Source organism: Apus apus, chromosome 1 (assembly GCF_020740795.1).
Source record: "Apus apus isolate bApuApu2 chromosome 1, bApuApu2.pri.cur, whole genome shotgun sequence".
NCBI lineage: Eukaryota > Metazoa > Chordata > Aves > Apodiformes > Apodidae > Apus > Apus apus.
Window position 1 is genome coordinate 141,648,371 of NC_067282.1, and position 1,114,796 is coordinate 142,763,166.

The following is a 1,114,796-nucleotide window of genomic DNA, read 5'->3' on the forward strand; positions in this document are numbered from 1 at the left end:
AAACTGTTTCATCTCTATTGGCAAACATACTTGACCAGCTCCCATCTGAATTGCCCAGGATGGCTGCCACCATGTGACAGAACCACGGGGCAGCACTAATGGGGAACGAGCCTGGGGGAGGTATTATCATCTCCCTGCCCCTCCATGAAGGGGCATTCTCAATGCATTCCCTTTCTCATCAGGTCTCTCTTCCTCTCCCAAGCACTGAGGGCCTGACCCTCACCGCATACTCCCTCACACTGCTGAAGGCTGGTGCTTGCTGCAGCTGCCATGTTCCAAACAGGCAGAGCTGTTGCTGGTAACAGGGGGCCATCACATCCAGCTTGCTTTGGGCAGGCAGTGTGGAGAGGTAACTGTGACACTTAGAGCAGGTGTCCAACTTGGGTGTCACAGGGCAGTATTTAGTACCCCATTTTAAGGCTACTGCATTTTATCCCTGCTCATGGAGGAAGAAGAACTTTTGACCCTACTGTTTATTTTCTCTTCCTCTCCTTGAGGTAATGTAAGCCATGCCTTTTTTGTATCCTAATGAAAAAAAAAAAAAAAAAAGATTGAAAATGCCATTTAAACAGAGCTAAGGAAGAAGAGGGTATGTAACAGCTTCAGGCCCTGCAGGAGAATACTGACAATAAGTTGAAGGCATGAACATGTTGTGATCATTGTATCACACTTTTTTTCTTATTGCTGTTCTTTCAGGATTTACAATGGCTGATTGTGATTCTTTTTGTCCTTTCTGGATTCACCCTATTGGTCACAGAAACCTGTTTTGCTTATCCTTGAGGCTGGTCATATTTAGACTTCAGACCTAGTATGCTCACAACATGGTCAAGTCCCAAAGCCACCAGCTGTCTACACTGGAGCTGGAGCCACAGGCTACCCACTATCCATCAGCCTTTGCACATGGAGCCTTTGCACCTCCCCTGGCAGGGAGTCAGGACATGTCCAGGACACACAAAGGGACCAAGGAGATGGGACACATCACTGTGCTCCATGGATTAGACATAGCCAGACTCTACCTTTGAGGAGAAGGAGATCCAATATTATGTTCACATCTGCTCACTGTTTGTCGTATGACAGTTCCTTCAGAGTCTGTCATTCAGTGAACTTGATTTCATAGATTATTTTCTTGAATCTATTTAACTTGAACTGTAGTTAAACAAAAGCTAAAGGAAAGTCAATGACCATATAAGCAGTTCTGGAAAACCTTGTGACAGATGCTTGAGAAATGCCTTTCAATTGCTGGAAGCTATTTCCCAAGGTCTCCTTGGAATGTTCCATGTCTGTGTCAGCTGATGAAAATACTGACTATATTTCTGGAGCCACAGGTGATCAAAATTTGCTTCCAGTGTAATTTAAACCTCCTAGGCTTCTCCTTGGATGGGGTCAAGTGAGCCAAGAGAGACCCTTGCATGTTTGATTTTATATGACGGAATAAGATCTGCTTCATTTGTACTTTCTCTGGACTACACATGCTCCATGTTTGGGTTCAACTTGGCTGTTTCCTGAATTGCAAAAAGCAGCAGTCTCTCCATTACACTGAGCTCTGGGTAGGCATAGACTTCTTGGGGACAAAGAATGGGAGCCTTCAAATTATGCAAATGGCCTAGAGTCCAGTCTTTTTAAGCATAATTAATGTAAAATGAAAGTTTCCGTTTGTTCTGGGATCAACTATTGCTTAGCTTACCTTGCAGGAGAACGTACTAAGGCCTCATTCATTCACGTTATAACTTATGTATTACTAGCCAGATGGAAAATGATGACAGATTTGCATGCTGTTCTGCTCCGTTTAGTAGCTGATGTTCACTGACTTGCAATAACCGTGTATTTGCATAGTGCCTTTAACTCCAAAATATTTTAGTTTTACATGACTTACGGGTGGCCATTTCTATGAGCCTTGAAATGCAGTGACTTCAGGGTTGGAATGTGGCAGCCTGTTACCAGCACATACTAAAAAATAGCATATTGTGTGAATATCTTATCTGTATGAACTCCAAACAGAATTTGAGCAGGCAGGTATTTGATTCAGAAACCAGGCTAACCCCCCTAAGTCTTGCTACAAGATATTCAATACCCGTAAATAAACAAGCCCCGAGTTCACCTCTCTTTTATAGAACAGTCTTTCCTTCAGCTTTGTGGTGGAGTAGAGCTTTGCTGCAACAAACCCTGCAAGCTCTTGCTGAGCCCCCCAGCAACCACCTCCAAGCACCTGACCCCCTGAGGTGCTGCTGAGCCTCTTTGTCCCAAATCGAGTGTGTCCCCTCACTATGGGGATGCAGCTGTCCCCCTGCCAGAGTTAGTGAGCGTAGAGGGTAGGCCTTCAGTTATGTTTTTTTCAGCCATATTTCTCCAAGAGCTTTTCAGAAAGAAGAAATATTCTGCTCCTTATTTTATACAGGAGGAGGCTGGAGGCTAAAATGCAAGGAAATTAAGTAACTTGTTGGAGATTACAAAGCAGATAATCAGCAGAGCTCAGAATCAAGCTTAGCTCCACACCCCTACATCCCTCTACCACTTTGTGCATCTAACAAGGCACAACTTAAAATCCAGCACTTTTTAACTTTCATGGTAAAGAAGCAGTTCTGCTACAGCTTTCTGTTTGGCTTTCTTTGCTGTTGTATTAAACCAAACTGGCTGTGCTCTTATTTTATACCTACTACCACCCTAAGGAGGTTCTTTTATGTGTGGGCACCATAGAAATTAAGTTTTAAGCTAGAGTTTAGCGGGATTGGATTTTTTGATACAAAGCTCCCAGAAAGTAGAGAAAACTGAAACCTACGTCTTGTAAAACTGGGGAGGGGAAGGAAAAAAATCCAACGGTCACTTCTCTACTATAGCTTTATGGTTCCAGTCCAATAGGAACTGCTGGCTCCACCCAGGCTGCCAGAGGTCCACTGTGCTGGGACAAAAGGCCAAAAATCATCTCTTTTTCCATCCAAACAACATTTTAGGTGGAAAAAGAAGGACATATCCAGGGACACCCAGATGAGCAGTAGGCTTAACAATGTCAGCTTTTCCACTCCCAGAGTTGTTTACACTCACAAAATTAATTATGGTGCCAAACTGCAAGGAGAGTTGCGACTCCCTGAAATGTGTGGTCTGTATTGGGAAGGCCAAATGAAATAATTTTGAATTATTAGACACATTAACAATGCCTGAGGGTGTCATATACAAATAGCTGACACCTTTAAGTACTGATGCAATAAGGATGGACAAGAACATGAGGTGAGGGTGGTGGGAGGCAAGGTCTTTTTTAGATGTATCCAAGGTAGACTAAGTTTTACTACCGGGTTAGAAATGTATAGTATCCCAGGAGTGAATAGCTCACACATTTGATCCAATCTTGGGCTCAGTCCAGCTCCCACTGAAGTTTAATGGGAGTTGGATCAGGCCACTGCACTCACATTTTTTCCATGCATGGAAAACTATTTCCGTTACTTTGAATTACAATACCACTGGCTTTGGATTTTATATAATAAAATAAATCTAGGCCACTGTTTATATTCCAAGAAACTGCATTCTGGGATGCCAGCGAATATATTGCCTGTTGGATTAAAAAAAATAAAATAAAAACTAGACACATTGGTTTAAAAAAACAACAGCTCCTAATTATTAAACATAATTTTTCTTCCTTCTGCTTTTCTGGAGTCCTCAAATATTTAAAGTATGAAAAGTACATATAAATTCTTCTCTGGTGGTTGAAATGGTGGAATCTGCAAAACTGCAACGCTTTATAAGAAACAGAGGTTTAATATAAACAATAATAATCTTCATGTCTGGCTCTTTGCTTATTGGCTTATTTTGTGCATTTTAAAATTTACAGTAAAAAAAGCCCAAAAAACAACAGCCTTGGAATGTCAGTAACAAAGAGGATGTATATTAGCAAACTCTTACATTTTGGTGACTTGCTCCTCTCGATTATTCTGACTGCAAATGAACTCTGCAGATGCCGAGAGGCACAGGAAATGTCTTGTGCTAGAAGCAGCATTTGTTCCCTGCTTTATGAATTGGATTCTACTTAAATCCCAACGTGGTAAGACTGATTAGCAGACTTTGGTAATGCCTTCTGCCCTACTACAATTTTATTATACTCTTTTATAACCAATGAAAAACACAGAAAATACTTCTATTCATGAATATACACCCATGTTCTGGGAGCAAAGGTATCTGGTTAGCTTATGCTGGGTAAAAGCATGGCCCCTGGACTCTGAAATACAGGGCAGCAAAAAAAAGACACCTCACCAAAAGAATAAAACAAAACCACACATATACACAAGCAACAGAGGGAAAGAAATGTCATTGAGGGGTGTTTAATGTTGAAGAGAAACTATACATCTGGGATGGTGACGAGGAGGACTTAATAGAGCTGAACAAGGTGACCACCTGCATCCACTTCAAAGAGGAAAACCAGCAGAGGTATGAGGAGTGCTTATGCAGTCATGTGCACATGTGCATGCAATGCTTCTTTCTACTGAGAAAACATGACGTATATTGCCTTTACAAACATCCCTGGGCACTGGCAGCTTCTCCTCTATATTAACAAATTAAGTTTCAGCATGGGATTAAAAGGAAAAAAAAAAAATCTCCCTCATGGACATAGCCCTGTAGTCTGAGCTGGACAATTTCCCCTTTGCCCAGGCAGTACAGAAGAGCTGGGTGCCGACTTCATGGGGACTCCCAGGCTGCGCACTGGTCAGCCACAGGTCACACCTTCCTTCCTCACAACAGCAGGTTGTAAACCTACCTCCACCACATTGTGGTCTATGAAGTCTCCAGGAATGGTTTACAGGACTCTGGATTTTAAGCCATATTCTTGAGGAGGAGCCTTGGCTAACCTTTCCTCTAATGCTGAAAAGCCCTTTAGAGGGATCAAGAATTGGTTCCAAATTCTCCAGTGAGTTTACTGGAGTGACAGGGTTTGAAACTCAAGGTACTAGGACTCAGCCATGTCTGGCTGTAACTTCAGATATGCAATAGCTATGCAAAATGCTGACATTTACAGATGAGAGAGCAGAAAGAAGCCACTCTTTTCCTTCTTGCTGGCTTTGTCTCTGTAATGAAATAGTATGTGCTTGTGTGCAGGGAGGACTTCACTTTGTCAGCAGCTCCTCAGCCTCTTCACCCTGACTGAAACATCCAAGGGGAGATGCACCCAAAGGCAAACTCCCCAGCAGAACTGCAGCAATGGCAAACCAGCCAGCCTGATGGGGGAAATGTCAAAACCAAAATGTCTCTTAAATAAGCTTCTTTAATTATTATCATCATCTGTTTATTTATACAAATATAAAATATATTTATATAGATTTATATAATATAGATTTGTTGCTTTGGTGGCTCTTTTCATTTACAGACGTACTGGTCGACGATCTCTGTGCACTTTTTACACTTGACATAACAGCACCAATGGAACTTGCAGTGGCAACGCTCCACCTGGACGCTCTTGAATTGGTCATAGCCCCGTCCGCAGCACATCAGCTCACACCCATCCATGCCCTCCGAGGTCTTGTTGCACAGTCGGCCCTGGGTGCCCAGAGAGCCAGTGGTCTCATTGCGCAGGCAATAGTCCGGGCTGGGGTCGACGTAGACAAGGTCCTCTTGGGTTGGCATGTTGAAACGGTTGTTCACCAGCTCCAGCTTGCCCTTGCGGCTGATCCTCATGGCAGCGGCGCTGTCGTACTTCTCCTTCAGCAGGTCGCCCACCTTGCGGAAGTCAGCCAGCTGCAGCCAGCAGGTCTTGAGGCTGCAGGAGCCCGACACACCGTGACACTTGCAGGCCACGTCCGCCAGCTTGTACACGGCCTGCGGGGAGAGGAGTGCAATCAGGCAGAGCTCCGTTTATTCCTGCCGCACTGGCAGCTGGCTGAATTACAGCGAATTCATCACAGTTCACAGCTGCTTTCATTATTCCCCAATTGCTGTTGTTTTGCCCTTCAGAAGAGACAAAAGTCTCCCCTTCCTCCGGTTGCAACTGCTGTGTTTTTACTTTCCAGATATTTCTATTTCTGGCCATATTGCCTCCGGCATTACCTCCCCACCCCACCTTCCTTTTCCCTGGCAGATTGCTGACTTGTGGGAAAGAAGGAGGGGAAGAGTCCTCTCTCTGTGGACTCTGGAAATTCCCCAGTCTCACAGAGCAACATGGTATTGCGTGGCTTTGCCCTCAGAGCTATGAAAAGAGAACACATGGGAACCTGTCCATTTCCTACCACCTGCACCAGGAACCGATGCTATCGCTGCAGGGATACACCTGCATCCTCTTGACACAAACCCACGGACCCACACCCTTTCCCTCCATCTCTGCTGAGAGGGGCTCGTTCAGGGACAGTAGCACAGAAAAGACACCGCCTTCCAGGCAGGAGAAAGCAGGGGTGGCGGTACCACGGGCGGACACCCCGACCCTGGAGCAGAGCAGCTCACCTCTGAGCCTTCACCGGGCGCCCTCCCTGAGGAGCGAGCGGGGCCCACTCGCGGGCCCTGACCGCAAACCTGCGCCACCTTGTGCCCAGCCACGTCCCTGCACCCGCAGGGCCTGCGTTCCACACCGCAGAGCCGAGCTCTTTGTGCTGCCTCCTCCCAGGTACCTTTCAGCTAAGAATTCAGGAGTCTGCGCGGGCTGCAGATGCATCATGCCCCAGCAAATCCGGCATGAAAAATTAACAGATAGTCTTGACAATTCAGGGCGGCGAGCGTTAAACCCTGAGCAGGGCAAGTGCATGATGTGAAGGGTAACGGTGGTCACTCCCCTCCTCCCTGCGCTAGCTGAGAGGGGAAAGAAAGACTGAGAAACATTCTAGAATAACAAAGCTCAAAATAAACTGAAAATGCAGGTTGGCTTTGTTCTTTCCATTAATTCAGAGACAGGAACAAGGCTGTGCTGTACATGAGATCCCAGCAGCGCTCACAGGCTCTGGCAGTTCACAAAGAGAAGAGCTGGCACCCCCTCCCCATCAGAGCTACTCCATGTTACAGCAGCTTACTCCCCAGCCCTCGCTCCTCATCCTCTCACCATCAGGCTCACATCTGCTCTCCCACGACCATCCCGTGTCCTGCATGTTTGCAAGGCTGTGCCTCTGCCAGATCCCACGTGCCAAGCAGAGCTGTTTGGCATCAGCTGCAAAATTACCACCAGCAGTATCTGGTGAGGGAGATCAAGGAAAATGAGAAAAAAATAGGATGTTCTGAAGGAGGCAGCGCTATGTCTTCTAGCTGGTTTTTTTTCTGCTGAAGAAAGCAGCCAAACACTGAGGTTTCTTTTCTGCCTCACTCATTGACACAGAAGAAAGCTCCCCTGCTCTCTGCATTTGCTTGCCAAGGAGTAGGTGATTACGGCAATCAACCATACTGCAAGCAAAACCTGCTGCCTATGACTACGTTCTGGACCAGCAGTGAGAGGTCAGAGTTCTACAACAACTGGTTGCTCCGGGTCTAATGTCTAGTGCTTTTGACAGCTAGTGAAGATTCAATTTGGCTTAATGGCTAAATCACATGGAGGCTGATCCAGCTCCCAAGAAAGTCAATGGAGTGAGAACTTAAAACAGAGAAGCTTTAGTTCTGCTCCTCAGAGCTCAATTTACTGAGGCAATCCCTCACGGCGCAATGTAACAACTACAGGCTGAGAGTTAAGCACTTGTCTTGGATTGAACTACAACCGTGGAGGACCAACCACACCGTTACTTAAGGATTCCTGCTGTACTATAACCAGACAGAGCTACAGCTGAATTTCCCGAGCCCCAGACACTTACTATATCCTCACTGTGCTGCCAGCCTGCTTTTTATAAGCTTGTGTTAGCACTTTTTGGTTATGGTTCTGTCAAATCCCAGGCCACTCGTGCCTCCCTTGCCCTTGCATGTGTTTTTATAAAGTATTACGATTCTTCCTAATCCCAGGCTTTGTTCCTTTATAAAAACACTGCAACTTGATCCCCCTCAGCTAATGTCATGGGACTGAGTTCACTCTGACTTGGCTTTAAGCAACTGATGCTCAAAACATCTGGCCCATGTGGGTAGTAGCTGTGCTTGGGAATGCAAATGCTACCAGTTATCACAGGTAAGCATGGCGCCACTCAGCCCCCCACAGCCCCCACTATCAATGTCCCACAGAAGTAACCATAGCTTCAGCTGCTAAATGGTTCTCCCATTCTCCCCCTTGGCTGCCCGGATGGGGAGAAAGCAGAGGAAATTGGATAATTCCTCTCTGACCAGGCTCGGGTCAAGGTAAAGAATAACAGACCCCACATGCAGTTCCGAGGGCAGGGTCTGATCGATGGCCATGCCACTTAAGCAGGTTGAAAACGCCTCTAAATGGAAAGGCTTAAATCCCTTTCCCATAAGCCCAAGTTCTCTTCCAATTCTTTCATTGCAAGGATGGGAATGGGAAGAGAATTAATGGAGAATTCCTATGTGGTCAATTAGCCAGACACCCTTCCAGGCTCTTCTGGCACTGGTTTGAGTGACTGATGACTGAGGCCTGCCATATGCCGACTGGGTAAACAGTGTGGAAGGACTGACCGTCACAGTCCACTGGACAGGGCAACAGATAAGGAAAAGGGGGAAATAAGAGAGGGTAATGGAGACCAATTGTAAGAAAAAGACAGATGGAAGGAAAGGACATACCGAGATAACAGCCAAAGACAAACAAACAAGGGCAATAAAGCCAGGAGCCACCACCACAAGGACTCCAATGTGGAGTGAAGGGGTGATGGGGTCAGGACTGCTTGAAAGATAAAAGACCCCCGATCCCCTCCCGTTCATGTTGTCTTCTTCTTACAACTATGGAGAGCAGGGACAATCTTCCCTCCTGCTGCCAGAGCTCTTCGGGGTTCAAGGAGAACTTTCACACCCACAGGAAACTGAGTGAGGGGGCATGCCAAAAGTCTGTTTAGAAATCAGAAAACATCAACTGAAAATACTGGCTGGGAAACTGGGGCAAGGCTCTATGTGGGATGGCACCTGCTGGTCACTTAGCACTGCTCACTGCCGTGTTTCTAGTACTCCCTTTTTTCAGCACCAGCTTTCACGAGTATGGAGTTACACATGCACCTTCCTACTTCCAAAACCAGAATCTCAGAATTTTAGGAATGCAGGACTAAGATGGGAGTCCCCCTCCTTGGATATTAATACGATCTCTTGCTATTGTAGGCACGTCTTCAAATAGTATTTTCCTTAAATGTATAGAGTGTCCTTATAAAAGCAATTAGGTTTTCAGCCACCATTATTCTGATCGCTATTCCAATGATAAAGTATCTTTTTCTAATTTCCGCCTTAAATGTATTCACTTCATGCCCATTTGCTATTGTGCCAAATTGGCCTTTTGCTTGAAAAGTACTTTTCCTTCCCTATTATTTCTCCCACTAACACAGACATCAGTCATACCCTCTCTCAACTTTCACTTCACTAGGCTATACATGGCAAGCTATTCCACCCCAGTTTCTTGAGAAAAGATTCCTATCCCTTGGATCAGCCATAACAAGCCTTTTATAGTCTAAGGTAATTTTGCTTGGGAATATGAAAACATACAATACTTTGAGGCTTCATGAAAGCTTAATACAATGGCATTAATATTCCCTCATGTTTTATGAAAAGACTTTTCTTAATACATTATAGGATATTTACCACCTTGCGAGCCACATTACATCTGCAGTCATCTGCAGCTAACTGCTGTGACCAATTCTTTTCTCCTTGTTTCCTAATGACTAAAAATGTTTTTAATACAAGACCCCAAATGATGGTGTTAATGTTGCTTTATTGGATGTCATTAGCTGCTGTACAAAATTCAGATTCTCCTCTGTATTCATAACGCCTGCCACCTTTGCATCATCAGAAAACTTCACCAGCCCATTCCTAATTTTTGTTTTGAGGCTGAGAAACAAAAATACTAAGTGCTGGTCTTGAGGCAGGTCCTTGAAGAACTCTCCTAATTGAGCTCCATTAAGATCAAGCTGTCCTTTCACACAACTTACAGACATCTTTCCCTGAACCAGTTTCTTGTCCATCTCATATCTCGTATCTCTTGTCTTTCTCAACCAAATGCCTCCCATTTGGGAAATACATTAAATGCCTCACAGAAGTTCATGTAAATGAGTACTATCAGATGTATTTTGCTTTTTGGGGAAATCAGTGATGTTCTAAATGACTGCGTGATCAATCTTTGAGAAATTCTTCTCACATTATTTCCTATTTTGCCTCTTCCTCTGAGACATCCTTTCCCCCAGGTTCTTCTGAAAATGCTGCTGAGGTCATACTGCCTGTGCTGCCAGGTGCCAGCTGTTTGAGAGTGCCAAGAAGAAAGTGGGCACTCCCTGTGACTCAGGCTTTACACTGCTTGAGTTTTGCTTCCAGTGTGGTGGTGATCATTTCCATTTCCAGCCTTTCTCCTTTGCTCCCATGTGAATACATTCCTAAGAGCCAGGAGGAAACACTGCCCTGTACTGACCAAATACCGTCCTGACCAGCCAACCCTGGAACCCATTGCAATGCCATGTCAGAGCCACCCCAGGTCTCATCTCCATCCAGATCCTTTCAAATTCACCTCCTTTCCCAATCCCAGCATCTCCATTCCTCACTACTCCAAATCATACCCACTCAATCCACCCCAAAGCCTCAGTCTCATTTACTCCAGAGCCCTCTGTTCTCCCAACCTTTTGCTGCCCTTGAATCCCATCGGAATCATATGACCCAATCTCAGCTCCCCTCCACCAGCCGCCCCCTACACTATCCCATAGATCCCAGGTCTGCTGGCCCCAAACTTCAGTACCCTTTACCTGTCTGAGCACAACGGCTGCATCCTCATGCCTTGCTCCCACAGAGTGCAAGCACCATTGGCCACTGCCTAATGGGACTGACCTTGCTTGCCCCTAGGACACCCTACCTGGCTTCCCCCAAAAAACACAGTTCCAGGGGAGTATAAAAATCTACACTAGGAGCACTTACTCCTCAGGCAGACATGTTGACAGAAAAAGACATCTCCATTTTGCAGCAGACATATGGTACCCCTCCCCACAAGCAATGCCCCCTATTCTGACTTGAAGCCCCAAGTAAAACACTCTTTTATTTTGGGGATGAAAACTGCTCTGTCTTTAGACTCAGCCCTGTCCCACTGACAAGAAGCCTCCTTTCTTCCAATCTCCTCTAACTTACAAACTTTAAAAAACTTTCATTGTTTATTTTACTATCCTTTTCAAGGCCTGGCTTAGTGTGTTTTTTTCACTGTTCTCACTTCATCTTTACACTTCTTGACCTCTAAGACAGAGCTCTGCATTATTTATTTGCTATTACTTTTTTTTCCATTCTTAGTAGGCTCTTGGTCTATCCCTAACAGTTTCTCTGTGGTAGTTATTCATTCAGTGAGGTCTGGATATTCTTCCTACAAGCTTTTTCCTCTTGCTTGGCATACAGAATTGTAATGGCTTTAGCATCTCTGCCTTGAAAAATTTCCAGACCTCCTCCTCATGGCGTTCCTCGACTGAGTTTACTAACCAGCTCCCTTTGCTTATCAGAGTTCTTTGAAATCCACAAGCTTAATTATACACTGGTTTATACTTCCATTTAATTTAATCTAAAATTGCTTGTGTTGATTTAATATAAGGTTATTTTCTGTGGCTATCTGTTCTACAGAGTCTACAAAAAACAAGCTTGATATAACACTGTCTTTTGCTGAGCCCTTTGGAAAGCTTTCATCCAGGCCCTGGGCTAACTACAGAGACAGAAACCACCTTGAGAGCTTGTCTATGGAGTCCAGAGAAGCGTGGGCACTGTAACATTCCAAGCACAATTTAAACAACTTTCTGCACTGCAGTAAAGGCAGGACATAACTGGTTTTAGCTCTATCCTTATAGTGGGCCAAAGCTTTCTTCCACCTAAAACCATACCATCATCTGAAATCACAGCCCAGTTGGATTAGGTTGGACATTAGGAAAAAGTTCTTTAATATGAGGGTGGTGGATCACTGGAACAGGTTGCCTAGAAAGGTGGTAGAGGCCTCATCCCTGGAGACATTAAAGGTCAGGCTTGATGGGGCTCTGAGCAATCTGTTCTAGTGTAAGATGTCCCTGCTTACTGTAAGGGGATTGGATTAGATGACCCTTAGAGGTCCCTTCTAATCCAAGACATTCTATGCTTCTATGATTCTTGCCCATATAACAAGAGTAACAAGACAGGGTAGTGTTTTACCCATGCTATGGATCAAGTGTCTTCTGATTTGATCTTCTAATACAGATGCTACTACAGTCCAACTGATGCCTCAAAATATTGGCCATTTTCTGTCTCCAGATCCCTCCAGGCAACAGGACCAGCTGTTAAAAAGTCTCGTAACATATTCACTCCCTATTTTAGGCAGAGTATTTATTTGTAGTAATCCAAGTTCATTACTCCAGATGTATAAGGTTTTCAAAGCAAGTCATGCACAGAAGAATGTCACTTTCAGGCTACTACTCTGAGGAGGAATGACGCCCAGTTTCTAAGCAAATGCAGACCCCCTGCCCTCCCAAGAAAAAAAAAACAAAAACACAACACAACCCCAAACCAAAAACCACTGAGTTCTACAGCTTTCAAGTCCACAGTTTTCCACCTACTGCAAACTTACCCCAATTTTATTTTGCAAAAGACTGGAGTATTTCCAGGGCTTCAACTAGACACACTGATTTCACAATCAAAAAACCAGAATAAATCTTCTTTGATGGCAAAATTAACCCAAAATTATGTGCAGGAAAGACAAGACACACACGGGAAAAGGAAAGATAATTCAGTAACAATTAGAAGTAGGAAAGGGTAGAAAGTTAATAAGGAAGCTAAGGATATCAGTTAAGAATGTGCATAAAAGCAAGGCTAAGTACACTTAATTGGACTTTTTAATATGCACTAGAAAAAAAATAACCTTAGAAAAGCTCACTACTAGGGAAGAATGATAAAAAATTTAAACACACTCTGGAGAAGGCACAAATGTTCAAAAGTAAGCAACCTGTTCTGCATTTGGAAAGAGGCAGGATTACAGAGTTGTATTGCATATGTATGTGCACTGAATGCATACAAAGGGGGCAATTTCACCCACATCTACAGCATCAAGTGAGACTCATGCCAGAATCCAGCATGTCATTTGGGCATCCAGTTTCTGTATATGGGAAAACTGGAAAGGGTACACTACAGTGAGGTGAAAATTATTTGATGGCTGATGAGAACATCTGAATGTCAGAGAGTCTTCAGTGCTCAATGTAGTTTGTTAAGCAAGAGTGGTGAATAAATTACAGCACATAAATACTTTTATGCAGAGGAAACTGTGATTACTAAGGGGCTTTTGGATCTAGCTGTAAAAGTCAGAAAAATAACTGATTGGAAGCTGACAGCAGATAAATTCACATGATAATGAGGCAAAGTGTTGAAACAGGGTGATTCATGACACTAGAATACTACACAGGGAAGTGATGGATTTTTTCTCTGTAGGGTTCTCCAGATCAAAACTGTATCTTCTCAGAAAATGCCTGTTACCTGATGCACATTATTTATTTTGCCCAATACCAAGTTAACTGAGCAAGACCTAAGTTTCTGAGATAGCCAGGTAGCCTGATGGAATGTTTGCTTCTGGCCTTTACCCTCCAAAATATGAACAATGGCAGTAGATGCCAATGGATTCTCCTCTTCACCACCAGCCTGGCACTCGGGCAGCTCTGTGAAGCCAGTATCTGACATGTAAACCTTGACAGTGGGCCATGACAGCAGCTAGATTATTTGGAAAGGGCTTACATTACTGCACATGTGTGCCATACAGTATCTCAACAGACTCAAAAACTCACTGACTTCAGCTGGCAATGGGAGTCTGCTGTTAAAACCGGAATGTAACATTGTCAGTAATGCTTGTAATATTCACAAAAATACAGAGAGTGTGAACACCCACTGTTTCAAGGGAGTTAATGGGGCATCACTGGACTATCCCTCATCAAACCTTCAAGAAATTTGCTATCTCAAGCCTTCTCAATCTGCCTCTGAGAAAGAGGAAAGGGTCAGCACTTGTCTTACCCGGCGACCAGCCTCGTTGTTCTGCAAGTTCATCAGCATACGAGCCTGCTCCTCTGAACCTCTCACATAGTTCTTCTCCCTCTCCTTCGCGTCCACAAACTCCTTGGCAAAACGATATCCATAATCCACGTTATCCCCGCAGCCACCCCACAGCCAGTCTCGGGGCAAGTCCTTGGGCCGGGCAGTCCGGCTGCAGCCACAGCTGGAGAGCTCTCCTTCACGGCAAGCCCGGCTGATGGCGTTCACCACCCCAGCAGCACTGACAGCGTAGGTGAAAGCAGTCTCCCGGCTACCTGTGAGAGATGTGAGAAGCAAATTAACGAGGGATGGATCCCGTGTAACAAACACAATGTGCAGCAAGGAGCAAGGGAACAGGCTCCAGAGAGCAGGACATGGTATGCTCCAAGACAGTGCACATAATTAACTGGAAAAAAGGAATGGGGTGGTCAAGCACAAGGGAATCAGCTCATTCTGGTAGAGGGGGAACTGTCATAACACATGCTTGTGTCCCATTTTTTTGTTTCATTTCACGGTAACAGCTCCAGTCAACTGCTTGCCCAGAGATGGAGGTTTCTGTGTAACCAGGACCAAACCCAAATCTGATTCTCTGACACACAGAGGCTGAGATTCATTTTGTCGCCTGGAGGAATATTCTTGGGAAAAGCATGTTCATCAATTTTTAGGTACTGTTCCTCAATGATTATTATTTTTATTATACTTACGTTTGACCATTTAAGAGCTCTGGAAAGTCCAGGCCTTGTCCAAAAGAAACAGCAACACCATAGGCAGGGACTGCTCAACCTCCTTCCCCTCAGATCAACCCTTCAGCATCCTCTCATTTTAACCCAGAGGAAACTTTCAAGCAGCAAGAGGGTTATTCAGTTGCTGAAAATACAGCTGCTGCCTCAGACACTGAATTTGCCAATAATAATCAAAAACAACTAGCAAGGTTGGGTCTGTGCAAAAGGAGTGCTCTGGTTGAGCCAGAGATCACTCTGGAATGGTTTTCATTTAATAGAGAGAAGCACCCTTTATGGGCTCCTCAGTTTATTGACCTTAATTTTGGTTTACATAAGATCAGCTGAGAATTGTTCTGAGACAAACTTAAGGAAACCCATTTTTACAGTAAAGCCTCAAGGCAGAGGCTCTCCCAACACCTACAAAACTGCAGTGCTGGAACAAGTAGAACTTTCCCATGTAGACAATAATAAATGAAAAGACTTTCCATTAGCAGGTTTACTAGAGACTGCCCTGCTTGGAGTGTATGCTCTATACAGCTTGGAGTCTGAGCCAAGCAGCTGGATCGGGTCTCCAGCTATGTATTCCTGGCAGTGATTCAGCCCCAATTTGACCGGGGCAGCCAGAACACTGCATGAGGCCAAGTGTGCTGCACCAGCAAGTGCTGTGGGTCTGAAGGGGGTGAGTAGAGGGGGATAAGGAGAGGGAGGCAATCCACACCTGCACTCTCACCACACGGTGTAACGGATAAGCTAAACTGACCCCTCCAAAGTCATTGTGCGCATCACCAAACTTTCAGGTGATAAAGAGAACAACTGCCAAAGCTTAATTAGAATAAGCAATCTGATTGTGAAGAGCTACTTACACCAAACCCCAGCAGGAGGTGACCCTCTATTGCTCTCAAGCAAATTTGAATTACTTCAGAGGGCAGATCCTCCAGCAACAGTTTGTCACCAGCCCACGAGGCTCTCAGTGCCAGCTCCCTCAGCAGGACTGAGCTGATGCTTTTGGTATGCTCTTGTTCCAATTTGCATGTGCTGACAATCTGTAATTAATAGCAGCATATCACCAGCTTAATGGTAATGACCCAAGACAAAGGCAAAGCTGTGAATGGCATCCACCTTGGGGAATACTTGTGATTCCCCTCCCCCCCCCACATAAATTAGCTGCAAACTAAGAGCTTCTGCTCTGGAGTACAGTGCAAGGCTAATAAAATGCTATGAGACACATAATACAGAAAGCAGTGCCTTACTAGCAGGTCATAAGGAGAGGACTATGTCCCTCCAAAACCTCCCTGATCCAAGAGGAAAAGAGGAATGACTCCTAATTAAGACAGTTCAGCTGAAACTGGTCCAATAGGGAATTATGGTCATTTTTTCAGCAAGAAAAATCAAGTTTTTTCTCATCTAGTTTGTTTTGTACATTATGGGTATTTTAAAGCAACAGTGCAATGTGTAGTTCTGCCCCTACCAGTCTGTGGCTGCACGGCAAGAGCCCTGCAGACACACCAATGGTCCTGTTAAGTAGAGCACTCCCTGAATCTACAGAGACTAAAAAACATACAAGGAAAGGACCTCCCGGTGTTACAGCTTGTGCAACTGAGCCTGAATGGCTCCAGGTGCTTAGCATCCTCACAGCTTTATTGAGATCCCTCAAAGCACTGACTGGATTTACACTTGTTTTAACTATCACGTTTCAGATGTAGCAGCATGACAACTCAATGTGCAGCCCCTGGATCCACATGATTTTAGGCCACCGAGGACGGTGGTAGGAGCGGCTGAAACAAGTTATGGTGGGATTTTTTTTTCTGTCTCTTGCTGCCCACAAAGCAGAACAAACCACGGTGCTCAGCAGATACACGTTTGGAAGACTTGGTTTGGGAAGCAGGATGGGATGTGTGTGTGAAACCCTGCACCAATACAAAGCAAATTGGTAGCTGGCAATTGTGGGCTTATACATCCTAGTTTTCTCTGCTCTCCTACCACACCTTCCAGCCTTGAAAAACTATGTGGGGTTTTTGCTCATTGTCTCAGCATTCACTCTGGTTCCACGTCACTGTGCCATCATCTATCTAAACAGACAGGGGCATTATTCCCCAAATGTGTGCAAACACGAACAAACGTTAACACCTCTGCCGACCTCTCCCGAGCGGTGGGCTCCAGTCAGGGGACTGGGACGATGCCCAGAAGGCTCTGCCCGCAAGCGCGCAGCTCCGCGGAGCTCTGCTGCCCTCCTGTGCCCGCCGGCCACCGCCACCGGCAGCGGGGAGCCCGGGGCCGCGGCGGCCGTCGGGGGGCACCGGAGAGGTTGAGCTGTAAGCAGGGAGGTGCTGGGCGCCGCGGCTTGCTTTTTCTGGAGCTGTACGAGAAGGAGCTGGGAGGAGAACGGACCCTGGTGGGCAAACTGATGCAAAGATTATAAAAATGTGTCGCGCTAACGTTGTTAACGAAAAATTTTTAATTTCAACTTACTTTTTTTTTTAAAAAAAAGCATTTCCCTAAAGTTTGGCACTCTCAAAGTGCCAAAACGAGGAAAAACATTTCTCTTTGTTCTGTTCTTTTATGACACCTTTTTTTTTTCTTCTTTTTTTCTTTTTTTTTCCCTTTGGAATTGAAAAGACAGAAGGGAGAAGACCTTTGGTTCCAGAAATGACTGGACTAACCTGAAAACCCCAGCCTTATGTTTAGGATTGTGCTGAAGGAGGTATCTTCTCTCCTCCCCTGAGGGAATTCTAATGACCTTTTTGGGTGCTCTGTCCTCACCCTTATAAATCTAGAAGTAAGGAATGTATCCGTATATAATGTATGGACATATACATGCATACACATGTAGTCTAAAATCTGTATTGACAGAACAAGAAGCAACTTTAGAAGGAAACTTTTTGTATATTGCCAGTTATCATTATTGAATAAAATCCATTTAAAAGCTAAGAACAATTCTCACAACAACACAAACAGTACGAAAAAACAATGCTAAAAAGCAGCCTGCTTCAGTGCTACGTATGCCTCTACCAAAAGCTTTGTATCACTGGACTGCCTCACCTCTATGAAATGCACAAAATGAAGGTGTAATGATTAAACACAGACCGACCGGGTCTCCCGTTTCCAAGCTGAGCCAAGTTCTACAAGGGGGAAAGGAAACTAATCTTCCAGGTTTCTGAGTGAATGCTCTCCCGAGGTTCTCCCAGGCTTTGGAGTTGGCCAGGGCAGGTTCTCCTCCCCTTTCACAATCTAGAGCAGCTAAAGAAATCATATAATATATGCCATGCCTCCATCGGTGGGTGGGCAGCCAAGGGTTGCTGGCACACTATACACCTTCTGAGTCTTTCTTATCTCTTTTTTCCCCATCCTCTCCACAACACTCTGGCATGCCTCTGCACTCCTGCAGATATTCTGGTCTCCAGACCTTTCTCGTGCCACTGGCACAGCATACAGAAAAAGGGCTGTGGTCCAGAACTGGGGCTCAGAGATTGAAAACAGGAGACAGGCACACAGTCTGAACCCAGGGAAAAAGGACTTTATAGTTGATGCGACCTGAGAGACTGAAAGGCTTTGTTTTCTTCGCCAGAGTGGAAAACAGATTTGCTTGAATGATGCACAATGATGCCTCATTACCAAGTAAAAGCAGCAGGTAGAACTAAGAGAAGAGAGGCTGCATTCCCCTCCACAACAGCTTATTGCTGACTTAGACAGCAGCAGTGAAACATCTCAAACCCTGTAAGACCCCAAGTCACCTTTGGTGACTTTTTTCTTCTGTGCCATTTTTTCTCTTCTGTGCCATTTTTTCTGTGCCATTTTGTGCTGAAGTGTAAACATCTGACCGTGCTCCAACTGACCACAGAACCTAAAGGAGCTGGCTTCAAAACTCTTTGTTAGGATAGCTTTTTAAATAGCGGGGAACCACAGTCACCTCACAGACACTACCATCAGGAGATTCCAAACAGAGGTACAACAGCACGCCCAGCAGACAAATCCACATGTACACAAATCAACCAGCAGCAGGACTCCTGGACATACCCAACACATGCCCATACCACCTCCTTCCTCATCAAAACCCAAACCTACTCCACATCTAAAGGAGGAGAATCAAATTGATGTTGGAGAGGAGGAATCTTCCCTCTTTCACTAGCTACTCTAGTCCCTTCTTCCCATACACCTTCTCATCCTTCCTTACTGCTTTTCATCCTTCACCTCTGAACTTTGTCTTCTCTTAGTTCCCCCTAACTTTTCTGCAGGTGTGCACTCACCCATTGGACCAACCTGGGGCTGCAGAGAGGTACTGAAGAAGTTTGCTCCACAAGGGAAAATTCCTATTTTTTTGCATCCTTGTGGAATCACTAGGATCTCTTTGGGGATCTGAAATTTACCCTGTTCTTTGGGATAAGTTACATGTGCGGAAGGAACACCAGAAGGGAGAGACGGAGGTGTATTTTCTGTTATTTCCCTTTGTTGGCTGAAATTTCAGTTTTCATGCCCTGAAGCACAAGCTTTAACAATCTGGGACTGTGTGCAGCCTCATCTGGCCACCACCCTTGCTACCAGAAAGTGAGAGATCAGTGATGCGCAGATGCCTTGGATGTGTGTCAGGAGCTGAAAGTATGTGTCAGGAAACAGCATTTCCCAGTGGAGCACTCCAGAGGAGTGAGGATTTGTCAAGGTATGAGCTGGGTAGAAAGGGAGGAATTAGAATGGCTCTGGTGGGCTGAAACAGGGATTCTGAACGGTTGAATAACACATGCAAAAGAGTCCCTAGTACTCTCCAGGATGACACGCAAGAATTCCAAGATCAAATGGAAGGAATCAAGGGACTTGTTTACCCCAGTGTCCTATTGCCTCGATGCCCCAAAGCTATTAAAGATGCATCTCTCTTTGTCCTGCTGCCTATGCATGGTTTTTTGACAGTGAGGTCAAAAAGGTGTAAGAAACGCTGGGTGCAGCAGGGGGGTCGTAGAGGTGTGTGTGTGTGTGTGTATGCGTGCATGAGCTGCAAGTCTTTTTCCATCCCATGCTAAGTGTTTTCCTTGACCTTACAACCGAGAAATAGTGCTGGTTCTGGATTCTTCAGTGTAAATGATCAGCTTTGTGGGTGGGAAAGAAAACGTGAGGTTGGAGAGAGTGAGTGAGTGTGTGTGTGTGTGTGTGTGTGTGTAAGCAGCCATTTTAACACCTTTTCTTTATTGTCCTGGCTGTCGGACACATCAAACTGAGCCCGGATTTCTCAGTTTCTTGCCATCAGATGACTGCATTTCAAAAGGAGCTGGGACAATGTAGCTAGGTCACACCTCAATTCAAGGGCAGTAATGGCCCGTCAATGTGCCTCTTACGGTCAGCAGGACAGGAATTATAAAAATCTCTTAAGTTTACGCAGAAAGTGGCACAACGGGAGGAGGAGGGGGCATGGGGGACTCCCCGTGCCAGGGGAGTCCATATTTCCCACATTTCAGAACTGCATTCCCTGTCCGAGGGCACTCCAGATGCTGGGAATGATAACGCGGGTCCATTGTTCCTGGCTCCAGCTTCTTCCCTCCCTACCTTTTTAACAAGCATACAAAACAAAAGCAGCCCTCCTCTTCCTGACCTTCCCATGCCCCCCCCCAAGTAAGTGTCTGTCCCCCCCGCTGCCCCAGCTAGCTCCTGCTGTGGCTCAGGTGCACTGCTGCCACTCGCCCGGGAGCAGGCAGCGCACTGGCAGCACCAGCACGCCAAGCAAATGGAAAAGCTCGTTAAAGGCAGCTTTAGGAGCGGTGCTAACGGGGCTCATCACTCCCTCCCGTGTATTTGAAGAAAGGGAGAAAGCTGCAGAGGGACAGCCGGCCTGTGGCCCGCACCTGCCCCATGCCGGATGCTCCTACCTATTTTCATAACTCGCCCAAAGACGGAGGTGTTGTCCACCGTGCTGCAGTTCCACCGCCGCTGCCGAAACTGGTACTGGCACTCCTTGATGGCACTGCGGGCCCCTTCCCCGATGAACACCATGTGCTCCTGGTAGAGCTGGCAGAGCTTGCGCTGCCCCGGGGAGAGCCCCGGCAGCTGGCTGCACACCGGCTGAGCGCCGATGATGTACATCTCAGGTCTCTGGATGGGGTTCATGGCCAAAGACCTACGATGAGAAAAACATCCAAGGGAGTCTGGAGGGAGACAGCCCCTCCGCGAAACGCCCGGCACCTTTCCCCGCCAGCCCAGCCCAGCCCCGCTCCCAAAGCCCGGGCGCCTTTCTCATGTTAGCTGCCTCCCTCTATGGCTCTGCCAGATGCGAGGCTTTTCCAAGGCTTTAGCGGGAGAAACACAGCTCGTTTGTAAGCCGAGTTTAAACACTGAGGACACCCGGGATGGGGAGGGGGCAGAGAGAAAGCTCAGCACTTTCTCTGCAAAAGAAAACAGTGAGCTGCTTTTCTGCAGACCGCCGGCGAGCGATGCCTGCCTTCGAGCCGGGCTATTTTCCGCTCTTTAGGGGAAGGGGTCTCCAAGGCTGCTCCCAGGGCTTTTGGCAGCGGCTAGGAAACCTTACCCATCCTCTCCTTACGCTTTCTCCACATCCTAAAAAGCCTGGACGGGATTTCAGCGAGCCCGCACAATAGAAGCCCAGAAATGCCTGGAGGAGAGGGGCTGCGTCCCACCTCCCCAAAACCTGAGCAGGGACGGTAGGAGAGAGAAAACTAGAAAGAAGCGAGCTGCTAAGAAAGAAAAAAAAAAAAAAAAATAAACAAAACCAAACAACCCCGGGAGACACGCAAATTCCCGCGGGGAGCGCAGGGCAGCCGCCCCCCTCCCGCCCCGGGACGGTCCCGGGCCCCGGTCCCCGGCGGCGGACAAAGGCTCGGCCGCCTGTCCCGCGCCCTCACTCACCACCAGGAGTTGGCGTCGGCCACCGGCGAGGTGCAGCTGCAGAGCAGGGCGGCGGCGAGGGCCAGTCTCGGCCCGGTCATGGTGGGCTGCGAGCGGCGGCGGCGCTGGGGCAGCCCCCGCAGAGCCGGCCGCCGGGACGGGGCGCCCTGTGGAGAAACGCCGAGGAGAAGCCCTGGAGCGGGGCCTGCGTGCGGCGGGGGCGCGGCGAGCACAGCCCGGCTGCTGCCGCCCCCTCCCACCCCGCCCCGCCGCCCCCCGCAGGACCCTCCCCCGGCCACCGCCTCCCGGGGGCTCCGGTGGCTGCCCTGCCTCCCGCCCGCCCTCGGCCCCGGGACAGGGGGTACGGCTGACGGGGCTCAGCCGCCGCCGACCGAGCCTCCCAGTCCCGCCCGCGGGAAGTGGGGAGACGTGTCGGGCTGGCCGCGCTCTGAGGGGCGTCGGGAGGGACCCCCGGGAGCCTCCGGGACGCCTCTGGGCTGGCCGCCTTTGAATGGGCCCCACATTCCCGGGTCGTGGTCCGCCGGTGCCCCACGGGCCGGGCCGGGCCGGGCCGTGAGCCCCGCAGGTGTGCGGGGAGCCGGCGGGACACATCAAAGCGCCGGCGCTGGCCCCGCCGCCTTTGTAATGCAGGGCAGGCTCGGAAATGAGCTGCCCCCTCCCCAAAACAGCCTCCTGAAGGAAGAGCCCCACGCCATGGCCCCAGCCCCGCGCCCCAGGCGAGGGGTCTGCGAGGCTGGGCTGGGCTGCTGGCGACGAGCACAAGATTGCGGGTGGCACCAGAGCTTAATGGCTTTATGGGCAGGGGAGGTGGGCAGGATAAAAGTTTCAAAGGCTCCTCTTCTCCAAACACCCCTCTCCTTTCCCTGCTCGACCCGCCGGGAACCTCAAAGGTCAGGGCAAGCTCTCAGTGCCTCAGCCCCTTTTCCCCCAAACAGCGGCAGAAAGCAAACACAGGCATCCCGGACCCACGTGGGTATTTGTGACAAACGCACCTCTCGCCCTGCCTCCCTCACGCTGCAGGGAAACAGCCACCTTATCCCACCATCGACATTGCTCCTGCTGCCGTCGTCTCTACACAGACGGATCTTGTCTTTCCTCCTACCCTGTACCACACAGTCCACACCACCCTGCCACGGATAAATGCCTCCTCCCCTCTCCCACACAACCTCCTTGCTAGGCCTGGCACCCCCCCCAAGCCTGTCCCTGTGGCAGCAGCTCCCCAAACGCAGGCTGGGCGTGCAGGTCCCCTCCAGCAGCTCCCAGGTCGTGGCCACAGCATACGTGGTCCAAGACCCACAAGTACCCAGCCTTTTGCTCTGCCTCACAAGCAGCACCCGAGACATGAATCACCAGACTCAGCAGCCCAGACCACTGAAGTATATTTTTTATCGCATTCCTCATGCCCACCACGGTGGAGCTGCTGTGTTTGTTTGCAGCACGCTTCGCTTCCTCCCCCATCCAGATGTGTTGTACCTGCAGCTGGTGGCCCATCTCACCTGGCACGCAGATGTGGGGCTACGAGTGCCAGAATTAGCTTCAGGACAAAAAAGCCTTGTGTGACCCAGAACCTCGGCGGGAGGGGAGTTTTACTGCTCGGGCACAGCAGGATCCCCGTCTGAAGAAAACAGGGTGACTTTATTCACATCTTCTGTATCCTCCCTTTTCCTCCTCCCACAGCCCCGAGCGTGACGGAGGGATGGTGAGGTGTATGTGTGTGTAGCCACGCATACATGTTTTGGGTCTGTTTCTATAGGGAATAGACAGAATGGAAAGTTTATCTCCAAGAGTCTGGGGAGGAAGGAAGCTGTGTGTGGATGAATGGCTTTTCCATGACAAACAATGAGTCTGCACAGACATGGTGTGATGTCACCTAAAGAATTTCCAAGCCAGCCTTAGATACAGAAACCTTCTTGCTGGCAGAGAAGAGAGGGTCCCACCTTTCCATCTCACCACAGCCAAAAGGAAGAACTAGGGCAGGGGAAAAACTAAAAAGCCCTTGATGTCTCACACACACACACCAGGCATGCACCATGTAAATAGATGACACAACGGGAGAGGTGTATCTCCAAGTTTCACCCTCACCAAGTCTCCTCACAGATTCTGAGAAAGTAGTAAACCGTGTCGAGCCGCCCTGGTGCCTCTCCCAGCCAGGAATGTGAGACAGCACCAGCTGATGAGGCACTTCCACAAATACGGGTGATGTCAATGTCCATGTTCGTGAGAGCTTCTCCGAGCGTGTGTGCGCAGCTGAGGCACTCCATGGGGCAACAAGGATGTACCACCACGTGGTGCAGCACCAGAGGTCCACCTCCAGCACTGGGGTGCCATGGAAAAGAAAACCTTTTCCTGCTGGTAATGCCTGGGAGAGGCTCACAGGACACTAGGTCCAGAAACACATGGCATTAATTTAATATCTCATTTTAAGTATTAATATAGGAAGGCAGCTGATGATTAACAATAGGAAGGAATACTGCCAGTAGCAACCCAATCGCCAACAAGCTACAAGTAAGGCAATGATCTTACTCTGAAACAGAAGACATAAAAACTGCTGTATGGGATAAGATCACATATCCAGTCAACAGCACATCCTGTCAAAGGCAGCAACTAAAGGAGATGCTTCAGCAGGAAAGGTGTGAACTCTGAGTTCTACCCAAATTCTGCTGCTGGTAAAGAGTGACAGCCATTGAGTTAAGATGTGAAATGTGAAAGTGAGTCCTTTTTAAGGTGCTGGAAATAATGTATTCACTGCCTGTGTTTGTGACTTCAGATAAAGAGGTAATAGCAGGTGAAGGGATTCAGTCTCAACCAGCAACTTTCAGACCAAAAACTACAAAGCACTCGGTCAGCGGCCTGAATAATACTGTCTGTCCCTCTTCCTTGTGCCTGTTTCTACTTGCCACCAAAATCTTGAAAGCAAGATTTCCTTTTTGTAAATAAAAGGCTTGTGTTATTTTTTTAAGCCCAACTGCAGGGCTGGTTCAAACAGCTTTGGAGAGCTTGTTTGCCAAATCAGGGCTGGGTGGGAGAAGTCAGTGAAATTTTGTGAGGATGAGAGGTAGGGTGAAGTAGGGCTGATGGAGCACTGGGATGAACAAAGTCAGTAAGAGAGGGAGGTAAGGAGCTGCTGGTGATAATCCCAGATGATTGACTGGGATGCTGGCAGGGTCATCAGGACTTACGGGGTTCAGGAGAGGAGGCTGAGTGTGAGCAGGATCTTGGGGTGGCTCCATATGAGTGGCATGAAGGGGGTCATTATGCTAACAGGTATTGGGAAGGCCCTGGGGAAAGCTGGTGTCTCCTGCCTTTCTTTTCCATGGATAACATTTGTCTTAGATCCAGGAGAGCCCAATCTCACCTCAGGCAGACCACCCCTCCTGGCCATCACCCCTGTCCAGCCCCACCACCCAAGTGACTCCCACTTTCATCACAAACCATCTGTCCCCTGCAGCAGCTCACTCACACCAACTCAAACTGCTTCTGCTACAGGAGAGGAGGAAGTGGCCAGGGGAACAACTCTGAAACCATTGGTTGCTCTTGCTTCTGCTCGGAAAGGTCCCATCTCACCCCTTCCAGCGGGCCTGGCCGACTCAAACGGTGGCAGTGAACCCACACTGTGGCTTGAGCACTGCAGATCACTGTCACCTGAAAATGGGCCACGAATCTCAACCCTCAGATTAAAGGTCTAATGCTCCCTTCTTAGAGGAAAGAGCAGCGGCAGCAAGTCTGCATCTTCATAAAGTCTTGGCATTCTGCTGCATTCAGTAGTCTGCTACCCTAGGCAACTGTCTGCTGTGTTGCCTGGCTGCCTAAAATTAGTACCTGTGTTTGCCTTTGTTTGATTTTCAGAGGTGACACCTGTGCACGAAGCAAGAATTTGCACATTGAGTTTCCAAAGCCACGGCAGAGCAGCTGGAGAGCTATCACCGCTCTCCCAGTACCGTCCCTGCTGCGTTTGCTGGAGGGAAGCTGCAAGGCTCCAGGAAAGAAGGGGAGGTCATATCCATGAGATCATTTGCAAAGATTTGGCAGACCGTGAAAAAAGTTGAACCCTGGCTGGAAGACAGCCCTGGTAAATGAGAAAAGGAGAGTTACTCATGCAAATTCCTTGTCCTACCCTTATTGTTTTTCAAAAATTTGGGATGTCCCCAAGTGCAACGCAGATCTTCGATCAAGTGCTGTAAGGGTGTTGAAAGAAAACATAGGTCTCTTTCCATGTAACTCCAATGATCCTCATTTCTGCCTCTTGCCTGCTTTCTCCCAAGCTGGGGAGAACTGGACCTACATTCTTTCTGTAATGATCAAGAGCTTCTTTCAAGTTCCTGTTATTCTCGCAACTTGACTGTGGTTCAATGCTTGTTTTTAATGCCTCACCATGTCCAGTGCATCCAGAAACACTGCCTTCTCTGACATAGACACTTACTCAAGATGGGAAAAATATTCACTGTCCCACCATCCTGCTATACTGGTATCAACCTTCCCAGATCTAAACATGTTATTTCATCTGTGTTGTGATTATTACTTAAACAGCAACTGGAGTTGCCTCCATAGGTCCAGATCCAGCTGGGGTGTTCCAGAAGGTGTAATAAAACCTTCATGAAGTATCCCAAGTACATCAGCCATTTGTGTCCACCTCTTTTGTCTTGGCATTGCCTTGCCTTGTTGAATTGTTACACAATGTCTGTCTCCACTGGAAGGGCAGATTAGTCCTGCTTATGTCCTGCTTGTTTCTTTTGGTACTTACACACTCAGTTTTATCTCCTGATGTGCTCATGTGCTACCTTTTTCTGCATCTCATCACCTGTCACCCCTGCTGACAGATCCAGATTTCCTTTCACCACTACCTTGCTCTTTCATTTTTCCATGACTCCCCTGGCCAATGACATCCAGTCTCACTGTCACCAGGGCATGTAGTGCAGCAAATGCCAAGATATACCTGCCAGTCTCAGCAGACCCAGTGACAGCTGTCCCTGAAGTGTCTCACCAAGGAGAAGTAGAATGGAGGAAGGTTGCAAGAAAAGCTGATATATTAGACAACAAAAGAGGCTAGATACTAAATATTTTCACAATCTAAACCCAGAATAGATATAAAGGATAGTGATTCTATGAATAAAACAGCTTCTTATCAATGAAACATACGGAATATGTAAAGTCTTACAAGCATTGCCATTTATGTCACAATATTTCACATGACCGGCAACCTGGAGCAAGACCCTCTCACCCACTAGAAAAAAAGAGCAAACTCCAAGGATAAACCAGGACATGACCCTCCTCCTGCTCAAGGTGATTCAATGCTAGTTGTACTCTCATAGAAGATTTAATCCCAGTGTTGAGCTAACTGGCTCCACTGAGACCAGATGTCTCACAGAAAAGTGCAAGAGACTGAGCTGAAACCCGTAACATTGAAACAAAATGGATTTTTCAAAATCAAGAAAGCAGCAACATAGATCCATCCCTGAAGGTACATGGCTGGCTGGAAACCGTCTACATTTATGATATTCCCAGGGACAGATCCAGGCCATCCAGTTCTCTTTTCCATGGGAACACTATTTGCATATTGGCGACTTCAGTCGAGAGCAAGAGAAATGAACCAGGACATGTCTGGCCAAAATTTTGCACTTCTTGTTCCTACGACTACTAGAATACAAATGTTTCTGGGCCTGCAGCAAATCATCCGTAATCATGAACTGAAACCTCCTTAGCCTCCTTTATTTACATGGGCAAGCCCTATAAGAAGTTAGACCAGCTCCACTATGTGTAGTCATAATCTAACAAATCATTAAACACATATACTTGAAAAAAGCACCAAGCATTATCCTCTGATGACCGCTCAGTGGCTTATTTCACATGCCCAAGGTGTCGCAGCTTACTTGCCAAACAGCCACCCCATCTCCTTAATTTTTACTAACAATTTCTTCTTCAGAAATGGTTCCCCACACAAGCCCAGGCAGGGTTAGGAAGCCCATGCTGCTGCTCCCCAACGTTGTGGGGTTTTAGGAATTAAAGACTCCAACCCTTAAGGCCATCTAGCCAACACCTTCCCCAGCTGTTAAGTTTACATGGAGGATTAACCATCTTAGAGGGGAATAAGACATGAGGAAAGTGAAAAAGAAGAAAGTACACCCCTTTTTTATTTGTTTTCCAGGGGTCAACCCTGGGAGCTGCTGTAGCTGACTGTGACATGAACACCTCAAGCAGTGACAGGAGGGCAGCCCTTGTCCTGCTAGAGAGCTGATGCTGGCTGCAGGATTTGCACGAGAACTCTGGACTCAGACTGTGGTGGTGATGAGCATGTACGTCAGCCCTCCTTGATGATTAGGAAGGGTAACAGGATAAAGTTCTCTGACAGTGTGAGCAACAAGGCAGCGAAAAGCAATCAAAGTCATAGCAACTTCTCTGCAGAGATTTCAGAACAGGCCAGAGGATGGAAACAGCTGGATGACTTTAAGTGTTTTCTTCCTCACTCTGATCTTCCAAAGCACGGAGCACCCTTCATCCTCCCAAAAGGAGTGTCTGGCTCTCCCAGTCCCACTGGAGCCATCCCAAACTGAGAAGATTTATGTCTCTGCATCTCACAGGCCTGGACTTCATTTTTGCTGTGAGTATATGTCCTTTTAGCTTGTTCCATACCCTGTAGTAATTACATTCACTGGCAAAGACAGTGAAGTATGTAAAATACAGTTAAGCTGCTGAAGCAGTGGTTCTTAGCTCTCTAGAAGCAAATAAGCAGGGGAAAAGGGGAGATGCACAGTTACTTCTCTGTCTTGGACATTCCATACCTTGGTGTAGCTCACAGGACCAGTGTCAGACTGACTCAGATCTATAGCCTCCTGTCAATTAAATCATCACCAGCAAAGCTTGATATAGACATTTCCAAAGGAAATAGTAAGGCATGGAATAAATTAAAATTTAATTTAATTTCTCTCCTTCCTGTTAGAGTCTTCAAAGATTCTTCTTATAAAGTCCAGTCTAATGAAAATAATATTAATGATCAGCTCTTCCTCCACTCTAGAATTGCAAAGCAAGCACATGCACCCTATGCATTAGACCCCACAACTCTAACAGCCATTATTTTCCCCTTGCCTTATAAAAAAGGGAAAGAGAGGTGCAGAAAGGGCTGAGTAACAGGTTCAAAACAGTAAATCTGTAGTGCAGATTTACCTTCATTCAGCAAAGCATTAAACCAGGTGTTTGAAAGTAAGCATACGCCTACTCATTTTTGCTGCATCAGGATCAAAATTAAAATCTGCTTCCTTTTTCCATCCTTGCAGCCATCAAATACTTCTGCCACCAATTAAATATTGTTCCTGCTCAAATACAGGGCATTCAAAGCCTAACTAGTAAATTAAACATTTTGGGAATACTGCCCCAATGTATCAGCTGTATCATCTACATAGTTATCACAGTCTCCAAACCAAAGAAAAAACATTTTCCAAGCATGCTTCTTATGTTTGAGAAGATTACACTGATTTAACCAATTTCAGAACTTACCTTCTATACCAGCACACTTCAGTGTAAGAATTTCCTATTAATTCTAGATGCAACAGACTTAAGCTAAACCTGTTTAAATCATATTGGGAACAGACTGCATATACATTTGTAGCAAAAAGAAGATAATTTTATATCTCACGTTTATTCTAGCACCAATCACATATTTGCAATTCTAACTGCAGAAAAGGAAGTATCCTGTTTAAAAACTTGCTTGTAAAATGTCGTTATAACATTATTACCTGCTTCAGTAAAGGGCTTCCAGATACAAATTTTCAGCAAAATGTGCATTCATGCAAACCTAACCTGGGAGACTTCTATCAGTATATCAGTGTTGTGTAGGTTCGTTACCCTTTAAACCAAAAGCAAAGCCTCCAAAATTAAGATCTGTACTGATTTAACTAGACTGTTCAGTTAAATCACTCAGTTGTGGTTTCTGTTTGGTTTTGGTTGTTTTTTAAGTAGATAAAGTCTAATATTAGGAACAAGGGATAGTAATTCTTTTCAGTGACACACCATATAATCCCATATATAAACAGAGACCATCTTGAAAGACATTGGTCCCTACTCTGTCTGGAATCTCACCATGCAAAAAACTATGACTCTTTCTCTAATTTCCAGTCTAAATTTATTCATGTTAAGCTCACACCCATTTGCTCATGTGCCAGCTTGTCCCTTGAAGCTTAGGATGCCAAAACTGAGGCTGGAGCTGGACAATATGGTCCTGCTGGCAGCATGACCAGGGTAATAAAGACCTCTCCCTCCAACCTGGGTGCTAATCCCAGCCCTGTGCCACAGGACACTGCTCTTTCAAGGTGTAGCTCCTTGACAATATAAGAAGTTAAAAAGATGACAGGAGTTTAAAAGATGTAAAATTAAGCCTACAAAAAAAAAAGACTAGGTTTTACTTATTTAGCAGCCTGGATTGGTTCATATGGGAGTCAGAAGCACAGCAGAGCAGGGCAGGAACGCGTGGCTGGAGGGGGCTGAGCCGTGGCAGTACCACCTTCACTTGAGTTAAATTTGCATGGAGTCACACTGACACGTCAAGTTATATTCCTAGGAGGTTTTTTTGATTGTGGATCTGTTCCCTGACCGATTTCACAGCTCACTGCCACAGCCTGAGGGCAGAACTGCACAGAGGTTGAACATCAGCTTCTTGGACGGGAACTACTTAAACCCATATCGCTGCCAAAGCCCCTGTGTTACCAGGGCAAGGCCTGAAGTGCAAGAACAAGGTAGTAAAAAGAAATAAAAATTAAAACTAAGTCTTAAAAAATTAGCAACAAAGCATTAATTGGAAAGATGCCTCTGTGTAAAACAACCTGCTTTGGAACAGATGAGGCTTCCAGTGTAGCAGCTAGTATTTGCTGCTTTGCAAATCCTTCCCTGAGCAGAAAGAAAAAAAGAACTGGAAAAGTAACTAAATTTGCTAGCACACTTTACTGAAATTTATTCTTTTTCAATCACTTTGAATTTGACTCAGTTTTCAAAGCATATTATATAGCTATTTTAACTGCCAAAGCTATCCAAAAGCTTTCCAAAAAAAGCTATGTTTTTTTCCTGCTTCTCTCCTCAACACGAACTGTAATGTGACATTTTTGCTGGTGGTACAGACACTAGAATAGCACTCATCTCCTCCTACAGGTCTGCTGGCCCAGCAGAACTAATGAAAGTCAAAATTTGCTTTACATCAACAAAGCCAGTGCAAGTTGTCACCAGATTGGCTTTCCACCCCTCGTGAGGGTTTCTGAGCACATCCTGCACTTCCCCAGTGGGGACTTTATCCTCCAAAGAGCTCAACCCACACCTAGGCTTCAAAACAAGGACTCAGATTTCAAAGGTGCCTGTGGAAAACTGAACTTTCCCTTTCCTGATTTTGATATGAAAAATGTAACCACAAGAAGCAAAACTCCAAGGGGTTAAATTATCTGGAAAATGTAGTTGCTTATCTAACACCTCATCTACTCATAAAGTGCTGTTCAAGTTTGTGATGGACACCAGAGAATTTGGCCCTAAGCTGTTTTGACAGTCCAGTCAGTAGTACTCACAGTTCACAGCTTTTCAAATACTGATTGAGCATCTGAAGTCACATAAAGTCATATTTCCTGCAGCAGGTGCCACTGAGCTGGATAAGGGTACCCGATTCAGATCATTATGATCCTGCAAACTTCAGAAAGGCCCTTGGATACGTCAGCTTCTATTGCTAACCAGTTTTTCAATCCAGTTTGCTATCAAGAGCTGAGGAAGGGCAGGATTGCTGCTTTTGACGCAATGTGGGTTGATGCCATCTTTGAACGATCATACACCTACAGCGACATGCGGTGTGAGACTGTCACCAGCTTGCAAAATCACACTTGAAGAAGGAAACAAGTAACAACTGAGTGATTCTCATTCCTGGTGAAAATTCAGGTATATACACAATCACGTGCTAATTTATCAGGGGGAAGGGCATTTCCCTCAATAGCGACCTGAGCTTGGAAGACAGAGGCTAAAATCCTCTCCTGTGGCCAAACTTTACCCTGGGCACAAGGTGGACATCAGATGGGGTCCCCTCCTGGGACAACCTGCCTCCCCTCCCCGGTAAGTGAGGCTGCATCACACCTTTATGCTAATGATACTTGTTGGCCATATAACACATGGCACTTAAATTGAACTGCGTCGGCATTTCCAGCGAGGAGCACGTACGAAGCCGACGATTTGGCACGAACAGTCCTCGCCACGGTGAGCCTGTCTGGAGCTCTGCTGATCTAGGCAAGGTGGGGATCCGACCCTGTGTCTGGTGACTACAGGAAGAGGTCAGGTCAGGACCCTGTCTTCCCAGCACTGCTGCTGATTTGCTCAGCCATCTCGTTTTGGTTAAAACTAACTGTGACTCTGAAATTCCTGTTTTTCATCTGCCAAGGGGAGGTAAATTTATTTCAGGACCAGTATTGTGATCTTGCCTGTGGATGCTGTGATCCATTACAAGTTCAAATGTACCTAAAGGTCCTTCAGTGAAAACATGTAAATACCATTATTATTAAGTCCATGTTCACAGTAATACCCCAGGCAGAATTTAGCACGCACAAGAGAACAGTTTATAGGAGACAGCTTTTTTTCAAAGAAAGAAAGGAGTTCATTCTTCCCTTAAAGCTAAGGGGAAAACATGTACCCAGCTGGAGAAATCCAGTGGATTGAGTTCTTCCAATTACCATTCAAATAGAGAAAATTAAAATTATCTATTTCATGCTATCATTCAAAAGAACATTTACAATACCAGAGATTTTTTTTTTATCCATTATCTTGAACATATTTATTCTCTCTGGGCAAGATATTATTGAATATGTTGACTAGACAGGACTAGGGAATTTCTGTAGGTGGAACAGCTGTACATCTGGAATGCAATCTCGGCTTTTTTGGACAAACACAAAGTTCTTGCAGTGAAAAATGTGTTTGTTCTGCTAAAAACAGTGTATTTGCAGAGAAGGCAAGGATTGCTTGTCTCGTAGGTGAGGGAACCAGGCTACATTGCATGGAAGGGTTATGCTGGTATGTGTGTTTGCAGGTATGGACCACAGCAAGCTGGTCAATGAAGATATATGTGCCCCATCTGTGCAGTGGGCAGGGTGTAGGAGGAGAGAAGGAATTGCCTGAGTCTCTATATTGCAGGGAAAGCAAGAAATCCTACTAAGGGTTTATGCTGTTCCAGCAAAATAACTTCCTCACTTGTAGCAGAAGCCAGCTTTTTTCATTGTCTTTACTTCACTCGTGCTGACAGCGTGCAGTTCCTCAGTCAAGCCCTGTGCCAGTTTTGTACTGAGAGATTCATCACTAGGAAACTGGCTACCGACCCCTCTAGCCCTTCGTCCTGCTCTCAGTCTCCATTTCAGTTGCCTTTAAGATGTATCTCCAAGACTTGGGGTGGACAGCCTTCATACTGCTGAACACTCAGAGAGTGCAAGCAGTTATTTATGACATGAATGGGTTTGAAAATATAGTGACATGCATGTCCAAAATATGTTCTAGAGAAGACATGTACGGGAGATGTCTGAGAAGACATTTGTGCGCGGTGTGTCATAATTATAATATGTTTTCATTTACACAGTGTCTTCTCCACGCACAAGGGAATATAATAAAATGTAACTAAAACTGCCTGTCCTTACAAATAAAGGGATAGAGAGTGTTTCATACAAAGGTTAAGCAAAAAAATCTGCTTAATGTCACTCTGGGGATTAGAAAAACCAGAGTAAAACAAACAACCAGAACAAACGTTGAAGGGTTGCTTCAGGAAAAGCACGTGTGTGTGTGTGTGTGTGTGTGTGTGTGTGTGTACACGCCATCACATCTGCATATTCAATACGTCTTGCTGGGACAGCTCAGGGAAATTAAGAAGCTGGAAATTTTCAGTGTGGGAATTAGATGGAAGAATGTGAACCATTCTAAACAAAACACAGCGAAATTGCCAGCTGACTTGCTAAAATGCCAGTGCTCTCTAGGATCCCTTGAAACGGAGTTGAGGACTGGCCTTGCTGTTCAGGCAGCGGGTAGGGAGCCAGGAGATCTGGGCTGTATTCCTGGCCCTGCAACAAACCCAGCATGTGACGCTGGAAAGTCATTCAGCTCTAAGTTTCCAAAAACTGATTTCATGCCTATACTTCTGGGCACCTAGTGTGAGACAGCATGAGCCCAAACAGCCCAGACTTCAAACAAAGTTAAGCTGCAGGTACCAACTTCCCATCCAGGCAGAAGACATATTTTGGAGCTCAGTTTCATCACAGGGCAGAAAAACTGTGAAGCAACGCAAAATGCTACAAAGCTGCAAGCATTACATGATTATGTAGACCGCTTACTTTCCCAAAGGAGAGGTGCTTCATATATGCAAAGGAGTATTATTTAGTTACTTGTTGTTTCCCACGTCCTGACAACTATTACCATTCTATCAATATTTTCACAGGTTTCAAGATTTTTGTTTATGTTTCCCACTTCAGGGCATCAAGGAATAACCTTCTTACAAAAGGATTTGTTGTTCCAAAAGGAGCATAAAGAATACAGAGCAGGATTGCTGGCAAAAAGTGTGGAACAACAACACCAACAAGACTAGGAAAATAGTAGATCTCAGGGGTGAAATAGTGGAAAGAAAGCAGCTTTTCCACATAATTTAGTCAGCATGTATGCTGGGGAAGAAAAAAAAAAAAAGAGTCTTTCTAGCTTATGTTTTCCTGTGCACACACATGTTTTTAAAAAACTGGAAACCATCTGGATTTAAAAAAAGTTGTGTTCTCATTGTACATGACAGGGTCTGGTCACATAGAAGATTAATTTACATTATACTGTAGGCAAAGCATTACTGTGGTGTTTTTTTTCTGAATAGTGTAGAAGCAAGTTGAAAGAACCAGTTTAAAACACAGATCCTGTTTTACCCATTTATACTTTCACCTCCAACACAGTGAACTCTATAGTCTCTTCCCACCCTGTTTGTGTCTGCCCTTAATTTTACCCCCATATTTTCAGAGAGGATTTTCAAGATTTTTGTCATGCAGAGGTAGATAACACACAGTGGTGAACTTGTAGTTTGAATGAGGTGTCAGATCATCTGCACGTACTCAAGAACGGAAACAAGAATTAAAGCCGTTTCTGAAAGCACCTTCTTTTGCCACCACTTCTCTGTGTATCCATGGAGTTGCAGCAGGAAACTTTCAGAAAATCAGGGAAATTTAGTATCCACAGTTTCTGTACAATTACTTTCGGGAACAAGATGTTAGTGTAACCTTCCATTGGTCAGAACTAATGCAAATCCGCCATTAAGTATAAAGCTGTATCTTTGTATCTTTATCCTGGCTTCCATATAAAACTGCATTTTCTAGCTCTCACCTGCAAGTTTGTGATGGGTTCTAACTGTGAATCCGATTTTCACAGCATGTTTCCAAAACAGTACTGCCCTGTTTTTCAGTTTTCCTCTAACAACTTACTTCGGAGCCAATGCTCCGTAGGGCAGGTGACATAACTTCATCCAATTCTAATGAACTGCCAATTTTAGAATGCTATTTACTACCTGAAAATGTGCTGGTGGCCACAGTCCAGGGAGGGAGGAGTTAAGAGTTAAAAGTAACATTACAGTAATCCATGGGTACAAAAATCCTGTGTTTTAAGAACTATCCAGCTATATCTGTACCGTCCCTGGGCCAAGCTTACCTTCTTGTGAGGCTACTTCTAAGTCTTGCTGTTGCAATAATATATTAATTACTCATCCCTGGACCTCACTCCTGGGGCCCCTGGCAAGGCTTGACCAGAGCGGGACAAGCTCATGTGCTGATGCTTTTTTTTCCTTGGAGCTTCTGACAAAGAGGACCAGTGACAAGCTGGTGTGATAGCTAAATAACACTTACTATCAAGCTAGCCAGTATTGCTACATCTGCCCTGACTGCAGAGGGAAGGCTGCACCCACTCCTCTCCCACCCTAGCCAAAGGCCAGAAACATCTCCTCCAGCTCTGGCTAAATGTGCTGGCTGTCAGTGGAGCTACACACACACACAGCATTTGCTCATCTCCACTGGGTTTTGGACTAAACAGCTGTTAGAGAGATTCCACAAACCTGCTGCTCCAACAGGTACCACACAGCATGTCAGACACACATGTTTATGCTGTGACTGCAGGGGCTGCCCCTCTTAGATTGAGTTGTAAGAGGTCTCAGAGTTCAATTCCCAGGAATGGCTTATGAAAGCAATTACTACCTGAAAGATCTCTTTGTTGTTGTGCCACTGCTTTTAATAATAATGATTACATCAGATAGTTTCTGCCATCTCAATCTTTGGTACTGCTAATAAAGAAATGACAAAGCCTGACATGTAAAAGTGCACCCAACGCACTGAACTACAAGTGCTGAGGTTGAGATTTTACATCCTGCCCTCCCAGAGCACTTTCCTTTTGATGACTTTAACCATTGAGCACTGAGCCTTGTATAAGTCACACAGGGTGTGACACGACTGTGGAGTCAGAGAATTGCCTGTGGCCAGGGGCCCAGGGCACTTGCTCTAAGCACCAGACAGCTCTGTCCCACCAGAGCAGAGACATACATGATAGGTCCACGACATTCAAATGCAGTTCTCCAGACCACCTCTTCTTTTATACTTTGTTCAGTCTGTTACAGTGACAACAGTCATGGCCAATTTAGTGGCAAAACTGGGAACATCATCCAGCCCTCCTGTGCTTTATATCCTCTGACCATTCCTCCTCACATCAGTGTAGTTCTATTCTTGTCAGCTCTTTATGGACAAGTAAAATCAAAACCTGAAGAAAATACTCAAGTCCCCAAAGGCTCAAACTTAGAGATGGAGTCAGCACTGAGACATCAGCTCTGAATTTTGCCCCAGCAGCTAACCACATATTCACATTACAATTTATTTTGAATAAGCCACCCCCAACACCAGGAAATACCTGACAGATCAGAATTACTTTATGCATAAGGAGCCAGGTAATCCTAAAATACAGCTTGATGTATCACCTGTTAAAGACATGACACCTGCAAAGTACAGAATAAACACAATTTTTTTTTATTTTCAAGGAAAGCTCTATAATGACCTAAGCTCCACAACAAGAGGACCCTCATGTTACAATTTTCAAACAATAGTCCCCTATAGTCTCTGGTCAAAAAAAAAGATCATGACCAGCATGAATCACAAAGATAATCCATTCACTTAGCAGCCTTATCCTACTTTATATATATGCATGTATGCATGTGCACACAGATATGCATATATGCTTATATATCTATAATATGCACATTACACGTGTTCTGCCTACACTTAAATGCATATGTCTTAATAGAGATCTTTGCTGCGTAATTACTGGTTGCATTCACAGATGAGTTCTAGGGGATCATTTTTGCTTTACATTCAACAAAGGAAATGAACCTCTAAAACACCCCACCACAGCTTCTCTGACACCTTGCTAAGAGCAGAAAAGCTGCACAGCAGTAGTCAGGAGTCCACTCAGCGTAAAACGATGAGTACCACGTTCTCCCCACAACAAGCTGGCACCATTGTTTTGCTGAGCCATGTCAGAAGATGATGGCTTAGATGCCAACAGTGCAAAACGACCGTTTTGCTCTCATCCATACACAACAATCATTCCCCAAATTGACTTTTAAGAAGTTCCACTAAACGAGCTTTAAACTCAGTTAAGACCATGGGCTCCATCAGGCTTAGCTGATTTTAGTGAACATGCTTCAGATCTGATTAAGAAGGTCTGGAAGCCAACTTGTGAAGGACAGTTGTAGACCCCTGAAGCATGGCTAACATTAGAAGTTGTAAGCAGTCCCAAACCAGCATTAGCTGAACTACTCAAGCCAGTTGCATTTTTTAGAGAGGAGAAATTTCCCCACTTTATCTTAGGCTGTGGGAAAATGCTTTAAGCTGAGAAGTAATGTTGTGTTGGACTGGACGGAAAGACTGAAAACTCCACATCAGCCAGTCACAGGAAATCAGATAAGGGATTGTATCTGGATACACCCCAAAAGGCACAGGCCTGCAGCCTCGGTAGCCAATGAGGGAGGCTCTGGCCATCCATGCCTTGTTCATTTCAAGGGTGGGAAGTAAAGCACCACTGTTTTAAATGAAAGCCTAGAGCTCCAGAGCTGTCTGCATGAACAAGGAACCCCACTGGGCTCCTACCTGCCCAATATCCATCACAGCTGTGGAACACATGAATCCGAGCTGCCTGGACACCCCTTCCCTGCAGCCTTCTCTGCCCACTCAGATGAAGCCGCCTCTCCTCTCTCAAGTGCTAGGATAGCACAGCCAGGTGTAGCAATGGGAGGGATTAGCAGCTGTGGGCACAAGAAAAGGCAGGAAGGGAACCCCCTCAAAGGGCTAGGTCAGGGAAAGGAGTATGGTTAGCTAGGGAAAACAAGGCAGGGAAGTACAGTACTTTAGGAATTAATTTTGATGTTAAATGCATCAAAAGAGAGAGAAGAGTCAGCAGACCATGGCTTTATTGTTCAAGCAGTTTTGTGTCATTTCTGTCCTGCAGTGCCAGAGGCCGCTGCCCATAGGTAAGAAAAAGCCAAATGCTAAGGAGATTCCTATGGGTAAACTAACGAGTTTTCCGTTCCATGGCTTGAAGCCATAAAAATGCAAAAGCACATGGAGTAGGGTGGCAGAAGAAAAGGAAAGGTAGGGGAGGACTCTGTATTTCTTATCTCTTGCATGATTAATCTGAGCCAAAAGCTACCCTGCAAATTTAGAAGCAAAATAAACAAACATGGCCAGACTGAGATGGGAGCTGCAAAAAGACCTGGAGAACATTATGCCCAACCATGGAGTGAAAGATACAGGGTAGATGATGATGCAGCTTTATCAGCATGAATTACTTTCAATTGCAGAAGCCACAAGCGAGTTATGCGGATCCTCCTGAACCCCTGCCAAGCAAAACTGTCCAGCCTCCGCTGAACACCGGTGTAATTGGGGAAAAAAAAAAAAAAAAAAAAAGAGAACGAAACATTAATCTGGCAAGTGCTTTAAAAAAAGAGAAAGCGGCTGTTGGGAGCTGCTCAAGGGGCTGGAATGCTGGAGACAGTTCCAGGGGGACGGATCAGCTGTCAGAGTGTATATGAGGCAGGCAGGGATTTTTAATAAAATGCAGTTTATCGAAGGGTGATTACCACCTCCTATTTTTACCATATGAGATAATGAAAAACATGGTACATATTTCCTTATTCCTGAAAACACAAAATCAGCTGAACAACCATGTGATAAATTGGCCCTTTTCATGCACTTTTACTTTGTCTTTCGAAATCTCTATTTCCAAACATCTATCATTTAGCTAAAGCAAGCAATAAAAATCTACTAGAAAATACTGTCATCCCCCCTCAAAAAACCCATCCCATAGTAGATTAGGATTCTGAGTCCAAATTCCAGGGCTTTTCCATTAACATGTAAATCTTTATTACTCACAAGGAAGCACAGACGCTTGAAGTATACAATATGTGAGAAAGGGAACTTCAGGATCTCCAGAAAATGCATCACCTATTTCTGACCTTTGCTGGTTACACATGACAGGCATTAAAGACACAACCTTCTAAAACATAAAGAAAAAAGTATTTCAGGTAAGCTTTTATGCCTTAAAGACCATGCCTTTCCCTGCTCCCCTTCAAACATGGTTTGAAGGTGAAAGGCTTAAAGAGGGGAAATACTGCATTATTCCCATGGAAAGATTCTGCAGTCAAATTCAGGATAATGCTGTAAAAGACTTAATGAGCACTCTTCTAGGATGACTTGTGCAAGTTGCCGGTAGCTTTGCCAGTTAAGAGTAATGCAACAATTGCTAAGATACACCAAGACCACTTTTGTACCACATTTCTTTCTCGTGTTGCCCGATGTCTAGCAGACTCAGCCCTCTCATAAGCCATCTCACAGTCCTCAGCCAAGCAATCCTCGCCCAGAGAGGCTCACACGGCGTGCGAGACGCCGCACCTTTCACCTGCTCCTCACACCGCGGAAATGCTCCTTCGCGGTTGAGATGCTCTGCAACTGGCCTGAGCACAGCAGACCGGGAGTGCAGCTGCTCGAGCAAAACCTATTCCCCCCTACTAGCTTTCTTGTTGACCTGGTGGTTAACCGCCCCCCACAACAGCACAAAATAATAATGCCACAAAGGTCATTTGTACCGGGTGACAGCCTGGTACCAGCCACTGTACGGGGCGCTGGCTCCATGCTCACAGAAACCAGGTCTGCACGGTGCTGGGATCACCCAGGAGTACAAACTGGATCGGGATCGGGCCACGGCACATGATCACGCTGCTGCTGAGCGAGCCAGAGCACACGATATGGAGCCGACGCCAATTTTACGCTGGCCGAACGCCAGCCGCAGGGGTGCAGACGATACCTGATCTGGCTGGGGTTGTGTACAGGGATACCTGATCTGGCATAAAGTCTGCTAGTAAAAAGTTAACCTGTCAAAAAACTTCTTGAATTAACTGGAGCAGGCAGAGTGAATGAATACCAGCCCAGCACTTCACTTCATCATGCAGCCACCCCGTTTTTTGAGCCAATAACAGGAGTTGTACTGCTGGATTCTCTGCGCTGCCAAACCACAGCCTAATGTTGATAGAGATGCCTAGATGCACACAGATCTCGTTGCATGACTGGGGCCTCAGAGTCCTTCAACTTGCGTTGCCTCCAACTCAAAGCAGTAAGAAAAAAGCAGAATGAAAACTAAACCATTCACCTCTAAGAAGTCAACAGAGTCTGCTAAGATGAACTCTGTAGGTGAAGATAGAGCCATCGGCGTTTCTGTAGAAGACAGATTTAGGTTCTGATTAAAATAAAACCTATTCCTTCAGGTGAAAGTTTTGGCAAACACAACAGTAACTAGGCTGGTTTTAGTAGTATTTTAGTAAACCAAACAGTATTAAAAAATGCACCCTGTTGTGCTGAACAAATGTGAACTTTATTATAATTTTTTTTTTTTTTTACAGCCCTTTGGCACAGAAGGACAGTCCTGGTCTTTTGAAACTGTTTTGCAGAGGCTTACCTGATCTCTGGTAGAACTTGACCCATTTTTAACACTGCTGCAACAGTGCCCAGTGTCGAAACATGCACAGTTACCATTACACAAGGCTACAGACAAGTAGGAAACGTGGATTTCAAACATTCTTTCTCGAAATTGCTAAAAATAAGTGGGAATGGCTTGGTTGCTGTCAGTACTTAAACTACTTTCAGAGGTACTTCAAGAAGACCACTGCCTGAAAGTCATTTCAGAAGTTTTTCTGTTTGACATCACAGAGGCCCTAAGACGGTCCACCCAGAGGTCTAGCAACCTTGACAGTTAACCCATCTCTCCGAGCTATTTACGCCCGTGATGTGCTCCTATCGCTCCTGCAGGGATGCCTAGGCAGGGAGCTCCCAAATTTTGGCCCTCCGGGCCATCACGCAGCCTCCAGGCTGAACCACAAGACTGCAGCAGCCTGTCCTCCAACAGGCAATGGGACAACGCGGTGCCCCCTCCTTTCCCCTCTGCCCCGCCAGCAGCAGCGTGAGCCCCTGGTCCCTCCACACGGCGTCCAGGGGCTCCCCAGCGAGCTCCAGGGCTTGCCGCCCCACCAGGGCCCTGCTGCCGAGGCGGGCCCGCGGCCGGCGCTGGGGGCCGATGGGGGAGCGGGGCGGCCCGCAGCGGGGCTGCCACCCACAGTCCAGCCCTGCCGGCGGCGAGGAGGCTTCGCCACCCCCGCCCGGGGGGGGGGGGAGGCAAGTCACCCGAGGGCGACAAGGCAGCGCCCGGCCGCCGCGTCCCTCCGCCGGGGCGGGAGGGGCTGAGGGCCGCCCGCCGCAGGCGCGGCAAGGGTTAACGGCGGGCGCAGCCACCGGGCCGCGTTGTTTCCAGGACGACGGCTCCGAGTGTTCCGGATCGTACCATTGCGCAAGCGGCGCGGGGGAGGGGGGGAAGCCGAGCGGCAGCAGCAGCAGCGCCGCCGCCGCCAGGCGCGGCCCGGGGCCGCCTCCTCCCTCCTCCCTCCTCCTCCTCCTCCTCCTCCTCCTCCTCCTCCTCCTCCTCGCTGGCCGCGCCTCCTCCCCCTCCCGCCCGGCCGGAGCGCGGCGCCGGGGCCCAGCAGCGAGCGGCGCGCGGCGGAGCGGAGCAGGCGGCCGGCGGCGGCCGGGCCCGGAGCGGCGGAGTCGGTACCGGCGGTGGGGCGGGCCGGGCCGGGCCGGGCCGGGGCGACTCCCTGCCCTCGCTGCCTTCTCGCCGCCTCCGCCGCGGGATGCGGGCGGCCAGGGGCCGCGGGCTGTGAGCGGCGGCACCGCGGAGACAAAGGGAGGCGGCGGGGCTCGGCGGCCGGCACCAGGGACGGAGCGCGGGGGGCCGCCGTCGCCGCCGGGGCGCGCCCGCCCGCCCGCCGGGAGGCGGCACGATGCGGCACGGGGCGGCGCGGCCGCAGCAGCGCGGCGGCAGCAGCAGCAGCGACGCGGCCCGCCCGGCGCGGCGGTAGAGGCGGCGGCCGCAGGGCGCGGGGCCGGGCCGGGCCGGGCCGGCGGTCGCGCAGCAGCGTCTCCCGCGGGCCGGGCCGCGCCGCCCGGGCCGGCGATGTGAAGGCGGCGGCGGCGGCGAGGAGGAGCGCGGCGCGGAGCGGAAGGCGGGCGGGCCCCGAGCGGAAGCGGGCCGGGCCCGGCGGCGAGGAGGAGCGCGGCGCCGGCGGGGGCGGCCGGGCGCGGGCGTGCGATGGAAACGCACATCTCGTGCCTGTTCCCCGAGCTGCTGGCCATGATCTTCGGGTACCTGGAGGTGCGGGACAAGGGCCGGGCGGCGCAGGTGTGCACGGCCTGGCGGGACGCCGCCTACCACCGCTCGGTCTGGCGGGGCGTGGAGGCCAAGCTGCACCTGCGCCGCGCCAACCCCTCGCTCTTCCCCAGCCTGGCGGCGCGGGGCATCCGGCGGGTGCAGATCCTGTCGCTGCGGCGCAGCCTGAGCTACGTGATCCAGGGCATGGCGGACATCGAGAGCCTCAACCTCAGCGGCTGCTACAACCTCACCGACAACGGGCTGGGCCACGCCTTCGTGGCGGAGATCAGCTCCCTCCGCTCGCTCAACCTGAGCCTCTGCAAACAGATCACGGACAGCAGCCTGGGTCGCATCGCCCAGTACCTCAAGGGCCTGGAGGTGCTCGAGCTGGGGGGCTGCAGCAACATCACCAACACCGGCCTCCTCCTCATCGCCTGGGGCCTGCAGCGCCTCAAGAGCCTCAACCTGCGCTCCTGCCGGCACCTCTCCGACGTGGGCATCGGGCACCTGGCGGGCATGACGCGCAGCGCGGCCGAGGGCTGCCTGGGCCTGGAGCAGCTCACGCTGCAGGACTGCCAGAAGCTCAGTGACCTCTCGCTCAAGCACCTGGCCCGTGGGCTGGGCCGCCTCCGCCAGCTCAACCTCAGCTTCTGCGGGGGCATCTCGGACGCGGGGCTGCTGCACCTGTCGCACATGAGCAGCCTGCGCAGCCTCAACCTGCGCTCCTGCGACAACATCAGCGACACGGGCATCATGCATCTGGCCATGGGCAGCCTGCGGCTGTCTGGCCTCGACGTGTCCTTCTGTGACAAGGTGGGGGACCAGAGCCTAGCCTATATCGCACAGGGCCTGGACGGGCTGCGCTCCCTCTCCCTCTGCTCCTGCCACATTAGCGACGAGGGCATCAACCGCATGGTGCGGCAGATGCACGGGCTCCGCACCCTCAACATCGGGCAGTGCGTCCGCATCACTGACAAGGGCCTGGAGCTCATCGCCGAACACCTCAGCCAGCTGACGGGCATCGATCTCTACGGCTGCACCCGCATTACCAAGCGGGGCTTGGAGCGCATCACCCAGCTGCCCTGCCTCAAGGTGCTCAATCTGGGACTTTGGGAAATGACTGAGAGCGAGAAGGTCAGGTGAGAGGAGGGGGGCAGCCCGAGACCTCCATCTCCTCTGGAGGGACTCACTGACTGACTGACTGACTGACTGCTGCAATGGAGGAGAGAAAGAGAGAGAGGGGCACGCACAGAGCCATGCTACCCACGCACCCTAGCACTGGAGGGAGGAGCGTAGAGAGTATATCCTCAACCCTTCTGTGCTGCCTACCTACCCCTGCTCTGGAGGAGGAGGAGGAGGAAGGGGGGGGAACATGAGGAGAGAAAGCACCTGTCCTTTTTCCAAGTCATGCCTCCAGCTCCATGCTGGGGAGACAGAGCTCCTCCTTCCCCCACAGCATCCTTCCTTGTGGAAGAGGTAGAAGCTCACACTCTTATGCACTGGGGCTAGAGACACCCCTCTTTATCCCCACTCCCTGATTCCATCCCCTCATGCACTAAGGATGGATAAAGAAAGACCCTTGTTCTGCCATGCATTCAGAATAGATTATTTTTGGTTCATATAAAGGAGAGTGGGAATGGAGATGGGAACAAACAACAACAACAACAGCAGAAAAGGTTTCCTAGCTACACTTAGGTACCCAGCCACCTAAGTCATCCTGCGCTGGGCACAGACACAGCTTTTGGTAAAATAACCATTCCACCTCTGCGCTTGCCCCTCCCCTGTCAACTGGGAATTGTGACAGAAATACTGCTCCCTAGGTACATTGATTATTTTTTTTTTTAATTATTATTTTTATTTTTTTTAATCTGTTTTCAGTCTCCAGTTCCATGTTATTCTCTGCTGTGGGTGGATCCAGCCTCCCACTATTCCAGTTCTTCACTGCACTGAGACTAGGGATAGCTAGCTACAACCTCTCTTTTTGTCAGTATATTTCTGTGTCATCCTGCACTATGGTTAATGAAAAAGCCTAGGCACTCCATTCTCTTTCCCCATCTACTGGAGGTGAAAATACCATTTCCTCCTTCTCCTGTCTCTGGGGGCTGGACATGGACTCCAGTCTCTTAAGCCTTCCCTTGCACTGGGGGACACTGACAGTTACCAAGCCTTGTCTTCCCTTTTATCATTCTCTCTTTTTCTCCCCTCCTTCTTGGCAACAGGGATAGACATATCCAGCTACATATCCATTCCTCTTTGGGTTGGGGGTGAGTGGGTAGAAGGGGTGGCTAGCTCCCCTCTACCCAGGGGACTTGAGGAAGAATCTCCAGCTTCATTTCTGCTTCATTTTGAGATACTGTGACCTGTTTTTATTTTGAAATGCATAAAAAAAATTACTGCTACAAAAACAGCCTCTTACTCTCCCATCTATCCCTTGCTTATGTCCTGTAACTGATCCCAGTTCTCCTCACTCATTCTCCTCTTCACAGTATTCATTTTCTTACATGGTTTTATTTTTAAAGTCATTTGAAGTTGCTGTTCTTGTGGATTTTTAAGTACTTTTTTTTCTGCTGAATATATTCTATATATATAAATATATATATGATGTCTGGCTACCTCGTTTTAATTTGTTACCTTTTTTTTTTTTTTTCCCTCCTCAAAAGCCCTGGAAATCTTACAGGAAAGAGATTTTGAGACTGAAACATTTTTGTGCCTAGACTGGAATAATGCCCTTTGGGTTTGTTCTTTTTCTCCCTGCCCCCCCGCCTCCCCCCCCCGCCTTTTTTTATATTTTTGTTTTGGTTTTGAAGCTTACCCTGTTGTGTCCCACCTTCACATTCTGGTTGTGCCTCTCCCTCCCTCTTCACTGGGGACCCGTACTGTGCTTCTGCATTTTTACTCTTCTAGCACAAACATGTAACACGAGAATCCACACTGAGGATTGGGCTACTGTTAACAGAAACGTGTGAAATGCAAGCTCGTTTTTTTTAAAAAAAGAAATTATATGTATAGATATATGCAAATGCTTTCCCCTCCCAAATCACCTACAAAAGGTCACTGTGCCAGGCTTCCTGTTTGTAGGTGGAGAGGAGCAGAGCTGGCCTGCAGGCCCTGAGGCTGCAATGTGAAGGGGAGGAGACTGAAGTTCATCTGTCTTATCTCTGTTCTGTCAATAAAATGGAGCTGGGTCTTTAGATTTTTTTTTTTTTAATTATTATTTTAAAGAGGAAGAGTAAGTTTGGTTTTTGATGTTTGTTTTTTTTAAAAAGAAAAAATATCTTGGCTTTTTTGTGCTCATCTGTTCAAAATCTCAAATCCTCCACAGTAACAGACCAGACCATGGAGTTAACACAAACCCAGAGACCCCCTATGGATTAATTGTACTGTTTGTGAATTTGTATAAAAAAAAATAACAAAGATCCTCTTAAAACATTTTATATTCTTACAGTAAAGGTTAAACATATTTATATAATAAAAGAGGAAATATGAAGTATGTTTTTGAAAAAAAAAAAAAAAAAGCCTTATCTGTGTTGTCTGTGCTTTTTAAAGACAAGTATCTCTCTGTCTACACGTTGGGTTTGGTAAGTATGCCATGTGGCTCCTGCCACGGGTCTGGGGCTGCTTGCTCTTCTTCCAGTGAGTGACAGAGGAAGGAAGGAAGAGAGCCTGGTGCCTCCTGTGCAGGATGTTGAGTAACATCATCATGAAGAGTTTGAAAGGAAGGGGTTTGGTAGGACCAGCCTTGTCTGCAAGGGCACCCACAGCAGCTGTGGGGAGAAACTTGAGTTCAGCTCCCTGTTGGTCTGAGGCATCAGCTCAGACTGAGGTCAGACAGACCAAAAGTGCTGAAGCTCACTAGCAAGTGAATAATCAGTGGTAGAGGAAGACTGTCCTGGTTTGAGCTGGGGGGGGAACAGAAGGGCTGCATTTCCTAATTTTTTAAAGCTCCAGGTTGATGGCAGAGGGTTTTTGAGATTAACTTAAATTCAGTCCCACTCTGGGTGGAAGACCCATCAAATAAAAGCAGTTATTTCCTAGCAGTGACAACCCCCTAAAACCATGCCCCTGCCAGTGCACAAGGACCTGGGAAATCTTGGTTGGTTTCCACTGCCCCAGCTAAGATTAAAGAGGAAGTGGGAACGTAAAAAGGAAAAAAAAAAAAAAAGTTTTACTAATCTAAGGTGTCCTTTGTCCTAGACCATAATCTTTCTCCTTCACGTATGACTTTTAACCCGACAGGGCTGCTTTTTAGCCTTCCACGATGTGGTGTATTTTATTGTTGGGAGATGGGGCTTAAGCAGTGTTTATAGGGCAGCGACAAAGCCCCTCTCCCCGCAGCCCGGTGGCGGGGCTGGCTCGCCCCGCTGCCCCCTTCCTGCCTCGAAGGAGGGGGAATGCGAAATGGTGGAAGAAGCCGGAGCCATTGTTCAGGAAAGTTAAAAGAGGAGCTGTCCTTGCTTGCTCAGTCATGCATACTCAATCTGGCCGGGCCCGGGTCCCTATGGAAAGGAGGAGGGCGATTCTTCCCCTCTTTTTAACATTCCTCTCCAGGCCTGGCTGTATTTAAGCTGCTTTCCTCCACGCCGAGGAGGAGAGAGGGGGATGGTCTGAAGTTCCTGTACATTTGCATTTTAAGCACTTCCAGCACTGAGCAGGCCACTTTGTTCCTGCTGTGCTACCCTGCTCCAGCAGCCCTCACTGGGGTGCTGCTCCAGGTGGGTCAGATGCCCTACACAAAGGAAGGCCCCTCTGCCCCAGGTGCTTAGCCTCTGCTTGCACAGGTATATTTGGTTGAGGCTGGACTGGGCATACTTCTTTGTTGCCAACTTTAACCACCTCACTCCTTTTATGTCAGTGGTGCATTTCAAAGGGGAAAATAGTACCCAACTCTGGCCCTCCTAAGAAGAAACCCTATCTCCTTCACATCCTAAGGACCTGAACTGGCTCAAGGTTTAGACTTTGGGCTGTGTGTTCATTTTTCCTCCTCTCTTTCCAAGACTTCCAAGCTTTCTGCTGGGAGTCCATCACAAAAGCTGCATTGTTCACTTTAGGGAAAGCCACCACAATTGGATCTAATTGAGCCTGACGCTATATCCATCTTCCTTTCCTTGGAGGGAGGTGTGGGGTCTGTTTTTCCTGTCTTAAGGAAAAAGTTTACAGTAACTTCTTGACTGAAAAAGATCATGTATGTATGAATGTTATAAACAATGGGAATTCCAGATCAGGTTCCCATTACTGCTATAAATGTAAATGTTCCTGAGGTAGGGAGCAGTTCCAGACAGTGATGGGGAATGAGATACATCTCTCATAAGGCATGTTTGTTTCTGCTGGATTTGAGTGAAAATCACATCTCATTAAGTCCCATGTTCATATGTCTATGTAATGTGTGTGTTCATAAGCTCTGTAACCAAAATGAGGACAGGACATTCCCCCCCCCCAAAAAAAAAAACGAACTCCCAAATTTCCCCTCCCAGCTTAAAAAAACCAAACCAATATATGGCCCACAATGCTAGTTACGGGGAACCCAAGGCTAGGGAAGCTGCTGAAACCAAAGCCACCCCAAAGCCCAGCATTTAGACACCTGGGGCTGTTACCCGTAGGTGGAGAAGAGCTCCTCATGCCTTCCTCATGCCCCAGTGGGACAGCATCTCCTCAGGCACACAGGCAGCCATCACCATACAGCAAGACCAGGGCTGGGGGAACCCATGTGTTTACTAGTGAACAGAAGGGTTTCTTAAAATAAATAATCCATTGCCAGCAGCAATATACCAACTACCATATGACTCCTCAGGGTAACAAGGAAACTTAATTTTCCCTCTCCAGCTACTCCTGAATTTTTGACGATGACTGAATTGGCAGCTGGGGTAGAAGACCATAAAAAAAACACACTGCTATTTGGAAGCTAGCTGGCCGTCCCCCGCCTGCGTCAACAAGCCCACAGTGCCCCAGCAGTGGCTTTGGTGCCAGCCTTTGCCACTCTGCCCGGCAATAGTGCTTCCAGTCCACCCAGCCATGCCGGCTGGGACAGCAGGGTCCCTCACCTACAACCATGCAAGCCAGAGCACCGAGGATGCACCAAGGACTTGCTTTATGGACCAGTGACTCCGGGGAGCAGAGGGGTCACGCTTGAGGGGTAGCAGCAGAAAGCTGAGCAGAGCAGGAGCAATGAGAAGGCGGGAATGAAGAGACTGGGCAGGAAAGGAGGCCTCCAGGGACTGAGAGGCAGTGGTGGGGGCTGCTGGCTCACAAGCTGCAGTGAAGCCCCTGTGTGCACAGAGGTCCCTGGTCTGCTGCAGCAGCTGCTCCCCTAGCCAGAGCAAGTGGCTGGCTTCTCTCCCTGGGAGATGGGAAGAACAAGGAGGCTCCCCCTGGGTCTTACTGCCCTTGGACTAGAATATGGGAGGTCCGTGCATGACAGATTTATACGCTTTATACCTTCCCACCCCACACTCTGGGTTGGACTGAATCAGTTTGTCGTGGTGATTCTGGGGTCCTTTGTTTCCCCGATAATAAATAACAGGGTCACGGGGCAGCTGTCACGCAAACCGCCTGAGGCCTTTGCTAGGATGAGAGGTGATCTCTGTGCTCGACAATATAGAGCTTACCACTGAACCTGCCCTTTGGCAGTCAGGGAAGAGTTAAAATGAGAGCTGGGTGGCCAAGACACCCAAAGTTTTTGGAACCAAAGCTGGAACTTAGCACAGGCTGCCATTAACAGCTCAAGGGCAGGCATCCCCTGGATCTGGCAGCCTCGCTACATAAGTACGCAGGATGCTTCTGGCAAAGTGGACCCTTTTTGTTTTCTCTCTTTTCCCTCCTCTACCTTAAATCCTGCTCTTTTAGCCAGCAGCTCTTTCATAGTGCTTTCTGAGGAGGAAAAATATAATCGATAAACCAAACTGGGTGGTGCGGGCTGGATGTGAGGACCCCTCAGGGACCAGAGCCCCTGGCTGAGCTACATGACACTCCCCAGCATGGCCAGCCAGTGAGGCAGTTCTGCTCAATTCCCCAGCCCCAAGCTGCAAAGAAGAAAGAGCTGGAGAGAGTTTGTCAGGCTTCTGTGCCAGAAATCAGACTCCAGCCACTTTTGGCAGGGACACTAGTGCTTCTCCCCCTTCTTTAATTAAATCTACCAAATGCGTTAGCTCAACGGCAGCCCAACCTGAAGCAGCGCCACAGAGATTCTGAATGATCTGAATCTGATCTGCCGTTACAACAGAAAGACGAAAGGAAATGGGATTTTCCTAAAAATATTTCCTAAATATTGAGGCATGTTTTGGACAGCGTGTCAAAAGTTTAATATCAGGGTCTGGACACACGCCCTGAGCAAGTATTTCCACATGAGAGAGTTAACTGAGACATAAACGAAACTCCTGTTACAGAAACTCACTCGGATCTAGAAAGGGGCAACTCACCCTAGTTATTTTCTTTCCTTTGAATCTTTGTCTCCAGGCACAGTTTAGTGATTTTAAGATTAAGGAACTTCCCCTCCCACCTTTAAAAAGAAAACACAAAAAACCCCTTTATCTGAGGTTCATCCTCTTCCTCTCTCTCCTTCCCCTCTTCCTCCCCCCAAATGTCCCCAGCTTTACAACTGCTGGGCAACTTAGGGGGCCTGGCAGGTTGGCACCAAAGGTGTACAGACAGCACCACATGACTACACTGATCACAGGTCTGTGGCCAGTGGCCTCTCTCCTTGTTTGGTGAGCTAAAATGCCAAGCACCCAGCAGCAATTATACTATGCCATTATCTTATTTCATGACAGCCACAGCTGCATGCGAGTACCCCAGCTTCAGTGAGAAGCATGTGCATCTTTCTATTAATTCCTCTCGTCACATGCCAGTAAGTCCTGTAAGGCTCCTCACGCTACAAGCAAGCTGGCTTCCTCTGCTCTTCCAGGCTTGTGAAGCTGCCCAGGATGTAACATCTGCCTCTTGACAACAGCAAATCTCCAGCCACTTGGCCAAAGCACCCTACATACCACCAATCCCTACGTGGATTGGCCAGAGGTGATGGGGACAACGAGATCCCTCAGGCTGCTCATCTGCCAAATACCCAGTAAAACCAGACGGGGACAACATAGTAAGATGGAAAAGCGAATGCTGCCTAAAATACCAGTGGGGTTTCTACATTAGTGGGGACTGGGTGAAGCATCCCCATATGCAACCCTATCCCCTACATTTGCAGCCAGTCACAACTGGTGTTCCCCAGGGCTCAGTACTGGGGCCAGTTGTCTTTGATATCTTTATCAATGATCTGGACAAGAGGATCCAGTGCACCCTCAGTAAGTTTGCAGATGACACCAGGTTGGGTGGGAGTGTTGGATCATTGATCTGCTTGGGGGTAGGAAGGCTCTGCAGAGGGATCTGGACAGGCTGGATTGAAGGGCCAAAGCCAGTGGTGTGAGATTCAAAAAGGCCAAATGCCAGGTCCTGAGCCTGGGTCACAACAATCCCATGGAAGCTACAGGCTTGGTGAGGAGAGGCTGGAAACCTGCTCCAAGGAAAAAGACCTTGGGGTGTTGATAGACAGCCAGCTGAATATGAGCCAGCAGTGTGCCCAGGTGGCCAAGAAGGCCAACAGAATCCTGGCTTGTATCAGGCGTAGTATGGCCAGCAGGACTAGGGAAGTGATCGTGTCCTTCTACTTGGCACTGGTGAGGCTGCACCTTGAATACTGTGTTCAGTTTTGGGCCCTTCACCACAAGAATGACATTGAGGTGCTGGAGTGTGTCCAATGAAAAGCAAGGAAGGCACTGAAGGGTCTAGAGTACAAGTCTTACAAAGAACAGCTGAGAGAACTGAGGTCATTTAGTCTGGAGAAAAGGAGGCTGAGGGGAGACCTTATTGCTACAACTATCTGAAAGGAGGTTTTAGTGCGGTGGGTGTTAGTCTCTTCTCCCAAGTAACAACCAACAGAACAAGAAGAAACAGCCCGAATTTGCACCAGGGGATGGTTAGATTGGATATTAGGAAAAAATTATTTACTGAAAGGGTTGCCAGGCACTGGAACAGACTGCCCAAGGAAGTGGTGGAGTCACCATCCCTGGAGGTATTTAAAAAGCGTGTAGATGTGGTGCCCAGGGAGATGGTTTAGCGGTGGGCTTGGCAGCGTGCTAGGTTAACGCCTGGACTCGCTGGCCGTGAAAGTCTCTTCCAGCAAAAGCGATCCCATGCTCCCGCACCCGGAGCCGCAGAGACACCAGGTCTCCCTCCCCTCCTCCCAGCACCTCCCGGGCCCCGCCTGCAGGTGCGGCTGCGCCCCGCCAGGGGGCAGCATTGCCCGCCGAGTGCCGCCGCCCGACACCAGGTCAACCCGCCCGCCCTGCGCCCCGCGGGAGGGCGAGGGAGGGGGCGCCGGGCCGGCTGAGTCCCGGGCCGAAGGAGGAGGGGTGAAGCAGCGCGGCTAAGGGTGCATCCCGGACTCCTGAGTGCCCGGACCCGCCTGACGTCCGCGCCTTCCCCGTCTCCGGCCTTGCTGGTTTCTCTGCCACCCGGAGCGGCGAAACCTGAAATAAACGCGTTTCCCAGCCCCGCGCAACCCTGGAGGGAGAGGGAGGATCAGGGCAGAGAAACACTAAGCGCAGAGGACATCTTCCCAGTCTGCCCACACCAGAGCCCCCCGGCAGCGCTGGTGAGGGTGGGAAGAGCTCCCAGCAGCAGGAACCACTTCAACAAACCATCCCTATCTGTTTGTACGCCGAGTCTCGCCAAACATACACGGAGCTGACAAAAAACACCATCTCGACAAGCCCTGAAGGCTGATGTCCAGTCACAACAACAGGTAGGGCTGGGGTGGCAGCTCTCCCAGCTGCTTTATCTCCATCTTCACCAGGACTGTCCCTGCATGGGACCACCCACGCCGATCAAAGGCACGGGCAGGATACAGCCCTTAAGGCTGCAAAGGCTATCGCCCCGCATGGCTTTCCACCCCAAGAGGCACCTGTCCAGGAGCAAGATCTCACTCAGACCGCACCAATGACTGACCCAGTGACAGCGACTTGTGGCTTCCAGACCCAGACCACAGGGTGTGAGGACTTGCACCTGGGCTCCCTTCTCCTCGCTCTGCAGGTTTCAGATGCAGCGTGCTGCAGGGACACGGCAGAACCTGAGGGGACATCTCATGCACACACCTGCCAGGGACTCAGCCAGACGGGGGGAGGCTGCATGTGAGCGGCTGGGTGTAACTTCCACCCTGTCCCCAGTGCCAAAAACAAGCATGTTAAAGCTAATCTACCCCTGTCTCAGCTCAACTGCTTTTCTGTGACTAAGCCCCTTATAATGGTTTTACTAAAATCCCCTTTTGATGGAAAAAATCCCAGCTGGAAGTTTCAGGCAGCGGCACAATGTGCAAGTCTGCGTGTCCCTTTCCCCAGCTTCACAAAAGCCTCTAATCGAGTGGAAAATTTGCTGGAGGACAGAGGTTTAGGCCTGCAATTATTTTTTAAGGGATTATCAGGAGAGAATGGGGGTACTTACGACCCTCCCTCTCTTTGTGTTTTGCTCTGTGCCGCTTTCAGACAGACTCAGCCAGAAGCCTAAACCACTGCAGCTGGATCCAGCAAAACCAGGGCTCAGCTGGGCAGAACCCCTCCTTTCTGTCCTATGGGACAGACCCCAGCCTCTGGGTTAGATGAGTCCCACTCCAGCACCATGCAACAAACAGATACGCTTTTCCACAGAAGCAACACTAGAAACTCAGGTTTGATTGGTTTTTTTTACAGTAACAGCTTGAGAAAAAGACACTGATTCCACACTTGTGAGCAGAACTGAAAAACCAAGGAGGAGGCAAGGAATGCAATCCACCGGACAGGCTGGGCTTTGGCTCTGCAAAGCCATTATGCAGGAGGTCTCATGCAAGTTCCTTGCAGCAAGCTCCAAAAAAGACTTGGCACTGAAAATGTGTGTGCTGCAACACCCAGCTTTTAAGAGCCTTGCTCCAAGGGTGGATACCAGGGTTAGGGTCCTCAGTGCTTTTATGGCCTCTGAGAAGAGTCAGATACCTGCAAAGCTCCAAAACAACTTCTTGCTGGGCACAGAGCCACTTACTGTCAGCACGCTTAGCATGGGCTAGCCAAAGGAGAAATGCCGCTGGCTCTCCTGCCCGAGGAGCTCCATACCTTGCTCAGAGCTACTGAGAACTGCCTACGCTCACTAGGGTCCAAAATTAAGTGCTTCTCTACCATCAAATTGCCACGCACCCACTCACATGCAAGCAAGCCATGCCCGGAGGAAGCAGCAGCATGCCCTGCTTTTAAGAAGTAGCCTAAGGACGTGGAAGACCTGCTTTAATTCCTCCTTCCCTTCATGGCACTTCAAACTTACCACCTCCCAGAGAAGGCAATAACCCCCTGGCCCTCAGGCGAGGGCCAGGAGAAAGGGCTGCTCATCTAAGCCAAACTGATGATTACTGGAGATTCAGTGCAAGACACAGAGGACACGAGGGATGCGACGACTATACAGACCACTCTGGGGGCCAGTTTCTCCTTCTGAAACCACTCAGTGTGTTGCATCAAGCAGCTGTTGGATAAAACAGGAGAAGCAGGGTTTGACCCCTGAGCTTTCCAACCACTTGGCTGCTATAAAAGAGGTTTCAAAAGAAAGTGGCAGCTGCCCCTGGGTTTTCAGTCTCATGGTGTCTGTGTGCACTAGGTGTGCTCTGAAAGCACTTGGGGAGGCCATGAGGTCAGGGTGCTTTCTTTCTGGATTGTGATCAGACTCAAGCAGTTTTGGGCAGGCAAGCAAGTACAACGCTCAGCACCTGAGGGGTGTTAAAATAAAAATAATTTTAAAAACCAGACAAACACAGAGAATAAGGGAGATGAGGCATTTGTGGAATGTAGATGCCTGTAGGAGCTAGGTGGTACTTAAGCTGGGGATTTTGATTTTGCAATTTTGCATTCTAAATGTAATTTGGTTTGTTTTTTTTTTTTCTTGGATCAGGTCTTTCATCCCTATTTACCTCATTCTCTCCATCCACATGGACACTGTTTTCCAGAGTTTTAAGGCAGTAAGGTAAAAAGACAAATGGCCTAGCTACTCAGATCTTTCCTCCAGCCAGCTGTTCCTGAATGCTCTCAGTGAGCCTCACTCTTGCAGTCCTGAGTCATTCTATTTATACACAGACTGCTGTCCACAGATAACCTTGAAAAGCCTTCCTTACAGTACAGGAACCCTGGCTACTTCCAGTTTACTTATAATAATTTTATTTTGTTTTTCCATATCCACCTTAAATACTCAATTGTCACAAGTCAGTTGAAGCACATGATTGGCAAAAGCCAATATGGATTTACCAGTGGCAAGTTATGCTTGACAAACCTGATCACGTTCTATGACAAAATAACCCGCTCGGTTGATGCAGGTCGAGCGGTGGACATCGTCGACCTGGACTTCTCCAAGGCTTTTGACACGGTCCCTCACAGCCTCCTCCTGCAGAAACTGACTCGGCCTTGACAAGTGGTCTGCACAGTGGGTGGGGAACTGGCTGACAGACAATTCCCAGAGGGTGACAGTAAATAGTTCCTCCTCAAACTGGCAACCAGTCACAAGTGGGGTCCCCCAGGGATCAATACTGGGCCCTGTGCTGTTTAACATCTTCACAAGTGATCTGAATGGTGGGATCAAGAGCACCCTGCTGAAGTCTGCTGACACCAATATGAGTGGAGAGGTTGACACTCCAAAAGGGAGAGCCACCCTCCAGGAAGACAGATTGGAGGAGTGGGCTAGCAGGATTAGACACAAGAGGTAAATTTTTCACCACAAGGAGCATCAAACATTGGCATAGTCTCCTAAGGGAAATGGTAGATTCCTCCACAGTTTTTGGTCAGCTTTAAGTCTCAGTTTGACAGGGTGCTGAGCCATCCCATATAAGCTATACTAGTACCCAGAAAGGTTGGACCAGATGATCCTTGAGGTCCCTTCCAACCTGGCATTATATAATTCTATTTTTCCTGCAGATTAAGCTGTGTTTTTAATGCTCTCCACAACTGGTAACAGAAAAGAGTTGATGACTTCTCTGTTTAGGGCAACCTCTTATGGACCATAACTCCTTTTCCTTAATCCTCATGCTCAGCCCCCTGCAGATGCATTTCAAATGCAACATGCTTCAACTCCACCTCCGCGCAGGGTCTGCCTTGTGAAGGGCCCAATTACCATGCTGCATTATACAGGTGGATTCCTAGATGTAGGATAAACACATCTGGAAACTATTATGATCCTCCCAAACGTTTGTGGTCTGCAAGTCTTGAATCTCAAATCCCAATGTAAAGTGATTTGCTCACAGGGATGCTATAAAGATTTTATATTTTACATTTTATAATGTTATATACCATAAAGATATTACAAAGATACAACATGGCACTTGTAAATTGTTAATGCTTCTTAAGACATGCAGTTAATTCAGTATCTACCCTCTGTCTCAGCACCCCCACCACCTTATTTCGATGCCTGCCAGCCCTGCTCCTTTATTCTCCTCTTGTGTGTTCTCTCATAACCCTTGATCTAACAACAGCATTCCTCACAGGAGCCAACAGGGACTGCATTTCTGTCCCCTGCCCTGGGGCCACCAATGGAGACATGAGGGATGTGGGCAGCTCAGTAAGACTGAAGATAACCAGTGCTTCACATGCAGCTGCACAAAGTAGAAGGATCACATTTTTCTAGTGTAGCTTTATGATGCAAGTGAAAGGAGGGAACCAACAGGCCATGACAACTGGGACTACTCCTGTTCAGGTTAGACACTGCACCAAAACTGTCTTGGCATGATGATTACAGACCTTTGAACTTCATAGGCTCTTGTCAATTTTGTCAGCAGTACAGGATGTCCCACAATCATAAGCAGAGTGAAAAAAAAAAATCCTTTTCCAGCTCTTAGCAGAGTGGTCATGCTGACTGTCACTGTACTCAGAGAAGTTATGTTACACAGGTAGGTAGGTACTTGTGTTCTGCTTGCACGATTTTTGAGACACAATTTCAATCTTGTCACTGAACAGAAGTGCCAACAAGCTACAACACAGTACAGAAGTAACGTTGCTTACCCAGGAAATTGCAGCTGTGTCTCTTACACAGTGTATCACTCTTGTGTGTAGCTATGCAATGAAAAGGGCATCTGTGGCATCAGAGTGAGGCAAGTGAAGATGTCACAGGTTGATTTTTTTTTTTTTTTTTAAAGTCTAGGCACTCAGATGTCCCACAGCACCATGGGAGCTTCTAGTGACTTGCACCTCCCAGGAAAAATAACAGAGTGGGTTCTGTCCCAGGCTCGCCACACATTTGCAGGCAAGTCCTACCACCCCCTCTGCATCCCAAATGCTTTGTGTTTAAGCTGAGAGTACTACACACATATGAGAAAAGAAAAGCTTATTTTTGGAAGTTAAAATAATACTCAAGACCTCTGCATGGAAGTCATCACAGAAGTCTCAACCATAATCACCATTATTCCTGTGCCTGATACTCCTGTGTCAGAGCCTCCCAGCAACAGCAGAGGAGTCCTAGCACATGTTCATTTCTGCCCCCTTCCATACCATTTCCCCGAAGAATGGGCCTTGTAGACAGAAGGGTTTCAAAATGCAGCTTGAGTATAGTAACTGCAGACATATTGTGTCAGACGGGGGCTTGGTGTTGAAAGAACTGTCTATATATTCAGCTGCATACTGTTAACAAACATTTAAAGAAGCTGCTGGATCCAAAAAGGAAGGACAAGTTCTTATTGCGAAAGCTGGGGGGTTTCCAAGGTTGCTGGTGTGCCAGTGAACAATCCAGAGCCAGGATAGATAACCACGTTAGGAACGATAGGAAAATCTACAAGTGCCTGAGGACGACCTACGCAACATCTGTACATGTCTCATAAACCAGGTGTTGCTCCCTGGAGCACATAATTTGGGCATGCATTCAGTGTGCCACTCCTACCACCTCCCGGCTCCCACCAGAACAATGTCAGGCACTGCCTACAGCTACGTGCAGAGCGAGTAGTGCCAGCCCCAGTTCAGAGAAATCTGTCATTTACCCAAGAATATGTTGTGTCAGTACAAAACTAGCCCACAGCTGGGAATCAGCAGGAACATATTTGAGGTATCACACTCACAGAGCAGGAACAGAGAAACTGCTTTGCCCACAACTGCCCAAAAGCAACTGTGGCAGTTTAAGTCAAACACTCAAAGAGAGGCACACAGAGAAGTCATGGGTCAGGCTCCAAGAGAGACAGAGATTTGCACTCCAGAAAACAGGCTACAAAGCACTAAATGCAAAGAGGAGTTATCTTATCCCAGCAGCAAGATTCACGCTGCGTACAGACGTGCTTCCTTTACAGAAGGAAATGCGTCTCTGTGCCCAGCATCTAGAATGGCTCTGGCTGCTTAGTCCATGGATCCTACCAGGCTTCAATGATGGGAGCATCTCTCCTGCATGCACCAGCTGTTCTCAAGAGCTACGACTGAAATCCTGGCAATAGCTTCCCCCTCTCCTTAAAAACAAAGAAAAAACACCCTCTGAAAAACTAAAGAAAAAAATAAAAATCCCAATCCCTAGTCAGGAGCCTGCGACACCACAGAATTAAAAAAGTGGTTACTTTTCTTCAGGAAGAGATTGTATTTCTTATATCATGTTGAACGTGGTTGTGGAATGGGGTTCAGCACATGGATGCACTTCTGGAGGATTTTTATTTAATAAATAGGAATAACTCCAGGGGCAAAAACCTCTGTCAATACAAATCCTATGGAAAATACTGCTCCTGTAGACAGAAGAGAGGCCAATTCTGTTTGTGTATTCAGGCACTGTATATATTAAGATATTTTAGAGGCCTCTATACTTAGCCATTGTGGTTTCAATCTTTCCCAGGCCAGAGGTAGCTGTGTAAGCATATAGTCAGCATTGGCTAAACAAATACTTTTAAAACCATACTATTATTACCAAGTTAGTTAAAGAAATTTATTTTTTTTCTTTTTTTCTGGGGGGGAAATCTGGAATTCAAGACAAAATAATTAAAACTACTAAAAATAATATTTTTTTAAAAGCAACCAAGAAAAACCTCACCATTCTAGCCCTTAGAGTGAGATACGGGGTTTGTTTTCTAGTATCTCTTTATTTTTAACTGCAGCCAGACCACTTCAGGTCATGATCTCATCTGATCTCAGCAGGATGGCAGCGCTGGGGCTCGCTGGTACTCCTGGGGAAACCAGGGTCCCTCAGGAAGCGATGCGGGTGACTCAGGCAGTGGAGCTCCTTCCTCTGAGTCAACACTGACCCAGTGTTTCAGCATCACGCCGGAGGGCGCTGACCTGCTCGGTGGTTGTCTTGCAGAGGAAATAAGTGGGTACCTGAGAACACTTGTGGTTATTAAAGACAACACGTCGCTTTACACAAACATCGGCATTTGGCTACGTGACCGCTCCCTATGTGCGTAATTACATTTCTGCCTCCCTCCGCTTTCTGTCCCGAATTGTTTCAATAGCTGCTGTGTTTCATCCAGCCCTAAATGCACTTTGGTGGTTGGAGGAGCAGTTCCAGCAGAGCCCAAAACTAAAAACCTGGCATTTTATTGCTGACCCCACTTTTGGTTGGCAGCATAAGCTAAGCATGTCTATTCTACTTTCCCCTCTCCATGGCTTTCCCCCTGTGCAAAAGGAGGATCACAATGAGAATCCCATCTTGTGAAATGCATTGAGGGCTACAGGTGAACACCCCCCACACAACAGCACTACAAAGATGAATTATGCAAGACAGCTCTTTTAATTAGGTATGCTGGTTAAACACTCTGGGATTTTTTTTTCAGTAGAAAAGGTGTTAGAGAAAATAGAAGAGATTTGTAAAGCTAGTAGTGAAGTCTTCTGCATTTGATATAAATATGACCTATGATCTTTCTTTAATCCAAGAGTGCCTCAGATTACAGACCAGACAGGTATTTCCCCCTTTGATGCAGAGTTTGGTCATGCCTACTCTACAGTAAGTACTCTCAAGGTGCTGAGCATTAGCATGATTTTTTTTTTTTTTTCCACAGGCAACTCAGCTGCCTGTAATTATCTGAATAAAAATTCCTCATCATCTTCCCTAATCCCAGTGCTCTGATCACACGCTATGTTTGCTCTGGGGACTCCATTTCAGAGCCATGTGACATTTACAACACACAGTCCTAAAAACACATGAAAAATACACCTGGTGCGGGGATTTGGCACAAACTCAGCCTAGGTTCACCGAAAGGTTTGTGACCCTTCTGAGCACAGCCGAGACCAAGTTATAATTTTGCATCGTATTTTGTGGCTTGGACAAAAGAAAATCTGATCAAATTTAGAAGCTTTGATGGAGGTGCACTTGGAGAGTTCGAGTTCAGTTCAGGCATACACTTGGTTCAAAATTCAGAGGCTAAAAACTGACTTGAATGGAAAGCAGCTGGAGTATCTGCAGTCACCAGCATGGCAAAAAGGATCAGCTTGACAGGGGTAACAGGGACTAGACAGCAGACCTTACCACTACCAACCTGGAGCAACCATGAGCATGCCAGTATTGTAGTTCAATTCAGGATTTACCTCTGAAGCAAGTTTTCCATCAATCCCACTGCCCACACAGTGGTTTGCAAATTGGTGCAGCCTTAGAGCTCACAAACTGGATTCCCTTTGAATGAAACTGCACAGGAGAGTGTACTTGAGGATACCTCACACACCTTCTCCACAACCATAGGACCAGGCAAGAACTAGTCCAAAATAACATCCTTCCACCCCACAGTGCTACTGCATATGTGCTAGGTCTTCAGCATCAACTGTTCACCCTCCAGACCCACTTCTTTTGGCCCACTCTGCCTGCTAACACAGCTATGGCCACCAAAAGCTGGGGCTCAGCCACCTGAGAACTGGAGCACAGAGGTACCAGAGGTACCTGATTACTTAGGATATCAGTTTATGAGCACCCTCTGCTGGATATTACAAATTTTTCTTCCCTCCAGGCCAGCAACGCTGGCAGGCTACCTCTACTAAACCAGCAAAATGCTGCAGTGTGGAAGCAGGGATACCTGGATATCCCCTGGATACCCCAGCATATGACATGCCCAGTGCACTGGGAGGGACTACTCTGCATCTGTGTATCTGTAGCAGGATAAGTCAGTATTTGAAAACAATCAGAGCTGAAAGGCATACTCAGAACAAGGAAAAGCTGAAGTCAGCAAAAGCCTTCTCCATCTGACTGAGCTGCTTACAATTTACTTCAGCCTGAACAAAACATATTGCTTAGGAAAAGATGCCAATGCTACATGCAAAATGCATCATTCTCCAAGAGGACAGGAGCCGTATGGGCTCTGATGTTGTAAAGTGTCCTACTGGTAGTCAGACTTGCAGAGGTCACCTGTCCACCACAACACTAAGCTGGATGACTAGCAAAGAGATCACCGAGACAATAGAGTTGGTGATTTGACAGGGTGAATAATTGTCATCTTGAATCTATGGTTGGGGAGAATGACAATAACATCCTTTTAAGCCACATCTTAGCCTTCAGGTGATCAGAAAGTTGTGGTCTCCTCTGACCCCAGACAGGTTTATAGTAATAATTCAATGCAGAGATGTTTAGGATGCAAGGCTCGAGCAATGATTCCTTTGAGCTAGAGGCCACTGTCAGATATTCCGAAGGAAGGTATTGGAGGTTTACAGGGCCAGGAAGAGCATTTAACCAGCTGCAGCTGGAAGACTGTCCAGGAGCTGGAGGCTTGGTACCTTCTAAATCAGCAAGAATAAAATTCATAAACTGTGTATAAGATTTTTATCAACATAAATGTCTAATCCTTTCTGCATTCTACTAAGTTCCTGGGCTCAATTATTTATGTGCTGTAAGAAAAAAATTAAGTTTCACCTATGTCAGATGTTTTATTTCCATTTCACCAAAAACCTTATATTACATAAAAGTATACAGAGGAATGCCTGGTTTACTTCTCTATACTTCAAAGTTTATATACTGCTGTCATGTTGCTTTTTATTACTCTTCACTCTAACTAAGGATGCGTAATCTTTTCAGTCTCTCCACAGCTCTAAGCATTTTCATCACCTTTTCCTGCTGAATATTTGTAGCAGAGTGATTGAAAATGAATGTGTGATGTTTTATTTTTCACACCAGAGGCCCAGAGAATCACTCATCTTTCCACCAAAGAGATCCAGCACATCCCCATTGCCAGCAGCCACCTCCTCACTCCAAGCGAGGGGAGCAATGGGGAAAGCAGGGCTAATTACATCGGACCCTTTCAAGCTGCAAAGCTCACGATGACTGGAGGAGTTAACGTCCTCCTGTCCCATGCCAGCCACTGTTGGCCGTGGTAACGCAAACGAAAAGGCATTAACCCTGCTCCCTCCTAGGAAACAAAGTCTCCCACTCATTCCTTAGAAAAATTAAAGGTACTAATTTCTGAGGGACTTGCGGGGTGGGTAGATAGGCTTGCTGCAGTTCTCCAAAGATAGCTCAGAAATAACCTGGGAGGATCCCAGATGAAGGCCGGGTGTCTTCTTACATCTGTCTGGTTTGGGAGATGGAGTGTAAACAGTGGCACATTAGCTTAGATTAATTACAGGCTGCCGGTGTTTTGCTTTTATGTCGGGAGCTCCGGGAACATAACACCGCTGATAATTAAATAACGCCTTCCATCAAGACGCTCCAAACCACCCAGCAAACCAGCCGAGCTGTTAAGGTAGGGCTGCTGGAGCAGCACACAGCAGCAGCTTAACAGGATGTAAGAACACAGCACGCTTGTTTAGGAAATGAAAAATTTCTCCTGAAACTGCAGAAGGAATTATCACATGTTTTACATTACATACTGCCCAGTAAAACCTGGGCAGGATTAGCATCAGCGCCAGGAGACCTTCACTGGTCAGACACAAAGTTTTATATCCCATGAGAAAAATTGTTTCTCCCATAACACAATACCCTATTTTTATTTTTTTTTCTTGGAACATTGGCTCAGTAATGGCTGAGGAATCATAATTTTTAAAAAGTTATTTCCTACTTTGCCTTCTGCAGACATAAAGTTTCTTTGCAGCTTTCCTACACAGAATATGAGCAACACACAGTTTTTATTTGGGAGATGACAGCACTCAGGTAAGCAAGGGTGAGAAAACAGAGCAGGAGATAGATGCCAACAGAAAAAAGCTCACAGATCTTGTGTGTTATCACATCCCCTCCTTTCCCATCTCCTTACACACTCACAGCACTTCCCATCAGTCACGTGAGATTTTGTGCTGGGGTCACCAGCACAGGACAGCAATGCAGTGTCCATACTGGAAGGCAGACGATCAAACCTGCACCCTCCTTCTCATATGCCATATACCAGCTGGGTTACCACATGCTCTCTCATATTAATTTCCTTTTCTGTCCCTGCTCTTTCCAGTCCCAAGGCTGCTTTTCCCTTCTTGGCCTCTCTTCTCATTCCCTTGCAGTCAATGCGTGCCAACGGTGGGGAAGCTCACGGTTACTCTGGCTGGTGCAGCTGAAGGAATTGCTGCTGTAAGGCCAGGCTGCTCCCCCAAAACTGCAGCCTGAACTCATCAGCTGTTCTCTCAAAGGCACTGAAATGAGAGGCCCATGCAGAAGGCAAAGGGAGAACAGGGGCTGCCAGGATCTAGCTGCTATTTTATGTTTACACTTGCATTAGGCAGCAGAACTGGTGGAGAGGTGCACATTTTTCCTGCCCACTGCATCCTCTGGTGCTATCTTACATCGCTCTGCAGAAGGGACTGGGAACCTGCAGTTGGGGAACTCTGTATCTCAAGATCAGCTGCCCTTTGCAGGCAGTTTCCTGCCCTGAAGTCCGCAGGATACAGGGACTGAGGACATTAGCATACCGAAACAGACCAAATCCCTTCAGCACTCTCAAAGTCACTCCAGCAGCGTTACTCATGGGCAAAACCACGCAGTGTCCTCACAAGCACAGCGTTATCACTCAGCAGTTTCACACACCCTGCCCTCTGTGCAGGCACAATGACCAATTCAGCCAGTTTCACCTTCTGCAGCTGGATCCAAAGTGAGGCCACAGATACTCTTCAAAAAGCACTCAGGCTGCAACCTGCCCACCAATACCAGACAGCCGAAGTGCCCAGCTGGGAGGCAATCCATAGTGATAACATGGGTAAGGAGAAGGATTTAAGGGGGGAAAAGGAGGAAGGGAGCAAACTTCACACAAGAGCAATGCTTATTTTTGAACAGGTAATTACATATTATTATGGTTTAGTTAATAACCTGAGACGGACTAGAGAGACACAAGTGCTTCCCTCCAGCAACTCCTCACCTACCAGAGGTATCTTTCTGGTATACTGTGCAGACAGCCTTTACTTTCCACACAACAGTTGAGTAAAAGCCATGAATATTAAGTCTGAGCCACAGCATGTGGTACAGCAGCCAGAGCACATGGCTGTGGGTCAGCTATTGGTGAATTCTGCCTACCTCCACCAGAAAAAAAGCAACAAAACCTTCCCTGAGCTCTGCTAGCCCATTGCTGAAACCTGGTGTGGAGAACAGTCCTGGTAATCCCAGCTACAGAAGCTGTACCAGCTCCTCAGGGATGAGGTGGGGATGCCAGTGGACTGGAAGAGGGAGGGAATGGATTACTTTACAGTAAAGCAACAAGGAACAACATATAGGAAAGCCAAAGAGATGCAAAGCTGCCAAACTTCTGTAACAGTATCTGCTAGGATTGTTCACTTACCTACTGCCTTCCTAGGAACCGCTCCACAGTCAAAAAAGCAGGACCAGACACAGAGCCCAGAACAGAAGCTAAAGGAAAGTAATTCCCATCTGCTCTCTCAAGGTTCCTGTGTTACAGAGAGAGAATAAGCTGCACCTGGACAGGTTCAAATGGAAATGGTAATCCTCTGCACTCTGTGGTTCTCACGGTCATCAGTGCCCAGGTGAGGTCCATGAAGGAAAGATGGCACACGGCTTGCCAGAAGTCACAGAGCCTGGGTTAACCCCAGAAATCCCAGTGCCCAGCCCCCATCCTCACAATCAAATCCTCTGAGAGAAATCTGGAACACACTATTGTCATTAGCCTTAAGCACACACATCCCTTGGTGTAGACCAGGACTCTCAGAGTGCCAAGATCTCTATGCTGGCAAAGTCATCTGCAACATGTGGCTTGCACTAAGATTCAGAGGCCCCAGTGTGCTAGGCAATAAAAAAGCCCGAGGCAGAAGTTTCTTCACATCATCACTATCCCCCTGGAAAAATATAAAACCTTATAGTAAAGAGTTTAGTCATCTCCTTTTTTTAGTCACACAGCCATATAGTGACACTGGCATTCCTCTCACTTCTAGTGGCACAAAGAAGAGAGAAAAATGTATTCAGCAGCCAGAGATGTGGCTGCAGTACATCAGACGTGAAGGAGACACTTCTTGTGAGCTCACAGAGAAAAGGCAAGGGTTTCCACCCATGCATTTGGTTGGGTAAGACCCTGAGATTCCCCAGCAGGTTTGTGTCACCAGTGCAGCTATGCCTGCACTGCGGTTGTTACTTGTGTGTGACAGAGACTAAAGTGAGCTCAGGTGGCTTCCTTGCACTGCATCCACCCCTCAGCATTTCCATGCTGTGGGGATACCTTCCTTTCCCACGAAATCACTCCCACTGCACTAGCAGAAACAGCAGAAGAAGACAAGCCAAAAAGGAAGACTAGAAATCGCAAAATCTAAACCCCCTTTAGTCACCAAGTTGCGTCTGTTCCTCACACATTTCTTGGAGGCATAAATTTCTGTCCCAACATAAGCAAAAGCCCCAGGACTGCAGTTGTCAGGGTGCTGCCAGTGCTGGAGCTCTTTCTGATATATTTAGAGCATGGAGCATCACACCAACTCCTCTACTCAATAAGCTATGATATTTGAGCTACTGGGGGTTTTTTTGCTTTTTTTAAGGTTCCCTATCTGAAGGAGCTCTCAAATCGTAAATCTGGTTGCTGAGCAAGAAAAATATTGCTGCCCAAAATGATTCTGTTGCTGCAATTAGCTTGGCTTTTTGTTTAGAGAGTAGGTTTTATGTCTGTCTTTCAAGGACAAGCTCCTGATCGAGACTAAAACTCTGGGTGAGATGACTGACCAATGCATCTAACCCAAGGCTGAAAATAAAAGCTGGCTTCCTACCTTAGTTTCCAAGTAAACTCCACTAAATGACGCAGCACCCCATACTGCATTTCACAGGCAGGGCAGATATATTTAGCCCAGTATGCCCCTCCCAAAGCACAGCGTGGGGCACAACCAGCTGAGCAAAACCCAGGGAGGAATACAGGAAAATGAACTGGGCAAACCATCCTCTCCCATTCAGTAGCGTGGCTCTTGTTTACTTGCTTTGTTTAAAACAAACAAACAAACAAAACAAGGAAACTTTGCAAGAGGAGCTTTATTTTCAGGCCAGGCAGCAAACCCGAGAGCTGTAATTAGGTCCTGGAAATTAACAGTTTAATTTATTTGTGTTGTCGAACGTTCTTTGTATTTGCATCCAAGCACCAGGCAGGAACACAGGAGATGAGAACGGCATCTACTCTTCATCCTCAGGAAGTTGTGAGAGAAAATGGTGTAAGTGCCACACAAGCACCATGGAAACATGAACATGGTGGGACTTCTTCATAGACGTGAAACTAGGGGACAATAAGCCACTTTAACAGCAATATTTAGGTGCCCGATGAAGCACACTGATTGCTTTTGGGATCTAAAAAAGTACCTGAAGGGGATGAATTTCAGTGGTGTATAGCCAGCTAAGTTGCAGATAATTTGGTACATTTCAGCAAACATCCTCCCAGAGAGATTCCTCAGGGTGTCACCCCAGGGCTGTGGGAGGGTCGGAAAAAGAACATAGCTCTAGGAAGCCCAGGTTTTGCCCTGAGGGCCATGGGAAGTGATCTCCTCAGCCTCCATCAAATCAGATAGCAAATAAAACAAATTATGGTGATCAGAATGAGAAAAGGTAGTGGCTGCTCAGAAGTGTCTGCCAACCTCTCAGGTTTTGGCACTGGCAGGTTGTATGTGGTGATTCCCTTCCACCTGGAAAGCAACAGGTAGGGCACTCTGCCTCCTCCAGAAGGGCTCCCAACTGCAGTGCAGGAACACAGGGCATCTCTTGGCTTCCATGCTGGACAGTTTCCTGGCCTCAAATAAAAAATTACACACTGAAGTCTTAGCTGTAAAGGACTTTCTTCTAAGATCAGGAAAAGAATCCATCACATACTAGAAATGAAACAAGAAATCAGAGCAAACCCTAATGACAAGGTTGCATGAACAAGAGTATCCTATCAAGACCCCTATCCTGCAGCTTGCCCTTACATGGCCTGTTCTAGTTCAAGCCCTTAGGAACATTTCACTCTATAGGACAAACTTTCAGTTCAGGGCTGGACTAAGCAGAGCACAATTCATTAAGGAGAACCCAGTGCAAAACACAAAACAATTTCCCTTATTATCTTCCTTATCCTCAAAGAACAGAAAAGGCAGGGCCAGATTTTAATATCTGAGTAACACTGCAAGCCCAAAGACTTGATTTCTCCGAGTTGCACTACTTCATCCTCTTCTGTGACAACTGAGGAAGTTGAGCAGAGTAGTTGTCTCGTAGATTTCCCAACCTTTCATCCCTTTCCCCTGAAGACTGCTCTCTTGAGGCCTCTTTCCATGGTCTTACCTCATCCAAGAAAGGTCGACCACAGCTTTTTGTTCCCAGCACGTGTTATCCCTGCCCCAGGCCAGCCAGCTAAGAAAGGAGACTATTATTTAAAGAGGTGCAGAGAGGAACTGGGATATGATTGTAACAATTACAATGTCTGGGGCACCCCAAAGTACAGGACCACAATGTGCTGAGATATGAATAACCCTCGTCCTGTGAGGAAAGCTGGGCACTGCTGCACTGCATGACCACGATCCAAGAGCTAACCAGGTTTAGAAATCCCTACACATCGGTGTCCTGTTTCACAGTTCTGCGACCACAGAGATGAATAACAGTTTATAACATACGGCTTGAGGAAACCTCTTTTTCTTATCAGATTTTAAGAAAAGCAATTAACAATTTTTCTCTAATTGGAGATAAAAATTTGTTTATAAAAACTCCTGCAAATAATTCCTGTCTCATAGGTTGCTTGTGTACATATTGCTGACAATATCTGCTACCTGAACACAGAGGAATGACAAGCGTGACTTCTTACCCCTGACTGGATGAGTGCAATTCCTGCAATCAAGTTTATGATGCAAATACTTGAAGTTGAGGCATCAAAATTTAGCTCCCTTCAACAGTGTTTGCTTTAGCATGCTAACGTGAGCATTTCCATTATGAAAATAATTTGTTAAAATATTCCCAAAGACCATGGAAGACAAACACAATCAAACATCTCTTCCTCTAAATTTTGGCCTATACTAGCTGACAAGTTCAAAATACTCACCTAACTCGTAATTGTTCCAGTGACATAATGTTTGTAACAGTCCTGCCAATGTCATACACAAGGGAGGTTTCTGTGAGAACCAGTATTTTCTCCTTCAAGAATATGCCTCCTGCTCATTTAGATTAATAGATTTTACACACAGTTGTTTATGTGTGTGGCCTCCCTTGATTTTCTGAGTTCTCTTCACTCCAAACAAAACAGCTCAGGGATGCAGATGGAGCCAATTGCATTTTTGGAACAGGGGAGATAACACCTCAAAGCCAAACAGAATAAGACTTTATTTGCTTCGGAGACTTCTCTCTGGATTATGCTTTGAGGCAGCTTGACAAAAGCATGCTTCTGGGGGAACACCATAAAACTGCTTCAGAGACACACTGCAAAGAGCCTGGCAGGAAAAAGTTCCCCACAATGGTGGGAAGGGGAAAAAGTAACTTCTGAGAAGAAAGATATATGGCAGTCTGCTAGACTGCAAACAATAGATGACCAAGAAGCTGTCTCAAGTTTAAAAACATTCTGATTTCATAGAAGAGCTTGTAGCTAGACTGAGAGAGCACCAGAGTCATCCTCCGTGCATGGAATATGTATCAGGCAGCTGCACAGTGCACTACCAAATGCTGGTTAGAAAGGAAAATTTATCTTGGGAGAGAAATCTGGATATTAATTTGAAAGAACAATACAGAGCAAGAAAGATTAACTGCCCCCGGCCTCTCCAGACCAGTCACATGGATGTGCCACAGATTGAATCTGCAGTGAATTACAAATGATCACACACAAAATATTGAAGTAGCCAGCCAGCAAAACCAATGGAAACACACTTTTGTGGATCTAGTCAGAGAATGGAATCTCTGTTCCCCAAGAAGGGTTGGGATTTCAACATTTGCCTGCGTCCCAAGTAAGGATGAAGGGTCAAAATATTGTATTATTTCAGGTCATGAACAATTCCAAACACTTTGATTTGAAAATGTGGGGGGGAAAAAAACCCCAAGATATTATTGACAGAAACAAAACATTAAAAACGAAATGTTGATCCAAAACAAGGAATTCTGGGACATTGACCTGAAATTTAAACTATTGTTTCAGGTTTCAACTTAAAATGACATTTAAGGCTGAATGTTGATTGGAAACAGAAATCATTAGGTTTTGAAACATCACTATGGAAAAATATGTTTTCTTATGAACATTTCCGTTTAGAAAAACCATATTTCCTTATGAAAGCCTTTTTATTTTAACAGCTCCATGCTTGCTTGATTTGCTGCTTGAGTACTGGGCATCTGCTCCAAACATATGGATGTCCGCAGTGGTCATACCCACACTGGGGACACACTGGAGATCCCTTGTAAAAGTCCAGGAATTTGGCATAGCTGCACCCAGACTTATTTAGGAACATCATACTCTGAATATTAAAGACCAATCAGAGATTTTGATTTAGGGGCAAGTGTCCATGGTGTCAGATGAGAACTGGACAAACAGAAACCCATTTCTTCATACAGATGAGGAGTAATGTCTGAAGATACACCTAGATGCCCTCTCCAAAGCAGCATCTCTTCAGCGGCATTCAAGAAGACAGACCTCTCTCCAAAGTCTGCTTTGCAAGACTTTAGAAAAGGCAGGTGGGACTCCCTAAGCATAAATTACCTCTAACCACTTGTTACTTCTTTAATATTAATTATTTGCAGAAAAACACAAACAAAACCCTAATTTAAATTCTGGGAATGCACAACATTTTTTTAAGATGCCTCTAGGCAGATGTACAACTACCAGCAACCTCTTCCCTGTGCAGAAAAAACCAGCCAGAGTTTTCTGTAGTAGAAGGGACAATGAGAGAAAACAGTAAATCCCAAACACAAGGTTGTAAAGTTCAACTGAAAAGGCAACTATGCCACTAATGTTTGCTGCTTTGGACTCATGGGACAATGGCTATGAACATGCGAGCCTGTGCAGCACAAAAATCACACAGCAAGCCAATTTACTGTGACGTGGGACCTCAGATTGCAGGTCAACAAGATGGTCTGGAAGATCCGCTCAGCATAATGCTGAGGCACACTGAGAGAAAGCACTACCAAAGAAGGGCTGATAGAATCAAGTGATAAATTTGATGTGATTACGTTGGTATTAAAAGCCAAACGCTCATGCACATTTGGGCAGAGGAGCCGAAGGGAAAATTATTTAGGTGGAGTCACATTGTGACTGAGCAGAGCAGTGACATTTTCCTGAGACCAAAACAGGGAATGGAATATGTTCAATTGAGTCTGCAGCTTTCAACATCAGACCAGCACCTGCTATACTGATGGACCTTCTGGATGACAATCCATAACTGAGGAATGGGTGTTGCTTTTGAGCTCTTTCAATCCCAGGCTGAGTTTAGAAAACTCCTCCCACCTCATGGCAGCCCCTAATGGCTGTCCCAAGAGGCAACTGAACCACAATTTCCACAGGACTGTATCCTCCTGCATCGCTGGTCCAGCTCCAGCATACCCTACAGGCCAACATACACATGTCCTCTTGCACACTGTTCAGCTGGATAATCCTTCCCTGGCTATGGACAAAGGTTTTGGGCTCTGTGAAGATCACCACCTCTTTTAACAGGAGGAAGAATGAGTTACTGGACTGGCTAGGAAATAACAGGGATCTTCCCTGTTGCCTCATGGAACTGCAGGAATTGGTACAGGTAAGAGGCAAAGCAGTCAGTGCTGGGGGGCATGTTGTGATGGTGAACAGTACCTGGTCACCTCCAATCTGCTCAGCTCAGAGTCAACTGCATGAAGCATGAGGTTCACCAACTCAACAACTGATGGTTGGACTCAGTGATCCCAAGGGTCTTTTCCAACCTGAATAGTTCTATGATTCTATGATTCTAACTCAGATCTCACACAGGTTTACCAAAAGTGGCAATGAATTGTCAGAGCCGTATCTATAATGTATTTAAAATACATTTCCAAGTTCCAGCCCACTCTTAGATCATCACAGCATGCTACGGAGGAGACAACCAGCTCTCAGGTCTTTCACAATTGCTCAGGCTTCTTGGGACATAGCAGAGATGCTGAAAAAGCCCACAGCACTACAGTAAAGGCTGAATGTAAACAGTGTGCACTTCCCAAGTTTACCCAGCTGAAAACTTTCTTGCCATTAATAAAATAATAATAGAAGTCCATTTTGTACTTTGGAAAAACTCCCAAACAGCTTGTTAAGAGTAGGTGGAAATGGGGAATAGCTATAAAAACAGAAAAGAAACCGAGACAGGTAATTGGTCGTAATTCAGAGGAGCACTCTCTCCACTCTACCTGTAAGTCAGGCTGTAAAATCTCCACAGGTGGAATAACAGTTGCAGCCACCCACAAGGAGTGAGAAATCTGGTTTAGACACACCACACACTGGAGCAAATCTGGTTCTGGACACACTAGGCACTGGAGCAAGAGCTGACATTTTGTTTCAAAACCAGGAGCTTCCACTACAGCATGTAGAGTAATGGGGTTACCCCGTGAATATCTGCATCATCTCGATACAAGATTGTAAAGCTCCAGTTAAGTTTCCAAAGATGCAAAGCCAGGCAAAATTGACAGTGATAAAAGCCACAAGATATCCCAAACCTTCCCAACTGTGACACAGAAATTATAATGGCAAAATATTTACTAAACAAAACCCTGACATTCTGCCAGGACCAACATTTACAGTGATTATTAACAAATCTGGGCCACAGAATATAATAAGAAAACATCTAGAATTGCTCTATTTGTAAAAAGAGGAGGAAAAAAAGGAACATAATTTTCTTTTTTACAGTATCATTTTTTTATTATTAGAGACAACTTGGGTGTACTTAAGAACACCTCAGAGAGTAATGAACCCAACAGCCACAAAATTATTTTTTCTGAAAAATGTTCCATTAATGAAGACTTATTTAGGCTCATATGTTTCTCTTGCCATTCTTTAAACCATAAGAAAGCTAAGCGAAAGAGAGTCTCATTTAATTTGCTGTAGAACTCCAACTTGTCCAATAATAGAGGTGTTATAATGCTTCAGGACTCAGCAAAACAATGATACCAAGCCAGCCAAGAAGCTGAACAGAGAACAAATGGAAGATAAATTTAGGAAGACCACTGAAATACTGCCACTGGTATGACTTTTGTTAACCCTAGACCCTAAATGATGAAAAAAAAAACAACCCAAAACATGCTCCATCCAACCACTTCAGTCTCCTTCATCTCCAAATGAGATGGGAGAGTTTACAGAAAACATCTTGTATTTTCCCAAAATTCTTCAAACAAAGTAAGACTTACTTAAACTTTATGTGGGTGTAGACATATATACACACAAACACAAACACACATACCTAAATATAGAGACAATGTTGTTCTCCTTTTCTTTCCCTGAGAGAAAAACTATCAAATCCTTCAAGCCTTTCCCATGAGCTATTGAAACCACAAACTACACTAAACTAAGCACTCTTTTTCAAATCCCTGCACGCAACAGTGCCATGGGCTGTTCAGCCACAAACCAGTTCCCACTCTAGGAGACTCCATTCGAGTATCCCTGCTAGAGACCTACATCATGCATTATTTTATTTTGTTTCATTTTGCCGAATTCTGCTTGAGATCCTGAGATGAAGGTTTGCAAAATGAACTAGTCATTTTGAGTACTTGAAGTCCAGACTCCTTAAGCCTGCCCAAGAGTCAGAAATAGCTGAACCTCGGAAAAAAATCAAGGCCTTTGACAGTGTTTCAACTCGGATACCCCAAATCACTAGTCATTGCAAAAAACCTTGGCCTTCATTACCTTTCCTCTGAATATGAGAGTATTAAACACAAGGCCACCGGGTTAGCTCAAAGAGTGACCGAGGAGGCCAGGATTCAACCATCCCTCTCATGTGGTTGACCACAGCATTAACTACATGACAAGCAGGCATGCCTGGAAAAGCAGAGATCAATTAGGGGTCTCTTGCAGGGTTAGGCAGGACACGAATGGTTTGATCCTGATGGTTTTATTTAGATGCCAGTTGGGCCATATTTACTGACCCAAACTCTGAAACTTTAAAGAAAGTGAATTCTGTGCAGCTCAACAGAAACAGGAGTGCTCCTCTCCCCTGCCTCTCCCTCCTCCAGCTCCTCTGAAGCCAAAGGGCACATCACTCGATTCCCAAACAAACTGGGATGAAAGCCAGCTTGGGAAAGCCCAGCTCTGAACAAAGTGAAATGAGGAAGATGGCTTCAAAGGGAAGAACCAACTAATCTCACCGCTGGGGTCCCAGTGGGGACAGAAAGAGGCACTGTCCCTTCAGAGATGGCTAGGGAGCTCCTCAGCATGTCTGGTCTCCATTTGGAAGCAACCACAGCCAGAAGGGAAATGGCTGTGGGCTGTAGCGGAACAAGGGGAGATTTCCTGAAGACCACTGCAGAGTAAATACTCAGAGCAACCAGGGATGAGAGAACAAGGGACCCTCCAGTCCCGAGGGCTGAGCAACCGGATTTAAAAATAAAACCTACCAGCAGGGAGAACTGGCTTGCCTGGGACCTCGGAAGAGCCAGAGTCCGCCAGAGAGAGGGAGCGAGCAGCAAACCCCAACCCGCAGCAGCCAGGAAATGCTGCAGCAGGAGCCAGAGCCACAGCTCAGCCACAAGAGAACAGGTCGGCTTAGGATGGATGAAGCTGGCTGGGAAGTTAAATTTAGACAGGTAAACATACCAAGGGGAAGCGACGGGGTTCACGCAGCTCTCACCATCTGCCACTGCCAGGGCCTGGGGAGGAACCCCCAGCAAAACAGCTGGGGGGCTGCAGCTGCAGGCTGGGGCACCCCAAGATAGGGCCATTTGGGGAAAGAAGGTGGGGGAGCACTCAACTGCATCGACATTTTTTCACCATCATGAGCTCCATGCACCTCCCCAGGAAGCTGGAAAGATGTTGAGAGAAGCATGCAGGACAGCGTGGCCTGAAGAGAGCAACAGCCCCAGCAGTTGAGTATGCACATTGCACAGGGGCCGTGTAAAGGAAAGGTACCAGTGAAAACCCAACCAGAACTCCCTTTCTGAGGGAAAATGGAGTAGAAGAGGCTTGGCGATTGCTCATGACACTTAATGCAAGAGCAAGGAGTTAAAGTCTTGCAAACTCAGCCAAACTCAAGCTTGAGTCTTCCAGGCTGTGAGGACTGGAGGGCACACACAGCAGTCCCTTTCATGCCAACAAACCTCACTGCCCATTTCCCAGCTCCCAAGGACAAGTGAAGGGTCCCCACATACGGGCATCCTGCCATCAACAAAGCACTTTCGCAGAGAGCAGCCATGCACGTGAGAGCATCCCTACTTTGTGAAAACAGCTGTGCTGTGAAGTGACAATCTGCTTCCAGTGACCCTGCTGCTCTACCTCATGCAGAGCTGGGGAAGGCTTGTGTAAGCTTTACCAAGGCCTAAGCCAAAGCTTGGAAGGGGGCGGCGGATCGCAGGGTCTGGTCGCATCTGTAATTCTGTCCACAGAGTCTCAGCCAGTTACCTCTGCAGCGAGCCCAAGAGCTCACACTCTACTAAAGCGTCTTTTCCAAAAAGACATTTGGTCTTTATTTTAAGATTTTAAGATCTGGAGAAGCTAACGTTGGCTTTGGTCGTTTGTTCCACTGGTTAAATCACTCTGCTGTTAAAAACACTGCCTGTTTCTAACATAAGCATATAGAGCTTAAACATCCAGCCACATGCTCGAAGTTCTCCTCTGTAATTAGAGAGATCTCCAGGTGCCAGCTATTCTCAGTGCCACTGAAAACACTCAGGTATTCTTTCTGAAACGCTACCTAGGGCCACCTTCCTTAATTCTCTAATTTAGAAAATTATTTTTTCCAGTTCAGGAAAAATTCCCATGGCTCTTTCCTGCACTGACTTCAGTTTTAAATGAAGTCTGTATGCCTTTTTCCAGCAAGTGAAGGTCCCTTTCTCTGCAAGAAATGGAAGCAAATCACAGACTGCCCTGTCTTACATGACAACATGACTTGGCTATCTGCATCCTGATTTTAACAGGACTGTGTTTAAAAGTCTCTCTGAAATGCTTATTGTATGTGTGTCCAATCAATTTGGAAATGATGAAATGGTTTTTACTCTGACTTTGATCAATCATTAGAAAAAAAGATCGTATGAATAGAAACAATTTATGTTCATTTAAATGAGCAATCATGTAGTTTTCAGAAAAGAACTGGTTTCCTTGTCTGCCTTGGAACCCAAACCCAATGACTTCTGTACAAAAGACTCAAGATCTGAAGCAGTTCAGAAGCAGAGAGGCTGACTGGGCTAGAGAAAGGAGCAAATAGCATTAAAGGTGACAGCACTGACTTATTTATTTATTTATTTATTTAAATGTCACAGTATTTGCTCTCTTCCTAAAAGTCCAAGCTCCTGGGGACTTCACTATACAAGAACATGCATGTTTCTTTAAAAGGTGTGTTTCTGGTCTTTGCAGAGTAAGTCTGTAAAATACAATTGGGACATACCTTGCTACCTGAAAACAAACAAACAAACCTCCCAATTTTTTGGTCCCAGCTCTTTCAAAACTTCAGTTGTAATGAATTCTGACAGACTGGGAGGGAAGGGGCTGAGAGAGAAGACTTCACAGGGTTGGGAGTTTGCAGCCATCATTTCAGCTTTCCCTAAACAGAGGTTAGTCCCACATGGAAGGACATTTTCATTGTGCAGGCACTAGAGACAGGGGAAAGGACACAGGGGCTGTTCACAGCTACTGAGGAGAGGTGTGCTAATACTGAAGGAACAAAAGGACCTAGGGAGGGACTCCTTCGCAAAAGCTCTCGTGGACACTCTTGGGCACAGAAACACAAGCAAGAGACCAAACCTGGGAGCAGAGGAAACCCACAGCTGGAATGAAGCCAGCTCAACACCCCAGCTCTGCTTCATGCTTTTCCCTTCATGTACTTGGCTAATTCCTTTAAAGAAGAAGGAAAAAAAAAAAAAAAGTACTTGAGTCAGCTTCACTGCCACACATGGTAACTTATCCCATAGGATGGATGCTTGGAGTAAAAAAATGACACCTGGATTCCTGCAGTGCTTAACCTTCACCTTGGATATATCCAGGTGTTTGTCCACAGGACACTGGTTTAGGAGGAGTCTGTCTCTCCTGCCAGGTTTGAGAAAGACCACTTCTTTCACTTTTTGGAAGAAGAGCATGTACTAAAATCCATTATCCTTTTAAAACAGCATCTGTGCATGTGAGAGAAGACAGGCAGCTGCAAGTTAAACCTGCCACCACCAGAAAAAGTGGTCATTTCAGCTCATGTGTCGATGCCCAGTAGCAAATGCAGGAAGGAAGGGCAAAGACAGACTTATGCCTGAGTGTTGGTGCCCCCCCCAGACCTCCCACCTGCAGGAGAAGGTGGGGGAGACATCAGAGATATGCATGTACCAGATAGGCACTAAAGGGACAGAGAGATGAAAATGAGTGTAAAGGAAGGAGAAAACTTGCATGCCTGTTATACACTCTGCAGACACAAAAGCCCAAATAAAGGGCAACAGGAAAGAGCCCTTGATGTGTAGTCAGACAAGGGGGCATGGGTGGAGAAGACAATCCGCATGCATGGGTGAAGAAGAGCAAGTTATATTCGAAACACACAGGTGCACACAAGGAACTTGGTGCACATGCACCCAAGTTTTTGGCTATGAAGGAGATGAAGCACTGGTACATGTGTGAGAAACAGGTATCACAAAAAGAACCCCAAAAAAACCAGCCCCAAAGATGACCGGGTGAGTATGTGGGTGCAGGCAGCAAAGCAAGGGTGATGGATCACATGCTGGAGAGTGCAGACAGGAAAGCATTAAGAGGCAGGTACAAGCTGGGACAGGGAGACCAACAGGGACGCTCATCTGGTGGCAGAGGAAAAGTATGAAAAACAGGAGGCAACAAAGTGTGTCACAGCACACAAAAAAAGGTTTGGGGAAGTTATTTTGCCCATACCAGTAAGGGAAGTATTGCACCATAAATCCCAGAAAAAAACAAAACAAAACAAAAACCAACAAACAAGTTTCATAAACCAGCATGTTTGTCATGGGCATAACTGAGATGCTCATGCCCTGGTACTGTGAGACCAGGCTGCTACTCTGCCTTTCCACCCGCACCAGCACCTTCTCCCATGCCACGTGCCATGATCCGTGATGGCACGTGCTGCCACCCTGCAGACCCGTGAGTGCGGATGGGGTGGGCTGGGGGCTTGGATGATCGGGGGAAAGCTGCTGGGCTCAAGCTCAGGGAAAGGGCCCTCATCTGAGAGTAACATCTCTCCACTCAGAGTAGTGCCCACCTTACTGGAGAAACATCTGTTTTGCCTAACTCCGGTCTGTCACGTGGAAGGAAAATCTGTTTTACCAGCTCAACGCCTGCCATACCAGAGGAGCATCCCTCACATCCTACAAACGTCCCTCGGACCGGAGTATGGCCCCTCAGGCCCCCGCAGCGTCTCCACGACCACCGCGGGGCCACCCTGCAACCGGCTCCAGCCCCGTGCTCCGGTCGCCCCTCCTCTGCTCCGTGTCGTGCCGTGGGGGGCTCGCCCGGGGGCTGCTGCCCGCGGCAGCTGCAGATCAGGCACCCCCCGAGAGCCGCGGCCCCGACGGCTCCTGCTCTGGGTCGGGGCCACCCGCCGCGGGGGCTCCGCGCAGCCCGCACCGCCCCATCCTCGCTGCCCTCCGCAGCCCCTGCCCTGTCCGACCGGCGGCCGTAACGGGCCGGGGGCACCCCCGGGGGCCGGCGGCGAAAAGCGACCATGTCTCTCGGGCTGGGAGACACCAGCGACTCCCCGGCGGTAGCCGCGCCGCCTCCCGCCCCATCGGGGACCGCCCGTGGAGGCGTCCGGAGACCGCGACGGACCGGGGCAGCCGCGCAGTCCCGCACGGCGAAACGCCTCCTGCCCCCCGGCCTCCTCCCCCCGCCGCCGCCGCCGCCCTCCCCGCCGCCTCGGGCCGGGGCCGCCTCCTACCTGCATCTCCCGGGCGCCGCGTCCCCGGGCGGCGGCAGCGGCAGGTGAGCGGGCGCCCGCGGCGGGTACGGGGCTCCGCGCCCCTCGCCGCGGCGTCGCGGCGGCCCGAGACCGCGAGGGGACGCACCTGCCCCGGGGGCCGCGGCCCCGTCGCCGCGCAGGGCCGAGCCCCCCGCCGGCAGCGAAAAGGGAGCGGGGGGAGGCTGCCGGCGCTTCTCTCCCCGTCGCCGCGGCGGCGCTGAGCTCCGGGAACCGAGGGCGACTCCCGGCCGAAGTTGGCGGCGGTGGCGAGTGCCGGGCCCGGGAGGTGCCGGCGGATCCCGGGGGCTCCGGCCGCCTCCGCCCCGCCTCCCCCCGCCCCGAGCCCGCCCCCCGCCCCCTGCGCCCGCCCCGCCGCGGGCACCGCCGCCGCCGCCGGGATGGGGCTCGCTCGAGGGGGCGCGGTGGCCTCCCCCGACGGGGCGGCTCCGGGGGGCCGAGGTGCGGACCCGTTGCCACCGCCCTGTGCGGAGCAGGAGACCCCCAGGCAGCCGCGTGCCGCTGCTGGGTGGCCGCGGGGACCGGGCAGGTTCCTTTGCAGCCCTCCGGTCTCTGTCGTGCCCCCCCGGACCCGGCAGTGCTGCCCCGACAGGGACTCCCGGTCACTGGTGGGTCGGTCCCAGCGCAGCTCTGCAGTATCACTCCCTCCCTGGCTGCCAGGCCCCGCCGTCGGTGGGTGCGCGGGCCGCCACCGCCCTGGACAGCAGGCAGCTCCCTGCCCTACGTTTCTCCCTGTGGGTGCTGACAGGGCCCCTGCCCGTATGGCCCCTGGCCAGGGGAGACGGCGTGCTGGAAGCCAAAGCCCCTGTGGCATGGGCGGTGGGGTCTTTGGGTTTGAGCTGGTGACCTTCTGCTTGATCCGAGCAGGGATTTTTGGCATCTGTCTTCCAGCGCGGGCAGAGGCGGGTTGCAGGGAAAGTGCAAATGCAGCAAAGGATGGTTCGGGACGCTGTTTTAAAAGGGCTGGCAAAGCTGGGCAGGGGAGACAGCGCGCAGCTCGCATGAAGCTCTTGGTAGGGCTGGCTCTCAACAGCCACCTCCATCCCTTGCCCGCTACACCAGGAATTGCACCAGGGGCTCTCCTCCGCCTCTCCCGCCATAAAACTTCACCGATTCACAGCCAGATCCTGTTCTCACTTTTCCTGGCAGAAGCGGGGAGTATCTGCACAGGCATTAGCAGGATCACCGCGAATTTATGTCGGTGTAACTGAAAGCGGCGCCAAGCCCTCGGGATCATCGGGCATCTCAGTGCGCAGAGGCAGGATTTACATGCCCGGCCCCCGAGCTTGGTGGCAGCTCTGCAGCAGCCAAGGAAGGCAGGATTTACACTTGTTGTGTCGGGACCCCCATCTCCGGGCCCCACAGCATCAGACATCCCAAATCTCCATGCGGCAGGAGCTGTGGAGCCTGCAAGGAGTGCCTTGCTGCTCTGGCACACGCACAGCCCTATGGGGATGAGTATCCAAAGGGAGTTACACCAGGGAGGCATTTGCCCTCCCTCCGGAATTATTCAAATTTGGACCAGGTTGGGAGTTGGCTGAGGCACAGACCCCTGCACCAGTGCCTGGTTTCAAACCCCAGCATCCATTCAGGTTCAGAAGGGAGATAAATACGTGAGCATTTTTAGAGGAGCAGGTAAACGTTTGAATACAGGCCACGTGGCACTAATAATTGAAGGCTCCCAGTGTCTTAATTTATGACCAACTGTGCCAGTGTTTCCCGTTGCTGTAGTCATTAACGATACTTTCTTTTAATGGGAATAGGAGATAGGGGAGGTACAGCTGGAGGTAAATAGTAACCAGTGTTTGTGGTAGGAAATAAGGAGCCATTGTCCTCAGCACTATGTAACTAGAAAGATAATAGTTGGTACAGCAAATACCAACTAATTAGAGGGCAAAGGCAGTCTCGAAATTGCAGCTGGCTGCAGGAAATTTTAGGTGCCAGCTTTTTCACTCTGAGGTAAAGCTGGTTTACCATACAGGCTCTTGTTCCCTGCTTGTCAGGCAAACTTGCACATTCAGGCTGTGGAGGGCAGGGTTATCCTTTGGGGCCCTATAAAACACCAGTGTCCCCTCCTGGGACATGAAGATGTGGAGTGTCACAGACCTGAGGCTGGGTAATAGATTTCTTGGCCTGTGGAGTAACACACTTTTCCACTTTTGGTGTTACAAGGGGCAGCTGGCCACAACAGACTAGCCTGCCAGAGATCCTTATCAGTCCTCATGGGAATCCTGCTGGGGCTAGACCACTGCTTCACACCCTGAGATGGTGTCTTACATCAGGGTTAGAGGTGGCAGAAGGGGAGGCAGAGCTAATGTAGGATGAGCAGCAGAGATGGATGGGCAGGGCTGGATACAAGTACTCCTTAAAATCTCCACCTATGAGCTATGTGGATTATTCAAAAAGATCCAGGCTTATTGAAAAACTATGCTGGCTTCGGTGTAGTCCTTCAGGAAGGTGGAACTTCCTGCAGCTTTAATCCCTCTTTGCTGTCTCCACTCCTTCTCTGGTGGAACAAGAAGAGCCACCAGAAGGCATGTAGGCATGTGGTAGTCCCATGGAGGTGCTGGGTGCCAGGAAGGGCAGGAGAGACAGCTGGGGGTGTGCACCTCCAAAACTGGGTGAAAGATAGCACCTGGCTAGCTGCTTGAAGGTCTGAAGAAGAGGCAAGAGGTCCTCATCAAGCAGTAACAAGGTGTATGGCCCATCTAGAGGAGCCTGCCACTGTCTGTGTCTCACAAGGGGGAAGACTTGGCACTCCTGCCAGCGCCAAGAACCAAAAACCAGAATTAGTTGATCATAGTGCTTGTATGAGCAGGTGAAGACAGGAGACCATCTATTGCTTTACCTTGCTTTGTCCTCTCTGCTGGAATGTCTTTGGTGTTCTTCTCCTGGAAAGAAGAAAAGTCGGTTGCCTTCTTTTCTTCTAGTTTCCCCATAAGTTTGCTTTGTCCTCCACAAAAATAGTGGCCATTAATAACATACCATCATTTTTGTTCACTGAAGCTATTCCTCCATCTACAGGGGAGGACCAATGAGGAAAGGGCACTTATACCTGGCCAGGGATGAGCCTCACTAGGTACTGGGGGCACCAGATACCAGTAGGAGGGGCTCCTGTCTAATCTCAGATGCTGAAGATGTCATCCAGGTAGTCTTTAGAAGAAATCCCAATATGATTAAGCCTCACTGATTTAATAAGGAGCAGTATCCACAACTGGCACTGGACTTTACTCTGCAACCAGACTCTCAGATGTGACTAATATTGGTGGGACACTGTCACAGCCCACTCAGGGAAGAAGTTACCTTTGATCACTTTTGAAAGGTAGCTTAACCAATGCAGCCCCCTGGACACCACAAGCCATTTTACTTCTCTTGCTGAAACATTCCAGTGGCTCCAGTCACAGAATCACACAGAATCACAGAATCTTAGGGGTTGGAAGGGACCTTGAAAGATCATCCAGTCCAACCCCCCGACAGAGCAGGATCACCTAGAGCACATCACACAGGAAACACATCCAGGTGGGTTTTGAATGTCTCCAGAGAAGGAGACTCCACAACCTCTCTGGGCAGCCTGTTCCAGTGCTTTGTCACTCTCACAGTAAATAATTTTTTTCTGATGTTTACGTGGAGTCACTCTCTCACTCCTCATTCTCATCTGCTACAGTAATGTTGTTGTGTGTCTCACCTGGCTGGCCTCTGCTGCTGGTGAGCAGGAAGAGGGTGGGGAAGCGCTCCAACTGCTCAAGATGCGGAAATACTCAGCTCACTTGGCAGAGAAGAAGAGTGATTTTAAAATGTGTAAGAAACGTAAGTCACTCTCAGTTAATGGCATGACCCTGCAGAATACATTCAGCAGTAGGAGACCATGTGGCTCCAACTTTTCTTAACAAAGTTGTAGGCATTTCTGTGGTGCTCATAAATTCTGATCTCTTGGATAGTTTCTTCTATTCCTGTTGCAGCTGCACAATCATCTTCCCCCTAGTCAAATGGTCCTGTGCCCTCTCTGCATGCAGTGCAGAGCCAAGGTTGAGATGATGCCTACCCAAGGAGTACCTGCTGCTCCTCCCTTGGCTTCTTTCATCAGGATGGGCCTTTTTTGTCCTTTTGTTACCACTCACCCCACATTCCTGCGGTTGGATTAGTAGCAGTAGTAGGTGAATTTTTTGTGAGGAACTGGACAAATTTCCAGCAATTAGATTTTTATGAGTCAAGGTGAAATTCATGTAATAAAAATCTGGAAGTGGGAAAAAAAAGAAGAATAATCTTGAGCTCCTGACTTGTTCCAGGAGGAGGGCTCGTTCCAGACAAGTTACCTGATCTGACCTGCCTTGCAGGTATGAAAACCTTCAGTGACCCACTCCCATGTTCTCTACCTGCCCCTGCAAAGACCTAAGAAAACCACCACCTTATTCCCAGCCACTGCCCTCGTGGGAAGCAGCCAGTTTCCTTAAGGCATAAAGCTCATAACCTGAGAATTTGTGGCACTCCACAAAAGGAAATATAGGCTAAAATTCTGGAACATTTCCGAATGGTGACGTCTTTCAAAGAGTGGAATCATCTCCCCAGGGACACGTGGATGCTCTGTTCCTTGAGGCAGGGAGACAGGACCAGACAATGCACAGGGAGATATATTGTTGGGAACCTTACTGCCCCAGTCCCTAGGAAAGACAGTGAGGGGTGAGAGAGGAAATAAATTAGATTACTTGATTACTTAGATTTTTAGCTCTAATTGCTATGATCTTGCAGTAGTTTTCCCAGCCTCAAGTATAACATTAACCATCGAAGCATGACTTCACCCACGGTCAATTAAACCAGGATTCATCTGGCCTGACATCACCAAATAAAATCCATCCTGGACTCAGGGATACCCTGTTGAGAAGAGATGGGAGCCAAACAGGAGTTCCATGGGATGGACAGAAGCTGCTGCCTTTGGAGGTAGACATCTCCAAGCATGCTCTTCTGCTCCACCAGCACAGGGCACAAAGGACAATGCAGCAACTGTATGGTGGTGTTTGCCTTTCCTCACCTTGGGGATGCACTAGCAGGGTCCCTGGGAGTGATCTCCCCATCTGGATGGTGCTGCTGGCTTGGGACTGCTCCAGAGTTCAGATGGAGAGAGCTCGTGATGCTGGCTGGTATGTGCCACCCTGCCAGCTGGCAGGCTACCTCTTCATGGTCAGTGGCTACAAATGTCATTCTCCCTGCTGTTTGCCCCTGCCCTCCTGGTCCTCTGAAGCACAACTCTGGGAAGCCTGTCAGGTGCTCACAAGGGATTTGGTGTCTGGAGCTGCATTTCTGAATGTCGAGCTTCATAGGGTGGAGAGTGGATCAGGGAACTGCTCTCCTACAGCAGATCTCCTGCAGCTGCAGTCCTCCTCCTTGTAACTCCTTTCTCTTCTTTCCTGGTTCTTGAACAAAGGGTTGAACTGAGCCATTTACTAGGCTTTGAAAAGCAAGAAATCAAATAACAAGAAACCCCTGTAAAGACCCAAGGATTTAAAGGACCCGGTAGTAATCAAACAGACCTGGTGGCTGTGATGGAGTCCTGACTTGCTGGCTCCATGTAACTCAGTAGCAAGGCTGGGGAGATCACGCAGAGTTCATGCCTCCTCGTTTAGTGCTTTAATCATTAGACAGGCTCTCCCAACAGCGGGCTCTGTGGGCTGAGCAAGTTAAACTGTAACTGCCCTCTTCGGCAGCCCCCAGTGAGGAGCCCTGGCTCGTGTGACCATGGCAGGACCAACCTCCCACCAGAGTCTCACCAGCTCTCATGCTGTCTCGGGCAGGGATGCAGGCTGCCCCTGGCTGCAGGCTGGCATGGGGGTAGCTGCCCCGCATCCCCGTGGTGGCTGTGGGCATGAACCAGGACTCTGCTGTTTTTTGTCCTAGGGAGTTGGGATATCTTCCCCATCCTTTTCCCCCAAGGGTAAGATAAGCATCACCTAGCCCCATGGCACAGCTGGGCAAGGGGGGACAGGAGATGCCCCTGGAGCCAACCTGGGGCACCAAGCCCTGTGCCCTGCCACTGACAAGGGCCAGGGCTATGTGGTTCAGGGAGGCGCAGGGCCATAGCCAGACAGTGAGGTAATCTGCCCCCCGACTCCCTCCCCTCAGATTGTCTCTTGGTCTCTTCTACTTGGCTTAAACCCTGAGGCGAAGAGTTGTACATCCTTTCCAAAATTTTTATCGGCATGAATTATGACAACTCTGGATATTCTTATTGTCTGTTCAAATGGCCGATCCCGTTCTAAATTCTTACTTAATTCTTGGCCTTGGCTGCTTCCTGTGGTAATGAACTCCACAGAGCAATTAAACATGATCTGTGATAGCAACCATGTGATGGGCTTTACCAGCAGCAGCAGTGCACGTGTGTGTCTCTGTGTGCAGGCTGGGGTGTAACAGGGGGTGTCAGCACACCCCCTGCCCACTTGCAGGCAGGGCAAGCATCACCTTGTGAGGACAGGATTGAGCCCAAGGCACAGCTGGGCTGGGGCATAGGGGCACTGAGACCACAGTGGTGGGGGTCTTCACCCCGGGTGCTGTGACAGAGGGCTCCCCCAACACCTGACTCTTAGGGAATGATGAAACCCAGATTCCTGCCCTGCAAACTCAGAAGGGAGCTGTTGCTCCTCCAGCACCCTCCCTCCGGATTAGTGGAGTGATGCTGAAGTCCCACAAATCTGGCAAGATGTCCTGGAACAGCTGAGCATCCATGGGTGGTTTTGGGGAAAGCGCATGCGAGGCTTGAGCTGAGATCTGTCAGAGACAGACAAGCTCCGGCATCCCCCTCTCCTGTGGTCCATGGCTGCTCAGGACATGCAGCTGGGCTGGGAGGGGATGTATGCCCCTCCACACTGTTTCCCTTCCCCAGGATGGCACCAGGGGAGTTCCAGCTGATGCAAAGGGTTTACCTCCACTACATGTTTCCTAATTTCTCCATGTAATTCCCTTTCCTCCTCTCCCTCTCTCTCACCCTCTTTTCCCATTGCCTCCCTTTGTAATTTATTGTTTCACTTGCTCAAACATTCTTCTGTAATTCCTTCCTTCAAACACAGGACAGGGCTCTGGCTGTCTCTGGCACCATCGAGGTGAAAGGGGATTATTCTCCTGATAATCACAAACACAATTCACATGCTGCATCCAGCTTTCCTATGGACCATGCAGATAGGTGGTCTCACACTGATGGATAGAGGCAGAGGATGGGCCAATGGGGTCGAGCTCCCGCAGGCACCTCTGTGGGTGGGGATGGGGGCAGAATGTCCCAAACCTGGCATGAGAACTGCTCCTTGGGCAGGCTTGCTCAGTGCCTCTCTGTGTCACCGCTGGCTTGGGCAGTCCTGGCTGTGGGGCCGTGCAGGTGACACAGCTTCTGGGGCGGGTGGCACACACTTCATGGCCTGGCAGGCAGCAAGGGAAGGGAACAAAATGTGCTGAGACACCAAGCCAGGAGGGTGCAACCAGTGCCACCCTTTGTCACCAAAGAGTTGGGACAGCGGGAGGAGGCTGGATGGGGTCGGGAATGTCACCGCACAGAATAGGAGGGTGGGACAGAGCTGCTGGGGTGGCAGGGCTACAGAGGGAGGCTTAGGGCAGCATGCAGGGAGGGATAATATGCATGCAATGATGTACATCTGCCAGGAGCGTGATTGCTAGTGCTGCTGCCCGGAGGCAGACACTGCCCCAGGACAGAGCTCGCGCAGCCCGGGGGACGGTCGCTATTTACAGCTAGTGAAACCACAGCATGTTTCCTGCCTTTATTTCTGCGTCCCACAAAGCCCAGGGATGAACCGAAGAGCGTAAGCAAGGCTTAGGATGGGCTCCATAGCTCCTGGCTTTGCCACTCGCAAGTCATTCCACAAACCAACCTGATGACAATAAAGACCTTGTGTGAAAACCACCATGTTTTGTAGGTTTCGAAGGGTCTTTTGATGACAAATGCCTTTGCTTAATTGTCTCACCTTCACAGCAAGCTCAAGGGAGCATAAATGCAATTCTTAAACACTGTGGCTTCTAAACAAATATATATAGCATGGGTAACGTACAGGGTTACACAAACATCAGCATTAAAGCACGCAAAGTAGGCAGCACTGCAGCCACAAGATACAAAGAGGAAAGAAACCACGTGGCAATAGACAGTTTTCTTCTAAAGTACTTGGATGTTGTGCTGAATATGGCCCCAGTGCTCAGCCACCAGACAAAGAAATGCACACATATACTGATGTTCCCCTGGCACAAGCAGCCTGTGGCACATTTCAAGGGCTTAATCAGGAAAAAGTGCATGTGGGTATGTATTTATAAATGCAAGAAACTAAAGCCTTATAAACCAATGAATTCTAGTTCAGATTTCTGTCACGTGATCTTGCAAAGATAAAATTAAAGAAATAGGACTTCCCTCTTTGTGATTTAAGTGTAATTGTGTATGTGTTCTGTATTTTCTGTGCTTGACATCCTTAAGTCATGACTCTCAATTTTCAGATTGAGACACTCATTTTCCAGGATGCAGAGCCCCTACCTGCTAGCACCACTTGTGGCAGCTGAAGTTAAGCAAAATCACTAAATGCTTCACCACATCCTGGGATTGTAATTATACACACCTGCAAAAAAACAAAAAATGCCCCAACCCCCCCCCAAAAAAAAACCAACCCAAACAAAAAACCCATAAACCTTAGACACTGAGATTCATGCCCCTAAACATATTTGCTAGGGAGGCTTTTTTTTTTTTTCTTGTGGATTTGATTCTTGTTTCTGAGCTTTTACTGTTCACTGAAGCTACATTTTTCTTCTTTTCCCTCCAGAAATGGCAGCTGGAATTCTTTTTTTGTTTTGTTCTTGTAAGCATAGATGGGGACCCTCTTTCCATTGCAGGGCTTCAGGGGCTGTGTTTGGAAGAACCAAACGTTGTGGAAGACTGTTAACAGTGTGCTCAATGCTCTTCAAGATAGGGCTTGTGCATAATCTCTTTTATAGGAGCATGGATGGCATTGTGCACAGAGATCTATGGAAAGTGAACGAGCTTTTGTGTGGTGCAGAGGGCACAGATCTGCATCTCTTGATCTTTAACGAGTATATAAATTAGGCTTCAGGGATGACCACATCATTCATTGTCAGTGAGTAATGGGAAACTTCCCAATCACATGGCAGCTAAACCTCCAGGCATCAGTCGTCCTTTCAGAGCCCTGAACCTCAGCTGGTATGTGCTGACAGAGCTCTGCTGAAGGCAAGGGAGGAGCTGGCCTTTGGCATCATCTTTGGTGGATTTGCTGTCTACCTTCTTACCTTTCCTTGGCCCTTCCTCATTGAGAAGATCTTAGTAGTAATGGCGAGGATGTGCTTTACGAAGACACACAGATATCAGGGGTCCTGTCGTGTTTGGCTCCAAGCTGGGCATGAAGTGATTGCTATGCCACCGAGTCCTCACACAGAGGTTCCCAAATGATCCACGACACCCTCTCTGCACAGTGCCAGGCTGCAACACACCTCGCCGGGACACAGCCCCACAGCCCAAAGGGCTCCATCACGCCTGAACTTGCCGAGATACCATCTGAAGATTGCACACGCAGCGATGAGTGTAAGCAACACTGTTGTGCCGATTAAGGTCTCTTACCAGAAAAACAAAAACAGGGAAAGTTGGCGTCATCTCTTCTAACCCGTCACTGCTCAGCTGTAAGCAAAAGCAGAGGAAAGCTCTGGATCAGCGTTAGGCTGGGTGACTTTGCTGTATGGATCCAAGACTGGTTTCCCAATGAAGTCATGCTCTGGTCTGCCACTTCACACAAAGGAAGCCTCTGGGTCATCCGTGGTGATATTTGTCTGCGGCTCTATAGATAGCTTTGATCTACTCTTTTGACAGATGAGCATAAATAATTGTGTTACTGCTCTTGTTTTCAAGAGTCATCACTTCATTAACAAAGGGATCAAATTAAAGCCTCCAACAGTAAGGGCAGGGAGCAGCCTTTCACTGTCACCTTGAAGTCATTGTACCCAACGTGGGCTACTGGGGGGAGATTGCAAAGGCTGCTGTTGCATTGGGTGCACTCCATCTCCAACATCTGCCATTTGGCAAAGTTCTTGCAGCTCAGTGTGAAGCCAGCAGGCTCTGCCTCTCCCCAGCACACCAGGCTCATGGGCTGGGTGAGTGGCCAAACCCCTCCTTGGGTCCAGGAGGAACTGTGGGCTACAAACAGAGAGTGGGTGTTCAAAGACGTTAATTCCTCTGTCAGCCCTGGGACAGCTGTGGACATGGATTCCAGATGGAAGCTGTGAAATTGCATTACGTTTAGCTGACAAATCCTGGCTCTGTCATTTCCTCGGGGTTCCTCCAGGCTGTCATACCTCTCCTGTCCCGGGTCTAGGGAGGGATCTGTTTTGGATCCAAGGTGTGTTGCTGACAAACTAGCAGGAGAGGAGCCTTCAGAGGGCACTGGCAGGAAGCACAATTCATGCTATGCAATACCACTGCAGTGATAATTTTGAATGCTGGCCTAAGTGCACAAGGGAAAAGAGTTCATCTGTTTATCTTTTACCTGCCCTCAAGAGGGTTTTGCATTTCTCATGTCACTGGGGTGGGAAAAATAGAGACCTTACAGTATTGTATTAGAAATGGCCTCAGAGGAGTTTGCAGAAGCCAAACTTAGTACCTACCACCTCCTCTTGAAGGACCAGCAACACCATGTGCTGTGGGGCAGTGAATCTTGCTTTTGTCACTCCCATCGAATAACTTCGCAGCCCATCCAGAGTACCCAGAAAACTCCTTGTTCTAAAGTTTTGAATTAAAAAAAAAAAAAAAAAGTTTAAAAAAATGGGTGCTGCTTTCTGAGACATGCAGAAATTCGACAGTACTGAAAAACTGGGCACTACTGTCCTAAAGGGTATTTCTAGTTTGTCATCTGAAGAGACAATGCAAGCCATTGAGTTCCTATGGCTTAACAAATTGCTGCAAGTGAGCTGAGCTGTAGTGACTGGCAGCATGCAAGCTCTTCTTAGCCCAACACAAATCCAAGTTGAGTATGTCAGCTGGAACAGTAGCTGCCAGCTACCATTGTCCTCTCCTTCCTTGCTGAGTAGCAGGAAGAACTTGCCAGGACCATATGTCATCCTCAGCGGAGATTCTTGGTTTTCCATACAATCCTCTGCTGCTGGGCCTCCTCTTACGCTGACAATCAAGATAACAGCATGAATTCCCACTTACCCTGGTTCATTTTACATCTTTGGAGCCCTGAGTAAAAATGTGAGTATTCACCAGTTGCTCCAGGAGCAGTAAAGAGAAGATCTTGGGAAGAGAGCCAAGCTCCACACAAATTCATTAATGTCTTTTGTTACTACTTCAGCTGCACTCTGCTAAAAAAAGTGTTAAAAAAAAAAGAGGATATCCTGTACAAGCATAATTCTGCTGGATTTATGCATAAGAGATTGGTCCTCCAAATGAGCTCCTCAGCAGTCAAAATTATACAGAAAAAGCCATTCAGCACTGCTGATTTCCTCCCCCCCCCGGGCATTAGATCAAAGAAGCAATGAAGACACTCATTTCTTGTACTGCAAAAGCAGAACCAAGCAATCTAACTCCCATCTTCTACCAAACATTGGCCTTCAGGAAGGCTGGGTATGCTCTGTACAGCAGCACAAGGAAAGGCAGCCACCAACTGCTGTCTTTTGCCAGAACTTTACCTTGGTCCCCACCCACAGTAACCTAACAGGAGACAAGGCCACATTTCCACAGAGGAGGAGTAAGGGCAGTTTTTATAGTCTCTGGTAAAAATCATGGAGTTTTCTGCTTGGGCTGAAAATGTCTCCAAGAGGGTTAACATTTAATATCAAGCAACAGCTGATAACACTCAAGTTGCAAGCTGCCTGGGCCAGGTAACGTGACAGTTTTATTGTAATTGCATGTTTGATCTTCTCTGTGGTAAGTGATACATGAAGTGCCTTCCCTACAAACAGCTGAACTTCCTTGGCTTCGACGAGTGCCATGGGCCTAGAGAGCTCCCTCGCTGCTCTAGCCCTGGTTGCTGCTGAGCCCTGGCTCCCTCTGAAAACAGCCTTACAGTTACCACTTGGATTGGGAAAATATCCCTGAAGCCAAGATATGCTGCTTTTCAGCAATGAAGGATATCAGCAAAAGTGGCAATAGTTAAAAATAATCTTAATCATTGCACCCTTTGTTTTCTCAAACTTTAAATGACCACCACCACCAAAATACTATTAATGTTAAATTAGTTCATAGAAGCATGAACTGCTGATTGAAGTCACATGGGGACCAAAGAACGAGATGCTGAAATCAAACTTACCTGCTTCTGCACTTCACGCTTAGTCTTTAAATCCCATCTGCATGTATTTCATGTGTCCTCCAAGTCATTAAGTATCTGACATCACATCTTGCAGCTCTTAGCAACTGCAGCCTACAAACACGTGCCCCTTCTGTGATAGGTCAGCCTCTCTAGCTTTCAAGTGAAGTCCCAAATATTCTATACAGGTCTGTGTGGGAGACTTGTGCTGCCAGGAATGACCTGGCTGAGGAAGGCAATGCAAGAACAGAGGAAACATACCTCTACCTCCATTTTAATGTCAAACCAGATCTCCCTCTGAGGCTGTGACTCCCTAGCAAGCCTCAGGCAATCTTTGCTGCATATGGTGTCTGATCATAGTTAATATCCAGCTGTGTGTCTGAAGAAACAGGAGTCACCTTTGCTAGATGAAGATTTCTATTATCAGACCCATTGGAAATGAGTGGGAGCAATTAAAGTTTAAATATGTGCCACATGGGAAAGTACCTGGGGAGCAACAGCACAGGCTGCTGTCATGTTGGTGCTGGGCTGTGTTTGGTGTGGGGTGAAGGTGGAAGCAGGGGTCAGCTCACCAGTAGCATTGAATTGCAGGTGCTTTGCAGCCTCAAGTACTCGTGGCAGGTGTTTCATAGAGGAGGGTCAGATACCTCTGTCAAGAGAGGGGGATGAGCACAGAAACAAATGGAAGGTTTGGGCAAATGCAGGTGTGTGGTTAAAGGGAACTAGACTGTATTTTTACACTTGCAAAACTAAACTGAGCCAAGTACCCAAATAGGTGTGCGATGCACATATCTCTGGAACAAGATTTTTCTTGTAGACCTAAAGAAAGGAACACATATACAGGTAGAAGAGAGGAACCAAAACTTAGCACTGGATATGCATGGTATGTGTGCTGTGATAGACCAAATCCCCTGCACTTGAGGGCTGTGGAATTTGAAGTCTGGGTCTTCCCAAGTGTCAGGATTTGGCTCATTTTAGAGTCACATTAGAGCAGATATGAGCTCGTATCTCTTGAAAAATACGGAAGGACCTGGAGGCAATTCCTTCTTTATAGAAGCAGCCCTCTAGATGCCTAAGCTGTCTCTAATGTGAGGGACAATTTAGAGAATCAAAGTAACTTGCAACAGAGAATTGGTGATCTTGGAAGAAGCATGGATGGCAGCAGTACTAGTTGATGCAATTGCTGACTCAAAGAAACCAATTCATCCTGCACACTTACAGAAGGAAAGGTCTGGCAAAAAAATAGTTACATAAAAACATCACTTAAAATTGCATCATGGTCCTATTAGGTATGAAGTCAAGTAGATTTTCTAATTTCCAAACCTTTGGCACTACAAGCTTAGTATTCTTGAAACAGGGTTTTCAGCATGCAGCTGTATATATTTACATATTATCACACAGAAGGGCACAGACACAGAGATATATACACACTTGCATGTATTCAATACACTGGGTTACAAGATGATATACTGCTCAAAGTTAAAAACAGTTTCTATGTGTTATATAAGAGAATTTAAGAGTGTTCATATACATTCCAAGACTTGTGGCTCCCCAAAATGGTGCACTCTTACAGAAAATGAAGGGTTTACTCAAGATGAACAAAAAAATCCTTCTGGAAGGGTTGTGAGCTACAGCAGCAATCCATCCTTTTTTCCCAATATATAAAGAAACCACATGTTTTGTAACTTGCCTTATCACAAGGTTTGCATCCATAGACATTCCTGGAGCTGAATTCCTGCTGAAGTAAGCGACACCATCACACAAACAGGCTGTAGAACCTGGGCCTAGATATTTAACTTCTTAGTTATTCATCTAGAGCAGGTTTAGTGCTTGCAGTTGTAACCATTGGGAAAAGCTACAGACCACATACTTAAAACCAGCTGGATTTAAAGCCCACACCCAGAGAATCACTTGGTGTAACACCATGGCTACACCCAAGCTGGTCCCAGCTGTTCCACGTACCTTTTCTACTAAATCATCAGAACATTCAGAAACAAAGTCTACCAACACAAGGAGTATGGCTTTGTTTGCTTGATAAGCAAAATAAATAGATAAATAAAAATAAATATTGCAATTAATTTTACTGTATACAGCTACAACATATTTCGTTTTTCAGGGCATATGCCCTTTCTTGAGTATGATGGTTTTTAAAGACAGTAAAAAAAGAATACTTTGGCCTTCTGCCTAAGATTTCTAAGCATCCTGAAACCCAGGGAGAAGAGTGGCTACTTGATATCTCAGAAGTCCCAGTCTAAAGGTCACTAGCCATATACAGATGACCTCATTAGCCCAGACAGTTAGTTTGTAATTGGCATTTTGGCCAATCCTGTTTGGTACAGCTGATGCATCCCTGTTGCATCAATCCACATAAGCAGAAGGCATCTGTGCAGCAGATCCTGTTGGAAACGGGAGATCCTAAATACGTTGCTCTTCCCAGTGGATGGTTGCTGTGGTTTCAGCAGTTTTCCTGACCGGTGTAATTCAGAAAAGCAGGTTTTACAAACTCACCCCTGTTAGAGAACTTGCAGACGGCCTGTGTTTAATCAGCAGCTTGGGAAACACAGGGGGTCCACACACCCCTAGCAACCTATTGTCGCAGTATGTGCAAAGGGTAACTTTTTAAACTTGTGTGTGCTTGATCCCAGGACTGACCATTCACCCTTTCCACTGCTGCCTTGCCTGTTCTGCGTCACAGTAACAGCAGTCAACACCGACAAATTTATTCAGATGCCTTGTTGTGCTTTACTGCACAATGCATAAAAACGTAACCTGATAACACACAAAAGAGATTTGGCATCTTCACTTTGTAGCACGGACAATGTTATTGTTATGGGCCATCCAAACTATGAGTCAGCCTGCGGGGATCCGGCGGTGCAACACTCCAAGCAGCCAGAGCCAGCGTGGGCTGCGGCAGCTCGGCTCCGCTCCCCCTGCAGATGTGCTCCTCTTGCCTTTCACTTGTCCTCCTCTTTTGCAGGGACAAGCTGTTCAGCAATGGCATTTGTATGGCTTCCAGACTGAGAGATACCTCGTTGTGCAGTAACTGGTTAAATTTATGTGGAATGTGGTTTCATTCAGCTGATCCGGACTGTGCTGCACAAGCCAGGCACACCCTGGCCTGATGGGAATCACGAATCCCCTTCTCAGCCAAAGACGCTCAAGCGAACATAAAACAGACTGGGAACCAAAAGGCCAATGGACTCGTCCTTTCAAAGCTCCCGAGACCCTTAATCCTTGTGTATCCTTTTTCCACATGCCTCTTTACGTGCCTGATTGAAGCCCAAGTGATCGAAACCCAATTAGCGTAAGGAGTGGAATGTTCCAGCACTGAGATCAGGATGCCTGTTCCTGTCACACATGAAGTCACTCGTATGGAAACAGCGAGTCAGGATCTTAGGAGCCCCCTAAAATGATAAATCTACTGAAAACAGAATGGTCAAGGCCAGCAAGGAAGCCCAGAGAAAAACTGGCTGCACAGATAGACAAAAGAAGCAAAAAGAGAGAGGCTTTGAGACAGGAATTGGTTAGAAAGTGCTCTGACTTGGGGAGGTCTGCTCTGCCAGTGCTTGTGGATAGCTGCAGAGAATCTGGTGGAGTGTGTTTAACATGGACATTGTTCTACCAGTGGGACCCAGTGTTGCAATGCTATTCTCTTTAGAACAGTTAAAAACACCAGAAAAATGAGATTTTTACAGTGACAGTATTCAGGCACTTTCCCATGTCCTCAAAATGCATCTGGAGACTGGGCGCTGGGTAGAGCCCATTTCCTCCAGCATTGCAGGGGGGCATAGCTTGCCTTACACCATCAAGTGGTGTCTCTCCTCTGCTCCCGTGGGGACAGGACTCAAGTCCAGGTCTCACCAGGAACACGTTCTCTACGACAGTCTCACTGGCCTTTGCACAGCAAGGCTTTCCAGGCACATTACTCTGTAAGACATCATCCTGACACTGACCCAATGCTGGGTGCACATCTGGGATTCAGTCACTCATCAGCAATGTCTAAGTTGCATTTCCTTGGAAAACAGGCATGAGAGAGACAAAGGAAACAGCTGATTGTAAACTCTGTTGCTAGAACTCAATTTACTGGACCTGTGAGGTCCAAGGGTAACCTGGGACACTCCTGTGACTGACAAGACAGTCCCCTGCATTCACCTTGCAGGCAACCCTAGCTATACCCACGAGCACTGCCAGGAACGTGGTGCAACCATGCCCCCCAGTAGGATTGTTCCAGTGGTGTGGGTGGGCAACAAATGGGACCTCAAACCTGGTCTGAGGGAACTGCCACACAGCGTTCCTACCTGCCCTCCAGTCCTGGGCACGCTGGAGGGGGCACAGAGCAAGACACACCGAAACTGACTGGAATGAAGACACAGCACAGAATTTTTAAATAATTTTATAATTTCCTGATGAACTTAGTCTGTGAATAAAAAAAGAAGAAAAAAAAAATGAACAAAGTGTTTATATTATCAAGGCAAAGTTGAATATAACACATTTTCTTTGCAATTTCATTATCCTGTCAGTAACATGACTCCAGCAATAAAACACATACAAGTTGAAGGCAGCGTGTGCACTTGCATCACAGACATCAATGTCTCCCGCTGCTGTTATTTCAAAAAGGAATTCAAGTACTCTAGATCACATCCCCAAAACCTGTCTCCTCCTCTGCTAAAGTGCAACACATCTCTTTCAAAGCAAATGAGGCATTTGAGTCTGTGGAGTGGATGGAGGATCCCACATACTTTCTTTTAACCCCACAAACAGTTTGTGAACCCAGCGTGCGGCTCTCCTCATTTACCGGCTTGGAGGGAAATGGCAAGGTAGTGTTTTAGTGGGCTTGAGCAGCACGGTTAGGCTAGCACAGAAATCACCCCCCTGTTCGTGGTCCCATTTGATTTATCCTCCCTCAGCATTTGAACAGATAAAAGATATCTGCCACTAAAGCCTCCCCAGATAAACTGTAACAAGTGTGTCAGAAAGGGCCCAATGCAGCTGTCCCTGGGCAGGCACCGGGCAGACAGAGACTTGGCAGTGTTCACAGAGAGCTGGGAAGATGGGGTAGATTAAAGGAGCCATGCCTACGTGTAAAATTTAGCATCAAATTTGGCTTTTAAATAACTACATTTTAGAACAAATAAGACTACCTGTGACTGATAGATCAAATTTTTTTTGCCAGTTTCCAAATGAAAAACAATGTTTTGAACTAAAAGCCCCATGAAAGCACTGAAAACCTAAAGTGGAAACATTTATTTAAAACCAAAACTGATTGACTTAATTTTCAAGATCCACTTTAGAAGTGCAAAACAGGGACAAACAGCATACTTTGATATTAAAATACATTCTTTTAGTGAAATTCTTTACCCAGTCTGACAGGTGAAGTGACTTGCGTGGCTCTTTTTGTTCACGTTATGTTCTCATTTAGCCTCACGTTGTTCATTCTAGGCAGTGCAAGTCTTTGATGCAAGCACAGCAGAAGGTGACTGCTAGTCCTCTCCTGGACCATAACCCACAGCACCTGCGTGACCACTACCCAACAAAAAGAAACACAACTTTGATAATGGACCTACACACAACCACCTGCACCAGCTGATCTGCACTTGCACGTGTCCCTGGTATCGACGGGTGTGACTGAGAAGACAAGGAAGGTCTGGACAAAGCATATGGCCCATTTACATCAGTGGTTCTTATCTTAATGGACACCTAGTGTTGATAACTGTTACCAGAAAAGACTGATTTCCAAAAATAGTTTCATTCTGCCCATTTCTGTATTACACACGTACAGTATAAACCTGGGAAAGCAGGAATTTATACAGGGTTTGTAACATTTCCTAAGAGGCCAAGCTGCCTTGGACCTCAAAAGCCTGTGAAAGGCAACTGGTTATAATTATAAGCCCACAAATCCTTTTCCGTACAATCCCAAGAGGAGGAGTCACGGCTTTGTTGCTTCTTTTACTTGAATTCCTTTTGATGAAATTTATTTTTTATATATATTTTAAAACACATCTTTTTCAGTTCTACTACTATCTTTTTTTAATCCGACAACAGACACACATTGTTGGTAACTGCCCCAGCCTTAGGACCACACAGACAATATCGACAAGCAGAAAACAAAACAGGAAAGAACACCCCTGAAAAAGTCAGGAGAGATACTGATGACAGGGTTACAGCACTCACCACACACACTGGAAAAAGTCAGGATTTCTGTGTTTATGCTTTTGACACTAAAAAGTCTTGAAACAGTTTTTCTTTTTTTTTTTTTTCTTTTTTTTTCTTTTTTTTAAAATACTCAGCAGACACAGCCATTTTGTTCAGAAAGATTTGCTGTTGCGTAAGGTTCCTTCCATTTATGTGGGAAAAAAACAATTAAAAACATTATTTTGTTTAAAACCCCCCTGACACTCTTTCTTGCCATGCTGACAAGACAGGCTGGCAGAGCTGGCCTTGCCAAGGGTGATGCCCCCTGCCTGACCCTCCCACCCCACCAGCTTCGCTGGGGCAGTGTTAGTTATCCACAGCCTTCCACATCCTCTCCCATTCCCTCTTTCCGTGCGGGCGTTGAGCTGAGTAGAGGCTTCCTTAAACATCAGACACCTTGACTGTACTATTTCCCTTTTGCATTTCATTGGAGCCATTTGAGGACTACACACACTACTCACACAGTGACGTTTTTGCTTTAAAATGGTATCAGCACGTGACTCTCAATGTCCTTTGCAAAAAGACCCCTGCAGCGGCAACGACTGGTAATTAGTACAGGAGTGGGGACTCAACCCTGTCAACCTTCTACCTGTTGTAGAAGTTTCCCAACAAATTGAGCGTTAGCAGCAGAATGGGTGGGAATTACAGGGCAAATGAAAAGTGGTGCCCCTTTGGTTTGCGAAACATGTATCTATGAGACTTATGACATTAATGCTCCCTTGTGCAAAATACCGAGAGCCCTGAAGTACCAACATGATTGGTTAGAGAAGGGATATTCCAGGCCTGCAACCAGAAACTGCACACACAGTTTTGTACATCACGTCAAACCTTCACCATCCATCCCCTGGACTTGGCAAAAATCAGATACTCTAAAGAGGGTTTGGCATTTTCTAGAGGGAAAGCTGGTTAAAGGCAGTCAAAATGAGAGAGAATACTAGAAGCTCAGAGCTTCGTTTGGGAGCACGCCAAGCAATTCTTCTTCCAATTGCAAACAGTGCTCATGTCCTCACCCTGCAATTCTAGTGTTGTAATGTCCTTTTAGTGTTTTACATGAAGCTGGATTCAGAGGAAAAGATGTACTGGGACTTGTGAACGTAATGAACAAGCATGGCTGGGGTGTCAGCTTTTACCCTGTATGTGGGCTTCAAGCTTGAGTTATTTTTTAGCCCAAACCCAGCTCAAATGACCTATCTAATTTTCTGAAGATAGCTCCTCAAGTCCTTACATCTCTCAGTTTCTCTAGAAATGACAGCTTGAAAGAAAAAAAAACAAAACACTTTAGAGTAATTAAAACTTTCACAGTTCCCGAAGCAAATGGAACACCATTCAACAGGAGAAGGAAAAGCAAGTTTCCCCAGGCTCCCTGGGAAGGGTCCCTGAATTTCCCAGAGCTGCTGCTTTGTAGGACTTGTGTGCTAGGAAACTGCATTTGCCTGGCTGCTGACACCTGGGTATAAGATTTTAGAAGAGCAGCGATGGGTTAGGCAACTGGATGAGCATCACAGTATGTGCATACATACTGCTCATCTGCCATGTGCCTAATATGCAATTTTGTGATGGATTATGATAACAAAATCCCTTTGTTGCCATAAGGCCAATGGTGTGGCACTCCACACAAGCAAAAAGAAAAAGCTTTCACTGGTCACATTCAGCGTTAAATTGTGGCCAGCAGCACCTCCCAAATCACACAGTTCCTCAAGCTATATTCACTATGACAAGATCTCTGTTGACACAGGTTCATAGAGATTACCTGAAATAGTTCAATAGAGATAAGTTGGATCAAGTCTGCTCCTAAATGAGATCTGCTCTCTCCCTGAAAGCCCTTTACTGAGGTCTAAGATCAATGTTTAAGATGGGAAGCCTAGAAGACTTAGAAGATAACAGTGGTTAACGAGAAAAACTGAAAAGGCCCAACAATCCAGACAGGAGAAACAGCAGGTGTGTGGCTGGGAGATAAAAGACCAAATGGCCAGCGTGAAAACTAGCCAGGCTTGACAAATCCTCTCAGGGAAGAGGCTGGGAGATATGTAAACAGTGACATTCACCTGGCTGCCAATCCTGCACACGCTGTCATGACAGCAACGTGCCTTTGGCTGGGGCACTTTTAACTCCAGAAATGCAGCCCCAGTCTGACAGCTGAGTTAAAGATGCAGAAGAACCAGCACTGAAACTTGCAGCTTTCCTGCAATGTGTGGGCAATGCAGAAAAACCGGGGAATTGAAATAACATCCCTAAGTGATCACCTCTTGTTCCCATCCCCTCCCCCTGCCTGCAGCAGAAACGCTATCAAGGAACATCTCAGTAAGAGGTTTACAAGTGGGAGTCATTTGAACCATCGATAAGGGAAATTCCACAGCTTCTCACAGAGGAGGGATTGTTTTACAGCAGGGAACCAGGGCAGCTGGAGATTTGACCATATAAGTTAATGAGATAGTCAGGAGTGGTGGTGGTGGTGTGATGATGTTAGGCTGATGGCTCTGATGCTTTTACAGGCGGCATTAAATTCCTTGAGTGAGTAATTAGGGGTGATGAAGAAAAAGCAAGAGGGAAGATTTCAAAACAACAGCTCCTATCGAAACATGCTGACTCAAATAATGGGACCAAAGGGGTGGTTCTGGGATGAGGCACGACTCAGTGGTATGTACACTCACTGTCTACATGCCTTCCGGTGTTCCCTCCATGCACACATTCAGGTTCCCATGACCCTCCTCATCCATGACAAAAAAAAGATGAGACACAGGCTGCTACTACAGCCAGAACTAAAGTTACTTATCCTGATTTGCAAAGCACTGGCAGTTCAAAACCTGGAAAAGGTGTGAATCACCTCTTATTTGGAGACTTACATATTTCTTCCTAGTGGTCACCATGGTTATGGATACAGTTCCTTCTGCTGAATCATTACAGGAGAATGAATTGGGATGTGATTTATTTTAAATCTGTTAGATTTCAACAGAGTCTACAGGTATTTAAGGTTTCAATTTTGCCTAACTTACAGTGCTTGTTGGAAAAAAAAGACAGGGTACATCTTCCCTTACTCAAACTTTTGCTGATCTCCTTTCTATTTGGAAGCAGTTGGTCACTGCTTAAGATCCAAATAAGGTCTAAAAGACCTGTGAAAGGGAACCGTGCTGTAGATTTGAAAGATGTAAGAAATGCAGTTTTCCTGAAAGGGCTTGGAACATTTTCCTTAGCATAAGTTTAGTGATTAAGCTCAAAATGTACTAAGTCATATGGAATTAAATTGCAGGCTCTGAATGGAAGGCTTACTGAGAGGATTCATAATTAGCTAGTGATTAGAAAACCAAGATTTCTTCCACTGCAGTGTTGATATTTGGTCTCCTTTCCCCTCCCCTTGTTCTCTTAAGCAACATGAGAAAGCTGAAGGGGAACAACTCCTTTAAGGAACATAAGGGGAGATGTTGAAGGGGTCTGTCCTGCAGATGCCCCCAGACACACATAACCATTGGTAGCCAGGAAAAAAAAAAGTGACTCCCCATTAATGCATAGACCAAGAATGAACACCCAAGTCCTACTCATAAAATAGGATTCTGACTTGCTACCACAATGACAAACCAACCTGCTATTTCAGGTCATATTACCTATTAGCAGGAGCTTCAATGAGTGTCAAAGATGGATGGGAACAAGACTAAGGCCTCTCATATACATATAAGAATTGCACTGGTTTAACTAAAGCTGTGATTTTTATATTTATCTTCTCAGCTGGGTGCCAAATCCAGCAAAGATGCTCTTCTTTATAAGAATGGGTTATTGCTCTGAACTCAAACTCATTCCTTGTCAAACTAAGCTAAGCCAAAATAAATTAAATTACAATTACAGTAAGAACTAGGTTACCAATTTACCTAACTTAGCTTTAAAATTATACTTTTAAGCTAAATGATGCAATTTTCTCATTTACAAAATGCCTAAGACTATTCTCATACACTAGGGAGCTAGTGTTCACAAAGCTATGGCCTGAAAAATTGGCAATGGACAAACTATACAAGTTAAAGCTTGGATCTGACCTGTTGACCACATCTGCTCGAAGGGAGAGAGCTCTCTATAAAACAAGAACTTAGGAGACAAAGACCTATGATAAGAAACCTCAGCTAAAAAAAAAACCCAAGAAATCAACGATGAAAACAGTTACCTGAAAAAATGCCCCACTCAGCACTTCTGAGTCAGATCAGCGAACAATAAAAATCCAAGTTAAGCAAACAGAAAGTACCAGTATGCCTACCTTGTTTCCCAGCTGCTAGATGAAGTTGACTAAAAGGAAGAAACAGGGAAACTTTCCTTTCCTCTCTCTGTTATTTAAGAATATATGAAACACTGAGACAGGCAGTAAGACCTGAGTTAGCTGATGCTGGCCAGTCATAAGCCATAATCAGAGCACACTCAGGTTTGGTTTTAGCACTGTGAAATTCAGACTTTCAGCTTTTATGAAAAACGAAACAAAAAAACCCCAACAACAACAACATAACACAAAAAAACCCCAACAAAACAAAGTGAAAGAAGAAAAAGAGAAAGAAAAAAGAAGCAATAAATGAATGAAAGGAAGGCAAGGGCTGCCCTTCTGCAACCTCATGGTGAACGAGAGCTCCTTATATTCAGTGGATCCCCTCTTCTTTGCTCAGTAGACTTGGAAGAGCTCTGGTTAGCTGTATCCAAATGTCACTATCAACAAAGTCAATGGGGAATCAGATTCTAAAGTAGAAAGGCAGTGAGCAGATGAACGAAACATGACTGATTAACCATAGACTGGAAGAACCTAGAGAGCACGTAGTTTCAGAGGGTTTTTTTTGCTTTTGTTTTCTTTGTAAAAGGTGCACCAGAAGTTTATATTCCATGTTCTGTCTTTCACATTCCTATCCACTCTCATTGCTCCTTGGACTGGACTGGGCTTGGCCACGAGGGTGCTCTCAGTGAGGCTAAGTGGCCGAGGTCATGACGACTCCTCAAGTGCATTGACGACTTGCTCCAGGATGTCAGGGCAGTGATCTGCTATCTGCTGTAAGATGGCATTGGCGAACTCCTGCAGCTCCACGCTTTCCTTCTCGCCCTTTTCTAACTCCACATGGAGCTGCAAGAAACACACAGAGGCATGGTCATTCTCAACCATTAAACATGCTTACAGTATAAAGAGATCTGCCCATCAGGCTCAGCTCTAAGCTAAGCCATCAGTTTTAGAAAGGGAGCTAGCAGCAGCACAACATGCTGGGCACTTCCAGGACCGGCATCTTCCCTCAATGACTCCCTCACCAGCACTGGATTGTCTTCCCCCTCTTTATTTCACTTTTTCACTCTGCAGAACCAGGCTTGTGACCTTTGGTCATGTCCACATAGGAAAACTGGCTTAGCTACTCCTAAATAAATTGTCTTACGATCGATAGGATGAAAGCTTCCTCCATAGAATGTCTTTCTGAAAGCAACAATGTTCCAGAAGCAACACAGCCTTTCACTAGTTCATTATTTTAAATAGTTTGATTTTTATTCATAAACAACAGGATGCTTCATAGGACATCACTTCAAAATTACTTCCTATCAATCAGTAGAAATGTTACATAATTATATACAATACACTCAGAATTAACCAGAATTGTGATTTTTCTGTGGAATTTACATTTAAGAGACTGTGTTTCCTACCTCAGTCATAAGATGATTATCCACAATTGTGCTGCAGCATACATGGGTTTTGTTTACTAACTCTGCATTTCCTGTTGGATCATTCGTTACTATAATTGGCTCAGAACAAGATGTGGAACTTCAGACTTTCATCTTGTTCATGCTGTCTACAGTCTATAAACATTTTTTCCAACAAGCAGTGTTACAAACCACGCCACGGTACACGTGGTAATTTTTAGCTCCTAGCCTAATGCCATTGCCAGAATTAGGGGCCTACAGAGTTTTTATGAAGAGTAGGAAACATCTGCCTTCAGTAACCTGTTTATTTGCCCAGCAACTGATAAAGCCCGTGCTGGCTTGTGAACTGTGCAGAATCCCAAGTAAGGCTGTTACCTGCACAAGCATTTCAGGGATCACTGTACTCACACCAGTGTGAGGATCTAACAGGACAAGAACCAGTATCTCTTACTAGACCAGATGATACAGATAGATCGATTGGATAAGCTTTCAAGCAGATACCTTTCATATACTAAATATCCAAGACACTCTTCTGTTATTTCAGTGATATGATTTTCTTCTAATAAAGTATATTCCTGATGAAAATGAGATAAGCATATTTATAGCAGGTACAAACACTTAGAGGCATTCTGAAGTTTACTGCAAGCTTCTACATCCAAAGTTCTTTGTCATTTTGAGCAGGTGTAGCAACTAGCTTACCTACTTCTGAGCCTTCTTCAATTTTTTTTTTCTAGTATTATCTGTCAGTCCTGTAACATGCCTTATTCCTAAGTGATATTTTCATTGAAACTCTAGTGCTTTAACATATGACATGAAAAGAATGTAAAATTGGAATTTTTCATCCCTGAAGGGACAACTGGTCATTAGTATGCACATTTCTGGATCTGTATTTTGTACTTCTGTGACACTTCTTTTTGTAGGTTTTAAAAAGAGAGAACTGTCAGACAGCAGCACAACAGGGGTCATTTTACCACTGTGAGAGCACGATGCAGTGGGAAAGGTTATTTTTCTACAATTAAAATTCTAATCAGATACAATAGTATGTTTCTGTTTAATGATGGTATCGAGCAAAGCACAGGAGATTGTTACTGCAAGACCTACTGCATAAAAACAAACAACCTAAGAAAAGACTACAGAATAAATGTAAACACTTTTTAAGGAAGTTATGGGATAGACTTCTATAGACAAAAGCAAGAGAAAGGAAATTAAAAGGGCAAGCCTGCTATGTGACTCCCTTTACTAGGCAGAGTAGCATATAGTAAATTATTTGGGCTTGGTGTGCTGAATGTTTGTTTAATGTGTTCTTATGTGCTTTGTTCCTACTGGCTGCCGTACTTGCAGAACAGCTATAGGAATCCGAGAGGGGCTCCTGCCAAGAATCACAATGCAAAAGCAACCTGATCCTGCTCTGTGGAGTGACATGAGCTGGGGAAGTGGGGAAAACGAGAGGGAGGGGAGCACTCCAGGCTCTGCAAGGGCTCTTGGGGGAGAAGGGGAGGAGGGGGGGAATTCAGCAGAAGCCCATAATGGCTCAGAAATGGCGTGGTGTGGATAGGTGATTAGCCTGGTTCCAACAGCCTGGCAGAGCGATTAGTCGGAAACTTGCACTGGATGGATAAGCCTAGGAGAGGTCCAGTCAGCAAGTGGGATCGAAAGAGCCAGCACAACCAGCTAGGAGCTGAGCTGGATATTAAAAGCCAGGGGACTGGGTTGCAGGGACTACCTCTGAGTCTCAGGTTGCTCAGCCCCAGCGATTCAGGTGGCCCCAGTTACAGCAGCCTGCAAACCACCTCACCACAGGGAACTTCACGGGACTGGCTTGGATGCTGAACTCTGAGGCAGGGTTGCCTTGGCTTCTTGGGCTAGGGCAAAGCTTCCATCGTCCCATTCCTCAGGTGGGTGGGAGGTTGGGAGAGGTGGCAAGGAACAGGAGAAGAAACCAAGGATGTCATCCTTCTTTTCTTCACTTGGCTCCCGCAAGGGGCCTGGGCCCGCAGGAGAGCCGGGAGAGGGCAGTGTTAGCAGGGAAAGCAGGGCCGGCTCCCTGCGGGTCCTGCACCACCTGCCCTGCCAGCATCCCTCCTCTGGCCGCCTCAGCCAAATCCTCCAGGTGAAGCTCCAGGAAAGGCCAAAGCAATTAAATAATCCAATATAAAAGCATCTCAAAGAGATTAACCTTCAAAACTGAAATGCAGTTAGTGGACAAGTGAGAATACTGCAGGATGTTGTCCTCAGCGGGGCAGTACTGCAAAGTCAGGGATATCTCCATTTCTTGCTGTGCTAGTCAGCATTTATGTATTTATAAGATTCCTTATAAAATCAAGGTAGGCCCAACAAAATAAGCCCATGCCAAAGCTAAAATAAATCCAATGCAATCACACAAAAGTCACCAACTTAACCAGAGGAAGAAAATATTTCCAAGACATACGTTTTTGACCATCAAAAGCCCAAAAGGAGACAGCTCTGAATGCTGAAGGCCAGCAATAATACTTTGCAAATTAGCGCAGACAGAAAGTCTACACAGCTGGCTGGCAGATGTCTGTGATGAAATGTCTTTAAAAAAAGTAGCAATGATAGCCTTGCGTTGAGTTTGCTAGCTTTGGAACATCTAGGTTTAATAATGGGATTTCTACTTAAACAAAGACATCTTAATTGACTATGTGGCTGGTTGCAGCATTTCTGTATCATGTATGTCATCTCCGTTTGCGTAATTCCTTTCAGAAACAGCTGTGAGCAGCACGCGTCACTCCTCATTGAGACAAGCTCCTTAATGGGGAACATCCAGTTCTCCATGGTATAACTTGATTCACCTACACGTTTGGCAGTCCAAATTTTAGGGACGTTTCTCTAAAAGCACTGCTATCAATTCTGCTCCTGGTTTCCTACACTTTACTCTTGTGAATGCAAATGAAAATGGTGCTGTCTTCTCCATGCCATTTTTCTATGAAAATAAAAAGTGTTAACTCACTTTTTTCCTGGTATTTTCATCTGAGCATTTGAGGAGATTTGTGTACTTGCCTCATAGAAATAACCAAAAAAGAGAAGGCAAGGCCAGATATGTTTGCCTAGATGACAACAAGTAAAAATAGCTCAAAAAGAAGAGGGTAGTAGCAAGGACCTTAGAAGTGCTTCATAGTATTTATCTTTGGATAGAAGAACAGAAAGGACCGTCAGCATCTCAGGGGAATGGAAGCTTGCAGATAATCTGCAATAGATTCACATGCTTTTCACCACTGCTGCTTTCCTTCCTCGGTTTAGAGCAAGTCACAATAGGAATACTTTTCCATTTATAGTTACACTCAATCAGTGAAAAAAATCCCAAACGATTCACCATTAATTTAACTGGCATTGTGCTTCTCTGGTCCAAGATAGTAGATAATTTATTTAAAGATTAATTGACATTTAGAGGGAAGATAATAATGGTTTTGTATGCACACTAGGTGAATGGTGGTGCTGCTCTGCAGAGCCTTCCTGGCTCTTGCTTTTCCCATAATGTAAACAAAGCAACATTAAGCTAAGATGCTTTAAAATTTATTTATATGCAGGAGGCTTACTCCCTAAAGTGTTATTTTCCTTTCATTAGTGATTCCACAAAAAACACTGATGAACAAAAGCAAACAAAAATAAAGTAGTATCCCATCCCAGTCTAATAGACAGCAACAGTGAATAAAGAATATAAGGTGCTTGTAGGACAACACAGGAAGAAAGTTAAGTGCAGGACTTCTATAAGGCTACAATACCAGGACCTGGAATTATGTTTATCCAAAGTTTAGGTGTTCCTGGATCAGGCTACGGTTAGTCTGAAAAATACGTTTAAAACCTAAAGTGACAGAAATAAGCATCAGAAAGAAACTAAACTTATTTAATCCTAACCTTTGATTTGTCTGAAAATAGGCTAAACTACACTGTGTCTCTAGGCAACTAGTCAAGACCTTCTGCATCTTCCCAGACCAACCAGTGTAAATATGTATGTTTGAAGAAGTGAGAGCCAATTACATACAAATCTATATTTCTCAACTACAGACCTATAAAAGGGCTAAAAGGATTAGGAGTATGGGAATCCCAGTATGCCAAACTTTAAAAAAAACCCAACAACATAAAAGATACTTTTTTTTAGACCCTTTAATGTTTTTGCTTGATATGGAAATTACGTTTTAATGTTAGCTTTTTCAAAAATTAAAAACACGTGCATTTAAAAATTGAAGTAAGATTTCAAATTAAACATTGCCTTTTTTAAAAAAATCATGTAAACTTAAAAATATATTTTAAATATATTTAAATACACTTGAATATATTTTACAATCAACTTTGAGAAAAACCCTGAAAAAAATTGTTGAGGGGTCTTGCACCATATGCTTGAAATAATTTTGCACATAATAATTCTATCCCGCAATGCTGAGCATCTCTAAGCTTTGTGAATACCAGAAATATGTTTCCTTGCTAATGAATTAATTTTAAAATTATTTAAATGGGAAGAAGTGGCTGTAAGTTTTATCTTGCATTTGACTGGAGAACTTTTCCTGCACTTGTAAGTAGTACATCCATCCTCCAGAAACTGCAGAAATTATTTCACAGTCAGAGGACATTTTCCTGTTTATGTAAATTCTGCTGCATGTTATACACTAAAATTAATGCTGTTACAATGTACAGAAATTTGTTTTTTCTGTGGCTAAGCAGAACAAATCATAGTCATTGCCTGTGCCACAGGGCTATCTGCTAGGGCCAGACCTTGCTGACCCAAGCATGCACCATGCAGAAAACCCCACAGTCCTAATCCCTAACACCTCGCAGTTCTGCATAATAAAGGGACAGTGGAAGAGAGTCAGGCTTCTCTTAGTTTGAGTTGCCATGCATTACCTTAGGTGTCAGTTTCCTCTCCTGAAGCTGGATCGCTAGACAAACTGCCAGAATTACTCTGTGATGCACTCTTCATGCTGGGCTGGTACCTTTTCCCTTTGCTTCTCTTGTGGACGACTTAGGCCTTGGCGTCCCCAGAGGGACTTTGCCCATGTAGTCAAGGCAGCACCTCACAGTCATAAACACAGGGAAAATTCACCTGTCTACAAGGCAAATCTTCACTACCTCTCTTACATATCCTAGCTGACGAGCTTTGGAAAAACATTTTAATTGTTAGAACAGAGGGTTGAGGGGTAGTGATGGTTTTCTACCTGCACAGTGCAAAACAAGAGGAGAAAGGACAAAGCAGGAAGGACTTGATTGAGATGATGAAGTTATGTCCATCCCATTATTACACGATCAGAGCTGGAGGCCTTTCTACTCTTTCCACGATTCCCGTATCTCTTTTAGAGGAAGTTAATTTTTTTTATCATCAAGTCATGGAGAATCCTATTAGCTCTGAAATTTCTGACAGATACTGCAAGAAAGAAATTCCCCTGGAATATTTTGCTTCATGCAATCCAGTGAGCCCAACAAGGCAACAGAGGACAGAGCTGCTCCTGCATGTGGTTCCCTTCCTCCATGCAGGAGAAAATGCCCACAGAGGTGTCCCCAGCAACCCCTGCACCGCCAAGCAAGATCTGTAGCAGTAGTTCATACCAGGAGATGCTGCAAAAAAGCTTTCCCAAACACCACCATGTCTGAGCAAGGCACAGGGTAACAGAACCTGTTACTAATAGCAAAACATATGGAGACGTGAGCTTCCCTTGAAAAAATAAGGTAATGGAAATGATACCACAGTAAATTTTAGACATACACACACACACACATACATGTGAAACACTCGGTGATGTCCTGAAAGTAACGCTTTTCCCTTTATATCTCTTTTCAAGTTAGGCATAGCTAATATGCCTAATTTAATTAAAATTAGTAATTCCATGCACAAATAAAAATGGAGAATGTTATGGCATTACGGATATGGTCAACTTATGGATAATGTTTGTGACTTCAAGCAGTATTTAAGAACTATGACAGTGATCCTCACCCAAAACACTAATGTAATGTAAAAGTTTAAAAGGCTATAAAATGTAGTAATAATTTTAGAGAGCCCCTTTAACCATTACTTTCTCAGCTAAACTCAGGAAATACATTTGCACACAGAGAAGGATATAAATTGTTGCAATTATTACTTCTAATTTCTAACAGAGACCAGAAGTGGGCTGTTTAACTTTAAAATACATTATGCATTCCCATAAGATTACAAATTAAAAATAAATGACATAAATCAGGTGGGGAAGATAACAAGTTAATGGAAGAGCAGTCAGAGAAGAAAGGCAGGGTAGGCTCTGAAGTAACAGAGTAATTTAGAATGACTAAATGCAAAACAGAGTAATTTCTTTACAGAAACTAAATAAGTTGAGCAATTTCTCACAGATGACACAGAAGTAAGAACACAAGTGGAATCTAAACAAATAAGTACACAGGATGTTTATAAAACAGCTATTTGTAACTTAAGAGTAAAGTTTATCCTGCTTACAGTATCGTTTGTGGAACAAATCAAAATGTATGTTTAATACTTTCAAAATTCAGCAACCATGTATGCAATTTTAAAATAGATTTTGAAAGCTACATACAGATGATCTGATGTGCTTTTGTATGAAAAGATTAACATTAGCCTTGCTGAGAGTGAAACATGAATTCTGTGCAACATAAGTTATGCTTCATGGAACCAAGCCATGGCTATTTAGCTGATACAGCAGGTTGTGACTGACACAGTGAAGTGATATTATCACCTTTTTCCTTCCTCTGCTTTGAGCAGCTGAGCAGAAAAGACATTGCTGTCCTCCTGGGAGAAGATCAGTAGGTAGGAATCCCTAGATAGTCAGTGCTTTGGCTGAAGCTGGTACAAGGTGAGGGAAGACAACCTTTTCTCACTACAAAGGCTCTTCTGTGACCATAAAGATTTTTCAAAAGCTCCTCTCCTCTCCTCACAACACTGTGTCAGTAGTGGGCTGAGACAAGCTCCCAAAGCAGGAATCCTCTGAAAGAGCATCTCATGGAAATATACCCACCCAGGTCCTACAGGTCCTCTTCTGTTGGAAGAAATATTTTTTCAGAACAACTGCAGGACCTGTTCTGAAGTACTGAAGTACTGTGCCCAGTTCTAGAGCCTCCAACATAAGAAGGATATGGACCTGCTGGAGCGAGTCCACAGGAGGGCCACAAAGATGATCTGAGGGCTGAAGCACCTCTCCTGTGAAGACAGGCTGAGAGACCTGGGCATGTTCAGCATGGAGAAGAGAAGCCCCGGGGAGACCTTATAGTGACATTCCAGTACCTGAAGGTGCTAGAGGAAAGCTGGGGAGGGGCTTTTTACAAGATGGTAGTGGTAGGAAGAGGGGTAATGGCTTTAAACTGGAAGAGGGGAGAATTATGTTAGACACTAGGAATAAATTCTTTCATGTAAGGCTGGTGAGACACTAGAACAGGTTGCCCAGGGAGGCTGTGGATGCCTGCTTCCCTGGAAGTGTTTGTGGCCAGGCTGGATGAGGCTCTGAGCAATCTGATTCAGTGGGAGGTGTCCCTGCCCATGCAGGGGCTTAGAACTAGATGATCTTGAAAGTCCCTTCCAACCCAAACCATTTTATGATGGTATGACCTATGGAAACTAAGAAGCTCTCCATAATATGAGCTTCTACACATTTTAGAGATAGGTTTGGAGGACTAAGAAACACCTATAATACTGCTTAAGCCTACTAACATCTGGTTGCTCACTTTGGTTGTCTCTTTTTACTTTTTTCACAATGCTGCCTTCCAAGCACAGTGCAACACACCACCACCAACATATTTAAATTATAATTTTCAGCAAGTTCCTGTTTCTACTCCATTCTTTCCTTTTGTAAAGATAAGAGAAAAACAAAAACCTAACTATAAATAAAAATGTTGAACATATAATTATGTTCTTAATGTAATTTCCTTTCATATAGGAATAAAATCCCTCACTTGAAGGCGACCATCTAAAACATGAAACATAGCAGTAGTTCCACAGAGCCCAAGAATATTAACATAATGATATGTTTCGGACAAAGTGAAAGAAAATACTGTATTTTATAGAAATTGCTAGGATAATGCAATTACTTATAATGAATGAATGGAATTTTTATTTCTCAGTGTTGAGACTTGGAACATTCTTTCTTCTTTCTGGTAACTTCAATTTTTCTAATAAGAAAAGCTGAACAGGACATGAACCAATCAAAGAAGGACACTTCCAGAAACAGTGCTGCTTAAATTCTTTGTAGACGTTGGGTCAGAACTGACTTAAAGGAATATTTTCCACCAGAGGAGTAACTTAATGACATGGTTCCAAGCACCATAGATTCTTTATTGTCCACATCTTATTCTGGCATAGTAGTTTAGATTGGGTTTTGAGATACCATATACTCGTGAAGTACTGCCTTCAGGCCTTCATTACAAATGGACCAAAACTTTACAACAGGAAGTCAACTTTACAAAATGTCTTTGATGAAATGTCAACAAAGAAGTATGCAGCATCTTGACTCCTTATTTTAATTAAAATCAATGGATGTCACTAACTAAGGAACACAGCTGAAGTTAATGGTAGCATAAATAAACTATTATACATGAGAGGTACCAATTATCCATCAAACTTTGAGAGTCCAGAAAATTATTTTCATGGCAATAAATTCTCCTTAGAATCCTGGTTTTGATGCTGGTAGAAGCTTTTACAGTACATTAGTTTCTGCAGGTCACTGTGGATGTGTTGGAAGAGTGAAAAGCTTACACCTACTTCATATTTTACCAACCAGAAAAGGCCACAGAAAACTCCTACTATTTGTATCTGAGCCTCCTCAGCAGGTATGAGAGACCTACAAGGTGTATCATGAAACACAGCAAAACCAACCTTCACCAATAATAGTTCCTGCAGTGGGAAACCACAGCTCCAAAAGCAGTCAGAGGAAAATGAATTCTCAACTATTTATAAAAAAAAAACCAAAACAAAACACACTAAATAAGCTTATTGGGGAGACTGGATACAATGGCAACATTATGAAATATTATTTGTGTTAATTTAAATGTATCCTCTCTAATAATGTTAGCACTTCTTAACATTCAAGAGGATTAATTTTTTCCCACTGAGGCTTGTGAAGCATTATCTACAGAAGATCATATTAGAAGGGACAGGAGAGAATTTAATGCACTGGATTTGAAGTAATTTACAAAACTCATTAAAATTCCAAAGATGCAAAATGGGTATTCTGTGATGGGCTTCTGCAAATCTGGAGAACTGATTCCCACCCCCCATGGGAATACTTTAAACACAAAGGAAATTCTGCAGTTAGAAACAGAAAAGCTCTACGACTTAAATGAACAATGTGCTTTGTAAATTGAAATATACCATTAGTTTGTATTTTTCAACTGAAGCTTGTTAAATACAATCTAAGTGAGTATGGGAAAGCAGAAGAGACTGCTACATTTTATTTTAGCAGATGTTAGTTATGCATGGGAATCACAAACAGAGCAGTAACTTTCAACAACTGTGGTGACAGCAATTCAGAATTAAGCCAATAATGGGAAAAGATAGAAAATTACATTTTTTTCTCTTCTCCAGCACAACTTACATAATTCTTTTTTCACAATTTAGGCTTCAGTGCTTTCTTTCAATAAATGTTGCTAATGGACTAATAAAGTCTGCATGAGAAATATTATCTTTTATTAGATCAGTACACAGAACTGGAAAAAACAGATGCTGTTTTGGGCTGACTCTATTCAGAAAGATTGCCAAAGAAAGCCTTTTCTATTTTCTTTATCTACATCTCCTGATCAAATAGAAGATATCACCTATCTCCATAGATCCTGATTATATTAAAAGATCATCACAGCTATAACAGAGAAGTCAATTTCTTTCAGGGATATGAAAACTTTGCTCACATCCAGCTTTTATCTTTGTTTTCAGAGACACCTCCCATGCATTGCTATAGGTTTTGTCATTACTGCTTCATCCCAACCTGACAGACAAGGCAGTTCTAAATGGTATGCCCCATGTTTCTGGCTATAATACAGGAGCCTTATCTCTTTAATATATGAAGGTGGCATGCACTACACTGAAAAACTCTTAATCCTGTATCACTGATTGTGGAAACCAAGACATACCTAAAAGGCTGACTTCAGGTGTGTAGGGGTTACCTTGCTCTGCTGAGAAAAGGAATGTGTCAGGTCTACAGAGGCAAATTAAGATACTGAGCGAGGTACACAACACACGCTGAATCAAATAAATGTATGAAGACAGGTACGAAGGCAGAGATCAACTATCTAGGCCCTGTTACAGGCATATTTATCTCTGGAGGTCTGCTCTTCTTTCTGAATTGTTAGGCATGCTTCTGTTGGCTTCCTGTAACTTGGCTGCTGAGCTGCTCTCTCCAATTTTTGGATCAAAATTCAGCTTTGAGTTGAAAGTGCAAAGAAATGAGCTTAAACATCGCAAGAGAAGAAAACCAGAGCTGAAGTGCTCAGGGTAGGCTCAAGATAGTTTCACTGACCTGCAAAATAAACTTTTAACTATATAAGCCTTACACTAGTTTGTGTGCATACTGGATTGAGTTTGGTATAGACATATGAAAGTGAATAATATAGTGAAAGAATTTGCCTTATAATCCAATGTCAGGGTCAAAAAGACAAAAAATATTTTTTATCCAATTCCTTGTATTAGTTTAACTAGGGAAAGAAAAGGGTTCTGTATTATAGGAGTAAAATTCTTAAGTTAAAAAGTAAGAAGGAATGAGAAAAAGGGTTTTGGGGAATGATGATTTATAGTACGAAAACAAGAGATAAAAATTTCCAGTGAAAGGATTAAGGAAGGCAAGACATCACCAGGGCTGGGAGAAAGGAAGATTATTTCAGTAGTTAAGTTACTGCTAGATTGATAGAAGTCTCTGTAGAGACTTCATCAGATGAGCTGTTACTAAACCCTTTAAGTTCTGTATTCCAAAACTCCTGGAAATACACTGTTGGACTTTTGAAATCACTGTGTTCGTGTGTGCATAAGCTGGGGGTATTTAATCTAGTACACTTGGTCCAAATCTTGATTTAGGTATCCAGGCAAGGTTGTAAGCAGAAAAAATTACTGGCAGAACGTACTGTAACAGAAGTTAAAGACATTGTCTTCATTTACATGAAGTGACTCATAAAAAAAATGCCAAGTAAAATATAAATGGCTAATGTCATTAAAAAAAGATTTAAGATCTCTAGGACTACCTTAAATTATGGAGAGCAGGTAAAATTTGTTAAAAGGTAAAACATAGCAAAAGTGGCATCTTGCAGTGTGATTTGCCATGAGTGTGTAGTTGCACGGCCTCAAGTTCAAATAAAAGAACAGATGAAATTCCATCATATATGGAATATATGATGTTATATGGTGATGATTCAAGAAACTATTGACTCCTCCCGTCTGGTGAAGAGTGGATCTTTGCTACCTGTTTTCACCACTTACAGAACGTTTTCCCAAAATTTTGGTGTGGCACATCAGGAAGACCTACATCAGCAGTTCAGGCCTTTGTTCAGAGCTTCAGACCACAAACTCACCTGCTCCTGGGTCATCTTCTGCAGCTCTTTCTCCCAAGCTGCCCGGTCATCATCCAGGTGGTAGGAAGCAGGTGGGGTGAGTCCACGCAGAATCAGGGGGTCACGGTCATGGCAGAGGGCTGTCAGATGTCCAATGTACAACTTCAACTTGCTCCGATTCTGATCAAGTTCTAAGAGGGGCTGAATTATCTGAAGTAAGAGAACAGAGACAGTGAGGAACATCCTGACACCCCAGCAGTGGTGAAGGCAAAGATCAACCTCTAAGTGACAGTCTTCTTCAACTTCATACTGGAAGAAACCTGAACACCCTCCCTTTTCCCAGAACTTCTATTGCATAATTCAGCAACCACCCAGTGGAAGCAAAAGGAAACCAAGTACACTATGGGAAGGGGATGTGGTGATGATAACTGATTAATATAAGAAATAATGACGATATGGGTGAAAAATGAAACAATATTAAATTGAATGCATTAATGCTGCTGATTATCCCAGTGCTTCAGTCAGCTATTTCAACCCCCTGCCTTAAGGAAAAGCTAATTTTCTGATAAAAGGTGTCTGTTCACAACTAAGGCAATAGCAATGTAGATTTTAACCCATTTTACCAACAAACTTTTCATTGTAATTTAAGTATGCATTAACATGTTCTAAAGACAACAGTGTCAAAAGAAGCCAAGATGTTTGTTTTTAAGATGAACATATATCTACTGTAGAAAGTGGATGGAGACATATCTTAACCAAGAAGTTAATATACAGTTTTCCATAGTTTTGAAAAGGTAATTAGTTTCATTTATTATGCAAGCCATATTCCATACAATACACAAAAAAACTAAGATCAAAGGACTTCAATAAGTGCATTTTATTTAATTATACTTTACCAAATCTCAATCTTTGTTCCTCATTGCAATCTTAAACTGGAGTCATCCAGTTCCCATAAAAAATATTTGAAGAGTAATTTTTCATTTGTCTTACAAAAAATATAGAGCTCAAGTGCATAGATACAAACCCAGTATCTCTCACTATGCTCTCCTACAAGAACACTGTTTCACATTGTTCTAGGTGCTCATCGGCATGTATTCAAAACTGCAGTCATACAAACCTCTAAGGTTTGCAGCTGATGAAAAATGGAGGAAGAATGGGGCTCTGTACCTCCACACCATGAAACAAAGTGCTGAAAGAAGAGGCCCTGATGTGCACCACCAGCAAGGAGGGCTGGAAAGCCTTGCCACGATACTGGCAACTTGTCTCTGCGTCCCGAGGCAGGGGCTGCACCTGCTGTTTGTTAGCGGGCCAGGATATCTTTTCAATAGGACACCTCTGACCCTTCTAATGAATGAGGAGTGAGATAATCTCTGAGTCAACAGGAACAGGGTGCTGGCACTACTTTCAACAAAGGCTCTGGGTTCGACCCCTTTTAATAAGCCTGTCAAGGCTCACTTGTTTTGCTTCTAACACTGTTCTACATGGATTAATTTCTGTAGACTGAGAGGATCTGAGAGCCACGGCTAAGCAGCTAACTAATGTCAGGCCCCCTGTCCTGCAGAGTGTAGCTGCACTCAGCAGCCTACCCCAGAGGATCAGGGTGGCAGCAGCTACAAAAAGCCAGAGAGACACGGCAGCTGTGGTAGAGGAGACAGGCAAGAAACCTGCAGAGAGAGCGAGCTCACGTGCTTTATGAAAAAACCTGCTGCTATGTGCAGCCTTGGGGCAACATCTGTTTGCAGGTAGAAACATACATGGAAAAATAAAAGTTTGATGTATCGAGGCTGCAAACTGCAGCAAAACAGAATACTCTGCTCTCTGGTACAAAGGGCAATAGGAAGATGTATTTTAGTAGCATCAACACAGTTACATTTCACTTCCACCACCAAGCACAACTGCATTTAGCCAATTATATCCATCAGCTTTGGCTGTTCGCTGAACTTGCACTATTTACTCCAATTTCTTATAATTTGGATTATTTAGATTATGATCTGAAAGTGTACTGCCTGTGCAGATGAAAAAAAGTGATGCTTCTCATTTACAGGATGTTTTTCCCATCTTTCTTACTATTCGGTTTGCCCACAGAGGGTGGAGTGATGGAATGTCACATCTTAAAAAAATCTTGTTCTATAAAAATGTGAAAATTAGTCAATGTCTAATAACTAGCTGTCCAACCAACATAGCAGCTGCCTTGTATTCTTTTTCAGATACTGCAGTCTATTGAATATCAATCAGATGTGCAGATTTCAGTCTGAAAAGAATCTGACTTGCCAACCTTCCTGGCTGTTCTTTCTGAACAGAAAACCTCCCCGACAAAGAGAAAACAGAGCTATCTGGTAGGCAAAGATGGAAGATTTTCATAAAACAGTCGCACTTGATTGCTTAGGGCCAAGTCATCTTTCAAAGCACATTCCTCCTGCACCCTTCCCCCTTACCTCAAGCTGGAAACAGGCCAAATGAGGCGTGTGAAAGTTCTTAACTAGCAGCTCTCCCAAAGCTGTTTGCAGCGCAATCATTCCTCTCACTTGGGATCCATTAAACCCTGCCAGTCAACTCGGAAATGCCCTTCTATCTGCGTTCCTGCCATATCTAATTTGAACTAGCCACTTAGCAAGAGGCACTGGGCTTCCCACACAGCAGAGCTGCCACTGCCTTATCTCAAGAGGGTAGAAGAGCATTTGCTAAGTGGGAAGCCAGGGCAGCACTGGATTCATAACCACTTTGTGTTCTCATGATCAGCCCAGAGCTGTAAAGCTTTCTAGGAAAACAACAGGCAAACAGACCAAACCCTGGAATATCTCCTAAAGCAGCCAATCTTCATTAATTGCCCTGATAGGTTTAGGTCATCCTCATCAATGTATGGAATGAAGTCTGCTCAATGTACCCTGAAGTTCAGAATATGGTTAGTGGCCAGCCAAGTTTGACAACGTTTCACTAAAAAAGGCAATCACTATAATGCTGAAGCAGGCACATGAAATGTCTCACGAATCTCTGATACAATGCCAAATCATCTCTACCAACTGATAAAGACATTTGGGAACATATTTCAGAAAAAACATGTTCAGATTTTTTGAGATTTCACAGATTATTTTTTAAATTTGAGCATGACAAACGTGAATCTAATCACAGTTTAACAGATAATTGGGGCAAAAATTTGCTTTAAAATGAAATTCATACTGCTTCTTCAGTGGTAGTCCTGCTGTTGCTGTACAATGATAAGCTGAAGTAGGAGAAACTATATTTAAAAGCTTTTTTTATTGTAAGAGTCTGCATTTAAATACACATATATATGATGCATACATAAGATGGTTGGAGAGACCTATGTAAATGTTTGTTCACTTTTACTGTGAAAGAAGAATATACCTCCTATATAGAGACTGTGGTGTCTGAAAGTTTGTCTAAGCAGCATCTAATGTAAATATGCAAAACCACGTAGGTGGTTTTATGAAAAAGAAAGTTCACCAATGGGTGGTACAAGCACAGCAGCGTCAATTGGAGACAAATGCAGTATTGACTATCCATAGACATCTTGGAGTAAAGCATGGTTTTAATCAATGTGTAATAGGACTCACTCAGCACAACCACCAGCTTTAAATTATGGGTTCTCCAGGCAGAAGGGCTAATGACCTGATCACCTTTCTCCCTGCTAACATTCCTTTCTTCTCTGAAGGAAGCAACCACTTTTCTTTTGCAGAACCACATAATTAACCTAAATTAGTTCATTTCAAAGAATGTTATTAATTTCTATTTAGCAATACATCTGCAGCTCCTATTTTGAAGAAAGTCTCTACGTGAAGCCCTTAAAGCTCGCAGTTTTTCCAGCTACATCTTGTAAAAGTTATCTCCGTACATGACTTGCCTTACTCACCAGAATCATGGAACAGCAGTAATCTTTTTCTTACAGATACATGCTTATGATTTCTTTGAGCGAGAAAAAAAAAAAAAAAAGGGAGAAAATAACACCTTCTTGATACAGCAATGACAATACAAAGCACGATACATACACTTGGCACTGTTGTCATACTCCCCTCTCACCTTGACTATCCTGCTTACGCACATATATGCACATGTATAGATTCACTACAGAATGCTAAAAGGCAGACTAATGCAGAAAACTGGTTTTCATTTTGCAATCAAATAATGCAGTAGATTTTTCTCAGTTTACCCATAGATCTTTAAATATTTGAGAAAAATCCCTAGAAGAACAGCTACATCAAGAAGAAAACAAAATAGAATTGACAGGTAATCTCAGGGTCAAAGTAAATAACATGAGATAAAAAAATTACTGGTTTTGTATGAAAAGTGTTACAAAGACATGTAGGTGGAACAAATCTGAAGTTTCCAAGGAAGTAACTAACTTCAGTACCTGAAGGGGGTCTACAGAAAAGCTGGGGAGGGGCTTTTCACCAAAGAGAGTAGTGATAGGACAAGGGGTAAGAGTTTTAAACTGAAAGAGGGGAGATTTAGGTTAGCCATCAGGAAGACATCCTGCATGATGAGGGTAGTAAGGCACTGGAATAGGTTGCCCAGAGAGGCTGTGGAAGCCCCCTGCCTGGAGGTGTTTAAGGCCAGGTTGGATGAGGCTTTGTGCAGCCTGGTCTAGTGCCCCTGCTCATGGCAGGGAGTTTGGAACCTGATGATCATTAAGGTCCCTTCCAACCTTAGCCATTTTATGATTCTACGAATCTATGAAAAAGGCTCTAGCTTGTTAGCCTGATCAATGGACTTTGAGTGTTCTTTGTAGATCCTGCAAAGGCACAAAAACATAAGGAATTCTGAAAAAAAACAAACAATGAAAACCAAAATACCACCAATGACCCCCTCAAAACTTCAGACTGGACATAACAAATATGCTTGGAAAACAAGTTAAATTGAGATAGCCCTTTATCTCCTATCATATTTTTTTTATGTGAGCATGTGAAATGATTTTACACTTTGTTACATATAGATGCATCCGTGCTACCCAACAAAACCTGCTTCCCAAACAACCATTAAACAGGAAAAGGTGGACTCATAGTCTGGGTAAACACATCTGTTTGTTAAAAAGAAATTATTCCAAGGAGGACCTGTCAAATCTAACAAAAGATGGAGTGGATAACAGTGGGTCTTCAGATGCCTTCCTGTATCTGCGTTTTATTATAAATATTACCAGACAAGAAAATGTTGCTTATATTGCAAAATATCTTATATTGGGAGTTAGGAAAATAAACTAGGACACCAAATGATACAGTCTGGAAGTATTTGCATGGCAAAGTGAATAATGCCTTCTTGTCCAGATTATTTGTGTTTGTTTGGCAACAAATGCAAAGGTTCAACTACAATCATCTTGTAACCATTGAATGCAATGGATTTTTATGAGGCATGAATTTGGCTCAGAAAGTGCAAAGCTTTCCCAAATTCAGAACAATTTATCACTGATGTCTTCCCTTCATTATTTTAAATGGAAACAGAAGAAAGTTGTCAAAAAGACACAGCCTGACCTCAGCTCAGTTCAGCTCAGTTCACTGCTGCACAGATACTTGGTTTCTTTCGAAGACCACAACACAAAAAATCACAGACAGGCTGTTTTCTTTAGATTTGTTTTAAATGCAAAAAAATAATAAATAAATCTAACCTTTCTTATTTTCTCCTCTTCTCAGAAACCAAAACAACATGCTTGAGGAGCTGCAAGACAGTCTGGGGCTATTTTGACAGAGCTGTCTTACTCTGTTCACTTCTGACAGAATCTATTAGGAAATAATTTTTATATAGCAAATTATTTTTGAAATTTTTATACACCATGAGCAAATCCCATGGATTAATGATTTCCAGAGTTCACCCTCTTCACCTTGGGAAAAATCCAGACCAGAAGACCAGAGAAAACACAAAACAGGGAAAGTAGTTTTGTCATTAGTTCCCTGTGTTTGAAGAAAATCTTTCCCTTATAATGTAGGTGAAGCAAATAATTGCTGTGGGTTGGTAAGATTCCTAAAGCACTGAAAATGAGTGAGTAGTTAAAAAATATTTGTCTACATAACATTTCCAGAAGCACTTTTTCATGACACTGGCAACTTTTGCTTACATGGGCTGTGGAGCAAGACCTTGCGGGGAACCATGTGTGGAATAGCAGGGACTACTGTAGATCAGAATTGAAATACACTGGCAGGACTGTGAGAAGCTTGAAACTCGAGCATCAGAGTATATGAACATTCAGGAACAAGGTACTTTGACACAGCTGAAGTGAGTGTCTACCTACAGCTTTAATTTTACCTGTTTTGTCAATCCCTTACGTTCAAAAGCAAGAAAATTCATCCAAACGCTCCCTCCTAAACATAACTACTGGCACTCACATTGTGCATCTCTTTCTTCTGTAACAGTCCATACGCCTCTTTCCTAGCTGAAGCAGAGGAAAGAAACTTATGGCTTAATAGCATGATGAGATCAGAACGTAAATATTCAAATGCTGTTCTTATTTGTCTAAGTTTTCTTCCGTCTTCAAGGTTTCTTGGGAGCCCAGAAACCCAGCAGCTTAGTTCTGCAGCAAAACAGAATGGGCAAAGTAGGGTCAGATCTACAGAGAATCCATAATCTTCCACATCAATATACTAAAATCTCCTTCATTCAAGAATTGTGTTCCTGGAAGTTGTGTAAAATTTTGAATAGTACAGGAAGTTACAGAAAGTTGTGTAACTGAGTAGTCAAGACTTATGATACTGACAATTTGAATATCTTCAAGAAAAAAAATACTGCCTCAGCAAGTGGAAACAGTTTAACAACTGTTCACAGCTTGTACATGACAGAGGATTTAAATAGCAGCTTCCTGACCAAACTTTTGGAGGTGTAATAAAGCAAGTTTTGATTTCACAGAATCAATCATATTGTATGATGACTTTCTTTACAAGAAGATAGCAACTTGAGAATAAGTAAGAAGATCTTGCTTATGTTTTTAATCCATTTGAGCTTTCTAGCACTTGTTATCCATTTAACAGTGAACAAGAAAGGACACGCATTCCTTGCTGTACTGTATTTTGTCTATTGCTTCTTACTATTACAAGGGATAAAAGCAAAGAGGGGCTAATATGCTTTTGTTTGAAAGAACATACACATACAGCAGCACATACACTGGGAGAGTGTGTTCATGGGAATGCTTATGTATCAGTGGCTGCATTCTTTTGTCTCCCTGCTGCCTGTTCCATTGCTAATGGAAAACAGAAGGTATTTCTTAAGTAGTCTACCAGAGAACACAATCAGTGCTTTTCCTGTTCACATGAACTATAACCTCCCTGTCCACAGGTGATAGGAATCTTTGTCTCATCCTTCTCTAACACTGGGTCTTCATTCTGCTGTTCCAGCTCTCTACCTGCTACGTAATGCTTTCAAAGTAAAGAAGCCACCAAATGCCTGGTTTATCCATCTTTAGGAATAGTTTTTAGAGTTGTATGCTTTACATGCACATGCAAAATCCTATTAGTAATAAGCTTATTTACACATACATGTATATATATAGTAATTCTCATCTGTATGTTGCATTTAATAATCAGATGTAGTTTGACTGCCTGAGGTGAGTATACTAGGAGTTGGAACTGTAAATCCTAACATCTCCATCAGTAATTGTGAACTTTACCCGCCAGGAAAATACAGCGTCTAGACTGGCTACATGCCCTTATCAGTTTTTAGCTTAGTAATATTTCTCTTGAGCTTTATTTTCATAGTTAATACGTTGGAAAGCAGGTTTGGGCTTGATTCTTTCTCTAACACTGTTCATCTCCCCCTCCTCAGTTTCCTTCCTCCTGACAACTAAAAGGTCCTCTTCTGTCTCTGTGCTGTCTGTGAGTGCCAGGGCTCAGCTCCCCTCTACTTTATGTCACCCTAAAACACATTCATAGCTTGCAGAAGCTTCTGGCCTCACATGATTGCATTCCGGGATGTAGATGAGTGCTATAAGAAATCTAACTGGCAAAGTAACTGTGAGATAGTACAGGCTATGTCACAAGCTGTAAGCAACAACTCTCCTGGAAGCGGCCAGAAGCAAAAAATGTTTGAGCACAGAATTCCAACTTGCTACAAAGATCAAGCCACTAGTAGAAGAGCAAACTCAGCTGCAAATCAAAAGGGAAAATAAGACACAGACATGGAATAATCTCATTTGGTAGAAATGAATGATGGCCTTCTTGCAATTGTTTTGCTGAAAAGCACAAATCTCTACAAAAAGAAACCAGCCATCTGTTTTGAATGTTTTAGAATGTAAGTATCTACTTGTGTTATTCTTTGATCTGTAAGAATAATAGGAAGACAGTGATACAATCCAGTTACACCTCGGTTGTGAGCACTTAATTCATACCAGAGCTGCAGATTACAAAATTCCATCTGGAAATCTTAGTCTTATCATTCTGGGATCAGAAAGAAGATGAACAGTGTATCAAGATCATTCTGTTGTGCTGGTAGATACAACATTCTTGGACAGAGAATATATGCTTAAAACATAAAATAATTATTAAGATAGCAAAATAGTAGAGTTGTGGGTTTTTTTAAAAAAAAACAACACAAAACAACACCCAAGCTGGAAAAAGATCTGTTCCCAGAAAGAGGGAGAGGACTAGGAGCAAATGTTAACATAATTTTAAGGGCAGCATTTTTCTCTAGGTTAGCCCCTCCCAGTTTAATAGTTCTCTTTACTTACCGGGTAAAAGATTAAATGCCAGCATGGGTATAAAAATAGAGAGAAGGTGGAAAAGCACGGCTTCCAAATTGGAAGGGTAGAAGATTAAACATAAAACAAAACATTAAGTTTAAGATCAGCATTGCTGAAGTTGTTCCCCTTAACAGAATTGTTACTTACACTAAGGTGAGGTGACTACAAAAGGCTTTCCATTATTCAGTTATTACAGCCAAAGTAGAAAAGGTTCTTCTCTGAAAAAGGCAAAGCTTGAAAAGGCTAAAAAAGAATGGATCCTTGCATGGCAGCTAAATCAGGATTTTGAATTGTACTTCCTCAGAGCAATAATTTTCAGTCCATGAACAATTTGTGTCTCCTTGCCTGAGCTTGACAGCACAGGAGTCTTTTTTCAGTTTCATAATTAATGATGACACCGACATAAGCAGGGCTCCAGAAAAGCAAGGATGGAAGGCAGATCCTGTGATTATCTGGGACAACTGTATTCAAAGTGCTGCTCTTGTAATGAGTAATTAGTTAGATCACCTTATTTGTGTGCATCACAGTAGGTTTCTTACTAAAGGGTTGCCCATCTGGAAAGTGGGAGTGAGAAGCCCTGGCTGTCACCAGCAAGAAAAAACAAATCTGGCATCTCTCAGTCAGACCAAGTGATAATGTTTAGGTAAAAGTAAGATTACTTCATGTAGCTGCCTTCAGATTTTGCACAGGGTATGTCTCTAAGGCAAACATAAGACACCTTATTCTATTGTGTTTTTACACATATGAATGAAGAACTGTAATGGACATATTATGACAGATTATTACTGCACTATTAGTTTGTAGATTTTTAGAGAGGGGAAGAAATGACCCGTCAGAGGACAAAAGACGACAAGAAGAAGAGGCAGCAGTGTAAAGAGCTTTGTTCAGCGTGTTGGAATGGCAGCTCCTTGAAACGTTTAACATATGGGTTATTTTCCCTTTTTTGGGAAGGAACAGGATCTTGGAAGGAAAAATAAGTATTAATAAATTGAGTCAAATACAAATATAACATAATTTTGGGAACAAATTCAAAATGAGGTATTTGAATCACCATCATATCACTGTAACAACAGTATTTAAAAATATTATGTAATAATACTACCTACCACTTATGTAGCACTTTTCCCAAGCAAAACTTCCACTTCACAAAAAACTTCAGCTCATTTTACAATTAGAGAATTTGAGACGGGGAGAAAAAGAACAAGTGAGTGGTTGGAGACGATGCCAGGAAAGAATTTATCTTCTGAATCATGGTCTAGTGCTGTGTCCAGTAAATTACATTGTAACACAAGTCAGGCATGGAAGATTGGTCGTTTTGACCATTCTGCAAAATCTAACAATTTAAAAAACTATATTGAAAATAAAGATATTTTAAAGGCTTACCGAGGTCACAGTTTAGTAAGTGACAATACTGAGAACCTAAAGAAGCGTGACAGTCGGATAAACAGCTCTCTACATTCTGCAAAGGTTAAATCAAGTCTCAAGATGTCCTGCCCTACCTCCGTCAATGTCATTATTTCTGTCACTCTTTACTGTCATAGTAGTCACAGTTCTTCAGACTATGACTTGTTGCCTGTCACCTACTTCTGCCACTTTCCTCTAGGTGTCGGCTTGTTGTGCATTCTTTAGCTGTAAGATACATAAACGCCTACTTGCAAACCAGCAAAAAGGGTGAATGCTCATCCTGGGCATTCTTAGAAGTGAGACAAAATTGCTCCGCAGACACGAGTTAGAAACACATGGCTTACCACCTTGAGCACTGAACTAGTTTTTGCGTGTATCTACTAGTATCAGCTTCTCTGTGAGATTCAGCTATTTCTATCATTCTTACTTTAATCCTTTTAATACCTTTGGCCTAATAAACAGAGTACAGAAATGTCATTCAAGCTCCATTGCCCCTTAATAATAACAAATGGCTGTTTAGAATGAGTCTGTTTTCAGAAACAATATATTCATTAAAAATATTCTTTAGAACATTATGAGCTCTTAATTTAAAGCTATAGTTAAAAAATTCAGACCTAATTAATTACACACTCTTCATATTGATGACTTTCCCTCTCTTTCAGTTCTTAGTTTTAGATGACTCTTGTCTACAGAAAAACTCCTGGCAAAGTCAAATTACAGCATTAAAAATGTAGCCTTTTGTACACAATGCATACGTGTAATCTGGATATGCTGCAAATTATAATTTATACTGTTTTTGACAAGGAGTTTACAAATTTTACTGGAACTGACTGTTTTTTCAGGTCTTAAAAATTCTTCCAGTATTCTCCTGTTATAATTTACCCCCACAGACATCACCTTCAAATCTTAAGAGATGTGTTAAATTATGTCAGTGTCTTCAGCAGTAAACTCACAATACTTACTGCTTCTATCTCAAAATTGGTCAAACTGGAGTATAAAAGAAAACTGTCTCCAGTAAGAGGCGTTCTGTCTTGCAATATTTTTACGGTAATAGGAATGTGTCAATATTTTCATCATATTGAAAAATCCCCATTTTTATGCACTCCAGCTCAATGCTAGCTCCTTGACTGCTCCACTGTTACTCTAATAAGCAAAAAATTAATATTCAGGTTTTGATCCTGGAATTCAAGCACAGCAAAAGCAAATGTTTTGCTCCTTAGCAGGCGTATCTGACTTCAGGATTTGCTGGCAACCGTTAATAGAAAATACTTCCACAGAATGAGTTCAAAAAGCTTGTCTAGTGACAGCACCTACTAGCCTTCAACTCCTACCACAAGCCAGAGCTATGGAAGATGGGAAGAAAAATGCTCCACAACAGGATGCATATTTAAAAATGCACATACTGTACATATAAATGACATACCAGGATAAATCTCTCAGTTCTCTGAGTTTCGGGTTTGCTCTTTGTCTGTTCTTGCCCTTAGCACATTTATTGTGTCCTTGCTTTTTGCTGCATTCTTCGTCTTTTACCCTTCCAACAGTTTTTTGTGATCCTATGCCCACTACAGCCATTCAAGAGAAACAGTCCTCATTTCTGATGGGCACAGGTGACACAAGCAGATTTCTGAACCACACCCACACTTCTCACATCATAGGCAGCATGGCTGTCCTTCCCAAGAAAACTACATTAATTGAGCAGGTCGGAAAAGACCTTTAAGATCATCAAATCCAACCATAACCTAACTCTACCAACCATTAACCTATCTCTACCAAATCCAATACTTAAGGCATGTTCCTAAGCACCATATTCTATGTGTCTCTTGAACACCACCAGGGAGGGTGATTGAATCACCTCCCTGGGCAGCCTATTATAGTGTTTAAATACCCTTTCAGTGAAGAAATTTATTCTAGTATCTAATCTAAACCTCCCCTGGTGTAACTTGAGGCCATTTCCTCTTGTTCTATTGCTTGTTACTTGGTAGATGAGACCAACCCCTGTCTCACTACAACCTCCTTTCAGGTAGTTGTAGAGAGCTATAAGGTCTCCCCTCAGCCTTCTTTTCTCTAGGCTAAACAACCCCAGTTCCCTGAGCCACTCCACAAAGGACTTGATCTCCAGACCCTTCACCAGCTTCCTTGCCCTTCTCTGGACACACTCCAGCACCTCAATGTCTTTCTTCCAGTGAGGGGTACAAAACTGAACACAGTATTCGAGGTGTGAAGTATACACACATATCTTTTTATATGTATTAGATATCATAAAGTGTAAAGTAGTATTTTTTGTAAAAGTAAGTAACTAATTAAGTCACTGGCGAGACCACTTTAGTACTTGAGAAAGACGAAGGGGCATCCTCATGAGAAAGCACATTGGGATACGCTCGGATATAGAGGGGGATAGAGCTCTATCCATTTGAGGAATAAATGTCATAAGAAATTCAGACAGCAAGGAAGAGAGCCTAGAAAAAAAGGCTAGGAAAGACTATTTCAGGTTGAAAGATGGTATTTACATTGAACTGTAAACTGAAATGTAAACTACCATTCTCTGAAACTACAGGAAGGGCGCATATGTTTAGAAACAGTGCTCCATTCCAGGGGAGATACATCTGATAACGCTGTCATGTACAGAACTGGCATAATTGTTAGATTCAGTCAATTCCAGAATGCTAGAGGGTAAGAGCCTTAAACCCCAAAACACAAAAATCAAACAGTGTAGTTTGCCATTGTATGTATTTTGATGGTCTCCATTTTATCTTCAGTATTGACCAGACATGACTACATCATCAGACCTAAAGGAACTTTAAAAAACAAAGTTACCACTAAATCCTATGCTATTAGTCACTTTTTAATTATTGGAACACATACATTTAATTTAACGCATGCAGGTTAAGGACTCCGTGACTTATATCATCTTTGCTTTTACAAAGAGAATAAGGACTTTTTAAAAAAAGTAAATGGAATATCATGGTGAGAACATGTACTTTCTTGGGAATTCCTGACCTGGGAGGCATCAGTCAAGACAATCTTGAGCCTGGCATCTTTGTCAGACGAGATTCATGTAAGGCAAGGATGCTGACTGTCTCGTTATTTTGACTAGGATATTCTGTAACATGCTTTCCTGAGGAAAATGCCTGAAGTGCAAAGTGGTGAGATACGCTCTATTTACTGTGAGCCACGCATTAATTCAGTAATCTAAGAGGGAGCATATTCCTAGCACAATTGGATTCATAAATATATCAGCAGATGAGAGGGGAAAAGAGAAAGATCAGTGATTTCTGCACAACCCCCGTGTTTGCTCTAGAATGAAAATCAGAATTATTCCTACCTTCATCGTGAGTGTCTTCTTCCTTTTCATTATTTACTTACCTGATCTCTCCTGTTCAATTGCTGTGCTTCAGCAGACCTTTACAAGCATTATCTCTAAAACTTTTAATATCGTATACTAGCACATAACCATTGCAAGAGCGGTGATTCAAAAAGAATGTGAAATCAATAGCGAGTGAAAATTAATGAAGCACTTTATCAAATTTTCCACTAAAGAGATTTGCTCAGTTCAAACCCCAAGGCATGAAATTCAAGTTTGACACTGCCAGAGTTGGATTAAATTTTTCAGATGGTTGACTTGAAAAGAAGGATCTGGTCTATCCAGAGAATCTGCAGTTTACTGAGCAATTGTGAAGAGATAAGATAATAACTTATTCTTTCATAAATGTTTTTTACAAAACTAACACAAAGTAATAACTTTCAGAAATACAAGGGTCCAAAATTTCCACAGAAATTTTCAGAAAAGTTTTCTTTCAAATAATTGTTATGGAAAAATCAAAACCTAATGAAAACTGTGAAGAAGCTCATGTGAAATATTTCTTCTTAAAAGGATAAGTGAAGAAAGAAAAAGTTTCATATAAAATACTAAAATAATGTGATTGCATCTCTATACTTTAAAATACTTGAAGTACCTAAAATAAATTTATTCTGCTTTAAAACTGATACTGTAATCCTGTGTCCTGTGTCCTAATAATTGATATTTGACTTTTGTAGCTCCTGGTCAGTAAAGTATGGGGTTTTTCTTAGCCAGTGAACAGATGTGAAGAGAAGGGCTCTGTCCTCTGTATTGCCTTCTCTTCTGGCAATGAAGGTTGTTGGGGAGAAAATTTGATTCCAGAAAAGAGAAAATTGTGGATACAGACATAGAGAAACAAAATGTACTTTAAGTGACAAATAGCTACCAATTTCTCTCCCATTGTTCTGAGAGAATGAGGGAGATGGAAAGGAAAGGGGAAGGTTAATGGGATATTCCTCTTTGTCTTCAAGTTTATAGAAAATGTATATTCTTACTCTATATCAAGACTCATCTACTCGGAGCTGATAAATATCTGTGACTAGTTAGGTCAGCATGCATGGCAGCAATCTCAGCAGCAGATCTCAACATGCTTAAAACCTTCAGGAGGAACATTATCTTCAGGAGGAACATTATCTCTGAGCAAATTCTTTACTAACCAGAATCGAAAAAGCATACATAGATTTGGCTACAGTGCAAACTGCTTTAAAAAAGAACCCGACTGAAAACATTTCCTCCATGAAGTCAATGATAAATGATATGAGAGACATTTCCTGTTCTCCTGTACACATTAAGAGTTTGCTTTGCATAGAAACTCGATTACATGCCCTGGAAAGTTCTCCCCACAACATCATGAAACAATGAGATGATGATTAGAAGAAGAAAATCACAAACTACACGTAAACACACCAGAAACACCCTCATGCAGAGACTACGCAAGCAAGGGGGAGGGAGAACAACCAGGTTTCACAAAGCACACAGGAAAGAGATGTGAGAGTGTTGGAAACTTTTCTATTGGCAAGAAAAGCTGATTCTCACCGTTCTGAACAAAATGGCTGAACTAAGAGCATCTGACTGGTTATGCCCAAATGCCCTCCTCCTCATCCTAGCGGTGCAGAGGTGGCAATGGGAGAAAAGGCCCAGAGCAGCATGGGAATGAAATAAAGAGTTGGTTAGTGTTTAAAGCACATACATAAGTACAAACAGTAGTACAAAGTGTTTAATCCCTTATGCAATATTCTGAGCCACCTTGAGGTACAGCTTTTTTTGCTCTCCTGTAGGATTCACCAGCTTTTAAAATGCCCTTACGAAAAGGGAAAGTGCAGACAGACCCTCCTCCTACTCCTTCCTCCCTATCGCCCTCCCCTGTGAGGTCTTTGCCAGAATTTCCTTAAATGCTTAAATTTTATATTTTCTTTACATTTTATCTTTTCACTTCATCTGTGAACGCTACGCTGCATTCATTTGCAAGCATACTACAGTTACATTCTGGAGATAGCTTAATTTCTCTGTAGACTGGCACTGTAGAAACAACAGATATTCTAACATTTCCTCCATATTAAGATTAGGAAAGGCATTTACTTTGCAATTTTAACATCTGCACTCTCCTGAAGAAGGTAAGACTAACATTTTCCAAAAACACTGCAGAAAATTCAAGCCAATCAATGTACAGTTCTTCATTTATCATCTGAAGGAGGGTATTAAAACCAGATGCAAAAGGAAGCTGCTCTGAAAATAAGTAATTTTCTGCTTTGTATACATTCCTTACTGTCTTCTGATATGGACATAAAAAGTGATGTTTTAAAGATCTGTTTTCAGAAGGTGAATATGCAATAGGTTTTTGTCATTTTCCTCTTGCACCTTTCTCATAATTTCTGCATATCACTAGGTGGGTGCTCTAAGTTCTAGAGTGAGATGCCTTTCTTCAAATCTCAACAATTTCTAGATGAGCCAGAGGGCAAAGAGGAGGGCCAACCATTCCCTCACTCTGTCAAGGCAGTGATTAATGATTGCTAATATTTTAATTAAACTGGAATGGATGAGATTACAACATGGGATATGCAATTATGTTGGCATTTTCTGTGCTTCTCAAGGGATAGGTAATCTCTCTGATAGTTATCAAGCACATGGCTGTGCTTTGTAAATGACACAGGAGTCTCCTCACTGCCTTTGAGATTTTAAATTGATTTTCCTTCAGTTCACGGCCCATTGAGTTTGTGAGGGAGCAGTCTGTGCTCATTTGGCACAGAGGCTAGGATTTCCTCATGGGAAATGAAGGGAACTGCTTGTATGCAATCCATAGATCAGAAAGCTGATCCTGGAGCATGATTTCCTGCTACTGAAGACAAGAAACAGTCCTGGACACTCCACACACTCAAGCAGTAAGCCTGAATTACTGAAGTTTGAATATGCCAGACAGGACTCCAGTCTGGCAATTTAAGAGCAGAAAATTTCTTTCTTCCCTTTCATTGTCTGCCCCCTCTTCTCCACCCGCTTAATAACAGCTTGGTACTGGTACTGGGATCTGTTTGTTCACATTTCAGGAGTTTTCAAGGAAGCCAGCACAACAGCAACATTCATTTCTGGTTTGTAAGTGCACGCTGGAATGCTATTTTTGTTACAAGGTACTGCAAAGCACATCAGGGAAAATTACATTCAACTCAAAACAATCGCCCCCCATACTACAAACTACTTTACAAGTGAAAAAGAGAGACACATTACCTGGTCAGGGGAGGGCTTGTGGTTGGTTTGGTTGGAATGGGATGAGGATTTGAGGTGGTCATCCTCATAGTTGTCAGCCATCAGCTTCATACGATTCTGAGTCTATCAAAAAACAACAACAAAAAAGAATCTCTATCTGTCTTCTAATGCAATCCTAAGGACTAAAGGGAGAAGGGTACTTATGCTGTCCTGTATATTTGAAATCCATACATGGAAAAAAATAAGACAGATGCATAAAATGTTAGTAGGTATTTTGTAGAGAACTAGTGAAAACGGTGAGACACATTCCAAACACTTGACTTTGAGGGTAAATTTGTTTTGTACTGAAGTGGCTCACCTGACTTGTACCTACTAAAATTTGTGCTGTACATGTGTGATCAGAGAAACTAATTTATTTTTCTAGAACCTTGGGGTTAAGGTTCAAACACCATTTTGGAGACCAATTCAATGAAAACACTGTTTAGCTGTTCCTAAGTTAGTTAAAAAAACAAAAAACAAAAGAACAACCAAAAAACCCCCAAAGAAATACATCTATAAAAGACTGTAAACAAGCTGAAAATAGGCTATTACTTAAATAGTCCACCCAGTTTCCATATACAAATCAGTTTTCAATCAATGTACCAGTGAGTCAGAAATTTCTGAGACTGGTCAGAAAAATGTGAATTGTAGAAAAGTCTTTGTGTGAGGAAAATAAAATGTTAATAAATAATTCTTTGGGAAGAAAAGGTGACATAATAGAGATTTATAAAAGTAAAAACTCAATACAGTCAAGCAAAGAATTAACAAAATATGATACAAGTTTTTGGTTTTCCTTCAACTCTTCAGGAAATACCATGTTCTATCAGATATATAATATTTAAAAACACAAAATACAAAACAAATTAGGTAAGAATAAATGGACTGCCTTACCTTAAGATTACCATTCTAGGTAAGCAAGTGCAATGAACATTAAAATACACTACATGCCTCAGTATGAAAGGGACAGCATTAGTGAGATAGCCCTTTTAACAGGCTATCCTGAAATGAGGTCCCCAAGCACCTACAAACACACACAAACAAGGAAAGAAATCCACCTGGGCAAAATATCCTATCTCCCCAGCAGGGCTTACAAGGACCATCCAAGCAGCAATCACACCCTAGAGGTAGCCAAGAAGGCACTGTGAAAAAGCTGGGTCTAGGATCTTGCCAAGGGAACTTCTAACCCTGCCTCAGCTGCTCTACTTAAAGTTATCTGGATGCCACCGGCACTGGGCACTCACACCTGGAGCAGACCCAAAATGGAGTGACGAGATTTCTCCTCCCAGCTCATAAAGTAGAAAAAGTCCTGTTTTGAGCTTTGGGAAATCCTTGTTTAAACTAAACAAAACAAAAACCAAACCAAACCAAAAGAGGCTGGCCAGATCTATGTTAGCTATGATACACAGTAAATTATGTATAGCTACACATATTAAATAATTGGAGATGCACTAATATTAGATGCCTTAAATGAAGGCTCGAAGTTCACTGTAAAAATGCCAGCAGTTGATTCAATCCCATAACTGAATGGTTTCTCACATAAACCTCCAAATTTAATGAGCATCTCGACACTAGAGAATGTAGATTCTACTTGACTTTACTCAGACCATTATGGAGAAGGTCTGGGATTTGGGTCTGGATTTGATTTTATTTTGGATTAATTTAACAAAAGCTAATAGTGAACTGAGATTAAGCAATAAGCAATTTAATCATACAAAATCTTTATATTGTTTGCTTTGTTTCGTCAAACAACTTCTGAATTCCAAGTCTGACTCACCAGTCATAAATCACTACTGCAACATGCTACATTAATACTTAAACAGTTTATTGTAGAGACATTTTCTCCATATTCATTATTCCATTATATTTAAGGTTGGCTCTAACAATTTCTTCTTCGCAATGAGAGCTACGAATTGTAAATTAATTCACATCTTTTTGGAAATTTCTGGTTTTGATAATAAATAATAACTTCTCACATGATTTTCAGCACATATGTGAAAAAAACTATTAAAAAGTAGAAGTTTATCAAAATCTTAGTACAGCACATGAACTTTTCTGAGAGAAAAAATAGCTTTTCTCAGAGCAAGGTGGTACATTTTCTGATACTGCATGAAAAAAACCCTTATGTTAGCACTAACATAGGAAGCGAAGAATATAAAGATCTAAACATTTAAACCATTGGATCTCTTCTCAAAACCCTGAAGTGGAATTGAAGGGGCTGTATACTTCTGTCACTCAACTTCAAGTAGAATATCCTACAGTTAATACTTGGCAGGAGGTATGGGAAGAGGCTAAAAGAACTGGGCTCGTTTAGCCTGAAAGACAATGCTTCTTTTATTACTTGATAGAAGGAAATACAGAAGATAATCACCTTCAGATAATTTTATATCTATCAAGGCTGGAGTTTTTAAAAGAAGAGGAAGTTAAGTTCCAAAATTCCCCCTAGTTGCTAAATATGATTTAGCTGCTTAGCTCCATTACAGCTCTTCAACCATTTTAACCCAGAAAAATCTCTGCAGCATCCTGATGATGACAATTGTAAAGGATCAGTTCACCTAGGAAGACATTTTCTGTGTTCCCTCTTTAACCCAACTTGACCTTCCACTGCTTCTGCTGTTAACCTAAGAGGGCATGTTCGTGTCTTGGCAAGAAAACACCAAAAAAGTATTGAGATTTCACCACAGGAATTAATTTGCACATTTACTGTTGAAATCAGAAAAAAGTCAAGAGAAGGAAGAAAAGCATTTTATTTCCTGATGGCTACTACTAGAAATTATTTTCTAAGATTAAAACTCCAAGCAGTGTTGAAAATACAGAGTAGAATAGTGTTTTTCTAATTCTCTATGGCTTCTGCTTAGGACTGGAATACTAACTGATGAACTTCTAACTGGAAATTTTTTAAATAACTGGAAATACATTAACTCAGTTTCTCCCCTATTGCTCCTCTCCAGAAAAAAAAAAAAAAAGTTCAAAAGGATGGAAATTTCTAGAGCATATGGCTGTTGCAATGATTTAAAAACAAACGGTTTACTTTACTGTGGGGAACCACTCCAACATCCTGCAGTCCTGAGCTGCTTTGTCATGGCGCTATTATACAATCCTCTCCCACCTTATGAGGTTATGGCTCAGATCCTAGGGCAAACATTTCTACATCACTGCAAAAAGTATGAACAACAAAGTGGTTTAACCACTGTGTCCTGTGAGAAAATAAATGAGCAGTGCAGACAAATCGGTTGTGTCAGAATTGCTTTTGCCTAAAACCTCCCGAGCTTGTAAGCAGAACCAGTGATGATAAGAACTGGATGTGAGATCCAAATTTTGCTAAAAAAAAAATAAAAAAAATAAAAAAGCAAATAGCATGCACCATTACAGGTACCTTCTTCATGCATGTGCAGCTAAAATACTAGAATGAAAAAAACAGGACAGAACTCCATAACTTAACATGTTTCTTCATTTTTTTCCAGGTTTGGTGGGGGTTTTTGTTGATTATTTTTTTTGACCGAGCAGATTTTGTAACCTTATTCCTTGCTCTCCAATCACACCTCCCACCCCTAACCCCACACCTTGTCAAAGTCCTTAACACTCTTTAGTCTCCCAGTAATCACCTTGCAAAAGAACAGTCCCAAACCCTTTAGACTGGTGTCAGTTCTCAGTATTGCTAAGGAGCCATCACACACTCTCAAGCTTCACACTGAAAGCCAGGAATGACTGTGGAGAACTTCCCACACCTGGTCTGTTTAAATAACCCCAACTTCCACTGGTTATATATTATATACTCTAGTACTATCAGACCTTTCTCACTTTCCCTCCCTGCCCCCCAGACTTCTGCAGTTGTCTTTTTGCCTCTCTGGTACACTTATTCTTAATGCTCTTCTTGCTTCTTGTCATTATTTAGCCTCTGCCCTACCCCTTGCTACAGCACGCAGTTATATTAAAAGAAAACAACATCAGGAGAAAATAAGAGATAAGCTTGTTTAAATAATACATGTGAATGGTCAACATCAGCACTTTTAAATGTGCTCTCTTTTCTTTTGTTGTTTTGTGGTCCTGCAGGGACTTAACTGTATTTTCACTCTGCTTTTTCTGGTTATCGTCTAGTTTACTTCTGCTTGAATTCTATAATGTTTGGGTAAACAAGGAAATTGCCATGGAGTAGACTATTTCTAACACACCCAACACCTGAAAACCTTCATTCCAAACAGCACATGTATAATATTTTAGCAGCCAAAACTGCTGCCATGGTGAATTTTGTTTAAGAATCACGAAGTTCCTTCTTTATGGATGTGCAGCTTCAAAGCACACTCTCACCTATAGGTTTCTAAGTGCAAGTTATTTTATGCTCACTGCAGCTGGTAGCTTGTTTGTGCACCTCCACACTGAAGACCAGATTAATAGATCTTATCACAGTTAAACTGTTACATGAGAAAAAACCAGAACCAATACTGATCCACAAAGTGTAGGGAAAAATGAAGAGACATATTCTGGAACGTAGCTGGTAAAAGCTAGAGGGTTACTGCTCATGTCTAACAAGCTCTTTATAGTGGAATTCCACATATAAATTTGAAACCCACAGATTTGACTACAGATACTGTCTCTATTTTAAGGAATGCACTAAGTTGTATGTTATAATGAGAACACATACTTGCCTTAAGCATTTCTGCAAGATAGCTGGTGTTCTGATAACCACTAGCCTGCCAACTTTTTGAAACCAAATTTTGTTTGTAGGAATAGCACATTCCTGTATCTCTAGAGAAGACCTCTAATAAACAGTAGATACTGGCACATACACTGTGCTGCATTAATCTAGTCTGCTTCACACTCACATTGCAGTAACTTACTCAAAGAGTTTGCATCAAATCTGTTTCTCTGCCATGTAACACAGCAGAAACCATGGCATCAGTGACTACTTTCTCATATTTTTTTTTTTTAAGTATTTGAGTAGGGTAATTTCTGGCTTTGCTAACTAGTCTAAACAAGCTTTATTAATCCTTTAATGTTGAGTTTAAAAAGCCACATTAAATAAACATTAATATAATGACTGCACTTGTGACAAATGGATACGTGGTGGAGACAGTGTGTCAGTGAGTTAAAGGAGTCATCCCCCTTAAATATGAGTTGAACATTTCACTGGAAGCACACACAAATTCAACAGCTTAGAAACCTTTTCACCACTAATTACATACAAATATAATGAAAAAATTAAAAACATTCTTTTTTTCTACTTTGTGAAATCAGTATCTCTCAAAATATAGTGAGCCATAATCCCTGTATATATCCAACCAACTCCCTGCTGGAATCTCACTGTCAGAAACAAGGAGAGAATAATCCCTCCTTCTCTGGTGTTAGAATATGATGCCTGTAGTAACTGTGTTGAATAAATCTATACCTACCTTGAATACATGCCTATCTTGAGCACAGGGTCTTTAGAAGATTGTTTCAATTATTTTACTCTATGCCCCCTTCCTTTTGGGAGATAATGATTTAATGATAATGGAAGACATTTTTCAAATTTCTAAAGAGATGGCACATGCTGAGTTGTCATTTTTGCTTTTGAGGTTTAAAAGACTTCATTAGTTAGGTTTGGATTTCCTTTTGGCTATGCTTAAGATTAAGTGATTCCTCTATTAGCAGCAAACAAACACCATGTTCAGCTCCACACAAATGAACACTATTCTGGTTACTACAGTTCTGTACATCCTGGAGCCTGTGTTTTTGTGAGCCCAACAAAGGAGCATGCAGCTGCTGGGGTTTGTCAAGGGGTGCAGGCTTTAACACAGATTCTACCTGAGACAGAGCCTTCTGCATTGACTGTTGGTAATATTCCAACAACGTGACATTTAAAAGTTGCTTTATCAGCCCAGCTGATTTCTGTGTTTAATGGTTTTGTTTTTCTGTTAATCCCCACACGTGATAATTACAGAGAAGCTTAATTCTGGAAAATGAATATTCAAAACCTTTGAGCCAAACTAAAGAAGGCAGATCATTTAGATACGAAATTTTCTCCAAGGCTTGACATACGTAGATGCACGTTGATGGATTTAAGAAATAACTCTGAACTAAAATTTTCCCTGTACAGAAATATCTCTTCGAGCTCTATTAGCTCCTCAGGAGATGAACAAATAACTAACGGTGGGTTTGCCTAATGACATAGCTTTTTGAAATCTATTGCTCTGAATCCTGTAGAGAGGAAAAGCAGCGACAGAAAAGACAAGCCAAATCAGATCTTGCACCTGGGATTCCCGATTGTGTTATACCACATGAACGTTAATTATAGTTCCTTTAGCTCTCGTGTTCTCTTTAGAGATAGGTCAAGCTGTGTTTAAGACTGATCAGTGTCAATTGAACTGCCTTTCTCTTATTTCTTTCACAAGAACTGGAATCTGCCCAGTCCCAGACTTAAAAGGAAATAAAAATATTTACAAAATCCTTTCTTCTCTCATGGCTAGCTACTCAGAAGCAAAGCAGGCATGTTAGTTCTTTGGCATCTTAGCCACTGCATGGAAGGGTCTTCAGAAGCAAGCTCAGTAAGGTGTATTTTCCTGTATCTCAAAGATGCCTGAAGAAGGGCTGGACTCTGACAACATTACCACAATACTGTAAACCTGATTTATACTGACTGGGTGGCCTATGCATCAAAGTAACGTTTCAGACAAGGTCATAAGGTCATATGAATTACTAGTATTCCGTGACAACAGCCTCAAAGAATTCTGAATCCCTCAGACTACACAAAACCAAAAAAATTACTTAATGAAATTGATATGAAGACAGCAACAGCAAGCAAAATGAACTGATGTTTTTAGTTCTTACGATGAAATAAGAGAACTGGTTATATTCACTTTCCAGTAGTGTGCACATACAACCTCTATACTCCAGGCTTAAAGTAAGCAGGTAAGTAGTTTTTGTGTTAAAAGCCTGCCCTGTGGTGCAGTTTGTTAGGGCAAGTCTGATCTTGGGTTTCATGCCACAGCAGAGAGGAAGGGCCTTAGTGCAGAATTTCCTGCCAGAGAATATGCAATTGGTATCCTTAGCTGCCCCATGTCCTGAAAGCAGAAAAAACTCATTTATTTAAATTAACTTAAGAGCAACTGCTTTTTGCTAAATCACACTGCTACAACCACTCTCCATCTATTGTGCCATCTTTATTACTTCTTTCATCAGTTAAGAACTGATTTATTTTGCAGACAGCATGGCTACCCTTTAAGAACATAGGAGTCCACTTTACTACCCATTTTATGCTGGCTAATGAAATCTGTGTGCTTTGGATTTGTATCCTACATCTTCTAAGCACGGCCTTCAACCCTATAATAATCTCTTTCTCCAGCCTGCCTCTCCCACAGTGTTTCCAGGCAAAAGCCAGTTGGGCTTCACAAAGCTGTCCATATAACACTCAGTCACTCTGGTTTTGTCTCTCAATCCTTCTCTTAGCCTTAAGTCAGAAAGTTTCTCAGTCCAGAGACACCTATGAAAACTGATTGGCAAAATCTCTTCTAGGAATTTATATACAAGATGTATCTTACTGTAAAATCTTAAAACCTACTCATGATCCTCTCTTTCAACTAAATCATTTGTAGGCCATCTGCTCATGTATATCTACATACACCTTTCCTAGCTGATGTAATTTGGAAGTTTTCAGATCTTCGTCTATTGTGACTGTGTCTTTACAATAAATACAGTAAAAGCATTCCTTTATCAAGGTATTTGGATTTTTGGATGGTATACAGAAGTGTTTTTACCACAGCTCTTTTGGTCTTATGTATTTTGTTATATGACATACCACTTCAAATGCATTTGTCTGCAGCTTCAAAGAGCTGTTAATAGTGACCCTCCTCTACACATGCTGTTCTTGGCAAAAAAACCAGTTATGTTCAGATACAAATTCCTAGATGCTAAAGTGATGTGAGCTGCTCAGTATCATCTCAGCACAGACTGTCTGTACTGCCCAGAACCCAGCTCTGGGTGTATACACGAATGTGTCTGTGTCTACATGATATAAACAGTGTTGATAGCAACTTAAAAAAAAAAAACCCACACCAAAACCTCAAGACTATTTATGCTTGTTCTGAAATGAATTTTAAAAGCTGATGGGTATAAAAGAAAAAGAAAACCAGTATTATTATTTTTCTGCCTCTCTTTCATCTTTGAATCTAGGCAAAACCCTCCATGATAACTGCTGGAAGGAAGAGTTGAAAGGGCATTTTCTTTGACAACCAACAGAGCTTTGCTACCCCAAATGAAATTAAAGTTAAAAATTTTCTCTGTACAGCCAATTATTAGACTTGACATCCATGTTGAAGAGTCCTGCCTCCTAAGATCCATACAAACACACAGACATTACATTCCTGTCTGTCCACACCATGTGCGCGTGTGGTCTGCAGACACAGGATTCCTGTCCATCCACACTGTCCCTGTGTTTGGTCCACAGAGGCAGGATTCCTGCCTGAGCACACAGCAGCACATGTGCAGTACAGCACTGGACAGATGATTCCTGTCCATCTGCCCTGCTCTTGCAAGCAAGAGGAATCACAATAAACCAACACGTTTTTTTTCTTCCTGCAGAGGTTGATTTTTCTTATTTAGTCTGCATCAAAGCTTAGATAACAGTATTAGCTGGAAAGACTGAAACACATTCAGGTATTCTACTATGCTTCTGCCAAAATTATTCCTACCAAGGAGAGAAGATCTTTTCCTTTCTACAGAATCCATGACACACAATATGTAGAGATGTGCCAGTTTGGTCAGATGAATTTCTTTAAGATGTCTTCATTTCAGACAGTATTCCTGTCATTGCCTGCTCTACTCCTAATCTGTTGTCTTCTATGATTTACACTATATGACGCCATTAAATATGAGTAGAGACCCAGCCAGTGGGAACCATAATGAACACTGTAAAGCTTAGGAAAAAATATTAGAAAAGTCCATCTCTGCTATAAAACCACCAAAAGAAAAAGACCTGTGCAACAAGATAAATAAATAGCCAGTCATACCTCCAGTGTTTTTGCCTTAACAGTCCTATTACTGCAAAATCATTAAACTTAAATGGGAGATGCCACATGTTAGAGAGCCCTGATAAAGCAGAGGAAGAAGTAGAGATGAAGGAATAGCAGGACGGGGGCACCCTCAATTGACGTATTTGCAACTGGAAGACCTGGGAGGAAATAAGGAAGTCTTTATATTTTTTAAGTGCTCTTTGTATCATAAAAAAAATATTGCTGGCTGGCAATGGAGAAGGACTAGGTAGTTTTGATAATCCATAAAGGGAGGAGGTGACATCTAGAAATCTTTTTATCACCATCATAGTGATGAAAAGGATGGCGCTGGACAATAAGGAACTAGTCTTAGTCTGAATTTCCCAATGTGTGGATCCTTCCCAAGAAATCTGTGGATTCTCCTTTTTCAAGTCCAGAAGAACATACTGATCCATTGCCTGTTTCTCTAAGAGGTATAGAAGAGGCTTGAAAGGTGCACAAAATTAAGATCTGTGAGCATAAATATCTTCCCTTAAAAAAAACACAACAGAAACAAAAGCAAACCCAAACCAAACGTATAATGAGAAGGTACAGTGCTTATAACTTTCATAGAGCAAATAAACCCATGCAGCCTTTCAAGTTTTTAACAACTTACAAATGTGTGTGTTTTTAAGGATCACTATATTGCTTTTATTATTTTTTCAGCACCATTAATCTCAGCAGTTGGCAGAAGTTTGGGTTGCTAGCTGCAATAAAGGAGGTGAAGCCAAGGTTTTATCTGCTAGTATTTTGGAGACGGAGGGCACACTGGCTTGGTATCAGAAATTACAGTTACGTTTCAAGTTAATGTGAAAAAAGTAAGAAGAGTAATTTCTTAAACTATTTTGAGGACTAAGTGTGGTACAATGGTGATGCTGAATGGGAAAAAAGTTAAGTCTTCCCCCAAAATAAAAATCCACCTTAAAAACAAGATACCCAGGTTGTTCAGATCCTAAGAAGAACTTGGCTGGAGTCATCTGTGAGGGCTCCATTTATTTTTTGTTTACTCAACTTCAGGAAATATTTGTATGCACATTAAGACAGACAGTAATTGGTGGCAAACAGAAAGAAAGAGAACAAAAGACTAAGTTCTTTGAGTGTAAAGTTGTGCTCAAAGAGAACAGTACCCCTAATAAAATGGCTACCCCCCTCATCAGGGCTGTATTCAAGATAAAAGACCATTACTTCCCCCAGGCACCTGTATTGTCATCAGAGGTTAATAGGTATTCAGAGACTAAAGTCTCTGGAAGATGAGAAACTAATAATCACCTATACTACTGACAATCTAAAACTGTGCAACATGTTATTGCCAAGGTAGATTCGGTCCTATTCAAACCTGACAGTGCTTGACTTCCTCATTGATCTTATATCCACATGATAAATGTTTGATCATGCCAAGTAAAATCAGACAGCAATCTTTTGACAGCTGAATTTCAGACTTATTTTTTCATTGTGCACAATCTTGGACTAATCCCTGAAAGCATTTCTTGATACTGAAAAGACTCAAACCTTTGGTGCCACATTTAAGACACAGAAGGGCAAGCAGAAGGCATTCCTTTAATTTTACATTCAAAACAGGTCCATGCAGAGACAGCAGAACAAGAGTGCCCTAAAGATGATCTGTCAAAATCCGTGCCTCGTATTTGACAGCATTGTCTGCAGACGCCCACTCAAGGGAGGGACTGGAAGCAGGATCTCCAGCAGTATCAACTTTCTCATTTTTATCTTTCGGAGCTGGCAGCTGTTAACAGGATCCTTGCAGCCTCCCAAGTTAGCAGCAAGCAGAAAAATCTCCATCTCCTCCCTACAGACATTCGCAAATGTCAAGTGGCAAAAACATTACTCCTAGGGAAAAACTACACACCTTTTCTTTGGTCGTTAATATTTTTTTCGACTTAGCAAAGAGGTGTAGGGAACAGCAAGTACTAATAAGGAGTAAAATGCGTAATTTATTCAGCACCAAACCTGAATAGTGAGTTTTTTAAGACTTAGATTCTTTAGAACATAATACCAGGAATTTAACAGAACTGAGAGAAGTCTGCAGCCATCAGCACCTGTCCGTTTGCAGAAGCTATCATGAGTAACTGACACCTAATTTAATAAATCTATGACTCCTTTTGGTAAAGCTAATATACTATCCTATCAATTTCTACAACTTAGTATGCAAATTAGTGAAGGGTTAGTATCAAGAAACTAGTCCTAATTGACAGCATGTATCTCAGATTTCTACCCGCAATATGAAATGTCTGTTTTCCCCTGCAGGATCTATTAATTAGCCTGAGAAATGGTGTACTGGACTAGGCTCTATCAGATTAATTCAAAAAGGGAAATTATTTTCAGAATTCTAAGCAGGTTAATACACTGGATGAGAAAAAAATTCTGTAGACTCAGAGTGTTTCAGTACATAAGCTCAAAAATACCTGAGACCACGGCTCATCAACAGCTTACTATTTACTGAAGCTGATGTTCATTCTGTACAGTTAAGACTTAATTTTTCATTATAATTTTTTAAGATGGAGGGGATTAAAATTGTCTGTTGCAGACTATGTATTTTTCCCTACTCAAGCAAAAAAAGTACTGATTGTGTCCCCTGATAACACAGCTAATTCCCAAATATGCACGATATTACAGATCATTAATTTTCATTACATTTTTCTAGGTGCACAATTCTTTCCACCATTCCTCCTTCAAGTAAAGAACACATTACTGACTTATTAAGTCATACAACTGTTAATCTGTAATCTACTTGAAACTTTCTATATATTTAGTTTATGAAACGAATCAGTCACCTCATATCTCTGATATCACCTTCTCATTACACATTTTTGGAACACACCTTGCATCATCTATCACCTCACCAGTTACAGAACTTACACAAATTAAAACCAATACTATAGCTGGTAAAATGCTGCTCAGCTGTCTGCTACTGCCTTTCTACCAACTACCCATATGCAAATTGCTTTTTGCATAAGACCGTGTTTGAAGTCACAGGTTCACTAGAGTTTTTATCCAAAGAGAAGTAACCACAAATAAAGTCTTGCTTTATATCTTTAGTGTGAAACTGCTTAGTGTTTTCCATGTTGCCAGTGGGATAATGCCAATAAATGCAGGAACAGATAAGCATAATGTGTACCAAGTTAGCTTTTTTTGAATAGAGATGAGGTAAAGGGACGTGCATCTTCTACTGCTTGCCAGTGCTGGGCAAAACAGCCCAAATGAGCAGGAACAATTTAGTACAGAAAAAAACTGCATCCAAGCAACAATATAACAGTAAGGATGGTTACATGATCAGCTTTGAAAATCACAGTACTTTTACTGAATTCAAACAAGTACATTAAAATCTTCCTGTATCTGAACTTTTGGTGTGAAATTCCCGTTCTTCACAAAAAAATATATTCATGGGTTTATCTCATCAAGATTATTTACATGTTTAGGTGGAATCCTCTCTGTCGCCACAAATTCAGAGTTCCCTAAACACTGTGTCTAAATGACAAGATTGAAATGTAATCATCAACTCACTGTATTTTCCAGTCAGCCTTCAAACATCATCAATTCAAATACCAAGAGAGTAATGCCAAACCAACCCAGCCACAAGAACTGATTGTTGGAAAGTCTCAAATATTTTACCCCTGAGGCACATCCTGCTGCTGGACAATAAACAGGGAGTAGTTGTGTGTAGATCCTTCCTTACTACCCCACAAACTGTAGAAGCTAAACAAAAGAAGATGCACCCATAATTTTACTCCTGTAATGAACAAGTATTGGCAATCTTGAGCTCTTCTAAACTGCTCTCTTTTGATCTTTTGCATCTATCTCATGAACGCATCAGCTAACAAAATGACTGACATAAACTGAGTAAAGAAGTCCATAAAAATAAATACATAAACAGTCTGTTGGAAGTATGTATTAAAAAGAGCTGTTCTTACACATTCTTTTGTTTCACTGAAAAACAATGCATATCAGATCAGTGGTTTGTGCCACGATAACTACAGAATACCACCATACAGTACAACTGTGATGTGAAATGACAGTGACTCTATATACATTGCACTAAGGTCCAAAAATACTACTCACAGACTAAGGAATTAGAAATTAAGGCTCAACATTAAATTTCCTAGCGCAGTCTTCTGAAGAAACCCAAGCTCTCCCCACGTTCTTAACTCTTTAATACCACTAACAAACCTGGTTCTCCCACTATAGGCTTAAGAATTTTAACTGATATCAAACACCAAGAAGTTGGCTGTCGTTTACAGAAATGGGAAGCAGGGTCTCTCAACTGCTTACCTAGATTGGTTCAGCAATCCTGGTTTTCTAGTTGGGGACAATGTTGCTTAAATAACTTAGTATAGGAGCTCATAATCCTTGAATGAATGAGAGAGACAATAAATATGGCAGTAGATGCTGTCAGCAACTACCCAATCAATTTACATTTCTTTGTGCAAATTTTTAGTGAATTAAAAAGCTGTAAATCTGTAATATGAAAATCCAAATATAACCAATAAAGGGAGAAATATTCTAATAGAGTGAAACAGGTTTTTGAAAACTGAGATTAAACTTGGGAAATATTAGTCCGTAGCGTAGTTTTTAAAATGTTATGAAAGTCTAGAGAGAAAGGGTAGCAAGTACTGTACTGTCATCTGAGTTCCAAAGTACTATTACAAACCTTAAATCTCAAGTTTCTCAGTGAGACAAAGAACCTTCCCCTTCAAGGAAACCTACAGAGCTGCCATCGCAATGCCCTAAAAACTACTGGCTGAGACATGAGTGAAGGCACAGAAAGAAAGCAGACATGGCTGTTTACAGCAGGACCAACAGGCAGCTCCCTTCTCCAGCACCAGGAGGCCAGTGACAGCAGGGATTCACTTGAACATACATTCTCATTTAGTAATACAAGAGGCAGAGGGTAAAGGTAAAAGGAGGAGGGTGAAGGGAATGAGAGTATAAGCAACACTGCGGGAAGATGAAATGCTGCCCCAGAAGAGACTGCTGACACTGCACCGAGTGCTGTAACTGTGGTAACTGATGATTAAAAATGATGGGAAAAAAGTCTGGAGAACATGGCAAAGAGAAGGTACTTTCTCTTAATCTGTGAGGGCTTCTTGCACTGAGCTTCAGGAAGCAACGTCCAAGGGCATGACAAAGCCTCGCTTTCTGTGCCTGCTCAGCTGCTGTCAGGGTGCTGGGGTCTGCTCCTGGCAGAGCTCCCCCCTTGACAGAAACAATTATTGAGGAGCAAAGCCTGGCAAAGCAAGCGTTGCTGTGATTGATAATCTGAGTGAATTACAGGCCTTCGACAAAATCCACAACGGTTAAATTTGACAGCTGGCAATGCTTGATGAGAGCCAATTAGTGGATATATATCCACTTCAGCCAGAATTCTTTCTGTTTCTAGTCCAATAGCTTCCTGAATAAGAAGTGTACAGAGTGTCTCCCTCCATTTCTGCCTGCTCACATGTCAGTATAGCTAAGAATATACTACAAAAACTACATATTTTGGCATCTTTGTATATTAAAGCCAGTAGATCAAAATTCTGTAAAGGTGGATCTGACCCTACAGATAGTGGTGGCACAATAACCTGAAGAAGGATGACTTTACACTGACTCGACATACCACACAGTGTGTAAAGGAGGCTGTGACTGTACTGTTTAGGTACCAAGTCCACTATAAGTGACAATAGTTCTCAAAATGCTTCACTATTGCTTGAAATTTCCTGACAATGTACATTAATCTATCTGTTGCTTTTTCAAATAGGCTAATCTGGCGTTCAGAGAATATCAGAATTCACAGAGTACCTTCTATTCTGTCCAATACACGCAGGAACATCTGACATGCAAATCCTCTTCAAACTCATATGTCTGTTCTTAACTTTCTTACCACATGCGGGTTTTCCTTCCCCACTTTTGCATCTTTCGCATTTCATTGCAAACCCCCTCCCTGGAAATGTTCAAGGGCAAGTTGGATGGGACTTTGAGCAACCTGGTCTAGTGGAAGATGACCCTGCCCATGCAGGGGGTTGGAACTAGATGATGTTGAAGGCCCCTTCCAACCCAAACCATTCTGTGATTCTGTGATGATCTATTTCCACTCCTGCTAGTGCAAGTATGTTGGTACCATGGTGAACAGGTCAATAAAAAAGACAGATCCAAGAGCCATGAATCTCATCACTAATTTCAAACATTAACTTCCACTTTGTTTTCTCAGCTATAAAGAAGTCACCGCCACCACAGTCAGACAACTTAAATACATAATCCTAGACTTCCTAAGTCCCCTTCTGACAACAGTTTGAGAGGTACCTCTGCTCATTAAGCTTCAGTGGGCACCACTGCACCACTGGGACCTCTCAGATGCTATCGGAGAACAACGGCAGCTCTGTCTCAGAAACAGCACCACATTAGCAATTACCTGCAGTGACTGTATCCATGTCACCTGAAGAATAAATTTCTTTGCTAATAAGGTAATCACTCTCATCAGACACGCTCTCAAATCAGGGCAGCTAAGGCAAAGCAAAGACTAACTGCATGCCTTGGAGAATCTGTATTATTTCATCAGGCAGGGTGGTAATAACAACTGCCAGAAGTGTGGTCAGGCTGATACAGCTCCATGGCAGTAAGAGGAAAATGCTTGCCTGTCAGTCTCCTTTGACCTGTTTTACATTCTCCTGTTACAAAGAGAAATGACAGAAATTACTCCAACCCGAGGAACTTCACTTTGGAAAAGTTCACAGAGGAAGAGTGTCAGGTGTCAGTGTGGGGGGTTTCCAGGGAAACAAATAACAGTGGAAAACTAGCATTTTCAGGGGGAAAATATATTCTGGAATCTGAAATTCTTTCCTTTTCCTCATGATCCCATAAACCACAATTACTTGGGAAACAAATCTTTGTAATACCTTGGCCTTGTAAGGAAAGTCAGCCAAAATCTTCGCAGGGAAGAAGCACAAAGTAGCAAAGAGAAAACAGTTTTGGGGCTTGCATGGCTAGATGAAATCTGTATTAAATATTGCATAAACGCTAACTGTTAATACTGTTAGTCATTGCCAAATAATCCTGACTATTTATGAGAATGGTAAATAGCAGCTCCTCAATTCTGCTGGCCCAGAGAGGAAGGAACAATAATGATGATGAGCAGATAAAAGCAGAAGGAAACAACAGGTATTAAAGATTCCTCTGAGTGGCAAGCACACATAACCCGTACTTTCAATAGCATGAGGTTTCTCATCTCCCTTCACTAAAACAGAAAGGAGCTCTTATCACTAAGTTAAGTGAACAGCAAGAGTGTACATGGCAAGAACAGGAAAGGCAAGGGACCATATGAAATGGAAGTTCTAAGAGAGAAAAAGTAGGTATTAGAGATGTGAATGAAGAGGAAGCTGAAAACAATGTTTGACCACTTACTCAGTCAAAAGTGAAAGCCATAAAAAAATAAAGCCAAGAAGCTCAAACTGGTCATGCCTTTTCTGTGTTAGTCTTCACTAAAAACTGACTAATGAAATATATTTCAACACTCAGAGAATATAATTTTAGGTCAGAAAAGGAAAAGAACAAATGAGATGGTTCTCAAAAAATTCAGATGTCTTCAAATTTGCTAGCTCTGATTACACTAGGAAAGAGTTTATCTTCTATAATGAAAGCCATTAATGGTTATTTTTGGGAACCTGTGGGAACTGGTGAGGTTTTGGAAGAGTCCATTAAGGTTTCTGACAGTGTCTCACATGACATGCTCCTGAAGTTCAGCTAAGGAAAGGCCTCATTTTGAGCTTTGTCCAGTTCTGGATAGCACACTTAGAGGAAGAAAAAGACAAATCAAATAAAGAAAGAACAATGGGAATGATCAGATATCTAGAAAATAAGACATACAAAAGCTGGAATAACTCAGACTGTCTGATTTAGAGAAAAACACAGAGGAGATGCCATCACAAACCAACAGGGCTGCTAAATGTGCCAAGAAATAGTTGTGGTTTTTTTTCTATCCCCAAAACAGACAGAAAAGTAGTAATGAGTTTACATTGAAGTAAGGGAGATTACAAATGCACAATGACATTACAATGATAAAGACAGATGAGCCACAGAAAAGACTTCACAAGACTGAGGATCTCCTTCACTAATACTCTTTTAAGAAGAGGTTACAGGTGTAATTGCTTCTGCTATGAAGTGAGGCAAATTTTCTATCGCTAAAATACAAAAATGTGGGTACAAAATTACTTGGGAAATTTTACTACATAGTAATTATCAAGTGTTGAGAAATAAAATGGATAAATAAATCAAGTGAGTTACATGGAGTTCTGAGTTGACCCCAGTACTATTCTTCAGTATTTTTAATTAACAATCTGTGTGGCAGAAGAAAATATACCTTTATGAAGTATGTGGATAAAGCTTAGCTGGGTGGTTCTGCAAGCATACTGAAGTATAGGACCAAAATTCCACAGGTTTTTAAAAAACTGAGGAACTGATCTGAAAATTATGTTTATATAAGAAAAGGCAGCATAATAAAAATATATCCAGCATTAACCTAACCTGGAGTCAGACCATTTAAAATGAAAATTTTGAGATCCTGTCATCAGTAACAATTAATCAAGCTAGTCTGTGGTAACTTCTGCTACAGTATATTAAAAAAAAGAATTGGGAATAGTTATGAAACAATATCTAATAATACAAGTGAATACAGTGATTTACAAACAATTCAATTGAATAATACTCCAAGCTCTCAGAAAACAGACATTGATACAGTTCAGAGCCTCCTAAAACTTTCATCACTATTACTTAACATTTATGGCATAGCACTGCCTAGAGATGTTGGTCAAGTCGGGCCCCCACTGTGCTAGACACTGTACAAACACACAAAATTACAATCTTTGCTCCAAACAGCTCTTAGTAGAAAACCCCAAGCACTTAAGACTCGAAGCCCACGGACAGGAAAACCTCAGCCCATCCAGATATGCCTTCCCTTTGCAACTCTAAGCTTTGCCCTGTTACAATAAATACACCCTGATTGCCACAACTAGCTTGACGAGGAAAGGAATAAGTGGCAAACGGGCTACTTTCTAACCAACGAGCAGTGGACGTGCTGCCACCAAGCAGGCCAAAGCTCCTTGGGTCCCTGTCAATTCCAGTGTGACACATCATGGGGGCTTCTGTATGGCGCACGATCCGAGCACGCTGGCTGGCGCTCGCCACGCTACATCTGGACTTTGTTAGACAACCCTCAGCTCTGTTTTCTTGCATCAGCCCCGGCCCCCTCTGGTGAAGCAGCCTCCCAACCACTGCTTCTCCAGGAACTACTCATGGAGACAAAGTACTCGGGGAGGAAGTAAATTGGGACCACATTAGCTGGTGACCCTCACCCTGCAATTGGCCTGCCTTTCCGATGATAGAGGAAATCCCTCACACAAACTGACAACCAATATGAAACAGGCAGCTCCATTTACTGGAAAGCCTGGTCAATGCCGAGTGCCTCATTAGGAAATGGTCTCTATATTGAGGCACATTCCTGCAATTCAGAGCCTAGAAACTCTAAATTAAAACAACATTGATGGCATATCCTCTTTCCGAAATGCCTCTCTTCATCCAAACTTTAATACACATACTTAGAGAAGTTAAAGAACCAAAATGTCTTTGGCAGGACTCCTTCTCTCTCTTTTGCAGTAATATCCTTCCCATGCGAGCAACCAGGAACGTGACAGTGTTGGGAAGTGAGAAAGGAAAGTTAAAGCATGGAATAACCACAGAGTCCTCCAGAATCTGTACAACCTTTCCTTGGTGATTCTATATGTCTTCACCAATATTTTTAAATATATAAAAAACATCTGAATTTGCAGAGCTGAAAAAGTTGGGGTTTTTTTATCAGTAAACTGAGACTCCTCAGTACAATGACGTTTTGTTTCAGGAGAGAGTTGTACTTCTCTACACTCAAAGAAAGGTCAATTAACAGCAAGTCAGTCTGTTAACAGTGGTAGCTATCGTAGCCACTCAGTGATAACCAGCACAAGCAATGAAAAGGCATAATCTGAATCCTGTCATACACACTTGGATCTCTTCACACTATTGCACCATAGTCAGAAGACTGCTTTCCAAAAACATTCTGTCAGAGGCTCCTCCCAGTTTGCAGTAAGATTCAGAAAACAGGCCTATGGTACCCACCACAGCATGCATAACTCTTCACACAAACCGCCCCCTTCCAAAACTGCTCAGCATTTCTATTTACATCCTATGTACATGGAAACAGGAACCTTTTAGTCAATTTTGCTTGACAGCCAATTGAAAGAGCTGCTTTCCCACCACAATGTCTAAGCACTTCCTAAAAATGGGATGGACTGAAATACCAACTACTTATCAGGGATCTCAACAGCTCTGAAACAACGTTAAAGGCAGATGGAAGGAATTAATGAGGTCAGGATCTCAGTTCTGAATCTGAAGGGTTGAATAAACTTTTTAGGCTCCAGAACTGTATTTCAAAGTCTTCCAGAAGATCTTGATTTACTGGCAACACTTGCCTTTCTCAAACAGCTGTCTTCCAAACATCTGCAAGCCTGTAAGATTTTTCATTCACAATTCCTACTGTAAATTTGGGAATCTCAGCTAAATTTTTAGGAAGTTCCTGAAATGCTATATAGTGGAACTGCTAACACAGATGCACCTTTGATCTCAAGATGTAGAAAAGGGCCCATGCAGAGAAAGCTTAAACTGATGAAGCAGCATATTAGTTTTGCTGGAAAACATGAAGCTGGTGACCTGTAAGAAGTCAAGAGGGTCACAAGGGCCAAGTACACAGATTATTTGCAAAGCATGTGGAAAGATGAGATTCCCTTTGACTATATCAGTAATGAAGATCCTGTAAAATCTCATAGCTTTCTCTTCTGACCCATCTCCTATTTCTGGAGCTGTCAAAGTTGGTATGATTTGAATTGATGAACTCAATGCAGAAGAAGTACATACTAAAACTATTGGTATTGAAAAAATAGATGCGATCTCAGGTCCTCTGCCACTTGCAGAGGTGTGAATATCACTATCCTATAAGTAACTTTGTAAGTAGCTTTTCTTTCAATAGTATTGAAGGGTACACACAAGAAGAATGTAAGATGACACTTTCTTAAGATGTAGAATAAATTTTAGAAAGGATGTGTCAAAGATATGTTAGATGAAATAAGTATCTCACAGGTATGGTTTAAATAAAGTTCAGATTGTTCACATATAAACATCTATTCTGCCTCAGGGAATACACTGGAGAATACCTTGCAGCCCCATTATCTGTGATTTTGTATTTCTATTTATACTACTCATAGCATAGATGTGTTGAGGAGATTACTTTCTGCTTTCTTCCATTTTTTTAAAAGATGACAGTCTTAAAGAATGATGAGTATAGCTGAGGGAAGTTTTGGAACCAAAAACTTCAAAGGCATTTGGATATTCCAGTGAATTTTTTGAAAAAGGACTGTTCCTCCAAATTCAGCTCAGAATTGATCTCATTTCATGGCAAGAGCAATGTCAAATTGATCTCCTTTGTAATTTTAGTTTATTTGGGAAATTAAGAATGTAAATTATACTTCTTGCTCATTTTAAAGTTGGTATAACAATAAAAATTACTGTTCTTAAATTAAACCTTAAATAATGGTTATCTTAAAAATACATGGCCAGTAATCTAATTGTGTTTCCTAAAGAAGAAGCAGAGAAATCCTTTATCAGAAAGCAGACCTGGTTTTATCTTACTGTGTTTGATAGCAACAGAAATCATCTGGTTGACAGATGAAATGTGTCAAATAGAACTTTTTGAAAATGGAATCAGTGGCACAGAAGAATTTGATACTGGATTAGCAGCAGCATATGTACTGTTATAGGGAATGTGGTAAAGGAAAAACCCAACAGAAGTGCTGAAGTGAAAAATCTACACAATTTTTTCAGATCCTACATCTATTGCCAGGGATGCCTTTTGCTTCTTCTGTGTTTTATTGGCAAGGTAGGAGAAATGAGAGGCCAGAAATAGGAAAGGACCAATCTCCTCACAAGCACGAGCCCTCCCAAATTCCACTCTAGTAGCTGGCATTCCCATATGGTGCTCCTGTTGCAGATTAGAAACCACAGTAGAGACTGTGTGGTATAATACATTCCTATTTGAGCTTTGAAGCATGCAGTCTTTTCTTCCATGTAGGCTTCTTCCCCAGCAAGGCAAATATAGTCCACTAAAGGAATCATCACTACATTTCCCTGAATCTGTAGTTATTTGTGCCTGTAGAAAATAATAATCAATGTCCTTTTCATTCACAGTTTCCTATATTCTATCACACATTTACTACTCAGGCAGTGACACAAAGCAACTTCCCTCAACACTGAGACTTGTTCTTCCCCACCATGTTTCACAGGCTTTGTGACTGGTAGCTAGTTTTAAATTGTTATTTATGCACTTTCTATCCCACTATATGACACAAATACACATTCTTAGTTCCATAAACCGAGATAATAATCTCACAACAGTTTATTAGCTGGTTTCTTCCCTAGCCCTCCTCTACTCACCTGCTGCTTGAGCTGTTGCACAAGACGGTCCTTCTCTCGTTTCAGTGCAGCCACTTCATCTTGGGTCTTCTTCTTAGAGGATGAAAGTTCTAGCAGAGCAATATTGGCATCTTTTTCACTAATGGCAGCAAGAAGGGCTTCTTGTCTGAAAAGAAAACAGATAAAACACATCATTATCCTGCACAATTTGGAGTAAGACTCTACAAAGAGTTGAACATACCATAAATGCTGTAGTAGCAGGCAACTCTGAAGAGCAGCAATAGGTAATTTGTCATGGTTATATGTCCACTGGTGGAGTAGGAAGTCAAGACCCACCCATCTCCCCCTACAATAACTGTGCTGATACCAAATTATTGCTAATAGAGTAAGAAAAACATTTTGTAATATGATCACTCAGCTTGTCAGTTTTTAACAATTACCATTTGTTATTACTTTGGCTGAACATTTTCATTTTTTATAATGTTCTAAACATTTCCAGAACAGATTTTGAAAATACATGCACAAATACTGGACTAATCATAAGACTTCTGTGTTAAATTATATTAGGTTATACTGCCTATTCATGCAGTTGTTTTAGAAGGAAGATGGCATGTGACAAGTTTATTGAAATCACTTGAACAATGCAGTGTATTCCCAGCAGAAAACGATGACACAGACACTTTTGTGCTAAATGACAGATGTTGAAATAAATGCCTTCAAGGCTGCCTGAGCTATTCTTTGACTTTTCTCATGAGTAATCAATATAATGAGCTTGTTGGATGCATTTTCTGAGTAACTGAGACAAAGGTAGGCCTGCCCTCATCACAAACCTTTTGTAGCTTTAGAAAAATCGTGCAAGTAAGAAAATTCTGTGGCAAGATATTGAGGCTTAAGCTCTAAAACTAGTTATTGAAACATAACCTTGCCATACTCTTTCCCAGTAGCAAAATCACTTACAAATGCTGTTCAAAAACATTTTAGGGATACTGGGAATAGAGGAGACAAAGGCAATATCACTGATCATAAACCAGCATAAAATAGCCACCAAATCAGGATATGCAAAAGGAGATAAAGAAACTTTGGCCTTACTGTCTAATAGGAGTGGCTTGTCCCACTTCTCATCACCTTGCAAAGAAGGAGTAAAATGAGGTCCTATCCATTGGTGGCTGTGTGAAAGACAGCACCATGTGGGATGGATGATGAAAAACATACCCTGAATACTACAGACTTTCTACCTACATTTCATCTAAAAATTTAGTTGCAAATGCAGTTAAAGTAGTAAAAATTTCAAATTCCCAAATAATTTATATTTTTACTTGATTTAGTTTATAAACAAAAACATACTAATATTGCTAGTTTCAGAGAATGGTTTCTTAAAAATAATCAAATGTGTCAAAACCATTATGCTAATCGTATCAATAGCAATTATTATGCTATAACATTGCCGCAATGCTTAGTCATTCATTAAAGATGTAAGAAAAGTTACAGAAGCTTAATGTAAACTATGAAGATTGTTTTAAATTATACCAATATGTTTTCCTGTATGTTGCCAAGATATTTATTAAAAAAGAACCATCACAATCTGGTGACTTCGGATCATACTGGCAAACTCTTGAGGGTAGAAGTGACACAAAATCTGCATTTTCTAATTCACTTGTTACCACTCCTTGAGCAGACTTTATTTACATTAAAATAGCTTTCTCTTTTTTCTTCCTGTATCTTCTTTCTAAACAAGTTAATCTTAGTTATGCATTTGTAATTGTGGCTAAAACAAAAACACCCTAAAAATACTCATTAAGTTCCACATGAAAGAATACATGACCGAGAAAATTTGAGAACAGCTGGATAAATGAACAATGCTTTTATTTAATACTGATGTTTTGAACATAGGCATCTAACATATTGGACATTCAAACAAAGACCTCAAAAGGGAAAGGACTAGTACTACTAGAGTACAGAATTTTTGACCTGTTAAAATGCTGAAAACTTTTCTTATTTTATCACCTCAGTAAGCATGAAAAGATGTATTTAATGTTTCTGAGGATGGTGAGTGAAATAGATCCATCTAGTACTTCAGTGGTTAAATCAAGGAAGCAGGGAGATGCACACCTGAATATGAAGGGTGTAATCACATCACTTGCACTGGCAGATAAAGAACTTACTGTCCAGGATACTTACTTAGTAATCCCTTCTCCAATCTATAACTACATATATACTTCCTTCTTGATCTTGTTCTAAGAATTCTGAAGAACACTGTTTTGCCTCTTAGAAAAAAACCCAGGTCATTATTTTAATGGAATGGGACCAGGAAGTGACTACACATGAAGTCCTGCTGATAGATGTGAGAAGACGGTGGCCTCTGAGAAGCAGGCACAGTGACTCCACAGCTCTGGAGCAGAAACCACCAGGTTCTGAGGCTGTTTCTCTTTGAGAGTTGTATGGCTGAGACACAGCATTTAAAAAGCCTTTGTTATTTCTGCAGGTGAAAAAAAAATAAATAATGCTGCTCTCTCTTGAAAAATGTGAAGTTTTCCTAAGACGATGGGTGAAAATTGACTTCCTGATGAGAAAGTACATGACTGCTTTCAGATGAGTGATAACTGGGATGGAAGAGCAACTTTTCCTTACACATGACATGTTTGCGTGGGAGAAGGGGGTGATGATGACCTGGGTTCCTCCTGATCCCAGCCAGTGGCCCATCTCTTTCACTGCATAGGCAGAAGAAACTAGAGCATAAAAAAACACTGCTAAGATGCGATCTTTGCTCCCTTCAGTCACCTCAAAGATTGCTAGTTTTGCTGAAGCTATCCATACACAGAAGCTTGCTATTATCAGGATCTCAACAGAAGCCATATATTCTGCACCAAAAAATGTGAAAGAATGATGCATTTCAAGAGGAAAAGGTGTATTTTGACAGACAAAAATTGTTCACCATCTGACAGCAGAATAGACTTACACAATGGACTTTCTTTGGGTGGAAATTATCTCTGGGTTTATACAAGTGTTTCTTGTATACACGAAAAGAATAAGCTTGCTTTAAGTGGACTACCAGCACATCAAAAATCTGATGGATCCAGTTTAGAGAGTACCCAGATCCTGCCTAGATCATATCTAGAAGAACGACCATCTTCAATTATTCCTTGTCTTTCAAGACACAGTACTACAAAGCTAGGCAACTTTTTAAAGATACTTAATGACTTTAGGGAGCCAAAAAGTAGAAGAAAAGAAAAGGTGCACATCAGATTCTAAGCTGCAGTGACAAGATGGTAGGTGTGGGAACGACTGATAATGGGTACATTATTGTTGCCACTTTGTTTCTGTGGTTTTTGTTTTATGGAAAAGTATTGAATTTTGGATGTCTGCCTGACACATGAAAAATATGAATAGAGTGAAGTGACAGAACATGATCCATGACCTCTGTTTTTTTCTAGCTCTTGGTATCCTGGGAAAGACCTGCTGGCTTGGAGCTCTGGTCATTTTCACTTTCTTTAATCTGTTTTGATTCTAAAGAAACATTTATTCTTTTAATAGCAAACCCACAATCCTCACTGATGATTCAGGACCAGTGCCAAAAATGTATCTGTAATAGTATCTATATAGCCATTACTCTGGTATGGAAATTGGAGGTGACTCAAACAGCATGTAAAGCATACCTTCTGCAATCAAATCCTTTGTTGCCCATCTTTACTTCCTTAGTGAAAACTCCAGGATCAGGACAATGATATACAGGTAACAGTCCATTACTTATTTATTACTGGATAATCTTTGCCACTTACTGCCTTAGAAAAAAACATCCTACTGCTGAAAACTTCAATGGTATATAATGTGTGAGATGGGGGTGCTGCTCAAGAAATGGGGTGAAAAGTAGTGTGGTTTTTTATCTGTTTTTTGGAACTGGAACAAGATGAAGTCTGAAACAAAATAAGAAAAATATCTGGTGATGTGATACATGCATTTTAGCTGTGCTTTTGAATTCTGCAGGCTAAATGGATAATGTTTCATGTAGGAGAAGTGCAGGTATCAGTCAGCTCTGGTTTTAAACTGAAAGAGGGGAGATTTATGTTAGATATTAGGAAGAAATTCTTCACTATAAAGGTGGTGAGGTACTGGAATAGGTTGCCCAGGGAGGTTGTTGCCCTATCCCTGAAGGTTTTTAAGGCCAGGTTGGATGAGATTTTGTATAACCTGGTCTAGTGGTAGGGGTCCTTGCTCATAGCAGGGGGTTAGAACTAGATGATCTTTAAGGTCCCTTCCAACCTGAACAATTCTATGATTCTATTATCACCGTTTTCAACAGAGCTCGGGATTGCTAAAATGCTTCTGAAAGACCTGAAAAAGCAAATATCACCAAGTAAAAGACAAGTCTTGTGACTGCAGAGCACTACAAAACTTGTTTCCTTCCTTGAGAACTGTTATCCCCAGAGAGGCCAGAAGAACATGCTGTAAGACAGGCAAGGTTGCAAGAAGGAGAAAACGGGATACTGCAAATCATGCTAGTGGGACATGAACAAATGTTTCTATCAGGAGTGTTGAGGTCAGTCATACAGGCTCAGCTTTAGCTTAACAGTCAGTGGTTCAGGCTTAGCTTCTTCAGCAAAGGATATCTTCTGTTCACATCACTGGAGGTCCTGAAATGTCCTAAGAGGCAGGGAAAACAAGTACTTGCTGCACAACCCAGTATGTTTCAACTTTGAAATGCTGGCTAATATCAGAGTCACTACTTAAACATTGCTCACAAAGTAGTTTGGGTATTTCAGATAGTGCTAGGAGTATAGCTGTGGCAACAGCAACTCAGCAGAGGGGAAATTGCCTATTTATCTCTCTGTTTGGGCAGGTCATGTAGCATGCACTGAGCGGTACAGCAGCTCACAAGAGGTAAGCAGACTTCAAAACAGCCTGAGTATTACCAAGGGAAACACGAAATGGCAATAGTATAGAAAAATCTATTGAAAAGAGGTTTAAGATTTACTCTGAATTGGACAAAAAGAGGAGGAATTTTTTATTCTTTTGCTGAAGCCTTCACTGAATGTGGATCATGATCACCATAGACTGGAGTGGTACCAAGACCAGTAGGTGAATTTTTAAAGAGATAATGGTGGATTTAATCTGAAAATCAGTTTGCAATCTTAAAAAAAAAAAAAAAAGGCAAAGAAAGATGGGTTTGAGTTCTAAAATGGATGACTACAGAGAAATTATATGGCAGCTGAGTTGCCTCTAGAGTACTACTGATTTATCCACTGTCTCCATTTTGTTTGTAGTTCAGCTGGGACTGAGAGATCTTACAGCTGATGTCAAAGACATTGCGATAACAAGTGACTCCAGCTTCAAGATACTGACTGATCCAGAGGACTGAAATGTCTTATTGAAGACAGTGATGACTGCAGAGCCAAGAAATCACTGAAAATTGTCACAACTGAATTCTTCTCATGCCAAATGTTGTGAGCCTTTGAAGCGCACCTGATGAGGTTATTCTGTAGCATTTACTGGCCATCCTAATATGGGTAGTAGCGGTCAATGGCTTGATGTCCAAAAGGAGACCAGTGATGAGGGGAGTTCCTCAGGGTCGGTACTGGGACCAGTGCTGTTTAGCATCTTTGTCGAAGACATGGACAGTCAACCTCACAAAGTTCAACAAGGTCAAGTGAAAGGTCCTACATCTGGGTCAGGGCCATCCCAAGCAAAAATAAAGGCTGGATGGAGAATGGATTGAAAACTGAGGAAAAGGACTTGGGGGTATTGGTTGATCAGAAGTTTAAACTGCAGCTTGGTATTCAGTGCAGGACTTGAATCAAGGCAAAGTTTTAAGAATAACCCTTAACCTCAAAAACAGTCTTTTTCTGAATTACAGCTTAAAAATGAGAACAATGTACTATAATACTGTTACATATTACTACAAACTGTAGAAATAGAAGGGAGGCACCAGGCAAGGCAGTATTTTCTAACTCTTTCTGTAGCAGGTAAGAATGGACTTAAAGAATTGTACAGCATTTAACTTCAGTTGCTGAACAATATTTTGCTTAGAGAATATTTCAGCTGCAGTGACTTTAGTAAAAATGGCAGGTGCTAGCATCTCAGACACATGCTTACAGAAGCCCTAGAAAAAGACATACACAGTGTAGATGAGATTTCTTGTATGGGCTTGGGTGAGGAAAATAAGTGATTTGGTAGTCTGAGTGACAAAGTACTTGAATAACCTTGAAAATAAGGAACTACAGCTCATACAGATTCTGCTATCAAGTCCCATTAGCACCAAAACACCCTGCTGTGCAGCATAGTCAAACACAGAGCATTGCAGGCACCACTCTTGTTTCATTCCTCTTTTCCCTCTTTGGTGAACCACAGCGTATTTTTGCAAATGGGGACATGAGACTTTCTAACTGCTCAGCTACCCTCAGCACTGCAGGACTAATGCCCTGTGTTCCTGGATAATAAGCTGTAGCAGGTTAAGTCCAATAAGGAGTAATAAACAAGGTTCATCCACAAAACAAAATATTTTAACTACCAGGGTAGCCAAGTTTTTCCTCTGGCTTGCAAATACTAATAGAATCAAGATGTCTTTTAATGGTTCCCTACAGCACTTGGTTTCAGGAGACTATATGATTTCTTCACAGCTCCTTCCTTGCAAAGGAGAGGAATCCTTTTAGTAAAAATAAACAGAAAGTGAATTTTAAAAAGCAGTTTTCTACTTTGCAGCACAGTTCTCAGGGTCATAATGCTGGAATATTTATCAGCTGTATCATTAGAAAGAATAACAGGCTGCAAACAGTGCTGAATTAATGATGCTTCAAAACATAAAAACTATACATATTCATCATAAGAATATGTTTTCATACGTCAGAAAGAACACAAATTCCATAGAGAAATACTATAAATACATTGTTCTATATAATTTTATTTCAAATTGTGAGTTTTCTTTCTAAGTGGAGCATTTCTGAGAGTGGAACAGAAAGCATAAAAGCAATATTGAGATCAGCAGCAGCTTTGATTTTAATGTCACCAATAACAGGGATAATTCCACCAGGCCTAGTCTAATTATAGGGATCAAATCTGTTTTCCTTCTGACTAGCATTAAACTACCTTTAAGGCTTTGACACAAATTTGTACAGCTCAGGTAGCTACAAACTCATAGCAATCCCATAATTCCCTTCAACAACGACTGTTGCTCTTCCATGAGGGATGACTGACTCGCCAGAGTTTTAAACCTGGAATATTAACATAAACTGCAATTATGGCTTTTATGCCTTTAATACACAAGGTTCTGAACTGGAAAGATTCTGCTGTTTCATAAACTGTTCAGTCAGTCACAACTGTCCAGTTGTAAGGACATCAGTTGCCACAGAAAGAAACAGCTGCTACTTGGGCAGTACTTGCTTCAGTTGTCTGATTTTTGTCCACAGCATTTACTCCAAGCCTACAGAAAATGCTGAGCTAGCTTTTAATGCTTTTCTATCATAGCATTTGTAAGACTTACCATGGCAAATCATAATTACCATAGAACTATATTATTTGCATACAAATTAAAAAAAACCTCCCATGAGGTGATAACAATGTAAAGAACTAGCAGGCTAAGAGATCTGGATAAAGTACTGCAGCATGATGAGAGCCAGACAGACATTTACGAGACAACTTAGAACATGACACAGTAATTTTGTAAGTTTAGTAGAATGACACTATTTCTGTGGATTACAGTTGATAAACTTGTAAGAAGTAATTAGTAATACAACACACCAAACAGCTGATCCAATGGTGATAACATTACCCTTTTAATCAGAAACTGGGTCAACGCATCTACAGTGGCAGCTCCAAACTCACCTTTTTGAAATATTATATTTTTTTAACTTTTTTTGCTTGCTACAGAACATCTTCAGAAAATTAAGAAACTCCAACTGCTTTGAACCGCATGGAGAGTAAATTCCAGTTTCTAACACCCTGAGTCCCTGGCAGTTAAGAGCCATCATCCCATAGTGTGGCTACTTATCCTGCAGTACCTCACAGGAGGAGGCAGTCCTTGCACAGCCTTGGGTATCAGAATCTGATTCTTAGAAGTAACCTTTAAAAACACTGGCAGTCCTATCAAAGAACACCATTTCAAGTTGCTAATAGACCAGTACCTTCCTTAATATGCAGGTTGCCTAATTCTGCACCAGCTACAATTTCTGCAGTATTTAAGCTGCAGCTACATGAAAAGCAAAAACTATCTCAGAGTGAGCAAAACATTTAACCAAAAGGAACAGTAGCAACCTCTGGCTGCAAGAAGGTGGGAAAAAACTGTAACTTGGCGCTTTGTAGGACGTGCTCTTTTAATTACAGCTCAAGCCTTAGGCTGCAAATTAATTTCCCAAACATTCTGGTAGGTCATTGCATATTCCTTTCTTCATATTTTATGTGCCTGCTCATTGGAAACCAAGGCAAAGACACTAATTTAATTTTGGGACCATATGCCTACTACCACCAATGCTAGCCCTGTCCACAGTGCACTGTGGTTCCATTTTTTTTTTTTTTTTCCTGATATTTTTATATCTGTGGCTATACAATGTTTTACTCTGTGTTTTGATTTCCTTCGGAAGGTCCCATTTAGCATCAATTTTCACAATTATCACTTTATTCCTGTAATTTCTGCCTCCAAGAAACACCTGTCTTTTTTGACCATTTTTTAAGGCTCCTGCTAATTTCCTTTTGGATGCAGACAAACAGTCAGTTAGGCTTGTAACTCTTCCTTAAACTTTTTCTCCTTTCTGTGGGATGCAAAGACCTCTTAGTTTTGGACTTTTGATTTAAACAAATTCCCTGCTTCTTCTACACTTGAATCTCGGAGTCCATCTGTCCAGTCTACTTGCTACCTAATATTCTTAATTTTTCAGTTTACTACTTTGAAATGGAAAACTTTACTTGTTTAGCATAGTGCTGTGGGTTTTGTTTTTTTGTTGTTGTTATTTTGTTTTTCATTTAAGTGTATTCAGTTCATGGTCAGTACAGGTGAAGTAGTTTTTGGCGATGATTTCTTTTTTTGGTGATGATTTCTCCTCTAGGATAATCAACACTTACTACAAGCCGGATGTCTTACATCAACATTACTTCTTGGTAGTGTAGTAAATACTAAGAAGTCCAGCAGCTTCTCTGATTTGTATCCAATAAATAAAAACATACTTCTCCATTGTTATTTATATCTATCCCAACTCTACACCTAACATCTACAGCAGGCTATAATCCATTATCTTTGTATAGTTCCTTTTATGGTCCTTACGTTATTTTGACTCAAAGCAATGCCATTTAATTCTTTTTTTTTTTTTTACTTCCCAGAATCTCCAGTATCATTAATATAAGCCACCTCTACTTCAATTTCTAGCTTTCCTAAAAAATTTGTATCCACATTCCATCTACAAATATCACTTTATTTCCCATTAATTGCCATTATCCTTGTGACAGGATGTTATCTGGTTTCACATTACATACCAGATGTGTAAAGCTACTTCATTTTTTTTGTTCTTCTACAAATATCCCAATTTTCCTCTGTGCTTCAAGAAATTTTCTTGCTAGAGTTACATATTGCTTTCATTATTTATTGTCTATCTGACTACCAATCTGAATATGTCTCACCTAACCTCCTCCTAACTCTTTTCTGAGGGTTCTTTTGTTTTGATTGTGCAAGCCTCTCTTCCAGAACCACAGTGCCTGATTTCTAAAAAGATAAATTTCCTATAAGGTCAGGAACAGTATGTGGGATTGCTTACATTAACTTGCAAAGGATGTCTCAGCATTTGGTGATAGTAATTACAGCAGCACTGATGCAGATATCTGTTCCATCCTAATCCTAATGCTTACTACTCGTATTTCAGTCTTTTCTGGTTGCTGCTGCCACCCAGGAGATGGACTGAAAAGGAAGCACAAGAAATTCCAAGTGTCTGGATAACGCCAGGAACAGCATCATTAGGAAAGAGGATGCAAGCAGTTCATTGAGCACTGAGGCATCACTTTACCTAATGGTCTTGGTAGCTTCAATGACCGCTGCTTAAGTAGTGCCAGAAAAGTGTTTCTAAGCAAACAGAAGTTGTTGAAAGGGTTGAAGACAGGAACGGAGCAGGTGTCAGGGGCTATGGATAACATTTGGATAGCTTTAGTCCCATAATTGCAGAAAAAGGTGCCTGAAAGTTTTTATTTCATTTCCTTTTTCAGATCCAGGTCAAAAAGTAGGTGTAGCTACATGCAGTCAACTACTGCAGAAGATTTGTTTGAATTGGCACTACAGTCTATTCTGATGAGCTCTCAAGATAAAAAAATTTCAGATGCTTAAAGCAACTGGCATTCTACAGTAGGTAGGAAGTATCCTATCATTTTCTTTTTTTGTTTTTATCTATATCCAGTCCCTGTTTTTCATGAGAAGAAACTGGAGCCGCGTGCTGTAAAAACAGTGCGAGAGACCGAGCATGTGCACTCTGCTCCAGAACAAGCAATGTCAAGCCTGATCTAAATATGGAAACAAACCTTTGACAACCCTTTGTTATCAGATCTCTGCTAAACATAATGATATATTCTGTTAAACAAAGTTTTTTTCAATGTACAGATCTAAAGAGATTAAAAAAAAAATTACAAAAAGTTTAATAACCTCAAAGCTGTTATTGTCTGTCTTTTAATGAGACACAAGGTACACAAAGCTTAAATATGTTGAAAGTGAGACAGCAAGCCATTCATATGTGAGGGAATTGGAAAAAACTCATTTTAGCACATTCCAGCTACCAAAATCTTTTCTACTAAACAAATTTGAAGCTGTGTTTACCCTGTGAAATTAAAACTCCCATGAAAATTGCCTTATTGAGGAAACATTATCACGTGTAGATCTACAGATGCAACTCTAGGATCTCAGAAAAAGTAAAAAAAACCTTCCAATTTCAAGGATATGAAATAGAAGACAAATTAATACCACCTTGTATCACACAGGGAGACTTGCTCTCATGAAAACCTACTTACACTGTACATTGTAACCTCTTGCTTGTTTTGATACAGTTGCCCTTTAATTGGTTGTATCATTGCTAAGACATATAATTTGGTATCTACTTAAGATACTAGGGCTTTGTCATGACTAAGCTAATTTCTTGCAACAAAATTTCTTGCTAAATTTCAAGATGTTAACATTTTAATCTACTTCAGGGAAAAACTGTAGATGTTTTCCAAGGCTGATTTCAGGATGAGATGGTTGAAGTAGAAATTTGAGCATGTTGCAAGCAAGAGGACTACTTCACGGGTTATAGCTTCTTCATTCTAACAGTGCTATTTACAAACTATTACAGGAAATGAATGGCTCCTTCTGTGAATTCCCTATTATGTCTGAACTATTTAAACTATTAAGTTAAAAAAGGCAAATTCATGGCAAAAATATACAGTGGAGATTTATACTTAGCTGCATGAAGATTCACAGTGGGTAGGGGCAGAAAATAAAAGAGGCAGGGTGAACATTAGTGTATTGGACAATTTTTAATTCCAAAACTATCCTTAAGAAGTGGATATTTTGCACAACATCAGGAAAAATTCTGAGTATTTTCTAAAATCTGTGGATCAATTAATTTACAGCAAAATACACGGACACTTCATGCAAAATACATAATTTAAAAACTGAGATGGAAAGACCACTAACAAAAAAGAGTGTTAGATTTTTCAAAATAACAACAGTTATTGCAAAACACATAAATATAGTAAACTGAAATAGTCACATGGCTTAGTGGAGTTGAGAGTCAGGATCTACTCTCCATGCCTGCTAGTTGTGGTTTGACTAAGGGCACATCATTTAACTACCTCTGTAAATGCAAATACTAGTATTCACTTAGGAGAAGAATTGTACAAGAACACCTGGTACCATCTGTAAAGCAGTGACATCCTGAGCTGAAAACAGCCAGGTCTCTTTTTTTAATGTACTGTTAACTTGAAGGAAAAAGGGGATTACCAAAATCTTGAGATCTTGCACACTTCAAGCTGCCTTATTTTTGCTACGAGTATCAGGACTGCACTGAGATTTTCATTTCTCAACACAAGAAACTTGAGGGGCTACAAGGCCACAAAACTACAAAGGAAACAAACACCTGAGAAGCAAGAGGATTCCTCTGTCACCAAACCCCAACCAGACTCACAGCGGAGAGATCTTGGGCAAGATGAGCACAACTGCCAGCTCCGAGCAAACCTGCTTTTATGGATTTATGGCAGCCTCCCAGTCTCGAGCCCATCTGGGTTGGAGGGCAGGGAGGCTGGGAAGACCATGCACCGGTTACATTTTTGCCATTCCTGCTGTGGTATGGCCTGAATAAATCACAGGGCTGAGGTCAGAACAGCCAGACCATAAAGTGATTCATGGGCCCAGCAGTGCATTCCCCCAGGACTATGTACTTTATTACAGTAAACCTCAGAACAAGATACAATTTCCTGTCTCAAGGAGCAGCCTTTAAATCAGGACACCTGGACAGCCCTGCAACCACTGACAGAAACAACGGGGCTCAGCCCTGCCGCTGCCTCTTCTTGCCAGCCTGCTGCTGCCCAGGCCCTGCTGCCTCTGATGCTAAATACCACCTTCAGAAATGACCTCCTTCTTCAACAGATTACTGAGGTGAAAAGACTGTGGAGTCAGTGTACTGATACAATCCTATTCTTCAGCCATAGCTCCCCAACCAATAAATAAATATTCTTCATCTGTTGTTTTTCATTCCATTTTAGCTTTCAGGTCTTTCCTGCACTGTAAAAATTGGACTCAAAATGTTAAGGCAACAGAGGAATTGAAAGGTAACTCATTGGTTTCTCTGTCAGCAAGCAGATCCTTTACTGAAAGAGGGGTTTTTTGCAAGCTGAAAAACACTGTGTGTGATTTAGGTTGCAATATCAATGTTCTCACTGGTCTCACAGGGACTCTGATCTGAGATTTGGGTTTGGCACCTGAAAAGAACTGAGGCAGTGACAGAGATGATGGTATTGTTAGACTCCCAAAAACTCAGTCTCAGCGAGGAGTAATGTTACTCTTATGCCACAGGTTACATTTTCAGGAGAAATTTTTATGCCATGGACCAAAGCAGCAGGCATTTTTTGCTCTAAATATTTTCGGCAGCCTTACCTCTAAACACTTAAGTCACATGGGCCTTCTGGGCTGCAGAGGAGCAACCTCCCATGACTGCCTTTTATTCTAGTTGTCCCTCATATAAAGGTGAGGCATGTGCTGAATGTACTTAGGCTCTTCTCCTTGGTGCCCATGTTCATACAGAGTGGGACAGAAGGAAAACACAATTTGCTTCCTTCAGATCCAGAATGCATCACTTGAAAAAGAGTTTCACTCAGGTATAATTTTTCAGTATCAATCATTAAACAACGAGGAGCATGAGTAAGAAAAGGGAAGGAAGTTGCCCTTCAAGCATTTACTGGCAAAATGCACAACTTTCCTATGGTTTTGCTGACAGTAAGTCATTCTGCTCTGTCACTCTGCAAATAGTGGAAGAGATTCTGATTTTTTTTCACTCTTCAAAGTTCTTTCAAATCTTAAAACTATGGACATAACAAGATAACATGTCCTTGGGAAGCTGCTTCATGGAAAATATAGCTAGGAATAAGAAGCTCACATATACTGAGACACACCTGAAAGAATGTGAGACTTTCAGAGGACAAGAACATAAGAGAAAGTGATAGAGGAGGGGAAGACTGCAGGAAACTTAGGGGAGAACTCATTAAACACTGAAAGTTAAGAATGATACTGAACTGGTCAAAGCAAAAAAAACCACAAACACCACCAACAAATGAAACACCTAGATAAGGAAAAGGGAACAAAGAAAGATTGAGAAAACCAATGTAAGTAACACTAAACCCACCAGATTTGTCAAAGACTGAACCCTCCTGAAGCTATTTGTTTTGTGATTAACATTTCCTATGAGTGAGAACAGTTGTGTGGAAAACTACTTCTTCCACCTCCTTATTTTGTTTTATCCTAATTAAAGGATCTCCTTCACATCTGTGGATTATTTCAGAGCTTACAGTAGGAAGAATCAAAGCCTATGAATTGATTTTATCCAATCTTATTTCCTGTACAGAACAAATACTTACATTATCTCCAGTTGCTCCCATTAAAACCAGTATCTTATTCTGGGGCAGTAGGAAAAGGACAACTGCTTGTGACTGAAAGTCATGAGGAACTGGCTGCTGTCCTTGTGAGTTTGTCCTAGTGGTTAATACTTTTCACTATCAGAAAATCATGTATTTCTAATACTAATTTTTCTGCCCTCAGTTTCTAGATAATGATCCTTCTTTTTACTGTCTCTGCTGGAATAAACAATGTTTTAATATTACTATTATTTGATTTTCTAGATATTAGATCTATACATATTACTGTGACATCTGTATCAACAATGCTATAAAATACACCTAAATTTTTCATTCTATTCATACTCATTAATCCTACTTTTATGTAACCAAAGTCCTGCTGCTGCCAATGTCACACTGCTTTTTTCCGTAACATTGCTACATATTTTCCAAGTGATTCCTTTCAAAATAGTATACAATAGTCTCCATATTGTTCTTATTTATATGTCTAATGTTCAGATGCACTTTGTGTAAATGAGTTCACAGTAAGAAGCAATTTAAATGACTCTAGATATCTGTTCTTATCACTAGGTAATGCTATGCCATTTTCTTTATCACCTGCAGCTTCCATTGACTGTCATTTTATACTCACTTCCAGCTCACTGATAAAATGATGATTAGCATCAAGTGTAGTATCAAATCGATGAAGTTCAAATATAAATATCATTGTTCTGTTTTAATTGCAATTGGTAAATGCTGACAGATAACACTCACTTCAACCACACTGTCTATACAGCATTAATAAACAATATCAGGAATTGGTAATTTAAAGAAGTCTAAATACATTTAATGTAAAAAAATTTTACTATTAAACAGGGTAATTTTTTTCTGATCAAAGTTTGGAGATAATCAAGCAATCATCTGACTTTTCTGACATTACCCATCTTACAAACCAAGTTAGCTGGTATTTATTAAAACTATATTTTTAAAATTCTTTATCAGAATCTTTAATCATCTTATTCATTATTCTGCTCTCAAATTGTAACAGTTAATCAATTCACAGCAAGTTAGTCACCCTGCCTGCTATTCTGCAACACTTACAGAACTTAAACATTTCCATAACTTCTAGAATTTCACCAGAATTCCAATATCTATTAAACTTTCCAGGAGCCAAAATTCCCTTCAGCCAATTTCTCCTAGTGTTCGTAGATAGCAGAAATCTTGGCATACCAACCCCAACACATGTAACATCTTCAGCAGTTTCTTATATTGAAAAGAGACATAGAATGCCAAAGTGCCTTTCTAAGAAGAGGCAAAAACAGTTGTTTGATTTCTGTGTGATCTAAACTAATAGTAAAGGATGTCACAAACCTGTAAAATACTATTTTAGGCAAATTGCAAATGGCTTAATGAATGGAATAAATAAATACATAAATAAATAAGATCTTTCTTGACTTTGTTTTCCCAGTAATTCTGATTACGTTGACTACTTTACTACCAACAGGAAAATGCAAATTTATATAATTAATAGGTTTTTATTAATTTGAATGCTGGCATTAAGAAAAGCAGCGGCCATTTCATCCCCACAGCAAACATGAATGGTATTCTCTCTGAAACCAAAGATAAATCCCCATTGACTTAATATATTAACAGTTGCATAGAAGAACAGGATTCCCTATGTTGTCTAAACAGCTTTAAATATACATTAAATATTCCTGAAAAACTATCAGCATTCCATCTATCTATTGAAAAATACACATAAAATAGTATGTAACAAAAAACCCTTTTAAGGTTTCAAAGTGAAGTTTGGAGAGGCTGAGAAAAGTAATCATAACACTCTACTTGTGGGGATGCTTTACATCGTTTTAGTCTTTCATTAAATGAACATATATGGGTTTAACCAAGGAACCTAGGATATTTCATCTTGAAAAGCTTATTTACCCATGACAATAATACACTCAGGAACTGGGGCAGGAATGCACCTTAAGTTGCTGAGCAAAATCATCTTCAGACAAAACAGAAATCAGTACTGGCAGATTCCTAATAATTTGCAGTGAAGTGCTTAACTGTGACATAAAGAATAACTTTAACGGTGGAGTGAAAAACACAAGTTTTGATTTTTAGGTTTTATCTAGATCACATAATCCTGTTTCCAAAAGCACTGACAGGAAATTTTTTACTATTAACATTGTTTCAATGCAATACAAAGTAGAGATGTAAAATTAAATATAAGCTGTATTTCCCCTCCCCCCTCATATGTCTTGCTTATTTACTTCCTAGTGTGACAGACACAAAGGGAAGATACTGGTAACTAAGCAGAATAAATGGTAGAAATGAGAATGATCTCCTCTGTCCTCTCCACTTGGTGGTACTCTATTTAATCTGCTATTCAAATGTAACTGTATCATATCTTTGTCAAGGAAGACACGTGTCCATGGCATTTAGACCTGAGAGCTCGTTTGTGCAACAACAGCAAACATGCCAGAGATGCCACGAAAAGCTCGGTAACATACCAAACTTTTCAACTTTTCCAGGCGACATGTTTAGGCTACAGCAGATACCAAGGGAACTTTTTCTTTCCTTCCCTCCAGACAAGCACATCCTATGAAAGCATTACGCGTGGCATGCCATGCCAACCCAAGTCTACCACAAGCCATAGCGAGGGGATTAACATTACAAACTTTCATGTGGCTCCAGAGCCATTGCTGTGCTCCTCAGAGAGAAGAGTGCCTTTTCGTGTGTTCAGAGAGGTACAAAAGCCCCTCTTCCCCGTCAAGATGCTGACAGAGGCTAGTGCGTGTTCATAGCGGAGGTCACTCTGAGGGGAGGAAAGCAATAACAGCCTGACTGGAACAGACACCTTCTTCACAGAAAAGTCAGTCATTTACGTTTTTGGTCTTGCACACCTCACTGCAAAAGATTGTGAAGTATTTCATTTAGAAATAGAGCAGGGAGTCTGCTCTTCAAGCAGAAATAAAGTACACACACTAAATATAACCTATTCCAGCCTACAGAAAATACTGCTGAGAGTAATGGCCCAGAAGACTCCCTGGGAAAAAGAATGTTTTAGAACAAGAAGGCTGTCACGCTGTAACTGCTTTACAACATTAAAGTTAATGGCAGTTTTTTTGTAAATAGGGCTAGTCAATACTATTTTGTTTAAATTAACATTTTACCATTTTTTGATGCCTTGAGTTAGCTACCTGATTGTAGACATTTTCTTTTCCTTTTCCTCTAATTGAGACTACTGAAGAGTGGAAGAATGCTACCTGCAGAAGAATGTTTAGCTTCCACTAAACTCTTTCTGAGCAAGGAGTTATGTAGGAATAAACCAAAGCAGTGGAAGAAAAAAAATGCCAGCTGAGAAGAGATCCCAGGTTCTCCAAGGAAGACTTGAAAGGGTAGCAAAGGACTGTGTGACCTCAGACAGAACATTGCTTCCTCTTGCTCAAAAAAAGTGCAATTTATGACGAATGAGCAATTTAACAATGGGAACCAAGATCAGACAATTTGCTTTCCCCCAAAGGACAAAGGCTGTGTTTATATTGACATCCCCTCCTTACTCCTTCATGCAACTGAATCACTCTAAGCTCTCATACATTTTGTGGAGTTCTCACAATCGTGAAAAGACAAATTCAAATCCAGTAATGTAAAATGAGTGCGTATGACACCACCCACACACGGGACTTCAAACAAGCACATCTGAATAAGTTAGTAACTCTCCCTAAGGTGAACCAGAATCTTCTTACAATGGCTGAGAACTTTTTCAGATTCAGGATAGGTAAAGGAGGCACATCCATGCTACTCAGTCGTTTTGGGAGGCAAGGGTGTGGGTAGAGAAGAAGGGGGTTTTTCAGTGCAATTTGGTTACAAAGCTTGTTTGCACAGGGCTGTGCCGGCCTCATGGTGACTATTCATAAGAGATCCCCAGAAGAGCTGTAAAGTCTGCCTATAGCCCAAGTGCTATAATTGCTGTCTGTCAAAACAGTGTTGTTTTCTCAGCAAACATTTCAGAATGCCCAGTGCTAAGTTGATTAGTTTGGGGTGTTCTGGGGAGTAGTATAAGGATGACGCCCGAGAGACAGAAGTAAAAATGATGACTTGGAGACAAAACTTTCATTCCATTAAAACACTCCAGATAGTGTTTAATTTCTCAGTTAAAAGAGAATTCCTGTCCTTGTGTCCTGGCTTGAGCAAGGAAAAGAAAGCAGGGAGTAGGAAACCGTTACTACCAAAAAAATCCAGTTTTACTGTAAGAAGCATGAAACTGTTCAAAACCAGAGTGGTGATATCAGTACAGAAAAAGGCTTGGATGCCCTTCAAGCATAGTTGCTTATGCAGCAAAATGATTCCCACGTTGCAGAGGTGACTCCCTTCCAGTACACCCAGCATCAAGAGGTCTCCCTCTTGGCGAGCTTCTGAGGCTCCTCCTCTGCACAAGAGCGTTGAGAACCTCCATCTCCACAGCAAGCCTATTTCAAATGCAGCCTGCTCTGTGTTGGTAATGTAGAAAGACAGACCCAGTTCCCCTCAGGTGCCAGCAGCAGTGCTGACCACACAGAGCCTATTCAAACCACACCATGAGATCATCGACCGGATTTGTACACAGGCTGAGCCTGTGCAGGTCCCAGACACCTGAGTATGTGAACTCTATAAAAAACACTTCTTGCACGAAGCTGCACACAGAAACATGAGGGCTGGGAGAGGGGGGTAGCTGGCGGAGTTGGCACGAGGGAAAAAGGAAGGAAATTAGGAGTGTATAACAGAGCGAGGCTTCAGCCATCTTTTGCAATTAAAGAAACTCTTCGCAGACCCTTAAAGTGGCAGAAGGCATTAGCTGTGCATTTAGACTGTGACTTACAACTTCCTACCTCCATAGCATGGTTAGGAAAGGCGATGCAGCTGTAAGTCATCGACAACCATAGCCGGCCCTTGCAGACCCTTTTAGGAAGGACTTGGTGAAGCAAATTCATACTGGCTCTTCCTGTACATTATCTGCACTTCTGTATTTTCCATCAGTAATCATTGCTCCTGAACATCCACAGTACCAAAGCAACTTCATTTGTACTGCTCAGGTTACATCAATGTCAACACTTACTAGAAGTCCCAGGGTTTTAGGGGGTTGGAATTTTGCCATCAAAATTCACTTGGGACTGAAATGTGGCAAAGTGGGGCACTGTACCTCCTCACTTCCCAGGCAGTTTCATATCAGCTTTTTTATAAAAAACCCTCTGCAAGCGTTTAAGATCTTTCTGTTTTTCTCAAACTAGAAATGTCTTCAATTTTTACTATTATATTTGACAAAGGTTAATCATGAAGTCTAAAAAATGCACATTAAAAGTTTTAATGAAAAAGAAACACCTTGTTAAACCCAGTGCAGTGTGTGTTCCTACTAGAGTGCACATCCTTATTTTAGCAATAGTTGATGAATCAAAAGACTACACAGAGCATGACAATGGGTAATTACAAGGGTAGCTCAAATAATAATATTTTTTTATTATTTAGAAAAAAATATTGAATAGGAAACAACACTTAGGCATTGCAGTAGTTTTTAGTAAAAAGATCTAATAATGCAATGAACAAATTTAACAGTTTCTGAGATTTAATTCTGATTAATTGAATGATTTTTAACAATACCCTGAGAAATACTAGATTTTAAATATTTTAAGATTATTGCTAGATTTTTTCCAAGCTAATAATCATTATGCAGCACTCTGGGAATGCACCTGTGAAGCACAAATCTAACCCACTTTAAAAGGCATTTATTTGTGCTATCACTCTCAGCATTGCCTCAAACTAGACACTTGCTCCACAAGTGGAATTTACCACTCAGAATTACATATGCAAGTTCCCTTTGCAGCTAATGAGGAAAGTAATGCATCTCATAGTGAATTAATGTCAGGCAATAAAATGGAGGAAAACTTTAGTCAACGTGAGAGTGTGATCTGTTCAAGTGGGATCCACAGCCCACAAATGCTCCTGAGGATGCACGTCTAAAGCAGGCATTTGCTTACAACTGCTTCCATCAACTTCTTTTACAGCAGTTAAGTTAGAACTGAATGATGACTGAGAAAGGACACAGAAGCAACCACCTCATCTACAGCAATCTGTTTTTTATAACACTGCCGAGAAACTGTGAAATGTTCAGTCTCTGAAAGTTCAAACCCACACTGCAGGGCAGCTACTGGAGTAAACAGGCTACATACTGTATTGTAGGATGATTCTTTTGCTTCCTATGCAGAAGGAAATACAAAACTGGGGATCTGGCAATACTCAACAAGGTTCTCCTCTTCAAATTAAGCTACTTAAAACAATATTTTATTTTTTTAATCTTTGGATGGTGCACTTATGATTTTTATAATGTTAAAGAAACTCACACCAGGTAAACAGAATGTTGTCTTTAAGAAAGCGTAGAAGGCAGTTTTGCATTTGAGAACAGTTAAAACACAGGTGGACTTGGCAAAATCTCCTTTGCACAATCAACCAACCAGAGGTGAAGTTTGAAAGTTAGTCCTCTGCACTCTGAAAACAAAGGAATTGGCACTGGAAATACTCTGCTCCTTGGGGTTGTGTTATAGATTAAATGTTGTTTTATTGACTCGTTCTTAAGGATTAAGCCTTCAACTTCCCCACTTTGCTTGAAACCAATAGTGACCACAGTTGTGCAGAACAGCTCCGGAAGGATCGTAAATGGCCTCTGAAATACCTCATAGGTGAGCCTGGACTGCTGCGACCCAGCAAACCATGTATTGACAAAAATTGTAGCCAATGTCACTAAAACGATGGAAGACCTGAAGAGCAGTCAAGTTATAAGAACATTTTTGCAACACAACAGAAGATTCTCTACTGCAAGTGCAACTCAACAGAAAAAAATTGATCCAGTTATACATACAGAATTGTATTAGATTCTAGCAATTTTGAAGAGCAACAGTCTAACATGCTGATTTCCATTCTAGAATTTTCTTCCAGTTACCTTGCATGTAAACGTTTCTCTTTTTGAATCAAGGGGCAACTACACCAGTGAAAATTTTCCATTATGTCTCCTTTAATACAAAGTTCCAAAATCAACCAAACTTACCAGGGCAGCATCATTTGCAGTTGCATAATCAATGATAATACCAATATGTCTGAAATCAAAAGTCTACCTTCCTGAACCCAGGACCTGAGGACCACAGCTTTAACACGTTTCAGCATCAAATACATTTATATAAAGCAGATCAAGACCTTACGTAACAGTATTAATGTTTTTTGTGTGTCTCAAAAGAAACAAATAACAGACACATCATGTGGGTCTCTACAGATATCCTTTGTCTAAATCACAGGTTAGTGCATAAAAAGAAGGACCACATGAATGACTGAACTAATGTCTTATCATCTAAATGGCTGCCACCCACATTGATTTTTCTGTCTATTCCTATTTTAGAAAGTTAACCAAGTTCAATCTCTTGCCATCACAGACAACCATACCATATAATCATTCTTAAGTGCAGTACAATTTCCTCTTCAACCCACTATGGCTATCAGTAGACTTCCAGAAATGACATTGGTCTGCTGTCTAAGACAACAGAATTCTAACTAGAACCAGATTGGGGCCCATAGCTTGAATGGGAAAAGATTTTCTGAGACTTGATGCGTAAGACAGAGAGGTTTACTATTCAGAACTTCTCTCTCCGAGTTTCAGTTTATGATTAGGAAGGATATTTCTAGTTAGAGTCATATTATACTGCAAGTTGTGGTAGCAGATACACAACAAGGGGAAAAGCAGGCAGGGGGAAGTTTCTGATGAAGTTCCCTGAATAATCTAGATTCATATGCCAGTGGAGAATTTATAACTTCCCAAACATTCCAGAACTCTTAACTAGCATGAAAATGGCAATTCCTCCGTATGTCTGACAACTTCCAGTGAAAACTAGAAAGGTCAAAATATTGTATACGAGAATCTGAAATACTGCCTGCAGCACCATTAAGTACTAAAATTTAATAAATCCAGGATTGGGGTCCAGTCAATTCCATTGCCCCTCTAGTATCATGGATTTAAATCTGCATGTTCTTGCACTTCAGCAGATGAAAGGACCTCTGTGATAACCTTCCCCACCTTAGAGATCCTTATTTTAGGTACAATTCACATCACTTTTTGTATACACATAAACAGCAGCAAACGGGATACGGTGAGGAAAAGTTCACCCTGCGAAAGCTGAGATGCCTCACTGCTGAAGCCACAAGACAATAAAAGAGACTGGTTGAGATTTTTACAAGTTCTGACGGCCAAGTCCACTACTTCTGGCTGGCTCATAGGATTTAAATTTCTGCATCTCAAGTTTTATAACTTGCCTCCCTAAGGAATTAACTAAGCTTCTTTCCAGAGTCTGTTTAGAAGGGAAACCATTCACTTTGGAAAAGACAGAACTAATGCCCTTACTCTGGAGGCTCTGGTTTTGGCTTAGTCCCCTCTGTTCCCTGTCAGACACAACAAGAGTGAACCTGATTGCTGTGAGTCAACAGTTCTAATCCATGAAGTTCAAACATGAGGATGCCAAGGACCAGGCCTCACTCCTAAGCATTACCATGTCAGGCTCTTATTTCCTGAAATTAATGGAAAAATCTGAAGTTACAAAACAGAGAAGGAAAACAGAGATTGCAATTGTAGCAAAAAGGAATCAGATATTTCCTTTATAGGGAAACCTAAAGCAAATCATTTTTAGGTTTAAAAGAATCACTGTGTGATCAAACTGCTTAAAAATTATTTGCAGGCACTTCTGAAGAAACTCCAAATCTGCTTCCTCCAATCAACTCTTGCTGTTTTTATGAACGATCAGGGTAATTGAAGTGATCTCAACTCCAACTAACCAGTTATATCCGATCCACTTTGACAGTTGATAATATACAGAAGCATGGAAGAAGGAGGCATTCTCAAGAGAAACAGGATTAAAGCCATGTGACAAAAAGATCTGGAGATTTTTGTGTTATACCACACCCACTTAAGTGAGAAACTGAATTCTGCCACTTATCCTTTCAGGCAAAAACCCCATGATTTCCTCAACATCTTTCTTGAACCATGCCACTGGTTACAGGTTCCTCTGGGTTCAATGTTGTCTCCTTAATTTCAGTACAGGGATTTACTCCAGCTTCCCCATTAATTTGGTCTCTTTCTGTGTGTTAACTTCACATTACATAACACAAACTTTTCTTTCACAGTCTAAAACTATTGTTATGACTAATATTCAGTTCCTACTCCTTAAACAGATTAATATTCCCTTACTGCCTGTAACTCTGTTTCTCTTCCCATTTGCAATGTCCCTCTTTAAATCTTTTTGGCCTTCTTTATGTTCTTTGTGGTTTGTTTTGTTTTAAACACTCTTTCAAAATCCATTAGTATTCTTCAGACACTTTTTGTAATTGCAGCCTTTCAGACCTCACTGTCACACATCTCTCTTGGTTGCACTTTTTCAGTTCTAAGATAATCTGTAATGCAGCCTATTGGTCTATTCACTTTATATTCTGCTAACATTGAGAATTACAGGATTAAGGATATTATGGAGCACATCCCTGTTTTATCTCATTCTAACATCCACTTATGGATCTATGTCCAAGAGTCTGTTCTGTCTAAGCTACATTTGATCCTGCTGATACTGTCTCTACTGTGCCCTGTGGCCACAAAGCCCCACTAACTGCTGCATAAATAAGTGTTTTTACATGTTTAAAACTGATCACTAGATTCACTGAGTAAAGCCCAACTCTACTGCAATGAAATGCAGCATCAGCTCATGAGAAGGATCATCTGAGCTGAAAACAGACAATGCTCACCTTTCAATGCAGTCCTGCATTAAGAGCCTCCCCACAACATCCCTGTCCTCCTGTACATGCACCCTTGTCTACATCCATGTAAGATAAAGCCCAACGTGATAAAGAAATTCCTTCTTCCCCTCAAGAAAACATTCTTTTTCACTCAGCAAGTGGCACAGTCTGCATTAGTAAGCATTGTTAGATTTCTATAAAGTCCCCTACAAACAACATTTTAAAAACCGTTTGACACTCTGTTGAGTGTCCACAGCAAGGTGTTGGCAGCAGTGGGATTGCTGGAGCCTCTGTGAGATTGGGGCTGCCCTGTGCTGGACACAGCCAATTCCTGACTGCCACAATGGACCCACTGCAGGGCACAGCTGAGCCCCTCAGCCAAGCTGATGTCACCCCTGGGAAAACATATTTTAGAAAAAGCAAAACCCACCACACAGGCAGAGGAATGGGACAGTGGAGCAGAGAGTGAGAAACAACAGTGGGAACATCAAGGTCAGAGAAGAAGAAGGGGAAAGAGGGGCTTCAGGTGCCACAGTACGTATCTGTTGCAGCCTGTAAACAGTCCATGCTGGAGCAGATACCCACATCAGTCTTCACAGAGCCCATGCCTGGGCAGGCTTTGTCCTGAAGGACTGCAGCCCCATGGTGAGAGCCCACACTAGAGTAGGGGAGAGGTGTGAGAGGGAAGGAGCAGGAGAGAGAAACTATGTACTGACCATTCCCATTCCTCCCTGCAACACTCAGAGAGGGAGGTAGAGGAGTCAGGAGCAAGGGAGTGAAGTTCAGCACGGGAAATAGGTGAAAAAAGATGTTGTTTTATTGTTTATCTTTGTTTCTCACAACCCAAATCTATTTTGATTGGCAATAAATTAATTTTCTCTAAGATGAGTTTGTTTTGCCTGTGACAGTAACCAATAAGCCATATCCCTGTCTCTATCATGACACAGGGACCTTCTCATCCTATCTTCTCCCCCTGCTGTGTTGAGGAGGGGGAGTGAGTGAGCAGTGGGGTGGGAGTTTGGCCCTTAGCCAAAGTTAACCCACTGCAGACACATCTTTGTGTTCAAACACCAGCTTAGAAACATATTTTTAACATCAGAAGGTAAAGTGTCATTGGAAGTGAGCCTACACGTTCACTTTCTCAAGGTGGCTTTTGAAGTTGTAGGTAAAGTTCTAGCTACAAATTTGGGACCAGAAGTGAACGTGCTTAACTCTTCAAGTTGGTGGAACAAAAGATCAGGTTTTACAAAATGAGGTTGACTGCAGTCACGGGTATCATAGAATGTGAAGAAATTAAAGAACTATCACCATGCACCCTGGCACAGAAAGAAAACCCAAGCAAGCTACAGCTAAGCCGGCAAGAAAGAACAGGGGCACCTGCTCTCCGGAATGAAACTCCCAAGAAGCAATGAACCACAGCAGGAAAATGCACTCAGTCAGCTTTCTTTTGAAAATGCTGCCTCAGCCAGCACCTCTGCCATGAAATATACTAAAAATTATGGTGTTTAAAAAATTAGCTTCATTACCAATATGATACAAGAGCTACAACAGTCATCTTCTCAGCCTTAACTTTTTTTTTTTGGCCAAAACATTTTCATGCTGTCTTTTTTTCTACTTAGCCAAAAACAACAGTGATTTTGGCTCTATGCCTTCACTATAATCAGCAATACCAAGAAACTCATCACAATGGCAGCAATGTCAATAAAGCCTTGGAAGAAGCCAAAGAAGTTTTAATACAGCCTCATCCAAAAGGAAATGTTTCCCAAGCTAGAGTGATTCTTTTTAGCTCTACACAATGCCATGAAACATGTCCTCACACTATTCACATACTTCCTGTGGTCAAACAGCCACCTTGGTTTCTCTGGACAATCTTGCAGAAGGAAACATTCATTAAACAGTAGTAAGAAACTAGAGAAGATTAGAATGTTTACTGAGCAGGATCAGCAATTCTGACACACACCCCGACTTGTGAGCATAGTATATCTGGGCAGATAATTACTCAGTATTTTCTAACCCATAATCAAGTTTAAAAACAGTGAACTCTGGTTTCTTTGAGAGAAAAAATATGGGAAGCTAAATCTGAAGGGGCTGTGAAATTTCAGCAATACTCATCTATGTAAGTTGCTACCTGGAACACCAAAAAACACTTTTAATGAAGATATACCTGTTTTTCTACTTATTTTTTTTGTTATAATAGATAGCTCTCTCAATTCTTCCAAGAGTTAGAAAACCTTACCTGAAGGCTATCAACCCACAAAATATTGAGAACCAAAGACAAAGCTGATTGCCTTTATGCCCAAGTCTTGCATAGAAGAAATCTGGAGATTAATTATTTCCTTTTATGCAGTGGCTCCACTTTAGACTCTGCTTCCTTGCAGATACTGTATAAAGAGAGGGGGAAGAGGGGACGCAACTCGTAAAGATACTGTGATTATGATGACATCAGTGCCATTTTGAAGTGTCCACAAATAGATATTTTTCTCTAGCAAAAATTTCTTTTTTGTTCTCTGTATCCTGTATCCTTGACAAATCTAGGGCATTAATTACCAGATACCAGAGCACTGGAGTGCCTGTAACTCACTCTTCCCTTTGCCCATCTTTCTCCTCCTTTCCCTTCATTTCTCTTCCTTTCTCTTTCTTTCAATTCTTTTACCGATCTGTCCCTTCCATTCCCCTCTTTTCCTTTCCGTGCTTATTCCCTCCTTTTAACTTCTTTCCACATCTTTCCCTTCCTTTCCTTTAATTGACCTTCCTTTCCCCTCCTTTTCCTTCATTGTTCTTCCTTGTCCTTCATTGGTTTTCCTTGCCCTTCCTTGTCACTTTTTACCTTCTTTGCCCTTTCTTGACTTTCCTTGCCCTGCTTTCCCTTTCCTTTCCACTGCTTTCCCTTCCTTTTTCTTCCTTTCTCCTCCTTTCCCCTCTTTTCTCTTTGTTTCCCTTCCTTGCCCTTCCTATCCCCTCCTGGGTAGGGGCAGGTTGAATGAGGCCCTGAGCAACCTGGTCTAGTGGGAGGTGTCTCTGCCCATATGAGGCAGTTTCATCTAGATGATCTTTAGGGTCCCTTCCAACTCAAAACCATTCTATGATTCTATATAAAAAGATTTTGTATTTTAGACATGAATAATAGGTACATATCACATGGGAGTGAATGGTCATAATGCAAAATAAAACAGCAGTAATGTGTAATTACTATGTAATTACAGAACAGAAGAGAAAATTCTGTTCAAATAAGAATGTTTGAACCTGTTGCTCCAAATTTTTGTGGGATAAATTTTGACAAAACTGATCTGATCAAAACAAACAAAAATGCAGACACAATAATGCCATTTGATAACCTTCCATCCATTCTATTAGAAGAAAAGGAAGACAGTATGGCTAGAAGATTATTAGCAACTGCTCAACATGTAGGATGACTTTATTTGAGGGAGACTCTTGAGAAAGGATTGCAAGTGGACAGACTACTTTTTCAGATTCATTAGCAAGTAGTTACCAACCACTTCTCATTTTATTTTAGCCTAAATGGTGTAGCTCTTGAACAAACACCCTGCCCCTCCAAAATAAAATGAGAACACATATATTAATTTTAATTAATTTGAAAAATCTGACTTACAAGCATGAAAGGGACTGGGTTTTGCCAGTCATAGATAACAGTCCGTCATGTTAACTCCTTGCTACTTCTTCCAAATATATCAGATTAAAAATAAATCCTTCCTCTTCTGAATCACAACATTCATGTTACAAATGAGGCATCATGAAAAGAGGTATTCCTTTGGAAGCCATGAAAGTGTTAGAGCCCTGACTATACACCACATGACGTGCTGTGGTACAGCTAACAAAGCAGAAGAGTTCACAAATTAAGAAAAGACAGATCTAATCTGAAAGTGGTTAGTTGCTCTGACACTATGAGCAGGGCTATTTGCAGCTCCATGTTTTTCTAACAGTGCTAAAGGTGTATGTGAACAAGGCTGACTAGGTAAGAATTTCTGAAATTCCTGAATTTCTTCCTCTGAATGGAGGGGCATATACAGAAATCCAACAAATGGTATTAAAATATTTGCTTCAATCCATCTGACTGCTAACAATTAAACAAGCAAATGCAGTTTTTATATATAAGGTCTTTATGTTTCTCCCAACATCCCTCACATTCAATCCCAGCCCTTAGAGTTGTCTTTACTCAAGGTTGAAGCTACTAATTGTTCTGTTTTGGACTGGTTTATACCTACGCAACATATCGCTGCAAATGACACAGGCAATGCCATGAATGCAGACATTGTTATAGTCATATAGACATACTTCTGCAGAGACAGTTCTGGGCCTGTGGCCTTAGGAAAAGAAGCTATATCAATTTAAGCTGTGTTTATAATGACAAAATTGCCTTCAATCTAAGGGTCGTAGCAACGATTGTGCTGAGTTAGCCCTTTCTGCTAGGACCAGAAGGGGGGCAGGGGAAGAAACACCTTCTACCAAAATAGTTAAATTGCTATAAAAAAAGTCTGTGTATGCAGCTCAGGTCTTATAAGGAAGTGTTCTTAAACATTTATTTCTTGAAACACAAGGTTTCAATCAACAGCCACCGGAGACTCTGGGGTCACGATCTTCCCTGTACGCAACACCCTCAATGTTCTGCATAAAGGTCACAGAGTTTTACCCTTTGTGAATGAAGCTGCCTTCCAAACACTTTGACTACGGAATAAACAGTTTCTAACTCAGCTTGCAAAACTCTTAGCATTGTTTTCTAAGAAAAAAAAACACACTCTTGCAAAGAGATTTCATATTCATACTCTCTGTCGACTATTTATAAATTAAAGGTCTGTAAAATCTTGAACTTTTATTAAGTCTGTCAGCAACAAGTAAGTGGAGAAGAACACCATATGTTAATTTAAGAAGCCCATTGAGTGCCTCCATTGTATTCCTCAGCTATCCTACTGGCTTAAAGTGCTTCTTACACCATGATATGCTAGTATATTTGTACTGCATTAGCATATACACATAATGAACACTCATGCTTGGCATCAGATGGACTTGTGTCAAAAGTAAAATATTGTGAGGTTACAGGGAATTTGGAATATGTTCTCACGAAAGACAGAGGTTTAAAGAAGTAAGAAAACTAATGCTTTGTAGCACCTAAAGCTGGGAGGGAAAACACAAAACAACACCTTTAGGATGTATCTGGCTCCCCAGTTCAAGAGAGACAGGGAACTACTAGAGAGAGTCCAGTGCAGGGCAACAAAGATGACTGGGGAACTGGAGCACCTCTCTTATGAGGAAAGGCTGAGAGAGTTGGGACTTTTTAGCCTGGAGAAGAGAAGGCTGAGGGGAAACCCTATTAATGCCTGTAAGTACCTAAAGGGTGGGTGCAAGGAGTTTGAAGCCAGACTCTTTTCAGTAGTTCCTGGTGACAGGATGAGGGGCAACAGGCACAAGCTAGAACATAGGAAGCTCCACTTAAATATGAGGGAAAACTGCTTTACGGTGAGGTTGACAGAGCAGTGGAACAGGCTGCCCAGGGAGACTGTGGAGTCCTCTTCTCTGGAGATATTCAAGACCCAACCGGATGCAGCCCTGAGTGATGTGCTGTAGACATTCCTGCTTTAGTAGGGGAGTTTGGTCTACATGATCTTTTGAGGTCCCTTCCAACTCCTAAGCTTCTGTGATTTTGTGATCTCTAGAGGTCCCTTCCAACTCTGACAATTCCATTATCTGCAAATCCCAATATGAATATTTTAAAGATGAATTGTTAGTGTCAAGAAGTGCTTCCAAAACTCAGAATTAAAATGGAAGAGTTATCTTCTGCAGAACTTCACATGGTATTTTAAAAGGAGTTGCTCTTCCTTTCTAGAAGGAGTTGCATTCCTGTTTCTGTCATTGCTCCTATTTGACTGGCTGTCTAGTGCCTGAACCCTACAGAGCTGCCATGCTGAAAATAACACAATGCATATTTCTTTTCTATCCACTGCTGATAAGTTATGTTGCTGAAATTCGTCCAGGAAATATACCTGTTAATTTTGCCCTAGATGGATTCTATTAAAATGTGAAAATCTTGGCAAGAATGGGGGTGAGACTTGCTCACTATCTGGGTCCCTTTCCCACCCAGCCAACAGGGCAGATTTTTTAGTTCATTATCACCTCATCAGTGCTCCTGTCAGCTGCCAGCAGCGAGAAAGGACTAAGCCACTCACTAATTCCTGGCCTTCCTGCCTCCACTGAAGCAGCAGTAAATCCAGAACAGATGGATGCTCTTTAACCCTCTCAATCCAGACACCTACTTTAATCAGTCTAATCAACCCACTCAACTCAGAACAAGGAATAACTGACAGGCACGAAATGACAGGCATAGAATGGCAGCTCAGATCTGTACAGAAAACACCACTGTCTCCAATACTCTGCTGATATGGGAGGCTGCTGGCCACAGGCAGCAGGCCTAGCAGGTAAAGAGCAGGGCAGAACTTCTAGTGGAGAAAGTAATAGAGGAAAGGATTATGAAGCAGGAGAAAATGATTACGCATTAAGATCTCACCAGAAGGATCTCATCACATTACACAAGCTATAAACGCAGACCAGAAGGCACTTACTCCACGCAAAGTTGGTTGGGTTTTGGTTTTGCAACTGAAGCCACAGTTCAGGCCCACCTTGCAGCTTGCTGTCACAGTCTTCTTTCCCAGGACACAAGACATAAGTTTTAAGCCTTGTCTTGTGTTGTCTGAGACTTATCTGACCATCGATTGCCATTTCAGTGCACTAAGCCAGCAAAAAACTTACTTCAGAAAAATATGAGCATTTTATTGCTAGGTTAGAGTGCTGAATTAGCTTGGTGGAGTTGCCTGAGTGCCAGATACAGCATACAAGAGGAACTGGGAGAGGGGAGCAGGACCGGATGGGTCAGTACCTCAGCCTACTGGGCAGTCAGAACACAAGTTCCCATGTTCCCAGGGGTGCATTTTCAGTCTTTGCCCATACACTGCAGAGCGCAGCTTCATTCATACAAGAAGACAGAATCAGAAATTGCACGTGAAGCTAAAATGCTTCGTAAAGAGGATTTTGCTGAACCATAACATCAAGAGGAACTCTTCCGTTTCCTTTCATATTCCTATATTTCAACAGGGCCTAAAAAACTGTGTGGAAAGCATGGCTAATTCCAATATTCAGAGAGAAATAATTTTTTTTCTTAAGATTCTCTGTATAATTTTGTTTTCCTTGACCTGCTGCAGAAGATAAGAATAAAGAAACAGTATTATAATTCTCTGGCATCTCAAATAGATTTTCATACTTAAAAGCTTAAAGAAAATTGTCACTAATTTATGAGAAAGATATATTTTAAAAGTAGTTATATATTAACTTTAGAGATTGGAAGCTTTATAAAGTGATTTGGCTAAGGTAAACTGCACACCCAGACAAACTAACGAATGCCATTTAGAAAGATTAAACTTCAGTTTTGCCATTCTGGAGCATCTTATTTATAAAAAATAAACAGGAACAAATTCAAAGTGTACTAGCAAAATGTAAATTAGAGATGGTCACTCATAGGCAGAGAACAAGGTTCTGAAGGCCAACGAACCAAAGAGGAGAAAGTGAAAACATGGGGAACAGAGAAGATAGGAAAGAATCTGGCTGTTTATCTCTTGGTCTCTGTCTTATTTAAAAAATGTCTATCATGAACAAGAAAACTAATTCCAATATTGCCCTTTAAACAGTACTTTAATAACTGTCCTTTATTTACTTGCAATGGAATATAGACTGCATTAATGGAAAAAAATAACTTATTTCCTAGCAAATTAAATCTAACCTTGGAGTACAAGATACAGTTAAATGACTTGAGCATGGTCCAGAGGTCACTTTACTAAAAGCAAGGCAGAAAATTTTCTTCATGCCATGCTCGGTTTTCCTTATTCCTAAATGAGATGAATACTTTTTTTTTTTCAGAGTAGTCTTTTGAGATTTAACATAGCATTTGTACCTGCTTTAACATTCCTAGATGGAAAGTGGGATATAATGTGAAGTATCACAATGAGAACGGAATGCCACAGCATAAATTGAAATCATAGAAGGCTGCATAGTCAAAAAAATATATTCCTAGAAGTATGTTAAGGCCATGTGGGCACAAGTTACTGTATCCCATTTAATCAGGAAACTCTTGTTCACTAATGGTGTAGGTGTGTATTTCCAAGTCCCAGCAGAATGCCACCAAGTTCCTCTGAAAGAGTTAAGAAGTTAGGTAAATAAAACACTTCCACTAAACTATCCTAACTCTTACTTCAAATCAGAACACATAGTTAAGACATAAGCTAGAAAAATGTGCAAATGCAGCGTATGAATTGCGAAGAGGAATGTAATTTATTTTTGTGTGTGTTCCTTCAGCAAATTAAGCTTTTACATTATCTGTATCACTTATATGAAAACCAGTGTAATTTCTGTCCCTCTAAAACTATTTTCATTAAAGGTCTACAAGTTCTGTTTCAGAAACTGGTAACAAAAGAATAATTTCTTGCACTTAGCTGCATTTAAATTGCATTAAGAGCATATTTACCCATAAAACTGAACAAGATATTCAGCATTTGTATAAATAATGTACTCAAGATAACGGAGATGTATCTATACACGTGACAAAGTCATCTGGAACACTGCCTCCACAAAATGAGGGCACAAAGGCATCCGTGACTGTACTTTTCAAGTTCCCACACAGAGGAAGTGCTAATCCCACACTTCATGTTGAAAAGGAGGCAAAAGCTACAGCAGTTGAGACAGTGGAGTGAAGCCTTGGTGAGAGGTTCTTTGAAGGGGCTGAGCATGACTACAGTGCAAGACTTTAGTCCACAGGCTTCTTTCAGTTTGGGCCAAATGCAATGTTGACACACTCTGAAGCTCAGCACCAAACACCTTTTCCATTCTCCAACAGTTTACCTGCATTTCTGTATAAAATCTGGGGTTTTTCAGCTCCAAAGACAGCTTCACCTGCAGGGTTTAATTCTTCTGTTTGACACCTTGCTGTTGATTTTCCCTTACTGCACAAAAGAACTTGCTCCAGTGCCTCTTTCACAACTGCTTCTTTGTAGTAAATGAATGCCTTAATAATTGTATTTTGATTGTAGAGTTGATTAATTTTGACTTTGTTGAATTTGTGACCTTTGCTGAGATCTTTAGGGCTGGGAATTAAGACAGCACACTGTAACACTACTTTAGACATTGTGGGTCTGCCAATTTGTTTCATGCCTCATTTGTCACAAAACCTATGAAATTGTAGTCCAAAGCCAGTTGCGTAGTTTTCAGGGCATGGCAAAAATGTATTTGTTTTCATTTTAAATTAACATCTCCTGGCTAAATTAATCTAGTTTTTCAGACTCCAATACAAAGCCCTCACTAACAATGGAAACTTAGGATGCAAGACAAATCCAAAGATCAGTTTAGGAAAAGAGAATAGATTGCTCCTCTCCATTTACAGCACTGAAGTGGTAAGATAAACATATTTAATTTTAGGTATAGACATATAAATAAAAAATGAGAAGGTAGAAAGGATCTGTATGAGAACATGCTAGAAGAACAAACTAAATGAAGCAGCATGTATTTTATATGCACAATATTTACTATTAAAATTTGTGACTCAACCATTAAGATACTTAAAAACCTACAAACCTAGTATCTTCAGATTTTAAGTCCTGATAACACTGAAGTTCTGTGGCCATGGATGAACAAATAATTCCATCTTTTTGATTCAGTTTACTCCTTTGAGGAACAACAACAGTACTTCCCTGTTTTTATAAAAAAGAAGACTTTGACATGTAAGATTCTTCAATGAAGAGAAGTAAACTGCAAAGTACTTTTATGTATTGCATTATTGATATTTCTTTAGAAAATGTGCCTAGCTTAGGTCATAAAGGCTTTCTCCAAATATCAGAAGATAAAATTGGCAGACCTAGCCCTTCCAGATTTCCTGCCTACTGAGGGCTTGATGGGCAGCAAGAATTTTGCGGCTACCTTGAAACAACAAACTGAAAGACGAATACTTCTTTCAGTCAGAAAAAAAGTTTCCTTTGCATGAAGAATACTCCATATGGATTACCTTCAACAGCAAAATTTCTCCTTAGAAACTGAATCCAAAGTCAGTATTAACAGAAGAAATGAGCCCACATAATATTTATGCAAAAAGCTCATGGGTATAAGATACATATATTTACGAGATACATTTTTGGTTCTTGCAGACATTCATTAAGATAAGTAAGATCTGGGCTGAAGAATCACAAACACTGCAAGATAATACACTCTCTATCCTCAATTTAGTCTAAACTAGCCCCAAAGCACATGCAACTATGTTTAAGCTATTTGTGATATGTTGGTGTAATCTGTTTGTAAAAACCTCCAGAGAACAGTATTCTACAGCCTCCTTAGAACCCTTCTTTACTTTATTGAGATAATTTTGAATTCTCATCTTGTTCTCCAAAATGCCTGAACACCCATAATGGCATTTAGGCAAAACTCACCCTTTGGCTTGTCATCCACTTACATTAATGGACATTTTGAACTGCTACAGACTTCTGATAGACCTCTAAGGACACCTGGTAACACAGGTTTCCATTTTTACAATGAACTACTAATTATTTCTTTCCAGCTACCTGCTTATTCACTTTATAGTAGTTTAATCAGGAATACAATCCCTACGTTGTTGATGAGACAGTACTGTGAGAAATGATAGAACTTCTTCTGAGATCCAAACATAAACACATCTACTGTATAACCAAAACTACGACTTGGCATTTGGGGAAACCTGATTGACTTGTCACGATTTAGTCTCAACAAATTAAGGTTGTCTCTTACTTAACACTTCACTATTTTCTAAGCATTTACAAAAAATACTGAGTTTTCTCAGAAATTCCAGAGACTTGTAGATGGAGGTTTTTATTTTGCTTAAAAGAACTCAGAAGTTTTGTTTGGGAAGGGAGAAAACCAAGAAGATATGGTAAATATTCCATGCAATATAATGACAAAGACTGTAGGGACTGCAAACAACTCGACTAATTTTTCCAGTTTTTTGTACACAACTCCCACTTGTTGTCTTCCAGGATTGTAGGGAATCAATTACTTGCTTCAGAGGTTATTTCTGTAATTAAAGAAAATTGACCTGACTTACAAAAAAAGGAATTTCTGTTCACCTCCAGAAAATAGTCTGAAGTTAGACTTGGCCTTACCTACACCCCGCAAAGCTACACTGTTATTTTAAAAACAATAAAAGAATGACTCACATATGCACAGTGGCCATATGAGCACATCTAACCTTTGAGATTTCCCTTCTTGTATTTTGAACTATGTTGACGATGTCCGGATGGGATTTACAATGGCTCAAAGCTACTATTGTTCACACTACATTAAATCTACAATATATGCAATGAGATACCATAATATTTTCATTTGGAACTTCTATTAACCCACAACTTGACTGAATTTAATGAAATATGTAGTGCTCACAGAGTTGATTTATATGCATCAGTATTTACAGTGCACATTTCTAAAAGAGGAAAAAGCACCCTAAGGAACGCACGGTTCTTTTGACTTTAACAGAATGTAAAAAGTGCCTGATTTGGTTTAGCTCAGCAACACCCCTGGAAGCCCCAGAATCTTACAGCTGGATTAGCAAGGGCGACAGCAATCACTGATGCAGCTGAAACAACTAGCATAGGAAATGTAATATTGCCACCAATCTTGAGCCAAAACACTGCTGAATATTTTAAAACAAAAATCACAGTGGTATTTATGTTTGTTGTGTACATAAGTATATAGAAACAATAAAAAAGGCACACTGAAGACTTGGAAATCTATTTTTGTCGATGTTGTTCTAGAAATAATTGGGAGTGGAGGATTCATACACCCATTGGAAGATTACACAGATTCTCTTCAACAGATAAACCCTTACTTCCAACACAACTTCTGAATGTATGTAATTACAGAAAATGTATGTTAGAATATAGAAGAAGAGCAGTGCTTGGTACTAGAAAAGGCATGCAGAGTCAGCTAACCAAAGGCAGTATGCTGGTGACCTTAGAGGTATCTTAAAAGCAATATGTTTTATACTTTAGTCAAAGCAAAACTGTCCTCTCCATTCCTTTTCCAGTTTAACACTGGGTTAGCTGAGCAATTTTTGCTAGGAAAAAAGCCTCATTCTTGTTAGTCTTTAAGGTAAGATAGTATCTACAATATGCAGCTTATGGTAAAGACAAACTTTCCCCAAAGCAACACCCTTTGGGCAGCAAAGAACATGGGGCAATAACACCTTTCAAGAAATTATCTTGTGCTACACCTGCTCTCTAAATGTACTTTCTATAATGAACTAGCAAACTGAGAAAAGACAAGACAGTTATTCATACACAAATGCTAGAATTGTGTAAGCCTAAAAAAATATACATTTTAAAACTCTTATGTATGTATGCCAAGATCTCTGCTGATGAGATCCTCCATGGCAATTTCTGTAAGAATTCTGTAATCTGTTAATAAAAAAGAAAAAATTAACAAAAATTGAGGTTTCTTAACACTGAGGTTACATGCGACGTTTTTCACATTCTTACTTTTCAAGCCTAATTTGATTGCACGATCTAGAAACTATGCTCCAAGAACTACCGAAGGGATCACTTATACTACACTCAGTCCCCAGAAAACATATAGAAGAAAAAAAAATCTCCCATGGAAAGGCATGGAAACGAGAACATAGTGTAGGCTAAATTCTCAGGAAGTTAATGACTGGACCTCCTTTTCCCAGCTCCTCCTCCCTACAACATTAATAGTCTTAGAAATTACTGAGTGGAACAAACCCCTTTAACACCACCTGGTGTAATTTTCAGCAGTTGGTCTTGCTTCCAGGCCTGTCATGGCTCATTAAGATAGTACAGTACTTTCTCTCTGCAAAACTGTTAGTGAGGACCATAGAATTCAAGATAAAATGAGATTCGGAGGTTTTATCACGGGACAAAACAGGACTGTGACATGTCATGCCAAGATTTTAGTATCTGGAAATGCCACAGAAGAAAAGTTTTTCAAGGAAGCTGAAGAGTAAAAACAAACCAGTTAGAAAAGATAAAAATAACTTCCCAATACTTTAAGAAACGGAGTAAATCACAACAGTTTGTGTGTGTTCATATATGCATTTACGCAGGCTTTGCTAAAGGTTTACTTCTTTGCCTTTCAGTTTACCTTTCTCTGAAACTTTGAGATTTGAGTTTAATAGTTCTCTCACCTATGTGAATCATTTGACCGAGCAGCTTTGCACTAGCCCATAAACAGGCTAAGCTTTTCTGCTTGTTTCCGTGATTCAGGTCATTCTGGTATCAGTTGCACAGCAAATGGAGCAGCAGGCTGCCTCTATTGCTGCCCCGACACGGAGCATTTCAGAGTGCTGGAAGGCTCACTGACAATGCAGGAAGACAGAAAGGGTAACGGGCTTCATTCCGTAATTGCCAAGAGAGGAAAAGTGCAAAAGAGCCTCAAGCTTTCAACTGAATTAAAAAAGTAACAGCAGAAGCCACCAAATTTGAAGGTAACCAAGATCTCCAATTACATTTATGAGAAGCCTAATGTTTCATTACAGTGAGAACTGTGCAGTTGAAAAATAAAATAAAAATTCTGGCCTTTCAGTAAATTTTAGCCTTAAAAGACACACAATATACCCACAGACTGTATTTCAGCTTTGCTATCGGATTCTGTGCGACTCACTTGGAGAGGAAGAGCAGTTCCAAGATCAGTTTAAATCTAAGGTATTATTAAATTACATTTAAATGTAATATCTGTATTGCCCAGTAATTAAAAATAGGTAATTTTTCACATTTCATTTCACATTCAGACTACTGAAACTGAACTTTTTACAACTTCAAAATGAAAATCTGACTGGGCGACCATATAAAATGAAAAGACACATATAGAATTATATACTTTATACTTGAAAATTAAAAAGGACAAAACGATGGGACTAGGATATTGTTACGTTCATTTTCACTGAGTGCCCTGAAAAAGCCATTTAAAAAAAAAAAAATCTAAGCTTATAGAAGGAAAAAAAGGACTGATACAGATGCACTTGTTCAGCTTTGCCCCAGACAGTAAATCCTATGGACATGGAGTGCCCCCTGTGGGATTTTAGCTTATTTAATTTCACACAAAGTAATTATGGGAGATGCTTTGGTATCATTGCTCCAATCACATGATGGCCTGATACACCAAGTGATAGACCATTTAGCCCAGTTGGGCCAGGAAAGCCATCCCTTGCAGATGCAAGATTAACATATTACTGCTTTGTAACACTGACAGCAAACGTGAAGCAACTCTTTATACACATAGAACATACGTGTACTTCTGCAACTAGGAATCACTTAGCTGGAGAACTGTTGTTAAACCATCAGCATAAACCATAACATACTTAATTACAAAAAAATATTATTTAATTTACAAGAAGACAATTTCTGATGAGCTGACAAGTTATCATTGGATGGACATTGACACTTCTGGTTTTTGGGGTTGTTTTTGTTATGTTCACCATGGGTGCACATAACCTGAAATATTTTTGTTTGGTTAAACTGTTTGCTGCATTTGAAATTACTTCACACCTCATTTTGGATCAACTCAAATTACTTTTCTGGCAAATAAACCATATGCCAATTAATCAGTTTCTCTTGGACTACTTTCAGTTTCAACCTTATACTCGTACCTCCAGACAATACTGCTTTATTGCCAAGAGGATGAACTTTTCAGAAAATGAACAACCTCAGCTTCCCCTGACTTCCTTTTCAGTTATGAGTGTTGCTGTGCATGTGTTTGCAGTTACATCTCATAGCCAGAAAATGAACATGGACTTATGAACCACCTACCAAATATTTTCAAGTGACCTGCATATCATGCATGAAAACTGTAGCAGAGCCAAGGCTGAACTGTCTTCCCACATAGCTCTGACTAGGTTGGCATCATTTTTTTAATAGTAGCCCTCATGTAGCTCTCATCAGGCCTTCTGATTCCGAGATGAAAGAAGGAACACAATTGAAAGCTTCATTAAGCCACACAGGCCTGGTTCATCACTGCTTACACTCTGTATCAAATGAAAAACTGTCTCTGGGATGTATTAATATAATTAGAGACTACTGCGATTAATATTCAAAAGACCACTCATGGAATGTCACATAAGAAACCAAAAGACATCTTGACAGCTTCGTTTTGAAACATACATAAATTATATTCTATTCTAACAATTCGTTCATCTGTAATAACCTTTTTAAAGAAAAGAGAGGATAGTAAATTATTTCTGGACAAGTAATAATCTTTCTGTTATGTGCCAGCAGGATGAAGGATTCAATTCTGAAGCGCCAACCTTATTATGTAAGTCTGCATCCCTTGAATTATAGGGCTAGCAGCAATTGCAATTAGCAAGAGAAGGCATAATTCAGGAAAGGTCTGTTGGACAGTTTTCCTGGTCTAAAAGAACAGATTGAGAAATGTTCCAACTGGGACTTTTCAACCCTGAAGCAGATGACTAGGAAGGATCTTCTGGTCCTTCTGACTGTAAGAAAGGGCCTGCCTAGTAAAAAAATACAAAAACAATTTAAAAAAAATCTCTTCTCAACATGCAGACACAGTGTCTGTTCCCCTTCCCTGTAAGTGCAGTGTCCGCTGCTACAGTTTTGGCAATTGCATGAACTCGGCCCCAGATTAGACTGTTTGCGCTCGGTTATTTTCACACACTGCCAAAATTCCCTGACAACACCAGGAGAAAAAAAGGGAAAGGAAAACTGGTGATTTTCAACAGTTTATAACTCAGCTCAGCCTAAGCAGGTTTTTATGGGACAAAGAACAGAGATTTCTCTGTAGACAGCACTTTATTCCTGCCTAATTTAAAAGATTTGCTGTGAATGATGGAAACATTAGAACTTCTTAAAGAAAACATAACAAAAACAAAAATCTGAGCAGTTCACTAGCATTTTTTTACAGTAGATCATGCTTGGTGAGATAGATAGAGAGACCATTATCTACCTCTCTCATAATTTTTTACAACAAAGTTTTTTTTTAAAGAAAATGAAAATATTTGACTTAAAGGAAGAGGGCTTCAAAATACATGGTATTTCTTTAAGGAGTGAAATTTCTTCCTTGGAATAATTCACACTTGTTCTGTTCTAGTGCCACAGTATTCCCTAAAGAGGGTGAAATTATCTTCTCAGTGCTGCAGAGTCAGTAGTAAACACAAGTTCTACTCTAAGAAACAGTATTTTAAAAATGTATTTTAATTAACTAATATCTTAATAACCTCCTATTAAAACCCAGAGGTAACTTTCTGGAGTCCTCTTGTTGCTTTAACATTTTCTTTCAGCTGTATCTAGAATCTCCTAAAGAAGCATTTCCTAAGCTTTTTGCCTTGCTTGCTCCCTCGCCTGTTAGCTGACTGCAGGGCCCAAGCTGTTCAACTTCCACATCTACCAAATCTCATATTTAATCAGCAGTGCTTTTGAGCACCTCAAACTGATCCCAGTGAAGCATGCCCTAAAATCTGGAAAACAATATTGCTTTACTATATATTTAAACAGTAGCTGTTTAACAGCTATTGTTCTCCGTTAAGGATACCAAAACCAGCTTACTGCTTCACAGAATTGACCACTCATTCAATTACTGTTTTTAGTTGAAATAGTAGGAAACATTTTAACAACAACAGAAGCTTTCTGCAAAACTAGAAAATAGATGGGAAGATAGCTTTTTCTAAAAGGCATAGGCTGGGAAAGTAGGGCAAAAAACAATACAGTGGAGTTTATGTATATAAATATAAGATATTTAACTGACTGGAAGTCCTCAGTAGAGACTTGTTTGCAACAGAGCCTCATGGTGAGGGTGAGTTTTTGAAGTGTGGATGCCTTTGGCAGCTTTATAGAACTTTAAGACAGACCAGCTATGACTAAAACATGCTCAGCTTGTTAACTATACAAACGTAATGTTTTTTCCATCTTTCTCTCCATGTGCTGACAGCATTACCATTCTCTCCAGTGTTTGTCTTCCTTCTGAGGTACAATGGATCTACCAGTTTATGCAGTTCCTGATACTATGTTTCAGTACAACAACTTTCCAACAATAACTTACTCAGCTAAGAGAGGTCATCATTTGAAAGAAGGGAGCAGTTATATTACAGGCTCTAGAGCTACACAATTCCAAATACGTTTCAGGATAAACTGTACACTTCGTGTATATTTTAATGAGAAGGTTTGGCAGAGCAGTTTGGCAGAAGAAAGTACTGCCAAGTGATTGGATATAGGATATATCTCCAGTTGCTTTGGACTCCCACATCACCTTAAGAGCTATTCTTCCCATCCCCCAGTACATTGACTCTTGAGGCAGACAAATTTATAGCTCAATAAAATGTTTTATTAAAAACAAAAAGTGTGGCTTTTAAGTACTGCAGTCTTCCAGTGTCCTTATGCCAGGTCTAGATCAGACTGCTGTAGCTGAATATGAAGCTGGGGAGCCTTGGCTCACTTTATACATCACCCCTAAGTTAGAGTTTCAAGATCTAAGCCACCTCTCTTTCCATTTTGTAACAGCTGTTTTTCTATCCTTCCATTAACAAAAAAAAAAAAGAAAAAAAGAAAAAAAAAAGGCTAGAGTAGAAAAGTTATATAAATAAATAATGGCTCACAAAACCACAGTGGAGGAACCACTGCTGGTCCTGCCAATAAAAATGTTCCTTCTCTTCAGGGCTGGCTAAACAACTGAAAGTGTTGCTAATGAACTGCTGGCAGCACTATCCATCATTGCACTAAATGGATTCATGTCTCTCTAAACTAAAGATAACTATTTATCTATAACACACGGTCAGAAATCAGGAAGTATTTAAGCCCTGGAAGTTTAATTTCTCACTTCTCCCCATCTCCTCAAAGCCTGGTTTTATTTGGGTCTTCTTCTGTAAAGATGAAAAGTCTGTCTGATAGAGAATTTCAGACTCCATTCCAGTGATAATGAATTGTCAACATGGGTTTGAAAAATACCTTAGCAGATCAGACATCTGCAGCCTGATTTTAGCATTACAACTACCTGATATTATGTTTATCTCTTGCCTCTTTCCTTTTTTGTCATTCAGCACACTGACTTGTGACTTACCTTAAAGGAGATTATAGGCTACTCCAAGCAAGATGGCACATTCATAAGACACACAAAATAATTGAGTCCAAAAAACTGCTTAGGAACTTTGGAGATGCTACTGTGCAACTAACAGTAGTCTACTGCAAATGATCAGAGGGAGATGTCTAAAGAAAGAATTAACGTAATGTAGGTAATCCCTGGTCAGAAGTCACTTCTGAAGGCTTGACTGATTACACAGACAGTTGTTACCTACAGAGACGTATTCATACAGTGGTTATTCTTTAGAACACCAGGGATCAAAGGAGAATTCAGAGATATCAATAAAACATGCCTACACATAATGGAAAGCAACACTTACTTCATCTCCAGGACTTCCTCCAAATGTTTCCTTCTTTCAGCTCGTAGGTTGGTCAAATGGGTTTCCTTCTCAGCCAAGGACTGCTGTGTAGAGGACAATTTTGCTTTCATTGACTCTAGCTCCTGCTTAACCTTCTCCATGGCCATCATCAGCTCTTCTACCTAAAACATTTTTGGAGAAGACAGGAAGAGAGAAAACTAGTGTAATGTGACCAGCTGGAACTTACTCAATGTCATAACTAAGTTGGAGCACAAAGGTTACCCGTGCACGTACAGTGCATAACACTTCTGTAGACTGGAAGCACCATCCAGTGCTGTGGACAGAATGTCCACACTTGACTGAAGTAACATTGCAGTCTCCGAATTAACATAGTCTGGTCACTGGAATGTTACCATTACAAGACCAAATTACTTATCTTCCACTCTTCAGTATTTCTATTTCAGAAAACGTACCACGAGGACAAAAGGATAGCCTACATGTATTAAAAGTAGCCCATAAAAATGCTAGGTATTAAATGGAATACATCAATAATATACCAGAAGTATATAAAAAAATAATCTGTAAATGATGTCAAAAGAAAAAATACATATCCACTTTAAGAACAAAGTTAATGTGTCTGAAACATGGAGATGACTGGGTTCCCCAGTAGATGTTAAGTAAGGCTACATCCCTCAAAATATCTGTTGAATGATGCTTAAGGGCACTTCTAGTGATTTAACAACCTAAAAGGCATTCAAAGAGTTGCTGATGGCAGACTGGTACAGCAGAATAATGCTCTTATCTTTGGCAAATGGGAAAGGTTCGGAATTAACATGACTGTAAATTCTAGCACAGATATTGCATAAATGAACATTGTTACTTATGATTTTGAACTTGGAGCAGTTTCGGCCTCAGCTAGAATTTATCACTAATTAACATGCAATGTTAATGCTCAATTATAGCTACATGTAACATACAAGAAACTCTAGCTATTCTTTTAATAATTTTATAGTAATGCTTGGTGGCACATATTACTTTCACTGACTTGTTCCATGTAGATTTTCTCCTATTGTAACCAAGTGCTCATAAACAATTTTGTAACGTGCTTCAAATGGGAGAAACTCAGACGCTATTATTGCACATAATCAAACCTTTGTATAAATTTAGTATGACAATACAGCACTGCATTGCATTTACGTCCCTGCATAACAATCAACTAGTGCTTCATCCTGAACCTGAATTACCCAAAAGATATTAAGCTCAATTTCTACTTACATATTTTTACAAAGAGAGTTGTGCACGTCACTTGCTATAAAGGTGCTGGAGGTTGAAAGGTATGGAACACACCACCACTTGCTTTAATAAATTCAGTACTCCCAAAGGCACAGCTAATGCCTCAGGATAAACACAGATAACAAGACTGGTTTTCATCGTCAATCAGGGATAGAGCAAGAAACACTGCAGTTCAGAATCAGCAGATTTAGAAAAATCATTGTGCAGTGGTTATTACTGCAAGCCTATCTACTTCCACTCAGATGCAGCTGACAACAAGCATTCTTCTTATGCCCAGAAAATTAAGAAAAAAATTAAATCAAAAAACTATTCAACATACACAGCAAATAATTCATCCGGTACTCAACAGACTGAAGAACTTCAGTGAAAGGGAGTGCAAACTGGCCAGCATGCATACAATAACCAAACTTCCTGTCTTAGTGTTTAGTGTGCAAAACAAGATCAGAAACCCTGTCAATTACAAAAACAAAGAGAAATCTCCATAAAAGGAAATAGAGAAAACAACAGAAAAGAATGCAAAGAAAAACTGCAGAAACAATGAACAGCAAAAATGTTACTAGGAGCAAAATATATTACTAGAAAGAGACAAACAACAATGTGCTGGGGAAGTGAAGGTGTACTAGAATACCAGCTTCTAGGATATGAGCTTCTATTTACTTGGGGTGGATCAGAATTACCTACATAAACAGTTTCCTTTCATCTGTCAAGAATAAGAGGCAGGCCAACTACAAAACCCTGTACTTATAAAACAAAACAACCTCAAATAAAAAATAAACAAGCTCCCTGTGAACTGCAGCAATCAAACAGTTTGTGTCAATCTGTCAGTTGCGAAGACCTCCTTTACAAAGAAAGGCTGAGAGAGCTGGGTCGCTAGCCTGGAGAAGAGTAGACTGAGGGGTGACCTCATCAACATTTATAAATACGTAAAGGGTGAGTGTCAGGAGGATGGAGCCAGGTTCTTCTCAGTGATGTCCAGTGATAGGACAAGGAGAAACGGGTGCAAACCGGAGCACAGGAGGTTCCATGTAAACATGAGGAAAAACTTCCTTACTGTGAGAGTGACAGAGCACTGGAACAGGCTGCCCAGAGAGGTTGTGGAGTCTCCTTTTCTGGAGACATTCAAAACCCACCTGGACCCGTTCCTGTGTGATGTGCTCTAGGTGACCCTGCTATGGCAGGGGGGTTGGGCTAGATGATCTTTTGAGGTCCCTACCAACCCCTGAGACTATGTGATTCTGTGAAGATAAAACAATATTTGATGCAACATCTTTTCCATAATCAGGTTTGAAAGATTTCTGCCATCCTTCATTCCATTCCCAGTCATCAAGATTTGTGATGGCAACATCTGCTTGTTGCAGATCTGTAGCTTAACAGCTCCATGCTGTTAAGGAGACATGCTGCTAGAGGCAGATATCTTGGCCAGGTCTCCTAGTGCTGGGTGGCAAGATCCAACCCTGCAGGAGCACTTTGCAGCAGTGGTTCTTGCAGGTACTTAAATCCTTTTCTTATTGCGCCATTTGGTCATTCTTTTAATTCTAAGGTTATATTCTGTATTTTTGCAGGTTAACAGAAAATTGACCTAATCATGCATTAGAAGCGGCTGGAATGAAGGTGGCTTTTAAACTGTGCCAACAACTTAGTTCACGTAATTGCCATTAGCTTTCTATCCTCTCCAGCAAGTACCATTTGTCATGTGATTTACTAAAGACAAAATTCACCAAAACAGTGATAACAGTATCCACAATAAGGACTTAATTGTTCAGATTTATCAAGTTATAGATATTCCATGGGAACATATAAATTGACCTTCTACAAAACAAATGTTTTATTTGGCAGCTTATGAATCTTAGTGTAGACCTGTCTGTATATGTCCTAGTAAGTAGTCTTGTGAGAAATGATACATGAATATTCACTGGAATACTGCTTGCAAAGCACATCTAATTTAGCCTATACAAAAAAAACTTGATATTTTTCCCCTAAGAGTAGCTAATTATATAATAAAGAAAAAATACTTGCCAATAACCAGAGTTCTTGGCACGCTGAGACATTTTCAGGAGACATCCTGTTGACATTTTAAATTTAACTGCAGGTAAGCTTGTGCCCTGCCAGCTGTAACTAGAAAGTTTCCATTTCAGAAGGTGTAAAGAGTGCAGGCTTGCTCCTCTTTTCTCTGTGCTGAAATGACAGCATGTACAGCAGAGTATATCTTTGACTACCTGTGACTCACCTGTGATTCAGTTCTCTGTAGACAGGCCTGAAAGGCCTTTGTGTATTCTGAGCTGGATGGATCTTCAGAGAACTGAGATGGAGACTATTTTTTCATTGTTTTTAGGCCCTAAGTGACCTGACCAGGTGACATCTTATTTTTAAGTAAGAACAAGAAGCTGAATGAACTTTCTATTAGAGGAGAAAGTTCCTAAGGGACTGAAAGAACTAGGTGAGAGAAGGCCAACTATATAAGTTAGACTGGTATAGGAATCAGTAATGGAAAATGGAAATGTCAGTATACGACAAATTTTTTACATAGTATTGCATCTCCTTAGAAAGCGTGAAAGCAAGGTGGAGAGAAAAGGCAGTAAAACAGGAGAAGTTTATCTACCATTTCAATGGCAGCCTGTAAAGAAACAGAAGTTATGTAATACCAAAAAAATTAAGTCCTTTTCAGGAGACTGTCTACCATCTTAACTTCCCTTCTTCCTATAAACTCTACCTTTAGGTTCCTCTGATGCAACTTTTATAACCAGAAAACAGGCTGTTACACAAACATACAGATACCACATTATCTCCAAGTATATGCTATATCTGGTGACATTATCTGGGCATTGGATAATGTGAAGGCAGGGACTTCCAAAGAGATTGGTCAAGCTCCCCAGAAGTCTTAATAATAGCTAGTAAAAATTGAGAAAAGGACTGGATATGCAAAACACGGATGAGGCTGTGAGCCCTACCAACCCCCATACTAGCTCATGGAAAGACTACTGATCATCAGGGCAGGCAAGCTTGAATTCCCACCTGTTATCAGAGAACTAACGCGCTGCTTAAAATTTCTGAGACACAGCAGATATTTCATGCCCGGCCTAAGCTACATCATTTTATGTGGTTGGTACTGGTTGCCTCTTAAAACATGAGCACAAATACTCCCAACACAAAGGTCAGACCAGACACACAGGATAAATAAAGCAGCTTCAGGATGCCCAAACACTTCAGTATGTTTAAATTACAACACAGTGGAGCAGCTGCTTTTTTCAGCTCACTCAACCTGCTGGCCATGCTTCTTTTTATGCAGCTCAGGACATGACAGGCTTTCTGGCCCTGCAAGCACATATTGCTAGCTCATGTTCAGTTCTTCATCCACCAGTTCCCCCAAGTTCTTCCCTGCAGGGCTGCTGCTTCCAATCCATTCATCCCCTGGTTTGTACCGATTGCCTCAAACCAGGTGCAGGACTTTGCACTTGGTCTTATTGAACTTGATGCGTTTTTTCACTGATTCAGCTAAAGTTTCAGTTGTACAGATGGTCCAAGGTATCTGTTCGTCTTGGTATTTTTTGTTCTTCATTTTTTTTCTTCTAATCAAGCACAAAAGACTACACAACAGCCCATAATTAAAGTCTTCAAATGGCATGACAAAAGGATATGACTATTACACTAAAAAACCTAGTCCAAAACTGGAGATACTGTATTTAGATGCAATATATGGAAAACTTACAGTTTAATGTTTAATTGCAGGCCTGAAAACAGACACATTTTTATGTTTCTGATTTAAGGGAAGACCCAGTGGGCTATGGCATAGCTGCTTATATTCATTATCGTGTTTCAAAAGCCCCAGACATAAAACAATATGATGACATTTTAGAGAATAAAGATATAAATACCAACAAGAACAATTCGTTTTCCATGAGCATTCTATAAATCAATCACTAGAGATCTTATTTTCAAAACCACCTCAGCAGGCTAACTTGTATATTTAAAATTATTTGCTTTCTGAACATAGACCTTTCTTGTATAAACAATTAATTAGCATTACAAGACAAAATGTACTAGAAATCTGTACTTTTGCCCAGAATGAATTAGGCCAGCAAAACAAAAAGTCTTGCAATTACAAGTCAGTAGTTAGAACACTACAAGGACTGAAAAAAATAATTAACATTTATCATAAAGCACAGCTTTCTCAGAGGACTCTCTCCTCCTCTTTTACAGCTCTTCAGTTTATAAGTTATTTTATGTACATTACTGAAAGGATAAAGGGACTGAAATTTCTGCACTATCTTACTTAGTTGAACTGATTAGATTGCAGGACAGAGGGAAGCGAAAGAAATAGACATGAAAAGAAACACAAAGACAAGAGTTCTGGCTCCATGCAAACTTGTTTGGATCCCAGAAAAATTTTCCCAGAACAGATGTTGAGACATGGAAAAAGCGCAGGCCAGACTTGGGACTTAAGTATGTAATTTAACTGCCTCAAGTAACATATTACAGGGAGAAAGCATTGAGTCTGACATAACTTGGATTGCCAGCAGGACCAGATGGTTTGCTTAAATCACAAGCTAATAAACCTTTACAAAAAGTAAGAGGGAAATGAATTATGGTTTCATCATTGCCCCATTTTCGTTAAAGCAGCAGGGTGGCTTTAGGTACTCTTAAAGACTGTATCCAAGACACTTAACCAAATTCTTGGCTATTCTGAATTAAGGGAACAACATTCAAATTCTTCTAGATATTGGGAAAGCTGTTAGGCATAGTTTTTTGAGACCTAAAAATATCAGAAGAAAATATGAGAAGTAAGCAGTAAGAAAAAAAAATTCCCCTTCCCCTCAATAAAATTAAAATGTAATTTCTGGTTTGGAAGATAAGGATGGCCCTCAAGTAAGGAACAACTGAAAGCTCTGCCATACTAAGAGCAGAAGGGTATAAAGCAGAATAGCTCTGACCCACCACACAGACTGGAACTCTGGCTCTGATTCAAGCCTCTCTTATTCACCACCAGTGCATGAATGATGAATGCATTATGGCTACTGGCTTCTCTACTATGGCAGTGTAGCCACCACTAATCCTTCTGAAGCAGAAACATAAGATTCTTTAACTCCATTTTTATTCTGTAGGTGTAGGCACTATTAAAGATAAACTAAGGTGAACAGATGTTCACCTAGAGTGTTCTTCTCTACACTGTATGTATCAGTCTACATAAATGCTTTACTGGTTCCGTGTGACCACCATTAATGAACTTTGCCATAAGATCCTATGCAGACAAGTGAAAAACTGTTTTTTCTTCACAAGTTGGAATTCCTTAGTTGAAGACCCTACCTAAAGGAAGTTGGAAATAAACACAGCAGAACATTGTGCAACAATTAAGATGTTTCTATACAACACAAAATTTACAGCACCCTGTTTGCCAAGGTCAGCTGTGTACGTTAAGAGTACTATGGCAGACTGTGCACAGGGGCAAGGGGAGAAGGTCTGATTTGCTTACAATAAAGAGGGAAGTCAGCAACAAAGCTGTGAGAACAGTTGGTGGATTATCAGTTCTCCAGAGAAAAGGCTAAATATTCTGATCATCTGTAATATACAGCAGTAACTTTAGAGATTAAGTTTGTGTTTCTTTATATTATCGAATGAAAGCACCGTAGAATCATAGAAAGGTTTGGGTTGCAAGGGACCTCAGAGATCATCCAGTTCCAACCCCCCTGCCACAGGCAGGGACACCATCCACCAGACCAGGTTGCTCAGACCCTCATCCCACCAGGCCTTGAACACTTCCAATAACAGAGCCTCCACAAATCCTCTGGGCAACCTGTTCTCATGTCTTACCACCCTCACAGTGAAGAATTTCTTCCTAACATCTAATCTAAAACTACCCTCTTTCAGTTTGAATTTGTATGTGGCTTTCTTAAGTCTTTGTGCATTTAGTTTTTAGGTTGTTAGGGTTTTGCACATTCAGCATCCCTAATAAAATACAGTGGTTTTGTGGCTTAACAGAACTTGTGCCGCTGTCCCATTCTTACACTATCAATTAGGAAAAAGAGAGGAGAAATATAAAGAGAGAATAAAAGACTATGGTTTCAAAAGCTGCAGGATACTATAGTTGAATGTGAATCTTCTTACCACTGTGAAAGTGAGACAGCTGATTTATCTTGTTTCCGTGAGTTGGTCTCTCAACAAAAACTTTCATTATAAAAAAAGCATCTGAGGATGGTCTGGAGTTAATGCTCCTTACTCTCTCCACTGATGACTCTAAGCAATGAAGACTATTAATATTAGGCTGACCAGATGAGATCTGACATTAGAGTGTTAGTCCTGCAGAACCCACAGAAATAGAAATACAGGAGTGTCAATCAAGAGAGCATTTTGCTCAAACTCTGAGAGCACTGAGCTCTTGTATGAAGGAGGAGGAATCAAAATTCACAGATGTTCAGAAAACAGAAAACTCCTGAGCCACTAGACTTCAGGACTGAATAAGTCACAGCTGTGTCCTGTTTGGATATTTGGAGGTAGCTTTGACAGTTGTATCTCCGAAATGAGGGCCATAAGCCATATAAATAAGCAACAGCCTACTGCTGGGACAAGAGCTCTCGAGAACGAAGCAATTAACTGTGTCTGCTTAACACATTCTAAATATTTGAGTCAGGCCTGGACAAAACAGTGAAGAACTGAATTCTGATTTCCACTGAAGACAGAAACCTGCTGTACTCTCTGGTATCTGAAGACTGTAACAAATTAAAAATTTGTTTCTGCATTTCCCTCAACTGGAACCATTATCCAATAAAGTATTCCCATTGTGCTATTTTACCCTTGTAATCATACCAAAGGAAGCTGTCCTGTTTTATTTTACATGGATCTACAGTCTTCGGAAACTGTCTTGTGTTTATCTTCTGTGGGTTGCAATGAATCTCACCAGCCTCTTAGGAACACAGCAGCAATCATTACTTCAAGGAATAACAAACAATTCAAGGCATAACAAACTATCTTGCAAAAAACTGCATTTTGATCACCATTTAAAAATCTCTACAGAGGCAGACAGACCAGAATTCAGCTTACTCAGCACATTCTGCACACATTCATTTTGCACAATTTGTTACATTCAAACAGAATCTCTAGATCTATGGTTAATTCATGATACTTCAGCCACAAATCAAAACACAGACACTCTCAAAATAACCTTTCTTAAGGTACATCTGCTCTGTGATTGCTGCAAAGGTAGCAGTAGCAATGGGGCCAAAGGAAGCCTTTTAGCTCACACTAATTGCCCAAGGATTTCAGCAGATTTTTACAAGCCTTTTGCAGACTGTGCTGATTTCTATTTTGCTGCATTAGAGACAGTACCAAGTTAACTAGAATATGTCGCTATGGCAGACAGTTTGGACATAACTGAATAATATTAAAAGTAAGTACTTAATGCTGTGCAGCATAGCATAGATTGTTGATTTATATGGCATAGATTGATTCTCCAAAGAGAAAAATTCTGGGATGATGTGTTAACTCTCTACCAGCAGTGAAAAAAATGGTATGATAATTCCACATACAATTTTTACACTCTTTCCCCTAAAGACATTAAGGATCATGAACATAAATAAATGAAAGCACACTCAATTATCTGAAAGCACATGCACTGCCACAGGACAGCTGAACATGTGGCTAACTGAAGAAGTACAGTCTCATTGGCAAGCTCAGGACAATTTCCACCTCTACTAACTTGTGAAGCAAATCTTCAGCGTTGTAGTTAACAGAAAGCAAAGAGCAGAACCTAGCCACAGTAACTAAAAAGTAATTCCACCCTACTGAGCCAATTTAATTCAGTGATTCAGGCTGAAATTCAGTGAAGGGTTTGAGGGAATATGATGGTAAACAGCAGTACAGCAACATCTGGAAGCTTTTGCGTGAGTAAGAAACATTTAAAAAAGGAGAGGCACCCTCAATTTAATTAACCTTAGCTCTGACACTCTTCTGTGTTCTTCTGTACAGAAGAATGGGCCAGAAAGAAATGCAATTTATTTTCTTGCACTTCGTAGATTTTTGGGAAAATAAATTATACCAGAAAAAAAAAAAGTATATATTTTTAATTTATTAATCTAATGTACAAGTCTAATTAACTTTTCTGACTATCTAATCTACACATTATTGTATCACACTTGCATCTAAGATTGCAGAACACAACTGGAAACTGAAAAAGAAACTCCAAATGAAAAAAGCACAAGACTAGCCTTAAACAAATATTAACAGAAACACTTGCTAAGGTCCCTACAACTCCAAGCAAGCATTAATGTAACCAAATCTGCATGATTTTCTCAAGGTGAGAAAATAATGAGATCTCAAGGTGACTCAAGACTCTGATTTTCTCTTGAGCCACAACACATAAAATACTATCTGAAGGTAGGTACTTGGGAAAATAATGTAACAGAGAGATGCCAAGATAAAGCTTTGCCTAGAATACTTGACTATAATGAAAGACATATTGTAAAATCAATATTTATGTGTTAATAAAAAGGGATAAAAATCCAGACAAAACTATCTTAAAATCGTATTTGCACCAGATTTCTACCTAACAGTTTCCATAAGTATTTCTCATTTCATTAAATGAGAATGTGGCTTATATGGAGAAATGCTCAATTTATGTTTTTAACAGAGGTTATTGATCCTTTTGGTGTCCCCAGTTCTCCTAAAAGTAACCATATTTTGCCCACTTTACAACCTTAAATGAGTGTAATGAATTTAAAAAAGGAGGTATTCCCTATCATGTTGGAAAAAGATCTTTGTCCCAAAGTCTTTGGGCTTGATTTTTTATTCATGCTTTTTTCTCCCTATTCATTCCTGTCTACTGCAGACAGAAAAAGCAATCCCCAACCCCCCTGTTAACACAGCTGAACATCTAAGACAGAAAAGAATTCCACTCTGTTACACCTCTTAAAAGGTACATTAGTGAATACTGAAGGAACTACAGACTGAATCACGCCTTCCATTTAAGGAGCGTGACTCAATAAAAATCTAGGTATTTTAAAAGGAAGCGGCTACGTAATCCATTCAAATACCTGAGAAGAAGCAACTTCACGGAGAAGTAGTGCCTCTAGAAATGACTGCAAGCACATCCATTGACAAGGACACAGTGCTGAGTCAACTTCAGCTTGTCAAAATGCTTTCACTAACCAAGGAAAAAGAATCAGACAAAAGGATGAAAAAAAAAAAATCTCTTTAAAAACAATGGCAAAACTATCCTTCAGGCTGACAGCTGTGTTGAAAGTTCTTAAAGCAATTTATCATAGTAAGAGAAATTAAAATACCAGGTTTTAGCACTGATTTTTTACTTAATATGAATTCAATACACAAATGGCTTTGTACATGCATGCATATACACACACTCAAAAACCAAAATTAGTTTGGCAGACGTTTATAGAAAGGAACTTTGCAAAAAATATTTGAGAGAAGTTTAGCCAGTGATAATGTAAACAGTGTAGAAAAATCAGTGGGAAGCAATGAGGCTGCAGAACCTACACCTCCAAACCGTATCTTGGATCACCGCCTTGATCTCCAATCACTTGGTTTATCAAACTTCAGATTAGGAGATAGAGAAGAATCAAAACCATTCATTAAAAGCAAACTGTTCAGCATCTGTTTCAGAGCTGTCAGAATTCTGACATTTCTACGGTGCTCAGAAAACACCTATAGGTAATTCCTGTAGAAATGATATTTTATATTTTCCATTTACAGGAACTTGTATGAAGTAACTTGATGTGTCAGAATTTGTGCTGTTAAGTAATACCAACATTCAGCATTCCAACATTCATAGCTTAGAATACATTTTAGATATAGTTCAGTAACAGAATGCTCAGGAAATAGAGTATGTGTTTTAATTTATTTTGCATTTTTAGAAGATACTTGATGGGATAGGGCCCAATATATAACAATTATTTTGTAAATGTAGTTTCTATTCTTACAATAAAATGTAGTCTAAGGAATATATGCTAGAAAGTTAAAATGGGACCAGAATGGTGGTCTGATGGCAGAGCAAATAAGAGGTATAATTCAAAACTTGGCTAGAATTTCTGTAAAGTAACTTATGAATAAAAGAGAAAAGGCTGTTGGAGGCTGTACTCTACATTCAAACATCTGCAGATCTTGTACGTAAAATAGGGAAATCCCAGTGAAGAGGGGATGGGGAAGAAGGAGAGGATTGTGAAGGAGTCTCTAGCTGAGTTATTAATACATTTCATATTTATTTTTCTTTAACAAGCAGATGTGAATTTTGAAGTAGGCACATGCGATAGGGAATTTCAGGAGTCTTGTTATGAACATATTTTACACGTAATATGTACCCGAAAGAATATTAAATGCTGCTGAAGTAACTCATAAAGATACCGGGAAAAAGGAATTAGCATTATAAAATATATTTAAACAATACATTTCTATTACAATATTCAATATTTTGCTTTTTCTCAACAGGCAAAGCAGAGAAACCTGCTTTTTATCCTGTAGGATAAAAAGATACAGTGCATGAACATATATATAGCTTTTTATAGGTCTACATACCTAACCTCATTTAAAATTTCCCACTGAGAACTGTAACTTCAAAAAAGTTGATGGAAGGTGTCAAGCTCAGACTGTCAACTCAAAAATTTCATTGTAAGTAACTACTTAGGGAAGGAAGGAATGAACAGGTAATGGCCAGTATTTCCTGCATTTATTTGTCATGACATTTTAGGGTAAGGAGTTAGATGTTAGCTGATATGACACAAAGAGTGCATTTAAGCTGGAGTTGATATTAATGAGAGAACAGAACTGCACTACTATCAGTAGAGCTACTATTTAAGTTTCTAAAACCTACTGCTTTTCACATTTGAAGGAAATAAAGTAAGGTAGAGAAACATACACTGTGGTCAGGCAGTGCACCACCTCACTCACAGAAATAGCAGACTTTTGTAAAGGCCACAATTAGCACCTTCTGGTAAAAATATTATTAATAATTATTAATAATACTAAGCAATTCCTGCTGCCATTTGTCAGTCCTACCCCTGCTGTTCCATACCTTCTCAGATGTAACCGCGTGGGGATTCATGAACCAGATCAGTGAATCGGTTCACATGAAAAAAATCCTTCAAAAAATAAGATAATTCTTATGCTGAATTAGGTCACTGCTTCATTTCACAGCATGGCCCCAGAAAGACCCAGGCTGAGAAAACTGAAGGGATGTGCACTGAAAAAAAGGGGACAACAGTGAGAAAAGAGAGGGAGGGCATCAGTATCTTAGGTGTCTTTTGTCAGTAAACATTTGTGAACTATGTCCTGCAATAATGAAGGCCCATAATGCAAGTATGTCTAACCTTGTGCTTCTTGAGCCAAGGACCTGACACTGATTATTATTGATTGACACTGAATCACAGAACCTCAACTTCTGTTTCACTTTGTTCCACATAAAGAGCCTGATACTTCATGGAAGACTCAAATATATTTCCAGCATTGTTCTGAAAATTATGCTGATTATGAGTATGTTGATATATAAGATAACCTCCTGCCTCCAGCTGAAGGAAAGGGGATGGTAGGATGCACCAGGACAGTGAAATCAAGTTTGTGAGCAAGACAGGGACTTTTGTCAAATATGACCTCCAGCAGTTTCTCCCAGGAAAGTAAAACTACCACTCTGTTTTTGAGTAGGGAAAAACTTGCATTTCTTTTTAATTTTTTCTTTTTTTTTTTTTTCAGCAGAATATAACAATAGCTTTACTAAAGTAAGCTTAGATTCGGTTAATTAGGAAAAAGTGCCTGGATCCCCATTTGGTTTTGCTATCTCTAACAGAAAGAACTTTATGATAGTTTATCTGAGAAATCTTACTGTCAGCCTTATAGAGAATACTCAAAAAGAAGTCTCCGTACACCTTCTGACCTTTGACCTAGAGGACTGAACTAGTGGGATCAATCGTAGGTGTACAGAAACCCACAGCTGTAAAGGAATTTACAGTAATATTTACATACAGGATTCAGCAAGCACACCAAAAAACAGGCTGAATATGTTGGAAAGGAAGAACATAAAGAATTTTAAAATCTTTCTATCTATGTAAGACTCCTTCATCTGCTTTCTGTATGGCAGGGTTTCTACTAAACAGAACAATAATATTAATAAAACTATGACCTATTCAATGGGTGCTCTGCTCTCAGCAGGAAATGTCTGATTTCATTTTTGTGATAGATGAAAGAAAGAACAGGTCTAAGATCCTGAAATAAACAGAAAGCTTTAGTCAGCTGGAGACACCTTGCCATACACAGGTTGTGTATCAACACAGTTAATCCACTGCTTCAATTAATACACATTGTGAGGGTATTTTCAAACACTGGGTTAAAGAGAGCAGCAGTTATCTGAGAACAATAAAATCCTGAGTAGCTTAATGGACACTGTAATTCACATCCGAGGTCTGTAAAATAGCAGGAAACCATACAACATGAGATGATGGGGGGTAGGATTACACAACACAGGGCTACAAAACAACACTAAATATTGGGGCAGAGGTACACACAAATGAGATGTCCTCATACCTTGAACCACTTAAAGACAAAATGGTTGACCTCATGCATTGATTCATTAAACAGCTTCAGACAGGCAGTGAAGTGGCAGAATGGTAGAAAACAAGATAAACAGAAGAAAGAAAAAGCATGCAATTAAAAGCAAATTGTAATCAGTTTGGACAACATTAACATTTTAAAATACTACATATCATACATACGTGGTCTAAAAATGAGCCTAACTCATTATTGCTTGTAAAAGTAAAATGATTCACCATTAATATCTTAGAGAAAGCAAAGCCTTGCATTTTAAAACTCTAAAGCTATCTAAGGGTGTCTTTCACAACTCTACAAAGAACCTCCATAAAGCATAATAAAACAAAGGGTGTTGTGTTTTTTTTAAGTACTAAAAAGAATATGAAATTAAAAACATTTGAAAGAAATTCACCTCCTCACCTTGGAAATCAACTACTTTTTAGTACTTTTTACCACATTTTAAAGTGCAGTTAATCAGAACTTTTTTATTTAAAGAGAAAAAGTTTATGCCATTGCAATGCAACTGACCAAATCCTCTTTTTTGCTTATTATGGTCAAGTAAGGAACAATGAAAAGCATGGAAGAGGCTCACCAAAAGCATAGTAAGAATGTCAGATTCAGTTTGTGCTTCAAAAGCTTTATCAAAACCTCATGGAATTTTATTCACTACTTATGGCATGTTCTCTTGATGATTACTTACGTGAGTTGAAAGCAGGCACATATGTGATTCTTCAGAGTATCTCATCAGTGGCACAGAACCAATTAATGTGATTCTTCAGAGTATCTCATCAGTGGCACAGAACCAATTAATGTGGAAAATTTACACTTGTGGTTTCAACACACAAGTGTGCATTTTCTGGGTGTATGCTTGCCTCAAGACAAGGGATCCAGTAGTTTTCCAAGTGCAATGAGACAACTATGCTAATAAAACCCATCATCTTTAAATACATTCAATGAACAATCTAGTGAACCTAAGTACACTTAGGAAGATAGTGTTGACAAGCAAGAGACAGACCAGAAGAGTTACTATTTAAAATATTTTAAAGCTCAGGATCTCTTGTAGTTCTTTTTAGTATCAAGAAATTCTTACCTATGAAATACAAGTTATCATGAAGGCTTTGTAGACTTCATGAGTTCTGTTATCTAATGTTGGAACAGAGATACAGAATCATCAAACAAAACCAGCTGTGTTTCACAGTAAAGTAGGGAATGTTGTACTTTACTGTCTGATTACTTTCCTCAGAGAACTACCAGTGACTTTTTAAGATTGCAGACCTGTTTCTCAGCATCGATCCTGGCTGACTCCTCTTGTGCTAGCACCATTTCCCGCTCTGCAGTTATCTGAACACTTTCTCTGAGTGCCTCTTCCAATTCTTCAATCCGATCATCCTTTTTACGTAGATTGTCCTGGAAAATGACGGGAGACTAGGTGAAGATGACTCGTTTCGAACTACAGCCTTTAAATCAAGCAAGCTTTATGCCAAGCAAAATGTGTTTCTCCCTCCCAAGGCACAACTGCAGGCACATTATCTTCACACAAAGGAAAGAAAGATGAAGGGATGCAAGAGTAGGAAGAAGATTGCAGTGAAGAGAAGGTGAAAGCTAGCAAAGCAAGACCTTAAAGCAAGAGTGCTTGCCCTCTGTGTTGGACATATCACAGTCCTGTCAGATTATATAGCATAGATAAGCAAGGGTTGTTGGTAAAGATTAGTAAGCAGTTCCAAAGAAGCACAGAAGCCAAAACTGTTGGGAAGGTAGCAGGCATTCAGCATTGCCCATTTGCTCACACATTCACCAGCAGGTGTAGTAAGAAGGGAAACACAGTGCTGCAGTTTGGAATGTGCCAAGTCCAGGTTAAGGGGAGAAAAGCAAACATTAAGCCAACGGAGTTTTCCATTGCTCAAATTAAGTCTTCAAGGAAGCTTCTAATTAAAAAAGACCCCAGGAACTCTGAAGGGATCATTTGGGCTGTCTGAATCTCAGACATGCAAAGATCATTCTCAGAGATCAAAATGCCACTAAAAAAATTCTTTAAGAGCATCTTCACCGTTGCAAGTTTAGATGTCCCACATATATTCAAAGACCACTGAAAAAAGATGTACTGCTCCTCAGAAAATACACTGATTTATTGGTTTATGCAAACCATATAATTTAGACAAATTATATACAAAATTCATTGTATTGTTATTTGTAAAGTAGACCCTCATTACTTTAATATTATTAGGAAATAAATGTGTATCTCCTGCTTCTGCTGTAGAAGCTTGGACTGCAAAGCCAGTTGTCCTGATGGTAGGTATGAAAGTCTTGGACCATGGCTACTTAATAAATCCATCAGAAATAAGCAGCTTGATGGAAGATTTCTGCATTTCTTGTCTTGTAGATCTCTTTAGAACACAGGCTTCAGAGGAGATATGAATACACATTTAAGTTACCACATGGGCTTTTTAGCCATCTCAGCAGCAGTGGAAAAACAAAACATGTTTCTCTTCATTTCTTGCATTTTTCTTTTTGTCAGATTTATGCCTTTGCCTTCTGCTCTATTGTATTTAGGACCAAATCTTTTCACTGTTTCTCTGAAAGTGTTTCACACCATATAAAGGATAAGGAAAAAGATGACCAACTTGGAAAACACTTGACCCTGCAACCTTCATAATGCAAAAATTAGTCACTGGAACGTAAAGAATGAACCTGACTTATTCTTTAATTCCTGCTTTCTAGGACTTGGGATACATCACCAATTATTCTTGTTGTATGAACACCATTTCCAGCAGTCTCAAAACTGCCACTTTCAATGAAGAGTGTTCCAACAGAGATGCAAAGCTTTGTACCGGACCAGTACAAGACCTCTGGCACCACTGCCCTTATGCAGAGAAAAGCTGGCATTCAACTACTGGCACAGGTAACAGTATTTGTTAGGCTTTGCAGACAGAGGAACTTTCTGCCGATGGTTACTTTCCAATTCACAGGAAAAGTAATTGGTGAGGTCTAAAGAAATGAATGCAGAGATAGATCTTCATTTCAAAAACAGGAGATGCAGAACTTGTTTTCATATTTTTTGAATCTTTCTGAAGCATCAGTAATATCTTCCCAAAGTACTTTATAGTTATGAGTAGCCTAACCAAAGACTCATCAATAAGATCAATAACAAGTTTACAAAAAACTGAGCACAGAATATTAACTGTGCCACACATGAAAAATACTTACTTGCCTATCTGCATTACACAATAAATATTGACTGTCCTTTTTTAAATATTATTAATGGATAGCCAAGGAAGTGTGGAAGTGTAGCTCTCAATTGCTAACAACAGAAGTGGGAATGGTTCATTTGAACAGCTGTATGTAAAAGGAAAACTGCACTGAAATAAGAATGCAGAACAAAAGATTCTAACACATAAGGTATGTCTGCTCTTCACCCCAGGCAAACATCTAAGAGGTGAATTCAACACTCAATTCACTTAGACACGAGTGCTCTCTTCAGGCAGGTGAACTCTTGAGGCACAAGAGGAGGAACAATCTGGTAACAAATCTGATCAAGTCATTGTCACATTACCTGCACTTGAAAGGTTTGCATTCATATATAATTACTCTCCCTAAAATGACACTCCAACTTTTACAGATATGCCAGAGGGTTGAAAGTTAAAACAATCCAGTGTTGACCTAGAACCAGTTGACTTACAACTGCCTAGAAATTACTGTCTTTTAACTTTACCCTAATAATAACCCATCCAGTAAGGAGAAATTAGTTACAGGTTTTCACTTTCTGTCTCATACCAACCTAGTTAAACGATGTGCAAGTTTGCTCTTGTAACAGTGCCACAATGTGTGCCACGACCTTACAAGACCACACCGATATCTGGTAGGACCAGCAGATTGTTGCTTAGCCAGACTGCACCTCTACTAGTGCAGAAGAGTCTCAAGACAGTGTAAAATAAAAATTTTGTTTCTAGCTCTTTGACTCATGATTAATTGACTAGCATACAAATTATTATTTTTTAAAATACAAACTGCTCTTTCAAGGAAAACATACTAAAAGGGAAAAAGTAAATAAAATAAACCAACATTTGCCTTTTAACACACCAGCATGTTTTTCCAACTATTTGTCTCTAAACTCTAGGCTTGTGTTAACCTTCAAACTGTGCTGCTGCTCCTTTCCTCTATTCTGCTACATGAAGTATTTTATCTTTGTTGTGATAAGCCCTAAATTCAGAAGAAAAACTTCTGTTAATTATAACTACAGTTACAACTTTTTTTCTGTGGTGACTGATCTGCTGAAGCAATGGACTAGAGTACAACTTGAGTTGCTTCACATACATTAGAATGTGACACTGAGGGCAATATTATCTTCCTGTATTTTGATAAAATTGCAGAATGATGAACAGTGGCAGTCTCCTTTCATGATGGCTATTCAGAAATAAAAAAAAATTACTTACCTGTACAGTAACTGGATTCTTCCAGATGTATTACCTACCCAAATATCACAGTAACTCTCCCTCCCTCTCTTGCTGAGTCCCATATGCATGAAATTCCAAGACAGAGACAGAAATGAACTGGGATGGAGGAGCTAGCTCTGCCTTCATGCTCACTAGTGGCAGCATAAAGAAAATGAAAAACCCATTTGACGTTGCAGGAGTGCCAAGAGCTCAAGTACAATAAAAATTGTTGCTACCTCTACCATGATCCTGTAGCAGATTTGTATGCAAAATACACTCCAATATGTCTGTCTGAAACCCTGAAAGGAAAAGGATGTGTGACTGATGCACGTTTCTGGGCTTTTTCTTCCACTTCAGGAAAGAAGTGGTAGGATGTCCAAGCGATGCATATTAAACAGATGTATCAATTTAGTCTATCCTGCATTCATGTGATGTGTAATCTGCCATGAAGTTTTAAGAAAGTGCATGAAATAGGCACCGAGACATTTATGTTCAATTAAATTTGAGGTATCCTGGCAAACTTCTTCACAACTGTACCTTCAACTAGACTCGCAAAGGTCTTCATGGTCTAATTTCACTCTTTAAATTGGAATTAAGGTGGATTTCTTTAGTTAACTCTTGGAAAAGTTGAGTTAACAGTCTGAGAAGGCAATGAAATACTTCTTTCAACTGCTAGTAATATTTCTAGAACTAGCCAATCACCTAGAAAGGGAAAGATAATTTTCATTTAATCCTATAACTAACACAGTAGCACATTTTGCCTGTGTGCTTTCATAGACCAGAAGGGAAGAACACAGTACTGGAAATGTTTTGAACTAGGAATAAATTATTTTTTAAACAGTGAAGTCATTACACCATTACAAACACTTTTTCCTGTGAGCTATTGCTCTTTCTTATCATGTATTTTCTCAAGAAGCCATAAGCTAGATAAAAAAACCCCTAATGATGATGATCTCAGTCCACTCTAGATTGAACAAAACTCAGTCCAGAAAGAAAAATCTTCCTTTGTGAACTACCTTCTATTAGATAAATGGAACCCGGGAACTCAGGACTGTCAGCTGCCCCAAGTACTACTTAAAAGTTTCTTCCTGGATACAAACCGTCATTCGATTATTGATACAACAAATTTGTCAACATTTGGAGACAGCCCATCTACTAATGTTAGGATTTTTTCACAAATCAAAAAATAAGAGGGCCTGATTAACTGCGACTGTAAAGGGCATGCTCATTAATGTGAAAAACTGAAATATTACTAAGTTTCTTACATGAAGAGCCCTTGCTTCCTGTCTTCAGCCATAACCAGTACCTAAGGTAAAGTGGAAAATTGGTTCTGCTGTAGTCAGCCCGTTACTGAGGACTTCTTGCTTGCCATCTCAAAAGCCTACCAAAAGATGCCAAAAGACTCACCAAATATGGAAGGCAGGTTTCCGCAGTGTTGCTTGAATTACTGCACTGCTGAACCCAGAAGGAAAGATGCTATGCCAAAATCAGAATTCTACTCCTCAGAACAGGAAGACATGAAAATAAATAAATTTTTTAATTAATCTCTGCTTTTCTCAGAAAAATACTTGTAAAAACCTGCAGACCTTTTTAAGAAGATCCTGAAGCATTAAGGGAACATACAATGTGGTGGTAGCAAAAAGTGGTATTACAGTTTCATTTGATTTCAGAGGCAAATCATCACGGCTGTAAAGTTCAGGTGAGCATGATGGATCTTCATTTGGTTCCACATGCTGATCAACTACTTGCAGAAGTCTCTAAACAAGGAAAGCATGGAAAATCTTCCCCCATAAACGGAAAAATACCTTTTACACTGATGAGACAATACTTTGATTAATGAGTTTTCAAGAATACACATTGAGTAAATGCTGAAGGCTAGAACACCACAGAATATAACCGGAATGGTAGTTACCTACCATAGAGCCTAGCTCAAAAACAGTGTTTGGGGTCCCTGTGCAATTCATCCAAGTACCCAAGTAAAAGAACTGAGGTATTGGGAATTACATCTGATGTAGGCAGAAGCTTGGCATATCCAAGTATTAGGTTTATATGAAGCCCTTGTTTCTCACAGCCAAAGACAGCTTTTTAGGAAGTACAGCAACAGCACATGTAATTATCATGAGTTTCCCAGTGAAAAGAACAGTCTGAGAGCTAAAGAGACAGAAACTGCCAAGCAGGAGTTCCTCAACCAACATTTCCTCATTGTTCAAGAGAGCAGACCTAAGATGCACGATGACTATCTCATTAGGACAAACATATGTCAACATGTGGAAAATTGTATCTGCCAAATTAGACATAGGGATTGGAATTCAGGCCTGAAATGCAGAAAAATAACTACAGGAGACTGAAGGAGAAAAACAGCAGCAGAATAATTTAATTCCACTAGGGGTTGAGGGGGAAGTGGAACAAACCTGGCCACAGCACTGCATTAAGCCACATTGAAAACATGAGGGACAGCAGAAGGGGATGAGTACATTCTCCCAAGAGTACCACAATGGAAAAAGAGAAGACATGTACACCTAGAATATGCATGCACTTGTGGATCATCAGTTGCAGGAAGAACAAAAATATATTTATAGTAAAAAGAAAAAAATGAATAAAAAGTATTTCCAGATACGATAAATACAATTGAACCAGTGCATTAAAATTACCATGGTGAAAAAAACACAAACAAACCAAAACACACCATGAGAAAGCCAACAGTTTATGAGAAATGGCTAATGAATTTTTCTTTTGAAATAAAAGATAGAAAAAGGAGTGGGTTTTGGACAGTACAGCACCTTGAGTATCATAGCTCCAGTGTAGGAGAATATTCAAGAGTGATGTAGGAATATAAATGATGCTGCTGACAAAAATCTCTGCTCTTGTCTACATGGGAAGGATGTACACTTTAGAAGTTATATGTATGCATAATCACTTGAAATAAAATAATAAAATATACTCAACTATGGAAGTTAATAAAATATAATCATAGAAACATAAATATCTTGAGTTGGAAGGGACCCCCATAAGGATCATTAAGTCCAACTCCCTGCTCCTTGCAGGAGTACCTAAAACTAAACCATATGACTAAAAATCTTATCCAATACAAAGAATAAAAACAGGCAGGCAGTGGCTTTACCCTGCAAAGAGTCCTCGTGGGTACCTACCTCATTAAGGAAGAAACAACCCCCCCCACTCAGATGGTAAAATATGTCTGTAAAATAACATTATAAACTTAGAATGGGAAGCATGTTGGTATCAAGTTTACTATATGGAAGCTAACTTAGGTGGCAAGTATCGGTAAAAAAAAGTATCTCTTTTCTGAGAAAAGAAATACAGAACTAATTAATCCATGAGAAGTTATGTGAACTCATTTCTCTTCTTAAACATGTAAGTCACAAAGAAGCAGCAAAAATTACACATGAAATGACAATGCTATACAATGGCATTAGCATTGAATGACAGTTACCACTAAGAGGAATAATTTTGAGGAACATCAAGATGTAGATAATGTTCCATATGTGATACATGCAATTCTAGGGGCAAAACATGCATGCACGCATTTGTCCCTAAAACATGGGAAAAATCCCAGCCTAGCCAAACCCATGAAAACTGGAAAAGAAATACATCAACTTTAAAGAAAGGCTGCAAGAGATAATACGCAGATACATACACACTGCTCTTAATGGATCTAACTTAAATGAAAGGGAAGTGAAGGGGGAGAGAAACTGGCAACATTCTTCTGATAGTTGCCATGCTTTTGACACTTCTTTCCTGAGAAACTTCTTGTTACTCTAAGCTTGGTGCTCCCAACACAGCAATCAGTTAGGGAAGTTGGTTTTGTAGAGGCACTTTTCATTAGCGACAACATACACAGACTAAAGTACCTTGCCAATACTAACAACCAGGTTTACCATTTAGCAGCTCATGCCAGGGTACCAGCAGCTTCAATATTTTGCTTCAGCTGTTGCAAATTACCACATTTGTATTTTTAAAAAATTACAGGGACTGTGCTCCTATATAATGAGACTGGGTCACTGCATGGACTATTAGAATGAGACCCAAGGCTGACAATACAGTTCTGAAGTGAGCAAAACCAATAGATATCTGTAATTGCTTTGGGGTTTTGTGAGGTTTTATTTTTTTCTTGCTGGTTGGTTTTGTGTATTTTTTGGAGGATTGTTTGTGGTTTGTTTTTGCAGTTTTTTGGGGGTTTTGTTTGTTTTTTTGAGAGGCTAGTTGGGAAAATGCTACTGTAAAAAAGATTTATTCTTCATACATAAATCAATACTGTGACTCAACTCCTAAATTGATATAGGATTATAGCAAAAAAACAGTGACAGTTTTAACTAAATGCACTATTCATACAAAGCTTGAACCCATACCTTATTTTCTTGATACAGCACTTTTCCTCCAAACTCTTCTTCCTAATGTCAGTCCTGTCACCATAACTGTACTAGTACATCACAACAGGTTTAAGACCTACCTTTCTTTGCTCATTTTCAATCATTTGGCAAAATAGAGCAGCAGAAGCAATATGCATAGACAGCCAGCTATAAAAGTTCACTTCTCTTGACTTCCCTCTTCTTTATGGCTGAACATATGACAAAAATTGCTAGTGAAACACCACTGAGGAAATTTTTACCCAGCAGTTTATTCCATTGAATCTCTCTCATTCTCTCATTAATTCCTTCAATCAACTCCTGTCTCATACATTTATTTTAATCTCTAATGCCCCGTTCTTGATTTTCATCAGAGTAGCTATGGAATTTGTGCTAGAAATTGACTCCTTTAAAGCAGACATCAGTTACTGGGTACAACTAAGAATCTAGTGAGGTTCCAATTCTAACCATGATTCTTTCTATCTAATGCAAAAAAAACCCTCAAAAACCAAAAAACCAAATTCAAACATGACTACTTTCAACTTGTATCTTCGCAACTTCACACTAGAGATCATTAAAACAATTTCACATGTCAGAATTAAACTATACCAGGTGTCTCACACCATCTGGGAATTGCCCAACTCACCCACAATCCCCCTGGAAGCCAGATGTACCAAGTAAAGTTAACTTCAAGGAAAAGATCTATCTTGATACAACTTGGATCGAGCTACCAACCAAAAATATTAATTTAGGGAATTTTTTTGCTTAAAATATAAAAAAATGATTTCTGTTCTCAGAACCTTCACCAGTAACTTAACAGATCAGCTTTAACACTGTATCTGTATCTGAAAATCTAAAGACACATCTGAAGAAACGAGAGAAACATAATTATAAACATACTTATGACTTGGATACAATAACAGAAACTTTTAAAAATATCAGCAAGAAAGGGTCAGGAATAACAGAATGACTGATGTGTGGCAACAGTCAATTCACATGCATGTATGGAACATGAAACCTATTATATAAAACTGGTAAGAACAGAACGCTGAAAAGAAAAAGCAAAAAATGTACATTTAGATACTAACAGGATCATAAAATAATGAATTTAAAAATACTGGAATTAAGTATTTGAAAAGATCCTTGATGATGTATTTTCAGTGTTGTACTTTATAGTATCATTTGAACAGACAACAAAGCATCACAGAATTCAGAAAAACGACCATTTAATGTCACTGGCATAAAAACCGAAAAGATAAGAAAATGAATCATAGAATGGTTAAGAGTTGGAAGGGACCTTAAAGATCATCGAGTTCCAACTCCCCTGCATAGGCAGGGACACCTCCCACTAGATCAGGTTGCTCAGGGGCCCACCCAACCCAGCCTTGAATGCTTCCAGGGATGCAGCTTCCACAACTTATCTTGGCAGCCTGTTCCAGTGTTTCACTATCCTCACACTAAAGAATTCCCTCCTGATCTCTAACCTAAATCTCTCTTATTTTCAGTTTAAAACCATTGCTCCTTGTCCTCTCACTACAAGCCCTTGTAAAAAGCTCCTCCCCAGCTTTCCTGTAGGACCCCTTCAGCTAATGGAAGGCTGCTATGAGGTCCCCCAAGAGCCTTCTCTTCTTCAGGCTGAACAACCTTAACTCCAACAAAGTGGAAACTCTTCACATTCTGAGAGATTCTCACTTCTTTGTATGAAATGTCAATTGTTTCTATAAAAGCCTGAACTAATTTAGAGGAAAGAGAAAAATAATTATTGTTTTTCTTTAGCCCTAAATATTCCAAAATGATCATCTATTGTTCTCAGCCTGCAACGCTGGAAAAAAATACTCCCTGGCTCTTTTCTTCACTCATTTATTTTCCATATTCAAGAGTTAAAATTTATTTATTATGTTTGAACAGAAGCTTGTCCTTATGTTTATTATTTTCTTCCTTTTTTTTACCTTTTCTGCTTTGGTCATATCCTCTCTGAGGTGGATAGCCCACATCATATTATTCAAGAGGTGAATGCACTGCTGATGCACAGAGTGGCACTATAGTATTTTCAGTTCTGTCCTTTCATATTTCTCAACATTGCCTTTTTTAACCATTCCACTATTCAATTATATTTTAATGAAAATATTTCTTTTAATTCCAAGATTTCCATATGGTAGTATCACTAGATCAGAAGATGTCATTGAGCATGAATATTTATGATGGTTTTTCCTGACATTTATTAATATACGTACTTGTACTGAATTGCATCTGCCATTTTATTGATGGGTTAGAATTATATTTGTGGAGCTACAAAGTTTATATTTTGTTTAAATATTCTGAATAAATTAATATAACTCAGAAATTTAGTTAATTTTCAGAAAACATTACAGAATCACAGTTGGAAGGGACATCTAGAGATCATCTAGTTCAACTCTCCCACTGAAGTAGGATAACCTAGAGCACTTTACACAGGACTGTATCCAGGTGGGTTTTGAATATCTCCAGAGATGGAGACCTCACAACCCCCCTGGGCAGCCTGCTCCAGTGCTCTGTCACCCTCGCTATAAATAATTTTTTCCTCATATTTAAATGGAACTTCCTATGTTCCAACTTGTACCTGTTGCCCCTCATTCTGACACTGGGAACTACTGAGAAGAGCCTGTCTCCTCTTCCTTGCACTCACCCTTTAGATACTTGTATCATTTATAATGTCTCCCCTCAGCCTTCTCATCTCCAGGCTAAAGAGTTCCAGCTCTCAGCCTCTCCTCATAAGAGAGATGCTCCAATTCCCCTATCATCCTCATCACCCTTCTCTGGACTCTATCCAGGAGTTCCCTGTCTCTCTTGAACCGTGGAGCCCAGAACTGGAAGCAGTATTCCAGCCGTGGCCTCACCAGGGCAGAGTAGAGGGTCAGAATGACCTCCCTTGACCTACTGGCCACACTCTTTATTCAGCCTAGGATGCCACTGGCAGCAAGGACACACTGCTGGCTCATGGATAATTTACTGTCTATCAGGACTCCAAGAGCCTTCTCCTCCAAACTACTTTCCAGCAGATCCACCCCTAACCTATATCAATGCTTGGGGTTCTTTCTTCCCAGAGGCAGGACCCAACACTTGCTCTTATTAAACCTCATAAGGTTCTTCTCTGAAGACATTTGCCATTTCTGATAAGACATAGCAAAAAGCAGTAATTGTTTCATAGCACTGAGATATTAAGACATATGAACTTATACTACAAAAGATGTTTACAACACCATGTCCTAGACTGAATTTGTTGATGAATTTTACCTGACTACAGACATTTTCTGGAATGTTAAGGAGATAATTCTCCTTTAATTATCAGTAAAAAAACCTAACTGGTTAGTTTTTCCTTTCCTACCACTTGCATCCAGATCCCAGTGTACCTCTCAAAATTCAACAGGTGAAAGGACTGGTGTTGACGTTCTATATTTACATCCTTCTGTAAGTTCTGAATACATGATTTGCAGCTTAAACGTGAATCCTAGCTATTATTTGCAAGTCAGAGTAAGAGTAGTTGTTCTGATATATAAGTGTATCAATGTTAGCCAAAGAGGAAAATTTCATAGGGAAAGTGCTAATTAAAGGCAGAACAGGCATGTTTCCTTTAGGGGAAAAAAAAAAAAAAGTACAGGTAAACAACATTTGGGCAGCTTTGTAAGTAAGATTAAGGAATAATACTGAATTAGAATTAAGTTAATCAGATTTATTGCTACTTGAAATCAATTAGAGGAAATTTTTCAAAGGAAATGCCAAAGTATTTGCTGCCACAAGAAAAAATTCATATGTAGTATTTTTGTAAAATACATTGTGGATCCTGTCTGTCTTTAGGTCCCCACCATCACCCCATTTCCCTTCCTTTTCTGTTGGGGAAAACAAGAATAAGGCAGAATAGCAATTTTCTTAAACAATGAGACTATGAAATTAGTTGCAGCATTGGGCATTTTTATTCTTGTGGAGAGATGAGTTAGAAACAACACACACACCAAGTTAAAAAAAAAAGCTTGTGAGAAAGAGAAAAAAAAAAAAAAACAGAAGAGGGAAAAAATGCTAATTTATTGCCACTTCTTAGGCTCATGAAATAAGACACCAAAATGAAAAGAGAGGATGTTCTTCCCCTTGAATGTACTGCTATTGTTTAGCTTAAATCTGGCCCTCAATGTTTTATACTCTCAGGAGAGATCTCCTCACAGGAACCACACCATGTTGTCAACAGTTACATTAATCTCTCTGACAGTTTTTAGGAAAGGAGTTTAAACTCAGATACTAATCGGGGGGGGGGGAATCCTTGCAAAAAAGATCTAGTGGTTAAGGTCCATTCTTTACCGTACTTCGTTTCTGGTGTATCATAAAGATACCAACTCTACTCTTTGCCAAACAGGCAACAAACAGCCAGTTTCATCTTCCACTGACACCTAATGTTTCTGCAGAAAGGACTGGGTGAAAGCGTGTCTGGAGAATAGTATTTCTGATGGATCACAAAGAAAGGTTAGGATGTTGGAAGTCCTCTTTCCTCTATTAAAAACTCTCAGGCCATATAATGGCTTTCTCTCACTACAAATCTCAATTTGCAGTTAAGGAAATACTGGGATAATTGGGAGGCTGCCTAATGCTAGTTGTAAATAGTGACTTTCACAAAATTTTTCCAGCTGTCTATCCAAAACTGCAGAGCATTTTTACATTATATAAGAAGACAGAGTTAAATGGTTCATCTTTTTTAAAGATGTGAAGGCAGTGACTATGTCTAACCCGAACATAATAAATGTATGGCAAACTAAACCATACAGTGAAAACAAATAGAGCAGATGGTTAAGTGTCTATCCAGGAATATGCTTATGCATTCCAAATGTCAAGTCTCTTCAAGCTTAGTTTCTGTAAATGTTACAGTAACAAGTATTCTGTAAGGAGTGCTCTCTTCTGGTCAAACACCACCAGTTCCCTAACAATATATTTCATGCCATAAAAATGATTATGTAGAAATTACAGATTCTGTCTGTATAAGAGCTGCCATATCAAACCTAAGAACAAGGTTATGTGTTTATTTTGGTATTTAGAAATCTGTATTCTATTTTAGATAGAAAAAAATCATAGAATCATAGAATCTTAGGGGTTGGAAGGGACCTCTAGAGATCACCTAGTCCAACACTTCTGCCAAGGCAAGATCACCTAGGGCAGGCCACACAGGAATGTGCCTAGGTGGGTTTTTAAAGTCTTCAGAGAAGACTCCACCACCTCTCTGGGCAGCCTGTCCCAGTGCTCCGTCACCCTCACAGTAAAGAACTTTCTCCTCATGTTGAGGTGGAACTTCCTATGTTCTAACTTATACCTATGGTTCCTTGCCCTATTACTGGGAACCACCAAAAAGAGGCTGGCCCCTCCCTGTTGACACCCTCCCCTCAGATATTTATAGACATTGATAAGATCCCCTCTCAGCCTTCTCAAGACTAAACAACCCCAGTTCTCTCAGCCTTTCTTCATAGGAGAGATGTTCAAGTCCCTTAAAAAATGCATTTCCTTTCTTTAATAACACAACTGAAAATTAATAAAGCAACAGAGGAATCTGTTTTTGAGACAAATATTTTTTATGTTCAAATGTGTAGTTTTTGTTGTTGCTTCAACATGCAACACTGATTACGTGTAATTTCATACTATCACTATTTCATACTATTGCAGTAGTTTACTACTGTGCAGTACTTCTCCACTATTCAATGAACTAGCATTTCTTTCTAGTCCTGCTTCTCTGATGTTAAATGATAAAAATTATTAAAGTATAAATGTTGTGAAAATTCCTATATATTTTTTTGCACTAGAATGCATTGCAAATGAATAATACCATACCTGAGTATTGTCTATAACTTCTATATTACTTCACACATAGATTTCAAAATATGAAGTGAGGCTGTTTACTCATGATCCATACACTTCCTACTTCATTTATGTAGATGTCTATAGGAATGCTCAATTGTGAATTTCTAACTCCCACAAAAAAAAGGCTAAAATTCAAAGAAATACACCCATCTCCAAGAAACTTCTGTCACTGTAAGTCACAAAAAGTCTAGCTAAAAGATCATGATTTTTTGAACTTCTCCCAGACATCCAGAAAAGTTAGGAAAAGCTCTCTTGACAGGGAGAGTTATGACATGATAAGAGGAAGAGCTAGTTTCTTCCAGGCATCTGCCAGGATTACATATTTCCTTGTGTCTTTGATAACTGCACACACTGTGCTGAAATTCATAGCCAAGAAAGTATAGAACGCAACTTCTGTCTTATTTTCTGTAAAATATTGTAAAAGCTGATGGAAATTTAAATTCTTACTAGAATGTTACATTACAAATAAATCACAATGCATATTAAACTCTCCACTGCATATGTATATCCTGTTTTCTAATGCCTAGTCAGCTCTCACAGAATTTCTCTGAGAAAGGGTTGCAGGGTCAGTTGATCCCAAAACTACCTACCGAGTACCACTGCAACCTAGCTCAAATAAAATAGGAGGAATAATTTGCATACATTTATTCCATTTAGATTTTTTATGAAGTATGATTGTTCTTTAGATCCTGTATTCGTTCATACCTGCTGCATTTTCATTAACAGAAGTCCTGTGTAATACCGAAAGACAGACTGTACAATTCCTGAACTCAGAATCACTTTTAGTTTAATTATGAAGAACATGTACCAATGTTAAGTTTCATCCTTTGTGGTGAACTTTGGAATAATCTGGTGACTGAGAAGAAAAAGTCACCCCCTCAAAAATGCTAATACATTTCTTAACAAGTTAATTGTAAAGTGAATTAATATCCTTTTAGTGATTTATGTAATGAGTTATGTCATAGAGGACACAAGGAGGACTGAATACACTCCATAGTGAAATTATAGCCACCTGCATAGGAAATAATGGGACCGAGTCAGGCTCGAGGAACAATAACACCTACAAGGCAGCACAAGCAATGATCCAGGATGGGAAGGCCAAAACGTCTGATGTAATTAATGTCTAAAAAGTACTAGGAGAGGAATGGACAAAGAAAGAACATTTTGATCTGAATAATTCCCGAAGTCGGATTTGGGCTCAATGAGAAAATACAGGTCTGATATGTCAAGACTGCTGTCTGGAATACATCCTACAGATGCAAGATGACACAAAAGAACAGATTTCTACCAGGCTGAAATGGAGTAACCAACAGTTTCATGGGCCTTAGCATGTTGAGCTGTGCTATCCAAGGGAAAAAGAAAGTACATTCCACTCAGCTGGCAGGCAAGGCTGGAATCTGATATGGCAGTGGTCTGTACGGAAGAGGAACTAGCCAGGAACTGAGCACTTGAAGTACACTTATCCCAGGAAAATATGTTACCCCGTTTGACTACCACAACACCAATTTGCTTCAAAGCTGATGATGCCTAGAACGTTATGGAGGAAACACTGACCATTAAGTTTGGAGAGCTTTTCTTTAAATCTAACCATTTCTTCAGAAGCTTTATACACACTGTCCAAAAGCAAGGGCGTAGATTAATTAGGGGAGCACAATCTGCCTATAGGAACAACCGAAAGATAACAAACCATCATCTTCATCATGGCATGGTATTAGCAACAGCAGATCAGCAGAAAAAGCTTCAGCCACCCTGCCCTCAAAATCCAATCATAGCATGTCAAGAGGAAATTCCTCAGTAATTTAACACCCTATGTACCGGGCTTCACTTGGGTATTTCAGATTTTTTAATGTTCATATTGACTGTGTGTACATGCTATCGTGCCTCATAACAAATAGTTCCTGATATTTAATAAACTCAGAAGTTTCATTTGACGAGAAGGTATTTGGCTATCTATTTCACTGAGCTTTGTTTGAATACCAGTAGAAGTACTGTTGAACAAAAAATTGCACATTGAAAATGCAGTTCTTTCCACTAGAAGGATAATTTTCCCATTTAATGCTCAATATGAGAAAAGAATTAAATAATCACAAGGAACAAATAACATATGCTTGCATTTGTAATTCATGGATTAGGAGCTACACATAAAATTATCTAAACTTGAGTGTGGACAAAGAAGAAAAAAATCATAATTTTACTTGGTTTTACAGTTGTTCATTAAAGCATTCAAATATATTTTGCACAGCTGCTGGATATACAGTTTGTCAGCAGCAATCACAGCCACACAACACAGTAGACAACTCTATGCCACAAAATATTCTGAAAATGCCTCCTAAAAACTTTGGAAGATGCTTGAGTGATAGGACAAGAAAATATGCATACTACCTTCCAGATGTCAGTTCCAAGTATCCATTAAAATATCTTGACATTTCAGTAAATGTTACCTTTCTGGGATAAGACAGGATATCAATTCCTTTTTACAGGAGACAACCTTTCTACTCTAGCTCAACAGCTTGTTTTTTTATCCTGCTTATAGACCAGACACTCGTTAACCTCTCAGATCTCTGGAGAGTTGTGGTTTAAGGGAACCCAGGAGGAAAAGACGAATTTGGAAAGCCATTTATCCATCTCACTAGAATTGAGACATTATGGTTTTCGTTCTTCCCCCACTCCCCAAAATACCAAATTTCCATCATCAGAGCTCTCTGAATAAACGAACATTTTGTTACTGGACTCAGGAAGAAAGAAACCACATGCCTGTTAGGAACAGAGTGAGGAGGAGTGGAGTATGTGCTTGGGAGAGTGTTTATTTGACTGGATTGCAGACGGTCAACCGAAGAACATGCAGATCATATATTTTTAAGCATTTCATAATATCTTATTATTAATTACAGCCAAAACCACCAAGACCAAAATCAGCTGAAATTGGTGCTTGTGTGTCCTGACCCCAAAGCCAACAATGGTTGCAAAAAAAAAGTTTTAAAATTTAACGTTCCTCTCATGTTTATTTACTATTATTTTTTCCAATCAATTAGAAGGCAATGCCCTTTAGAGTCTATGGAGAAGACAAGTCTCCATAACTAACACATTGAAACATGGCCCTGGGTAAATTTTACTTCCAGGAAACCAAAACGTTGCAGTCTTTGAGAGAGGGAGGCTATAAGCAGAGGGCTCTTCTAAAGGAAAGAGTTTTTATTGAACCTGTCACTTGCCATTAAACACTCCATATTTTACCTTAGTCTGATATTTTCATTAGAGCATACAGACCTTTTTCATCTGTGAATGAAAGCACTGCCTTCAGCCTTCTGTTGAATATGGGGAAAGACTCTCGAAAACTGAGCCCACCCAAAGAGGACAATTAGGTTCAAAAAAGTAGGAAACACACTAGGGAAAATCAAGTAATATTAATATGATGATAACTTACACATTTCAATGTTGACTATCACGTGCCCCTTCAATCCTAAATTCTTACATGCTTTTAACAAAGTCTGGTTTTGATCTCAGAAATACCTTCATATAATTATGTAGAAAGCAACAGATACCAGTGCAGAATTAAACACAACATAAACAAAGTGGAAAAAGTGAGTACTGCTTACATCTCTACTTGGAAAACCTGAATGCAAAAATGTAAAGATAATAAAATTACACACTTTGACATTTTTGCTCCGAATTTTAGCTTCCCTATTAGACCACCAAACTATAGCAAAGTAACACTGGAGAAAAAAATTATCAAACAAATTTGCTTCCTTAAAAAAGAGACAACTGGTATTTTTTGTTTCTTGTTCCTAGGCGTATGTTGGTTACTTTGAAATTTAAAATAAGGAAATATTTAGAGTAAAATTATGCTATGTTATTAATAGTTTTAGATCTATGATCTCTCTCCTGCTAAAGCACTTGGTAAGATTGGATAGGACATTATAGGAACAGCTATACATTCTTAAAGAACTCCAACACAACTACTTCTTCCACATAACTTCTGAGCAAAAAGCTGCCTCACTGCTGCCACCAAAGCTGTACAATCTCTTTGAACTATCAGAAACTGGTATTAAATACTTTTAACACAATTTAAAGTTATCAGCAACCAGAATATCACTGTGTGTTCATTGCTATGTCTAGTCACACAAACTCATTACATAACTGTTTCTTAAAACAAACAAACTAAAAGAGCAACTTTAGTATGCAAATAGGAGCTGACAGAAAACAATGGCAGACTTTTTCCTAATGCATTCCGTTTATGTAAAAGAAAGAAAAATGAAAAGGGAAAGAATAATTGTGGGGAGAAAGTCAGAAAAAGAGCCATTGCGTTTAAAATCTGAAAGTGCTACACAAAACCAAAGAAGATGGTCTTGTGGAATGGTGTAATTCAATAAATATACCATGCACATAACTGTAAGGCAAATGTCAACTACCACTTATCTTTTCAAACTTAAAATACAGATTTAATCAAATGCAGATTAGAAATCTAACCAAATATTGTATTAGCTTTAGGAATTTTTAAAACGATTGAGCTAATACAAGGAAGATTGTGTTATTTAAACTTAATCTGCCACAAAACGAGAGCCTTGTGGATTGCTGTAGCATTACAGCCACAAAACCCATTAGCAGATGTAGAAATCCCACACCCCAGCCTTTTATAAACATCTGCAGTTATGAAATCATTTTCATACACTTGGAACTTAACTATTTCAATGCCTTGCACATACAGGACTGGAATTGAGGGGGAAAACTAAATACTGGTGCATCTGAGAGCATTTCACATGGACATATGTAACTGTGGTTCTTTCAGAAGTTCTTAGAGAGTTGAAACCATCCCCCTGGAATTCCACAGAGTAAGGAATTATTTGCTTAAATTATTAAGGGGATTTCTCTTTGCTAGTGAACTATTAGGATTTATTCTGTGTTTTCAGTGTAGACCTATTAAGCTCTTAAGTTTCTTGCAGCTGGTAGCAAGAAACAGGATTTAACCTATGATAACAAAAGAAAACACCTAGGACAAGGCTTTATAAAGATTTTTTAAATAATTTTGAAAGACCTCAAGGGTAGATTACTGTTTCCATGATTGCCATGTTTACTTTCACTATTTCTGTAAACTAAGAAAATCACAGGCAAAATATCTTATTATCTCCTCATTTAGTACCATGGCATCTTTGATTTCTTTCATGGCAATAGTTTAACATTCTTATGACAGCACTTGAAAACTTACTGTTTGATAAACCATCTACAGCTTGTATCAACATACAGAACACTGAGAAATATTGAACTTGCATTCATACCAATGACTTTCATATGCCTAGGTAGATTTGAAGTAACCAGCCAATTCTGTGGGGCAGGAGCATGTTATCATTTCAGAAATAAACCAAATTGACAAGTAAGGATACCAAGAATTCATGAGGTAGAGTAAGGTTTCTCTGCCAAACAAGGAGGAATAAACACAGAAAACAGGGTCCTCCAGATACCCCATGAAAATTTTCCATGGATATAAGAGTACTTACTTCACTGAAGAAAATGCACCACTCTAAGGTAAAGCCAGCTGGGAAAATACACACAACCACTAAAGAAAAGGCTGTTAGAAGACCAGCAAAGAAAGATATATCACCAATGTCAATACCAAAATGATAAAATTATTTCAATGCTGCAATTCATAATTGAGTTGACAGTGAAAACTATTTTTCCCTTTTATGAATAGGGGGTAAACTACAACGGCAACTGAGAGACTTCGCTTTCTTTGCAGTGCTCTGGGATACATGTGTCCTTTCAAACAATCAGTAACAAATTTCTTAGGTAAGAGCTGTGAAAATGGATCAGGAGGTACAGCAGAGAGTGAGGTAGCTAAGCCTGGCTGTTAGGCCACGTTCCTTTATTTCAATTCCCATGTTACCTGAAGCTGTTGGGAGCTGTCATTGAGATTATCCTCTCGTCTCCTGGCCTCCTCCAGCATCTGTGCACTCTTCTTTTTCTCCACTTGCTCTTTATGCTTCAGATTTGCTACTTTCTTGTTCTGATCTTTAACTTGCCTGTAAAAGAGAAGAGCACTCAGAGTGCAGTCTGAAGGACACTTCACTTCCATCCAGCCCCAGCACTGGGCACCTGGACTGGGGAAAAGTGGAACCCTCAAGTATAATCACTGTTTGCAGAAGGTCACCAACACCAAATTCATTCTCAAGCATTACCCCTAACTGTTAATACAGCCAAAACCCCACTTTGTTTTGCTCATTACCATTCCTCTAAACATGGAAACTTCTGAAAAAACAACATAATTACTATTTGGTATATACAATTAATTAAAAGATGCAGCTGCCCCCTTGTGACTATGTAGAAAAATTTTCTCTGTTCAGACACACTTGTACATATAAAAAACCCAGACATCTGTTTTATCTAATAGCCTATTTTGCTTTGGGTACCACTATATTTAATGTAAGGAAAACAGGAGGATCAGAATGAAAAAAATAGTGAAACATGACTTGAATATAGAGGACTACATTCAAGACCTAGGCAACCTCTTTTCACAAGTAAAACTATTTCTTTTCAATGTCAAGTTCTACTTGTTTACTAGATATTTTGAGGGATTTCCTAACCTTTCTTTTTTTTCAGAAACAAGATAGAGCAAGTAAGAACAAACTGTTTCAGAAAGCGTGCATAATTTCCTTTTCACTTGCATCTATGAATTATTTTTGAAGATCCTGGCAACTACCATTGCCTGCAGACAGGGTTTGGCCTTTCTGGGCATTAAGACACATGGAGTATTGAATCTAATTACAGACCCTTTAATCTCAGCCTCCTGACCACACAGAACTTAAGTCTAAACTTTTAGTCCAATCAAAACAAAACAGGCTAGCTGTGCTTCCTCAGCCCTTTTCTCCATAATTATATTTGGAGTTTGGATTTTGGAATAAAAGACAGATTCTTTGGTCGCAAGATTTCCCCAAACATCATGCAAGTAGTAGAGACAGCTCTTTAATTTACTGTTTAGAAAGCAGAATGATATACTAGCTTCCTATCTGGTATGTTATCCACACAGAGAGGGAAGAATGTTTCTTCTGTATTTCAGAGATACTTTCAGAATAGATCACAAACAACTCCGATTGCTTTAATATTTTCTTCAGAACTCATAACAAAAGTATGATCAAGAACATATCTCTTTGTGATATATACATTCAGATTATGGGGCATATGGCTAATCAGTGCTTTGAGTTCTTCCAAATATATGTAGGTTCAACACTGAGCTCTACTTTTTGCACTGTAAGCCAACTGCAGCTAGGAAAATTGCAAAGACAGCACATTTTCCTTGGTGCTAAACAAAAAAGTGCTGATGATCTCCAGAGACCTAGGAAAAAAGCAAAGTCCTTTTCTGATTATGTTAAAGAACTAATAGTGTATTTAACTGCCTTGTCCAACAGTTACAGCTGATTTGAGTCAGGATGCTTTTTAAGCACAACCAGTATAACATTTAAGTTGTTCTAACCCAGCGCTGCACGCTGGCAATGGGCTCACTGCCCAGTTTGAAAGCTGACTTGTTCAGTGATTAAACAACTTATTGGAAATATTATGTTGGCACTGACTCAGCTTGTACAATGCATAGCAAGTACAGATAAGTTAATGCAGAAAAGGAAAACATGTAAGGCAAACACATACCATTTCACATGAGAATTCTTAAGTGACTTATGCGACTAATCTTAGGGAATTATTTTTTATAAACTTCCAAACCTAAATTCACCTGTTGGAAAACTGGTCTGTGTTATTGTAATCTACTGGTTAGATATTAATAAAGCGACAAGTCTTATCAAATACGTCTGAAGTAGATAATCTCCCACATAGCCCAAATCTCTTTTGAACAAAATATGTATTTCAAAGAAAGGAGTTATAAGGGTACATACTATTGACATCCACCTTTTAATGTTTGAAACAAAATTAATGTCTTTCTAATATACCAAGTAGATATTCTGAGACAAACTCAAGCTTTTCAAAGCAGTATAAAAGATGGAAGTCTTGAAATTAGCGAGTATTTGTAAAACTCAGATCAAAGCTTATCATTGCTATACTGTTTGGAAACTTCAATTCACATGCAGGAAACAACTATCACTCTGTACCTTTGATGTGAAAAAGCAACAGAAGCTGGGCAATAAAACTTTCAAATGACACACGTATCTAAGGCATTACCTAAATTTTGCCCAACTGTGTAACTATATAAACTGAAAAGCTAATGCAAAACTTTAAATCTATAAATCTAAAAGGCTTGCAGTCATTTGTTGCATGAAAGTACATCTCATCTTATCTCAATGCCCATGGTACCAAATGATCAATCTCACTTTTACAATACTTCATGCCAATAATTGTGTAAAAAGTTTAGCTGTACAAGCTCAGAGTCCTTGAAAATTTTCAGGTAAGCACACTACAACTGATACATTCTACAAGGAGACAGACAAGAGGAAAATAAAGTTTTGTAGTAATATACGGGCACAAGGAAGCTAATTAGGACTGCAGGGGGTGGGGGAGAAAGTGTGCTGGAATCCCCTTAGTTTGAGAGCTTCATTTTGTAAACTGAATGTTCTTTTAACTCCTGTGAATGTAATTACAAGTATGGATAGCACATAACCCTGACATAGTTATAGTGAGGTTTCAAACAAATCCTTCATCTGTAAGAGTACTCTTACTAAAACTGAAAAAACTGCACAAGATTAAATGTAGGAAAAAGCGAATGAAATAATTACAATGATGGCAAGAGCTTAGAGATTTATGAGTGTTTTCTAGCATTAGCATGCACATCCAATGAGTAAAAACCAACGTGCAATGTGTACGTGGAATTCTCATCATTAAAAAAGTACATTACATTCTGAGAGATACAGAGCACTAAATATTGCTATAGATACATATTCCCACCAAAATATCTTTTAAAAATGGGACTAGAGAAAAAAAGAATACTGGTGATTCTAATAAAAATTGAAGAGGCAGTTCACGTTCAATGAGACAAAGCTTTAAAGAAGGGTATCACTATAATCAAGAGAAACAATAACAAAACAAAAGCAGAACTACTTAATCTCAGAATATGTTTATTCTCAGAGTTGCCCTCAAATCAAATAATAAAAAATGTTCTAGTCACATATTAAAGAAGAAAAATTGAATGAGAATCTTCATTATGCTAAAGTACAGTGACGAATCTCACTATTTTTGGAAATAACAATTTCTTTCGCATTTCAATAGCAATTTTCAGATAATAACTTTTTTTTTTTTGCAGTACGGATCCTAAAAAATTTAGTACTCAAAAGTAAAAAAAATCTTTTCAATTGCTTAGAATATTTCTCCATTTCACAATATATTGTGCCAAGTATTATTACAATGGAGTATATGACAGAAAAGGAAGTGGTACCAAAATCAGGCTTCTGACTTAAAAAAATAACCCCCCAAGTCTTTCAACTAAAGAGGGGCCACAATTTTCAGAATTAATCATTTCATATTCTTTGATTTTGGGTGCTCAATTTAAGCCATATGCCTGTCAAAAAAAAAAAAAAATTTCTCAATATGGACACTGAAAAGAATTATTAATGTCTATGACTTTATTCTTTTTTTTCTAATAAAACAAAGCTGCACCAATTCAAAAAACTCACACCTCCCCACTTCTCTCTGAAATTCTTGAATTTCCAGTCATGAAATACAGCTGAACACCATGGAGAATGAATGAAAATAACCAGAGTAAGGAATAAAAACTTTCAAATTAAAAGATTTCACATTTTAAAATAATTTTAAAATAGGAAGGAAAATATAAGCAATAGAAAATCAGTGAATCATGAAGAATTCCTGAAAAGTGGAAAGTCCCTTTATCACCTGTGAGTCTTTTAGAAGAGGTTTCCATCCTAATAAGACTAATTGATTTACAGGCCCTACTATTTATTAAGGCATTTATGAAGTTAATATTTTCTGTACTAACACTATTTTTTTTCCATTTTAATAATAATCTCATTATCTTTTACTGTAATGCACATCAGCATATACAGCTGTTAATTCTTACCTTGTATGGTTTTTCATGCTACATCTTGATGTAATCTAAGCTAACATCCTCATCTGGTTATCTTTTCCGACATAATTTCAGATGTTCTTATATAATAAAAGGTGACAAAATACTAACGGAAAATATGCATAATTTAATTTGAATTTTGTAATTATATTTTAATATATTTCTCCTTCACAGTTATACACCTAGCACAAAACAGTGTTTTTACAAAAAACTGAGGATATATTTACAACTAATTCAAGCCACCACAGAAGCTTCCCCTCAAGATAAAATGTATACATACATATTATATTCTACCTACTGAACATACACACTAGGAAAAGGCACACAGATCTTGTGCACAGCTATAGAAACAGCCTGTTGTTTTCATCTGACTTATGTACTCAGAAAATAGTTCTTTCTGTCAGTCAGCCATGTCAGAAGATTGTTTAGCTCAAGCATTCATTGACGTAGCATTACCACCACCCACAGGACAGTCCCCTGTTGCTGCAACTACTAATCCTGATGGACAGATGAACTTCATTTGCTTTCAAGGACACTTTGCTCCTCAACCTAAGTTAAACTGATGAAATAACCAACACTACTGAAAAATACTGCAAAAAAAATTGTAGGCAATTAAGTAAAATATTATTTTCTTGAAAACTGTAAATGTGCCTTGTATTACTTAATGTTAGATTCTATAATGTATAATATGGCCGAGATGAAGCCCATTTTCTTTTTAATTTTTTTTTTTTTTCCTTCAGTGAACTCTCTTTTAAGCAGCACACAAGTTTTCCAGCTAGTGGACTGATAACACCTGGATGTTTATAGTTAGTGCTGAGAGACCAAGGACACTTTGCTCTACTTGTTGGATTTGCTACTTTAGACACTTCTAAAGCAGAAGACTCATATCTACAACCCTCCCATAGGGAGGAGCAGACTAGACAGATGGCAAAAATCAGCAAACTGAAGTATTCCATCCCATATCTGAAAGACTATAATACTACAGCAATTAGGTCAGAACGCAAACCACACTACAATGGGAAAAAATTCTGGAAGGCAGAACACAATCTGCTAAATTTGTGGTCTGCTAAGACCTTTATTACCAGTCTGGTTCCTTAATGATTAGATGGGTGAGAAAAAGACAATTTTTACTGCAAAAACCCCCAACATTAACACAACAGGATACAAGTGATCTGAGCTGGGTTAATTTAAAACTCATAGGAAAGTGTCTAGCTTACTACATTATCCCCACCCTTTCCTTAATTACTTCTTTGTTTTTAAGGTCTGCCCCACCAAATATTTTTGCCAGCCATATCCTTAACCTTAACTTATAAATGTAAAGGATCATAAACACAGTGAGACATAGCTGAGTTGTTGGATTTTGGGGTGGATTTCTTTGTAGTTTTAGTAAACAAAGAAAAACATTTATATTCTGGGAATTATAGCAGAAGGAAGCCAAGGAGAGACTTTTCCCAAAAATGCTAATTTGTTTTGGAAATAAGAAAAACCCCTGTTTTGAATCGTTTTACTTTAGCTTTTAGTAGCTCAAAATTCACTTTACCTTACCAGTGGTTGATCACCAAACCACAGAGAATAATGGCAGCATTTGGAAAGTCTAATTGCTTAACCTCAAGAAGAAGAAAGCAATGAAAGGAAGTTAAGTAAGTGATGAAGGAAACAAGACTGACCACATCACACTGTCCCATCACCACAACTGGGTGTCTGACTGACAGTCAAAGGAAAGCTGCCAAAGGCTGAACAAAGTTACCTATCTTATGCATTGAAAAATAAGGGTCAGGCTGGATTTATTTTTTTAGAACAGTAAGTATTATATGGGCTTCTTCCTTTGCTTTGCTGGGCTTCTTAGGTAGCTTGTCACTATTCCTCAACATAGTACTAAGGTAAAAAGATGGTGCATTAAGTTACTAAGAAAAAGAAACAAGAATTTAACTACGCATTTTTTAAACAGGTTGGTTTAATATTACCACCTCTGTTGCACAATGTATCTGAGCTAAAAAAGACTAATCAACATCCTTTCAATGAGTTGCTTTTGTTCGGACACAGCAGTGGCAAACTCTAGCACTCAGTTACCTCTTTGGGTTGTGAGCCTCTCCTCCCACAATCTCTCATCATTTTATTACGCTGTTCCTTGCTGTTCTGTGCCACTTGTATGACAAGGTAACATATGCCAATGAAAACATTAACAAACTCTGAAATTTTAACTGGTCTGCTGTATGTGAGACGAGAAGTCCCACAGTGGCTTTAAGAGATGTGGAGAGTGGACTTCATTTCCTGAAACTAGGAAACTTTGATGCTTAAAAACAGTGTGTGTTCAGATCAGCACTGCAGGGGGCAAGGGATGAATACTAGAGAGGCTATGGGAAAACAGCTTGCCCCAAATTTTAGGAGCAGGAGCCTAAGAATTTCTGAATCAGGAGGTGTGGAAGTCAAACGCTATAAGTAGATCTCAACTTTACACTGGTTGTCTTCTTGCCTTGATGTGAAGAATTATCCATGTGAGTAACTAAAGGGCTTCAAACTCAGGCCCAAGGTGCTCCAAAGAAAAATCTTACAACTGTCAAACACAACAACCTCCCACATTTGGTCATAAACCATGTAATAAAAAAAAAGAAATTAACTTATTGTATTAATCTCTCTGATTCAGTCTAGCAGAAGACCAAGAAATATAATCAAAACCACATGCATTAAATCTGAATGCTACAGGTGCTTCCAATGTGAAATGTTATTTCTCAGCACTTGGTAGGGAACACGCATTTATGGAAACAAATTTCCTTATGAAAGACTGAAATGATGCAGCATCAATAGTGAATTTAGAGAAAGGTACGTAATAAATACATAAACAGAAGGAGAAAGCTAACTAAAGATGAGAAGCACATGTTTCAAATGTATGCTCTACACACTATCAAAGTAATGTATTCCAGGGAAAATAGGTTTCTTTTTTTCCTTCAGTTGCTTGATTGAACAAAACCAGAATAAACCAAGCTATACTCCAGTCATGATGCAATAGCCCAATTACACACAAACAATGGCGAAGTCAAGTGCTGTTGTCTTCATATTCTCAAAATAATTGGGGGAAAAGACTAACTTGACCAACTGGCTAGATCTGAGGGATTCGCAGCAGAGATTGACAGAAGTTTGTTTGCTTTAGTGCAATGAGTCCATATCACAGACTTGTCAGAGTTGGAAGGGTCCTCTAGAGATCACCTAGTCCAACTCCCCCACTAAAGCAGGATTGCACATTACTCAGTGCAGCATTCAGGCAGGTCTTGAGTATCTCCAGAGGAGGAGACTCCACAGGCTCTCTGAGTAGCCTGTTCCTCTGTCACCCTCAAAGTACCTAAGTTTTTCCTCATGTTCAGATGGAACTTCCTGTGTTCCAGCTTGTGCCCATTGCCCCATCCCTAGGAAATACTGAAAAGAAACCGGCTCCACTCCCCTTGCACCCACCCTTCAGGTATTTACAGACATTGGTAAGATCTCTTCTCAGTCTTCTCCTCTCCAGGCTAAACAGTCCCAGCTCTCTCAACCTTTCCTCGTGAGATAGATATCAAATTAAGCAAACCGAAGGTTTGGTTAGGGCCAGATACAACATACTAAATCCAAGACACTCTAAAAACTTCGGGTAAACATCCATAGCACCTAATGTTTTCACTTATCTATAATTCCAGTTTTGTAGTTATAATCCACTACACCTGTTCACCCCACTAATGTGCAGCTAAAAAAAACCCTAATAAAATCAATATGCAGCTTCCCAGCTATTTGAATTTTCAGAATCTATTTACTAGGAGACAAGTTTTGTAATGAAAATAATGAATACATCACCATAATTTCACAAAATTTGAAATTGGGATAAAGAAATTAAATATAAAATTAATTGTATGTCAAGTTCTGTAATTATTTTTGAAAGCTGATGGCGACTGAACTAGAAAAGAAACCTTTAACAATAAAATCTTTAAACCTTTAGTTTGAAGCCAAGAGCATTAAAAATAAAAACTGAAGGTGAACTCTGACATAAATCTGTAAGATAATGATATGGATGTTCCTTTGCTAAGAAAAATACTAATGTTTTAAGGATTTTAATAAAGCATTCAGTAGTTCAACAAATAAGTTTGTTCTGCTGTATTTTTTCTTCTCCTTTTGTTAAATAAGCAAACAGATGCAAAGCCAAAAAAGACATTTATAAAATGGCTGATTAAGCCTCAATGTGGATTCCTTGTCCTTGCAACATGCTGGGTTAGTTGAATTTGGCCCTAACAGTGTGGGAAAAAGTCCCAAAGGTGCTGTTCTTTTTACCTTTAACTTGAATGCACGAGCCAACTGCCCCGTGAACAGATCACACACAGTGAGACACCCTCTGCTCAAGAGACCTGCACCATTTGGCTGAAAACAGTATTTTCTAAACAGTAATAAAAATCTTCCTTATGAATGGCATTTTATTGAGGTTTCAGAGGTTATGTTTGTGATCCAAGATCACACATGTCTCTTTTACATGCAGTCCCATTAGCCAGAAAAGAAAACAAACCAAAATATAGTAGTTGTTTTCTTTCATATGGGTATACGATCTTTTCATTCCTTCTAGAATAATGCCTGATACAACCAATAGGAAAAATCAAATGCGAAAATCAGTCATTGAAACAAAACAAAACATGAAATATAATGTAAGGAGAACAACATTTTAAAAGCAAAGCATTTAACAACCAGGCTAGCGTAGCTTACATTTGCTTTACAGCATATACTGAATAAGCTATCAAGAGAGAAAAGTCATCTAAAGATCAGCAGAAATTTGGGATAAGTTGAATACTATCTTGACATTTTGGAAAATCTGCATGTTAAAGAATCAAGTCTTATGCTTTCAAGAAGACAGCTACTGAAAATCCAGTCTTCAGTAAAAGTTACTAAACTTAGCAGTTGCAAAGGACAAATAAGAATATACAGAGATTGTACCAACTGAGTGCAAGAGGATTCCTGATATAAAAGAAAAACGTGCATGAGAACATCAAGAATCTTGCTCTAAGAAAATTAGGTGTGGACAGGGATACTAGCAGGACCATTCTGAAAAAATGTAAACCAGTCCATTTCAGGGCTAAAAGCCTGATTATTTTATGTTGCTGAAATGCCCAAATAAATATCTTATATAATTTAGATTATCTCCTTAAAACCAAAATTGTTTTTAAGAAGAATCTTTCAAAAATATTTTCTCCATAGATGTGAGTGGAAAAGCACCCAGGCTGTTAGCTATAAAGTAGCTGAACCAAATCTGATCCCAAGTTGGCCATACCCAGAGACTGTACTGGGAAAAGTATGCAAAAGGATGGAGTTGATTGGAAAGCAATGGTACCATGCTCATCAAACTGTACCTTGCTACAGCATCTTCATTATCATGAGAATCAGAGATGGGAAGCACACAGCTCTATGTTGGTATCCACTGGGTGAGAGTGTTTCTTGTCAGGAATGCAGACCACAATGTCTCTCAGACTGGCATGTTTGGCATATTTCTTTTGGGTGCTTAGCAAAGAGATTTATTAAGAGGTATTTCCTCTTCTGAAGTACATTCTGTAGCACTGGCTTTGACAGCTCACATCAGGTTAATATGAAGAGTGCCTACTGAGATGATTTGTTACAGACTTCTGACTGCCTGGAAAATAGGGGACAGCAGCATTATTTGTAATAAATATACCACATATAGGGCTGAACAGGCTGTCTAAATGGTGCAGATGGCTTAGCTCTTCCTTCTTTGATATAGCTGTAATACTGTCTGCTCAGTGTGTCAGCTGTAGGACTCCAGGATACAGCTAGGAATAGTTTGCACATTGAGCAAATAAATGCCACTGGGTTTCTGGAAAACTCAGTGAGTGCTGCAAACAACACGAGTATCTCTTCATCACAGGTTTCTGTAATAGCCTTGGTAATGTGCATTTACAAGGTTATTGGCTTATGCTTTTGAGGAGGGATTTCTACTGTTTCACAGTCAGTGCATCTGCTACAGAACCAGCGTGTATGTTCATGAGTGTTTTGAAAAAAAGTATATTTTTCATATACCCTGAAGGAGAACAGAAAAAAAAATACCCAGTGATGAGATGCCTCATGCTTCAGATGACTGAAATACACTCTCGCTAATATCCCCAGTGATCACAAAGTTCGTTAATTAAATTATCTCTACTTTGGATTATCTGCTGAGGTAGATCAATTCTTTATCTAGACAGTTATACTACTCCAGTGAACTACTTTTTATATGGTGACCTTGAGACAAATGAGGCAAAATTAAGATTTTAATTGAGCTGATTCCCCCTATCAGGGGAACTGCCTTGATGTAGCCTGTCACTGAGATCTTTTCTGCTTCCCTTCAATGAATCAATCTTCCACGTAATTGGGGAACACTCATAATCATTAGGAAAAATCAAGAAACTACAGCCTTTACTATAAAGAAAAATATTTCTAACAGGAATCTTGTATGCTTTCTATAAATTTTATCTGCCTTTTTTATATGAAGACATACACTGCAAGTTGAGAGATATAACCAGTATTGAAAATCTAGTAAGGAATTACTGAGGATATGATCAAAACAGAACACAGAAAGACAAAGAGAGAGGGAAAGTCTCATAGGGATAGGCTGGGGGAGTTGGGGTTGTTCAAGCCTGGAGAAGAGGAGACTCAGGGGGGGACCTTATCACTCTCTTCAACTACCTGAAGGGAGGTTGTAGTCAGGTGGGGGATGGGCTCTTTTTCCAGGCAACTATCAACAAGAGGGCATGGCCTTAAGCTGCTCCAGGGGATGTTTATGTTGGATATTAAGAAGTACTTCCTCACAGAGAGGGTGATTAGACATTGTAATGGACTTCCTGGAGAAGCGGTGGAGGCACCGTCCCTGGATGTGTTCAAGGAAAGACTGGATGTGGCACTTAGTGCCATGGTCTAGCCAGTGTGGTGGTGTTAGGTCATAGGCTGGACTTGATGATCTTAAAGGTCTTTTCCAGCCTTGGTGATTCTGTGATTCTGTGAATTCCAGTACCTTTCTACTTAGAAATAAATGTTATCTATCTATAACTCAAAAGCATCCTCCACTATTACAAGATTCCGTCCTCTCTGGAATTTTCCAGAAATCAGCTGAAACTCCTTTAAAGGTTTAAGGGGTTTTTTGTTGTTGACTGCATTCTGCTTGTGCAGATAGGTATAAGGAAGAATGTAGCAGTGTACAGACCCTTTAAAATAATTAAAAAATTTAAAAGACTTGTTGCTTTAATGAAACTCAGGTTGGAACATGATGATCTTTAAGGTGCCTTCCAACTTTAACCATTCTATGATTCTCTTGGCTCAAGATTAGATTTTCCTTGGAGATATCTGCAAAAAAGACCTTCCAGGACTTTACACACAGCCCATTCTTCCTGAATCCAGCAGCACTGACACCAAGGCTGCTTCTGGACTTCCCAAGACAAGGGCACAAGAATATCAAGAAATCCTCACTGGTGGTGCTGAGTTTCAGTTTTACAAGAACTGAGGAAATCTTTGGGTGCACAAAGAGACTGAAGGATGGCACCAGTCCGGTTTGGATGGCATATGAACTGCAGCTACCATACGGCAATTTTAGTTGTTTTTTTTTTTTGCCTCAGCAGGTGTTTATTCTGAGGAGAATAAACTTAGGCTTGATACTGAGAATGGTTCGGAGTCTGCAGATCTGCTGCTTCTTTATATTGAGAGAAAAGAAGCAATTTTTAGGAACATTTAATGCTTTCAACAAGAGTGTGATGTACCTGTACAACTAAGGGTAGGTAATTTAAGCAAAACATATTACACTATCAGAAGCTTCACAACATAATTTAGGAGAAAAATTAGAATAAGTTGGAAACAGTATGTATTTAGCCCTTCTATTTAGCATTAACCAACACAGTAATACTTTGAAATGATCTTTCAAATGTTTAGCTTTTGTTCACACTATAAGGTTCTACCCGAAGTTATAATGATGTGTGAAGATTTAAGCACTTAAAAACACAATGCAGACCCTTGCAGCTACATTTCAACTGTAATTTGTTAATGTGATCCAAGCATACTCAAAAAGAACACGGAAATACGTAATCAAAGGAAAGAAACTGTCAAAAACTGTATGTCAAGGCCCATCTCTTGGAGTAAAGACATCTGCATATTACATTTTAAGATGTGTCACCTGTGCTGGAAGCAAGAGATACGAGAAGGGGAAGAAGGCATGTCATAAACTAACAAGTAAGGAACAACAATTATTTACATCTTGCTGATAACCCCTCTATAAAGCCGCTGCACAGTCTCTACAAAAACTATGCCTATTTCTTATAATGTAGTAAATAGTTCCTTTGAAGGAGAGATGTTATAATGAAACACTTCCTTGAAGAAAAAAATTACATAGCATATTGCAGGTATTACATAAGTGTTGTAATCCAAATGCACCAAACATTTTTTCACATTCCAAGTCAGTGGCCAGTTTTGCCATATAAAGTATCATTTTGCGGTAGCCTAATAAGGTTTTTACTAGTAACTTCATTTAGTGCTTTCTCCCAAATTTTTTCACATAGGATGGCCTAAAAGGAAATTATGAAACAGACAAAGATTTTCTGTGCAAGGAGAAAAGAACAAGGAGCAACCAAGTGATGCTAAAAGATATCTTATGTTCACTAATGGGGTATCAATCCTTTAAAGTATTTTGACATGTCAAATACTGAAAAAGTAAAAAAGACCTATTTCTAAACTGTTTGTTCAGGTCTTTAGGTGATGTGGTTAATATATTCTGCTGGTATTACCTATGTACAGTGAAAAATTACTCAATGAAGAGTGAAGTGAATGTATACATCTATCTAGTAGTTGGTTATAAATTAACAAGATTAATACTGTTATTTATTCGGTACAATTACCTGAGGATTTCAGGCATATCCAGCAAAACCAAGAATCCTATCTGTTGAAAATTAAAAAATTAAACGGAATACACTTTTTAAAAACAAAACAAAAAACCCCACAAAAACTACAAAAAAACCCACAATGCAGACTAAAGGAACTGAAAGAAAATGTATGACAGGAGATGCCCTGAAACAGTTCTCTCCAAGCCTCCTTGTATGTCATGTGCTGTAGCACTTAGTTATCTCGCCGGCTGACCTGCTGGACTCACTCCATTATCCCAATGTCTTTCTTCTACATGGAAGCCCCAAACTAGACCATACTACAGTTGCAGCTTCACAAGTGCCAACTAGAGGGAAACAACCACTCCTCTTGACCTGCTAGCTGTGCTTCTACTAACATAGCCCAATACGCATTTGGCTTTCTCCCCAGTAAGGTGATACTGTTGACTCAAGTTCAAATTGTCCTCAGCCACCTCTTGGTCCTTCTTTATAAACCAGCCTTCTAACCAGTTAGCACTCAGCTGGTACAGATGCATGGGCTATTCAACCCAAGCTGCAGAGCTTTACACTTGCCCTTATTTAACTTCATAAGGTTTCTGCCAGTTCTTTTTGTCAGCCCGTCAAAGTCGCCCTAAATAGGAGTCCTGCCCTCTGGCACATACTCCCCATAACCACTCCCTTCAGTTTGCTATCATCCATGAAGTTTTTGGAGGTGTACTGCATCTCATCATCCACATAATTAAAAAGACATTAAACAGTGTTGATTCCCCTCTAAGCCATCTCATCACTGAAGGCAATCAGGTTGGTCAGGCATGATTTGTCCTTGTATATCCATACCGGCTATTCCCTATCACTTGCTTGTCCTTCAGATGTTTGGAGAAGGCTTTCAGGAGGAACTGCTTCAAAAACTTCCGGTCACATAAAGTTATGCTGACTGGCCTACAACTCCCTGGTTCTTCATTCTCATCCTACTTGAAGATGGGTGCCTTGCTTGTCAGTCTTGAGGAACTAACCCTGACAGCCATGCATGAGCTTTTGAAGTTGATAGAAAGAGACCTTGCTATGACATCAGCTGGCTCCCTCACCAACCTTGTAGGCATCTGATCTGATTCCATCAACCTGCATATTTCTAATTTGTATAAATGGTCTGTAACTTGGTCTTCTACTTCTGCGGGTAATGGTTCACTCCATCAGACGCTGACACTATGCTTTGGGATCTGAGAGGAGTCCCCATCAGTAAAAAAGGAGGAAAAGAAGCTACTGAGCTCTTCATCCTTTTCAGTAACCTTTTAAGAAGGTTTCCTGTCCAACTGAGTTCTCTGTAAACTATTGCATTATTGCTGTCTCCAGGATCTGCGAAAGCATTCGGTACTGTCAGTTACAGAAATTTGCACCAAGACTATTTTTTATCATGAACACATAACTTCACTGTCTGTCCATATACTTACTTGGCCTTGAGAGTTTTAAGAGAAATAAAAATATAGCCATTTGAGGGGATAATTTTTTTCACAGCAGTTAGCCATTAAAGAAGAAAAATAACCTTCAGATTTTATTCCTTTGACTAAACACGATGTGACACATAGGGGTTAGTGAAAATGTTTAATGTTGCATGAAGTTTGAATGATAATTTCAGTTCATCTTCTGATGATGACACATTAGGTATTTTGTTAACATTGGGATTTATTAACAGAAAGACATGCTTTAAAACATTTTCTTAAAAATGTGATGTTTCAAATAGCAAAAAGCCTTCTTTTTGTTATTTCTGAAAAAAGCAAATCTCTCAGCATATTTGACTTGGAGCACTGTTCAGAATTCACAGAATACTGTTGGCATACAAACATCCTCCCTAGTGCTATAGCCAGTCATGTGTATTCCTAATGCTATCTCAATTTCAATCCCCACAGGAAAATTTGCTTTGTGAATACATGTACTGAAAACAGAGCAATAACACATAAAGAAAGGCAACTCATCAATGTTTTACATAATTAAATTAATTTCAGCAGGTAATAGGAAAGAAATCAGATCAGGTGAGCCTGCAGAAAAGGGAGAGTTCTGAGATGATGTACAGCTGTGGATAATTTTTCTTTGTTAAGATGCTGTGAAATGAGGCAAGAAAAGATGATCTTTGAAAGAAAAGCTATGGATTCCACTTCAAACAGAGGAACAAAGCTCTGACAATCACTACACCTAAAGCAAATCTGAAAGACTATGCCAGTGACCTGTTTTAAGGAAAGCCAGAGTTCTGTTTTGTGCCCTGCTCATCAGCACCCAACAAAGTCTGATGCCTTCATTTCTTCCATTCTCTATCATCTCTAAGTTACCTTACTTCTCTTCACTCACAAGGAAAAGACAACTCCTGCAAGCAGAGAACTTTTAAATGTAAACAATTCCATAAAGCCATGTTTGCTCTAATTAGAATTAAAGGAAACATTACACAGAAAGCAACTATTAGAGGTTGTTATATTTTAGAGATGACCAAGGAAATTTAATTGGAAATTTCTTTAAGCATTATGTATTTGGTTCCACTGAGCTTAAACTAACCATTGCTGACTCGACATGCTTGAAATTTTTCTCATTTCCTGATGTGGTTAATGACCAGCATGGTGGCAGAATGAAGAACTCAGTCTTCTGAATGTATGAAACTAAAGAGCCAGTGACACTTCCAGAGAAATTTCTTCTGACTGCTCAGGCACTTTCTCAGTTCTCAGATACACAGCTTCTTGGAGACACAGTATATGATGCTGTGTATAACAATATACTGAAAAACCTACAGGTACTATAGACTATATGCCTGTAACTAAGTACTATGCTCTTTTTTTTTTTTTTTAACAATTACTGATTAGTGTCCTAAGTCTCCTGTTACTTAACTTTCTATGCAAGATTCTCTGTCCTTTTCCTATAGTAGGATAGTATGTTTAAAATATTTCTTGGTTGTTGTGTTCTGTTTAATGTAAGTTTAGGCCTCTGGAAAAAAAGACTGAAATAATCCCCTCAGATTTATTATTTTGTTTTTACTTTGATTTTATAAGGCTACACTTCAGTTGCTACACTGACACATGGACATTCACAGCTGACTTTTATCTGGACTCATGCCACCAGCCTGTAATCATCTAATCACTAAGCCACTTCACTGTGCGGAAATAAGGTTTACAGTTTTGGGCTTTTTTATTACTTCCTACTGCATCAAATTCTCTTTGGCATACTAAAGAATCCAGAAAACTTCTTTATCTTAAAATCTGGATTACTTCCTTCAAAAGATGACAGACAGCACAATTAACCATGTGATGTAAACTATTATAAAATCTGACACTGGAAAGCAGGATGCTAAAAGACAAGCCTCCTGCAGGAGGCCTCCTGTCCTACTGTTCCAGCTATTTTTCTATTGCAGTGCTATACAACATAGATAAGTGTGTAATAGATAAATAGCTGTTTGCTCCAGAATTTGAAGTGAGAAGTCTTGCTTTTGCTTTCTCAATATAGCTCATTCTTTCCTTGAAAAGCTGCTCACTGTAGCACCTGATTTTGTCTTGTAATCTTTTCCCAGTCAACTTTGGTGACATGTATGTGTAAGAACCACTTAAAAGAACCGTTGCATGTGACTTCATAGTATTTTTGTCTTTTTCACTGCTGCAGGTAATGACACCAGAGTAGTGTTATTTGGCTTGTTACTCTTGAACATGGCAATGGATAATTCTTTATGTAAACATGTCATCAACAGGGATGCTTAATAAAAAGTCCTAATGGAAAACTGCTTTAATCCCCATGCCTTCCAAGACTATTTTATTTCCTATGAATCAGTATGATATCCACTCCAGGACCTTAGACTTGTGAGCAGTAAGTACGTGCTTTAACAGCAACAGTGATGTGGATTACACTATTCCGTTGTGATCCAATTAATATATCAACAGGACAAGATGATGAAAGCTAAACAGACAGATTAGAAAATTCAGAGGTTTTGCACTGATTACAGTAAGCAAAGCTATTCTTCATGAGAAGAGATACAATTCAGATAATTTCTTCCTGTTTCAAGAAGACAGACACACCTAACACATTTTTTCACATACACAGTGATTTTCCAGCAAAACCTATTTTCTTTCATGTCTGAAAAAAATAACTGCTTTACACCACTAAGAGAAAAATAAAAGTTATGGCTCCCATAGTAGCTTCCAATGTAGCTTCCACAGAACAGCTATTTCTTCCTATGTTGCAGTTAACAGTAATTAGACAAACAGTGAAATGCACAGAGAAGAAAATAAGTGGTATTGCAACCCCTGTAATTTTCCTGCTTGTCCTTAGAATAATCTTTCCTTTGTGTTTCTGGCCAGAGGGATTTTGTAGTTCTAAAAGCAGTCATTCCACCTATTTCCTTTACACTCATGGTTTATTTTAACAAATGCATTAAAACCTCAGCAACTAGCCACCATACCGATCAATTTTTAAAAATGAGGAAAAAAATAACCAAAAAATCCATGAAGAAACTATGAAGACAGAACAGATCACTTCTTCACTGCCTTAACAGAAAACTCTTCAAAGATCTTAACACTTGGTCAACTCAACCTGCAGTCATATTTTCGCTAGATAAATTTTACAGTATGGTCTACAGAACAGAAATAAAAGATATTGTTACATTGTTTGGGGAAAGAGAAATCATGGCAGGTCTCAAAAAAAACCCACCCAAACTACACCCTAAAAATAGTTCTCCCTCACGTTCATCAGGAAGTGGAGGTATTGATAGGCTCTATAGACAAAGGGATTGAAGCATAAATATCTTTAACATATGGATTCCATAACATTTAGAACTTTACCAGCAAGACTTCACTCACTGTGCCAACTGGCAAATACAGACTACTCCACAAAGGTCCTGTTTGTGCAAGGAAGGACACTGTGTGTATTTCAGAGCAGAATGCTTACAGGGCAGACAAGCTTCCTGGCAGTTCTGTTCTTTGGGACCTGAAGAAAGCAGGTCATTCAAGGACAGCCCTCTTCTACCCAACAATTACAAGTATGCCAGTACAACACACTGAATACGGAAGGTATTGATGGACAACAACATGATTAACTTCCCATCTTTTTCCAGTTTGTGGGAGGAAGGAAATTATGGAGCCAAGGCCACAAGTGTAACATTTGTGCCAAACCAAGGTCAGAACGCCGACACAATTTAAATGCATCAGCAGCATCGCAGCATCGTGGGATTTCACTCACCACCACACTTTTCACAGTGTTAATCAGGAAGAGAAAAGTCAGATGTTGGTCAATAACTCAGAACTTTAGTCACTAAGTAGTGGCTTTCTGGGCAAAGAACTTGCCTGAAACAATTATAATAGTTTCTTCATCAGGAGTCATGGATGCTTTCTACCAAATAGAATTTATCAACAATTACGAGAATTCAGAATGGTTTCAGAGAATTTCAGAGGCAACTGGGGGTCATTAGATAATGTACTCTGACTTGTACTATGTAGGCCATAGATATTTCCTCTTAGCTACTCTACTGAAATCCCAAAATCTATGTTTAGCAACTGCTTTTAAAATACAAAAATTAAAAAAATTGAGCCATGACTGAAAGACTTCAAAACATGTTGTCTCTTTACAGGGTTTCGTCAGTAACTTAACACTTTGTGCCTTTAACTAATTTTCCTATTGCTAATTTACTCATTTAATCCTCAGCCCTGGGTTCTTTCTGACAGCACAACACACCAAGACCACACTAAAACTAGTTCTGTGACATCACTGACACTTCTCAGACACAGATAAATGATAAAAATCCAACAGTTAAAAGCATGTATGACTAGTATTTTAAAGGAACTAGTTTTGCACTCAACAGTGTGTATCAGAAAATATGGCTAATGTTCAGTCTTTTTTCTTCTTGAAGTAACAGTAAACCAAATAATATTTAAAATGTCTTGCTTCAGCTTCCTGTTATTGTAACTTTTACCCTTGAAAGGCTTTATGGGTAAATCTTATCCCTTCTTCCCTGTGCACTACAACATTGCTTTACAGCGGTTTGATATAAATGTCTTCTTTACATGCACCTTATCCAACCCATCCTCCTACACAGACTTAATCAAATCTCTGATCTTCTGTTTTGTAGATCATATAATTTGACGTGCAATCTTCTGTGCAATCTCAATTATAGAAAAATAGACAACAGTCTTATAAACATCCTTATGAAGAGAGAATACTGACCTTGAGGTGAGGCTGAAGGAAGCAGCAAATCCAGGAAGGAGATGTGAAAGAAAAAGAGTTAGAGTTCGTGAAAATAGTGTCCAGAGATAAGGCAGTTCAAGAATACAGGACAAAATAAGCAGATATAAAACAGGTAATGACACACAGACACACAATCCTTCACAAACACAGAGCTGCACATTTTATAGACATCAAATAAATAATTTTTTTAAATGGACCTTTACATTAGATTACACCATTTCACTTAGAGGCAGCTTTCTGTAGAGAAAATAGTCTCCAGTGCATAACAGTTCTTGGAAAAGGGACTAAGCTAAGTGTAGAAAACTCTGGATTTACATCACATCATTAGCAAGTACCCTTCTTCCAAAATCCTAATTAAGATTTTGAAAATGCGGAGTTCAACCCCCTGAGATTAACCCTAATCTGTTCCTTTATGCCATCTTCTAGAGGTTTATTTTCTCTCCATGAGCAAGACACATTTTCTTCACTTTTCCTGCAGATGAACCGGACTTGTCAAAAGCAAATAAATACAGAAGGGAGAAAAACCCCAACCATGGAGTAAAGTCTTCAAGACCTGAAGACTTGTCAAAAATAAAAGTTAATCTTTCTTAATTTTGACATTGAAGTCACCCTTCCTCTTCTTCCTGCGTTGTTGTGGTCTTAATTCTCCCATATGAGGTGCAATCTAAAAACAATAATGACCAAACAGGTATATCTTGACAGTTCTCTCCAACATTGTTCAATAGCAGAATTGACCAATGCTGGAGTTTCCTGTATGACATGAGGTCCTATACGTTCATTATTGCTTTTTTTTCCCCCAAATATCTCCCATATCTTTTCATAGGCATCTGCTGTCAATTTCACTGATAACAGCAAGGCAAGCCAACAAGGAGTCATGAATACAGATCTCTTCCATCTGATTTTAAACTTTATTCATTTTTCAGGCAATAGAAAAGAAAAAAAGTACATGTCCTCCTGTCCAAAATGGCAACTTGGCTTCTACAACATATGTTGTATTTCTCTGATGGCACAATTTCACTCTAAAAAGGCAGGATATGGTCTGGAGAAAAGTATTTCTATACAATAAGCTAATTGCTATATGCTTTATTACCCTTAATATATGGAACTATGTAAGTGAAATTCAAAGGCCTTATTACTGGCATAAATTTTACAAACAACAGTGTAGGATACTGAATCTGTACAAGCAGCAGTTTCAGAGCGAGGTACAGCTGAGAAGTGATTGTTGGTCTGTAACAGATAAACTAGTATAAAAATACTTCAGCTTTTAAACTAACATTCTTCAAGTCAAGTTCTTAAAGGACAGCTGTTTTAAGACTGTGTTATTTGGGGATTTTGGGAAAGATGAGACTTGCAAAATGCCAAATACCAACATCTCAGTGTTCGATCTCGAAGCAAGCTATAATGTTCCAAAAGCCTCAGTTAATTCACATAGAAAAAGCTAATAATTCTGACTGAAATCTAAGAGTATGTGCTCTATATTGAGCTAGAGAGCTATGACTGGTCAAAGAAATTAAATGGGACAGAACAAAAAAAGTGAAAATAAACACTTGGATAGATATGGGAATAAATAAGCTAAGGGGGAAAATTTTTTACTTTTTAACGACTGATACTGAATTTAGATTTTGAAAATTTAGGACTTCTTATTTTGTGCTTCAGGGACCCTTTGTAGTTCCTGGTTCTACTGCAGTAATGTTTTAATATTGTTTCTCCAATTTAACAGTGAAAAAAGTTAAGGCTAGAATTCAGAATAGCCCTGTAGAATTTGAATGAACTTTACTGTTCTTTTAACTGCTATGAAAGGTAACATCTTTTGCTGGCACAAGAAGGAGGCAAAACAATACCTGAAACATTATGCTGAGATCACTTGCAATTTTGTGTATGCTACAGAAACATCATTTAGCCATCTGCACAGGATTTGAATGAAGAAAAATTATTGCTACAACTTCATTTTGTCATGGAATCAATTCTTTCATCCAAAGAAAAATACAGTTTGTGTAACTGCTAGCTCCTTTTCCCAAGTTTTTTTAGAGAGGTCCAAAATTATTTTTTAAAATGTGGCTTTTTTAGAATAATCATAACGCTTATCCAAACAAAAATGAGGAATATGTCTGAAAGGACATTAAAATTAGAAAAAATCTGGACCAGTCTATCACTTCACTATCACTCAACCAAAAATGAGGCAGACACCTGAAGTTGCTGGCTATGAGGAAGTCAATAGAGATCTGCTACAGACTGGAGGTGAAGCCTTAGAGCAGGGGCTACATCAGTGAAATTGAGCAGAGGAGCACAGCAAGCATCTGCCCCAGAAAGCAGCCCCAAGCAAGCAGGATCAGATACGTACCGAGACATGCTCATTACAGAGTAAGATACCAATTTTTAGTTTGCACTGCTGCATTCCTTACAAGATCCAGCAGAAGCGTGTCTGCCCAGCCCCATTTACTGCACACTCCGATGCAACAGTCACACAGGGAGACAATAGTATTGGAACACCAAACGGTAGTCTCAGAGAAACCCATTTTCTTTTAAAATGCCATCTCATTAATTTTAAAGATACAGCCAACTTAAACCTGATCACTGGGTGCAGATCAAAGAAGTTGGTGAGGTGTGAACACGTTAGTATTTTTATTAAGAAATATGTTTATTTTAAAAGCTGTTGATTACTCCAGCTCTAATTTTTTCCACTTGATTATATATTCTAGGGAGTGGAAGGAGTCTGCTACACTAGTCTCAGAAGTACTTAAGGAAGAAGTTTATGTAACAATTTCTGTTCAACCTTTGAATTCCACTTGTTTGGCAGTGAATGATTGTGTATATTTACTACTTTGTCATTCCTTTAAAGCAGTCTGACAGGGAATAATGCACATTTGATCTACCTTGTGTCAGTCAAAGCAGAAAGGCTATTTATGATTATCACCTTTGACACTATTTCTTGGTAAAAAGAATGATGGCTGGTCTTTTTTTTTATATTTAGAGGGATGGGGAAGCAATGGAGAGACAGAAAGAAAGAAGGTTTGTGTGCGTATGCATATGCACATGCATGCATGGATCTAAGAGCACAAACATGACCACAAACAGTCATGGAGCACTAATGTTGCTATTTAACTGGCTTAGTGGCGGTTACTGGATTTTCCTTTTGTTACTGTACTCCGATACTATGTGTGGATCTGACACTTTTATTTTTACTGTATCAGTTGTATGAAAGGGGGGGTTGGTGGTTTGGGGTTTTTTTGTTTCTTTGTTTTTACTCTTTACATACTGGCTTGTGAGTACAGATACACTCAAGATGTTGACTGAAACAAAGCTACAAAACAGCTTTTGAAGAGATTAGTCAAGACAGGTAACAATGAAATTGTAGTATGAAAATTAGGGTTATTATTTACATTATGTTATTTGTCCTCTGGTTTTCTAATTATTTTAATTATATCATAGCTCTTACACTCCACTGATCTAGCAGTTGGAATAGGAGATAACCTGCTAAATAGACCCATCATTGCTGCAATGCAAGGAGAGTCTAAATCATTGGATGACAGCTCTTATATTCATTACAGAAAACAGACTTAGGCATGAGAGGGAATGCCTGATAACCACCTTGATTTAATGATTAAAATGAACAGGACTTTAATTCTAGAGGAAATTCAGCAGGAAGAAAAGCTTTCAAAAAAGGCCACAACCAAGGCTTCTCATTATGCTAAGTATTTTGCCTACAAGAAAGCTGGGGAGGGATATTTTACAAGGGCATGTAGCAAGAGGTCAAGGGGTAATGTATTTAAACTGGAAGAGGGGAGATTTCCATTAGACATTAGGAGGAAACTGTTCACTTTGAGGATGGTGAGACACCAGAACAGGTTGCCCAGAGAAGCTGTGGAGACTCCATCCCTGGAAATGTCCACGGGCAGGATGGATGGGACTTTGAGCAACCTGGTCTAGGACGTGGTACCCATGCAGGGGGCTTTGAACAATATGATCTTTAAGGACCCCTCCAACCCAAAGCATTCTATGATTCTATGATTTTTCTAGTGTAGGGTCCTTCTTGGAGGATCAAAGATCAGATCCTTAGTCTTGGATTAAAAGACAAACCAAGCTTTCTGGTGAATTTAACAAAGGAGTCAGTCTCTACTTTGTTCCATAGAGATTAATCACTGTTTAACAGTGTCAGTCCTGCCTGCTTGAACATGGAAATAATACTCGGCCAAATACGCAGACTTAGGTGGTTCACTGATGGGATAACACAGTAAGGTTGTTCAGCCAAAGCCTGCACTAGCCCTGACCTTTCACCATGTTAAGTGCTGGACTAATTTGGGTTCTTTGACCTTGCTTTTTAGAACAGCTGTTTCTGCAATACCACAAAGTGTCAGTTTCTCCCAAAACACAGGAAAAAGGAAAGAATGGGAAATAAAGGACAGCTGAATAAAGAGCAAATGGAGAAAGGATATCCCATTATATGAAAAAGGTGAGGACAGATTGAGGAGTCACCATAAAATCACTATGATGGCTTTTTTATCTGGTGTTCTCCACAGATGGATTTACAATTACTGGCAGTGTTTCTTCTTTTCTTAGATGTAGGCTTCAAAAGCGATTAGTGAGTTTGAGTGTTGATCTTAAGGCACTTTAACAAAGGTTGACTTTCAGAAGGCAGACGCTTCTGAAAACCAGCAGACGTTCAACCATCTGAATTTAAGTATCTGTTTGTAAAGGTGCCTGCATCTTAATGTCTTATCTGTTTAGAGCACTTACGTTGATATAAAATCTATTTTTCCTCTGTGAACCTTGATGTGGGACTTCAGGTGTAGTATTAATTTTGTTTGAAGATAAAGCAAGACTGAGAAGAAAGAAATTACTTTTTAATTTCCTAGCTTGGAAATTATGAAAATCTTAATATTCAACAGATTTGTGTGCTCACAGGTGGAGATGGACTAGCCACGAGCCTGACTACTTCTTACTTGCCAAATATTAACAAACTGCTGAAACTTCCATGACTGGTGTCAGCCTCACTCAGGATTTTTTGGGGACAATTTCAGTTATGTCATTCCAAGGCAGAATTTTTGTTGAAAAAAATTATTCGTATAGTTGAAGACTCTATCACTTTACTGTGATACATAGATAAACATAAGAAGTGAATTTGAATTACATGGCAATCTTCATTTTGGAATGTCCTAAAGTTTTGAGTGACTAACCTTACAATCTTAATATTAATTTAAGATACGGATTTTTGAGGGAAGTGGATGAGAAACACAACAGCAACAACAAATTCTGCCTTGTAATAATACCATGCAACCATGACATAAATACATTTGATTTAATGATTTACAGTATCAAAAGGGATTAAAGTATTTTAAAGAAATACCTATTGTTTCCATTTTTCTATGCCTGACTCAGAGTTCAATTTAATTTTGAAGAACTTTAATGAGTTATGATAATACAGAATTACAGTCATACCATCTCTCAAGGTTAACTTCAATGGTGATGACTATGACTTTACTGACGGTTTTTGTTCTTTAATTTGACAGTGGCCCTTTTACTTTAAATTACTACTGTGTCCTCATGTGGTTCTTGTTTAGGAACTCTCTAAAAAATTATTTAAAAATTCACACAACCAACCAACTTGAAAACCAAAGACAGTTATTACAAGATACTATTAAGAATTATAAGTTATTATAAGATAGTGGTTTGAAAATACATATTTCACCTTCAAATTGTTGACTTTAAGACGAGGGCACAATTTGCTAGCATAGTTTCATTCACACTATTCTAGGAAACGATAAAGTTGATGGAACATGCAGTTAATTTTTCTCACCCTCTATCCTTCACAGACCACTACACAAACATATCAATGTCTTAATGACATAGAGTAAGATTCTTCCATCTACTGTCTATATTTTTTCAGCACTCACCCTATGCTTTTTAATCCTTTATTGTTGAGAAGAAATAGTTAAGATTAGGAGTACAATTCTTGGCGGCTACACAGCAAAATTTTGATGGTTTCTTCTTTAATTGAGCATCCTTAAATTCTTTTTAGAAAAACTCCCCAAAATCTCCCTCTTAAAATAGGCATCAGTTCCAACTGTCCTTAACAGGACTGCTGGTACTCCAAAGCTGAGCTCTGTCTTCCTTGTTCCCAAATCAAAGTCGTGTTTCCTTCAGGAAAAAAAAGGTAGTGCCCTATGTCCTCACAAGGACTAACTATCATACATGGTCAGCATGCCAAATGAAAATCAATTTCAAGTCTAACACAAATCAGGACTTCCATATGTATTCACTCAGTGCTTCTTTCTTAAGCAACATATATTTACTGCCACCTCTCAAGCACCAAGTCAGTTCTTATTTGCAGAATATATGCACACAAATACCTCTAGGTGTAAATTACCCATCTGAAGGCTGTGATGGCCACGTCTGACATGATTAGTAGTATTTTTCTCTTTTTTTTTCTTCTTTCTTTTTCTTATTATAAGATAATAATCACAATAAAACTCAAGAATAAGGCAATACTGACCTCTATCAATGACATATTTTAGAACACTTGAGTTTTAGCTGGCTCAGGCAGAATTGATAGCAGAGATTAGAACCAAAGGTAAAGCACAGCAGCAGAATTAGAATGAAAAGCAACAGCTTCCATCAAGTTTAAATCAGGGAGAATAGCAGCAAACCTCCTTTGGACTGTGGTCATAACCACTGTGACACGAGTTGAATGCAGAGACTGTTAGAGCTTGTATTTGACATAACTAGTTCCTGTTTGACCTAAGAAAAAAAGTGTAATTGCAGCAGACCCAAACAGCAGCAGCAGCAGCAGCCGGGCAGCCAGCGGTGACATTCCACCCGGTAGGAAACAGAAGCCTTATAGAGCACTCACTTTCCCAGGAAGTCCCACACAAACCCCCCTACGTGTTGCGGTGCAGGGACCGACACCTGGTAGGGAGGGTGCAATTTGCGGGAGGCGAGCTTTCTGAGAAAAGGCACAGTCAACAAAACCCCCGCACGGAGAAAACAAAACAACTCGTGGAACCAGGACGTGACAGTACAAAGGGAAAGAAAAAGCAAGGAAAGGAACAAAACGCAAAATTAAAAGTTACAGAGAGACAGGAGGTTATGGAATGGCAATACAAAAAGCAAACAGTTAGTTACAAAGAAAGGGAACAACCAGACAGCTACAAAACCCTCTACAACACCACAATCCAGGGACAGAAACAGAATTTGTAGGGCTGTTCACCCGCAGAAGAAATGTGAACTTATGGCCCACCTTCCCATAAGAAGAAGCAAGATCCTGCCCACAGAGAATGTAAATTAATGAGGTTGTGCTTTCAATCTTATTTTTTAAACCTTTGTTTGCATAGCATGCACCATATTTAACACAGTATTTTTTGATATCTTGCCTCCCAATTGACAGCTGAAAAACAACATCCCCTACCCAGGAATACCAACAGTTACTAAAGAGCAGAAGCATTTCCCTCTTGATTTTAATTTGAACTGAAGGGAGCTTTGCCATCATTGAAAATGCTTATGAGAACAGCCTTTCATTTCATCTTCCTCTGCTTTTATCTTTTCTCCTCCTCTGTTCCGCTATACATATCTCCCTAATAGGTGACTGATTTCTTCTCTTCTATGGAAGACAATGTCTCCTGACAATGTGTGGTCTAGTTGTCCCAGATAACTAGCATAAGGAAAAACTCCAGGAAGAGACTCTCTTGAAAAATCCAATTATTTTTTTTTAGTACACTTATTCCTTGAATGTGACTTATTTCTTCTCATCTTGCTCTACATGGAAGTATTTATTCTTTCCAGGAAACCAAGACTTCAGCTCTAAAACATCCTTGTAACATGCCCAGATATGTCAGTTCAGCCATGAAAGCATACTTTATAAACAAGCATAGTAGATAAAACCAGGACCAACCTCTAAGTTTAAGAGGGCTGTTAACATCTCTGTTTTGTGTAAATCACAAGGAGAAAGCGAGTTTCCAGAGAAGATAGGGTTGAGGGAGCAGTTGAAACAAACTAAGGCCAAATAAAAATTTCAACAGTTCTTCAAAAAAAGAGAAACCAATAGTCAAAACCTCACTGCAAATATCTGAAACCCTGTGTCTTTTTCTCCAGTGCTGTGATTACATTACAGTTGCACGTGAAAAATTCATTCCAGGTGTTGATATTTTACTAATGCACCACACTAACAATATGCACCTTAGGTCTCTAGATCTTCAAGACCTTCTCCATTTTCATTTCCACCTACAGTGATTAAAGAATGTGAATATTCTTAGATTTTCCCCCCCTCTTGATTGACATGGCAGCTAGCAATCACATAATAACAAAAGTATCCTCTTCTTTGACATAGCTGAAATAACTATTCTAATTACTAGAAAAAAAAAATTAAAAAAAAAATCTGTGTTATCTTGGCACTGCTAGAAAAGATGACAGTCAAGAAGAGGATCACTCCCTTTTTTGTTACTTTTTAGGAGTGAAAATCAGGTGGTAAGAAAGAATTAAGAGTCAAAGTATTCACCAGATTGCTAGGGAATGATGTCCAGTCACTTGGGGTCTTGGAGTTTTTATGCTTTCATTGATATAGTAAGTGTTTGGTCTGCAACTGAAACAGCAAGAAACTACCACTGTACACATGAAAAACAATAATTGCTTTGCAGATCTCCTGAATTGCATCTTTCAAAATAAAAAGTTCCTTTCTAGCTCTTTGAACACTGGGTGTCAATGCTTTGATCTGTAAGGGAGGAGGGGGCCCATCTTAATTTCTCTTCTTTGTGTTTTTGTTGCTGTTGTTTGTTTTTGCTTCTTCTGGTTTTTCTGTGGTGGTTTTTTGTTGTTGTTGTTGCTTTCTAGATGATAAACTCCTTTGATTATTGGCCATTTATATGTGTTTATTCAGAGGTTGATACTTCAAGTCCCAATCTTGATTAGAAATTCTGAATGTTAATGTAATGAAAAAATCCTACTTCCATTAAAGGCGTGCACAAGAAAACCCTCTTCTTGCCATTCCAGTCTCCACTAGGAATCAGGTTGAGGAATGATGAATATTTTTACTTGCTTTTCCAAAACAGTAATTTCTTCTGCACTCACAAAAAACTAAGGCACTATGAACATATTTCTTCCCCATACCTTATTCCTAACAGAAGTTTGCTGCTCATACCCTGATCCCTAGTCAACTTGCATGCTCTAAGATGATAAGATGGTGAACTCCACACCCAAGATGGGCACCTCCAAGGGACCAAAAAAAAAAAAATCACACATACAAATATGACTTCTAACTGCTATTTAACTTTTTCATGCCTACACTAAATGTACCTACTCTATCAAGCTATTGCCTGAATGTTCTGGTGAATATATAGTTTATCAATGGGCTGAAAGTTGTATCACTTAGAAAAAAACAGGGAAGGCAGTTAAAAAGAACATATCCTCACTTTTGGGTGTTCAAGCTTACACCATAGGTATATAAAATTTTGGTTAAATAAAACAACTTAAAGAAAACTAACAGCATGCTGCTTACAATCACAAAGAGAGAAGAAACCCAGCTGACAAGTTGAACTGTTCCACAGCTCTGTCACTTGCAAAGAAACAAGAATGGACTTCTTAGAAAAGAGTTTTTAAAATAATTCAGAGGTACGCATAATTTGACAATCATCAAGACAATGAACAGTAACCATTGCCGTGATGCAGAACCTGAAATGTCCTCTACTCAGTTCCCCTAATCCTCCTGACACTAAATGCAGAGGAGTTAAATAGTGATTGGATAGAAAATAGAAAGACTTCTCTGGCACAAGGCAAACAGAAATAAGAAAATTTCCATCTTGCTGTTCCAAGTTAGTGATTCTGCAGTGAGAATTGTAAAAGAAAATCCCCAAACAGGCATTACTGCCTAGAAATTCCCTCTTGGCCCACTGTAAGGTAACAAAATGGCAGAAAGCAGATTCTGTTTCAAGTCTTTCCCAATATCTACTATTGATAATTGTGATACAAACATAATGGAATCATTATAATTTTTGCTTGGGACATTAAGGTCTAGAAAAATTACCTGAGCATCCTGGCTCAACAGGAAGATGGAAAATGCTGAAAAGTGCTGAATCACATTTTGTCTGTCCAAAAGCAAAATTGTTAATTCAGCTTCATATGAGCCAAATTTTACCTGTGTCCCTACCACTATAAAAGAATTTCAATGCCACCAATTACCTCAGTAACTGGTATCACAAGCTCTTAAAAGCCATTTTACTTGTTCGTTTTTTGGAGAAGAGTGCCTGCGGAATTTATCAACTCAAAAGAAGAAATTGTTCTGCAAACACACCACAGTGTTGTTAACTTTTCTTATCACCTCCATTCCCTCACAGCTCTATCTACCCTTCTATTTCTCTCTCTATCAGCCCTATTTTTGAGCAGCCAGGTAATGAAAGCACACAGTAAGACACCTTTTTGCTTAAAATCTACCAAATAATGGACTAACAGCAGAAAAACTCCGAACGCTTCCCCAAAATAGGCACTCTGAAGTTTTTAAGACTAGAAAAAGGGACTAAGTTATCTCTAACTTTAACCAGCTCCTTTGCTCCTCTAGTAACTTTATACCATTCTCACCTCTCCAGTTCGGCTATCTTCTTATCCTTATCATTCTTCTCATTTTCCATCTCTTTCAAGATTTCCAGAAGACGATCCACTTCAGCTTGAGCCTTGCTAGATTCTTCCCGATACCGCGTTACCTCCCTTTCCAGCTGCTGCATACGATCACTCAGCTCTTGGCTGGACCTTGCCTCCAGTGTTGCCTCATGAGCCTGTGAGATAAAGGTTCAAGAAAAACACTTCACTCACACTTTTGTATTTTACAGATACTATGACGACTGGAAAATGCTATCTAAAGATCTGTTTAAAAACGGCAAGACTAACTATTGCACAGAAATAAATACACAGGGAAATACTTTATAGGAAAAGAAAAATTCAGAAACCAATTTAAGTATTTAAATCCAGAATTAAAAAATTAAGTTATTTTTTTTTATCTGAAACAGACTCAACATATGAAAAAAGTAAAAATATGAAAAAAGTTAAACTTCCTGGAAAGGAAGAAAAAAGTATATGTGAGTAGGTATAAAAATTACCCACTTTACCCACAATACTTTGCATGTATTTTTATCTAGATAATCTAGAAAAACAAATCAGAGGTTAATAGCATTCATTAGTTACATCAGTATGCAAAGTGCCAGATAGATTCACATAGATGATGCTGATCTATGGAAGTCCTTGCTAGTTATCTGAGCGCTACAGACTAGAATTAATATGAATATGGCTACTTACTGAAATTATCTTTGCCTAGGAAATACAATTTTTAAAAATCAGGCTATGGGCACAAAAAGCATGAGAGGACTAAAGATAAAATTACCCTAATTAAGAGGTGTTGTGTTTTTGGGGGGTTTTTTTATGGCTTGGTTTGTTATAAAAATCATTATTTATTAGTAAGATTAATTCCAACAGTACCCAAGCACATTAGAGACAATTGAAAAGCAGTGTTTATGATAGAATGTAAACCAGCAGACTAAGGACTATCTTCTCATTCTCCCCCTGCCCCTCTGCTCTTGGATCTTCAACTGCTATTCAATATAAACTTCATAATTGTTCAAATTTGCTTCAGTGAATAGCAGGTTTGGGGGAGCTATATTGGCAGCCAAGACTGCCTGCAAACTAAAAGCCTCTCTCTTCTCTGAAACAAGCCTGCAACAGAAAATAAGACTACAGGCTTTTTCCCCCCATGTGTACCTGCAGAAAGTTTTTTACAAGCTGCCAGCATTGTGCTCCATAGCACAGTAAATTTAAAACCAATAGTATAAGACTCTGTTGCTTTTAAAGGTGATTGGACAGAACTGCAGGAGCATAAAACTCAGGGTCAGAAGTTGCTGTTTCCCAAGAACCAAACAACAGTGAAAGTACACTTGGTTAAATCTGTTTAGTTATCCAGTAAAATGAGACTGAATGAAAATATCCATTCATTGACCCCAATATTTTTGGCTCTAAGTCTCTTGTTTTTAATTAGCTCCATGAAAACCAAGACCACATTCTAGCAAAATCCAGGATAAACTCAGAGCAGAATATTCTAGGACTGAAGAACATCTTGATGCTTGTCTTTACTGGGAGTGTGATGTTGGGATGGATCTGGGTTTCCCAAATACTAGAACGTTTCCTGTTCCAGGGCCTTGGCCCTCCAGATCCTGAGTGTTGATGCTGTTTCGATTTTCTTTTTCCTGAAGGAAGAATTCCAGAAAGCTGGATGACCTGCACAGTATTTTTATCCTAGGAAAAAATGCCTAGCAATGCCCAGGTCTCCCAGGCAGATCTCAGCAGGAGCACCCAATAACCATAGATCCTGGAAGAGAAGAAACCTTTCCTGAGGCAATCCATTCTGGAAGACTTAAAAGGCTCCCTACTTCTGAGGGTCCTTCAACTCAAACCTCACCACTACTCTGCCACCGAGATTCAAGTCTGAAAAAATCCTGCCTCTGACTGCAACCTGGCTCCAAGTGCATCCCTGGTGAGCCTGGAAGCTTTGAGAAGCCTTTTGGAGTTAGGGCTGTCTACACTTTCAGATTCCTTACTGTCCCATAAGCACTTTGAATTATGCAGCCTTGGAAAGGGCTCTGTACTGCAAGTGGAAGTCTAATTAATGTATTGCCAAGGTAATACAGACTCCAGGAGGACATTGCAGCAATGAGACTGACAAGTGTGTCAGCTCCATGAACAGCTGTAAGCATCAGGGAACATACTCTGCTGTGGAACTGTCAGTGGGTGTTCCTGAAATTGCCTTACTGGGAATTCCAGCCTGCAGGAAATCTGAAATATTTAATTTCCTTTTCAACTATGCTTAAATTTCAAACAAAAACTCCATCATTCCCTCTCGAATACCATTTTGCAGGAACTGGGAATACTGGGTTTTGGGGCACCTATATTCTCCTAAGACACACTCTGTATAGAGTTAAGTCTGGTTTTCCCCAGAGGCAGAGCCTGAATTCATCCGTACTGGATTTAGGTATGTTTCCAACATCTCAAATTGTTTGTTTTAACAAGTACTCTCCAGATACTTTAAAGTAATCCAGAATACATAGTCAGATAATCAAGAAATGTATTTAAAATAAAGCAAAGCTAGGCTGTTAGCCTGGATTACTAAACTCCCTAATTCAAATTATAATATCTAATGCAGTTCTACTGTCAGGACAGTCCTGATTTATATTACTTTGTGTTAATAAAAGCATCTCCACAGCAACCCAAGAGATGCTCCTGAGAAGAGGAAATCAATTTTCTTTTGTAGAAAATTAGCTAACAAGTCAGTGTGTCTGGTTCTTATAGAACAAAAGGGCTATTTACATGACATAAATTATTAGTTAAGACACATAACACATGTTATTTGTATATAATGCACATAAGTATGGATACTTTCACCTAACACAAAGTAAGCGTCATGTGATATGGTGTAAACTGGAGACCACTTCCTGAGTTGTGAATTACTGAGTGACTTCTGTCCACTTTGTGGCTTATGTACAAAATACGTGTTACATGACCATATCTAAAATCCTACTGGATTAATTTATTGTATAGGAGAGAAAACCAATGCATTTAGAGGTTTCCCACAAACTCACATCAAGATCTTCAACACATGAAATTGGCTACCTTCCCAATGCCACATTGTGCAAAATAATTCAGCAGTGGTTTGTTTTTTTTTAATTGAAAAGAAAATTAAACACAAATAATGAATTCCTATATTCACAGTAAAAAAACCCAAACCACAACAAAACAAAAAAACAACAACCAACCAACATAAAACCAAACCAACCGACCAACCAGAAAAATTAAAACAAAGAAGCAAACACAACTTCCCTCACCTACCAAAGGTGTACAAAAATTCCAAAATCAGGTATGAATTTAATTTTCAAAATATACATGACAAATGCACTAACAGTTTCTGCTGCACTAAGAGACTGTAAGCAGTGAATTTTGATAGCTTCAACTTTCAGCTCTACCTGAGACAGCACTCCTAAATCTGCAACCTCTTTGTACAGTTACAAATAAAAACTAAAATGGGTAAAAGTATGATGAAAAAGGAATAAATTGAAAAAGCAGCTTGCTTAGGGTAAAGGAACATTGCACTTTCTCCTCTGATAAATGAGAAATTAAAAACGTATGTCTACATTGAGTTTACCCGATAACAGGCTATTTTAAAACTCTTAACTGTTACTACTGACCCTGTCATTAGCTCTCCAGGTCTGCTCTCATGTCGGGTAAAACAATTGAATTTAAACTACTTTCAAGAGCACAATCAAACTTGCACGTTTCATGCTGCACTGAGCTGCAATAAGAAACACAGTCACGTTTTAGCTCAAAAGCAGCACCTTCTTAAGCTATGTTTTTATTAGCAAAACTCATCTGATCAGTATTAATTTTAACACTTTGCCAGTGTGAATTTAATTTGAAATTCTGAGTGGTTCAGGACTGAGAACAGTTTAAGCTTACTACTTAGTTTAATCTTACTACACTGGATATGCTCTCAAAGTTCTTAGCGGGGCTATAAACTAAGAGGTGGTTTAACAGCTTTCTGCTTTTCTGCTCTTAGCCATCATTTCCCATCTGGAATGTGGTAAGTGATGGGGTGAGTACTTCAGGTACCTAAAGAATAAAAGAAAGAGTGATTGTTCCTCAAATAAATGTACTATAACTTCTATTACTTCCACATAAAATCAGCTGACAAAGCCAACTTCTACAACTAGAACAAAGATGGCCAATGTTTCACAGACAGAACCACTATTTACAGATGGAAAGGAGAAGACGACAAAACACATTTAACAGATTTTTCTAAGTTGATATTTCTCATGCCAAAAAAGTCTTTACTAAGAGGAAAGGTGATCTTACACAGCTTAAATTGTGCCAGAAGCAGGGAAGAATACAATAGCACAATAGCACATCTAAATTAAAGGCTCTAAAATGTAAGTAAAAATTCCAAACATTATGACTAAGACTCCAAATCAATATTCCTAAAAGATTAACTAAATCACACAGCAAGTAATTCACAGCAAACACTTTCTACTTTTACCTATGAATTGAGACAGCACATTCAGTTTAACATTTCATGTACATATGTTGCCAAGAACTTTTGGCCACAAAGTAAAAGTTCCCAAGAATTTGAAATTCCATTTTTAATCCACCCTTCTACCTCCAAGTGTGCTTCAAATCTGCTAAAAATAGCAAATCCACACACAAATACAAAAAAACATTATGACTATTTACTGCAAAAGACAAACACGTGTAACCATTTTCTTCATTTTTCCTATTGTAAAGGCAGCAATTCAAGTGATAAAACATGTGCTGCCTTCTGTCTTTATTACTTTCAATAAAATTATTAATTTGAAAAACAACCTGACTTCTTCCTATTTTAGTTCCATTGTTCTAAACACTATGCACTATAACAGCTTTTCAAAAAGGCTGTACTGGAAGTTAGAGGCTCAGAGAATTCTCTGATATACTGTGCACCATTAAAATTCGAGTCTGCCACAGAGTTATTTGTTACCTTATTATTGACAAAATATTTTAAATGGTTAGTCTTTGTTGATGGAACTGTACGTTTTTGACAGTGAATAAGCAAGTATTTGGCTGGAATCATGTAAAGAAAATGGCTGAAAGTCTAAATAAGAGAAAGACGCCTTGAGAAAATCCATTACTGAAAAAAAAAATCACTTCAGAAATTGATGAATTCCCATAGTCGTTATCAAACATTAACAATTATCTCCCGGCAGACTTTAAACCAACACAAACAGTGTTGTACAAAGACAGAGAAGAAATGCCCAGATAATGGTTGTCTTTGCGAGTGTACCTCTGCCTCCTCTGAGCCAGGCTTTACTCACATGGCACAAGCTACTGCTTCACAGGAACAGAGCTTCGTTCAATGTGCTGAAGGGATTTACACAAGTAACTGGCAGATATTGAGTATTTGATTTTTGATATGCAGTGTACATCTCTAGGCCTCGTTTACTCTAAATTACACTGAAAAATATACCTGTTTTCCCAGTTTTCTTTCTGTCATGCTTATCATGACTGTAGGCTATTTCTTGGCAAATGGTAACTAACCACTTCATAACACCACCAATGGGAAATGAGCATGCATTAGTATAACTTGTGCAGGTGAAAAAATGTCCTGCCTTATTCACTTAATGCTTCCCTATGACTAAAAACCATATTTTGTCATCTAATTCTTCTAGATGATTACCATCTTCCTCACATAACTCTGCCTCATTCTTGGAGCATTTTTCACACTACAGTGAAGAATGCAAGAGTCTGGCTGACAATCATTTAGTTTAAAAATGTTATAAAAACTCCTTCACAATGAAAAACGAGAAGGCTACACAGTGTCTTATCAGCAATTTCCTAGCTTTTTGAAAATTAATTCTTCAAAATGAAGGTTTCTGTGAGGGGTAGAGTAGGTAAGTTTAATCTTTTACGTTTAAGAGAATTAGGCGGAAAAATCCTCCAACTTTCCACTGCATAAGATGATGCTGACACGGCCATGAACCATCAACCAGACTGGAACTTTGAAAGCCACCACACAGCCTCTTCTACCTTATATTCTGTGTTGCCAACATCACACAGTTTGTTCCCACATTTGGTATTTTTTTACTTCAGAGTAATGGGAAGTCTGATAAATTTTGCATGCAATTGTAGATTTTGCAGACAATATGCTCTCCTGGGTATAAATTACCCTATTTGCACCAAATACAATCCTTCTGTACTGTACCTCATTTCCCCAACTTTTTATCAACAGGTACAAATTCCACTCTTCCTATCCAGGCAGATTCCACCAATATACTAGTTCTTCTCATTCTCTTCCTACCACTCCTTTTCAGGTTTGGGGGATATTCTGCACAGTTAGTTCTATCCAACAGCACCTACACAGCATGTAGTGCCATGTCTTCTGCCCACATGAAACCCCCTCCTCATACCATGTCTTCCTCAAGTTCCAGGTTTCCAGGTTATCCTAATTTCTCATTCCTCCCAGCAAAATCCAGTCTGCTTTTCCCCTCCCAATGGCAACTTTCAGTACCAATTTCCAATCCTAACAGATTGTTTGTCCTGACCTGTTCTACACACTGAGATGCTGATTCTTGCTTCTGCTGTATTTATATCAAGCAGCTGCTTGAAACCATCATGCTATTTGGTGAATAGACTACTTGGCATTGTTGCTGCCTGCTCAGAGGACCAGATCTAGAAGAAGCTGTGGCAATGGAGTCACAGGGAAGGTCCTCCTCCCTCTTCAGGATGGGGTAAAGCCAGTGCAGCTGGAATCTTCAGGAAGTATAATTGCTAAATCTAGCTCTTTACTGAGCACATACAAATAAACAAAGTATTTAACCTTGAACCACTTCAGATAGACTTAAACAAGGCCTTCAAAAATATCTGGTACAAGGACCAGATCTTTTAATAAAAAATTGATTCAATCAACATGTTTCTGTATTTTGTTCCTGAGAACAGTGAGCTGTTACAGCTGAGCGTTTCTTTCAAATACACAAAACCAAACTAAATCTCAAACTGAATCAAACAATCTAAGAAACTTCAGCTAAAAGATTTAAAAGGTTTTGCAAAATGATAAAAATTAGTTAAAAAAATCTATTCAATAGGGTGCATTAAAGAAGTTTAGCAACAGACTGAACCACAGGTTAGGAGGCTAGCAAGTTATTCTAAAGTGGAGGAAGGAATCAATTTACCAGAAAAGCCTTGAGTCTGCTTTTCATACCTGAACACACAAAATAAATAAAAATACATTTCCCTTTGAGGAAAAAATATTTACTGTCAGGAAATACTAAATAAAGAAATCCTTCAATGTCATATACACTAATCTTGTATCCTATAAGAAAACAATTTTTTTTTTCTAATCTTTGTGCACCAAATACCTTAGAGTATTTATTAATGACTGCTTTTATATATAAATAACTCAAAATGTAGTGTAGGAGTTTTTATGCCCTAGCTGTCTACTCATTGTTATTTCTGATGGTCCTAACAATACACTTTTCCCTATTGCACACCACAACTCTCTTCTCAAATCTAGTCCCATAAATGCATTTTATTATCTGCTCTATTAAAATTATTTTTAATATGGGATGTTGCAAAAACTGAACTATAAAAGCACCAGGAATTCTCTGACCTTCAGACAACGGTTGTCAGGATAGTCAGCTACACTTACTCTGAATATTATCAAGAGTAACACAAATACCAGCCTTCTGAAAGTTTTATAACACAATTTTTATGCACAGAGTCACAAAAGAAATCTGACAAAAACCACCTTGGATTACATAATTTATGGTGTCAAGATATTACTATACAAACACTTCTTGAAAAGAGTGCTCCTTGACATCAAACAGAAGGCTGGTAACAAGATCCAAAATTAAACTGACATAGTACCACTGAGCTTAATGGTTACACAAGTTTTTACGCTATCTTTTCCTTGCCATAATTTAATTATTATTTCTAATGCACTGCTGTACTGGTGTAACAGAATATTTTAATGCAAGAAGCTTGATATGCACGGAAATTCTACATTCTTGCTCTGAAAATGCACAGGCAATACAGATGAAAGAAAAGGTACAGGACAACTGAAGCTGCAGCAAAGGGGAGCAAAAATACTGGCACAATATTAAGCTGTCCAAACAAAAATGAAGTTAGATCAATGCAGCCAAAAAGTAAAAGCACCTGAGAAGGCTTTTTTGAGCATGACTGGTCAGACATAACATAGCATTTTGTTTGCATCCCTATGATCTATACCCACTACTGAAGTAATTCACCAATATACTCTGTTAGACCAAATATAAAAGCACAGGTGAATGCAACACATGCAACACAAAATTACATGGGGCTGGCAATAGCCTCTCAGTTTGCCAGGGAACTTACTGGCTTGGATGGATGACTCAATAAGACTTCAGGATGCTAAAGGGAGAAAAAAAATAGGAAAAGATGGAGAAAATCTGGGACAGGAACAATGTGAGAGAGAAAAAGAAAGGATGCAACAAGAAAATAATTAAACAGCTGCAACATTAAGTTACTAAGACAACAGAATCCTAATTTGTGGCTTTGGCATGTATTACTAACCAGTTTTTGAAACATGAGAAGCATGGAGAGTAACCCTCGTGCAAGTTCCAAACTTGACGTTTATTCCTTAGTATAGCAGTTTTGTCCAGTCCTGAAATACTTAACCTAGTCCTGTGGGTTTACAGGTGTCAGTTTTACTAGTTGAGCAGAACTTTAATTTCTAGCACTTCACTTCGATCACAAGACAGCTATACGGTTTAGAAAACTTATTCAGCAACGGAAACTATCTGAATACTGAACACAACTGCTGTGTTTTTAATTTTGTTTTTACAAGACATCCTGATTTCCTTCGTAGCCTTTTTCTTTCTAGGTTGCTATGTGGAATATATAATTTACCATCCCTTCTTTCAAAAAACACATCAGCAACTGAGAATAAATACAGTACTCCTACCTCATCGACCACTATTATCAGTAATATTTTCAGTTGTGGCAGAAAATCTATGTTCACAAAAATAAAAAAGCACTAGAGTCTGTAAGAGATCAAGCTAAAACTTGGAAAGCATAGAATTTGAGTACTGTCACTAGGTCATTTTCTCCTGTCTTTTCAAAGATATTATCCTCCTGAACTTGAAGGAAAAATGCCACAGCAGAAAAAAAAAACACGTCTTCTGAGTGAGTCTGTTTAATCTAGAGGTATTTTCCTGGCAGGGGATCACTGCTAACATTCTCTGATGAAAAGTTCCTAGAACTGCACCAAGGGAAAGTTTGTTAACATATGGTTTTGGACTTCTTTTCTCTTACCTTGATCCCTTTCAAAGAAGGAAAGTATCTATAGGGAGAATAACTATGCACTGGAAATGAAGACAGACGAAAATCCGTTCATCTTTGTTGGAACAAATTCTAATATTAGTTGGTCTCTCCCAGATTATAAAAACAAAATTAAACAAAGCAGATTGGCTGGGAACCAAGACAGAAAAAGCTAGGAAAATGGTATCCCAAAGAAAACAACTATAAGAAAAAGTTTTCACTATAAAACTATTTCATTAAAATATAAGTTTGAAAAAAGAGTTTCCTAAGAAAAAAAACCCAAACAACCACACAGCATAAAACCACTTCACAGAAAAACAGGGAGAGAGCCCCCTGTGTGTGATTTCCCCTTAATGATTCCATCTCAGTAAAAAAGGAGGCTATTTAAAGAAGGATACCTAGCCATGTAAACTCAACTGGGATTTATGGCTTGCTTTCAGTATTTGGAAACTCCCACAGTATCTCCTGCTGGCAGCAGGCTGGCAATTGAGCACAGAAGCACTGACAATAGAATAATTAGAATATTAAGCATAGATATTTGCATAATCATACTATCATTATTTTAAAAACCCCAATCCCAAATATGAAAAACTCTGCAGTGCTATTAAAAAAGACAGGGTTTAACATAAAATATTCATTAGTAAGAAGAGGAAAGAAAAATCGTATCAGCAACTTTTCAGCACCCCTGCACTCCAGCTGGTTAATAATATTTCATTTTAGTGCAAAGTGAAATAACTTCTAGAGAAAAAGTGGGACTTTGCACTGTTCATGATTTCTCAAAGGCTCACTGTTTAGAGATTAATAAGTTTTTTCCCAAGCACTGCCCAAATCTTTTTTTATCTAGTGGCTTAACAGTAGTCCAATTCAGTCTCTTTGGTCTGCTTCTTAACATCTAAGGCTAATAGATTTAACTGAAAGTACTCAAAACTGTTTGGGAAAAATAACAGCAAAACAAGGCTGATGCTAGTCATATCTCTGTTCAAACGGTAAGGGAAACAATGTAAAAGGAAAAGCTTTTTGCCATTTGCTGTTAAAAGCTACACAAAAGAGTCTTTCCTGCATGTCTTATGCAAAACAGCACTAAGATAATGAAATAAAACTCAACATAATAAACCTCTAATTTGGTTTTAAACCACATGTTCTTGTGTAGCCATTAGTTTTAAGGTTAATTATGACAGATATTTGCAATGGTTGACAATGCAAATGTTTAAAACTGAGTTTTTAGAAGCTTTAAAATGGAGTTGGATTATATATCATAACTGTATCAAGTATGACAGGGAACTAATTCACCTTGAAAACGTCAAACTGCCTAAATAAATATCTGCAATGCATTTAAAGAGAGAAAGAATTCTAAAGATATATTTTTTCTACTTTTCTAGAAGTGGCAAAAAAACCACATTGGCAAATCAAAAACAGGTGGAAAAAAGTTTATTAATGAAATATCTAAACTTACTCTTAAGTATAAAACATATTAAAGTGATTGCTATCTGTATTTACTTGAGTAACTACGTGTAACCGTGACTTGGTTTGAGAAATCAAGGAGGATCAGTGGTAGAAGTGGACTCTCTCATCCAGCTTGAGCTGAAGCAAATGCACACTAATTACATGAAAGCATACCTGGGTCCTAGAACTTCAATTCCTTTATATAAGCCATTGTGAAATGACTTCTTCTCAGAAAAATAACCTTCCCATTGAATCTGAATGTTCCCTTGAATAAGAAGAATGCAGTAGCCCAACATGACACAGTACTTAAAAAAAGGAATAAGGAATTGATTATTTTGTCTCAGCAGGATTTGAGATAGTACTTTAGGGTCTCTGCACAGAGACTTGTAGGGCAGTTGTCCAAATGTCCTACTAAGCAGTAACACCTGAAGCAGAGGAAAAAATACCCAGAGCATGATGGAAGGGCTTTATACTGCACATCAGCAGTGATAGGCTATAATTTTTTTTCCCCATAGAACTGAAATGATCCTGAATTAATGAGGTGAGGCAGCTTCTTTGGATGGGAAGACATGAATCTATCTCTGTTGACAATACAATGAATTTATATCCACTATTTTTCTCAGAATCTAATTAAGAATACAGTTATTTGTCCCACAGTTGTTCTGTACATATAAGCTATTTTCCCATTTTAACCCTCAGGAAAATGATCACAGGAGAGTAATTCACCCTCTTGATTATTTCCTGAAAAAAAAAGGGATTAGATTATAAAAATATATGGTCTTATGAATGGGCTCAGTGTCCTTGGGTAATGTTCCTGGATACCAGCTATTAAACGCAATCCTCTCTAAGATGGAGTGACCAGAAACATGCCTAAAGGAATTATAATGAAGGGCTGTCATCACAGTGCAAGTTCACTGCATGTTCACTTTTTAGTTAGCTGTGCTTCACCAGATTTTGGTTGACGTCCACAGCCACTTATACTACTGATATACTCACTCTTTATAGTGAGTAAAGCAACCTCAGGGGAAGCAGTGAAAAGCTGTACATTTACAAATCCTAAATACAGAGACACGTTTCCTAAATAATTGAAGTTCCAGAATTTGTTTTTCATAACCTAGCTATTTGTTATATCCTCTTCCAGTTAGTTTTTGTTGTTTGTTTGTGGTTTCTTTTAAAGAAAGTAATTGTGACAACATTTTCCTCTACAGCTGTCTGCCTACAAACTATCATCCAATTGCTATAGCAATCTCTGGCAAATATTAGCTACAAGATATTCCTCTACTCATTATCAGTACCACACTGACAAAGGATGAAACTCAATTCATGACGGTGAATTCAAATAAAAGGGTCCTTCAGGACTTCTGAAACACTCACCTGCTCTATGGTACACTATAAACAGCCTCTGAGACTGATTACATGTGCACAACTATTTACTCCTGCTAATGCACTTTCTTGATGCTGAATAACAGAACTGTTTATTTTGTGTAACAGAAAAAAAAAGAAGAGCAAACACAGGTCTAGGTATGCATATATGGAGTTTCATTTACACAGCATTCTCAGGTGCATTAACACCTACCTTGCACCCACACAACAGAAACCCTAAACAGGTCTTAACTGGTGACACATGATCATTCATTTGAGGAACCAGGACAGAGTTCTGAACTACAGCATGGGCACTCCTCCTTTTCCTGGGTGGATGTAAAGAAACAGCTAGAACTCCACAATCCAAGACTTAAATTTCTTTTAAAAATTTTGTTGCCTCTTGTCTTGTTCTAATTTTATAAACAGAAGTGTTATCACTATTTTGTTTAGTGTGTTTTGTGCATCTCTATCACCTGCCCTTTTAAAATAAAAGAGTTAAAAACAAATCAGTGTTTCTCTAAACAGGGCAGTATTTATGCTTGTCCTGGTTTGAGCCAGGATGAAGGCAATTTACTTTTTACTGATTGTTTTTTTTCTTCAGTGAGCTCTCTTTTAACTAGCAGCAAGTTTTACAGCTAGTGGACTTATAACACTGGAATATTTATAGATACTGGTGAGACATTAAGGACACTTAGCTCTGCTTCGGTTTCGGATGCTAAAGGAGGAGAAGAGACATATCTGCAACCCTCCTACGTAGGGAGGAGCAGACTAGACATATGGTAAAATCAGCAAACTAAAGTATTCCACTCCATGTATCTATGTAAGGCTCGGTATAAATTCAGGGATCACAGAAGTCAAGCCCCTTCTTTCTGGCTTCTTCCTCCCTTCTCTTCCACCCACGGGTGGTGTCCAGGGAGGACTCCGTCTACCCATCACTATTGCTCCCCAGGCCTGTGCATTCCTGACCCTCATAACTCTCCCTTCAACTCCTGTCTGCTCTGCCACTCTCTCCAACAGTGCTACAGGACATTTCAGAACTGCTCACAGCTCAGGATATGCCACGGGAGTTGCCGGGGACTGGTGAAGGCAATAGGGGTTCCGCACATTTCTGAACACATTTGTATATAATTGTACACATTTTCTTTTAAAATTAGTATTTAATTAAAGCTGTCTAGTTCATTCTTCAACCCGGAACTCAACTCCTATTTTTCTCCTTTCCCTACCTGGGTGGGAGGGGGATAAAGAGCGTTATTGCCACTGGCCTAATCACCAATCCTGAGCCAAACCGTGACAATGCTAGTCAGTTAAAATAAAGAAGGCTTGAAACGTAAACATAACCCAAAGATTCTGTTCCAATGAATTAGCTTACTTGTAATAGAGTATTACTCTTCTGAACAGCAGACTCCTACCAATGTACCAGCTGTGACTGGCAATGAGATTAAAACAAAAGAACACTTCACTGGTGATATATTCTTTTCATTTGTTTTTATGCATTTCTATGGGCCAGGCAAATCATGCTGCTGAATTTAATTGCATTTAACACCTACGTGTTGCTAATTGCTATGTGAAATGTTTAGCCGTTAAATTTTTAGCTGCTACACCATTTTAATGGCACAATTTCTACGACTAGCTGTATTGAAGCAGACTAAGTATTTAACTCCTAGTACCTGTCAAAAAAAAGCCACTCAACAGCACTGTTACTGCCTGTAAATGACGTCCAAAATTAGCACCCATGTCTGAAAGTTACTTTCTGATTGACTTAGCTTGTAATAGGGTTTGCATGGACAAAACTACACAGTACCTTCTGAAAAATCAATTCATAGAATTTAAACTTAAGACCCAAAGTCTTCTGTGTGGACATGTCCAATTTGTCTAACACTGAATGTTTAAACCACACACATAAATATGAAGTAAGATTACCTTCTTCAATTGATTTTCCATCTTCAAACATTCTTCCTTTTTCTGTTCCAATGCAATTTCTAGTGTCTTGAGTCTTGAATCTTTCTTCAGTCCTGATGATGCTAAGGATGAAGCGTGCTCCTTCAGATCCAGTAGAGATGTCTAAAATATAAGATGTACAATAATTGTCAAGTAAATACTCTTTATTTGCAACTGTTCCTTATTTTGTCTTTATTTTCTTCCTATCCTTTCACACTATGTTCAGGATCCAACTTACAACAACATATTTGTCAGGATGTTCTTATCACTGGATTAGGACAGCTTGATTTAATTCCTGCACTCAGAATCAAAAGAAAGTATTTTCTAAATTATTTTTTAAATATTTTTTTAAGGCCGAAGATTCTGTAAACGCAAACTAATACTTCAGTGATAGAATTGTTTAAGAAAAATTGGTTTCAAATAAAATTGTATTTTAAAATTAAATTTGGCCACAGCATACATATAAAACAAACAATTCTAAGAAAACAGATTCATTTTGGTTGTCAACCTCTTTTTCTGTGAGATCTCCTTGTAAAATGCTGACTTTCTCTTTCAGGTCCTTAATGTCCTTTTTGTAATTGTCAATCTCTTCCTGTTTTTCTCGTTCATCTCTGTCACGTTGCTCCTTTAGGCGCTCAATGGTCCTTTCCTGACAAAATAAAGCACTCTGTAAAGAAAAGCCCTCTTAGTTCAACTTAAGAGACTTCATATCACAACACTTCTTACACACTTTAGATGAGGAGTAGTGTAGGATATTGCCATTTTCTTCTCTTTATGGTTGTAAAACAGATCCTCAAGAAGAAAGAAAACTTGTGAAATCTATAGATTCATTGCTAAGAAATACCAGGCTTTCTGTATCTTGAAAGCTCACCATACTGTTAAAATGCAACACGATGTACCTGGTTCTGATAATAAAAAATAACCTAGACCAGGATACATTACACATTGCTTCCTTACTTATTTAAATCTTATTTTGCCAAAACGTACAGTTACATCTGTGGCTCTTCAGAGAGGAAGGAGTGTAGTGCCTATATGACACCAGGATTGATACACAGTAAGACAAGGCAACAAAGCAGCTTTCTGTACACTAGATGTCAATGGAGCTTTGGTTATCTTGGAAACTGAAGGGATGCAAGTGAATTCTCCAACCTCATGCAAAGCTTTTATTATAGAGTTTCACATTTATAGAATCTGACAGACTAAAAGAGCTTTAATCCTGGTTCTCCAGAAATGAAGAAAAAATATCACCTCACCAAAACAGAACAGCAAGGCTGCTCTCTCAGTCAGATGTCTCCTGAGTATTGGACAAGGGTGAAAAAATACAATGAGAACAATAAAGCTGCAAATAAAGTGAGACTGAAATACAGCTGCACCAGGAGAACTAGTAATTTTGATTCGATACTGAGAACTAAAACTCCATTTCACACAGCCAAGCTTTAAATTTATTATTAAAATATCTGAGCAAAGAAGGTAAAATAAATAGCCATTAGCTTGACTCTAATTAAAAAAAAAAAGAAATGGCAAAAAGCAGGGAAGGCACAGCTGGGCCTGCAGCGGCCTCTGGTGAGGGCTGCCCTTGCCCTCCCTCGGCCCTGAGGCACTAGGGATCTCTGGTGGAGGGAACCTGCGGAAAAGCCGCCTTTGGAGGTTATTTGCAGAAGGAACCTTTCGAAGGAAGGCTTTCCATACTCACTTTTTCTGCCAGTGCTTCTTCCAGCGTGGTCAAGGCAGTGTCAGTATTGGTGGTGTCAGCCTGCAAGGATTTCACTCGATCCTTTAAGCTGCTCATTTGCTTCTCCTTGTCTCTTAGCTGCTCTTGAAGATTTTCAATCTTAAAGAGGAGGAATACATTTTAAGAAAATAGCAAAAGCAAAGTAATCCAAAATAATCTTAAACTCTTAAAAATATTCTTAAAGGAAGTAGGCAAGAGTCTAGTTCCTATAACCCTACGTTAAAACATCAAGCAATGCAGCCAAACCAAATATTAACAAGGAATCAGTAACCTTTCCAATAATCAGGAAAGAATTCAGAACAATAATTTCTAAATAGTATTTACAAGAACGTTGTAAAGAATGGATGCTGTTCTTAATTTCTGAGGATCTTGGGCACTGCATGACTGAAGGATGATCAATGGATTAGCAATATGAAAGGAAAAAAAGCTAAGAAAAACATTACTGCATATATAAACCAAAAAAAGGCACTTGATATTTAAGAAGTTGTAAAGATGTATTGTTCTCAGTATTTCCTCTGGTACTGTCATATTCTTTATTGTACTGGCATGTTGCTTTTTCATCTTACATGATAGTTTACTATGTGGTACACTAACACACAGCATCATTCCCCAGGTGGAAAATATATCAGCCTTGTTTTCTGTGGGTGTAGAATTCAATACATTTCTGAGCTCTGAAAACATCTTTTAACAGACTGAGAAGACCTGATGCTAAATCCATTTTATGCATAAACACACACATCACAAGAAACAGACAAATTAACATTATGATAATGTGTTGAAAACAAATTTATCAGCACAGGATTAAAGGTAGATTTCTCAGTAGCTTCCTTGTTGCTGACAGCAAACGTACATCATAAAACTGGTGAATGACATGTGGCATGTAAGGTACCTACCTCCAAAACACCTGTAGCAAGATATTCTTTCAAAGACATTTTTAAGAAATAAGGTAACCAGACAACCCCATTGAATAAGCTAAACTATAGCATAAACTAGTCTTTTTGCTTCAGCTGTAGAACAGCAGTTAGCAGCTCCTCGGTTACTGGAAATACAGCAACTACTCCCACATTTTACTCTTCAACCCTGGTAAAACTGAGCTGCTGTGATTACAGAGCAAATGGCTCATTAGACATATCCACTATGTCTTTGCTATCTCTAGCAAAATTAAATCTGGAACATAGTTTTAGAAAATGGTCTGGATATGTGATGATAAATGTAAACGATTTTGCAGGAGGCTGAACATCTAGTCACAAATAACAGTAGATGTGTTACAAGTGGAAGCTAGGAGAAAGAACCTCATTCAGTGAAACACTTGCTGATGTTCCTCTGTAACCCATGACCGTGGAATGAGTCTCCTAGTGCAAAACTCTTCACATTGCCTTTATTTTTTTCCCCATTTCTTTAATGCAAGCACATGTAAACTTGCAATTCAGCTTTGTAAACAATCTTACATATTGTATATTGCTAATAGCAGAAGAGCTATGTGATGTTTTTTTTTGTTGTTGCTTTTTTAAGGAATGGACTAAAATTGGTTTTGGTTTAGGTTTACCTTTGTCATTATTTTCTATTAGAAAAAAAAATTTACCTCCAAGTTATGGTTAAATCACACTACAAAACAAATTTTAAAGACCACCAAAAAAATATAACCTGTGACATACCATGTGAGTCAGAAATAACTATAAGAATTGAAAATTCCTTCTTTTTACCCTCATATCTATTATTCAATGCCTTACTAGCATATGCTTGTAGCCTATGGAGAAGGAACCCTACCAGTATAGACTGAAAAGTTCTCCTGGCACCCATGTGTACAGCTCCTGAGGAGGCAGCATCCCCAAGAGCAGCCTCTGTGGCTGCTTTTGACCTTACAAGCTTTCAGTGTCGTCAGCTGTCTAGACAGGCTGGCTGTTTAGACAGCCAACCATGAAAATATACTACAAAGAAGGGTGAGCTATTCTTAGATTTGTGTTTACTTCTGGAGGTGAAACACTCTTGGCAAAGCCTCCAACTGGCTGAAGAGGAGACGGTGCTGGGTGACTTTCTGCTGTGAGCAAACCACACAGAAGAGACAGCTAAATAATTCATCTTCAGCTTATACTAAGGTGCTTGCCAAGGCAGCACGAGCATTTGCACAAGCACAGCATGCATTTTCATGTTTCAGTAACACTGTTTACTGTCATTGAAATAAGATGACAGCTGTATGACAGTACTGTATGTGACTGCTCCATCTCCCTCTTGCAAATGCACACTTCTGTATTCCAAGAAAGAGAAATAGAAATAATAAATGCAATGTGTAGAAAGTGTGAACCTGTCTGTTCTTTCAGGCTACATGCCATACTTTTCAGTCTGAAGTAATGAGTGATGGTTTTTGCTACCATCCAGAGAACAGCAGGTACACAGAAATGTTCTAAGTCACTAACAGTGAGGTACTAAGAAACCCACTCTACCTACATCTGTGCCTTTTGCAGGGTCAGATAGCTGATGGTCCCCAACTGAGACATGCCCTTGAAACTACAGAAAGCTACAGCTGGATCAGCTGACGTATCCAAATTGAAATATCTGTAAAATAACAGATGCAAAATTTCCTTTATGATATCACAATCAGCAATCAAATAGTTGCCTTTTATTCGATTTTTCTCCCAAACTTGCATTACTGTAACATTTAGTAACTAAACTGTAGGTTCTCCAAAATTATGTAATCTGAAGAAAAAAAGCAAAGAATAATATTTACTTTGCCTGTAAGGTTAATGAAGAATTTTGCTGTTATCTGCTTGCAAGTAGCTTGAGAATCCTTTTCAGGAAGAATATATAACGTCATATTTGCTTTACCATCCTTTTTTCCTACCCAACCACCAAAAATAAAAAAGGAATTCTGAACAAATTCTTAAATAACAGAAATAAAACAGATAACCAAAAGAGAGTCTTTCTTTTCTCCCCAACAAAAGATGAAATAAATCACAATGGAATCTCCAAGCCCTCTGGAAAACATAAAGGGACAAGGACTGAATGAGTGCTATTTAGTCTTCAAGTATTTGGAAGATAATAAATTTCCTCTGAAATGCTCTACAAACCTAATGAATATGTATCACAACATTTCTCCTAAAAGAAAAATAAAACCATAAAATTATTAGACTATTAACAATCTTTATTCTTGCCATATATACTTATTTTACAGGGTAAAGACAGCAATCTATGGCTAATCTGGCATCACTAAGCTTACTGTAGAGGTACACTTACATATACTGGAATAATCTGCTTGGCATACAGATTTCCTCATCAGTAATGATTTACTGAAATCTTTTTTTCCAGCATTACTAGTTGTCAGGCACTATCATGTTTCAACCTGGTTGATTTATTCCTAGTTGTGTGGAACTAATTTAGCTTTCCACCCCTGAAGCACAGGACCAGAGTCAAAAGTTTCCTCTGGCATTCTGTTCCAAAGGCAAAGAAGCATTCTACTTTCTGCAACTACAAATCTCACTGAAAACCCCAAGCAAATGCAAATAAAAAACAGCCCAAGGATTTAAATGAGTCACATCTAGTTTAATACCCATCAGAGCCACTAAATTCCCAAATTCCTCTAATTAGATGTTACTAGGAGATTCTTTTTTATCATGTTTAAAACAAGAAATCCTTCTGTAGAACCATCATGAATCCTAGGGTATGCAGAAATGGAACACTCAAAAAACCAATTTCTATTGTACCAGTGAATTTTATTTTAGAATAAATGAAATGGGTTTGAGAACTGGTCATGCAATCTCTTTTTTCCTCCTCACTGTGTTACTGGAAAATCACCTCTTTCCTCCTTCAAAATACTTGTTTTTAATCAAAGATCAACACTTTGCAATGGTATTTTTTTTCATCACCGGGGATTTACAGAGTTAACTGCATTTCTGTTTCTTTTCCCACTTTCAGTTTTCTTCTTGCTATTCTGCTTGACTTTTAAAACAGAATACAGTGGTGAAAGAAAAAAAATATTCAAAGTGTTAAAAGCCCTCTAACTTAGTTCATTCTGTGACAATAAGAAAAAAGCGAAACAATCCTCTTAGAAATATGAAGATTCAATTGTCTTTGGAAATATTTAAAAAAATGCAAAATGCCCACCCTGAATTCAGTATAGTTTTCAACTTGAGAAAGTGAATTGCATAATCCACTCTGTGTGTATAAATCTCCAATATGTAGCAACTAGCTATATTACTTACCTGCAGACAAATAATTCACTATACTTTTTTTCTAAAAAAGGACAAAAATGCCTTTGCTCACACCCTGCACTTGAATTCCCCAGTGCAGTTCCACAAAGAGATTGTTTTAATTGGTGACATGACATATTCATCACATATACAGAAGACAATCTATTTAACAGATCTATTATCTATAATATTAACCAATTTTATTTCAAGAGCAGATGTCGAAAAGAATTTGTGTGTGTTGCTAAGCCTCCGACTTTTTTCCACCTTCCACCTAGATTTCATCTGGTGGAAGCAATACTGTAAAAAGGATCTAACTAATCAGGTGGGTTGAGATGTTTTCTGTTCTGTTCCTGTGGCATAGCCACCCAAATAAAGCAAAACTTCACATAAGCTGTGAGCTTTCCAAGCAGTTCTTCCTGGGTTTTGTACAGGCACTATTGGTCACGTCAGCTCCAGGGTCAATGACTAACTATATTGAATCAATTAGACTGAAGGTAATGTTCTTGCTATTCATTTTAAAGGTTAAATTCTTAAGACTAGCAACAATGTCCTGAAGCTGCACGAATGCTGAAGCTTCAGGCATCCCACGTCTTGTTGCGAGGGTGAGATTTTTTAAGTTGAAGATCAGGATAGAGCAGAACAATTTTCCTTTTTTCAGTAACATTTTGGCAAACAAAAATCAGAGTTCCTCCCTAAGTTCAGCTGCATTCGGTATGCTCTTTTTACTTTGCAATCCAAACCAATTGATGTAAATATGGTTAAACAGTTGTCAAGTTATATTCAGATTTTGTTCTGGAATGATCATACTAAAAATAATCTTCAAGTAATTTGTGTATCAGTTAATTTCATAAAATTTGTTAATCACAAAGTAAATTGAATACAGTATGAAATGCAAGATACCAGTGGTGGTCTCTCTCATTGTCTTTTTAAATAGCTTAATTTCTGGGGTCTCAGTTAACACTTGAGTGTAGAGTTGATGAACTGTTCAGTTAAGTAGTAAACATTTGCTCCGTTTACATTAGTTTTGCTACCCAGAGAAGACAATACTGATTTTTATTTTGCCTCCCAATAAAGTTTTCTCCTTCTTATTTATGCTCTACTTCCGTACATATAGGGAAATTATTTTCTTTGCAACATCATATTGGAATATCATTGTACACTCTGAAAATGCCCTGATGTTGCTGAAGCGGGATTCTGTAACACCTTGAATTGCTATGTAGAATCTTATACCAGGAGCCTCCTCCAGTCTCCTGGCTACAAACGAACATACAGTTAGCCTAAAAAAGAGAACCAGGCTACAGTGGGTGGGGAGAGCATGGATAAGGGCAGGACAAAGAGAGAATGTGAGATCAGGAAGCTCCAGCATAGAGGTACATCTTACAAAGTTGCTTACTGCTACTCAGGTGCAGTTAAAATTCAGAATAGCTCCCATGAGAAAAAAATAAAATAAAAAAAATTGCTTGTTTTTCAAAAGATAAAATCTTCTTGTCATTTTTACTCTCATGATCTTCAATCTGCAAAAAGTCCTTTGAAATTAGCATGAAACTCTACAGGGCTTAATTTTACAAACAAAGCATTTTGTTGCTATGCAGCTTAGAAAGCACGAAGAATTTATTTTCTAATTAAAATAAAACCTTAATTGTCAAATACATGTATGAAACACAAAGAGGCACATCGTTACTACTTGTAAAGGAAGAAACTTGCACACAGCAGAAACAAAGCTTAAACAAATACCTAGAAATTGCAGGACACCTAACACAATTAAAGCTTTATTCTTGACCTAACTTTGCATGCACGTGTATGGAATAAGGTTGACTTGAGAAAAGACTGGCACGGAGGAAGAAGGGGTACTACAACAAAAACTGACTTAATTTTATAGACAGTTAATTATTTTGTACCTTTGGTGAAGAAGCAACAAACATTTGACATTAATCCAACACAACATTATCTTTCCAGTGCTTTTTCATACAAAGATACTTTGCAAGTAGATTTGTATCAGCCAGAAAAATAGTTCAGCTATGTTTACATAAATAAGCTCTATGGAGGTTTCCATCATTTTGTTTCCTTTTGTCCTCCTTTCCTTTGCATGCCTAATCATCCTCTAGTAGCACCAGTTTGCTGACAGATCACTGCAAAGTAGAACTAACAAGAACAGTCACCATGAACTGAATTATAATTATAGTATCTTCCAAATAGTAAATAACTTTTTCTATATTGTCACATTCCCTATAACTAACAGTATTTAAACCAGATGTTTCAAATAATATTCTGAGAATATTAATCACATATTTGAGATCCTTCTGTCCTGCTAGTAAGTTGCTTGAATTTTCTTCAGTCCTTCTAAGACAATATGCTATCTCTATAGTTTGCTGAAAACTGATAACGAGAGGAGTTTTCATTACAAGCTTCTAAGAAGATTCCAGCATAATTCAACTCAGGGGGGAAACAAAAGAAAAAAGAAAAAGAAGTTAGGACCTCAAGACTGATTTGCTATATTACCTAAATTCACACTTTTAGGGGAGCCAATGTATATATTCTTAAGCATTGTCCCAGTTTCAAAGCATTTGCCTAGAAAAAATCACACATTAGCAATAAGTCACATCCTTAGACAGCTGTAAACTAGATAAATGTGAAGAAATTGCTTCATTCTGAGGAGGTTCAAGACTACCAATAGCCTAACCTAGTCAAAAGCTGAGTCTTTGAATTGTAAAATCCTACCATGGACACTGGCCAATACAAGAGAGAGTTTTGAAGTGAGGGGTGCAGGGGGAGGAACTCTTTCCAACCTGCTGACGTAGGTTCTGCCTCAAAGCATACAGGTTTTAATGTGAATGGAGAATAGTCTATGTAATATAATATTAAAGCAAATTAAATAACAAAAGTGTTTGTAAGAGATTTCTTTCAGCAATATGTGATCCAGTTTGTTAAATACATATAGTTAATTACGTAATCCATTTAAAAAAACATAAATCTCTATCACTAGATTATCTTAAAGCTTCACTGGGAAACTCCTTGTTTTTACTGGTATCATCAGCTAAGAAAATGTATACATTATCCACTACCACCAAGATTTCAACCCGCATTGCTGGTTAAGACAATTTGTTGGTTCCAATGTGAATGCAGTATTTCCAGTTACCCAAGAAATTAAAAACAGAACATTGCCATCATAAATAACAAAACAAATTCATTTAGACTCTGCTTCTTCTCTTCAATGAAACATTGAGTTTATATATTATTCATTGACTTCATATATTTTAAAGTGTCACTTATACTGAGGACCATAATTGAAATAATCTGGTAATTTATTTCACAATCTAACAATGGGTTATATCCATTTTGTTGAAATCCTGGGCTAATTATGCAGAATAACGTCATGTTAACTCTCCCTTCATCTGTGTCTTGACATGAAGCAATCTCCGTGACTATGCTTTCTGAAATTCTACTCTTAAAACCTACCAAATACAAATGGATTAAAAAAACCCAATTATTTTGGGGACATTTGCTAATTCCTGTTCGAAGTCTCAGAAAAGACTGACAATAAATGTGTGATTTACATTACAGAAAGAATACAAATACTGTAATTTGGAATATTTTCATATTGATTTTTCCCAAACATTCAAAATAATGGGAATCAAAACTACTTCTCTGTGGAAAGCTGATAAAACAAAGGGAAAAAATGGAAGTAGTAGATTTTAACCTAGATAAGATATTCTGTTTTGTAAGAAGCAGAAAAGAACTAAGAAGTTGGGACATCACTTTTAGAATAGCTCAAGCTTCACAAGGTTACACAACATTTTAAAAGTGTCAAGTGAAAAATTTATTGTATTATGAATTAAACTTCTTTAATTGGATAAACCAAGTACAGCGTCTCATTGATTATTATTTTTAAACACTCATCATTTCATAGCAATTTGATCTCATATGCTCAGGAATACTGATGCTGTTTTCCTGATTTGCTCTATATTGTGGTTCTACACAGAATAAGGTACCATTACTACTGACACTTCTGTGCTTTGATCCACTCACAGTGCAGTGCCACATATTGCATATTCATAACAGAAAAAAATAGTGATGAGAGAAGACACGAAGAAAAGAAAGGCTTAACTCATCACAGGACTGCAATAGCCAGAATGGAAACCATGGAGCAGAAAAGAACAAACATTAAAGGCAGACCAATGGATAGGCTGGGAACATGAGATTTAATCCTGACTGTAAAGGAAATCTTCACAGCAAACTAAACTCCATTTACACCACTATTAAGGATCACTCAAGCAGAAGGCTGTACAACTCTAACAAAGTTTTTTAATGAGATTTGGATTCAGATACTGAATAACTTGGTCCAAATCACTGATTTACTGAAATGATCAAAGAAATATTGTAAGGTAAAACTGCCCTAAACCAGAGGGGAGAGCTCTAGAAAGGAGGGATGCTTCTAATCCCAGTGTAAAACATGCCCAGTCAACTGTGATTGTCTTGTTTCATTCTCCTAAAAAGGATATTGAGTGATGAATAGGAAGGAATTCAGAAGTCATACTGTAAATACTAAACACAAGAGTGTGTGTGTGTGTATTCTGCAATATTTAGCTAGCACCACTCTTACAGAATTACTTCAGATAATGATAGGTGACAAAATATCAAGCTCTCAAATAAAATTCTTTAATGGCCCAGGCTCAAAAAAGCTTTAAGAACCGAACATATTAAATTAACACCATGATTTCATTCTTTCCATTTTATATCACAGACTGCTTTAGGCAAAGCAACACTCCAAATCTCTACTGAAAAGAAAGGCTGGAAGGGACACAGTGGTCCTCTTTATCCAGAATTGCTGTGTCTAAAACTGTCCTCCACTCACCTTTGCCAGAAGGTACGTAAGCCCTTCATCATGCAGAGGAGCATCCTATTTATCATATGCATGCTATTCTGGGACAAGGTGATCCTAGTTTCTCCTGGTGACACTACTCCATGTTGACCAGTCTTCTTACCCTTTGGATAAGTGAAATCACAGGCTTGAAGCTATTAATACACTTACGCCTCATGACAGGCCTAATAACTGCCTAAATACTGTGCAGAGACCCACCTTAGAAGACTGTCTAGCCTAGTGGATCCAAAATCTATTCTTGAATCCAGGAAAATATTGATTTAAAGTGAAAAATTACTCCTTCCTTGTCCTAGTGAAGATCCCTAAGTTGGCTAATGCAATCACTAATGTCTGTTCCAGACACAGCTCAGACAATTCCCCCAGGGGCAGAAAACGCCTGTATGCCTGGTCACCAAAGCAGTGGAAAATTGTGAAGTCTTGCAACCCAGAGAGCAATGAAAAGCCACGCAAAGAAGACTGATGTAAGCAACCTCAAAAATGGCATATGCCCTTGCTTTTCCTGCCTCTTCAATCACAACAACTTCGCATTTGTCTAGTATGACAGAGAGTACACCAACAAAGCTTATTAGCTTTATCTTGCCAGGAAAGCTACATGTTTAATTTATAATGAAGTCAAGAGGCCCCACACTTGGCTGTTTTCCCAGACCCCTTCAAGAAACCAGAATCTGTCAGTCCCACTACCTATGAGTAATGTTCCATCTTGCCAATCAAGGGGTTATCTCAAGGCACAAGAAGGACTTAATATTAAAATGACTGCTCCTCTTTGAGGGATACCAACAAAAAAAGATTCCTTCCATATATGACAGATTTGCTGAATTGTGGTTTCAGTTTTTTTGGAATGCTGGAGTGCAGATAATACCAGAAACTCCAATGGAGTTTTCTTGCAACTTTGCTTTTGTTATCAATCTTATGTGACACTTACAGCAATGTGTATCAGTTTAAAACCCTACATTAGCCAGCTACAATAGCTGAACTGTAGAACTAACATCGTTAACCTCACAGTCCTGTTTTCTTTCTTTGCTTGAAACTACTTATCTAAAAGGAGATGATATTCATTACTTCACCAAAACCAAAATAAAAATCAAGTACTCTAATTTCTAAAAGCAACAGGCAAGATTTTTTAATAACAAAAATATAAATTGAGAGTATGCGCCTTACATGACTAGATCTCACAATAAGAATTTAGCTCGCTAGCTTTGGTATACATAAGGACAACGTTTGATTTTAAAAAGAGTATTACCATACATCAGGGAATATAGGTACATACACCACATATGATCCAGATGTTTTTGTTTTTATTGTAGTATCACAAAATGCACCAAGCAAAAGAGGGAGTTATACAAAAATAAAGTCGCATATTCTCCATTTACAAATTCTAATTCATAATATAGTCAGGCATAAAAATTTATTTTAAATCCAGTAGGTCCCTCTAACATGGCTGCTGCACTGGTAGCCACAGCTGTGCACTAAAAATTACTGTCATGGCATAACATTTGTTTGGTGTAAAATACATTTTTCAAATTTAAATTCTGCCTCCTCCACTAGTTTAGATGTCCCATGTAATTTACTAAACAATCTTCAAGTATATCCTAGGCACCTATGAGTAAATTCACTCACAGATTTCACTGCTCTGAAATTTAGTAAAAGTGATTCTTATGCAACCCTATTCAAAAGCAGTCTGGATGTGGTCCCAGGCAAGTGGCTCTGGGTAGCCTTGCTTAAGCAGTGTGGTTGGACAAGATGACCTCCAGAGATATCTTCCAACCTCAACCATTCTATAATTCTGTGAAAATAATTTGACATAAAGCTATAAACGCACTGAACAAAGACCCTGAAGAATAGAAAGTTTCATGCTGCTTCTACTGACGTTCAATACAAAAACATCTTACAATGTTCTCTAGCAGCAGAAGTCAGTGTTTATGAAAACTGTACTAGGTCTACTATTTCTGGTTTAATGATGTAAAACAATTCAAACTCCTCACTATAGTGCCAAGAGTGCCCAGCAGAAGACTTGTTTTCAGTAACTAAGAATGAAGTATCCAACACACAAAAGGAAATTTCACCAATTAATACAAGTGATTATGTACTGTTTGTTATAACCTAAACAAAATAACTGTTACTATAGGCTATGAACTCCTTGGTGAGGACCACAACAACATCCAACTTAGAGCCATGAAATGTGTGCTCCTTCGGAAACTAAAAGCCCTTACAATGAGAATACTTGAGTGTACCTTAAGCCAGAAGGTATCGGCCATAGCTGATCTGGATTAGGCATGAAGATCAAAAGTGGATCAGTCCCTTGTGTCAGTCCCTGGAGAATACACTGTCACCTCTGCTAGCACCTGTAAACTACAGACTATCTGCCACTGAAATACTGTGTGAAGCTAAGCTTGTGGACCTTTTATGACCCATATGCCAAAGAAGAAAAATGTTATGTTATTCTGTGGCTCAGTAAGAAACAAAAAAAGGTCAAATCTCAAGAGCTAAAGCCTCTCCTGAGAGGGAAGGATCTTGCTGACTCTGAACCCTGAAACTGTTGTAATAAACTCTAAGATCTGTACGGTAACCAGTCACCTTTAAAACTAAACTAGGAAAGAGCTGAAAAGTTATACGAAGAAACTTGAGTTATTCTCCTGCCCTAATAATGTCGTCTTATCTGTACATTTATAGAAGAAAAAAAAGACACTGATTATCTGAGCTAGGCTGCAATTGCTTTAAAAAGCCTCAGAGAAGTGGAAAGTCAAAATGGAAGGATGAGGACCCTATTTCCAAAGTGGTCATGGCTCACTGTAAAATGAAGATAAATTCTGTGCTGTGTCCTCATTTACCATGTGGAAATTTAACAACTCATCTCCTTCCTGAATGCTAGAAATTAAAAGATCTCACAGGATAATTATGCTGAATTGGAACTCATATAATGAAGCCTCTCCAGTCTTCTTTGGCACTTTCATTGCCAACACAAGATTTTATCTACTGATAATTTGACAGAGATGAAAGATTAAAGCTTGTCTAATTTTTCCTGTTATTGCTCTAACTGAAGATAATATTTCTATCTAAAAATCCTATCCTACATGGTAAAACAATTCTGAGAAGATACTACTGAAAAGAGACTGGCATCTTGGAGAGGGTAAGAAATTAGACAGACCAGCCTCTGAAAATGTCTAAAAGCCATACATTTCAACTTTGTTGTTATGTTCAGTGGTAGTCAGCAAGCCTATAACAGAAAGGCTTGAATGAAAGAAAAAGTAGCAGCAGAAGAGGTTTGATACCCCTTTCAGGAACATGGAGGGAAAAATTCCCCATTACTCTCCAGGACACATCTTTGAGGTCATGTCTGTCAGTTTTAATAAAGAAGCTGGCACAAGCCTGTGGGGACTTCAGGTCTTTTTTGTGGCATTTGAAATCTCTGAACTGGGTTTGGAACCAGTTCAGTGGTGTGCCTTAATATCTGGAGTAAAAGGAACAGAAGTATGGCTTTTTCTGATAGAGAGGTATTTACAGAAATATTCTTGTATTTGCACTGTTTTTTAAGCCACAAAGTTCTTGGAGAAAAGTAGCTATTTATTTCATCAGTTCTAGCTGAGCAAAAAGCCTAGACTTCTCCACAGAAGCCGGGCTGCTGAGCAGACTAATGTGATCCTGGAGCACTGTCAGGTGCTCCTCCTTAAATGTTCATGATTCAATCATGCAAAAAAGCAGAGAATAAGCTTGCCCACAGGTATATTGCAAAGGCAAAAAATTATTCGGTCTTAAATAAGGGGGGACACACTTACCCACTTTGTAAATTCACATGTGGACCATCTTTGTTGGGACAATCTTACCATGTTCTTTTCTGTACAGTTTGCACAACCAGAGACTTAGACATGCTGCAGGCTTGAATGGGCCATCATGTGCAGTGTTAACAGACAATTTTTAAGCACTGTCATCTTGGAGAGTGTCAAAGGGATATCTGTAAGTCCGTCCTGCATTTTATTAATTCTTAGAAAAAAATATATTCATTCACCTGGCAGGCAAGTTCAAGGCAATACTAGGGAAGATGAAATTACTATAAATTGAATTAAATGTCTGAAAATGCATTTCCTTCTCTCTGCGCTTTCATCTCTTCAGAGTTGGAGCAGCAGAGCTGCCTGAGGAGGTAAATCTACTTCACAGATGAGAAAATGGAAAGAAAATAATTCTTAAAGTACCAACATGGAACTTTAAAAGTTATGAACACTAAACTAACACTGCTATTGTAGAAACTATGATCACTACTGACTTTAAACAAGGGAGTTATACATTTTATTTGCAGTCCCTCTCTCCTGCCACAGAGTATTTCTTTTAATTAAGTATAAGATACTTATTTTGATTTCTAGGCTTTTTTGAAAAGCAGAGGGCTTTTATTTCCTATGGAGAATGTCAATCCTTCTTATCCAAAAGAACAGGAAAATTGCATTTGGAGTCTTCCCAAATACTAGCTGAACAACTAACATCAGCAAAGCCAAAAAAAAAAAAAAAAAAAAAAAAAAAAAGTGTATTCTTTCTTTACTTTATCACAGGTCAATTATCACATAGTGCATGGGGAGCTGCCAAAAACACTTCTATGTTCAGACACTAAAACTTGCATTTTATTTGCCTGCAGCTGAATTACACAATGACAGGAGTGTTAACCCCCCTCCCCAAGACAAAACATGACCTCCCCCCAAAGCAAGGGGTGACTGATTCACTGCTGCTTTTTTTTCTTTTCTTTCAAAGTAACTGTTACTTATCTTTTGTCCTGAATGTTATTTCTCTAAAATGCTTTGATTGCAAAGTATTGATTTATTGTTTTTTCCCTTCATTTCTTTTCATTCTGGTCTACTAGCACAGATAAGACAGATGTGGCGAAGATAATAACAAAGTACAATTTAATGTTTTTCAGGTTCAGATTTTGAATTTGCCCAGCATGGTCCCTATTTCACTTTCTGACATTCACCCCTTGCCTGGAGTTTTAACAACTGAAAATGAGATTTTATGCAAAATTAATTTTCAATGAAATTAAAAAATATATATATTCTGAAGCTGTATAAAACTTAAAAAGCTTTTGCATCAAATTTTCAGACATAAACCTAAAAATAATTTCTGAAGTCTCCAAATTTGTAGCATTTGTCTATTTCTATTGTCTTAAATAAAGGAACCAGCAAGCAGCATCACTGTAGGAGCTTAGAACTGGAAAGATTCCAATATCTGAAATGTGAAGCTTGTGGTTTCCTCAGCAACCTGGAACATGTATTTTGGTGCCTACTGGGCATCAGTACTGATGCTGATTGTCATGTTAATTTTCCAGATCTTTTGTTGCTCATAATCTTTTTCTGTGTCTTTTATGGGATCTCTTATCAGTCAGTAAACTTTCATTACTTTCTTCCTATGAATTTTAGAATGACCAAAACTTATACTGTCTACTTCAGCACCATTAATTAACGGTACTAATAGTTCATAAAACACACTATGCAGTGGCCTGTGTTAGTGAATCCCAGCAGAGACCCAGTAAAGGGCTCATCTTAAACCATTTTTGCTTCAGCAACAGATACTGCGGAAAGTTAGTATTGTATGGTTTTGGGCACCACACCAAACAAATTGTTGTCAGTGTAATCAGAATATGTGATTACACAATTAAAACAGTCACAGGAAAAATTTTACCAGAAGTGCAAATGCCCAGTATAGGCATGTATCATTTCACTATGGCTATATTAGTAGCAGAGGCTATCTCTATAAATTTCAAAAGCAAGTAAACAACTTTTTCTAAATGGGGAAGTTATTCAAGTTAACAATTTTTCAATAAATTCTACCCTTTTCAACAATGATTTTAGCTTTGTTACAAATTTTCTTTTCACCTAACATTAAAAAAAACTTTAGTGTTCAGAATTCAGCTCAGAAGAATACCAACTTCAAAAATATCCTCAAATCTGAGGATATGCTGAGGCAAGAGTACTTGGTAGAAACTGATTGAATGTTGTCTACTAATTAAGTCTTAATTTGGTTAAACTCCAACATGCCAACAACTGTACCCCATACCACCTCCTAACTGCAAAGAGCACTTACACGCTGCTGCTGCCGTTTCCAAATATCCATGACAAAATATTTAACACTACACAAGAGGAAAAGCTTTTTTTCATACCACACACCTTTCATAGTCTTTCACTGTATTCAATTAAAATGCCTAAGTACCACTTAAATCATGTTGATGAACTTAAAACAAGCATTTAGTATCAGATAAAGCCAGAAAAAAAAAAAAATACTATCTATGACCTCTGAAGATACTTTATACATTCCAGATCTTTAATTAGAATATACAGATTAAAACCTGATCTGTCTGAACATTTCAGTTTATAATCAGAGGGAGGAACAAAGAGGCTATTGTGCATGGAGGCAAAAGTTTAAAGGTTGCATTTAAAAAAAAAAAACACAACAACAACAAAAACAGAAAATAAATTTCTGAACTATCCTAGAAGGTCCAAAAGACAGCACTTGGATAAAGGAGAAAACAGGCTGTGCACCTTAATATGAAAATGCACTGTGGAAATGTAAACAAAAAAAAAGGTAAATCAGAGTTTGCCAGCTTTAAAAGAAAGATGTTTATATGAGAGGAGCTACAGGCTTCTGAAGTTCCAAACAAAGGGCAGAAATAGCTATCTGCACAGTCAGAAAAGGACAAATCATATCTGTCCTTCCTTCAGTATTTTCTCAAGCTCTGCTTGTCAGTGGAAAACTGCTAAAGAGAACATGAAAACACAAAGCCAAATCTATAGAAAATCCCAAACTAGTCTTAGATTCCAGGTCTGGAGAACCAATTAAAAATTCAGTTAAAGACATCAGTCCTAAAACTTAAAAGGATTGGATTGGTGATCATTTACCCTAGGCTATAAAAAAAATAAAAATAATTCCATATTGCACGACAAACCTCAGATAAAAGTATTGTCAGCTGGATTCACCATAAAAATGTTCCACGTTTGGTAGTTACAGAAACTGAAAAAAATCACTTTTAAATCGTCAAAATTTAACTGTTCATGTTCAAGGAAATGGTTCTAACAACTTCAAGGCTGAAGCAAATTCAAATATCTGCATGTGGTTCGAGTTAGCAGCAGGAAAGAGATTTTTCTATAGATAGGTTATATGTTTGTTTAAGAAGCTCAGAGACAGGTTTACAAAACAACTCAAATTGCTGTTTATTATGGTAGTGTTACTCTATGTTGAACTATCTAGGAGAACAAGATCTCAAAACCTCTATGTTTGAAAGCTTGGGCCCTTACTTTCCAGTCTAAAGAGACCAGGTACTTTTACTTGAAAGCAGCAGCAAAGTAACCTCAAAAACAGGCTAGCCACATGAAGAGACAAGATGAAACTGTCTTCATATAAATTAGAGGGGTATCAAGAAAACAAGTATAAAGAGTGAGTAGAGAGAACTTTTAGCAGTGCCTGTAAGTGAACCAATGAAAGATCATCCTAAAGAGTTAAGTAGAGCAAATAAGAAATCATGTGAAAAAACACTGTAAGAGCAAATGGAAGTAAAACAATCTCACTGACATTTAACATTTACGCAAATGTCAGATTCCCCGCTTCTTGGTTAAACATTCAGCTGGGATCTCAATCAACATTTGGAGTGTGCATGACCAATTTTGAAAACAATGAGAAAGCACAGCACAAAACTTAGAAATCTGTGTTTCTAAAAAGACGGTCAAAAAACGAGACCATGAAGACTGGGAATTAGGGCTCTGTTGTAGTATTATTAATGCCTGACTTATTGCTAAACTCCATGCCTGAACTTCCATTCCTGCATGAAGCTTGCTGTAACAGAACTGATCATGACCTAAACTCTCATGATTCATAGCTATTCACTAGTAGAAAAGGCATTGGCCAGACATCAGAAATTAATCAATATTCTGAACTATTAAAATTACAAGAATCCATAGAATTGCTTAATGGTCTCAAAAAAATCCCCACATTCACATCATAGTACATTAAACACAAGCTCCAAGAGCAGCTTCTCTAAAAAAACAGAGGAAAAATTATTCTGTAAATTAAAATTTATTGAGATACGCGCATTTCTCTCTTATTTGCATGTGTAGCAGCCATTTGGAAAATATTGTGTGCAATTTGTAAATGATCATCCATAATGACACTCATTGCCCTAGGACTCAATGCCCTTTGGGAAACCGCTCTAATTTCTCTGACAAGGTCTAGTATTTCTTATCCAGACTTCCTCCATTTTACTGACAAGACCTACATTTTCTTATCCAGAAAGATACACAGGATAGTCTGAACCCTGCTTATCCTATTCTAGTAGTACCCAAGAAATATTAAATATGATAAAACAGCATTTCTAATGAAAGTTACATAAAGTTCTTTCTGAACTTTTCTCAGTATATTACAGAGGAACCATCCTAATTGCTTCTAACTGATACAGCCCCTCCCATTTATTTAGTCATGTACTGAACTCATAGTCACCCAGTGCCCTACGCTTCATACCAGCATGGCTTTGTTGAGGTGGTGGGTGTGAAAGGATTGATTTTTCAGATTATGTGCCTTCCTACAAATACTTCAGTCCCTTTTAATAGTGAAGTGGAAACAGAAGCAGCACGCGCAACCACTGAAAGGCAACCACCTCTGCTCTGAGCTCTATTTTTTTCTTCAATCTGAAATTCAAAATTCACCATCTTCCCATTACATAATGGACTTAATTATTAATCTCCAAAATCTAGTTCAGACATTTTGACAGAGGTAGAAATTGAGATGCATCAGAGGTGTGCATCTTGCTTAGACCTCTATGATCTTACCTTCTTCTGCAGAACATTAACTTTGCGTTCCTTCACCTCTAACATGTCCTTGAGGTCATGAATCTCTCCTGCTTGAGTCCCCTTCTCCTCTGCCATCTCCTGAATCTGCTTTGTCTTCTTATTTAGCATCGTCTCCTTCTCTTCCAGGCGTAATCGTAATGCATCCACCTAGATTCAGACATGCAAAAACAGGGTTTGTTTAGCACTAAAGAAGAGAAATTTTAGAAAAAGTAAACTACATTTCCACAAAGGAAATGAGCGCTGTCAAATCACAAATAGATTTACAAAACAGACATCTCTTACTTTAAGACTTCAACATGGATAAGATTGTGATAAAGCATTTATCACAAGCGGTAGGAGACTGCACAGTAAAAATAATTAAGTGTTTTATTCTCAAGTCATATAAGACATGCTCCTTGGAAAATCTCAAACCATACTTCTGATATAACTCAATCTTGTAAGATCCACGTCTGTAATTCTTTTCCTCAAAGTAGAAGCCAACACAATGTGTTATTGAAAAGCGTGTAGGAAAACTGACCCCTTTATTTGAAACATTACTAATGTTCAACAACTCAAACACTGACTCTTAGTACCAATCACTTTATATTCTAAGTTTTAATCAGACTATTAATTCAGCCTGGAGGCCATGAATGCAGGTCTTTGTGGCTACTGCAGATCAGCACATGGAAAGAGAACGCTCTCTTACGATGGCTAAGAATATTTTGGCTTAAATAGCAACATAATAGTTTAAATGCAACATGCATTTTCAGCAGAATGAAGTTTTGTATTACAGATAAAATGGAACAAACAAAACAGTACAAGGTACTGTGGGTGCAATTTGGACACATAAACATACGTAGAGCTCCTGTGGCCTCAATAAGTTTAAAAAAACACCCTGGGAATTCTATGGTATCCTCAAACTACAAAACTGCGCATTGAGGAACTTTTGTTTTTCCTACTGCATTTCTCTTACACAAATGAAACACAGAGCTCACAAGACAAAAGAAGCGGGAAAAGGAATCAGAGCTATCTGAATATAAATTTGATGAGAAGAAAAAGGTCACCACAGAGCATAGACTAATCTTGAAGACCATTGTGGAATACGAAATCCAACACCACCAACCTGCTCAAGATACCAAAAGAAACCCACTGACCCCTATCTACTCAGCATTCAGTCAGAGCTCAAATCTGCCAGCTTGGCTGCTAATCTTATTTGACAGTATCTGATTTGGTTCCTGTTAGCTGAATCCATTACAGGACATTAGTCACACAGAGTAAACAGGGTGATCAATGAATTTCTTGGTCCTGCACAGCGTAAGCTAGCAGAGACACGAACTGAAAAGATGACTTGGAAAACTCCAGCTAGGAGAAGAATTCGGGTAGTCACTATGCTTACAGTACTGTCAGCAACATTTAGTTTCAATGTGTTATTTTAATTCCACTTCATTTCAATTTGCTAACAGAAAAGTTGCTTCTAAGGCTCTCTATATACACTATGTTCCACCCACAAAATCCTTTGCTGTTTTGTCTGATTCCTTTTACATGGAGCTATAAGCACTTGCCAGTGAGGAGAAGAACTGCCCTGCTCTTCCCATCAGCACTGCAATCCCGCTGCCACCTCTATGTCTGGAGCCTTCTCACTTACACATACGTTATTAAAATCACATTCCTGACCTCTCACCCAGCAAATGGGGCATGGAGTATATTCTGCAGTGATATTAGAGTACCAGGTAATACCAAAATATGTTTTATAGGTTTGCTAGTGTTTATAATGAGAAGTTTAGCAGGTGGATCAGGTTTTGTCTTCTTTTTAAAAACACACAGATTTATAGATTTATTAGGTATGTTCTCTGGATATCTCTATAACATTAAAGCTAAGAGTCACATTCATTCTTTCTTGAAGAGAAACTCAAAATCTCCCTCATGAGCAAATCCACATACTCTCAACAATTGGGTTGCAAAATATTTGAGACAGTCCAGATGCCTACAGCAGAGTATTAAGTGAAAAGAGAACATCTGCAAGCACAAATTTATCCACAGAACGCTTTCCATTTTTTGATTGATTATTCTCTTTCAACTCTATATTAGCTTACGGTTTGGGGTAAATTGCATTCCTGGTTTTATTTGTGTGGGGTCCTTGCCTAGGAAACCACAAAAAACACTTTCAAGAATATTTTCAAAGGCTGGCAGGACACACAATCATCACCTTTGCACTATTCCTGGCAGAACACTGCACTTGTTTATTCATGTCAGCTCAGTTTATGTATGGCATCCTCCCACAATGACAAGAATTGAAGTCTGTGGGAGTCAGGTGATGCCAACTTCAACAAAGCCAGCTTAAGATTTTCTCTGCACATGGAAACGACTAGGCAAACAGCTACTGAGGTGCTGACACCCCTTCTCCCAATTTCTGTGTCTTGGATGGTGCTGCCTTAACCCTAGGTTAGCCTAATTGTTTTCACAGTAATAGACTGCCATGTCTTTAATTACGCATGGCAAATAAAATCTTACAGTACAGCTTAGGCAACTGCTAGTCCTTTATATAACAATGGGCTGGCTAATTTGACCTGCATGTACCATCCAATTTCCCATGAAGCTTTAGCAAAATATGCACATTTATTGCCACTTTTAACACAATAGCCTTCCTAGGTCGAGGTACAACAGGTATCTCTCTTCAGCTGGGTACCATACATAAGACTTAAATTTCTTCACTGTAGGAACCATGTATGAAAAGCTGTGTTGGAACCCATTGATCTGTCTTCACTGAATCTTCCAGTAGCCATAAGTAATACTCTATGACTCTGTTCATAATATGTATAGCCATACATTAAACATCTAAGAATTCCAAATTTCTTAAGAAAAACTAGAACATTAGTCACTGCAATGACTGCCAGAATAAACACAATAAATGACATAATATTAAATTTGAATTTATTCTTAAGTATTTTTTCTTAAATCTTTGATTCTGTAATTGAACTCTTAGCTTTAAGAATAATCCCAACTTACAGCTTTGGGAAATCACTGAAATTTTCTAGAGTCCACAGTGTCAGTCAGAACTGACTCAAAAGCTTCAGTTAATAGGACTTAGGTTGCCTACATGTTTTTTCTAATAGTTACCACCATCTCATTAATAGAGACAAGTGTACGGTTGTGTGCATGGGAAAACATAACCCAGGAGTACAGCACAGACTGGGATCCACCTGGCTGGAAAGTAGCTCTGTGGAAAGGGACCTGGGGATCCTGGTGGACAGTATGCTCAATATGTATGTTCAACTGAGTGAACAGTGTGCTGCAGCAGCAAAGCAAGCCAACAGGATGCTGGGCTGCATCAACAAGGGCATCACCAGCAGAGATAAAGAAGTCATCATCCTGCTCTACTTGGCATGTGTCAGGCCACACCTAGGATACCATGTTCAGTTCTGGTCCCTGCTACACAAAAAAGATGTGGACAGGCTGGGGAGGGTCCAGAGAATGGCCACAAAGATGATCAGAGGACTAGGCAGCCTGCTGTATGAGGAAAGGCTGGGGGATCTGGGTTTGTTCAGCCTGAAGAAAAGAAGGCTTAGGGGAGATCTTATTGCTGTGTTCCAGTACTAAAAGGGTGGCTACCAGGAAGATTAAGACTGCCTGTTTAAAACTTAATGGGTACAAGTTACTCCTGGGGAGATCCCAACTGGATATCAGAAGAAAATTTTTCTCTGTGAGAACAGGTGGACATTGAAATAGTCTCTTCAGGAAAGTGGTTATTCCCCAACACTGGACACTTTTAAGACTCAGCTTGAGAAGGTGCTGGGCCATCTCATCTAAACTGTGTTCCTATCAAGAAAAGTTGGAACAGATAATCTTTGAGGTCCCTTCCAACCTGGTATTCTATGATTCTGTGATCTCCACTGTATGGATATTACGACACTGGTGATGCCCACTTAGGTTTAGGAAGGTATGACAGTGATGTCAAGTCAAAACAGTGCTCTGCTTTTCTCCTGAGACTGAGTGATTCTTCCCAACTACCTGCCACCTGTTCAAACCATGGCTGAGCTACTGATTTCGATCAGTAAACCAAACCATACTCCTCCATTCAGTTATATCAGAAGGTACAGTCACCCTTACGTTATATTCAAGCTCTGATTCCTATGTCATGGCGAAAATTAAAAATATTTATTCTCTGATGGTATGACTACATTCATAGCAGCAAAAGGAGCAGACAGAGTATCAGTCCTGAAACCTGTTTTGAGATTGCTATGATTTCTAACAAGAGAAAGTTACTTTTTAGAGTAGATGCTGAAGTAATTCTATGGCAGGACTAGAAATGAAGATAATTGTGAAATGCAAAGGAAGACATGAACTTGTATTTGGTACATGAGGTGGAATGGTGCTTTTATCATACTGTATATATTGCTATGTGAATTTTCCAAGTACCCGAAATGACTACATTTTATAAAGGATCAGTTTTGTGACATTCTATTACTATCTTGCAAACACATCATATTGAAGATAAAAATGAGTTAAGCTGTTTTTGTGACAGCATAGTCTATAATTAAGACTTAAAAGCTGTTTACTGACTGATTTTGATTGCAGTGGTAGTTCACAAGACTTAATTATCTATTTTTGACATTGATCTTTGTTATTAATTACATTTTAGTTGACTCATATGAATTGCAGCAATATCCAGTGTAGTCTGCAGAAGAACTGAGAGTGAATTCTTTATGAACATACAGCTCCCAGTTACCTGGACAACTTAAGACAGATTGCATGACTACACCATAGAGCAGAGGTACCCACACCTGGCTTTGTGCAGAGTCTGTTTTGTTCAATGCAGGACAGATGTACTGCTTCCAGGGCCTGCTCAGGTCAGAAATCAGTTCAACTGTTCTTCCTAAACCTCTAGCACAAGGTATTAAATACCTAAGCACAGTTAACTCAGTTCTGTGAGTTGAGCTTAATGGTTGCAGGTGTCAGCATAGGTTTTCACATAGCTGGTGCTAACAAGTCTTGTTAGAGACACCCAATTACCACTTGCACATTCCTCACTAAATCTGATCCACTCCTTAACCAACACTGATTTCGAAGAGTCTACTACAATTTCAAAATGCTAGTAGAAGCCCCAATATAGAAAGGCCCTCAGAGAATTTTATGTATAAAATACTTCCAGAGGACTGGATTAATTTTTCTACTGAATTTACTGAATCTGAATTTACCATTAGAGAAGACCAATTACAGAACCATGCCAGCCTGGAAAATATACAAAAATACAGGGGAACATTGTCACTGATTAATTTAACCTCCCATTGAAGCCACATACCTTCTAGCACTGACCTAAGCTAAAGGAGTCATTGGGCAAACAACAAACTTTATACAGATTAAGTGTTAATTCCAAAATAAACATTTATTTTTTTGTTTTGTTTACAAAGACATTGTACATTTTTAGAGCTATTTTAAAAGGTTCCTTCATAAATTGAAAAGTTAACCACAATATCCTCTCCACCCAATAGCCCTCAAGATAAACATCCCACAAACAGCTCACTGTTCGTTGTAGTTTTGGTGTGACAGGTGGCAAAGCCACTTTTGAGATATTAAACCACCATCTTTTCCCCACCTTTCTGCAGTTTTCTTTAACAGAAGACTAAACAGCAGAGGTTTATGAAGGAATGCTCTTTTGTCTCAAAATGTTTCTTTATATATGAGTTTAAAATACCAATCTTCTATGAAGATGTCTGCCAATACATGACAGAAAATGCATTTCTTTCTCTCCTTGTAACTCTTTCCAGGCAAGCTAGTTATGTTTTAACGTTGCTCTCAACAAGTGAGGCCAGGCAGAATCTCACATTCCTACCCTATTTCCCTATCCCCAGTGAAAACTCTTGCATAGAAAGATATCTTTTCCTTAAAAAAACCCAAATACATCCCAGGATGCAAGGACACACATCTCAATGCTGCATTTTATCAATGTGTTTCAGTCTTAATAGTTGAGAGGATCACTCATGAAGATGGAAGAAAGGTAACTGTGTATAATGATTTCATTGTTGAGCTTTCTTGACAAGAGCATCAGCAAGGATGAAAAAGGTGTGATTATCTTTCAAAAGGAATAAATATCTTCTTGGAATTACATAAAGATTCCCAGGAACATAAATGGATCATTGGAAGTATTTAACTTACTCTGATACAATGGAATAGCCTGATAATCAACAGTGCTTCCTACGTGTTAAATCCATAACAGTTTCCTACAGCTTACTGTGGAGAACATGCTAGACTGTATTGATTCCATTAAGTCTATCATAAAAACATAATTCTAAAACAGTATTGTTAATGTTTTAACTCCACAGCAACTCCTTACTGAAAGGCAAGACAGAAAATCAATTTGCACTGTTACTGCAATTATGTTTCACTTATGCTATCTGGAAGCATACTATGTGAATAACCTAAAATGAGCAAGTAGAAGATACCTCTACCCCACCCCACCCTGACCTTCTTTCAGCCACTTCTGTATTAGTAAGAAAAGAGTCTACATGTTTTGGAGGTTGTATTTGGTTGGTTTTGTATTGTGGTGCTATATAAGAATTTAATTTGGAAGAACCCAGCAAAGAACAAATATTCTCAATGATTATTTAGTAATATCACAAGTTAGAGAATATAATAATTTTCTAGATCAAAAACCTATTTTGGCCTTCAGTTAAACAAAAATAATCAGATGTCTTGAATAACTGTCAAGAATATCAATGGTATACAGCATAGTCTTTTTGTTTTTAAATATCTTGTTTAAATTATATAAATTTTATTTGAATAAATAGGTTTACTTACTGCAACACCTGAAATTACGACCATCTACCTAAGTCTTTTAATTGTTAATCAAACACATTCTTTTAAGAATTTCAACTCATGGGCAGACAAGGACTGCTTTTAGTTATTTAAAAGCAAGAAGATAAATTTATTTCTAGCTTTGCAGGTTTGTCACAATACTGCACAGTGATTTGATATCTATATATATATTATTTTCAATCCCTGTAATGGATCAAAACCTGCAATTTACATTTTAAAATATTTATTTACCTAATCCCTACTTCCAATGATATTTTGAAATGTAAATATTTTTTAAAATAAACATGTATGAATGTACAGTACATTCCTGACTAGCAAAATAGAGTAAACAACTTTAACAAGAATTTTATTACTGTATACTAGCACAGTTATACCAACAAATGTAAATGAACTCTGTCTCAAGTGAATAATCCAAAAAAAATCAATGTGAAATAAAAGTAGGAATTAAAAATAAATGTTTCTAGCTTGTAGAATTAAGTCACAAGGTCACTTAAACCATTTTCTTTCTGTCCAACAGGAAACTAGGAAGACAAGTTTTTAATGGCATTGAAAAAAACAAAAATAAGACAAGATCTTTCTTTTTTTCTTCCAGAGAAACTTAACACCTCTACACTTCCTATCTTCTCCCTGTTCAGTCACCTCAAATAATTTATACATCTAAAATTGTTACCAAGTTTAACATAGACCTATTGTTCTCAATTTCTACCTAAGCTTCAAAATTGCTGCTTTTATTTCAGACCTGGAGACAAACCTGTAGGTCCTGTCTGAATTTCCTTCCATTTCTGTGCCAGCTAATCTAATAACTGAAGATATTTTCTCTCCCTGCAAGACTTCTGTCACTTACAGTCTTTCATTGTCATACCTACAACACTACCGCTTTAAAGGAAACTGAAGCTGCAGTATCAACTTCTACATTAATCTGAGAATAATTAGAAAAGCCATCTTGAAACATAAGAGATATTTACTATGTAAATTGTTTTCTGCACATGGGCAAGGCATGTCACTGAACATAGAATCATATAATAGAATCACAGAATGGTTTGAGTAGGAAGGGACCTTGAAGATCATCTAGTTCCAAAACCCATGACATGGGCAGGGACACCTCCCACTAGATCAGGTTGCTCAAACCTCCATCCAACCTGGCCTTAACACTTCTAGGAGTGGGGCTTCCACAACTTCCCTGGGCAAACTGTTCTACTGTCTCACCACCCTCACACTAAGGAATTTCCTCCCAATGTCTAACCTAAATCTCCCCTCTTCCCATTTTGATCCATTACCTCCTGTCCTCGCATTACAAGCCCTTGTAAAAAGCCCCTCCCCAATTAAAGGAAAGCTACACTAGGGTAAGAAGTCAATATAAATTCTCTTACACTCTTGTAATATGGAATCTTTCTACCAGTGTTACCCACAAATTTTCTGCATGCCTATTTCATAGCTCCTTTGGCTTTTCACTGTTGTAGCTGCAAGAAGGCAAATATTTTTTGATGCATGACCGCCATCTTTTGGACTTCTACTAACACTACAGTTTTCCAAGTCAGGGGACTGAAATGCTCTCCTCACTGAACATTTCATGCCTGTTCTTCAAGAACATCCAGAAGCAATTAATGTATATTATAGTTATTTTCCATTTGACGTTCAGATGCACAGTTGTGTCTTCCATTATATGGGAATTTATTAAGCATTTGTTATCAAAACACAGTTTTGAAAAGATTTTCCCTTTATATTGGAATATCCATCATAAAACCTGAAAGCCCATACTTCAGGTGCCCAGGCATCCATGCAAGAGTTCCTATACATGCCGACAGTATCGGAGAAGCCTCAGCGAGTTTTATGCTACTTGAAAGCTCTTCCATTCTCTGCTGTCTTTTAGCTACAAGGTCACTGAAAATAAATCCCCCAAACTCAGGCAACTGCAACTTCTAATTTAGCTGTGCTTAGAAAAATAATATTAGTGACTGCATGTTAGTGGAGCATGCCATACAACTCTGCATTTGTCCACAGGATATGTGCGCACTTAAGCACATGTATTTGTCTTTACGATCGATCCCCTGGCCTAGACAATCAAATGTACAATCAAAATTACAATGTGCTCAGAACAAGCAATATTGAACAGCTATGGGAATTGTATAACCTAAGCAAGAAGAAATGATGCTTTTTATCTCTTTTTCCTACGAGAAGTCAAACAGTACAGGATTGTCCATTTTACCTCTGTCTGTAGGATGGCAGCTCTTTGCTCTTTAGCTGTAAGAGACTCTTTCAGAACTTCAATATGCTGCTTGCTGTCAGAGAACTGATTTGTGAGCGTCTCCAGCTTTGTCTGCAAGGCCAGCAACTCAGTGTCTTTGCGTGACAGCTCCTGTTTTACCTGACCAATCTGAAAAAGAAACAAAAGACGAGCAAAGGAAAAAGTAATTTATATCTTCCTCACAAAAGTAAAGTCACACAACTGCCAACAACCAATATGATACTCCAAACTTATTCCACAAAATTGTGGAGCCTTCAGTTCTCTTGAATGGAAGGCCAGCAAAAATTTGTCATTAGCAAAAGATACATGGAAAAAGAGGGGAGGAGCAGCAGTTTTTCAAGAGAGGTTCTTTTTAACAGAGTCAGTGTGATCTTAGCCATCTTTCAAAGGGCTGACCAAAACCAGTTAGTTACTTAGCAGGGACAAGTTTTTAATGAAGACAAAGCAGAACTGTAATGAGAAAGTATCCTTACCCTGCAATATCAGAAAAGATGAGATACCTAGAGGTCTCTCTCAGAAGCATGATGTTTGCTTTGAAATTTTTACTAAAAGCAATTACGTCCATCTATTTAAATTAGATACAAAAGTATTGAAGTTGGCAGCACTAGTAAATAGCCTGAATTATAGTAAAACTTTTGCAAACCAGTTTGGTCTTTCTTTGAAAAGATCAGTTCTTTTTGGGGTCATCTCAGAAGAGAAGTTTATGCTAAATACTTGCGTTTTGGTGAAATGCTCTCATCTAACACAACCACATTTCTTAACATTAAAATTCCCAAGAAGCACCCTAAGATCATTCTCTCTAGAAATCCCCATTTCAGAGCTGTAAGCCCACTGTGCTAAAGCTCTTTAGGAAGAACACAGCGCATACCATTTCAAGTTGCAAGGGAAGTTAAGGCAGCATCGAGTGCTCACATCTCTCTTCTTGGGGAGACACTATGATCACTCAACAAATGCACTAATTTCATAGTAAAGGATAAGCCTAAATTCATGCTGCTAAAATTAATCAGTCTGAAAAGCGTTCAGCATCCAGCTTTTGTTATATTTTGTGACACAATGTTAAGACGTTCAGCGCAAATTTTTAAATTATTTTTGTTATACGAGGGAAAGCAAATCTCTTTGAAAGTCTGGCCCCAAAATGGGTGCTGAATACTTTTGAAAATCTGCGTTGACAGAGAAGAATAAGTTAGTGCTATAACAGCTCATACCATTAAAAAATATTAAAAAAATAAACACAGATGTTCAGTTGAGGAGTGATGTTATAGACACCAAAACCATGTGAACAAAAAAGCAGCTACAAGGCTTGAGTGGGCTGTTAGTTCTACTGTTATATCAATTTGTAAAGAAGGTAAGGAAAGAAAAGCTACCCCGAAAGCCAGAGAGCTAGCAAGGCCCAGTGAATGGCCACTGCACACAAAAGATAAATCTTACTGCAGAGACCTCGGCCTGGAGACCAGCCACTCTTTTTTTCAGGTCCTCCCCTTGGGCCTCTTTGGCACTTAGCTCTTCCTTCAGTTGCTCTACCTGTCACGACATTGTTATGCTTTTAAATATTTATCATGTGTCAGCTTCTAGTTGGCCTGTTTCAATCCAAGTAACTAAAAGTGACAAAGAACTGAACAGAAGGATCAACTGTGGTCATTCAATTTCTCCTCCACTCTTCATTAAGTCTTCTCAAAAGTTTAATGTCTCTGAAATTTCATATAGGCTGCCAGACAAAAATTTGGTTATGAAACAAAGATGTATAGCTGTGGTTATGTTTATATGTGTGAAGTATTGGGCACTTCACCCAATGGCGAAGCTGGAATTCATGAGGGAATCAGAACAGGAAAAGGGACATTTTTCGGTTTAAGATAAATAAAAGTTAATTGTCAAGGTACAGATGACTATACAATATCGAAAAAATAAATATGCAATTACAGAACAAGGTAGGACAGCGAGACATGGCGATTGGAGCTACAAGTCATGCGTGAATGGCTATCAAAAGGGAGCAAATGTTCTGCAGGAAAATAAACGAGCAGACACAGTAGACAGAAGAGATACAGAAACTGAGTAGCTGAACAGATTCATAGGCTCAGAGAGGGAGAGGAGAAGGGGAAATTGAAGAGTTGCTAACAAGGAGAGAAAGACGACAGAGAGAGAGAGAGAGAGAGAGAGAGAAAGAGAGAGACAGAGAGAGAGACAGAGAGAGAGACAGAGAGAGAGACAGAGAGAGAGACAGAGAGAGAGACAGAGAGAGAGACAGAGAGAGAGACAGAGAGAGAGACAGAGAGAGAGACAGAGAGAGAGACGGAGAGAGAGACGGAGAGAGAGACGGAGAGAGAGACGGAGAGAGAGACGGAGAGAGAGACGGAGAGAGACGGAGAGAGAGACGGAGAGAGAGACGGAGAGAGAGACGGAGAGAGAGACGGAGAGAGAGACGGAGAGAGAGACGGAGAGAGAGACGGAGAGAGAGACGGAGAGAGACGGAGAGAGACGGAGAGAGACGGAGAGAGACGGAGAGAGACGGAGAGAGACGGAGAGAGACGGAGAGAGACGGAGAGAGACGGAGAGAGACGGAGAGAGACGGAGAGAGAGGGAGAGAGACGGAGAGAGACGGAGAGAGACGGAGAGAGACGGAGAGAGACGGAGAGAGACGGAGAGAGACGGAGAGAGACGGAGAGAGACGGAGAGAGACGGAGAGAGACGGAGAGAGACGGAGAGAGACGGAGAGAGACGGAGAGAGACGGAGAGAGACGGAGAGAGACGGAGAGAGACGGAGAGAGACGGAGAGAGACGGAGAGAGACGGAGAGAGACGGAGAGAAAGGGAGAGAAAGGGAGAGAAAGGGAGAGAAAGGGAGAGAAAGAGAGAGAAAGAGAGAGAAAGAGAGAGAAAGAGAGAGAAAGAGAGAGAAAGAGAGAGAAAGAGAGAGAAAGAGAGAGAAAGAGAGAGAAAGAGAGAGAAAGAGGTGCTAAAATAATCTCTCTTATCCTAATTTGAAAGGGGCATCCTTCAGTTCCTATAAGCAGTGCAATGGGATAAAGTGCAAAGGTATAAAAGAACAGATATGGTTATCTTGAGATAAATCAGTAAGCTGGAACGAGGGGAGTGGAAGAAACACACTGGTTTCTACTTTAGGGCAAGTAACGTTTCTCCAAGAAATTTTCTCCAGCATGCTTTTTTCGACAAATAATTTCAAGCAGGACAAAGGCAGTAGGTACAAATGTTGAGGACCTAGCAGAGTAATTTTTAACCTGCCTTGCAGGGATTTATACACTGCTTGCAGGGACTATGTAAAAGCTAACAAAAAAAAGCAGGACTGCTCACAATATACTTAACTTTACTGTACAAGGTGGCCTGAGTCTTCATTAGAAAATGTTAGGGCCCTCTAAAAGACTGAGAAACACTTCTTTGGGAGAAACTAAGAATGAATTGACTTCTGGCTACAGACAATTCAGTAATCAATGTCCATCTTTATACCTGAAGATCAACATGTCTCACTGCTGTATTTGTTCTGTATTCCTAATGGCATAAATTAACATTAGCACCACCACTGTTGCAGATTCTACTCTCATTCTGACTCCACTACTGGAAAGAGAGTGGAATGGAAAGCCATTATAGTCACAGTTCATGCTCTTTTCAGCCTTTACATAATAAAATACCTACCAGTTATAGTACAATCGTTGCAAAAAGAAACACTCTTTTTTCAATAGAATACATCTGAAAAGGCTCTAAAATAATTTTAAGTAATTTTAAGTTATTGCAGAGGTTTCAAGGCAGAATACAAATACATTCTGTTTCCCAGCACTTGAATGGGAACCCAGACCCTAACTCCTACTGAAGCATGAAAATTTCTCATCTGTTCATTAAGCTCAGTTTGTCTTACTACTGTCTTTGTTTCCTCAATACCTTATTTTTCATGAATTTGGAATGACTACGGTACACCTCCATTTGCTTCATTTCCTCTTCACGTTCCTCTGTGCTCAGAGCTCCATTTGACTTCAACATCTGAATCTCCTCTTCCAAATCCCGGAGGCCACGCTCCATGGAAGAAATTTTTGAATCCTGAAAACGATTAGAAGAGACAGTTAAAGATACACAGTTAGATGATTTGTTAACATACCACTGGATCAAAAAAAGGAAACTGCCCTGGAAATTTACTCCTGAAGTTCCTAGAGAAATCAGTCTAAACCTCTTTAGATAGCATCTAGCTGAGTGCTCAAGTACTCATTTTTCCATTTTTTATATTTTTCAATGAAAGCAAGACTTCAGTACTGAAAGAAAACATGGCTAGGGGCAGGGACATAGTATATGTTAAGTTAATAGAGGAACATGAAAAAAGGTTGCTTTGTAACACAAAGGCAGCATAAAAAAAGAGAAATTTAATTCTGATTGAATGAACATAAAAAAAGTTTATGCTACTAGTAATTTAAGTGGGGTCACAAATGGAGAACATAAAAAGCACCATAAGCATGGAAAATATGCAACTATCTAGTCTTGAGTAGACAATCTAGTTCTGAGTGGATGAAGCAGGAGAATCCTTCAAGCATTCTGGCTCATATATACAACAAAGCACTTCCATGGTTAAAAAATAATACATCTGGAAAAATAAGAAAGTCAATCTACCATTATCCAGAAGAGTCAGAGGTTTTCGATCTACTTGGTTTACAGTTTCTTTAGAAGTCTTATGTGTTAGGAACAGCAAGAACAGGTTTATATAGCGTACACAGCTTCATGCATGCTCATGAACACAGGCATTTATGAACTGTAATCTCTTAAAGTAGTCTATTTTTCTTTTATTTAATTTCTCCAAAATATTCCATCTTTCCTGAACTACAGGTAGGATTTGAAACTATCCTCCATTCTTTCACAGACCAGTCCTTTTTTGTGTGTATGTGTGTCTGATAATCAAAGTGAAGCTGAAAAAAAACCTCAAAAAATTTTCACATATAGGTTTTAACTCATGAGATCAAATTTTTCTAAAGGAACATTATTGAGATCTAGTCAGATCTTTTGCTTTATGTTTAATGCTTAAATTAAAATTGGTTATGTGGATTTCTGCAACAACAAAATGAAGAGAGGAAGTAAGGTGAAGTGATATGTTGTAATTTACAACAGTATTTTGTTTTGGTGCTCACATCACTTCCCAGAAATACCAGTGCTTCTCTTTTGATAGTAAAGAGGACTTATTGTTACTGTTGGTCAATTAGTTTTTATTACTATGAACCACAAAGATGTTTAATAAAAGAAAGACGGTAAATGAAAGGCTCCAGAGTAGACAGATAGGAAATTACTCTGGAAAATATTGAGATGGAGTGGGAAAAGTTGGAAGGGAAAAAATAAGGGAAACAAAAGAAAAAAGGACAGATAAAGAAGTAGGGAGAAAGGAGGGATATGTAAATGGAAGGAAATAGTTCACAAAGACAGTTTCCAATTTTTTAACTGTATTTGTCCAAATCCCATCTGATGTACTTTATGAACCATAGAATATGAAACGAGACCGAAGAAAGCTGTGTAAACCACACACTCCGTTTGTGGCTCCTGAGCTCTTGGCAAACTGCCATTGTTCCATTAGATACTTGAGTTAATGGTTTAAGAATTCAATCACAAATTCATCTTGAAGTTAGGCTTACAATAACATACAGACATCTTTCTGGCTGTATGACCCACTCTTTAAGCGGATTTTGAGTTTGCAAATTGCTAACTTTGTTGACACACAGAAGGCAAAGCAGTACTTTAAATGCTGACACTATAATGAGAAAATAACCCACATCATCATAAAAAACTTACTAATCCATTATTCCCATTCTTGTAATCCAATGGACTCTTGGTTAACTGAAAGAAATCTGTATGTGCTGCTGAAAGGCAGACAGAAGACAGGTTTCTATTTTTTCATTAAGGAGTTTTGTCTCCACTTATCAATAATAACAAATAAATTAATAATAGATAGTAAAATAGGATAAAATAAATATACTTATTTCAAATTAGAAAACTGACAGAAGTACATGGCATTTGGTAGAATAATTTTTAATATGAAAACATATTTTCCAGAGAACAAACTCTCCTGCTGCCTATATGCAATCATTTACCTTCATCTCAATAACAGTTTGCAGAGCTTTTGTCTTGGCTGTATCAGGAGCATTTTCAAATCGACGATGGATCTCCTGTACCAGCAGAAAAGAAAGTAAGAGTTAGCTTAATGGCATTTTGTTCCACTTGCCAAATACAAACAAAATTACTAGAAACTTCTCTTTTAATACATAGCCTAATTCAAAGCTGCTTTCTTATGTTACCATTTCATACACTTTGTTATCATTTATTCTATCAAAGAAAGGATCGGTGAAAGTTCATTCAACAGAACTAGAGCCTCAGTTAAAAAGACACAACAGAAACTGCATCTTTGACTACCTACTTACTCAAAATAAAACTAATGACAGCTGTGTCTATTAAAATCTCCGATCATCTGCCTGCTAAACTACTCTAAACTATTACTAGTTTCTCAAATATGTTTACTGAAAACAATCATGCTGTGGTTTCTGTTTCTATAATCTATAGGGTGCAGCTATGTTGATCACTGTTTCCAGTTTTTTTACTATGAGCAGCAACATTTATTATGCATGATGAAAATCTTTCTTCACTAGGCCTTGAGCATAGCTGCAAATACCTGACTGGATAGCACATTGCTCTAGAAGCTCAGAATACACAGACAGGAGGACACAAAACCCATCTGATATTTCTGTTGATGTCAGTTCACAGAACTAGCATGCTTCAGTCTGCTCACTAAGGAATAAAATTATAGGAAGCTGAAACAACTTGTTCTACCATATAAAGTAATTAAGGATTTCAAAGAAAAAAGTGGGAATATAAGAGAAACTATATAGTATCTATTTCATTTTTTCATTATTTGTCTTAGAATAGTATTGTCCTTACACCACACACTAACGTTAAATGTAGGATGTGAATACTGTTAGAACGTTAATATTAATGACATGAAAATACTCTGGTGCCCACAGAGTATGAACTGTGGTATCAGTTATCCTAACAACATGAGGTATACGCACACACACAGAGTGAAGCCACCCACTGCCCTCAAACACCTAGAAGATAAATCCAAAAAGCCAACAAAAATCTGGTGTTTTCTATAGACATGGTGAAGAGATAATATTTTGTATGGCAGGCACACATGTAACTTGCTCCATATGATTACTTATTTGAATGAGGCAGTTAAGAGTTGCATAGCGCTTTTTGAAATACTGGAAATACTACTTGTCACGTAAAATTGTTAAGTGCTCTTGCATAGCTGTCAAGTGAGAAAGATAGAAACCTTCAGTGATACGTCAAGGGCCACCAGAAAAATTTTGCATAAATTTAGCACAAGGACATTTGCATAAGTTGATGCCTGTAAGCAGTGATAACAAGAAAATCCAGTAGAAGGTTTGTCTGCTTTAAATAATACACTTGTGTATTTCCTGAGAATATACTTTTACAAGTATGTTCACAGTGTAGGGTGGTATTTCCTGAAAAAAAAACAAAAACACCACCTCCTGAAAAAATAAACCAGAAAACCCTTCTAAATATATTTGTTTCTCCCACAGTCAACAGATAACTTCAGAGCCTCTGGTCATGTATCACTGACACCACATAGACCAAAGTGGAGCAATAGCACTATTATTCTTCTTCTACTTACCTGTACCTGCATTCTCATGGATTTACTTAAAGCTGAACATTTTAGCCAGACTTTTCCTTGGTCCCATGATCTTCCTGTATCTGCCTGTAATGTATATGTCCAAAAAAGAGCAGTGTGCATTCCACTCTGGTATTTTTCTCAAACTCCTGGCCAAAGCATAGCATAATCAGTAATTTCTCATCAATAGCCTTCCAAACTGTTGGTCTCTAGCACTTTTCCACTTTTCCATCTGCTTACAGGGTTAGTTGTTTTTGTCTGAAGTCAAACAGATATGGCTTCTACCTATTCAACCGTTTTTAAATCAACAAGACAGCCACTTTCTCTTGAGTATGCTGATGTTAAATCTAAGGAGGGGGAACATACTACATGAGATGCTCTTTCCAGAGGGTTGATCATAGGGCCATCTAAAGACTGCAGGCATTGTCTCTGGGATCATCTCCTTAGCAGCGCTGTTCAGCTTTTTCAAAGCCAACAGCAGTCAGTCCAACCAGCTGAACCTTTTTCTACAGTTTCCTGTACCCATGCTCAGAAGAAGAAAAAAGAAGCTGTCAGCAAACATCATCAATATCATCGATACAAGCTGGCCCAACATCTCACATCACTTTTATTACCTGCTCCACCCTCAGCATTTTTTTTGAGACACATAAATAAAACTACTTTTCCAGTCTGTCTCCACTACTTACTATTCCAGTCGCCACCTCTTCAGAGGTAAAATGTTAGATTAATTTGCTGTCCATAATGTTAGAAAAGAAGCTCACCATGAGGTAGAATTTGCTTTCAAAAATGTAACATCAACTAAGCATAGGACAATCTGATACATACTCTGCCCTTAAGAAACTTAGAACTTATCTTACTACCCTCAGTCAAGGATCAGAGATAAAAATCATAATACTATGTATTGCCCTAATAAGAATAAGCTGTGATGAGCTCCTAACAATCAGGACCAGCCTGAGCATTTAGAAATAAGAGGTGGAGCAGATACAGCACCCTCCACCTGTTTCTCAGTGCTTTTACCAGTACCTGTCATGAAAAACAACCCTTTTCTTCAGCACCCCCGTTCTTTCTCCACAGGGAATGATCACAGCTGCCTTCCTTAAGGTAGCTGTGGTGTATTTCTCCCTGTTTCCACCTCAGCCTGCTCTAACGGGTTGATCTGAGCACTGATTCGAGAATTGCAGTATAATTCCAATATAATGTGGCTGTCAGTCCTTCTCATGAGCTCTGGACAGAGCGAGTTTCCATCTTGCCACTGGCAAAGTTTTGTTAAAGAAACCTTTCCAGTATCTTACCATGCATGACTCTGTAGCTAGACTGAAACCTTCAGAAATTGTCAAAGGATGCTTATGGGAAACTCAGGTGTCAGGAGTGGTTTCCTCCTGAAACTTCTCCATACGTGAGTTTTGCAGAGTGAACACTGCAGACTCCACTCATGCACTCACCAAGAAGCATACTGCTGGAGAGGCATCCAGAACACTTCACTGCTCTGGAACCACAGGCCTGTATCTGTTTGGCTGCAGTGAACAGCACTGTTTGTACAAGTACACAATCATCTGAATAAGAAAGAAAAATGACTTCTGACTATCCTTCTGCAGAGGCTCATACATGTTCCACAACCTTCAGTCCCTTCTCAGAATTCTCAAGTCTTTTCCTGTGATTGCCAGCCTGAGAACTGAGAGATTAAGTCAGAAGCCATTCTTTTGTAAGTCCAGATGTGGCACATTAAAAAAGGTAGTATTTGAGAACACCCATTACACATGAGAACACCTATTACACATCCTATGTTGTTGTAATACCAAATTATTCTGTAATCTCAGTTTGGCTACGAGAATGTCTACTAAGAACGTGCATATAAACAATGCAACTCCAAGAATGACATTTAATAGTAATAACAGTCCATAGTTGAAGACACCCCAATCACATCTTGGCAGCATGCTCAAATTCATGTACACTTAAGAAAAATGTTATATGGGAAGAAAAGAGGGTTTGAAGCCTCCAGATTCTAGAATTCTAAAATAGTGGCTTTCCTTAACTGCCAAACTCATCTATGGGAAAAAGGGAAGTAGTTCTGAAGAAGATTCATTAAGCTTAAAAAGGTGAAGAAAGATCCATAAGTGAGAATTATCCTATTCTGAATCACATGAGCTTTTGCTAAATGCATAAAATTATGTCTCCAGCTGCTCCTGTCACATCAGTGACACAATCGTCCAATAACTTTTATTTTAGAATAAAATGAAACAGCTTGATCATAGAAAGGAAGTTAAAACAAATTCTTGTGAATGGTCAGAAACTGAGAAAACAAAAGAAGGTAAAAAGATAATATACCAAAAGTCTACTTTGAACAATGTATCGTTTTTATTTTAGCACTGCAATTGCGTACTAGATAATTTCCACTTGTGCACAGACACAGTCTCTGACCTGAGAACATAAAAGCAACTACTACTATGGAAATGATGTAAGATGGGATATACAGTAAGAAAACAGCACATCACCAAAGGGATGCTGACACAACAGTGTGTCCTTTTTACATTGCATAGTGTTTTCTCAAATATAAAATCCTTTTAAGCTTTTTTCTTTAGAAATGTCTGTATCTCCACTGTCTGAAGAGATGCTTTGCACTTCAGCAAAGGAAATGTCCTACTTCTATCATCTTAAGTAATACCACTGTGATTTGGATGACATAACCTGCTGAAAAACAACACCTCCCACCTCTCAATTGCATAGTAAGGATTTAATTTTGCCAACATCCCTACGAATCTAAAGAACCTGGAAGCAGGGCTACAGGCAGATTGAACCTCCCTAGAACACAGATTTAAGCGTGGCTGCTGAAGGAAGGCAGCACATATATATCCTTCCTAATTTTGAAATACAGGTTGTGTACTTATCTTTGAGTGGCAGAATGGAGAAATATTAATATATCCTATCTCTGCTGTCCTCAGATTCTATTGTGGACACACACCACATATTGCAATTAATTACAATGAAATGAAAATACTGCAACCAAAGGAAAATTTCATCAGCATCTGTCAGTTCAGTATTAACTATCATAGTTAATTTTCTAAGTTATTTAATAGATCTATAAGATCAAATGGATCTGTAATTGTGCAGGAGGACAAACTGTACCTGGCTAACCTGATTTTCTTCTACAATGAAGTAACTGGCAGTGTAAGTAGTGAGCAGTGGGTGTGGCACATCTTGACTTTGACAAGGCCTCCCAACATCCTTGCAGCTAATTGGTGAGATACAGACTGGTTAAATGGTTAACAATGTGGGTGGAAACTGGACTATCACACCCAAAGCCTGGTGATCAGCACTATGAAGTCCAGTCAGTACCTGCTGACAATCATCAGAGGCTAATACTGTGGCCATTACTGTCCAGTGCCTGTATTGATGATCTAAACGATAGGAGAGATGGCACCCTCAGCACGCTTGTGGATTACATGAAATTTGGGGAAGATGTGAATTGGGAGTAAGCACTGTGCCCTAGCTGTAAAAAAAACAACAAAACACACAATGGCCAACTGCATCCTGGGTGGTGGTATTAGCAAGACTATACAGCCAGAAGGGAAACAGTTATTTATTTCTATGCGGCTCTTGCAAGACCACTGCTGGAGGACTATGCCCTATTTCAGACTCCCCAGTAAAAGGAAGACATTAGAAGATGAAGAGTGTCCACAGGACAGCCACCAAGATGGTTGGGGCTGGAACATGTAATGCTAGTGGAGAGAATGAGAGAAATGAGTTTGTTCAGCTGAGAGGCAAAGAAGGCTTGTGGAGAAGCTTGATGCTCTCTAGAACTATCTAACTGGAAGCTGTAAAGATTATGATGCGGCAGAAGTCTTTCCAGAAGTGCAAATTGGAAGGATGATAGGCAACAGGTAAAAGTTGCAGCACAGAAAAATTCTGACTTGTTAATATGGAAAAGATTTTACCAGGAGAGCAACCCAAGATGGGCCCAAGTGCCCTAAGAGGTTGTGGAATCCCCATCGCTTGAAATTGCCAATTTGAGCAGGAGGTTGCATGAAATAACCTCTGGGAGAGCCCTTCAACCTGCATCATTCATTTATAAAAGCATCTTTACTAAATGGGATCAGAGGGTGACTGAATAGTATTTCAATTGTTTAGTTTCAGGACTTACGAGTATTTTTCAGAAAGCGCTTGAGACCAGTAATTTTAACTTCTATTTCAACAACACGTAAAAGTAAACTGAAAAAAACATTGTATAATAAGAGTCCTGTATAGTTTATCCCATTACTGTTAGAGTTTTGCTACTAAAAAGTTACAGTTACATAGGTTTGGAACCAATAATCATGGGTAGTTCTTTCAGAAATTATTTCTGTATTTCTCCATTTGTCATCTCCCACATTTGCAAACACAATCAACTTAATTCCTTGAAAAATAAATTGATGGTACTAATAAAGGGCATAACTTTGAAAGATGTGCTGAAATGTACACACACATCAATAATGGAGGGTGCTAGTTGCTTTGAAGCTTCGTTACCCCTGGATAAAAAAAAAAATAATCTTTGTTGTATTGCAATTTTATTAATACATTCAGACAGTGATTTCTAAATCCAACCAAAACCTCGGATATTAGGACACTTAAGTTTATTAACACAGGCATTATCTAAAGTGAAAATTAAAACACAGCTTCCAGTTCATCTCAGTGTTCCAATCAGCAAGAAACAAAAGCAAAATCCCTTCAGCATTAGAGTAAAAGCAAGATAAAGATGAGAGAGATCAATTCAAATCATCTTAATATTTTTAAGTAGCAAGCTATTGTGTTGAAATTGGACTACAGAAGCATGAATTCAAAAGCTAAAGTCAATTAAAAATTAAAGTCTTAATGATTTAGAACTTTATTTACATATGTGTTATTAATTCTTCATTTTTCCTTTCTTTCCTCTTATTTAAGGTGAAAAGGCATCTATTTTCTATTTAAATTAACTTCCAGCTTGTGTGTGTTATTTTCAGCTTTTTTTTTTCTACTGCAAAGTTTCACATGTGCAGAAGCAGAATTCCACAAATTTAATCTCTGCTGAAGAGAAGTGCAGGATAATATTAACATCTCCAAGGAAAGTATACCTAAGATTTGTAAACAAAGCAAATCATGTAGCACATATTGACACAGACAAATATTCTAATATTTAAAAAAAGAATAAAAATATATTAATGTTTACATATTTTAAACCTCTTATCACCAGATAATTTATGCATTTCTAAGTTGTTTAATTTAATTTTTAAAATTCCACCTAAAGGGGATGGAGATGCTAAAATGCACTAGTTAGACATTTTGCCTTGTGTGAATAAAAAGAAAAAAAAAATCTTTTGGAGACTAACTAGCTTATTCATATATAGAGAAAAGTTTGAAATAAGTTTAAAAATTAAATCTCTATAATTTTAGCTCCCTATGCTAGAAAAAACACATGAATAGACCCAGTGAAATGTTATGGATTATATAATTTTGATGAGATCATAACTATAATACAAAGAAAACACCCCAACAGGTAACTGTAGTTCTTTATTCCATTCACTTAATTCCTACATGATTATATAAAACCCACAAATTTGCTATACAAGAATCAGAATGCATTTATGATTTCTTTGTAGTCTGGAAAGACATGAAACAAATATGTTACTTTTCATCCTAATTTTTCATCCTTCTAAGAACCATCAAGCTACCAATCTGTGAACTGAGGAAAGTTGAAAATAATTTTATATATGTCTGAACATTTTTAACCTTCATTCTTTCATGAAGTGACACATAAGACATTCCAAACTACAACAGTATTTAAAAAATCAAAACATACGAAGAACAAATCATGCATGCTGTCAAGCTGCAATAGCACATTTTCTCCAGTTTTGATCTACAAAAGCTCAATATATTTTAAAACTACTTCTAGGCCAATCAAGTGATTCTACTACAGACATAACTATTAAATTACCTTGATTTATGTCATTTTTCACTGCTATCCTCTTCTAAAATGTCAAAAGAATGAAGCAGAAACAGAAAAAACAAACAATTTTTTTAACTCAATAGAAAGATGTCCCCTAGTATGATGGCAGTAAGAATTCCAGTTACTGAATCTATCTATTACAGCAAACCAAAAATTCTCTCTAAAAGTGTCTTTTTTATGTTACAAAGTACTGGAACAGGACAAAAGTGTTCTTTGAGATAACTCTAATTGCTCCAATTAAAATTTCTAAATCCTCCTCTAAGCCTGGAGCAGAAAAGGGTAAGAATTTTAACACAAGCATGGAAAAAGAACTTATTTGCAAAACTTGTCACAAGTAATTAAAATCTGTTCAGATATGGCAAACAACCTTTCTCTTCATTGGGCACTGCTCAGCAGTGCTCCGATGCTGCATCTATGTGGCACATCCATCCTTTCTTACTAAGCTCCTTGGCGCTATTCTTTGGTCATCACAGTATCAAGTTTGATAATCTAAAGCTAAGTCAAGTGTATGTAGGTTACAGGCTAGTGCGCCTGCTCTGACAGACAGCTACCCTAAGTGGAGACAGAATAAAGAGTGCTCACCGAAATGTTATTCCCTAGAATAAAGTGAGCACTGTTTGAGTCAAAATAGCTACAAACAGGGATCAGTTCTTGTGATAAGGCAATACCAGATAACTGTAGTACATACAGTACACAAGCAGGACTTCCTAGGGCTGCCATTTCAACAAACACTGAAGATGAAAAGAAATAAAACGTTTTTCTACCACAGCTTTTTTCCGTAAGTTCATTGTAAATGAGTGCTCTTATGAATGACCCATTAGTGTCTGCTTTACATACAAAAGCTCTCTTTATTAGTTAAGCACTACATCCTGAACTCCTTAATTCAGTTTTTCACTCAGTTGTATTAAAAATCCATCTTGCTTCAATAGCCTCAATTACTAAATACATATATATATATATAAATGAAAGCTGTAATTTACCACCGAACAGTTTTGTGACATAAACTGCAAAGCTACTCTTGGTTCTTTTCTTGTTCCACAACACTTGTAACATGCAAACCTTGAATCTAGAACTGACTCCTAAAGAATATTCCAAATAATGAGCTTGCTTTCTGCTTCCAGATAAAAAGGCTGCAGTCAGCCATCTGTTCTAGGTCTGGATTCACAGTTCAGGAGATATCAGCCTAATTTTTGTCTATCAAATCAAATGACTATTTCGTTTTTTATTATGAACTATGTTGCCATTATATTAATTGATATTTCAGTGAACACCTTTAACCCAATACCTGCTTAGCCTCAAAGTCTGAGCCAACCACTCCCTTTTCCCAGAAGAATGCTATAGCTTCAAGACCACAGTTTAACTTTGACCTCTTGCTGAAGGTACTGACAACAGCCACATGCAGCCTGTCACAGGTCACACATCCTTCATTATAAATATGTGGCAAAACTGTTATGAAGGAAGAAGAAACTAACACTGTGTGTGACTCCTACTGCCTCTTTTCAGAAAAAGCCAATGTTTAGGGCCATGTATATTAACACGACTCTGAATATATGTTATACAGGGTGTGATGGGATTGATGACTTCATAGGTGTAGATAACAATAAGCACACTTGCCAACGAAGAGAAGGTCATACATTTGGGAATTTCCCCTCATACATCCTTCTTGGTTCTTATTATTTAAGACATCCAAGGGTAGCTCTTGCTAAGTAGGAGAAACACAGATATGTCAGTATAACCCAGAGACTCCAATTACTACAAGCCACACCACTGCTGTGAAAAAAGATGTATTTGGCTTGCAGAGGATGTCTGTCCAGTAGCAACCCAGAGACAAACAGGTCATCAGATTAACTACTGTTGTAAAATCTGAGCTGATATCCCTTGTGAAGGAGTAAGAAAATGGGATAACACTTTCAAAGTTGTCTGGCAAGTAACTGGCAATAACACTCCAATGAACAACTTATTTTTGTTCCCTCTGGTAGAACAAATGTAGATAGTTTTGTTTCTATCCTTTCTTCTAGGCAGATGACAAATTTGGCCTAAACTTTTTTCTCCAAGAACTCTCAAGAAGTTACCTCTTTTTTGACTGTGACGCTAGATGTGTAGGATTTCTGTTCTTCAGATACAAATTCCTAAAAACAGATAGTTGTAAATCATTCAAAGGAGAAAAGTTCAACGAAGTTGGTGTAATGATGTTTGACTGTCCTTACAAAGCATAGTTTGAACAAAGTATTCCAAGTGTATAGACCACCAGGTGTCACATCATATTCTGCCGTAAGCTGCACTGCTATTTGGTGTGTCTATTACTCTGTGTAGCTGAGAGAAACATATTTCTACTCAGTGCATCTAGCATTTTGGGGGCAGGGAGCAGAGAGGCTGTCAAATAGAGCACAGCAGACTTAGTTATCTTTAGAGTTATGTGCTGTCACTCCCATCACTGATAATTCTGCAACAGGTGAGTCTGGAACAATGAGGTAGAGGTTAATTTAACTTGGGAGCTATTCTGGAAGCTGCAGTCCAGCTGCTGGATTTCATCAAGTATTTCTTGCTGGTATGATAATAATCTGGTTTCTGAAAGGTAAGTCTAGAACACCAACAATAATATAAATAATTTTCATTAAGACTTAAGAAATTGTATTCAAAATAGCACCCATCATTTTGTAGGCTATGAAGTTTAAGCTTGTTTTCCAGGGTAGAGGAATGTGATGCAGCCACACTGCGATCTGCTGAAGTCAGGGCATCCAGATCCATGTCTATGTTCAGATGTTTCATTAAACATTAAATTTTTCATTACTTTGTGTTAAGGAGAGACTGTCATCTATATTAGTGAGCTGCAAAATCTATGCTATGCGGGATACAGGATCTTTCCTATGGACTTGTATAGAAGGATTGCTAGAATTTCCCAAAATCTGGGACAATTAGGAAGAGCCCAAAGGAGTCATATTACTTATAGAGATACCTCTCACCATCTGAAGGAGAACCCATTTCATAACCTGGATACAGGAGACTGAGAAAGTGCTCTGGGAGATTATCAAAGATATGCATTATGAGTAGCATTGGACTTTTCTGCCTGGAAAAGGAGAAAACTTGGAAGGGCTATGACAGATCTAAAATTCTGAGTAGCACTAAGTCTCAACAGCAATCATCTGTTCACTGTGTCTTCCAGTGCAAGAGGCTGTCAATGAAGTTACTGGGTGACAGGTTCAAACTCAAAAGAAATGAGGCAGGTTCTTTCTGCAGTGGAGAGCAGGCTTGTAGAACCACTTACCAAATGATGCTACAGCTGCAAAAGTTCACATGGGATCAAGAAGACACTGACTGTCTACCTGGATGGCAGATCTATGGAAGATACTAAACTGTTAAGCCACAAAAAGTTCAAAAAAACCCCTTCTCTCTAAACAGCTGGGAAGACGGGACAACATTATGGAGAAGTATCATGTTTGCCTTGTTCTTACCGCTTCTTGGACTGCACGTGGCCATTATGTAAAACAGAATGCTGGACTAAAGGGATCACTGGCATGAACCACTACATCTATTGCTTGGTTATGATCTTATCAGAAGCACAAGTCTTGGAGCTCTCTAATAATTCCTTTCCTTAGGAAATTAGTGCAGTACAGTCATAGTAATAGTGCCAGCTGAAGGAATCAATGAATTCACATTTAATTTTCAAAGTCACACTGAGGCCACCTAGGCTGTCTGAGATTATAACCTTAAGTCTCAACATTACGGTTCAAATTACATGTAGGCATCAAAGCTGAAAAACAAAGGAATACTTTCTTGCTTTAAGATTCAGATCTTTTTACCAGAAGTCTAACACACTTGTAAAGTCAGAAACAGTACTAGTGGATTTTGACGTCTCAGAACACGGTTTAGTTAAGATGGTCAAAACTGCTATTAAAGTTTTTCTCAGCTTTCTAATGTGTTAGAACACGAGGTATGAATGCTGATCTCCCAAGCACAAGCAAATTCCTTTGAGATACTAGTGCTTCTTTAACAGATGTATTTAAAGAAGAGTTTAGCATGCCTGTCCAGACACTGGGAATGCTAGATATAGAACCATCTGGAAACTAGATTGATTTCTTCAAGGTTGCTCAAAACCCCATAGTATCTGGGATAGCAAAGGGCTAAAATAACCTAAAACTATGGAAATACAGATAAACACATAATAGAAGATTATTTGAGAAGGTTCTGCACAGAGACGACTTTCAAGTGTGAAACAATGACAGCAACTCTGTACCAGATCCTTCAGAGTAAAGCAACCTGGTGCTCAGGAAGTCAGATGCAGTCAATTACAGTTCAGCAACATACCCTGGTTTTCTTCAGCCTCCTGAAGCCCCAAGCATGAGACCTGAGTTTCATGCAGACAAGCCTGAGTTCAGTTAGCTCAGAGCTCATGGCAACGCATGGATACTAACTAAACCCTTCCTGCTGTGATGTAGTCCCATAAGGACTCTACCTTTTTCAGGAAATCTTTTAACATAAAAGCTATGATTTAAATGATTGATGATTCCCAGATATGTGTGAAAGAAACAATAATTCTTATCTTTCAACATCTACTAACTGGTAGGAGAAACAAAAATAACTGCATTCCTAAAAATTTACACATCTGACAGCTTTTCATTTATGTTGCTGGACTTAAAGTGGAGTCAAATGGAAGCCATTTGAGGCTCTTCCTGAAATAGGCACAAGATTTGGAACAGAATTATCATTGGTTGCTAAATAAAGGAAAAATTGTAGTGTAGAAACTCTGGAATCACATTATCTTCACTCCAGACACTCAAGAGATTACTGCTCTAAAAAAATAAATCTGGCCTAAATCTGGCTCAGAAATGCAGTGGGCTCTAGCTTTCTTATATAAATGCTTGCAAGAGTACAAGTACAATGGGTCAGGCCATGGAAAATATATGAATAAGAAGTATTAAGAAGTATTTATTTACTGCAAACACTCATCTCAAGAAACTCAGTGCTAGACCTTGCTTCTCTAGCTCCTTCTCCCCCCTAGAGAGGGGGCTCAAATCTTGTGTATGTGTCAGGCTAAATAATGCTGAACCACAAAGTAGACACACAATGTGCAAAACAGGGCATTAGATTCACACACACGTATCACATACACATGTATAGCTATCAATTCATACATTCAATCTACAGAAATATGTAAAATAATCTTTCCAGAAATTCTTATCATTGTTGAATACATGCATGTGCATACATACATACCTCTGTATTTATGTAACACATGCTGAATTACCAGCCTTTTAGAAGTGAATATTCAAATACTCTAGGAGGCTGGTTGACAAGAAGAAAATGCATCTAACAAAATCAAGAAATTTAATGAAACTGGCTACACAAGAACTGATTTATTTTCATTTATTTTTCTAAGATACTTATATGTAGCCCATATATTATTATAATTAGTCTAGGATGATTTAATAGTGAAGAATGCTTGCCATTGTAGTCCTCTAAGGTGTAATACACATATAACAATGTTTTTACTTTACTGTTTTCAGAGAGACTGTGTGCAACAGTGTCCCTTTAAGTAATCTTTTTTTTTTGGCTGCACATCCAGGGCAGCTAACAGTTTTATCAAATACCCTTCACAGCAAGGCGACTGTTTCCATGGAAACTGTAGAGCAATCATCCATTACTCCTGTATTCTCTTCTGAATACAGGTAGCTACTGTATTTTACAGTCTGTGTGACATTTCACCTCTGGAGCTTCATATGGAGGCTACGGGGAAAGTGGGGCCTAAGCACAAAACCCCAAAAGCCACGCACAAGGAAACCATAAAGAAGTTTTAAAACAAGGACAAATTCTGTCAACTCTGCAATGTAAAATACACCTTATAGATTGAATGGATGATTCTTTTCTTACCATTCTGAAACGGAGAAGAGACACAGAAAAGCTTTAGGTTGGAGATGAAGCCAGAGCTTGGTCACTTACCTCTCTCAGCATGTTGTTTTCCTTTTCCTTCTGTTCAAGAAGGCTCTCCAAGTGGTGCACATGCATCTCTGCCTCAGCCAACCGTCTTGTTCGCTCATGATCTTCCTCAGTGGCTTTTGCTGACAGACCTTTACTCTGCAGCATCTCCAGCAGCTTTTTGATGGACTCATCGCGTGCATTTAAGGTCTGTTTCTGTGTCTCAATACGCAGTTCCATCTCTTCTAGGGTTTTACGTAGCAGGAAGAGTTCCTTGGCCTGGCGTTCATGCTCTGCATGAAGTCGTTGGAAGTTTTCTTCTGTTAGCTCTGCCACCAAGGGCTCACTGGTTCTAGTGCTGCTGTCCTGCTGGAACAGCTGGTTCAGATCCCGCTGGATCCGAAGCTCATCTTGGAGAGCCTGGATAGTCATCTGCATATGCTAAAAGAATAAATAAATAAAATCAGAGGATTCTGTCCACTGGAGAAATAAAGAGAACAGTATGAGCCACATTATTCCTCCAGAACTATCAACCAAGAGGAAACTTCAACACCAACAGACCAACACTTTTTTCAAAGCAGAATTGAGCTGGAACTGAGTTATGCTACAGTTATGCTGTGGGTAAGAATTAAGGGGCAGGCTGGTGTGGGTGATACAGTTGTGGGGGTCTACTACAGACCTCCTGACCAAGGCAAGGAGGTTGATGAGGCTTTCTACAGGCAGCTGACAGTAGCCTCACAACTGCAGTCCTAGTCCTCATGGGAGATTTTAACTACCCCGATATCTGCTGGAAGACTCACACAGCCAGCCTTTCACAGTCTAGGAGGTTCCTCCAGTGCATTGATGATAACTTCTTAATGCAAATGGTGGACAAGCCAACTAGAAGAGGAGCGCTGCTGGATCTTGTACTAACCAACAAGGAGGGCCTTGTTGAAGCAGTGGTGGTCAGTGGCAGCCTTGGCTGCAGTGATCATGAGATGGTGGAGTTCAGGATCCTGTGTGGAAGGAACAGAATACCCAGTAGGACCAGAACCCTGGACTTCCACAGGGCGAACTCTGGCCTCCTCAATCAACTGTTAAGGGAAATCCCATGGGACAGGGTGCTGGAAGATAAAGGGGATCAAGATAGCTGGTTAACATTCAAGGACCACTTCTTGCAAGCACAGGATCAGAGCATCCCAAGGGTTAGGAAATCTAGTAAGGGAGCTAGGAGACCAGCATGGTTAAAAAAGGAACTACTGGGCAAACTTAAGTGGAAAAGGAAAATCTACAGATCGTGGAAGGAGGGGCTGGTCACTTGGGAGGAATATAGGAATGTTGCCAGAGAATGTAGGGAGGCAATTAGGAAAGCTAAGGCCTCCTTGGAACTTAACCTTGCAAGTCAGGTTAAGGATAATAGAAAGAGCTTTTTCAAATACATAGCTAACAAAACTAACACTAGAGGCAATATTGGCCCACTGAGGAATGAGGTGGGAGCCCTGGTGACAGAGGATATAAAGAAGGCAGAGGTGCTGAATGCCTTCTTTGCCTCTGTCTTTACTCCTGCAGGATTTCCCCATGAGCCCCAGATTCATATAGCCCCAGAAGTAGTCAAGATAGGTGAGGACATAGTAGATGAGGATTGGGTTATGGATCAGTTGAGTAATCTGGACGTCCATAAATCGATGGGTCCAGATGGAATGCATCCAAGGGTGCTGAGGAAGCTGGCGGAGGTCATTGCTAGGCCACTCTCCATCATCTTCAGTAAGTCATGGGTAACAGGAGAGGTGCCTGAGGACTGGAGAATAGCAAATGTCACTCCAGTCTACAAGAAGGGCAAGAAGGAGGACCCGGGTAACTATAGACCGGTCAGCCTCACCTCCATCCCTGGAAAGGTGATGGAACAACTTATTCTTGTCTCTATCTCTAGGCATATCAAGGACATGGGGGTCATCAAGAGCAGTCAGCATGGTTTTATCAAGGGTAAATCATGTTTGACTAACCTCATAGCCTTCTATGAGGAAATTACTAGGTGGATAGATGATGGTAGAGCGGTAGATGTGGTTTATCTTGATTTCAGTAAGGCATTTGACACCATCTCCCACAGCGTCCTTGTAGAGAAGTTGATCAGGTATGGGTTTGGTGATCAGGTAGTGAGGTGGATTAGGAACTGGTTGATGGGAAGGAGTCAGAGAGTTGTAGTCAATCGGGCAGAATCTGGTTGGAAGTGTGTGACTAGTGGAGTCCCTCAGGGGTCGGTACTGGGACCGGTGTTGTTCAACATCTTCATCAACGACCTGGATGAGGGTATAGAATGTACCCTCAGCAAGTTTGCTGATGACACCAAGCTGGGAGGAGTGGCTGACACACCAGAAGGCTGTGCTGCCATTCAGAGAGACTTAGACAGGCTGGAGAGTTGGGCTGGGAGAAACATGGTGAAATTCAACAAGGGGAAGTGTAGAGCTTTGCATTTGGGGAAGAACAACACGATGTCCCAGTATAGGTTGGGGGCTGACCTGCTGGAGAGTAGTGTAGGAGAAAGAGACCTGGGGGTCCTGGTAGACAAGAGGATGACCATGAGCCAGCAATGTGCCCTTGTGGCCAAGAAGGCCAATGGCATCCTGGGGTGCATTAGAAAGGGTGTGGTTAGTCGGTCAAGAGAGGTTCTCCTCCCCCTCTATTCTGCATTGGTGAGGCCGCATCTGGAGTATTGTGTCCAGTTCTGGGCCCCTCAGTTCAAGAAGGACAGGGAACTGCTGGAAAGAGTCCAGCACAGAGCCACTAAGATGATTAAGGGAGTAGAACATCTCCCTTATGAGGAAAGGTTGAGGGAGCTGGTCTCTTTAGCTTGGAGAAGAGGAGGCTGAGGGGTGACCTCATAAAAGTTTACAAATATGTAAGGGGTGAGTGTCAGGGAGATGGAGTTAGGCTCTTCTCAGTGATGACCAGTGATAGGACAAGGGGTAATGGGTGTAAATTGGAGCATAGGAGGTTCAAGGTGAATATCCGAAAAAAATTTTTTACTGTAAGAGTGACAGAGCACTGGAACAGGCTGCCCAGGGAGGTTGTGGAGTCTCCTTCACTGGAGACATTCAAAACCCACCTGGATGCATTCCTATGTGATGTACTCTAGGTGACCCTGCTCTGGCAGGGGGGGTTGGACTAGATGATCTTTCGAGGTCCCTTCCAACCCCTAGGATTCTATGATTCTATGAAATTTCAAGTCCTTCCTTCTATGTTTGGTACTGGTTTCTTAATCCTAGAAACCTGTTACTCAGGTGACTCTCCCATTTCCACCAATATGAATAAGTTGCTATTTCCAATTGAAAGTGTCAGTAGGCATTTGTCAGTAAGCTAAAAGCTTAAACTATTTGTTTTTTCCAAATATTTGACTATCCTATCGAAGAATTCTGCATAAGAAATCCTAGACTAGAATCACTAGCTTGACAAATCAATGTGAGTATTAGAATCTATGTATCATCTAACAAAAAGTAATCAGCCATGAAAGGCTCCCAAGGTCTTCAGTACTAGCACTAGACATAGCACAGATTTCCCAGTCGACTTACAAAGGAAACTTCAGCATGTCAGGAAGATCTACAACTATAGAAAACTGGATATACACTCACTGGGGAGAAGGGTCACATCTTAACATTTAATGCATGAGGATTTTAGTACAGAATAGAAATTTCCACATTACAAAGACGAATGTAAAGTCAATCAAATGATCAGCAGTAATTTGTGGTTGTAGAAGACAATAAATCCTTTCCCAATGACTGTGGATACCATGGGTTAATATAGTGGGATCATATAGGAGAAGCACAGTTAGCCTAGAAAAAAGTATTCACTCCATATTTAGATAAACATTTGTTTTCTTCTCAGCAAGACAGAACTATTAAGACAATAACGGAGAAGTACTTACACACAGAACAAATATGTGATTAGCAAGGATGAGGTACACACCAAGCAATACATCTCCACTCCCTCAAGAGTGGCAGACATGCTTACAGTTTAGTCTTAAAGTGAACAAGTCAGATGGACTGATCCCTAGCATGGACCTTTATATTGCAAAAAACAGTGTCTGCAATAGAGCTACTTCCACTATTCACCAGGATTAAAGTACTAGTTAGAGTTATAATCTATCATCAAACTTGATGCAGGAGACACACTCTTAAGGTCTATTATGTAAAGATGGTGCCAAATTAAAATGTTAATTTTACATTCTACATAACACAGGTATATTAGGTGAAGGGATAATTAATTGCTCTAAAAGGTACATTGCTTTTACATATTGATGGAAGCTCAGATTTATTTTCAACTCAGTATTTAGTAGTATTAATACTTCAAGGGAACAACACGGATTTCAAAAATCTAGACTCTGTCCAATTGACTGCAACTCTGACTTCTTTCCTTCAATAAGTTCACAATTCACCTCACTGCCTCATCTGTACCTATACAACACCAAAAAAGTCTGTAAGACTATAACCACAGTAGTGAGAGAATATCCTTAAACTTCGTTAAACTTAACCAGTAACCTCACTAGATATAACTTTGCAATTCCACACATGAGTTAATTTCATTTGTATTTGAGAAGCCCTACTTATCCACAGCCCAGCTGCGTGTTGTTCCTCCAGCTAACAAACAAATTTCCACATGCTTCCACCTGCCTCTCCAAATACTGCCACTTCAGCACTTCCTTTCTCCCAGGCAAGAAAAGAGCTTCTTCTGAACAACCACATAATTTACTAAATGAAATTACTTCCTCTACTCAGCGTTGTCTCAGAATCAAACTTGGGTTATTTATAAACATTAATGGAGTAAATCACCACAACCAAACTGCCACATTTTTACCATTTGATTGGCTGTGAAATTTCATTTCAAGTTACCTATGCAAGAACTGTGTCTCAGACCCACAAAAATTCTCTCCCCCAAAGCTAGAAAAGCTCCCATGCAACTTCTGGGTCAAAGAACCAAAACGTATTATATGGTTCAGAAACACAATGTGAAAAAAATAAATACCAGTGACAAACAGTATTTATTTGTATTCATCAGTCTGCTAAGTAAGGACAAGAGAGTTTGGAACAACCAACGTAAATGGTCAGCAAACTGCCTTGAATTTAGTTTCCCAAGAAAGAGGTGGGGTGAGAGGAAGGGTAAGTACCAAGATCATGAATTCCTACTACTGTTTTCTGAACTGCTCAGCTGAGAACAAACTTCATTATGTGCAAGGTAACTGGAGAATATGCCATAGAAAATTATACTATGCTTTCAACGCCTACTGCTTTCCAACATGCAAGATGTATGCAAAATGGGTTCTTTTCTCTGCTTTCCAAATTTTTTTTATGCTTTTTCACAATACCCTTTATTAGTTGGCATCATAAATAAACTACTTTTTCAGTTAAATCAGCTCATCTTCTACATAATTTCAAAGAAAACATGCTTTTCCCTCTGAAGGAACAGGCAAAGTCTTTCTAGCTTCTCACCCATTTCTCAAACTTCACTTTTAAATCAGTGACTATCCCAGAAAGGCAAAATACTGTCCAAGTTCATGAGATGCTAGCCACTGATGCTGAATCCTATTTCTTGGACCTGACTAGAGACCTCAATGAAACTTGAAAACTACTGTTGAAATTGTCTTATCTTGAAATAAACAAGTGAGAATAGTTTTAATACTGCTGCGCTTGGTTCCGTCATACTCTGGCAAGTAGGTTTGATCATGGTTTTCTTAAATAGTTTATTAACGGTAACGTAATTGAACTCAAAGCAGTTATGCTGAACCTGTACTTTGCTTGAAGCTTATCACTCTTATTTTGGACCTTGAGGATTCCCTGTTTTTTCATGTAATGAAAATTGGTCTTTAAGCCTCACTATAAATTAAAACTGCACCTGCAAATTACAAAAAATATTTGTGTGCATAGCTCTCTAATAAGTCTCTTACTGATTATGCCCCATGTAGTTTTCTCTTGACAGAGTTCAGCCTCTTCAGATCTACCTAAAAGGTCAAGGTGCAAACATAACCTCTTACTAGGTAGTCCTCTGCCCGTATTACTCCCATGGGGCAACTTAAAGTTTGTTAACCAGGCTCTACGCAGGGACAGTTTGCCATTCCTCCAGCAGCACTAAATTTACATCTTTAAGTAGCAGAACGAGACTCAATTTCCGCCTCCACCTAAAAGGATTCAAATTTGCATTTCCCACACCTCGGCAGATTGAGTTTCCAACCTATAGTTCAACTACAGCCAAGCGTACAGAAGTTCCTTGTATTTGGTTCATGAAGCATTCCTGTTGTTACAGTCTCAGGATAATGCAACATACCTATTCTATACTGATGAGTTTGGGAACCTTCCTGCAGGCAGCTCTTTTCATCTCTCCCTGTTGAAGCTCTTCCATTTTTTCATAAAATATTTAAAGATTCAGTAGGCCTGACAGAAAATAGTAAAGGGAGCACAGCTACTTTAATTGGTAGAACACATAAGAACAGAAAGACCTGAATAGCAATACTTCCAGTTAACTTAAATGTTTAACATCTCACCATTCCAAAGAAAGTGGGGAATGTGCATTTTAACATACTCAGATGGAAAAAGAAATTTCATTGATAGTACTAAGTATCAATTACTACCAAGCTACTGTGTTTTAGATTCCAACACAAATTTCCTGTTTGGTTTTGGTTGTCTGATTTAGGCTATTCACACTGCGGATACTGTCTTTATAACTATTGTAATCAGATACATAACTAATTCCATACTTTAAGAAGTTTAAATGCCTAAATTAGAACTGTGAGATGTGCAACAGAGGGTAGGCACTTAGGCACTGAACACTTCCACAGGTAATTTCTCCTTAATCTCGATTTAAATCCAAAGTAGTTTAACCAGGGAAATTACTTCAACTTTTTGAATACTAAGAAAAAATAATCAGTATGTTCACGACGTGCCTCTCTACAATCAGCAAAAAGGAAGAGAAGAACCTACTCCTTCCCAGCAACAAGTGAAAACATAACATGCAATTATATGATACTGTTACAGAAACGTGTCACAGCGGGGTGGGAAGGATCGTATAATTCTGCAAAACTCAACAACTTGAAAAAATTCTCTTTTTACACCGGAAGAATGTTGAAGACTCTTATATCCATGAGCAAGACAATATAGGGTGATGGAAAGGATGGGGAGAAATAGAGATATCCTAGTAGAGTTTGTAGTGATGCGTTAAAAAAGCTTCAGCATGGGAGGTACAGGTTCAAGCTCTTACTCATCATCTTCATACAACCCAAATGAGACTCTAAGTTAACAGACTATACGCTGTTCTTGGGTGGACCTCTAACAAGATATTTTTTACAGAAGGGACTGAGATTCTGCTTTGTATAAATATCTGAAGAGGCCCTTTAGCATCTCCCAGTGAATGTCTCTGACCAAGGCTATTTCCTGCTCAGGGGTTGATCTCATCTGATCTCTAATTTTTTATCAGAAATTCCACTCCAGATGGAAGACATTTTTTTCCTAACAAAAATTTTGCTGAAATAATCAGATTCAATAAAAGTTTCTTATAAAAATATTATTAACAAACTTAGCTACTAAGAATTTCCTGATTACTTCTACTGTTAACCCACACCACCAGTACCTCTTGTACTGAATGACAGCTTTATGATGTTTAAGTATTTGGCAGTTTTCTGCAAATCTGCTCAGTGATCAAGCTGTTCTTCATGCAGAAAACAGTAAGTGCTTGGAAAGACACAGAACAGGTTGGCATTTTTAAAAACTTATCACATATTTCTCTATTAATTTTCAAGATACAAACCAGGGATAAAGAAAAATGAAAAAAAGAGACAGATGTAATTTGTTAATTGACAAAAAAATGGGTTTCTGAAGATCCCAGTTTACAGCTTTCTCTTATTCAGCCAACTATTTTTAAAGTTGGGAAAATGAGACAAGCTTTCAGCTACAAAAGCATTCATGTCTAAAACAGATGTGCTTATAAGTACCTCAAAACTCTGCCTGACTTTTGCTTTTAAATCATAATGACTGTAATGCCACTACTCTGCAAAGAAAAGATACAATAATTAGGATACACTTTATGTTAGAAGGACAATTCAAATGTACAGCACCAGAAAACAACAGAACTTACAGATGCTTTTCTTGCCAGCAAATCTGCATGCACAACTACAAATTTTTGCAATATGACAATTCCTGTCATAGTCTTCACAACGATAGTGTATCAAACATTTATAAGAGGATGAACCACATTAAGCTCAAAAGAGATCCCATGCTCAATGCTATAACAGGTTTGGTCACTATGGGAAATCGTTCTCTCCAATTCTCAAAGAGTTAATGTTTTGGCAGTGTTTCTGGGAAATAGATTCTGCTGAATGCACCACAGAAGCAAAAGCCTGGCTGTCTGAGGGAGTCCCTGCTGACATTCAGCTGCAGCCCACGCAAAGAAACTGAAAAAAGGGCTAATGTCAGGTGTCCAGCAGGGTTGTGATGAAACAGAACTTGCTGATTCCAGAAAAGCTACTATTTGCTGTAAGATGGATCAGGGGCTTCAAAACCCTTACTTAAATGTAAATGAATGGGTGATTTTTATAATGTTTAGCTTAGATAGAAAATACAGCCATGATTTTAATAGGATTTAATTTGTGAGAGTCAAAGAAAGAAACTTGTATTTTAAAGACAATCATACATTGCATTATCTCTGAGACAGCATAAGAGCAAGATGGTTAGAAAATGCTATAAAGAGCTTAAGTTGTCACTAACACATTTGTCAGCTGAACTAGACTCACAAAATTACTCATTTGGTTTAAGAAGGCAGTGTGCAGCAGTCTAATTCCTTTGCCCCTGTATATAAAAAAGAACCAACCAAAACCAGAAGAAATCCAGCAGGAATTAATTTAAATTCCAAAAGTAAGCAGATCAGAAAGAATCTAATAAACCTGTACCCACAGAAGAACCCAAACTGCAATGCAATCACCTCATCCTAAGTGTACAGGTACATCCATAAAAAATGTTGCAAGGTAAAAGAGAAAAAATGCAGTACACAAGTTATTCCCTGGTAAGTGTGCACATGAAATATTTTACCTACGGTAAACATGAAGAAGCTTATCTTACAAAGAAAAAAAGTAAGCTATTTATATTTCTAAGGAATAAAGCATATATATGGGCAGTTTCTATGGAATACCTGATGCACAGTAAAAATATTTATTCTGAAGGAATTTGTTCACTTGTGTGGTAAGAATAAAATTCTGGTTTAAACTTCTGAAAAGCATCAGTTTATCATGTTTTGAACTATTAATACAATTCTGACAGTTTTGTGGTTTCCTATGGGATCAAGCAATTTGAGCTCTGTCACTAATGGCCTAGTAGGCAACAGAACAGAAAGGAAAAAATTATTTCTGATGTCAAACCAGTTACTTTCAGCTACAGTTTGTCTACATTTCCAAAGGTACATCTACATTAGTAGTTTGGCATGCTTCAAAAGCTTTTTCTCATGCAAATCATCCGAGCATCTACATTTCACACAGTTTGAGTATCAGCATGCTGTGATCCTGCAGTGCAGACACTGGATTCTTTTAAGTGCCCTTCATCTTTCTTGAGAACAGGCCTTTTGGAATTAGGACAAATGTTTTGAATTTCTCATCAGAACCAACAATTTCAATACTCATTTTAACCTCTGTTTCCCACTAGGCTGTCCAAAGAGGGTTAGTATTACACTACATTATGTTTTATTAATACACAAACATGAGCATTGATTATTTGCTCTTATGTTGCTAAAGAAACAAGAGTCCTTGTTTCATACATTGCAGTAAGATAATTTTTTTAGTTTTTGTCTGCCCTGTCTGGCAAACACAAACTTCTTTTGTCACAAACAGTGTTGATAAAAATCGATCCTCATGTAAGAGGTTTCTACTAAAAAAAAAAAAAAAGGCCAATACACAAGTATCAGACTGATCTATATTCAGGCCAGTCATGAACAGAATTTGATCTTAAGGGGTTTTCCATGAGCATACAACACACAAAATTTCACCCCAAAACACTCAATTTCACCCACATTATAGATTACTCCTAAACATTGCATCCATTTGGTGCTTAAGTGTCAAATTTGGCTTTTGTGAACCTCTCATCCCATGAAAGTAACTAGAAATCATTATGGTACTTGAGGGAAGGAGAATTTTAACATTTACATATGTATAAACATCTAATATTTTCAAATTATTAGCATCTACGTGAAATATTGCTAATTTTGTTAATAGATTAGGAGCTTCTCTGCAAAAACACATTCTCATTAGTCACCTCTATTAGGGAGGTTAACAAACATTTTTCCATTAGCTGAAATGTAATTAATCCAAGATAAAAGGTGCTCTGCAACACAACCTTTGATCTTGTGCTCAGTATTTTCAAAGACACAAGCACAGATCAACACTATTATCTGAAAAGGAAAAAGAGCTGATGATGGTTAATGAAGAAGTACTATACAAAAAAAAAGTTGCACAAGAAAGAATTGAAAAAGTTGGTTTGGAGCAAGCAACAGCAGAAGATCTCATTAACCACCCAATGCTCAGAGACTATGGATTGATGACCACAGCAATAATTGTCCTTTCCAAACTTGTGCCTCGAGGAATTGCGTCACTGTGTGAATAAGGTATCAAGAGCCTGTTATTCAGCTGCTCAGCTGAAGAAATATTTGCTAGCACCCGGACAGTAAGTCACCAGCCATCTGAAAATACTGCAATTTACTGGTGTTTTGTTTGCAGGCTTTTTATAGACATTTTCTTGAGCAAGAAAAGCATGAGATGACCAGATATGGTCACAAATGTGAGAACGCTGCATGGAGGACTTGATCCTGTCAAATAATATAACACATGACATTCAGGTCATCATAAACAACACATGGCTGTACTCTGACACATGGGAAGTTCCTACCAATGGAGTCTTTGCACAATGTTCAACCAAGACAGGGAGATAACCAGCAGCGAAAATATAGCTATTGCTTCTCTGCTGCATAGACCACGTGTAGAATGAGGCTTGCCAGCCACTTACAATTTTCCTTATGCTGATTAGATGGCAACCTTGCTAGTCATCTTAGGGAGATGGCTACAGAGTGTGGAGGCCCTGTCTGCCCAGTATCTCATCCTCCTGTTTCAGAAGAAGACAGGACGAGTTTGGCTATGTCATGCTAACACTTTCTTTCTTGCTTTACTAGTTCTTTGTCCCTCCAACATGCCTTCCTAACTGCTTTCTATCCCATATATCCATTTATAATTGCAACCATTGCAACTTCTCAAATCTGCTGTATTATCAGTTTGCCAGGTAAAGTAAAACAAGTTTCCTGGAAAAGCATTTGCATGTTGTTTTCTTGTTTTAACCTGCAATAAGGAACAACTGCAGACCTCCATACTCAATTGGCCCAAAATCCAAAAGGCTTAAAATTATAACTGAACCAAGAACAGTACCCATGTACATCATCAGCCACTGTAGAGGACTACAATTTGTGCACTGCTGTTTTCCAGGGGCAGGGGGGAAATCCTCATTCATTGTCCCTTCTTGAAGTAAGAAGCACTGTCTTTTTTAGAAATGTCAATGCACAACAGTCAGTCATAATGGCAGCAATTCATTTAAAGTCTGTCTTGTAGGATTCTTTAAGTTCTCCCAAGCAAGTCAAGCTCTTGCCAAATGGAAGATATGCATCCATCTTCTTAAGTTTTCTCATTTTCTTTGAAATGCAAGGAAGAGGAAAATAGAAATCCATTTTAACAAAATTTACAATAGCAGCAACCATCAGTGAAACTCAACTAAGCCTTTTCAAACCTGTGGCTTCTTGGCACGTTATCTTCTCAGCTCTCTCCCATGAAATACTGGCTAAGCTCACAAAGGAACTGACTTGAATTTATTTTTTTTTCTGGATAGCTCAACTCTCTTATACTGACTATAGTTCTGGGAAGACAAGTAGATCAAATGTGTTACTGGAATTTAAGGATAAATTTAGAATACGGCTACAGTAATCATTGTCCCTGTGAAAGAACATATTAAAAACCTCTGATCAAAATGTTCTGGCAATGGCACTTGTGCTGAAATGACAGCAGCACCTCTGACAGCAAAGCAGAACACAGCATGTCACACCGAGTTCTAAAGGAGCTCTCCGTGACCTTTAAGACACATTACCTACTTGATGGAGTTCAAGAGATAAGTGACAGGAAAGCATGAAGAGGAACTTGGATAGCTCTGGAAATAAGGAAGACTAGCACAACCTGCCTGAATAGGTAGGCGGTGTTCAAATTTCTGCGAGTTGTACCATGACAGTGATAGATGCTAGCCTCACATACTGCTTTAGAAGTACAAAGTCAAGGATTTTCACTACAAAAATCTCCACTGGATCCTAAAATGTGACAAAAATGCCTAAATAGAGAAGTTTTTCAATTCATGAATGGTTCTTCCCCACATATATCTTTCTCGTAGATGTGTGAATTTTCAAAGCAAGAGGCAATTCCCTTCAGCAGCAACACTCAGTCACCCAACACTCAAGCCACCAAGTGCAGTAAGTTGGGTTCTTAGTATACATCTGAAATGCATTTGATCAGAATGTTAATCAGACAAGCTAAAATAGGTACGTGCAATAGGACTAACACCTAGAACAACTTTTGTCAGTGAAAAGCTGTAATACTGTCCTGTCTAACCTTGCATGTGACTCTAGGAATCAAGAAAATACACAAGAACATAAAGGAGATCCAAGTTCATGGTAATAAATCTAACTATCTAACACAAAATAGTCTTGCATTGTCCATGGATCAAAATGGTTATACGCTGTTTAGGTAAAATCATTTAGGGTCAATCTCTCACTGAACAAATACTGGCTCTGAATAAACCTTTTCATAAACTACTTACTCATTAATCATTACTATATGGTCAGTCAAGCAGTATGTCATGCTGTTAGGCTTCCTGCAGAGCAATGACTGAACTCCCTTGCTTCTTTATATACCAGACTGAGAACACGTAACCATACATGATCCATAAAAGTAGAGATAAAATTGATAGAAATTCTGTACAATAGTCTTATAGTTCTGGTTCAGGCTCATTTACACAAATCATCTTGCAACCAAGTGTTCATTATTTAAAGATTATTTGGAGAAGCATCTTAATCTGTTGATCTATGTGTATGAACAACTGTCAAGACAAAGTAGAATGAAATTCCTTGTTGTGAGTTAGAGGCGTAAATCTACCAACTCAAACAAGAGCTTAAGCATGTGTCTGAACACAGATATTAATCTCAGAGCTACATGTTTTAAAAGTCTTTTAATTCAGAACTAAAAAAAAATAATGAAAAAACTGAAAAGGGCTTGTAGCACTGAAAATCTGAAAAGCTCATTTTTCTTAGTGGTACACATCTTATTTCAGGGAAGCAGAACAAGGTGGCTTCTGAAGCCCCCAACTCTCCTCATCTGTTGGGTATATTTTGGGACCTAGAAAGAATTCAGGAAGAGACCCCATCTTTCTAATCCAACGCAGAGCAAGGCTGAAGGGCCAATCACAGAATCTTAGGTGATGCTTAATCAATGGTGATACATATTCAAATACAAAGTTGAAGGAACACTTCAGAACCACTTGCTGTCCTTTTCCCACATGTCATCCCTCTCTCCACACCCCTTTCTTGTAGCTTTTGCAGACAGTACTCATTAGTCAGGAAACAGATCAAGTTACATAAAAGTTAAATGCAGCAGAGTTTCTCTTTTTTCACTTGAACAAAAAGATGCCTAGATGAGCTTCTCTAGGTAGAAGACTCATACACCCGATCAACACAGTAACCCTGAACATATTACAAAGAAACCACCCCTCAATCCTGAATTTCATAATTCTTTCATTCCTTTTAGATTTCACCTAACATTATGTTCTACTCATCATTAAAACAACTCTGTTTGAAATACTTTTGCTGTGGAGACTGCGAGCAGATAATTTACTAAGTCAGGACCGAAATGAAGTGCCCCAAATTCTTGAAGTACACGCTAGTCTAACAAATGCAAAGCAGAAATTGATCATGCCCCAAAATCTGTCTCTCTGTGTGTAGGTATGCATAGAAAGATTTCTACAATTTTGTATTTTTCCAACATTAATTTAAATTTATCCCATTTTCACAAAGTAAGACTTTGTCTGTTTTCCAACCTAGATTATCAACCCTTCATGCAGAAACTGTAATTTTAGTCTATGTGCTCTTATGACAGCCAGAATAATACAACACCAACCCTTAAACACAACCACAATAGAAATAGTGAATCAAACTGTTTAAGTAGAAAAGGATTGAGAGCAATAAATAATGAACGAAGATAGACTTGTCCATTGTCAACAGACAATTCTATGTCAAAGGAGTTGCTGTAATGAACTCCCTCCATAATATCCCCTCCACTGGTCTACAGCTACCAGCCAGACTTTTTTCTGCTGAAACTGAGTAGCATTACTCAGTGAAAAATTTCTTAATTTGTTCTCAACTTGAAAATTGCTGCTTCTGTCCTTTTTCCTCCCATATAAAAGAGGTTTCAAAAGACCAGAAAAGAGTCCTATAAAGGACCCACAAAAGAGTCCAAAAGTTTGATTGTTCTTCTCTGGCTACATCATTCCTGTACCCAGCACTGGTGAGGCCACACTTCAAATACTGTGTTTGGTTTTGGGCCCCTCACTACAAGAAAGACGTTGAGGCACTGAAGTGTGTCCAGAGAAGGGCAATGAAGTTGGTGAAGGGTCTGGAGAAAAAGTCTTATGAGGAGCAGTTAAGGGAACTGGGGTTGTTTAGCCTGGAGAAAAGGAGACTGAGGGGAGACCTTATCACTCTCTACAACTACCTGAAAGGAGGGTGTAGTGAGATGGGGGTTGGTCTCTTCTCCCTAGTAAGAAGTGATAGGAAGAGAGGAAAAAGCCTCAAGTTGTGCCAAGAGAGGTTTAGATTAGATACTAGAAGAAACTTCTTCACCAAAAGGGTTATCAAACACTGGAACAAGCTGCCCAGGAATGCAGTTGAATCGCTCTCCCTGGAGGTGTTTAGAAGATGTGTAAGTGTGGTGCTTAGGGACATGATTTAGCACTGGACTCAGCAGAATTAGGCTAATGGTTGGCAGAGTTAGGTTATGGTTGGAATTGATTATCTTAAAGGTCTTTTCCAACCAGAATGATTCTATCATTCTATTCTATGATTTAATCCAACAAAACTTTTTATTTCTGTACAAGCCTTGCTGTGGTAATCAGCTTCTCCATGAAAATGTTTCTTCCCCTGAAAAAAGAGGAAGGTATTGTCATACAGACCATCAGAACATTTTATTGTACCCAAAAAAAGCTGTACTACAATAGAGACATAAGCTGTACAACTTTATTGCAATCTCTAGCACCTATTTTTAAATTAAAAAAAAATACTTCAAGGCTGTTGCTAATATGAAGTTTCTTTCCAAGTTCTTTTCTGAAAAAATCTGGAAACCAATCTGTTAATCACAATCACTTGGCCATAATGGCACCTAGATACTAAACATACCTTAATTTTCCTACAATATGGTCTGACAGCCTTATTGGAACATTTGACAATTTATTTAGAGGAAGAATTTAACCCTCAAAATCTATTTGCATTATTCTCCTTGCAGCAGAAGTATCCATGACTCACTGTTGACACCAGGCAGTGGCATGATACAATAACCTTCCTGTACTTCTCAACTGCTAGGACTGGAAGTGACTCACCAGCAACTCCATTCAGGCCAAGATTTCCCGTGATGCAGGCTTCTGTGTGCACCACTTCTTCAGCAGCCTTTCTGACCCTCTCATTTTCACACAACTAACCTCCACAGCGAGGTAATAAAGATGGTGCTCCATATCTTGCCTCCATTACATAAAAGCAACTGGATTTATTTAACCCAAAAAGCTTCAGCTAGATTCTAATACTACTAAAATAGATGGGAACTGTGATTTAAATCTTCAAAAAGATTAAGAAATTTATGGATTCTTTTCTTTCTCTCCTTCCTGTACTATGGGCCATAGTTCAAAAGATAAACACTTGTCTTAACCAGACACATTTAACGTTTTCAATGAAAAGTTTCAAGGATTTTCAGCTTTTCATTGGCTTGTTCATTCTAGAGACATTTTAAGTGATAGGAATGTATAATGAAAAATAACTCACTAAAAATAAACAACTATGTTGCTACAGTGCCTTAAATGAAAATTAAGTATTTTTTATAAGTGATTTTAGGAGGAAAAAATACAATTATCCAAAATTAGTCTGACAAAAAAGTTCCCTTTATTTCTTAAGAAAAAGTAGCACAAGAACCTTGACTCCCTCACAACAGCAGATGGTTGATTTAATTATGTAAAATAGATAACAGCTGAGTAATTAATCCAAACCTGAAACAATTACTCTGTTGATTGAGTGAATCCATTTATTCAGTATGATAGCAGAATTCAGAAGGCAGCACTAAATTTATGAAAAAAGCTCTTCCATTCCCAAAATACAAACAATTAAGCTAGAAATAACTTAAAAATATGGCCACTTTCTATAAATGAGGGTAAAAAAATACATATGGTAAAGAATGACTTAGTAACAAAAAAAGTTTAGAAAATTAAAAAATTAAAAAGATGCTTTTGACAGAAATGTGAAACTAAGGAAGCAGTTGTCTTACATGACAAGATACTCTGGTATCCTCTCAGTTCCTATTTATCCACATACATATGCTTCAGCCATATCATGTATTTTAGAAGCATTTGTAATACAAGCACATTGTCTATATTTAAGTAGTACTACTTGGTGGCAAGACTTGCTAAAAACTCAAAGGACCAAAAAAGTACAGGAAAAAGAGTTCAGAAGACAGTTTATTGATTTCAGAATCAAAATCAACTCTAGAAACCATAGATAAAGCTCCTTAAAAACCAGAAGGATTATCTTATATGAAGTACTGACAGATGTTCCTGTGTAGGTTCAGAAAGGACGAAAACAGTATTTGCAATAACCTTACTTCTTTTTTCAAGGAGCTTTATTATACTGATAAATCAACAAGAAACACTAGCCTCACTCTGAGCTTCCCACTTCTGGCTGGTGTAGAAGCTTCCCTGAAGAAGTCTCCTCAGCATTAGTCCCTATCACTCTTGCCTGGGAGCTGTCAGTAACCCCTCTTTCACTTATAATGAGTCTAGTAATCATGCAATGTGGTCAGTAAGAACAAAGATGGCCAGATTGTGTGTTTCCATCTCTTTACAGAAGAATGATCCAAGAAAGAAACATAATTACAAGAAGAAACATCATCATTCTTAAAGCTGAACCCCTAGTTGATCGTTGAACAAGTATAAAGACACAGTGAGTTCAAAATTCCTCAACCTGATTCTGTTCTGTCATGGAAGAGATAAAGGCTAAAACACCCTGGCAGTCTTTGCCAGGAATACGGTACCAATACTATAATTTTTAATGAATAGCTATGCCATTTACTAGAACTTTCTTATGCTCCTTGCCAACACAGCTTTGCACGTAAAGTTTAAGAGATGACTAATAACTATTAGAAATTTTTTTGCACTGAAGCACTGTCTAAAGAACTCAGAGACTGTTAACCCTAGGAGAAACTCTTAAGTACATGTCAAATCCTTCACCTTCCACTATTTGTTTTATGAAGGACCTCCATACTTCTCCCAGCCACCACTTGATCCTCAACCACAGGGAAATCCTATCTAAAGATATAGTGTAAAAATAAGAAAAGGGCTTATGAAAAAAAGAAGTGGAAGTAGGTAGGATACACAGAGGATGCACATAAACACAGACTGAACAGACAACCTGTGTAATGCTGTCTCTGCACTTATGGCATTAATGGAATACTTTGAAAACAGGAAAAGGACCATTCCCCACAAAAAAATGCAACTCAAACCACATGGGCTTTAGATATGTACAAAGCTCAACTAAATACTGAAGTTAAGAGGCAGGGAGAAGAGGATCAGTTCTCAAATGGCTGAATTTCTACAGTCCTGCCTGCTGAGACAATTGCTATTAAGATATCTGCTCCTGTGGACAGATAGAGGGAGACCATAACCAGAAGCTCAGTCTATTGTTGATACTTGTTTCATGATCCACTGAGGGTTTGTGTCACTGACTTGTGGCACCCATAAATGAAGAGCACAAAACAACAACTTCTTTAGAGGAAAAATATCAGATATTATTTATTTACTCCAAGCCTACTGGTCTTTCTTCGCTGAATTTCATCTGGATGGTAATCAAGAATCAGTAATCAGCTACATTCATTTAGCACAATTTAGATATTTATTTTTAATATTTTTGCTAATGAATAGATTAAATAAAAGAAAAACAAAAACTAAAAGTTCAGGGCATGAAGACACTTACCAGGTGCTAAATCTCCAAAACACATGGTAGAGAGGAGTACCTCTTACCGAGTCAATCAGTTGATCAAGAAATCCACAAGAAGAGAAGACATCTGGTCTAAAAAGCAACACTTACATCCTCAGGAAAATGAATGGTGCTTATTTTAGTTAGAGCAGTAGAACTTCCAAAGAAGTTCTAAATAAATTTCTGAATAAGGGAAAATTTCAGTCTGGAGACAAGACTTCAACAAGGCAACCGATTGTAAAAACTAATGCTACACCAAGCTGAATGTCTCCTTAGTGCATGCAAACTGAGGCATCAAGTATGCAGAGACAAACTACCCAATGAAGCACATCCCACCAAGAGGTAGGTCTTCAATGTAACAGCTGGCTATCTTGGTGAAGAAGACGTGGGGTAGAAGAGCTTTGAGATGCAGTTTTGGCATAAACAGATTAAGAAGGTTTCTAATTCTGTACATTGCTCTTTCCTAAGCTATTTATAATGGCGTTATTTCATGTTTGCTTACATACATTTACTTTGAACAAAGCATTTTTGAAGTCTGTCTTAGAGGTAGCTTAGTTACAGATAATTCCTCACTTTAAGGCTGTAACAAATTGGTTAACAGAACACTATTTTATGTAGGAATTTAAGCAACGTTCTGCGAAAAATGACAACTACTCTCACAGAACACAGATGGCCGAAGTGGAGGGTTCAAAGAAAAATCTTGCAATTAACAGTGAAACAATAAAGGCTCTCCAGCATACAACACAGCACAGAAGCAGCTACCTGAACAGATACTGAAATTTCCTGAGAGCTGGTCAGAAAGACTAAGAAAAAACACTGTTATACAAGAACGATAGAAAGTTGAAGTCCTAAAACAGCTGTTAAAAGAAGCTGGATTAAGCTAATAGACTAATGTTCTTGAGAACAGTTTTAAAATCATACAGAGAAGGACTTTATGAATAACAGACCTGCCCAGAAACCCAGAGAGAACCTTACCACTTCATGTTGCCACTAACATATGTATTGTATGCTTTTCTATAATTCATAAAGACAAAAGAAGGAGTCTCTATGGAATTCTGAGACAATCCTATAATCTTGAGTAAAGGCACTATGAGATGAGTATGTTCCACCTTTCCTGCACTTCAAGCTCCCTTAAAATTAAAGCTGTTCATAAAAGCAATAGTCAAGATATCTGCATGAAGAGATTAAGGTTCCAAATCAATGAATACCTCAGCGATGTCAATATAGCTGCAACCACATCAGACACAACCTTCATTACCTTCTGCAACACCTAGGGGCCTACAGAACACAGGCATCAGCTGGCCAGCCCCACAGAACAGAGAAACTCCAGATAACCCTGGAAATAGACTTGCTGTAGAACAGAAGAGTCAACATTATTCTCCTGGATCTTAAGGATGCTGATCTCAGGTCCTCCGTAAAAGCCAAATGGAGAAACTCAAAAAGCACACAGCAATGCATCACCTAAAATGTCGTCTTACACAACTGTTATAGCCAGTGTTCCCTGCAGAGTGACAACCACTACTTCCAGTTATAGGTATGTCAGGATCTAGTGAACCTCCAGGTTTTAGAAAAGGGGGAATTCAAATTTCCTTTATTTACTGATACTGTTTTAGTCCTTTTAAGTCATCACCTGCAACTGATGTCTTACAACAGAGTGAAACCCATGGCATGCTTCCCTAACTCCTTGTGCCTTGAGAACATTTATGCAAGACAAGCACCTTTAGCTGAACAAAAGTCCCAAGTAATATGACCTGTCATGACAAGAGGTCAAATTGCTTGTTTCTTTGACACCTATAAAAAGTAGTACCCTTTTACAGGATTTAAAATGTGATTCTGACTGTATGGTAGTTCTGTTGACTGATAGGAGGGATCCATGAAAGGAAGAGCAAGGAAGAACAGGATGTTATGCACATGACTGTCAATATCCAGCAGACAGGAATTCAAAATAAAGGCATTTCAGCCAGAAACATGAATAACCAAAAGTGACCACTCAAGTGGGACAGAGATTGAGGCAAAATGAGTCATATCCTTCCCAACAAACCTCAAAATGTGCCAACAATAGAATACAAACTGAGCAAGTGACTGAGTTGTAAATGGTAGCCTGCATATAATCAAAAGATGACACTTAGATAAACTGCAGTGTTTGTCCAAAATTTAAAGCAGGAGACAATGTTGGGCTCTCTATGCAGTAGGTTGCATAGCATTATCTGTCCCATCTAAAACTGCTTCATGAGAGCAAGCCTCCAGCTTGGGCCTATTTATGAGGAGCCTTCTCAACAGGGGGAATAATTCAGGAGTACTTTGAGTGGATCCAATTGCAAGTAAGTATATACAGGTCTGAAAAGCTTCAGATGTTTGACAATCCTACACAAGATAATGCTAGAAGAGAGGGTTCTCCCTGAACCCTAACACATAACATCTCTTAAAATCCATACTGATAAGAATTGTAAACCTAATGAAATCCCTCTCATTTCACCACTGCAATAAAATAATTCAAGGAGAGATGTGAAAAAAAGAAATTTTGCTTCCATGTCAAGATTTAAACATACTGATCTACTCAAGGCCATTTGGAAGCAAGAATATTCCTTGGGGGAAAAGTCAGTTACAGCACTGTCTGGTAAAGCACACAATTTAAAGAAAATGTGCAGAACAGGTCAGAGCACTACAGAGAGAGCAGAAGGCAAGTTTCTGCACAGACTTTGATATAACTACAGTCCACTGACCACTTTCCACAACAGATCCATCAAGTATTCTAAACAGACACAATACAGGCATCCCCAAAGTCCAGGACACACAAGAAAAATGGTCTTTTTCTTTGAATAAAGTTATCAATTCAGGTAGGAAAAGCTGACACAGACACAAGAGTAACATCCTCTGATCCACCTCTTGAGATCTCTTGCATACAGGAAAAGTTATGAAGGTTTTAAAAGACTGATGGCTGAAGCAGCAAGCTCACTTCCCAGGAACAGAATGGGAGATGGTTCAGCTGTTTGTAGAGGCCTACAACCAGGCAGTTGTTTTCTACCTGCACACCACCTGTATCACTTCATTCAAGATGACTGGAAGAAAAGATGTAAAATGATAATAAGAGACTCAGGTGAAATATCTGGCTTTTGCGAAAGGAAAAGCCCAGTGCTCCAGAGCAGACTAGTCTAGAAATATAAGGCAGTTCACATGTAATGGCAACCCACTATTTAGCAAGAGTAGCCGCTTTGTACTTTCTATCATACTTCCTCTGTAGCAGCCATAAATGGAGCTGTAGTGTTTCAAGATGGAAGGGATCTTCTCTTGATGCCCTGGAAGCGAGCAAGTATTGGGAACAACACCATATGGATAGACTGTCAAAGAAGTAACTTCATGCTAAACTCATTGTCTATGAGTTGGAGGAGGAATCAAAGTTGGATGTTTATGTAGATACCAAATACTCAAGATCACTCAGAATCAAAGCTGAAACTGATTAGTGTCTCCAGCAAATAATTTAATCATCTCTCCTCCTTTCCTGGAAAGGCATTAGAATTGGATCCTTTATAAACCAAATACTTCCTCAGGGATCTGGTCCTCCAAGAAAATATAAGTATTTGGCATTCCTGCCCAGCAAGGGTATAATGGATGCCATTTAAAATGTGTCAGCTTCAGGAAATGAGACAGACACATGAAGGCAAAAGTCAAGAGAATTACTTAAAACTAGCTAAAAGGCACAAAAGCAGTCTATGCAATGCAGGCTGTTGCTCAGCCCTGTGCCACTAAAAATACCGTGTCAGCTGTGTGCTTGAGAGATGCACTACTTATTTCTTCTATACTTTACAGATGTATTAAACATTTGGTCAGAATCTAATCCAACCTCCCATATAAAGCAGGGCTAGTAGCAACACTAAACGAGGTTAGCTCCTCTCAAATACTTATCCTTGTGCCATAACCTGTGAATTGGCAACTTCATACCTATTTCAAGCCTTGACATATACCAACAAAATTTTCCTTTTAGATTGTTTAAACAGAAAATAACTTGTATGGCATTTGTGCAGACAAAAAATTCAGTCTTGCTCATATACATATGCAGTAATTCATGCTACAATTCTGTATCGTGTATGTACTGCATATACATAATAATATTAACCTGAGCATAAATTTGTTAAATCAGAACTGTTCAAGGTAATTGTAATAAATTAAAGCTTTATCCTACAGACCTGTATTACAAACGCCTATAAAACAGCAGAACTCCATCTTATAAAAGCAATTCTCACAAATAAGATTATTATGGTAGCAAAACATTAGAATATCAAGTATTCAGATTCAGTACCTTTTATACCTCAGTGTTTTTCACAGCTTACCTTGATTCAAACTAAACCAATGCAAGAAAAAGAAGCAAAGATACTACATGTAAAAATTTCCACAGACCTCTAGCAACTGCAGTATCTAAGTACAAAAAAACTAGATTAAAAAATAAGTTAATAAAGATGTATGCCTTCTAGACCACAACAATGCTGCACTTTTCACTAAAGATCAAGAGTGCCACATCTTCCAATACACCATCTCCCACTTTCACAAGGGCCTCTGCACTCCCTCAGGTAACCTCATTTCCTTTTCTCTATATCTGTTTGGAACTGGCCAACTTCTATGAAATGGAAAACAGAAACCAGCTTAGCAAATGACAGGTTTAACCAACCAAACAGGCAAGAGCTGAAAGGGAAAAAAACCCACAAAAAACAAACACCAAAAAAAACCCCAAAAAACTCATTAGTTTATTAGAATAACGATGATCAGTATTGGGATTTGTAGGGGTGTAAGTGCCCATAAACATCAGTGCTGAAGGAAAGTTACACAAGTTTCAGTACTGAAGTACACTATTTTAAAAGAAATCAGAAAAGATCTTTGCTTTCCTTCAACTAACATTGTAGGCTTCTTGTTACAGATTAATGTAATGTGCCAAAGACCTTGCTGCTCCCTTTCTCTCCTCTCACATTGCTTTTTAAGAAATCTTTTCATACGCAAGTGAACTGAGTTGGCATTTTGGCACAGCAGACTAATATAAATTAAAACTAGCAAGGCAGGCTATACACAGCTAGTTACAGCAGCTACTGAGGACAGCATACTTCATAACACTAACCTTTAAAAAAATCTGGAAGTTCAGCGCGAATGGGATGAAATTGGTCTCAAGGCAGTGGCTTACTCATCAAAGGTGAATATTCTCTCTTCATACATCTCATCAGGAAGAAGTTAATTAGTAAGCAATAAGCAACTAAAAACCATACAGAATATTGCTCCATTCTGAGAAGGGGCTGACTCCCACCATCACTGTGACCCTGAAGAAATACATTGCTTTTTTAAAGTTCAGAACATTTCTTCTGAGACACTTTGTACCCAAGGAAGCTCATCTATTCAGTGAAGGCACATTCACAGCAAAAATGGCTATGAGTAATGCCATGTAGATAAGCCATTTGTTACTGCTTCCTTAGTGGTTTTATACCATCAATTGCTTTTCTGATATATCCCTCCTAAGAATAGTTTCACTTTTAACCTGCTTCTCACACACGTAAGAACAATATTCACATATAGACATGAATAAAACAAAAATTAAAAACATACAGATAGACAATATTGTTAGAGAAATTTTATTTCTACGAAAATTTTGTTCCCATGTATGTTAAATTTCCAGGCAAGTATACCTCAGGCATTCTTTCAAAGCCAAGACAGAAACTGAAAACCTTGATTTCATCTAACCTCATACATGAGGCATGAAGCTTTATTTCTTCCACAATTTATGCAAAGGAAGTAGCAGTTAAAGAAATATTCCAATTTTTCCACCAACAGAAATGACAAGAGGACTTTGCTGGGGCTCATCTGCTTATAAGCACTAACTTAGAATTACTGCCTGTGGTATTTTTTGAGGCAAGCTGATTCTGTGAGATTAAATACTTGGTTGACAGGATTTTTTTTGTATGATTTTTTTATGTTTAAAAAAAACAAAAAAAAACCCAACAAAACCCAAAATCTCATCGTTTCAATTCTAGCCCCAGTGAGCTACTGCCTGAATTTCAGCAGCTGCACCCTCCCCACCTACAAACAAACAAGGACATTATATACGGATCCTCTGAAACATACAGCTATTGAGGCTGCCTGCAATTGCAGGTGCCAGCTGAAAACCCTACCATTCAGACTACCACTTAGTGGTAAGATAGGAAAATGCCTATATATTAAAAAGCAGAACAAAATTTAATTTGTTCATGAATTAAAAATGCCATTCATAGCCAAAACACACAAACTCCAGGAAGACCACATACCTTAAAGACCGCATTCAAAAGCCACAGAATTCAACAACGTATCTCTTTTTCCCTTCTGTTGTCGAACTGGGCTAGAGACACACAGGCCCAGACAGGAAGAGAAGCTTTTGACCACTTGCCCATTAGCAGCTAATCTTTAACATGTGGTCAGTTTGTTATCGGAGAAAGAAGGTAACAGCTGAAAAGTCTGTAGATTTTGTTTAACATTTAGTTAACATTTAGTAACCTCATAACAGGAATTGAGGTGTCATGTCAGTAGCGAGTTTATATTTTTATTGAAAATGCACATGGATATTCCAAAATCTATATAATTAATAAATAAAAATAAATTAGAAATAATAATAAATAAATATCTGGCCTGTGAAATCCAAGCCGCAGTATAAACAGTAATTGGACCTACACATCCATTAATCATTAATTTTTTTCTGGGTTTTGTTAATTACTGTTGTTCATGAGCATGTCTCCTTTCATTTTCTACCAAGTTGGTAGAGGAAGAGTGACATGAAAGAAACATTAAAAGTTAGGTCACTTGGTCATATTTAGAAGTTAAAAATAATTGCATAAACACTAAGAAGTGAAAATGACAAAAAATGAAGAATCGTCACAGTTGGAAAAGACCTGTAAATCACCAAGTCCAACTGTCAACCCAGGAAAAAATACCATGCCCACTACAGCCTCTCCCTAAGCACCACATCTACATATTTTTCAAATATCTCCAGGGATGGTGACCCGACCACCTCTCTGGGCAGCCTGATACAGTGCCTGACTACTCCTTTGGTATGGAAATTCTTCCTAATATCTAGTCTAAACCTCCCCTAGCATAACTTCAGGCCATTTCCTCTAGTCTTATCGTTACCTGCTTGGGACAAGAGATCAATACCTGCCTCACTACAGCCTCCTTTCAGGTAGTTGGGGAGAGCCGTAAGGTCTCCCCTCAGGCTCCTCTTCTCTAAACTAAACAACCCCAGTTCTCTTAGCCTCTCCTCACAGGACTTGTTCTCTAGACCCTTCACCAGCTTGGTTGCTCTTCTCTGGACTCAGTCCAGCACCTCAAAGTTGTTCTTGTAGTGAGAGGCTCAGTACTCAAGCTGCTGCCTCACCAGTGCTGAGTACAGGGGCACGATCACAATGTAGAGAACTCCTGCTGGCCACATTAGGCTCTTGAAACACCACTAAAATAGAATCAGTCAATTTTAAAGACCCAAAGAGCACCTGGACTCACCCATATCTGTGGAAGACACTTTAAGTTGTTGCAGTGAGAGGACAAGGGGAAATGGACTAAAACTGCAAAAAGGGAGATTTAGGTTAGACATTAGGAAGAAATTCTGTAGTGTGAGGGTGGTGAGACACTGGAACAAGTTGCTCAGGGAAGTTGTGGATGCCCCATCCCTGGAAGTGCTCAAGGTCAGGTCAGATGGGGCTCTGAGCAACCTGATCTAGTGGGAGGTGTCCCTGCCCATGCAGGGAGGTTGGAACTAGATGACCTTTTAGATCCCTTCCAATTCAAACCATTCTATGATTAATTACATTAGCTAGTCAGTTTAGAAGACTAGGGAACAGATGTCTTGAAGGATTTTAGTAGATGTAGGCAGTTTTCCACGTCTGTCTTTTCTGTGCAGCTCTTGCTCTGCATTTACTGTGAAGAAATTATAATTAAGTGTTCAGGCCCTTGGAGTCATGGTTCAGGGAAGTAAAGATTTACTAAATCAGTAGAGGCACTCCTGGTTATCTGGTATTCAATTTCCCCACTGAGGAATATCTACTCTTCAATGGCAATAATTCTGGTAACAAATTAACACAATTTTAAGGACAGTAAGTTTTGCCTGTATGAAAATTGGGTCAAATATTGTTATAACACTGTCACTGTTACATTTTGCTGTTATAACTTATGAAGTCCCTGTGGTGGGTTGGCCTTGGGTAGCAGCCAGGCACCCACACAGCTGCCCCCTCCAGCCCTGCACTCTGCCCCAGCAGGACAGGGAGCAAATAGGGAGAACTGGGGCCAGAAAGTTCCAGGGTTGAAATAAAGACAGGGAAATCGCTGACCAACTACTGTCATGGGTAAAGCAGGCTGGATTTGGGGAATGTAACTTAATTTAATGCAAATTAACATAAACATTTAATTAGTGGGAAACAAACAAACAAAAAATAGGCAAGCATTAAAACACTTGGGGAAAATTATCCCTCCTCCTTTCCCAGGCTTAGCTTCCCTCCAGACACCTCTCCTCTTGCCTTGTTACCGCTGTAGGGTACACCCAGTCCCTCCAGCAAGGCAATGGTAGTGCAGAGGGCTGGAGTCATGTCACAGCAGCTTTTCTGCTGCTTCTTGGTTTTGTTTTCCTTTGCTGCAGTGTGTATCCTCCACAGGCTGCTATCCCTTTGGCAGTGTACCTGCTTTGATACAGAGCATTTTCTCCTCCTCCTTCTCTTCTTCCTCTGACCTTGATTATTCTCTCATTCCCTCCATTGTTTCTTCCTCTGTTTTCTGCCCTTTCCTAAATATGTTTTCACTAAAGCACCCCACACATGGCCAAGGGGTTCAGCTATGTCCTGCAGTGGATCTGTTGTGGAGCTGCTGCAGTTGGGTGTCCATCACGGGGCAGCCCTTGACCTCCTCCTACACAGACCCACCGCAGTTTCTCACTGCCAACAGCTGAGTACCTGCACCCAATACAGTTATAACTGGAACTCCATATATTTCTTATTTATTAACAATATTCTGGAAATGTGGAAAAGGGACTGCTGGGCTAAATATTACTACTAACAGATAAGGAGTACTTTATTATTAGAAGTTAATGTTGCCTTCTGCTTTCTTGCAATTCCAAGTAAGACTGGACTGTTTCCTCTATCTAATGTGTTTTTATGAACTGCTTAGTGGCTGAACTCGTACAGGTTCTATTTCAAAAACACTTTTGATGCTTTTTGTCTACCTGACTCAGGCCACATCAGAGTGATTGCAGTGCAAACAATATTGTCATGATGAAATAATGGAAGAAGTTGATGTGATCAAGCAAATATGAAAGGCAGAATTTTGAACTGTATAAAGAATGAATTAGTTTCTGAATTGCAGCCCAGTACCTCCCTGCCCTGGAAAATAAGCTCACAAGTAATTTAATTCTTATCAATGAATGTTATGGAAATCATTTTTTAAAACAAATACATTAAGATGGAAATAAGTCATGTTAACGCCTGATGTGGATTTCTTCTTATCTTTCACATCCAAGTTTAATGAAACCTTTGATGCTTTAGTAAGAAACTAATTAATTGGTTTCTGATTCAAAAAACACACCAATGTGTCTTCTTTAATTGATTTTAGTATAATGGCCATATCCCAACAAGTGAAATGCATTTAACCACTGTCATTATTAGTCTTTTTCTTCTCATATGCTGTTAAACATTTACATGATTCATTATGAACTTTAAACAAATTTTTAAAAAGCCTTAGATAACCAGACTAGCAGAATCTGTGTAACGGAGTTGTTATATCTTAGAGATTCTTGCTTTCTTATTACTCATGCAGCTTATTTTTCTTTAAGTTCTGTCATGAGTTACCCTGGCAATAGATAGAAATGTTTATGTGTAGCTTAAAAAGTTGACCCAGTTTATCTTCTGCTTGTGTATTTTGTGTTTAGATAGATACTGCTGTTACTGACTGTCACAAAAGAATTTGGGTAAATTTCTGGCTTCACCTCCTTACAATGTGTACCACAGTTTTTATTTCACTTGATTTAGTAATTTTTGTAACACACTAGCTAATAATTCTATATGACTCTTGTTGATTCTTGTATTACAAAATCACAGAATCACCTTGGTTAGAAAAGACCTTAAAGATCACCAAGTCCAACCATCAGCCTAACACTGACAAGCCCTTAACTAAAGCATACCCATAAAGTACTATGTCTATATGACTCTTAAACACCTCCAGGGATGGTGACTCCATCACTGCCCTGGGCAGCCTGTTCAACTGCCCGATAACCCTTTCAGTGAAGAAATTCTTCCTAATATCCAATCTAGACCTCCCCTGGTACAACTTGACACCATTACCCTTGTCCTATCACTTGTAAATTCATTGAACAGACTGATCTCCACCTCTTTACACCCTCCTTTCAGGTGGCTGTAGAGAGAGATAAGGTCTCCTCTCAGCCTCCTTTTCTCCAGGCTAAGCAACCCCAGCCCCCTCAGCCACTCTCTTTAAGACGTGCTCCAAACCCTTCATCGTCATTGTTGCCCTGAAGGGCTGTTCTCTTCTTGTCTTCTCCATGCCACTTGTGATTTTATTGAGCTCATACAGAAACAGGAAAAGATGCAAAAAGCAGTTGCAGAATCTTGTTGATAAATTAAAGGTAATCACAAGTAAAACATTTACTTTGTGAGCAGTTAATTGGCCAGTCTGTAATTGACCAAAATTAAGCATTCTCTAACAGATGACACATCTGTACTGAGAAACTCCTGTATAATATCTTGTGATCTAGATGTTATATTCTAGAGTAATAGTGACTTTATTGTAGTTATTTTCTTTTTTATCACTATAAATATCAGTTAATCAGTATAAATAAAACCTGTTTTGAATTCAGAGAAATGTCTGAAACTTTAAAAGAAAAAAATAATTACTTGGTATAAATTTACCATCCTGAAAATAAACAGTGTACTACTGAATATTGCTTCAGATCTTTAAATTTATATTGCAAGAAGAAAAAAATAATACCTGAAAATGATTTGCTAAAAAAGGTTAAGTCAAAAAAGTACAGAGAATTTAGTTCCTTATTTAATCTCCTCAGAGGCATATACGAACCCTTAAAAATAAAAGCAATACTTTATTTACTAAATATTTCACAGTATAATAGAATCATAGAATGGTTTGGCTTGGAAGAGACCTTTAAAAGTCAACTAGTACAATCCCATTGCAGTGAGCGGGGACATCTTCAACTAGATCAGGTTGCTCAGCCCCATCCAGCCTGACCTTGAATGTTTCCAGGGATGGAGTTTCTACCACCTCTCTTGGCAACCTGTTCCAGTGTCTCACCACCCCAACTGTAGAAAACTTATTCCTTACGTCTAGTATAAACTTACCCTGTTTCAGTCTGAAACCGTTTCCCCCTTGTCCTTTCACTATATGCACTGCTAAAAAGTCCATCCATATCTTTCTTATAGCCCCCCTTTAAGTACTGAAAGGCCACAGTAAGGTCGTCTCAGAGTCTCACCCTCTCCAGGCTTAGCAAATCCAACTCTCTCAGCCGTCTTCATAGGATAGGTGCCTCCAGCCCTCTGATTATCTTTGTGGCCCTCTTCTCGACCCATTACAACAGATCCATATCTTAGTTGTGCTGAGAACCCAAGACCTGGACACAGTGCTCCAGATGGGGTCTCACCAGAACATAGTAGAGGGGTACTATGACCTGCTGCACACAAGAATGATGCAGCCAAGGATACAGTTGGCCTTCTGGGCTTGTTGAAACTTGCCATTATTGTCCCTTCTCTTCTATGGCACACCTCTAAGAAGTCCGCCTCCATCTTCTTCACACCTTCCCATGAGACAGCCGAGGGCCACAGCAAGATACATTGAGCCTTATGTCCTCCAGACTAAGCAAAATCAGTTCTTCTGGCCTCTCATCTCCTCATTTTCCTACATTGATGTTTTTAGTTGTTGCTAAAAAAAAAAGGACTTTTCAACTTCCTGAGCTTTGCTAGTGTGCAGGTGCACAAGAAGCTGGGAGAAAGCACAGCCAGAGCAACGGATCCAAACTGGCCTGTGGAATTTTCCATACCATGCAACATCATGCTCAATATATAGATGAGCAAGAAAGTTCTCTCTCTTCCAGAATTGCAGTTTCAAGATTTCTCTCCTCCAGGACCATGAGCCAGGAACAGGCTGGTCAGTGGGTGGTGAGCAGCTGCACTGTGCATCACTTATTTTTATATTCTGTTATTACTATTATTATACTTTATTTCAATGATTAAATTGTTTTTATCTCAACCTACAAGCCTCTTTACCCTTGCCTTTCTGAATCTCTTCACCAACCCCTAGCAGGTGAGGGAGAGTGACTGAGCAGCTGTGTGGTATTCAGCTGCCTACGAGGTTGAAACCACAACACTCCTCATACACCATTTGCTCCAGTCCCCCAATCCTTTTGACTACCTTCTAGATTCATTCCAGAACATTAGTATCTATCTCGTACTGAAAAGCCAAAAACTGGATATGGTACTCTAAGCATGGTCTCAAGTGCTGAACTGAATGAATGATTGCTCCCTTTAATCAGCTGACTATACTCTTGCTAATACAGAACATTATACAGTTGGCTTTCTACACCACAAGGGCACACTGCTGATCCATCTTTGCTCCGGTGTCCACCAAGACCCCTAAGTCCCTTACTGAAAAGCTGCTTCGTAGTCAGTCACAGAATCACAGAATGACAGAATCTTAGGGGTTGGAAGGGACCTCGAAAGATCATCTAGTCCAAACCCCCTGCCAGAGCAGGATCACCTAGAGCACATCACATAGGAACACATCCAGGCAGGTTTTTAATGTCTCCAGAAGAGACTCCACAACCTCTCTGGGCAGCCTGTTCCAGTGCTCTGTCACTCTCACAGTAAAGATTTTTTTCCTCACGTTTACATGAAACCTCCCATGCTCCAGTTTGCACCCACTGCCCCTTATCCTGCCACAAGGGCACACTGCTGGCTCATGGTCATCCTTCTGTCCACCAGGACTCCCAGATCCCCTTTCCTCATGCTGCTGTCCAACAGGTCAGCCCCCAGCCTGTACTGGTACATGGGGTTGTTTTTCCCCAGATGCAAGACTCTTCACTTGCTCTTGTTGAATTTCATTAAATTTCTCCCTGCCCAACTCTCCAGCCTATCTAGGTCTTGCTGTATGTCAGCACAGCCTTCTGGTGTGTCAGCCACTCCTCCCAGTTTTCTATCATCAGCAGACTTGATGAGAGTACATCCTATTCCCTCACCCAGGTTGTTGATGAAAATACTGAACAGTATCGGTCCCAGTACTGACACCTGAGGGACTCCACTAGTCACAGACCTCCAACTAGATTCTGTCTCATTGACCACAACCCTCTGACATCTTCCTTTCAACCAGTTCACAATCCCAGCCTGAGTGGAGGTTTACCTATTGCATGTGCAGGACTTTGCAAGGTTCCCATTATGCCATTTTTCCAGCCTGTTGAGGTCCCTGAAAATAGCTGTCCTGCCCTTTGGCCTACCAGCTGCTCCCCACAATGTGGTATCTGTAAACCTGCCGAAAGTGTACTCCATCTTATTATCCAGATCATTAATACAGGCATTGAACAACAATAACCTAATTGTGGCCTATGAAGAACATAAGGTAGATTTTTGTGCTGCTGACCCCCATTTCAGCCTGGCAGTCACCATGTAAGTGCACTTACCTGGTGCATATTTTACCAATAGGACAGTAAGGATACTATGGGAGACCAAGTCAAAGGACTCACAGAAGTCCAGGTAAACAACCACTGCAGTCCCTTCATCCACTAGGCCTGTCATCAGGTTAGTTAGATATGATTTGCCCTTTGTAAAACTATGAAAAAGGTGCTCTCAGCCACCTTCTTGTCCTTCACATGCTTGTACATGGCTTCCACAAGAATCTGCTATGTAACCTTTCCAGAGACTGAGATTATGTTAAGTGACCTATAGTTCCCTGTATCCTCTCTGTTGCCTACCCTGAAGATGGACATATTTACCTTTTTCCAGTTACCAAATAGTTCCAGTTACCAAATAGTTCCAGTTACTCCCCTCAGTCATTTTTAAGTGCAAAAAAAGGTGACAGCAAGAGGTGATACAGTTGCATAGAATACAAGTATGCAAATAAGACACAGATTACTTAGAAAGTGGTACAGGGTACAACATACCATACACCTCTCACTTGCAAATCCCAGAATGTCATGGTCCTGAATCAGGATCAAAGGGAAGCTACTGCCTACATACTCACCATCTGCTTACAGATGAGTGAATGTCTCTTTTGCTTTGAATGACAGCCCACATGCATTCACACTATTTAGATAAGTATCAATGTCAAAATATCCACCACTGTCATTCATGTGGCACTGACCCTTTCTTGTAGAACAATATACATCAGAAAGCACACTCAAAAGTCTTTTCAGGGAGATGTCTGACTTTTTAATAAAATGTCAGAAGCACTAGTTCCAATATTGACTCTCCATCCATAGCGGAGACTGGGGATTCCACACTTCATTTATTGACATAACATATGATGGAAGTCATACTAAACTCTACACACAGTTGTAGTCAAGCACAAACGATATGCAAAAGATTACTGATCCTATGTCACTGACTTTTGATTGTGAGGCCCTGGAAAACAAAACAATAGCAAAGTAACACAAAAAGCAAAATAAAATCAGCAGTTGCCCTTTTAGGAAGTCATCCCATTAAAGGGTATCATCCCCTTCAAAGACAGTTTGGCAACTCAGCAATCCCAGTAGAGATATTTGTTGTTAAAGAGTGGCTTGAAGAAAATACTTTTAATTGATAAGTGGCAATCTTGAGCAATGAATAATTGCAGGTACGGTCTTAGCAGAACTTTGATCATTATGCAGGAATAAACATCCTGCAAGCTGAGAGAGATCAACCAGTTCTTCCACTGTTGAGACTGAGACTGTAGTATTAGCAGCAGTACTATCAGTGGTGATATTACCATTAGGAACTTAAAAGTGAGTGAAAGGTACTCAGTCCTCTTAAAACAAGGATAGAAGTCCATCTTGGATTTTCTTTCCAGTATTTGAAAACACCATAATCACACTCCTTCCCTTAGAGCAGTTATAGTAGAAAACGTTTTAATTTCTGAAGCAGTGGCTGAGGGGAAAAAAAAAAACCCTTTCAAATCCCATCTCATCTGTTGAGAAAGGTCCCTGGCAATTGACAACTGAAGGTTCTGAAACTACACAGTAACTTTAAATACTTAAAAATATACTCCCTCTGTTGAGCAAATGATTTACATTGAATTGTCTAATTTATTAAAACAAAAGCCTTTTTTCCAAATGGGGATTATAACTGGGGGGCGGGGGGGCAGAATAAAAAGGGAAAAAAGAAAGGACTTGTAACTCTTGGATGCATCAAGCCTGCTACTTTAATGTAAAAAGCTTAGAAGACCAAGCACTTCCACCAACAGACTCTCCAGCACTAAAAATTAAATTCTCGGCAGGAACAAGCCAAGTTCCCCCATGTCAAAAACCAGTGACCTTAGCACTCAAGGGAAGGCAGAAAGTAGGCTCTTAGAACAGATTCACTAAACTGAACAGGGAAGAGGATCTCAGAGATGTAACTACTTAAGCAAAAAGGTTTGGGCAACATACAGAATGAGGGTGCAACACTGAGTTTGTACCTGAGTAGCAACAACACAAAAGTGAACTATGACTTGAACAAATTAAAGACTATGAGCACAAAGGGAATTTAGACATGCATGAAAGAGTAACAAAACTTTTATGAAGTAGCTGAGTAAAGGAACCAAAACTGCTTAACAACAAACCAATTTCACCAACACAGTGGAACTGTGGAAGGGGAAAATCCAGAATGAACAAGCCAGATAGCAATGAAAACACACACCTGATTTAACAGGGATGCTAAAAATATTTAAAGTATTAAAAATAAATGTAGGGGTTTATATATACACATATGCATAAATACACACGTAAGTGTATTATATGGAAAATAAACATAAAAGAATGTCCCAACACACCCCAAAGACAAAGTTTGAGAGTCAGACTCAGAACAGGAAACTAAAAACTACCAGTAAATACCTTTAAAGCCTGAAAACAAGACGGAAGGGAAAAACAATATTATTAGGACAGCAGTTCCTGATCAACATCAGGATTTCCAGATGGAGCTGAATGCTACATTTGGGAAGCTGCAGATACCCATGCAAATAAATGAAGGTCAAGTGGCCAAAAAAAAGATCTTTCATAGCATAAAATCAGGAAAGGTATACTACTTGTAAGGTACTTACACAAACTAGTATTTTACAAGATTGTCATTTGGAAACTGAATCAACAAATTAATGGTGAAAGATGAAAAAAAAAAATAAATCAGATTGCTGCCTGTATATTTACAAACTTTGGAAGTGTTTATGCTAGCATGAGTACTTTAATCATCTGGAAAGTAACAGGAGAGTGCTGAAATCTGTAATGACCTAGTAATGCCTAAGTCTTCCGTAATAAACTTGAATACTCAAAAGTCAATGAGTTGTCAGAGTCACTCTGAGGTACGCATAGGTGTACTGAGTTTACACGGCAAGGATTTGGTAGTGGGGGGCTGTAGGGGAGGGCCTCTGTGAGAAGAGATCAGGAATTGCACCCATGTCAGACAGGTAGAAAAGCCAGGAAGGAGGGACTGCAGTTGACCCTGGGAGGAATTGGGACAGGAAGGTGGTGTTTAGTTCTTTGTTTAACCTGCCTATTCTATTTTTAATTCGAAAAAAATTAGATTAATTTTCCCCAAGTAGAGACTGTGTTGCCCAGGACAGTAAATAGTAAGCAATCTCCCTGTCTTTCTCAACAAGAAGATTTTAAAGCTTATTTTCTCTCTCCTGTCCTGTTGAGGGGAGGAACAAGAGAGCAGCTTGGTAAGCATCTGGCAGCTGACCAAGACCAGCCCACTAGAAGACAGTGTGAAAGAAGAGCTTCTTTCACTACCCTTGTTCTAGTAAGTAATCAGGATGAAATGAGAAAACTGATTAGAATTTAGAAGCAAGTCAGATTCAGCGTGATTTAACCCGTTTGCTACAAGTTAAACACAGCTCATATCTTCCATGCTGCCCACAGACATGATAAAGATGGCAAAGACTGGAATTGGAAGGCTATGAAATTAGAAAGAAGGAAATAAAATTTTATGAAAGTGGGAAAATTACATCATTTAGACAAGAATAAATCTAAACGCTATTGACTGTGGCACTGGACAAGCTATCATTTTAGACACATTGTGTGCATTCAGGGGTGCTGATAAAGATTTATGGTCTAACACCTGAAAAGAATATAGTGATAACTTGGCTAAATCAGTTTACTACAAAATAAATAAATAAATAAATAAATAATCTGATTATTTTTTTTTTACAAAATTCAATTTTTAGCATATAAAATTCATATCCAATATAAAAAACATTAAAAATTAAAGACCTGTTTTTTTTAAATCTGACCACAGCCATGCATTTTATAAATCGGTTAAAACAGTGCATAGATCAAAATAAAATGGCTAAGTACAGTCTGAAAAAAATCAAACTGTAAGACTAGTGAAAACCCTCAGGAAACATGAATGGCAACACTATTGAAAAAGCTAAAATTAAGATGGTCTGACCTGAATTGAAAGTGAGCCAAAGGCAGAGCAGCTACAGAACTGTCATGCAGACTGAACACTCTTCTCCAAGTTATAAAAAGATCAAGTGACAGCTTAAGGTTCACCACAAACTCTCATACAAATATGCCTACATAGTGATTAATTTTTTAAATGTACCATTACCATCTGTAACATAATAACCTCCTCCCTCAGAGACATATTTAAAAATAAATGATAGTCACGAGCATTAGTTCAGTGCTTTGAAACACAAAACCTGTACATAGGTGTTAACATTAAAACTATAAAGAATGAGAAAAATGCATCTAGTAAAGAAACTAACTAACATTTAAAGGTAAACCTGCAACAGAGCCAAAGCTAATGAAAATATGAGAGATGAAACAGATTAAAACAAAAGAAACAAACAAACAAACAGTGTCCTGAATTAGAATTTTGAAAGAAAACAGTTATACTTTTATAAATAACGTTGGGTTTGTGGGAATGCTGTCAAACATAAGCCTTGAAGTCAATCTAAACCTAATGGATCTGGACAACAACTACTCCCTGGAAAAAGCCTACATGCTTGAGGCAGAAAATTAACATAGTGCTAGCAACAGTACAATAACCATTGCAATACCTGAAACTCTTTCATTTTAAATAGACAAGGTGAGTATTGATGCCATTGACTGTCAGGCCAGAAGGGAACAGGCCAGTCGGTGACATGTGGTGAGTTTAAGTCTGGGCAGCTGATACTGTCTCAGCACTGGTACATCCAGCAAGAACACATCAGTCATTCTGAAAACAAAAGCAGACAAGTTCCAGTTTCAGCACTGCTGATGTACTCAGTATAGTTTTGGGGTGCAATGCTTTGGTTTTCTGAGAGTCCACTTGGTACTACTATACTTTATGCAGGGGGTTTTTATGGCTAAATATACCTGGAAAGCCCAATCACTACAGAACAAAAGATATTTGATTACTATCAAGGCTTAGACAACTGGAAAACTCAGGTCATTTTTTTAGGCTAGAAATCTAAGCACATATAATATATATTATGCCAATCAGTATTTCAGAACAGAATTATGATAGAATGAATTGGAATTAATTAAATGGAAAGGACTGCAGGAGGTCACCTAGTTTAAGCTCCTACTCAAGGTACCATCATCTGAATGATCAAAACAACTCGCTCAGGGCTTGATCCAGTCCGATTCTGAAAACCTCCAAGGTTTTTCTTAGATTTTATCAGAACCTCACATTTCTATTTATATCCATTATTTCTCAATCTCCTACTATCTGAAGAGCCTGACTCCTCTTATTAACTGCCTCATAGTACAGGAAGGCTGCTATTAGGTCCCAGCAAAGCCTCCTCTTCTCCAAGCTAAACAAGGCCTGTTCCCTCAGCCTCTTCTCACAGGGCCTCTGCTTCAGCCCACTAACCACTCCAGTACCACTCCAAGGAAGTTGTTTGCTTATCAATGTCTTTTTTTTAATCAGACAGCCAAAAGCTGGAAAGAGTATTCCACATGTGGTTTTACAAGTGCCAAGCCAAAGGAGATAATAATTTCACAATAAACTTCTCCACTGCCCAGATGAAAATCTGGGTCATGTTCAACCTGCTGTCCACCAGGCCCCCCAAATCCTTCTCTGCAGAGGTGCTTCCCAACCAGTCATCCATCTTCCCAAGAGTCTCTTTACTCCTACTCATCCGTATTGAATCTCATAAGCCTGCTCATTCCTGCAGACAAAGTCCTTCTGAATGGCAGCTCTGTACCTGAGCATATAAACTGGTCCCCTTAATTTGGCGTCATCTACCATTTGAATTAATATTAACCATGTCACCACCATCCAGGTAACTGACAAAGATGTCAAAGAGGACTCAACTTTTTACAGGCAATTAACCCATTAATCACTACCTTTTAAGCCTGATCATGCAACCAATATTTTACTCATTTGGCTGCCCAACCACTTAGATCATAGCACTCTAAAGTAGAATGACAAGAATAGGGCAGGAGACAGTGATGAAAGCCTTACTAAAGGCAAGGTGAATGACATCCACTGCTCCTTCCTCATCCACAAATCCAGGCATGTTATCACAGAAGGAAAAGAGGCCAAGCATTATTTATCCTTGATAAATCAATGGTGACTGTGCCCATTTGCCTTCTTGTCATTGACACACACTGAAACGTGTTCCAAAAGGATTCACCCCACAACATTTCTGGGGAATGAAGTGAGCAGCACCAGCTATAATGCTATAGCTCATCCTCTGGCCTGTTTTGAAGATTGTGGAACATTTGCCTTTCCACAGTTTGCGACCCCTCCCCAGGTGTTTTAAAGATGGTAGAAATAAGCCTTCCAGTGGCACCACTGCAACGTGCAATATCAGCACCCCCAGATTCATCCTTATAAGGATGTGCCCTTGCATGGATTGAGTTTTTTCAAGTAATCCCTGACTCAACCCTCATTTAATTCACTGTTAGTAGTTCTTCTCCTTGAACCCTGCCTCTGATCACAGAGGCCTGAGAGACCTTATCAAGTACCCAGGCAGATTGGTATAGCACAGAAAGATGCAACATTTTGTTCAGATGCATTATAACTCTATTTGCATACTGTGGGAGAATGTAGGAAGCTAAGTGGGAAGGCTGAAGAAATTGAGTAATCTGTCAAGGTGATCAACACTAGTCTACATTTCACATTAAAAGTTCTTAAAGAAACCTCTCAGTTTCACAAGCAGGAGCTGAGAAAAAGCTTCTTTATTCCTTTCCTTAATACTTGCCCAAGAATGGGAATCTTCAGAAACAGAAGCATATTTTTAGTGAGTTTACAAAAATGAACGGAAAATTCAATCCTCATGTCCTACTTCTGTCCAAATTCAGTTCTGCAAACAGACATTTTGAGCAGGAAATAAATGATTCATGAGTGTCAGAAAAAGCAAGATTGATTTCATAGTAGAGTTCATTACAAAACAAGTTTTACAGTAATAAAAATATCTTTACAGTTTTAAGGTTATATCTTTTAATCTTATTTCCCTCAGCACTGCTATCTTAAGAAAAAAAGTCATGTGAAGATCAGCCTTTTCCCCAAGTCACTCTTTAAACAGAACAGTTCCCTGACATTCAGTTCACCTGAAGAATTCACTCAACTCATTAAAACTAGGGGGACAAAATGACAAGCTAAATAAGATGAATTATTTTCAAAGCTAATTGTGTCCAAGAACTACATTAAAATATGTGCAAAGTTCAGGAATTCAAAAAATTTGTGTGGACTCCTATTGACTTGATTCTGCTTTATTCACCATACACTGAATATATGCTCACAGTATTACAATACCAACCTAATTTTGTGCAGAAACTGATGGGTACTAGAGGGGGAAAAAAATGTCATAGTGATAGTAACTACTGATACTGCTCAACAGATCTAGAATTCTATTGCAGAAAATAAAGATGCATTAAGAATGAGCAGAACACTCAGTTTAGTGACAAAACACAGTGAAGACAACAGCTATATGTTTGTTTTTATTTTCCAGAGAGTTTCTGTCAGGTGTTGATTTTCAAACTAGTTAAACATTTCCCTAAAATTTATGATGTCCACAGTCTTCTGTTGTTGACTTGACTGTTGGCCATTCAGAAGATGCACAAATTATTTGGAACCATCAAGGCAACATACACTGTGCTTTGAACATGAGGTATTATAAGAACTCCATGAAAAACTGGGCTCCTCTTGTTTCCACATTAGCTATGTAAATGGGTAGGCTTGAATACATACAAGTGCGTGTGCCTTAGGGCATAACCCATTGCACAAAACTGAACTTGTGCAATTTAAATTATTCAAACATTGAAAGTGACATAAGAAAAATTATGCTACTCATCCCCCAACAGCCAACCCAATGCTGAAGAGGAAAGCAGGCCAAAAGAACACAAATTAAGATCTGAAAGATTTTCATAAGAAAAAACATCCATTTTACCTACTAACTTAAGTATTGTATATGAAGGTACTGTTAATAATTACCTTTTACTTCTGATACCCAAATACATCTCTAATGCCTTATGTTTCATGTTTGATGCAAGTTCCTATTCTTTTGGTTTAATTTACCACAGTTTAATAGCTCCTTTTTCATGAGAAAAAACCTGATGTGATAGACAAAAGCTCTGAAAACAACTGAAAAGTTAATTTATGACATGTTAAAACAAGTTAAAAGGGAAGAGGTTTCCTACTGGAAACTGAATCTGTTATGGCAGTAGCAGCAATTTTGTAACTTGATGAAGTACGAACACCCACTACTTGCAATTCAGGTTTATGATGTACTGTACAAGGATGCAAAGTATCAGTGCTACCTGGCAGAACCTCAACCAGTTACTTTAGGATTAATAGACACTGTAAAACACCAATTCAAGTAGTAATGTTTGGCCTTTTTTACTAGTTACTCTGCTGTGTGCAAATCTGTTGCCCAGTGACTTCCAGAAATTAAAAGTGGGCTTTTTACCAGGCCTCCCATTGCTTCAAAAACGTGAAAGAAATTGGTCATATGGTAAAAAGTTTTGCAAGTTAATAATAATTTCTGTTTGCAATATGCATAAATGTGAATTTAAAAGTACAAACCACTGATTTTCATAACTTAAAAGAACAACAAAGGAAGCCTAAGTGAATGGAAGATTAGAGGTAGAAATATTGTCCATCCTATGAGAATTTTAAAAAAATAAATCTATGAGTATATTCCCTCTTAAAATGAAAAAGGGATAATAGAGAAATACTGAGTTTAAATGACCCATTTTCATGAAAAAAATACTATTTTTGCATTTTTCTAGTGAAGTCTGCTATTCATTGGACAGATTAGAAGTCCAGAAAACTAAAGCGCTCAGCAGCAAAACCTCATCTCATTTTTTCAGTTATATATAAGCTTGCATGGCATATTGACCCTTCTTGTGATTGGTGTACTACTAAAATTAGTACCTTCACTCACAGATGGTTAACAAAATTAACTGACTGAGTTGTTCAATCACAGAGAAATACAAGTCAACTCTGCAGGTCAACTGAAGCTCAACACTCCTCAAGAAAGGATGGCAAAAATAAAATATATCTTGCTTCAAGCCTAACCTAAGACTGCAATAGAGCTCTTATAAATACATGTCTGAAGAGCTCACAGCACTTCATATGTAAAATGATTTTTTGAAGTAAGAGGTGATTTTGCTTTCTAATGGTTACCTCAAAGGACAAAAATCCTCTGTGGTCTCAAACTACAACAACTACTAACTGCATGACTTTGAATAATCACATTATCTCTAACCCAATTTACTGATTTGGAAATATTTTGCAATATGCACTCATTGATGAAAATAACACTTACCTTCCTGAATGTTGAAATGTTTAATTCATCATAATTTAAACTGCTTTGGAGGCTCAAGCACTAGAAGCTGTACAAACATGATTTCATACCCAAGTGCAGCACTGTTTTGAACATCCTCAGATAGTTCTTACTTGTCATGTGTTGATGGCTTCACAAAACAGTTTTGGTGTGTATAAACTAGACAGAAATTGGAGACACTAAAATAGCAGCTCTGCTCCAAACATACCCAATCCCTAATGGAGAAATAAATAATGTGAGTATCACTCCTTTGGATAGCAAAAAACCATGCGTGCAGGCGAATGGTTGGTTCAATAAACCAGAATAAATCTATTCAAGAGTTCAGACAGCCAAATTTTATACAGCATATATGAAAGGATGCCAGCATCTACTGTCTATCTATAATCAGGCCTTACTGCACCAAATAACTTGCTAACAAGTTCAACCGGTGAAGTACTGATCTGCTTTTTCCAGATCAGTCTTCAAAGACTGTCTACCGTTCAGCAGTTCACAAAGAAACATTAACAAGTGTATTAAGTATAAAAGAAAGTGGATTAATCATTTCTTCCACAAGTTCCCAGTATTTCAGATTAAAGGAATCTGACATTAAACAGTTAATTAACACAAAATTTACACTAAATATGAAAGAATGACAATTCTCACACAGTCAAAAAAGTGACAGACCTCAGACCTCTTAAAAACATACAGAATTGAGCTGATTCAGCCAAATGGAAAGAAGGAGAATAATAATTTCTGAATAAGCATACACTAAATTGATTCTGCTTTGAGAAAACACAGTGTGCAACTTTAGAAGGCTAGACTAGAATACATCTCCAGCCTTAGCAAAAAAATGTAAAAGCTTTTCCTGGAGAGAACTGGTAACTTGGAACCTTCTTTAAATGGTAAATATTGGATTTTCAATCTTATTTCTAAGATGATGGGCAAGAGAGAACATAACAGCAGTATGACCAGATATGTCCAAGTGTTATATGTTAAGTGCAAATCCCAATTTTAAAGTAAAATTGTAAACACATTTAATGACCAAAAAAAGCTCAGAAAAAGTAAGCTAGGTTTTGCAATATTAATTAGGAGGTATGATATTTCCAACTAAAGTGGCTTATAAAGGATTATTTGTGGAACTACTAGTAGGATCTCACTAGCATGTTACACAATTGCAAGATGCAATACAAATCTTAATCTGAGCACACACAGTAGCACACTTACTTCAACTGTTTGGTTAAACGTGTGCACAGAGCTTCTCAGGAATCATGGCCTAATGCATATTTATTAAAACATTTATTACTATTAAAACCATCTGCTAGTTCAAACCAAAACTAGTTCAGTGTTAAGAATATGGATGAACTCATTTTGTTGGAAGGTGTTTTTTACTGGGTCCTCCCCAAATAAATTACTGCAGATAATTCCATTCTTTGGAACCTCCCAGACACGGTCAGGTAATTGGAAGGTCCAAACACTCCCTGCAAAGAGGATCACAAAACGGTTGACGTTTTTATTTTTCTTCATCCACAAAAATTGTTGTTGTCTGCACATACATAGCTCACTATTTACTTTCTCATATTAAAGTATACCTTTGCTTCCTTAGAAAGGTCCCTCCTTTGAGTAACTATGCTCACAGATCTATTAAAATGGTTACACATTAACAGGCACACAGCCACATGGCCAGAAGTGACCCATCAGCTACTGGCTGAAGGAGAAAGCCTTTAAAACTGCCCTCCAAATGAAAGCTTCCATAAACAGAATAACTTGTAATTACCCAACTGATATACAGGCTGATGAAGACTGGGAAATTCCTCTACCCTCGAAAAAAATGCACATCTATGGTTGAAGGCCTTTTGTACAATTACTCTGCATAAACCATTAATCTCCACAAGCAACTACATCTGTTCATTTTAACACACAAACAGCAGATTTTAGAAAAGTACATATAATGGCTATACCAATGTAAAACACACAAAGACTACCATACTGGGTCAGATAAAAGATTTATCTAGATTTTTATGTCTGCCCTCTCTCTTCTCTCCTTCCTCATCAGGGTTACTGAAGAGCATAATCAGAAAAACACTGAAATTTTGGTAGTTAACTATGCTCCACCTAGTAAAGAACACTGACATTTGTCCTCCTAAACTGAACATAGCTGAATAATGAATCATTGAACAATCTGATTCTCCACAATTATAGAAGGAAATAAGGCAGTTACTTCCTAAATCTCCAGTGCAGGGCACAGCATTTCCTAACAACCTAATTAAAAGCCTTATCCTTTCTGCTCATTTCCTTTTCTAGGATTATTCTAGGATTCATCCTTTTACCTATTAGAACTAATCAACCTAAAGCTTCTGTCATCCTCTCCATGGATGCACTTCACTCATCCAGCAAAGAAATACTGAACCCAAAACCATTTTCAGGAACTTCATATGTAAACTTCTAGTCAATGCAAAATCCATACCAATCATTGTTACTATGAACTGCAGAATCCCTTGTGGATCAGATAAAAAACTATGTCCCATAAGACTTCCATGAAACAACCCCTAACCTAAAAAGAGATAGGACAAAATCTTCTCCTTAATACTTCTTTGCTCTCTTTAAGTCTACAATGCAATTAGGACCACTTTTTTCTTGTGTGGAAGAGAGAAACTTCACAGTTGCTTTCCATTTGTGTGCATGAGATGCACCTTCCCGTTCCCGAAAAGCAGAAAAAATAACTTCATTTTGTAGCACACTGACAAGGAAGTGTTCAGTAGAGACATAATAAGGAAACCTTCAACCATAATATCTAGCTCCACTGAAAGGATCTAGCCTAGGTTGTCCAAGTATGACCACTCTTAAAGACAACATCTTTCTCATCAATCTACTGCTTATTTAGATCAGATCCAAGACACGAACTGACTATGGAGAATTAGTATCTTCTACAGCAAAGCTTTACTTTTCAAGCAAGTGGGTGCTCCCTAGCTGTCTTGCTTTTGACATTTATAACACCTCTACTAAAAGCTTAAGAGCTTTGGTATGATATCCTGAATCCTTTAGCAATTCAAGTATTTAGTATTAAATGTTTCCATATCTCAAAAGAGACTTAGCTGTAAGAATAAGCCTCATGGAGGCTTACAGTTGTAAGATCAGCTGGAATAGACTGTGTGGGTATCTTGCGTCTTTAATAAGGAAAGCCCTAGTTATCTCAAGTTACTTTTGTTGCTTTACAGTATGTTTCTGTTCATCTGAGAACTGATACCCACTTATAATGAGTTTTCTCACAGCAAGATTGGAGGTCGATTATAGGAGACACCATTGTTTCCAGTGTTAGAACTTCCTCCTGGTCCAAAATAACTCAAGTCTACCAAAAGGTTAAGCATGTGATGAGCATTCTTGCACTTACAGGTCCTCAAAGACAATATGCTAGAACACAAACATATGTTCAGAAAGCTCTTCGCTCCCCTCAGCCAAAAATAACTATTTGTCACCTGATACATTTTTCCTCTAAAAACCAGGCAATTACTCAGACAATTTCATGACTCCTGCAAGGGAAAAATGTATGTAAGCCTCATCACACTGCATTAAAAAAGGCAGGATTTGGATTTTTTTTAATTATTTTTTTTTTAATGCCAGGCACAATCAACTACTATGGAAGAGCCAGATTCTGTACAAAGTACCCGAAGAAAAAAAAATTTAATCTCTGAATGGTGGTAGCTCATGTGCTGACTAGTTTTAATTGCAGAACCAAATGACAAATGCATGACCCTGTATTATTTGGAATCCACAGCAACATATAATTAGAAGACCATCTGTTCTCAAAATTCAACAACCCAAGGTACCTGGTACCTGATGATCTGACAAGAAGGATCAAAAATTCATAAGTTTAATGTGAAGCATACTTTCTCATGTAGAAGGCCTGCATCTGTGAAACATTTAGATGGCAAAAGAATATTTAGTGAAGTGCCTACTCCCGGGTAGTGCTGCTCATAAGAACATGGTGATGATGTTGTGTGCATTAGCCAGAAAGAAATGCGATTATGCTCATTTTGGTAGAGATACCAGTGAGGCTTAGTTCATTTCAGACTACCATTTCTTATTTGCTTGTTTTTCCAAACCTGGGCTGCTTCCCTACTTCTCTTCCCAGCCCACTGAAGCAGGGATGTAAAGGGGAGGGAAGAATAGGGAAGCAGGAAATTGTACCACTGTATAAACAGAAAAGCAAAGCAACACACCAAAGAACATGATAACAACGCAGATAGCAAACAGCAACAGGCATTAAACAAAGCCCCTCTTAAAATGGTAGAACATATTCTCCACCTCTCTACTATATTTGCAGAACACTGAATAAGATAAATTTATTGGACAGTTGATCTCCATACCCTCCCGCTCCCTCAATAAAAAGTGTATTTTTGCTGTGTTAGGCATGAAATTAGAAAAGCCATCAACCTATGATGTGGTCTTATTTTGTGCGCTTGGAGTAAGCTCCCCAAGATCATTAGGAAACTACATACTGCCTTTAAATTCCTTTTGATGTTGTGGAGTCAAATTCCAGAAAAATCTAACTGCCTCCAAACAAATGCTCACTCTTGCTGGCTTATAGTATTTATTTTCCAAAATAATGACAACAACAATTAGATTTTAAAAGCAGTCCATACTGGAACTGTAAGCAGCATAGAGCAATAAGGATTAAATAATTTTTCTCTAATGTTTCAAAGGGATCCTGGACCAGTGGTCCCTTTCCAGGGAATGGCAAAGCAGCCCACTGCACACACACTCGATTGATTTAAATAACAATAGGAAAAAGTAGTAATACATACACTAAATTTTTAAAAAGCTTGTATAGAGAAGTATAAATGCTTCAAATGCAACAGCTACCAAAATCTTGGGTTTGACAATGATAGTACATCACTTAGCATTCCAGTTTACAAATGATGTTGCTAAAATTAAACTGAAGAAGCCAGTCACATGGTACTTATTCCTGTAACTGTCATACGTAAGTCTAACTCCTCAGATTTCTAATTAAATTATAACTAGAAGAAGCACTCTTAATAGTGTTCTATACCAGTATTTTGGCATCTGATCATTCTCATTTCAATGAGCACACATTTTTGGGCTTGGTTTTCTTTGTTTTTTTGGTTTAGTTGGGTTTTTGCGAGGGGGGTGCGGGGGCAGCTGGTGAGTTCTTAATGGAGGTCAACTGTCAAAAAATGCTAATTATCATGAAATCTCTTCAAATACTCATCTAGATGTGCATAATGGATCTTTCTATGGATTCTCTTTATGCTTTAAATGTAAATACTGACTCTGTAAATGCAAAACATTACATGTACTGGTATGGCTTCATTTCTCCCAATCTGTACAGAAGTTTTTGGTGTTTAGTAAAGGATTACAAATGGGGGGGAAGTACAGTTCCCTCAGGATAAATAAAGGAAAACAGAATATATCATATTCTTTGGAAGCAAAGGTAACTAAATAAAACACAAGACAGCAAGAGGGCACAATGGAGTTACAAAATGTTTCAGCAGTAAAAAGAACGATCACTAAATCAACGGGAATTTTGGTGATTTAGTACAGTCTCTAAGTTAGAATAGAGCTTTACAAAAAAGTGATCATTGCTTCCTGCTTCTCAAGGCAGCTAATATATAACAATAAATAAAAAAACCCACCTCATTTCTGCTTTGCAGTCTAAGATATTAGTGCTGCAAGCACTAAGCAAATCACATAAAACAAATGGCATAAACAAAGAAGGAAACTAACTACGTTTTTCCCTTGTGGTTTGTTTTTTTTTTCCACTACAAAAGACAACTCTAGTATTTCTAAAAGACTCAATATAAATCTGCAAATACTATGTAAATATATATTTATGTAGACCTTGTGCATTATGAAACTAAGTTTTGCTGACAAGACTTTAAAAAGAAAGTCTAGTAATCGTTATCTTCAGATTAAAAAAAAAAACAGAGATACAATTATGACTCACTAAATTTAGCGAATGCCATAATTTTTCCCTCTGTTCATCAGAGCAGGCCAAAAATCATACAGAAAAACTACATACCATTATCCATATAGGAAAACAAAAAGTTTAATCCCAAGTAGCCACACTTACCTGCTGTCAAACCACTGAAATCTGATTTCTGTTGAGGAGCTCAAATCACCACAAATCAGTATTACCAAAAGCACTGGTATTTTATTGTGTTCATTAAACAGAAGTGTATATACAAAGTGAATTCAAAGGAGTTGTACACTGGAATACCTTGAGCACTACCAAGTTTCTTCTCTTTTTCCCTTCCTGTCAGTTGAGACTAAAATGGCATTTCACAATGTTTCTTTCTTCAATTATTAGTTCAGATACTGGGCATGACTGCTCTTGCTAAATTATTCAACACAGTAATCACTTTCAGATGATAGAAATGTCTTCTCTAAACTCATTTGGGCTCTAGCTCTTATCTCAGAATACAAACACATTTTTATCCTAAATAAAAAAGCTTCTTTGTCTTACTAATGTCTTAAGTGTTACACAGACTGTATACAGGATATCAGATATCTCCTTTGCAGAAAAAAAAATTCTTTCCAACTAACAGTTTAGTTGTGATGGCACTTTCTGTTGCCTCAGCTTCAAGTCTATGTCACTTTCTAATATTACCAAATTTGAAGAGTTTTTAAAAAGTTTTATTTCAGTTTTCAGTCTTGGAGGCATACACAAAAACTGGCATACGTATCACTAGCACAACTACAATCCTTTTCCCATGGATTCAAAAGTGTTCCTTTACCCTTCTACCTAAACCAATCCCTCATAGAGTAAGAAAGACATAGGAAAATACTTGATTTCATATCAGAAAGCTATAACATCAGTTCAAGACTGCTGCTAAAATGAACTGTAAGGTAGGAGTACAGCCATGCTATTGCTGTCATCTATCATTATTCCACCGTTCAGCGAGTGACTGAAAGGAAGCCTCTTCAAAACCAGAGCCTTAACAGTTTCAAACTACCTAGTCCATACTTTGGAATGTAAGGAGAATTAAGGGAAAAAGTTAGTAATTCAAGTACCAGAATTCCAATAATGCCAGAAGAGACAATGGCTTCTAGAGAAACACAGTAACACAGACAAGATTGTTTGGCAAAATACATACTGAATGGTGGAATAATACACTGCAATCCTAGTTAGGAGTATGATGTCGGAACAGTCTCAATACATAGCAGACAAAGAATTACAGCAGAGTGCTATTTAAAACTGTGCAGAATTTAAAGTAGCCCCTCCCCCAGCTTAATAGCAAAAAGCACAGTTAAACTACTAAGTTCAACAGTAACACTGACATAGAATCACAGAATCATTCGGGTTGGAAGGCACCTTAAAGATCATCAAGTTTGAACCCCCCTGCCATGAGCAGGGAACCCGACCACTAAACCAGGTTGCACAAAACCTCGTCCAACCTGGCCTTAAAAACTTCCAGGGCATCAACAACCTCCCTGGGCAACCCATTCCTGTTCCTCACCACCCTTATAGTGAAGAATTTCTTCCTAATATCTAACTTAAATCTCCCTTCTCTCAGTTTAAAACCATTACCCCTTGTCCTATCACTATCTTCTCTGATGAAAAGCCCCTCCTCAGCTTTCCTGTAGGCCCCCTTCAAGTACTGGAAGGCCACTAAAAGGTCTCCCTGGAGACCCATTTTATTACAAGCTGCTTTTAAGTTGGTAGCATTCCCCTTGTATGTTGGATGGATCAGGACCAGTAATTCAGCCTATGCTACAGTTCAAAGCAACTCAAGGTATTAGATTATAGCTCAACAAGAAACATGGGAGAAAAGGGGCATTGGGGAACCTAGATAAGCATAAGAAGTCTAATTTTATTTCCTTACAGAATTTCAAAAAGACACAACATAGAAGGCCTGTCTCTTGGGTGATAACATGACAATTTTTGAAGTCACTACAAGTTGCTGCAACTTGATAAAGGCCTCAGATATCAAGCACCCTTGAAGAGACAGTTTTGAGTTATTCTGAAAGAGAATTAAGTTATAATTTCATGCTGCAACTGGGGAAAGACAGAGGGAACCATAAAGCTGGCAGCACTTGAGAGAGCCAGCAGACATTTGCCACTCAAAGAATTATTTAAGTGTAATGCTGTGGGATACAGGTAATGCCTTTAAGAAATTACTATGGATCCACATTTTGCACAATTCAATATCCATAAGGGGAGAAAGTTTAGCTTCCTAACAACTAATAACCAACTCAGGAATAGTACTAGTATTAGAATAGCATAGTACTAAGACAAACCAAAACTTCATATATTTAAAAACCTCAAAATGAAATCAATAGAGAAGTGAGAATTAATCTGATTTTCGGTGGAGAAACGTACTCATCAGAAGCTCAGCCAGTCTCATAACAGCACCACTCAATGCATTCAAGAGGCTAATACATGGACAACTATATTTTTTAAAGTAAGAAGCTCATTTGACACTACTATAAAACTGATAGTACTTGTGACTCCTGGAAAAAAACACTAATGAAATGATGGAGTATACCCATCACACTTCTCCATCACAATAAAGTAGAATCTTCTTCAAGTGCTTATCCCCTAGCAAGGTGAAATTCCTTTCAGCAATATTTTCTTGGTTAAACTCTCACTCAGACATCCAAGGTCTCCAACCACAAAAAGACCACAGAAATACATCAAAGTAAAAAGATGTTTTCAGCAGCACCACATTATTTCAGCTGAAACATAAATCAGATCTTAAATTTAGATCAGTCAAATGTGGGAAAGATCAGTGCAGGGCATTAGGCATCAAATTTGCATTGCACTACTTACTTTAAGGTATAATCACCTTGTTATAACAAAGTTTCAGCTGAAAGGAGTCGTGGTTTGTTTTTTTTTCTTGAGTTCCACATATTCCACCATGGTCCAGTTTTAGGGAATTTTTTTTCTACTGAAGTGCAAAAAATACTCACTGTCTTTCCTTCCCTCTTCTGGCTTCTGATGAAGAGGTTTCCTGGAAACTTTAAACCACACTAAAAAAAAATATTTTTCAACTCAAAAAAATACAGTTCCTACTAAAGCATATTGAGGAGAGTGATACCATGCGAAAAAACAAGATCCTATTTATTGGCTCTCTCAGCTCCTCCCTAGATATACATGGGTTTAACATTTAAGAAATCATTTACATTCTCCTTTTGTCTTCTTGCAAGTGTAATTGGTTAACTAAACCCCACTGCACTTAAACTATTGTTTTTTTCCAATAACTTTTGTTAACTACAGGAATACTTTCCATGTTTATTTTTGAGCTCTTCAAAATGACACTCCCCATTTTTAAAATAAAGGATTTTCTGACTCGTAAAGATATGTAACAAAGGATGAATATAAAGTTCAGAATACGCTAGACTCCACAGATGCAGTATTTTGTCAGAGCAGCTGATGAATACAGGTGTGCTGCACCACAACTGGTGAAAACATCACAGCTCAGCAAGACTGAAGTCCTTTCAAACCCTTTGAAAGCTTTATGGAAGGCCTGAAGCCAGTGGAGTCCCCTAGGGGTCAGTGCTGGGTCTGGTCTTGTTCAACATACACATCAGTGACCTGGAAAAGGGGACAGAGTGTATCCTCAGCAAGTTCACTGATGATACCAAACTGGGAGGGGTGGCTGACACTCCAGGGGGCTGTGCTGCCATCCAGCGTGACCTGGACAGGCTGGAGAGCTGGGCAGACAGGAACCTAAAGAGGTTCAATAACGGCAAGTGTAGGGTCCTGCACCTGGGGAGGAAGAACCCCACACACCAGTATAGGTTAGGGGTGGAGCTGCTGGAAAGCAGTTCTGAAGAGAAGGATCTGGGATTCCTGGTAGACAGCAAATTATCCATGAGCCAGCAATGTGCCCTTGTCACCAAGAGGGCCAATGGAATCCTCGGGTACATAAAGAATAGTATGGCCAGTAGGTCGAGAGGTCATTCTCCCCCTCTACTCTGCCTTGGTGAGGCCACATCTGGAATACTGTGTCCAGTTCTGGGCTCCCCAGTTCAAGAGTCTAGCGGAGGGCAACAAAGATGACTGGGGGACTGGAACATTTCCCTTATAAAGAAAGGCTGAGAGAGCTGGGACTTTTTAGCCTGGAGTTGAGAAGGCTGAGGGGAAACTGTATTAATGCCTGTAAGTATCTGAAGGGTGGGTGCAAGTAGGCTGGAGCCAGACTCTTTTCAGTAGTTCCCAGTGACAGGACAAGGGGCAATGGGCACAAGTTGGAACACCGGAAGTTCCATTTAAGTATCAGGAAAAACTTCTTTACTGTGAGGATGACAGAGCACTGAAATAGGCTGCCTAGGGAGGCTGTGGAGTCCTCTTCTCTGGAAAAGCCCACCCGGATGCAATCCTGAGTAATGTGCTCTGGGAAATCCTGTTTTAGCAGGAGAGTTGGAGTAGGTGATCTCTAGAGGTCCCTTTCAACTCTGACAAGTCTGTGATGCTGTGATTCTGTGATATCAAAGATATCCCTGACACCTATTGCCCTAAAAAGACAATCAAACAAAAAAGAGACAGGACTGTCTCATGGCATACTCTTTCATTTCTCTGTTCATTCTCTGATCTTCATGGAATCCAGACATTTCTTGGAAATGCCTAAACAATACAAATCAAACGACACTATTGCATTTTTCACAGGAAGCCAAAGTTGCAATCAAACAGAACTCACACTTTCATGTATTTTTAACAGCTTCCAAAACCTCAAAACAATTCAATGAGACAAAGTTGAGGTGACAAGGACAGCAATAGTAAAATACAATCAGGGACAATCAAGGGTGCAGAGAGGACTAGAGAGCCAAGACCACAGCAAAGAGATTAAGTTGACTATCAGATAACGGCATGAGTCAGTCAGCATCTCAGTTCCATGAGTTGAGTTAATTTTTTTAACAATGCTTTTGGCCTTATCTAAACCTAACTAAACTAAGTTCTGCCATGTGACAAGTCCTTATTAAAAGTGATGTGCTGAAATACTCATATTGAGGCCCAAAACATCAGTTCTTGCAATTATACTGGAACTCATTTTATGGGGAGACTGCAGAGGTAATGAAGAGATTTATCTGGTCCCCAAACAGATGAGAGAAATCCCTTGTTCAGTGTCTACACAGTCTGTTTAATTACAGTAAATCCTATTAAACTGATCTTCCTTATAAAGGGCTAAAGTGACCAACTCCAAAAGGCTGTAGAAGACATAATGAATTCAGAGTTTAATTGGGACACACTGTTAGCTAACTATAATCTATTAATTAGCATTCTTAGTTTTTACAGCTCAATACAATAATACACTTTTACTTTCAAATTGCACCCTTCTTTTTTTGGACCAAAGTTATACAATTCTATCAGTGTGGTACTAATTACAGTGATTGCCTAGAGAACAGCAGCCTGGAAATATCTACAAATGTTTAATTAGGGGATAAAGGAAAGACAAGGGAAAAAAAAAAAAAAGCCCTCAGATAGAGGAACCACTGTTCTCCCTTCTATACATATTTAGTAACTGCTTAACTGATTCTAAACCAGTCGTTCATTGCATTTTTCTTGCAAGATTTCCACAGCATCCTTGAATGTCAAAACTGGTTTCAGAAAAAAAACTTAATTATATTCCAATACATTCTCTTCAGTACAAAAGCAGAACTTGAAACTGAAAGGATTTGAGAATTAAAATACTTACCTGCAGCTGAAATACAAAGAGTAGCAGAAAGTTCAGTGAATGGTATTTCATATATTTATGATACTGGTACTGTATCACTGTAACTAAATTTTTCATTAGATTACTCCTTCTAAGGAATTCCTACTTTTGTAATAAAAAATAGTTAACTTAGGTTTTCTTCATGCCAAGATAATGGATGACAATGAGTTTGAGACGTCACACATATTAACAAATCCCATGTTGTGATACTTACCATTCAGTAAGAATACAGCTTTAAAACTACATGACAAGTTCATGAAATTATTTAATACTAACTCAGGAAAAGCAACTTAGTTTCTTCAACTCATTTCTTTAAAATGTGAAAAAGAAAATCTTAGATAGCTTCAGTGTAGATGTTATCACTAACCAAAAGGACTCTACTATTTAAGACAGGTCACCTGAAAGTAGTACATGTCAAGTACTTCTGGCTCTACTTTTTAACTTCAGCAGTTTCCTTCTCCTCTTCACCTTCTAAAGGAAATCTTAAAAAAAGCACTGTCTAAAATAGCAAGTATACCTTAAAAGGCTGAAGAACTTGATCATGGTTGAATTATGGGAACTATTTCATTAAACTCTCTTGGATATTTAAAAAACTGAACAGGGAAAGTAATTTTATCATGGTGAAAGCTGACTTAAATTTCAAGAAACTTCTGAAGTTGGACATTGGGCCCGTTTTCCATAAGTGTTTGGGGAGGTGCAGAACTCCCCTTTGGCCAGAAACAGCTGAACAGCAGGACACTAACTCAAAGGCTAGTAGTTACTTCAGGATTAAGCTAAGCAAGAGTCTAGGTGGGGACATTTTAAAAAAGCTTTTAAAAGTAGAGCTGACTACAAAGAGACTTCAATTTTAATCAGCCTCTCAGTTCTCTTCTAATTCAGGAAAGCTTTTAAGAGGGACAAGACAAAGGAACTAGACACCCAAAATTCTCTCCTCTTCTGACTATTCTCTAACTAGCCAGACCAATTAAAAATAAAAAACACAAACAACTGTAGGGTGCTTTATAATAGATGTGTAACAAGATATGCACAGCTTATGACAAAAGAGTAGATGAGCAGGTCTTAAACAGTATTACTTAAATGTAGCAAAGAATACAATTTACATCTGTTTGTGAAAACTGCAGGTCTGGAAGTTTTAACTGGCGCTCTAAAATAAGACCAATGTAATGTGAACTTTGCTTTACTGGCAACCTGTCAACATCAAGCAACAATTCAGTTGTATCTGGGGTCAGCAATTAGTACATTCTGCATTTCAGAGAACATTTCAAGAGGTAAGCACTACAGAAATATTAATTATGATTGGGGCAAAATACTTCCAAAAGGAAACTAAATTGTTAGCATCAATCCTAGGAAAAAAACACATGACATGCAAGGAGAAATCAGCACTTAAGGGGTGGCTTATAAGTCTGACATGAAACACTTAAAAAGAAGTTTGTAATTGAAAACACATCTTAATCACACTGATTACCTGGGAAAAGCACCAATATAATTTAGCTCCTTACAAGACACATGCAAGTTTATTAAACTCATTCAATCATGCTACTGCACTAACACAACAGTGACATTAGATGACAAACCTGGTTTTCTTCTTGCAAAACTCTGTATTGTTCCTTCCAAATGGTGATTTTTGAAGCTTCATCTTTCCTCAGAGCTCTCTCCTTTTTTAGCTCAGGACTCCAGAAGGTCTTGATACTGTTCATAGAAGAACTCAGCTTGCTTTCCTTCACCTCCACATCCTTGCGAAGTAAATCGTTTTCCCTTAAGACTTCTTTGAGTTGTGTCTGCAGATCCATGATTGTGTTATCTCTGGCCTGGCGCAGTGAGTGAGGCACAGTGGATGCCATACTCACTGGAGGGAGATGGTGCTCTCCAAATGCAATAGTATCACTGGCAACTCCACTACTGGCAATGTTAGGGCTGCTACCCATTGCAGTCATCCTAACACCGTAAGGCAGCCGCCCCCCAGACCGGCCCAAAGTCATGGTGCTTTTTGGGGTGTCCGCACCCACGTTCTCGTGGTCACTAAGATACATAGGGCCAGATGTAGCATAGGCAGCATTTAAGGACTGAATGTTTTCCATAGAAAGGGTTTTCCCACTCCCACCCCCAGTACTACCCCCAGAACTGCCTCCTGTGCTGTTGGTTCGACGATGGCCCAAACGTGGTGACCGTGGCAGCCTTGGTGAACGCCCTGGACTCTGGTTGCTTGGTTCAACCTTACCAACTGACCGAGCACTTCCATACATGATTAAGCCGGTGGTGTGAGGCAATTAGATAGGCAGAAATCAGGAATGAAAGATATCCTGTTAAGTTCTTCAATGGTTTTAAGTCAGCTTAAGGCCAATCACAACAGATAACAGATCCAGTTGTCCATCTTTGATGTCATGTGCTCACAATGTTCAGGACCATATCTGTATCAATAAGAATAACATATTAAAAACTGTATAAATAAAAATAACATATTAAGTACCTAGTTTATCACAAAATAATTTGTCCCATACTAAAATAAAGTGTATTCTGCTATCCAAGTAAGAGATACAATCAAAATTTAAAGCCCATTCAGTAAGATTTCTTTACTTGAAGCACTGCTAGCTCCCTTAGAACAAAATTTCTGAATCTTGTTGCTGTGAAAAAAAATCCTGGAAATGGGAATGCAGGATGGACTGAAATTTTTCTGATCATGATCTTGACTAGCATGTCCCTTTAGTGTTGCTGTCAGCTGTCCTTCAAACCCAGAAGTCAGAACCAAAGCTAAAAATCATCATCAAATCATTACTGACCACAAAGCTTAAGCAAGCACAGATACAGGTCTAAAAGAACAGCTGTCACAGAGCAATGGACCAATAAGGTTAGAAGGAACACAAGACCCACACCTGCACTGAAAACTGGTTAATCTCTTAGTTTCTCTCCAACTAGGATTCAATCCTAAACATTACTGGTCGGAGCAATGGAACTGGCTGCCCAGAGAGGTTGTGGAGTCTCCTTCTCTGGAAACTTTGAAGACCTGTCTGGATGCGCTCCTGTGTGATCTGCCCTAGGTGTTCCTGCTGCTGCATGGGGTTGGACTTGATGATCTTCAGAGGTCCCTTCCAACCCCTGTGGTTCTATGACTTAAATCTTTGTTCAGGTTAAGCAAAGACTTCAATCAAAATGTACTCGTTATTAAGCAGCTCAGATTAAATCAACTAAATAATATCATTCCAACAGCAGGGACCTCTGAAAACACAAAACAGTACATTATCATGTTGTAGTTCCTCATCCCCTCTCCTTTTCCTTTAAACAAAGACTGGTACCATATGCAATTTTTAATTTTTTAATTTTTTTTTTTTTTTTTTTTTTTGCACTGCAGCATTATGCTGTTCTATAAGCACTAGCAGGTATCTCTTTATTACAGGAGCACTGAGCTGAGATCACAGTTAGTAGTCAAGATCTAGTAGAGGAGCAAGAGACAGGGAGGAAATCCACTTGTGACTGAACTACTGCATGGTAGAACTACTCCCACTGTACACGTCCCCCTTTTCTCCCTATTTCTTTCCAGTGTAAACTATTTCAAGTCACTGTTGGGTTCAGCTGAAATCAAAGTCAGAACACTGTAACATTGCTGGTCTGACCTCAGCATATAAGATGAAAGAATACCACACAGTATCTAAAGAGTAGCAGCATCTTATATATCCCAACATCTTTCCTTTCACACCATCTTTCATCTAGCCACACCTCCTCAGAAGTTAGGTTTGCCACATATTGGGAATACATTTTTTCAAAACCTATGGCTGAAGGTATGTTTTTGAGATAATAACTGGGCAAGCAGATCAAAGATTAGGCTCAAAAGAGGCGTACACTTACAAAACAAATTGTAGAAATAGTAAAAGTGGGTGGAGCAGAAGAGACTGAAAAGTAATACTGCAAAAAATACTGGAAAACTATAGAAAGACTAAAAGTAAAACCCTGATGAAGAAAATGTACATTTTTCTTTTCAGGAACAAATTAGTACAGGAAAAGATACAACTAAAAATAGTTATAAAATGTTTAGTTTAACCCTAAGTTTGAAATGGAAAACTAGACCATAGTAGGCCAGCATTTTTTTCATTTTCACAATATTTGATACAAGATACAGTAGCATGAGTAACTTTACAAAGCTTATGGAAGCTTATCCTGTTTTGTGAGCTATATTCAAGTGCTCACTCTCACTTTCTCTTTGTTTTTAAATGGGAATCAAAGCTAGCAACAGTATTGCTATTTTAAACACACTGAAAGAATAACAGGGCCAAGGAAAGATAGCCTGCAGCATTAATAATTTAAGTTAGCTTACAAATCACCAGCTATAGATAATTTTTTTAAAAATACAAGTTACAGATAAGACATTTATTCTATTTCAGCTACATATCTTTATGCAAAACAGTACAGAAATACAAACAACTATGTAACAAAAGTGTACAGAGTTGTTTCAGTAAGTAAGACACTGTGCCCCAGATCTGGAAGAAAAACACTTCTTCCAAATAGAAGAGCTATTTCAGAGCGATCTCACTGTTTGAGATACCAGAATGCTAAAAATGCTGCTGTGACACCAGTTGAGCACTCAAAACAAGCCAGATATGATTTCTTAGACACCACATAAAGGACACACTACTGAGAGCTTACATTCAGAGGATTCTCTTGAAAAGTAATCCATATCACAGCACTTAAATAATTTCCTGGAAACTCACACCACAGTAAATCAGTGCAAATACTCATTCATTTAACAGCTTTAAATGAGATTAACTTGAACCAAAAGATTAAACGTCTCATTCTCTGTGTTTTAGTTAAAGCACTTCCCAAAAAAAAACCCACTAAGTTTAAATGTTGCTAGAAGCACATCAGTGCTGCATGCAGAAGTATCACTTAGTAACGTGCTTGAACACACAAAAAGCACACAAAATATTTCAGATAATTTCTAATGAGCTAATCACCTCCAAAACGGAAAAGTCATGGAATTGCTTTCTCCTTGCTTTAGCAAATGCTTTTTTAAGATATTAATAGCTTTTCATAAAATGAAAGTGCCTGATGTTCTTGACAGAGAAGCATCTTCCCAGGCTTCTAAAAGGAGCTGGTAGCACAGATGGTACTGTGCCATAGCCATCTTCTAATATAGCAGGCAGGCCCTCTTCCACCTTAAGTGGAAACACCAGTCCTGTGCTAATTCAGCTCTAAGCTTTGCACCACAGGTACACACCATCCTCTCTGCTAATCCACACAAAAAAAAAAAAGAAAAAAAAAAAAAAGAAAAAAAATCATGCTATTTCTCTTGAAAGAAAAACTTTCATTACACCATTGTTGAATGTGTGTATTGGGAATATTCAAAAAATTGGGATACTCCAAATATTAACTAAATACACCATTCCAACCATGCATTTTCAGTATTTTCACTGACAGAGATCTCTCATCAATCAAGAGAAACAAAATATTAACAAGATAAATCTTAACACTTTTTAAAAAATATGTATCTATAGATATATAAATATCTAGTAGCATTTATCATCAGCCATTCCACTTTATTGCTATTCGGAATCCATAAATACAAGTAGATATCAAGACAATTCAAAGCAGGAAAAGCATCTTTCATCCCGGAATCAGCATAGTGAAGGAAACAACAGAAATATGTTTTCTCATTCACAGTACCACTTCATATGGAAGAAGAAAGAGTTCTAGTTTCCCTTCAGGAGTCCAAGCAAAATTACATGGAAGATTTCCTTCAGGCAACACCATTACCAGAAAAGTTAAAGTTGTTCAGCATTCTGATCCACACTAGCATTTTACTAGGAATCTCACTTATCCATAAGACTAACATGCAGCACTGTACTTTTTTTTTTAATCATCCCTTAACCTTACAGGATGCTGGTAACCCCGAGGAACACTGTCCAGCTATTACATGAGTTATATTTTTCCTTTGCATACATTCCTGTAGGTGTCAAACACCTTTGGTGCTCTCTGCCAATACAGGAACCTTTACCTAAGATTACAATGAAAGAAACTATAAGCTGCAAGTACTTAAAAAAAAAAAGGCAAAAAAGAGCAAAAAAACTCCACTGAAGTCAGTGCTAAACCATTTTCCCTCAAGATAGCTTCCATACAAATAAAACTCTCTTACTCACTACACAAACAAAAATTGCCAAAAAGCATCCTATCTGCAAGCCAAACAAAATAATTAAGAAAAAAAATTATGTCAGCCAAAGTAAAAACTTCATATACATGTCCAGAGATTGGTTTAACAGCTTTGGAAGTACAGAGACATATAATCAACCTGCTTTAGTATTAGTTGAAAATGCTTGATAGTGATTATGAGAAAGCTTGAAAGAAGGGCTATCAGAAGCATAAAGAATAGAATTACACGATATTCTAGAAAAAGGTTTGAAAAAATGAGTTAACACATTTTCTGTATGAAAATGGTAAGACAGATAACAGTACATCCTGCCTGGAGAGCCAGCTAAGAAAAATGTCATCTAAGATCATAGGCAACTGCTCAAAATCACCTAGACTTCATGAACTGTGAAAAAAAGTTTATAACTTGACAGTAAATACTTAAATGTACTACAGTGCACCTTGCAGCAACTAAACGGAATCTGTTTTTTTACAATAGCCTAGTCATAGCCAGTGAAAAGCAACTGAGAATCAAGCCTTGTTCAAAGAAGTACAGTGATATCTAGAACCATTTATCAATGAAAACTGTAATTCAAAGCAGCATGAAATTAGGAACTCTGGCATCAGAACCTAGCATGCTGAAAGAACAATAACTTGCAATTTTCACAACTTCATGTAGATTTACTTGTAAGTAAGTGAGAGAGAACAGGGATAGGTGCAGTGATTCTGTCAAAAGGTCTGGTGATTTTTAATTAAAATCTATATTCAGGCATAGTAGAAATGTAAGAAATCAACTTCAGGATAAAGAATCCAATAAAATAAGATGCATTGACTTAACACTGTCTCACTCTACTCTGGTCCTGTATCTACAGTTCTATGTGAACCATTAAAGCAGACATTCCTGGCTACAGCCGACACAAAGCAGAAGATTCATTAACACAGAGTTTTGTTAACCTCTGGAGGATGTCTGTTGTATAAATATACAATGCTTCCCCCTACTCCAGGACAAATACTTTTACCAGACTAACTACTTCCAAGTAAGTAAGCAAATCAAATAGTGAAAAATATACTGCAGAACTATAGAAAATCCCTGCTGACATTTGTTACAACAAAAATAATTTGGGAATAATTTTGCAGCCTTCAGCAAGTAAGATTTCCTCTAAATTTCTTTTCTGCAGTTTCCTTCTGTTCAGGACTGACACCGGTGGACAGACAAGAACATTCAGAGAGTCATCTCCATAACACCATCACCTCCTATATTCAAGTTTGATCACAAACAAGTGCACCTTACAGCACAGTGCCTCCCATCAGCACCACAAAAGCCATACACCCAGCTCCAGAAGGCTGAACTTTTTTGTAGCACTGATCCCTGTCTGCACAAGGAAAGCTTTGAATGCAAGTTCTATAACAGCAACAGAAAAGGCAGCCTTTACAAGAGCTGTCTTAATCTGATAAAGCAGTGTAGCAGACACACTAGACTTCATTATCAGAGGTAGCAATTGTTCACATTTTCATAATTCATACCAACAGTTAATCACAAATAAGAATGACTAGATTATACAAGGGGACCTGAATGCCAGAACAGAGCAAGGAGAGGGGAAAAAAAAATTGAATTCCACAACAGGAAAAGCTTATATTCCAGTAAAACCCTGACAAACAGCAGGTACAATTAGAGAACAGACAGGATTCACAACAACTTAGAGGTGTGTCAACCAAGATGAAGACAAAAAAAATTAATTCCTGTTACTTTCTGGTGCACACCACAATTACAAAAGCTACTGTTGCTATGCCACTTTTCATAAAAAAATTTAAGTATCTATCTTAGGTCTATAAAGTAGATTTTAGGTTTGACTAGTTCTCGAAAGTAAAAAATCTCACTACTTTTCATTGTAAATTAATGACTATTACACAAGAAAACAACAGAAGAAAGCTTACTTTGGAAATTGTCTGCAAGCCAGCCAATGCTGAACACAAGGCATTGAACCCACGGATTTCGGGGTTGTTTATGCATATCAAAATGTTCTTATCCTCACGGCCTTGACAGCAAGAAAGCAAAAGGGATGAATGAAATAAAAATGGAAATAAGACAAAAATGGAACTGTTTATATTATGATTGATCCTCTTCCCTAGATAGCACATGAATAGATGCCCAAGCACGGATATCTGTTTATGTCCAATCCTTTTCAAAGGTAGGTCGTTGGGTTTTTTAAAAGCAAGTTCACCACCTTGCACATCTGCCAAGTTCACTGAAAGGAACAGTGCCCTTATTCTGCCTTACTGAACATAAGATGGGAATTGATACGTTCTCCCACTTATACACAGAAAAACCTTGTCAGAAACATCTCAAAAATTCCTAATACGTAGGTGACTGACTTATTGAAAGCCATGTTTTGTAAAAGGCAGGCCCTGTTACACACTTTTTAAATTTGAGTGGTTAACGTAAATGGTACACATACCCTTCAAATCAACACAAAATGTTCCACCATCTTGATTATCTGTCCTTTTCAGACACCAGTCTGTTTCCCATTCTTCTCTCCCATTCCTACAAGATATCCCATACAGAATACAATAGCTGTGAGTCTCTAAACAACAACCAGAAATATTCATCAACTTCCTAGTTAATTTCTCTCCCACAAGTACACAGCTCCTTTCAGGAGATCTACTTACTCCACAAGGAAGAAATAAATGACAGAACATGCTCAACTCTACGGTAGTTGCAAAATCAGTTTTACCTGACATCAGTTTTTGTTTCATAGAATTCCCATAAGTCTTGATACCAGCATAAAGGGTATACTTTCACTACTGCAACTTCATTCCTTTATAGCTTCTTTTACTATTATTATAAAAACACATATTTCAGCTGAATCCTTATTTACCTCTATTTATGTACTCTTTGTGATACAACACTTGCTTGTAAGGATTTTTTCTTACAGGTCTGAAGTTTGGCCTCAACTCCAGGCAGAACATGAGGTGCTATTGATACTTCTAAAGGCCTTACCTCGTATCTCACTTGTCAGACTAAAATAGTTCTGCTCACAGTATAGTAAGAGTTAACCTGGTCCCTAAATTTGGGTGGGCAAGCAAGCTCTTTCCATTTGTCAGGTTGCTGTGTACCAATAGAAATGCTTCTGTCTTCCTCCAGAGGCTGGAGCACCTATTTCTTACCACTGTATGGACATCACACTTAAGGTCTTCCCGGGTATGGCAGAAGTCTTGGACACTGTTCCAGCACCTGTTCTCTCTGCTAGCTTTAAGACTGTCAGCACTGAATTTGTTAGAGGATGATGAGCACATGGTGCAGATATATTTTAGACCATTCTCAATTCCTGATTCTTGCCTGGATTTACCTAGGACTGGACCCAGTGACCCACATGGTCCCTCTCTGTCCTACATTCTTCACACTGACATGTGTAGGCAGGCTGGGAAGGTGCATCAGGATTTGCTTTGTAGCTGTGAATGGGAGCTGATTGTAAGTCTCTAAATTTAAAGCAGATCGGAGACATACAGCAAAAATTACCATGTGTTTTTCTCCTTTTTAAAATAAGAAGTCCAAAACAGAAAAAGCAACAGGAATCAGAACATGCATGTAAACCTCCTAGTGATGAACAAATTAAAATAATTCTCATTGTTACAACTACCTAGGAGACTGAAGACCTGTGGACATTAATTTTCCATCATTGAATTTACAGCCTGACTCTTCTTAAGAGTATACAGTCAGTAAATACTATGTGTTTATGGGCATGGTAGTTTCTCACTTCCCCCCAGGCGCCATGCAACCAACAACCAACTTCCCCAGAGTGGAAACACAATGCTAAAAAACAATAAAGATATTTCAAAAGCCCAGAAGTACCCAGAAGCATTACCAAATCCAGGTAGACTGCTAACCTAAAGCTACCACTGGTAACATCACTCTGCAAAGCAAAGCACACTCCACCTACAGAAATTCCATCATAATCTCACCCTAACAACAAAGTTGCATTAACAATATTGACACAACCCACACACTAGAAAACATCACTGTTCCTAAATCAGCATTGGATTTTTTAGGATCTTATGCTCTACCACTGCATGCCACAGAGTTAAACTCTTGGCTTAAACAGGCACTAATTGGTAAAATCCTCATCACCCAGAGTGCTCTTACAGCAGGGTAACCAGCAACATTCAAGAACATGTATTATTGTTCCTTAATTCTAACAATCAGCCTGAATAATTAAAAAGCTGCATGCATGCATCCACCCGTACATTTCTGAGCGTAGCACACTCATATGAAACAAGCCAGACCATCCAGATGTACTACAATTTTCAAGTGGCTTAACCAGGTAAGTGTTGCAAAAAATACCTGACACAAGCTTTTGGGGGAACAAGCTTGAAAATAGGGAGGGGCAAGAGGAGGAGGGATAACAATGGGCAAGTATCCTGCTTCACAGAATAAGTAATAATAGCAAGGAACTTGCCCACTGGCTACAATAGTACAGTGAAATATTTCTATTCATACAGCAACACGGATAACTGCTACAATGAACTACACAAGTGGCAGATTCAGAAAAAAACCTCCCAGGTTTCTTTCATGACCAAGACTTGCAATTCCATAAAAAGGTACAGGCCATGTAAATACCAAACCTGCTCTTTTGCCAGTCAGGCCATTAGCCAAATGTTAGAGATGAAAAGTTACGCGAATCTCATAAAAGCTTGTGACAGGATCAAAGAAACAATGCTAAAACTTATGAAAAAAATTATGCTTTTAAATAGCCCAGGTAACAGAATCCCAAACTGAAGAAAACGTGCTAACACCTTTCCAGTGATTTGATTACAGCTAAACTGGTTTCCCAGAAAATGTGGATGAAGTTCAAATTATATAAAATATTATGATAAACTCATGTTTCACCCAGCAGATCCCAAACCTTTTCTAGCTGCAACCCCTGTTGCAGCTTGGCAGATTCAGACAATTCCGAATTTCTAGATGATATAGTAAAGTCACATACTTGACTACTCGGGGAACTGCTGTTCTGTGATAGAAGTTCTGACCTATCCTTCCAGAACAGAACCACATCAGTACAGTTGCTTAAGTTATTTAATAACCAGTGGTTTAGTCCAAAAACTCATTACTGAAAAAAAAAAAAAAAAATCTTGTACTACCAACTCCGCTCATACTAGAATGGCCAAAGGAGTGATATTTTTCTCTTTTAATTTTACTTGATGTGGCTGTAAGGGTGCTGACTCATAAGTGACCCTGAATTGGGGCACAGATCTGAGCTGCTGCAGTTTTCAACACGAAACAGCAAAATACATCTCACAGTACTATGTCAGGCTGCAGACAGCTGTAGCTCAGGAGGAGAGGCATGTTCAGCCACCTACTGCTACAGATGCAGCAACCTCCAGGAGAAAAGGAAGGCAGGCAGCTGGTGGAGGTTACTGCCGTAGACATCCTAGCCAAACTGGCCATTGTTTAAGAATCATAACCCTGCAGCCAAACCAGGCAACTTTTTTTGGTTACAACTTGTTGGATGTGAGGTAGCACGTTATCCAGGTACAACTGCCCCATATCACACATCAGTGCGACCCCAAAACAAGGCTGGATAAAATATTAAACGTGCATTCTTCTTCAGACCAATCATATCTCTATCCATGTGCTTTGACCCTCTCTGTTTCTGTACCCCTTTCGCCCCCACCACTACCACCGTGGGTGTTTCTTTCTGTCTTTTCCTCTTATCTCCTGATCTCTCCCATTTCCATTGGGGTCACTTTAAACCATTTCACACCACGCCGGCACGAACCGTGATGTGAAATTCCAGCCTGCACGCAACATTCCGTGTGAAATAAACTGTACACTTCATAACCGAGACGCAGAGCCCACGTTAGGAACGAGACAGATGTGGAAAGGCAGCAGTTCCTGACACAGGCTTCAGGATGGCAGCAGAGCCAGAAAAAAAGGCTTCGTGTCAGCTGACGCTTACTTTGTAGTAGACGTAATAAAATTAATGAAATGTGACCACCCGACGCTCTCAGGGAAAGAATAAAACCCCCTCCGCACCGCAAGGTCTGGGCAGACACGGCACCGGTGACCATCACCCCCAGACGACGTGCCCGAGACAACAAAAGCGTGCGCTTCCCAAGGACAGGCTAAACAAGTAGAGGCGGAAAAAAAAAAAATAAAAAGAAAGGCACGGGAAGAGCACGAAGGACCCACTCCCGCGCGAGGCGAACCCGCACCCCGCACCCCGCCCGCCCCGGCGCTCCGCCGCCACGAGCCATGCCCGGCAGGACGCGGGCCCGCCCGCCGCCCGCGAGACGGCGGGGAGGCTGATGCGGCCGTCCCCGCCGCGGTCCCCGCCGCGGTCCCCCCGGGCCGGGCCGGGCCGGGCCGGGCGCGGGGCGGCGGGAGCGCTGCCGCCGCCCAGCCCGCGGGCCGTGACAGCGTGTGCGGGGCCCGGCAGCCGCGAGGCCCCGCGCCCCCCCGGCCGCCTCCCCCGGCCGCGCCCGGGCGCTCCCTCTCTCCGGCCGGCCGGCCACGCCACACCGCGCGGGCCGCCGCCGGACCCGCACCCACCTGAGCGGCAGCTCCCCGGCGACAGGCCCCGCCGCCGCCGCCGCAGCCCTCGCCCCGCCGCTACCGGCTCCCGCAGGCCCCGCCCCGCCCCGGGCTCCCCCCAGCGGCCGGTCAGCGGCGCTAACCCGCCCCGAGCCCCCGCACCAAGCCAGGCCCCTCACCTGCCCGTCAGCCGGCGGGGCGGGGGCGCGGCAGCGGCAGCGGCAGCGGGAGGGGTGCCGGGGCGCCCCGGCCGGGTCGGGTCGGCTCCGCGCCCGCCGCCCTCCCCTCCTCTCCCGCGCGCCGCCCCGACCCCTCCCTCCCGCCTCCCCCGCCGCCGCGAGACACGCAAGCCCCGCCCCCGCCACGGCCGCGCGAGCGCCCCCGCCCACCGCGCGCGCCCACGGGCCCGGCTTGCCCCGCCCCTCCCACCCCGGCCCCGCCCCTCCCGCCCCGGCCCCGCCCTTCGGCAAACTCCGGAGCCTGCGTCCCCGCCGAGCGCGGGAAGTTTGGTTCCTCCCGCCTGCCGTAGCGGCTGCCCCGGCCGCCCTTCCCGCTGCTGCTGCCGTCCCCGGGCGGGAGCCGCGCACTCCTGCCGCGGGACGGAGGCGGCCCCCTCGGCGCGGGCGCTGCGGCAGGGCCGGCGGGGCGGGAGGCTGCCCTTCTCCCAGGGACCCACCCGGTGAGCGATCGGCGGGCGCGTCCCCAGCGGCGCCGGGGAAGGCCCTGGGTGCGTCAGACCGCCGGGCCCGCGGGCGCTGCCCCGCCTGGGGCCCGTCCCCAGCCCCCGAGCGGTGGGGCTCAGGCCCTCTGGCCCCGGCGCTGCGGCCGAGCGAGCGCCAGGCGCTGGGGCCTGTGGAGGCAGCGCTGCCCTCCGGGTAGAAATCCTGCCTCTCGGCCCGTGGGATTCCCGCAAGGGCATCGCCAGAGCTGGCCGGCTCGACCCCGCCGCTACCTAGGCACGCTTCTCTTGGGTAGACTCCGGTTTTCCCCTTCTCCCGGGAGATAGAGGAAGAGGAAGTTGCCTCAGGCTGAGGCAGGGGACGTTTAAATTGGATACTAGGAAAAACTGCTTCACCGCATGGGTTGCCAGGCACTGGAACGGGCTGCCCAGGGCAGTGGTGGAGTCACCATCCCTGGAAGTATTTAGAAGATGTGTGGATGTGGTGCTCAGGGACATGGTTTAGTGGTGGACTTGGCCATGTTAGGTTAACAATTGCACTTGATGATCTTAAAGCCCAAAACGATTCTATGATTCCATAAATTATCGTTTCCCAGAAGACTTCCAGCTTGCTACAGCTGAGTCTGAATATCTGCAGAGTCTGTAACTGTCTGCCTTCCTCTAGACAGACAGAGCAAATAACCTGCTCAGACATCTTCCGAGTTCAATTTTTTGGTGCGTGATTTCAGGGTGTAAATTGCCAAAAACAACCTTGACATCCTTATCCATTATGCCGAGGGGACACTGAAGTGAGAGATTGTAGTGACTTAGACAGATCTGTAATACTACACAAGGAACGACACTGTTAGTGATTGACATATCAACGATCGCTATTTAAATCAATATATTTTTGCAATAAATACAATAATTCAGATCTCTCACAATTATAACAGCTGACGTACAAACAGGTCCTGAACTTCCTTTTCAACTATAGAAGCACAGAATTCACTTTAAATTAATTTCTGAAGAGTAACATAGTGCAGGTAAGTGCATGTTATGATCTATCTGTCCAGCCTAAAGTATCCCAAAAAACAGATACTCTACTTTGCTGACTAAGAAAGCTGAAAGATGAAAATAGATACAGACTTGTCCACATAAATTACTTTATATATAAAAATACACAGTATCAACCTGGATCAAAACAGAGAGCTTGAGAGCTTTAGACTTTTTGTGGTAAGTTAATTAGTGTGTCAGCTTAATATGGTCTTGCTGCCAGAAGTGTCATCTGTGCCTGCAATCACCATGTTTTTTGTGATCTGCAGTTTGACAGATCCACACAGCTCTTACAGAGTTCAGATGTTTTAGATTCAAGCCTGGATTAATGTCTTGTCTAGTAATTGCATTTGGCAAAGCACAACTGGACAGGCTGCTTTTCTCTTTAAGTCCCAAACCATTACTCTTGAGTTAAGAAGCCTGCTCTCTTTTCCTAGCATTGACTAAAGTGGCTTATACATAAATGATGTGGTTATAAATCAATCTGACAGGCTTTTAGGAAGAAGTACCCACATAAATAATTTACGATATTTGAGTAATATTTCTGCCAGGTCTGGTCTCCAGAACAAGCTCTTTTTTCTACCCAGTCTTTAGAAATGTGAAACTACTTGTTCAAGAATGGATTGTTCCTTTTTCATTTTGTAACTGAGGTCTTACCTGGTTCACACCTGGAAAAGAGGTCGTATGCCAAACAATTTGTTTCTCTTTTCCTTCAGTTCTACCACTTGGTGTAATCAACGAGAGCACCTCTTTATACAAACCTAGCTCATTGTTTATTCTTACAGGGTGGTTTTTTTTAAATAACATAATTGAAATATTATTTGTGATGGAGTACTGGTTAATCCTTTTAATGAAACATTTTCTGTACAGAATTGGAGTAGTGCAAAGAAATTAAGTAATGCAAGAAATTAAGTAGGATTTATCATCTTAGAACGCAAATGTATTTCAAATTTAGAATTGTTTTGAATTATCTGCTTCCTAAGGTGTTATTGATGTATTTTATCTAGTGAAACTTTGTGGACCCGTTGTAAGGCAAAAGAGACAGTGGGTGTTGAGTTTTGAAACGCTGAACAAAATGGTGTAGGAGAGGAAGTAATTTACTGTAGCATTGCTATTACGAACATGTTTGGAGGTGGAGCCAGAAAAAATTGAAAAATATGAAGTATAAAACATAGCAACACATGGATGAAACTAACCAATTTAGACAGAAATTGGATTTGTAATTGCTCGGGAAGTAGGGTCCTGAAACTACTTTCAACAGACAAATGTTGGATGGTTTTGTGATAAGTGTATAAAGCTGTTATGACAGGAAACTCAGTGTAATGAGTAAGGAGATGTTTCTTACCCTGCATTGCAAAAATGCAGGAGCTGAGCTGATAGGCTTCAGTTCAGGTATTGGATGTGTTCATTCTAAAAAGGAACACTCCCCCACAGATGCACTATGTTATTCTGCTAAGCTTGTGTACAGGTAGGAAGAAAAGACCTTTACACTGTGTTCATTAAAATGTTAATCAGTAAAAAGCATAACCAGCATTAGTGTTTTCTGGTTTGCACAGGGAGGGTATCATCATCCGACACATACCAAAAGTAAGCATGGTACTGCTTGATCAGTCTGAGGGTTAACTTCTGCTTTTGGAGCCATGGATGTAGATTCCACTTCAACAAGTAGGAGGGTTTGATGGTCTGTCAAATCTGAAATGTGCTGTAATAAAGAAAAAATTGTATCCCTTGAAAGCAAATATATTTAAGCTACTGCAGACAGCCCAAACTTTCTAGATACTGCTTTTTTATTCTCTTGCTGGGGTGGTTTTACTACAGAATGTGGCCTCAATCAATATGAATAAGCTGCTTCAATATGGTTTTGGCAAGCATCAGGGGCCACCTTTAGTCTACAGTAGACATCCAGTCTCATGATTTACCTGTGCATTTCATTGATTAACCTAAAAAAACACTGAACATCTTTTTCTTCTACTGAAGTTAACAGAACATAAGCTCACTTTTCTCAAGCCATCAAGGTTGATTGCCTTGACATGATCAGAAGGCAAAACTGAAGAGTTGTATTGTATGCAATTTTCCCACAGCAATTTTGTAATCAGTTTTCCACTGGTTTTAAACTGTGGTATAGCACAGGCCTGCCTTGATCAGGGACATGTTATACTTAAAATAAGTACACCTCAGCTCTGTGTTGGGTAAAGCAACCTTTACATAACAGGTTAATCAACTTACATTTTTCAAGTTCCCAGAGGAGAGAATACTCCACAGAAATACACAGGTTTTGAATTATTTATTTATTTTTTTGTGTTGGAGCAGTATGAACCTTCTTTGGTTTTAATATGTGGTATTATTTTAGTGCTTGCTAAATCACTTGTTGCTACATGCACAGCTATTTGCTCTTGATGGGCTCAATAGAATTGCATTAGTTAAAAGAATGTTTAAGGGTTTTGCTCAGCAAACTAATGCTTCACTGTGAAGGAAACTTACCATATAGTGAATGATGAGGTTGAATAAAAAGCCCTATAGAAGAGTTAAAGTCATATCTTACAGATTGTGTGATGCTATAATTAATTTCTTGAGACAGCCTGTTCTAGCTGAGGGTTTCAAAAGTTGTGGTACTTACACAATTCATGGTATGCAAACTATTTCAAAGTGATGCAAAACCTGCCTGCTCCTACTTGACATGTGAAGAGAATTGGGAACTGACACTCCTAGCGTGGGATTAAGGCACAGTGAATAGTTCAAAAACCTGGTTTGTCAGGACGGAACTGATAGGAAAAGAGGTGATTTAGGACAGTTTTTTATTTTTTTTTGTGGTAGTGGACAGCAAGGTAGAAAGGTGTGTGAGGATGTGTTAATTTAGAAAATTAGAAGTTATGTCCATACTTTCATGAAGGTGAATGTGTTGCTGCCATAACCTATAACAGTAATTATTCTTGAACAGATTAAATTCAGATTAAATTCTGTTCCAGCAAATTGGTTCATTTCCCACATGGAAATGTGTACACTCCCAGATTTTTATCAGCAGCTGGTCAGTTCACTACCACCATACAAATGAATACCTACTTCTAGAGTGTTGAAAATTAGATATAATTGCTAGGTGTCTTTAAACTGATGATAAACTGCTTTAATCATCCTGCATGCAGAGCAAGTGTATTTGAACTTGAATTTTTAGCCTTTCAAGAGGGTTTGAAAAAACAGCTTTTATAACACCAGAAGGTATTTGAGGCTCCTTTGTACTCTCATCAATAGCTTGTTATCTGCTTCAGTATTAAGGTTTCTAGTTCCAATCCCACTGTGTGAGCAGGGACACCTCTCACTAGACCAGGTTGCTCAAAGCCCCATCCATCCTGGCCTTGAACACTTCCAGGGAGCAGGCATCCACAGCCCCTCCGGGCAACCTGTTCCAGTGTCTCACCACCCTCACAGGAAAGAATTTGTTCCTAATATCGACCCTCTTTCAGCTTAAAAGTACATGCCCCTCCCCAGGATTCCTGTAGGCCACCCACCACTGGAAAGTGGCTGTAACATCTCCCTGAAGCCTTCTCTGGGCTGAACAACCCTCACCTCTCTCAGTCTGTCTTCACAGGAGAGGTGCTCCAGCCCTCTGGTCATTTTTGTGGCCCTCTTCTGGACTTGCTCCAGGAGCTCCTTGTTCTTTTTGTATTGGGGACTCCAGAACTGGGCACATTATCCCAGGTGGGGTCTCATGAGAGTGGAGTAGAAGGGGAAAATCACCTCCCTTGACCTGGTGGCCACTGTTCTTTTGATGCAGCCCAGGGATACAGTTGGCTTTCTAGGCTGCAAGCACACATTGTCAGCTCATGTCTGCTGGGCACAGAGGTGAAGCTGACTGCCTGTAGTTTCCTGAGTCTTCTTTTTTTCCCTTTTTGAAAATGAGGGCTGTATTTCCCATTTTCCAGTCAGTGGGAACTTCACCGGACTGCCATGACTTCTCAAATATGGATACTAGCTTAGCAACTTCACCCACCAGTTCCCTCAGGACCTGCAGATGCATTTCATGAACTTGTGTACCTTCTGGTTCCTTAGATGGTCTCAATTGTGAACTCCTACAGTAGGCAAAGCATTCTTGTCCCAGTCCCTGCCTTTGTCTTTTGTGAGTTGAGCAACAAAGACTGAGGCTGAGTATCTCAGTCTTTTTCATAACCCAGGAAACCAGACCTCCTGTTTCCTTCCAGAGATGACTCACATTTTTCTAGTCTTCCTTTCATGCGAGTTACAATGTTAGGAGAGGGAGGGTGACAAAACAATATTCTATTGAGGAATTAAAGTGCCTTGCCTTCCCTAGCTCCCAGCTCTGGTGTTGAGGTAGATTTATAACTACATTTGAAGAATTAACTTTTCTTCCTTCCAAACTCATACTCAAATAATTTTGAAATTGAAGTTCTCTCACTTTTAAATGCTCTGACAACTGCTTTTAGACAGAAGGCTTTGCTGTGCTGCAGTTCACCAGATGGGAACAAAACCACCACATTGGTCTAATACAATGTTTGTTTTAAACCACGCTCACAGCTGAAGCAAACTGTTCCTACAGGCAAAGCCTGAAACTGAACTGACATCATATGTCTCCTTCACACAAGCTGTACAGTAATACATAATTTGAATACAAACTACTGAGATGTTTTTAAACTGTTCATTCCAAAGAAGTATCTTGTTAGTATTCTCTAGTGGCATCTGATCTGTTGGATTAGAACTGTGTGATGTTATGCTGTCTTCAGCAGGATTCTGTACTTCTTGTTCTCATTCAGACTCAATTCCCACATCTTGTTCAGAGCTTCATTAAAGGCATATCTCTTTAGAGAATTTAGCCTGACAATGGAGCACACCATAAAAAAAACCAAAAAACACAACAAACAAACTTAAAGGACTTAATACTGGTTTCAGCTAAAGCAATTTTGCTTCAAAATGCTTCCTAGCTATTGTACATAAAGATTTGTGACAAAACTGATAATAGGACTATGTAGGCAAATGCACACATTTTGTGCATGGCTTTTTCCCAAGGGTTTGATAAGGTCTGATTTAGACTGCTTAGAGTGGGGGGAAAACATGTAATACGGTTCAAAGCGATTCCTTCTGCCACTCACGACAGGTACTATTTTGTTCTAATTGTCTCCCTTGCTACAATAGACTCTGCTTAACAGGGGCAATAGCTTGCTTAAATCACAAGTATATCTCCTAGAAATACTTATTTTAAATGTTCTCATCCAAAACCAGATGTATTTGCCACAACTTGCAGGAAACTTTTGATTGAAATGCATTCAAATGTATAAACGCTGTACCATTGTACAGCTTTTGGCCGAGCAAAATTAAGGAGAATCTTAGCTACACCAAGCATAATTACCAATGAAACAACTAGTATCCGTTTTCTGAAAATTGTGTGCCAAGTTTTAAGTCAACTTTGGCTTCCCTGTTTAGTGACTGGAAGAACAACTGGTTTTAAAAAGTGCTCAATCTGGAGTAATGCTAGAAAAACATAATATTAGCCAGGTTCTGACTGACTGTCAACTAACACTGTCTGCTGGGGAGTTTAGATTTTCTCAACTGTCTTGACATCTCCAGCTGTCTCATATATGTTGATTTGTCTTATCTTTGCATCATGTACAAAAGTCTTAGTGATAGACTACTACCAATTGTACTCAGCATTTATGCAAATAAAATACTGCCTCTGTGGGGCCGCACAGAAGTGCTGCTGCAGCTCCTTGTCACGCCTGCTGTGTAAGCAAGGCCAGTTCTCCAGCAGCAGGGTGGAGTGGTAAAGCAGTACTGGGTAGTTGTTGGATACTGGCTTGGAAAAGGCTGCCATCTACTGAATTATCGGTACAACTTCTTAACATTCTTACAGGTTCTGTAGGTTTTTCAACTCTGCATGATTTATATTATACCATCATTACACAAGACAGTGTTAACTACAGTCAAAACAATTATCATCAGAAATACAGACTGACGAGTCAGGGTATAGACAAGTAAGATTTTAGAAACTTGCCTCTGCTTTTTATCAAAGTATTAATGGATATTTCAAGTGATCAAGAAAGACAGCGCTGAAGAATCTGAGAGACTGATTTATTTGTATTTCTTTACCTACAATGGTACAATGCATTCCCTTTTACGTAAAAGGGGGGAAAAATATAATTTGTTACCAGTGTAGTATTTAAAATAAGGACTTGAGATATGATTGATTTTTTGTTCAAGTCTCTGACCTTATGCAGGATCCAGATGCTGTTGATGTTGGAGTTTTTTGTTTTGGTTTTGTTTTGGGTCTTTTGCTAGCAAGAGTAATTCATTTATTCTTTAAATAAAATAATTGTTTCACTGTTTTCATATAGTGTAATTTAGGCTCACCCTTACTGGTTATGTGGGTGGAAGACCAGAACAGTGTCTGCTTCTAGGATGAAACTAGCCATATAGTATAATTTATTTAAGAAGAAAAATTTCAACTGTTTTGAAAAAACATCACAAAACAAATTTCTAACTGGTGCTGCAGCAGTTCCGTGGACTGAGAAGTATAATGTTATTGTAATGTTCAACACATCTAGTCTAGGATACTGTTATACTGGCTGGGCAGTGGACTTCAACAGCTTTGTGGCATGTCTTCATACAGACTGTTCTGTTATCTTCTGTGTTTGTGTTTTATCTTTAGGGATGCCTGAAAGCGAAAGCAACATCAGCAGCAACAGTTGCAGCAATAGCAATTCAGTTGCTTGTTTCGGACAGGTCAGTTCCTTTTGCCTGAAAGAGAAATAGAAGTTTTATGCTTGTACTTCTGGGAATCTGCTCTGCATATTTATTAATTTTAAAGTTGGATACAGAAAGGTTGAAGTCATATCCATTATCCTAGCTAGGTTGTACCTGATTATACATTACATTTTACTCCATTATAGCCTTGGCATGCCTTGAGTTATAATAAATTGCTCTGTATTCTTCACAAAAGGTTTTAAATTTTATTCCTTTAAAATAGGGCTCATTTTAGTCTGATTCCCAGATGGCCTGGATCATTCTTACATAAATTATAAGTACTAGTTCAGAACTGCTACAGGCTTTTTAGTGCTTGAATTCTTAAATGTGCATTTAGGCTTCTCTAACTTTTACTGATTGTAATTGCATTTCTGCTAAGACAAGGAGCAAAAGTTACAACACTTTAGGCTTCCAGTGATGCTGGAATTATCCAAAGGACCTTCCCCATGTGAGGGAGATTTGCTGAACACTCCTCAAGGAACTCCTGTTTCAACTGCTTGCCTGAACTGCCATGTTCCCTGCCCTGATGGCATATTGTGGTAGAATAAGTTTATACTTCACTTTGCTTGGAATTTTAAAATACACTTTTCTTGTTGGTCACAGAGATACTACATTTTATTTTTGAGAGGTAAAATACAAGCTTAAGGTTGTCTTCCTGGCAACCTTCACAAGGATTATGACTGCATTATGCTTTCAGTAGGATACTAGTAGGCCTGGGTCATCTCAGTTCTTCTCATGTAAGTGGTATTTATGAAAAATGAAAAAGAATTGCTACAGCTCAAAACTTAATGCTTGTACACATATACTTAAAGAGTAAGAGGAAAAAAAAAACAAGACAATGCACAAACATAATGCACACGTACCCCCTGAAGTGTTGTCTGTTACATCCCAATTCTAAAAACGGATGATACACCTCTTGGAAGGACTGTACATGGGAAAATGGGATAAAGATGTGATATTAGGAGAAGGGGGGGCAGCTAAAATAGGGAGAGTGAGAAGATTGAGAAGATTGAACTTACCTTTTTTTTTGTTAAGTATCAATACACAGCAAGTGAATATCAAGCAATCCAGCATGCTCTTCGTCAGAGGCTGGGTCCAGAATATATCAGCAGTCGCCAGGCTGGAGGAGGACAAAAGGTATGAACAAACATCCATAGACATTACAGCTCATTTTTTTTCCAGGAAAACTGGAGTAAAAAAAAGTTACGATAATCTTTTTAAAAAAATAAATTTAAAAATTGTTAATTTCCCACTAGTAGTTTAATCTGCAGATATGAAAGCAAAGCCAGTATAGCATGAATTCTGGCTTTTACTGAGCCACAGTTTTCTTTATACATTTTAAAAAAAGACTGGCTTTCCTGTGCTTCATCCTTGACAAGGAAATACTTGTCTGCTTCTGGAACATTGAGACATTTCTCTTATTTTTTCCCAGAACTGGAATTACATATCGTTGGCTGCATTTTACCCTCTTCAGTGCCTCCTAGCTCTGCCTTCCCTTGATTAAGTCACATTTGTCATATTAAGCCCCCGTCACAGTTGCTGAAAGAGGGTGCAAAGCTGCAATGTCAGCCTTCTACTCATGTTATCTGAACCTGGAACTTAGCTGGGTTTCCTTAGTGTAAGATGATGTGTGTAATTCTGCTTTAAAACAAAGCATGCATGTCTGTATTTATATGGATGTTTTTTCCTTTCAGGTCTGTTACATTGAGGGTCACAAGGTAATCAGTCTGGCCAATGAGATGTTTGGCTTCAATGGCTGGGCTCATTCAGTCACTCAGCAGAATGTTGGTAAGTATCTTGAAGATAAGGTAGTCTTTCCTCTTGTTTCACTTTGGGGTCCTGAAGGAAAAGTCTCTCAGATAAGGACCAGGGTATGTATCCTAGAACTTGATCATTTCAAAGAACTGGGGAGAGGCATGTGGAATTTCCAAGTGTCTTACTTAGCATTTGGTAAGAATGAGAGAAGATTAATAATAACGGAGCTTGTTTTCTTTTCAGGTCTTGCACTGGAACATGCCATAGTAATTATTTTAAGTGTGCTTACGATTGTTCTTCAGCTGTTCTAATAAAGTTTTCTGATCTCTATGGTAACAGTCAGTGAAGAGTAATTAAAATTCAACTATTTAACACCCAGCAGCCCTGAGACAACTTTCATACTTAACTGAAATTTTTATATTCTAACAAATTAACGTTCTCTGTTAATATTCCCCTTATCTTTGGGACCCATCTTTTTCTGCAGGTTCCTCTTCTAGCCAATAACTAGTTTTTGAGATTTTTAGAGTAGAAAGCTTTGGAAAAATTATTCTCCTAGAAAACAGTATTGAGGTGATCTTCAAGATCAAGCTTCTTCCATCTTGATAGCTGAAATAGTACCTACGAGAAGGGTATTTCCTTTTCTTGCAGATCTGCTATGCTTAAACTGAAGACTCGCTGAAGTAGCTCAACATACCTGTGTAAATGTGCATCCTTCCTCTCCCCTCCTGCCTTCAGAAGTCTTTTCTAACCTCAGGCTGATAAATTCTAGGCATAAAACAAGTAACATCATGGGTTTCCATGTATTCTGTACCACTTTTTTTTTTTTTCCCCCTTTCTAGTCAAGAAAGGGCTGACATCCCTTGAAGTTATCTTTTTCAAATAATGCTGTAACAAGTAGTTCCTTAGCAATTGAGAGACAAAGGATTCTGTGTTTTATTTTAAATTCCTGGGTAGAACAAGGGCTTTCATCTCCAGTAGATTCACAGAACAGCTGAACAAATGGACCAGATGAGAACAGATGAACTTTTGGACCCCCAAAGTTCAATTGCTTGAATGTAAAAGCATTTTCTTACAGACTGTCATGTTTCTATCAGACTTGCAAGACTGCTAAATAGAGTGCCCTATGTATATTAGATAGCATTGCTTTTGGTGTAAAATAATCTAGAAGAGATTCTGGACTGAGAGTTGTATTGCAACCTGTTAAGCTCTTCAAGTGCCGTACTGGACAAAACCTTGTGCAAAATTTTGCAAACTTCTAGTACATAATAGGAAATAAATTCCTTTTCTAGATCACAGTTTCTTTTCCACTGATGTTTTTATAAACTGATACTTAGAATCTTTTCCTTCCAGCTGAAAAAAATTGCTACACTGTGAAAATTTAGGATTTGTAACAGAATGAAAAATAACCTTTACAGCTCTTCCTTCTTTCATATGTTTTAAGTTTATACATGTAGCAGCAGAGTGTGAGTGTTTGGTAGGTACAACCAGGAATAACCAGAAAGTATCACATAATATGCCTAGAGCATATATGCAAGTCACAATTCTCAAACTACAGTAAATATTTTGTAAGTCATGCTCTATTTTATAGAAGATTATACCATATCTTGGGCACATTCATCAAGGATATTACAGATTTTATGAATGTCTTAAAAGGACAAAGTAAGATCTAAATGTGGATCAGAAGTCTTTTGTATTATTTAGGATCTTACTTTTCCCTCCCTTAGACTTCGTTGATCTCAACAATGGCAGGTTCTATGTGGGGGTCTGTGCATTTGTGAAGGTTCAGCTTAAGGTAAGTGGATTTTTCTGTTTACCTTGTCTATAGTTGATCAGTTTCCTGAAGCTGTGAATGACAGTTCATCCATGGGTCATACTGTGGTTCTCAAGTACTCTACTGTACCAGAGAACCTAGTGGTGTCCAAAACACTGACCTTGCTATAGAATAATCAGCTAAGGGCAAGCAATCAGGCCTAGAAAAGCACAGCATCTAACAAGAAGTGCTGTATGTGCAGAAATTCCCTTATACTTAACTATTTCTAAAACTTTACTGCAGGATGGGTCATACCATGAAGATGTGGGGTATGGAGTCAGTGAAGGCCTAAAGTCTAAGGCCTTGTCCCTAGAAAAGGCAAGAAAGGAGGCAGTAACAGATGGACTGAAGAGGGCGCTCAAGTAAGTGAAGATCAGTAGTTTTAGATTTTTAGAAGTTAGTTGAGAATTAAGTGTTATTTTCAGTCACAGTGAGCGCTCTTATTTCTCAGGTGCTTTGGGAATGCTCTTGGGAACTGCATCCTAGACAAAGACTACCTGCGAGCCGTGAATAAGCTTCCACGTCAGGTGCAGTACATGGGCTGTTAGAGCAGGCACTGCTAGATGTCTGCTGCTCTTCGTCCTTCATACTAAAAATATGATAAATAATGACATGAGTGCATCTCATCCCTGAATGTTTCTGGCTAAAAAACCAATTCCCTTTGCCTGCTAGTTTTTGTGAAGCGTTCGTATTTTACCAAAAATACTCTACATTTTTACTTCTTGCAGTAGGCAAGATTACTGTGGTGAAGAAGCAGTATCCTGCTCCAGATCTCATGTGACATTTGTGGCCATGTTTGTCTCGGTCTCTCTGTTCAGTGCCAGCAGTGCATACATTTGTGTTCACAGCAGGTTAAATGTTACCACAGGATATAATACTACTGGCAAGCTGTGGTTCTTGAAGGTATGACAAACTGGCATCTACAACTGATGTGTACCTGAGCACTTACTTTCCTTGCCATAATATGGTTCTTATCCTTACTGAACATTAAGAAGCCACGTTAGATCTCGCTTTGCTTTTCTGACTCCTTTTCTCCTTAGCAGTCAGTTTGCAGTTATTTTTACTTGTGAAGCAATAGTCAAACAGTGAACCTTCTGAGGTAACCACCACCATGGAAAAACACCTTTTGTGGAGGTCTTTGGTCTAGAGAGAGACAAGAAATTATGATGCACATCATCAGTGACAAACAAGCCTTACCTTCATTCTTTCAGAACTGTCACAATTTACAAGTATGCTGTGAGGTAACAGAGCAGTTTTTGTGGTATGAATGTTGTCCTCGCCATCACTGAGGCTGCACTTCAGTAACCAACATTAATCTTGTTAGCTCCTGATGTGTACCAGTTGGGGGCAGCAGGCTTCTAGGTGGTAACCTACCTTGCTCATTGAGAAAAAAGCAAACCTTTTACAACTGCAGATCCATGGAATTTCATAGTACAGTTGCCTTCATCATACTAGGGTTTACCAAACCCTGCTGGCCAGCCTAGAGCTGTGAGGTGGTTCTGTCTAGCTAGCATGGCCTCCTGTAGGAGCTGATCCAAAGTGACACCTCACCAAGTCAAGGTAGCATTGCCATGAATTTGTAAAAATCACAGAACCAAACCATCCCATCTTTAATAAAAAGAGGGTGTTGTACCTTCCTCAGTGACCTCATGACTGCAGAGCTGAGTCAAGCTTTGCCATACCCTGTCATACAAATGTGAAAAAGGAACTGGCAACACTAATTTTGTGGGACTGTCTGAGAGGCTGTGAAATTCTGCATCAATTCAATGATTAACTAACTGAATGTTTTTATCTGAAAATGCATTTCGGTTTCTTGACTTACTATTCCACTTCGAGAAAATAAACTACATTTTTCAACAGTACTATATGGAAAAAGCCTGTGCATGTTTCATGAACTTGATAAATATCTGATTATGTTTTCTTTTTTACTTTACCAGATACCTCCCGAGTTAGATTTGATCACAGCTAAAAGACAGGACTATGAGCCTGAAATAGAGAAAGCCAGATACAATAGCTGTGTGGACAGGCAGAACACAGGAGGGAGACAGCATTGTGAGACGACATCTACTTGTAAGCCTGGTCAGACAGAGGCTGCTGTAGGGACAGTAGATCAGAAACAGCCAAATAGTTCCAGGTGAGACTGCTATTATACATTTCTTTTATAAGCTTTGTTAGAAGTTACTGTTCTTAAAACACACAGCCCAATTGGGAAGATGCCATAAAGTGCTAGTTCAGTGGAATTTCCTTGGTGTTATTTCTTTATGCATTTTTCTCTTCATAAAATGTCATTGCTGAAATCCTGCTTAACTTTGTGCTTGCTGATGGGGAGGGGCAGAAGTACAGACCCCTCAGCTGTGGAGTGTGATGCCACTTACCAGCGGAAACTGCGACAAAAGCAGCTACAGCAACAGTTCCGGGAGCAGATGGAGAAAAAGAATCAGGTTCCAGTTGTTACTCCTAGCAGCAAACAGGGTAAGGCTTGGCATTTAAAATGGTCAGTTTAATGACAGCTGCTGGCAGGCATGTGTTACCCTCAGTACAGGAGCCCAATCAGTTTCATTTGCTTTTGTACTGTACTATCAACACACCTTGGAGGCCAAAGGAAGGAGGATCACCAGGCTTTTCCTCCCATGTTCTCAAGGTGGTAGGAATGTTAGCTCTAAAACTGCATCATTAAAACTGAAACTTTCCAATCGTCCTAAAGCTTCATGCAGCAGAGCAGCTGATGTCAGCACCATCAACATGCTTCACTTGAGCTGAGGCTGCAGCACTTCACTGAGGGGGCTGCAGGCAAACAGACACTGCCTTGGCTACTAATATGTTGCTCTTTAGTCCTGGGGAAGTCTGATCAGCTGTGTGGTAAGCAGGAACTTGGGGTAAAGAGGCTAAAAACCATTTTAAAGTACTGCAGTTGGTCTTGTCAGCCATCATCAGGTACAGAATCTTCCCATTCCACATCCTGCTACCAAAACAGAACTAGCTCTAGAAAAAAAGAGAAGGTGCCTGGTGGCAGCTGCTGTTTATAATTTCAGACTCATGCTCTGTTAAGAAGGAGCAAAAGGGTTCTTCTATATATCTAATATTAGTCTCTTCTTGTGTTACCTCTGTCCAGCAACATCTGATCCTCCTGTAAAGCACAGCACTCCAGCAGCAGTACAGCAGGAGCCAGCAATAGAAGAGGAGTTCTTTGCAGGTCAGTCAAAAAGTGATGAGTATTAAATTATTAAAGCATTTAAATCAACTCTGAAGAGTACAGTGTAAAGAAAAAAGGTCTGAAGAGGTTGGAGTAACAGAAGTGTGAGTATGAGTCTGATCTTGATAATACAAGCCTTGCTTGAATGGCAAGGAAATGATGCCCATCATGTGGGGTTGCACACCATGCTTTTCCAGCAGGGAGTTGTCATACATCTTCAGTAAACCCTTTTCCTCAAGGGATATTGCACAGAAACAGAACATATATGGGGGTGAGGGGCTGCCTTAACATAACCATGGCTATATCAGAAAAAACTTCTTTACTGTGAGAGTGACAGAGCACTGGAACAGGCTGCCCAGAGAGGTTGTGGAGTCTCCTTCTCTGGAGACATTCAAAACCCGCCTGGACACCTTCCTGTGTGATGTACTCTAGGTGACCCTGCTCTGGCGGGGGGGTTGGACTAGATGATCTTTCGAGGTCCCTTCCAACCCCTAGGATTCTATGATTTGGGTCACACGCCACAGTTCCTGGAGATTGGTCAAGTCTAGAGCACAGCGGTGGTACCATTTCCCTGCCCTGCACTGACACAAAGGCCGTTTTCCAGTTTCAATTTTGTAGTGGCCACCACTTCAAGAGTGGTCTGGTCCTGGAGTTACTGTAATTCCTGTAGTGCAGTACTGTCATCTTTAGTTCAATCACCTTTTCACTCATTGTAGATGATCCTGAACTTTGGGACATTTCCTTGGAGAGCACCGATCTTAAGATAACGGGTCACAAAATGGCAGACTTAGCAGCAGAACACCAGACACGTGAAACATCCCATGGACATCATCAAATAACTACTCGTACCAGGACACCTCACAGAATGAATCACCACAAAGCTTCTGCTAGATTTGCACAGCTGCAGCCACCTGCTACCTTTGTGAGCACCAGCAGTCATGCCAACCAGCATACCCCAGGTATGTGCTACCAAAAATGACTTGAGTTCTGCCTTAACAGTGGTCCTTGGCTTTGAAAGCAACACTGTTAGACTAGTAAATTGGAATGGGATAAACTCTGCTCTTTTCTTGGACTTGGCTGCAGATAGCATGATAGTGGGTTACGAGAACTAGCTGGTATTTCCATCCAACTGTCCTTTCAAGGAAGAGCTAGAAAAAGAATTGAGAAGCACTTTTAGAAATAAAAAAAAAAGCTTTAAGAAACTTCAATTTCTCACCATCTCCCTGTTTGGCAGAACACAGCCCCTGCAGAAGTCAAAGCTTGAAGAAAAGGAGGCTAGAACCTACGTAAGACACCTGGTGATACCCGATTACCTCCATACTGGATTACATCAGCAGAATGCAGTTGGCTGTTCCAAATTATGTGAGGAAGCCTAATGCATTAGTGGATTTTCCTGTACACAATGGTGAAGCAACACAGAGGAGTTTAATACGGCCAGTAAGGACTTAATGTACTTTTAGGTCATTACATGTTCCAGATGTCTTTTTCTATAAACCAGCCATCACTGGTGCTCCTGCAGCATTAGGCTTGTGGCTGCATGACAAGCTGACATTAAATGTCATTTCATGCAGCAGCAGGTTCAGCTGTGCCTGTGCAACAGGGCAGCTCAGGGGCAGGAGCACGCTGGGACCACTGCTGAGGAGTTACCTGTAGCACCTCCGACAGGGTTTGCTTGGATCCACTGTAAAATGAATGAGAGCTGCACTTTTGTTTTTAAATAAGCTTTCAACCCTTTTCAGTATAAAAATAAACATAAAATACACACCACTCTTGTAGCTGTTCATGCCTCTGTGCCCTTCAAGCTATTAAAACTCCTGTTTAAAAACGTCAAAGAAGTGAACACACTGGCAAGTAACAAGAAGTAAGAAGGAGAGACAACACCATGGTTTGCATTTTCTTTAGGATGAGCAACAGAAAGCTTCAAGTGGGTTTTAAAGGCTAGAGCAAAGCAACAGCTGTTTCCTTCAGTAAGAAGGTCAATGGAAGACTTTTTAAGCAGTATTTCAAACTGGATACAGTAATGTTTTTCATAAGTGCAGTGCTGGAGACAAGGAGGATGATACTGCAGTACTGAGAGTTAAAATCTTTTACCAGGAAAATTTACACTAACTCTTTGATTAGTCCAACCCTCAAATCAATGTCAGATTTGAAACAGGACCTTGTTCCTGTGCTTTCCCATCACTGCTCAAGTCTGTTAAAGCTGTCTAAATAGAAATACATTGAATAGAAATACACTGAAGTATTTGGCATTGATTCCTGTTTCTGCTACTTTACCTTAATCAGTCCTCCTTCCTTAGAAGACCCACTTACATCCTCAACAGGATAAAGAACAAGGACTGACTTCAGTAAGGAAAGACAGGACAAATTCTAATTAACTGTTACAGATGATATCTTGAAAATAGTTTCACATTTCACCATACTAGTTTCTCTCTCAAATCAGTGCTACCCTCAGAACAGCTCAGGGAAGGGATACATACCACACATTTGAGTCATGCACTTGCTGTTGAAACCTGCTAGGAAGGGAATGTGCAGACATCCAGAATTCCTGTATTCAAAGCTGGTCTAAACCTTTACAACAAAAAAATTAGAAGTCTCATATAAACACAGCTGCACCAGTTTTCCTATGGAAACAGTCCAGGCATAGCCATGCCTGCATGCAGAGTCTACCTCTCAGGATTGGTCCCTTTGAAAAGGGCAGTAAAACTTGTACTTGGAACTTTTTTTCCCCTTTAAGGCTGTGCACAGCGTGACTCATAACAGAAGCTGTTCTTAAAATGGAAAGAAATGCAGCAGCAATTAGTGTTTAGAAATACCAAATAATTCCTGGTAAGTCTACAGCTATTTGAGAATGGCCCTGTAGTTACACTCTTCTACTACCACACACACTGTTGTATAATAGGAATTCCATCCCAAAGTTTGCATCTATACCCCTGCTCCCTTCCCCCCTGCGGAAAGGAGGCCATGGGACCCAACGGGAAAAGAGCAGATCCCTTCTGGGACTGGGCTGGCCCAGTCCTTGTGACACACCTTGCTAGAGCTTCACTGCCAAAAGGAAGCACAGAACCACAGCCAGTGAAGCTCCACCTGTGCTTCAAGCAGGGACAGCCACCAAGTTCTGGACTGTCACAGCTCAGCCTGTTTCCCTGCTACCTGTTAACTTGACAGGCTCAGCAATAAAAGCAATCTTACTGCTTCTACGTCATCCTTCACAGCTTCTCCCTCCCCTTCCTTTCAAGCCCCTCCTCTCAAAGAAGATCCACTCTGAATTATTCTTTATAGTACCTTGGTTCAGACTATTCTACCAAAAGGCCAAAGGCTCAGTACTGATCACTGCTTTTGAGAAGTTAAGGGCTGCATTAAAATGGGTTTCTTGTACTTCCCTGTGATAAACTGATCAATTGGGTTAACAGTTAAATCACTCCAGAAAGAGCCCAAAGAGGTTGGAACCTGCAGTTTAACAAGAAAACCCACAGCTCAACAAAAGCAGGTTTGGTTTATTTGAATGACTTCATTAAATATTCTACAAAGGTAACAAATTGCAGCACAAAGCGCAATCATACAGGAAGCGCAGTGCCTGGGTTTAGTGCAAAACATACAACTAACTACGGCCAGGGAAGCCCAAAGTTTCAATTCATTTTATTTTTTTTTTCATTTTTTACAGTGTACATTGTTAAATAATGTAAAGAAAACGCTTGTAATTCAGAAACAGATTTTATGTGGAAAAAGATACTCAAAGTGTAATATTAAACAAAATAATTTAACAGTTCAGTAGCATTAGTTTATTCCTCTAGACTTCAGTTATTCATCCACAGGAGGAGGGGAGGGGGAAATCAATGGTAAATAAAACCAGTTCTTGCATAACATTAAGTGAAAAAATGACCTCAAACTTATTGGATCAAAATTAAATAACCACGTGCTGCATCCAGCTGACTGGTTCCCCTGTCACAAATATTCCCCTTGTTTGATTACTGCCCCAGGTTTGTCACTGCTCCTGTTGCCAGAGCCTCTCCCCTTGCACCAGGCATGTTCAGGAAACCTCTCTGCATCCCTTTGGACAAGAGCAGAGGTTCCCTGTTTCACTTTGGGTGCAGGGCCCCCTGCTTTCTCCCCCTCTTCCACCACATGCATACCACGAGCCTCCTCTCCCATTCTGTAGCTCTACTCTGCCCTTCAGTTACTAAGAACAAACCCCCAGACCTCAGGAGCTCTGAACCCAGCCACCTGCCAACTAAACTCTCACCCTCAGGTGTTCACCTCCAGCCTGTGCCTGCCCTTGCTGCCAAAACTGCATCAAAATCTTGACAGGAAAGGAATGGATCTTGCGTGTTTCTTTTTCCAAAGAGTGAGAACGTCTGCAGACAGCAAAACTCCCTGTTAAGGCTCCACGGGGGAATAGCGCTCCTAGGAAAAAAAATTCAGGCAAGTAACAACTCTGGGATGCACCAGCTTCCAGGACTGGTACCAGTGAGCTACTCCCAGGTACTGGGAAGCAGCACTCTCGTCCTTCACAGCTTTTTGCAGCACTACATAAATACTGGCTGGTATTATTTTTACTTTGAAGAGGAAACCAGTATTTTTTTAAATACAGAAAGGGAGAATGACCAAAGCAGAAGGTACAGTACAGTTACTAAGAGGTGACAGTTACAGTCCTGGTACCAGCTTGAAATTTGTTAGAATCAACAAAATTGTAAATCCTCCAAGACAGACAAAGGAAGCTTCTTGATGCCGGCTGTTTCAAGTACATCCATTGCCGGCAATGGACGTTGCACCAGGACAGTTTATTCCTGGCTTAAATGGATTTTACCAAAAAAAAAAAAAAGAAAAAAAAGAATTATCAAAAAAAACCAAACTCAAACAAAAGAAAGGTAAGAAAAGCAATCCCAGCAGACAAGCCCATGCCAACGAGCAATGGCACCTCTCCCTCAAGTCACATCCTGACCAAAAATCTTTACCACTTCGCAGGTGGAGTCAAACCGCATCTTAAGTTGGGCCTTTCCCAAAGATACATGTTCTCCCCATCCTCTCTCCATTTCTGATCCAGACCTCCTGCCTCCATAGACAATATTGGTTAGTCTCATTTTAGCTTCACCCACAACCCACCGTCCCACCCCCACCTGGCCCTTGTCACACCAGCAACTTCAAATCTGCCCATCTGGACAAGTTTCCCCAACACACAGAACACTGTTCCAACCCTCTGCCTCAAGGACTTCCCCCTCCATACACCTACTCCAGACAGTGACGGTATCCCTAAATAAACTTCAGTATCCCAGTCACTGAGGTACAAACAACCCAGCCTTCTCTGAACTTGCCCTCTGTCCACCTGGAGGTCTGCTGGGAAGACAATGCTAACTGCAGAAGCAATAGAAGTCCAAGGCACTAAAATATCCAGCAAGCATACTGGGAGAACAGACAAGTATTCAAGTACATTAATTTATACAATTTTACATTCACATTTATTTATCTAATACAATGAAAATACAAAGGAAAAAGTTAAAGTGTCTCCAATAAGTATAAGGATATAGCTAGCTTTTTTTCCCATTTTTTTTCTGTTTAACTTTTTTAACCCTCTATATTCCACTCATTTTTAAACTACTGTTGTCCAACAACATTTATATATCACAGTGTTTCCACATCAAAACTGATGGTAAGTACATGTCCGCAGGGAACTTTTAAAAATTTTTAAACAATTTAAATTGCTCTAATGCTGCAGTCAAAGCTGTTAATATCTTACTTAAAGCAGTAATGACCTATCAAGCACGGGCTGCACTGCAAGTCCATTTGTGCCCCATCATTTCGGAGCCAGACACAGTTGACTGGGGAGAGAGAGGGAGAGGAGGGGGATTTGGACAGCTTTTCTCCTGATGTTGGTTCTTCAGGGGGAGATGAGAAGCATGCTAAGGCCTCATGCTAGGATTCAGCTCTCCCACCTCAACATGTTTGGATTCAGCCTCAAACCAGAGAAAAATATTACAGCAAGACTGCATTAACTGACCCCGTGACTTCTCTTCACAGCCCTCATTCCATAACAAGGGCAGAACAAATCGGTCAAAAGCACTGTCCCATCATAAGGATGCTGATCATCCTCCTCCCCCTTGAAAGTGTGTGGGGAAACTCCCTCTACAGAGAGTTGACAGCAATGGTTGGAAAAGAGAAATTCATTCTCAGTCTGGCAAGCTACCAGCTCATTGCAGCACTAGTAGTTGGTACAGGGCCCCATCTCCCTCCCCATGTCCTGTCCCGAGGTCCAGCCAGCATGGTCTCCGAGCACAGCTAAGTGGTCCGCAGGTTGGAGCCTGGAGGGTTGCTGATAGATTTCTGCAAATTGCTGATGTTGAAGCTCTGCAAAGATGTGGCACCTACGGGCTGGAACTGACCGAGCGGTGGCTGTGCTGGGCCACCCGTCCCACTCCACGGAGCGGCGAACGACGCTGCTGGGTAACCGTACTGCTGCGGAGGGCACATAGCCTTTGTGAAGGGACCTAAAGAGGTAGCTGATGCTGCAGAGATGGGCGTAGCACCCAGGGAAGATGTCATAGAGATACAGAGCTGACCTGGTGCCGAGAACTTTCTTGCCATTCCAGGGCCCTGAAAGAAAACCAGCCCCCAAGGAAAGTTACACAAGTGTGCTTAGAAGCCACAGTTTCACCTCTTGGCTTACAAGCCATTCCCAATGGATGTTTACCAGAACAGGCCACAGCCCTCCTCTTTAGTTATCTTTTCCCCTTTCATAGCAGGCAATACAATCCTGCATGTAAAAAACATAGCCAACGGTTTTCTAGAGTTTTCTAGAGTCCAAGTTACATAGCAACTGTACTCTAGCTGTGTTTGACTCCCTAATGAGATAGCAATGGCCCTGTTTCTTACCACAAATATTCACGGATTACACCTTACCTCATAGTTGCTATGCCCTTTGCCAACTTTCTTGCCAGACAGATTCATGGCATCTCGGGCCCAGTTATCTACCAGCTGGTGCAGGTCATCTGTGAAAGTCCCTTTCCGGCTTGAGGCAATAGCAGTAGGCTGAGACTGGGGTGCTTGGCTGTTCACTGTAGCCCCGACTATGTTAGTGCTGCTGGTCCCTACAAATACAAGAAACAGGGATCAAAACTTAGGTTAAAGACCATCATTCTCTAGTAAATGCAATAATTGTGGTAATGGGTACATCAATAGAGAGCCAGTTAAAAGTGCCATGCAGATTAATGCTACGTTTTGATCCCGGGACACACTGAAGTGGGAACTACAAGGACTCCTACAGGCATTTTCCTCAGATTAACAGTATTTCATAGACATGTTTACTTTTCGAGAAGTGCTGCAAGTAGTCATCTTATGAGAGGAATGGTAGCAGCCTACAGGTCTTTGTAGAGGAAAAAGGAGATTAGATTTCAGCACCAAATGACAGTACGGTCACATCTTTCTCTGATCCTACATCTTTCAATTAGCAGCAACCACTGTTGACACAAGTCAGTTCCACCTTGGACAATGCTGGATGCTGAATAAGGAGCAGTACAATCAGCATTGCCAGCTGCTCTGTAGCAAATTATCTCCACCTTGTAAAACAAAGAGAAAAATTCACCCAGATCACACAAAAAAGGCACAGTAAGAAACAACAACTGTTGGTTCCAATAGCTGCCATACTTAAGTTTTTGAGGATAACCAGATGGGACTGTCTTCATCCACCAAACAGCCAGGATCAGCAGGGGAAGTCTGCACTGCATTAAATTTTTGCTTTTTGCCTCTGAAAACCCTTATTTGCCATTATATTCAGATTTCCTATATCAGAAGAACAAGCATTTTGAATGTAAACACCTAACACAGCTTAAGGAAGGCGGAAACAAGAGTAGTTCTTCAGATTTGCTTTGACAAGTTTTTCTATTCTTTAAGCTGATTGCAAGAACACAGAAAACCTTCATATAAATACCAGGCTTTGGTTCTGCTAGAAAGCTTGCTGAACATTGTTCTGTAGAAAAAAAATAAATAAATCTAGAAGCTTTGTTTTGGATGGTCTCACTGTCCCCTTCACATTCATAAACTAACAACTGCACTCAAATTTAAGTTTTTCAAAGGCAGACCTCATAACAGGAATCAAAGAAATGGTGCGTTATGAAGTATCCTCAATTCCCAGCAGCATTGCCAAGTATCCTCATGTACAGATATGGAAGGGACCATTAACTGCAAAGGCAGTCTTTTTCTGAAGGACACAGTAAAGGCAGAATGAATCTCAATTTTTCAAATCCATTTAGTACAAAACCAAACAATAAAATAAGTATGTGGCCACTGCAGTGCTAAAACCAGCACTCCTTGCACACATCCTCACTTATTTGGTTCTCAAACCAAGTTTCTCAAACATTTCTACTCGCTCACTCCAAATGCTGCAACTGGGAAATCAAAGAAAACCTGAATTCATGGCAGACATTTCTGAAGAAAACCGATTAGATATGGAACATCAAAAATGCCAGCAATGAAAATCATCTTTCTATTACAAAAGCCAAATGATGGAGTTGCTGTCTCTTGCCTGACAGCTACTTCATATTCCTTGCAACCACCGTATCAAAGAAAGAACTGGCTCCAAATCCCTGCAGGAATGTTTCATATTGAGGAGTGAATTAGGAAGGTGATGTACTTACTATGCAGGACAAATAAGCAAAGTGTTACTGCCTCTAGAAGTGCTGAGGAAGAAAGGATACACATCCCTCCCACCAGTTCCAGCTCAAGCATGAAAGTGGCTCCCGGTCTGGGTGCCCACTGGTGGGGCAGCAGTTGTTACAGGCAGGCAGACACATGCAACAGCACAAAAAAGGAAAGAATAAAGTTCCCTGATGAGGGAGTGCAATTGCAGCTCAGAGAGGAGTAACAGGAACACGCTATAAGGTGGCAAGGAGAATACTGCAAAATAACAAGAATCTTACGCGTGCATCACGTGGAAAGGGCTCAGAATAGTTATTTAGTATGAGCAATGATGTGAAAGGCAAAATTAAGGACAAATGAGGCAGAAGCAACAAAGAGGTACGTGGGGGGAGCTGTCAAAACCAGTGATAATCACATTCCATCATGAGGGTTCATGCAGGGATTGACACACTTGCTCTCATCCTCTTCACAATGGCCAGTATCTGCTTTCAGTATTTCACATTTCCACTTAAATCAGAAACCACACAGCTTACAACCTAGGATCCTGGATTTATGCTGGGAAGCTTCCTCAGGTCACAGAAGGGAAAGAATGAATTAGGCTATATATATATTAGAGTGCACTCATCTGAAGATCATCTTTTATGAAAGTTTGAGTGTTTGAAAAGGATTGGATTATAGTTCAGAGTGGAAAAGGCAGGAGGATGTGAAAGCTTTGTCTCCAAAAGTGATTTTGCTAAAGAGCTCCTATCTCAGGTCTAGGATGCAGACCAGCCTGCACCATTATAGGTGAGCTATACAATTACTAAAGCTCACACCTAGTGTCAATTTAAAAAATTGCTTCAAGAATTTCACATTTTATTTCTGAAGTAGTCACTGCCCGCAGAAACTGCCATTCAGAAGAGTCTGAAGAGGAAGTGCTTCAACTTGTAGCATTCAATGGAAACAACCCCCCACATTCCTGCTCGGTCACAGCAGCCGTCCCCAGTTCTGCTCTGACATGAAGGATCTGAAGAGAAACAGGCTTTTTTTCTGCAGCCTGCTACCTATAATGCCTTCACTCTGCCCTTTTATTTTCCCCACCAATAAACTAAGAGTCAGAAGACACCTTTGAAACAATCTTAAATTACATGAGCACACATGGGCTTTTCTAAACATCTCTTGCTTTAGGAGACACACTGGAGAGCACTAATGGCTTACTCTTACTCTTTGAAATGTTGAAGGAGTGTCTGCAATTGGATCCATCACTGAGGTGGCAAGCCCCATCAGGTCTATAAACAAACCAGCTGCTCAGAGGTACAATTCCAGCACACATTAGAGCGAGCAACTGACCCTGATGCTCAATTTGCTCTTGTTAGCAAAGAGTTCCATAGTGAAGGTGCAGTTCTGCCTGCCTCCACTTGTCTGCAAGAATAATAGCCAGACTATTCAATATACTAATGACAGAGGACACATTAGAGGGACATTGACAGACAGATGTGCTGGAGACAGAGTCAGGGAGGTAAGGCTTCAGTGACCAGAAAAAGCTGATGAATAGCTTTACAATCAGGAATCGGAGATAACAGAAATAAGATAATTACTACAGAGCTGGTTGCAAGGACAGACTTTTTTCACCATCTTCCCTGAAGCACAAAGAGAGAGTAATTTGTTAAAGATAAACAGTGAGAAATGTTTAGTATCAGCAATCAGTACAAAAAGCTTGATGAGAAACAGAGGATACAGCAAGGCAGGGCTCTTGTAGTCACTACTGGGACATTCTAGGAAAAACCCAAAGGCTGGTCTGACAGTTGAATCCATGGGACTTTCAGAAAGAGAAGAGGCTCAGCCTCCCACATTTATTCTTCAGAATTCCCAAACCATAGTGAAAAATGTCAGGAGACATTACTGTCTCAACTGGCTGTTATCACAAAAGGAAAAGTAGGTACATCTTCCATTTTGTCAGGAAGCATTTTACATCTACTGAAGTTTGACCAGCTTACAAAATGAGAAAAATTTATTGCACAGGTCAAGTGCTTTTAGTTTGTCACCCTGTTTTCTCAGATCCATGAAACAGCTCAGACACTCCCTGCCAAGCTGTACCACACTGTTTCTCCAGCTGCACAGTTAAAAGCATCAATCACTGCACTCTTTTTTCAATACCCCTGATTCTAACCCAGCATCTTCTCCAGTTGTTAATCTCCACAACAGTCTGCATCAGCATTTCAAGGACAAGACTCCAGGAAGCAAGCAACCTGCAACAAGCCAAGTGCCAGGCCAAGCTGTGCCATGCCAGGTACTCTCTGCTTTTACAGGACAGCTACAACAGGCTTTTCAAAAGGAATCTGCTTCCCTTAGCACTGGACCCATAAGAAAAAGATACACATGCCAAAGTACTCTTACAGCCAGATGATGGTCAATTTGCAGCAAGCCAAGGCCTTACAAGGAAATGATACTCTCATATTTAGGTCATTGTCAATTCTAGAAATCGAATGGCTGTTCTTTATATTCCCTACCCCTTGAAAAAAAAAGGACAGGCCAGCCTAAAGATGATTTTAAAGAGTTAGCTTTGGTAAGAATTTAACTTCTTCCAAGAAAGGAGCCATATATCTTGAGACTGCAGATGTCAGTGCACATCTGCACATTAATATACCTAGAAAACATTTAAAGCTGCTCAATTTGAAAAATTAAGCAATATTAGTATTTATATCCCCAAATCAAATTAAGCGGGATAGAGGTATCATTGCAAATCTGAACAGCCAGGAGAAAAACCAAAAATGTTCCCTCCCTCTGACACACTCCCCTCCTCAGAGGATGGAGCAGGTTGCATTGCAGCTGTCTCTGCACAAGGCCAGACCAAGCTCCTGCACACAATTCTCTGGCTCAGCTGTGCTACTGCCAACTGCAGCGAGACAGATGTTACAGATGCATGGTCCTGTCATGCAGTGTGGCAGCTGAAGGTATCTTGCCAGCACTTCAAGCTTTCTCACATCAAGTCACTCCAGAGGGTAGGAAATAAATGTCCGACATGTAAGGAGTCTGGCCTGCAGAAGCAGCACGGGAGATTTTGCAACACTCCCAATAAAAAGCATCACACCAGCATCACATCAGCAGCCTCAGCTCAAGCGTATCATTATTTCAATCACATCAGAAGTTTGAGGCTCTCTTGTAAGTCTGGCCTAATGAACAGGTTTTGAAAAGGGCTGCAAGGTAACTCACAAGGACTGACAGCACGTTTTAAGATGTCTGCTTACCCACCTTTACAGCTATTTGTTGCATATGTAGCATATCTCAAATTCACAGTAAAAACTTCTAAACCTGGGCTCATCAGTAGGCTAGAATCTTTTGAGTTTGCCTGAAAACATTCTCCAAGTAGTTTTAAAACCCTCAGCACTTCTATCTTCGGCTACCCAGATGCTAGTGAATATAAGAACACAATATTAACTGCCTACAGGTGGCATCAATGCTCTGCACTGTCATCACCAATACTGCTGAGAACATGCTAAAACACATCCAACTTGCACAGCAAGCCTACTGCTGGAGGAAGTCAACATATTTGCCCCAGCAGCTACAGTAGTGTCAATAAAGGAATAATTTGGAAAACAAATCTTCCTTGCGGCTCCACTAGAAAGACTACCTCCCCTCCAAGCCTGCTGTCAACTAACATTTGCTGAAGCATAATTGCTAAAGAAATTACCAAAAGAAATGGGCCAAAAGAAAATGCCCATGCACCCATGACTTGCCAGCTGTCCCCAGTTTCTGTCATTTCACTGAACTGTCCTGAAAAAGTTTCCACCAAAAGCTTAGAGAAAATAAGTGCTTGCTATTTTGAGTTTTATAACAGAGAATACCTAACAGGAGAACCCAAACTTCTAAAGGTGTGCTAAGAGCAGCTCAATTGAGCCATGGGATGGAAGGGAATACAAGGTGGCAGGTGAGAATGGGCTGCATGAAACAGATCCAAGCAGCAGAAAAAAACCAAAACCAACCAAACAAACAAAAAACCCAAACAAAAAAAACCAAAACGAAAAGACAAAACAAAAAACAGACAAGGAAGGAGAAAAGGTGTTACACACAAAGAGCCAAGCAGGGCGTACTCAGAAATCGTGTCCTCCTGCCACCAGGCTTGAACGTCACTCTCTCAGATGCACAGTTAAACTTCGCACAGCCTGTGAGAAAACAAAAACAGGAAGAACAGAGAAAGGAGAGGAGAAGAGACAGAACACCACTACAAGATGTTAGCAACTTGAGGTTGGAAGGGTGAAATGCATTCACATGACACACAAGAATAAGCCTCCAAGTGTGGACCAAAGAGTATGTAGACGATATACGGAGAGAAGAGACTCCTTCCAACACCTCCAGACATTAGGCCCAGTTTGCCGTGTTACTCTCCAGTACACAACCCAACAATGCGGCTGCAATCCGCAGCAAAGCCAAATCCTGGCAAAAGTATCTAATACTAAAAGGTATTCTGCAACTCTATATACAGGGAGATTAATAAAGTAGCTCCAAAAAAACACTTACAGAAAATTCTTCCAAAAAGCCTGTTTCCATTTTCTGTCTGTATTCCAATTTCAGCAAAAACAGGCATTAGAATTGATGTATAGAATCAGTCTATGTATGGTAAATCTTTTTAAAAAGATGTTGTTCAAGGGAAAAAAACCTCAAACTGCTAAGTTTGGAAAAGTAAAGGAATCAAGCTATCATCCCCTTACTGACTGGCAGCAGAAAAGTCCTCCTTACCAAATCAATCAGAGCTGTGTCTGAGAAATTAGTTAACAGACTAATAACAAACAATCCACAATTTGAGTGAATTAACAATATATTATTCCAACCATTCCATCCTCCTGCACTAACTCTTCCTTCCAAGATAATTATTTAAAACTCACAATTGCAGAACTTGAGCATTTTCTTTATTTTATTGTTAAAAATTCCATCAACAGAAAGAGCCAAAGCAGCATGGAAGTCTAAAAGGACTCTGAGTCTTCAAAAATTTCCTACCATTTCAATCATCTGTTAGCAACAAAGCCGCTCTGCCCCATCCTGACTCTCACTTGACATTTCCGACTCCTCATTCTCATCTGTCTCCTCATCCTTTTAGTCAATGCCTATCCCTCAGGTCAGGATAACATTGCTTGCCACCAGCATAATGCACTCTTGTGTTCTCCTTGGTGCTTTCATTACAGTAGACAGCCCCATGTGCTATATATTCATTACTTCAACAACCCCAACACACTTCATCTATCTGAGAAGGTAGAAATGTCATAAAAAACCCCACCCGTATCAGCCTGTAAAGACAGGCTAGAGCCTACCCATCTACTTTATGCTATGCATTAAAAAAATCAAGGGTCATCAAGCTGACAGTTTGTTCCCCACTAAGAAAGGTGCAAGGTTGAACACTAATTCCTATTAAAGTCTTACCTTGGCCTGGTGCAGAAAGGCTTGGTACCGAAAGAGCACCATCACTGGTAAAGGCAGAGTAGAGATTTTCGCTAGAAGGTGAAGGTTTGAGGGGCTGTAACAAATGGTTCTGCCCAGTCTCTGGCACACCGCCAGGAGGGTGAAGAGTCTGCTGTGGGGGCAAGACCGATGGTGCACTTTGAGCTGACAGATTGCCTAGAGGAAGAAGGAAGGCAAGAAGACATTCATCGTCTCAGTTTCCCCACATCATTTTCCAAGCTTCTGTCATTGTTCCCAAGGGACAGGAGAAAAACCAAAGGAAAGTTTGACTAGGACATTTACTAGGGAGTGAAGTTGCTACCAAGTGACTCAAATGATCCGCTGAGCCATTACAGCAGTGATAGAGGAAAAAATGCCATGGTGGTGGGGAAAAGGACACCATCCCCTTGCCAAGCATGGCAATCCTGGCAAGAGAGAGGCACACAGGGGGAGGGAACTACTCCAGCTTCTAAGAAAGCAGTAAGATTAGAAAAATTCTTATTTATTTAAGTTTTAAGGCAACTCTGTATTAGCTTACTGTCACATGCCTACACTTAGGCCTTATCATATAACAAAACAGAAGTCAGCAGCCAGGGTGACTGGATGCAGATATTGCAGTATGACATGGGATTACTAAAGTGAACAGGCAGGAAGCAGAAACAAATCATTCTGCTCATAGTGCCACCCCTCCAATACTGCTTACTCAATGCTGCAGAATTTGAGACACAATTATCCAGCAAGCATCTGACAACCATGTAATTCAAACAGTGAACAGAACTCTTTTTCTGAGTTCCGCTTGTTTTAAAAATTATTTTAGTAAGAAAAGAAGTCTTGACAATTGATACTGTTTCTCAGTTTGTAAGTACAAAAAAATTGAAACTCCATTTAAAAAAAATCACTACTTTAACTTCCATCAAGTGTGGCTAAGTTTCTGAACTGTAAGGACACTTGTAATACCATGCTTAAGTGCTACTAAAGTAGAAAGAAAAGAGACTAAGGATGATGGAAAAGACCAGCTCTATTCTGCAAAACCAGTTTCAGGAGCCAAGGTGAACAATTTAGCTTAAATAAAAGCTTTCCCTGTAAATTTATGGTTTTAACCTCAGAAAGGAGATTTCCCAATCATCCTAGTTAGAGCCCTGTGACTAATCTCTACAGAATACAAATCACAACTGTTAAAACTGCTCTTATAGAACCACGTATCAGTATCTTTCCATAGACTGCAAATATCACAAGCAAGACTAATAATTAGAAAAAGCACTTTCAAACATGATCTAGTAATCCAGGTGGCAGTGGAGGAACTGGGACACACACTCCTCCCACCCCCCTCAAAAGACAAAACAGACATAGATCTAAGAATGAGAGATGGTACCTTGTTTGTTTTGTCTACTCAAAACATTTGAGAAAGCCTTACCTGATAGCTGAGGGCTCTTATTTCCCTGGGAGCTGCTACGACTGGACTTGCTGCTTTTTCCTTTAGTAGGTCGTCTCCTCCTTCCTGAAAGGGGTGCAGCTGGGGGAATAATTACTGCAGGGGGGGCCTTTCCCAATTTCATGTACAGTGACTCAATCTCCTGCTTCTGGCGACTCTGCAGCTCCTGGATCTCTTTAAGGTGCCTAACAAGTTACAAAAGAGGATGACTTACAAAAATTGTGTGCATATACATGCATGCTTACAATCCCTCCCCTCCAGTCAAGCTTGACCAGCTTCTTGAGTCAAACTCACATTAACATTTAAGAACAGAGGAAATAATTACTTTCCACAAATAACTGCTGACGGCACATGGCAGAACACTTGCCACTGACCATTGTGCTCTAAACCTGGCTAGAATTCCAACAAGAAGTTCCCCATGCCATAATTGTAAAGCCAGGATAAACTTAAGTACAAACAAAATATATACCTACTGTAGAAAATCAAATCACGCAGCATTAAAATGCTACAAGAATAGCTAGATTACTCATTTTCTGAGATATACAGCCTTGGTGACTTCTACATTTGTATTGCCTCAGTTTTTTCAGAACAGTTGCCTACACAGGCCTTAGAATTGCCAGCTGCTCTAAAAAAAGTTTAGCTTTCAATATAAATAGTCTCACTGCTTGACTTTTTTTTCTGAGCCAACAGGGATTCTTAGGGAAAGGATAATCACTAGAAATGCAGAGTTGTTTCATTTTCAAATGAGACACCACTATTGTCACTAACTACATTTCTGTGAAACGCACAAAGCTTCTATACATCTGCAGTTTTATCAAGAATGTTGCAATCAATCTACATTTAAACACAGGCAACAAGTTTGCAGGTTAGAAAATTAAGAACAGCAAACATGTATATACTTTTTGGGAATTATTACATACTACTATCCCCACCAAAGAATCTTACTTTGCTCATAAACAGAGAATGGATCCCGACACTTAGCAAAGGTTTAGTCTCTTAAAAGAAGTTAACACTTTTCCTTTTGAAAAGTAAAGTCCAGATGAAGAGAAATCCATGCTAAGCCTCTGTTACATATACTCCCTACACAACCCCTACACAAGGAAAAAAGCCTTACTTCTCCCGTAACCGACGGAGTTCCAATTTCAAGTCTTCATCTTCAATATCCGACTCATTGTCGCTGCTCATGTAGGAAGAGTTGAATGAGTTGCTAAGGCTCTGCACAGGGAGGCTGATCTTGGACCCCAGGGGCTGGAAGGAGTCTGGGCTCCCTGAGCCATCATCCAAATCCTTAGCCATCCCGCTTAAGAAGGCGGCCTCCGGTTCAGAGGACGGACCATTCATTTGTGGGGACTGCCTTGACTCCAACTCTTTCTTCGGAGCTGCAGCTGAAGAAGCAACTTGTTCCAAGTCCACAGAGAGAGGAAGAGTCATTGGCTCTTTCTCTGCACAGGTGACCTCATCCTGAGTCTTTGACACCGAAAAGCGCCCCACTTGATCTGTTGTTGTTGTTACCTGGAAGCGCCCGACCTTAGTAGGCTGACCAACATCTCCTGGCAATTGCAGCACAGGAACTGTCTGAGGAATGCCATCTACCACATCCAAGGAGGAGTCAGCGACAGCCTCACTTTTCTGACTGTCAGCCTGCTTTACCAGCGTACTCTCTGGGCTACTGCCAGAAAGAGGTGAAGAATCAGTGGAGGTGGTTTCAAATTGCACTGGCTTCATTTCAGGTCTTTCACCCTCTTTTAGCACATCATCCACTGTCACAGATACCTAGAATAGAAATGCAATCATGCAGACTTCCTTAACGTAATGCTTTTATTTACCTTAACATGTGTCTCAGAGGGCAAAATAAACTCCTTTCCTTGCTATGCCACAAAGCAAGCTACAGCTTCCCTCCAAGTAACACACCAAGTAAAACAGTACCTGTAAGCAATCTGAAGGATTAATTCCCAGAAACCCAGCAGATTCAGAGGAGACTTCTATCACACACAGGACATAATACAGTGAACATTCAAGCATTAAAGAGCAAGGCCAACAGTTAGACAGCTAAGGCCTGACAGGATGAAATGCTGTATTCACAATTCTAGATCTGCATTACCTAGTGCAATCTCTGCCCTGAATGAAACCAGCACCTGCACAAAGCCCTGCATTCCTGGGCTTAACAGGGACATGTTTTTGTGATAGAAAACCCACCATGAGGCACACTGAGCTGGTACCATGCAAGAACTTCTCAGCAAAGATCCTATATCAAAAACCAAATCAGTTTAACATCTCCTACCTGAAACCTTCCCATCTTAAGAATGCTGGCTCCTGCTGTGGTAGCCATAGTAGTGCTCTCTCCACCACATGATGCTGAACCTAAGGAAAAGGAGAACGGGATTAAGTAGAAAAGGATCAACAAATTATTTAAACTCCAACCACGTATTTTTATCTACTTCAAACTCAACTACCAGTTAACTCCTAGCAGGCCTTTGGTTCATGGAACCTGATCTTTTTCAGCTTTACCACACAGAATACCAAACTGCAATATTGAAGTATTTTTCTATAAGGTTTCCCTGTATAGTGTACTGGCTAAAAGCATACTTTTAGACAGCAGTAAAAAAAACCAAGCACAACTTATTTCAAACAGGAATGAGACACAGCCAAAGAGTAAAAGACAGAACTAAAATCTATGTAAGAAAAAAGCTTACTTTAATTCAATACCCACATTGACTAAATTTCACAAATGCTGGGAACAATTTATTAACAGAAAAGTGGTAAAACTGAAGATATGCTATAAACCACATTTACTCAAAACAGTCTAGATGAAGCTTTCAAAGCTGGATCCTTGGGTGTCAGCTCTACTTTTGTTGTTGTATACACTGACAGTGTAACATTACAAAGCTGAGAAATTACGTTCTATTTTTAAATCAGTTCTATTGGACAGCTTGCTTTGTTTATTAAGCAACTTACAATTTTGTTTACTTTTACCTGCTAAACTTTGACAAAAACCAACTCATTTTCTAGCAGACAAAAGAGTTCTATGGTATAACTTACTACCAACATAATAAAATGGGAATATTTTGTTTTGCCTACTGGTTTTATTAGCTGTTGAAGGTTTGTCACTAAACTTTAGAGGCACATGCAAGTTAAATGTTTGCTAGATAGTTCAGAAATAATCCTAGTACCGCATTAACAGTTTCTTTTAAAAATGGAAGATTGTTTTAAAATTAAAACAATTACGGGAATACTGACAGGAAAGTCTCAGACTATTTTGAAAGCTGCTGGGGTTCCTGATCCCTCCCAACAACTGGACTCATGTAGATTTGAAAATCATTGAACATTCAGACTTCAATTGCTGATCATCCTGCCAATCTTAAATTGTTCTAAAGCAACCAGAAGATAATCTGGTTTTCCTACTACAACTTTTTAGTTGTTTAACCTTCATTTCTCCATTTTGCACAGAAAGGAAACACTTAGCTTAGGAAGAGGTAACCTACATACAGAATGACGCATACAATGATGCAAAATGAGAAGTCTTGCTGTTCTTGCCAAGAATGTAACACAAGACAGAAAACAGTTCCTTCAAATCCTGAAGCTGTACCTTAGCAACATACTGGAGGTCCTTTGCAAGTCTTAACTTAGGATTCTGGACAGCTTTATATCTTAAATGAGTTACTATAATAGATGTATATATTGTTCCCCTGACCTACAGTAAAAAAATTCAGCCTAGCTACTAAAAACTTACACAATCCTTAAGGCATTGCTATTACATGACTTAATAAAAAAGGCAATATCCTTCTAAGTTGTTAGTCTGTTCAATTTTGGATTTTATCTCCATGCTGACAAACCATCTAAAATAATCAAGGCTGTCTTACCATCCTTCAGAGACTGAGTTGCTGTGGACACCAGCCCGGTAACCGTTGTAGACGCTACTGAGGGCACAGACTACAGGTTCAAGGTGGAAAAACAGAATAAAATTAAGTTAAAAGAACTGGTAGTTTGATTGAAGATCACAATGTCAATCATTATCTTCATTTTGTATTGAAACATATTATTATCGTCTTTCAAAGTTTCAGATTCCCACTTAAATATCCCTCCTAGATTGAGACTGACTTATCACATACTTCTTGTTTAGTGCTCTTTCTCCTTATTCCATAGTCACTTCCCCTTCTACTTTGGTGACATCAATGACATCACCAGAAAAACTAAATTAAGAACTAATACCAAAACCAGCCTCAGAAACCACATAATCTATTGCAACACACAGTTTTCCTGTTTTGGTTGAATACCACGAACTGGAAGATGACTTTTTATTTTTAGAACTTTAAAGACTGGTGTAGTGATATTAAAGGCAGTAACCCAAGAGCACAACCTTCAGAAAACACCAAAGTTTTTCAAGACTACGAAACTGCCAACATTGCAAACATACACAGGCAGGAGCAGATGTCACTGGAACTGTCTCTGGACTAAGGGTTCTTCTCAGCTGAGCATCCAGATCTTCCAGTGGCTGTTGGGACTGAGAAAGGAAAGAGTAAACAGATGTCCCAGCTCAGGAGAAATACATCACATTTGAGAGACAGCTATATTTAATACTAAATTGAAAGCAGTAAGTACAGATTCCATATTTCTATCATGTTCCCTTCCTACACATTTACATTTAACATGTCTAGCACAGTAAGACTAGAAACAATTTTAAAAACACGTGGTAAAATACAGAAAAGAAGCATTAATTGGAACTTCTCCCTGATGTGAGCATGAAATTTGCAATCCCTTCAATAACTCAGCAAAGATTGGTACAAATTTTACTTTTTTTGGTCTGAGGATAACGGACATAAATTGTATTATCTATCTAAAATCTTGAAAAATCAATTACAAAAAAAACAGGCCACAGAAAAATTAAAAAATATGCCCATAATTTCAAAAGCAATCATGAAGATTGATGATAAGTCAAGTTTAAAAAAAAAAAACACCTCACCATTTTTTTTAAGTTTCCTCTAAGAAGCTATCTGGATGGATTGACTGGAAGAGGAGGAAGGAAGAGAGAAGGGCAGATCTCTCTCAAGTAAGCTTACTACAGAGACTGCAGCTGTTAAGAGCTGGCATCCAAGATGTTTTTCAAATTTGGCCACTTGATTTGAGGAGGGGAAGAGAATAACAATTATCTTAAAATATCTTAAGATAAGGAAAATTCAGATTCACTCAAAAATCATTAAGGCCGTACCCATAAGATACATATGGAAGAAGAAAGTGTTGGCAAATATCACTAAGTTACAGTTCAATGGAGTAAAAATTTCCATCCCAACTTCAGCATCATTAATCTTTCCAAGTCTTTTATATAAAAAAGCTGGATCTGTTTCACAAATGAAGCTGAGGTCATGGCAACATAACATCACCTTCTATTTTCAAGACACTAAGTTAAGAGGTACACAATAGCATAAAGATGCTTTCAACAGGTTGCCAGGATGATTTTTCCTGCATTGTGGATTTCAAAACACAGCCAAAAAAACTAAGAACAATAAACCCCATATCAATTTCATCAAAAATTTTTTTAAAAGCACAAGATTAAGCAGACATCTATGACTCCGTTCAGAAATTCAAATGCTTAGCAGACAAGTGAGCTAATAGAATTCAGTAATATTGTAAAATAAAGATGACATTTCACCTGAACTGCTGTACAATTCTCATCACCCTGTGCTTACAAGATATTTTGCTTCAAGTAAAAAAAGGGCTGAGATAACAGTATGATCAGGAAATAGGGTGCCAAAATGAAGCTTGAAAAATTAATCCAAATATACTTTTTAAAGTAATTAAGGAATAAACAGAACAGGTGTTTAAGACTAAGGAACAAGCTGTCCAAAACTGGTCTTGAGATGTGACGTACTTTGTCTGCAAATTAGAAGTCTGGTACTCAGGAAAGAAAACACCAGTTGTGTAATGAGCTACTGGAAGCAGCAAGGAGGGCAGCCCTATCTACTTTAAGACAAGCCAGTAATTTTCCAGATAGTACTATGTGACAGCAGCAAATGCTCTTAACAGTCAATTAGATTTGATCCAGTTGGTCTCCTCCAATTTTGTCTCACTCCTAGACAGGCTTTAGAGTTCAAATGAGAAGTTAAATTAGGTAAGCTGTTTGCAAAGAACAAGCAGGAAGGGATCTATATTTGTGCCTCTTCCATATCACAAATCCTGCCAGAAATACCTATGACAAACAGGAAGAAACCTTTTGCAGTGGTACAGTGGCCTGAGTCACCTACGTGGTTACAAATGCTTTGAGTTTGGAGGAAAACATTAGTAATACACCCCGTTCCAAGCAATGACAATAAAAATACGATGAACTTGGTGTGACTAATTTTAACCCGCTGCCTTCAGATTCTTTTGCTACCCTTGCTCATGGTAAGAACACAGATAAGAATTATCACCAAATTGTCTCCTTTTCAGGGAAACCATGCTTCACAAAGAACTGGCTAAAAGGCATAAACCAGCTTTTGGCTCCAGGAGCCAGTGGAAAAGGAAGTGTTGCTTGCTGATACTATCATCTTACAGCTCTACATAAGTCATTCTGCTTCTTGCTCTGTTTGGAGGTAGAAGACACCCATTTCCTGATCACTCACAGGGCAGGAACATGTTCCTCATTCAGCCAGCCAGAAAGAAGCTGCCTAAAACCAAATGCAGCACCACTCCTTTTCCATGATAGGTTTCAAGAGACATACATTCACTTTCATAGTTTTCTTACCTAAAGAGTCTAAGTTTCTGCCTTTTCACACCAAATAATACTTTTCAAGTAGTGGATTGATTTTCATTGCTTACAAAATATTTAAATATCTTTTAAGGAAAAAGAAGAGGCAACAAAGAAGCAGTTCCGGACACAGAGGCCATCTGCAATGACTCCTTGATTAAGGTCACTGATTTGCATTTGCTTCACAAAATAATGACACTTACTGGGACAACTAGAAAAAACGCTGAATAAAGACAGAGCTTCTGCATAGACAGCACTGGAGGAAAAAACCTGGAAAACTTTAAAAGGGTTATGACATGATTGTTCATGACATAACCAACATAAAGGTATACAAAAACAGCTAACATGCCCTGCTTCTCAACTCCTGTCTTTAGAGCCACAGCCGTGGTTCCCACATTTGAAAGACAGAAATGAAAATACTATTCCAACAGTATCTTTGAAGATTAGTACCCTAATAAATGTAACCCAGATTTAACAGTTTTAGCTGTAGAATGAGTCATGACAGCTCATTAACCAAGTTGCCTTAGCACAGTTTAGATTTGCAATTTTCTAACACTATTCCTTTGTATGCCAGAAAACCTAAATTCTTCCAGACAGAACTTCTCATCAAGCTACTGTAAATCCCAAAAAAGGAATAGCTTCTAAAGAACTATAAAGAGTTTTGAAGTTTATTTTAAGTTCCCTGAATTTAAGAGCTCAGTTGCAAGAGATGAATGGCAGAATACTACCAGTGTTATGGAGAAAATTTCACCAAGATCAGCTCAGTCTGCACTAAAATTCTCAGTGGTCAAGAAAAACAAAACAAAAAAATCAGGCCATAACCCTAATATAAGCATTGTACTAACTTTCATTCTGTAACTAATTATAATTACTTTAAAATTACATTTAAGACTTAGGTGAATAGTTCATTTCTACAAAAAGCCAGACTCCAATTCAAGTGTAGCTTTTGGACACATATTCTAAGACTATACATTGGGGACTTAAGCCACAGGTACAAGGTGTTAACACTGTAGGAAGCACATGTACACAGAAAACACTACATTGAAGACAAAATTACTCTGAACCTTAAGCAGGCACCACTAGGTACCTACTTGATTCATAACTTCTTTACAGGTTTTAATATACCATGGGGATGATAATTCTGTGCCAAGTGTACTTCAATATAACTTTCTATAAAGACATCTTCGTGTTTATTCACAGACTTCTTTCCAAAGTAGCACAACTCTATCATATGGGTTTTGTTCAGTTATTTTTTCAGCTTTTCTTTGCTTATTGAAGTGTAGTGTTCCTATGTTATATTTAATCACATAGTATTTACAAGATCCATAAAACAGTTGTGCCTTAACATGGGGGGGGCCTATTTTTTAAGCAAAAGTGAAGACAAATTTAATCTTTGTGACCTTGAGCCAAAGACCTGTCCCATTTACATACAAGATAACCAAGCTAACTATGCATACAAGGCCAGAACCTGAGCAAGGGAAGCCACCATTACATTTCAACTCATGATGATCAGGTGCTTCCGACCTTTTGCAAATCTGAAAGCCTAGTGACATCAGTCTAGTAATAAGTGGGGGGGAACAAAAAAAAAAACCACCTAGAATTCACAAGAACAGCTATTTCACATTTTCATTAATGTGTAATTGCAGTACATACAGCTCTAATTTTGCTACTATACCATTTTCAAGAAGAAAATAAGTTTAAGTTTATGCACACACTCACCTGTGTTACCTTTTGTTAAAAACAAACAAAAAAACACCCCTAAAGTTCAGGTCAACACACTAAAAAACTCTCAGCCTGATTAACTATTCCTGTGCTTCAGACACTGGGCACAGCATCCTGAAGGGCAAGCTAGATACCCATTGCTGAAGTGACTCTGGCCATCGATACAGTTACACAAAGGGGGTTACTCAGTCAAAAGAAAAGAAAAACAAAGGCATTAATAACATGCAATTGAAAGTTTAATAGAAACATGCTCTTTGAAAGGAAAAGAAGCAGATAAAATCTGCCCAGTCATGTAGCACCTGAGTTAGTGAAGGTCCTGGAAAAGGTGGCAGCGGCTCACTGGATGGAGTGCCAGCCGGAAGTTCAGAACCTACTGGTAGCACCTATGGATAACGAACAGGAAACGCGAGTCCATCAGACATGGAACAGAAGGATCAGATACCAAGCTACAGTCAGTCATGTCATACAACAGAAGCTTCCATGTTTTTTTCTGTAGAGTTCCTTTCTGGAGAGTTAGCATAGAGTCTGTAGGGATTTTAGGGAAAGTTGTTTGCTTTTATTTTTTTATTCCAGATTATCTTTGAGTAGACACAATTTCCAGTTTAAACTAACTGCTGTGTCCAGAGCGGGGGATGTTATTTTAAATTCCGCAAGAAATGTTTAAATCACTCTTCCAAAACCCAATTATGTTTCCATGAAGCTTAACTCATAGAAGAGTGCAAAAATGCACTCAGGTCTCCTTACAACAGATCTATGTTAACTGCCTGTTAGGAACAGCAAGCTACATGCTTCTCACAAATTGTTTCAAGCAATATGACTTGAGGACAGGAACTCTGGTGCCTGAGGATGTCTCCACTTATTGAGAAGCAGATTTATAGGCCTCTCACACCAATTTCTTGATCCATCACTTTTTTTGAACCTGAAGGATGTTTATGACCCACAGAGGATGACTAGGCCATGCAATTGGGTAGGGGGAACTAGTCCCAGTTATGTGGAAGATGTTAGAGAGACTGGAAAGGTTAGAAGGAGGCATCAAAGCCTTCCCACCAGGTCAAATAGCACATTCCAGTTAGTTATTTCCATTGTTAGGGAGGTGAGAAGTTCTAGGAATTAAGTGATCCATTAAACAATTTGCAATTCTTGTTCTTAGCTGTAATCTTGAGGCTTGACCATGACTTAGAAGCTTGAGGAATACACAATAGCCTTATGAGTAAGAGTTGGTCAGCTGGCTTCCCTTGTACAACAGCAAGCACTGCTGGATACGTGTAATTGGGCCAAAGTCAACTCTGGTCCTCAACAAGCAGAACCAGTTTCTAGCTTGTTCTAGTTACCACAGCTTAACTGATGGTTCAAATTGCAGTAACAACTGCCTGGTGGAGATACCCATTGTATCTATTTATCTTTCAAAAAACGTTTCAGCAGGACCTACATGAAGTTGCATTACCAGATCTGTTTTGTGCATTGGGAATATACATGTGGACGTTACATGTTCTGCAGCACATTCAATTGTTAAGCTGTGGTAAGTTAATCATTTAGTTTATACATAAGAGGCAAAATATGCTTTAAATAAATTCCAAAGACAAGTCAGAACACATTTAACTCTCTAGTTTAACAGGCTGGCCATAAACAAATACATACACACAGATTAGTAAACCCCAGAAAACTAAAACGACCATCTCCTTAAAGCTCAAAAACAACACAAAGTGAAACTAAAATTAAATCCTGGGAAAAAAAAAAACAAAACACAAAGTAATTTATAAGTGAAAACTTCATAGAGGAGGTAGTTTTCCCACAACTGAAAAAAACAACCCCAAAAACACTTATTACATTTAAACCCAAGCCTTTGTAATTACAGGTTTGCAGTTAGGAGGTTTCTAACTGCTCCTACTGTTCCTGAACCAGTAACAGTTATTACATTCTCTCTTCTCTAATTCTCAGCTTCATTTCTACATAAAGGAATGCCTCCACATCTAGATTCCTTCCCAGCTTCCTTGGCACATATTCCTGCTCCTCCATGATGGAAATTTTCTACTCTGTTTGAATACAAAGAGTACAAGGGAAAAACTACTAATGAATGGAGATGCTAGGAGCATTGACACAATCCAAATGGCCTGAAACTCGTGAATAGCAAGGCTGGCTGAAGACCACCAACAGAAAGTGTTAGTGAGTCAAAGAGAACATTACAGGGGAAAAAAAAAAAAAAAGAACTGAGTATTAAGGGTTTTGGTTTGTTTCTGAAGTTTCTTCAACCTATTTCCATCTAATTTTGAAAAGGAAAGGACTACCAATAATTTAAAATATTGAAATGCACTGTCTCCCAACACAGGGAACCATTTAAAAGAAAACAAGTAGTCTGATTGTACATACTGGTACTTATGGTTAGTGAGCTTAGGTAACAACATTCACAACACATCCCCAGTTGTTACTGTAAGCAATGACTATCTCTATGAAAGTGTTTGAAGAGCAAGATTCAATAAACAAACTAAATAAGGGTTTTTTTCAGACATCCAGATATCTTCTAAACTTCTCAAAATTCTGCTTGCTTTCACAAATCTAATATTTGGAAGAAAAAAAATGAGTATCCAGGCACCACTTAGGCAGCAGAGGACTTAAAAAAAAAAGCAAAACAATAAAACACCAACCCACTCCCAACTTTCGGTCAGGTTCACTCTTGCCTTCAAGGAGCAGGCTAATGATAAGAAGGAAAGCTAAGCTATCCTGACTACTTTGTGAAGCATACAACCACCCAATCTCATCCTAGGGATCACATACAAGATAAAAAGTTATTTAAAGCAAACCTTTCAAATTCTGTTGGAAAAAATAAAACAAAAAACTCAAAAAACCCAAACACACTCTTTGTAGTTTAGGAGTAGGAAAAATTAACAGCAACACTAGAGAGCTCTCTCAGACACAAAATACGTAATTGAGCTTATGCTTTTTCCAATATGGACAAAATAAATCAACTCTTGGGATGCTAAAACTATAAGAGTGTAAAAATTTCAATATTAAATGAAGACACCTCTGCCTGAATAAATATTTTGATTTATAAAAGGGATTCTGTTCAAGAAGACCATTTCCAACAATACTTAAAAATTCACACAAATATTGCACTTCTTACCGGCACCCTGCTAAGAGGGGGCTTTGAAGGAGAGGTTCCTGGTTTCACCACTGCTGTTGCAATGCTGCTCGATGCTGAAATATAGCTGACTGGGGTGATCACTTGCCCAGGAGTGGCAGCTGGTGTCAGCACTGGCAAGCCAGTCGGTCCAAGAGGCAAACTGCTCGGAGGTATACAAGTGCTAATGGATGTCAGGGGTTTAGTTGGTGCAACAGCAGTGGTTGGTACCCCAGGAGTAACTGTAGTTTCCATTACCAACGACGTCTCCAGAGATACTGATGGATGTGCTGTTCCCACGTTACCACCATGTTCACTGAAAAGGGACCGTAGTTTTTCTTCCAGAGTCTTTATATCATCAATACCAGGAGCTTTAGACTGAGCATCAGCATCAGCCTCCAGACAGTGAATATGAGGTTGATTGGGTAATGGAGCTGGCTGAGGCTGGCTGTGTATTAAAGTTTGCTGTACTGCAGGCAAGTTAGTAACTGGTTGTGGTAAGACACCAGGTAAGGGAACCTGGGGCAACATGGGTGTTGATCCTGGAATTTGGGGTAGGACGGGTGTTGATGTAATTCCTGATGGGCCAAGTAAGGGGTGTATCGCTGGCTGAGTGACTGAACCACATACACTTGTTGCTACCGAGGACGATAAAGGTGCAGAGATTGGGAGAGATAAGCCAGCTGCACTGCAGAGCTGTGGTTTATCCATAGACTGCCCACTCTCAGATAGTGACTGTGGAGCACTCACAACAGTTGTTTCTGCCAGACTGGGGACAGAGCCACTGCTACTAAGCTGAGGAAGCTGCAAAGCCACATTCTGAGCAACAGATGTCTGTGGTGCTGCCACACTACTTACAATCTGAGGAGTAGACTGAGATGTCACAGCTGGTGCAACAACACCAAGACCAGTGACACCAGGAACTTGGGTAGATGACAGAGCCAAAGATGACGGTGTGCTGTTACTGGGAGCAATGTCTCCAGTTACTGGTTGAGCAGGCTGGGATGTGGTAGGCAAAGAGAAAGAAGCAGGGGCGCTCACACTGGAAGCAACACCAGTTGATTGCTGTCCAGATTGTGAGGCTGGAGGTGGAGAAACAGAGCTTGGCACACTTGCACTCGGTGCAACTCCAACAGCTGCACTTTCTGAAGGCAAAGTAACAGATCCTGGAAGAGAAACACCTGTGCTGGAGGGAACAGACATTGAAGAAGCAGCCACAGATGTACAAGATGCACCGCTGCCTGCCATGGTAGAAAGTGCAGGTGGAAACGGTGGTACTGTTTGATTGAACACTGGAGGAGCTGTACTAGGTCCTTCTGTCATTTGAGCATGCCCCATTTCAGAGAAAGCTTGCTGCAAGCTCAGTGACGATGCTGAGTGGGAAAGATTCATTCCAGGACCATGTAGTGGAGATGCAGCAACTGGAAGAACAGAAAAATGTCAGTCCACCTGGAAAAGTTCATTATAGTATTATTGTCTATTGCTATACTAAGATCACATTTACTTCTCAGCAATATAAAAAAAAAATTACAAATCTGGGCTTACATTAAAAGACAGAATTAAGTTTTCAGAGTCTTGCAGGCAGCCCATCAACATTTTTTTCCCCTGAGAACCCTGCACAGCATCACCCAAATTACAACCACTTCTTACCAGCACAGACAGTTCCTTACTTCCTCAAGCACTTTAAAAAGTGTTTAGGAACAGTTCAATTAACTACCTTCTCTGTTTTGATGAACGTCTTAGCATTCTGATTTTAAGAGTTTAGAAAACTTACCCATATCTGAAGTTTCTTTTCCTCCAGGAATAGCAGATGTGAAAAAGCCCTGTTCTTTTAACCGACTCTCAGGGACAGGGCTGACAATAAACCGTCTTCCTGCAGAATGGACAACCTGGGTAAAGGAACTAGGAGGAACCCCTAAACAGAAAGAAGTGAGATATTTAGTGATACATGGTTGTAACTAAATACATAACCTGCAATATGGAATGTGCACTCCATCATACAAAATAAAAACCTGGCTGCACCCATCCGCTGAAACAGAAAAAGGTAACTGTTGAAAAAATCACAAAAGACTTACCTATTCTTTGTGGCATGGAAGATGTAGGATCTGGCTGTTTGAACTCTAATTTCTGTAAAGTAAGATAGAATTTAAAGTTCTATTCTGAAACAAACCCACAAGATAGTTCTTAAAATGCTAGCTTACTGAAATGTGGGCATTTAAGGTAAGCAGTACCTTGGACCCCAGCACCATTACCAAACTAGTGGGATTCTGCCCAGTTACGTGTTAGCTACAGGGCTTTTGGAGTTTCTCAGCTTAGTGACTGTCAGTAGAGCAAATTGATCTAAACACAGTCTTGTTAACAGGCAGTCCAACTGATTTCCTTAAACATTCCACAGATAAGTGGATGTTTCAAACTGTTTCTGGGTGGAAACAAGATAGAGAATCAGGAAATGTCATCCTTTCTTATTCCCAGCAACCAGTTTCAAACCCTGTGTTTTCTACCTGAGCCATCGAATCTTCAGTAGTTCACTGGGTGGAAGGCCTGAATCCAGGCCCTTAGTGTTTAATGAGCAGCACAGAGCTGGGGGTTTTGGTGTCCTGCCTCACAGTAACTTCCAAGTTAAGAAGCCTCAGCATTTAAGACTGTCTGCTTAGCAGACTGTTTGGAAATTCAGCAGTTTTGGTAGCATTAGAACACATTAAAAAGCTTGCTCTCTTTTTTAATTCTTAAACTTTGATATTTCTCCTGAAAGAAAGTTTCAGTTTCTAGCTAGCTCTACTCACAAAACCATACCACCCAAAATGGAAAATAAAAATAGTTAAAACAATCTGTCCTTTACATACCTGTGACCCTGGAAAGAAGCCATCATCTTTTGTCTGCATGCTCTCCAAACCCTGATCACCTTCTGGCTCCACACTTACATCCTCACTTAGCATTTCATCTGCTTTCTCAATAATCTCTCGTACCTGTTCTACAAATGAGTCTCTCTCAGTTGCTAAAATAAACTCATTCTGCACCTGTAAAGAGAGCAAAGCAACAATGACTTTCCACAAAATATTTCAAAACTATATATTGAACAACCATAATTTACTTTTGGTGTTAGTGTCTGTCCTCCCTTTGCTGTTCTAATACACAAAATAAGAATGGTGTCACCATCTCCAGCCCAGAAGTACCTACCTTGGTTTACTCTTTGCTGTGCAACAATGTTCAATTTCACTTCCTCAAACTGTCACCTCAATCCTTGCACAGCACAGTGAAATTTAAAATGAGCAGCCTTATCCTACTGTAGTGCTCATAACCAGCATAATGTACATTAAGAGCCACATCTAAAGGAAACTATAGTATTTAAAGAGATTGAAAATTCTCTATTGCAAGATGTGCTCTGTGCTCCTTTCCGTCCATGCCATATAGAACTTCTAGTTTATGCAAACTGCACACCAATAACTCACAGTCTGGCTGTAGTACATAAATGCAATTATTAATTATGTTCCCTATTCAGGGAGAGGAAGATTGTTCAGCCAATCTAGGCTCAACACATTGTATTGCTTTCTAAAAATACATTCTGCTGCTTATGTTGGAGAAAACAAGCTTAAACAAGTATACTTGGCATTCAGAGAGGTAAAGCCCAATATATTTTTACATCAAGTTCCTAGGATGCTGTTCAGAAACAGAAAAGAGAAGCATGATGTGCTTAGATCAGTCTTTATAATGCAGACTACTTGCTAGTTAAAGAAACCTTCAGTGCTTTAAGCTGAGCAATGACAAACACCCATATAGCAAATGCCTAACAGTATCCTGATTGAAAGGAAACCAGACTCTCACAAAAGTTTCCTCAACATTCAACAAGAAATCAATGAGCACAAAGTTCCAGATTCAGTTGTCTAAGTAAGATTGCACACTTTGAACTATATGGCTACATTTTGGATGCACAGTCCACTTACTTCGCTTCTACTCATCTTTAAATATCTGCATTTTTTTGTTGCTTTTTTGTTTTGGGGTTTGTTCAGTTGGGTTTGTTGTTGTTGTGGGGTTTTTTTGTATTTACAATAACTATATTCTTTTATTCCTCCCTAGGATTACTTTAGATATGAGACAAAGATGTCTATGTATTCTCTCCATATTTCTTGGCACTTTGTTATTGACTTGTTTGCACTGAAAATACAAATACACATCCAAGAACCAGTTTCTCTCTCTTTTCTTGAAAATCTATACTGGCAAAGAGATCATTTCTCCCATGTCACCAATTTGGTTCCTTTTGACATGTGCAAATCCAGCACACACCACTTATTAATGTGGAAGCTGTGGATGCCTCATCCCTGGAATCATCCAAGGCCAAGGCATGCCAAGGCATCCAAGTTAGATGGTAATTTGAGCAATCTGGTCTAGTGGGAGGTGTCCCTGCCCATGCAGCAGGGCTGGAACTAGATGATCTTTACAGTCCCTTCCAACCCAAACCACTCTATGATTCTGTAATTATTCTGCCACCTCTCCAAGCTAAAAGATGCATACTGCACAAGTGTCCAAGAAGCTGGTAAAACATACTACTTTTTGTCATCCCCATCTCATTTCATTAACACTAAAACAATCTCAGTTTCATTCAGATTACACCAGCCCAGGAACACAAGTTTAAACCTAAGAAAACAAAACCACAACACAAAAAAAAAAACAAAAAACAACCCACCACAACCAAAACCAAAAAACGCCAAGCAAAAAAAAACAAGGGGAAAGGAGATTTCATTCCATGCTACACAGTGGTCTCATTTAAAACCATTCTAAATTCTTTTCAATGCTAGACCTTTATACATTGACTGGAGAGGGGTTTTTGCATTTGAGAAAGTCAAAAGCAGCATCAGTCATGACTGATTTTCAGAAACCAGAAGGCGATTCCTATTTGTTAATTGAAGGGCAATTCAGAACAGCAGCAAAAAAACTCCAAGCCTCAGTGTAAGTTTTAAAAATCTATCAACATTTCCTCTTAGAAAAAGAAACAATTTTTTTAACCTGGTGCTTTCAGGAAGTTTTTTGCTGATTTTTGAAAAAAAAAATAAATGAGATTACAAAAAAACAAAAGCAGATTTACTTGATAAAAATACACAAATTTTCATGTGAACTAAGCATGTAATATTAACTGCCATTTCAGTATACTGGTCTGTGCTCAGTCTCTAGTTGTGCCTGCACGCCAATAAGGTAAGCACAGGCCATGCTATAATGGAAGAGCAATTATGAAACACAAATGTCAAAATAAGACTGCTGTGATAAAGACTGGATTCAGCTCTTCATCTCTCAAGTACATCTTACCATAATTGAAGCTATTTCCTCAGGGTTGTCACCATCCAAATCAAATTTGAAAGTAACCATTTTCCGATTGTGTGTCTCCAGCTGGCATTCCACTACCCGATCACCTTTATTTGAAACCTAAAAGCAAAGCAAACAATAGTTCAAACCAAAAGCATGACAATGTAAATCTTAATGCTTTAAAGCTCACAGAGACAAACCAATGGTAATGCTCTAATACAAACATTTTCCAGTTTAATAAATAGTGTCACATATAGCATCATTTTTTTCTCAGGATCTGCCAATCACTTGTAACTCCAAGGTCATCCTGTGCACACTTTTCTCTAAAACTCCTGGTGTTCCCTTGTGTCTTTCTAGTTTACAGGCCAGGTCACTAGCCTAGCTTTACTAGTAAGACTAAACCAAACATTCTGAATTAAGTTGATGGAATCACTGGTGGCTAAGCAAGTCAATTTTACCACATCTAATGCTCCAAAAAGCTCTCAATAAATGGAAATCTTAAATATTTGGAACACTGACTACAGAAGCAGAAGAAATACGCTGGATATCCTGTGAGCTCAGAGGTGGGGGGAGAGGGGATAACATAAGACCACAGAAGACACATTCTTCTAGAGAAATTAAATTTTTTAAGCTCAAAAAAGGTATAATCAGTTCCAAACTGCCACTAAAATAAATACTCACATTAAGAATTCTCAGTTTTGGCCTAGCAGTCTTCTCGTGGCGAGAGCGACTGCGGACAGACCTCCGCATGTGACGTTTAGTTGTCCTTCCTTCATGCCTTCCACTAGAAGCTGGAACATTCTCGTTGCCATCACTCAACCCTGAAGCAACATCAGAATGCGCACTGTAAAAAAAAAAGGCAACAACTTTACATTAGTATCCATGCACTCTGTAACTGCAACAATACAGTTTACCCTACCAGATGTTAGGCTCCCCAAGACAGCAGAAGATGTCTGTTAATCACAGAGCAGGGAAGAAGAGTCCTGTCAACACGTAGGGTTGCCTGAATAGCAATTCTAATAGTAATTATTTAGCAAACTGAGTTGTACAATACATGTCCTGAATATGTTTAAGATATTTTGGAGTTTGAATTCTGTTTAAGTGCCAAAAGGATGTAACATCCCTTATGATCCATTTGACACAGCAAATAAAGGATTAGAAACTGAATCTCTATAGACAATCCTATTTACTCCCTGCTGTAAATCAAAACTTACTCCAACTCTCATCAGCTCATTTTTTTTCTCTGGGAAGTTTATTTACTCTCATCCTCAATACCCTTAGAGAAAAAAGTATCCCTGGTGAAAAAGGATACCTAAAGATGACCCAAGGAAGAACAATCTAACACACTGAATTGAAATGCAGTTTGGTGAAAAGAAAACAATGCTTACCTATCCATAGAGGAAGCCAAAGGGGTAGACTGAGCAGGCTGTGTTGCTGGAAGAGTCTCTGAAGGAGCAGTCTGTGAAGCTCCTTGAGTACCCTATGGATAGAAACCTACATCAAGAAACCCCCCAGAGAATACCATTTCTTTTCAAATAACCCAATAGTCTTCAGTTTCCTCTCAAATTAGCTGTAAAGCGAAAAGCACTGCCTTTTTAGAACTGCAAACAGCTGGAATCTAGACAGCTGTAGTTTACAAAAGATTCTAGAGCAAACTGCAGTGAAGCAAATAATCATCTGGGGAAGGGTGCAGAGAAGAAATCAGCCATCTTTTTTACTGCTACGTATCACTACAATTTGCCATGCAGCCACAGTCCTACTAACAGAATGTGCAAAAGGCAAGCCAACACAGAACACAAAGGCAGTTCAAATTCTCCCTAGCAAGAACAACGCTGCAGGGCATAGGCGAAATGACAGATTCTCAAAGGCTATCAGTTGCAGTTTGCCTCTGATATGGCAAAAATATCCTACAGTAGTAGCAAGAAGTGAAGTGTTGACAGGTTTTTGCCTGCAGGATGCACACTCACTTCCCAACAGAACAGCCAGTGGCAACAAGGTCCCCACATTGGCATGACATTCTGCTGTAAGAAAAAGGTCATTTGAAATATTCGTTTCTAAATGAGGACAAGCATGGAGTGGATTTGTTCCCCACACACAACACTATTGCATAATTCAAACACCCTAAGTGTATTGGTACATTACATTCGACATATTTACCTCCATAACTGCCTGCTGCGAGGAGGCAGATGAGGCCTGTTGTGCTAAACTCACTGTAGGCTGGGGCACTTGAACCTGTCCTCCTAGGCTGCCCATGGGAACTAAAACGTTCTGCTCCACATACGGCTGCGCAACAGGAGCAAGATACCCTGGCTGAGCCATTGCATCTGTGGGCAAGGGAGGGGACAGGACGGCAGAAGGAATGCTAACAGAGGCCACAGCAGAGGAAGGTGCAACACTCGAATCGCCTGGGTACTGAGGCGGCAGCAGAGATGGGAAGCCCTGTAATAGAAATGAGGGAGTCAAGTTAGTGAAAGTCAGAGCTCATTAGGAAAGAAGAGGAACAAAAAAATTCAGTCTCAGAGGCACAGTCCAACCTTCTGCACTTTTTCAAGCACTCCCAAAGACTATCTTCTCAGAGAGGCAGAGCAAACTGCTCAAATAGCCAAAACTCAGCTTGCAAGTCACTATGCTTGAAACAAGCCAATTCCCACTCTAATTTCCAAGTCTTAGGACAAACAATCTCCAGCTCCCAACTCTAGCAGTTGCCTATTTGGCTTAATAATATAAGGCCTTAGACTTGAAAGGAGTTTGAAGAATTTTCAGGCTGAACAACTACTGCTCAAAGCATGTTATGCAACTGCTGCTGATTCTTGAGACTAACAGCAAAAATGCTCATGTTCTGCCTGTCCTCATGATGAGCTGACTCAGGAGCTGAGGAACATTCCTACACACTGTTTCTGTTCTACAGCACCCTTTATAATCCCAGCGCAGATATTTTTACATCTATACAATTTTTGTGCCAGAAGAACAATCATATGCTGAGTCAGTATTTTTGTCACTGTTCAGATTATCATTTTTACAGCAATAGCACAAAGTAGCTGAAGCAGCCTGTGCCCAACAGTCTAGCATTTCATGACTAGCATCAGATACTTACATCACATTCAAGATTCATGCCATACAACTTATTTCTAGGAAATCCATGTTCCCCCTTCCCCATCTCCCTTCCCAGGCTTGGAATTAAACAATGACATTGTTGAATATGCTGCCATTGATTTTCTTTCAAACACATCCCCCATTTTTAAAGATCATGTTTTATGGTGTTGGCTTTTTTCCAAGTTGACAAGTCTCCTGGATATACAGCTCTCCTCTTTCACACAGTGGTTGACTTAAGTCCTGCACTATGATTCTGTCATGTTCAACAAATTCCACTGCCAAATAAGAAAAATTCAACACACCAGGGTGTCCAAGCACTTCTTCTCCCTCCTTAAAATATTCCTTTACCACATGACAGAATTAATCTTCATGACTCAATGGCTCTCTTATGACAAGTGAAATGGCCAAGGCACGCCGTTCACATCTGGTACCTTAAAGGACAGGTAAAAATGTGGAGAAGAGCTCTGCCTGCTTGCAACAATACCTGGTAAAGAGCATCTCCAGCAGGAACTGATGCTTCAGCAGCTTGTCCAATGGTGACTGGCAATCCCACAGACTGAACAGCTGGCTGCAGGAGCTGGGGGAGAACCTGGCTTGGCAACTGAGCCACAGGCTGCATCAGTGTGGGAAGCTGGCTAGGGACAACAGTTGATCCTACAGGGACAGTCGCTGCCGCAGCAGATGTTGCCAGCGTGAGCAACGGCTGATTTACACCAGCTGCCATTGAAATGGGCAATGACTGGAAACCTGGCTGAGTCACTGACACATGAGGAGCTGCTACTGGCAACTGAGAGACTGAGAATTGGGGAACTATGGAAGTAGGAAGGGGCTGTCCCATGGGTAGAAAATGAGAGCCAATGGGGACTGATGGGGCAACTGAAGGCTGAGGGAGAGAAGGTGCTGCAACAGGTAATTGAGGCTCGCCTTGGATGATCGACACTGGCTGGGAAACAGGAAGCTGGGGAGGTAAAGAAAATAGAGATAGGTATTTTTTAAAAGCAGGGTTGCAGAAAGCAGAATTTTTATGCATTAGTCAAAGAAAGAATTATTCCAGTTACAGCACTCCGTTAAGGTGGGCAGGTAGCACAGTTGGCAGAGTGGCTGGGAAGTTGGCTGGAGTTCCAAGAGGTCCTCACTTCACAACACTTCCCCTGGAGAACTCAACAAGCTCTTGAAACAGACACCCACAGAGGGTGAAAGAGCAACATTCAAATACCTTGAAGCACTGACTTGTGCATAAACAGAATCAAATTCCCCTCAACTCTGTCCCCAGAGCCAAGCCTGCCTTCTTACAGGAAAGAAGCGCAAATCTTTCAACAAATCTCTCAGCTTTGGGTATGGGGACTAAAGCAACAGAGAATGAAAAGCCACTGTGCCAGCATTCAGAGAATGGCAGGGGATATGTCAATTGAAGCCAGCAAACAATGCAACTGGTAAGGCGGTTTAGATGAACAAGCAACAAAACAATTTCACAAACAAAATCAAGGCTCACATGTTGAAGACAGAGATATGAGCCAAAATGAAGTAATACTCAGTAACAGAAGTTTCTTGATCAGGGAGTAAAGGAAAAAAGCTGAATAAGAAAGATGACAGAGTAGAGAAGGCAGTCCTTTTGGTTCACTACCTAATCAAGTGAATGTTTTACACACAAAATGGTGCAGAAGATAGACACTGTATGGGAAACAGAGAAATTACAAGTCCCTGAAAATCCATGCATAATACACCACTTATAATATGCTTAATGGTATTTTTGACAATTTGAAGATCTTTCTGCATGAAAGTGCTAGTGACTGCCATGTGTGAAAGAAAGGATTTCCAACACATTTTCTAACAAAATTGACAGTTGTAGTACACTAAGAATACTGTTATCTGGATAAATGTTTTTGAACCATTAGAAAAGATGACAAAAGTGAAAGTAGTAGCATGTTGAATTTGCCAGCTGTGAAGAAAAACAAATCTTCTGCTAGAATTTTGTTTACCTGTGTCCCAGCTGCAGCCTGAGGAATTGGCATAATCTGTGAAGTTTGAGTCTGAGAGATAGTTTGTGTGGTAGTGGCACCAGCAGAAACTGATGGCTGCTGCGGCTGGTACTGTCCAGGCTGTTGGGAAGAGGCTGGCTGCTGTGCATTCTGTAGTAGGGAAAAGAGGTAGAAGCTATTTTTCCCTCCACACTGAAGTTTTAAAAGCACATCCCAATGAAATTCTAATTTTTAGTCCCTCATAAGTGACATCACAGTAGCTCTTCTGAATATGCTGAGTCAATTAAGATTTAGCAATTTCTTATTAACATAACTAATACAACTCCATTATCAGCATCAAACCTTGCAACAGAATTCTTTCCCCTGAGAAAACAAGAATGAAGATTCCATAATGGAAGTAAAGGCAGTTAAGAGAAGATGATGTTGCAGACGAAAATATTTTCCAGTTGGAAAAAATCATGAGGATGAAGTCTGCCTGCCAGTCTATCTTACAAATCCGGATATATATTCACTGCAAGCTCAGGTGGAAATTGGGGAAGACAGACAGACGAAACAAGCATTAACATGATGCTAAAAATGAATTTCAAAATGTCAACAAAGTTATTCACATAGGATGTTAAGACTGGGTGAGACGCAGAGGATTCCTTTGCTTTTGTTTAAAGCTACGGATTGAAAGGGAGACAGAGGCAGTCAATTGCTCTTAGCCATCAAAATCCTATACCAGAAGTATTTAGTCCTGGATTTAGGGACTGTGAGCTTACCTGCTGACTGTGCTGGGTAGGCTGGGATGGCACCGATGCATTGCTTGAGGCTGACTGACCTTGCACCTGTGTCTGGAGGAGAAAAAAAAGATTGAATCAGCTTAAAAAACCCCCTATGGTTTCTGCAGCAGGCAGTTAAAAATAATTTCTGCCTGGAGTGATCTGGTTGGAATAAGTTTCTAGCTGCCCTTTTGGACAATCAGTTATTTTGGCCAAATTCCACTAAGACAACCAGAACAGAGCAGAGAAATCTGGAAAATGCTGAACTCCATTTTAAGTCTTCCAATACAGCAAGTCTTTGCAACCCACATGCCCCTCAACATGAGACAGATCAGCCTACCAGATTCTTCTTCCACTGATGATGCTTTAAGAGCAGGATGCCTTGGTATGATAACTGAAAATAGAGGCATTACATTTTACCTTTACATGTGTTCTAAACACAGTTAGGTGGGGAGACAAGGAGGAGGCTAAAAGGAAATAAAACTGTTAAAGGAAAAAAACCCAAAGATATACAGAATTCTAGACCAGTAACAAAGTACCCAGCACATGTAAATGTCATGAGCTCCCTTTGAGAGACATGTCAAAATACAGGCCAGAAATAATTTCCAGGCTTACTACAAGTCAAAGGCTTCCAAGAACTGAATATTGAACAGTCTGTGGGTCCACATTCTAGCCAAGAGAGATTTTTGAATGAATAAGCAACAACAAAAAATGGAAGAACGGTGTACAAATGAATGTGGATAATGTAGAGAAAAATGGAATGGATTTTCATTATTATTTTTGTGGCTGACACCTTTGATCAGATGCCAGGATTTTCATCATTATTTTTGTTAACATTATATTTCTTTATCATATCCTGGGAGACAACTAGACAAAGACCTCCAGATGAGTTCCCTGAGCATGCATCAATTTGGTGAACTGCCTGTGTAAGACACATACTTGATGTTTATGTTATCATATCAGACATATCTAAAAATTCCTTAATGCTGTGAACATTCTTCTTGAATAAGGTTATTAGGAACAAATTTATTAAAATTACATAATTAATTATCGAAACTGGGGAAAACAGAATGCCAATGAAAATAACTATTATTTTTTTTTCTTTGCTGTTTTAGAAGCCTGAGAGGCCCTTATGGGCTAGGATCTAAATGTGTGCTATATCACACTGCTCCAATATCTGTTCACATTGACTCTGTTTGTGCTTCAGATTCTCATATTTTCATTAAAGATGCCAGAATTTATATTCTGTAAAATAATAATGATCCTGCATTGTGTTCTCCAGATGTACTTTACATGCATCAGAAGTCACCTCCTGAAGTTTAAAAGGTGGCTTATGAAGAAACAATCCTCAATTTTCAAACTTCCTGTACAGCAGCTTCCCTCCACAAATTCTCCTACAGCATAGAAATTACTATCTGTTAGACTGGTGATTAAAGCTGTTTCAGCTTTAATAAAACACCTTTATTATCCCATGTAGAGAGCCTCAGTTCTCAATCTTACAATAAAAACCAAAAAGATTCTCCTCCGATTCCTTCACATAAATCCCAAAGTTGCCAATACTCCATTAGCTAAAATGTCAGATAGCCCTTAACTGCAAGAACAGGAGTAAGAGAAGTCTACTTAAAAGTAAATCCTCTCTGCTCACAAAAAAATATCTTATGAAGAGTTACAGACTACAAGCATAGACACAATGTAGATACACACACACCTCACAGTCACAGTGTATATATGCTGATAAAACATGTACCTCCAAACTAAGCTCCAGGCTTCAAATTTTGCTTTTCAAAAGGACACTATATTCTAGGCTTACAAGGAAGCAACACTTATTAGCAGCAGCTTTTTGTGCCACTAAGTTACTAATCAGCTTGTTTAGTTCCTTTAATAATCCTGCAAGTACATTTCCAAATCCGTGTACATATATATAACACAGCTCCTTCCTTTCTTCCCTTCTCACTTCCTTCCCCCAAGCCCAGAAAATTCTCTAGCATTTTGGACAGTCACCAAATTAACTTGCTGTTGTCCAATAAAACATTATTCATACAAAAGTTCAACTTCAAATAACACATTCTCATTAAATTGCTTAGGAGCAGGCACAAAAATACAAAGCAAGTTTTACTATCACTGCAGAATCCAACTGTAGAGAAGATACATTTCATTAAACACATTGTTTAAAAGCCAGTTTGGTACACCAGCTCTCTCTTGCCAAAAGAACAACTAGTTCCAGGAGGAACACTGACCATTTGTTGTTACCCTTAACACAAATGCCCTACCAGTACTTCAGCTGAAGCTGAACACAGACCAAGTGGTTGCTGATAACTCATTATTACACTGCAACCTGGTAAGTTAAAGAGATCCTAGTATGCCACTGACTTGGTGGAAAGTCACCCCCATGCATGCTAGTACTTAGAACCATGTGGAGCACATCTAAGAGTAAGGTCCCCCTGTAAATGCGAGGTATGACTTATAAAAAGTAGAGAAATTTTGGAAGGGTTTGTTCCTGTAACCTGAGGATAGAGTGTAGGTGGTCCTGATGAAAGCGAGGTGGACAAGGCCTGCTGAGTCGAGGCTCCCTGGGGGAAGCAGATGAAGAGCTGCGACTCCTGCAATACCTTCTGAGACAGCTGAACAATGGGTAATGAGAAGTCTGAACCAAAAGCAGATGATGAACCCCCTGTAGGGGGAGGAGACTGGAAATCGCCAGTGTCAGAGGAAGTCAGCTGTGAGGAATCACTGGAGTATTCTGGGCTTCCTTCTGGCCAGCTCCGCCTGGCAGAGCCCCCTCTGGGACCTGCTAACTCAGGGCCAAGATAGTTACACTGCTCCTCTGTCACAGGCTGAAGCCGACTGTGCGACCCTATGCCTTGAGTGGATTCCTCTTGACTGGTCTCCATAGAGCCCCGGCGACTTCTGTAGACCCGCTGGGGTAAAACTGCCCCTTCTGCTGGAGCAGAAGTCGGTGTGTGCACATGGAACTCAAAGACACAGCTCGCTCTGCCATCACCAGTGTGAGAGAGCACAGCTGGGGCAGAGTGTGGAACAAATACCTGGTGGAATGTCATCTGAGCAGGATCTGCACTCAGAGGAGCTGAAACACTGGATAATGGAGAAAGGGGACCCATCCCAGAATCCAGCCTCAGGTTCTGAATATGTCTTGCCAGGTATGTTTGCCCCAATTTAAAGTCGAACACAGAGCTTTGTGGAGGACCACCTTGCCCCTGTTTTGACTCAGAGACCTGCTTCAAATGTTGTTCAGTCACATGAGAGTTAGAAGCTACTTGATCAAACTGCTCCGATACCTGTGATGGATAGTGCATGCCCACCAAATATACAGCTTCTGGATGCATTCTGTAGTGAGCATCCTCTGGAGGTGTTGGTCCAGATCTATAGTCACTCTGTACAGGAGCTGGCTCAAATACAGGATTAACTTGCACATGCAGAGGCTCTCCAGCGACTCTCTGAGCTGCTGTGCTCAGCATAACAAATGCCTCTGGTGTCCAATTGGTGGGACTACCACCAGGTGGCACTAAACTCTGGCCAGTCTTCAGCAATGGCTGGAAGTGGCAAGTTTGGGCTTCCAAAAATGAAGTGCTCTTGCGCCGCTGAGCAACTGCCACCTTCGGCGGGCAGACAGGTGGTGGTGAGAAAGACACCGGCCGTTCATGAACGGTTGGGAAAAATATCTGTGAATCTGGGAACGTTGGTGTTCCCCCACGCGGATGCTGAGGCTGTATTGACATGAACAAGACAAGTAATTCATACATTAAAAGTGAAAGCACATCAACATGCACAGTTCACTAGGCAGTTCTGCGAAGTAACTTTATAGAATGACTACTCAATTCATGGTCAAAAACATACAATACTTAGGAAATTTAGATGAGTTGTAAATATCCATTAAATACATCCATGGCAGGCATAGTTACAAATGGAAACATTTGCTTGTGTTAGAGCTGCTTTTCCAGACAAATTACAATAATTCACAAAAAACAAACCACTTTTGCTCCTGGACAATGGAAACGAGATTTATTGTCATGGACTATCCATTGTGATTAGTGCTTGAAATCCAATCAAATTCCTGATGTTATTGCCATACAGGGAATATGAAAATTTAGAAATTGATGGCAGCAACAATGCAGAGTTTCTAGTTTGCACTTAGAAGATAAAACGGCATTAAATTTTAGTATTATTCAACACCAAAAAGAAAAAAAGCACAGTGCTAGTGTTGTGGATGTTACCTAAAGAGCTAAAGAGAAACCTTCTATGAGATAAAGCTGAACTATGCCAGCCCAGAGCTGGAAAAAAAAGGTATGATAACTTTGCAGAACCTCTGGGTTCTGCCACAGTTGATCATCTCTTTTCTACATACTTTTTCACATTGAGAATTAGCACTCACTGAAACAAACCTAACTCTTGCATAGACAATAAAACATTCACAAGTTTAATAACAGAGTCCTCAGGCAATTCCACTCCATCTGATGTACTAATTCAGATGAGGCTCATCTTATTTAACATTTGTAGGGAAAATTGCACTAAAGAGAGCTCTATGGAAGAATATCAAACAATTTTAGTAATTCTGCAGGTTTTTTTCATCTCTGCCTACACATGGCTGAGAGACAATGTATTATCTACAATAAAGGGAAAAAAAATTGCAAGAATCAGTAGTAAATACTGTCATTAAGACAGGTGGCATTTATGACTTTTTCAAGTTACTGTTTCCACGTTTTTCTCTTTCTCCCCAGCCCTTTTTTCCAGAAAAGCAGCAGCAAATTTCCATATTGACCAACCCTAACAAGAAGGTCCTACAGGATGAAGAACTCTCCCTATGTTCTGAAAATTGGTTCCACTTACTTCAATTACAGATAATTGTTTCCCACAGTTTATTTGCTGTAAACTGAAGCCCAAAACTGAAAAGAAACGATGTCCTATCTATCCTGCTATCTTGCATCTAACTTTCTGAGAAACATAACATCATAGCTTCTTCCCATCAGGAAGCAGTGGAAGTGGCATTTCTGATTAAAACTTACAGAAAAATCCTCTGAATCCTCAGAGTATTCTAGTATTCTATTCTATACTAGAATTTCTAGTATCCCTAGCACAGCTAGCCAAAACTTTTACAATAACCAGCCACAGCACACAAGCTTTAAAAACTAGTTGTTTTGTGCAGAGCTTAGTTAACATCTAATGCTTGCTTAAAAGTCAGAAAATAAAAAGCCAGTCTTCTGATTTGAGGGGATAATAAGTAGTCTTCCCTTTCTGTGGTAGAACTGGGTAACTCACATTTATACTGTCCAAAAAAAAAGTCAGCCACTTTTTGTTTTATAAGATTTAAGTGTACTGCTTCCCAGAAAAAGTCAACATTTCAGCAGCACGGTATAAGGAACAAGAATCAACTCTTCATTTTCTCATTTTTAAGATGTCCAAAGCCCAGGATGTATTTAATGATAACTTATCTTACTGTGCCAGGAGGCAAATGGTAACACATACAGGACTGACAAAGAGGGAGGGCAGGCTGGAGCGTCGATGCGCGCGTGGAGAGGCAGAGTGCATGGGCAGGACACTTTCCAGGGCTTTAGAAAGCTTTTCTGCAAAGGTTTCTTCAGGGACAGTCCGAAGGTAGAAAGGAGAAAGAGGTGTGGACAACGCTGGTGGTGGGGTGCAAGGAGCACTGAGAGGGATGCAGGACATAGAGGGAAGAGCAGGAAGGTGGGGAACACAAACTGACATGCTACGACCACGTTGAGGCTAAAGGAGGAAAACAAAAGTTAAGAATTGAACACTTCAAAAAAATGAGTAACAAAGCACGCAAAAACAATAATGAGGTAGAAAAGAAATGCTGACACACAATGACAGGCCCAATACTATCTACTATGTGTGCAAAAGACATGAGAAATGCTGAATGAATGCCAACATATACTGGGAACAGGCTATGTGCACCTCTGAGGACCCAAGTTTGCCTGAAGTTACTGAGCAATACAGGAAGTTCCCTAGTACCCTTAAAAGAAACACGTGGAATGCAGAGGACACAGGAGAGAATATTTTCTCTGAGGCCACTGATGCAGCCCATATTGTGAGTTCTCACAGGATCTGGTAGTCTGACAAACAGAAACATCTAAACAGATACTGATGAGCTTTTGAACACTGATTCTTAGTTTAGTAGTGAGTGGATGTGTATTTACACATAATGCCTCACGAGTATCTCTCTGCATGGGCACCTCCCTGCCTGTAATAAGTGGACTAACTGTATGCAGCTGGCTCTTTAACAACTAAAACATTACCATAAAAATTTAAACATTACATATTCTATGACCTGAGCTATGGAAAAAAGTTGCCTTAATGTGTGGAAAATTCAGTAAATTAGTATTAGACAAGCATTTTCCAGACCCTGGGCCAATAAAAGCATCAAGACTTCACCCAACCCAAGTTGGAAGAGTCAGAATTAAGGGGTTTGGGTTGGGTTGTTGGGGTTTTATGTTGTTGTTATTGCTTTTTTGGTGTGGTGTGTTTTGTTACTTTAAGTGAATAGGCAGTCTTCAACTGCAAGTTTCCCTTCTCTAATGGTATATGCCTCTTATGGAGTAACCCACCATTTCTTAACATAACTGAAATTAAATACAGACCTGCAGGGGAAAAAAAAACCTAAACAAAACAACAACAAACTCAAGGCATCCAACGGAGAACTAATTTTAAAGATTTCTGATATTAGAAAACTTGCTAGACTGCTCAACAATTTGAAAGAGGCATTAGGGAGTTCAAAAGGTTAAATAGATACTTTATCTAAACTCCTCACCTGTTCCAAGACAGGACTAGTTATGTATGTCATTGCCAACTAATTTATCCTGCCTGTTCAGAAAGTTCTTTAGCTATGGTTACTGCTGTACCAAATGTCCCTGTTTAGGGAAAAAAACCTTCCAAACAAGCAAAAATAGCATAACGGAATTATTATTTCTTATTCTACCTGACAACAATGTTGTGATCTGATTAGTCTCCTACTATTTTACAGCAGGCTTTACGGCTTTCTCTCTCCTCAAGCTCATCTCTTATAGGCCTACCTTAACTTGTTCAGTCTTCCCACATAAACCACATTCTCTGTATTGCTGGTGGGGTTTTTGTTACTCTCCTCTAAATTCTCTCCCAATTCACCCCCAGATTCTCTCAAGCAGGGTGTGCAGGATGGACCTACTGATGGTCAAGAGTAGAACTACAGAATATGATGTTTGCCTTTCTGACAACAGCATGATGTTTTTGACCATGTCCAGCATGTGTTCCAATGTAATCCCTGACCCTTTGTTGGCTGGGGTCTTTTTGGCAGATTTGCTGCCTAGCCAGTTGTTGCTCATCCTGTATTGTGTAGCTGATTATTCCTGTTTAAACATGACACTTGTTCTCATCCTGATTGAACTGCATTCTATTTCTTTTTAAGGCCATTCCTTTGATTGTCAATGTCATTTTGACTTATTATCCTGTCTTCTCAACAAACTGTTAGTAGTTCCTGTAGTGTTCTACTCCAATCTGTCAACCTCGTGGTACTACTATCATCACCATCCAGCATGAGCAGATTTTAGCAGTGAACCAAGCAGCTGGACTGTACCTCTGTCATATGCTTGTTCTCCCATCCCCTCTCAAAAGATTATGGTCTTTCAACCTGGAAGCTAACCATCCCAAGACAGTGAAATGACTTCTGGTCCAAGATATGTCCACACACCAAAGGATGGCTTACCAAAAAAAAAAAAAATCTTAGCTAGGGTGATTAAAAACTCATTTAATCAAGGACTAGCAGTACCACATGCTTCAGGTTATGTGTCTTTGAAAAAGATGGAGATGTTTTGCTTGTGAATGAAACCAGCATGTTTTCCAAAATGCTAGTGACAACAATGATTCTGTAGTAAAGCCTACAACCACAGGTACCAAAAACCAGAGATTCAGTCTTAAGTGCCGCATTATCTCCCTTACAGTATTGCTGAATTATACCATCATGTCTCTGCCTCAGCCTTAGATGTTTATTTGTTTAAAAGAACAAGCGACAAAGGATTCACTGAAGACAATGTAAGAGTAGCAGAAGTTCTACTCCAGAGTTAGAATAGATTTCTGCATACTCATACTCTGATCTAAAGACATACCAAAGGAAACAACATACCAAAATAAAAGGGCAACACGAACGAACATAGTAGGAAAAGTATTTGTGCCCAGTGCAGACTTTCCAGGGAAAAGGAATATGCATGGCAACTGATGAGCAAACCAATACAAGCTAGAAATAAAATTGGGAACAAGGGTGTGGGGTCTTTTCAGTCTGGAATTCTCACATGCAGCATTCTCTAACAGTTTAATAAAATCTTACCTGCAGAATCTGTAATCAAAGTCTCACAGAACACACAGAGCTATTTCATACTTATACAGTAGCTTAAATTATTCTAATCCCCTCTTCAAATCAAACCAATAGCTTTAACCCTGGTAACCTCACCTTCATACACACACACACGACCTTCCCAAGTAGGATTAAATTGTTACTTTCATGAGTTAGTCTTGTTCTGAGGATGTTACTCCCATCTATAAAAAGCTAACCCACCATTCGGCTTAAGTGCACTCAAGGTTAAATTGAAGCTTAAAGGTAAAGTTGCTCTTGCACTTCCCCCAAACCACAGACTCAGTCACCTTGCAAAAATAGCCCCTTAATTACCCCCATGCAGAATCTGTATCACATGCAAAACAAAAGATAAATGGAAAACTGCCTGGCAGATTTTCCTTTCATTTTTCAAGAGAAATATAAAATCAAATAACTTCATGTGTCTGCAATACTGTAAATTCTGACTTACCGCTGCAGGTGGCTGATATCCTCCATGCTGTTGGGACTGCACTTGGCCAACTGAAGCCGCGTATCCCTGGACTGCAGCTGTTGAGATTGATTGGTCATGCTGGGAACCATACGACACAGTCTGTTGACTGCTCACACATGATTCAGTATAAACAGATGACCCCTGGCCACTGTCAGCTGTCCCATCAACTGCAGAAGTTAAAGATAAAAAAATCTGTATTTCAGCAACTGCAGTCTGGATTCACACCTTTAAATACATTATAATCAAATAAATGTTAGATTGATGTCTGTGCCATGTCACCTGGACCTCATCTGCATTTTATTGCTTATAATACTTAAGCTGGTTAAAAAAAATTTTGTTCTTTCTCTCATTACTGTAATTTCTTACCCTCAATCTCTGAAAAGCATCAGTAGTTTCAGGAGTTCTTTGGGAAGATACTGAACACTAAATTATGCTTCCTATAAAAGGCTAGACTGGAAACAGAAGATTAAATTCCACAGTGTTATGAATTGTCTTTCATGTTTATTATTTTTATCTATTTAACCTTACATAGACTTATAAAACAGGTGTGTTGTGCTGGCTGGCACACGTATCTGAAGTAGGCATAGCAGAGAACCTGAAGTCCCTATTACCTAAAGAGCAGATAGTGATTTGCTTTCTACCTTCACCATTCTAAGTTCTCATCTACCATCATTATTCAAAGACTCATGCATATGTTGGGATGCCAGAAGAGGAAGAGTAAGAAGTGTTAATTTATCTTTTCATGCATAATATGTAAAATGGAAAAATAAACATTTTTCAAGAAAGCAAAGTACGAGCTGAACTGCTTATACATTAATCTCATCTCCACCTTAAACCTAAGTTAACAAGGACTTAAGTGTTTCTTAATAGCTCTAACTACACTGCTGCAAGCATATACTTCGGCAGGGCCAGAATATACTGTCCCTATAGGAGGACAGCAAAACCTTGGACGTGTTTATGATTCAGGTGCCCCAGTTTATTTAGTGTATTAACTTGAAAAAAAGGAAAATTATTTTGTGCTAAGGCACTGAACTGTGAATTGTGCCAAGATTTGGCTCAGCTAAGGCACAGGAATGCATCTTCTTTTGCTGTGCTTTCTAGTGGGCTAATGTTTTTCAGCAGACAGCAATGGCAAACAGCAACATCTTAATATATTTACTGCTATAACCACTAAAGGTTTAAGACTCTAAGAAGGGGGAATTGTGTAAGTGCAAGAGTTCCTAAAAAAATCAACTGACACACTTACAAAGAACAGATATACTGGGCTGCTGGAACTGCAGTTGTTGGTGTTGATCAGCTTCTGGCTCTTCAGGCTCCACTTGTGTAGAAACCGATGCTGACGTAGTGGGGACAGGAGTAGTACCAGTGACAGATAGGGGGTGCTTTGACCCTGCGTGGGAAGCACTTGATGGTTGCTGTTGCTCCAGCTGCTGCTTCTGACTACCTTCTTCCTGAAGCTTCTTCTCCTGTTCTTCTCGCACCAACTGACGCTGCTCTCGCTTTCGCTTAATCAAAGATACCCTGTCCTTGATAGCTTTCGCCATTGTCTTGTGATCCCCTTCACAGACATAGCCAGATTCCACCTGAAGGAGGATATATTCACAGAATTCAGACTGTCACAGACAGCTGCTGTTGTAGTGCTACAACATACACTACCACTCTCTGGCACTAACTTCTCATTCAAAAACTTCTGAAGCTGGTTTATTTCTAGACAGTAAAATCAGCAAATACAAAGGGTGACAGATTACATTACACTGTCAGAGAACGTCAACACTTCTGATGCTCTGTAAGACCCCCAGCACTTACCATTTCCTGTGCCACGTCCTCTGGGACATCTCTCTCCAAGTCAAAGGAAAACTCTATTGCCTCATTATCTTTATATTTGCCCTTGAGTTTTTTGATGTCTTCAATTCGCAGCCAGAGTTTAATGGCAATTTTTTCTCCATCATCTTCCTCTGCTAGTTCTACCCGTACTCCAGTCTCTTCTTGGAAGAAAGCATGATTCAAAAGGTCCTTAATAGCATATCTAGCATATTGGAAAAGAATGTAGAAAGCACATATAGTCATTAGGTTTTCATAAAATATTAAGGAATATCCTTGCCTGATGTTCCCCCAAATTTATTCTCTACATTCCACACTTCTCCCATGAATTGTTTGACATCCTACCATTCAAATTTCTATTTAAAAGCATCATGGAGAAAAAAATGCAACAATGCTACATATGTTAAAAAAAATAAATCACATATTGGTCATCAGAAGTACCAACAGATTGAAGCCAACTGAACAGGATTTATAGTGACTAATATAATAAGAAACCTTGAAGAAACCAGTTTGCTTTTTACTGAACATTAAGATCCAGCACACAACCCAGTAATCCAAATGCATATTTCAGTCTCTCTCAAAATCTTTAAGAGCTTTATCTAGTAAATTCAGCACTAGATAAACACCACAAGACTTCTTTCATATTGCATACTATTTTAAACCACTTCAATTTGCATTCTGCTTGGCAGAATTGAAGCTTTGTCCTAAAGGTAGAAAAAAGTTCTAGGTTCATATACGCACAGCATTTGCAGTCTAAAAGTTAACCAATGAAAATAAATGGCAAGAAATAAGTGATGTGCAGCAACAAAATCAACTTAAAATGGGAAAAATACTAAACTGTTTATGAGAAAGAACAGAAATTAAAAATACACAGTAATGCCATTCAGACATAAAACTTCAAGTTAATAGATGGGGATGAACAAACACCCATGATCTGTCAAAACTAGTTCTGAATGGAATAGCAGGAGATTGGAAGAGGACCGAAGGCTGAAGTATTCTTAAATCATACATTTAGTAAGCAACACCTATGTAAAAGCAGAAAACAAAACAAATCCCACAAATGAGCCATCACAGCAGTTACAGATTTCCTGTAATGGCGTAAGTTAATCACTTCAAGTTGATGTCATCTTGCAGAAAATGTGGACGTAAAGAAGCAGCAAGATTTTTAAAAAATAAAAAGAGGCCTCAAAATAATCAGTCATAAAATGCCAACAAAATCATAGGGGCAGGAAAAAAAAATAAACCAACCAATCTAAATGCCTGGGAATCCAGAAGGATTGTCCTCCACTCTTTTGCTGACTAAATAAAAGTTTTAATATAAGCAGTAGAATTTCTGAATGAACTGACATGGATGGTTACTGTAACATTTGCACTTTTCCTGACACTGATAGATAATGCTCCAAAACAATCATTAAATAGGAATCTACCAAAGAATAGAACCTACAGAAGTAATACTAGCTTCCCAGGTTTCTTCAGAACACAGAAGAAACTAACACAGGAACTAACTAGATCTAGTATCATCACAGCAAGTAATACCTCTATCCAAAAAGAAAGTACTTACCTTTCGCCTTTGTTTTGTCGAATGCATCCCTCAATAATCTCCTTTACCTCAGGGATTGCTACTTTATCAAAGCTGGCTGGCTTGACACCCTGGAACATACAAGTAACAACAGAGAAACTGAAAATAGGCTTGATTTAAGTTTTGATTGTTTACAAACCAACTATTTTTACTCAATAGATAACTGGCCTGAATTTCCCACTAGTGCAAATTATAGAGAAATCTGACCCTAGTATTTCTGTTCATTTGTTAGTGACTTATCGCAAACATTTCCCAACCCCCCCGTACGTCTCAGCTACACTTCCATAACAGAAGGCTTTGGCAGATAGGTTCTCGACTACCATGGGAGAACTGTTTAGTTTCCATGGAAGTTATGCTGGTTAGAGGCAAGTACACAGACTGGACTAAGAATTAAAGGAAATGTTTCCTATGTAGCACAAACACATGAACCCACATGACTAACTTAAGTCTTCAAAGGATTCTTCCCAGAATGTTTCCAGCATGCCATTATACAAAGTAATTTTGGCATAGACTGATTTTACAGGAAAAGCCTTAGCCCAGAATGATCTGACTAATGTTTAAAGTAACAAAAAAACACCTAACCTAAACACAAACAACCTTTCTGCATACCGTATTTTATCTCTCTCCAGAAGACCTACTATGCTCCAAGCACACTCCTACATCACTGCTGTTAAGAGTTCAGGAAAATGCATTCAGCAATACAAACCTTTACAAAAGCCTTTCAACACCACATTACAACACCTTTGTACAATACATGCTAAATCCACTGGAGGGGTAGGAAACAGCATGTAAGTATGACCAGCTACTCTAATCAATAAAGCAAACAGGCAATGATATAAGACCACCTGGGAATTGTGCAAAACACTCAGGCAGAGAGAGTCAAGCTTCACCTAATCATGATCAGAAGTTCTACTTCAGAGGCAACTGTTTACCACAGCAAAATTTGGCACTCAACTTTACTTGATTCAGCCTTTAGCTTCAAACTCTGTATTTAAGACAGCAGAATGAGATAGAATGAAGACATACTGTTCAAATTCTGTTATATCAAGAGTTCACCTTTTCAAAATGAACAATCTTGAAATCATATACTTGATATGTCTGACCCTGTGTCACTAACAAAGCACAACTAAATAAAAAGTGAAAACCATAGAGTGTGAGCTTTAGAAATAAGTGAAGCAGCGGTACAAGCATCATCATTTGTGGCCTAACCAGAAAGTAATTACCCTAATATCCTATAGAATACTGTTTCCAACCAAAAGGGGGCATCAAGACATGACCTCTATTGGCAGTGGAAAAAAATATTTGAAACAAAGGTTCAAGTCTCTGAACCGGAACCTTTGCAATTACAGACCTTCATTTAACTGACAATGAAGATTTAATAAGATAATAATTTCCACCTACATTTAGATATGGTTTTTCGTCGACCAGACATGGAAGTACACTGACTTTATATACTTACTATCAAAAATAGTATTTAGATTATACCACACAATTCCAGTAGAGGGCACAGTCAACATCAGCTTTTAACAGACGCAAAGACCAGGAAAAACACAAGAGTACTGCCTTTCAGTGGACAACAGTGCTATTTGTCACTACATTTTACAAAGGTCTTGAATCTGGAATTTTTAAAAGGACAAAAAACCCACTATGAAAGATAGTTTTCCACTCGATATAAAACCTCCTGTCACAATAGCATTGCTATTATTTATTTCTTTGCTCTTATAAAATTTCCTCTTATGAAATTCTACCAATTAAAATTCACAGAACTGAAGAGTATATTGTGACTAGAATAAGCCCTGAAACACAGTCTGTCAGGGAACATTAACTTAATGCTTTTAGAAGCTTCACTGAACATCAAGACTTCAGGAGATCTATGGCTCAGCTGATAAAACACCAGACCAAAGTTTGGATGCGTAAGTTTAATGCTGTAATCAGGTCATATAAAAAAACCTCCAGCTTCCTAGCAGGACATCAGAGCCCTAGACTCTATAGGGATTTATAAAACTTGAGTTAGTGTTTACTACTGGCATCAAATACCTGTTTGCATGTGTGTCTGCTAATTTGGCAGACTAGTCAGAGACACCCACCTTTAATTGTGACCAAGCCTAAAACGGTTCTGGGAGTTCAGGTTCATATATGTAGACATAGATGTTTCTATACATAATTAGATGGTCTCCTACATATACACACACATATATATTTATAACCCATGCAACAATTATTCAACTGCTTATTGTATATATTTGTATCTAAATTTCCTAAGTTTAACACTACATCTCCTAAATAGCTCAAACCCCAGGCACAGCAGAAGCCTGCGTGTATGTTCATTCACACTGTACCAGCAAAAGATGTCAGATCTGTGACAATCTCATTTCAGAAAAAAACTAAAAGCTGAATAAGACAACTCCTACAGCAAAATACTAACATAATGAAGCCAGAACATAAGTTTTCTTCTTAACTATTTTACAGCATGCTCTGCTCTTCCATGAAGACTGAAAAGGTAAAGCTAAGAACAGATTATAAAATATCAGTGATTCAGTCTGCTACCCTGTATCTTGCTATCCTGAAATATAAAAAAAACAAACCTTCAGGCCCTTTCATGAGGGCCATTTCACAATACCCCATTTTGTGAACTTCAAACCAAGAGCTCAGTTAAAGAAAAGCAGCTCCTACAAATTTCCTCCAGCATAGCCTCAATGTTCCAAACTGCTCCTCAGAAAACCTGAGAGAACATCACACCAGGCCCTTAAACCAACAGAGGACTCTGTGTTCAAGCAGCTACTTATTTCTCAGTGCATCCCACATGAGAAGGGTTGCCAAAGCCTAGTCTACAGTGTCAACCAACCACCTCTTGTGCTAAAGTTTGGGCCACTTAAGTACCAACAGCTTTAAAGAAATTTTTTTCCTCCTCAAGTACTAGAGGATGTGCCAAATTATTTTTATGTAAAGATGATAAAGGATGCTGTGAATGATAAAAATCGATAAATCAGTGAACTCTTTTCGACACTGAGCTGCATATACAACTTAACCTGCCATCACAGAGAAACCTAAGGGGGGCCAGGCCCTGCAATTCACACATAACCTTGACATGTCCTTAAGAGCACATGAGCTGTGCAGCCAAGCATACGCTCATTAGTTTCTGAACCCAAAGGCACCCAAGTGCCACTCAGTATTTCCTGCTTTTCAGGACACTTAGCACAAGGCAGTCACATTCCTATACGCCTTTCCCGGCTCCAAACTCCTCAGAAGAATCACAGGACAACTCGAATCTTTTAATCTACTAGTCCTATTCCCCTGTGGCAGTTGAGGGAGAACTAAGCAACCAAGTCCCAATAGCATTTTTTTCTGAGTTTGCTAAAGAAATAACAAGAAAGCTCTCTTACAGGGGAAAAAAAGTGTACACAGGTGTAACAGACATGAAAATCACCAATATTTTCTCAAACTACCACCTAAAATTGCATGAACTGGCAGTGCTGCTCAAAGTAAGTCTCCTGTTCTCCATCTCCCATTCCCATACACCTGTGATTTCCTCTCTTTTTCCAGCACACGCACTTACACAGCTGCATAATGATCCCAATCAGTGTTTATCAGACTTGAAACAAATGCAGCCAAAAAAGCCTACAACAGTTTCCAGTAAGATGAAGCTCCCCAATTTGGTTCCCTACACTGTTGCACTAGCTCTCAGTCTTACAGAAAGAAAGAGATACTGCAACAGCTAACAAAGGCAGAACTGCTTTTTTTTAAAGAAGTGCCAACTTAAAACCCACTGAACACTTACATTTTCAGAGCACCTTTAAAATACGTATGCATATATATACATCTGTATGTAGCACAAAGTGCAACTGATGCAAAACGAAGAATTTATTTTACAGTCTTCATGATAAGCTATAAAAAATATTTTGCATATTTTGGACTTGGTAAAGTTTGTGATTTTGTCAGATTTTGATCAGGTGAAAAAAAGTGTTCCAAGATTCAACATCCACATTTATATGGTTCTTTGACCCGTAAAAAACAAGTTAGGTACTCTTACGAACAGTAGATTTTCAAGATACTTTAAACGAAGTATAAGCTACCAAGAACTCCACAATTTTTGCCTTAGAAACACATAGTATTTTGCGTTAGTTAGATCACCAGCTTACTGGGTCAGTGGTTTAGCATCTCATAATCATGCAAGGATACTGAAAATATAATTTACTTCTTAAAAGAATGCACAATCAGTGCTCTATAATTTTTACACCAAACCAATATGAAGACAGAGGAAGGGTGGCATACTCTCAACAATCCCAAATTTTAAAAAAATGGATTTGGAATAACACCACAGGTGGAAAACAGCAGAAGCAGTAAGTGTTCCAGCCTTGCTGTTCAGAATTTTAATCTACATTAAAAAAAATTACAGGGAAAGAAGTACAGTCAAGTTTAAAAGCTGAAGACTCAAGCTATGCAAATGTAAAGCAGTTCAGCAGATTTGTCAAGGAATTCTGATTCACCCCCAAAACCCCTTTCTGTGGCTACACACACTTACTCTAATAGAGCTGAAATTGTTACTTACCTCTTTAGTGCAATCCTTGTGAGAGCAGCAACAGTGGGAATTAACAATTACAAATATGGGACAGATCTCTCTTTTTGTAAAATCCATCAGGAAAAGAGAGGCACACACACACTAAAGAGTTAGTTAGGTGCTAGTTTGCGATGGGAATCCACTAGACTGTACACTTAACGCACAGCAGAAGGAAAGCAGACATCGAAGTTAGAAGGGAGCATTGTTCTCTGTTTGACACCTCTTGTACTTTCCCAAGTCCAGTACATGAGGCTGCAGAGATTTGAGCTTAATATCTGCTTTTGCCACTCAGATATTGAATAGAAATAGTTAATATAAGGAAGAGGTAAGGGTGTCCTTTTCTATCTGCCCAGCTCTAGCTGTGAGGAGGAGGAAGAAGGTGCAGCACAAGGATCCTTTACTTCCTGCATGTCCCCGCCTCCCTGCATGGCTGCTCTGCCTATTCTCCACCCAAGTTTCCTGCCATAGTGCAAGGCTGTAAGATCATCACCCAGTTCACTCCCACTGTTGCAGACGTCCATTTTTAAGTGGAGGAAAATGGGTCTGTTCGGTGTGTAATTCTGACCTGAGGTTGCTGGCACTAGTTTTGTACCGGTGGGGAGAAGAAGGCAGCTGCTCTTTCATCCTTTCTTTCAACAGAGCTACAGAAGTATACTTAGAGTTGACTAACTTTAATACTAATAGAACACAAGACAGCACTAAGATACTACAATATATTCTATCTCCCTCCTTTCTGACAATCACATTCTGCTACCTTTGGCAATGTCATCTTAGTGTAAGAAAAAGGAATTTGAAGGCAATTTTCAAACTGTTGGACAGAGTTAGGCAGCCACATCATTTTTTTATACCACATGTGCACAAATATTTATTATATTTTATAACACTCCTTGCTAGACTCCAAACCTTAACCTGAAGTCTATAATCTTTTTCCCCCTCTTGTATATAGCTTCAAACAGCCATTGTAAAACTTGTTTATTAATAAAATGTTGTCTACAATAAACATTGTAATAAACATTATGTTTCAGGGCTTTAGGGGTGTTTTTTTGGAAGGACATAAGGTAAAAAGCTAAGAAAGCTCACTGACACTGTTTTGAAGCATGAAGTGAGCAAATGAATTTCGACCAACTAGTGATCAGAAACTGAAAATCCAATTTCAAACCATCAAGATCATTTTTCACCCTAAAAGAGCATACTTAGTTCCTCAAGTGTATCACAATCATACCAATGTTGTTGTTATACCATGCAACATCAATATTGCACTATTTTTTGATCTTTCATTAGATATTTTAGAAATCCTCTCTACCTGCTCCTATGAAACTTTAGTTTCTCTGCAGTCAAAGGAAACCATCTTCACTGGAATAAAAATCTAACATATTGTACACCTAATTAAGGCTACATTTTTCTGGGGTACACTGCATGACCTGCAAAGAACATTAAATGCTTCAGCTTATAACACGCACACAGTCTACCTGTCCCAGTCTAACCACAACTCTTGCTTTGCTCTTTTGAAAGGTGCTATAACTGCAGAGCTTGAAAGGAATTCTACTGTAACCGATTAATCTTCTCAAACAAAATGTTCTAACATTGCAGAGTCCAGAGGCTAATGGAATCAGTAGCAAAGTCAAATCACACAAACAAGGTAATTAAAAGCTCTACATTTTCTTTTTGCTAAGTTCTTACCATTCTAGTTTGAGCCAGTCCCAGGCTGCCACAAACCATTAATTCCAGGAATTTAGACAGAGCATATGATTCCAGTGGAAAAAAGCCCACGATCCTACCTCCTTCCCCATAGTCTAAAAGAAGCCCCCAGGCAATGGTATATATGGCATCTAAATTGGTTTACCCCGTGATTATCTAAATTTCACTGCCTGCTATTAGTTACTTACCGAGCCCTCAGAACCTACAGGTTTAACCACTTCGTCACCTTTTCCATCTCTAATCTGTCATCTTAATTCTGTTGCCTGTTCTAAAAACAATCTGATTTGGTTCCTTATATCATACAGCATACACCCAGTCCAAATACCTATTGTGAAAAGGAAGACTTCCGTTTAAAATTTATTCTGTTCAGAAGAGATACAGGTTGGCTACAGAAGACGAATTATATTGTTGTTCTTAAAAAGTAAGCTAGAGTAGTTGATAATTCCGAGGGGAGGGTGGGGAAGTGGAATTTAAAACAATGCAACACATTTAACAGAAGCAAAAATTTAGCTTCTCCAATTTCAGTATTTTCATAGCAATTAATTCTGGACAATTGATAATTCTGCCAAGAACTAAATCACCAAATCCTGCAGAATAAGCTCTGCATCAGATCCGTATCCTAACAGAGTAAACAGCATTACTGCAATATAAGCAGTCGGAGCAGATGAAAGCTTCCAATGAGTTAGCTCATGAGTCAGTATTTAGACTAGGACTGGACCAGTCATCTTCTCTTCTGATCAAAAATGACGACTATGCATTTTGAACCCATAACCTTTTGAACTTGACTGATCAACCATCATCCAGAACAAAATTCATATCCCAGCCATTCAAGAGCTCTGTGTCACTGAAATAGCTGTCTTCTACACACCAGTCTGTCTTCACCCTCTGCAATGAAGGTGTGTAAGTAATTAAAGTCCCAAGATTCTTAAATTTCTCCAGACCAGCTGTCTTCATGACTTGCAACAGATAGACGTGCATGCCCAGATTTCACAAACATGTTATAGAGGCAACAGAGGCACTGTACACAGGCCTACTTGCTGCAGCCTGACTGAAGGCAATTTAGAACTGCTTTTCACCTCAATCTACCACCTATTTTCAAAGTATCTTTTAGGTATTAACAAAAAACAAATGGCCAGTCACAACAGGGGAAAAAAAAAAGCTGTTTTACACACAAGATGTGTTTGCACTTTGACATATCCTGCTTATTCCTAAAGCTTGTGAGGTTGCTTGAAAGAAGCATGTTTTTATCAGATAATCTTTGGTGGAAAAGAACACAACAGACTCCTCATTTGATGAGCCATCACTGCTTGCTATCATCCCCACATCTGTGTTCTGCAACTGATCTCCAAACCCAGAAACCACAGAACAGTGACACTGTCTGTCTGACCAGCTTCTCTGCCAGTCTCTCCATACTGAGTTTTTACTTATTAATGCCAGATAATTTCCAGCATTAAGAGACATATAACTCCATGCATTTGCAAATCCACCCAGTCAACAAAGCCAATTTAAGACCAGTACGGTAGGCTGCAGAGCTCCTAGAGGTCCTTACCAGTGCTCTCAAGTATAAGGTTTTAACAGAGTGAAAAAACACACTGTATTTGTGATTATATTTAAACACAACTTATGCACTACTGCTGATATACACCACATCTTAGAATTACCCTGTTGACTAATTATCTAGCCCAGCACACAAGGCATTTTCAGTTCTTATTCTAGACACGGAAGCTCACTGTACTTCAGAACACCCAGGTGAATAAAAACAACAACCTATTTCAAAGGCCCTAAAAATCTGGACCCCTTATGACTAGCTAAGCAGATGTTTTATATTTAAAAAGTAGATTGATTAATTAATCACAGCACCTATTGTAACTGCAGGAATTCTAGTGAAAAGAAGAAATTACTCAAGCTCTATAACAGGAAATTCTGTAACTACAAGGCAGAACACAGTTTCTTGGTGCACTGCTGGCAAACCATTAGGATATTGGTGCATGTAACAATGAGAAGGGCCTTGTTTAGAAACATGCAGTATGAGGACAACAGTAAAGTATGACTGGACAAGTGGACTGAGTACTAACTTTTCTATTTTTATTCTTGTACAAGAGCATAAAGATAGGATCAGTTAAATGTACCATCCACAGTTTTTAGACCTCACACTAAGGAGCAGGGATGCTGCTTTTATCATCTGAACAAGAATATGCAGTGGTGAACATCTTGAGCTAGATGAATGACCCTTTGCTTTGTTGGGACTTCAGCTTGAATGTCGCTTTCAAAAAAACAGACATGCCTAGGCACACATTTCAGCAGTATAAATTTAGAAATGCCACAGTCACACAATACTAAAAGTGTCTTCTATTTTCAGTATGGAAAATACATTTTTGGAAACTCAGATCATATTAGTTGCATTCTCTGCTTCCATCTGCTACCACTCTGATAGAAAAACAATCTAGTATACATTTCTAAATTCAAGTACAGCAACAGTAATTCAAATGCCACAGATGAGGTCCAGTGGTCTTGGAACTGAATTAAAAAGAATAAGACAACATTAAGTCTTTTCCATGGGCCACAAAACACGTTTGGTACCAGAACTAGCCCTTAGAAGAATCAAACACCAAATATAGTGCACTATTCAGACAATGCACCAAAAGTCATCTTTCTTTTTATTTTATTACTTATTCTAATGTGAGAACTCCTATTGGTGTACCAAGAGATTCAACAGTTTCAGAGAGTGGTCCTAAAAAGTTTATCTGCTACACAGAGAACTCCATGATAGTACTAATAGGTGGTAAGGTAGAAATGTCTCTGAAAGTAGTTTACCTTAAAATAAAGGCACAGGTTCATAGTGTGAGGAAGCTTTTAAATACCTTCACTAGACAGCAAAGCAACAGCTTTTTTTTTTTCCCTGTAGTACAAAAACATTATGCACAATAAGCAATGGAGTTTCTTACATATTCTTTTTAATCCTGGTGTTTCTCTCAATTTTTGGGAATAAACTGTACCTGCAAAATCACATTTAACTTTATTAATTTTCACTCTTCAAATACAGGAACAAACAAAAGCATTCAAATAGGCACATATGCCCCCATCTTGCTGCCTGCTCTGGGAACAGCTCTGAGTAATCTCGATGTAACTCTAAAGGGTTTACTTAAAATTTTGATGGTGTTTTCGCTTATGTATCACATAATAATCTCAAAATAACTTCTTTTTACTCAATGATGCTGTGAGCTTCCACAAGACTAAACCTTTCCTGGACTTATCCTACTTCTACTCCTTTGCAGATATAGCAGTACAGTTGACAGGAAAATAAATAGTAGTCCATACATTCTTCATGTCAGCATTCTTGACTAGTGGCACTTTCCTGACAAATAACACTGAGCTATCAGCCTCCTCCCAGTAATGCTTCAGTGATACATCAATGGTTCTCTTCACACTGCAAAGCCAGACATTTTAAATCCATTTACCACCTCCCTGTTCCTAAGAGCAGCCACCTTCCCATTTTTTGTTAAATTAAACTCAGTTAGTGTAAGTTAAATAGGTATCAGGACAGAATATTAAATTTTAGTATCACAGTTTTAAGAGGCCTGATCCTTAACAGATAATGAACTTTTAACTATATGATTTTTCTCAATATCCTATGAATTTATTTAGGTTTTTGAAAAAACAAAACCAAACACCACATTTGGAAACTCTGTAATCCAACAAAATTTTAGAATTTCAGATTGAAAAAATACATTAGATATTGATTTTATGCAACTTATCTGATGCTAACCCCTCTTCCTTTTAATTTCTGATCCTTTTAAAATCATGTCCAATTCAAAAATGCTAAAAGACACATTCCAGGCTCAGCAGTGAATATTAATAAGTAATGTCTACTTTTGCTTCAAACCAAGTTTGCTGTACAACATAAATATTGACAAAACAGTTCTGGCTGTAATCTAGAAGCTTTTGATGCTGAATAGTACAAGCACCTCTCAGATCAATTAGTAATAGTGAGCTACTTTTAGAAAGGAATTCAGTTGAATGAGTCTTTTTTCCTTTCAACTTTAGGCATCATCTGCCCTACCTGTACATACCATATAGCCTATCTCAGTATTCAATCTGATCTCAGCTTTTCCTTACTTAGATGACCACCATTTCTTAAAGGGGACTTCCAAGCTAAGATGCAAAGTTTCTTAAGATATTAACGCTTCAACACCTGAATTCCTACCTTCCATTTTTAAGGCTATTTCTGAATGATGAGTCATTGACTGAACCTCCCCCCAAGAAGATTCTTCACTCTTAAAGATGATCCAGCAAAATGCTTGCAACTGTGTTTAACAGCTACAAGGGGCAAGGTGTAGAAAAGCGCTTCAGTGTCTTTAGTCCAGTCAGTGCAACGCAGAAGAATTGCATCTGATGTGAAATTTGTCCATTTGATACTTTACTTTTTTCAATAAGTAGTTAGAAGAGTTTGCACTTTCTTATGATTAATCTAGAATCATAGAATGCCAGCTTGGAATGGACCTCAAGGATCACCTGGTCCAACCTTTCTAGGTACTTGTGCTTGGTTAAATATTCATGGTCTTACAGTATTGGCTTTAGCAACCTTTTTCCAGTGCTTCTTTCACTTGAAAGCTTGGTAGAACGGGAGTGTCTATGTCTATCTGAACCAGGCTAAGAAATAAAGTTATTCAAGGTCAAGAAACAGAGTACATATCCCCTTTAAAAGTTGCATATTGCTTCCAGAAACCAAAAGAGTACATTCATCAACATTCATTAAGCACTGCTAATAAAAGTAATCATAAATCTACAGGTTAAGCATTTATATTTGCAGCCTAGGACCCCTCAGAAAGAAGGAAAAAGAGAAAAGAGATGGGATGCTTTGCCCATTGCATCTCTAGTATAAATGAAGTAGTTGACAAGTCTAGGCAATTATGATGTTTAACTTTTGAGACACTAAAGAAGAGATTAATTTCAACTCAGTTAACCAAACAGCAGTGCTTCATAATTGCTTGGTTTCCAGTCAAATGAATGACCTTCACTCTAACCAGTGAGCTTCAGTTCTCACCAGTTAGGGAAATTAAGGATTTTTAAACCAGTTAGACACTGCCTGGTCAGGTTACTCATTATATACCTTGTTCCCTTGGGCTTTTTTTTTTTTTAAGCTCTGTAGAACAAAGAAGAAAATGTTGTACCCAATCTGCAGAACATTTTCCCCCCCTTCTCATCTTAAGGGCCAGCTCAGAAGGCAGACATGTATTTACAGAAAAGAGACTGGACTTTGGTGAAAGCAAGGGTAAGTGCAAACTTCACTTTATCAAAGTAAGCATGGAGAAAACTAACTACACAGCACAAGTCCATCAGGAGAACTTAAATGGTAAGTTTATGAAACTGAAGGTGGTGAAAAGGGAGTTTTCTGCTCATACTCAGCTGATTAGTACATTTGAGACTGAGGATGGTCTTACTAACTTTTTTGCAATTTACATGTTTGGATTTTTGTATTATTGGTAGATATGCAAAAATGAGACAAATCTGCATAATAAATGCATTATTTGTCTTCTTACTAGTCCTGAGACTAATCAATCACCTAGCAAATGTAAGACTTGGTACATACAAACTCTAGAGATCAAGCAGTCAGTGCCTCTTCATACTTATAAATATTATCTCTGTGCTGTAAAAAGAAATCTGGAAGGAAATATAGCATAGAAGTAACTGAAGTCTGTAATATATCTGTGAGTGGTAACTGCAACATAAGAAAAAAAAAAGCTAGGTTTTGAGGCAACTGCTTGGGCTATGTCGGTCTCACCAGAGGCTGAGACAAAGCAGCTAAAACTACTGCAGTTAGTCCTTCACCGCCTTACTTGCCAAACAGACTAAGTTAAGAAATTATACTTAAGATGTCTGTTCTATAAATATCTGTTTTCATTTAAATGAACATGCAGCCTATTTCAAGTATCTCCTGTGACAAATTGTTTAATTGAAATATGTATGGAAAAGGTCAAAGAAAGTATACCAGTCTCCAGAGAGGAACAAAGGCAGGAAAACATTCATGATTTTTCCTAAAATATTACACTCTTTTTTTTTTGTAAGTATGTAACAGAATTAAGTATCTTGATTCAATTAATTACAGGCTCGAATGTTTTTTACTGAGGCCAAGTAGGCAGCAAAGTGCCTGCTGGTTGTGTTCAGTCCCAGCTGAGGAGAGGTACTGTTTAAACCTCAGATATATATTTTTCCCTACCCAATATGGTAAAAATCCCAGGAGTTGCAATTTAATTAAGTATTAACTGCTAATTTATTTTGAACCATTTCCAAAGAGAAGAGAGCATCAATGAAGAAAACAGGGTTTTTTGAAATAAAATTGGAACATTGTGATTAATGAAAACAAAGAAGAAGCATAGGCTCTTTTATGCTTGAGTGACAAGATACGCAGATCTCATTTTCCATTCTAAAGGAACTGCTAGTGAAAGGGTCGGACTGAGTATGCTAGAGGATGCAAGTACAAAGGTCAATCACTCCTGACTTCCTTACCAGAATTATAAAACAAAGTTTGACTTAACACCTTGAGCCCTACTAATAGACAGCCTGCTTTTTTTTTTTTAAAACCAGGCATTTACACAGAATTCATGTACTGATAGAAGAATTCTTCTAGTCAAAAGGAGCCAGAAAACCAATTTAATTGCACTTCTGTTTCTTGGGCCAGGAAAAACAGTGGAACTTTATACCAGCGCTGCTTTAAGCAAAATCAGAAACGGCGCAGTGAGACAATGTAGACAAGCACCTTGCTAAGAGCAAACCCACACCTCAGTGCTATTATCCCAGATGTGAAGTAACAGCAACTGCTAAAAAAAACCAACAAAAAAAACCACACCTCATCTCTAGGATCTCTAGGATTTCAGCCTTTAAATCTGCTATCCAGACCTTTGCTTATGTAACTGTAGTTTTTAATCAGAAAACTGCTTTCAACCATGAAGGAAGACCCTAAACAGAAAAGGCAGAACACATAACTGAGTACTTTGAGCCATTCTGGCAAATGCCCCAACCCAACACTGGGCATCAGCTACAGCAGTCCTTAAGTCAAAACGTGGTGAGGCTGAAAGCTACCCTAGAAGGGAGATCAAAGCACCAATTCCAGTCCAGAGAGAACACCCTGGACACACACCTTTTACAGGCTCCCATCCCGAGCAACAGCAAGGATTAAAGCTAACAGATCAACTCAATTGTTTGGTAAGCCTAATAGTTACTGCAGAGGGTGTGAAGGAAGTAATTTAAACACATGTTGCTTGCACTGAGTAGCTACACATTTTTATAATGTTGCCTTTGGGGTTTAAGTGGTTTTTAACTCTCAAATGGCATGATCTTTCATGATTGTCAATAGCAGACAGTTAATGCAGTCTTTTCCTCTGATTTCTGTGTGTGCACCTAGACAAAATATCTTCATTTAAGGCTTAGCAGGACTACAGCTGCTACCTCAAAATATTCCTAAACATGCCTAGGAAAATAGCAAACTAAGGGGTTGAAACAGAAATGTTAATCATCTTCCACAAACTGCATTAATCTTCCAATATACATTAAAAAGAAATGTGTCGGTAAGTAGTTGGAGTCACCTACGCAGGAAACTTGGACTCCACTCTGTCACCAATGGCTAACACATTGTCCTTTTAACTTCTGAATTTCTCAACTGGTTCACCCCTCACCCACAATTGCAGATGTTGTCTAAATTTCTAAAGCCTCTTTTGAAATTAAAGAAAAACTTATTTTCTTTAACAGGAAGCAAAGGACAAGGGCAGAAAACTATACAGCTCTTTTTTCACACTGGTTCACAGAGCTGTCAGAGTGGTAAAAAAATACAAAGGTATTTTATTTCACTTTCATAACATGGTTCTGCTCTTCACATTATGGAAGAAACACTAAATTCTCCATTATCAGTAAAGACAGATTTGTGCTTCATTTCCAGATCATATCATCTTTCCCTCACTGAGACCATTCCTTGAAAGTTATGTAAGTTTTGATTGTGGTTGGTTTGTTTTGTTGTTTTTGTTTTGTTTTGTTGTTTTTTTTTAAAAAAAAAACAACAAACTGCTTTGCAACTACAGTGAAATAAACAAACCTAAATATACAAAAGCACACACAGCCTTTCATCCTCTGCCTAGAAGTAGATAAATGTACATTTTGTTTTATTTACCTTTATTTACCATTTTTGCTCCTTCTGAAAGAAAACTAAACTTCCTTGTTTTCATATCAAACCACTTTTTTAAACCCTCAAGCAGTAGATGAAACAGTGGGGGAGAAGGGGGTGGGGAAATCAATTAAATTCAATCTGTGAACCATCAACAGCAGAGTAGGGTAGAAGGTGGTAGTGGACAGACAAAAAAATTACTGGTGTTTCTCATCCACTTAGAAGTCCAACAGTCAATCAAAACAAAAAAAAATGGGGAGAAAGAAGCATCAAGCACAATAAAAAAGTGGCAAGTTGAACTCTGGTAAGTCTCTAGATAAGTTTGTCTGCTACAAGCCCCTACAAGGCTTTCCAATTGCTAAGTACTTCACAGACCAGGGAAAGACAACTCTTTAAGACCTGAGGACTTCCACGGCTCAGACTGTCTGAAAAACTGACTATTCTCACCACAGCCCAGTTTCTAGCATTTTAAGGAATGGGAAGAGCTGTTACATCAGGTATCTGTTCTGAGAAAAACTGCCCATCCCATACCAATACTATGTTTCTTTAGCTCTGGCCAAGATACATACATAAGCATAGCAAAAAGTATCACTACGACTGTTTCAGTAAGATACTTGGTTTCCTTTCACTGCAGATTTTGCTGTAATCAGAGTAACAGCGCAACTTCACCCTTGGCTTTCCTCTCTGTTTAGAACATTACAAATGCATCCTCCAACATGCAAAAAAGACTGTGTGTGCATATACTTCTATAAACTTACTGTAACATCTGTTCAAAAAACAAAAAAAATGGCTTTTTGTCCCTTCCTTCTTCCTCTTTTTGTGCCCCTTCAATATTCCCCTTGAAAGAAGGAATAATTTAATTTCACCAAGCCTTCCTTCAGAATCCAATACTTATGACACGAAGACCCTTCTTTTAATATCTAATTAATTACATCTAGTTTTTATAAGCGTGAGGGATCAGGAATAAGCAGGCATTCTGTTTTGCCAAAGCTAAGCAAGTCGGCTATTAAATAGTCAACTTCTCCAAGATAATACAAAGATACTAACAAAAATTTGTTTGTCTACAGCTCAGAGAAAGAGGTAAGCTTATTTTTCTTGCCTTTGCACATCCACACAGGCATTTTGAGAAATCAAATGCAAGTTTTTACTTCCCCAAATAGCCACCTCACTATTCCTTCTGAATGCTTAGATCAGAGGGCAGAATGTGTGTAGTTTGTTTTACTATAATGGTATAATCTTGATGACACTGTTTGAGAGATCACAAAGTAAATCTAGCCACAACCACTGAACATTTCTAGCATTACTGTTCTGCTTCTTACGTTAAAGGTCTGTAGGTTCCACTTAATCTAATCAGACGAGCAAACTCAAATCTCTGGATTGCCTTCTCAGCATTATTTGGTTTCACTCACAATGCTTCCCCACTGCTACACTAATCAATACATCTCAGGGTAGAATACCTTCCTGCTACTTATCAAGTTATTTCCACTACATAGTGCACCTGACACAGTAGCTAAGGGCCATTTGAAATTTAGTAAACTATTAACTTAAAATCACTCTATGGAACAATTTGTTACTTGCCTCGGCATGCAGCTAAGCCAAAGTGCTCTGAGTTTGTGATCCAGTTTTTCCACAGAACAAAGTTACCAGCTAATCTTCAAAACTGAAATATTCCCACCATTCCCCCAGAGGCTTAGAAAATCATCTGTTATTACTCTAAGGTGTTTTGTTGTTTTTCTGTTTTAAACCCGATGCAATACCTTCTTATATACTGAAGGAGGAGTATGAACACATGCACAATTTTATTTCCATTCTCATATTTTACAGGCTTCTGACAGACTGGTAAGTTGAATCATCCTGTACCTTTCCACCCATGTCATCAAAAACTTCTTGCCAGCCTCTCTTCTTCCCCTACATGCACTTCCACAGCACCATGCTACCCAGCTATACTCTCCTTTGTTGCCAGTAGTAGTATCTTTAGAATCAGCAGTGGGGAGGGACTTACACTGGTCACTCGACGGTAGATCTGCGCAGCATTTTGGCACTCAGAATAAGGATACTCAGACGTGGCCATCTCTAGCATACACATCCCAAAAGCATATACATCAACGGATTCATCATATTTCTCCTCATACATCTCGGGGGCCATGAACTCTGGGGTACCTTAAATTAAAAGAACGATTCAGACTCTAAATGTCTCAAAGCGAGCAGAGGCTGCTGGCGTTACTCACCGCAGGGGGAAGCGGATGGACAGACCTGTGAGACAAGAGAAAGTGGAGGCAAAAAGAAGAGGGAGGAAACCCTTAGTCACTCTGTTGCACCAACATACTTTGTGAGTCTTCCATTGCAAGGCCTTTATGGAATAAGAATGGCATGAAAGGACTGATGCAATTCCTGGTTTATGCATGTGAGTAAATGTAAGTATCAAACCAGATTGGATCAGGCTGGAGTCAAATGGAGGGGAGGGGATAAGAAGAGGGGATAACTGCAGACTAGCCATAGGCTGCAAACCAAATACTAAGGAGAGTTAAAACACTTACCTTCTCTCCCTGTAAGAAAGGAGTCACATTAAACAGTTTCAAAAATTACCCGACTGCCCTCTGCTGCAAAAAAAAGTAGTACTGGTAAGAGCCTACAGCTAGTCTCTGACATGTTGCTGTCCATCTACTTTCTGAAGTAGAATGGTTTAGTAAAGGCCTTGCAATGAAAAACTCTGTTGCTATAAAAAAGTCTTCAGGAAAAAAAGGATAAAAAGTAATTTTCTGCAAAGGCCACTCACCAGAGCCCTTTTCTTCACATACTTACCTTCCCACCTGCAGTATATTTATAGGTCTACTGCAGATACAGGCATTAGTGAGGGACATCCTACAGTCAAAAATACTCAGAAATACAGAGAGATTGAGTTACAGGCATAGAGCGTGAGATTCAACAAGTCCCATTTAAATAGTGTGCAGAAAATTATTGCCCAGTGAAGTATCACAGTGTCCCCTCTGTAAGCACAGGGACTGCACTGTGTGATCAGATTTACTTTTAAGCCAGAGTTGCAAGTTTGCTTTTTGTAAATTTAAGCATAGAATTATTTCCTGCAGATGCCAGATTCGAGACAGTTTACAGATCATTCTGTAGTCACATTGCTTGTGTCACCACACTAAACAAAAATAAATGATGTAAGTGCAGTCATTTATTCAAAGACTAATCCTTAACAGATAGCTAGATAGCAAGTAGTAATTTTCCAATGCTAAATTTGAAGATAAGGTGAGCATGCTTAAGAAAATATATTTTTGACATTGCATACTTTTCTTTACTATTAACAGTTTGACCTGGTTAAGAAGCAGGAAATATTTCAGTGACAGCTTGCAAGACAATTTAGAAGTATGCACCATTGATCCCATCTAGGAATCTAGTATAGGACTGTTGAGTAATACTGCATTTTAGCAAGCTCTAAATACTGAGAGCAAGAGCAACTTCATTCCTTGCAGTCTATTCACCCAACTATAAAAACAAAGCTGATAAAACCAATTCTTTCAAGAATTCACAAGAAAGACTATACTAGTTTCCTCAAACTGATTTCTGAAAAGTGTTACTAGTAGATACACAAGAACAGAGCCAGGGTAAGACAATAAATCCCCAATTCTTTCTCTTGACTTACATAAATCCACACTCCATAGACTTCTCGAGTAAGGTATTATACCACAGACTCACTGCAATATAATATATTGAGAAATACTTTCTTTTATATACCTTAGTTTCTGATTACTCACAAAGTGTAAGAGATTTAATAATAACCGCTGGTGACAAAAAAATTTGCTGTATAAATTAATGCTACACTAAATATCAAAATGTTTTCTGGTCACCAAAGTGCATTTGTACATTCCTTGAAGAAGTGTCATATTAAAGCTGAGATTTATATGTAGTTAAGAGTGGTTTTATCAACAATGTTGCACTAAACTGTTGGGCAGGGAAATGAACCTATTATTCCAAAATACTTAACTGTTGATCTACAAATACCAAAAGTACAACCAAAATTTCAATATGTAATCTCATCAGGAACCCAGAATGGCCTCAACAGCCAAGAAACAAAGTCTACACATTTCCAGGCTTTGACCATGTACCTTTGAAACCATATTTTGAAGGAAAGCTCTTAAAAGACTCAAGTTTCCAAATAAGGTAGAGCGGCTTATTAGCCTCCAAAACAGGATAGGCTTACCTATCACACTTTTGGCAAAAGAAGCTCGTTTCAGGGTTGCCAGACCAAGGTCTCCAATCTTGACTGATCCAGTGGGGCCAGTAATGAAGATGTTGTCACATTTTAAGTCTCTATGAATTATGGGAGGAGTGCGCGTGTGTAGAAATTGTAAGCCCTTCAGTATCTGACGGCACCAGCTTCGTAGTACTTTAATTTTCATCACTTTAAATCTTTTCAAATACCTAATGAAAAAAAGTAACAGTAGGTTAAACAGGTTCTGCCAACAGGTAGTAAATTATGCTATATTATTTGCTGTTCTTAAGTAAAAAAGTAATAATTAAAGAGATGTGCAAATTTCAACTTCACCTATTTTAAAACCCAACGGCATTTCAAGCCTTCACAGGAGCTAAAGATGATTCCTCCTCCTAAAACCTACCCTCTTTCTTCTAAACAGGGGACTCTAATGCTGAAAGATAAATGGGAAATGCTTGATCTATGGCTAATTATGGTAATTAGACAGTTCATTTGCTACATCTCAAGGCACTGCTTCCATGACAAAGAGTTAAAGGCTTATGCATTACAGCAATTCTTCACCTATTCATTTAAGACAGTTTTTTCTTCCCTTTTATTGTGAAACTGCTTAAGTAGTTACAGCTTTTATCTTGATTAAATGTAACTGGGTGGGAAAGTGGAGTGCTAGAGCAAACACATTAATAACCACCAACTATATACAGAGTTGTTGCAAACTGTGTGAGAACTCTGAATTTGTTATAATGTAGTTACCAGTACTAGTCCAATCACTCTGGTCAAGGTTTCCAGATTACACTTCAAACCTGCTTCAAATTTACCTGTTGAGTTCTCAAGAAAATTAGAAATTTTTAGAGATTACTTGCCTGGTACAGGACAAAGTTTAATCAGCTGAGTCTGACTGGTACTCCTCACTGCTTTAAAAGTATGGCCAGATATGGATGGGGAGGGGAATCTTTAAAAAGTCTCTGCCAAAGAAGTGACATGGAACAGCTCATACGTCAAGTGAGTATCCCTTTGCAATAAGAATGTGACCCACCCTTAACTGTTTTAACATTGCCGCTTTTTTAAATCCTGTGTAAAAGACAAATTTTACAACAAAAATATATTCCAATGCTTATAACCTAAGACTATGATCTTATTCCACTCCTTAACTTCAACAAATTAGAGAAGTCATGAGTTGAATAACCTATGACAGCATTCAGGTGCCTTCTAGCAGAGTACGCACACATTCTTTGGATAAAACAATTTGAAGAGTTGTTGCTTTCCTCCTTTTGAAGAGGTATGGGCTGAAATACATTTAGAGAAAGGAACCAGCATGCCGCGTAGAGCAAGGCCTTTATTCTTATTCAGCCAATTTTACTCAGTACAAGTCTCAGTTAAATACCAGTGTCACCATTCTGCAAGACAGGTAGTAAATTCTGTGAACAGCACAGAGTCTAAAAACTACAGCCTTGAAACCAAGTCATGTTCGGTGATTCTGTGGCAATGTTAATCTCATTTGCATATCCACTTTATCAGAAGAAAAAGTTGTGATGAAATCACTTGAATCAAAGCAAACACAAAAATGTAGGATATTAATCCCTTTTACTTTAATTTCTCCAGTTAAAAACATCAGGAAAATCATGCTGCTAGCAATCTTGCTGTAAAAACAGATCGCTTAAAGCAATTGGGATCCAGTTCCAGAAAGAAATCAAGTCTCAAAATAGAATATAAAGACAGGCAAGGAAAAAACCAAGCCAAGGAAGAAGACAAACTGAAGGAGGTTCTGGATCACATCAGCTACCACTTGAATTCTTGCTACTGACGCAGCCCTCATTCATCCCTTGAGCCAGTTCCAAAGATCACATGGCAGGGGCACTTCAGTTCAGCATCTGGAATCCCTAATTACATTCTTGGTTTCAAATATGTTCGCCTACTGCCAGCTTCTCACTGTTAAAAGATCTGGGTCCAACCATCACCCAGCATCCTGCAGTGTTGCTGTCATTTTTCCTTAACACTGTCATGAACTAAGTCACATGTCACTTAAGGCATAAACCATTTTTAAATAGAAGCATATATAAATACATAAAAATATACAGACAATCCTACTAGCCACTATGTTTTTACTTTTCCTAGTATCTGAGGACAATTCAGGCTTAGAGACCACAGGAGATTTCTAGTCTATGTTTCTGCTCAAGGTGGGGTCAGCCAGAAAGTCAGATGTGGCTACCTTGGGCTGTAACCAGCCAGGTTTCTAGTGTCTCCAAGGATGGAGTCTGCACAGTGTCTTGGGACAACCTGTTCCACTGCCTATCACCACTGAAATAGCTTCTTCTTATGTATGTCTGGCCCTCTTTCATATCAATTTATGCCTGTTGTCTGTAATCCTCCTACCATGCAGCACTGTGAAGTCTGATTCATACATCCTGAAAGACTGCCGTTAGATCTCCCCCAAAGAATCTTCTTCAGGATGACACAGTCCCACTCCTTCTGACTCTCCTTACAGTTCCCTCAGCCCCTCCTCACAGAGCAAGTACTCCAGCACCTGACCATCTTGATGGCCCTCCACTGAACTTATTCCCTGCTTAACCAATGTCTCCTTGTCTATTTTACAGGGTACAAGTCAATTTAAAGACAAGACAGATATTTGACCTTTGCACAGAATACAAGCAAAGATGAGAACACGAGGCTTTCTTAATAATTAGCTTCAACAAACAGAGAGAAACAGGAACTTGAGTTTGGCTTCCTGTCTCAAGGTTGTTTTCTGGGTTTTTTTTAAGCAGGAAGGCTGCTGACCTATAGCATCTCAGCATCTCTACTAAGTTAGCAGAGATAGTTGTGAATGTGTATGTCCTAACAGATAATTGACACAGGCATTTGAAGTGGACCAGAAGCACACACTACAACAGCCTTAGACAAAACTAGTGGCTAGAGACCTAGGTCAGACTAACACTTAATTACACTATTCATGAGGACAGTAATTTTTAAAATAGACAGCTCCATGTTTTTCCCCTACCTTTAAAGTCAATGATAGCATACAATGTCAGAAAGCTGTTTCATTCTTTACAACAATTGAGCTGTAAAACTTTTTCATTGGTATGCAGAAGTTCAGGGACTATCCTTCATGCAAAATTAGACACTTGCCCAGACAGCATTGGAAATAATAAGTCTAATATTTTACCATTATTTACATGTGTATATACATTTAAAGGTACACAAATTCCAAAAAAAAAGGAAAATTCACTTTAAGCTATCACAATATTTTTCTTCTGTTTACTTTTTTACATCATCAAGTGACAACAATGTCTGTCCCAAATCTCAAAATAAGGAAGGTATCACTTTATTAAATGTAAGTAATGTAAACATATTTTTTAAAGATATGGAAGGAATACTGTCAGCTAAATATCATTAGCAAACTCAAATGTACAGTTTAAATATAGGAACACAGGTACATGAAATAATGGTAATAAATTGGCACATCCCAAATTTCCCATATAGTTTACCTGCAAGTCTCGAGTGAAGTAGACTAAACTAAATCACAATTATAACACCAACTATACAAAAGTGGGGAAAAAACCCACCTAGAAGTATACAGATTAAAATAATTTCAATTGAAGAGCCTATTAGTTCTTCATACTCCAGAGTACAAAATTAAATCTGAGGTATTTCTTCCTACCAACACCTTACTTTGCAGTTGGCTATTATTACTTTATCACCTTGATTATGCTACCACATAACAAGCCACTTCAAATATTAAAACCTGTCCAGGAGAGAAAGAAGTTAAATCTAACACTGCAAATTCCAGCATAAAATTAGGTAGCTTTTAAGGCATCTATAGACTCGTAAAACCTTTACTTTATTACTGCTCTGAAAACAGCACACGAAGCAACAAATCTATTATTTTATTTGAAATACCTTAAAAAACCTCAGAAAAGTCTTGTCTGAACATACAGCTAAGAAGCTGCAGTATTTTTAGCTCTCCAGTACTATTTCAGGAGACAAACATTTCCCTGTAATTGCAGTCCAGACTCCCAAAGAACCATTTTTTTTCCCTTTTTTAAATATGTCAATTTGTGGCTATCAATAAGCCTCATATAAACACAAGATATTCACCAGCTATTTTAACCAAATGGACTACAAATTGTTTCTAGCTCTTACAGCTTGACTACATATTTAGGATTTGAATGCCTCTCCAAGACTCAAACGGGCACTGAATTAAGACAATGACCCACAATCCCTGAACTTAAAATGTTGGCAGCCTTATTTCTGGTAGATCATTGGTGACTGGATGCTTATGAACAAGCTCACAGCTCTGTAGGTTCCTACAGTGCAAGGTAAAGGTGTGACTTCAGTGTAACTCCTCATAGGCTCTACATACCACAAGAGGGCCCTTGGAGCAGTTCGATTTACTAGTGTCTACTTTTAACTCTAGCTTAAAAATAGACCTCGTTTCACTCAACGATTTCACAGGTTGAAACTGCAGACACCCGCATATTTTCAGGGGGGTTTTTTAAGTACTATTTCGTGAAGTTACAGCTAAGTAAAGATGTGGTGAGGGGTTTTTTTTCTTTTTACATAGTATTTGTAGTTAAGTAAAACCAAAAACCTCCCAAAAGAGGTGAATTAATTCATGCTTTGAACTTTACAAGCCATATTGTGCTACATGAAAGGCAGTTGGAGAGGAAAACCCGCAATTTTGAAAAGTGAAAAATAGAGCATTGCCTTCCTGAGCTCTCAAAATCTGAAGTTCTCTGCATTCGCTTACTAGGACATCACAAGAAAGAATTTAACAAGCTTGCTAACTTGCAGAATGTTCTACCATACCCTGCAGTGCTGGTAAAGATTCCTCTTGAAAAAGAATTCCCCTACAGAAGTTTTGCCTACAGGAAAAGGGCTCCCTTCTTATCTATTCTGATATATGATCTGCTTCTAGTGGTCTGATTTTGTGCTAATGATTCCTACGTGCCTTAATTTACTTACGTTTTCAGTGTTCCAGATGTCATGAGTTCTGTCACAAGAACAATACACTTTTTTCCTTTGACTGTAGACTCCCAGGAATCATAGAACCTGACAATATTGGGATGCTGAAGCCCTTTCAGCATCCCAGCTTCTTCTTTAAATCTTTGTCTCTCTGACTTGGACAGCTTTCGATCCTAAAGAAAAAGAAAAGGTACATCAGAAAGCTTTACTGTATTTCTTACTCAGAGAAGCAGCAACTTGAAAAATAGTTGGGTACAGTCAACGAACAAGTAAGAATCAACAGTCTTTAATGACACTTTGTTTGCAATTACCCTTAAACATGCTATTTAGAAGGCATTCTATTGCAGTCTATTAGATTCTTCCTTACAATCTGGTTGCTCTCGGAGGCAAGAATTTTGAGTCTGTAGATTATCTCCTCTTCCTGTTTCATCCTCTCCTACTTTAATAAATTTAGCCATTGCCTGACTAGAATTGGAAGGGGGACATAACATCCTCAAATACTCAAGTGCTCAAGAGTACACAAAACAGCATCATTTAAAGCACGTTGTACCTAATAATTTTTTAGTTATTCCTATGTGCATAATATCCAGAGCACTGGTAACATACTAAATTAACAGTCCATATAGAGGGTAGTGCATCAAGCTTCTCTAACATATATTATTTACTTGTAACTGTGTAAGAACAGACAAATTAGTTGGATTTTCTTTGATTAAAAGCATCTCATGATTGAGCAAGTGTCCTGTTATCTAGCATGAAGAAAAACAAAAACATAACTCACACTAGAGACAGAAAGTTAACTTTTAGCCAGAGGCAGATCATGAAGGAGCATTCCTGGACAATACTGTTGTATTATCTACCAGCAATCGGTATCAGATATTGTCAAGACTCTTGAGAAGCTATTACCAGAATATGCTGCACATCTCAAGAGAAAACAGTCTCCTTGTGTCATTCAGTGCTGTCAGCTCACCAATGTACTGATCACACCAGTCAGATTGAATGACTGATGTAAACTGGAGCCATACGCAGTTTGTATTTTAAAAAAAATCACTTCAGGATATACTTAAATCCCAGAATTTTAGAATCATTAATAGTTGTTTCTAAGAGCTATTTAGGAATAGCCAGTGAAGCTCCTTGTCAGACGTGAATAACAATTTTAGATCACTGAATTCCATATTTACTTTTCCATTAACAGGAGGCAGTAAAGACATGTGAAGTTTACTTATACTGCTCACAACCTCCTGTCACCCTCCAGGCAATAATCCCACTTCCTTTGTTTACAGGTAATGTGTTTCCTCAATACACTCAGCTATGCCAATATCTAAACCTTCATAGATTCACTTAGACCATTAACTTTTCCTAAAAGGTTCACACAGGGTATCTTTGAGCATGGACAAACATCACTTCCAGATGAAGCTCCAATTTTCAGAAGCATAAGAATCTTCAGATTGAAGTCTGAAAACAGGTTTGAAATTACCTGAAATTAATTGCCCATGACTGTGAGTAACACAAATACTTTTATATTTCCTAGGAAGATCCTAAATTCTTAAGCCTTGCAAATTTAGTCTATAGACATCAAAAGCATTCAATCCTACAACTACTTCACACTGCAGAAATTAGTACTATCATCTTTTTCACTCTTTCTTAAGCTCCTTGCGCAAGTTTCTGTAACATGTTTGCAGAAAGATTCTGCAAACACTTTAAGGTATTACTGTCTTAATAGGTGGTGATGTTGTGGTTTTTTAAATATGGAAGTAATACTTCCATTTGAGCTATCTTACCCACCTAATAGCTTCCCTTCCATTACAGTAAACAGAGCAGCACAAATTCTGTTCAAAAATCTTGATTGCTACAAACAACTGTGATACAGAAAGACAACGAGCTGCAACAGGTACAGTCAGACTATACACACATGCATCTACAACACTCAATGCTTCAAGCAGTATAAAATTACAACAATATAGTCATTCTTACAGTAAAATAAAGCAGAGTCTCCCAGCCTCTGCACTTGATCCATATAATCCACATTCTAAAACTACTGTATAGCTGTAAATCCAAGTATTGTATGGTAATTATAAAAACAAGGCTGTAAGAATTATTTCTGTATCACTTTTAAATTTAGCTACATAATATGAACACCTCAGTTTCTGAACAAACCCTAGATTTTAGATACACATTTTTATTACATTTACTTTATTTTGTGCATTTTAACATGGTATCTACCACAGACACTACTAACCAGTTTTAGACTACACTTGACATTAAATTCTCATTTTAATCTGTGTAAACATGATCTCCCTTAAGTGCCTCACTCAGTTCTCCCTACCACTGTACTACCAGCCCTAAATAGAAGCTACCAAGTGCTAATCACTCTTATCACTAACAGACTCATAACAGGTATGCATATTTTGACTCATTTTGCTTCCTGGTCACATCAATGGTAGCATCCTGTTCCTGCAAATGTATCTGTGACATTAAAACAGGAACTCAACACTCCAGTGCTAGCATCAAAAAAAAAAAAAAATAATGAACCCAAAGAAACCCCACCAAGCCAGTGACAATATACAAATTCAACATTTCTTTGAAAGTTGATGAGCTTGGACATAACCACAGGCCAACAAATTTCACACAGGGAAGACAGCTATGTTTTTGCAACCAAAGAAACATTTCACCCTTTAGTAGCATATTTCAGCAGTAGAAGCAAACATTAAACAGAGCTGTAAGTAAAAGACAGAGAGGCCACTTGCTTCATAATTCTAGCAATGCATACTACCCTCAACTACCTCCATTTCCTTAGATACAGAACCATACACTCATGCATAACATTTATATTCTTTCCCTAAAGGAACATTAATGCTAGGTAACAGAAAAGGGTGAGTACACGTAAGAAAATATTAGAACTCATGTACAATTACAACAAAAAAATTAATCTGTATACACAATGCCTGGTTACACTGGTACAAACTACATTCTAATGCAGCCTGCAAATAGCTAGCCCATAGGCTAACGTGATTTAAAAATTACAAGTACACTCTCAAAACTTGAGTATTCCATACAGCAGAACCTTAAAGCATATTAGACAGTAAGATCTCCCAGGCTGCACTGAGATGGACTACAACAAAGCCTGTCCCAAATACTACATTTTGGCATCCTCTGAGCTGTTAGCGTGGGCACATGTGACAATTTGTGCTTTTTCTTGTACAAAAATACAATATAAGCAGCTGCAGCTACTGAAATATTGAGACAAGCAAGAAAATAGAGCACCATATGGAATCTGTGAGACTGAAAAACGGTGCCAACAGCCACATTAGGTATGAGTACTTGGGGAAAGGCAGGGGAATTACAACATTTTGATCTATCACATGAAATGCACACAGTGTTGCTGTACAGCAGTTATAGCTGAGAGAAAGGAACTGTCATCAATTATGGAGAATTTTTTACAGTTTTTTCAAGAATTTGGGAAGAAGAATTTTTAGTGTATACTCCAAGAGACCCCAAAACCTCAGATGTGTCTTCCCAACAAGGCAACTACTTGGGGCAATGATCAGATTCCCCTACGGCCTTGAAGCTGAAATCTGCAGGATTGCAAGACTGCTCCATCATCACTTCTAAAGATGTGGCAAAAAGTTTGTGGCAAATCATTCAAAATAAGCACTCCATTTGACTAAATTATCTTGAGGGTGAATCAAATAAGCAGATCTAGCCCCTGTAGCCTTTTTCACTATCTAAATAGGTATATAAATGGATCATTTTAGCATGAATTTACTGTTTTCATCTGGAAGCAAAAATAGAGGTTTTTCAACTTAGCAATCCAGTGCCACAAAGACTGGTTAAACAAATGTTACATTTTCTTTTCTTTTTTTTTTCTTTTAAAAATCAAACATCCAGACATTAAACAAAACAGAAAGACATAAGATGCTTTTCCCTTAAGCCTGGGAAACTTCAACCATTTTATAAAGAAGTCACCACTTTTAGAATAGTTAACAACATAGGGCTTGATAACCTATCCTTGACCAATTTCTCTTTAAATTCCTATTAATAAAATTTAAAAAACAGACACTCTCTCCTCCCCCAGTCTTTTTTTTTACCATAATAAGCAACCTTAGGCAGCCAAGACAAAGTTCTAAGTCTAGAACTTAGCAAACCACATTACTGAATCTCAGTTAGAACATACTGAGCAGATATAACCCAAATATTTAAAAATATACAAAGCTGTTAAACTGTAGGAGAGCTTGTGTCCTAAAATGGATTTAACTATCCTACAAAATAGCCAGAATTGTTCTTCCTGAACTGATAGCTTCCCAGAGGACTTAAGTGTCACATCCCAATCACTTAGCTGCCCTTCGAACAAACTGAAACAGATGCATCAAAGCCCACTCCGTTAATTTCATTCATGCCTTTCTACCTACATTAACTTGTTTTGACAAGCCAGGACGAACAGCAAAGCTTTCCAGCACGTGACCCACGGTTCTGCAGTGCCAGGGGCCTGACAGAGACAGGCAGCAAGTAAAACAATTGTTCAGTTCAGAACTATGCAATGAGCTTTTCTTGGCTGTTTCCGTTTATCCACGTACTCTGAGGTTCTTTTGGTCAGGAAAGAACTATGAGAGATACTTACATTACTAAATGTAGAAGGGGGATCTCTGACACTCATGGTAAAGCAGGTATAGGCTTACTCTTTCACTAATGTACTTAATTTACTGGAGTATGAAATACACACAGAACTGTTATGCTACCCTCTTTCTTCTCCTATACCTAGGCACCTTATATAAATGCAAAAAAAACCTCAGCCCAAAACAATCTCCCAGCCCCAAGATAAGCTATTGTACCAAGACACAAAAAAAAAAAAAAAGTTTATCAATAAAAACCACCTATATTCCTTCAGGGACTTTTTTCAGCCAAGGCTTAATATCTACTCAGCACCCTTAACGAGGAGAGAAAATACAGATCTGACACTTAAATTAACCTTAAATTTCAAGTGGGTTTCTCACATAGCTGTTGAGTCTACCAAGTAATTTTTCAGACATTTTTCTTTCTAACTTTCCAGAGTCCTTCTGAGTTCTGTCCTATTAACATCATGACAAGAAATCACACATCTGAAATGCACATCACCCTATGGCAAGTGGTCACAGAGCTTGGCTCAGACACCTGAAGCAGCAGGTGAGCCACCTTAGCAAGGCAATCTGCTCTGCCCAGGCCAGTTGACTCTGCTCTTCACTGAGATTGAGCTCAACCAAGGGTCTTGCCTCCACATTCCATTCTTACTAACAGGCACTAAATGGCCTGAGATAAATTCTAGGACAATTCAGCCAGCATTAGATGAACAGTTACGCAGAAAAGACACACTGCACTTCGCTCTCAAACACATGATACAGGATACTAAGCAAGTGGATAATGAGAAATACTCTATATGGAAGGAATTAAGATTTGCTAACTCATGCTATCCATCCTCAAAGGTGATTTTTTTTTTCTCAGTACAATTACAAGTACAATTAACATAGCCAAAGTGCCAGCAATCCTTCATGCACAAAAGATCAAAACTGATCCAGAAATCTTCTCCATCTTCTACACGTAAGTAGATTGACTAGTGATAGAGGTCAACTTTACACTGGACTTCAAAAAAACAAAAACAAACAAACAAACAAACCACAAAACAAAAAGCTGAGTGTGTGAGCTGCTACACAACTTGAGAGCTGTTCCCTCTTCCACAATATTAGGAAGATAAATAAAGAGGAAACAGAAAGACCAAACTCTTTATATACTACAGAGAGGTAGTAGCATATACTAGCTTTCAGCATATCCTACCACTTGATCTAGAAAACCCACATAGCTACATTTCAGGGACAGTTAATGAGGGGTGGTTGTTCTGACTTTTTTAAACCAGGCTAGAGCCAAACTATGTAGCTTTTATACAAAGAGATACACTAGAAAACACATTCAAAAAATTAGTAGCAATGAACTCTTTAAGTGATGTGATCTGAAAATGCACAGCCATGTCAGACTTCTGAATTACAGACAGTCTAAATCACAATGCAGGTGAAATATTATCTGTGCTGAGGTTACACCAAGTAGCATTTTATGAAGCTTTCCAAACGTCTGAAAATTTGAGGGGAAGACACTGTTGCTCTGAGCCTATTATTCAGAGGAAGAAGTAGTATACAGAAGGACAAATGCTCTTCTGTGTGCATTTCTGCAGCATATGAGAAAGGCTTTGCAAGCCTTTTAGGCAAGGTTAATGAGGGGTCATCAGAGGAGAAGACTACACTGATATTCAGCACTGTTAATGGAACTTGGGCTTTGTGGGCAGCAGCATTCTCATCCTGAAAAAATCTAGCAGTTAAGAGGAAAAATGAGCACAACAACCACTGAGCTAGATTAATAAAATATCCACAAAGAACCCACTGAGCTTAAAAAACATCCAGCATTACACAGTTGGTACCTAGAAATGGAAGGCTCAGTGCATAAGAACTGCATCTACTTTTCTGTCAACGCAAACCACTTTAGGCTTTCCAGTATTAACAACTAGGTAGAAAGAAAAAAGGCAGAGGGTAAGACTATTCAAAATGCATCCCTATACAGCAACAGATATGCAAATTGATCAAGAATCTGCACAGATCCTCCTACCAGTATACCTTTATACAAACCACTGAACATGAAAAACTGATTAAATGGAGCTGACTAGCTGCTGTTCCAAAAGCTTATATGCAAGGCTTTTTCATCTGAGAGTAGTGTTTCTAAAATGCTCAGAGCATTTGAGTGCCCTGCCCAAGAGCTTAATTGTATAATATAATGTTTCTAGAGTTACATAAACCTTAGATAACCACAGAGTTAGGAATCAGGTCTGCACAACTAATGGAAGACATTCAGTCTTCAGACAACGCCTGCTTGACACACTTCTTGCTACAGCTCTCCTGCTTTCCAATAGTCCAACCTTTCACAGGAAATTCTCTACAAACAAGATTGCAGAGTTTGATTTCAGAATTTACACTCGATAATCTAGGGGCTCTCAGCACACTGCAGAAGATCAGCAACAGCCAAGTTTGCCAGCTGCTTGGTAAAAAGCATTTAGAAAAAGCAATACTTAAAAACTGCAGCTACTGAGTACAGTAAGTGCCAGATTAGGATATCCCAAAGCAGTACATGAGAAGTCACTAAATCAAGAGGTGACAGAACATAGCTGTCAATGCTCCCAGGCTGCACTCCACACAAATATGGAGTAACCTATTAAAACAGACTGCCTGATTATGTACTTTTTTTGTTCTTTACATAACTCAAGTATTATTTCTCCCCTCCCCAAACCAAATGCATTAGTCAAAAGATAAGGTTCATTAAAAAAATACTTAGAAAAGAGAAAGACCAAATCAAAAAGCTACTCACCAAAAGCAAGAACAGAAAAAAAAAGTTAGGCTTCCTTGACCTGAAGCCATGTCCAAAATCCTCTTTAGCTTTCAAAAGGCTAAATATCTCCCAACCTTGAAACTCTTTAACTCTCCATACCAGTTCATTTGTCACCAAAAACAGCTCTGTAAAGACTTTTGGGAAGTTTTTAGGAAGAAAAGGTTTGCTTGTTACTTCAGTGTTGCTTCTTTAACTACACTTAAGGAATTCAGAAATCAAGATCAATCTCTGTGGCTCTATAAAGTCACATGGTTTAGGGGAAGAATGTAACACATACCATCTTGTTCTCATTAGGCTGCAGAGTCCCAAAACAATACAGAAGAAATAGTAAGTCAATCTGAAGATTTCAGTATTCTTGCATTCTGAATACTGGCAACTGGTACTTAGAATCATAGAATGGTTATGACTGGAAGAGTCTAAGATCACGTCCCATCATTAATGCAACACTGCCAAGTGCACCACTAAACCATGTCCCTAAGCACCACACTGACACGTCTTTTAAATACCTCTAGGGATGGTGACTCCACCACTTCCCTGGGCAGCCTGTTCCAGTGCTTGACAACTGTTTCAGTTAAGAAATTTTTCCTTATATCCAACCTAAACCTGCCCTGGTGCAACTTGAAGCTGTTCCCTCTTGTTCTATCACTTACTACTTGAGAGAAGAGACCAATCTCCCCCCGCTTACTACAACCTCCTTTCAGGTAGCTGTAGCAAGCAATAAAGTCTCCCCTCAGCCTCCTTTACTCCAGACTGAACAGTCCCAGTTCCCTTGGATGTTCCTCATAAGACTTGTGCTCTAAGACCTTCCAGCAGCTTTGTCACCCTTCACACTCCAGCACATCAACATCTTTCTTGTAATGAGGGGTCTAAAAATTTTCAGTCCCTTTCCTCTTCATTTTAGTTAGAAGATGGAAGATGAAGTTCCAGAGAAAGGGTAGCAGAATGAAACAAAACTAAGTTAACACTTCCTGAAAGTAAAATTTCACATTGCTGCTTAACAAGTCTCCACATGAAGAATCAATTTTATTTAAGTTACAGTATTTGCAGAGTATGCAAATAACCTTGAGAAAGATAATACTAAAGTACAATATACATATCTAACACAATAGAAAAAAAAAAACAGGCTTAAAACAGTTATCACACCTTTCGAAGTTCCAAATTAAGGGCATATGTTTTTTGTTGGCTTCAAATGCTTTAAGTTTCAGGAAAGTACACAAGTAGTGAACCAAGAGAAAGGTTGAGAGATTATTTCTATTAGTTGTGCAGTTTCCTGGCAAAACGCATCTACATGTACATCCTCTTCTGTATTTTCATTTCTGGCATTTCAATGCACAACAGTAGCACAGGACAAAATTACTTAAAAGATACAGTCAGTTTGTTAAAAAAAACACTGAAAAAATAAAATTGCTTCTTGTCCACTCTCTTACCATTGATACTGGTAAGTGATACAAAAAATGTATGCAAGTTTATTGCTATTGCTCAAAGATAAGAATTAAAGAAAGATATTACACACATCTTGACAGAGATCATACTTGGCTAAACTAATGGTGGGAGGAAGAAAAGGAGGCAAACGAAACTCAATTATCAGACAGAAGGTGAACAGACAGAAGCCTTCATGAGTCAGTATTAGTCTGAAGATGTCAATCCTATCTCCTGGAAGAATCAATACTTCAGAAAGCTTCAGAAATCAGAAATGCAACTTTGTCTTAACATTGAAGGGGGAGTATCTGCAACTAAAGCCTACGTATGTGACTGAAAGACCTGAACACTGCTCTTCATCTAATCCTGGAATTATTTCTCAGTTTTGATGTAGCTATGATTCATCACAACAGGGGAAGAGGTAAGAACAACATCAATAATTATACTCCTCTGACATGGTCACTTGGCACTTCTACACATGCAGTAGCACCTGTGCCAGAAGCAGTAGTAACAGCATCCAAGACACCTGGTGGCAGCAATGTCACACACTTAACCTGTGCTTGAAGAGATCCACAGTGAGAGCCTGCTGATAACAGAAAAGGCATGAGAACTGATGTTAGTGCTTGCTTGTGAAGGTCTTCAGCTAGACAAGAGAACATTGGCTAAATCCTCAACTTTCCAGGATCCTATAACTCATAAGAACATCAGAAACGCCTACTGCTAATTCTGGTATTGCTGTACAGGAAGCAGGCAGTAAAGAGTAACTAGAACACACAAAAAACAGAGATGCATTTAAAAAAAGGACTTAGGAACACTATATCAGAGATGAGCTCACTAACTTGGTGAGAAACAAAGCCATTGTGCCTTATTTCCTGACATTGAACAAATGGCAGAAGTGGGATAATAAGTGTAAGGAGCATGCAAATACAACATGTATCATGAAAACAGAAGCAGAAAAACATTAATTTCTCAGCAAGACAAGAATGCTTCCTCTTTGTGTAAAGTCACAAGAAATCTTAAAGTAGGACTCCCAATAAGAAAGTTTATCTTTTGCTACAGTTGCATTGTGGGAATATTTTCAGTGATGCCAAAGATGACTACACGGCTACTCTAGTGTGCTTCAATACCACGCGCAACACTAGATGAAAGGCTCATGCCTGGTACCCGCCAGAGACAGAGAGATACAAGCAAGCTGTAAGTTAGCAGATGACACCAAGTTGTGTGGGAGTGTTGAACTACTTGAGGGTAGGAAGGCTCTACAGAGTGACTTAGACTGGATTCATGGTCTGAGACAAATTCTATGAGCTTCAACAAGGCTAAGCGGTAGATCCTGCACTTGGGCCATAACAACCCCATGCAGTGCTACAGGCTAGGGACAGAGTGGCTGGAAAGCTGCCTGACAGAAAGGGACCTCGAGGATCAACAAGCAGTGCGTTCAGGTGGCCAGGAAGGCCAACAGCATCCTGGCTTGTACTAGAAACAGTGTTACAAGCAGATCTAGGGAAGTGATCCTGTCCTTGTACACTACACTGGTGAAGCCCCACCTTGAGTACTGTGTCCAGTGTTGGGCACCTCAATACAAGAAAGACATTGAGGTACTGGAGCAGGTGCAGAGAAGAGCAACTAGGCTGGTGAAAGGCCTAAAGAACAATTTCTATGGGGAGCAGCTGAAGGAGCTGGGGCTATTTAGTCTAAAGAAAAGGAGGCTGAGAGGAGACCTTATCCCCCTCTACAACTACCTGAAAGGACATTGCAGAGAGGTAAGTGCTGATCTCTTCTTGCTAGTAAATCGTGACGGGACAAGAGGCAATGGCCTAAAGCTACACCAGGGGAGGTTTAGGCTGAACATTAGGAAAAGCATTTTCTCTGAAAGGGTTGTCAGGCATTAGAACAGGCTGGCCAGAGAGGTGGTTGGGTCACCATCCCTGGATGTGTTTAAAAGTCATATAGATGTGGTGCTCAGGGATACGGTTTAGGGTGAACACAGTAGAACAGGATTAAAGGTTGGACTTGATGATCTTAAAGGTCTTCTCCAACCTAAATAATTCTATGCTGCTTAAAGACTAAGGCAGCCACATATACCTCATGTCCCTCTTGAGAAGATAATGACAAATAAGAGAATCTGTACACCCAAAAAGGCTAGAATAGTCTGGCTGGCTGACAGGCTTCAAAAGAATTCCACCAGTGCAGACTTTCAGGTTTCCATTCTAAATTTTAAGAAGCATGAATACAACATACCTGGCAGTAAAGTACCTCATCTTTCCCAGGAAAATCAAACATCAGCAAAACTGTACTGCTTGTGAGTCTCTATTAGATTAGTGGCTTTTTTTTCAAAGCTGTGTTGTGTATGAATATGAACACTAATACAAGACTATACTGTTCCTCTTCCCACTCTCTCACATCAGTACTAACCCTCATAGGCAAAGCAAGTAGGACAAACTGAAGAACTGAACCAAATTCCACTTCCGCACAAAACAATTACAAAGACTAATCAGTACATTGTCTAATTTCCTTCTGGAAACTTGTGCTCTTCAGAATATAGCCATAAAAACTACATAGCCTCAGAGTAAATTAAGAATTATAACTCATACTTCATCAAATAATTTATTTTCCTTTGCTCTCCATATAACCAATATGAGAAAATACTAGATATGAAACCTATGGTTTAAACATGACCTCCTCTGGAATCTCTCAGGTTCTCAGGAATCTAGTCTACGAATGGCAAGCAACTGTTTAGGCTTCAGTCATTTCTATTCTTGGATTGCTCTAGGCAATATTTATATTTCTTTGTACAGAAGTCTGGAGTAAAAGATGGCTACAAGATTTATTCAGTTTATTCATGCTGAGAGACTGAACATAAAGGACAGCAATCAAAAAGCTGGGTTATACAAAAATAATCCATGAGAACAGAGATCACCTATTTTCATTTTAAAATTGCTACTTGATCAATGGAAAATAAGTGGACAAGTTTGCTATCTGATACCAGTTCAATAAGGCTTATGTTTATTACATACAGCTTATTACAGAATTGAAGTGTTAGCTGAACTGAATTTGTTGTGAGCTATTAACAAGCTGAACCATCTCGTCACTTGGCTCAGATGCCTCATTAAAAGTTTTGAAGCTCACGTCAATTCTCATTTTGCACTGAATAGATTCCTTTGTCAGTGAGAGGGAAGGTACATCAAATCATCTCTGTTTAGTTTTACTATGAAAATCCAGTTCTCCATTCAGGGAGCAACAATGCTGCAGGAAAAAAGCCTCCTCCACAATCCATCCTGGTTACCTTACAGATTTATTAACTCATTGCACCAAGAAGTGCAGCCATAGCTCTTTTTGATTCATATATTTCTGCGTGACCATGTCTTTCTTTGAGTAGACTCAAGTCTAGAAAACTAAGGTGAACCCTTAACTAATTCTGAAAAAGGAAAATCAATTTAGAGAATAAAAAAATGCACTACAATTCTTCATCCTAAATAGTTCACAAAGCTATTGAAGAAGGGCAAGAGTTAGCTACATCCATTTTTCAGTATGCTGAAAAGTTGCACCAATACGCTGGTTAGAAATCATGCAGAAGTGTCAACATTAATCATAGAATCATAGAATCATAGGGGTTGGAAGGGACCTCGAAAGATCATCTAGTCCAACTCCCCTGCCAGAGCAGGGTCACCTAGAGTACATCACACAGGAAGGCGTCCAGGCGGGTTTTGAATGTCTCCAGAGAAGGAGACTCCACAACCTCTCTGGGCAGCCTGTTCCAGTGCTCTGTCACTCTCACAGTAAAAAAATTTTTCTGATATTCACCTTAAACCTCCTATGCTCCAATTTGTATCCATTACTCCTTGTCCTATCACTGGTCATCACTGAAAAAAGCTTAACTCCATCTTCTTGACACTCACCCTTTACGTATTTGTAAACATTGATGAGGTCACCCCTCAGTCTCCTTTTCTCCAAACTAAAGAGACCCAGCTCCCTCAGCCTTTCCTCATAAGGGAGATGTTCCACTCCCTTAATCATCCTTGTGGCTCTGCGCTGGACTCTTTCAAGCAGTTCCCTGTCCTTCCTGAACTGAGGGGCCCAGAACTGGACACAATACTCCAGATGCGGCCTCACCAATGCAGAATAGAGGGGGAGGAGAACCTCTCTTGACCTACTAACCACACCCTTTCTAATACACCCCAGGATGCCATTGGCCTTCTTAGCCACAAGGGCACATTGCTGGCTCATGGTCATCCTCCTGTCTACCAGGACCCCCAGATCCCTTTCACCTACACTGCTCTCCAGCAGGTCAGCCCCCAACCTGTACTGGTGCATAACATTTTTCTTCCCCAAATGCAAAACTCTACACTTGCCCTTGTTAAACTTCATCAAGTTTTTCCCCACCCAAGTCTCCAGCCTAAGTCTCTCTGAATGGCAGCACAGCCTTCTGGTGTGTCAGCCACTCCTCCCAGCTTGGTGTCATCAGCAAACTTGCTGAGGGTACATTCTGTACCCTCATCCAGGTCGTTGATGAAGATGTTGAACAACACCGGTCCCAGTACCGACCCCTGAGGGACTCCACTAGTCACAGGCCTCCAACTAGATTCTGCCCCATTGACTACAACTCTGACTTCTTCCTTTCAACCAGTTCTTGATCCACCTCACTGCCTGATCATCAAACCCACACATCTCTTGTTCAGAGACAGATCCCTCATTCAAGGATCCTTCAGGGATTCATCATAAGCCCCTCAAACAGTTGCCAGGTGTTCTGCACGTTCTTGCAAGATAGACAAAGAGAGATCTCATGTAGGGAAAGACAGTTTCAGAAACAGTGAGTTCTACGGAGTGACAAAAATTTGCATTCTAGATGAAGTCACAGGAATACCTTGCATAAGTATTAGTGCTAGTACTAGAATTTCACAAGTATGAAAGTCCTAAAACACACTGAAGGATCAGGTTTATTTTTTAAGCCTCACTGCATCATTAATTAAGTCTTCCTGTGATCTACCATAACATCCATTTTCATGTTCTTGTACCACTTAAGTATTTTTTGCAGACTTTCACAATGATACCATAAACATTAGAGACACTTATGATTACAATGCACCATGTACATCTTCCTTAGCAAAGGCCATACAAGATGTAGATCTAAAAAACTACTCACAAAGTCAGAAGTATTTGAGACAAAATCAAATGTACCACTAAAAATTCAAATATATGCACATTATCTTTCACAGAGCAAGGAAACTGAGCATAGTTGAGTCAGGAGACAGAAAACACTCAAATATTTACCCGTAGTCAAGTGGTAGGATGAACAGCTAAGAATACTGGCATGATGAAGCATAGTCTCCTCCAGATGCATAATTGGCTTTACAGCTCTACCCTGAATAATTTTTAAATTAGTTAAGATGTAAGAGAACACAATGCAATTGATATGCAGATGGAGAGTCAGTTCTATTATCTAAAACAACACAGGGTACAATACATAAAGGCAGCAAGTGTTTTGCTCTATGATAAAGCAAGGCAGTAACACGTACACCTTGGACATAACAGGACTATCTTTACCGAAGCTGGAAAAAAAATCTTAAGCATTGGGCTGACCTGCAAGAAAACACTTTGACAACCAAAATTTAGTGTTGTAAGACAGCAGAGACCAAAGACTATCAACAGAGTCATCTCCGAAGTGATTCAAAGCAGACAGCTAGGGGGAAAAGTGCTAGAGGAAGCTGAAGATGAAAACTCAGGACTTTTTCCTTGGCATCTGGGGACCACATAGGGTAGTACTCCCAGTGGCAAGGCTATTCTGTATTAAACTACATCTTTTTTCTGAAGATTACTACTGGAAATATCCTGCACTGCCAGAAGACCAACCATGACCTAGAAGGCCTCAGATAATCACCACAATCTATGAATCAGCTACTCAAACTGTTACAGCTTATGCAAAAAGTCTGTTTCTCGTTACATTGTGCTTTAGTCACAAACTGTCTGTCCTTGGTCTGGTGCCACTTGATTTTAATTGTTTGACCAGGAACACTGGATTTCTAGAAGACAAAATATAATGTCTGAGGATGTCATGGTCCAAAGGGCCTACCTTAAAAGGGTCATCACAACCTGTAAACAGACTTCCTTGTTTTCAGTTTACCTCCTACTTTGTCACACTGAAGAACTCCACCTACCCTTCAAAATTAATTGTAGTTGTGAACTAAAGAGCATCATCTAGAAGTTTAAAATATCCAAATAATCTTTCCATACAGTGACATACCTGATGATCTGTGCATCATATACTAAAATTATTAATCATGTTTAACATTGAAAAAGTCTTCTTAGCCAAAAAGTTATCAGATAACATTTTTAGCACCATGGCTCCATCTGAAACATGTGTTCAGCAAGTCTGCATACACAAGAAGCCATGGACATTGAAATTCAAACAAGCGGTTTGTCAGAAAAGCTGCAAATTTCCTGGCACTTCGCTTCAGTGGCAAGGACTACATTTCTGTGGGGATATGAGTACGTAAGTAGATTTGAGACGTTCAGTATTTCCGTTTAAATTCCTAGCCCTACCACACAACCCCAAACTACACCCCAGTAAGACAATTTAAATTAAGCTAAAATCAGCATCATAAAGATAACAGATAATCAGAAATTGTTTTAGTCTCAAATCGACCAGGAACTACTTTAATAAGTACACAGGCTTACTCTTGCTGGAAATATCAGTCTAGAATTATCTATCCTCACTCTTGAGGCAACCAAGGCTACACAAAACCCCTTTTTCACAGGCAGAGACCAGACCCAGATACATTTATTGACAGGTATCTACTAAAGCAGCCATATTGATCAAGAGATTAAGAGTCTTCTGTCCAACTAGCAGGCAACAGGATGCAAGTAGAAGCAGGACAAATTCCATATAAGCAGCAATCTGGACGCACCCAAGAACCAGTTGCCCATCCTTCCTTACCACTCCCACATTTTCTTCAACTACTTGAAGAACAATTAAAGTGATAAGATAAACTCTACGATCAAAATTCTAATGTTTGGATGCTTAGTATCTAGAGATCTTAAGAAACTCACTAAATCCTTCTGAAGAGCTACAGAAAGCTTGAATTTTTTCTCAAGATCCTGCCAGTACAATATACTCATTTTTTCCAGAAGACTGCTATGATCCAAATAAAGACCTCAGTACTTTCAATGAGCAGCTGTGTGAAACAGCATCTTTGGCGTCCAACCCTAAGATCTCTTTTGTTAGGGGATCAAAAGGTGGAAGTGTCATTACATAGTTTTAAATCCTGAAAACACAAGAAAAACTTTCAGATAGTTTTCTTGTTACCACCACAGGGTTTTGTGCTCAGATCTTCCATTTTTTTAGTGTAGGCCAAAAAATGAACCTAGTTTGGGCCACAAGAGGCAGAGAGGGAAGCTAAGTACATATTCTGCTCCTCACTTTCTAATGTTTTACCAAAACTGAGGGCCAAGTATTAAGCACCTGCTGCTGCAGCATCACGGAAATATTGGAAATAGGCTTCAGCAGCCAGAAATTAATATTAGAGTATGGACTAGCAAGATTTGAAACTCAAAAGTTAATACTAATTTCAGGAGCTCTGATTCGTAAGAGTCTGCAACTCTGAAAGCAGGACAAGACCAACAGGCCATCCTATAAGCAGGAGATGGACAGAAAAATCAGTCTCAGAGTTACAGTCCTATCTTCAAAGCTTTTAGCAGGCTGAAAGATTTATGAACAAGCTTTCTCACAATGAGCCGCAACATGTCTGTCCATCACAGACAGACATTCCCCCTCCTTGTGAATTCACTTTGCAAGTGATAAAATCCAGACTGCATTACAAACAAAGAACTGCAGTTCCCCCCTTGCTTGCCCTTGCCCTGAGCACTTTGACTACAGGGGTTCCTAGTTTTTTTATGTTCTAATAAATCCCTCCTATGCTTCCAACAAGTGTAATTTCACAGAAACTCTCGTGATTTGCTATTTCAAAGTATGCTTTATCAGGTAGACCTGGGCCCATACTTCGTCACCTTCTGTTGAAGGTTCACATAACCAATCGGTTTGGCTCTACATCTGAAGAGGAAATTAATGCTCAATCCAAACCAAACCGAGATAGCCTTGGCACTTTCAACATACTGAATTGCTGACTCAGTCCAAATGACTCCATTCCACAATTAGTCACACATACAAGGCTGTAAGATGGAAACTGAAATTTGTGCCACTATGACCTTTTCTTATCTTAACTGACTTCAGTATGCTTGCATCTAAATAAGGACTTTGCAAAAGATCTGTTAGCAGTCATCAGCTTTGTAGAAATAGGATGCTTTTCTCCAAAATTCATGTTCTTTCCACAGACTATGAAGGACACTGGGAAATCTTAAGGCCACAGAAGAGACTATGGCTGCAAGTACCCAAAATTTCATTTAAAAAAAACAGAGGAAACAATTTCCAGGTAATGCAAGGGGTAACTGCCTTTTCCTATTATAAGCTTCTACCAATCTTCCTTCCAAGTACTTTAAGTTTCCACTTCCCAGAAGGGCAAACAACATTAGACATAGCACAGACCTGAGTCTGAGCTAATTAAAAAGGAATTCCCATACAATGTGCTACATACTAAACACTAGAATAAAACTAAAAGCAGTCAAGTTCTACTCTAATTATAGCTATGTTTAGACTGTTTAGATTTTTGTACTTGTTTCATTTACATACCTTTTTTTGGACTTTCATTTTTCCCCCTCCTGCACAATCATTACTACTATAACTTAAAAACCAAACATTTCTCTAACTCTGCAGTCTGTGTAGCAATAGTATTTACTGGTGGCCCTATTCACTTAAACCCTGAACATCAGGAATCCAATTTGATGTGAAAAATCCTAAAGGTATTTAAAAGACCAAGCTGTAAATATACCAACTTCTGTATTTTAAAATACATTAGACAGAAAAGGATTCAGATATTTGACAAATCTAGTAAATATATATTATATTCTATATATAATTTTATATTCTATATATAAAAATTATATTCTATATATAATTTTTCCCCTCAAGGCTATGGGAAAGCAAACAGATTTGACACAGGCGTTTGCTTTTAAAATAATAAATTACTTTGCAAGATCTGAATTTACTATACCTAAAGTAATTTGAGCAGTATATTTCAAAGATGTTTGCAAACTAATGACCAAAGCTAGTTCTCCACCATCTGAACACTGAAGTTAATAGCTACAAAGGCTGTTGCTTCTGCAAAAATAGAGGTTGATGTTACACATAAGATTTTCTACTTGAAAACTCCTGTTCCTCCAGAGAAAATTACATCCTGATGAAGCAAACCATTTGAGGATAATAAACTTTACTAACTTAAACAGTTACAACACAAAGAAACAGAATTATACTGTACAGCTTTCTATTTTCCATTTGCCATCCTGAGGGTTTGACTTGCATATGTTGTACAAAAAATAATTATACATTTGTAAAACCCAAGGCCAACACACATTGTAAGTTGAACAAACTGCTACATAGGGCATCACGGGGATTCTAACACATATTACCAGCAAGCTAAAGCATAGATCAAGTCTTTCGAGTTTAAAAAAGAGAGTTTCCAAGTAAATCTAATCTAGAAAATGTGACTTATTTTAAAGCTTTATTATCTGAAAACTATTTGCTTGGAAATATTTCCTTAGTGTAAAGAAAACTCATCTGTCTCATCACTACTTTTAGGTTCCTGCTTCACAACTCTGAAGTACGAAGCTTAAGGCACCAAGTGCTGAAACAAAGCAAGCACTTTCCTCTGAAGCATCTGTAAAATATTGGCTGAAGCTTCTTGAACATTTAAGCTCAATACAGACATTTGGCTTGAAAATTTGCAGCCCAGGTAGTTAAGGTACGTGCCAGCTGGAAAAATCGGAAGCAGGATCTTATGACAGGAATCAAACTGAAGTGGTGCTATCTTTGTATTAGTTGCATGTGTCCTGGTAAAGAATTTAGAAGTAGATAAATAAAACTATTTCTGAAACACAACACACCTGGAAGCAAGTGAGATCTATGCAGACAAAGCAACTCCACCAGACAGTGCTCTGAGGTTTTTTGGTACGGTTTTGGGGTGTTGGGATTTTATTTGGGGGGGGTTGTTTGGTAGGAGGGTTAAAGAGTTGATTTTAGGTTTTTTCAGGCCTGCAGAGACTAGGAGCTAGAATGCACATGCAATCAATTACATTTATTGTTCTATTGTCTAAAAGTGTTAACCATAGACATTAAAAATATCTTAAGTACCCCTTTGTACTACAAAGCTTTTTATAGGAACAGGCACAACTCCTCTCAAGCTTTGAGAAGCAGGTGGTTCAACTAAAATGCAGCCAGTTTCACTATTGTTTGGGGTAAGCCTGTAGTTGCCGCAAATTTCTATTTCTAATTCAATTTCATTCCTACACACTCCAATTTTCACTAGTCAAGAACTGTCTCAGCTCTACATTCATTTTCTGCAGAGAAGTTTTCTTAAGTTAATATCCATGCCCATTCACCCTTTAAAGTGTTTCTTCAGTCATGTACTTAGCACTGAAGTTTGTTTTTATGGCACTTTGTTTCACATTATGCTCAGCAGCCCATGCAACACACTGCATTTTACAACCAAACACCCAGTGGCCACTGGCAGTCTTCCAACAACCCCCCCTTTTTGAATATCATTGAAATAAATCAAGGCTTATTCACACATGGATGGCAGCAAAAAACTTTTGCAACCTGTAAAGTCAAGTTAACCCCCTTAATTATCAGTGTCAACTAGATTTATTATGAATCTCATTACACTTGATTCATTGTTAGCTAGGATCACATCAGGTGTCTCAAGTTTTTTGCTAGAAATGCATATTGAAACACAGATGAAGGAATACCAACTGGCCAAAAGATCACTGGGTAGTCATCTGGATAAATATTCTTACCTAATAAAACTACAAAAGGAAAGGAGATTTCAGAACAACACTTTTAGGTACTTTAGGAACAGCATCAGTGGCTGGAACATGATCATTGGTATAAGAGAACTTCTGTAACACTATAAAAAAATAAGCATAACTTCACCTGAAAAAGGAATTTGCATTTAAGTGGTTCAACTTTGTTCCTCCTTCTTTTGGTGAGTCTTAGCGGCTGTTTCTAATGGTTTTACAGTACAACTTTATTTTAATTTAAGAGTAATGCTTACAGCTCTCTTAAGCTAACAATTTGGTCACCAACTTGTGATCCCCGTGACTTCTGATAAACTCACAGCTGTTGGGCTGAGTATTTATACATGAAACAACTGACGTATTTCCATCTGGTCTTCATGACAAGAGAATGACTATATAGAATGGCAAATCACTACTGCTTCCAAACAAAACTCAGGGAAGAGGAAAAGGGAAACTGCTAAGTTGGACTGCCCTTGACCCATGACAAACAGACAACTCAGCTGTCACTTATGTTTTGGTCATTTGAGAAGCAGCAGAAAGTATATCTGAAATGAGACACCCTATTCAGCTGAAGCTCAATCTAGTCCATGGATTATTTTTTTTTTTCCTTCCTGGAAAGAGATTTGGCTTGAGAAGGGGGAAGGGAGAAGGCAACAGTATAAGACAGATTCCCAAGAGAACTGTAAGAACATTTCCATTAATAAGATAGATTTACCATCTGGAAAATCAAGTTTGGAAGAAGGCAGCACCAGAAGCCAAAATTTAGATGCAAGTTTTAACCATGCTCATTATACTTCCACATACGGCAGCAGAACACAGATACAAAATTTGCTTCATTCCAGAGTGCAGGGGGGAGGAGGAAAAAAAATAAACCTCCTTGTTGCCAGATGGCTTATACAGGGACCACAAGAGAATTCAGGAAGGCCGAAGTTAGAAAATAAAGGGGAAAAAAAAATTATACTGGCAATGACTGATACAGTGTTTTGTTGGGGAGGAGGAATTAGAATACTTCCTGAACAGGTAAGAAGCAAGAACAATTACCATTCCCATACAGGAACAAGAAAAACAAAAGATACCATTTCCCTGCATATTATTGCCAGAGAAGATAAGGACAGAAGTCAAAGGGAAAGTGGAAAATAGTTCTCTACAACATCAACCAACTCATTCTTTCCATTCTAAATTCCAGTGCCAACTTCCTCAGATTTCATATTCCTCTTAAGTGACAAAATATACTTAAAACATCACTATGCTTACAGCCTGCTGCTTTCTAACTGCACTCATCCACACCAACTTAGTTAACATGCCTGCCAGTTGTGTCATTACCTGGCATGTACCAGTGATTTCAGATAAAGTAGTTGCACTCCTTCAAATTTTACAAGTTTACCCAAACCATGTGGTTTGTTGCAAAAATTTATCAAGATCAGAAGTTGAGCAACATGCAGTCTTGAATGTGAAACAACAGTAAAATCACACAACACAAGCATACTTCAGAAATACAGTATTATCTTATAAGCTGCCACATTGGAAGCCACATCTGTTTCCTGACAAGAGGTCAAACCACTGAAGAACTGCAGTGAAGCAAACCTTCAGTTAAACCATTCAGAACACCAACCAGCAATTTGCAATAATAGTGAGTAACAGAGGCCACCACTAAAAGAATTTTGGGAATTAGTTTACTCATGTTCAAAGTACAGCTAGCTGCTTTAGCACAGCTGATCTTGGCTTATTTTTTGTTAGCCTGACCTAATCTAAAGCTACTTAAGCTTTCCTCACAAAACTGAACCATATCTTGGCTTCACCATTCAAAATAATTACTGTTTGCACCAGCATGTGAAAAAAGGACTACCAGAGTTCTTGCAGGTTCTTCTGAATCAGTTTATCAGCAATTTCCAACTCAAAACCCTTCCACTTACATGGTTCAGAATCCAAGGATGCATTCTCCCAGATAGCAATTAATAATGGGGTATGGGCTTACCAAGAAGAAAACATTCAGAGTAGGTACATTAGGAGTTTTCCCAGCATCTCTATTTGGGGCAGCAGTACACTGCAAAATTGCTCTCTCTTGTTCAACTCCGTATTTTAGAGTTCTTCACCTATATATCTTGGAGAACAGATCCAGAAAGCTTCTGGAACAGCTAGTACTCTGCCACTAACCAGGCCAAAGATGCTGATTTGGGATAGATGTCTCTCCAGTTCAAAAAAACTTCTCTCAAACACTTAAATTATGGTAAAAAATGTTGCCTTAGAGATAAAACATGCAGGCTCACAATCCATTACAACATATTAAAAAGCTCACAACAAATAGCAACAAAATCTTCATCATTACTGGCAGCACTTAAACAGCTCAAAATTTAAATACAGTCACTAAAACATGGTCAGGTAAATTACACGTGTTTAACCTACAAGTCTGTAAAAAATTGAGTAACTGAGGTATGTCAACATTAGGTAGCTTATTCAATAAGAGTTTACTAAACTAAAAATACAAAGGGAGGTATTTTGGCAAAAAGCAGTGAAGAAACCCACAAACTTTAGTACAAGTATTTTATCAATGATACTTCCATGAACTAGCTGCAGCAATGGTAATTTTCAGACTCAATTGTTTTAAATTTGTTTGGTCCTAAAACTTCAAAATTAATGTAATGCACATCACAAGAAACAAGGGTTTTTTACTATTTCTCACCTTTGTCCTGTAAATGCTTTTCAGCTCCGAGTTCCTCAGAAGAAACCACTGAAGTCAACAGCAATGACAGATTTAAGCATCTCTAACACAAATAAATCAAACTTCAATTCTGCTTACTTTTCTGGAATTCATCCAAATTAAGTAGTGAGATTTCACAGTGGGTGGGAGGAAGAAAAACACTTTTTTGAACCCTAGTCCCAAGATACAGACATGATAACTGGCTATTTTTCCTCTTCCAAGTGCTATCATATAAATTTAGTCATGCCCAGTTGAACTGATGTGCTGTAATTTGTGCTGTAGTACTGTTGTGGCACCTTTTTTTTTAGCCTCCCAACAGATACAGTTTCACGAGCCATACATCCTATTTGATGTATCTATGCAAGCACCTTGGAAACCCTAAGGACACCAACTATAAGAAAAATAACAAATCTGCTAAAAAAAGCAAAAAATAAGTCAATGGTAAAAGATACTAGGCTGTATTAGTCCAATCTGACTGTAGCAAGTTTTGTTTAAGAGGCATACTGGCTGAATAAATCAAGAAGCTCATTTGGACAAAATTGGTTTTTCATTACTAACACCCAGACAGAAGGCACAAATTACAAAGTATAGAACCATTCTTAGATAGTTGCATTACAACCTAAAGCAATTGGAAAGATTTGTTCTCCTACACAAACAGGAAATACAGTCCCTAAACAAGCAGTTGTTACCTACTTATATTTGTTCTGTACATGAAACTTACTGTGAGCACAAATGCTACCTGAACCAGAATTCTCATTTTTATTTTCTGCAAACACAAGATAACTACAACTTGAGAGGCCAAAATTCCTTGCTCATTCTCCTCAGATTTCTCACAATTATTTTTGTTGCCACAACTGAAAAGCACTGAACATGAAGCAGGTAATCTACAAAACCAAATGAAGTCCATAAGATAAAAATACATATTTTCCTAGACAAATCTTGAGAACTAAAGACAGCTTTTATGACAGAACTTCATTTATAGATGATGCACAATCTATTAACGTACTGCAGCATTTTAGTCTTGGGCAGCAACCCAGAGCCTCTTCACTTTTTTATTCCTGAGGGTAAATACAGAACTTCTCAGATACATTTATGCCTGTATAATGAGATACGCAAAAGATATTACAGCATCACCTGAACTGGCTCACAGTTACCATTAACAGGTAAAAAAAAAAAAAATATCAAATTCAGGTGCCCTGCATAATCCCCCACCCCCAGGAACAGATAACCTGAAATGCATCCTGCTTTTGTCTGCAGAAAAAAGCTCAGGCTGCATGTAAAGGAAGTAGACAAAACCACAGAAAAAACATGCTAAAACTAAAGTCGTATTTTTATCAGACTTTTCTGTAGTTTCTCTATTTTCAGCACACTGTTCCTGGCAAACCTAACAAACTCACTGAGCCCCAAGTCACAATAAATGCAAAAAAAACCCCACATCCAACCATGGTATACATGTTGTCAATTTCTAGTCGTCAGATACTTGTCTGAACGGACTGCTTCTCAAAGTCTCCAATTCAAGTTTAGTCTCACTTATTTTTTTCTTTAAGGAGAACTCAAAAGGGTTGGAGTTCAAACCAGCTATAGCGAAGCAGAGCACATTAAGTTAGCTTCTTGCATTTTTATGATACACAACTTATATTTCCCAAATGTAAACATACTTTAAGTAGCTCAATAAAGAAAGACAAACCAAAGATAGTTTTATGTTGGAAAATATCTGTAAGAATAAAAGCCTCAATTTAAAGAAGCATATTTGAAAACAGACATGGTAACATTTTGCAACATTTCAGCAAAACCTGCTAGCAGTTCAGCAACTGCCATTACCAGATGCGTATTACATAAGTGTAAACAGATTTGCAGATCCTTAAGATAATCAGTCTGCATTGCTGAAGCTTTTAATAGCAATATTTGTGGGTTATTGTTTGTATGTCATTAGCCTCTGCCAGGATAGAAGCAGTCAAAATACATTCAGATTAGGGTCATAAACTTGTCAGTAACAGTCAGCAAAGCAGAAACAAGTCACAGGGTTACTGTAAGAGAGGAAAGTGTCCACGTAAAACTGGGTAACACCATCAGTTGGATAGTCAAACTATCATGAGACTATATTAACTGGCCAAAACCTGATACAATGCACATAAATCTTGGAATCAGCTTTGTACTATTTTCTACTTAGCTCAGCATTCCTACATAGTTGTTTCAAGTTTACCCCAATCACAAAGAGGTCAGTATTTCTATTCTTTTCAATTTCTTCTAGATGGTGGTAGTAAACTCTCAATCACTTAAAGGAGTTTTTCCATTACTAGCTCTTTGCTTTCTGTTGCTAGCCCCAAATCTACTACCAGAGACCACTATCTTTAACTAAAGACACAATGAAATTAGGAGTGGCTGAAACCATTCAGATGAAAAAGATGATCCAGAACAGCTCAACAGAAACAAAGCTTCTCCCTCAAGTAAGGGGTCTAATAAAATTTATTTTCCACACCACCCGCTCTCCTAAAGCAGAAAAACAGCTGCTCAGTGGACAGCTATATATATATAAAAAAATCTATCAATTACTGCTTATTAGCAGAGCTAACAGGGTACAAACCATCATGAACTATGGCTTAAAATATAGCATCCACATCACAAGTTAGCAGAGCTGCCAAAATCCCCTCTTTCTTTTAATCTTATCTGAAACACTAAAAATGCTAAAAGGACTCCTGCTAACCACACACAAAATTAGAAGACTTGAAAAGCACCATAGCAATCTTGTCCTGAGAACAGATACCCCAGAAAAATGCGGCTCAGACCACTGTCAATAGATGAAGCAGGTGATTTTACAATCATATTCTTGGGTACAAGTACAAAAAGAAATTGAATCCCCTACACAGCACTGGGCAAGGCATTAGTTCCAGTGTCACTAATACATCACAAGTGTCAAGCTAGTTACAAGACAAATGGCATATTTTTTACAGAAACAGACTTTTTACAGAATTTCTAAACTAAGAAGGCAGGTAGCAATCCCAAAGATTCTGCTTAGACCTAGAATGATAAATCCAAGCTTGGTAAGCTTGCCTCCCTGAGTAATTTAGAATGAGTTATCCCTGTAAAAATTGCTTACTGCTTTACGCAGATATTAATATTTAAACAGCTTCTGGAAGAAGTAAAAAATACCTTCACACAAGTATCTTTTTTAGCAGGCTGCAGTTTCCTTTGTTGAAAAACACAAGCATGTTAAGTTACTTGTAAGCCTTGCAAAGTAGCATACAGTGCTGCTAGGAATTACCCAGGCAAATCTGGAATTGCTTTAGAATAATCTGGGTATGTGCAATGCACCTGTCATCACCAGGTGAAAAGTTCAGAATATGTTTAAGAACCTGAATTATTCTGTATTCTGTCCCAGTTATTTTACTCTGGCTTATTAGAAAAATAACATCACATCTGTGATGATCTTGTTGCAATGATCTCCTCTTGGGTTAAGAGAATAGCCTCACATAAACCAGAACATCATTAACACAAAGTTAATCTTTTGCTGCATGGAGTTCAAACATATTCTGCAAGCTGTGCCCATAAAAAAAGAAGTGAGCCACAGATTCAATTCTAGCCACCTCTTCACTTCCCCTGGCTCTCCCAAGGGGAATAACGAGGGCAACCAAAACCACACATTGAGAAGCCCTTGTATGACAATACCTAAAGAAGCTAAGGAAGTTGGAAGTAAGGTAGAAAAAAGGATATCTGAAGTATCTTGACCAGAGTCATTCAAACATTCTTCAAGTTTTGATACATAGCCTGAATCATTCTTTAAATCATCTAGAAGAAAGTCCTGGGAACTGACTGTAAGCAGCTTTCACAAAAATATATATGAAATCAGTAAAAAAAGTTTAGTCTCATTCATTAGGACAAGAATTTTAACACCATAATTGAAAAGATTTTCAGATGCCTCATGTTGCATAAAAGCCTTCAACTGCTCTGAGAAATCAATTTTCAAGCAGCACTACAAATCCAGCTATTTCAAATAGGAAGTGCCAAGTACATTGTGTTTTTCCAGACATGGTGTATACATGTCATGTTAAAACCAAGGAATCATCTGAAGTTTAAAGAGTCAAAAACAGTAACCTTCTACCATCTGTTATAAAAAAAAAAAACAACACATGCTTTGCCAAGAGAAAATCTTACACCCAGCTGCAGAAACATTGCAAACTTGCATTATTTTTTTTCATATAGCCTAAACATTACAGCTGTTATGTCTGCACCTCCATTTTTCATAAGCTAATAACTCCCAAGACTAAGACAAACTTGAAGATGTCAACTTAAAGACTGAAACAGAAAAATACTCAACTTTTATTTCAACTCAACCACAACTTGGAAGAACCAATTAGCAATATCTAAAAACAAAACAAAAAAACGTTGCTAATCTTTACAGAAAGCAAGAGTTTCTGAAGAGATGCATGACAGGAAATATCAAGACTGCCACTGAGCATCACAATGCAGAACAGAGAACCTTGGTGATTGCCAGAGCTGTGCTGTTCAACAAGCTGCTGGTATGAAAGAACAACAGAAAAAAAGGGAAAAACAAAACAAAAAAACATGTGGCCTGGAGTGATGTTGTTAACCAAAAGGCACTGATTCTGCACTGCACCATGAACTGCATCCATGGAGACTACCACAGATCTATTACTGCTTGGTTTATTTATTACTCTGCTAGACAGCTCTCAAAGGACTCTATACAGGATATCTCCAGGGAGTTTTATCAGGTGGAGACTCTTTCCCCTGTCAAAGAAAGACTATAGTCCTGATACTTTTCAATAGACCTCAAAAGTCTAGTTATGGAGTTAAGAGTTTTTATTCTAAAATTCAACAGCTATGATTTATTTCTGCAGATGTCAAACCTACCTGAACTGACAAATAAGAACCTGTTTATTTTCATAAGAAATGCTGCATTTTCAGAATGTACTTATCTGATTGTATTTATTGCCTTGCAACCAGCCAGTTACAAATTGAATCAAAAACGATACGCCTTTGAGGTAAGATTATTCTCCCAAGCAGAGGTCTCCCAACAGCTGCAGCTCCAGAATGTACTTCAGAATGTACTTTAAAGCTCCCTTCTCTCTTTCAGGGTCACCTTTGTAAAGTCTGAGGGAGCATGACCATTGTTTATACTTCTGCAGGTAATTAGTCTGGCTCCTTTCCCATGCCATTTATCAAGTTGTCAATTGTATCAATTACAGCGCAAACACTGAAGAATATGGCTGGGTTTTGCTTCTTAGCCAAAGAAGAAACTTTCACATCAGATACATGAAGCCAATAAGTACCAGTAATTTATTCTGCCCTACAACATGGAAAAATCAACAGAAAATTTAGACTTTATGGCACAAAATTTCAAGCTCCCCATATGTTCACACTTGAAGACAGTTGGAAATCCAGTGTAAGCTGAAAGTATTATAAACTGATTATACACTAATGGTTTTACAGCTTTTAGCTTTCAGTATTTTGGAATGTGTAGAGCTTCTAACAAAGAAAGAGTTACTAAGGTCAGAAGAATGTTCACAAAGATTGTCACATACCTTTATTAATCTACATTTGTGACAATTATGTATCTGACCCAGGCATAGCCATGAACAGGAGGCCCACGGCTGCTGTTACATACAGTTAAGACCACAGACCAGCAGAGCTGTTTTAAACACTGATGTGAAGTACAGGGGAGGCATGGGAACCACCATACTGAGTAGTTTTATAAAATATATTCTGAAGTGTTCAGAATTAAACCACAGAGCTTTCAAAGAATGTGTATCTCCTTTGTTTCTTGACTTTTTGACTATTCCTCCAGAACTAGCAGAATGTAATGGACTTCCAGCAGTACTTGACAGATGAATTCCAGGTCCACACTTCTCAGCTTCTTCTTGATGCATAAAAGCTTTGATCTCATTTTCCATTTTGCTTTATATGCAGCTATACAAATGTGAATCACAGCCAGCACCTTTGCAGTTAGGCCTCCTAGTAAGCAATATGCAACCAGCTTTAAAAAAAAAAAACAAAAAACAAAACAACCAAACAACACACAAACTACAGGATACCACAGTTGTGTTACAAGACCTTTTTTGGTTGTCAGACTTGAACATGCAGCTTCTGAAATGTTCTAAACTCAGCCAGTTAAGAAAGCAAAGAGATTTTTAAGAATCATAATTTGACTTCAGTAAGCTGATATTTACTGTGGTGAGCCTATACATATCAGAGTACAGAAACTACATTCAATTGTTGTCTGCTAACCTAAAAATCATTACTAAATGGATCTTTAAGAGATAAAGGTATGGTTGAATCTGAAGTGTCATTAGAAGTCAAGATATACATCACATCCAAGCAACTTCCTGTATTGTTACTTTTAACTTAACTTTTATATATTGTTAAGACTAAAAACTTCTGACATACGGAAATATTATTTAGCACCTCACTACTTCCTGTAATAAAGTGATGATGAGTTGCACTACCTTTTTTACCAGAGTGCACTAGAGAATCTCATAGTTCACAGTGAGTTCCGGCATTATATTTCTTCTTAGTTTTTCATTGCTACTATGTAAAGAAAAAAAACATTTGTAAGTTGGAGTATTTGTACATTACACTTGGTCTTGCAACAGAATTGCACATACGTAACACACACTAGTTTATTACTCCAAAGACTTCCAACTAAAGGTATCCAAATTCACATTCAGCTTCCTGTCTAAGTAGTAACAGAGAAACATACTCTTCTTGTAACACTTTTACCTCTAGGACTCATTTCTTATCCCCAAATGCTCTACCTCACTTGCAGACAGGCCTCAACCTCTTTTCCCTCTTCAGCAGCTCACATATTAAGCACAATAACCTAACACTGCACTGATACTAAAGTAAGAATGGCAAAGTGTCTTATCAGCAAGAAGATGCATCCATGAACAACAATTGCTAACTGACCAACCTGCTCTTTCTGTCAAAGAAATGCAAAGGACAGGAGCTACTACTTAGCACATGCCAGACAAGCTGTACAGTTCTCCAATGCACACAGCTTGCCAGCAATTGCATTTTCAACTAAGTGTCTTTCTAGTAACGGTTTCTAAATCTTGCTTCCTTTAAGAGAAGACGTCCAAATAAAAGAACATAAGTCTTCAAATGTTCCCAAAATAGTCCAATTTTCCTTCCATATCATCAAGTGCACTTTCGTATTTGAAAAGTTACTGATCTGAATGACAGAATCCAGGGCAGTGATTCTAGACATATGATTTTTGCAGTCTAGCAAGTGACTGCACCACCCTGCGTTGTTATGTAAACTATAAGTTAAATAACAAACCTGATTTAAAACCAACACAAATTGAAACAGGGACTTGGAGGATGACACATAACCCCCAAGATTTCGCTTTTATGGTCAGCTCTGACTTTTATTTCCTTTGGCATGAGTATTACTTCACATAGATAAACTTTTTGAAACTGGAAAAGGCATCACATTTTAGCCAAAATGTTACCTGAATTGTAAAGAGGTGACAAAAGACTCACTGCTCAGAAATGCAATTTTAAAAGACTAACAGGTATGCTAAGGTATGTAAAGGTATGTTCAGGAAGAGTAATTTTAAATTAAAATAGAAAAACCCCTCCTGCCAACTTTTACCTTCTTAAAGACCGTTAAAGCAGTAACCCTAACTACTACTACACTCAGTTTATGAGATGTACTAATGACAACAGTAGGAGGCACACTTGACTAAGAATAAATAGAGTTGAGGTTAATATATACAATGGGAATAAAAGTATTTTAAGGCTAACACTACACTAAAAATTGCCTTGCAGTAACTGAAGCTGAGCACTGGCCCTGAAGCAGTTGCTGCTGAATTCTACAGCTCTACTACACTCACAGTAGGGCAGGTATTTCACATTGAAATACCCGCATCCAATAGTTAAACTAGATTCAGTTACAATTTACTTCACATAGGCAACAAAGTAAATTAAGATAGTTCATCAGTTACACCTTTGTTAGGATTTTGCTACACATGTATAAGCACCCTTGAAATACTTGACTTTTTCAAATAAAATCTTGTGGTCTTCCACAGCTCAACAAAAACTAGTCTTGGCCAAGATCACCCTTGCTAGAGGTAACACCACCATGACATCACCCACAGAATTTCAGCTCTTCCTCCTGTTTCTTTTGCAGTTCGCCAGGTCAATCACGAGTGCATTACAGCACAGTTCAAAAGCCCTCTTAAAGGATATGCAGAAATATTCTTCAGAGTATCAGCGGCAACTTGGGAACCCAACCTGCAATTGATAAGCAGCACCCAAAGCTCCTTTGAAAGGAAGCATATTTATATTATATTCCCACACTCTAGACTTAATCACGACAGAACACATACATAAAAATCAAGTACAGCTGCATAATTCAGCATTAGAAAGTCATTCCATCAGAGACCACCACAAGATGCCTACTACAGAATTTGCTCCAATACTTAAACACTGAAATTTAACTGAACTAAAAGCAGCTGACATCTCACTTTCTTCCAAACAGCAGAGATCTTTAAGAAACTGAAGCATTCAAGGTATGCTTAAAAAGCCTTAAAAGAGCATACACCCAAAGATTCTGCCGAAGTACACACAGTTCCCACCCCATTCAGTCATATATCTTGCAGTGAAGAACTGTGATACACCTTTGTCAACTTTGGACAAGCTAGGAGAGGCACAGTTTAGTCTGCATAATCATGCTAAGCAGACTCATTCCAGCAGCACCACAGTAGCACTGCTTAGAAGACTGGAGGAGAGGTGGAACACCTACACTTGCTAGCACAAACACAGAGAAGAAAAGCTCTTCTATTGTAAAGGAATGTTATCTCAAGACAAGAGTAACCATCAGTCAGTTACAGTTGGTGGAATATAGCATGGAAAAAAAATAATTCACATGTCTTTAAAAAAAATTACAATTTGAAGGTTCACCAATTCTCAAACAATGGCATTCTGGAACATCAATAACACTTAAGCCTCAGTACATCTTTGTGAATCCAGATTCTATGTTGATACAAATTATGCACAATGAGTATCACTAACCTGCCAACAATTTTCTTAGATAAAGAAAAGGAGGTACTCATTATACCAACAAACACCAAGTTCCACCTTTAATTTCTAGATGCAAACAATGAAACAGGACTTAATCTTAGAATACCTTAATGATAGAGTCTAGCACCTTTAGCAAACACTTTCAATAGTTGTAAAATTTCTATACGTTTTAAACTTGCCAGTTTGTATGAAGTCTCCTGAAGAGAAGTTGCAGCCTTCAGAATAATTTAACCCACAAGGCACTTCTAAATGTAGTTAACTACCAAGCAAAATACCAAAATATTTCCCCTTTACAATGATTTTCATCGATGTCTTTTGCAATCTGTCATTTTAAACATTACTCATTACATTCTTCAATTAATTGAAAGATCAGCAACATGCCCTTTATAATTGAGCTTCTTTATTACTTTGAAGAAGGTGCTTCTTTAAAGAGTTTGTCCACATGGTACTGATGATGGTTATAACACTTCAACAGAAGCAATGTCAGTGAAAAGTGGCTGATGCCAAGCTGACAATAGTTTCTGATTAGTAACTGAAGTGTGAAGATTAAAACAGATTTCAGGGGTTAAAGGAACTCCAAAATTGCAAAGATTAGCGTTTCAAATAAAAGTAGTATAATTTTGGTGGGTGATTAATCACTTATCAGTTCAAACTGCATGTGAAAAGCTTAAGCAGAGCCCAATACTGGAAAAATTCACTTTTTTGATTTAAATTAATGCTCAAACATGTACCACAGCAAGTACATAGCCAGCATGGAGGAGAGGGGCATGCTTAAGGGCGACAAAGAAAACTGGAAGCTTACTTCCACAGCAGGTGTAGAATAAAGGCAATAACATAATCAGCCAAGACACTGGTAGAATGCTTGAGCAATCAACCAAAAGCAAATACAAATACAAACTGAGAGATCTCTTCATAAATTCTCTCAGTTTGACTGGAAAATTGCTTTTGAAGGGAAAAGAGTTTTGGTACAGGCACTGCAATCAATCATTTGTGAGCAGCTAACTGCTTAAAAACCCCTTAAAGACTTCTGGAATTTTGATCCAATGCTCTTTTGTCTGCCCTAAGCTGGATGGGAACACAGACAATAATAAAGCTATATGACATGACCCTCTCTATAGATTGCACCAAAACCCAACACTAAAAAGCAAGCGCCGTCCTCTTAATTTAATGCTGAGGCTTTGAAAACAAACTAGTATACCAGGTGTTTGTTCCTGGTACTCCAAGCTCTTCCATTTATTTTAAGGTTGTTGCACAGCAACCTGTGTCTTGGTTATACAAGCTCTGACTCGTGTGGAACTAAGAGTCTTCTTGCCATCGTTAAACTGGACTTCTACAGATACTCGGGTCAGATACTTGGTAGAATAGTGTCTTAATCCAGTTTAATCTGTCCCATCATTTGGTAAGGTTAAACTTCTGGGTTGCTTTTTTTAAAGCTTCAGAAAGGTAACAATTACTTCCCTCCTTTCCCTGTGCCTGTAATCAAGTGTGAACTCCAGAACTTAGAATGGAAAAAATAGTTTTGCAAACCTAAACCATGTGATGCACTACATGACTCTGTGTATACTCTAGAGTTGCCTCCTACAAGCATCCACCACCACAACCATATGAAATGTCTGTGAAATTATGGTTTTAATTTTTTTTTCTAAGAATACCACCTAAAAAAAAAGTTTAAAAATTAATGCTAGCTCAAGTTGACATTCACTTACAGATTTTCCATCAGCTTCCCTGAAGCTGCGTGTACAAGTATCTTTACAATCCTCCAAGCTACCCTTTGGAGGCGTAAAATGCAAGACACTGAGAGCTGTAGTATATTTTCTGCTGATAAAGCTAAAAAAGTCTACAAAGACAGAGAATTTAAAATAATCAAAAGGCAAACTGACTCCAAGGAAGAGCTGCACCTTTCTTCCCCAGGAGTGCCTCAGGTAGGGTCTGCAGTTGCCTGTCTAAATACAGCAGACCTCAAGTGGACAGATTTTACCTCTTTCAAGCACCCAGCCTAGCACCTGGGAGAGTGACTACACTTTGGTAATTCACAAGTGTTATTTGTATTACCTGCAGCTCGCACCAGGCAACTTCCACAGTGGTATCCGTATCCAGCCCTTTATAGACAGTTTTGAAAGAGCCTCTTCCAATCTCGATGTCAAACTTCAGGAAGCGGCCATCGGGGGAGATGCCCACTGCCTTGGTCTCAAGCTCTTCAATGTCTTCCTGCTGTGCTCTCCGCTCCTCAAACTCCCGGCTGGCAGCTGACACGCTGCCAGCGGCACTGGTGGGGGGTAGCGCGGTCGCCTCGTCCTCCTCCTCCTTGGGCAGCAGCAGCGGGGCGGCATCCTTTGCAGCTGGGGGCTCCTGAGCAGACTGTCCTTCGAGGGCAAGCGGGGCAGGCGGCGGCGGCTGCTGCAGCAGCGAGGGGGCCTGGGTGGCGCTGACAGCGATGCAAGAGGTCCGGCTGGCACACTCGGGAGGAGACACCAAGGGAGCGGCACTGCCTCCCGAGACAGGGGCCGAGGACGCCGCGGGCTGCAAACTGGGTAGCTCCAAGGCCGTGGCGTTGGAGTCGCAGATCACGCTACGGCGGAAGAAGCGGTGCTCGGTGGCTGCCGCCCCTCGGCTGTCCTTGTCCATGGTGTGGCGGCGGCGCCGGTACTCCTCACTACGGCCTCCGCTCCCCGCTCCGCCGCCCGCTCCGCCGGCCCCGGGGGCTCCGTGGTCGGCAGCGGCGGCAGCTCCGAGCTTCTCCCCGATGGAGCTGTCCGAGCTGGAACCGTTCTTGGGGGGCGGCGGCGGCGGCGGCGCCAGGAAGCGAGGGGCCGGGGTGCCGCTGTCTGCGGCGCTCCCCGACATGGTGCCCCGGGGGAGCGCTGCAAGGGCGAGGCGGCGGCGGGAGGAGGCGAGGGAAGGGGCCGGTCACTGAGCGGGGAGCGCGCCTGTCCGCGGCTGCCGTTGCAGCTGCAGCAGAGGAGGGTCCCAAGGGCTCCTTACGGCGGAGCGGGGAGGCGGCTGCTGGGGAGGCTGGGCCGGCGGGGTGGGCCCCCGGTTAGCGTCTGCATCCATCCTGCAGCGGGAAGCCGGGCAGCGGGACCGACATGGAGCACCAGGAGCGGAGACGGGGCGCGGGGATGGGGGCGGCGAGGGCAGGAAAAAACCCAGGCACCGGGCCCGGGCGGGGCGGGAGGAGCCCGGGGGGCAGGCCCCCGAGCGGGGAGAAGCCGGTGCCTCGCCCAGCTGCTGTGAGGCGAGGGGAGCACGCTTCAATTATCCCCCGGCGACGGGAAGAAAGCGGGACGAGTCCGGGCGCCCCCCGAAGCGAGGGCCTGCGGGCAGGGGAGGGGAAAGGGCCGGGAGGCGAGGCAGGGAGAGGGAGGCAGGCCCCGCACGCCGGCCGCTGAGGAAGCTGCCGCGCTCGGTCACCCGCACCGGTCGAGGGAGGCCTGGGCAGGCCCAGCGCCCACGGCCCGGCGAGGGGGCAGGGAAAGGGGGCTCAGGGGCTCAGCCCCGCCTCACAGGGGCGCCCATGGCGGCCGCGGCCTCCACCTCCCGGCAGGCAGCCCCCGCCCGCGCGGCCGGGCCGGGCCGGGCCGCGCTCCCTCCAACAGCAGCAGCAGCAGCGGCGGCAGCAGCGGCGGCGGCCGCCGCGCCGGGACCCGGAAACCCTCCTCCTGCCCCCCGCCCGCGGCTCGCAGCCTCTCCTCACCGGGGGCCGCCCAGCCGCCGCGCCGCCACAGGTGAGCCGAGTCCGGGAGGCAGCCCCGCGCCGCGGCGGGGAGGGAAGGGAAGGAAAGGAAAGAAGGAAGGGAAGGGAAGGAAGGGAGGGAGGGGAGGAGGAGCGAGCGGGAGGCGCCGCGGCCGCCGCGGGGACGTCTCCGCGCTAAATGGCGCCGGGGCCCGAAACCGACACAGCGCGGAGGGAGGGGGGGGGGGGAGGGAGGGGGCGGGGCGGGCGGGGCAGCGCCGCGGGACACGCCCCCTCCCGCGCCCGCCCTGCGCATGCGCGGCCGAGCGGCTCTCCCTCTGCCCCCCCCTCCCCCCCCCGCCTCGGAGAGCGGGCGGCTCCCGTCGTGCGCCGCGCCGCGCGCGCGGGGGGTGACGGGAGGTGTAGTTTCCGCGGGCGGGCCCGGCGGGCCGGGCCGGGCCGGGCCTGGGGTGCGGGGGTTGCCCCCGCGGGTTGCCCCGCGGCTTTTCCACCCCCCTGCCCCGGGGAAGGAAGGAGGAGGCTCCCGGTGTGCTCAGGGGCGGAGGGCCTGCGGAGCGCGGGGGTGTGAGGCTGCCTTCCAGCTCCTGCTCTTGCCAAAGCGGGGCAGGGCCGCAGGGGGTGGGGAGGGCGCTGAGCCTGCTCCCCCTGGCTGGCTTCTTTCAAGTCCGACGTTGCACCTACTCAAAATATTAAATATTTATGAACTTCGTGCCTTCAAACGGCCTTTACAAGCCTTCCCCGCCGCGGGCAAGGGGCGACCCGGGGCGCTGCACCGGCAGGGAGGGCCCGGCTGCTCCCTCCGCTCGGGTCACCCGAAGCGGCGGTAACTGGCCGGGCGCTGCCCTGTGAGCGTCTGCTCGCCTTGTTCCTGTGCAGGCAGCGGGCCTGAAAAGCGATGGTTGCCGTGTGGCCGCCGCAGGTGGCCTGGCGGCCCGGCGGGCAGCGGGAGCCTCCGGGCTGGGGCAGCCTCGGCACCCGCAACCGGGCGTCTCGTTGGTTTGCATCGCCTTCCTCTTTCGCACCAGCAAAGCAAAACCAAGCGCCTTCCTTCTGACCGGAGCAGTCTTTCGAAGTCAACTGGAGAAGGGGTGAAGGATTCGGTGCCGTGTCTTTCGGCCAATGACAAATAACAAATTATGTTTTTAAAAAAAAAAAAAAATAGGAACTTTCCCTATGCAAATAAAATGTTCCCAGCAAACACACTGACGTTTCAAGTACTTTTTTTAACCCTACTTTTAAGCCAGCAGTTTAGAGGAAGTTGGGCATTGCTGACGTGAGGCCTTAACTCCTTCTGCAAAACGTAACACAAACGGCCCTTTCAGACCTCCACGGCCCCCCAGCTACAAAATACCGACTCGGGCAGTTCTTCGTGTATAAAATGTAATACCACACGGCAACTGGAATATCATCATTTTCTGCACAGCATCTACTTCTCTTTGTAACAACAAACACACCGATGAGACAGTCTATGCAAAGGGGACAATAGGTACTTCGTTGTACAGCTCTTCAGTAACAACTTCTGCATAGCTTAAGCCTTTAAGAGCTTGCCTTCACTGAAAAAGTTTAGTGGTATTATTTAAAAGTGTATTTTGAAGTTTATTTAAAACATTATTAAAAAGTTAAACCTTTATATAAAAGTTTAGTATTAGTGTATTGGTATATTTCTTAGTGTGTCACTTGAACTGAATTGGCACAAGAGTGGACACTCTCCAGAACAATGCTGAGCTGAACAGAATAATTTGATTAGCAGCAAAGACTGACTGTATCAAAACTGATTAACTTACAATTCAATCTGCCACATTCCCACTGCAGTGCCAGGACCAATGGCACCAGCAATTGACCATCGATATCTCTTCCAGTACCAAGTAGTGCTCAGCTTCACTCAACGCTTGCCTACAGGTATTTGTGCATCTCTCTAGATGCCAGAATGAAGATTCATTTGTAGTATCAGCAGCTGTATCCATGTTCATAATGTTCATTCATATTGTTAAGAATGGTAGGAGATGGCTGCAGAGCTCCAGCAAGGGCTAGGAACCACAACCCTGTTACCTACCCTGGTCTATGCCACTCCATCTTCACCACTGTTGTTGCCTTCTGGAGCTACATTGAAGCAGAGATCTGCTTTCTTCCACTGCCCACTGCATTTTTACTAACCCTTTCGATGGGAGAAGTATGAGTAGATAGCAAACCTTGCTCAAGCTTGATGCCTGATGTAACTACATGAGCATATACCTAAAATAATACAGTGATAAATCATTCCTTGTGGTGTCAGCCTACAGAGCTGTTAGGTGAATTCCACTTGCATCACCAGCAGTCTTTGGCAAGCAGCTCCCAGGTCTGCGCCCAGCCACGTACTGTATGATCTACTGCAAAAGGTAGGTCAGCTGCAGCTGGGTATCCACCTCCCTGTGGTCTACACATGTGGTTTAAATGGGACTTTGCGTGTAGCCCCTCTCTTACTCAGGTGCCTTTCACCCATTGTTCTTACATGTATTTTCCCTTAGTTAATTAAGCAAAAGCTTTGCAAAAGAGACCTACATCCCAGCAGTTCATAGCCACAGGGGGCCGGAGGCAGTCTTCTACTAAAAAAATTGTGGTAATTATGTAAAAAAAGCACCTCCCCAGTGTCTGATCCAGCACATTCCTTAGTCCTCTTGAAATTCAAGAAGGTTAGTCCTCTGAGCCCAACCTGTTCAGTGTGAGGTCCCTAACACCCAGCTCTTCTCACTGGCTCCTCTTCTAGGCAGAGATAGGTATAGCAGTCATCTCGACCGAGAGAAAAAAAAACCTGAGCAGCTGACCTGGAGGTGGGAATGATGGATTTTATCTTCTTTAGCTCTGAAAAACGAAGTGGAATGATATTGGCAATTAAATTTTATGTGGGTGTTGGTTTAATTTTGTCATTCTAAAAAAAAAGACAAATGTAATAGAGCGTGGGCCTGATTTCCCTTCAATTTTATTTCTTCTGGTCTGCAAAGCTTTGTTTAGGCTAAATGGAAAATTTCAGTGTTGCAGCAAGATTTAATAAAGCATTAAAGTAAATTCCATGTGTATTCTATGTTTAGAAATAAATAATTTAAATAGTTTCAGTGCCAGAGTTCCTCAACCAATTAAAAATACTTATTTTGCCTGTCGCTGTAAGAAAAGTCCACAAAAATAAGGAGCCTGACTATAGTTGAGAAATTACAGGCAAAGAGACTTAAACAATCTTTTGATTAAATCCAAAGGGCTGACACTTGACATAGTAAAAATATCCTCCTTCTGTCAAGCCTCTTTTAGTTACAGTCATCTTGCTTAGAACAATAATAGTTTAAGAAATTACTCTGAATGAAGTGTGATTTTGAGGCTGACTGAATCAGAAACTTTTTTCCTGTTTTGCTTTCTCCAGTGAAATTTCATTCACTGTTGGCATTCATGACCTGCCCATGTGACAAAGTATTAATGTGAAACAGTCATTCTCTATTTTCTCTTATGCAATGCATTATGCAATACAGAAGGCTATGCCATAATTTTAATGCATGTGATTTTATTCCATAACCTAAGTGCTTTTCAAAGCAAACTGTTTCAGTTTCTTTGCACACTACCGGGTTGCAGCTACAGTGCCATGAAACGACAATGACAATCCACATTTTTTAACCACAGTTTCTTCTTTTTCCTTGACATTTCTCAAATCTAGGCTTCTGCCAAAAGTGTTCACTTCTGTTTCTTAATGCTGGAAGTTCATGAAATGAAGTGTTTCAAAACAGCATGCTTGAAAAATGAGAGTATTTAATGTTCCAGTTATTCTTTTTCCTTTGTTTCCACCCCCCAGAAAGTCAAATTTAATTGGAAACTTGTTCTAAAACCTTACATTTCTTCTAATTTCTTATCTTTACTGATGTTTTGAACTTTCATGTAGGTCAGGTTGATTATGGAATCACTGTAAATTTCTCTGGGATCTACGGGCAGTTTAAGTCTGCGGACTCTCTAGTAGGTGATCCATCAGATTGTGCTGGATGGTGAGTCCTGCCAAAAACCTCTGAACGTGGGTAGTCTCTCCATAAGCAGGGACCATGGGAATTGAAAAAGTGCAAGAACTACAAGTGTTCCAGGGCTCAAAACTATACATTCCTCTTTGTGCTCTCCTGGCTTACAGAGTCTACTAGTTCTGCAGGAAGGCAGGTCCACACCACAGCCAAGACAACTCAGCAAAGTATGAGCTCTAATTCAAGAACAAGTGAGAGAGGCAGCCAGACTGTATAAGAAAGACTGAATTCTGAGATGATGAATTTATATGACATTTCTTATTTATTGCTTGAGAAAATGTCAACAACCCTGCACAATAAAACTGAAGCATGTGCTTCTTCATCAGATTGAAACCTGTGTTTCCTTTTCACCCACCCATCCACCCACAGCCTAGCTACTGGAATAAAAAGCATAATTCTTCTTTCCTTTCTTTCACCATCTTCTTGAGCTACATTAACAAATGTATTGCAGCCACATGAAAGTAAATCAGTGAGAGAACCAGTAAAAGGATATATCATTGTTCTGTTAACTGTGTTATTTAATGACCAAAGTACAATTTTCAGTTACATTAGTAAACATTTTTAGCCTACAGCTCATTGTAGGCTGCACTGCTGGCTCCCTGTTGTTTGTATCTAATAAATTATTTTATTTATCGTGAGCATATCTATTTATCCAAGTACATTCTCCCAATATAATCTATTCAGATAAAATCAAACAACAGAAACATGATAAAAGGTTATTTTAAATACCTCAAACACTGAATTTTATCAGAGATGAGATTCAGCTATTGTTTTATGCAGTATTTCAAACCGTATCAAACCACAATGGCAGATGTTGTGGCCAAATTCAGTGTCAGCCCTACTGGGGGCAGAGGAAAATCATTGCTCACTTCTTTCTTTGTGTCATCTTCATGGCTGTTCTTGCAATATTTCTTCACACAAGTTTGTGAAGAACTCTAACAATGAGTAAGTGTTGTGGAAACATGAATATTTCCTGAAATCAGCATTGTGTTCTTCCTTTTTCTGTCTTTAGATATTGCTGAGGATGCCTCATTTATCTTTTTTCTCTCAAAGGCTTTAGGGAATTGTGTGCTTCACGGCAGTGTCATAACACTTCTAAAGCAAGCACAGAAGCAGGGGCACTGCTTTAATGAAGAGGAGCTGTTTGATGAAGGTGGGTGGAGGGAAGTGTGAAAAAGATGGTGATGCTGTGTTTGCGACTGAATCTGTTAGTGATTCTGTGCAGCAGTCAACCTGCCCTGCTTGCTGTTCACTGCTTACAAGCTGATGAAAATCAATCACTCTCACAGCAGGTCCAGTCCTGCTCCTCTCTACATCAAAGTACAAAAATAAAATACTACTCACTTCAGTCAAAACAGGAGCAGGCTTATAGTCCAGCATAAAGAACTTCCTCATGTCCTTCAAAGGAACAGTCTGGTTCAAATGCAAAACATTAGTCTGTTTCTGTGTCATCTATTCCATCTCCAGTACAGCCTTGTCATTTCTGAAAGGTGTTGAGCATTCCTGAAGGATGAGTGCTCTCCATGGCCACTGAGGGCAGGGAAAGCAAGAGCACTCAGCCCCTCATGGCAGAGCTTAACACCTTGCAGAATCAAGCCCTTGATAAGGCAGGAGTCCTAAAGAAAAAAGGAACTTGTGGCCATTTGGCTGAAGGGAGAAATGTGAATCTGGAGTAACCTATTCAAGTTCTTTCTCTCCTGGCAAAATACTTAGTGTGAGGAGTGATTGGCATGTTGGGAACATCACAGAGCTGTCAGCTTGTGGTCTTACTCAGCTGGTTCCTCTTGCTTTCTGTGAGGACCACAAGCAAAGGCACAAAGCTGAAACATAACACATACAGGCAATCCACAGATGAGGCATGGCCTGCCCTAGTGCTCTGACAGTAGTGAATGTGTTTATTGATTATATAAGCACGCTAGTATTAAAAGTGACTTAAAACAAAGCTCCTTGCCTGCATGACCTCTGCTACACATGTGCAAAGTTTTCACACTCATGTAGTTTCAGTGGTGTAATTACAGTCTAATGAAAAAATATCCCATGTAAACAAGCCCTTGGGGACCACTGCCAGCTGACACAGGTCAGAGCAGCTCTCATGTTGCTCAAATCCATGTCCAGGGCTGGGCAGAGAATCAGGGAGCTGTAGCTGCCTCACAGATAGCACTAGATCTTCATGTTTATCAGAGATGTCGGAAGGCTGATGAGTGTCTTAAAGCTCCGGGTGAGAAGGAAGAGGAGAACTGAGTGTATTTGAAAAGTGATAAAAACTATAAAAGGTAGGACTTAGACGACTGTCACAATTAGTTGGTGACTAACTCCACTGGAAAACACCAACCTCTCCAAGCTAATGAGGGATACAAGAACTTGTATGGTAGCCTCAAATAAAGCAGAATGGAAAACAATAGTTTAGCTGTCTTTGAGACGTATAAAAAATGTTTTTAGAAGTATTTAAAATACAAATGTATGTGAACATCTATTTTATTGTCCATCTCTGAGAAAGACCTTGCCCTCTGATACCAACACAGTGGTTCTGCTGTTTCAGTCCTGAAACATCAGAATTTTATAGAATTTTTGTTTCAAATTCTTGTTTTCTGAAAACAACTTCCCCTTCTTATATGTCCTTCCACAAACCATTAACAGCCACCGATAGCTGGAAAGCAAAGATGTTGCCTTGTGGGGACACAAGCAACAGCACAGGAAAAACCAGGCTATGAAGAACAGAACAGTAGGAGTGATGTCTTTCTGCTCAGACAACTCCTCAGCTGCCTTAGGTAGGAAAGGACAAAGCCTCAGCAAACAGGTATGTTTAGATACAGCCATGGCTTCAAAACTTTCAGCTACATAAAGGTTATGTAGAAAGATTGTCTACAGCAACACCAGTAAATAGGATAAATTAATAAAACTCCTTGATGAGTCAAACTCATTTCCTGTAGTTTGCTCCACCCTCTTTGGGATGCAGTGCTTGACTTCTGGTGTTTGCAACCTGAACCATGAGCTGTTTACTCCCAGCACCTTAGTAGCCTCTCCATTGTGGCTGGAGACTGCACACAAATGTGCATTGTCAGGATCCAAATCTGCAAACACTACAGCTGGGAAAGAGTACTTAGTCCTATGAACTGTCCCATTGACATTTTACATTGCACACAGCAGTAAGTGTCTGAAGGATCAGGCTCCTAGTGGTTATCTGATTACAGGTACAGCAGTTAAGATTCAAAACAATGCAGGTCATTCTGGTCTCTCCTAAAGTACCAAAAATCCCCAAATCAAACATCAGTACCTAAAATTAGATTGACAATTGAGTAACTGAGATTACACAGGATTCATTACAATGTTTGCTAGGCTTTTTAAGCAGAAAAGACCCAGAAGGAAATATAGATACACACATTAGGACTTCCAAAATCACAGTGAGTAAATTACTTTTTAAAAACATCTTGCATTACGTGGAATATATAATCTCAGGGGAACCAAACAGTCTCTGATCAGCATACAGTTTTGGCAGCAGCCCAAGATACCATGAGGCACAAATCACACAAATGTCAGAGTTTCTGGAAATTCTGTGCTTAACATCTGCACAAGATTTCTTCCCAATGGTAAAAAAAATCCTAGCTGATGCTTTGTTTCTTTGCCCAAAATTCAAACACCATATTTGTTATCAGACACATTAAAAAAAAAAAAATTGTGATTCCTTGAATCTGAATCTTTTGTGTCCCCTCACTCTACTGAATATGTAACATTACTCATGATAGATTATGTATTGACAGTCAATTGCAACAACAAAACAACAAGAAAAAAAGGAGGACGATTACAATGATGTGGTTATTTCCTCTTTATGTAGTAATTTTTTACCTCCTCAAAGCCTGAAGTTCTGTTAAAATTCAAGTATTATTACCATGCAGTTATTGTCAAGGACTAGAAATGTGATTAAATGGGCATTATAACAGTCTATAAATATTTAAAGCATTAAACCCCTGAGAGGGTTAAGGAAAGTAGCATTAGAACTACTAGGGTGAATTATGGAATGGAAAAATGGAACAGTCTGATTATCTTTGAATGTGGAATAATCTCCCAATAAGACAGAGCTGATACTGCATTACTTGACATTGTTTCAGTGATAATCCCAAAAGAACATTCAAAATCTACCGTCAGGTTAAAACATGTAAGACAAGAGACATTAAAGCATGAAACTGATTACTGGCACAAACTGCTATAAGCAGACCACCGCCATGATACTGAGAGTAATGAGTTGATCATTGTCCATAAATGGTATAGTTGGAAATCTTTGGTTGAGGAAAAAAATCCTGTGCTGGTTTACATTGCTTCATTTTCACACCCTGAATATGGACACTTTCTTGGTCATCCACACCCCCTGTTTCAAAACCAAGACATACACCCTCTTTACTGCCTGTAAAACTGGTAACACCTGTACACCATGCCAGGATATCTTGCGTTCATATCATTTTATCAATGCTCTTGAGATCTTTGCACAGGAGAGAGAAGTAACCACCACTGTGGTGTGGTTTCTGACCTGCTTGCTAGCACCTCAGCTAACTCAGCTGGCTGGTTCAGTGTTTTTGAAAATGCAAGCTGACAACAACAAGCTCTAAATGTTGGACTAAGCAATTTCAGAGTGCTTAACTTACTGTCTTGATTCCTTCTTCTTTCAAGTTTGTTTGGTAAGAATGAAATCTTTTGCCTTTTAAAAGACAGACAGCTGTAGTACACAATGCAGGCTCTACTTGTGCAGGGGATGCTTTCTGTCTAGACACATAATATTGGGAATGCTACAATCCTAATGTAATCCTAGCTACTTTTTGTTTGAGTCTCATTAAGCTCTCCCAAAAGTAAGCCAAAAATTATATATTGGAATTGTCCTTATTAAATCCTCTGTTACCACTCAGAACTTTACTCTGTGGATTTTGAGAACTTGCTAGGGTCTGTAGATGTCCCAAAATCCTAAATGCTTCGCTCCAAAGGGACTTCTGTACATCAAGGATTTTGAGAGGACCAACACAAAGCTCTTCAGAGAGAGGCACAGTGATACAGGTGCTGTAGCAAGAGATGTGTAGGAAGTTCAAACATGTCTGCCCAAGAGAAAAGCAGGAGAAAGGCATCTCTCAAATTCCTAGGGTATTGTGAATTCAGGAGAAGGAGGAAATACTGAGGCAGCAGATGGGAAAAAAAAAGTTTTGTATTTTTTTTCTATTAGAGAATATGGCTTCATATTATGAATCAATATCACCGCTGATGATGCTACATGGTGGATGACATCTCTGTCAGAAGGCCAGAAGATTGCTGAAGGCAGGCCACTGCACACATTCATGATATCATGAGAAAGGAGCACAAATAATTGAGTTGAGTACAAGTAACCCACATTTCCTCCAGCAGTGTAATTTTTAGCTTTCAGTCTAAAAACTATGCCTTTTTGTTCTTCACACTTACCAGCGTGAAGTTGTCCCACTGATCTGTTCAACTCCGTCCTTTCTCTGTGGTCCTCAGGCGGTTCACATCTTACTCAGACTGTTGAGACAGCTGGTACCTCTCTCTTAGCCATCTATGGATTACTTTCCTGCCTGAATCCCACATTGCACAATGGCTCTGATTGCTGCTTACCTAATGTTTGTTATACAACCTGTGACAGCATTTTTTCCTCTCTGCTCTACAAGAGGAAATAGCATTTTGTTTGAAATGCTGTGCTGAGTGTCAACATGAGAGGTGTTTTAAAAGAGCTGAGAAGTATGCTGTCAGGAAAATGTTTCCAGGCCTACCTTCCCTCCCACATCCAACTGTGTTGAAGTAATAAAATGCTATACCACTTGTACTTGGGAAGAGGGTGACTAGTAGCAGCTAATTATCGCTCAGTCTCTTGCCCTCAGCCACTACGGGTCTGAATTACACCTGCTGGCATGGAGGGACACAGTTTGCAGTGTGGTGCTCTGGAGGCAACTTAATTTTCAGGGTCTTGGGAGGCAGCGAGAGGGACAAGGACTCTGCATATTAAGATCCTATCACAGAGATATCTGACCACCATATCTCACTCAGGAGACGGCCTGAACACCCTGGCTCTGAGCCTCTCTGCATCAGCCCTATCCTGCTGGGGGCCCTGGACCAGTCCATGTCCTACCACATGGAAAAGGAGAAGGTGGTTACTAATTTCTTCCTACTCCATCCCTCTGTAGCAAAGGCTGAACTTAGCTCAGTGGTACTGGTTATTAATTTCTGCTCTCCTCCCAGTTTGTTGCTGCAGTAGCAAAGAGTTGGCAGAGGGCCTTCTGTATCACACTTGATCTGTTGACACTTGCAGCCGTGCTGGACTCTTAACACTGTAGGAGTTTCCGACTGGAGAAATATGGTAGCCCTTCCTGCCTCCTTGTTCCACTCCCTACGGAAAACCTCCCTCTTGTTTTCCCAAATTCTGGGCCAAATAAAATATACCAAAATAACACTAGAGACAGAGAAGGAATCTCTTGCCTCAAACTTGGCCTCAGAGCAATACATGCAACCATTACTCGTCTCATGAGTGAAGTCACGCGGGTGGAATCCAGGCAGGGCTTCATCAGCAGGGACTGCAGGTTCACCCTAGCTGCTATGTAAACAGATGTTCCCCTTGTTTGTGGTGGCCAGAACGACCACTTCTGCCTCTTTTTATGCTTGGTTGAGTTCATGCAAGTCCAGGCATTATAGTCTTCAGCTGGCTAATTTAAAACTTTCTAGGAAAAAAAGGGCTGGGAGGTCTTGACCTATGGTGGTGTAGCTGCCTGCTGGTCAATGTGCTGTGAGATTTCACCACTGCATGGAGAAGAAGCAGGAAAGCAACTTTTTTTTTCAGACTGGTCAGAGATCCTGCCTCATTCTTACAGATTTTTATTACTGCAGGAACGTTCTCCTGAGTAATCACATAGTTCTTCTACAGTTCTATAATATATTCAACACCTGACATGTGAGCCAGAGAGTGGCTTTCTACAGCTTGACCCACCCCCCCACAAAGCAACCATTATCACCCTGTCTATGCAGAGCACAGCTTTCTTATAGGAAACGTGAGACAGCAAGGCCCTGCACAGAGATACTACAGAGTATCCTTTTTTACTTACAGCTCCTCAGTGTCATTCCAGGCTCGAACCATTACATCATCTCACCATCAAAGAAGCTGGGACTTGGCCCAGAGCTGATGATGTAGTATGGTACTGTTCTTTGCTAAGAAGTAAGATAAGCATTATCAAGCTTCTCTCATCACTGTCTCACCTGGGGCACCTTTAGTGTGTCATGCTCCTACACAGTTAGAGTACTGGTGCAGTCCCTTTAAGACAGACAGCGGGGGTGTCTCTAAAATGCAGCTTCTCAGCCTGTTTCTGCTGATATGTGTATTTGAAAAGCATATTACTAAGTAAAACCCTAACTTGTTTCATTTACCATATCTGGTATGGATTTTTGTCCCTGTGTGCAGTCCGTGTCAAGACAATATGGTGCTAATGAATAGCCACCTACTGTGTCCTGTAACTTCAGCTCATTTTAGGGAGTTTTAATCTTTTCCCAATTTTCTCCTGTTCTAACAAAGGCCAAATGGCTCTTCAGGCCAACCTATGCACTGGTTAGGTGGGATCAGAAGTTTGAAGTAGCACTGTTCTTCTGAGGAAATTTCCATTTCAGGGAGAGGCTGGGAATGGGGTTATCGACTGGTTGTGAACACTTCCAGGTTACATTAACTTAAAGGCCAAAAGGGATCACCTCCATAATCAGACTGGACACTCCATTTAGCCGGAGCTGTAGAACGATGCCTGTTGTTTCACTTCCATATGATAATCCTAACTGGTTGAACCACATTAGAATCACAGAGTGTTCAGTACCTAAACAAAATTCTGAGAATGTCCTTCTGCAATTTGTCTCCAGCCCTTCATGGATGATGTCAAGTCAGCTAGTACTGGCAGCAAGCTCGTTTCTACCAGATGAGGTGCTCAGCCTCCATTTTGCCCTCCTTTCTCTTACGTTCCTCTCCTCATCCGGTCCTGGTCTAATATTTTCAGTAGATGTTAACTGCTTGTAAAAATGTATGCATTGAATTCGTTATCTTAGAAAGAAGTTCTCCCTAATGGTGCAGCAATCTCTCAGTGGCAGCATTAGCTGGCAGATGCCCAGGAAAGAACTTCATGTCTCTAGCTAGGCTTTCACACTTGACTGTAATGTTCTCTCACTTTATATGGCAGCACTTATGTGCTGATCCTGAGACCCTTACTCGTGGATCTACCAGTTACAACAACCACCTCTACACCATAGCAGTTCATAAAGTGTGCTCTGGGTATCTACAGAGACTTCAAGGTAACATTTGCATGAATATTCATAGGATCAGTGGATAAGCAACATGAAGAAGAGTGTTTTTTTTAAATCAAATAATAACATGTTCAGGGCATCCAGCACTAGTCCACCTTTCCTGCTGCATAACTCCTCCTTCTCTTACCTAACTTCCTGCTGTGTGAACTCCATGTTTTCTCAACTAATTCGTGACAAATAGTCTTGCTCTGGCTTTTGTATCCCATGCTCCATATTCTTCGGATTTTTATGGGTGAGATTTTTCACTTTTTTGCTTCTTTTTATCACATTCCTTTGCTCTACCACCGAGCTCCTCCTGGTTAACTGGTTCTCCACCTCTGTCTGACTTTCTATCCTGCTATCCTGCCTTGAATGTCATTACCACCTACCTTCTCCTCTGAGCCTGCAAAGCCTGCATCAGTGGAGTCCTTTAAGAAAAGGATAGACACACACTGACCAGAAATAGCATAAGTACAGTTGATTTTGCCTTCGGGCAGGAAACCAACGAAAGGACTTACTGAGGCCCCTTCCAGATCTGCATCATTCTGATTCTATTATCCTTTGCATTAGGGTGGGAGCAGTAATGGAGCCACAATTCTTGGCACAATTTTTTTTCTAAGCGATTGTTATCCTGGACTCTTGAGCTTGCAGCTGGAGCTTCCCTTTTGGCTGTCTGCAGGGTAGCACAGGCTGCAGCTAGTGCCAGGGCTCAGGCTTGCCATTTCAGCTCCAGTGATGACTTAAACATCTGAGTTTCTTCTCTCCATAGAGTTATCAAATTACTTTCATTTTCAGTCATTCTATGTTTTTCAATTTCAATGACCATAGATACTCCTCATTATAATGGGGGTCTTTCCCTTGAACTTCCTTGTTAATTATTAGCTGTTTCTTCCTGCTTTTATTTTAGATCATTTGAGACAAATATCACTCTCATGCAATCCCTACAGAGACTAATTGGACTGTGGATAAGTAACTGAGAATAGTTTAATTATTTTTGTTATGTTGCATGATGCTTTTCTTATTGTCACGCCATTCTGATTATATTTGTCCTTTCTGGTAATTCTGCAGGTAACATAGGTGGCATGCAACATTCCATGGTACATCCTGCCACCACAGGATAACTACTCTTCCAATCAGCAGATTACTTTACTGTCAGGTGTACAGGTAGGACATATCCCACTTAAAGGAATCCGGCCCTTCCTAAAGTATTAATTTTCTCTTGTATTAAATTCCTTGGCAAACAGGTTTCTAAAGAGTAAAAAAATTGCTTTACTGCATGTAAAAACATTCCAGAATGAATGCCCCTTTATACTCATCCAGCTGCAAATTGCTGTTATCTGTTCGGAACAATTAGCCTATTATACATCCTCTTAAAACCTGATACCAGCCCATCATCTTGGAGCCTGAAGTATAAAGCCATCCATTAACTTCCTTATACTTTGGATCAGCCCGCAAAAACAGCTTGCTGTTCCAGCTTCCTTCCCAATAGGGTTGCTCATTATCAGCTATCAGCTTTTGTACTCACAGTTCCACACTGACTACAAAAAAGAAGCCAAAGGGTTTGCCTGTGGTTTTTTATTATTTTAAGCATTCTGGACTGAACTTACATCAATATTGTTGCTGGTGTACTTAAAATAATAGTCAAAAGAATAGATGACTGGAAAAAGGTGAGGTGGTTTGGGGAGGAGGAGGAAATGCCAATGGTGCTGGAAATTTTTTTTTTAAAAAAACAGTGTTTCAGCGAGGCAGGTTTTACAACAAGCGCCACTGACTTCTATGAAGCTTCTCCTAAGCTGTACTAAAATAACTGAGGAGAAAGTATACATTTTGTAGCGGGAGAAACAAGTTGAAGTATTTAAAAAAACTCCAAGCAAAACGGATCTTGCTTTCAGAACTCTGGTACAGACAGTACAAAGCTCATGAGGCCTTCAGGCTTGTGTAAACCTCTGAAGTAAATCCACGCAGCTCACTGAGCAGAGAACTCACAAAAGGCATTTTCAAAATGTGAACTCCCACTACCGTATAGTTCCCTGAGAAAATTAGGTTGTCTGTGTGCTGTTGGTCAGTCTTTAGTCACCTTTAAAGTACAACATGATGTGTACTTGTGAGTACACTTGTGAGTCATAACAATTAACTTCTTCTCTTGTTGCCTATTCCTTGAAAGTTCTTCTGGCTAGCCTTTGGTCTGAGAGGGAATTTTTAAGTGTAAAATACAATTTTTTTTTTTAAAGTTGTGCTCTATTTTGTTTCCTTACATTCCTTCTCTGCAGTTCAGTTTTGTAATTGTTTTTATTACCCATTTGATCTCTGTTATGCTAAGAATACAGGAGCACTTCAGATAAACAGACACGTTTAGGCAGAGGCAAAAACCCCTGAGAAAAAAATCTTCTGATGTGAATGGAATGTCTCTCTTTCTCCCCATCCCTTCTGAAGAAGAGCTAATGGTTGTCACACCCTGCTCCACAAGTGAGACAGCACACAGCAGGCTGCTCCTCTGTGTTCCCGTGCTGCTGGCAGTGCCCTCTCTCTCTGGGTATGAAGTCACCCTTCAAAAAAATCCTGGACTTAGGGCATTAGGGCTATTGAAAGGTAAACTGCAACTTTCTTTTTCAGGCAGGGTCTGGCAGAAGGACACACTGTCCTTCTCCTCCTGCTGCTCATAGCAGGGCAAGCCGGCCCTCTAAGAAGCTGGCAGAAGCAGCTGGTCCAGCTCTGTAATGAAAAATGCACAGGTGCTGGGGATTTGCCTGAGGGCACAGGTCCCAGATGAGAGATGCAAATAGGGAGGAGAAGATGCAATGCTTCAGTAGGGGATGGACACAGAGACCTGTCCAACTGTTCAGCACAAAGGCAGCCCTTCCCCATGGGCTGAAGCATGACAGGGTTCTTTCTTACTTGATGAGTTGAAGTGTTCCTGTCCTTTGATTCATTATGGGGAAAAAACCTCAAATTGAGACACTTTCAGGCGAGTGCCTATGGTGTTCATTATCATAAGCTGGCAGGAGGCAAGACTGTCCTGTGATGGTAAAGAGCAGGAGCTTTCCTCCATCAACATCACTCCATCCAAGCTGCTTATAAAAATATCCTGTTTTCTTTGCTCTCTTTTCTCCTTCCTGAGTGAGGGATGCACACTGCCAGCCACCCTCAGTGATGAAGGAAAACATCTGGTTGTGATGTTTCAAATCAGGGAACAGGTAGTGAAGGCTCAGAGCCTCTGTCTGCAGGTGAACAGGATAAAATACCAGCTTCCAAGGCTGCTGCTTACATTCAGCTTCCTGGTGCTGCCTGACAGGGCAAATTTCTAAGCTAGTTTTCAAGGAGGGAGAACTGCTCCTGAAGCAGTAATTCTACTATAAAGAGAAAACAAAAAAGTGAGTTAGGATTGAGCTGAGTAGTTACAAAGAGTGGATTATGGAAGTTCTGTTTCAGGCACCTATAAGCAAGATGGTTACCTTATCATGCAAACTCATAACCCCCTGTATGCTTTGTGCTTGCTATGGATTATATACCAGGGTTCTCCTTTGCCTGTTTAGATCATGGTGACCTTGTAACTCCTACACAATGGGCAGTCACCTCTGCCTGATATAATCAGGTATCATGGTCAGCATTTCAACCAGATTGGAGATTGGTAATATTTGTGAGAAATGCTTTTGTTATCATATTTCTTGGCTTCTACAGTCCAGGCTTTTTTTTTTTTTTTTTGTAAAAAACAAACCAAAACAAACGGCCCTTCGTATTACTTAATGGCCATATGAAAAAAAAAAAAATTCCCCTGGGAGCAATTTTTTTCTAGCATAATGATAGATGTCACTAGGAAAAAAATCTGTTTATTCCAAAATAAACTGTTAGTATTCTAAGCAATTTATGTGGGTTTCTATCTATTATAATCTAATCATAACTATTTTTAGAACACCAGTGAATAATATTAGACAGCACTGATTTCTGCGACAATTTGAGACTCCCAATTGAGTTTCTGCTAGAGAAGCGTTTCATAAAAAGTGCCATCACAAATTTGCCCCTTTGTTACAGAGGCTGCCAGACAGATCAAGGACTTAGAGGGCCTGCCATTTGAAGTCTTTTCAGTATAAAGATGTACTGTCAGGGATCAGTATGGAGAAGGCTTTTGTTCTGCTGCTGGAAGAAAGTCTTTGTAGATGAAAGGAGAATGCCTGGGCCTGGACCATCAACCTGACACTTTTAGAGACATGAAATTCTCTTAGAACTAAGCATGAGATGGTGGACTGAAAAATAACATATATTTATTTTTCCTTTGCTTACTACCTTGAGGAACATCCCAATCACTTTGTAAAGGAAAGCTGATACATAAGTAATGTCCTAGAATGGAGGATTTAAAACATAAAGGGCAAATTTTTGAAATTACACAAGCATGATAGCAGAATGTAAAGTTCTGGGGCTACATCACTGGGCATGTACCCACTACTTTCAGCATCTTTCAATCAAGTCCTTAAAACTTCTGGAGCACAGGTATTTGGTCACCTGTCACTAAGATTCACATCACAGAACCATCATCTTAGTAGACTTTTCAAAACATGACCATAGGTATGATGTCTTTTATTCTTTGAGCAACCCCTTCACCAGATAAGAGAGCAGAGAGGGGAAGGCTTTTTTAAAGCCACAGAGATTTTTTTTCTTTTTTTTTTATGTCTTTGACACCTTCTACTTAGGCAGCAGAAAAACCTTTTAAAATGCACTTTTTTTTGTAACACTGAAAAATAAGAAGAGTATGAAAAAAGTAGAAAGGATGCTCACTGTAAGCTTTCAGCTTATGTTAGATTCTTAATACTCCTGGCCTTCTCACTTTACCCATCATCCAGAGACCACATATACTCCTGCCAAGGATTGACTGAGATTTATGCTGTATCCTCTGCCCAAGCACCAAGTGAAATTCACCACCCAATTACTTACTGTATACACAAAAACCTTTTGCTCACCATTGCAGTTCAGCCACCTCTGGGTTGAAAGGTAGTATTTAAGAGAGCATGTATTACTTGAGGGATCTAAGCATAAAGTACTGAATATCATGTTCTTAATTAAGAAGGAATTTTAGACAGAGATGAATTAATTATCCATTGAGGGTGGTGTCTGGATAAGAGAGATTTACAAAGAAAGTGACACAGGATTTTAACAGGCACTATTATTTAACTCCCTGGTTTTCCTTCTGAGCTGAAAGCCATCACCATATAAAACACACTGCCTGCTAAATAACATGGTGGAGATTGGCTCAAGGGAAAGTACTGCCAACACTGTTTTCTAATATTTTTTAGGAGAAGAGGGACTAACCCTGTCTGGATTTTGAGTACCTTGTAAAAAGAATTGGTGCCTGGAGAACCAGACAAAATAAATGTGTCTGCCACAAGGCCTTTGCTTTCTGCCAGAGGAGCTGAGTCAGTTATGGATCCACAAGAAGCAAAACTGATATCAAGGGTAGCACCTTTTTTTCCCCTCTTTTCTATCTTGGCAGACCCCAGCTTCATGGCTTTACCAGCATTGACACACTGTGACTTGGAAATACCAATACTTTTATTCATGCACATCCAGGGAAGGGTTGGATCTTGCTCCCATTGCTTAATCTGAATGCAACTTAGTTGATGCAGCTAAAAGTGGATATTCACTGGGCTTGACTCAGGCATCATCTGTACCAGTGATAATTAGAGGTAAATTTCAGACATCAAGTGATCAGCTCTAAATATACTGTGGTATAAATGGGAACAAAACATGACTCTGAAGTACTACATTTACTGTTGCTGCCTGCATAACTGTCAATGCTTTAAAAAAGGTTTCAAAACATTTATCATCCCAAAAGACTAAGTAAAGATACAATACTTCAGCAACAGCACACCCTAACAAACTGAAAGTTAATTTCTTATGGAATACATGAAAGAACGCTGTTGATGCTCTCTCGTTGTTTTGTTGTGGTGGGTTTTTTTTCCATTCCTTCCTTTCCCTTACCTGCAGCCTGGTCTTCAGTGAGTGAATGACTTCAAGAAGGAAGAAGACAATTCCCTGTAACTTTCACAATCTGTGAAGATGCCTCAGACCTTTTAAATAAATTACTTTGTGAGTAGGTTGCTATAGCCTGGCTGTGGTAGCCAGGCCTCAGGTTCAAGCACCAGTTTATGCAGGTGATCACATGCCACAGCCTTGGCTTCCCTGTTCACACAGGGTTTGGCTGTGCAGGTTGAAGAGCAGATGGGTTGTTTGGTCACATTACTCATTCAAGTAAAGCTCAGCACTTTGTTCAATGCTGTTCAAGACTGCAGTGGCCAGCACTCTGCAGATTTAAACCTGTTCTTCCTACCACATCAAAGGAATCTGGATACTGGGGCAGATTTGGATCTCCCATCAGTTTTAACCAGTATAAACTACGTGATAACTGGTATGAACTAAGTGTAATAACTATGATACTTCAGATCTCCAAGCACATAAGCACTAGCTGAAATAGCCTGTAGTGAAAGAGCACCAAGGCCCATAATACTTTGAAACAAAAAAATGATATAATTATTGAAATATTATAAAAGTGATTGAAAACCCAGACTTGGTACAAAATCTGTGGCCAATGTTATATATTAAGCATCACTCATTATACACACTAATATTGAGCATAATGCAATCATCCAGGTACAGAGATACTGTAACAGTATTTATACAAGGAAGGGTTTATAACTTCATTTCCTAATGGTAATCAGAAGCAGCCCTGTAGAAAGAAATGCAGTTATACTGGTGTAAAAGGCCAGAATCCAGACTATGGGGCAAAATAAGATCATGTGTTGTTTAGCAAATCCCTGCAATCTATTTTTTTTATTTTTTTTTTCCCCTGTATTCCCTCATCTCACAAGCACATCTGGTGTTTTAGGAACATTGTATTCAACAGTGGTAAAAGGACACAAGGGCCAAGAATAACAAATGAAAATGAAAACACTGGGGCCTGATGCTGATCTCATATGGGTGTAAATCAGAGGGATTCCAGCAAAGCATTTGGAACCGCACCAGTGAAATCCTTGTGTCTGATTCAGAATCAAAACTGTAGAGGCTGGTGATTTTCATCAAGTAAGACTCACTGTCAGGCCTGAAATTCTCCTATTCCACTGGGAAATTTTGCTGCAAAAGTTCCTTAAAGGGCTTCTCACAAATATCACAAATGCTGAGGAAGTGACAAAGCAAAAGCAAAAACGCTTTAGTAGCTCTTGTGTCTGCACCACATAATGTAAAATACCTGTCAAACCAGATTAAGCACAAGTTTTTGATTTGCACTTCGCAGCACAAAATGGGAGTTTGACAGCAAATAAATATATATTTTGCACATAATTACTGGATTAGTCCATGGTTGCTCTTAAGCTCTTTAAAGACACAGAAAGTCTTTCCTCTGACTGCAGAGGGGGTTGTCCTCAGTAACATGACCTTCTGAATAATATACATTATTACACTTTGTATTTCTGGTCTTGACCTGAGGCATTGCCATAACCACAATTCTTGTAATGCTTGGCAATTTAACTAAATAGACTGTCTTTAAAATGTAAGCAGATCTCAGCTGCCTGTTGACTAAATTGTTTGAAGACACCAAAGATTTAAACCTCCTACTTCCCATTTTTGTAGAGGAAGGAGGGAGGAACAGTGTAGCCCTAAATGTCTCTACAGAAACCATTTTTGAGCCTGATAGTTGTTTTCCCTTGAAACTCCACAGCAAGAAACCAAAAGTACATTCAAGACACAGATCCAGTAATTGCATTACATTTCCTAATTGCACCTTCCACCATAAAAAATAAATTATTTTGTCTTGCTGCTGTACACTTTTCAGAGCTAAAACACATCAAATTAGAACCATCATAAAAGCATGAGTATTCCTCTTCCCAGAGACATGATGCCAAAACATCAGTAAATTTTGTGTGATTGTTGGGTGCTGTGGTTTTGCATTTCATCCCATTGTACTTGTATTTTTACCTCCTTAAATAACTGCCCTTCTCTCTCGTGTTTCAAATATTGGTGGAATCTCCCCCTCCCCTGCTGTCTCCCTTCAGGGCTGCTGTAAAGCTAACTGTAGACAAGAGGACTTTCTGTGGATTTAAAGGGGCTTGGCAGGAGGCACTGACTTTTGCTGTTCTCCACATGCTTTGCTTTTAAAACAATCCTTTGCAAAGTATGTCTTTCACTGTCTTGCAGTCGTTCCTTCTTGAGTTGTCTTGCATTTCACCAATATTTGGGGCAAAGCAGCCCACTGAGAGTGATGCTCCAAGTCCTGCCATACAAAACCTCTCCCTGTTTTTCCCTCTCTGTTCTCTGGGTGAGGATGCCCTTTTAATGTCCACTTTGCCAGAAGTCAGTATGCTGCTTGCTCTGTAAACAGAGGAATAACCTACTCAGGCTTGCCCCTTGTTTGACTTTGTATTCAAGGAACATCAAGCCAAACAACAGCTAGAATGCCTGACCTTAAAGACTGAAGCTCAGGAAGAAACGCTAAGATCTTGAGGCAAAGGGTTTCATATTACTGGCTCCTGTGTCTTTCATTGATTAGACGTTTTACAACTGATAGTGGGTTTCAAGGTTTATTTGGAAACTGTCAGGAAGGCAGAGACGGGGGAAGGGAGAGGGCAAGCAAGACTGAGGGTTTCTTTTCTATTTAGTCTGTGGCATTAAGATAGGAACAAACAAAGATCTCACAAGAGAATGCCATTAATGTAACATTTCCAGATCTACTCCTCAGGTCAGTTCTTTGCAGCATTAGGTGAGGAGATGGGGGTGGACACTAGAAGGAGGGAGAGCACAGAGAGGGAATTTGGGAGTTGTTCATTATAGACAATTTGTTTGCTTTCTGCAAAATGTATTCACCTGCAGCTGAAGCAAATAGGAGTGACCAGAATATTATTATTTAGTCTGTATGTAATCCATGATTGTGTTCAAGCTACAAAATGGTAGTTGGGAAGGCATCATACAGGTGAAATGACAGGTAGGGAAGTGCACATCATTTGTTCACAGCATGAAAAATGTGGCCATGGCAAGATCTGCTGCCAGGATCAGGTCCAGGAAAGACTCATTTCAAGCAGAGAGGAACACCAGGAAAAGTGCCAATGCAGAAAGGGGCAAGAAGGGGAGATCTCTAATTTGCCCAGTTCCTGAGGGCCAGATTCAGAAACTTCCAGAAGAAAAGCAAAGGAGCGTGTAAGAGGGAGTCTTAATTAGATGATCTTTCCAAGCATTACTCTAGAAATGGCTTTCAAAGATGCCAGGCACAGCAAAGCTGGGAAACATGGCTGAGGCTGAAGTCAGATATGGGCCAAGGCCATAAGCATTGGAGTCAGTAGAAATATTCACAAGGAAATGTAGATAGCAGCAAGTGTTAGGCTGCGAAGTATCACAGGAGATGTTTTGGTAAACACTGGAGGACTCAGAAAAAAAGTATGTGTTATGACTCTCTAAAAGAGCATGTAATGTTAATAAGCATCACGTAACGGGGGCGTGCCTATGTGCATGTGTGTGTGCAGGCACACACGTGCGTGCCTCCTGACCCACTGGTGTTGAAAGTCTCCAAGTATCAGTCTGGCTTGAACTAATGAGATGAAAAGAGAGCATGAAGCAACCTGTAATTTCTGTAGGCTGTGGCTGAGGTGTTAAAGAGCAGGGGGTGTATCCTGGAATGCACATAACACTTTTCTAACCTTGCACGCCTTCCCGTATAGAAGATAAGGGTTGACATGGTAGTTATTTGTCCACTCAAGCTCTCAAAAAGCTCAGGGAACTGCCAGTTAGGCTGTAGTTCAACTGAGCTCCCTGCTTCTTGAGTGATATCTTCTCCTGCTAGGCCTGTGTTAATTAATGTTCTTAATCTACCTTTCCAGTGAAAGTTTTTTACTAAGGAAGACAAAATCCAACCGCCTAGCATCCAGAAGAGAGCATTCAAGCTTCAGAAACTATTCTCAAAATGGGACATGGTTTAATCACTCCATATCCTCCATCTGAGGGACAAAGTAAGCCTGGGCTGCTAGGATTCCTGAGAAATATCAGTAGCTGGTTACATGAACTTCAGGCGGTAATCTTGGACTCCCTACAGCACGATCCACCTTTACTCTATTCTCACCCTGACTGTGGCTTACCACAACATTTTAAGAAGTTGAAGAATGCTAAAAGAATCTTTCTTGTCTAGCATCTGTCCTGGCCTTCTAGTAGTGATTTTCTCTAAAGGACAGACAGAAAACTCACACTTGGTCAGACCCCACAAAAATTACAGTTTGTGCTCTAGACTCCCATTAGCAATCCAAACACACACATAGATTATTCCTCTATTATTTCTCTCACACCCCTATGACCATTTTCACCTGTGCTAATGCAGACTGTCAGCAGTTCAAAACTCTCCAATAATTCAACAGGAAAGAGTTCAGAGAGCAACAGGAACATTCTGAGATCCATGAAATATAACCTATGAGGAAACTGCAAAGGAATTTTTGTTTTATTAAATATAGAGAAAACTGAGCAGAGACATGATAACAGTCCTCAAAAATGTAAACGACTGCAGCAAAGAGGAAGGAAATAATCTCTTCTCTCCCACATGGAGAGGATAAGAATAACTGGCTAAAATTGCAGCAGGGACTTTTTTATTAGATATGAGCAAAACCATTTCTAACTGTTAGGATGGTGTTACTGAAGCACTGGAATAGGTTGCCTTGGAAATTGCCACATCTGGAATGCTTTCTAAGCAGGCTGGGGCAACATCTGTGCTAACAGGTCAGGTACCACTGGCTTGCTGTGCTCTTGGAGCAGGAAGAGGAGTTGGTGACTCCTTAAAATCCCTTCTAACCTTGCTTTTGTATAGTTTAATCATTCATTGGGTAAGTATATGTTCATTTAACACCCTCTGGGAGAATTGCATCTTTGTTTTCTTTGTCTCCAGAGCCTTCCTTAAGACTATTACTCTTTCAAACACTAGGTAATGCTCTGTGGTCCTCTTCTATAAAGGGTGAAGTTAGTCTTGCCAACTAGGAGCTACAACCATACTATTAATTGGAAGACAATGGGACCAAAGGTCCTAAAAAAAAATTATCAAAAAGTGGGCCTTTGTCTACCCAGTCACTTGCCTTCACTTTTGCAGCAGCATGCACTGTATACAGCATTGCTGAGGTTTGCTCTTCAGAGACAGCCACCAGTGAAACATATAAAAAAGGACCTAGCAAGAACAGTTAGCAGTGTCAGACCCTGGCTGACACAGGCAGCTGCATCAGGTAATCCTTTTGGTAAACTCAGCAAACTCTATCTCCAGTCCAGTTTGGTTGCTTGTCCTTGCTACCCTTTCTGGCTGGCTTCTCCAGAACATCAGCACTTAGGCAGCCAAGAACCTTCCTTTAATTTCTAACCTAGCATTTTTCCTTGGCAAGTTTATTAATTAGTTCCTGTGCTAATGCTGCATTTCCTTCTCCCTAGAGTTTTCCAGTTTAGTGAATTTATGGTTGGCATCAGTATCTCTTTTGATTTTCATTCTATAAGGCTAAACAGGTCAAGCTCTATTTATATATTTTCAGATAATTGGGTTAGTGCACACATGATACATCAGTATCATACTTCTTTCCTGATACAGTGGTGGTCCAACATGAAGGATGGAGAAAGGGTATCTCAAAACCAAAACCAAATTGCTTTTGTAACACAAAATCAAGGCCTGGGTAGAGTTAAGAAGTGAAGTTGTCCTGCTATTTGCTCTGTTAGAAGTGTAGTTGCCCTATAGAAACTATTGTGGTCTTGGTTATGGTTCTCTCTTGAGTACTGCAACAAATCTGAGTGGTGGGGAAGAGGTATTCTTCCATCCATCTTCACACTACATGGCCTACTCTCTGCTGCCAGCAGTCTCTGCTGGCTAGTGCTGAAGCCCAAGAATTGCAGCCCATCTTCCCGTGTGCCTTTTGCAGAGGCCAGCCCCAAAGGTGGCACCAGCATCACGGGTGGCACCAGCACTGCAGCAGTGTTTACACATTCAACTGCAATGCTGCTTGAACCGGCTTGTCCCCACCCTTCTCCACTCCCAGCTGCTTTTTCCATTTCCCACCGGACGCCCTCCCTACTGCCAGCATAACTGTTTGTGCAGTTATGGGCAGACCAGGTCAGGGATCTGATCCCAGCCAAAGAAATAGCCTGCAATCTTTTTTTAATCTTTTTTTTTTTTTTTTTTCCAGCTGGAAGATGTTCTTCTGTCTGGTTTCTTGGGTGACTGCACAAGCCCTTTGGCTGGCATAAAGGAACAGGATGGGGGTGGAAAGAAGCGACTTGGCCATGCGTGCTCCTCCCAAGTGAATGTGGCTGATCCACAGAGGCTCCCCTCCACACTCAGCTAACATGGGCTGATCTTGCAAGGGAAATCACATACTTTGGCATGCCCTAGATGCTCCCCACTCTTCCTTCAAAGAACACTGCTCTTTCCTCATCCATCTCTAGCATGCATTAACAGAAGGACTCTCTAATCAATCAACATCCATTAGTATAGCCAGGTTTTTGAGGTCTCCCACTTCTCTTGTGTTACAAAAACAGACTGGAAGAGATTTTCAGGGGTTGCTGAGTCTAAAACTGGTGAGTGCTGTGACTCATGTCACACAAACCCTTTTAGAAGTTGGACTGTTTTCTTTAGCTTAACCTTTGAGCTATTACAGTGGTGCATTCTTGCAGCATCAGCATTCCAGTACCTGAAGGGGGCCTACAGGAAAGCTGGGGAGGGGCTTTTCACCAGAGAGGGTAGTGATAGGACAAGGGATAATGGTTTTAAACTAAGAGAAGGGACATTTAGGTTAGACATCAGGAAGAAATTCACCACGAGGGTAGTAAGGTGCTGGAATAGGTTGCCCAGGGACGCTGTGGAAGCCGCTTCCCTGGAGGTGTTTAAGGCCAGGTTGGAGGAGTCTTTGTGCAGCCTGGTCTGGTGTGAGGTGTCCCTGCTCATAGCAGGGGGGTTGGAACCTCATGATTTTTAAGGTCCCTTCCAACCTTAACCATTCTATGAGTCTGTGAGTCTATGATCTTAATTAACAGTTACTAGAAAGACAGTTTGAAAATTGTAGTTCTTTGTCATCACATTTAATAAGTAAATCTTAGTCATAACTGTGTTTGTTGAGACACTCCTCCTTTCTTGGGCAGCTATTGCAATTCAAGTAAAAATAAACCCACTCCCCTCTCTTCTCACATTTTTGGGCTCTGAGCTTTGCTATTAATGACTCAGGCAAATAACTTCCAAGAGAAATTTCATTGTTTGAAGTTTACTCATTCTAAGGTGTTTGGCTCCAGACATTTCAAGGGAGACTGATACAGCCTCCACTACTAATACGCTCAGCAGAAAGATTCTTTCATGTTATCCTGGGGGAGGACATTGCAAACTTTGTTTGATTCAAGTGTCTACAAGGACACAAGGGTTACTGTAACTTTTGACTGATGAGGATGTAGTGCAAGATTACTCTTCACAATACCTCTCTGGAGAGTGTGTTAAAAAAACCCAAACCAAACAACAACAAAAAAACCACCAGATCCTGGCACAGTATATAGATAAACTACTGAGAAAAAAAAGTTTTTAAAGGCCACATTGTTATATATCCTGAGGCCTTGTCTGAAATTTATACACTGGTGATATTTGTTTATCTATGAAATAAAATTATAGATACCTCATTCCTATCTGACCACTACAATGCATTTTGGACCTGTTTCTATGCTTATGGCACATACAGGGATTCAAAAAACTTGGACCAGGCTTCATGGATGATTTGCTGGAAGCCTGTTCACAAAGGACCTGCACAACATGAAGTCCTTTCAACTCTCAGGAGTGTCTCAACAAACATTGTGGACACCCTCTCAGTGTAAATGATTTATTAATAAACAATATTTATTTATAAACTGATCAACTGTAGCATCTTTTTATAGACTATTCTAAGAAAAGGACATTAAAACAGGTAATTATTAACACCTTTGCAATACTATACTTACAGAGAGTTTTCAGTTAACATACAGATTTCCATCAGAAAAGCAAATCAACAGCAGCAGTAGATGGCTGAATTTCATTTACACGTTCCTTACATTTAAAAATAAAAATAAAGCCAACTGGTGCTGGAGAGTAGCAATGATGTCCTCTTTGCCCCTCACCTGAAGTGATTCAAACAATCACTTCAGTGATAGCAAGACACAGAGATCTTAAGTTTCATTCAAAAGTAGGAACCATGAGGGTGGCTTTTGATTGTAGAAGCAAGCCTCATGGTTCCTGAGAGGCTTCCAGCCTCAGGCCAGACTCTGAAGATGAAATGAGCTGTATCCTAGCACTGCTTTCCTGTGTAAGATTAGCCCAGTCTCTAAATGCATCTCGCTGCTTCAGCTTATACAGCTATAAGTTAAAAAAAAAAAAAAAAAAAAAGAGCTGTTTGAGAGAAATGTGGAGAGGCTAAATTCATCAGCACTTTCAAATGAACTTGCAGTACTAAGCACTGGTATTTTCATTGCAAAATGAGGCCTTTTGCTGAGAAACATCAATGCAACACGATCGTCTACTGACAGACTCGTCAGCACTTTCAGCCAGGCTGGGGTACTAGAACGTGCATTTGGCTAAACTGTTTAAACAGAATATATTACTAACCATAAATTTTCTACAATACTGTAACTACAGAAATTGTCCTTCTAAGGCCAAACATGCCCCCCTGATCTACAGGTGGTACAGAGTAGCTCCTCTAAAATCTAGGGTATTACACTGATTTTTCTGTCGGAGGTTCCACCTAATAATAACAACATATTTTCCTACACTGTGACTTGACTCTGGCAACACACGTTTCCATTCCAGTGTCTTTCATAGTTGCTTTTAACTTAAGCAAAAAGCAAGGTTTGATTTCAGCTAAAACCAGACTTATCAAGTTCAACTGAAAAGAAAAAAAAAAAAAAAAAAAAAAGTGTTGGGGAGGGGAAAGGAAGAACATTTTGGCTGAGGAGAAAAATGAGGAGAAGGGACTTTCAAGAGACCAGAGTGGAAATTTTATCTGCGATGTCACAATATCTGTGCTGCAGCAGCACCTAACAGGCACAACTTTCTCAACATAATCTCTTCAACTGTTAGTTTTTCATCCGTATGCTGTGCCGTGTGCTGGGGAGAGAGGGAGAGATCGGGATCACTGCTGCTGCTGCTGCTGCTGCTGCTGCTGCACAGCCCATGCCAGGAACCTCTTGGTACACTGGCTGTATCACCGCGTCCCAGCCCAAGTGAGCTCATGAGGCTCAGCTGGGCTCAGAGAGGTAGCACACACACGTAATGAACGCAAGTGTCACGGAAAGTCTAAGAGGGACATTTGTTCCACGGACTGCCCGGACAATGAAGAATTGCCTTGCCACCCCCTCTCTCTCCCCCCCAGCTGATGCCAAGGCGGGCGGCCGGCCGCCGGCAGATGAATAGCAGGTCTGTTCCAGCAGCTGCGTGTCCTGGTCCAGCGAAGGGAGAGCCTCCAGGAGTGCAGAGTGTCCTGCTCCGTGCACTGTTAGCAGAGGAAGAGAGCTCGGGGCAAAAGGATGGCCTCAGAAGGGGAGAGTATCAATCTTCAAGTGAGTCCATCTTGGGGAAATACTTGTGGGAGGGAGAGGCGGGAGGGAAGACTCCCGGTTTGGGGGAAATACCCACCGTTCCTGTCACTTGTTCCTCAGCTGTGGCAGCCAATTTCACTTGAAAACCTTGTGCTGCTTTTTTCTTCTGTTCTCCTTTGAAGAAAACCTAGTGGCAGGATCTCTGCTTTGTTCTGTCAGGAGCTGTTATGACCTTTTTTCCAATGGAGTGGTGATAAGAAGAGGGATATTACTAAAAAGAATTGCTTCTTGGGAGAAAGAGGGGGGAAGCAGGGGCAGGAGTTAGCCTTCAGCTCTCAGAAGGAGGCAGCACATACTGTACAAGCTGCAAAAAATCTGAGCCATTCCTCACCTCACAAAGCCCTTCTCTGTTTGGCAGAAAGTGCTCCCAATCTGGAAAGGAGGAAAAGAAATAAATACAGCAAATGCGGAGGGAGCGCAGGGGCCAGAGTTTCCTATGTAGGGGTTAGAGAGAAACAAAACTTCTTAGTGAAGCTCTTTCAGTTCTCTGTGTTCCTCTTCTGAGTGTTTGTGTTTTTTAAGAAGGGTGTTTATTGTGTTCAGCATGTGTTCTAGGAAAGTGCAACTGCCCAAAGGTTTGGAAACAGAAACTATTAGAGATTAAATGAAATCAAAAGTCCAGATCACAAACACTCGTCAAACTTGAGAAGTTCAAGTCCAGATTCACAATTTAAACAACTCAGGAGAAGGGAGGAATATGAAACATTGCCCAGGGCACAGCTTCCATCCCTGAATGGGTTGGCATCAGGGTCCAAATTTTGCCACTGATATTTCTGTCTGTGATCATCTTAACCATTCTTAGACTTGAAAGTCAGAAGACTATCTGGAGTCTCAGTTTTTATTTCTTTGGCCCCTGTCAAGGAAAGTAAAATGCAAAGATTTGTACCCTTGGAAATAATCAGGACCACTATCCCTAACTAGAAAGAAAGACTGAGACTGCTTGATCCTGCAGAATGTATCTCCACTGAGATATGAGGTGCAGGGCAGTTTTTTAAGAGCTGGGAACAGTTATGCTCAGATATGACACACAATAACTGAAGAAGACATGCAGGTAGCTGTAACAGTTGGTGAAAATGTAGTCCATTTAGGACTGAGGAAGAGAGAGGTTAGGCTTTCCTCTAACTAGATAATAAGGGGGGAAATACAGAAATCAATAAGCCAGGAACTGGAGGAAAAGAGTACTAGAAAATTATAATAAATAAGAAGTTAGATTAACTTCTTTTATATTAAATCATTCCACCCTATGGAAAGTTTCAGGTCTATCGTGGATTAAAAGTCCAGGTTTTATAGATGGAAAAAAATAGCTTCACCAAATAAAATGCTCATAAACTTCCGAAAAATTTAGGGTTTAAACTTTTCTCTTTCAACCCATCTTGAGCCAAAAGTGATCCTCAGTTTTTACAATACTCAAATAAATAAGCCCAGAAGGTCAAAGGTTCCTTGAGTTACAAAACTGAAAAGTGCATACCTATCTGCTTCTAGAGCAGGGAGGTGTGGAATGTGTCTATCCACCTCTATACAGGTTGCCACAAGAGAAAACTTGCTACTGAGATTTTCTTTTAACACCTTAGAGGGATTTTATTAAGCCACCAGTCAGAACAAAATACACAGAATAATAGAATCACAGAATGGATTGTGTTGGAAGGGACTTTAAAGATCATTTAGTTCCAATGTGCCTGCATGGGCAGGGACACTTTCCACTAGACCAGGTTGCTCAAAGCCCCATCCAACCTGGCCTTGAACACTTCCAGGGATGAGACATTCAAAGTTTCTCTAAGCAACCTGTTCCAGTGTCTCACCACCCTCACAGTGAAGAATTTCTTCCTAATGGCTAACCTAAATCTACTCTTTTCCAGTTTAAAGCCATTCCCTCTTGTCCTATCACTCCATGGCTTTGTAAAAAGCTCCTCTCCAGCTTTCCTGTAGCCCCTTCAAGTACTGGAAGGCTGCTATGAGGTCTTTCTGGAGCCTTCACTTCTCCAGGCTGAACAATGCCAGCTCTCTCAGCCTGTCTTCATAGCAGAGGTGCTCCAGCCCCCTCCTGCAGGTGAATGCACACTGATTTCTGCAGCTTAAGATCAGGAAATACACAGTGCCGGCAGGAGAGGGAAAGAGTGTTACACACAACTGCATAGCTGAGACAAGCAGACAGTCCTGGCAATGATGTGACTTGAGAAGTGTGAAGTGAGGGAAGGAGTGATTAGCAGTTGAGAAAGAAAAAGGAGTCTTTCAGTTGAAAGTACTTTTAAAAGCCTCTTTTGAGTCCTTGCTCTGAGCACTGAAACAGAGCAGGTGTCGTCTTGGAAGTTTCCAGCTGTGGGTTTGTGAAGAGCTTGTGGGAACGTGCACTGTGTGCTCTGGGGTGGTAATGCATGACTCACTCCTCCTCAAGGAGTTCCTGGATGGAGTAGCAGGAACAGTCATGGAAGTTAACTATGATACAATACAGAAATAGGATTTTTTTGTTTATAGGCAGAGGGTCTTATGCCCAAAGCAGTTGCACAGTCCCTACTAGCATTTATTATACAAGATTTACATGGGCAGGCTAGACAGGTTACAATAGAATGGAAATGATGTGAGCCTCTGGCCTAACATAGGAGAGAGCTAAAAGAGGCAATCAAAATTTAAGAAGGCTTTAAGAACTGATTAGCTCCCAACCTTTTTGCTCATCATAAAACATGAGAACAGGAGCTCCCTCAGCAAAATGGAAAGTCTCCATAGCAGGAGACACTCCCTCACCCAGCATGTTGTCAACCTGTGGAATTTGTCATGTCTTGGAGCAGGTCAGAAGGTCAAATATTGGAGAAAACTTTGAAAGGTTGGGAGGTCCAGTAACAATATTTAGTTATGCAAACTAAAAAAGTTACTTTCAAATGCCATAAGCCAATAGCAGGATAAAAATAAATACCCCTTTCGGTTTCCTACAGGCAATGGCACAATTGCTGACTGGACTGGAAGTGTTATTTTGCATTAGAGAAGCTATACACCAACTGTCCATAAGTGAGATATGGGACTGTTTTTTAACTGCAAGAAATACCCCTCATGAATCTGTTTTCACCCTCACAAGTACTCTCTTGTTCTGTGTGTTTCAAAGAAGTCTCTTTTCCAGTTCTGACTTCTAGGAAGACCAACAAAACCTCAGACTGTGCAAGGAGAGATGCTAAAAGGAAATGGTGCTGAAGTGGAAAAAAGCCACAAGGCTGTAGAGCAGCCTCCCCAGATCTATGCCTGCCAGCCAAAATGATCTATGCCAGCTATGAAAAAAAAAAACAAAAAAACCCACAAAAACCCAAAAACTTAAATTAAAATATTTTCATTTAAAAGATTAATTTACCTATTAAATGATAAAATTTTAATATGGATTAATTTGAACTATGCATTTTTCTTCCCAGACATCTCTATTTGTGTCTTCCAAGTCAAGTTTTCACCTTCCTCTCCTAAGCATCTGGCATTGATCAGAAACCAGACAGGCAGACCAGCAACCTGATGAGATATAAGAGTACACCTTGAGATAGCTGGGATCAGAAAAACACCTTTTGAGTAGAAACAAATAAAATAACCCAACAATATCCTATCACCAATTTAATTTTACTTCAGGAATTAAAGGTTTATAAAAGAGAAGTATGGCTTTGATACTCACACTCTGGCTGATTTATCTGCACTTCATTATGCTATTATTCTCCTAGACTCTCACCTTTAACCCTTCCATAGATATTTGCAGGGGGAGAGAGGAGGAGGGAGCCATACAGGAGCAGCAAAAGACGCATTAAATCTGTTTAGCTATGTACCTCAGCTGCTGCAGTTCACAATCTGGCATCTTAACACAACCCTGTTTCATTGGTGATTTAAGCCAATGTACCAGACTTTGAATGGGAGCAACTGAGAGAACATCCATTCTACCACTCCCACCACAGCAGCAGTAACCAGGGGAAAGTCTGTGGATAGCTGAAATCACTCAGGCATTACTGCCACAGCTAAGTCTCCCAGAGCCCCAGATGAGCAAAAATTTGGTTTGATACCGAACTGCTTCACAGTTTTATTACATTTGTATTTTTATATTTTCTTATTCATGAATAGGTGTTGTGTTCTGTATAAATGGGTATTTAAGGGATGTATGCTGGATGAATGTCACTCATATTCATACTGCAGAAGAGGCTATATATTGTAGATTGTGTCTTCCTTTTTATAGTTTCTTATTCATTGGATAAAAAAATTTACAACCCTCTGGGATGAGAAGCAGAAATAATACCTCACCATTTAGGGAATTGTTCATACATCAAAAGTAAAAAGAGTAAACAGATAAAATAATCATTCTGAAAAACAGACCCTACACTGAAATTTTTTGGCAGCAGCTGCCTGGTGAATACTTTGAATGCAAAATACATTGGTGGAAGTAAAGACAGGTCTAAAGACAACTTGCATGGAAAAAAGATTTAAAATAATTGGATAGTTTACTTCCAGTGCTCAGGTTTTGGACAGATCTACAGCAGGAAGATTTTGGACAGGCAGATAAATAAAGCTTGCTATAGCAGTGACAGTGTGGACTTTTCCAAAATGCACAGAAACCAAATGGAAAGTCCCACTGTAAATCCCATCTCCCACATCCCACTTTCAATCCAGGCCTGATGAGAGGATGCAGGGAACGGGTTCACAGCTGGGTTAGAATTTTGGGTTTGTGTGTTTTTGTGGCTTTAACATGTACCTCAAGGCTGTGATGTGTATACAAGCTCTTGGCTTCTGCAGCGACTGCCAGCTTGTGCTTTCTAGTGCCATCATTAGCATTATTTAGATTCTGTAATTGGGACTGGACGATGACAGTCTGCATTGAGAGAGAGAAAGAGCCTTTCAGAAAGACAATCACAAGTGCTTTAGAAAGAGCCATTCCTGTGACATCACTCTTTGGTGCGTGCAACTCAGCCATCAAGAGTTCAAGGAACTCATCTCAGTGCTTTTCTAACTAAACTAACCAAATTACTACAGCCCCTCAAACAGGATCCCACTCCCAGGGGTACACTCCATTGCCTTTGCCATTCATTTCACCCTGATAAAGTGGGTTCAGAGAGCTAAACCCTGAGAAAACTAACTGCTTTTTGGCAGGGTTAGTGTTCTGGTTTGCTGTCGTGCAGTGGTTCATGGGAGGATCAGACAACTGCCAATGACTAGGACCGCGTGGCCACGAGAGCATGTAGAGGCAGCAGCTACCCTTCATTTCAGATCAGTTAGGTGAAGGTGCAAGCCTGGGTGTAGCCAGTGGAAGAAGCAAGGAAGGCCCAAACAGTAGCAATTATTGCTCTCAATGTGTCACTCAGACTGCTCTTTGAGAGTAAAGCCTTTACAGGGCTAGCTAGAGGCTTAGACAGAGCCTCACCCTGCCCTGGTTGATCAAAAGGTAGTGGTGACATAGGATGTCACACTTAGGAGAAAGAATGATCCTATGCTCTTCTCCCCCAGCTGCAGGGACCTGCAAGTCTGTGCAACATTACCCATGCTAGTCCCAGAAACCAGTAACATTGACTAGAGGACAGACAAGCATGATCACAACGTGCCGAGGAAAGCTTTTTTTACAGCCAGTATTACTTGGTCATTTGTTCTATAGTCAGATGTGGCATTTCTCCTCTCCCCTATACATTCCTCCTGCTTGCTCTACCTGGACACGGCCAGCTTTCCGATTTAGGGTGAATGATCATTGAGGCCCCTCCCAAGCAGGGGGATGGTATTTTCTCATCTTGAGATAACAGGTCACCAGGTTTTAGGGTATCTGGGGAAAATGAGGCTCATGTGGAGTCAAATATACCTTTGGAGTTGTCCCATGGAAATCTGCCTTACACCAGAGATTGATCTGGTCCCTCACACTGCACCTTGTTGAGGGGTAGTGAGAGAAAAATACCAGCTTCTTTCTGAGAGAGGGAGTGTGGTCCCATGCTGGGCAGGCCACGTCCATTGTGAAGCCCTGCATGGGAAGGCAGAGAAGAGAAAGAGGGCAAAGGGGCTGTTGATAGAGAGCATTTAAAATAGTGAATTAGCCTGATTGTCCCATTAGTCAGTGAATCTGCTCGCACTGAAACAATAGGCAGGCAGAGGCCTGCCACTGAGGAGTACAAGGGGTCGTTGTTAAATAGGATCCTTCTGCTGGGTTGAGGGTTAGCAAAGGGTTAAGATAACCTTGCAACAGCAAGAAAAAAGCAATGACATGCCATTAGAACACTAATTTCCTCTGAAGTATCTAAAAGGTTGCCTGTCAGTGCTACAGACTACAGAAAGCAGGTGCTGCCAGGAGGCACTGACTGCAGAGCATTCAGACCCTGGTCCTGCTGGGGCAGAGGGTGAAGCTGCCAAATAAGCGGTGCTGCCTCTTTGGCCTCACAGGGGTGAGGGATGCCCAGACCTCCCCAGGCTCCATGAGAGCCTCTGCAAGCAGTTGCACGGAGCTCCACAGTGACAATGCATGCCAGTCTACATGTTGCACTAGACTTGGGAGCTTCATTCAGAGCTGGGTCTACCATAACTAAATTATGGGACATTTTCCCCCACTGCCATGTAGGATTGATTCATTGCAGACTGGAGTGAAAGGTACCTCACCTCCATGTCTGATAAACACAGCAGAGACAGAGCTCAGGTCACAGCTACAAATGGTCAAAGTTGTGGGGGAGGAGAAATGGGCAGTATAAAAGTAATTTGAGGAAGCCCAAACATTTCCAAAGAGGAGATTAAGAAGGAGGGAGTCCCTTGGGCCAAGGGGTGCTGCCACCTCTCCTGATGCAAGGGGAGAGGACCCCAGAGGTTGGCAGCTGCAAAAACTTACTAAAATACTTCTGCTCCTACTTTATAAAAGTTCTTACAACTGAAGCAGGGAGAGCAGGGACGGGTCAAGGCCCAGGAAGCATGGGGTCTCCCTCCTGCAGTGGGAAGGGGCGAAATGACACGGGACTTGAGGGGTGACAAGATAGTTCCTGTGCAGCAATAGGAGATGAGGAGATGCTCAATGCTTTGCATGTTGTGGGCCCCATGCCCCACTGAGAGAGGCAGGAAGTCAGGACTGCTACACCCCATTTGCAGGACAAGGTCAGGCAGCAACTTCATAAGACCAGCTGAGGACAACCCTCCTGCCACTCCTGTGCCACATGGCCAGTTGGCCTGGCCTGCTCACAGTACCCATGCGTCAGCTGCCAGCAGAACCCCTTTCCCCTCACCCCACCATCTCTCCATAAGGCATAACCTTTAGGGGCACCATCACTTGCCACATATCTCTTTCACACATTGAGATGCAGGTACATCTCACCCACAGTTGCACCTTGTTGATTTGAGTGCACAAACAGTGAGTTTTATTTAGTGAGCAATCATAAACCTGCTTATGGTGGTGGCAACACGGTTCTCCTGACCCGCCAACAGCAAAACCTCCCACTGAGACATTTTTGGGAGTGGGAGTCCTCTGCAACATGAAGTACCTGCTAAATAAGTCCTGAATATATTTTTATGTCTTTTGTCAAAGCGTTTCCTCCTTCGGCTTTATTCCAGTCCACGCCTGAGGGCTGAACCACACACTTGCTTCTCTGTTTGCCCTCAGCAGACAAACAGCTACAATACATCTACTCATTTAGCCACTAAAAATGGCTAAATTTCTCAGCCCTTCCTGAAAAATAGGTCTTAATTTGTTGTTTCTCTTCTGAGAACTAAAAATGGGGAATGCTGCTTGCGTACAACAACCACACACAGAAGCATGAGCTTCTCCACGTACGAAAAGGTGCAAGGGCATTTTCACTGCCATTTTCCCATCCTTGGATTGTGAGTCAAATGTTTATAAAACTCTCTCTGAGAAAAGGCAATACAAGAAATGAGTTCCAGTGCAGTAATCTAGACTGCCCCAGGTATATAAACACGTAACAGAAGCATTTGAACTGGACGCAAGAATGATGGAAGAGCCCACGTGCAGATGCTGCAAGATTCACATCACCATTTACCATACACCTTGACACACTGGTTTGAACCAGCTATGTTATAATTCCCCATCAAATTACATGAATCAAATGTGTGACTCTATAATTACAGCTGTGAAAACCATTATACTCAGGATCTTAGAACTTTCTATCCAAAATAACCCTTGGGGAAGAAATTTCTCATGAAGCTGCTTAGGTCAAGGTTCAGAAGAGAGTGCTGGAAATTCTGGGGGAATCCTGTCAGCAGGTTTAGAGAAATGAGAACAAGAAAATGAGATAATGCACTGGTTTGTGGATTGTTCAGGCTTCTTTTTTTTTTTTTTTTTTTTCTTTTTTTCTTTTTTTTTTTTTCTTTTTGTCTGTAGGCTTTTACAGGATTTTTCTTTATGCACTCACACAACAACAAATGATATTTGGGAAGGTTACAAAAAAGTCCCAAATTCACTTCAGACCTTAGTTATTGTGAGAAAAATAACTTCTTCCAATCTAACAGGAGCCAAAGAGCAACTAACCACTCTGCTGTGACTTATGTTTTACTGAAGGAACACTTCTGTGGAAAAGAAAACCACAGCAATACTGTGTACTCTCAGAGGACTTGTGTGAGAACCAATTTCTTCTGTCCCTAGTTCCCCAGACATTTTGGTAAATATCAGTGTATTTAATTTCACAGTTCCCATATGGAGCAAGAGGTGTTTTCCTGCCTATTTTACAGATATTAGGTCAAGCCAGACACGGTTAAATGACCACTGATGTACCCAAAGACACACAAGTAGAAAGTGACAGAAGCAGGAAGGAAAGACTGACCATCTCTGGATGCATGGATTGCCATGCAGCAGCAGCATGTTCTTTTGTTTCATCTCTACTTCTCACTGGCTAAGTTCTTAATTTTTTTTTTTTTTAAATTTATTTGTTTTAAGAAATGGTTAAAGATTGTTTCATTTATTCTTCAGAACCCACTCTGGTACTTCACACAATGTTGAACTGAAGCTATCAATAAGAGAACAAACACAATTCCTTTTCTGCTAAATGGAACTTCAACACCATTGGAAACAAATTCTGCCACACTTTCAGAAGTTCAGGCACACAGCTGTGTTTGCACCTTTTTCTTGGTGGAGCTACAGTCATGCTCAACCATGTTGGTGTAGGAAGCAAGCCCCAAAGCCAAGCTAAATTATAGTAAACATAAATTCTGACTCAGAATGATGATACAGGTTCTTGATGTAACTATTCTACTTCAGGTTTACACCTCTTTTTTTTTTTTTTTTTTAAGCTGATTCAAGATGGAAAGTTTCTGCATGTCCCTGTGTGATTTCAGGCTGTGGCCACACATTTTTTGCTGACTGGAGCTGGAGCACTGGAGGTGGGAGGTTCATCCTCATCACCACCATCAATTATTATTGCAACTACTCAACATAATCATTCTATCAAGACTGTCTGGGCTAGGAAACCTCCATTACTGACTGTCTAAGCTAACCCAGATCATTGTGAAAGAACTAATTTATTTAGGGAATATGCAATTATGTCTTCTAAGGAAGAATTAAGTCCCGGGTCTTCACAAGTCTGGGCAGAAATAGCAGCTCCTTTAGATAGGCCTTTGTCCATCTTATTGCAATGGGATAATTGTTTGTGATCTTGGGTATTTCTTGGCCAGTCATGTTGGCTGAAGATCCAGTTCTACTGGGATGATCAGAAGACCATGAAATACACGATATAGCTTCTTCTAACTAAGATGCAAAGAATAAGGAACACAGATACAAACACAAATACAGTAAAAAATATTCCTGCACAACCTAAACACGTGAGTTTTTTTCATCTTTTGCCCATTGTGATATCTTGACTGGTAATTCACACTGATCAGAGAGACATCCAGCAAAGGATTAATATGTTACACGAAAATATAATATGCTGCTGTTTTCCTCCCTTTTAACAGAAACAGATTTGAACTCCATCTTTATCTTCATGTGCTAGATTCTTGGGAGCCAATTCTGGATTAATTCCTTAGCCAGCCCCCATTCTTGGCATGTAGCTGTGAAAAAGTTGCCGAAGGGAGTTGTGTCAAAGGGCTTTTACTTTGCTCTTAATGGCTCCACGTACAGTCTGAAGGAATCTGAAGCGCTCACGAAATGTGGTTTCCCCTCTGGTGTTTGCTGTTCAGCTGGCTCAGCAGCTCAACCATTTAAAACCATTGTGAGTGGATTTAGCACTTGTGAAATAATGCTGGCCTATTCAGATCTGGAGAGGGATGGGCAAAGTCCACCAACACAATAAAAGCCCCTCTTCCTTCCTTCTCAGATGGGGGCCAGGATGTAACAAAGTCTGAAGGAGAAAACTGCTCATATCCAAGTGCAGCAACACAAATCTTAGGGTAGAGATATAGGCCGACCAAAATAAAAATGCTAACACACGCTCAGAGGAGGCAATATCTTCACCTACCCAGCAAAAGAAAAACAAGCAAGCAAGCAAACAAACAAACAAACAACCCCAAAAACCAAACACCCCACCAAAAACTGGCTACTTACCTTTAAGAAGCAAATCATGAAGGGGAGGGAAATAAAACAAAAATCGAGTGAACCCCCAAAGAGAGCTGCAGTGGGATGTATTCCACATCATGACAGATGACAAGTAGTAAGCCAAATGGGAGGAACAGATGCAGAGACCTGAGAGTCCTGGGGGTCTCTGTCCCCAGAAACCAGAGAAGATGGAGTTCCCCACTAGCCTGATCCTAGCCTGAATGGCTAAGTATAGCAACAGGTGTGTTTCATCTCTGAGCTGATCTAATGCTCAATTATTCTGCTGAGACTATGGGGGGGGGGGGGGGGGGGGGAGAAGAAAAAAAGAAAAAAAGATATAACTAAAGCCATTTATGATGTGGGCAATATTGCAGGCTTGCTGCAGATCTGTATCTTCAGGCCAAGATTTGAACTCAGGACCAGGCTCAGACAGGCAACTCAAGAGCAGATGGCAACAGGTCTTGGTGGCTACTAATTAGGTCAGCTTTTGGTTAGCCATGTTGAGATGAGTAGCCCTCTGATTCTTTTCCAACCCTCTCTGCACTACCTTCAGCCCAAGCCTCCAGGCATCACCCTGAGTTCTTGAAATAGGTCAGTCTTACCATGTTCACTTTTTTGGGCCACAGCAAAATGCCAGTTCTCTTGCAGATCCCCAGGTGGAGGAATGGGCTCAGGGTTCAGCAGGCTAGCGGGGTGGTGACCTCAGGTGTTTACAGCCGGGGTGGGACAGGGTCATTTGAAAGCACTTCCTCACTTACAAACAAGGACATTATCTCTCCTATGGGAGCAAATGACTCAGATGCTTGGCCAGCTGCAGGGAAAGGTGTCCCCGTAGCCGCCAACAGAAGAGAATAGCTAAAAAATAAAAAGATGCATCACTCTGTGGCTGCAAGTGATAACAATACATTCCTCTTCATTCTGATCCAAGAGCAATTTTTTCTTCCTTTGCTCCCCTCCCTGTTTTTTCCTGTGTAATGAGAATTTGTTTCTCAGTTAGCAGTCTAGTCTGTCTGTTATTGGTGTGCCTAACATAATTTTTTAATATTCTTCCCATTTTATTTTATTTTTTTTAATTTTACATATTATCAAATGACTTGTGAAAAGTAAAGTTCAGCCAACAAACCTGAAAGGAATTATGCAAAAGCAAGTTGCACTGAGCTTTATCATGAGCCCAGTACAACTAACCATCTATGTCCATGGACTTGATAAAACTGTTGATGAAACATATTGTGGGTGTATAGTGTTGGCAATCTGGCTGGAGCAGTCTGAAAGGACACTGTTCCCAGTGGAGGTCCTTCATTCAGAAGACAGTCTCTAGCAGCATTCTTGATCTCTCTGACAGATGAGGGACAGTATCTAGCTGAGTAAGAGCTCTAGGTGTATCAGCCATTTCCATACACATGATATGTTTGTATCCCACACATGACAAAGTCCACTTGTTACCGTCTGCTCAGTGGGCGTAATAGTAAGGCTGACTCAGCAGAAAGAGAGCACACTTGTGGGAGGTTTGTCTTAGGACCATCAAAATACATTGGCTAAGAGAAGGCTGTGATTTACTGATCACAATCTTTTTATGGGAAGATCTATGTCCTTTGAAGTCTCTCTTCTCCTCCTGGTGCACTGCTAAGGGCAGGTAGGACTCTCTGATTCCTCTTGGCTGTGTCAGTGGCCCCAAAACTGTGGGAATATTTTATCATTACAGCAGCATTTGGTCTGCCTTTTTTTTTTTTTTTCTTTGTCAAAGGCACCTATACTACATACACAATCAATGCTAACTTGTTGGTACCTGTAGGCAGAAGGGAAATTCACATTCTGTACTCAAACGCTTCAAGAGCTGAGGTGTTAAGAGGATGTATGAAATTAGGAGGGCAAGGAAGGCAGCTACATTTAGACATAATAGGTGTAGTTGAGCGAAGGTCTTGAAGACTGAAGATCAAGGAAGTACCCTTTGAGGCAGTAATTCTTCAGAAAGTAGATTTCAAAGTAAAACCTATTCAAAAGGTCCAACAAAAAAAAAATATTTGATACCAAGGTCAAGAACAGAGGAGAACAGCTGTAATGATTTCATTAAATCTTTATCTTCCTGTCAGGTAGGGACAAGTATAGATTAGGACTCACTGATCATGATAACCATACTAATAGGAAAAAAGGAGTTTATTTTGCCTATCTTTTCTGTTCATGTCAGCAGCAGCATCAAACAGGTTATCAGGATGTCCAAACACGACATGAGAAACTGTGAATAAACAAAAAGTTGCAAAGTTGTATTTGGTTTTGCTTTTTCAGAGAAACAGCCTGTAGTGAGCATACAAAAAGGTACCAAAAAACCCCTTCATTGGGCTACTGCATAACATATTGACAACGAAGCTGAGCTACTCCAAAGATAGTGAGCTCTTCAGGGGGAGGCAGAAACCAGAAAAAGAAGAAGGTGATCAAAAGTGAATAAGATACAGGTATAAACACCTCCATTACTTTGTATGTGCAAAGGTTTCAACACGCAGCTAAAAATGGGAGCTATTATGGGTTGATACTCTGAGCCCATACCAATTAATGATGATCAAAACCACTATAGTGATCCAAAGACAGACAACCAGTGCCTAGTCTGGCCCACAGGCTCCAGGTTTGTTTTTTTTTTCCCCCTCCTTCTCCCTAACTCTTCCATCCCTCCTCAACCATTCAGGAGTTCATTTTAACACAGCTTTTTGGCTACTCACTTGTAAGAATCCAGCTCCACACATATTGAGTGAACCTCACTTGAAACCCAAGGCATTTGTTCTGCATCAGTGGTTTCCACTTCTTTTGCCCCTCAACCATCTTGAAGTGGGAAACTAAAGGATAAATGTCAGATACAGTGACAAAGAAATAATAAGAATTTTCACTTCCTGGAAAATTTTGTTTCCCACTCCAGCAACTTACTTTTTTTGGAAGCTGAATGTGAATGTTTTCAGTAGAAGACTGTATTTGCAGAATTTGGGCATTCAATTGTCAGAGAAGTGGTTATTCTGCTTTAATCTCCTCCCACTCCTATTCTGACCCAGAGGCATTTGCTTCCCCAATACAGTCTCCTAGGAAGACCTCATTTGCTACACCCCTTCCCAAAGGTCTCTCAAAGCAACATCTACCCAGGAGATCTCTGAAAAACACAATTGTCACTTAGGGGATTTGGGCCTCCCTTTAATTTTCTGCCATGCTGTACTATAGCTCCTCATTATGAAGTTAGCTCTTAAAGGTTCTTTGTCTCTGCAGGGCTGAAAGTTGCTGACTGAATGTCTGGGTCCAATTTTCCACCAGTCTTCCTTTAACTGGCCATTCTCAGCTATGCAAAGTGTTTGTATAATGCTACAAGATCATTCACATCAATCTTATTTAACATTTTGAACCTATTTTGCAGAAGGGATAATGAGAAAACAAAACACAACCTGAATAGTAAGTCACCAGAAAAAAAGAACTGGCCTAATCTTTTAATATAGAGCCTGAAAAGCAGTTCTTTTCACAGAGGGAAGAGGACTGACATCTTTTTCTAATCTGAGTATGTCATTCGCAGGGACAGTGCATGAAAAAACAGCAGTAATCTACAGAACACCCAGGAACAGTTGTTGAAAGGTTCCCAGGGTGTTACTTCTGGCAGGACATCAGGTTCCAAGAAAACCCACTGAAAACACTAGACCAGCAACAATAATAATAATAATATTTTACACAGATGAAGTGTCTTTCATCTAAGGGCCACAAAAGGCTCCTGCAAATGGTGAACAGCCTCCTTCAGGAGAGGTAAATGAAATAGATGCTCTGTAGATGTTGCCACTGATGCACTGATTTAGAAGATAGGCTATTGTGTACAGAGTGTTAGAGGGTACAGAAAGGAAAGAATTAACATGTATAGGCAAGTTTGGGAACACTCTTTGTTGTAAACTTGCACAGACATAGAAACCTATTTTTTAATGTTTTCAGTAAATCAACTGCTGACATTCCACAAACACAATTTGAGCACCTGTACACAAATCAGATAACTGAACATTCCATTGTGCAAATACACAGAGTACTAGGTGGGTTCATGCACAGCTACTTGACTCTGATGTGAAATTCTGTGTATTATGCTTGCATTTCCTGCTTGGCACGCTCTTGTATGTTTTCTGAAACCAGGCTGGGACTTTAAAAATATATATAACCATAGGTAAGTATATGAAAAGTTAGGGACTAGAAATAAGAGATTGGTGTAGACCACTTTTGAACTATAGGAAATTTTGGATCCAGACCCACACTTTGCACTGTTAGCCTATCTCTGCTGGGGAACCATACCACAGTGTGGCTGCCTTTCACAAAGCCCCAGATGCTGCACCATTCTGGGCCACATATGAATCTCAGCCCACCCCTCATACATGGTACTGTGAAGATGCTGCTGGTGGTGTTTATACTGGCAAAAATTCCAGCGGAAATACAGCTTCTACTGCATCATTACCAGCTTTTATGGCTTAATTTAATTACTTATGACTTTTTGGCACAAATGCACCATCAAATGTTGCTGTGCTGACCTTACTTAAGTGACCTTAAGAGGACAACATATATTGAGATAAGTGATTCCTTTCCTCAGGGTCTCTCAGTGTATATTTTACATGAGGATTACATCGTGCTCTTTGTAGCTATTTCCAGAGTCAACATGAGCCTTATTTTCCAGCCCAACACTCTCATCAGACAGCAAAAGCTGTTGCAAAGTCATTGTCTGTGCCCCGAACCCACAGAGACACGGAATTCCTATTCACTGTTTACATGAGGAATTAATGTGAAACAAGTCATGTTTCCTCTGTGTCATAAGGGTAACAACAACAGCAACGAAGGTTTTGTCATGACACCCCAAGTCTGAGGCAATGACTAACAACCAGAAAGATTAGATATGAGGATGATCTAATAGCATGCTGCTTCCAAAAGGAGAAGGTCCTGCTCCTCTTCAGCCCACCACCCTTTGCTCCCTCCTTATCTCCTACTCTCAGAGACACATCCTACCTTGCCCTTGTGCTGGCATTTGCCAAACCCTTCTCAAAAACAATTCAGTTCACTGAAGCTGGAGAAAACTGTCTATTTTTCTTTCCTTTTATTTTAAATTTATCTTGGCTTAATGAGCTGAGTTGGCTCAGAACAGGGTCTTACAAAAGCAAGAGTGCAAAAGAATAAAAGATTCTTAGCAGGAGCATTTGCTCTGGACTCTTAAATCACTTTAGCTACAAGGTGTAACCCTCAGATTTATTCAGAAGATACCGCCTTGGTGGAAGTTTCTCTTCTTTATGTAGATTCCCACAGCTACTTTCTGAGATAATTTGCTCAAGCCAGAAAGGGGATTAGCAAAATAACTTGTGCAACTCAGAGGTTGTATTTGGCTATAAATGCAGAAGAGAGAACAATTCAGGCCTCTTAGAGCTGTACCACGCAATACCACAACAGAATGGAGAAGGGCAATTAGAACTGATGACACACAACTGGAATAGCCTTTATGGGTTGAACATACCGTGGTGGCAAGGCAGCACAGCCACTAAGAGCTGCACAACGCTCTAGTCACTGTCAGATACACCTATGTCTTCCCTGTGGCTTGAAACAGCATCTATCACTAGGTTAAAACATACAGAAACACACCAAGTGTGCAGAATTCAAGTCCGTTTTCTCTGTCCAGTTTTGCTTGCCCCAGACCTGGGGCAAGCTTCAGTGTTACCCTCACTGGAGTGTCTTTGCCTCCCCACAAATGCATGTGCATTCGTTCCTTTCAGCACTTAGTTTCTGCACAGAGGTGACAGATGTGTAGCTGTTATCATTGGAGACAGGTTAAAAGTTTACAAATTGGTCTTAGCAACCGTATTTGGAAGTTAAGTTCTGAGAAAGAGAACTGTTCTCATCTTTCCAGATTTTGGTTTTGAACAACCCCATAGTTATGGTCAGAGATTAGAGAGATTTTTGTGGTGTTAAAAGAATTGTTTGGAATTTCTCATCCAGCCAGCTGCCCTCAAAACTAAGCAGATGACTCACTAGCACTCACCTCCATTTGTTACTGAGCTAGAATTTTTATCTCCTCAGCTTCTTGTGAAGTTTCACCCTGTATCTTTTCAGAAGCAGAGCCTGTTCTTTTGCAAAAGAACAAACAAAGGGGGAAGTACAACTCAGAATTCAGGCTTTCAGAAGTGCTCATGTTGAATTTTGACTGAGCTAATATGCACGTATGCACAGTGGCATTTGCACACATAAATCACAGCTTGCTTACATCTGGCACACACAAAGAGCACACTGCGAGGCACACTCTTTAAATGTGCTTCAAGTGCTGGACTGTGTTCAGGTCTGCACACATTCTTGAAAAAGTTGCCTTGTAGTCAGGAGATGCAAAACCTTACTGAATATTTTGCTGAAATTCTAATGTATCCAAGATGCTCACAGTTGCCTGCCATTTCCTGATGAAGATTCTGCAGCCTTGCATCCACAGGATTATCAACATAGGTGCTTTTCATTCTTGGGAAGCAGAAAAGCTATCTCCACACCCCAGATGTTACTTGTTTACCCTGCAAAAATGTGAAGCAGTATTTACAAGCGATCACAGTTCCTAAGTTGACTGTTTGACCAAGCTCCAATTTCAAGTAAAGCAGCTATCTCAAGCAGCAAGTAGTTATACAGCTTTACGCAGATTGAATAGTTTATTGCAGCCTCACAGAAGCTGCTCACCACTTTGCTTTCATATTTAGCCCCAAGTATAGAAGATATGGCCAGAGAAGTCCAGGCTAAAAATACTGAACTGGTACCACACCCAGATTGCTCTTGTCACCTTGAGCCAGACTAAGTGCACACCGAGTGAGTTTTCTAGAGTGGTTTGTGATAACCCATTAGTCAGTACAGCACTGATCACAGCTCTTTTAAACTGTACTTGGTTTCCCCTGCAAGTGGGTCAGATTCCCTCTGGGTCCTAAATTATAGCTTTTGAGAGAGGAATATTTCTTTTACTCTTAACCTGGAAATTTACAATCTGCTAAGAACTGCTTTCGAGTTATGCAAGTCCAGATCTGTACTTCTTTCATAATTGTCTACCATGGTAACGAATAGGGCAGCACCATGTCTGGTCCCTCAAGCTCTGTACTTGTGCCAAAGATAACCAGTTATACTAGCATAATTAATTTTGATGCATTAATAACACGACAGTTTTTGTCTTTACCAGCCAGCATTATTTGCCAGTAAGATTTTGCAAACACAATTTAGCAAAGTCCTTTCCTCTGCTAAGAGGGAGAACAGTCTCTCAGCTTAAAGAACAGGGGAGGAATCCTCACTTAGGGATTAATCATCGCTTTATAACTCCTGCAAAATTCACACTCCAGGCTCTGATTTAGTTACGTATTATAACTGTGGCTTGCCAATTAAGAACAACATAGGTATTAGTCTTTCTTCTTTGAGTTTTTTAAATTGCTGATGTAAAATTTCTCTAAGTGTGAGAAGCGCTTCTAAAGATCTGAAGTGTGAAATAGCAAGGACATTTGCATCTCCAGCCAAACCCACAGAGGTTGGAAAGAAAGGCATGATTTATATTCAATACCCCAACCTATAACCCAGAGGACATCTGGAACTCTTCAGTTCCAACCTCCACTCCATGAAAGGGGGAATCCTCTCCTACGGGTACAAAGCAGATTCACCTTTTGACTCCACTTGTTGTCATTGTGGGGGCTTTAGCTTGAAATTATCCATTCCCTCCTATGACTTTTATAAAAGACAAAGGGAGAAGTACTCCAAATATGTCTTTCTGAACTCATTTGAAATCTTCTCTTGGTCTTTCACTGGAGTACTTAACAGGTACCCTGAAAAGCAGAATTCCTTTCTGAAAAAGTAAATTAAAAAAAAAATTAAAGGCACACAAGTTCACTTGCTGTACCAAAACTAAACTTTCAAGAATATATGGTGGCATGGAGAAGGTGGGGAGAGGGGAGTAAGAGGAGATGAATGATAACTCTGGAGGCAGTGGCAGAAGGTAGCATCTGCCCAAGAGCACAGCACCAGCAGGGGCAGGCCTGGGGGTACCATTAGGCAAATTAGGCACATGCCAGCATGTCCCCCATGACCCTTTTCCTATCGACTTTGATGAAGAGATTCTGAAGAGAGATAGTTAAATCATTTCAGCTGGGCATCTTCAATATGCAGTAAACATTCACACTGGCAAGGACTGCTCTTTCTGCTCCTCAGTGCAACAGCATGTTGACTGAAAGCGTGTTCTACAGATGATTGTGATATGTAGGGGTGATGGGGTAAAAATGGTGGTGGGGCAGCATCTACTTTATTACTCAGGGACTTCCAAGCACATCTGCAAGGCATGCATGTTGCATAGCCCCACACCACAGTAGCAGGAAAGGTTTGGGGAGGGGTCTTTGGAATGGAAAGAAATGAGTAGAATGAGAACTGTTTGTACTGGACACTACTATTAGATTTCATTATGGCCTGTCTTTATATGGGATCCTGGATTCCCAAAGGAAAAGAATTGCCAGTAAGGGCCTTTGTGTGCATTTGCCAGGTAGCTGCAATAATTTCTTTCTGATGGAGATGTCAGTTCTACAATGCAGTGGTTTCTCAGTCAGTTCAAGGATATATTCCAGAGAGTACAGGCTTGCAAGCTGTCCAGAAACACTAGGTAGTCCAAAAGGGGCTGCTTGTTCATTTAACTGTCAAATATATAGCTGATGTAAGAAGTGCTTTCTCCATTTTCCTCTCCATTTCTAGATGTACTCCAAGGGATTAAATGCAGTTTTAAAAGCACTTATGATCTGTTTGCAGGAGTAGCCATCTCTTACCCTAGCTATAGCTGGAAAAGCTCAGACCCACTGCAGTGATTTTGCTGACATTCCAGTGACCTGACTGTTCTCCTCGACAGGGTATTTTTGATAGCAAGCCCTTAATTCTTTATCCTATAGATCCAGCTGCTCCACAGAGGCTGACATCATTTGACCACAAAATACAAGATACTAACCACTTTAGCTTTTGCCAGAGTAGAATTTGAGAGTTGAGCACTGATTAAAATTTCTTTTGGAATCAGTGTCCACTATATATGCTATTATTCACCAGTGGTGTGCATTCAATGCCTCTATGCAATTGGCCCGCAGTTGGGGTTTTTTATATGGATAGATTTGCCAAGATGAAAAACTAGAAAAAATTAAAACTGTTTCCAACCGCTGAACTATGTTTTCTGAACCACATTGTTGAGTTGTGACCTAACCTTAATGAATATTCTCCTGAGCAGCTGCTATTCAAACAGTGATTCTCCATTTTCTTTTTTGATGATGATCTTTAAATAATTTAACATTATCAAGTGGGGCTACATGTATGCACAATCTGGGTTCATTACACAAGCAAGTCATAATGGGCACTTATTTCTTCCTCTCTTCATGTTTAAAAAAAAAAATCTAGTCTGGAACGATTTTATAGTCGTCTTCGAAATGAGGAATACTCCTTAAACAAAAAATGTTCATCTTTCCAAAGGTATGCTAGTGTTGCTACTGCCAGTTTGACAACTGTGACACATGCATATTTCACAGGAAAGTTTTGGGTTGTTTTTTGGTGGTTTTCTTCCCCAGGCAGCTCAGTGTTCTGAAAAGCTGATGATAAAATGCTGAACAAGTGTTGTTAACGTTCACTTGGAGAAATACACAGCTTAGCTATAAGTTTGTCAGAAATAAAATTTTGCTATGGAATTACATTCCATTGGAAAAAAGCACAGTTCTAATAAATCTTTACAAAACTGTGTTGACTGAAGGAAAAGTTGTGAAAATTTTCCACCTAAATGGCCCTGAATGAAACATTTAATCTTTGCACCTTGAGACAGCTCTTTTTAAAAATGTATTTGGTTGCCCTAGTATTTTATTTTACAAAATATTTAAAATATTGTTGGAGTAGGTAAAATATTTTCTCTCAATGTGATACAGACCTTTTTTTTTTTTGCTAGAGAATTTTGAAAAAGCTAGCACCATCCTTCCAGATCAGAAGAAAATAAACGGAATGTAACCAAGTAATCAGTGCATATTACGCACTCCCCTCTGGATCCCAGCCACACGAGATCTGGATCAGTTACAGCTTTCTGCTGAAAAGCTTGGCTCTTCACCTCAGGCTGCAGGGACTCACATGCTTAGCTTTGGATGTTCTCTAGTTAAGACCTCAGTGTCAAAGCGTTGGTTATCTCAACAGTATCTGTACTCACTGGATTCTGTAATCCTAGCGCTGTAAAACTCACTGAGTGTGTGGTCTTAGTAAACACAGAGCAAATTCCAGACTCTGTAGCAAGATATCTTGAACAAACACTTCATGCTTCTAATACAACAATTAATAAAATGGGAGAGTTCATGTTTTCTGAGACTGCTGTGGAGAGAACTGAAGTTTTCTGCATCAAATTTTTCCCTTTCTTGATTTTGGGAAACAGAAAAAGAGCTGCAAGCAGTCAGTTATCCACTAGGTAATTATTGATTATGTGTAACTATTGGTTGTGATGCAAGTTTTCTCCAGCTGAATACAACAATCTTAGACTACACGACAAGAAATTCAATGATGGTTGCTAGGGCATGTAATTGAGGTTGCTACAGGTAAGCCCTGGAAAGAGGTGGAAATTTACCAGCCAAAACCTGTGAGTGCTCACACTGTTCCAGCATATTCTAAGGATCAACCCCTTTCTAATCTGTTCTCAAAAGGTTAACCTCTTTGTGCATTGATTCAGATGGCTTTGGCATAGAAGAATGAAGCAAAGGAATGTTTTGGTTCAGGATTTGACTCAGATAGCAGCCATGTCTCTGGGTGCTGTTTTTATGCTACTTCCAGATGTGCAGGTATCTCTGTAGATGTTTCTAATCTACAGTTTGGCAGGGCAGGCTCAGCTGCAGCACAGTTGGATCTTGTACTTAAGGTCTGCCTTCCAAAGGAAGATGTCCCACAAACTGGTGTGCCATGGGCTCTTACATAGCTATTTAGGCCTTAATAATTAATCACTATATCAACCTTATGAAGAAATTATTAAGCTCATGCAGCCACACATAGGATATCCCTCTGGTGCTCTTGGTTATTCACATACTTGAAAGACCCTGCAGATGTTCATGCAATGTTGAGGCTAAGAGCTGGATATAACAACACCTTCAGGTGCTGTTCCATAGGTGTGTTCTATTGAAGTCATCACTACAGGGGAAGATCCTTCAGGTGGTTCAGAACCCATCCAGCTTGTCATGCAACTGCAGTAGGATAAGGACAGTTCCACAGCCTCTTTAGGAGACATAAATCTATTTCAGCCTTGCATAATCCTACTGACCAACTATTTACACCTTTGGGATTAAAGCTAGTTGAAATCAATTCAATGAAAGAAACTGTTGATGTCAGGACATAACCAGATCCGAATGATACGTTGCCTTCACTGTCTATTTAACTCTGTAATCTGTTGTCCTTTCAAGTCACATTGGATTATTTATAGAGAGAAAAATAATAAAAGATACAGACATATGGGAGGGATTTTAGAATTTGTTCTATTCACTGGCAGGAAGACAAGTAAAAGCAGAGAAGTAATTTGAGGGAAAATACAGCCTTCTTACAAAAAAATAATATCCAGTACTAAGAGAAGTGTACTTTATCATCATCACATGGGAAAGTCCTTATGAGCATCCTTGGGTTTGGAATCTCTTAAACTTACTCTTTTTTCCATTAATATCTTGATACCACAGAGCTGTTTGGACTAAGATGCTACACAGGTTAACTTGATTGAACTTCAGAATTGACTACATCTAACTTTACCCCCAGTGTAATAGATTGATAGAATAACTGCTTTATCAGCACCAAAGCTGACTCAGGTTTACCAGTGTGCAGCAATACATTTGGAAAGTTTAGGAAGAGTAACGGATACTCATGAGTCCTTGGGGATCACTGAATTATTCAGTGTCACCTTCTGTGTAAGGCTGATGCTGTATCACTTTGCTGCTTCTGTACTGAATCCAGTCACTCGCATTTGACTGGAGCGTATCAGGTGTCACATCCTGATTTGAAGATTTCAAGAGATGGAGAATTTACCCCCCTCTCTTGGCAAGCTATCTTGCTGTCTTCATTTCTAATTGAAACTTGCCTTGATTCAGTTTCCTGTTACAGGTTTTTTTAATATACTTTCTCCAGCAGTAATACAAAGTTACATTAATACCAGCTAGACTGTGTGTTACTTATTAAGTCTGAATCAAGTCTTCTTTTAAGCAGGGTGGCTGGATCTCTTTCAGTTTCCCTTTGGAAGGCATTTTTTAGTATTTTCATCATTTCTATGGCTCTTTTCCTGTGCACTCTCCAGTTTTTATGGGTTTTTCAGCTGTGAGAGAGTTTCTCATGTTATTCTGATATTAAACTAATGAATCTTATGAACACAACCCTGCTCCTGTCATCACTGTAGAACTGCCATGTCCCACAGCAAGCTCATGTTCAGCCCTATTTCCATTAGGATCCTTCAATCCATTTCCAAATTACTGCTTTCCAGTTGTATGGTGCTTAAGGCTCATATGGTGTGTTTCACTCATATTGTACCTAGTGATTAATAAAAAGACCAGATGGGAAACTGATTACAGTTACCTTTATCTATTATTTCATGCCAAATCAATGTAAAATTGGCCTGACAAAACTACCATGTTGATTAAAATCAAGTCAACTGTATTGGTTCAACTGAGGCTGGTTCCACTTTGTGACACACAAAGTTGAATGATGTCCTCTTGCCTTTTCCACCTCCACAAATAAAAATTAGTAGATTTTTACTGGGAAAAAAATTAGTCTTGTGTGACTTTTTAGGCGTATTTCTTACCTCATGGTGCCTCTGCCTTCCACCATAGGCTACCTCTCACATATTCTATCCTACAGGCTTGCAAGTGTCTTTTCTAACACTTACTTTAAGGCAGCTTTGGGCTCAAGAAATGCCACAGATAAAAATACTGAACTGGCTCAGCAACCATCAACATGCTGATCCTAGTTTGGATGGTTCCAGCTCTAGCACTCAACATCTGTGCTAAATCCAGCTATAGTATGAACTAATTCCAGCGACCAGAGCACATTGCTGGGGCTGATAAAGGGCTGTAAAGGGCAAAAAATCTGGCAAGGTATCATGTAACACAATGGATATTTTCAAATAATGTTTTCTGAAATAAAAAATAATGCCAGAAAGTCCAAATCTCACTTTATACTGGGCATGATATGGAATATTCCCTTTCCTCCTCTACTAGTGGAATCTTATATCAAACTTTTGCAATATTTGCCCTCTACTGTCAAAAAAAGCTGGGTCAGGATTATCCAGGTCATCTTGTTTTGCCTGATTTTAACTCTCCTCTAGACTCAAAAGTTTTCTTGTTGCTCAAAAATGTATTACAAGTTAGTGAGGGCAGGCTATGAACCTCATACAACTCTCTTGCTTATCTGCTGCTACCTGGGCATGCTGAGATTTTTTTTTTAATTCTTTATTTTTGTTGTTTATCATCTTTCATAGTTACTTGGGAGGGTTGGAAGGTACTTCTGCATTCCCATGATGCTTGATTACATCATCTTGCTTCTTTCTTAACACAAAAGAGAACTATGGAGTATTTTTGCCTTTCCTGAATCATTAACACTGTCACCATTTTCTGCTAGCAAGTGAGCTATCCTATTGTTAGGAACTCTTCTATTGCTGCTATCCTTTAAAACGCCTTGCTGTCCTTAGGCTGTGAGGTGGAGGTTTCTTTCACTGCCTCACAAGTCTTGCCATTATTTGCATTTCCACAGTCTCTAATTTACATGATTGCTGCCTCCTTCCTCTTTCTCCTTCTTTTCCCCATTTATTTGATACATTTTTAGTAGCTGCCTTTGCTTCACCGCTTAAAAAGGAGGTGCCACTAGCTGAAGATGTCCGTATCCACAAGTATGAAATTGTGGGGTTTAGTCAGCTAGTAAACTTTCCTAGAATAATTTCCAGTTTTCATTCACATTTTCCTGTCTAAATCTCACAATTTCTGCCCAAGTTTCTCTTCCCAGCCACTTTCATTCACCATTTCCTTCGTTGTTTTTTTTTTCTGGGTGCACCAAATACCTGACCAGACAGAGCCATAGTAAACAGAATAGAAAGTAAATCTTGTGTCTTTGCTTGGGCAGGTTAGAGAGCTGTTGGTTTAACATTCTAACAAGAAAAAAGGAGATTTTCTTCCATGTTGCTTCAGAATATGCTGGAGTGGGGTTCAGTTCCTAATCGAATTCAATCTAATTACTTACTCATTAGCAGGAGTTCCTAGGCTTGCCCTGGCAGTCTCTTTTTGAGGAATTAACTAGCTCTACTTAACTTGAAAATTATTGGAATTCTGTTATGGACACTATTACCAAAGAAATGAGAAGCAACTGGGAAAATTAGATTCAAAAGACCAGAAGTTCAAAGAAGCACTAAAATACTGACTACTTACTTGTTTACTGCTATTAAACATTTCAGAAGCTTGTGCTTTATTGACAGTAATGATGATTAGATGTGCTGTTAGTGAGCTGTGTTGGACTGGGGAGTCCTGTGGGAAAACACTGAGGCACAGTATTAGCTTGCAATGTTTTTTGGAGTATGTTGGTGAAGGATGCAAAATGTGTGACATACCCAAAAAATTACAGATAAATGAAATGATCTAGTCGATGCTTTTCCTTCCTGTAAAATGTTGCTGGTTAAGAACTGTAGGGAAGCAAAGAGCAAGATTTCCTAATGATGTAGAAGTTTGCTAGAACTGAAAGGGCCAATGATTGTAAGATGAGTCTTGATGACAACTGAGCATTGATTTAGCAAAGATGTGGTATAAATATAAAGCTAATTCTTGGTAGACTTTGTTATTGTTGCTTAAGGGTAGGTATAATAACACACAAAAAAGGAGCATCTAACCATGTATAAACACAACTCCAAAAGGGGATTTTGGTTGTTTTGGTTTTTTGTTTGTTTTTGTTTGTTTGTTTCTAAAAACAGATCTACTGTAATAGCTAGAGAGAAAGGGGGAAAAAAGTTTTGGGGAAATAGACTTCCTAGTAAACATTATACAAACTTTGCTACAACATGATTGCTACTTACTTTATTTTAGTGCTCCTATTTGTGAGGAAGAAAATAGTTATAGCAGGAAACTGGCAAAAATGGCTGGCAGCAGGGAAGAATTAAATATATAGCAGGACGAAATCAGGGCTTTGGGGTATGCAGACTTCAGGGGTCTGTCAGAAGTGAAATGACAGTTGTTAATCTTAAGAAAAGACTGGTTCATCCCAGGCATGTCTGCAGTTATACTGTTACTTCAGGCAATACAACTGATGTGAGGGCCGAGTTTTATGTATAGTATCACAGAGAAATAATTCCAGTAGAGTAGTAAGAGCGGATTTTTTCCCCACCCCATCAGCCTCCTCATATTAGCTTATTTTTAAGTTTAAAATTTTGCATAAGAAGAGATACAGAAATTTCTGACTTCACTGGCTTCCTTAGATGGCAAAAATTAACATAAGAGATTGGTCTCAGCTTTTCAGACTGAAATAAAATCTGTCATGTCCTATCTTCACTAGAGTTCAACTTAGTTATCTTGAAAACATGATGATGAAATAATACTGCAGCTAGTTCTCAGTTATAGTAAAACCAAGAGGATTTTTTGAAAAAAAGAGAAAAAAATAGTCTAACTGGGGCTGAGAATAGAACTAGCTACTAAATATTTAACTACTGAAAAAGACCTGGAAGATGCACAGTTTGGTGTAGCAGGTTTGGCTTTCTGTGCTGCTGTTCATAATTCTTTTTTTAAAAAATAGGTCAGTTTTTGGTGTTTTTTTTTAAAGAAACCTTAGTAAGTGGCATATGTGGAAATTTTACACTGCAGCTTGAAGGCAATGTGCTTTCTGGCTGAAGTGTTTCACATCCTACGTACACTGTTTTTCAACATACAACAGAATGTTGCATGTTGAACAGAAGATCTGTCAAATTAGAGTGGCTGTCTTTAGTCTTATGTTTAAATTTCTCTATAGTTGAATGCTAAATGAGAGCCATTATGTTGTAATAATTCTCGAAGACATTGTTACTTAGCTGTTTTATTATTTTTTTCACTGTTGCTTTACATATCCCTTTAAATAATGGAAAAATTTACTTTGAACATAAGTATTTCATTATTTTTTTCTGGGAAAGGCTCTCTTCTGCTTCAGAAACATAGTTCTTATATACCAAAAAAACAAGACCAGGTACTATAGATGAACATGCAACACTTGTTCTCTGCCTAGGCTAATTCCGATTTATCCTTCCTTAACCTTTGACTTCTATCTTTAAAACACACCTTTGCAACCTCTAAGAAAAAAAGCTATCTCTGTGACGGTGGTCAAACACTGCAATAGGCTGCTGAGAGAGGTTTTGGACACTCCATCCAGTTTAACCATATGACCCTGGCCAAACTCAGGTGCCTTCACAATTGGCCTAGCTTTGAGCAGATGGTTGGATCAGACAACCTCTAAAGGTCCTTTCCAACTTAAGTTATTCTCTCTTTCATAGGAAAGTAAGAAAAGACACCTTAAAGTATTCTCTTTTCTCCTCTTAAGTATAAAAAAGAGACACTTTTAATGGTGTCCTGTTTATCGTACAGATCCTGATACAAGTATTTTGCCAGGATCATCTGCTTCTCCTTCACTTGCCAGTGAAAGGTGACAACTGGCTTCAGCACCCGGAGCAATGGGCATATCACATATTTATTTGAGACCCATTGGCAAATGCAAAGCAGTGCACTCTCAGGCTAGGATTCAGCACTCTGGATCCGCTGGCAGTGCTGTCTGGAGTGACTGGGAAGCTTGGCAGGGTCAGGACTAACAGCAGAAGTGCAATGAGAGTTCATGTGGAAGGCAAAGCTGATGGGCGCTGATGCTGAAAGCGTCAAATATGCATGCTGGTGCTTTGAGTGGAGGATTGTTCTTCCATAAGACTGGCCACAAAGGCATCTTCCCCTTGACAGAAACACTGTTTTTCAACATGTTTGAAATAATTATGAGATGGATATGAATTGAAAGTGCACTTCCTCTTGACCTACTTCCCAGGCAGGGGAGCACAGCTTGATGCCCTCCTGTTTGGAAAGGTAAAATTATCTCTCCACATTCCCTAGGCTCCACATAAGCCTCTATTGTTTGGTACCAACCACATGGCTAATTATCATACCTACTATGCAGTCTCTTTTAATTATTTCCTTCCATCTCTTGTCAACACCCAGGCTGACTAACCAAACAGGTTTCTTGGGAGAGAAGTGTGCCTGTTTACTCCATCAATAAATATACCTCTTTTTAAGTTTGTACGGTGAAGTTAAACATTCAGAATGATAGCATAAGCTGGCTTTGGCAAAGTGGCTGACCATTCTGAGGTGCTCCAGGACTGTGTGTCTCTGAATCCTGCCTCATTATCTGAATAGACCTTTCTGTACTCACAAGGTTGCAGGATGCATCTTTTTACTTCACCACAAAATCAATTATATGTTCCAGTAATGTTGGTGGGGTCTGGCTGGAGACCCAAGCCTTCATGCACAAGTCCCTGAGCAGCTCAAGGCTTAGAACAGGACAGTAATGCCAATTCTGTAACAACCTCCTTACACAACGAATGTAAGCTCCAGAACTAGTGCTTTTGATACTTGAACCTTCCTGTGCCTTCAGAGACAGACCCTTCAGATCTGTGGCTCTCATTCCAGTGTCTGTAAGAAAATACAGAGGATGCCTCAGCACAGCTCATGCTGGCTCTTCAAAGCCACCGACTGTGCTGGCACCCTGAGAACTGCTGAGAGGCTTTGTTGGGTTTGGTCTTGGGGTCCTTGGATTGACAGGTGATGATTATTGCAGGCTATTTCCTCCTCCTGTGAAGTCACTCCACAGTTTTTCCATCAAAAGTAACTGTTTGAAAAGTAAAAAGCTGCTGGGATTTTCTGACCTGAATAGGCTTCCCACAAAAAAAAAAAAAAAAAAAAAAGTTTGCTGATACATTCAGTCCATAATTTCTGAGGTAACTATTATAACTTATGTTTTGCTGTAGTAAGGTATTACTGTGTCCAAATTGCAGGAGCAAACACCAAAGGTATAAAGAAGAAAAGAAAGCTCAGCAACATGGCAGACAGCAGGCTGTAGAGGTTCCTAAATTAGCACTGAGCCAAGTCAGTAAGTCTGTGCAGCCCCACATAATGCCATGCAGCTGTACCAAGTTGGACTGGAAGCAGCAGAGAGCAGGGTGTTGTTAAATGATTGCTCAGTTAATCCATAACCTGAATAAACCACTCAGAGATAAGTGAGAGATGCTGGTGCGCAAGTTTCCAGAAAAAAAAAATCTTGCTTCTGACTTCACAGGCAGCAGTCTGTAGGTCACAGTGAAGAAAATTTATGCTAAGGAAGAATTTGATCACAAGTGGTGTTTTTCCCCCATGTATATGACACCAAAGATAGTACCTTTTGCTGCAAACTTCACCCAGGTTGAATTGTGACTCAGTGTACATGAGTCACCTGCCAAACCCTCGAGTACATCAGTGATAAGAGAATACAAATTCAGAAGTGCAGGTGCCATATCAGCAGCTGGAGTGGAGCTGACAGCACAGCTAGAGACAATGACCATTCCTGAATTCGTTCCTGGCCATGGTTTGCATGTTTCATCTCACATTCCACATTAAGATATGACACATCTGAGTGATGCAGCCTCTGTGACGGATCTGGATGTCCATCTGAGTTCTCTTGGCTTGTTAGCAATGCTAATTTCATTCAGTTTGAGCATCCATAGTTAGACATAACTAAATTTTCCATAACTCCCAGGTGTGTCCAGTGAGCAAGTTACAGTTCTAGATTTGTCTGATCTCATGGTCTTTTTGGGTTTTGTTTTTAATTTGGAATTTGTTCCCCCCCAATGTATTGATGTAACACTATTCCCCCAGATGTCTGTTTTGCTGCCAGTAAGGACACCTAACTTAATTCACAGGAAGCTGTTTCAAAGGCATTGTTTTGGTTATCAAAGCAAGCACAGCTTCTGTTGAACTGGGCTCTGATTTTCTTCATTTATTTCTGCAGCCTAATTAAATGTGTCTTTCTTAAGTAATTAACTACATGAGAGAAGATTGCCTCCAATGCACATAAGCCCAGTCTGACTTGCAGAAATGCTGAAACCGTGCCAAATCCACCAAAGCCAACAGGAGTTACTAATCAGTGCCCCTAGACAGAAAACCACACCCCAGCACTGCCCACTGAATGCCTGCTTTAATTCCCCTGGGGTGTTAAGTGGAAGGTCTCTTCCCAACAGCTTTCAATGGAAACACAGCTGGCCATCGAGTCAGGTACATGTCAAACAGGTCCCTGGCTGGAGCTAGCTGCAGCCACCCCACAGCTATTTCCTTAAACGTTGCTTTGGCTGCCCTGATGCAAAACACTTCCTGTGACATTTTAGACATATCAGCGTAATGAACCTCAGAGTTTATTTCCATCCACTGCCTTTCAAGTGACTAGAAAGACCTCAGATGGTATAATTTTCAGAGAGCAGTATTTTGCTGTACTGTTGCCTGAAATGGCTGCCTAAGCAAAGAATTGTGGCTGAGAAGTTCCCACTGGTTATACTAGAAGTTCCAGCCCTGTTAGGGTCATTAAAAGGAACAGCACTTAATGTAATGGTTAGGAAAGACCACTATTAATTTTGAAGCAGAGGATTTATAAATCGTTATTGCTTCTATGAGTCTGGGACAGAATGCTGGAGTGGATGGGGTAACAGCAAGGTCTGATGTGTCCTACCACTGTGGTCAGAGACAAACCCATGCAGGATACCTTGTCTCCACTCGCCAGGCAGGAATCAGCAACCTGATCTGTCTCTCCATGCACTCCTGCTGCTTGTGGAGCCCTCTCACAAGTGCAAATTCAGCCACATGAGCTTTCTTGGTAGTCCATCAGTGCTTACTATCTCATTTCTATTCAACCACTTGGAAAGCCCTCAACACTTTTGGAAGCACCAAACTCCATTCTCTGGGATGCTGAAACAGTCTATTTTTGAGATACTAAGCTTCGTTGTCTATGTCTTGGGGTAGAAAGTGATGGTGTATGTTCCTTCTCCTGCTGGATCTGAGACAGGCAGACCTTCAGCATTTAAGGACATCCAGGAACACTCCCTTCAGAGCATGATTGCTTTAAATCATTGTTTTAAAAACTAAAACAAGAGAACAAAGTCTATGCTTGCTCACATTCTGTGTGCTGTCAGTAAGTGGGGTTGCACAGGATTTAGGTCAAGGCCAGTTTCATTTCCAAAACGCCATCTAATCTGACCTTTAGTGTTGCCTTTACATACAGCAACCACAGTGACAGCTGTGTGAGGAACTGAACCCAAAATGTAATACTTCTCCAAGCCCTGCTTCAGTGCCCTTCCTGTGGTGCAAGGAAGAGAAATTCAAGACTTCAGAGGGCTACTACTGATGTTCAGGTTGTGTACTGTTAAAGCAGGAGAGACAGTTTTAATTGAAAAGAAATTTTGTTGGAAGAATGTGTCAAATGGTTGGAATTCACTATTCAAAAGAGTACAATCTAGGGCTACAGCAACCATTAAAATATATATATATAAAATTTAACAAGAGCCAGTTTTACACACACGACCAGCTTCTGAAGTAGCTCTTTTTAGAGCTTCCCTCCTGAGCTTTGTTGTAAACATTACTCACTATAGTCTTCCCGTCATAACTTAGTCCAGGGTCTTGTGTATTATTTTAACACAGCATAAAACCACAAAATTAACTCCAAAATATATGGTTAGGAGGGAGAGAGTGCTCTACAGTTGCTATATGTTTATTTTACTGTGTGGATTCCTACAGCACTGTATCTTAAGTTATATCAGGCACCTTTAAGGCCCAAACAATTATGCTTTTTGAACTCTTTGCCCTTAGGCTTCATCTGTTTGTAGCAGGTCAGAGAAGTTTCCAAATTATACAACACACTTTTGTCACACTTTGGAACCTAGGACTATCTAGGTAGCATAATCCTTTTAGTCATCCTTATATCTAAATTAATGATCTACTGGAAAAAGAATGCTAGCCTACTAGCAGAGGCATAGGATTGCTAATTGCCCTGCAACAATTCTTGCTACCTTCTTAACCAGGCAGGAACCCTTTGCATTTGCGACTGAGCACCACCTGCTGGTTCTGGCGCCTAGCTCGGCTATTTCTCTTGCGTCCTCCTCGTAAATCCTAAAAGCAGACCCTAGACTTTAGGAAGACATAGTGATGCAGATGTTACAGCTACGTGCTGTAACGTGGGACCCGAGATTTTGAAGATGAGCTTCTGAACTCAGCAAGACAGGAAGGTGGAGGCAGCTGTGATGCCACAGCTGGAGTGGCTCCCCAAGGGAGACAAACCCTGCAGCTCCCCAACATGGAGGGCAGTGGGGCAACAGCCCTCCCCAGTGCATCCACTCTCCACTCCATCTCAGAGACCAACACAAAGCAAGCCAAGTGCCGGGTCCTGCACTGGGGCCACAACAACCCCAGGCAATGCTACAGGCTTGGGGAAGTGCGGCTGAAAAGTGTCTGGAAGAAAAGGACCTGGGGCTTCTAATTGACAAGTGGCTGAATATGAGCCAGCAGGGTGCCCAGGTGGCCAAGAAAGCCAATGGCATCCTGGCTTGCATTAGAAATAGTGTGACCAGCAGAAGTAGAGAGGTGATTGTCCCTCTGTACTCAGCAGTGGTGAGGCCACACCTGGAGTACTGTGTCCAGTTCTGGGCACCTCAATTCAAGAGAGATATCAAGGTGCTGGAGAGAGTACAGAGGAGGGCAACGAAGCTGGTGAAGGGCCTAGAGAATAAATCTTATGAAGAATGCTTGAAGGAGCTGGGAATGTTTAGTTTGAGAAAGAGGAGGCTGAGGGGAGACCTCATCAGTCTCTACAACTACCTGAAAGGTCACTGTAGAGATGTTGGTGCTGGTCTCTACTCACAGGTAATTAGTGACAGAACAAGAGGGAATGGCTTCAAGCTGCAACAGGGGAGGTTTAGACTGGACATGAGGAAAAATTTTCACAGAAAGAGTGGTTAGACACTGGAATAGGCTGCCCAGGGAGGTGGTTGAGCCATCATCCCTGGATGTGTTTAAGGGTCATTTGGATGTGGTGTTGGTGGATATGGTTTAGGGGAGAACTTTGTAGTGTAGGGATGATGGTTGGACTCATTGATCCCAAGGGTCCTTTCCAACCTGAATGGTTCTATGATTCTATGATTCAAGCAACTCACAAATAAAAAGCAAAAGCAGCAGAGGTCCTTTCCTATTCTGTTGAATTCCTGTGTGCCTCATCCTCCTAATTTTAATTGAATATATTATATTATTTTGCCTTAATCTCTCCAGCATCGCCTTGTAATGACATGTAAGTTGCTAATTTTCTCACCTAATTCCTCTGTTGTGACAGTGATCTGGTGATCTCAGTTTAACCTAAGCCTGTTACCTATTATTATGAAAAAATCCAATCCTGGCACTTCAATTCTACCACTTTTATCTTATAAAGTATCTCTATGGAGATGCTTTCAGAGCCATGCTGTTGGAGTATAATTTAATTCAACATTGCCAGCTTAGGCAGAGATGGCCAAAGTGTTTTAACTGTTTAACTTCCACTGAATTCATTGGAAGCTGGACAGGAAAGTCCCAGTACCATTTTTCAGAAATGGGAGGTATTACTGGCTACCAGCTGTTCCACTTCTGATCTCTGCCCAACAGTAATTCACAATTTATGTTTAACATACCAATATACCAATGCTCATTTTTATAGCAGACTCTATCACTGCCCTGAATTTAGTATGGCTGGCTGTTATGACACCATCAAGCTGCACGGAAGGATGGAAAGAAAAAGGAAAACCAGCCTCATCCTGTGAATCCTTCTGTCAACACAGCAAGATTTAACAGCAAACAACAGGATGACCCCACCCTTGAAATTCCTCCAGGAAGACAAGGGAAAGCCAAACCTAATATTTCTAATTACCAAAGAAAACCTTCCATTCTCTAATCACCTTAAACCTCCTCCCTGAGCTTTACCGTACATCTTAAGGCAGGGCCTGGCCCAGCGTCCAATTAAATTATTAATAGGAACAATAGAGTCAAAGTTTCCCAACTCGGATGGCTGAAGTTGTTAAACTCATATAAAGCAACATGACATCAGATACACTGACTTCAGATTTTCCTCCTGTACCCAGGGTTTTCTAAGGATATCGTGTTGGATCTTTCCTTTGGTCCAAATGTAGGAAGGGTTCCCTTGGTGACCTGGTTAGCTGTGTCCCTGGGCCCCAGTGCTCCCTAGAGACAACACCTTGCCTGGGAATGCCAGGTCCCCTACAAGAGTTGAGCCTCTCCAGGGGTGTAATTACAGAGCTTGGACCCTCTGTGTGACAGTGTTTGAGATCTTATTGAGTCTGTATGGTTTGAAAAAATCGGCACCGGGGGAAAAAAAAAGTGGGGAAAAAAAAAAAGAGAGAAAATTTCTCCTTGCAATCTTTCTGTTGCCTTCAACTCCTTCACTGTCTCCCACTGCCATGGTCAGCCTGCTGAGCAGCTGCCTCCAGGGACTTGCTTGGGCTGTGAGAATATCCCATAGCACCCAGTGCTGCTGCCTTTCTGCACAGGGACTCACCATGAGGGCTGGGATGTGAGCTTGGGTGTGGGAGCTGGGTCTTGGACAGGGCTAGCTCTTTCCAGAAAAAAAGTTCCACAAACACTAATTGCATCAGAGGGCATAACTGGTTAGCTTGGTTGCTTCTAATTTATTGTATAGAGACTAAGTTTCATACTTCAGTAAAAAGTGGCATGGCTGGGACACACTTGCCCACTTGGGGATGGCATGGGAAGACAGTTGCACGTTTGCCCTGTGCCAGCTCTTGTTCCCTTGGCCATCAGAAAGCTCTAGAAGAAGGGGAAGAGCACCCAGAGCACATGCCACAGGGCTATACAGGGGAAAGAGGGTGAGTAACGCAGCAAGCAGCAGGGAGAAGGCTCTCAGGGGACTTTAAAGAGACCAGGAGGTTTATACACACCAGGTAGTCCGCTGAAGTCACTGACAGGGAAACCAAGACTGAAGGAACAGATTCCCCAAGCAAAGACATTTTGTTTTAAAAGCTAATTTGTCTCACTCAACGATTTGTACAATTTAAATGAATACTTGTTTTTCTTTTTTTAATATTATTTTTACTTCCCCTAACTCCAGTTTTATGAACTAGAGGGATATTTTTCTTCTTTTTTTTGCTTTTTTATGTGAGGTGATTCCACATTGAGGTCCTGGCTGCCTCAGGTTTCTGTCACACATGGCCAAAAAAACAGGTTCTGGCACAAAACTTATACTGACCCCATCTAGATTTTCCTGTTGGTTCAGATTCATGTAACTTCAGCACACAGCAGCAGGACGGCAGAGAAGCCTGCACATTTCCTTTGCAATATCATTCCCAAAACAATGTCTGCATCCCCCCAAACAAAAGATGTGCCAGTGAAAGAGAAAAATTGGAGAGGAGGTCAAGGACTCAGCAAGCTGCTGCATCTGACAGATGCTGCATCTGTCAGACAACTAGATCAAGTTCTGGGTAACTTCTGTTGCAGGCTGCCTGTGTGCTGCTCCTCCTAATCAAGTTTATTTTTGTCTGTTGTAACAGGACACCCACGTGTGATTAGGAGTCTGGGTGCCACTTGAATCAGAAAAAAATAGCATCCCCTCCTTGTGGGACATACCCTCTGCTTCTGCAATTGAGGCATCTCCTTCCTGAGTTGAATTACAGTGACAATTTTTGACAGAAGATGAGTGGAGTCAAAAGCCACTGTATCTAGCACCTTACCTGTTCACAGGCTTCAGAATGGCAGAAGATTAACCTTAGGTGCTCAGAAGGGACTACCTCTAGGCCTTTCTAAAGCATTGCACTGAGTGTTTTCCACTGCTTTAAAACTCTGAACTTGTAAATATTTCCCAGCCGAGTGGAAGATCATTTCAGAGATCTCACTTATATATTCAAGAGGTATCTTGCATAAAAGAGCTCATTTTTCTAAGCTGCCTCTTGAGGATGCCTAAGAAGTAGACATATCCAACGGTCCATAGGACACAGGTGAAAAATAGCTACCTTTCCTAGTGGGAATTTGTTTCAAGTACCTTCTTGATTCAGTCTTGCTTCATACTGACCCTTATTGAAGCAATGCATGCCTGAACAATTGTTTAATATTTTGTCACTCAAAGGAGAGATTAAGTTGTTGTAGGGTTTTTTTGACTGGGTTTTTTTTGGTGGTTTTTCTTTTTTGGTTGGTTGGTTGGTTTTAGTTGGTGTTTTCTGGTGGAGTGTGTGTGGTAGTTTGTGCTTGTTTGGGGTTTTTTTTCTTTGTTTTGATGGTTGGACTTGGTGATCTCAGAGGACTTTTCCAACCATGACAACTTTGTGATTTCCTAAGACAGTGAATCCCTACTCATTTAAGAAGCTTGAATATACACCTTGGAGGTCTGGTGTAGCAAGTGTAGGAGAAAGGAATGGCCCATATGGGGTACTCTAGAAATCAGTTATGCTCATGTCTTGTCATGAAAAAACAGTGCTTCTAGTCACTGGTAGCCATCCATAAATGCTGTCAGGTAGGTTAAGCTTTGTAGTGAAAGCAAGAGACTCCAAGGTAGGACACTGATCTCATTCTGTACTCTGCCATCCTTCACTGACCTGCAATGGTGCCTTTTGGGTCCTCAGCTGGTTCACTTGTTAGAACACAAGGAATAGTTACATGTGTAACTGTGATTCTGTGTAAACGCTCTGCACAAACCAACAATCAATCCTTTTCAAATTCAGTTAAACTCTGAGGAACCTTCTACCTTTTAATCTCTGATAGAGTTGGGATGAGAGGCTGTGACTGAGACCAGAGTCCCATTGTGCTAGTTATTGTACACAGACAAAAGGAGGCATTTTCTTGTGCTGCACTCTAGCTCTTAACATGTCAGAAATTAGTTTTATCCCCATTTTAACCAAGAATCCAAGACAGAAATCATGCAACAGCTTAGAGCCAAACTCAGACCTCTCCAGCTCCCTAGAAGTGCCTTTACCCACACAGTCCTATTCTTGTCCATTGTCGCAGTTTCTTGTCCCTCTCCTGCCTGGATTGCCAATAATGTCACGGTCTGGGCCTAACACAACAACAAAGAAACACCCACGTGGCCCCTCACTCAGCTCCCTCCCTCTCACACACACTAGGATGAATAGGACAAAGCCCAACTAGAACCTTATGGTTTGAGACAAAGGACAAGGAGGGCTCTTCACCAATTAAGGTCCCAGGCAAAACAGACTCAACTTGGGGAAAAATAATAATTTCACACTAATCAAACACCCACAGGACACAGACAACACACAGAGCAGGGCTTGCATATGTTACCCCACCCTTCTCTTCTTCCTGGGCCCAAATTCCTTTGTTCCCAGTTTCTCTCCCTCCTTCCCCCCAGTGGCACAAGGGGACAAGGGGTGGGGTTTAGAGTCACTTCACAGGCTGGTGGTTCTTGGAGGAAGGATTCCTTACAGTCCTTCCCTGCTTCCCCATGGGGTCCCTTCCGTGGGAGAGAGTCCTCCACGAACCTCTCCCTCATGAGTCCTTCACACGAGGTTCAAAGCTGCTCCAGCCTGGGCTTCCCACAGAGTCACGGGCTCAGTCACCTTCCCTGGCACTGGGGTCTTCCACAACTGCATGATCCAAGTCCACTGGCAGCAAATACAAGTCCACTGGCCACAAAATGCAAGTCCACTGGCCAAGTTCACCCCTCCTGGCGCCTTCAGGGAATGTTCCACCACGTTCCTCCACGAGAGCAGGGGAACAGCCTGACGTCTCGCCATGGGTTGCAGGGAAACTTCTGCTCGGGCACCTTCTTCCTCACCAACCACCAGGATCTTAACTCCAGGCTGCCTTTCACCTCTCCAGCTCAGCTCGTCTTTTTTCTCTAACTGCTCAGTTCTTGTCTCACTTCTTTCATATGTTAATAGCAGAGGCACATCTATTGTCCCTCTAATGGCTCCTTGGCTGGTTTAGGAGCAGGGGGAGCTTCTCAGTTTCCTACCTGAGCCACTCCTGGGGCCCTTTCCCCACTACCAAAAATCCCACCAAACCAAACCAGCACAACCATTTTAGCCACAGCAGCAGCGAAACCCTTAAAGTGTAGTTAAATGACTTGCCATAATCAATCCAAGAACAGGAGCAATAGTTTCAGTCAGACAATAACCAAACCACAAGCAGAAATGCAAACATATTCACCCCACTCAAAGCTATACTAAACCCACAGCAAACAAACATGACAGCTCTTCAGCCAGGCTGGGAGAGACGCAGTGGATGTGCCCAGAGGAATGCAGATGTGCTCCCCCATGTGCTGCTGAGAACACAGCCCAGTTCCTTTCAAGTGTGGCACCTCAAACCCTCTCCAGGTCACCCATCACCCCAGCCCTGGCGAGGCAGTAGCTGCCTTTCTTGGCACAGCAGGCTTCCAAGCAAGAGGCAGCCCTTCCATTAGGCTCTGGCTGGCAGGGCATCAACACTAATTGAATCTGAACAGCCACAGCATTTTCTCAGGTTAAAATGCAACAGCCATTTGTCAGAGCACTCCTAATGTGTTTAAAATCCTTCCAGTGACAGCTGATGTTGTTTCTAAGCATGGCATTCCCAAGCAGGCTAGCATGGACCTGAGATGCTGTTCTGTAGACTCTTCTACCCTGAAGTCCATTGGTGACTACAAGTATCTGCCTCTGTGACCCCAGTTAGTACCTCACTAGTTTCTATTTTCCATACCTAGTTTGGCCAGCTTTGAAAAAACAACATACAGACAATTGGAATCAAGGATTTATGAAAGTCTAGATCAGCAACAGAACCTTTTTTCTTTTTTCTTTTACCTCTTCTGATGGCATGAGGCCAAACGCTCAGCTGCAAACTGACACAACTCAGAGTGTGCCAGTTCTGAGCAAAATCAGCAGATTCAGCTTGTTTAGATCCAGAGATTGGCTCAGTTTCCCAGCAGAGGGAGGAGGAAGCTAAGCTTGGCAGTTTTTGGCAAAAGAAAATACCATGCACCCAGGTGAGACTAAATCTACTGTGTCTGTTTGGAGATGCTGGTGAGCACTGCAATAGGAGACAGACACTGACCCACAGGACAAAGACATTGTGAGTGTTAGTACACATGAAACTGGAATAAATGCTTTGTGGGTGAAAGGCCTTATAAATAATAGAGGGACCAAAACCCCTGAGTTCCACTATTTATGGAAGTGATTTCATCAGCTCTGCCTCTATTGAAACCCTCAGTCATATTCTTCCGCTTTCCATCCAGACTCTCACAGCTCCCTTTCCGTGGGGAGCCCTGAGCACTCAGAGGGTGACCAGGGTCACATGTATGTCAAAATCTGCAGATGAACTTGAACTCCAGTGCCTGAGAGTGAAGTTTATCTAGGAAACACTGCAAGATGTAAAGCCCCCTAGGAATAAGAAAACCACCTACCTAATTTTATCAGCTTCAGTGGTGTACCTGCATGAGTAATTTGTCCATGAGTATTAGATACAAAATCACAGGCACATATTGCACGTCTACAGTTAGCACTTAGCCATCTCTGTCCCTAGATATCACCTATGTGAGCATTCTCATTATTTTACAGATGAGGAAACTAAAATTCAGGGACAACAAGTAGGATGCCCTAAGCCACACAGCAAATGACAAATTAAGCTTGGGCTTCCTTAGATGAAAAGCAACATCAGACCTGAGCTGGAATAGTTCTCTATAGGGAGTTGCAGGTCACTGAGTGTACAGTGCACAAGGGACCATTGCTATAAGGCTTGTCCCAGTTTAACTTTTTTTTTTTTTTTTTTTTTTTTTTTTTTACCCTACACATCTGCTACAAACTACAGTCAAGAGAGGAGCTGGACCTCTGGTTATATCCAGTACAGCTGTTACCATGTTCCCTCAGTTTTGGAAATGAACCTGACCCCTCAGCACTGAATGCAAACACCCTTAGACTTGGAAGAAGTTCAAATTTAGGACCTTGCTTCAGGAATGTTTTGTATTAAAATGATTTATATGAACACATTTGCTCTTTGAATCTGGCAGCAGCCTGCAATCAGGCCCAGCTTTTCTTAATATTTTGGGCCATAAGCCATCCAGCTTGGGGATTTATTCATCTTAACGTGTTTAGCTTTGTAAGCACAATGCAGTAGTTACTGTTGTGCCTCCCGGCTGCTCTTCCATTTTTTATAAAGTCATTTTCTCTGCTAACCTACTTTTAATGTTTTTTTGTAAAGCTGTTTTTAGTGTTCCCTTGCTTCTTTTTTTTTCTTTTTCCCAAAACACTGGGATAAAAACTGCTTTGGGTGCTAAATACTAGTGACTTGAATAGGCTCCAGCTTCTACATCCTGGCTTTGGAAAGAATTGTTCCCACTAATCCTTTTGAGTGCACTCTCAATTCCATACAGTCAAAGAGCCGTCCCCCCACCATACATACAGACCCAATTGCTTCTGTTCAACAATCAGAGATCATGCATCAGCACATTGTAATTGCTGGTGCCAAGCAGTTCTTGAGCCCCCAAACCCACTAACTGCTTCTGAGCTATGGATGGAGGCTTCTCCACCACTGTCACCTTGTCCTCCTCCCAGCTACCTGGAAAAGAAAAAATATCTTCTATTCCAGCTCAGCCTTGCAGCCTGCCAGTCAATTCCTGGATCCCTTCAATTCAGTATCATAAATACACTTAACAAGGGAGTTTAATATAGATTTGGTAAGACAGTTACTTGAGCGATACATAATTTATGTTGCCCTGTAGCATAGGAAGCCGTGAGTGGTGTCTGAGAGTGAACAGATTCAAGAAACTTGCCATGCAGCAGTGCAGAGTGCCAAAGGGGGAAAGAAAGGGGGAGAAAAAGAAGACAGCAACCCAAGGAAGGGGGTGCATAAAGGAAGAGACAAGCTCAACAGTAAGAAAAAGTGTGAAAGAAAGACAAGGTGAAAGGCACAGGGGGAGAAAAGAACAGAGAAAGAGAGAACAGAAAAAGAGGATAAGAGGAGGAGCTGAACAGAAGACGCAGACAGAGACAGAGAGGGTCTGCAGGATGAGTAAGAGACAAGCAGCGGCATGGAAAGTGAGTAGAGAGCAGAACATGCACACTTGATGTGACAAGCAGGTCTCTGCAGGCTGCGCTTGCCACAGCCAGCCAGGCAGCAGAACTGCCATGTTAGCCGGAGGGCAAGGGTAAGGAGAGGCACACCAGCTCTCGGGGGGCTCTGCTACCTCCTGACCCACCTCCACCCCCCTCCTCTGCTGCCCCTGCCAGCCACAGCCAGGGGACTGCCCTGCTTCCCTACTCAATTCCAACTCTTCAGCTGTATGTGGTTTTCAGTTCTGCTGTTAGTCTCCCGCTCCTGCATGGCCTCATTTCAGGGAGCTGCAGTGAGAACATGAGGACAGCCTTTCAGCTGGGTACGTGAGAGAGGCTCTGCTGGCACTCCCACCCAACCACACTTTCATGCCTTTATCAACAGTAGTGTCCTACTTAGGCATCCCTTCGCTCAAGAATAAGGGTCTGAAGTGCTGCACCACAGGGACATCTTTGCTCACCAAGTTGCCTTGTGGGTGTGAGACCTAGGAGGTGGATAAAGCAAGTGGAGAGGCTGGGAGTTTCATGACATTGGAGAAAAAAAACAGTGCAAGTACACAGAATCTGTGCCTGCCATTTGCCTAGGCTTCCACTTAGGAAGAGGTGCTGGTCCTCAGCTCCTGGACATTACTTTTTGGTTAGAGAGCCCTCATCCAAACAGCTGGCACGGAGGAGACCTCTGTTACACTGAGCAGTAACCTGTCACAGAAGTGCAGAAACACCTCAGAGAAAGATCTTCATCAGGACCAGTCCCATACATGGGGAGAGCATGAGATGCCAGGAAAGCATCCCTGATTTATTTTCTGGGATTTATCCAATATGAATTGAAGGCAACACAACCATTTGGCTCTGAATGGAACCCCTAGTGAGCAGAACAGATGGCTATATTAAAAGGAAAAAACCCTAAGCACAACTGGGCTAACTGACAGCCTCCACAGAGGCCAAAGTAGGGGACTGGCCCTGAACACTGTTTTCCTTTTGCTGCAGCACCCATGACAAAGTTTACTATTACTTTTGTTGGTGGAACTCAGCCAAGATCCTTGGTCTGGTGCCAAATGGGAGAAAAACAGCCCTTGCCTTGCAGAGTTCACAATATAGCTGGTATTAACCAAAGTGTGTCCCTCCTCTGGCACACACGTGGCTGTGCTCAAACCTGCTTCCTCGCCTGCAGGCTGACATGTACAGCTCTGCAAGGGAAGTCCCGTGTCTGGTCATCACTGCTGCTCCCCGCACTACCACTGATTCTCTCTGTGTCTAGGCATGACATGCAGGCCAAAAAAATTAGAATTGGCTCCCTTCATCCCAAGTGAAGTGGTCGAGAGCCACAGGGAGTGAGCTTCTCTGGAAAAGTGGAGTAGCTACTGTGCACTTACATGTAGAAGTATTGACTGGGAGCAGGGCCTTTAGTCTCTCCGCTTTCTGCCTGTAGAAAGGGAACTGTGCTCCTCTCCTACCTTGCAAGATGACAACTCTCAGCGCGCTTTGACCTTCATCAACCGATGTTTACGAAGTACTTCTAAAACTGCCAACTGGCAAATACTGTGGAAAAATACCCTGGATTTTCCCCAGTGCCTGATGCAGCGTATGTCCCTGCCTCTGTGCGGCTGGCTGTTTTCTATCGGCCCGGATCCTTGTGATGGGCTTCTCTGCACCTACCCCTCCAAGTGCACAGCCTGCATTCATGTCTCTGTTTTCTCTGGCATCCTTCAGCATTTCCCTTGGAAGTAATGACAAATAATATAGTTTCTCCTTAGATACCCCCTCTGCTGGAGTGCTCCCATGAAGAGGATTATCGTTCTCAAACTTGCGAGCCTCATGCTGTCCCACAGTCTCTTTCAGGCTGTTCTCCCCTGATTTGCAATTATAATCTGCTCTGTAATTATTCTTTTTTTCTGCGCTGAAAAATACAGCAAGATAAACTGTAAGTGTTCTATAAATTGTCCAAGTGGCTTCAAGAAAGGTCTGTGCCTTGGCCCAAAATCTGTAAGCTTTGGAAAGAAATATTTAGATGAACCTCCTCCAAATGTTTTCAGAAGAAAGTAGTTATTTCTTGTAAAAATAAATCTGTAATAAAAAGCAAAGAATTTCCCTTGAAAACTAATTATGGTGGAAATTTTTCAGGTCACTTCAGTGAGCTGTGGGGCTCAGCATGCCCTCTGGTGCCAGAGCCAGGTTTCACAGGCCCTGAGACCTGCCAGCTCCCTACGACAAAATCAGAGATCAAGCTTAAAAAGAAAAAACAAACAAACAACCCCCCCACACACAAACTTGTGCTGATACTCACCCGTCTTGCTATAAGAATTCATACAAAAACTAAAAATAACAAGAGAAATGAGAATTAAATATTTGGGTGGGTGGGCGTAAGCTTTGAGTAAGAATAAAGTCTCTGACTTACAACTGGGTAGACAGGTGCTTCCCTCAGCCCCTGTAGTGGTCTTTATCATTATGCCACGTTTGCACAAAAGGAAGCAGAAAGGGAATTTGCCTGAGCTCAGACTGAAGCCAGCAGAGCCTCTGCAGGGACAGAGGCCGTCTCACATGGGAAGCCAAAACACCCAGAAATGGGACACAGGAGCCCAGCTCCAGCACCAGTTTAGCCAGCACTGCTGTGTGACTGGGCTGAAATTTTTTAAGTCCTAACTTCTCTACCTTAAAAAGTGGGCAATGATGATGCATCCCTATCTTGGAAAAGTGCTGGATACTGGTAGGTGCCGTTTTCCAGTAGGCATGCTGGCTCTGCAACAATTGCAAGATAAATTCTGTGTCTGACTGCCAGATCCAGGTCTCCTCTCTTTGATGCACTATGGAGAAGGCAGTGATCCCCACTCTCAGAAGTAGAACTCCCCAAAGTGACTAGAAAGACACCAGCTCTAGCCCGGTGACATAAATTACTGTGATGAGCCTTCAGGTGTGTCCTTTGATTTGACCTGGGGCTCTGTTTGCCAAAAGGGAATAATTTAATCTCCCTAGTGATCCCACATAACCCCCCAGAGCTGTCTGTGCAATCCTGCTGCAAGGAAACCCGAGTTGCTTGTGAAACAGCTCCTGAGCCACAGTAGTTTGCAGGACAGAACTTTAAGATAAAGCAAAAGAAGAAATGGTCCCATTTTGAAAAGCTGCGCATGCATTGTGACAGAAAGGAAAATAAAACAAAGAGGAAAAAGAAGCCAATAGAGAGAATTACAGCCATGTGTTCATAGCCCACAGATGCCATGGTTAGCTGGTGACAGCTATGGCACCAGGCACACCAAGAAAAGCGATCTTCTGCATTAATTGAAATGCCAGGTTTTTTAAGACTCCTGGTTTGTTTAAGCCTCTTGTTATTTGAGGCTGGAAGCTTGCATTCATAGCTGCTGGACTAGACAGAATACTCCAGTAAGGGTAAATCCATAGGGGAGCTGGGTTTCTCTAAATTTAGTGGACTCCTGCGTGACCAGGACTTCTGAATCAGGGCTGACTGTTTAGCTGCCTAAATGAAAGCTTGATCTCCAGCTCACATCATTCAGTAACCTTTTGGTCACCTTTGTGGATTTACTAAGCCTAGGCTGACACAACTTTAAAACAGGAATCACAGTTTTTGATTGCTCAGTACCAGGGTTTCCCAGATCCAGTGATTCCACAATGGAGAGTGATAGCCATCCCTGGCTGTGGTATCCTGTCCCAGACAAGGAATGTGCCATTGCTCTCATCCAGAAAAGCCCATGTGAAAGCTGTCTGTTTTCATTACCTGATCATCTGGGTCACCAAGCTCAGCAGATTGCAACTCTGCCCCTTTTCACACTCCAGGTAAAAGAACATGGGAGAAGCTCAAGAGGAGGATGTGTTTTCATTCAACAAGACCTTCTGACTTGCTTTGTTTGTCTCCAAGAAAGCGACTGGGAACAGATGTCTCAGCCTCCTTGTACCAGTCACTCATTTAACAAAAGCTCTGCCTTGTTTGTACAGCGTCCTTGCTCTCTCACTCTTAACTCATCATTACACAGAGATAAACTATCAATGCCCAGCCTTGTGATGCTGCAGGGAGGAGGAATGACTCTTCAGGAATAAGAGGAAAACACATAAACACATGAAAGGGGTCAAATCTCAAACCTTGCACCACTTGGAATGGGTGCCACTCTGTTGAAACAGATCACATGCTTTTAAGCCAGCTGAGAGGTGGCAGTACCTAAATCTAGGGTTTTTAAAACATGTTCCCAGGATCAGACCTTTTACTGGCCTCCTTTCTCTAAGATGTGAGATACCTCTATTCTGACCCAGGTGGTAATGTTTAAGAAGTCCTGAACCCCTACACACTGCCTGGGAGTCCTTACTGGCTCTCTAGACTTCTACCTTCTTCTGGTGTCTGCAAAAAATAAATAAATACAGGCTTTGCAAAGGACCCTGTTAACCACAGTAACTTAACTGTCAAAAGCAGTCAAGAATTACACGTTTTAAGCTACCAAAAAAAAGTCCCCAAAAGCACTTTCCTACCCCATGCCAGTCCCTTCTTAAGGATCACAGTGCACTAGTAGTTCAGACTAGACACAGTCTTTCCTGCTTTTTACTATGCATCTTTCTCATACAAAGTGATTGCTGGCTCACACCACAGTCCCCTTCTGAAACTCAGTCCCAATGCCAGTATCAGACACAAAACCAAGTGCAGGCCTCTCCCAGAATCACTGGTTTTACTCACACCCCCAGCCTGGAGAGAACCCCTCTCACCCAAGGATACACAAAGACACCAGAGACAGCCCCATGAGGCACTAAACATAACCCTTCTCTGGTATCATGCATGGAAGAAATATTACATTTTTGTACATTTTTTCATACAGAAGGACCAAAATACAACTTCATATTTGATGGAGGCACAGTCCTACTCCCAGTAGGCATCTAGAGAAAGCTCTTTCACCACTCTGAGCAAAAGAGATCACCTCAGACGCAGAGTTGGCCCTTACCTCCAGATTTAAAGGGTTATCCATCAGCCAGTGCTGAGGGCAAGGCTGCTGGTCTTCACTACAGCTGGCAGAAGGCTGATTGCCCAGAGCTGAAGCCTGCCTGCTATGTGCACGTGTTGTTTTTCTTTCTTTTTAGGAAAGATCATCTTTGCTTGCTGCAGATACATTCAAATGTTTGTTAATAGTTGCCTGCTTTATTACCAGCTGAGGATACTGTAGGTGACTTGAAAACTGTTGTCCCTTTTTAATTTTTATTTTTTTTTCCCATCATTTTTGTCAAGACAGCTAACAGGGAAACTCACTTGACAAGAAAGACTGAGAAAAGGTGGATGGCTAAAAGCAGCCAAATTACCCACAGCTTGTAATTAGGTTAAGGGCAATCAGCTGATTTACCCCTTGTAAGCACCTGTTTCTTTCTACCTTCAAAAATTGTGCCTGAATGATTAAAGTGAGGTGTGATGGATCCCCACTCCTTGCATCAGTGGGTTTCAATGCCTGATGTTTTGAGGAAACAGTGCCCCTGGTTTCAGAAAGAAAAATATGGATTGTCCCATCATCTGTAGCATTTCATCTAAGAGAGAAGCCAGCAAAGTGTTTAGAGAAGATATAAAGCCCAGCCACTGAGAGTTCTTTGAACATCCAGCCCAAAGATAAGATCTCTCTCTCTAATCCCCATAAGTTTGTCTGTGCCCTAAAGGAAGATAATTTAATATTCCTTGCAAAATCCTTGGCTCTGGGTGATCTACATTACTGTAACTTTGGACAAATTTGTTTTCCACAAAAATACCCAGTATTTTTCTAACCTTGCTGAGCTCTTGATCACCGCAAATGCCTTGTGCCTATTAATATCACACAGCGACTGCGAGGGGAAACGGGGCACTCTCAACACGTTTAAAACACACAACCCCAGCACTCTCCCAGGCTTTCTAGACAAACCCCATGGGGACGCAGCAGCCCATTTGACACAGAGGGTTCTGTCATCTGAGCAATTGTACCCGTTCATGCGGTTTCTCCTCCCTCCCCAGGGCGTGAATCCTCATCTTCGGTTTAACGGGCCGATGAACATCAACCACTACGCGACGAAGAAAAGCGTGGCAGAGAGCATGCTGGATGTGGCCCTGTTCATGGCGAACGTCACGCAGCTCAAAGCAGTGCTGGAGCAGGGGGCTTCCTTCCAGTACTACACCACCCTCATCGTGCTCATCAGCATCTCCCTCTTCTTCCAGGTGGTGATTGGGATTCTCCTCATCATCACTGGTAAGGCGGCTGCTGTGGTAGGGCACCCCATGGCTTGGCTGGCATGGGGGTGGGAGGGAGAACTTGGTGATCTTAATGGTCTTTTCCAACCAGAACGATTCAGTGATTCTGAGAAGACTCTTTCCTTGAACCATTCTCCCCTGGCTCCAACCAGGGCTGCAGGAGGGTTGAAGAAAAGCTTGGCGCAGGCAGCGGGGAGGTTCTGCATCACTGCTTTTCAAAGTGGGAGTGGGTTGTTTTTTTCTCTTGCACAACAGCTCTGAGCACTACTCTTCCTTCATTTCACCACTGCTGACTCCCTGTTGTAGGGAGAGAGCTGGGTTTTGGGCCTCTTTCTGCCCCTCCATGTAGCTCTTGCAGATACAACATTTAAGCTGTATCTTTCACCTCACTCAATCTGGGGCCTAACAGAACAGTTTTGACAGAGGCATTCCTTATATTAGCCTCACATTTAACCAATCCCACAGCTCTCCTGGTGCTATTCAGACAGTACATTAACACTATTTCAGACAGGCTTACCCAGCACTCCATCTGATACAGAAGTTGCAGTATTTCAGCCTCCAGCACATGCCCAGTAGTAGAAGTCTGCAGAATGTTGCCTTTTCCTGTACATCCTACATGGTTTTTCATGTGGGACATGGGATCAGAGGCTATGGGAAATCCTGTGACATGTTTCTTCCTCTGCCCCACATGGCACAGCTTTTCCTGGTGGCAGCTGCAGTGGCTGGAGCCAGCAGTGAGGAGAAGAGGGAGAGGGGACCACAACAGCAGGCAGGGAGCCACAGGGCTGCCATTCATGTGATGTATTGGCTGGGCAGACTTAGTAACCAGGGCGTTCCCATGTCTGAGCAGATCAATGCCCATCAGCTAGGGCTGATTCCATTAATCTATCCAGATACCTCTTGGTCTCGGAGCAAGGAGGGCATTGATAGCTGTATCAGCACATATGTGAGATCTGGGTGTCAAGGAGGAACTGGCCTCCCAAACCAAGTACAACGTTGCTGACCTTGTCCCCCACGTCACCCAGCCTTCCCTGGCCCACGTCCCATGCAGTGGGGGGTGTGTGTGTCACATGGCACATGCCTGGCTAGCATGCAGCAGTAATTTGGCTATTTGGGGTTGACTCACTGGAGGGCCATGGCAAAACAAAGACATAATACAAAAAGAGATGTTTTTCCTCTGCTCCATTCTCCTGTGGTGTTCTATGGCAAGCTGTGGCCCCTGTAAAGTTCTTTGGACTATTCTTGTTCTGTGGCTGCAGTGGCCAGGGACACCACAGACATTCACCAGGCACGGAGGGCTTGTAGAGGCTGGAAGACTTGGAGTCAAACTACAATTCTCCCTTTCTTTTTGCATTGTATCACACAGCTCGTTTGAACCTGAATGACGTTACAAAGCAACCCCACCTCAATATACTCAACAACACTGCCACAGCTCTCATCTTCATCACGGTCATCCTCAACATCTTCATCACAGCTTTTGGGGTGCAGAAGACTGGCCTCTACCCTACCAGGCATTTTTGACCTTATTAAGTCATGGGGCAGTGGAGTCAGGTAAGAAAGGAGTGAGTTTGCATCAGTTCCAGCCCCTGGAAGGGCTCTCATTCTCAGAAAAGACCATTTCAAGGTGGAGGAGGAGGAGGCAAAGCTGCACAAATTAACAAAGCCTTCCCAGAGGCATGTTGTTGTCCCACAAGCATCTGGGGCCATTGAACAAATTCCTTCAGAGGAGGAGGATTTCTCCTTGCTTGGTCTTTAAAGAAAGAACACCAAACAGCCCAACTGCTGAGATTTAACAGCAGCAAGTGGTTTTCAGAAGGCTGTAGACTTCATGCTAGATACCTATAGCTGTGGACAGGAGCTAAATTTGGGAAAGACAACTAGGTGTGTTCTGGGCAGAATCCAAAGATGGCAGTGTTATCTGAGCAGAAGAAATAAAGGTGCTGGCAAGGCAGGAGTGAAAGAGCTCTCCACAACAGCCAGTGTGGTTTGGAAGAGGCTGTTTTAAGAATCTAACTTTAATTTTCAAGAGAGATTCTTCTGAATAAGCATCCAACCAAGTGCTTGGCTTCCCATGTCAGGTGAATGAGGGAATGACATGTTCTTAAGTCACAAGTGTTTTGAGTCAAGAAGTAAAATTCACACAACCTGCTTACATGATTTGCAGTATGTAAGCAGTTTAAATGCAATACGCTGGGGCAACTGCCTGTGAGAAAGCTCAACAGACTCATGACATGATGAGGGAGGACAAAAAGGCCAAAGGCCTCTGTAAAAACTCTGCTGGCTTGGGATCCAGAAGGGTGCAAGCACTGGAGAGCAGCACCCTACACCCGCAGGGGCGGCTGTGGTGCCAAGACACCCGGCACACTGGGACTGCTGCTCTCTGCCTGCGCAGCGTGGGGGAGCCTGCTGTGACCTTACTGGCATTTGTCGTTTTCCCTGCAGGATCTGAGCAGCGTGGCTGGTGGGGAAAGCTCTCCTCCTCTACGTTCTCAATGACCTCAGAAGGAGCCCACTGATGAATCCAGAGAACTGGGTTAAACTTCCAAACTGGTGTGCATGGTGATACATCAGCCCCTCACTGTAATGCTTTTGCAGTTCTGAAGGGGTTAAAACATTGCCTTTCAAAGCCAGAGCAAACTTTGCTAGAGAAAGCTGCAGGAGCAGCAGCAGGTACACAATTTAAAAGCACAGCTCTGTAAACCTCATCTCTTATTTTAGTTGCCTGCTTCACATATTCAATATTGGCTCATATTGTAGAGAAGACCGAACGATTTACTTTGTAGCCTAAGTAAACACAGAAAGTCCAGCTTTTTTGTCTCAAGCATCAGTTGCTATACTTAAAGCAATATTATCTAATAGTTTACCTCCCAAATGTTGGAATGGATTTCTCCAACTAAAAGAAAAATAAGTTCTCTTGGGAGGATAGAAAAGTACATGGATGTCAGTATAATTAAAACCAGTTTAAATGTTTTCCTAGTTCTTAAAAAATAAAATGATATGTGACGCAATTAAGAAAACAATCAGATATTTCCAGCATTGGAAAATTAACAATGACAGAAAATGGATAGTTTTGTCTGATGTTATCGCCAGGGACCTATCAGAAATGATGTCCCAATAGCCTGACAATATTTAGTGGAAAATGAAGAAACACTATACATAAGGAGACACTCTAGGCTTATTGCCACAAAGAGTAATGACAAGTGTATTACCTTATTTAAAAATAACCATTATAATTTAAGGTCTTATCACTAACAAATGTTTTAAATATATAATTTTTATATGGTAAATGCTGGGAATTCTCTTATATCAGAACAATTTATTTCCTTTTAAAAAAGTATTTTAATGGGTTTTTTTCAGATTTTTTTAAAAGAGTAAACATTTTTTATCCTAAATTTTGTAACTCTCTAGTAATGCTAAAAAATTGATGTTTTAATAGCCTGGTGTAAGCCTATTTACATAATGACATGCTTTTATGAATATTAAATGATTTTTTCATTGTATATGAGAATCAGAGTTCAATATGGATTTTTCATTTTGCATATTCTTGCCAACACTGAGAAAGAAACAGCATGAAAATGTCCACACATGGGTCTTCAGGAGCTGCTGGGTGCCCCCAGATATGGGCAGATTTCATTTGTGCTGTATATTTGACTTCACAAAACTGAATTTCTGTTTAAGTCACAGGTGGTGCTTTTTTCTGGAGAGGGTGTGAAAGGTCTCACCCACCAAGGCTGGTGGCTAATGCTATGGGTCAGCATCAGCTAGTACCTGCAAACAACAGTGGCTTTTTTTGCAGCTGAAGAAAGTTGCATGAAAAGAGTAGGGTGGAAAATATCATCTATGTATTTACCAGAATTTACATCAGCAAAGCTGAGCATAGTCTGAGATCTGTTTGGTGAAGCAGGGAAAGACTCATCCTCCTCTTTCTCCAGGGGATGGCAGGTCTGGGGCAACACTGTGTTTGCTGGTTTTCTCAGTCCTTGGACTCTGCTAAGTCTTGACAGCAAAGAGGGGTGAATGTTTCTGGGAAGCCTGTTATATTGCTCTCCTCTAGAAAAAGGCTTCACTGTAGAGGCAGCAAAACTTGTTCTAGCCAATGCAAAACTATCAGATAAGGGCTTCCAGCCATTACTGGCCAGCTGGGTTCACGAAAAGGTAAAAAATTATGCATCCCATGTGCAGATCCCAAATCCTGTGACTCATTGCTTCACAGAGCAGAAGGCAAAGCAATTAGCATTGACGACTGAATGTAAAGAGAGACAGAAAAAAATAAAAGGAAAAGGTTCAGCAGGAAAAGAAGCAGGGAGGGAAATTTAATTACCAGATCTTAACTTCAACATCATCCTCTGAGAGAGCTGCCAGCTCAGGTACTACAATGCGCAAAGTTTGCCCATGCAGAGAGGGCTTCCCATTAACCCAGCCCAGGGAAGCAGAAGACCCACAATGTGCTGGAATGCTTTCCCCTATCACCTTTAATAATAATTCCTCATTATAATGGAATCAGACTCATTAGCAACCTTGGCTGCCTTTTTCCCTCTCCACTCCCATTCCTGCCAAGTTTTTTACACTCAAAAGAGGCACAGCTGAAGCAAAAAGAGGCCAAATTTGAATTTAAATAAGCAGTTGCTGTGAAAGAGCTGACCTCCCACTTCTATTGGCGGTGTCATGTACGGAGCTCAGGTCTAGGTTGTCACCTGTGGTCTTCTTCAAGAACTGTCCCCTGTTTGCAAGTGGGACCACTTCGTTCTCTGCATTCTCTCTCTGTGATCACATTGCACTGGTGGGGTATTTGTCCAAGGTTTCAAATGATAAACAGAGAAGACAGGAAAAAAAAAACCTTGTTTTGTTGCTATCTCACTTTCTACAGCTGTAGAGGGGATGGAAATAGCTCTCACTCCTGGCTAACCTTGTTCGCTGCATCTCCTACTCACCTCCTGCTGCAGAGCTCTCAGTAGCTTGGGCAGAGTGATCTCTCTGATGCTGCCCACACCTTCAGATGTATGAAACCAGAGGAGCAACGCCTGGCTGCTGATCCCTGCTGCATGGCTATGCAGGTGTGAGTAACACACGGACAGAACTGAGATCTTGTAGGAAGACAATGTATTTATAAAAAGTGAGGGAGAATCACTACATCCCCCAGCTCTAACAGAGAGGTGGCCCAGGAGTAATTTTGAAGGCACAGAGCCACTCTAAGGCAGATAATTCAAAGTTACAATTCATGTTTTTAACACAAGGCATCAATATCTAAAAACCAATCAACTTCAGATATTTGTAGGCAATAAGAAGAGGTGAGATGTTCATAGCAGGCAAACATTCAAGACAATGACAAAACAAATCACATTATAATTTCCACACGATACATTTCTCTCAGAATAAATGACAGCCCTTCTTCATTCCCTTTGTTGACCTGGAAAACAAGCCTTGGCTCCACAATTCACAGTCATGGAGTTGGAATTTGTGGGCAGAGCCCCCTTGCTGTGCAGCCTGTGTTTTTGGGGCCCAGGGTTCCCAGCCTGGCCACATCCTGCCCCAGGGAAGGTCTCTTCTGCAGCATGGCCCATCATCTCCCCAGCTGTCCCCAGCCAGAGAGCTACCAGAGCAGCTCCCTCCTGCCTGCCTGCCTGCTGCACAGGAAATCCCATGCAGCTGATTTCCTCCTGCTTGTAGAGGCAGGACACAGCCAGGATGCACATGAAGGCCAGAAACTCAGGGCAGACTTCACAGCACAGTCACAGCTTCCTAAAAAGATCCTGGTGACAGAAACATGATTGACTGTTGTGGGGGAGTGAGCTTCCTGGCTGTGGTGAAGCCAGGTTCCCTCTGGTACTTGGAGAGCTGTGAGGAGAAAAACTGCAGGTTGTTTTGGAAGAGGTGCAGCAGCCACAGAGCAAAGCCTGGAACTGCCCCTGCAAGTTTTGCTGCTTGCAAGCCAGGGAGCCGATAGCCCCTTCTCTCCCTACAACCCACAGTGGTGTCTGAGCATGTGAGCTGGAAGACAGCTTTTGCTCCCATGGACTCTCTACAGGCTCCTGCATGGAGGCTGCCAACCAGTGCCAATTAGTAATAATCACATTTTTTACTGCAATGCTTAAATATAAACTAAGAACCCTCACTGTTCTTGAAAGAGAAGAACATCTGTGATAGCAAGTTTGACAGGGGGGATACTGGCCATCAGGAAACTGGGCTGAAACCCAGTAATTCCTTACATTTCCACCAAGGAATTCTCATGAGGTAAGCAGTTCTGCTTGCCACTGGTCTAGGATACAAGGCATGAAGGAAGGAACACAGGCACAGCTAAAGCATGGGGGCAAAATCCTCAAATTCTGCCAGCAGCGCTGGAGTGAGGGTTGCATCCTGCTTTCCAGTTTGCTCTTTGCTGACTGTCCTCTCTGGTGAGGAAGGGGGGTTACTTGTCTCATTTAAGCCAAGTGAGTTACCTTCTGGATGCACCTAATTCCTGCCAGTGTCTGCAGATGAAGGCCAGCTGCTAACTTCAGGTGCTGCAGACCACATCTAAGCCCGATGCGAAAGCACGGCACAAATAACCCTGCCTCCTTGTGCCTGACACAAGGGCAGGCACCGAATCCATCAGTTCTCCATTTGCAAACTGGGCGTTGTGCCATCCCCTCCCTGATGGAGCTAAACAGCTGGGTCCTGCTAATGCCTCATTGCATCCTGGAGCTCGTCCTCCCCACCAGCCTCTCCCCATTCCACAGGGATTGCGTGACAGAGCCAGCCTGGACAAGCTCCGGAGGTGCAGTCCTGGAGCTTGGAGAGCATCTCACCTGCACACTCAATGGGCTGCTCCCCCTTCTGGGTGAAGCACAAGCTCTGACATGCTCTGAGAGCATGACTGACACTGCACATTCCAGGCAGAAACAGTTCTTATTGCAACATTGCATCACAGGGCTCTGGCTTCCTGAACTCCTATTATAAACTATATATAAATTATTATTGAAAAAAAAATAATAGTGTTGACTGCCATCAGCCTCTTCCCTCTCACCCCAGTGTTTGATTTCTTGGTCTTTACATGGGTGAAGTTCTTTCCCTCAATAAAAAGACTCTCTGGCTTGGGCAGAAGGCTAAGGTTGTCTCTTCTGAAATATTCAGTGTCTGCATTCTGGCAAAGGCTCTGAGGACTCCGAGACACAGCTGTCTCTTGTCTAGTTCTCACCATTGCTGCACACTGCACAGTGAAACTGTCTGAAATCTGGTTGACTTTTTCTGACTCCATCAGACACAAAACCCAGACTGAGGCAAGCAGATGATTTGACAAGATGTCTGTCTCACGTGCCAGGACTTGCATGTCGAGTTTTCTACTGCAATAGTGGAACTTGATGGACTTGTCAAGCACCACAGAATAAATATTAGATAAATGCCTATTCGGAACTGGCATCCACTCAATCTGCGTAAAAAGCAAACAACTCCAGACCCATGTCAGCACTGCCTGTATCCTGCACACCTTCATTACTCACTTTTCAACAACTCCCCACAGAGCTGGGCACCACAAGCAGCGCCCTATGTCATGCCCTCCTCTCAAGCCTGAGACCAATTAGCAGCCTTTTCAGCATGGTACAGAGGCACAGAAGCTCCAGTGCACAGCACTGACTGTGCTGGGACCTCTGGGTTTCTATGGCCCTGTAAAATGGTTACAAAGGTAAAAAAATCTTGCCTTATATTCATGGGAATTTTAGGGGCTGAGAATTCCCTGCAGCATCAGGCCAGCTGTAGATGAAGGCTCTTTCCACAGTTCTTGGATCAATGCTGGCATGGGTCTGCCCATCCTTTCATTCACTCAACCCTCATCTGTCCTCACTGCTCCCTGCACTTGGTGCTAGTGCCAAGGCCTGAGGCCACCTCCTCTGTGACAGGCCAGAGCTCCCAGGGCTCTTCCAGAGCTGAAGCACCAACTGCTGTGACAGTTCTTCAACCAAGAAGCCTGTTCTTTACATAAAAGTCAAACTATGACAAGACATAACTGTGAGGCCATAACTTATTAAATTAACTTTTAAATGCTGCATAAACATACAGGATTTAGAGAGCAGAATACTCTGTCTCCTCTTTTTCTGACAAAATCACAATATTTCAGCTAATAAAATATTGCCACTTCTTCCCTATTAGGGTTTCCCTGATATTGTTAGGACAAACACAAGTCTGTCAGATAAGGCTGCAAAGTTCCTCCTGAGATGCCTTCCTAGCTTCTTGGTATAACCCCTTCACTACCCTCAGGCAGTGGATCAATAATTTAGGTGGAGCTGTAACATCAACCCCTGCCACCTTGCCCAGTTGCAGGCAAATGTGGTTCTCATAAGGGAAATGCACTTGAGTCTCCAACCGTAATTTGCTGAATATGAGCACGGTTTTTCATAATGACTAAAGTGAAAAGCACAGAGAAACATCTAAGCACTAGCAGCCTAAAGTGCCTATCAGCTCCTCCACATCCAGATTTCCTTGGGTCAGCACATGGGCATGTGGACACAAAGCAGTTCAGAGTTGGTCCCCTGTCCAAAAGCACGGATACTGGAGAGATGGGAAGGGAGGGGAGATAGGGAGGGTTGTGTTTTTCTTCTTCTTCTTCTTTTTTCATTTTTTTTTTTTTCCCTTCAAGTATTGAAAGAGAAGTCACGTCACTGTAAATAAACCATTCTGAGCTTAGCTGGGATTTGTGTTTGTTTGGTTTGCACCATGCAAGACTCAACGGGAAATACGGCACCTCTCCCACTGTACCATCCGCCAGACTGCATGGCAGGAAATATGAGTCCTTCACTTGCCAACATCTCCCCCGCATGCTTTCCCAGCAAGATATGGATCCCACATCTTGGATGCAACAGCACACAAGAGAAGCTCCTGCTCCCCTAGCCTGACTGTCCCTTCCCCAGCTACACCAACCCATCAGAGGGCTCTGGAGGCAGAGGAAGAGTTTGTGCGCTCGGCTCTGTGCCTCGATAAAGTGCACAGTGAGATGAGATGGTGGACGGTGCTGCCAGCCAGCTTTGGGCTTGAAGGCTACAGTGTCTTCAGCTGGTGCCGGTTCCACATGCCCCGCTTTGAGTGAAACCAGTGGAAAAAGTTTCTCAGGGAGAGACGCTCCACTTCCAGCCCAGCCTGCAAGATTCTGGCAGAAAGAAGAAGGATAGATTTAGGGAAAACTTGATCACAAAGATACCGGGGGTGTGTGTGTGTGTGGAGCTCAACTCCAGGAAATCTCTTTTAATTTGGGCTGCTGTTAAGAGACTGCAATCAAATTGAAGAGTCCAGAATAGCTCAGGGGTATCTCATACCCATAAGCAGGCATCTAATGACACCTGCTGAGTGTTTATGCACCCCTGAGAGCAGGACTGGTCAGGAATGGGCTGCACATCCCAGGCTAGGAGGAAGGACAGCTGGCATCATGGGATTGCTCAGGATGCTAGTCTTTTCTGCAATCATCTGACAGAAAAGACAGGAGAGGCCCCAAAACTTAGAACTACAAACCCAGAGGTCTAGGATTTGTACAGCAGAGCTTCCTCATCATAAACCTCTCAGAAACTGTAACTGTACCTCATGATCTTTAAACACTTCTCTGAAAGTTGCTCTTCTGGGCAATTGCTATACATGGTATGGGAAGTTCAAGGGACCCACAGTGAACCCATTGTGCACTGCCTGAAGAGGACAAAACCTTCATGGTCACCAGTGCCTGATCTGTCTGTGACCAACCAGCAGTGTGGCTGGAAAGCACGAGGAAATGGCTCCTCTCTTATCAGTGGTTTAGTAGTATATTTTGGGTCCACTCACCTACTAGGTTTGAGGTCAGGACATACTCAGAGACTCTCTGACCAAGCTTATGGTGGCATTAGTCACCTCAGTCTCCTCAGATCCCCTCTCCCTTTGTCATTGGTCCTCTAGGACCTGAGGGATCTCCCCTCCTGAAGACGTGAATGATGACGATGGATGCCCACCTGTCCAAGAGTTCCCAGTCCTCTCCTCCCCAGCGGTCTCGAAACTCTTTTGTGTTCATTCCTCCGATCTTATCCAGGTCAGACTTGTATATGCCCAGAAGACCAAACCCGTTCACCTCCCAGTAGCCTAAGGACAGCATAAAAGAGGCACAGGCATGTTGGTGCTTTGAACTATTGATGACTTCACCAGGGATGCTGGAGCAAGATTCAAGCTACTTCTAGAACAATGTTGACACTAGAGAAACAACTCAGCACCAAGGCAGAGCCAATCATATTAAAGCTTTGGGAAGCGAGACAGGCTTGCAGGCAGACCTTATGGGCTACTCCATGAACTTCTCAGCAAAGCCTCTCACATCTCCTGTCTGCCAACATAGTACCTAATGTACCTGGACTGTCTCAACTTCCAGGGGTTGTCCCTGTGCCTGGATGGCTTAGGATGACCACCTCTGTCTAAAGGAAATCCTATGCCCAGATGATCTGTGTCACTTTTCTCCCCCTGACTTAGGTTGTTTTCCCTTACTTTCAGGCTATCAGCTCTTCTCAGGACAGGCTGTGCCCTGTAAGAAGAGATACAGACAGAAAGGAGTAAAGGAGGAGTTTTCCAAGGTCCTCAAATCCATAGAGAGCTCTAGGATATGACAAGGAGAAACATCATGCTGGCTCTTTTATCTCTGGTTCTAGTTTCCTGACACTGTTAAACCACATCCCGTGTCTAATGCAATCTCACCTAGTGATCCTATAAGTAACTTAAGCTCCAGACCTCAACAGCACCAGAGGAACAAATCTAGAGGTGGCAGGTACCTTCATTCTTTCCCCATACCCAAGATCTGAGCCAAAGAGGCTCCACTCCCTCTTACCATCAGGCCACTCTGGGGACATGCCGCAGTGCAACCTCATGACCATGGGTGCAAATGCCATCTTGCCCTCCACACAGTGTTTTCGGATTGAATCAATTACTCCAGCTGGGAAGTGGATATGGAGGTCACACAGGAAAACTATGCTGTGCGGGTCCTGGAACCAACCACACCGGTTGAGAAAAAATCAGACTGACTTTAAGCAGGAAGACAAGAGATATGGGAGTGAATTAAAGTGCCATTTGTTGCTAGGTAAGAAATTAAGGTCCTAGAGGCTGCCAAAATGGCCACCTACAGGCTGATCAATGATGGGTATGAAATACTATGACTACAACCTGGCAGAGCCAGTATCATAAAGCTGCTACTGCTGATTTCCCTCCTGTCTCATAGCCCCTGCAGGTGGAGCAAGAAGTGATTGGACTGCGGGCTTCTTGGAGTAAGGGAAGAGACCCTTACTCTGGTGCAATAGGAAACACATCTAGATTTGATCTGGTTTGCTAGGTTATTTCCTTCCCTAAAACCCAGTGTGCTCAGTATGAATGGCAAGGGGTAGCACCAGACACACAAGTGGACACCATGGCTCCCAGGCTTACCGTCACGAGGTCTATTCCCGCCTGCAGCCCAGCAGAACGCTCAAAATTCCCCGTCAGCTTCAAGTACCGATAGCTGTGGGTCAGATGGGAAAGATAAGTTCAGTGCCTGCCTGCTGGTGAGTGGTAAACCCCAGGCACCACACTGCAGACTTGCCCCTCACCCCCATGCACCCTTCGCAAGTCTTTGCTGTGCAAGCCCAGTGCTGCTCTAGGTCCTAGCATGCCATGAGGGGCTTCCCACTTACATAGTGAGGACAGGGCAGTCCCTAGCTAAAGTCTTTTCAGCCCTAATCCAGCTCTATCCTAAGACTAGACCTGTTACTGGGAACTCCCGGCACCTAAAGGAGCAGCCAAAGCTGGTTCAGGTCAACATAGGGGTAAGCCAGACAGCTATTCCAACAAGTGCAGTCTCCAGTGATCTCCACACTCTGTCCTATTTCTCACAGCTCTCTTGTCTTCTCCATCATCCCTCTGCCCCATCACTACAAGACTAGCTTCCTGTCCTCTCTTGCAAACTTGAACAAAAGGCAGGAGAAAAGAGATGCATCTGGATGGATGACTACCAGAGGGATTGTCTTCCAGTTTTACAACACTACTGTAAGCGGTGTCCATGCATGTACATGACAACAACAATGTATGTATGTGCATGTGGAAGGTCTGGATGGATGTCACCTCTGGGTTTCCAGCTGTGGGAGGCTGCGACTGATCGATACACAGAAACTGACAAATGTGCTGTGTTTCCAGGCATATGCACTTGAACAGCTTTTTGAACAGCAGCATTCTTACCTGTGCAAACTAGACCTTTTCAGAGCCTTCTCTACATCCATGTCATTGCTGCTGTAATCTGTAATGATGATGTTGAAGTTTGGATCCTTAGTGACTCGGAACAGCTCTTCCATGTCAGAAATGAACTGCAGCACCCAACGTGCCTGGTTCTTCACTGGTTATATTGCAAGAGAGAGAATAAAAACAAACCTTACTTAAAGGCAGTGTGGTTTCTCAACAGGCAAGGCTTCTTCCTCTCCTCAAACCCTGCTAGCCTTGCAGGGATGCTGAAACCAGGCCCAGGTTGAAAACCTGGACCAAAGAGCCCAGGAATCAGTGCAGATTCCTTCCCAGTGTGTGAAAGGAGTTTTATTTGTGGTTTTTATTTATTTTATTTATTTTATTTTTATTTATATTTATTTGTGCCCATGGGTGTTTGGGACCTCTCCTATTTCTGATGGGATTTAACTTGGAGAGAAGAGAAATTGAAATTGATCCAAATGAGATGGTTGAGGACCTGCTGTTCAGGACTGCCCTCATGGAAAGCACACAGCGTGCTGTCCCCCAGTGTCCCAGGAAGGCAGGTCCCCCTTACCTGGCACCACAAAATGAACCACGGCACGGTGGTTCCAGGAGAAGCCCTGGGGCCAGCACAGCTCTGGCTCGTTTCCCACAGCCATCAGGTGCCGCCGGCGACCCCAGGCCAGGTTCCTCATCTTCCTCTCCTCCTCCTCATCGCTGCCAACACCCTGCCAACCCCGTGCAAAGACGTACTCGGAGAAGCGGACGAGCCGCTCCCCCTGCTCCAGCAGCTCCAGCTCCAGCAGGTAGCGACTGCCCCGCATGCGGTCCTGGCGTTTCTCCACGTTCACGATCCGCTGCAGCTGGAACCGCCTGCAGGAGATACAGCTGGGGTGGGCAAGGCCCCCGTACACCAGCCTCTCTCCCACCTCCAGCCCATTCAGCCCTGCTAGACCCTTTCTAGTGGTCTAGTAGCCTGTCTGGCTAGCACAAACCTCTTTGTCCCCAGTTTCCCCCCGGCTTTGCTGCACAGCTTCCGAAGTCCCACGGGAAGGTTTAGCACCTGTTTCCTAAATCCACAAGCATGTGGGATTAGCTCTGGGATTCCAGCCAAGAGGAAATAGTTGGCAAGGGAAATGAAATGAAGGTGACACAGAAAATAACAAATGTGTCTGTATGATTGTAGGGCTGGTAACAGTGAGTGTATTCAACACCTCCTACAATGATCTTGGCATAAGGAGTATGTTTGGGCTAGTGGAATGGACTGATGACAGCTTATCAGCCAATAACATGGAGTAGGACTGAGCAATCATACAGTAAAACCTTGGGTGAGTTCTAGATTTGGAATGGCCAAAACAGGATGAAATGCTAGGTCATGTCCTTTCAGATCATAACAGGAGTTTCTGCTGTAAAATGGATATTCATCACTTAAAAAGGCTAAGAAAAGCTTGAGTGTACTTATCAGTCTCACCGTGACTGTGACTGATGTGGCCCTGAAAAAACAAAAGAGATCTTAAGATGTAGCATGAGAGCTACTTCCAGCAGGGATAGGGAACTAGTAACACCCATTCTAAAAAGCATCCAGGACACAGAAAAATTAACCCAAACTGAAACCAGCATGGAGAAGGACAGATAGGAATATTATGGAAATAGAGGCCAACTCAACAGAAGAGTCAAGAGTTGGATTGTTTGGCTTACAGAACCTCAGAGGAGTTATGTTTGTTTGCCAGAAAGGAATCGAGATGGTAAGTCTTGAGAAGAAAAATAACCATATCAAGACCACATAAAAACAGGGTACCAGCAAAATCTGATCTCCATCAGGTCATTAAAGAAGTGAGGAGATGAAACAACTTTCCAAATCAGTACTAGGACCTAGAAATCCAGGTAGTTTTAAGATGGACGTGCACAATCTAGTAATAGTGTAGGGTGCTTGGTTGTCTCTGAGGCCAGTGTACTGATCCTCATTATCTGATAGGTCCTCTCTGCTTCACAAGCCAAGATGTGGCAGACATCAAACCACAAGCACAGGGAGCTACCATCCCACTTCCTATTATCAGGGTTTCTCAATCTTCAGCTGGTAAAATGCCCCTGTGTGCTCTCAATACCTACACTGTGCAAGGAGGAAGCCAGCAAAAGGTCAGTGATACCTTTTGGTAGGTGGAAACCTCCACTCCTTTCATGTTTACTGCCAACAGCTGTTGGTGGGTGATATTTAGCCCCCAGACATGGTCTGGTGTCCAAAAATTCCCCTTTCTCAGCCAAAAAAAATCCAGGTTTTTATAAAGATTCCTTGTCTGAAGTCTTATTTCCCACATCTAGCCTATCCTACTAGCTTCTCACACAACAGGTATTCCCTGTGAAGTGTGGTACATCAGCCCTGGGACATTGCCCCTTGGTTTTCACACTGTGCCTTACCCTTTAGTCTTCTGGTTGAGCTTCTTCAGGAAGACACGTGTGACTTCCAGGGCCTCCCTTTCTCTTAGCAGCAAGTTTCCTGATGTGTTGCATTTCAGGTCAATCCAGTCTGTGCGTAGCATATGGAAGTCCAGGTTGCTCATGCTGAAGGTCTGCTCCCATTTCACTGCCTGGTCGAACACTGGTACATAATCAAAATCCTCCTCATCTTCCTCCTCTGGCTCCCCATCTGCCTCTTCTTCCTCTTCCTCTTCTGCTGCCACAGGTCCAGACTTGCTCTTCAGAGGAGATGCCACCTGCGCTTCTCTCTCACCCATGTCCCCACCGTTGGCTGCCTTCTGCTCAGCAATGTAGGACTCCACTTGCTTCAGCCACTGTGGTAGCCCAGGCTGATGGCTGGGGCTGGCAGCACTCACAGTGTGTCTGCTGGCTTTGCCAGGGACTGGGCGTCCTCTCGCGGCTGCCACCATGCCTGCTGGCTGCAGCCCATCCTTAGTGGTGCTGAGGTCTCCTTGAGGTCTCATCCCTTTGGGAATTGTGACCCCTGAGTCCCTGGTGTCGCCGAGAGGCTGCTGCCTTTGAGACACAGTCCTAGAAGGAGGGTTTGCCTTTTTGACAGGCACTCTCCCCTGGACAGCCCTGGCATGCTGCGCAGGGCTCCTGGTGTCTTTGACGCCAGCTTTTAAACGGGGTCTCTTCGTTATTGGGTTCCCCTCTAGGCCAACCTGGCTGAGGCTGTGGTTGGTAGAGGCCAGTGTGGCTGATTTGACACCAGACCTCATCACCCTTCTCCTCTGCAGCCCTTCTTGCGTGTCGCCACCCATGATGGAGAGGAGACGACGATGCTCATGGAGGGAATAGTCCTCGTGAACGTTATCACTGCCTGCCATGCTGCTGGGAGCATTGCCTGCCAGCTCTGCCTGCCCCGTGCCTGGGTGCTTAGGGGGACTGGTACTCTCCACATCCTGCTCCATGTACTGCAGGTCATCCACGTTCCCTTCCTGGGATCCTGCAGAAGTAACCGCAGTTACACCTCTGTCATCCTCCCACTGCCTTCCCTATCCTGACCCAGGCAACTGCCCCACTTGGGGCAGCTCCTTCTCACTTCATCTCAGTGTTGTCTCTCCTGCTCACAAGGACAGGGATGCTCTCAGACACAGGAGCTGTGCTCTTGCTTGTACCAACCTCCTCAGCACTTATGAGCAAGCATGGCCAAAGGCTGTGGAGGGTCTGCCTGTGCTTTTAGCTGTCCACCTGGTCACAGCTCTGCAGGGCAGGCAAGAGCACAGGCTGCCAAACTGCACACCTTTGGCTCTGTCAATCCTGCCCATGTTTTTGCTGGAATTGCAGCTCAGCTAAGCTGCAGGCCTGAGAGTTAATTGCCATGTTGTCCACTACAGCCCACTGTTTGGTGACCTCACAACCTGCCCTTAAGTGAAGTGAAAGTGGCAGGAAAAATCTCCTTCCAGCCATGGGAATCTGGCAGGGAAGGGCTGTGACTTCCTTGGCATGGAAAGTCAACAGGTTCTTTCATCTGGTGCTAGCAAATCACACACAAATGTGACAGGTAAAAGGATCCTCCAGGCTCCGATATAAGGGTTCCTACCTGGCTGCTCTGTCTTTTCTCCAGTGTCCAGGTTCTTTTCTGGCCGGTCCATTTTCATATACTTGTAGAATCCAAATCTGCAGTGGAAAGAGCAAAACACAAGTTTAATGGAAGTTAATTTGTCCTCTCCAAATAAATTATAGTCATTGCTTCAGAGGTTATGGTCCATTACTCTGATTACACCTATTCAGCATCTCTAGATTCTCCTTTCCTATCATCAGCAGCATCTTTCACATCTTTGGGCAATCAGACCTTACTCTGCATTGTCTCTGCTTATCATCCTAGTCTATCAGAGGTTTTCTCAGAAGTGCAGGATGAAAAATCCCAATATAAGTAGACTGAAACACTTCCTTCAGCCTCCTTTAAACTGCTCCTTAGACTCACTTATGTTGTAGTGCTCACTAACCCAAGCCATCATGCTGCAAACAATACTCAGGTAGGTAACTGCAATGATCTCCCTCTCTCCTCTCATACCACCACTGTCTTTGTGCTGTCCTCGTATGCCTGTGCTTCAAGTATTTGGGAGGATTTTCCAGGACTGTTTCCCTCCATGTGTACATGATGTGAAGCCAAATGGGTCCCTAGTTCCCAAATCTTGTCACAATACAAAATGCCAAAGCAATAAACCTGGGTGACGCCTTCCAGCTCATGGCAGCCACCTTCTCCATCCCTCACTATGAACCCCAGCCCCAGAAGTTCCCTTCCAAACCTATTATATGATTTATTGTTCCTGCTCACAAAATAGTCCTGTAGGGAGGAAGAACATATTGAGCACAGGGAGGCCACCATTAGCTATCTCACTGGAAAAGTGACTTTCCTTACCCTGCAAAAAATCCCTCCAGAACTGAGGAGTGTTCCCAGACAAGATGTCTGCCTGTTGCAGGGGTCAGCATGTGAGTGGCAGTTCCCTTGCAGGGCCACCGCTGGGTGTTGGACCCTAGTGAAGATGAACAACATGCATTTCTTCCCCCAGAGAGATGCCTGGTGTTGGGCATGATTTGTCTTTCACAGCAACAGACATCAGGAGGCTCCAGCTGCTGGCAGGCAAAGTTTGCTGGAAATACACTTGCTGATGTAGTGGAACAAACATGCTCTGACCCAGCTACTGGGTTAATAGAGCAAGAAAAGCAGTGGCAGTTTCCCCTTGAGACCTAAACATATTTTTACTTAAAGGGAACATAAATTACTGAAAGAAACTATAAATGCTTTAATGTTTTGTAAGGCTGAGGGGATCTTTAAGAATTAAGAGTCTTTCAGAAGTATGAAATTCCACTCCAATTCCAGCCTTGAAACCATCTCCTCCCTCCCTGCTAGTAAACACATTTGTAGCATCCTACCTTTCCAAGTAATAAGGGTTTTCCTGATAGAAGCATTTGTTGTCTTTTTCCATGTGGCTCAGGCGGCTGTAATCATTTGGGTAAACAAAGGATAAATGAACCTGGAAAGAAGGGAGGAAAATAAAACCCTCATAAATGCCAGATGTCAGTCCCAAGGTGACTCAAACACAGAGTTGCAAGATGACCAGACCTTTTGAGAGGGGGCAGGGGTTGCTCACTATATATGCCTCTCCAAGGCACCCACTAGCAGGCTGTGAGAATGGAAAACAGAAGAAAGTGTGTTGGGATGTGTGCATGGGTGTATCTTTTTCTCTCTCTCAGCACCTGTCTGTCCACGTCTGTAACTGTGCACTTAAGTCCTGGAACCCAGTGAGAACTAGCTGGCAGAGAGGTAGGCAGGTCCTCCTGAAGAGATGCAGGGGATCACAGGAGTCCAGAAAACATGGGAGGAGACCTTCAGGCAAGGTTGAGGGAGCTTGGGCTGCCTAGGATATGAGTTCACCAGGGAGTGCAGGCTTGTACTGGCATCCAGGGAGAGCAAACTATGCTGGTGATCTGTCCCCAGCAGATCTCAGAGTCTGCTCTGTTATGCAGAGGATTAATCCCTGCAATGTTGCGTGCCCCACAGATAGGAGCTCCCCTCCAGACCAGTTTTAAGCTTGTCAGGGGATTTACTAGTCCACACAGACTGAAGTTCATCCCACGGAGAATAAAATTCTCAGACATTGTGAGGCTTTTTGTGAAGGTAAACTCCACTCTTTGGTTTGAGGCCTGAGGAGCTCTCTAAGGCACACACACTTGTACCCCAGTGAGACCCACAAACAGTGTGTAGCACTCATTTCTCCTTCCTGGGTGTTGCCCTTTGGCATGTACTGGGATGCACAGACCTGAATCTCCTCTCTCCTTCCTCTTTGTGTTCCCCTGGGCAAGTACCTGCTTAAGGCATAAAACTTACAAACTGGAGTCCTTGGTAGCGCTGCAGAGGGAATCCATTCACCAGGTAGCTGGGCTTGTAGGGGCAGTCTGGCAAGGCTCTGCGCACACGAGACTTGCTGAGCAGAGGTACTGAGAAGAAGAAACACGTAGGCAAATGTAGCTGGAGGAGCCCCACTGGAACTGATGCACCAGCTTAGCTACTTCTGTGCCTGTTACCTGTTTATCCATGTGGAATACTAACAGAAACGTAAAGCAAACTATCTTGCACAGCTCATCTCTCTACATTCCTCTATGGCACTTCTATGAAAAAAATCTATGCCTGGGGATGTTGTGTGAGCTGGTTGCCAAGAAAGAGGAGGTGGGTTTAGTCTGTGCTTTGTCTCCTACAGTGACTGATCCTCTACACTGCCCCTCTCCTCTGCACTGGGGGGAAAAAAACGAAGCCTTTGAGAACCGTGGCAAAGGAGGACAATCTTCCTCAGCGGTGCTGCTGCACGTGCTGTGACAGGCTGCAGCTACCTCCTCAACTGCTTTGCAAGTCTTACCTTTGTAAAGGGTGTCCCGGGGGTCAGGCTTCAGCATGTCAGCTGGGTGTGCCTTGCTGCCTGCACTGTCAGCAGGCCGCCTCCTGTGACTGGCCAGTGTCTGCGGGATATGCCCAACCTCATCCATCTTTAAAAGCGTCTCGTCTAGAAACCAGAGAGAGAAAGGAAGGGAGAGAAGGGCTAATTCATCCCTTATCCCAAAAAGTACTCTTCCCTGGTGTCAGTCCTTTCCAAATCGCATTGTATCCATGGCACTAACACTGTCTCTGGCATAGTAATGCCTAAACGGTACTCCTGGTCAGGAGCTTCAATGCAGACACTGTGGGAAGGAAAGGCTTTGATTCAGCTGGAATACAGAAGCTGTGAGGTAGGAACATGGTTATCACTGAAAGCAAAGAAACACAGTGATGAATAATGGAGGAAAATTACCTCCTGCCTTGGATGCGCCAGCAGTGGTGTGCTGAAGAAGTCCCATGCTGGCAGGAATTACTGGACACATCTGAATTATTAGCATCAAGTTTATTTTAAAAGGAGACAGAAAAGATGAAAGGGAGGAAAAATCTGAGGAGTGGAGCTTCCTCCTGTGCTGGAAAAGCAGCAAGACCCTGGGCCAAGGCCTTCAGTGGCTGAGGAGGATGATGCTCCAGTAGGGGCATGGAGACCTGCAGTAAGTCAGAAGCAACAGGAAGCTTAAATTCAAGACTGGGTTTACATTTTGGTTATGTTTTTTCTTGGGTGCTGCGGCCAGAGGAGTTCATATCTCCATGGATCTTATGCTGAGATGAGGGGAACTGAATAAATATTCAGAAGGGAAAGACAACATGCTGCCCAGGGCACTGGGGTTACTGTTAGCAGCTTTTGGGTACTGAACAGAGGAACCCAGAAGGAATGTGATGACATGTGACATAGTCAAAAGCTGATATGGAAGAGCTAAACGCTACATAGGCAGAAGGTGCCATATGAAGATGAGACTGCAGCACTGTGTCCAAGCATGAAGGGATCTTCTGGGATACAAGTCTTCCCTTCTACGGGGAAATAATAATAAGAAAAGAGCAAAAGGGAAAACGATGAGGACAGAAGACCTAATGGAAAGCCTAGTCCTGGCCAAATGGCAGGTTTCAAAAAATTCAGCAGCAGACTGCAATCCAAGACACAGCAAACAGATGTCTGAGTTACATCAGGGAGTCTTCTATGGGCAAAAGTGTTTGTATGGAAAAAAGCCCAGAGGTGTTGGAAGGTAATAGTGGTAGATATGGTAAGGATGAATGCTGGCAGAGGAAACTGATGCTGACAAAGCTAGATAAGGGTAAACAGGACTAAGGAACTCCTTAACTGATAAAGGCATCACTTGATGTGCTAAGAAGAATTTACTAAGTAGGAGGCACTGGGTTGCAAACACACCCCCACAGCTTTCATGTAATGGGCTTCATGTTCCCCTTAGCTCTCTGCAGTCAATCTCCATCCCATGTTACTCTCACATCTATAACAGTTCTCACCCTTGGAGACTCTGCTCTCTGCCCTCCCTCACTGCCTCCAGATTTCCCTGAAATAATGTTTCAATCCTACTATCAATTCTCCTACATTTACTAATTAATCACACTCATGTCTAGAGGCCTCTCTCCTGACCTGCCACCACTTCTTTGTTGTAATGATCTGTACGCATGGTATTTGCCTGGCTAGACTATGATTCATGGTAAAACACCATTGATATGTTCTGGAAGAATGAGGAGGTGCTTAGGGAAGCCTGTGGTGAAGATACTTACTAGCAAAAAGGGAGAGGTACTGGGAATCAATGACTTTGAACTTCGCTTCTGGGTCATTCAGTCTCCACTGGAACAGAGAAACACATTAAAATGACGTGCTTATGAAGTTAACCAAGCTTGAACAAAAGGAACAGGCACAAGATGTTTTTTCAGCAGATAGGTTCACAGCTTCCTTTTTCTCCTTAATATGACCGAGTTTACCTAGCAGGGAAGGATTGGGACTGAACTGAGATCCCCTAGAATATATCCAAAGCAGGAAAGGACCAAGAGCTGCAATAGAGCCTGGAGAGGGTAGAACTATCCCAAGCAAGCACAGGAAAATGTCCTGACATGTGGTCAGGACTATCCCACATAGAAGTAGGTAAGGGCTCTGGAAGGGATTACATACATCTCATGCAAAGAGGAGCTGGGGCCTGGGAAGGGAAGGAAATCATTAAAATTGTTATTTCCAAACTCTGCAGGGATGCATATACAGCACAGCCATTTGCACAGACTCACTGCTACTTCCACATGGTCTGTTCCTCTGTCATCCTGCTTGTGCAGCACCTCAAAATAGTACCTGCCTGCAGCTGACAACCTGTGAAGAACAACGTGTCTGTCACCAAGAGTATTACGGAACGTCTCTTAGCTTGTCAGCAGATAACGATTGGAGAGCAACTGCATCTACAAAACAACCTAATTCTCAGGGCAAGCAGGGTTAAGACTGCCAAGGAAATCCAGATGCTGACAGTTAGATAGGTAGCTTCCCTTGTGCACCTGGAGTACTCCAGACCCCTCTCAGCTATTTTTTTATTAACTCCCTTTCAGTCTTGCCTGTGGGGTCTTGGCCTCTGGGAAATTTGGCCAGTTCTAAGGCAGTAAGCTTGGGATACAGTTAACATAGAGGAGTATGGATTTGCTGGTGGCTGCTTCCTCCAAGGAAGAGAAATTAAGTGTTGGATTCCTGCAGTAAAATAGCAAAGCAACTGACAGAGGTGTGGATGAGTCACTTCAGCTCTGGCAATACCCCAGAGTAATCCCTTTGTCTATGTTGCTATATTTTTCAGAACAACTCTGGGTTCTTCTTCCTTGTCCTTGTGACTTCCTGGCCATGTGCAGAGGTGGCTGGGAGCAAGGGCTCTGCTCACTCACCTTACCATCTTTGACTGCTGGCTGTGAAATTTCCCAAACTCCCCTGGTGCAGTCCATTCCTTCCCTGTCTGTGAAGAGACAGAAAATGCTCTAGTTAAGATGAGCTTCTTCCTGGCTACTGTGCTGGAGCAATGGAGAGGAAAAATTTAGCTTCTCCTCCTAGTCAGTTGTCTGTGGACAGATTTAAGTCCCTTAACAATGAACCTGGGGCTCTCAAGACCAGTGCCAATATGCAACTGGCTTAAGGAATGTCTCGTCACACCTGTCTGGCACCTCTGGTGGTTGTTTATGTAGCTGGGCAGGAGAAGAAACTTAGCTAATCCCAGGAAGTATGTAAGACAAGAAGGTCTCTATCCCCACAAAAACATTAAAGCCTTGATGGAAGAAGCCACATAACATGCACCGTACCTTGCCTACACTTGCCAGCAGCTGGAGACCAGAGGTCTTTTCATCTGGACTCAGCCAGAACTCAGCATTGTCATCCGCAGCAATGGCAAACTGAAACTCCCCTGTCGAGAGATGAAGGGAGTGAGTAGGGCCCTGGGGTAAGCACTCATGCACAGAACAGCTTCTGCTCTTCTAAAATGCTGTCTTCACCCTTTTGCCTGTGAACCATACCTTGCCTTTTGATACCACCACTCCCACCCCTCTGAACCTCTCTGAATTCTCTACCTCTGCTGTGATTGCGAACAAAACTTTAGAGGTGCAACTGGTTCACTATTCCTCCTGCACTGGCTTCACCTGACATCTAACCCGGAAAGCAAAGAAATCCAAGAAAGTCTCCCTGCCTCTCCTTTTGCTTCCAGAGCAAATTTTTTGTAGTGAGAAGCTGTTGGGATGGGGGAAAGCGCACACGGAGCCACAAAGGGAGACAGTGGTGCTTGAGTCTCACTGTTCTGGCCAGGGTTACAGGGATGGTAGTTGAGGGCCATGGGACCAGGGGACGTGGGTGAATGCTAGTGGGCTGCTCTGGGCAGAAGCATGCAGCTGGGAGATACAGATATCAGCTGCTGTCAGATGGTATTCATGCACCCGGGGAGCAGCAGGAACATAAATGATGTCACGGACAGTTGTGTGCATTCGAAGGAGGGAGGAAAAGCCCGGGGATTGCTCGTGCTCACGTACACGCCACAGGGCTGCGCATTCATGACAGCATTGTTTTTTATCTAGCATTTTCCATCTGCTTTCTTCTGTGCTTTTCCTTTCTGCCCTTCAGGGGAGGCAGATGTGTTTCACCCATGCCAAGGCCATGGCCAGTCACACACAGCTAGCTGGGCTGCCCATGAGAGGGACCTCATGTTGGGCTTGCTGGGGTGAGGGTGCCAGCAGCTCAGCATCAGGAGGGGAGGGAGAGGCAGGTGAGAAAAGACGGAAGCAGTGGCACAGCAGCCTCAGAGCCCTCACCATTGGTGAAAGGATGCAGGTAGCCAAATATCCGGAGACCATAGTTGGTCCATTTTGGGGAGATAGCCAGCTTCTTCACTGTAGTTCGTGTCTGAAGTATAATAACAAAAATAATTTTATTTAAAATAATTTAAAAATAGATGTTACAGGAACAAGGAGGGATGCAAAAATGCTGGGACAGGTAGGCAAAAAGAAGTATGAGATTTGCTCTGGGAGGAAGATGGGGCACAGTGAGTGACGGAGGCAGCAGGAAAGAGCAGGTGAGATGACAGACAAATTAGAGCAAGTGTTGCTGCAGATTGGGGATAGCTGCCAGTGAGACGGTGGGGATGGGATGTGGTGTTCTTTAACCACTTGGAAGGAGAGCACCAAATACAGAGTTCCTTCACCCCATGTCCAAGGCCTAGTAGGCCAGCATGGGTAAAAGGAGCTTCACCTGTGCTGCAGAAGAGCTGCTACCATTGAACCCTTGCAAAAAGTTCCTGCTCCCCCAGGAGCAGGAGGACAGTGGAGGTGATGGAGAGGGATAGAGACAGAATACACTGGAAGAAGGGGTGATTCAGCTGGGAAGCAGAGCTGGAAAGTGTGGGACAGTGGGTGTCAAAGTCTTACTCACATGGGGGAAGAGAGGGAAGTGGAGGTTTTTCCTGAGCTGCTCAGTGGAGCTGCCACACCAGTCCTCAAACACATGTAGATTGGCCTGGCCCTGGAACTGGGAGACAGAAGTGGGACAACGTGAATTGTTGAGTCCCCTCACTCCATCCTTCCCTGTCCTGTCTACCTTGACCACAGACCCTAGCACTGGACAGCTTGTGAGACTGAAGGAAGACACTGCTGCCCCAAGGGGCTGGTTTCCAGGAGACTTGGGTCCAGATCTCTGTGTCATCAGCTGAAGTTTTGGGGTTGGGCCAGGTGACAGTCTGAATGACACCAGGGAACTGTGATAATGCTCAGGACAGCTCAGCTAAGTGGCTGGGGTTCATTTCATTTTGCTCCATTGAGGAGGTGTTTAACCAGAGGGCTGTCCCTCAGCAAAGCCTAAGCTCTCTGCCTGCAACCAGTGGAGCTTGATGCTGAAATCCTTCTCACACGACTGGCATCCAGCAGCAGAGAATAAATAATCTGGAGACTTGTAGAAGCTACCTTAGATGGGGAAATGCTGAAGAAAGGAGTAGGATGCGTTGGGACCAGGGAGGTTTGGCTGCAGCTGTCTTGCCTATATAAGGCTGTGTGAGCAGGGCTGGGGAAACTGCCTGAACAGTACCCAAATGTCTCCAGATGGCAGCAAATTCTTAGTTTTCACTGGGGAGTGTCTAGTAGGGGTAAAGCAGCACGGTGGAGGAGGGCCCAACCCCTCAGTGTAATCCTGTCAGAGAAACCACCTCACTAAGGTATTTTTCCCAGGATAGCAATTTGGGGTTTCGTTTTGTAATAAACCATGGCTTGACGGAAGGACGCAGAGCAGACTTGGCCTGGCACCAGATTACGCAGTAATGCTCCTTGCAAGATGTGGGCTTTAGTCATGCACGTGAAAACCATCTCTGTGTGCCAGGCAAAACAATTCACAACTGCTGCTGTTCTTGAGTGGTCTCTTGTCAGATCTCTCTCACTGGTGTCTGCACTGCTATGGCTGGACTGATGTCAGAAAGTCTGCCTTGTCCCCCACTACTATCTCCTCTTTGCTCCTTCTCTGCTGACTTCCCTCAGCCTGGATTCTGCTCATCAGGCATGAGGAAAAGCAGCAAGACAAAGTGGATATAATTCCCCAGAATGATGTTGCACAAATCACACAGGGCTCGGGGCAAAGGACGCAGCCAAGAGAAACCTGGAACTCTTGACAGGACTTGTGATACAAATAAATTACCGCAAGCATGACAGACACTGAATTAGAATGTAATTGCTGTGCAGTCCCATGCCCCTTGGCCAAATCCAGGTTCACACCCAAGGGTCTTACTCTTCCTTTCTCAGCCAAATCAAATAGTGACAATAACTGTTTCCTGTGAAACATGAAGTGAGGTGAACAGGTTGGGCTCCCCCAGTGAGTCACTCAGTCTTTATGTCTGCTGCCATCCAGAAGTGACGCTCGTTTTTCTTCTTGGAGAATTTGCACATTGCAGATAGCAGGCTCAGATCTCTATCAAATGTTGCACAACACTCCCACACCGTGGAGAAGCTGGCACTGCAGTCCTGTCCTGGCAAAGACAGACCCAGGGCATGCTCCTGAGGCTCAGGACTGCAATAGAGCTGGGCTGGCTTCGGTATGTGGTAGCCCAAATGCCAAAACAGACCTTTATGATGGAAATCCCAAGAGAGTGTCTAGACTTGTTCAAACATTTGCAGAGGAACTTGGACCAGTCCCATTCTAATACAATACTTTACTGCAGAGTCTGGCAGTATTAGGGAGAGGGCAGCCTACTACAAAACAAGGCAGGGGTTAGAGAATAAATCTTATTAAGAATGCTTGAAGGAGCTGGGAATGTTTAGTTTGAGAAAGAGGAGGCTGAGGGGAGACCTCATCAGTCTCTACAACTACCTGAAAGGTCATTGTAGAGATGTTGGTGCTGGTCTCTTCTCACAGGTAATTAGTGACAGAACAAGAGGGAATGGTTTCAAGCTGCAATAGGGTAGGTTTACACTGGAAATTAGGAAAAAAAAATCACAGCAAGAGTGGTCAGACACTGGAATAGGCTGCCCAGGGAGGTGGTTGAGCCATCATCCCTGGATGTGTTTAAGGGTCATTTGGATGTGGTGTTGGTGGATATGGTTTAGGGGAGAACTTTGTAGAGTAGGGATGATGGTGGGACTCAGTGATCTCAAGGGTCTTTTCCAACCTGAATGGTTCTATGACTCTATGACACCACTGCACTTGATGCTCCATCACTGCTCTAAGAAATGGTCCCTAAGATGTCTAGCCTGTCAACCCTGTCTCCAAAGTCTTTACAAAGCCACCTGAGAGGAGATTCTCTTCACTTTCCTGCACTCACAGCTATTAGAATCAATTAACTGGTAAATAATAAGCATTTCTTGCATGCAGTTTCAGAGTCTTTTCTAAAGCAACAGATTTCCTCCTGAGCTACAGCAGCCTAACTTTCTCTCTGCTTCCTCTAAAAGGGAAAAGAAGAACATTATTGACAGATAAGTACTAGCTGCCCAAGGCACTGCTCTGGGACTGAAAACTGAGCTGGGCTTTAATTTTAGGCCCCCACAAGTCATCAGTGCAGCAGCTGTTTTGAAATCCTATCATCTCTGTCCCTCCAACTCAACTCATGGCTGCCTATTCAGGCAGCTGAAAAAATTCCTCTGTTTGCTACTTGGGTGTCCTCTGGAACTGTCAGTAAAAATCTCCTGCTTGGGGCCCTTGCAGATTGCAGCAATGGGCAAGTGACACCATCATTCCCAATTAATGCACTTAGCTCCTGAGAAATGTCAGTGGACTTTCTGAAACATGGCTACTGAGTTTGACTTCCCACTTTGGAACTACCTGGCCCTGGTTTTCAAAGGGCTGGAAATTTAGGACCTGGTAAGCAACAAGTTAAGCTCCCCTTCTGCCCTTAAAAAACATTTGCTTTGAAAATTTTGGACAGGCTGATTTGGCTAGAACCAGGAATAGAAGCCAAGAGTCTGGGATTTCAATGAGAGCTGGTATCACGTGGCCTGCGCTTTCCCTTTTAGAGGGCTTCTCCTGCCCCTCAGCTTCCTCCCTGTCCCAATCCCTGCTCCCAGTGGCTTATTACCACCTTGGTGAAACAGCAGCGTTGCAAGAACCCATCTCAAATCCACAAGGGGCACAGGTTGTGCACCAAGGGCACCGTCAGCATGGCAGGAGTACACCCAGGAGCACGAGCGCTGTTCCTCCCAAGGAGGCTGGGCAGGCTGATACCCCCCTGAGCACAAGGCCACAGGGCACAAAGTGATGGCACTGCCTAAGGGAAGGCACAGCTGAGCCTTAACAAGAGCAGGGAGGCAAGAGCTGGGACAGGCCCTTGCTTTGGCATTGACACAGCAGCCTCTGCAGCTTCAGCTCGCAGCCCCAGCACCCACTCTTCCCGCCAAGCATACTGAATTAACACCAGCCTGCAGCCCTGGCTTTGTATTAAGAGACTTCGGTGTTTCCGCTTCCTTCTAGTGAGGAATTTCATATTATCAGATGCTCCTAGGAAAACAGACTGTAAAGGAGGATCAGTGTGCATGCAGAGAGCACAAAACCCCCTTCCCAGCCCAAACCCTATGGTGTCAAAATGGCCCAGGGGGGTGGCATCACACCCCTAGCTGCTCCTTGTGAGCAAAAAGCCCCAGGGGAGGAAGATGAAGCGGCCTGCTGCACTGTAACTGGAGCAGGATGGAGACGAGAGGTCTTTCCTAATTTAATCCCAGGAGGTTTTGGCATCACGGAGGCAAATCAGCTGCGTAGCTGCGTGCAGCCCAGGGAATGCACAGCGCCGGGGATGATAAACGGGGCACAGAGAGGGCCTGAGCCAGGGAAGAAAGGCGACATTGTGCTGCCAACTGGAAACTCCTGAGTTTGTAAGACTCTTCTGTCTCTGCAGAGCAGCCGTGGCCCCTCCTCCTGCCTGGCCCAGCTCCTCTGACTGGGTGACATTCAGCAGGCAGCAGCTGGGCTTCACTGCAAGCTTTGCCCCACTGGGCACTTGCAGGAATCCATCAAGACAAAGTAGCAACAAAGGTCCCCTGCCCCATTGTGCCCTGACACCTGATGGGCACAAGTGGGTGAAGAAGGACAGAGCAAGCAGCAATACTTTTTTGTTTTAGTCCTCCAAGGAAAGGATGCTTGCCCTTAGGGCAGGTTTGGTAGCAGGAGGATGCCCTAGCACAATGCTCCGCTTTTGTGCAGCACCTATGCATCTACACAGGCACTGCTTGCAAGGGGCTGTGCTCCTGGACATCCCTCACACCTCCTTCCAGCAAGAAGGAAGTCCTGAAGCTGTGCAGACATGATGGGGTGGACGGGATGCATTTTAAATACACCCCAGCGCTGCCCAGGCCTTTCTCCTTTTAGAGCTCAACAGAAGCTTTTGCAGAGGTAAATTAGAAGGATCAGGCTCACCAGGCACATTTCTGAAAATCCTCCTCACACACCTACAGCAGTGTCAAATGGTGACACTTATGGCACCACAGCACAGGTTTGCCTTGGTGATAACCACACACCTTTCTGAATTAATGATAGAAAATGCCCCCCATCTCTCCAGCCTGAGGGGACAGTAGGCAATGCTGGGAGCTGGGAGACTTCGCTCTGGTGCCTTGAAGGGACAATGGGGTTAGGGATCATGTGCATGGGCACTCTGAGGAACTCAGGAGTGAGGCTGAACTCTACTTTCCCCTATACACAGGGTATAACTTCATTAGGGATGTGCACAATTTCCCACCACATTATCCAAAGCTGAAGACTCAAACCTCCAATTTAATCTCCTGAAATTAAAAGTAGAAAATGGAAACCTGTGCTTTTGTGGCCATGTTGGCTGCCAGCTCACCCTGTAACCCTGTAAATTATTTATGTTTGTCAGGAACAGATCCCTCTATTCAAACAAAGTCCACCTCCCCAGTCTGTGGGATGCAACCTGCCACCCCTCACACCAGGAATCAGGTTGCAATTCAGTTCTTAGTGATGCTGCAGGAAGGGCCCAATGGAGTCACAGTGCCTGGGTAATTAATTTGGGCAGAGTTACAGAAAAACTTAATCCCCAGGCCAGGAGAAATTTCAGCTGGTGGCTAAGAGGATAGCAAGCAGCTCCCTATAGAGCTGTGCCCGAGGATCTCTCTCCATCTCCTGCAGCTGCTATCGGTGAACTGCTGGCCTCTGTTTGCAGTCAGGGTGGTTCTGCTGACCCTCTGGGTACAGACAGTGCCACAGCAAGGGCAGGAAACTTTGCATTATAGAGACAAAGAAAAAACTGGTGAAGGTGGTGGATGCTTCACAGAAGCAGTGTTAAGAGCAGGACAGATAGGGGAGAACAGCAGGACATCTGAGTGGGGCAAGGCTATCCTAAGCAGCTCCCCAGCCTGGTATCTGTACACCACCCTGGGACCCAAAGTCTTCTTGTGGTGCATCTGCCACACACCACCTCCCACAGGGCACAGCTAGGCACCCACAAACTCCCAACGCAGCTGGTCTGAGGCAATAGCACTGCTACCTGGCAGAGCTCTCCTCCCCGACAGGGAGCAGTGCAGGACAAGGCAGGAGGCACGCAGCACCTTTCCAGATGTGGGGCCATCCTGCACAGTGCACCTGAAGTCCCACCCCTTCCACTTGGCCAGAACATCTTTCTGCTTGCTTCCCCCTTGGCAGCACCGCCCTGGGGCGCAGGTTTGCAGGCTGTGGGTGACCTGCCCAGCACTGTGGCATGCAAGGGTGTGAAGCCACCACAGCACAAAGCTGAGGGCTTTGCAGATCAGCCCTGGGCTAAACAAGGACCTTCATGCAAGCCACAGCTTGCACACCACCAGTTCCATTTCTAACCCAGTAAAGGCTCATTGTACACTACAACTGGCAGGTTTCAAGAGGAACACGCTTTTGATAAATGACCAGGGAGGGGCTTGAAGACATCAGGCAAAGCCTCAGAGACGCTGGGGGATGCCATGCAGAGACTGTAATGCCTGGTGCTGTAAGGGAGCAGGATATGCTGCTGTCATCCCTGTGTGTAGCAGCAGTCCTGGACCTGATGTCCTGCAGGATTTTCACCAGCAGCTGCTTGGTTGTGCAGCTGACTTGCCCACCCCCTGCCTGCAAGGCCCTGTGGCTGGAGGAAGCCCACTGGCTCCAGCTGCAACAGGCACAAGCCAGAGCTCGTGCAGCAGAACAGATCAGTGGTCTGGTCTGGTTCTGGGCACTGGAGGGTGACTGGTGATGGCTACTTCCAGGAAAGCTTTAGCTCATGTTGCAGGGACCTAAAGTGCTCAGTGCCATGGCTGGAGGGAAGCACTTTCATATCCTGAGCACAGGGCCCCAAAGCCTGCTCCCTCCCCAGGGGAGCCACACAGGCCCTTCTAATCTGTGCAGGTCCCTAATCACCTTGAGGAATTTAGTGAGCAGAGTCCATTAGCTAAATGCCCCCTGGCTGGTGTTCCTCATTATCAGCAGGCTGCATTGCTCCCTTATCTGAAGAGGAATGGTGAGATAAGGGAACAGGGGAGGAAAGACTAAATGAGGCATGTAAGAAACAAAGGGAATGTTTACCCCAGTCTTCAAGGGTCACCAGAGAAGGTCTCTGTTCAGCAGTACTGTCACTGAAGTGGAGAAATCTCTACCCATGACACACAGGGGTTGGATAAAAGCAAAAGCAAGAGCAGAGAGTGACACTTCTGCATGCCACAATCATGTATTTGCTTGTTGAATGCTTGGCCCTACACACTCCCAGCCCTGAATAAACTTCACCTTACAGGAAGGTAGTGTGGGCTGCTTGCTCTCAGGGAATTGTGGGTGGGTGCTTGGTGCCTTGACGACTGGTGGAGAAATTATCAGGAATCTGGACACTCCTGTCTTTCCAGATGATTACTCAGGTCTGCAAGTGTCATTAAGCAAGGAGGGGGTGACAGGGAATGGACCTGTAGTGAAGCAAATGCATTTCCAGGCAGAGGTCCTACTGCACAGGTCTCTAACTACAGCTCCCTCATGCAAAATGATGGAGAAAGGCACCCACCTCTGGTATCCACCGGGCAGGGTTGTCAACAGCTGTGTAATTTGATTTATTCCTCCCACCTCTTTGCAGCTCTTGGTTCTGAAATACAAGTAGATAAAATTCAAAATAACCTGGTAAGTGATCTGGCACTGACACCTACACAGGACGGCTCAAATCTGGTCACAAGAACATGTAAGAAAATAGCAAATTCTCAAGCTCCCTTTCCAAAGGACAGGGCAGCTATCACAGTCATAGTGGGGTGAAAATGCTCCCTGGCTTTTTTCATAGCAAATTTCCATGACGAGCTACTGGGGGAAAAGATGCCAGGCCTTAATAAGTGTTTGCTAGCACGGAGTTAAAACTTCAGTAATTTTGCCCCTTTTTTTTCACATCCTTGTTTCGAAAAGATCCAAAGAATAGTTCTTCCAACACTTCTTTCAGGCAACAGTACCAAGAAGTGCTTCACTAGAGAGCTACAGATTCTCTCCTGACCTTTCACTTCTGCTTCTATCTTGCTTAGTGCTACCTTCCTGTGCCACATACCCAGCCAGCTTCAGCCCACCGCTGCGGCTTAGTACATCTAAAATAACTTAATTGACAGTGGAGTCATTGTACATTCATGTTGCTGTGAGTCAGCTCAGATTTTGCCCTGTGGCATGCTCTCTTTCCTGCATTAAGAGAGAGCTGTGTCTCAGGGCCAGCATCAGAAAGGAAGGTCTGCCCTTCTGAACATTCAGAAGACATCGCAAGCCTCCTCACCTGGTGTCCCAGCTTCTGTGGATAGTAAAAATGGAGGCTCGGGTCCCCACCTGGGACATTTGTGTCTGCCAGAGCCTTAGCCAGCTCCCTCCAGCTTTCATATCCTGCACAGAGGAAACAGAAAGAGTTGTTAGAGTACAGGCTAAAAAAAGAAGCCACAGCAGTTACCAGAATAAACAGGTCCTTTACAAGGGTGAGACCTCTAACACTGGAATGCTCCAGCAGAGACCAGGCATTGTTCACTTTACTCAGCTGGCATACTAACACACTGAGAGAAAATGCCTTCATCTTCCTTAAAAAGCTTTTCCCTCCTTCTTATTAATTTGTAGTACTAAAGATCCATCATAGTTCTAAAATACACATCAGAGATTGTATTAATTCCCCACAGGACTGGGAACCTCTTTGTAGATCCCTCAGGTAATCCCATTGGTCAAACTAAAGAATGCACTTTTTTTAAATAGCAGTCTTAAAGAAAAATAGATAAGACAATAGCCAGATTACTAATTAGTTTAACCATCAAAAGACTATTATTCTGAATATGTACCTATTTGCACAATAAAAGCTTTTAATCTTCTTTTCTTGAAAAAAAATAATTGCAGATAATGCACCTGATGGGACATTCAGCATTACAGCCTAAAATATTAGCAGTAATGAAGTTAAGGACGTCGCTATTTAAGTGAAGTCAGCTTCCAGGTTCAGAGCAACTTAATCTAACATCCTCTTCCCTCCCAGTCTGCTCAATCCAGGAGCCAGGATCAATGTCAGTTTCCTTCTACAACTCCATTGTCCTCCTGGTCTTAGGAAGGACAAAGGCAAGGAGACATAGTATAACCTTGCAGTTGTCCATGACTGCCGTCCATATCACTAATGTGACAGCGCCGACGAGCAGAGCTTACACCTCCCAGCAGTGTTGCAGAGGCTCACACTATGCAGTTTTTAGAACTGTTAAACATTTTGGCATTGAGTCAGCAACTAATCAATCTGCCAGCAGCTCAGAGCTGTGACCACACCGCACGATAGCTTAGTTGTGAAGAGTGCAAGAGCCAAAACCTTCGCAAGCATTTGCTTCTCCCAAGCTAGTGGCGAACCAGCTCAATATCCACCTATCAGGGAGTGGAACCAGGGTCTCTGCCTATTTTCTTCATCATTCCCAAAGCCTTCTCAGAGGTCCAGAGAAGTCGTCTGCCTACACAGGGAACCATCTCACCAGCTTCAAGTCTGAGTATTGAGACGAATTATCTGAGTCCTCTGCACTTTTCCTGCAGCTCAAGTGGTAGGGATGTGCTGTGATGGGGCAGCACAGCCCACTGCTGGGGAAACCACTACTGTTCCATAGCCAGCATACCCACTTCGATCCTACCCACCCATCTTCACCCTGCCCACCCAACCCAGCATTCTAGGAGACTCACTGTGGCTTAAGTAGGAGCATGCTCCATCAGTTTGCTTTGGAGGGGGCATTTTACAGGCCATGTGACTTAGGTCAGCTCCAAAACATCTCTCAGTCATATTACGGCCAAGGCAAACACATAACAACCCCAGGAACTAGAATCCACAAATGACCCTTTGACAGAACCTCTCCCCTGTTTGTCCTAAGTTCTTAGCCTGTTATTGCACCTACAAAAAGAGTTGCAAAACTCTTGTCTCTACTTGCTTCTCGACCTGTGGGGTCTCACAGAGGTGAGCAGAAAGCCATGTTGAAGCTGCCTCCTATGATGTGGTGAAAAAAAGGGGACAATAAATGAAAATCAAGTGCAAGAAACGTGGAAGATATTAAAGTAGTCAGCAATGCAACTGATAGACAAGACTCAGAGGCAACTAGGGTGTCCTGCTTTACTGACATGAGTGTCAGCTTAGATGTGTGGGCTTCATTCAGGCCCTGCTAGAATGCTGAGCAGCCACAAATTTCTGATCTAGGTCTTCCAACCCCCGAGTTCTGATTTGAAGCTACGGCTTTAAGTCTATGACTGAAAATATCAACATCAGCATTTACATTCTGCAGAAGATTTTTCAGTCAGACACTCTAGGTGAGTAATTTACTCATTAAAGCACATTCCGTACTTTGGGGACTGACTGTCACAGGAACGAAAGAGAAAATCCTGTGTCTTCACATAAAATGATGTATAACTGGTGACCTCCCACCTTGCTCACAGCAACGAGGCAGGAACCACTGTTTCTGAGTGTTCTGCAGGTGGACACATGGCCCTTCTTGCAATAGGACTGAAATAACTTTGTAGTTTCCATGAAATTCAGCATTCACTACTTTGAAGGCTCATTGTACTAGTGGGAGAGGAGATCCCAGCTTTTTTCAGAGGAGAGACCCAGAAGAGCAGGACTGGCTAAATAAGAGAGGAACCAAGTAAAATAGGAATACAATTTTTAAAAGGCAACAAAGATTGGCTCATTCTGGGTGAATCACTGATTCACCCAGCAAGACAGCAACAGAAGCAATTTTTTTTATTTTGTGCTGAAGGGAAAGACTAGTCGGTTTCATTGTTAAACTTAGGACTTCACTTCTCTGAAGAATAAGCTCAAGACAAAGTGTCATGAACTTGCCTCTCCTGGGAAGAGGATGCTGGCCACCACAGCTGGCCACTCCAGCCCCTCCATCACGTCAGCTCCCGGGCTTGTCTGTGCTGTGGTTCCTGTGCAGGGCTGGCACAGAGCCCACCTTGCAGCAAACAGGGAAGCCCGGCTGCACACAAGTGCCAACGGCTGACATCTCTCTGACCCTTGGAACAGAGAAGAAAATGGGGCATTTCTCTGTGTTGTACAAATATTTACCTAACACTTACATCAACCAAACATGGAAGAGACAAAACAGCTAGGAATTCATCTGGAGGTAGCGATTTCCTCGCTGGGTCATTTGTAACTTGGCAGGCTAACTCTCCAACATGGTAGGAAATGATTTTCAGAAAATAATAGGATAAACACTCCCCTTGCAGAAAGTTTTTGGCACTCCAGTTACTTCTCAAAAGACTGGCTTTTCCCTGGGGATCTCCACGGGTGACCCCTGGAGGAGGACCTGGCTTTGCCCATACTTTCTTTAGCAGTGAGAGGGACCTATAGAAAAAGAGACATAGCTCCTCCAGGCCGCTGCAGCCAGAAGACCTGCAGATGCCAACTGGTGACCCAGGTTTTCTCCCCAGCATAGGCCACAGGATTCAAGACATCACCTTGCAGGTATCCCCTCTTGCATGACAGCTGAAGAGCAGAGTCCTGTGGCTCCATTCACTGCTCTGTCTCAAGAGCACCAGAGCGAGGTGGTCTACCACAGGTTCAGCCCATCCTCAAGTTCTCCATGAGCACTACTCAGCTGCCCAGCTGGCTTGAGCACTTTCTTTGATGGCTACTTAAAGTCAACAAGAATACACCTGAAAAAAATCAGTAGGTGGAACTAAAATACCTCCACAAACACTTTAGTATTACTAAGAAGGAATGCTAGAACTGTTTGCTTTGATGGTTTTGCTCCATCCCCTCTACAAAACCGCTTCTGATCAGGATGGGAAAAGGCAAAAAACTTTATAGGCGGAAATAAAAGGCTTGGGAAGAGCCTGTCCCACAGCCAGCTGAATAGCTGAAGATGTTGCACTGGGCTTTGTTGCCATTAACCTGTCAGAGAGATGCACCAGCCAGCTCCTGGCCTTTTTCTTTTCTGGGCATCACTTCCCAAAGCTCTTCCCATCACTTCCTGAAGCACACCGTTTGTTTTTCAAGGCTGTTTTTTCACCCCAAACGCTTCCAAGGAAGGCAACTCTGATGCAGGCACAGCATGTCAGAAGCAGCAGCCAGCCTTGCTGTCACATACTCCCCCCTCCTTGGCATCAGGACTGGCCTCCTTGTGGCCACAAGGGATGGTTCAGGGCAGTGATTCACCCAAAATCTAACCCAGAGGAAAGAAAGGCTCATGGCTTTCTGCTTGGCCAGCTTGCCCAACTCAGCTGGCCAGTGGCCACAAGAGCACCACAGCAGACACCAGGCAGGGGGTGATGCTGTAGCCATGGCAGAGCAGCATCCATGATTCTGGTGACCTGCAATTATGCCACACAGGGTGTGATGTCAGACCTGTCCCATCACCATAAATGCCTAAGACACCACAGCTGGCACCAGAGCAGGGTGGATGGGGAGATTTGTATACTTTTGTATCAAGAAGGACCTGATGAGTAAGGAGATGTGCTCAAAGGCACTGTGAAGGAGCAAAAGAGCAGACAGACTCATGGCAATGACAGGGGTTTTGTGCAGAGAACACTCAAGCTGTGTTTTTATCTTCACTCCAGGACATTTTCCCTACATCTACAACCAGATACTTTGCCAACCTCATTTCTACAAGCACTGATATACCTTTCTACTTTCATGCACCAGTGATCCAAGGCTCAAGCCTCACAGGGATCAGCCACAGCCTAGAAAAGTGAATGTGGCAGTTCTTCTTCAGAGCAAGGGGGTCTCTTTTCTCCATGTTCCCACCAGGCAGGCTAGCAGCTGCCTGCTGAGGACCCTAATGCCTACCAGGGCTGAGCCCCAGCTACCCCTCTGGGTTTGCAATTTGAAGACCTCAGGACTTGAGCTTGCTTCTGGGAACAGAGGCAGGTGGACACAAAACCAAAAAGGAAATAGGCTGAAGAGGTAGATGAGACAGATGCTGCATCCCACAGCAGCAACAACCTCAAGAGGCAGCCAGTCTGGAGCCAGTTGCCCACAGAGCCAGCAGACCAACTGCTAAGGGACAGAAAAGCTGTAACAAGGGGAAATAACAAGAAGATGTTTCTTGCCTTGGCTCTGATCAGGGCCAAGTGTCATGTCTGGCTCTTCTCAGCTATGTTTTTTTATTTCTTTCAGATTAAAAGTCAGCAAAGGAAGCTGCAGGAACAGCAAGTGGAGATGGGGAGATCTCACCCAGCAGTTATGACTCTGCCAGAGAAATGCACTTGAAGCCCAGCTCAAGAGGAAAAAAAAAATACAATTAAAAAAGCAGAAAGCCACAGCAGAGATAACAGCAGCACCCAGGGACCTATTGGGCCCTGGGGCATGAGCGTGACCAGAGCTGCTCTGTCTGTTTGGAGATTAGATCCATCAAGCCACTGCTGTGCCCCGGGCCCCAGCCAGCACTCCATGTTTCAATTAGCCTGTGAAGGTACCTGGCAATTGTGCTAGGGGGAAATCCCAGACCCACTCAGGTGATCAGCTTTCTCTCTGAAGAATGAGATTTGATTACTCTGCTGTTGTTACTGCTGCTTACATAGCTGCAAATGCTATTAATGCCTACATGCTATCCAGCTCTTTTGTAACCTTGCTAAATTATTTCAGTCAGCAGCCTCAGGAAACAGCAGGTTCACTGGTGGGTTTGCACAAAAAGCATCTTCCTTTGGGTCTGAGACCATCCTCCTCTTTTGTTGTGGGGACAGTGTAACAAAATACTTGCAAGTATGAAGCAAGATTTTGTTCTTCATTATGTGGCACACCCACAGACCCCTCAGCATGGCATGATGTTTTAACCCTCTCTTGGATGATCTTACTTCTCCTCTTAGCCTGGTTGAATTTTTTCAACTTGCTGTTGTCCCATGGATCTCTCCCAGTATTATTCCTGGCTAGTCAGGTATGCAGGTGCAGTACCCAAAACCCCCAAATATTACCATGAGGTGTCTTGCAAACATACTCATCCTAAAGATGCAGGGGAAGGTTGCTTGAAACTGAACGTATCAGAGAAGCTCAATGCAGGGAGCTGTGTGCAGGCTCTTACACACGTATGCACCAAGCCTCCTGCACTGGACGTGAACCTCAACTCTACCTCCTGCCCCAGTTACTCTGATTTAGACTATGCCCCACTGTATAGGCAGAGCACTCGAAGTGCCTTCACTCCACCACATGATGCTGGGTGTCATGGGCAGTGAGGTGGTCCAGCAAACAAATACTTGTGGCCAGTGAGGTCACGGGGACAAGCTGCCACGCTGTGCTGTGTACCCCAGGCAGCGTGGTTTTGTGGCTGCAGCTGGAGTGCAGCCACCTCCTTGTCACCTGGCCATGGCAGTGCTGTATCACACTCTGAGGAAGGGGGCAATTTAGAGGGTTTGACAAGTCTTTCACACACTCTGACCAGGGCAAACCCGTACTGCTAGTGCCACAATGCAGCGGAAGCAACACCCACCTTCTGGCCTGCTACACACACATGCATGCAGCCCTGCAATGCCAAGTGTACAAAGAATAAAGATGAGGCGTAAACTGACCTCCTAAAAACAAAGATGTGGAGGAAGGATAAAGTGAAAAGGATCAGCCAATGGTTTCTGGCCACAGGGGTGAATGAAGTCAAGTCATGTCATGAATCACAGACAGGGGGACAGAGAAACTACCAAAAAAATCATTTAAGGGTAGAGTGAGGCCAAGAGGATCTCTCTGGTTACTTATTTAAGTCAATAAAAGGCATAGGCAGAAAACAGTCAACTCCTTGCCCCTAGATCAAGATCAGAACAATACTGTTGGAAGGTTAACAGGATTCAAGAAGTTAAGAAGCCTGGTGCTACAGATGAAGCCCTGCAAACCTTTCCATTTTTGGTTAGTGCAAAACCCTGTGAATATGATTGCTGACCTCCTCAAGGGAAAAGCACAAGTTAGAGACCATGTGTGCAGATATAAATTACTCCGTCCTTCCTTCAGTTACAACTCTGGTTCATGGCTTTGTGAAACTGCACAGCTTTGCTGTCTTGGAGTTTGCAAGCGTGGACAATAAGCTACAGAACATTAAAAGTACATCAAGTAGAAAGGAAGAAAAGGCAGAGCACTGCACTTAGGAATGAGAAGAAAACGAGCAGATGAAACTACCCTGGGCACTCATGCAGTCTCACTTTCAGGCTCACCCACCAAATAACACCTTGCAGCTGTTGCCCTCTAGGTATAGGAAATGTATTTCATACAGGAAGGGAGGAACGGATAAGCAATGGCTGGGGCACTAACCTGTTTTGTGCAAGATAAAATTCAAATCTTGCTTCCGCCACTAAAGTTTTCCATTGCTCTAGCTAAATCAGGAAATCCACCCATGCCACGATATTCTCTGGCAAATATTGCCTGCCTTCTGAAAGCTCAGTGAGCATATGCATGTAGAGATGCACTGCTGGATTTGAGTGAGAAAGCCCATGATGTTGCTGCCAGTTGCACTATCCTTCAAAATTATGAGGCTGAACTCCTAAGTAAGCTCCAAAAATGCTTCTGCTTCAAACTAGTGTTTGGCAGAATAAAAAAAATGGCAAACTATTCCTTATCTGCACTTGCCAAGCTGAAGGCAGAGGAGGTTCAGGAGGCGATGCCAGTGTAGAAAGGTGGTTAAGACCTGCAGCCAGCTGAGGGACCCGGCCACAAAGGCCAGCTTTGGCTGTGCAGCTGTAATTCCCTGCTCTGAACAATTACAGCCAACAGGGGCCCTGAACAAAGGAGATGTGTCTTCTCCTGCCCATGCTCACCCCTCTCACCACGCAGCTTACTCCCTCCTCACTTTCCTCTCTTCTGCCTCTGAAAAGCTGCATGAAGAAGCCCCGAAGGATTATACTGGAAAAGGGGAAAAGAGTAGGGCCCTTTATTTTTCAGGGGAAGGAGGCAACATTGACTCCAATGAAGACTGAAAAGAAGAGCACGTTCTGTTCCTTTGAGAAACAGACGAGAAAGACCATGATTTTGGCAATGTTAACTTCCACAACAAAGGTAGCAGAAATGCTTTCTATCCTGCTACTCTTTCTCAGTAATCCGCAGGTCACCTTAACCATACAAAACACATGTAGAAGCTTTTAAATAATAAAATACATTTTCAACATGACAGCTGCAATAGCCATGCAGTTAAAATCATTAAGTGCTGGCAGGTTCAACTCCTTAATTTACAAAACATGTGGCAGCTGTCCTGCAATTACAGCGTGCATGTTGCACACAGGCTGACTCTGTATCTGTCTCCCTGTAAGATACTGCCATCAAAAAGTAAACTGTCTCTCACTTCTTACATTCTTCATGCAGAGCAAAAAAGTTTCTCAAAACAGCTACAGCCAGTGTTAAAAAGAGCTGCTTCTAGTCATACCAAGATTACAGTACTTTGAGTATTTCATGTAATGGTATCACACTTACCAAGCCAGGCTTTTGCCAGTCATTGTCTTTAAAGCACGAAATTTACATGAAACCAGTTACTGATGAGAGATCAAGATGTTTGGCTTGCTTGAACTACAATACTTGCACTGCTTGGAAAAACTGGCAGGTTGACAGAAGACCACAGAGTTATGACACAAATCTAAGTATTGTTTTTTATTCCAGCTTTTGAAAGCAAAATAATTTGCTACTTCATGCGTTCTGCTTTCATGCTTTGCTTCTCTCCCCGACACTCTCCCCCCTACCCCCCCTTTTTTATTTTTTTCATTAAACAGTAACATCTCATACTATTTTGGGAACAAAACTACCTTTAATCCTGGAACATCTACATGGGTTTCTACCAATTCACTCCCAGTGACCACATCCTCAACTGCAGACTCACACTCTGCATACAGTCTGCCTTTTTTTTTTTATAGCATTAACAATAATAACAATTTTTAAAATTCCTATCTGGCCCTCAAGATGAATAGCATGAAAAGCAGATGTTCCACCTGGTTATGACCACTAAAAGTGGTATTCCTGGCACTCTGCCCTTTGTCTGGAGGCACCGGTGAAGCCATGCCATTAGAGATATGAGAGACAATAAAGGCCTGTTCTACTGTGGTTAACAAGTTAATTAAAGTTAATGTTTGCCTCTCTGTATTACCAGATCAGTCCAGCAAATCATACACACTGCACTTGGAGACAGACCTGCCCGCTTTTATTCTTACGCACAATAGCATAATTAACTCTAAGGACTTCTTGCAAAAATGAAGCACGTTTCTAAACGCTTTGAACCATGAACTGATCTGCTGCTTTGATGTCCAGGGTCTCTGAATAAATGAATAAGAAGCAACATACGTATGCAGCTTTCCTCCCCTGAGTGCAGGCAGGTACCTGCAAAAAATAAAGAAAATGGCAATTCTATGCTCAGCAGCCTCTGCCATCAGTTTTTCTTTTTGCAAGAAGGCTATGCCCAAAAAAGTTCAACAAGGTCATCCATGCAGCTTTCAGAAAGTTTTAGTAAGTACATTTTTCTGAACTGATCCAAACACCACAGCACACAGACTGATTGAAGGGCTTTCCAAGAGATCTTTTTTTTATGCAGGAACTGTCTAGGATGTGAAGCTGAATGTTAGCTGTGCAATAGACCATCAAGTCAGTATTTGTTACTGCTTTACTGAACATAGCAAACACATTATTTCTTTTATCTTGGATGGGGATTTTCCTAACGACTCAACAGCTTCCCACTTCCTTGTAGATGTAGCATTCCCAAAATACTGTTTGCAGCTTGGTTTTCACTCAAGCTCTGTGGAACTTTGTGCTGTAGAAAATGCCATCCACTGCTTCCACCACACACACAAAAAAAACAACAAACCACAACCCACACCTTATTTATTGCCGTACTTGCCATTTCTATTTACCATTTTGCTCAAAGCTGCTGTAGCCACTTTTTCCCCCTGAATTCCCCTCGAAGGCAGCAATCCACTCATGCTCAAATGTAATGTTTCCATGGTCTCTGGGAGCACTGTACCAAAATTATTACCCTACGCTATCAGATGCAGTGGTGACCAGAGGCAGTCTACGGATGAGACTGAAGGAAGAAAGGAATTAAGAACAGGCTGGACAAACATTCACCAGAAATGGTGAACGTAGGCTTGACCTGACCTTGAGGCAAGAAAGTGAGCTAAACCAACACTCTTGAAGGCCACCCAAGAAATATCTTATGATTTGTTTAAATTATTTTCAACTGCCCATGTTATTGACTGGCCTTCCCAGACATCTGCATAGGACACCCTGCTCTGACACCACCAAAAAAAGCCCTGAAGACAGAGACACCCCTAAATGTGGGACAAGACAACACTTTGCTATGCTGAGGAGAGAAAAAATACATACCAAATGAATGAATGATGAATACCAAAACCAGAGAAATATAACAAGTCTAAATAACCAAGGAACTGGCAGGGCATGGTTGAGATACTGCTTTGGTATTGCTTTCTAGGTACATCACATTGAAATTATTTTATGACTGAATTTTGAGTCAGATTAAGTCCTTCTATTAATGTTAATGAGTTTGGGATGAGACTCTAAAGCTACTCCAAGAATTTCAGGAACTTGGATGCAGTCCTTTTGTATAAGTTTACTTCCATGATTCCGATTCAAAATTCAGAACTACAGCTTCTGGTTCAGGTTTACAACGATCAAGTGCTGATTAAAATTGTGGCAAAAGCAACCGCCATTTCAGCATATCCTTCAAGAACATCTAAAATTTCTAATCAGATGCTGACAACACCAAACTTCAGCCCAAATCATCATTTGGCCTCTAACCCTAAAGGCCAGCCTTCATTTCTCTTTGCGGAGGAACTGTGTGCATGTCCCTCAACCCAACATCACCATCTCTGGCTTGCAAAGGTGCAATCATTAAATACCGACTGCTAGTCAGGGCAGAGAAACATGCAAGACAGACAGTTTCACATATTATGGAAAATCCTACATACTTATGTCTTAAAAACCCAATTAAGCCTCAGAGCACTTAGAGGGTAAGAGCACATTCAAGCTCCTCCAGGACACAGGCTCAAAATTCATGTGGACAAAACAAGCTGCCAGTTCTCCCTATGGGCAGCCTGCTTCCAAGCAAACGTAAGATGTGCAAAGATGGGGGGGGCTGCAAAAGCACAGACATTTTCTTCTTGGCTGGCTTTATTTACATAACATGGGTTGCTATGGGGAAGAATCTCGGTTGTGTAAACTATCGTTACAGAGCTCCTACCCACTGACATAAGTGCAAAATACCAACTTCTGAAATATTGTTTCTCCTCTTTCTTGACTAAATCCTACCATCAATGTCCTGCTCTGGGTCTCAAACCAGCCTGTGCCACACGCTTGACAAAAATCACTAAGAAAGTGGGAAACAAGAGTTCACAGAAACTACCCTTTGTCCCAGAGAGAACAAACCTGGAGCAGTTCACAAGCTGAGACACAGCTGAACTTTCTGGAGCCCAGACTGCAGGGGCCAGCCAAACTCTGCTGCTAGGCCCCTCTTCTCCACAAGCAATCCCTACCACCAGCAGGGCTTCCAGGCCAGCCTGCCTTACAGAGCTATCCTTTTTCAGTGGAATATTTACCCATGCTACAGCCTTCTACCAGAGCATTAAATTTGCCCTGCCAGCTGCTTAAAGTGGCTTCAGAAGACTGATGGCAAAGTTATTGTTTTCTTTCCAATGCAGTGGAAATTTCCGTAAGTTGAAGAAGAGAGGTTTCTACTGCCCAGCACTCATTCAGCAGTGAAACTGTAACGACTGTCCAATCCGCCTCTTGTGTAACTCAGTACAGGAAACTCACGCGGTAATTCCTGCACTGGCTCCAGAATAAATATCCAATGAAAATGGCATCAGTTATTTACATGCTGACCTGAAATTTCATCCAACCTCCATTCTCAGACTCTTCGCTAAGTCTTACTGACCTTTTCCACAGGCTCCTGGAGTGATTCCTACTAAGCTCCGCAGACTGTTCAATTTCATTCTCTTTCCATGATGGGATGACTGCACTGTCTTATACAATTTAACCACATAGGTCAAAATGCCCATTTCTAGCATGTTCTGCCAAAACTGAAGGTGAGTGAAAGCAGCTGGCCTCTCTACTGCATTTTGCCAAAGGACTAGTGGTTCATCGTCTGTCTTTTGTGTGCCTCTGACCCCAGTAACTCCTAAACCTCCTGGTTTTACATAGCTAGGAGAGCATCAGACCTCAAGTCTGGTGCCCTGAAACACTACAGCACAGTTTATATGCTACATACTGTTTTATGGGAAAAGTTCCTAACGTGGTGTCTCCTGGGATAGGGATGAGGATTGCATGCCTCTAAATTTCTAGGCTCCATAAATAGCCAAGGGCAGTCCATTCTTGATTATTCTTTTAATCTAATTTCTCTGCATGCTAATACAAAAACACAGACTTGCTGAGGTTAGAAGGCACCCCAGGAAATTATCTAGTCAAAACCTCTGTTCAGAGCAGGGTGTCTATCACCCAAAGCAGGTTGAGTAGGGCCATGACCAGTCAGGTGTTGAATACCTCCAAGGACAAAGACTCCACAACTTCTTTGGGCAACCTGTTCCAATGTCTGTTTGCCTTTAGAGTAAAAAGAAGTTTTTATGTTTAAACAATATTTCCTCTGGGTTGGTTTGTGCCCATTGCCTCCTGCCCTTTCCCTTGACACCACTCAGAAGAGCCTGTCTCCTTATTCCTGATGTCCTCCCATCAGGCATATATAGACATGAATAAGACCTCACTGAGCCTTCTCCTCTCCATGTTGAACAGCCCCAGCTCTCTCATTGTAAGTCAGATGTTCCAGTTCTGTACTCATCTTTATGGCCTTTGGCAGGACTCACTCCAGTGTGTCCATGTCTCTCATTTGAGGAGCCCAGAACTGGACACAGTGCTACAGATGTCTCATGTGGGCTGAGCAGAGTGGAAGGATCATCTCCCTCCATCTGACCTAACAAAGCCCAGGAGGCTTCTGGTCTTTGCCACAAGGGTACATGGCTGGCTCATTTTCAACTTGTTGTCCACCAGGATCCCAAGTTTTTTTCCTGCAAAACTGCCTATACTGAGGCATGGGGCAGGTAAGACTAAGACACCCTAAGACTGTCTCCCATGGGATTCTTTAAAGCAGGTCCCTGAACATGGCAAAGTCTGCTCTCCTCAAGTCCAGGGCTGTTATGTGCCTTGTTCCAAGTTAACTCAAATCTGTTCAACACACAAGGCAAAAATAATTTGTGAAGGTAATTTTAAACCAGCCAGTCATCTAAATACATTGATAACTCTGAAACCCAAAAGTTTTGGGTTGGAAGCAGAAGTCCCAAGGGAAAGTGCTGGGATTTGAGCCAAGCCACACATGTGCCTTTTTAGAGCCCAACCTAAAAGGGCAATACAATTAACTACTTCAGAGTTTGCAAAATCACTCTTTCTTTCTGTGCTCTCCACCTCCCCATTAGAAATTCACCTTCTACACAGTGAGTTTCAAGTCTGTGATCAAAATTCTTTGTGATTCTGAAAAGTGAGAATGGAGGGACAAAAGAGAAGAGACTGAATGCTAGATGAAATAGTGAGAGGTTTTGTAAGCTAAACGTCTTATACATGCCCCACTATATTTATGGGATACTGATTTTTTCATTCAGATAATGCACCCACAGAATAACATCCAAGCTACCACATCAGCATTTCAAAGGATTTAGAAAACTTAGAGCAGAACGTAAATCCTGTTTGCTGCAGGATGTTAAGGCTTTGTCCATTTTATTTAATAACACACATGTCACCATTAGACACGCTCTTCTACTTTGAGTATTAATGCCAAAATTATGCAACGGGATTGTCAGCAGCCTATTGTCTGTGAGCTTATCCATCAAAAAAAGGACTGCTGTGATACAATACGCTAACAGGTAAACTGGCAAACAAACAAAATTGTTCACCTCTGCCAGGTTTCTTTGTTGCTCTGCCCTGGATCTCAGCAACAGAGGCTGTTGTAGTGCATGAAATGGAGATAGCACCATTTCAGAATGGCCCAACAAGGACCTCTTTTAGCTGGTATCAAGAGTGACACTCACTCAGCCCATATCACACGTTTGTTCTTTTTTTTTAACCTGCTTTTAAGGATCTGGGCTGCTTGATTAAATTCTTTCAGGTTTGGGGGTGGTTTTTTTCTGTTTTTGTTTGTTTGTTTGTTTTGCAATACTGACTGAAACACTGTTCACCACTGGTTTTGACATCTCATTACAGAGAGGATGAGGCTTTCACCCAGCCTGAAAAGTGTCTGTGTTGGTGCTTGAAAATCCAGTAATCTGAACAGCAGCACTGATGAAGTAACAGGACAAACATCATGAAGAGTAAATATGGAATGAGCACAAGCCATTACTGTACAAGTGTCAATAAGGACATATCAGCCCACAAATGCAGCTGCAAGCACACAACTGCTGAAATTCGGGCATGACCTGGATGCCAGCATGCTCTCCTTGACTGTTTCTCAGTCTTTTCAGTCACCATTTGATGGTGAGAATAACACAAATCTTTTTGCTTCCCAGGAGTACTGGAAGGCTCCATTATCTCGCTTTCTAAACCACCAAAAATTACAAGGGTGAAGAGGCTGATTCACAGGGTCATTCAGGCTCACACACACTTGTTACATAAATTTTGCTGGTCCTATTGGAAAAATCAGGCCCCTGGGCACTCTGATCCTCATTAGAAATAAGAAAAAAGGCTTTCTAGGGAAAGATGAAAAAAATTCTCATCTAGGAATCTCTGCATCTCTCCAGCTCTGCAGCAAAGTAAGCCTCAGTGGATTCAACTTCAAATGCTTATAACTTTGCATAATTAGGAAATGTCAGAGTAACATTTTTTATGCAGCTTTGCCTATGATCAAAAGCATGATTGTCACAAAGCCAGATGAGACACACAGCATGTCCCAGACTCTTGGTGAAATCGGGTCACCGAAGCATTCAGCTGCTGTAAGTGACCCTTGCAGAGAGGATGCCCTTTACGAACATCTAACTATTTTAGGCCACCTCAAATGAAAGAAGAGTTTAATTACCAACTTTATTCCTGCTATAGACTGTTACAGAAAGTTACAAAAACATGTAGAGCATGTATAATTTTCCACCAAACTCTACAGAAATTTTTAGGATGCTTCTACATTTGATCCCCATACCTAACCCTAGAAACTTGTACAGAGCTTCCTCATAAAATCTGCATGCACTTATGCCAGCAATGTGCTAGAGGTCTCTGTATAGGTAAGGTCTCACCCAACAAAAGCTCAAATGACAGGAAAGACATCCCAAGCATAATGCTATCTGAAAACAATGAAGCAAGAGGAAACATCACAGAAGAGGAAACAAATTCTCTTTCTTTCTACCAGCTCTGCAAGAGAACGGTAACTGTCTGGTTTCTTCCATCCCTTCTGAATCAGCCTCCCCATACTTTTAATTTCTTTACCCCTGTCATTCACTTCATCTCTCAGACTCTTCCAGCTAGCTTCTGACAGTTTTGGGGGAGCACCCAGACGTTCACACTTCCCAGTGACCCTCTGGAGACTCCTCTTTCAAGTTCTCTTGTGTTTTCTGGTGAGCTCTGTCTCCTCTTTTATCAGCTGCTTGCAAGTTCTGCCCCAGTCTTACAGCACTGGAAAAAAAAGCAACCCGATAGCATGAATAAATGATAGCTAGTCCCTCCTCTCCCTTTCACCTCTTCTTCTCTGGCTGTAAGTGATCCACCTGTGGCAGAGACAACAAGCAAGCACATACCCAGGCTAGGCTGTGGTGCTGTCACACCAAGCCCCCAGGGCTGACTCCAGGCTAGGGTGCCATCCAAGCAGGTTGCTGAGTGAGCCAAGATGTTGCTCTCCTCTGCTGCCCTGGCATCCTGCTGGTATCTTGGGTGGAAAAGCCCTGATGGATTCAGCCTGAGGGACAACAAGGGCTCCCATCCAGCCCAGTATCTCCTGGGGGACACCTGCACCCAGCAGCTTCCCATGCCACCAGAGCTTGAGGCGTCACTGTATTTTCTCTGGAGGCCGCAGACAGCTTGTGCTTCTGTCGTAGCTCCAGAGAAATCAGCTGCAGCTTCCTGGTCCTTGCCTGCTTGGTGCTAAAGGCTCTTCCCATGAAAACCTATTAGACGTCATGACTCAGCCCTCACCCCACGGTAAAGCTAAAAACAAACAACAAGCAATGACAAGACAATGAAAAGAGTAATTGTCATATGAGAAAAATTTATAAGCTATTCTTCCCACCCAGGACTTCCCCATGTCAGACATGTAGAAAGCACCAACTAAACCATTCCAGCAGACTCCCAGTGGCCAGCAAGGACTGGGTGTGACAGACACCAAAAGGTCCTGCTATAAGGGCCAGGGGGAACCCTTAGGGCTAATGTCCTTATGGTGCAGGGCTGTGTTTCTTAGAGCAAAGGAATGCTTTCCCCTGCCCCCATCTGACAAGACATAGTACTGAACTTGAATAGATTGGTGGGAGCAGCATTTGGGGACACGCCGGTACTTGTGAACCTGAGATGGAAGACTGAATCCCTTGTGAAATCCCAACTGCTTCAACACCACGAGCAAGTTAGGAGCCACAGTGGAGCACACTCACTCAGCAACCCCATGTGCAGGCTTTAATCAGGACCCATGAGACACCAAAATGCAATTACAGTCCAAGAGGTGATCCAAGAGGACAGCATCTCAGTGTCCTGTACTATCTCAGTTTTAAGTTGCTTGCTCCAGTTTGCTCAGTTTTTAAATCAAAAGGATGTTTTCTAACCAATGGTGCTAAAAAACACAAGCTGAAAAAACAAGCCAGGTTATTTTTTGCTCTTTAAAAAAAAACACCACCCATTAAGGATCTTGCCCAATGGTCAAAACTGCCCAGCTGCTCATTTGTGTGCACAGCTGTATGCAATTTGTATGATCCTACAGCTATAGGAGCAGAAAGAACAGAGCAAAAGGAACAGAGCAAAACAAAATTGCCACAAGTAGCAACATTGAAAAAGATTTCCTTTATCACTTATCTTCCCAGTAATTAAGGTGGCTTTCTCCCAGGTTTCTGAGTGACTAAACCACCCTGGAAGAATCGACCCAAGTGTATTTTCAACCCATGTTTTTGTTTACTCAGAGAGAGCCAATTTTTAATGTACTTCTTACAAGCATTCTCAATAGGCTGGGATTATCAAAGAGTTAGCCTTAGCCAAATCAGGAGGAAAAAAAAGCAATGCCCATCTAATGAAGTGTTGCTAAACAACATCAAATACATGTGAGGAGATTTTGATCTGCTCCTGGAAGTTCCACAAGCTTGCACACAAAGTGAAATAAATATGGTAGATTATTTATTGCTATTTCTTCACTCAACTCTAAGAGCTTCTGCCAGAAATACAGTTCCCCTGCATGGAACTGTAACCACAGAGGCCCGCCTAGGGCTACTCAGCACGCAGATGTAGTCCAAACTTACTGAATGCTGCTGGTTTCAATTAGGGACTAGAGCTGGTGCTTTAATTCCATCTTACAAAGAAAGGTCTCTCTGAAAAAAGCACAGCATATGCACAGTACCTCCCTGCGCAGGAAATAAAAGCCTGACATAGGAACTCAGTAATTAGCAGATCAGACCATTGGCTCATCCCATCAAATAATCTGCCTTTGACCAGTGGCCAATAACTAGTGTTTAAAAGGCAGAAGAAAGCAACCTTCAAAAGTACCTTCATCTGCATTACTTTACAGAGAAGAAAGAAAAAAAAAAGTCTTCATGACCTATGCAACAGTCAACTTATGCCCTGCAGCAAAAATTCTGATTACTTTTCTCTTACCATGTGTAGTTGCAAGCGTTACGATTAGTCATAAAATTATCCAACCCTTAAAAAAAAACAACAATAAATCCAGTCACATCACTTGCATCATTGGCTCCTGCAGCATTGAATTAACCATGCTGAAATTACCCAGCACATACACGATAGCCTGATTTTACAAACAATGCTTTTTAATTTAATGGCATAACTCTCTTATGCTATAGGGTTGAAGGAAACCAAGAGGCTGATTTCATTTCTAGAGCCACTTTGAATTCTGCTGTAGACCAGCTTTAACCCTTCTCTCTTTGTGTGTGTGTGGGGAAATAAAGTAGATATAGGTATCTTACACAAGTAAATCCTGTCACAAGTAAATCTCTTCTGCCCCAACAACCTTTGCTGTTGCTTCCCCTTGGTCTTTCTCAGACCTTATGACAGCCCTGAGCACGAAGCCCGCAGATCTAACTGCTCTGCTCCAGATGGAGACGTATCTGGGTTCAAGAGAATGTCAGAACTCAGCCATGCCTCCTTATGTTCTCTTCCATTTTTAAAACAAAGCTGCTCTGGACCACACTGGCTTCAGCCCAGAGGGAGTCCTTCCACTGGCTTCTGTGGGCTTAGATCCAGCCCTTGGCCCTCACTTTCACATTTTGATTAGCTGCAGCAAGCAAGGCAGACAGCTTTGTTGCTTAGCCAATTTTTACCCTTCTGCCTAGTCAGTAACTCCTGGGTTGCTTACCCTTCTCAGCAGCCCCCTGCATGACAATTTTTGAAAGAGGTATGCCTGGATTTTTCAGTTCCTGGTAACTGGCATCTGTGGCCTGTCTAGACAACTCCAGTAACTCAGAGGGATCCAGTTATGCAGATGAAGGATGTATTGGTTTGACTGTACCAAATCTCCTACTAACCTGACTTTAATTAGCTCTTTACAGACTGATTTTCATCTCAGAAATGCTGTGATGAATCTGAAGCAACCCCACTGAGGAGCTGAGTTTTGAGAATGGCACTTGGCCTCCACAATGAAGTTCAGACATTCTGTGCATTCCTGCAAGGACTGATCAGTAAACAGCCATGAGAGCAGCTCCTGGCAAGACCAAACTTCCAGGGGTCAGCTTTCCAACCCAGGTGCATCAAAACCAGCAAATGAGTCCATATCAAGTGAGACACTTCCCACAGTCAGGACCTTGCCACAGCATCCCGTGCTCCCCTCCTGCAGGAACTCTCCTCCTGGGGATGAGAGTAGCTTGCCTAAAGCCAACCCCTGGGGAAACCCAAGCATTTCAGCCCAGCTTGAAAACAGTGCAGAGGGCAGGAGGGGGAAGGGTGTCCCACTGTAGAGTAGCTGAAGCTGGGTGCAGCCACAGGGTGTTACTCCTCCTAGGTTCAGTTCAGCACTAGAACATACATGAGGATCTCAGCAGAGGTTCACCTGCTCAGATCAGAGCTGTTCTTGGCCCACAGCCTTACACCTGCACTTTCTTGTCCTTGCAGCACATGACACTGCCAACTGCTGTTGCAATGCACACATCTTCCTGCTGTTCCAGTGCTGTTTTCATACAGATATCCAAAGAGCATGGGCTGCTTGGCTGTTACCAGGTCCTTGAGCACCACAAATAACCCAGCTGAGGCACAAGCCTACTGAAGGTCTGGAAAATACATGCTTCTTTGAAAGAAATGATGGCATTTGGCCACTCATATAGGAAATACACTTGTACAAACATGCTTGCAGACAGTTCCTCACCATCTCCCCATCCCAAAAGGGGTGCCTTGGGTTAGTTAATCCACCTCAGGGATGGCACTGACCTGCTGTCTCTGACTATGCCCCCCTAGCTGCCTCAGTCCTAGTCTTTTCCATTACTCACTAACCCTGGCTGTTTCGCAGCTATTTCCTTGGATGCTTATCTGTATCCCTTATCCTAGCTCATGCTCTAGCTATGTTCAATTGACCCCTGGCCTCCATGTGTCTAGCTCCCTTTGCAACTCTTCCAGGAGGCACAGTCCAAGCATGGCAGCCTTCTCCTCGGTGCCTTCCCTGTCAACACTGCAAGAAAATTCGCTTGTTTGAGACCTGTATCTTCTATAGCTTTTTCCCCCAAACAGTGCAACTCCAACAGTGTCAGACTGAAGCATCTGAATACAGGTCTCATTCAAAGTAACCAGCATTGAAATGCTCCTACTAGGCCTGCATGGCGGACAAGCAAGATTTCTGCAGGTTTTATGGTCTGTGCAAGCAGCAGCCAAACATACCCTGGGGGAAGAAAAGAGTTCCATTTTGCTTTACTGGCCACCTCCCCATTGCACAAGGCACTGAAGAATCAGCTGCAGTAAGCTGCATCTTGCTCTGCTTGAGGTCAATAGGATTTCTGCGACTGATATTCAGAGGAAAATCATCCAGCTTATACCTTTTTGCTGAAGGATACACATTGGTACCTGGACAGGGATAAGTATTACAGTTTATGCTGGCACTGAGTCCTGCTATAACCCCTCCTCATACCACAATTTAGCATTTATCTATACTGACTCCTTGATTACCAAGTTTCTTACTTCACCATTGCCAGATCCCAAAGCAAAGTGCTCAGGATTGTTACCTGATTCCTTCCAGACCTTTGCCCAGTGTTCTGGCACTCATAATTATTTGTACAGGCCAGGTATGTGGTGAGGTACCACACAGCTACTGTTGCTTACTAGCACCAGTGGCCTGTGGCCACATGAGGAGGTTGCTAGGAGCTGGCCTCAAAGCGAAGAAGCCAAGAAGACCTAGTAGAACCAGCACCAATGTTTGGACTGAGTAGATGAATAAAACCAACCATGTGCTTATGGCCAGGAGGTAGCGTCCTAAATTGTAGCACCTGATTGTTATAATGACAGGAGTAGCTCAACTCCATGTGTAGCTGGCTCAGGAGACAGCTCTGTCCTAGACAAGTGGGTGGAAACAGCAGAAGAACTGAACTGGAGACTGGGTAAGAGCAAGTGACAGTGGTCTTAAGAACAAGGACTGTCATTCATCTGCACTTCTCTCTTGGTCATTAGGAGACCTAGATAGGTCCCCAAAGGCCAGCAGCAAACCACCCTGAGTCGGGGCATACCTGGGGTCTGAATTCATCCCCTTACTTTTCCTGTTTCCACTCATCCACAGCTAGCATCATCCACTTCCCTTGCCCATGATCTCTCAGCCTTCTCTGCGGCAGCTCCAGCACCACAATGAAAGGCAGAGGGGTTTCAACATCATGCATTTTGACAGTTTGACAAGAACCCCTGCTTCTTTTTATCCTCAATTCCTAAAACTAAATTTCTCAGGCAAGCAAGAGAGGGTCCATGAGGTAGAGCTGGGAGAAGGCAGAAAGGCTCCCTGTGACACCCTGCTCTTGGAAGTCTGTACAGCCTTCCCCAAGCAGAGACGCAGCACACAATAACTGACACCAAGACCCTTTACAGACCATCCCATCAAAGACTTCCTGAAGGAGAGGTACCAGCTCAGGCACTGATGGGTTCTGCCAGGATGGGAAATACAGCAAATGCCACAGAGCATAGGGGCTGTCAAAGAGACCATCTGTATGAATCCCATAATTGTTTGGGTTGGAAAAGACCTTCAAGATCATCGAGTCCCACCATAATCTAACTGCTGAATCCAGTGCTATACCATATTCCTAAGCACCACATATACACGTCTTTTAAACACTTCCAAGGATGGTGATCCAATCTCCTCCCTGGACAGCCTATTCCAGTGTTTAATAACCCTGTAAGTGAAGAAGTTTCTTCTAATATCTAAGCTAAACCTCCAGTGGTGCAACTTGAAGCCATTTCCTCTTGTCCTGTTCCTTGTCACTAGGGAGAAGAGAACAACCCTCACCTCACTACAACCTCCTTTCAGGTATTTGTAGAGAGTGATAAGGTCTCCCCTCAACCTCCTTTTCTCCAGGATAAACAACCCCAGTTTCCTCAGATGCTCCTCATAAAACTTGTTCTCCAGACCCTTCAGCAGCTTTGTTGTGCTTCTCTAGACTTGCCCCAGAACCTCAATGTCTTTCTTGTAGTGAAGGGCCCAAAACTGAACATCATATTCAAGATGTGGCCTCACCAGTGCCTAGTACAGAGGGAAAGGAGTACCAGAGTTCCCTTCAGATACAGACAAGGCAGACCTGGGAGGCAGAACACAATTCAGTTGTGGAGTTTTATATAGAAAAACGGGAAGAATCTGTTATAGAGTAGAAATTTCAAGAGCCCTGCAGACTGTCTTGGTGCTATTTGTGTGCTGCTGTGTCCTTGTAACCCCTAAGAAGGTTCTGCAGTGACTGAACAACTAGTAATAGTTATCTGTTATCTTGACTAATGGGAGCACAGCCAAGACTCTCAGAAATTAAGAATGATTTATCAGAATTGTAGATTATTTTTAGCAACAGTATTCTTTTCATCTTAGTGATCTACAAGTGACAACCCTTTGCCCTAAGATTCCTGTCTGCTGAGGTGTAATAGTTTCTTTGTGCTTTCTTTAGGAAAGAGCCCAACACTTTCAGGTATTTCCATACCTGCCAGAATTTGAAAATTACAGAAACATCTGGGGAGAGAAACAGGAGGATCCTGCAGCTTTGATTAAGCAAAATGAGATTAAGAAAGCCTCTGTAAAACAACTGAGGAACAGGATGCTAAAAAGGAACACATGTACACTCCCTGATTGACTACAGGCTCTAAAAATACAGGTGTCTCCCAGTGCAGTCCTGAGGCTGCAGAAGCACATATGTAGTGTCAGAATTTGAAATGTAAAAGCATGGTTGCAACCTTAAACCGGAAACTTTCAAGTGCCCTCACCATGTTATATCTTATTTATTCCAGGATCTGACCTACCACATTCATGAACATTGCTCTCCACTGTCAAGGAACCCAGAAGCAAAAAACACTGCAATACATGGCAAGCTGTGTATTCCCAGGAGCTTGGCAGGAGACAGCAAGGCTTTCAAGGTCATGACAACATGCAGGGGAAGACTATGAAAGAGTGCTGAGTGGGTGAGGTCAGCAACATGCAGGTACTCGCATGCTGGCGTGGACAGGTATGTATGAAGAGGCGTGAATACACAGGGAGCAGCGCATCCACACGCAGAGGGCAGAGAGGGGCGTGCAGCTGTGAGAGGAGGTGGGTGGACAGCCTCGGAGATGAAGGGATGGAGCCTTCTGGCAGGAGGAGAGATGTTTCGCAGGGAGAAGAAGAGAGATGCAGGGCTTTGGGTGTGCCTCCCTGCTGGTGTGGGTGGGGAAGCCAGGAGATGAGGAAAGCTGGTGCAGCACCATACAGGAGTGAACAAGTGCTGCAAGCACTGATGCATACGCTGGGGTTATCCAGGTGCTGCTGACTTGCCCTGGGGCAGAGAGCAGGTACAGAAATTACAGCACACATCTGTGATGTTCCTACATATGTACTATGATTCCATAGGAAACTTTTGCATGGCAGCCAACAGCACTTATTAGACAAATATTATTTACTGAAGTCCCCTGCCTCTGGCACTTTCATTGCATGAGTATCCTACCCAGAGAGAATCCTGTGTCAACAAGGGGCCAACACTGGAGAAAAAGCTCATTAACAACACCTGAAACCACTTGCTCTTATGGTTGATGGCAAGTGCAGAACACAGCCTGTATGACTCAGCCTTGACAGCACTGAAGTCTGTGATCTCAGGAAACCCAAGCTTAACATTAACCCTCAGGTAGGGCAGAGTGTAATGAAGTGTCCCACACCTGGCTCTACACAAAGGCAACCACTGCAGCCTGAAAGGCTTTTATTCAGAATAGTAAAGCTGAGGTGGAAGATGTGCCTCTAGTCTATAAAACAATGCACCAAGCACTGTCAGCAGGTTAAGAGCAAATGCAGAACGCTTAGCTGCTAACACTCTCACCTCACCTCCATTCCACAATGTGGCCTCCTCAGGCTCAGAGGGAGGAGGGAAAAGCTGTAACTAGATGCTTGTTGCAGATCAGCTTCATGCAGGCCACCTTGGGTCAACAAAGTGGATGCCAAATTGGCCTAGCACTAGCCCACCTGTCTGCCTTGCAACAGAGCTCAGCATCAAATTCCCTGGCCACTTGAAACACAAAAGGAAGTGCAAGTGCTGCATTCTCTCTGGTGGGAAATAATTGTTCTTGATCCAGAACAAACAGGTTTGGTCAGATGTGCTCAGCAAACATGAGGAGCACAGGTGCCTTTGGAGCACAGGACACTTAAAAGGCACTATCATGAGACTATCTTAGTACATGATGCAAAATTAGGTTACACCTTTGTTTCTTGGGAGATTCAATTGCTAGTTTCTGGCCTCTGGGCTGATTGGTAGTACTTGGAGCACAAAGAGACCCTCCATATATGGAAAATGCTGCACACGGAAATGCCTTTAGAGCCTGAGAAACACATACTGGCAAAGAGTGAAGTTACAGACATTTATTTACAAAGCTACAGATCCAGACAGTACTATCACTAATAATAATAATAATAATAATAATAATAATAATAATAATAATAATAATAATAATAATAATAATAATAATCAGGATTCTTTACAAAGGAATGCAACAAAATTACAAAGGGATTTGTACTGTTTCATTTAAATCATATAGTGAAATGATAAATCCAAAGCACTCAAAACAGACATAGCTGGTAAAATCAAAGAGTGTCAAGGAAGAATCATAGCCTACGTGTCTGCAACTGTACCAATGCATCTGCTATGTTAATGAGAAAAAGCACCAATGCCACATGCTCCTGTCTCTCCCAGGAAGCAGAGCAGCTCTGCTGGAACTGCTCAGGTAGCCAGGGCTGGACAAGGCCTGTTCTAAGCATTTGCTACCAGCCAAAGAGGTGGCTCAAAACCTTTCCTCCCTTCTATTGCTACTTTTTTTCTCTCATTCTCTATTTTTTATTTTACTTAAACATGCCTGCTCTAGGAGACTACTATGAAGTTGGCCCAGTTCGAGGACCAGCCTAGTATCATTGACCTGAGCTGTCCTCCCTCCAGGGGTCTCTATTCTCAGCTAAGTAATGTATGAAAACCCAATCTCCTGAAAAAAGCTCTCCAGTAACTAAAGCCTTAAGCTGCCTTTGCACCATATTACTCAGCAATAGATAAATACACTCAGATCTAATACCGGATATGGGGGTCCTGCTCAGCCTAATGAACCACTCTGGGGAAATAGTGGCAGGTCACCTCACCTGAACCACTCCAGGTTCAGGGTTTGAGACAAGAATTATAAAAAGTCTTAAGACCTACAGAGCCCAAAAAAAGGCACCTCTGTGGATTTTAGTAGCTTGACTTTGAGAAGAGATCTCAGCAGACCTTGCAAATGCCCAGCTCTGCAAAAGGCAGACAGCAGAATATTTCAATGCTGGATTTTAAGCACTCTGCTTGCAGAAGTCAATTTAGAGTACAGGGACATGTCCAAGTCCTAATCCAGCAGTCATTCCTGGCAATGCATTCTGACCTGGCTTCAGGGGAGCACCAGCCCCTTCACAATGCCTTCTCTAGTGCGGTGGAGGAGCCTCCATGCTGCACAGCACCTAAAACACTTATGGTCCAGTAGCATCTTTCCAGCAGCTCTGCAGGCCTTTAGGCACAGATGCTGACAGCCTGCCTTGCAGGGACAGAGGAGCCCAGTGCTGCAGCTGGAAAACAGACTCTTCCTGGATAGCCTCAGACTGAAAAGGCAGGCCATTTCAAGTCTGGTTAGAAATTAGTATTTTTTGCCAGTAGTCAATGCCAGAACAGAGTTCAGTCAGGGGCAAGAACATGGAAGAACAATTCCTGCCCCCACCCTCTCCCCTTCTCAGTAAATTATAATTATTAAGAGCAAGAACGTCCCTCTCATTGTTACCAGCAAGTGCAGGAAAAAGCCACTTTTCCACCCTAGAACAGCATTCAGCTGGGAAAAGACGTGTCTGTCCTCTCAAGCTGCTGAGCTGGTGACACAACAGGCTTAAGTCCCCAGCCTCGGAAGTGCCAGTGCCCTGCAGGGTCACTCCAGCCCCAGCCCTCGTGTGTTCCCAGTGCCACCACAGAGAGCCAGGAGCTTCCAGGAGTGCTGGGTACCAGCACCAGGAAGAAACCTTGTACTAGAGGACTTGCCAGATTTGTGTGAAGGGGAAAGAGCAGTCACCTTCTCCCTCAGCCTACCAGTAAGACTGCAGCTGGTCGTGCTTTCTTCACCTTGCTGGGTTTTAGGCAAATAAATCCTTCCCAGCAAAAAAGAGTAGCCCTGAGCTGGTGTGACACAGAGTGCAATTCCTGTTGTAGCTGGAGGAGGCATATTTTCCTATATATTTTATTTTTTGCCTTTCTTTACCCATGCTAAAAATACCTGGATGTCCTTCACACAGGCACTCCTCATTCTGCCTCCAGCAGGGAAAAGGAAAGGGAAACTGGGGACTCACTTCAAAATTTTATTTCCTTTAGTTCACTGGAATGAAACCACAAAGTGGTGGTTGCAGGAGTGAGGCACCTGTGCCTGGAGCTGAGATGGAAGCAAGGACAGACCCTGTCAGTATCCCATCCCCTCCAGCTCCTGGAGCTCCCTCCTTCCCATACACCTAATGTAATGGAGCCCTGGCAAAGGCCTGGCACGCGTCTGTACACACCTCCAGACACAAACAGAGAGGCCCCTTTCCAAGTCAGCTAGTCAAATTAAGACAGAGCTAGTGCAGCCCACCTGTGTTTCTCTGCTATACGCAGGAAAATGAGATTTTCAGCTCTCTTTCAGCCACAACAGTTGTCAGGCAGACTATAAACATGCCTTTCTGTTGTTTTTCTTCCTGCAGTTGGCCCAGCTTTCCCCATGAGCAGTGCCTGCCAACCCCTACTGAAAAAACAGAAATCTCAATGTAAACCTTGTTTACATTTACTCTGACCTTCATTAGGCTGTCAAAAGGTGCTCATTTTGCATACCCATAGTGTACCTCAGGCTGCCTCCTCCTGAGCTGTCAGGACCAATAATGTGCAAAACCCACGGCAGTCCTCCCTGCAGAGATCAGGGTTTGCCATTGTGCTGCCATTGCATATACTGCACATAGGTCTTTCCAAAGGCCACAGATGAAAGGAATAGGGCTTAGGGATCAAGGCCCCCACCTCAGCTGCAGCCTTTCACCTGTTTCTTCCCCAGGCTGTGCAATTCAAGCAAGTGCAATGAATGGGAAAGGTCAGAGGTGAGACCTGAATTCTGTGGGGCCATACAAGCTCCTGCATTACACACACTAACAAAGTTGGTTCTCAGAAGACAGGGTAGTGGCATGCCTGGGGCAGCCAAACCAGCAGGACTGTACCAGCAGGGCAAGCTAGGTCTGGCAGAATAGTTGGTAATGAAACAGCATGCTTTCCCTTTGCACTTAAGTAATTTGGAGCCAAATTAATGTATTTCCATTCATGGACATTGAGTATTTCAAAAGAATAAATAATAAATATCACCAACATCTTTACCATACAGGCTAACTGAGACAGGAGCTGCTGAAGCAGCTTGTTCTGAAGCCTCAGCTGCTCAGCAGCAGAGATAGGGATGGCATGCATCCCAGTTTGCCCAAATTTCTGCTGTAACCACCAGACCACTGCCCCTCAGGGAGTCCGCCCTGCTGGAAGAGTGTTCTGTAATGAGAGAGTCAACAAGTGCTCATTTAGGGTGGGCAGCTCCTGAGGGCAGCAAAATCTTCAGCAGCTTGTACTAGCAGGGTGGGAGCAGTGAATAGCATACTAGTTTTCTTAACAGCAGCCAAACCCCACAACTGCCCAGAGAACTTCTCCCTAAGCGGGGAGATGCCTGTGGCTCTGAAGACATCCAGGAGCAAGAACTGGCCTCCCTGACTGTTTATATGATAATCAAAGGGAGAATGAGAAGGAAATTGAGCTGTGAGAATCAGGATTTCCTACTGTGTCTCAAGATTGTCCTGGCCGTGCCCTACTCTCCTCACTGCTTCAGCATCTCCACAAGCACTCCCCAGCAGGGTATCCTCACCCCTCACAACTAGACCTCCAAGAAGCTGGCAAGACACGCCGAGTGCTCTGCGTGGAAAGATTTAAGACAGCTTTCCTCTCCTCCAAGATAGGCTCAGCTGGGTCAGACACAGCAGCTGGCAAGAGAACTGCTCCCTGCTAATTTTAGCCTCCGGCTCTCCACCCAGGCAGCAGCAGCTCTGCCATTATGGAAAGCTGGGCAGCACCGAGGTGAGGGCAGGGAGACGCTGCCTTCAAACAGCCCATATGGCCTCGTGCTGCCAGCTAAATATAAACTGGTGGCAGGCAGGGGGGAGCTGGGCTGGCTCAGGCTGAAGCAAATCCTTCCCCCCATCACCCAGAGATAGAGCAAGGACGAACTGCAGCTCCCAAGGGGATCTGCTCCCAAGCCCAGGAAGTGCTTGCAGGACTTTCATTCTGGCTAGAGGGATAATTTAGGCTGCAAATGCACAACAGGATCCTGTATGTTTCACGTATTTTTGGAAAGATGGTGCTGGTGTGCCTTGTACCCCAGCACACCATGCCAAGCAAGCATAACGTTGCAAACATGACTCCTAAGAGAGCATGGTCTAGTTCCTTCCTGTAATGGTCTCTTCTCCACCATGCTGCCTCCTACAAATTGGTTACCAGTTGGCAGGACACCCTCTCTGTTGAGGCTGACAGCTGTGACATTGCAGTCTCTGCTCTGGGAGGGTGTGCTTGGGGTGGGAGTCAAGTAGGGCCAGTTTTCCCCTGTGCCTCCGTGCAAACTTGTAGCGGTTCCAGCAAACAACACCTGTCAGTCATCCTGTGTGAGAGAAAAACCCCAAAAGGGTGTGGAAAGAGAGGGAGCCCTAAGGATTTTGAAAGGAGCAGAGGTAACATGAATCTCAGTGAATCTAGAGAGTTTCTGGATTAAATGCTAACTGACCATGTCCTACAGGACTATACACAAACTGAGCACATTTTCTCTCATTTTCACTGTACCTAGGGAAAGGGACTTTACATCCTTCATAAATAAAGAGGGACATACGAAAAATTCTTGACTACATTAGCAAATCCTTTTTCTACAGAAACAACTGGCAATGGGCTGAGCATTTGCTAGACACCCAGGACAAAACAGGTAACTGCAAGTGAGGCAGAGCAGCTGCAGCACTGAGCACAATGCTCCACACAGGGAAACCAGAGGTCTTGGCAAAGACTGACTACACTAAAAAGCCACCATGGTGCTAAGGCATCAAGCACCCTTATGACACCAGATATGTTCTTAACCATCCCAGTAAAGCTGCTTATGGTCCCCACCAGCTCCTGTAGTCATTATCCCTGCATTTTTCTCCACCTTTTTTAAAACTCTGAGTCAGTGGTTTACTCTGTGCCCTCCAACTCCTTTTTACATCTCCTGTCTTTTTTATCTCTGCACTTGAGACTGTTGATTCTAGTTTCTCTGCTCCCCTGAAATCCCAGGTATTTGCTTCTAACTTAGTCTTCAGCTTTTCCTGCTTACAGCTTTTTAGTCACCATTGGCATTTTCTGATCACTCTGCCCCAACACTTATTTCACAGTGGCCCATTTTTGGCTGTTTACTTTTGTTAAATAAATCCTGTCATCTGTATTCCCCAATGTTGTCTCTTCTCTCCTGCTTGTTTTTCACTTTTCTTTTTTCCCTCTATTTCTGCATGAGCTGCAAGACTTGCTAAAATATTTTTTTCCTCTCCTCAATGTGCCTATCTCAGACATCTAATTCAAACAAGTTACAAGAAAAATGTGAAAACAGAATTTACTAAAGATCTAAGTTTAGGAAGAAAACCCAACTAAACATGCCATATGGGAAGCACAGGGGTTTGGGACAAAGCCGTTGTGAGACTACTGGAAGACCCGGAGTTAATCGGCAAAGCAATTACAACTTGCAAAGCAAAGGAAATTGGCTGCATGGCTGGAGCTGATGGAATGCAGACAGTGATCAGACAGTACAGACAAACTGAAATAATAGTAGCCAGACGGAGGCAGGGGGACAGTAGGAGTTGAGAGGGGGAGTGCATCCTCCCCTGCCCCACCAGCACACACAGAAGACCCTTTTTCCCACTGCAGCAAGCAGCACGAGTCACTGAGATGCACCTGGAGATGCCTTGCAAGACCTGGAAGGAACAGCGGCATGTTCAGAGAAACTGAAGGTGCAGAGCACGACTGCAGGGCAGCAGGAGCATTAACATCCTCAAGACTCCTGCAAAGGAGCAGCAGGGATGAGGATGAGGACTCAGTGAGAGAGGAAAGGAACATGGAAAGCGAAGGTGTTTATTAGCTGCAGGCTACGTGCAGGTGAGCAGCAATATGCCAGCAGTAGAGGAAATGCCAACAGATGACAAGGCACTGGCGGGGAAACCAAATTAAATTCAGGCTGAATGGTGGTGACCTTAGCTCTACTACTGGAGCAGATGAACAACACAGACAAGTAAATACACAACTGGCTACACGACAACACCCATTACCAAGGTTAAAGTCTGTCAAACCTTGCTCTCACAAAGTGTGTCCAATTCCCTCAAGAGCCAGGAGTCCAAAACAGCAGAGACAGAATTAGAATATCTAGCCAAGGATAAATACGCTCCCAACTTAGCACAAACCAGAGCAGTACCACTGTCCTTCAACTCACACACACCTTATAAAGCTCTTCCTGCCCTGAGGAAGCGACTGCAAAAACAAGCTGGACTGGGAACTGTCCTGGCAACCAGCAACAGAGCTGGAGCAGCCAAGGTGCCTGGGCAGACAAGAGATGATGGAGCAGCCCCTGCCATGCTCCTCCCCCCACAAACCTAATTGCTTCAGCCCTGAAGAATTTAACAACTTTATTAGAGGGTTTTGCCCTTGCCTGTGAGGGGAGAGGAGAATAATGGTTGATAACCAAACCACTTCTGGTGCATGAGGTGCTCACAGCTGGTGGTCTGGCCAGTATGTGGAGACAAACCAAGCATCAACTTGGAAAAACCTTTTTCCAAAGACCACTATTTGGGCTGTGTTCAGCAATGAAGCTATTTCTAGGATCTGTATGACTTTAGATCCATGCAGATGTTTACTCAAGGCAGAGGGACAGTCCTAGAGACTTATCACGGGAGGACTGGGAAAAGCTAGATCTACATAACCCATGTGGCAAAAAAAAAAAAGAAAAAGGAAAAAGGAAAGGTGAAGTGTTGGCAGCAGTAGTGCCAAGGCTGCTGTGAGGGTGTCTGTCTCAAAAAAATCAGACAAATTATAAAAGTTTGAAAAAAAATGTCCGTCAGAGCTAAAGCACTCTGCAGGCACAGCCACTGACAAAGAAATGATGCAGGCTTAGTGTTTTGAGAACAAGCAGTAATTCACTGATCCACAGCTGACACATCAGTTGGTTTTGCTGTACAAGCCTGATTTACAAACTGAATATAAGCTCAACGGAGAGATGGTGATTGCAGACACTTGCTAGCACAGGCCACAAAAATGCAGGCATATCAAGCCCAGCAGCACATTGCAATGTTGCCTGTCTCTCAGACTCACAGAATGGTTTGGGTGGGAATGGACCTTTAAAGATCACCTAGTCCAAGCCCCCTGCGATGGGCAGGGACATCTTTCACTAGATCAGGTTGCTCAGCACCCCAGCCAACATAGCGTTGAATCTTCCCAGGGATGGAGCACCCACAACTTCTCTGGGCAACCTGATTCCAGTGTCTCACCAACTTCACAACCAGAGGGACTTCCCTCAGCCTGCCTCGTGAATCCTGGCCCCTCACTAATGGGGGGCCCACACCAGTGGACTAGGGAGACCAGGAAGGTCTCACACAACCTGTGGCAATCAACAAAATAATTTTTGATGCCAGGAGATGAAACAGGCAAGCCCACAGGATGGCCAGGTGTGGAGGCTGGACCTTCCAGCTGACACTGGGCACAGAAGCTGGGCTGATGGTAGGGTGCTGGCTAGGTGTTCCTGTGACTCCACTGCCATGACATCACGGAGAGGAGCCCTGGCATGGTGTAGGGGTGCCAGGCAAACCATCCTGAAGGCAGATCCACTTCCATCGATTCTTCTTGATCTTGAGGTGGATTTACCTCCATGGGCTCCACACTGTCAACCACGTGAGTGATGGCAACAGCTACCATGCAGCTGATGGTGTCACCCCTCTGACACTGCCTCCCTTTCTTCTACATCTCCTGCAAAAGCTTATCTGTCTTCCCATGCAAAAGCGGGCAGTCTTTTGCCATGCTGCTGTGGGACCTTTTTCTTCCAGTTGTCCTTGGAACCCAAGGGTCTTGAAGCTCAGCAAATTGTGGACCAACTGCTGGGGTCCCTGTATTTATATGGCCAGAAGAGAAGGCAGCAAGGTGGTTCATGGCATCAGGAGGCCACTATTACAGGGATGCATGTGGCCAAAGACGACTGTTCTGAGAGTTGGGAGATATCCTACTGTGGAAAAAGGAGGAGGTCAGAGGGGCTATGGGCCCTTTTCTCGAGGAATGCTCCCCGGCACCCTTCTGCTGCCTCTCAGGAACCTCCACCTCCCTTCACATGCCTTAGGCTCCAGCCCCTTCCTCATCTAATGCCTGGGATCTCCTGGATGAGATAGTGGCTACAGTATTCCTGTAGGGCTAAGGTCCTCAGTGACTCCCGACCAACTGAGTACCCCACCCTCAACCACAGCTGCAAGGGGATGAAGTGTCCAGACATCCCAGTGGGAAAGGCAGGCACAGATAGCCCGTGTAAGGTTCGCCAGCACTCCATAAAGTCCTTGTCAATGGCCAAGGGTGGGCCCTTCTTTACTGTCCCCCAGCCCTGCCTCTGGACCACGGAAAGGTGCAATCTCATCCACAGAGCCCCAAGGGAGAGGGGAGGATAGGGCCCAGCATCCCTTAGGCCACTCTGCCAGAACAACCCAAGGAGTCTGTCAGCATCCACCAGGGAAGGCTGTGGGGTCTGAGGTGGTGGGGTTTCTTTCCACTCCAAGGTTCACCCTTTATCTATTCTCTAGTTTTAACAGCAAAACTTCTCACTGCTCTTTTTTGCCCCCCTATTAAGAAAGCTGAAACATATGACCTGGGAAAGACTTCAACAACGCGTTCATTCTTAACACCTTGGCTTGGGTGTTATTTTGAATTTCTAAATAAATGTGGCTGCTCCCTCCCATTGGTATGAGAGTACAGACTACGGGTCATAATTGCTGTTCACAAAATTTCCTCTGAAATAGGCACACATTGATGTTTTCAAGACACAGAAATGGCAAAATGGGACTTCTTACATTTACTCCTTATGTTACACAGAGGGAAGAAGAACAGTTTCTCACAGGCAGAAAATTTAATTTCAAGCTACACCTCTGGAAATTATTACTTCAGTCAGGTTTGATATGAAAATTTGGTTTTAGCAGATTGTTTATTTTGCATTTTAGATTGAAAACAAATAAAACCCTGCCAACTGGCCTGCCTAGAACAAAACATGGATTGTGGCAGCTAATGCTGAGTGAGCTGCCACAGCAGGTAATTGAGGCTATTAGTACACAGGGTGGTCTGGACAGGATATTATCAGCCAATTATAAATTTTGTTCTGTAGCTTAGATGGGGTTAATAGCACCCAGACATGACTACAGCAATTTTACAGAAAATAACATTACAAAATATAAATAAAACTAATTTAGGAAGTGAAGTATTTACGAGAAGAGCTGAAGATATCTTAACTGGGCTTAAATGAACAGTAGCACTGAGGAAGCTGCTGGAGTTGCCAACACCAAATATACGGGCCAAGTCAAACAGCCCACGCTAATGACATGGAAATAAGTGGCCTCTTGAAGCAAGGCAGAAACAGATTTATTTAGAATGACAGGAAAAAATACACATATCATTAATGTAGATTATCTTCACTTCAAAAGAGCTCTACTAGGAAATTCTGCAGCCTAGCAGGTGATGACACAGATGTATTTTTACTGGTAAATGGGATATAACTGTATCTGACTATGAACTACTGTTTAGTGTGCATGAATCTACACAATTTCTGTAAAATATAGGTTTCCATTTAAGTCCTATCTCCTAATACTCACAGTCCAGAAGGCTAGTAGAAAAGGAAGTTAAAAAGATAAAAGATGTCTGTGGTGGAAGGCCCCATAGTCAAGTCTCTGATCTGTATTCAGCACTTCTACATTACTGAGTAGCACTGGCTGTCAATTGCTCATACTTGGCTCAACTGGGAAAAAAAAACCCCTAAGAATATTGACACTGTCTGAAATCAACATCAAGGTCACAGATTTGAAAACCAGGAAGGAAGAAAACCCCTGTGGATGATGCAAGGGCCTGGGACTCTGCACCTCTACTCTGCTCTGGTGAGAACACACTTAGAATACTGTGTCCAGCTCTGGAGCCCTCAGCACAGGAGCGACACGGACCTGTTGGAGAGGGTCCAGAGAAGGGCCACAAACATGATCAAAGGGCTGGAGCACCTCTGCTATGAAGACAGGCTGAGGGAGTTGGGGCTGCTCAGTCTGGAGAAGAGCAGGCTGTGGGGAGACCTCATGGTGGCCTTCCAGGGCCTAAAGAGCCTACAAGAAAGCTGATCCAACATCGCAAAGACAAATTGAATCTCATTACTCTACGTAGTTGGCTGAATTCTTTGTTACGCCAACACGAACTGTTGTTCTGAGGTGTCTTTGGAGAAGGCTGATTTATTTAAAAGCAACGTTGCCCCAGACCATCTTCGCATCTCAACGGGTAGGTGAGTCTCTCCAAATCAAGAATACCAAAACCTTTGTGCTTTGGCATGGAAAAGTCTTCACAAGAAAACAGAAGTGCAGAGGAGCTCTGGTCAAGATCCCAGTGTATTTTGGTTTGGCTAATCACACACACAGACTATGAATTTCTAACATAATGAAAAGCATAAGTATCTAAGCACCAGGTTCACAACTGTTTTCACCCAAGGCGTGACATGGATCTTTCTTAAATCTCACACCACATCTACATTAAGACAGCTTATTTTCTCTTCTGGAAAGCTCTTGTCAGCTATTACTGCAAGCCAGAAAAAAGCAATTGTTTTGGGAAGTGACTAGAAAAGGGAGCATCAATGCACAGTAAGAATGAATAGGAAAGAGAAACTCAAAGTATAACAAAATCTATAAACCCGTGAGTTCTTGAGAGTATCGTTTTAAGTGCTGGAGACAGAACACCATCATCACTCCATTCCCCACTGCCACGACCTACAAGGCAACCTCCATTTTCATGAAAACATTCCTGCCTTCTATTTTATTGCATCAGCAATTCCAAACTACCAGGTGAAAGATTATTGACATCATCTCTCCCAGCACCACTCTTCCTTCACATCTGCCTGAACTTGCAGGTGAAAAAAGGCATGTTACTATGCCATACACATAAATGCATCTCCAGAAGAAAATAGCATACCTCTGGCAACCCCACAGCATGGAGGAGATGCACAAGAGGGCAACACTCAATGAGATCTCCATCATCCTAATCCAGTCTGACTCAAGACAGGAAGGTATTGTGTGTGGAATACATGCTTTGTTGGCACACCACTACACAAAACTCTCACAGGTGACATGTGTACATAAAGGCATGGTGAGTTTATTTATAATGATAATATATAATGTTTGCAAATTATTTGGGGATTTTCTGGGGCCAGGCAAGCTGCAGCCCAGGCTCCAAGGAAACAAACACTCAGAGCTCTCACACAGCATACAGGGATCTAGGCATTTGGTTCTGTTTCAAAAGGTTATTTAAGAGTCAAATCACTACCTGACTTCAAGTCAAGAGGTAAAAAAAGGCAGGTTCCCAAATTACCTGCAGTACATGCCCCAGCAGCAGTAAAAGGATGCAGTGGCCCAGGACAATTGTGGCACAGCTAGCATGAGGTTCAGGCATTCCCTTGGCTGCTGCGCCAATGAACCTCACAACCAAGCTAGAGTATGATCCAAACTGCTCTTAGTGGCCCTGGATTCCCTGCCGAGTCTGTGACACTGGTCTGTGCTGTGAATATGGGCCTGGGGATGTTGGCTCACTTTATATATATCAGTGCAGACCAAGATGTGACAGCACTTCCGATCATCCTCCAGGGAGACAGAACTGACCACCTCGAAGCGAGAACTCTGCCCCACCTGCAGTTCCCATCCTTAAGACTGCAGCCATAGTGGTCCACAATGTGCTTTGGGGAACAGTGTCACTTGGCACAGACCCCTGTGAATGAACACACTAGTGTGTTCAAAAGCAAAGAAATATCATGTGCAAACTTCATGGTATAGATGTTCCCCTGCTGCCAACATCGCTCTTCAGTTGTGATAAGGTGATCTGGGGGCAATACCTAGTTCAACTTTTCCTCTGGGTTAACAGTTTCCACAGGAGGAAATTGATACTTCGGCCATCACTGGAGAGCCACATGGTCCAGTCCCTCCTCAGGGGACCTTGGCAACCTTCAGTGCTATTAGCTATGCAAAAGAGGGATACTGTGCATGTACAGGCAAGCAACCTTGCGTGTGAGCGATTGCAAAAGTCAGCCCATGTGTGCATGTGAATGAACCTGCACAGCTAGGTGTGCTCAGCCTTATGCAGAAGTGCTTCAGAGGGTACATGAGCAGAGAGGATAGAGAACAAAATCAATGGATGAGCAACTTCAGCTTCCTTCCAGCTACTTTTCTCATAGAAACACACGCACCTGCCCTTTAACACCGACAGTCAGGTCAGCTTTTAAGCAACTCACTCAGCTTTGTAGAAGCTTGGATGCCTGAAGATCAGCAAGATCACCATGATGGCAGGGGAGGTGGTAAGAAACCAATTTTCTAGGGAAGGAGAGGGACACAAAAGATGTACATAGTGGGGAGGTGGAAGTCCTGCCATAAGGACTGTTTATCCCACATCTCCACAGTTTCTTCAGAACTCCTATTATTCCACTTCAGAGAGTAGGACTACACTAGAAAAGCAGCAGTCTGAAATACTAGAAGTGAGACAGAAACCACTTGTCACAATCCAAGGTGGGAAGATAACATGTTCCCAGTGTTATTTACACAACAATAAAATGTAGAGAAACAGGAGTGGGTTGAAGCAGCCAGGAGAGGCATGTTAAGGAAGGGCCCCTCTGATCCCTTGTTCTTACAAGCTGCACCTCCCAGCAATCTAATCTAATCCTGCACACCTTGCTTGTGGGACGCACATGTGGCTCAGTGAGACGCTCACATCTGCAATAAAGGAAATTAGTGCAAGTGATTCATAGTCTCCCGAGATACCATGGTCTTTGCAGCAGAAAAAAGAGTCTGCACAGCAACGGCTAGGAATGACCTCACCTCCAGGTTTCTTCAGGGACTGGGACCTGCTTTTACTAAGTTGACATGAGGTGTTAAAGTGAAGTGGGATCGTTGCACATCCTCCTTGCCTGCATGCATGGCTCACTGACACCAGCTTTGCTCCCTCAGAGTCATACCTTTCTGCATGGGTGGGCAAGATGAGGCAATGCTGAGAAAAACAGAGGTAGCAGGAGAAGGTCCCAGACTCACCAGCCTTTCCATCCAGAGCACTGCAACAGCTCTAGAAAGAGGCAGTGTCTTTGGGTGGGGGGGTCTTCCTTGAGGAAGGCCTGTCCCTGCCCTTGCCCCTTCCACTCATGCTGCTGAGCCATCATTACAGCAGTAAAAGCAGCATGCAGGACTCATTCTCCAGACCTGGCTGCTCTGTGCTTTACTGGTGTTTTCTCCCTCCCCAACACCTCATTCACCTTTGAAAGAAGAAAGATCCCAGTCTCCAGCATTCACTTGTGGGAGCAAAGCATGTTCTGCAGCAGCTAGCGAAGATGAGAAAAACATTTCCACTGGAGAGCCCACTCCAGAGAGGTTAGGGCCTGTCAGCACCAAGAGTAAACAGACTGTCTCCAACTCCTAAGGTTTCTTGGCAGGGAAGCAAAGTCCTGCCTGTTACAACTTGCTTTCAATGACACCAGGCCACATTTAATGTGAGGAAAGTTGTGCCCATCTTTAACTCACATCAGACTGATTGTTTTTCTTCACCTTGCTGTAAACATGTTTAAGATTCCTATAAATACCTATTGGGCAGCAGCCCAGCCAAATAAGCTTGTTAAAAAAAAAAAAAAGCAAGCCCCACAACAAAAGGAACAGAAACACTCTCCTGCCCATGTCAGCAGTCCTGCCAACAAGGCACATTAGGAATAACATCTAGGAATACCTTGATGCAGTCACATCACAAGAAAGAAGGGTTTGTTTGTTTGTTTTTTTACCAGAGCAACTGCTCATTTCAGCATCACCATCAAAGAAAGGCCACCACTCATGAGAGCCCATAGTATCATCCATCGTTATCCAGCCCATCCCAAACCCTCCTGACAGCTAGAAAGGGGCCCAGATCAACTCAGGCACACATGAATCCCACAGTGCTCATGGGGTGTACAGTGTACAAGTTCTACACTTCAGGCTGGTCCCTGGTCACTCAACCTTCGACTTTAACATTACAGCAAAAAAAACCTAATGGCCAGAGCCTCTCCCAGTATACAGTGATGCAGCATCATGGGAGATGGTGGGTACGAGTGATTACAGCATATTCTCTTAGGGCCTTTATTTTCTTTCATCCAAACATCCTTACATTGTTACATTTTTCGCACAGCAGAGCTGCAGATACATCAAGTCACTGATCTGGGAGCAGTGGTGGCACAGGGGCATCAAAGTGGCTTTGTGCTCCATTCCACGCATGGCTGAGAGGAAAGGGTGTATATTCTGTGACTCCTTTCGGCCTTGGAAGAGGAGGGCTCACCTCTCCAGAAGGAGAAAACATACTTGGCTTTCCACACACAGGCTATTTCAGCAATGTCTTTTAGGGAGGTAAGAAGAAAACTCCATTACGGACATCGGAAATGGAAACAGTGATCTCCTGCAGGTCTCCTTCCAAATCCAGGAGCTCTTCAGCTTTCTGGCCCCAATGGAAGGAGCCTCTTAGCCTTTTTCCCAGAAAAAATTACCCACTAAACAGCCTTTTTATTTTATCAGCCATAACTGGGGAGGCTGTTGCATCAGTTAAGTTGAGGTGGTAGTCCCAGGTGGGACTTATGGTAGGGTTCCCACCTGGGACATGTGACAGAAAACAACACAGAAACAGGAGGGGAAAAGTATTAATTGCTCTGAGAGTCACTCCCTTCCCACATTCGCTCCCTGGGATTTCTGGAAGGAGTCACTATGTGGAGTCACAAACACAGCTGCCCCAGTCCCCAGAGAAGAAAACATTACTTAGTTTTAACAGCCAAAAAAAAATAATAAATTACTATTTGTCTTTCACTCTAACTTCTGATTTCTCTTAAAACAAAACAGGCTTTTAGAAGTACCGGGGCAAGAGGAAGGGTGGGGAGGGTCACAGATTAACCTTCCTTCTGTTAGCAGGTTCCTGAATCCTGGCCATAAGGCCAGGAAAGCATGATGCCAAGTGCCCAGTGCACCCACAGAGCCTCTCCTCTCTGGGCACAGCTGCTCCAGAGCCCATGAGGAGCTGCCTGCCAGAAGGTTTCACTCTCCCACCCTTTCCAGCAGCTTTTAAATGCCTTCTGCATGCAACGAGCAGCAATGTCTCTGGTGGATTTGGGAGAATCTGGACTTTTACATAATTGAACTTTAATATAATGTAATTATTCTTTCATCTTCTGTTTTAGTTGGTAGCAACTACCACTGTTTCCAGTTTCAGTCTTAAAACAGAATTACTTTTATAACAGAGTAAAGATAGCCCTGTTTAAAAGCAAAGAGGAAAAACCCAGTTAATAAGTTGTTTGCTCCTGCAAATCTCTTCTGTCCTCATGCTCCCTGTCCCTTTCTCCCATCCACTCTCTCTCCCTTTGCGTTGCTGGCAGCAAAAGGACCCTCAGCTGCACAGCTCCAAACACCTGACTTAGCCTCCCTCTCCTTGCAACCATTATTTTAAATACGTCCAAGTGGTTTGTTTTCTCCCTTGCTGCACTGCACAGATCTTCTACATAACTCTGTAGTTTCCTCTAAGGATTTTTTTGGGGTAGTGGCAAACTGGTGTGCAGAGAGAGGCTTGGCTAGATTGCACGAAAGATGGAACACAAAGTAGACTCATAGTGCAACCCATCTTCTTATGTCCCTACTAATTCCACCAGGCATAAAAGGGAGAGAATAACTACAGGGTTTGTCCTAGCCAAAGAAATCAGATCTCTTACACTGCTGGAACAATAAACACACATTTTTAGCCTTACCGTCATATATAATACAGAACAAATGGACAAGCTGAAGTCCTGTAATGGATTTTGTGGGAGCAGACATTCGTGGAGCTCCTTGCACACCCACAGTCTGAAGTTTTAAGACTGAAATCAAGCCTGACTCACAGGAGGAAGAATCAGGGGGTTAGTAACGAATAATGAAGGGACCAAGATGCTGAAAAGTATTAATAGTTAAATGTGCACATGTATTTTAAACACTTTTATCAAATTAGACTGGTGTCAAGCACTGATACTATTTTGGAACAGCAGCAACACCACCACAGGCTTTTACAAAACCCCGGGCCGTTCAAAACTTTCTTGTAACTGTAAAAAAAAAACCCCAAACAACAGAAAGAACCACAACAGCATAAAATCCCACACGACACCGACAGAAATAACTTTTCCTCTACTTCAGAAGAAAAGCGCACTGCTCTCGGCATAACTCCTGCCGTACTCCTGAAAGTCTGCACGACACGAACTTGCTACTAGCTGCGCAGCGTGCATCTCACGGTACACACATTCCTTCCTCCTTGACACGCGCTTCGTCCCTCATCAAAGCAACACGCGAAGCATCTTTGCTACCTCCCAGGTTAGCACCAGAGCACCCAGAACAAGAGACACCTCACAGCCCTAACTCCGGGCTCGGCAAATTCCAGCCAGGTCATATTTTGACGGAGCCCCTGACAGAGCGCAGGGCGAAAGCCGACAGGCAGAAAAGCGCAAACCCGCAGTACCCATCTCCCTCCCGGGGACAACCCCCAGCCTCCGTGCCCCCCGGGAGCGGGTGCAGGCTGGCCAGCACCGCTCCGCCGCTCCCCGCGGGCTGCGCTCGCCGCCCCTTCCCCGGCCGCCCCGCCACGGGAGCGCAGCACCGGGCTGCCGGCAGGCACAGGGCGCCCGGGGGATTCCCCCGGGGCCGCCCGGGGCTGCGAGGGAACGGACGGGAACGGGACCACCCCTCCCCGCCTTCCCCTCCCTCCTTCCCCTGCTGCCGCGCGGGGTAACTCACTGCGGTCCGGGGCAGCCCCGCCGCCGGCCGCCGCCACCAGCTCCAGGTAAGCGGCCCAGAGCCCGAAGGCCAGCGCGCCCAGGGCCAGCAGCAGCCGCAGCAGCCGCCGCCGCCGCCGCAGCCGCGCCAGCAGCCGGCCCCGCATGGCGCCGCTCAGGGCGCTGGGCCGGCGCTGCGGGCCATGCTCCCGCCGCCGGGCCGCACCGGCACGGCTCCGGCACGGCCCCGCCGCCGCCTCGGGCCCCCTCCTCCGCGGGGCGGGCCCAGGTGCGGGGCGGCGCCGCGCCCCCGCATGGGCAGCTCCCGGGCGGGCTCTGCCACCGCCCCCCGCACCTGCCTCCGCCCCGCGGGGGCCGAGCCCGGGGGGCTCTGGAGCGCTGGTAGGGGTGCCCTCGGCATCCTGCCCTTAGCCGCTGGAGGGGCTGGCGGGCATCGGGAACGGAGCCGTCACCGCCCGGGCTGGGGATGCCCGCTCTTGCCAAGGCGATAGGAAAGCTGCTTCAGGGGCAGAGGAGGCGGGGACGCTTTCCCCCTCCAAATCCCCCTCAAAGCCGATTTTCCGGCCCGTAGGAGCTTTAGTGAATCCTTTCCAGGGAGAGGACGGGAGATGGTAACGCCTCTGCACGGAAGAAAGCAGGATGGGAGCGGGGCGATTCAAATTCACAGCTAGACGCACGGCTGAACCCGTTTCAAAGTGTGCTTCACTTGGTGCAACAAGTAGATTTAGTTCAAAGTGCTTTTGCTCAGTCAGGAGGAACGCGGTTCACAAAGTCTACAGGTCTCCCTTCTGAAGTAGCTGAGTAGATGCCACCCTACACCACGCAGACCCACCAAAGGGTGGATGTTGAAGGCCCACATGCAGGCCAGGACCTTCCCTGGGCATGCTTAGTGTTTCATTTCACATTGCAACCACACTTTAGAAGTGACTCTCCCATCGGTTCCCCGACATGTTCTTAGATTGGTTCACATTGACAAGTGGTCTTGGAGGATGCAAACTGGATTCCTCCTGGGTGGAACTAAACTGGAAGATGCTGTCTGGGATACATGTTATGTGTCCAGGCAGGGAGCTGGTCCAGAATAACCTCTTTCCAAACATGCATGCTGTGGGGGTTGGGTCATTGGCACCAACTGCTTCTCTTCACAGTTCTGCAGCTGCAGAGCTGCCCCTGCAGAGCTGCAGCCCCATGCAGTGTGCAACTGTGAAGAGAAACCTTCAGGCTGAATTTAAATTTTTCTATGTATGCAACAACCGTAGACCTTTTTTTGAGGGTCTAGCTTCCTTTCACAGTACCCTTCTGAAGTGGGACACTGCAAAAGGATGCCCACCATTGCATGCTAAATAGCCTTAGAAAAAGTGTCAAAGGCCTTTTAAATGGCACAGAGGGTCACAGAAGAGCAGTGCGAGTCCCAGCAGGGATAGGCTGGCATTAGCAGAGTGCTGCACTGGTTGGGGGCAGAAGCAGTGTCTGTAGTTCCTGGCATCAAGAGCCAAACACATCTTCCCAGTGTCCTGGGAAGCCTGTAGGCAGCACCTACAGACCTGTCACACACTGAGACGGACAGATGGACAATAGGTTTCCTTTTTCTGAATGTCTCACAAGGGCTTCAGAGCAGTCTCCCTTTACCTCTGTGTTACAGAGATTTCTCGTTTTGGGAAAGTGCATCCAGAGAGTTTTATATCTCGTGGAGGTGGAAAGACATGATGTTTCTCAAGATGGAAACAAATCCTGTGGTGGCAGAGGCTAGTGAATGGCTCTGCCCTTGAGGAGCATTGTTAACTTGTAAACAAACATAATCTTTGTCAGGATAGAACCATGCTATAATGAAAACACAGAAAAGATCTTGTCTCTGGAGAAAAAGCTTAAGGAAGTAAGTGTGGCATGTTGAGATCTATCTGATACAGTATAGTTACAACAGAACAACATTAAGGAACAAAATTAATCTGGATGTGTAATAGTGAAATGACGAATTTGAATACTTCTACACTGGACTTAAAGTAACTTATTTTGGACCACTTACTCGTTGCAGAAAGCACAGATGACCAGGAGTGTTTATCACTTACAGTAATGCTTTAAAAACACTTCACATCAATGTTTTCATCCCAAGTTTTCCAGCAATCTTGTATTCTCAATTCCTCAAGTGTCTCAGGTCACGTAAGTGCATGACCAGACCTCCACATCTCTGATCTTCCCTGGGTGCAATATGGTAGTGCTAGAAACCACAGCTTGCTATAATTCTGTATGCTGAAGTCAGTCCCATTAGGGAAAGAAACAGCAAGTGAGCTGGAAACAGGTGGTGCAGGAACAGAGCCTGTGTCCTGTTTGGATGACTCAGGGAGCTGACGGTGCTGATTGCCCTGACAGGCCATCCTCAAACATTGGACAGGTTGCTCCTGGCTTCAGGATACACCTCTTCTTGCCTACACTGCGTGCCCACTTCAAAGAAACAAGCAATTTGCCATACTAGTATTTTTTGCTTTGTTTGGGCTTTTGTTTGTTTTCTATTTTGGCTATGTTTCCTCAGGATAAGAGCAGCCTTTGATATGAGTGCAGCACTTAATGACACGCATCTTCTGTTCCTCCCAGCTCTCTGCTCTAACTCCATCTCTGTGCATCCTTGCCTCTTCTTGTTATGCTTTTGCTTCTAGTTATCTAACAACTATTTCTCTGTTCTGTAAATTACTTCTAGCTCTGTGCCAACATCCTTTCTCTGTCAGCTCCCCAAAGGTTCAATTATCTGCCACTTCCCTTCTTTCTTCTGTGATTTTCATTTTAACACTAATTACCAGCTCCACACCAAAAACTCCCAACTGTCCCCAGCTTTCACCACCCCGGTGGCTCCACACCCCTCTTCCTGACCTCAGCCATGCTCTGAAGCACAAACAATGACTTCATCTCAACATTCATAATCGAAACAGCTCAAAGGCAGAAGTGTTTCTAAGAGGAAAAGGCAGTCTCTCAAGACACAGTTCCCATTATTTCCCTTTTTGGCTCCTCAGGAATGGGCCAGGCTCTAAAAGGCACTACTGGTGGAGCTATCCCAGAAAAACCCCTGTCAACACTACAGTTTAACATCACAGTAAGGGAATCACTGTGGCCCATAATAAAGAAACAACAGCAATAGGGACTTCTTGCCCAGTTAAGTTGTGCTGATATGTATGAACTGGCTTGAGCCTGGGTTTGAGAATTCCTCTTGCTTTTGCTGGTCACACAGCTTTGCCCCTTCTGCTCCGATTTTGACTGACAGCATCACAGTCACACTATTGCTCTCCTACAACTTAACCTGTCTCAGTGGAAAGCCTCAGTCATGATTGTCTTTTTTTCATAGGTCTCGAGCTCTAGCTACCCAGATAAAATGACACAGAAGTCACTGCCCTTCCTTTTCAGCTGAAAAGAGGACACATTTTTCATGAACTTCACCTAGGACCACTAGAAGCAGCTCCTGCTTGCAACTCCTGCCCCATGACTTGGCCTGAACTGCTGTCTGCAGATCAGAACAATTTCTCAGTATATAGAGCACATTTACACTTCCAGAAAAAAAGTTTTTATATACTTTAAGCTAAGAACTTTCAAAAGATTTACCCAGGGTTTAGACTTTTACCATAATAAAAGATATATCTATGTATTTGATAATTTTGGAAATCCCTGTTTTCAAATCTAAAGTCTTGCCTGCATCTCCTCCTTTCCCCAGCCTTAAAAGCACCAATATCTGGTTTATATTTTAAATCCCTGTGCTTATCATCCTTATCTTTCAGGAAGTTCCAAAGATGCGTCACAGTCATTTTATTAGGGACGCAAGAGAACACAAAGTTGAGCAGTTCTCCCTGTGATGATGCCAAGCAGAATTCTATCCACCCAAGCAATCACTGAAGAGGAAAAAAACCAACTGTTTTACTGGACAGTTTAGAAGTGACTCTACTGAGATAAACATTTACAGTAGAAGAAAGGCAGATTGATCTCTGCATCAGTGCGGGAGAGTCTAGCACATCCTGGACACACTTCACCAGGGTAAATCCAGACCTTTTTATTTAAGTCAAACTCATTGTGACAATGAAACCCTTCATGCTTGTGTAGTTAATCATTGTCTTGCTTTAACATTGGAACACTTCTGTGCTGAAAGCCTGTGTTTTCTGAATAAAAATAATCTGTATTTACCCATTTGTAATCTGTCAACAATCCAACATCATTCCAAGTCTTAAAATATGTAATTTAGTTAGTATAAGTGAAGAGTCTGCCCCACCAAGGTCTCTATTTATGAAGCTTTATTTTCAGAGCTTACCTTAAGGGCAGCCACTCTAACTCATGTTCAAAGATGTCTTTTCTCCAAACAGTTCATTTGATGCTATATGGGGAACAGCAGAAGTTCCCCCTCCCCCCCCCCCCTTTTCTTAAATACTTGAGTCATAGCAGAAATGTTTCCTGCTAGGGGGTTAATTCCAGCTACCTCTGTTAGCTTGTTCCAGACAGAAAGTCCTAAACTTTTAATGCAACACAAGAATCGAAACAAACCTTGTTCTTTTTGTCTAAACCCTAGGAATACCCCAGCCAAAAGGAACCGTCAAAAGCTTTCAGCTCCCACACCTTCCATACTGCATCCAAGTATGCTTTGATACATAATCCCAGTCCACATGCTAAAAAATGTGTATACTTGTACAGCTAGACTTGTAAATTTAAGAGTAAAAGTATAGAGAGTGAAGGGGATGTTTCTTAAGAGTTCAAAGCAACAGAAAAATTAGAAAGAAAAATCTTTAAATGTCCAAATGACCTACAGCCCTGCTTTGAACACAGACAAATGAAACATATTTATTAGGATTTTGACAGAGCAGGCAAAAATACATTCTAGTGTAGCAGAACAAAATATGTTTCTGAGCTGTAATTAAAAGTCTGACAGACACAGCTTTTCACGAATATGAACAGATCCACCAGAAAAAAAAAAGCACACAGGGATGTTGCTTCCAGCTAGTCTCAAGAAGTATCTGATTATCAAAGAATTACTTCCTGGCTTACATACAGAGACATTATAATTCCAGAATATCAGGCTGCCCACAGAGTCCATCCATACAGATAGAATGTGCATGTTTCTGAATTGATACTACTACTTACATAAGCAATTTAACTACAGCCACTGCATGCAAGTGTATACTATTATTTAGATTTATTCTGACAACTATCAGAACTGTGGCTGCTGTGAATTTGCCTTTCTAAGCACAATCACATCATCAATTAATTTTGGAATTACTGCAAGTTGTGGCATGAAAAGATCATGATGGATCTTTTAACTTTGTTTTGTTTTTTCTTACCTTGTGTAACCTTGCTGTGTAGGCTGAGCTGACACAGCATACATTCCTATAATTAAGGCATCTGCCTGAGTGCTGAAAAACCTCCTACAAATACTGAATATAAATAATAGGATTAAAGCCAGAAGGAAACATTTTCTCTTACTTCACATTATATTTCATTAAGTTCTAATGTGTCAAACCCTATAAATCATTAAAACAAGCTACCTTCTCCAGAAGTGCAGTCAGTTTTTTATTTGAAGATAGAGATGGAGAATTTGTTGTCTCTACATACAGTTATGAGGGGAAAGGCATGATATTTCTGTTAAAATGTGGGCTTTTTTAAAAAATCAGGTTCAGGCTACTGGTTTTTGGTCGGCCTCTCTCCGCTGAGATAGAGTTGTTTGTATTTAGTAGCTTTTCATCTTCAAGATACATGTATATTAATCAGTCTTCTTAATGTCTTTTATACAATATGAGCTCTCGCATAACCTTTTCTCTCCTACTCAATCACCTGTATTTCTGCGGCTTACCCCAACTTCAACATCCTTTCCGAAATGTACGCACACCTTCCTTACTTAAGACTCCACAACAATAAAGTTTTTTCCTGCTGCTTATTTTTTTCCTATTTATGCAGGAAACATTTCAGTATCTTGGTTCACAATAAGAACATTTGTCCAGTTCCAATCTTTAATTCTATGTAGGATAGTCTCTGTATTCCTAGAATCAGCCATTTTGGACATCTTTCAGATTCTGTGCTCATATATACATAACCTGAATTCAGTTGCATTGAAATGATAAAGTCACACATTACCAACTTAAATTGGCAAAAAAACCCCAGTCTGTCTTTGGAGTAAATGCCATTTTTTTCTACCCAAAAATTGTTTAAGAAAATTTAAGAAAGGTCTTGGAACCTTTCCCAGGAAATCCTTTTGAAAATGCCAATAATTCTTTACTAACATCTTAGAGAGTAGCTTCACATCATCATATCACACAGAAAGAGCCTGTACAATATTTTGCAATTCCTGTTTCCAAATAAAATGAATTTAGAGATTAACACTACCATAATTTCCACCACCGCCCTCTCAAATAGGAAAGGATAGGAAATTAAGAATTAATAAATTCCCTAAATAGGAAATTAAGAATAAAGTTCAAGCTGCACTTTGATTTTGACACATCAGCAGATATTAGGTTCAGTCTTTCAAGTAATCAGGAATACTATAAGGGAGACAGGAAATCAAACATTTACATCCTTCTTCCTCCAATGCATCCTTCCAATCTTACTAACTTTAATGTCAAAGCCTACAGTCTTTATCCAGACACACTTCATGGCTTTCAAGTAAGAAAGATGTCATTTCATAGGCAATTATTTAGCTCGGAAGAGTTGAAAATAAACAAACATTTATTTCTATAGATTTGAGACCTTTTTGCTAGCTTCCCATCAGCTGAATTTAAGCTGACAGAACCTGCTGAATAAGTGACTAATACTTCATTATGTAGCACTTTTCAGAAGCAGCCTTCCAGGACCTGTGATAACTGCTGTCTTTAAGCCACTATCATGTTATTTGACATAAAAACCTCATTTTAATTACTAGACTTACCTAAGAAAGTACTAGTCAATGAAGAAAGAGACTAGATGATGGATGGTATTATTTAATAATCTTCCTCAACTGTCCACAAGGCATTGGCTCCCAGGTTGCTAATGAATCAGTTTTTGCATTTAGAGCTAAACTAATCAGTGCAACATACTTTAAAACAGCCTGTTGTAAGTTGTGGTAGTAGTTGAACATGTAGGTGCAGACTGTCAGTCACCCACACTGAAGTCTGTCTGTGATGAACTTGACCTCAAGAACATATACAAAATAAAAGCCACGATAGAGGGCCATAAGGGACAGCAAGTTTGTCACAAGAAGGATTACACAATTGAAATGGGCCTTGATTTTTTCAGAGAATTCCAATTCTTTCTCCGAATCCTGACAGAACAAAAACATCTTTTGCATATCTACCTCTTACAAACACTGAATGAGAACCTCCATGGCTACTACCATGTCCAAAAGAAACTGCCTGCTTTCACACACTAAGTTCTCTTCAGTGGGAAAAAAAGTACTGGCAGCCTATAGGCATATACCTCAGAAAGCTAGTATTCCACTTCTGTCACATTTAACAAGGTAGGGAAGGTACAGTAAGAAACAGAGGCACTGAAATGCCTTTTCCAAAATAGATCTGCTCTCAGTCTATAAGTGGACAAGATTTGCTGATGCTACAGCAAAAGCATGAATACTCACAATTACAAACTGGGCTGAAGCCATGTTGTAAGCCTTTTCATGATTTATTCTGTTTCCTAGAAATGAACTGTGCTGATGTCTGGTACGAAGATAATCATCATATAGCTAGAGTTAAGTTTATCATGTAGCAACTAGACACCTGCTCTTCCACTCTTAATTTCACTTACAGTTTAGTAGCAACAACTGCTGAGCAAAAGTTGACTATAATTTATTGGTACATAACCATGACATTGTTTAAATCTACAGAGACAGATAAAACAGGGGTTAAGAAAGAGGCCTTTTTATTATGGGCTTTCTCTGTGTGTTAAGGTAAACTGGGAGGAAGAAGACGAGATGACACTTGTAGTATTTCCCTTCCCCCCAAACATACAAAACAAGTGTAGATGTTGCTGGTTCTTGCAGATTATTTCAGTCAGGTTTGTCCCAATTAGGTTAGAATCATAGGAAAGCCATTTAAAAATAGTTCCACTGTCAAGGGAAGAGTCAGATGCAATACACTTTAGTATATATTTCCTACATGTGGTCTTTTGCAAATAAAATTTTCAGTTACACACTGAAGTGCCTAAGCACTAAAACAGTAATCATTTAAACCATTTTAAAAGCTGTTTCTCACATACAAAAAGGTCAGTCAAGCAATTCAGATCTTCAACTAGATCCTTCCATGATTATTAATTTAATTATAACCATATGTGGCTATATGGTATAACCATATGCTCCAAATAGAGATGAAGGCCAGTATATACTGACCCCTCACACAGATACGAAGGCTAGCTGAAGTCAGAAGCATATTCCTGATACATCAGTCATTGTGTACTTTCTATGTCAGGCTTATCAGGTGCTGTCTCAGCTGAAACAGCAACGTAATCTAGCACATTAGAAATGGCTCATGTACAGTGTTATGACATTAACTGCAGATTTCCTCAAGCCTTCTGTCACTGGATGCCAGGAAACAGACAGGCAGGAGCTGCTCTCACATGTGACTATTACAGCCTAGTAATGTTCCATTCCTAAAACTGGATGCCAGCTAATACCTCAGCTTCAGCAGACTCGTAGTTCATTCTCTAAGGCATAGATTTTTGCTTTTAAGTTTTTTAGTTCTCCTTGGATTTTATGGGTTAGTCTGTTTCCTTGGCAGACCTCACGTAGAATTGCAAGATCTGCGTCAGGGCCAATATTCAGAGTCAACTAAAAAGAAAAAGAAAAAACAATTAAGAAAAATAAAGCTGAACAGAATACAACTTAGAGGGTATTATGAGGAGATGAGGGAAAAAAACTCTTAAAGATACTCTTTGTAGCTGGCAAAGAGGATGCTTAGGCTAATATCATTAGGTTAATGTACATCAATAATAGAAAAGTGCTCCAGAACCAAAAATAAAGAGCAAAGCTTTAATACATTATGATATTATATTACTGGTGAGGAAGAATCTGGATAATACATACATTTTACCCATAACCTGTTGACTCTTTTCTAATTCCTGTATTATTCAGAGACCCACAGAAAGAGGCAAGTTAAAATATTTATCAACTAACTTTCATCTAGGTCTAAGTAACTCACCTGATATTTGTCTTTTTGCTACTAGAACTAGAGGTGGCTTAACTGCTGTGGCAAATCTGCTGCCTTCTGAACTGCATGTGATTCAAGAGCAGTTCAAGTACAACACCCAGTCTCAAGCCAGGCCCTATGGCCACTGAGCTGAACAAAGGCTACTTGATAATCAGAATTCCTGATGGCAAGCTAGCCAGGGTTGCCATTTCCTGTCACCCTGGAACTGGAGAGCACGTCAGCCCAGTCACTTTCAATGGCAAAGCAGCACAGTCTTGCAAGCTGCTTTCAAAGCCCTCTTGTCTACTGACACTCTAGGGTGTCTCATTGTCATGCAGTTCTTTGTCAAATAATTTAAGATGCAAATCAGGAAATTTAGTCATCCTTTTGACCTCGAGTGATGGGAAGGATTTAAAGAACACTCTGGAGACTTTATCAAGTATTTTGTTCCTCTGCCCTCTTGTGGCTAAACGTGTAAAGAAATTAAGAATACAATTAAGAGCACATCCACACTTAAAAACCATACAGGTCTGTAGTAAAGGCATCAAAGGCAATTTTCCTGCATTCACATATGCTGTTTAGTCCTTAAATAATAAAGCTGAAAAACCCACAGCCCAACAAAAAAAAATATCAAAGCCTTTAGTTAAGTAAACTTAACTGTGTGCCAAGAAGTACAGAAAAAGTCAATCAGTGGGGCACTGCCAGACTCCTAAGCGACTCAGTTGGACAGAAGCAGCTATACCTAGATTATTCTCTCACACATCTTAGATAATAAATATCTCAAAGTAACATCAAGGCTGTGGTTCCCTTTTAAGCTGTTCTGCTGTGCATCTACACATCTGGAAGCTACTACACAGTACACAGCTTCAAATTCCAACCATTGCTTTTGCAGTGATTTTTGCAGAGTTACAAATGAGATATTACCAAAGGAATAAATAGAATATTCACAATACTTAAATAAATGATCTACCTCTTATGGGAACAAAACCAAACACTACTGCTCCCAGAAAGAAAACCAATGATCATTTTCATTGCAGGATACACTTCTGAAGCAAACTACTACCTTGCAATATTAAGACAGCTAAGTGAGTGGAAGATATCAGGTAATAACTTTCAGAGTTGCAACAAAAATACACAGCTAACGTATAATCAGGACAGCTCCTAGCAAGCTTCATGCCTGACTGGATTTTTGCTTCATAAAATACATGAGGGCAAGTTTTGTCAAATATTAATATCTAAAGGAGCCAGTTAGGAAAGAAATTATTTCCTTAACTCTAGGGGAATACTGCAATTAAATAGCGAGAATACACCTGTAGGGCAAGCCTGTGATAGTCTGCATCAGAAATGCATAATATATTACCTTAAAAAGCTGGTTTTCTACATCTTTCAGCTTCTGCCGAAGCTGTTTAATGTCATTCTTGAAGCCTTCCACTTCCATATTACGACGTTTTTCCAAGGCCTCATACCGCTGAGTCATCAGCTTCAGGCGTATCCCCACCTTTTCTGAGCGTTTCTATGGAGATGGAAACTCCATGTGGTAAACAAAATAAAAGCTCAAGATCATCACACAGCTAGCACATGGTTACAGACTAATTACCTTTAAGAGTTCTCTGCCGGCATCTCCCTCCTCACGAACTCTAGCCAGCTCACCTTCCAGGCTAATACACTGCGCCCTATACATGCTTGACAGGCTCTGTTCCTGCATTAGCCGATCTTTCAGCGACTAGGACATAGGAGGAACACAAAGAAACAACTCAAAAGTCAGCACTCACAAAATTTCCCCTGCTCTAGAAAAACAAGCGTGATAAGATTAACAATATGATAGGCAAGTACAAAACAACTGGAGCTACATCTAAGGAAATAATTAAGTAAGGACAATATTCAAACACCACTTCCACTACTGAAACCTCTTAATTAGCTTATCAGTTCTGCATGACTGCTTATCAGTTAAAGAACTCTCTCCTCTTTCCTTTAAAAATATTAAACTAATACTGTGATTCCCCTTTTCAAAGCTGCTTGCCCACTATTGTATTTCAGAAGCATATGCATTCAGTGATAGATGAAAACAATTCCCTATTGCCTGTTTATTTTCCAATTCCTTATTTGCCTGTTTACCCACTTTGGATCTCCCAACTTCCCACTGGAAGTAATGGAAGACGGAAGTAAAGGAAAAAATGGATGAAAAACCCTGACGAATATAGAAGACCTGGGAGACAACAATTGAAAGGACTTGTTCTCCCCTGACAGCAGCAAGGAAGATCCAGACACTGCATTCTAAGCTTGTTAGCCGAAACCATGTGGACTAGAAGAAAGATGTGCAACAGGCAGGTTAAAAGCCGTTGGCTCACCTATCACATGGCTTACAGAAGTAGGGATTTGTTCTGGGCATAAAGGAAACTTGACAGTGACATGCTACCATAAATCCTAATTTACATTTTATCTGAAAATGACAAACCATGCTGATTTTGAGGCAGGAGAGGGAGTTTTTTTTAATATTAGTGCCAACAACGTAACTTACACCAAGCCAGTACAGCTTTGAAACAGCTACTAGCTGCTGCCTGTCTTGGCAATACCCAGATGCTTGCTATTTTCTAGTCAAAACCTCTCAAGGAGCCTCTACCTAGGACAAAAAAATTACCTTTATTTCTTTGCTGTGGAGTTTCCAAGCTCCACCACCTGCTCGAACCACCTTCTTTATATCTTTCTGCTTCTTCTCTCTTCCTGGCTTCCTGCTGATAAGCTGATCAAGGTCTTTGTCAAGTTTCCTCAACAGACTTTCCTTCTCTGCCATCCATGCGTTCTCATTGGCTCGGGCATCAGACTTCAGCTGAAGAAAATCACGGGTACTCTCATATAAGAGACTTTGGGTCTTATGGAATCTGTAAAAAGGGATCCCAGTGGAGTTCATTAACTTCTGTCCTAGTTCATACCTTAATTTCCTCATTCATCTTTCCAAGTTGGAAAAAGCATGGAAGAAAAAAGATAGGTGATTTCCTAACAAGTTTAGCTCTTCTCATGTAATGAAAGAGGTTATATCCTTCAGTGTAAAATAGGATTTTTAATATATAGATTACTTCATTCATCTTCTTCCCCACACACCACCAAACAGATGGCTGCATAATTTGCTTTTCTGCCTGTTGCAGGAAGCAATATACTGAAAGACAAAATATTTCTATTGTTCCCCTCTCCTCCCATCTCATGCCTACAGAACAGTCATTCTCTCCCACTCACTTATCTGTTAGAGTTTTGATCTTGTCCTGGTCCCTCTGATGCTGGACCTGGGCTTCCTCCATGTGAATCCGCCTGTCCTTTAGTAATGCCTCAACCTGTTCCTTGGATAATCGTGTCTGCTCTTCTAGCTGAGCTTGCAAGGCCTCCACCTCAATAAGCAGAGACAGACATTAATAAGTAAGACCTCAGAGCAGTTCTGCTCCTGTCCTTGCAAGTCTCCTAAATTCCAAGATTCAGATCAAAGACTACTCGATAATAAGTTTGAGTGTTTCAATTTATCAAAGTTTAATCTTTGTTTTAGTGCTAAGTATTTCAAACAACTAAAACATTAATAAAAAATAAGAAAATAAGACAAGACAGGCATATTATAAGCAGCAACAAGAGACAGAAGATATTAGAAAGATTCAAATTGCACACAGGATGTGACAAATCCTGTGGAATATGCAGAAATACTTCTGTCCTTATGGTGATACAATGAAATGGTGATACAAAAATACCTACGTTCTAGGAAGGCAGCAAGTCAACGTATCTTGAACAAAAAAAATTGCTCAATCAGAATGAATTACTAAATGTAAAGACAATGAGTGAAGGAGAGTGATGCGAAGAACAGTGATCCAGGGCACATAGTCAGGGAGACAAATTGGAACAAGTAACTGAAAAACGTGCATCTGGCCTTTGTGTAAAAATCTATCTGAAAAAACCTGGGTGTGTGTTTAGACTGCCTAGTTTTATGACAAATTTTTTATGATGCCTTTGCTTCAGAATAAGTATTGTTAGGCAGCTAACTGGCCACTGGGTCAGTTACCACTGCGCTTGAAGAAAAAAAAAAATAGTCTATCTGCTTTTCTTGACTTATTCTTCCTCATTATTTGCATGCAGCTTCTGGGTATCTTCCCCAATTCATGATTATGTACTTAGTCTTTCATTCTGTCATGCTGCCTACATCCTTGTCTTTCAACAAAGTCTAGCAAAGGGAGCATTTAATTGTACTAGTGCATCTTAACGGGCCTGCCTATTTCTATCTCGGACACATTGCTTTTGTCAGACTTCCACAAAATACCCCACTTTGCAGATCTTCTGTGGGTTTAATGTAAATTCATAGCCACAATTAAATTATGGGAGATAACATCAATTACACATTCTTTATTTAAGGGCAACACCTTCCAGTTGACAGTACTGGAATATCTGCTTATGTAAAGCTTCCAGAATCAAACCCAAGTTCTTAAAATTTAAGCCTACATCCATTGCAAAGAAACAGCTAAGTAAACTGACAGAAAGTGGGAACTGATAGTAAGATGTGGGGACTGATAAAATGTATAAGCCCTACATCTTATCTAAGCATGTCTTGTCTATCACAATTTTCTGCACAGCCAAGAATCATGTCCATCAGTTAGCAAACATTTTTACCTGAAGTAGAAGTGCTTGATTATCTCTCTGGTATCTCTCAGGACTTTGTGGTTTCTTTTCTATTGCTGCTGGTTTTGAAGTGTCCCTCTTGGTGCCTACAGCAGAATTTTAACAGAAGTAGAAAAGGGTTTCCAATCTACCTGCAGTATCTTTCCAAGCATGAAATATTCTATGTTCTGGCAGGCCTATAAGAACAGGGAAAAGCTTGCCATTGCTACAGTCACAAGGACTTCTAGGAGCACTAGCTGGAAAAGAGTTTCAGAACTTACAGTGATCCCGCACTTTTATCCCATAGTCACACCACAGTGTTTAGAAAGCCTACTAATTTTCTTGGCATATACAGAAAGCAAACTTAACAAATGTTCTTAAACAAATGATAAATAGGCCAATGCCACAGCTGTACAAGCATCAAGCCTTGAGTGAGTTTTGAACTTGTTAGCTAATTTCAGTCAATTTTGGAAGCAGTTCTTTCAAAAGACAAAATCAGTATGTAGGCACATAGATCCACGCTACTGTCTACACAAAAAGCAGGCAGCAGATGCTGAACACCTTGGACCGACTGTGGCTAAGGATGCCTGTCCCACTGGCACTTGCATAGTTCCAGAACAGGCATTCCATGGTCATACCAGCCTCTTCCTTAACTGAGCAGATCACAGACAAGAGCCAGCTCAGGTTATTTTAAAATATTTTGAAGGGAAGCCAGGAGTATTGTATGTAGATGTATGTACATGTGGATATATTTAGGGAACTTGATAGAGGTACACTGAAATATTCACAGTAAGGAAATGTTTTGGTAGACCAGACACAAACACACAGAGAAACAAGTATCAATAGCTGAGCTGTTGTTAAATCAGCTTGGTGTGGTACCTGTTCTAGGAGTATCATTTTGTTCACGTGACTTTCTGGATTTAGCTGGCCTTTGCAGAACAGTAACCTACAGAAACAAGATTAGATATCTGCACTGAACGTTTTAATTCTCCGGAGTTGCGATGGCCAAGCACAAATCTTAAAGAGTAAAATGAGATATCCAAAAGAACACCATTACCTTACATCTACCACAAGACAAGAAAGACATTCACAAGTGTAATGTCCATGTTGAAAAGTTTCCTTTATCATGGCTGAGATTTGCCATTTCTGCATCTATATTTTTTTTTCACCAAAACAACTGGAAAGTAATCCTGCCTTTGCTGACTTCATTAGGATGAAAATTGGCACCCTCAGCAGGAAAAGGAGCGTTTTGGTGACAGTGAGAAGAGGAAGGTGAAGACGAAGATTGTTATGTCCTTTTCTCATACTCCTTCTTGCCTTAGCAAGACAGAGAAACATTAACTTGATTTATCAGCACATTCAGTCGAGAAACTGAACAAACCAATAAAATCACTGAAATAACTCTACTGTTGAACTGCAACCCACTTAACAAAAACAGGAGGCCATTAGGGGGCAGGTTATAACCCCAATACTTATTTTGAGATCAATGCTATACAATACGCCCAATTTAAGAGCTACCCTGTATCAGGGAACTTTAAAACTCCTGCGAGATTTTTTTAACTGCTTGAGCAGTGCAGAGCAACTACAAGCAATTCAGCTTTTCTGTACCTTATTATAAACCCTATATTCATCATAGTCTCTGTATATCCGAATCATTTATGATTCATGACTTTCTTAAGTAGGTTCAATTATACCACACTCCATATGCATTACCATTTAATCAACTGGACATAATTTCTGAAATACACAATAATATTGCTTAGAGGGGATGGCTCTTCTGCAGTTTCCTGCCCAGGAAACTGCTGCAGATCTCAGCACAGCTTTATTCTTTACTGAGGCCCTAAGAAATAGTACTTTGAGATGGCTGATCTTCAAACACCTGCTCATTTCTGGACTTCCTTTTTTCCTTTTTCACTTTGGGGTACTCTCTCCAGCTTCTCTATAACCATATTTCAGACAACTTCAGCCTCCTATCTGACATTTAGGAGGCACATCTGGAGATATGTTTTGAAGGTTGAAGGGAACTGATGCTAAGAGAACCTACTTTCAGTGTGCTTATTCCTATGTATCTGTCAGCAGCTATACTAAAACCTGATATCGCTACAGAGTCACAGATCCGTCCTGCTTTGGAATCATTTAGCAACTTCTGATTTGTGGGACAGACCTGGTCTGTGGTCAGCTTCTGGGGTACAGATCTTCATGTTACAATCAAAAGAGTTCTGTAGAAAAATATAACTTGCCTTATGTGGAGGCTCTTTGTGATAATATGTAACGTCTCCTTCATTTGTTCCTACTAATGCCAGGAGATGCTGAATTTTTTTTCTATCCTCCAGTTCCCTGGAATTCAAAGAAGGTGGTCAGTACATCAAGACACTGTGACACACTGTCCTTCTAGTTTACTTGTTAATGCTTATACAATTTCCAACCTGTTGCAGTTCTTGAGAATACTGCTTTAAAAAAACTCCCAAAGACATTACTGATGTTGCAGATATAATAAGAACAACGCCAATTCTGTTGCTATCAGGGAGCTTTCCTCTCTTCAAATACAACACTACATAGCCTGAATACAGCAATAGAACATGGTGGTAAAGGATTTGTATTCCAGAGCTTTGAACTACCTAAAATCCTTTTAGATACTTCATTCAATAGATTATAAGTGTCCATTGTTTTACAAGCAAACTACATTAAGGGCTGTATTAGACTTTTCATCACACTCTTGAGAAGTCCCAAAGCACACCAGTACACATTTTGATTTAAGTTCTTAAACTTTTAACAAAAAAACTTGGTATTACCAGCTACAAATGTTCTGAAGAAGGGTGGGAACTCCTTTGCCTCTGGGAGCTGGTCTGGTACAGCAGATTATATTCAGTTCACTAACTAAATGACATTAAAAAGGAGTGTCTGTCAACACCATCTCATAGAGTGAGGAGAAACTATTTGCTTTTGTCTGCATTTTCTATTTGAGCGTAAGTGTTTTTAGGGCTGAGGGAGGAAGTTTTGCCAGGCAGGTACAAGGTCTGTGAAGTGGGTTAGCATGGCAAGGTCTGGGTAGCAAGGGGGGCAGTGGGTGGCTTCTGTGGGAATCTGCTGGAAACTTCCCCCATGTACGAAAGAGCCAATGCCAGCTGGCTGCAAGACAGATCCACCCCATCAACAATGGTGGCAGCACCTCTGTAATTAACTTTTTAAGAAGGGGAAAACACTGCTACACAGAAGCAGCTGGAAAAGAGGAGTGATAATATGGGAGTGAAACAACTCTGCAGACACCAAGGTCAGTGAAGAAGCACAGGGAAGAGGTGCTTCAGGTGCCAGAAGACCATAGTGAAGCAGAATGTCCCCTTGCAGCCCATACAAGTCCATGATGAAGCCTGTGGGAAGGACTCATGTTAGAGAAGCTCATGGAAGACTGTCTCCTGTGGATGGGGACCCACACCGCAGCAGGGGAAGCAAGGAAGAAGGAGCGGCAGAGACAACGTGTGATGAACTGACTGCAACTCTCATCCCTTGTTCCCCTGTGACACATAGGGGGAGGAGGTAGAAAATCTGGGAGTAAAGTTCAGCCTGGGAAGTAGGGAGGGGAGAGATGTTTTAAGGTTTGTTTTTATTTCTCATTATCCTACTCTGATTTTATTGATAATAAATTAATTTTCCAAGACAAGTCTGTTTTGCCTGTGACAGTAATTGGAGAGCAATCTCTCCCTGCCTTATTGGGATCCACAAGCTTTTTGTCATATTTTTTTCTCCCCCTGTCCAGCTGAGAAGGGGAGTGATAGAGTGGCTCAGTGTGCACCTGGCATCCATTCAAGGTCAATTCTCCATGGTTTGCCTGAATCAGAACCTCCAAATTCAAACTGACAACTAACAATTCAAATCTGAATTTATGTTCAACTTCTGCTCTTTCTTCTATTACTGGAACAGGAGGATTAATAAATGGAAACACATTTAGCAGCCCAATAGATTGCATTCCCCCTCCAAGCCTGATACGATTTCCAAAGAGCTCTCCCTGGGAAGTGTGGCATAATTGCTTCTCTGAAGGCTCAGATCTGGATGAGGATTAGAACATAATGCATGCAATTGTTACTGTCTGTGACCCAGCCCACCATCTAGGACAGCCCACCTGATTTTCAGCCGATCATTCTCTGCGTAGAGGCGAAGGACATGTTCCCTCTCTTGGAAGAGGTAGACCTGCATATTACTCAAAGCCTTTTGCAACTCTGCAATCTCCTCTTCTCGCTGACGTACCTCCCACTGCAATTTGTGCTAGGTAGAGAGAGTAAGTTACTTGAAATGATACAGGGCATTGGGCAACACTTACAAACTTCAAGCTGCTTGTGCCCTGAACTGGTATAGAATGACTGCCAGTTCAAGTGAATTATTTTGTTCACTTATAAAATTTTGTCAGATGAGGAAAAATGACATTGTAATTGGAAAAATGACAAAACTATGTTTTAACAGGAAGTTCAGAGCTGTGAGACAAACAACCAAATAAGGCCTAAGCTGAGGTCTCCAGTTTCCAGTGGTTGCACTTCTGCACTGGCAGTCAAGAGTGGCACAAATATGGGGAGTCTGACGTAAACAAAAACCTAGCTAAGCCTCTGTAACAGCACTTACTCTTAAAAGAAATTATTGAAGAATAAGTATTAAAATATGCTTATGGTTTAGAAGCAAGAAATCTGGTTATTAAGTTTAATTAATGGTTTTCCACCTCGTGTGGAAAATTAACATACCTTTCAAAAAAACATTCCCCTGGGGGACAAGTCACTATTTTGGAACCTGTAACTCTTTTTCCCATATACTGGAGGAAAGTAACTTGTATGCCACATATTTCCCAACAGGCTACTTCAAACATGGCCAGTACTTGAGGAGGAACCTCAGAAGTGATCACTGTGCTCCCAAAGGGTCATTCACAAGTACAAAGATGATTGCTAGACAGTGGTATTCTCTAAGGCATATCAGAGCCCTGAATATCTTCCAGATATTCTGTAAGGATTTTTCCTCTTAAGAGACAAAGATTCGTAAGGCTTGGAGTTTCTTCTAAATTTTACTTTATTTGCTGTGTAGTATACTGCTTGATAGCCTATGGCCAAGGTTATGAATTGTATTACAGTAAATATGAATAATATCTGAATCTCAAAAGCCCATTAAATTTGGACAAAAGGGAAAGCATTCTTCACTACAACAAACAAGAGAAATAAGTTGGGCAACATGGGAACTGAACATCTAAACTCAGCCTTATTTAAAAAAACAACAGAAATTAACAACCCACTGTGAGGATACAGCCAAACTATAACAACTTAAAAAAAATATCCCACGTGTGTTTGTTTGTTTTGACAGAATACAGGCAGCTAGACTTTACAATCAAACACTGAAATCTACTTATTTCTTCTTAGCTCAGTTCTACCACATCACTGCTAAATCTTAAGACCATCTGTACTGAGTTTTCAACTGAAGAAAAATATGAAGTTTGTGTAAGGATATGCAGCCCATCATAATTAAAAAATTGCTTTCCTAACCTGCTCATCATATGTTTCTTTGTATCTCTCCAGCCTTTTTACCAAGTCTTCATGTTCCTCATCAAAGTCAGCAATCTTCTTGCGGTAGTATTCCAGCAGCTCCCGGGAGGGATGGAGAAAGGTCAAGCGCTCACTGATTGAGGGGAGAGGAGTAAAGTCCTCCGGACTTGGAGACTGAGAATTAGCACATCTGGAGGAGACGTGGGGGGTTGCCAGCCTGGACAGAAACAGTTTCTAATGACATATAAGCTTCAGACAATAAAATTAAAAACTTTCTAATATTGTTATTTATTTTTTTTAAATTTCTTTTAACAGAGGTTAATGTCAAACACAGACCAGCTTGTCTGTGCTCTGGGTTCTAACAGATGACAGCATTTAAGAGAGCCAAAAGCTTTGATACAGAACTGCAGACAGGCTTACTATACCGTGGAGATGGGGCCAACTGATAGAAAAAGGAGAAAGAAAAGTCTCAGTTATTTGGGGAGGATGAACATGAAAGAAAAAGAACAAAGAGAAGGAGAGAACAAACGGGACAAAAAGTACATTGTTGTGACATTAGATGCATCAGCAGCCACTGTGAAATAAACAGGAAGATGATCTGTGACAGAATCACTATCTGATACCCAGGGAGAAAAACACTTTCTAAAGAAAGAATGTTGAATAAAAACAGTAATTCAGGTTAGCTGATATACCAGACATCACCATTTAAGGTACATGTCTAGGAACCTACAGGCTTTCCTTTATGGTGTGCTTCACATTCTCATCCACATAGCTTGTGCACCCTTGACAGTAAAACAGAAGCTTCCAAATTCTTGAATCTTGAGGTATCAGACAGAAAGCACGCCAATTAATTAACTTAAGAATATGTCTGTGCAATTGCATATCTGAATTTCTTTAAGCAATGTTTACTGGATTCAAACATTTAATCTGCTCAGACAAACACCAAATACGCAAACAGAGCTGCACTCCAAGTTCAAAATTGTCTTGAAAAGTGTTCTTTTGATTATTTATACTGATCTGAAAAATACTTTTTAAAAAAACGTACCACGGGGAACAGAATTAAGGAAGCCTCTTTACTTAAGATCTGCTCGACAAACACAATTCAGAACTTGATTCTATAGACAGTCCCAGAACTTTTATCATAAAGTGATCTCACAGGTGACACTGAGGCACCTGTGACCCTTACAGACCAGCTGACCAAAGCTGCTTAGATCAGAATTCCAACGTGCTACCATCCATGAGAGTGTGCCAAGCTCTTTAACTCCTAGCACTAGATGAAAGTGTTAAATACACAATAATATAATAATTCACGTAGGAACTTCCCCATCAGCTGTGCCCAAAAATCCCTTAAACAACACTCTTGGAAAATAAAATAAAATCAGCAACAGAAGAAAACAAGTTAAGAGGCACAAGATGAATACTTTATTACTGAATTAAAAACCAGCAGAAATGGAAAGGCCTAAGGATGAGGAAAGCCAGCAGGCCCAAAAGCAGCCAAAACGGTGCCTTAAGCGTGGCTACCGGACAGAAAGAGCAGGGCTCCGGGCTCGGAGCCCGCGGACCCGTTTGGGCGCAGGGTGACCACAGAGGCAACCCCCACACTACCTTCTGGAGGGAGGGGAGGCCGCCGGAGAGCCGTCCGTCGCGCTCATGGCGCCTCTGCAGAAGAGCCGTGCTCGCCGCGGGGAAGGGCCAGAAGCTGCGAGTCCGAGGCTCGGCCGGGCCACCTGCGGCCCTGGGTACCCCGGGAGAGCGGCGGAGTTGCGGGGGCGCCCGAAGGACACGCCGGCCGGAGCGAGAGCTGCAGGCCACAGCCCGGCGGAAAAAGCTCCTGGGGACCCTGCCTGAGGGGCCGCCCCCTCCTCCTCCTCCTCCTCCTCCTCCTCCCCCGCGCCCGGCCGCCCGCCCGCCACGCGCCCCAACGGCCGAATAACCGCCGCCGCGCGCCGCCCCTCCAATGGCAAGGCAGCCTTCCCGGCAGACCCCGCCGCCCCCACCCACCGGCGCCGGTGCGCCTGCCGGCTGCGGTCCTCCGGCCGCCAGGGGGCGGGGGGGGGGGCGGGGTTGTTTTGGGGTGAAAAGGTGGGGAACTCGCTTCCTAACCCGGCTTTTGTGGTGGCAGGGCTCAGAGCTGCGGGCAAGATAAACGCAGCTGGCACCGGGAACTCAAACAAACCCCTCCCCACCCAGACGTCCCTTTGAGGGACCGCGCTGTGGCGATGCCCCGGTTTGAGGCAGCTCGCAGCCCAACTGCTTTTCAGCAGCCTCCTCCAAGTAACCGCGCTTTAGGAAATCCACAGCGTGTTTTTTTTCAGCCAGTGTCCGTTTCTGGGAGCGGTGGTGGCTGATTGTTTCTAGCGCCTGCTGGAGAGTGGTGCGCAGAAGGGCCCCTCTCCCATAGAAACCGAGATCGCCGCTGAGGTGACCGTGGTTCTGCTGAGCTGCTGGAAACGAAAGGGAGGAAAAGAGGTTACACCTGTGGCCCTCCTGCAGGCCGGAGGGGACCAAAATTGAGCCAAGCAGGTACGCCAGCCCGTACACCTCATACTTGCTGCAAATCTGAGGGATCACGAGGGTCAGGCTTTCTTCGCCCACGGCAAGTCTCCTGGGAGGACTGTCCATTCTGCCACCTTTCATCCCTGCGCACGTGTTCCTGAATCCTGCTCCCACCTGCCGCGCTGAGCCCGGGAGCCCATCCCAGGGCTCCCCCAGGGCTGCCCTGTAGCCTCAGTGGTGACGTGAGCGTTGCTGGCGGGGAGTGCAATATCGGGTTTGTATAGATCGATACGTATTTAAGTATTCCTAATCGGCATTGTTTCATTAAATTTGTGTAGTTTAGTGTGTCTTCCTTATTCTCTTTCCCTTGTTGGGAAGGGAGAGGGGTTGTTGGAGGGCATCTGTCATTTGTTTAATTGCCTGCCCAGCATCAAACCTTGCCAACAAAGCGCAGGGGCAGTGAGACCGCTGCAGAGTCACATTCTGGGTGAGTATCTATATGTATTTTTTGGATAAACAGGACGATTTTTAGCCTCTCCATCCCCCGTGTATCTTCCCAGCCCCAGCAGTGCTCATTATCCTCCTCACAATGTACACAATACGTTATTTCCTTATTTAGCTGCTACGTGTGATTAACTACTGATGTGGGGTACACCAGTCAGAAACCTGTGTCTCAGAAGCCAAGAGCCCCCAAAAAACGTATCTTGCAGAACAGGTAAAATGAAAAAATGCCCCCTTACAGATTATGTGGGATTTTCAGCTTTTTACTCTGCAGCCTTCAGCCCTCCCAGCAGTGCCCTGCAGAGCCCACCACTTCCCTAAACTTACTGACACAAAACTGAAACAATCTTGAATAGTCTAGGAGAAAAATCAGTAAAAGACTTGTTCCCAAAATAAAGCTTTTTCACAGCTTAGGAGCTTTCGTGCACGGAGTTTTTACCTTCCAGCATTCCTGGCTAAATCACGGTTCATCTCGAAATTGGATACCTTGATGAGTCTGCTGTTGGGAATATGCAGAAACATACACGTAACATACACACTTCCTGAACAGAACCTGATACAGCACATCAGAAGACACACCCAACCAAATAATAAAAGGAAAAAAAAACAACCAAAACACAACAACCAGCAGGAGAATGTAAAAGTACAATTTCTGCATAGTGGTAAGGAAAGACCTGCACCACACATGCTTTCACAGTCATAATAGTATCAGGCACCTGTGACAGGAACCCCCTGCAAAATATAAGAAGACATTGCAAAACCACAACAACCATTGGTAGATTCACTCAATGTTTTACAGGGTCGGTTTTCTCTTACCTGTAACTTTGGTCAAAATTAACCTTTCACCTTGGAGCCGTTTGTTTCCCATGTGGAAAATGCAGGCGGCACCTCTTCAGGCTGGCAGGGAAGCGATGCAGACACATGACCTACGTCTGAAGCAGAATGTGTTTAAGCTTCATGGTAACAGGAGGGGGAAATTAACTTTTCCTGAGACTGAAATAGCACTCCCGGAACGAGGCTGGAATCAACAGCAAGAGGAAAATCAGATGTGGAGTATGGTGAGCACTGAAGCAGGGTTTTGGTTAAAAGAAGCCAAACACGCTATTCTTTTCTGGGCTATGCTGCGATGGGTGAGTAAAAGAGGTACCAAGGCGTCCTAGCTGGTGAGCTGGGACTCGGCATCGGAAATGAAACGTTCTGTATGGCAAGATCCGCGGAGGCTGGGGTTGGTTGTGGAGCGCTTCACACAACCTCGCCGTGAGTTACAGACCGGACTTTTGAGACCTTGATGGAGAAGCAGCGAGGGACACGACGGGCCTGCGCTGGTGGGGCTGCCCACAGAAACACGTGTATTCACCGGCGCTGGCACCGGCTGAGATTAAACGGAACGAGCGGCCAGGACGGCCACCTCACAAGCGCGGGCCTTCCTCTGGGGCGCCCGATGCCGGGGCTCTGCCCTGCCTGCCCCGAGCGCCGCGGGGCTGACGCCGTGTTTCCTAAGACAGAGGGAACCCGGGCGGGGAACTGAGCCCCGGGCGCGGCCGCGGCCGCCGGGAGGCGCGGCCCGAGGGGCCCGGTAGGAGGGGGGCGGGGCCGGGTAGGAGGGGGGCGGGGCCGGAGGGGAGGAGGGGGCGGGGCCGGGGAGGAGGGGGCGGGGCCCGGAGAGGAGGGGGGCGGGGCCGGAGAGGAGGCGGGGCCCGGGGTGGAGGGGGCGGGGCCGGGGAGGAGGGGGCGGGGCCCGGAGAGGAGGGGGGCGGGGCCGGAGAGGACGCGGGGCCCGGGGTGGAGGGGGCGGGGCCGGGGAGGAGGGGGCGGGGCCGGGGAGGAGGGGGCGGGGCTCCAGGCGCCCCTCCTGACGTCCGGCTCAGACAATGGGCGAGCTGGAACTTCAGCACCGGAAGTGAATGGCTCGAGTTTCGTCGCACATTCCTCCGCGGCGGAAGTGGAGGCGGCTCCGCCCTCCTCGACGACCCCCCCCCCCCCCCCCATTTCCCCGGTCCCCTCCTCCCCCAGCCGCGCCGTAGGGTTTTCCGAGGGAGGGAGGGCGCGTGGCGTGGGTTCTCTCCTGGGCCTGTCGGAGGAGCGTGGCCGGTACCGGCGGGCCCGGGAGGCGGGCGGGTCCCCAGCGCTGGGGCCCTGCTGTGCAGCAGCGCGGCAGAGGGACTACTTTTTGGATCGGAAGCCAACAGCTCCTGCCGCTTCCGGGGGAGGGTTGAAAGCCGAGCGCGTAACTTCCGGCGAGCTGGAAGGCGAGCGAGCGGGGCTCGGCGCGGGGGGAGGTCGCCCCGGGGGACGGGGCCACAACACCCGCCTGCAGCCGCCGCCCCCCAGCCCGTCCCCCCTGCCGCGGCCGCCGCCCTGCTCGGCAGCCGCCGCCAGACGATGCGCCTCGGCCGCCGGCCCAGCCCCGCCGGCCGCCCCTGAGGGCCCCACCGCCCCTGGCCGCTCCGCCCTGCCCCGCCGCGGCCTCCCTGCGCTTCCTCCTCCTCCTCCTCCTCCTGCGGCGGCGCTCGCCCCCTGCCGCCATGTCGGGGGGCGGTGGGCTGCGCTACGCGGCCGAGTTCGTGCCCCCTCCCGAGTGCCCCGTGTTCGAGCCCAGCTGGGAGGAGTTCAGCGACCCGCTCGGCTTCATCGGCCGCATCCGCGGCCTGGCCGAGAAAACCGGCATCTGCAAGATCCGGCCCCCCAAGGTACTGCCCGGCTGGGCCTGAGAGGGGGCAGGGCGGGGGGTGGGCCCGGGAGGGGCCCGGGGTGTGCGCTGGGCTCCGCGGGGTGCGCCGGGCGGTGGGAGCGGGGCCTTGGTCTTTGTGGCAGAGCGGTGGGCTTGAGGACCCGGCGAGCCCCTTCGCCCACCCCGCGGGCTCGCCTGGGGTTCGTCTGTCGCCTTCCTTAGGCCTCGGTGTCCGTGCTGGGGGCACCAAAGGGTGCGGGTGTTGTAGAGGTTGATTTGGAGCAGGAGAGAAGCTAGTAGTGCGTGGCAGTGTCCGAGGCTTCACGCTCTTTTTATTAAAAAAAAAAAAAAAAAAAGCAAACAACCCACAAAACAACATTTTGCATGTGGAAACTGCGAAGGTGTTGTAGGTGGTATCAGGCGTGTGCACCGGGAGGACGGAGGGGGAGGAAGAAGGGTATTTTTTTGTAGTGGGACATTATTTATAAACGTAATCTTGAAACTGGTAATGGAGGTGGCAACCTAGGGCAGGGGTTACGAAAATAGGACAGCCTGTTTGTGTAGGGGAATTATGTTGATGTATATGTTAGAAGATAGAAGCTTAAGTATCTTCGATGACTTGATTGTTATTTTATGATAATGTTCGACCTGGTCGAACACTTAGATAAGGACGTCAGGCAAATTGGCAGAAAATGGTTAGATCGCTTGATAATTCAAGTGCAAATAAACTTTAAATACAGCTGTAAAATGAGAGAGTTGAAAGTACTGAGACAGAGGAAAAAACACCTGAAAAGAAAGCGTGTAACTGAGAACAACTTGGATACGGGCGTGCTGATTAGATGTCATGATCCTTCCTCTCTTTCTGAGCTGTCTGGTTTGCTGGGATCTGTTCAGTTGGTTTCATGACGATGTTGAAAACTTGACCTCCAAGGGGTTGCCCTTTCTAAAATAAGCAGAATGGCTTAGGTTGAGAGGCCCCAAGAAACTGATCCAGATCATCTTGTTCATTGAGAATAACTGGAACTTCCCTGGCCACTGGACGCGTTTGGATCTCTCCATGCTTGCTGAGCTGTTTGCATTGCAGGGTTTTGCAGGATGCCGGTGTCAGGTTGATTTGCAGCCTTCAATAAGGACTAAATCAGATGCTGTGTACCAGCCTAACCTTGCCGATTTACTATTATTTTCCATTATGCAAAGTTGTAAATATTTTACGATTGTGCTTCAGGCCTTTATATGCTGCAGCAGTGCAAATAATAAATATTTAGTGTGGCTTGTCCACCTGGAGTGGGGGTGTCCTTTACCCTGTTGCATGTATTTTGCCAGGCAGACAATCTGCTGTATTGTAACACTTCTTAAAAAGTACTAAAAGGCTGAATTATACTTGCTTTGATGTTGCAGCACAGTTTTGAGAGCTGAGGCCAGGAGGTACTGGTTGGTGAATGGACTGCTGTCTGTGTTGAGAAGGTCATTCTTTAAGGCAGCATTTCTGTTAAAAGACTTGGACTCCTGACTATTGGTCTTACCTTTGTTAAAATGACTGAAGACAAACATGAAAAAAGTTAGATGTGTAATAATGTGCTTTACTTAGTGTTTGTGACTGTTGATGGTGGGAATTTTGCAATGTGCAGGACGTATGGGACTTTACTTTTTTAAAAGTAAATAAAGAACCAGCAAGCTACAGGCTATCTTTCATATTTAAACTCAATATGAGGTAACACATACTAACATGCTTTGAACCTTCTTTTCTTTTATATTTTTAATTCTGTGAGGATCTCTTTCTTCAAACTGAAATACTGTGGGAAGAACATTGTTATAAAGGCACAGGGATGTCATAAAATTGGAAAATATCACCAGTAATACCCAGAAACTCAGTTGCTATTGGGAGCTTGTTTACTTCGACATAGTTAGGGTCTTCTGTTTTGTGCATTTTCTGAGAAATTTCTTGAAGCATAAAGTGTCTTTCTGTCTCTGCTTAGGACTGGCAGCCTCCATTTGCATGTGAAGTACAAAGTTTTCGTTTCACTCCACGAATTCAGCGCCTGAATGAACTGGAGGTGAGCTTTTCCACTGTTGATACAATTTAATGTTTGCACTGAAAGCAGTAGGTCTCCTTGCTTGAGATTAGCATCTTGGCAGGTTTCTGGATGGGATAGGCTTTAGAAAACCCATAGACCACATCAATGTTTATACTTGGCAGTGGCAGAGTTCATATAAAATAACTCTCCATGGCTTTGAGAAAAGTCTGGTTTTTATTTTATTACCCAAAATAACCACAAGACTGTTTCAAATTCAACTGGAAATGTCTAAAATGAATGCCAAGCACCATGTTGTGTAGTGAGAGCAGCCAGTGTCAATCCTTCAGAGCTCCACAGGCAATTAATTTTTTTTTTTTCTTAAAATATTTACTGCTGTTCTGAAGCCTCTGGTTACCTTATATTGTCTTGATAATGCCTTTTAAGCCTTAAAAGGAATTTTTTTTTTTATAGGATTATTATAGTTGGTTAATTTTATGATTCAAAAATGAATGGGAACTTTCTTGAAAACAGTATGAGTTTCATTCTGTCCTGGTTTTTCTTTTTCTCTACAACATTTCTCAAAGCCTTGCTCTGTTCATTTACCAAAATGTCATGTATCGTTTGGCTTGTAAATGGGTCTCCTTATGGAAAGTGATTTGAGTACTCCAAAAATACAAGGGAGGAGGCTCCTCTGCATGGCTGAAGCATATATAAAAACTGTTTGTAACTGTCTCCCTCCTCCCCAATATATAGTTTAATAATTGCCCTTGTGTTTCTCTCTGGAATGCTGAATTTTCATAAGTATGAGTTTTGGTTTCAAACCAAGAAAAACTGTTGGATAGGAGTTTGGTTTATAGGCTCTTGAATGCAGAGAAAAGCATATGCAGTTTTCTTTATGTAAAGATCTAATATTTTAAATCAGTATTTCTATTTCTGGGGCTTTTTACATGACTAAAAAATACCTCAGTTGCCAAGTTGCACTTGGAAAGTGTAAACACAATAAAAACTTGTCGTGTTTTTTCTTGAGACTCTTAAGGTTTTGTAATTCTTAGGCTGGGATACACGCATTTGTATTATTTATTACAGGCAATGACAAGAGTAAAGCTGGACTTCTTGGATCAGTTAGCAAAATTTTGGGAACTCCAAGGATCCAATTTAAAAATCCCAGTGGTGGAGAGGAAAATACTGGATCTCTATGCTCTGAGTAAGGTGAGTGGTAGGCCTTGGTCAGACAGAGGCCTCGTGTTTCAAGATCAAGAAGCCAAGCAACAGGGAGGGGCCTGTTTTACAGTATTAATCTCATTAAAGTGGAGATTAAATGAGACAGTGGGAAAAATATAGTGAAAGACAATTTTGAAATTAAATTATGCAGATACATCAAGCACAGTTAAATCAATTGCCTTTGGTTTGTTTCTGTACAGCATGTGTTCATTTATTACCGTGTATGCAGCTTGAACATCCTTGTGTCAGCTGGCCACTTGCTTTTTAGTTCTCCTTTTTACATATGGTAGAGCTGCAGGAGTTTGAGGTGGTTTTTGAGAAGACAAGGGTGAAGGAAGTTCAGCCCCTGGCTAGCAATACTCTAATGAACTGCTGTAATTGTTGTAATCCCTCGTCTTGTCCAACAGCAGTTTTCCATATGACTTTAACATGCATCTTGGAGAGTTTATCATATCAACTTTTGGAATAGTTATTTTAATTAAATTCCCAAACAGGCTAGTCTTAAGGCTGGCTAGACATTGATACCACTGTAGTTGTGTTTGGTGTGTTTTTTTCAAAGTTTGCACACAAGTACAATCGCTATTGGCATTTGCCTTTGCATTGGTAAAATCTAGGTACTGTTGTAAACTTTACCTACAAAGGATGGATTGTTAATATAACTAGGTAGGTTTCTTCTTGCAAGGTAAGGAATTAAGATACTGTAGAGGTAAGGAGTTAAGTTAGTCCTAGTGCTTCTAGGTTAGAGCATCAGTTTCCCGTCTCCATCTGAATTTCTTTCTCTCAGGTAAGTAAAAATGTACAGAATTGAATAGATTTTATTTTTAAAGAAGGAAGTCACTGTCTTTTGAGCAGTCAGGAATTGCTGATAAAATGCAGAATAAAAGCTGATAAAATGTCTTTCAGTATTTTGGTGGCCTTTTTTTAAAGTGTTTTGTTTGGATTATATTGCTAAAGTGGTACTGGGAAATATCTGGGTCACTGTTATGAGTTGAAACATTTAGTTGACTGCAGGTCTAAGCTTATTTAGCCACTTAGTGGCTTCTCTAGATATTGTTCATGTGTAGTTAATTTTAGAAATAAAATATTTGTGGGCATTTTGAAGACAAGTTGAAGTTCAGAAGTAGTTTCATTTAAAATGTTTTTTTCTAGTTCTTTGCTGTAATATGGGGAAAAAAAATGATCAATAATGCTGTTGTTTTATCTAAGTCTAGCTATCTGATTGTAGCAGGAACCAAAATTAACTACTTTATTTGTCACTGTCACAGTTAGATTTTTTTAATTTACCTCAGCCTCAAAACTAAACCATAAAGTTCACTCCAGTAAGAACATGTTTTTGTATTGAGGTTTCTAACAGTATGTGAAACGTTAAGTGTGAAATTTGGTCCACATGTAAAGAAATGTACTATGCTGTTGTGGAAATGCTGTTAGTCCTGCAGTAATGGAAATGAAATTACAATTCATTTGGGTTTTAAGCTACTTGGCAGTGAAACTATAAAGGGAATGGAGGCAATGGAAACATGTCCAGTGTTTCTGAGGAAGCAACTCATGCTGTTATGGTTGTTGTTTGAAGGCAAATGGTCTTTGTTTTTCATTCTACATACATATTAGTTACATGTAAGCAGTGATAGTTCTGTATGTGAATTACTAGAGTCAAAACTAATTGAAATCAGATGTGAAAGCTGGACAGAGTTGATCAGAAGGTATATGAATTTTATCCTATTTTTTCAGTAGTCTCTGTTCCATTCAGAGTTTTGTGAGAGTTTCTATAACTGAAGTTGTGGGCTCCAGTGCTCCTTTCTGCCTGGGGTGTGTTAGAATGGGCTTTGCTTCTGGCCAGACTTGTGTTTTGCATCAGAGTACAAGTCTGGTGAGAGTTAACTTTTCATTTGTTCTGATGGTGGAGTTTGTATTCTTTCCAACACATCATAAATCTTAACTGTTGTACTTCTCCTGTCAAGGACAGTATGCAATTTACATTTACGAGGAGAATTGTCATATTAGATAAATTAAGTAATGAGGATAAATAAGTGCTTATTTATGAAAGCACTAGTCCTTCAGGAAACAAAACCTAAATTGAAGATTCTGACACTTTTTAATAGAACCTTTTAACATTTCATTGGTTTAATTGATTCTTGGTTTATGCAAAGTGGCAAGAGCAGTTCAAAACCCTTAACTTTTTTATTTATGCATTTCAGATTGTTGCCAGCAAAGGAGGCTTTGAAGTAGTGACTAAAGAGAAGAAATGGTCCAAAGTGGCAAGTCGGCTTGGCTACCTGCCAGGAAAAGGCACAGGGTCGTTACTCAAGTCTCACTATGAACGGATCTTATACCCCTATGAGCTTTTCCAGTCTGGGGTCAGCCTTATGGTGAGACACTGCTCTTTCACTGTATGAAGAGGAGACCCAAACTGCATGTAGAATGTTACTTGCTATTGCATGCAAAGCTAGAACATAGGGTTTATGCTTTTGGAAGTTATACCTATGTAAACAAACCTAGAGCCACGCTCATACTTGTGCTAGAAGTTGTAACATGACCTTGTGTAGTCATTTTCTGATAGCTGTTTCTTTATGGGACAGAGGCCAACATCATTGGAAGGGGAGACAGGGCAAAATAGTATATGATTAATTGGAAGGATGTCTTTCTCTCACCCTTGATAAGCTGGCAGTTGAGATTTAGTTTCCTTATTTGAAGGGTGCATGATTAATTGGCCTCTTGTCCAAATGGCATGTATAATGCTGTGTGATTTCGCTCATCCCATTTCTTAGCAATGAGAATGATTCAGACCATGAAATTACTAGCACTGCCTGATGTATCAACCTGTTGTTCTGTCCTCTGATTCTCTAGGGCATCCAAAAGCCAAACTTGGACCTTAAGGAGAAAGTGGAACCTGAGGACCTCAGCTCAGATGCCCAGGCTTCCCCGAAGCAGGCTTCAAGAATGAATGTTGTGCTGAAGAGAACTAGGCGTGTCAAATCCCAGGTACTTCTGTTGATTGGCTCTTATTGACAGAGATCACTTTCTCCTTCCACCAGTGCAGCAGTGTTGGCAGTGCAACAGCCTTTGGTTGTTGGAGCCTGCTCAAAAGTACCACCAGGAAGCAAGTCTTCTTTGTTAACATAAAATCCAGGGAAGGACATCTCTCTGAGGCCTGGTTTGCTTATGGTAGATGCCCTGTTTATCTGAAAACTTAAGAGCTGCTTTTTGTTTACTGGCAAGTGACCCAGGCCCTTTGTAGTTAATGTATCTTTGAAAACTAAATGGATAAAAAAACATTTGTGAAATGGTGTTGAAGCTTCTGCTTGTGCAAAGTTTGAAAAGTTTTGTAAAACTCTCTCAAATATACCCTTTAGTTACATGAATGCAAGTATGTGTAGGTAAGTCTATGTTAATTGTGGAAATGGCACTTGGGACTGATTATCTCGAGCTGGACAGACTTTTATTCTGAGAAAATGGAAGAGGCATATGGGGAGATGCTCAGTAATGGCTGAAACTGTATAGGATTTCTACAGTTTTCTGTAGAACTGAAAAGCAGGTGTTTTTTTTTCCTCAATTAGTGGTGTTATAGGAGCTACTGGTATTCTACAAGGTGATTAAAACCTGGGAGTACTCTTCAGTAGATGTCAATTAAAACTGAATCACCACCATTATTATTAATTTATTTATTTTTTATTATTATTATTAGCTTGTCCTGATGGGTCTGTTGATTCTGTTACAGTATTTAAAGCAGGGGTCTTCACCTTCTGATGAAGACTTCTATTGCAGGCAGCGTGCTAAGGCTCTTCACAGCAGGTCTAGTGGCTGGACAAAAGCTGGGTTTATATGCAACAAACTTACTACTTGCTTGATGCCATTCTAGATGTATTTTAAGCAACACAAAGCTTTCTCAAGTGCTCTTAAACTGATTTTTTTCAAATGTATGTTGCTTGGCCTGGATATATTTGAGTATCCTTGATGTACTTTCACATTTTTCTCTTATGTCATGACTGATTTGTCTTTTTCAGTCTGCTTTCTGAACTTACTGAAGCTGTCTTGATGTTATCTATTGTAACCATATAACAATGCATCACACAAGCGGTCCCAGGCTGTGATGTTACCAGATCTCTCAAATTGTGTACTGTTAAGTGAGCTATCCAGAAAACTGAGAATGCTGCAGGAGCTGAAGTGGTCGTTTGTCACATGGAATTCTGCTTTGGATTTGAACAAATCTCATGGGTTAATGCCAGTATGACTTTTTTCTTGTACACGGTATAAAAGTGTCACTATGTTACCAAGAACCCGTGGAATCTTTTTTCCTGCTGCTTTCAGTAGAAAAATGGTATTTCTCATGTCTCCTGTTTGGAAAAAATGGTTCTGTGGTGATCCTGGCACAGTATAGCTGCTTCATTTCATTTGAAGGGAGGGAGCAGGGTGATTTTACTTAAACTGTCTGCAAAATCTTGAATATATGTGTATATATATTTTTTTTATATGCCTTTTATTAGGCCTTTAGCCACTGTCTTTTAACCATTTCAGTTATTAAAATGGCTGAAATTAGATCTTTAATGCAGGAAAAACTCAACTTATTTGCGTAGCCAGGAGAAGTATTTTCTGGCTGTCTTGGAAGCTGCGTGTAACTTTCCTGAGTCAACTCTGGAACTGTATTTAGAAACAGATTTGTCCTCAGCAGCTCCAAATGATAGAAGTGTCAGTATCTGGGGAATGCTGAGAAATTGTTCCAGATTTCAATGCATCTCCTTATTCTAGACAGGGCTCTATTGATCGTTCAAAGTCCTTACCTGGAATTTTACCAGAGATTGTCTAGTCTTCAGAGAACAGGTAATATGCAAGTAATGTAAAAACCTGCCAAATAAACATCATTCTTCTGTAGCTGAAATATCTGAGTGATTTGTGTGTAGTGTGCCAAGTAGTCCGGTGCCTGGGTAGTAAGCATGGATAACCAGGTATGACCTCTGCATGTCAGTAGATTTCTTCCAATGCAATAAGTACTTTCCAAAATTGCTCTCCATCTTCTTCCTGTAGTAACTTACTCACAAATGGATGATGAAAGAAAAAGCATAAAAATAGTAATAAGAAATTACTGATATAAACAAAGGTCCTCAGCAATAGAAGGGGTTGGTAGACTTTCAAAAAGCAAAGTTGGCTTTTTGAAAGCAAAATTTGGAAAATCAGAAATTGAAAAATGAAATAAATTAGGGAAAGAGAATTCTCCTTTGTGAAAGATGGGTTGGTTGGAAATCTCTGGTGATGCAAGAGATTCTACTAAAAAATAAATGTAATGCTTAATTCTTCTTCCCTTTGAGGAAAACTATCACAAATAAAAACGAGGGAAGGAAAACTGAAATGCTAGAGGCTTGTAAAGAAAAGGACAACAAAAAGTAAAAATAATTCAGATTAGGAAAGGAGAATATCCTTAAGTAAATGTTAAATTCAGGAGAATACTTCTTTCTTAGAGCAGTATATCTTCATAGATGATCCGTTAGGGTGTATCTTAACAAAGGGGTTGTCTAACATGGTTACATCATGATGATTTCTGGTAGAGAAATGCACTACTAGAAAAAAAGATAATGTAGTGCTGTCTTTTCAAAGGATTCATATCCAGAGAATTTTCTGAGAAATTAAAACCAATTCAAGTAGTATGTTTGCTTTCAGGGTTTTCTTTAACGAATTTGGATGATTGCAGAATAACAGAATTAATAAAATAAGCTTCCATTTTTTCAATTTGGAAGATTTCCTTCCATGGGAGTAGGTGCGTGAAACAGAAGAGCTCTAGGACATGCTGACAAATGCCCAAAACGCCTAAATATTTTGATTCTTGGTTTTATGTATTCTGGTCTTGCATGTTGGGGGTGGAGGGGTGGGGATACAAATGTTTGAAATTTGATGAGGACAAAAGAAAAGATTGTGTGAATCCAGTGTAACAGTATCATATGATTAGGATTCCCCCATATACAAGAAAAGCCTTTAAATTGTACTTTCATTAAGAAGGTAAAATAAAAACTTGTCTGCATCCTTCAGGAAAAAGAGGAGCTGGAATAGAATTGCAGTTTAATCAAGTTTATTTCGTTTATATGGAAAAAAATATGCAAACATGTGGTGGAGTTTTTTGCTGTTAGCAATGAGAAAATGGCAAGAAGTGCAAGATTTCTGTTTCCATGTGTTCAGTTTTGAGTTTGGTTCTATACAGGGTTAAGGGCACCACAGAAAGACGACTGGTTGTGGTTTCTGAATGCATTTAGTATTCACACTTTAAACTGTCAATACCCTGGCAGTTTTCATAAAGTTATATAGGAATCTTGGGAATTTTATTTTTTAAAATTATAGAATTACAGGCATTTTACTTTTCTTTTTCAATATGCTGTCTGTTATTTTTGAAACTGTAGCTTTTTCCACCTGAACATGAATGGATTGTATCGACTTTAGTGGAATCCAGTTTAGTGGAACCCAAATAAATCTGAGTGATGGAGTTATGAAAATATATTTAGGTAATGCTTTTTTAAACGAAGCTGTACAGCTGAAGAGAAATTGCTGCATGTTAATTATGTACTTTTACGAAATACAATAGTAAAATTATTTTTCAGATATAATTGTGAAAATTATCTTGGATCACAATAGCAGGAGAGAAATTGTAGAGATCGTTCTTAAATGTTGCTGAAATTATGGAGAATTTTACTGTACTGAGAAATGTAATGTTGGTTGATTCTATCAGGTTCTATCAGTTGAAAGAATGGATGAGCTGTTAATGAATTTCAAATGGGAACTGAGGGACTATAGAGTCTCCAGGTGGTAAGCTTACCCATACAGCAGAATAGTCGGTGTTGTTAGCCAAAAAGAGGAATTTGTGAGGAAAGGTTGCCTGTTAGCCTGTCATTTCTGAGTGGGCTTACAAAGTTGTTAACGTATAGCTAAAGTGAAAGGAGTTTAATAGCACCATAGAATTCATAAATGTTCAAAATTAGAATATCAGCAGTAATCAGTTTGGAAGGATGCTGGTTAGAATATTGCATACACAGTTGGGTGGGAAGAGGAACTCTGAATATCACTACAAATTCCTTAGAGTAATAACACTTGGGAGTCACTATGTCTTGTATTTTGGAAGCCAGAAAAAAAACCAATTTAGACTGAATGAATGGAAATTATAATCTTTTAGCTTTATTGTAAGTGCGTTTGAACTTTGATTATTGATTAAAAACTGAATGCATGTCGCCCCAATGGAGCTTGTTTCATGCATGATCTATCAAACTGTGGAATAGAACAGATGAAGTATTATCAGTAAGTTACTTGAAGATAAAACCTTGTTGAAATGAGATTTGCTGAGATCTTTTAAGATGAGTGAATTTCAGGAGAAAGACTGCAAATGTTGAGGATTTGGTGGCTTTTTGTATCAGCTTAGAAAGGATTTTCAAAGTACAAGTAGACAACCTGAAGAAAAATACCAGTGTGATTGCATTGCAGATAAAAACAATATAGAGAGGTTCTTTCTGCTGTTATATTAGTGGCAACCATGTGGGAAAATGAGATATGTGAATAATGGGAAACGGGATGAAGTTCAGTTGAATACAACATTTCAGGAAACATGACTGGGGGCAGGGGCATGGAGTTGTCTCCTAATGGGTCTTTTCATCTCTGATTTTGAGGTTGCAAGGGCACCATGAGTAGCTGTGATTTCAACAGTTGTACTCACATTTCATCACAAATAAGCCCAGGAGCAGCCAAGCTTAAAGAAGTGGGTTGGAACTCATTAGTGTTGTGTGTGTCTATGCAGAAGCAGTTAAAAAAATTCCTGGTGAAACTGTGTTAAGATCCAAGCACTGGACTGAATCACAGGGATTTTGAAAAAACCTGCTGTGCCATTCTTATTTTTTTTCTAAATGTCAAACCTAGTTCTCTTATTTGCTATATAGGTGACTATCTGCAATCCTAAATGGGAAATATTTGGGAAGTTTGGACAAAAAATGTGTCTTTTATTGCATTTGCATTTGTTAATTTGCTTTAGGATCAGAAAATTGTCTTTTCATGCTTCCATTTCCTTTCTTTTGGTGAGCTGATTGTTGGGAGAGAGAAATACAAATGAATTGTGAAGATACCCAGAAGGAAAATGTTGATGTTTTGTGCTGATGTGATCTTGTTTTAACTTTTAGGCAGAGGCGGGAGAAATGAGTAGAAATACTGAACTGAAGAAGCTGCAGATCTTTGGAGCTGGACCCAAGATGATGGGACTGGCATTGGGAGCAAAGGATAAAGAGGGTAATTAAATCTTGGGATCATCTCTGTAAAGTAACAAAGCTGTTAAATCTTTCCATGTGTCTCTAGAGACAACATTAAGTAAGAAAATCATTATAACTGGAAAAAAGAAAGCTAAGTATTCTAGAGTTTCATTCATGAGAGAGATTTACAATGTGCTTTGTATAACTTTGCATAGTTTCAGCTGCTTATGTATTGTATGGTAACAATAACACTTAAGCAGCTGTTGCATGAACTGAGTGACTGGAAGGTAAAACAGGATTTGACAATACTGAAACAGCTACCTTCACAAATTGTGAGTGTAATTCACTCTGTTTCTTCAGGTAATTGGCATTACCTGTAAGGATAAGTAAAGTCTGTTTTTCTAATCCCTATTTATTTTAGATGGGCCAAGTATAACAAGGAGGTTTTGTGTTCTTTGGATTGTCAGGTAGCTTCTGATATGAGAGGCTGGGTAGCAGGCTGGACACCTGTGTTATCTTTGTAAGTTAAGTCTGTTTTCGTGTGATATTAGTAATCTTTAACTTTATTTTACTTCAAGATGAGGTGACAAGAAGACGCAAGGGAACCAGATCAGAAGCATTTGGAATGCAGATGCGACAACGCAAAGGAACTCTTTCTGTCAACTTTGTAAGTTTGGTTCCTTTGCTGTGATTTCTGATAATAAGAAATTAATCGGTTTACTAAGATTTTTTTTTTTTCTAAGCACCCCCCCCCCCAAGTGCCCCCAGGTAGTTGAGTGTATGCACACAGCAGATGATATTTTAATGGGAAGAAGGAGCAGTATTTTGAAAAATATTCTATATTCTAGGTTTATGTTTTAATCTTTGGGACAGGAAGAATGTTGCAACATGAAGATACTTGCTGGTGATAGGGTTGAGGGCTTGCTTTGCCTAACACTTCTTGGATGCCTTCAGTAGCTCACTTTCTATTTGAACTTCCCTTTGTAGAAGGATTATAGTACCACTTCTCTTGCTTAAAAGATATTTTGAGATGCTCCAGTACTTCACGAGTTTTGTTTTTTAGCAATTCCAGCATTCATGTTTTTTCAGTTAATTTTAAACTAGTCATTATAGAAGCCTGTGCAAGTGAAACCCTTAAGGAGAAAACTAAAATGTCTAGCACTCTAATGTTTGACAATGGAAAAGCAATGTATCATTGTTTTTAATTTCTTTTGTAGCACGTGACTTTTTACTATTTGTGTATTGTAACTTAGGATGTGTGTGCAACCATGAATGAAGATGCGTGATTTTAATGTCTTAAGAATTAGCCTCTTAAGTAATAAATCTATGTTCTTTTTAATTCTTGGCCTGAGCTTACAAGAGCTTGTTTTAAATTTCAACCATAGAAGACCAAGGCTCTAGTGATCATATTTTTATATGTGGAAATACCTCCTGAGGAGAAAAATGTGGGAGAAGTTGGATATTTTAAAAAAATGCTTGATTTATTTTTTTTTAATTTTACTGCTACTTCTGAGTAGACGGTGTTTCTAGGCTGTGTAAGTGTTGTGACCATTTTGTTTAAGTATGATTTAATTAAAAAAATTTTTTTCTAGTCTGTAGAAAACTATATTTGTTTACTCTTTCCATTTACTCTTATTTATAAAGGAAGATTAAAATACTATAGCAGCAGAATTGCTATTTTGCAACTGTACTGCTGTAACTGTAATAATGTGAAATTCTGTGACTTGCCATCATTTGGTTCCACCCTTTTTCTTATACTTGGATGAGACACCTTCAAGGAGAGCAGTCTTTGAAGTGCACAGGTGATACATTAGCCTTATATAACTTGTGTCTGAAAAATACTCTGCTGCAGTTTTGTATATACTTCTCCCCAATTAATTTATCTATTTGTGAAATGCTGTCTGTGAAATTTACTTTATCTATGTGAATTGCTGACTGTTAAATAAAATACCTCTTTTTATTCCCTTCCACCCTCATAAATATATGTCATCATAGTCTCACTGTGTTTTGTTACATGGCTAGGAGGCTTATTTGTGTTTATTGTGTAATCACAGACCTGCTTGTTGTGAGTATGTATTTCAGTGCAGTCTTTGTATTTGACAAATCAACACTTGGGCTGAGATAATGAAGGTTGCATATGTTAATATGAATTTGGAGGGAAGAAGGTTTTATCAGTGATAGGTAACTAGTGAGTATCATGCAATAATAGCCTTCTCTTAAGATCACCATTTTAATGCATTTTTAGTTTTGGGAAGAGCACCAGGGAATGTCTGCTTTGTTACCCTCACTTTGTTTTATATACTTGCTAAAAAAGCAGACATCATATTCCATGAGGGTGAGTGCATGGTTTTTTCAGAAAGAGGAAGATGATATGTCACTTAATAGAACTGCATTATTTTTTAAAGTTGTTTCTTAAGAAACATGAGCAATCTTCTTCGGTGTACTGTTGCTTTACTAGGAAGTTGCATGCTTAACTAGGATGGTGTAACCAGAATGGGGTTGACATCAAGTATTGTAACACACCTGTGTGAACATACAAAGCTGTAAAGCACTTGTTTTTGTGACATTTTGGTGAAAAAATACCACCCCCAAAAAACAAGCCCACCACATCTGCTGTTATTGTGAGCTGTGTGAAGGAAACAGAAATTTCCTGAGGTGCCCAGTGACTGATGGTAGTTGTAGCAGAATTTGGAGAAAGTGTTATTCATGAAGCTCATGTTGTTGTTAAAAAAAAGATAATTTTCTAGCTGTAAAGTAATACACATTTTTTTCATTTAGATTATGTTACTGATCTTCAGTACTATATTAAATGTTTAAATTTAATTAAAAGTATTTTAGGTAATTCAGAAAGCAACAGCAAAGAAATTTTGAAACCTGTTGGTAAGATTTTTCAGTTTGGTCTGTGAGAGTATCTCCCAGTGAGTGGTGTTCTTGTTGAGAGATGGTCCTCCACAGACAGCAGCAAAAATTGTTTGCTATTGCATTGGTGTTAATACTTCTCTCTTAATATTTGGAGTTTTTATCCTGTATTTTGGAGAAAATGAGAAAGAAAGAAGTTAATACCTTCACCTGCAGTTTTCTTCCCTCTCTCTTAGGTTTTTAGATTGAAATCTGTCATTTTGTGGTTTTTATCTTCTCTTTTCCATTGCAAAGATAATCACTGCACTGTTGCAAGTGGTGGCATGTATGTTTCTGAAATAGTTCTTGGAGATATTCCTTGGCCATGTGCTCTTTGTAGGGATTTAGTTTGAATTGTTGTCTGTGAAAGAGGCACAAAAAGAGGGAAAGCATGAAGTTCTAAAAACTGCAACCTACTTTTTTGCCTTAGAATAATATAAATGAGATACTACTTTGAGTTATGTAGAAAACTGTCCCGCTGAACTGGATAGTTAACTTTGCAGCACCCAAAGTTTCCCTGTCCCCCATGTATTACTGCTTTGAGAAATGGAAGTATAATCGTTCATGAAAATGCTTCTCAAAACCCAGAGGAGACTGCACTGATGTTCTAATACCAGACTTTAAGGTGATGTCCTTTGTTCCTCAGTTTAAGGAAGGCAGGTTCTGTATGAGGAAACTTCTTATAACTTTTTCTATTCTTGTTTAATTTTTTTTCTCCTCAGGTTGATCTGTATGTTTGCTTATTCTGTGGCAGAGGAAATAACGAGGACAAACTGCTACTGTGTGATGGATGTGATGACAGCTATCACACTTTTTGCTTGATTCCTCCTTTACCTGATGTACCCAAGGGTGACTGGAGGTGTCCAAAATGTGTTGCCGAGGTACAGTTCAAGAACTAAAGTTTTGAATGTATACTTGTGTTCCTGAAAAATCAGAAGAGCAGCAGTTTAGGTCAGTGCCGCTCCAACTGGGTAGAAGCTGTAGTTTTGTTTGGAATATTGTTAAGATGAACTGTCAATCTCCAGCTGTTCTTGGCTGATAAGCCATAAGGAGAGAGACATGTTGCTTCTAAAGCTTGGTTATAACCTTTGTTTATCATTCTGTCATGTGACAGATAAAGCTTTGGCCTTTGTATGCTAAGAGCTGTAGCTCAATTTGATAAGCTGGTAGTGGGAAACTAGGGTGAGAAGTGGGGTTATGAAAGGTGTTTTGGCATAACGATGAGACATTTTGTGAAGTGTGAGGTCACCAAAGGATGCAATTTGGGCATAACAGAGTTTTGATTATTGGGAGTCATTATGGCATTGTTCAGAATAGCTTGTAGCAGAAAGTGAAAGAACTAATTTAAAAATGTTTAGCTATTTTAGATTTGGTTTAGACTATAAAAGGAACTGCTGAGCTTCCAATCATGGAAGCTAGTTACATTTCATTGTTCAAAAAAGAAGAGCTACAGAGTTAAAAAAGGTATCTGACCAACAGTCTAAGGGCAGTGAACATCACTTGTCTTAAGAAAATAGATTTTCCAAGCTCAGAAAATTGGTAGATGTAGAATTCAGAGGAAAAAAAAGGTTACTGTTTTTAAATCTGGAATTTTTGTGTCTGGGTTTAACTTTTTAGACCAGGTTTTTTCCAAAAGAGGCAGTCACGCAAAGAAGTGTGTGTACCCATTTCCCCTGCACCCCCACCCTGGCTGTGGGCTGTTTCTGTTTTGGGTTATGTAAACTGAAAAGGGCACTGTAGAAATGGATGAAGAGAGTAGCTGAAATGTGAACTGGTGTTTTCTGTGCTTTTGGGATGCATCAGGACAGAACAGTGACAGACTTGAAGATTTTAAGTCAGATGGAACATGTCTGTTGTTAGCTGTGTTATTTTGTTTTAATTTCCTATTTCCTCTTCTCTGTACTTTGACAGCACCAAATCAGTTGATGATTTGCTGATGTGATAGAAGTGAAGCACTTGCAGGACTTGTTCCTGTGTAGTTATTCTGCAGGTCCTTGAATCCAGTGTGTCTAAGAAATGTCTTATGTCAGTCTAAGCTTCTTGTGTACTGTCTTACTCTGGGGCTGGCAGCAGTAGATGATGAAACTTCATTTGGGACAGGAAAGAAGTGTGTAGCATTGAGGTTTAATGTGTTAGATTAGCTTCTGTGCAATGAATTCTGTTTTGTTTCTGTTGTGGTAGGGCTTCCTCAGCTGAGAAAAGTACTCAAAATTGATAGCTTTTTATGTTTGGTAAGGACTGAGATCAATGCTAGTTGGTTTTTGTTTTGTTTTTGGTTTGTTGGGGTTTTTTTTGCTAAAAATGTAACTGTCATAATCTGCTGCAGGGAACAATATTTTTATGTTATATCTCCTAGGAATGCAACAAACCCCGGGAGGCCTTTGGATTTGAACAAGCTGTCAGGGAATATACTCTCCAGAGCTTTGGCGAAATGGCTGATAACTTCAAGTCTGATTATTTCAACATGCCAGTCCATGTGAGTTTCAGCTTTTGTTGTGATTCCTTGCAGGAGAAAAAGAGGTTTCATCTTATCCTGAACTTTTGCTGAGGCATCTTAGCTTTATTTAAAGAGGCACCATAAGCTTCAAACATGTAAAAAAATGATTCAGCTTTCTGACATCTGGTCTCATTTCAACTTCATTTCACCCTTTTCCTGTGATGGATAGATAGCTTTACTGTTGTGTAGGATATACTTTATTGGCCATACTTCAGCGAAGTTCTTGCCCTTTTGATTAATTGAATCATGGTTCTTGTTCAGTCTTTGTCCTGCCCTTCCTATGGCTTTTGTCTTGGTTTAGTTTGTTCACAGGATAAATCATTGTTTTCCCTGCTCTTACAGTCTTCTCTTGTAGGTAGTCAACAGACAGTCTATCTGATAATCAGGTGGTTTTTTTATTCTGCATCTCAGCAGCATTTTTACAACTGAGGTTTCTGCTTTGGCACACTTCAGTGATTCCTCTGTGCTGTAGACTGCATGCAGCACCGGGCTCCTTCTCCTCTTAGGGTTCTGTGTTAATTTATGGGCATTCTTGCTAAAGCTTCTACCTTTTAGGGACTCCGATTTATGATACAAGTTTGGAACATGGAGCAAAACAAGGAACAAAGCATGTTTTACAAATAAGTTTCATAAATACATATAAGTAGGAGTTATAATGAGACTACGCTCTTGAACACAGTTCTTCATCTGAATTTACATACTATTATTACTCAGAAGTTCTGGTCATTATCCTCTGTAATAGTTTGGACTTTTCATGCTTTTCATTCTGTTTGCTGCTAGGCTTCTGCTTGCTGTCTCCTCTCCTTTTATTTTAGCTGTACTTCTGGTAACCCCATTTTCTTTTTTGTTCGTTTTATCCCTTAGTGTTGTGGCATCCTGGTTCTGCTGCGTTATAGCCACTACTAAGAAATACAGACCAAAGAGTATGACTTTGAAGATAGGAAGGGGAGAGAGGGAGCAGCCTGGGAGTTTGCAAGTTCATGGGGGATTAGTAATGATTTACTGCTTGAATGGTAACTTTAATGTTGGGTCTTATCTGCCCATACCCAAACATCTTTTCTACTTTCAGATGGTTCCTACTGAACTTGTAGAAAAAGAATTCTGGCGACTGGTGAGCAGCATAGAAGAAGACGTCATTGTGGAGTATGGGGCTGATATCTCATCCAAGGACTTTGGAAGTGGTTTCCCAGTGAAGGATGGCCGACGAAAGCTGATGCCAGAGGAGGAGGTGAGGAACAGGATATGCTAACTGACCCCATTCCTTGCTCTTCGTAAGATTTGGCATTAAGAATTTAGGTCAGAGATCAGCATGGATTTTTGTCATGAAGAAATGGCTTAAGGCTTTTGCATTCATTTAACATTCCTTTTGATTAAGGCATTAATCTGGTATCTTAGGTTCTTTTGTAGATCTGGTTGCTGATGGCTAAGCTGCTTTTCATTATTTAAGTGACACCTGGTTTTGTATCACTTAATCTTAGCAGGTGGAGATCTACAAGTTGTTACTGTGAGTCAGAGTACCGTAAGACTGTTAAGATTCTTTTTTTCTTTCTTCTACTAAACCTTTTTCTTGTAGAGTTAGCCACAGAACTTGATTCTTGCCTTCTTAGCAGGTTCTTAATGGGGGAAACAAATTTAACTTGTTTCTCTGACTGGGCATGATGTAAGAATGGACAGATGTAGATACACCTTTTATAAGGATGTTATAAGGAACATCTGATCCTAGAATCATAGAATGCCAGGTTGGAAGGGACCTCAAGGATCATCTGGTCCAACCTTTTCAGTTTATATGAGATGGCTCAGCACCTTGTCAAGCTGAGAGTTAAAACTGTCCAATGTGGGGGAATCTACCTCTTCCTGTGGGAGACTATTCTAATGTTTGTCCTCATGGTGAAAAATTTACCTGTTGTGTCCAATTGGAATCTCCTCAGGAGCAACTTGTGCCCATTAAGTATACATATGTGTGCCCATTATATATATTAAGTATATGTGCCCATCTGGTAAGTATATTACCTATTTTCCCTCAGAGTTTACTGTAGCATATAAATTTTCTGTTTGCTTATGTTTTTAAATTCTGACAAAATGTAAAGGTGTAGTTTTGTGATTACACAGCCCCACATCAATTTATACTGCTCACTGGAAGAGATAATCCTGCTCACTAGTGTCTTCCACCCATACCTGCACCTTCCTTCCTTTACCTTTGTGGCTATGCAGAGATTGTGTAGCTGCTTAGTGAATCAGAACTACTTGTTGATCTATTTGTATGAAAGCATAATAATTCAAAAAGATACTTTCTAGCCAGATTAGTTAGGTCATCTGATTCACTGCATTGTCTTTTTAGTGTCAGAGCAAAACAAAAAGTGTGACCTATCCTTACAGCAGCTGTGGCATATGCCTAAAATGACTGAATCTGTGCTAACAGCTTTAAGGTGGCAAGTAGACTAATTTTAAAACATTGTATTGAGTTTTTAAGGCCGTCTGTCTGGATTCTCATTTTTTGAACAAATTTTATTTGCAAGTAAAGGTGTGACTGCTTAACTGGTGATGCTGTCTTCTCAGAAATGAATGTGTAGTAGTTTCTTCTCTTTCTTCCTTGTGTAACCTATAAGGAAGGTTAAAGTATATTAAAGTAATATCTAAAGAAGATCAAGATAAACTGCAGTGCAATAAAGCAGGTCTTAAGCTGAAATACTAATGGAAGATTCACTTTTGTTTACAATCTTAAGCTATCTGATTTTATCAAATACTTTTATCCTTCTGCTATTGTTGCTGGTATTTTGTTCCAACGGGAAAGCATGAAACCCGTAACTGAGGGGAGGGGAGTGCAGAGGAAGGGAAATCAAAGCCTAAATGTGTAAGCCTTGATCCAAAGAAAACAGGCCATGTATGTTGAAGGACTGACCTTAACTCTTAGTCTGATTGCTGACTGAGGTATTTAAGGAATTATTTCCTAGTTTTAATGATTCATTGTTGCATAATAATTACACACTGCCTACTATAGAAATGGATAGGCTGATCTCTTTGTACTTTCCTTTTCTGGAATTGGTGTCTTTATGTTCTTTTGATGTGTTCAGATTTTGTCCTTTGTTTTGGCAGGACTATGCGCTTTCTGGTTGGAACTTGAATAACATGCCAATTCTAGAACAATCAGTCCTTGCTCACATCAATGCAGATATCTCTGGCATGAAGGTACCTTGGCTGTACGTAGGGATGTGTTTCTCGTCATTTTGCTGGCATATTGAAGATCACTGGAGCTATTCCATCAACTACCTGCACTGGTAAGGACTCTCCTTTGTGCTTCTACCTTAGTGTTTGCCACTAGTAGAAAACGGCTACATAGTGCTAATGACATTTTTAACCAAGAAGCTAAATGTAATGAGCAGTCCATATTCTTAATCGGAGCTGATTAAAAGATAATACAGATACTGTTTTCAACACTTCAGTATTTTTCATTAACTGATTTAATACTTCTGTGTTGCCAAAAATCCAGTGTCACTGTATAATCACATTTTACAGGCTCACATTTTTTCTAAGAAATCTTTTGGTTTTGAACTGAGTTACAGTTCACTGCTTTTTGATTGAGAGTTGTTACGCCCTATGCTGGCATTGGAGGCTGCTGCCTACTGGCTTACACAGAGCTGACAGTTCAGCAGTAGATCTGTGTATGCACAGGAATACTGCTATTCAGGAGAAAAGAAATTTTGAAGTAATTCTGACTTTCTGAACAAAGTGTTCTGGTGTTTTAAAAGAAGAATTGGGACAGTTTAACTGTTTGTACTGCAGTCTTCCAGTTCATCAAACTCAGTCACAGTGGAGCAGGGGGCAAGGAGGGGGAGGCAGTGGGAAGCTCCCCTTCAGAATAGAAACTTTGTTGTACATGTGGTAAGGATGAGTTGATAGCCCGTAGACCGCGGTTGCACACTTCTGGAGAAGCATGTTTGCTAGTAAGATCTGATGCACAGACTCAGGAGGGAAATTAATTTTGTTTAGACTGAAGTTATTGTCCTCAGCATGCTGTTAACCAGATCAGCATGTGAAGGTTTTGAGTCAGCTGGTGAGTTCCAGCTGCCCAGATGCTGTTTTACTGGGGTTTACCGGCAGGTGTCACTGAAGTCTGCAGGAAACACGGAAAATGTTGTGCTGTTCCTCTCCTGAACTTTGCAATGGTTGGTGATTATTAATATGTGAAATAGTTCTATGTAAACAGATTCAGATATTTCAGGAGAGTACTGTTTGTAGTTCTTAATAAAATAAAATAAATAAACATCAGCACCACAGATTCTAGGTCATTACAGTTTATTTTGGTTTAGGCAGGACCGAAAGGACTAGAAAAGTATGTTCCCAAGTAATTTTCCATTCAGTTTTGGTCTTTTTAATCTCTTTCTTCCCTCCTACTGAACTAATTCATGTTATTAGGCATTATTTATTCTGAGAGTCTAGAGAGCCAGTGCTTTCCAGTAATTGGTCATGTATATTAGAAGGTTTGCTTATATTTAATTTCACTGTCTGGTGTTCTATTCTTTCCACTTCTGTTTAGCTGGGGTACTGTTCCATTAGTTTCAGGCATAGGAATGCTCCAAGCCTAATTAAGTAAGTGGGGAAGTACCATGATCTCTCTTCTCTTAAACATTAGCTGTGATGGCCAAAGTTTTGTTTCTTAAACTGTTTTTAAACTTCCCTGAAGAGAAATGACTGCCTATCTTACCCTTTAAAGCATGGTAAATAACAGTTATCTTCCATGTTAGGCTTGTCATGGCAAACATGCTGTCAAGCATGTTGAGAACTGTGTCGTAGTGTAATTGATTTTTCAGATTAGAATGATATATTCTTAAGAAGATGGTTAGAATCATAGAATATACTGAGTTCGAAGGTACCCATCAGAGTCATTGAGTCCAACTCCCGTCCCTGTGTAGGGCACCTCTGGGATCACCCCATGTGCCTGAGAGCATCATCCAAATGCTTCTTGAACTCAGGCAGGCTTGGTACTGTAACCAGTTCCCTGAGGAGTTTGTTCCAGTGCTCAGCCACCCTCTGGGTAAAAAACCTTTTCCTGATACCCAACCTAAACCTCCCCTGATTCAGCTTCCTGCCATTTCCCTGAGTCCTGTCATTGGTCACAGGAGTAAAGAGTTCAGTACCTGCCCCAGCTCTTACCCTTGTGAGGAAGCCATAGACTGCAATGAGGTCACTCCTCAGCCTCCTCTTCTCCAAGCTGAATAATCCAAGTGACCTTAGCTGCTCCTCATAGGTTATCCATTCCAGACCCATCACCATCCTCGTGGCTCTCCTTTGGAAACTCACCAATAGCTTGATGTCCTTTTTTATATTGTGATGCCCAAAATTGGATGCTGTACTCAAGGTGAGACCACACCAGTGTGGAGTAGAGCAGAACAATCACCTCCCTCGACCGGCTGGCAGCATCATGCTTGATGCATCCTAGGACACTGTTGACCCTCCTGGTTGTTCAGTCAAGACTGTTTTGTGCCTACATGCAAAATATTTGGCATGTGTGGACAATGGTGCTAGATTTGAGGTATGCTTTGCAGTTGGGTGGCACTGCTACTTCTAAGTGAGGTGTTTATTACTGTGGTTGTGTTTTGTTAGGGGAGAGCCCAAGACATGGTATGGCGTGCCCTCTCATGCAGCAGAGCAGCTGGAGGATGTGATGAAGGAATTGGCTCCTGAGCTGTTTGAATCTCAGCCTGATCTCTTGCATCAGCTAGTCACTATTATGAACCCCAATGTGCTGATGGAACATGGTGTACCAGTGAGTAGCACATGAGCATTTTTCACATAAGTACTCCTATGCACTTTCTGGGTTGTTTTTTTTTTCATTCCATGCCAGATTTGCCTAACAAAGGTTTGACATAACTCTGAAGATTTTTATGGTGTGTATTTACATACTCAATTCATTAGTTATGGGGTGGTTTTAAAGCTATTGTGTAGAATCTTTTCTAGGCTTGCCATAAAATTATATCAGAAGTGATTGCGCCAAGCTTCTTACATAAAATATCTTACAGAATAATAAGTGCACATTGTCTGTTAAATTTCATTTTTAATTAAAAAACTCTGCCATAGCAGCTTGTTTGTCTTTGAAATGGATTTAGTATCTTTTGGCAGTAAAATATTTGTCTTAGGTTTTGTGGAAATCTCAGTTTTACAAACTGTTTTTTTGACCAAACGTAATTGACTACAGACCTTTAAGCAGCAGTCACTATCATTTGCTTTTATCTTAAGATAAATTGCTTCTCTGGCAAGTACCCCAACAAAGCAAACCACAAACCAATTCCGGAAGCTTTTCCACTTTGTGGTGCAGTGGTTTAAAAGATGATAGAGAGACATTTGTTTTGGGATTCATGAAGAGAATTTTCAGCTGTTGGCCTATACATTCAGCCTTTCTGAGTAAAGCTGTAAATTGAGGATTCACTTTAAGAAGACAGAACCAATCCTTACTGCTTTGGGTGTAGCTATGTTGCCTGTCGTGTTCTATAGGTAAAGAAAATGGTGTTCAATGTCTCAAACTCTGTATTTTTATTTTTTCTTTCCTTTATTCTCACTTCTGTTAGGTATACAGGACCAATCAGTGTGCGGGTGAATTTGTTGTGACCTTTCCTCGTGCCTATCACTCTGGATTTAACCAGGGATATAACTTTGCTGAAGCTGTGAACTTCTGCACTGCTGACTGGGTTGGTTCTTTTGTATATGTTTGCTATGTCTCTACTTGGTCACCTTAGCAAGGACAGTGTTAGTAACTTTCTTATCTGAAGAGTAGAGTTCTGTGTTTATAGTTTCTGGTACAACAATTAGAATACTGATGTGAGTTTCCATTACACAAAATAATTTTGATAAGTACATCACTTTAAGCAGCTTCAAACTGAAACTTTGGCATGTGGTCTTCCTTTTAACATATTGATTTAACCAAAAAGTGACATCTCACAGTATGTTCAGCTTGTATTTCTGTGATGCCTCTTCCTGAATTTGAGAGATTAGTGTACTGTCTTGAATAGCTGTTGTAATTTTAATGTTGGAGGTAGGGGTATACAGTCTCTTGTGCCAGCACATTGACTTTTTAATCATATTAGTGCTTGTTCTAATAACCATGCCACATCGAAGTGTAGCTTACGTAGATTCTTCATTAAGTTGTCAGAAGTGTCCTATCACTATCCAGAATTTACAGTTGGAAGTACAACCTCATCTGTAGTTCATCTATCCCTAACTTACTTTTTTGTTGCCTTCAAATGGGAATTTTAGTCCTTAATCAGAGAATTATATTAATTCATCAGAAAAATTGTCTTGCAGGACTTGACAGTATGTCACTTTTCTTCTTTTCTCCTGTGCTCATGATGTAATCTGTGTGTAGCCTCTGTGAAAAACTGCTAAACTCACACCAGCCATTTGAAATTTCCCTTGCTGATGCAAAAATTAACCAGAAATCTGTGTAGCAAATTCCTCTAGCGGTTTTTTTTTTCTTTATCTATAGGCATCTTGTTTTAAGTGTCTATGTCCAAGCACAGTAATATCCGGAGGGCAGTGTTTTTACCCTAGGATAGACCAGATTACTTCTTTTTGGTGCCAGTTTCTTTCCACTGGAAGTAAAAAGAACTTGGGACAACTCTACCTTGTGTTTGAAAGTTAGGCACATAAGTTTATGCCAGATGTCCTATCAACATGGATATCCTCTTTGTCCTCACGTGTGACATGATTTAAGGTTGTCCTTGGCTCTGTCCCATAAGATACAGCTCTTAGTCTGTTCCCAGGTTTCATCAAAGGAAGAAAAGTGGGAGCTAAGAGATCATCTTGAAACATCTTTTCCTAGAGTGATAGGTATCCTTTTGTCGTAGCTTCCTATTGGACGTCAGTGTGTGAGTCATTACCGAAGGCTGGGACGTCATTGTGTTTTCTCCCATGAAGAGCTGATTTTCAAGATGGCTGCAGATCCAGAGTGCTTGGATGTTGGACTGGCTGCCATGGTCTGCAAGGAGATGACTCTAATGATAGAGGAAGAGACACGTTTAAGGGACTCTGTTGTACAGATGGTGTGTAGTAAGACAACTCTCTTACTTTGCTTGCAAAAGAACTTTTGCTTCCCCATCACTCAGTCTAGATTGGAGCTTTTAGCAAGTGTCCATTTTTTCTTGTTAGGGAGTGTTGATGTCTGAAGAAGAGGTGTTTGAACTGGTTCCAGATGATGAGCGTCAGTGCACAGCTTGCAGAACCACGTGCTTCTTGTCAGCTCTTACATGTTCCTGTAATCCTGAGCGTCTGGTATGCTTATACCATCCATCTGACTTATGTCCATGTCCCATGCAGAAGAAGTGTCTAAGGTACACAGGAGTTTTTCTTCCCCTACTTTTCTTCCATACGCAGTAGTTTGCTGGAGACCAGTGGCCAAATATAAAATTTGGCCACACTTCGCTCTTATTAAAGGAAGTATTTTTATCCTCTTTCCTTGTTTCTTGATTCCAAGGCATCAGGTGTTGTGTGTTCTGTCTTTCTGGCCTTGTTGTAGCTGGAAAAACTCAATATAAGCAATATCCTGGCTTTTGTATGGGCATTCATTCTCTTTCTGTATTTTCCTTCTGTATCTCCAGGTACCGGTACCCACTAGAAGACCTTCCTTCTTTGCTGTATGGAGTGAAAGTTAGAGCACAGTCTTATGACACTTGGGTCAGTAGAGTTACAGAGGCTCTGTCTGCCAATCTCAACCACAAGAAAGGTCAGACTTCTATTGTTTGTAGTAGGATGTCCTGAAACTCCTACATTTGTTATGTGTTCCCATTTAGAGAGAGAAATACTGTATTGTTTAGTGGAGAAAAAAAGACATGGGCTAATCTGAGAGTGTTATGCAACTCATCTTTGTCTGTTTCAAATTGAACTAGCCTGTTGAACCTTGTATTCAAGGCCTTTGAAGCAGTCTAAAATCTCTTTTGTGCTTGCATACAAGTTACTTACGTATTGTTATTACAGATGTGATTGAGTTGAGAGTCATGTTGGAGGATGCTGAAGACAGGAAATATCCAGAGAATGATCTTTTCCGCAGGCTCCGGGATGCTGTGAAAGAAGCAGAGACCTGTGCTTCAGTAGCACAGCTGCTGCTGAGCAAAAAGCAAAAACACAGGTAGGACAGGCATTTTTTCCACAGTTTCCATGCATTTGTGTTGTTGATTGGACCTGGAAATATTAAGAACCCTGAGGTCTCACTGCCTACTAACCTTTTTCAGTGTTTCCTGCCCTTAGCACAGTGCCTCATTGAGAGGTAGGACAGGCAGATAAAGGGACAAAAAAGCAGACTTGGTTGGAGTGTGTTAAACACGCTGTTTTCAGCTGACTTATGAACTGAGTAATATGGTGGAGAAGTTACATGTTTGATCACTGATCAGGTATTTCTCTACATGTATGGGAGAGTTGTAGGGAAAGACAACTAGAGGAAAAAGTGTAGTGAAATGTAAGTTTTGACTTGAATGCTTGTATCTTAGGTATTGTGGCTGAGGACATAACTTAAACCTATGGAAAAAAAATAAAAACATTGGATTGGAAGGCAAAGTGCTTGAGAAGTAGGAAATGCCAATTACAGCTTATGAGGAAAGTACAGTTGTGTCATCTTGTACAGTGTTTCTCAGAAATATTTATAATTTTGCCAGCTGTTCATAAATTGCAAAATGTGCTTGTAGAGTTACTGGGAGATGCAAAGTAACTGCATCTTGCCAGCACTGGCTGGCACAGAGGATCCTGGGGAGCCAAAGCAGTGCAGAGAGTAAAAACAGTCCATATTTCAAGCCAGTAATTTGCTTTTTGGGAATGGTCACAGGAGCCAATGATGTGTGGCTGAAGAGTAGTGGCTTGCCACAGCGACTTCTGAAAGCTTAGATTCCCTGAGCTCTTTGTGTTGCCTGTCTTGTTGTGGCTGCTTCAGTCATAATCTGTCCACTGGCCCTGTGGATGTGTACGCTTGTTCTGCTGCTGTGAGCCTTCAGCAGTGTTTTCCTTCTTCTCTCCTATGCCTTCTGTGCACTGAATAAAAGTCCCATAGAAAAGAATTTGATCAGGTGACCGTAATTCTTGTGCCAGCAGTTACTTGGTAAGCTTCTGCAGCTTCCATTTCCTCTGAGTGTATGATTTGGCTTTGTAGTTCAATGGTTTTATTGCATGTTTGGTTTTTACATATAACTTAAGACTTTTTGAGGGAGGGAGGTAAAAAGTAAATACCTTTTTGATTATAGTACCCAGCTTTGCTATACAGAGCTAGGTCATAGGCTGGACTTGATCTCAAAGGTCTTTTCCAGCCTAAATAATTCTGCGGAAAAAAACAAACCAAAACCATTACGCATGTCATAATTGCTTGAATTTGAACAGTGAAATGTTAAGAGTTACACCACAGATCCAAGTACAATATTACCTGATGTAATTGGAAAGCTGTTAAAAAACAGAGAAACTTTTTCACTGTATTTGAAGGGGAAAGAACGCTCTCTTTTCTGGTGTTTATTGTTTGCAGAGTCCCACTACCACTGAGGTATGGTCACTTAAAATGCTCATCTGGGTGAGGGAAGCAATGCTAGAGGGGCTGTGTTTTCCTGTTGCAAGTAAAGTTCATTTCAGTAGCTCCCAGCTCTTCCTGGTCTGTTGCTACTTCTTCCTCCTTAAGCTTTTGGGAGTGTCATGCATCTCTCAACAGGTTTTCTTTCAGTTATTCGATGGATTTTCAGCGCTATCTGAAGAAGCACAAGGGTTAGAAAGATATGACAACTTACAGTGGTGTGTCTGATCAAAAGCTGAAAGGAATTCCATGGGGCAAAAAACAAGACTTGTATGTATGATGTCAGAGGGCTGTTGTATGCTAAACAGCAGTAACTTACAAAATGGAGGTTGTAGAAGGACTTTGAAACTTCTTTGAATAGTGTTAGGAAATTGAAATACAGAAGTGTTCAGCTTCTTTAATATTTATATTCACATTTAATACACCGAGAAGTATTGTATTTACAAAAAGGATGAGGTTATTAAAAAAGCAAATTAAAATAAATGCTCAAACAGAACAATTCTGCAGGGACTAAAGCAGCAATAAACTCATGGTCAAATGCAGCAAAAGAAATCTGTCCCTTATGCATTTGTTTCTATATAAACCTGAAAAATAGGTAATGCATAGCTGTAAAGGTGTGTCCGATATTCCAACCTTGTACCTCTTCCCTGCTGTTGAATGTTACGGGTTTCCATAGACAGACATAGTTGTGTCTATTTGGGCAGCATCTGCTGCTGTGACAGTCCATGGTTGAACTAGAGAGAGAATGCCAGTGGGATGTTTTGGGGAGTGCATCCTCTCACTCTGGTGTCTCATGGAGCGCTGCACCCCGTGCGCTCCCGCGCAACAATATTGGAGGCACAAGTCCAGTTCAGCCACCACTCGTCACTGTCTGTCATAGCTGGTCAAGGCCTGCAGTGTTCTTCCTTCCCCCCCCCTCCCCCGAGTTTTACATAGTGTGTAATATTTCAGCATTAATCTACATTTTACTTTTACAATTATATTTAAGTCCAGAGGTTGAAAGATTTAATTTTTTCTTTAATGTTTCTATAGTAATAAAATGTAGATTTATTAGCAGGGAACAACTCTTCAGTGTTTAAAATCTGTCTGGCTTGGGAAATTGTTGTACGTGACAGTGATGCATATACCGAGTGTTTAATTTGTGCAGTGTGTCTTCTATTTCATTCAGCAGGCTTGTGGTACTTGCTGTAAGTGATATTTATATGGAAATACTTTGCAGAACGTGTCCTACTAAGTTGCAGCCTTTTCTTGTTGCAAGGCCAGTTCAGCAGTTCTCTGGCTACAAGAGAGAGAGAGCACTCTAGAAAACAAGACTTTTCAGAGCTTGTTGTTGTTATGTACCTGAGACTTCTTTTCTGTGTCTGTCATGGCAGTTAACTTCTTGAGCTTTTTGAGGCTATTTTTTTTTTTTACCTATTTGGAACACATCTGATTTGAAAGTCATCTAGATATTCCTACCTCTGAAGAGCAGCATAACTTCACTTAATGCTTAGAGGAATTACATTAAATGTAATTTTCAAGATTTTGGAATTCTTGTGGAGTCTGGGGTTTTTATTGGGTTCTCAAGTGATGGAATTCTTTTTTAACTTCAGTAATCTTGATAGCTTTCTGTCACTGAAAGTAAATCCAGGCATCATAATCTTGTTCATGTGATATTTATTATGTGCATTCATACAGCAGACAATGCCAAGATAGTGGAAGGACACGGACCAAGCTAACTATGGAGGAGCTTAAAGCATTTGTGCAGCAGTTGTTTAGCCTGCCCTGTGTTATCAGCCAGGCCAGACAAGTAAAGGTAAGTTTGTATCTGCTCCTTGGGTATAACATAAATGTTATGCTTTTTCCTTTGTTCTGTTTTGTTTGTGGTTTTGTTTTTTAAGCAGGTAACGCTGCCTAATGTAAAGGGTGAAAGGCTTTTTTTTTTTTTTTTAATAAAAATCTGTCCTGCACTGGTAGAGATGGATTGAATTAGATGTTTCATGTCCAGCTTCTAATATAAAGCAAGTTGCTGCTTTGCAGTGCTATCTGTGACCTGAAGAAAGGAAGTCAAATACTCTGGATACTTCTAAGCCAGTGTCTCCCTGCTTTACTAAGTAATCTTGCTGTTGTCATTGAAGTTTTGCTAATGATGTGTTGCTGTCTCTCCATAATGGGGTGGTAACCTGTTCCTACTCGTTTACAAGCATCTCTTAAGTGGGCAGTGATGACATTTGTACTTTTATGCTAGTGTAGTCATAGCAGCTGAAGGCTTGATTCGGTAGCTTAAGCACAGCTATCTAATGACCTGTAAGATGCTCTATGGTATTCCACCTGTCCTCCACTGCCATTCTGGAAGAATGCCTTAGCTCTCTTGTGCGGCAATCTCAAGCACTGGGGGGTATTGCATATCGTGGTCAGTGTGTTGGCAACTGAACAGAGCACTTTACTTGACTGTGCATGTGCTTTTTAAGGTCCCTGTTGCAGTGGGTGTGGTCAGATGTGGTGTTCTCGGTGTAGGTTTATCAAGATAAAAGATCCTCTCCACCTGTCAATGTTCAGGCAGCCTAGTTTTCTCTCTTTGAACCAGTTACTCTTATTTCAGCATCTTTAATGTTATCTCTAGTGGTGGAATTCCCAGATAAATCCTCCTCTTTATATGTTTTTGGCAGAAACTTCTGAAAGTTATACTGGTGTTCTAGTTCAGGGGAGAGGGAAAGCATTACCACATTCACAATTGTTCTGTAAATACTTCTCAGCCTTGCTTTCCAGGTTGCAACCCCCTTAATCTGTATGTATGGCCTGCATTTCTTGTCCTTCATATATATCTTTGCACCTGTCTTTGAATGAATCTAGACTAATAAGTAATCCAGATCATACAATTCCCCTGGCTGCTATTATCGTTCATCATTCTGGCAGTCTGTATCATAGCAAGTGTTTTCAGCAGTAATCCTAATTTGTTTCTGTGTCACTGATGATGAAATGTTAAATAGTGTTTTGCCTACTAACCAACTTCTGGAAAACACTTTCAAGAAACATACTTAATAAGCTTTTTTTTTTTCACCCTGGGAAATTGTTCTTGAGGTGTATATTATCCATTTATTACCCACATGTTTTCTGTTCATGCAGTTTTAAGAAGGATGTCCTATAATGCTAGACTGAGGTCCTGAAATTCTAAACATTACTGTATTTGCAGCTGCATCTACATAACCAAACATAGTGTTGTTTGAGATGAGCTCTTTTTTCATAAATGTTTTCTTAGTGTTTAGTTTTTATATACTGGAGAGACTTCATATTGTACTTACTTTTTGTCTTTGATATTGGCATGTGGTTGGTGAAAACAGGTACCTTCAGAAAACTATAGAACTCTAGGATACTTATTTTCCATGCCTGTTTAGTCTGTCCTTCAAAGATGTTCTTTAATGTGTTTCCCAGCAGCTAATAGAGTGGAAAGTGTATTATTGTCCTCATACGATGGAAAGATTTACTACATGTCTTTCCAAATACAAGCCAGAAATATTAACTACTATTTATTAACAGTATTTTATCCAAATCTATTAATAGACCTATAAGGTTGTTCTCAAAGCAGTTCTTTTTTTCTAGTGTATTTAAAACCTACTTCTAATTGAGACATAATTCGTAGATGACAGAACAGAGGGTGTACAATAAGCTCTTAACAGTTGTAATTAATATTTTTGTCTAAACATTTTCACCCGGCTAGACACTCTATTCCACCCTCCCCAGCTTTAGGAAACTGGTTCTGTTAAAGTGTTCTGTGCATGTGTATGTTCTTGAAGCTTCAACTTAATCACTAACCACTAAAATAAATATAATTTACAAACCACAGTCTCTTAGTTTTTGAATGAAGTCATATAATGATCATTTATGCTTTAAGCCATCACTTTCAACATGGCATTTGAATGCAATTATCCATCATAATGAATTGCAAAATAATTGTCATGTTGGACGATGAGTATTTTCTAACACAAACGGCATTATAATTGTTAAGCTGTTATAATTTACTGTTGTCACTCTGAAGCATTCAGGATAGGTTCCCTAAATAAAAATCCTTACAACATGGATCTTGCCTTCTGGTTTCCAGACAGTTGTGAAAAGCTGCATCAGACAAAAGGGGGTTAGGAAATGCAGGTTTTGCTCCTTATTGTATTATCGACTTGCTGTCAGAAATGTGTCTTTTTGTAAAAGACTCAGGAGTGAATCAATTGAGTATACTGGTTGAATGTCCTTGAATGAGTCTCCTGCAGAGTTTCTTTCCTGTCTGTTTGCTTTCTTGGATTTTTTTCATTCCAGTGCCAAGACATGAGGATGAGGACAACTGCAGCAGTGCAGTTATTTTCTGTGAAATGGTCTTACTTTCATTACAGGGTTTTGCCTTTTTATTTCTTTCTTTTTTGAGATAAAACCCAGGTGTGTTGAAGTAGTGGGCCTGCTTTAGGAAATAGTAATTTAAAACCTGATCATCATTATTTTAATGATCTCTTGGTATTCATGTCCTTGTACAACTCTTCCTCACTCTTTTTCCTCAGCATGTTCTGTTGTATATTAGCCATCTTTACTGTAACAGCCTTGATATTGGATTGAAAAGATGATCTATTTGCAGAAGCCCCCGTTCCCCTGCTGGTTTAAAATCATTGTTAACAGGGCAGTGCTTAATAGTCTGTTTTGTCAGCAGCTGTAGTGAGTTGCAGTTGTACTGTTTTAGGTGCAGAGTTTCATCCACCTAATAAGCATAGTGTATGAAACAGTAGGCTAAATGAGTTTAGGTGGTCTGTTAATTAATATGTGTCAGACTCGATGGCTTGTGACAGTGTGTGTAGAAGCTCTGACTGATTATGTGCTGATCACATACAAATGTGCAGGTGACTGATGCCTCAGTCAGCTTTCCCCTTTGATTCTGTGGGCGTTTTTTCCTAATTGATTTGTGCTGTATGTTACTTCAGAATCTGCTTGATGATGTGGAAGAATTTCATGAGCGTGCTCAAGAAGCTATGATGGATGAGATTCCAGACTCTTCCAAGCTGCAGGAGTTAATAGACATGGGCTCTGGCCTTTATGTCGAACTTCCTGAACTGCCAAGGCTGAAGCAAGAGCTGCAGCAGGCACGGTGGCTGGATGAGGTGAGGTCCACCCTCTTGGATCCCCAGAGGGTCACCCTTGATGTGATGAAGAAGCTGATTGACTCAGGTGTGGGCTTGGCACCGCACCACGCTGTAGAGAAAGCCATGGCTGAGCTACAGGAGCTGCTTACAGTCTCGGAGAGGTGGGAGGAGAAGGCCAAGGTCTGCCTGCAGGCCAGGTGAGAGTGTTCCTTTGCAAACTGTTCTTACAGGTCACATACTTCAGAGATTCTCAGCTTCTGTTGGGGGCGTGGTGAAAGTAGGGCTTTGAAGCTGTAGTGGTTTTTTTTACCTTTAAACAGTTTGATTGCTCAGGAGTTGCATTTGAGGTTGTTAAGTTGCAGAAGAGTTGATTCCCTGTAATGTCACACAGTGGCAGGAGGCTGTGAATTGGTGCTGTCTTTGCTGTTCATCCCCCTTCAGCAAAAAAAACCCTGAGTATGCTACACAAGACAGCTTTCTTGATGCTGAGTTCTGATGCTGTGCCCTTTTGAACTTGGTGTGCAAAGTCCGTCAACTTTGTCACCTCTTCTGTTATTTGGTAGCCAGTAGCACCGTCCAAATACAGTTCCATGGGTGCAGTGCAGTTAATCCTATACTGCACCGTAGCGATGAACCTGCATCACCAGCCTGTCAAATATATGTCTTTAGTTCACTGGCATTTTGAGAGAAAGCTAGAATTGTTTTTTTTTTTTTCTTGCTCTAGGCCACGCCAAAGTATGATGGCTCTGGAGGGCATTGTGAACGAAGCTAAGAACATCCCTGCGTACCTGCCCAATGTGCTGGCACTGAAGGAAGCACTGCAGCGGGCTAGAGACTGGACAGTCAAAGTGGAGGCCATTCAGGTAGGAATTACAGCAGGGACTGGAATCTTCTGTATCCTTTTATTTAGATGTGTTCTTTATTCCTAGCCCCTCTACCCACAAAGGTGACCTGAAGGGAAACCTTACAATAGCTGTTAAATGTACTTATTGTAGCTCATATGCTTGAGTTTCTTTTTCTTTTTGTGCTGCTGTTTTCTCATTTGTTTTCCCATTTCTTTTTCCCTTTTATTCATTTCATGGGGTATGTAAAAGGTGGCAAATTCATTATGATGCAAATGTAACTCTCAAAAGACCTTACTTAATATTGAAACTGTTCTCAGACTGAAGAGACTGTCACTGCAGATTATTTAGCTGCAGCAGAAGATGTTGTGCTCACAGGTCTTCAGTTTTGGAGCTGTGGAAATGGTTCCTTTTGTTTGTTTGGTTGGTTTTTTTCCCTACCCCAAATACTGTAAGATTTAATGGCACTGAGGGATGAAATTTTCTGTATGAAATAGATTATGACATTGTCAGTTCAGTAGCTCCCCCTTTTATTGCACTACCCACACAACTTGATCCAAAGGGGTCATGGCTCCTGTGATGTTTCTAGGTGTTGATCCCTGGACTGCAGGTGCTATTCTTCTATCAGTGAACTGAAGTGAGAATCCTAATTGATTTTGCATCAGCCCCCATAGAACTCTTGGATATTGTAGCTTGCTGTTAAGCAGACAGCATTTAAGACAACCATCTAGAAATGAAATGTTGTCTTAGTCCATAAGCCAGCTGACCATGGCTGAATGGCTTTTAAAATAATAATTGTAGGAGATAGTTTTAAAAAGATGAGTAAGATTGAAACTCTGCCCTTTCCTATGGAATTCTGCGTTAGTCAATGACAAAATAGCGTATTGCTTGAAATTAAGCTGTCCACTGATAAAATGGTGGAATTGGTGGCCTAGAAAAATCTCTTTTACCCCAGAATGGGAGCAACTATGCCTACCTGGAACAACTGGAGAGCTTGTCTGCCAAAGGCCGCCCAATACCGGTGCGTCTGGATGCCCTGCCACAGCTGGAGTCACAGGTGGCTGCTGCACGTGCCTGGAGAGAGCGCACGGGAAGGACCTTCCTGAAGAAGAACTCCAGCTACAGTCTGTTACAGGTGGGCTGCAGACACTGATCTGGTGACCCTCTGTGGTCTGGGGGGAACAACTCGTTCAGTTAAGAGTAGATTACAGGTCTTGGGAATAGAGTGTAATAAAAAACTTCAGCTGTCAGGTGAAAAAACCGAAAAAGGCAAAAAGCATACATCTAGCTACTCTCTTTTTATGTATACACAACCTCAGATGTGACTTGAAGGAACAAATGAAAACTCTCATTTTCAGGAGGGAAAGAAAAGGATTTATCTTCTTGTGTAATTACAGAAGTGTATGCCTGAAACGGACACAGAAAGCTGTCTGTATTTGATGGATATTTTAACTTGTTCCACTGCTTAAATTCTAAGAAAATAGATTATATATTTTATAAGCTGTTTAGCTATAAGAAGTAAGTCAGCTACCATTTATAAGCACTTCAGTGAATGTAGTCACTGTCTTTGTTTTAATAAAAACCATTAATGTGTTTCAAGTTTTATCATATCTACTTGACAGGCTTCCCTTTTCTAGGGAAAACAATTCCAGTTCTTTCAATGGTTCCTTATAGGCTTTATGTTTCATACTCTTATCATGTTGCTGTTCTCTGAGGTTTGTCATCACTTTTTGTGTGATGTCCAAAACCACACAGAGTCCTCTCACTGTGGCTTCCGTGGTGCCACAGGAAGTGCAATAATTACATCTTGTGTCTCAAAAGGGATGCTGCTGTTTAATGTTGCCCAGTGGGACTCTGCCCCTGTTGCAACAACATCATGCTGATTTCTGTTCATGTTATGATGCACTTGAGGTCCAAAATTTTTTCTCTGTATTCTTCTGCCTAACTAGTTACTTAATATCTTCTGGTTTTACATTTCGCTGTTTCCCTGCCTGTGTAAATTTGAACTTTCCTATGTTAAATTTAGTTTGCTAGATCTTAAAGTATGCCTTCCAACTAATCAAGATTACTTAAAATTTAATTCTTCTTAAAAGTGCTTTGCAGCCTTTTATCTTTGATATTAAAAAGCTTATAGCATATTTTTGTTTTGTTTCAGGCAGGGTATTGCTGATGTAGATCTGAAATCATGGCAGATCTTTTAGACTTGCAGTTGATGCAAGTGCTTGAAGTGAATGCTTCTGTATGCTACTGCATACAGTGTTTGTTAGCTGTATGTGTGATTCTTTTATTATTTTTATTTTAGAACTATTCAGGTTGGAAAAGACCCTTGGGATTACCAAGTCCAACCATTAACAAAGTTCTCCCGTAAACCATATCCACCAACACCACATCCAAAAGACCCTTAAACACATCCAGGGATGGTGACTCAACCACCTCCCTGGGCAGCCTATTCTGACCAGAGTCTAACCACTCTTTCTGAGAAAATTTTTTTCCTACTGCCCAGTCTAAACCCGGCCTGTTGCAGCTTGAAGCCATTCCCTCTTGTTCTGTGGCTAAATACCTGTGAGAAGGGACCAGCACCATCCGCTCTACAGTGACCTTTCAGGTAGTTGTAGAGACTGATGAGGTCTCCCTTCAGCCTCCTCTTTCTTAAACTAAACATTCCCAGCTCCTTCAAGTGTTCTTCATAAGATTTATTCTCTAGGCCCTTCACCAGCTTCCTGCCCTCCTCTGTACTCACTCCAGCACCTCAATATCTCTCTTGAATTGAGGTGCCCAGAACCGGACACAGTACTCCAGGTGTGGCCTCACCACTGCTGAGTACAGGGGGACAATCACCTCTCTACTTCTGCTGGTCACACTATTTCAAATGCAAGCCAGGATGCCATTGGCTTTCTTGGCCACCTGGGCACACTGCTGGCTCATATTCAGCCACTTGTCAGTTAGAAGCCCTAGGTCCTTTTCTGCCAGACACTTTCCAGCCACACTTCCCCAAGCCTGCAGCATTGCCTGGGGTTGTTGTGGCCCAAGTGCAGGACCTGGTACTTGGTCTTGTTGAAGCCCAGACCATTAACATTAGTCCAAGGATCTAATCTATCCAGGTCTCTCTGTAGAGCCTCCCTACCCGCATGCAGATCCACACTCCCACCTAGCTTGGTGTCATCTGCAAACTTACTGATAATACACTCTATGTCCTTACCAAGGTCATCAATAAAGATGTTAAACAGAAACAGTCCCAACACTGAGCCTTGAGGAACACCACTTGTGACTGGCTGCCAGCTGGATTTGGCTCCTTTGACCACCACAATTAGCTTAGTCAGAATAGATTTTGTCATTTTATCATGAAAATATGGTGGATTTCAAGTTGATCTGCAATGTCACTGTAGTGCTGATTACATTCAAATTCCAGATGTATGAAATACTTGTCATTTCCTGTTTCTTTCTCCTTTTCTTGGCATTAATTGACAGGTATCAAAGGTGTTAGGTTGCTGACTATTTCTTGCTTTCTGGTGTATGTCCCTGACATAATAACATTACAGATTAAAAATTTTTCTGTTCTTGGCGTCTGTGGCACTGACAGTGTAAATTTTCTTGGTGGTCACAGGTTCTGAGCCCTCGAACTGATATTGGAGTTTATGGGAGCAGTAAGAACAGACGGAAGAGGGCAAAAGAGTTGATGGAAAAGGAAAAGGAGAAAGATCTTGACTTGGAATCCCTAAGTGAACTTGAGGATGGACTGGAGGAGGCCAGGGACACTGCAGCTGTGGTAAGGACCAATTAAAGATAGTGTCTCCTGATATGTGGGTTTAATTTGTCTCTAGTCTGTGTAGAAAGCTTATGGGAGAACTGATGAATGAAAAAAATCCATGTATCTCATAGTATGATGATCAACACAGAATACAGTTCAGCTTTAATTACAGTGAAAGTAGAGGGGAGCGTAGTTCAGAGTATAAGTGCTGGTTATTTAATGTGTATTGGGCTTCAATATTCTTGGGTTAGTATCTGTGGCAGCGTATAATATTTTTAACATTTATTAAATTCCCATCAAAATACTGTCGGGTAAGGTGCTGTTCTACCTTTGACAGTATCAAGATTTGGTTAGGTTTGAGAGCTTATTCATAGGATCTGGGCTGGGGGGCAATGCTTATCGGAAGAATTTGCTGTCATCTAGCTGCGCTTTCTTCAGGAGCAAAAAAAATATACGCAGGCTTTTTCTTGTTACTTATACACGGTCTGTTTTACCTTAGTGTGCTTTGTTATAGTTACCTGAATGGAGACACTGGGGAAATGCATATTGGTTCAGGAAGGTGCTCCGACAACTTCGAAACAGTGCTCAGCTGCATTGTCTTGGTAGACAGATGGGTGGGACCAATTCTGACTTATTTTCTGGAGTCAAAACCTGTTCTTCTGGTGGCCTTATGACAGTTTTAGTTATGAGCTTTGTAGATATGGAGAAGGTTATCTGAAGTTTACAAAGAGTACTCAGGAGAGTTTAATTAGATCACACAATTCCTAAATTTTGGACTAGTTTATCTAGGAAGATCTCTTGATACATGGTGTTGTTTGTTTGTTTTCTTTCCCTACATTCTTAATGTAATCTCTCTTTATCTGTGAAGGTCATGAACTGGTTTTTGTCTTTGCTGGGTAGGTGGCTATATTCAAGGAGCGGGAACAAAAGGAGATTGAAGCCATGCATGCTCTCAGGGCAGCTAACCTGGCCAAAATGACTATGGTGGATCGAATCGAAGAAGTCAAATTCTGTATCTGCCGCAAAACAGCGAGTGGATTCATGCTGCAGTGTGAGCTGTGCAAAGACTGGTTCCATAGCGGCTGTGTGCCCCTTCCCAAAACAAGCTCTCAGAAGAAGGGTTCTAGCTGGCAGGCCAAAGAAGTGAAGTTTTTGTGTCCACTTTGCATGCGTTCCCGAAGGCCGCGGCTCGAGACAATACTGTCCCTGCTGGTGTCCTTGCAGAAGCTGCCAGTACGACTGCCAGAAGGGGAGGCCTTGCAGTGCCTGACAGAACGCGCCATGAGCTGGCAGGACCGAGCTCGGCAGGCTTTGGCCACTGATGAGTTGTCCTCTGCTTTGGCTAAGCTTTCTGTGCTCAGCCAGCGAATGGTGGAGCAGGCAGCACGAGAGAAAACAGAGAAAATAATCAGTGCAGAGCTACAGAAAGCAGCAGCTAACCCAGACCTGCAGGTAGGGATGTGAATGTCTTGCTCTTTACTGTGCCTGTCCTTCCTCAGTGTGTAGAAATGCCTTAACTATCTTAGAGAAGAAGCAACTTCTGGTGCTCGTAAGGAGCATTGGTTCAGATCTAACAGCTGGCTAAGGGCTTGAAGATGTTTAAAGCAGGGGCTGCTTTGGTGTCCGAATTCCATTTCCCTCGTGACAAAATCAAAAGTCTCAGTATTTATAATTTCTCATGGATTTCCATTCTTAGGCATTTGGTGTATTTTTAGTCAGTTTCAGAGAGGACTATAGGCAAACGTTGGTACTGTTACAGCTGACCTCTTTGTCCTGTGATGGAGATCAGATGATGCTGTGGTAAAGTAGTTTGCACCACCATGGGTTATAATTTGGTAGCACTGAACAGCAGTTTCTAGGTCTTTCTGGTCACTATTATTCAAAATAATGGAAATGAAACCTAATTGAACCTGTTCCTTGGAAGTTTCCCTATCTTTCTTCACATCTTGCTGTAACTAGGCTTTTCTGTCCAGACAGTTGTCCTCAGGCAAAAAAAACCACTGGTTTCTTTGTCAGTAACTCTAGCATTTTTATAGATTTTTCTGGAAATTTTATTGTTTCGTTCCTATATTCTCTTTTTCTTTTAGGGACACTTGACTAGTTTCCAGCAATCAGCCTTTAACAGAGTGATAGGGAGTGTGTCCTCATCCCCACGACAGACTTTGGATTATGATGATGAAGAGACAGACTCTGATGAAGACATCAGGGAAACATATGGCTATGACATAAAGGTGAGTATTCCAGTGTGGCTTGCCTGCATGGAATTATTACAGAACACCGTTTTTTTATTAATTCAATGTATTTCAGAATATTTTTTGTATCTTAAGCTGTCTATGCACATTCCGCTCTAGCTTCTGTTGCAGAAGAAATTGATTTTATCTGGATGTCTCAGACTGGACCATTGAGAAGCTTTGTAACATTGTTATTGAAAATTTCCAAATGTTCTGTTTTCAAAAGATGCTTTTTCGTGCCAAGGAAAAAGATACACTTCTCAAGAGATTTGTATTTATAATACATGGAGGATGAGCATTATATTTATGCTCCATTCAGAGATACCATGAATCATAAATATGAATAAGTGTCTATATGGAGAGCTCTTCAACTGGTTTTGCTACAGAAAAAAAATATTAGTCTTGGAAAACAACATGCCCTATAAGAAGTTTCCTGGTGCCAGAGCTTCTTTTATGTTTTTCATAATTTTCTCTTTGTTCACCTGCCATATGGAGAGGGTACATTACTTCAGTTTTCAATGTGTGGAAATACTCAGAACCAGATGTCCGGGTCATACTGTAAAATTAGTGTCTGCATTCAGTTCAGAAATTGTAACTGCAGTTAAATTTTTAAAATACTTTAACTGGAGAAGAGCTGTCATGAGAAAAGGCAATTGTAGAGATAGCCTGGTGTTTTCCATTGTGATGTATTTCACTTCAGAACTTATGAAATGTCCTTTAATGAGAGACAAAAGCAATGCTGCAGTTTCTTCTTGTGCAGTGTTTTGTTTTTTTTTTAACTGATAGTGTCATATCTACATTAAAAGATACTACCTTACAAGGCAGTGTGGTCACGTAAATTCTTTTAAGGAAGATATTCTGGTTTATAAAGGGGCAGCAAATTTTCCAGGTATGTTTTTCCTCAGTCTCCTATTTTGAGTATTTTATTTCTAAGCGCTGTTACGCAAACACACGCATTTGTATTAAAATCCCATGTAAAATACCAACAAGAGTATATTGTAACTTGAGTGTTACAGCTTTTAACTAAATTAGTTTTGTATTTTAAAAAACACAATTTCCAAACTGTTCTTTGCGTCAGGAGTCATAATAAGGCATTTCTGAAAGATGTGGCATTTTCTGAGGCTCTGATAAAGCATATGTCAAGAAAGATGGCATATGCTTGTCAGGATCTCAGGGTTTTGCATGAGAGTCTTAATTTCATTTGTTTAATGATTCTCATGCCATGATTTCACAATCTGTTACTTAACCCAAGGTTGAAAGAGACCAGAAGTATCTCTTGTTAGGTCAACTAAGATAATTGGAATAGAAAACAAATGTTCAGGCAACCAAATTCTTCAGGTCTAAACTAAGAGCAGCAAAGTTCAAAATAAGTAGCAAAGTTGCTCAGTTTGGTCATTTTCATAGTTTGGCTTTCAAGGACTGGGTTTTCTTAGTTTATGATCTATAAACTTTTTTCAGTTGAGTGATGCGTTTTAAAAAAAAATAAATTATATAGATCATGATGCATCATGTATGAATTTGCTCTAAGTAACTTCTTCTGGACCCTAACAAAGTAATCCTTGGATCCCTAAGGTCCATAGACTGTATTTCAAAACTCATGTTCTTGGACATCTGAAGTACAACAATGGTTACAAAAACAGATGTGAAAAGGCCTGTTTGATTACATTGTGTCTCTTAACTCGAACATGATTCTTGCCAGCATGTACTTTATTATGAATGCAATGGTTAGACTTTTAAGATTTGTTCCAAGCCGACTGATTTACTGATGAAATTTACTGTAAATTTTCTTTACCTTCGTTTTCCATACATATTTTTTCTTATTCCTTTGCACTGGTGTTGCCTATCACCCACCACAAAATGGTGGTAATTTTATTTTTGGCCCTGAACTTTCCTTAATGTAGTATAACGTGATGTCCAGAACAAGATACTGTATGAGATACATCTCTTACTATGTGGAGAGAATTATCTTCATCTTCCTGAATTTATTTATTCTACCTTTTCATCTGGGCAGTTTAAACCTGAGTTTCCCCCTTCTGGTTCTGTACTGAAGTCATTAGTGTGCACTTGACTTCCTTTTAAACATGTAACTGAAAGCCAGAGAGAGATTACCATTCTTAAACTCCCTTTTTATGTCATGAAATGACAGTGTCTGAGTGGTACAATATCCTGAGTTGGCCATTTTGGGATCCATACAGCTAATCTTCAGGTAAATATTATCAGTAACTGCTCTACAGCCTTTCTCTTCTTTTAAGCCAGCTTCTTGTTTTTTAGTGTTTTCTGAAAGATTTCAGTCTTCCACAGCATGGTAAGTATGTGTAACCTGTTGGCCAGTTTCATCACAGATGTGACTGGGTATCTAACTTCTGGAAAGTGCTGTGGAATAGACATCTGGTTCAGATTTTCCTTACTAATTTCACTGGCAGGGGTGGGTAAGAAGAAGGAGAACTTAGTACTAGTGGGCATCAGGGAATCTGCTCAGATGAGCTTGTCTCTTCTCTAGATTCTCTGCCTAATGTAATGCAAAGTCAAACAAAGCTTCTCCCACTGCTAAGATATTCCCATCTCTCCTCTCACTGGATCTACCTGCACCTGAAGGCATGTGTTGCATTTCAGAGTGTGATGTGTCTAAAAAATAGGATCCATCCTACACAGGGCATTGAGCTGAGTGCAAGCTAATGCCATTGTTACTCTGTTCATGGAAATATTCACAACAATCTCAAATATTACAGCCCTGTTCTCTTAGTTTTTGGTCCTACCTTAAATTGACTCAAGACTTCAGGACAATGTTTGATTGCCATTATGTTGATACTGCTGTGCTGGAACACCTCGTTTGTTACTTACCTGTAAGGTCTTTAATAGGTTGGCTTTTTTTCTGTGGAATAACCATTATTTATTCAACATAGCCCTGTTTTACTAAAGGTGCCAGCCTTTGTGGTCTTACAGTCACATTTTTCAAGCAAAAAGAAGAATTATGTAGGCTAACAGCAAGCCCCTTTTCATTATGTTGACTTTTAAATACCATACTTGAGGGACTGCTGAGTGAGGAAACTTGTCAAGTGCTTCTCATGCACTAACTATAAATCTTTAGACCTATCTTCATAGTTGCTATGTTCATCTGTTATTTAAGTAGGGATGTAACTTGTATCTTTTGGCACATGGTTTTGGTATATCTGGTGGGGCACTTCAAAGTAGGATTTTAGGAACGGCAGACTGGTCACTCTTAGAAGAACTTACTTTGAAATAGCTATTTTCTGGATGTCGCATGTTTTCTGTGGGTCTCTTTCAGGACAATGCCAGTGTAAAATCTTCTAGCAGCTTGGAGCCAAATTTGTTTTGTGATGAGGAAATCCCCATTAAATCAGAGGAAGTGGTAACACACATGTGGACTGCTCCCTCATTCTGTGCCGAACATGCATATTCGTCTGCTTCTAAAAGCTGTTCTCAAGGTATTTTCTTTTGTGCACATTGAGATAAAATTGAACACATAACTGGGATGAGTAGTCAATAAGGAGGGGAGTTGCTCTCTTACCTCTGCTAATAGAAGAGAATATGTTGTCTGTAAGAAGGTACAGTTGAGTTACAATTGCAGTTATTTTTCTGGTGTCTGATATGTAAGCCTGTGTCAATGTTTTTTGCTTGGAATTGTCTTCCTCCTTAGGTGGTGGTTGTAATTTGTTTTGGGTTTGATTTCTTCCTTTTAACCTTACATGACTTGCTCCTGTCTGAAAGGTTCTAACACTCCAAGGAAGCAGCCTCGGAAGAGTCCACTGGTACCTCGCAGTTTGGAGCCTCCTGTATTGGAGCTTTCACCTGGAGCAAAAGCTCAGCTAGAAGATCTAATGATGGTAGGAGATCTACTAGAGGTATCGCTTGATGAGACTCAGCACATCTGGCGAATTTTGCAGGCTACTCATCCACCCTCTGAGGACAGGTTCCTTCATGTCATGGAGGTATGAAACTTGAAGAAATACTTTGGTATGGAAAGAAACCCCACCACATTATTTTGGTGTGGGGTTTTTTTTTTTTTTTGTTTGTTTGTTTTAAATAGAATCTTGGGTAGTTGAGTGCTCAGTTACGTGACATGTTTGGATTTCAACCGAGGAGCAGCAGATTCCAGAAAATAACAGAGTAAGAGATCCAGAAAATCATGCTATAGTTATGTACTCCACAGTTAACCACATTTAGAAGAGATTTCTCAGGCAGTTCCATATGCAAAGCCTTTTTTAGAAAGGATAAGGTTAGGGAAGGAAACAGTTCTTGATGATGCTGAGAATCAAAACTGATCTACGGAAGAATTACAAGAAACACTTAGGAAGATGGAGAGTCCACACTTAGCTGATATAGCTTGATACTCATATGTTGCTGAACTTCTGTTGTTACTGGGGAAAAAAAAAAGTTTTAAAATAAAACATGGTTTTGTGTTCCAGGCAATAAGATTCCTATTCTTGCTTGGAATAACATAGACATAACAATTTTTTTATTGTAGTTGAAGATGTGCTGGTCACTTTGCTTAGGTGAGGACAATGAATGAGGCAGGTTGATCTGCTGATTCTGAGGTCTAGTCCAAATCACTTAGCTTCATTCATGCTGTGGGTAAGGGATGTGTGCCGGAGGAGAAGCTGAACTCTTGGGTTGAAGAGCTGTGCTGGAAGCCATCCTTCATCACTTATTAGCTGAAATTAGGTGTCAGTTTGACCATGCATTGTTACAGAGTGTATGATCCTTGAGTAACTGAACAGTGTGGGGAATATATTGAAGATAGTTCTTTCTTCACTTTTGGCAGTGTACAGCAATATGAGACGGAAGGTTACATGCTGTGAACAGTGAGGTTAGATGAGCATGTTAATCAGTTGTCTCACTTTCTGAGTGCCATACAATGGATAAGTAAAAGTTGTTGCCAAACTGCCATCAGTCAGGACAGTAGTGTGAAGCCCACCCTGCCTCCAAAGAAGTTTATCATGTTCTGTACCAAGTACTTCACTTTGTAAGCTTAATGTTCTCGTAATGTAGTGGTTTTGGCATGGAACTGATTGAATGAACAGTTTGAATGCCAGCAAATAGCAATTTATAAATAGTATGTCAGACTGTTACATTAATAGTTAAGCACAGCTTTTATTTTGGAGGGGACAGAGGATGGGGTAAGAGGGTGTGTGCATTTTATGGTTAAGCCTTATGAATACTTGTTTGACCAGAAATACTCATTTTGAATTTCATATCTTTCTACAGCTGTTTACATGCCAAATAATTTTGTAAAATATTCTTCAGAGGATTTGTTTTTGTGTGGAGTAGCTATATTAAGTAATGTACAGTAAACAGTCTTCTACTGGCTTTTATGCTATGTCCTTAGTCTATTAATAATTACTAAGGTGAAAGTATATAGCTGGATAAATGGAAATTGAGTCAGTCCTGTTTGAACAGAGGAGCTATGCATGTGAATCTTTCAGTTATAAATAGGACTTGTCACTGTGGTTGCTACCTGCAGTGACAGAGTCTGCAAATTTCAAGCTTCACTTCTGATTTGAATATGCTATTTAAGATTTGTTAATGACGCCAGGATGTTTACAATGTGTGTCAGTTTGGAAGCTATTAAAAGAATGGATCTGTTGCTTTCTTGCTAGAGTTGATGATACATTTTAAGAACTCACCAATTGTTCTTAATCTCCAGAATACTAATGGCTTTCTCTCAAAAATAATGACAGGCAAGACTGACTTAAGATGAAAAATAAGCAAGAGCATCTCACACATTATCAATCTTCTCAATTTTTATGAAAAAGCAATGCAAGAAAGGAGTTGTAATTATTGCTGTTCTGCCCCTCTACCCTTGCTGATTATTTACTTTTTCCACTGGACATTTTTGATTTATTGGACTTTGACACAGTGGATAGACACTGATAGGTTTTTTCTAGTATGGTGAAAATAAAGTTGAGCCCCTTTTTTGCTTAGAATTTGTAACAGTACGTTTTCAAATAGGTTCCTTCATACTATGGTGGAAGTAAGTACATCTCTCAAACCACAGATTTGCAATATATAGAAATTTACATTGAAAAAATAACTCTTTTCACTCTTTCTATGAAGGATGACAGTATGGATGAGAAACCACTGAAGATGAGAGGGAGAGACTCTTCTGAGAGGAAGCGGAAACGAAAGCTGGAGAGAGCAGAGCAGTTCTTTGGAGATATGAAACAAAAATCCAAAGAGCTGAAAAAACTGGAAAAACCCAAGAAGAAGAAGCTAAAGCTCACGATGGATAAGACAAAGGAGCTAAATAAGCTGGCAAAGAAACTGGCTAAAGAAGAGGAGCGGAAGAAGAAGCGAGAGAAAGCAGTGGTTGCAAAGGTGGAACTAACAAAGGAGAGCACAGAGAAGAAAAGAGAGAAGAAAGTTCTAGATATTCCTTCCAAGTATGACTGGTCAGGAGCCGAAGAGTCTGATGATGAGAATGCTGTATGTGCTGCACAAAACTGCCAGAGGCCCTGCAAGGACAAAGTGAGTTTTCACTTAGTTCTGTCATAGACAATTCCATACAAAGTCAAAAACCCCAGTGCAGTTTAATAATTAGGTTTAGCAGCATGAGCAGCAAAAGTGGTATGATTAGAAATGAGAAAGGATTGAGTAGTATGTGGGTAGATACACAGATGTAGGAGATAAAACTGTATAAATTTCTGATTCTCTTAAGTACTTTATCACAGGAGAAGAGCATAGGGAAATTAGAATCTGGGAAAAGGTCTTCTGTCTTAGTTGGGAAATCTAACCTCATGAAGCTGTGTAATGCTGGCTATGTGCAACAAGCACTGTCTGATTAATGTTCCCGACTTCAGTGTGTTTCTGAGCAGAAGTAGGATGTGCAGCGTTCCTAAATTAAGGAAATTTTATGTGTTTCTTGCACACAGTCTGTGAACAGTGACGCTGCAGGCTGAGGGATCTGCTTCACTTTGCTTGTTGAAGATAAATTGTCAATTATTTTAGACCTGATTGGATTATTACAAAAGAAACTTGTTCTGCCTCTTTCTGTGGTACTGCCTTTCCTGATTGTCAGCTTTTAACAGGGACTAATTTATGATCAAAAAATGTGATTTCAAGAATGTTTTTTGCTATTTAGAAAGAAAAATTAAAAAGAAGTTCCCCAAAATAACTGAGGGTTTGACACTGTACTGCACTGATTTGCACAAGAGAGAGTAGGAACAAATAGAAATACCAAGAACTAATTTCTTGCATTGCAAAATTGAAACATGGACTGCACGTGTTCATTTGAACGCATAAAAGACCTGTTAAAAGACCAATTTTGAAGTCTTAAACTTAGACCGAGGTTAGAAATTGAACTCGGTCACTCAAAAGACTATAGTCTTTTTACCACTGTTCTATTTACTTCACAGATTATAATTACCTTGTATGGCTAAGTTTTTTTTTATTCAGAAATTGAGATTGCCAGAGGGAGGAGAGTGCTATAGAGTTTATATTATAAAGAAGGTTGTACTAAATTTGTCAAGCTTCTTTAAATTAAACTGAGTAAAATTCCAGATTGTATAATCAGAGCTTTTATTGGAATGACTTCCTTTCCATATGGCTGGACATGTTTTTGTACATTCAACAGGTGAATGCCATACAAGTGAAAAATGGCAGATACAGGAATGTAATGACTAAAGCTGCAGCTGTTAGTGTCCATTACTAGTCACATTTAACAGTTTATTCAGCATTAGTTTTCCTACAAACTAAAGTCAAGTCCTGAGCTGTTTGTGGTTGTTGATTTTATATAGGTTGCTGCTGCTATAATTTTTCCAATATATTTTTATTTTCACATTCCCCTGTAAGGTGAGAGCAGAACTACAGCAGTAACAATTTTTATAGCTGTACCAGTGCTTTCCATTACAGTTAAGAATCTGTGTCCCTTATCCTGCAGATCTTAGTTTCTGCCCAACTGACTGACTCAAATTAACATGTACTTTTACTCAGGAAGTTACAGAAATCTAATAATCTTACTGTTTTTTCCTTCCTAAACTTTAATTGGCTTTTTATGCCTTTTCCTAATTGTTCTACAGCAAGTTCATCTCAAATATTGAAATATTTTAACTTCAATGTTCCAACGCTTTGGACTTACAGTTTAGTGCCTTTTTTGACATGTAATGGCCAGCTGTATACCCAGTATCCGGCTGGTAGTGAAACATTAAAGCTGCTGATGTCATGTGGCCTTTTTTTTTCTTTTTTTTTTTTTTTTCCAAAAGCAGTAATCAAGTCCTTCTGTTTTTTATAATTTTTAATTACAAAAGCTGCCATTTAATAATGCAGTCTAAGGGGATATATGTAATTTAGGATGTGTATCTGTAGATTCTCATCTGTGCTGCAGTAACTGTTCCTTAGCACTCTCCTATTTTAAGTGTGGTCTAGCATACCTGTCTTTCATTTGAGGAGAGCTGAGAGTCATCTTCCTCAGGAGTAGTGTAGTGTGTGCTTGTGTTGTCATGCTCTAAGAATGCAAAAGGGGCACGGTTTGTTGGAAGAGTGTTATTTTTTAAGAACTGGAGCAGCTTGTAAAAACAGGCTCTATAAGGGCACTAATTTGTGCCCAGAAGCTTTTGTATTCTAGGTATGTCAAGTAGGTTTAATATTAGATGTTTTCTTCCTAGAAACTATCCTTGTCTGCCATTCCTTGTGATGTGCTATGTTCTGCTGATCTGATCTCTTGCAGGTAGATTGGGTGCAGTGTGATGGTGGCTGTGATGAGTGGTTTCATCAAATTTGTGTTGGTGTCTCTCCGGAAATGGCTGAGAATGAGGATTACATCTGTATAAACTGTGCAAAGAAGCCAATGCAGGGACCAAGTAGCCCTGCTCATGCACCACCTCCTCCTTTCTTATTGAGCTACAAACTACCAATGGAAGATCTTAAGGAGACGAGTTAGCAACTACTCGACACCTGGAACTTGTTGGGAAATGGACCACTGAAACCCTCCAGAAAGAGAGGGTTTGAAGCTAATGTAGCCACCGAGCTTCACTTCCAAGGATGTACAGACCTGCAGCAGAGTTGGTTCCTTCCTTTCAGCTGGCTTCCTTCATACAATGGGAGCATCAAGGCACAGTGGTACCAACTCATCTATGCAGACACCGCCTGATTACGAGCTCCAGCCGGTGTTTTTTGACTTGAATATTTCCATCTTTGAGTGTGGCTGTTTCTCTTAGAGACTGAGCAAACCCAAGGCTGTTAGATTAGACACTTCAGGGTGTTAGAAGTATGTGTTGACAGTGGAGCTGGCCTGGAATTGGTGCACATAAGCTGGAGCTCTTAGGGCTGCCATATCACCGTAAGGAGGTGACTTTGGAAGTTATTTTTTGCCTCCCCATGCCAACCCAGTAAGTAGGGCAATATTTTGGGAGAGTTAAGTTGCCTCCATATCCAGCCAGCTAACACTACACTATAAGGATGGGAGCAAGTGGATGAATTTCTTTTAGTTTCTCTTTTGTAGCTAAAGGGCAGAGGAGCTCATGATCTCAGAAATCAGGAAAGGTTCTGTTTACCAAAAAATAAACCCAACTCTTCTTCACTAGGCAATTTTTTTTTCCTTAGTGGGGAGCAGCTGATCTTCCTGTCCTGAGGAAGCCAGAAAGCATTGATGAAGATGTCTAGTTAGACCAGAGCCTGGGAAAAGCAGAGTGCTTCCCTTTCCACAGGGGTGCCCTCTCCTCTTCTAGCCTTTGCTTAGAATTCTGCACTCCTGCACATTAAAGTTGTCTCACGCAGGATGGAGCTGGCAAGGAGGTACAGCACCCAGGGCACCAGCTTCTGTGATCTGTACCCAGGGATGGGAAGGAAAGAAGACAGCCCACTTACCTCAGAGGTTACACTGACGTGTGCTTCTGTGAAAAGTTTGACTCACAACTATTTCCAGTATCACCAGGCTACGGGCATGGCCTCAAGCGATACCAGCAAACAGTCTGCAGAATACTGTTGGCAGTGCAAATCCCCTCCCTGCTGGCTTTGCTGGATGTGTACCAGTGTACAATCAGCAACAGTTCTGGTTTGGAGTTGCCCCTGGCTTTGCCAGAGGACCAGAGGGTTTGGGGTCATCCTGGGTGACAGTTGTTTTAGTAAATCCATTTTTAAAGAAGGACTTGTTTTTACTTTTTTCTAAATGTCTCAGACTACTGACTTGTTCTATAAATAGATTATTTTTCTTTGATTTTTTTATACTTACCACTGTTAACCAGCAGCACAGACAGAGGTTCACAAAGCAAAAACCTGCCCGTGGGCTTGGGTTTTTTTACTCCATTCCTTCCTTGTAGTACAAGGAATTAGCAGTTACCTTCCCCATTCTAGCCTGACCAGCTGCCTGTGTTTAAATAGGTAAATACATTTCATGTGCTACCTTTGTGTTTGGGTTTGTTCCTATTAGTGGGGCATCTGGGCCTTAACTACTCCAGTTGGTGCTGGCTTTGTATGTGTGAATGTCTGAAGCCAGCCACTGGGCTGTCTTGTCCCCCTCTCCACTCGCTCCCTATTGTGTTTCCATTCTTCTGCAGTTCTAGGAGTGTTGTAAGTAGTGTCCAGTCTTGTTAGGAGCTGGATTGGGATTTAAAGAAATACTGACAAAAACAAATGTTCTGTCTTGACTGTTCTGTGTCTCTTCTCTTGTTCTCTAGTATTTGGAAGTTTATTTATCTGGCAGAATTATCCATCCAGAAAAAAAATTCAGCTCAGGTAGATGAACTATTGGTTTGGTTTTTTTGTGCCTGCTAGCTGGGAAGAAGATGTGCAAAAGAAAAAAAAAAAACTAAGACAAAGGGCAGAATGTACAGGATCTTGGGAGCCTTTGAGTTCAAAAGGGGCACAGACTTCTAATTCCTGCTTTTTAAAGACTAATATGGTGTTTAAAGCTAAAGCAATCTTTGGTTAAGCATGTGGCTGAACAGGCACCGTAGCAAACTTAGAGTATTATTTGTTTACTTATTTATGAAGGAGTCTATGTTATAGCTAGACATATCCCCTTCTTGCCTCCAGTTACATTTTTTTCTTCTCAATGTACAGTAGTTTTGGTAAACTGGTTTAAGCAGATGCTACTTTCTTTCAAGCTTTAACTGATGGTACTACATAAATGTTTCCCTACATGGAGTGGATAGACTATCTGTCACAGATGTTTAATCGTTCCAGAAGTAGACTAGTACAAGATTTCTTAAAGAATCCCAGTGCTCTGTATTCTTTCATGACTCCTAGAATCCATGACACAACAGGGAAAATATGGTTAGTGTATCCTGTTAGCCACTGAGTGTATCCTCTTAACCATTCCTGCATTTTCTGTTGGGCTAAAATCCTTGTTGTATGTAACTGCCATCAACTGGAAAAGAGATCTTTTAGTAAATTTACATCGAATGTTACTGTTTCTCTGAGTAGGAGGTGTGGTGGAGAATGTTAACTGTAGCACTAGTTACCACGAGTTGGAAACGAACAGCTCTACCATGCAGTGGGCAATTATTCTGTTTGTAGCAGGCACAGAAAAGAGTTAACAGAAAGAAATGTGTAAATAATGTGCAAAAGGTCACACTTCTAGTAGCTGTGTTTCATATTATCACGTGGAGAGGCTCTTTATTACACTGTCAAAAGGAAGTTGCCACACTTTTTCTACTTAAGGATGTCTCATCTGCTTTTGGGTAAAGTGTTCATAAACCGAAGACCATTATTAGCTTTACATCTTATTGTTTAAGCTTATTTTTTAAGATCATAGTACCTCTCAAAAGATTGCCGATAGTATGAACTTATGAATAAATGTTAACTTTTGGAAAAATCTGCAGATACGTAGTTAGTGGTTGAAAAACCTAAACTACAGCTATGGTATTGTCTCCAGATCTTAGGGTTTTGATTTTTTATACAAACATACAAAGAAGCAAGTCAAAGTTATGCTAAAGATTTAATTTTCTTACATGTCTGCTACAGTTGTATGAAAAAATTTCCATGCTTTGGGGACAAAATCTCAGCATACACAAAATCATGTTATCTAGAAAGGTACATGTCTTAATGCTGTATTCTACAAAGGATACCAGACACTGTTCGTGTTATTTCTCTTCATGAGTCTGACACAAAAGGTCAAATAAACAGCCTGTGCTGTTGTGAGGAACTAAAAAATAGCCAGGACTTGAGTTGTGTATCATAGCCAAGCCATGCAGCTTCATGATTTTGACATTTTTTTTCAAGAACCAGGGCCTGGAATTGGGCAAGCTTTACTTGCGTAGAGATAAATATCACACCCAAACTTCAGTACCATTACTTTTAGGATTTATTCTTTTGACAGATCATCTGTACCTGAATGATTGTGCAGCCTGGACTATTTGATAATGAATGCTTAAGGTAAAAATAATGATATTATGAAAATTATCTTAAAGGATCGGAATACACTCACACTGCATAAGATAACAAGCAGAGGCTTGTGTGTTTTGTTAGCCACACTGTGAAGTTTCCATTGGCAATTTTCTGGTTTTAGAATCATGGAGTAATTTAGTCTGGAGGACTTCTGGAAATCATCTGGGTCAACCTCCTGAGCAAAGCAGGGCTGACTTTGAAAGTAGGTCAAGTTCATCAGGGCTATGTCCAATCAAGATGTGTGTATTTCCAGGCATAGATATTTGACAACCTCTCTGGCTTCCTGTTTGGGTTTTGTAGCATCTTAAATGCGAACTCTTGTCTATTGTAGTCAGAGATTCACTTGCTCTAGGTCGCCTGTTGCCTCTTGAAGAGACTGGCTCTGTATTTTCTGTAACCACCCATTAGGTAGCTGAAGACTGCAGGTCATGCCGCCTTAATTTCCAAGCTAAACAAGTACAGCTCGGCCTCCCTTGGGCCATGTTGCATCCTTTCTAACAATTTCAGTGGTCCTCTGCTGGACTTCTTTCAGCTTTCCAAAACCTGGTTTTGTACTGAGAAGCCCAGAACTTGACATGGTACTCCAGATGCAGTGTACAAATGTATTATACAGGGGCAAAATTACTTCCTTTAATCTGGTGGCCATGCTGGTGTGAACTTGGCCTGTATAGCTGTAAGGGGATACACTGCTGACTCCTCCTCAATGTGTTCAACATTAGCCCAAGGTCCCTTGCTTTATTATTTTTCAGGTGCAGTACTGATGAACTCAACAATTTTCCATCAGCACATCACTCCAGCTGGTCAGGCTTCAACTGAATAGGAGCCCTTTCTTCCCCTGTTTTGAGTTGTCCTCTCCTGTCCTCCACTAACATTCAGTTTTGTGTTACCTGCACACTTGGGTGCTCACTCTCCCACCACCCACAGGTGTATAAAACATAAACCAGTATCATCTCCAGTACCAACCCCTGAGGTACTCCACTTGCAGCTGCTAGATTTCGAACTGTTGACTACTGAAGTCTGAGCACAGGAGTCTGCCCTGTTTTTCACCCACATTGTAGGTTGCCCATCCACTCTTTCACTCTGTGTTTGCGGTAAGTCGGCATAAGCACACGCTGCTCTCCCCTTATCCACAGGGCTCATCACAGAAGGCAGCCAAATTAGGCTGGAGTGGTGACTGTTACGGTCACCTTATCCTTCATGGCCCTGGATGTGGCTTTAGGAGGATTTGTTCTGTAATCTTCCCAGGGATTGGCATGGGGATAGGTGCCTTGTAGTTGCCTGCATGCTCCTTGTTTCCTCTTCGTCACTCAATGGGTGTGACGTGCAGAAGGGTTCATACTCCATCAAGAACATCGTCTTTCATACCAGCATCTTTCTAGGCTTCATTCATCATTGTGACATAAGAGATTAAAAAAAAACAAAACAACCACAGAACAGCCTCTTTGAGTTGCTGTTTGTAAGATGAATGGAAAACTCTAAATGGCATAACCAAGGTGCTTCGAGCACTGCCTGTATCTAACTCCATGTAGTCTTGTGAGCAGTTATGTCAGTGTAGTACATCTAGATACGAGTCCAAGCTGGTCTGGTTGATGTCAATGCTGTTGATACATGGTCCTTTTGTACACAGTTCTTTGGACTAGAGGAAAAGCATAATATGAATGAGGGCAGCTGATCTTCTAGGAGAAATGAAATAGTCTACAGCTGCCTTCATTCAACCGTAGACTGTTTACTAGGCATCTGTCAGAGGGTAACTATCACCTTTATTTTGTGTTGTTCTAGTAACAGTTACTAGAATAAATGGAACACAGATGTGTAGCAAAGTGTTGTAGAATGGTTTGGGTTGGAAGGGGCTTTAAAGATCACCTAAGTTTCAACCCCCCTGCCTGTGCTGGGACATTTTTCACTAGACCAGGTTGCCCAAAGCCCCATCCAATCTGGCCTTGAACGCTTCCAGGAAGGTTGCATCCACAGCTTCTCTGAACAACCTGTTCCAGTCACTCACCAGCCTTGTAGTAAAGAATTTTTTCCTAATATGTAATATAAATCTACCCTTTTTCAGCTTAAAACTGTTACCCCTTGTCCTATCACTGTATGCCCCTTGTAAAAAGTCTCTCCCAGTAAAGCAAAAACTATTCAGAAATTCATCAATTGCTCACCAGACATGCCCTGATGTCTTTCTGAGTACATGTTGCATACCTTTAAAAATAATGACTGATGGAAAGAACTGCTGTACATTAACAGTAATTCTGTATGTTGGAAATGAAAGATTTGAAATGGGTGTAAAGTGCTTCTTAAAAATCATTCTCCTTCAAATCACTGTTAATGCCCCTGTGAGAAGATGAGACCTGTAGATGGAAATGAAAGGCAGGGGACTCCTTCAGATCCTCTCCAGCTGCAGTCCCTAAGAATGTGTTTGGTCAGCCTGGCTGAACCAAACAGCAACTCTGCCTGCCTGGAGCACTGAGTCAGTGGGGAGACGCAATAAATCCAGCCATTATCAAAATTCTAGCCACGCTGGCTTGGGAAGGATGATAAACGTGTAGGACAGCTGGAAACTGCACAGCAAGAGATTGAGACCATTGAGCCTTACGTAATGAGATGGCTCAGTACAAATGCATGTTAAGCTGCAAGGTAAAGGCAATGAAAGTAGAAAGCATTTATTGAAATATAGAAATATTTGTAAGGAGATGTGCTCTGTGAGTGCCTTTAAAACAAAAACCCTGCTGCAGTGAAGAGTTTTAATCTGGGATTTCTAAAGTGAAGGCTTTTCAGAAGACCATTTTTTGGCATTCTGTGTATCGTCCCCTATCCCCCTCAAAAAAAGTAATTTAAAGCCAAATGCCTGAGGTACCTGCTGTGGGTATTAATATCTGAGGAAAGCAGCCATCTCTGAACACACAAGTCCTGAGACAGCTGATGTCACTAGCCAGCCTGGAATCTTCTTTTAATGCTTGTCTGATGTGTTAGATCCAACTGCTGCCTCTGTTTCCAGGTAGATGCAGTCTGTGCTCAGACTTGAAGAAACTCGAGTCACCTGCCAGGCACTGGGCAAGCTGCTTTCCTCCCCAGAGAAATAAGGAGTTTGCTGTTGTAAAATAGCAGTGGGTCCTACACAAATCCAAATTGCAGGTCTGAGAAACAGCTCAGATTTTAATGGGGTGTGAGGTGGGCAAGCACCTTCTGTTTACTTCTGTCAGCTAATGGTTTAACTTTTCCTTTTATATAGGTGGAAATTTAGTCAGGTCTTAAATGTGTCCCTGCAGTGGCATTCTCAGAGTGCAGTACTGTAAAGATAAAAAACCTAGACATTATCTGTGCAGTGATAGCATTGCATCCCATCATTTGCTTGCCAGCTTTCCTGATAGCCTCTTAGGAGAGGAGGCAGGAGAGATGCCTTAGCTTTGCCTAGAAACATTTTTGGGAGGGAAGATTGCTGCACACCAGTGGGTGAGAATACCTGGTAACAAAGTAGTGGAATCATCTGGAGACATTCCTACCTGTTGCTGATGAACCCCCAGGTCAATGTGTGGTACTTCTGCTCCCCATCTGTGACTCGAAGCTGGTGATCTACTGGTGCACCTGCAAACCACTATCCAGGTTTGTATCCATACTCATAAAGTTTCAAGAGAGTTGGGTTGCTTGTTTTCTGGGCATTGCCTCACATTATCCCCTTTTTTAGTAGTTTTTAACCAAGAGTGGCAGATCATCAGTCCTGGCTACTCTTTGTCACAATCACTGTTGTGTGAAAGGAGACTGGGGAATAGTTTGCCAGAGGGAAACCAGAGTCTTTGCCCTGAGGGATGGGCAGACTTGACTGGTAATCAATATGTGTCTGGAGTGCCTACTGGATCTGAAGGAGGGAAGAAGCTGACATAGTCTGGCACTGATGCCCAAGTCCCTGGACTATCCCTCACTGTATCTGTAGGTAGGGTAGGTGCAGAAGAAAGTGGATTGTAAGTGGTATTCAGAAGAATGAAGGTGTTGAGGAGAGTGCTCCCCACGATGTTAATGATGCTTTAGTGATACTTTGTATCTCCAGTACTTATGCAAAGTGTAGTTGTTAGAAGGGAATGGATGGCAGGTCATGAATTAGCAAGCATGCAGTACAGTGCTCTGAAAGGATCCTACCCTGTTCCTGAGTGTGCACGTGTGAACAGGGAATTGAAGGCTGGAGCACTGACTTCCCCTGGCTTCTTGTAGGAATACACTGGGATTGGACACACCCCAGGATTTTGGGGGTGTTAGAAAATTAGAGAATACACAAAACTGAACGAATAGCAATGGAAGAGAGTACATAGCAACAGAAAAACTAGGCACAACTTAAAGATTAATTTTTTTTCTTCTTTTTTCTTTCCAAGTAAATTCTAGGAAGCTGGTGGGTCAGATTCCTGTTTGTAGCAGCAAGCAGGCTGCTTTTTTCTTTTTTTCTTTTGTGTGTAACTCTTGTGTACAGAGAGTGCAGGGAGCGCTGCTGCACAAGCAATACCTGAGATTTCTGCAAAAAGAAACTCACTTTGCTTTGTTCTAAGAAGCAGCTGATCCAAGTCCCTGTTTCTCTCTCAGCTTTGGTGGTCTCAAAGAAATGCAATTGGTTCTTGGGCTTTTTGCTTTCTTCTCTCAGAGTGTTCCCATTACACCTTGGGAAGTCCCTGCTCTGAGGGAAGTGAGGCCAAAGGAAATAATAACAAATTCCCTTTGTAGACTCTTTTTGCTCCTCTCTAGTTGCTTTCCTGTCCCAGCAGGGGACATCTCACCTCCCACCCTTCTAGGGCTGCTCATCTGCTTCCAGAGAAGCTGTGAGACTGCGAACTGCCTCTTGGGAGCCTTTTCTACCTTGCAGTTTGGTAATTCCTTACCCCACTGTGGGAAGTGTAGAGCTGCCATTCTCCACCTCCAAGACGGAGGGTCCTCCATGCAGGTTAGCACCTTGCTGCTGTCCTGTTGGCCCTGGTTGACGCTCCAGCTTCTGCACTTCCACAGTCAACGGGCTGTGTGGGGGCATTGCCTGGGTTCCTCACTGCAGCTGCACGGTAAAAGCCTTTATCTCTATGGGAAGTTGCTGCCCCCTCAAGTCCCTGTCTTTCCTTCTCACTGAGCAGAGTGCTACACCCATGGCCATTAGGGTAGTTAGGACCAGATTTGGACTGCAATAAAAAAAAAAAAAGGGCTGTTTTCTGGTTTGCTCTGGTGCAAATCCACAGCTGCTGTTCTAGCAGTTGGGTGTGTGCTGGTACTGCTACCTAGTTCAAACATTGCTGTAGGAAACTTGTAGGGTAAAGAAGAATATCAAAGACCAGTCTCATTTTCGCCCTAGATCCCAGTTATGATAAATACCAAGATTAAATGTTTAATTGGCTCAATATTTTTAATTATTCCCCCTATCTGGACACATCACTATGGATGCTTGCATTTTTTTCTCTAATTGTAATGAAATCTTCACATCTGGGCTGTGACTGACTTAATGAAACCACATTTCCAGCACTTACCAAATGATTGGCCATTGGTACCTCACCCTCTGCCTTACCTTGCAATGACCAGGAATTAAGTGTCTTCTTTCAAAAAGAGCAGTGATGGGCTGAGCCTGGCTGGCTGGAGGAAATACCTTGGTCAGATCAGCCCCTCTATGGTTTGTTGTTTGTTTTTTTTTTTCAGGTGGGCATCAGGGTTTGAATTCATGGTGGTGAGAGGGTAATAAGGCTTGGAATTTGATATTCAAAAATAGCCTAGAGTGAAGTACATGAGCAGCAGCACCCCTTTTGTTCCTTCTGGAGAAGGCTGCTCTTAAGCAGTGCCAAGAAGCTACCTCCTCCATTTAGCATGTGTGTGGTGGGTTAATCCAGCCAGACTTGATACACGTGGCTTTGCTTATATCTCTGTGCCTGGCAGCATCTCTTGATTTCAGGGCACCAAACCCTAGCTCTGCTGCCATTCCTCCTCTTGACTGGCAGGGTTAGCTTTCTGAAGACATCAGCTGGATCTAATTTGAAGCTTTTTCATCTCTGGCACTCATCAATAGAGACTGCCTTAAGTTGTCAAAAGTCGCAAATGACTCTTTACCTAAATTTTTGAGGAAAAAAAAGTCAAAGCCTGAAGGGAGGAGACTCAGTGCCGTATGTTGCAATTGACCCCCAGAACAGGATTGACTTGTAGACAGAAGATGAGCCTTGGTCTGAAGCTTGCTTCAGGCAGAATCCTATCTGTCTGGGAAGATGTCTAAAGGCTCTAGGCCTCGCTCATGTTATATCTCCAGGCCCCACCAAGCTCTGAGCCAGTTCAGTAGGTGAGTGGCAGGGAGCACTTATCCACTATGTGAGCTGCTTTTTTCCTCTGCAGAGGTAACTCTGAAGTTTCTACCTATGCTGCCTTGTAGGGACCTCAGCAAGGCAGCCAAGGGGAAGGTTAGAGAAGATGGGTGGCACAGGTCCCTCCACTTCCTCCTGCCCTGCCTCAGGGTGCTGATGACTGCAAAAGCAAAACAGGAGACACAAACAGCTTGTGATGAGCAGCAGCCAGGATCTGGCACGCTCTGCAGAGCCTTGCAAGGGTGCTTGTGGCTGGGTGGCATTTCATGGATGGGCTCTGGACTCCCAGGTAGGTGGTGCTTCTCCAAGCACAGCATCCCTTCATGCTATGCTGGCCCAGGAGCTCAGCCAGGGCACTCACTCCCTGTGCTGAGAGGAGGGCAGCCTGGGATGTTCTGAAGAGGTAATGCTGCCTGTCAGTGCAGGGTCTTTCTAAAATCTGCTGGTTTTCTGATTTTTGTAAGCTGGAAAAACTGAGCTTGTGTTTTATTTTACTGAGCTTTTTTGAAATGCTGAAGTTTTCACTTTGTTTTCCCTTATTTGGAAAACTTCTTTCAGAAAGTTTAAAAAACTTTCATTCTGTCCACCAATGACTGTCTGACCATGGGATTTTCTCCCAGAGTGGAAACTTTGTATTCTGAGTAGTTACCAGCCCAGCAGGTCTCCTGAATTAAAAACTATCCTTTCACTTTTTTTAGAGTGTGAAAACAAGTATGAACAGATGCTGTGAGAACACTGCTCAAACCTTGCCTGTTTAAAACCAGATGATGAGTTTTCTGTGGAAGAATCAGTTTATCAGGTGCAACCCTCTCTCACGTCTGAGAAAGTATTTTCTTTTCTCTCGCCAGAACATGCCCTTTGCAGGCCGACAAGGTGCAGGGGCATGTAAATCACATCCCCATCAATGGCTTTGATTTCGTTCTTTCTGCGGACAGGCTGTTTCCGGTTTATATCTTCACCTCAGAGGAGAAGGATGTGCAGAGCATAAAGGCCATCATCCTGATGGTCCAAATATACATTCTGTACACCCATGTCTACCTTGTCCCTGGTCAGTCTGTTGATCTTACACGTCTCATTTCTGGGCCACTTAAGCAATACTGTTATCATTACTAGCCTGAAATTCTGATTTCCTTTGACTTGTGGTTCTTGATATGAAAATACCCTCTAATTAACTTGTTGGCTGCAAGAACAAACAGGTGAGTTTCATTTTCTCAATGCAAGCTATCCTGTTTCGCATCAGGGTGGCAATGACCAGTCCTTGGAAAAGTGGTGATTCCTGTGCTCTCCCTAAAATTACCTCAGGCTCAGTTCCCACAGTTACTCTGCAGGGACTTGTTCAGGCTGACCAGTCACTGGAAAAGTGGAACTAGGGAAAAGCCCTGAGGAGCTCGTGGTGCCTGATGGGGGGCAGGGACAAGTAGAAGAAGATGCTAAAAAGATTGAAGTCTTTTAGGCTCAGGATTCTTTTGTTGCTACTCAACTCTTGTTTATAATATGTATTATATTATAAGCATACATACAGGTAACTATACATATGTGCTTACACATGCATAACCTTGCAATGCCTACATTTTTGCCCATAAATTAAACAATGTTTCAAGCTTGTTCCTGAGCTCTGGCAGGAGTGTCATCTGTTTACCTCCTTTATGCAACATACAGTGTCCACAGGCAGATGCATCTTGCACCACAAGCAGCCTGGGCACAAAAGTGAGACCTCTGCCACTCTGCAGATGTCCAGTAGGGACAGGGTTTTTCTTGCCTCAGGATTCTGGTCTTTTGGGTCATTATTTTGAAGCAAACTGCAGCTGAGTGAGACTGTCCAAATGGCTGCAGCAGGATCTTCTGTCACTGCAGGAACTGCAGGCTTTTGCAATGGCTTTTGGCTTCTGGCACTCTAGTTTAAAAATACATATGCCTCTCTGGGAGGGAGCTTAGTGGCTCAAGCAGGAGTCAGTCCTTTGTGCTTACTTTGGCTTCGTTCTCTGCTGAGCAGTCTCCATGTTCCTGTAACGTGCCAGCCCGTATCAGTCTCTGTTTATTCTCTTTCTGTGCATATGTGTGACAATTTTGCTTGCTACCAGCCATGGTCGCTTAAGCTGAATAGCATTTTCAGGCTGAAAAGGCAAGTACGAGGGTGGTTATCAGATAGAGGAAATGCATCGTATTTGCTCTGGCCTTTGGTTCCCAGATAATATAATGGAAAATTGTGTTCCTGGAAGCTGGGAGGTGGCTTGCAAGATTACACAGCCCCGAAACGCATGGAGGCAGTTTGTCACATATGACAGAGGAGTGGAGGGGGAGGTGGAAGTGGGGAGCATAGCTGTTCTGGGTGCTCAGCAAAGGTCAGGCACAGCTGATGCCTTCTTAACATTGGAAATACCATTTCCCTCTTCCCTTTTCCCCTCTGAGTGCCTTTGAACCCCTCCTCCTTTTACTTTTGAACTGCCCCTCTGAGTGGCTGGAGGTAGCTGGATGTTTTGGAGGAGAGAAATCTAATCAACACTCATTCCTTGCTCAGCTGGGTATAGACACGAAGCAAGACCAGAGCTGTGGGTAGGTCCTGTGGTTCCTGCTAGAGCATGCAGGGCCAGCACTCGTGTCTGCAGGCTGTGCAGGATGTGGGGGGCTGGGGCCAGTTCTTGTGCACATCTGCCCCAGAAAATGTTGAAGTACTTCTTTAACTCCAGAGGGTGGTTGTTCCAGGCTTGCTGTGTTCAGGCAATGAGCTCTTCCCAAGGGGTGCAGCCTCAGCTGCTGGTGGAAGACTGGATCCTAGCTGGAGACAGAAATCTTGACAAATGTTGTAAGGTAAAGATGAGCAAAATACAACATAAATTTCAAGAGAGGAATAGGCAGCCTTTAGGAACAGGACTTTTCCAGCCCTTGTACTGGCTGTGGTGTGAGGTACACTGACTGAGATTGTCCTGGTCCAGTGCTATTGTTGTCATGGTTTGACTCAGGATTGACAAAAATGCTCTCTTTCCCTTCCTCCTCACACTCAGGTAGGGAAGGAGAGAGAGACTCTGGATTGAAAACTAAACTACGCAGCTTTACTTAAATGCTAATGATGAAATAAAATATATACAATTGTATACAAATATGTTCAGGAATGCGCAAAAGCCTCTTGCCTCCCCCCACCCCAGAAACTCCCACAGCACTCTCCTGAGCTGTGAACAGTCCCAGGACATCTTGCTTTTCTCCAAAACAGGGAGAAGTGGCTAAGCCACCTGTGCCCCACTGCTGTGCTGCCCTACGCCAGCAAAGGTGTTTTGGCAGCCTCTCCTGGACTTGGAAGCTGCTTCAGGACCCACTCAGGGTAGGATCACTCAGTACAGTCTGTCCCAGTAAATGGTGGGGTCCCAGCATAACCACTTAAGATGGGGCGGGGAGGAGTGTGGCTGCGCCAGCTAGTGCCATCTTCAGCCCTTGCTCAGAGGGATTGCTAAGCAGATAGAATTCTATTTTGTACCTCTGGCAGGGGAGGCCACCTGCAAAATAACTGCATTGTGCCATCCCAGGGGGTGGCATGAGAGTGATGCACACAGGAGAGGCACCAGCATCAGTGCTGCCACTTGGCAGCACTTGTGGCGTTGGGAGGATGATGCTCTGCAGCCAGCTGGTTCAGCTTGCACAACTCTGGGTAGCAAACACTGCTGCAAAAGCCTTTCCCTGGTGTCTTCCTTATTCATATAAATAAAATAAATGTATGTGTATCTGTAAAAATATTTTAAAATGGCATTATCTCAGTGTAAATTTATTTTTCTGTTACTACCCTGTGCAGGGTATCTAGGCTTGGTTTTAAAAAACAAAACAAAACAAACAACAAAAGCTATTCACGTTCTTCCATCTCTCTTATTTTTTTCTTCCAATTCTGTTTCCTAAGGTTTAGTTTATTACTGCCCGCATTTTTCCACTTGGCTTAGGTATGGTTGCAGACTCAAAATCTTAGAATCAAGTTTCATCCTATGCATTTTTCCCTTTAGGTTTTCATTGTCACTGCCAGACTGGTTAAAGTCCCTCTCAGTTTCTTTGTCTTCTGCAATTTAAAAAAGGTGTTTTGAGAACATGTTTTTTTTGCAGTTGTAAGTGATCTCTTGTGATGTTTTTTTTGGTACTTTTCTCATTCTATCTTCAGTGAAAAGGTTTGGAGTTTTTTTGATGTGTTGTTGTTGTTTGTTTGTTTGTTGTTTTAGTTTGTTTTGGGTTGGTTGGTTTTGTTTGTTTGTTTTAAATCTCTCAAGTAACATCTCTCAAAACCATGTGGAGTTTTTCTTGTTTCACTCCAGAAGATGTATAAAATGACGTTTTACTTTACGCTTTGCTTGGGATTTTCCAACTTTCTTTTGCGCTTGTAGATTTAATATTTCCCCTTGCTGCTTCTGTCTACACTAAACATTTGCTTTCATTTTCAACTTATTGTTGTGTTCAGTGAAGTGTTATCTCGCTGGGAGGAAGTCAAATAGTTTGTTATTGGTTACACAGTTTCCTATTATAGTCTATTCATTCCTGCCAATTAGCTTGTCATCTGGTTGATAAGATTGTTGCCACCGGTGCACTGCAGTGATCGTGGTTATCCAGGCATATTTTAGTAGTGATGCTCATGCACACAATAGTTTTGAGAACCTCTATAAATGTTTCCTTATTCAATCTCCTTTCTCCATGCCACCAGGCAAGATATTATTTGACTTTGCTGGGTTTTTTTAATCCCTATATCCTTACCCTAACTATTTAAGAGCTACACTATTCTCTGTGAGATTATTTCTGCAGAGGGATGTTCTCCATATCTCACCATCTTGTGTAATTCCTTCTCTGGAACATCTTCCCTGATTTTCAACAATCACCAGTTTGAGGACTGGAGCTGACTTATTTGAACCATCCTGCTCAGTCACTGTGGAGAAGGAGCAGCCCTTTGTGACTTTGCTTAGTTCCTTACTCTGTGGCAATGGCCACAGGTACCACGTTTAATTAATTATGCACAATGGGAGGAAAAAGCAGTTGCTTTTAGTTTAAATCTGAATATTTAATCAAATGTCATTAGTTGTTGCAGTATGAGATGTAGTAAATTATATGTTCCTCTTTCCTGTCTTCTCCTTGTTTCCTAGACCTCTGTTGTCACTCTCTTTATCCTAGGCATCTCTTCCCTAGATGAGGAGTCGTCATCTATTTGATCACTCCTTGGTTTAATCTGTTCCTTACATCTGCCCATCCCTCTTCTCTTTCCCTGTTTCTCCTGTAGGAAACCCAGTGCTGGGTGGTACATGATAGATTAACATGGTGACACCACAGAGTTTGCTACTTCATTCCTGTCGTTCTCCTAATACCTTCTCAAGCTGCCTGTACACGGCTCAGATGTTCCTGCTTCTTTGCAGCCCCAATACAAGGACAACAAACTAAAAAATGTCACTTTTTTATACCCTCTTGCCCCAGATATTAATCTCAACAGATGTAATAAAATATTTTTAAAACCTTGCTTTGCTTAACATCCTTGGACTATCACAGCTGTAACACATCTACCATGAACAATATTCTGTTCTGTTTGCCTTTTTTATGGTCTTAAAGCATGGAGCTAGTGTCGTTAGGTAAACTACCTGCAGTGATCCAAAGACCTCCTTCATAAGCAGCCACGGCTAATTTTGCAACTCTGTGCTGGGAATGCATAACTGCGGCTTTTTTTTCTCCCCGGTGCATGATTTTATCTGCTGCTTGGTTGCCCACTACCCTCATGGCTTCTGGAGTCATGTCCTGAGATGGGGCAGTGCTGCTTCTGGGAAAGACAAGCGGCAAAGATCCCCTGCGTGTGAGGGAAGAGAGTTTGCAGCTCTCTCAGTGAATGAGGCTGTATTGGTCCCTTAGTAAGAAGCAGCAGAGAGTTTAGCAGAGTTTATATCCAGCCAAGAGCTTTGGTGCCCACTGCTGAGGCCATCTGAGCATTGTGGTTTGGGCTGTGATGCAGGACCTTGCCCCGTGCTCATGTCCTCCCTGCTGAGCACAGACCCTGTGATGGGAATTCACCATGAATTTGTATTTCATCTCTTACCTCTTCCCAGCAGATCTCAGGACAGGGCTGTGAGGGCACCTGTGTGCTGTGGTGTCCTGCACCTCCAGGGACAGCCTTGGGCAGAGAGACGATGGAGAGCAGGAGTCAAGCAGTCCCAGCCTGGGAAGGAGAGCACTGGCGGAGGCGGCGTGAGCCCTTCTCGCAGGCGGGGGGAACGAGCCCCTTTGCACTGGCCATGAAATCAGTCATGTGTAGGTTTTTGTCCTGCCCTGGGGGGTGGGGGAAGGAATGTGGGTTGGGCGAAGTCTAGGATTACACCACAGCTGAATTTTTTCTTTCCACAATTTAAATAGCCAGCACCTTTCGGTCCTGCCTTAGCGTCTCCTGTCAGCTCGTGTCCCAACCGCGCCGTCTGCAAGGTAACATCTTTGTCCCTGTTTTCTTCTGCCCTGCTCCCCCCGTGCCCCGCACCCACCCAGGTCTGCTGTAGATGAGAGGTCACGGTGTGCTTTCTGCCTGTTTAATAATTTTCTAGTGTGGAGGGGTCCTCCCGGTCCTTCCTTGTGGCCCCTGTCAAACGCCTGCCAGGGATTCTTGCTCCTCTTCACCTCCCAAAGTGTTTTATAGGGAACTGCTGTGTAGGGGGAGGGGAGAGGTCAAAAGTGCTGCTTTGCCTTTATTTTTCTCTCTTTGGATGAGGGAGAGTGTCATTTGCTGCCGGTGCCTTTTTCTGTTCTCCTGGCATGGGATCTGCGGGTGGGAATGAATGGTAGTCTTAGGATGGGGCTAGAGGAGCTGCCTCTTCTGGGCATGAGTGGGCTTCAAAGCTGGCACCGTGTGGAAGAAGGTGCCTGCCTTGGGATGACGTCCTCAGCAGTGCCAGCTTTGGCACCAGGCATTGGTGGGAACTGCAGTCTTCACCCTTTGCCCCATGGGGATCAGCAGCCAGGAGGGCATCCTGCCCACAAGGAACAGCTTCAAACACCCCCTGAGCCTCCTAAATGGCTGTGGTGGAGCTGGTGCCACCCACACCACCCATGCCTGCCTCCTTGCTGTGCTCGAGGCACCAGCTGTGCACCAGCAGTCACACCATGCCCTGGCTTTCCTGAGAGAAGAGGTGTACTCTCAGAGTTTTTTGGGGGAAGGTGGGACAGTGAGAGGGGTGCCCACCTACTCTGTGCCAGTCTTCTGCCTCTCTTAGCAGAGATCTCTCTAGAGGTGGGAGAAGCTCTCGTGGTACCAAAGCTTCCCAAGAGCAGTGCTGTGGGGAGCCTCTGCAGGCAACGGGCAGATGTTTGGAGGGGCACACCCTGGGAGAGGAGAGATCCCAGACAGCCATGATACCTGTCCCCTTACTTTTCCTGCTATTAGAAGGATAGCACTGTCCTTTTACTGTAGCCTTATAGATTGCCAGCAGCAGTTGCCACCACTGAAAGCAGAAACTTGTTTCCCTCTTGTTTCAGTTTATACTCTTCCCACATCTGCTATTTCTGTGTGTTTTGTGACCTTAATTACATTTTCTGCAAAACCAGACCTTGTGAAGAAGCAACAGGGGAGAAACAAACCTTTATAAAGTACCTTCTTGAGTGGTTGATCCTGCTCTCACCCCCTTTCCCATCTTAGGTCTGTTCCCAGCACCTGCTCCAGTGGGAGATCCTGGCTGAGCCACTGGGTCTTCAGAGTAACTTGAATGCTTGAAGGATGGGCTTCCAGAACCAGGAATGTTTTGAGATGTGTCAACTAAAAATAATGAAACTGGTTGTGGCTTTTAGGGACTAGTTTTGGACTAAGCAATGAAAATGCATGTGTGCTCTTTGTGCCTTGCTGCCAGCAGGAATAGGTGTAAGGAGTAAGAGAGGAACGATTCAGTTTGTGTGTGTGTGTGCATCCTCTTGCCTCCTGTAGCCCAAATTTCTGCCTTGTTGCATGGCTTACGCTGAATGTAATGGAGGAAACTCTTTCTGAAGGTGGGATGGATTACAGAGTCCCTGGCGCTGTCAGCAATGGTGAAACGGTGCCTGCACACTCCGGCATGGAAAAGGAGAAGGAGGAGGAGGACAAGACCCTGGAGCGAGGGCAGTGGAACAACAAGCTGGAGTATGTCTTGTCTGTGGCTGGGGAGATCATTGGCCTGGGAAATGTCTGGCGCTTCCCCTACCTTTGCTACAAGAACGGTGGAGGTAAGTGCAGCCCTGGCTCCAGTTAATCCCAGGGATGCTTGGTCACTAGTGTCCCTCCATGATCCATCTTGTCTCTGCAACCTCCATGTCTGGCCATGTTCTCCTCTAGCAGCGGCTTCTCAGCAATTTCCAATCAATGAATCTGAAGAGAGGATGCCAACCTGCCAGCATAGTGCCATCATCTGAACCACAAGCTGGGGTTGTTTTGACCCAATGGGATGTGGGTGATGGAGTAGCAACATCCCAGGGTTTCTGGTGGCTGTAGCCATGTTTCCCTGGGGTGTGCGGAGCCCTGCTCCTGCTGGTGAGGTGGGTGACCATCTGCAGGGGGAGGAAGAGGGATCAGGGTGGGGGCTTGGCTCTCTGAGCAGTGTGACTCCTGCCAGGCACCTCTTCCTTGAGGAGCACCAGGCACCCTGTACAAATAGGGTGGTGGATCCCGGTGATGCAGCAGAGAGCGGTGCAGGATACCAAAGGGCACCGGTGTCTTAGCAGGTGCTGTGAGGAACAGCATTATTCCTTGAAGTCTCAGGGGGCCTCAGGGGGCTGATCTGGTGTCTGACCATGGATGTCCACCACGTGCTGGAACCAGATGACAGGGACAGGGCAGAGTGGTGTGGCTTTCCCTGCCTTGATGCAGAAGCACAGCACTCATACTGTGCCCCAGGGTGTCCCCCTGGCATCCACTGGAGCTTTGAGCATGTGGGATAGGGGTCACCTGCCCCTGAGCTGCATGTCAGGGCTGTTAGGGGTGCAGATGGATGTGTCTGATGGAGAGGGAGGGGGTATTGCTGTTACTGATGAGGTGCTGGCACATCGGGGCTGCTCCGGCTGTGCTTGGCAGAGACCAGTGCCTGATTCCCCCATGGACAGGCTGCCTCACGGCTTGGCAGCAGAGCTGGGCTCGCTTTTGCAGGTGGAGGTTTGCTGTGGGCTTTTACAGGTGTTTGTGCTTGCTTTTAGTTTGTGGCTGCCTTTAAAGGGAGAAAACTGTTTTTTTAAAAAAAAAGAAACTCTGAAACTTTTCTCAAGTTTGGCTCAGTGGCACATTGAGAGAGGGAGTTGCTCTCCCTGTCTGGTGATTAATTGCTAATTGGGCTCTCCGGAAGGACAGGGAAGAGGGGAAATGGCACTTGGCTGGGAGCTGGCAGGGAGTGAGTACTGGGGACCTGGGGCTGAAATCCCCTGGCTTGAGCTTGGGGTAGTCTCATGGGCCTCACTAAACTGCTTTCATCCCAGTGGCATAAAAGAGGATTAACTGCTGTTTAGCTACTTTCATGCCGTGGTTTGCTCAGCACTTGTTTCTTTTCACCAGGTGGTCCAGCATTTTCTTTCCCTGTTGAAAAAGGAGGATTTTTTGTGTTTTGTTTTTCCACAGGGAACATTTCTAGGCTGCTTGCTGAGCAGTGTCTGCTCCCACTGCTGAACCCTTCCTGGGTGCTGTCCCATTGGGAGGACCAGGACCTGGGACCCTGTCTTGGCACCTCATGCCTTGGGTGCCAGGGATGAGCTCAGGGAGGGCTCTGGGAAAGGGGAGCTGCTGTGTGTGTAATTGGACAGTGGAGGCAAGATGCAAAAAAAGCCTTTTTTCCTCCAATAAATGGGTCTGAATCACAGCCCTGTGAAGCAGCAGAGACTATGAGGAGTTTGAAGCCTCAGGCAAATTTTTCATATTCAGCCCCCTTCCCATGATGTTAGAGAAGGGATGACACATCCCTCTCATCCAGAGGGGAAAGCATTTCCCAGATGGTTTCTCTTGGGGCAGGACAGTGCAATGAAGCTGTGCAGGACTCCAGTCTCCCTCCTGCTTTGCAGAGCCCAGCCTACCCTGACTGGTGCTGTATCAAATCTCTTGTAATGCCTCAAGATTAATTTTAAAAGCTGCCAGACGTTTTATCCTATACTCCTTTGGGAAGGCTGGTCCAGGCACTTTGCTTCTATGGTACCTCAGTAAAGGAGAGGGACCTTTATTTAATTTCCAGCTCCGGGTCAACCATGGTCAGCCCACAGCCATTAGCTCTTGTTGCCAGCATTACTGTTTGGCTGCAAGAGCTCTGCCCAGCTGGCTGCCTCTTTCTCTCCCCACTGAAATAAATGTGTGTAGGCAGTGGTGAAAACTGCTCTCAGCTCTTGCTTTGCTTGACTTAACATCAAGCCCTTCACAAAGAAAATATCTGCAAAATCTGAGTTATGCGAAGATTTCCTTTCTTTAGGGATATTTCCACATGACAACGAGAGAGTAGCCCCTTACATATTTTGCACTCCGTGTCTGATACCAAGGCCCGACAGATTGGAGTAAAAGCAAAATAAGGAGCCAAAAAAAACCCCAAACAAGTTCTTTTTGCTCTTGTTCACTCTTGCTTTCCCCTCCCATGGTGGGGCCAGGCCCTCCCTGGGCAGGCTGGCCCCACTGATTGGGAAATCCTGGGGAAGCCTGTCTGGTGCTGTGGCTGCCTGTGCCGCACCCCCTCCTCAGCGCTCCCCACACCGGCGGGTCCCCAGGGCCCGCAGCCACCACCATCCCTGCAGGTGCAGAGGGGGAAGGGGGCCGTGGGGGAGGACATGTGTGGCAGCATTTCCCCCTTCGCCTTCAGCAGGGTCCGCCTGTGGGAGCTGGGGGCTGGAGGGATGTCAGCCAGCCCTGGGGGCTGCTGAGGCGTGCTGATGGACCCCTCTCAGCCCCCCACCATGGGCTGCCCTCACTGATGCCCCCCACAACAGTTGAGCAGAGTGGCTCTGCTGGGTGACTCTCCTTGTCTTTTCTACCTTGCAGGCCCAGCCTGAAGACTGTCCTGCCTGTGTGGGCAAGCAGCAGTCCTCTGCCAGCTGAAATGAGATGGGGGGTGGCAGTGGGGCTGGTGTCAGGGTCATCCCACCCTGCCTGTCCCCCCACCTGGACGGTGAGGGGAAGCAGGGCAGATCACAGCCCCTGGCCCAAATATGTCTCTGCAAATCCCTCTTTCACCCCACCATAATTTTGCATTATTTCACATCCCGTGTGTCAGGACACTCCAGTTAGACTCTCAAAGAGCAAAATCTGCCTGAAACCTGGAATAACCTGAGGTGCTGAGGAAGATGACAAGCCCAGACCACAGGCTGCAAATAAGGGAAACTCAGTCTGGAGAGCTTGACCTGCCACCACAGAGGCCTCCCCTGCTGCAGTTTAGTTGAATACAAACTTTTATAGAAGAATAATCTTGCTTGGAAATAGGGTCCACTTTTTTGATAATATGATTGCATATAAGTTGGGAGCTGAGGGGACGGTGTTGATACAACCACTTCCCCTGCCCTCACCAACTTCTCTTTACTGATAAAGGGAGAGCACATGGGCAGATGCTTGTTGTTCCCTGGGGCTGCCAGGTACCAGCATCCTGCCCTTCAGCTGCCGTTTGCCCACAGGGAGACGCCAAGATTCCCTCTCTGCCAATTTTGTTAATTGCTTTTTTTATTATTTTTTTTTTTTTGCAGGAGGTGGAAGCTCTGTCCACTGCTGGGATAAGTGTGGGGTGGGACTTCTGGTTGGTCCCTAAAGCCCCTTTTCCCTCTCCCTGCCTCTGCATGCTACCTAAGCTTCTTAATGAAATCTCTTGGGTTTTTGAGTTTATTTCAGCACTGGGGTTCTTGTTTCCCCTACACCCCCACCGACCCAACCCCAGAGCCAGTTAGCATCTCAGCAGCACAGGAAAGGCCTATGCAGGGAAGACACATTTAGTGGCTGGCTGGGTTGCCACCTTTGACCCTGCACGCCCCTCTGAGCCCACTGCAGCACAGCTGTTGCTCTCCAGTTGGGACCTCCCCTTTTCATACCAGCTACCTGTCCTGCCCCGTTTCCCTGCCTTTGCAACAGGGCTTGGGCAGCTCCGGTGGTGCTGGAGAGAGCATGGATGTTGCAGGGTTGTCTCCTGTGCTCTGTGGGAAAAATGCCATTGCTACATTTAACAAGAGACTGGGGTAATCTAAAGCCTGGTGCGTTTTATCTCTCCCTGCCCGATTTCATGACAGGGCTCGAGCAGGAGGGCAGCCCTGGCCTCTGCTGTGAGTACATACTTTCCTGTACTGTTTGCTTTTCATTTGTGTATCTGCTCCTTTTTGATGAGTGAATGATTGAGCAAGGGTGAAGGTGGCAGTCTATGTGCTCCTCAGTGCCTTGGTGTTGTCATCCATGGGCTTGTCAGCTTACTCAGAATAATCAGTGTGAAAGGAATCACCAACTTCATTAAAAGTCACAATGGTTTTACAGCAGCATGTTCTCCTGTATTTCTGTACAGCTATTGAAAACTTGTTTCACACTTTTCTGCACAAAAATAAGGCCTAGAGTCTTTCTTTCCTCTCCCTCTTTTCTAAATATTGAGTTTCTCATGCAATCATATCATTCCTGGAGATGAAACATGAGGAAAATCCCTTTCTCCTGGCATGCCATTTGTGGTCTTCCCACACCTGCAGCCCCAATCCCTTCCAGGCTGTCAACTCCAGGGAAGGACCTGCCTTGTGCCAGGTTGGAGATGACCTGACCCCAGTCATCCCATGGGGCTTATTTTTCCTCTGTGCTGCTTGAATCTGCCAGGTGCCTTTTTCATCCCCTACCTCATCTTCCTCTTCACTTGTGGGATCCCTGTTTTCTTCCTGGAGACGGCACTGGGGCAGTACACCAGCCAGGGAGGGGTGACGGCCTGGCGCAGGATCTGCCCCCTTTTTGAAGGTGAGTGGGATGAACCCAGGGAGGCACAGTGAGGTGGGGGGAGCTCAGGGTAATGAGTAGTGATGCCTCTCCCCGCAGCCTGGATGGTTATGTACCCCTGCTCATCTGCTGCCCACCTCTGGTCATCCTAGCTTGGGAGGGCCACTGGATCCCTTTCCAAAATCATGCTGGAAAAAATCGATCAGCTTTCTCAGCGTACTGCTCCCACCATTACACTGCAACACTGTCTCCTCCTTAATGGTCACAGCTCTGGCTTTGCACCCAATCAAGGTTCTCCTCCAGGAGCTAAATGGTGAAAATGCTTCTGGCAGTTATGAGGAATCTAAAACTATTTTTTAAAGTCAATGCTATGTCATTTTGCTAAGTTTGCATATGGCTTAAAAGCTTAGTGGAGAAAGGTGACAGCTGTCTTAATAAAATAGTTAGCAGTCAGATCCACTTCTAGCACTGTTTCAGCCCAGCCATCCAGCCTCGAGGCACTCTCCATGATTTCTCTGAAAATCTCGGTTGCCTCCTTCCTATGTACCAAAACCTTTAGATGTTTCTCCAGCACCTCCCGGAGAAGGTGTGTGGTGTTAATACAAAAGCTTCCCAAACAGAAGTGAAAAATAATGAGCAAATGAAATAAAAGCTGAATTTCGGTAGAAAGGCTTTGGGTGACATTCCAGTCATAATCTGCCCTTCCCTGCCCAGACTCCCTCCACCCTTTCACCAGGGAAGGCTGCAGTGGGGTGGTCGGAAGAAGGAGTCCTCAAGGCCCCTGCTTGAACCCCCCTGCTGATGCGGTGAGGTGGGCTTTGGGGAGGGGATGACGGCTCTGGTGGCTGCAGTGCAGTAAAAATGCAGAGTAGCAGATGAAAATCTAGGGTGAGCACCCCCCAATTTCTTTTCCCGTTCCCTGGCACGTCGGTCAACTCCCTTTGGGGCTTGCTTTCTGCAGGAATTGGCTATGCCTCACAGGTCATCGTCGTACTACTGAACTTCTACTACATCATTGTCCTGGCCTGGGCCTTGTTTTATCTCTTCAGTTCATTCACCATCGACCTCCCCTGGGGCAGCTGCAATCATGAGTGGAACACAGGTAGGTGAGGAGCCCCCTCCCAGTTCTCCACTGGATCTTGGCTGAGGGAAACCTATTGCTGCCCAGACCCAAATCTCAGAAGAGCACCTTGCCCCCACTTGAGTGGGACAGTGGGTCACTGCAGTGCTGCTGGCACTTTTGGGGAAAAGGCTCTGCTGGTCTGGGTCTTTGCACTGCTCAACCACTTGCAGCACCTGACCAGTGCAATGCAGTGATGGCCTCCCTGGTGGCTCCTGCTCTGGGCTTAAGCCACCATGGGCACCTTCCTTCCTGGCATCTTCCAGTCATCCTGTGCTGTGTGATAGCCATAGACCCAGTGCTGGTTGGGACTGCTCACTCTGTCCACTGGAAGGAAAAATTAAATGCTGTCATCCTGATTGTCTTAGGTTTTGTGCCAGCCTTACCCTGGAGAGGGACTCCTTTTGTGCATCTTCAGGACTATATAAAATTTGTCTCAGAGTCAGTGTCAATGAATGTTGTTCAGATCCTTGGGTACTCAAGCCACTGCTACTAACTCTGCCTCTCTCCCTGGGCCTCTCTCACAGGGAACTGCATGGAGCTTCAGAAGGCGAACTCAACACTCAATGTGACTAATGAAAATGCCACCTCCCCTGTCATTGAGTTCTGGGAGTAAGTAAGGGACAGCTTACTTCGTGCTGAAATTTGTTCCCTTGTTTTCATCGTTTTCTCTCCTTATGTTAGTGACCCTGAGGTACAGAGCAGCCTTTTTTCTGGCAGGAAGGCATAGGCCTGTTGGCTTAGGAACTCTGATGATTTGCAGCACCTCCTGGGAGAGCAGGCCCAGTCAAGCACTGAGCCCTGGCTAATAGACTGTACAAGTAACCCCTCTGCTCCTGCTGTGAATTACCCTTGTGCTTTTGGCTGGTTGGACTGCTCTGCCCTTAGCAGTGCTGCTGGTGCTGTCAGCACATGGAGCACACGGCACCTCAAGGGCATCCCTGACTCAGCACAAGGATGCTGGTTTTAAACTTTGAAGTTTTTCAATCTTCTTTGTTTCCTGTGTGCTTCCTGAGTCTGCACTTTTGCTGTGCCTGATGCTCACATGTGAATAAATGGTGGCTGCCTTAGAGTGTTTTTCTTGAGGCTGGTTGCTGGAAAAATTGATGTTCTCATCACTGCTGTGACTGTCCCTGTAGAACTGGGAAATAAGCACACAGGACTGGAAATCTCCACTGTCCCTTGCTTTGGATGCAGCATCTGTTTCTGCCCTCTCTGAGCAGGGAGGTAGGAGGACACCATTTCTTGGAGAAGCACTGACCTGCCAGTGGGCTGATGGCACATTTCTGAGGCCTCTTCTGGCTGTGGTATGGTGCCCAGTTAGTTACGGTCCACTGGCATCTTCTCTGCACTGGTTACAGAGTCCATGTCCTTAGAAACAAGTAAAGAGCAATGTGACAAGATGTATCTGGTGGAGCAGCGTGATTTTTCTGCCTCTTCTCAGCTTCTCTATCCACCATAAGTCTGTGGGGCAGGAAGGGAGGCAATGTGACCCAGGCTGTGGTTCTCCAGGAAACAGACCTTTATTTTTGGGGTAATTGTTGTCTTTTGCAGCAGGGTGGGCACTGATGCTCCAGGGTAGTGTGCGTCCCTCTCTGCCTGTCTCAGGCTTGGTGTTTTGGGACTGCACCATTGTGTTTCACATTCAGATCCATCTGTGTGGTGTAGGACATGGAGGAAGGTGAGTCTTTACTTCTGTAAGTGATGAGAAAGATTTGCCATAAGCATGACATGCAAAGATATTACAAGGCTAGGGTGAGACTGTAAGACTTTAGCTGAACAAAGGTCTACTGAGCCCAGGAACCTATCTCCACATTAGCTAAAAGAGGATGTTCAAGGTGGCCTCTTCTGACTGTGCAGTGAGGATTATTGAGGTCTTGATTGGATCTTAGTCATGGCATGGGATGTTATGCTACTCTCAGTCCTGAGGTGAAAAATGTAGCTGCTCCTAAAAACAGAAGTGTGCTATGGAGGAGGGATTGGACAGCACTGCTTCTTGGGTGGTTCTGATGGATTCTGATGGTCAGTGCAATATATCATTCACTTTGAGGTTTGAAGCATGTCAGAAACATAGATGAACTTTGTAATGTGCATAAAAAAGACCTGGGCAGAGCTTGTGTGTGCAAAATGCTGCATATTCTTGCAGAGAGAGCGAGCTCTTAGCCTAGAGGACAGATAGAGGGTGGGAGTAGGACAGGAGATGAGATGTTTTGGCCCAACAGGCCGTCACTGGAGTGAGAGTAGAAGCAAGTGTCCATGTGTGATCTGTTAGGCTGATAGTAGTTTTAAGAGGAGAGTGCTGATTGATTCCTCTGGGGCTTGCAGCTCAGACCCAGACCTTGTTAGTAAGTGTGGTAGTTCTCCCCAAAGCCTCCAGAAATTATGGAGATGTGGTGAGAACCAGCATGGTGTTGTGAACATTAATGGTCAATAACAGTGACACCTGGATGTTCCTTTGCTTTTCCCCAATGCAGGAGAAGAGTGCTGAAGATTTCCGATGGCATCCAACATCTAGGCAGCCTGCGCTGGGAGCTGGCTCTGTGTCTCCTGTTGGCATGGATCATCTGTTATTTCTGCATTTGGAAAGGGGTCAAGTCCACAGGCAAGGTGAGTCCTTGGTTGAGATCAGCCCTGTTTCCCTGAATAAGCTGGCAGCAGCCTGTGGGGCTCAACTTGAGGCAGGAGCACGAGCCAGGTTCTGTTTTGGGTAGGAAAGGACAGGAGCACTGAGATGTCTCAAAGCATTAACTTCCAGCTTGTATATCCCCACCTAATAGCTGGAGAGGGACTTTTTACAAGGGCATGTAGTTGCAGGACAAGGGGTAGCAGTTCTAAGCTGTAAAGAGGTAGATTTATGTTAGATATTAGGAAGAAATTCTTTACTGTGAGGGTGGTGAGAGACTGGAACAGGTTGCCTAGAGAAGCTGTGGATACTGCCTCCCTGGACAAGTTCAAGGCCAGGTTGGATGGGAATTTGAGCAATGTGGTCTGGTGGCAGGTGACTCTGCCCATCGTAGGGGCACACTGGACCTAGATGATCTTGAAGATCCTTCCAACACAAACTTTTCTATGATTCTGTTTGGTTTTTTTTAATGCTTCTGGGAGTGCTGTAATTGTCCAGCTCCAACCCACGCTCCCTCTGTTGCAGAGTGTGCCACTCTTATTTGCACTGACCCTGTTATTTAATTTCTGCTACTGCCTCCTGACCCATTCCCAAACAGTTTTGTCTGAAGCCAGAAAAAACAGATGGAAATGAAAAGGTTTAGTGTATTGACTAAAGGGTGTCTTCTCTGCATGCTTTGAACAAGGCATCATGTGTGATGGGGTGTAAATTTTAGCTGCATCCATTTCAATCAGGTTGATGGCATGGATGTTAGCAGTTTCTCGTACTTCCAGAATGGTCAAGGATGATGAAACATGACAGGAAAATCAAGCAGCTTGCAGAGATGATATTTTCTGGTTTCCATGGTGTAAAATTAGAAGAAAAGAGCAACTGCTTGCTGTGGTGGCCTGGTAAAAGAAGCAGAGGCAATCTAATAACAGCAAATATGATACATCACACATAGTGTGGGAAGTGCTGAGAACACATTAAATTTATTTTAGATACAAGTTTTAGCTTAAAATGCAGGTTTTAGCAAAAAGGACTCGCAATGGTGGGATCTTATCTTCTTGAAAATAGAAACTTTCTTTCAGTAAAGCAGCAGTGTCCACAGGTTTTTCAATCTCTGCATGTTTAATAATCTAGCTAAAAAGACTGCTGTGGGAATACAATCCTATTGGGGAAGAGATAAACCTTAGTCCTGGGGATCTGCCTGTGGAGGAGCAAACACCATGAGCCAAAATCACCCTACTCAGAACAGCAGCCAGTGGTTCACATCCTTCAACAAGGGGACTGTCCATGCCAGAGGAGAGCTCACAGATGCAGGAGGTTGTCACAGATGGAACTACTTTGCTGAGGCATGTGGATCAGATTCAAATAAAACCAGGGATGTTGTTGACCAGCATGTGACGGAACGATCACACTGATCCCGGCAAGGTTCCTAGTGATGTAGTTAGTGCTAACGTTGCCTGAGAAATAAAAAGATTGGGTCTGAGCCAAGCACTGAGCAATATCTCATTGGATCCAGATGTTCCTGTTGTTAGAAAAAAATGTGGTGCTCTTAATCCAGCAAAACATTCAGGCCTTTGGTCTCAGTGCAGATGTGAGTGACTGTTGAGTGAAAAGCTTAATGCATGAGTTTGCACAGGCTGTAAAGCACATAGGTTGTTACCAAAATGTGAATCCAAATTATATGCCAGACAGCTATTAGTTTGTGTTCTGAGCTCTTAAAACTGATGTTATTTAGAGATCCAGCTGAAAATCTGCAACCTGGCATCCTGAAAGAATGTGCACTGGGGTTCAAAAGTAATGGGATATTTTTTAAATTTTTGTTTTTAATCCTGCTTCATAAGCTGAGAAAATTAGACTCACATCCTATAATTTCATGAAGCAAGAATTTGATTACGTGGTAAATACAGGGAAGACTGTTAAACTCACAGGACCTACAGATTTGATTAACTGTCACTGAGAAGCTCTAAATCTGAGACTCCTTGAAAATTTGCGAATGAACTGAATGATGGTGTTTGCCTGTGTTGAAGGATGCTGTCCCTAGGTTCCTTCACTGTTCAGGGTGCAGATTCAGAGGGATAGGGATAGATCTGCTCACACAGACATCTCGGGCAATCAGGAGCCTCAGCAAGGAGGTGTTTTTCACCAACCTCTCTGGCATTAACCAAGACTACTATGATATATAGAGTAGGGCACATGAAATGCAGAGAAAACTTGGAGCTGCAGACAGAAATGGTAATCTAGTAGTGTGGTCTTTCAAGGACGGGTCTTCCTTCGGTCCTTCTGCATTGAATCACTGCAGAGTGTGTGTCTAGACTTAAAGGAGAACTTGCACTGCAGCATTAGGTGCTTTGGACATAGCTTTATTCAGGTGGAGGACATCACAGTGGATCCAGAAAAAAATCTCTTATTGAATCACTACTCAGATTGTAAGGATTACCTAGGAGCAAAAGAAAAGTGGTTGCACTCTCCAGGAAAATCATACTCTAGCTCTTAATAGGACCTCCTCTGGTTCAGAAACTGCTATAGCTGTGGCAGAGCCTGTGATCCCTGCTCAGGGATGGTGGAATTTAGGTGGATTTTCAAACAATTCCATCTGGATGGATGGACAGGTGAGAGAAACAGATCATTTCACATCATTACATTTTAGGGTTCCTCCAGAGATGAGCTTTAGCTCTCTGGCAGGTAACTGCCAAAGCTGAGAAAAGAGCTGTAGGGTAGCATTCAAGTGAAGTGTGCTGATGTGAATCCTCACTTGGCATGTCCACACAGGAAAAGCCTGAAGGGGCAACATTTATTTTTTTGTCCTAGCATGATACAACAGACTGAACAGCTTTTTTTCAAGGTTGTGAATATGTCTTGAAGGTGCGGAACAATGCAAAGGGATTAATGACACTACTTGAATTGCTGGGGAGGCTGCATGAGCCCTTGGTATCAGGGTTTGTTTTTTTGGTGTGGAAAACAGTCTACGTCACGTTGTTGTTGTGGCATGCTGCAGCAATTAGCCTGAACAGTCCCGAAAGTACCCTGATAATCCCCAAATTGAATGTTATATTTACCAGACGTGGAGTCCCTGAAAGGATTAGCTGATTATGGCCTGATGCATTTCCCCAAGGGACATGGTTCCTTTACTAGAGGAAGGGATTTCAACCCTACCTGTATACATTTGCGTTCTTCAAGGGGCTAGAGACATAAAAAGCAAGAAAACACAGGTTACAGGTCCTGTTTGTGTCTGCATCTTTGGTGCCAAGTCTGAGATGTGCTGCTCTGCTCTGCCTGGAATGCCCATGTTGGGTGTTTGAAGAGGGGTCAGTGAGAGGCAGCAGCTGCAGTTGCTGCAGGAGGGAGCAGTGGGCACGAGCCAGTTGCTGGTGCCAGCCCTGAGTCGGGGACCACCAGTGTTGCCCCTGGTGGTCCTTTGGTAGCAATCACATTTCATGGTGTATCTCTTATCAGCACACCCTTTCACCCTTGCCGCTACGTGCAGTGGAGAAGACATTTTCTGTGTGTGACTCTATTTGGCGTAGGGGTCTGCAGGTGGGTACTGGGAGTAGCTGTGTCTCTGATGCACATAGATATTACACCACTGGCTTCAGTAGAGCTACTCTGACTCCAGCCTGGTGACAGCTTGGCTCAGGGTCTGGACTGCTTTTAGGACGAGAAAGGTTTTCTCTGGCTTCAGACATACCATGGAATGTCACAAGATTCCTAGGCACATTTTAAAATGCATTTCTTTCTACTACAGATGACCATGAGGTGCTTGGCAAGGCAGCCTGGCCCACCCTTGCCCATCTCCCCCAGCCCAGGGGTCGGTGCTGTGCTGCTGGCTGGAGCTGGACACTTTGGCCCCCACTGCTCTTTCATGCTTGTCCCTTCATCCTTCTCCCAGGTGGTTTATTTCACGGCCACATTCCCATACCTCATGCTGGTTGTTCTGCTGATCAGGGGAGTGTCTCTGCCCGGGGCATCCCAGGGAATCCTGTTTTACCTTTATCCAGACATCAGTCGCCTTGGGGACCCCCAGGTAAGGCAAAGGGGGAAATGAATGGTTGAGCAGGGTTTGCATGGATGCCTGTGGCTGTCCTCTCTCTTTTTTCTTTTCTCACTCTTCTTCCAGTTTTTTTTTCTGTCTCTCCTTTTTCCCTTCTTTGGGCATAAGGCAGGGCTTTGATAATCGGTATGTACTCTGAGTTGAGTCTGAACTGCCATGGGGTATGGGCAGTAGGATTTAACCCTTCATCTCAAGCAGCACCAGCATTTTCACCATTTCTTGGGGACACTCCTGTGTGTCAGAGGCAGCCTGTGCATGGGCTGCCACTCTGCACTGTGTTGGCAGCTCATGGGGATGAGCCCTGTTCCTGGCATGCTTGCACTGGCTTTCCTGAGAAGTGTGTGGGTGCATGGATGGTGGGAGCTGTGCCATGCTGCAGCCGTTCCCTGGGAGCCAGCCACCCTCCTCACCTCCCTGTCCCTGGAGAGAAATGCCAGCCCGTCTGTCAGGAGGGTCAGTGCCTGACTGCTGCTTTTAATCTCTTTGGGACAAGTTCTTCCACGTTAAATCCTGGCTCCAGCTGAGCTACTGTACCAGCCTTTGTGTGAAGGTGTTTCCAAAGGAGATTAAAGGGTGCCTGCCTGGAAAATAGGCCAGCAAAATCCTTTATAACCCCATTAACTCTTTCTGGTCTAGTCTAGCCCCAGTGCTGCCTTGGATATTAATTTTGCAAACGGTGGCTTAAGTGTTGGGGGAGGAACAGCTCTGGTGCATCCACCCTGCCTTCCCTGATGGAGGAGGAAGGATCTCTGTGGGTGGGGTGTAACAGCATCTTGGGGGTTGCTGGGTGGAATCCCCAGGTCCCGCCCGTGCCACCAGTGTGGTGTGGCTCTGTGCAAGTCAATTTGACTTATGGCTTCAGATCTAACACGAGCGCCCAGTTTCCAGCTCAAGGCAGTCTGTTTTTTATCACGGGAAGGACTCTCAGTGTTCCTGCTCGGCTTTCTGGAAGTCACTCCCTGGTCAAGGCTGTGCCTGAGCAGGGCATGAAAAGCCTTGTTTTATAGTGCTAGCTGCTCTCCTGCTCTCTCGGTTTGCCTGTGGACAGGAGGTGGGTAGGAGAGCTGCTCTTTGGTGTGAAGGTGCAGCAAGTCTTGGAAGGGGGTGAGGACAGGTCTGTGTTTGCAGTGTTTGTGGCCCCATTTGTGCTGATGAGGTGCGAGAGACCTCAGAAATAAAGTAACACTTTGAAATGGTGCTCACTCACTTATGAAAAGTCCTGTCATTACTGTGGCTGTGTTGCCCAGAGGACTGAATTAAACCACTTCAAGCATGGCATGGTTTTGCTGGTACTAGCTGTGTCCTCATTAGGTCCGTCCTGGCAAACTTTTCCAATTACAGCCTGAGCTTTAGAAGCACAGCTTCCTTCCAGCCTGGAAAATGCTAATGCACTCATGGAAAGGCAGAATAACCTTTCAGAGCAAGAGGACGATTTCTCCTCCTTTGGGGGAGGAAAACTTGCTCCTCCCTCCCCGATTCCATCATTCCATGATGAATACTTCACTCCTATGGGAGAAAAGCAGGAGTCATTAGTGGTGGTTGCCTTCCTCCAGTATGTTTTAACCATCCTACCAAACCAAACAGCAGGACTTGGTGTTTCTCTTGTATTTACTCATCAGAGAGGGAAGGGTTAGTGCCCCAAGCCCCACACAGGTGTGGCTGTGCCCCCCTCTCTCTGGGAAGGGACAGTGTGAGTCCTGCCAGCCCGTCAGGATTTGTGCTCCAAAGGATGACAAGCTATACTTGTTTACCCTTACAATCCTGCTCTGCCCAGAAAAGTGCCTGGGAAGGGATTCTGGAAACTAAAAAATATATATTAAAAAATCCCTCTCTAATCTGAGCCTTATGATAAGGCATCTCAAGGGGAGGTTTAAAAAAAGGGCAAGTAATATACAAGGGACAAAATCAAAACTCTTTCAAAGCACATGAAAAACAAGGTGAAAAGAGGGAATGAATTATTTAAGAGATTCTACCAGGGGAGCAGCAGCAGCTAAGATGTGATTAAGTGTCAGAATATCAGAATGGTGTGTGGAAATCATTGCTTTTCACTTGCCAAATGACCTTGGACAGAACTGGGAAATCCTACCTATGAGAGCTCAGGCTAGCTGATTGATGGTGGGCTTTTCTGGCCAAAAAGCCTACAATGCCCTAAATCTTCCTGCACCTTCATTTTCTAAATCTATGAAATACTTATAATTAAAATGTTAACTAAAATGCATTTGATAGGTAGATCAGGCTATACAGAGAAACTGTCAAACAAAAGTTTTGAATAATTAAGTCCAGTTTTGCTCAAATATAAGTAGATAACAGCAAAACCTCCAAAGAGATAATCTTTATTAAACTATATGCCCCTGAAATAGAAAAAAAAAAAGCAGCCCCACAGTTTGTTTTTATTTTATATTTGTATAATATTTAGTATCATGATATTAGCATTCCAGCCATTACTAGACCAAAATTTTTCTCCCCCCTTGATTGCATTTTCTGTGCTCCAAAAGGTTCCTACTTCAGTTCTTGCTTTTGTTACAGCAGAGCTTGTGTTTTAACCAGAAGGGGGACTTGGGGTTCTTCACCATTTCCACTTTTGATCACTCCACCCTTTGCCATTAACTTTGGCAATTTTATCAATTGTAGATCATGCTGGGGATTTACAGATCTGATTAAGGAGAGGGATACAGAGTGTGATCAACTAGTGGGAAGGCGAAACAAGGAATTCAGAGTAGAACTAAAGTTTAAGTGTGGGACACTTGTCATTAGAAGAACTTCCCTCAGGTGCTGGCAGTCTCTCCATTGCTTGATGCTTTCATAGTATGACCAGACATCATTTTAATAGACATATTTGAAGAGAGGAGTGATGGGCTTGGTGCAGAAAATGCCAGTCTGGTTTGCTTTAAAGAGATATATTGTGATGGTCTCCTTTCACTTTGGTATCAAGTTCAAGTTATTTTAGCTAAATTTCATTAGGTTTAGTGAGTATGAACGAAGGAGTAACTTCAGCAGCCTCTGAGCACTTCCTTCTCTGGAAAGAGAGCAAATTTTTCTTAAAACCTCCTACTCTTGTTTTCCTCTTGAAATTTCCAGAAAACCCGCCACCTTGCTGTATGTGCTTGTACATTATCCTGTCTTTATACAAAGGAAGACCTTTCTATGATGAGCTGCTTTCCATGTGGCCCAGCCATGCAGAAGGCTCTGGTGGGGGCTGTACCCCTGCTCCTGGGGGCAGGGAATCTCTGGTAGTGCCAAGGGCTTGCAGAGGACCCACCGCTCTGCCCATAAGCAGTACCCATTGCTGCACGGGGCATCCAGCACTGTACAGCACCATTCCAGGGTGCCCTGACTGGCATCATGGAGCTAAGTTCTGGAGCATTACTTTCATCCAGCCTCTGCTTCTCATTGTCTCTCCCATCTGCACTGTTTTTCAAATAACCTCCCTTATGCCCCTCTCATTTTCTTTCACCCATTTCCCTGATGGCTGCTCTTTGGAGCAGAATTTTCCCCTGCAGAGTCCCCCAGAGGCTTCTGCTTCCCAATAGATGTGGCAGGAAGGGAATGCAAGAGATAAAGATGCACCAGCTTTTTTGGGCTGCCCTCTGTTGCTGGAGTGGGAGGCTGCTGGGGTCCAGCTCATGGTTTGCACTGGAGCAACTCTCACTGCTGAGGCTGCAGTAAGGATAAACCCCTTGGGCCACCACAGGGAGGATGGGAGGTACGTGCATCTTGCAGGGCTGTGACCTGCTGGGTTAATCATGGGCCCCTGTAGCCACACTGGGGAAGGGGGCAGAGCCCCCAGATTCTCTCCAAATTCAAGCCCTCCCTGCTGCTTCTCCATGGCCAGTGAGAGTTTTTTCTTCCCAGTGAGAGGGGAGGGAAATTGTGGGCCTGCTAAATATTATTTGTTCCCCTAATTTATTTTTTTCACAGCACGCCTTTAACTTGACCCTGTGCTCTTGGTTTGTGCTGTTGCTGGCCCCCCACTTCCCCTTTCTGAAGGCAAACATATTTGTTTTCATGCTGGTGGGTGACTTGCTGCGCCTGTGCATGGATGTGTGTGCCAGTGGGGCTGTGGCAGGCACCGTGTATGTGCTCACCCTATGCCCCCCTGGCAGTCCTGGCAGAGGGCCTGTGATCCCAGATGCTGCTGCTGTTCCTTGCCTGGGGTGGAGAGCAGGTATGGACAGCAGGGACTGAGGGCTTGTGACTCCTGCAGCATGCTGGAGGGGCTTGGGGCTGGCCTCTGCTCCCCTGCCTTGCTGGAGCAATGGGTCGGCGTGGGATGAGCCACAGCTGTATTTATCTTGTGGGGCTTCCTCCTCCTCCTCCTCCCGTGCCTCTTGCCAGCCCTGATGGTGTGGGTCATGGCTGCACAGCCCTGCTGAGTCTGATCTCAGTGCTGACATAGCGGGAAGGAATAAAGCCATCTCTCTGCCTGCCCACAAGCAGCGGGGCAGGGAGGACCGTAAAGTTTGGCTTCCCGGCAGCAAGGAGCATCCCTTGGAGCATCCCTCACCCCTCTGCAACACCCTGGGGTAGGCAGCTGTGCTCTTGGGCATGAACCAGGAAACCTGTTTGTTTTCTTGCGGTGTTTGAAGAAACCCCAGCAGTGGGAGGGCTCCCTGGGTGTAAAATGTCACTCTAGGTCAGCAGGTGCCCTGAGGTGTGGGGGCTAACATGAGGTCAGTACTCACTGGTGGGGCATGGTAAAGGACTTGAGTGCCAGCACAGGGAGCTTGACTTAGGAACAAAGACCCCATCCTCCACTCCCAAGGAGGCCAAAGATCTATTTTCTAAGCAGCCGGGGCTTGGGGCTGGGATTGCAATGCTTGGCCAGGCATAGGGTAGACAGAAGTAATGGGAATGCTTTATAGAAATGGCAGTAACTCTTTCCCTGCCTCCCATCTCCTGGGGTGAATGGGGAGGAGGGAAAGCAGTGCCTGGCCTGTGCAGCACAGCAGTGGGCTCTTTGCAGCATGGCTTCAGGGCTGCAGAGCCCTGTGCCACTTCATTGCTGTAGGGACATGGACTGGGTCTTTGGGCTCTGGCCCATGGGCCACTCTTGAATGAAGGGGGAAAGGCAATCACCTGGAAATGGTGCTCAGAGCCTCTTGAGGTGAGATCTTAGGAATTAAGATCTCTCCCTTCAAGGCTGGGCAGATGTGATGTGTTTACAGGGGGCAGCAGGTGGCTGGTGGGTAGCACCAGTGCCGTGGGTTGAGTCGTGGGTTATGATGTCAGGTGCAAAAGTAATGCTGAACTGCAGCTCAAGACTTGGGTGTTTTTTGCTTTCTGCTCTGCAATTATGCCCAGTGTGACGCTCCACACAGCACGTATCCACTCCATGCTGCACTGTCTCTTCTTGCTGATGGGGACAGCTCCGTGCTTCTCAGCATGGTGCCTGTATTTGGTGTATGACGTGCACAAGGGTTCAATAATATTTTCCTCCAAAATGATCTTTACTGTTATTCGTAAGTGCTCAGAGATCTTCCTAAGGAAGGATCTGTTTCAGTACAGGGGGAATTAAATTCTAGTACATGTAATAAAGCAAATATTGCTGAGAAAATTAAGGGGTGGAGGAATATGTTCTTTTGTAAGCTATAACCATCTTGGATAACTGCAGCTCAGGTGTGAAGGCTTTGGCTAAAAACAGAGTAGGAGTTTATTACAAACTGGAGTAAACAACATGTTCAAGGAAATTGAATTATGAATTAAATAAACTGGATGGCTTAGAAAACTGCAGACAACAATCAAATCAAAATACCCATGCTGCCAATGTGCCAGCAAAATCTGAACAGAATAAACTTTATCAATCTCTTTGGGAGCAGTGGTCAGAGAACAGCAGCACATTTTTATCTGCAGGGGAAAGAGAGCCCTGCCAGACCCCAGCGAGCCCCTGTAGTCAGAGTGGAAATACTAAAATAATGAGAGGCTGTTGATCAGCTGCACAGAGGAAAGGGGAGGTCTTGGAAGGGCTGAAAAAAAAATATAAAAATGTGCCTGAGTCACTGCAGGGAGAAAAATGAGCACAGGCAGCAGGTTAAGGAGGGGATACTTGGATTGCTGTTTTCTGAAGCAAGTGGTCTGTGTAGCCCCTGTGAGCACATGGGGCTGGATGGGCAGTGATGTTTCTTGTGAGGGGCTGGAGGCTGGACCACAGGTGGGCCAAGGCCCCTTCCGACCCCACTGACCTTGCAGTCCAGGGACTTGCTGCTGCTGCTCTGCTCCATCACTAGTGAGTGGAGAGCACCCACGGCATCATTTGTGTTGCATTCCATTGACCTTCAAGTCATTTGGGAACTACCCGGGTGCTGGGAAGGATGAAAAGGTGATTCAATCTTTGGCCCAAGAGCTGCAGTAACATTTTAAAATGGGAAATAAAGTACATGCAGCCTGAGCTGGTGCTCACAGTCATGCTGACTAAGTAGGATCATACGTTCTGCAAGTCAAGCTTAGTTTTATCTAGTTTCAGCCACAGGCTGCCTTGCTTCAAATGGGAACATGTGCTAAGGCAGGTCCTGTATTTTCTCAAGACATCCCTTTGAGGCTGGGGTCCCACACATCCCAGTGTGCACCCCATTGGTTGTTGTGTTGGGCAGAGCAGGCAGCGGAGCAAGGAGTCCACAGCCCCCGTGCAGGTCTCTGCTACACAGTCAGGGGTATCACTGGGTTTTAGAAATATGCCACTTCATAAGACACAGAGCTGATGAAGCTTGATGTCTTGATATTTGGCTTCCACCATGGATGGTAAAGCACCAGTTCTTTTCCTGTCCCTGGGGTATTTCTCGTATCTCTTGCTCGTGTGATTTATCTGATATTTGGCACTGGTTGATTCTTCCTCCCTGTAGCTTTCTGCTTAGTGGGGATGTCGAGTTCTTGTCTTTATCCCGTTCACTGGATGTTCTGAATTCATAGGTAGCTGATATCCTTGGGTTTTCTATCAACTGTTCAATCTGATTGAAACTTGTCAGCTGGGTCCAATGTTATGGAAAACATGGGGTAGGCAGTTTGATGGCAAAAGTCTTGTTATCTTGACAAATTGAAGGCCTACAAGATCAAGCTTCTACAAGTGCTCCAAAGGGCTACAAGGTCTCCAAAACCTATGAGAGGGTGTGATTTGGGCTCAATTTGCTGGAAACCCAGAGCTCTAGCTATAAAAGCAAAACCAAAACCAGACCTAATTAAACATTTTACCCCAATCTGTGCAAAAATGCTTAAATTCTTGCTGCAAAGCTGGTCTATCTTACCTCAGTACTTTGCTGTGTCTAAAAAGTAGCTGAAAAGTGAAGGTTGTTCCCTTACTGCCCGCGAGCACCGTGATGCTTTAGGAAACAATTATAAAAATGGCTTTTTTTTTCCTAATATTTTTGAAATGCAAAAATGAACTAATACTGTGCTCTCTCAGCCCAACTCCCCATGCAGCTCCTGCAAAAAGAATGAAATACATCGAGGTCAATTACATTTTCAATGTCCCAGTGCCTCCAACTAGTTGTTCCAGCCCCACCTCGTTGTCTGTCCTTTCTCGTTCTGCAAACTAGAGAATTGATCTGACTCTCTATGAACTTGTGAACACTGTTTCCATGGACTGAAGAGAAGACAATGGGGCTGAATATTGCTTGTAGGGCAGTCAGGGAAAGCATTTTCACCAAATCGAGCCCTAGTAGCACTTTGCTTTCTGTCCCTGAGGACTGTACTGCTGGGTTTTGCAGCAGTAGGCAAGCAGAAGATTCATTCTGTGCAGCTGTCTCTTGAGCTAAACCCAGAATTTCCTCAAGAAAATCACAACTAATGGGATCATAACATCCTTTTGTAAGCCACATCAGCCTAGGAAGGAGAAGAGGTAAACATGAAACAAAATCTCTTGCCACATGATTGCTCTTTGACCAGTATGGAAAAAACAAAAAGCAGAACAATGCATTGCTGAGCATGGCCTGAGCAACAGGGGTGGCTGGGCAGGTGCTGCCCAGCTGACCATTGCCTTAAGATGCGAGGTCTTGGCTGACAAGTGAAGGTATGGAGTCATCAAAAACCGCTGTGGTGCTTTTCATTAACTTCTCCTCTTCTCCTAAGGCATCCTGGGGCAGGGTTTTTGTTTGTCCAAGGGCTCACCAGCACTGCTACGGGGGAAGAAGGGTATAACCAAATGGAGACTTTTCTCATTAATGTTGTCCCAGTAATACTTTTGTTTTCTGCTTTTCTATCCTTATTAGCTTCTCTTTTGTCTCTAGAATATAGCTGCCCTTCAGCATTGGTTGAATGATTGTCTTATCTCTATTTCTTAAACCCCTTAGGAAGAAAAATCTTGGAAAACAGAGGGTTTAATTAATAATCTTTGTCATTGCTTCATTCCTTACTATTGGTTCCTGCTTTTGCTCTTCTCTGCAGAAGGCAGTGGCAGTGGCTGCACTGGTGACTGCACACAGCTAGGCTTTCAGATCAAATTTGGCATTGACAAATGTCAGCCTCGGAGCACTGGGACATGTTATTGACAGTGAGAACAATGCAGAGTTCAAAGGCACCTCACGGGACTAACTGCATTCTTGTATTTTCTTCTAGGAGCTGTCTTTTCCAAACAACTCTGTTTATTTCCAGTAGTCCTCTCCTCCCCAGTTAATTTTCTTTTAAGTTTTGGAGCCCTTAAATTAAGTCTTGGAGAGGAGAGCCACCACCACAAGCTGTATGTACCCATGTCACCCAGTGGGAGACCAAGTTTGCCCAAATCAAGTCCCCCTCCTCTGCTAGCAGAGGGCTTCTTCAGCTCTGGTGGAAAGTGTTCATCTGGTCTCTCACTGCTAGGAGGCTCTGGAGAGTCATGGGGTTCTGCAGATTTGTCCAAGGAAGAAAGAGATGATGATGAAGAGCTATACATGCTGTGAGTTTGCAAGGCTCCCAGTACATCCCTTCCCTTTGGCACTCATAGCACCCCCTGGGTGCCCACTGTGCACTGTAATTCCTGGTGCTGTATAACCTTCACCCAAAAAAGACTTGTCTAAATGTTGAGTGTTGATGACCTCCTGATCACTGACCTTTCTGCTGGGTACAGCAGCCCCTAGGGCTCTGCCTGTTCACATCCATGCAGTGTCTGTGCTGGCTTTGTCTTCTCACCTGTGTTTGCATCTCCCTTGCAGGTCTGGATGGATGCAGGCACTCAAATCTTCTTTTCGTATGCAATTTGCCTGGGATGCCTGACAGCTCTGGGCAGCTATAACAAGTACCATAACAACTGCTACAGGTAACTGGAGCATGGCTTTGCTGCCTGGAGCCTTCCCTCCCTGAACATAAGTTCACACAGGCTAGTGAACTGCTGGAGGCTACTGGCCTTTGGAGTGTTGTGTCTTCTGTTGCTACTCAAGGCGTAAGAAAACTTTTCCCAGGTGTTTTCTCCTCAAATCCAGCTCTCTGTACTTTCTACCCAAGGGAATTCTGTCTGTGCAATGGATGACAAAACTCCTCTCCCACACCAGCTAAGACCCAGCAAAGGCAGATCTTCCTTGCTAGCTTTGTGGTCCCAGCCCATGCCCTAGCCTCCTCTGTTGCATTGGTGCATTAGAAGCCATAGGGAAAGCAGAGCTGTGAGATCAAATGGCTCTAGGCTGAAGTCCTTTCACCTTTGATTTATCCCTCCTAGGTTCATTTGGACCTTGTGTCTTGAACAGTTGTCAGTATTCTGGGCTCCTAATGTGCTATCTGTGGTCTACATGTAAGCCTGTAGATATGACTTCTGTTTCTTGCATACTCTTCCTGTGCTGGACTGCCCTTGAACAGAGATGGACCCAGCTGCCAAACAGAATCAGGCTGACAAGTTGAAGTTTTGGGTGGAAACAAACTCATATTGCTGTAGATGTATCCAGCACCTGGAGCTGCATCCCCAGGGGTAAAAGTCTAGTGTGAGTGGAGGAGGCCACCTTTAGGTAAAACTACCCATCGCTTCCTACCATCTCTCTGCTGACTGTGTTGCTACTGGCACTGGGTTCTCCCCCACATTTTGAATTTGAAATTGTGGTTGTTGCCATTGAAAGTGCAGGCAGACCACTGGCTACATGGTCATTGCTTGGCATCTTTCTCTCTCTTCAACTTAGAAATTCACTCCTGCCCTAGGGATGCCTCTCCAACAGCAGCTAGGCTGTGATTCCTCTTTTTTATGTCCCTTCTCCCAGATAGAATTTTGAGTGAAAAAGCTGTAGGAAAAGAAAAGATAATGGATGGCTCTGGCATGCTGTATGCCCCTGGGCATTAGCCCTTTGCATCTCCAGTCTAGATGTGTAGCATGGAGTTGATGATGGGCTACTTGGCAGTAAGGTTGTAAAGAGCTTCTGTAACTGCAGCTGGCAGAAGCTACAGGAAGGAGAATGATGTCTGTTCATAGACAGACCCTTTATACTATTTGGCTGTGCTAGGGAAATTGGTCTTAGTTTGGGTGTCAGACCTCTGACCAGACTGTTTCCAGGCATGGATCCAGTTTTACTGAGTCGGTCCTGTACTCTGCAGACTTGGTTTGCATGGGAAGACAGGATTAGGCTTTAACAGGGCAGACACCAGCATGGCGTCCCATTCTATTGTTCCAGGCCAGGTGTAACCTTTGGTGACCTGGAAGAGAAAGCATGCAAGCAGGAGGGACCATTGTTCATATGGTGGCAGTCCAAAATGGTACCAAATAGCATAGACAATTTCTCATTTTCTGGGGATATCATTAAGGCTCATTAAGGGATATCATTAGGGCTCCCTTTTGGGTGAAGATCTGGAGACTCCTTTTTGCTCTGGCCATTGCCCAGGTGTTACCCTCTACCATGACAACCCTTCCCACCTGCCAGATGACAGGAGAGTACCTCCCAAAACATGCTTTTCCAAGGAGGGTTTCACCTGTCATGCATATATCTGGGGGCTAGAGGAAGAAACACTGGAATGGAAGATAAGCTATTTGAAACAAATCGCCTTTTGTATAAAATGGCTGAGAATACAATTTGAGAGGGGAACAGGTGGTTTATAGCGACCAGAGAAAGGAGGCTGTGGTGTGGGCTCTCCACTGGGTTAGCTGAGCTTGGTAGAGCACGACCCTGCTTACCAACTAGGACATTCATGGAGACTCACCCTGCAAGTATCTTTCAGTCTCTCCTGCCTTAGAAACCAAATGTAAAGGCAGAGCATTGGTGTTGGGTGCTATGCAGTCCTCAACAAAGCTTCCAGAGCTGCACTTTGGAAGGAATAATCTGAATTTGTGTGGCCTAGGGGCTCTGCATGAACTGTACCTTCTTTGTAGAAATCATTGCAGACCATGAATAGATCTGGTTACCATGCTGGGAGGAGTGTGAAACCCCCAAAATGTTGAATTCCTAAAGACTGATACAGAAAATCACACTGAATTTATACAGTAGCATTTAATAAAGTCAGAGTGGGCCATGAAATGCCAGAGGGTGTGTTCAGTTTGGTTCAGAATATCTCAGAAAGTTGCTGCAAATGTTATTGCTGTCCCCAGGGATGCAGTCACAAGAGGACTAGGGAGACTGGAGTATGAAAAGGAAATGGTTAGGTGAGAGATGTTTAAAGAGTAGATGGTTGAGAATGAGTTGAAACAGAGACGAAAGGGAATAGATCAGAGAAAGTAAATTCTATGGCTCTGTTTGTCTTTTTGTCATAATGTGAGAACCAGGAGATATTTAGTAATGCTGAGAACCAAGAAGATTGTAACTGGTCTGAGAAATCTATTAAGGAAAAAAAAAAACAATAATGCCCCCTCTTCAGATAAAATAATGTCTTATACTCTCTGCCAAAGGAGGGACCAGGGGAGAGTGAGGAAACAAAAGAAAAAAAATCAAGCATTTAGATGTATAGCAAGACTATCTCATGAATGAGAAGGTTATGTGAGGAATGCATCTTTACGCTGTTCTTGGAGAAGGCTTTATCTGGGGGGTGATCCCCAACCTGGGGCATCCTCCTGGTGCTTAGCCAAGCCATGAGGGAGCTGGGAGTGAGTCCCTGCTGTGGGCGCAGTGGCTGGGGTGGGAAGGTAGATGCTGCACCAGTGGCTGCCACAGGGTGTGGGTCATACCTGAACCCCCACTTGGCTGATGCCGTGTCCCTTCTTTGTAGGGACTGCGTGGCCCTCTGCTTCCTCAACAGCGGCACCAGCTTTGTGGCTGGCTTTGCTATCTTCTCCATCCTGGGCTTCATGGCGAGGGAGCAGGGCGTGCCCATTGCTGAGGTGGCTGAGTCAGGTGAGTGGGGCTGCGGTGGGATGCGGCTGCTGCCATTTGTCCCCCCTCAGCAAGGGGAGCATGGCCACAGGGTACCCACCTGGGTCAAACGGTGTTCCAGCTGCAGGTTTCTATCCTGGCAGGCAGCTCTGTTTTTGTACCTCCAAAAAGGAGAAACCAGTGCACATTCATGAAATATTAAGATGCAATGGCCATGTCTGGAGGTCAGTAAAAGCTGCCTGTTAGGGTTAGGCAGCTGCTGTTTCTCAGTTGGTGGGTGAGGTGCCTTCGTGGCATGTAGCCAGGCTTGTGCTGTGCTCCCCTGGGCTCAGAGGCTTTCCCTGCACTTGAGACAGTGATGCAATCTGAGCTTGCTGTGTTCCCTTTCCCTCCCTTCCTCCTGATCTCCTCCATCACGGTTTCCCACGAGGTGCTGGGATAACTGGAGTGAGAGACTGTGTAGCTGCAGGCTGTGCCTTGGCTGGGCAGCTGCCCCATGTGGGTCTGCACAAGCTGTGCCATGTCCCTGCCTGCTCTTAAAGTCCCTCTCCCTGCAGGGCCTGGCCTGGCATTCATCGCCTACCCTCGGGCTGTGGTCATGCTGCCCTTCTCCCCACTCTGGGCATGCTTCTTCTTCCTGATGGTTGTTTTGCTGGGACTGGACAGCCAGGTAAAGATGCAGGTGCAGGGTGATTTCCTGCCGGACAAAAGCCACTGTCCCTTCAGGACAGGCTTGAACTTGGCTGAGGAGAGGGCAGTGGGGCTGGGCAGCAGGTCAGGATGGGCTGACAGAGGTTGGATCTCTGCTCTTTGCAGTTTGTCTGCGTGGAGAGCCTCGTAACAGCTCTTGTGGACATGTACCCCACCATCTTCCGCAAGAAGAACCGCCGGGAGGTCCTCATCTTGCTGGTCTCCATCCTTTCCTATCTGGTTGGGTTGTTGATGCTCACAGAGGTATTTTGGGCTCACACCACCTACGTGGTGCTTGTTGGGTCAGAATGTCGCCCTGGCAGAGGGGAGCCTGGTGGGCAGGGGTGTCCATGCTGGGGCTGGGAGCTTGTTGGTGAGCCCCATGCTGCTGCAGAGTGCCTGAAGGAGGCTACCCTTACCTCCCTGTGGCGTTTGCATTTTCTCTTCCAGTCCTCACCCCTTGTGTGTCACGGTCATCACACCTTTCCTGCCAAGACTGATAATTTGAGCTCTGGACAGGCCATATTTTGGTTATAGATTTATCTCTACATGAGCCAAACTTCTACAGCTGCAGCCTGTGCATGGGGAGGGAAGTGTATTGGTCCTCTTTCCTCCTGGATAGAACTACATGAACACTTGTTTTAAGAAAATTTGGTGGACCTGACTGTGCCCCTTATATGTTATTCTAATTTCTTATGTATACTCCTTGTTGTGACTAATTGCCAGAGAGTTAAACTGTTCTGGTTTAAAATGTTGAACTCCTCCTAGCAGTATGCGTGGGGGGGGTAGGTGCTGCCATGATGCTCTTTGCATCATCTGTTTACATTTGCACATACTTTTGAAAAAGCTGCCTTTATTGCAGTTTTGTGCCTGGACTTACCTGCAGGCCCATTTTGCAGACAGTCTTGTAGACCTGGGCAGTGAAGAAGCCTGGCTGCCAGTCTCTGGGCCCACAGCAACAGGTGCTTGAAAAACCACATGCGCTGCTACTTCCCTGGGCAAATGAGGAGGCTGAAGGGTAAAAGATGCATTGCATCTCTTGAGGGCATTTCCACCCTCACTTCCAGCTATGAGAGTTGCTTTGGGTTTACCTTGCTCTAAAATATCCCCACAATATCTGGCAGTCACTTGCCCTCTACTGCCCTGCCCTGCCCTGGAATGAAGCTTTTGCAGACACTCCTGAGAGCAGGGCTGCTGCATGTCTCCAGGCCTTGAGCACCAGGGATGTGGCCTTTGCTGTTGGCTAAAACCATGCCTCAGAGAGAGAAAGGTGCTCTGGGGAAGATGCAAAGTTTGTTTTCTGCTCTGGCTGGAGCTCTTTGCCTGTGCCTGATTCCTCTCCCCTCTCTCCCTCTCCACCTTGTCTCACTGCCTGCTTGGCCCTTCCCAGGGTGGGATGTATGTCTTCCAGCTCTTTGATTACTATGCTGCCAGTGGCATGTGCCTGCTGTTTGTGGCCATCTTCGAGACACTCTGCATCGCCTGGGTCTATGGTGAGTACGAACTGGGTGGGGGTGCTCCCCAGCTCTGGTCTCTCAGGCTCCCACTTGGTCCATCCTCAAAATGCTGGTCTGTAGCTCATCTTGGCAATTGCTTCACAGTGCAAGGCAGACCTACAAACCCTTGTTTTGGTGCCCCTGGACACACCAGGCACGGGCTTCCTCACAGCAATGCCCTGGGGGATCTGCTTGGCAGACCCAGCATGTCCCGATGTGCTTTTGCTTTTCAGGCCTTCCTTCCCTGGAGACTTTGAGCTGGCTGGGAAATCTTTTCCCAACCTGTGTATAGAGGAGTCTGAGACCCTCAGACATTTTTGAAAGCCATCTCTCAGCCTTGACATTCACAAGGGACGAGTAAAACCTGGATTCAGGTCCCAGCCTGTGTTCAGGTCCTAGCCTGGGAGATGCTGAGGGGCTGGCCCTGCTGCCCTGTCCTGGTCCAGGACAAAGAATGAAGCCAGCCACGCTCCTGGTGAGCTCTGCAACAGGGCTGTGGGCTGTGCTGAGGTTGCCGCCTCATCTTCTGGGGAGTGTCCAAACAGTGGTGAAGCAGGACCCTGGTCATGCAGATCTTCCTTCCCTGGTAGCAGTGAGGTATCTTTCCCCTCTTCTGCAGGTGCCGAGCGTTTCTATGATAACATTGAAGACATGATCGGCTACCGGCCGTGGCCCGTCATCAAATACTGCTGGCTTTTCATCACCCCGGCCGTTTGCATGGTGAGGGCCCCCCGGAAGAGGAGCTCTGGGGGAGGAAGACGGGCAGAGCTGGGTGCCTCTGAGATGTAGATACCTCCATATATACGGAGGGATGTGCGTATGTATTGGGGGTTACGTGGCCTGTACTACAGGAGCCTGTTGTTCTGTGGCTTTGGGGGCAGAGTGTGGGGCTAAACAACAGGGAGAGAGGCCCAGCCCAGCAGTGACTGTGGTGTCTGCTGGTGGGGCGAGCCCCTTGCTGCCATGCCCAGTGCTGCACATCTGGGCTGTTCCAGCAAACCTTGCTTGACTGGTGTGTCCTCTGTTGTTGTCCTGGGGAGCTCTTAGTTACCATGAGACTCTGAGCCTGTGTGAAGTCACTGGGAAGACCTCTCTTGGCTAATGGTGTTGATTTTCTTGCTTTTTTTCTTTTGGTCTCTTCCACCTTGCCAGGCAACCTTCCTTTTTTCTCTGATTAAATACACCCCACTGACCTACAACAAGAAGTATGTGTACCCATGGTGGGGAGACACCCTGGGCTGGCTGCTGGCCCTCTCCTCCATGGTGTGCATCCCTCTCTGGATCGTCTACAAACTCTCCACCATCAAAGGCTCCCTCAGAGAGGTGAGGCTAGTGCTCTGGGATCAGGGCATGGGCTGTGCTTCTGTGTTGAAGGGGATAATTTTTGTGTTGCAGTTTAATTAGCAGGGAGCCTAGAATAAATTGATTGAATGAGTCCATTGCTATAACTGACTGTTGGTTTTATTAAGTTCTGCCAGGCTGGAGGGCTGCTCCAAGCTGGCTGTTTCCTCTTGGTGCATTTGTTTATTGCTTCTGTCTCTTTGCAAGCACCATTAGGAAAAAGTTCATTAGATGGAGATGGTAAAGATGATGTCTAGTGCCTTGAGTCAGTTTGGAGGCTACCCTTGACTGAGGCCTGGGGATTTGCTTTGAGAAAGCTCCAGATGCCATGAGCGATGCAGGCAGCTGAGTGTCTGTGGCCTGGGCCTGCCCAGCTCTTGGAGCTGCTATGGCCCATCGCTGGCTGCCCTGAATGTGCCTTGGGAGAGCCAGGCACCTGACAAAGCAGTCCTTGCTCCAGACAGGCATCCTGTCCCTGCCACAGCTCACTGCAGGTTTCACAGACATCCTGATACCCCAGGATCCCATCTGTTCTCTGCCTCCTGCAAATGCTCAGGAATGGGTTGGGACAGCAGTGGGCCCCTCATCCCTGTGTCCAGCATGAATAGGGAGGAATGGACATGGGTGCAGGAGCAGAGCAAGGGCCACGCTGTATGACGTAGAGGGTAGCCCCTTACCTATCCACTTGCTGCCCCAGTTAAAGCCAAATCTGTGTGCACAGGCTCTGCCTTTGTAGTCTGTGCTGACGGAGGGGCTGACCTGGAGGTACCTGGGAATCAATCTTTATTTACACTGCTTTCTAGCCCTGGCCTGGGGCAAATGGAGGAAGAGCTTTCCTACCATGTCTCAGTGTTTCTGTCCTCACATGTCTTGGGACAAGTGGTTCAAAGATTAGTTTATCCCCTCAGTTTCTGAAGTGCTGACTGTCCTTATCTGGGACATCGCTGGCCTTCAGGGACCAGACCTGCAGCCCTGCCTGGATGGCTGAATGATATCTGTGAGTAGAAGGGGAGGGCTGAGGTCACCTTTTGTCCTTGTGGCTGTGTTCAATGCCTAACTTTGCATTCCAGAGGCTCCGTCAACTGACCTGCCCACTTGAGGACTTGACTTCCAGGCCAGGCATGGGACAGCCCCTTCCCTCTACCAGAGCTGGCCTCCTGATGCTGACAGAGATTGAATCTCATTGCTAGGACCAGTGTGGCTCTCCCTCCCTCCCCCCAGGATGGTTTCTATACAGCCTTTACCACCTGTTGGATAATGCAAGGATTCTTCACTCGCCAAGGAGAGGGGGATTTCTGGGCTGAGTTCCCTTCCCTGGAAGATTTGAAAGGCTGAGGAAGAGGCTGCCGTGGAGATGGTCTGTGTGGAGTTAGCAATGCACCTTAATCCTCCCTCTGGAGAGGGCTCTGAAGGGGCAGACCAAGCACTGGTGTTCCTGAGCATCCTCAACCTCCTGGTGGGCAGAAATGAAGGACTGATCCTGGAGTGGAGAGTGTCAGAGAGCCTCAGAGGTGTGACTCTGGCATGGACTTTGGGAGCTTCTCCATTCATTCCATTAAATCCTTGATTTTCCCCTCCAGATTTGCTCTGTCTCAGTTTTGTCTCACCAGCATCTCTTGCTGATACCATGTTAGGTGGGATGTATTTTAGTGGAGCTGTGCTGGACATTCAGGTCTGGATCCTTCTTGCGTGAGCACATCTGTCTGGGAGAGTGGCCAGGGGGGACAGAGCTTGATTAGGGTAGGAAGGAAAACAGGGAACACCAGTTTGGTGGTCCTTATAAGTGGTAGGCCTGGGGTACCTAGGTGAGGTGGAGACTGCAATGCCACCTTCTACTGGAGCCATTGCCAGCTCCCAGCCAAAAAAGTCATCTGGCTGATGAGTCACTGGGCTGTCCCAGGGGTCTGAGAGAAGCGTGTGGGTTTGCCTTTTCCTGCAAGTGAAGGATCATGGGCAACTCTCCCTTGTCTCTGCAGATCTGTGTCTTTTTTTTTTGGCCTGCTGATGGCCTTCCAGGTGCTCATGAGCCAGTCCTTTTTGTTTTCCTGCGTAGGCAAGAAGGGCTGCGTGGTTGAAGCAGGATCTGCATGTTATGTCAACACACAGGGTCCCTTGCTTCTAGGCTGCTTGGGTAAAAACAAAACAAAACAAAAACCAAACAAATCAAAGCACTTGTGTTTGAAGTGCTGTAGGCCCAGCATCCGAGGAGAGCAGCCAGGGGACACGTAACCCCGGGAAGCTGGCTGGTTCCCAGGAACCCCTCAGGCAGCTGGGGCGCAGGAAGGGCTGAGCGATCCGCCGGAGGCTCCCGAAGCGCTCCCGGGCACCGGGAGGGCACCGCGCTCCGGCCGAGGCGCCGGGCGCCGCGGGGGGAGGAGAACCCGAGCAGTCCACGCCACTAGCCACAAGGTGGCCCCAGGACCTCACCCACCGCCGCCTGCCCCCTGGGGAAGATCCTCTTCCCGGGCATCTCCACACCACTCCCCTTCCCCGCTGCCTGCCGCGGTTTCTGTCTGCAGGCAGGTGCCTCCCGGGCTGGCTTAGACCTCTAGGCAATGGCGAGTTTCCCCTGTTCTTGGCGCTGGTGAGGCCACACCTCGAATATTGTGCTTAATTTTGGGCCCCTCGCTGCAAGAAGGACATTGAGGGGCTGGAAGCGTGTCCAAAGCAAGGCAAGGAAGCTGGTGAAGGGTCTAGAGCACAGGTCTTCTGAGGAACGGCTGAGGGAACTGGGGTTATTTGGTCTGGAGAAAAGGAGGCTGAGGAGAGTCCTCATTGCTCTTCAGCTACCTGAAAGGAGTGTGTAGGGAGATAGGGGCCGGTCTCTTCTCCCAAGAAATAAGCAATAGAACAAGAGGAAAAGGCCTCAAGTTGTGTCAGGGGAGGTTTAGGTTGAATATTAGGAAGAATTTCTTCACTTTCCAGGCACTGGAACAGGCTGCCCAGGGAAGTGGTGGAGTCACCACCCCTGGAAGCATTTAAAAGATGCGTAGATGTAGTGCTTAGGGACATGGTTTAGTGGTGGACTTGGCCATGTTAGGTTAACAGTTGGACTTGATGGTCTTAAAGGTCTTTTCCAACCTAAACAATTCTATGACTCTAAGTTTTTGGGCTTGGTTTTCTCTGGTTTAGTGGTGTTGGAGTCTGATAACCCTCAGGTCACCTCCCATCTCAATGGGAGCCAGGTCAGTGATGAAAAGGGGTCATGAGCTTTTGCTCACAGAGACTGCATGATGAGAACCAGGTACTGAGGGATTTGCTGCTGGGAGGATTTGCGGTGGTGCAGATTTAACCTCCCAGGAGGGAGAGCTCATGGATCTCATGGTCCTCTGGGGCTTCATTGGCTCTGTTCCAAAGTGACTGGGGAAACCTCGCCTCATTTCCAGCCTGTTTTCTCTTTTCCCAGCCTGTTTTCCAAGGGGAATCTTAGGTGGCTGGGTTCTTATTCTAGGCTAGATGTGCAACCATGGGTGAATTCCCCCCATGGTCAGCCCTGCACTTCTATCAAAATCTCAGCCACTGGGTTTCTGCACACCTCCCTCCCTGCCTCTAGAAAGTGCCGGGGAGGCTGAAGGCATCGGGCTGGGGAGTGGGAGGTCAGAGCTGAACCGTCTGTCACAGCTTTCCTGGGCAGCCTCAGAGTCTCAGAGCTCCAGATCCCCCAGCTGCCACAGCACGTGGTGATGCTTATTTGCAAACTGCGTGTAGGAAAAGGCTTAGAAACAAACCCAAAGTGTGATGGAGGATTGGACCATCCAGCTGCCCTGCCACTTGGATATAGTACTGGCTGGTAGAAATTGCTTCTAGAACAGAGTGAATGGAGTTCAATACGTAAGTTTTGTTTTTTTTTTATTGGTCTTTTGTGTGAATAATTTTAGAAGCTCCAGCAACAGATATTTTTACTCATGCGACTGTAATCTGAAACAGAATTATACTTTCATTTCCCAGTAATATCTTATAGATACAGAAGTTTGGCTGACTTGGAAGATATTTTAACCCTAATGGAAAATAGTAATTGTCCACAGCTATCTCAAAAAATATGGCTGATGTAGAAAATCTACATGCTCTGCATGTGGAAAGCTCTACATATTTAGCTGCATGTAGACCAAGTGGGAGTCTGCTGAAAGGCTTGTGACTTGCATTGTTTCAAAATAGTCTGGTGTCAAGTGAATTGGGCATGTGGTTTATTGATCCTGGTAATATATGAGCCAGGAGACCTTCCAGGCCTGTGTTCCTACATGAACCAGTTGGTGTAAACTTTGGATGAGCTAAGCAGATCAGATAAGCAAGAAAACAAAAGGTTTTGCTGGACATTTTAAATGTCTTATTTCTGATAGGACTTTAAGACAAAGTATTGCTACCTGTGACACCTGGCTTGACACAGAATCACAGAATCATTAAAGTGGGAAGGGACCTTAAAGATCATCAAGTTGCAACCCCACTGCCATGAGCAGGGAACCCTACCAGTAGACCAGGTTGCACAAAACCTCATCCAACCTGGCCTTAAAAACCTCCAGGGATGGGGCATCAACAACCTCCCTGGGCAACCCATTCCAGTTCCTCACCACCCTTATAGTGAAGAATTTCTTCCTAATATCTAACCTAAATCTCCCCTCTCTCATTTTGAAACCATTACCCCTTGTCCTATCACTATCTTCTCTGATGAAAAGCCCCTCCTCAGCTTTCCTGGAGGCCCCTTTCGAGTACTGGAAGGTGCTATAAGGTCTCCCCACAGCCTTCTCTTCTCTAGGTTGAACAGCCCCAACTCCCTCAGCCTGTCTTCATAGCAGAGGTGCTCCAGGCCTTTGATCTTCTTGGTGGCCCTTCTCTGGACCCCCTCCAACACGTCCATGTCTTTCCTGTGCTGAGGGCTCCAGAGCTGTACACAGTACTCAAGGTAGGGTCTCACCAGAGCAGAGTAGAAGGGGCAGAATCACTTCCTTGGCCCTGCTGGCCACACTTCTTTTGATGCAGCCCGGGATGTGTTTGGCTCTCTGGGCTCCAGCGCACACTGGAGGCTCATGTCAAGCTTCTCATCTACTACCACCCCCAAGTCCTTCTCCTCAGGACTGCTCTCTAGTCATTCTCCCTCCAGCCTGTATTTGTGCCTGGGGTTGTGCCAACCCAGGTGCAGGACCTTGCACTTGGCCTTGTTGTGTTGCTCATTGAGAAGGCTGATGGACTAAATCTGAAATGAATATATTTGAAAATTCCTGACATTATGTTTTTCACAGCACTTTTTAAGACCCTGTGGTTAGAAGGAATTTTGGTGAAATTTGGAATATGGTGATTGTTCATGATCTGGAATATGGTGAATGGGATTTTCACTGCATTTGAGATCATCCCAGTACTCCTCTTTTTTCAGTCTGTGGAATTTACCTCACTCATACCTTCTTCAGCGGGGGAGATGCTGATGTCCCTTTAGACACGAGATGTGTGGTTGCAAATTTCCAACCTTCAGAATCAAAAAATCTGCAACTTAGCCTGAGAAGTCAACTCATTATTACTGGGAAAACTAGTATGAGATTAAAGGCCTAGGGCTTTTTATGAGTTAGTTTGTTGGTGTTGTGTTTTGTTTCAAATGAGAAATTCACATAAAAATAAAGAAGCCCCTGAGATTCGACCCCAGGTCGTTAATGCTTGGAAAGGATGGCTGAACCTTTCATCCATCTGTCCATGAAAGCCAGGCTCTGCTTTTCCCATACTGTGGTGCTTGCATCAGTGGTGCCTGTGGAAGAGTCTCAGACCTCTCATTGGGCAGAAAAATAGTGTTGACCCTGCTGTCCTCCTCCATGGATGGAGGTGCTCACATAGGGCAGAGGAGAGACTTCAAATCTTGGGGTCGTACCTGTGGACCTATGAAGCAGGATTCATCTGCTCCCATGGGGAGCATCCTGGACCCTCAGGCTCCCAGCATGTTCTAACAGATGCCTTGAGAGGTCCTTCTCCTTTTGCCACTGGTGTTATAAAAGACAGTTTTCCATGGCTATTGAAGAATCATGTAGTGTGGGTTGTGTTGCACATTTTGGTGACCAGAAAAGTGGATGTGGTGGGAGACGACAGGCCATGGTGCATAAATGAAGAAAACAGAGTAAGATTAACATTTTAGCATGTGGGATATGTAATCCTGTGAAGCAGAGATCCACAAATAATCTGTTAAATGTGTTCTACAGGCCAGTGCAAATGAGCATATCCCTCAGAGTAGGGTGTTTGGCTGAGCCCTTGTCTGCTAATGTGGTTAGCAGCCTGCAGGATGGGGATCTGCATGGCAAAGATAAGGGAAGCGCCTGTGGGAGAGCACAAAGATGGATTCAGGAAGTCATTACTTCTGAGAAGTTACTGGTGACTTTGTTACCCCTTTCTCCATCTGACCTGTCCAGTGTCACGTCACTTTAGGCAACAACGTGCACTTCTCTGTCCCCACAGACTGACCTTGTTCTTTCCATCCTCGTGCCTTTCACATCAGAGGTGTTTCCTGTCACAAGGCTTGTCCCATGGCAACAGGCTCAGCTGCCCTGAGGAAGCAGAAAGGGAAAGCAGGAGCGAAGAGTCATATACTCATATGTCCTCTCCCTGCCTTTTTTCTGTGGTCTTCCTTGGCCTCTGATCAACAGCAAGCACTGCTGGTAGACTCAGAGAGGCTGTTAGACCACAGATGTCTCCCCAGCATCGCTAATCCTCCCTCCTGCCCAGTTTGACTGCTGACAGTGGGCTCCTGAGATGTCTGTCCATGTCTCATCCTCTCCTCCACAATCCCATCATGGATGCTGTGAAACAGGGGATGTCTCATCCTGCCCATACTTCCAAAGGCGGAGCCTCCTGACAGCCTCCTCTTCTCCAGGAGCCCAGCACAGGAGTGGTTCTGCAGCTGCCGGAGCCCATCATGGTTCTGTGGGGCCTCATTAGCACTTAGTGCTTTAGTTATGTTCACTTGTGATTAGTTACAGTGAAACTGTTGTAGGAAGTCAGTCTCATTTAAGCAGAAATTAGCCATAAGTTAAAAATATAAATTATACTAATGCCTTGGGGAAACTCCTCTGCAAACATAGCGTGCAGTCAGCTAGGCAAGTTCTTGATGAAAGAAGCAGCAGCGTTGTGCCTGCGGGAGAACCAGTGTCTTTCCTCTTGTGTTAGCAAAGGTGTCAAAAGGTGGGATTAATCTGAACAAGTGAGGATAGTGGCATCTTCTACCCATTATGGCCTAGGAAGGGGTGCAGCCAGGGCTGCTGGCTCCTTTGTCTCCAACATAAAACTCATTGCCTGCCTCCCCCAGCCTCTAATGCTAGGAAAACAGGAATGTATTTTGAATGCACCTGTAGGGTGTCATGCTGACAGACTTCTCCCAGTAGCTGGCCTGGGAGGAAATGAGCTCATTTTGAAGAGGGAAGCAGCATGGGGCCCAGGGCTCCGTGCTGCCAGGGAGCATGGCCCCAGCATGGGCTGATGTTGGCAGCCTGCTACTCCAGGCTGGCTCTTTGGCAGGCACGTCGGAGCCATCCAAAAGGGAGGGAATATTTGGGACACCCAAATAATAAGAAAAGCCAACATATTCTCTGAGGAAAGACAAGGAAAGGTAAAAAGGGAGGTGAGGGTGCACTTCCAGCTGGCAGGCAGTGAGCAAGGTGGGGAGGAGGACACCTTTGCAAAGGTGCAGGACATTTCTGAGGTTGGGGTTCACTATCCGTCAGGGCAAAGGCTGGTGCAGTAGGTTGAGCCCTGGTTTCCAGCTGCCCTGGGCCTGGCAGGCTGAAGGAATCGGATCATTTCAAGGAGAGTTTTCCCACTCTGCAGCAGGCTCTGAGTTGGCAGCTGCAGTGGGAGCAGGTCCCACTGTGTGGTGGGACAACAGGACTTCCCCATTCCTCCTGTGCACCCTGTGTGTACTTGAGGAAGCCTCTCCTATGAGAGCCACTTGGTCCTGGTGATTTGAGGTGGCTCCCAGGGGACTCAGATGTGTGGGGAAGCCCATCTGCATCAACTAGATCCTCAGGGCAGCAGGTTCAAATGGCTGAAAACAGCAAAGGCAGCCAAACCTCAGTCACTGGGCATGGTGGGACCAACCAGTTGGGAAGGCCACAGACTCCAAGGCAGGGGAGTATCCTACAGCTCAAGGGCCCTCCAGTGAGAAAGCTGCTGCCCCTCAGGCACAGCAATGGATCTTCCTCTTGTCTTGGTTTTCCTGCCTGCAAAATTGGATGCTACCAATTCTCTTTGCCTCAGGATGCCTCGTGGTGAGGGTGCTACTAGTGTTAGAGTTGCACACAGAGGAGGGGCACCATCCCAGCTCTGAGAGAGGTTCATGCTGCCTGGAGAAGGGCCAGTGAGAGGGGTGCTTTGAATATTTACAGGATTTATTGCAAGCAGTGCTTCCCTTTTGGGTATGGAGTGTTTAAGAGCTCTTGTTGGGCCTTGCCCACACTCTCCCCATCCCTGCTGTCAGCAGGTCTTCTTCCCCCTTCAGCTCCCTCCATAAATCTGCACCAAGCCACCTTTCCTAGGGTCAGCATTTTTCCCTCCTCAGAAGCACCCAGGTCTCATCCCTGCCCATGTCTATCTCCTGTGCCAGCTGAGCCTTGGCTGTGGCTCCTCTCATTGGGCTTGCTTGCAAATTTGCATCCCAACACAAAATGCCACTCTGCTAGTCCCTGTAGGAAGCTGTCTCTGCCCATGGCAATGGCAGGGGAGGAACCCCTGCAGTGGGGAGACCTGGAGCCAGACTGCTGTGTCCTTTAGCAGCCCTGACCTACCTGCACAGCTGCACAGCCCAGGGTGCCAGCTCAGGGCCTGTGTCTGCCAGTGAGGGTGACAATTAGTGGTCAGGGAGTGTGTCATCCCTTCCCTTGCTCTCTTTTGGGATGATGCTGAGTGTAGTCTGTAATTCCCACATCTGAGTTGGTCAGAAGGTGATTTTCTGTTTTTCAGTCTGGGCTGTCACACTAGTGCAATCCCTCAAGTGAGGGCTGCCATGGTGAGATAAAGGTTCCCCGTGCCTGTAGCAGGATTTAAAAACAGTGTATTATTGCCTGGTGGAAAACTCTGAAGCCTGCATGTAAATTCTGGTACCTTCTGGGGTAGAAAGCAGAAACTGCAGCCTTTTTTTTCCTGCTGGAGAATGAATTTCACACATTGCTGGATAAAGTTTTCATTTAGCTTGACTTCCTTCTTGTTTTACCTTAATGTCACAGGTCATTTCCCATCTACTGTTTTGCAAAAAAACCCTGAGATGTTCTTGAGAAACACTTCAGTGTGGATAAATCAAGTTTTTAGGTCAGCTCGGCTTACCTAGGCTTATCTCAGTCCAGTTTTCATATCTAGATAACCCCTATTGCACCTTTTCCCCAGCTATGCTGGGTCACACCAGTCCCCTGTAGCAGGATGAGCAGCAGCACTGTCCTTCATAAGTAGTGACAGAGGTAGTTCAGTGCCTGTGTTGTGTAGTCAGCATAAGATGTTTACTTTGCAATCTTTCAGGACTTCAGAGGCAGCTCCCAAAAGGCAGAAGAAGGATCCTGGCCCCTCTGATGTTGATCCCAGCCCATGCAATGGAAGAATCAGCCTGTATTTCTTTGGATGTGGAACCAATCCATTCAACCAGCACAAATGGTAGGTGAAAGCCAGGGCTTTGAAAAATTGCATGCTTGGAAATTTTAATCCTGGAAACAAGGTACTACATGTTGTCTTTGGCTGCTGTGAAGAGGCATTGCCTACTCCACCTGCCACCCAGTCCTTTGCCCTCACAGCCCCATTGCCCAGCTGGGGCCTCTGGGACAGGACTGGGCTGGCTCAGAGCTCCCCAACCCTGAGGACATCCCCCAGCATTCACTCTGAGGGGCCCTTCCCGTCTTCGCAATGGCCCGCTGTGTGCATTCACACTGGCTGCCCCCAGTGCCAGCTGAGGTAGTAAATAAGCATCCTCAAAGTGAGCTGAGATGTTCTACCCTACTGCCTCCAGCACTGGGCTCAGTGGTTTATCCTAAGGATCCTGACAGGCACAAGGGCAACTCCCTTCACGCACGTCTCCAGCTTTCCTTGTCCCCAGGGCAATCTGACATGCTCTAATGCTATCTGATTCACTGGCTTCTGGCACCTGTGGAGGACCTTTTTTGACACATTACAAAGGACCTCTGTAGAGTGTACAAGCACTTAAACCTACAGATTCCCCACTCTGAGGCAGTGAGGGCTTTTGTCAGGTTTTGCTCTGGGGGGGGCTGAGGGATACTCATCTGGTGAGCTCTGACACAGGTGAGCAGATCAGAGCTTGTGTTGCCATGTGTCCTAGCTTCCATCCCACGTGCTGCTGTGGTTTGACCACATGTGTACACGAAAAGGTCAATAGGAATTTGGCAGGCACATTAGCAGATGAAGCAAAAGACAAAACATTGATAGCATTAAGCATAACATTTAAAAAAAAAAAAATAAAACCCGAGCTGAACAATCTTGAGAGAAATGGCATAACTGGGGTGCCTGCTGCTCATGTTGGTTGTGAGAAGCCCTGGAAACCTCATCAGGGTTGAGGCAGATACAAGGAGAGCTGCCAGGGCAAAGGCACAGAGGGATTACTCACTTCTAGTAAGCACACAGGCATTATAAAAATAAAGACTCCGGCAATATTTCTGCCTGCTGACAGAGCTCTCCCCTGTGAGTTGTGTCTGCACTTGCAGTGCATTGCACAGGCACAGAGAGATCTGTCTGAACCCGGGACAAATGTTCCCACTCCACCCATTCTCTGCCTTTTGCTCCATCTGCCTGATGGTGTTGGTGAGCCTCGAGTTGGCTACTGAAGCAGGTTTAGTGTAGTGGTCCCTGGGGATGGAGATGATTCATTCTGCATGTTGGCAGGATGATTTTAAGGGATGCCACTATCCCCCTAAAGTGCTGGAGCCCCAGAGCAGTAGGGATACGTGGCAGCCAGCCTGGGCCTGCAAGGGGAGATCTTAATCCCACTGAGGTCAAAAGGACCTGGAGTCACTCCACTGACTGCTGCAGCTGGTCTTTCCAAACTTTGGGCCTTTACCCTGCCCGACTGTGGCTGCTTTCTTTTCTTGCTTTCCTGTTGGGGCCTCAGTTCAAGGTCTGGAGAGGTGTATGTTGTAAGGGAACTGGGGAGAAAGTTCTCCTGACCTGATGCACCTCCCTTCCCACCACCCACACATGAGCTGGGTGATAATTTGGTGGGGGGAGCTGTTGGAAGGGGAGGGACAGGAGGAGGAGAGAGGGGAGTCTTTGCCTTAACTCTTGCTGTGTCTCTTTGACACTCACTGGATTCCCTGCCTGGATTCCACTAGGACAGGACAGGACAGGCTTGCACGACAGAGACCTGCATTGGGTTCAGGTGAGGCGGGAAGAACTGACTGAGCAGATCTGGCTGGATGTGCATGTCATGCTGGGAGTACTGGTGTCTCCGGTCCTCCTGCAGCCAGCTGCTGCCTGCCAGCTGCCTGCTGTGCACTGGGGAGTGGGCCAGCAAATCTGCATGGGGAAAAGCTTCCCAACTTAAGCAAAGGAAGAGAGAGCTGGAGGATGGGGAGCAAATAATCAGTTTGGATCAACACAGGGAAGAGGTTTTTCTTTCAGTGGTTCCTATAGGAAAGGACAGGCAGCAATTCTGCTGAGGTGGCTGCTGGGAAGCTGCAGAGCAAAGAGATGCCTGGAGGATGGGTAATTGGTACTGAGGGATGTGGAGAAAAGAAAAGGGACTCAGACCACAGAAAGAAAGGGACTCAGACAGCTGAAAGATTGAGACAGGAGATGAGAGTGGGCCAGACAGGGATGGTGATGAAGGGTAGTGATGGCTAGGTGATAACAGGGGCTAGAGGAAAGTTGCTTGCTAGGAGGGAGGTAGGCTGTGGGTATTTCAGCTCCTGCAAACTTGAGGCAGTGACTTGCCTCTCCTCCTGAGCTGCTCTGCAGAGGTGCTGGCCCTCCTGGCACATGGGCTTGGGGGCTGCAGCTCTAAAAGACATGCCTGGAAGTGTGTTCCTTGTTCCTCATGCCTCAAAGGCTTCATCAAACTTGATCCTGTATAGGGATGAGGCAGGGAGAAAGCACGGTTTGTGCGTGTGCTGAATTTTGGGGATCTGTGGATGTATTTGTGAACAAACCCAGGCAGAATACACAGGGGTTTCATAACATCTGATCTGTGTCACCTTAAATCAACAGTGCTTTTAAAGTAATCACTACTAACCAAGGCTTTCATCCAATGCCATTGGAAATGCCATTGCCTCAGGTTTTCCTCTTTGACAGCTGCTGATACCAGAGGCCAAACCTTGGACCCAACCTTTGCAGCTCTGCAACAGCCCACCTTTGCTGGGTTAGTGGTGTAGCTGTGGTCCTTGAGGAGTGCAGGCTAATGGGTCTTGTGCTGCTGGGCAGGGCTATAGGAAAGCTTTAGCACCTCAGGTTGGAAAGCAGGTATCTTGCCTCTCGGAGGGTTCAGGTGGGATGCAGACCCTTCACATTGCAGTGTTACAGCAGGCACTGCTAGAAAGGGATTACGACACTGCTAGAATTGTAGTCTGCACATGCCTCTGCCTGTCTCAGTTTCACATGATGTGCCTTGTCCTGTGCACCAACTGGAGATGGCTGAGCCTGCCCAGGGTCAGCCCAGGTAGATCCCCAGCCTGCACTGGAGCAGGATGTGGGGTGCTGGGCTCCCTGTGTGGGCTGACAAGGGAGCCCAGTGTGGGGACAGTCATGGCAGGGAGCCCGTCCAGCACTTCTCTGCTGCTGTGCTGTGGCTGCACACACAGCTGTGCCATGGCACTGCTCTCTGTCAACTAAGCTGTTGGCTCCCCTCACCCCCAGTGCTGGGAGGTATAAAGTAATGTGTCATGCCATAACCTCACCTGTCTTTTGGAAGAGTTTTTCTTGAGTATTCTTCCCTGTGCTCCCTGTTTCTCATCACTCTGATAGCAAGCATCCCCAGGCTGTGCTTTTGGGAAGTTAGCCAGGCTGTGCCTATCTGGAAGGGTTTAGCTAGAAGTGCCCAGAGCAGTGAGATGCCAGATCCTCTGTACTGCTCTCCTGCCTTTGAACGACAGACTTTTGGAGATGGTGGCTACCAGCAGTGCTGGCTCTTCTACTTTCCCATCCTTGTGCAGCAGCCCCATGGAGGGGACTGCAAGGTTTTTAAGCACTTTAGAGGTTAGGAGGTTTGTGAGGACCCAGAGGCACTTGCAGGGGGTAGCTGCTTTGCTGCCTACCCTTCCCTAACCCCTTGGGGTCAGCAGCAGGGGGCCAAGCCACAGTACTGGGGGCTGGTGGCCTCCCTTCCTTCACCTGACCTGCACAGGACTGCTGGGTGGCATGCCTTGCTCCCTGCATTTGCTGCCCCGGTGAGGTGGCAGCCCTGTAGCCACTCTGTCCCCTCCTGTGGACTCTGTCCTGTCGCTGTGGTGCACCTCAGGACTGCACCAAAGGTCTCTGCCCCACCGTGGCCCTGCAGTTCTTGTTTGCAGAGTGGGTGCAGGAGCAGTGTGGCTTTCACCCTCTGTGCCATTCACCTGCTCTGTTCCTGCAGGCGGTGACAGGAGCTGTGCTGTCTCCACACTTGGGCTGTGCACAGGGACCTCTTAGCAAGCCTGACACAGCTGCAGAACTTCAGCCAGATGCCTCTGGCTCTAGGGAGTGGGTGGCTCCAGGGGCTGCCCTGGGGCTGGCCTGGCTCTCCATCCGTAGGAGACCTGTTGCTGTGGTAAGAAGCTGGATCCTGATGGGTTTTGCATGCTACTGGGCCTTCTGCTATATGGCAGTGGATACAACCTGACTATGGGCTGAGTGGAAGTCTTGAGAGTATCTGGTTTGACGCAAAGGCTGGTTTCTGATCATATTTACACCCCATTTATGAACTTCATCAGTTAGTCTTGGGTTTTTTCTAGACTGAAGTAAAAAAAACATCTCCTTATCTCTGTATCCCAGAGCAAGGGTGGTGAGCCATGGTCACAGACACTGAACTGACAATGAGAACAACAGCCTACACTGCTTTTAGCAAGACATTTGCTACTGATCCTCAGGGAAGTCCAGTCACTGCTAGGTATGTGGGAGGATCTGTCCTGGCAGTAGAGAGCAGGGCAGGAGTCATTTGGTCCCCTCTTGAGTTGGGGGTGTATGCTCTGCAGGATGATGCTTTATTATAATCCTTGCAGCTTTCATCACAGATGTACATGTCATTACTAAACTCACAGTTGCTTCTTGTCTCGCTCTTGCTGGTGTCAGCAGCAAACTCCCTGACTGCACAAGCATTGCTCTTATTTCATGTTGGAGAAAATGTAAGCAGGATCTGATCCTTGTGACAACCTCCTGTGCCCCCCAAACCTTGCTTAACAGATGCTTAGGGAATGCCCTGCAGCCAAGACAACCTAGAAGTTAATTAGAAGGTGTAAAAAAGCCAACTAGCTTTCAACAGCTTGAAATGAAAGACATTTTAATTTTGACTGCTGTCTTGGAGTTGATCAGTTTTTCTCTTGCTACATTTTTCCTTGTCTTTCTCCTTGCAGCTGGAGCGAGCCGTTCCCCAGCAGCAATCAGGTTTGGAAGCAGCCATCCCCATTCATGTAGCTGCTCTTAGATTGGCTGGAAAGCACTTATTTCTGCTGCTAGTGTTCTCCTGTCCATCTTGCAGATATGACCTATTCCAGTTGCAGTCCCCACGCACTAATCTAACTGGGTTTGTTCCTTGAGCTATACCTTGGCACTGCTGTTCCTTGCTGAGCCCTGATTTTCTGTCTCTGCTTCCACAACTGCCCCCACCTCCTGCCATCGAAATGCGACACAGAATTTCGGCTGCCAACTAACTGCTGGCTCTTATTATGCAACGAGAAAATTTTCTGTGTCCTCCTGCTCCTCTTTTTGTAACCCAGCCCAACCTAGCCTGCTTGCTTTCTGATTCCTCTCTCCTCACCTTAAATTGAAGTTTATGTGCTTGGTTGCTGCTTGTTTCAAAAGGAAACCAAGAAATAGAAATGCAGTGCAGCTGTCTGCAGTGTCACTTGTGATTCTACCTTCTGCAGCTCAGGCAGCACCTACGAGTGTCCAAAGGTACTTTCAAATTGTGCTTCTAATAAATGTTATCAGCTGCTTTTTAATGGCATCTCTGTTCACTTTCTTTTACTGTTCACTCTTGAGATTGTCCTCCTCTCAATTGCCTTAAGATAAAACAGCAGAAGAGGTCAAATGGAGGATGTTAACTTCCCAGCAGTAGGAGCTCCTCTGTGATAGCAGTTGGGAAGAGGCAGTAAGTTTGTGGGAAGAAAAGTTTAGGAGAGCCTCTAACGGCTTCTTCCTCCTGTGCCAAAACCCTGGGAAGCTTCTCTCTCATCTTTCTCATCTCTCTTTTCTCTCTCTTGTTCCTTGAGTTACCTGAGCAGCCCTGAACAAGCTCTTTTTTGCCCTGGGAGAGACTGAGTTTTTCTTTTGAAGGACACTTTGATTATCATTTTTTTTTTCCTTTCTGATTCCTGCCTCCTCCCTTTAGTTGCAGCTTGTTCCCAAATAAAGCCAACAAATGCTGTTTTCCTGCAGCTTTGCATTGTGCCTTCAGTGCATCAGAGAAAAGTGGTGAGTGTCCACAGAGCTTGAGAGCTGTCCTTGGTTTTCCTTGCCTTTTGTGGCCATACTTTAAGGATCCCATGGTGGTAGGTGTGAGACAAACACACACCAAAATTTGTGATCAAGGGGAGACTGGGCTACCTCAATCAGATATCGAAGAACTGAACTTGTTGTTGTTGTCTGTGTTTACAGTTGCCTACATGCTGCCTCCTCTCTAGTGCCTGGGGGAATCCAGGTGTGTTCTTATTTTCTCAGCAATAAATCTTGTGGGGAAAAATGTGGCTGCCTCCACCAAGCCCAGTACCAAATCCAGTATCATTTCATACAGAGCTGCCTGTTGCACTGGGCTGTCCCCTCCTCTCTGTGGTAAGACAACAGGCTAGAGTTCATGTCTGCAAAGGATACTCTAGGCCTGGAAAAAAACACTTCCTGGAAGTGCTGAGGGTTCAAAATACAGCAGGGCACCTCTAGAAGAAACTGGCAAGGTTAGAAGGAGCTGAGGAGGGAAGATGGTAGTGGTGGCTGAGTGAGTCCAGGTTGACTGTGAGCTATGTAAGCAGCATCTTAAGAGTTGGAAAAACCCTTAAGAGCAAAAAAAGAGGCTGGGAATGAAGGAGATGGAGGATTTTTCTCCAAACTTTTATGAAGGAACAGCAGAAAAAGTGCAGGCAGGCAATGAGAGGCAAAGTCTTTTCTCCAAACTCATGTATTATAAGGAGAGGGGCATCCAAAGGGAGAATAAAACATCTGCCTGTTGAGGAGGATGTAACACAGTGGGTGGCTGCGGCTGCTGTGGGAGAGTCAGATTGTTCCTAGGTGGACAGAAGAAGTTATCTGAGTCCCCATCTGGCCTGAGAACATATAGGGCAAGGTCACAGTAGGATTAGACGTTCAGGAAAGAGCCAGAGGTGTGTGAATAGGCTTCTCATAGAAACAGCAGGCAAAGCAAAGAAGGAAGTAGTGGAGATGCATAATGCTGTGCATTGCTTGGTCTGATGAACCTCATGGAACAGAAGGCCAGAACTTTGGGCACTGGTTTAATCTACCACCTGTTCCCAGTTGAGAAGGTTTGATTCCATAACCAGGGTGCTTTCCCCCATTTTAAAATTGGAAAATGAAGCCATAAATGCCTCACCTCCCCTGCTGGTCTGTGTTTGTCCCAACCCTGTTCTCCATTGCAATGTCCCAGATCCTGTCCTTTGTGCTGGCCTATTCAGGAGTCAGAGGACAGGTGCAGAGTCAAAGCCTGGGTCCAGATGTCCCTGAGGTGGAGGCTGGTGACAGGGCTGAGGCTGTCAGCTGGCGCTCCCTTCCTGGGGTTAGGTGAGAGGAGGTGACTCCCTAATGGTGATTTTCCCCCTCCCGCATGTGTGAAACAGGTCTAACACAAAACCAGGTAAAACACAAATATTAGTAGAAATAGGCAGGCTCTTGAGCCACCTTGCATTAAAAGAATAAAAGCAAAGAATTAGCTAAGTCTTCTCCTGTCAGCTTCTCGTTACATCCCCAATAAGCCCAGACTTAAGCATCATTGTACTTGGTAATGGGTCCTGGACTGCAGCAAATTGGAACGTGCCAAGGACTGTGGCAGATCAAACACATTTCATTAAGTACATGTAACTTTTTTCTCTCACGTTTGACAGTGTGTGGAGCTCTGCTCCTCTCAAAGATGAGGAGGCTGTGCTGCAGCATCTGAATGAACTGATTAGCCAGCTGGCAGGCCTTACTGCAAACAAGCAATGTGGAAAGAGGCCTTGCCTGGGCTTCAGAAGCTGAGAAATAACTGGCTGGAGGACCTAGTGTTTCCACCTGCCAATCCAACCTAGCAGGAAAGTTAAGTGGGACTGGGAGGACCTCCTTGTTGGTGAGCTGCAGAGCTGCTAGCTCTGCATGTGCTCTCATTAGGCTGCATGTCTTGGTCTCTGGGTTGCACCAGTTTCTTTAAATGTGAGGTTAGAGGTTTGCATGAGCCTGTTAGAGGACTGATTCAGCTTCACACTCAAGTGTAGATCCACACGTGTTGTAGTACTTGGTGGATTTGGGGCAGTGCAAGCCATAGCAGTAAATAGGTGCTTTCTAGCATATGGACCATAAAGGGCAGGGGCTGGGGGGAAAAGGGAGGTTGCTTCCTTAGTGCCCTGGTACACCTGCATTTGACACTGGGCCTGGTTGTGCCCACTGCAGTGTACTGCCCATGTATAGGCCCTTTGTGGAAATAATTCTGTTTAATAGAGGATCAGAATCCTCCTGCAGTTTTTTTGAAGAGGCAGCTATATAGCTTGGAGGACGGTCTTCAATGATGCTTGAATGCTCTTCTCTGTCATTTATGCTCCCCTGTTCCTGCTGCAGCCCCTCTTACTAAAGGCAATGTTAATGCTTTGTATGGGATTTAGCCCTCTGCGTTCAGAGTCCATGGCAATCTGCTGCTGATCTCAAAGGGAACAGGATGGGCCTTTCAGCAGATGGGGGAATGAAGACTGTTGTTGCCCTGGGCATCTAGAGAGAAATTGGTGCATTACACTGTGAGATCTGGTTTTCCTTCTTTACTTCAATGACAGAGATAGGAAACAAGCCTCGTGCCAAAAAAACTCCATGCTTTCCTATCAAGTTGTCTCTTCACATGCAAGAACCTTTCTTTGCCCCAGGGCCTATCCAGTGGGTTAGTATTTAGGAAATTATTTCATTTCCACTGGGAAACTAGCAGAAACAAATGAGGCATGGTGATAATGATGCTGTCTTGTGTGGTAGTAAGTGCAAGCATGGCCAACAAGTTTCTGCTCCTGCTTCCCCCTTGCCTCATTGAAAAGTGCACCAAAACAAGTGCTGTTGTGTTTCTGGACCAGTCTGATGTCAGGACTACACTTGCTCTTACTTCCAGTTAGGTCAGATTGCCTGGTATTCCCTGCTCTCCATGAGATGGCTTATGCAGTGATGCTAGCCCAGAAGGAGATGACTGGAGAGAGACTAGGCACAAGGAGGGAGGGAATAGTTTGCCGTCATGGTCCTGGTGCACCATCCTGGTAAAAAAGGTTGATGGATAAGTTTGGTGATCCTATCAGGTAGAGGACATCCAGGGTGATGAGGTGTTGCTCATCACTGACCTGCTGACTGTGAGAGATCCCTGGCCTGAGCCACCTTCAGAGCTGTGCTTGGACTTTTCCTGGGGGAGAGCAAGCTGAAGTGGTCCAGGGCAGATCTGGGAGCAGTGGAATAATTAATTATTGTGTGGGATGCAAAATGCTGTCCCTGAAGCTCTCTGGAAATGAGGATGTCCCCTTAGGAGACATGGAATGACAGATGTGCTATTAAAACCCTATCAAACCACAAGCAATCTGAATCTGTAAGTTAATGTGAAGGAACAAAGCCCTGATTTCTTGGTAATCTCGGTGGGAATGGAAGCAGAGATGCTTTGGAGAGGCTTGTTTCCAGTGTAGTTTCCTCATCCCAATGTGGGAATGTGTAATCATTGCTGATGGCAATCAACCCTTCAAAGGCCAGCTTCTGCTCAGTAATGTCATCAGTGAGACGTAGCTAGAGTTAGAACTTCCCTGGTGTAGTTCATCAGCTACTCTGCTCTTGTTCTTCATGTACTTTCTGGCTGGACCCACATGTGCACCCTTGCCTCAGGTAACTCATCAGAGCAAGCTTTTGAGGGGAATTTTTTGTAGCTGAGTCAAAGGCAGCTTTCTCTCTTCTCACTTTCATTTCATCCTATAATCAAATGCCTGTGAACAATATGAAAATGTCAAGAAGAAGATTCAGTCTGGACTATGTGAATTTTGGCTGGATTTAAATGAACTAGCCAATTAAAGTACTTTAAGTATAATAGAAAATTGTATCTTGTAACAAGAAGCCACTGACTTTGATTAATTAAGGTGATGCTAAACATACTTCAGGTTTTAGTACAGACTGAGAATGTCTTCCTTGTACCACCCTGCAGGCCCAGTCACACTCAATACACTTTCTTCCAACAGAATTTGCTCCGTGTTTCCACGGTTTGGCTTTTTCCTACTAACATTTTCACTGCAATAACTGAGCTTCTGCAATCTCAGTACTCACACTCCCTTGCCCAGGCCTGAAACACCTCACAACTACCTGGTCTCAGGAGCTTTGTTTCCTCACTCTGTATTCTTTGCAGGATTGGGCAAAGGTAGAGGTCTCGTGCTCATGCCTGTTTGTTACTGAAAGGAGCCCAGGTCAATTAAGCATGTGTGTGTTTTGCTGAGGTGGGGGGCTGTATGGTAGTGTAACATGGTGCCCAGGGGGTCAGAGACAATGCTCCTGGCAATGTCTTGAAGTAAGATGGTAGATAATCCATTCTTGTTCAGCCTGTTAATCTGTAACGTTTCTATCCTGTCCTTGGAAGCCATTCCAGAAAGAGACAGTTGCTGTATAAAGCACAGGGAGAAGGGAAACTCCTTCTGCCCCACTTCAGCTCCAGCTCCTTTTCTCTCCCTCTGAACTGCTGTTTCCAAAATCCTGGCCAAGTTTCTAGCAATGATGGAGAGGTAGAGCATTTAGTCAGGGTGTGGAGAGGCAGATGGAGGCACACTAAGGCTGGTGGTCTGGGAGAATGAGGAAGGGGGCTGTGTGGGGAGGAAGGGTAAATTTGGGCATGAGTCCAGAGAAGGAGTGGAGCAGGTGGGCCCATTGCACCTGACCAATGACCTTCCCTCTGTCCATTCCGTACAGACATTCTGTCCCACACACATAACTTGGGGAAAATTATTTGTGCTTAAGCTAAAGAAGCCATTTTTCCATAGTATGAGAGAACCTTAAAGTGATACTAAGAACACATCTGTTGTGGAGTCTGGTCCTCTCCCTCCTTTTCCTGCCAGCCTGTCCTGCAGCAACTCCCTATGTCCCATGTTTTATTTTTCTTCTATCCCACAGAGCCATGACAAGAGCTGAGGCTAAGGAAGGAGTGTCCAATGAGACCATTACAGCTCCTGAAGAGATAAAAAAAGATGAAATGGAAGAGAGAGGCCAATGGAGTAGCAAAATGGAATTTGTCCTGTCTGTGGCTGGGGAGATCATTGGTCTGGGTAATGTGTGGAGGTTCCCATACCTCTGCTACAAGAACGGTGGTGGTAAGTTCACAGCATGCATGAGTTGTCCTAGGTCTGTAGGCACAACAAGAGATATCTGCGTGCCTGGACCCATTCCTCCTATGCTTCATGTGCTTCCACATGTGCTCCCTTATTCTCTCCTCCAGAAAGTTAGCTCCTTCCAAAACCAGGAGGAATAAAAACAGAGGGGTGAATCTAGCTGCTCAGTGAGTACTGTTTCTCAAAGCAGCTCTCCCAGTTTCGTATGACGAATTGAACTTTAGCAGGTCTTTAAGGCTTTTGGGCATCTTTAGAAACAGGTGGTCTTCTGAAACCATCAAATGCTGTGAGTAGTCAGAAAGCCATCAGCAACCTTCTTCTACATAATTCCCTTTTCCCACTCTCTGTGGCACCCCCATCTCTCTCAGACAATTGGTACAGAGGAGGAAAGGCTTTTATGGTGTTGATATCCTTGCTGAGGCCTGATACCTCCTAGAAGGATGTTGCTACCTCTTCCCTAGAAACAGTTTTCGCAGTGGTCAACCCACTGCTAGGGAAACCTGTCCCCAGGAAGAGTTAATTCCCTTCCATTTTGTATCTTGCATGACTCCCCTTTTCCAGTAATACTGCAACAAGATCTTGACATAGTTAAGAATTAATTTTCTTGTAACAATAAAATGAAACTGGGAAAGAGGAAGGGAATAATTGACTGTCACCAACTTTTCTTGGTGAGTCAAAATCCAGCTTCAAAAAAGAAAAGGAGGAATAATGAATTGCATGTCAAATACAGCAATAATGTCTCTTTTGTTCTTGTTCTCTAGAGACACCTTGAAATAATGTTTTGGGACTTGCATGTTCCCCCCCTTTAAATTTCCTTTCTCTGCAGGCGGTGTCACAGAGGCCTTTCCTTCCCAAGGTGCTGTGAGCTTTCACCAATGGATGACTCAGCTATAGTTCACCCCAGGACTGTGTAGTTTCTGTCCCCTGTGATGTTACTGGAGTTTATTCAAAACAAGCAGGAGTCAATACAATGTCTCCTCTGAACCAAATAGGAGTTGGCTAAGAGGATGGTTAAAGAAAATTGAATAGAGTTTTTCTTGAGACTGAGGTGGTTTTCAGGAGATCTTCTACTCTCCTTCTCTGAGGTTTTTGGTGGTAGGCACTGGAGAAACCAAAAGGAAGTCAGAGCAGCATGGGTTACTAATCATATGCACCATTGCATATGATTGAACAGTCCATTCTGCATTGACGCTGTGAGAGAGAAGTCATGGGTTTTGCATGGAAAATTTCTTCCTGAGCCCAGATGATATCTTTGCATAGTTTGTGTGTATGGTATCTAGTTCAGTAGTCTTTGCAATTTATATGCTAATTAGTGTAAGCAAAAAGGCCACTTTTGTTCATTTTAGATCTCCACTGCAGAACTTTGTTTTTTCTTTTTTAATTAAACTCCTCTGGAATATCTAAGGCTGTGATTCAGAGGCTAAAAAGGCTGGGCTTGGGAAAAATTAGGAAGGCAGAGTCCTTCCCTCACAGCTTATACACTGCATTTGCAGAAAGTATGATACTACTGCAGAAGGTACATTTCTCTTTCAAGGGCTCTAGGGAACCAGATGGCCAACAAGCTTGTGAAGGACAAGGCACTGTCTTTCCCATGACAATCAAAGGTATTCTCACCATGCAAAAAGTCCTTGAAATTGCAAAACAGGTGTTTTCCACCTATAATGGTTGTGTCCTGGTCCCACTCACACCTCTACCCCAAACTGGAGACCTGCTGTCCTGTCATCTTTCTCCACCTTTGGATGTAGCGATGTGGTTATAAAGCTGTAAAGGCAGATGTCATAAAAACAGTTGTGCTAACTTGCTGTAAAGCAACGTAGTGTAAACTTATCTATGATTGCACTTTCAAATTCCATCTAATTGCTCAGCATCCTGAACCTGTTACTGATTCATAAAGAGACAGGGTGTGTTTCTGGGGGGCCCTCTCAGGGCTGAGTCTCCTCCAGTGGAGCAGCAAACTGAGATCACACGGGAGTTGCAGGTGGTGAGTACTTTGGGAAGGTTTAGAGAGACAAGACAACAGGGGTGTAAGAAATCCCTCATCACTCAGAGAACAAAACGAATCAACCTCTGGGAAAAATGGTATCAAGGAGTGGGTCTGGGACCTGCTGAAAGGCTCATTTGTGTGCAACATAGAACTGTATTGCAGATTTGACATACAGAGAGATGTCTTGTAGCTCTGAAAGCAGTAGCTGCCTCTAGTTTAGCATATGTAGTTCCTATTCCCAGCTCTGCAAACCTGGACTGATGCTGTGAATCAGCCTCCCTCCCTCTGGCCCGAGGTCCCCTGCAGCTATGGCACAGCTGTGTTTCGGAGAAATTTGGGTGTTGCTTGTTATTGGAACATTGTTGGCTTAAAAACAAAGGGAAAGTGTTCCTAGCTGCTAATTGTCATGGGAAGGAATTTCAGGGTGAATGCCTGTGCTGGCAGGGGAGGAGACAGCCTGCGAGACAAGGTCTGGCTTGGCTAAGAAAGGGGCCCTCATCATGGTTGCAAACAGCCAAGATGCTCTCCAGGCACTGGGAGGTACTCATGACCAGAAGTTTACTCTTTGGGATGGCAAGACCTCAGCAGTTGATTCAGCGAGGAAGGCAGTTGCCTTGGACTCTCTGGAGAGGAGCAAAAGTGTGAAAACCTACCATAATGACAGGGAGAAAAACTGTGAGGTGATAGAAGAAAGGTCAGCAGTGAAACTGAAATCTCAGGAGCAGTTTTGAGCAGAACAGTGAAAATATCAGATGTTTTTGGTTTGGCAGCAGAACTGAAAAGAAAGAAAAAACCCTAGGCATTAAACTTTTTTTCATTTTTTAAAAATTTTATTGTCTTTTCTGACCCTTTGTTGGTCAATGTGTGTAGAAAAAAACTTGCTTTCTCTCCCTTTTCATTTTCATTTCACTCAGGGTTAATCTGAGAGCCATTTCAGGCTGATTCTCTTAAGACATTTCTCTGTATTTAATAAAGAAAATTAAACTGAAGAGGGAAGTTAAGCTTTTTCGTGTTGGAAAGATACTTGGCTGCCCATGCCCTAATTCCATTCTTTTGGTGCAAACTACTTTTCAAATTTGTCATGAAATATGTCTCAAGAAAATGTCTATCCTCACAAATTTATTACTTACCAAGGAATGTCACCAGCCTCTAGGTTTGTATCCTCTGGGCAAGTAGGAGTTTTGCTATGGCTCCTGAGAAAGGCAGAACAAATGTGGTTATGTGAAACAAGGGCTCCTTTTGCTTCACCTGATTCCTGCTGAAAGCTAGAACAAAGTCAGGAGAGTGAAGCAGGAACAACTTCTCCAGCACTGCTTGTGGGAAACTGTTCTTTTTATCCTCTGGCCTGGCTACTCCTTATCTCTAGGTTTTGGCCAAGAACAAATGCAGAAGTACTGCAGTAGCACAAGAGAGACCACACTAGTATTTTTTTTCAAAAAAATAATGATGTTGGAGACTTTTTTTTTTTTTTTTTAGCAGAGCTTGCACAGTTAATTCAGAGAAATGTTTGTGCTTATCTAGCTGACTCCAGCTGTGGCCCCAGGAACTTGGCTAGGGGTGGCAGGGGATGAGATTTTGAAGAAGTTTCTGAGGCAGCATCTTATCCCTCTCTGCAGGAGCCTTCCTCATCCCTTACCTCATCTTCCTCTTCACCTGCGGGATCCCCCTGTTCTTCCTGGAGACGGCGCTGGGACAGTACACCAGCCAGGGAGGGGTCACTGCCTGGAGGAAGATCTGTCCCATCTTTGAAGGTCAGTCAAGTGTACAGAAATTACTGGCAGCACTGTAACCACTAGTGACTCAGAGCCTTTTTTAGAAATGTTATTCTGTTTTGTTTTCGTTTCTTTCTTCTTTATTCTCCCTCCCTTCCCCTCTGTCCCAGCCTTGTTTTTCCCCTCCTGGTGACTGCTGTGTGTGCAGGGGCAGTGCCTCAGCACCCCTGTAGGTGACTGGGGTGTGAGGTGCTGGCTGGGGGCTGTGCTGGTCCAGCCCAGCCACGGTCTCTGCCGGGAGACGATCAGAGCTAGGGAGAGAGGAGGAGCAGGATGGCCAGCAAGCAGGAGGAAGAGGATGGAAGTGTCTGTACACAAACACTGGCATGTAGTTCAGGAAAAGTACTGAAGAGGGACAAAGATGAGGAAGGCTGGCTGGGTTATGGCACATTCCCTGCCCCTTGCCGTGCCCAGAGCTGCTGTGGCAGCATTTGCAGGCTGGTGTCCTGCAAACTGGGAGGAATCACACTGCATGCACTGGCCTGACAGCCCAGAGATGGGCTGGAGTTGTGGTTAAGGCACACGTCTGTGAATCAGGACTCCTGCGGCCATGGGGAAGGTTGTTTAATGGCATTAATATGTTAATGAATCTAACATCCACAATTTTCCTGTCCAGAGGAGAGCTTGTTTCCTATGTGTTGCAGTCAGAGAAACCTGTGCTCAGGCAGATTAAAAGCCTGATTAGTTTGCTCAAGCACAGGTGAGTGGTGCTATTTGAAACCTGGGGATTCTGGGACCTCCTGCACTGGAGACCCCCTGTGCTCTGGCACGGGGCCTGGAGGTGGACAGCAGTGGCATCTCAAAGGACACTGAAAACCAGTTTTAAACAAATGAATTGGGCCTTTCTGACCCCATTACCTGATTACTGTTCTGATGTCTCCATGAGTGATGGGCACAAGCAGGACCCAAGACCAGAGCTGAGCTCCTAGGTCCTAACTTTTGCCCCAACACAAGACTTTATGCAGTGAGAACCATTTTTGCCTGAGTCTTTTCAGAAAGAAGAAACTCACCTGCATGTCTTTTCTTTAAAAGCTGGAGCTGGCTTTCCTGCAGAAGAGAAGCCTTTCCCATCAGTGAAAGGCTTTCTCTCTGTTCCACCATAGACCTGTGTAGAGATACTAACAATGTTTCCTGTCTGCATGCACAGTCACAAGATGCTGTCCCTAAGGTAGGTCTTGCCCTATTCTCTATTAAGCCACGTGGTTGGGGTTGCACCCTTCTTACCATGGCATGGTCTGTGTCTTTGAGGGTTAAACCCAACGTACTGGGAGTTGGTTGGCAGCCCCATCCTCACCTCCTTTGCTTTCCTTCACAGGAATTGGGTATGCCTCACAAATCATTGAGGGGTATCTGAATATTTACTACATCATCATCCTGTCCTGGGCACTCTTCTACCTGTTCAGCTCCTTCACCACGGTGCTACCATGGGCCAGCTGCAATAACCCCTGGAACTCAGGTACACCTTCCCTTGGTTGTCTCCTTCCCAATTCCCAGAAATTATTTGGGTTTTGCAGAAAACATTTTTAATTCCAATAAAAAAGTATAATGAGCTGCAATGTGGTTAGGGTCTCCTGCAAAAGCAGCTGCCTTCATTCACAGTAGGCAAGAGTCAGGAAGGGTGAGTCCCCTAGCAGCAGGGGACAGTAAAACTATTTCCACGTGGACACATTTTGGGTGTAAAGATTTCACTGAAAATGCAGCATAACATTTTCTGGCAAGCAGGAGTGGTAGGTGGTTTAGGAGAGTTTTCAAACCAATCTAGACTCCTCCTCATGTGGCAGAACTTTTCAATAGCTTTGGTACAACAATTTATTTTATGGTTCCCTTTACCCCATTCCTTTGGAGTTACTGGGACAGTTGCTGCCACTTGCTGAACAGTTTTCTTTATGTCCTCAGCTTTTGGCTAAATCAGCTCCATCTTGCACTAGACAATTTCGTCAGTACAGGTCTCCCAGTGCAGGAACCAGTAACACAAAGCTCTAAAAGCACTGGTTTTCTGATCTAATCACATCCACACAAGCCTCTATACCAATACATTGACCAGGGGTCTCATCTCCTCATGCCCACAATTCACGTAACTGTGCCCAGCAAAGAAGACCTGGCTTTGGTTTTATTCAAGGCACTTGAGCTGTTCCCAGGAAGATGGGGTAGTTGTGAAGCAATCCTCATGGATCTGATGTCCTTGACAGACCTTTCTTAGCATGTTGAACAGGTTGGTTTGCTTTCAGTGGAAAGCTAGGCTGGAAAGAGCTTTGGAAGTATTTTGCTTCCCTCCCTTTTTCTCTTGGGTCAGATGATTCATTTCTGTAACATGTTAAATTTCTCCAAGCTATAGGCCATTCACTCACAGTTTCCACTGCCCTTCATCCCAGCAGAGGCAACCAGGCTTTTAAAAAAGTGGATCTGATCCCTTCAGCTCCCTCAGAATAGGTTTGTTTGCAAGGAAAGGATGTTCTCTTAACAGGCAGAAGCTTCCCACCCAGAGCTGGGCTTACTTGCTTTTCTGGTGGATTGTCTTTTGCTTGCCAAATGCAAGACAAGGGTTTTTTCTGGGATGTGTGGCATCTGTTCTGGTGGTAGGAATTTCACAGTATGTGACAGAGTTGGGGATGACAGAGTAGAACATGAAGGCATCTGTGGTTTCTGTGAACATACGAATGCATGTGTGGACAGGGAAAGGTGCATGGTGGGGGAGGAGAATGGGATTTTCTATCCTGGCTACTCATGGTGGTCATCCCTCAATAGTCTATAATTTGCAGCCATCTGGTTTCTACTTGGAAGGAAATTGCACTCTCCTTCACCTCTCCCCTTCCCAAAGCCCTCTGTCTACTACTGGATTGGGATTCATAGCTGGGGAGAGCCAGAGTTCAATGAGATGCCTAATGAGAGGCAAGAGTTTAATGAGATGCTCTACAGCACAGGGTAAAGGGGCTGTGTGGTGCCACAGTGAGGGTTAGGGCAGAGAGGGGAAGGAGCATCCCTCATGGAGGAGCCTTGGAGAATTTCCCTGGCTCATCAGCTTCCTTTTCTTTTGGTAGATCTCTGTGTGGACATTCTGAATAGCTCCAGCCTGGACAACAGGACCTTGCCTGCGAATGCCACCTCCCCAATGATTGAATTTTGGGAGTATGTGATCTCTTTTTCTCTGTTCAGGCTCCTCTCTCATCCAAAGGCTGCAGCTGTAGAGTATCCGTGCAGAGGGCTGTGCACCTCTGTAGGACCAAGAGAGGTGCCACGTGTCACACCCAAACATGGGGAGCATAATGTACCAAGCTGCCAAGGAGATGACACAGAGTCCAGGGGCAGGAGGACTAGATACACCCTGTTTGCAATGTGCCTGCCCAGGGTTGCTGTTGTGCCCACAGGCATGGGCATGTTCCCTTTCTGGCACTGAGCTGCCTGGGTGAGTGTGGCCACAGAAGGAGGTATCAAAAGAAGATGAGGACTTGCTGTAAGCAAGGGGTACTTGTGTTGGGTGTTGGCAGGCAAGCTGTGAGAGGCCAGGGTGGACTGAACAGGGAAACTGAAAGGGATAAAACTGTCTTTCCCCTTCTTCTGACCATGTCTTGCTTGTTTCCTAAAGGTCCATCAGGTTGCTCAGGCTCATCTTCAGAGGGCAGGGGTTGAATTGCATGTGTGAGATGCCAGAGAGGGTCTCAGGGAGGTTTGATCATGGGGCTGGAGGCAATGAAACACCTCTGAGTGGGAGGTCCTGCAGCAGGCCAGTCAGTGTCCCAGAGAGGGTCACCACTGCTGCCTTGAGAGTTTGAAATAGCTGCTGGGGCCACACTACCTCTCCATACTCAACTGAGGAAGGTCTGATAAGGAAGAAGGGTGTCAGGGGCTCACCTTTAGTAGTATTTTATTTTTCCCGCTTAAGGGTCCTAAAGTGCCTTTGAGAGGGCTGAGTGTCCTTTGTCCCTTGCAGCCACCACAGAGCACATATAAGACAACATGTGCCTGTGGGTACAGAAAGAGTCTGCACAGTGCTAGGCCTCCTCTCTTGCCTTATTCTTTGCACACACTGTTTAGTGAGAGCTGGGACCCCTCTGAAATGGTTATCCATGTTTTCTGCAGAGGTTGCAAGGGCAAGGGGACCCTGAGGGCACTGGTTTGGAGAAGAGTGTGCAGAAGAATAAAAAGTGTGGGGTTGAACTTCTGGGGACTGTATAAGCTGCAGTGCTTAGCTCTCATATGGCCCATCTTCATGATGGTTAATCTTCATAAAACAAGGCTGAAGGAAAGGCATGGGAATCATAAAGGCCATTTATGCTTGTATATGGGGTGTCTTTAGTATATGGGGAGGCCAGAGGAAGAGCAGTGGCCATGGGATGACAATGGCATTGGCAGGCTTCTTTGGATTGAGTAGTATCTGCTGGGCAGCTGCCAGGGTGAGAGAGCAATGTGAGACAGGTGGTGATTTTGTGCCGTGTGGATCTGATGGGCACAGTGCCATGGGCTTGAAGAGAGGGAGGGCTTGGGTCAGCTACAGGGCATGGTGGAACAGCATGAGCATGAATGACAGAGAGGGGAGCCCTGGGCAGAGCTGGGGTGATTCACATGGCTGGGAGTCCTGGGCAGATGGTTTGTGTGTACTCAGTGATGTGGCGGTCTTTGGATGGGATATTGTGGGAAAGTTCTGTATGGATGATTTGGTCTGGGGTGTTAATGCTTCTCTCCCTGTCCCTGGACACCGGCAGGAAGCGAGTCCTGGGGCTCACGGATGGTATTCACAAACTGGGCACTGTGCGCTGGGAGCTGGCTCTGTGTCTCCTGCTGGCGTGGATCATCTGCTACTTCTGCATCTGGAAAGGGGTCAAGTCCACAGGCAAAGTAGGAATGGAGATTGTCCTCCTGGTCCATATGCCTCCTTGTACCCATCTTACATTTCTTTCTCAATCTCTTTTCCCTTTTCTGCAACTAGAGGAAGGAGACACACAGCACCAAAGTTAAAACCTGGTGGGGCCATACAGATTTACACTTGTTGTGTTTGACTCATGAGAGGAAGGTCAAACAAGGAAGGGAGAACAGGGAAAGACCTGGGAACTGAGGGGAGTGTTGGGTCACCTTTTCCCTTGCAGGTACCCACAGTGGCTGATAGACACTCCCAAGGTGCCTTTGGGTATCATCCACTCACTAGTGTGTTGTCCTGGTGTGACTTTCTGGTGTTTTTAACAAGATCCTCTGCAGTAGCAAACTTCCAATCCCTGGCAATAATTAAACACTTGAGCAAAACAGACAAGCTGCTGCCTGTAACCAGCTCAGTGAATAGATAATGAATCTCTCCTGCTTCTTTATTCTGCAGAACACTCAGTGTGGGAGTGGTGCCTTTGTGCTCTCCTTTGTACTCTCCTTGGCTCTTGGTTTTTGGCTCAGCATGTCACTTACTGCATTTCAATAGTGAGGCTGGAACCCATACTTCCTACTGATGTGATCCCATAGATCCTGTGGACTGGTTAACTTTTTGGAGTGCATGAGTGTGTGATGCCTAGGGGTGGATGTTAGGGACACTGCTATGGCCTTGACTTGTTCAGGACCTCCTTCCTTCCTGGAGCTGCAATGAGATTGGTGGGTCATTATTGATAGTTGGGTCTTGTGGGCAGTCAGGGGATGCCCCAATACCAGAAGGAGGGGAACCAAATTCCACTTTTCCCTTAAAATCACTCTCCCTAGTATTGACAGATGTTCCCTATAGTACTGGACACCTGTGTTCCAGTGTCAAATCTCATCTCCTACCTTAAAGTTGCACTGGACACCCATTTTAATAGAGCTAACTTATAAAACATCTGAAAACATTTTGTAAAAATTAATATGAAACAAATGCACTAAAAAAACATAAAAATGTAGTTTTTAAAGGTGATGCTCAGACTGTGACCTGAAATGAGCTGTTTGTAATAGATTTGATTGAATTGCCTTTATCTTCTTATAATTAATTTTTTGTGTTACAAATTGTGTGACACGTATGCTTGAACTCCCCTATATATATATACAGTTCCCTTGCAGAAGTCAGACCATGGTGAGCAGAGCCACCAGCTTGTCCAAGGTTCTGGTCATGGTGCTGAACAAGCACCGCCTGCTAGTTGGTGGCCAGTTATCCCAATGGTGAGTTGGTGGTGTAGAAGTGTTTGACTGTCAATTGGCAACAGCCAGTTGTTCATTTCCCTACAGGGAGAGGGGATGGTCCACATTTTAAATCTTATATCTCTGATGCTCCCTGGTTTGAATACCACAGTACCATCTTCACAAGAGATCATTCTGATCTTGGGAGATAGAGCCTGAGCAGCTGTTTGATCTGCATGGAAGTGTAATTCAGCCATTCCAGCTTCCCTTCAGCTCTCAACCCTCTCCACCTACTCTCTCCTTTTCCTGGTGCTGACCTGGTGTGCAGAGCTCTCCTGCCCAAGGAGAAAGCTCAAGAGGTTCAGTCAGCCTGGTTGGACTGATTTGGTTTGGCAAAGTCATATTAGAAAGTGAGAGGAAAGAGTAAGTGCAGGTAGTAGTTGGAATGGCTTTCCTGGGACCACAGATTTTAGGATACAGGGCTTATTTTTTACCAGACAGGTGGTATGGACATGGTGCAGCAGTACAGAGTGGGTTTTTCTGTCCTGTTCGACTGCAGGTCAGACAGGCCAGTCAGCTTCTCCACAAGTAGTTATTTTGAGTTTTACAGGGGCACTGTTAAAAAAATTATTTCCTTCCTTCTTTTTCCTCACTGGCTATGTATTAGGATAAGAAGTAGGGAGGTCCCAGGAATTCTGAGTAGGTAAATAATTTTGTTGAACAGCTCAGAGCCAACGGGAGGTTGTGCTTGACTAAGACTCTACTTTCATCGGGTAACTCTGCCAGATCCTTGTGTTTATGCTTCTGTGATTTAAGGAGTCCAAACTTAAAGAAACAATAGTAACTACAGGAAAATAATTTCAAATAACTCTGTGAAGACTAATTTTCTTTAAAAGCCTTTACCTTTTATTCATTTTGCCCACCCTTGTGTTCTTTCCGTGTTTCCTTTCCTTATGCATCCAGCTGATATGTCTAAATGTTTCCCAGAAGTGATTTCTGAAGGTAGATTTTAGTGCTTGTGCCAAAAGTTGCTTGCATTCTTATTCAATTGGAGAACAGCAAAAGTGCCATGTACGATGACTTATTCGACCAATTATCACTAAGCTGAAAAAATGTCATTTTTAGGCCTCTCACTATGAATCCATAGAGTAAACAAGCCTTCACATTACTTTGATGAATTTTAATAATGAATAAATGTTAGGATGTTGAAACTTACTCACGGATATTTTGCAAAGAGAAAAAAAATATGCTACATTAGGCAATGGATTACAGGAGATTAATTTTAAGGTAACATTTATTTACATTACACACAAGAAGAAGTGAAAGGAAGTTTTTACAAAAATAATGGTCTACAATTTTTTAAAGGCTTTGAGGTGCCCCCATTTTTACTCAGAGCTCAGGGGCATTGAAGGGGATGAGAGACCCACACATGCATCCCCTGGAAATGAGACCCCTCAGAGGTTTCTCAAATTGGGCAGCAAAAGCTATTTAATTTGGAAAACTCTTGCTGGGAATAGGATCACTTTAATAACTCCTCATTAAACCTCAGTGACAGAAAGAGATCTGGGCACCTTCTGCAGCTCTAGAAAGATGAAGAGAGCAGCTAAGAGCAGGGAAATTACACTGACTGGAAAGAGAAAAATAAAGCAGAGCAACCAATGACAGAGTCGTGGGTGAGAACAAAATGTAGATAAACCAAATCACTGGTGAGAAGTAACCTTGACTAATTTCTTCCCCAATCCTCTCTCATGCTAGCAGTAGCAGCTATAACAAACAGCAGAGTCCAGGGACATTTTCTGGGGGAGGGGGACTGCAGATGAGATGAGATGATGCCTGCACCATTCCCTAGCCCCCCCCCCCAGTGACCCTCTCTCCTCTTGCTTCCCTGCACCCACAGGTTGTTTACTTCACTGCTACCTTCCCGTATGTGATGCTTATCATCCTGCTGGTGCGAGGAGTCACGCTGCCAGGTGCTGCTGAGGGGATCATCTTCTACCTGAAGCCAGATATTTCCAGGCTGGCAGACCCACAGGTTTGTGGGGGTCAGGAAAGTGTTGGCTGAAAGTGCAGTTTCCAGTGCCCTGGCCCTTGGATCTGCTGCTGGCTGAGGATCTAGCTGTCTCATCTGGAAGGAGACCAGTGACCCAGTGAGATCTCCTAAAAAGAGCCAAAAGGGGTCTCATCCCCCTGCACAGCACAGCTTTTTTGCTTGTGCATCTGCAGCATATGGGCATGTTTGGTCATTTCAACTCATGGGCTCAGCAAATCCAAAAGAGTCTATAAAATATTCAACATGTAACAGATGGTTTTGCTGGGTCTTAAACGCAAATAATTAAGGAAGTGGGTGGGGGGAAATAATATACCACTTTTCTTTTTTTTTCTGGCCTGGTTAGCACTTTGTCTGGCTCCAACAGGGCCCTCCCAGGCAATGTAGAGCCCCTGTGCTTGCAGAGACCAAATGCACACAAGTAAAGTGTGCTGTGCCCCAGCCAAACCCAGGACCTGCAAGGTAGCTCAAGTTGGGAGGAGGTTAGGAGCACCCTTGGGCTGCACAGGGCAAGCAGCAGGACCTTTCTTTGGAGGATCCCCCCAGGGTGTCTGCTCTAGCACTTTTCTGTAGCAGCAGGTTTCTTCTCTTCCCCACGTAGGCTCATCAAGGCTGCACAGGCTGCCTCCACCATCCCAAGGAGGTGTTAATGCAGACCCCCTCCAGAAGAGCATTTAAATGACTCTGCTGCTAATTATTCCATCGCTGAATATTTTTGTGGGGGCAGCCAAGCAATATGCTTAGCCTACAGTCTCCGTTTACCTCCTGCATCTTCCCAGATGGCCAAAGCCCCAAGTGCTCCCAAACCAGCTGCCAAACACACTGTCTTCCCCCAAATGGCTTTCAGATGCAATTATGTGTTGTCAATACAAAATCTGTGGCATGCTGAATGCAAAGAGCCAGCTGAACGTAAATGGCATTTTAATATAAAAATAAATAACAGGGGAGTGACTGGGGCTGAGTGTGTTTTATTAATGGTCAGAGCTTATTCACTGAAAACCAGCTTATCTCTCACAGCCTAACTAAAGCTGACATGGTCTTTCCAGGCTGCTGCAGCCCAGCATAGCAGGAGTGTGAGATGCTGTGACTGAGTTTAGGCAGAATGTGAGGCTTTGGTGTCAGGCAGGACGTGTGCCCATGCCTGGAGGACTCCTGTCTACCTGCCTACCTGATGAATCCATGTGAATTTAAGCAGCAATGCCTGGGCTGGGATTTTTAAAAGGCTGCCAAATTGCAGCTGCCTGGATGTTTGCAGCTGGGGGCTGCTTAGAGGAGAAAGAGAGGGAACACACAGGCAAACAGAAAGGTGGGCTGATTTCCTGCCTGCCTGCTATCCCACATCTCAGGGCTTTGCCTGGGTGAGTGTGAGAGTGGAGCTGAAGCACATGGAGTGAAGGGACTGCTCTACAGGGGAGAGGTGGAACAGCAGTAAACAAGCCTACTCAGCTTTTCCCATGCAATGCCAGAGCTCGTGACATCTCACTGGACTGAACTCTCAGTCTGGCAATTTTCTGCCCTTCACCCTGATCTGTGGCCTCAGGTATGTGGGAACCTAGACTGGGGAGTGGGGAAGGGAGTACATTGATCAAGCAAAGGACTCAATGGCCCTCATTTGGGCCAACTCACCAATGGCTCTGTGAACCTTGGGCCATGTAAGGACAATAGACATCTGAAATGTCAACTTCAGATGGAGCAATGCTATCAGGAATGCCATCTCCACCCAGAACGCAAAGGTGTGGGATGGAGAAGTGGTGTCACCTTGAGTGGGATGTGAAAATACTGTCCCCTCAGGAGAATCTTCCTAGAGGTCTTTCAGCCCTATAGGTCAGTTTTCCCAGAGAAGTATCCCAATTCCTACATCCACCGAGTCCCTCTCTGTCTCATGGAGTTTGTTCTGTATGGATGGAGAAGCTGTTGCTAGACAGGGACATTTGTTTATTTTGTTGCCAGGTCTGGAGACCACTACCTTCTCTGTTTCAGGTCTGGATGGATGCAGGTACTCAGATCCTCTTCTCCTACGCCATCTGTCAGGGGTGCCTGACTGCTCTGGGCAGCTACAACAAATACACCAACAACTGTTACAGGTGAGAAGAGTCTGGACTCCTCATATCCTTCTGGAAATTTGCTGAGAGACAAACAGCACAGAGCTGCATCTGATTCAGGCTCTGTCCCCGTGAGAGACCTAGAGTCACGATCCAGTATTTGGATACGTGGCAATTTTTTATGATCTTGCCAGGACAAAACAAAGATAACACAACATCAGGTGCACAAATGGGCACCAGGGCTGGCGTGCGGTCTTACGAGAGATGGGGCAGAACCCCCTTGCTTTCTAGCCCTCCTCACCGCAGTGGGAGGCTGGTGCGGCTGGACTCTGCCTTCCCTCTCCTGGGATGAGCCGCACGGCAGCTGCACCCTTTGTTGCCTGGCAGGACCTGAGAAGAAGTTTAAAGGTGATCCCAAATGGTGAAATTAAGATGCAAACGAGGTCAGATGTCACATGGAGGAAAACACAGACAGAAAAGAAAGGAGAAAGCAGAGATACAGAGGACAGCAAGCGAGAGCATAGTTACCACCACGGTCCAGTGACATCATCGGTGGGGAAGTGCTTCCCTGCACCCACAGTGTCCCAGATTTTTGTACAGTTCTGGCCCACTGCACCTCCACTTTTCTCCCTGTACAGGTGAGAAAATCCTTCTATCTTTTCTGTGCTCCTCCAAGATAGGAGGGGGGTTATGGTGCTGGACCTATGTCCTGCAGATTGTCTTTTTTTGGCTAATTAATGAGATCAGCCACTGCAAAACAGGAGGTTGAGACAACTGGCACCACAGGATTAGTTTATTGCAGTGGAGGTTCGGTCCTAGGAGGCAGCTTGAGACTGGCACTCTTTAACTATTCCTGCTAAGTCGGTGGTTTTCACGAAATCTCAAGGCCTGGTTATCACTGGATATTCTGCCCCCAGTGCCAGCTGTAGAACTCCTTTGTCTCCAACCTCAGCATGTCCCACACTAAACTCCCCAGTTCTCAGGTACACATCACGGGGTGGGGGGGGAGTAAAATGGTTTGGTGGGTTGCTGAGACATCTCTTTAGGCCATCAGCAGATCTTGTTTAACTCCTACATGTCTCAAGACAAACAACAGATATCCTGAGTGCCTAAGTACATCACTTATCTCTTGGATTGTTTGAGATGAGCATTATACATCCTGAATGTCACACCTTGGGTCATGCTGCTTTGACTGATGATCTGCTCAGGGTGTGGAAGCTTCAGAGGATTCAGCGTAGGGATGAGGGAACACAGGAGCTACAGAAAATGGCTTTAGCAGTGCTCTCCCACGTGAGACATCTTGGATACAAGAAAGACTGGAGGAAGGAAAGGAATGAAAACGGGGAGTGACTCCAGTCCCTGTGGAGGCACCGTGGCCTATTTTGACAAGGGTGAGTGAGCAGGGGTGGCACGGTCAGGTCTGCTGTCACTTGCTAGGCAGAGGAGATGGTACAATCATGATGGCTGGGCCCGCTGTCTCCGGTGCTTTATTACCATCAGGGTGATGTACTGCCAGTGGCATTTTGATCCTATCAAGGAGATTAATCAAGTCTGTCTGGCCTCCTCCTTGCCCTTGGATTACAAATCTATTTTATTCATGACCTTACATGGAGCTCAGTGAAGCCATCAGGACCATTTCTGACATCTTCCACAGAGCCCTGAGAAGCACAGGCTTTGTTTTTCCTTCATGTATTGCTACAGCATGGATGGGAAAATGTAATGGTACTTGGAAGACATAAATCATCCCTCCTTTTCTTCTGTTCTCCAGTAGGTGCTGCCACGGCTGTTGGTCAGGCAATTAATACTTTCCCTTGGCTGTTCCAAAATGTATCTGTCACCAATAGAGCAGTGCACTGACACCTTCCTCTATTGCTTTAGGTGCCTTGAGCTGGCAGCTTAGGTCTCAGTGGCCCAAATGTGCTGGGTGTCCACACCGCCCCATAACAGCAGACAATGTGGGTCAGCTCCAGCAGATGCCCAGGCCAGATCCCAGGGTGTGGAGTTTCCAGCACAGCCAGCTCATACTAGTGCCCCATTCTCACAGGGAAAAAGTGCACTAATGTTTCAGAACAAGTGGCATAGCATGTTCCTGCCTTCATCTGAGCATAGTTAGTAAAGACAGTGTAGACACAACCCTTGCCAGGTGAGGATTTTTTGTTAACCCATTAGTCCTTGTTTTACCAGACCTGCTGAACCTGTGCATGTTCATGCTTTTAGATGCTCTTCCTCCTTGACTATATTTACTTTTGAAACATCTTCCCTTTTTCAATTTGCTGTTTTCCTCATGTTGTTTGTTGTTTTTATTCTCTTGACGCCTGTCAACTTTTTTGTTGCCACATCCCTACGTGTATCATTGTGGCATCCTATTCATAAGCCACTGGTGCTGCTCCTTGTCTCTCTTTGTGACACATACAGTCCTGTATCTCTTGGACAGTAGGGTACAAGGTAGGTAGGCTGATTTTTGTCTTGGTTCTGAGCTTTTTACTTCTGATGGATTTCAAGAACAGCATTGCTGTTTCTTGGTCCATGTTGTCTGACTGGGAAACTGAGTACAGGCATGATCCCAAGTGGACTCATTCTGCAGTGGGAAACACTGATTTCTCTCTTGTCTCACCCCTGCAGGGACTGCATCATGCTCTGCTTCCTGAACAGTGCCACCAGCTTCGTTGCTGGTTTTGCCATTTTTTCTGTGCTGGGCTTCATGGCTCGAGAGCAGGGTGTACCCATTGCAGAAGTGGCTGAATCAGGTAGGTTTTTCCAGAAGATTTCAAAGCCAAGGTAAAACGGAGAGCCTGAAGGGGAAGTGACTTTCCTGAAGTGAAGCCCTCTATTGCTATGGGTGTCTGCAGTGAGGTCTGCAGGACCAGTGGTCCCCAACACAGCTTGCTGTGGGCACAGAGCTGTGGTGATATGAGCTTTGAAGCAGTATGTGAGCTCCCCCTGTGCTGCAGGGTAGTGCTGGCAGATGGTGGTGTAAGGGGCACACGTGGTCATCTTGTGGTCTGTTGGCAGGTCCTGGCCTGGCTTTCATAGCATATCCAACGGCAGTAACAATGATGCCTGTGTCTCAGCTCTGGTCCTGCCTCTTCTTCCTCATGTTGATCTTCTTGGGACTGGACAGCCAGGTACAGCAGGTGTTCCCTCCTCATCTAACACCCCAGTGTCTGTCACCACCCTGAACACTCCCCAAGGCCATGGGAAAGGACAAAGTGGTCATTTGCTTTGCTGGTACCTCAAACACTTTTTCCATGTTGTCTGCAGCACTTCCACGCTGTGGGAACTCAGATTCAGGGCTGACGGGATGCCAGTGGTTATGTGTGTTGGCATCTCTGTTGGGCATCCTTCTCCCTATGTGTAAGTGAGGGTGTCCCAGCTACATCCCCTCCCACCTCTGTGCCACCTCTGAAACCATGCACACTCTGGAGCGAGGCCTGGCACTGAGCAGGGCAGTCTGGGAAGGGGAATGGGACTGTTTTCTCCCAGTTGCATCTCACCAGAGCAATCCCTGTGTGCTCCCCTTGCTGGTGCTCCCGTCTCTCAGTCTCCCATACCCCTGTTTTGCCAGGTGCAAAACCCAGCAAAGCAGTGCAGTGTGCACCCCTGGCATGCTGGAAGGAGGGGAGCGGGGGATGTCTGGCATGCCTGCCAGGCTGCATTCTCTGCTTAGGCTCTGCTTTGCAACACGTAAGCCCCTGCAGCTGGAGAATAAGGTCTCTTTCCTCTGTTTTTCTGGGTCAAGTTCCCCTCCAGCCTCATCTTGCTTATGGTTCTGCTTCATGCTGGCTGGGCTGATGTTCTTTTATGCACTCCATGGGTGACTTGAGCTGTGGGACCGAGATCCATGTGGTGATGAGAAGGCACCCTCCCCCATGGTCAGTCCCCAAAGCCAACAATTCACTTGTGAGACACCTGGCCACCTGCTCTTCTGGGTTGTCCCAGGCAGTCATGGCCTGTTTTGCAGCCAGTCCTCTGTACGAGGGGGGTGCTTAATGTTAGGGCTGAGCTGTGCCCCCACAGTCACCTGGCTCCCCTTAGCTTCAGGGTGGCAGGGGGAGCTCCCTGCTGTCATAAGATCCCTTCTGCCATCTTAGGTGCTTCCTCACCCTGCTCGAGGGGTACAGTCTGCCCCTTGCCTCCCCATCCCTTAGTTGTTCCTGCTGTGCAGCAGCATGGGTTTGAGGCAATTCCTTGTACATCTCACAGTTCATCCCCCAAACATGGGGCTGTATTTTTAACCCCTTTGGTCTGGATCTCCAGAGGGGACCTCATTCACTGAGCAGAGTTTGGGTACTTAGCAGCTGCAGATGGCCCTTGGTGGAAGCAAGACAGACAAAAAGAGAAAAAAAAAATAAGGATTTGGGTGGCTGGGGGCAAAAAGGACATTGAGTGAGTGTGCTTGGGGAAGGGGAGACTGATTTTTCCAACCCGTTATCTTCCGCAGTTTGTCTGTGTGGAAAGCATGGTGACTGCTCTTGTGGACATGTTCCCAGGAGTGTTTCGGAGAAAGGGGCGTCGTGAGCTGCTCATCCTTGCCATTGCAGTCATATGCTACCTGCTAGGCTTACTGCTGGTCACAGAGGTAAGAAAGCAGTAGCTGGGGTATACGGCCGAGCACCAGAAACCCTGTTAGACTGCTCTGGAGCAGTGGGTAGAGACAGCAAGCTCATTTTTGATGCTGTTAATTGTCCTTAATTTCTAATGCATTAGCTGTGTCTCTATCAGCCAAGGCTGCTTTCATCGTGTGATGCTAGTGTACTCACTGCACGACTGAGCCTTCCAGAGACACAGTCCTACAGCCCAGAGAGGCTGCCTGACATACAGCTTTGTGCAAATGCCAGGCCCGGTGGCTAAAACAAGCTGAGCTGCACAAGCAGAAGCTCTCCTAAGGGCAGTGATTGTTAGCTGGCTGCTTTCCACGGGAAGCAAAGCAGCAGGAAGGGAGGCTCTGGGTAATGGCTGTACCATAACCCTGCCTGAGCCAGTAGGAAGCCTCTGGTCTCTGGGACTAGAAGGAGCAGAGCTGTGATAGTGTGGTGTTCTGTGCATGGTGTTTGCCCTGCTCTGCAGCTGAGAGCCAAGCACATCTTCTTGCACAGTGCTGTGCTGCTCTGTGCATGCAAAATGAATACTCGGGCAAGGGTTTTGGCTGATGGCAACTATGCAGGGTTCAGCTCAAAGACAGAGGCAGCAGGGAAGGCACATGCCTCTGCCATTGTAGGACTTGGACTTTGAGCAATATGTAAAGGTTGATGCAGCTAAAATGAGGTATCTGAAAATCCTGATCCTCAGGATCTACATTTCTTGGATGCAAAGTTCTATGCTGCTACAAGGTGTTTTGAAATTATGCTGGAAGCTTGCTTTAAACAAGCAAACAAACTGGCTCCCACTCCTGTGGACAAAGAAGCAGTGTTACAAAGTGTTCATGAAATGCTCTCCAGCCAACAGGCCTGACTGTCTTTTTGGGGCAGAGTGGGAATAGTGTCCAGAGAATGCTCTCCTTCTTCCACCTGCCCCAGATGCAGTGTTTCTGCTGCTATTCTTCAGCCTGCCTCTGTAATTTTTACCTCACTTGAAATAGTCCCACCATAATAACTTTCTCTTCTCTACCTCTTCAACAGGGTGGGATGTACATCTTCCAGCTCTTTGATTACTATGCTGCCAGTGGCACATGCCTACTCTTTCTGGCCATTTTTGAAGTCATCTGTGTAGGGTGGGTGTATGGTAAGTGGAGGACTAAAACCTGTGTTACTCTTCCCCAAGGCAGGGATAGGGGGTCGAGTAGTGAGCTTGAGTAAAAAGGATCCTTAAGGGGAAAACCAATGCAGTAATTACCCTCTTTCTCATCTGGTTTCCATTCTGTTTTCTTGCAACATTTCTTAGTTGCTCCACATTTAATGTAGGAATGGTTTTTCCCTCTCTGAAGGTTCCTCATGTTGAACTACCTTGCTGCTCTTCCCATCTGCCCTTTGAATTAGAAAATCAGCTATAGAAGAGTAACTGCTGCTCTCTGGTCTCTGTTACTGTCTGCTGACATGGTGCCTTTAGTTTGGTCCTGTCCATTGATTTAACACAAAATGCTGGGATGCAGAGTTTCTCTCCATTATTTCTGCAATGATAAATGCTTCCTGTTTGCACGGGCTGTGTTGCCACTCCTGAAAGAAACAGGAGGGACTGCTTTGGCTCTCAGTGAGGTCTGTAACCGAACTACTCAGCAGCAGGAGTAAACTGAGCTCCATGAGCTATCGGAAGGAAACCAACTGCTCGTTAGTCTATGCAGTAAGAAGAGTATCCTGTGATATCCTACAGGGGATCTCTTGCCTGCTGAATGGTGTCTGAACATGCAAGCTGCAGCTCATCTCCCTGAAGCTTGTGTCAAGACTGGTGGTTTTCAGGCAAAGGGTCTAATTGTGTGTGATGTAGAGCAGCTACTCTCTCTCCTTAGCTTCATGGAGCTACAGGAGCTCAGTACCTGTAAGGATCATGCAAAGCTTAGATGTAGTAGATGCCAACTCAGAGCACACCCTCAACACCCAATCATGCATCTGCTGGCTCCTAGCTACACCAAGCAGCATGGCCATCTTAACCTAGCGAAAGCAGCAGGCATGAACATCATGGTGTGTGTCTCTCACTGGCCAAGAATGAAGGCCCAGGAAGGAGCAGAATAGCAGAAAAAATAACAATTATACTTTCTGTGACTATTATTCCAGCTTCTAACAACTTATTATAGAACTATAGAATGATTTGGGTTGGAAGGGACCTTTAAAGGCCATCTAGTCCACTTCCCCTGCCATGGGCAGGGACATCTGTCACTAGATCAGGTTTCTCAAAGCTCCATCTAACTTGACCCTGAACACTTGCAATGATAGAGCATCCACAACTTGTCTGGGCAATGTGTTCTAGTGTCTCAGCACCCTTCTACTAAAATAAATAATATTCTTTATATCCAATCTGAATCTACCCTCTTTCAGTTTAAAACTGCTACACCTCTCCTGTCACTACAAGCCCTGTTAAAAATTCTCTCTCTTTCTTACAAGCTCCCTTTATATATCAAAAGGCCACAACAATGTCTCCCTGAGCCTTCTCTTCTTCAGGCTGAACAATTCCAACTCTCTCAGCCTTTCTTCACAGCACAGGTGTTCCAGCAGCTCTCTGATTGTTTTCATGTCCCTTCTCTGGACCTACTCAACAGGTCCATGTCTTTCTTGTGCTGGAGGTCCTGGAGCCAGATGCAATACTCAGTTAGTTGCCTAGGGATTTCCAGAGCCAGAAGTAAATTATGTTTATTGTTTCCAATTGACTCAAGTAAGTATTTATCACCTACAAAATGCATGAAGCACAAGGTGCTCCATGGCTCGGTCAGGTGTTGTGTGAGGAAACACCTTTCCTTGTTTTGAATCTGCCACCTGAAAATTTCATTTGGTGCCACCTTTGTCTTCTTTTAGAAGTATCAGTGACCAGTCAGTCCTCAGTGCTCTCATTGGTGCTTGCAGTTGTAGAGGTTGCACTGGCTGTAGTGCAGTTGCTGATGGAGGCAGTACCAGCTTCTCCAAATGCTTTCTGTACAGCAGGAGCCAATTGCTAGTCTGTATGGACTTCTCTCTTGCTGAAGTGGTGGCAGGTCTAGATGTTTGAGATTAACCTCTGAGGAATGCAAGAAAAGTAGATCTGTAGATTTACGGTAGAGAGAGGTCCTGCAAGGGCAGCTCACCTGAGAGCTTGTGATAGCAGACCCTGGCCAGATTTAATTTAGAGTTGCCTTCTACCTGGTCTCTGTAGGATTTACAGAGGGATGGAGATTCCTGTCTTTCTGTGACAAGGCTTCATCATCACCATGCTTGGGTACATTAAACTGATGTATAGAACCCCCCTTCCATTTTTACTCTCACACAGACCACACACATTTTCCAATGATCCGTGGAGTGGAGCAATGACAGACAATGAGTAGCAGGAAAAGTGATGCTGGCCCAGCAGCCTGGAAAGGGGATGAAGCAGGTGGGGATAGATAAATGGCCCTTTCCCTCACCACCATGGGTTCCTTTGCCCCACTCCACCCAGCGGTATTTTACCCTCTCCATTGGGCTGATTCTGATTTGAAATGTAGTCAGAGGGCCAAGGTGAGGTACCTTAGCGTTTAAAAAAAAGTGCCTGGTGCTAATTAATGTGTTTTCTTTTCTCCTGGCCTCAGAATTGGCAGGGCTGAGCCTCTTGCTTACACTGTGAAGAATTACAGCATTTTTGCTAACACAAATATGCATTCTGAGTTTCCCCTCTCCCAGCACATACACCAACCACCCACCACCTGGCAGCTTCCCTCTGCTGCCAGGCAGCTGCTCTTGCAAAGATCTGAGGATTTCCTTGCCTACTGCTCTCTGCCTCTGAAAGGATCGTGCAGCAGCAGACCTGCTCATCATGTTCTCTAGAGGGGAGTGCTGGAGGGTCTTGGTGCCTTCCCCCCCTTCTCCTCTCTCCCTTCTGCTGTGGGACAGGCAGCTCTCATTAAGCTTGCATTGATTTTGAGCCCTGGGATTCACAGCACAACGCTGCTGAAACACGCTGCAGGGAAGATATTTTCCAGTCAGTCACAGCATGCACATTAGGATTAGCTGTTCCAGGAGAAAGCGAATGCCTCCACTGCTGCAGGAGAGCAGGGGCTGAAACCATTAAGACTGTTGGCAGAGCTAAAGCAAACTGATGCCAGCAGGTACTTGTGGGTGGCCCTAGGGTGGACCCGTGTTGTCCTGGCATAAATCTTCCTCTGACTCTCTTGCTCATATGCAGTGTGGCTACCAGAAACAGCAGCCTCCTTCTGCCTGGATCCTGCCTGTCGGTCTTGCTCTGGCTGTGTGTGCTTTACCCTCTCAGATGCACCAGCTACAGCCAATCTTACATGCTTATTTATGGGCCATAAGGGACTGGCTCTGTGCACCTCATATCCCAAGGGTTTGCAGTCGTTGCAGTGCCACAGTGTCTCTGCTGCTGGCATTTTGCACAGGTTTGGTGCAGATGTTGATGCTGCAGGTTTGATACAAAGAGGGAGCAGATATTAGTACTGTGGCATAGAGCCAAGGGTCATCACCTGTTAAAAGTCCTGTGGATGAAATTTGACGCATAAGAGTGCAAGTAAGTGCAGCTTGGGAGAAAAGATTTAAAAGGGAGGGATTTTTCACAGGTTCCAAACCAGCTGATCTAAGAACTCACCATTTCTGGATGTTGTAAAAATTAAATAAAATCTTTGTCCCTTTCCATTTGGATATCCCTTGCAGTTGCTATAAGCTCCGTAAAATGAGAAAGTCTCCATAAGGGCAAGACATAAGGATGTGAAAAATCTCTAGCTGGGTTCATGTGAAATTTAAACCCATGAATTTATGTAGCAAAATTAAAAGATTTGTCAGAAAATCATGCAACAGCTTTGAAGGTATATGGGATTGGTCAGCACAAGAGAAGTGGCACCAGCATGCACAGATAACTGCCCCGTGCCTGCATAACATTCTTCCTTGTCTTGGGATACTGGGGATAGCAGCTAACATCTTCGTTCATTCCAACAAAAAACCTCTTTGGGGAAATCTTTATGGTTGTCTCTGCAGGAGCTTTATCTAATCCTTCTAATGTGCTGGGAAGAGGTACTGCACTTGTCTTCCAGCTTCTAATTTGCTTTAAAAGCCAATGTTGAGTAATTGAACTGATAACTTCTTAAGCTTGATTACTTTTTCATCTGCCTTTGATACACAGAATGAGTAAAACCTCCTGCTCATGTGCTCTCTGAGGACATACATGTCAGTCCCCATTGTGTTTCATCACATCACCTACTGACTGCCACAGTGGCTTTGGAAATGCAGGACCTGATGGTTGTACTACAGAGAATAGGGATAAGGACAGGTGGAGGCACACTGTAACTAACAAGATAAGTTTTGGGTTGTTTTCTTGTTGGACAATGGATGTCTGTTGTGTCTTTCTTTTTGTTTGGCATCCTTGTATTTCTTTAATTGCTATGCCTCTTCCGCTAGACCTTAGATCCAAATTTGCAGTGAAACTTTGGCTTCTACAAAGTTGCATTACAAATGAATTTATCTACATCTGATATCACAGTGTGATTCTGTGGAAACACTGTATGATATAAAAACTTGTGCTATGCTCATATTCCAGAATGTAAGTTGCCTCATTTTTATCTCTTCCCCCCCCCCCCCCCCTTTTTTTTTTTTTACCCTGTAGAAGATTTTTGCTTTTTGCCAAAATATATTTTTTATACTGCCTCCTTTTCATCCCCACTATATTTTCAGAAATGCTATCTGAAGCTTTGTGATATTTACAGCTTGGAAGTTTTTGGGTTCTGTTCTCTGGTGTAGGCTGGACTCCCACACAAGGCTGCGTGTCCCTTGATATGCCACAGCTTGTTGTCTTTGCTTGAGGCTACTTGTTAACTTGCCAGCTTGAGATGGGAAATATGAGGTGTTCAAAGAACCTGCCCTCCCCAGCCTAAATACTTCAAAAGCTGTGTTTAAAAGAGCTTTCCTGTAAACATTAGTCATGGGATACAGAAAATAATGCAAAAAAATTGAAGGGGAAAAAAAAAAAAGAGAAGCACATATAATGTGCTTTTGTAGAATTCATATATTTAAAGGAAACAAAATATAGCAATTTAATTCTAAGACATTAAAATAACAGAAATCAAAAGAAAACTCTGCAAACTCCAAATACTTCCAAGTGTGGCCAGTCCTCTGGGCAATTTTGCCCAGCCCAGCCTTCTGGTGTTAAGATGCAAAGAAGCAAGGTTTCATCATGCTTGTGGGTGGGCAGTGTGGCATGACCTTGAGTTGACAGGGGGATGAACACCCCTAAATGCAGAGCCCTTTCTTTATCAACTAAGCACTGTGATTGCTTGGTAACCCTTTTTATGGAGACAGCTTAGCTCCATTTTTTTGTCTAATATTGTTACTCTATTTTACCCGAGGCAAGTCTGATATATTAGCTCTGGTTAACTCTAGTTAGGAATAAGTTAGGGCATCTTTTTAATGACTTTTTGATTCTTCTTCATTTCACATCTTCTTTTTGCCAACATTAGGCTCTTGTTCCTTGTGCTACAATGTCTGCTGAAGTCCATCTGCATTACGCCACCTCCTCTACATAGCATTGCATACATTTCCTCATTGTGCTTTGGGTTTGGGAGAATACATGTCTAGGGTCTGGCCAGTAGCAGGACTTTTAGATGCTCTTCAGAGGTATATCCCACTCTGGTGCACCATGAGATTCAGGTGGATCCCGCACACAGTGAACAACATAACCTAGTAAGTGAAACAAATGAGAGAAGAAGGAGATCAGGCACCCACAGGACATCTCCCATTGGACAGTATAACAGTGCTTGCACATGGAAGATTTGGTTTCCAGCAGAGTTTAGATTGCCAGGTCTTCTAGGTTTATGCAAAAAATAAAGTATTCTGTGGCAAGCAGTCACTTGATGGCATGGGAAATGCCCTGCTCAGTGGGGATTCTTGACATGACTTCCCTACTGTGCCAGTCTGGTTAATAGAGGGTTCTGTTTGGTGCTCCCCACTCTGTTCCTTGTAGCACTCTGGACTCACAGAATCCCATGTGCTCAACCTGCAGGACCTTTCCCTTGCTGACCCATGAACCAGCTCCTTGCCTTGTGCCTCTCCTTTCTGGTGCCTAGTGGCACATGGGCTGCATCCTCTTACAGCTGCTGCTGTCTGAGGGACAGGGCTGAAGTTAAAAGCCTCCATCTGTATTTAGCCATAGATGAGCCTTTTCAATGCCATAAAAACCTGCTGCAATATCATTAGGATGGCCATGTTTTTGCCAGGAGTAAACAATGAGGATAAAGAAAGTTGGGATCTGATATGAATAGTGGTTGAAGGAAACAACAATGATCTGAGCTCTGACTTTGTCTCTATGCTGGCTGGTGGCCAAGGTGCCAACCGATTCTACGACAACATTGAGGACATGATTGGTTTCCGGCCGTGGCCCTTGATCAAGATATGTTGGCTGGTGTTCACCCCAGGTCTGTGCTTGGTAAGTTAAATTACAATAACATATTATTCTGGGTCCCTGGATTCTCAGTAGAAAAGGTTGATTTGTCTTCAAGGTGCTGCTGTAATTTTTTTGAACTGCTAGGGAGAAGCAGAAGCATGTCCATAGCTGAGACAGCAGTTTATTTCCTTTGTAAAGCCTTATCTTTTGCATGGAAAACTAGTTGAGCCAGATGAGCCACTTGTTTATTGTGAAGGCAAAGGGAATTGTATCCTCCAACTCTGGAGAGGTTTGGTCAAATTATTTTGGAATAGAAGAGCAGTGAGAATTACCCTGTTCTGAAATACTGGCTTCTGCCTGTGTTCCTGTGACCTCCCATGATTCAGAAATATCTTTCCATGGCCATTTTCTTTCTATGTTATTAAATCTCTTTTAAAACTTGAGTGACAACTATGTTTAAAGAAAATGCACCCTAAGTCAGGCAAGTTCTTGCCAGTCTTGCTCCACTGATTTTAACATGAATTCTGAACTAAATTCTGTTCCCGCATCTAATGTTGAAAGTTGTTTTCTTTTACATCAGTGGCAACACAGGGGGGATCTATAGCTACAGCTTGCAAAACATTTCTAGTCCTTTGTCTTTGGGCTCCAGCAGAAGTGGAGTATCAGGGAAATTTTCAAAGCAAGACTGATCTAGCCCAAGTCATCTGAGAGCTCTGTGGCTAGAAAGCCCCAAGAGGGGTAGATCTGTTCCTGTGTGGTACTTCTGAAGGATTTCTGCCTGGGACAACAACAATTCCTGGCTTTGATATGAATAAATTGCTGTCTCAATGTTGCTGGACCCTCAAAGCTGCTGCCACCTTCGCTAACTTGAGGTTCAATCCTTAAGAAGATTGAATGCTTTACACTGCAGAGAAGCCTAGTCCAGGCTCTGAGATAGCTCCGTGCGCGGCCAGCGTGCACCAAACTCTGCCTCGCTGTAGCTAGCGAGGTCCATGCTGGCTCATGGAAGACATCACACTTGTTGCTAACCAGATGGTGCTTGCAGGATGGCCTGGCTCTTCTGCACCCTTTCCTCTGGCTATGGCTGTGTTTTCTGCTCCTCAGGCTGTCTTCCTGTTTTCCCTGATCAAGTACACACCCTTGAAATACAACAATTCCTATGTGTACCCTGCCTGGGGCTACGTGGTGGGCTGGCTGATGGCACTCTCCTCCATGGTCTGCATTCCTCTCTACGCCATCTTCATCTGCCTGAAAACCAAAGGACCCCTGAAGCAGGTACTGGGATTTTTGTCACTGTGTGAGTTGCTACTTCTTGTCCCAGAAGGCTCATGGGAAGGGCCATAGAGAAGACGTATGTGGCACATTTCTCCTCTGAGAAGTCAAGGAGGGTGAGACTTTGGACTGAAATGTTGCTGTGAGATGTGTTAATGCTTATTTTACAGCATATCCAAGGAACTGATTTGCCCAATTTCAGACTGAAGGTTTTTCTATTTGCCCTAGTTTAGATGATACTAGTTGTAATTTCCAGGGACTTTACAGTTACATCAGTACGAAGAGACTTCCAAGGATGTGGTTAAGGCAAGGAGGAAGTAATCAGCTTCTAAGCCTGACTGATTCAGGGGAGAATCAATCCAACCACACAATACCTCCTGGAATAGTTGCTCCTGTTTTGAAAACAGGTTTTCTCAAAATATACCTGTTGCCTTTCTCCAGTCACACCCCAGAAATGTAGTGAATTAATTTCTTGACACAGATGCTTCCAGGAACAGTGCCTTTCAACTGAATATTGCAAACCATTCACTGAAAGCAAGTTTATAACTGGTAATTATGATTAGTCACTGTGACAAACTGGTTCCTCTTGTTACACTGGACTGACCAAGAAACACAAATGTTGTTTCCTCATGTGTCTGATTAAGGCAGCTTAAGCTCCAAAGACTGAAAACTCACAATGAACTGCTCACAGAGCAGTTGCAGGCCAAGGCTGATTTCAGAAACTGTGGGGCAGATACTTCTGAATAAATGAGCCAAATGTGGGATCCTGGCAAGTGCTTCACAAGGAGTGGTAGCACTGAAATTAAGCCAACAAAGTTGCTTGCTCTGCTTGTGATGTGCTCTGCAACGGGTGAGCATGCACTGGCCTGAACAGCTTGAGATGGAAACAGTTATTAACTGTGCAAGTTGGTATTCAGCAGGAAAGTGATACACTGGCCCATGGAGCTGGGCAGGTGGCTGCAGAACACTCTATTACTTGGCTTCAGGAGGAGCCTAAGTGGTCTGGAAGGTGTGTGATGCCAGAGGGGCTTCAAAAGTGCAACAAGAAAGACCAGAAATTCACAGCAGCTGTCTCTGCAGGCCAGCACCTTTTGCCCAAAAGTGCATTTTTTAAGAATAAACTCCCCAACGCTGACACTAGTGTACACGTGTGTGAGATAGCCTGGGGGCAGGAACCAATCTGCAGAGGCACTTTACCAGGGGAGTGCCACTGGGATAGGTACTACCTGCCACACTGTTTCAGCCCATAGCAAGAGATGCTCAGCACTGTCGGGTGGTCAGACCATGGCGGGGCTCCCCTGCTCTCACCAAAGCCAATGGGCAGCATGGCTACTTGGCACAGGGGGAAATAAAAAGGGCTTTATGGTGTTTTTTCCAAGGCCACAGAAAATGTCTGTGGGGCTAATCCCTAACAATCTTTCTGCCAGAAACATGTCTATGAGGAGACGTGTAGGTCGAATTGTCAGTCCAAGGCCTGGGTTTGAGCGCAGAGGTGGGACAATTGTCCTCGAGAGCAGCTAAAGCCTGCTCTGTGTCCTCTGCCTTTCACAGCCATTTGGCAGGAGAGGAGTGGGGAGCTGGGAGCACTAGCTCTCTAGATGCCTTTGCCCCCAGCAATGGCTGTGGATCACTATTGGGTGTCAGTTTGTTTATCTGCTTAATTAACAGAGAATTCCTCTCCGCAGCGGCTGACACAGCTGGTTTCCCCGGCAGAGGATCTGCCGCAGCCAAAGAAGCACGTGCTGGGTCTGTCCGAGCTGAAGCGCAAGGGATGGTCCTCTCCGGTCCAGAAGGTGCTCAGCATCACAGAGAGAGAAACTCACTTCTAAGGCACTGGGGTTGTCTCCTCCATACCCTGGACTGATTTGCTTTCTCCTTGCCAAAATGGTTTCTTTTCTCTCCTGGGCTGTTCACTTCTCTCCTTCATACCTGAGACAGAAGCATCTGGGACACCTTCTCCTTCCAGCCAGCTGGTTGCAGCATCAGGGACAGCAATTCTTTTGACTCCCTGGGGACAACTCTCCCTGTCAGCAGCTGAGGAGAGAGCAACATGCTTTTTATCAGTAGTCTCCCCCAGTACTGACTCTGGTGGGGAAGAGAAAAACAATGTGTTAACAAAAAAAAAGAAAAAAAAAAAGGAAAAAAAAGATGGTTGTATTGGGAGGAGGAAAGGAAACCACAGTGGTGAGAGAGAGCAGAGAATAAAGGTATGTAGGAGCAAAGCTAGGGATGTAAATGCACAAAACGATGGGGCATTAGTGCAGGGAATAAATAAGTTGGTTCAGAAGTACATAAGAAGCTGGAGGCTGACAAAGGAAAGTGCACTGCTAGGTCACCCCTGTACTAGGGAGAGGGAGCCAGGAACATATCACAGGCGATGATAAAAGGAGGCTGCAGTGTTAGTAGTTGTCACTGAAAGAGAAGAATGTGACAAGGTGCTCAATGCAATCATAGTTGATGGTGGATCTCAAGACAGTGTCAGGATGAAAAGGGGGTGAAGAATAACTATCTATGGAACTCGCTCTTGGTCAAAACTACATGGCCTTGGGAAAATGCATCTGAGAGCGAAACAGCTGAATATGTGACAATCCTTTCAGGAAATTCACGGAGTACAGAAAAAGTCCCAGAGCAGTACAGCAGAGAGAAAGGAGTCCCTGGGGACTGCACGCCCACAAATTTAAGTGCACTGCTGGGGCATTTTGTAGAGGAATTAATGAAGGAGTTGATAGGCCTGATTCTGTGCTGCAGAGTAGCTTTGGGGCAAGGGTGGGAGAAGGATTGCACTCCCTCAGCTTTGCTGCAGATGACTGCTCAGGGGATAAGGAAGACATAATTGGGTGAAATAATCATAAGCTCAGGCAAGATAAAGTGATAATTGATAGAATATATGGGTTCAGTGGAAGCAGTTTGTGTCAAATTAAAGGTCTCTCATTGCCAGGGTAGTCATAAATGTGAGGCAATGGCTGGGATTGCACTTGGATGTGATGTTTGGTGCCGTGCCACACAGCTCTGTACTGGGGAGGTTGGGGCTGTAAAACTCCTTGCCAAAACTTGCTTGAATGCCTATCGGAACTCCACAGTTCAAACCACAGGAGAAGACAGTGGCAGGTTCCCTGCAGGAGCTTTACCCTGCTTGAGGGCTTACGTGCCGATGTGCAGCTGTGTTGCAACAGTGGCGCATCAAGCCATGCTGGAGAATGGCTACTAAAAAGAATCAGAGGTGCCACAGGCTCTTTTCCTTTGTTCCTCATTCCAAGTAACTGCTTTTCCCCATGCTAGGTGGAGATTAACCACCAGCACTGAAGGTAAGTGGGAAAATCAGGCCTCATCTGTGCGATTCAGTACCTATTCCAATCGCTATGGGAACCTTATCTTTTGCAGTTTCCTGTGAGTTTAACTGGAGAATTAGCATAGGGCAATCTTTTCCCCATTTAATTTCCTTTATTTGAAAAAGTAGGAACTAAAACCTGTTGGTGAAATGAATGCTGAAAGTCAGGAATCAAAAATTGTACTTCTCTGGGACATTATTGTTTGATTGGAGACGATTTACTACTGTAAAAGGTAGAGATACTGGCAAACCTCTTTCTTGTTCCCTGCAAAGGACTGAAGCACCACATTATTTAATTTTATTTTTTAAAGAGCTGAGTGTCACATTGCAGCAATAGTCATATGAAGAGCTTAGCATCCAGAGGCTTGCAGTCAGGCCTCACAGTAAGTATTTTTTCCTCTCCCTCCCAGGGTTGTTGCTCACGATTTGGTGGGGGGAACAGCCCCGTGCAGCGGGTTTCTCTCTGCCTGCAGCCAGAGCAAAGCCAGTGGCTGCCACCAAGGAGCTGCAGTTGCAGGGTGGCACAGCCTGATGATCAGCTGGAGGCATCGCTGACCCTGGATGGGTGCTGGGTGTTTTTGTGGCTGCTGGCTCCTGTCTGGAGCTGTGGCAGGGCTGTGCAAGAGAGGTTTGATTTCAGACACAGGTGGCAGCTGCCTTGGCAGTACTCATGGTCCAAATGGTGGTATTGGTTTTGAGGAGGAAACCTGCTTTCTCTTGATCAAGCAACAGAAGGGAAATTTAAAGGCCTGGGACTTGTCACCCAGACTCAGTCTTAGGCATTAGCAAGGGTTTTTTCAACTATCCTTGGTAGGATATGTAACCCCTTTGCTCCTGCTGCCATGCCTTTAGGGTATAAAGTGGTGTTGTACTGCCAGAGAAGTTATAGAGATGTGTTCACTCCTTTTTCTGAGGTATCTGGGTAACACTGCAAAATTCCTAGACAGAAAGAAATCACTTCTCAGTGTTAAGCAAAAATTTTGGGCTGTGTCGTTGAAAATAAATACTGCATAAACTGGTTCCTCTGTTGCTTATTTTTAATCTGATAGTAGCGACTCATCTCTGCTAGGAAGCAGCGTGTTTGAATAAAGTCAGAGGAGAGATTGCTGTCCCCATTGAAAGAGTCCTAGGATCCCCATCACAAAAGTCCAATGCATCAGGAATTTAATCCAGATGCTTTGGGTGGAATTGACAGGAAGTTTAAGCTCAGGGACCCAGGTACACCCAGCTGGGGGAACAGTGGAAAATGCCACTGCTGGCTGTCTTTTGCTGTGAGACATCAGCATGCAGGTGTAGTTAGAGAACAAGTAATGCTTTGCTAAACTTAAACAAATGCTTCAGGCATTGCTGTGTGCACATGACAGATTTGAAAGGTCTCCATTAGCTCCTGGAAGCTGGCACTTTTTTTTCATTAAAAAGGCCATTTTCACCCCTCTCTCCAGAAAGAAAAGCCAAGAAAATGGTTTGTTAAAAAAGCAATCAGGCCAAAAGGTCTCATGTTTCCCTTCTCCTTTCTTCGTTCTGTTTTTTTCCTTCCCATTTTTCCCATTCCCTCCCTACTCAGCCTTCCCTTTTTCCTTCAACAAATGAAAAAAAAAAAAATAAAAAAAAAATAGAAGGCAGTGACAGCTGGAAAATGGAAATGGTACTGGACAAAATTTGAAGAAAGAAAAAAAAAAAAATGGTAAACAAGCCAAAAAAGTTTTTAAGAGTTATTTGCTTACCATGTTGCCCTCATCACTCATCTATGCTCTCAACCAGAGAGGTTGTGTCGATCCATGCGAGCACTAAACAAGCCCTTTCCTCTGCCCTTCTGGCAAGTTTCTTTTTCCCAAAGAGAAACATGTCATTCTTGAGCCTCTTCCTTTAGATCCTCATCTGAAAGAAGGTGATTCCTGGTCTGGCTGGACTGCTACCCCTCACACTTGGTCAGGCAGGGACACACTAAGGTGTCCCTAGCATGGCATCGGGGCTGCAGCCTGCTGGGGAACTCCTTCCATCCTGGCCCTGGAAGGTGCAACCAGGCTCTGGAGGACACTCATGGCAATTCTTCTTACTTATGAAGTAATATATATTTCTCCACATTGTCAGGCTATCTTCAATTTTTATGACTTCAACCCTCAAGATCATTTTTTGAGGGGAGAAGAACTTGTCCTGTATGGGTTTAAGGATGGCAGACTAGACTGTATGTACAAACAAAGCAAAATTACATTATAAATAATAATAATGTGGACTGGACTAAAGGTCATAAATCAGAATACATACTACACAACATAAGTGCCATAACAACTACTTATTAATTGGCATTTACTGGACATAGAACAATAACTAAAGCAGTATTTTAAAGCTAGCTTAATTATTGAATAGGGATTGATGTTACTTACCCTGCCCAACAACCCTTTCACTCAACCTCTGAGGAGTAACTGTTTCAGGGGATAGTCAAACACACCCCATGGAGAAAGTGTGTAAGAATTCTGCCTGATCAAGAGCTGGGCTTTTATAGAATACAGTGATTGTCTGTCAGTCATTTGTTGCTAAGCCAAACCCGGATCTCTGTGATCCTTCTAGCTTAGCAAAAATATTTCTATCTTGTAAGATAGAAATTGTCCCTTTCTTTTTTCGTTTTTTGTTTTGCTCTCTGGCTGGGTCTGGCTGGTCCAGACTGTTTTCTGTCACCAAGGAACAATATGACCATCCAGCATATCTGGTAGTTCACTTCACCTGCAAGCACACAGACTAGGGCGAATGTCAAGTCTTTTCCCCCACTGAGGCAGAGCATCCTGCTACAGAATTGCAGTAGCATTTAATCTTGGTTGGAGCTTGGCTCTCAAACCTTCTCCTGCCCAAGATGAACATGTCAGCCCTCAGGGAAAGGACAGTGATCTGCTGTAGTTCCCAATGAGCTGGAGTTGTAGCTCCCTCCAGCCTTCATCTTAGCTTTTTGGATGGAGAGAAGCTGTGCCCTTGATGGCCCAAGTAGAGGGGTTAGCTACCAAGGACTGGAGCCACAGCTCTGTCCTGAGCAAAGCTCTTGATTTTCACTTGATCTTTTGCATGTATTGCACCTTGCCAAGGGTCAGGAGAGGACAAAGTGCAGTAGGGACTGAGCTGGAGGAAATGGGGCATTTTTGTTTGCGAAAACCCTTAGAAGAGCAGGGGAGATGGGTTTCTCTAGTCTTAAGTCATGTTTGTGTTATGTGAGTCACAGGTGCTCAGCAGTGATGGTGTGGTTTGTGCTTGCATCTGGGGGTTTTCCTGAGCCTTTGCCTCCCTGGTGTGTGGCAGGAGAGGTTTGGTGAGCTGCTTTCTCAGTCTTGAAGGGAGGTGGGCCTTGTCCAGGTAGAAACTAGGGACAGTATACAGGTGATTTGGGTGCACAGCAAACAAGGGCCAGGAAGGTGGCAGTCTGCAGTCATGAGAGTACAGTGTGTCAGGTCATCTTGCGGTCCTCTGCTTTATTAGGTTACATGCACTTATGTTCAGTAACCTCTTACTAATTAGCTAAGTTGGGCCTGAACAAAGTAAGAGTATGTTCATCAAATCAGAAGATCAAATAATATAAGCTTTCAAAAAGTAAGGATTAAAATTTAAGACCTGAGAAGCTGAGTAGATGTGTATATGCTGCTATCTCGTTCCCTCTGAAGGGCTGCAGGGAAGGGCTGGGGCATTAAAATAAAAGACTTCATTCCTGGATCCTTTGCTGGAGCCAAGGGAAGAGATAAGACCTGTCTAACAACACTTGTGTGGGGGGCGGGATCAGAGGGTAATAGGCAGTGAATTTTTCTTTGTTTTAAAACCCAAAATATGCCCTGCCCCCTCAACTGCTCTTGGAGCATGATCCTGGCTCTGCTTTGAATCCTTGACCCATGACTGTCTATACAAAAGGGAATGTATTTTTGGAGTTGTCTGTTCTGGTTTGTCAATCCTGTACTTGGAAAGGAAAGGGATTCCCACGGAGAAAAACTTTCAATGGCTGTGCAAAGAGTCGTGGGCAACTCTGTCCTGTTTTGTTCTTGCTGACATGCCAAGACCATGCTGTTAAACAGTCTTTTAATTTTTTTTCTCCTTTTTTTACAGGCTATAGAATAGTTTCCCTGCCCAGCCTGAGTTACAGCCAGGACAGGGAGCTTTACCCCATTAGGATGACTGCTCTGGACAGGAGGTGTGCTCATGATCGTTTGTTATTTGCTGGTGGCCACTAGACTTTTCCAAAACATGCTTTATTGAGTGTGAGGCTTTTGTTGTGCTGTGGTTTAGATAGTGGTCTCTGGAGAAGGAGAGTGATTACAGGCAGTCTGGTGCCTTTCTCAACCTCGTATTTCAAAAGGAGATGCAATAAGCTTCTTTTTCTTATGGAAGAATAAACCCACCCCCAAACAAAAAAGCAACCTGTTACTTTCCCATATCCTGGAGAAGGGCCATCATCACTTTGTGCAACATGAATCTCCCTTCACATGTACTAGGTTTGAAGTGGAGATGACCTGAGACCTGGAGGCCAGGGTTTCTTGATCAGGATCTCTGGGAACAAAGGGTTTTGTGCTGGCTGGGATCCTGCAAGCAGTGCACGGGTGGGTCCAGGAGCTTCTGAAGAGAAATCCCACCAGTGGCAAGGCACAGGGAAGTGAATTAGAAACCCTGGGTTAGCAGCTTCAGGATGGTGGGAGGCAGCCTGGCAACGGGGACTGGTTCAGTGCTGGAGACTCATCTCATAATTTTGGGAAAAACATGTCCAGGTGCTCTTATTTTTCTGTGTTACAATTTTGGATGAAGTATGAATTCCCCAGACAGGCCAGGGGACTGTGGCCCCTAACACCATTAGTGTGATGTGTACATCAGTCATGTTAACAGGGAGACAGCAACTGAGTCCTCTTTCCCATGCTGTCCTTTCCCATGGATGCCTGTCTTATCACCAATACTGGGCTCTACCATTCTTGGCTGCTTTTGCAGGGCTCAGCTTTACACCTGCTGCTTAGCTAAAGTGTAAGCTACTGGCTGAGTAACACTGGAGCCTGGGGCAGCCACCAGTTGTCCTGCTCCCTATACCTCCTTGTCTGGGAGCCCAGCTGTGGGAACTTGTGTCTCCATGTGGGCAAGTGGGGCTGGTCAGACACTGTTATTTCAGAGCTTGTGGGTGGAGGATACTTGTACCCTTTGAGAACATACTGATTTTACAGTGATAAGATGGGAATAATAGAATCATAGAACACCAAGTTAGAAGGGACCTCAAGGATCATCTGGTCCAGCCTTTCTTGGCAAAAGCACGGTCTAGTAGAGATGGCCCAGCACCCTGTTCAGTTGCATCTTAGAAGTGTCCAATGTTGGGCATCCATCTCTTCCCTGGGGAAATTGTTCCAATGGCTGATGCATTGTGAGAAATTTTCATCTTGTGTTCAATCAAATCTCTCCAGGAGTAACTTGCACCCATTACCTCTTGTCTCTTCCAGGTTACTCCTTGTAAAAAGGGAGCCTCCCTCTTCTGTGTAGCCACCCGTTAAGTATTGCAACACAGTGCAGAGGTGTCCCCTAAGCCTTCTTTTCTCAAGGCTGTACAAATCTAGTTCTCCTAATCTTTCTTCACATGGCAGGGTGCCATCATCCAGATCACTTATTAAGATACAAAACAGCATTGGGCCCAATATTGATCCCTGGGGAACCCCACTGTGACAGGTTGCCAGTCTGAAAGAGAGCTGTTTACCCCTACCCTCTGGGCATGGTCTGTCGGCCAATTCCCAACCCACCACACAGACCACTTGTCTAGACTGTAACACATCCGTTTCTTTAGGAGGAGGCTGTGGGGAACCATATTGAAAGCCTTGGAGAAATCCAGGTAGACAATATCCACCACTTGCCCCACATCAAGTGAACAGGTTAATTTGTCGTAGATCGTGTTTGTCAAGCATGATTTGCTCTTAGAGAATCCATGCTGGCAGTTACCAATCATGTGCTTCATTTGACTTGCCATATCTCCCAGGAGAACTGGTTCCATGACTTTCCCAGGGATTGAAGTCAGACTCATGGGCCTATAATTTCCGGGATCCTCCTTGAGGCCCTTCTTGAGATAGGGGTGACGTGAGCCTTCTTCCAGTGTTCTGAGACATCCCTCAGTATCTATGGCTTCTCAAAGATTATGAAGAGTGGTCTCACAGTGACATCAGACAGGTCTCTCAACACCCTCAGGTGGGTAGAGTCTGCGCCCATTGTTTTGTAGGGGTCAAGCTCCTGATATTGTTCACATATCAACTCTTCCTTCACTGATGGTGAGTCTGTGTTTGCATTGACCAGGGTGTTTGTTCCTAAGGCCAGGGGCCCTACAGCACTGGTAAAGATAGAGGTGAATATGAATAATTTGTTGAGAACCTTTTCCTTTCCAGTGTTGTTGGTGACTAATTCACCTTTCTCACTTGACAGTGGGCCAATATTTTCCTTCTGATGAATGCCAGGATTTTTTCTTTATTTTTTTCTTTAATGAGTTACCTGTCCTAGCCAGCAGTTAGAAGATCCACATTTTTGAAGTTATTTGGTGCCTAAATGTGACATGATGTAATTTTCTATAGGAGGATGTGTCTCCAAGTGGCTGTTGCAGCCTGTGGTCAGGGGAGGTGGCAGCAAAACCTCTCCTGTTGGCTCCCATGGGGCCTCGTGCGAAGAGGAGAAATGTGAAACTTTTCAGAAAGAGATACTGATCTGAGATGTTGTGCATCTCCACATGGGTGCACGTTTGTCAGGGCAGCCATGGGAGAATTACGCTTTGGTATTTCTGTGTGTCAATCACATCACCAACGTCCATGGTGTGACAGAGACTGGTGAGTAAGTACATTGCTGCTGGAATTTCGAGTTTGGGAGCCTCCACTCCTTGACTATAAGTAGGGGTAATCTGTAATCTTGGTAAAACTTTCCAAAATTTCTTTCCTCTCTGGAAGGAAGGGAAGGGTGTTTTGCTGACCCTGCGCAGAGGTATCAGCAACACCTTCTGATTGTTCTGGCCAAATTCCCTTGGATGAGCTGACGTGCAGCACATCAAATGACTGCAAAGCAATTTCCTACCGTCCGATTCTATCAATAGGAGCAAATGCCCTGAGGGGGTGAAACACGATTGCTGCAAACCAGGGCTGGTTTTGGTTGTGTGCATCACATGGGCAAGCAGCAGCAAGGCTGCAGGCTGGAGACATTTTTCCTCATGCTACAGGCACCGTCCCTTCCTATGTGGTGATAAATGAGATTGCACCTGCGGGGCACTTCACAGAGGAGCCGGGTCTTTGCTCTTCCTCCTCCCCTTGTCCCTAAGGCCCATGGACTTAGAATGACGGAGCATCTGTGGTGGGCAGTGTTACACTGCCTCGGTTGGTAACTTGCCCTGGCTTGCATCTTATACCCGAATCTGTCCTCTTTTTCCTCCAAACCTATCTCATTTTTCTGCACACCCCTTTGCTTTTGAGGTCAAACACAGACATGCAATAAGCCTTCTTCTCCCTGTAGGTGAGCATTGTTATACAGTTGTACTGGGAAGTGGCATAAGCTCTATCAATATGACTACTTATGCTGATTTAAAACATCCACCTCAGAGCTTTAATCAGCATAAACCTCTTATTACAGAGAGAAAAAATCATATGCTGTCCTGGCAGAGCGTTACAAATGATGTAACTGGACCTAAGGGTATATTTTTTTTAAAGTTAGTTTAACACAGTATGTGTTTTCAGTTAAATCTTCCAAAGTATGTGAGGACACCTATTTTTATTCCATTCACTATAGTTTTGATTTATGTAAAGTCCAGTAGGATGCAGTTTGAGCTAAGTTGAGCACAGTGTTACTTTTCACACCTTCTTGGGTGAATTAGAAGCAATAGAGCTAAATCATCCCAGTCCCTTGTGAGAGAGAGCAGTTTCAGTGATAGAAAGATGCTCAGGTTTTTTAACTTCATTTATCAAAACAACCTGCAGTCACAGGCACACTTTTATCAATGTGACAATGTCCACCTGTCATCCAAATGGTCTTTAAACTGGAATGATCGTGCTCACAGAGTGGGCTGCTCTGGTGTAATTTAGCCTAACTGTCTTTGATTTAGATGGGCAACACTGGTTGCTTGTGTGCAAACAAGACCAAAGAGAGCTCCCTGCAGTGGGTAGGTACTGTAACACTACTGGTACAGAAGTCCTGACAGAAGCCCTTCTCCCTGCAGAAATCCTGTGGCTGGTGTCCATGTTAGCTCTTGCTTCTGGTTCCTGGGGTCTCACACCCCTTGATGTGCACTGGCCATGAGGTCAACATCACCGAGACACTGGACACCCAGTTTCACTCAGATACCCCTGATACAGGGAAGACAGGGAGAAGGGGAGACTGCCGTGCTAGGAGTCTGCTCCCAGATTCCACCATAGACACCAGTGGTACATGGTTCCTGGACCCTTTGGAGTTCCCTGGAAACATCTGTCCCTGTATCACCTGGACCCCAGGCATACTTACATTCTTGTGCATTCAGCCTTCAGATCAGCTCTGGAGAAAACCAAAAGCCCACAAGCAGGTGCTGTACCCTTGCCAGTGCTTAGAGACTAACCAGCAGTCAGCTTGAGAGCTTTCTGGCAGCTGCAGGGGGCAGGTGCTGGTAATTAAACTCTGCACTTTTGAAGGACAACTCAGGTCTGGCTTTGCCCAGCAGGAAACTGAAGCTGTGTCACAGTGAGGTGCTGTAGCTATCAGCATGATCAGGTAAATGGGCTGGGCTACCCACAGGCACCGGCCATCCTAAAGCACCACGGCCAGCTTTGCTGCAGCTGGGGAAGGAGATGTTGTGATGGTGCAGAGACCTGAGCTTTCACTGTGCTTTAGCTGTTAACAAAAGCCACAGGCATGCTACCCCATGTGAAACACTGTGCTTCTCTCCTCTCAGAAACTTCCATATATATAGTCTCCTATTTATTTCAATCAAATGGAAAAACTGGTCACACACCTAGAAGTACTCTGCCCAAGCAAACTGAAGTTAAGGCTCTTTACTGAAGGAAAGCATAAGGAAAGTGCCATGACCTCTTTGAATGCAAGGATTTTATTTTAGTGGGCTTTTCTTTCTCTTATATCCAGTTTTGCCCCTCATTCCATAACACATCTCAGGACTTGTCTGATTGATCATCTTCATTCGGTACTGGAGGATTCTTGGTCCTTCAGCTTTCACTTGCTGACCAAAACTCAGTCCTGATAAATCTTAACCAGTGAAGCTTTTCTCCCAGGTGTTCCTCAGCCACATGAGCTAAGGTGAAGAGCACAGGACAAACAATAGAAAAACCACTAAACACAACTTGGCTGTTTTATAGCTGATGAAGTCTTACTGCCAGTATTTTCAGTGACATTACCTCACTAGTTCTTCCTGTCTCCAAAGTATTTGAGGTGAAAAATGAGCAAAAGTTCTCCAAATCAATCTATTTTTTCATTTGCAGGTCACATTTAATCTCCACCAGGGTGGAAATTCCTTTTCTTTTCTTGCACTTACTTTCAGTTTTGTTCTTCCTGTATTTCTTCTACATTTTTTTGTTTCCCCACCATGTTCTGCTTTGTTTGCGCTGCTGGCGGTGGAAGTGATTTAAAAATGTCTTTGAAACAAGTGATCTGCAGATGAAATTGCTCCCAAGGGCTCCTAGCAGCTGCAGGGGCAAGTGGCATAAATACAGGTTTAAGACTAATAGGTGAAGGCAACTGTAAATTAAAGTGCCAGCTGTGGAAAGTACTGGACAGGTTTCCGGGGGAAGGATATTTCCAAGAAGCTGTGTGCCCTGGGAGCTTGGCTGACAGGCCGTGGAGAATTATAGATGTGTGGGGCAAGACCTCATCTATGCCTTAGGACTGGCTCATCCCACCTTGACTAGGAGCCATTGCACAAGGTGCCCAAGACTGGGAGTAGCCCAGGCTCTGGCAACATTCCTGGGGAGAAGAGGCCAGCAAGGCTGGGAGGTGATTACGTTATTGGGTATGAACAGTCCAGCCACTGCTGACAAAGCAACCCTAGACCCCACCAGGGGAGTTTTCAACAGGCCACATAGTTTGGGATTCCTGTATAACCCCTGCTGGCAGAAGCTGGGAGGACTGAGCACAGGAATTGTGCTGCCTTACCTACCCTCATCTTACACATTTTCCCTGTCTGTGCCCTACTGACCACCATTTGGGGAAGGATGGCTTGGATGGCAGAAGTCAGACCAAACTTGAGCTCGTAGCCTTTTCAGGGAGGAAGAAGGCAAGCCAGCTTGGCCTCCAGTGCAGGTTGGCAGGATAGCTGAGGTTGTGGAGGAGAAGACCATGCCTTAGACTGAGTTTAAAAAAAAAATTATGCCTGCTGGATCTGGTGTGCTGGCCAGCTTTGCTTCCCTTCAGAGGTGGTGGACTTGTTGGTCTCAGTCAGAGCTAGGCAGCCTGACAGCCAGTGGCAGCCCTTTTCAGTGAGTGCAGCCCCATTCCTCTTTACAAATTATCCTTGAGTGATTATACTTCTGCTTATCTTACAATAATTGTGCTAATGATTTTTGCAAATGAATTTTAAACCAAGAGATGGCTAGCCTGATTATTTGGCTGCTTTTACTGCCGTCATCTCATCCAATAGCTGTTATTCAGAAAACACTCTTTGCACTTGTGTTTACTCTTCCAGATTATATGGTGGGGTTGGGTTCTTCTGCTGGATACTTCCCAAGCAGACAAAAGCTTTGGAGGTGGCCGCCCAAATGCTTCAAATGCAAATACTCAAGCCAGAGAGTATGTGTCTGAGTATCTGCCAAGCTCCCATTTTCTGAGAACATGCTAGTGAATCAAAATTTAGTCTCATTAATGTTTATGGACAACAACCAAGGGAACAGCTCCAAATTGCACCCCTCCAAGTGAATTCCACTTCTCTCCTAAGGCTTGTTCCCAGATTAATTTGGGTTTATCAGTCTGTGTCTAGTTCTAGCCAAGTATGAAACACCCACATGCTCTCTTCTTTTTGTGGTCCCACTTTTCTTTCTCCTGGGAAAGGAAAGAGTTGCTCAGACTGATGCTGAGAGACACTCTTGCTCCCTAGTGCCTCTGATACTCACTGCCTGCTTCTGCCTCTAACTTGCACAACAATTATGGAATCATAGAACTGTTTTGGTTGGAAAAGACCTTTAAGATCAGTGAGTCCACCCCTTAACCCAGCACTGCCAAGTCCACCATAAAACCACATCCCTAAGCACCATATGCACGTGTCTTTTAAATACCTACTGTGTAGGTGACTCCACCACTGAACCACCCCTGGCAAAACTTGAGGCCATTTCCTCTTGTTCTATTGCTAGTTACAATATATATAAAAGTTATACAGAAAACACTTGTTGCTTTCAAATCCTGTTTTTATCATTTCAATGGAAATAACTACTTTCTGGTCTGTTTTCTTTCCAGACCAGCAATGCATGAGGCAGGGAGATGGTTTGCTGTGCTTCCAGCACTAGAAGTATACTTCTTTGCCTATGGCAACTGGTGTTTCCAGTTGACTTGCTGTGGCTCTCAGGTGTTCCTCAGCTAGGACTGTGTGGGGATCTGTGAAAATGCATACAGTAGGCTTGTTCCTCCAGGCCTCAGAGCTGCACCCGCCCTACAAGTGAACTGCTACCTTTTCTCTCTTTTTATTTTAGGAGGTGTCACATCAGCAATGGGCCTTGAGAAGAGATGGAAGACCAAGAGAGAACAGGGATGGACAGGCTAATGTCAGGCATGGCATACTCAGGAAAGGGTGAGTTATGATTTCTTGGTAGCTGAAGTTTCATTCTTTTTGACAAAAGGATGCCAGGGGCTTTGCTGCTGGTTCCCCGCTGAAACTACAATCTGCTGGTACCTGCTCTAATTTGGGGTTTTTTGTCCAAAACAAGCTGATCCGGTAACATGATATTACATTCAAAAAGTCCTTTCCCAGCTCGGGCCCCATGGTGACTGCAAAGCAAACCTGGGACATGAGGGAGAGCTGAGCCTCCTCCATGGCCCAGCACATCCAGGGCCATGCCCTTGCACTCCCTAGGGGATGGGGAAGCACACCTCTGCCAGTCCTGCTTTCACCCAGAGCTGTGAAGAAGCTCTCTGAAACACCACAAGCTTTGGCTCACTGGGCAGGGACATGATCTCGCTCCTGTGGGACTCAGCTGGCAGCAATTCCAGCAGAGCTCCATGGATTGACAGGTAATAATGTTTTCCCTGTTCTGCACTACAGGCTTCCTCTCCTTGCAGGTCTGGCAATGCAGAATGTGTTTTCCAGGGAGTGAGGGCAGCACAACATTTTCACTGGCTAGTTTTTTATGACAGTCTAAAGGAAAGATTTCTGAGGCAGATGTAGTTTACCCCTCTTTTAACTTTATTAACTACTAAACAGGAGGTACTTAAGCTCACAGAGCAGCATGGGGAACATGGGCTCCCTGGCTGAGGAGAGGAATCAGGGTGCTCTGTCAGACCCAAGGCTCGCTCTCAGAAGGGATTCCCACTCACAGCATTTGCTTCTGCTCAGAGAGAATGCTTTTTTTTTTTGTTTTTTTGTCAGGATGCCTCCAGCCTGTGTGTGACCCTCCCACTCAGCTCTCAAACCCTCCTGGGTTTACCCAGCAAAAATAATTTTCTTTCTCAATTTTCCCTCTTGCCAGCCCTCCTGACACCATTGCCTTTCTCCTTTAATGGCTGAAATAACCTTGGTGGGGTTATAACTGTATCCTCCATGCTTCTCTAGTGCCCACTGAAATGTGATCTTAAAATATTGCCCGTTGGCAGGATATTAGCACAGAGGTAGATGGGACCATGAGCAGCAGCCTCAGCAAAGATGTAAGGCAGCGTGTTTTCCCTCCCATCTGTATGGGTTAAGGGCTTTGGCAGATGAGCTGTGTTATGTTTAGCTGTGATGGGTTATGAATGTGATTGCCTGGACACAGGGGAGCTTGAAAGAAGGTGAGTTTTGCTAAAGAAGGATAAAACATGTGGGACTGCCAGGGTACCCTCAGCCCACCAGAACACCCAGGGGGCTGGTGCAGGGTGATGGCTGCAATGAAACAAGCCCTTGTGCATGGGCTGGAGGGCGTGGGGTGAATCCAGGTCACCAGCCGCATTGTCTCCTCAGTGCTGAAAGCCACTAAGTGTACATTTGTCACTAGTTTAAGCATACCTAGCTCTGCTTTCACACAGAAGAGTGGAGCTGGCAAGTGAGAAAGTGTAATTTTTGCCAGCAGTCTCTGGGCAGAATTACACTTTAATTCACTTGGGCTCCTTCCCCTACACCTCTGAAAACGCTGTTGCTAGCAAGGCACTGTACACAGAGCCAGCAGCTCCCACATTTTGCCTTCTAGAGAGACCCCTCCATGCTCCCAGTGGATGCAAATTGTTTTGGGTCTCAGAAAGAAAAAGGAAAGGGAAATAAAAGCTCCACACAAATGCTTGCACAGCCAGTGACAGGATTTACACACAAAGCTCTTCTCCTTGGCTGGTAGCTGGTACCTGATGCTTCACATGAGAAGTATCCCTCTTCCTCTGCTTTCCCCCTCCACCCTAAAAACCTGACCCACAGCCAGTAGGGCACCTAAGTGGTGACACCATGGCATCCTTTGGGATGATTCTTCCTGAGCCCTGCCTGCCCTGTGTACCCTTTGCAGGGCTGTGTGGGTGCAAGCCTGGCACTGTGCAGGGGCTGTGTTGGGCAGGGCTGTATGGATGCAGGAGATGTCCACGGGGAGAGATGCAACCTCCCTGCCACACACGGCATGCCAGACCTCTGCATCCTCTGCGTGGCAACTGCCAGCTCTGCACAGCTGAGGAGAGGAGGAGATGGAGACCACTGTCCAACTGCAAACACAGAGGCAAGGGGTGTGCATGCTGCCTTTACAAGGCCTCTTGGCTGCTGCAGCCGTCCTTGCAGCAACATGGTTGCAACCAACTGCATGAAACCCTCTCACCTGCTGCCTCCCCCATTTTTTGGCACCAAGCCTTTCGCCCGGGCTCCTACCCTCCTTGCTGCCCATGCCCTTGGAGCCTCTTCACTCCCAGAGATGTGTTTTTCCAGTGGCTCTGGGTACACTTCCCCCTGCCCCCCCAAGCGCCTGCGACATGCAGGGTGTTGATTTGACTGGACATGAGCTCAAAACTCATTAAGGGCTCATCGATACAGGCAATGAGCAGCTGCAAGGGGTGAGGCAGGGGGAGAGGGGCCCTGCAGCAGGATGGGCTCATAGCTCCCAGCTGCGTGCAGGAGCAGGTCAGTATGTGCCTCCCTGGGCTGGCATCTCCATGAGCAGCTCTGCACACCCCCAGGACCTGCAGCCAGCCAGCACCGTGAGGTAGGTGCTTCCACTGTGACAGCAGCATCTATCTGGTTTTGGGGATGGGAGAACTGGGGTCAGAGAAGGGAGCACTGCAGCTGTGGTGGGGAAGAGCTGGCTGCCTGCATGAGCATCCCTGGGGAAGGGTTGCTGCAGGTGCTGAGCTCTTCTCCATCCACACTGAGTTGGATGCGGGGCTGAGGGGCTCAGCTCCCCGAGGACAAGGCAGGATGAAGGATGGTTTCTTCCTCCCAGAAGGTGCTGGGGAGGTGAGCAAATGGGGGCAGACCTGCCTGCCTGGTGCTCAGCTGGGGCAGTGTGTAGTGGGTATGCTGCCCAAAGCAGGAGCAGCAGTTGTCTATGCTTTAGCCTCAGTTGCAGCACTACTATGCCTAAATTTTTTCTGCCCGTTGCCAGTGCCACTGCATGTCCCTTTGGTCAAAAAATATGCCAGTTGCTGGTAAGACAGTGCCCTTCTCAGCTGTCCCCAGCTTATAGGGCCACCAGGATTCCTCTTGGTGTTAATGGGTAGCTGCAGCATCAGCCTCCACTTCAAGACCTCCTCACCTCCAGCAAAAGCCCAAGCTGGGAAGGGTGTTTCTGCTGCAGTGGAGGAGGAGGGCATGAGCCCCCCACTCTCATCTGGTAAACTGGCACTGCCAGGCAGGGTAAGGGGGACAACGGTGGCCCCAGAGCAGCACCCAGAAATGGTACTGAGGGTCTGAAAAGTGGGAAGCTTCTCATGGTGTCTTTGGGCTGAAGGGGAAGATGTAATGAACTTAAATGATGGATTAGTAAAGATGCTATAACAGCACTTAGGTGAAACCCTGGGCAGGTTTCCCTGGGCAAGGGTCTGCAGTGAGGAGGACTGTGGGGGCAGGATAGGTGATAGCCACAGAGGAGGAATTGGCACAACTGGCTCTGCCTGGGGCTGGGACAGCCCTTCCTGGCCTGTATGCTGCAGTCCCAAGGATCAACCCAGTACACAGCTTTTCTGTCTCTTGGCACCCCTTTGCTGAGGTCCTGCAAACCTGGCAGTCTCTGACAGTGGAGCTGAGCTTTCCTGCCTGTAAAGCTGCTGGGGTGTTTCAGGGGGTTGTGTCTGTCCCCTTCCTTCTTCTTTATCTCTGAAAGACTCTGACTCTGAAGGAGATGCCTTGGTCTGTAGGTGAAGTTCTCCCCATCCCTCCTCTGTCTCCATGGCACTGGAGAACTGGCAAAACTCATCAGACCTCTCCCTCACCTCCTACCTTCTCCCCGCTCCCCAGTTCCCATGAGTACTGCTTGGAGGAAGAGACAGCCACAGCCTGGCTACCAAGGGCTCACCAGTTCACTGGTCACTTTGCTGTGAACAAAAATCATGCTGAAGACATGCAGCTGCAAATGTGTTTTCTTCTGGAGAAACTTAGTGGGCCCAAGGAACAAACGACGAAATGTCCTTATACTGGGGGTGGACCTCTGCGTGATGCTGGGTCCCATTTGCTAGGGATACAGCAAATGAAAGCTGTGTCTGGGTCCTGTGGAGATACTCATGCAGTAAAGGCTGTGTCTGGGCCCAGAGGGTCAGGCTCTGCACCCTGGTACAAGCTGGCTTTATGAGCACTGGCTCTGGTTTCCTTTCCTTCACCTGCCTTATCTCCTGATATCACAAGCCCTGGAGGAAGAGCTGCTGCTCATTCTGCACTGCTGTTTAGACCTTAGCAGAAGCATGGAGAGGAAAGGGAAGCTCTCAGTGTTAAAGCAGTAGAAATAATAATGCCCAGCTAATTGCAGGCTGATCCTAGCTGGCAAGGGATGATGCCCTTACTGGGTAATGAGCACGTTTTCTGGGATATTTCAAGGAAAAACTCAGCCAAGGAGCTGCTGGCTGACTATGTTTGTGCATGATTCCTGTGGATGGAGCTGGACCTGCCATTCCCCATTTTCCACCCCAAAAAATGTATGAACAAGTGGAGCCTCACAGCAGTCTCTAGGCTCTGGGGCATGATTATGTCTCTGTTTTCACGGAGAAGAAGAACAAAGAGTTTGGCATCTGAAAGTGGGACACAGATTTGCTCTCTGGCTTGGCTGTGCTGCAGCGGGAAAACTATGTTGTCCTCTGCATGGTGAGGTTCTGGTCTTTCTCAGAGCTAAATATGTGTCCCGGAGTGGTGCCAGGCAGTTTCATAGGTGGCACATTTTGGATGAGCTCTTGGTGGCTTGATGTGGTGCTTGGTAGCTGCCATGACCCTGCCCAGAAGGAGCAGGGAGAAGGTCTGTTGCTTGTGTCCTTTTTCTTATCTATTGTCTCTCTGCTTTCAGCTGAATATAGTGGCAGAGATTTTTAAAGCAGTGCAGGGTTTTTACCAGCTTGTCTTACTCCAATAGTAGCAGGTGCTGGCTGGAATGGAGCAGGCTGGACTCATCCATGCCCTCAGGATGGGTCATGTCCCCAGCTGTAAGTTTCCCTGCCACAGGGGACATGCAGTGGCCAGTCCTTTGCTCCTCTGGCACGCAAGGTGAGGAGAGGTCGCTCCCCTGCCATTCTGGACACTTCAGGGCAGTCTCTGAAATATTTTCATGCTTGTTTTTGCTCGTGCCTTGTCCTTGTTTTTCTGTATTCATGTTTGCCTTATTAAATGGTGGCAACAAAGCCCAAGGTGACTTTCTCAGGCAAAGGTTGTAATTTTCCATTGCGAGACAAATTTTGCCCAATTTGCTCTGTTCAGTGACTTCATGAAAAAAATTCAACAACAAAAAAACCTCAAAGCTAAACTAAAAAAAATCCAACCCAAAACATATCGAGCCAAATACAGCAAATAACCACTGACATTGTTTGCAGTGTCTCTGGAGGTGCATCAAATTCAGCTCTATGTGTATGAAGTTATTATTTACCTCCCTCATGCATAGCACAACCATGACTTTTGCACAGTACTTTTGACCCTGGGTGAGATGGGGAGATTTGCCCCTGTGAAGGCCACGGTCCTACTGAGGATGTTGCTGCAGCTCAGGGTTTGAGCTAAAACTTAGCTCAGAGGAGCAGTTTTTGTAAGGTAGTGCCTGGTGGGAGCAGTAACTGACATGCCATCAGCTGAGCTGTGACACTGCAGCCACTCTGAGGGACAGAATGAAGATGAGTGTGAAATTTCAGTGGGAAATGCCTTCTGTAGTCATTTTTAGGTACTTCTGTTCTGGCAATGTTATTGCTGAAGTCACTGGAAGTTTATTCCATTAGCCTCCCTGGAGAGGGATTGCCCCTTAGCAAGAAACCAGGCAGACAGAGGATGCCAATGAATGTCATTACAATCACAGAATTGTTTTGGTTGGAAAAGACCTTTAAGATCATCAAGTTCAACCATTAATATAGCATGCTGCCAAGTCTACCACTAAACCATGTCTCTAAGGACCACATCTACATGTCTTTTAAATACCTCCAGGGATGATGACTCTACCACTTCCCTGGACCTGACAACCCTTTTGGTGAATAATTTTTTCCTCATATCCAATCTAAACTTCCTCTATCATGAACTGAGGGCATTTCCTCTTGTTTTATCTCTTGTTACGTGGGAGAAGAGACCAACCCCCACCTTGCTAGAACCTCCTTTCAGGTAGTTGTAGAGAGTTACAAGGTCTCCCCTCCTTTTCTCCAGCTTAAACAATCCCAGTTCCCTCAGCTGATCCTCATAAGACTTGTGCTCTGGTTTGTATGTACAAAAAAAATGGCGAAATATATGCAAAACAGCAGCTTCTGTCCTAGAGGAATAGTGAGTTGGGTTGTTGTTGTTTTTTTTTTTTTTTCTCAGCAGAGCTAATGATACCTGCTTTTCTCTTCATAATGTCCTTTGTCCCCCCTCCTCTCATGACAGGTCCTTTATGGCAATGTTTACTGTCTCTCTAGTCCTCCCATACCACCCCATCCTCAGTGGTCCTGTCTGCCTCTCATGTCTCCAGGTTGCTCTCCCAGGACGTGCCTCTCTCTTCATTCCTGTGCAAGCTGGCTGGCTGGGATACTCTCAGGATCACCTCACAGCCCTTCATTAGGAGAAAAACTAAGCAGAGTCTCTTCCTTCTCTCCATTACCTACTTTTCAAGGATCTGGATGTCTTTGAGGGCTGTGCTCTTTTTTCTAGTATGGGTGAAACTCACCAGTGAGCTGAAAAAGTAACCAGCATTATGAACAAATAGATGGGTCTGGGCTAAAAATGTCAGCATTGCTTCAGGCAGGGCAAAAGAATGACATAGCAAAACTGTATAAACTACCATAATTGTGAAAGTGGTATCTCAGCGTGACAGCTGGCACCATATAAGAGAAGGAAAATGCTTCTTAATTTAATCAGCACATTTTAATGGGCAGAAATAGGCCTTTAATCTTTTTGATGTGTTAGTTTCACTGGCGAGGATGGAGTGAGGAATGCCTTTAAGCCACTTCTCTGTCTTTCCCAACCCTGAAGCAGGTAGGAGCTCCGGGAGCTGCTTGAAGCCTTGCTGTGGTCACACAGACTGGGTCTGGGCAGACTGCAGGAGCCAAGGAAGAGCCCTGACAGCTCCCTACTTCCTGGGGAAGCTTCTCAGGCACTAGGATGAGCCTTAAACCAAAGGGCTAAAACATCTCAGAAGCTGTAACATTTGTGTCATTGAAAAAAGGGACAAAAGCCCTGCTTTGCCCAGAGGTGGCACCAGCCACCGAGGTGAGTGCTGCAGCAGTGGGTGAGTAATGCTCTGCAGCCAGGAGCAGGATCTGACCCCACTTTTCCCTGTGGGATGAGGAGCCAGAGGAGATTCAAGTGGGCAGCTGGGCCAGGGAAGGTGTTGTAATAGCTGATATGAGTCCTCCTGTTTGAGTAATGCAAAAATCAAGGTGCTGCTTGGGAAAGTGACCATGGGGTAGGCTGCAGCCAGTGCCAGCATCTCAGCAGTTTTTAACCTCTTCTTTTCAGGGCTGTGAGGGATTGCCACAGCCCTTCTAGGACCGTGGCCAGGGGCTGTGATGTGTGTCCCAGCCTCATTGAGATGTTCTGTTCATTTAATGGTTTACAAGCCATGGCCCATGCTCACCTTGCCCCTCTGCTCATGTGGATAGGGTTGTGGTGTTGTGCCAACATCATCTGCCACTTTATCGGGAGTGACACGTGTTGTCTGGAGCTGATGACAAAGGAGGGAGGTTGGGCAACAGCCACAGGTCAAACCCAGACATCAACAACCCAAATCTCATGCAGGGAGGTTAGTAAGGGGGGTGGAGGCCACCTAGCACCTCCATCACCCAGGACAGCTGATCTCTTTTCTTCTCTTGTCCTCTGTGAGCACTGATTCCTCCTTTAACCAAGCAATCACCTCTCTTCAGGGAAAGGGAGATGAAAGGTTGGGTGGCTGTGGTGGCTGCTTCTTAAGCAGCAGGTGGAGAGGGCTGCGAAACAAAAGCCCCTCTGTCTGCCTGACCCAGCCGGGCAGGACAGTGATGTTCCAGCCCTAAGGAGGTTTCATGTGGGGCCAGCACCCCACCAGCAACCTCAGGCTCCCACTACAGGCTTTTCCTCAGGCTTTCACTGATGAGGGAAGCTCCAGCATATGCTCTTGCTGCAGTGAGCAAAAAACCAGCCAAGAATCTGCTGTGCCCTGATCAGCCGGTCACGGCTCTGAACAAGATGCAAGAGCCTTGGGGCTGCTTGGCTGTCATTAAAATGGTGTGGATGGAAGGAAAAGTCTAATTGACTGAACAACAGCTTGTGACATGTAATTACACTAATTGTGGCTCTACCTGCATGGGTCAGAAGTGATTTGTGTGGCTGTTAAAGCTCTAACAAATAAGAGGTGGGGAGGTGTGAAAGTATTTGTTACATGCGTTTCCACAGGTACTTTCACTGTTTCATTTCAGGCAATTTTATGCCCTTGAAATTTTTTGTTTCTGCCAAATTCGAGGAGACTGTTAATATTCCACACTGAAGCAGGGCAAAGCAGAAAGGCCACTGCTGTTAGCAGTTTCAGGTGGCAAACTTTCAAGTTTCAAAGAGCTAATACTATTTCAGGGCTGTTTTCTTATTTGAAGTGAAATTCCTCAAAAAAAAAAAGGAGGGAAAAGGCTATTTTACAGGATGTGTTTCAGTCTGGCTCTGTACCTGCTGGGGTCCTCACAATTTCTTTTATTGACTTGAGCAGCAGAGGACCAGACCTTCTGGACAACTCACTGAAATTTGGGTCACTAGTTTACATTCTGGGATGTATGACCCTAGCTTTTGGTGATTGTTTTGAAAGTCTTGGCTTCAGAATAGGATGTATTTAGAAGAAGCCAAATGAGAAGCCCTCTACTGTGTCATGTTTAAACTCTTTGACCTTGTTTTCAGGTCCTTGTGAAATGGAGCCCACCTCCAGCTTGTAGCTCTGCTCTTATTGATTATCATTTTGAGTCCTTCAGGCGTTTTGCTGTGCCCAAAGCACTGTGTGCTTTTCAGAACGAATAATGTGACATGACAGGGAGCTTCTGAACCTACTCTGCTCTCTTTAGGCTGTCAGCACAGCCAGAGCCCTGTGCTCATGCTGGAGGAGACCCATGTCGATAAGTGGAGGGGCTGGTGCATTTTGTCCCAGTAGGACCACTTGTCTAGCGTGTGAGCAGATGTCTAAACATAGGAGTCAAACACTTAGCCTGGAGCAACCAATGTTTGTATTTTTCCTGGTCATGGCTGCGTGTCTGGAGAAGGACATGGCAAGGCCAGGCTGCAGGACATGTATGAGCCTTTCTCTCCTGATCATCCATCCCTATAGGAGACAAGACAGCAGGTGGAATGAAGCTTCAGTAGGTCCTCTTGACTGTTTTTCTATTTCTTGACTGTGAAGAAAGCTCGAGAAATCCAGCTTATTCTTACTGAGCTGGAGATGAAGGATCTCACTTCTCAGGTCAGGTCCAGGATGACCTGCTGCTCCTCTATCATCCTACCACAAGTATACAAAAGATGAGGTGTGATCATCTAGCTGCAGTATTGCTCCAGAACTGAGGCAGCAAGAACAGAGGAAAGAGCACAAGGATAGCAGGATATATAAACTTTTTCAAGATAGCAGCTTACCTACTGGTTTTTGTCTCAGAAAAAAAGAAAAAATGAGTCAAAAAGGTTTATGCTGAGCCTAATGGATTATTTCTCCAGGCATAGCTAACTATCATGGCTTAACCCAACCCTGAATTCTTCCCATGGGTTTTGGTGCTATTTCTTCTACTTTCATTTAGAAATTGTCTTTATTTTACTTTCCTCCTACACGTTCTGTATAATTTTTTGCTGAGCAGCCAGGAGCTGGTGTGGTAGCAACTACCACAGGGTGTAAGGACACAAAGAGGAGCCATTAACCAAAAGCTTTGCTTCAGATGTCCTGCAATGCTTTCTTTTGGTGTCTGCCTCATGGGCTATATGAAATGGTCTCTTCTCTCCAGAAGGCTTTTTTGTACTGGCACATACTTCTGGGCTGATCTGCAAACATCTGTGGGTGAGAGGAGTTGGGAGACTCATGGCTGGCTCCATAGCTCAAATTGTTTTGGTAACAGCCTTCATGCCACAGCGAGGAGGTTTCTGGCTTCTCCACTGATGTACCCGAATGAATTACAGTTATTTTCTGGTTCAGCCGTTCCCTTCACAGCTGACACAGTTTTACTAACCTTAGTAACAAATTTTGTGGGGGAAGGAAATTATCTGCTGTAATCTTGGGTTGTCAATTGTAGTAAGCAGGAGGTTGGGAGACCACCTCTGTTCAGGATGCTTTAGAATGCTAGTTAAAGAGTCCTCCAATCATCCCATGGGGAAAATGGGTACTGTTTGCTTTGGAGACAAGACTACCAAGAATAAGCAGCTTAAGCAAGGCCAGCTTTAACTGATAGAGCATGCCACCTCTTCATAGCACTGCTTTGTTTCCTGATATAACCATTCTTTTTTATCATTCATTCATTCATTCATTCATGTATTTATTTTTTATGTGTGCATCTGGGAATGTTTTAGTCAACAGGCTTCTGGGAGACTGTAGCACTGGTCACCCTTATGGCTCCTTGTGGAGGCTTAAATTCGGCTCTGTGTAAAATGGGCTGAGAACTGGGTGAGAGCCAATGCCATGCCAGCCCCAGACCCTGTTTTCTGCACTAGCCGAGGGCAGATGCTGAGGGGAGAGGATAAAATCAGAGAAAGTAGGGAGTGATACTTCCTTGGAAGATAGCCTCAACCTCCAAAAACTTGCAGCTAAAGAGATTTCTTGAACCACAGTGGTAGCTCCTGGTGGATTTTCCTTCCGTTATTTTTCCTCTTAATTTCCTTTTTGAAGTCATGTAAACTCTTAGTGTTCAGCACGTTCTGGGGTGGGGACTCTCGTTCCATAGCTGTGCATTTTGTGGAGTATCACCGTTTGCTCCTCTTGAACCTGCCACCTGCTGTCTTGATTTAATCCCCTGTAGTTCTTATGTCAGAAATCGTGAATGCTCATATGCTATGACACTGATAAGTTTACAGGCCCCTGTCAGTCCCTGCTTCCACAGAATGACAGATCCTAGTTTGTTTAGCTTTTTGTCACATGTAAGATGTTCCCACTTTTTAGCATCCTTTTGGTTCTTCCTCATGCCTTTTTCTAACTCTGCAACAGCTTCTGAAAGGGGAGAGGAGAACTGCTCTTAGTTTTCAAGACCTAAGTGCAATACTGCTTTAGATACTGGTGTAACACTGGTGTGCTGGTTATATGCTTCTTAGGGCCTAAAATCAATGGAAATATTCAAAGAATTTTTAGCCAGACTCATCCAATTATCCTCTGAACTTTGAAGTCCTGAGTTAGTGAGATTTCAATGATTCACAGGCTGGCTATAGTCACAAGCAAGCATCATCTGATTACACTTGGTGATTACAATATCACATGCAACATGATGTACAAGGAGGTGCTGAGCAGATCAGAGATTTCCTTGCCAGGTAATGCAGGTGCACTGCTGTGGTCACAGCCATGTCACTGCCATGGCATGGGATTAGGGCATGGGATTGCCTAGTGGAGGTACTGTTGCAAAGCTACACTGTCACTGCCATGCATGGCTGGCTGGGGCACATGATCTCTCAGATGGCTCCATGACTGGTCCACTCAGTTTTGGGCCCCAGACCTGGGAATGTGGCACCTTCATGTCTTGTCCACCATTGCTCAGACATGCTAGATATATTTCTCTACTTGGATTGCTCTGTGGTGGTGGGTCACCCACCAGCTGTGACTTCCTTGCATGCCTACTGGTCCTGGAGCTCTTCTTGCAGAGCAGGTGGTTGGTGGAAGAGGAGATGAGATGAGAGTTGAGGGGTTTGCTGTGTGCTGGGTAACAACCAGGTCTGAGCCTCTTGTTAGCAGTCTGTGTGACCATGGCTCCTCACAAGGGTGACTGTGGAGCAAGGCAAAATTATCCTCTTTTTTTCTCTCTGAGGAGAGCAGAGAGGCATGGATAGTGTACCAATCTATCCAGTGAGTCCACCTCAGACACAGCAAGACCCTCTCCTACGCCCACCACACTAACAAAGGATACCTTCTTTCTCTACTTTCTCATCAGGAGTTGTGCCCAGCACTTCCCATTTCATCTGTTCTCAGCCAGGGTGGAGGCTGCCCTTCCTGCTTCTCCAGTTCCTGAGCAAGAGTGGCCATACATCTGAGACACGATGGGCAAGATGGACAACACCTCTGTGGAGCTGAGCTCCCCCTCCGAGGTGAAGCAGGCCGCCCTGGAGGAGCCAGAGCCCATCAAGCCTGAGGCTTTGAGCACCAAAAAGAAGAAGGATATCCCAGACAGAGGCTCCTGGAAGGGGAGATTTGACTTCCTGCTGTCCTGCGTGGGCTACGCTATCGGGCTGGGCAACGTCTGGCGCTTCCCATATCTCTGTGGCAAGAATGGAGGAGGTGAGAGAAAAACCCAGCACCTGCTCTTATCTCTGAGAAGCCTTGTCCCCTTAACAGGTTTGGGTTTGGTGTGGGTCTGGGCAAGTGGCTGATCCCCTGGCTGAGAGCTCTTCCTCGTGGTGTTAGCTATTAAGCTGTCAGGAGACTAGTAACTGTGGTCTGTGGGCTTTACTAGCAAGGCAGGTTGGGAAGAAGCAGCCCAAACACATATAACAAGAACTCTGAGTTTTGCGAAGCTTCTGCAAATTTGCAGGGCTATGGCAAAGAGTGTCTGGGACCTCATTTATTTACAAGGAGGGTTATGCACATAGGCACCCACTGGATGCAGGGGCATTCCCAGGGAAATAAATTTATATCTGCTAATGGTGGGTTCTAGTGCGTTCTCAGTTTTGTATCTGAGTTTGGTTCACGTATCTGAGAAGTTCTGATTAGAAATTTTGCATGAACCATAGCAGGGTCACGAACACACACACTTAAGCATGCATATGTATGTACATGTACACAAGCAGGCATGAGTGTCATCTTCTATGGAAGGAAATGAGCTTTGACTTACTACACTGCTGTGAGAAGGGTCACAGTTATTGTCTCCATCCTAGTGTTTGGAAAACCAAGGCCAAGAGAGAAGAAGGCGAAGGACTTAGAGTAACTGTGATGCAGCTGGTAGCAATGCCCTCCTCTGTTGACAGCTAACACCAGCTTTTAAAATTATTTTTATTATTGTCCCACTACATCCTTTCCTTACCAGTCCTCAGCTGAGACTTTGCCAAACTATTTCAAGGCTAGAGAAAGGCAGGCAGATGGGGGAACAGTGCTGGGCTAGAAATCAAGAGATCTAGGAGATCAGCTCTCTGCCCAGCTACAGACTTTCTGCATGTCTTGGGTCAAGTCAGAAAACGCACTCTTGGGTCTCAGCTCCCCTCTACAATGGTGTTTTTTCTTCAGTCTTTGGAGGGAGTTCATTTTGTGGAGGGGAGTGTCTCTGGTTAGTGGTCAGGGTGAACCAAAACACAGAGAACCAAATTGTGCTCGGTTATTCCTTCTTCACCCTCCTCCCAAGGAAGGATAAAGTGGAATAAGAAAGAGAGACTTCCAAGGTTGGAAACAGGAACTGGAACAGGTTTAATGGAATAGGGAAGGGATAATAACAAGTAGGAAAGTTAATAGTAATAATAGTATTAGTAATAATAATAATACTAATAAAGTCCCAAACCACCCAGTGTTAATGGTAGCTGATAAAAGAGTCTGAAGGTCCCTTGTTGGCAGAGCTGACATGGAAAGAAGGGCAGAGACTCTTCTCAGCAACAGATGAAGTCAGATCCTGCAGAGCATGAGCTGAAGACAGAGAGCCAGGAGCTTCCTTTCTAGATGTCTGCCAGAAGAGAGAAGGGAGCTGGGGACAACTTTACCACCTTCCTGGCATTTTATGGGGTATGGCAGAAAATGGGAGTGAATACTGAGGTCATCTGACCTTTCTCTGTTCTGTACACTGGACCTCCTTGGGGTCCTAAGTAATGCCTTCTGTCTCTCTTGGGCTTGGCCATCAGAGATTATCTCATCAATGCCACAAAATTAGTTCCTGCCTCCTCAAACCATAGGAGGGAGTATGGGGTGCTTTGGCATCAGTAGAGCAGAGGCTCTTTCTTCTCCCCCGTCCATGAACAGCTCTCCCACTCTTTGTGTCTGTCACTAAAATCAACTTCCCTCCCCCCTGATGTGCTGCTCGCCTCCTTGAACCATTTCTCAGACTTCCCACACAGTCCAAACCCTTTCACCTCATCTTTAAGATTGTATATACAGTTTTAGTATAACCTGTGAGTCTTTCCATATTGCTCTTTGCTTCCCTCTTAGCTCTTCACTGTCCAGAGTCCCTGTCCCCAGTGCCACGTCCATTTATGCTGCTCTGAGGGTCTCTTCTTAGCTTCTTCTCCACTTCCTTTTTCTTTTTGCCTTGAACTCCCTTTTCAAAACTTGCTTTGTCTTTGCACGACTTCTCATAGCGCTCATCCTCTTCTGCTACCCATGCCTCTTCTCCTCTCACCCTGGCAGGTCTAGCTGTCTGTCCATGTAGCTCCATGGCATTTAGAGGCATCTTGGCCCTTTCTGTGAAGCCCTCACATGGGGCAAGTGCCAGTGGGTGACCAGACAGTTATCCATTTTGCAAAGTTTTCTAACTCAGTATGTTGGTATGTGTAGAAGAGTGAGCGTGGGGCTGAGCTGGGTGAGGTTTCTGGGAATCAGCCAGGTCTACCTAAGAGAGCCTGTGCCACTACCACTGGAGCCACCATGCAGGTCTGCCACTTCTATCTAGACACACTCTGGCACCTGACTGCACTAGCCCTTCTCCCACAACATTAGCCCCATGGCTAAGTCCCAGCACTGGTTTTTAGCACAGTCTCTCTGCGTTGTGGTTCCTGCGCCATCTGAAACGCGCCGGATCCGTGCTGCTGTAGCTCTGTCTCCTCACATGTAAGAGTGAGGATGGCAATATCTATAATTAGACGAAGGGTGTTTTTGAAGCTAAAATCAATCAGAACGAGGTCAGCTGAGATCCTAGGACGGAGGGTGCTGTGGAGGTGTGGAACGCTATTACAGACCAGCTGGCTGCAAGCACGAACGCTGGACAGATGAAACACAGGCACTGGTTCCTGCATCCCCTCAGATGCCCTGCCTTGCCTTGGCCCTTCGTGGCGGCTGGTGTCACTCGTGCCTCTTGCCCTGCCTGGTCTGGGCGCTGGCGGGCACGGCTGTCCCCGCAGCCGGCAGTCACGGGCAGCCAGCGGAGGCTGCTGGCGCGGGAGACAGGCCGGGAGCGCTGACGCAGGAGAGCATCCCCGGGAGCCGGTGCGGGGCGGTGAGGAAGGGTGACACCGCATCTGATTTGCCATCGGGTGGGCTCTGCCTTGGCCCTGCCCCGACGGAGGGGCCTGCGGAGCGGAGCGGGCTGTGGACGGGGCTCTAATTTTAGCGTCCTGCATGTGCTCTGCTGAGAGCGCGGCCGCGCGGGCTGCTTCCATTACGCACAGGCAAATTGAACTGAATGGAAAGATTGTCGTCTCGCTTACCGCTGTCACATCGGATCAGCTCACGGCTGGTTTGCTCGGCATTGTGATCGGGCACGTCATCAGGGGATACACACCCAGGGCAGAGCAGCCCAGCTCAGGGCCCACCCGCTGCGGGGAGCGGGCTTTACCCAAAGTGATGCCTGGGCTCCCTGCTGGCTCCGCACGCAACTGGATGTGCCCAGCTATGACTAATGCTCCAGCCTCTGCACTGATTCCTAACCTCATGCAGTCCTTCTGATGTCAGCAGGGTTTTGCTGGACTCTAAACTGACTCTAAATGTGGCTCAGGAGGTGCTAAAAAATTGTGAGATCCTGAGCTTGAATAACTTGAGAACATTTCTTTAAATAAGCATCATGCATTTCTCATTTACAAGTTGAGACTCCAAGCAACAGCACGTAACAGCTTGTGATGCTCAACTTTTGATTCGTGGGCAGTGTTCACTGTTTTAAGGAGTAATTATTATTCCTTGCTGTACGGTGTTAGGAGCTGGAGACTGCAGGCAGATTTGGGGCTACACAGTGAGTGCCAGGTGCTGTGTGATCAGTCCTTCCCTGCCTCCAAGGGCGGGTGCCCTGAGCAGGCAGGGCAGGACCTGTGCCCTCACTCCTTTGACCCCTGGACTTTGGAGGCAGGTTTGAACTCTCCCAGGGCCATACACAATCATTTGCATAGACAATCAGGACCAGACTTTTCAGCAAGCCATCCAGGAGCAGAGATTAAAGACTACCCCTCTCTCTCTGGGCCAAGGATTCAGGCACAGGCATGCAAATCTTAAGTACAACTTTCCAAACTGGTTTCACCTCTGGTTGTACCGCACCCGGGAACGTTATCCATGCCTGCTCAGGGACCTGATGCCGCAGAGTGGCAGTGTCATTGCCAACAGCCCTCACTTCAAGACTGCAGTCTGGTTTGTAGGTTTTGCCCTTATTCTAGAAGTTTTCTGTCAAGGATAAATTACCTGAGTCCAAATGTTCATCTGTTTTTTCCTCAACAATCTGATAAAACTTTTCCTCTACAAACTTTCCTGGCCTGCAGCAGATGAAAAATGCAGGATCTTCAGGACTGTGGCCAAATTTTGTTAGCTGCTTGCACAAAAGCCAGGCAGGCACTGGGACTGCTGATGAGCTCAGTCTCCAAACTTTACAATGAGGCACAAGGGTAGTGAGGCAGCATCCGTGCCCTCAGAGAGGGCTCTAGTTTCCTGCAGGGCTGCTGGCGAGCGAGACCTCTCCCAGCCTTGCAGGCTGTGGCAGCTATGGATTGTGCAGGAGAAGATGCTGAGCAGGCAGTGCTCCTCCCACAGCCATGCTCAAAGCAGTTCACTGCTCCACAGCAGGCTGCTGGTGGAGCTGAGAGCTTCTGCTTCCATGCCAGCTTGCAATTCAGTCTCATGGTCATCAAGCTGCTGGCTCGGAGCGTGTTGTCTCCCTGACACCCACTGCCAGCTCCTCTTGCACACTGCTTCCCATGGACTCCCACTCGGTGCTGGCTCCTGCCTCTCCCAGCTGGGTTCAGCTCTCTGGTTGGCAAGCAGGCATCTGCAGCTGGGTGCCCCCTGAGCTGGCATCTCTGGCTGTGCCTCACCCCTTCCCTGCCCTCGGAGAGCAGCTGCTGGAGCCTGGCTCTGCCAGGCTCTGCCAGGTGCAAACTGGGCTGTGCATCTCCAGAGTGGCTTTGCTCACTGGCTCCGTGTTTGCTTTCCCACTAATATCTGGTGAAGACGACTCTGACAGCTCAGCCCTCCAGCTAGTGCAGAAGCCAGTGCCATCCCAGACACAGTGTCGTAATTGTTCTATCACCTGACCCCCCTGCGGGGTCAGGCTGAAATGAAAACAGATTTAATAGAAAATAATAACAACAATAAACTAATATTAACCCTAATACTAATGTAAGATGCAAAGTTATACTTAGCTCTATGTAGTAGTAGCAAACTGTGCACTTCCAGCAGTGCAGGCTGAATGCCCAACACTGCCAGCACAATGGCTCCAGTGAGAATGTGACAGTCACAGCAAGCAAAGGAGCAGGCTCAGACAGATGGGACCCTCTTGGGAAGGCAGCCATGGTAGAAGTAAAACCTTCCCCCAGACTTCCCAGTATATAGTGAGGGTGATATTTATGCTACGGAATACTTTGGTTGGCTGGTGTGGAGCAGCTGCCCTGGGCTTCACCCCTCCTAGACCTCTGTGCCTGCGTGGTTCAAAACTACCCTCAATCGTGGTCACTACAGAAACCCCCATACTGGAGCTGGCTATTAAAAAAAAGCAGTGCATCTTACCTCTTTTGTTCTCAGAGAATTGGACTCTGCAGCCTCTCAAAACTACAGTTTCTCTGGACAGAAAAATGATTATGTCCCAGCAAAACCCTGACACACGGCCAGCTGCTTTTGAGCAAAATGAGTTGTCCTTTCTCTCTTCCCGGTCATCACCTTCTGCAGGAGTTTGTCCTCTTCAGGGATGATGACATGCTCCAGCACATGCACGAGGAAGCTGGAAAATGAGCTGTGTCCCAAGTCTTAGAAGTCAGGATGACCTGAACATACAGCCTTCAAATCTGGGGTGTAAATTTATCTCTAACAAATGGCTGCACTACTTCCGTTCTAGTTATGAGATGATTTCCACAGGGTGCATAGAGAGGAATAATGTTTTCACGAAGAATTTGTGTAAAACCTAGAACAAGGCTAGGGAGATGTATAGGGCTGTTACAAGAGCAAATGCAGACATAGCCACAGTTTTCTTGAAAGACTGAAATAGTTATCAAGAGAAAAGAAGTGGTCAATTCCTGTGTCTTTTTCCTTCAAGGTGAAGAAGGGCAAGCTGGGGCAGGTAAGACGGGAAATAACAAGTACAAATTACCAGTGTCAGTGTCCAGGTTTTTGGGTTCATTGTCATGTTGGGCTTAGCATTGCCTAAATATCTAACAATTGAGACTGGCATCACATAGCTAGTGATGCCAGTATATATGCATATATGATACTTATATATCCGTAGTTATCAGAACAGATAAGGGGAAGGCAGTGGTGATCTCTATGGGAGACCTACTAAACACACCAAATTCAGCTGCAAACTGTTGCCTCCAAGCAAGTCTGCTCCTCATCATGTCGGTGCTGCAGAGCAAGAAACTATGGCTAGAGACATCTACCTGTTAGTAAAAGAGGGAGTCATCTGATAACATTGCTCTTTCTTTCAGGGGCCTTCCTCATCCCCTATTTCCTGACCCTGGTGTTTGCTGGAATTCCTCTCTTCTTGCTGGAAACTGCTCTGGGCCAGTATACCTCTGTCGGCGGACTGGGAGTATGGAAATTAGCACCCATGTTTAAAGGTACTGTCAGTTTGTGCAGGCAGTGGCACTTCACAACAGACAAAAACCCTTTGAATTGGTTCACTTCTTCTGGCTCTGTCACCAAACTTGTTGTTATGTCCATGGGCACAGTTGGGCACCAGACACCTGGGTTGATGATGCTTTCTGCCTTCCTTCACAGGAGTAGGGCTGGCAGCTGTGGTTCTGTCTTTCTGGCTGAACGTCTACTACATTGTCATCATTGCCTGGGCCCTCTACTATCTCTTCAACTCTTTCACCACGGTGAGTCGGAGACGTGTGTAGCATGGTGTTGGCTGTGTTCTGGGTCCTTACTCCCTGCTTTGTGCGAAGGTGGTGTTTATGCCACAAAAAATGCTTACAAGTTCATGCAAGCAGCCTTTGTCAGCACCCTGCTGGACCCTTCCCAAAGAGGTTCCACTACTCCTGAAGGCAGTGCTGGTGGGTACTGATGCTTGTCCTCTGGAGAGGGTAGTCCTCTGGAGGTGCTGGTCCCATCCCCTCTCTGGGAACTGTTCCCCACTCACATTAGTCTTTAAAAACCCGCCCTGTGTCTGTCCTATTTCTAGAGCTGTGTGAATCTAAAAGCCTCACATTTCCACAACTGTTTTTGTCACATGTTCTTATTACCCAGGACTTAGTCCTGACCTTAATTAGTCCTCATTTATGCTTGTCTTGATAAATGAAATCCTGGGGATTTTTTCTGCTGGGAAAATTAGTCATAAAGCATTTAAATGTATGCTTTTGACTCTCTTTGCATGTACTTTGGCATTGTGGTTTATAGCAGCTTCCTCTCCCATAGCAGGGTCTTCTACTGTATGAGGTTAGAATCACACCTCACATTAAATTCTTGATAGCTGAAAAATTTATTTCATCCCAGAAGCTGGAAAGATTCCCCTCAACTTAACTGTCTCAGCAACCTGCAGCCTTAAAGACATCCACTCCATGGTTCAAAGGGGTATTTTTTCATTTAGGTATAACCCTGAAATACTGTTATGAACATTGTACATCCAATTTCACTTTTTGATTGATCAAAAAGTGAAAGTATCTATCAAGAATTTTTCAAAAATATCCTGTTTTACATTTTCAGCTGTGCTTCTACTGCCAATATCCACTCTAGGCTCCAGGGTCTGGAACAAATTGTGTCATGGATGATTAGTTGCATGCTCAGGGGTTCCCAAATGAACAGAAGTCTACCCCAAGGGAACCCAAACCAGTTAGACCCTGGGCAGGATATCTCTTCAGATGAGGGTTTGGTATATCCAGGTGTCACAGACCTGACAGGTGACAGTGCTTGTATCTACACAGTTTGAGTCAAAGCCTTTTCTTTTACCAGAGATACTTCCAGATTCCTCAAAGGAACCGAGGTACAAATAAAAAAGCTAGGCTCATGTCTGACCCCTGTTCCTCCTAAATTTGACTAGGAGTATTTTGATCCTAGACAAGAACCTGACTTGCCTTCTGCAATTTCTGTCCTCTGAAACCCGGAGGAAATGGAGCCGCTACAAACCATCCCCCTGCCTGCCCCTCCTTGTAAAAGCTACATAATGTTTCTGATGTGCAAACCGCTTGGTTGGAGGGCTGCTGTGGGAAGCTGTTTGAGCCATTGCGTTTGCTTCAGTGCAATGAGCAAGTCCACAATGAAAACACTAGGTGGCTGCGAACAGTTTGGGTAGCCACTGGGGTGTCCTCTGCCTGTATGTTAGGGGGGATCACCTGCTGGAGTGAACCGATTTAGATGGTGGGTGAAGGCAGAAATTAAAGGCATTGATGCCACCAAGCACTTAGATCATATTTCTAAAGGGGGTCTGTGTTCATCGGTGAATAGGAAAGGAAACGACATTTTCCTGAAGCTTTGTTGCGCCAGAGCCTGAGGTCTTATCAGCAGAGGGGAATCACCCAGAATAGCTGTTCTGCATTTATCTACGTGCTCTGCCCTTGGGAAATGAGGTTGCTCTGCAGGAAGATGTACCTGAGCTGCTCTCATTGGGCTGCTGTGGCCGTGGCACTACATGGCAAGGGCAACTTGCCCCACGTGCTGCCACAGCCCCTGGTGCTGCACTTTCATCTCTTGCAGTGCCAGGGCTGGTTGTTTTAAATCTGTAGCAGTCACACTGCTACCTACAGTGTAAACATCTCCCAGGAATCCCTTTGTCCTACTTATAATCAGAGCAGGGGACAGCATGAAATAGCTGCTCCACTTTAAATTTACTCCTGGGCTTATGTTAAAGTAGTTTATTTGTGTAAACAAACGTTAGCCCTCATTCTTGATTCCACGCTGCTTTTTAAGCATTGAAGCTTGGTATAAATGAGAGATAAGGAACAAATCAGTGTTTATTCTTTGTGCAGTAAATTCCAATCACTTGTTGAGAGATGCTAGCCGAAAGCTGTAATGATTATAAATAGAGTATCCCCTAGTAGTTATTTTAATTAGTAGCTATTAATTACCAACAGTTAATTGGAAATGGCTTTCAATCTGGGGAATTGCTAACATTTTATTAGAGCTACAGCACTGCCCTAATCACATTGTGATATTGTTTCCTGGAAAATCCGTGTCGCAATTTATCATTATGTTGGAAAACCGTGTAATGCTTTTGGCTGCAAGGTTCCTGCCCAGCCAGAAGAACCCACCTATCTTCTTTGCAAAAAAAAAATGGGGTTTCAGTTTAAAAGGAGACAAATTTCACTTCTCACTGCTGCCTTTTGTAGAGGTTACATTCATGATAACCCTGCTTTCCTTGTGCTCGCACAGGACCTGCCGTGGCAGAGCTGTGGGAATGCCTGGAACACTGACCGCTGCTTCTCCAACTACTCCCTGAGCGACACCACCAACCTCACCAGCGCCGTTACCGAGTTCTGGGAGTACGTCCACAGCCTGCCTACACCAGGTTTCTTCCCCTACACCGTGGCCATTGCACCTGCTCACTGGGGCTATGGCCGTGCCTGCTGGCACCTTTCCTTGGAGAGCCTTGGCAGGAAGGGGGTCAGAGCCAGTCTGCAGCTGGGGTGGACGTGGGCATGAGGTGTGCTGTGCAACTGCAGGTCAGATGGGTAGAGGGGATAGAGGGGGTAGCAGCTCTCTGCCTCTCTTCCCCTTCCTTAATCCCATCACAATGACCCTCAGGTCCTTTTAGGGTTTTGCAGTTTCTCATGCTTGTCTACACATGGCCCTTCATCCTCCAGCTGCCTCCGGGGTCTCCAGTCACTCTGCCCCTAAGGGCTGGATTACTCCTTAATGCAAACTCTCCCACCTCTAGGAGGAACATGCACCAGATGACCGAGGGCCTGGGGGAGCCCGGCAGCGTTCGCTGGCCCCTGGCTGGCACGCTGGCCCTGGCCTGGCTGCTGGTCTACTTCTCCATCTGGAAGGGCGTGGAGTGGACGGGCAAGGTACGACGCGAGGGCAGGGTGTTTCAGTGCCGCCTCTCCTTGTCACGCTGGGGATTCAGCTGTGGGAATGTCCTCCGGACTCAATTTTGTTCGAGTGTCTATAACTGAGGTCATGATGCTTCCAGGCGGAATTGCAGTAGAAGCTATAAAATTTCTGACATTTACCTTTCACAGCTGTAAAAATTGCTACCGTGTTTCTGGTAATTTTCATTCTAAGCACCAAGAATAACTCTTCCCTGTAAAGTCATGGCCTTGAAACCCTCAGTCTCTCTGAAGGACTTGGGAAGTGATTTTTGGCAGTTACTTACATTTCCTGCCTCAGGACCACCATTTGAGAGAGCAAAGCCTCTTCTGAGCTCCCCCTTTTGAAAACCATGGTGTCCTAAAATGCTGCTGGGGGAAAAAAACCTCACCACCTTTTTGAAAATTTTCTTCTTGCTCTTTAGAGATTGGTGGGAGACCTCCAGATCAGAGGCACGTTGTTATTCACTGTGTAGCATTTCAGGCTAGCACAGCAGAAAGGTAATTGCTTAGTTTAGTGAAACTGTGATGCTGAGATACTGAGACGTGTTATTTAGAGCTCAGCATGATGTAGCAGGACAATATTATAAAAGGAATAATCTGGCGGAGAGATCAGAAAGAAGCACTTTAGGTGTAGGTCACCTAAGCTGTTAACTTTCCTGCTGGGTCTCAGAGGTTTTAGCTATGCAGCCCCAGCAAAGCCCCCTTGATTGTTAGTATGGGCCCTGTGGTGAGGGGTGGGATGAGCCTGCCAGTCCCCAAAGCTGCTGAGAAGCAAGCAGTGGAGTCAAGAAGACTCATGTTGCTTGATGAATTGGTCTAGAGAAACAACAGTTTTAGCTCTGTAAAATGAGGATGTGATGACTTAAAGGGATTACTTCTGTGGACTAAATTTGTCCTCATGCAATTCCCTTGTCTCTGGGCAATTCCCCCAGTCTTCAGCATGCTACTCTTGTGATTAGTGCATCCTTGCTTGTCATTGGCAGAGAGAAACCTCAAACAGCCAGAAACATTGCTAACACAGGCATGTGAGACAGAAAATGCAGGGAAATGTGGCTGAAAGCACTGGTGTGTGCGGAGTCCCTTCCTCCCTCACAGGGTACACACACTGGATGCAGTGCCACCACGGGCAGGAAAGCTCCTGGGCACTGGTGGGCTGAAGGCTTCTCTCCCATGGTGTCTTTTGCAGGTGGTGTATTTCTCAGCCACCTACCCCTACTTCATGCTCTTCATCCTCTTCTTCCGGGGAGTCACATTGCCGGGAGCCAAGGAGGGGATCCTCTTCTACCTCACACCTGACTTCAGAAAGCTCTCTGACTCTGAGGTTTGTAGCCTGAGGAAAGCTCTTACCTCCTGCTTGTGTCTGCATTAGTCATTCTTAGAAGTGCAACAGTACACATGGCAGCAAGTTTTGGAAGTGCTGAAATGATGACTTTCAAGTCATGATGGCCAAGTCTTTCAGGTGACACAGCCTCTGCCTTTTGCAGCGGTGATTTTCCTGTGGCTCCAGAGGTCGTTGCTCATGTGTGAGTGGCGACATCCTGGACACCTGTCATTTCCTGAGAGGTCCAAATGGTCCCTCTCTCAGGAAGCTCACTGTAACTGCACTGCACTGCCAGCTGCGTTGGATCTAATGCTGGAGACAGGGCTCTCAAGATCAGGAGAGATTTTTAAATACTATGCAATTAAGAAATGAATGGTCTGCCCCTTCACATGTGTCTTCTAGGGTTAAAACCCTTAAGGCACTAGGACCAGCTTTGCAAGATGTCCTCTGCAATTGTTTGCACAAGAACCTCCGTGATGGTAAATCAAAGACATGGTAGTGGAAGACAAATGGAGAGGATGAGTGTGGGATGCAGGTCTCTGAGGGGAGCCACACTCCTCAGGGGGCTGCTGTGGGAAAGCGAGTGGACACACACACAAATTCAGATGATTCCAACCTGCACCAAGGCCAGAGGGACATAGTTCAGAAAATGGGACACACAACCCTTGCTCCATCCCTAGAAGCAGCCTCAAGCCACAGGTTTCAGAGAGCTGGGGCTGTACATCTGGTGCTGGGCTGGACTGTGCTCTTGATGCACTTGCCATGTGAGGAGGACGCAGACCCCCTGCTCCTCCTCCTCCTCCTTGGGAGGCATTGCACTCTAGCAAGCTCCCTTCTGACACTGCAAGCAGGAGAGACAAATGCCACATCTCCAACTCAGTGTCCTGTGTTGAAGTCCCTATGCAGCCCCCCTCCCATGGGGTGATGGGCAGGGGCCCTGCGGACCCCGTGGAGCTGTGAGACAGGTGGTGGCTCCAGGAGGCAGCATGCTTTGGCCATGCCTGTGAGACAAAAATGCACAGCCTCACCTCCCCACAGGTGAAATGGGGACACACTGGCTGTCTTCATTACTCTCCTTTCCACCTGGACCACCAGCTCTGAGCCCTACCTTATCTTGGAGATGTGTGTTCAGGAAGGTAGGGAAAACTCAGTTCTTCAGGTGTGTTCAGCCCAGCTGGCAGTAAAACAGCTACAGGTTTCAAGGTGGCTTCTGTGACATTTCCATCCAGTAGCCCAAATATTTCCTTGGAGCTTGGTGCAGCAGCCAGCATCACAGGCATCTGTGGCCCTAGTGACACGGTGCCTGCAGGTCCTAACCACCCCAGTGGACTGGGTGGCCAAGCGCATGGCCTGCATCCAGCTACCTCGCTAGCCCTGAGCTGAGCTACTGCAGGAGATGCTCCTGCAACATGGAGTCCCTCCCACTGCAGACATGTCTCCTGCAACAGCTCAGCAGCATGGAGTCCCTCCCGCTGTGCTCGTCTCCCTGTGCAACCTGGGCAGCATGTTTGCAAAAGCTAGAGGGCATGATGGGTGGCATTGTCCAGAGGCTGGTGTTTGTCTCCAAGGTGCGACAGCCTTACCTGACAAAGCAAAAACACTAAGATTTTGGCCCCAGCAGCTCCCACACCCTCTCTGATAGACAGGATGAATGCCAAAGTGTCCAGGTGTCTCACCCATCCCCTTGGCGCCCAGCTATCGCTCAAAGGAGGGAGGGCAGCTGTGCTTGGAGGGCTGGATCCACCAAGATGGCAGCGCAGAGGAAGACAGACTCAAAACTGACTTCTTCTCCACAGGTCTGGATGGATGCAGCCACACAGATCTTCTTTTCTTACGGCCTAGGGCTGGGGTCCCTGATTGCACTGGGAAGCTACAACACTTTCCACAACAATGTCTACAGGTCTGTCAGTTTTTCCCAGCCTCCTGTGTGGCAAGGAGTGCTCAGGAGTGAGGGAGGGGGTCACAGTGGGTCTGGGGATGCCTGATCTCTGATGTCCCCTCCCTGGCCACATGCAGCCCAGGGGGCAGGCTGCAGTTGTCATCATGGGGTTCCCCCAACTGCAGCACGCTTAACGTGTCACCTCTCCAAGGCATGGGAACTGCTCTTGGAAGGGCCTGGGCTTTTGTTTATGCCACTTTTCATTCCTAGCCTCTTGGTAGGGATCTGCAGGTGGTTTCTTTTCTTTCTTTCTCTCTTCCAGAGACTCCATTATTGTCTGCTGTATAAACTCCACGACAAGCATCTTTGCCGGATTTGTTATTTTCTCTATTGTTGGCTTCATGTCACACATCACGAAGAAGTCGATTTCAGAGCTGGCCTCGTCAGGTAAGCAGAAACTTAGGTTCAAGTGCAACAGCAATCTTTGAGAGCAATTTATCAGTCAGCATGAGATGCTCCCAGGCCTCTCCTGACCAGAACCCAAGCGTGCAAACCTTTTTGCACGCTCTCCTATCAAGATGGGGCTCAGGCACCTCCAACTGATATTCATCACACTCTGGCTGCAAGGGGCATCTCCACTCGCTTTTAATATTCACCTTCTTTTACTGCTGAAGTTTTATGTGCTTTTGCTGCAGTGAAATATTTAGGCCATTTGCTTTTTGAAGCTTTCCTATGCAGAATAGATACTGCCTATGTTTTCAGTAGATGTGATCAAACTTTAGAGTCACTTTTCCATGCAAAATTTTGAAATTGTAAAGAAGAATAATTTTTTAACCAAGATGGGACTGTGTCTTTTTACACAAAGACATATTTTGAAAATGCTGCCTTTCCTGAGAAGGCTGTTATCTCAAGAAATAGCATTTTGTGTTGGAAGAAAAAAAAAAAAAGGGCATCAGGAAAGTTATAACCAGCTGTAAGTATCAATTTGTTTTTCTAGCAAAGTGCTCCAGCTCTGTTTGGTAGCAGTAATTTGATTACTTTCTTGCTTGCAGGAAGAGAAAAGACAAAACATTTATCCTGTCATTGCTGCCCCTGCCCCCCCCCCCCCCCCCCCCCCCGTGAACCCAACAGAGTTGTTGTGTCATGGCCGAAGGCTCAGGTGTTCCTAGCTCCTGTATTAAATACCTGCAATTCCTGACTCTGATAATTTTCTCTCTGTTCCACTGTGACTCTTAGCTCAAACTTCCCATCAAATGCTTTATAAACAAGTGCTCATTCCTTTTTTTATTACCACAGGCCCTGGACTGGCTTTCCTTGCCTACCCGCAGGTGGTAACTCAGCTGCCCCTGTCCCCGCTCTGGTCGATCCTCTTCTTCTCCATGCTGATGATGTTGGGTCTGGATAGTCAGGTGAGATGACCCAGGGACAAAGTGGGGTAAGAGATAAAGATATCTTCAGATACAATGGTGGTGTCCCCTTCTGCACTTTGGGACAGTGCTGAGTGGTGTCTTTTCTTACCCTTAATGGTGAGATGCAACTGCATGAATCAAAGTCCCCCATGTGGCCACTGTCACTGCTTTCTTCCCTAAGGCGGGCATGTCATAAAAATCACAGAATCATTCTGGTTGGAAAAGATCTTAAAGATCAACATGTCCAACCATAACCTAACTCCACTAACCTAAGTCTACCAAGTCCACTGCTTAAGCCATGTTCCTAAGCAACACATTTATAAGCCTTTTAAACACCTTCAGGGATGGTGATTCAACCATGTCCCTGGGCAGTCTATTCCAGTGTTTAGTCACCCTTTCAGTGAAGAAGTTTCTTTTAATACCTAATCAAAACTTCCTCTGGTGCAAGTTGAGTCCAATTCCTCTTGTTCTATCACTTGTGCTATGGTTTAGGTCCAGGTGACAACAAAGAACCTCTTGGCCATTCACTCACCCCTCCCCCCACTGTGAGATGGGAAGGAGAAAATCCCACTGAAAGTTTGTGGGTTGAGACAAGGACAAGAAGGGTTCACTCAACAATTATGGTCATGGGCAAAACAGACTCAACTTGGGGAAAAAATAAAATAAAATTAATTTATCACTAACCAGATGCAAACAGGACAAAGAGAAAACAAAGACCAGAGCTTAAACACCTTACTCCACTCCTCCCTTCTTCCCAGGCCCAAATTACTATTCCAGATTTCTCTTCCTCCTTCCCCACAGTGGGAGAGGGGATGGGGTTTAGAGTCAGTGTGTCACATGTTGTTTTCTGCAGTTCCTTCCTCCTCAGGGAGAAGAATTCCTCACAGTCTTCCCCTGCACCACTGCACAGTAGCTCCCATGGGAGAGAATCCTTCACAAACCCCTCTGCCATGAGTCCATCCCAGGAGATGCAGCCCCTCAGGAACAGACTGCTCCAGTGTGGGCTTCCCACAGAGTCATGGGCTGCTTCAGGAACAGTGAATATGCTGCAAGTGTGGCAGTATCTGTCCACTACCCAATGCATCAGTCCTTGTCCTGCTGCCAATTAAAAATAATAACCAGCTTTCAGCAGCCCAGCAGAGCCAGTCAGCCTTATAAGACAATCACCATTTCCCTGTAAGAGGAGGGGATCTTTGGAAAGCTTTTCTCTGTTCTGATCAATTTTTGGCCCTAGTGGAGCACCAGTGCTGCTGTGGAGGTACCGTATCTCCCCACCTTCCTGGGTGACCCTGGCAGCTGAGCTCACGGGCTCAAAGTAGAGCTAGTGGGAAACTATCCCTGCCAAAATACTTTGGTGCAAGGAAAAGGGAAAGAAGATTTCCAGTAATAACTGCTTTGCGCTTGTAATGTGTAATTTCTTCCCCCCAGCCCCCAAGAAAAAGTATGTAAAATAAGGGGGAAAGGTATTAACTGTTTCATTTTGTGTCTGCATGATCATAGTTTGTGCTCATTGCAGCTCGCTTGGCATTTTGAATGGTTTCCATTTTCTTTATTGTGTCATGGGGCACCCTGAGCAAACAGCATTTACTGTGAGGCACTGTCAAGAAAATGTCATTACTTTGGCTTACTCACATAGGTTAGGGAAGAAAATTTCCATCTTCTCTACTGCCAGGAGCTGGGAGGAGCATCCCTGCAGAAAGTACCAGTCTCCAGCCAGACCACAGTGCTCTGACACAGCATCGACAGGTTGTCCTGAGAAAAGCACTTATGAGGTGTTTGAATTAGGGCTTTGCCATGGGAGTGATGGTTAGAAACAGCATTTCAGCATTCTTTTTGATAACAAAAGTGTCCCTGGGCAGAGTGGAAGAAACCTAGCCTGGTTTGTAGGTGAGCAGGGATAGATCCTCGTAGAGGAAGGAGCCACGCCTTGGGAAATGCTGGTGCCTGGGTACCCTGACTGCTTTGCCATTAGATAAATCTTACAAGGTGTTTGAGGGGGAAGCAGCTGAATGTAGCAGAAGTTCTCTACCCTGCACCCCGCAGAGCCCTCACAAAACACAAAAATAATAATGATTTCTATCTTTTTGCATGGAATGATACTTTTTTTTCTTGATAATCCAGCATAAAATGCAGATACCCAGTGAAGCAGTCAGTTGCAGTGGGCCTCCCTTTAGACTGCATTAAAATCAAAGGCTCCTTCAAAAGCCTGTGCTTGGTCTATCACATCCTCCCCTGTGCCTGTGTGCTCTTCCTGTGCAGTGCAAGCCACGGGTACAAAATGGGTGTTCTTTTGGATTAGAGGTAGTGTTCACAAACCCAAGTCTAGTTCATAATCAGACTCAGACCTGTTCCTGAAATGTGGCACCTGGTTTCCAGGAAAATATAATCAACTAAACCTGGTATTTAGTTATGGCACACTCACATAAACATATCATAAAACTCATGTCTGCATTACCACAGACATTATTTGGCAAATAATTTCAAATAAGGACTAAATGTTCCAAAATAAGCTACATTTATAGAAAAAAAAAAAAAAAATCTCCATGGATTATTCACTCAGCACTGGTAAATATTCCAAGACATGACAATAAGCCCTCTAAGCACTGTGTGAATTTATTTGCTGCATTTGCTTCTGAAATACCACTTGAAATTCTCCTAGTTCCTTCTGACTGCTAGTCCTGAGGGCAGGCAGTCTGTGGGGGGCTATCATAGCCTGGAGGAGGAGGAGGAGGTGGAGGAGAAAGATGAGGTGGTGGAGGAGGAGGAGGAGGAGGAGGAGGAGGAGGAGGAGAAGGAGGAGGAGGAGGAGGAGGAGAAGGAGAAGGAGAAGGAGAAGGAGAAGGAGAAGGAGAAGGAGAAGGAGGAGGAGAAGGAGAAGGAGAAGGAGAAGGAGGAGGAGGAGGAGGAGGAGGAGGAGGAGGAAGGGGAGGGAACAAAGCAGGAAAAGGACAACAAGCTTTTTTAAAAACACAGATAAATACATGTGAAAAAGCTTTCTGTCTCCATGCTGGAGCTCTGATTCAATCAAACATGTCATTAACACCATGGCAGCTTATGGGTGTAAAACAAGTAACACTGGCTGCAATTGCACACACATTTTGAAGCATCAAGTTAAAAAAGTTGCTATGTGCTGATTAAATATAATTTGTGGTATTTGCAGGTGGGGAGCAGCCATTTTTTCACCTGGGTCAGCAGCCCAGTCTGAGTCAGCACAGCAGGGCCATAGGGCATTTATTTCTTGCACCCTCCAGAGCTGCTGGTCTGGGGCTACCTCTTTTCACCAGCTGGGCAGGGGACTGTGGGTGCAGCATCGATGCTTGGAAGCCTGGCTAGCAAAGGAAGGTAGGGCTGATGTCTGTGTTTGCAATGCAGTGACAAGCCCCAGCCCCTGAATGATGGTGAGGGCAGGTCCACCTGTGTCCATTAGCTTAGATAGCAAGTCTTCTGCAGATGGAGCACAGCTACATCTACACATGCCTCCCTCCTGTGCCCCCGCTTGCCACTCGTCTGCCTTTATGTTCACTCTGCCTCTGATCCATCCAGGCTTTAGCTCTCTTGCATCTAGACTCTCTTGCATAATATGCTAATACTTTCCTTTAACCTACCAGTTTCCAGATCAGGCGTTCTGTGCCCAAAGGAGCTAGTGAGCCTTGTGACTGCAAGCCTGCCCCATGTGAGGCCACCTCTCACAGGTTATTCATGAGGAATTCCTGCTGCCAGCAGGGAGACCTGCCCCTTGTGGCTCTCTGCTGCACATCTGGCAGCTGTGATTGTACCCCTTGTGGGCCCTTGCATCCCAATCAGGTTGCTCCTCATGGCCAAGGGGATAGCAAGCCCCTGACTCTGGGAGGTGAAGGGGGACAGACTTTCATTCAAACTGAGGTGCCACCTCTATTGACTCCCAAGCCCAGGTTGTTAGAGCCGGCAGCTTGTGTAATGATTAAGCTCCTGAAGGCAAAAAAGAGCAAAAAGATAAAAGTGAATGGAAATAAAATGTTTAGGTGAGAAACAATAGCATGGGGCAAGGCATGAGAAGAACAGGATATGTGCTAAAAATTGTGGCTGGAGACAGTGAGAAAAATGAAACTATTTGGTGCGCAGAATGAAGTGTGCATGCAGGTGGGTGTGTGTGTACACAGGTGTGTGTATGTGTCCACCTGCACACACAAGTGCACACACAGGGCAAGGGTGAGACCAGGAGTCATGACAATGACTAGATCCTCATCATTCCTGAAAGCAGCATGCTGTCATTCAGGTGTCTACTTAACTCACGCGTGCATCTTAGGTTGGGTATGCAGGCTGGGAGATGTGGATCCCAGGTCAGCCAGGGATCCACAGTCCCCAGGGTTGGAAAAGTAAACCTCCTCCAGGCTGCATCACAGCTGAGGCCTGAGCCTCGCAGGTGGCAATTTTCAGTTAGTGGTATGAAGGCCATTGCCTTTTTTATGACTAGAAAAATCAGCATTCCACCATTTAGTTTCTCACCTCATTAGTTACATACCAGATTAATTTTGATACGAGGCAAAGAGGTTTCAATTTACTTTGTAGTCCTGTTCCTTACCACTTATCTCCCTGTCCTTCCCTCTGTGCTTTCCTTGTCTTCCATCCCTCTTCACGCACGAAAAGACTGTTGGTTTTACTCCCTTCCATAACGTGAGGCATTATTTCTCTTTCTTCTCTGCTGGACACCTCTCACATCCATCCTCTGTCCCTGATCACCCCCAGCCCCTCTCCAAACCCTTTTCCCTCTCTGCCTTGCCTGGTGCCAGGCTGCCTGGCTCTGCCCATGGCTCAAGCAGTGCCTGGCCATGCATCTGTGTGGGAGGAATAATTTACGACTTTTTGGTTGGAGTTTTTTTGTTGTTACACCAGCTCTTCCCACCGTGGTGCCAGTCCAGTCCCAATTCTTTCAGACAACAAACCAGGTGGGATGGGATGAATACCTCACTATCAATGAGTATAAAGGCAGCTTGACCCATGTGCAAATGGCAAAAATGCTTTAATAGCTCCTGTGCCCAAAATAAAAGGCTTTACTCATTAAAAATTCAGGTTGAAGCAGGTGAGCTTTGGCCCTCTGGGAATTCTGGCTTTCCACACTGCACCATGTGGATATAAAACCCTGGGCAGAAATATCACCCTTTGCCTCAATCTGTGCCCAGGTGGAAGCCAGCCCCAGTGGCCAGAGGTGTGCCAGCTCTTCTGACATCTCTGCCCAGCCATAGGCATGGTTCAGACGCCCTGCTTTTCTTCCATACATCTTTCCAGCCATCTGCTGTTCTTTTTAGTTTGTGTACATCTGCCTCTACCTCCACTCTAGGTTTTTTGTCTTCTTTTTTTCCCTATTCAAAGCTGAATCTAAAAATGCCAGCACTTTTAGAGCGTTCTCCCAGGGACTGGGAGGTCCCTGACATCCAAGAGCAACATTCTTTCATTTTCATTTCACTGGCTTGCACATTTACTGAAGGTGACCAGGGAAACTAGGACCTTGCTGCCCTTGTAAACGTCCCAGTATTTCTGCTAGAGGCATGATGTGCTTGCTGGGAGCTCTAAGTTACCAGTGGTTTCTGTGAGGGAGACATAAAAGTGAATCTCACAATTTAACAAAAAACAGGGGGGAGGGACTTCACATATATACAGTCCAACTGTCCTCATGTCATAGGCAGAACTAGTAGGAAAGCTGGTTTGAAGGTAGCACATAAAGTAGGGGACTTCTTTATGTGTTATGGTGCAGACAGCACTAATATACTGTACCTGGTAGAGCAGTGCACAAGCCAGCCAGGTATTTTCAGCTCTAGAAAGACCTTGTGCTGTGAGGATGGGCTTTTCATGCACTGCGTCCACTTAACGTAGTGTGCTTGCAATAAAGTGAAGGACTGGGTACTCAGAGATGTTTTTCCTATGCACATGCATGTGAGAGTGGGCTAATGCAGCTCCTTAATTTGTGTTTTAGGTGGGGGAACAGCACAAGCACTGTTGCAAAAGGCTGGGAAGAGCACAGGTGGGAAAGGAAGCACAAGCCAGGTCCTGCACATGGCTCAGGAGCCGACAGACCTATTGCTGGGAGAGAGCACCTGGGGAGCAGGGCAGGGGCAGGGAGGCCCTCAAGAGCCCAGGGGAAGAAAGAGGAGGCTTTCCACAGGAGGCAGAAAGTGGAGATTCAGCTGAGCTAATTTTAAGCATTTAGCCCTGGTTCTTTTAGCTCCTTCTATGTTCAGTGGAGGAGAGAGGGGCCAACTTTGTGCAGAGGTGCCTCCTTTTCTAGTATCTGCAGAGAGCACTTAGAGCAATGAAGATCTTGGCATTAGAGTTAAATGTTGGAGGTGGTGGTGGCAGGATAAGATAGTTTCATATAAGTCTTTGGTGTATGCCTTTTCCCATAGTTCTGCACCGTAGAAGGGTTCATTACAGCCTTGATGGATGAGTTTCCTCATCTCCTGAGAGCCAGGAAGAAGATCTTCATCGCAGTAGTCTGTTTCATCTCCTACATCATTGGATTCTCCAACATCACCCAGGTACAGCCAGCTGCTTGTGTCTCCATTCACAACACCCTTCCAGTCACACTGGCATAGCACAGCAGCACCAAAAGCTTCAGGAGAAGCGACAGCATCCCTGGGAACCATCCTAATGCTGAATAAGTGGGCTTGCTCATCACTGCCATGTCTCAAGTGACTTGAAATGCTTCCATAATTTTTACCACCATCCTGCTGTCAGACTGGCTTGTTCTTCTGCAACTTGCCAAAAATGGCTAAAGCAAACACAGCCCAAGCTGAGGGAATGTTTAGTGCAAGGGGTTAAGGTAGCATAAATAAGACCAGTCTGTTGGGGCTCTGAAGCCCTTCTGGGGCTGAAGCCAAGGTTCACGTGTGTCAGGGCTGAATAGCCTGGAGACCAACTGTGGGGCACTGTAGGTTCATGAGGAGGCAAGTCAGCAAATCTCGTGGAAGGGGAAGAGCAGACTAAATGAAGTGACTCCATGTGAAACAGAGAAAAGTAAGGAATCCTAGTGAATCCCTGCTCTTCTCACCCTCGGCCATGCCTGAACAGGTTGGCTAATTGTCTTTGAGAGCACATCAGTTTTGCTGCTGGGAACTAGACTCTGGTGGAAATATTGCAATGCCAGATTCAGGGAAATTAACATTAAAGCCAGCAGATGCAGATAGTGGCAATCCAAGCAGCCAGCTGAGATTGTTTACCATAAGCTATAACTAAACTCCTTGTCCCTGGTTTCATCTTCTCAGGGAGGCATTTATGTCTTCAAGCTGTTTGATTACTACTCAGCCAGTGGCATGTGTCTTCTCTTCCTTGTCTTCTTTGAGACCATCTCAATTTCTTGGTGTTATGGTAAGCACAAAGGATGTTGTTCCTTTATTTTTTTTCTGTGGAAACAGTGAGCTATTTCAGAAGCCTCCTACAATTAAACCAAAGAAAGCTTTGCAACTGAAAATAACTTCATCCTGGCTCAAACCAGGACAAGCTGATAACTATAGAAAATCAGGAGTGAGAGGCTGTCATCTCATTTCTCCAGGCTGCCACAAAGACCTCTGCACAAACTGGCAGATGCCTAGAGTCCTGCCCTCTGGTCCTTCAAGAGGGCACCAGGAACATGGAAGCTGCTAGCACAAGTCTGCTTTTGTGTTCCAGTCCCCTGTCCCCTCCAGATAGCTTCTCATACCACAGCATCATTACCCTCTTGCTGTGCCTGGCCTGTGCTCTGTAATGAGAAGAGATGACCATGGTGCTGAGAAGGGATGTTTTTTTAACACTAATTTCTTCTTGTAGGTGTGAACAGATTTTACAGAAACATTGAAGAAATGATTGGATACCAACCTTGTATCTGGTGGAAGATCTGCTGGGCCTTCTTCACTCCTATTGTCTGCCTGGTAAGGATGGAGGCATGTTATCTATAGGAGTGCATCCAGAAGGACCTCTTAGCTTGGATGGGCTATAGGGGAAACACTGTGTTCTCAGTGCAGTATAGGTGTGTTTCAAGGTGGTTCTAGGCAGACCTGAGATGGACAAAGTAGTACAGGAGACTCCTTCACTTTGATCACTGGAAATCACCCATAAGAAAAACTCTAGGTGATGGTTTTAATCTAAATAATGCCATCAGTTCTTCAATCTTCTTTCTGATATGTCAAAAGATAAGCAAATGATGTCGTGTTTTAAAAAGCTATTATTGGTTCTGATGAAGACTCTCAGCTACTCCAACTCCAGCCTTGCCCCCTGATAGGCTTGTTGGAGTCAGGGACATCAGCACATGTAGTATAGCTGACAGCAGATCAACTTAGCCTTTGCTGGTTCCTGCGCTTCCGGCAGAGATACAAGGAATGGCATGAGAAGGCCAGTGATAGGAAGATGAAGATTCCCGAGGCCAGTTGTGAGAATTCTGTTAGCTTGCTTAGGAGCTGGTGTGGGGGCACTGTTTGTCTGTGTAGTTTGGTGCAAAGGGAGATCAGGAGTATCACATAGGAGAATCAGGGGAGAAATTATTTAAAATTACCACTTGGTGGACTGAGAGAATCTAGTCTAGTTTAAGGAGCTGTTAGGTTGTTGTAAGACTCTTGGGAGCTAAGAGGATAGTAAAAGAAAGAATGGATGGATGCACTCTGATTTTGCATGTTTCCACCTCAATGGCTTCCCTTCCTTTTTCAGGGTGTGTTCTTCTTCAGCGTGGTGGAAATGACCCCTCTGACACTGGGAAAATATGTTTATCCTGCATGGGGACAAGGCATTGGCTGGCTTATGTCTTTGTCCTCCATGGTACTGATTCCAGGATACATGCTGTACTCATTCTTCACTTCAACGGGGACTCTCCAGCAGGTATGAACATCTTCACCACTTCTCTTCTGCTCTCTGCTTAGAGTAACCCCCACACACTGAACTAAAGCTAAGGAGAACCAAGCAGACTCTGCTCTTACAAAGCTGTCAGCATACTTCAGGTCAGTGTTGCAGGAGCTCTGTGCACCCGCTCCTCCAGGGCTCAAATCAGCCCCAGGGCACAGAATGGCCTCCAGTGGCCTGGGTTCACTGGAGAGGAGTTAGGGGCACAGCTGACCACTAACATGTCTAGATGGATGGGAGCACTTTTGGGCACCACATGGCTTGCTGCATCTGGTCAAGTGTAGACCTTCAGGTAATCTCTCCTTAGGTCAGTTTGTTGTCCCTCATTGAGCTTTCTGTTGTCACTATCACAAAAACGGAGCCCTCTTCTCCTGGATATCTCTTTGCTGTGGAGGACTGGAGCCCTGGAAAGAGACTGGAAGGAAACACCTGAGGTTTCTTAAGCCAGAAAAGTCCTGGTTCCTGGCAGTCCCTGGCTATGGGCATGGTTACCTGGCACTTCTCAGCAGAGAGACTGGCTTCCTCGAGCATGAAACTTCAAATACCTCAGGAGAAGGACCTGCTAGTGACAGAAATATGCACAGTGGTAGTTAGTCATGTGCTTTGCAAAGGGCACTCAGTGAATGAGGGGGTAAGAAGCGAGGTAGACTTTCATGCAGGACCCACAATACTCACAACTCTGATCTAGTTTAAAACATTTGGGTTTTCATTTGAGCAGGATTTTATGTAGCAATGAATCCTAAGTCTCTGGATGTCAGGCCTAGTAATAGCTGTTCAGATTTTCTTTACAGTGTTGACATTCAGTCTTGAGAGCACTATGCAGTCAGTCCCTTGCTCAGTGCTGTGTGCTGCAAGGTACAGGTGTAAGTAGTCACACTGATGACTGATTTATGGCTGATTTATGGGGTGCTGATTTGTGGCATTCCTAGCCCAGCTGCAGCAGCCACCAGACACCTTCAAAATCCCATTATTTTACTTCATAGATGCTGTATTTTGAATGATGTTTAAATCAGAAATGTTTTGGTTGGAATTGCTGGTCTGAGGTCAGCTTCAGAGTCTCTACCTCTAAGGACAAGTTGTGGGTGAATTTGACTTTCCTTCCTCCCAGCTCTCCATTTGGATGTGCTCTGATGTGGGAACTGGGTTGGTTTGGTGTCTCAGATTTACTTTCAGTTTCTGGTATCTCAACTAAGACTGAGTTTGGGTTCTTGCCATTGGTGTTGAGATTCCTACTGAGGTTCCTGCAGGACTCAGGCCAGGGTGTTATGTCAAGCCACTTTGGTGATCTGGGGTTGAAGACCAGCAACTATTCCAATAGTAGGTCCTTTCTCAGATGTTTCAAGGGTACCTTATCCCCTCATAATATGAGCTGGAAAAGAGGGAAAGGGAAGACTGCAAGTACAGATAATGGTTCAACCCTTTCCCTCATCTCAATCCTATTTCTACCAAAGATGGTGAAAATATGTCCTGGCATGTGAGGGCAGCTCATTAGTGTGTTTCCACCCATCCCCTCAGCATCTCGTGCAAACCAGCAGTGCCAATCAGCAGCACAAGTGGCTGGTGTGCACCCTCCTCATCCCACTCTCCCTCTAAAAGCACCCCCACACTTCAGGAGACCCAGACCTCCTCCCCAGTGTTCATAGACTCAGAAGTGAGAAGCAGATGGCAGCAGGAAGGATGTAGGTTTCTCTGAATGTGTGTATTGGTGTCAGAGAGACAGAGATAATTTTTGGCCTCTTATATGCACAGATCCTGGATTAGTTTGTAACAGAGCTGGAGCTGGAGGGAAATTAGATGCCAATGTTGAATAAAGTGGTTTTGACAGACAGGAAAGATTACAAGTAATTTTGATCCTACTGAACATGAATGTGAGCAAGGGGGAAAAAAAACTCCACATGAATGGCAGAAGCAGCTCAGTGAACATTTCAGGGACTTCAATCAGCAACAGACACTTCAGAGGTATGGGAAAGTAGAAGCTTGTTTTCCTTTGCTGGGAAGAGCTTCTTCCTGACTTAGTGATGTCTATTCAGGTCAGGCTCCATCCTCCTCTGCCTTCTGTTCTGCAACTTACAGCATCAGTCCCTTCCCGGCAGGCAAAAGTGATTCACTCTTCTTTATCACTCCTCATGCTCCATCCACACACCTCCAGTAATGACTTGCCCCTCCATATTACCCTGAGTTCTTCCTTCACTTTACTTGGCTCTGCAGTTTTCATCTGATCAGCTCAGTGTGACAGGAAGCACTGCTTGTGCAAGGGTTCCCGCGGGTGGACCGGTCTGATCTGCACCAGCAGCACAGACCTCACTCAACCTTGTCAGCATGCTGTAGCTACTTAGTAGTGCTTTATAATAAATCCTAGTTGAAAAATTACAGAAACTGGGAAAATGGGTCTGTTCTGAAGCCTGTGACATCACAGCTCCCACTCCTACTTGCCACTGCTATTGCCTGGTAACAGTTTGTCCATGTTACAGGGATGATTCCTGTATTTCAGATAAAAGGAGGAGCTGCTGTGCTGTACGCAGCACCAAAACAAAGGTGACTTGCAGAAGCTTGCAGTGAATGGTGCTAGAGGAGTAACTGTCCCCTCTCCCTATAACTAAGGACACCTCTGAGGCTTGAGGCATGGGGTCCCAACCCTCAGCCACTGCCATGTCCAGGCTGTCCAACCACTGTTGTGCCCAGTTCCCCAGCTGACACACTCTCTCCCTTCATTCCTGGTCAGCGTTTGCAGCAGATGACACAGCCCAAGCCAGAGATGCGTGCTCAGAACAACAGCCTCCAGCCAAAGATGTCCTTCAATGGGAAGATCTCAGATGCTGCCGTCTAGGAGGAAAGCCTGGACCTTCTTGCCCTGCCCTGTAGCTGCTCATGCCATGTTGTTCCTTGAGCTCCTCCAGCACAGCTCACTGTCCCTGGCTTCATGGTGGCTTTAACTTGCTGAAGAGAAGACCTGGTGGAGAAGCCCTCTCATGTCTCTTCCTCCTGGCCCAACTTACCAAGGCTCTGCCTGAGCTGCCACAAGGTGTTGTGCAGGGACTGTCTTCATCATGCAACATCCTGGTCCAGGCTCTCAGAGAGGAGTGGTCAGTGCTCAGGTCTTCCTCCTGCTGACAAGTGATGTTTCTAGAGAAGTTAGACTGATTACTGACCACTTCTGTGTTCTTCTTCTTGCGTTTCCATGTGAACTTCTGCAGAGAAGCCTGTAGCACACAGCCACGCTTTCACCCCAGAGAGCCAGCTGCAACCAGGTTTGAATCCCGGACAGTTGTCAATTGATCTAGCATAAACCAACACTAGCAAATGCATAACTGGAGGGGATGTGGCAGAATAAGGGATTCCAGTGAGGAGTCTGGCATGCTGGTAGCTGTAGGACATCACCCTGGATCTAGAGAATCGCATCAGGACAGTGTGTTTTGCTCACAGGCGCTGTGTCTCAGCCCTGTGCAATCCCCAGATGTTTTCATCACATCCATTGTGGCTGACACTGTGAGCTGGAGCCTAGCAGAGCAGGCAGCCTTTTTCTTCTGGGGTCTCCTGCCCTCTGCAGCTGTGAGCAGGAGTCACTCCCTGACCCTAAAATACAGTTAAGAGAGTAAGTGTAGGTGCTCTTTGCTAGAGGCTGTTCCAGTCTCCTACAATGACCATGCTCAGCTGCAATCAGCTTTGTGTGGAGGCAAGAGGTCTGCTGTGTGATGGAGAGACTTTCCAGTATGGTGCAAATCTCCCCCCTGCTGGAACAGGGCAGTTCCTGCTAAATGCCCTCTGTGGCTACATCCTCAAGTGGGGAACAGTAGGATGCAGCATAATGCCCATGGGGGCTTATAGCTTTTTCAGGAAGCGACAACAGTTGAATCTGAGCCAGTGGAAGGCAGGAGCTCCAGGAGAAGCTGGTAGGATGTAGCCACCATGCTTAAACCCACCCCCATGAACCAGTGCTGACTTCCCTTGGAGAATATCTGTACAGCCAGCTGCTGGTGCTGGCACATACCAACTCCCAACACACACAGCATGGGGACCATGAGCTGTTGCAAATGATGCTGTAGAAGTGTGTAACCCCTCAGAGAAGGCTGAGAAGTGTTTCAGAGCAGTCCTAAAGCAGCAGCTTATTTCTGGTCTATAAAGCCTTGAGAAAGGAGGTGGCTCATCATAGCACTGTGTTCAAATGTAACAGTGGTGCTCCTGTTTGTGACAGCCTCCCAGTGACCCTACGTGGAGATACCCATGTACTCAGAGCACTTGCTGAGCATCCGTCATATGTGTGCGCACACAGTGTGGCTGAGCACAACTCAGTCCCTCCCCTGCCTTGACAGCCTGACAGCATCACCAGGTCTGCTGCCCTGCCTTCCCACCAGCTCATACTCTCCAAGCTCAGCTCAGAGGCAATAAATTCATAAACTAATGTCATAGGAATGGTGCATCCCATTCATCTCATGCAGTGCTGCACATGGTCCTGTGCTCCCCATCCCTGGGGCCAGTCCTTCTGCTGGTCTCCCAGCCTGAGTATCAGTAGCATAAAGAGGAAAGAAGTCACCTGGTGATTAAAGCTGAAATCAGTCACTCTTGGGGTTGGGTTCCCTGCCAGCTCGCCAATGCATCTCGATCAACGTTGCTTTAGATGTGTAACCAATTTGTGCTGGTCCATGTGGCATATGATGTGTCTTGGCTCTCAGCAGCAGTGGCTGCCAGGCCTCGAGTGCATGTGTTGCATTCTCCAGCACCATGAGCTGAGATCACTCCCTGTCCCACATCTAGTTGTTAGGGTGTTTACGTCCAAAAAATGGCAGCTGCTAAATAGACATGAGGAAACACTTGAATTTACAGGCTTGATCTTGTAAAGCCAAAAGCCAAATGCTGAAAGCTGCAATCATAGTTCATCACAATTAATCTCAGCCAGTCAGAGACATGCTGTCTTCCCTTGTTTTGTATTTGTAAGCATAGCTGAAATTTCCTATTCCACTTTCACGTATTTTTATAAACTGGATAATAAAGGAAACCACTCCTTATATACATGTATGTCCTTTGAGAGGGACATCTGTGTTGAAAATAGATGTTAACCTCTGATCTCTGCATTAGTGACCTTTTACTAGACATGCTTTTGCCTCTGCATCCAGGTCATGTAACCTCCCTCCCCTTAAAAGCAAACTGAGAGTTATGCTGGCAGGTAACGGGCAAAGGGCTCAGTTCTTGGGCCTTAAAATCATGGAAGACCACATTTTTACAGTTTTATTGCTGCAGCCTGGTTTTGAGGTAGAACAAATCACTGTGAGTGGTCATTTTTTTAAAATCTTGGTCAAAGAGCTCAGTTGCTGGAAGAGGTGTTCAAAGGGCTGTGCCATCCAGGTTGTTCCACCAGGGAAATGGAGAAGGAATGGTCCAGAAAATAAAGTCCCTTCCTTGGTGGCTGAGGAAATCCCTAAATCTCCAATTCCTTTTTCCTGGGTTTTTAGTTCCAGCATCTCTCTGACTTGTGGCCTTGAGTGTGGCAGGTGCAGAACATCTGTCCAGGTTTAGCAGCAGGGGCTACACCCCACACAGGCTACTTATAATAAGAGTATTTGATGAGATTTAACCATTTTCTCACTTCTCTGCTTGGGACCTTCTCCTTTGTTTTCCCTCCCGCCTCCTTTTCATTCACTTAGCTCACTGCTTCCCCACTATCATCCATCCAGTGGAAATTACTTACCTCAGTTTGCTTCTGCCTGCTTTTTTGCATCCACTAGTGTCAAATTACAGCCCTCCCTCCCTTCTCCTTTCTCTTCATTTCTATCTCTCTATATTATTACCAGCCTCACTTCTCTGTTTCTCTCATGCACTCTCCTTCTAGCCTTGTTGCTTGTGCCTGCCTGCCTGTGGTTCAGCTGTTCACTGTGAGCACTCTCAACTCTTCTGCTTGCTGAAAGCTGGAGCTCAGGACCCCACGGAGGAGCTCAGCTTTTTGCAGGATGCGGGTCCTAAGAATAAGTTTCCATCCCAATATAAAAATTTTTATAAAGTTCCAGCTATCTTCTCTTCCTTTTTATTCCATAAATGGCAGTGCCAAGCAATGCTATCTCTTGTTATTGCTAGAAGAGGCATGTAAACCCATATTCCAGCAGTCTGCAGAGCTGTGCCTGTTTGGAAGGAATTTGTGACCTTCCCTGTTTTTGCACTATTTTATTTCCAACATGAATGTTTGGATCTGCAAAGTTTGGCATTTGTAGCCTTTCAGGAAGGAATTTGCCCTTAGTCAAGCTCTGTCTGATTTACTGATTCCCATCCTCAACATTTCCAACCCATCCCATCCTGAGATCTAGAATCATAGAATCATAGAATGGTTTGGTTTGGAAGAGACCTTCAAGATCATCTACTTCCAAGCCCCCTGCCATGGACAGGGACACATTCCACTAGACCAGGTTGCTCAAAGCCCCATCCAACTTGTTCTTGAACACTTCCAGTGAGGGGGCATCCACATCTTCCCCAGGCAACCTGTTAGAGTGTCTCACCACCCTTACACAAAAGAATTTCTTCCTAATGTTTAACCTAAATCTACCCTCTTCCAGTTTCAAACCATTACCCCTTGTCCTATTGCTACATGGCCTTATAAAAAGCCTTCCCACCTCCATCACATGCAAGTTTCCCATCTAGTGAGAAAGCAGGGATGAGGACAGCCCCTTGAGCTCACCCCACGCCTCAGAAATGCCACTGTGGGCAGGTCCAGCGAAGGAGCCCTATCTGTGTGTTGACTCTGCGACTTCAGGCTTTGGATACCAGCTGAAAGGCAGGTGCAGTGCTCGGTGCCAGGGACTCCTTCATGAGAGCCACTTTTGTGCTGTTCCCATGGTGTGTCACTTCTTGGTGACTACCCCTCCCTCTCCTTTCAGCTCACCCAGCAGAGAGGATCCGTGCATGGATAAGGGGTGGGATGCCCCCCTCACCCCTGTGCTGAAGTTTGGAAGGAGATTCTGCTCCTCCATGCTCACCTACAGTGCTCCTGCCTTTTGTCTGCCCCCTTGCTCCCCCAGCACCTCCCAGCTTCTCTCTCCCACCACAGGCCGTTGCTTGAAATAATCCCCATGAAGCCTCTTAATTCTAAGGAGCTATTTAGGGAGCTATGTTCAAATCCCTCTGAAATCCTCTTTTTCCTGAGGGCTGCAAAACATAAAATAAATGCCATTGCCCCCACCCTCTGCTGCAGCAGGGGGGGCTGAAGGGGGTGATGGGAAAGGCAAGGCTGCTCCATTGCTGCTCAAGTGCCACTTCCCCTGGAGACACGGGTGTGATCGTCTCCCCCGGGAGAAGGGTGCTCTTCCTGCTGCCGTTCTCCCAGATGTGCTCCAGCAGCTGGCAGCTGGTCACACAGCACATGTGCGACGTCCTCAACCCGACACTGATGCCGTGTGGCACTGCAAGGCCTCGACTCGCTGCCTGCCATCTGGCTTGTAGTCTCTCCACAACTCCATTCAACCATGTGCTGGGCACAGTTGAGCTGCGCGTCAGGGGCTGCACTTAGAGCTGGCGTCATTCCGGCTAAGCAGCTTGTCCTTACCCCTCTCCTGTCCCAGGAGGATTGTCTCAAGATTAAGGGGGCCCTGGATGCCTTTGGTGGGGATGGCTGACTGGGGAGAGGGTCTGCTCCACTAAGGGGCATGTCTGCTGTGGCTTGGCTTGTATTGAGGGCTACCAGCTACCTCCATGGTGATGGAGCTTGCACCAAGCACAGTCTGCTTTCCTCAGGAGCTGAGCACAAGAAACATGGTGCTCAGAATTGGGTGCCAATATTGGCACTGGAAGCCACGTGGTGGGCCCATACAGCACGGTTCTCCTCTCCTGATGTCTGATCCCGTCTCTGTATAACTTCACCTTTTGATCAGACTGCACCTGAGCAGCTCAGGGGTAGGAAGAGTAAGCCTGGAAATGCTGAAACCTGCTGATGACACCTGGGAAATGAGTGTAAGGTTATTCTGGTCATCGCACCCTTACAAAGCCCTTGAAAAAGGAAGAGAAGGGATGCCAAGGGAGGGCAGAAAGATGGGGGCTCCCATGGGGGCTGGCTACCATCTCCCTCTCCACCATCTTGGTCACTTCAGCAGCCCTTGTATCAGGTAACTGTCACTTCATTCTCCCTTCTCTTCTTTGAATCCTCTAGCTCACCTCTCTTACCTTCCCTCTGTAGTACTTGCCCTGCCACATCCCAAGAGGCTCAGACCCACATGGAGCTGTTCAGCTGCTGGATAAAGACTTTTAAGCCTCAGAGCCATGCCCATGGGGGAGTTCAGGTGGTGGCCCCAGAGTAGACACTTGAGGGTGGCAGGGGACAAGGGTGGCATTTCAATGTTCCCACTGCAGCACTGAGGCAGCAGTGCCAAGGGCAGTGTGGGGTTTCTGCCAAGCACCCGTCCCTCATAGCTGTGACACTGTCAGCTGGGAAGTGTCAGTGTCCAGAGATGCTCAGGAGAGGTTAGCTCTCCCTAAACCGATACCTGATGACTGTGACACTGATGGAAATGCCTCTCAACAGCCTGGCAGGATGCTGCTGTGCTACCAAAAAAACAGCACCAGCCTTCAAGTTGGGATCTGGGCAGCAGCCGTCGCCCCCAGGCTTGCTGCAGCCTGGCCACAGGGGCAAAGCCATGGCCCCTCACAGGATGGCAAATGTCCCTTCCAAGACCCCTGGGGACCAGCAGTCCTCACCTCCTCACCTCCATGTAGACCCATGCAGAGCAACCATGAAAGGGCTCATCCTGTCTGTATTCACAATCTGCAGGAGTTTCTCCACAGACCTCTGAAGGAGTCCAGATGTTTCTGCTTCCAAATGAGAAAACTCAACCCAGCAGAAGGTATCTGAGTCACTGGTGTAAGGATAACAGAGGGCCTCATAGCCACAGCACGGGGCAGGTGACAAGCATGCAGAGCACTCCTACCAAGACGCTGCATCTACTGTGAGCCCAGGGGCTGCTGGCATAGCAGGGCATGGCTACCTGGGTGGATATTTTTCTCCCTTTGGAGTCTGTGGGTCTCAGAGAAGACTCTTGGCCAGTTTGCACTGCATTGTGCTGTTCAGGAAAACATAAATACCTCCTTCAATGACACTGTGAAGGAAAGCAACCACAAGGTTTGTGCTGATGCTGCTGGCCCCGCTTCAGACAAAGCCTGCCTCATATTTGTCCAGGAAGGAGGCTTCTCAGATGTAAACTCAGGCCCTGCCCTCAGTCTGGAAAGTGCTGCCTCCCCTCAATGGCTCAATGGCTCCGTAGCTGCCTATACAGACATGGTGGTGTGTCAGCCCTGGGCTGGCCCTGAGCGACACTAGGGCACCTGGGCCTTGTGTCCCCACATGCAGGCAGCACTGGCCTCACTCCCTGCCCATCCCCAGACAGCCGTCCTGCCTATCAGCTGCAGCTCATCCTTGTCTTCATGGCTGAACACAGCCAGCCACCACCCCCTTGTCTGTGCTTCCCCCTCCGGCACATGCCAGAGCTGGCTGACATGTCTTTAAAAATAACTCCTTGCTGGGGACAAGGACAAGAGATGGAGAGGGATGAGTGCTTTTGGCAGGAGAGGGACAACATCTCCCTCCACCTCTCCCTGCCCTCCCCATGGTGCCACAGTGTCTTGGCCAAGTGACCACTATGGGGACTAACCTGTGACTCAAACCCTTCAATGTATTTTTGAATCACATTTCATCCTGCAGGAGGGAGGAAAAGAAAGTCAGCATCTCTGTCCCGTCTGCACTTACTGCAAATGAGTGAATGACGAATTATAGTCCAAGAATCTTATTTTAAAGCAGCTTTTCAGCTCTCTGAGGGCAACTTCAGTGTGATGCTCCTAGAGGAGCCGTGTGGCAGAGCAGCTCTCACAGCCCCAGCCACCGTGGGCACCTGGGCAGCAGCAGCCGAGGCTCAGCAGTGCGCTCTGGGCTCCAGCAGTGGCTGCGTGGGGTGGCACTCAGACAGGGAGCAAGTTTGGGACGTGACAGGAGGCTCTGCAGCCCAGGGTGTAGGAGGCGTCCTGTGGCCAGACATCTGCCCTGGCACTGAGGAGTGTGTCTGACCACTGGGCAGGTGCTGCCATCAGGCTGTGCCAATGGATTTTCAGGGGTTCCTGTATGCTTTTAGCTTTGGAAAGAAAGAGGAGTCTCTTTTGGCAGGAAGAATGAGTCTGTATCAGCCATCACTGTTTAAATGTGAGTGTGCTGGGTGAGCGGGGACCAGCAGCCCTCACCTCCTCACCTCCATATAGACCCATGCCCTGCAGCAGGTCCAGAAGGGTTTGGGTCCTTGTAGATCCCCTTCAGAGATCAGGAGTCAGCAGCAGTGAGGGGAAATCACAGCCGGGGCTTTCTGAAACAGCTTTCAGCCCCGCTTACTGGCTGGCCAGTCCCTACTGCCTTAGCTCTCCTGTACCTTCCCAGTCACAGCCTGTGACCATCTGCCTACAGAAGGAATTCCCTCCTTTGCAACCAATGGGCCCTGTGGCCTCTGGCAAGCTTCTGCCCCTCACCACTGGCAGCATCTACCCAGGTGAGACAACATGATCTTTCTTCCTTTGCAGTTTTCCCCTTTCTCCTTCTTCCCACTGTGTTGATAGCAGACCTGCGTGAAATGTTAGCAAACTGCTGGTTTTGTGGGGTTTTTTTTTCACTGGCATCTCTGCTGCCTTTCCCTCTGCTAATTATTATAGCAGTGCCTCTTCCAGGGCAAGTCGACAGATGGCCAGGGTTTTATCTTTGAACAAGATATTTAATAAGGGCTCCTGCTTTTCCCTTGCACATTTCTTTCCTGGCCACATGTCCTGAGCTGCTGGGTGGGTTGTCCTTTTCACTGGGGATGACAGAAGATGTGGGCTGAGGCTGAAGGCCAATGTCAGATCCCAGGGGAAGAGGGTTTTTCTTTCCCTTTTTTAAGGGAAGATAATTCTGCCTGGATTCATGTGGCACTTACTGAGCAACTCTGTCCATCCCTACAAAAATATGTGATGGAGAACCAGTCCCCACAGGAAGATGAGAAGGGCTGTGTCAAACGCTGAGTCCTACAGGGCAGATCCTAAGTGCAAAGAAAGCTGAAGTTAAGTGCTGAAAGCAGCATGCTGCCAGCCCAGGCTGTGGGCCAACCTGTCCTCTGGCTCACTGCCATCAGGTGAATGGTTTTGCCTTGGCCCATTGGTTGCAAAGGAGGGAATTCCTTCTGTAGGCAGACGGTCACAGGCTGTGACTGGGAAGGTACAGGAGAGCTAAGGCAGTAGGGACTAGCCAGCCAGTAAGTGGGGCTGAAAGCTGTTTCAGAAAGCTCAGGCTGTGATTTCCCCTCACTGCTGCTGACTCTTGATCTCTGAAGGGGATCTACAAGGACCCAAACCCTTCTGGACCTGCTGGAGCAAGAGGAAAGTTTTCCTCTGCATGAAGCTGAAGACCAGGGAAATAGGAAAATGCTTTGGGCATCAGCTGCTTTGTGGCAATGCCTTAGGTGGAGGCACCATCACCAGGCACCAGGTCTTGGTGCAGTCAGGCTCCCTTCAGTGACTGTTTTCCCTGTTTTTAGCAGGCTTTTTCTGTACTTGGTTTTCCTAAAGAGTTTTCAAAGCCAGGTGTCCTGGGGACATGGTACCATTAGCACTGAGCTGTTTGGCTATGCCTGCCTCAGCAAGAGGGTTAGTGTGGGTCTGGGCTCCCTACTTGGCAGGGGTAGAGCACTGCTCACTGCTCTGTTTCCCCCTTCTTTATTTCCCCCTACTTACAAAGCTGAAGAGGGTTTTGGTTGCTTTTCTTGGCTTTTGCTTGCATAGTTACAACAGCTTTACCATCAGCTGTCCCAGCTTACTCCTATTCCTGCCAAGGCTGCTTGTCCTGCTGGGGAAACAGCCTTGCTCGTAGCATCCCAAGAGGGCTGGTGTCCAGCTCCCTGTGGTCAGCCCCTGGCTGGCAGCCCTCCCATGCTACACCCTCGTGTTGGCATGGCCTGCCTGCTCCAGGCTTAGCTGTTCTGGGCTTAGCCAAAGCTAGCACAGAGATGACTCCTCAGAATATACATGTATATTTGTTTTTTTCCTGGAGGGAACACATTGCCCACCTTCTCCTGTGCTGTCCAAATACTTTGCTCCAAGTTTTTTATGAAATCCAGTGTGAGGGGAGGAAGGGGGAAGGAATTCCACTGTCACAGGCAGTGGCAGGAGACAGAAGGTTGTGGAGGCAGCTGTGACAGGGACGTACCGGCAGTGAGATGGTGGCCATGGGAGAAGTGAGTGTCCCTGTACCAATGGGCTGCACATCATGAGGAGGAGCACTTAGGGCACCTGCAGCTGCTGCCAGCACAGAGCCCTGAAGAGCCATCACGTTTCAGCCTGGGTGGCTTTAGTGGCCCCTGGGTGGACACCAGTTTGCAGCAGGGTGTGGGCAGAGGCTGCCCTGTTCTCCCTGAATTAACACTGGGAAATTTGTGAGAGGTGCAAAGGGGGGCAGCCAGCTCAGGGAAATCCTGAGCATGCAGCCGGGTGAGTGGAGGAGGCAATTTCTCCTGCTGAGACACTGTATGAGTCATGTTTGATCAGCAAGTCTACAAGGAGTCAGCATGAGGCTTCTGCACATTTGAGATAAAGAGTTGGAATGTACTGAAAAGTCTATAATGGGAGGGAATAGGAAGGTATAGAAAGAATATCAGGGTGGGCACACTTCACTTTAAGTGTTTTTCCTGCTACAGCCAGTTTTTTTGGTGTTTTGTTTTTTGTTGTTGTTTAAATGAGCTTGATATTATTTGGGAATCCCTACTCTTTGTGAGGAGGAAGGCTTAGGAAAACAGGATTTCTGAAGTCACTGATGACTGTGCCACATTGTCAGACCCCAAGGCTGGAGCATGGGTGTTGCATAAAAGAAGATCCTACCCTACATGCTTGAGAACATTCCCAGCTTATAGATTAAGGCAGAAAACACAGCTCCTCAATCAGTTTTTAACTTCAGTTGCACTCATTAGCTGCAGGAAAGATGCTCCAAGACTACCCAAGTGTGCAAGAGCTCCTAAAAGAGCTCCTGTGGTTAAATCCCACAGCCCTCCTCACCAGTCATCCTCATCCTTGTGACACCTGCTTTTTTTCAGCCACATTTCTTAGGTCAGGCAGGAGCATGTTCACAGCTCTGGGATGCTAGGCTCAGGAGCTGGGCAGTGACTGACCAAGGGGCACCTTTCCTCCAGCAGCTGGTGATGACAGGAAACCTGAATCTATGTGGAACATTGAAGCCCAACTCCACTATCAGCTGTGCCCCAGGCACTCCTGAGGCACCAGCACAACCCTTCCAGAGTCCCCCAAATGAGGGGGAAAGGGGCCCATTGTGCCCTGTGCAAAACAGTGACATTGCAGGCACTGTCCCCTTGCTGCCCCCGGTAAGGAACTGTGACAGGGCAGTGCTGGGTTTGTGGTAACCACACTGCTCCCTGAAGGCTTCACTTTTTGCCTTGGCTTTGGCATGGGTGTCTGACCCCAGGGACAACGTCTGTGAAGCATTAGCTGGCAGGCTGTGTAGTGTTGAACTGTGGCAAGTCTTCTGCATCTTGTTTGATGGGGGGTTGGTGAAACCCAGTTACAGCAAAGCACTTGCAAGATGTGCTTAATTTAAAGTCCATTTTTAAAGTTTCAGAGAAAACTGGCATCTCAAAATGATCTGTGGAAAAGAGCGGCATATTTTTATCAAATCTGAAAGCACTACATGTATGTTATTATGCATACTGTATAGATAGAACAGTGTTCAGATGCAATATGACAGTTGTGGTATATGCTTTTTGGATTTTCATCTCTTTGTACGAGCACTACCTATATGTGTCCATACCATATGCATCCCAAAGGAACCTGCCATCTTTCGATTAATTATAGTATCTGCACATCGGAGCAACTTCGGAGTATTTCACATAGAGACAATCTGTTTTTATTGCTTTCATCTTTACAGCCAGGCGTGTGATCTGAACATCAGGCAGAAACTTCTCCAATTATCTCTTGTTTCAAAACATCTTAGAAAATTACCGGGATGGGCTGATTTTTAATATATCCGTGGCACACAAAAACAGAAACAGAAGCCTCTGAACCCCTGGGAAATTTGCTATCTGTGTCTTGGAGGGTTTTCTCTCCTCCTAAGTGTTTCTTTGTGGGCCTGGAGATCTATTTGGATTCTTTGAAGCCAGCAAAGAATGTGCAACCTACAGACAGGGGTTTTAAGCAAGTGCAATCTGCACCCAGTATGTTTGATTCAGCTGCAAAGATGTAGGCTGCCTTCCCCCTCCCATGGCACCTGTGTGTCTCTGATCATCCCTCTCATCTCTGTGCAGAACTTCACAAAGGTCAGTTCCATTAACCTCGGGGTTACGCCTTGTGTAAATATGCATGTACATCTGATTTGCATGGGAAATGTAATTTTTCCTTATGTGCCTCCCATCCAAATGTTAACCAAGCCTGACCCTAGGCTGCCTGCGAGATGTGCTGCAATGGGAACTGTAGCCAGCACAGCTCTCCTGCTCAGGCAGCGCATGGCTGCATACGCCTGATGGTTTTGCAGAGCAGGTTCAGCTGAGTGGACAGCAGAGGTGCCTACATGTTATCTGCCACACAGCTCCACACGTTGGCAGACGGCGTGTGCAGTAACACACAGTATGTGCTGATGTCTCAGGGTGCACGAGTTTCTCTGGGGCCAGCTGGCCTCCAACACGTGCCCTGGCACATGCGGTTTGTGCGGTTGTTCCCGTGGCGCGGGGTGCACTGGCAGCAGCACGCTCCTTCCATGGGTGCCACAAGGTGCAGAGCTACACAGACGTGAGCAGAGGGCTTGGGGCTGGCTCTGCTGAGCACCATCAAGGTGGAAAAGGAAGGAGCTGCAGCACGGAAGGGCCTTTGCCTTCCCCCCGGCCCCATTTTCCACTCTGCCTCGCTGCAGGGCCGAGTTTCACGTGGAGCTGCCATCTCTCGGACAAGATTATTTCTTCCCGGCTTTCTCTGGATCTGGTCCTCACAGGGCCTGAGCACTGAGCCTAGTGCCTGCTGCATTCGATGAAAAACCAGCAGTAGCAGCAGCGGGCTGCCCCCGAAGCCAGCAGGAAGCCACGATGCTCAGCACTCCTTCAGAGCATCCCTTGGTGTGTCACCCGTGTGCCTGCACACGCCGAGGGAGCCCAGGGACACAGGAGGGCGGGGCTGAGGCAAAGAAGACATTAGCGCACAAGTGACATATCTCAATATAATTTCTAAAACTCTATTAATTGAACAGATAAAATACCTCTGATCTATTTTTCTTATTTTGTTACAAAATATTTGCCATTTGGACTCTTTGCTAGGTGTGACCACACCACTTTTCCCAAAGGAAGCTTTTCTTGGTGATATTTACAGCGGGAAACAGGTACAGACAGACAGGTGGTTTCAAAAGCCTACACACAGGTAACACTTCCGTTGTTACTTTTTTAAAAAAGACACATTCAGATGGGGTTGTGACTTGTGTTGAAGAGCTGAGTGACTTCAAAGCTGCTGGTCCCAGGCAGGGCTGTGAAAGAGCGAGCAGGACAAGGACAGCTCTAGCTCACGAAACACTGCTGGCAGTCCCTGGAGCCTACACTAGCACAGTGAGGCAGCTGGTGAAGTGGGAGACAGAAGAGCTTGCTCAGCAACTTGCATTTCAAAGCAGAGACTCTGCCAAGCAGCAGCTTCCTTGATGTAGGGCTCAGATTTGTTTTGGAAACCTCACAAACCTGTGCAGATAGTTGCAGGTTGAGCCTTCTGAAAAAAGTAACAAAAAAAGCACTTGCAGCTCAGAGGCCCTCTAACACTTCAAAATCTGATGGTACCTTTTTGTGAAGAACTCTGAGTATTGATGAAATTCTCGTTGTGGACCATACCAACACCTTTCATCTACAGGGAGAAGAGAAAAAGTGAGCAGTGGTCTTTGCAGAAAGCACTAAGTGTGGCTACTACTGTGGCCCAGATTATGGCACTAAAAGTACTACAGCAGTGGACAAACAGTGCATTGAATGCAAATTGCACTAAGCTTGATTCTCCTGTAGCATTTTTCAATCCCTTTGCTACTGGTGTAAACAGACTAATTTGACTGAACCTGCACTAGCTTGAGCAAGAGAAAATTAGGACAGAGCCTGATGATTTGTGTAATGCAGCTCTGCAGACCTCAGTAACATCTTCCTCTCTTCCTCCTTCCAGCAGAGCCACTTTCTTGTTTGGCCAGTGCGTACTCAACACTCACTGCAGGATGCTCTTTACTGGGTTTCTCTTTTCTCTCCCTCTCCCTCCTTTTTTAATATAGAAGGGTATGAATTCAGCAGCAAAAAGCCACTGGTTAATTTGGGTTAATCTAATCTCTGCAGCAGCTTCCTGCCTGATCCCACCACCTGAAAGATTGTGCCAGGTTCAGGATCAGAATCACCGCTGTCAGGAGCTGGTGACTTTCCTTTGGGCTGATCCCTCCAGGTGAGCTGTGGTACACATTTTGTCCTTCATTATGTTGTCACTGATACGCTCCTTCTAGCCTGCACCATGTCAATGATCAGTCTGTGCGCAAGGGTGTCTGTTCACAGTACTACAGCTACACTGAGTCTGTGTGTCTTGCTTATGTGTGGGAGGACTGTGGGAGCAGACAATACAATAGATCAGATGAAGTGTAGACATGCTTTAAAGTGCTTGTCATCCTTCGAGACCAACCTTCAAAGAAAAAAAATAATCCATATTTTGAAGTGAAGTCTGAAGGGCTCAGCTACACAGTAGAATTTAGAGCAACATGTTCTGTGACAACCTAGAACGAGCGGTTTTGTGTCTCTCCAGCTAAACCTGACAGAAGATGTTGTAGCCAGCAGGCTAGAAAACAGCAAGGGTTATCTGTGTTTGCTTCTCTGTCCAAAACTCAAGGCCAGCAGTAGCCTCTGCAAGGTCAGGGAAATGGAGCCAACTCGCCCTGACAGTCTGTTGTGCCTCAGGTACCTTGGCACTTCTGTTAACTCTCTTCCATCCTTCATCCAGCAGGAAGAAAGGAGTCTTATGGAAGCTTCCTTATTCTTTACATTCTTGTAGCTCTCCCAATCAATTATTAAAGCAGCAAACCTCTCTTGTAGGAACTTCATAGGCATTGCTATAAATATTTTATCTAAAAAAATTATTTCATCAAGTACCTTAAGGTTTTTTTATTGTCTCTTCATGTTAAATGCCAAGTAAAATCTAATTTATTTCTTTTAACACACACACACAGAGCCCTTCAGTGCCTCACTGCACTCTGGGAACAAACAAACAAACAAACAAGTACTGCCATTCCGCTCAGACAGTGAAGTAACTGCTGAGAAGGGTGGACAGTGCCAGCGCCTCCTTGGACATCACCTCTTTCACCACAGCAGTGAGTAGAAGTAAATTGGCACCTACACTACATTAACTGGACCCTGGCAAATGGCACACGTTTGCTTTCCCAGGAAGCTACAGGCTAGTCGGATAAGATCCCAGCTTCTATGAGGTGGTAGGGTCTCACCCTGGAGGGAGCTAGCAGCAGATCAGGCCAGCTGTGCTTCACAGGCTGATCCCTGGCTGCGGGTGAGGACCTCTCCCTGGGCCCAGCTTTGAAGTGTGCAGCATCCTCACTGCCTTTGGAGACTGGTTAGAAGGAAGCTTCTCTGGTCTGGAGGGAGACTGGGCTTCGGTTCAGGCTTTCCTTACAATCTTTTCTGTCTTCTGTTTCCACAGTCCTCCCTGAGGCTGTGCCTGTTGGCTCCTGGTCAGTACATCTGTTATTGCATATAAAAGCAGCAGCCTAGTGCCCTGCTCCAGACAGCTAAGCAAACAACTTAGACAGACCTGTTGGCACACCTGGGTACACGGGACAGACTCAGAAATAAGGGGACCTGGAAGAGAACAGGCTCCTGCCCTGGAGGACCTCACCCCAGCCCCTGGCCGCTTCCCTGACCGCAGCTGGGTTGAATGTGTGAGCAGCAGAGCCAGCAGACATCCAAAGAGCACCGAGGGGAGCCAGTCTCTGATGCACTGTGGGTTTTGTCACTGGCAATAGCCCCAGAGATGAGTGTACTGGCATAATCCCTAAGGAAATTGCTGTTTGGCTTTTACCTCACAAGGTAAGCAAAAGCTCCCTGCATCTGCCCTCACTGCCCCTCCTTCCCTGACATTTTGTACATCCCCACCACTTCCAACAACTCCTTCCACTCCTCACCCAACGGCTGTGTCATCAGCACCCAGTGCTCATGTCTCAGTCATGCACAGGAAGAAAAAGCATTTTTTTCTTTCCCTCTTAAAATATAATAAAAATAAAGGCCCTAAAAGGCTCTGTCCTGTTTCAAAACCCTAAAGTTGTTCTTCCTAGAACTCAAAGGGAGATAGAGTGAGTGAGTGGGACCAAAGCCTTTAAGCTAATTAATACTTTCCCCTCCCTACTGCTCCAAGAGATTTTTTTTTCTAAAAATATATCCATAGCCCATTTTTAATGCCATCTTCCTTCACGTCCATGTCCCCAGTAAAGCAGAGGAGCTGAGCTGTCATCTCGATCTTAGGATCTTCCCTGCTCCTCACTATGAACCTGGGATAGGGAGGGAGAGAGAAGAAGAGGCCTTAAAACCTGGTATCTGGGCAGGCGTCCTATAGGAAGGGCTAATAGAGGCAAGAGTATAGCCAGGCAAGAGATACAAATGGGACCTCACATGGGTGGTACATCTCCAAAATGCCCCCTCCCTCTAACACAGGAGGAAGAGCCCAAGTGAAGGGATCATCCACCCCAGAAGGTGAACATAACACTTGGCTTTGCTTTCAGAATATAAAAAAGCGGGTGGGCAGGAAACACAAAACCAGGTAGAAGTAGAGCAGAGGTGGTTCTGTTTTACGCTAGAGAGAACAATCTTTGTGTATGTGTCTGTGTGTGTTGAGGTGGGAGGGCACCTCTTGGTGCCATCTCTTTGGAAAAGTACTCATCCATTCCAGGAAGATCTCTGGGCTTAGCCCCTCCCTTCTGCTCCCTCAGAACTGCTTGGTGTTTCCTTTAGTAAGCATGCGCCATAGATTTGCTACCATACAAGTGTATTTACACGTGATGAGGTCTGCTAGGTCTCAGCAGAGGTCTCTGGTACAATGCTCCAATGTAACAACAGGAGTGAGTTTTGGTGTTCAGAGTGAGGCCATCTTTGCATTGTATTGCAGCTCAGGACAGTCTCTCCTCCTCTCAAGCTCTCTTTCACTCATGCACTCCCTCGCTTGGATCCAGCTGCTGCAAGAAGATAATATTTGAAGAGCGATGAGGAAAAAGCATGGCAAGTGGTACAAGTTCTCAGCTCCAGCTTAGCAGGCAGCAGCAGGGGTGGCAGGGGGACCTCCACACCCAGGAGTGCCCCAAGGTCAGTCCTTGGCATGGGTGAGTCTGTTTCTCTTTGAGGCTGGCAAAGTTTTGGGATGAGTACAAACCTATGGCCAGGTAAATGCAAGGCAGGGAAGGTGGCTGAGTAGCAAACGGAAGACACGGTGCCTATAAAGCAGCAGGTCATCAAGCCTCTCAGGAACAGGGCAGCAAAGTGCTACATGGGGACAGCAGGAGCACGGGAGGCCAGCTGGGCTGGCAGCATGTGAGGATGTGTGAGCATGTAAGGTCGGCAGTTTCTGTAGATGGCTCCTCATGTTTAGCATCATCTTGAGGGGTAAGAGTTAGGTCAGTCAGCTTTTTTTTTTTTTCTTTTCTTCTTCTTTTACTAAAAAATAAATCACAAACTAGATCTCTGTAGGCAGAAAGGGTCCCCAGGAGGTGGTGGGAAGGGAAGCAGGGAAGTCTGTGCTGTTTTGGTGCTGGTGGTGTGGCTACACGAGGCTGCGTGAGCCACTGGAGTACCTGCGCCTCTGAAGCAGGGAGCTGGGGGGACAATACTGGTGGGGATGGTTGTAGGGAGGTGGTGGAGGTGGGAGGGGAGGCTGATGGACCAGCTTCATGGGGGTCCCGGGGAGCCCACTGCCCACACTGCGCCAGGGGGTGGAAGTGCAGGAGTCGGAGGTGACATAGCGCGTCAGAGTCTGGTTGAGGGCCGGCTCCATTCGAGCGAGGCACGGCTTGTCCAGGACAATGACTTTGACAATCTGCTGGCACTGTACAAGTGTCCCCGCTGAGGCGGGGTGCGAGGGCATGAGTGCTGTCTCCAGCCGCTCCCGTGGCATGTTAAGACGCGTGCTGGGCTGCATTCCACTCTCGGGCCCCAGGGCGGAGTTGTGCTGGTACGTTTGAAGCCTGTTGTGAATTGACACCTAGTTTAGAAACAGCCAAAGAAGCATTAAATGTTACAAGACTTTTCCCATCTGCTGCTACTGGCTGCCCTGAACCCCGCCACCAGCCGGCCTCGCATGCTGGAGCCCTCCCCCCACTCAAAAATGAATAAAAACAAAAAAAAAATAGGCACAACTCCTGGCTGTAAAGCCCCCCTTGATAGCCCCATTGTCCCCATCTAGGCCTAAGTGCTCCTGTCCTTTCCATCACGTGAAAGACAGCAGGGCTGGCGTTCCCAAATGCCGCGCAACCTTGATTATCCAAATGGCACAGGGAACGCGAGGCACCCCTACAAGTGGAGGCCTCAGTGAATTCTCATGGAAATGAACAGACCTCATAGGTCATGTCCTTGTCCCCACCAGCAAAAAGCAGAGGGGAACCAGACGGCAAGGTTTCAGATAATCGAGGTTGAAAGTTTCAGTAAAATGAAATTCAGTAGCTGAATCTGAGATAGAGAGAGACAGACTCAAGCCTTTCCCAGCTCCCTGCCTTTCTGAGTAGGAAGGTACACCACATGACTGGCTAATCTGTTTACAAAGGAAAAAGCAGAAATCTGACATACTCTAGCAAAAGGCAGCTCCCTCTGATCCACTTGATGGTTTGTCAGTGAAAGGAAATGATTTTCAAAGAAAGAAAAAAGAAATAAAAAATGCCCATCTAGCTCATATGATGATAAAAGAAAATTAATGATGAAATGGCAGCAGATTAGATAATCTCAAAGAAATGGTAATGCTCCTCTGCTGGCAGAGTATTACTTGGGCAGCTGAAAGGGGGAAGGGAAGCAGGAGGTCATCAGGGTCCTCAGAGAGAGATGCTGATAATGGAGTCAAATAAGTGAGATCACTGAGTCCAGTTTGAAAAGGAGGAGCTGGCCTGGAATGGAGGTCCCTGGCAGGGGGGAAGCACAGCAGGAAAATGGTGCTTTCTGAATGGTGGGTGAAGTTCTAGTTCCTCCTGGCAAGGACACTGGCTGATGGAGACCCCAAACCAAAGCAAAGTTGCCGGCTCAAAACAGAATGTCAGTCAAGTGACATACTCCGGGGAGGAAACAAGTGCTTACAGATTGGCATGGCACTTCCAGCTAGGCAAGGGTAGAGGTGGGCAGATGGGACAGCGGGGGTGTCCTGATGGTCTGGCACGTTGGACAGCATTGCCAGCAGTTGAGAAGCTGTGGAGTGGCCAAGCTTCCCATCATGCTGGAACAAGGACAAGCTGTTTGTCCCTACTCAAGCATGGGGGCTGCTGAGACTCACTGCACAGTAGGACATAATATTGTATCACTATTTATTCAAGCAGTGGAACACCCCCTAGGAGAAAACACTGGTTGCTGGGCCATGAAGTACCAATGACATTAGGATACATGAAAGCCATTCTCCACAAGGACACAATCCTCCCAACAGGAATAGGAAATTGGCTGGGAGAGGCACCTTCCTCAAGAAGGTTGTGCCTGTAGGGAAACAGGGTGCTCTTCAGGGAAAAGAAGCAGCATCCACTCCCCACAGAGAAGCTGAACTTTTCAAGTAAATATAATACGATGAGAGGGGAAAGAACTACTTTGGAAAAGGGTAAATTCGGGACAATGGAGATATTCCAGACAGGGAGAGAGTAGGAAGTAGTAGATAAGATTTTCAGTGTGAAGATCACATTTTCCTGTTTCCTCACAGGCAGTGGGAGTTTGGGTGTCTGTGAAGAAACAGGCAACCCACTGGATGCTAGACATCCCTGCAAAGACAGTTGTACACAGGACAGCCAAGCTCCCTGCCTAGGAAGGTGAAGCTCTAGGGAAAGTCTCTGGTATCCAAAGGCCATGCTTAATCCCCTTCAAGGGGGGAGGGAGAGACAGAGCTGCAGAGATTGTGCAGGAAAGCTGGGCTGCAGGGAATTTGCATGTGATGCTGCATGGAGTTAGCATGTCAGGGAAGTCTTTCGTGGGGTTTTCAGTCTCCCCATAAGCAGTGGGGTGGGTTAGTCTACAGCGTTTGGGAGCTTGGTCCATGAGGGATGTTACAGTTATAAAAACGGATTGAAAATGCTTTGAAGTTTAGTTTGGATTTGAAAGTTGTATTACCCGTCCTAGCAGTAACTTTTAATTGTATCTCTGGAAATTGGTAAAATTGTCAGTCTGGCTGGGGAGGCATTGATTAAAACCTGAGAAAAGAAACAACAGAGAATGTGAGAAGAGCTGAAGTGAGAGAGAATTACTTACCTCAGCTGCTCTGCACTCTACTTACCTCCACTGTGCTGTCCGAGACCTTCTCCCCCAGATCCTTCTTGCCTTTGAAATAGAACAAAATCTTTCAGTCAGGAGATCTGTATCTCTAACAAAGAGCTGGCCCTTATAACATGGACTGGAAAGCTAAAGGGAGAGGTACAGGGCCCAATAAGACTCTTCACTGCACGAACAAATCCAGACCCTCTTGCAACCTGATAGCTGCTGAGTGGGGCAGGGGGAGACCCCTTTGGGGTCCTATCCTTAGGTCCTGATCTCACTGGCATTCTAGTGAGTTGGCAGCCACTCACCTCTGCACTTGATTTTTGCTGGCATACAAGCCAAGGCATGAGTGGACACAAAGCCTTTGATAACACAGGCTGGTCCAAAGTGTTGGGTGAAGAGGCTGGAGGAAGCTGATAGTGCAGTTACTGTGCTGCACCAGTTCATGGAAGAAAAAGTAGGCCACTTCTCAAGATGTTACCTCTGCTCCATAAGTAATGCCTCTTTGCTAGATGTTACAGCTACAGACTGGGTAATGAGACTTTAATGGCTTTTCTAGGGTATTTGAAGAGCACATATGTCCTCATATTTTCATTATTTGCTCAAGGCTAAGGGAAATTAAAAAGCTGATAATTTCTTTTTGCAGTTATTCTCACAGGAATCAATGAGAACATATTTGCAAAGGCAGCATTGCTTGATGAAGAGAAGCTGGGTTTCCTCTCACCTGTTGGAGAGCCCTGCTTAGACTGCAGTTCCATCTGGGCTCCATTGGTCCTCAATGCGAGAGTCTTTGCCCCTTGTTGTTTCTCCAGCTCCCCTGCAAGACAGACATACAAAAGTGAATGAGGAGAGGGATGTAGAGAAGGACACCAGCATAATGAAGGAGCAACATGGGAGGTCTGCAAGGAGAATTAATGCAAGAAAATTACAGGAGTGTCAAGAAGAGAGGGAGAGACATACAGCCAAGAAAAAAACCAAACCAAATCAAACCAAAATGGGAACTGGAGACTTGAGGTGTCCAGGAACTTGTATATCTCCACACAACCTTCTATGTATGATCTGTGTTTATACACAATAGGTTACTGCTGCACAGGAGGGGACCACTGATGCTGAGCTACTTTAGCTCCTCAGTTTATATATTTAAAAGCCATCAGAAGCTCCGTGGACATCTAATATGTGTAAGACCGGTCACAGAGGGACACAGTACAGACATTCCTGAAGTGAAGGACAACTCTGCTGTACCCCTCCTGTACTTCCCAGCTATCTACAGATCATATTTGCATAGTCAAAGGAGTATGGGAGTATAGAAGAGTCTTCTGGGTCTGACAGTCTATAAGCTTCACTATTCCAGCCCACTGTATCATACACCCTGCTCAATAAGCATCATAAGCAGTTAAGTTCTTCCATTTCTCCTGCTGGTGAGTGGTCACAGAGTCTGACAGCTTCTTCATCTTATTGGTGAACACAAGAACAATCCTGTGCAGAGCTGTGCTACTCATCCCCTTTCCCACTGTTCCTGAAGAACCCATTTCCTTTACGCTTTCTCCCTTGTAGACACATGCAGTGTGATGGTATTGGAGTGTGAATTTTATTAGAGGTCCTTACACTCGATTCTTATCTGCTCCAGTTCTGTCACTTCTGCTATTGACTCTTTCAGATCTTCCACAAACTTCTGCATTTCCTCAGCACCCAGAGCACAGAAGTGTAGTATCTGTTTCTTCTCTGAGCCTGAAACTGGTGTCACCAGCGTGATGCCATGGGGGTAATCTGCAAAGATGAGTCAACAAAATAAAGAGATGTTAGGCATTCTTGCTGGAGCAGTTGACTGCTTTGGTACAGGACAGAGTCTTTCCAACCAGACTTCAAAAGAATGCCACAGTTAGACTTCGTGATACTGCAAACTGTAGGACCCTGCACACTGCAGCTCTCCAAGGGAACAGGACGGCCAAGCCGCAGCAGCAAGGCAAGTGCCACCAGCACCACAGAACTGCCAAAACCAGAACACTCTAGCTCTTAGGTACACTTACTGCAACATTGGCTCCCGAAACCTGAGCACAGAGGTAGGACTGCAAAGCCCTTCTGAATCTGTGAAGGAGTAAATGTATATAAGAGGCCAATAACACTTTTTCTCCTGTGGGAGATGCAGCAGGAAAGGTTGGCTCCTGGAGTCAAAGCCAGAACAGCCATTAACATCCACAGTGGCAGCACTTCTCCCCAGTCTCTACTTCCAGCAGCAGAGAGCATGGCAGGGATGTTAGCACAGCATGGGCAGGGAAGTCATTGTGCTGTGCAGAGAGAATGGAAAACAGAAAGAGATGAGTTTGTAGGGCTCCACTTAGTACTGCTCAACAGGCAAAACACATGGGAATGTGGATGAGGGGACATGTCCTCAGAGTAAAGACATCACAACAAAAGGCCTTGTGTTTTAAAGATCAGGTTGAGTGCAGAGAGGTGGTGCCTGGATATTCAGACAGCAGAAGCAGGAGAATGAGAGCATGCAGAGATCTTGCTTCAATGGTGACTGGAATTTCTCCATCTTTTTCTCAACCCTTTTCCTCCTTCCGTCTCACCTTTCTCTACATTTAATTTCTCTCTTCCCCTGTCCCTCTTTCTCTTCTCCTCCACTGTTCCTGCATCTGCCTTCCTTCCCCCCTTCCCTACTCTTTTCCTTCATCGGTCTTTACCAAACAAGTCAAAGGACCAACTTGCTATTTGCTGCCAGCCCTCAGCTCTCCCTGTTTGTGTCCCAGGCCCCCTTTCCCACCCTGTGCCCATCTCATCTGTTCAGATCATAAGCTCTTTAGGACGTCTGCTTTTCTGTCTCTGCAGGGGACTCCTGGGATAATCACAATACCCCTGAAAGCTGATCACAACTCTGATCGTGCCTCCTGGGGATGCTCAGTTATGAAGGATTCTTTTGTACATGCAGGAATGTGCAAGACTCTGCACGTTTCAAAGGGTAGGGGAGAGAGTGACTCAGGCTGCCAAGAGGGGGAGGATGTAAAAAACTTAGGATAGCCACAGTGCTGCTACAGTCTTCCTTCCTTCCAGCATGTCCTGTAGGTGCTAACAAAAAACACCCAGTGGGCATCAGCCATGCTTGCCTGGGACTGGTGTGCAGCCCCTCTGACTGCACCAGCAGGAATCCTGCCTGTTTCTGGAAGTCCTCCAGCACACAACCAGCCTCAATCATGACACATCATGGCTCTATTCCAAGACCATCAAGGTCAGGCTGACTAGGGCTGGCCTCTCGCCATGCTTTGGTGGGTGCTGTTCCAAGGGCTCCGCTTCTGTCTTGGGAAGCTTTCAGCAAGGCACAACATGGCACAGCGTGGGGAAGCAGCAGCAGCACCTGAGCCTTTATCAGTGTCAAAGGTAGAGGTGGGCATTGTGACTGTGGGCATGAGAGGAGAGAGGCTAAAGTTGGCAGCAGCAGTTTTGTCAACAAGGTTCTCCACCTACAGTTGGCTCCTGAGAGTTCAGTGAGATGTATCTGGGGATTGATTCCTTCATTCCTCCCCACTAGTGCTCTCTCTGCCACCATGACAAGCCAGACCCTTCAATGAGCCCTTCTGCAGATGCTCAGACCTAGCAGGAGGTGCCAGGAGCCTCTTCTCATCACATTGTACCTGCATGGTGGTCTCCTCAGCACCCAGCCTCAGTTTTCTCTCCTTCACTTCTAACCCTGATGTCTCTTCTGATACAAACTGGGTGACACAACCCCCTCCCTCCTTCTCCTTCTCCCTGCCAAAACCGTCCAGACACCCAAGGAGCAATGGACTTACATTCATTCTCAAAGAGATGGAACTGCATCCCTAGTAGGCCAACCGACTTGCAAAATGTGTACGTTGAGGAGCTTTTCTTCTTGGGGCAAAGCTTGAGGATCTGTTGGAGGGAGAGATGCATCATTGGGCAGGCATCACTGGGGAACAGTGAGGCAAGAACAATGCCAACTGCTCAAAGCAAAAATGCTTTTTGCAAACTCAGAGACTAACACTTGGTGACTGACAGGCTCTTTGCCCAGGAAGCTGTTTGGCATGCTGCACTCGTAACTACACTTCTGAAATTTTGGATGCATAGCCCTGGGGCCCATTCAGCTCTCTGTCTCCCAGGAGTGCTGGCTTTTTGAAGGCTACATTTCTGATTTTACAAGGGTAATTTTTTTTCAGTGAGGGCAAGATCAAAAGGTGAAGGGAAGCCTGTCAGAAATACTTTAAAGAGGGGAAAGAGAGCATATGTCAATGCTGCACTGCCCTTAACACCCACAGCACTAGTTCTTATGGATCTGATTTACCCCATGGAATAGAGGAATAGCAAAGAGCAGACCCCCTCCCCAGGTTCATAACTGTCCCAATGGGTGAAGAGGAACAGGTGGGGAAAGCTCTCTTGTCCTCCGCTCTTACAAAAGGGTGTGATTTTAGCCTTACATTTGCAACATCAACACTTTTAAGAGCAGTATATGCTTTTTGGGTTCCAGTAAGTAGTATCTACTCTCCTACAGCCTTTTCAATGTTAGAAGGCAGTGGTTTTAAAGTGTCTAGCAGGAAAGATTTTAAGTGTCTGGGAGGCTGTGTCTACTGTAGTGCAAACAGATGAAGAAATTAACTTCCCTTTCATGAGATGAACCTTCCTGCTGGCAAAAGCATGAGAGTAGTGATGTTGCTTCGATGGCTGTGGGATGTGACAGCTTGCTTTTTTAAAGCGTTAGAGGAGTTTCAGGTTTGGTAGTTTTTTAACAGTGAAGGATCCAAAACTGTGTCTTACAATATTGATGGACAGTCTGTCCTTAGAACATGGGGGAAATGGATGTTGCAGACTGATTTTGTATGTCTTTATAGAAATCAGGGTGGGTTTTTGTTATTGCAGTTCCTAATTGCCAGAGCACACTCACCACCAGCAGGTCATTGAAGAGAAAAACTTCCCTCTGGTGAGCTGCCTGCTTCTGCACTTTGTTGACATCAGTCACTTCATACAAACGGCTGCAGCAGACCAGCCGGCGATGGGGCACCGACAGAACCTGCAGAAGACCCACAAGAGCGTGCAGGGGCTGAGGGAGCTGCCACTGTGGGTCTCCCCCGCCCTCAGCTGGCACAACCCTGCCCAGTGACAACAGCACAAACCAGTTCTGCCCACTCTGCCCACTCAAATAATTTCCTCACCACCACTCCTCACCATGACTGCTGGAGTAGTATCAGAGAGAGCTATGCCTCTGTGATCTGGATAAATCAGACGAATGGGACAGGCTATGGGCAACCCTCTTCATCCTGTCTTTCTATACTTCTGGCTTCCAGTCACTGGGTGACTGTTCATCCTCTCTACCCTCACTGGACATCTGCAGGTTTCCTGGGCTTTGAGAAATTATTCTGCTCATTTTGGGTAAACAGGATGTATGGTTTTGCATTACAGATCAGTTACTGCTGAAGAAGCAGTCTCTGCATTTGAGGGTCTCTCAACCCCAGCAGTCCTTAGGGAACTCATTAGAGACAGGTGAAATTGTTTTCTATGACTTTGCCTTCTGCTTTCTGCACCTTCAGAAAGCCTGAAAGGTTGAAACACTGAAGGGCTATCACTGGAGCTTTGGCAGGCAAGACCTGCATTGGCAGGAAGGACCTGCAATGAGATTCTTGGGCAGTCACTGCACCAGATATTGTAAACTCAGGCCAAGGAGATTCCACACCCCAAAATTAGGAAAGAATGAGCAGAGAAAAAGGTGTTTGGAGAAAAAGGAGTGAATTAATAAAGACAAGTAAGGAAAGCATTACAGAAGATGAGTAGGGGCACAGAGGAAGAATGCAGAAAAGCAGACCAGTGAGGGAGGTGGGGGTGAAAGGGGTGAGTGGGTGCCAGAGGGGTTATGGCTGCTCACCGTTTTCATTCCAACAATGGACTTCTCCACTTTGGTGACGTAAGTCACATGGTCCTCATTGGATTTTAGCTCCTTCTGCTGGATCCTCTCATAGATCCCTACCACCAGCTCCCGTGGGATGTCAGCGCCGTCATCCACCCCTGTCAAACAGAGAACATGTTGGGCAGGCTAGGCAGAGAGAAAAGGAAAGGGAAGAACCAGTGGTCCCTGACAGGAGACTGCTGCCTCTGCAATGTGCAGTGCTGGGAAGGCTGAAGGGCAGTACTTTGCTTTAGGCTCTTTTCTTTCTTGCTCTAACACACCTAATGCGCCAGTACGAGAGACTGGCATCTCTAAGGCCAATGCAGAAGATTTCATTATGCCTTTGCTCTGCATTGTGGCTCCTTTCCATGTGTTCCCTAAGGTTTTATAGCCACAATTTAACATTCATATATTTTGGGCCACTCAGCATCAACCCCTGCATTGATTTCATATCATCAGAAGTGCTAGATGTAGAGAAGATCTATAATGGGATCCAGCTGCTCCCCCGCCTATGCAAGCATCAGCTCTCCTGTTTGCTTGGTGGCCTCCACCATTTTGCTTCAGTGCTGTCTCCTAGGAGTAATACTTTCCCATTACTCTGTCTGTAATATCTCTGCCCCTTTTTTCTTCTACATCTCCTTAGATAACTCTCAAAATTTTGCTGTCTGCCCTTGCAGAGCCTGGCAGAAAAGTTTTCTTTCACCTTTGCCTGAGTGAAACGCTACAAATTAAACTGCCAGTTTTTCCTCTGAAGTGAATTCCATCAGTCCTTTTATATTGATTTTCTCTGCTTTCCCTCTAGCTGCCTGGTCTGAGATGTACTACCCTGAGTGAGGTAGGTGAAGAACTGCTGAGGAACAGGGAGGCATTGTCATCTCCAGGCTCCCTCATCCACAACCTTGCAAATGTAGCCTGGATACTCTTTTTTCAAGCACAGGCTTGGTGAAGCTACTGACCTGGACACTGGCCTGCCAGTAAGTGTGGAATGAACTGTCTCCCCTTGTCTGCAATAGGGTTACATTCACTCACTCCTTTTACAGACATGAGGTGGGTGATCCTCATGCTGGCTGAATTCATTGTGATGTGAACTGGCAGATTTTCAAGCAACTCTAAGTGTAAGTTAACATAAAAAACCCTTTTAAGTTAGTGCTATCAGCTGTGATACCAAAAGGGATGATGGCAGGTATCAGCCCTATCCAGTATCTCAGGAAATAACTTGAAAGAGGGCCTCAGTGTCACATTATGCCAGTTTAAAGTCGCTGACAAATTGGGGAAGGTGTGGGAGGCTGAGACAACACTTTCTGAACAGCAGTCAGGACAAAGAAACAAGTACGAGGAATCCACAGAAATTCAAAATCTCTACAGGGATTTGCACTGGAAAAACTTTGAGGGAGCTTCATCTGAATTGCAGATGTGCAGTAAGAGACACTTGGAAGACGGGTGACTGAGGATGACCTAGGAGTGAATATGGCTGGGAAATCAGGCAAGAATTTGTCTAGACATGATGTAAAAAAGGCCAAACAACACTAAACTGCATTAGCTGAAAATAAGGAGGAGGCAGTGGTTCCATACATTACTACATTGTGACAACATCTGAAAAAGTGCTTTTAGCAGCCTGTAACAAGATGAGGACTGACCCTGAAAAACAGAAGAAAATTTATTTGGGAAACTGATGTATCAGAAATTGCAGAGGTAATGTATGCACAAACTCTGTCAGGCCTACGGTTACAATAAGTAATTGCAAGCAATTAAGAAGGGGAAGATTTAGCCTCAACAGAAGGAAAATGTGTTCATATATTCCAAGAAGCAAGGAGGGGAAGGGCTTATTTAGCACAATCCAGCAGGGTGTAAGAAGGATGGAGCTGAACAAAAGGAAAATGTAATACAATGGACTGCTTCCAAGCAGTGAGATCTATTAAAAGATGAAATAGTCTCTCAAGGAAAATGGTTGATTTCTGAGGAGGCTGGGCAGCTTTCTGCAGCAGACAAAGCTTAGATTTTTCCCCTTCGCCAGCATTCTAGAACACATCTCAAAGGGCCTCCATGTCTGGCTCACAGGGAGCAGCAGCAGCTCTGAAAAAAGGCAGCTCTACTAGCATTTTGCTGCCTTCACCTAGGCAGAAATTAGAGCAACAAGAGGGCAAAATAATCAAAGCAGGACCCTCACCTCTCAGATTGCGAATGAAGTCCTCCAGCATCATCTTCCTGTCGGGCTTGATGTTGGGGCTGTACATGTCCGTATTGAGGAGGATGATTGCAAAGGCCAAGATGAAGATGGTGTCCGGGTTGTGAAACTGCTGGACCACATCTGGGTTACACATGCAGTACCTCTGGCTGCAGCAGGAGGGATGCACACACTTAACATGGAATACCAGAGTCCTCTGCTCCAGGGTGGCAAAGGCTTCATTACAAATGGATCAAATTCCTCCTTTCACTCCACCCATCACACAAATGAGAAGGAATGGACTGGTCTCTGAAGGCAAATTTACCCACCAATGGCTGAAGCAGGCCAATGAAGCTTCAGCCTTCTTGCCCTCAGGAACCAAAAGAGCAAGTGAGACTAGAGAGGACTACACGTATATGCCACTATGTAAGGATATAGTATAGGAGATGTCTACTCCAGCCTGCCTTGCTAAGGGCAAAGCCCTCCTCTGGATGCATCAAGGGAGCAATGCAGCACCCCTGCAAGCCCCAGTGCTGCTCTTCCTGTGAGTCACCAATGAACAGGTTGTCCCCTCCTGGCAGACAAGTCAGGACCGGCCCTTTGTGTCATTCATGCCACAAAACATCTGAAAAGCACATGGCTCTGCTGCAGCAGCTGCACAGAGGACTCTCTGCTTCAGAAGCCCCTCCATGATCCCCTTTTTTTTGGAAGGGAGAGGTCCCTGGCCATTCACCCCATGGCTACTGCATCTTTTCTGCCTTGGGTGTGCTCTCTGCTTCCACCCGGTTGCAGCAGTGGGGCTGCAGGGTTCATTCTCTTACCTGAAAGCCTCAATTAGCCGCTCGACCTTCTGCGCCTCCCCTTGCACGCGGATGTGGGCCTGGAATTTCCGCAGAGCTTCATCCAGCTCCATGCCTGAAAAGTCCATCTCATCCACCACGCAGCTGTGGGAGGGGGACACGGCTTTCATCAGTACCTCCTCCCGCAGAGTCCACCAGGCAGCCTCCTTCACCACAGTGCCAAGGCTCAGTTCCCAAGGGAAATAACATGGGAGAGACCCTAAGACATCACTACCGCTGCCCAGGTCATACTTAACATGGGTGGTAATTTCAGACAAGATTCCTGCATTGTACAGCAGGTGAGCAATTTTTCTGCCATATATAACCATATATATGCGTGTGTGTGCATAGACACCATGAGAGAGAGAGATATATCTTATCATACCATATACAATATATTTACATGTACATATTCAGAGAAAGTATATAAGTATATGCATCAATATTTATCTGTATCTATATACAGATATCTAGATATCTAGATATCTAGACATCTACAGTGACATAGATATTTAGATCTGTATCAATGCCAATATTAATATAGATCCATCTATTTCTGCCTCTTCCATTCCCTTTCCTGCCTTTCTCCCTTCTGGAGAAGACTCCGGGAAGAACTCATAGCAGCCTTCCAGCACCTGAGGGACCCTACAGAAAAGCTGAGGACAGACTTTTTACAAGGGCATGGAGTAAAAGGCAAGGGGGAATCGTAAAGTGGGTAGACTTAGATTAGATATTAGGAAGAAATTTTTTAGTGTGAGGGTTGTGAGACACTGGAACATGTTGCCCAGGGGAGTTGTGGATGCCCCCTCCTTGGAAGCGCTCAAGAACAAGTTGGATGGGGCTTTGAGCAAACTGATCTAGTGGGAGGTGTCCCTGCCCATGCAGGGGGGTTGGAACTAGATGATCTTTAAGGTTCCTTCCAACCCAAACCATTCTATGGTTCTATGATCACCTGGAAATCCTTGATACATTGTCCATTCCTCCCTCCCTTTCAGCACATGCACTTGTTCACTTGTTCACTACCCACTTATCCATCCTTCTTTGATCTCTGCTCACTGGGATGTTCCTTCACTTGTCCTCTCCTCACCTCCATTTCTGTCCAATGCACATCCCCATTTGCAACCCATACCTTCTTCACCACTCTTCACTCCCACTCAACCACTGCAGCAATAGCATTCATTATGTCTTTAAAGACCAGAGCCAGTTCAGAGAAAACAAGAAATGGAAGCTGCTGTACAGAAACCACATGGCAACATCAGCTGGCTTGTAATATCAAGGCTGGATAAACCTCTGCCCATGTAGTCAAACATCAGGAGCCCTCAGCAATTCATTCTGCCCAAACGTCTATTCATTTTACACATTTCTACATGTCCCACACAATCTTTTCCATTTCCACCATACTTCAGTGCCATGCTCCCCTGTTATCTGCTGGAATCCTTCACCTTGTACATCTGGTATTACTTTTTCTTTCACAGTGAGGCACTGCACACTGCTAATTCATAGCCAATTTAGATGCACAAAAAGGGGGATGTCACCTCTCTTGTTTCCAACTAAAGTATTCTCAGCTTATAATTCCTACTATTATGCTCCAAAATCTATGACTACAGTTCTTTTTTTCTGTATTAATAAAATAATCTAGTTCTTCTTGTTTTGATCATTTGAAATGAGAACACCTTCCCCATGTGGCTTCAACACATTTGCTTAGCTTATTCATACCTTTTGTGTCCTGCAAGCATTATTCAGAAGACCAGACTCAGAAAATTCTGCTCATAACCTCCCTGAGGCCCAGATTCCCATTTCAGCAGAATATGTAGGCACTAATGGCATCAGCCAACTCTCTCCCCTGTTTATGATTCTGTGGCTAATTTCTCTCCCTTCCACTATCAACTAACAATTTCTCATGTCAAATGTTTTGCTGAAGTCTAGAATTACCTTCTGCATGACCCTTGTCTAGAAAACCAGTTATTTTAACAAAGACACTGAATTAATCTACTCTCCGCTGGCTTTGGTATATACCATTTACCTTCCTGCCTACCTGTCTGCCCTTATTCTTTCCCATAAATAAACTACCAAAGCTAACATTCTATCTGACAAACCAAGAAATTCACAACTGCCAAAATCCCATTTTCTTCAAGCCTTCCTTAAATATAAAGTCACTAATTTGCTGATCTTCAGTCATATGGCATCACCTTGACATTACAAGTGTATTAAAAATTTAAAAAAATCCTATTTTCTTCTTCTCTATACCGTGGGTACTAATTCTGTCTCCCCTCTACCCCCTTTAATTCTTCCTCTGTACTGTGTTTGCTTTGCTTTCTCACATTGTAAATTAACCCCAAATTTAAGGTTGGGAGGAAATGTTTCCCAAAACAAGTTGTCTGGTACTGCATGAGGAGTGGTGCAGGGAAAACAGAGGGGGAGAGGATTAGCTGTCCTCTGGATCCTCCCATTTCCTAGGATTATCTGGATTATTTATTAAAAACCAAAACCAAAACCAAAACCAAAACCCCCTAATAAAGGGATGTGCCATCATGTTTTTTTTTTTCTTCTTCCTTTCTGTGATAAACTGGAGATGTGACCATTGGTCTTTTCTATCATGCTGCAGTTTGCTGTAGGCTGTTCGGAAGTGCTTTGTGAACTAAGCTGCTGAATGCCATGAACAGTCTTGCTAGAATAAATATCTCTTGCAAATAAGTAAGGGACAGCATTCAAATGCTCGGAGACCTCTTTCCATTCCTCCATTCCCTTATTGTTTCAAGAGCTGAAATATCATTGCTTAACTGGAGTGATAACCACAGAATAACTTTTCAAGAGCTCTGACTGAACATAGAGTGGTCAGGATCTTCTAAGGCTGGAGTCGTTAAAAACTCAGCTAGGAAATGTGGGCTCTTTCCCTGCACTAAGCCCATATAATCAAAATGTAGGAACAACTGGAGAGGAGTGAGGACAGAGAATCAATGGGGCTGCTCTCATAGGAAATCGTACATGGCATCTTTTCTTTCCTCTCCAAAAGGTGGACTGCAGAAACACAAATGGTTTCTGGCAACAGCAAAAATCTCCTCTACTGGACTCTCTTCTTTGTTATTTTTTATTTTTCTCGTACTTATATTCACATGTCCCTTGGGCTGACATCAAGGCATTCTGCTTCTTGAAATTTATCTTTGATAGTAAAAAAAGTTTTTCTCTGCTTAGTTGTTACTGTGTTCACAGCTGCAACCAGCTCTGTAGTTGGACCTGAGTTATTACTTTTTAATCCTTTTCAATGCATGATACTTCTCACCATTGACCCCAATGATTTTGCTGTTATTGTCTGCTTCCAGACATGTGACAGCAGAGTCCTCGTACTCACCAGTGAGACCTGCTGAGGTCACCCTAGTCACCCCAATCCACCTGCATTAAATCATGTGTCTTTCGCTCACTCACTCATTGATCAATCCTTCCTCCTCCACACAGGCTGCTCTAACACATCTTCCAATTTGTGTACAAATCTCAAATAATATAGTCAATGCCCTTGATACAGAAAACACTGAACATTTATTAGGACAAGCAAGACAAGGCAGATGTTTATAACTCTTTTCAAACTCCAACAGGCATTGCTACATGCGTAATGCTCAGCTTCTCCTTTGAGAGCTTCTTTCACGGACTGACAGATGCGGGTTTACTTTGTAAATTATAAGATGAACTTCTGGGGGTCCCTTCCATTTGCCTTTCAGCCTAAAGAAACATGCCCCTCTGTTGTGCTTCCTGAGAAGAGTTGACTAGGCAGAAGTAACAGTTTAGGAAGAAAGTTTGCCTGAGCCTAACAAAGCCTGTGCCAAAGACCCGAGGAATAAGTCCTAGAGGAGCCATCAGGCATGCTGCTACTTTTTGTTGCTAGACAGAGAGAATGGTGGATCAAAGTTGTCTAGTGGTTTTTTTGAGCCAATTTTACACAGCGAAGTTCATTCAAACAGCTGAAGAGCCTTGTGCCATGGGACTGTCATGTTCCTGCTCCTCCTCTAGGCGACTACGTGTTTGGTTGCCTTGCCTGACCTCAGACTCCTTTACAGACTCTCCTTAACTTTCTGAGTGCACTGCCTGTGTCAGAGCTCCTCTGAACTGCAATGCAACTTCTTTTTGTGAAACCAGAGCAGGGACGTCTTTTCTTTCCGAGGTAGAGACTCTGGAAGCTGACATAGGACATCTTGGCAAGCATACTGCAAAAAGTACATGCACAACTGCAGAAAGCTGCACACCAGGTGCCAGGATGAAAGGGTGACGTCCTGGTTGGATCATTTTGCTCAGCTGTTTTGTGTGTGGTGGCCATGCTGCCTCCTAGGCTGCAGGGCACAGATCTCCCCAAAAGGAAGTGGACATAGTTGCATCAGAGCACAGGATTTAGCACAGGGCTAAGCATGGTAAAAAAGCCTTGTGGTAGAAGGTTTCAATGAAGGCAGGAAGCAGCTGTATCTTGTGGGGCTGGGATCTGCTCACCCAAGCATTATGACCTATTTTCCAGCTTTTCTGCTCAGGTGACAATGCAGCAGGAGCTGGGCTGCAACTAAAAGCATTTTTAATGAACCTGTAGTCCATATTCAAGGAGGGAGCAAGAGGGGAGGCAGACAGGTGAAAAGTTTAAAACCATGAGGCACAAAGATATTAACTAAAAACATCCCTCTTTTCAGCTTCCCTAACCTTACAAGCTTTCTGAAGATGAATCAGTCTTAGGGTGGACTGCAGCTCAGCTCCTTGTGAGGAGGCTGCCGTGCACATGTTAACTGAGGCTCACAGAAGAAGACTGAGCAGGACTCACTGATCCCTTGCACCAGCAGGCACGGGAGTGGGATTGAATCCTGCCCTCCTTGTGTGAGGGTAGTCCCTATAACTGACACCCGGTGGCCCACACCAGTCTTCCCTTTCTGAGAGGGTTCTGCACTACGTTGCCTCTCCACGCAGGGGAAGGCCCTACCCAGCCTTCATCTTCCCCTCCAAGGGACGTTGAATGCCACTATTCCCCTGGGCACCTAAGCAGGTTCAAGCTGCACCTTTGGCCTTTGTAAGCCTGGCATGGGAAAGCTGCTCTTGTTCACAAGTTTGATCCATGCCACAGCTCTGCTTGCAGCAGCAGGTCAGAACTGCCTAACACATTGTTCCCTCTGTCCTGCTTCCATCACATCTTTATTGCTCCACAACACAAGCTGCAGCACTGTACTACTCTAACCCTCCTGTAATCCGAGTCCCCTGTTGATCCTCTGTAGTGTCCTCAGTGAGAAAGAGCAGGGACGCTAGTTTGGGATGACCTGTCAAGTTTACTCTGCTGGTCCAAGAAGAATCTAAAACTTCATTGAGAGACAGCCTCTTTACTGGGCTCTCAGCTCTGCACTTACACTCCTAAGAGCAGCTTTTCTCTCCCTGACTTTCCATGAGAGAAAGAGAAGACAATGTAAGCTTGACAGACAGGAGAGCTGCTCACTCACAGGGAGAGCATGCCTAACAACATCTTACAGTCTAACACCAACCAGCCACTGACTCAGCACAAGGTCTCCTCTGCTTGAAACCCTTGCACCCTTTCTGGTGCAAGTGCACCAGGGCAGCCACTTCTGCACTTCCAAGCCCCATGACCTGAACACAAGCCACCCGGTACCAGCAGCACCACCAACGTCATTCATGGCATCACTCACATTATCTTGTCCATGAATTAACTATAAATGGAAGCAAATCCTGAGTCAGAAACAGGTGGAGGGGAAGAATGAACTAAAGTGAAGTATGAATGAAGGAGAACAAAAGAAACAAAAAAACACAGAATGAAGAATGAACAAAAAGAAATAAACACTACATCCGAGAATGTAATACAATAGAGAGGAATTAAGAAAGGATGCAAGAATGATAATGTGTCTCATATTAAAAAATACATATTAATGCCTTTGCCCCGACTTTTTCAAAATAACAAAATTATTTTTCTGCAGTACTTGCCAAGAATATTTGATAAAAACTGCTCAGTAGCAGATCAGTGCTTTAATGGCCCAGCCTACCTTGTTGCAGCTGGATTCCCTGAACTGGGAGACATTGAAACCCTCGGGTAGGTCCCCAGTGACTCCTCCCAGATGGCTGCAGGGCAGGTTGTGGAAGCAGATTCCCCAGGAGGCTGGATCTTACTGTGGGATGCTCAATCACAGCCAGTGATTGTTACTGTGGGATGCTCAAAATTGCTTACAGATGGGATTTATCCCCTGTAGCATAAAATGCCTAAAAGCTAGAAGTCCAGCCTAAACTAGCACCTGGAGAAAAGCAACACTCTTGAGAGCCCTCTGTCTCTCCATTGACTAAAGGAATTCATAAATTGATGGAAGACATTAAACTTAGTGGGGGCTAATAATAGGTGAGATAAATCCTACTTTTGAAGATTGAAGTCTTTTCTGCAAGAGAAAATTACATACTTCGTCTGCTGAAACAGACAGGCCTGAGCAGTTTAGAGTTATCAAAGCATGTGTGCCAATTATAGTCAGATACTGTTGAAAATCCCCTGCTCTCTCCCTTGTTCCTCTAGCTAGCGTGTATAGTTACTTGTGAGTTATCCAGATACCTTTTCTGGTGTCCAAGAAAATCAGTTAGAGGTTTAAAGATAGAGTAGGAAGATGGAAGGGACACTAGGATACCAGGGTGCTCAAGCCTCATACTGCGCTTACCCTCACTCACCTCCCGGCCCATGTACGTAAAAGAGGCTTTGCAACCAGCATGACACTTCCCTGGAGTTTTGCATTTCCTAGATGGACAGTAAAGAAGGATCATCTTCACAGTGCCACTGTACACTCCTCAACTCTGTTGCCTGACTCCAGGCGTAGGCAGTGGTTCACTTGTTTGTCAGCCAGCACAGCTTTGGTACCTATGGAAGCCAAGGGAAGTTTGTGGAGTATATAGACTTATGGCTGAACTTGCAGCTGAGTTTGGAGTTTGTAACCTGGGCAGCTCTGCCCCGCCTCCACATGCACAAGGGAGGCTGACATTTTGACAGATGTTTTAAAAGTTGTCCTATTATTTATTCATGCTATTGAGTTAGTTCAAGCTGGCTGCAACAGAAACAATGCTTACAACACACAATTCTAACACAGGTTTTCACATTGAGTGAAAGCTAAACTAACACAGCAAGTGGCATCAATAATTGAAAATGCTTTTGGGAAGGAGAAGATGGGTCAGGAAGGATCCAGGGCCAGGTCTGGAATGGGAAAGAGCAGAGACACCTTCCTGTGCATACAGGCTTGCCCACTGCAGGTGGTCAGAGCCTGTCCACTAGCTACTGCCCGCTAATGGCCAACTTGCCTGGGCACTTGAGCCGGCCAGGACTTGCTTCTTTTTTGCCAGGGTTGTTTTCTTCTGCTCACTTGGGCCACAAAAATTAGTGTGGCATTGACCAAATTATGTAGAAGCTACTGTAGGAGTTATCCTGTCTGCCAAATGCTCTCCAGGGAATACCATGTACCCTAACACTGGCTTGTGAAGTGTGGGTAGATGTGGGGACTGCGAGACAGCCCTTGTAGACTCTGTTCTCTCAACCTGTGCCAGTGTTCCTGAGCTAGTTTGATTGGAGTTGGATGGGGATGGGGAATGGGAACCAGACTAGGTCTTGAACAGTTCTGAAATGCCAAAAGGCTTTGAGCTACCTCTTGCTCCCACACAAATCTGCTCAGAAGTTGTGACTAGCCCTTGAGCTCCAAGTGCACTAGAAATGCCAGCACACTATACTACACTGCCAGCCCTCATCTTCCTGCAGCATGGTCAGGAAAAATATCCTGAATTATAATACTGGGCCAGGATTTCTCCAGACAATGTCTCATTTCCAGGCATGTTACATTGCTAGGTGTGCAGCCATTGCCCAGCCAGCTCTCACAAGCATTTGATGAAAATTTGTTTACAAAATCCTACCACCCATTGCTATCCCCAAGCTTTGAACTGACACAGAAAGAGAGTGAAATTACCTGCAAACAGCACAGCTACAATGAGCTGAATGTGTGTGGTTTTTTTCTTTCCTGCTTTAGAACATTTTGTTTACATTTTATGTCTACTTTTATCTTTGCCTTTAAGGAAGACAAATCAGCAATTTATTGTGAAGAGGGGAAGGCAGCACAGATTGTTTGTGCAATAACATAATCTGTTGCCTGGAGAGATTAGACACAGATATGAACCCCAAATTCAGACTCAGTTGCTTGATATATGTCCATGTACACATAGTCCATGTCCAGGATATGTCCACATACACACAACCTCAACAGCTCAGTTCCCATCATTGAGCCCTGCTTTCTACATCTGTAAATAGAAGCATAGAAATCATAGTATCATGGAATCATGGAATGGTTTGGGTTGGAAGGGACCTTAATGAACATCTAGCTCCAAATCCCATGCCATGGGACACCTTCCACTAGACCAGGTTGCTTAAAGCCCCATCTAACCTGTCCATGAAGTCTTCCACGGAAGAAGCATCCACAACTCCCCTGAGCAACCTGTTCCAGTGTCCACCCTCACAGTAAATTATTTCTTCCTAATATCCAATCTAAATCTACCCACTTTCAGCTTAAAACCATTACCCCTTGTCCTACCACTACACACCCTGGTAAGCAGTCCCTCCCCAGCTTTCCTTTAGGCCCCTTCAGGTACTGGAAGGCCACTGTTAAGGTCTCCCCAGAGCCTTCTCCAGGCTGAAGAATGCCAACTCTGCCTGTCTTCATAGGAGAGGTGCCCCACCCCTCTGATCATCTTTGTGGCCCTTCTCTACACTTCCTCCAACAGGTCCATGTCCTTACATCGAGGGCTCCAGAACTGGACACAGTACTGCAGGTGGGCCATCAGGAGAGCAGAGAGGGAGAATCACCTCCCTTGACCTGCTGGCCACACTTCTGACGCAGCCCAGGACACATTTGGCTTTCTGGGCTGTAAGTGCACATTGCCAGCTCATGTCCAGCTTCTCAACAACCAACACCCTCCAGTCTTTCTCCTCAGGGCTGTTCTCAATCCATTCTCTGCCCAGCCTGCATTTATGTTTGGGATTATGATGGCAGGATCACTCCTTTGAACATTTTGGAGTGCTACATTGAGAGGTGCAGTGGAAACTGAGAGTAATCAGCATGATGGAGTAGGGCCACCTGCTTTAATGGCCTCCTGCACCATGCAGAGACAAGACAGGCAACCACAACATAGCAGCTCCTTGGCATTGAGGCTGGGAGGCAGACACTAAGATTTGCAATAGAGACTGTTTCCAGGAACTGCTGACACAGTTTGTAGTCACATGTGAGGCCAAAGAACATGATCATTTGCAGGAATGACACCAAATATAGGACTACAAGGAAGTCCCAGCTTATTGCTATTGCAATATTTCCCTGTCTGTGCAGAGACTAGGTTTGGTCTCCAGCAAAGTATCTGTCAGGGGAAACAGCCCACACATTGCTTGCTGGAGAAAAAGAGGCAATTACTTTTAATTGTAGCTCTCAGCATGAAGAGACTGGAGAGAACACGTGTCTCAGTGCTGGCCAAATCAATACTCACACAGTATATTAAAAAAAGAGCTAGACCAAAGGTCAGGTACTTGCAACAATAAGCAGCAACAATTGCAGCAGGAATAAATTCCTGAGATTTGGACCCAGATTTGGCTCTTGAACTGGCATCCTCCTGTCTTTCCCTGGAGTTCAAGGGGTGTTTGTATTGGATTTAGGGTTTCCATCGTGCTTAGTTAAAGAGAAATCACTGCCAAAATTCAAGGGAGATGGAGAATATTTTCAAGAATGGGACAATATAATAGAGGAGCCAGTCCAAAAGACTTCCTACCTGAAGGAAAGGTAGCTTTCACTAAGAACTGTGCTTCTGCCTAATAAAAGAAAGTCCCAGCTGAGTGCTGGTCATCCCTTGAAATGGGTCTCTGAATGACCTTGTTGCCCCCTGATGACACAGGTCCCATCACCCTGCATGGTAGCCCTCACATTCACATTCTGGTGCAAACTTGTCCTGCTTTCACTGTAACAGTTCCCAGGGTGGGAGAGGTGGTGTCCCCTGTTTCTGATGTCCCTTTTTATCATTATAGAGTACTGTGCTTTCTCCTTTTCCCTTATCTGAAGTAGATCAGAACCAAGGAGGAAACAAAGGCACATCTTCAGGAGAACTTTGTAGAGTAGGGATGATGGTTGGACTTGGTGACCCCAAGGGTCTTTTCCAACCTGAATAGTTCTATAACTCTATGATTCTATGATCTCAGTTCCCCAGGCCTATCTTTGCAGAGAGCCTGTCATCTTAGAGCAACAGGCAAGATACTTTTCTTCTCAGCACTTCAGACCCTACTCCTGCAATGCTTGGGGCTGACAAGTTAGCAACGGTTACAGTGCAGAAGGCAGAGCAACAGGCAGGAGCTGAGGTAGTATATTTCTCAGGTAATCACAGGATTTTCCAGCCCAAATTGCAAGTCTTGAAGGAGGAGAGAGGTGTAGGCTGGGAGATGCATGGCTTGTGTGACCAGGAGGGTGTAATGGTGAGAGAACTGAAGGGAACAATCCAGCAAAGGCAGGGAGGAAATGTGAAATCTTGATCAGAAAAGGGACAGTTCAGCCCACTGGAGTTTTTGGAGTGGGGAAGTTCTTCAGTGCTCGGTGACTGCAGTGGTAATGATACATCCTTAATAGTATGCTTCCTCATGCAGGCCTCTTCAGTATGACAAACAGAACTAACTCCCCTCTTATTACCCCCACAGTGCAGTCAGAGAAATTTAAAAGGCCACCCAATTCAAAACTGGGCAGAAAGTGAACCAGGGGTGGAGCCAGCATTCACTACTCGCTGCTGCTCTCACATCAAGGAGTAGATATTTTTCCTCCTCTGCCTCTCTTAGTACGTTCCAGAAATCATCAGAGGTGCTGTATCTGGATGGGGTGAGACCCCAGCCACAGTTTTCCAGCCACCAAACCTCCAAGCATCACTAGTCCTACCACTTGACAGTGCTGAGCCTCTGCTAGATTATTGCAGGCCCTCTGAGGAGAGACAGAAATGACAGGGCTGCTCATATTAAGAGGGAAACACACTGCTGGGAAATGCATCAAGGGGTGCTGGATAGGGAGTGGGAACAGTGAAGTTCCTGCAGAGTGGGGATGGAGAGGCATGGAGGATGGGGTTCCTGCTGGTGCAGCCAGGAACAGAGTGGGCTGGCAATTCCTATACAGTGCAGGGAGGAAGGGAAGAGGTTTCCATACTTACTCAAGGACATCCCTGTTGAACTGTTTCTTGCTGTTGCCCAGGAACTCCCCAATCATCTGGCGGCTGAGACCTTTCCGCTGGAGCAGGAAGTGTGCCACACCAATGGGGGTGTCCGGGATGAAGCCTCGGGAGATCAGGAACTGAATCCCTTTGTCTGGGTTTCTGAAAGGAAAGGACAGAGACACAGTGAGCTTACATGTTCCCTTTGAGGCATTACTGCCCCTGGTTCACCTGATGGCTTGCAGCAATGCAGCTCTCAGTGTATGCATGGGTACCTATGAGTTAATGTGTGTGGCAGGGATGGGATTGGTGGGGGCAAGGAAAAGTGACTTGGGGGAGTCCCCCCCAGTTGCTGCTGAGGACAAAAGGATGCCATGGGACCTGCTGTGTCACTTGCAGCACCTACTGTAACCTGGCCATCACAAGTGCCATCCCACTGCCACAAAGGATTCTGCTGCATGATACCAGCCTTATAGGTGACTCTTCTGCTATCTGTCTGCTCCAGAGTCAAAGTTTCTTGTATCCTCCCTGCCCCAGCTTGGTTTGTGTAGAATCCCTGTGAGGACAATTTTAACAGTGTGTCCCAGACAGACAGCACAGGCAGTATCAGTACATTCAGCAGCTCCAAACGCAACCCAGAAAGAGCTGTCCTCAAGACCAGGGGTGAGAGATGGGCATGTGACCCGTCGCTTTAGGGGACCTGGGGTTGCACCTGCTGTACGGCAGAAAAAGGCAAAGGGTAAAACATGGCTGTGAAGAGACTTTGCTGCCACAGTTCATGGAAAAATGAGACTCAAGACACAAAGGGGGATGACCAAAGGTGGGCACTTTTTCCTTAAAAGTAATTATCTTTTTCATACATTTTTAGTGCTCAGTGTTGAGTGACACTTGATGCCTTCCCCACCTGAGTCTGGCATTGGCCACCTGAACAGAAATCCCATGCTCAGATTCGCTGATCCTTTCCTCCACTTCCACCACCCTCAGCTGTGTCTTTATTCCCTTCTCTATTGATTTCCCCCTCAGGCAGAAATCTCTGTGTGTGGGTGGATGAGAGCAGGCACCTGGAGAATGCCTTGTCAGAGCTGGGAAAGCACTGAAAGCAGCTCCCAGACAGTGGGTTTTTCTCCCTCTGAGCCTGTGAGTGACTCTGAGAACAGGCCTGGTGTTGAGTGGGCCTGGCTGCTTAGCTGTGGGAGTGATTTTCTGCTTGCTGGTGTGCCAGTGTCTGTGACCACATATGCAGTTCTTTGGGGGTAGCGTGTGTCTCAAAAAGCACACGCGTTTGTGTGTCTACGTCCTGTACATGCAGATTTCTCTTGCACCATATATGTTCATCACAGCCCCTCTGCGTAGTTTAGCTTTCACCTCATGTCTCCTATAAGTACATATGCTTCTGTGTATCCTGGGAGTGGCTGTGAGCCTATGTGGGGCCTGCCCCACAGTACAGACAGGAATGAGTGTGTATGTGTGTTCTGTGCAGGAGGTTTTCTTCCTCTATTTCAGTCTGCTCCACTGAAGGGTGTCTGTCATTATGCACTCTTGCTGAGGGGAATAAGTGTTTCCAGATGCCTTTGGTTCTCTGAGCTTGTGAGTGGGAAGAGGTAGGAGGGCAGCTTCTTCATGAAAGGATGCCATACTTCTATCATTAACCCAAATTCAGGGATCTTTGTCAAGGCTCAAGGAGTTTGCTCTGGCAGTTCCTGGGGTGATGAAAGGATAGGATGAGAACTCAGAGCACGTGAATGCATGATATGCACAGGCACAGACTGTGACACTGTCAGGTGGTGAAGGATGTGGGTGAGCAACATATGTCTAGCTATAAGGGGATCAGCATTCAGGATGATGGCCTGCTCCTTACACAGGCCTCATGGGTATACAAAAAGTAGGCAGGCCTGAAATAGTTCAGTTTATTCTGTAATGTCACAAATAAAATATCCTGGGCAGTGTAGCATCCTTTGGGAGAGTGGCTGGGAGTACAAGTTAGCCCATTCAATTTACAAACAGGAGAGCTGCAAGATCTGATATTGAAATTTACAGGCCTTTTTCAGAGAAAAGAAAAAGTGCACCTACTGTATTATCACACAGATTTCCTGATTCACCTTTGAAGAGCACAAGCAAAATTGTCTGCTAAAGTGCAAAGGTCATATGGTCAGGGCTAAAGTCAAGCTAAGCTACTGAGATACCCAAAATCCACCTCCACCTGCACATTTTGGCATTTGGTAGGGGACAGTATGGTGTTCACAGCACGAAGATGATCTCAGCTACACTAGTGTGACTCCAAAGCCACTGGACTGGAGTTGAATAAGGTCTGAAAAATCAGCTCACCCAGTGGCACAGATGTGCAGATTTCAGTAGAGATGGCATACACAATGCAAAAGGATGTAGAATAAAACAGTCTAGCTGTGACAGCTCTCCTGCACTGCCTAGACCATAACTCAAATATACTTCCACATATTGTTCTTCAAATAACAGCAGCCTTTCATCAGTTTTTCCTGGCATTCATTCTGTTCCTGACAAAATCCTGATAGCAATACAGAATCTCTGTCACTGAACATCTGCAGATGTATCCCATGTACTGCAGCATGCGGCTTGTACCCAGATGTGCTGCAGACACCTCCACTTCCATGTCTCCTGTGCCTGGTGTCTGCTATTTTCCTTAGTGTTGCAGGAGTTTTAAGCACAGCCAGCAAATGCTGCGGGATTCCTCTTGTCCTGCTGGCTTCCCCTCTGCCCACGCAGCCAGCTGCCCACACACACTGAGTTATTACAGCAGTGCTGCATAATGAAGCACTCTCCATTCCAGGGATTCCACCCCCTCACTGTGGAGTGGGGAGGGGGACAGTGCCACCACAGCACAGCATTGATGTGTTCCCAGGGGCCTGCTCCGAGTCAGAGCGCTCCTTTCTGGAAATGCAATGCCAGATAGACTATGGCAGATGCTGCTAGCAACTGGAAGCTTTCAGCTCTTGGTCCAGGGAAGGGATCAGCAAAAAGGATGTGTGTGCACACAGACAGCTTTGGTTCCATGCCCTGAGGGTTGGTGCCCACGTTGCAAACCCTACAGTGGTAAACTGGCTCCTTGTTAGAAATTGTCAGGGAAACCAGCAACCAAATAACTGCAGGAAGCTGAATGGCCTCCCCAGCCCCTTGGATGGAGGTACAGTACAGTGTCTAAGTGACACGTCACTTAGATCCTGCTCAGAGAATAAAACACAGGTTTCACTCCCGAGAGTTAACAGGTCAGTTCCGTCCCTTCCTGTCCTCCAAACTTTTGTCAAGAGAACGGAACCTTACAGATTTTCACACATCATTTCAGTAGCTAGTTTCCAGGGAGCAGGGGAGGCCTGGCTAGGAAGCTTTGTTATGGAGTGCCACAGTAAGTCTTGTATCCCACAGGGACCTGCAAGATGCAGACAACTTAGGTCACTGAATGAAGGAGGACAGCAGAGCTGCTTCCCCAAAACAGACCTGGTGCTGCTAATCTGTCCTATGAACGTGTGCCAGGCAGACTGGGGGATGGGGAGAGGCTGGGAAAAAGCATTTTCACTCCTGCTTTATCTTCACACTGGTGTTCATGTCAAATGTGCAGGAACCAAAAGAAAGCACACAGGGTGGAGGGAGATCTGCCAAGCACAGCTGAGAATACTGAAACTCTTAGTAGCAGAGATGTGAGCCCCACATCCCCCTTCCAGATGTACTAGCACAAACACCAGAACATGTGTGGACCTTGTGTGGTTATGATCTCCATCATAACCAACACCACCTGTGGCTGGTGCCTGTGTTCTCTCCTTTCAGCCTGTTTGTGTTCATCAGGCAAATCTGTGTGCCCAGAGCGTGACTTTGATATATATACATGGACCCACCTGTTCACAACATGATCTCAGAGGTAGTAAAATGTCCTCCTCAGTTCTATAAGAGTCACAAATCTGTCTGCTCTATCACTTCAGTTGTGAATGTGCTCTGAGCCCAGCCCTAAAAACCTCTCTTCCTCCTCCTGGAGTCCACAGCCTCCATACTACACATACATAAATTCTGTGCATTGCCCCCTTGTCTGTGCAAACCTTCTGCCTAGGACTGTGTAACCTTTAGTCCTTGCTCTGACCAAAAGGCCCACAAAAATGTGTGGCAAAATATTCTTCTCGTATGGGTACAATAAACCCCCAGCAACTTAATCTGGGGACTCAAATGGAAACCAAAACAGCATAAGATGAGAGTGTGATGATGGAGCAAAACCCAATATTTCTCATGGCTTGCTTTGAGGAGAAAAGTATCATTGAAAGGCAACAAGCAAATCTAAAGCTCCTTATAGAAGCTCAGCTGCTTTTTGGCAATCCAAAATAGACTATGTGTGACCCCTCAACCTCTTCTGATGGTAATCTCTGGGCTTCTCTGATTTTGCTTTCACACCTACAGCCTTTTCATAGGATATCAGAATGAGATGACTAAATCCAGTCTGTCATCAGGTGAAAACCTACCCAAGTAACAGAAGGAAAATGACACCCAGAGCACTCGTACTAGGCTAGCTAAGCTCAGCTCTACTTCTGTCCCTCTCTCTTTACTTGGACATGCTCCATGTTAAGTAACCAGGGCTGGGTTTCCATCCCCAGCTATGCTCGCTCCTTTGCAACAGCACGGAGAAGGAGCCTAGATCCCAGGCTCAGCTGGCAAATGCCAAATGGACAGCAACTGAGACTGAAGGTTGAGAATCCAGGAGAGTGTGGGCACTACTCATGGGGCACTGGGCTTGTTCCTCTTTTGGGCAGTAGATCAGGACAGCAGTTGGGGCACCTCAGGGAGAAAGCTTCTGGGCATCTAACCTGTGGTCTGCATTGCAAACCCAAGGGGTCATGCCCTTGAATATGAAAGAACTTCCCTGGAGATGGATCTAGACCAAGAGCCTGCCACCCCCTGATCCTGTGAGGCATGAAACAGGCTAGGAAACATGAAGGAGGAAGAGTCACTTACATATTAAAGAGGTTCAGCCCAATGCGATAGAGGCGCTTCCTCATGGTGTCTGTGGAAAGTGTGGGGGACTTGCAGCTAGCTGGGTTCTCGCAGTGGTACCTTGGGAGGCTGAGAATCATAGCCTGCAATGCTTCTTTTGAGGACACCTCAGAGGCTGACTTGGCTGAAGTGGAGGTGCTGCTGCTGCTCAGCTGCTCTGAGTTGTCTGCATTCTCTGACTCAGAGCCTTTGCTTTGCCCCATCTCATTGCTAGCATCAAACTGGAGCTTCTGCACTGCCATCTCTCCAGGCTCAGCACTGCTGTCTCCTGTGCCATTAGTACTGACATTCACCTCGGTGAAAGTGTGGCTGTTCTGGAGAGCTCTGGACTCAGGCAAGCTCTCTGGGGCAGCCGGTGGTCCACTGGTTTCTCCCTCCCCTTCTCCTGGGCTTTCTTCAGCCTTGATAGCTTGAGAGAGCTCAGCCTGGGCATTGCTGCTGAGGCAGTTTGCCATAGACACCGAGGTAGACGATGAGACAGAGATGTTCTTGTTGTCGATCTGGACTGTGACATCTCGAAAAGCCATCATGAGAGTGCTGCTGCTCTTGGGTAGGGTATCTGGCAGAAGCCCTTCCTCCTTCTCCTTGTCCTGCAGCTCAGTTTCTAAGTCTTGGTTTGGCTGCATTGAGCTGGCACTGAAAGTCTCTCTTATCTGGTATGAGCCCCCATCTTGCAGTGAGCACATGGTCTTCAGGCTCCAGGTGCTGAGGGCATCATCAATAGACTTGGCCAGGGACTGAACTTGTTCTGTGAAGGAGTCCTCCAGCTCAGTCAGTGCCCCACTGATGGTAGCTGGCAAAGACGGGGACCTCACTAGGGGGATGCCCACAAAGTTGTAACCCTCCACCAGGGCTTTCTCAGCAGAGAAGCTCTCTGAGTTCTGGACCCGGACTTTCCTCAGAGAGATGCGGCGAGGCATGCGGCTCTCCAGCAGTGAGTTGCGGATCTTCTCAAAGTTCTTGCTGAGCTGGTACTGCCGGAAAGCAGTCTGGATGGTGCAGGCTGCCCTGCGAGACACCAGGTGACCTCCATATTTGTGCTCTAGCATTTCGATCTGAAAGACATACAAACAGGAGAGGTTACTTTTTTTGTTAATTGACTTCCAGCGGCTTTCTGTGACCCTAGTTCCTACACTGATTAGTCTGTAATGACTGTTGGAGGAACTTCTGACACTGATTAGAATTTTTCTGCCCTGCTATGCCCTTGATTTCAATAGAAGGCCCGCCTTTGGGTCTGGCTAACATGGTCATGCCTCCTCCTAGAGTGCCAGCCACACAAGCAGGAGCCTGGAGATGCCCTTCCCTTGCAGACCCACTTTTGATGGCCTTTAGGGCAAGCTCATCACAGTAAATAGTGTTCCAGATATGTGTCTTTCTGCTCAACAGTGCTCTGGTAATGTCAAGCATCATCCCTCGCTTCAAAGTGTTACTAATGCTCCTCCCCTCCTCAGTCACTTTAGGAAATACTCTCAGGGAAAGGAGAAATCATTCAGAAAAATGAAAGAAAAGCTAATTCTTAAATGCAGAAAATGCTGGCTTGATCATAGGAACTAGTGAGAAACATCTGCTTCCATAGAAGTTAGTGGAGGCTGGATTTGTTAAGTGTTTTTAAAGAGCACTCAGAATTCCAAAGTGTCTTCCTTTCTGATATCTGAGTTTTTCAGGTGTCAGCCACCACTGAAATGAAAACTATCCAAGAAAGAAACAACAACTCTTAGTTTGAAAGGTAAGAAAGTCTAATTTTAAATGTTTAGACAAGGTATTAAAAACAAGTAACAGGAGGATTTACTCCTTCCGGAGCTGGTAACAACAAGCATACGTGTAAATACATACATACACACACAGCTAAGTGGTATTTCAACAGGCTTCAACAAAGCAAGTATGTATGGTAATTTCTCTTCCATAGTCTAATGTTTATATTTCCTGGTAACCCCCTCACTCTTCCTCTGCACCTGGACCTTCACTAATGTGCTACCAGTGGATTTTAGATTACTTGGTTCCAGTGAGTGACTGCCAGGAGACAGGGGAGACAGTGCAAAGATGATGGTGGATGATGGGATTTAAAAAAAAACCAAGGATGAACTCAAATTACCTTAACTGATGAACTATGAGCTAAACTCTACACGGTTGGCATTTCACAGGGCAGAGTGCAGGTGCAGACTGTAGTGTTTATGTGTGTGTGCACATATGGAAAAGCCAAAAAAAGGTGAAATGCAGGACTGGGAGTCCTGGTAAAATCAGTTCGGAATTAACAGAGGTTTGACTACATCACTCCTGTGGTGAGCATGAGCTCATTAGCAGATCTGAAGGATTTTACTGTCTGCGTCCTTATCCCCAGACAGATACCACTTGCTCATCACTGTGGCTTGCTGGCCCCGTACTCACAGGATGAAGGACTGAGCTCACAGAAGGTCTGAGTTTAAGTGCAAACTGTTTTTGTAGTCATAGGGAGACTGAGGCATGAGCCTCAGTTTGTAGAGTCATGTCATGTAATCTGCTTCTTTCTTCTTTTCCTTTTTGGTAACACTACGTAATTTGCAGAAAAAAACCATCAGTGACTGATCTAGAGACAAGTGAAGGCCTGGAATGACAGCTATGAGAAGTGCAAATCACACACAGAATCACAGAATCTTAGAGGTTGGAAGGGACCTCAAAAGGTCACCCAGTCCAACCCCCCTGCCAGAGTAGGATCACCTAGATTACATCACACAGGAACATATCCAGGTGGGTTTTGAATGTCTCCAGAGAAGGAGACTCCACAACCTCTTGGGGCAGCCTGTTCCAGTGCTCTGTGACTCACCTCTGGCATCTTTCCAGTACTAACTCCTCTGGAAGTAGGGAGAGGTGGTATGACCTTGGGAGATGACAGGAAGAGAGGAACAACATGACCCCAGACATTCTGTCCCTGCACTGGTATCTTGGCTGCTGAAGAAAGTTTTGAAGGCCTTGCCCACTGGCACCCCATTGCCCCAGGCAGCAACAGGTCTAAGGATCCAGCTGCACTGGATGAGAGGCTGCCATTTCTGCAAGGGAGCATGGGACAAACACATCCTTTTATAGGTCTCTGGCTAGAAATGAAGTGGGGACCCTCTGCCTTGTGTTCAGACATAAGGTAGGCTTCTGTTTTCTGTTTGCTTTGCCCCTGAATTCTCATCTGTCCAAATCAAGCATCAAAGCCCAGCACTGAGAACTACTAGCAATTTGTTTAGCAATGGGGTTGACCACTGCAGTTGTAGAGACAGCTGGCTCAGAGTTCTGCTTATCCCTAATTAAAAAAAAACACATTGGCCTAATACTTGCCCTGCTGCCCTCCCAGAAATGGTCTGCAGAACTGGTGCTAAAAATCACCCACACAATGATCATAGATTCAGGTTCGTTTACCCCAAGACCTGTCAGTAGGCTTTTTGGATAAACAAGGTCTCTGCTTATCCCTAGAGTTTGATGTGGCAGGAAAGAGGAATACAGAGACAAGAAGAAATTCAGGGTAGCAAGCAGAAGGGTTTTGCTGGGATTCTTTGTCCTTCTTTCCAAAACGACCCTCCTTAAAAACCAGCACTTCTGCCACACTTCTTCAAAGCTGGCCTTCCTGGAAAGAGGCTGAGTTATTCCTTGGCCCTTCTCTTCAGGAGAAAGGCTCATGCAGACAAATACAAATTAAACCAATAACCTGTACAGGCCCTACCCAGACAGTTATCTCTGACAACTGACCGTAAGCACTTAATATAATGGTCTGGTTAATCAAAATGTAGAGCTAATTGTGTTGGGAGGGAAAGAGGAACAAATGGGAGGGACAGACACAGCTGTCTGAGGGACAGAATAATAAATGGTAAGATGCAAAATAAGGCAGAAGTGACTTACAATTATCTGAGGTTTCCAAGGAGGTGACAACCATTCCAAAACCATGAAATTCATATGCTCTGATCTTATTAGAGGCCAAGACAAGATGTCATTGCTGTTCTGAAGTAAAAGGCCAGTTTATCTCATGGAAGGACAGTTCCCAAAAAGGCAGACTTTAATAACTACTAAGAGGAGAGAGCTTTCTGAAAGTCTAAATGAGCGGTGCAACCTGTCAGTGCCTTGATAAGACATTGCCAGCTTTTTGCAGTCCATTATCTCAGGCCTCCCAAAGGGATAAGGCATTAAGGAGCAGAACAAGATGTAAAGTGAGAGGACTCCCAACGTAGGCTATTCTCCAGTTCATACCAGGTCTGCAAGGAAAGGTTCTGAATGTGGTCCACTGCCATCTGGCCCTGTACAAAGTAAGGGGAGTCCTACTGTGTCTTGCAGCTGGGATAACAAGGATCAGGGACTGGTCCAAAGGATGCTTGAGAAAAATGGCAAAGCCAGAAGCAACCCCCCCAATAGCGAAATGCCCTCCCCACCCTTGCTTGGTAGGAGTGGGTCTCTGTCTCTCTCTCCTTGATGTTGACCATCCATTTACTGTTTACTGATGTCTGAGACACTCACATTTGCTATCAGGTTGAGCTAAATGATACTCCAGAGGAATTAAGGATTTAACACAGCTGTTGGCCTGTTTTCTTCCTCTCAAGAGGAGGAAAGGGCATCCATTAGTACCACAGCAATCTCAGGTAATGGAGATGTATGTCTGGCTTGCTGGAGGAATCTTCTCTTCCCATTTGAGAGGTGAGAAAGGCCAGACATGATTGGCCCTCTCTCACTCCTAATAAACCCTATGAATCACAAGTAATTGCCTACTTAAAGCCACTCTTCTCTGGGGAATGATCTGACAGCCAGCACCAAAGGAAGGGAAGAGCAGGAGGGGGCTGGTGGGATTTCAAAGAATAATCAGCTTAATACATTTCTGGGTCTCAATATGAACACTCAGTCTGAGCAATTCAGGCCTTGAGGCTGAATTAGAAATGGCTGGGAAATATCCATTGCCATGAGGGATTGCACATGAAGGGAGCTTTAACAAGGTCAGCCTAAGGCAAGCCAAAGTGCCAGACCTGGATATGGCGAAACATTTGAGTTTGGCTTTGTTGCCCATAGTAATAAATACATAAATCTGCTAGAAGAGAATGGGCTTGATCTTATTTTTAGTTAGCACTGTTTTTCCACCCAGGTTGCCATTGAGCATGGCGACATGCCACCATGTTAGCAAGAAGAGTGACAGAATCTGAGTCACTCAAATCAATGCATGCTTTGTAAAAAATGAAAAAGAACATACAGAGCACACATGGTCTCCATCACCTATTCTTAAGACCTTTCCCTCACACCAGCCTTTCATAAGAGATGGACATTTCGGTAAGGGCCATGTGTTAATGGGACATTTTCCTTAATCTTTGGGACATCTGCCACCCTTCAGCACAGCAGAAGAGTATGTACAGCTGAAAGCATACTCCTCTCTCCTGTAATCCCCTCCATTTTCCCAACATTACAACAGAGCCTAAACAAAGAGGAATTTCAGCACTTGAGTTTGCTTTCCGACTTCCCAGCATAGTGTACTTCTGCTCTGCATCCTGTCAGCATCCTCTCTTTCATGGGATAGAGAGCAGAGAGCCGTGAGCAGACTCTCCAACCCTCTAGTATGATGCTGAGGGGCAATGACTGATAGATGATCAGCACCCTCAAACCCTGCAGAAGAGAATGTCTGTCTGCTACTCTCCTTCCTTACCAGTTCTAAGTCCTCTTCTGAAATCTAAATGTAACTTCAACTGCATTATGAGGCTAAAAACACATCCTTCCATCCATTTTTTCTTACTGGAAGTTCTGTTATTTATTTCAATTTGTGCTATGACCAGGGAACTACTGGGACAGTGCTGTGAGAGTCACCCTTACTCCCATTCAGGAGAACTACCTGACAAGTAAGTTGATAGGAATACCTATGAAAACACACACCAGAGTGCAAGACTGGAAGAATTAATACTCTTCACTCCCTGAAAATCTCCCCTTCCAGAGTTGGAGGCAATCCACTGAGGACATCCATCAGGCTGAAAGAGCACACATACTATAAGCCCCCTTTGCTGTGTGAAAAGTGGTTTCACCTATGAGATAGGCTAGATCCCTGCAAGGTCACTACTGTGAGGCACCAGAATTTAATGAATGAGCAGCTAGCATATCTCTCTGTCTCACAGCAGAGAGGTCTGGCCTCTGCTGCAAGAACAGTGATAGGACAACATAACCTTCAAGCTAAAATAACACAGGACAGACACTCCCCAGGACAAATTAGAGCAGCTCTAGGACATCATGGAGGTTAAGCCCATATATATATAGCAGCCAAGATCTGGCCCACCCTGAAGACATGTCACATTAGTTTGTGAAGGCAGTTAATGAGTGTCTCTTGTTTCCTTTCCTGGTGTGGAGCAAGAATTCTGTCCAAGTTGAGTATGCAGTATTTTGAGAAAGACAGAGCTAAAGAGCCAAGGTCTCTTTTCTGCTCAGGAATTTATTGGGCCATTGATCTGACATGTATGTTTAAGGACAGCAGCAATGCCTTGAGGGAAGTGGCAGAGAGATGTCTCAGAAGCAGCAGCTTCTTTTGTGGGAATCTCATTAGCTGAGAGCCTTCATCTGCAATAGCCCAGCTCCCACTGAATTCTCCTACTGAATGTAATCTGGACACTGTCGCTAGTGCTTGCTTATCCTCCTCATCTCACATAGGACAACAGGAAATGGCATGAGGGAAGGTTGATTGGATATCAGGAAAAAATTATTCACCAAAAGGCTAGTCAAGCACTGGAACAGGCAGTCCAAGAAAGTGGTGGAGTCACCACCCCTGAAGGTATTTAAAAGACCTGTAGATGTGGTGCTTAGGGACATGGTTTAGTGGTGGACTTGGCAGTGCACTAGCTTAACAGTTGGACTTGATGAACTTAAAGGTCATTTCCAACCAAAACAATTCCATGATTCTGTGATTCTACTGCAGGGTCTGCATATGAAACAGCCTCTGGTTGAGCTGCCATTCCAGAGAAAAGCTGGAAACAGTTCTTTAGGTTTTGTTTCACACAACAGCCCTCTTCGGCTGTAATCTGCAAAGATGCAGGGTAGGGAGGGCATGTTCCACCTCACTGCCTTTGAGTGAGCAGGCCAGCTGCTATTAGTCCCTGTCCTGCTATCTCCTGCTGGGAGTCCATCAGGAGATGCAGCTAGTAGACTGGGTAGACTTCTATTTTGGAGCTGGGCTGTAGCCTCAGGCACAAGAAGCAAGGCATTCAAGAAGGGAATAATTTTCTCTTAGCCTAGTAAATCGGCCTATCTCTTAACCATCCATCACCAGATGGAAGACAGTGGTGGTAGCAATACACAAATATCATGGCAGTCACCATGCAGGACATTCATTGAATTGAGCCATTTCCCCTTAAAGCTCATGCTTTGAAGAAGACAATGTGGAAGTGCACTGGGGGCCTGCCCAGGGTGACTCAAGAGGGCAAGATGGCTCTTGGAAACCTCTCCCATGAGGGATGTCTTTTGGGACAACCGGTTCCTGGGAGCCCTACAGGCATTGTGTGCTTGTGAGCAAGGCAGCACTTCCGGATGCTGCAGCTCTTGGCTGCCCACAACCAGTCTCTAAGCCTACAGCCGCAACTGAGTATCTGGGTCCGTTTTGGACCACAGAACCCCAGCAAGGAGGAGCAGAGCCCAGCAGGTTTGAGTGAAAGGGTGTAGCAGTCAGGTGTAGGGGAGCTACTTCCCCCATGCAGCCAAAGGGCTGGCCTCTTCAGGCAGGGCAAAAGCAAAGGACTACTTGCTGCAAGACTTCCCACCACAGTGCCAACGCAGTCCCGCCCACCCAGTCCCCTTCTCCCGCAGCCTGAGGAGGAAGCCTCTGTACCTGTTTATTCTTTAGGTCAAGGGAGAGCTCATAATCGGAGGCAGCTGCATGGGAACACGAGGCCGCCCCTTTGCTGCGCTGCACCCTCACTGGGGAGCCCGTGTGGTGGAGGCTCGCCTTCTGCACCAGCGGGGAACACCCCGCTGCCTGCTCTTCTTGGAGCTCCGCATGCTGGGCTCTTAGCGTCAGGGTGTCGGACCTGCCTTCCTGGCCACTCTGTCTGCCGGCCTCCTTCGGATCCTCCGTTTCACACTCGGCTTTCTTGCTTGTGGAACCGCTGGGATCGTCACTGTGAACAAAATGCAACGTTTCGCTTTTTTTATTTGGTTTTATTATATTTTATTTATTACTGTGTTTGTTGTTGTTCACTCTACTCATTCGCTGAGCTGCATTTTGAATGTGTAGGGAGCCTGGGCTGTGAGGGGGTCTCTCTCAGTGATGGATCAGGACTTCAGGTTGATGCAGCCACAGCTTTGGCCAGTCCCGCCCTGAGAGCAGGCACCTGTGCTGCACACGCTGCACAAACCAGACCTGTTGGAGCTGCCTGGCTGCCTCTGCTCGAGGTGCTGCAGTTGGAGGTGAGGGGCCAAGGAGGGTGTCATGGCCTACAGGCACCTCTCCTGCTCCCTGGGACAGCTAGCAGCCAGCAGTTACCCCTGTGCCCTTGCTGACTATTGCTTAGCTTCTCCCTGTGCATCCCAGCGTCCCATCTGGCACGAAGCCTGGCTCCCAAGGATCCAGCTTTCCCCTGGAGTTTCTAAGTGTGTGTGGGAAATGGTGCAGGGGCAGCTGGAATGTTGCAGAGTTTCTAGAGGAACTCTTGGAGAGCTGAGCATGTAACAGAGCCAGCCAGCACTGAGATCCTGACTCTTTAAACCACGTCTGCAATACAGCCCTATCAGACTGCAGAACTTCCTAGAAAAAAAGCCAATTCTTTCTGACCCACAGGACAGATTGCTGTGCCACTGCTACCTTCTGCAGACAGGAAAACACCCTGTTCTCCTGTCAGCCACAGCAGTAATTGTGTGAAACCAGAGCCCGACAACAGTGCACTCTAAGACAGTTGACATACTGCTCCAGACAGGATGGGATTAGCATATGTCTGATTGAAGTGCTGAGGAAACCTGTCGTTAACCTCCCTTGCTGAATATTTAAAAAAATAATCCAATTTTGAACAAATGTTGGTATTCTGGGGTACTGTGTGAGCCACAGGAGTGTTTATTCATTGTTACATTAGTCTCCTTCCAGCCGCTACAGAGAAATAACTTAGGGTTTCCAAGAGTGTGCAGGCTGGTCCACACGGACTCTGGGTGTTACCACACCATGTACATCAGGTACAGCTCAACTGGTTTCCAGGGGATGAGCATTTAGCTGAGAGCAACATCTATTCTGGAAATAATTACGACAGAACCAATACATTTAATTCCATTGTAACCAAGGATATGTACTGCCTCCCATATTTAAAAACCATTAAAGAATTTAATTCACTTCTGAGTCATATGTCTTTCTCTTGGATTTGCTCCACATACAACCAGTTCTTCTGTCATCTAGATAACAAATAATTTTATGATTGGTATTGATGTCAGAGCTAAGTCAGGGAAATTAGATATGATTTTCTGTAGTGCCCAAATTACTTAGAAACATTTAAGTCTCATTTTCAAAAGTGCTGTAAGCACTTAAGTGCCCAAGTCTTCTATCTGTAAATAGACTTTGCCTTCTAAGCCTCAGAGCACTTCTGCATACTTACTAGTACTTTAAAAGAACTTTTATTCTCTCCCATGGCAGCTTTTCTGTTAAGTAGATTTAGCAATCAAATTTAGAAATATTCCCAGTTTCTGAAAGGGCTCCAAATCTGATGAGCCAAAGACTTCAGAACTTAAGAAAGACAAAGGATTTAAAGGTAGAAAGTTTCTTCTTTTACACACATGCATGTAGTCACCAGTTAGACTAAAAAAATAAATTTACAGAAGAAACCAGTCCAGTACATAAATGTTATTTAACCAACCTGGTTAAAGTATATTAAAATGACACATCTGTATAAACATCAATCAAGAAATGACACCATTAAAATGAGGCATAAAACTGTCCTTTTAGGTTATAAAATCTTTCCTTATTCTATTCCTCATACTTTATCAGTGAACATTCTTTTTTCTACACCTAAAGATGTATAGGTAAAGTATGTACCCATTTTAAACTCCTTCTGTTCTTTGTCCATCCACATTGCAGGAATCATTAATAAAAGGCTTTTCCCTTACAGCTCTCACTGTAACATTTTTATTGGCAGCCTCTCTTCTAACCATTCTAATTTTAACCAGCAGAGCAGTAATTTTTATCCTCAGCCCAGGTGAATATAGATTTGATCATGTTTTCGTTGAAGTGCATGTCAAAAGCCTCACAAGTATTTCAGTGGGAACCAAACTGTGCCCTACAAAGCTAGATGCATAAGCTCTGATTCAGCAAGCCACGTACCCCAAATTGCTCTGCTGAGTCAAGGTCACAGAGCACAGTGTGCTATGCAGACTTTCTTTAGGGCAGATCAGAGCCTGAGGCAGTAGACTAGGGAGCTAGTTGACTTGCCTTGGAGCATAAATGGACTCTAAATGACAGCAAATATTCCCTGATGTGATGGTCCACTTGCACATATGCTTAACTCTGTTTTTCTGAGGGCCTTCACTGACTGCTCGTGGTAGAACGTCAAGTGTGTGCATAGGAGCTTGCAGCATGTGGGCCTGTTGCTCTGTAAGGCTGTGCATCACCTCCAGTGTATGCTACCTGTTTGGTTCTCAGTCACACAGTTTAGAGGCTGTCTGAGTAACAGGATATCCTGTGTGCACTGCTAATATAGAAGAAAAACCATCTCAGGCTTTGTAGACTCACAGAATAACCTATGCTAGGAGGGAAGGCTGAAGGTCTCTATTCCAGGTTCCTGGTCAAAGCAGGGCCATTTTCAAAGACAGACAAGTTTGATCTGGGCCTTCTGCAGTCAACTCATTAACACCTCCAGACATGAAGATTCCCCAGGTTCTCTGGAAAGCCTTGCCAGGACCCTTTGTGCACTAACAGACCTTAATGGCTTGACCAGCCGTACATGGGGCCCCCACAAATATCCCCTGCACAGTTCTCCCTTTTAGCCCAGACCAGGGCCACCAGTCCCTTTCCCAGCAACACTGTAAGAGTGCTGGTCTCCATCTCTGCCAAAGCCTTCCCCTTTCCGTGGCCATGGTATAACCTGATCTGGGCTCTGACCTGCGGACTGACTTCCCTGCTTGACCTTGACTTGCCTCATCACCATGGACCTACCCACTGATCACTGGACTGTGTCTGACTCTACGTGCTCTCACTGGACCTGATCCTTACCCTGGCCAATGAGGCAGAGGGCATCGAACCAACCCAAAATGCTAAGAAGCCCCCATTAGCCCCATCAAGCATTTAGGATATTCCTCAAGACACATGATGGCCCTAAGACTGCAAGCACCAAGTGACACATTCAGTCACAGATGTCTGAGAAGCACCACCAAGCTCAGTGCTCCCGCTTGCAGTGCATAACTGAAGCCCCTGAAGACAGTGGGCTAGGATAAGGACATGAGCTAACCCCACACACACGTATAACCTTGCCTTCCTCCTCCACGTGTGCTCTGAGCCAGTGACTACCCCCACACAGAAAGTCTTGTGCTTACGCGTGGAATTTTTTGACGGTCAAAACTCGGTCAAGTCAAAATCAAATTCCACTGAAGCACTCAAAGGCATTTTTCAGCTGGATGTCTTTATGCTAAATACAGACTTTTTAACCCCCTGCTGGTTTGGCTGTTGTGCTGTTCAGAAAGCAATAGTAAATGCTCTTGCTTCTACATGTTCTTTTTGTGAAAAAAAAATAAAAAATAAAATAAAAATATAAAAAATGGCTGAACCACTTTTACTTAGCGGGGGAAACAAAAAAAAAAAAAAGAAAGAAAAAAATAAGACAAACCTACTTCACTTTTGGGCAAGAGACCAAAACTGAGAAATTTCAGCTTCACCTGGCAAACTTCAGTGACTTAAAAACAATGGAAAAAAAGGGTAAAGACAGAGTTTGCTTAGAATCCTGAATGTTAACATTTCAGTCCTATGGTTACACTTACCACTCTGTATTCCTCCCAGGTTTATTCCCATCTTGAACCTGTTTCTGAGAAGGTGTTGTGGGGAGGCCTATTCTCTGTTGTCCAATAACAGCAATGGATGAAGCCTCCACATGAGAGACAAAACACATTGCTACAGAACAAAACTGAAGCTGCAGTGAAATACAGGCTAAAACCTTAATGAGCCTGATTTTTTCCTTCTGTGGTGAGTGACAGTTGATTTGCACTGGTAAAACACAGTTTTTGTTAGTAAGTCAAGACTCAGGAGCTACTGTTAACAATAATAATAATAATAATAATAATAATAATAATAATAATAATAATAATAATAATAATAATAATAATAATAATAATAATAATATATAATAATAATATATATAATAATAATTATTATTATTGTTGTTGTTGTTGTTATTATTAATAGTAATAGTAATAATCCGAACAGTAAGAAAAGTAAGTAAGGAAAGAATAGACAATCTAGCTTGGAAGATCTCTGGGAAAAAAAGTGTTATTAAGTAAATTACAGATATCCACTTGCTTTCCCTTGGCCAGTGAGAAATCAACCTCCCTGGCTGTAGGATGAAGGAAAGGAGTGGTGCTATTGCATGGTCTGTTTCTTGGATGAGCGGATTTTTCTAACCACTTGTAATAATTGAAAGTCCCATGCAGAGTCTAAGGTGCAAATCCCAATGTCCTGGCCAAACTCCAACTAGGTTAATTTAGTTCTCTATCCCAGCCTCACCCCTGCAGTTTCAACTGTAATCAATGTTCTTTACCTGCTGTCCTAAAGTATCATATACCACCAGCTTTCACAATCTTTACAGCTACTCTTGCATGATAAATGAAGCAATTTACCACTAGGCATGCAATCAGGTAGGGAAGGCTTGTAATGTCTTTGAATTCTGTTTGATTGAACGCTGTAATATTAATGTAAATCCCTTGAAATCAGATAAAAAAGGAAGACTACAAATTCAGCTGTTCTGTTCTTCCTAGATGTTCCTACATTACTTTAATGACCCAGAGCAACTAGCTTAGTCAGTATTACAAACACATTTCATCTGCTGTAGAAAACATCTGTCATTTCAGGTATCTCCTGCTAATCTTGTACTGCTGACTTGTATATGCCTGCTGCAGAGAGAAACCAGTTTTGCTAACAAAGATGGTGACTACAAACAGTCTGACCCAGGGCTTCTATGAAACATTATAGCCACTTCAGAAAAGGGATATCAGGGTTCTGGGCTGAATCTTAATGTTTCTTTCAAGAAAGCAGGATGGTGAAAAAGCTCTCACTGAGACAATTCAGCTGGGCACTCCTGAATACTTTTGTGTGACATGGGTGAGATTTCTGATATTTACCATCTATGTGCAGATTTCTCAGGAAGATTTTCTATAAGGAATACAGTGAGGGAAGGATGTAGGGAGATGATAGAGGAAAAATGGCATCATGTAAAGTTTTTTTTACTGCTTCCATTTTTCTCCCTTCCTGGTATTTTGGAAACCTTAAGTCCAAATCAGTGATACTAAATTATCAAACCAGAGAAGCCCACCCATGCACTTCTAGTAGCATCAGTTCCCTATGTCTGTGCTGAGCTGCTGTGTCATACTCTGTCTTGGGAGAGATCTAACTGCTTTTCAGTTCCTACAGCATCAGAATGGTTCACTTCCTTGCAGACCACTCACCACCTCTTTGCTGCTGGAAACACACATTTCCATCTTGGCAAGGATCTGTGCTTCTAACTGCCAGCAGAACCATGGTTATCTGCTGGATCTTGATTATGGGTCTTAAACATTCCCATATCTGATGACTTGAGAATATTTCAAGACTATTTCAAGCTAGACCTATAGGCATGAACACAGCAGTTGGATGCTCCAGACATTACATTCCATTGCCTTGCTGTCAAATACCAGAATCAGTTCATGGTGTGAGAGTAATTTTCAGAGCTCTCAGAAAGGTGTTTAGAGGACAGCTGAGTGACTAAACAGGACTCTAGAGCCAGGAGAGCTACTCTTTTCAGGGACAGTAATGTTAGTCCTGTAAGAAATGAAAACTGAGCTTTCTCACAGATCACTCCATAGCTACACAGCTCTCATGTGCTCAAGTCACAAAACTCATCTCTTTGCTACTTCTTTCCTACAAGAATAAAAATTATTGCAAATAAATAAGAGCAATAACAGAATTAAAACAAAAATAGCAATGGTTCTTCCAGACTTGGACAGTGGTGTAAGATACCAGTCACTCAAGAAGAGGAGGCTCAGATGTTCTGTTGGCAGGTATAGCAGTTATGCAAAAAGATCTAGCTAATTGGATCAGAGGAAGCTATGGGTGTGAGGTGTTACAAAGGAACTACAGAAGCTGATCTCACCTGCTCTTCATGTCCCTGTGTCACTCCAGGAGAAGACCACGTCGCTGTTTACCATGTATAACTTACCAAATGCCTTCTTCATGGTATTCAAGGTCAATGTGCAGAACTGTCATCTGTAACTGAGGCAAAGACTGCATGGACTAGTTGTGAAGGACCACAAAAATTTATGAATCCACTTCACAGCGTTCCTTATGAGGATCAGTTGGTTATTGTATATATGCTTCTTTAAAGTGCTGTAAGCGATCAGTACTATGGCCTGAGAGCCATATGAGACTTCAAAGCTTCAGAGATGTCAGGATAAAAAAACCCTTAGAAAGTGCCATATGGAGAATTAGAATAAGAGGTCACTAGCTAATGCCAAGAGAAAGGAGTCCAGACCCCAAGTCTGCAAGAACCTGTGCTCTCACTGTCTTCCAACATTCCAGCATTTTTGCTGTCTCTTGTCTCCCTGCTCAGAAAAAAATAAATAAATTAAAAAATAATTGCTGAGTTAGCAGGGTCCAAAGTGCCTTTTCAGTTTATTTAATTTCTGAATACTCTGAGGACACCCATAACATATGGTGCATGAGTTGATCAGAATTGACTGAAAAAATTACTGAGACAGGTTTGGTAATACTTTATGGGATCTTTTAAAGGTTCAGAGATTTCTGATATGCAGGGGCTCTGAGTGAACAAGAATTCCTTCTGATTTGCTTTTAAGTTCAGGTTATAGGGTGACATGGAGGCAGTGTTCTCTGAAAATGATGGAAGGCAAAAGTCTCTCCTGCCAGAGAGGCAGGGAACTTGGAACTTGATCTTGGCAAATCATCCCCTGCCAGCCAAGCTGCAGCTTTCTCAGACAGTCTCCCCCAGCACAGACAAATATAGGAACAAGATTCTGATTTTGTCTATGTTCACGTAACACTTTGCAAAACAGTGGCATCAAGCCATCTTCTGACACTAGTTTTACCCAAGAGGAATCAATGAAAATTAGGCAAGCTCATTATCCATCCCAGAATATATTACTGGGTTCATAAAAAGGCTGGCACACACACCTGTAAAATAGATTTGACAATACAGTATAGAGTAAATATATTGGAAATCTACTACATTTAACATCCTTTAGCACAGACTAAACTAGACACCTTCTTTTCACCATTGCTTCAAGCAGTTTCAGTGAGATGTATATTAAACAGATGGAAAATGTAATACACTAGCAAATGCCTCATGTCCCACAGGATCCAACATACCAAAGTCAGGGCCTCCATTTCAGACTTGGTATTTAAAAATTATCCCAAAGTACTGTGTAATTTTTACATTGTTGTGTTGTTGTGCCTTTTGCTACAGGAACTCAAATTTTCTGATGCACTCCATGCCCTTGTGGTGCAAAGATGATTGACCAGGAGTCCCCCTGGGCTGGCTGCTTGTCTGAGGGCCGGGCACTCCATGACTAACATCAGCCACTTCAGGACTAGGACCTTTGCTTTTTCATGGAGGCAGAGAGGCTCCTCCAGAGGGTGACTTGGAACAGCGAAGGCAGCTCCCACTGAGTGAGAAGTGGTGTTTATGGTGTAAGACTGGCTGTGCCAAGCGGTGTGGGTGTCACTCAGTTTTCTTCTTCTAGTTCCTATGTGTGTCTGAGTGACACCTCAGAATGACACTTGGGCCACCTCTCTAGCACACCACTCTTTCCTCCTCCCTTCCCAGTCATGCCTCCCACTTCACCAGCTGCAGGAGTAGAGGAGTCAATACAACTCCTCAGATGCTTGCCACACCTTGGTGCTTGAGGGCCCAGGCTGGTTGCTAGGCTGTCTCTGCAGGTTGGACTAGGAGGAGGTCACACAGCTTGTCACTGCAGATGGGGTTACTTGTGGCTGTGTCAAACAGGGCACCTGTGCTTCTCACTGAGGTGTGAAAAGCACCAAGTGGACAGAGGAGGCACAGGGAGGGCCTGCTCTGCAGGGTTTAATTACTTTTACTTTAACCCCAGACCTCTCTTGCTTCTGCATGGTTGGTAAACATAACCTTTTAGAGAAGGAAAAAACAGATGGCATCCTGCATTAGTGTAACTGCCCACTCAGCACCCCGGGAAAGAGAAACTTGGCTTCTCAGCAGCAGTCTTTCTGCCACTTCGACTCAGATCTCTTGGCTCCTCATCCCTGAGGCAGGTTTGAACATCACCAAATCCGCCGACAAAAGCCTGCCCGTGCAATCATGCAGAAGTTAGAATTTCACTGCTAAAATGAGATGAATTCAGGGCTGGGAGGCAGCAGAACCTCTACAAGGCTTATCTGCCCAGCTCATTGCTCTCCTATGCCAGCTTCCTCACGCTGGGTGAGGGACACAACTCCTAGCATTTTGAGACCTAAGCCAAGGGCTTCTGTGGTTTTCTTTTTCCACCTGTTATGACAGATCCTGGATTGGATTGCACCTCCAGGTTCCTTCCTAAGGGATCAGGGTAATTGATTACTGAAGGCAGTGAGTGAGCTACTTCACAGGGAGATCTTTGCATAACCCACATACATTTTTTTCTGTTCTCAAGTATCTCAGCTATTTCACATCTTGTGATGATGGCAGCCCAGAAGGCCACTGCTCATGTCAAACCAAGGAGAAGGAAGCCCAGTCCTCCTCAACATAAAGAGTAACACATACTCAAATCACCATCCTCGATATAGGCAGTTCAAACATGATTCACCAGCTTTAGGAAATCAGATGTGATCCAGATTTTAACTTTGCCAGTGTGTTCAGATAGAGGCTTTGGGTTTTTTTGGGGTTGGCCTATGGCTGAAGACCAAGATAGAAACAGTATGGTTTGCATTCCTTCCTTCTTTCCCCAATCCTGTGACCACCCCCCCAGGCAAGCACAAAGCTCTACTTTTCCAAGTTCTAACCTATTTTGTCACTGCTGCTTCACTCACACACTGATCCACTTCATGTCATTTCTTTCCCCTGAGGCCTTATTCTCTTTTCTTTCTTCATTCCTATTTGGAAAATAGGATGACTTAGCAGCTTACACATTTGGTCACACAGGCTCAGATTCCACTAAGGCGACTTCAACACTTCTTCCCTGTGACGAATTAAAATTATTCCTGTCCCTCTACTTCATATTCAAACACGGACCTTGTAAGATCGTTAAGAAAAAATGGGAGTTTGCCATGACACAAGCAATCTTATTGTGTTGTTGAGCAGAACTATGGCTGGTGCTAAATGGCATTAGCTCAGTGGGCTGCACCGAAGTCAGTGGAGGATCTAGCCCAAGATGATATATTTTAAGACAATCTGTAACATGTTTATCAGATCTCACTGTGCTGTAACAGCCCAGCAATACTTTTCACAACGCAATTCTGCACCATCCACTTTCGTGTGTCTTGACCTACCACTCTCACATTAGTATATCCTGGGAAATTACATGCATCTATTGCAGGCATCTGTTATATTTCACCAGTCACCCTGGAATGCAAGAGAGTACCAGTGATGTGTACATAGGGTAGTCTATCCCCATCTTCCCTCTTTCCCCAAAAGAAGGAATGAGAGAGATTGCAGTCAATCCAGATACACAGACAATAATAACACCATCATAACCTGTCTACAAGAAAGCAGCAACATACCAATGTGTGACATGACAAAGGTGACAGATGGATCTAGTCACTTGGCAAACAAATTCCCAGTGGCATGATGATACAATCTGTGTGTGGAAAGAACCAACGTGCCAACCAAAGATGGTTAAAAGTTACTAGAACACTCTTACAAATGGTGTGGGTTAGATTCCTCAGTGTCAAAAGAAAAACCACACTGAACTCAGCTCCTATTTACGTCTTGATGCTTTTATTCAGGATGATGTTTCCTCACAGAAGATGGAGTGGTCTCCAGCTCTTGTGCAGTTTTTGAACAGGCCAGGTCACAGTCCCAACTTTTCTACACCCTCCCCCTCAGCTATCTAGCTGTTTGTGGAGCCCTAATAGAGTGGCTGGACCAGCTGTACAGTGTGCTTCTCCTCAGCATCTCAGACTCTTCAGTTCTTACCAGAGCATGTCAAAGCCTGCCAGGGCCACATGCGGAAGGAACAACTCTGGAGCACAGACATGTTTTTCCAAAAGGAGAGGTTATTGTATTTGAGCACAGAACCTGCTCCATGGGAGTGGTCAGAAGATGATCTTGCACAGGTGTGAGTTAGTGTTGAAGAACACAGAAAAGACAAAAGGCCTTTAGGTTCATATCACACTGCAAGAAAATGTGTAATAAGAGGCCAGAGCCTCATTGCTGTCAATGACAAAGAATGCTAGCTTGAACAGGAATATTCCAGCCGAGGGACCTGCTCATTTATCTCCTGTTCATTTGCTCTTGTTCCCTCCAGATTCTTCTTTAATTTACACTATTTTTTAACTTCCTGCTTTTTCTACTTCTTCTCTCCTGTCATTCTTTTCTGTATAGCATATTTGCCATCCATTCTCCTTACAGTAGCACTGTCATCTTCGTTGGGGTGAGTCTGTCTCTCTTTCTTTCTTTCATATTGGCTCTTTTTTCCATCTCTTTGCCTCATCTCTCTCTGCCTTGTAAGTCAGGAACAAGTGTGTGGACAGAGGGCCCACAGAAACCACCTGTCAAGTTCAAATGAACACACTGATGATCTTTGAGGTCCCTTCCAACCCCTAAGATTCTATGATTCTATGATTCACTGCAGAGTACAAAAGATCTGGAATGGCCCAGTTTTGTAGGTGGGTGCATCTTGATTGATGCAGATCAGGTCAGATGGTATCAGTAGAGGATCAGAATGAAAGGTGTGAGCTCCACCACAGCTCATCTGCTATTACTTCATCAACCATCTATGCCTGTTTTTCAGTGCTAGATACAGAACTATTTCAAAGCTGTGACAGTCTCTTCTCATGCACATGGCATTATCACACAGAAAACACAAGATACAGCCAGTGTTTATGTTGCATTCCACTGGTACCATGAAGTTGCCAAGTTATGGGCAGGGAATTATTTGCAATATAGGAGAGAGAACACAAGGATCATCAGCAAGCCATGAGCTTGTACCTAGTATTAAAGCAACTAACTACTCTCAGTAGCTGTTGAAAGTGGCTCCCATAGCTGTAAGGTCAGCTGTGATCAAGTCTCTTTCACTGACATTACTGCTGCTGCAGCCCAAGAAATGGTAAGCACTGTCACCTGAATCCAAGTCTGAATTCCTCTATGGCAGGACCTATGTAAGCAACAGAAGTAACAGGGGAAGAGGAAAGACTGGGAGAACATGTGGCCAGCCGACGGGTGGATACAGCTTCAGACTCTCAGAAAACGTGTCTGATGGGTATCTTTGCTGTTTCAAAAGAGGATGCCTTCAGATGGGTTTTCTTTGGTCTCTCTTCTGCCATCTTTCTCCCTCCTGAAGAAAGATGTTGGTAGAGAAAAAAAAAAAGCAATCAATTTGACAGGGAGACCACAGTTTCTGCCAGAGGTGGTTTTTTTTTTGTCCTGTTGGAGAATCCATCTATTCCTCACTTCTCCACCCTCATGTTCTGCAAACTTGCCTGAAAGGGGCTGCACCAGCGGTTGGAGAGAAGAAGCAGATAAATGCCTGTGTGGGAGATAGTGCCAAAATGTCTTGGTGGATCTCCTTTATGGAACTGAGATGCTGCCTCTGAAACTCACCTCCTGTTTCTTTGGATGCTTCCAGAAACAGCCATTCCTCCCAGGTCATAGTACCAGAAGAATTGCCAACTATACCTCCCTGCAAGAGATTCCCAAGGTTCTTGGTAACTACAATGTTAAAGAGGTTGTCTGAAACATGTTTTTTCTTATATTATTTTTTTCTCTATTTTCCCCAAATACCTTTGTGGTTCTGGATGCAGGCTCCTGCAAAACAATTAAAGCTGCTAGTCCTGACTGTACAAAACACCCATAAAAAGCAAGGAATACGCTCACTCCCAAGTTTAGGAAGAGTTCAAATTTAGGTCAAGAGATTACTCCTCACCCACATTTCTGTGTCAGACTAAAATCAAACTTTGAGGACTGTGAGGCTAGGGAATATCTATGCAAATTTTGGTGACCCATCCCTGCCTGTTTGCAGCATCCCCTCAACCTCGAATCATAAAATCTTGAACAGGATTATTAAGTCTACTGGAAGGAAAGAATAAGAAGTAGATAGGCTGTTAAGAAGCAGAAAAAAATCCTCTCTTCATGCCTGTGACCTCAATAAGAAATGAGAAAAGAAGCACAAACGGGATGTACTAGCAAAGCAGAAATGTTGCTCAAACTTCTGTGTGCTTTCAAACACAGTGCTGTGGAGGACTCTGTGGCATGAAGGACAGAAGTCAGATTGAAGAGCTTTGTATACGAAGTTGTTTGTCCTCAGAGCACACAGGCCATGGGCATAGAGGCTTACTTTGCACTGGCATATTCAGGTACTGTATGCCTAACCAGGAGTGTCCTCCACTAAGAATCAGAGGAGAATTCAGCCTCCATGGTCCACTAATTGTAGGAGCTTGCACTTGACACTGCCAGCTGGGGGCCAATTAGTCAGAGTTGTTTTGCTGTTTTGTGTGGGAGGTTATATATGTGAGTTGATACAGACTAGAATCATTATCATGTTTCACCCCTGAGCCAGAGTCACTGAGTACCTCTGAGCTGAGAGGAAGCACTGACCTCCAGACTATATAGCCAATATCCTGCCAGCAATCCTAAACCTGAAAGGCTAATTTCCCATTTCATTAATGGGATTTGCATTCTTTCTGTCAGGTAAGGTCCATCTTTTACAAGTGCAGACAAAATGTTCAGTATCTCAGCTGGTTTTCTGTAATGCTTAAAGAGTAATGGATACTGGTGGAAAATCATCATTCCCCACCTGTTTTTATCAAGATACTTCAGTGGTTATCTAAAAGGAGAAATGACTTGGAGAGCAGCTCAGTTCTCACCAACTTCATGGGCCTCAGCCTCAAGGGGTATCACTTTCACAATCCAAAGTCTTGTGGTTTTCTCAGAAGGATCTAACTGTTAGAGGACCTAGAGTGACCCAAGGGGAAAGTGAGGGCTGTACTGGGAGGAGAGACGCTCTTGGGCTACAGCACTGGGGAACCAAAGAGGGACACGATGCTATGATGGTACAGCAGATAATATCCATGGCTCTTTTGTGCCAATACCTTCTAGAGTGACTTCATAGAGCAAGGGACAAACACATGTTCAGCAGAAACACAGACTTCAAGTAGAGACATGAGGAGTCAGAGACAGCAGACCCCCAGAGTATATGAAATCAGATTTTGGTTTTTAACCATGTGCGGCTTAGGGTGTTGCATCCTCTTATGCAGCTCAGAGAGTTCGGGAAAAAAGATGTTTGAAGGCTTGTTTTCAAAGAACTGTACAAAATCTGTCCATCCACTTTTCACCCTCCCACATGCAAAAACAGCAAAAAGCACAAAGAACCTCTTCCAGCAAGAACACATACTTCCATTTGAGTACTTTGGTAAGTCAGAAGTGGGTGAGAGGGAATTTACCCAGAACTGCAAGGAAGGCTGGCTTGGAGATTTAGCCAATGGCCTACATGTCTCCTTACCACCACTAATTGGTGCTGTGATGCCAGGCAGTAACCAATCTGTGCCAACTAATCCAGCAGGCACTTTAGAAACGAGTACACAGCTGTTCGAAGTCTAAACTATATTGAGTTACAATTTAATTGGTCCATAATCATGAAGTAAACACTTGCCAGTTGCACTAATTGTGTTTCAACCCTAATCTAAGCAGCAGTCTCTCTACTGGAAAGTGAGGAAATATTATGGAAAAACATGAGCAAAGCTTGCCCAGCATCTCCATAGATGTTTCCATAGATGTTTGAGACCCTAGCCCTTCTGCTCAGCACACATCCAAGCCCTTTCAGAGGACTCTGTTCAGATCCCCAACCTCTCCTCTGCCTGGGAGAATTCTTTATCTCCTTTGCCTTAAAAGAAGGTCAGGTCTCATCTGCACTTCTTCCAGATAGGAAGGACCTTGTCTCTCCTACAAATTCAGGTGGAACATCCTCACTTCCCAAAGAGCTGGCATTTGATCCTGCCCTTCACACAAATGTACCTGGATCCAATCCAGTCTCCTTTGTGACATGATCCTTCAGCCCTCCAGTGGTATTCCCACATCCATGCCAAAATGGATCTGCCCCAGGAGCCTAAAGATTTAGGTAGAACTTTTCCCACCACTGGAACAGAGGTGATTTTCTGCGGATTTCCTATTCAGCACTGCAGGCGAGCCAGAAGCAGGCTCCAAAAAGCCTATGAAAGGCAAATGAATTAATATACTGTTCCCTCCAATTGTGACTCCATCATTTCTTCTCATTACTTCAATAGAAACAAATCTTTCTCATCTCACTCCTATTACCTCACACAAAGGAAAATGGTATGTAATCCTGTTAGAGCTGGGCTGCTGCTGGACATATTTTAAGGTCATTGTTCTGGGATGCCAGTCTCCACTGTGCAAGACTGGGAGAAGTGGGAAATGCAATTACTAGGCTATTCAAATCCCTAGAATGAAACCCTGCCGTTGATAGGCAGAAGCCAGCAAGAAAAAGAGCAGTTTCTTTATTAAATTATAAGGTTTGGTTAAATCAGAGTCTAATCAGCACCTCACTAAAGGGGCAGCGTTATGTCCTACTGTCATCCATGAAGTCTCATTCCCTTCAAGCTGACCTTTGGCATAGCCAGTGGAAGCTCAACATGTAAGATGGGTTATGGTCACGAAGCCAGCAGCATACAAAGCCAGTGGAGACAACGGTGATCCACGTCCAAGATTTACACTGTAATTTGAAGTGAAGAACCCACAGGAGTTCAGCAGCAGCAATCTGCCAGCTGCTGCCATCATCTCGTGCTGCACTTTGGCTCTGAGCTTCTTGGGGGCAGACTGTGGGATCAAATCTGTCTCCTAATATTCATGGCCCATAGCACCATTCTTACTGATTGCTGGTGCAACTCAGCTAAGTAGCCAGGGAACAAATGTGCATTGCTAAACACATGGACCTGTAAACCCACCCCCCAAGGAATTCACATGCTGGAGAGGGAAGGGAGCTAGCACTACTTGTGGCAGTTGGTGAAGAAAAACAGAACAGTATGAGTGTGACTGATCAGAACTGCCTCATTGAGTTGCCTTCTACTGAGTGGTTAGACAGGGCTTGCTCCTAATCATTCTGACCGAGGGTGAAGCCAAAGCATTCCTACCTGGACAGGTAGCAAAGAAAGAATCAGAAATCTTGCAGGACATACATTAGGGAAGACCCACAGCTGAGCTGTATGGCTGCTCTCACTGGTCTCTCCTGCAGTCAGAGAGTCACTATTCTGACTGCCTTGATGCCTCTTTGCACTCTCCCAGCTATTCCAGGATTTCTGTTCCATAAGATAAGGCTTTCCTGCTGAAAGCAGTACCATTCTTGAAAGTCCCAGAAGGAAGTGATGTGGGCTGAGGTAAGGTTCCTGGTAGAGGAGGAGAAAGAGCTGATCATCACTGGAGTCTCCAAGTCCCTTGAAGAGATGAGAGTCACTTCCCTGTTTATGCTCATTATTAGTCCCTATTCTCTTTAATCGGCTTAGACTGATGAGCTGAGGCAGTGGTAGGGATCAGCTGGGCTGTTTAATTAAAGGATTGCAGCTCAGCCCTGCAGTTTGGGGGTTTGTGTAAATGAGCTGCAAGTACATTATTTAATCTGCTGCACAGAGAGGAGTTGGGGCATTAATGAAGCAAACTCTAATTAAAACTAGATGACTGATGGTTATTAGTGGCATCAGTTCTGACAGGATTTATCTCATTTAGGGAAACTCTTGATCATGGAGGGGGAAAAGAAAGAGCTGGTTTATCAAATTCACCATAGCACCATTTGTGACTGCCTGTCCATTCAGCAGGGCTCAGGAGAGCTGAACAGGGAGCCCCTGTGTCCCAGGCTCTCCCATCAAAAGCCCTGATGAGCTTATTTAGGGATATGCCTGGCTCACCCAGGAACTGATTGCCTATTCAGGCTGTCTGACCCACATAATTCAGTCTTGATTTTCTTTTGTTCTGCCTTGGTTCAATAGGGAGCCTGTTCATGATTTAAGCAGGGTGACTGCCTTTGTAAATGATCTGATGAGCTTCTCCCAGCAGCGTACAGAGACATTGCAGAGCAGCACAGCTATCGGCTATCGACATCAGCTCCACCGTCACCCTATGTTCTTCTCTCTCTGCCATTTTCCTCACCCTTCTCACTGCATTGTATATGTCACTTCAGATATGAAGGAAGCCCGTGGCAGACTGCAGGGCCTGCCAGAGACAAGGAGGTGTTTTCTGGTGAGCGTAAAGCTGACTGGTAAGTTTAATAGTCCTGCATGTGCTCTGCCTTGATTATGGCACAGTGCGGGAAGCAGGGATGCTATTTTCACCTGAGACAATCATATAGAGATCACATGAGAAAGCTGATCTCTTTCAACATCTCTACATAAAATATTGTGTCACACACAGATAGGACTGCTGTTGGGGCCTGTGGGCATTAGAAATGGGGAGGACAATACAAAGCCTTGGGAAAAAAAGTAAGGAAAGCAGGAGACCAGCAGAGTGATACAAGCTACAAAAGACGTAAGCCCCTAAACTGGAAGCCCAGAAGCAACATGCTGCAGGGATCATTGTCATCCATTCCCACTTCTGATTTTGGTGGCTCAGACTCATCTTTGGATGCAACTTGCCAAAGCTGTAAAACTATTGAAACAAATTATTGTGTCCTTTCCAATTTACCTGCCAAACGCTAGGTGAGAAATCTGGTACTTCCCAGCACAAGGAGGGCAGGCAAACTCAGGCTCAAGGGATGGGTAGGGCCTTTGGGAGTCACTGGGACAAAATGGAAAGCCTGAAGCATGAGCATGAACAAAATAAGCCTAGAGCTTAAGACAGTGTAGGAGTGACAACTTTGTACAATACCGAAATGTTAGAAACCAAGGGAACTGATCAGAAATAACAAGGAGGCTGGGACAGTTGGACGGGGCTTTGAGCAACTTTATCTAGTTGGAGGTGTCTCTGCCCATGCAGGGGGGTTGGAACTAAATTATCTTTAAAGTCCCTTCCAACCCAAACCATTCTATGATTCTACAACAAGAATGGGGCAGGGTCAAGGATCAGGGTATAAAGAGAATACTGTGGCAAAGTTGAGCCTTGGTTCAGACAAAATTGAGCACATCATAACCAAAACTTTCTCTCCAGAAATGCAAGGGAGAGGTGGCTATCCCGACCACAGAAACCTCTGCTGACTCCTCTTCTTCCTTGCCACTGTCTCCCCATCTGCCACAGAGGTGTAGCTGTAGGTGTCCCACGGGGCTGCCATGCAAACTTTACCAATCCTTGAAAGCCCTCAGCACAGACATCATAGGAGTTAAACCCTTCCATCTTCACACGCAAACGGGCAGGAAGGGTCCTGCTTCTTTACCCAGTCTCCAAGTGTTGCTGAACCCTGCTTTTGAAAAATACACGCACTCCTATTCCCTTCAAAGTTGTCCAATGGTCATACTTTTCCTTGGAAGGAAATCAGAAATCACAGTCTACTCCAGTCAGCAGAATAAACAAGAGAACTGCAATTTTTAAAATGCCGTAACCTCACTATTGCAATTGAGCTGCCCAATCCCGTCCCAAGCCCTCCCTAATAACTTAGGCTTCTACAGATGCCAATGATCAGAGGTAAAAGTCTAGAGTGTGGTGAGGGAAATCTTTAGAGAAACCTGTTTGCTGGTGACAGAAGAGTGATGAGGCATGAGAAAAAGCAGTAGGTCTGTGAGACAGAGATGTAAGAAGTTGTGAGAGAAGATTGCAAGAACAGGAGAAGGCTCAGCATGGAAGCTATATGCAGTATGTGCACCTCAATTATTTAATAGCTCCTTGGGCCCCTTGGTCTTGGCACTGATGTCGTTCAGTGACAAGTGATGAAGAACAGCAATGACAATTGCTGGTCACATCTGGCTGCACTGGATAGAAGTTGGTAGTAATGCATCTATAACTGTCCCACATTGGCAAGCTCAGACCATTTCAACACGTAAAACTGCACGCCCCCCCATCTCAGGGTGTAAGACAGAACCCTGAGTTTGTTTGGTGGTTTTTGCTGTTGCTTTATGGGTTTACGGGGCTATACTGGTGTGCATGCAGGCACCTTATAACGTGAGATAACTTGAAGGAGAAAAGTGAAACCTGTATGTCAGTGTCAAAGTGATGCAGAAGGGTAAGAAAAGTAGAAGCATGGATGTGGGTTGATGGAAGCAGATGTTTGAAGGGAGGCTGAAAGTATGTTTTTGGAGGTGCATTTGTGTGTGTGAGTGGAGGCCAGAGTGAGTTTGTGAGCAATTACATATTAAAAAAAATCAACAACAAAAAAAAAAAACAGGATGAACAGTAATCTCTGGGAGGGAAAAGAGAGGGCCAGCAGTGCTAGGGACATGCTACATAAAGGAAGATGGAGAAGGATGCTTGTGTATAATATATGAGTTTTGTCTGGGGCAGGGAGATTAGTGATGGATGATGAGGAAGGAAGTAGGAGATGGAAAAGAAAAAAGTCTTGCTGGCAGCAATTTCCCACCTTGGTGAGGAGTCTGGAGTTGAAGGCTTCTGCTCTGCATCAGCAGCTGGGCAACAGAACTGGTGTAAAACAGTTTCATTCCTGTAAGAAAAAACAAATTGTATCAGGTCAGTGTTCAGCTTGCTCAGCAGAAAACTCAAGGAATTATGCCTTTCCCAGGGGTCTTACAGGGGGACAGTGACTCCCAGAGATGCTGAAAGAGAAACCTGATCATTACATGATTGTTTTGCATTCTGAGATGGTGGGGAGCAGAAGTGAAGGGGTGGACAGTTCTATTCCCCTACATTCACTGTCCTGCTGCTGATGTCAAGCTGCAGAGAATGGGGTAAAAGTGCCAAATAAAAAGTTTTCCTTCTATCAGTATCTAACTCACGATCCCATACATCTCCTGAAAAACAGTTTTGCCTGTCTCTAACTTTTATTTCTTTGGGGACTGTAACATCTTCTTAGGTGTGTTTCCTTAGATATGGTATCTTTACATTGCAAAGCAAGGTAGTTTGTTTTTGTTTATAGGGGCTAAATTAACTCTGCAGACATTTCTCCTAAAACCTCTCTGGAGCACAGAATGGCCTCAGCACACCAGCACTGGGCGTTAGCAGAAACAGTAGCAGAAAACAGACAGGACAAGCACAAGTATGGGGGCTGAGTTCATGAAAGAGGAAGACATCACAGCAAAGAAAAGAAAAGCCATAAGAAGCAACAAACCTGAGCAAAATAGAAAAACAAATGGCTAAAAATGTGTTTATTAGATAAGAAAGGCAAAAGAATTAATCCAAAGGAAGAAATACTAGACCAAACTTCCAAAACTGCTCACTAATTTTGAGTGATTTGTGCTTGGGTCCCATGCCTGGAAACATTTGTAAGGAGCCCATTTTTTAGGGGTTTTGGGCACTTAACACAGAATTGGAACACAGTAAGAGCTGCCCAGCACCAACGAAAATAAGATCCTTTTAAGATACCTCCAGGGAGGCCCTTGAGGTGTCATAGGCAGCACAAATCAACAGCCAATTTTGAACACACTGACCTTCATCAATAAAAAGGAGTCACTAAAAAGAGACATAGTGTCAAGGGGGGGAAGTGCTAGGGGAATGGAAAAGAACATGAGAAGAAAAGAAGGGGAGATAAAGGTGGCTGAATCCTCAGATGGAACAAAATCACCCATCTCCAAGCCAGTGGAACAGCACTTAAGGGCTCTCTTGTCAGTGCTACTGCAGGGACCCAAGGCTCAAATGGGGTCATCTCCTTTTAAAAGCATTTTTACAGCTTCTAACTCAGACATAGGCAGTAGACCTAAGTCTCCTGACTTGCCATGGGGTCTCAGATTCTTCCAGAGGCCCTACCACACTTCCCATCACTCTGAAATGCAAAGCTTTTCACCTTTGTCTTTCTCAAAATCTGACAGGCATGGCCACAAAGATAGCTAAATTACAGACAATTCCCATACTGTTCTCAGCCAACTCCTTTCAGCCTCCCAGCTAGCTCAAGATAAACTGCTTAGTCCTTCCACTCTCTTGGCTTCCAATCCATTCTCAAAATAAATCTTTCTTAAGAAACAACAGGACTGGTAGGAACAACACAGCAGGAAGAAGATGAAATTGTTAGCTTTACCTCACTGACCGCAGCCCACGCGCTTGGTCCCTGCCTGTGACGTGCAACCGGCTGGAAACAGGAGGACAGGTTTGTGTGACGTATCAAGTTCTTCTCCTTGTCTTCCATTCCTGGAACTACCCAATTCACTTCCCTTCTCTCCTACCAGCCTAGTTATTGCTGGTTCTCACTATGTTGCTTCTAATTTAACCTTCTCAAGTGGCAAGTACATATCTGACTGGTGTGTCCATAAATTACTTGTGTTGTCTTTTTACTGAAGAAAGTGGTGGGATCCCATTTCAGTCTATGTTCAAGCCAACTCACACAAATGCTCCAGCTCTTGTCTCTCTGCTTCCAGCTAGAACCCATCAGGAATTTTCTGATAAGATTCTGGTTTTGCATAAAAACACTGATTCATCAAATCTAAACTATCTGGTGAAAAGAACTTGAGTTTGATAAAGATTCTTCAAATTACAGGACTTTATCTGGATTTCCTGTCAGGCTGCTGGAGGGCCATGTTTCCATATCCCACATCTCCAGCGAAGCCATGCCATACAAGCCCCTTGAAGAGAGGCCATCAGGTTTTCCACCCAGCAATCTGTCCTGCCCAAAACCCAAAGCAGCAATGCTGGGACCTGGCTAGCCCCAGGTGGAGCACCTACATCAAGGCAGTCAGCTCTGCAGAGAAGCCCCAGAGTCCCAGACACCATCAGCTGCAGTGCGGCAACACACAAGGCTCTCAGCTGATTCAGCAACCACCAGCATTCATTCTGAGGAGCACGCTTGGTTTCAGAAGTATTATATATTGGCATTTCCTAGTGAATTTCATCTCTACACGAACAGCTGGGAAAAAAGGGTCTGCTTCCAGATAAGAGTAACAACATCTTTTAAGATCATGGAATCATTTAGGTTGGAAAAGACCCTTAAGATCACTGAGCCCAACCATAAATCTAACAAGTCCACCACTAAAACATGTCCCAAAGCACCACATCTACATGCCCTTTAAATGCCTCCAGGGATGGTGACTCCACCACTTCTCTGGGCAGCTTGTTCCAGTGCCTGACAACCCTTTCAGTGAAGAAATTTTTCCTAATAACCAATCTAAACCTCCTCTGGCACAACTTAGGGCTGTTTCCTCTTGTTCTATCTCTTGTTGCCTTGGAGAAGAGACCAACCCCCACCTCGCTACAACCTCCTTTCAGGTAGTTGTAGAGAGTGATAAGGTCTCCCCTCAGCCGCCTTTTCTCCAGGCTAAACAACCCCAGTTTCCTCAGATGCTTCTCATAAGACTTGTGCTCTAGACCCTTCACCACTTTTCAAATGGAATCTTCCAAAAAATGGACACCTCAAATTTCAGCCATTTCTGATATCAATACTTCCCTAAATGGAACTGCTTCTATTTTTTTGTTTTTAAAACAAGCAAATTCTTTTCTCTTCGGCAGCACCTTGAAGAAAGGCTGGAAGGGAACAGCCAGCAAAAAGAAAAGATGTTCTGAATGAGTGAAGAGGAGCTGGGTGGTACAACAGAGGAAGAGGTGAAGGCATGCTGAAGTGCCTGTTGAGTCTTGCCAGCAGTATGTGAGCTGTGTGTGGAGGAGCAGCAGGCAACAAGAGCAGGTACAGATGCAAAAGGAGGACCGGAAACAGTCTGAACCTGTCAGTACATTCCTCTGTCTAGCTGGGACACATGCTCCCAGCAAAGTGGCAAAGATTTCACAGTCCAGACCTCCTAAATGCAGAGAATGCTGTACTTGGCCCAGTAGTAACCCATGCTGTCAACTGAAACATTAGCCCCCTCTCCTTTGAGACAAAACAACTGACTGACTTTCATTCAGTTGTCTTTAACATTGCTTTTGACAAGAGGTATCCTCCAGCCAGCTGTCTGCAGCCTAAATTGAGGTATCTGTGAATGAACTGTTCGGCCACAGCAATTCCTGCTCTGTGATGAACTTTAGAGAGGTCTGTGCCAAACCTCCTGGCTATCACAAGCTGTCTAGTCAGTTCAGGAGTTAGCTGTACCTTCTTGGCTTCTTAGAAAGATGGACTGTGCTGCAAAGGGGGCCCCTGACTCATGCTGCTTTGGTCTGCACAGCTATGGATCCCAAAGATCAAGCTTCTTTTCCCTTGAAAACTGGTGTTGTAGGGGTTACAAGCATTGAGTTCCAAAACTTGAAATTCTCTGTTGCCACCTAGATCAAACAGCACAGGGTGAAAGGAGCACAAACTTTCCTAATATTGCCTTAATGCTGCATCTTCCCTTTGGACAAATGCCTGGGGCTTGATGTTGATTCAGTGTTGTGGCCCATCTTATCATCAGTGCCCAATAGTACAGCACTGATGATAGCTGTCCTGAAATAGAGATGCCTGTCTGCTGAGAGCTCTACTACAGTAAACAAGTCTAATCCTTTTTTTTTTCTTCTGCACCCCCCAGAAAGCGAACCCCGCAACACAGACAGCATATGGAAAACAGTGGTGCTCCCTGCTCTCCAGCAGTCAGCTTTAATGCAATAAGTATCCAGTGTGGCCTGTTCCCATAGATAAAGAGCAGCTCTGTGTTTTTCTGCATGAATGACTTTAGACTTCAAGAAATGCCAAAACAATACAGAACGAAAATTGCTCTCACTATGGGTACACAGAGTGTGTTACTCCCTAAAATTCTGCATCACCCCTGTATCCCACTGTTGACTGCTGCTCTAGTCAGTTATGTGGGGTAGCTGGCATCACCCTTTCTGCAAGAACAATGAAGATCACTGACTTCTCCATCTGCCAGTACTTAACTTCTGTAGCCTGGTACTTAGGCCCTACTGACCTGCATATTCAGTAGCCTTGACCTTGTCCCTTAGAGCACATCAGTTCTTAAAAATCTGACAATGCTGAAAGGCAAATGGTGATCCCGCAAGCTTTGCTCTGTCAGTAAATAACTAGTCCAACTTATGTAGCCTTTTTGGTTTATCTTTAAAACTTTGCCTTTTGAAGAAATGCTAGAGGTTTTTACCAAAAGTCATTGTTTGTAGTGCTGGATATCTCAGCTTTCCTGGAGTCTTTTGCTAATTGTCTCTATCTTGCATTTTTTCCAATAGCTGCCAAGAGAACAGATGGAGTCACAGAAAATTGTGGCTTTGAAGGGAAGGATTAAAGACAGAAAGAGTCAAAGGAGAACTGAATTAATCTCAGAGAAAGTTTTTACTGGCTGTTACCTTTCCTTAGATGAGGACTGGGGAACCACAAACAGGAACTATTTAGCAGTGATAAGTTTATGAAAGGCTGGTTGCATGATCATCTTCTGACTTCCCAAAAATGTAGAGCTCACTGCTACCTCTACCTACCAACAGAGCTGTGAGACAGCCTAGCTAAGGTTAGCTGCAGGCCTTACTCCTTCTATCATCTCCCTCCTCTGCTAGATCTATTTCTGACTCCAATCAACCTGGAACTGAGAGTCAAAGTGAGATGTGAAAGAGGCAGTGTTTCCAAAAGCATACCTTCCAGCAAATAGCTGTTTCTCCCCTGGTTCTTCACTCCAAAATACCCTCACTAAAACTTTCTAGCTGTCTTAATTACTCACCTTGCTTGCAGGTCATTAGACTGGTATTTTGGAAGGAGGGGAGTATGGGCAGCCTTTGTGCAGTAGGGAAACCACACATAATTAAAACTAAAGGCGGGGAGCTTGTCCTGCCTTCAGCAGGTGTTGGAGAGAATGTCTTCTTCCATCATGTTTCTCTAGAAATTTGACGATCAAAAGATCAGAGCTCATCCTCTAAAATCTTATTAGCAGCTGCTTAATCATCATATTGTTTCTTGGTACAAATTCATTTTCAGTCATACCTCCCAGGTAGAGCAGTACTATACATTTTGGTTTTTTGGTGCTAGGGGATGGGATGAAGATGGGTTTCATATTTCAAATTTATCAATCACCAGAATATGTTGATTTTAGAGACCCTATAGAACATCTTAAAAAAAATTTGCCTCAGTAGTATAAAATACTATATGAATACACTACTGTTTGGAAAGTGAAAATTCAATGTGGCACGCTGACGCAAATGAGTGTCTTTGAGCTATTGTGGGTTCTTCATAACAGCACAGCTTGGAAGGATAAGCACAAGGCATCGTGCTGAGGAAATGCTATTTCCTGTGTTGGAGGAAGAAGATCTGAGCCAATGCTGCTGTGATCTGATCTTTTTTTGGTTAACTAGTTGGGTGACTATAACAGATATGTCAAATATGCCATTCAGTTATCACCATCTGCTTCTAGGGATGGAGATATTAATGGCATATCTTCCTGAACAGTTGGTTTATCAGCTTACTTTAGTCCATATAGGTGGAAGGCATTTCTCCTGCACAGCCTCACTCTTACCCTGAAGAAAATTTTGAGAACAAGTGTGGGCATAACTCACAGATGAGAGCATGGATTTTGGAAAGAACATGGGGTGTTTTGCACCAGCTTCTGTGCAACGAACATGACCAGTGCACAAACGTGTGTGGTTGTGCATTAAAGAGGGTCTGAGATTGAAGGGATAATGTGCAACGTGGCACTCATGGACTGAGGATCAGAGTAAGCAATGTGTCTGGGAGATGGTGAAAGTGAGCTGTGGCCTCTTGTGTTCTGGCACTGCCCTAGACCTCTCTTGTTGGTGGAAGGATACTTGACAGAAATTTCCGTACCTGATGTTCTAGGCTCCATACATCACTAGCAAGAATGAGGAAGACTGGAAAGACGTCACCTCTGGCTTCTGCATATTCAGCGAAAACTACTGCTGGCAAGTCAGTTTTGTTACCCAGAAACACTTGAAGGAAATCTAATCCATTTGTTAAGCCTACAGGGAGTGGTTGGGCTAACTGTCCAATGGGAAATGTGATAGAGCAGATAAAGAAATGGAACATGCCACAGGAGTCAACTGGAGGGGAAGAGTCCCTACTGGCTTCTGGCTCCAGTCTGCTGGATAATCTCCTTGTGACAGCCAGAAGCAAAGTCTGGGGCCATCTTCTGGACCCACTTCCAGCACTTCTCATCCTAGGTGGTGCATTACTCTTGGTGCTTCCACTACAGCGGGATGAAATAACTTACTGAAGGTGAACTGAGGATGACACACTCACTCTCAATTATCTGTGGACTAACTTCATTATAACCAGAGTCAGTACAGGTGACAGAAATTGCCCACAAGAGAAAACTTAAGATCAAGTATCTACTGTACAAAGAATGCCTGATCCTTAATGCAGTAAACATAATGTATTGCAGGACAACCAGGGGATCAGCCAGCATGGGTTCAAGAAAGGCAGGTCCTGTTTGACCAACCTGACTTCCTTTTATGACCAGGTGACCTGCCTAGTGGATGAGGGAAAGGCTGTGGATGTTGTCTTCCTTGACTTTAGTAAAGCCTTTGACATTGGCTCCCACAGCTGGTGGCTCATGGCTTAGACAGGTGTACTCTTCATTGGGTATAAAACTGGCTGGACAGCCAAGCCCAAAGAGTTGTGGTGCATGGAGTTAAATCCAGCTGATGGTTGGTCACAAGTGGTGTTCCCCAGGCCTCAGTGTTGGGGCCAGGTTTTTTTAGTGTCTTTATCAAGGATCTAGATAAGGGAATTGATTGCATCGTCAGAAAGTTTGCAGATGACACTAAGCTGGAAGGGAGTGTTGATCTGCCTGAGGGTAGAAAGAATCTACAGCAGGACCTGGACAGGCTGGATCAATGGGCAAAGGTCAATTTTATCAGATTTAACAAGGCCAAGTGCTGGGTCCTGCACTTGGTTCACAACAACCTCATGCAATGCTAAAGGCCTGGGGAAGAGTGGCTGGAAAGCTGTCCAGCAGAAAAGGACCTGAGGGATGCTGGTCAACAGCCAGCTGAATATGAGCCAGCAGTGTGTCCAGGTGGCCAAGGAGACCAAGAGCATCCTGGCTTGTATCAGGAATAGGTTGGCCAGCAGGACTAGGGAGTGATCATCCCCCTGTACTTGGCACTGGTGAGGCTGCACCTCGAATACTGTTTCAGTTTTGGGAACCCCAGTACAAGGAGGACATTGAGGTGCTGGAGCAAGTCCAAAGAAGGGAGATGAAGCAGCTGAAGGATCTAGATGAGGAGCATCTGAGGGAACTGGGGTTGTTTAGCCTGGAGATAAGGAGGCTGAGGGGAGACCTTATCGCTCTCTACAGCTACCTGAGAGGAGGTTGTAATGAGGCGGGTATTGGTCTCTTCTCCCAAGTACTAAGTGATAGAACAAGAGGAAAATGCCTTAAGTTGAACCAGGGGAGGTTTAGATTGGATATTCAGAAGAAAATTCTTTACTGAGAGAGTGGTCAAGCATTGGACAGGCTGCCCAGGGAAGTGGTGCAATCACGATTCCTGGAAGTGTTCAAAAAACATGCAGACATGGCACTACAGGACATGGTTTAGTTGGCATGGTGGTGATGGGTTGACAGTTGGACTTCATGATCTTTGAGGTCTTTTCCAACCTTAATGATTGTATGATTCTATGATTACATACACATGCAGTGTCTTAATAAAAGGCAGCAGCTTGAACAGATTTGGAAATAACTGCTCAACCTGGATGGAACATAACATTCAGTTGTGGCACACACGGATGGCCTGGGAGAAGCTGAGGATTGCTGAAAGCTCTCTGTAGAGGGGTACTTGTATCTCTAATGTAGCTATGTTGGTTTGTCTGATAGGATTACTAATTCAGGAAACAATCTTTGGGTTTATGGGCAATGCTTCTCATGCTCTCCTATTTGTCCAGTGGAAGTGATTAACTCAGAAGCTTCTCTTCTTGCTATTCTTTCCTAAGGCACAGTAGGAACAGGGATGAGAGACATGATTGTACTTACTAAACAATTCCCAGGAAGAAATTTCCTGGGTGGACGAGAGTTTGTCATCAGCTGCTAGAGGTCTTTGGGGGGGCTGCCTCTCCTGAAGTGCCTTTGAATCACTTGTCAATGGGGAGTCCATTCACTCAATTTCAACTGGATTTCTCTTCCAGAGGAACTTCAGCCACATAGAGCATGTCTGTCTGCTAATTGAACTGGTGCTTTGTAAGCACTAAGTAAAAGAAAGCAAAGTGGCCATGATGGGAGGAAATGCTGTATATTGGCCCCCATGATAGCCTAGTGTGTACCCCCAGTCTTGCTAATAACCTCTGTCAATGGCAGAAACAGTTGATGACTTACTGTGATAGACAAGTCACAACATCAGTCGCTGTGACTTGCTAACACTGTGAATAGTGGTACTTAGGAAAACCAGCTGCAATATAAAAGAACAATCTGATGCTCTTAAGTGTGATAGTGGGGAGGGGATTCTTTGGTAACACATGCAACACTCTTTGGGAGTGAGCGGAGGTTTAATAAGTTGTAGCCAAAACTATATTTCAGATATCACAACTAGGAAGCTGCTATGTAAATCTGAAGCATGTGTGAGGGGGAGTTTGTGTAAGTTCCTGAAATAACTTCAATTAAATAATTACCATCGACAGAAGTTGTATTGATTAATTTTCTAATTGCAAGATGATATTTTAATACAAAACTGTTTTTCCAAGAAAACACGTGACCTCTTCCAAGACAGAACTTCTCACTTACAACTATCTTCAATATCATAATTTCTTTTAAAGGTTATATGTGTAATGAGATAATTACATCTGCAAATGCATGCTGATAGCAATTATCTGTAGCTTTGAAACATCTTTTCATACCTCTACTGTTTTGTACTATACAAAGACCCTTTCTTCTTTGTTCAAATAATAGATTTATAACTACATAAAATGGAAATATCTGGCAAAAGCTCACTTTTCATTGTGCTGATGAGAATTCTCAAAATCCCCTCCAATTCTTCATACAATAATTACAGTTTGTCAGCCTAATACCAATGAGTACATGGTCCTCCTATAGAGATCCAGAACTAGCACTCTGCCTGAATGTTCTGCTAGCAGAGTAAGCCCTTTTTAATTCTCTCCTATTTTGAGCTAATATGTATGAACACTATAAAAAAACTTGTGTTAGTGGAATTGGCAACCCTTTTTGTAACTACTGGGACTGTGAGATATAAACAGAATTTAAGTCTATTCCTCAGTAAGAATAAATTATTTTTACTTTTTAAGTGTCAGAATTTTATTCAGTAAAATGATTTTTATCATGACTGAGTATGAGATCTGTTTTTAATCAGGCTCAGACTTCTTACTGGCTTCTCACTCATGTGGCTCATGTTTAACCCCTCAATAAAGGAAGAAAGCCCTGGAATTTTCCAGAGGCTAAAATCAAACTGTCCTCCAGCACTGGAGAATGACACAAAGCTATATGAAGGAGTGCTGTTCAATAATTCAGAATCCCATAAGCATGCAAATTAGCTGCACACACAAAAACGGCTCACCACCGAGCTCTTCATGCACCTTAGCAACACTGTCTTCTGTAGACTTGCCCCTGCGTGGAAATGCAGGGCCAGATTCCCTGTTTGTATCACTGCAGTTCTGTGCCCTTGCAGACACCTCTGCATTCAACGCCAGAGCAGCATGAGAGTAAATTGTGCCAGCTACTAAAGACAAGCTTAAAAGCTTGTTACTGCCATATTGGGCTGATACATTAAATATAAGCAGCAGTCTTATTCTGCATACTCATTGAAGACGATCAAGATCGTTCTGTGGGGTACGTCCTGCTGCCCAGTACTGAGCTGCTCAGACTCTGCTGTATGTTGAGGCTTGACAGAAAACAGTGTAACAAGAGCAGCACAGTCCAATGCAGTGAGAAAGGTCATGGGAAAAGGGCAGGACCAGTTGCAGAGCAGACTCAATGCTTCAGGTGACAGATAGGAATAGTCACCACTGTTTCAGTGGAAATTTAGTTTCCACATTTCCCTTCCATACACACCCGTGTGCTAGGGCCTTGACACACGGGAAGAATCAGAATAATTTTGGTTGGTAAAGAATGAGGCAAAGAAGGCAATAAGGACCTCAGCCTAAGTTTCCCCCACAGCCAATTAAGGATGGAGATTTTCTCTAGTCATCCTTTTGTTGCTGACATAGTTATAGAAACATTTTTTTATCGTTTTTAATAGCTGTAGATAGCTTGAGCTCTAGCTGTGCTTTGGCTCTCTTCATTTTCTCGCTGCATAGCCTCACTACACCTTTAGCTCAGGCACCAGGCTGAGCAGACCATTCACCTGGTCACATCGAACACAGGTGTTACCTGTGCCACGCTCTGCAAGCGCCAGGCTCCAGCAGTCCCTGCAGCCGAAGAGCTGGACACCCGAATGCTTGTGTGGGAACCTCTGTCTGGGTCGCCACATTTCTTCTGGTAACAGCTCGTGCCCGGGTTGCAACCTCGGCTGGTGCTGCCCATGCCACCAGCTGCCGGCGGTGCCGGGCACACCCAGGGGACTCAGCGCATCCTCTCGGCTCCCTTGAGCTTCCTCAGGCGGGGCGGGTGCGGCTCCACCAGAGATGCCGGCTCCGCGGAGGAGGGGAGGGTTCCAGCACCGTCCCTGCGTCTCCCGGTCCCAGAGAACCTCTCTTGGTAGGCCATGACCAGCCGCCCTGCCCTGGGAGGGTCCCCAAGGGCTGCTCTCGGGGACTGTGCCCCGGACCCGACTTCAGCGTACTTGGGTAGGCAGCGTTCGAGGCTGCTTGTGGACACAGCAGGCAGCTGAAACCAAGAGCAGCCGAATTTTTACATGTAATTGCCCTGGAAGGAAAGTATTGTTTGGCGCTTACAGAAGTGAGGAGGGGAGGCAGCTTGGATGCTCAGCACTTGACCACCACAGATACCTGGTTTTGGGTTAAGAGGAGATGTCAGAGTTGCTTGAGGCTTCATAAATTCCTGACCTTACTAAGGTAGCAGAAGAGCAGGTGGAATTAATTAGGTATCATAATATTTGGAAAAGCTATGAAAGTTGTTTCCTTTCCCCATTTTAACTGCTGAGTAATTCCAAGGACTTAGAATATTTAATACTGCCTCTCTGGTGCAGCAGCATTCTGAAAAAATCGCCACAAAAATGGAGACGGCATCACTTCTTAACCTGATGCCTTGCAAACACTAACCCTTCATCCATGCCCTATCTCAGACCTGAGACCTACCTGGCCCGAAGAGCAGTGATTCAGTCAGTGATGACTACAGGAATCTATATAGCATGTCTCTGCAGCCAAATGTACAGCTCATTTTAATTAAATGAGCTGCTTATATCTGACTATACTACTGAATCTCTCCAGTGTCTTATTGCAGCTAGCTTGTGCCTTGTGGGGAGTCTTAACTTGCTAAAGCATCTGGCTTAGAAATCCATGACTGCTCTCTACTTCATAAAGCTTTGAGCTTCCCACCATGTGCTGGACTCCTCTGTTTCCTTTGTTGGAAAAAAATAAATAAATCACATCTATCTATATGTGGTTCTGCAGAAATAAACATAAGAGATTTTCCTGTACTACAGAAGCCTGATTTCTGCTTAGGTATTTCAGGGAAGTTGCAAAAACAATTACCAGAAATCACTAATGAAGAGCTGTGGGACTGATTACGTTTCTGCTCCTGATACAAGATGGCTGATGCCTTCTTTCTGAACCCTGGGATACTTGAAGCTGGGCAATCGCTTACAACTGAGATGTAACAAGTCTGCTTCAGTGCCCTGGTGCCTACAGGGCTGTAGTGTAAACTAACACTGTGGCTCAGCATAAGCTGGCAGTGCTATTTGTGCTCTCACACTTCAGCTGTGAAGTGACATCAGTGATGGTTCCAGACCCTAGATACTGGGATGTGACAATAGTTCCCAACTTGGGAAGAGGTGACAGCAGTGGCAGTATCTGCATCTATGGTTACTTTAGCACTAGGAGCTGTTGAAATCTTGATTCTAGCAATGAACAGTTTCTGCCTAGACTCTAGTTTAGCCTTTGAAGCTGTGTGGTGGGGGAAATTCCACTTTTGGCAGCTGCTGCTTTGTATAAAAAGTGCATAGTGCATGAAGAGATCCCTGAGCTGTAGGAAAGGTGCTGGGAAGAGACAATGAAGCCTCTCACAGGAATAAACAACCTATGAAAATAAGATTTTAATAAACAAGTGTCAAACAGTGAGAAGCACAGAGGCAGAATTCTGGATTAGAAAGAACAACCATCTTTTTTCCTGTTCTCTAAGTAGGTGTATGAACAGGCAAGAGCAATTAGGCTACAAGGTTCAAGCCTCGCTTGTAGCTGAAACACAGCCCACTGCATCCACAGGAGCAGCTACACATAATAGTTGTTTTCAGGGTGACCCCAGAGCAAACAAATTGTTACAGAGATTCATTAGTCACTGGATTTCTTTCATGGCGATGAAATAGAGCTCCCTCAATGTGCCATGGAGACTAAACACCCACCCTCGTGTGCTAGCAGGGTACTCTTGTCTCCAGGGTCATCTAGCTCTATTGCTGTTGACGAGTAGATCTGCTGCTCCAGCCAGTCCTACCCTACCGGATGATGATTCTTTGTGCCTTGTTTCTTCCTTCTGGATTGCTGGAATTACTGTCTCCCCACGGCCACTACTTCATCTTCTAAAAGATTAGTACTTGATTCCCTACACAGTTACCAGGGATGAGCATGCCCACACAGTAGAAACATGCCTGAAATACATGAAGAAGCAGGAATGCTGTCCTGGGCTCCTGCCTGTGTGCCCTTGAGAAAAGCAGAATACGAGTTGCAGCTGAAAACCACTATTTAGTCTCTACATGCTGAAGCCTTCAAGGTCATTTTGGACAGTGATCTGGGGACAATCTGTAAAGTGACATTCTTGGTAGACAGTCAGCAGTCACCTGATAATAAAAATCAAAAGCGATTAATAGTGCAAGTCAAGTCATACTGAAAAACATCCCTCCTTGCAGCAACCTCACAAAAAACACCTAAATGGAGTGAAAAAGGGGCATCCTCTTTATTTTTGAGATAAAAGTTGTTCTGTCTTGCTTGCAAAACCAAGTAAATAGCACTGAAAGGCAAATCTACCTTTTATATACTTCCTTTCTATTTTAACTAGAAAGGCATCTCCTCAGGACTTTGCTTAGCCTTGCCTCCTCCCTGGTCATGATTACTTCAGTATGATGGCAAACATCATATCCAGACTAGATGAGGCCAGTTGCACTGATAGCTCCATGTTTGTCAGCTGACATCTCCATCAAATAGCAGATCTCCCAGCTCAATCTGAACTCTCATTGCATTTTATTCCTGTTCTTGCTATACCTCTCCTAACAGTAATTTCTCAGCTGAATGTTGATTGCTTTCACCACGACTCTAGTCAGTGCTCACTCAAGCAGCTCTTTCTGCTTGGTGCCAGGCTCCCTTCTTTAAGGAAGCATGGTGGAGTGTGGGGGCTGGGCCCAGCAAGTACATAAAAAACTTGAGGTTTGTCTCTTTAAGGAAAGGGCAGATTCTAAAGCCTTATCTCTTCCTCTTGCAAAATTACCCTCTGGTTAACTGTGGTATTGACTACTTTGCTACTTCATTCCATGACTCTCTGTCTGTAAAAGGCCATGCCATGCTTTGCTGTGTTTTATTTATGCTGTTTCCGCTTTACTCCACTATTTGAAGCCTATCTTCCAAATTCCCAGGCTCAGGGTAACTGATGCCACCGTGAATTTCAGGGCATTTACTTGGGTTTTGTAGCTTTGTGCACAACAATTGAATTCTTCCACCCTTTTAGGCATGCTGAAGGCCACCATCTCCTTTTTCCAAAGTAAATTAACAGAATAACTGGAATACATAACACATTTCAGCCCCTGTTTCTACGTCCTCAGTTACTAGGTGCTTTAATTCCTGTATCTCTAGAAGCAACCACTGCCTTAACAATTTTCTTCTTATATACCACTTGTCTCTGCACTATACAGTACTAAGACAGTGAAGACCTTAGTCCAGTGTTTGGACCCAGTACAGACAAGCCTCACTGGAAGAGTACATTGGGATATTCCAGAGGGTGTTATTTTGAAACATGTGAGGTCTTAGAACAGCAGTAATTTTTCTTTTCTTGCCAAAATAATGCCCTTCAAATAACTTAAATGGAAGAGACTGTCTTTCTCTTCAGGTCTTACCATAGCAGGACTTGGATCCTTTTCCCACATTCACTTTCAAACAGTGACCCATTCTTTGTTGGATGGAGACAGAATTTTCCATCTTGAAAACCAGGTTGCATTACAGATTGGAGTCTCACGGTTAGGCTGCACTTGGAATGGATCATGCTTTTCTAGCATTTATTGAGATTTTATAGTGATTATTGTTACAGGACAGCTCAAGACTTTGCAAAACAGTGCTGGATTAAATAAAAGGCATCAATTGAGAAAAAAAATAAATAGGGTTTTTTGCTGCTTCACCCATGGGGTGTAACTGTATGCCATGATTCCACTGCATGTTTCAGGTACCATTGTTAAGAAGTTGTCTGGAGTAGTCATAGCCTACATGGCTGAAAATCCGTTGCTGGTTTGCATGTTTTCAAGATAGGAGGCTGTCCTGGTTTGAGCCAGGATGAAGCCAATTTTCCTTTTACTGATTTTTTTTTCTTCAGTGAGCTTTCCTTTTAACTAGCAACATTCTGTTCTAGCTAGGCTGATAAGACATTGGAATGTTTTTCTAACTGCTGGGTCTTCAAGGTTGCACCTTCACTCTGCCGGCTCAGACACTATGGGGAGATCTGTGGCCCCCCCTGTAGGAGGCTGACTTAGACAGACAGCAAAACTGGCCAGGGATATTCCATTCCATATATCTATGTAAGCTCAGAGGAAGGTCAGAGATCACAGAAGACAACTTCCTTCCTTTTTTTTCTTCTTCCCTTCTCTTCCGTCCATGGCCGGTGTCCAGGGAGGACTCCGTCCATCCAGCACCGTCGACCCCCAGGCTCAAGCTCTCCTGACCCTCATCACTCTCCGCGTCCTCCAGCAGCAGCTCCAGGATTTCTCAGATCTGTTCCAGCTCAGGGAAGTGTGGTGGGAGTTGCTGGGGGTGGGGGAGGCGAGAGGCTCTTGCACATACCTGAACATATAATCGTATATATTTTCTTATATCATTAGGGTTTAATTCAAGCTATGTAGTTTAGTTTTCAATCCAGCCAAGTCTCTCTCTTTTTCTCTCTCTCCTTCCCTACCTGGTGGGAGGGGGAGGGGATCGAGAGCGTTGTTATCCAACCTGAGTCAAACGGTAACAGAAGCTATTTTAAAAAATCATTAGTCAAACCCAGGGTGAATTCATGTTACAGTGAAATTAAAGTCCCAATGGGAGACTGGATTTTGTGGAGAAGACTCATCTAAAGTTACACGTAAGGCAAAATACAATCCTTCTGTAAATTTATTGGCATCAGTGGTATTTGCATATTCTATGCACAGATGGATCTGGTTTGGAGACTTGTAGCTCCTATCTAATCAACAAGTTTAATGGTAACGTCAGCCCTTGGTATCAGGAGAAGCAGGATTCTGTTCTTATACAGTAGCCAAGCAAATGACATTGAGTCATTTTATACTTTGTTTTTATTCATGTTAGAGCTGTGCAAATAAAGTGAAAACCAATGAATAAAATATTCAGTGACCTTTATGATATTTCTTACTCCTGAATCAGTTTGTCCGGCACTACTGGAGAATTCCATAGGCGCCACAGTAATGTTTCCATGCAATCAACTTACCAACAATTCTGAGACAGGATCAGAGATTCTGGCAGAGGTTAACCATATTAGAAGATATCTCTAAGTAAAACAAGCAAAACATAAAGGTACTAGGAGAGTCTCCACAAGCAAAATACTGGAAACATTCCAGAAGACTGAAAGTTTTCCAATGACGCACACTGTAAGACCTCTGTATAGAGTCCACAATACAGCACCTAAAGGAGGAGTTTGGAAGCCTCTGTGTGATCCTTACTTTTTTCAGAGGAAACATATAATAACTGCTATAAATATGCTAGCCAGAAAAGGGTAAATAAACCTTCTAATGTCTTTGACCACCTACTTACTTGTGTAGGCATCAATTCTACATCTAATCATCCTTAGTCCTTAAAGTTTTCTCTAGGCAGAATGGGTTTGATTGAAGCAGAACATACCCTGGCTGGCTATATGCAATCCTGTAACATCCCACTCCTAAACTCTGAACACTGGTCTTACTAAAGTGTTAGCACTTCTGGTACAGTGAGAGACAGAATACCCCAGAACTGCAATAAGGTGCCACATGAATACTGTTTCCCAAGTGTTTAATCTTTCCCAACACATACAAAAAAAAGCAGCTGGCCAAAAGTAAGGGTTGAAATGGAATCTTACTGTTATTAATCTGGGATTTCCTCCAACTCCACTAAAACAGTATTTCCATTGAATTTGTATATGATCTGATTTCAAGTCCCATGAAGTGAATCCTAGCCAATTCTGTTCTTAAGGGTTGTCCTGACTCAAACGCTAACTATCTGCATTCAAATTCAAACTCTTCCTACTTACAGATTTTATTCTTGTGTCTGTTGCATGAGAAATGTCATTTATCCCCATTTCAAGTGGGAGAATCAGTAAACAATACAGCTTGTCACACAGCAGCCTTCTCTAGCAATGCCTCTGTTGTCCTCTCTGTCCTCAGTCTTTTTATATTTGTAACTAAACCCTTTCAGATGGGAATATTTCAATAGGCAGCAGAATCAACACCCTGATCTTAAGAGTCCCTAATGATTCCATGCTGAATACTTCTTTAACATGGGTTTAGAGAGAGTTTATGTGTGCAGGCATGCAGTTTTTAAAAATCTGTGGTTCACATATAATCCCCCAACATACAATTCAGCACAAGCCACAAAAAGACTGAAGCAACAGCAAGACAAATGTGAACTGTCCCACTTACCTGTACAGAGTGTCTGTGCCAGTATTACAAAGCTCTACATGACTGACAGTGTCCCACTAAATTGACACTGAGAGCAGACAGTTTGCAGTACAAGGCAGTGCATGCTTCACTTTTGGGGAGGGGAGGAAAGCAGTGCTTCTTAGCTGCCCCATCTCCCCACTGAGGTCAGTGAACCTCTTGGCGGATGCTAGGTACGTCACTTAGGAATGTCTGGAAAGACCTTTGATCCTTGGGCTGAAGACACTTTGAAAGAGCAAAGTGGTTTTGCTGCAAGGATACTGCCCCTGTGCTCCTGCAGCATGTCCCTTTGGGTGAGGGGTGACAATGATTTGTTGAGGCATTTTGTGGAAGCCTGAGATACCACAGCCTATGCTGTGCTTGTCTTCTGAGGTAAACAGGAAATCTCAGACCTTAGTAATGTCAATTCTGAACTTCTCACCGGGGCTAAATTCTGTTTGAAGGGAAAAGAGCATCAGGAATCATCTCTGTGTATAGTTCTTGTCTTACATTGTGCTCTCATGAGTGTGCCAGAAGGCCAAAAGGAGACCTCTGATTGTCATGTTATGTATGACCTGCATAATGGGCTTTTCCGGCTGTTGATATGGCATGTGGAAGACTGAACGAGCTGTGTTCCTCTTCTGCTTCATTCAGAGTGACTCGAGAGGAAAAACTCTGCTCTGAATCTGCAGGGACTTGAACTTATGCCTCTCCCCCTTCCCAAATGACCTCTGAATCCAAAAAACTTACCTGAAAGAGTGCTAAGCTAGATCTGAATTTCAGATTTTTTCTCAAGTCTGCTTGCTAACAAATTGTACCAACGCATTTGGAATGCCACAGACATCTACAGATTTAATTGTCAAGATGTATTTTAATGCTAAAAATGTTACCAATCTCTGTCAGAAACAACACTCTCACTGGTTTTGTTTTCCTTGAGTTTTCCCAGGCAACTCTCACCTCTTTTCAGGGCCTGTCTTCCACAAGTTGTATTGTCACCCATATATCTTAATCAATTTATTTCTCTGAGGTGCTGGAAAAATAGGAATGTGGGTAAGCAATTTACAACTGCCAACCTGAGAGCTCTCTCGCCAAACAGGGTTTGTACCTCAAACAGCTCCACCTAACCTGACTCAAAGAGAAAATGAAGTTGTTAAGCATAGATTGTGACTCTCCATGAGAGGCTCTGAAGACTCAAAGCTCAGCGCTAGCTCTGGGACAGCACTAGGAATGTTTCTGTATGGCTGCCTGATTCAGCCTCTAATTTTTGAAGTTGTGGTGCCTTGTATTGTGTTTAAATTAAAATATATTCTTGCATTAGAATGATATACAGAATTCAACTTCAAAAGCCATCTCAGAAACTGCCTCCCCTTTGTGACAATAACGCACAATCCCACTCATTTCTTTGCTCCACAAAGCTCTATCAAACTTGTCCGGTCATCCAGCGCTCACTGTAGCAAAACTGTTCCTATTTCAAAGGCAGCATTCTCGAAGCTCTTTACAAACCTCACTGGCAGACACCTTGTGCTACCCCTGCGAGGGAGATGAGTAACACTCCTCTAGTCACACAGGGCAATACTTAAGTAAAGCGAGGCAACACAGTTTGCCCACTGTCACAGAGATAGCCTGACTGTAGCACGCAGCTCCCACCTTTCTAACACCTCAGTCCTGGTTTCCAAGCAATAGCCCAGGTTTCCTCTCTATTCAGCAGCTCAAACTACTGCAAAGGATTAAGTAGGTACTTAACACCATATTGAGCAGGAGCCAAAAGGATTCAGTTCACAGGAGAGGAGGAAACCAGCACAAAGAATTCAACAAGTCGGGGGTTAAGAAAGTGTGTACTGATGAAGAGACAGAAACAATCTATCCTTAACTGCTAAAACTTGTAGTTGCCCAACCTAGCCCTCCCGTACTGCTTCCACCTGCCCTGATTCATGATTATTTGCAGAGCAAAAAGCCGCTTTAAAAGAGGGAGAAACTTTCTAGCGCACAGAGTGCAAGTCACTTCTGCCCAGTAGCTCACCTGACCAGATGTTTCCCTGAAGGTCACTCTAAGTTCCTTTACTGGATAGCAGCTCCAAGGAACAGAACTAGGCACCTCTTCTTGAAAAGACTGGCATCTGAATCCTGGTGCTCTTCTACATAGTCTAAACTGTGTTCCTAAAAGAGAGTATCTGTCTCAGAAGTACTGTGCTGTGCCTACCTGAAGACCAGAGTCTTGCTGTGACAGGGCTGCAGATGCTATGTAACCTCTCACTGGAACAGTAAATGAGCTCACATAACCAGAAAAAGGCCTTGAACCTGAGCAGTATGTACCCGGCCCTTCCAGGCTGCCAAACCAATCCACTCATTACAAGTAGCAAAGGCAACACAAAATGAACTGGAATTAAGTGGTTCACATCACTAATAAATCACAGAAACAGGAATGAAGCTGACCTGTACTGTTCAGTTGTTACAAATAAGTTAGCTTTAGAGTTATTTTAACCAGTCTCCTCCTCTCCAGAAGAGAACATATAGCCTCAGTAAGACAGTGAGAACCTCCAGTTATTTGTCAGTACACCAACTAAGCAACACCTTTCTGTTGAAATTGCCACTAATGTTCATAAAAGTCTTGCAGCAGCGTACAAATGGGCACAGCAGCTTCTGGCTAAAGATCTGCTTGTAAGTTGACAGTAGAGAAATGGAGTCCCCGATGTCTTCTTATGGTGAAAAAACTCTCCTGCTTGAGCTAAAAGAGGATCTCTGTGAGAATGTGAAGGTGTCATTTGGATTATTTCCTCCAGTCTTCAGGCTTACTTAAAGCAAACATTCTCTATCTCTCCTACTACACTGCAAAAAACAGATGCACATGTGCACAAAGAAAACTAGAGAAAATCTCTAAATTTGTATGTCTAAAACTTGTTTCTATTTCATGGGATCATTAAAAATGTTAACTTTCCTCTAGGCACACTTTAACAATCTACTTGAGTCCTCATACCTTGCCTGATTCTATTCAGGCAGAAGGTATATGAGGAGGTGGGAAGTGCAGCATAAGCAAGATACTTAATTTGAGTTGATATAATAAAATAATCAGACTGAAAAGATGCAACATGCCCTAACAGGCAAAAATAAATCTCTCTTACTCATTGTCACTAATAGCTACTGCAAGCAAAGGAAAAATTAAATCAGGAGCCGGCAAAATAGAAGCTTCAGCCAGCCAACAGGAACAAATACCAACAAACTTTCATACAGGCATTTGAGCCATTCTCTCCTTATCAAGCAACACAGACAAACAAAATGCAGCCCCCACATAATGAGGTTTATCCCTTCCTGTAATTGATCCCAACACATATTCCTTTATATGGAAAGAAAACATGAAAGCAACAGCTACATGATGCACACAGAACACAAAGCAGCCTTTTTCCCTCTTCCATGTTGTTCTAGCATTGTCTTTGGTTTTAGGTTTGAGAAGGTTGTTAGCCTTTGCGGATTCCCACAGGCATGAGTTCTTCTATTGAGTCTGCCAGTAGGAAGGCCATCTTGCTATAACTGGGCTTACTCATATGGAATAGCTAGGAGTTTTCATCACACTGCAATGTATGCCATCAATCCGGAACACCACGTCACCGCTCTGCAGGCTCCCTCCTCCTGCAGATTAATCTTGCTGCTTGGCATCAAAGGAAGAGGTTTCAAAGCTGAGGAGTACTGGCACACTCGAAATTTCAGCTAATCCCCTTTCAAAAGGCATTGTTGCTATTCTTGGAATAAGGAGTGGGAAGTTTCCTTGCTCTGTTAATGGGTACAATTAGAGGCAAAATTGTTTCTGACAGCTTGCTCCAAAGATGCCATGACCCATATCACTTCTGGTTGAAGCAAAAGAAGTCAAAGCATTCAAGTTTTTGTCTGAACTCTTTAAATAACAACTAGTCAAAAATTGTTAAGACTCCAAACATTCTCCTCACCAGAAGCATTTTTTTGGCCCAGAAAGAACACTTAAAAATGTGAAAATGTTGGTTAACTTTCTTTAACAACCTTCCAATAGAAAATAAAAAACAAAAAATAGTTTGCTAATTCTTAAGCATCACATTTTATTGAAAGATACCCGTTCTCATGAGACCTTATCAAACATCGAAAATGTGTGGGTGGTTTCTTAGCCAGTTTTAGTGTTCATAAATATTCTCAAATGGTGCCAGAGAGAGATTACAAAACCTCCTTACGCTTGTGCTCAGTTGCAAGAGTTTTTGAACTCTTACTAATCTGTGTTACTTCTTAACATGGAGAATCTAACCTCTTGGAGACTAGCCACTAGAAGCTGTTATTCTTGTAGCACAATTCCATCATCATGGACTAAGTGCACCGTTTTCTCTCTCATTTGGTAGCATGACCTATCTCATTTTAGGGTGGCTGAACTTCACCAGAGAAGAGAAGTTTGCTTCCCAGTGAATGGCACTAGTACAGTTCAAAAACTGCCCATGAAGACATGCCCACTTCCTCCCCCGACCCCACTTACTGGCATTATGATGTCTGCTTCCATGCTGTAGCTGTGAGAAAGACATCATGTGCTATTCACTGACCTGGGACATATCATGTGCTCTTTCTCATGTAGTAGTTGTGACCATGGATGCATACACAATTGCTTTTGTCTTGGGAAGGGGAACATATCAGAAACATGATTGCTGGAAAAGATGTGAAAGAGATAAAAAATAATGTCTTGATGCTAAACTTAAGTGAGGGCCATAGCTGAACAAAGACGATAGTGAAGATACCCTGCCCTCTGTGGAACTACTAATCTCTTTTGTAAAATTAAGGTAGAGCACTTGAAATCTCTCTGTGATTTTTTAAGACTCAGACTTTTTAACTCATTTGGAGCAGATGAGAATGCTGCCGTTTAGATTTCAAATCTGAGATTTGCTGCTCCCCTGTGAGCTCCTTAGAAGCCAAATTCTTTGCCTTTGAACTGAACTCCTCTTGAAAATAAATGCTCAGATCACTGAGCCATTTTGGATAGAAACTAAGAGCTATCCTGCTTGACTACAGATTGCAGGTAAACTGAAGATCCCACATATGACTGCAGCATGACCTCAGAAACCAACGTTCTTTGAAAGATGACTGGTTTCCTGAAGCTTACTCTGCTGTCCTACAGCAAGTATGGGCTGGACTATGTGAGTTTCCACAAGAGTTTGTTATGCTACTGCTTTTAGACCCTCTGTAAGCTTCTACATGACTCCTTATTGCTTTGCACTAGTCTTTCTGCACTTCTGACTAAATTGTTGCAGTTGATTGGATTACAAAGAGGAAAATTACACTTTCACTTGTGCTTGGTAGCTTCGTTTCATCTCGCCAGTAGAAATGGCAGCATGAGGGGCCTTTAAGAAAAAATGTGAAAATACAGAGAACAGGCACAAGCTGATGCTCATCTAGTTCAAGACTGGCAGCTAGAAATATGCTAGGAATAAGCCTGGGTATTGCTTGTGTTGTATTCTTGCCACCTGCAAGCTATGTTTCCTTAAAAAAGAATTGGAGTGAGATCCTTGTGTTTAAGATGACAAAATTTGTAGCAAAGTCAGATTCAGGGTGATTTGAAAGCAGATGGACTGTGAATAGCTTTCACTGAAGCTGTGTCCAACATGACAACAAAGGAACAGCCCCATGGCCACTCACTCAACTCCCCACCATGCCACACACACACACACTCTGGGATGAGGACAAAGCTCATGGGTCAAGACAAAGGACAAGGAGGGTTCTTCACTGATTAAGGTCCTGGGCAAAACAGACTCAACCTAGGATAAAATAGTAATTTAATTTCACACCAATCAAACACACACAGGACACAGACACACACAGAGCAGGGCTTGCATATGTTACCCCACCCCTCCCTTCTTCCTGGGCCCAAATCACTTTGTTCCCGGTATCTCTCCCTCCTTCCCCCCAGCGGCACAGGGGAACAGGGGATGGGGTTTAGAGACAGTTCACAGGCTGGTGGTTCCTGCTGCTCCTTCCTCCTCAGGAAGGATTCCTTACAGTCCTGCCCTGCTTCCCCACGGGGTCCCTCCCATGGGAGAGAGTCCTCCAGGAACCTCTCCTTCAGGAGTCCTTCCCACGAGGTCCGGAGCTGCTCCAGCCTGGGCTTCCCACAGAGTCACGGGCTGGTTTGGGAACAGTCACCTCCCCTGGCACCGGGGTCTTCCAAAGCTGTGCAATCAGAGTCCACAGGCAGAAAATCCTCTGTCCTCAAAATCTAAGCCCACTGGCCAAGTTCACCCCTCTGGGCGCCTTCAGGGAATGTTCCACCACGTTCCTCCACGAGTGCAGGGGGACAAGTCCCATCTCGCCATGGATTGCAGGGAAACTTCTGCTTGGGCACCTTCTTCCCCTTCTTCCTCACCAACCACCAGCACTGCTCTCCTTCCCCAGCACTGCTCTCCTCCTCCAGCACAGCTCTTCTGCCCCAAGTCCTTCTCTGCTCTGGTGTTATTGCAATTCTTTTGCATGTTAATCGCTGAGGTGAATCTATTGTTCCTCTAATGGCTCCTTGGCTGGGTTTGGAGCAGGAGGAGTTTCTCGGCTTCTTACCAGGGCCACCCGTGGCACCCTTCCCCTGCTACCAAAAAACTCACCAAACCAAACTAGAACAAGTTGCTAGACCTCCTTCCTCGAGCTGAAAAAGTCTATTTGGCTCAGTGGCCTACAGCTACACTTCCTCAGGTTATACTCATGTCAGCTATTATAAGCTAAGCGAGTCAGTCTAGGCCTGCAGTTGGATTGAAGACCCTCAGTAAAAACTGAAGGGGGTGATGCAGTGGTCCTCCTTCTGAGTCATCACTGCACCAGTGCCATGGCATGGTGCTACAAGTTGCAGCATCCCCAGCAAGGCGTAATGCTAAAGTCACTTGAACTCCCAGTAAGGCTAAATGGATTTGTTGTTGCTCCATGCTTGCATGTCCAAACTCGGAGTCTTCTGTCAAATTCCATTTGGTTAACAGAAACCACTGGGGCTATGTTTATATGCACCAGCTAATGGCCTGGCTCCTGCTGGTTAGCCTAACACTGGCACAACAGATTTTGTGGAAGAAATGGCAATTCTGATCACAGGGGACTGCTGCCTTCTGTCTCAGAGGCAGCTGTGTCTCAGTGGGAAGTAATGGTCAGTTGGAGTGCTCAAAAATAAGACGGGTTCTGTCAATGGAAATTAATATTCTTCTGGCTTGAAAACAAAGTACAGTGTACCTCAGGGCAAGAAGGGAATTCCAGTCTACAGCCATTATTAAATGGAATTGTTTCCAATTGCATATCCTCTGAACTTCTTAGTTCACAAACTCTTTTTTTTCTAAGGGGAATAATGTTTCTGAAAAGCCTCGTTAAGGTTGTGCATGGAGAGAGAGAATTTCTTAACTGTTTCAGCTAGTGCTTCATTGAACGATACGAATACCAAGAACCCCTCTAAAGTTCATGCAACTGTAGGAAATTAATAGAAATTTAATTGCACTGCTGTGTGAGGGCCCCTCACCAAAGCCTCTAGCAAACTACAGAACTGGGACCATAGAGCAGGAGAAATGGAATCCATTGGAATCATCATAGGCACCTCAAAAACATGATGGAACTGAAGGTATCATACAGTTGTTTCAAAGGGATGACCTATGGGGCTGGGCACTGCTGAGGGCCACGCACAGAAGGGAAGTGCATGCCAGACTTTCTTTAGGAAAATGCCTTGGTTTAGTGGTCAGGGCAAACCACAAAACAGAGGGCAGCACTGCTCTCTGTTATGCCCCCCTCCACCCTCCCAAGGGTGGATAAAAGGGGAATAAGGAAGAGAGCCTTAAAGGTTGGAAATTGAAACTGGAACAAGTTCACTGTAACACGGAAAAGGGAGTAACACATGGGGTGAGAACCAGATGTATAAACTTATATACAGATACATACAAAACCAATCTCAATGATTGCAGGAACAGGTGGGTTAGAGTCCCTTGCAGCAAAGCCACCTCGGGAGAGGGGTCCACAGCTCCTCACAGCACCTGGTAAAGTTGGATTATGCAGAGCATGTGGCAAGCTGAAGAACCTCCAAGCAGCACCAGCAAGAAGGAAGAAAGGTGCAGGAAAAAGAGGGCTGAGCTTCCAGTTCTCTGGGCAGTTCCAGTTTCAGTTCTCCTTTTATAGAGTATGGCAGGAAGTGGGAGGGAATACTGACCCCTCTCTGTTCTGATCTCCCGGGTTCTTCACGGTCCTAAAGACCCTCTCTCTCTGGTTCCTCCCATAAATGTAAACAATTTACTGGGTCCACTCAAACTATAACAGAAAACTAAATAGCAAGGAGACTAAAGGATGAGCTGAACTTTTAACATGTGTGTACAGTTCCGCATAATCCACTGATTCTGGAAATCTGACTGGAAATCTAATGGTGGCTAGCTGGAATGGTAAGATATTAGAGGTTATATTCTTTGTTCAACAGTTCAGTGTCATAGCCTTACATTTTCCTTCATTATCATTGAAATGAAAAAAACAATTATTTAGATCCTTCCCTATCACCCTCTTCTCCATAACCCAGAGCTGAACTTTTAAACCTCTGGAAGTATGTCTGTAACTAGACTGACTCTTCATCTAGAAGCTAAAACACAGCTGTGGGTAGAAGGTGCTAATGAAATGCTAGCAAGTAGAGAAGGAGCGATGGTGTTTTGAATGTTTTTTTTTCTCCTTTTCATAGTACCCAAAGTTTTGTAGTTTCTATGTAGACATGAAAGACGGAAGACATATCAGTCCAATGCAACAGGTTGGCCTTTTCATGTGCTAGGTGCATTGAACAAAATTCTGTGAATGCCTAGAAACAGACCTAGGTTCCTTAATTGTGGGCTCCCAAGGCATTATGGTTGGAGAGGGAGGAGTTTGATTATGTGTATGGCTGTGCCACTCTTTCATGTTTTCTGGGAGATTCTAAAACCAAAGAATTTGTCATATTCTTTCATCCTGGATGTCAGACTCTGATTCTTTTCTAATCGACTCTTTCTCTATTGGACAGCATGGCTAAATGACCCTTGCTTTCTAGGGTCATTGAGTTTGACTTACCATACCTTACTTGTACAGTAACTACAACTTGTATAGTATTCTTGATTTCCTTTGCTCTCTTTCTGGGACATTTTCTAGTTCTGGCTTTTGTTCTTTTGGTCTTTTGACAGAGGCTACAAGTTTGCTGGAAAGAGTTTTGCTGCCTGCAGTGCACGTATAGAACAAAAGTGCTGTGGATTTTTCCTACTAGTTATCTACTGCATGACTGCTTTTGTCTGCCGGGAACTAGAATCAGTGACTTTGTAATAGCTAGTACTGAGAGCTCCTACTGTCAGGATGAAATTAGGAAGTGCCTGGACTTCATTCCCCTTCCTCAGCCTTTCTCTTGCTTGCAATGGCTCAGAAAGACTGTGGAAGCCTCAGCATCTCAAAAAATCAAGGAGATGGCACACACTTTAATTGTTGGACCTCAGACAAAACAAGACATCCTCTGTCCTTCTGGTTATCTGATATTATTGACCAATGGGAGAATTAAGGGAGAAAAAACCTACAAGGAGCAAGACAAGAAAAGGAAAGGAATAGAATGTGATGAAGTACGAGAGGTGAATGTGGAATGTTATCATGGGATTTGGGCATCCTGATTCTGCCTTGGCAACTAATTAAGTTAGGAATTTTACATCCATCTAAGGAGTACTCCAACAAAAGATGAGGAATTGTTAATAATGGAAGGAGATGGAGGATACAGTCAGGAAGAAAGGAAAAAGGAAGTTGTACAACCTTATAGAATTGAAATTCAGATGCATCTGGAGGTTGGTCCTCAAAGACAAACCTGCAGGCTCCCCCAATTGATGGGCTCCATATGAAACACAGTAAGCTATGAGGTAATTGTGACCCTCTAGGGTCAAGCAATACTAGCACATTTGAGAATGGGAAACTTGCCACATCACCCTCAGCTCTCTGCAAAACAACAATGCTGGCATCTGAGAACAGGCTGTTCAACATGCAACAGCAATAAAGCCATCTGGCCCAGGAGCAGAAACTTTTGAAGACCAAATGCCATCTTGCAAAATGTGCTGAGACTGTGAGCCCTGGATATCTTGTGCCTCTGAAATGTAGGAGGTCTTATCAGTTGACAGCATCAGCTACTACCTCATTTTCTCTTTCCAGCTGTCTGTTTTGCTTTGTTTAGTTTAATTAACCCAGCCTTCTAAAGGAGGACTATGCAGCAGTCACTCGTGTTTAACTTTCTTCATAAAAACAGCTGCTGTTGAGACAGTGTTGGGGTTGGAGAGATTACAAGATTCTTTACCTAAATCACATTCCTGAAACTCATTTGTCTTAACATGTTCTTGTATCAATGTCCACTTTATTACCTCTTCTTGGGAAGGCTCCCAGTCTGTCTCAGGAACCTCAATCTGTAAAAGGAGAAGGCTAAATGAAGGCAACCGAGTCACTATACTAAAAACTAGGCATGAATTACAACAGACTGCCTGTTGCACTCGTGTGCCCCTGTAAACGCTTTCTGGGAAAATGCAAGGCAAAACAAAGTGTTTTGCTTTTTTCTTCTGTAGCATATATAAAGGCTGCCTTCATATGACATGGTGTTTTTAATATCATACCTCCTTTCCTCTCCCAATTTTTATTCAACTTTACCACCTTTTGTGTCAGATTCTTACTCAAAGGAACACAGAGCTTTTGGTCCTGACAGTGCATGTCAGGAAAGAAGTACGGGATGAAGGATAAAGGTAGGGTAAATTTTATTCCATTTTGGGAGGGTTTTGATGATATTAATGATTTTTATTTTTTTTTTAGGTTTTTTTTGTATTAAATACTAGAGTGTGGGGAAAAAAAAGTGTTGTCAGTGTTGGCTTCATATGAAATTCTTATTTGGGATTCTCCAATATCCTTGACTGACTTCAACAAAAAGAAGGAACTAGAGGAACAAAGACTTGAGTATTTGGAGAATAAAAATCTGTTTGGACTAAAACAGGCAAGTTCAAAGAAAACTGTTTTTCAATGCATAGCTTTGTCTCACTCCTGACAGCATCAGGCTGGGCATGAACTTTGAGATGTGCAACAGCGCACAGAATAGCTGCTGTGGCATTGGGGGCCATACCATGTCCATTACTACAGCAAACTCTTCTCTTACAGACAACAGCCACTGTTGACTACAGCAGTACCCTCCTTGTGTGCTTATTCAATTTAATTTTTTGTTAGCTATGCAGCCTGTATTTCTATCAAGGCTGAAATAGCCTTCCCTATTAACTGATAGATTCAGCTCCTAAAAGTTTAATTAAATCTGTGTCTGTTGCCTGTGCACCCATTAGAACTCCAAGGGCCACTGTTCCCTCCCCATTTTGGTCTGTTCAAGGCTGTGGGTTTCCACTGTACTGGTTTCATTGCCTTTGATGGTTACTCTACATTTGTGCCAAGGTAAACAACACAGGAATTCTATGCTAAGCATCTAGAAGACACTGGAACCAGGCAAAACATGTGATTAATTTTCTTATTTAGATCTATAGCTAATTCTGTAGAAAATCTGGTTTGGAGACTGGCTTGAATGCTGTTTGGGAGATGGCTTGACCTATCTTTTCTTGAAAACTTATTCTTATGTAGTTAATAATTAAAACAACAACATCAAAAACCTGATTGAGAAAATTTGTTCAGATTCTTCATAGGCAAATCTCCAAACAGCCAATGAGCAGCCACGGAAATTCTGTACCATGAAAATTCAGCAAGTCTTTCTACCCAGGAGATTTTCAGCTATTTGTGGAATTGTTACACTCTCTCCACCATCATAATTACTGTTTGGTGAGTGACATGTGGAGTCACAAGTTCTCAGGGGTGCAGAGACCATGTGCAACCTGCAGCTACACAAATGGGTGCAAGCATTCCCACTCAAGTGCCAGCATTGTGCTATTTAAACAGCATTCTTGTCTTGCAAAGCAGGCCAGAAATATCCTCAGTGGATGGATTTGCTATTATTAAGTAGAATACCTATTAGCAAATGAGGAGGTTTCTGGCTTGATGCTAGTGGAAATCACAAGGCTGAAAGGACAAAGAACAGCCTGAACTATTCAGTGAAAAGGAGTTCCCTGAGAAACAGAACTTTACAAAGGAAGAGGGAATGGGAAGGGTCAGTAGCAAGTAATCAACCTACACTTGCACTCATCATAATGATGGGCAGGATAAAATTTAGATGTCACTTCTCCACATTCATATCAATTTTTCTTTTATCTAAGTTCATAAATATGAAGCTAAAGAACCTTTCCTGCTGCATTTGAGGAACTTTTTTTCCTTCACAATTTGAATGAATATCAGTGCTCAGGGAAGTGAAAGAATAATAGCAACTGCTTGATGTTAAGCAGAGCACAGTCAGGCTTCCTTTGTGCAGCTCTGCAGTTTCTCCTCACCTGCAGCATCTCCACTAGCTTAGTTCTAACTACCCGTGCAGTGGCCAGTACACCCAAACACTTTTAGCCCAGACCTGTTCAGCCACATAGGTCTGCTGCTGATGCAGAACATTGCCTATGTCACTGCTTGTTCCAATATGGATTGTCCATGCAGCCCTGATGATGCATTAGAATCCTGTCTTACTCTTTTCACATGCTATTCCAGTCTTGCTCCTTCACCTGTCTCACCATGGGCAGCATTTGGTAGTCCTCTGCACCACATTCAGTCTTTGAGCCCTGCAGCATCCCTTCTTCCAGTTCTCCACGTCTCCTCCTCAAAATGCAGACCTCTCGCGTTCATCTCAATTCTGCCCTAGCTACAAATGCAGTTCTGGACACACACAGCGGCTCTGCTGAGCCAGCCTGGGTTTGCCATCTGGCAAAATCCCCACATAAAGGGCAGACAAACATCACTAAGCTCACTAAGTTTATTGCTGGATAATAAACACTCTATGGACTTCTTGCCATCAGAGCTCTCTCCGCCTTGCAGAATGTAGTGGTAGTAGACAAAATGTACTGTTTCAGTTTAAACAGGAACATCCCCTGTCACGGTGTTAGTATCAATAAATACATCTCTAAAGGTTGTATCAAAACAAAGCTGTGACTGCTGATCATCCTACATCACCCATCACACTGCTGTAACAGCTCAGACCTGGAGTGGCACGAAGGGTTGATAGATCTTTTTAGCTCCGTGGACTGTGGTCTAACAGCTGATACTGACGAAGACTACGGTTGATTTTAGAAATATATCAAACTGTGACTCTTTGTTTCAGTGTATACCAGGAAATGGGCAACAGGTAAACTGCATTTTGCTTGCCTTGGTCAGCATTTTGCTTGCCTCCTGAGCACTCCCATCTGTGGGTTTTTTTGCATTGTCAGAAGTTTCCCAAGCTCAACTTTCTGTCGCTTAGAAGCCCCTACTTAGTTCATACCTTTTTGTAGCATGACTTCTTTTTTGCTTACTCAGAGCTTCTTCTAAGCTATCTCTGGAGCCATCTTGGTCCCAGGTTCAGAACATGGTCACTTATTCTTTGATGCACAAAACATAGGTCAAAAAAGCTGATTCTTTTTTCGTTGGTCATCACCACATCACTAAAGAAAACAATTAAATGTAAGTTATTTTCTAAAAACATTGGGAAAAGCTTCCCTTCCATCCATCCTTACTAATGATTTTGTTAATTCAGTGGGCTCCTGAAACCCATCTAAGTCATCTGATGCAAAAACTGCATATATGTGACATAAAGCACATCTCAGACTGCTCATCCAGCCAGTTGTGAGTGAACATATACATTTAAATACTTTGGAATCCCTCCCTGTTTCAGACTTCACTTCTCCACACAGAGATGTATATCAAGAGGGAAAAGAAGACATATTCTCATGAGAATACAGGTGTATCATTCACATCCACTTTATCCTACCCATTCCCTGCTCAGTACATGCATGCTCCTTGTCCTTCCAACAGCTAACTGGGAATCCAGCAGCAGAGACCTTCATCACAGCCTCCTCTCAGTAGTGCTGTATTCATATTCTGCCATTGTGGTGTTGCTGCCACCTACTCTACTCTCACAGCAGTGCTGTAGAATGGAGGTTTTGGGGGAAACAGAGAGTGTAACTGCCAATGAGAAAGGGGAACAAAGGTGAGCTAAGTAAGGATGAACAGGTGGTCCTGTCTCAAAGGAACCAGTGAAGTTTGGAGAGGAGCTCCAAGAATACCAGTTTTATTCTTGCTGATATCTCTGCAAATGCTGCTGTGCTACCAGGAGTCACTCAGGTCCTAACTTTTCTTCATTACTTCAATAAGGAGTAGCCATAGAGTAATATCATTTCATCTGGCATATTTTAGTTAATTTTTGTAACATATCTCCAACTACTGCCATAGTCGGTCCCAAGGGATCAGTTAATTGTGCCTCTGGTTAGTGATCCTCTCAGGGAATTCAAAACAGCAGCAAATAAAACCAGAATGGAGAAATATAAAATAGACCTGGAAGAAAACAGAAGAGGGAGTGATGTCCTCATCCTCTGAGTTCTTTCAAATTGAGGAAATCAGTATACTGCTACAGTACAAGCTGAGAGGAGAAAGTTACCAACATAAGTAGCTCTTTGCTGGTAAGGGGAAGGAATTCCAGAAACATCCAAGGCTCATTCACATCCTGAAGGCATTCTTACCCTTGTTCCAGATTTCCCTTGCCAGCTCTGCGATTACCAAATGCAACCTAGGTCTATACTGAATGCACCCCTTGACTGTGAGAAACGTAGTCAATTTGCATAAGAATTCCCAGAGTGTCCCCCTTCTCAATGCATACACAAAAGCATGCCAAAGAGCACCCTTCGGGTTTGTAAGACACTGGGACTTACCCCAATACTTAATGAAAAAACAGGCAGTACGGGACATCAAAGTGATGTCCCCAAGGTAATAGCTAATCAGACTGAGCTAATGAGGCATTATTACCATCAAGCCCTGTATCACAAGAGGAATGGGGGAACACAAATGCTCTTCTTACTTCCAGCAATCAAAACCTCAGCTCAGAACCATTAAGCCACACATGTCAGTCATGCATGAGTTCTTCTTGGGCAAGGCAGAAAAAATTTGACAGAGGAAGAGTTTGAGACCATCTGCATGACTTGGTGATGAATTGCTGTGACTGTGTCAGGGGAGGAGGGGATGGAGGCAGCAGACCCCAGTATGGCTCTGTATTTAAAAGGAGAACGGGGAGGGAAAATTTAGCTGTGGGAAGAAGAAACTGCGTCTTGCTAGGCTGTGGTTTTTGGAGAAGATACTATGACACCTTATTCACATGCACAGATGTGATAATTACTTTCCGCTTCCCTAGCTCACATGCAGTGCCTGCCTCTGTGGGAGGCTTTTCCTTTTGCTCCCACAAGAGGAGTATTTTTGGTGCCTTCCATGTGCTTGCGGAGCTTTCTCCCATCAAATCAGACTGAAACAGCACAAACTATAGACTCTTAACCTACCTGCTCTTGCTACCTGCCTTCTTCATCATTCTGTGTGATTCATAACTTCTTAATTGCTGCAAGAAACAAAATGCTCCACCATGCATGTGTGGTTTCTTATACTAATACATTTATACCTCTTTTTTACTCTGATACATTTTCTTGCTGGACTAGCTGCTTTTGTGAACCTTGCTGGACTTGCATGCAATACACGTTCACAGCCCTGCCAACCTGAAACCATGTGTCTCAATTCCTCCTCAAATTCAATACTCAATTTTATCTCCAGCCTCCACTGCTCTTTCTTTCTAGTGTATGTAACTGATACCAATCCTAAAATGGCTGTTAAGGATTTTTGGCCATGTTACAGAACTTTAATTAGCCAAAACTCTTCCTGATATCAGTTTTTTCCAGGGAGTTAATGAGATTTCAGAATTTAGAGCAATGTTATTTATGGCATAGAAATCACCTCATAACATTTAACACATTTTATCCTGTTTGTCTCCTTCTTTTAAGGCACTGTAGCCTGCTTGACAGATCAGAGCCCTGGGACACAGGTTTTACTCTCGGCTTTGACTAGCGGGGTGAACTCAAGCAAAAAAATGTCCATGTCTTCATCCTCTTCTGTAAAATGAGGACTACCTATGTAAGTACTAAATGGTATATCAATAAAGAGTAACGCAGAAGAGATGGTATTATTAATATTTCTATTACTATTATTGCCACCTATTTTTGCATGGTGTTTCTGTCATCCATCCTGCAGCAAGATCTCGCCATGGTTAGAAGTGCCCTACAGCCAAAGTTTACATACTTGCTACTTGCTGTACTTTTAAATACTGGTAGGGACATACACTAACAATATTCTGCTTGTGAATACATACTTTACTTCCCAAAGCACTTCAGAAAACATAGCATTACTGTGTGTATGTGCTCATCTCTGAAATGTGGCTATTTCTGGTGTGAGATGTGAGAGCTGGACATAGCAGCCTGCAATGAAACCTTGTAAAAAACTGCAGCAGGAGAATGGCCCTGATTCCTTATGCTTTTTAAGTCATATTATCATTTGTGCTTGAGGTAGTGGGATCTAAATTGCTCAGTGAGGATTTGCTAGCATCTCAAACCCCTGTCACACAAAAGAAAATAACTTCACAAGAAGAACACTATGAAGAAAGGGGCATGTTGTCAATTAAGCAAATAGTGAGAGGAATATGATGACAATTTTACATCAGCATGTGAAGAGGGATAACACCCTTGCTGTTTGTGCAAAGAGACACAGATGGTCAAGGCCCCCAACATCTAATTTCAAAGAAGTGCTAATGCTAGGCAGAGACATCCTGAAAATTATGCTATCTGCAGAAACACTTCACTGTTCTCTTCTAGCACTTGGGTATTTCTTAAAGATCTCCCAGACACTGTCCAACCAGGTTAAACTTAATTGTTTTATGAGATCTGATAAAACTTCCATCCCACAGTGATGAGAACTAGTCACATACACTCTGGGGCTCCTTCCTTAAGACCAGGAATTGCCTACTGGGGAGGTGGCTTCAATCAGTCTGGAATTGTTAAGTGTGTGCTGTTTATTATTAATTTATCCTGAGTAAGAGGCTTCGTAAAAGTAGAACATAAACCCCTCTTATTTTTTCCCCCCACAGGTACACCAAAGCATAATTACACTTGCACACATAAACGAACCAGGCATTCCAAAACTTCACAGCCTCTGCAGGATAAAGTTATGGGGATCCCAGCCCTCCTGCATTCTGTATTTTCCCCTGAGGCCTTTCCGGTCCCCACTGCTGGTCTCTCTCCCAGCAGCTCATATCACCCTGCGCAGCCAAGCTCTGCAGAACCCAGAAGTATGGCACACCCTGTCTTATGACTACTGCAGAGACTTTGGAGAGGAGCAGCAGATGTGCACACCACTGGGATGTAGTCCTGAAGCAACGTTCCAGCCACGCGTTCAGGCTTGGGATTTGAAGAGCAGGGTAACAGGGACTTAAAACCAGCCGGAGGGTTGCCCTTAGCAGAGAGTAGAGACACACTGTAGACAACTCTCATCCTCTCTTTGCCCTCTTCCTCTGTCACCAGCATTTCCTTTCTTCTGCCTACCTGTAAAATAACTTGCTGAAAGCAAATGGAGTTTGTCAGAAGTCTGGTCCCTCCCTTGAAAATGAGGAGATTCTTTGTTCCACCTTTGGGAGGCTAAATACCTTTAAGTGTCTGAGACTGAAACTCTTTGCCAATACTTTTCATCTATCAAGGATACAATCTCTTACTCCCTATCTGCTTGGTTGTGTAAGAGTCATGGCAAATGAGGTGATAAAGGTGGTATAATAGCTCCAGTAAGAGCATGTCTAGTGAAGTCGGTATTTATGTATTCAGCCTGACAAAGATGAGAAACTCACTCCTTTCTTGGCAGAAACAAGGGACCAGCAGCGGATGTTGCTACAGCTAACATGAAGATCAGTATTTTCCCAAACAAGTAATAAAGAATTCTTGGGGGAAACATTACAGCAGTTGGTGGTGCCATCCCAAATGACTGCCATGGCAAGCATGCACAAAATCTAACAGGTTAATAGCTAACTAAAACTAACTAGTTCCAGTGGTGGGACAGAAGACAGTTCAAGAAAATCCATAACATCAGAAGTTACTTTGAGTGTTATGTCTCTTCAAATTTGAAGCCACCTTAGTCAAGTAAGTTCAGACACTCAGATTTACAGCTAAGTGGTAACAGAACTGGCTCTTATACTTAGCTAGATTGTAAAATAGTGGAAATTACTGATCAGAGCCGTGCAGTTTGTCTGCATTAGGAGTCTGACTAGATTTAGATATATTGCCACAATACGTTATAGAAGAAAGGTTTCAACCTTATTGAAGAGAGGTGATTGGCCTGAGAAGCAGGGAATGCTCAGAGAAAGGGAGGAGATGCCTCAGATTCTTGCTATTTCAGATGAAGGTTAGTGGTCTAGTGTGCATGGATACCAGCATGGGCTCTCAGGACAACTCCAGATACTCAGTTACTGTGGTGGAGTGGGCCATGTGAGTAGCTAGGCAAACACAGGCAATCTACTGGTGTCCTGCTGGGAATTTGCATATTAAAAACAAGCAAATGAAAGGCAAGGACATTTGTGAGAATTCTGAACTGACTGTAGAGCTGTAGAAGAGAAACAGTATTCCTCACACAGGGGCAAAAGCAAGGAAAGATAGTTCTGGGCTTGGTTCCGTAACTGAAGTCAAAAGAAAGGCAATAACCTCTATAAAACTGAAGAGGCACCCGCTTATCTGGAAAATGCCATCACATATGAAGCCTGTTAAGAACCTCAGGACCAAGACCAAACTGCTCTAGGAGGCAGATCCAAGGATGTTCCATGGAGGCACTGCCTATCCAGGCACAGCATCACAGAGATGCTGGATGCTGAGGCTGAAGGAGGTGCTGTCAGAGCAACTCTCCCACTGGAGCAGGATAGTGTGAACCATCTTGGAGGACTGCCTGGAAATTGACGTCACAGAGACAAAAAGATATACAGCAAGGTCCCGAATTTTAATAGAAAGGTCAGAATTTGAACAAATGTCCAAAGTACAGCAAAACCCAAAGAAAATCCCAAGCCTCCTTAAGATCTATAATAATTTCAATGTCAAGTTTCTACTACTCTTGAGAATGACACAGACGCTTTAGTGTGTTTCAGCAAATATAAATTAAGCTCTCTAGTAGCAACTGTCTCATCATCAGCCTATGCCCGTGCAAATGTTGGCAGATGGATTAAGATGTTCCACCAGCTTCCTATGTAAAGCAAAGAGGAGCAACAGACCCCATTTGCCAATGGTAAACCTCCACCTAGGTGCCCCCTGAACTCCTACAGTAATTTCCCAAATCTTTATAACTTTAATATTCCAAGACTTCTTAGAGGCTATTACACAAAGAACACCAGCTCCAAGAAAGGGTCACAGATCTGGAGCGGACTGTTCAGCCATTTTGATATACTAGTGAGCTAAATAAGAACAAATAAATTATCTAGGACTTGGTCTTTATTAATGGGGTTCCTAAGCAAAATTTGTTCTCTCTGACCATATAATCTTGTCTTTTTTCCTTCTATGCATATGTGTCTCTCTATTTCTCTGTGTGAGTGTGTGTGTCTATGTTGGTTCCTACACTTTAATTGCAGATCCCACTGTGAGCATTAACTAATTTTGAGTGATCTCAGATATACTGACCTCTTACGAGTTCCCTGAGAAGAGCTGACAGTGTGTAACAGAGAAAACTTTGTAAGTTCTCCACTGAGGGAAAGACTGCTGAGTGAACCAAAGCCATTATTCCACACAGAAGTCTCCATGTTGGAGAGACATGTTATAAAAGCCTCAATGCCATGAGAAGCTTAGATCACAACTCATATCTTGTTAGGCATCAGAAAATGTAACTGTGACACAAATCTTCTGGAAGCCAAGTTTCATTAGCTTTGCAGCTCATAGACCCCCTTGTTTTCGTCTAGAAGAAGGCAGGAAGGATAAGCTTCGTCATTTTTAATTTCTTATTCAAACTCACTCCAGTTTCACCAAAATGTCGCCTGTTAGCTGTGTCTAAATCATGGAAAGTATTGATCCCCTTCTATCCCCCTCAGAAAGTGCAACCTCAAAGCACATGAAAATAACAGATGATCAATGGATATAATCTTAGCAAAACCAATAAAAATAATACCTGTGTGAGAAGCAGACTAAAGGTGCATGCACAGGGTAGAGAAAAGAAAAAACATCATTAAATGGAGCAAATAGATCTTTACAACCCTGTAGGAACAAAACTCCTACCATCTTATTTTAATAAATACCTTAAGAAAACATTACAAACCTATTATATGAAGAATCAGAATGTTGCTTAATGGTGTTCACATTTTTCACTGTTATTTCTGCAATGAGTTGCTATACGTTGCTATTGTCAACACTCATTCACACTAGTGGATCTATGTGTTTTGTGTGTGAGGACAGATACACAAATACTGCTACAGATCCTCAGGTGATGTAAATTGTCATGGCTATGTTGACATCAGTACAGATACGATGATGTCCTCCAGCTGACAATTTGCTTTTCTGTACTTAAAAAAGCACAGAAACTAGGTGCTGGTTCAACTTTGCTCCTAGACACTTACTGTAGATAAATGCCCATGCAAATGCATTCTCTCTTCTATATGCAAATACACATATTGCCTTGCAGTACACATTGTAAGTAATGACAAAAGCTTTATGCTGCTTCCTATGTTGAAATTTATAAAAAGGATCATTCCTGATCTATATGTCCACTCTTACCTGTAGCAACACATCTCCAACTGCTTTGCTACAGATCTTAAAATGAGAGAGTTGAAAGGGACTGTCCAGCATCACAAGTTTGTTTAAAAATACATTTAGAAGGAATTAAACTTTGATCCTAAGGCTGTTAGTCCAATGCTGTAACTAAGAGATCTTAGCAAGAACCATTGGGCAGAAGAAATCCAATAGTCAAGACTCTCATTCTCTCACCTAGAGCTTAGCTAAATGAAATTACAAACTCCAGAATAGATGAATGCAAAAAATTACTAGTTTGTCTCAAGATACACCTCTATCAGGGGAAAAAAATACCTACAAAAAAAAAAAAAGTATGGAAAAGAAAGGAAAAATTGTCATATGTCAGGCTCTGTCTTCGTAAATGACTCTTTTCTTTTTTCCTTATTTGCTCTTAAATGACTCCGTGGAATGTGGACCAAGTAACAATCACAGGCTACAGGTAATTTTACAACAAATGAAATGTTTTCCATCCGTTAAACAGAAGAATATTTCTGGCTTTCAATAATGTTTTCCTAAGGGAGAAACAATAAAAGGTTTCATAACCAAGAATGGAAAAAGAGAAATAAACCACTGCTGCTGAACTAGGAAAGTGAGGAGAAAACAAGCAACCTAACAAGGCATTTATAGGGAAAAAAAGACAGGTAAGCAGATTAATAAACCCTACCTACAGAAGGATTAAGGTAGAGAGACAGTAGCTCTTTTTTGCTGTTTATACTCGGATTCCAAGGCAGAAGGAAAAAAACAAAACAAAACTAGAGAATTTGTACAATCTAATACATCTGTTTTTCTAGAGATATTCTTGCTTGCAGAAGTGTACTTCATTTTATCATGTCAACACTTTTTTTGAATGAGTAGGTAGAAGCCATAACTAATAGAAGACCAGACTTCTAGCTGACAGGCTCTGGTCTGGCACCATCTAAGGACTTGAAGAGCATCCCTAGCCTAGATTTCTTTGGCTTATTCTGACTATAAGTGCTAGTAATTCCAAATATGGGGTAGGTGAGAATGTGTACAGTCTATGCCTCATATAAGTAACCCTTGCTGCATGTTTAAACTGTATGAACCATGCCTAAATTGTATATTTCTGTGTGTGCATCATTTTATAAAGGACATGGACGTATCAGTTGCTTGTTGCAATCTCAGAACAATGGGTGTCCTTCCACACTGTATGTGCTGCAAAGAACAAAAGAACGGGACACCCAGCCCAAGTGCCACCTGGCACTGAGTCCCTGGCAGGAATTCTCAAGGACATTGTTAACACCTATTCATTTGGGACATGTTTCCTTTTATACCTCTTCCAAGTAGCCACATGCAGATTCTTTTGAATGCTAACAGTGTTGCCATGTGACCCCACTACCTTGGATCTGCCTGGGAAGTGACAACAAATGGGCCAATACAAAGCATATGCAAGAAAGGTACCTTTGCCACCAGAGAAGTCCAGCTGCAACTGAACATACAACTGAGCAACATAAAAATATTACCATCTTATCAGAAAAACAAAATACTGCATTTGCATCCATCCTCGTTTAAGCATGAAAAAATTTACCTATTTTGCTGCTGCTTTCAGCTCCTGGCTTCTCTTGTTAAAAGATTCAGATGAGTCTTTGTTTCTCCAGATACTGCTCTAACTGGGCTCAGGATACAGATACATGGGTAGTATCTATCCAAAGCACCAGCTAGGTAGTATTTCACACAGATTCCTTCCTTATTATTTCCTGAGGCTCTCATCCCACCAGTGAGATTTCCCACAACAGTATTTTCAGCCTTGATGCTATGTTGCTCTAGCCAGGACTTTATGCACCCTCATCCTAAGGTGCTACCCGTGTGGGTGGGATTCCTCATGGCGTCTTTACTCAGGAATTTTCTACCTAGAACTTCATCCTGAGCCCTTCCTAAACTGAGACCATTTCCTTCTCGTGCTTCATCTGTTACTTCTGAAGTATTATTGTGAATCATCAATTCCATATTCCTCTGCCTGGGATTTTACAGGCCAAGGAAGGTAGGTAGGTAGGTAGGTAGGTAGGTAGGTAGGTAGGTAGGTAGGTAGGTAGATAGATAGATAGATAGATAGATAGATAGATAGATAGATAGATAGATAGATAGATAGACAGACAGACAGACAGACAGACAGACAGATAAGATATGTTGTAGATACAACGCAGGTGTGTTCATGGCATAAAGTATGTCTTAGGCTGATTGCCATGTGAACTGAACCAGTACAGATACATCTTCAAATGGGACTTAGTCACAAAGAGTCTAGTTTCTTTTTTCCTCCCATATTATGCTCTTTGTTTCAAAATCATTTAAGCAGGCCTTTAGCATCTGTGTAGCTATGCCAGTGCAGACCTCCATCATTTGAACCCAGCTTACAGCACTCCAAATAACTTCTGATGCTGAAAGAGTCCATTGCTAGCAGGGATCTACAGAACCCAGGGCAGCACCAATGCAACTACTGCTGGTGCGTGAAAGCTGAAGGGGGGTAAACCTTGAAACAGGCTGGGGGAAATCTGAAAGAATGAAAGCAGAGGGCAAATGTGGCATTCCTTGTGCACCCAAAGTGAAAGAAATGGGTATCTGGGGTACACAAGCCATTCAGAATTGTTCTATTATTTTTTTTCTTCTTTTTTTTTTTGTGCTGGTGCAATGCGCAAATATAGCAAAATATGTTAATAGTAAGCAATAATATTTACAGTTATTGTTAGTACCCATTGAAATTAGTGGGATTTTGTCTAATGCCTTTACCCTGGAGATAATCTATAGAATAAAACATTAATGCATAGTTAAACAGAGGAATTATGGAAACTAGCACCTCTGCATATGCAATATCTTCATTTTAAAGTTGCGTAACTGAGGTTTTGAAACTGAACAAAAATACAGCAGCCTCAGACCACAACAGCAACTAAGTGACTCTAACGTTGTCTTTTCAAATTTGCCTCATTGCTAAGGCAAAAAATCCTATCCCAAACCAACACAAAATAAAATCAATTAAATAGATTTCAGCCCAATGTAAATCCAAATGCACTTTAAGACCTCTCGGAAAATGTGATTTTAGAAAATGTCTTCCAAGAGTTCCAAGAGTTTGTTTTGCATGAGGAGATACCTTGTAGAGCAAACACAGGCTAATAATTTAAAGGCAGTACTCAGATTCTTCATGTCATGCTAGACAAATACCATCTCTATGTCTTGTTTTCACTGTTGAAGAAGACTTTAATGCCACTTCAATGCAGAATGTTTGTAAATTGCACCCATGTCCTCTGATGGAAGGAACTATAACAGACTATTAGCTATTATTCTAATTGTATTTATCAAAGTGAGTTTTCCAGCTAATGCTTCAAAATCTGAAGTTCTTCCATAGGCAGAGCTCCTACTGCGAGTTTCACTGATAAAAACCAGCAGGATTTGGGCCATTTAGACTTTATCTGCTAAATTCAACCCTGTGGCATTTCCCTGACACTCACTGAAGGGCTGGCAAAGAAGGTAGCATTCTGATGAAGGAAGGAAGGAAAATTTATACTCGGAGGATTTGACAACACATTGGGACGGTCCCTTAAGACAAGAGGCTGCCTAGCAAGGGTGATCTAAGCTATGCTAATTCAGCAACCTGTATTTTTGAAGCAAAACATTCCATGACGAATGACCTTATTTTTTGTTTTTAAAGCTCTGTTATGCAATAGACTCCTAAGGTAGAAAGAGACAGATGCTGCGGAATAATAATCAGCCTAATTCTTGTTGAGAACCTCTGCAAAAATCTTTCTCCTTGCCTCTCCTTTCATAGGTAAGCTCAGTGCTACCTTTCTCACACAACCAAATACAGCAGAAATGAGTGGGCCTCTGCAGAACTAAGGAATTCTTCCCTTTCTACAGATGGGCTTGATTTTGTTCCCTTCTAAAATGCAGGCTTTTTTGATTAAAAAAACAACAAACCTCATCTTTTTTTTTTTTTTTTTTTTTAAGTGAACAACGGAAATAAGACCAAATTTTTCATTAAAATAATAAAGACGCTTCAGCTGTTTTTCTTCTGAGCCCCTTACAGAAAACTGCCCCAGTTGACAAGAATAGTCACACATGTCAAAAAGCTCACAATTTCAATTCTATCCAGGGCTTGAGGTGAAATGGGCTGCAAAAAAACCCCTCAAACCTGACTCAAAATGAGCAAAATCCCTGGGCTGGGTCTGAGTTGAGAAGAGCCAGCAGAAATACACTTAAACATGCTGCCATCATCTCCTGTTTAGTGAGAGGCAGATGAAATTCCATTACTGGGCAGTGATAGTCAGGCACTGCCTGGGTGCTGCTTTAACCCTTGCTTTCAGCCACCACACCCTGTCACGTTAAAATATAATTTCTGTTCTGTTTCAAGTGGCCATTTTCTGTAGTGAATGGTCAGTTCCTACGTTCTTGGGTAAGAGAGAAAAAATAAGGTAACATTGACTTTCTGGAGTTATAATAGAGAGAAAAACATGTTTAGATGTGGGGAGGAAGGAAGACAGTGCAGATACCTAAGCTGTGTAGGTAATAAAGTGTATGTGCCCTGTTGTCACACGAAAACAAAAATAAAACTCTTGGCCGGCTGAATCATAGGGGATATTGGGCATGCTTTTAATAGGAAGCAAAAGATTCTGCTCCACTCCATCAAAGTTGCCTTTAAGTTAGATTTTGCAGTCTCTTTGATTTCCTTATAACAGTCAGACATGAGAGAGGATAAAACTCAGTAAATACAATCAAGGGAGGGGAAGAAAAAGGACCTGCAGGAGTGAAAAATATAGACTGTTTTGCATCTCTCATATTTCCTTTTCTATACAAAGACTTTTGTTTGCCTAAACTATAGAAGGAAACAGAAGCAGTCTATTTTAATCTTCCTGAGTGAAGAGCGCTGCAGGGATTGCTCTGTTATCCCCAGCAGCAGCTCTGACTTTCCACAAAAAGGCTACATCCATCCATCCATCCATCCATCCATCCATCCATCCATCCATCCATCTGAAATATAAAGATTATCATATGATACACCAGCCATCAGTTCTGCTCCTAATGCACTTCTCTTTGTGCATCTTGGTATGGAGAAAAAAAATCCACAGTTCTTCCCCCAATCAAAACCCGCTGCAAAAAAGAAACTCAGATAAGAACGAGGTATTTAGACTTAGGCATAGAAACTGATTCTTCAATCTGTGTAATGACGTATGTAAGAAACTCTGTTCAGAAGAAAGGAAAGCCCTTGCTGATATGATGTTTCTTACAGAGCCTTCACTGCAGGGATTCACTACTGAAAAAAACAAGGTCGATCCTGCATTTTTATATGAGTTTCTTACTGCTTTGACTTTAGTGACTTAAACTATGCTGTTCTGGATTTACACCAATCAGACTGAGCTCAGGATCTGGCCCTACATCTTTTTAAAATTCCATCTCTTGCATGATGAATATGGGCCAGATCCTGCAAAAGCTTGAAACCTGTATTAATACTCTGAGTAGCCCACTCACCTCTTTAAGTTGTGATTGCAAAAGTGAGTCTCACGGTGCAGTATTTTAGAAGTATGGATCTGCCTTTAGGGATTTAAGCACGACTTGAGAGTACATATTCCTTTAATAGCATTTCTTTCAATAGTAATTTCTCCACTGATTTTGAAAGTATCACATGACAGGTGCTTAGCTATTATGAAGTGGTGTAACTACTTACACGGCCGATAATCCAGCTCCATGTTGTAGCTACGCTTCTGCACCCAAAACAAACATGAGAGAAAAAGGTCCCTTTCATTTAAAGTGTCAAAAAAGACAAGAAGGATGTTTTGGGCTGTACAGTGTGCCGTGTACTTCATTTGTCTTGACATTACTATAACCAAAAGATTTGTTAACTTGTTTCATTTGTTTTGACATTACTAAAACCAAAACAACAAAGTTCGTTCTAGGAAAGAAATTCCGATCTAGTTTCACTACTTATATTAGCTTCTTTCTTACATATAAGAAGCCACATCAGAAACTACACTCCTTTTCTTTCTAACTTCACTATCTCTGGCTTTCAACTGAAAAAACATTCCCCTGCTTTCCAAGTGCCTAAACAAAGGAAATTACTGAGTGCAGTTGCAATTACCAGCTAGTGAACTGATGGCATATACTGGATACATAATCCAAGAAAATGTGATTCTTCAATAGCAGCCTCTTCCACCACCTATAGTGCTGGAATGCTCCTTCTTGTTTACTATACATGCATGCACATAGACCATTATCAGTATGCAGTACTAGTAGTCATGCTTTCTTAACTGAAGAGGAAAGACCAGCAAAAAATACTTTGTCCTTTTGGAGAGCTAGATCAGTGTCAGGTGCCTCACGCCAAAATAATAATAATAATAATAATAATAATAATAATAATAATAATAATAATAATAATAATAATAATAATAATAATAATGACAACCCACACACGATAAGCATCCCAAATGTCAAACATATGTGCAGCATCTGTATCTCCATGAACGTACCTACACCCTGTGCAACACAATGCGTACCCTGGAGCCCTTACATGAGGAAAATCCCAGCTCATTCCAGGGATGATGGGGGGTTTTTTTGACAGATACCGGCAACTGAAGGCAAACAGAAGCTGCCACGACGCTGCTGTCCTTTGAAATGCTTGGCTAAACCGCACTCATCTTTGACCAAAGACTTACTTATTTCTGACAGACGATGAGGGCACGACGCTGTGTGTGTAAGCGCGGCGGGTGAGCAGCCCGAGTGCGTTCGAACGGGCCAGGGACACTTGTACACGACAATAAAGGTGGTGAACCAGGAGGCAGACGCCTCTCGGAAGCAGCACCCTGCCTCCCCGCTGCACTCTGCCTGCTCTCCCCGAGAAAGCACGGAGGGAAGGAGGGAGGGATTCCCCACCCACCCACACGCTGCCTCTCCCCGTGCATGGCTGCGGGGGGTATAACCCAGTTCCCTCTCGGACCCGGGCCCGGCTAAGAGCCCGTTCCGCACCCGCTCCCCCTGCCCGCCGCTTCCCTCTGCTCACTTACTCCGGTCTGCGGCTCAGGACGCCTTTGCCGATGGCCTGGGGGGTCTTGTGCTGGAGCAGCGCGGCGCAGCAGCCCTTCTCCTTGCCGTCCTTCTCGGCGGGGTGCTGGTGGGGCTGGGCAGGGGGGTGCTGGTGGCCGGCAGCCCGGCCGCTGCCGCCGGGCCCCGCCGGTGCCTGCTTGCCCGCCGGCGGCGGCGGCTGCTGCGCCGGGAGCTGTTGGTGGTGCTGGAGCTGCTCGGGCTGGCCCGGCGGCGGGGGCTGCTCGGGCGCGGGAGGGCCGCGGGGCGGCTCGGCGGGGGGCGGCTGCTGCCCGCGGAGGTGGCGGTTCTCGGTGCTCAGCTCGTCCAGCCGCCGCTCCAGCTCGTCGATGCGCTGGCGCTGGGTGTGGATGAGGCTCTGCTGGTTCTGCACGATGGCGGTCAGCTCCTTCAGGTACAGCACGGCGCGCACCGGGTTCTCCAGCAGGCTCTCCATGCCCCCCCCCCCACCCCCTCCACCCCCTTGCCTTGCCCGGCCGCTCCGCCGAGAAGCGACGCGGCTTTGCGGGGAGGCGCCCGCCCGCCCCACGCGCGACCGACCGACCGACCGACCGACCGACGGACGGACGGACGCGGGGACGCGCGCGAAGGGGAGGGGAGGCGGCCGGCGCGCGCCTGCCCCTGCCCCCGCAGCGCCACGCACGGCGAGGCCGGGGCGAAGGGGAGCGGGGCGGGGTCTGCGCGGCGGGGCCGCCCCCCAACCCCCCGCGGGGGCCGCGCAGGCGCGGGAGGGCGGCGCGGTTCGGTGCGGTGCCGTCCCGGCCGGTCCCGCAGCCGGCCGTGTCGGAGGGGACGGGGCCCCTGGACCGGCCGCTCCGGCCGCGTCTGAGAGGAGGAGGAGGCGGCGGCGGAGCGGCCGGTGCGGGGGGAGCCCTGGGCGGGGGGCGGGAGCGGCTGCGGGACCCAGCCGAGCCCCGCGGGGAGCCCTTCGCAGCCCCTCCAGCCGCAGCTCTCTGCTCCATCTGCTCCATCCTGAGCGTCGCTTCTAGGGCTTGCCATTCTTTTTTTTTCCCCAGAGTGACTTAGTGATTTTATATATATATATATATATATGTGACTGAAATGATTACGTCTGGTTTTGGCTGCCCTGTTGATAACGGCCCTGTTTTCTGCTCTACCTGGTTGGCGTGCAGAAGGCAGGACTAAATCTGAACCCAAGGGAAGGTGTTAACTGAGGAATACGGGTGTTAAAAGGAATCTGCTTCTTCCTTGCAAGTTTGTCACTCCTTTGGGTCTTTGGTGTCCTTGAGGTTCTCAGGAAGGAAACCAGGACTACTTGTGACTGTGGGGGCTGTGGAGGTAATACCGGGGACACGACAGGCAGGGCCTTTGCTGTTAGACTCCATGCAGGTTTTGTTAATTTCTCAGGCAACAGCTTCCCTTCCCTGTCCTCATCCACAGCCTTACGAGTTCACAAACATACAGCCTTGGGTCTGAGAAACTCTCTGTGTACTTACTGTTCTATTCATCAGTAAGTAACCTGGCTAAGGGTAATAAACTTCCTGTCAGGAACTTCAGTGTAGATCCATGAACGATTCTGATGGTTTCTGTAAAGGGTAAAAAACCATTCCAAATCCCTGTGGGTGCTGAAGATCCAGGAGGTGTAATGAGCAGTCAGATCTGGTTTTAGGCAAGGATGTCAGCAGATTCGACTGAATGTACAAAAGGTGCAAGGCTACAGAACAAAAACCAATACTTTTTAAGTAGGTGATTTTGAGCGTAGAACTACTCATGTTCTGCCTTTTCAGAGCAGCTACACCTGCAAGGATTTCCTGAAGTGAGGAACTGAGCAATGTAAAGGAGCATTTCTGTTTCAGAAGAGCCAATAGGTGTATTTCTAGTCTTTTCTGTTCACAAATAGCCCTGTGAATGTAAACTGACGCAAACAGGATCACCAAGCTGTTCACAGACTCCACCTAAAAAAGAAGTGCTGTTCACAGTTCTCTTGCAAGCCCTTAAAGATGGCTTTGGGGGATTGTGAAGCATTGCCATATGTCCCCGGCATGTTGGGGGAAAACCCCAGAGTAAACTCTATGGAGTAAGAGTATTCAAATCTCACACACTAATTATTTGGTTGTAAAGTTTTAGGGGACACCTTCCTCCATCTCGTTGCCTAGTGTGTCATTAATGTCTTGTGACAGGGGATGGACTGAGCAAAAATCAACATAATTTAGCAAGGGGAGAGATGGTTATACAGAAATGTGAAAAAGGCATAAACAGAAAGACAGGAGAGGTGAAAACACCTGAGCTATATTTGGGGAAGAGTGGAAGTGATAATTTGGGAAATGGTGTTGGTACGCTGCCTCTGTTCAGAGGCACCACTGAGCAGCAACGTTTCAGTCATGCCTCACAGGACCAGAGACCAGGGACACCAATGCAAATAACATGCTTTTGGCATTAACACCTCTGAGAAACAACCAGGGATGGCTATGGGTGTGCTCACATGTGTATGCACACACACACACACAGCTACCTTCTCCTTACTAGGAGAGACTTCAGGGAGAGATTGTTGGTCTTGCAGAATAAATGAGGCTGTTCCAACTCTAAAGGCAAGCAGAGGTCTGTCTTCACAGTGGACATCATGTTCTTTTGCAGCTCAGCTGAATAAAAATGATGAAGAAATAAAGGTCCTAGACATCATAATGGCCTATTCAAGTATAGTCAGCCACATTGTGGCTTATATTCTGAAGGGAATACTAACTAAAAATAAAAAAATCATCCTGGTTTGGATAATTTGTGATGGGGCAAAACAGCTTGGAATTCTTCTGTCTGGTCCTTGAATGCCTGTCAGAAGATGTGACTTTTACTGCACAGAGCGGACCCAATACATTAATTCACTTTTTGTGCACTTTTTATTTGCCTGACCAGCCTCATTAGCCTAGTTTCTACTACTAAATCTTTGTCATAAATTCAACAGAGACCTACAGCCATGGATTGGTAAGCTAAAACAGATCAAGCTAGGAGAAGCAGAAAGAAACCTGTTTTCTTTATGGGTGCGATAACTGGTGGACAAAAATGGTAAGACCAGCCATGAGCTTCCAGGTTTCTACAGAGAGCATGTGCCAAAGCAAAATGCAGCAGATTGCTTCTCTGCCTAACGTAAGAGACTGTGCAGGGATCTCTTTCCAAAGCTTCAAGAGGTAACAGAGTTGCATAATCCTCCCTAATAAGAAAATTCAGTGAAGACAAGGTATTCCTTCAGGAGAGATCCGCCAAAGAAATCAAATGTCTTCTTTCGCTTGGTAAGCTAGAATCCTGCACAGCCAGGAAATGCCTCCTCTTTTATCCAGCCATCATTGTGTCCCTTTGATTATGCTGCCACAATATCTAGTTTATATCATCTGCAAAGCTCTGCACATCAGTGAAGTAAGCTTTACTGTTCTGTAGAAGGTGAATGATAGAACTGTAGCTATCAGAAATAGGGAAATAAGGACACTGAGTGATTAAATGACTTGTCCAAAGCCATACAGGAAACTAGGGAGACAGTTCTGTGGTTTCAACCATCTTTGGCATTTTGTTGAATCTTCAGGTCATTAAATGCTGCTGCTTCTCTCTTTAGGAGAGCTATCTAGAGCAAAATAATGGTGAAGATAAGGAAAGTATGAATTGTCTTTAAATTATTTTTGCCATAGATAATTTGTTGGTATTGTATTTTTCAAAGTCCTGATTCTTTTTGGTCCATTCCAGAAAAAATAATAATGATGAATAATGGATTAATTATGTTATTATGGAATAAAGTTCTTCCTTTATCCACTTAGCAAGGTGCTTGGGTATTGCACAGACAATTACAAATAAAGTGCAGCAGTAGTAATTAAAATAAGCATACATTATGAAAACAAAACAAAATGCAAATTAGTCAAGCCCCAGGATTTAATGGAAAGGTCTAATACTACATGATTTCATTCTATATTTATTTAGCAATTTAATTCAGTCAGAGGACAGTGAATCCTTAAATAAGGGTGTACTAATAAGGATACACGATAGGGAAGGTAGTAACATCTTTGGGTTTTTCATCTGCAGACAAATTTTTCACTGCAGAGTGTTCTTGTAACATTTTCTGAGAGGTCTTAATCCCACTTTAATTTGCAACAGCTCACTGAAACTTGATGTGAACAAATCGCTTCAGCCTTTTAACAGGTAGAGACTGCCTGTATTTTTCTGTTTGAAATTCTGTTCAAGGCATTTCCCTCCTTTCAATTACACTCCATCTCCTTCTCCTGCACAGGGGCTCCTCACAGCAAATCCAGGCAGTCTTCTCTCCATTTCTTGCATTTTGACCCCATTCTCCTCCACCTTCCCGGCTCAGGCTTTGCAAGTTAACAACTTTCTCCTGGTAATTCAGTATCCAAATATCTCCAGTATTCAGCATCAGTCTGAAATGCAGGGCATATAGCTTAGATTCCCAGCTATGATTTTACTGTCTTGTTACCTTAAGCTTATGAGCTTATTATGAGGTTTCTCACACTTGTATAAGACATGTATTTCTATTGTCTTCCTTTTAGGAGAAGGTGAATTCTGTACAAGCACACCTGAATACAACAAAGATGATTGGTATTTGAAGCCAAGGCCTTAGCGTTCAGTGAAAGGCAGATTTAATGTTGGCCAACCCACCTTAATTAACCTCGTGTTTTTCTCCTTCTTCCTGTCCCTTTCAAAAGCATGGTAGAATCTTTAGTGAAATCCCCAGAGCCAGTGTTTCCCACTAGATCCATTCTCATCCAATTCTTAAGAAGGATGCAGTAGGAAGCATGAAATAAATCATATAAAAAAGACAGAATTGGACTAAAAGATGAGAAGAAAGAGAAGCAAGAATCACAGTCTTGTGTTGCTATTCTGATTTCTGGGGGAAGATGGGGTCTTTTTAGTCCCACCTGGAAGTTAGCAGCTGCTTGAGTAGAAAGTCTCAGAACTTCTTGCAAACAGCCTACAGACCAAAAAAATTCTGCAGGAATTAGATGAATAATTTCAAAACAGAGGATAGAATCAAGACAATCACAATGTACTCATGCATAATTCATGGCTGGGGAAGAAAACCCGCATCTCCTGAAGGCTTCTTTCACTCAGGCTGCTTTCACTGAAGGTCTCATCCAAAACTATTCAGATCAATGAGAGATGTTCCACAATTTTGAGTCTAAGCCAAGTTACTATCTGCTTACACCTGTTAAACAGGTGGATAAAATGAAGCTAACATCAAGTAAAGTGCATTGCCCATAGTCACATAGGACACCACTGAGGGTCTGTAATTAGAAAGCTCTGGAGTCAACAGCAGTGCTTCTTCTGCTTGAGATGAGGACTGAGTAAAGGCAGAAGGAGTCTTCTGGTATCTTCTACCTCAGTCCAGCACATAAAAGCCAAGTCTGCCATCCTACTTGCATTCTTTAAACTGAAATCTGTAACAAGGTGAACTCTTTCTTTCGTGCTGGAGCTTTTGAATTGTTAATTCTTACTGATACGACACAATCAGAAGGAAAGGGAAAATACCTTGTTCTATAAATCAGACAAAGAGCAGAGATGTGATAAGGACAAATACTTCAGATTCTTTCAGTTTTGGTTTAGTTTTGTTTTGATTGGGTTTTTTTATTCTCTTCAGTGGAGGTCAGTTAAGCTGACATATAAATATTTTAAAACAGCTGCTCATCAGAAAAAAAGGTACAAATTCTGTATTGTGGCCTCAGCTGAAATGTGTGGTTTTGACACAATTTAAAATCTTGACTGTATTTGAACTGTGCTATTGCAGCCTTGCTTTATTTACTACAAATTAAAAGGAATCAAGGTCTCTCTTTAGAATGCACTTTCCCTTTTAATGTTGCTAAATGTTACATCATCTCCTGTCTTTTTAATGAATTTAAGCTTTGACCACTTAATTGATTAATTCTAGAGAGCAAAAGCTACACAGAGACATTTTCTTCAAAGTCAGGCAGATTTTTGTTTGAACTGACAGTTGCTCAGTCTTTTGTAAATACTGTGGTAATGAAAAAAATGAATATAAGCTTGATTCTCCAAATCTTATCTGATTAGTCCCACTGAATTACATGGGCATGTTTAGGGACAAGTTTTTGTGATCTGACCTTGCTAAAATAAGGAAAAAAAAAAGGGAGGGGAGAAAAAAAGAAGAAATGGAATAACATTAAGTCTAAATTCATAGTCCAACTAGAAGCTTTTTCTGCAATGGCAGAAATCAAGTACTGTCCAGAAAACAAAAAACCATCCACGAACAGTATACATTTCAGCTAAGGCTACATTATACCATTTTTTTCTGATGAACAGCTGTTTAAAATATTTGTATGTCAGCTTAGCTGTGCTCCACTGAAAAGGAAAAAAAAAACCCAATACTGAGGGAATCTCTAGTATTTGTCCTTATTACATTTCAGCTCTCTATATTTTATTTATAGAACAAGATGTTTTGCCTTTTCCTTCTGATTTGGCAGTATCAGTATGAATTAGCAATTCAGCAGCCCCAACAAGAGAGACAGATTTCACCTTGTTGCAGATTTCAGTTTAAATAAGGTAGGACTGCAGACCATGCCACCTGCCTTTTTATGTGCAGGGCTAGGAATGAAGATGCCAGAGGATTTCTCCTGCCTTCACTCAGTGCAGAGGAAGCTCTGCTGTCCACTCCCATGCTTTCTGGTTACAGACCCCCTGTGGCATCCCATTTCATCATGAAAATGGGGGCTTGTTGGGTCTGTGCTCCTGTTACATAAGAGGGGTAAGTAGATGCTGACTTCTGAGGGAAATTAAGGCCAGGACAAATCAATAAGGCATCTGGCCTGACATCCAACATGCTGTATAATCTCATCCAGCTACTGAACCTGGAACATAAGTTTAAGAAAAACATTATCTCCAGAAATACCTCTGGTACCACTGTGAATATAGTAAAAGGTAGAGCATTTGTCTCATTCCTTGATACCTTGTCACTGTAGTTAATCTCTGTCATTGTTGACAAGTTAGAATATTTTTCTCATTTGAATTTATCCTTTTACTTTCCAGCCATGAGTATTTATGCTGTTCTCCAGTAGGGTAAAGAGCTTTTTAGTCCTAAAGCTTTTCTCTCCTTGAAGGTGACTGATCAGATCACCTGATGCTATTATTTTTAGCAAGCTAAATGGACTAAATTCTTTAAATGATGCAATTTTCAATTTTTTTTTTTTTTTTGGCTTTTGAGGTAATCCTTCAGGTGTGCTGATGCGGTGTGGTCCAACTAGAGGCAGGCCAAATATTTGCAGAAGAGGTCGCTGTTCAGATCTGTTTCTGTCTCTTGCTGCTCATTATTTATGGGGTCAGGCTTCTGCTCAGGCTAACCTTTGCCTTCAATTCTGCTTACAGACAGGTTCCCTTCTGCTCAGACATGCCGACTCACGATAAATACTTCTGTGCTCTATTTTGATGTCTGAAAGCATTTCAAGGAGCAAATTAAGAGACAAAAAGGATCCTGTGACTCAAAACCAGCAGAATCAACAGATTCTTCTTTGAAGAACATGGCAGGATTACTTCAGAAAGCTACCACCATCCACATTCCTGCAACTGATTCCATACAGTAGGACCGCTGTCTACACAATCTCTTGCAAAGGACACAAAAGACTACTCTGTTTTGGGAGGCACAGATGTAAAAAGCGGGAGATAGGATCACAGATCTAGTTTTTGTGTTGCATTCATTAGCTTAACATTGAACTTTGGATGCAAGTCATTCTGTCTTGTGAACTTCTTCTGAACTCATGGGATTTTGGCAATGTTTGAAGCCAATCCCAAGGCAGGCAGCTGAAACCTTACAATATTTAACTTGGCCAGAGATAAATTCCTCACTGATTTGCTGACTACTATATTTGCCCAAGTAAAAGCAGCCTAGTAGAGCTCTGCAGATAGAGAGCAAAAATATTTTTGCAAACAACACTACACTCATTTTTAAAAGAGGGAAAAAAAGAAAAAAATCCCCAGAAGCTCACAGCAGCACTGCTTCTTCTTCTTTCCATCCCTTGCAGAGATGACAGTTCAGTTCTCCCTTTCCTCTGCAGCACTTTCTGCAGCACTCACCTTGGGAAGTTGGAGAAAGAGAAGGGGTTTTGTTACTGGAGGGAGGATGGGCTTAGGAACCAGAAGCAATAATAGTGGCTGGATGCTGGGGAGAGAAAACCAATGTGAATTGAGAAGCATGATACATAGGGAGATGGTTGAGAACTGAGGTGGGGGAAGACTGATGTTTGGTCTGCAGACAAGACTGATGTGGAAGTTGTGGAGAAGTGAAGAAGGCAGAAAGGTGTGAGGGCAGGAAGTACCTGAAGGGCATTTCACTGAAGAGAATGGCTGAATACTTGCTATAAAGACATGCTGAATATGATTAAAAGGAAGACTCAAAACTTGGAAGTTACGTTAAAGTCCACTGTGTAAGACTTTTAAGAGCATATAAATAACAAAAATCAGATGTCTAGGAAAGAGAATTACAGAGGGAACAGCACGAAGTGATACTTTCCCAAAATATGCTTCCAACCAGACTTCCTGAACCAGAGGTGATACCCTGGCATTAAAAAAAGAAAAGTCCTCAGTAGTTTTCTGTCATTTTGTCTGGTCTCACCTGGAACCTGTCTGAATTTTTAGCATTCACAGCACCCTGTAGCAAGGAGTGTCACAGAAGAGAAGGCTCTGGGGAGACCTTATAGCAGCCTTCCAGTACAGGAAAGCTGGGGAGAGGCTTTTCATCAGAGAAGATAGTGACAGGACAAGGGGTGATGGTTTTAAAATTTTTTAGATTAGATATTAGGAAGAAATTCTTCACTATAAAGGTGGTGAAGAACTGGAATGGGTTGCCCAGGGAGGTTGTTGATGCCCCATCACTGGAGGTTTTTAAGGCCAGGTTGGATGAGGTTTTGTGCAACCTTATCTAGTGGAAGGGTTCCCTGATCATGGCATGGGGGTTGGAACTTGATCATCTCTAAGGTCCCTTCCAACCTTAGTGATTCTATGGTCTTTGCACCAGCTGTACTTAAATCTCTTTCTGTACACTACTGAGGAACAAGGACAGCATCACTTACCTGTACAAGAGATCAAGGCCCCATGAGCAAACAGAGACCTCTCTCTAAAGATGTCACCATACAGGAGCACGTAGGTACCTCGGCCTTGGTCAAATGACAATGCCAGTCTTTCCATTGACTGTCTTAGTTGCTGGTCTGGATCCTAAAGCAGCCAGTTATTTGCTGATGTCTTAAGTTATGCTTTGTTTAAAAGCTTCCCATCTGTTTAGGTTTGTACTTGTTTCATACACATTTAAATTACTGCTGGATGGATGTGCTACAATGATGATTTTGGATACATTGTCATTGTTTTTTAATTTCTTATGTGCCATGTTTTTTACAGAGATCAGCACAAAAAGACAAAACACAATCAACTGTGACAGAATATATAAAACAGCATGAGCTGCCTACAGATAAATGAAAACAATCCAAAATAATAGATACCAATGTGAATCATGACCAATAACCATATTTGTAATAATAAACATGTCATCTGTGTCAGAGAAACAATTCACAAATATTTATTAACAAACAGATTATTAATAGACAGACATCGCAAATTCAGAGAATGCCTTTCAGTCCTAGCAGATACAAATTAGCAGCCAAATCTGCCAAAATAAATCTGGCACTCTCACAGAGGTCATCATACTTAAAAAAAAATAAAATAAAAAAAGGAGAGTACAAAGAAAGAGAGGGCAAATAAGCTGCTTTTTTCCCCCTTCTACTTGTATTACATAGTTTAGAGAGATCAGGCTGCATTAGCGCTACTAAAGTTGATATAAGCATGACGATGATAAAAAACTGGAGGCAGGGTTGAGGGAGAGGCTTCCCCTGGTAGCTGCAGTTCTGACCCAAATCCTATAAGCTGCTCCAGGCAAGCAGGTGCATGAGGCATCATTTGAATTCAGTGAGTTCAAGCCAAGCACAAAAATCTGTCCAGCCAGAGCATCATCCCGCAGATACCATTTATGTCCTTTTGCCAGTCTTTCAGGAGCAGATAACATCTTGTTGGTGTGGCGTGAGTTTTCATGTCATGAAAAAATATTTATTCTTTGACAGAATATTTATTCCTTGACTCTGGTGACAGCAGAATGAAGCCAGTCAGTTTTAAAAGTGAACCAAAGTTAATTTTCAGGAGGAGCTAAATAAAAGCAGTTATTTCTTCAGGCAAACCTGGCACTGGTGTGTCATGTAGGTGATGGATGTACAGTCCCACGCTTCTGGAAATGGAAAGGCTCAGGTTGCAGCAGCAATGCGAATTCTTCCATAAAGTACATTATGGATGTTTCACAGCATACATTTCAGGACATAAACAGTATTATACAAAACTGTACAAAACAGGCCTATAAAATATTGAATGTGACAATATTTCTTTTGGCATTAATTTGTTGTGTTTCCTTCCTTTCTCTGAAGGTACTGGGACATGCTCAAGGCCAATCTCCTGCTGCCTCCACACAGATATATTCAAAGACGAAAAGGAAGAACTCATAAAGTGACAGTTTGCCTGTCCTGGCCAGGTTTCCAAAGAGGAGCAGGAGCAAAAATCACCTCATCACTGCTAGTCCTGGTTCAGATAAACCCAGGGAGTTACTGTGATGGGAGCTCAAATGGAGATAAAGTTCTGGCAACTGCTGGCATTTTTACTGCCCACCATGCTAATTAACCCTCTTCATCCTTGCTGACACTTACAGTGGTGTCACTGCTGCTTCAGCTGAACTGGCAGATAGCCCTGACTGGAATTTGTCCCACTTAAACAGCTATGCTGTAGCCAGCAGGCTGTTTGTTCAGTGGGCTCCTGAAAAATTAAAATCCTCTCTTCCGGGTAAGAGTCAAGCTCTGTACAGCTAAAGGCAAGGGCTCACTACATGATTTCAAAGTCAGAGAGTAAAATTCCCATTGACTTTGCCAGCAGCTGAGATTTCACCCTGCGTGACATCTACCTCGCTTTTCTAAATATGAAGTACTTTGCAGTGATAGAGACAAGGTGGAGTATTGTGCCACAGATTGCATGACTATAGGGAATAAAACCCAAATACAACCAGGAGCTCTCAATTGTAAATACCCACCCATGACAGTTGTTTTATGAAGGTCCTGAGTCCTTTGACTCTTTTCCTTACAAGCCAGCTTCTTGCTCCTAATGACATTTGTCTTCCTGTCCTGGCCATCTCTTGTGTTTAGCCTACATCCCCGCATGCCAGAAAGGTCAAGCCTGTAAGTCCTACACACCATACATGGACACATCCACAACCACTCCCTTTGAAGGCAGGAGCACTCCAAGGTTTGCAGGTGGAGGAGGCCTGTGCTGTCCCACCATTCAGAGGAGGAATGTCTTCAGCAGTACAGCTCAGGACCTCTGCCTCACAGCGAAATACCTGGGCAAAAATAGGGGGGACCCCTCAAACAAACTTGCAGGATTGCTGGGCTTAGCCCTGATTCTCTGGGTTCAATAGGAAGTTCAAGGGTGTGTCCATGATCCATACAGATTTGAGAACAAGGCTTTTGTTGTTGATTTAAGTTGATTGAGCTGAGAGGTTAGAAGCTTGACTGTGATCTTGTCTTTCTGCTGAAAATTCTTGGTTCCTGGCTCATTTTAGTGGATGTGCTCACCTATTGCCGAAGGCCACGTTGAAATGAATGTAGAGAATTGCTTGTTGTAAATTGTTCATTTGTCAGAATAAATATCCAGTCAATGCAAAATTATTTCTGAATTTGAGAATCGCTCACTGAGTGTTTTTGACATTTAAAACAATGAGAACAATATTATAGGAATGACAAAATGCTTATTTTTTTATGCATTTTTTAACAAATTGTTTGGATGTCCTAGATGAAGTCATAAGGTAGTAGGGATAGAGGTGAGTCCTACACCATCACCCAGCTGCTACCCTTCTGTTCAGCAGCTGCTGGTCAGGACGCTCTTGTGGAGGACAACAGAACAGTGTCACAGGCCACAGGGGTGCACAAACATGACCCATTTCTCAGAGAAGACACTTTAACACTGGAGCATAAAGTGCACCCCATTCCTGCTCTCCAGTTCATAAAAAAAAAATCCCCAGACTTGAGAGTTTTGAGGATGGAAGTTTTTTTAAGCCCCTTTTTGTCTCCCAAGAACAGGGAAAAATTAAAACCTGGATTAGTTACTGATGCTTAACTTTTGCATTTTTTAAAAGAATGAGCTGTGCAGTTTAGCTAGCACACAGAAGTACTATTAGAAATATTTATTAAATAACTGCACTGGGTTTATTATTAAACAATGACAAAAATACTGTTAAAATGGATGTTGTGTTGCAGATTATTTTAGCCCGCTCACATCTCTCTAAAATGGAGGAGGGAATTAAAGGCTGAAATGAGAGATGTATATCCTACTGCTTTGTAAATGAAAAGGAAGATGATGTCTGTTGATCTTAGAAACAGAACTAAGTAGGGACCTGATATTACAATACAAAGGCAAAGTAAATTCCTGTTTCTAGAGAAAAATCTTTGTAAAATTCACATGGCACCTTGGTATACAGTTATTACAAGGCAGTTAATATGGCATAATTTTAAGGACCACCATGAAATTTGGCCTGCAGCACAGAGAAATTATAATAGCTTTGAAATGAAATAACTTCATGTGAATACTTAACAGCAATAGAAAGCATCTGAAAGATGGAAATGCAAGAGTAGTAACGTCACTGGAAATATTTAACATGTGTTTGTAATGTGCATAACTGCTCATTCAGAAAGAAAATACTTCAGGTAAGAATTTCAAGTTTTCACTAGATTTCCAGTTGAGTAGAAATTGGAAAAACACCTCTGAAGGTGATGTCTAGGCCCTCCTGTGAATCTAATCCTTTGTTTTTACTGCATATACCTGGAAAAAAATGGCAGAACTAAAGTTGGTCCCAAACAAACAAACAGCAGATAAGTTACCCTAGAACTATGGAGTTTTTATAATTTACCAAATAAACTGAGAACAGTGTTTTGGGGTTGGCTGCAGAAAAAAAACCCAGAGTTTAGTTGTTTGGTTCAACTGAATCAAATAATAAAGTATTCACACAACCTAGCCATTTGAACATCCACTGTGATCCTAAAATAGGAGCTTGCCATTGACTGCAAAGAGTTTGGATGGACTCCTTCTCACAGGGGTGAGTCTCATTCCCAGAGAATATTGATTTCTGTTATTTAGATTAACACTGAAAAGATGAAAAAAAAAAATCCAGTGTGAAACTAACTCTGCAGGAACAAGCTTTCATTAAAGATATTTTTTCAGTGCAAATTTTCCTTTACCACATATTACTTCATTTTCTGAAATAGGCTTCTAGAAGGCAATGTCGAAAGCACAATTAAATGGTGCCGGACTGAGTCCTAATAGACAGTGGCAATAATGAAAGTTAATTATTTCATGAAAGCTTTTTTTTTTTTTTCACTCCTCATTATTCTGTTTGGAAACAGACTGTCCTAAAATCTATTGAGTGTCCTGCTGACACTATTTAGACAAGCATTTGTCAGTAGGTTCATAATAGACACTAATATTTTCAGTAGGCTTTTAATAGAACATCTTTCTGTCTCTCCAGTTCTGTTTAACTCTAATCTTTAATGTAGGGTCTTGCATCTCTTTTCATGCTTCTCTTTTCATTAACTTTCCAGATACATTCAGAAATCCCCTAATTTGCATCCAGCATTGACTTATGTCTTGAAGCATTAAAATGTACATTTAAAAACACTGAAGCTAATGTAGGAAACTGATAAAATACTATTATCAGTTTCAGTCTATGTGATTTGAAAAACATGCATTTTTAAAAGAGCTATTTTTAAAAAAGGAAGAAATGTTCTTGAAAATTCCATCTTTTTTTTTTTTTTTAATTATTATTTCCTTTAGGAATTAAAAGTCCAGAAGATTAAAAAAAGGAGAAAAGCATATCCAAAGGGTGTGCAGTGAATTTTCAGCAGAATGCTGATATTTGAGTCTTTCAGAATGGAAAAAAAAAAAAAAGAACTTCAATTTCTTTCAAAACAAGGTTTAATATTTAGCAACCATTTAATGGAGGTGGTCAGAATCAAAAGAAGAATGACGTGTATGATGACTTGCTAACATGGTAACCAGGTGTCGTAGCTGGCTGCTTCATCCTTGGGTTAATGTCCTCTCCACATGGCAGGGGGGGATTAGTCAGTTCATGACAACTCCTAACTTCATTACAGCAACAAAAGAGTGGCTCAGCAATGACGTTCACGTCTGAATCAAAGTAGGGAAGGTTTGGCTAGCTGGCTTTTTTGTTTGAATATGCAACAATAACTGTGACTGCATGGTCAAAAGCTGGATGCCTCAGAGTGCTGCAGATTCTGTCAGTCTTGTATATGATGACTTTAAACAAGTAATTGTGCCTGTTAGAAGCATGGTTAAGTGGACACCTTAGAATACTTGTTGCTTTTCTCTTACAGCCATGGCTGTTCTTAATATTTCTCCCTGCCCTTTATTTTTTTTTAAAGGCCTGGTATGGGATGTTTGATCTCTTGCCAGATAGCCTGGTGGGAATACTCTGTTCAGTTATGCAAGAAGCATGGATTTGATCCCTAACTTCTCTTATCACGCGCTTAGGAATACACGGTTACAAAAATAAAAGCAGTAGCCTGCAGCCAGACTGCTGTGTGCTGTGCTCTCATCAGATCTCATGTGTTCAGTGAGGTCAGCTCTGCTCAGGACTCGCAGAGTTGGGGTTGCTGTGAGGACGTGGAAAGGAGCCACAGAAAACCAGAATGTGTGTGAAACACTGTCCTCACCGATGCTCCACTCCAGGGAGTTTCTACTCTCTTGTTGTCTATCTTTTGTTACCTTTTTTCCCCTCATATGTATCATTATTTCATAAAAATGCAATTTATTTATCTTTAAGTCAACAAAGGCAATTCCTTGTGAGTATGCAGAACTGCGGGGATGCAATGCTAAGAATGGCATTTTGGAATTCATAGCTAAGGGTCTTCCCAGCAATGCTTAGGACAGAGGCCTTTGCAGTCCAGCCTTCCCTTACAGACCAGTTCAAGAGGCATCAATGCCAGACACTGGTTCAGTGCAGCTGCACAGGAAGGTACCATTTTAAACTATGACAATAATACATGGGCCATTTGATTCTCATGCGTGCACTGAAGAGTTGCACTAGTATTGTTAATCCTGTGGGGTTTTTCTGCAGCACTGCCTGAGAACCAACCACAGCCCAAGCTGTGGCACATTGTGCCCTGGAGAACTGACAGTCTGATGGGCAGTGCAGCTACGGGATGTCAGAAGGGCTCTGGCATGTGTGAAGAATAAGTAATGTGATGCTGGCAAGTGATGTCTGAAGCTGTGAGTTCAGAGCTAAGGAGTAGGCCTGGATGATAAGGAAGAAAGTGTAGAAGCAGAAAGGGTTGAGGAGGGGACTTTGATACGAGCAGCACAGATCAAGGCAAAGAGGGACAGATAGGATGGTTCTGTCAACTTCAGGCTCTGGTCTCTTCCACTCCACTGCATTTTACCCCAGTGCCCCATTACTAAGGGCACTAAGGGAAGAGGAAGGCCACAGGTTTAGGGGGAAGTGTGTGGGAAAGAAGTGTCTCCTCTTCATAAATCTGAGTCAGATGAAATCTTGTGGAGAAGGACAGGTGGCTGTAGATGGCCCCTATTTTGTCCCCCTATGACAAGAACACCTCAGAGGTAATAGAGTAATTAATGTTATATTTAAGAGTATATATAGCTCTAGGGGGGGAAAAAAATGTTCTTGGCATATTATTTTTGTCTCCCAAATGAGAGGACATTGTTTAGTTATGTCTGCTTTCCACATCCTGTGAGCATCCTGTGAGCATATACTGATTGTCAGCATGCACTCAGAGGGGGTGCTAACAGTCACCAGAGAATAAGGGGCAGATGTTCAAGGAGGATCCTGCCTGTTCTTCTAAGGCGATGTTACAAACAAAACATTAGAGTCACATCTGAAGCAAAACCTGAGGTCCAAGCACTTCTAAACGTTGGGTGAGCTCAACCCTTCATCCAACTGCAATAGCAATTCTCAGATCTGAAAAACTGCGAAATGAGAGGGAAGTCTGGAGTAAGATCTGATCTACTTTCTGGCTCCCTCCTGACCTTGTGCAAAAGCGACTCAGCCAGCTCTGCCTGAGTGTTTGACAAATGCTATTCAACAGACTACAAGAAATTTCTAGCCTTTTCAAAACACACAACCACAGCAGCAGTCTGTATGCTCCTCACCTTCACTTTTTACATTTTCCCTCCAGGTTCAGAGCTTTATGTTATTAAATTTTGGTGTAAAGCATTATAATAAATACTAAGTAGCAACATTTACCATCCTCAAGATATCAAAGATGGAAAAATAGTATTGTTTCCATTTTTCTAGTGAGGAAAGTGAGGCACTAATTACTTGCCCAAGGTGACTTTTCTCAGTAAAAGGTACTGCAGCAAGAGAAGGAGCAAGTTAATTAAATGTTTTGAAGGTTGGGTTTGCTGGTTTTCTGTTTTTTTATTTGAGAAAAAGCACTCTGGTGGGAAAATGCAGTTTCAGACAAGTGAAAATTAGTTCAAATATAATGTGAATCTAAAAGGGTTGGCTCTTGCACATTAATTTGTGGCTATGACACAACAACAGATGAGTGATCAGTTTGTGTATAGATAATTGCAATGAGTCTAGCCTACAGGAAAAATAAAACAACAGAAGAGTTCTGGACACGGTGGAAGCACTTGAATATTGCAGTGCTGGAAAAGCTAACAGACAGAATAAGCACTCTAGACAGTTAGCCAGAGAGTGGCATGCAAAAGCACAAAAAACCTGATGAGCCCTGAGCTGTTCTGGATCAGCCAGTTGTTCAGAGTGAGGACTGTGCCTGCAAATGACAGCAAAGCAGAGAGTGCAAAGCCTCTGTGCAGCCTGCAAGAAGGCCGGTAGAAACATCTGGCTTCGTTTACTCATCAGGCCATGAGAAAAGCAGGTTCTGATTGGGGGGGGGGGGGGGTGTCCAAGTCAGCGTTGTGCCACTGCAGAACAAAGTGACTGAAAGTGGCAGCGCCACCGCGCATAAACAGGATCTTCTCTGCAGCCTTCCCCCACCCCCAAGCTGGGGTTTCTCATTGGTATCAACTTGGGCCACAGCTCTGGGAAAGCCAGAAGGCATTTTCCAAACCAGCAGTTAGTGCATTTCCTAAATGGAAAGCCTCTGCCATGCTGTCATGCATGACTTGGCACAGCACAAAGCACTGCTTTTTGCACCCTATGAAAAATCCTGCCCTGCTGACTGCATGGGATGAAGGACCCCTCCACCCAAATCTTCCCATAGCTGGGCAACTCCGGCTAGCTGTGCTCCTTTTGTTACAGGAGAAAAATACTGTGGGTGATTTTTTGTTGGCTAGAACCTGCCAATGCAAAGCAGCAGCAGAGTGAGCTCGGTGGCCACAGATGCCAATCAGCTCCCCAGGGGCAGCCCTTGCTGAAGTAAGAGGGTCCTGTCCTCAGGACCCCTGAAACTGAGCCGGTGAAAGGTCACAAAATGTAGCCAATAAACTTGGTTCGGGAGAGAGAATAAATTGTGTCCATTATTCCATTGGCTGGGAATGGTGTCACTCAGTCTTCGCCAGCCAGTTGTGTGGGCTGAGACAGAAAAGCCAGCTGGAGACTAGTGCCTCTGCAGTTGAATTAAACGCTGTGTTAAACATCTGCTCTCCTGGTTTGCCTCCAGACTCATTCTGTGGTGTTATTAACACCTACTTGTGCCCGATTAGATAGGTTTTGTCTGCACAGGCTGATGTATGACAAGGTTACACAGCAGTTCACTACAATTTATGGCCTCTCACCCACTACCAGCATCTTTCTGGTGCTTCATCCAGTTCACTGCTACCCTGCTATCGCTTCTCACGTGGGGCTCACTCTGTCCCTGCCACCCCATCACCTCTCTGCCTGCCTAGCCTAAGACTCCCCGTCTTCCCTTTCTCTCTGTGTTAGCTCTCTTCTGGCCCTGGACTGAAGGATTTTGCAAACCTGCTGGCTCCGCTTCCTCAGGGCGGCTGGGAGGGAGACATGGGAAGGGGCTGTGTCAGTCTGCCATCAGCTCTTGCTTCTTTTACATTTCATAAAAGCTTTGAATTGGATCTTTACCCAAGCAGCAGAAAGCATTTGGAGGGCTTTCCGTCAGCAGCATATAAATAAAAATGGATCAGAATAGATTGGATTGTTGCGTCTTACATCCGCTCGCCTGTTTTGTTTTTGACAGGTCCCAACGCCCACACCCAGGCTCCTTGCTCAAACTCTGCTAGATCTGCTTTGCTGTCTGCTTTGAGCTTCTGGCAGGCTTTTCCACTCCTCATAACCTCCTTCCCTTACTGACTCTTCCAGTAGCTCTTAACCTGGTCCTTAACTCCTAGGCCTTGTGACTCTGTGCTCTCCACACTGAGGGGTCTCACCAGGCGCATCTCAGAAACACGGCCGGGTCAAGCCCTGCACTCTCCCTGCAGGCTCAGATGGGGAACCTGCTGCTGCAGGGCTGACACCGCTCTCCCCCTTCAGTCTGCGCTTCCCACTGCAGAGGGGTGGAACCAAGCAAAACATCTGCAACAGGTAATTTATGCAGTGGGTTTACCTTTTTCACCAAGTGGAATACGCACGAGCAGGTCCTGATGTGTCCAAGTACATTCACCGTTTGAACAGGCTTGCCTCATTCTTTCCTTGTGCGCTGATTTTAATGCTATGGATCAATCACACCTGTTCCCTGCCTGCATTCAAAAACTGGTATTTGCTACTCAAATAGCGTTGTTACTGTTTAAGTAAGCCTCGAGGAATTGTTCTTGATCTTAAAGTGGATGAGCATGCAAATAACTCTGTCGTGTGTCGCACATACCCCGTTAACATGGTTTCGGTATTTACAGATGCACTCCCTGAAGTTCACTTTCCACGAACACTTGTTCCGGAGTTAACTTGGCTGGCTGAATGCGCGCGCCAAGGGCAGCATAAAAGGGATACAAGAGCAAACCAGAACTACTATAAAAGACCTGAGAAAACACTTGCTGCTTCATAGAGCCAGTTTTTAACCCGTCCGACTCTGACCACGAGCGCTGAGGAGCACACAAGCTGGCCTGGGGGCCCGAGCTTGGGGGCTGGACTAGAAGATGTCTCGAGGTCCCTTCCAACCCCCAGGACTCTGCGGAGGCGTGCTCAACGCCTTCCCCCCGCCTCGGAGGGGCGCTGGTGGGGCCCCCGGCGCCCTGCCCGGGGGCAGCAGACCCCCGGCTCTGGCCAGCCGTGCCCTCGGGCTGGCCAGCGGGCCCGGCCCGTCCCGCACGGCGAAAGGACCGGACGCCACAAGATGGCGGGCAGGGCCGCCCGCGCGCATGCGCAGCGCCGCCCCCGGGCTGCGCCGCCAGCCGCGGGGGGAGCGCCCCGACCGGGCGGAAGTGACGCACGAAGTAAGGGCGGAAGCGGCTCAGGGCGCCGCTTCCCGCTGAGCGCGGAGGGGTGGCGGGCGCGCCGGGAGGGGCCGGGGCCGCGGTGTCCCCGCCGGGAGGAGCGGAGCGGAGCGGAGGTGTCGGTGGGTTCGGGACCAGGGGCCGGGGCTCGGGGAGGCTCCCGGCCGCAGGCCCCAGCGGGGCAGCAGGCGCCGGCCGGGCCCTCTGAGGCTGCCGCGGGGCGTGCGGCCTGTGGCCCGCGGGGGAGGGCGGCCACAGGCTCTGCCCCGCGGGAAGCCTTTCTGGCCTTGGAGGAAGGAGCTGGTGTGAAGGGGGAGCCGCCCCGCACCTGTCTGGGCGGGGCAGCAGGCCTGGGACACCTTCTGTTACACTTCTGAGGCCCTTCGGTGCTGAGCCGTGGAACAGGCTGGGAATCCTGCCAGGGCTGCTAGGCGGGCCGTGGAGCAGGGCAGCCTCGGGTTGGCGGCGATGCATGGGCTGCTCACACCTAGTATTGCGCTTGGGGGGGCTGGAAAAGCACGATGCCTGCTCTCCCTGGAGGGCAGGTACCCTGTAGGGATAGGCAGCTAGATGCTGCAGCCTGAAGGGAGCTGTGGAAAAGAGGAAAAGTTGTCCAGGATAAAGGATCAGGGGACTCTTGCGTTGTGGGTTTCATGATTTTTACCCAAAAAGTCAACTCATGGCTTGTAATACAGTTGTGGGGTTTTTATACTATTCCAGGTGCTGATTAATTACTAATAGCTATCAGCTAATTGCAAGAACACCACTGATTATAGAAAACATACCTTTTGGTCCCTCAGTGCATCAATACAGTTTATTACCTGGAGTGCTGGCAAATCAGTTTCAATATGGATTGCCATTCTTATGTTGCACATATTCCTCACTCCCAAGCTCCAAGCTGTGGTCATGTAACTGTTTGTCAAATATAACCATGTCGTCAGTGTTTGTGAGTGAACCCAGGTGCTGTTGTGATATATGTATTTACTGTATTCATTTTTTTCTATGTTCAAAATAAAGAACAAGTCACCCAACAGTAAAAAGACCTCGGGGCTACGAGATGTAGCTGTGCACATGGAAGAGAGGCTGCTGATGGATGCAGTGAGCATTGTGAATCCGCATCCAGCAGTGGTGATCACTGTTAGTATTTTTTTTTAGTGATCAACAGAAGTCCTGGTGTACTGACAGGACTTTTTTTTAAACGGTGTAGTTCAAGTGTTGAGTAGTTGGACAGCACCTGGATTTTCCCAGAGGCCTCTCTCAGAAGAGGAGGCTTTTCTTCTCTGGGGAGAGCAGGCTAATTTTCAACTCTGCTTGCTTCTACAGTGCAGCTTCCAGCAAGGAGTGTGAGGTTGTGCCAGCTGCAGTTCTGGCATTTCATGTGATTCAAGCAAATGTCAGCTAGGAGTTGGCTTGAAATGACCTATTTATTTCATTTAGGTTGTGCAGTGGGTGTTGCTGGCAGTGGTTTGCAGACTGGATTGACCTATCCTGGAGCAGATGAGGTAGAAGCTAAAACTGTCCCTATTTCTTGACTCTTGGTTCTCTGAAGTATGGAGCCTTCCTAGAGCAGTAAAAGGAAGTGGAGCGGATAGTGCTGCTCTTGCCAGAGGCAAGGGCTGGAAGCAAAGTGACTTTGGCATGTTCTTTTTAGAGGCTTTCTGCATTTCAGTTTTCTGGGGAATCGGAGGTGCTCCAGTCAACTGTCCCTTCCTTAGACTTCCTTTTAGTAAGGTTAGCTAAGGACTCATAACTTCTCCTGATATTTAGTTATGGTTGTCTTGTCTGAGTAGTAAAACTGGGATATCAAGGCTGCCCCATATACCTTCTGTATTCCTGGGATGCTTTGGCTGGGGGGAAATAGCCACACCTCTGAAGAGCCCTCAGGCAGAAAAATGCCTGAGGCACTCCCAGAGCAACAGCAGATGCTAGCTTTAGCATCTGCCCTTCTTCTGTCACTCTGGATATTTAAACTGAGTTTTAAATCTTCATTCCTTCAGGTAAAAAGTGCTGTTCTCTCAACTCAGGAGTTCATTGGCAAGAAAAGTAAAAGCAGATAATCCCTGAGATCTACTCTGCAGTCTGGCTTCTGGGTTCTGCTAATACCAGGTAACTACAATCACTGCACTCTCAGCCTGAGCAGTAAAAGAGAAGGGCAGAAATTGAGGGCAGAGGAAAAATGGTACTGAGATAAGCCTGAAAGCAAGGCAGGGTTTTTTTTTTTAATATTAAAGCTAGTGTGCAGAGGAAAAAGAGGATTATTTCTGAAATTGTGATGTTTCCCATGACTGTGGTGTTTGAGCTTGAAGGAAATAATTTTTATCACTCAAAAAGCAATTTCTGTAGCTAATCACCTCTGCTTAGACCCCTTCACAAGATAACCTTTGCCAGAAAATAGTCCATCCAGCAGTTTAGAGGGTTATTGATTCCTCAGGTGTCATTCTTTTGACCTAGCTTTTTGTCAGCTCCTGTCATCCAGGCCATCCTGGAGGGGATATTCCTTCTAGCAAATGTGAACAGGCTTGAAGACGTATCCTTATAGTGATTGAGTTCCCTTCCTGTCACTTTACAGAAACTCAAGCACTTTGTTTGCTTTAGAATGTATGAAACAGGCAGGAACTGGTTTGGTTGCCAGTTTGATTTGGTTTTTGCCTTTATTAAGTATGTCAGGATCTGTTGTAACACAGTGTGCGTGAGGTATCAGTGCTGTAAAACTTCAGAACTTTGGAGCAGAGGTGTGGAGGTGAAAGATAGGTCGTTGCTAGTTAGAGTTTGCAGGGATGAGAGACGTGTCAATGGTTAAATCTGCAGCTAAGGTCACTCTGCAGGAGGCTGAAGACGGTTTTGCATCAGAAAATTAGAGGGAAATATTAGCTGGATTTTTTTTTTTTTGTGGTGACAGAGGTGCTATGTTTTTGGAAGTGTGTGTTTGTTGCTGTGGTCTAATAGACTGAACAACTCGTTTTTCTGAACCAGACATTCTGGAGGAAGCTCTACAGCAGCGTTTCAGCTAGCCTGCTTTGGAAATGCTTTGGTATTTAAGAGAACTTACTGCAGGAGAGTGGCCCTCTAGGGGACTTTTGGCATAACCAGTGGCTTCTGTGGGTTTTAGGCATACAAAGCCAAAGTGCCCCACTTAGGAAACAGAATGAAGAGCTGTATCTGGATGCTTGGGCTGTGATTCTCAGCATTACTTTTGATGTCTGTATTGTAGGTGTATCTAAGCTATTTGCTGAGACTTCTTTTATAATAAATAGTGAGAGGAAGGGGAGGCAGGCAATTATCACAGAGCTTTTGCTCAGTTTTAGATGGCTGCCTTAGAATCGGATCAATTGTTCATTAGGGCGCCTGGTTGTCTCCATTAGTGATGAAAGACAAAGGTGACAGTTGCAGAGTGGGTTATCTGATTAACTGTAGATATCAACATCTGTCTGTCAAAATGAACTTGATGTGTCCAGCCGAAGGAAATCGATTTCAGCCTGTGCTCAGAGGACAGGACTTTCTCAACGAGGCGATGCAGCCTGCAGCTGGGTGCCTCGTGGCAGTGTGGGCTGCTCTCTGTGCCTTGCAGAGCAGAGCTCTGCATTGAGAGGACAGGTTGTCCTCAAGGCAGCAGTGGCTTAGAGGCCATCTTAGGTTGTGGAGCTGGGAGGACTGAAATGCACCTCTAAATTCTTTTCAGTCTCTGCCTTTCTCTTCGACAATCACGTAATGTATTAGCGTTCTGTCTTCTGGAGGGCTGGTATCATTAGATTGTACGTGATCCATCTTTTAAGTGTCAGGTATTTTACAGTTTGCCAGGGAGTTGCCATATGCTATTGTAAAGCTGGGCTCCAGGATCTCAAATTTTGATTCTTACTTTTTAGCCTAAGTGAAGTTAGGGCAGTGTGATACTCGACAAGCCAACAAATCTAAGTGACCTTTTTTAGGGAAAGGGAGGGTCTCCATTTGAGAACCATCACCCAAGTATTTTGATATATTGGTTCAGACCCGTGCTTATTCAATTCAAGAGGCTGTGCTGCTGGTAGGAAACCAAATTCTCTGGTTAACGTGCCTGTCAGTAATTTATTTTGCTTAATATCATACTGCTCATAGATTTAATCTCTCTTTAGTAGCTGCAATACCTGCTATTTCTTTCAAAGCAGTGTGTCTGAGCTAAAGATGTTATCAAGCCCTGGCTTCTAGAGAGAGGCTGGCTGAACTACTGGGCTCACGCTTTCAGAAGCAGATTTTTGACAGGCCAGTGCTTTTCCCTTGGCAGCTCCGAGTGCTCAGGGATGATCATGTGCAGATAGCCTTTTAGTTTGGAAACAGCAGGATAGGACAAACACCTAAGTAGTGATGAGTGTTTGTTGGTCTCTGGCACAGCCCGTGGACCTAGGAGACATGATTGTATCAGACACCCAGTTTACAAAAACTTGTCAGTAAGCTGCTCTTTTGTTGCAAAGCAGCCTATACATTGTCTTCCCTCTGCAACTTAGGGAATTAACTGGGAGGAAAAAAAATAAAAGTTTTCGGGGTTTGGATGCAAGTTTCATATCAGAGTCTTGCTTTTTCCAAAAGTTCATATCTTCACAGCATTAACTTAATATGTTTTTTTAGTATTTTGTAGTACAATGCTGGTAGTCAGTAGGTTGAGCAAAACATGTATTTCAAATTGAATGAGTCTTGAGCACCTTTCATGCAGATCCCAAGGTACATTGAATTAAATGGCTACCAGCAGTTCATAGATGCAGCTAACAGAAAGGCTGTAGCTGTGACATGGCACAACACGACGTTATTGTGGTACCTGTGGACGTGTGAGATACTGCAGATGTGGTAACTGCCAGTAATTCCACACCATTTGGGTATGGAGAGCTGAGGGGCATTATATCACTGGGTAGTTAGTGACTGCCTAGCAGTGCAGCAGAGAAAGCTTTTCCTTTTTCTGCAGCTGCTTTTAGAACAGATGAGGTGAGAGTGCTTCAGTGATAGAATCTGCTCCTGCCATTTCCAAGCAGAGTATTGGCCCACAAGGGCACGATGCGCAGTGCGTGGAATGCAGTCTGAGCCATGGATTCCTGCTGAGTATCAGGTCAGGCTCCTCAGTGTTCTGCTATTTCTGCAGGGCCGTGGTGTGAGATCTTGGCTGTTCAGGTGGTCCCATATCAATGAGCAGCTTATGGAAGTATCAACATGCACCAGCAGGTGCCTTGTAGGATTCATTTTCTAGGTGGACTTTTTTTTTTTATGTTGTTCTTCTAAGGTAATGCTATACTGTGAGAACAGGCTGAAAGTATGAGGTTGAATAAGTATCTCTTTGCAAAGCTGGAGCAGAAATGGCTTTTACAGCTGCAGCTAGGTTAACTTTGTGATGTAGGTGTGGCCATAATGTCCCCTTGCTGCTGTGAGGGAGAGCAACAGCTTCTGAAGAGTCTCACCTCCTTGCCAGTCTCACTGCCTGGGAAGCTCCAGCTACCCAGTTTAATTAACTCATTGAGAGTAGGCAGGGTGGGACAGCTGCAATGGAGAGCTCTCTTGCTCCAGAAATGGTACTGGAAGATAAAATCCTAACAGATGGCAAGCCCTTAAAAAATGGAAAAACCCCACTCTTCATAGCTTTGTCTAAAATAGCTACTAGAGTTCTTGAGACCCAAAGCAGTGGTGTCTGCAATGGAGTCTGAGTATGCTACTATAAGAGATATCTAGTATTATGAGCACCCTGGTGGAGTACAGCCTGCTATGGGGCCTAATTATGGTCTTATTAATGCTTTCTTTCATCACTGCCTTCGAGCCTTCAGATGGTGATTAGACCTATTTATAGGGGCAGAATTCCTTAATATTCAGCACAGTGCACCTCTTGCCAATCAAATCAGTATCATCTGCATCTTTGATTGCTGCTTAATAACACTGTAGAACATGGTTAATTGAAAAATATAAATAGACTTTTCATCCTCTTAACTTAGCAAAGCGCTTCTCTTCCTCCCTTTTCCTCCCTGCCCCCCACATCCCCAAAAGAAAATAAAAAAAAAGGTAAAGTTAGCTTAATACAGGGACTGTGGTGAACTTCTTGTCTCACTGCTGGAATATATCTTGCTGTCCTATCCATGACAGTTACCTATTATGTGCTCTGCTGGAGGACTAAATTCCAACCCCTCCAATGAATGGTCAGCACAAGGCAGAATGATAACTTGCTGCACAATAAAATAGGACTTAAATCTAGACTTTTGTGCTGTGTTTACTACCAGTATGTAAACAACTTCTGGCTTTCATTTCAGTTATGTGTCTACATCTGTGAGTGCATGAGCACAGACTGCCTTATCCTGTCCATTAACAGGAGGAACATATGCAATGGACATGTCTTGCTTTTCTAGCATTTTAAGTCTCTTTTAAAAATACAGTTCCCTGGCTTTTCAACTGGTAAACTCACAGAGGCGTGCTTTATCTGTGGAGGGCAAGGTGATAAAATTATCCTTTTTAGTTTATTTTTTTCCTGGAAGGAATTGTGTTAATTTGTTGCAATGGCCTTCTAGGCAATCTTCTCGTTCAACCAAGGTATGACTTGAGTATGCCAGCAGATTTGATTTGAATTTGAAGTTCTATAGGAAGCCTGTGCAGAAAGTAGAGAATGAGAATTATGTAGTAGTATGTTAAGTACAGTGCTACAGGGTACAGTATTTAAGTGTATAGTAATAGAAGTTTGTGGTGAAACACAACAAACCTTGCAACAGTTGGGAGTTCTGTGAGCTCTAAAAGCTACATTTAGGTACTGTGAGCAATGTGCTGATGTAGTATACTAGGCTGGAGCAGAGGAAAAAGTGAGAACAGAGGTCTGTTATTGTCTGCCAGGATGGGACATCTGTCCAAGTAAACATGGTAGAAAGTGTTATGTGTTAAGAAATTACTGTCAGTGAGGAATTTGGAATGACTTTTCACTGAACCAAGTTGTACATGCGACTTCACCAGAGGATAAGGGATAAGATATGCCCAAAGCCTGTCTCTATTCAGTTGTTTGAATCTGGTCTCAACCTGTACTTGGTTTGTGACTTGGTCTGTTCCAATGTGGAACCATCCTGGTGGTAGTGGTGTAGTGGTATGTGGTGAGGGACTTATGTTCTATTGCATGTTACTGATCCCTGCATCCTTGCAGGTGGCTACAAGGCATTGATCTTTATTATTAGAGTCCTACAAAGGAGAGACATAGGGCTAGAGATAGCCTGTCATTTCTTGGAAATATTACTGCATGTGGGAATTAAAAGCCACTAGTTCATGCTGCCTTTCCAGTGCAGTGATAGAAGCAACAGCACAGTAATTACTGAAGCAGCCCTTGTATCTTTGAAGAAAACACACTTTTTTTTCAGAGTATTTAAGCTCTTTTCTCCCCATGTAAGTCTTTTGGAAAGGTGAGACAGTTTGGTGGAGGCTGATTTTGCATTTCCCACTGCTGTTGTTTCAGGTTTTGCAAGTGTGAATGTTGAAACTGAGAGGGAAAGAGCAGCTCTGAGCACACACAGGTAGCCACCAGCCCTGATGAACTTTATACCAGTTTGTCTGAGGTTAAAGGCATAGAGAGCTTAAGGCAGAAGTACAAATCTGAGCAGTTGCTAGCTCTAGTCAGAGCTTCCAAATCAGGATATAGCACTCACAAGCAGGTGGTGCAGTAAGAAACCTTTTTCTTCTTGTTTGCAATTTAGTAAAGCAAATGAGGTTATTATATAACACAAGAGCACATCTGTCTTGATCATGAAAGCTGACATAGAAAAATAATGGAGTAAAGAGTGGCTAGAGCCCCCAGATGCTGCAGCAATTTTCCAGAGCCTCTTTGATCACAAAAAAAGCACTGTTCTGCCTTGTGTGACCCACAGGTGGTCACACCACTAATGATTAAATCTCTTGGGTGATCTGACATCTGCTCTTCTGAATCATACTTGCTTTGGGATTTTATATGCTCATTTCTCACTGTAGCATCTGAGTATTTCATATTGGCCATCAGATCCAGAATGCTGTACTGTCTGCTGACACACACCAGCTCCCTCTTTAAGATTCTGCAGTGATACTGGAACCAGTTTATGGCTTTGCTAGAAGTCAATTCTCTATGTAAGATATTAACAGTTTACTTGCAGCTTTGTTGTGTGTTACATGAAAACCTGGTGTATGTTGGGCAGGGTGGGAGAATTGAGATATTTCTAATACGCAGCGCTTTGTTTTTATGTAATGCCCGATTCTGATAATGGAGTGTCTTGGTTTAGTGGTCAGGGTGAACCAAAACCAGAGAACAGAATTGCTCTCTTTTACTTCCCTCTGCCCTCCCAAGGGAAGATAAAAGGGGAATAAGGAAGAGAGGCTTAAGGGCTGGAAGTTAAAACTAGAACAGGTTTACTGGAACAGGGAAAGGAAAGTAACACATGGGATGAGAAGCAAATACATACAAAACCTGACCTTGATGATTGCAGATGTGTCTGAGGGTCACTTGTGGCAGGGCTGACTTGGGAAAAAGGGTCCATGGCTCTTTGCAGCAGCTGATGCATTCAGATCCTGGAGGGCACATGGCAAGCTGATGGCAAAGCAGGAGCCTGTCTCCAAGACTTCTGAGCAAGAAAGGGAGCAGGAAAGGCGTAGACTTCTGGGTTTTATAGAGTATGGCAGGAAGTATGAGGGAATAGTGACCCCTCATCTCTTCTGCCCAATAGACTCCTCAGGCTACTAAACACCTTCTCTCTAGATCCTTGTATTGGTACCATAAAATTAGCCTTGGCCCCCTCAAACCATGACATGGAGCAGGGCAAGGAAATGTGCTGCTTTCTTGTCAGTGCACTGGAGGCTGAGATAAAGGAAGATTCAGTCTTACTGAGTGACATTCAGTCTGTACTTTCTTTCCCCTGACTTTTGTTGGAAGTGTTTTAAATTTTCCCTATTAAAATCTTCCTTGATTCTGCAGTCTGTGTTATGGGAAGCAATTTTGCTTTTATTCTAATCATACAGCCAGGCTTTTACTCAAAGTGTTTTCAAAACTGTCTTGTTTCTCCAGTTAGTTTGGTCACAAGAGCAAATAAATACCATCTGTAGCATGGGATTTTACCCAAGTCTAGTGATTTAGAAGGCTGTTGCTGTTCTTCCTCTTTCTTGGTATAAACTTCTAATTTGTTAGTTTGACACAGAAAAAAATTGCCTTTTGTGTTGGTCTCTGACAGAAGTTCTCACGGAGTCTACCATGTTTCTCTAATCTGTTTTTTTTAGGAAAGGTGAGAATCTGGAGCTTCTGTGAGAGGCTATGTTGAGAACCCTTGAAAGTGAATTTTACTGACAGCTGAACTGTCACAGTGCCAGCAGAAGCACCTGAAGCTTTTCCTGCTTTGCCTCACCACTATGTGCTCCTCTCTTTGCAAGGGAGCAGTTGGTCCTGAAGAATATTCTGCGGCTTCTGAGTGTGAGGAAAGAAATGGTTTGCTAGCAATTAGGGGAGTGCTGCTCCTGAGTGTGAGCATCTGTCAGCTGAACTGAGCTTGCCTTTAGAAAGGTCACTAAGAGAACTGGGATTGGTGAGAGTCTGGGAAATTGTACTGGGGCATTATAATCCTACCTGGTCTCAAGAGGTGAAAAGCTTGGCCTTGGCATTCTGAGGTGCAGGATGACTATTACACAGTAGTGGTTTTGATAGTGGAGAAAGTTTAAGAAGTCCCCTTCTTCCCTCTCTTTCGTGACTAGGCAATTACAGCTATTTATCTGGCTGCAGTAAACTGGGTCACTGAACTGATGTGAGTTAAAAATAGTCATCCCAGCCATCAGCAGCTTTAATTCAACAGAAGAGTTGTGACCAGTGGCAGGGAGGTTCATAAACTTGTTTTGCTGCTGGAGCAGAAGTGTCCTATAACTGTGAACTCTGTGTTACCTGGTCGCTTTGTTCTGCATAGTCAATGAAACAGTAGATGTGAAAGCAAAAGTGTTCAAGCTTGGTTGTGGTCAGCAGATCAAAAAATGCCATTTCAAAATTAGCTGTACTTCTCTCAGATTAACTTGTATGCTTTACAACTCTAAATAATAATTTCCTGCCTGCTGAATAGGCCCAGTCAAGGAGACTAATCAGTGTGCAAACATTGCCGCTGAAGTGTGGGTACAGAGTCTGGCTGCCAGTAATGCATGAAGTGAAACAGAATAGGTCCAGGCGTCCTGCAGCAGAACCAGGTCTTCTGATGGGTTTTGATTTTGCAAATTTGTTATCTGTGGAAAGGTTCCTAGGTTTCCTCCCTCTTTTACATCTCATAAGATTCATTATTAAACACCCTCCCCCCGCAAAAAAACTCAACAAACCCTACTCCCCCCAAAAAAGCCCCCCCCAAAAAGCCCCGAACAACAAAACAACAGCCCTATCACATTTACAGTAAGTCTTTCCTAGCCTGCTGTGGTAGTATCAGAAGGAACAAATTTGGAGAGAGTGGATGATGTTTCTTAAATGTAGAGGGATGGCTGTAGGCAAGTCTAATCTGATATATTTTAATATTGTGCAACAAAATAGGGAATTGAAAGAGCGTGTGAAAACCCCTCTAATATTCACCTATTAAGTAATGGGGTTTTGCTGTATCTACCTCTTCAGGCTTTTGTTTTGTGAATTTCTCCAGTATAGGCTGTTGTTTTTATGTTATTCTCAGCCTACTCTGCTGTACAGGCTGAAATACAGTTTGTAGGCAGCATCACCCTCTGGATTAGCTTCTGCAGACCTCCAAGTGTACCACAGAAGGAATGTGTTATGTTCTGAGTTATCTCTCTCTGTTTCTGTTACCTTACCTTTTGATTCTCCTTTGTTTTGTTTCTTTTCAGCTTAATGATTATTTTCTTATACAGATGTACAGCGCTCTGCATGATGAGACCCTGCAGTGAGCAGCTGTAGACTGTGTTACTTTCCGGTCTGAATGAGCAAGAAACCCAGGGGAAACAAGTTTGAAGGAAGTTGTGTAGGCCTAGCAATAGAGTTTAGGTTAGAAAACTGCACAGACACTCTACTCTGTTCATTAATCAGACTGTCCTAACAGTAATGTATTTGTGAGTTTACAATTTCTAATGTGCTCAGAGAAATGGATTTCTTCTCTAAATGCTCCTCCATGACCCGGGAACTTTTGTGTTATTTTTGTGAGCAAAAACACGTGACACAGGCTCTTTGGGAATTACTGAGGGAGAGGTGAGCGAGGCTGACAGGATGGAGACATGAGTGATGCACAGGCTCTCCTTGTCTGAACTATAGAGCAGTGGTATTCGCCCAGCTGCATCCAGGAGCACGCGTACTGCTCTGGTGTGTGTGTTGAATACGGCTGAAATAATTCAGTTGCAGTTTAGGTTTTCATAGAATCATAGAATGGTTTGGGTTGGAAGGGACCTAGAAGATCATCTAGTTCCAGCTCCCCTGCAAGGGCAGGGATGCCTTCCACTAGACCAGGTTGCACAAAGCCCTGTCCAACCTGGCCTTGAACACCTCCAGGGAGGGGGCATCCACTACCTTCTTGGGCAACCTGTTCCAATGCCTCACCACCATCACACTAAATAATTTCTGCCTAACATCTAACTAGTTTAAAACCATTACCCCTTGTCCTATGTGAAAGGATCCAAAAATCGGGAGGCTTCTTTCAAGATAGTTACTAAGGGAAAATCCAGTCACCAGAAGCAACGAGTAGCTCCTAGGAGTCTCAGAATGGAAGAATTCTCATTAACCTACTTGGAGCAAGGGCATGTGTGCACATGCATGCCCTATAATTTCATTGCTGCTCTTCTTGGAAGGGAGGAGTGGTTGTGTTTCTTGGAGCAGAAGTGTAAGATGAAATACTGCATTTTGTTAATAGGGTTGAATAACCTGAAATATATCCATCTGGAATATAAGGATGGGAGGAGGGGACGCAGTGATTTCTGATGAGTCTTATCACCACCCTGAGCTAACTTTACTCCGAAGTGTGGTCTTTGTTTTTGGCACCATACTGAGCAGAGATTTTTGAAGTACTGTGCTAAAAATCAAATGGTTCCCAAGAGCATTTGGATAAGCAAGATAATTCTGTTTCCCAGTAGCTGCCTCAGCTTTTTTAAAAATCCAATATGTCAGCCTTACTACCTGTGCCTTTCTGCTCAGCTCGACAATTTGATTGCAAACGCTTTCCTAAAACAATGAGGGGAGCAGAGAGCGAAAGTCCCTGAATAAAAGCTGTGATAAAGTAAAAGTCTGTTTACTGTAATGACCTATTTGCTTTTTCCTTTAGGCACAATGGCTACGGTAGCCCAGAAGCATTTTTTGGAAGGGCAGACGTACTCAGTCCCCCTTATCCAACCGGACTTACGCAGGGAGGAGGCTGTTCAACAGGTGGCAGATGCACTTCAGTATCTGCAAAAGGTGTCGAGTGATATCTTCGACAGGTAAGGTGCTGCCATATGGGGCTCAGGGGCTTGGCATTCAGCAATAGGGAACAGTGCTGTGATAAGGCTGCAGTAGTGAAAGGGCATTTCATTAGTGAATAATGGAAGTTCGGAAAAGGGATAAAGACCAGATGCACTTTGATAAAAGTTTATTGGATTTGCATCTGCCAAAGTTAAGCATAATGAAATGGCTGCAGTTAGTCAACCATTGTTTGTTTCTAATGTTTTATTCAGTGGCAAACTCCCACAAATTGCATTACTGCTTCTGCTGCAGTTATCCTTTATTCTTTCTTGCTCATGGTTTAAATGGGAGACTTTCTTATTTAGAGTATCTGGAAGATACATCTTTTTGATTCATTGCACGTGGAACAGTGGAATAAAAAGTGTCCGTTTGTTCTGATCTCTGGAACTTAGAAACTGTTCTCCTTGGGCTTCTGTTGTTTTGCACTTATCTTTTTGTATGTTGGGAAGTGATCTCTGGGGATTTGGCCCAGACTTGCAACCTCTTTCATGTATTCCTCTTTAGGACTGGATCTGTAAGACTATCTATATGGCAGATCAGAGATTCTTGTGTTTCCCTGCAAATGATAGTAGATAGTGTGGTGCCTGTTTTCATCTGATGTCATCTTTGATATCTCAGTGCCCTGAGATGGGGTATTGTATCATTGGTATAGAAGCAGATCAGCATTTATCTTCTCATAGCCTGATGAGCAAAAGTACTTGCTTTGTTTTCAGTGGGGATCACTACTAGATAGTTTGATTTATTATAGTGTGAGCAGGACCATAGCATTCTTCCTTTTTTTTGGAGTTCTTTTGTTTTTAAGGGCACTTTCAAGTCCTTCAGTTTTGTTTTTTTTTTGGTGATACTATGAAGGGCAGCTTCCTTTCTGGGGAAAAAGGTAGTCACTAAGGCTGAGCTTAGGTCATTGAGGCAAATAAAGGCTTTTCATTGGCATAGTTTTTGTTTGGTCAAGGGCTCCTGGACAAGGGCCAGGAGTGTGTGTAGGTTGGATTAGGCTGAACACAAGCTCTTATTCCTTTGTGCACTTCTCAGTAGGGGAACCCTTTATAATATAAGGCTGGGAGAAGGCTTTCTAGAGCTACCAGAAACTTGGGACTGGTTGGCAGTGCTGTCCCTGTCTGCAGAGCAAATAAAGCTATTGACAAAACAGGAGTGGTTCTTTATCCATCTCTTTTTTTTTTTTTTTTTCCCCTCCTACTTGCTGCTTTGTAGTGCAGTGCCCTGTAATTTCCCCAGGGAAGCAAGCCTACTGTTTTGTATGCAAGTCATTCCAGAGTCCTGAACAGTGGCTGTGATGCTGTTCCCTCACTCTTTGATGCACTCATGACTTTTAATTACCATTTTTTTCCAACAACAGCCGAGGCTTCATTGGGCTTTTTTGTTTCCTTTGCCTTTCCTCTGACGTCTCGGCTCTCTGATATAATTAATAACGATTTAGTAATTATGCAGGCATCTGATTAAAAGTTCTGTGACCTTGGTTGTTCCATGCCAATCAAGGGGCAAAGCTTTCAAGGTGACAACTTTGCCACTTAGTGAAGAGTGACCTTTTATCTTCCCTTTTCTGTGATAAGGCAGCTCTATCTTCCATTTCCAGGAAGGAGCTGCCTTATCTGGGGAAGCTGACTCTTCTGATCTGCAGAAGAGCAGCTTGCAGTGTTGATGGAGAGGAAAGCTGTTCAGTATGGCAGACTTATCTGAGTGTGTCAAACTCATTACTTCAGTACTACAGAGATGCAGATGTTCTCGAGTTGTTTTGTGGGAACACTTGGATTGGTACAGTGCTCTTGAGAGTGGCAAGCTGATTTGTAATTTGTTGAAGGTGGAATGAAAGGGTCTCTCTTATTCTCTATGGAAGGAGGAATCTTTCTACAATCAAATCTTTTTTTCCATGTTAGCTGATCAAAGCTGCTGCTTTGAGTTGTTGCTGACATGACGATTGAGTTTGAATTTTTAAAACTAACCTGTCCATCCATTGTACAAGGAAGGTGAACTTTGTCTCTCTTTATTTGGAACCTGGCTGAAGACAACTGTGGTCCTGCTGTACTTGTAGAAGAAATGCTCCCTGGGTTAGTGGCTCTGCAGAAGCAGCAGTGATCAAAAGTGGGCTCAGTCTTCTCAAAGGGACACAAGAAAGACACTTTTGCATTTGGGAAATTGGGAGAAAGAAGGTAAGCAGCTTTCCTGCCCTTCCTCCCGGTTTAGGGAGTCTGGGAAACAACCCATGAGACAAGTTGCTTTCAGACTTTGTTCAAAATCCTCTCAAACAAGCCAACTCACTCTAAGATTTAACTGTGGCAAGATGCATGGTGAATTAGGAACTTTGCAGAGTTTATTAGTTTGTAGAGAATCGAGGGAAGTGCACTTGTCAAAAAACAGGTAACCTCTGGCTAAGACCCAGAGCAGACCCACTGGGAATAGCCTTGGAGAGTAGGTCTAGCAATCCATACCAGCTAAACCTTCTCTGTACCTTGCTAACAGTGCACCTGGACTGTCATCTGGAATGACTAAGAGCAAAGCAGGGGGTAGCTCAGCATCCCTCTCTGTCATATTCCTATCCCTGGGTAGCAGGGACCCATCCAGCCTCTTCCACGTGAAGAAGAGCAAAGTGCTGCATCCTGCAGAGGGAAGCATAGGTCTGGGCAGCCTCTTGGCTGCTTGGCAGTACAGGTTGATGTGTTTGATTAGTGCAGTCAACAGTCCAGTCGTCTTAGGAAGTCCTGTCCTCTTGGTACTGATATCAGTGCTGAGAGGAGATCAAGAGGCTGCACGTACTTTCCAGGATTATGTTTTGAAATAATGGAAGTTTTAACCTTGTGTAAAGTTAACTGAATTCATTTAATTAATCTGCTGTGAAAGCTACAGTAAAGATCAGATTCATTGCCTGTAGCTACTGAGATTTTAATACATATCATTACTGCTTAAAACATAAGTATTCTAACATAGCTGATCTGACATAATACCTATATGAGTTTAACTCCTGGACTTTTAAGGAGGGCTTTTGGTATAGGTCACAGAAAGCAGAATGACCAACTTAAACACTCAATTAACCAGTAGACTTTAATCTGTTTGTCTGATCATTGCCAGCATTTTCTGGGTGAAAGCTTGTGGCAGAATCGTGTGCTGTGAAATTTTTTACAGGAATGGTACTTCAGATAAGTGACAGGTTTAGCTTTCCCGAGATGCCCACCTGGTTAGCTAGGCTCACCCTTTGGGTTTTCTCAGTTTCTGAGGAGTGTTTTTGTTGCCATGAGAGGTTAATAACTTTTAATATGTCAGTTCATTATTCAGAGTGTACACTTTTGTATAACAAAGATTTGTGGAAAATCACCTATGCAAGTTATCTCATGGAGTGTTACAGCAGTAGAAAGAAAACAAATACTTGGGGTTGGAATATTTTTATGAATGTCCTGGGCTCCTTTACCTGTGATCCAACCATAAGCTGTCCAACAGACAAAATTTCTTATCCTTGTGCTTCTTTTTATCAGTTTACAGAAGAATTTCTGGGTCGATCTTTTTAAAGATTTTATTCAGTGTCTTTTGCCTGTCTGGAATAATATTTTGCCAAACAGGCATATCCTTCTTGTTCCTCCCCAGTTGGATTCAAATTAATTTGATATTAAATATTTCAAAAGGGCTTTAATATTAAGCAAAGGTTTAACTGAGAGCCAGACTTCTGAAAGTGGTAGTTGGAAAACAACAGCTCTGTGGAAATGCAGTTAAGCATGGGCAGTAAGTTGTGTCTGATTAAGGAAGGTAAGGAGTGGCTGGCTGAGCAGCAGAGCCTTAAGGGATGTTTGGGACAGAAGCAGGGCTGAGATGCGTGTAGTCCTGAAACTGAAACTACAGAGAAAATCTTAATCTTGGTGTGCATTTGGGTGTCCCTCCCTTGTTTTAAATTTATTACTGTGATTAGTTATGATCAGTAGTGGGAATGGGTGACTGAATATATCTATAAGAATGTACTTGATTTAGGAGTCCTGTCTGTAGAATGTGTTATTAAACATTCATGGAAACTTGCAAATAACAGTCTTGATGCAAGTTGTACTGTGTTTGTTGTGCACTGTGGCTCTGGGATGCAGCTTGGGGCTTGGACACTACTGTTGTAGTTGCTCCTCTGCTAGCTTTAAGGGTTTGATCTTACTAGGAGGAGAGCTATCAAGAAGGCTGCATCATGATGGGTCACCATTCAGGTGAGTGTACACCAGGAGGCTGGTTGTAGCACAGGGAATCAATTTTTCTCCGGTTAATTTGAGAGTTATATGGCTCTTGGTGAATTATATGGCTTTTGATAAGGAACAACTCACCTCGTGGTACTTTGAAGTTATCCCAGAAGTTATCTGAGAAAGGATGCTAGGTCTAGTCTGGTTTTAGATGACTCTCTTGAGGGGCTGTAGGAGCAGTCATTCACTGCCAGAAAGTTGAAGCAGAAACAGTGAGGTCAAGGAGTGAGTGGATGGTCCTGCAGACATGAGGACATAGTGCATGGGGAAGACAGGGAGGAATTGTCGGCAGATCCTGGTTATTCTTGATGAGGCATGTTCAAGTAACGTGGATATTTTTGAGTTTTTAAAATTTTCATTTGTTTTAGTGCTCATGGTCCCCTGGAAGCTATATTTTAAAGCTTGCAAGAATGTAGCTTGAGGGAGGTTCCCAAACTATTGGGAAGGACTTCAGGAGGTCACATATGGGGGTCAAATCAGCATGCCTGAGAGGTTGGTGGCAGGTGGCAGTAGCAAGTATCCCATGCCCTCAAAAAGAGGCAAAGGGATAGTGACTGTTGTGCAGAAGTCCAGGTTACAACTGTTTCTGGATGCTGTGAAATTCCCTAAACTCAAAGTATTGCAGGATCTGAAGCCCAGGCTCAATTCAGATGCCTTCACAGTCCATGGTATGGGGCAGCAGGTGGGAAGGGGCACAGATAAGAATTGTCACAGCTTGAAATGAAATGAGAATAGTAGGAAAGAGGAGACTGAATGGTATTAAGTAATTAAAAGATTATTACTTCAAAATGAAACAAACATGGTGGAGAATTAGCAAGACAGGATTCCTGTTCATTACAGAAAGTGCCAAAAATCTCTTTTGGACTTCCAGAGATTAAATGTGTCTTTTGAAGAAGAGGAATGGAATGCTAAATTTGATTCTGCAAGCAAGATGCTTTTTATGGCATTGTCATTGAAATGTATTGATGGATACTTAAGCCGTTGTTCTAAGTCTAGTAACAACAGCTCTTCCACATCAGTTTCCTTCACTGTTTGTCTTTGAATCCCATTCCTCCAAAAGGAGGGTCATCAATCTGTTCTGCCTTAAGCAATTTGAAGGCAGTCTTGAACTTGATAAGAGCTGTAGCCTTCTGTACACTAACAAGGCCTTCAGGATTGTCTAAAATGAGCAATTTAAAGAAATGATTGAAGTGCTTCACCTTCAGTATCCTCTTCCAAGCAGATGTAACTTTTTACACCTAATAGCAGGTCTGCAAATAGTGGTACATTTTAATGAATAACTAAAAGACTCAGTGCCAGCATTTAGCGTGAAATGTTTCTTAAAGCATGAGATGAGTTTGCATTAGCTACAGAAAACATTCTGTGGGGAGGAAGGGCTCTTAATGCTTGATTCTACCTCTGAAAAGAGAACGATGGAATATTGTGTTCAGTATGCTGAAATGGCCATCTAGGAGCATGAAGGAAATACAAGCTGTACCCATATCCTCATTCACTAAAAATAAAATGAATGGTTTAGGTGCAATCATGCTAAACTGCTGATACATCCATTTTCTGAAAGTAGTAAAGGAAAATGCAAAAGTTGCAGGAGAGGCATTCTTTCACTTCTGCAGTTGGTCTCAAAGCTGCTTAGCAAAAGGAGGCAGGCAACAATATCAGAATTAATGGAGCTCTTGAAAGGATTCTCTCTACTTTTACAGGGCCTTTCATGGTAGTGGAATATCTAGTGGAAATGTGAGACTGCTTGATCAAAACAGGTGGCATGTGCAAGAGGAAAGGCAAACAGCAGGGAGAAATTTAAGTAACTTTGATACATATAGATCTTTGTTTTATTTTAGTTTGTGGGTTTTTTTAACCCTGACAGGATAGTCTCTTGTTTCTACTATGTGCCTTGTTTCAACTTCTTGTGACCTGATTCTCTCCCTGGTCCTTTAAAGACAGGACTAGACTCCCTGAGAAACCATGTTGCAGATTGGAAAGCAGGAAGAAATTTAGTATGCACCTGCCTACCTACATGCAACAAGTAGCTGGAAAAATACCCAAGTAGAATATGCATTGCAGCTTGACCATCCTGAGGCCTGAATCCCTTCCTTCCTTTCGTGCTCTTTTGCAACTCTGGGGAGCTCAGATACATTGTCAAAAGGAGGATTTGCTGCTCCTTAAAGGTGAAGGAGTGATACCAAAAGAGAACAGAGAGAGGCAAGGTTGCTGTTCCAGTAAAGGAGGACTTTGCTTTGAAGATATTTTGTTTGTTTTCTTTGTTTCACCTTGAGCAAGAGGAAATCCCACCTTAGCTTCTAGAGGATTGATTATGGCAACACTGATCATTTGTAACAGGGGTGTTATTGTCTGCAACTATGTGAGTTGGATTTCCTGTAAAGATCTGTCCCACAAGAGTCTGGTTAATCTTAATACGCTTAATAAACATAAGTTCTTTATAGCATAGGGACTTCTTGCTGTACAGATTCTGTTCGTGCAGCAGAACTTTGCATCTTGAAGAAAATCACAGAAAAAAGTGGGGTCTAATCACATGTAGCTCATAGTGGCTTTCTGATTTAATTTTCTTTGCTTATTGTTAATATTTTTATAAGTCTGTAGGCTAAAATCAATTTACTATCATCTGTAGACTCCCTATGGCTCAGCAAAACTTGACTAAAATGTTTAAAGAGCTATGATTTTAACATGAGATGTCACATATAGTATGTACCATTGTTTATTATTCAGAGGCTATGGTCCAAAAAAGATAAAGCCAGTTTCAAAACCAGCTATGGAAATAGAGCCTATAGCAGTAGGAGGCAAAATAACTGAATGTTAGATCCATTTGTGAAGGTGAGAAGTAATTATCGTGATAAACAGTGTCTTTTTTCTCCAATGATTATTTTAAGGCACAGTCAATTTGAGGACAGAGCTGTGGCTAAGTTGAAGGATGGATCACTTTGTATAACCCCAGCTGCTATAAATTGGTTTGAATTTTTATGAGCTGTCTTGTAACGAAGAGTACAGAGGTATCATTACCCCTGATTTTACTGCTTTAAGAAGTGGAAGCCCAAGAGGACGTCTCTTGTATTGACAAGATGTAACTTTTGCTTACTGAACTGTTTCTGGATTGAAAAGGTAGTGTGTGAATAGCCTGGAGCTCAAGCACTGTGCAATTTCAGTGAAATAACCTTATTTGAAGCTGAGCACAGCAGGATCTGAACCAGCTGATGCTTGTAGAGGCTTATGGACTTCAGAAATACTTTCTGACTCATTAATGAAGTGAGGTTTTAAATGGCTGAAAGTTGTAATACCCGAGAACATGTGAGTAACGTATCCAGAAATAACAGTGGTGATGCTGTAAAGGTATGTGAGAATTCCACACTGAACCCTAACACAGATTTTCTGCATAACAAAAGCAGTGAGAGCCCTTTGAGACAGAAGTAAAAAAATTTGGGAACAGAAGGAAGTCGTGTTGATCTGTCTTCCTTACCACATGCCAATAAGAGTTGTTCCAGTGAGCAAATCTTTACAATGGGACCAAGTCTGCACCTTTGCATATTTATTTTCAGTTTATTCTGAAGCCAGAGCTGCATGGCCATGCAGACATCTTTCCAGGCTCATCTCTTGAATGTTGCTTCAGAGTGCCTACTCAATTCAGACAGGTGTTAACATGTGAATCACTTCTATGTGGCATTCAGGTGTGCCTTAAAGGTAGCATTGGGTTGGAGATAGCGGTTCAGCATGAGCACTGTGGGAAGGTGTGGTAGGGGAAATGAGTTCTAGAGTGTAGGGAGGGGATGGCTTGGGCTACAATGTGTCTCTGACTGTGTTTTGCTCACAGTCATGGTGACAGTCCCTCAGTAGGGTAATGGGATTCAGTATTAATTTGAGGTCCAGGCAATGACCTGGGCCTTGAGGACTACCCAGAAAGCAGAGGTGGGACTGACCTCCCAGCCACACCTGGGAGTGACTGATGCAAAGAGATCTCATGGCTGCAGTCCTTTAGCACGGGAGTATTAAGTGTGCTTCCCCAGTGTCTTTCCACAGTAATGGTGCCCTGAGAAGGTTCTTCAGAACTCTGGAACTCTGCTCATTGTGCAGCAGAGTAAACTTTCTTTTGTTGGATGGCTGTGGGTTAGAAGGATCCAGATCCACTTGGTCTGAGTGCTTTAGATTTTGTCCAGCAATAGGTCATGTCTATAAACTAGTAGGGCAGGAGATGGCTATTAATTAAGAGAGATTTGGAATCTTATGAACTTCCCCATCTTGAGAGGCATTCCTCTCCCCCCCCAGCCCTTTACCCCATGTGGCTGTAACTATTACTCTCTAGAAATAACCAAGGATAAGCAGATCATAAGAAGTCAGTGTGTGTCTCACAGCAAAAGAAATGTTCCCTTTTTTCTAGTGTCGTAGCCTGCAGGTTTGGCAATGTTGTCAGATTCCCCCACTCCCACTCTTCTTGAAACAATTGCCATGTCATTCTTTTCTTATACAAAGTGATAGCTCTACCTTCTCAACCAGCTTCAGATGCCAGACTCTCAATCAGGTATTGGAGTAATTTTCTGTTCCTATGGATGAGTTTTGTCTACTCAGTCAACCCTGGAGGAAGAGATGCAAATAAGTCACTTTGTTTTACAGGCATGACTTCCACTGGGGATCTAGTGTGGAGAAAACTGTCTGGAAAAATAACACCGAGTGGCCTGATGTATTACAGGCTCCCTCCTATATACGTGGGAGTGTGCACACAGAGGAGAGAGTTGCAGGAGGAAACACAAGTGTCAAAGCTCTGTTCTTCACACATGACTGGTGGATTAAATTCTCTTTCCATGGTCCTTCTTTCTGACTAGCCATGGTACTCTTACTGGGCTTTTCCAAATAGGGTAGGTTAGAGTCTGGGTGTTAATGCAACTGACAGCTAAGACAGAGCCACACTTTTGGAGACAGCAGATCCTTTGCAGGCATTAATGAAAGAGTTTTTGTTTTTCTTCCACCTAAATCCTCCAGACAATTGTTTTATTGAGGGAATCCACCATGCATGGGAGAGAAGGGGTTAAAAATTATTTTTGGAGCCAGGGATGAAGGATTTGGATGGTAAAGTGTGTTAAAGAGAAACCCCAGGTGGGTGATTTAGTATCTTTTCTAAATTGGATACCATTCTTAATTTATCCAAGAATATGATCCTTATTATGGGTTAATATACATTTTAAAATGCAAATACCTGGTTTTATTTTACTTGTAGGACTTTAGTTTTTAGATCTACCACTAAAGCTGAATAAGAAGACATGCTTGAGGGGCTTAAGAGACATAACAGGACATTGCTTTTAGAAGAGGAGGTAAAGGTGTTGCACTTCTGCTCTGCAGTTGTGCAGCAGGAATAGCCTTTCTGATTATCTGTGAAATTTATATAACATGCCAGTCATTCCAGTAGCTCAGCACCAAGAAGCTTCGAAGTTCACAGTCTGTGCTGTTGTTTTCTCTGCCACTTGGGCCCAATGATGGGGTTTCTTTGATTTTGTTTCAACGACACTACTTTTGAAAGGAGCATCCTGGAATTTGTTGATGCCAAAACAAATTCAGACTTTGTGTGACATTTTTAAGAGAGGGAGGGAGAGAGGCTCCCAAGTCCTGTTGGGTTTACTGAGCACAAAGCAGGGTTTTCTTTGTTCTTTCTGGCACATGGGCAATTTAGGGGGGGTGACCCCAAACAACCCCACAGCCAATATCATGCCCTTGATTATGCTTCTTGCTTACTTTTGGCTGGGATGAGGGGATTAGCTGGTGCTAAAGGCATTGATCTGTGAGAACATTTATTGTGTGAATATGTCATTGGGCTATTCAAATTTATGAATTTACAGTCTTGGCAGTTTTGGGGTAGGGAAGGAGGTTTGAAAAATACGCTGTACAAATTTGTTCTGGTCTTATTGTGAAGCTGGTATTTCCATTCTTAATGACTATTTGTGAGTCACTACGTGGAGAAGACGAGTTTTTAAAGGACAGTGCAGAAAATTAAATCATGTGTCTAGAACTTCTCTGAAGGTGATGTCTGATCACTGATGTGCCACAGACTTTTTCAATGAAATGACAGAGCAGCTGTCAGTCCAAGCAGAGAGGCATCTGCTCTTTGATCATGTTATAAAAATCTCTTCCTGGGGCCCAAAGTTTTTTGAGGAAAAGTAACTAGAAGTCACTCAGGAAAGTGTTGTAATCACTCGGGAAAGGTGTTAGGTGGATAACATGTCATAAAGAGTTAGTCTCATTTGTTGAAGAAGCACTTATGCTCAAATTAGCTTGTTGATGAGCATATCATAAAAGCTGCCTTTTGAGATTTGAGTGTAACTGCAATTGATTGTAGGAAAATGAAGTAACACTAAACAACCTCTGTTTGTGAAATAAAAAGCTCCATTTGCAAAACCTACAGGAAGAAATCTTCCCTTTGAAAGAAGGAGACCTGTTTTGAAAGAGAAGGATATGTTATGAGAAGAACTTCAAACTGAAGGCATGGGTGAGAAAGGGAAAAGATGTAGTTAGCAATGAGGTTTTATAACTAACAAAGGACTGATAACTGTTTCTCAGAAAGTGTATCATATGTGGTTGGACATATGCAAAGAAAAGCAATGCTTTTCTTGGAGTATGATTAGAGTTCAAACTTCTATCACAAGGAATCATTTTCTGCTCTGGAGGCAGGTGTGTTTTGATCAACATTCTTATCTGTGGTGACAATGGCTGGTTTTGATAGCAGAGGTAAATAGACTAGGAGCAGTTGTTGTGTTAATGTGCTGTGTTGGTATAAAAAGCCTCCATCCTAATGAAAATAAGCAGGAGCGCAGCTTACTTGGTACCTGTGCCTTACATTAGGGCAAGTCTCAGAGAAGAACCTTTCGGGATGTGCCCTAAACCTGTTCTTATCACACACGTGCAACTGGGTGCTACTGACCTTGGTCAAGAAAACGGATTTAAAACCACTTGGAAGCTATAGGGGGGAGGTAGATAAAGAAGAACTTCCTGATCATCTGCTGTAAACCAGGCTGTCTTCTTGTTCTGCAATATTGAGTTGTTGTAGATTGCCTTGTCAGTGGGCAGGAAGGGTCCACAATGTTGCTCTTCCTTCACATGTTACCATGGTGATATAGCAAGGCACCTGTGGATCAAGTGAGGCACAGGCTGAAAGGGCTGGGGAGGCTGCTGTGGACTTGTTAGTGCTAGTCTCCTGCTGTTGCTACCTTTTGGTGAAGCTCAGAAGAAACATCAGTTTTGAGAGGTGGCTTATGAGCTTCTCTTGCAACCCTGTGTAGGACAAGGTAGAGATGAGATGTTTAAATCCAGGTTGCTCTGTCTCATGTGACTACTGCTGATAGGAAATGTAGAGTGCAATGAAGTTTAAGAGGGACAGAAGTGTTGTTTGTGTAGAATTAGACATGGTGCTGAAATAAAGGCTGGAAAGGAATTTCTTCTATGCTCAAAGATTCAGGGGAATCTGAGACCTTTTTAAAGGTGTTAGCTCTCCCTACCCTCAGAAATAGTTGACCACAGGGTCACCTGGGCATTTCTTCACTGCTTATGATTCCTGTGACTCTGTGGTGATACACATTTTCTGTTCAATGGGGACAGGAAGGAAGATCTCTGGCTATTTTAACAAAGGAGCTTTGAAGGGAAAAAGAGAAACCTAATGATTGTGTACAGAGTTGATTAATTTAATGTTACAAGGTGCCAAAGCACCTTCTCAAGCTATCTGCCAAGTAAGATCCGTAACTTCAAGCAACGTGGAAACAAAATTTACTTCTGACAGTCTTGTAAAGTTCTGTCCAAACACAATTAGCCTTCCTTTCAAAAGTGATTTAAAAAAAAAGAAAAAGGGAAAAAAACCCATACAACTTAAGGCTATTACTACAAAAGACTGAGCTTCAGTGAGTAAATATTTCTGAGAACTTTGCAAGGATGAGTGAAGACTATATAGATAACAAACCAGTTACTTGTACTTTACTAATAAATTTTCTAGTTACAGTACTAGTACCAGTTACTACAACACCTCTACTTATGAAGAAAGCCTGTGAGAGTTTGTGTTGTTCAGCCTGCAGAAGAAAAGGCTCTGGGGAAACCTTGTTGGGGTGTTTCAGCACTTGAGTGCTTGTAACAAACATGAGGACAAGCTTGTGATAGGAAACGGGGCAACAGTTTTAAACTAGAAGAGGGTAGATTTAGACTAGGTATAAGGAAGACATTTTTTATGATGATGATGGTGAAACACTGGAACAGGTTGCCCAGAAAGGTGGTAGATGCCCCATCCCTGTAAACATGCATGGTCAGGTTGGACAGGGCTCTGAGCAACCTGGTCTAAGTGAAGATGTCCCTGCTCACTGCAGGGGGAGTTGAACTAGATATGACCTTTAAAGGTCCTTGCCAACCCAGACTATTCTATGATACTATACTTACAGCATCTGCTGCCTAATATCTCAAGACTATTCCTGTGGCTGTTGCTTTGGGCAGCAGTTCCATGGTGGTGTTCAGTATCTGCCCCCACATTGCCAGTGGAGGAACTCAAAAGGTCACCTATGAAACTCCAACAGTATTGGTAGAACCATTTTTTCCCAGTACTTCTTTCAGAGCTTCCTTCCTAAAGGTTGTCACCATGATGGTAGAACCTGCTGTGTTTATATATTTTAACACTATTAATGGAGAAGTAGTTTGACAAAAAGTAGTGTGTATAGTTTAAATAGAAGAACTAATTGTGTCATTTATTTGCAAACACAGACTTTCTACTTAGAATGTATTTCTTCTAAAAAAAGGAAAGCATGTCTACTTTCAGATCAGTCAGTGGTGGGAGGCAAATAAAAGGGTTAGAAGGTTAAAGAAGAACTTGTTTGTGAAGAAAAAGGAGACAAAAAAAAAGGAAAGCTGCTTTTCTGTGGAGAAGAACAAGCTGCAGGGGAAGCGGGAGGAGTAAAAAGTAAGAATTCTAAGTTTCCAGCTTTACATAAACTTAATTCACAGTAGCAGGAGCACCTTGAAAATCAAAATGAAATTATTTTTGTGTGAGAACACAGCCTGTGGAGAGTGATGTATGCCAGATCCTGCTGAGGATAACCTGGCAACCTTGATCACCCTCCAATCCGCGAAGCCATTCGGCATCACAGGAGCGGGGCAATATGTGAATGCTGAAACACCTGCAAATCAGGCTCAAGGAGCAATCAAAGTGTGATAAACATTAATTAGTATAATATCCAAACCCTTCATGGAGGAAGGAATGTTGATTACACTGTCTCACTTGGGATTTTTTTCTGTCGGGGATTGTGTATGATGACAGTTTCTGATTACACTTACTCAGGCATGAAGTAAGACTTTAAAAACTGCTTAAATATGGAGAGAGAAGAGCAAAGAAGTTGATCTTTTGAGTGGTTGGACTTATTTGGCTTTCTATAAAAGCATGCATTTTTGCTTTTTGCCTTTCAAACTTTGGAGGCGAAATGGCTTTGTGAACTGGCTTTGAATGCTTCCTTGGATTGTTGTAAACTACCAATATCTTGGCAGCCTTTCTTTTGCTCTCTCCATCTCAATCCTGCAATGCTGCAGCTGCTGGGGCAGAGGCACTGTGTGGGAGTGGGGAGAGCAGGGCTTGGGCTTCTCACAGTCCATTTCTGACTGTGACAGTCACTGCTGCATGAACTCTGAGCTGGCCCGCTGCAGTGTGCGTGAACATCCACGTGTGGTAAAACACACTCTAGTGCCTCATAAAACATTATCCTTTGTTAGCAAGCCAGAACACACTTAGATATTCTAGCCTAGCTCTCTAGGCCTGCCTTGGTCTAGTGGGTTGTGCATCAAAGCGCTGAGTTACAGGTACCAGGGGCAATTCATTGATGTTTCCCCATCACTGCAGCAGCCTGAGAAACCATAAAAGCCTGTGGCCTTTTTTCAAGAAGATTCTTGGTCAAATTAAAACTTGAAAAAGTTTGAGATTTTCTTCCTTTCCGCAGCGTACAAGTAGAAGGGAACAGCAATGTGTCTCTGGAACTCAGGAGAAAAGTGGGTGAGGAAGGGGCTCAGTAGCCTAACCAAGATGAACATTTTGCTCCATCAATGCCACCTTCTGCTGCTGCATTCATCATGGGATTATGTCTTCCCTCCCAGGGGATGTAGTCTCTCCTCACCTCACCAGTGGTTCTCTCACACAGAAACTTGTCCTAGAGGTTTAGTGGTATCTTGCTCATCAGCAGTGGTATCATGCTGGCTTTGGCATTAGTGCTGGGGCAGGATGAATGGCAGCCAGCACTTCCCTTGTTACTCTGCTCCAGCACCAGCTGCTTGGAGAGTCTGAGGATGTAATAAAATACAAAAAACATAAACTCGTCCCCTCTAATTCATGCTCTCTGCAGTAAGGGAGGAATTCAATAAAAGCATGCTTTGTTGAAAAGGAAAAAATTACAACAACAACAACAAAAAACCCTCCCAGCTTGACTTTTAGGCAAAAAGCCAAGGTTTTATAGAACGAATTTACTATATCTGCCCTGAAATTACAACAGCAATGCCAAGCATCCCCCTGCTATCTCTCAGGGCTGGAATTTGCACTGGGAGGAGACCAGAAGGCTGACTTGCTGTGATGTGTACAGTCCTCATATAAGGAAAAAGTAATTTAATACTTCGGCTGCCTTATCCTCCTGTGCAACTCATTCTGCTCTGAAATGTTCTTTCTCCTTGGTTGATCGCTTACTTTTGTACTTCAGACATGAAATTTAAGTTCTTTGGTATTCTAGAGAGGTTTTCTCTCAGCCTCTGCTATCTCACCTTTCTCATTCACCTTGGTGTGCAGCTTGCCTCTTTTCTCTCCCACTTTCCAAGTTTTGTCATCACTTTTGGGTGATGTGTACACTCAACAAAGACAGCAAAGGGTCTCCTGCTGCTGTGATGCTTCCTTCCATCAGAATTCTGTCTTGCTCAGCCAACTTTCTGGGAATCTGTCAGCCTGTCTTTAAACCTGGTCTGATTTTAGAGGGTTTTTTTTTCAGATGCTGCCTAATCCTTAGCATATAGAGATGATAAAAATCACAACTCTTTTTTTGATGTTGTGGAGAGTTTGGAGACACTCATAGAAATACACATTGCCAGGGCTGACAGGCAAAGGCCAGTGCACTGAATGTGAGATCCCTAATGCCTCAGATCTTTTTCCCATGGGAGTAAGAGAACAGGAATTTTTTTCCTCCATTATTAGACACAGATGCAGCAGAGGAGGTCTTTCTGTAGGCACCTGAATGTGAGATTTATCAGAAGAGTTACAAGGAAAGAGCGGGAAGTGATCTGCTCTGTGACTGCAGATGGGATAGGGGACATGGGGCAAGCAAGGGAGGCAGTGAGGTGGTAGGAGGTATTCCTGGGACATGGTGTGGGTTTTGGAGAGAGTTGCCTCTGAAACGGAGAGGAGCTTGAGGCAGAAGGACAAGGGCTTTAAGAGAAAGGAGAAACAAAATCCCAAGTTGGAGGTGAGGTGCAGGGGACTTGACTGCAAAAAGATTTTGGATGGGTTAAGAGAACATGAAAGCTTGAATCAAAGCAGCTGAAAGATTGGCTTTAATATCTGCTTAGATCAAAAAATAAAATCTCCATGGATTAAGAGATAATCCAGTAGATAGATTTAATCTGCCACATGTATTATTTCCCCAAATACAAGCATTGGGAGGGGAAGGTTGGTTTGGCTCATTGCCCAGGATTTGCAGGCAGGTGATATATTCTCCTTTCTTCTGCAGGCCCCGTTCTTGCTTGTCCTGAAGCCTGCATCCTGCCCAGAGGGAGGGGCTGTCACTGAACACCTCCTGCTTCTTGGCAACTCCAAAGTCACTTTGAATCTAACTGAAGTCGTTTCTCAAGCAGAAAAGAGCACAGAGAGGAAAATAAGACGGCAGTGACTAATAGGGTATGCATGGGGTGGGTTCAGATGCTGATGGTGTTTTTGGCTGTCTAAATGCAGGCTTCTGAGGGCTATTTTATTAACACTTAAACCTCCTGCCCTGACTGCAGTTGCATTTCAAACAAACACCACTCAGTAACATGCTCCTTCTGAAATGGAGGTTGAGATCTGAATGCCAGTTTGCCCCTGAAATCATTGGCAACAGCCCTCTCCATCCACTCCCGTTTCCTTTCTTTACAAACATCAAGTTGAATCCTTGGAGTAAGCTAAGTTTCCACTGCAGTACAAATACTCAAGTTGCTGGAGGATACATGGACAAGAGGCTGGGTTTTTTCCATGTATTTTTTCAGTATCAATATGGTACATTGTATCTTCTAACTAACACATGCAGCTGTATCTTGAACTGTACATGCATAATAGTCATGCATTTTTTTGAGCCTGTACATGTGATGGAATTTGAATTAGTTGGATTGAGGGCATTTAATTTTTTTCATAGTTAACTTGCTCAGCAACAAATAAATTGATTCTGTAGAGTGGTGTGTATTCCTTCTGTGTTGTGGGCCTGCATCACCTAAAGTGAAGGTTTTTGGCAGATCTCCTAAGGCCTGTGCGATTTGGCCTGTCAGATCCTGGAGTAGGAGATCACAGGAGAAAGTACAAGGTACCTCAGAGAAGAGGCATCATTGTTTGAAATACCTGAGCTGGGACTGGACGGCTTCCCCAGCTTGTGCTGGGAGCGGGCTGTCAGCCTGATACTGTCCTTTTATGAGTGAATGTAGTCACTCTCAATTATATTTGGTGGACAGTAGGGATGATTGAAACTATAGATATCTTTCCTCTTTCCCTTCTGGATGCACCATTGCTGTTGGAGCTGGAGCACAGTAGTTGCTGGTCACGTTCTGTTTTTAGGGATGCTTCCTTTTTAAGACAGGTTCCAGCAAACCTTAAATGAGAAAGATGTATGCAGCACTGTGGGCTGAGAGGTGCTTTACTTTTCTGTTCTTACCCTGATGCTGTCCATGTACTACTCTAGCACCGAGAAGCATTTTGTGATAGTCAGTGCACTGCCTGTGTGTGGTGGGGGTGTAAAGGGAGGTGTGGCACTGTTCTTCTGTGGAACCTGGTGTCTTAGAGACGAGTTAAATGTGGACATGTTTATGTTTGAAAGGTAAGGATAACTGGGATTCCTCAAAAACTCCTTTGCTTCTCCACAACTAGCAATAGAGTGAGTATGGGAAGGGAGAAGTAGTTGATCCCTGGTGAAGCACTGGAGATAACATGGGGCAGGAAGGGAAGTTTGGGGAGTGTTTGAGTGCCTCACTTGACCCACTCACATTCATGGAGTGGAAGGGAGGAGAACTGTTACTGGTTTCCAGGCCTGAGCTTGCATAACTGTTTGATTAACACTGAGAGAGAAACATGTGCCTTGTCCACTCCTGAGAGTTGTGTCTGGGAGTCAGCAGGGTGCTGACTAAAAGGCAGTTGATCTCTTGCTTTTATTTGGAGCTTCAGGAAGGCTTAGTTGAGCTCTTTTAGAAGAGGGGTATACTCACAGGTGAGAGGGAAAATTGCATCATTGATTTGAGGGAGAGAAGCAAAGCAGAAATAAATGAACAATTTTTTCAGCTTTGAAGACAGTAAAAATAGTCAGATGCTCCCAGGAGCAGTACTGGAAAGAGTGTCAATCAATAAAATCATGAAACATCTAGAAAAGAGGTGAACTGTGAGGTGGGAAAATTTGTTGTGGAGAGCAGTTAGGGAAGCCTTAGGTCCTTCAGAGGCATCTCACAGTTTAACAAAAGGCAATGGGACAGCCCTATGACACATGAAATTTGCTGCAGACAGGTGCTAGGAAATGCACGCTGAAAGGAACAACAGAAACTACTCTGAGAACTCATCAAGTGTATAAGTGATGTGGACTTACTCCACTGAGACAGAGGGAGGGAGTGGGAAGGAAATCATGAACAGATTTGTACTTAGTGTTGGTACAAAATACAAGCTGTTAGGCTGTGTTTAAAATAAAAGGATGGGGAAATGGAGAATAATTCCAAGAGGGAGAATCTCATGAGGTTCAGTTTTGCTCATCTCCCACTCCACAAAGAATAAAGCAGAAACAGGCTGTGTGCTCTCCTCCCATATGTATAAGGAAGGATTTTCATACCTCCAGGAAGAGGGGAGCATGGTTATAAACAAACAGAAACACTTAAAGCTGTTTAGAGAAAGAAGTAGGGCTCTGTCAGAATGATACAAGGTGAATAGGCTGCTTGAGCTTGCTGTTTTTTCACTACCTACAATGGGGGGGGCTTTAGTGAAGTCCATTTCTGTGCTGTAATAGGGAATGTGCTGTACAGAGTGGAAGTACTTGAGAAGATGGATTTGGTGCCATTCGAAAATGGGAATCATGGATCACTGCTCATGTCAAATTTGTTAAAAGGCATTATACAGACAGAGCAGGGAAAACAGCATGGGAGCTCTCTACTCAGAAGTAAAGAGGGACTTTTGGCAAAATTTAAAGACAATACCTGAGATTGATTTTTACAGGCACAAGATGATCCAACAGAACTCAGTGCTACAAAACATTGCTGAAGTTAAATGCTGTCTCTCCTAATAGGTTTGTATAGCCATAAAAACATTCTTTGCTGCCTTCATTAGAGAGGTGAAGATTCAAAACAGTTTTCAGATTTTGAGCTTGAAGCTAAGGAGAACCTGCTAGTTAGGCATGGGGCAGGAAGGTCTCTTCTGAGAAGGTGATTCCGTAGTTACCTGTAGTTGATCTCTGGTCCCAGTGTCCCTCGTAGCCTCTGGTTGAACCTGTGTGACAGCTCCTGCAGCATGGTAGCAACCATGCATGACACAGTGGCTGTAAGGTGTCTTCTGTAAGCTTTGTGGGAAAGGACTATGTCCATGCAGTGAACGCAGAGGTACTTAACCAGTGACTGCTGTCCCCTGCTGCCACAGAGTGCTTTCCACCTCAGTCCCAAAGCATTTGATGCTGATCTAGTTATGTAAAAATTATGTGAGTTATCATGCTTTATTGCTCCAAATGAGGACCTAATGTTGTTTGACTGATGTGGAAACCAAGTCACAAAGCTGAGAAGAAACAACAAAGAAGTCATGCAATGAAGTGCTGGTGTAGTAGAGGACAGGATGAGCCTTGTGAGTCTTGAACTCTACTCATTAGCATATGTTGCCTTTCATTTTTAAAAAGTAATTTAAATTAAAAATATGTTGACAGTTGATAACTGTCTGTGGCTTTGTCAGCAGTACCTGCAGAGAGGCCTAGAACTTGTGGCACTCTGGTGTTGCAAAAAAGCTGCATTTCTTCATTTTTCTGTCCTGTGCCTCAAACAGCTGCAGGAACTTTGTGTTGTGAGTCATGGACTAGATCTACCTTCATGTTGGAGCACATAAAGCTCTCAATGGGACCAAGACAACTGAATCCCAACCAGCACTATTTTGCCCTATGAAACAATCCAGTCCACTGAGATTCACATCCTTCCCTGAGGGCCTGGGTACTGGCTGTTGCCAAGAAGTCTCTGGATTCTTCATCTTAAGAAAAGTGCTTGCTTCCTTTGCTTCCTAGGATCTCTCAGCGGGTGGAGACCAGCTGGGCACAGCTTCAGACAATCAGTGAGAGAGTCACGCTCGCTCAAGCAAAAATTGAGAAGATAAAGGGCAGCAAGAAGGCTATTAAGGTAGTGACTTACGTGAAGGCTGCATGGCAACCCTTCTTCCTGCCAGTTTCTCTCTCTGCTGCTGATGCAAGCTTTAGAGAAGAACGGGTGCTTGGCTGCTGCAGCTGCTTCCAGCTCATGTCTCCATGCCTTGCTGCTGAGCAGGGTTGGGATGAGAATCCCTTTCCTGACTTGGCCCACTGATGATTTTTAGACCTGTGAGCCACACAGCTTCAGGTCTTATGAAGTCTATACAGGTTCCTGCCCCAGCTGCTTCCTGAAAAAGAGAAATGTCATGTACTGAGCTAAGCCAAACACCCTTGGACTTCAGGCATTTTGGCTGTTTGAATGAAAGCTGCTGTTAAAGACCCTCCCCTTAGTGCATCTTAATCCCATTAAGCCATGTAAAACTGGTGAAAGTCCTTCTTTCCCTATCCTTACTCCATTTTTTACAGTATTTCCAATTCCCTGCCGATAGAAACCTTTTTGCTACTGATCTCCTAGTGCTTTTATATACAGAGAAGCTCTGACATTTCCAGTTTCCAAAATGACAGCCCATGCATGTTTGGGTCTGTGCAGATAGCCCATAGCAGGGCTTAGGAGGTTGACTCCAAGGCTGTCCAATGGCACTGCCAGATGGTGTGCTTGCTCCAACCCGCATGATTCTGCATTGTAGGATTGCCTAGTTGGTGGGATTTTTCAGTTCCTCCTTGTTTCTCCACAGGTGTTTTCCAGTGCCAAGTATCCAGCCCCTGAACGGCTGCAGGAGTACAGTTCAATTTTTGCTGGTGCAGAAGACCCAGCTAATCAGAAATGGCCAAGACACAAGATTCAGAGCAAACACCGAATGCTGGATGAGAAAGCTCTGCAGGTAAGGAGAAGGAGAACAGACCTTGAGATGAACAAGCAAAAGGGAGCTGAGAGGCTGATAGTCTTTTAGATCAAGTAGACCAGGGCTTTAGGATATAGGCTGGGAGCAGAACATCTTTTTCGCTTGGCCAGTTGGTGGGTGTGTGTGAGGCCAAGCTGGGAAGCTTGCGGAGTTGCCAGTTTGAGAGGGCCATGTCATTACAAGACCTTGGCTGGATGGTTGAGTGCTCTGTGTAGCTGTTGGCTGCCAGCTCTCCAGAGCAGTTCCATTTCCTGAAATGCTACTGTTTCCTGCAGTCGTGCTGGTGGGTGCTGCTGGCTGGGCTCAAGGCTTTGGCTCTGCATAGCAAGGCAGCTGAGATCAGGGTCAAAATTGTTTGAAAAATAGTTTCTGAAGGCTCTAATATAAGCAATGGTGAGAAGGAAATGGTAAAAGTGCTTGTGACTGTGTCAGGAGAAAATTGAGTCATTAGAGCATTTTTCTTTTCCAGGAAAGCATGACACAGGTATTGCCCTTCCCATGTTCCCAGCTAAGTTTTACATCTTGGGGGAAAGGTTGCTTTGCTTCTTTACATCTTTTATTTCTACTTTGCTCCTCCTTTGCTTTGTGCTCAGTTATTGTAGGTTGCAGGCCCTTCAGAGGAGCTGAAACTCTCAGTACCCAGCACAGGTGGTACTTCCAGGCGTGCCCATAGCACAGATGTCTGCAGCTGGTGGTGTTGAAAGAGGTCCTGAAGTACTGATTCCATTTTAGCCTATGGATTGTGTGGCAGTAAGCAGCTTCTTAGGAGTAGTAGACGTCCTCTTCCTGGCAAGTTAGGGATCAGCCTGACAACTTCCCTTCTCTCCATCTCTAAAGAGACTTCCTACCTCATCCTTGTGTGCCTTGGCCCAAAAATAAAGCTGCTACTGAAAAATTTATCATGCTAAACTTTCCTGAGATTTAATGGACCCGAGACCTCACACAATGAGGTAGTCATGAATATTTCAGCCAGGCCAGGGAAGCAGGGTTGCTGGCCAAATGGACAGCTGACAAACTCGAGCACGGTTCGTGCTTCCTTTGAGCCCTGGCAGTGGCACAGGGCAGGGCTGTGTGGGACCTGCTGCTGGCTGGCCAGGGGAGGTCAGTGATGGTTGTGCTGTCTGGCTGGTGGCCCCATCTCACCAGCATGTGGGGGGAGCAGAGGCAGGTGGTGGTGCTGAATGATGGAGGGGCCTGTGCCAGGAGCAGCTGATGTGCTGAATCAGGCACTGTGTGGCTGAGCTCTGACCACATTCCAGGGGGACAGGCCCTTCTTGGCCTTGATGGAATACAGAGCCTGATGTGCCTTGCAGTAATGAAATGTGACAGAGGGAAGTTCAATGTTTGCGTTTGTGCCCTCCTCAATTATTCAGGGCTTTCAGCAGAGGCTTGCTGCCTGTTTTCACTTCTAATGAGAGCCTCTTTGATGGGAGCAGTTGCAGTGGCCTTTGCTGCCTTCACTTGGGCCTGCACACAACTCACCAGGAAAGCAAACTCTGCTCTTGTCAGTTTGAGGGTAAGTGGTGGCAGCCTGTGCTCAGTGCTTAGGTTTGTGCTCTGGAGGGAAAGCAGCTGAGTTGGAAATGTGCGTGGTTCTGCAGCTTATTTTAAAATGCTTCCCTCCTGGGAAATTCTCATTACCACCTCCACACCCCACACAACACTGTTTAGGTTGGTAAGGTAAGCATTGATGGCTAAGAGTGCCAGAAACAGTCCTTCTGGTAAGCCTGGAAAGACACTTGCTTTGCACATTGCCATGGTAGCAGCTAGGCAGGGTTGAACAACATGATGGCTTGTGGGGCTTCTCAGGCTCTGGACACTGCCTTTGCAGTGGGATCTGTGTCCAGGTGCTCCAAGTGCCCCTCGGGAGGCTGGAAGATGAGGTGGGAGACATAGTTTGCCTGGACTTAGGAAGAGGCCCACTGCTGGAGTAACCTCGCAAGGCTTCAAAAATGTCATTAAGTTGGCATGTTCTTATGCCTCCACACAGGCATGAGCAGGCTGAACTGGGTTTTTGGCACTTGCTCATCTTCAACTGCTTTTCCAGCTAGACTCATCACACCGGTGGCTTGGGGGAAATGGGATTTCTGGTGTATCAGCCCAATTCCCTTTGTAAGAGTGTTTGCTTAATTAAACTTAGGAACCAAGGTGACTTTATATGTTTTAACTATAGGCTGTGAGGGAGAAAATTTCCTGGAAATGTAGCATCCTTTGAGTTGTGATGCTGCCAGGTGTCAAACCCCAGGCTGGGATGTTTGAGCATTCAAGCACACTCCACACCTTCAGTATGTCTTAAGTTGCTGAACTTTTGACTTAATGCCTCAGTGTCCCTATAAGAAAACTCATATTTAAATGGCATGTTAACTTTTGGAATTCATAGTTGCAGGATATTATTACCAGTAGGTAGCTGTTCTAAATTTCAAATCAGATCTAGGTAGTTGAATTAAGACTAGTATTTTGGTGGCATTTAAACTAATAAGATTATGCAGAGCGTCACATTTCAGAGTAATACTCATGCTTAGTGCATTTATAACTGCCTGAGATAAGACTTAAAATTAAATGTAGGTAATGGTTGGTTTCTCACTCTGCCCTTACAGTGGCACACAGTCTTCCAGCACTAATTGAAATCTACAAAGAGAGAATTAGAAAAAAATATATATATGACTTGAGGGCTAAGTGTGTGTGAACAGTACTAGCAAAAACGTCAGTACTCCCTCATGCTTAAAAAATTAAACATTGGGAAACAAATATTAATGTTCAAAAAATCCTTTATTTCTGAATCTTTGCTTCTGTGGTCTATAAATAAAAATGTATATGTTTTTGACTACCTGCTGCTGTAATTGTTCAAGATGTGTATTTCAGTGTATTTTTCACAAGTTGGAATGTGTTATTTGGTGAGGAAAAAACTTAGATCAAAACCTCCCAAGTCTTTTTTTACAGCATTTTATAGACTCGGAGCATCATACAAACTCTTAGTGGATTAACTGAGCTGTGACTAAGCCATTTCCCCAGATTTCTGGCTACCAAATTCAAGACTGAAATTTCAATCAGCAGGAACTGCTTATGTTGCTGAGATGTCACCTTAAAGCTGAATGGAAGTCTCCATTTCCTCCATACAAGCACAAAGAGGGAAGAAGGACTTGGAGAATGGGATCCAGCAGGGATGTTGGATGTAGTGAGGCAGTAGGAGGCTGTGTACAGTATTTGAAGTGACCTGTTTGGACATCTTCTAGTGACAGAAGATGACAGTGTGACCAGTTATTTAAAATGACAAAGTGTCCTGGTTAGTGCTCTGGTTTATTTTGGTCTGAACACTTAACACCTCACTGCTGCCAGGCTGCTGCTTGTCCTAGTTTGTGTGGAAAGAACCGGAGCTGTGAAGGGGTTGAAGAATGGTGTGGGGAGGGATGTGGGGTGGAGGTTTGTCCATCCTGGGCTGTCTCTGTGTTCCCCTACAGCAAAGCTTGGTGTGGGCACTGAGCTTCATCCCCCAGAGCATGTGACAGCGGGCACTGTCACGCTAGCTGAAGCACTGGTCTGATCACGGATGGCAATTCCTGTGCTCTATAAAAGTCAAGCAGTTCAGAAGTAATAAGTCCTTTTCTAAAGGGAGCTCTATATATTATGCATGAAGTTTTAGAACTGAGAGAGAGGAGATTTCAGTTCATTAGAGTTGAAAACTCCTGTAAATCCCTCAGGCTTTGCAAAACCATCTGGCACACGTTCTTCCCTGCACACTCCCTTCTGCCTGATCTCTTGCCTACTGCAGACACTCTTGTTTTTTCCTAACCTCTTTTTCCTTTGCCTTTCCTGCATGCCCCACCAGTGGGATCACGTCCTCTTAAAACATCAACTGAAGGCAGCAGAGGGGAGCATAATTATAGATGTTTATGGGACTTTGCCTGCATGAAGTTGTCTAGTAGTTGGAGACACTAGCTTTTAGACTCTCACACTTCATGCCTGATTCTGGTTATAGAGCCCAAGTGGTGGTTTTATTTTGCCAGACCCTTGCCACAGCAACACCTGTTCAATGTGACCCATCCATGGCACCAAAAGCACATGTCATGAGTCTGAACTGCTAAAATTTGTCATGAGGGTGGGGCTGCAACGTTACCCATGTATTTCCTTGCTCAAAGGGAGGAGAAGAGGGAGCAGTAGAGTTCCCAGACCATGCAGTGGATCCAGCAGTGTGGGTTGTGGTGGCTGGGGAGAACTGTCTCAGCAGCTCTGGTTTTAGCATCTTATCACCTATTATCTGTCTTCTTGCAGGAAAAGCTCAAGTACTTCCCTGTTTGTGTGAACACCAAAATTCACCAGGAGGATGATGCAGAAGAAGGCCTTGGCAGCCTCCCCAGGAACATCAGCTCCCTCAGCTCGCTGCTGCTCTTCAATACCACTGAGAACTTGTGAGAGCTGGAGCAGCACCATGCTGCTCACCTGCCCCTGCTTCTCATAGGAGCTTTCTCCTCCCTGGGGGCAGCTTGCTTTGCTGAGGGTCTTACATATCAGGCTCCTAACAGGATAGGGTTTAGCACTTCTCTGTTAGCTTCCAGCTAGGAACCCTGTCTTCCTCACTCTTCCCGTTGCGTGGAAGGAATTGTTTTGTCTGACCTGATCTTCCACTCTCCTGCTTTCAACCCAATTTTGCACTTCCTTCCCCTACTTAGGTTTTCCTGTCACTCCCCTGTAATTCTTCTCCAGCCTTGAGAGCTGCTGTTAACCCTGCCCTTCCCTGCTCCATGTGCCAGCCCAGGTACTGCTCCTTCTCCTGATGATTCCTCACAGCAGCACTTTACCACCCTCGCTGCTTTAAGGTCTCTTGCCTCCCCCACTGCAGTTCCCTTTCCCATTGGGCTTTGCCTCATGATTTCTTCTTCTCTTCATATTAAAGAGCTTCTTTAAACCCTTCTTGAGCTTTCAACCAATGGACCCCCTCTTTCTTACCCTGAGCCATGGGTTATTTCCCCTCTTTGTCTTTCCTCCTGGACCTTGAGTGACAAGTCACCAGAAGAGACTGGCATCTTGCTGCAGCCTGTAGGACTGTTTCAGGGCAGGTGGTGGGAGGGGGAGAGCTTAATAATGATGGCAGTTCAGTGGGGCTTTGCTTCGGGAGGAATGTGGAGCCTGCATTGACAGGGTGAAGAGCTGATCAACTCCTGGTTGTGGAGGCATGGGAAAAAAGGGCTAAAAGAAGGCCAAACATCTTCCACCTTTGTGAGTGAGTCAGGAAGTCTCCACCTCCAGGGTCTTCTTGGTTACACTGTTTCTTTTGGCCTTAGCCAAAAGATGGCAGCATCACTGAAGTACTTGTCCTCTGCTGTTAGGTACAAGAAGTATGTTTTCCTAGATCCTCTGGCTGGAGCAGTGACAAAGACCCATGTGGCTCTGGAAACAGAAACAGAAGAGAAGCTCTTTGATGCTCCTCTCTCCATCACCAAAAGGGGACAGCTGGACCGACAGGTGAGATGCAGCTGTGGGGCTGCAGCTATTTCCCCTTTGGAAGATTGTGCTCAGTTCCCTGAGAGGAGAGAGCTTCTGTAGGTTGGAGAGCAGGTAGAAGAATGGCCCATCATGGGGCTGCAGAGTATCTCACTTCTCAGAAGGACCTTGCCTGTTTTTGTGCTTGAAGTCCTGGTGTGAGCTTGATGGCTGGGACAGAACCCTCAAACTTGGCAGGTGTTTCTCTCTGGTCAAGCCTTTGCAGAGCAGTGTGAGAAGAGTAACTCAGTCCTGCTTCAGCTTGCTGATAGACCTTGGGGGTGTAGAGGAGTTTGGAGGCTCCATCACATGATCATCCCCCTTGTGCTAACTCCTGAGCCTCATGAGGAACCTGAGGGTGAGATGCCACTGCTAGGAGGTGCCTGGGAGGAGGTACGATCCCCATCATTCCTGCTGGGAATGGGCACCTGCTGGTGCAAAGAGAAGGGCAGCCAGCCTGAGCAAAGGAGCAATTTGCTCATCACATTGGATCAGAGGAGGTAGCAGTGCAGCCTTTATTCACAGTGCACCGTCAGTACTGTTTTGCCTGTGTGATAAACACAAAACCAAACCTCTGTAACAAGTTGGTGGTGCTTCTTCTGCATCCTAATCTCAGAAATGGTTCAGGCACCATTCTCTCGTGGGAGACAAGGGACTGGCTTGATGTAGGCTGCAGAAGTTGATGCATGCAATGTTCAGAGAAGAGAGTTCACTTGCAAGAAACTAGGAAGGGTGAGTCCTGCACCTCTTCTTCCTCCTGTAGCTTGCCTTTTCCAGGCTTGGTCTGCAAGGAATAGCCTCTGAGCACAGGGAGCTGCCACAGGACAGTAGCACAGAGTTGTAGGGGTTGTTGATGAGCAGCCACCGTACCAAGGCACACAAGCCCAGCTCTGACTGCTGCCTAGGCTCTTCTCTGCAGTGCCCCCATTTACTGCCAGGGAAAGCAAATGCGTAGTCACTACCTTTTTGCTTTGGGTTCCTTTTAGGTAGCTGAAAACTACTTCTATGTGCCAGATCTGGGCCAGGTCCCTGAGATTGATGTGCCATCCTACCTGCCAGACCTGCCTGGCATTGCTGCAGATCTTATGTACAGCGCAGATCTGGGCCCCGGCATCGCACCGTCCGCCCCTAGCAGTGCTATTCCAGAGCTGCCCACTTTCAACACTGAATCTGTGGAGCCTTTGCAACCAGGTATTTCCAGTCCTGATCCCAGGACCCCGTGAAGGAGGAATGCAGGGATTGCTAGAAGATCGAGACAAAGCAAAAAGTCACTTGGTGGATTTCAAGCTGGATGTTGGTGATACCTCTGGCTTGTGTTTGGGCTTGAGTAAAAGCTGCAACCTGCTCAAGTGCTGGCCAGACTCGGGGCCCCTCCCCTCCCTCACCCCCTACATGGCTAGGGAGGAGGGAGCATGGTCTGCAGGGTGTGCAGGGAGTTAAGTGCCTCGTGGCAGCCTGGCAGGATGCCCTTGGGAAAGCTGGGCAGGCCCAGTGACAGCTGGGGAGGGCAGAGTAGGGGAGTCTCAAACCCTGCCTGCTGTTAAGAGACGCTGCACAGGGTGGGAGTGCTCTGCTGCACGGTGCCTGCTGAGGGCTCTGTCTTGCTGCTGAGGCATGTGAAGCTCTGAGATGAAGCTCTCTGTGTGCTGTCCTCTGGGACTCTAGATGCAACTTCTTTCATCTTTCAGACCTTCAAGATGCTGAGCTACTGCCGCCTCCTCCACCACCACCTCCCCCACCACCTCCTGTTATGCCAACTACTGTTCCTCCACCACCACCCCTGCCCCAGTCCACTGCCCCCTCTGAGCCAGCCCGGACAGCGAGTGAGGAGAGCAGCAATGCAGTGCCTGCAGGTAAGGGCTGGGTATCTCCACAGCTTTGCCAGCAGAATCTATCTGACTCCTTAGTTTCAACCTGTGTCCTTGGTTGGTTCCCTGTGGCTTCCCAGCCTTCCAGCACAGGAGGGAAGCTGCTCCTTCCTGCTGGGGAGCTGCAAGTGTTCAGTTCTGCCATGATGAGGCTGAGTGTGAGCCTGTCACTGAGGTGTCTGGGCCTGGCTTACAGTCTCAGGCAGAAGTTGGCAGGATATCAGAGCAGCCCTTTCCCTGGGGATGTGGTTGGGCCTATAGCTGGTGCACTGACCTGTGGCTGCTACCTGTCCTTCCTGTTCCTGCAGCTTCGGTTCAGGGAGCCCCAAAGGAGGTGGTGAACCCTTCTATTGGGCGTGCCAGTCTCCTGGAGTCCATCCGCCAGGCTGGTGGCATTGGGAAGGCCAACCTCCGCAGTGTCAAGGAGAGGAAGCTGGAGAAGAAGAAGCAGAAAGAACAAGAACAAGGTACTGAGGCTACTTAGCAGAACTGATCTTCCTTGCTCTCTGCCCCAGGCCAGGCAGCTGTACGTCTGGGGGGAGATGGGCTAGCCAGGAGCACAGTGAAGCTAGAGAGGGGAAAGGCATTGTCTCTCCTCACAGGCTGGTGTAGGTCTTGGGTGTTCCCTGTTCATCCAAAGCTCTGTGAACTTGCTAAACCCCATCTGCCATGGCATTCATGTTCTTGATGGAGACCCATTCTGTTTCAGGGCATGTGTAGAAGTTTCACACCTGCTGCATGGGGGACAGACACAAAGGAAACCCTGGGGCCAAGATGGGCAGGACCAGGCTGGTCTGAGCATGTTGGTTTAGGTAGCTGGGGAGGTTGTTGCTGGAGTTGGCTTGGCAGAATGAGACTGCAAATGCCTAGCCCCTCTTGCCTCTCAAGGAATTCCACTCTTAAGATTTTCCCAGAGATGTTGTTACCCTGCAGTGTTTTCCTGACCTGAAACTGGACTACACTGGGAAAGATTGGGGTGGGATACAAGATTAGAGGTTTGGTGGGTTTCTTTTACATAATCTGAAGTCAGTATTGCAGGAGAGTGCTTTTGCTGTAGTGCTAAGTTCAGACTGACATTCCTTATTGTCTGACTTGTTTTGCTGTTTCAGTGCGAGCTACAGGACAAGGTGGCGATTTGATGTCAGACCTCTTCAACAAACTGGTGCTGAGGCGCAAAGGTACTTACTGTCCTGCAGGGTGGGCTACTCCTTCTCCCTAGGAAAGAGGGAGAACCCTTTCTGGCACCTCAGTGGAGTAGTCAGCCACAGCCCTAGGAACAGGGACACTATGCCTGGCAAGTGTGCCACAGCGTGGCTGGAGTGTCTTTACAGAGTGAACAGGGGAATCTCCACCTCAAGTCCCACTGGAGGCACTGGAAGAGGTTTTGTAAAGCAGAGGACAGGCATGGAAAGCAACCTCTGAGGAAGGGACAGTGGTGCCTTTTTTAATCCAGTGTAGGGGCACCTGAGATACCCCAAAGCCTTGGCGCATACCTGGGGCATTTAGGGCCAGTGTTGCCCCTCAGTACCTGGCACAGGGCAGAGGAAGTCACGAACTTGCTCAGGTGGAGTTCAGTGAGCCCTTGTGGAGGGCTGTGGTGGCCTTAAAGCATGTTGGCTGATGTGCTTGCCTGGGTGCTGGAGCAGTGGTGTGATATGTCATTTTCTCCTTCCCCTTTGCTGAGCCTCTGTGTGCTCTAGTCTCCAGGTGTCACTCACTGGTGCTTTTCCTTCCTTCTCAGGTATTTCAGGGAAAGGGCCAGGAGCCTCTGGAAATACGGATGCCCCTGGAAGTCCTGCCAGTGCCTTTGCTCGTATGTCGGACTCAATACCACCCCTTCCACCCCCACAGCAGCCTGTGGGGGATGAGGATGACTGGGAGACATAGATGGGGTCAGTTGAGTGTCTGTGTGAATCCCAGGACGCTTGAACCTTTGAGAGACACCAGCCTGTGGATGTAGCTATTGGAGGGTGGGCACTGACATTGCAAAGGGACCCTGTGGTTTCTCCTTGAAGATGAGCAGGAGCAACAGGAGCCAACTGCTGCCGAGATGATAGTTACCAACAGGGGTTTTTCTTCTGTTGTGTTGTTTTCCACCCCAAAGACTACTTTCCATCTCAAATGCTGCTGCTCACGCTGGCACAATAAATCCTGCCTTAGCTAGCAGGCAGTGGGGTGGTCTGTGCTCAGAGGATCAGAACTAGCATTGCTCCTGATTTAAAGGGCCCTGGGTCTTTCCTAATGTGACTGGTGATGACTGCAAAAGCATCTCTTGCAGGCAAACAGCCCTTGCCTCATTTGTCTCCTTGCTGCTTGCCTGAAGCTCCCACTTGCTTGTCTGTCGCTAGAAGAAAGAATGAGTGTGCATGTCCCTTTGTGGGGGGTCTAATTCCTGGTGCCTCTGCACACAATGGTTTCTTTCTTTACCTGGCTTATGGTAATTCTTTGCCTGTTGCTGTCTGAAAAATTTTAATAAAGTTGAAGGCAGCAGGTCTTTGCAGCCTTTGCCCTGGCAAAAGCAGGATGTGTGCTCAATTAAAAGAGTGTTATGGGAAAGCCCAGCTGTCTACTCTCCTCAGGCAGGAGCTGCCTTACAACCCAGCACCACCAGCCCCAGGGCTGGAGGGCACCAGCTGTTACACAGATGCCCCCCAGTCCCTCTGCTGCCTTCACTGGCATTGAGGCCAGACAGTGGAGTGTGTACCTACAGAAAGGGCAGGAGACACACCACAAAGTTTCTCAGAAGCAGCTGTTTCTCTCCCTGTGGGGCTAATTAACATATAAGGAGTGGGTAACAGCTCTGTGTGTAATTGTAAGTGCTTTCCTCATTGTGAAGAGCCCCAAGAAGTAACATCCAGCTGCTGACACTGGCAAGGCAGCAAAAGAAGCTCCTGGGAAGAGGTTTGCTCAGGATGACAGAAAGAGCTGGGCACAGCTGTGGGGTTACATAGGCATCCCTGTTGTGGTGTCTGCCTTCCAGCACTGACCCATGAACCTAGGAAAGAACCCCAGGAAGGTTACACACACACACACACAGAGAAGTTTTCCACATTTTCCACAGAAAGTTAGCCTATGCAGTAAAAAAGGCTGAGCAATCCTGTGTGTAAGCATGATCAAATGAGAAATGCTATGCTGTATTATGGCTAATCTTTATTCCCTTTGAAAGAATGAGCCAAGAATCTCTTGCCTGCTTGAAGCAAGGTAGAAAGAAGGGGTAAGAACTGTTACTCATGGCTGCCGTGTCTCTCCTCAGCCTGACTGTGTCATCCCAACATGACACAAAGTAATGGCCTGGTAGTTTACAATTTTTGTGAAACTTGCTATGTTTTTGTTAGTCATCAAGCCCCCTGCACTTGGTGGTTGACAAGGCAGATGTGTTCATCCAAAATAATTATACTCCACAAATGTAAGTGTTTGGGTTGAAAATATTTAATAGCTTTAAATAAAAACCTAACAGCTATAAACAAAGAGAAGCTTGCTGCTACTGCCTTCCCCTGCCTCAGGCCTACAACCAGGTCCCCCCCTGCTTATGATACTGAAGGCTGTCTCGCTGTCATAGAGCTCAGGTACTGAATAGCAAACATCCACAAAGGAGGCAGAAGGCAGAAAGTCACAAGCTCCTTGGCACAGAAAAGCAGAAACTTGTGTGGCTTCAGGTGGTCTTCCGAGGTGTCGCGCAGAGAGGTGACCTCCAGCCTGTTCTCCAGTCTACATCAAGAAGTGTCTAGCTTCCCTCGATGGAACTAGGAACACACAAAATCAGACAGTTTGTCTCTGGCCTTACTCTAAAGTGAAAGATGAGTACAGTGGGATACAGCTTTGGTAGCCCTACAAAAGATATAACTTCTGACCTTTCTTAACTCTGCAAATGCTGATCCAAAAGCAGTTTTCACCTGGGTTCTCTCCCTGATCCACTGTGGCAGTTTGTTAAAGATGGCAGGACGTGCATACCTGTGGTCCAGGAGCAGGATGCTTGCAAAGTCCTTCTGATGGCGAATGGCTCTGCCTGTACAGGGTGGACAATCACATAAAAATGGCCCACTCATGTGTGTTCTCAGGCATGGAAGCTCATGTTCCCATCACTTCTATTTAAGTCTAATGGTAACATGCTCTTTTTCCCCACCCTCCTACTCCAGTGCAGTCACATTTCATATCCCCCAGTCTGTCCAAGGAAGGATGAATTACCTATTGACTGGTTTACTGCCTTCATGCACAGGTTTTCAATCAGCACTCTGCTAGGTGCCTGGCCAGCAGCTGTGGGCTGGGAAGGAGAGAAATAGGCAAGACTGAACACAAGGCAGATGTAAATCAAACCAGGGAGTCTTAATGACAAAGTGAGGCAAATGCCTTTATCCCTGCAGCGTGATTGGGTGGCCAAGGAGACCCTAAGCCGAGAGTAAAGAGGGACAGGAGAAAGGATGCAGGCAGAAGACTATTGAGCATTCACAAAAAGCCAGCCAAAGGCCCCCTTGAAGGCAGAAAGCTTGTCCCCAAGCTGTCCAGGAACAGCATCTCTAGCAGGCAGTGAGAAAAAACAAGTGAGCCAAGAGTGATCCCTCTTGATCAGTTTCTGCCACCCTGCATCCTTCTCTGGGGTGAAGGGATCTATCTCCCTTTGGAACTGAGTGGTCCCAGGGAGCCCCGGCAGCATTTCTCTACTGAGCTTCTTCCCTGTGTTTAGGACCACCTGTACATGTACAGCATGGAGAAGACTGTGCTCTTGGTACCTCACAGTCTGGGAAATGAGGACAAGCTGAGAGAAAAAAAATATTTGAAGGCAGCCCTGGGACTTGTGTGCTGGGAGGAAAGTTCATAGTAAAAAGCCAAAGTGAAAGAGGCAGAGGTGTAAGAGTCTCTGTTACCATTGTTTTGTCAAGCCAAGTCATTTTTTCCTGGAGCTCTGGAGATTTAATGTTGGGGTAAGGCATTCCCACCATAATCACACACCTGCAAGGGGCAAGGGAGGACTGCATTATTCTTAGTGTCTCATCCTAGAGTGCTTTGCCAACAGACTGATAAATTAGAGGTCACTGCCCCCCTGAAAGATGGCCAGCCCCAAAAACCGAAGGCAGCAATAAAGCACAGCAGTCTGACAAGCACGTTCTGAACAGAAAGCTGCAGAGGGATTCAGGGTGTCAGAACAGGGAATTATGCAGCACAGCAAGCCTAACTGCATTACTCACATGGAAAGTAGTCTGGACTAGTGGGTTTTACACCACTCAGCAGACCTGGTCCTGTTGGTTTAAGCACCAGCGCAAGCCACATGCTCCCCAGGATCTTCTATCTATGCAAGTACTGACATGTCCACCCTGCTTGCAGTCAACTGCAGCACAAGCCCAGTGCTCACCTTTCCAAGAAGCAGCCTTACCTTCCCAGGTCATCAGAGAAGTTGATGCCTTCACTCATTTTGCCTCCAACTACAGAAAGCAGCAGGGCCCCTGTCATCTGTCCTCCTGCCTGGCTGCAGCGCTGCAGGAGAGGGACCGGCAACTTACACCAGAGTAGGGAAAATGTCTGTTTCAGAAACACTCCCACATCCTGGGCTAGAGCCCTCTTTCCTTGTTAAAAGCTGTGCTGCCCTTAGCAGCACTCCCATATGCAGTTGGAGTGCCACATGCCTGCCAGCTCAACTTACCTTTATGCACTTTGCATATTCCACCAGCACCTGCTCCACCTGGTTGGCTTTCTTAGGCTCCTGAAAGATCTGTTACAGGCAGTGTGTCAGTTGCAGCAACAGGAAGCACAGAGTTTAAAGAAAGCAAAAAAATTACTCCCATGCCACTAAACTGCACATGAAACTAAGATGAGGGAAGGCAAATTGTCTGGCAGAACAACTTGACCAGCACCTTTCCCCTCCACCCTGGAAATGCACTTCATGTCCTCTATAGTACTTTTCACCCGAGCTCTGAAGGGAGCAGCAGCTGTTCCTGCCCATCCAACATCCCCTTTCAGCTTTGGCAGACTTGGCTAATTCTGCAAGAAGTTACAAGTCACCTGAGAGGTGAAAGGCAGGAAAGCAATGTGCACCTCTCCACCTATGAAAAGAGATCCAGCAGGATGAGGAGACCCTCCAGCTGCAGTATCTTGGAGGACAGTGACAGGAGCAATCAATTGAGATCACCAATTCCAATAGCTCCCCTTGCCTAGTGAATAAGTAAGTTTTCTATGCAAAGCATACATAAAGTAATATTTCTTTATGTTATTCTAGCATGTCTAATTAGTTACTTAAAGTCCCTGCAGTTAATTAAGCTGCATTTTGATAGATGCTGCACTTTGGCCTAAATCACAAGTTGTTTTCCTAGTAAACAAGAGGTGCAACATCTGTCTTTCCTGTGACAGTAAGGAACCTAAAGGATGCATGTTCTCTTGGTTAGCAAGAAGTCCTATCAAATTCTACCAACCAGAATCAGTCTTTCAGTAGAAAAATAAATGGCACTTCCATATACAAGCCAAAACAAATTAATTTAAACAGTAGATGCTAAATCCTATCATTTAATTTTCCTTGTGTAATTTATATATAATCTCAGTGTAATCTCACCACAGCCACCTCAGGAAAGACTTTAACCTTCCTTTGCTATGATATGATCTTGCGTGTGGGCAGCTGAAAGTCACACTTGCTGCGCTTCTACCAAATTGCTTTGCTAACACACATCCAATTTGCTGGAGACTGCAAAGACCAAACAAGAACAAACCAGAGTTGAAAGGCAGAACAAGCTGCGTGATAGTGGCACAAAGCCTTGGTGGCCCCAGGCAGGCTGCTGGGACCCTGACAGAACACACCTGAAAGGCACTATGAGCAATAGCTGTACAAACACACGTAGAAGCTGAAGCACAGTGCTTCCACCACAGAAACCTACAGGCAGATCTACATGCCAGAATGCCTGCACCAAGGCTGGGAAATACCTGGGACTGTGCTCTCCTAATCCACCTGGTCAGTTATTTAGCTTTTGGTAAGCAGAAGTCACAGCCAGGGTATACATAATGTGGGGTTTTTTTGCCCCTGGCGTATGATCCAAGATCCCTGTCCCATGCCCTGGGATAGTCAGACTGCCTGACCTTCAGTACCCAACCTTCAAATACCTGGGAAAGTCATTGCAAAAGATTGTATTTGCAGTGATCTCCCTATTTAATGTTTCTCATCACTTCTTCAACACCACTGCTAGTCTTAATTCTCATCTCTGCACTTCTACCAGAAAAAAAACACCACCTTTTCTCCTGTGAACTGCAGTCTGGTCCCAGACTGCCTAGTCCCTGGTTGTGCTGGTCTGTGTTCAAGGGACACATAGCTGAGCCTGGGAGAAACAAATTCCCTGTAAGAGCTGAACTTGAACAGCCCCCCAGCTGCACAGGAAGAAGCCTGCTGGTTACAGAAAGTGAGGATTGTCTCCCCTGGCGGCCTCTTCACAGACTGTGCACTTCAAGAATCTATAGCTGCATTTAATCTAATTTAGATCCCAGCTCAGTGATCAGCTGCCTGGGAAGTATCATTTATTCATTACTGGAGGGATTGGCTAGATAAACATCCGCTCTGTTCTGCTATGCGGAGTAGAACAACTGGGTGAGAGGCCTGTAATACATAGATAATTGTTTGGGTTTTGAAACCTCAATTTAAAGTACCAACTGCCCCTGGCTGCACAATTACCTTCTTCTTAGTTGCCAGGCGGGTGAGCAGCCCCATCTTCTCCCAATGTGTATACACCTGCTTCTCATATTCATAGGAGGGGAAGAAGCACACCACACCCCCTGGGACCACATTGCACAGGTTGCAAAGGATTCGACCCGTCTCATCCATCTGCAAATGAGACAAGAGCATATTGCAGCTGACAGCAGTCCCAGCTAATGCCATTTCTAATTCTGTCCTCAATCCCAGGAGCACACCTCCAGTGACAAGCCTTAGGGGAGGGAAAAAAGTGGAAATACATCAGGTTTAAAAGAGTTCTCTATGTGAAGCTGGGCGTCACCAAAACACTCTTCACTGCTTGGCCTCTCCTCCTAATTCAGTTTCTGTTACTGCTGTGGAACAGTCATTATTCAGGAAACTATAGTTTATGTCAATTGTCCCAGTGAATGGGACCTGTCACACTAGAACAGATATGGAGAGCTAGCTAGCACATCTGGTAGAGACTCTGGAGAGGCAGAGCAGAGTGTCTGGCCTGGGGTACTTACTGGCCCACCAAAGAAGGGAAAAGATAAGAAACATCTGCTGCTGGTTTGAGCTGTTCTCTGCAGGGCTGCCAGGCTCCACTGTCACTGAGCCCTTCCAACAGTGAAGCACAGTCAGAAAGCTCCTTTTGATGCCCAGCACACAAGTGCAGGACCTCAGTTTGGACAAACTAGAGTGGTCAGTATTCCTTGTCTCCAATAGCTACCTCTGAGGAAGCAGCTCAAAACCCCTTCTGTTGCTACTCTTTCCCAACTACTTAACAAAACCCTTGTCCCAAACCCTATGGATTTCCCTTGCCAGGGCTTTTGGTAAGCCCACCTTTCAGAGAGCACACTACTCTATGCAACATAAGCAAGCAAAGCAAAAAAGAGATGCCAAGGAAGAGAAAAAAGGAAGGACTGACCATCTGGGGCAGGTCCCTCGTCTGGTAGGTGAACTCCAGCTGCTGGCTGGAAGGACCACTGCAGAGGATAATGGGTAAAATGTTTTCTGGAGGAATGACATGTCCTGGAGACAAAAACAGGTAGTGAGAGTCATGAAACCTCATCAGCTGAGGAGCTGTACCTTCCTGGAGTGAGACACACCTTTGCCTGGCTAAGTCAAAGCACCCAAGTCATTCAGCTGCTCTGCCTCCCACTCCCTCGGCCCCTGGGAAGAAGACACAGCACCCTGCCTGCCAGCACAGGCCAACACCCCCGAGGGAGCTCAGAGCGCCCCTGCGCTGCCTTCCTTTCTAGGGAAGATGTGACGTCGCTTCGAGCGCTCAGAAAACAGGACCGAAGGCAAAAAAGGGCAACGCTCGGGTCTCGCAAAGACAGGCTCCGACCCCTCCCGGTCCGCCCCGGCCCGCTCACCGCAGGAGAACTCCACGAGGCGCGCAGGGTCCAGGCCCGCACGGGACAGCAGCTGCTGGCGGAAATCGGCCACCTGTGAACCAGGAGCCGGGTGAAGGGCCAGCGGCCCGAGAGGCGCACCGGCTGCAGCGGTGCTGCTCCTCGGGCACCGGTGCCGAGGCAGCCGCCCAGCGCTGCTCACCGCGATTGCGGCACAGGGCGGCGGGATGAGGAGCGCCGGGCGCGCCAAGCAGGGAGTGCGGGAGCACAGGGCACGCAGAAGGAGCCTGCGCGCATCCCGCAGGGCCAGGCAGTGCCCGGAGCCGCTGCCGAGCGGAGCCCACCTGCCTGGGCAGCCCCGCTGCCGGCAGAGCCCCCAGCCCCGGGCAAAGCACCCAGCCCCGGGAACGGCCCCCCGCCCTGGGCACAGCCCCCCCAGCCCCGGGCAGAGCCCCCCCCAGCCCCGGGCACGGCCCCCCCAGCCCCGGGCACAGCCTCCCCAGCCCCGGGCAGAGCCCCCCCCAGCCCCGGGCAGAGCCCCCCCCAGCCCCGGGCAGAGCCCCCCCCAGCCCCGGGCACGGCCCCCCCAGCCCCGGGCACAGCCTCCCCAGCCCCGGGCAGAGCCCCCCGCCCGTCCCGGCGCCTCCGCTCCGGGCGGAGCGGTAGCGCCCCCTGCCGGCCCAGGCCGCGCTGCGCCCCGGGCGCGGGTCCCACCGCCCCCCGGCCCCGCTCCTGCCCCCGGCCCCGCTCCTGCCCCCGGCCCCGCTCCTGCCCCCGGCCCCGCTCCTGCCCCCCGCCGGGGCCCCGCCAGCGCCGCCACGGGCCCTCGAGCTGCTCCGTGCAGAGCAGGCAGCGTGAAGCGGCAGGGAGGGCTCCCCTATCAGTGCCCACGGTCCTGAGCCCGGTCGTGGCCAGTACCCACTGGGCGGGTGCGCCGCCTGGAACCACTCCAGTCTCTCTTGACCCAGCGAGCCCCCATCTCAGACTTCCCCAGGCCCAAAAACCCGTTAGCAGGACTCCCGAGCGCTGCCCAGACCACCGTCTGGACTGCAACTACATCCTCTCTCTCAGTTGCAGCCTAAAGGGTTCGAAGTTGGAATGGTGACCTTCCAAAACAGGAGGTCCTGCTTTTCCCACCCTTGTCACCACAAGGGCAAAGAGGAAATTTCAGGACATTCATGTCCTGGAATAGGATATAGATAGCTGGGACATCTGACACACCGCACAGCAACTGTACAACACAGACACACTGCCTCTTAGGCACTACACCAACAGGAGAAGGATGAGGAGCTGCCCACCCCACAGCAAGATGTAGTCTGGATTTTTCTGAAAAATCCCCTATGGCATGGTCCCTGTGGGATTCCTGTCCCCTCAGAAGGTCAGATGGTTGTAGAAGGTTCTCTGACTGCTATTCATGCTAGTTCCTACTAGCTCAGGAACTAGCTCAGGCACTATCCTACCACGAGCTCAGCTTCAACCTGTATCATCTTGAGGATGAGAAAGGCTGAGAGGGGCAACCCTGCCCTTGCACCTACAACTTCCTACATGAACAGGCAGTGTGACACCTCATACAGGGAAACCATACCAGGGAGATAAAAGGGTAGGTAGGAGATGCCTTTTCCCACACATGCCATGGAAAGTGAGAAGAAGAGAGGATCTCAGTGGAGCCAAGCTGCTGGATTTCCATGCCTGCCTGGAGATAGCACTACAGACGTCCTGAGAGCTCAGGATCCTATTCCCTCACCGGCTGCATGGTGCCCCCAGCAATGATTACAGCACGGCATTCTTCCACCACCTTGGCAAAGTGGACAGCTGGGTTCAGTAAGAGGAATTTGAGGCTGCTCTGACCAACTGTGCCTGGGAAGAGGAGAGAAACAGCATCAGAAGCTAGCTGTGACACACTCAGCAGTGTAAGAGATTCTCCCTCATGTACTGGGCACTCTGGCAGGTCCCCACCTCTCAACACAAGGACTTGCTGCTATTCAACACTGCCAGGGGCATGCTACACTGGCCTGGAAGTTACCTGCTGCTTCCTCATCTTCCTGGAGCTTTAGAAGACGTGCAGTAAACTGAGATATCAAGTAGGAGCAGAACTCTGCAAACCCTGGCCCCAATGCCCTTGGTTAAGAACTTTGCTTTGGGTTCATAAGCACCCTCAGACTGACCAAGCCTGCCAGCCTGCATCAGCTGGCACAGAGATGTTGCAGCAGGCTCCCTCCAGGCTCAGGGATCTCCTCCATCCCCACCAGTGAAGCACTCTGCTTACAACTCACACCACCTCTTCCCAGCTTGCCCTTTCCAGTACCTTGCCTGTTGAGAATAATTCGGCCATCTTGGTTTGCATTGGTGAGGGCTGACAGAAATCCTTCAATCTGCATCAGTGGAGAGGCAGTTCGGAGCTGGTCGTTCTCAGCCTCCATGGGAGGGCTCTGGGGAGGACCTGCTGGCTCTAAGAGAACAGGAGAAGCAGGCTACTTAGGCCACACTTCTGAAGACAGGGATTAAGCATGAAATACAGATGGGTCCTTTCTACAGGAACATGATACCTGGCTACATACACAGGCAGAGAACAAAGACACAGTAAAGAAGCCATATTCTGTCTCATGGATAGGAAAAAAATAAGAAAGATCCATTTTTTGTAGCTGGCACCACTAAATAGAGCTACCCATGGTAGTTCAGGTCACAGAGCCAGCAGGTCACAGCAGTGCAAAGCTTGACTGCATGCGGAGTAAACATGGAATTTTATCATCATTCAGCTTGAAAGGGAACTCATGAGCTCTTCTAATCATATGTAAACTTGCCTAGGTCACCTAGTCTGACATATTAAAAAAAAAAACAACAAACAAAACAGTGCAGGACAGCTTCTGCAGTCTCTGGTTCTTCAAATCTGCCTCCCACTCTTCTTCATGCAGATAGATACAGGTTCCATATCCTCACTTCGCCCACAGATGAACAAATAGAGGATGTCTGAACTCACCCTTTTTATCAGATCCCTGCTGCAGGGTCAGAAGAAAGCTCTGCAAACCAGCCAACTTCTGGTTCTCCTTGTTGGTCTTCACAGCTGTGGCAGGGCCTCCATATCGCTCCACAAACCCAAAAAGCTGCCAAGCAAAAGCCAGAGAGACTAAGACAGCAGGAATCAGACAAAATAAAAACAGGTTGGCTGGCCTGCCACAGATAAATGTTCCTTGGCACATGTTCCCATGCCCAGTCAGAATCTATCAGCACAGCCCAGAGCTCCCATTACTTTCTTCCTCACATTGAATCAAAACCAAAACAAGTCTCTGGTGCTTGTTCCCCCACCAGTGCAGTGCAGCCTACCAGGCTGCCAGGTTTGTGGCCAAGCAGCACAGAATTAGGATCCACTGGAATGCTGTGGTGCACCATGCTACAGAATCACAGCATCATTCTGGTTGGAAAAAGCCTTTGAGATCATCGAGTCCAACCATTAACCCTAACCTGGTGCTAAGCCTTCTTTGCTATATAAGCAAAAGGCAACCTGCCCATACAGTGCTTTTTGCAGCAACTATTTTCTTTGCAGAGCTGGGTGGAGAAGACAGACTCCCACTCCAGCTGCTGCACCTTCCACTTCAAACTCCATGTGTGAAACAGCATTTGGACACCATTGGCCATAAAGCCTCGGGGGCACTACCTTCCTACTGATGAGGCTCTTCTCGCAGTAACGCTGAACCTGTTGGAGGAAGACAGAAAAATGAACTGGCATTCAGCATCCCTTCTCCCATCCTGCTGTCCTTTAGCCCTGTCCAGCAAGGATATCACTTGCTGTTCTTCCTGTGCCCTTGGTGAGGGGTGCACAGCTTGGTGTGAGCATTGCCTCGCAGACAAGAGTTTATTACAAAGGCATTACTTCCAGACTGGAAATGCACAGTGTTCAGATGCTGTGTTTGGAGGTTCGAGGGATGGGTTAGGTTATGGGAGAAGTAGTTTCTTCATCCTCAACCCTTCCAGTTTAGCTTTGCCTACAGACAACTTCTGCACTTGTACGTGTTTAATTGCTTGCTTCCCCCTACCCCAAGACCACCCATCCACCTTGAATGCAGCAGAAGAGATCTATACACTGGGGAGCTGGGGAGAATCTGCTAGAAAGCAGATTGTGCCATGTGGGCCTTGGCTCTACTTCCAACTGTCACACACACTTCCTGATGACCTTGAACAAGTCACCACCACCTGCGCCCTGGCAGACATTTGCATTACCTTGAAGAGGTTGATATTGTCAATCTGGCTCTGAAAGAGAAAGTCATTGATGGATTTTAGCACTGTCCCTGAAAGAAAAGGGGGGAAAGGAGAAAAATATTATTAGGTGCTGGGCCTGCAGGCCCTTACTGCCCACCCGTATCCCTGACTGATGGTTTTTTACCCCAGATGTTCCCTCCAGTCTTACCTGTTTGGGAAACTGCCTGACAGGTAGGATTCTGGTTCACATTACCTGTAAGACATGAAATAGATTCAAGAAAGGCTTACAATGGGTCTGTCTTAAAATTAAGCAGAAGACTAACAACTGAGCTGAAAGGGCTGCCACACCAGGACAAAACCAAGAAATAACTACACATCTGCAAAATGTGTAGACAAGACACCAGCTCCTGCTTATTTTTAATTTTCCCTGGAGGGTACCCCTACATTGCAGGACAGGTGTGATGCTGCATCCTAAGAAACACCACCTACGTTCCTTTGATAGCAGGAGGCAGCAGGTAGGGTGGGTGCACACAAATGCTCTCACACTCTGCAGGCATCATGCTGCAGAAATGAAGGGACAAGGACTGCAATGCATCTCTGCCCCCTCCTCAGTGCAGCAGAGGGGAGCTGGGAGGTGCACAGGCTGGCAGGCAATTGGGAAGAGGGGAAAAACTGAGGACAGCTCCAAGCCCAGACCCCAACAGCTGGAACAGGATTAATTGCTGCCACTGACTGCATTTTATGTCCTGGTGTTTAACACCCATCTCACATCTCATTTTTGCAGCCTCAATTGTGAAGCTGTACACAGGCTGCATTTTCTAATGAATGTACTTAACTGAGTGTGGAGGAGAGAAAAGTGGCAGGAAGAGAGGGGAAAGAGAAACATACGTTTGAGAGAAAGGCAGACAGCACCACCAGGCCTCAGCCCCAAGAAGCTGCATGTATTTTCCATGGGCAAGGAGGACATTCTTAATGAACTTACAATAGGCTCTCCTCAAGATACACTGAAGTATAGCAAACAGATCATTAGAGAAAGGAAGCCCTGCATATTCCAGTGGATTTAAAATCACAGCAAAATACTTTCTCACAAAGGGAAGGCACCACTCAAGAAAGAATCATTCAGACACAGGTAGAGGCCTTGCTACCAGATGACTCAGGAGATTTATTCTGTGCAGCTCTTGTGCTGTCCTGATCACTGTCATGCATCTACTGTATCCCTCACTTAGCATCCTACCACATCCCCACTCAGATCTGAAAACCACACAGAAAAAGAAGAAAACTGCCTCTACCACCTTAGGATGTCATTTGCTGCTCCTCAGCTAATCAAACAGAGAGGTTCAGGCAGACACTAGTCAACACCCCCATGTTACTAAACAGCCTGAGAAAGAAAACTGTCATCTGAACCTATACATGAGCAACATTTCCCCACAGTCTCTGCAGGGGGGGAGGGGGACTGTGCCCTGAGGAAACACCAGCTAGCTCAGAGTCTATCAACATCCCTGGAGATAGAATAGGTTTGCCTACCTCCCAGCATGGCCACAAAACGCTCCAGCAAATACAGGATCTGCTTAATGTACATCAAGTTCTTTGCCTTCAAACGTTTCCTATGAAAAACAAGATAGGTATTAGGCCCCAAAACATCTTCAGGGACTAAATCATGCAGCTGAGCTGCAGAAAAAAGCACCTGAACTACCTTTCATTTTGGGAAGATGGGAACTAAAAATTATTTCTCCCAGGCTCACTCTCCTTATTTGTGACAGGGCATAGACCTCTGGGTATTGTGCCTAAGGTCTCCCAGAGCACTCACTCATGTACCCCACGCTGCTCCTACCAGAACCTTTCTTTTCACACACTAATTACAGTTTGTTTATTACAATGGCAGGGACCCCTCAAGTGCCTGTTGCAATGGTGCTTCACAAATTCAAAGTTATTAACATTGGGCACAATGATCAAGCACTGCAGGAATGACAAGACACAGAGACAAAAAACATGTATAGCTTCCTCCTCCTCAGCTTACTGCCTCTGCCATGATGCCAGTCAACACATAAAAAACTAAGGTCTAGGAGAGACAAGAAAGATTGCATCTTTTGGAACTCTGCATCACAAAACAGGAGCGATTAGAGAGAGATACTAATAAAGAACTGAAATTACAAGGGAAAATCAGAATCCCTAAGGTATCCCCTTCTCGCTGCTTAATACCAGCCCCAGGAGTCTGGCTTAGCTGGATTTTCAACATGGATAATGAAGCAAGAGGCTTTTTATCTGCAGAAGTATTAATGCAAATAACTTTCCACTGGGGAAAAGCAAGAAAGACCCTGCAGACATGAGACAAGCCATAGTATCCACACTGTCTGCCCCAGTTGTGCTCTCTTCCTCTGAGATCCTCACCTGTATCGCTCCATGTACTGCGACAGCTGGGAGTGGGCACAGCACAGCTAAGTGAACAAAAAATGGAGCCATTATCACGAAGGAGTCAAGAAAGGGCATCCTGCTGGATGCAGAGCTCACTCAGGATGAACAGGCTGGGCTGTGACTCACCTGAGAGCCACTGACCTCCGCACTATGGATACAGGTGATGGTGTCTATGAGGTTGTGGGCTTCGTCAATGATTACAACCTGGTCCTTCAGCTTGATCCCAGCAGCACTCCTGGTAGGTTCATGCAAGAGCATCTGATAGGGCAGCACCACCAGCTACAGGAGAAGCACACACAGCCCTGATTCTAGCTTTCATCCTTACAAACACAGGGCAACCCCCAGCCACTCATTAAAGGCCCATATCAGATGGCTCAGTAGAATTCAGACAAGTTGCTCACTCTTATTACAGGAAAGGTAGGAAGGCAGACAGGAGCACATGCTTGGGAGCAGCACTGGGATGTGAGCTGAAGATAAATGACTATGCTACAACTGCCTATCAGCTCAGGTTACCTTCTGAATCCCCTCTGAAGCACTGAAAGCATGTCTTCTGATACAGAACCAAGCAAGGAACAAGAGCAGTTGCAGAGCTAAGATTACACCCATGTGTCAGTACTGCCTCAGCTATTGAGTCTTTCAAGTACTTCAGAATGCTGAGACATACTCACAGCCTCCCTATTAACTTCAAATAGGTATTCTAATTTTCCTTTGCTTTCCCAGCAAAACTACAGCTGACAGAAACACAGCATGTTTACAAACACCCACATTACTGAGTAACAGTACTAGAGGGAGCAGGCAATTAGTTTATGCTTAGAACCCCTCGCATTAATTCTGCTAAAACTGCACACTCCTTACCTGAGCAGCAGGAATGGCGTATCGACTCCCATAATATGGGCAGGCTTTGGTCTCCCTTCCCAAAGCCACCAACTGCTCAATATCCTTCACTTCCACTAGAACTTCATCACGGAGAAATTGCATTTGCTCATAGGAATAAAATGGGCAGACGGTGCGACTCACACGTCTCTTCTTCCCTTCATTCTCTTCATCACTCTTCTTTTCTAACAGCAGAAATCAAAAGAAAGTTATGAGCAACACACACAACAGTCTAAAACAACCACTTTGCAGAACCTCCTGGGTTTCAAAAGAGGCTCTCTCGTGTATTTTTGACCTATCATCTATTTAAGAATCATTCAGCAGTAACACTTCCATCTCCACAGTGGACACTACTCTTGCCAGTATCTAGTCCCAAGTTACAGAGACAAGTAACCTTCCATTGTAGAAGTCCTGACCAACTTAACACACTCAGAAAATACACACAGATCTCAGCATCCTCGCCTGGAGGTCAAGAAAAGTAAAAGCGCTGAGGATCTCTAGCTCTGCTCCTCCAACCTGCCATTTTCAAGTTCCCACCACTCTCTAGCTAGAACTGACTGGCAGTGTGCACTGTCTCCAGACTCTCATATCAGCTTTATCAGTGATTGCTTCCCCAGGCTGGCAGTGTTCCTACCATGTTTGTTCTTTTGCATCTCCATGCAGCGGTCATTGATGAGCTGGAGAGCCCCCAAGCGTCGCACCTCCTCATTCACACACAGGTTCTGGGACATGCAAAGAGAGGAAAGAGGTAGGGGCTCAATGAAGAGCTGAGTGCCCCACGTGCACCCTTTGTTGTAGAAAAAAAGATTTCTTCAAAGCAATCTCAGGCCAGATTCCAAAATGGAAAAGTCCCTTGGTCAGACATTGTGCATTGTAACTGGTACAAATATGCTCCAAACCCATAAAAACTTAGCAGGGGGAAAAAAAATAATGAGAAAAGGTGCTCTGAGGTGGCTCACAGCTACACAACAGCTTCGAAAACATGCTGCCAGAAGTAACACTAAGAGAAGCACCTTCCCAGTGACTCAGACATCTGTGTTATTCTACATCAGAAAAGGTAAAACAGATTTTTGCGTTTACATCAAGGAGTAAATGACCAAAACACAGCTCACAGAAAAATTTACCTCACACAGACCTGTGTCACAACCCATGACTGCTTTCGTTTTTCCCTGGCAGATTCTGTCAATCCCTGAGATGCCTTCTGGGGCATCCCATCCACACAGCTCCTCGCAGAGTCTCCCACATTAAGTTAGCATGCACTCTAGGTCCCTTGTGAACAACACCACATACCTGCCTGGATCCCAAGGAGACGAGACGCGTGTCTGAGCCAAAAGGACTTTTTTGCACTTCATGCACAAACTGAGACAGCTGGGAGTGAGTGCGGCTGCAGTAGTAAATCTACAGTGAGGAAGAACAAACGAAAAACAAGAACATAGAAGCCAATCCCCTGGATACAACCAACCCTGCAAGGATTCAGCCAAGCACTTCAACAAGGTTATTCTTGCTTAAGCCTTCAAGAACACAAGACACATGTTTAAATGTCACCTTACAACTGTTGAGGCCAATGGCCTAATCTTTGTTTTTCCTATGCATTTTCCATTTAGTTTTCCAAGGCCCCTATAAAAACAGGGTCTCATCATTGGGGATGTTATACAAAACTGTTATTTCCAGTGTGTTTTTACAGCAAGCCACAGCAAAAACTCAGTAGTGCTAGCAAAGCAAGCTGCTCAGGCAGCCAGCGTAGTCCAGAGGGAGATGTGCACCTCAGATGGTCACTGTCATTGACAAACTTGGCAGTTCTTGAATATTAGTTCCTGAATCCTTCTGTACCACATGACTCTGGGAAGGGTGCAAAGAAGCCATAATTTTGCTCAGTCCTACACTGTTCTGTGATGTGGCACTATTTGCTTTCCTTATCTCACCTTAGTGACATGCTCCTCTTCCAAATCATCGTCATCTTCTTCCAGCCTAGGAATAAAGAAAGCTCAACGAGTTCCCTTTCAGCAGATCACTTACAGTTAGAGTCAAATGATGCTTTACTACAAGACAGAAGTCTCAAGAGAGATGGTTATCTCATCTCAAGGAGTGCCTCAGATCTTAACTCAGGAGGTAAAAGAAAAATCAACATTTTAAGAACTGTGTAAATGTGCACAATCAAGTCAAGCCTTGCTCTTTAAAAGAAAAATGTCTGCAGGGCTGTGTCCTTAGCAACTCCAAGAACATTTTTTCTTTTAAATCTGGGGCTCCTAAGACCTGGGCACAAACTAATCCCTGCAATACTATTCTTTGGTGAGTTTATTTATTTTTGTAAAACTTTCCCTTTAGAGACAATTTACCACCCTCAAGCAATTACATAAATAAAAGCTTCAGGAAGATTATTTAGCTGCCATAGAGCTCCTCAAAGGCAACAGCAGTTTAATGTTTGATAAACTATATATAAACTAAGTAGTTCAGTGTTTTGCAATTTTTAAAGCAGGAGGATCTGTCTTGATACTAATTAGTAAATTTGTATTTTAAATGTATTTGACTTTTGATGCTGAAGTATGGCTTCTGGCTTTCTGCATAAAGCAAACATAGGAGAAAGAAAAGTGTGTGTGGGGTTCTCATGCTGAAGCTTGTTCTTTAGAAATGTGAACACCTCTCCCTTTAGTGTATCAAAAGATGCCAGTGCCAATCTGCAGGACTCATAGCTTCCTCTGATGCCCTGAGTTCCACTTTGCCTTTCAAATGCAAGGAACTTGATCTCATGCCATTCACTTAGCAACCAGAGGTATTCTTTGTGAATCTGGGCATGGATAAAATCAGGACATTGCCAAGAATTTTAAGAAAGATGCACTTTCAAAGAAAACATTTCAGATCACTCTAAGCAGTCTAACAAAAGCTTAAAAACAAAACACTCCCAAAACAACAAAGCAACCCCCAGAACAGCCATTAAGTTACACAGCTTGAACCAGGGAAGAAACTCCTTATCTGCAAAATCACAGGTGAACACTCTTTAATCAAGGCAAGCCAAAACTGATACAGAAAATGCTTCCTTGTCATGGAACCCCCTCAGTCCTTGTCCTTACCCAGATACCACTTTCTTTTCTTCATCACTCTCATATTCACCAAGGATCAGTTCCTCCTCATTCTGATCCAGCTGCTCTAGTACATCCATTCCAGCTCCTTCTGAAAGAACCTCCTTGCTGAGCTGAAGGAGGCGGTTTGTCTCATCCTCCTCAGATCTCTGAAAGGAACACATGATCACATTCTTTCTCATACAAAAAGAGAGGTGGCAGATGCATGCTTTATGCCATGGACAGGCCAGAAGACAGAACAGTCCCTCACATGTAACACAGGGCATGGCTTGCTGGGTAAAACAGCAGCAGGACAAGCAAATGCACCAGGAGGGTCTGAACCTGTTCAGCCCCACAGAATGCAACTGTGACCAACAAGCAAAGACTTGCCCACACAGACATGTATGAAGGGGAAACAAAGAACCTCCTGTGCAAAAGGCTCACTGAACTAATACAATCCTGACATGACAATATGCATGTAATCCAGTATTAGTTGCTTGAAGTGGCCCGTAACAGATGTCTTCCTGAGAAAAAAAAGTGTGTAAATAAACCAAACCAACCAAACATATAAGGACATAATAAAAGACTGTCCATACTGAACTCAAAGCTATGATAAACTCAGCATCTGTTTTAGAATGCAGAGCACTGTATTTCTCTTGCTGTTTTTTCTCCAGTTATGTGGGTTTTTTTCTAAGACAGGTTGACCCCTCTATAAAAATTCCATTCAATTGTTGAAGAACAGTTTTCTGATTAACTTTCTGTTCTGATAAAGAAAAGTTTGCTTTTTCAATCTGAAAACAGTACCTTCTGACATCAATGAGCTTTTTTTTTTTACCATGGCATTATGAAAAAATACAGTTATCAGCACTACAGAGGAGATGAAGCAGTTACTTTTCCAAAACTCTGTAATATTTCTCTCATTTGCTTTCTTGCTTTTATCACACTTCTCATTTCACATGCTCTTCATCTTCTGTCAAGAGACAAAAGATTTTTTGTTCCAGTTGCTTTTTATTTGCCACTCACTTCTGAACCTTTGCTATTTCTGCCACATCCTTTTGACAGGAGTTGACCAAAACATAATATAGCACTTGAGATGGAGCACACTAGAAACTAATAGCCTGGCAACATAATAAATCTGCCTATTTTGGGACCTGAGTTGGGTATTTCTGGGAAGTTTGACTCATATAATCAAAAAACTCTTAGAGCCAAGAGTACTGAGGCCAGTTCACCCGTCAAAATGGCAGGAATATAGATCTGCGAGCTTTTTTTATATATAGAAAAGAGACATTTCTGAACAATACAATCATTTTATTATGAAAGTAAACAAACAGAAATGTTTCCTAGTGGTGAGCAAAGTACAACCAAAGCCTGACCTGGCTTTTTTAGGAGGGTCATATGTTCCCATGATCTTCAATTGAATCACAGTTCTACAGGTTTTCTTTCAGAAGTAGAGAGTTTTCACAAGCATGTGTGAACCAGAGAGCATTAATTTTATTTTTTTTTAAATCCAAGTATTAAAGCTTTTAAAGCAAAAGCAATGGCCAGAAGAACATGGTGTTTCTATCCATATATAAATATTGTCACCAAAAATTCTCTATGCAAGTTTGTTTTTCTCATCTGGACTTTAAAAAGAAATCTAACACAAAATTTTGCATGGTCAATTTTTGCAACCTAACCCGAAGATCTCCCCAGACAGACGTGTTGGAAAACCTAGTGTGAAGTTACAGCTACAAGCAAGTATGAGCAACACGTGAGGAAACCAAAAGGGAACGTCCTCATCTCTGTGGGGTAACTCACCTTCCTCTTTGCTGCGTATTTTAAGTGCACGTTATGGCGTATTTTCTCAAGACGATCTTCTCGCTTTTTCCTCCTGATCTGCTCTTCCTAAAACAAAAAGGAAAGTGAAGGCAGGATGAAATGGGTATAATTACTTTCCTGTGCCCTGGGTATAGACAAAAATTAACTCTGAAACAAAACTGCCAGTACACAGACCCTTTCTCCCGGAGTGCACACCCATTATAAGTTACTATGTGCAGAACAATATCGTACCACATGCCAGCTGCCCAGCAGTGCCTCACTCCTCAGAACTGAAAGCCCTGTGAAAGACAAATGCCACCACCAAAGCTGGCCTCACGTGTTTTTCCAACCCCCACCCAGGACATCAGCCTTTCTGATCCTCACACCTCGTCCTTTTCCCCATCGTAAGACGAGCATTTCTCAACCTTTAGCCTGTCCACCATGTCCCGCTCTTCTTTCTTCTGCACAAACGCCGTGACCCAGTCTGGCTCCCCCGCCGTGCCCTTGCTCCCAGCGTGTCCCGGCTCAGCTGAAGCCCGCCGCTCCTTCCCCTCCTCTCCGCTCTCCTCCAGCGCCAGGAGCCGCGCCTCCTCCCGCTGCTTTTTCTCCTCGAAGTCTCGTAGCCAGGACAGAGCCCCGCAGATGATGCTCAGGGATTTTCCCTGCCACGAGAAGCAAGCCGGAGCGCTCTCCCCCGCACCGCTGGCACAGCCGGGCCGGGCCACAGGGCCGAGCCGCGCGGGGACGGACCCTTCCGAGCGGGACGAGGCCCCGACCTGCCGCCTCTCCCCGGCCACCCCCGCCCCGCACCTCCCCGCCCCGCAGCCCGCCCGGCTGTCCCGCCGCCCCGCCTCACCGTGCCGGTGGGACTCTCGAAGATGCCGACCCGGCCGGCCTCCAGCGCGCTGTACAGCGCCGCCATGAACCGCTCCTGGATGGGGTACGGGCGGTAGGGGAACGGGAACCGGCGCTCCCCAGGGCCCGGCGCGGCGGCCGCTGCTGCTGCTTGCGGGGACTCGGGCGGCGGGCCCGCCACCGCCGCCGCCGCCGCACCTTCCATCCCAGCCCAGCCGCCGCCACGCAGCTTCGAACCGAGCGCCGCAGACACCCCGCCCTCTTCCCGTGACGCCCCGGTGACGGCGGGCTCGGAGCGGAAGGCCCGCAGCGCCCCAGGGGCCGGCGGGGCCGGGCGGGTGTCCCGCAGCTGCGGGGCGGCGGCAGCGCGGGGTCGCTCAGCTGCGGGACTGCCCCCAGAGCGCCGGCCCCGGCTGGGATGCGGGGCCGTGCGCCGCCTCCCGCGCCGCACCCGGGAAAACTTGGGTTATTCTGCCTTTTCAGCCCGAAACCCCCGGTTCCCTCCACCGCTTCTGACTTGCGGGTGTTGCCGCGCCGCTTCCGGCGGCATCTCCCTTCCTGCGGCTGCCGCCAGCCCCGCACCGGGGCCGCCACCGCCGGGCTCTGCGGCGGGTGCCCCCGCGCCCGCCCCTCCGGGCAGCGGCGGGGTCACCGTCCCTGGCGGTGGCCAAAAGACACGTAGCTGTGGTGTTTAGGGAGGTGGTTTAGTGGTGGAGCTGGCCGTGCTGGCTGAGCGGTTGGACTCGGTGATCGCAATGGCCTCTTCCAACCCAAGCGATGCTGTGATGAGCCCCGGGCGCTGAGAAGTCCCAGCCTGGCCACTGAAGCTGCTCTTCATCCTGTTCTCTCCGGTCCGATCCGTCCCTCACAAGCTCCTGGCCACACCAAATTCAGTGAGCGGCCGGCCCCTGGTTACAGTTTCCCTCTCATCAGACGCAAGGGCAGAAAACCAGATTGTACAGAGGAAAAAAGGTTTTATTTAGGACGCAAACACACAGCTAGTAACAAAACATAGCAATAGAGAGGGAGGCTTATGTAATATACAGTCATTAGCATAGTAATAAATGCAATTATAGTAAGTCCTAACTGTTAACACTTGACTTTGTATGTTAATACTTTACAAGCAATAGTAAGCTAAAGAGGAGTATCATAAAAAGGACTACAAAATTGCAAACAGTCTCTGGACTACCAGAAGAAACTCACCGTGTACCAATTCTGACACATCTCACAGCAACGAGGAAGGTTTTTTTTTGGTTAATTAAGGTAAGGCCACATTTTTTGCCCACGTTTTATTGATGTCCCAAGTTGGAAGTGGCATCAAATCAGCAAGGGCAAATTTGTGAGAAACTGCCAGAGACCAGTAATGGGCTGGATTCCAACTGGAAATGCTTGTGCATCCCTGTTTTCTGGGAACAGCCATGACAGTTCTGCATTACTCAGCTATCACATCACCCAGGCTTTGTGTGCAGAGGTAGGAATTAATTGTCCCATGTAAGATTTGGAAAACAGAGAGAAAAGACAAGTAGATTGAAGTTCAGCTCCAAAGCCTTAGAAGATTTGGAAGTGCCTTGTCAAACACTGGGAAAACATTAATGAAAGACGAGAGAGGGCAGTAAAAAAGGGAGTTCCTAAGACTAGTACAGTGTTTAACAAGCTGAAGTTTTGAGTCAGAACCAACCTGGAACCTTTTATTTTGATCTTCACTTCAGCTGAAAAGTTACTTTACGAGCCTGATTCTCCCAATTGATATTCTACTACATATTCACAGTCCCCAGATTTACCCAGAAGCTGGTGCCCACTCCTCAGGCTCTCACCACTCTTCCTAAACCACCAGTGCTCAGATCTGAAGACTAACTCCCTGTGTCTAGACCTCCTGATGGATTTTGTGCCACACAGCGCCCAGCCCTGACACCAGAGTCACCACGTCTCCAGTCAGTCTCTTCCCACCATGGTTCTCATCACCCGCCTTTTTCAGTTGCCCCCAAATATTGCTGTTGTTTCCTGAACACCCACTCAGCCCTACGGCAGAAGCGAGCGGGAAGCGAGCATCCTCCTACCCACCGCACATTTATAAGGTTTCTTGGCCACATGGATTTTCAAATGCACTTTAAGCGTTGAGCTTTTCCGGAAGCTTTTCCCACACTCGCCACACTCATAGGGCTTGTCGCCTGCATGGATCCTCAGGTGGGCACCGAGGGCTGAGCTGTGCCTGAATGTTTTTCCGCACGCCTCGCACTTGTAGGGTCTCTCCCCGCGGTGGATCCTCAGGTGCACGCTGAGAGCTGAGCTCCGACGGAAGCTGTCCCCGCACTCCACGCAGATGTAGGGCCGTTCCTCGGCATGCGTGGTCTGGTGCTTGGCCAGAGTGGAGCAGTCGCTGCACCTCCGGCCGCACTGGGCACACTGGTAGGGGTTGGGCAGGAGGCCGCTGGGGTAGATGGGCAAGGCCTTCCCCCCATGGATCCGGCGATGAGTGGTGAGTGCTGAGCTCTGGCTAAAGCCCTTCCCGCAGATGGGGCACTTGTAGGGCTTCTCGCCCGTGTGCGTTCGCATATGGGTCACCAGTGAGGAGCTCTGCCGGAAGGTTTTCCCACACTCGGTGCACTCGTATGGTTTCTCTCCCGTATGGATCCTCTGATGCCGAATAATGGCTGAGCTGTCCCGAAAGCGCTTACCGCACTCCTGGCACTTGTGGGGCTTCTCCCCAGTGTGCACTCTCCGGTGTATGATCAGGGAGGAGCGGTCGCTGAAGCTTTTCTCACACCGGGGGCAATGAAAGGGTTTCTCACCCTTGTGGCTTCGCTGGTGAACAATGAGATGCGAGTTCTGACTGAAGCTCTTCCCACACTCATTGCACTGGTAGTGTCTCTCTCCCGTGTGGGTCCGCTGGTGCCTGATCACGTTGGACCTCTGGCTGAAGGTCTTCTCGCACTCATTGCATTGGTAGGGCTTCTCACCGGTGTGGATTCGCTGGTGTTTGATTAGGTCTGAGTTGCGGGTGAAGCTCTTCCCACATTCTGAGCAGCTGAAGGGTTTCTCCGCCAGGTGGATCCTCTGGTGCTGGCTTAGGTATGAGCTCCGGCTGAAGCTCTTCCCACACTCAGGACACTGGTAAGTTTTCTCTCCCACCTGCTGAATCCAAATGGCACTGTTCCCACACATTGGTGGATCTGGCTCATCCACAGCAAGGATAACCTTGCTGATGTGGGCTCTACCACTCTCCTTGCACTCCCAGACCTCCATCCCACGAGAAGTTATCATTCCCTGTCTCTTTCCAAAAGATGCCTCCACCATACTTTCTGTCTCCAGCTCTTGCTTGCAGACCTGTCTTTGATGGGTATCCTGGAGAGTATCTCCTGTCAGCTTTCTGGAGGGGAACAGATGCAGTTTAGCTCTGAAAGGACTTTCCTGATGAAGCTTGCCCTTCTCTGTGTTGTCCATGGTCCTGTCACCTGCTGGAGTGAACAGAGGAAATAGCAATGAATAAACCCCCATGCTTCTCTGAGGGAGAAGTCCAAGCAGGGAGCCAGCCCCTGCACTTGTATCTCGTCTGTGCAGAGTGAAGCCTCAGAAACCGAGGAGTGTGGGAACAGAGTGTGACCCCAAGGATGGGCAGTAAAGAGGGTCCTCTGTCATAAAGTCACAGCTCTGAAGGACAAAACCTGTCACTTGCTTGTCCTCAAAGTTCCAATGTCTAGTGAGGTTAGAGGAACATCATGACTGGTCTACTCAACAACCCCCACTGTAGCTGCTTCTCCTCCCATTGCATATCAATCAATACTCTTCTTCCAGCATTTCCATGCTTAATCAAGAAATTAAGCAGCCAACACCACAGGAACATCCACCCTGCCAGGCACACTGTTTTCTTTCTTCTTTACAATCTTAGCCCTGTTCCTTAAAAAGAAAGCCCTACATAGTCTGCAGCAAACTGTATCTAGACTTGTCTACAGAACAGATAGGCAAGTGAGTGGAAAGATGAACTGTTTTATTAACCAAGCATGGTAATGAACATTTAGACTGAAACACTTAGAAGCTTCTGTTTGTTTATTATTTATATGGAGAATACACCTCAGGAATGGATGCTGAAGTGTGAGGTAAGCTGATTAGCTGGATGGCACTGCTTACAAAGTTAACATCATCCTCCTGCATGTGGGAGGTCAGAATATGAGATGAATGCAGCACGATAAATGGTTCACATTCTGTTTTGGGTGATCTGCTGATTTTGGAAGACAACACCACACTGGTTATACTCATTTCCAAAGTTTTGTTTACAACACTCAGGGCTGAGAAACATTTCTAGCACAAATAAAGATATTGCCTTGGTCAAGGCACACACCTCAAGGCAGCAAAATGACCAGTAAAACATCAAAAATGTTGTCAGTGTAAAAGGAAGAAAAAGACATGCTTTGGTTAGTTATGCCTTCTAACATTCTGAATGTAGCCTTTGCTGAAAAATACACAAAAATTTATTTCATTTTGGACAGGCTCGTTTGGAAAAGATTTCCCCAGCAATGTGTTTAATCTGTTTTGTACCCTCCCTACAAATCTTCCTGAAAGCAGAATCTACATTATAGGGGCATAGGAGGCAGCATGAGTGCAGAGCATGCAGCACAGTACATGCCAGATTTTCAGCTTTTAGCTCTTCTCCTCCCTTCCCAGACATGCTCTATTCAATTTTTCACCTTGTGAGCAATCTCCCTGCTGTCTTGTGTTTAGATGCTTCTGGCGACAAAGCTGTTCCTCTTCACTCCATCCAGGAGGTTAAAGCCAAGCCAGGGACTGTAGATCCTGATCAGAGGAAAGAAAACAGAAGTAACAAATACCCATCATAGTAGCCATGCTGTAGAGTGAGATTACAGGAGAGTAACTGTTCAGGAGACAAAAGCAACCTAGACCAGAGGAAAATCACACCCAGAAAAATGAGTCAGGGTCCCTGTCTGTTCTGCCACACACACCATGACACCACTGTTTGGGTCCAACAAGCAGGGCCAGCTCATGTAGCAAAGATGGGGTCAACTACACATGCTGCAGAGAGCAGCCTGCCAGCTTGCTGCCTTCTCATAAATGTCTGGATGTTCCTCCTGCTGCACTTCCAGACAAAAAATGCCTCCTACTGAGTTTTGTATAGAAAAATACCAATTCCTCAAAACATGTTTTCATCCTAGTGAATTAAATGAGAACATAAAGTAGTTAATGCAATTCTGTTCTGCAGGTGGAGGAAAAATGCCACCTTCACAACAGGCTGCTTTCTGTGTCTGTCTGGCACCCTGTTTATTGCCTTTACCAAAGGAATATTTTGCTTAGTTGCTCTCAGTGGCTCAGCCAGGCACGCAGAGGTCTGGCTGACAGAAGAGATTTTGTTCTGCTCACACATTATCAACAGGAGCAGTCCAAAGGCAGAATTTCCTGTCCTGTGCTCCAGAAAAATAGCAATTTGGCTGCTCTGTTCCAGATGGAGTTTACAGGGCTGGCAGTGAGCAAAAAAAAAAACAACCCACAAAACAAAACCAGTCACACACACCTGTTTATGCAAGAACACCAAGATGACTTGTGACCAACATGCAATCCCACTTCTCAAGGATCTCTTTTCAGAGCAAAAGTACACTGTGTAGGAGTGGGATATAAAATTAGGTCACCCATTTAGTTTTAGCACTACATTTGTGCAGTGGTATTTGTACAGCAGCATTTTAAGATGCTTAGGGATGTGACATCCTAGAAATGCACAGGTTACAGAAAGAAAATGCTTAGAAACTGTACATGTGAATGCCAGCTTTGCAATGGTATCGCACCATTTTTGTCCCATTCCTGCCATGCCACTAGCAACAAGTGTAAAATGACTCATGACTGGGTGTTCCTAAGAAAAAGAAAGGTTAAATAGCATCTTTTCCTTCCAAAATGAGAAAAAAACTGAACTGGGTTCTCAGTGGTGTGCCAGAGGAGGGTACTGCGATAGACATTGGTTGCCAGGCCCTCCCAAGGGCAGAGGGAAGATTTCCCACACCCAGGCAGGTTGTGGGAAACAGCAGAAAGACACGTTGTGGGCTGTGTAGTAAAGATCTGTCCCTCAGCAAGATGGGAAAATGAAAATGCCACGGAGCACCAGACAGGGACAAGGTGCTGGTCTCCATGGCAGCCATGTCTGGAGAAAGCCAAGGCCCCAAGCAGCGTCCCGGCTGCTGAGGCACCCCAGTCCTTATGAGGCCGAAAGAGGAACAAGAGAAGCGACGTGCAGCGTGGGAAGGCGACGGGCTGCACCGAGCTCCCGTGACAATGGAGGGAGGCCCCACGGTGCCCCACGACCGACACGGCTGGCCAGGGTCAGGCGCACCGCTGCCGAGGCCACAAGCCACGGGATACACGTGGAGGACAGAAAGCTGTCGCGGGTGTCATCAACCCAGTAAAACCAAACAACCCCCGTGGGGGCCTCCACTGAGTTTGGACCCAGTGGCACAGCAAGGAGGAGGGCCGACCCCACTGCCACAGGAAGAGAGACGTGTCCCAACCCAACCTCAGGGAAGTGGCTGCCCCTGCCTTCCCCAGCACTAACCCCGCGGCTGGCAGCATGCAGGCCCGGCGGCTGGGCAGGAGAGGAGATGGAAGGGAGGCGGGAGCAGGAGCGGGAGCGGGAAGAACGGTAGGAACAGAGGCGTCTGTGACACCATCAGCCATGCCACCCCCCGGCTCTCCTGAGCCAAGCTGGGGAGGCAGGAGGAGGACGCAGGCAGAAGTGACACCTCTGCTAGCACACTGGGTCCCAGGCTGTTTGTTAAAGCACTACCCATGGTGTGATGTCGGCCACATGGGCTTGTCTGCTCTTGTCCGGTGAGTAGGAAACCCTTCTCCTTCAAGCTAGGCTGTGAGGAAGGGTGGGTGACCCGGCTGCTCTTCACCCCTCCCCATTGCTCCTCAGCTTTGGCAGAAACACTCTCGAACGCCTCAAGTGCAAAGACCTCAGTTTCTTAAAATCTTGCCAGTCTTTGCTTAACATGAGCCAGCAATGTGCACTGAGAGCCCAGAAAGCAAACTGTATCCTGGGCTACATCAAAAGAAATGTGGCCAGCAGGTCAAGGAAGATGATTCTCCCCCTCTATTCTGCTCTCATGATACCTGATTTGGAGCATTGCGTCCAGTTCTGGAGACCCAACACAAGAAGGACATGGACCTGCTGGAGTGAATCCACAGGAAGGCTGCAGCACCTCTCCTACAAAGAGATATTAGGAAGAAATTCTATACTGTGAGGGTGGTGAGACACTGGAACATGTTGCCCAGAGAAGCTGTGGATGCCTGCTCCCTGGAAGTGTTCAAGGACAGGTTTTACAGGGCTTTGAGCTGTCCTTACCCATGCAGGGAGGTTAGAACTAGATGATCTTTAAGATCCCTTCCAATCCAAACCATTCTATGGTTCTATGATTCTGATTCTATCATGATTCACTCATTGGGGCTGGTATTTTATTCATCAAGGAGGGCCAGAGAGTAACCAAGGAGCTGGGGAACAGGACTTAGAGCAGGAAATAGTGGGCAGAGGCTGTAGCTGGAAACAGGGTGGAGACTGGAGACATGATGATGGGGACAGCTGGGCACATAAACTAGACACGAGTGCAAATGCAGAGATCTGGACTTCAGCTGCAAGGCCATAAGGGAATTGCTGGCCAGGTGAAGTGACAGGGGAGGCAGAAGAAAGAGGTCTGAGAGAGGACTTTGGTTAAAGACAAACAAAAAGGGACATAACTGGAAGAAATGGATAGGAAGGCTAGGCTTCTCTCGCCACATCCTGGTGCAAGACCATGGAGGGGTTCTGTATCTCCCCAGTCTCCTCATTCCCCTGCTTTCTGCAAACCTCCATGTAGTCACCTAGCAAAGTATGGTGCTGTCAGCTCCTACTGCCTCATCAAGTGCTTGATAACCCCTGCTGTCCTCTGGAGGGGCAAGTTACGTGCTTTTGTTTGATCCTGCTGCGTCTGCAGGTGTCAAAAAGAGGCCATGAGGAAGCTTTTAATATTTTTTTTTTTAACCCAGAGGGGTAAAAAAAGACATATTGGGTTAAAAGACTATTACAGAGGTTGCAAAGTCAAACTTGGAGCATGTTGTTCTGGAACCTTAGATTTGTTCTCCCTGAGCATGGACGTAGTAACGCAGCTCTTTAATTACCTGCCTTCAGTTTTTTCACACAGGCTTTGGCTTCTTTAGCTCCTGGATGGACACTGCCTTTCTAATAAGCCACTATTCAGCATGTTATGTCACCCTTATTGGTCAGTGTTTGACTCTCTGATTTATTTACTGAACCCTTTTGAAGTCTGCTATAGACAGAATGACTCATTTCCTCTTTACATTTTTACTGCATGTTGTAGTGTTTCACAGCTATTAATTGGTTTATAGTGATTTTACAAATGGCAAAATAAGGGCCATGAGGTATTAAAGTAAAAAACATTCACTAATTTTAAAATCTCCTTTTGAGATAATCTCAGCCTTGTCTTCTCAAGGTATATATATGCTAATGTAGCACTTACTTGCCACTCAAAATATACCACATGCAGACTCCAAAACAGCAAGAGATCTCAGCTTTCCTATAAACAGCAACCCACAAGGTGAGGAAAATGCTATTAGTAACACACTAAGAAACCTGGTCCATCTAGCATCACACAGGCATCTCTGTGGTGTAGCCAGGAATAAAACCTACTTCTTGGAAGAGTATCCACAAAACTACCCTTGCCCTTCCAGCATCTGCCTTACTCATTCTTCCATACACCTTCCAAGTTGTGGGAAGTCTGGAGAAGAGAAGGTTCCAGGGAGACCTTACAGCAGCCTTCCAGTACCTGAAGGGGGCCTACAGGTACATGCCCATGCAGGGGGGTTGGAACTAGATGATCTTTAAGGTCCCTTTCAACCCAAGCATACCAGATTTTCCCTAGATCTAGACCCCCATCTTGAGCCTATTATAGCATTTCCCATGTGCTGGATCCTGCATCCAGAGAAGGCAACAGATCTGGGTTCAGCCTTCCATCTCTTTTGCATGTGCCATGGCTAGCATTTTCTCCTCCCTCTGACTCCCTGCTGTTTATTTTTCACCAGTGCTCATGGTCTGGGGCTGCAGAGCCAGCCCTTGGGGCAGGAAGGCACAGCAGCCAGGAACACCACTCTCTGACCAGGAGTACCACCAGTTCTTCATGTTACTCCAGGTCGCCCACCGCACCAGAACTGCCTGCATCCTTCGTTTGCTCTATGGCTGCCAGAACCCCCTGATCCAGAAACTGGACAAGTATGAAAACCATGGAATCATCCCTAAAGGTAAAGCTGACCCTGACTCCCAAGGGCAGGCAGATGAATGGGGGTCCTTCATGGCCAGCACTGGACCTGATTGCTGGGTGGGAACAGAGACTCATGAGCTGGCAGGGGAGAGGGGCGGGTAGTGATCCTGCAGTGAGAAGAACATACCTGTTCATGAGCATCCTCTTTCACACTCAGTTGCATCCATGTGTGTCCCTAGGGCCAGCCTCCTCTCATGCCTTGAGTCATGGAGATGACCAAGAAGCAGTGGAGTTTCTCACTGAGGTTCAGGGAGGCCCCCAAATGGCATGGGGCTTTTCATGGAGGGATGTGATTCAACAGTGAGGTTACTGCAGAGAGCTGCTGGGACCCCAGCACTGGAGTTTATCATTGAATCTGTGTCTTCAACTGCCTCTTTCTAGGGCCCATATGCTCCGAACTGAAAGGAACTTCTTTCTTTCCTGACTTCTGCTCCTTTTCTTTTTATCGCTGTACTACAAAAAGGTACTTCATTAAGGTGAGTTATTTAGCTGTTTCCTGAAGACCACAGTGTCCTCTGGGCAATCATCAGGGAGGGCCCTGAAAATGAGGAAGTAGGAAAGCAGGAGGCTAATAGACAGGGAAGGTAGAAGAGAGCCACAAGCAGCCCACCTTCCAGGGGCATGCACACCAAGCTGACTAGCTGATAAAGATGGTGCTTACAGCCACTTAAAATTGGAGACTGGTATTCCTGAAGAAAATGAGCCTGTGAGGACCAGCTCAGCCCTTATCTCCAGCTCTCACTCCCAAGCAAGACGACACAATTTAGGCTACTATAGGAGAAAGAGTGATTTTACTTTGGGGAAGGAGAACTGGGAGTCCCAAGAAAAGACTTGGGGAGACCTGATATGGAAAGGACACAAAGGTTTCTTTCCTGTCTTGGCTCATCTTTGTAGGGAATGGGAAAGATGGGATTGTGCAGTGAGTGCTAACCCCACAGAACAGGGGGGTGGCTAGGTGCCTGGTCCCTGGGCCCACTGCCTCCACAGAGGTGTGTTTTCTCCTCCACAGAGGACTGTGTGCCAAAAAGAGAGAAAAGCTGAGCTGGCCAGCACACAAGTCTCCAACGACATGACCAGAAGAAATGCTGCCATGTTGTCTGGCCTCTTGAGGCCCCAGCTTACTGTTCCCACACCTCCTTCAACTGCCAACTCCATCCGTGACACCAGAGTAGCTCTGATACCCAGCTCCTTACGTAAGGGCACACCACGGTCGAAGGAAATGCAACTAAATCCTTCTGACCCACAGGCCACAAGCATGACAGCCCGTGGCCAGCAGCGAGGACAGCTGCCCGTCAATGACATCCAAGATCTTCTACTGAGGCTACAAGATAACCGTGTGCAGAGTTCAATGCAGAGACTTCAGCAGTTGTTGGCCATGGGGAAGGCAGTAGGGGAGGAGGAGTTGCAGGATGCTGCCCGGAAGCTGCTGGTGGCCCTGAACGATGCACTGGGCACAGAAGAGAGAAGTAAGCAGCAAAGGAGGATCAGCCATTGAGGCTCTTCTACATGGCGTTGAGTCAGACACACTGTGTCAGGGATGTATGAGAAGACAGAAACACGAGGAGTCCTCCTTCCTGAACCTGAGGCATCATCAAGGTTGACAGTGCTTCCTCAGGCCAACAGTATGGCATGGAAGAGGACAAGCCATCTTTTCCAAGTGCATGGGAAAACCCAGGCATGGGAAATGGTATTGCTCAGGATTCAAAGAGAAAGACTTTGTCCTCTCAGAGAAGAGATACTGTCCTCTGCCACACAAACTGTTCACCTGCTTGCCTTGGTTTCAGCTGGAATAAAGTTAATTTTCTCTTAGTAGACAGTATAGTGCTGTGTTTTGGATTGAGAATGAAAATAATGTTCGTAACAGCTGATGCTTTAGTTGTTGCTAAGCCACATTTCTACTAAATCAATTTCTGCTTCTCATACTGCTGGGGGCTGGGGGTTCATAAGAAGCTGGGTGGGGACACTGCAGGAACAGCTGATCCCAGCTGACCAAAGGGATATTCCACACTGTATGATGTCACGCTCAGTGTATAAAGCTGGGGGGAAGAGGAAGGAAGGGGAGGACATTCAGAGTGATGGTGTTTGTGTTCCCAAGTAACCGTTTAATGTGTTGGAGCCCTACTTTCCTGGGGGTTGCTGAACACCTGCCTGCCCATGGGAAATGATGCATGAATTCCTTGTTTTGCTTTACTTGTGTGTGCATCTTCTGCTTTACTTGTTAAATTGTCTTTTATCTCAGCCCATGAGTTTTCTCACTTTTACTCTTCTGATCTCTCCCCCATCCCATCAGGGAGGAGTGAGCAAATGGCTGTGAGGTTCTTAGCTGGCGACTGGGGTTAAACCATTACACAACTTCTGTTTAATTTGGGAGGTGATTATTCTTGAACAAGGCAAGATGGAAAAGTAACTGTTTTTTCCCGACTGGGGCTGTACCATCATCGCCAGCTCTCTGTCCTGGGCAGAGAGATGGGGTTTGTTGTGTTATTCAAAGAGCATTCTAAATCAAGTATAGGAGTTTCTGCTCAGAAGCATTAAGAAAACAACCTCTGGAAGTATGTGTGTGAATATACACATATATACACGAGGAGTGCTCTCTAGATGCAGGAAGGCCTTGCCCTGCGAGGGAACTGCTGGGCTACATTCTCCTTGTATTGGTGTTCGCACATGGTTTTAATCTACTTCTGAAATGTAGATGCTATGAAACACATCAGCTAAATATCCATATTAAGAAGCTCCTCTTGTTTCTTTCAGAAAATCAAGAGTCTGATTTATGGGAATTTTGGTGAAGTGCTCTTCCTTTTATAAGCCCTGGACATACCTCTAAGTAAACTGTGTGAAGCCCTTTGGAGCCAGCACTTGCTTCTAAAAGCAGAGTGGGAAGTCTTCAGGCACCAGCTCTGGTTTTCTGCACGTCGGCTCAGCATGACTTTAGAACTACTTCAAACCTACTCTGAACTCCAGTAGTTGGTTTAAGCTTCTAAAGAGCCCCATTAAACTGAGAATCCTCTACTTACATTTCCTCCCACACAGGCCTTCTTGTAATCTACTCCACCAAGGGCTATAAGAAAGAGGACAAAGGCAGCTCTCCCTGGGGATGGGCCACACCAAGAACACCCCCGTGGAGAAGGGCAGGGACATCTGTGTTCCCCTTTACACTGCGTAAGTGACAGAAATACAGCTGAGTGAAATGTAGGCTCTGCCTCTACCCATTGAAGGAAGTCCTTAGAAGAAGATCTAGAAATTACAGCTCCTCCATTTGTCCCAGAAAACATAGTAAGTAAGGCTGAAGGCAAGTCACATACCGGAGACCACAAAATTATTCTCCTTGGAAAATACTTTTAAGATCATCTAGTCCAACCACAACCTAACTCTACCAACCACTCACCTAACTCTACCAAGTCCAAGTGCTTAAAACATGTTCCATCTATATGTCTTTTAAACACCTCCAGGAACAGTGATTCGACCACCTCCCTGTGCAGCCTATCCCGGTGTTTAATGATCCTTCCAGTGAAGAAAGTTTCTTCTAATACCTAATCTAAACCTCCCCTGGCACAACTTGAGGCCATTGCCCCTTGTCCTGTTGCTTGTCACTTGGAAGAAGAGACCAACCCCCACCCCGCTACAACCTCCTTTCAGGCATAAGGTCTCCCCTCAGCCCCCTCTTCTCCAGGCTAAAAACCTTTGAACAAGAGCGCTTGTTTGCTCTCGGGGAGGACTGCCCAATGTACCTCTCTCACTGGGTGGGATCCCTACCAAAAGGCAGGCTGCCCTGGCCTCTCACCCTGGCACACCAGCTCCTCTCCCTAGGAAAAGCACAAAGCTGCCGGATTCCTGCCTCTGGCACCAGGGCTTCCCTCCCCCTCCCGCTGCCTGGGCGCTGACAGCTCCTCGCCAGCCGCGCCATCACGGCCCCGGGGCGCCGGCTGGCAGCCCGCCCGCGGGCTGGGACGCGCCTGGGGTCGCCACCCTTGGCCTCAGCGAGCCGAGCCGCCGGAGACCTCCTCATCGGATGGCTCCGGCCAGGCCCGCCACAACGCACCCACCCCGCGCCGCGGCCGCGGGGGTCCCCTGGGGCTGCCCTGGCAGCGGGAGGGCGGGCAGCACGCCGCGGGGGATGCCCCGCACCCAGCCCTGCCCCGCACGCCGGCCCCGCCACCTGCGCGCCCGCCCGCCCCCGCCAAGCGCCGCAAGCCCCGCGGGGGTCCCGCCCGCTCCCCGGCCCGCCTGGCCCGCCTTCCCCGCCGCAACGTCACGTAGCTCCGCACCGCGGCCGCCGCCTCGGAGTCCCCGCGCTCCCGGCCCGTTACTCCGCGGGGCTCCTCTCGCCCGGCCCGGCCCGGCCCGGCCCCCTCCCGCCTGGCACCGCCCCGCTTTTGTTGCGGCGGGCGCGAAGAAGGAGCCGCGCTTTCCCCAGCCCACTTACCGGGGCAGAGCCCATGTGGGCGGCGGGGCCGGGCGGCGGCGCTGCGGGGCCGCTCCGCTCCGCTCGCCGGGGTTAACCCTTGTGTGCGCCGGGCGCGGCCCCTCCGCCTCCGCCGGGGACAGGGAGGGGGCTCCCCGGGGCGGTGCTGCCCCGTGTTCCGCGCAGGGCCGGCCGCGGGAGGAGGCTGCTCCCCGGCACCGTGCGAGAGGACGGCGGGGAGCGGGGAGCTGCGGAGGCCGGGGAGGTCAGCGTCCCCGGCAGCGCCTGGGCGGGCTGCCGGGAGCAGCTGGCGAGGGCGGCGGCTGGAAGAGGGGTCGAGGAGCGGGGTCGTGTCCTGTCAGGCGGGGGCGGGAGGGTTGTCGGCTCCCGCGCTGGAAGAGCTGAGCTCCCATCGCACACCTCTCCGGACACACGGGAGTCAACAAAAGGACACGGGTCGCGGAGAGCCAGGCCCCCTGAACTGTCAGTGCGCCTTGTCCGAGTTTACCAGCACTGGCTGTGTGTTTGGTGCAGGCTCTGGCAGGCGGGGAAGCACCCATGCTAAAGCTAGAGCTGTGCTCCTATCACAAACTCTGGGTGACAGGATGCTGTTTTCTGCCTTGGAGACGTTTCCTTCCAGGTGAGCGGTGGCTTTACTCTGCCGCTGATCTAAAGCTGCTGAGATGCTGGTCACCGCAGCATCATTTGCTGTGTGGGTACAGCACAATACATCCGAGGGTGTTCCTGCATACAGCATGTGCCACCAGAAGGGATCCGTCCCAGGCAAAATTTACTTGGGACTGTACCTCCTGCAAGTGCTGCTGATGCACAGTTTTTTCCCCAGGGGAATGCAGGAGTGATGATACCCTTTAACTGAGATAAAGCAGTAAGTAAGGGGCTGAGGTATGTGGCAATGAGTTTTCTATGAATGGCTGCAGTGTTTCCTATGGGCTTTCAGGAACAATGGTGGGAACATGTTTACCAAGACCTTCGGGCATGGAGCAGAAAAAAAAGTGTATGATTTTTCAGTGACAATTGAATTCTCAGTGGCCTATGAATGGTTCACTGATGCCTGGACAAGTCTCTTTGTCTTGGGAGATAAAGAAACACTAATCACACAGCCAGAGAACAGTGACATGCCCCCTACATGATTTCAAGAAAGTGAATTTTATTATTCAGGAACTTGCTAAATACTGGGCCACGTTCTTATTTCTAGGTGCCTTCAGCAAAACTAAAAAGGATTCTCATCACCTTAATAACAAGAGCCCAACTGTCTTCCCTTCCCACACATGGATAGCAACTTTTACAAAGGCAGAGAGGGGTTATTCCTAAATACAAAGTCTGGCCTGAGTAATGCAGTTACTGACTCCGAAAGTATTAGACATACACCAACCTTGAGCAAATCTGGGCTTTGCAGAGGGAAGGACTTTGCACAGATTGCACATTCTTTTTCATGAGCACTTCCCCAGCTCCCTCTGCTTTTGTTTTGAAGAAGGCACTCTCCCATCCAGGACAGGCAAGTAAAATTCATAACACTGGTAGGGAAAATAAAACCAGTTGTACAAAAAAGTCCAGCTACCAGAGCATAGGTTCAAATAGTGAGTGGTAAAGGAGGGAATAGGAGGCATTTCTGATGGATGGGCAGAGCAAAATCTCTACCTTTTATTGTAGAGTACTGTGAAAGGCCAGATGCAGCATAGCTCTGATAACAGGCTCCAAGGGACATGGAAAAAAATCTTTCCACAACATTTTGTATCAAAAACAAATTGTGAAAGAGCTAAACTGTCACTTATTACTTTGTGCTAATCAGTATTCCATGGTAAGATCACTGGTATTATCAGAGTTTGCCATGTGATTTATGAGCCCAAGTCCAGTTATCACTTACGGCCTCTGCTGCAATCTTCCACCCTGTCAACATTTCTGTCTTTCACTGGCAGGTTGTTTTCGGCCACCTGAGAGCATACCTCAGTGAGTATCCTGTACCTGACTGGCTTGTGTCTTAAGCAGAACTGTCAGCTGAATTTTTCAAAGTAGTACCAGGGCACTGGCTAAATGTATTTGAATAGTTTAAACAACACTCAGAAAACCTCAGATTTTAAACTCCAAAGAAGGACCTGATGGTCCTGCATCTTAATGTTCACCTCTTGCCCCAGTGTGTCCTGTAAACCTGGTTTCATACTGAATAAGTTGTGCCAATTTTTTTGACAGCTGTATCTTCAGCAGCCCAGCATAGCAGGTCCCTTCCACAGACATTATCCAGGTGATAACGACACTGCAGGTATACATGAAAGCAGAAATTGTGTTAATGCAGCAAGTCATCCTGCTCACTAGCCCCAGGGAACACTGCCTCTTTCCCCCCAAAGGCTGCTGTCTACAAATAAATGTTAAGACCCATCAAACTCACTCCAAAATAAAGAAATTTCACCACTCATTTGGACAGAGGATGCTTCCACATCTTTTCAACACAATTTTTGTCCGCAGTCCCACTGGAGGCACAGAACTTCAGGTCCCTCTGGAATGCAGCCCGACAAAGCAGGTTTCATGACACCTTTCTGTTTCATGACATTCTACTGTTCCATCCCTGCACAGGTAACAGCTGGTTGCACCAAACGGAGATTTTCTTCCCTGGGGATTCAAGCCCAGGTACTGTTGTGCTTTCCTCACATGTCATTTATGGAACATTAAGCTTTTGTAGGGTTTTAATTATGTCTGCTTTCTCTAACTCCTTCCTCTGCACTGAGAGACATCTTTGGCCCAAACAAGTAGAGCTTGCCATCAGACAACCAAAAATGGCTTTTCTGAGCCACTTTACTTCCCATTCCCACTACTTTTATGGCAAATCAAGTCTTCCAGTATTTTCTCTAAAGATGAGTGCAAAGGATATTCCAGACAAAAATGTACAACACATCAACCTTCACTGATTTTCTCTCTGCCTGAATGTTAATAGCAACAACAACGGTATTATAGTACACAGTATAATAAAATTAACAAAACAAACAACAAAAAAACCCCACACACACAAAAAAAGGAAACATTACACATCCTGATTTACATATAAAGGAAACTGGAATGAATGAAAAAAGTTGACAAGCCTTACTTTGCTTCTTTGTGACTGTACAAAAATGTAAGGATTTGTCTCCTCAGACTGTATTTTACAGTCTTACCATACAAGTCCTCACCCTAATTTTCCTTTTCTTTTTAATCTCAGTCTTCAGCAGTCTCACACATCTTAAGACCATATTCCTCCAGTTGAGGACTCAAGTGGTTAACTGAGAAGTGAAAAACCTCAGCTCACTATCTATTGGAAAGGAATACCTTATATAGCTCTGAAAATTCAAACAGGAAACTAGAATCAACAATTCCCAGTTGAGCAAGTCAAATTTAATTTTCTTTTTTTTTTTTTTTGGGCCAATATTCTGTAAAAACTGTTTTAAGTTTTTCAAAGCAAACTAAAGCCGAGTCAATTACTGCAGCTTCCACTGTAGTGAACGGTTTTGTGACTGGAATTGGCTACAGTTGGCCGGAGATCTTAATTGCTTGTTTGCCCATTAGGCACAGCCTTTCAAAGCAAACGAGATCTGACTTTGTAATTACAGGTATGTGACTTGAGAGATTTTCAGAAAACCAAGAGTTACGTGGCAGAAGCAACAAGAACTGGCTTCTTTGCAGGTAACTTTCAAAGAAAGCAAAGCATTAAACAATTCTGAAATACGTGGTTAAAAGCCTCCCAAAGCCCTTACTCTGCTCTCGGAGCCATGCTTTGAGGGCTGGGAGAAAGTCAGCTTTATTTTCCCATAACCTTAAAATAAACAAGGTGGGAATGGCCAGAGATGGAAAGAGGAGCCGTAAGGGGTGAATTGGGTGATGAACAGGGATCTGGGGTGTGGTTGGGCTGCCTGAAGGGTTTGGTAGGCAGCAACCACCCTTTTCTGGGTACGGGAGATCAATGTGGTGTGGGCTTTCCCTACAACAGACAGTAGGAGCAGCAGAGAGTACCCAGAGATCCTAAACTGGTGGCTCCCAAAGGTCTGGGAGGTTTGCTCAGGAATGCATGTGAGCTCACAAACGGTGAAACTCCAGCTGGAGAAGTGGGGTTTGTAGTCCATCATGCATCTGCTGGGACAGACACTTGGAAGCTGTTGTCCTCCATCTGGTAGGGCAGGAGCTCTGGTGAGACAGTGCCTGTGCCAGCCAAGGATGCATCACTGTGGCTACAGACACGTTTGTGACATAAACATGAGTGGAGAAATACAGGCTTGCGAACACTTGTGAAGTTACTTTTAGCTGCTCTGTAAACCCTTGAGCCACAGCTTAAAAAACAAAACCAAACAAACAAAAAACTAGACCAAGACCATCCAACCATACAAGTTCAAAATGCCATTTCAGGCAAACCTTAATGAGAGTTTATGGTAGGGAAAGTTAATAGAAATGTACAATAGTGTAGGCAAGTATAGGTCTCAGAACAGGCCTCTCTGCCCACTTTCTCTCAAATCTGATCCTCTCAGGCCAGTCCTCACTGATACTCTTAATAATAGCATATGTTGCATCTCCCTCTTTTTATTTTTTTTTAATTTTTTTCCCTGCTGTGGTTCTTGTAAGGAATAAAACATAAAACAGCATTAGCTGCTCTAAAAGCATGCAAAATGCCTTTCACGAAGATCCTACTGATCTCTGCCTGATCTCAATAGAGTCTTTTTAGATGTTACCTCTCCAGGCTTCATCTCCATATTCTTGTCTCCCAAAAGCCTGTCCTTCAGGCATTTGTATGTACTCTGAAGGAGAAAAAAGTTATCCCCTTGGCAGACAGAAGAGTGTAAGTCCATGAAATCTTGTTTTTGTATGCAGGCTGGGTCTCCTTGCACTTTAGTATCTTTGTTCTCCATGAAATAGTATGTCTTTTGCATATCTTCATCTGTTCTTATAAGCACCCAGATTAGTCCTGTACTAATAAGTTTCATTCTCAACCACCTCTTAAAATAAAGGGACACTGACTGTTTTAAAGGCAGTGTCTCCAGCTCAGCAGCAGAAAAAAATCTCTTTTAGATCCAGTAGCTTTTTAAAGAAATCTCAAGTATCTTTATTCCATTTTTGAGTAGGCCTTTCAATACAGGATATCTGGGGCTAGAGGTTACATGGTGGAATCGCCCCCGTCAGCTCTTGAGAATGATTGAAAATCCTGTCCTTTGAACCACGGCTCATTACTCAGCCCCCCCTCTGTGGTTCTCTGCCTGGCAAATGCAGATATGATGGGTGTTGTCAGATGCTCTAATGCCGGATTCCCTATAGCACAACCATAGGGAAAAGCAAATAATGATCCAACACTGCAATGTTGTCTCTGCCGGATAAGCAAAGTATAAATAAAACCACACTTATTTCAAACCATGGCTGTAATGTGTCCTGGCTATAATGTGTCCTGGTCTATCAGCATGAGTTCTGTTCATTTCTATGTTGGTACTTTGAACAAATAGCTCATTTTTACAATTTTCTTTATCTCTGAGTATTTATGAAGTTGCTCCATGCACATAGCTTATGCTTACCATTTACATTTCTCTATACCCATATGAGCCTGCTGAATTCTCCAAAGAATATCAGATTTCAGTGCACTTTGCACTGCTAGTCTGTTACCTTTAAAGACCAGGCCATTCTTTACAGCAAACCCCAGTTTAAATCAGTAATGTGAGCTGGCTGTGTAATTCCCTGACTCCTTTACAGTGACAGCCCTAATACCTTTTTATAATCTCTCATCTTTTGCTGTGCCTCTGTAAATTTATTCCACATTTGTGAAAGCAAGCAATTCCCTTTTCTCATATTTATGTGCGTTGTATTTCTGGGTTCCTTTATCTTATCCAAGTCATGGTTTCAAACCTAATATTGGCTCTTTTTTTTCCAGCAGCTATAATAAACTAAATATGTAACAAAGAGTGTAAGACCAGGGCAAGTCTGTGCCTAACTTGCTAAGAGCTGCTCTCACTGCTCCTCTGAAAGAGGCAATGTCATCTTCTTTACAGCCCTTTTAGTCTCTTTGTCCCTAGCACTGGCAGGAAATAAAGGCACTTCAAAACTCCCTCCTCGGCTCCTCTATATGCATATACATTGAATAAACCCCCTATTTTTCCCTTTTTGAAAGGCTCGGGTTCTTGTGCAAAATCACAGGATTTTAGATACAGTTGCCTGAAGGAAAACTTATGTTCTCACAAGAAAATGAATCCCAAAAGACAGAAACACAGCTCCTCCATCCTACACCACCAGCTGCTTGTGATGTCATCTTTTCCTTCAGCCAGATCCCCCTGCTGCACGTTACTTTGCATAGGCAAAGGCTGCTCCCCTCAGAGACTTACCTTAAGTGTGTGGACTGAAGAAGACCAATATGGGAACACGCAGGAGAAGGCTGGTTCCAGCTGTGAGCCGGATCGCTTTTTATGAGACAAACAACAGATATTAATTTAGGTTTATAATTGTGCAGTCAGATACTCATTGCTTAATGATTACAACACAGTAAGACACGTGGCAGGCACCTGTGGCACATTTCTGTAAAACAGCAGCACCGATGCTCTGGAGGTCTCTGGTTTCTGGGAGAAATTTGGTCCTTGACCTGTGCTGATGGAGAACATGCTTTTCTTAAGACTGAAGTCACAAGTTTATATATCTAATACACTCTCTTGTGGACCACTTACGACATCTAAGAAACCACATCACAGTGTTACAGGAAGGTCTATTCAAAAGGACTGCAGAAAACCCTTGACTTTTGGACCATTTGTTGCTCCTGCCTCTTAGATCACCAGCTAATCAGCCAGGGTCCAAACCAACACTTTGGGGTAGGGAAGCAGTATCTCAAGCATTGCTTTTTTCAAACCTGTAACTCAAAAAAACAAGTCACTCTGCATGGCATTGGAGGTCTGCTATATAATTTACCTCTGCAACAGTTAACATTAATGTAATTATTTTAAATGGAGATATTATTACAGCTTAGTGTCTTGGTTGTTATGAGGATTATCCTAAAAGCACTTCCCACAAAGAATTCTCTGAATGTGTTTTAAGATTGCACACGACATTAAAAATCTAAACTTTAATCAAGTTGAATGGTTTAACTAGCATTTAGGCTCTTAAAATATTTAATTGTCTCACATATAGCTTGGTGATAAGTTAATTATTTCACTGTCTTGGAACTAATCTGTAGGTCTAAGGAGCTCACAGGTATATTTGCTAATGTAGTCTTTACAAATTTCCAAGCACAAAATGGAATTAATAAGTTTATTTTTTCATTAACATGTTAGATATGCCTCATATACAACATCAAATCTTGGCTGAACAGAGAGCTAAAAGCAGAAATGTCCAGAACACATGACTAAATGTTCAAAATCCACTATATGGTTGCAAAAATGCAGTCAAAATTGGTATAGTAACTTCATGTCTGTGATACAGCCACTAACTGGGAATGTCTCTAGTCTCCAAACTGCTAGATTCTGTAAGTAATTAAAACCACTGCCACGATTTCATGTTCCAGATATTGCAAGTATACACCCAGATTTTCCTTTTCCATGCCAGCGTTAAGTATGCAATCCATCTTTTTTTCTCCAGTTTGGTGTCTCTTGATGTAATTTCACACACAAGTCGTGCTTGCATTCTGCTCCCAGAAGACGTTCCCACTGCAGGCTTTCTAGGGTGAACTTTCATATAAATCCTTCTGCTCGTTACCAATCCTGATCCAGAGGTTTTTTCCAAGTTACAGGGTGCATCTCCAGTCTTTCGCAGTGGTTCACAACCTTAAAACACATGGACTGAACAAAAAAAATACCATTCTAGGAATGCAATGTTCTGATTCTTATTTGTATATACCAGAGTATTCTCATTTTCTTTTAATGGTTATTCAATGGCCTATCTTCAGTGGTTTACCACCTGCTGGGTAATGGCTCCTTTCTAATCAATTTTACATTATTTTCTCCATACTTCCTTGTATCTTCATTTACAGCCCTTTTAAACCAAAATCAATTTCACTTGTGCCTCAAATAGCCCTCCTGGCTGGCTGTGCAAGGACAGACTCTTTAAATTTGTTCCTGGAATCCAAATTAGAGTCTGCACCGTATTAATCCTGGTCTTAAATGCGGAAGCGCACACACATTCCGCTCTGCTGACATCCTGGCCAAGGCACATTGTAACCATCCACGATTTAACTCACAGCTGCAAGGTCTGCAGAGAGATTCCAAACAACTCTGGAGCTCAGCTTTCTGTTTCAAGCATCCTAAGCCAGCATTCACACTCAACTCAATAAGCCCATCCCCAGGTGCTCTTCCAGTGCTCTGTACCCAGCTAGGATGTGTAGGGCCATGCACTGGTGTACAGCAATATTTTAGGATGCTCAAAACACACTTAGACCTACCCTGCCTTTGCATTGCACCAAACAAGACTTACATACAGCTTCCTGCTAGCTGGCACTTACTCCACAGAAAGCAAGCAGTGAAAGAACAATGTCCTTCACTGCTGCACATCCTTACGTAAGCTTCTGATTCACAGTCTTCCACCAGCTTGCTGACTGTCCTCTGCACTCTGCTACAACACTATCAGTCTCTCTGGGTATACAGGAGAGCCTTTGCCCTGTGATTGCATGGGACCCACCCTAGGGAGACAGGACACACCCTACTGCCCCTTCATACCTAAAGTGATACGGTTCATCTGCAGTCCAGCAAAAAAGAGTGCATCCCAGGAGGGAGAAGAGAACATCTAGCCTGTGGGGGAACAAGAGCAGGAGGGGTGAATGCACACACATGCTGCCTGACAGAAGAGGCACTTACACTGAAAGGCAGGAGCAAACCCCAGCCTGCCATGCTTTGTTGCCTGATTCCCCGTGGTGACACGGTAGAGCAAAGTGCTTACCCAGGAGATGTCTTCTACAAAAGGTCCCGTGTCCAACAGCTCTCACTGCAACCTGACATGAAGGCAAGCCACAGGAGAAATGGGCAAAACAAAACACAGGCCACGGGGAAGAGGTTGGCACAGAGGCATGTGCACACCCATAGGGCTGCAGGGTCTAGGACAACTGGCAGACACTTCCACACCACCCAGTCACCGCCAGGACAAATGGCCACCAACCAGAAAGTGATGCTCATTCAGCACCATGACCAGAACCTCAAGGAGCAGGCAGCTCTGCTCACATTGCTCTGATTTCTGCAAGGAAACTGTGTATGGAGAGGGAAGTTTAAGCGTATGAGTCACACAATTTGAACATGAAAAATCAACAATAAGATAAAGACAACTCAATCAAATATTTTACCAACCCCTACTTTCAGGTCACAGTACTGAGCAGCAACTTTTAGAACTGGGTTTGATGTGTTTGTTTTTTTAAAATTGCATTTATTTAACATTACTTATATAAAATATATCACATTTGATTGAGTTGAGAGGAGGGGTTGTGGGTGCCTCATGCTTCCACAAAATCAGGAGATCTTAGTGTCAACAAGAAAAGTCAAATTTATCCCTACAAAAACCTAAAGAAACATTAGTAAAGACTAATTCACACCCAAGGCAGCACTTCCCAAATATAATCTGTCTCAACTCTTAGCATGTGTATTTACGGCTCTCTCAGTACCAGGGAGGAGATACACAGTAATGCAGTCCCTGACTTACCTTGGGACTCTCAGTGGTGGGGCATGATGATGTGTGGCATTTAAGTTGCTTCCCTGTAAAAGAGCAGTGCTTTTTTGGAGGGTACAAGTCTGAAGTGGGAGAAAAACCTAACAACCTGGGCTGTAGGATCTAACGATCAGGAGCTCCTGGGTATTTCAGAGCTGAAGTTCCTTCCAAATGAAAGCCACTGTTAAAAGGAACAGCCAGTGGGTGAGGGAAAACAACACTGTTGTAATGAAACACGAAAGAGAGAGTCTAGACACCAAAGGTAGTGCAGGAAGAAATAAGGCAGATTTCAGATGCAGGATGGGGAAAGAGAGAGAGAGGGAAGAAAGCCAAATCTTCAGAGGTCTGAAGAAGTAAGTAGCAGAAATATTATTTATATGTATGCAGGTAAATCCTGTTTTTTCCTCCATCAGCAATTTGCTGTAATAAATTTGGAGAAATGGCTGGTAGTGTTTAAAAGTGCAGATACTTGATATCCTCAGTTCTTTTTCCTAGCTAGGCATAAAACTGTCTGCATCTTAAGACAATGAAGAGGTGAACTGGTCTAAAGGTGAGAAAATATTTAATGCTGACATTCCATCTAAACACCTAACCTACTACCAGGCCAGCCTAGCAGCCTGTAAAACCCAAGAGCTCCTTTTGGGACTGTGATTTCTCCCATTTGGATGAAGGAGCAGAAGCTCAAGAGTGTCCTGAGAGGTTGCAGTGCATTCATATGGGTGGGGAATGATGCTACAAGAATACTGTGCTCGCTTGTGGATCCCCAAAACTTACCCTGGGAGCAGCCAGTCCTAAGGAAAACCCCAGCCATTCAGTCAAACCAGCTAGCTGACCTGATACCTCCATGGGATAGTGCTTACCAAACCTTTTAAACACACCTCTCCACTCACCTTTTTTTTTTGTTTCATCTGCCTTTATGTGATCATTCCCATCATGGCTAGACATTAAAGAACAGATTTCACGTAGTCTGACTGTGCCCCTTAACATGACTAAATCAGGATAATTTAATTTTATTACTTAATTTTTGTCGATTTTTTATTTTATTTTTTGTAGTGAAGGTTTAAAAATAATCTGTGGGAAAAGTGCTTTGCAGAAGAGAAGAAAATACGGAAAAATCCTTTTCTTAGAAGTGGGTGGAGTGATGGAGTAATGAATTTGTATAAACCTGGAGAGATCATCTCTCTAAGGGACTGTTACGTGCTTGTTTAGACAATATCTTTCAAGGCAGCCAGTAGGTTTTCATTTAAAAAGAAGTATGAGGAAATAAGCCCAGGTTAGTGGTGTTCAGGTGGGTGCCTATTTGTGTAAGCATCTTTTCATGTTATAGCTCCTTGGAGAGGAAGAGGGGTCATATTTAAGAATAAGAACAACAATTTGAGTGTAGTGCCCAGAAAAAAAATCCTGTATGAAAGATTTAAATCTGACTTTTCTGTATGAGTCCTTTTTTGAATGGCTGGATGTCTGATCTAGTTGGACCTGCCCTTTCAGTTGGTAGATGAAGAGAGTAACTTCAAAATGGAAGTGGCAGATGACAGGAAGACAAGAGGCAGAAAAAAGGCAAGCATGAAATGAAGGAACAACAGAATATAGAAAAGGAGAAAAAAGATAAAAAAAGGATACAAACACAGAAAAAAAGCCTGGTGAAAAATGACAGGAGGTATCACAGATACCAAAAAGCGGACATAGTGACATTTCAGAGTAAGGAAGCAGGAAGAATGTCTCTGTTACTCTGCAGACCTTCATAAAAGGGAAATGAAGACAGAAAAAGTGGCCTAAAGGAAAACCTAGATTTGCAGATGCCAGAATGTGGATCAGGACAAATAGAAAATAAATGTAAATTATTTGGTCCTCTTCCTTTCTTCTGGAAACATAGCAACTTCTGACAGCTGAAACTGCAGCCCAAAGGCCACTGATGCAAACAGCAAGAACCTCTGTGAGAGCACAACTAATTAAGCTGGCTTTCCCATTCAGTCACATAATTCCCATTCCTTTCTCGTCCCTTATCTTCTTCTAACCCCTTCATACCTCTTCACACCCCTCACAGCACCCTTCAATCTATCCCTTTTCCTGCTATACTTCTAGCCTTTTATTCTTTCCTTGCTGGGCTGGAAACCACATCTGCTGGGAGTGCTTTGAGCTGGACTGTACAGCTAATGCGTAGGGGCTAATGACTAGTAGCAAAATGTAAGCCTTTCCCTTGGTGGTGGCACTCGTTTGGAAGTACTGTCATTATGTCACTCCATGACCCAGCCACCACTTTGTATCTTCTGCACCATCGTCCCCCAGTCAAACCTGGTTAAATAGGTAAATGAGTTGACAAATAATGAGGGAAGAATTGGTAAAGTGACAGCAAACATGGGCAGACAAAAATGCTGTGCTTGCACAAGCTTTTTTTCCTTTGGAAACCAAACTTAAACCCACTCTGCATTGAATACACTTCCTTCCCTCTGAGAAATTCTCATTTAGGCAGGGTCTGATGGACCATGCAGGATTCCTAGTGCCACCTCCATGTTTTACCCAGGACATCACACTGCTTCCCAGCAAAGCCACACAGCCCTTCAGATGTGCACACAGCAGCTGGTGTACAGCCAAGCCACCTCATTCTATTTGCAGGTCCCACTTTTCCCCAGTAACATCCCCCCTTCCAGAGTCAGGTTATGCAGATGACATCCAGTACCTGACACTCTTCTTTTGTACCTTAAAGGTAGCAATCTCCAAAAGGTCTTGGCTCTTGCTCTCTTAGTAGGATCTAGGTTTCCAATCCTGTGCCTGGCAGATTTTTGGCCTCCAAGTTGCTGAGAGCCAAGTCCATTGACCCTCATGTCCCAGAGTATGCAGCCAAGTGCTGTTATCACCCAGATGAGAAGAATTCTGGATAACTAGGGAGTAAAATTTTATTGTAAAATATTTTGCCTCCACATGTGGTTAATAAATCATGTTTTATAGGGTAATTTTTACTGTATATTTGAAAAGTGCTGTATTTATACTAGCAATGGTTCTAAGAAAGGTTAAACATGTCACTGCTAAAGAAAATGTATTACAAACCTGATATTGCCGGAAGGGCAAGTGCTCATTTCCAAGAAACCAAACCAAGGTTTTGAGAAATGACAGGCAGGGACAGGACTCTCACAGCTTTTTTCCTAGATGGCACAAAGAAAAGAGAAACAGAATTACTGTTTCAGATGCGGATGCACAATGGTAGGCTGGACTAGTCAGTTCTCAGACCATCACAGCAGCAGTAGCAGCTCTGTCTAAATATGTCTGAGCTGAGCCCTTCAGCTAAATGAGAAGATGGAAGACTGAGCTGCCACTACTTAGGCAGGTCCCTTTTTTGCATGTCTCAGAATTATGATTCCACTGGGATTAAAAAAGTTGTAAACAAGTCTTCAAACAAAATGCTCAAACACCTCATTCACCACTTTGCTACCAATAATGAAATCAAAGCCGATGCTGTAAGGCAATTTAACGGCACTTTAAAATCTGGGATGCAGAGGTATTTTACAACCCACAATACTTCTGGCTACATGGATGTGTCAGGAGTGTTTATGTACCAGCACTAACCACAGCTCTCACAGAAATGTACATACAGCCTTGAGGGTGCAATTACCTGGTACTCTCAGAAGGCTTAGGAAACTACTTATGCAAAGTTAGGGTTTTGGTTTAAAAAAACAACAAACAAACAAAACCCCCCCAAAACCAAAACAAAATCCAAACCCCACAGGTGCTCCATCTTTTTAAGAAAAGTAACCATCTGAAAGCACCTAAATCAAAAGGAACCATCAAGTAAGTTTATGGAAGATTGTTCATTTGATGACATTTTCACAGTGACCTTAAGCATGAACCTGTCACAGAGAATCACTTACTAAACAAAAGAATACAAAAATGGGGTAACTCTTGGTTAATTTTAACCTGAAGAAGTACAAAGACCACATGCCAAACAGCATCAGGCTTCCTGGACTGAAAGACTCGTACCTCTAGAAAGAGAAAAGGGAGAAGGAAGAGGTTATTGCTGAGTTGATTGTAACAGCTTCCTAAATCCCACATGTTGGAGGGTATTTCCCATGCCTGCAACACTCAGATACGATGCTTTGCAGAATGCATAAGTAACAGGGAGGTTTCCATCACTATTCCCAGCAAAGTCAGCACCTGGCTATTCCAACAAAATGCCAAATCTGCTTTTCCAGTGCAGTTAGTTACGCAGCTGGATCTCTTGGAAAGCAAGTGTAATGGAAACACACCAGCCCTATGATTGGAAAACAGTTTTCAAAATCTCTTACATGGGTAAGAAATAGCCATGGCTTTTGCTTAGTCCTCCAGGGATTACTTTTGCAGCACTTAACATGGCAGTCCATAAGTTCTGAGCTACCCCTGATGGATAATGTGCTTGGAGAATAACTAACCTTGATTAGCACTTGGGCATTTTTTCATCATATGTCATCCAATGGACACCACTCCATTGCAAAATCCTTCATATTCCTTCTTCTGCAGGTGTTTCCAAAGGATTCAGCTTTTTGACACCATAAACAGGCATGCCAGGATACCAGAGTTTGAGGGGCCATCTGCATCACTTGCATTGTATATTTACCCAGGACAAAAAAAGCCAACTAGTTTATTACCACTGCTTATGACATTACATTCCTGTGAGTAAACACCCTACTGGCACCCCTTCACTGCAATACTTTCAGATTAGAATGGAGATATTTAATTTTTATTTTGGCAAAGTGATGATTGAACTGTGTTCCCATAAACCTTTGCAGAAATAAACAAATAATAAAAAAAGAAAAAACCTCAGACCTGCAAGTATTGTGATAGTAAATAATTATGGCAGTCCTAAACAACTGGATCCCTGGGTGGCATATTCCTCCTTAGTGCATGGGATTATCTATGATCTGTGGAAGCAGAGCTATTGTCCTTTGAAGAACTGCAGTTTGGGGAGAAGCAGAGTTAGAGACTATTTAGTGCTACATTAAAATAGCCATATAAAACATGGCCAAAGGTGTTGTAGATTAACAGATTCCAATAAGGAGGTGAACCTTCTATACAGAGGATTTAAAGAAGTCTTACGAGAACTGCATCTTACCACAATACACAGGTTCCTTCTATGTCACTCAGAAGAGAAGCTGTGAACCATCCAGTCTGCAACAGATTAAAAACTTCAAAGAAGCTCGGAAGAAAGACTAAGAGCTCTCCTAATGGTGAAGGAGATGATTAAAGATGGCTTCTTACACTGTCAGTTTTAAAAGTGTACTAAATCTAAAGCAAATCTGTTCCAAATAACTCCCATACAGACCAGGAAAGAGAGAAAAACCTTTTCATTGAGGTGTCAGTAATCAAACAGCAAAATTTAACTTCAGTCCAGTATACCTCCCATTATTTCACAAGCTGTTTCAAGAGAATACCTTTTATTACTCGTGCATTTTATGAGGGCCTTTTTTTTAGCAGCTTTGTCAACAGCATGGTTTCTTTTAAGATGCTGAAGGCTGTTTTTGAAATGGCTGCTACTAAATTGACTAAGGCAGAACAGAATATAGCTTTCTTCTGTCGGGGGGAGTAAGTAGATTTAAAAGGGTCATATTTCTCTTAATGCAGCTGGACAGGCATTCTTTCAGCAGGAGAAGACCTTTAAAAAAGTGTTAGCTGCTATATCATCTAATTTTATACTCAGAGATTGCATTTCAGAAGATATAAGCCAGTAGGCAATACAGATGGAGAAGTCTAAAACTCTGGGGTGTAAAATCATTTAACACCAATACTGGATATTTACAAATTTTGCTGTTAGCACCCTCAGAAGCTTCTGGAAGGAAGAGAATGACACAGGTTGTATTTTCATTAACAGTGACTCTTCTAGTCCAAAAAATGTTGTATCAAGGGGGCAGGTATGATACAGGTGGCTGAGGTGCATATGTATTGAAGCCTGTGGTGTGTTTCCAAGCAATGTTATTGGTGGTTGTATAGTAAGATCTCAAGATCTGAGGAAAACTGCTAGTGAAAGAGTTCATCAGGATCTCCCACACTAGCTGAGTTGGAAGCAAAGGACATTGGCCATTTTTTTCTCCCAGACAGGAAGCAATGAAACTGTTGTTGCTCAGGAGCTCCATCCCTTTATCACAGCTCCATAAATCCACTCATGTATGGAAACCAACAGCATTTTCTTGTCCTTGATCTGTGCAGTACATAGGACAACACACAGCTTCTAAAGAAGATGTGTTTCTTCTTTTTCCATTCCACCTGGGGGCCAGTTCCTAGCAGCATACCCCAGGGGCTAAAAGTGGGACTAATACTTGTTTAACATCTTTGTTAATGACCTGGATGAGGAGGAAGAGTGCACCCTCAGATGATCCAAAATTGAGAGGAGTGGTTGGTATGCCAGAAGGTTGTGCTGCCATCAAGAGGGACCTAACAAAAACAGGTTGACAGGAACATAATGGATTTCAACAAGCAGAAGTGAAAAGTCCAGCACCTGTGGAGGAGCAACCCCATGCACCAGTACAGCCTGCAGATGAGAAGGCTCAGTGGGATCTTATCCATGTCAGGGGAGTAAAGAAGACACAGCCAGGTACTTCTCAGTGGTGCCCAATCAAAGATTAAGAAGCAATGGGCACAAAGCAAAATACAGGAAATTCCAATTAAATATAAGAAAAAGCTTTTTTACCATGAAGATGGTCAGACTGCAAAGAGGCTGCCCCATAAGAGTTGTGGAGTCTACATCCTTGGAGATATTCAAAACCCAGCTGGAAACAGCCCTTGGCAACCTGTCTTAGGTGACCCTGCTCTGAGCAAGGATTGGCCTGGAGACCTCCAGAGGTGCCTTCACACCTCGGCAATTCTGGGATGATAATAGTCAGCCTGGCCTCAGGCAGCCAGTTGCACCAGGCTCCCTCTTGGGTTATTTTCTGTCTAAGACACTCGTGGACCCTGACCCTTTTATAGCATTCCTGTGATGGATGCTTGCCCAGGGCTGAAGCCAAGGCTAGCCTCAGAGCAGCAAGGAAACTGTGGGCAGGCCTTTGAGGCACCTATTTGTGCTCAGATGAGTCAGGGATGGAAGTTTTGCTGAATTACAGATTCAGACATCTTTGAAGACCAAAAGAAAACTTTAAATGCTTTATGATTTTATTCTGTCTGCCAGTAGAGGGAGGAAAGAGAGAGAAAATGGAGAGAGAGTAATTCTTGGTTCTCCGAGGCTCTTCAGCCGTTCTCTTTCATATTGGCACCAGGACTTCACAGCCCTGAGGCAAAACTGGCTCTGTCAGAGCTATTGTAATGGATAAAACCACATGAGATTTAGTTATTCTTTTAGATACTGTAACCTAAGTGAACATCCTGCTGTGTGGCTAATATCAAGGCTGAATCCAGTTATGATCTGTCCTGACAGCTGACATATCACTGCGGACAACTGGACTCCTCAGCACAGCTTTCCAGACACTTGTAACTGCATTTGATGCATTAAAGTCTGTGTCTTGTTTGAACATTTTTCCCATAACAAGACTGTAAAGTGATTCAAATGAGACTGCTCCAGCCATCCACAAGGATATTCTCTGGTACAAAGTGAGGAGAAAGCACTCTCAGGTTTTCACTTCCAGCAGCTGCCCGTGAACTGCAGGGGATGGGGAAAAGGTCAGTCCCCCACCCCAGCCTATCCATTGCTGTCAACATGTCATTGCTGAGGGAAACAGTACCTTTCTTTTCCCTTCCGATACCTTATCACTAGGCAAAGTAAAGACTTGATGAGTGTTTTGCTGATGTGTAACAATGAAACAAGTTAACCATAAAAAAGCTGAGGTTGCAGGACCTGCCCCAGCAGAATGCCATCACTCCTAACAGAGCTGCATTTATATGCTGGGGTTTTTTATATGGCAGCAGAATATAAATTATTAATTCGATGCTGAAGGTTATTGATGGAGAAATATAGGAAAATAAGTTGTAGTTTGATCTAAAATTAGATCATCCTTTTCTGTGCCCAATTTAAATATGGTTATTCTCTTGGCTCTGGCCTGAGTAAGACCCAAGGTGAACAGGATCCAGGCTGCCCTGCTGCACTGATGCTGCTCCATCATTAAACTGTATGAGCTGCACTGGACATCTTCATTAGTCCCTCTTCTTCTCCAGAACTCCATGTTGGCAGTTTTAATAGAGTTCTGCTCTCAAAATAGTATTTTCAGGAATGCATAAATGGTGTCAAGCCCCAAGTGCAATTTTCAGAGCTGAATGTAAGGCACGTAAAAGCCAGTCAATCAATTCTCAGTGACACAGATTCTCCTGCATATAATTGCCTCATAAACAGCCTTTTGGAAAAAATTTGCTCAGGCTTGAGCCTACCTTTTGATTGAGATATCTGTGAAACTTCTGTCTGAGATTTGTAACTAGTTGTGTACACCCAGGTACTCTACATAACCTTTTTTAGAGCATGAAAAACACACATCCTTTGGAAGTCTTTCAATAAAAAAATGGGAAAGAAAAATATGATCGAGATTTTTCTCTCCGTGTTTTGTTATTTTAATGTGTCAAATTTGTCCTATCTGAATTTGATGGGACATTGAGAAACATGTTGTGTACAGTTAAAAACTGCAATGCAATCAAGGATGGAGCATGTTCTTCTCAAAGATTAATACAAAGCTTAAGTGAACTCAGAGACATGTTCCACGTGGTGGCAGCAGAGGAGGAAAGTGAAGAAATCTCTACAGGAAGCAGTAAGACAAATATTAGTGACCTGAGCTGAAGCATTTCTCAGTTAAGTGCACACTTAAGTGCATGCATCTTCAAAATTAGGACTGTGACCCAATGTGCTGAGCATCTCTGACTACCCAAATCCAGCTGGAAGACTGAATTCTACACATCATTGCAATGACAAACATGTTGTCACCGGGTACTATCTGGGAATGAAGCTGCTCTACAGAGGAAAAGCAGATACCTGAGCTTACAGCACACTGTGCCACCAACCAGAAAGGCACATTTTCCTTCCTGTGCCTCACAGATTCTCTCAACGCCCAGCAGCGCCTAGAAGCAAGGAGCAGATTTCATCAACTGGAAACAGAGCAGCAAGAGCAGGGAGAGGGCAGCAAGAATTGTCAGGGTTTCCCTTTGTGCCCCAGAGGTACAGGCATGTTGCAGTGTGGAGCCTGCCACGTGAGTCACCAATGTGGCACCCACCCATAAGGAGTCTCTTACTATTGCTTGTAACGCTGGGAAATCAAAACCTTACCTTCAAGGAATCCAGCAGCTCACTTGCCTCTGGCCAAGCAGGATGGAAGAGCTGAGTTTAAAAAAAACAAAACAAAACAAAAAGTGTGAGGACCTGCTTGGACTCCTAGTCTTGTGTGGGAACCACAGGACAAGGGTGGTCCATGCTGAATCCAAACTGTGCAGCATCCTTCACACAATGAGCTGGCCTGACAGCTATTCCCCAGCTCCTTGCCATGAGCATGCACACTCTCATCTTCTCTTTCCCAGGAAGACTATTTCAGCTGTCACAGGTCAGGAATAAAGACAAATAGCTTAATAAAAACAGAGGCAGACAAGAAAAAAACCCTCAAGCAACTAAATCATGTTTGTTTTTTTTTCTCTGAGAAATACCTGGTATAATTGAGTCTGTTGCATCTTTTGAAATTGTTAACTCTGATTTGCCTTTTGCAAGCTAGGTGGGTGCATCCTTCTGCCCCACCACTCTGAAAGGCTCCAACAGGGCACTTGGTAGTCCCCAAGCTCCTAACCAGTACTAGACCATGTTGGTATTTCCAGCCAGGTTACCTCTGAGCATATCTCCAAGGGATCTCCAAGGGAGGGGTAGGGCTACAGCACATCCTTTTGCTAAATTTAGTGCTTTTGCTTTGGTGGAAAAGATGTAGTGAAAGTCAGCTGAGCTAGAGAAGGGAGTGGTAGAGCAAGGTGCTGCTCCTCTGGCTTTTCACAGGAACAGTATTTCCTGAGAACCCGCTGGGAGAGGAGAGGGACAATTACTAAGGCATTCAACTCAAATTGCCTGCCCCCCCCCCCCCTTCAAATATTTTAATTTTCTGACCAGAAAGTATGAATTGCTCCCTCCCAACTTGTTTGATTACCAGATAACCCAAGCAGTGCTGTGCTCACAGCAGTGTAAGTTCCTTTTCCAAACAGCACAATGCCAGCAGCAGGCAAACAACTTAGGAAAGGCCCAGGAACTGGTTTCCTAAACACTGCCAGTTCCTCAGGAAATTATTTCTGTTGGTGGCACCTTCACATACGATGGGGAATTTGTCTTCAGGACACAGGACAGCAGTATTGTCATTCTCCAAAAGGACTGGGATTGAGTGCTGACATTAGCATTTAGGGTAGCTCTGTATAACAAAGATCCAAAACCCAGTCTGAGCACCATCTGCAGTTGCCATTAACTAGGATTCCTCTCCGTGGTCAGGTCAAGAAAGGAAGGAAATAGCAGTGGCTAAGGATCCTGGGACACCTGTTGTTGACTGTCTTCAATGATGGCCAACTGTAACTCTTCAGGATCCAGTACTATTCTACAACCTACTGCTAGGGCTAAAGAGCTCTCACTCCCAAATAAAACTGCTGTGCTTTTTCCTTCTGGAGCATGCTTTTCTTGATTCCAAGTCTAAACATGACAGCTGTCATGATTTTAGGGCATGGTGTTCTCCTGCTCTCAAGCCTACACATTCAAGTCCCTGTTCTCTGCCTACAGCACACACTCCTCATGCCTCTTCTGTGGGATTATTCACCATACCTTGGTGTATCCCAGGTGTCCTGTCTCCCTCTAAGTAGTGAATTTCATCTACAAATACTAGTTAAATATAGTTTAGGGTACATGCAGGAAACATTTCTCTGAAAACAGAAGAAATTAGGACATCATTTGCCAGAAGTCTGCCATTACAATTTGCCATAGTGACCAGACATGTGGCCATAACATGCTGATTACCAGAAAGAAATTCAAAGTGCTTAAATCTAATACAGCTCCACCTTGTTGGTCGGGGGCAGCAGCAATGTCCCATATGAATTGCCATAGACCAGACCTCCCCTGTACATCAGTGGGGGTGATACTGGGTGAGAGCATTTCTAAGAGATGCCTTAGAAAAGAGAGAGAAAAGGGCCTAGAGCTTCAGACCATGCTTTGGAACCACATGGGAGAAGGACAACACGGCTGGACATAGCTTAGTACAGGATAAGTCAATTAACAACTATATCATTGAGTGCTGTCTATTCTAAAAGGCATTCTGTAGAGAAGTGGAGACAGTTCCTCCCAGGTCTGCTGAAGCCCCAGCTGATTTCCACCTTATATAATCACCTTTTTCAACAGACTGGATAGAAGTTAGTATTTACTGAGCCAGAGACCACTGTTCTCTCAGAAATCACACACTGAAACTATTTATGCTACCCTTGATAGGCATGAATTTCAGGACCTGCTAGTCAGCAATAGATTTTTGCTGCTTTTTAAGCAGAAATATGGCATTTAATAGGTCCATTCAGGGCCAGCAGCCAAGCAACTGTGAGTTCTTCTTGAGCAGGCAGGCCCAGCTAATTTCAAAATGGATTGCTCCGCGAAGGAAGGATAGCACTTTCCAGATCACAGGAATGCTTTACAGGCCCAGGTCTCATATAAAATAGTCTCTTGGTGAAGAGCTAAACAGTTTTAAAAGGTGTCAGAGAAAACATTAGACAATAAAAATTCGCAGAGCAATTTTGCCAGAGAAAAAAAGCATAAATAAAAAAGTGCACCATTTCTCTCCCAGACTTTCTCGCAAGTCAGCTGCATTCAAAGAGATGTGCCACAGCTAGGGTTGACCTAAGGGCAAGTAATAAGTGTTGGCTGTCTTGTGTCAAACTATCAGTTCATACTCATGCACTTTAATCAGAAAAACAGCGATTATATAAACTGTGCCACCTAACAAAGGGAGAGCGGAGAGTACAGCAAGCATAGATCAAATCCTGTATGCATCTCAAGAAGAAAATAGAAACTGATCCTTATTTCTGTGTAGGTACATTCATTCTGTATCCAAAAAAACCCATAAGCACAAAGGACTGCCTCTACCAAGGAAATGTAGGTGCTAAAATGCAGCTTCCAGCCACTTCAGGATTTTTGGTTCAAGGATCACGGAATCACAGACTTGTCAGAATTGGAAGGGACCTCTGGAGATCATCTAGTCCAATTCCTCTGCTAAAGCAAGATCCCCTAGAGCACATTAGTCGGTGCAGCATCCAGGCAGGTCTTGAATACCTCTAGACAAGGAGACTCCACAACCTCCCTGGGCAGCCTGTTCCAGGGCTCTGTCACCCTCACAGTAAAAAAATTTTCTCATACTTAAATGGAACTTCCTGTGCTCCAGCTTGTGCCCATTGCCCATCGTCCTGTGTCTGGGAACTACTGAAAAGAGTCTGGCTCCATCCTCCCTGCAGCCAGCCTTAGGTACTTACAGACACTAATAAAGTCTCCCCTCAGACTTCTCTTCTCCAGGCTAAAGAGTCCCAGCTCTCTCAACCTTTCCTCATGAGGGAGATGCTTCAGTCCCCCAGTCATCTTTGTTGCCCACCGCTGGACTCTCTCCAGTAGCTCCCTGTCTCTCTTGAACTGGGGAGCCCAGAACTGGACACAGCATTCCAGATGTGGCCTCACCAGGGCAGAGTAGAGAGGGAGAATGACCTCTCTCAACCTACTGGCCACACTCTACCTTATGCACTCCAGGATTCCATTGGCCTTCTTGACAAGGGCACATTGCTGGCTCATGGATAATTTGCTGTCTACCAGGAGTCCCAGATCCTTCTCCTCAGAACTGTTTTCCAGCAGCTCCACCCCTAACCTCTATTGATGCATGGGGTTCTTCCTCCCCAGGTGCAGGACCCTACACTTGCCATTATTGAACCTCTTTAGGTTCCACTCTGCCCAGCTCTCCAGCCTGTCCAGGTCATGCTGGATGGCAGCACAGCCCTCTGGAGTGTCAGCCACCCCTCCCAGTTTGGTATCATCAGTGAAGTTGCTGAGGATACGCTCTGTCCCCTTGTCCAGGACATTGATGAATATGTTGAACAAGACCAGACTGAGTGAACCCTGGGGGACACCACAGGTTACTGGCCTTCAACTCGACCCTGTTCCATTAATCACAGCCCTCTGAGTTCTGTCAATATACTGATCTGCTCTTTCGTTTATAAGTTTTAGTTATGTCAAATGCTAGATATTCTTCTTGGAGGTCTTTCAGCCTTCGTATACACATATACACATATGTCAGGCTATTTAGAGCATTAAAAGGAAGAAATCGGAGCCCCATCTTTAAGCACAAGCTATTTCAGGAAAAGAGTAATCAAAACCTTTTTTTGTTTATGTTTTTTTTCTTAAAAAAAATCCAAACAAAACATTTCAAAGCTCATCTTAAACCAGTACTTTCTAAAGTTAATAAATAAATAAATAAATAACTGTTGCTTGTACAGTCAGCAGCTTGTGGTTTCTTGCTAAAATACCTTTAAGAAAAAAGAAAAATCAATCCACTAATTGAGAACAGTTAAACAGGATAACACCTCCATTACAACTAAGCAGAACGTGCCTCTTTGACAAGACAACCAGCTTTGTGCAGTAACTGCTAATAGAAGGACATTTCTAGAAGCATCAGGACATGCTGTGTTCCCAGCTACTTGAGAAAGTTTAATAAGAAGCCTCTTCGGGATTTCATAATCCCATTTCTTGTGCCATACAAACCCAGCATTCAAGCACATCCAGCTAGGAGCCTTCGCTCTCCCTCCAGACCTTAGCACCCAAACCCCAAAGCCTGGGCAACAGGGAAGCCAGGTTAGCTTGAACTGCTGGAGGAGTTGGTGGTCAGGAGAACTTCTTCCTGATTTTGAATTCCTGTGTTGGCAATACAGTCAAATGGCACAGAAGAGTTTTAACTAGTGCAGTATACACTTGTCCTCTTTAAGCAGAAAAACATCAGTGCTATGGAATTTATGCATGAGGTATTTCTGAAGGGGTGAATTGGGAAGAACATCTGCAGTGTGGTAAAGCTGCTGTCTGGGACAGCAGAGCAAAAGAAATGCTGTGTAGATTGATTTATGACCTGCTCTTGCTTCAAAACGTCTAGAATTAGAGGAAAGAGCTCATTAGGGCCCACACTTTGGGGAATTAACTTGTCATGCTCTAATTATGCAACTCTACTTTCCCCCACCACCTATGCCTCCTTCTTCAGTATCTCAGTGTTTCTTCCTTTAAAAGGTGCAAATAATTATTAGTTTGGCTTTTTCTTTCCTGCCAGTGAGTATACATACAATATGAGAGCCAGATTTGCTTGTAAAAAGGTGCAGAGGGAAAACTCCTTTGTAAAAAGTGCTGCACCTCACCCTAGACCAGGGCTCTCTCACCTCTTACCAAATGCCTCTGCACCAAACAGATAGTCCAAAAGGAGAGCGTGCAGCAGATCTTGAGGGATGATATAAACAGCAGATATCCTACATGTGAATTTAAATTCTAGCTCTGCACGGGAAGTCCAAATTGTTTTATGAGGTGACACTTTCCTTACCAGGCCAGCAGTTACATCACTTATTTCCTGGTTGCCCATTTCTAGGTCAGTGAAGAAAAAATGTTCAGATGATGCTTAATTGCTTCTCTTCAGCTGTACCAGAAGCTCTCCAACACTCTTCTCCCAGTGACATTTAAGGTATTAATTGCCCTGTGGCAGGCCAGGGGTTTCTGTTGCCACCACAAGCCTGCCCCAGAGCTGGTTTCACCTTGCAGCCCTGCAACTCTCCCAAGGCATGGGCAGGTCCTCCGTGGCCTTTGATACATCACTGAATTACAAATCCTAAGCTGCTCTACTTGCACAGCTAAAGACACATTGGGGAAATCACATCTTTGAGCCAAAACCCACAACACAATTTGCTGTCATGATGACAGCGCAGTTTTTTAAAGTTAGTTATAACATGACAAGCCAGTCAACAACAGCAGCCTGACAAAATACTGCAATTTACAGCTCTGCTAGTTCAAGGGAACTATTATTTTTGTAAAGGTTGCCTGATGTTTTCTGAATTGTGCTAGAATATGAGTTTTTCTTCCCAAAAGAAGCATGGGGTAGGAATAGGAGAGAGAAAGGTTTATTTTAAGCACCAGAGATACTAGTATCTGTTAGGTTAAAAGATCATGTGTGTAACTTTTGATTTATTAAACTACTGTACCTGAAAGACCTGGTGTAAGAGTAGGCTATAGTTCTTCAGCCATTTTGGTTGCCACTAGACACAGTTAACTAGGTTAACTAGACACAGCCATGACCTTGTCTCATTGCAAACATTCCTATGTTTATTACCATATTTAAGTGGACTGCTGTATATTCCACAGAGATGGAAAAGAGCCTGTTATCTTCTGCTTAAAGATCCCTATGTAGAACACTGTAGTGCTGAAACTAGAGAAGATGGATGGAGGCACAGGGTTCCTGGCTTGTAATTCAGTGATCCACGCTGATGGGGCTGAGAATTAAAACACCTCCAGGCCACTCCTGGAATACTGTGTTCAGTTTTGGTGCCTGCTATGCAGAAAAGATGTGGACAAGCTGGAGAGGGTCCAGAGCAGGGCCACAAAGATAGTCAAAGGATTGGAAAGCCTGCCATGTGAGGAAAGGCTGAGAGATCTGGGTTTATTCAGCCTGGAGAAAAGAAAGATTAAGGGAGACATTATCACCATGTTCCAGTATTTCAAGGGTGG

The 1,114,796-nt window shown here is 42.9% G+C and overlaps 16 protein-coding genes and 1 long non-coding RNA gene across 65 annotated transcripts; 8 read left to right on the forward strand and 9 right to left on the reverse strand.

Moving 5' to 3' along the window:
- Window positions 1–4,291: 4,291 nt before the first annotated feature.
- WNT5B (Wnt family member 5B) lies at window positions 4,292–77,972 on the reverse strand. 2 transcript variants are annotated; one of them, XM_051626641.1, is made up of 5 exons: window positions 77,636–77,972; window positions 21,588–21,733; window positions 20,594–20,841; window positions 14,005–14,297; window positions 4,292–5,796 (listed from the first exon to the last, which is right to left on the reverse strand). In XM_051626641.1, exons 1-5 carry the CDS (start codon window positions 77,639–77,641, stop codon window positions 5,338–5,340), a joined length of 1,152 nt encoding a protein of 383 aa, XP_051482601.1. In that variant the 5' UTR covers window positions 77,642–77,972; the 3' UTR covers window positions 4,292–5,337. The 2 variants fall into 2 exon arrangements, with proteins under 2 accessions (XP_051482601.1, XP_051482611.1); XM_051626651.1 differs by lacking the exon at window positions 77,636–77,972 and adding an exon at window positions 65,411–65,450.
- Window positions 42,119–44,197, forward strand: FBXL14 (F-box and leucine rich repeat protein 14). The gene has a single exon (XM_051626629.1). The coding sequence runs from the start codon at window positions 42,267–42,269 to the stop codon at window positions 43,467–43,469; it is 1,203 nt and encodes a 400-aa protein (XP_051482589.1). The 5' UTR covers window positions 42,119–42,266; the 3' UTR covers window positions 43,470–44,197.
- Window positions 77,973–94,332: 16,360 nt separating the features above from the next.
- On the reverse strand, window positions 94,333–385,697 carry ERC1 (ELKS/RAB6-interacting/CAST family member 1). Of its 4 annotated transcripts, XM_051633469.1 has the most exons (20): window positions 385,494–385,546; window positions 374,410–375,243; window positions 319,962–320,378; window positions 306,474–306,548; window positions 304,294–304,449; window positions 301,844–301,927; window positions 300,368–300,535; window positions 291,349–291,516; window positions 273,455–273,592; window positions 272,270–272,410; window positions 271,744–271,884; window positions 257,743–257,936; window positions 247,162–247,173; window positions 227,990–228,125; window positions 208,725–208,856; window positions 193,662–193,822; window positions 151,415–151,559; window positions 129,894–129,995; window positions 113,284–113,472; window positions 94,333–101,227 (listed from the first exon to the last, which is right to left on the reverse strand). In XM_051633469.1, the coding sequence occupies exons 2-20, from the start codon at window positions 375,076–375,078 to the stop codon at window positions 101,090–101,092; spliced, it is 3,366 nt and encodes a 1,121-aa protein (XP_051489429.1). In that variant the 5' UTR covers window positions 375,079–375,243; window positions 385,494–385,546; the 3' UTR covers window positions 94,333–101,089. The 4 variants fall into 4 exon arrangements, with proteins under 4 accessions (XP_051489429.1, XP_051489439.1, XP_051489448.1 ...); XM_051633479.1 differs by lacking the exons at window positions 247,162–247,173; window positions 385,494–385,546 and adding an exon at window positions 385,655–385,697; XM_051633498.1 differs by lacking the exons at window positions 94,333–101,227; window positions 247,162–247,173; window positions 385,494–385,546 and adding exons at window positions 128,211–128,277; window positions 385,655–385,697 and having other exon boundaries at window positions 113,435–113,472.
- NINJ2 (ninjurin 2) lies at window positions 284,135–587,886 on the forward strand. Of its 3 annotated transcripts, none has more exons than XM_051633568.1 (4): window positions 284,135–284,138; window positions 584,195–584,426; window positions 585,795–585,979; window positions 586,871–587,886. In XM_051633568.1, the coding sequence occupies exons 2-3, from the start codon at window positions 584,228–584,230 to the stop codon at window positions 585,947–585,949; spliced, it is 354 nt and encodes a 117-aa protein (XP_051489528.1). In that variant the 5' UTR covers window positions 284,135–284,138; window positions 584,195–584,227; the 3' UTR covers window positions 585,950–585,979; window positions 586,871–587,886. The 3 variants fall into 3 exon arrangements, with proteins under 3 accessions (XP_051489528.1, XP_051489518.1, XP_051489538.1); XM_051633558.1 differs by lacking the exon at window positions 284,135–284,138 and adding an exon at window positions 537,549–537,673; XM_051633578.1 differs by lacking the exons at window positions 284,135–284,138; window positions 585,795–585,979 and adding an exon at window positions 537,549–537,673.
- Window positions 386,023–402,458, forward strand: RAD52 (RAD52 homolog, DNA repair protein). 5 transcript variants are annotated; one of them, XM_051633528.1, is made up of 12 exons: window positions 386,023–386,154; window positions 393,839–393,912; window positions 394,969–395,070; window positions 395,628–395,721; window positions 397,413–397,480; window positions 397,742–397,860; window positions 397,950–398,025; window positions 399,436–399,632; window positions 399,828–399,970; window positions 400,611–400,691; window positions 401,408–401,650; window positions 401,926–402,458. In XM_051633528.1, the coding sequence occupies exons 2-12, from the start codon at window positions 393,841–393,843 to the stop codon at window positions 401,979–401,981; spliced, it is 1,251 nt and encodes a 416-aa protein (XP_051489488.1). In that variant the 5' UTR covers window positions 386,023–386,154; window positions 393,839–393,840; the 3' UTR covers window positions 401,982–402,458. The 5 variants fall into 5 exon arrangements, with proteins under 5 accessions (XP_051489488.1, XP_051489496.1, XP_051489471.1 ...); XM_051633536.1 differs by lacking the exon at window positions 386,023–386,154 and adding an exon at window positions 386,879–387,176; XM_051633511.1 differs by lacking the exon at window positions 386,023–386,154 and having other exon boundaries at window positions 393,660–393,912.
- Window positions 404,312–509,973, reverse strand: WNK1 (WNK lysine deficient protein kinase 1). Of its 11 annotated transcripts, none has more exons than XM_051633381.1 (32): window positions 508,160–509,973; window positions 474,658–474,830; window positions 469,690–469,910; window positions 467,488–467,645; window positions 451,057–451,145; window positions 449,481–449,700; window positions 448,921–449,257; window positions 447,654–447,841; window positions 444,328–444,585; window positions 442,143–442,571; window positions 438,847–438,918; window positions 438,086–438,235; window positions 436,591–437,064; window positions 435,171–435,452; window positions 434,402–434,493; window positions 433,695–433,857; window positions 433,017–433,133; window positions 430,562–430,735; window positions 429,794–429,845; window positions 429,493–429,633; window positions 427,722–429,139; window positions 424,903–424,986; window positions 420,575–420,661; window positions 420,021–420,090; window positions 418,442–418,521; window positions 417,275–417,933; window positions 416,143–416,345; window positions 414,711–414,905; window positions 413,387–413,458; window positions 410,894–410,935; window positions 407,583–407,770; window positions 404,312–407,276 (listed from the first exon to the last, which is right to left on the reverse strand). In XM_051633381.1, the coding sequence occupies exons 1-32, from the start codon at window positions 508,949–508,951 to the stop codon at window positions 406,962–406,964; spliced, it is 7,995 nt and encodes a 2,664-aa protein (XP_051489341.1). In that variant the 5' UTR covers window positions 508,952–509,973; the 3' UTR covers window positions 404,312–406,961. The 11 variants fall into 11 exon arrangements, with proteins under 11 accessions (XP_051489341.1, XP_051489332.1, XP_051489365.1 ...); XM_051633372.1 differs by having other exon boundaries at window positions 413,366–413,458; XM_051633405.1 differs by lacking the exon at window positions 424,903–424,986 and having other exon boundaries at window positions 413,366–413,458.
- A 1,625-nt stretch (window positions 587,887–589,511) lies between the features above and the next one.
- B4GALNT3 (beta-1,4-N-acetyl-galactosaminyltransferase 3) lies at window positions 589,512–656,925 on the reverse strand. The gene is made up of 20 exons (XM_051617033.1): window positions 656,694–656,925; window positions 616,130–616,233; window positions 615,392–615,469; window positions 608,353–608,448; window positions 607,737–607,827; window positions 606,741–606,841; window positions 606,333–606,400; window positions 605,700–605,778; window positions 605,202–605,268; window positions 603,439–603,582; window positions 602,913–603,022; window positions 601,958–602,058; window positions 600,621–600,697; window positions 599,015–600,023; window positions 597,174–597,472; window positions 596,600–596,753; window positions 595,814–595,886; window positions 595,224–595,377; window positions 594,367–594,493; window positions 589,512–593,543 (listed from the first exon to the last, which is right to left on the reverse strand). Exons 1-20 carry the CDS (start codon window positions 656,836–656,838, stop codon window positions 593,435–593,437), a joined length of 3,186 nt encoding a protein of 1,061 aa, XP_051472993.1. The 5' UTR covers window positions 656,839–656,925; the 3' UTR covers window positions 589,512–593,434.
- A 6,427-nt stretch (window positions 656,926–663,352) lies between these two features.
- On the reverse strand, window positions 663,353–677,787 carry CCDC77 (coiled-coil domain containing 77). Of its 2 annotated transcripts, XM_051617058.1 has the most exons (12): window positions 677,541–677,787; window positions 675,936–676,152; window positions 674,540–674,682; window positions 672,663–672,759; window positions 671,302–671,368; window positions 670,435–670,529; window positions 669,028–669,176; window positions 668,435–668,675; window positions 667,394–667,519; window positions 667,157–667,309; window positions 665,285–665,438; window positions 663,353–664,721 (listed from the first exon to the last, which is right to left on the reverse strand). In XM_051617058.1, the coding sequence occupies exons 1-11, from the start codon at window positions 677,585–677,587 to the stop codon at window positions 665,292–665,294; spliced, it is 1,482 nt and encodes a 493-aa protein (XP_051473018.1). In that variant the 5' UTR covers window positions 677,588–677,787; the 3' UTR covers window positions 663,353–664,721; window positions 665,285–665,291. The 2 variants fall into 2 exon arrangements, with proteins under 2 accessions (XP_051473018.1, XP_051473009.1); XM_051617049.1 differs by having other exon boundaries at window positions 663,353–665,438.
- A 3,378-nt stretch (window positions 677,788–681,165) lies between these two features.
- KDM5A (lysine demethylase 5A) lies at window positions 681,166–732,656 on the forward strand. Of its 2 annotated transcripts, none has more exons than XM_051616349.1 (28): window positions 681,166–681,622; window positions 683,580–683,657; window positions 684,705–684,827; window positions 687,035–687,205; window positions 687,684–687,818; window positions 692,978–693,083; window positions 693,622–693,710; window positions 696,664–696,822; window positions 698,298–698,417; window positions 699,508–699,666; window positions 701,532–701,713; window positions 704,040–704,202; window positions 705,002–705,121; window positions 706,277–706,471; window positions 706,578–706,759; window positions 707,027–707,151; window positions 707,403–707,553; window positions 710,647–710,764; window positions 713,907–714,262; window positions 714,790–714,928; window positions 715,863–716,042; window positions 718,512–718,673; window positions 719,556–720,107; window positions 720,743–720,886; window positions 724,173–724,332; window positions 724,616–724,836; window positions 726,962–727,372; window positions 729,570–732,656. In XM_051616349.1, exons 1-28 carry the CDS (start codon window positions 681,458–681,460, stop codon window positions 729,780–729,782), a joined length of 5,079 nt encoding a protein of 1,692 aa, XP_051472309.1. In that variant the 5' UTR covers window positions 681,166–681,457; the 3' UTR covers window positions 729,783–732,656. The 2 variants fall into 2 exon arrangements, with proteins under 2 accessions (XP_051472309.1, XP_051472313.1); XM_051616353.1 differs by having other exon boundaries at window positions 710,650–710,764.
- Window positions 732,657–745,881: 13,225 nt separating this feature from the next.
- Window positions 745,882–777,450, forward strand: SLC6A13 (solute carrier family 6 member 13). Its single transcript, XM_051608920.1, has 15 exons — window positions 745,882–745,947; window positions 747,496–747,708; window positions 752,273–752,407; window positions 753,348–753,488; window positions 754,034–754,118; window positions 755,981–756,113; window positions 760,004–760,138; window positions 769,282–769,385; window positions 772,241–772,365; window positions 772,902–773,014; window positions 773,161–773,298; window positions 774,425–774,527; window positions 775,150–775,250; window positions 775,683–775,853; window positions 776,942–777,450. Exons 2-15 carry the CDS (start codon window positions 747,501–747,503, stop codon window positions 777,059–777,061), a joined length of 1,812 nt encoding a protein of 603 aa, XP_051464880.1. The 5' UTR covers window positions 745,882–745,947; window positions 747,496–747,500; the 3' UTR covers window positions 777,062–777,450.
- A 7,838-nt stretch (window positions 777,451–785,288) lies between these two features.
- Window positions 785,289–850,899, forward strand: LOC127380225 (sodium- and chloride-dependent betaine transporter-like). Of its 6 annotated transcripts, none has more exons than XM_051608914.1 (17): window positions 785,289–785,474; window positions 796,311–796,507; window positions 800,126–800,260; window positions 801,597–801,737; window positions 803,320–803,407; window positions 804,982–805,114; window positions 808,239–808,373; window positions 810,369–810,472; window positions 813,053–813,177; window positions 813,443–813,555; window positions 814,872–815,009; window positions 816,049–816,151; window positions 822,354–822,454; window positions 823,517–823,687; window positions 825,370–825,477; window positions 838,631–838,728; window positions 850,800–850,899. In XM_051608914.1, the coding sequence occupies exons 2-17, from the start codon at window positions 796,315–796,317 to the stop codon at window positions 850,897–850,899; spliced, it is 1,986 nt and encodes a 661-aa protein (XP_051464874.1). In that variant the 5' UTR covers window positions 785,289–785,474; window positions 796,311–796,314. The 6 variants fall into 6 exon arrangements, with proteins under 6 accessions (XP_051464874.1, XP_051464872.1, XP_051464873.1 ...); XM_051608912.1 differs by lacking the exon at window positions 785,289–785,474 and adding an exon at window positions 787,087–787,203; XM_051608913.1 differs by lacking the exons at window positions 785,289–785,474; window positions 850,800–850,899 and adding exons at window positions 787,087–787,203; window positions 839,011–839,141.
- A 6-nt stretch (window positions 850,900–850,905) lies between these two features.
- Window positions 850,906–879,445, forward strand: LOC127380226 (sodium- and chloride-dependent GABA transporter 1-like). The gene is made up of 14 exons (XM_051608919.1): window positions 850,906–851,143; window positions 857,392–857,523; window positions 857,684–857,784; window positions 860,273–860,382; window positions 860,778–860,910; window positions 862,121–862,255; window positions 864,052–864,155; window positions 864,457–864,581; window positions 865,431–865,543; window positions 871,924–872,055; window positions 872,782–872,884; window positions 873,323–873,423; window positions 874,196–874,363; window positions 877,107–879,445. The coding sequence occupies exons 1-14, from the start codon at window positions 850,906–850,908 to the stop codon at window positions 877,209–877,211; spliced, it is 1,800 nt and encodes a 599-aa protein (XP_051464879.1). The 3' UTR covers window positions 877,212–879,445.
- A 14,477-nt stretch (window positions 879,446–893,922) lies between these two features.
- IQSEC3 (IQ motif and Sec7 domain ArfGEF 3) lies at window positions 893,923–994,245 on the reverse strand. Of its 3 annotated transcripts, XM_051641773.1 has the most exons (14): window positions 993,773–994,245; window positions 948,734–948,814; window positions 929,724–930,012; window positions 921,893–922,986; window positions 916,928–917,089; window positions 905,708–905,830; window positions 904,890–905,056; window positions 902,702–902,841; window positions 901,727–901,852; window positions 900,621–900,720; window positions 898,441–898,602; window positions 897,560–897,652; window positions 896,855–896,898; window positions 893,923–894,604 (listed from the first exon to the last, which is right to left on the reverse strand). In XM_051641773.1, the coding sequence occupies exons 1-14, from the start codon at window positions 994,243–994,245 to the stop codon at window positions 894,167–894,169; spliced, it is 3,492 nt and encodes a 1,163-aa protein (XP_051497733.1). In that variant the 3' UTR covers window positions 893,923–894,166. The 3 variants fall into 3 exon arrangements, with proteins under 3 accessions (XP_051497733.1, XP_051497750.1, XP_051497742.1); XM_051641790.1 differs by lacking the exons at window positions 948,734–948,814; window positions 993,773–994,245 and adding an exon at window positions 896,692–896,771 and having other exon boundaries at window positions 894,550–894,587; window positions 929,724–929,758; XM_051641782.1 differs by lacking the exons at window positions 948,734–948,814; window positions 993,773–994,245 and adding an exon at window positions 896,692–896,771 and having other exon boundaries at window positions 894,564–894,604; window positions 929,724–929,758.
- A 19,002-nt stretch (window positions 994,246–1,013,247) lies between these two features.
- Window positions 1,013,248–1,056,132, forward strand: WASHC1 (WASH complex subunit 1). 3 transcript variants are annotated; one of them, XM_051617235.1, is made up of 13 exons: window positions 1,013,261–1,013,344; window positions 1,014,660–1,014,724; window positions 1,015,220–1,015,328; window positions 1,025,435–1,025,588; window positions 1,045,286–1,045,397; window positions 1,046,101–1,046,247; window positions 1,050,538–1,050,674; window positions 1,051,593–1,051,728; window positions 1,052,733–1,052,937; window positions 1,053,435–1,053,599; window positions 1,053,923–1,054,081; window positions 1,054,724–1,054,792; window positions 1,055,356–1,056,132. In XM_051617235.1, the coding sequence occupies exons 4-13, from the start codon at window positions 1,025,440–1,025,442 to the stop codon at window positions 1,055,499–1,055,501; spliced, it is 1,425 nt and encodes a 474-aa protein (XP_051473195.1). In that variant the 5' UTR covers window positions 1,013,261–1,013,344; window positions 1,014,660–1,014,724; window positions 1,015,220–1,015,328; window positions 1,025,435–1,025,439; the 3' UTR covers window positions 1,055,502–1,056,132. The 3 variants fall into 3 exon arrangements, with proteins under 3 accessions (XP_051473185.1, XP_051473195.1, XP_051473175.1); XM_051617225.1 differs by lacking the exon at window positions 1,014,660–1,014,724 and having other exon boundaries at window positions 1,013,248–1,013,344; XM_051617215.1 differs by lacking the exons at window positions 1,013,261–1,013,344; window positions 1,014,660–1,014,724; window positions 1,015,220–1,015,328 and having other exon boundaries at window positions 1,025,410–1,025,588.
- Window positions 1,056,133–1,057,027: 895 nt separating this feature from the next.
- Window positions 1,057,028–1,076,005, reverse strand: DDX11 (DEAD/H-box helicase 11). 4 transcript variants are annotated; one of them, XM_051617191.1, is made up of 26 exons: window positions 1,075,800–1,076,005; window positions 1,075,369–1,075,605; window positions 1,074,944–1,075,030; window positions 1,073,159–1,073,316; window positions 1,072,013–1,072,058; window positions 1,071,381–1,071,488; window positions 1,070,725–1,070,812; window positions 1,070,073–1,070,275; window positions 1,069,344–1,069,496; window positions 1,069,194–1,069,240; window positions 1,068,330–1,068,409; window positions 1,067,014–1,067,058; window positions 1,066,827–1,066,894; window positions 1,066,264–1,066,302; window positions 1,065,589–1,065,712; window positions 1,064,917–1,065,060; window positions 1,064,356–1,064,468; window positions 1,062,633–1,062,705; window positions 1,062,182–1,062,285; window positions 1,061,257–1,061,406; window positions 1,059,250–1,059,318; window positions 1,058,983–1,059,083; window positions 1,058,477–1,058,561; window positions 1,057,800–1,057,875; window positions 1,057,566–1,057,620; window positions 1,057,028–1,057,357 (listed from the first exon to the last, which is right to left on the reverse strand). In XM_051617191.1, the coding sequence occupies exons 1-26, from the start codon at window positions 1,076,001–1,076,003 to the stop codon at window positions 1,057,339–1,057,341; spliced, it is 2,676 nt and encodes an 891-aa protein (XP_051473151.1). In that variant the 5' UTR covers window positions 1,076,004–1,076,005; the 3' UTR covers window positions 1,057,028–1,057,338. The 4 variants fall into 4 exon arrangements, with proteins under 4 accessions (XP_051473151.1, XP_051473134.1, XP_051473144.1 ...); XM_051617174.1 differs by having other exon boundaries at window positions 1,057,466–1,057,620; window positions 1,075,800–1,076,004; XM_051617184.1 differs by lacking the exon at window positions 1,066,264–1,066,302 and having other exon boundaries at window positions 1,057,466–1,057,620; window positions 1,075,800–1,076,003.
- Window positions 1,076,006–1,076,752: 747 nt separating this feature from the next.
- On the reverse strand, window positions 1,076,753–1,089,589 carry LOC127393965 (zinc finger protein 501-like). Of its 9 annotated transcripts, none has more exons than XM_051639657.1 (3): window positions 1,089,527–1,089,589; window positions 1,080,481–1,080,586; window positions 1,076,753–1,079,253 (listed from the first exon to the last, which is right to left on the reverse strand). In XM_051639657.1, exon 3 carries the CDS (start codon window positions 1,079,237–1,079,239, stop codon window positions 1,077,818–1,077,820), a length of 1,422 nt encoding a protein of 473 aa, XP_051495617.1. In that variant the 5' UTR covers window positions 1,079,240–1,079,253; window positions 1,080,481–1,080,586; window positions 1,089,527–1,089,589; the 3' UTR covers window positions 1,076,753–1,077,817. The 9 variants fall into 9 exon arrangements, with proteins under 9 accessions (XP_051495617.1, XP_051495576.1, XP_051495589.1 ...); XM_051639616.1 differs by lacking the exon at window positions 1,089,527–1,089,589 and adding an exon at window positions 1,089,369–1,089,435; XM_051639629.1 differs by lacking the exon at window positions 1,089,527–1,089,589 and adding an exon at window positions 1,087,922–1,088,714.
- Window positions 1,089,590–1,096,742: 7,153 nt separating this feature from the next.
- LOC127392509 (uncharacterized) lies at window positions 1,096,743–1,106,633 on the reverse strand. Of its 7 annotated transcripts, XR_007891286.1 has the most exons (7): window positions 1,102,996–1,106,619; window positions 1,102,178–1,102,272; window positions 1,101,830–1,102,011; window positions 1,099,127–1,099,179; window positions 1,098,377–1,098,678; window positions 1,098,157–1,098,228; window positions 1,096,743–1,097,283 (listed from the first exon to the last, which is right to left on the reverse strand). It is a non-coding gene; the product is annotated as an uncharacterized LOC127392509 (long non-coding RNA). The 7 variants fall into 7 exon arrangements; XR_007891281.1 differs by having other exon boundaries at window positions 1,098,377–1,102,011; window positions 1,102,996–1,103,106; window positions 1,103,533–1,106,633; XR_007891283.1 differs by having other exon boundaries at window positions 1,099,127–1,102,011; window positions 1,102,996–1,106,633.
- Between the last annotated feature and the right edge of the window lie 8,163 nt (window positions 1,106,634–1,114,796).

Coding starts and splice junctions, on each gene's coding strand:
- B4GALNT3 (XM_051617033.1), bottom strand. CDS start 656,838: ATGCGGGGCCGGCTGCTGGCGCGGCTGCGGCGGCGGCGGCGGCTGCTG. Junction 608,449..615,391: donor CTGCCCGGTGGATACCAGAG/GTGGGTGCCTTT, acceptor TCTGTCTCCCAG/TTCCAGGGCCAGGCCAATCT. Junction 593,544..594,366: donor GACTGGGAACTCTTGGACAG/GTGGGCATCCAT, acceptor TCTTTCTGCCAG/AATCTTGCAGGCTGGGCTGG.
- LOC127380225 (XM_051608914.1), top strand. CDS start 796,315: ATGACAAGAGCTGAGGCTAAGGAAGGAGTGTCCAATGAGACCATTACA. Junction 800,261..801,596: donor GATCTGTCCCATCTTTGAAG/GTCAGTCAAGTG, acceptor TTTCCTTCACAG/GAATTGGGTATGCCTCACAA. Junction 823,688..825,369: donor CCAAAGGACCCCTGAAGCAG/GTACTGGGATTT, acceptor TCCTCTCCGCAG/CGGCTGACACAGCTGGTTTC.
- WNK1 (XM_051633372.1), bottom strand. CDS start 508,951: ATGTCGGGGAGCGCCGCAGACAGCGGCACCCCGGCCCCTCGCTTCCTG. Junction 437,065..438,085: donor AGGCTGCAGCTGGGACACAG/GTAAACAAAATT, acceptor TTACCTCCCCAG/CTTCCTGTTTCCCAGCCAGT. Junction 430,736..433,016: donor AGGAAATAGCTTCAATTATG/GTAAGATGTACT, acceptor CTCTCTTTACAG/GTGCAGAATGAGTTTATTTT.
- ERC1 (XM_051633469.1), bottom strand. CDS start 375,078: ATGTATGGAAGTGCTCGGTCAGTTGGTAAGGTTGAACCAAGCAACCAG. Junction 300,536..301,843: donor TGGCTGGTCTCCAGGCCGAG/GTCTCTGCAGTA, acceptor TTTCTTTTTCAG/ATTGGTCAGGTAAAACAGGA. Junction 151,560..193,661: donor GAGGAAGTCCTGGAGATGAA/GTAAGTGTTGCT, acceptor TTTTCTTTTCAG/ACAAGAAGCCCTTCTTGCTG.
- LOC127393965 (XM_051639657.1), bottom strand. CDS start 1,079,239: ATGGACAACACAGAGAAGGGCAAGCTTCATCAGGAAAGTCCTTTCAGA.
- LOC127380226 (XM_051608919.1), top strand. CDS start 850,906: ATGGGCAAGATGGACAACACCTCTGTGGAGCTGAGCTCCCCCTCCGAG. Junction 865,544..871,923: donor TGTTGGGTCTGGATAGTCAG/GTGAGATGACCC, acceptor CTTTTCCCATAG/TTCTGCACCGTAGAAGGGTT. Junction 872,056..872,781: donor GATTCTCCAACATCACCCAG/GTACAGCCAGCT, acceptor TCATCTTCTCAG/GGAGGCATTTATGTCTTCAA.
- NINJ2 (XM_051633558.1), top strand. CDS start 537,641: ATGGCCTCAGAAGGGGAGAGTATCAATCTTCAA. Junction 537,674..584,194: donor GGGAGAGTATCAATCTTCAA/GTGAGTCCATCT, acceptor CTCCCTCCCCAG/GGCGTGAATCCTCATCTTCG. Junction 584,427..585,794: donor GATTCTCCTCATCATCACTG/GTAAGGCGGCTG, acceptor TGTATCACACAG/CTCGTTTGAACCTGAATGAC.
- RAD52 (XM_051633511.1), top strand. CDS start 393,718: ATGTTCAACACATCTAGTCTAGGATACTGTTATACTGGCTGGGCAGTG. Junction 393,913..394,968: donor CAGTTGCTTGTTTCGGACAG/GTCAGTTCCTTT, acceptor TTTTTTGTTAAG/TATCAATACACAGCAAGTGA. Junction 395,071..395,627: donor AGGCTGGAGGAGGACAAAAG/GTATGAACAAAC, acceptor TTTTCCTTTCAG/GTCTGTTACATTGAGGGTCA.
- SLC6A13 (XM_051608920.1), top strand. CDS start 747,501: ATGGATTACAGAGTCCCTGGCGCTGTCAGCAATGGTGAAACGGTGCCT. Junction 754,119..755,980: donor CCTGTCATTGAGTTCTGGGA/GTAAGTAAGGGA, acceptor TCCCCAATGCAG/GAGAAGAGTGCTGAAGATTT. Junction 775,854..776,941: donor TCAAAGGCTCCCTCAGAGAG/GTGAGGCTAGTG, acceptor TTTGCATTCCAG/AGGCTCCGTCAACTGACCTG.
- WNT5B (XM_051626641.1), bottom strand. Junction 20,842..21,587: donor GCCGACGCCAACTCCTGGTG/GTGAGTGAGGGC, acceptor TTCTCATCGTAG/GTCTTTGGCCATGAACCCCA. Junction 5,797..14,004: donor ACAACGAGGCTGGTCGCCGG/GTAAGACAAGTG, acceptor CTCTCCCCGCAG/GCCGTGTACAAGCTGGCGGA.
- WASHC1 (XM_051617215.1), top strand. CDS start 1,025,410: ATGACCTATTTGCTTTTTCCTTTAGGCACAATGGCTACGGTAGCCCAG. Junction 1,052,938..1,053,434: donor TGTGGAGCCTTTGCAACCAG/GTATTTCCAGTC, acceptor TTCATCTTTCAG/ACCTTCAAGATGCTGAGCTA. Junction 1,054,793..1,055,355: donor ACTGGTGCTGAGGCGCAAAG/GTACTTACTGTC, acceptor CTTCCTTCTCAG/GTATTTCAGGGAAAGGGCCA.
- IQSEC3 (XM_051641773.1), bottom strand. CDS start 994,245: ATGGAGAGCCTGCTGGAGAACCCGGTGCGCGCCGTGCTGTACCTGAAG. Junction 905,057..905,707: donor CGGCTAATTGAGGCTTTCAG/GTAAGAGAATGA, acceptor CTCCTGCTGCAG/CCAGAGGTACTGCATGTGTA. Junction 902,842..904,889: donor CTTCATTCGCAATCTGAGAG/GTGAGGGTCCTG, acceptor TCTGTTTGACAG/GGGTGGATGACGGCGCTGAC.
- CCDC77 (XM_051617058.1), bottom strand. CDS start 677,587: ATGAGCGCGACGGACGGCTCTCCGGCGGCCTCCCCTCCCTCCAGAAG. Junction 669,177..670,434: donor ATCAAGCACTTCTACTTCAG/GTAAAAATGTTT, acceptor CTGCTTATTGAG/GTGGAGGCCTTGCAAGCTCA. Junction 668,676..669,027: donor ATCAAAACTCTAACAGATAA/GTGAGTGGGAGA, acceptor CCCTTTTTACAG/ATTCCATAAGACCCAAAGTC.
- KDM5A (XM_051616349.1), top strand. CDS start 681,458: ATGTCGGGGGGCGGTGGGCTGCGCTACGCGGCCGAGTTCGTGCCCCCT. Junction 693,711..696,663: donor GAACTCTTTCTGTCAACTTT/GTAAGTTTGGTT, acceptor TTTTCTCCTCAG/GTTGATCTGTATGTTTGCTT. Junction 727,373..729,569: donor AGAGGCCCTGCAAGGACAAA/GTGAGTTTTCAC, acceptor GATCTCTTGCAG/GTAGATTGGGTGCAGTGTGA.
- DDX11 (XM_051617174.1), bottom strand. CDS start 1,076,003: ATGGAAGGTGCGGCGGCGGCGGCGGTGGCGGGCCCGCCGCCCGAGTCC. Junction 1,065,061..1,065,588: donor GCAGGGATCTGATAAAAAGG/GTGAGTTCAGAC, acceptor CTGTTCTCTTAG/AGCCAGCAGGTCCTCCCCAG. Junction 1,061,407..1,062,181: donor CGAGGGACCTGCCCCAGATG/GTCAGTCCTTCC, acceptor TCTCATTTGCAG/ATGGATGAGACGGGTCGAAT.
- FBXL14 (XM_051626629.1), top strand. CDS start 42,267: ATGGAAACGCACATCTCGTGCCTGTTCCCCGAGCTGCTGGCCATGATC.